This window comes from Saccopteryx bilineata, chromosome 1, assembly GCF_036850765.1.
Source record: "Saccopteryx bilineata isolate mSacBil1 chromosome 1, mSacBil1_pri_phased_curated, whole genome shotgun sequence".
NCBI lineage: Eukaryota > Metazoa > Chordata > Mammalia > Chiroptera > Emballonuridae > Saccopteryx > Saccopteryx bilineata.
This window is the reverse complement of record NC_089490.1, coordinates 33067686-34202592: the sequence shown is the minus strand read 5'-3', so window position 1 is coordinate 34202592 and position 1134907 is coordinate 33067686. Positions and strand designations below refer to the sequence as shown.

Below are 1134907 nucleotides of genomic sequence, written 5' to 3'. Positions count from 1 at the left end.
CCACCACCCGGCCTCGCTCTAGTGAGCGCCCAGAAAAATGCCTGAAGTTAACTAGAATGAATGAATGAATGAATGAATGATCACACGCAGAAGTCGCTCGGGGATCTACAGACATTAGAAAAAAAATCAGGCTCAGAGGGAGAAGTAGGTGTGGAAGTGGGAAGTGCTGGGGAGAAATTGGATCTCAGATTGCCGACTGGCGGCAGTGGCGGGTCAGAACCACACCAGCTGTGTAGTCTCTACGATTTTCAAGAGCTGAAAAAGTCCACTGTGGCCTGTAGGGGGCGTGTGTCACTTACAAAAGTGGCCGAGGAAGGCTCTAGTGAAGGTTGTCATTGGAGGTGCAGAGCACTCTGAAATGTACACGTTTTTAGAAATGCTAAGTATATTGAAACAATATCAAGCTTCAGAGCACCTAGCCAGCATGGACCAAACTGGCTGGCACTGACTTTGTACCAGGACAGGTTCTAAGTGATTTACATGCCACCTCATTTTATTCTCATAAATATATGAGGTACAGTTTATTAACCCATTTGACAGATGAGAAGGAAACTGCAAAACAAAGAAGTGACTTCAAAGATCACATAATAAATGGCAAAGCCAGGTTCAAAGTCAAAGCTGCAAGCTGACCACCATAACATATTAATTCCACTATTGTAACAGCTGCAACACAACTTAATTCCTTCCTCTCTGTATCAGACACATAATTTACATCATTTGCTCTAAGGAACACACCTGAAATCATGATAAGTGCTTGAAAAAACCTGAAGCATAAACCATAAGAACAGTTACATGAATATTGATCTGATCTCTGAATAGGAAAGAAAACTATAATAAATTACAAAGAAAAAAAATCAAAGATTTGTGCATCTAAAAAACCTACAAAAATTTTTGCATTCATCAAATTGGAGGAAATGTTCACTATAAATATAATATGAAAGAATCTAATGCCATCACATGTAAACAACTACGTAAATTAGAAAAAATCCTAAGACATAAATTGAAAAATGAGAAAAGAACAACAGTTAACTCATAGACTAAATAATGATAAGATGTGAAAAAAATGTTTATCATTGGCAGCAAAAAAATTTTTCCCTACAAAATTGGCAAAGATTTTACAATGAAAATATTCAGTGTTGGGCAAAGGACAGTACAGTAGGCTCACATTGGAACTGACAATGGTGTTACAACTCTGGAGTACCGCATACACTTTGACCCAATAATGTCACCTATATAAATCAGTCCATAAATAGACACAAAAATTTCAAGAAACTTCATTGCACTTAGTATAAGTGAAAACCCAGAAAAAAAAAATGACTAAATCATGGTATGTTCATACCATGGGACATTACACAGCCATTCAAAATGCAAATGTTCTTGAAAAATATCAACCTGGGAAAATACTCAGAATACTATTAAGGTAACAGCAGAATACATAAAACCCCCATATGCTGTAAGTTCCCAGTTTTGTAAAAACATTAGTTAATTGACATTATTTTATTATTATTTTTGTTATTATTATTTAGTGAGTGAGAGAGAGAGAGCGGGACAGACAGGGACAGATAGGAAGGGAGAGAGATGAAAAGCATCAACTGATAGTTGTGACACCTCAGTTGTTTATTGATTGCTTTCTTATATGGGGGCGGGAAGGGCTCCAGCTGAGCCAGTGACCCCTTGCTCAAGCCAGCGATCTTGAATTCAAACCAGGGACCTTGGGCTGCAAGCCAGCAACCTTTGGGCTCAAGCCAGGGACCATGGAATCATGTCTATGATCCCACACTCAAGCTGGTGACCTCACGCTCAAGCTGGAGACCCTGCACTCAAGCTGGTGAGCCTGTGCTCAAGCCAGAGACCTCAGGGTTTTGAACCTGAATTCTCAGCATCCCAGGATGATGCTCTATTCACTGCGCCACCACCTGGTCAGGCAACCATATTAATTTTTAAATTGTTTTTTCTAGTAAATAAAAGTACTATATACTCATTGTGGACATTTTTGGAATATTAAAAAGAAAAGAAACCCACCTATGATGCTGCTATCCACTGATACCTTCACACAGTCACAGACACTGTTAACACTTTGCTTCAAGCAGTAAAACTTGATGAGAACTAGTAAAAGTCAGTATTGCCACAGCATTAACATTTTACTGGGATGCTTCTGACTACTATGAGGAGACTGCAACTCCTTCTCTCCTCCAAATGTGCACCGATCCCTGTCCTCCCCTTTTCTTACAATCTGGGAAGATATTATTCATTACAATTAGAATTTTATGTGCAAGACAGCCTCTCTGAGCAATGCTGATTTTTGTTTAACTTTTCTTGGTTTTCTCCTCAGTCCGGTCATAAATTGTTCCACTTTGACTTAAATGCCAATGCCCTTATCTCTACAATATTTCTTTGGATAGTTAAAAAATAGTCTTCCACAAACATAAAAATGCTAACATTCATGGCAACTAAGGCACTGACAGTGGAGTAAAATATATGAGCATTTGATGATAGTTTTAATGTTCTATTTTAATCATTCAACAAATATTTGAAGGCTTCCCACAGCATGGTCCCAAGATTTGGTGAGGTTATTGCCTATACATGCCCTCCAACTTAACTACCAGCTCTTCCCCCAAAGAGGCCAGTGCACATCCCTATTTTGCGTCTCTCTTTGCAGTGGTCTCCTCACTTCAAGAGCTTGATCCCCTCCCAAGTGTTAGACTCCTCCCTATTTATTAGTGGTCAAATACTGCCTTCATCCTATTGAGATTTCCCTTACGCCATCTAGGTTAGTCCTGGTTCAAAACCCCATGCTTTTGTAATTCCCATATGTACAATTCTGTGTGTGTGTGTGTGTGTGTGTGTGTGTGTGTGTGTGTGTGTGTGACAGAGGCAGAGAGAGGGACAGACAGGAAGGGAGAGAGATGAGAAGCATCAATTCTTTGTTGCGGCACCTTAGTTGTTCATTGATTGCTTTCTTATATGTGCCTTGACGGGGTGGGGGGCCTTCAGCAAACCGAGTGACCCCTTGCTCAAGCCAGCGACCTTGGGCTCAAGCTGGTGAGCCTTGCTCAAACCAGCTGGATCTGTGCTCAAGCTGACGACCTCAGAGTTTCTAACCTGGGTACTCCATGTCCCAGTCTGATGCTCTATTCACTGCGCGCCACTGCCTGGTGAGGCAGTACGATTCTTTTTCTAATATTTTTCTACTACATTGGTTCTTAATCTTTTAGGAGTATGAACCTCTGATGATCTAACATACACACTCCTCAGGAAAGTACACCTTCACACCAAGTTTGTACACTATTTTTAAAAGGTTTCTAGCGTGACCTATGGTGGAGCTGTGGATAAAGCATTGACCTGGAAACTCTGCGGTTGCCAGTTTGAAACCCTGGGCTTGCCTGGTCAAGGCACATATGGGAGTGGATGCTTCCTGCTCCTCCCCTCTTCTCTCTCTCTCTCTCTCTCTCTCTCCCTCTAAAATGAATAAATAAAAAAATATTTTTTAAAAAAGGTTTGTAAACATATGCAGCAAGTGAAGAATACTAGCACTACTAGCTTTTCTTTGGGGGGGGACTTTTAAATTTTTTTTTGATTGATTTTAGAGAGATGAGAGAGAGAAAGGTGGGGGCGAGGTGCAGGGAGGAAGGTGCAGGAAGCATCGACTCATCATTGCTTCTCATATGTGCCTTGACCAGGCAGGCCTGGGGTCTTGAACCAGCAACCTCAGCCTTCCAGGTTGATGCTTTATCCACTGCGCCACCACAGTTCAGGCACTACTAGCTTTTAAATTGTTTTTGTACAGGCCCTTTTGTTTGTCTTTATGATCCCTAAAGAACCTACCATAATATCTTCCAAATTAGAAGATGAAGTAATGTCATTTTATGACCAATTCAGAACTGAAAAAAAATGCACATGTTTAACATTACTAATATCTTACTAAACATGTCCCATGATAGCTGTCTTTCATCATTTTAAAAATCTGTTTTAAGCCACAGAGAACAAAATAGTCTCTGTCAGCTATTCCAGCACCTTCATTGTTTTTCTGGTGCCAGTTTGGGTCACCACCTCACTGTGAAGACAGTTTTCTGTAGCCAGAGGCAATTGCAATACAAATCTACATATCACAGTACCAACAATGCGCAATGTTATACAGTTCAGTAGTATATTACTGTGAGCGTTTTGTTGTTTTTCGTCAACAAAAGTGGGTTGACACAAGGCTCAACCCGGGCAACAAAGATGCTCATAAATTACAAACACTAGCCTCACAATGAGGGTCAGAAAATATTACATATAAACTATAACGTTTACTTCCACTCGACCATAATAAGCATCTCAGAAACAGGACCACGGTGTTGTTCATCTTTGTAACCTCAGCGTCTGGCACTCTGTGGGCCCTCAACAAATATTTATTATACTGAACTGACGCAAAATGTGACAGATGTACGAGAAAAGTGATGGGTTCAGCTTGACTTTCCAACAGGTGGTTTGAATCAAATGTGACTCCAACCTATAAAACTTCAAGTCCTCCTCTGAAAACTTCATACACATTCCTTCCAGAATGACTTGGCTTCCTGATTTATCCGGTAATAAAGCACAGAATACCTTCTCTGACAGAATTTCCATGAATCATCACTGCTCAATTCAGTGTCGGCCCTGGGCAGTACCCAGCTGCAGACAGACTGTCCCACAGAGCATTCACCGCCAGACGACTCCAATTCCAGGACTTCTGTCCTGGAGTGTGTCACGCTTACAGCTGAGATTCTAATTGCCATAGCTTAGTAAATCAAAGTGAGCGTTCAGTGTGGGTGTGGTGTGGGTCATCTTAAAAACCAAAAGCATGGTGCGTTTCTTTACCCAGTGAGGATGCTATAAACTCCTGGTCCTGCCAGCTCCGCTTGTCATGGAAAACAGGCCAGGGGACCTTCCAGCAGTACAGCCAAACCCTAAAAGCTCATGTACAGTTAGCCAAATACTGGTCCCTCCACCCTGTCCATTCTCTGCCCACCTCCAGGATATGGCTGGGGAAGAAACCTTAAGGAACACCTCGTTCTTCCTTCTTTGGCTTCAAATTGCTTTTATTCATCTAACATCAAGAAGCAAGGGAACTAAAGAAAAATCATATTCTTAAAGGGAAGGGCAGAGAGAAGAGTTATCCTCCATATATCAACATTATGTTATTTGATTTAAAAACATGAATTGAGCACCTAGTAAGTGCCAGGCAATGTTTTCTATGAGGGGGATACAAGAGTGATGAAACAGCCCCAAATCTTCACCCTCACAAACCTGATATTCCAGTGGGAAAGAGAGACAATAAACAAGAAAAGTATACTAAATAATAATTACTAAATAATAATTACTGTTAAATAATAATTACTAAAGAGAAAAAAATAAAGCAGAGAAGGAGGATACAAAGTTTTTGGAAGAGACACTGACATTTTAGAAAGGGTGACCAGGAAAGGCTGGCCAAGAATATAACCATAAAGAAAAACCAAAGGCCCTTCAGGTAGATGGAAGGTCAATCATAATTCCATAGTACTTAAGAACATGTGATATTGACACAAGTATAGACCAATCAACCAATTGAACAAAACCCAGAAATGGACCCACACCTATGAAGAAGCCTTGGTATATGACAGATCCATTGTACAAAGCAATGGAGAAAAATGGACATTTCTAAATGGTGCTGGGACAATTGGCTATCTATATGGGGGGGGGGGGTATTACCTATCTACTGCTCTACACAAAAATCAATTCCAGGTGATGTAATGGTTTACATATGAATGGCAGAACTTTAAGAATTAAGAAAAAAGCCTGACCAGGTGGTGGCTCAGTGGATAGAGTGTTGGACTGGGATGCAGAGGACCCAGGTTCGAGACCCCGAGGTCGCCAGCTTGAGCGCGGGCTCATCTGGTTTGAGCAAAATTCCACCAGCTTGAGCCCAAGGTTGCTGGCTCCAGCAAGGGGCTACTCGGTCTGCTGAAGGCTCACGGTCAAGGCACACATGAGAAAGCAATCAATGAACAACTAAGGTGTTGCAACGTGCAATGAAAAACTAATGATTAATGCTTCTCATCTCTCCATTCCTGTCTGTCTGTCCCTGTCTGTCCCTCTCTCTGACTCACTCTCTGTCTCTGTAAAAATTTTAAAAATAAAAAAATTTTAAAAAAAAAATTAAGAAAAAAATATTACAGATGGTCTTGATATAGCAAAGAATTTCTTAAGACGTTAAAAAAAAGCACATGTGATTCTGGAGGTGGACAGTATTGGACAGCACAACGCTCCTGAATTGTGCACTTTAAATGATTAAAATAAGTTTTGTGTAATTTATGTCAATCTTTCTTAAAAAGCACAAGCCTAAAAGAGAAAGACTGATAATTTCAACCACATTTAAATTAAGAACTTAAATTTTAAAAGTACATAAAAATATATTTTTTTAATGAGCCATAAGTTGAGAAAAGAAAGTTGTCAGATATAAGTAACACAGAATTTGTATCAGAATGTACTCAATAAGAAAAATATAAAAACACAATAGAAAAGAGAGGGGAACCTGAATAGATATTTTACAATAGGAAACATGACCAAGAAATAAACAAAAATATATTCAGCCACATTAGTAATTGGGGAATGTGAATTAAAACCACAATAATATAGTATTCTCCATCCATGGACAGAAATTTTAAATGACTCTGAAAATATCTAGTGTTGACAGGAACTCATATACCACAGGTAGAAGTATTGGTTGATGCAACTACTTTTGAAAATAATTTGGCATCATCTGCTACATTGACCTTTTGCCTCAGTACAGTAATTCTACTCTAAGTATATTCTCTAAAGAAATTCCAGTGAAACACTGGAAATGACCCATCATCAGGAAAAATGGGTAAATAAATTGCAGTCAATTCACAGAGGGGAGTATGAAAATAGGACAGTGAGATGAATAAACAACAATTAAAGTAAATATACCAACATGGGTGAGTCTCGAAAACATAGTGTTAATGGAAAAAGCAAGTTGCAGAAGAATTAATCTTTGTGCCGGACATCTTCCAACCCACCTCTCGCTCTACACACTCGTCTTCTACCCTGCTCTCTGCTGCTCACTTGTAGGAACCACAATATGTCTTCCTGTGCTTTCTGCTTCCAGAACTTCTCAAGTCTGTTAGGGGCCCTAATAGCAGAAGGGGGAGGGGAGAGAAAGTGAGGCCAATGTGTTTATCCCCCTAGCTGCCTCCCTGCAAGTCTGCCTGTGTCCCTCAAACTGCCATTGCTCCTCTCCAGGTGACTAACTCTAAAGGAGTCCGTCACTCTGGGTGTGGTGACAGTTTCCGTCCCTCGACCTTTCAGGTGTCTACAGTGTCACATATTGACTCCAATGAAATCCTAGTTGATTTAACTATTATTCCTATGTTTCCCGACTTCTACACTTTCACTAATAGTCCCTGCAAAAAAACAAGAACAAAAATCCCTTTTGAAGCCCTGGCTGGATAGCTCAGTGGGTTAGGGTATTATCCTGAGCATTGTCCTGATACATAACGGTTGTGGGTTTGGTCCCTGCTCAGGGCACATACAAGGATCAAGCAATGAATGCATAAATGGGTGAAACAACAAATCGATGTTTCTCTCTTTCTTTCTCCCCCTTCCTCACCAAAATCAATAAATAAAAACAAATTGTATTTGTCTTTGAATTAACCTATATTGAGTGTGCCATCTGTTTCTTATTGGATCCTGATGGGTACAGTCAGCGTTTATAAAAGTTAAAAAATCAAAACTGAAATGACATAGTCTTCAGGAAGACATACTACAGGTAGGAAGTTATCAAAGAGAAAATTCAAGACAGTGGTAAGCTAGGGAAGGGAAGAGAACGCACTGTTGGGGGCACAGGAAGCGGGAAGGCTCTGCATTGTTCCGGTGCTTGTGCTCAACAGCAAGTACATGAATGGACCTCCTCTTCTGTAAGCAGTACACAACGTGTAGTGGACATTTTACAAGAAAAAGAGCCAACAGAGCAAGGACAGCCCAAGGTACAGGAAAGCACAATTAGTCATCCTCCCTATAGTATCCCATTGGGGAGTGTTTGAAATAGTTTTCACCCTTATTTCTTCGCTCCACCCCCTATCTCATTCCACTTTCTGTCCCGCCAAAACCCTTCTGTCCCGGCCCTGGTGGGTTGGCTCAGTGGTAGAGCGTCGGCCTGGCATGCGGAAGTCCCGGGTTCGATTCCCAGCCAGGGCACACAGGAGAAGCGCCCATCTGCCTCTCCACCCCTCCCCTCTCCTTCCTCTCTGTCTCTCTCTTTCCCTCCCGCAGCCGAGGCTCCATTGGAGCAAGGATGGCCCGGGCGCTGGGGATGGCTCCTTGGCCTCTGCCCCAGGCGCTGGAGTGGCTCTGGTCACGACAGAGCGACGCCCCAGAGGGGCAGAGCATCGCCCCCTGGTGGGCGTGCTGGGTGGATCCCGGTCGGGCGCATGCGGGAGTCTGTCTGACTGTCAAAACCCTTCTGTCCCCTCTTTTCTCTTTCTATAAAACCCAAGACAGATGTGACACTGTAATAGGGACTGAGAATTTTTGAGGAGCATGACTGCTGAAGGCTCAGTGTGGAGGTTCATATACATTCAAATACACATGTGAGGTCCCCTGCCCCTTCCATCCCTGGTCCTGGGACCAGGAGCTCACCCTGACAACACAGGTTTTCATTCTCATCTGTCTCCCTTATCTCTGAACCGCTCAGGTGTCAAGATCCAGAGGTCCTTTCTACTGACAGTACCATCCACCCGCCCACGCCTAAGTTCTCGCCCCCACTTGCCAGTGAAATCCACCTCTTGCTGTAATGACCAAGTAGGGGGACCGCTGGGGCCCCCGTGCAGGTTGTCCTGCCTGGAGCTTCTCAGCATCCTGCATACATTCAGGAGGAGATGGTGCAGCAGAGGTACCAGGCTGCCCCTCTTATTGGGGTAGCGTAGTCTATAGCTGAGCACAGAATCTTGAATCTGGAAGAGACGTGGGATAGGAAATATATAAGTTTTAATCCAGCACCTCTGCTTCAGGGTTATCCACGTGGTATGTGAGTGCGTGTTTGGGGGAGGGAGGGTAAAATGAATCTCACAATGAACACACTGTTCAATAAAACTTCGTCCTTGGTAGTATATACAGGGGTGGGCAAAAGTAAGTTGACAGTTGTTTGTATGGAAAAGGCAGGCAGGTCATGATTATTACAATAGCCTTATTAACTTAAAAGAAAATTATTTACAACTGTAAACCTACTTTTGCCCACCGCTGTATCTGGAAGACTAATAAAAAGCACAGGAAAAAAAAATCTGACCTTGGTTTAGCCAAGTGGAAAGAATTTTAAATACTGGTTTTGATGAGAACCACTTATCATGTATGGATAATTACCTTATAAACCATAATTTTAGGCATTTCATGGCTTTGTGTAAAATTAATTTTTTGGCAGAATTTGTTTTACTACCATAATAATTATTCATGCCAGCTCAGAACATTCAAAGATTATAAGAAATATCCATTTTAGGTAAACACACAACCCAGTTTGGTGCCTAACAATTTAGTAGAATGTTCCTTATTGTTTTTCCCTATTTAAATTTAAGATGACCGGAATCCACTGTACTAGACTCTAATACTTAGAATCACATTATTGGCATTAAAAGGAATTTAATTGGAGAAAGGGAGCATGAGAAAAGAATCTAAGTAATCAAGGAACTACCCTCAAATACAATTTTACATTTTGCTCTATAATTAATGGTATTTTTCTTTTTTTCTTTTTCTTTTTTTTAATAAATTTTTATTAATGGTAATGGGATGACATTAATAAATCAGGGTACATATATTCAAAGAAAACATGTCTAGGTTATTTTATCATCAAATTATGTTGCAAACCCCTCGCCCAAAGTCAGATTGTCCTCCGTCACCCTCCATCTAGTTCTCTGTGCCCCTCCCCCTCCCCCTAACTCTCTCCCTCCCTCCCTCCCATGTCCTCCCTCCCCCCACCCTTGGTAACCACCACACTCTTGTCCATGTCTCTTAGTCTCATTTTTATGTTCCACCAATGTATGGAATCATGTAGTTCTTGTTTTTTCCTGATTTACTTATTTCACTCCTTATAATGTTATCAAGATCCCACCATTTTGCTGTAAATGATCTGATGTCATCATTTCTTATGGCTGAGTAGTATTCCATAGTGTATATGTGCCACATCTTCTTTATCCAGTCTTCTATTGAAGGGCTTTTTGGTTGTTTCCATTTCTTGGCCACTGTGAACAGTGCTGCAATGAACATGGGGCTACATGTGTCTTCACGTATCAATGTTTCTGAGGTTTTGGGGTATATACCCAGTAGAGGGATTGCTGGGTCATAAGGTAGTTCTATTTGCAGTTTTTTGAGGAACCACCATACTTTCCTCCATAATGCTTGTACTACTTTACAGTCCCACCAACAGTGAATGAGGGTTCCTTTTTCTCCACAGCCTCTCCAACATTTGCTATTACCCGTCTTGTTGATAATAGCTAATCTAACAGGAGTGAGGTGGTATCTCATTGTAGTTTTGATTTGCATTTCTCTAATAACTAATGAAGCTGAGCATCTTTTCATATATCTGTTGGCCATTTGTATCTCTTCCTGGGAGAAGTGTCTGTTCATGTCCTCTTCCCATTTTTTTATTGGATTGTTTGTTTGTTTGTTGTTGAGTTTTATGAGTTCTTTGTAAATTTTGGATATTAGGCCCTTATCTGAGCTGTCGTTTGAAAATATCAGTTCCCATATAGTTGGCTGTCTGTTTATTTTGATATCAGTTTCTCTTGCTGAGCAGAAACTTTTAATTCTGATGTAGTCCCATTCATTTATCTTTGCCTTCACTTCTCTTGCCATTGGAGTCAAGTTCATAAAATGTTCTTTAAAACCCAGGTCCATGATTTTAGTACCTATGTCTTCTTCTATGTACTTTATTGTTTCAGGTCTTATATTTAGGTCTTTGATCCATTTTGAATTAATTTTAGTACACGGGGACAGGCTGTAGTCGAGTTTCATTCTTTTGCATGTGGCTTTCCAGTTTTCCCAACACCATTTGTTGAAGAGGCTTTCTTTTCTCCATTGTGTGTTGTTGGCCCCTTTATCAAAGATTATTTGACCATATATATGTGGTTTTATTTCTGGGCTTTCTATTCTGTTCCATTGGTCTGAGTGTCTATTTTTCTGCCAATACCATGCTGTTTTGATTATCGTGGCCCTATAATATAGTTTAAAGTCAGGTATTGTAATGCCCCCAGCTTCATTCTTTTTCCTTAGGATTGTTTTGGCTATTCGGGGATTTTTATAGTTCCATATAAATCTGATGATTTTTTTGTTCCATTTCTTTAAAAAATCTCATAGGGATTTTGATGGGAATTGCATTAAATTTGTATATTGCTTTGGGTAATATGGCCATTTTGATTATATTTATTCTTCCTATCCAAGAACAAGGAATATTTTTCCATCTCATTGTATCTTTTTCTATTTCCCTTAACAATGCTTTGTAATTTTCATTATATAGGTCCTTTACGTTCTTTGTTATGTTTATTCCTAGGTATTTTATTTTTTTTGTTGCAATCGTGAAGGGGATTATTTTTTTGAGTTCGTTTTCTAATATTTCATTGTTGGCATATAGAAAGGCTATGGACTTTTGTATGTTAATTTTGTATCCTGCGACCTTACTGTATTGGTTTATTGTTTCTAATAATCTTTTTGTGGAGTCCTTCGGGTTTTCGATGTATAGGATCATATCATCAGCAAAAAGTGATAGCTTTACTTCTTCTTTTCCGATATGGATGCCTTTTATTTCTTTGTCTTGTCTGATTGCTCTGGCCAGAACTTCTAGCACCACGTTGAATAAGAGTGGAGAGAGTGGACAACCCTGTCTTGTTCCTGATTTAAGGTAGAAAGTCCTCAGTTTTATGCCGTTTAATAGGATGTTGGCTGATGGTTTATCATATATGGCCTTTATCATGTTGAGATATTTTCCTTCTATACCCATTTTGTTGAGAGTCTTAAACATAAAATTGTGTTGTATTTTATCAAAAGCCTTTTCTGCATCTATTGATAAGATCATGTGGTTTTTGTTCTTTGTTTTGTTGATATGGTGTATTACGTTAACCGTTTTGCGTATGTTGAACCATCCTTGAGATTCTGGGATGAATCCCACTTGATCATGATGTATTATTTTTTTAATATGTTGTTGTATTCAGTTTGCCAGTATTTTGTTTAGTATTTTAGCATCTGTATTCATTAGAGATATTGGTCTGTAGTTTTCTTTCTTTGTGCCATCCTTGCCAGGTTTTGGTATGAGGGTTATGTTGGCCTCATAAAATGTGTTTGGAAGTATTGCTTCTTCTTCAATTTTTTGGAAGACTTTGAGTAGAATAGGAACCAAGTCTTCTTTGAATGTTTGATAGAATTCACTAGTATAACCGTCTGGGCCTGGACTTTTATTTTTGGGGAGATTTTTAATAGTTTTTTCTATTTCCTCCCTGCTGATTGGTCTGTTTAGGCTTTCTGCTTCTTCATGACTCAGTCTAGGAAGGTTGTATTGTTCTAGGAATTTATCCATTTCTTCTAGATTGTTGTATTTGGTGGCATATAATTTTTCATAGTATTCTACAATAATTCTTTGTATATCTATGATGTCTGTGGTGATCTCTCCTCTTTCATTTTGGATTTTATTTATTTGAGTCCTGTGTCTTTTTTCCTTGGTGAGTCTTGCCAAGGGTTTGTCAATTTTGTTGATCTTTTCAAAGAACCAGCTCCTTGTTTTATTGATTTTTTCTATAGTTTTTCTGTTCTCTAATTCATTTATTTCTGCTCTGATTTTTATTATCTCCTTTCTTCGGCTGGTTTTGGGTTGTCTTTGTTCTTCTTTTTCTAGTTCCTTAAGGTGTGAAGTTAAGTGGTTTACTTCGGCTCTCTCTTGTTTGTTCATATAGGCCTGAAGTGATATGAACTATCCTCTTATTACTGCTTTTGCTGCATCCCAGAGATTCTGATATGTCGTATTTTCATTTTCATTTGTCTGTATATATCTTTTGATCTCTGCGCTTATTTCTTCTTTGACCCATTCATTTTTTAGAAGTATGTTGTTTAGTTTCCACATTTTTGTGGGTTTTTCCCCCTCTTTTTTGCAGTTGAATTCTAGTTTCAAGGCTTTATGATCAGAAAATATGCTTGGTACAATTTCAATTTTTCTAAATTTGCTGATATTGTCTTTGTGGCCCAACATATGGTCAATTCTTGAGAATGTTCCATGTACAGTAGAGAAAAATGTATACTCTGTCGCTTTGGGATGAAGTGTCCTGTAGATGTCTATCATATCCAGGTGTTCTAGTATTTCGTTTAAGGCCACTATATCTTTATTGATTCTCTGTTTGGATGACCGATCTAGAGCCGTCAGCGGTGTATTGAGGTCTCCAAGTATGATTGTATTTTTGTTAGTTTTTGTTTTAAGGTCAATAAGTAGCTGTCTTATATATTTTGGTGCTCCTTGGTTTGGTGCATATATATTAAGGATTGTTATGTCTTCTTGATTCAACTTCCCCTTAATCATTATGAAATGACCATTTTTGTCTCTGAGTACTTTTTCTGTCTTGTAGTCAGCATTATTAGATATGAGTATTGCTACGCCTGCTTTTTTTTGGGTGTTGTTTGCTTGGAGTATTGTTTTCCAGCCTTTCACTTTGAATTTGTTTTTATCCTTGTTGCTTAGATGTGTTTCTTGTAGGCAGCATATAGTTGGATTTTCTTTTTTAATCCATTCTGCTACTCTGTGTCTTTTTATTGGTAAGTTTAATCCATTTACATTTAGTGTAATTATTGACACTTGTGGGTTCCCTACTGCCATTTTATAAATTGCTTTCTGTTAGTTTTGTATCTAGTTTGATTCTTCTCTTTTGTTTTTCTATCATTTGTTTTTGTTTGTTTGTGTTCCATACTTCTTTCCTCTGTTGCTACCTTTTTTAAGTCAAGTGTTTTTGTGGTGGTTTTTTTAAGGGTGGTTACCATTAAGTAATGAAAAGGGTACCTACCATATTCATTGTAGTACCCTATCTTATAAGTATTTCTGCACTTCATCATCCTTTGCTACTGTTAATCTCCATCCTCTCCCCCCCCCTTTTTTTCCTTTGTTGTCACAGTTTAAGTTTGGTTTTATTGTGTTCTTGGTGGAGCTGTTACTTGTGGTGTTGTTTTCTTTTGTTCTTTGAATCTGGTTGGAAAACCCCCTTTAGTATTTCCTGGAGTGGGGGCTTTCTGTTGATAAATTCTCTCATCTTTTCTGTATTTGTGAATGTTTTTATATCTCCTTCATACTTGAAGGATAGCTTTGATGGGTATAGTATTCTTGGCTGAAAGTTCCTCTCTTTCAGGGCTTTAAATATTGGGGTCCACTCTCTTCTAGCTTGTAGAGTTTCTGCTGAGAAATCTGATGATAATCTAATAGGCCTTCCTTTATATGTTGTACTCTTCTTTTCCCTGGCTGCCTTGAGAATTTTTTCTTTGTCATTGGTTTGTGTCATCTTTATTATGATGTGCCTTGGAGTGGGTTTGTTGGGGTTAAGAAAACTTGGTGTTCTGTTTGCTTCTTGAATTTGAGGCTTTAGTTCCTTCCACAGGCTTGGGAAGTTCTCGTCTATTATTTGTTTGAGTATATTCTCCATTCCATTTTCTTTCTCTTCTCCCTCTGATATACCTATTATTCTTATGTTATTCTTTCTGATGGAGTCAGACAATTCCTGTAGGGCTTTCTCGTTTTTTATTATTTTTGAGTCTCTTTCTTCTTCTCTCTGTTGTGCCTCAAGTTGTTTGTCTTCTATTTCACTAATCCTGTCTTCAGTCTGGGCTGTTCTGTTAGCTAAGCTTGTTACCTCGTTTTTCAGCTCGTGAATTGAGTTTTTCATTTCTGTTTGATTTGTTTTTATAGTTTCAATTTCCTTGGTAATATATTCTTTGTGTTCATTGAGTTGTTTTCTGATCTCCCTATATTGCCTTTCTGTGTTTTCTTGTATCTCTCTGAGTATTTTTAAGATTTCTATTTTAAATTCTCTGTCATTTAGCTCCAAGGCTTCCAATATGTTAAGTCTTTTTTCCATAGATTTTTCCACATCTATTTGTGTTACCTCTCTTTCTTTTGTATCCATAATATTCTATTTCCTCTGCTATACTTACTAGTGTAGTATAGACCTTATTATCTGCCAAGTCCTTCTTGTTAGCGTTTATCCCTGAATATGGAGGCTCTATCAATCAGAAGTTGCCCCCGCCCCTTTAGCGAGAGGCACTAAAAAATATCACGCCTCTTGTCTTGGATCGCTGAACTGAGAGAGATCTTATCAATTAGAACCGAGGGTGCGCAGATTTCATGGGTTAAGCTAATTTCAGTGATTGGGTCGCAGCTGTGCTTCCGAAGGTATTTTAGGCTGCCTGCGCGCGCCCTTCCCCCAACGCTTGATTGTTAGCTTGAATGGCTGGGTGAAGTGCCCCGCCCACAGAGAGAATCTCCCAAGCCTCTCCCGCTCGCCCTGCCGCTGGCGGCTGGACCGCACCAGGCGCAGGATAATGGAGCCCCCTGGGTGTGCGGGCCAGCAGGGCGCCCTGGGCGCGTGGAATGCCCAAGGCACGCGCGCGAATGGGGCGCTCCGGGCACCGGTGGCCGGCGACCCCCACTCGCTGTGTGCGGGCCGCTGGGAACGTCAGCGGTGCTCAACCGGACCGGGCGCACGCGCGGCGGCTTGCGGCGGCAGCTCGTGGCGGCTGCTCGCGGCGGCAGCTCGCGGGGGCTCGCGGTGGCGGCTCGGGCGGCCGCTCGCAGCGGCTCGCGGTTCCCAAGTATATGGGCTGACTCACCACAGGCGCACTTCCTTGCGGTTTGAAAGAACGTCCCTGTGGTAGATTCCTCCACACCCTCGTCTCTCAGATTCAAGTGATAACAGTCCTTTCGCTATCAGTTTGTGTGGAACTCCGGAATGCTCCGAGGATAAATTTTTCTGTTTCTAGTTGATAAATTTGTTGTGATTTAGGGGAGAGCTGTCGGACGCGCTGCTCACAGCGCCATTTCCGTGACGTCACTCCAATTAATGGTATTTTTCAATGTACTGTACATGATAAATGAGAACTAGAGTGAATTGATTTTTGTGGGGGTTTTTTTTTACATTAATTCAGCTAGATCTTGGCAACACACGCTGTTCTTTGGGCCAAAATGACTCTGAATATTTGAATTTTTAATATGAGGATGGTTATTAGACCACGGGCTCCATGAGACCAAGCTATCTCATCCATCTTCGCTCTCCTGCCCCTCCCACAGTCCCTGGCACAGGGCGGGCCATCCATAGCTGTCTGCTGAACTGAACTGAACTCTCCTGTATCATACCCAGTTCCAGATGGGCTCTCATACGCTTCATGATGTAATCCTTCACAGAAGATGTGTTTTCACTTTAGAGTTTGGCTTTCCCACTGAAACTCCTGATCAAAATATTTCTTTCAGTTGGCTGATTTTTTAGAAACTGAAGTAGGTGTAAATATGATCCTGTTAGGATGCCAAGATTTAGTTCCAACCTGGCTGATAATCATGTCCAAAATTTAGTATTCTTAGCTAGAAAATGATTTTAACATTTCAAAAGATGGAAATAAAAATAAGTCTACCTTATTCTAATTTAAACACTTCAAGATGACTGTTCAGGGTTATCCTAAGCACAGCGAGAAAAGGGAACTTGCTTACACATGTGGAATCACCTTATCTGCATTTTCTTCTTTTTGAACAACAAAATAATCTGTCAGCCATGGGCTCATGTGGTAAATCTTCAGCCATCTGGAAGGACCATGATTTCTTCCTATGAGGTTAAATATTTCAGGGTCAGTGGCCCAGGAGCAGTGTTGTATGTCGTTGGGACTTGGGTCTAAATGGGCTTCTTACCTACTGCTCTCGCTCTAACCTCTCTGCCCCATTAGGCATAAGGCCATGGGCCCCCAAATCAAATGCTACTATCTCTTTCAAAGGGACAGGTTTCTTTTCCTCCCCACTCAAAACCACCTCCTCTTCATCCAACCTGCACACATACCCAGGCCACACAGGCAACTTTTAGAACCAAGGTCAGTCTCCCCAGAGTGCATTTACGAAGGAATTAGGTTGTTTTGCGCTCTTTCCAGTGGATTGATAGGAGCAGTTGTTTTCCTGGAAACTCTGTTTAATGATCTTAAGTGTGGGAATTTTCTGTCTGCTATGTAGAATTAATCCAATCTTTTTTATATTAACTGCAGACTTTTCCAATTATCTTTGTTTCCTAATAATAATGTTATTGGCATTTGCGGAGGGTGTTACAGTTTTCAAAGCAGTTTTATTTATTTGATCTAACCAATGATTTCTCAAACCAATTGAATTTCTAGGGTCCCTTCATTCAACTATAATTTCCGTTTTTTCCTTCCATTTTTATAGTAAGCTTTAAAAGTTTAATAAAAAGCATATCCTGTGTCATCTGGGAGACTATACTACTGCCAAATAGTGCTATATGACTTCAGTGATAGCCCTTGCATATAACGCAAATCCCACTGATGTCTTATAATCGCCCCAAATCACACTGTTTGGCTTGCCATGTATTGCTAAGCATGTCTAGCTGCCCTTATATTATTAGCAGGTTCTAAAGTCCAAATGTCAATCATCACCTCACTTCCCCAGTGCTCTTAATTTGGATTTTTTCAACAGTTAGAGAGACCAGAGTAGCTTCTATCTTGCAGTCATAATTTGCAACTGCAGGACATTCTATTCTCATGAATAAAGCCTTCAGTTTCCTAAGACATTTAATAAGTTGAGGTTTGGTTTGCTATTGTGAAAACAAACTAGTGTGGAAAAATAAAGTATTATTGAAAACACAATCAAGGTGAACTTAGACGTGAAAATGATTCATAAAAGTCAAATAAGATAGGCCCTGCCCGGTTTGCTCAGTGGTAGAGCATTGGCCTGGCATGTGGGAGTCCCGGGTTCAATTCCCAAGCAGGGCACACAGGAGAAGTGCCCATCTGCTTCTCTACCTCTCCCCCTCTCCTTCCTCTCTGTCTCTCTTTTCCCCTCCCACAGCCAAGGCTCCATTGGAGCAAAGTTGGCCCAGGCGCAGAGGATGGTTCTGTGGCCTCTGCCTCAGGTGCTAGAATGGCTCTGGTTGCAGCAGAGCGATGCCCCAGATGGGCAGAGCCTCGCCCCCTGGTGGGCATGCCGGGTGGATCCCGGTCAGGCGCATGCGGGAGTCTGTCTGACTGCCTCCCCGTTTCCAACTTCAAAAAAATAAATAAATAAAGTCAAATAAGATAAATGATACTTCAATTCATTGAACAAACTAAGACTTCACAGTAGTTGAAGTAGATATTTGTGGTAGAATACTTGGGTTTTCACCAGGTTTGTATCATAATTTCAAAGACATCTAGTGATTCTGAAGATCCTGCTGAGCCCAGCCAGCCAGTACTCAGTTTGTGCTGCAAGTAGATATATTGCTCTAATTCTGTTTCTATGCATACTGACCTGCAACAGTGTACAAGCAGCATAAGTTTTACTGTTTGCATTTTGGTGGGAACAATTAAATTGATTGGCCCTCCAATCAAGTGTATTGGTTAAAAACAAATTAGTTTTGCCTGACCTGTGGTGGCGCAGTGGATAAAGCGTCGACCTGGAATGCTGAGGTCGCCGGTTCAAAACCCTGGACTTGCCTGGTCAAGGCACATATGGGAGTTGATGCTTCCTGCTCCTCCCCCTGTTCTCTCTCTATCTCTCCCTCTCTCTCTCTCCCCCCTCTCTCTGTAATAAAAAAATGAATAAATAAAAAAATAAAATAAAAAACTTAAAAAAAAAAAACAAATTAGTTTTTTTAAATAAAAAAATAAATAAGTAACCATGATAGGGATGAGTTACTGTGGTTAAATAAAAAACATCAAGTAAAAAAGTGACTAAATATTTCTATAATTAACCCCAACATATGTTCTTTCATTTTAGCAAATCATCTGGAAAGTTAATACTGTTAATTGGTACCTGACCACGCGGTGGCGCAGTGGATAGAGTATCTGACTGGGATACAGAAGACCCAGGTTCGAGACCCCAAGGTTGCCAGCTTGAGCGCGGGCTCATCTGGATTGAGCAAAGCTCACCAGCTTGGACCAGAGGTCGCTGGCTTGAGCAAGGAGACACTCGGTCTGCTAAAGGCCTGTGGTCAAGGCACATATGAGAAAGCAATCAATGAACAACCAAGGTGTCGCAATGAAAAACTGATGATTGATGCTTCTCGTCTCTCTCCGTTTCTGTCTGTCTGCCCCTATCTGTCCCTTTCTCTGACTCTCTGTAAAAAAAACAAAACTGTTAATTGGAATTATATTGATTTTACACTTTTGTATTTAACATGTAAATGTATTTAGGTTTTATGTGGGTATCTTAACTGTACACATATAAAAACTACCATAACAATAACAGTTAAATATCCTCAATAATTTTCTTTTTCTTAAGGACTTTTTTATATTACTCAAGTTTGAGAAATGCTAATCTAGTCATAAATAAACAGTAAGCCTTTTGACTAATGATGTTTTTTGGGGTAAATGCTACACATAGTAACTTAAAATGGTTTTTAACAAATAAAAAAATTAAAATCAATTAGATTTTAAAAAGTTAAAAATCAAGTACTGCTTTCTGCTTCCATAATTATTTTATTTGAATTAGAGATCATGGACTTTTATGACAGAGTTATTTCCAGAATGCATTGGCTTGGGGATAGAAGTACTAGGCTTTTGGGGTGGTTATTTTATAGGAGAAAATGCTATTTTTTAAAAGCAGTCTTCCAAATGGCTCAAGATGATTGTTTAGAACATCCATTAACCCTAATAGGTTTACAAAATATTAAGTAAAATAAATGTGTTTTAGTGATGTGTTTTGAGAGATGAAGATAAAACATTTTATATATTTATCTTTTAGCTATATGCGGATAACTATGCCACAATTTTCATATTTCTATTTGGGCATATAATTTTCAATGCACTGTTTAAAATTCAGCAGCTGCCTTGAACTCAATATAGCATATGGAAAAGTGCTGGGGATAAAATTGAAAAGCCAAAAATATTTGCTAATGATTCAACTATGGATTTAAATGGAACACTTAAAGAGTCAAGAGTTAAATAGCCTGGGTATAGTTATATATATTCAAATGAAACTCTGCTTTAAAAACAAACTAAATAATAATGAAATTATTTGACAGATATTTATATTTAAATTTTTCTTTTATTAATTTTTTTTTAGAGAGGAGAGAGAGAAGGGGGAGGGAGAAGCAGGAAGCATCAACTCCCATATGTGCCTTGACCAGGCAAGCCCAGGTTTTTGAACCAGTGACCTCAGCGTTCCGGGTCGACACTTTATCCACTGCACCACCACAGGTCAGGCCAGATATTTATATTTAAAGTGCGTTTTTTCCCCTAACTAATTTTATTTATCATAAAAAGCCCAGATGAGGCCATGTGTCATAGTTGGTGATTTAAATTTGAAAGTAAAACTAGTTCACATTTGGATGTGAGAATTTTGTGACCCCCGCACCCAAGGGAGAGACTGAAAGTACTATCTTAGCTTTTGACTTGCCAGCAAGTAACTGGGAATGTTTTCTGAATATCTGTCTCGAGAAGGCAAAGGAAAATAGAACCAGGGAATCAGAGGCTGCCTGGCACGCTTTCTCCACTTTATACTCAAGGGAAATCATTTCAAATCTTCATGTCTGAAGCTTCTGAGTCTATTTGTTCATTCTTAAGACTACCACGCATCACAGTGATCTGAGCTCAGGGTCAACAGGAGTTTCAGCTCCGGCAGCAGTCTTTGAAAGGCAAGGTGGGAAGGATAATAAAACGCAGAAGAAAAGGACTCTTATCCTCATCAGGTACTGAAACAACTGCTATCCTGAACTTAGGGTCATCACCTACTCTGTTTCTTGCAAAACAAAAAGACCTTTAAGCAAAAACAAACAAACAAACAAAAAAACCTAAAACATCATGTTTTATTAGAAATCAATTACCCTGTTTCTCCAAAATCAGCTTCAAAAGATAAACTTTCCCTATCCCCTTTGGATCAGAAGGAACCCCTTTGGTCAGGATACTTCCATGAACAGTAGTGCCTTGCACAAGGAGAGGCAGAGAGCATGAAAGGTCCTCCGTGTGGCTGCTGCTTCCTCTGGGACAAAATTGGAAAGCAGCCCGACTTTGCATCTCAGCATGATGATCAGGACTATCGTTTCTGAAGGGAGAAGCACACCCATGTTAGCAGGGGAAAATAGCAATACAAGTGTAAACTGAGATCTATCCAGAAGAACTGCTGTCTGCCTTTGAGAAATGTACTCATATATCGTCAATTAATCAGGAAACCAACAGCCGTATTACTCTTGCCGAGGGGAAGACTGAAGTCCAACTAGAAGACACACATGAAAGCACATTCAGGGAAGTGGATCCATTCACTACCCAGTCCCCAAACCGAACACACACACACACACACACACACACACACACACACACGCAACAGTCACATACATCAAGTATATTCACACTCATCCAGCTCGCCCACCCAAATCTGAAGCCCAGGATGTTATTCTAATCCACATCACCTCTTATGCAGAGAGGCTTTCTTTTCCCCAGTGGAGCTGACATTGCTCCTTTTATTATCCTTCATGTATCCAAGATACATGAAGCTGGAGGTGCTTGTGAGGATGGAGGGAGTACCAGGTGTAGGTGCAAATTTAAGGCCCAGAGAACCAAGCCTGAAGTGGAGGAAGCATCGGCAGGACTTGGTTCCCGATGCAAAGGGAAGTCCAAGATAGCTAAAAGTTTAACACTTCTCCCTGCTGTGTTGGAAGTGCCTTTTAAAATTATCCTAACCATTCAGTAAAGGACTTCATATATATATAGACATATAGGGGTAATGAGTGATGAAAAGTGTGTGTTGTATGTGTGTCATGGTATCTACTCTACTCACTCCCCCCTGGTCCTTAGCAGACAAAGAACATCAACCCTCTGGGTTTGCCAACTGGTGCTTTGCAGAAGAAAGAGACGCACATCCTGTGCCAGCACCTTCTCTGCCTGAAGAATGAACTAAACCCTGCAGGCCTGAGAAGCCTCTCTCCAGCAGGGTTCTGCTACTTTAAGGACATACCTCTGGCTTAGGTAAGGTAACTGAGCAGCACATCAGAGACTATGGGAGAGAAATGGAAAATAGAGATCACTTCTCTTACCAAAACATTAGAGTATCCTGGCTCATCTTCAGCCTCCAGTATCTCCTCCCTTTAATTAGCTGCAAAAGAATTAGACTCAGTTTTTCCTTGGACTCAGAAAGAAATGTGTCTCTCTATCCATTCATTTATTCATTCATTTTTTTTCCAAGTGAGAGGAGGGGTGATAATGAGACAGACTCCCACATGCACCCTAACCAGATCCACCTGGCAACCCCCATCTGGGGCTGATGCTGAATCAACAGAGTTATTCTCAGTGCCTGGGGCCATGCTCAGACCAATCAAGCCACTGGTTGCAAGAGGGCAAGAGAGAGAGAAAGAGAAGTAGATGGTCACTTCTCATGTGTGCCCTGACCAGGGATCAAACCTGGACGTCCGCACACTGGGCCAACTCTCTATCCACTAAGCCAACCAGCCAGGGCCACTCATATATTAATTCATTTAACAACAGTTTGTTGGGTAGCAAGTAGGGGTGGATTGGGAAAGAAGGTAAGATGAGATAACAAGAAGCTCAGATCTGACCAGGCGGTGGCGCAGTGGATAGAGCATCAGACTGGGACATGGAGGACCCAGGTTCGAGACCCCTAGGTCACCAGCTTGAGTGCGGGCTCATCTGGTTTGAGCAAGGCTCACCAGCTTGAGCCCAAGGTCGCTGGCTCAAGCAAGAGGTCACTCAGTCTGCTGTAGCCCCATGGTCAAGGCACATATGAGAAAGCAATCAATAAACAACTAAGGTGCCGCAACAAAGAATTGATGCTTCTCATCTCTCTCCCCATTCCTGTCTATCTGTACCTCTCTCTGTCTCACACACACACACACATACACACACACACACACACACACACACAGCAGCTCAGGAATTATCTCTTTAAATATTTTAGCTCAGGACATTGATTCTCAAATACTTGTCCTGAAATGACTGATTGGGGACAGTCTGCCGCAAAATGAGCAAACTAAGGACCAGGTGATATAGAAATGTAAGTCAGTACAGGATTGGGAGGAATTGCTTTTCATTCTGGAAGTATGTCCTTTAGCATTTTTCTGTTAAAATGTCCTGCCTTTTATAAAAGGATGTACTGAGGAAAATGTATGTATTTATTTTATGAAATGGGAAATTCTAAGTCAGTTAATCAAGTTTTCCAATTTTATAAAATCATAAAATTTGGGAAGTGCTCAAGATAATACATAGTAAAGCCCTGGGTAAAACCCAGCCTTTTTCTAGTGCCTTACAATTTACAAAGACCTTCGCATGCATTATTTCATTGGAAACCTGCCCACCCTTCCCCTAAGTACACACGGACACTCATGGAAAAACTCACGCACAGAAGTAAATGCCCCATCACTAGACTAGTAAACAAAGTGAGGATGCGAAGGCAGGCTTCTGATGCCGACCCTAGTGGAAGAAGCAGCGTGAAGATAGCATCGACAGAGCCTACTGACAAATGGGACATGGAAGAACAGGCTAGGAGAACACAGAATCAGAACGATTCGGAGTTTGTTCATTTCTTTACTGTTCTCAGATGCATTCTCTATACATAACTTCTAACGTCAGTAGCAGTATACAAGACTGTTTTCACTGTTTAAGGGAAGCAAATGGTTCTCATAGCTTGGAGGGAGAGGAAATGAAGGGGAAAACACTGCTTGCACGAAGGCCCAATTTTGTAGCTGACTGATCTGAGCTCTCCATGGTGACACTTGACTCCTCTCACATCTGCCTCCAGCCCTGCTTTCCAGGGCCGTGTCCCCGGGTGCCCGCGTGTGCCCAGCACCCCTCCAGCCATACACTGCCCCGCCTCATCTCTTTGGTCTTGTCGTTCTGTCAGCCCAGAGGACCAGGCTACAAGTTGATATGTTTTTGTAACTGATGTTTAAATTTTTTAACTTTTCACTTTTATATAATTCAGGCTTATTTTTTTTTTTAAAGTACAAAATAGAATTAAAAAATTGCCTGTCAAGCTTCAGCAGCTGACACCAGAGACTCTGTCCCGCAGATGTCTTTCATTTCTTACCCGTTCGGTTGTCATGTTCCCCTAGTCTCCTTTAGAAAGGACCGTTCCTGAGACTTTTTGGTCCTGCACATCCTGGATTCTTTTGAAGAGTATTAGCCAGTCATTGTGTCCTTGGCCCATGTGTCCTTGTGACTGAATTCAAGCTGGACAGTCTGGCAGCAGTATGTTCTCCCAGGTGAAACTGATGTGCCTATTCCTCCATTCCTTCCATCCAAATTTACAGGTTATTTTAATCTGGGTGTTGGGGATGGTGGTTTTGCTCTCTGGTGTGTTGAAAAACCAAGGGATCAATGGCAGATATGTGGGAAGAAGGCAATGCCTTCCATTTTGTAAATGAGGAGTTCAGATGCCTGTGGACCCGTTCACGTGGTGATGAGCATCAGGATTGTGGCAATGAAGATCTGCCACCCAGAAGACATTTTTAAAAAGGAGAGAAAGTAGTCCTTCCTTTAAGCTCCTGGAAGATCTGTATTTTCCTCTATCACTTCTCTCCCATATACTTTCTTTTTATTTCCTTAAAAGCAATCAATTCATTAAAAACAGAGCTAAAGCCCTAGCCAGATGGCCCGGGTTGATTAAAGCATCATTCTGATGCACAGAGGTTGCCGATCCCTGGTCAGGGCACATACAAAAACAGATTGCTGTTCCTGTCTCTCTCTCCCCCCACCCCTAAAATCAATAAATTTAAAACAATTTGAAAAAGAACAAAACTAAAGACTATAATTTCATCTCATTAAACTACAATATGCTACCAATCAAACATGTTAACCAGCCTTTTCTCACTCCAATTATTATTATTATTATTATTGTTTTGTTGTGGGGGGTTTTTGGCAGAAGAGAGATTTAGGACTCTTTTGCTATAGAATTAATGTAGACTAATTATTCCAAAATAACATAGCGGTTTGCTACTGGTTAAACTTCTAGGCACTGAATCAGATATTCTACAATCTACACTACTATTAATAGAAAGCTCAAGTCTTACTGATAAAAAACAAATCTTGCTTCAGAGTGTAGATATATTTGATATGTAGATGTAATTATTGGCACCAAAAATGTTAGCAAAATATTCTCACACCAGCTGGGGGGGGAAGACAAACACAACTCTTTTTGTAAATTTTTATTTTCTTGATTTTATAGAAAGAGGAAGGGGGAGAGACAGACAGACAGAAACATTGATCTGAACCTGCAACCTTTGCCTATCAAGTCAATGCACTAACCAACCAAGCTATCTGGCCAGAGCAAAATAAACAACTCATACACAGATGACTTACAAGTAAAGTTTGAAAACTGGAATCCTACCAATTTTTTTAAAACAAACAAAACAAAGTTACTTTTTTCTGATTATAAAGTAATATATCTTTATTATAAAAATTAAGTTGGTATAGAAAAGATGACAAAGGAAAAAAACTCAAAGACTCTATCTACCATTTGGAAATAATTATTACTGCCTGGTCCAGGTAGCTCAGTTGGTTAGAGAATTGTCGAGACACACCAAAGCTGTTGGTTCAGTCCCCTGTCAGGGCACATGCAGGAATCAACCTAAGAATGCTTAAATAAACAGAACAAGTCAATGTTTCTCTCTCTCTCTCTCAAATCATTTAAAAAGAAAATTTTAAAATAAAAAAGGACTACTATTAACTTTTTTTTTGTTATTTCCCTTCATGTATGTTTATTAGATATATAAATAGTAAAAGTTTATTATATATATGTGTGTGTGTTTATATATTTATATTACCTGGATTTATAGATATATATAAAAAGGACTATACTATAAAACTGTTTGAAGAACAGGAGAGGCTGCTAAGCATGTTATAGCTCATTGTCTGTATGCATTGTTCTATTATTGGATTTCCTAAACTGGTTAAACTGACAATGCTCCTGCATATGGAGCAAAAGCATTTACTGTCTTTTGTCAAACCTTTCGGATTATGTGTATATCTTACAATCTTTCAAGTCAAGGTATTATTAAAGTGTACCCAGCAAATATTTTAAGGTCAATTTTAAAAAATTTAAAAGGGGGGAGTTATATCCTGGAACTCCTACGGGTCTACCATATCATGCTTTTTACTTAAAAAAATTTTTAATTTCTTTTGAATGCTGATGAACAAATCTTTTTCTCCTGCAAACTACTACCTTCTTTATTTGATCCAGCTAATAACACTGTTTTGTCTTTTTCCAAATAGCTCCAGATATATGGAAAAGATTTATATAGGCGGATGGGGATCCTCAAACCCCTCAGCTAGATCTTTTGAGCATGGCTTTTAAGATCCCAAGAGGCAGAAAAAGCTCAATAGAGATCAAGGGAACTACCAGCTTTTAGGATGTGCCCTTAAAGGCTACAACACCCCAAAGGGGTCTCATAGGATGCCATCTGGGTCCTACTTCAATAGTGGAAAGGAAGGTCATTGAGCTAAAGCCTGCCAGGCTTACATGCCTCTGCTGTGAGGAAACAGGGACACTGGAAGGTAGGCTTCCCCCTCGCTCCTCTAAGGGAGGGTTCAGTCTCTTCCAGCCCTGCTCCAGCCACCTATGACCTAACCTTGCCCAGAATGCTGGGGTTTGCCACTGAAGGCTGAAGGTGCCTAGGGCCATCAGCCCCATCTACCACACTGTGGATGAGCCTAGGGTATTTCTTCCAAGAAACAGGTAAACTGATCTCATTTGCACAAGGGCCACTTAACTATGTCTTGCCTGAATAGTCAGGTTTTTTATTCTTCCCTCGAAGATCTCTGTTGTGGCTGTTGATAGTCCTATTTTCTGCTGCTTTGTTTAATATATAGTGTTTCCTTTATTTCTCCTACCTCAATGCCCCACTCATATTTCAGGCTGGGATCTACTCCTAATTTAGAGCTCTCTTTCCCCCTTTTGCCAACTTCTATTATGAATCTACCTTTACCACCCAGCTTAGTGTATCCCAAGGTTCTTTTTACCAAGCCACAGTCACAGAGCTCCAGGGAAAAGCAACCTGGTCTCATCTCTCAGGCAGAGGAGAACAGAAGCTCCATCTCCACACATGCTGCAGATGGCTTTTCCAGTCTACCTGAATCATTACCAGCTAGAAGCAGTGGTCATTGGGACTTGGATGTGAGCTGCAAAGTATAGAATTGTGACAACAATTCCAGTGCCATATGGACTTTTCCTGGAGGTGGACTTTTCCTGGACTCCTGTTCCTTGTGACAGCTCCTAACAGACTGAACTGTGGTTGGGTTGCATTTTTCAGGGATTTGGCATGGTTTGGGGCCAACTTGGACTTGGTGAACATGTTAAGGACACTACTCTTTTATGGATTCTTGCTGTATTGGCCAAGAGTTTGCTTAAAGGCTTTAATCACTGTAAAAAAAAATAGAAGACTGGATAAAGAAGATGTGGCATATATACACCATGGTATACTATTAAGCCATAAGAAATGATGACATCAGATCACTTAAACAAAATGGTGGGATCTTGATAACATTATATGGAGTGAAGTAAGTAAATCAGAAAAAAACAAGAACTGCAGGATTCCATACATTGGTGGGACATAAAAATGGGGCTAAGAGACATGGACAAGAGAGTGATGGTTGCAGAGAGTGGGGGGAGGGAATGAGAGAGAGGGGGAGGGAGGGGCATGGGGAAGACTAGATGAAAGGTGGCAGAGGACAGTCTGACTTTGGGTGATGGGTATGCAACGGAATTGAATGACAGGATGGCCTGGACATGTTTTTTTTGAATATGTGTACCCTGATTTATTGATGTCACCCCATTGAAATTAATAAAAATTTATTTATAAAAAAAAACTGTTTGAATTGCTTTTGTTTATTTAGTGACATGCTGTGGACCTCTCTCCCTACCAGTAAATGTAGCCCTAACATTATCATCTTTAATGACTCCATTTATTACTCCATTGCATAAACGTATCATATATTTAACCAATTTTCTATTAATAACACATTAAATCTTGTCTAGATTTTCATTATTACAAACTATAATGCAATGAATATCACTGCATATACATCTTTGTATGGTTTTATTCCTTTGAGCTGAAATTGCTAGGTCAAAGGACATGTTTGACATTTTGATTTTTTTTTTTGCCAAATTCTCTTTCTGAAACATTGTTCCAATTAAAAATTACTAATTTATTGCATCTCTAGCATGTTTTAATATTTTAATTTAGTTGTACTCAAATTTTACTTTGTGTTGTTTTTTTATTAAAATTGGTTTACAGATAGAAAAGCGAGATTGTTGGATGAGAGGTGATGGAGGGACAGACATTTTTACTCTCTATAACTTAATGTCATTTTAACTAGGCACAACAAAACGATATACATGTATCACATGGGTGATTAAAACAAACATCATTTAAAGTCAGAATATAGACTACATCTTTAACTTTTGACAACACACATTTTAACAGTATGATTAATAGCTTTGCAAGCTGTATGGCATCCAAGCGTATCTGCCAAAAGTTAAACTCAAAGACTAAACTTGGCAATATTGCAGCGAAGTACAGCTGGTTTATCTTATCTGACATCCAAACATTTAAGGAAAATAAATTTACCCACAGGCTTTGTAATGTCCATTTGCTGAAATGTCCTCCCAAATGGAACCTTTACTTTTGGATTCAACTCTTTTTATCTTCAGGCTTTTCTTTCTTCAGAGACATTTGTCCCTTGTACCCTTTACATTTTCACGAAACAAACTACCATGGTTCCGTTAAACAGGGTCATTCATGGGCAGGGTGACCATATATGTTTTATTGTCCAAATAAGTAGACTTTTGAAAGTGAGAGGGGATACTATAAAAATTATGTTGAAACAACAACAGTAAACCAGAATAATCTCGTGCAAAGTATGTTGAATAATCACTCTACTTAAAAGCATTTTTAACTATTGTTATTTTAGGGGTTAGATTTTTTTAATTTCTATATTTATTAAACAACAACTAGGTTCTGTAGGAGTAGGAAATAATATATGAGCCATGATCTAGTCTTTCATTTTTTTTTAATTATTTTTATTTATTCATTTTAGAGGGGAGGGAGGGAGGGAGAGAGAGAGAGAGAGAGAGAGAGAGAGAGAGAGAGAGAAGGGGGGAGGAGCAGGAAGCTTCAACTCCCATATGTGCCTTGACCGGGCAAGCCCAGGGTTTTGAACCGGCGATCTCAGTATTCTAGGTCGACGCTTTTATCCACTGCGCCACCACAGGTCAGACCCTGATCTAGTCTTTCAGAGAAGTTGCCAGGCACTTAGGAATACATGACCAGTGACAATAAAAGACACTAAGGCAAATGTCAAGAAGACCAACAACAACAAATAACACCAAATATTGCTTTCTTAGTGCCTTACCAATATCTCAGATGTTTAACCTACTTTTCTTCATAATACACAAGTGAAATTACATATTATCTTTACTTTAAAGTTGAGGGTGAAAAAACATTATCAGAGTCTCCCAAAGTCACAAAGCTAGTATAGACTGAGACTAAACCAAAAACTCTAACATAATCCTAGGTTAATGTTCGGTAACTGCTATTTGAATATAGGGTATACTATATGGATAAGCACCTTTTTTATTGTAGGGGTTACTCAATGTTAATTTGATATTTTAAACTATAGCTAGTATAGAAACAGAGCAGAGAGACAGGTAAGGAGATTGAGATTAGTGAAATAAAAAATGCATGCCAAAGTGAGAAATATAGGTCAGATGAGAGGTCAGCAAGAAAGCATATGGTTATGTCCAGATCCATAGATCTCTAGGCCTTAGGGAAGAGAGAAAGGGCACTCTCAACAGAGGCAACAAGATGGACAAAGAAGTGCTCCAACTGTCAGTCATTCAGTATGAGCTGCACTCAGAGTACATATGGGAAAGTATCATAACAGAGAAATAATACTGAGATCTGTGTAGCAAGAGAATTGTGTTGAGGCTATTAAATAAGAATCAAAATTGAGGTGGACTAGAGTAATAGCGGGGCCAATAGAAGGAAAAATAAAAACACAAAAATATTTACTGTTGATAAGAGGGGTTGAGAGTGTTGGGAAAAAGACCTTCAAATATTTGTGCCTGAGAGAATGTTCATAAGTGACAAAAATGTGGAGGTGCATTGGGAAAGCCAGTCTATAATTCGTGTAAAGGAAGTGTCTTTTTTGGACTACCATGTCAAAATATCACAGACTGGGTAGCTTTTGTTTCCTTCCCATTGTGCAGGCTAGAAGTCCAAGATCAAGGTTTCAGCTGAGTTGGTTTCTTCTTTTTTCTCTCCTAGGCTTGTAGACAGCCATTCATTCTCTGTCTTCACATCATCTTCCATCCATGCCTGTCTGTGCCCCAATCTCCTCTTCGTATAAGGACAACCAGCCATAGAAATTAAGGTCCACCCACGTGACCTCATTTTACCTACTCACCTCTTTGAAAGACCCTATCTTCAAATATAGTCACATCCTGAGGTATCTGAGGACTTCAACATTAGAATTGGGAGGGGGGGGGGAGGGGACACAATTCAGCCCATCACAGGAAGAGACTGAAAAGGAGGATTATGTCAATATTAGCTTTCTGAAATTTGCAATGAAATTGGGTTATTGAACTAACACCACTTAGGAAGCATTTTGAGATGCGCAAAAGAATTTGTATACCAAAAGATATAACTTGAAGCTTTGAGACTCCATGATTTCTATAAGAGAAAGAGTGTAGAGGATTAATAAATTTTAATTTTAAAAGGATTTATTTAGCATGTCATAAATAGCAAGGCCCTGTGCTGAGAACTGTGCAGTACATAAAAATAAAGAAGATACAGAGAAAGCAATTAATGAACAACTAAAGTACCGCAACGAAGAATTGATGTTTCTCATCTCTCTCCCTTCCTGTCTGTCTTTCCCTGTCTGATCCTCTGTCTCTGTCACACAAAAAAAGAAGATATAGCATTACTCTCAAGAAATATACAAGATAATAAGAAATAAACACAGCTCATGTACATGTGAATGGCATAGTGTGAAAATGGCCCTAAGACAGTTAGGGATGTATTAAAAAGGAAGAAATCATATCGGATGGTGAAAAGGAACAAGCCACGGGTCTAGGACTGAGGCTTGGGAATAGTTTGTTTCTATCATTAGTGGTAACTTTTGCCAGCACTTCATATTTTCCTTGGATGATCTGTGAGGAACCAGTGATTTAACCCAGTACTTTAGAACTGATCATAAGCCATTTAGCATTTGGCCTTGAGCAATGCCAGTAAATGTTGGATCAGACTCAAGGTTTCAACTAGTCAAGAGCACAGGGCATAAACTCAGTTTTATTACTTTTTTTAAATTTAAAAAGAAACATCTGCAGATCACTTACCAATATCTTAGTGAGTCAGGATTCATGGGGAAGTAGGACTCACAGCTACTCCTACACGCAAGCTAAGCCATGGGGTCCTGAAGCCCAATCTACTGAGAGCCCCTCCCCGCCCAGAACAGTGCTTTTACCCAGAATTCCCACTCTCCAGGTAAGTGCGCTGAGACTCCAGATCCCTGTTCAAGCACAATCGTGTTTCAGCCCGAAAACGTCCATTGACTCACAGCACCATGGCCAGTTTTCCAGTTTAGTTAGTAGTCACTTTAGAAAACTCGGTGGAAATGTATTAGAAGTAAATGCATTTTGACAGAAAGATAAGAAAGCTGGGTGAAGAATATGCTAGAACTCTTCTGTAAATCTCAAGTGATTTCAAAAGTAGAAATTTATAAATAAAAAGAATACAATTTAGGAAAATGTTCAGGAAATAACATTAATAAGAAAGACAAAATACAATTTTATATATAAAATGATCATAAACTTGTAAATAGATACATGCCAAATATGCCAAAACTTTAGCAATGGTTGTCTCTGCGTGATAGAATTAAAATTGATTTTATATTTCTCTTTACACCTTTCTACAAAGCCTCCCAATTTTCTTCAGTGAGTGAAAAAAATAAAGATTAAAGAAACAAAACAAAAAAGTACATCTTTTTAAATGCTCACAGCCTTAAATGATCCCTCAGTGTTTCCGGGGAGTGTTGAGGAGGCTGTCCAGATTTCTTAGCGTGGTGGGTGGAGCTTCATGGCAGCAGAGGGCCACCCTCTTCAGCCTGATCTCTCGCTTTCCCTTATGGTCCCGAACCACTTACAAGCCCCAGCCTACCTCATGCACGTAGAATGTCCTCAATGTCTGAAGCCCTTGACCCAAACCTTCTCCTGGGTAAGGACTGCTGCCTGAGGATTCAGCCCAGGCCTTCCCTGACGTCCACTCACCCCATACCAGCACAATACCACACTCGGATTGATTCTGGCACTTAACACACATTGATCTGTCTCACCCACTTGTCGGCGAGCTCCTAGAAGACAAAGCTCTGCGTTATTTTCTGCTCTGGAGCACAGTACAGTCCTGGACCTCCTAGGAGGGCCACAGACATGTTGTTGAAGGACACTAACCTTATTCACTATATTCATCATCCCCCCTCTAGCCTATCCCATCCCTCTTTCCTCTAAGTCCCTAGGTGCAAAAAGAAGCTTGTCTCCATCTAGACATACAGTTCTCCACAAAGGGGATGCATGCATCCTGCCTGGGTTATGTTGATCCAGCGGTCTTGAATTCCTGGAAATTCTCCCAAGGGCCCTGTAGTTACTAATCCACAAAGGTTTCTGTGTTCAAAATGCTGGGAGGATTTTTTCCAGTAGTTCCCTAGGTTTTTTTCTCCAGCTGAAAAGCGAACTACCTGACCCGGGAACTGAAAGGCAGTGAAGCAGGGCTTGCCTTTTCCTCCCAGACTTAGCAAATGCAGTGTCCAAATGTTAACATTAATTTTTTTCTTTTTCTTTTTTTTTTAAATAAAAGGAGACCAGTAAAGTAAGCAGTCCGATTTTCCAGCTCTAATGTGCAGCTCCCCTCACATAAAACGTTTCCAAGTCCTTCTCAAGACCGGACTTGGAAACAAGATGCTAAACCAGTTTGGAAGCCAAACCTCAAGTGCCATGCCTTCACTGAGTGGGGCTGAGGGGTTCACAGACCATATTTTCACTGCTTTTGGTAGCAGAACAAACACTTGAAGCCATCACAACCCGCTGTCTTTGATGGATGCTCCAGGCCGTGCCCCAGTGCCTTTCTCAGTGCCTGGCACAGAGTTGACAAGTAATACGCACAAAAAACTGTCACTGAAGGAATATTAGTTTCTCTCTCTTTTTTCTTCCTTGCTTCATTGTAACAATATAATTATCCCTTGGAGAGGGGAGAATATTCCACAGAGTGCCAGAGCAATGTTGATGGAAGAGGTCTCCTAGTCTATACCTGGGTTCATAACAAGGCCCCCTATTCCCTACCCAAGTGCTCAACACCCCTTCCCACCTCCTTCATGGGTCCTATCCTGAAGCCACGCCCCCCACCCACAGCTCCTCTTTCCCCTGTGGTTCTCTTCAAACCTCAGCAGACTAGAAGAAGAAGAAGATGAGAAAACAGCTTAGGCATATCGTGTCCATATATTGTACTATATACTATGTCCCTTAGAATGTCACAGCTTTTTAGATGTTTTCACCAACACAACACTTTGGGACATAGCATTTATTGCTTTATTCTTTTCTTTTCCTTTTTTTTTTTTTTTTTTTTTTACTACAGGGACAGAGAGAAAATCAGAGAGAGGGATAGATAGGGGCAGACAGGAACGGAGAGAGATGAGAAGCATCAATCATTAGTTTTTTGTTGCAGCACTTTAGTTGTTCATTGATTGCTTTCTCATATGTGCCTTGACCGCGGGCCTTCAGCAGACCAAGTAACCCCTTGCTCGAGCCAGCAACCTTGGGTCCAAGCTGGTGAGCTTTTTGCTCAAGACAGATGAGCCCGCACTCTAGCTGGCGACCTCAGGGTCTCGAACCTGGGTCCTCTGCATCCTAATCCGACGTTCTATCCACTGCACCACTGCCTGGTCAGGCCAAGGATTACTTTTAACGCTGCATTTTGTGCTGAATTCCCATGTCGCCCTGTCCCTGAGTATCCCTGTCCGCCCTCCTCCCTGCTGCAGGACCAGCACAGGGCCCCTCCCCCAGGCACTGGTTGATTCATATATGTGCTCTAGCCAGGGATGGAACCCCAACCTCGCCATGTCCGGACGACGCTCTAAACAACTGAGCTAGCTACCTGCCCAGAGCCAACACCACTTACTTTTAACTATAGTCTTGCTTTCTTACCTCAGAAATCAGAATTTCATTCTGCTTGACTTTTATTTCCTCCCCCCGCCATCACTGTTTTTGACAGAATTATTGATCCACATCTTAATACCTTTTGGGGATGACATTGAAAGATGAGGTACAAATGTGGAAAAACAACTTAACAGTGTTGGTGGCCAAAAGGTATAACAATATAAATTAAAATCTTTATGAATGCTCCAAAACCTAGTGTACTAGAATTCTTCTTAAAGCTTAGTAGAAAAAATATTGAATGAAATCCAGGTTGCTACCAACAATGTTAACCTTAACTCTGAGGCAGTATTTTTTTCACTATTTGTGGGTAGACATTTTGATATCACATGATATTTTGCAAAGTACTGATAGTCCTCTCAAAATATGAAATCTTCATGTCTTGAGGCTGAAATGGTAGAATACATTCAGTTTTAACAGTTTATAACCTCATATCCATAGAATTCATGGAATTCTATACAATAATTTGAGCACCACCTAGCGGGCATTCTGACTACATTCCTGACTTACAGGAAAGAGTTTCCTGTGACTAAGGAGTGACTGGCAGATGCCTTCCTGCCCTCCTGCTAGAGACTGAAGCAACAACTGACGTAATTCATAGAACCTTCTATCCACCCCCAATAGTTTAGTAATGATCATAGGGCTCATCTAAATTCATCTTACTAAGAGTGTGGTGGTTAAGGGGGGTGGAGGGAGAGGGAGAGGGGTAGGGGGAGGGGCACAAAGAAAACTAGATAGAAGGTGACAGAGGACAATCTGACTTTGGGTGATGGGTATGCAACGTAATTGAATGACAAGATAACCTGGACATGTTTTCTTTGAATATATGTACCCTGATTTATTGATGTCACCCAATTAGAAAAAATAAAATTAAAATAAATAAATAAATAAATAAATAAATTCATCTTACTTAAAATGTAAAGCCAAAAGCAAAAGCCATTATTCTTTCAAAGCCCAAACAACGTTGGGCAAAGTAAAAGGTTGTGCTTCTGCCCGCCCCCCCTGCCCCCATGCTCAACTCCTAGAGCTCAGCAACCTCTCGTTACAACAGGCTTCATTCTGCGTGCCTCTCAGATCTTCTCTCGGACTCAGGCATAATCTGTCCTGCATTTTCTGTGTCTGGACCTCGGTTTTTGTTTCTATTTCTAGCCTTTATTAACTTATAACCTTTTCTTGCTTGACTTTTTTCATCGCCTCTGGTTCTCTAAGCTTTGGTGGATTCAAACAGCATATTGCAGTATAACTAAAGAGAGATGCTAATAATGAATACTTTATAAAATTAACAAACCAGTTTTTATTAGTACTAAATCAAAGGGAATTCAAGAACATTTAATGGCCATTAAAATAAACAGAAACTTAACATTTTAGTTTAAGAGCAGACAATTATTAAATTAAAGGTAGTACTAAGGGTTTAGCATATGACACCTACCTATTTCACAGTATGACAGCATCACCAACAGCAGAAGGCTTGGAAGTCAACTGGTTCTTTCCCATGGTATAGGACAACCAATCTCTGCTTAAGCACTTCTCGGGAGAGAGAACAATTCAGTCTGGGATGAAGAAAAAGGGATGGGCTCCAACATCAGACAAACTCAAGTCCCAACTTTGCATTGGCAGTAACTAGCTTTGTGACCTTGGGTGAACAACAAAACCTCTAAAATGTCCATTTTATCATCTGTAAAACACATAGTTTGGTTGGGGGTTAAGGGGAAAGGTAAAGATCCTAATTCACATGATATTCTAAGAATTAAATGAGATCATGAGTTGCCCTTCACAAGCAGTTCATTTTACTTTGGGAGACTCTGAAAGAGGCTTTTATTTGCCTCCTTGGGTTTTCCACATATTGGCATAGTTTTTACCTGATTTTTTTCTTTCCTGGACAGTTTTTCAAGTATACAAAGACCCTAAGTCTCCAACTTCTGACCTCACACCCTCTGACCACACTGCTGAACCTAAATTTCCCTTTCTCCAGGTTACATCTCTGTATTTTCTCTGGGACTCTTTATTACAGTGCTTCACAAGCTTTTCATGCGGTAACACTCTTAGAAAGTAATAAAACTTATACAGTCCTGAGCTAAATGAATGAAGTTGCTCAAAGCCAGCTGGCTTATAAAGTCTCTCAGTGAGACCGCAGAGGGACTGAGCCCACTAGATCACCATCGTAACTGGATGATCAGGGTACTTCTAATGGTATTCTACTCTTGCCAGTCTTAATTTCCCACTCCTGGTCACGCTGGCTGGGATCACTGCCCAAATAATCTACAATGTACATCAAGACATTGTCTTTCATAACTAAAAATCTAAGACTACGAAGGTTTAATGACTTCCAAGTTGACCTCTTTAATAGTGAAAGGAAAGATAGTGAAGACTTACTGAGCATTTACTATAGGCCAGGCCCTGTGTGAAGTTCTTTGTGCTATTCCACTAATCATTGCAACAAGTTTACATTATTTTAGAGGTGTTATTTTAGCCATGCCACAAATACAAAAATTGAGGTTTGAAGAGATGGCTCTAATGCGGCATCAATCAAAAATTAGAGAGAGGCCTGACCTGGTGGTGCAGTGGATAAAATGTCAACCGCTGAGGTCGCTGGTTCGACACGCTGGGCTTGCCCGGTCAAGGCACATATGGGAGTTGATGCTTCCTGCTCCTCCCTGCTTCTCTCGCTCTTTCTCTCTCCCCACCTCTAAAATGAATAAATAATAATTTTTTTAAAATAGAGAGGAAGTTGTAAACTGGCAAATGGAGAGCAGCTGTGGTAGGATAAACTATTTTTACCCTGCAAAACGTTATTCTAATGAAGTTGGCACAAACCTCCAAAGAGAAGTGGAATGTGCTCGCGTGGGCGGCACAGGTACTAAACTTCTTTAACTGACTTTGGACTTTATCTTAAACAAATGGTCACTTTCATCAGTTCCATAAGCAATTCTGTCTGCAAAAATGGTCAAGATGATTATTTGATTAGATAGAACTGAAAACTCTGTTATTTTTTAGAGCTGACATTATTGGCACTTGAGTAAAATGAGTTTGTCATTGTTGGCTTTGAAGACCTTCTGGGTTTATTTTCTCAAGACAGGAATGGAATTTGCATCAAAAACCTAAATACAAAGAAATAGGCCTGAGCATATGGCCAAGTTTTCATGCTGAGTTGCCTGAAGACTTGTCTGCCCACATGAAACTACTGTTGTCTTCCATGACTCCTTGGTTTCTTGATTTATTTATACTGACTCACATGATAGCTAGCTGATATTTAAAAGGAAATGGAAATTCTGCTGCATACTACTCAAAGCTTTGCAAATTGCAGCTTTTCCTTTCATTTCTGGGTATCTCATTTATTTAAGTGTCTCATAATAATAGTCCTGAGCCTAGAAATTAGGTTTCTGAGTGTTCTTTTTTTCATTCTTCATTTCTTATCATTTAAAAGTCAAATTATCTGACTCCATTCTACTTTTGTAAGAGTGGGCAAGAAGCCCGTTTCCTTTTAATGATGAGCTGACCATGTTCTGACAGCACTTTAAAGAAGAGTTGGACAGCAAGCTGGCAGGAGAAAGTCAGTTGGGGGTGGGGTATTATTTGTATTTGGAAAATGAGTCAGTGCTAAAAACCAACTGCATTCAACTTACAAAATTTGTTCCAAATGAGCAAATTGAAAATGCCTCAATAACCAATGTCAGCCCAATAAATTCAATAAAAACGGGGAAAAAGAAGAGAAAGCACCAAGAGAAACTGCATAATAAATATATCAGAGTTGTCAGGCAGAAAATTCTTTCTTAAGAATTCTGTTTCATTACAATGACATTAATTTTTAGAGCAGCTCTAGAATAAATTAGCAGGTTTTTAAAAACTAAGATGCATAAATCAAGTCACTAAGTATATTCAGAACTTTCCCCTAGACTTGTCAAAGTCTGTATGCCTAAAGTGTTCTAGTAAGTGGCTGAGTGTCTACTCTAAACCAAAGTATGTATGTACAAAAAAACCCCAAAACTTCTTGAAGGAGCAAAATTACAATACACATGCCAGTATGCCAGACAAGCAAAAGATACATCAGCGAGACTTTATATTAAAGAATTAACTTTAAAAAGATATCCAGAAAAATCGAGAATTTTTTCCCTCCTCTTTAACCTGATAATTAAATTAATGTCATATTATCCTTTCCCTCCTGAAAAGATGAGCCTAGAATAAAAGAAGTTAACACACAGAGCCTGATGACCTTGAACATGCTACAGAATGGCCTGAGCATTTTTGTTCAGACTGTTTAGTGAAGAGGCCAACTCAGGTCTTCACCGGAGATTGTTTGGTTGTTGTTAATTCTTTTTCATTGACTTTACTGGGGTGACATCGGTTAATAAAATTATATAGGTTTCAGGTGTACAATTCTATAATACATCATCAATATATTGTATTGTGTGTTCAGTGCCCCAAGTCAAGTCTCCTTCCATCGCCATTTATAAACTGTTATCCTCTTCTATGTCCCCTCGCCCCCTTTTCCTTCTGGGAACCACCTCACTGTTGTCTGTGCCTATGAGTTCAGGGATTTTTTGCTTAATCCCTTCACCTTTTTCACTTAGCCCCACAACATCCCTCCTGTCTGACAGCTGTCAGTCTATTCTATCTATGAGTCTGTTTCTATTTTGTTGATTAGTTTATTATTGTTCATCAGATTCCATGTATGTGAAATCATATGGTACTTGTCTTTCTCTGACTGTCTTATTTCACTTAATATAATATTCTCCAGGTCTATCCATGTTGTTGCAAAAGATAAGATTTCCTTCTTTTTTACAGCCAAATAACATTCTTTTTTTTTTTTTCTTTAGGTGAGAGGAGGGGAGACAGTGAAGCAGATTCCAGCATGTGCCCCAACTGGGTCCACCCGGCAACCCCATCTGGGGCCAGTGCACAAGACCGAGCTATTTTTAGCACCTGCAGCACTTGAACCAATTGAGCTATCCTCAGTGCTTGTGGTTATACTTAAACCAGGGGTCCCCAAACTTTTTACACAGGGGGCCAGTTCACTGTCCCTCAGACCGTTGGAGGGCCGGACTATAAAAAAAACTATGAACAAATCCCTATGCACACTGCACATATCTTATTTTAAAGTAAAAAGACAAAACGGGAACAAATACAATATTTAAAATAAAGAACAAGTAAATTTAAATCAACAAACTGACCAGTATTTCAATGGGAACTATTCTCTTCTCACTGACCACCAGTGAAAGAGGTGCCCCTTCCGGAAGTGCAGTGGGGGCCGGATAAATGGCCTCAGGGGGCCGCAAGCGGCCCGCGGGCCGTAGTTTGGGGACCCCTGACTTAAACCAATCAAGCCACTGGCTGCAGGAAGGGAAAAGGGAGAGAAAGGATGGGGGGAAAGCAGATGGTCACTTCTCCTGTGTGTCCTGACCAGAAATCAAACCTGGGATGTCCATACGCCAGGTTGACACTCTACACACTGAGCCACTAGCCAGGGCTGCCAAGTAATATTCTTTTTTTTTTTTTCTTTTTGCCAAGTAATATTCCAATCTGTATATGTACTACAGCTTTTTTTACCTGTTCATCTACTGATGGGTACTTGGGTTGCTTCCAAATTTTGGCTATTGTAAATAATGCTGCAATGAACATTGGGGTGCATATGATTTTTTTAATTACTGTTTTGGCTTTCTTTGGATATATTCACAGAACTGGAATCACTGGGTCATAAGGTAGTTATATTTTGAATTTTTTGAGGTGACTCTATACTGTTTTCCACAGTGGCTGCAACAATGTGCATTCCCACCAGCAGTGCATGGGAGTTCCCTGTTTTCAACATCCTTGCCAACACTTGTCTGTTAGGTATTTTTTAGTTGTTTGTTGATTTATTGATGATAGCCATCTGACCAGTGTGAGGTGATATCTTATTGTTTCACCAGAGATGTTACTTCCCACAGTCACACAGGTCAAAGACATCTAGGTCAAAGCAGAAAGCCGAGGCTATTAAGATTCTAGTTGTTGTGATTCACAATGACATTTTTGAGTACTGATAGCAGTGGATAGCTCATAAATTGCTTTCACATACATCAGTCATGTGGTCTTCATTATAATCCTATCAAGTAGGTGGGACATATATTACTATTATTATTTCCATTTTATAAAAGCAACCAGTGTCCAAGTCTCCAGATAGCACAGATCTCTCCTCCCATTACTCAGTCTCGATTCTGAAACTGTACATCCTTAAAAGATTTCAACTGCCTTGACAAGCCTAGATTGCCCCTTACCACATGGATATCGAGGGACCACACCTGTTTATCGATTTATTTAGTGACAAGAAGATGGGGCTGGCCTTGCTATTATATCCTGTGAAATCATGGGTTGAGTGTTTAAGAATATGATGAGCATTCCAGAACCAATAGAAAAGGAGGGGAAATCAGTATGATAAACCAAGGGACCAGAATAAAAGCATATCACTCCCCTGATGACAAACAAATACTAAGCCATAAAACTGGTAAGTGAAACCCATGGCTTGGGCATCACCATAAATCTGCTGTAGGCCCCACCCCACTCAGCATTGCAGGAAAATATACAGTACTTCCATAGCAACTGTAACTAAGAACATCATTAGGATGCTGAAAATGAAGAAGAATAAAGAGCCATAAACTGGAGACAAACAGGATTGTTTCTCCAATATAGTGAAGTCTGCTATCCATGCGCAGAAAACATAAATATTTAACCACCTGAGGCAGGTTGTGACCAGCTATTTCAGCTAGCCAAGCCCAGCCTACTGATCTATATTCCTTCCAGAAAAGGAGTCAGCCAAGGAGCCGAGAGCACAAGGAGCTCAGAAACGCACATAGCAAGCAGACGGCCCCCGGCTCCAGTCTAATGGATTGGTTGTGAGTCAGGAAAGGAGCCCAGTCGTTCATTTACTATCAAACCTGTTATGGCCAGGCTGGTATTGTCAGGGCACAGGAGTGAGTCAGAAATAGATGCTGCCCTAGGAATGTCCAGTGTTGTTCGGGATAGAAGATAAATTACTAAAAAGGAAGCTAGAATATGATGTCAAAAGAGAAGTAAGATTGTTGCTATTAGATTTTACATTATTGGAGGATGTGACGAGTTGAATGGTGTCCCTCAGAAAGATATTTTGACCCTGGCCGGTTGGCTCAGTGGTAGAGCGTCGGCCTGGCGTGCGGGGGACCCAGGTTCGATTCCCAGCCAGGGCACATAGGAGAAGTGCCCATTTGCTTCTCTACCCCCCCCTTCCTCTCTGTCTCTCTCTTCCCCTCCCGCAGCCAAGGCTCCATTGGAGCAAAGATGGCCCAGGCGCTGGGGATGGCTCCTTGGCCTCTGCCCCAGGCGCTGGAGTGGCTCTGGTCGCAAAAGAGCAACGCCCCGGAGAGGCAGAGCATCGCCCCCTGGTGGGCAGAGCGTCGCCCCTGGTGGGCGTGCCGGGTGGATCCCGGTCGGGTGCATGCGGGAGTCTGTCTGACTGTCTCTCCCGTTTCCAGCTTCAGAAAAGAAAAAAAAAAAAAAAAAGATATTTTGAAGCCCTAACCCCTAGGACCTCAGAATGGGACCTTAGTGGGGAATCGGGTCTTTGCAAACATAATCAAGTTAAAACGAGGCCCTTAGTGTAGGCCCTAATGCACTCTGCCGGCACTCTTATAAGAGAGGACACCATGTGAAGTGAAGACAAACAGGGGGAAGACATCCATGAAACAGCAAAGACTCTCTGGGGGGATGCAGTCAGACACCAAGGCATACCCAGGATCGCAGAGAAGCCTGAGCAGCCAGGAAGGGGTTCTCCCTGGTGCAGCATTTTCCCTGGTGCAGAAGGAGAGAAGACGGCTCTACCAACACACTGGTTCCAGACGTGGAGCCCCCAGAACTGTGAGAGAACAGCTTTCTGTTGTTTTAAGGCACCCAGTGTTTGGTACTTTGCAACTTCAGCCTCAAGAAACTAGGACAGAGGGAGAGATCACTTCATACTAAAGAGATTACAGGCAGGCTTCTTGTAAGAAGTGACATCTAAATTGAACCTTGAAGAACCTGTAGCATCTGGATGGTAGGAAATGGGATTTCTTATTTACATGATAATAGCATCTACCATTTATTGATCATGTACCATATTCCAAGTATTGTTCCAGGAATCACTCATATGGAACTGGAGTAAACTCTGACTCACATACAAAGCACATCTAGCCCTTTCTGCCCTAACTGACCCTCCCTGGTCCATCCCACAATGGTGGATGTATATAGAAGTTTCAGTTTGGAAACTGGAAGAAGCAGGAGGGGTGGGGTTTGGGGTAGAGTCGTGGAGGGGCAGAGGAGAAAAACAGAGCAGATGGCAAAGCATCTGTTCCCATTCTAAACCCTGGCCACGATCTCCTTTAGAAGAAAGGGTGGGAGCAAGTTTCAGAATCTCTGTGAGTTGTTTTGTTTTCATGCGAAACTAGGTGAGGAACTAGTTAGAGCAACTCTGAGAGGCTCTGCATGTTTGAGACTGAGATGGCTTAGAGCCAGGGGAGGCCATTCTCCCCTCCTCCCCACAGAAAAAGGCCACATGGAGGCATCCCAAGGACCAGGCTCTTTGGGAGCATTGAGAGTCAACACCCTTGGCATGGGCTGTGTTCTGCTGATGGACAGTGACCCTGGATGAACTGCAGCCTTGGCGAAGCCTCAGCAAGTAGCCTTGCAAACAGATACTGGATGTGTGGGAGCCGGGGCAGCAAAACATAACAGGACAGAAGCCCACGGCAACTGCAAAAGAAACAGGTTAGCGAGGGAGCTTGAGAATGTCTAGAGCTAACTGGAAATACTCGAAAGGGGTTAATTCCCTGAAGTCAAGAATGGTGGGAATTCATGCCACAAAAATTGGAATATAAAAAGAACGTGAGACCTTGTTTTGGTGATAACAGGCTGATGAGGAGGTCCACAACACACAGGTTAGGCACGGATTTTCCCATTTAATCTGACGAAACTCCACCATCCCCCCACCACTTTAGTGGGAAGAAAAACTGAGCTTCAGGAGGCTAAATAACTCTCCCAGCCAGTTTCCCAGTCTGTCAGTGACTGACTCAGAAATAACACCATGTCTGCCCACCCCTAAGGCCAGCGCTCCTCTGCCCTACCACCCTGTCGAGCTAGGAAGAGGGGAACCTGGCACCTGCAAGGAGTTCGGGCAAGAGTGCAGCTCAGGGTATCAGCCTGCATCCCGGCAGGAAACAGAACGCAACCCAGGTTGTTCAAATAAAGAGACTTTAATGAAGATACTAGTGACATAGCTGTGGGCACAATTAAGGGAATCAACAAGGGATATTAAGACACCCAGAGGCCCTGGCTGGTTGGCTCAGTGATAGAGCATTGACCTAGAATGTGGATGTCCTGGGTCTGATTCTTGGTCAGGGCACACAGGAGAAGAGACCATCTGCTTCTCCACCCCTTCCCCTCCCACTTCTCTCTCTCTCTCTCTCTCTCTCTCTCATTCTCTCTCTTTTCCACTCCCTCAGCCATGGCTTGATTGGTTCAAGAGCATCAGCCCTGGGCAATGAGATTGGCTCTGTGGAGCCTCTGCCTCAGGCACTAGAAATAGCTCAATTGCGGCCCTGACCAGTTGGCTCAGCGGTAGAGCGTCGGCCTGGTGTGCGGGGGACCCGGGTTCGATTCCCGGCCAGGGCACATAGGAGAAGCGCCCATTTGCTTCTCCACCCCCCCCTCTTCCTCTCTGTCTCTCTCTTCCCCTCCCGCAGCCAAGGCTCCACTGGAGCAAAGATGGCCCGGGCGCTGGGGATGGCTCCTTGGCCTCTGCCCCAGGCGCTAGAGTGGCTCTGGTCGCGGCAGAGCGATGCCCCGGAGGGGCAGAGCATCGCCCCTGGTGGGCGTGCCGGGTGGATCCCGGTCGGGCACATGCGGGAGTCTGTCTGTCTCTCCCCATTTCCAGCTTCAGAAAAATACAAAAAAAAAAAAAAAAAAAAAAAGAAATAGCTCAATTGCAAGCATAGCCCCAGATGGGCAGAGCATCAGCTCCAGACAAGGACTGCCGGGTGGATCTCAGTTGGGATGCATGCGGGAGTATCTCTCTCTATCTCCACTCCTCTCACTTAGAAAAAGAAGAAAGAAAGAAAGAAAGAAAAGACAGCCAAAGAGCAGCAATAAAAGGAAGCCATTAGCCTCTCAGTGAGTCCTGGTGAGACCTGAAATTGTAGCGGAGAGGTCTTTAGCAGGGCCTGAAATCAGTGAGAGACAACACCCCTGCCAGAGACACGGCTCCAAAGCATGGACAGAATGGTGAAGAATAGTCCAACTTTTCCTCTCACCTCCCAGTCTCCTGCTGGTGCCAACCACTAGCTGTGCCCAACTGTAAATCAACTGTCAAAAGAGCCTGGGTGGCCGTGATCAGAGACTCACAGAGAAGGAAGGGAAGGAGGACATGGCCATAAAGAGAAAGACAGCTGACGTCATGCATGACCCTTGACCTGTTTTGCAATCTGGTCCATCCTTGCCCCACTCTGCCCTGCTCTGTATCACAGAGAATAACTTTTCCCAGCATCCTTTGCCCTTTGTTTCTGGCATCAATTCAGCCAATTGGACGTCATTGCAGGAAGACTTTAGGGCAAAAGGGAGAAGCCTGGTATCCCCCCCCCTTCCTGTTTCAGGCGTTGCCTGCGCAATGGCTGTCCCTTCTGTGGACCTGCCCCCGCTGCGAGCCCTGCTGGTACCCAGCTTCTACTTGGTGACCCTGCATCCTTTTGCACCTTAAGCTTTAGGCAGTGGTGGCAGCTTTCTGCTCTTAATCTCAAGAACTTCACACTGTCCCACTGTAGGCTACTTAACTCTATCATCTCTTGTATAACCAATTCCTTAAGTCAAATTTTCTCTGTTTCAAATATCAAGAAGCACCCTGGCTGAGTATTCAGTTGATTAGAGCATCATCCCCTTACACCAAGGTTGCAGGTTCGATCCCTAGTCAGGGTACATACAGGAATCGATGTTCCCCCCGCCTCTCTCTCTCTCCCTCTCTTTTCTTTTCTCTCTCTTTCTCTCTAAAATCAGTAAATAAATTTTTAAAAAACAAAAATAAGTAAAATATCAAAAGTATATATTTCCTGGACCCTGGATGATATAGCAAACATATCAGAGAGCTCAACCTGCCCAGGAAAGGAGGATGACAGTGAATGTCAACATGACTTGCACACCATTGGCTCTATCCGTATTGTGAGCCTGCTCCTTCCTGACCCTGGGGCTCCAGTTCTCCAACCACCAGTGTCCTGACATGCTTTCTCGCCCATCTCACCCTTCTCTCCCCATAGTACCTATTCCCAGCAATCCTGCACCCAGATCTTTCCAGAGTTCCTCGAATCTGCTAAGGTTCACATCAGTTTAAAATTAATGCAAAGAAAATCCACTAAGAATCAGGGCCGCAAAATAAATTTATGATACCATGCTATAATTTCACACATGGAATTATAAAAACCTGAAATGGGTATATAAAACTGAAATTCAGTGTTGATATATAAAACCTGACATAGGTCTGAGCTGCGGTGGCACAGTGGATACAGTGTCAACCTGGAGTGCTGAGATTGAAACCCCGGGTTTGCCCGGCCAAGGGACATATGAGACGCAACTGCTGTGAGTTGATGCTTCCCACTCCTCCCCTCCTTTCTCTCTCTCCTCTCTCTAAAATCAATAAATTAAAAATTAAAAAAATTAAACCTGGAATAGAAAAATCAATAACTCAAGTGATTATCTTCAAAATAATTCACTGCATTTTTCACTTTAGAACACCAAACTCCTACCAACACTTGGAAGTTAATTCAATTTACAAAGTTTCCATTGGCCCACAACTCTTTAGAACCACCTGTCTTCACAAACTGAGTTTCATCTCAAATATATTTCAAGGCCCAATATCAATGACTTAAATAGGTATTAGGACATTTCAGACAGAGATTCAGTGTTTTCTCTGATTCACACTTATTGTTGTAAGCTAGGATGCAGTTTAGTCTGGTTGTCAACTGCAAGGGTGTGGTAAATGGCATTATTGGATGTGATTCTTTCTTCTCCTCTATCCCTGCCCTCGCCATTGTCTTTGGAATTCCTCTCATGTGGAAGGTTAGATTTGCAGGTGGTGATTACTGGGGAGTGCTCTTAAATACAGCACTTTTAACGGAGGGAGAGAAGCAAGATTTGGCAGAGAAAAATGAGACTAACTTAATTTCAGCTGAGGCTCCAGCCAACCCCCAATGGGAAGCTCTGGAGTTGGAAGGGCCCTTTAAAGATGTTTTGATTGAGGCAAGGGATCCAGCCTTTCTGCTCTCACATCCGACCAGTCATTGCACCTGGGTTGCCCATTGGTGTCCCTTTGGGAAAAAGAGTATCCGTCAGCTCAGGGCAGTTTCTGGTGGGCAGTGGGGATGGGGAATCTGATTTGAGGATTGAAGTGAGAGCATGGATGTTGGGAGGTGGGGTGGGAGCCATTGTCAACAAACACTGTTCTTGGCAGCAGAGGGAATAAGTTTCTTTGTTGTCAAAGGGGATGAGGGAGGGCTACACAGCAGTCACAACACCCCGTAGAGGTGGGATTCATCTCTTTGCTTCTTGAAATTGGGCTTGGCCTTAGACTTGCATTAACCAACAGAATGAGGCAGAAGTGAGTATGCCAGTGCCAAGCATAGGTCTTAATAAACCTTGTGCTTTTCCAATTTCTTTCTTATACATGTTTAGGCTATCCTACTGGTCTCAGGCAGAAGAAGAGAGCCACACAGAGCAGATACCCCAGCCAGCCACCTAGCCAACATCAGCCTGCTTACATCAGCCAACCCATCGACATTGTAGAAATAAATGTATGCTTTTATATGATATGAATATTTATTCATTGATAGCAAGTTGATATAATAGGCTCTTACTCAATGGTTAAATTTGTTCCAACATCCAGTACCTCTGGCTAGTGATGGTGAACTTGACTGGCTTCAGGGTGCCCAGATTAAACACTATTTCTGGGTGTGTCTGGGAGGGCATTTCCAGATGAGACTTGCATTTGAATCAGTGGACTGATTAAACTGCTCCCCTCAGTGTGAGTAGACATCGTCCAATCCCTTGAGGGCCTACTGTCAGGCAAAAGAGTTGTAAAATCTGTATTTTCTGGGTTTGTTCACTCTTTTTGTTAAAGATGGTGCCGCCCATCACACAAGTGATAATAATAATGCCCTTCTTGCTTGAGATGGGCTTGGTTATGCTAATATGTGCTGGAGGAAGGGGTTGTCCCTGGGAAAAGTTTTAAAAGGAGGAGTTAGGAGGCCATTTTAGAGAGACCACCTGGTTCTAGGGGAAAGTGGCCACATTCTTGTAGAGAGGAGGAGTCCATGCTGTAGCAGGGCAGAGAGAGGCCATGTGGAGGAGAGGAGGCAGCCAAAATGGCAGCAAAGAGGTGGGAGCCTTTGATTCTAGGAAAATTCGGATGAGTCAGTAGCTTTGTGAGCACTGAATGAGTAGGTTTTGGAGCCCTGTGTGTTTGTATTTACTCGCTTGCTGGGTACGAGTCTAGAATAAAGGGAAATGGACCACCAGCTTTTGGCTCAATTGTTTCTTTATGATCGATCCAAATCAGATCTAAATGTGCATTGGCCAAGCGGCTTTGATGGCGGCCATGAATATTGGCTGTATACCTACCTAGAACAAAAGCCAGAAGAAGGAATTCATCCTCCTTTTTTTTTTTTTCTTGCCTCATTACTTGACCTGGGACATCTCCTTTCATCTTCTCCTGCTCTTGGACTTGGATTTACAACATCAGTTCCTCTGGTTCACAGACCTTGGACCTGGACTGAATTGTACCATTGGTTTTCCTCGGTCTCCAGCTTGCAGATAGCAGGTATCATCTTCTTGAGGGATGTCTCAGCTTCTATAAACATCTGACCCAATTCCTCATGATAAATATATATCTCCTATTGGTTCTGTTTCTCAGGAGAACAGTGACTTACTTGCGACTTTGAATAATTTACACAACTTTTTTTTCTAAGCCTCAAGTTCACCTTTGAGATAGAAATAATGATTTCTGCTCTGTAATGTTGTGTGAGTTTAGTATCACACATGGCGACTTACAGGCACTCAATTACTATGCACTATAGTCAATATTCATATGCTTTTATTTCTAGTTGCAAAAATGATGAATTTAGAAGATATTTATTTCTCATTTCAAAAATCAACAGCCTAAAACACTGGTGGGTGAAGTTGAGTAGCAAAGGAAGGGTCAGCTCCCACTGCTTTCAGATTTCTTAAGCCACCCCTGTACTGCCCGCTGCCCTCCAAATGTTTATGTTCTGGCAGTGGAGATGACAGCAGAGTTGGATCCAGCAATGTCGATGGTAGATGGAGTATCTGGCCTCTGATTCTTGGACCACTGAGCCAAAGATCACATCAGACAAATGAGGCAAGAAAATGCCTGAACAAGTGGTGGTGCTGTGAATAGAGTGTTGGACTGGGATGCGGAGGACCCAGGCTCGAAACCCCGAGGTCACCAGCTTGAGCGCGAAGTCTCTGGCTTGAGCATGGGATCATAGACATGACCCCGTGGTCACTGGCTTGAGCCCAAGGTTGCTGGCTTGAAGCCCAAGGTCACTGGCTTGAGCAAGGGGTCACTCACTCTGCTGGAGCTCCCCCCGCTCCCCCACCCCAGGTCAAGGCACATATGAGAAAGCAGTCAATGAACAACTAAGGAGACTAAGAAGCCACAAGAAGAATTGATGCTTACCTCTCCCTTCCTGGCTGTCTGCCCCTACCTATCCCTCTCTCTGTCTCTGTCACACATACACACACAAAACAGGCAAGAATGAACAAGGAACAAGTGTCTTCTAGTCCTATAACTGGTGGCCTCCAGGCACCCACAGTTTCTAAACTGTACATAATGTGATGTTCTGATGCACCAAGAACAGCCTGTGGCTCCCTCCTTGTGCCCTGGCTTCAAACATCACTGTAGGTGGAAAATTTTCACTCACTGAAATTCCTCCGCCAAGTTTCGGCGGGGTGGCAGTGTGCTTTGATTCTTCTCTCTTCATTTTAAAGCTGTCAAGGAAAACAAAGTGCAGAAATAATGTTAACCAAATAAAGAGACACTATGTTTTTTTAAAAAACCTCATTTGCGTCAGAAAATGTATTCCCCAATGAGCCATAACCAGATGAGACTACACATATCCCAAGTCTTCCAAGAGAAAGTTTTAATTACAGACTTCATATTTTATGACCAGCGTGTCCAAGTTTTGGCTCGAGGGAGAGCTGAGACTTCGAAACTCTTCATTCCTCTACCTCCGAAATCTTAACTCCAGCATACTATTTTATTTTAAACATGAATGAAACTGAGAGTCATTCCCCTTCACTTTCTAATTCCTAAAACAGCTACTCTTTGTTCTTAATGGTGCTGCAAAAAAAAAAAGAAAGAAAAGAAAACAGCACATTCCTGAAACATTACAAAAGACCAACAGAAAGGAGGAAAGCACAGCAGGCTGGGGAGACTCTTGGGGCAGGGTTTAACAGAGGAGAGGACGAGAAATAACTGCCCTCTGGAACTCGGGAAGTATAAACACAAATGAAAATAGATAACATTAGTGAGAGCTCACTACGTACCAGCCACTGTTCTAACATTTGACAGATACTTGTGATAGATGCTCATAACCCTATAAGGTAGATGATGTCACCGTTTCTGTTTTACAAATGAGACTGAGAAACTAAGACACAAAGCGGTTAAGGCACTTGCCCAAGGACACACAATTAGAAAAGGGTGGAGCTAGGATTCAGAATCTGTGGTTTGAACCATAAGTTGCTAAAAGTGGTCTACTGCCAGCCCCAAATTTCATTTATTGTGTTAAAAATACAAATGGATATCTCCCTCTATTCTAAAATAGTTTCACATTTGCTTTTATATAAAAAATGTTTTATTCAAAGATTTTTTAAAATTATTTATTTATTTATTTATTTATTTATTTTAGAGAAGAGAGAGAGAGAAAGAAAGAGAGAGAGAAAGGGAGGGAGGAGCAGGAAGCATCAACTCCCGTATGTGCCTTGACCAGACATCAAAGATTTTTTTGTTGTTTTGTTTTGGGGGGGTTTGGGGTTTTTTTTATTGATTTAAATTTATTGTGTTTGCATAGATTCAAGTGTCCCACCAAATACATCCCCCCACCCCCGTGTTCCCCTCAACATAACCTTTTGCTCCCCTTTCCCCAACACCCTCCCCCCTTCCCTCCAGGATTTGCTTTTCTGCTCTCTATAACGCTGTGTTATGTACATATAATTTCACCAATCTCTTTCCCTTCTCTGATCCCATCCTCTCATCCCCTTTTCCTCTGTCTGCTTTCCCTCTGGTCCCTTTGATCCCACCTCTGCCTCTAATCCTCAGTTCACATTGTTCATTGGATTCCTCAAATGAGTGAGGTCATATGATATTTTTCTTTCTCTGCCTGGCTTATTTCACTTAACATAATAGTTTCCAGGTCCATCCATGTTGTCGCAAAAGGTAAGATTTCCTTCTTTTTCACGGCTGCATAGTATTCCATTGTGTATATGTACCACAGCTTTTTAATTTTAATATACATTTTTTCACTGTCTTACTTCTTTTTCAAGTAAGTCTTTACCTGAAACTGGTCCTCCAAGAAGATAGACCAGATATTTTAGGTGATGTGCTCAGTTTCAGAAGTAATGGCCCAGGGTAGCTAACTTGCCTAAGAAAAATTAAAATATCTTTCTTGTTTCAGTCAGAATTAATTTGTCCAACTAACTGAATATATAAGAAAAAAGCTTAGTTTCTTCCTCAGTGTCAAGGGAACTGATTCTAAAGGGCTGCGGGTAAAACAGAATTGAACAAATAGATGCACTGAGTGATTTAGCAGGAGAAAGGAGACTAACATATTAGGCGGATGAAGTTTATCAACTCAGAAGAAGCCTAAGGCTTGACATAAGGCAGAGCATCTTATGAGCAGGATATTTTTAGTTTGTACTAAGATGTAAGAACATGTGAGAATGAAGAAGAAAATGAGAGAGAGAAAGAAAACATGTGTGTGTGAGAGGGAGAGAGAAAGAAAATTTGGAGAAAGAGTAAAACGTCTGCTTTTGGAATAAAATATAATGCAATTAAATGGGGGAAGTGTTCAGTATTTAAAGCCAATTCAACCATGAGTGAGAAAATTATATGTATTTTTTAAAAGATTTTATTTATTCATTTTAGAGAGAGAGAAAGGAGAAGGGGAGGAGCAGGAAGCATCAACTCCCATATGTGCCTTGACCTTTTTCACCCAGACCCCCAACATTCCTCCCCTCTGACAGGCAAGACCAGGGTTTCAAACCGGCAACCTCCGTGTTCCAAGTCAACATCCACTCACTGGGCCAACACTCAATCCAATGAGTCAACCAGCCAGGGCCATATGTAATATTTAATAATAGTGCAATTTATCTTATTTAATCAAATCTAAGGCACTAGCAATTTTAAGGTTCATGCAAATTTCAAAGATTTAAAATTATTTTCTAAAATTTCATCTTAGAATTGATGAAATGAAATAATTGTTCTGAATCCCATTTGCAAACTGAAGATGGTCCATGAAACAGCCCTGCAGAGAGATCGTGAGGGGGACCTGATGGGACAGTGTCTAAGATACGGTAGGGTGCTCAGGAAACATAAGAAGTGTTATTATTTCCACCCTTTTTGAAGACCCTTGTTCTCCAAAATAATATTTTAATTTTTACTGCCAAAGTTTAAATTACATAAAGGGGACATTCAGCTCATCACAAATGAAAGCAATATGCCAATGGATAAAGCAAGACCGTATTTACCCTTCTCACATTTTTCCATGCTGATAGAACCAGTGTCTGCACACACATATAAAGAGATAGATCTCTTTAAAATGAACTTTTAAATATATTTATTTGAACATCCTTGGGGTTTTTCACACTGCATAACAAATAATGAAGCATATTAGAAGAGACACAATTTATTAATTCTCTTTTTTTAAAGTGCTAGGTACTATCAGTGAAATAAATATAAATTACACCATTCCTTTTCTTAAAGAGCTAGTAGTGTTTTATTCATAATTGTGTCTCCCACAATAGACTTGAAACTTTTTCTGATCATCCTAACTGGATGTATTGTTTCCCACCTTTACAAGTTCAAGCATTTCTGTATTATGCTTATAAATTTCTTTCTTGTTTTTCCTACTGAGAGGAGGGGAGATAGACAGACTCCTGCATGCGTCTTGACCGGGATCTACTCAGCGACCCTTGTTTGGGATATGCTCACAACTGAGCTATTTTTAGCAACTGCGGTGGAGGCTCCATGGAGCCATCCTCAGGGTCCAGACTGATGCACTCAAACCAGTTGAGCCATGGCTGCAGGAGAGGGAGGGAGGGAGGGAGGGAGGGAGGGAGAGAGAGAGAGAGAGAGAGAGAGAGAGAGAGGAGAAGCAGATCGTTGCTTTTCCTGTGTGCCGTGACCGAGAATCAAACCTGGGACATTCACATGTCGGGTGACACTCTACCACTGAGCCAACCAGCCAGAGCTATGCTTATAAGTTTTATGGCACACTACTGCTTACTGTGGTTCCCAGACCAGTGGTGTTAGCAACACTTAGGAACTTGTTAGAAATGCATGTTCTAGGTTCCATTCCAGATCTACTGAATCTGAAACAGATCTGGGCTCAAAATAGGTGTTTTAATAAGCCCTCCAACTGATGCTGATGCTTGCTAAAATTTGAGAGCCGCTTGTTTAGAAGTTGCCCTGGAGAAAACTGAACAAGCCAGCACTTACCCATTTACCACCACAACTACTATTTGAGTCTATTTGAGATTTAGATTTCTTTTCTTTTTTTAATGTTTATTTTATTGATTTTAGAGAGAGAAGAAGGGAGAGAGAGAGAGAGAGAGAAATGGGAATATCGATCTATTCCTGTATGTGCCTGAACCTGGAATCAAACCAGCAACCTCTTCACTTTGGGTCAATGTTCTAATCAACCGAGATATCCAGCTAGGGCCAAGATTTAGATTTCAATCAAAACTAAGAATCAAAAAAAACATCATGGAAGAAGGTTGGGGAAAGAAGAGATTGTTTACACAGTAGAACAAGGCTTCCAGAGACAGCCCTGGATGTTGACTCTTCCATCTTATCCTAAGCCATTGTGTGGGCTCAGCCATCCTTGATAGAAACTAAGCAACAGGTGTATACAAGGGGGATATCTGGATTAATAACTATAATACCAATATTTTATAATTACTGTAATTATACTGTTAATAACGATATAATCAGTAACTATTAATCCAGGTTCCAACCTGAACACCAGCAGGTGGACAAGCTCCTAGGTCTCCCAGTGCGGATGGGTAGAGCATCTGTTACACAACTCCAGAATCAGATGGCACAGGTTTGACCAGGTGGGCTAACAATCCTTCAGTTTATCTTCAGGCTAACCAGATCAGTACAGGGGCATATGAAGCCCACAGTGCCTAAGAAGCACTTAATCACAAAGGTAGTATAAACTTTCTGATTTGTACAACTTTTGTCCTCCTTTGCTGTGATGAAAATCCTTCCCCAACCACCACCAAGATCTTTCTCCAAATGGAGTTAACTAGATCACAGGTGGCTTCAGCCACATTATACAGGTTACTTCACTCTTACTACTGTTCACTTCATTTTTATGTTGTTGTTCTTAGGAAATTGAAGAGGGGATCCTAAAACCCAATTACTGGCCATTATGGTTGGACCCTCTCCTCCTCCAGGCTAAACTTCCAGCTTTGTTCTTGGCTCTCAGCACGCTTGAGTCACAGGAATGTAAACTCTGTATCTTGCCTCTTACTTCCAACGTCCCACTGAATTTATTGACCTAACATATTTACCTCTAATAATGACTAAACAAAATACATTTCCTTCCTTTAATAAAATAGATTTCCTTTCTAATCAGTACAACCCACCATGAACAAGACAAGAAGATGGGACGAGGCATCCATAATGAAAGGGTGAGGGTTGAGGAAGTATAGAGCTGCAGTGGGGATGCTAGTTTAACTAATTTATTAACGTGTGTCAGTACAGAGTCATGATTGAGGCAAGAGCTTGGAAATTTAGACAGACTTGGGTTCCAGAATTAGATAAGCTAGTTATTAGTTGTGTGATCTCGGAAATAAAATAGGAGGCTCATAGGCTTATTGTAAAGATTAAATGATAAGCCTGACTAGGTTGTGGCACAGTGGATAGAGCATCGGACTGGGATGCAGAGGACCCAAGTTCGAGACCCCGAGGTCGCCAGCTTGCGCACAGGCTCATCTGGTTTGAGCAAAGCTCACCAGCTTGGACCCAAGGTTGCTGGCTCGAGCAAAAGGTTACTCGGTCTGCTGTAGCCCCATGGTCAACGCACATATGAGAAAGCAGTCAATGAACAACTAAGGTGTTGCAACGAAAAACTAATGATTGATGCTTCTCATCTCTCTCCGTTCCTGTCTGTCTGTCCCTGTCTGTCCCTCTCTCTGACTCTCTCTCTGTCTCTGTAAAAAAATAAAATAAAATAAAAAATAAAAAAAAGATTAAATGATGATATGCATAAAAGTGTATAGCAGAGTTCCCAGGACATGATGACCCTCAATAAATAGTAACTTGGAGTTTCTATTTCTTATGAATAAATGGCATCATCCCTTAGACCAGTTGAAGGAAAGACAATGCACAGGCCCTGGCCAGTGGCTCAACGGATAGAGTGTTGGCCCAGCGTGTGAACATGCCGGGTTTGATTTCCAGTCAGGGCACACAGGAGAAGCGATCATCTGCTTCTCTTTCCCACCCTTCTCTACCTCTTACTCTCCCACAGCCAGTGGCTCAGTGGCTCAGTTGGTTTGAGCATGATCCCCAGCACTGAGGATAGCTCAGTTGGAGCACAGCAGCCTTGGGTGCTAAAAATAGCTTGGTACTTAAGCATTGGCCCCAGATTGGGTTGCCAGGTGGATCCTGGTCAGGGTTCATGCAGGAGTCTGCCTCACTATCTCTCCTCCTTTCACACACACACACACACACACACACACACACACACAAGACAATGCACAATACAGATTTAAGTGATAACTGAGTTTTTGTTTCCTTCTATAAACATAAAAATATTCCTGAGGAGGGAAATATAATTCAGTCTTTGAATAGGATTCAGGAAGGAATTAGTCAGCACTATGTTATAATGAATCCAAAGGAAAAAGAAGACCTGGTCTTCATCCTCAATAGAGCAAGACATGAAATTTTTTTTTTCCCGAGAAATTTTTTTAAGACTTTATTTTTCAGAGAAATTCAGAGGTACATATAAATATTCTTTATATATTCCCTGCTACCAAACAAGCATAGGCTCCTTAGTTTTCAACATCACTCATCAGAATGGTATATATGTATATATATATATATTTTTTACCAAGGATGAACGTATATTGATACATCATAATTATCTAACATTCACTCTTGGTGTTGTACATTCTATGGATTTTGACTAAAGTATAACGACATACATCCATCATTAAAATATCATATGTTCACTGTCCTAAACATTCCTATGCTCTGCCGACTCCTCTCTGCACTCCCGCCCCGGCAACCACTCGTCTTTTTTATTCTCTCCATAGTTGTGCCCTTACTAGAATTTCCTATGGTTGGACTTCCATAGCACATAGTATTTTCAGATTAGCTTCTTTCACTTAGCAATGCACATTTAAGGCTTGTCCATGTCTTCTCATCACTTGATAGCCTTTTCTTTTTCTTAGCTTGAATATATGTATTTCCATTGTCTAGACCAGGGGTAGTCAACCTTTTTATACCTACTGCCCACTTTTGTATCTCTGTTAGTAGTAAAATTTTCTAACTGCCCACCAGTTCCACAGTACTGGTGATTTTTTTTTTTTTTTTCTGAAGCTGGAAACGGGGAGAGACAGTCAGACAGACTCCCGCATGCGCCCGACCGGGATCCACCCGGCACGCCCACCAGGGGCGACGCTCTGCCCACCAGGGGGCGATGCTCTGCCCATCTGGGGTGTCGCTCTGCCGCGACCAGAGCCACTCTAGCGCCTGGGGCAGAGGCCAAGGAGCCATCCCCAGCGCCTGGGCCATCTTTGCTCCAATGGAGCCTCGGCTGCAGGAGGGGAAGAGAGAGACAGAGAGGAAGGAGGGGTTGGGGGTGGAGAAGCAAATGGGTGCTTCTCCTATGTGCCCTGGCCGGGAATCGAACCCGGGTCCCCCACACGCCAGGCCGACGCTCTACCGCTGAGCCAACCGGCCAGGGCAGTACTGGTGATTTATAAAGTAGGGAAGTAACTTTATTTTATAAAATTTATAAAGCAGAGTTACAGCAAGTTAAAGCATATAATAATAATTACTTACCAAGTACTTTATATTGGATTTTTGCTAAGTTTGGCAGAATAAATCTTTATAAAACAACTTACTATAGTTAAATTTATCTTTTTATTTATACTTTGGTTGCTCCGCTACTGTCCACCATGAAAGCTGTAACGTCCACTAGTGGGCGGTAGGGACCAGGTTGACTACCACTGGTCTAGATGAACCACAGTTTATTTACCAGTTTATTCATTTACTGAAGGATATCTAGTTTGCTTCCAAGTTTAGGCAATTATGAATAAAGCTTTTATATACATTCACGTGCAGGTTTTTGTGTGGACAAAAGTTTTCAACTTTTGGGGGGTAATTAGTCAGGAGTGAGATTGCTGGATTGTATGATAAGGATATATTTAGTTTTGTGAGATATCACCTAAGTATCTTTCAAAGTGGTTATACTATTTTGCACTCCTACCAGCAATGTATGAGAGTTGCTGTTGCTCCACATTCTCACCAGCGTTTGGTGTTGTCAGTGTTTTGGATTTTGGCCATTCTAATACCTATGTAATGGTATCGCATCATTTTAATTTATATTTCCCTGATACATATGATGTGGACATCTTTTTTATTAATAGCTTTTAATTTTTTTTATTTATTGATTCCAGAGAGGGAATCAATAAATAAAATGAGAGAGAGAGAGAAACATTGATTTGTTGTTCTACTTATTTATCCATTCATTTGTTGACTCCCATATGTGCCTTGACCAAGAATCAAGCCAGCAACATTGGCACATAGGGTTGATGCCCTAAACAACTGAGTTACCCAGACAGGGTCCAGAACATCTTTTCATATGATTATTTACCATTGGTATATCTTCTTTGGTGAGGTGTCTTTTAAGATCATTGGCTCAATTTTTAATTGAATTGTTTTTTTATTATTGAGTTTTGAGTTTTACATATATATTGGATAATAATATTTTCAGATGTGCCTTCTGCAAGTATTTTCTCCCAGTGGTTTGTTGTCCGCTTACCTTGATGTTGTCTTCCACAGAGCAGAAATTTTTTTATTTTACTAAAGTCCAGTTTATCATTTATTTTTGTCATTGATTGTGTCTTTGGTAGTATATCTAAAGTAGCATCACCATACACCATATCTAAGGTTATCTAGGTTTTCTCCTATATTACCTTCTAAGAGTTTTATAGTTTTGCATTTTACATTTAGCTCTATGACACATTTTGAATTAATTTTTGCAATGATTATAAGGCAAGACATGGGATTTTGAAAGTTAAAGATTAGTGCAATGCAACTGTACAAGCAAGGTTAAGGGTTGCTTGATTGGGTGAATCAAACCATTGGAACTGAGAACTAGGGAATAATTAGTATAGAGTGGAGTTAATTAAGGACCTCTTCCTAGAGGAAGGAAAGTTATAATGAAACTGTTAGCAGGCAAGTTGAGCTGGTGTAAATAACCTGCGTCGTGCAGACTCTAGAGAGGGCACAATGTTTAGGTGGACAGAACAGGGTGTCTTTCTTTAAATTTATAAAGATCTACATTATGAAGTAAAAATGGCAGCCTGAACGACATCTAGTTCGATGGTCTCTGTCCAGTCTTTTCCCCTTCTGTGTAAATGGTTCCAACCCACAAAAGTGGCCTCTGCACCCCTTTGAAGTACTGGTGTACCCCAGTTGATGGAACATAGATAGCATCTTATCCAAATTAGGCATTCACATTCTCTTTTCCAGAAACTTGGGATCAGTCCAGGGGTGACTGACCCACTAAACTGACCTAAACCACGAGATGCCTGCATGGAGCAGAACACACTCCTGCCAAACTAAATTAGACTATGACCCAACAAGAAATACACCTTCACTATCTTACGCCACTAAGATCTGGGGAATGTTCACAATGGCGTTTCACCTACCCTGACTAATGTAGTGAGTTAAACTATATCACCTCTAAATATCCCTTCAAACTCTTAGATTTCTTAATAAAGTGAGACTCATTTTTTAAAAAAAATCTAATCTATCAAAGATCTGTAACATGGATCAAAGGGAAAAGGAAACTGGAAAAAAAATTTTTTTTTAATTAGCATCCACATAATAGGGGCCTTTTTGGGACTAGGGAAAAAACAGAAAATAAAATATGGCTGAAAGGAAGATTACTAGAGAGAAATCAATAATAACTAATTGTCTTAATCATGCTTTTTTAATCCCTGTATTTCTGATGATTTGACATTGGGATCTTACTGACCCTGAGCACATTGATCCTCCCAGGAATATCCAATTCCTAGGATAGTAAAGACTTGCCCATGAGCATGGCTTTCTATGGAAACCAACCAATCCAGACCCCACATCCCAACCTCTCCTTTACAGGGCTCTCACAATGACCCATTATCCACTTGCCCTGATCACCAAAGGGCCGGGTACCAGACGACTAGAGTCAGCCCCTGTGCCCCAGAGCCTGCTGGAATTATTCAAACTAGTAACGCCTAAGCCTGCTCACTCAGCCTCATTCAGTTCTTCCCTTGGAAACTACCAGAAAGACTCTTGCCCACGTCTTCCCCTCACTCCTGCTTCCTCCTGACCAAGCCTGGACTTCCCTATATGGCCCTGTGTGGCAGGGTATGCCTCTCCTCCTCTTACAACTGGGAACAACCTATCTTTCCCACAGCACTTGTTTGCTCCTGGTCTGTTGTCCTCAGCATGCCTGAATAATAACAGCACCCACTTTCAGAAACACTAATAATTGGGTGTGATGGGCAAGAAAGAGTCAAATAGCACCTCATCCTGTACCACGCTCCACCTGCCCGTGATACTTCAGCGGTCCTTTGGTACCTTGAACACACTGCGTTGCTTCCACCTCCGCCTGTTCGCACACACCCTTCTTTCTGCCTAGGACTGTCTTATCCTTTCTCTTGCTGTGGCTAGCTCTCTCCTGGCTATTCGCAGGTCTTTGTTCAAATGTTACTTTCATGAGAGGCTGTCCTTGACTCCTCAATCTAAATTATGGTCCCCCCTCCTCATTACTGTCGTCCATATGCCCAGGAACTTTCCCTTTCCCTTGTAGTATTTACTACAAATTACCATTTAACTTGTAATTAAATACATATGCATATATGTAATGCATATAACATAATTTTAGTTGAAGTCAATCTGTCCCCCTGGATTATAAATGTTATGAGGACAGTGGCCATGATTCTTTTATTTCACTCTTTTATACCTAATGCTCAACATAGCACCTTATACTAGTAAAAACAAATATTTGATGACTGAATGAATGAATTTCTAGATTTCTAGTCTGAAACACCGGAGAAATGACACACATTGTCTGAGTTGAAGAATAGCAGTATTTGCAGAATCAAATAAATAAATACTTAAGTCAGGGAATAAAAACAAATCAGTTAGGGAATAAATATCCACTGGCTGGCACAGTATCCAGCACACCAGACAAGGTCCACCAACAAACACTGTGCCATTCCTTTATCTCTTAGGACTTATACCCCAAACCACCAGATGAACCATCTGCCACAGTGGAACTTGCACTGACATAAAAAAGATACTTTTAGATATGGCTCTTCTTAATACCAGAAAGTCTTACGCTCCTGGCAGGATGTAATAACTTCAGGAGCATCAGGTCCATAGAAGAGCCACACTCAACCTCGCCAATAACCAATATTCCATTTACAGCCTTCTCATGCATCTCAGTTCTCATGCTTATCAAGCCAGCTCTAGTCTCTGCCCAACCTTTTGGCTCCGAGCCGTCAGCCAGCACATTAACCTGAGCATTCCTTATCTCTCATTAGATAACACATATCTCATCTTGACAAACCTGACCCTACTCTGACCAAGCAGAAGTGTGCTATTCTTACTCCCAATCTTTAAGACAGCCTCGCTCTTAAACAAGTTATCCAACTAGACAAGGGCTTCCTTCTTCCACACCTGACCTATTTTTTATAACAGAGAAAAATTGCTCAGCACATTGGAGGTGATAACTTTTCCACTTGCAAACTAGTTTTTGTTTTACTGTAATTCAAAAAAAATTTTTTTCCTGTTCTATTTGTTATTTTGCAAAAGAAAATAGTATTTACAGGTGACTTCTTTTAAAATATATAAAGCAGAAATGTATTTGAAATGTCAGGTTTTATTGTATTTGCATGAATTCGCTTTAAAATTGAATAAAGAAAGCTCTTTGTAGTTTTAAAATGCCTTAATTGTACTAATTAGGAATTTCTTTTTATGTTTTGCTAGAGCTTTTTGAGTATAGAATGTTAAATGGTAGGATTTTAGAGCATTTACGTGCAAGTGCACTCTATAAGCGTTCTATCTGTGTAAACCAGTATTTTCAACCAGAGAGTGTTGGCTAGCATAAAGGGCCCAGTCTTTCCTTGTTCCCATGCCATTGCCTACACTGCTAGACCACAGGTTAGTATTGCTCTGTATCAGGAGGCCAAGAAATTCCACAATGTTTATAAAGAGAATAATTGAGAAAGCAATGAACATTTACTGAACAAAGGAAAACAACTGCTTAGTAAATAGGAGTGCGGGGTAATGAGCTCTTGCAGAAGCAGAGGAGGAAAAGCAAAGTTTAGAGTTTCCTAGAACAGCTTACTCCTTACAAAACATTCACTGAAACAGGCATGTGACATTGAACTGTAAACATTTTTGGAGAACAATTTTTTTTAAATTAGTGGTGTCATATTCTAGCCTTTCAGATTCATATGTTTCATAATTGTCCGTTAATCATTGTTCAAAGCTGAGTCTGTTTGCCCAGCATATGAATGTGGCTTCCAAAAGGGAGGAGAAGGGGTCCCCATCCGTTCAACAGAGACTACATGCTGACCAAATTGACTTAAGTGTTATTCAGTGAATTTTGCTATTTTAAAGTAATAATTTAAGGATATTGAACAGAAACCGCTAACCTATCACAAACGCCTCTCAAATGAAAGTCAAAGGAGCACAAGGTTCAACCTCATCTTGCTAGGTAAGGACGAGTGGGTAAGTCAACAGGCGTGAGTTCTTGCTCTTCATAGAAAGCAAAACAAATCTGAAGATGACTTTGCTTTTTGTTTGTTTTTTGTTGTTTTTTCTTAAATATTTTATTTATTGATTTTTAGAGGAGAGAGAAATGGGGACAGGAGGAGCCAAAAGCATCAACTCATCGTAGTAGTTGTTTCTCATATGTACCTTGACCAGGCAAACTTGGGGATTTGAACCAGTAATCTCAGCATTTCAGGTCAATTCTTTATCCACTGCACCACCAGAGGTCAGGTAGAAGATTACTTTGTAATCTAAAGCAGTGGTCCCCAACCCCCGGGCCGCAGACTGGTACCAGTTTGTGGGCCATTTGGTACTGGTCCTCAGAGAAAGAATAAATAACTTACATTATTTCTGTTTTATTTATACTTAAGTCTGAACGATGTTTTATTTTTTTAAAATGACCAGATTCCCTCTGTTACATTTGTCTAAGACTTACTCTTGATGCTTGTCTCAGTCACGTGATACATTTATCCATCCCACCCTAAAAACCCGTCCGTGAAAATATTTTCTGACATTAAACTGGTCCGTGACCCAAAAAAGGTTGGGGACCACTGATCTAAAGAGCTTGGCTCAACTTCAAGCAGCTCCTACCATCTGTTTCCAGTGTTAATTCACTGAGTGTCTGGGGACTACCCTTTTTTGATCCACTCTCTGCAGTTACAATTCAAAGCCACATGTAGATACAGTTGGATAATTTCTTATGTCATGTGACATTTATAATATATAATTTGGATATAGATATGCCACATATGTATGATTTATATAATGCAAGATTTTATATATATTCCTTACTTTCTCACTTGGTCTCATTTCCAGGACAGGCCACATATTAGGCCACAAAACAAGCTAAAAGAAATTCAAGAAGATTGAAATTATATCAAGCATATTTTTTTTTTTAACCAAAATGGCATAAAAGTAGAAATCAACTACAGGAAGAAAACTGGCAAAAACAAAATTACACAGAGATTAAACAACATGCTAATACCAAATGGATTAAAAAAATAAAACAGAAACTCAAAAACTACCTTGAGACAAATGAAAACAGAGCTTTACAAAATTTGTGGGATGCAATAAAAGCAGTTTTAAGAGAAAATTTCAATAAACAACCCTCCCCAAAAAAGAGAATAAAAGCTATACAATAAAAACCCCAAATAAACAATCTAACTTTACACATATGGGATCTAGAAAAAGGACAAACAAAACCCAAAGTAAATAGAAGGACGGAAATAATAAAGATCAGAATGGAAATAAAAAAAATAAAAACTTGAAAAACAATAGAAATGATTGATGAAACTAGGAGCTGGTTCTTTGGAAGGATAGATAAAATTGACAAACCACTAGCAATATTCATCAAGAAAAAAAAGATAAGAGAGCCCAAATATGTGAAATCAGAAATGAAAGTGTGGCACAGTGGCTAAAGCATCAACCTGGAAAGCTGAGGTTGCTGGTTCAAGACCCTGGGCTTGCCCAGTCAAGGCACATTCAAGAAGCAACTGTGAGTTAGTGTTTCCCATTCCTCTCTCCCCAATGCTTTTCTCCCTCTCTCTAAAACCAATAAATAAAATCTTTAAAAAAAAAAGAAATGAAAGATTACAACAGACACCACAGAAAGTACAAAGGATCATTAAAGAATGCTATGAACAAACAAACAAACAATCCAATAAAAAAATGGGAAGAGGATATGAATAGACACTTCTCCCAGGAAGAAATACAAATGGCCAACAGATATATGAAAAGATGCTCATCTTCTTTAGCTATTAGAGAAATGCAAATCAAAACGGCAACGAGATACCACCTCATACCTGTTCGATTAGCTGTTATTAGCAAGTCAGGTAATAGCAAATGTTGGAGAGGCTGTGGAGAAAAAGGAACCCTCATCCACTGTTGGTGGGAATGTAAAGTAGTACAACCATTATGGAAGAAAGTATGGTGGTTCCTCAAAAAACTGAAAATAGAACTACCTTATGACCCAGCAATTCCTCTACTGGGTATATATCCCCAAAACTCAGAAACATTGATACGTAAAGACACATGCAGCCCCATGTTTATTGCAGCATTGTTCACAGTGGCCAGGACATGGAAACAACCAAAAAGCCCATCAATAGATGACTGGATAAAGAAGATGTGGCACATATACACTATGGAATACTACTCAGCCATAAGAAATGATGACATCGGAACATTTACAGCAAAATGGTGGGATCTTGATAACATGATACGAAGCAAAATAAGTAAATCAGAAAAAAACAGGAACTGTATTATTCCATACGTAGGTGGGACATAATAGTGAAACTAAGAGACATTGATAAGAGTGTGGTGGTTACGGGGGGGGAGGGGGGAATGGGGGAGGGAAAGGGGGAGGGGGAGGGGCACAGAGAGAACAAGATAGAGGGTGACGGAGGACAATCTGACTTTGGGTGGTGGGTATGCAACATAATTGAACGACAAGATAACCTGGACTTGTTATCTTTGAATATATGTATCCTGATTTATTGATGTCACCCCATTAAAAAAATAAAATTATAAAAAAAAAAAAAAAAAAAAAGAATGCTATGAACAATTATATGCCAATAAATTGGACAATCTAGTCTGATCAGCTGGTGGTGCAGTAGGTAGAGCATCAACTTGGGATGCTGAGGACCCAGATTCAAAACCCAAAGGTAGCTGGCTTGAGCGCGGGCTCATCTGGTTTGAGCGTGGGCTCACCTGCTTGAGCATAGGGTTGCTGGCTTGAATATGGGATCACAGACATGATCCCATGGTTGTTGGCTTGAGCAAGTAGTCACTGGCTCGGCTAGAGCAGCCCTGTCAGGGCACATATGAGAAGCAATCAATGAACAACTAAAGTCCCAAAACAAGTTGACAGTTCTCATCTCTCTCCCTTCCTGCATGTCTGTGTCTGTCTGTCTTTCTGTTTCTCTCTCTTGAGGAAAAAAACCTGAACAATATAGAAGAAATTTCCAGAAATATATAACCTTTCAGGCCAGACCAGAAAGAAACAGAAGCAATGTAATAGAAGCAGTGATTAAAAAAACACACAAAAAAACAAAAAAACAACCCCCCCCCAAACTCCCAGCAAGCAAATGCCAGGGCCAGATAGCTTTACAAGTGAATTCTACCCAACGTTGAAAATAATAATAATAATATCTATCCTTCTCAAACCATCCCAAAACATTGAAAAGAAAGGAACACTTTCAAAATCATTCTACAAAGCCAGGATTACTCTGAAACCAAAACCAGACAATGACAACATAAAGAAGAAGAATTACTGGCCAATATTCCTAATAAACATAGATATAAAAATTCTCAGCAAAATGCTAGCAAACTGGGTTCACAATACATTAAAAGGTTACACCATGAATAGGTGGGATATAGTACACCAGGGATGCAAGGGTGGTTCAATATTCACAGAACAAATAATGTGATTCACCACATTAATGATACTAAAAATAGAAATCATACGACCATATCAATAGATGCAGAAAAAGCATTTGACAAAGTTCAACATTTATTTACGATGAAACCTCTGAATAAAGTGGGTATAGAAGGAATTTACCTCAAACTAACATTACTCAATGGTGAAAAGCTGAAAGTTTTTCTTCTAAGATAGGAACAAGAAAAGGATGCCCACTCTCACCACTATCATTCAGTATAGTATTGGAAGTCCTAGTCACAGAAATCAAAATAGAAATAGAAATAAAAAGCATTCAAATTGCAAAGAAAGAAGTAAAACTGTCACTATTTGCAGATGACATATTATATATAGAACCCCTAAAGAGTCCACCAGAAAAAAAGTAAAAATTTTTAGTATTGAAAATGACATCCTAAGATAGAATTTTGATAGTCCAAGGAAGCACTTTCTCACACAGAGCAGCCATGTGAGGATCATTTTCATTTTGTCTGCAGCAGTTATAAATGTGAATTTATGCTATTTCAGCCATTTCTATTATTTTTTACTGGTTTCTTTGACATTTATCTGGTGCTCAAAATATATAAAAAATAATGTTCCTCTGAGTAAACCTCAATTATAACTCTGTCATTTATTTCATAATACTTTTTATCTTTTTTTTTTTTTTTTTTTACAGGGAGAGAGTCAGAGAGAGGGATAGATAGGGACAGATAGACAGGAACGGAGAGAGATGAGAAGCATCAATCATCAGTTTTTCGTTGCAACACCTTAGTTCAGGGGTCCCCAAACTTTTTACACAGGGGGCCAGTTCACTGTCCCTCAGACCGTTGGAGGGCCGGACTATAAAAAAACACTATGAACAAATCCCTATGCACACTGCACATATCTTATTTTAAAGTAAAAAAACAAAATGGGAACAAATACAATATTTAAAATAAAGAACAAGTAAATTTAAATCAACTTTAAATTGACCAGTATTTCAATGGGAACTATGGGTCTGCTTTTGGCTAATGAGATGGTCAATGTCCGGTTCCATATTTGTCACTGCTAGCCATAACGAGTGATATAATGCGCTTCTGGAACCGAGATGCGTGAGTCCCACGTCACCGGAAGTAGTACTGTACTTGAGCAACGCTGCGTTTTGTGGCGCCACCACATACAGTAGTACTCCAGTACTCTCACTGAACACCAATAAAAGAGGTGCCCCTTCCAGAAGTGCAGCGGGGGTCAGATAAATGGCCTCAGGGGGCTGCATGTGGCCCGCGGGCCATAGTTTGGGGACCCCTGGTAAGGGTTCATTGATTGCCTTCTCATATGTGCCTTGACTGAGGGCCTTCAGCAGACCAAGTAACCCCTTGCTCAAGCTAGCGACCTTGGATCCAAGCTGGTGAGCTTTGCTCAAACCAGCTACCTCGAGCTCTCGAACCTAGGTCCTCCGCATCCCAGTCCAACGCTCTATCCACTGCACCTCCGCCTGGTCAGGCTACTTTTTATCTTCTTTCAAAGCTTACTCATTCATGGATAATTAGTAAGCACTTTTCAAATTCCTAACAATACGTGTTGTATGAAATAGTCTTGAAATGTGTTAAGCCCTGCTTGAACAGTGGTGGCACAGTGGATAGAGCATCAACTTGAGACACTGAGGTCCCAGGTTCAAAACCCTGAGGTCACCAGTTGAGCGCGAGCTCGCCCGCTTGAGCGCAGGATCATCAACATGACCCCATGGTCACTAGCTTAAGCCCAAAGGATGCTGGCTTGAGCCCAAAGGTCACTAGCTGGAGCCCAAGGTCGCTGGCTTGAGCAAGGGGTCACTGGCTTGGTTGGAGTACCCTGGTCAAGGCATGGTCAAGGCACATACGAGAAAGCAATCACTGAACAACTAAAGTGACGTCACTAGGAGCTGATGCTTCTTATCTCTCTCTCTTCCTATCTGCCTGTCTGTCTCTCTCACAAAAAAATAAAAAAGAAAAAGAAAAACATTTTAGATAAGCCCTAAAACTCATTACAATCTATTTAACCCAGAGAAGTGATAAATAATTTTGTATAATTCAATCAATGTCACCCCTAGATGTGATGGCAATGAGGGAAGTCTAGCCTGAAAGGGTTTAAGGTTAGTTTTCCAGCAAAGTGGGAGAGAGGATGGATACCCCAGGTCTAGACAATCAAGAAATCATGTCCAGGAATGACAAATGAATGAGAAGCACAGGAGGATGGTAAGGGCAGATGCAGAGACTAGCAGGTGAGGGGATCAGCAGGAACAGTTACCTCTCTGTGCACCTGCCTCACACTCTTTGCCATGGTGAGCTGCCCCCTCCTGTCCCAGCCTGGTGGTTGTGGCAAGGGCTGCCCCTCCTCTCACCATTCCCCAACTACCTGGGCACAGGTATGGACTTATTAAACAGGCTAAGCAAATCAGCACCAATGCATTAGAGGTAACTGTGCTCCCCATTTCTGAGGTGGTGCAGCACTATCTTACCTTTAATTATTGCTTCTCCCCAATCACCAAAACCAAGTATCGGATGAGCAGAGATCGCAAGGGAAAGTTGTTGATAAGAGTCAGAGCAGAAGCGGAATGAAACAGGTGAAGCATTTCTCCAGCTATATTGCATTAACATCTTAGGAAACTCAGAAACAAGCCTCAGTAGAATAGCATCATCTCGTTTCACACCCATTTTCTATGGGCTTCTAGGAAAAAGGCAATCAAGTGACTTTCTATTGTTTTCCACTTGTAAATGCAAAAAGTTATACAGAAACCCAAATAGCTGGTGCCTTTAAAGCACATACCAAGAAAGCCTGTAATACTCTTTCACCAGTACCAGTCTGTGGGCCATTTGGTACCGGTCCGCAGAGAAAAAATAAATAACTTACATTATTTACATTTTATTTATATTTAAGTCTGAACTATGTTTTATTTTTAAAAAATGACCAGATTCCCTCTGTTACATCCGTCTAAGACTCACTTTTTTTTTTTTCCAAAGCTGGAAACGGGGAGGCAGTCAGACAGACTCCCGCATGTGCCCAACACCCGGCATGCCCACCAGGGGGTGATGCTCTGCCCATCCGGGGCATTGCTCTGTTGCGACCAGAACCATTCTATCGCCTGAGGCAGAGGCCATGGAGCCATCCTCAGCGCCTGGGCCAACTTTGCTCCAATGGAGCCTTGGCTGTGGGAGGGGAAGAGAGAGACAGAGAGAAAGGAGAGGGGGAGGGGTGGAGAAGCATATGGGCACTTCTCCTGTGTGCCCTGGCCGGGAATTGAACCCTGGACTCTTGCACGCCAGGCCAACACTCTACCACTGAGCCAACCGGCCAGGGCCTAAGACTCACTCTTGATGCTTATCTCGTAAGCTCGACAATTATATTTAAAAATACCATAGTTTTTATGCCGGTCGCATAATTTTATTTTGTGCATTTATCCATCCCACCCTAAAGGCTGGTCCGTGAAAATATTTTCTGACATTAAACCAATCCATGGCCCAAAAAAGGTTGGGGATCACTGGCCTATAGAACAAATAACAGCTTTCTGTAACACAATTTAACATGTAAACGAGTTACTGAAAGAATCTTAGAATAACAGAAAATAAAAAAATAACTTATTTAGATGAAAATTAATTTTTTAGTGTTGAGATATATGATACATAGATAAATAGATAGAGCTGTAATGTAATAAGTGAGCATTCACTAAAATAAAAGGACTCTGACACAAAACCAGAACTAGATTTGTGTTTTCTATGACTAAAGTGACACTTTAAACAATCATCTTGGTCCTGACCAGTTGGCTCAGTGGTGGCGTGTCAGCCCAGGGTGTGGATACCCCAGGTTCGATTCCCAGCCAGGGCACACAGGAGAAGCACCCATCTGCTTCTCCACCCTTTTCTCTCTCTCTTCTCCTCCCCTCCTGCAGCCATGGCTCAATTAGAGAGAGTTGGCCCCAGGTGCTGAGGATGGCTCCATGGCCTCCATACAGGTGCTAAAAAAATGGCTCCAGAAGCAATGAAGCAAGGGCCTCAGATGGACAGAGCATCACCCCATAGGGGGCTTGCCAGGTGGATCCTAGTCAGGGCACATGTGGGAGTCTGTCTCTTCCTCTACTCTCTTATTAAGTAAAACAGACAAACAAACAAAAATCAATCATCTCATCTTCTCAATAATTTGAAAATTATAATTTTCAATTAAAAATTCAATGTTCTGACCTGACCAGGCAGTGGCACAGTGGATAGAGTGTCGGACTGGGACGCAGAGGACCCAGGTTCGAAACCCGAGGTCACCAGCTTGAGTGTGGACTCATCTGGTTTCAGCACAGCTCACCAGCTTGAGCCCAAGGTCACTGGCTTGAGCAAGGGGTAACTCCATCTGCTGTAGCCCCCCCCCCCGGTCAAGGCACATATGAGAAAGCAATCAATGAACAACTAAGAAGACTAAAGAGCCACAATGAAGAATTGATGCTTCTCATCTATCTCCCTTTTTATCTGTCTGTCTGTCCCTATCTGTCCCTCTCTCTGTCTCTCTCTCTGTTTCTGTCACACAACATTTGAAAATGCAGTGTTCTGTTCCTTTGTGTTCCATGTTTCAGGAACATTCATGTCCTGCCATTTATCCCAGGTGCACTCATTCCCCCCAGCCCACCACCTCCCCCTCCACTCCCCGGCCCCCAGAGCCCATATGTCTGGAGGGACTGAGGATCTGATCATTACGTTCTTGCTGAGCTAGAGGTTGATCCCTCTGAACTCCGAAATCCCAGCAATTGTGCTGAACCAGGAACCTAGATTGGCCAGTCTCTCAGAGCGACAGGAGAATCTAAGCTAAAAACCTGTGCCACTGACGTGGGAGTGGGAACAAGGCAACGCCTACGAGGATAAAAAATGGAGCCTTGCGGCCGTTTCCTGAGCTTGCTGGGTGGTTTGGTTACCAGGGTCAAGGCAAAGTCACCCTGTGGGTTTACTGACGCACTTCTAGAGATGAGAGATATAATTATTATATAAAACATAATAAGAGATGGGCTTCATGGGTATGTGACCTGGACCAGACTTTCGGAAAGATGTACACTGTCTTGAAAGGATTAATAATTTTATCTTTAGACTCCTTTTGTAAACAAGATGTGATGGGACAATGGGTGCATGCTGTAGTAGCAGAGAGGTTGGCGGATATACCTGTAGGCTCATCAGCAAGGCCTGCAGCACCTTCCAGTGACCCGGCTGACCTGGCGTGCACCTGCATGCGTTGAAGTAGTCCGGGGCATGGCAGGGCTCCAAGGTGATCAGAGATTGGCTGTGGCAAAGGTCCGCAGAAGCAGCAGGGGAGAGGGGAAGGGTTGCCCTTGGGCCAGTGCTGAGACCGTTGTTGGAGCAGCTCCTCCTGTCCATCCCTGGAGCCTGTCCACTCCTATTGTGGGTTCTTGGGTCATCCACACAAATGTTAACTTTTCGACCTTCACACTGGGACAGGAACTGCTGGCCCTCAGGCAGTAAATTTTGTAACCTTTCTCCATAATTATTACAAAATAAAAGCATATACATGGACATTGCAATAAAGCATTTTCAGAGTTATTACCATTCTTTAAGGAGTTTAGAAGTTTTGGTTTTGGAAACTGCTGCAACTCTGCAGAGAAAATATACTCAGGCTTAGAAATAAAAGTTGTCCTTGGCTGGTTGGCTCAGTAGTAGAGCGTCAATCAGGCATGTGGAAGTCCCAGGTTTAATTCCCGTTCAGGGCACACAGGAGAAGCGACTATCTGCTTCTCCTGCTGTCCTTCTCCCCCTTCTTACTCTCTCTCTCACTCTCTTTTCCCCTCCTGCAGCCATGTCTCAGTTCAAGTGCATTAGATCCAGGGCTGAGAATGGCTCCATGAAGCCTCCACCTCAGGTGCTAAATATGGTTGCAAGCATGGCCCCAGGTGGGTAAGAGCATCAGCCTCAGACAGGTTGCTGGATGGATCCTGGTCTGAGCAACCCTCCTCTCACTTAAATTTTTTGACCTGTGGTGGTGCTGTGGATAAAATATCAACCTGGAATGCTGAGGTCACCAGTTCAAAACCCTGAGCTTACCCAGTCAAAGCAAATATGAGAAGCAACTACTATGAGTTGATACTTTCTGCTCTTCCATTCCTCCCCCCTATCTCTTTCTCTCTCTCTTGCTTCTCTTTTAAAAAAATGTGTAGATTGTCATAATCAATAGAAAAGAAAGCTATTTTCATGTGAAACTTTGGATAAAACAATTATCAATGAGGAAGATATCTTAAAATTAGTCTTTTGTTTTAATCAAAGATACAATGTGTAAATGGGCCTAATGAATTATATGTAAATCATGAAGCCATTTACAGGTTCTTGTACAACCTCCACAAGTTAAAGGAAATGTCAGGAGAAATATTAAATGTCATCGTATAAATTTCATTGAAATTTAAATTCACACTCAGACTTACACAAATGCATTTGTATAAAGTTAAATCTTTCCAGAAAAATCATTCTATGAGAATTATCAGCTCCAGATGTCTTAAAGCATATTTCAAAATAACTGATCCAAATAATTAACCAGAAATTTATCTTAATGTTGTAACATTAGGATATTATTAATTTTTTTTGCAAGAGAGAAAGGGAGAGAGAGAGACAGATGAAAACATCAACTCATAGTGGTTCATCGATTGCTTTCTCATATGCCTCCATTCAAGCCAGTGACCCCTCGCTCAAGCCAGTGACATTGGGCTCAAGCCAGTGACCTTGAGGTCATGTCTACAATCCCATGCTCAAGTTGGAGACCCCACACTCAAGCTGGTGAGCCTGTGCTCAAGCCAGTGACCCCAGGGTTTCGAAGGTGGGTCCTCCCATACCAGGCTGACGCTCTATCCACTGTACTACCACCTGGTCAGGCAACATTATTTTCAATTATATCAATTATAAGTGAAGTTTCTAAAATTACACATTTTGATGAGCTAATAAATTAATTTGCAAAAATATGAGCCAGAAATGTCTTATGATCAAGATATAACATTAATCAAATGTAATTATTTATTGTATTAATAAAATTGACGTCAAAATATTATTTTTCAATTTGTATGTTATGTTGTTACTCGGTAGCACTACTACCCTGATTACCTTTCACAGTTAACAACAGCATTTTTAAATGACAAAGTTTTTTATATATGTTTGTTCTTTTAATGACACATTTCCTCCGCTTTTTGAACAAGGGGCTTTGCAGATTTTCTTTTGCACTGAGCCCTGCCTATTATGTAGCCATCCTGCAGGTAAGACTAAGCCTAAGAGTTGAACTTCTCACAATTTAGTTATAATTCTCTGCATCATCCCAGACCTACGGGAGTACTATTTCTTCTGAAACACAGTGGAGGAGACAAGCCGTCACAGCGCCTCTGAAGTTACATTGCAAAAGTGGCTCAAACGCTCTTGGCTTATAAAGAATTTTGTCCCTAGCGACCCTATTCATATTTATAGTTTAAACAAAACACAAACTAATATTCAAAATATGGAACAATAACTAATCAAGACAGGTATACCTCTGATTTTTGCAGATGTGATCACGTTTAATTATTTAATTTAACAAGTGTCACCATGTATTTCTCAGTGTCACCATGTCAAAGGTGTGTGAAAGATAAGGTAAGTTTAAAAAAATACTTTAAAGGATCTAGAGGTCAGGATTTAGGGTGTCAGGTGGCCTGGCTGAATATGAGGAACCTGGGAGCTTCCACTTGAATTTTCTTCACTTTCACGCACCAATAAATAAACGCAGTGGCGATAGGACACCCTTAGGAACAATTATGCAGCATTAGTTATTTTTTCTCACTATGGACTTGAGACTAATTATTATAACATCCAAAAAGTGTCAATAATTGGTTTTTTTCCTTCTTATGTTGGATCCTAGAAATCATAGTGCTTAACTTAGAGCTTCATCCCGGTAACTATATTAGTTTGATCCACTCACTGCTTGCTCTCTTTCTGTTTTTTAATATTTTTATTTTCATTTAAATGAAATTAATTTGTATGTGACATGAAGCTCTGATGTATACAGAGGAACTAATTTGTTCACCACCTGATCACAGTGGTTGGACAAGGTGAGCCAAACTCAGCCAATCAAATGCTCTCTACCGTAAATGTAAATCCTGAGGGATTTTGAAGAGCAGATCCGAGACAGAGTATTGTTCCATGTGGTTGTTCACAAAGGAAGTACCGTGCTACACGGGAATGGGTTTTCTCTGCAAAGAATCTCTTTCCAAAGAAGCCATAAAAGAGCTAGCGATAAGATACACTAATCCACGATGTCGTCTGTCTCTCCCTTTAGGGAAGATTATCATGACGTCTAGTCGCCAGATGGGCAGCCATAAACGGATGGGCTACATTTGGCAGTCTCAACAACAAACTGTGAATAATATTCTGAAAACATTCAATAACAGATTGAGAACTCACTGTTAACAGTGGACAACTAGACCCAAACTGCTGTTATTACAACCGAAACAATATGGGAGTATTTAGGGGATACCTCTTTCCTCTTTCAGACACCTTAGCACGCTCCCATTTGGAAAAGCACAGCTTACTTATTCTGCCTATTGTTCCTTATATTTTTCTCTCTATAATCAATAAAAAATTTATAGCAATAAGAGGCACTGTTTTTACCCAAATGCAATGCAAATGAGAATATTCTGACAAATGCTTTGTATTAACAATGTCTTTCTATTTTCTGTGTTTAATACTTTGAAATCGAGGACCTGAGGGACTGTCCCTCCCAGGGACAGCTGACCCCTAGAGTCAGCAAACAAGTCTCTCCCCAGCACACCTCTTAGACACAAACCAATCCAGGGCGCACACCCCAGCCTCCTCTATGGGCTCCCACACTTAGGGCAGCTATTCCCCTGCCCTAATCACCCAGGGCCGGTCACCTGACAGCCAGGGACAGCCCCTGGGCCCCAGAGCCCCCTGAAGTTATCCAGCCTAACCAACCCTAAACCCCTTTACCCTGTCTCGCCTATTTTTCTGTTGTTGCAGAAATCACAACAAAGGCTCTGGCCCGGAACCTGCCCTCCCTGCTCCCCCTACATCCTGATTTTACCCCATGCTTTCCCATGTGGTCCCCATGGCAGGCTGTGCCCTTTTCTCTTGGCATCTGTGAGTATAACCAACTTTCTTTTTCATAGCGGTCCTCTCCTGATCTATTGGCCTCACCATACCTAAGTAATAACGAAACCTGTATTTTAAACTCCTGAAAACTTCAACTATGATTTTTCTTTACTCAAGAATACTACGTTAGCCCTGGCTGGTTGGCTCAGCGGTAGAGCGTCGGCCTAGCGTGCGGAGGACCCGGGTTCGATTCCCGGCCAGGGCACACAGGAGAAGCGCCCATTTGCTTCTCCACCCCCCCCGCTGTGCTTTCCTCTCTGTCTCTCTCTTCCCCTCCCGCAGCCAAGGCTCCATTGGAGCAAAGATGGCCCGGACGCTGGGGATGGCTCTGTGGCCTCTGCCTCAGGCGCTAGAGTGGCTCTGGTCGCAACATGGCGACGCCCAGGATGGGCAGAGCATCGCCCCCTGGTGGGCAGAGCTTCGCCCCATGGTGGGCATGCGGGGTGGATCCCGGTCGGGCGCATGCGGGAGTCTGTCTGACTGTCTCTCCCTGTTTCCAGCTTCAGAAAAAAAAAAAGAAAAAAAAAAAAAAGAATACTACGTTAGAGTTGAGAGACACTATATAAATAATGTAGTTCAACGTATGCTAGCAATTAATTCAAAAATAGGCTTCCGGGTGGCCACTGGCAAATTATGTTCATGTCATAGCACGCCTTCCTGCTGAATCCAGACGCGGCCCCAGGACCCTGTGAGAGGAGCACCCCAGGCAGCTCGATTGGTCTGAGAGAACCGGCTTTCAGATGAAATCTGTTCCCCGCCCACGGATCAGCCCAGCTGGCAGCAGTGTCCTGACTGGACACAGGTTTTCCAACCCTGCTTCAGTGCCCTTTTCTTCCTCCTCTCTTACCCACAGAGACGGGTAAGGGGTGGTGTTGCAGGAATCAAAGGAGGATAAGACACCCAGTCAAGAAGTAAGAAAGGTTTATTAGCCCACAGAGCAGCGTGATCCTAAAAGAGGCAACAAAACACGTGTTTCCCGAAGTTAGATTTCTTACAGCTTATATACCTTTACAACTTTAGGTTTCACGGGACAAATGCCTGATTTCAATGACTTCTTTGTTTGCAGGCCTAGGGGACGTTTGTGTCTCCGGGAGGGGCGGGGGAGAGGACGCTGGAGGGTCTGGCCTTGACTTATTACTCATTCTTCTTGCTGGAGAGTTCATTTCGAGGAACTGATAACAAGCAAGGGCCACAGCTGTGGTCTGTGATTTTTTAAACCTTTCGGTCTGCCCCTGCTCCCTCAGTCCTGAACACTGAGGCCACGAGCTGGAGCATAAGACCCCGGACATTGTAAGACCCCTCTTCTGGTTTCTACTGCATTCTTCTGGTTTCTCCTATCTCAGTGGGGATGAGAGACGTAATGGAGAAAAATAGACTTTACTGTATTTCCCTTTAGATTTGATGATATGTGAGATTTAAATTTTTAACATCAAAGTACATAATTATATATAATGAGCATACATTACATTTAAAATTAGAAAATAATAAAACAAAAAAAAATCTGTTACAATAATAGCATGAAGAGTTACTAATTGCCTGGTCATGTTCTAACCGCTAAGAAGCATCAGGGATGAAGCTTGAAATTTTTTTCTCAGTTCAGCAAGAATTTATTAAATGTCTATGAAGTGCGAAGCACTTCTATAGTAAGTCTGCTGAGGGGCTTGCCTATCCCTGGCCAGACCTTCTGGCTGTGGTTTTCAATAGCTTAGAGAAGATGTAATAGCCAACAAACATGAATTCAATTTCCAAACATTGATGGAGCTTATCCTTCTTGGCTTCATGTGTATATTCTATACATTTTCTTCAAGGTTTTGGCTTACTCTTTAATTTACATTTTAGCTAATCTTGATTTTTAAATTATTTATATTTTACTCTTCTTTTATTTCAGGACTTCTAATTCTTTGAGAGATAAGAAAATGACCAAATAAAAGAGTAAATAGTGTAAATTTTAAAACTTGAAAAGGAGTCTTTAAGCAAATTTACCTTTCAATTTATATGTGCTACATATTAATTTTCTATTCTTTTTTTTTTTAATTATTCTCAGAGTGTCAGTACTGCCTCCAGCCTCTGCAGGACGTTATTTCAAATGTTGCTGTTATTTCAGATAACTTTAGTGAAAATGCTTCTTATCCTATGGGAGCAGATATATAAATTTTGAACCATTTACCAACACAAAATCTTTGAGAAACTCTTTTGGTCAGCTAAATGTTTACTCAGTGGGTAGGCCATTCATAATGACAAAAGATATAGATTTTGGTGGTTTATTAATTATATTAATTTTAATTATTATTGATTGAATTAATTCTCTTCTCTTTCATCATTCTCTTTTTATTATAAATGTGACTCATAGCCTGACCTGTGGTGGCGCAGTGGATAAAGCATCGACCTGGAAACGCTGAGGCCGCCAGTTCGAAACCCTGGGCTTGCCCAATCAAGGCACATATCAGAGTTGATGCTTCTTGTTTCTTCCCCTTTCTCTCTCTCTTTCTTTCTCCCCTCTCTAAAATGAATAAATAAAACCTTTAAAAACAATGTGACTCCTTTGACCAATAATACATCATGGTTGTTGTCTACAAAATAAAACAAGAGGAAAAGCTTCATTACCTTTTCTAATTAAATGAAAAAAGTATCCATTTATATACTGCATCATCATTTTTCCTCAGACTCCTGCCATGCTGTTTAAAGACCATTCCTTAGTACCACCTTCCTGGCTAGAAAAGTACACTATTAATAAAATGTTTGTGTCATTGGGCAAATAGAATTTGACTTTGTGTTGCAAGATGGAGGGGAAGTGTTGCACAGAGCGGCACTGTTCCCTGCGTTACTGAAAACTGCTACAATTGATCAGAATGTTTCCCAGGCCTTCTGCAGGTGTGGGCTGTGTAGGCTGTGGGTCTCTATCTGCAGTGCAGATAAGGCAGGGGCCGCTGGTGTCCTAGCTCTTGTTGCTGATGGGGTGACTCTTTGTTCGAATGGGGCAGGGACCCTATTCCAGGGAATACATCCAGAGGGCAGTTTCTTTTCACCATTTGATAGCCCATCATTTCCGCCCTCATGAGACTTTAAGTGGCTTCCAAGGCTCTTGAGATGTGAGTCCAGGACTCACCAGCTGTACTCCTTCATAGTCCTTTGCAGGTTTCCTCTGTTGGCCCCAAGAATTGACTCCCTTTATCTACTGCCTTCTCTATCTACACACTCTTCCCAGGTGACCCTGCCCAGTTCCATGACACTAAATGGCACCTACGCCCGGATGACTCTCATATTTCCTACCTCCAACTCTCCCCTGAGCTGTAGGCCCGCATATCCAACTGTCTATTCAATAATTTCACTTGAATTTCCAACATGCATCTCAATCCCAATACATCCACTGTACATGTTCTGCAGGTTCTCCTGTTTCAGGAGCCTCCCTCCAGTTCTAAGGCAGAGCCACTGTCTGCTATAGAAGCTAACAGTGCCGAGTGCCACACTCTGTTACTACTAAGCATAAGCATGTGACAGAGGCTTTGCCAACCAGATCTACTTTCCCCAGACTTTGAATCAGCAGCTAATGTCCGCATGGGGTCCATCTTCGTAACAGGTGTGGCAGCAGTGGCCACAGCTGGTCAGAACTCTATAGTGAGCAGTGGCGGCAGTATTAGAAACAGCAGCCTGTTCTGGGTCCTAGTAAGATCGGCGGAGGAAGTTGCTAGTCTGCCTAGAAGTAGGAAGTGCTAACTGCATTAAACCAATTTCTTAGCAGGATTTAGGGCTTTGTTTCTGGCTGCGTAGACACCAAACCTTGCTTTCTTGCCCTCACTATAATTAAAATAAATACCTACTATTTGTTTAATAAATCGCTTTTTAATTAATCAGTGTAAGTATATGCGGTTTGCAGCTAGGTATCCTGACTTATAAAATATCTAAAACAGGTCTCGGGGTGATTTATCCCCAAGTAAGATCTTCTTTTCCACTAATATTTGTGAGATATTTAAAACAGGTGCAAGACACAAGTCTAGTGACCAGTTGTAAACTAATGCAGCATGTACTAAGAACTGATTACCAGACTAATCCTGAAATACAAGAAAATTTTAGCTTTGGTAATAAATTAGCATGATTATGTAGACTCTGAACTCATTATAGCTATAATAAATTCATTATAGCTTTCTATTAAATAAAATACTCGTCATACTAAAATTATGATATTACTTAATAACATTTTATTTACAAGCAGTTATTTATGAATATAACTCTAGCCGAGAGCAAGGCACACCTGTCGAGGTGCTGCATCAACAGGGTGGGGACAGAATCTTGGCTGGTCGGTCAGGGTGAGGAATTCAATTGGCCTTGTAGCAAATTCTTCAGCAAAGATGCTAAGGAGTAGGTCGTCAGAGTGGTCTAGGGCAGGTCGTATTTGCAAGAAGCTTATTCCACAATTCCTTTTGTGTTTGCCCAACCTTATTTCTCAGAATGTATGAAATCTGAACCGAACATGGTACTGGGAATCTGACCTTTAAATAGCTTATTTCTCAGACTAAACCCAGCTCGTTGTCTGTGTCCTTAGCGTAGCAGGGCATGCTTGTGAGTTCTACAGAAGGTTCCAGGGGGCCTGCAGCTATTGGATTTCCTGGAAGAGCAAGGTGTGAGGCCTGGTTCCAGTATATCTCCCCCCGCCCCATTCCTATGTCCTCGCAGTAACTGTACCTTCACTCTTGCCTCTGGTTCTATAGCCCCCTGACCTACACGCCGCCCTCTGGTGATGAGGCAGGGGTGGTGCAGGGGGCAGGGTATCGGCAAGGTGGCTCCAATCATCTTAAGCAGTGCCCACTGTGCCCACTGTAAACCACCAATCCTGCAACACCCAATAATGGGAGTGCAGGCTGCTCCTCTGCCAGCCCTCTCTCCTCTGCCAAACTCTTTCTTTGACTTGTCCTTTTCTTTTCTTTTTTTTTTTTCTGAAGCTGGAAACAGGGAGAGACAGTCAGACAGACTCCCGCATGCGCCCGACCGGGATCCACCCAGCATGCCCACCAGGGGCTACGCTCTGCTCACCAGGGGGTGATGCTCTGCCCCTCCGGGGCGTTGCTCTGCCTCTACCAGAGCCACTCTAGCGCCTGGGGCAGAGGCCAAGGAGCCATCCCCAGTGCCGGGGCCATCTTTGCTCCAATGGAGCCTCGTCTGCGGGAGGGGAAGAGAAAGACAGAGAGGAAGGAGAGGGGGAGGGGTGGAGAAGCAGATGGGCGCTTCTCCTGTGTGCCCTGGCCGGGAATCGAACCCGGGACTTCTGCACGCCAGGCCTACGCTCTACCACTGAGCCAACCGGCCAGGGCCCACACTCAGTTTTAAAACGGAATTTAACCTCTTTACTTGTGCTGATATTCCTAGTCACACACCCTCTCAATGTTCACCTTAGGGGACCAGCACCATTTCTTTCCACCTCCTTCTTCCCCTTTTCCCACGTGGACATAGCACCCCATTCTCTACTCAGGCTTTCCATAGCCACCAGCCATCGCTCACACACACACACACACACACACACACACACACACACACACCTACTCTTCCTCGACTCCCCACAAAACCTTCCTTTTCATGATTCCAGTTGTTAAGGGAAAAATACTAGGTAGCAAATGATCATCAATATTTGCATTTTTTTCACCATTTACATTTTAAAGGGATATGTAATATTAACATATGGAAAGTGTAAAAATGTAAGATGATGAACTGTAGAATCATAGATTGCAGATGAGAGCAGACGGAACATAAGGAACCTTTTGAGAATCTCTTATATTCAATATTTGAGAGGCAGCTGGTCTTGGTAAATGGTATAGGTAGTTGATACCAAGTTGGGGATAATTTTTAAATTTAGATACCCAGTTATTTCAGCAGTTTTTTCTCTTTTTCCATTGAATTGTTTTGGAGTTTTTAGTGAAAAATCAATTGACCATATTAATGTGGGTCTATTTCTGGATGCTATTCTGTTTCAATGTGTCTTATTTATTGTAGCTTTATTTAAAGTCTTATAATCAGAGAGTCTTGGTTCTTCGACTTTGTTTTTAAAATTGTTTTGACTATCTTGGGTTCTCTGCATAACTTTTAAATCAACTTGAAATTTCCAACAACATAAAAGCCTGCTGGGATTTTGACTGGAGTTACATTGAATCTATAGATCATTTGGAGAAAACCTGATAGCAAATAATATTGAGTGTTCTGATCATGGAGGTAATAAACATCTTCATTTATGAAGTTTTTTAAGTTTCTCTCAGCAATAGGTATCACATATTTTAAGTTTAAATGTTTGTTTATAATCTGCTCTAATCAGTGTAATTTATAATCTGTAAAAGTCATAAGAAATTTCAAGATGGCATGATTTTTTTTTCACAATCTAATAGAGGAAAAAGTAGCTTTATTACTGTTTTAGAGGTAGAAAAAATTGAATGACATTTTTTAAGATAAGAGTTTTAAAGGAAATATACACAGTACAATACAAAAACCAAGAAGAAAGCAAATCCAGTCTTTGATTTCTCTTAACCAATTAAAAATGACTTTTTAATATATTATATATTTAAGTGAATTTGAATTCTAAGACGTGAGAAATTGGGAAAATATAAATACTTTTTAATTGATTTTTAGAGAGAGAGGAAGGGAGACAGAGAGAGAGAGAAAGGAGAGAGAAGCATCAGTTTTTTGTTCCATCCATTCATTGGTTGATTCTTATATGTGCTCTGACTGGGGATCCAAGTGGCAACTTTGACATAGGAGGATGCTCTAACCAACTGTGCTATCTAACCAGGGCCTAAAAATACTTTTTATAACAATTTATGCAACCAAGTTGGCATTCAGCATGGATAACAATCTATTTTTTTATTTAATATTTTCATTTATGGAGATTGCTCAACTTACTTGATTAGATTATTTTAGCATTAAATAACTGACATAACCAAGCTGAGTCCTTCAACTTTGATCCACTTTAAAAATATGATTGAGTGCCTGACCAGGTGGTGGCGCAGTGGATAAAGCATTGGACTTTATCCACTGATGTGGAAGACCCAGATTCAAGACCCTGAGGTCGCCAGCTTGAGCGTGGGCTCATCTGGTTTGAGCAAAAGCTCACCAGCTTGAGCCCAAGGTCGCTGGCTCGAGCAAGGGGTTACTTGGTCTGCTGAAGGCCTGTGGTCAAGGTACATATGAGAAAGTAATCAATGATTAACAACTAAGGTGTTGCAATGCGCAATGAAAAACTAATAATTGATGCTTCTCATCTCTCCATTCCTGTCTGTCTGTCCCTGTTTATCCCTCTCTCTGACTCTCTCTCTGTCTCTGAAAAAAAGAAAAAGAAAAATATGATTGAATCAGTCTATTAAGATACTTCTCTCCAACTAATTTCAGATGAGAAATTAGACTTTTGATTGAAAACAATAAATAATTATTCTTTATTATTTTAATATTATTTGTAAAACAAATTCATCAAATTGGTGGGAAATCAAAGATATTATATATATTAGAACTTTTAAATGCTAAAAATGTTATAGCAGTAGTAATTCCTAAATAAAAATATAACTGCACATATAAAACAGTATTAAATCCACTTATTTATATTAAATTATAAAGTACAATGAAAATTACCAGATCTTCATGTCTAAGCTATATGAATATATTAATTCAAAAATGTGATAGAAAATGGCTTTGCCACTTAGCTAGTATGTGACTTTGACAAATTTATCTCTCTAATTTTCATTGTCTTCCTTTATTTAAAAAAAGTGGGAGAAAATAATAATACCTTCATAGAGTTGTAAAGATTAAATTATTGTTCATAAGCTACTCAGTATAAGTATTACCATATAATAAGTGTTAAATTAATGTCAACTAATTTTATTTTATAGCAATAACAATAGAATTATTCTTTACCATTAGAAAGTATTAGTTTCCTATTGTTGCTATAACAATTACCACAAACTTAGTGTTTTAAAACAACACAAATTCATTATCTTACCTTTCTAGAGGTCAGTTGTCCAAAATCAATCTCACTGGGTTAAAATAATAATTTTGGCAAGCCTAGGTCTTTCTAGAGGCCTACACAAGAAAGAAAATATAACTTTACAACCCAATTTTCAAATTGTTTTCACCTCTTTACAAATTTCAACATTATATTGTCATTAAAATTTTGAGTCCAGATACATTACAGACAGACCAGCCAGCTCTTCTGCCTACCCTGGCCTAATGAAACATTATTTGTGTTTAAATGAAATTTAGGCTTTCTTTCAAATTGAGGATAATCACTTGTCCATTATATGGATGTGTATAGCATTTGGTATAGAATCACATATACTGCTCACAAAAATTAGGGGATATTTCAAAATGAATATGAAATGATAAAATATCCCCTAATTTTTGTGAGCAGAACATATAGAAGATAGGCAAAATTAGGTTTACAGTTATACATATGGAAAAATACAAATTAATAAATAATAATACAAAAATAAACTCGTACTCACAACTGTAAACCTACTTTTGCCTACTCCTGAATATGTGTATACAAAGAAGTTCTGGAAGAATGCATAAGACATTGTTAACAGATTTATCCCTGGGAGTAGAACAGCAATCAGGCAAGGGTGTGTGGAAAGGGTAGACATTTACTGTTTATTTCATTCCATTTTGTGTATAGTTGGAATTTTTGCCTACTGCATATTGTACTTTTAGAATTACAAAGACTAGTTTAATTTTTAATATAGTATATAGTCTAAATAAAACCCAGGGATTAAATATATTCAGAAATAAACTTGAGGTGATGAACACACAATACAGTATACCAATAATGTATTACAGAATTCAACACCTGAAACCTATATAATTTTATTAACCAATGTTACCCTAACAAATTCAATAAAAATTAAAAATTGTATTCAGAAACAATGTTTCATGTTTCTTTATAGAACTCATCTGTGTTTCACACATTATGGAACTCATACTATTGGCTGAATAAATAAACATATCAGTCTTACGCTCAGAAATGATAAAAAAGGGAACATAAAGTTCATGAAATTAGTTCATCTATATAGCCATCTCACAATACTTTCCTGAAACAAAATTGCTGTAAGAACAGAATATATCTAAAATTCCTGCCAGGTATAACAATTTAAAGTACCTTGGTCTTCTCAGCCTCCAGAACTGTGAGGAATAAATTCCTGTTGTTTAAGCGGCCTAGTCTATGATATTTTGTTATGACAGCCTGAGCTAAGTCACCTAGAAAAGAAATTAAACATTCTTTTGCCTGACCAGTCGGTGGTGCAGTGGATAGAGTATCTGCTGGGATACAGAGGACCCAGGTTCGAAACCATGAGGTTACCATCTTGAGCACAGGCTCACCAGTTTGAGCATGGGGTCGTAAACATGACCCCGTGGTTGCCTGGCTTGAGCCCAAAGGTCGCTGGCTTAGGTAAGGGGTCACTGGCTCAGCTAGAGAGCCCTTGGTCAAAAAAAATAAAAATTAAACATTTTTAAGTGCAGTCCTTCAAAGGGAATTAAATTGGACAATCCCAGAGATGAACAGAAAGGATACTGCTTCACAAAGAGAAGACTGATGGCCTTTCTGCACAGGCTTCATTGGGTATCCCAGTTTCTAGGCAGTAAAATAGCATACCCTAGCCATTTAGGTAGCTAAAAAAAAAAAAAAAATGCATTCACACATTTTCAAATGTCCTCACCATTCTTACCAAAAGAAAGGTCCTTGAAATTGAAAAGACTGAATTACCCTTCTAGAGATAGACAGAAGTTGAGGTAAAAGATAACCAAATCTGTCATAAGGGATGTGGATTTATTCAAATAATCTGAATGAATTTAGGCAATGCACATCTCACTGATGATTACAACTGACTGCGTGACAGTGGCCTTTTCCCAAGTTTTCTAAACTGAGCAAGCCTCGGAAAACTCTTGTACAATTGTGAGAAAGGGAAAGGGATTCTTAATTTAAACTCTGACACTGGGTATCTTACAGCTCTAGCAGGTGAAGGCTCAGATCAGAAATAATTTGATAGAGAAAACATATCTTATTCCTGTAACAAATCCGAGCTGATATTAACCTGTTCACTATATATAGATTGACTGAAATGACTTAGATAAATACAAGCAGTTGGATAAACCACACCAACAACAAAAACAAAACAAAACAAAAAAAAAACATAGCATAATCAAAAGAAGGAAAGGGAGTCACCAGGGGCTTTGGCAGTTCAAAAAAAAATGACACACTTGAGGTTTTAATGTCCCCAGGGGACTGAAGACATGTGCTGGTCTAGATAAAAGAGGGAGCTGGAGAAGTCCTGTCCAGAGGAACAGAGAAGCCCCAAGGAAGCTCACCATACCCTAGGCTTCTGAATGGAGAAAAAGTTTCTGGGAAGAATCAACCCCAAACGCATATCACAGTGAGTATGGCTTCTGAATTTACAACAGGGGTAGTCAACTTTTTTATACCTACCGCCCACTTTTATATCTCTGTTAGTAGTAAAATTTTCTAACTGCCCACCGGTTCCACAGTAATGGTGATTTATAAAGTAGGGAAATAACTTTACTTTATAAAATTTATAAAGCAGAGCTACAGCAAGATAAGCATATAATAATAATTACTTACCAAGTACTTTATGTTTGATTTTCGCTAACTTTGGCAGAATAAATCTTTATAAAACAACTTACTATAGTTAAATCTATCTTTTTATTTCTACTTTGGTTGCTCCACTACCACCCACCATGAAAGCTGGAACGCCCACTGGTGGGCGGTATGGACCAGGTTGACTACCACTGATTTACACTATCGATGTGATATGATAATCACAAGGTGAGACTTTAACATAAATGCTGGTCCAGATTCTCAAGGCCTGGATTTAGAAAAAGCAAACATAAAGAGAAAATATCAAACCATTGAACAGGGGCTGAGCATATGGAAGCCTCATAGAAAACATAGCCAGAGTGAAGATGGATTTACATCCTTAAATTACAAATCTAAAAGACCACATGATCAGAGACAGTGATCAAATGCAGAAATTAGATGTAATAGAACAATCCAAAAAAGACAATAATAATTATGTTCAAAGTATTACAACAATGCAAGAAAAAATTTAAAAAGCATAATGAATAAAATAATTTGACTACAGGAAAAAGAAATAGAGATTTTAACAAAACAATGAACATTTGGAAGTTTCAAAATATAGTCATTGTAAATTATAAACTCAAGGAATACATTTAACCTGTAGAATCAAAATAGTTGAAGAGAAAATTAGTAAACTGAAAGCTGTTCTCACACACAGTGAAGATATAAAGATATGGAAAATAAAAGAGAACTAAAGGGACCACCTCTTTTACTAGGAATTCCCGAAGAAAACAGAAAGAATAGGTTAGAGGCAATATTTGAAGAGATAATGATTGAGAATTTTCCAGAATTAAAAACATGATTGAAGTAGCACAACAAATATGATAAAATGAACACAATCTAGCCATTGAAATTACAGAACAGTCAAGATGAAGAAAAATTCTTACAAGCAACTGGAGATTTAAAAAAATGTGTCACTGGCAATGCCGTTGGCATTTCTGGAGATGTGTCCATTTAGAAATATTTTTAACCATTCCACTGCCATAGTGGCTTTCAAATACTAATAGAGTTGTTCCTTGCCACAGCGTGGTTCACTTTTCGCGGTCTCACTGTATCGCGGATTTTTAAATTGTATACCATCTATCTAACTTTGTATCATGAATGTTTCACTATATCACGGGAGGTTCTGGAATCTAGCCTCCACGATAGATTAGGGACCAGTGTACTATTATCTGGAACACCACACAAAGTATCAGTATAACATTGTCATGTGTATCTCATTATTGAATCAACAATTTGTGCATTTCTACAACCCCCTCACCCAATTTATTTATTTTTTAGTCCCATAGTAACTCCATTTTAAAAATTACTACTTCAGGCAGGAGACCCAATCACTAATTAATGTGCAAAGGATTATACTTGAGAAAAAAATTCTGTTGTAGGCATCAAGTATTTGGCTGTTAGCATAAGTAGAACATTTCCCCATTACTGTATGTAATGGGAAATTAATAATTTCAGGTCCAGATAATTGACAACTGAATGAGCTTAGATTTATAATTGGCCATTAAGAGAACTAGATTCTTGTACTTCATTTACCTGCAAGGCACATGACCTTTATTTATTTCATTTGCATCTAAAAATAGAGTTAATTGGATATTCCCCTACTTATTTTATGAGAGCACAGAGAGGAATATAAATTAAAGAGTGGCCGACAAAATGGTGTTTGTGAATAAGCTTTTGAAATTGCATTGAATGCTAGATCATTGGAGTGATACATAAACAAATGTTCCAATAGATGTGCAAGGAGGAACGTCACACAGGTGCACTCAGACGTGCCATTAGTGAAATCCTTAGAAATCAGAGTTGCACAAAACAGGCTAGACCTTTCAGAAGGATCCCTCAGCACACCAAAACTATTCCAACAAAAGCAAATGTATATGTGAGAAAGGCTTAGGCAGTGAAGGAAAAAAACAGAAAGATCGTTATGTTTCAAGGATTCCTTTATCGATAAGTTCCCTAAATCCAGAAGTGTATCTGATGGTACAGACCAGCCCATGTGAGACAAAAACAATCTGTGACAGAGCAAAAAGGAATCTGGAATGAACTATTAATATTTCCTGACTCACACTGGCTAGGACTTATAACTAGTTCCATAGTGACCATATCAGCAAGGTAGTGTGTTATTGTGATTTATGTATATATATATTTTAGGTGGGAGGAGGGGAGATAGTGAGACGGACTCCCGCATGCACCTCAACTGGGATCCACCCAGCAACCCCCGTCTGGGGCCAGGATGCTAGAAAACAACAAGCTATTCTCAGCACCTGAGGCTGACACTTGAGACTAGTTGAGCCACTGGCTACAGGAGGGGAAGGGGGAAAGAAGGGAGAGAGGGAAGGGAGAAAAGCAGATTGGTCACTTCTCTTGTGTGCCCTGACCTGGAATGTCCCAGGATGTCTATACATCCATATGTTGGGCCAATGCTCTATCCACTGAGCCAACTGAGCAGGGCTGTGATTTATATATCAATATATTAATAAACATATATTTGATCTTTGTCCCCTGTTCCTTCAGAGTTTCTCAAACAGTTGAGATTACCTATAATGATGAAAGCCATAAAGATGTCTTTTATTATGTTAATGAGATGACTTTTGGAAAGCCCCAAAGTCACGTAAGGGTGGGGCCTGGTTGCCAATGGAACCAGTCATGTAATTACAGGGTTAAACTTTCCCTGGCTCCAGCCTTCTCCCAGGGTTGGAAATTTCATCCCATCCCCTGACCTCACCGAGGGGGGAAGGGGCTAAAGATTGAGCTCAATCACCAATAATTTAATCAATCATGCAATTCAATGAAGGCCCATAAAAATCCCAAAGGACTGGCCTGGAGAGCTTTCGGGTTGAGGAACAAGTGGAGGTGCTGGGACAGTGTCCTGCCCTGTCTGAGAGGGCACAGAAGGTCCGAGCCCTGTCCCCTTGCCCTCTGCATCTCTTCCATCTAGATCTTTCTGAGTTACATCCTTTTATTCTAAACTGATCATCTAGTAAGTAAAATGTTTCTCTGAGTTCTGCGAGCTGCTTTGGCAAATTAATCAAACCTAAGGATGGGAACCAGGAACCTCCCACCCCCCACCCACAGCCGGGGGTCTGTCAGTAGCACAGGTGATTCATTACCTTGACTTGCGATTGCAACTCAGTTGGGTGGAGTTGGGGAACAGTCCTGTTGGACTGAACCCTTGATCTATAAAATCTGGTGCTATTTAGAGGCAGATAGCATAAAAATTGAGTTGAATTGTAGGACATCCAGGTGGTGTCCGAAAATTGGTTGGTGGTATGGGGAAAAAACCCACGCATCAGAATTGGGTGCCAGAATCTCAGCTGGTCATTCCAGAAATTTGTGTCATTCTTGATAGTCCCTCTTGTTTCTGTTCAATAGCCAATAGATTCTACTTTCAAAGTTAAAAGCAAATTCATCCATTCTCCCTATCCCACTTGTTACCACCTCACTTACTCTTCCATCATCTCTCACCTGGCCCAGCCTTACACAGTCTCTCATTTCCCCCTACATTTTACTTTTGCTGGACAGCAGCCAGAGATCTTTCAAGTGGATCTTCTTGTCCCAAAACTAAAAATCCTCCAATATGCTCGAGATATAAACAAATTGCTTCCAGCCCACAAGGTCTTCATGATCTGGCCCCTGCCTCCCTCACTACATTTTATACCACTTGCCACCTCGTTTCTGCACACTGATTCCCTCCCAATTCCTCAAACTCACCCAATTACGTCTTGTCTCAGGCCACTGCACTGGTTGTCCCCTCTACTTAAAATCTTTTTTTCCCTGTACTTGACCCAGTTCATTTATCCTTCAGATAACAGATTAAACGTCACTGTCGGAAAGACTTCCCTGGCTCTCCAAGTTAAATTAGGGCTCTCCCCGAAACCTATATGATTTATTAACCAATGCCACCCCAATAAATTCAATACAAATTAAAAAATTAGGGTCTTCTTTTATATACTTCCATTAAACTGGTCATTTTAGTTCATATATTAGAAATACAGATATAAATTTACATACGTACATTTTTTTCTTCACCAGACTATAAGCTCCAAGAAGGCACAGATCATGTCCCTTTTGCCCATCACTGGATAAACAGTACCCAGCACAGTACTTGGCATAATATATCTTTTGAATGACCCTGTAAGGTGGATAATTCCATATTTTACATGAGAACACTAAGATCAAATGTGAAACAAGTTTTAAGAACTAAAACATGGCCTGACCTGTGGTGGCGCAGTGGATAAAGCGTCGACCTGGAAATGCTGAGGTCGCCGGTTCGAAACCCTGGGCTTGCCTGGTCAGGCACATATGGGAGTTGATGCTTCCAGCTCCTCCCCCCTGTCTCTCTCTCCTCTCTCTCTCTCTCTCCTCTCTAAAAAAATGAATAAATAAAATAAAATAAAATAAAAAAAAATAAAAAAATAAAAGAAAATTGATACTGTATTATTAAAAAAAAAAAAAAGAACTAAAACACTATTCCAATATCTGACTAGAAAGCATAAAAATAATTGTTTTGGAGCCTGGTCTATTTGACTCTGTAGACTATTAGATTATTACTGTCTGGACCAATACTGTCATCCCCCTTTATCTGTTGGAGATATGTTCCAAGACCCCCAGGGGATGCCTGAAAGCACAGACAGTACCAAACCCTATATATACTATGTTTTTTTCCTATACATCAAGTCCTCAAATAATGTCATTTTATTTTTTCATTATAACATTGACGAGAAAAAAAAAAAAATTCAGTTCCTGGCCAGTGCCACCGTCTGTGTGCAGATTGCATGTTCTCCCATGTCTGAGTGGGTTTTCTCCGGCTACTCCGGTTTCCTCCCACGTCCTAAAGATGTGCGTGTGAGGTGAACTGGCATGTTTGTTCACGCCTGAGTGCACGGAGGTGTGTGCGTGTGGTCCTGCCATCTAAGGGAGTCCTGGTTAGGTGGAGTCCTGCCTGGTGCCCTGAGCTGCCAGGGTAGGCTCGGGCCACCCTCAACCCTGAACTGCAATAAGCAGGTTGGCAAATAGTTATCTTATTGTTTTTATTAATCTTCCTTAAACATATGTATAGCTCATATTTATTTCAACATTTAATATTAGAAGTTTGGGCCTTTATTTAGAAGTCAAACATAGTGAGAAAACCAGCAAAGGACAAAGGCTTTTTTTTTTTTTTTTTTTTTTTTGCTGGATCAGTGAAGGTACTCGATTCCAACAATCATTAAATAACTTAAAAGCATAACTTTCTGGAATATTTTCCCTAAAATAATTTTGCACAACTCATTTCTAGTCATAGGAGGTAAAAGTTCTTTCACAGCCCTTCAGACTAATTCTATTGCCGTTTTTTGCTACAGCACAACTACAGGTTTCCATGTAAGTTTTCCTTACCTCAGTTCCTTATCACAGCATAAGAATCTCTGCTGTGTCCTTGGCTACAGTTTTGAATCAAAGTCGACTTCACTGCACTGAGAATGCCTAATAATCCCCCTGTAAATGGAAAAGGGGGGTAAGAAATGATTTGGGGGGCTTCTTCAACAAGTTTCTGATTTGAATCCTCAGTTTTATTCTCTAAGACACACTTGAACTTTCTCCTTTTTTTTTTACCCCCCACTAAAAAAATTGTGGTCAAACTAACAAAATGTACCTTAATGACCATTTTAAAGTGTAGTGTTAGAAATAAGCATTAAGTACATTCACATTGTTTATGCAACTATCGCCACCATCCATCCCCAGAACTTTTTCCATCTTGTAGAATTGAAACTCTGTACCCATGAAACCTAGACAATCAAATCCTCCTTAAATGCTCCTTTAGAGCCAAACTGTTTTGTTTTAAGAGTTGTTCCAGTTTACACTCCAGTAGCCGGGTAGAAGAGTTCACTTCGCATCCTTGCCAACACTTGGTATTTTCCTTTTTTCTCCCTTATCTCCCCTATTTTATTTTGAAATATAAAAACAACTGAAGCAAAGTTTAGATTGCCTTTGGGGGAACCTTTTACCTTTGGTTTGGTTCTCTGAATTATTAACCATCTCATACTTCTATTTTGTCCAGCCACAACGTGCGGACTGTGAGTTTTCGACTTTGCTCGATATTTTTGCTCACTCTGCCCCCTTGAATGCCATCCGGTTAAGAAAATAAGGTGCACGTCCAATACGGGGCAAGTCCTTGGAGTAGTCTGGAAGTATGAGCACTGTACTGTGGGCGACATTTATGAGGACCTTCATCGGTCCACTTGTTTTTACTAGAATCCAGTGTAGAACCTTCTGCCCACCTCCCGACTCCCCGTTCTACACCCGGTTTCCCCGGAGGCACCGGGACCACAGACCGGTTCTCAGTGACCAGCCAGAACCGGGCGGAGCCGACGGTGGGGGGGGGGGGGGGTGTCCCGCGGGTCCCCGCGGAGCATGCGCAGACCAAGCCTGGCGCATGCTCGGCCGCCAGGCGGGTCCACAGATGAGGGGAGCCGAGTCTCCCGCGCCCCGGTATCCCCGGCAGAGCTGCTGCTGAGTCGCTCGTTCTCGGCTCTGACTGCCAATAAAGTTCGCTAAAAAATCATAGTCGTTCCTAAGAGAGCGGAAGAGGGCGCGAGCCAGCCGGGCGGCCCGCGGGGGCAGCTGGCGCGCTGGGAGGAGGCGGCGCCGGCGGCGGCAGCGGTTGCGCCGCGACCAGGAGGAGCCGGTCGCGCGGGGTGCGGGTCCGCGGCCGGCGGGGGACGGTGAGTAGCGGCTCGCCCGGCGGGGCTGCGGCGCCGAACGCACTCACCCTCTTCGAGGGCTGCGGACTCCGGCTCCGCTGGGGAAGGACCCGCCTCTCCCGGGGTCCCGGGTGTGCTTTTCCCCGGGGACTGGAGAAGGGCTGGGGGACAGGCCCGGCTCCCATCCGCCGGCCCAGGCCGCCGCACTCCCGCTGCCCCGCCTCCGGGCGCCGCGTCGGGGATCCAGCCGGAGGAGGTGGGCGGCCGGGGGTTCCTGGGCGCGGGGGCCGGGGATCGCCCCCGGGAGGGCGCGCGGCGGAGCGGGGGCGAGCGCTGGCCCCAGCCTGGCGGAGCTCCCGGCTGCTCGCCCCTGGGGAAGGGGCGGCTCAGGCGGCCGCGACACTGAGGGGCGTTCAGTGCCCGGGTTAGGTCTGATGGGGAACGGGGTCCCGAGCTCTGCCCTGGCTTTCACGCCCCGCGTCCCTGCGCCGGGCCCCCTCCTACCCCGCGGCCCCACCCTTCCCGAGTTTCTCGCTCAGACTGCTAGAATATGAATGAGCCAGATTGTACTATTTCATTGACACTGGTTGCCACAGAAATACTTTACTCCTGGGGCGCCCTGGGCCGCTCCCAGGCAGAGGAGCCTGAGGAGTGTGAGGCGGTAGTGAACTTCACTGTCCTGTGTGTAGCAGTGGACTCTGAAAAGGTCTGCTTGCTTCTCTAGGTTGCATATAACTCCTAACACCTAGGTTATGTCTTTGAATCCAAGAAGTGTTTCAGTATTTTTATAATCGTACCCGTACTGAAGTACAGGCTGTGTGATTGAAAATAAAGATCTTTTGAGCAGTGAGTTAACTTTTCCTTTTCTTACTGATTTTGGAGAGAGACAGAGACAGAGAAACAATCACTTGTTGTTCCACTCAGTTGTGCATTCACTGGTTGCTTCCCACCTGCGCCCTGACCGGGATCAAACCAGCGAAGACCTGGGTGGTTCATTCAGGAGGCTGCCCCAACCCGCTGAGCTAGTGGCCAAGTGCCTTTCCTTTTCTAATTTGTAAGACTGCATTGATTCGCAAAACCTTAAAAATCAGATTTAGGATAAAGAGCATGTTGAGCGTAACTGTCAAGCTTTTTAATTATTGTACTCAGAGTTATGCTTATTTTCTAAGAACTTAATTTGTTTTAGTGCCTTAAGACTATTGAGTTGTAGTGGCTGATAATCACAAACCTTACACTGCTTGTGTGAAAATCCAATTGCACTATTTTCCTTCAAGTTTTATTAGTTTTTATATTCTCACGTAGTGAAATTGACTTTTTTTTGGAATAGTGTTCTATGAATTTTAGACTCATGTAACCACCACAACTTGAATCAGGATATAGAACATCTGACCTGTGGTGGCGCAGTGGATAAAGCGTCGACCTGGAAATGCTGAGGTCGCCAGTTCGAAACCCTGGGCTTGCCTGGTCAAGGCACATATGGGAGTTGATGCTTCCAGTTCCTCCCCCCCCTTCTCTCTCTCTGCCTCTCCCTCTCCTCTCTAAAATGAATAAATAAATAAATAAAAAAGGATATAGAACAGTTCTAACAGCCCCACCCCTCAAAAAACTCATACTATTTTATAGCTTTCCCTAACTCATCAGTTACAGGTGCTCCTCAACTTAACATGGGGTCAGGACCTGAGAAACCCATTGTAAGTTGAAAAGAAGTCCAAACACATTCAATACTTACTGTCCCGTAGGGTGTCAGTTGCTGACCCTCCCCATTTCCTGGCTGGCTGGGCCTGCCCAGCCCTGTGGAGTGCCCAGCATCACAGGAGTGTACCATACTATGTATCACTAGCCTGAGAAAAGGTCAAAATGCAAAATTTGAAGTAAGGTTTCTACTAAATTCCTGTTGTTTTGACACCATTGTGAAGCTGAAAATTGTAAGTCCAGCCATGTAAGTCTAGGACCATGGTACTGACCTTTTCTAGAATGTCATATAAATGGACTTACGTAATCTGTAACCTTTTGATGTGACTTCTTTCAACATGATGCCTTTGAGATTCCTCCCAAGTTGTTCATGTATCAACAGTTTTTTTTTTTGGTTGTTAAATAGTATTCCATGAGATAGACATGCCACAGTTTGTTTATATATCCACTCAGTGAAGGACATTGGGTTGTTTCCAGTTTTTGGTGATTATGAGTAAAGTGCTATAAACATTCATGTACAGGGTTTTTTTTTGTGAACATTAATTTTCATTTCTCTACAGTATTGCTAGGAATGGACTTGCAGGGTCATGCGAAGTATGTATAACTTTATGAGAAACCGTCACCTAATTTCCAAAGTGGGTTTGTCATTTTGCATTCTGACCAATGACTTACCCACTTATCCGAGTTCCAGTGGCTCCACATCCTCCTTAGCACTTGGTATTGTCAGTATTTTTTAATTTAGCCATTCTAATAGACATGTCGTGGTGTCTGGTGGTTTTAACATTTCTTTTCTTTTTTATCTTTTTTCTGAAGCTGGAAACGGGGAGGCAGTCAGACAGACTCCCGCATGCGCCCGACCGGGATCCACCCGGCACGCCCACCAGGGGGCGATGCTCTGCCCCTCCAGGGCACCGCTCTGTCGCGACCAGAGGCACTCCAGCGCCTGGGGCAGAGGCCAAGGAGCCATCCCCAGCACCCGGGCCATCTTTGCTCCAATGGAGCCTTGGCTGCGGGAGGGGAAGAGAGAGACAGAGAGGAAGGAGAGGGGGAGGGGCGGAGAAGCAGATGGGCGCCTCTTCTATGTGCCCCAGCCGGGAATCGAACCCGGGACTCCCGCACGCCAGGCTGACGCTCCACCACTGAGCCAACCGGCCAGGGCGGTTTTAACATTTCTTTAATGGCTATGGCTAAAGATGTTGAATACCTTTTCATGTGCTTATTTGGCATTTCATGTGCTTTTTGTTGAGTATCTGATAAAGAGTTTTGCCCATTTTTAAATTGTTTGCTTATTTTTTTCAGAGACAGAGCGAGAGTCAGAGAGAGGTCTAGATAGGAACAGACAGACAGAAACGGAGAGAGATGAGAAGCATCAATCATCAGTTTTTCGTGGCGACACCTTAGTTGTTCATTGACTGCTTTCTCATGTGTGCCTTGACCGTGGGGCTACAGCAGACCGAGTAACCCCTTACTCGAGCCATTGACCTTGGGTCCAAGCTGGTGAGCTTTGCTCAAACCAGATGAGCCCGTGCTCAAGCTGGCGACCTCGGGGTCTGGAATCTGGGTCCTCCGCGTCCTCCGCATCCCAGTCCAACACTCTATTCACTGTGCCACCGCCTGTGCCAGGCAAATTTTGTTTGCTTTCTTATGTTGAGTTTTGAGGGTTCTTGATATGTTCTTGATACAAATTGTTTGATATGTATTTTGCAGATATTTTCTCCCAGTCTATAGCTTATCTTTTCATTCTTTTAACAGTATCTTTCACAAAGCAGATGTTTTAATTTTGATGAATCTAATTTATCAGTTTTTCATTTTGTGCATCTTTTGGTATCACATCTAAGAACTCTGCCTAACTTCAGGTCAAGAAGATTTTCACCCACTAAAATTTTTTTCTAAAAATTACAGTTTTACATTTATATCTATGATCCTTTTGGGGGAATTATTTATATAAAGTATGAGGTTTAGGGGAAGGTTTATTTTTTTGCATATGAATGTCCAGTTGTTCCATCACCATTTGTTAAAAAGACTGTTTTTTCTCCATTGAATTGTTTTTGCACCTCTGTCAAAAATCAATTGGCTGTATTTGTGTGGGTCTAATTCTGGGCCCTCTTTTCTATTCCATTAATTTATGTATCTTTCTCTGCTAGTATCACACTGTTTTTATTAATGTAGCTTTATAGTGTGTTAATATCAGGTAATATGATTTCCTTCTTATTTTATTCTTTCTCACAATTGTTTTAGCTACTCTGGTTCCTTTGCCTTTTCATGCAAAGTTTAGAAGCAGCTTGTCTCCAACCACAAAAAAATCCTGCTGCTTCTCCACCCCTCCCCCTCTCCTTCCTCTCTGTCTCTCTCTTCCCCTCCCACAGCCAAGGCTCCATTGAAGCAAAGTTGGCCCGGGCGCTGAAGATGGCTCCATGGCCTCTGCCTCAGGCGCTAGAATGGCTCTGGTTGCAAGAGAGCAATGCCCCTGATGGGCAGAGCATCACCCCCTGGTGGGCATGCCAGGTGGATCCCGGTCGGGCGCATGCAGGAATCTGTCTGACTGCCTCCCCGTTTCCGGCTTCAGAACAATACAAAAAAAAAAAAAAAAAATCCTGCTGTTATGTTAGAATTGCATTAAATCATACACTGATTTGAGGAGAAACACTATTTTTACTTTATTGGGCCTTCTCATCTATGAGCATGATGTGTCTTTCCATTTATGTAGGTCTTTGTTTCATTAGCATTTTGTAGTTTTCAGTATACTGATCCTGTGTATGTTTTGTTAGATTTATTCCAAAGTGTTTAATATCTTTGGAACTCTTATAAATGTCATTTAAAACATTTTGGTTTCCAACTGTGCATTGTTAGAATATAGAAATACATTCTGAGGGTGTGTGTTGCTCTGTACTATGTGTCCTTTCTAAACTCACTTATTAGCTCCAGGATTTTTTTTTTCTAAGTGAGAGGAGGGGAGATAGAAAGACATACTCCCACATGGGCCCTGACCGGGATCAATCCAGCAACCCCCATCTGGGGCCATGCTCACAACAGAGCTATTTTTAGCACCTGAAGTGGAGGCTCCATGGAGCCATTCTAAGCACCTGGGGCCAATGAGCTCAAACCAATCACCCTGGTTGCTGAGAGGGAAGAGAGAGAGAGAAAGAGAAAGGAGAGGAGAGGAGGAGTGAAGAAGTAGATGATCACTTCTCCTGTGTGCCCTGACCGGGAATCAAACCCAGGACATCCACCACTCTACCACTGAGCCAACCGGCCAGGGCAGCTCCACGATTTTCAAATTTTTGGATTTCTTAGAGTTTTCTACATAGACAATTATGTCATCTGTGAATAAGGACAATTCTGTTTCTTTTTTCTCTAATCTATAAACATTTAATTAATTAATTTGCTTATTTGCCTATTGTGCTTACTAGGACTTCATGTGTGATGAATAGGAGAAATGAGAGTGGACATTTCCTGTGAAGGGGAAAGCAGTCAGTCTTTCAGAATTACTGTGATGTCCACTGTATGGTTTTTCAGTAGATGCCCCAAATCAGGTTGAAGAAGTCCTCTTCTCTTTGCAGTTTATTGAGAGTTTCTCTCACAAATGGATTGAGTTTTGTCCTGTATTTCTATTGTATTAATTGATATGGTGATGTGGTTTTTCTTCTTTACTTTGTTAATATGGTGGATTATATTGATTGATTTTTGAGTACTGAACCAGCATTGCATTCCCAAAATAAAGCCTACTTAGTCCTGGTTATTCTTTTTATATATTGCTGGATTGAATTTACAAGTATTTTGTTAAGGAATTTTGCCTTTGTATTCATGAAGGGATATTGCCTGTGTTTTTTGTTTTGTTTTTGTACTGTTTTTGTGTGGTGTTGGTATCAAGATAATGCTAGCTTTATAAAATCAGTTGGAAACTGTTTCATCTTAAATATTCTGGTAGAGATTTTGTGTCATTGGTGTTAATTCTTGAAAAGATTTGATAGAATTCTTTGATGGAATCGCCTGAGCCTGGAGATTTGTTTTTGAGTTTTTAACTTACGAATTCAGTTTCCTTAATAGTTATGGAGCTATTCAAAGGATCTGTTTCATAGTAGGTGAGTTGTGGTAGTTAGTACTTTTCAGGGAATTCTTCCATTTCATCTAAGTTGTCAAATGTATTTGTTTGTTATATTATCCTTCTGACTTTGCAGAGTCTGCAGTGATATCTATGTTTTATTCCCAATATTGGTAATTTGTGTTTTCTTTTTTCTGTTTGTCAATTTTATTGCAAAAAAAAAATACAACTTTTTTATTATTAAAAACCCCGAGCTTTTTGCTTCATTAATTTTCTCTATTTTTCTGTTTTCAATTTCATTGATTTATGTGCCTGTCTTTATTTTGATATTTTCATCCATTTGCTACTATGGGTTCATTTGCTTTTCCTCTTATACTGTTGTAGTGGGAGCTGAGGTAGATTTGAGACATTTTTCCTAAGGTAAGAGTCAGTGCTGTGCATTTTCCCTCTCAGCATGGCATTTGCTGAGTCCCACAAATTGTGACAGGTTGTCTTTTCATTTTCATTCAATTTCATTACCTTTTAAGATTTCTCTTGAACTTCGTTGGCTCACAGATTGTTTTTAGAGGTCTGTGTATTTAGTTTCCAAATGTTTGGAGATTTTTCTATTATCTTTCTGTTGCTTATTTCCAGTTTGATTTGATTGTGGCCCCATTATTTTAAGCTTGTTGAGGTTTATCTTATGGTCTAATATATGTTTTATCTTAGTATACATTCAGTGGGGCTTGAAAGAAGTATATTCTGCTGCTGTTGTGTGGACAGGTCTCTTCCTGTTCACTAGAGGCTGATATATATTTTGTTTTTAGAATTCCCATTTGTTTTATCTGTAGTGTTTTTAATGTATCTCTGTGTAACTACTTTAGTGGTTGCTCTGTGTATTACATTATATACTGTATTTCCTCATGTATAAGATTATAAGATGCTCCCATGTATAAGACGCACCTTAAGGCCTGACCTGTGGTGGCGCAGTGGATAAAGCGTTGACCTGGAATGCTGAGGTCACCGGTTCAAAACCCTGGGCTTGCCTCGTCAAGGCACATATGGGAGTTGATAGCTTCCTGCTCCTCCTCTCTCTCTCTCTCTCTCCTTTCTAAAATGAATAAAGTCTTAAAATTTTGTTTTTAAAAGATGCACCTTAATTTGGGGGCCCAAAATTTGAAAAAAAATGTATTACATAAAGTTATTGAACTCAAGTTTTTTTTTTGTTTTTTTTTTAAATAAATTTTTATTAATGGTAATGGGATGACATTAATAAATCAGGGTACATATATTCAAAGAAAACATGTCTAGGTTATTTTGTCATTAAATTATGTTGCGTACCCCTCGCCCAAAGTCAGATTGTCCTCCGCCACCCGAACTCAAGTTTTATTCATCATAAAATTCATATAACTCCTCATCACTGTCAAAACTCCCATCCATTAGCTTGTCCTCACCTGTGTCTGATGACAAATCACTGTCTTCGTATATTGTTTTGTCCTCAGTTCCATCTATGGCATTTGAAATGCCACACTTCTTAAATGAAAATCTACAACCACTGTATAAGCACCCAGTTTTTAGGTCCCCAATTTTTTGGAAAAGGGTGTGTCTTATGCATGAGGAAATACGGTATATGTAATTTATCGTAATCTGTTGGTGTCAGCATTTTACCAGTTCAAGTGAAGTATAGAAACCCTATCTCCCTTTATCCTCATCCATTTATATAATTATCTTAAATATATTCTCTACATATATTGAAAACTACATTAGACAATGTTATAATTTTGTTTCAACTATCAAACTCGATTTAGAGCACTCAAGAGAAGACTGCCATATTTACCCATATTTTTGCATCTACCATGATCTCTCTCTTGTTCTGATATTCTAAGGTTTTGGGATTTTAAAAATTATTTTATTTTGTCTGAAGGGCAACCTAAAACCAATATTTTAACAAGTGCTTCTTGATGATTCTTCTGATTATTAAAGTTTATAAAGAACTGGGGACATTACTGAAACTTCATTAGGGACAAAGAAAGGAATGTTCTTCACAGACTTTGTGTAGTGGTTATATAGATGGGTTTTTCAGTTAAGGTCATTGGAATATAATAGCTAAGTGGGCAAGAACTTAACTAGTAGTTTTAATAAGAAATATGAGAAATTGACTCTGTTCTTTTCAGTCTGAAATACAAAACAGTACAGTTCTATTACTTTCATTTGTGAATAACAATAACTAATCTGAAACGAAATTCTAAAAGAATATGTGGTATAAGATTATGTGTAGAGGAGTCATTGTAACCTGAACACTTCTAAGAGTCTAATACTGTCACACAATTCTATGTTATTGCACGAAATCTTTCTTTGGGGTGCTTTTCTAGGGATGTTAATTATTACCTGTGAGGTCGAAAAGCAGTTTCTTTAGCTTTTGTACTTGTTGCTCATTTGGTCATAACTATGGAGGATTTATTATGTTGGATGTAACTACTACCATTTTTTTAGTGATTAACTTTTACTCTGCTAGGTGCTTTATAAGTAAAGTATCATTGATCAACAATTCTGTCAGGTAAACGTCGTCAGGAAACTGAAGCTGAAGAGGATAAGCGATAACTTCACTAAGAGCACAGAACTAGTAAATGAAACTTTGAATCAGGCCTCAACCCTTAACCATCCATGGTCTCAGTCTCTGTGAAAGGCAGAACCATGTCAGGCGTTGATACTGGATGTCATCGATTATGCTGTTGATAAGGAGTAAAAAATGAATGCTATTGTTGCCCCTTTTTTAAAAGACTTTACATTAACTAACAGACTGAGGCGGGGGCTTTCATCATAGAAACATTCTTGCAACTTCATATAATCATTTCTTGATAAAACAATTATAGCTTATTTTGTGCAGTTTTTATGTCATGAAAAAATTTCATTTTCATTTTAAACTACAGATTTGAGAAAGAATATCTGATCACCTGGAATTAAAGTTGCTACAGAAACCTTTTCAACCCCAAAGATGTTAGAGGAAGATATGGAAGTGGCCATCAAGATGGTGGTTGTCGGGAACGGAGCAGTTGGAAAATCGAGTATGATTCAGCGATACTGCAAAGGCATTTTTACAAAAGATTACAAGAAAACCATTGGAGTGGATTTTTTGGAGCGACAAATCCAGTATGTACTTGGACGGTTTATCCTCTTGGTTTTACTTTGTGAACTGTGTCCAAGACTTCCATCAGAGTAATAGTGACTAATTACCACAGTCCCAGGTTAGGCATCTAATGGCAGTGGCTCATGAGATGGTGGTTTTCATTACTAACACTTTTCGTTTCTTATTGTACCTTTATCCTGTCTTTCTCCACCCTTCATGTCTTTTCCCTTCCTTTCTCATGGTTTCTTCTTTTTTTCTATTCCCCTCCCCCTCCCTTTTTGTTTTATCTTATATCTGTTCTATATTTATTAGTGGCATGTTAGTCACTTCTTAAATACAAACTGATGCTTGACTCTAAAGGGTTTCCATTGATTATTTTACTATTTGGAAGGAAGTTACTTGTCTATGGGAATAATTCTCATCTCTTATATTATGGGATCCTTTAATGTCTCTTCTTTTTTAAAAACTGGGTAAGAATATATAGAAATTAAGAACTGATTGTTTTTACTCTAACAAAATAAGAGGAAGCTGCTTTGGGAGGATTAAATACTTTGAAAAGGAAATCTTACTTCAAGAAATCCAGTTGGATTCTAAAACACATCAAAGTAACACTTTTTGTCATTAGTCCCGAGAACTTTTTAGGATATTTTAAATTATAAGAGACAAATAAAATAATATTGTAGAAATAGGTAACATTAAACAAATCTGGCTTAACTAGCCCAGACATTACATCAAAGATAATTGTGTTCATTGTTTTAAAGATTGTTGATTTCCTAATTTGAATTCTATTAGTTTTTAAAAATATTTTTGTATTTACTTCCATTAGGTATTTTAAGAGGATTCATTTTAAAGCTTGATGATACTTGTTTTTTGTACTTGTTATATGAACCAAATTAATATTTTAAGTATACAGTTGATACTCTTTATTTGTGGACTCTGCATTTGCATATTCACCAATTTGCTACAATTTGTTTGTAACCCCACAGTCCATACCCCCAGTGCTTTGGAGTCATTTGTGGACATGCACAGAGCAGGAAAAATCCAAGTCACCTGCACACACACTCCCAGCCTAGGTGGGACAAGGCAACACTTTCTTTTTACTTCGTCTCTCCTACTGTAAACCAGTGTCCTTTTAGTGGTCTGTTTTGTGCCACATTTTGTTGGTGATTTGTTGGTGTTTAAAATGACCCCCAAGCATAGTGCTCAGATGCTGTGTGGCGATCTTTTTCTGTGTGTGTGTGTGTATTTTTCTGAAGCTGGAAACGGGGAGAGACAGTCAGACTCCCGCATGCGCCCCACCAGGATCCACCCGGCACACCCACCAGGGGGCGATGCTCTGCCCCTCCGGGGCGTCGCTGTGCCACGACCAGAGCCACTCTAGTGCCTGGGGCAGAGGCCAAGGAGCCATCCCCAGCGCCCAGGCCATCTTTGCTCCAATGGAGCCTTGGCTGTGGGAGGGGAAGAGAGAGACAGAGAGGAAGGAGGGGGAGGGTGGAGAAGCAAATGGGCGCTTCTCCTATGTGCCCTGGCCGGGAATCGAACCCGGGTCCCCCCGCACGCCAGGCCGACGCTCTACCGCTGAGTCAACCGGCCAGGGCTGTGTGGCGATCTTAAGTGCAAGAAGGCTGTGTGTGTTGTGCCTTACAGATAAAACACGTGTTAGGTAAGCTTCGTGCGGGCACGCGTTGTAGTGCCGGAGGCTGTGAGCTCAGTGTTCATAAATTAACAGCATGTATGAAGTAAACACAAATACCAAGGTTATATATTGTCAGTTGCCAAAAACATAACCAAGGTTTGTGGAAATCTAACCCTGTATTTCCCTAAGAGCAGTAGTTCAGTATTTGCTAATTCATGTCATAACTACCATGAATAAGACAGTGGACTATATGACATAATAGAGTAAATTTTTGAGTTAAAGGGCAACCATGAGGGTAAGCTAGCTACTTTCATTTCTTATTGTATCACTTGTGCACTAGAATTAGCGTGGAGTGGTCAGGAGAGCAAGTACTGACTGGAGAGAACTCTTCTCCAGCAAGGCTAGTCTCAGCGCCAGCGCTATCTGCGATGGTTGTCGAAGGACGAAGCATGCCGGGTAAATCCAGTCACACGTAAAGTTTTAGCTTTGGGGGAATGTCTTTCACCCTTACTCTCACTATTGGTTATTATATCAGCGTAGAAAAGTACTCAGACTTTTCAGAGTGAAACCAACAATGTTATTTTAATACCTCCAAGTTTGAAAAATAAAAAAATTTACATACAGAAAGTTATATTACTAAGGAATTTCCTTTATATAGGAAGTAAATGTATCTTTTGTTTCAGAGTTAATGACGAAGATGTCAGACTAATGTTATGGGATACGGCAGGTCAAGAGGAATTTGATGCAATAACAAAGGCATATTATCGAGGTAAATTGTGGGGAGTTTTGTTTGTTTGGACACGTTCTTTTGGCTAAACAATGAACATTGCTTTTTTGTTTGTTTCCCATAGAAAGGTTTCTCTGTAAGAATACTTAAATTAATTTCAAAGCATTTTTTAAAATGCCAGGTCATTATTCTTCTAAAGATCTTGTTGAGTGGTAAGTAACACTTTGTACTGTAGACAGTTTGTCTCTGCCCTTAGAGTTACATGACATATAGGCATTCCCAGACCTAACTGTTAATGCCTACCTCTGACCCTGTGGAAGTGACTATACAGTCAGAGTGGAAACTATCATGTAGAAAAGCAAAGCCTCTGCAAATAAGGTGACATTTTGTTACAACACGTGAAATTTAATGTGCTGTAGGAGGTCAAAGAAGTGTGAGGGACGTGTAACCGGAAAGAGCTACAGCTGCGGGACTTAGGACTCTAAAAGGTAGGGTCAAGAAAAGCTTACGTTTCTACTTACACCACTCACAGAAATCAACTCAAAATGGATAAAAGACTTAAATGTAACTCGTGAAACCATAAGCATCTTAGAAGAAAACAGGCAGTAAGCTCACCTACTTCTCTCACAGCAATATATTTGCTGATTTATCTCCACAGGCAAGTGAAATAAAAGACAGGATAAACAAATGGGACTATATCAAACTAAAAAGCTTTTGTACAGCTAAAGACAGTATGAACAGAATAAACCACACAATGGGAGAACATATTCGACAATACGTCTGATAAAGGGGTTAATAACCAAAATGTATAAAGAACTTGTAAAACTCAACACCAGGAAGACAAACAATCCAATCAAAAATGGGCAAAAGAAATGAATAGATACTTCTCCAGAAAGGACGTACAGCCTGACCAGGCAGTGACACAGTGGATGGAGTGTCCGACTAGGATGCGGAAGACCCAGGTTGGAGACCCCAAGGTCGCCAGCTTGAGTGCGGGCTCATCTGGTTTGAGCAGAGCTCACCAGCTTGGACCCAAGGTCGCTGGCTCCAGCAACTTGCTCGGTCTGCTGAAGGCCCACGGTCAAGGCACAAGAGCGAGCAGTCAATGAACAACTAAGGTGTCGCAACGAAAGAAAGGACGTACAGATGGTCAATAGACGGATGAAAAAATGTTCAACATCACTAATCATTAGAGAAATGCAAATTAAAACCACAATGAGATATCACCTCACACCTGTCAGAATGTCTTATTAACAAAACAACACACTATAAGTGCTGGCAAAGATGTGGAGAAAGGGGAACCCTCCTGCACTGCTGATGGGAATGCAGACTGGTGCAGCCACTGTGGACAACAGTATGGAGATTCCTTAAAAAATTAAAAATCGAACTGCCCTTTGACTCAGCTATCCCACTTTTAGGAATATATCCCAAGAACACCATAGCACTGTTTCAAAAGGAGAAATGCACCCCCATGTTTATGGCAGCATTGTTCACAATAGCGAAGATCTGACCAAGTGTTCGTCAGTGGACGAGTGGATTAAAAAGCAGTGGTACATTTACACAATGGAATACTATGGGGCCATGAAGAAGAAGGAAATCTTACCTTTTGTAACACCATGGATGGACCTGGAAACTGTTATGTTAAGTGAAATAAGCAGAGAAAGAAAAACATCATATGACCTCACTCATTTGAAGAATCCAATGAACAATGTGAACTGAGGAATGGAATTGAGACAGAGGAGGGATCAAAGGGACCAGAGGAAAAGAGGACAAAGGGAAAGGGGGTGACAGGATGGGATAAACCTGAAGGGAAGGGGGGAGGGTGCTAGCGGGAGGGGGGCTAGGGAGATGTTGAGGGGAATACGGGGGAGGGGGGATGCATTCGGGGCAACACTAGAATCTATGTAAACACAATTAAATTTTAAAAAGAAAGAAAGGCTTACGTTTCTAAGTGTCCAGTACATTTTCCTATAAAATTTTGTACTTTTTTTGGCATTTAAAACGGCATTTTTTAGCCCTGACTGGATAGTTCAGTTGCTGAGACCATCATCTCGAAGCATAGAGGTTGCCGATTCGGTCCTGGGTCAGGGCACATACAGGAACAGCTCAATGTTCCTGTCTCTCTCTTCCCCTTCCTCTCTCACTGAAATCAATAAATAAAAATTTTAAAAAATAATAAATAAAACAGCATTTTTAGTGTTTTTCCAACTGCCAATCGTGATTGTAATGAGAACAGTGTAACTGCAAGCTTTATCTAACACCATGTAGCATTATAGTCTTTTGATGCTTTTAAATGTACATCTTGTTTTTTACACTTTTGAAAATGTGGGATTTATTATAATAATGACAACAGAGGTCTAATAAGTGTGTAATTACACTAACTTATAAACAACCAAAGAAGTTGCCTTTCTAAATTGGTACCAAGGAAATTTGACTTCCACTACCTGCTCTAAGAAAACATTTTGGTTCCTTGAGAAATAAGAGGTACCCCTCTTGGGTGGCACCTTAATAATGTCACCATTCCGCCCTGCTCACTGTTTGCTGTGTTTGTAAAGGCTTCCCGTGGCTTGGATCATTGCCTCTTTGGGGGTACCAGTTTGGCTCTTGAGCACTAGCATCATGGTGTGGGGTGATATCATGTTATTACTCCCTAGAGCTCTTAAAATAGATGGTATTCTTGTCAAATTATAAATTTCGTGACCATTGATAGTGTGGATTATCGAGTCCTAAATATGTACAGTTTATTCCTGAGTAAAGGTTATTTGTATTTTTTTAGTGGGGTTATTACCACCACAATTGCTTCCCGCCCTCTCCCCAGACAATACACAGAAAAAAATAAAACAAAAAACCTAGGTGAAAACATCAATAATAATAGGAATACATGATGTTGTCTTTTCTTTTTACCCACCTAGCTTTTTTCTCTGTTAAGTCTTGCTGTGAAATATATGCTTTTTTTTATGAGGGCGAAAATAGGTTGAACTATTTTTTTTTTAAGTTTTTATGACTTGATATGGTCATATTACTTTTTAACCAGTATGTTATGTTTGGGGAATGTATTTATTATTATGCATCTCTAATTCACAAAGGCAAAACTATGTGAATCTACAATTATCCCCAAATAAAGTTTAACTTAAAAAAAGAGAAAACTGATCAAATGCCAAAAAATGATTTGATTTGTGCTTGACCAGGCGGTGTTGCAGTGAATAGAACATCAGACTGGGACACAGAGGACCCAAGTTCAAGATCCCGAGGTTGCCATCTTGAACGTGGGTTCATCTGGTTTGAGCAGAGCTCACCAGCTTGGACCCAAGGTCCGTGGCTTGAGCAAGGGGTTACTCGGTCTGTTGTAGCCCCACCGTCAAGGCACATATGAGAAAGCAATCAATGAACAATTAAGGTGCAGCAACGAAAAATTGATGCTTCTCATCTCTCTCCCTTCCTTTCTGTCTATCCCTATCTATCCCTCTCTCTGTCTCTGTCAGATAAATAAATAAATAAATAAATAAATCCTGACCAGGCTGTGGCGCAGTGGATAGAGTGTCGGACTGGGATGTGGAAGGACCCAGATTCGAGACCCCAAGGTCGCCAGCTTGAGCGCAGGCTCATCTGGTTTGAGCAAAGCTCACCAGCTTGAACCCAAGGTCTTTGGCTTGAGCAAGGGGTTATTCAGTCTGCTGAAGGCCCACAGTCAAGGCACATACAAGAAAGCAATCAATGAATAGCTAAAGGTGTCTCAACGAAAAACTGATGATTGATGCTTCTCATCTCTCTCCGTTCCTGTCTGTCTGTCCCTGTCAATCCCTTTCTCTGACTCTCTGTCTCTGTAAAAAAAAAAAAAAAAAATTATTTGTATTGAATATATAAAGAAAAAGGAGAAAATGTTGGAACCATACGGTTAAGTAGATCATTTGGGTCCCTGATTAAAACAAAAGAAGACCAGGCAGCAAAAAATTCCTTAATTTGTACTATAGTTGATGTATTAATGCTTTCTCCATATTTGCAGTAAGATTGTGTTCAACATTATTATCTCTTAATTTTTTAAATTTGGTCCATTCAGTTTGTTGTGTATTTCTTTTTTTTGAGAGAGAAGAGACAAACAGGGACAGACAGACAGGAAAGGAGAGAGATGAGAAGCATCAAACTTGTTGCATCATTTTAGTTATTCATTGATTGCTTTCTAATATGTGCCTTGATTAGGGGGCTCCAACTGAGCCAATGACCCCTTACTCAAGCCAGTGACCTTGGGTCTCAACCTACCATGACCATGGAGTCATGTCTATGATCCCATGCTCAAGCCAGTGACCCTACGCTCAAGCTGGTGAGCCCGTGCTCAAGCCAGCAACCTCAGTTTCAAACCTGGGTCCTCAGTGTTCCAGGTCGAAGCTCTAGCCACTGCGCCCCGCCTGGTCAGGCTGTTGTGTACCTCTTTTGGTACTTTTAGGTGACCACAAATCATACTATTTTTCTTTAATATGTCTACAAAAATCATTCTGTGCCAGAAACTTAAAAGAGCCCATAATTAACATTTACATCTTAATTTACAACAGGTGATTTTTAAATTTCTTTCCACTTTGTTTCATTTGGACTAAAAAGCTTTAAACAGCTTTGATTTCTCTATAGTTAATATTTTAACTTAAAGTAATCTTAAGCATATAAGTAAATATCTATTAAAAGCTTTTCTTAAAAAGTAACTTTTTTAGCCAACTATGTTAATATGGCAAAGAGGGTGGGATAGTGAGTCAGGTCTTAAATTTCAGCTTTTCCTAAGTGATAAGAATAAATGTTTATCACATCTCAGTTTGAGTTAAGAAACAGTGGAAATTATGCCTATTTGAGGAATGGCGCATTGAACTTCCTTTTATGCTTTCCTTCAGGGTTCCCTCAGAAAGCTAACAACAGAAAAGCAATTTCAAACTGACTTAAATTACAATGGTTTGTTAGTTGTTCAACAGAAAAATGGAAGAGCAGAGCTTGCGGTTGTGTCCCTGGCTTGCCTCCCTCCCTGCGTGGGTTCCTCCTCATGCTGGCTCTTCTCTGGGGTGCGAGGTTGCTACCATCAGCAGTGGAAGACACTGGTTTTCACATCCCTGGTGGAGAGGGCTACTGCCCACAACAGCGGATCAGATGTCCTGAGCTTTTAGCTGATTAGGCCACCCTTGACCAGATTACAGTAAGTAGTCAGCGGAATGGGATCACCCTAATGGGCTGGGTGCATTTAGGGCCTCGCCTCCCAAAGCAGAGGGGACAGTTATCCTGTCTAAACCAGGCCTGCTGTTCCAGGGGGAGAGGTGTTCTCAGGAAAGGAGGGGAACTGGATGCCAGTTAGGCAGCCAGGTGATATCTCCTACTAGTAGTGCAGATTTTGAGAAGATGTATAAATAGAAATGAAGACCAGGAAGCATAAATTAAGATGCGGATTCAGTGGTGAAACACTAGACTTGATGAAATTATGGCTTATTGCTTTATGTCCTATTTTTCAAGATACATAAAAATTTTGTAAATTTAATTTTTAGAAATGAAAAGTTTGGCCCTGGCTGGTTGGCTCAGCGGTAGAGCGTCGGCCTGGCGTGCGGGGGACCCGGGTTCGATTCCCGGCCAGGGCACATAGGAGAAGTGCCCATTTGCTTCTCCACCCCCCCCTTCCTCTCTGTCTCTCTCTTCCCCTCCCGCAGCCAAGGCTCCATTGGAGCAAAGATGGCCCGGGCGCTGGGGATGGCTCCTTGGCCTCTGCCCCAGGCGCTAGAGTGGCTCTGGTCGCGGCAGAGCGACGCCCCGAAGGGGCAGAGCATCGCCCCCTGGTGGGCAGAGCTTTGGCCCTGGTGGGCGTGCCGGGTGGATCCTGGTGGGGCGCATGCGGGAGTCTGTCTGACTGTTTCTCCCCGTTTCCAGCTTCAGAAAAATACAAAAAAAAAAAGAAAAGTTTAACTGTAATTCATTTATTTTTTTGTTTTATTTTTAATTTTATTTAGAAAATTAACTTTTAACAGGGTGACATTGATCAGTAAGAGCACATAGGTTTCAGGTAAACATTTCTATAGAATTTGAACTGTTGATTATGTTGTATACCCATCACCCAAAGTCAAATCATTTTCTGTCACCTTATATTTGTCCCTCTTTACACCGTTCCATCAACCCCTCCCCCAAGTTTCCCTCCCCCATGTCCCCTTCCCCCTGGTGACCACTTCACTTTTATCTATGTTTATGAGTCTCAGTTTTATATCCCACCTGTGTGTGAAATCAGACAGTTCTTAGCTTTTTCTGATTTACTTATTTCAGTCAGTATAATGTTCTCAGGTTCCATGTTGTGGTAAATGGCACTATATCATTTCTTATGGCTGAGTAGCATTCCATTGTATATATATATACACCACATCTTTATCTATTCCTCTATAGAGAGACACTCTGGTTGTTCCCATGTCTTGGCCACTGTGAATAATGCTGCATTGAACATGGGGGTGCATGTGTCTTTATGTACCAATGTTTTAAAAGACCTATTATACTAAAAACCATCACTCAAAGGCATTGTTGTATTCTTTGAATGATGATTTCATTGTATAGTGAGACATGTTGAAACATGACCTCCTTGTAAATAGGTTAGAACAGAGCACAGATCATATTAGGAAGCCTTTGGGGATCCCACATAATCCCTCTTCAGCTCTTAAAAAAGTCTAGCCTAGGCAGAAGAAAGCATACATAGTACAGAAAGTTATATACAATGTAAAATAGATTTTCATTGTATTTTTTTTACTGTGATTGGTTCTAAGGAAAAGATGTTTTTCTGCAACATATAGAAACAAAGTTACAGACTTGAGACCTATTATCCAAGATTATGCACAGAAGCAGAAAACCTTTAATTTTTTACATTCTTTTTTTTTTATTTATTTATTCATTTTAGAGAGGAGAGGGAGAGAGAGAGAGAGAGAGAGAGAGAGAGAGAGAGAGAAGGGGGGGAGGAGCTGGAAGCATCAACTCCCATATGTGCCTTGACCAGGCAAGCCCAGAGTTTTGAACCCGCGACCTCAGCATTTCCAGGTCAACGCTTTATCCACTGTGCCACCACAGGTCAGGCTAATTTTTTAAAATGTATTTTCACAAACATAAATTATTTTAAATCGTTGGAAGTGAAATAGCTTTGAACAAGAAGCTATTTATAAATTATAATTATAAAACGCAAGAATTAGCCTATATAAGTCTCTCAGATTTATTTTGAAATTATGATCATAGAACCAGTGATCAATCGGTTTATTGAATAATTTGTATGCTTTAGATTACAGAGTATCAAAGAGAATAAGGAACAAGCATTTTATATCTAGAGTAATAGCTAATTAATATAGAAAGCCTGTGTTTCTGATTGGTCGTTGCTGTGTTCTGTAGAGCAGTGTTTCTTAAGTTTTAATGTGCAGATGAATTACCTGGGGACTTGTTAAATGGAGACTCTATACTCAGTAGCTCTGCGGAGGCTCTGAGATTCTTTATTTCTGCACTACCCAGGTGGCACTGAGGCTGCTGGTCCTCAGCTATACTCAAACTAGTCTAGAGACCATCTTGTAGTGTCTTTCAGCTATCTGAGAGTAGAATTACTCTACATATTATGTGTCTTTGGATTATTTTCTGAATTGCATTCAGATCAGAAATAGTAACTTTTTTGAATGATCTTATTAATAATAAGCATTTATTATTGGTGATCTTATAATTGACTCCCCAAAATTTATTTACATCTCTGTTTCCTGATGTGTGGATAAGAAGGTAGTTTGTTAACTATTGGAAGTGATTCCTTTGTGGGTTACTGGTATCTAAGATGGTTAGGAAGAGGATTGAATAGTAGAAAACTAAAATTCTTTGTGCCTTTAAATATAAAGGTATTAGATTTGCCCAAATGACTACAACAGAGAGAAACTAACTTTCCTAAAACTGAATGGTTCCAACACATAACAGGAAGTCGGAGGAAGAAAAAGAACTGAAAACAGTGTAAGGGCATTTTTGAATTAAGAATATTTATAGTAGTGGCCTGACCTGTGGTGGCGCAGTGGATAAAGCGTCGACCTGGAAATGCTGAGGTCGCCGGTTCGAAACCCTGGGCTTGCCTGGTCAAGGCACATATGGGAGTTGATATGTGCTCCTCCTCTCTCCTCTCTCTCCCCCTCTCTCTCCTCTCTAAAAATGAATAAATAAAAAAAGAATATTTATAGTAGCATGTTGAACAGGGTACAGCTCATAAAGTGACCAAAATGCAACTTTTGTTTTGTCTGTCACCATTCCTTTATATTTGATTAGGCAGTAGGAGGAGGTGAAGTCTTTCTTTTTTTTTTTTTTTTTTCCTTTTTTTAAATGTTTATTAATTTTAATTTATTGCATCAACATGGATTTTTTTTTGTTTTGTTTTTTGTTTTTTTTTTATAAATTTTTATTAATGGTAATGGGATGACATTAATAAATCTAAGTAATCAAGGAACTACCCTCAAATACAATTTTACATTTTGCTCTATAATTAATGGTATTTTTCTTTTTTTCTTTTTAATAAATTTTTATTAATGGTAATGGGATGACATTAATAAATCAGGGTACATATATTCAAAGAAAACATGTCTAGGTTATTTTGTCATCAAATTATGTTGCAAAGCCCTCGCCCAAAGTCAGATTGTCCTCCGTCACCCTCCATCTAGTTCTCTGTGCCCCTCCCCCTCCCCCTAACTCTCTCCCTCCCTCCCTCCCATGTCCTCCCTCCCCCCCCACCCTTGGTAACCACCACACTCTTGTCCATGTCTCTTAGTCTCATTTTTATGTTCCACCAATGTATGGAATCATGTAGTTCTTGTTTTTTTCTGATTTACTTATTTCACTCCTTATAATGTTATCAAGATCCCACCATTTTGCTGTAAATGATCTGATGTCATCATTTCTTATGGCTGAGTAGTATTCCATAGTGTATATGTGCCACATCTTCTTTATCCAGTCTTCTATTGAAGGGCTTTTTGGTTGTTTCCATGTCTTGGCCACTGTGAACAGTGCTGCAATGAACATGGGGCTACATGTGTGGTGAAGTCTTTCTTTGACCCTCAGTGAAAACCCCCTTAGCTCATGGCTTTTCTGGTCACTCTCAATAATGTTATTCAACTGCCTGATGGTTATTTGTAGTCATGAACATGATCTCAATTTGGTACTTAGATTAGTCCTGTGTATTAATCACAACTCCAAACATATAAATAATTGAGCATTAAATCTCTGATCCTTTCTGGGGTTTTGGCGGGCTGGTACCTGTGGTGTGGAAACGAGAGTTGGTGCCTTGCCTCCTCCAGCTTGCTTCTCTAGCTTGCTGGAGATGTTTATTCCCCTGGGTCAGGCCTAGGGGAAGAGCAAATTGGGAGGCAAGGGCACTGTGGTGTTATCTTTGTCCGATTTGGGGCCTTCTGGGTGGCAAATGTTTAAAGACAATTCTCTAGCTAGTTGTCATGGATTCCTTAAAGGTTCTCATTCCTGGGGATGTTTCTTCAGGGCAAACGTAGACTTCTTTCATGCATTTGGCTTTGCTCCTTTGTGGGACTCAGCATTCCACCTCCATCTTCCTTTATGCTAAGCTCGCATCACGTGAGAAGTGGCGCTAATGGACATGATTTAAAGTGACCCCAGCGGGCTTATCTCTTAGACGTGTTTCCATACTTGTGCCCTCCTTGTCTGACCATCAGGGGGAGTCAGTTACGCTCACACACAGCTCTCTTCTCTTGTCTGTTGGTCTGTGTTTTCCCTCTTGTTCCGAGCCCTGGCATCTCTCTGAGTCTTGCATCGAGGCAGGATCAGTCCAGAGAATCCCCCGGTTGCTGTGACTACTTACCGGGCTCCATAGGGGTCTTGCTGGAGTCCATCCCTCCAGGTTGAAACGCAGAAGGTAATGGTAGCACTCTTCCCCCAGCCATCCCACCTCTTGAAAGAGAGAGGGGTTGGAGTGGACAGTACTTTCTCTGAAGAAATCATTTATAATTCTTCTTCCTTTTCCCTTCTCATTCTTCCTCATATGTGCCTTGACCGTGGGCCTTCAGCAGACCCAGTAACCCCTTGCTTGAGCCAGCGACCTTGGGTCCAAGCTGGTGAATTTTTGCTCAAACCAGATGAGCCCGCGCTCAAGCTGGTGACCTCAGAATCTCGAACCTGGGTCTTCCGTATCCCAGTCCAACGCTCTATCCACTGCGCCACCACCTGGTCAGGCTCCCTTCTCATTTTTAAAAAAAATTCTTGAAGTGCTCAAGGGAGTTCCAGTGAATTGTAGGATTTATAGCTATTTCCTTTGTAAATTCTGCAAATAATAATCTCACACACATTTTGGAATCTGGTATTTGTGATTGGTTTTATTGGTACCTTAATCAAAAAAGGGCCCTCTTTTAACTTTTTTAAGTATATATTAGAAAGGGCTTTCTAAATTTTTATTGACTTTATTGAGGTGACGTTGGTTAATAAAAGTATATCCGTTACAGTGTACAATTCTATAATACATCTGTACATTGTATTGTGTATTCACTAACCCAAGTCAAGTCTCCTTTGATCATCATTTTATCCCCTCTACGCCCTCCCTTCTGCCAGGAGGGGCAGAGAGCTTTGGTGGGCAGCCCCCAGGGGTGAGAAGCTGGAGCTGCAGCTGCGCACAGGGACCTGGGTAGGGACAGAGCCCTGGGGTGCTGCCATGGTGGTCTGACAGGTAGCAGTCCCGGCAGAGAAATGAAGCCACAGAGCTTTGTTTATTTAGGGTTTTCCTAAACACAAAGGAACCATAATGCATTACAATTTGACAGAATATTTCCTATGGATGGGTGATTTCAGTTAGGGAAAATTAAAACAAATAGTCCAACATTTGTCAGAATTTTTATAGAACTGCAAAAGTCATCCAGGTTGTGGGTTTTTTTTCATTTTGATTATATATTTTGGTTTAATAAGATGAGTTGGTTGCAGCATTAATCTGAAGGCTTACTATCAAGGTAAGCCATTCTGCTTCAGAGATATGGGTACTTTTTTTCTAAAGATTGTAATTACTCTTAATAAAAACTACATTCAGCTGATTTAAAAAAAGTGTTATTACTCTTGTTACAACTTATCTCTGTCATCTTTCAAGTTTTATACTTTCTGTAGGCTTTTTTCCTATGTTCTTTCTTCCTGTACATTGAATAGTCTCCTTTCCTCCTGTGGTTTAAGAGGCACACATCCTCTCGTTAGTCTTAGCTCCTTTATGAGTTTGAGCTTTCCCACCTCCCAAGACACACCCAAAGCAGTTTTTGGCACAACACGGTGAGGATAATTTATTAGGGAGGCGATCCCGGGAGCAGAAGTGAGAGAGAGAGACTACGGAAAGAGGGAGAAAAAACTTGTAAAGGGTGTATTAAAGAGCTAGTTAGAACTGTATCCCATCCCCCACAAGTTGAAACTTACCCACCAGAGGCTTTAGTTCCCCTTAGAGCAGTGGTCCCCAACCCCTGGGCCGCGGACCAGTACTGGTCCGTGGGCCATTTGGTACCGGTCCGCAGAGAAAGAATAAATAACTTACATTATTTTCATTTTATTTACAATATATTTAAGTCTGAACGATGTTTTATTTTTAAAAAATGACCAGATTCCCTCTGTTACATCCAAGACTCACTCTTGACACTTGTCTGGGTCATGTGATGCATTTATCCGTCCCACGGATAAAGGCTGGTCCATGAAAATATTTTCTGACATTAAACCGGTTCGTGGCCCAAAAAAGGTTGGGGACCACTACCTTAGAAGATTTGATGAACCAGTGGCCCCTTTGGAAGTGTCAGAAAAAGCCCTGAGGCAGGAAAGCAGGAGCCCCTGCAGCAGACATGGAGGGGGGCACTGGCAGTGGGGCAGTAACTGTCTCGGTAGCCGCAATGACAGCAGGGGCAGAGGGGACGCACGCAGGTCCTCCAGTGTCTGCTATGTGTATTTATGTTTACCTACCTCTCTTGATTGCTTAAATGTATCAATATTACATCTTTCTCCTCTTCAGACAGCCACCCGAGCGTATCCCCATATTACATCTTTCTCCTCTTCAGACAGCCACCCGAGCGTATCCCCATATTACATCTTTCTCCTCTTCAGACAGCCACCCGAGCGTATCCCCATATTACATCTTTCTCCTCTTCAGACAGCCACCTGAGCGTATCTCCATATTACATCTTTCTCCTCTTCAGATGGCCACCCGAGCGTATCCCCATATTACATCTTTCTTCTCTTCAGACAGCCACCCGAGCGTATCCCCATATTACTCTTCTCTTCAGACAGCCACCCAAGCGTATCCCCATATTACATCTTTCTCCTCTTCAGACGGCCACCCAAGCGTATCCCCATATTACATCTTTCTCCTCTTCAGACAGCCACCCGAGCGTATCCCCATATTACTCTTCTCCTCTTCAGACAGCCACCCGAGCGTATCCCCATATTACATCTTTCTCCTCTTCAGACAGCCACCCGAGCATATCCCCATATTACTCTTCTCCTCTTCAGACGGCCACCCGAGCGTATCCCCATATTACTCTACTCCTCTTCAGACGGCCACCTGAGCGTATCCCCATATTACTCTTCTCCTCTTCAGACAGCCACCCGAGCGTATCCCCATATTACTCTACTCCTCTTCAGACAGCCACCTGAACGTATCCCCATATTACTCTTCTCTTCAGACAGCCACCTGAGCGTATCCCCATATTACTCTACTCCTCTTCAGACGGCCACCTGAACATATCCCCATATTACTCTTCTCCTCTTCAGATGGCCACCTGAGCGTATCCCCATATTACTCTTCTCCTTTTCAGACAGCCACCTGAGCGTATCCCCATATTACTCTTCTCCTCTTCAGACAGCCACCCGAGCGTATCCCCATATTACTCTTCTCTTCAGACAGCCACCTGAGCGTATCCCCATATTACTCTACTCCTCTTCAGACGGCCACCTGAACATATCCCCATATTACTCTTCTCCTCTTCAGACAGCCACCCGAGCGTATCCCCATATTACTCTACTCCTCTTCAGACAGCCACCTGAACGTATCCCCATATTACTCTTCTCTTCAGACAGCCACCTGAGCGTATCCCCATATTACTCTACTCCTCTTCAGACGGCCACCTGAACATATCCCCATATTATTACTCTTCTCCTCTTCAGACGGCCACCTGAGCGTATCCCCATATTACTCTTCTCCTCTTCAGACAGCCACCTGAGCGTATCCCCATATTACTCTTCTCCTCTTCAGACAGCCACCTGAGCGTATCCCCATATTACATCTTTCTCCTCTTCAGACGGCCACCTGAGCGTATCCCTATATTACATCTTTCTCCTCTTCAGACGGCCACCTGAGCGTATCCCCATATTACTCTTCTCCTCTTCAGATGGCCACCTGAGCGTATCCCCATATTACATCTTTCTCCTCTTCAGACGGCCACCTGAGCGTATCCCTATATTACATCTTTCTCCTCTTCAGACGGCCACCTGAGCGTATCCCCATATTACTCTTCTCCTCTTCAGATGGCCACCTGAGCGTATCCCCATATTACTCTTCTCCTCTTCAGACAGCCACCCGAGCGTATCCCCATATTACTCTATTCCTCTTCAGACAGCCACCTGAACGTATCCCCATATTACTCTTCTCTTCAGACAGCCACCTGAGCGTATCCCCATATTACTCTACTCCTCTTCAGACGGCCACCTGAACATATCCCCATATTACTCTTCTCCTCTTCAGATGGCCACCTGAGCGTATCCCCATATTACTCTTCTCCTCTTCAGACAGCCACCTGAGCGTATCCCCATATTACTCTTCTCCTCTTCAGACAGCCACCCGAGCGTATCCCCATATTACATCTTTCTCCTCTTCAGACGGCCACCTGAGCGTATCCCTATATTACATCTCTCTCCTCTTCAGACGGCCACCTGAGCGTATCCCTATATTACATCTTTCTCCTCTTCAGATGGCCACCTGAGCGTATCCCCATATTACTCTTCTCCTCTTCAGACAGCCACCTGAGCGTATCCCCATATTACTCTTCTCCTCTTCAGACAGCCACCCGAGCGTATCCCCATATTACATCTTTCTCCTCTTCAGACGGCCACCTGAGCGTATCCCTATATTACATCTTTCTCCTCTTCAGACGGCCACCTGAGCGTATCCCCATATTACTCTTCTCCTCTTCAGATGGCCACCTGAGCGTATCCCCATATTACATCTTTCTCCTCTTCAGACAGCCACCTGAGCGTATCCCCATATTACATCTTTCTCCTCTTCAGACGGCCACCCGAGCGTATCCCCATATTACATCTTTCTCCTCTTCAGACTGCCACCCGAACGTATCCCCATATTACATCTTTCTCCTCTTCAGACAGCCACCCGAGCGTATCCCCATATTACATCTTTCTCCTCTTCAGACAGCCACCTGAGCGTATCCCCATATTACATCTTTCTCCTCTTCAGACAGCCACCCGAGCGTATCCCCATATTACTCTTCTCCTCTTCAGATGGCCACCTGAGCGTATCCCCATATTACTCTTCTCTTCAGACAGCCACCGGAGTGTATCCCCATATTACTCTTCTCCTCTTCAGACAGCCACCCGAGCGTATCCCCACGCTCCTTTGGTCCCTCCCCGCTCAGTACCCCACCCACTAAGTAAGTAATTTTGAGGTTGTTACACATATACTTTGTATTTTATCCTTTGACCCTTAATTTTGTAAAAAAAAAAATGTTATGTTTTTCTTAATCATTCTTGCTGTCCATGTTTCTAGAACTACCTACATAGTTTTTCTTTTTTTGTTTTTAAAAATTACTTGCTTTCTCTAAGGATTTTGTTTTGTTTTGAAGTGTCAAAGATTTTGTATACCTGGAAATACCCTATTAGACCCTTGAATTAAATGCCAGTTGATTAGATATAAAATTCTAGGTTTAAAGCTAACAAAGAGTTTTATAATAAAACTTAAATAAAAGTTAAAGTATGATTAAATAAGTTTTTGTAGTTTAAATAAATATTAGAGTTCAGTAAATATAAATATATGTACCAGTATACTAGTGAGGTCCTCCGCTTATTCTCCTTCAGTTTTGACAGAGTCTCAGGTGTATCTCCCTGTCTCTCTTCCCCTTACAAATTTTGTAGAGTTTCATCTTCAGCTTAAAACCTGTCTAGAGTAAGGAGCATTTTCCCGGAAGAAGCCTCTGCTTTTACAGCAGTACTGGCCTGCTGGTTTTCTCCAATCGTGCTCTTCCTACAGTGTTCCCTCTGCTGATAAACCAGCCTGTACTGGCCTGAGAGTGTCTTAGGAGCACAGGCACATGTCTGAGACTTAGGAGGAGACTCTCAGACCTGAGGTGTCTGGAAGGGAGGCCTCAGAAAGAAAACGTGCCTGAATCCAGGATGTCCTCTGGTCACCTGCACACCATGCTGCCCGGCGCAACGGCTAGTCATTTGTGAAGGCGCTTCTTCCAGAAGGTTGCTGCTTACACTTAATTTTAGATACTATTAACCTAATGTGATTGTTGATAGATAAAATGATAAAATATTGCTAATGATACAGTATGGGAATTAGACAGTTACACATAATAAATGAAACTTTTTCCTCTATTGTATATGTTTTTCTCTTGGCTCTGGTTTTTTGTTTTTTGGTGTTTTGTTGTTTTTTTTGAAACAGAGAGAGGGACAGATAGGGACAGACTGACAGGAAGGGAGAGAGCTGAGCAGCATCAACTCTTTGTTGCGGCACCTTAGTTGTCCATTGATTGCTTTCTCATACGTGCTTGACCAGGGGGCTACAGCAGAGCAAGTGGCCCCGTACTCAAGCCAGCAACCCCGCACTCAAGCCAGATGAGCCCATGCTCAAGCTGGCAACCTCAGGATTTCGAACCTAGGTCCTCTGCGTCCCAGGCCGACACTATCCACTGCATCACTGCCTGGTCAGGCGGCACTGGTTCTTAAATGATGTTCATTAGCATCATTGGCGCTAAAGTAAGGTAATATATAGGTTTTTTTAAAAAGTAAATAGAATAAGAAAATTATGATTCTTATATGTTTTCCTAAGTCTTTGCTAAAAGAAATTAAGAAGCAAATGATAAATATTAATAGGAAGAACTTGGCAACAGCCATTCATTGATGCTTAGTTTGCCATTCTCTCTAGGTCTTATAACATAATTAAATATATTGGTATTTCATGTTGTCCTGCCCCCCAAAAGTGTATAATTTTGAGGGTACTTTGACACTTTTCCAAGTTTGAGAAACACTGTTCTTGGTCAAAATTGGTTCTGGGAATTAGAAAATAGAATTTATATGTTAAAAAAAGCAGAGTGCTAAAAGATGAGTTCAGTATTTATTTACATAAAAATTGTTTTGATAGGTAAAAACTGCCCTCACCCTGCATGGGACTGTTTCATTAATATAGGTAACATATATATTTTGTGACCTTACAGGAGCCCAGGCTTGTGTGCTGGTATTTTCTACCACAGACAGGGAATCTTTTGAAGCAATTTCCAGTTGGAGAGAAAAAGTAGTAGCGGAAGTTGGAGATATACCAACTGTCCTTGTACAAAACAAGATTGACCTCCTGGATGATTCTTGCATAAAGAAGTAAGATGGCAACTTTTGAGGGGGTGGTGATAATTCTATGAAGGTAAAATCTATTTTAATTTTTGTAGAGACTTACAAAATTTGAGGAAGTTTACTATATAAAGAGTGCCTTATACTTAAAATCTCTGTGAGCTATTTTGTGTGATGGGTTTGGTTTAAAAAAAGTTCATACTGAATTCTAAGTAGAGAAAATTGAAGGACTAAAAATTTGAAGGCCCTTTTAGACTCCTAGTCTTAGGTCTTTGTACCACAAACCCCATTCTACATTTTAGTCAAATCTAGATATAGTAAGACTATTAAGAAAGATGCTTTAGTATAGAGTAAGTAGATAGCTGACGTTGATGAGTTTAAATAGGTAAGTAGATCAGCTTCATACTGTTTTGTACATTCAGAACTATTAAGCTCAAATTTGTGAATGGGTTTAGCATTCAGATAATTATTTTTTGTAAGTATTTGCTCATTGTATAATTAAAGTTTTGCTAGCTTTGAAAATCTTTGCTTTTTTTTTTTTTTTTTTTTTCCTGAAGCTGGAAACGGGAGAGACAGTCAGACAGACTCCCGCATGCGCCCGACCGGGATCCACTCGGCATGCCCACCAGGGGGCGACGCTCTGCCCACCAGGGGGCGATGCTCTGCCCCTCTGGGGCGTCGCTCTGTTGCGACCAGAGCCACTCTAGTGCCTGGGGCAGAGGCCAAGGAGCCATCCCCAGCGCCCGGGCCATCTTTGCTCCAATGGAGCCTCGCTGCAGGCGGGCGGGGAAGAGAGAGACAGAGAGGAAGGAGAGGGGGAGGGGTGGAGAAGCAGATGGGCTCTTCTGTGTGCCCTGGCCGGGAATCGAACCTGGGACTTCTGCACGCCAGGCCGACGCTCTACCACTGAGCCAACCGGCCAGGGCCTCTTTGCTTGTTTTTTTACCTTTATGTTTTTATGTTAATTATCTGTTGCAATATAGCAAATTTGTCTAAAACTTAGTGGCTTAAAACAACTAGCATTTATTATTTCAGTGTCTGCAGGTCAGGAATTTGGGGTGGCTTGGAGGTTGTTCTGGTTCAGTTTTTCATGAGGGTGCAGTCCAGATGTCAGCTAGGTGTGTGGTCACAGGAAGGGTTGACTGGGGCTGGAGGGTCTACTTCCAGGATGGCTGCTTGGCTGTTAGCAGGGGCCTCAGTTCCTTGCCATGTGCGCCTCTCTCTAAGGCTGCTGGAGTGTCTTCACAGTGTGGCAGCTGGCTCCCCACAGCAGGCATCCCAGAGAGAACAAAGCAGAAGCCATATGGCTCTCACGACCTTGTCTCCAAAGCCACGCCGTATTGCTTCTGTATAGTACTGATCACAGAGCAGCCCTGGTCACAGTGTGGAAGGAGACTGCACAGGGGTGGGGGGTCGGATGGGATGGGATCATTGGGAACCATTTTGGAGCATAGCCACTATAGTCAGTAAAATCAGGAGTCCACAGTCAGGAGTCATAATAACACTAAAATTAGGAGTCTGCTCTTACAGAGACAGTCATTACTGTACTGACTTTGACTTTGGCAGCAGTGGGTTTCTAGCCAATAAGAGTAAAATAAGTATGCAGTATATGATTTTCAGAGTGTAATTAAACTCAAATTTTTTAAAAACAAGAGAAAATTGTTATTTAAAGAAAAGTGATGTTTTGCTATTTTAAGGCTACAGTTTAGTGACTATATAGAAAAGTCTGTTGACAGTTAATGGTTGGTGGTGATCCCCCAAGAGGAGTGAATACTAAACACTCTGTCCAGGCACTGAGAACACAGCTTTCACTGTTCTGCAAGGCCTGACAGCCCTCCTCCCCAAGCTGTATCAGTAAATGTAAGAAAAGTGATTTTTTTAAAACGAGTTATCAGCAAGTCCCTTCGTAAGCATTTTTCTAACTTGATGCACAGCGAGGAAGCCGAGGCCCTGGCGAGACGGCTGAGGCTGCGGTTCTACAGGGCGTCCGTGAAGGAGGATCTGAATGTGAGCGAAGGTAAACTGCCTTTCGGACCAACTCCCTGCAAGTTCCTATTATTCTTCTTCCTACTTTTCTGTTGTGTTGTTTAGAAAATACTGGACATGAGAGTAGAATTTTCTTGTTACCTATCATTAAGAAAAATTCAAAGGCATGATGCTTCTTTGAATTAGAGTTTTTAATTATTTACTAATGTCTTGGAATACTTACTATTCTACAGCAAAACTATTTGGGGTGTTTGTTTTGTATTTTATCTTTTTTTTTTTAAGTGACAGGAGGGGAGATAGTGAGCCAGACTCGCGCAATCGCCCCGACTGGATCTACCTGGCAACCCCTGTCTGGGGCAAATGTTTGAATCAACTGAGATAATTTTAGCAGCCTGAGCCGATGCGCGGACCAGCTGAGCTATCCTCAGTTCCCAGGCCAACACTCAGACCATTCAAACCCCAGGCTGCAGGAGGGCAAGGGTGGTGGAGCAGATGGTCGCTTCTCCTGTGTGCCCTGACGGGATTAAGCCCAGAACGTCGTGCGCCAAGCCGATGCTCTATCTATTGAGCTACCGGCCAGAGCCTGTTTTGCATTTTATCTTTAAAAATATAACTATATGTGTGAGTGTGTAGGCATATATGTATTTCATGCATACCTCTTTAAATTACTGAATTGTTTAGAACGCCACAGTAGTGGATATTCCATTAGGTCATTACAATGACCTTAATTTGTTTAATAATATTTCCTGGTTTAAAAAAATGAGATTACAAAAAGGTAATCGTTTTTCTCACTCCAGAATTGCTGCTGATTTTATTAGATAGCAACTAGATTGTTGCTTGGGTATCTTCTGGATAGTTATTTTCACAAAGACATGAGACATCTTTTCAAGACTAAGTCATTTAATGTTGTTCAATATTAATCACTATTCAACTTAAAGCTAAAAAGACAATGATTACAAATATTATTTCATTTCTTTACTAACAAAATGCTGCTATATATTTATCACTATTGCCATTCACTGTACTTAGGTATTGCTCAAATAAATTTTAAAAGTTGAATTTTTTAACTAGATTATATGCTTGTAAGTCTGTTAATTTTATATTTGTTTAGGAAATATAAATATTATAGTGATGTGAAATAACACATTTTACCTGCATAAGTCATACTGAGCTAGGTAGGGTTTTTGTTCTTGTTTTTCTTGTAGTTTTTAAATATTTGGCTGAAAAGTATCTTCAAAAACTCAAACAACAAATAGCTGAGGATCCAGAATTAAGACATTCAAGTAGTAACAAAATTGGTAAGTACCCAGGAAATTTTAGACTCTGTTGACCTGGTAAATTTATTTTCCATTCATGATTATCATATTTACTGTTATTTTATACAATGTTTAAGAAATGTGATTAGAAAGTGTTAGATTGGTGATTATTAAGTTTAGGAGTATCTGGTTTTTTATTAAAGGTACTGGTATATTGATTCTCGTCATGGAACACATTAAATAAAAGATTTCTTCATTCCAGTATTTAAAAACAGTCTCGCCCGTCTGTCCTGTGCGGCCTTGTGCCCACTGTTATATATGTATCTTTTACCACTTCTGCCAGGCAGCTAGCTTGCTCTTTCTTGAACATTCTTAACACTGTTTTTACTTAACTCACTTTGCTCATTTTCCTTCTTCCATCAAGAATGATCTCCCTTTCTCATCTTCTGTCAAAGAATTGTTCATTCCTCATGGGCTCTCTAGAAAGCTCACTCAACTATATAGCTGGCCCCATGTTTTCTTCTAGATGGACAAGATCATTGCCAGGTGTCTTGTTCCACCTTCTTCATGTAGTTCCTCCTTCTATAAGCTACATGTAATCAGTCCTTTGAACCATCTGTGGGATCTTGTGTCTCTTTTATGGCTCTTAACATATAATGCCTTATAGCATTACTTCTTTGTATAACTCACCCCACTTATTAGATTGTAAACTGTTTTATTTTAAGATAGTAAACATCTTGTGGGCAGGAATTGGTTATAGTTAGTTACCCTTTGTATTGTTGATAGTGTCTCTGGCCCAGAGTTCTGTGTATCAAAGATGATAAACGGTTTATAAAGACCAGCTCAGTTCAAAGTGGAAACTATAATAGTTAAACTCTTTTCCCTATTTATCCATTTTATCTAGTCATGATTTTATCTGTACACTATTTAATTGTCATTTTAGCCTTGATAGGAAAATCCTGCATTACTATCAGCTTTTACATATGTAATATTTTTATTAACATAAAATTTCACAAATACTGCTGTTAACCACAAATCAAGTATTCTTGAGGAAGTTATATGATGTAAAGTTAATAAGTGAAATTATTACGATTATCTTATTTATTGATTCCATATTTCCAAAATGGATTGTTAGTGAAAAGATGCAGAGCAGTGTGTAGAGTACATCACCATTTGGATAGCAAAGGGAGGGAAAAAAAGAATATATATGCATTTTTGTTTACCCTAATGATAAAATATCTCTGAAAGGATACATAGGAAAAATTGATAAAAAACATCCATGCCAAAGGTTGCTGGCTTGAAGCCCAAGGTCACTAGCTTTGAACCCAAGGTTGCTGGTTTGAGCCAAAGGTCCCTGGCTCATCTGGAGCCCCGTGGACAAGGCACATATGAGAAGCAATCAGTGAACAACTAAAGTGATGCACCTATGAGTTGTTGCTTCTTATCTCTCTCCCTTCTTGTCTCCTTTATCTTTCAATAAATAAATAATGAATGAAATGAAAACAAAAACTTAAAATTGTAAATAGTTGGAAATACTACTGATTTACTAAGAAGCAGGATGCAGTCGTCAGTAGATAACCCTGAAACTTATCAGTGGCAATCACTGTGTTTTCCTTAAATTTATTACAGGTGTCTTTAACACAGGTGGAAGTCACTCGGGTCAGAATTCAAGTACCCTTAATGGTGGAGATGTCATCAATCTTAGACCCAACAAACAGAGGACCAAGAAAAACAGAAATCCTTTTAGCAGCTGTAGCATACCCTAACATGTTTTAGGCAGGAAAAAATAGTGCAATTCAGTAAGAACTGCATCCAGCTGTCATGGTTTGGTACAAGTTTTATAGCAGACTTTGCACCTGATGGCTCTCTGAAAGCCAAGAGACTTAATATTGTTCTGCAGTGCTTTTCTGATGGGAGCGTGATCTTTGGTGAAAAAATTACTGCCCTGTGGACTCATTTTAATTTTTTTTACATTAGACGAAGCTTCTCCTGTTTTTGAAGGAATGCTGTAAGAAATGTCAAAAACTGGTTTTGTTGAATTTTAAATGCCGGAAAACATAGATGCCTAAATATATCGGTACAGATTTTAATATTATGGGTCAAGGAAAGATATCAAACGTTCTTTTTCTGAAATTGGTCATCTAGCTTTCTGGAAAATAGTATTGAATCCAAATACTTACAAAAAATAATGCCGACAGGTAAACCCTAAGTCTTGTCAGACCGCATGAGTGTGTGCGTTAGTGATGTTACTTGTGCAATATCTATGGAATGTGGGATGTGGAGGTGTGCATGCCGACGCTTGGTACCAACATCCTCTGAAGGCGTGTGCAGTATTCCAGCACACAGAGTCTAGTTCATTCACTCCTAGAACCATTTACAAGTGTGTATATGTTAAAAGCTTTTCAAATAAATTCCAGACGTATATTTTGCAAGAAAGCTCAGATTTGAAAAGTACTTTGTGCCAAAAATATCATACCTAATTTTTACAGTGCTTTACTATCAGAATTTATATTGTTTATATCTTTTAAAAGCAGGTTTCTCTGACCGGGTAGATGTAAGAGGAGTACACATGTTTTAGTGCTAGAGCACTTCCCAGGTGAGGCTTGTCGGCAGGTTTTCCATACGTCCCTGTCCCTTGGCCGCAGCGCAGCGAGCCTGTGCCTGTGCGAGCCAGGGCCTTGAGCTGCGGCTCAGCAGGTCTGCGCTTCCTCCCTGGGGCCTGGCAAAGTGTGGGGGCCTCCAGCGCCTTTTGCTGCCGACTGACAGCGCAGTTTTGAACTTTTAGGATTATGCTAACAATTTTTTAAAATGCACAAGAGATGATCTTTTGTTGTGATCCACATTAGGGATTTTATAGCACCCTGCAACTCTAAAGCATCTTTTTGTTTACACATTTTTGTATGGTATTTTATGATTATTACTTAAAAATTTCTATGATCTTTGGTTTGTACAGAACTTTCACAGGCCTCTGTCAGGAGCAAATATAATTTAATAAATGATTTTAATATGTAATCGTGGCAGAGCATCAGTTTTGTGACGTGGGACAGTAGCTCTGCAACTAAAATAAATGCATGAATTCTGTTCAGACTAATTATTACTTATCAATGATTTTGTTTTTAACCCCTTGCAATATACTTAGTTTTTACAGGATTTCAAAATGTGTAAAAATTAAGTTTCTTGGAAAATGTGCTATAAAGTCCTTTTTCGTTATTTGTACTAAATGCACCATGTTTTATATATTCCTTTTGTATGATTTCTCTCTTATTTCCCTAAGTCTTCCATCCATACCACTCAGCCCCCGTCCAGACTAATGGTGAGAACCTAATAGAGATTTCTGGGGCATGTCTTTGTTAAGTGGTCAAGAATGGATGTTTGCTTTTCATAATGTTGACATCATCTGGCATTATATATTTCAAAGTAATATAAAATGCTTATTTCCATGTCCCAGTTGTCACCACGCCCATTGCTGGCGGCAGGATGGGTGTCGGGGAAACTCGGTTCCTAAAACTTGGCTGCCAGTTAGTGACTCACATTTTGTTTTCTACTCCTTGTGAAATATAGTCTCGTTCATTTTTACACAAAGTATATATATTTTGTTTCAAATAGTTTTATGTTTTTTAGTATCAGGAAAATCACATTATGTAGTATGGTAGGTATATAGTTGTATTTCATATTAGTTACATGTGTGTTGGTGGAAGATTGTTACTGGTATCACATAAAAAATGTAATCTCTGATGGTTGTCGTTCCTCCGGTTTGTAATAGAATTTTATGTACTTTTGTCCTTTTTATTCTTTTTGCAATAACCGAAGATAAATCTTTGTTACACATTTGAATTTTTAATTTGTACTTCTGTCTTTTAAATCTAACTATAATTAATCATTTAAAATAATTAAGTAGGCCTAAAAATCAGCCACAAGTGATATGTTAAATACATTCTCAATTTAATTCTAAAACTTTCTAAATTGACATTCATTTTTTTCCCCCGAGACCCTTAATTCTTTTCAATAACTTTACCACCAATTTCTCATGGACCATTCATGGTTGGTTGCTGAAGGAACTTGTCTGAGACCCCAGAATGTTGTACATTTGTGCTCCAATGCATTTTTTTTACATCATGGCTAATTTTTAGCACATAGACATATAGCTCTGTAATAATTGTCGTATTTTGAAGTTCCTAAGGTTTCCTTTTCCTTTCAGTCGGCCTATTGAATTATATAGGATACAGGTAGCCTATATAAGGCAACGTAATTAAATAAAACCAGGCTAAATGGTTTTCTTTTCATCTGCCCAAAGTTGATAGCACAAGTGTACTTTTTAAAAATAAGGTAAAACACTACCAAAAAGAGGATAAACACCGTTCCTCATTGTGGAGCCAAGTCAGATGGTTGTTTCAGAAGTTAGCAGTGTAGTGCTTAGAAGGAACACTCGTTAGTGTGCTCCATTGAGCCTCTGACTTTTAGGGACTCGAGGATCTTTTCTGAAGATCTTAGAATGAGGAGTTGGCCTCAGGACCTAATGTCCCAACTTGAAGTGCACTATTTTACTGTAAAATAGGAATTGATAGAATCCTTTTCAAAACCTTTGAAATAGTTACTGGTAAGTTGCTGAAGTGCTCTCATTATTGGATATCTGTTTCTCTGAAAACAAAATTAACTGTAAGAATTTGTACTACACTGTACAATCTAATGAACACATAGATTTACTCTGTTTTAACTGCTAGTTACAGTTATGAATATCATGTGTACTGTTCTCACTCTAGGATTTTACCCTAAAACATGATTTTACCCTAAAGCCTTTCATACAAGTGAATTTATTTGCTAACAAAATATTTAAAACCACAGTGGACTCGGAAATATCCAATTACCTAACTCTAAGGTAACTGGATGGTTTGTGATAATCTTTATTAATAGTCCTTTTCTCCTCTCTCTTGAAATAGCTATAGTAAGATGTTGGTAAATGGTCTTAAAATTTTTGGATTAAAAGGCAATTTCAACCCCTTCTATATTTTTGTTACTAAATAATGCTTTTGTAAATTTGAATGGAAAACCACTTGTATGTATTGCTGTTGGGTTGCAATTATGCCCTTGAGCTTAATTTAAAATACACTACTTAATAAAAATTTCATGAAAGATGAATTCCAATAATCAAAAAATAAATGCTTTTCAAAGCTTGAATTTTGTGTGTTTTGCTATGTTTCATGGGTGGAAACCAAATATTTAGCATACTCACTTTATTGATAGTGGGATATAGTTAATGCAATTTAGTCGCACTGTGGTTTAAATAATTTTGCCTTAGAAAACTGTTTCCTTTCTAATTCTATTAGTATCAGTCAGTTTTAAAGAAAAGTTGTAGGCCCTGGCCAGTTGGCTCAGCGGTAGAGCGTCGGCCTGGCGTGTGGGGGACCCAGGTTCGATTCCCGGCCAGGGCACATAGGAGAAGCGCCCATTTGCTTCTCCCCCCCTCCTTCCTCTCTGTCTCTCTCTTCCCCTCCCGCAGCCAAGGCTCCATTGGAGCAAAGATGGCCCGGGCGCTGGGGATGGCTCCTTGGCCTCTGCCCTAGGCGCTAGAGTGGCTCTGGTCGTGGCAGAGCATCGCCCCCTGGTGGGCAGAGCGTCGCCCCTGGTGGGCGTGCCGGGTGGATCCCGGTCGGGCGCATGCGGGAGTCTGTCTGTCTCTCCCTGTTTCCAGCTTCAGAAAAATACAGAAAAAAAAAAAAAAGGAAAAAAAAGAAAAGTTGTTTCCTCATGTTTTGAACCTCTGCCACCAAATAATACATTTACTTTGTCCTGTGGTATAAAATATAATTCAAACTTATTTAACAAATGCCTTCTGTTAGCCAGCACCTAAGCACCTTGACTGTTGTATTTTCTTTATAAGTTCATAACCCAAAGAGCATTATTACTCCATTTTACAGCTGGGGAGGGCAGGATTGCCTGGGGCCCTCTGCTGGTAAGAGAGGGGGTTAGAGGCTTGTACCAGGTCTTCCTGCAGCAAAGCTTATCACCTTTCTGCATTCTGTTTTGTCTCAAGCCATGTATCATTAGATCTGACATCTGATGATTATATTTGGAGATGTATGTATAATACTCCTTGGATCCAAATGCTAGGTTAGTTTTTCAATCCCAGGTTTTTATCTTTTTCTGATACCTTTTGTTAAATTGCTGCACTCAGTTTAATCAGTGCTGGTCACCCCTGGAATATGGCGTACGAAAGCTTAGCTAGATACTGAAATCAGCCCTCACCAAACGTGTGAGTGAATGCCAAAGTGATCTGAACACCCACCACATGCAAAGGAAGCATGTTTGCTATGATATTTAGTGGTTTGAGATGGATAATTCAAAGATTGGTGTAGTCCAGTTCAAGTTATTTACTCTTAGTGATTGAAAACTTAAGAATGCAGTCATGTCCCTAAGCAGAGGGTCCATTTCATTTGCCCGTTGTGTAGGTAGACATACACACAGAGATGCTCAAGCTCACTGCTGTTTCTGTTGTCTTGCCTTTTCTAAAACTTGGCTTTTTGTCTTTCCATTTTTGTTTATGAATAATCGTAAACTCCAGCTTTCAAAACTAGCATTATCACATATATGCACTCCAGTAACGTTACTGTTGATCACATTAACGTGAAAGGGACAAATACATGGATGTCATCTACTTAAAATTGCACTTAATTTAGTTTGCCAGATCCTTACTCTGCTGCTTTCAGTGGTTGTTAGTCTTTCATGCTTTCCAATTTTGAAATGTTGTAGCACAGTTCTCTTAATTAGTTGATCACCTCTCTTTAGGGTGAATTCTGAGCCTGGGTGCTAGACTGAGCCCCCCCCCCCAAAAAAAAGAACCCCAGCCATGCGGGCACTCATTGTGTCCTTCTGACTAATGCCTCTCACTTGGCTAACAAATGTTTCATTAAATTAAAGAGAGGACACTGTTCATGTGGAAACAGTGTGAATGGCGCCCCCTAGAGGATGCACTACTGGCACTAGAAGGGAAGCATAGCTGGAAGCCGGCGGTTGACATTTTAGAGATTTTTTTTTTTTTCAATATCAGGGATTCCTACGTTAAAATACCAGAAGGGACAATTCTACATCTTCCAGATTTCTAACCTGGTAGCAGTGTTACCGTCCTCAGGGATGAACGGCTCCTGTCAACTCCCCTGTAGGTCCTGCTAGCTTACACTAGAGGGAGCAAGGGTGAGGATAGGAACATGACTGGGAGGCAAAAGGGCTGTCCTAAAATTGTTTTTACTTGCTTACTTTATTTATTTATTTGTTTATTTATTTATTTATGTTTGTGATAGAGATAGGGACAGTAAGAGACAGACAGGAGAGAGATGAGAAGCATCAACTCATAGTTGTGGCACCTTAGTTCATTGATTACTTTCTCTTATGTGCCTTGACTGGCGGTATGGGGGGCTACAGCACAGTGAGTGACCCCTTACTCAAGCCAGTGACCTTGGGCTTCACGCCAGCAACCATGGAGTCATGTCCTCAGCCTGTGATTCCATCTCAAGCCAGCGACCCCGCACTCAAGCCAGCAACCTTGGATTTTGAACCTGGGTCCTCTACGTCCCAGGCCAATACTCTATACACTGCGCCACTGCCTGGTCAGGCCTAAAATTGTACTTTACATTCGAGAAATGGTATCCCTATCCCAGTGAGGGCCACTGGTAAATAGGTCAACATAGACAAAACATACATTGAATTCCCATATAGTCCAAATGTACTACCTATGTAAAGATGACAGTATAAATGAGGATAAAAATGTGACTGTGGAGAGTTTCATCATTTGAAAATAAATCACATTTCCATTCTTAAAAATAACAGCTTGAGGCCACTGCCCCTTGAATGTGGCTCATGCTGGAGGTACAGAGGGCTGGAGGCCAGCAGACCAGCTTGAAGCAGCTTGGAGATGATAGGTTACAGTTCTTCCAAGTCTGCGATAAGAAATACTCCATAGGCTCCACTGCAAACAATGGGAAACAATGCAAAAATTACAAAGGCCAAGCTGGAATATTTTATGGAAAGTCCCAGATTGACATGACATAGAGTCAGTGGGAAGGGGGAGTACTTCCCTGAATGGGAGGGATTTCTAGAAACTGACAATCCTTGAGAACCTAAAGAAAACTTGATTGTCTTTTTCTTTATTTTCCAAGAGCTGATAAAGAACCAGATGGCACAAAAAAAAAATCTTATTCTGACAGTGAACTTGACAGCAGCAAATTAGAATCTGCTGACAAATCAAGGGGCTTTACCATGGTTTTCAATGAGACATTTTCCGTGAAATGGAAAGATTTAAATGAGGCAGACTTGGAACTGACAATTAAAGCAACCATGAATGTCCTTAGATTGTAATTGCATTTTATGAAGAGGGACTAATTTGAAATTTTTGCCCAGAAAACAAAGCTCAGTATTGTCTTTACTGATAAATATATACACAGAGTGGGCAAAAATAGGTTAAGTAGGTTTTTAATTGTGTGTGAAACATAGTTTATTCTTGTATTATTATTTATTGTACTTACTAGTATTATAACTGTAAACCTACTTTTGCCCTCCTCTATATTTATAAATATCTGGATCTGTTTTCCAGTGTGAAAGAATACTAATGATCTAACAAAAACTTGAGTTTGAAAAAAAAATAAAAAGGATGACATCAGACTTACAGCAGCATGAGAGATGTCCTTGATTTCTCCTCTTGAAATTTCAACAAATTGAACAGGTATAATGCAGTAAAACAGCCCCAGCTGGGCTTGCAGGCATTCCTGGAAAGATCCACGCATTGAATAAACTAAAGGTGGGAAGGGTTGAGAAGGGGGATTGAAGATAAGATGCACTCTCAGTCAGCTGTGGAGAGGAGAGAGGCCCAGATTGTTTGGGGCTTTGTCTGCCGGGGGGTCCAGAGAGGGGAGAAACCCAGGGTGACTGGGTATCCTGCCGAGAGGAATGATGAGAGGCAGAGGGGGAGATACTAAGCCAAAGCAGCAATAGTACAAGTGGTCATGGCCGGTGTTCCCGTGGTGCCAGCAGTCCACACCTGGCCCAGAGACAGAGAAAACCAAAGTGCAGACCCCCAGCCTCCCAGATCCCACCTCTTTCTCATCAGGTAAGGAGAGTGGCAGAGACCCTGCAGCTAGCTCTCCAGAGCCACTCTCTCCCCTAAAGAACAAAGGTGCTCCGTGTCTGTTCTCCTGGTCTGTTGAGACCTTGGGAGGAACACCGGGAGGCCTGAGATCGCCACTGATAAAGCCATAGAGCCCTCACAACATGCTGCACACATCATCTCAATTCAGCCCACCTCATTGCGACAGCAGAGTCTCAGCAGAGGTCAGGCCAGGAATTTCACAGAGCTAAAACTTGTAATACAGTGCCTCCTACTGGAAGAAAACAAAAACCTCAAAACTGAATTGTTTTTTAAGTGAGAGGAGGGAAGATCAAGAGACTTCCACATGCTTCCTCAATGGGATCCACTGAGCAACCCCTGTCTGGGGCTGATGCTTGGACCAATTGAGCTATACTCAGTACCTGAGGCCGATGCTGGGGAACAGCTGAGCTATCCTCAGCACCTGGGGCTAATGCTCAAACCAATCAAGCCACTGGTTGCAAGAGGGGAAGAGAGAGAGAAGAGGAAGAGAGAGGGGGAGAGAAACAGATGGTTGCTTCTCATGTGTGCCCTGACCTGGGATAGAACTCAGGAGGTCTGCACACTGGGCCAACCCTCTATCCACTGAGCCAACCGGCCAGGACCTCTTTCTCTCTTTTAAACCTTATTTTCTTTAATTTTTTAAATTCTTTTTTTGTGTTTTGTTTGCTAATTTTTTGTTTTTTTGCTTTGTTTTTAGTGGATTTTCACTACTACTATTATGTTTAATTTTTTCTATTTTTCATTGTATTTTTAATTTTTTTAGTTGTTTATTGTTAGATTTCTTAACAATACCACTGTCAAATGCCATCAAGGAAGAAGAAAACAAATACCATGGCTATACAAAATAAAAGATGAAGTTCAAAAAGAAAAATCTCCAGAAAGCAATCTCATTTACATGGAAACTTTGGAGTTAAACAATACAGAATTCAAAATTGAAGTTCTGAAAATGCTCATTGAGATGTGAGAAAACACTGATAGACAATTTAACAAGCACAAAAAACAAATTAATGAACAAAATGAGTACTTCACCAAGGAGATTGAAACTTTAAAAACAGAGATGAAGAACTCAATACATGAATTGAAAAATGAGGTAGCAAGTTTAGATAATAGGCCAGATAGAGGAGAGAATCAGTGGCATCAAAGACGGGCAACTAGAGGTGCTACAGAGAGGAGGGAAACTCACAAATGTAAAAAAAAAAAAATGATAGAGCACTACAAGAATTGTCTGACTCCATCAAAAAGAGCAATATGTCAGAGGAAGAGAGGGAGAAAGGGATGGAGGGCCTATTCAAACAAATAATTGATGAAATCTATCCAAGATCTTCAAAATCAAGAAGCAAACAGAGTGCAGAGTTACCTCAACCCAAACAGACCTTCTCCAAGTCACATCATAATAAAATTTTCAAAAACCAATGACAAAGAAAGAGTCCTCAAGGTAGCTAGGAAAAAGAAGAACACAACACATAAAGGAAGGCCCATTAGATTATCATTAGACTTCTCATCAGAAACTCTACAAGCTGGAAGAGAGTGGACCCAAGCATTCAAAGTCCTGAAAGACTTGAATTACCAGCCAAGAATACTATATCCATCAAAGTTACCCTTCAATTATAAAGAAATATAAACTTCTCCAGACATAGAGAAGCCGAGGAAATTTATCACCAGAAAAACCCCAATATGGGAAATACTCAAGGGGTTATACTACCAGATACAAAGAACAAAAACAAAACTATAAGTAAAAGCACCAAGGAAGTTATTATAAAAACAAGGATAACACTGGGCAACAAAATTTTTGTTGCACCCACAAAAACACTTGTTCTTACCTAATTCAAGTGTGCTGATCTCAAATCTGACATTAGATTTTCTCTGTAAGATACAGTGTTTTTTTTGCAATTCAAGATTTTAGGTTTTCGTCTTATTGTAAAATTTTCAACATTTAGTTTAACATAATGAAATAGAATGCCTTCTTGGGCATCATCTTTATGAAAATATAATAACTTATATAATGCAGTAAATACACTAGTACACTAAAAGATATGATTGCACCAGAATTTGTCTACAATTTTGAAATAGAGCATGTTAAAACACTTATTTTAATCATAAAATTTGCGCAAAACTTACTTAAATTCTATGCAGGCAAAAATTTGCATTTGTAGCTCTTGCATTTGTGTACTTGTTGAGGACAATCTCGTTTGATGCTCCCGCAGTAGTCTGCTCATCACTAACAGTTCTAAGGTTTTCAGGAAACTTATCAAGGTGACTGTTCATGAAATAAATCTTAACGCTCATGTTACATCCAATGTTGTGGAAAGCCAACAGCAACAGCATCCTTTGAACCAGAAGTTTATAGTTTTCTGCTTTTTTGTTGCCAAGGAAGTTCTTTGTAACTGCCACAAAAGACTGCCATGCTGCTTTCTCCTTCTTATTCATCTTCCTGGAAAATTCTTCATCACGTATCAGGGTTCAAATTTGAGGTCCATCGAATACACCTGCTTTTATCTTCTCGAAAGACAAGTCAGGAAAAGCAGAAATAATATGTTGAAAGCATTCACTTTCTCCATTCAAAGCCTGAACAAACTGCTTCATTAAGCCAAGTTTGATGTAAAGTGGGGGGAAAATGATCCTGTCTCGATTAACTACAAGTTCATTCACAATATTTTCCATCCTACTTCCAGAGCTTCAAGTTTCAGCCACTCCTGTGTTCAGTGTTTGTCCCGAGCTTGGCTGTTCCGCAAACACAGAAAGCAAGGATACTTCGTGAAACCTCTCTGTTGTCCTAGCAGGAAATTTACCATCTTAAGATCCACACAAATGATCTAGTTATGCTCTTCATACTTCAGAAAGTCGAGGACAATTTTTATGTCATTATAATCTTCTCGCAGATGAGTTGAATAACCAATTGGAACCGCTGCATAAACATTACTGTTGTGTAGGAGAACACATTCAGACTTTGTTTAGAGCTGTCAAGAAATAGCCGCCATTCTGTTGGACTGTAAGTGGTAACACCTAGCTGGCTGAGAAGACTACTGATATCATGACAGTAAACCAAGTGTTTGTCTTTGGGGGAAAAGTCCACAAAAAATTTTTTCACGCTTCCTGAAATGGGATACTTTAGCTGACCAGTGAAGTACATTCTTTTCTTGAAGCCTGAAGGCTAATAACTCAGCTGCTTTCTTTGATAGGCCCAAATCTCTTACGAGGTCATTCAGTTTGGGTTGGCTAAGCTGCTGAGGGGTTAATGACTGCTTGGCATCAGAAGAAGACCCTTCAGATTCTACAACCATTTCCTCATGCATCTTATCAAAATACACTTGATCACCATGTTCACTTTCTTCGTCCTTAGAAAAAATAAAACCATTGAAAACTCGAATCGGGAGTGTCTCAGAGTGTGGGATAGGTCGTATTGCTGAAGGAATATTAGGATATGTGATCAGATGCCGTTTTTTTTCTTGCTGATGCCGTTTGTATGGATCAGACAGAAATAACAGTCACTGCTGTGGTCCTTAGGTTCATGACAAACCATGGGAATACCAAATGGCATTCCTTTGCATTTTCCTTTTGTCCAGTCACAAAGTATTTCCTCACAATTATGAAAACAATATGAGGAACGCAGTTCTTATCTTGATCGCCAAGGGGAACTTGAAAATAAGCAATATATTCATGTGTCACAAATGATGAAATATTGCGCCTTTAACTTTGAAGTGTGTAACAGCTACATATATAACAGAAGGTGTCAGTACTATTCTTACATTTATGACTACTCGAAGAAGCCATGGTTCAATCTTAAAATAAGAGGGTGTTTTTATTAGATAATAATTATTTACATTTAAAAACAACTATAATTATGTAAAAGTGATGTTTGTAAAACATTAATTGCCTTGTGGTTATGTTCAATCCAAGAGTCACTGCCCTTTAACTCCAATTTAAAAACTAATACATGCCATTAACTGTAACAAAAAGAAATTAAAATTGCATAGAAACTAGAGCTGCACCAAAAAAAACGGATTTCAGATTTGGAATGAGCAATGCAGAAATATATAGAAACAGTTCTAAAACCTCATGCAACAGAAAATGAAAAAAAATTTGTTTCCAGTGTAATCTGTGACAATGAAATAGCAGTGGAACGGATAAAGATCTGTAGTAGCAAAGGAGGATGGAATGCAGAAGCATTCATAAGACTAAGGACTCTTGTACATATGAAATTTTCCTCTTAATAACCTAAGAGTTACCACCTACAAAAAAAGCCACTAGTGAAACACATAGCTTCAAAAAGGAACACGGGAAAGAAATATGAAATACCACCAAACAAAAGTTGACTGAAACACAAAAGAGAAGAACCAAATGAGACACGGAGCTACCAGAAAACAAAACATAAGATGATTTTGGGAAATACTTAAGCATCAATAATTACCCTAAATGTGAATAGACTGAACTCACCAATAAAGAGGCACAGAGTAGCAGATTGGATCAAAAGTAAAACCTGACCATATGCTGCCTTCAAGAAATACACTTAAGCTGCAAGAACAAAACAACTCAAAATGAAAGGTTGAAAAGCAATTCTCCAAGCAAATAATATCCAAAGAATAGGAGGTGTAGCCATATTAATATCTGACAATGCTGACTTCAAGACAACAAAGGTAAAAAAGAGACAAAGATGAACATTGCATAATAATAAAGGTGACACTATATCAAGAAGACATAACACTTAATATATATGCAACAAATCAGGGAGCACCAAAATACAGTATATAAGACATCTACTAACATCTAAAGAGAGAAACAGACAAAAACAAAATCATACATGGAGATCTCAACACATCATTGATGGCTTTATCAAGGGTCTCCAAACTTTTTACACAAGGGGCCAGTTCACTGTCCCTCAGACCATTGGAGGGCTGCCAAATACAGTGGTCCTCTCACTGACCACCAATGAAAGAGGTGCCCCTTCCAGAAGTGCAGTGGGGGCTGGATAAATGGCCTCAGGGGGCCGCATTGCGGCCCACGGGCCGTAGTTTGGGGACACCTGAATAGATTATCCAAATAGAAAATAAAGAAATATTGCCTTAAATGACACACTACACCAAATGGACATAATAGACATTTATAGAATATTTCACCCCAGAACATAATAGTATACAATTTTTTTCCAGTGTGCATGGAACATTCTCAAATATAGACCATATGTTGGGCCACTAAACTTGCCTCAATAAATTCAAGAAGATTGAAATTATACCATGCATATTCTCTGACCATAAGTCTTTGAAATTAGAATTCAATTACAAAAAGGAAGTAAAGAAAACAAAAACCTACTTCTAAATAATGACTAGGTCAAAGAAGAAATAAAAGCAGAGATAAAAAAATATATACAAACAAGAATGACAACATGACATTTCAAAACTTCTGAGATGTAGCAAAAGCAGTAATAAGAAGAAAGTTTTTGTCATTACAGGCTTATATGAAGAAAAGAGATCCCAAGTAAACAACCTAACATCACATCTTAAAGAACTAGAAAGAGAAGAACAAGGCAACCCAATGTCAGCATAACAAAGGAAATAGTAAAAATTAGAGAACTAAATGAAATAGAAAACAGAAACACTATCCAAAAAATTAATACAACAAGGAACTAGTTCTTTGAAATGATCAATAAAATCGACAAGTCCCTGGTTAGATTCTCTAAGGAGAAAAGAGAAATATAAACAAAATCTGAAATGAAAGAGGATAAATTACGACAGACATCATAGATACGCAAAGGATCATACTAGAATACTAGAAAGATTATATGCCACCAAATTTAACAATCTAGAAGAAATGGATGTTACTAGAACTACACAATCTTCCTATACTGAGTCACAAAGAAGTAGAAAACCTAAATATATTCATAAGCTGGGAGGAAATAGAAACAACTATCAAAAACTTCCCCCAAGATAAAAGTCCTGGACCAGATGGCTACACTAGTGAATTCTACTAAACATTCAAAGAAGATTTGGTACCTATCCTTCTCAAAGTTTTCCAAAAAATAGAATCAGCAATACTCCCTAACACATCTATCTTATGAGGCCAATATAACCCTGATACCAAAGCTTGGCAAGAACAACACACAAAAAGAAAACTGCAGACTAGTATCTCTAATGAATACAGATTTAAAAATCCTAAACAAAATACTAGCAATCGAATACAATAATACATTAAAAATATAATACATCATGATCAAGTGGGATTCATTCCAGGAGCACAATGATGGTTCAGCATACATAAATCTATCAGCCTGACCAGGTGGTGGCACAGTGGATAGAGCGCCGGACTGGGATGCAGAGGACCTAGGTTCAAGACCCCGAGGTCGCCAGCTTGAGCGCGGGCTCATCTGATTTGAGAAAAAAAAAAAAAAAGCCCACCAGCTTGAACCCAAGGTCACTGGCTCCAGCAAGGGGTTACTCGGTCTGCTGAAGGCCCGTGGTCAAGGCACATATGAGAAAGCAATCGATGAACAACTAAGGTGCCGCAACAAAAATCTAATGATTGATGCTTCTCATCTCTCTCTGTTCCTGTCTGTCTGTCCCTGTCTATCCCTCTCTCTGACTCACTGTCTCTGTAAAAAATAAATAAATAAATAAAAATCGATCAATGTAATACATCGCATCAACAAAACAAAGGACAAAATCATGTGATCCTATCTTTAGATGCAGAAAAGGCATTCAATAAGATACAATGTCCATATATGTTTAAAACACTCATTAAAATGTGTGTAGTAGGAAAGTACCTCAACATAATAAAGGCCATATATGATAAGACATCAGGCAATATCATACTAAATGGTGAAAAACTGAAGGCTTTTCCTCTAATATCAGGAACAAGACAAGACTACCCACTCTCTCCACTTTTATTCAACAGAGTTCTGAGAGTTTTGGCCAGAGCAATCATGCAAGATAAGACTTAAGAGGCATCCGTATCAATAAAGAAAAAGTGAAAATACCACTTTTGTAAATGACGTGATCCTGTACATAGAAAACCCCAAAGACTCCACCGAAAAACCATTAGAAGCAATAAACCAATACAGCAAAGTCACAGGATACAAAATCAATATACAAAAGTCTACAGCTTTCCTATATGCCAACAACAAAACTTCAGAAAATGAACTAAAAAAATTTTTTTTACAATTACAACAAAAAATACCTAGAAATAAAAATAAAGGATATGAAGGACCTATATATTGAAAACTGCAAAGCATTAATGAAATAAAAAAGGACATAATGAAATGGAAAAATACTCTGTTCATGAATTGGAAGAACCAACATAGATAAAATGGTCATATTATCCAAAGCAATATATAAGTTTAATGCATTAAAATCCCAATGTCATTTTTTTAAAGAAATGGAACAAAAAATCACCAGGCTTATATGAGACCATAAAAAAACCCATATAGCCAAAGCAATCCTGAGAAAAAATGAAGCTGGAGTTAGCACACTTCCTGACTTCAATTTATACTACAGAGCCATGTAATCAAAATGGCATGGTATTGGCAGAAAGACATACAGAACAATGGAATAGAATCGAGCCCAGAGGCCCTGGCCGGTTTGCTCAGTGGTAGAGCGTCGGCCTGGCGTGCAGGAGTCCCGGGTTCGATTCCCAGCCAGGGCACACAGGAGAAGCGCCCATCTGCTTCTCCACCCCTCCCCCTCTCCTTCTCTGTCTCTCTCTTCCCTTCCCGAGCCAGGGCTCCATTGGAGCAAAGTTGGCCCGGGCGCTGAGGATGGCTCTGTGGCCTCTGCCTTAGGCGCTAGAGTGGCTCTGGTTGCAGCAGAGCGACGTCCCAGATGGGCAGAGCATCGCCCCCTGGTGGGCATGCTGGGTGGATCCCAGTCAGGTTTATGCGGGAGCCTGTCTTGACTGCCTCCCAGTTTCCAACTTTAGAAAAAAAAAAAGTATCAAGCCCAGAAATAAAACCACATATATATGGACAAATAATTTTTAACAAAGGAGCCAAAAACACACAATGAAGAAAAGAAAGCCTCTTCAATAAATGGTGCTGGGAAAATGGAAAGCCACATGCAAAAGAATGACTACACCTGTCCCCCTGCACAAAAATTAATTCAAAATGGATCAATGATCTAAATATAAGGTCTGGAACAATACATTACATAGATGAAAACAAGCACTAAATTTATGGACCTTGGCTGTGGAGAATTGTGGGGCAGCTGTGTTAGGCTTCCTTGCTGGTTTACTGGCTGTAAGCACTTTGCCTGATTGGTGCATGAGTACGTGGCAGCACCACATGTGTACGGCCTATATTAGGCTATGGGTGCTTGTGCTCAGGGGGACTGTGGGTGGAGGATTACCTGCCTACCACTGTGAGGGGCCATTTTGCTGTCTGTTTGCCTGAGAGGCAGTTTCCCCTGCCTGTGTGCTTGTCCACTGTCCTGAGACTTTATTAAACGGAATAGCCCAACCCTTTCCGGCTCTACAGTTTTTCTACTGTCTGCCCAAATCCAATGTGGACCTGCCTGGCTTTGGCCACTGGCATTACAAGAACATTTTATGAATTTGACCCCAAAGGCAAAAGAAGTAAAGACAACAATAAATGAATGGGACTATCAAACTAAAAAGCTTCTGCACAGCAAAAGAAACCAGCAACAAAACAAAAAGGCAGCCAACTAAATGGGAGATATGTACAAACAACAGCTCTGATAAGGGGTTAATATCCAAAATATATAAAGAACTCACAAAGTTCAGCAATAAAAATGCAAGCAATCCGACAAAAAAATGGGTAGAGGACCTAAACAGACACTTCTCCCAAGGAGACATACAAATGGCCAACAGATATATGAAAAGATGCTCATCCTTGCTAGCTATCTGAAATAACACCTCATACATGTAAGATTGGCTGTTATAAAAAAGACAGGTAATAAGTGTTGGAGAGGTTATGGACTAAAAGGAGCCCTCATTCACTGTTGGTGGGAATGTAAACTAGTACAATTATGAAAGATAATATGGTGGTTCCTCAAACAATTAAGAATATAACTACCATATGACCCAGCAATCCATCTACTGCTTATCTACCCCCAAAACAAAAACGTCAGTACCTAAAGACATGCAGATTCCAAGATGGTGACAGAGTGGGCAGACGTTCCAACTACCACCTCCCAGGACCAAATTGGATTACAACTAAATTTAATAACAATCATCTTGAAAAACCAACTTTGGACTAAATGAAGAGGAGTCTGTAACAAAGGATCACAGAAGAAGCCACACTGAGACTGGTAGGAAGGGCAGAGACACGGAAAGGGCTGCCCTCCTCCCAGGAGCGAGTGGTGGCTGAGGGTCTGGAGGGACTCTCACTGAGGGGAGGGTCACCCTGAGAGGTGTGGCTCCTCAGCTTAGAACTCCAGAGCCTAGAGAAGGTGCCCACACAGCATTTGGCAGTGAAAACAGCCAGCTTTCTATCTGCAAGAAAGAATGAGCTTTTGGAGATGTAGGCTCTGTCTTAAAAGGCTCATGCAGAAAATCTCGTTCACAGCCACTTACCCAGGGCTCTGGTGGATGGAGAGCTGAGAAGACTGGAGTTTCATGAGGAGAGTGTGAAGTTGGAGGCCCAGGGAGAGAGACTGTCAGGGATGGCCACCAGAACCCCTGTGCTGAGTCATTCTCCAATACTGCAGTCGCCATCTTTCTGTGTGAAGCCGTCCCTTTCGTGCAGCATCAGCCCAGGGAAAAGCAACTGCCCTACTCCTGGGAGTCTCTCCTGCTCCAGTCACAGTGATGGGTTGTTCTGAAAAGTCAGCCTGGAAACAGGGTATGTTGGTGACTCAAGTTTTCTGGTGTTGAGGCCAGAGCTTTCCCTCTCACACTCACAAGTCTATGACAGGTGCTTCAGCCTCATGGGAGACTCCGTAAAAACTGTCCAAAGCATGGGCAGACCACGCCTCTAGGTCTCTGAGGCCACATCCACCAGACTATTGGGGCCACACCCTACTGAAGTCTTCCCCCAAGAAGACTTTCCCCCAGGCCCAGAGTGGTTAAAGCCAGCCTAGGTGTGCAGCTGGTATTTCTATGTGCACCTGGGCCCAGCAGAGGCAGCCACAAACTGGATTGCTTGTAGCTCCAAGAAGGTTGCTGAGGGCCAGCTACAGGCAGTGTCTCCCACTGGTCTGTGTCAGGTTCCTGCCAGGGAGGCCCAGGGCTGGCATGTCCAGTGGCCAGCTATGGAAAGCATCAGTTCAGGACCTAAAAACCCTTGCTAGAGTGGTATCCTAAGGAAAGGCGCCTCACACCTGGCCCAGCTGAGGTGAGTTCCACTCTCTGTGATCAGCACCAGCACAGCGGCTCATATGCATTGGACATAGCTGGCGCAGGTGCTGGATATCCTGCTCTGCTGGGCTAGATTCCACAGGGGGAAGGGAGAGAGGTTTGGAGCACAGACATTTAAAGTGTGGGTCCCATGAGCCTATTGTTGGGGCTGGTTCAGGGGGCTTAGCCACTTTCTGGGGGGTCACAGTCAGCCTTAGAAGAGGACTCTCTCAGTCTTCCACCCTGAGACCAGGGTCTCACCAGCTGTAAGAACTTCTGCAAAGGGGACTGTTGGCCCAGCTTGATCTTAACCTAGTGCTCACCTTGCTGGAGAAAAAAAAAATTTTTTTTTACTATCCAGCAGTGGCTGAGGGATTAGGGTTTGGAGTAGAGGCCATTTTCTCCATACTGAGCTCTTGACCAAGAGACTCCTGAAGTAGGGGATTCCATTAATGTTGTACTCCCAACCTCAGCTGCCCTACCCATCAAGCTTGCAACCTATAGAGGGGTTTGTTAGGTGAGGCCAGTCTGAACCCACACTATAGTCTGTCTACAGAAGACTCTATGGGCCTGACCAGGCAGTGATGCTGTGGATAGAGCATTGGACTGGGAAGTGGAGGACCCAAGTTCAAAACCCCAAGGTCACTGGCTTGAGCACAGGCTCACCTGGCTTGAGCCTGGGATCATAGAAGTGACCCCATGGTTGCTGGCTTGAGCCCAGATTGCTAGCATAAAGCCCAAGGTTGCTGGCTTGAACAAAGGGTTACTGGCTTGGCTGGAGCCCTCTGGTCAAGGACACATATGCGAAAGCAATTAATGAACAACTAAGGTGGCAAAACAAAGAATTGATGCTCTCATCTCTCTCCCTTCCTGTCTGCCTGTCCCTCTCTCTGAGTCTCTATCAAAAACAAACTAACAAACAGAAAAAAACTCTGTGGGAAGACCAGGCACCTGCAAGAGGAGATGGAGCAACTGAAAAGTGGAGGCAAATCTTACAGAGCTTGGGGCTCTTATGGAACTGCTGTCATCTCTAAGCAGGAGGAAACTGATCCTTATACAAAGATTGGTCCCTCCCATGCTACCCTGGCACAGTAAACGCAGACACAAACAGCAAACAGAGCAGTAGGTGCAAACAGGTAGTCCACAGCAGGTTACAAACAACAGCTGACACCAATCCAAGAAGGCCTAGAACCAACACAACTGGTAGTGGGTGGCAGACAGTACCAACCCTAGACTCAGCTAACTACACAAGCAGCAAGCACAAAGGACGAGTCCAGTAGGCACCAGACACTGTGGAGAATAAATATGCCCAACAGGACAGACACCATATAGATTCTAATACACATGACCAAGGTTGACCCTTAGAGCTAACCAGCCTGAAGGGATAACTGTACCCACAAAAGACCTACTCACATACACAGGAGGGTAAGTACTACCTGCAAGAAGCATTCCTAGAGAGAGGAAATCAGGTGGCCTGGATTTCCCCAAGCCCATCTTCCTCATGAAGACACAACAACAAATTTCAAAAGCAGCACTGCCTAAAACACAAGACAAAATAAGCAAAGAAATATGACCCAAATGAATCAACAAAAGAAATCCCCAGAAAAAGAACTAAATGAAATGGAAGTATCCAAACTACTAGACACAGAGTTTAAAATTATGATTTTTAGGATACTCAAGGATCTTAGAGCAACAATAGATGGACATAATGAGAACTTAAAGAGATAGCAAGCATCCAAAAGGACACTGATATCATTAAAAAGAACCAGTCAGAAATGACAAATACAGTATCAGAAATAAAGATTGCACTAGGAGGAATCAATAGCAGGCTGGATGAAGCAGAGGGTTGAATCAGCAATATCGAGGACAAGATAAACTAAAGCACAGAAGCAGAACAGCAAAATGAAAAGTGGCTCAAAAAGACTGAGGAGACTCTAAGGGACTTCTGTGACATGAAGAGAAACAACATCTGCATCATAAGGGTTCCTGAAAGAGAAGAGAACAAACAAGGGAAAGAGAACCTGTTTGAAGAAATCATAACCGAAAACTTCCCTAAATTGATGAAGGAAAAAGTACCACAAGTTCAAGAAGCACCATTAAAGAGGAATCTAAGGAGGCCTACACCAAGACACATCATAATTAAAATGCCAAAGTTAAGAGACAAAGAAATAATACTAAAAGCTGAAAGAGAAAAGCAGTTAATTTCCCAAAGAGGAGACCCAATAAGGATGATGTCTGACTTCTCAACAGAAAAACCTAAGGCCAGAGGGACTGGCAAGACATATTCACAGTGATGCAAAACAAGAACCTACAATCAAAACTACTTTATCCAGCAAGGATATCACTTAAAATTGAAGGAGAAATAAAAAGCTTCCCAGACAAAAAAGACTCAAGGAATTCATTACAACGAAACCAGTACTGCAAAAAATGTTAAAAGGCCTGCTGTAAAAAGAGCAAAGGAAAAAAGAAATCGAGAGAAAGAGGATTGTAGATTTAAAAAATAAAATGGCAATAAATAAGTATATATCAATAATCTTAAATGTAAATGGATTAAATGATTCAGTCAAAAGACATAGGGTAGCTGCTTGGATAAGAAAACAGGACCCATACATATGCTGTCTACAAGAGACCTACCTCAGAAATAAAGATACACATAGACTGCAAATGGAAATGAAAAAAAAAGCTCAGCGGTAGAGCGTCGGCCTAGCGTGCGGAGGACCCGGGTTCGATTCCCGGCCAGGGCACACAGGAGAAGTGCCCATTTGCTTCTCCACCCCTCCGCCGCACCTTCCTCTCTCTCTCTCTTCCCCTCCCACAGCCAAGGCTCCATTGGAGCAAAGATGGCCCGGGCGCTGGGGATAGCTCTGTGGCCTCTGCCCCAGGCGCTAGAGTGGCTCTGGTCGCAACATGGCGACGCCCAGGATGGGCAGAGCATCGCCCCCTGGTGGGCAGAGTGTCACCCCATGGTGGGCGTGCCGGGTGGATCCCGGTCGGGCGCATGCGGGAGTCTGTCTGACTGTCTCTCCCTGTTTCCAGCTTCAGAAAAATGAAAAAAAAAAAAAAAAAGCTGGAGTAGCAATACTTATATCTGACAAAATAACTGTTAAAACAAAGGCTATTTATAGTAAGGGATGAAGAAGGTCACTACATAATGATAAAGGGAGCATTCCAACAGGAGGATATAACCACTGTAAATATGTATGTGCCTAATATAGGAGCACCTAAATATATAAAGCATATTTTGATGGACATAAACAATGAGATTGACAGCAATACTATAATAGGGGATTTTAATACCACACTAACATCAATGGAGAGATCCTCTAGACAGAAAATTAACAAAGAAACAGCAGCCTTTAAATGACACCAGATCAACTGGATTTAATTGATATCTTCAGAACTTTTCGCCCCAAAGCAGCAGAATATATATTCTTTTCAAGTCCTCATGGTACATTCTCTAGAATAGACCACATGTTAGGACACAAAACAGTCTCAATAAATTTAAGAAGATTTAAATCATATCAAGCATCTTTTACGATCACAATGGCATGAAACTACAATAGAGAAACTGAAAAACACTCAAACACTTGGAGGCTAAATAGCATGTTATCAAATAATGAATGGGTTAACAATGAGATCAAGAAAAAATAAAAATTTCCTTGAAACAAATGAAAACATACAACAACTCAAAATCTATGGGACACAGCAAAAGCAGTCCTGAAAGGAAAGTTCATAACATTACAGGCATACCTTAAGAAGCAAGAAAAAGCTCAAATAAACAACTTAAACCTGCAACTAAAAGAATTAGGAAAAGAACAACAAATAAAGCCTAGTGGAAGTAGAAGGAAGAAAATAATAAAGATCAGAGAGGAAATAAATGACATAGAGACTAAAAGAAACAATACAAAAGATAAATGAAACCAAAAGCTGGTTCTTTGAAAAGGTAAACAAGATTGATGAACCTTTAACCAGACTCATCAAGAAAAAATGAGAAGACTCAGATAAATAAAAATAGAAATGAAACTAGAGAAGTAACAACTGATACCACAGAAATACAAAGGATTGTAAGAAAATACTAGGAAGATCTTTATGCCAAAAAATTGGACAATCTAGGCAAAATGGATAAATTCCTAGAAACACACAATCTTCTAAAACTCAGTTTGAAAGAATCAGAAAACCTAAACAGACTGATTACAACAAATGATATTGAAACAGTTATCAAAAAACTCCCAGCAAACAAAAGTCCTGGACCATATGGCTTCACAGGAAAATTTTACAAAACATTCAAAGAACTAACACCTGTCCTTCTCAAATTATTTCAAAAAATTCAAGAGGAGGGGAAACTTCCAAGCTCCTTTTATGAGGCGAGCATTAGCCTCATTCCAAAACCAAGTAAAGACACTACAAAGAAAGAAATCAATAGGCCAATATCCCTGATGAACATAAATGCTAAAATTCTCAACAAAATATTATTAGCAAGCCAGATCCAGCAATACATTAAAAAAGCCATACATCATGATCAAATGGGATTTATTCCAGAGAGGCAAGGCTTGTACAATCTTCACTAATCAATAAATGTGATTCATCCCATAAACAAAATGAAGGGTAAAAAAAATCACATGATTATATCAATAGATGCAGAAAAAGTATTTGATAAAATCCAGCACCCATTTATGGTCAAAACTCTCTGCAAAGTGGGAATACAGGGAATATTCCTCAACATAATAAAGGCCATCTATGACAAACCCACAGCCAACATCATACTCAATGGGAAAAAATTAAAAGCAATCCCCTTAAGATCAGGAACAAGGCAGGGGTGCCCCCTTTCACCACTCTTATTCAACATAGTTCTGGAAGTCCTAGCCACAGCAGTCAGACAAGAGGAAGAAATAAAAGGCATCCAAATTGGAAAAGAAGTAGTAAAACTGTCGTTATTTGCTGATGATATGATACTGTATATAGAAAACCCGAAAGTCTCAGTAAAAAAACTACTAGACCTGATAAATGAATTCGGCAAGCAGGATATAAAATTTTCAGAAACCAGTGGCATTTTTATACATCAACAATAAACTGTCAGAAAGAGAAATTAAGGAAACAATCTGCTTCACTACTGCAACAACAACAACAAAAAATAAAGTACCTAGGAATAATTTTAAGCATGGAGGTAAAAGACTTGTACTCAGAAAATGATAAGACATTGAAAAAAGAAATCTAGGAAGATACAAACAAGTGGAAACATATATCGTGTTTATGGATAGGAAGAATAACCATTAAAATGTCTATATTACCCAAAGCAATCTATAAATTCAATTCAATTCCTATTAAAATACCAATGGCATACTTCAAAGATATAAAAGAAATATTCCAAAAGTTTATATGGAACTAAACAATAATCTGAATAGCCTCAGCAATCTTGAAAATGAAGAATAAAGTGGGAGGTATCACACTTCCTGATATCAAATTATACTACAAGGCCACTATAATCTAAACAGCCTGGTACTGGCATAAGAACAGGCATATAGATCAATGGAACACAACAGAGAACCCAGAAATAAACCCACGCCTTTATAGTCAACTGATATTTGACAAAGGAGGTAAGAGCATACAATGGAGTAAAGACACACTTTTAAATAAATGGTGTTGGGAAAATTGGACACGTACATGCAAAAAGATGAAACCAGACCACCAACATACACCATTCACAAAAAGAAACTCAAAATGGATAAAAGACTTAAATGTACATCACGAAACCAACATCTTGGAAGAAAACATAGGCAGCATACTCTCTGATATCACTCGTAGCAATATTTTTGCTGATATATCTCCATGGGCAAGTGAAATAAAGGAAAAAATAAACAAATGGGATTATATCAAACTAAAAAACTTTTGCACAGCAAAAGACACCATTAACAAAAAAAATGAGAGAACATATTTGCTAATACATCTGATAATGGGCTAATAACCAAAATTTATAAAGAACTCTTAAAACTCAACACCAAGAGGGTAATCAATCCAATTTAAAACTGGGCAAAGGACCTGAATAGACACTTCTCCAAAGGGGACATACAGATGGCCAATAAGCGGATGAAAAAATGTTCAACATCACTAATCATAAGAGAAATGCAAATTAAAACCACAATAAGTTATCACCTCACACCTGTCAGAATGGCATTCATTAACAAAACAACACATGATAAATGCTGGTGAGGGTGTGGAGAAAAGGGAACCCTCCTGCACTGCTGGTGGGAATGCAGACTTCTGCTGCCACTGTGGAAAACAGTATGACGTTACCTCAAAAAATTAAAAATTGAATAGTCTTTTGACCCAGCTATCCTACTTTTAGGAATATACCCTAAGAACACCAAAACACTGATTCATAAGAGGATATACACCCCCATGTTTACTGTAGCATTGTTTACAATAGCCAAGATCTGGAAACAGCCCAAGTGTCCTATCAGTGGACAAGTTGATTAAAAAGCAGTGGTACATATATACTATGGAATACTACGTGGCTGTGAAAAAGGAAACCTTACCTTTTGCAATGGAGTGGATGCACGTGGAGATTATTATGCTAAGTGATATAAGCCAGGCAGAGAAAGACAAATATTTTATGTTCTCACTTATATGTGGAATCTAACGAACAAAGTGAACTGAGGAATGGAATAGAGGCAGAGGCAGGGTCATGGGGAGCAGAGGGACAGCTGTCAGAGGGAAGGGGGGTGAGGGAACTGGATCAGAGAAGGGGACGGGATTAGTGAAATTATATATAGATAACACAGAGATACAGACAACAAGACAGCAGGTCCCAGAGAGAAGGGGGGAGAGAGTTAAGGAGAGGGGGGCAAAAGGGGTCTTATGGGAAACTCTGGCATGGGGGGTGAGGGTGTTATACTGAGTGGGACACTTGAATCCATGTTAACACAATAAAGTAAAATTAATAAAAATAAATTAAAATTTAAAAAATGTTATGGAAATGTTTACCTGAAACCTATGTACTCTTATTGATCAATGTCACCCCATTAAATTTCATTTCTAAATAACTTTTTTAAATGTTAAAAAAGAAAGACACATGCATACTTGTGTACATTGCAGCATTACTCACAGCAGCCAAGACATGGAAACAAAGTGTCCTTTGATAGAGCATTGGATAAAGATGTGGTGTATGTATACAATGGAATGCTACTCAGCTATAAGAAATGATGATATATTGCCATTTATGACAACACGGATGGACCTCGAGAACAGTATATTAAATGAAGTAAGTAAAACAGAAAAAGCTAAGAACTATACAATTTCACACAGAGGTGAGATATAAAACTGAGACTCATGGACATAGATAAAAGTAAAATGGTTACGGGGGAGGGGGTTGTGAGGTACGAGGTGGAGGGGGGAGTAAGAGGGACAAATATACGGTGATGGAAGATGATTTGACTTTGGGTGACAGGTATACAAATAATCAACAGTTCAAACGCTGTAGAAATGTTTACCTGAAACCTCTGTGCTCTTATTGATCAGTGTCACCCCATTAAACTTAATTTTATAATTAAAAATTTTTTAAAAGAAATATTTGTTTTACAGTGGTATTAGGTAGAGTTGAGGGATTTGTGTGTCAATAACACTATAGAAGTATTCTATAATTGCTTTATTTTTTACAGATAAAAGAATAATATACTGGTCAACTTTGTTAGTAAACAAAATGCAAACTAAAGGTGTTTCACATCTAACATTTGAAAAAATGCTCAATGCTGGAAAGTTTTCAGTGAAAAGCTACATCTTAATTACTGAAGACAGTATAAATTGATATAACTCATACAAAAAAAACCCCTGGAAATATGTCATGCCATGGAAATGTATATACCCTTTGACCCACTTAATCTCACTGCTGGGAATTTATAGAAAGAAAATCAAAAACAAAGGAAGAGCTCTATATACATAAATATATGTAGTAATAGCAATAAATTGCAAACAACCTAAGTTATTTAGTACAGGGCCTGGCCAAGTCAGAGGTTTATAAGTTGACAACTTCAAAGGTCTTTGTAGCAGCATTTAATAATTTTTTTAAAGGCAAGTTTAATTATATTTACATGGTTAAAAGACAAACTGAAGATGCACTTGGAAAAGATGAAGTGGTTCACAGTGGTAAAATCAGATGTGAATTTTCTCACACTTGTCGTGTTTTCATGTATATATCAAGAAATATAATCATATCATGAGATGCATAAATCTTTAACAGCAAAATAACTTGACACACGTCTAAAAAAAACTGCTGAATGAGAGACTGGAGGGAATGGTTCTTACTGTGTGAGGCCTTCATCCTGTGAGCAGTGTTGGCGAATATGCGACGTGTAAGAGGTGCTGCTGCGAAAAGAAGCCCTCGTTGGCCGTGTGCCCCTGTGCCCGCGTCTCCACACCAGACAAAGCCAGGAAGCGAAGTGATTCTTCTGCTCCTGGCTGAGCAGTTTCTTCCCCCCACGTATAAAGTAGGCATTCACAGAATAGTAAAAAACACACACACACACACAGATATCTATATCTATATCTATAGATATAGATATATATGGTGCTAGATTCTAGTATAAGACAAGATTTCAATCTAAAACTTTATAGGAAGATAACTAAAACATTTCTACTTTGAATTTATATTCACAAAACTGATGACACTGGAATATTTGCATCATCTGAGACAACATCAGTATCAAATGAGTGGTGTGCCTAACATAAAGAACTAGTTATCACCTAAAATAGCCTTTTATCATTTTTACATCATTTGTAAGTGCCTCGGGTTTGAAACTAATTAAATCTGCTCTCGGCATTCAGCTGCAGAGTGACGGAACCAGCCCCTTTCTTAGAGTGCTCTAACAGCTTGATGGCCTTGTCCGAGTTTTCAATATTTCTAAGCAGAGTCTCTAATCGTCTCTTGATTTTCTTCTGATCTTCCAGCGCACAGCCGATTACTATGGATTGAAACTTCTGATCGACTGGCCCGGGTGGCACCTCGGAGGTACATGCGCTGTACAGTGACATCAAGTGACTCTTGGCACTTTCCAAATCATCCAGAAACTTACTGACCACCTCGTCAATGATCCTGGTGGCGTGCTTTAGGGATTCTTGCTGCTGAGGGTTTCTGACTGTTTCTACTGAAACTTCCACAGTGAGGGTTCGGCCCATCAAGCGGTTTGCAGTCAAATTTAATTCTTCTCTTTCTCCTAAACATAAGAAGTTAAAATACGGGTCACTATGAGACATAAAGTTTTCTATGATGAAAGGGTTCAAAATAGGTCTTCCCAAGATGTGCTACATTGACATGTAAATTATTTTGAGCTGAAGGCAATCGAGAGCAAGGGTTCATGAGAAACTATTACTTCTCCCTTAAAGAATTTAAATTAGGTGTCTCGCTATTAGAGTTATTACCATAGGTAACTTTTATGATCTATCCATAGGGCAGGGCAAACTTGTAAGAAGTGAGTATCTGCTCTTCTTATCAGCCTGCAAATCCCCCTCCTCCGTCTGAACCTGGGAGCCGCTCCTTCCTCAGCTCACATGGCCACAGATTCCCCATTTAACTCTCTCTACACCTCTCATGTCTGGGCTCTCGGACTCTCATGTGTGCGGTTCCCACAGGGACGTATGTCATTAAATTTGGTAACTCTTTTGTTGTTTATCTCATATCAAGTCAATTATTAGACCAGCCAAAAGCCACTAGAAAGGTAGAGAAAAATGTCTTCCTCCCTAACAATGTCGGGAACACTGACACATTCATTTGTGGCTAAATCTGTTTTCTGTAACCACTCTGCTATGACTTCTCCAAGGGTTAAAGCTAAAGGCAGAGCATATAAGAATTACAGATGCAATGTACTAGATTATAAAGGGTGGGTGTAGAATACCTTTTCCTGAAAGTCTGTATACATGGAGTATCAGCTGACTTCTCAAGTTGTTGCGTTTGCAAAAGTTTGGGCAGGTATGCATTTATAACTGGGCTGGAGATCAAATCCTGACACAGAGTCAACAGTGAGCAAAACCAGGGTTTTGTGCCCATTAGAGCTGCAGAGATCAGAAGTCCTGGACCCCTCCATAAGGATGTGCATGTGGGGGAGGAACAATAAATTTCACTCTATCTTTCTGAGTTCTTGTCTCAGAACCCCTGTAATAATAGATAGACTAACAAGAAAAAAACCAAGGGTTTACTGTATACCTCACGTATATATGAGAAACAGTAACTCCCAGATGGCACAAGCCACCACGCTGAATACCATCTCTAGCTAAAGACAAAATATGTCGGGAAGGAAAGAAAGCCAATTATGGGAGGTTACCGGGAAAAGCACAGTAAACAAGGCTTAAGATTAAACCACAGTAGGTGCCTTCTCCACTCTAAGAGTTTACTGTGGTTTACAATCCTCCTCCTGGTACAGAGAGGGGGATACCCTTACCAATGGAAATTTACTTTATGAATGTGCAATTCTCTTACAAAATGGTAACTTCTCTGTTTTCAGTGCTTTCTTTGTGTCTGCAGTTTCTCAAAAATAATCAGCTCAAAATATGACAAACAGGCATATTTTGTGGTGGCACAGTCTGCATGTTGTCAGAATATGATGCCCCCCTAATCTGGGCTGGAAAACATAGCCATGAAAGAGGCCATTAAGTCCTGGCCAGCACAGAGGCAATGACGGGGAAGGGGGCTCTGTCAACATTTCATTATTTATATGAGAAAGTCAGCAACCCCCTATTTGTCCTGTTCTGCTACTTCCTTCTTACATCATCGATCTTTGGCCAAGACAGTGAAGAAACAGACTAGATTTTTTTTTTTTTTGAGAGAGAGACAGACAGACAGACAGGGACAGACAGACAGGAAAGGAGAGAGATGAGACGCATCAATTCTTTGTTGAGGCACTTTAGTTGGTCATTGATTGCTTTCTCATATGTGCCTTGACTGGGGAGTTCCAGCTGAGCCAATGACCCCTTGCTTGAGCCAGCGACCATGAGATCAAGCCAGTGACCTTGGAGTCATGTTTATGATTCCACGCTCAAGCTGGAGACCCCACACTCAAGCCAGCAACCTTGGGGTTTTGAACCTGGGTCCTCAAATCCCAGGCTGACACTCCATCCACTGTGCCACCGCCTAGTCGGGCTAGACAGACTAGATCGTGATCCCACTGTGAACCCTGGAGTTAGACGGCACACTTACCGCCTCGGCTACCTGGCCCACTGCTTTCCTGGGCAGCACCGGAGGAGCTAACTTAGGCAGGTCATTGCCCATGGGAGAAAATCACCAGTGACCTGCTCCTCCAGGGCGGCCATGCTGCCCGTACGAGAATGACAGCACGATTACAGAGTAACGGGTTTTACTGGGTCTGTATTTTCTCTGCATTTTCTCCCTTCCTCTCTGACCTTTTCCCTCTGTTCTTACACTTTCTACATTTCATTAACTTCTATAGAACTGAAGTTAGGAGGGGAACCTGAGGTCAGATACTTGGCTTTACTGTTTGGGGCCAGCTTTTCTGCCAAAGGAGTTTGGAGGCCTTTCCTACCCCTTCTGCCATGGCCTGGGCTAGGGCGTAAACACAGTGACAGAACGATCTCTGGGGAAGTGGCTCTTGTGATAAAGTGACAGCGACAGCTGCTGCCTGCTGTTCACAGTCAAGGCTAAAATCGAGTGGGCACGCACAGGTCCAGCACAAACAGCCACGCTCGCGCGGACCCCGAGGGGGTAGCAGACGGCCCGCACGAGCAGCTCTCACCGTCGCTGATCTGCCTCATCTCCTGGCTGTTCTGGACGCTGTGGATCATTTCCAGGAGGACTTCTTTCTCATGCTCAACGGCAGTTGCTGCTTCTCTTAAAGCTTCCACCCTATTAACATAGGGAAACGAAACAGGTATTGTATGGAAGACTGGTGTTCTGCATCTTTCTGCCATTCAACTCAAGGTTAAAGATCATTAAGAACGCTTTTCAAGAAGTCTTTATTCCTTGTTATATTTTATTCTTTCATTTTTCTATTCATTTTAATCCACTTAACCCACTTGCATTGTCCTCCCTGTTTATAGAACAATCATTCTATTTAATGATTATCTATTTGTTCTTGCAAAATATCTATGTATGTATTCATATATCAAATATTTTCAATTGATATGTTTCTTTTTTCACTCAGCTTTATTTTATTAAGAACCATCTAGGTTCCTATGTGTACATCTCTAATCAACAGCTTCTAATTGTTGCCTAATCCTCTCAGGTACGTCCACCTGATTTTACCCTACCCCCCTTTCCCAGTGGAGACACTCACCTTTTCATTACCACAAATATCACTTCACTGAACACACCTCCTTCAGGGAGACATGAGAACTTCCTTAGGCTACGTCCCAGCGCAGAATGCTGAGACACAGGGTATGTCCGCCCTCAGTTTGTGGCAATACCAGGCCTGTTCTCTAGAATGGCTATTCCAGGCACCTTACTCCTGGCAGCAAAGCCAAGGAACCCCTGTATCCCCACAATCCTAACAGTACTCAGCACTGTCCAATTTTCTAGCTTCTTGTTGCCAGTCTAGAAAGCATAGTGATATGTCAATACTTAATTTGCACTTATTTCATTAATTGTTTCCTTATAAGCCTGTATCTTTATTAGCCTGTTCATAGCCTTTGCCCGTTTCCTTCCTTCTTTTTAAGACAGGTGTTGCTGTCCTCTTGTTGATTTGCATACTCAAGGTACTAATCCCTTGTTGGCTGCAGACAACGCACCCATCTTCTCTCATCCTATCAAATATGAACTTTGGGATATCCTTCACTGACCAGAGATCCTTATTTTGAAGTGATCAAATTCATCTTTTCCTGGGTCTGTTTGCCTTACGACTTATACTTTTGAAATTTTGTTTCAGGGTCTTCCCCATCCCTAAGTCATAAAATATTCGACTCCATTTCCTTCTATTTAGTCTATAATTTTCCCTTTGTCATATTTACATCTTAATCCACAAGAACCCACCCTTGTATATATGTAATTAGGTAAGGATGTTGTTTTACTTTGCTCCCAATAGTGAATCATTGCCTCCAACACTATCCACCAGAGATCTATAGTGAACCTCTGAACTCTCTATTTCATTTGACTGTTCTTACACAAGCACCCATTTAAAAAAATAGCACGTCTTATAATACACCTTAATATTTGGTAGGAATAGCCGTCGCATCTTCTTTAAAGAAAACTTAGCTATATAGACTTTTATTCCTCCATATAAATTCTAGAGTAAGTATATTAATTTTTTCAAAAAGCTGGGGTAAATTTGACATCTTCGTAACATGGTCATTCCACTTCTTCACTGATTCAGATCTTTTTTTTCATTCTTTATTAGGGTTTGGAAATATTCTTAATGGTAGTCTTGTGGACTCTTGAGTATTCTAGATGCTTTGTGGATATTGTTGCTATTGTGCATATATTCTTAATGATATATTCTAGTTGGTTATTTCTAGTTAGAGAAATGCTGTTTTTCTAAGTTCATCTTTTAACTGCCAACAGTGGCTTACACTTAACTTAAATGGTTTGTCTTTTGATTCTGTTGGTTCCTTTATATTGATAATCATAAAATTATAGTTTTTGCCTCTTCTTTTTCAATGCTATTAGCTCCTATTTTTCTTTATTTAGTACTGACTAAAGTCCTCCGGTGCTGTGTTAAATAGTGGTGGTAAGAGAGGACATTTCTGCCTTTTCCTGAATTTAAAGGGAATACCTCTATAGATTTTTGGTATAAAGCCATGATCAAACTATATAAGTATTACTTTCCCCAGCTCCTCCAACTACACACACTCACATACACATGAACACAGCCTATCCCTAAAGAACTAGGCTCTGGAATCATGAGAGCATGAAAAAAAAAAAACTCTTTATATTGAAGGTGCTCTGTTTCCAGGGCACTTTCTTGCTGTATATTACACCACAACTAATAAGTTGCCAACTTTCCCAAAATAAACAGAGACCCATCCCCAGTATTCAGATGGTCACAGAAACACAAGAACATGGAAGATTTAATTCTGATAGCTGCCTTAAGTGGGCACAGAAGGAACACTCTCACCAATGTTTTAGCACATGCCCATCCTATGTAAGTATTCCCCCTTTCACCCCAACCACACATACGCCTTTTCCCCAACAGTTACATAACTGCAATATCCCAAAATAGCACCAGAAGCAGTAAAATTGCAGGGTCTCTTTATTTATCAAGATACTAAATATATGTTAGACTTTGCATTTATAAAGCTCCAGTAAAAGCAGGCCCTAGCTGGTGGCTCAGTGGATAGAGCACTGGCCTGGTATATGGACATCCCAGGTTCGATTCCCGGTCAGGGCACACAAGAGAAGCAACTATCTGCTATTCTCCATCTTCCTCCCCCTTCCCGCAGCTGGTAGCTCAGTTGGTCCAAGCATGTCAGCCCCAGGTGCTAAAAATAGCTCTGTACTTGAACATCGGTCCCCGATGGGGTTGCCAGGTGGATCCTGGTTGGGGCTCATGTGGGAGTTTGCCTCACTATCTCCCTTCCTCTCACCTAAGGGGGAAAAAAGAGAGAGACAATAAAAGCAAAGAGCTGGTAAGAATTTTACTATGTAATAAATTTTGCTAGAAAACACAATCAAAAATAATAATTTATAGAACAGGAATAATGTAGTGTCAGGCCCTCATCCAGTATCATTCTTCATTATGAACTCATACTTTTACATTTGCAAACTCTCAAATAAACTATGGCCCAGTACATATGAAAGACTGAGTTGGCACTAATATGAAATATTTATGCTAAAAACCCATACCATGACTCTAGTATTTAAATGACACAGATGAACCAGGTGGTTGGTAAATGAGAAGATGCTGAAAGAAGAGATTAATTTTTTATCATTTGACTTTGTATTCAAATGTAAGATGATAAAGAATTGAAGGTAATTCTAAAAAGGGAGGCTTCATTTGCAACAAACAGTAAGTTACGACAGTAAGTTCATGGTGTTACCAAAAAATGGTTTAAAAGGAGACACTCTAGAAAAAAATATAATTTGTCATGTGAAGTATTTTGTCATTAAATGAGACCAAATATAGAAAAAATTAGATAGAACATTTTTGGTTTTCCCTCACATAAGGCTAGATAGAAATTGATGGGGCATTTTCCCTGTGAAAAACAGAGTTCATGTTTTATAGAACTTATTACATATCTTTTCATATGTATCTTTTTCACATCAAAGCAAAGATAAATGCCATTCTTCAGAACCAATGGTTTTCTTTTTTTTTTTTTAAGTGAAAGGAGAGGAGATAATGAGAGAGACTCCCACATGTGCCCCAACTGAGATCCACCCAGACACCCCATCTTGGGTTGATGTCAAATCAACCAAACTATTTTTCATGCCAGAGGCTGACGCACTTGGACCAACGGAGCTATCCTAAGTCCCCAGGGCCAACGCCTGAACCAATCGAGCCACTGGCTGCAGGAGGAGAAGAGAGCGAGATGGGGAAAGGGTGGGGAGGAGGACGGCACTTCTCCTGTGTGCCCTGACCAGGATCTAACCTCAGACATCCATATGCTGGGCCAGTACTCTATACACTGAGCTAACCTGCCAGGCCCTTGTTTTGTTTTTGGCGTCCTTGACCTTTCACTTGCTATTCCTTCTTCTGCGACATTCTTAACCTTGACCCTGTCTACTAGTGATCCTTTTTCAAAACCCATCCTCTGACAGGAACTGTTTCCTTACCAACTTCCCTATTCTTCTCCTCTGAGGCAATAGAGGCCTCCCCGAAACTATTGTACTTCTATATGGTGTACGGTCTATACTGTCTTTTTAATTTTTTTCTTTTAAAAGGTTTTACCATCTGACCAGTGGTGGCGCAGTGGGCAGAGCATCCACTTGGGACACTGAGGTCCCAGGTTCAAACCCCAAGGTCCTTAGCTTGAGTGCAGGCTCATCTGGCTTAAATGCAGGCTCACCAACTTGAGCATAGGGAGGCAGGCTTGAGTGCAGGATCATAAACCCATGGTCACTGGTGTGAGCCCAAGGTCACTGGCTTGAGCAAGGGGTCGCTGGCTCATTTTGAGCTCCCTTTTTATATGTGTGCCTGGTCAAGGCACACATAAGTGGCAATCAATGAATAACTAAAGTGACTCAAGTATGAGTTGATATTTCTCATCTCCCTTCCTGTCTCTCTTTAAAAAAAATAAAAGGCCCTGGCCAGTTGGCTCAGCGGTAGAGCATCGGCCTGGCGTGCAGGAGTCCCGGGTTTGATTCCCGGCCAGGACACAAAGGAGAGGTGCCCATCTGCTTCTCCACCCCTCCCCCTCTCCTTCCTCTCTGTCTCTCTCTTCCCCTCCCGTAGCCAAGGCTCCATTGGAGCAATGTTGGCCCGGGTGCTGAGGATGGCTCTGTGGCCTCTGCCTCAGGCACCAGAATGGCTCTGGTTGCAACAGAGCGACGCCCCAGATGGGCAGAGCATTGCCCCCTGGTGGGTGTGCCGGGTGGATCCTGGTCGGGTGCATGCGGGAGTCTGTCTGACTGCCTCCCCGTTTCCAACTTCAGAAAAATACAAAAAATAAAAATAAATAAAATAAAATAAAATAAATCTGTACCTAGATCACTGAGCTTATTTAAATAATAAAACTTAATACAAATAATACTGTTGATCAGCTATTGGTATCCTTAAATCCAACTCACACAATCTTTTGGTCTACCTTTCCATTAGTTCTAGAAAACTGTGGTCTGTTATATCCTTGAATATTCCCTGTCCTGCATTCCATTATTTTATTTCCTCCTGGAACTCTGGTTAGACAAATGCTGGACCATTTGTCACGCCTTATCCTTCATGTTCTTTAACACATCATTGGATAACACTTCTCTTGGCAGAGAGGGGCAATTCTGTTTTTACTAACAGATCCTGGAAGCAGCTACAAGTCCAAATTGGGAAAGAACTTATCCTCACATCAGGGCCGGCCGGGGCTGTGCTTCTGGAAGACTCTCTGCATGAAATCACAACTAAGCAGGCTTTAACCAAAAATAAACTGTTGTCAGAATATTCACATGAGGACAGAATATTCACAGAACTGAAGTACACTCATCCTCAGCTAGTCCCCAGGTCTCTCTGCAGTGTTATCAAAAGACAAACTGTTGGGAGACTTAGGATACCCAACCGCAATGTCACCAGGCTGTGGCTACGACTGCGTCAGCTAATACAGGGTACAGGGGACACCTTCTCAGCCCACCTGTTCAACCTTGAGTAGTTACTGGAACTCTCCTCACCTCAATTTTCCTTGTCTGTGAAACAGGGATAAGAAGATGGTGGATGTTACTGAACGAAGTAAAGCTGATAAAGAATCTGGCACAGTGACTGCCAACATCGACTTAAAAAATACATACAAGTTAATATGTGTAATGGGCTCAGAATTGATGCTGGCAAACATTAGCTTCATGATATTTATTATATACCTATGATTATGAACTCAGGCTTACAAACAACAAGAATTTGTGTTTTCATAAAAAGGAGTGAAAATACCAAGTGCTCCAATCGTGGAGGTAATTGAAAGAAATATCTCTAAAACAGGTTCTTAAAATCACAGTCCTCTTATTCAATAGTTTTGTATCAAAAGGATACCACGACGATCACTTATACTATATTTTAGGCGATGTAAGATTTTGAAGGTCTTTGCTGATCATAACTAAAATAATAAATTACACTCACTCAGACAGTTTGGTGTAAAAATGGGACTGGTATTCAGTGAGGAGGGTTCAAGCAGCATGCATGGCCTTACACAAACCACTCCGTCCCTGGACCTCAGCTCCCTCATTTCTAAAAGATAGTATCTGCCCTCCCAGCCAAAGGGTTTTTGTAAGTTTCAAATGACAATGTTTATGAAAAGCACTCTTTTAAAGTATAGCTGTTATACAATATTAACTATGACTTCATCTTCTTTTATGACTCCTGGGCCACTGGCACACCCTAAGAAACTTTAAGCAACAGTAAACTTTCAGCCAGACCAATGATCCGTATCACTGTCTTCATTCACCCAGCCCTCTGTTCCCTGGCTGCCATGTAAGCCACTGTACAGGGCTGATAAGAGGGAGAAGAAGCCGCACTAGGACCAGTTTGGCGAAATTTGTGAACAGCCGAACTCCCGTCTTGTCATTATCCCCTGTGCCATTCTCTACAACCAATGTCCCATTTTCATTACCATCAGAGCCTTCTAGGAGTGACTCAATACCTGGCACAGAGGGGGTGTTCAATATTTACCAAATTAAACGCCAATTTAAATTGGATTTTCACTTCTTACAGTAAAAGCATATAATCATCCTTACACTATTCCCACATTTTAAAATATGACACAGTTAAGAAAACTAGTAATAAAGTATAAAGCTCTACAGCCAGTCTTCCTGGGCTCTAGCCATGTGACCTTAGACAAGACATTTAACTTCTTAAGTTTCAATTTCCCATCAGGAAATGGAGGTAATAACTTCCACAAAGGCATGGAGCCTGGCATATAGTCAGTCCTCATTAAATGAATTAATGTTAGCATGTGTAATATTATTTATAATTACAGTAAGTTAAGCAAGGTGTTTTGAACCATTGATGAATGCAAAAATCAGACACCATTTAGAACTGGTATTGAAAACCAAAAGATAAATCACATTTTAGAGGAAGTGAAAAAAGAAAGGTTAGAGTCATGGTAAAATGTTAAAAACAAATGAACATTTCTTTAACGATTTGTAGAATGCTGCCAAATATCTTAAACCAGTTTAAACATCACACACACTGGTTCAAATACAAGGTCATAAAATGTTTAGCATAATTCTGTTTTCAGTATTATAAGGAAGAAGTTTCTACCACAATCTACAAAATTAGTACTGATGAGGAACTGTAAATCCAAACTTCTAAGTATAAACTCTACCCAATACACTGTTTTATCAGTCACCCTTAACATAAAATTAAACTATTAGAGAGAAACTGCATGTGAAGATCATGCTTTCTTTTACACCTTCTGGCACGAGTCTAACAGTGCAGTGCTCTGTGACTTTGACCATGTGAGTTAAAATAAACGCAAATGGATAAGCATTAGTGTTTTTCTTTATTGTTACTCGCCTTCTGAAACACTTCCTTAGTTTTCAATCAATATTACTTTTTTAAAGAAAAAAAACACAAAGCTTACAAAAGTCTATAATTACGAGAAAGTCCTTACAATGAACGATTCAACACATATTAATCGGTTTTTCCTTCTCAGCCCAAGGGCTAATTAAGAAAGTTAGTTTTAATCACTTGTACACAGTCATCAGAATTCATTTTATAGTAATCAACATTAGAATATAATATTCCAAACCAGACTCTTTTAGAGATCAGTACTGACTAATTTTGCACGTACCGCACATGAGGCATTAATTCAACTTTGTAGACAACTCAGTTTGAAGAAGGAGGGTCGATGCCGTCATTCTTTTAAGGAAAAATCCTCTTTTTGATTAGAGGAGACCTTGAAATGGTTGAGAACATGCCCTCAAAGTTCTAAAGAACTGGGGAGATGTGTGAGTTACCTGTTACATTGTTACAAGAGAGAAATACACCTCCGAGGCACGTTAAGTAGCTGAGGCTACTGAGCTCTAGTTTTGCTCCACTTCTCAGGGGGGTTACTGTAAAAATGTTAAAAGTAAGGGAGAAGCATTACTTTTCTCTTATTCTCTTTTTCTCATTCTCAGCAGAACTCCAGAAAGTGGTTTTGGCTCAGGTTTCTCTAACTGTTGCCAACCATGAAATCATTGTGGGTGGAGAATTTCTCATATTCTGGCTCCTTTCTTGGGGTAGTGATAATAAATGCCTCATTAGCTAAGATATACCGAGGTTATTAATATACTACCTTGGAAGATAGATACTTCTTCTTGTTTTGGTGCAATGCTTCTTAAAGTTTTTGGTTCACATACTCTTTTGCTCACCTAGAACCTGCTGAAAACTATAAGACAAAATTTTATGTAGTTCCAGGGAGTTATGAGTGCCTTAATGAGATGTTCACTTAATGAACCTGCACACAATTTACATAGCAACTTTAGTGATATAAACGTTTACTGGAAGTACATAAACTTTTCATACACTGTTAAAGGTACTAAGTATTGCCAAAATTTAATATGACATGTAGAGATTCTCTACAAGCCTACCACTCTATTCATTACTTAATAAAGTCATAATTAGTTAAGAGGGGAAAACTGGACTAAATTTAATGACTTATTTAGAAATTCTATACAAGCCTACCACCATATTCATTACTTAATAAAATCCTAATCAGTTAAGAGGGAAAAACTGTGGCTGTCTTACCCTTTCAGGCCAGTGACTAGCCCTGTGAAGATGTCAGCACAGCGCCTTCTATGGAAGGAGTCACCCAGTAAATACTGACAAACCAACAGGGCAGAATGCAGGATTACGAGGGACACCCGGAGCTGAAGTGTCTTTATTCGACAAAGTACCAGCTACCGTTCACCCGGCACCCCTCATCTGTCCTACTCCTCTCTAATCCCTGCTACCGATGCATTCCTGGATTTTCACATTTTTTGCTCTTAAGTGTTTAGGTCTTAGGAGCAAAGAAACTGATCATTCCCACCAAGGTCCGCTCAAATGCTGCCTCCGTTAAAAACACATAATAGGTCATGAATAAGTTGAAAACGTGGGAAGACCGAATACTGGCACTCCGAAGGTTCTGGAAGTTCTGTAGACTCCGACTGTCACCGTCCCTAGTCTCAAATGACGTCACTTTTATCGTCTCCGATTTTTCTCCGCTCCCAAACGCCAGGACTGTTAGGAACACGTGGCCGCCAAGAAGGCGCTGCGGGGCGCCACTTAAACCCGGCGCGTTTCCCCGGACGCGGCGAGGGCACCGGCGAGGGCGAGGGCGAGCGCGCACCAGGTGCCGGGACAGGTCCCGCGCCCGCGGCAGCCGGCGGGGGCTCTCACCTGAGCTCCAGCTGGTCCAGGCTCTCCAGCAGGCGGCTGGAGCGGTCGGCCATGGAGGAGGAACGGCAGAAGCGGCCCTCGTTGGCTTTCGCGTTGATCTTAGCCTGAGCCATCGGGGCCTGTGAGGAGGGTGGCCGAGAGGTCACCGGCCTGTCCGGCGGCGGCGAGTGGATTGCTCCCGCGGCCGCGCGTCGCCGTCACCGCGCGGGGCTCCCGCCTCCTCTGACGCCCGCGGGGGGCGGCCCGGGAGGACGCCGCCGCCGCGTGGCCAAACAAGGGCAGGCGCGCCGCCTGCGGGCGCGGGGCTCTGGGGTCTGGCGGTGAAGCCGCCGCGCCCGCCGGAGGGCGCTCGCTGGGCACGGGGCGCGGCGGTGGGCCTGTGGGGGCCTGTGGAGCAAAGCCGGGCGGCGTTGGAGACACCTCCTGGGCAGACGCAGAAGGGAGGCCCTTGTGACCCGGGGCCTCTGCTCTGCGGACCCCGGAACAACCGACCAAGGCGGAGAGGCGCAAACACCCCCACCCCACCCCCGAGAGGCCCTGAAGTCCCCAACTCCCCACACGCGAAGGGACCTAACGGAAGGCTGTGGGTGTGTCACTCAGTGATAGCTTCGCTTAGTTTCTCCCAGCCCCCGTAATTGACAGCCAAAACAAAAACGTTGGAATCTATGGATGCAGGGAGGAAAGGTCTCCTTTAGAATACAAAGCGTTTAAGCACAGCCCTAGGCATCTGCACGTGCCTCACCTGCCTGCGATGGTGTGAGCCTGGAGCACCACTGAAGGTACCGGGGGAAATCTACCCAACTTTTTTTCCGGCTGGTTGGAGGAAGCAAGGTAACTTGACTTCATTTCAACCCGAACTAATGAAAGGATTTTATTATTTTTTTTCCTATTAAACCCTTATTCTTGTTGGAATTTGGATGAACTAATCAGAATTAATTAAGGCCATTTCACACCCAATTTACAGCATCATCACCACGCACAGAGGTTGCCAGTTTGATTGCAGGTCAAGGCATATACTCAGGAATGGCTCGATGTTCCTGTTATTCCCTTTCTCCCTCTCTCGCTAAAATCAATTGTAAAGCCAGTAGCCAGGGCCACTATCACAGCAGCCCGGCTCATGCAGGTTCGCATTGGATTCGGACAGTCGGTAAAGAAACAACGGAGCCACAAACTGATGGGCTATTATCTTTAATCCTAGCTTGCACCCGGCGGGCAAGTAAAAACACACACTGGGCTCCAAAACCCACTCACACATTCCGTGCTCACAAAGCTACTGACTTATCCGAGTTTCCTAGAATCAAAGGTTTCTAGCTCACCAGACTTATTCACCTCTGTTCCCCATCTTCTTCCTTCTCCCTGCACAAACTCTGCACAAACTGGCTTCTCACTCAACACTCCGCCATCTTGGCTGCTTCTCCTGGCCTCTTCCACGTGGCCTTTCTCTGCTCTCTAATGCTAATCTTAGGAACCAAGAACAAGCTCCTGTTCTGCCTCCATTTTATAGTGTAGAAATCAAAACTTTTAATCCAATATACAAAATAGGGAAGTCTCTAATACAAAATCACTTATCTGGGACATGATTGGATTGTACCACCCCACATCAAAACTGGTGGGAAAGGCTTAATCCTAAAACCAAGCCCCAGGCTACAAGGATCCTGCCTGCCCACAGCCCACAGAGACAAACATTAATATCACCTGAGCAACAGCCTCCACGTGGGCAGCGCCATCTTTAACAAAGTGAGCATAATACATTTTATCTGACCAACATCAATAAATAAATTTTTTTTTTAAAAAGATGCAGTAGGCCACTGGGTCAGTTACTAGAAAGCTCAATGAAAGTAGAGTAGGGCAGGGAGTACAAAGATTTACCTACATACTTAAAACGTGATTTGCTCCTCTCATAGCTAAATGCTCCATATTGCAAGGAGGGAATGCACAGGACACATCAAATGATAGGTGTGGGGCTCGTGGGTGTACCAGGGCAAGCACTTTGCTTGATTAGTGTGTGAGCACATGGCAGAGGCATGTGTGCCTGGCCTACCTAACGCTAAGGGTGCTTCCCCTGAGCAACGGTGTTTTCCTTGCTCCCTTGCCCTTACTGCAATTAGCAGATTTTCCTTTATTAGCTCTTTCCCTCTTATTGTTTATTTGCTCACCTGTCTTGCTCACCTGTATGGCCCGACATTTTCCAGCTCCACAGTTTCTCTACCCTCTGCTTGAATCCAATGTGAACCTGCCTGGCCTCGGCCACTGGCATTACAAGAGGTAATAACAGTTTAAAGCTGAATCACAACCTTAATCTGAGGCCAAAACCATTAAAATACTTGAACAGAGATGAGGCCCCTAAAACTGGAACCCAAATCCCTCAGACCTCAATTTAAACACTAATAACCTCTTGGTTATTGACATTAAATATATTCTGTTGTATCGTGACACAAACTTGAAATTTGAAGATATTTTGAGAATGGTTTAAAAGTCTTATCAAGTAACTTTGGAATCACCCTAGATTTTTTTCTTATAAACTAAACCAAATCTCTAAGTAAATACTTCCAGTTCTACCTTCAAAATATATCCAAATTATCTCAATTTCACTACCACCACCAATTCTTACCTGGGTGATTCTGTAGTACTCGGCCGGCTGTCTGGGTTTCCTGCTTCTACCTCTCATGTATGTCCTTACTGCAGTAATATCAGGATCTATTTAAATGAGGCAGATCATATATTCTCAGAAACCTTCAATGGCCACTTGAGTAAAAGCCAAGGTCCTTAGAAAGGCCTCGGGGACTTCACCTATTCCTCTCCTAGCTCACAGCAGCTAGCTAGCCTTCCTGCTTTTCCATGGATATATCAAGATGACTTCTAGAGCTTTTACCCTTCATTTGGCACTCTCTTCCTCATACATATTTGCATGGCTCACTGGGAAAACTTCAGGTCTTTGCTCAAGTTCATCTGGTCAGGATCCTTCCAGACCACCCCATTAAAAACAACAAGCTCCCTACCGTTCCCCCTCCCACTATCTTTCCTTTCCCTATATGCCTTCCTTACACTTACCATTGGATAGACTTACTTCCATTATCTAACCCTGTATTCAACCTCTTCTCCTCCACTGTGTGCTTCTCAGAGTGGGCTTTGTTTTGCTCACTGGTATATCTCAAGTGCTTAGAAAAGTTGCTGGCACATGGCAAATATTCAATAAATACTTTTAAGAGTGAATGAATGATGAAACAAAATAAGCAACTTTGTCAATTGTAGAAACATTTACTTTGGTAGTTTAGAATCCATATAACGTTCTGTAATGTTATCCATTGATTACATGTCCCCCTTGTATCTAAATTAAATTCAAATTAAAAATATAAGTTTAAAGGATTTTAACAGCTTAGTAAGTAGGAACACAATTAATGACAATTAAAATATTAAACAACTTGATTACTTTTTTAAGGGTCATGATGAAAAGCCTCAGTTACTCTCTACCATATACATTCCAAAGCTTCTTAACAGAGCATCAGTGTACATCACACCTGTGTGCACCACCTCTGGCAAGGAGGTGGTGTTTCCTCTTCCTGTACCTGCTTAAATTAACCACGCTTCTTGCTGGAATGCCCTTTATGGTCCTCACTAACGCGCAGGCTCCTGCAGATGTGTAAAAGGTCTGGTTCAGTGACTACCTCCTAGGCCTTACCTGACCACTTTAGTGTACAAATTAAAAGCACAAAATGTGGTCATTTTGGAAAAATGAGTGGTAAATTCTCAAGCTATAATGTTCACTTAAAAAAAAATACAAGCAGGTAGAACAAACATGACATCTTAATAAAAGCACAAACTGATTTCCAATGTGGATGGAAAAGACTATACAAATAAAAAAATACAGCGATGCTATTTCACACTAAAATCAGTAATTGTGGAGAACAAAATTCTGTGATTCTCTTCTTAAAAAAATTATAGGAAATTTTGTTTCATAAGCAATTACTACTCAAAACGTTGAGGATGACATTTCTGGTCAAATTACATGAAGTATATACATATAGTATGACAAGCCCTTCTTAGTCAAATTATATAATATTTTTAATTATGCACAATGGGTCCTCAACATTTAAAAATAAAATATGTAATACCAAATATAGGAAACTGAAAAAACAATTTAATGAGTAACTGAAATGAAGATACTTTCATTCGAAATAAAAATTTTAAAAGGTTACAGAAGATTATTCCTGAGTAAACCTTAAACATTTTTAAACATTATTTTTATACAAATATAAAAAAGGACTAATATTATTAAAAATAAGTTTAATGCTATGCAAATATTTTTATACCATTCCCTTTAAACAGTAGGTAATACAAGTCACAGAAAAGTCTAAATAGGTAAAAGAAACAGAAAAACTTTTTTTAATTATTTCAAAGAAATTAGGGTGTTCTTTTCATTCCAGCAATGTGCTGCTCTAATTAAAGCAGGAATATAGATCTGAGTAAAACCCAAAAAGAACACTGCTGGTAAAATTTTTCATCTGTTTCCAGATCAGTTTCTGTTTCTATCTTTCTAATAGTCATAAACAAAGATCTCAAAGGTTATTATATACATCTATTACTGCCACATGAGAAGTAGAATTTACAGAAAACTAATCTATGACAGCTTCATTCATTTTCTCTCCTAAAAAAAATAAGAATCATCTGTGTACAAATAAAGAAATAACGCTATTTGGGAAACATATAAACAATAGTCAAGAGCTTGTCTAACTTTTTAATTCTTTTAATATGTGAATTCCAAGTTAACTGGAAAACTGTCATGCCTCTATTAGAACACATGGTTATTATACATTTGCATTAACATGTATTCTAGTCCTTTGAACATTTTTGAAAAGAGCACAAAAATACAGAGCAAATATAAAATTTTGAACATAAGAAAGCAAAAAGGCAGGTTTTCAAATACTTCTGTACTAGTAGATTGCTGGCCCCCTTTAGAAAACAAATTCAAAAATTCAATATCCTGAGTATCCTCAAGGCTACTTGATGCTGTGTGGTAACATCGTTAATTACATTTCCTCCAGGCTTCTTCTAATAGCTTCTTCTAATTCCACATCTGCATTAAAACACAGAGAATTTTAATATGTAGGACAGAAAACTAATAAACGTGATTTATATAAGCCTGATCAATTACATCTGTCTTTTCAAGAAGTAAACAAAAATCAAAATGGAGACTTAGGATAACAACTTGGGAATTTCTCCATAAAATCTGGATATTTCTAATTATGAGAATCTAGATATAACCTAAAACTGAGTTATAACAAATATGAACTTAATGATTTGCTAAGGAACTTGGGAAGTTATTTCCATTTAAGGATAGAGACTGTCAACCTACTTCTAGAATCACTGATAGGTAATCACTAAATTCAACATTAAAAAAATCTTCCACTTATTTCCAAAAGCACTTGAGGTAAGGCATATAAGACAAAACAAAAGTAGGCAAAACTATGAAATGGTTAGATCCACAGGCTATTAAATTTTAGTTTTAAGCTTTCAAGCATCAAAGGCAAAGAGTAAAAGTCATGGCTATATATAATATCTTCTGAAAAGCCTATATTATATGCACCTATGCATTCATTTAACAAATACTCATTAAATGCCCACCGTATACCAGGCACAGAAATATGTAGAATGGTGAGCAAGATACATTCCTGGGTTCACAGGTCTCTCATTTGCTCCCTGAGAGTGATGCTAAAGACCAGGAGGGCAGAATCAGGCATCAATTTCTTGGCCTTCCCTAGACTAGCTTCTCCAGATTTATCTCATCCCATCCAGTTTAGAAGTCCCACAAAGCCTACTTGGCTCATAAAACCAGTAATCCCTCTAGGATGCAGCTGCACCTTCCTGAGCTGGGATGGTGGTGCTATGTTGTAATTTAAAATACTACAAGCTGACATATACAGTGTTTCAAGTTAAACCTAGATTCTAGGTCAGTGAGCTGCCCTCCGATGAATTCAGACGGATGAAGAAATACAAAGAAAAGCCAAGATGCTCTTGAAAAGATTTATAAAGATGAAAACTCATTATGAAGTTACAGTAATTAAGAGTGTGGCACTAGTGCAAGAACAGATGTCTAGACCAAAAGAACAGCATAGACAGCTAAGAAACAGTTTCCATGAATATGCGTAAACTCGATTTATGACAAAGGTGGTAAAGCCGAATAGTGGGAAAAGATGGGCTTTTAATTTAATAAATGGTAGTGGGTCAAAAACATTATGGAAAAGAATGGTAATTTGGGGCCCTGGCCTGGGGGTTCAGTAGATAAAGCATCGACCCAGTGAGCCAAGGTCGTGGGTTTGACCCCCGGTCAGGGGATGTATGAGAAGCAATCAATGAGTACACAACTAAATGGAACTAAATGAAAGACGAGTGATGCCTCTCTCTCTGCCCCTTCCTTTTTCTCTCCATCTCTCCCCCCCTCTCAAAATCAACGGGATAAAAAAGAATGGTAATTTAAAATGTATTAAAATTATTTTTATTTACCAAAAGACACTAAGTGAGTAAAAAGACAAACCATAGTGTTAAGAGAAAATATACGTAGTACATGTTACTTGTACCCAGAAAGAAATGAAAACTTGTCAACCCAGAAGAATCAATAAAAAGGTAACCTGCGCTGGCTGGTTGGCTCAGTGGTAGAGCGTCGGCCTGGTGTGCAGGAGTCCCGGGTTCAATTCCCGGCCAGGGCACACAGGAGAAGCGCCCATTTGCTTCTCCTCCCCTCCCCCTCTCCTTCCTCTCTGTCTCTCTCTTCCCCTCCCGCAGCCAAGGCTCCATTGGAGCAAAGTTGGCCCGGGTGCTGAGGATGGCTCTGTGGCCTCTGCCTCAGGTGCTAGAATGGCTCTGGTTGCAACAGAGCGACACCCCAGATGGGCAGAGCATCGTCCCCTGGTGGGCATGCTGGGTGGATCCTGGTTGGGAGCATGCGGGAGTCTGACTGTTTCCCCGTTTCCAACTTCAGAAAAATACAAAAAAAAAAAAAAAAAAAAAGGTAACCTAAAAGAAAACTGTCCAGAAATTTCAAAAGGCATTGACAAAATATTGTGTCAAAATTGTCATTAAATATTATTCATCAGAAAAATATCAAATAAAACCACATACACAAAAAAGTACATACCCATCACTAGCTAAAATTAAAAAGACTAAATAATTCCAATGATTAGTGATGATGTAGATCAATGGGAACTCATATACACTACTGTAATAAAAGAAGTCAAAACTACTTTAGAAAAACAATTTGGCATTACATACTAAAGTTGACCATAAGCAACTTGTAAGTATATGTTCCCCAGAAATGTGGACATATGTGCACCAAGAGACATGTATGAGAATGTTCATAAAAATATTACCTATAATATCCAAAAAATACAAATCAAATGACTATAAAAAATAAATGAATTGATATATACATAAAATAGATTATACAGGTATTGGAGATGAAGAAATCAAAACTACATGCTAATATCCAAATGAATCTGTAAAACGTTGACTGAAGGCATCCAAACACTAAAGAATACAGACTATGCCTGTGCTGTCGAATACGATGGACACGGTCAATAGAAACTAACCCCCAAGACAATCAAGCTGCTGGAATTAGCAGATAAGGATTCTAGCAAAATTATACTCTCAAAGACTAAAGGATAAATGAATAGAAAATCTAAACAGAGAAATGAAAACTATTAAAAAAACACAACTAAATAGAAATCCTAGAACTGGAATTACAATTTTTGAAATGGAAAAACTAGGTGAGTTTAACATTGGAGGCAGCAAAAAATGGGTCAGTAAGCTTGAAGGTTGAAATTATCCAAAATGAAGGGAAAAAAGAAAGTGAATAAATATGTATTTAATCTGCCTAACGCATTGCAATTGGAATTCCAAAAGAAAAAAAAATGAGGAGACAGAAAGTGTGGCAGAAATTATGAAGAAACAATGACAAAATGTCTGAAGTTGGGAGAAACCTATAAACTTACAAATACAAGCAAAGAAAACTCCAAAACAGAAAGACCACCACATCCACATCTAGGGACATTATTAAAAACTGCTAATCTTAAAAAAAAAAAGAAAGGCCTGACCTGTGGTGGCGCAGCGAATAAAGCGTCAACCTGGAATGTTGAGGTCACCGGTTCAAAACCCTGGGCTTGCCTGGTCAAGGCACATATGGGAGTAGATGCTTCCTGCTCTTCCCCCTTCTCTCTCTCTCTCTCTCTCTCTCTCTCACTCTCTCTCTCTCTCTCTCACTCTCTCTCCTCTCTAAAATGAATAAATTAAATCTTAAAAAAAAAACTGTTGAAATCCCTGGACAAAGAGAAAATACTGAAAGCAGCAAAAAGAAAGAAAATGACAATACATATATGGGAATAATGCAAATCAGGGTGACTTATGATGGCAAACAACAGAGGCCAAAAGACAACCCAACGACATGCACGAACGTTCATGTATGTCCTCAATGCCTCCTGACCATCCCGAGTACGATCATACATGTACATCTTTAAACTCTGAGCTGGAGCAATAAATGTATGTTGTTCTTGTTTCCATAAAATGGTTATCAAACAAACATAATTTTAAGTTAATAAAACTGTAACTAATTTCATTTTTTGGGAAAAAAAACTCACTCCCGGTGGTAAGTGAGCATGAAAAAAACTCACTACTCAAAGGGTTAAAGTGCTGAATGGAAAAATATTAGTCTATTAGAATCCTAAAGCCAGAGAAAATATTCAAGATTGATGGAAAAATAAAGATGTTTTCATATAAGCAAAATCAGCATATGTATTACTAGCAGAACTGCATTATATAAAATGAAAGGAAGTTCTTTAGGCAGAAGAAAAATAAGAGCAGTATGAATATGTAATCTACTGAAGAGAATGAAGGTCACTGGAAATAATAACTACGTGAGTATGTATGAAAGACCATATAGTTCTTTCCTTAAAATTTATAGCATTGTTTAAAGCAAAAAATAACATTTTCCTGCAGAGTTTATAATACATATAGATGTACTACAATGAAAACTATACCACAGGAAATAAGGAGAAGGTAAACAGACCTATTGCATTCGAACTTTTCTACATTTTAGTTAAAGTGGAGTATAGTAGCACTCAGTATAATGTAAAAAGCAATAAATATATATTGTAATCTTTAGAGCAAACAAATACTAATGCAAAGAGATCCTACAGAAATAAAAATATATAATAGGATATACACAATTCTATATTGGTACATTTGACAGAGTAGCTAAAATAGGCAAATTTCTTGAAAAACACAATTTTCTAAAACTGACACAAAATGAAACAAAATCTGCATATATATGTATTATGTATATCTATAGATATTTATTATATATGTTTATATATGTAAAAGAAAATGAATTTATTATCAGATGAATTCCTAGAAAGAAAACTCCCAGCCAAGATAACTGTACCAGTGAATCCTATGAAACATTAAAGAAGAAATAAAATCAGTCTTAGAGTCAATTCAAAAAAATGGCAGATCCAAAAATCCATCCCTCCACAGAAACAATGAAACACAAGCAGAAACCATCAGAAACAACTTGGTCAGAAGTCTGGAAACCAAAGGTTCACATCAATGAAACAAATACTGAATCAGGAAAAATATAAAAACAGTAGAAAAGCCTTGCGGCAGTTTTATCTGCCCTTTTCCACCACCTCCCTGACTTGGCAGTAGTCTTGACAGCAGCCCATGGTCCAAGATTGGGATGCAGGTCCGTGGTTCCAGATGAAGCACAAATTACTGTGTTTGTGTCTGATCTGTCTGGGGCTACCTGAAAGATTGATTCAAGGCGTTTTGCCTAGCTCAGAATCCAACACGGCAGAAAAGCTGCAGGCACTGCGTAACAACATTGTTAGGCAAACAAAAACCCACAACCTGAGGCAAAAGATTATATTGAGACTGCCTAATACCCAGAAGGAAAAGCCATGAAGAAAAATTTCTTCAAAAAATGAAGACATTCAAAAACATGTCCAGCAGTGACACAGTGGATAGAGCATCGGACTGGGATGCAGAAGGACCCAGGTTCGAGACTCCAAGGTCGCCAGCTGCAGCGCGGGCTCATCTGGTTTGGGCGAAGCTCACCAGCTTGGACCCAAGGTCACTGGCTCGAGCAAGGGGTTACTCAGTCTGCTGAAGGCCCACGGTCAAGAATTTAGGAAACCAGGCACATGCCCCAGACAGAGTAAGTGCTCAGAAAACACCTAACAAGACCCGTAGCTTCCACCACAGGATGAGATCAGTGCAAGCCTGGCTAAATGTAGAGGGCCCCAGCTCAGAAGCAATCTCTAAAGACTGGGAGAGATTGGTTTTTATTAGTTCCTGGTATTCAAGGAAATCTGTCAACATACGAGCTAAAGGAACAGAGGCTTCAGTGACAGACCATGACTAGAAATACTGTCTTTGCAAAAACAACTGGAAAAAGTAAAGTAACAACTGCAACGTTTAATAATCAAGAACAGAAAAATCAATAAGAGATAGAATCTGATTTCCAAAGGTACTACATTATATTTGCATACTTAGTTTTCAACAATAACCACACAAAGAATACAAAGAAACAGAAGAGTATGGCACATTTAATGAGGAAAAAAATGAGTTAAACTGCCCCTAAGGAAGGCTAGACATTGAACTTACTAGACAAAGACTTTAAACCAACTATCTTAAATGAGGTCTAAGGGTAAAGTAAACCATGCACTAAGGAAACCAGGTAAACAAAGTATAAAAGAGAGTATCAAGAAAGAAATTATAAAAGGCTACCAAATAGAAATTCTGGAGCTGAAAAGTATAACTAAAATGAAAAATTCATTGTAGGAATTTAGTAAATTTAAGTAGGAAAAAAAATAATCAGCAAATTTGAAGTAAAGAGAATTTATCTGGCAGAAAGAAAAAGAAGGAAAGGTAAGCAGAGCCTGAGGGATCTGTGAGGTACTACAAAATGATCTAAGGTCGGCATCCCAGAAGGAGAAGGGCCAAAAAGAACATTTAGGCAATAATGGCCAAAGGCCCTGGCCAGTTGACTTAGTGGTAGAGCATTGGCCCAGCATGTGGAAGTCCTGGGCTCAATTCCCAGTAAGAGCACACAGGAGAAGTGACCATCTGCTCCTCCACCCCTTCCTCACCCCCCGACCCCTCTTCTCCTCCCATAGCCATGGCTTGAAGGTTTGGGCAAAGTTGGCCCTGGGTGCTGAGGATGGCTCCATGGCCTCGCTTCAGGTGCTAAAATAGCCCGACCGCCGAGCAATGGAGCAGCGGCAGGCAGAACATCACCTGGTAGGGAGCTTGCCCAGTGGATTCCAGTCAGGAGGCATGTGGGAGTCTGTCTCTGCCTCCCTGCCTCTCAATAAAAAAATAATAAAATAAATAATGGCCAGAAATGTCCCAAATTTGATGATATAAATCTATACAGTGGTCCCTTGTCTATCGTGGGGGTTAGGTTCTGGAACCCCCCACGATAGGTGAAAATCTGCGAAGTAGTGACTTTATTTTTATTTTATTACCATATTTCCCCATGTATAAAAACACACATTTTTCTGAAAAATTTGGGGTCTAAAAATTGAGTGTGTCTTATACAGTGGTTATAGATTTTTTCTTGCATTTCCTCTTTTTCGCACTTGTTTTTGCACTTATTGTTGAAGACAGTAATTTGTCATCAGACACAGATAAGGACAAGCTAATGGATTGGGGTTTTCACAGTGATGAGGAGTTGTATGCATTTTCTGATGAATAAAACTTGAGTTTAATAACTTTATATAATACTTTTTTTTCAAATTTTGGGTCTCAAAATTAAGGTGCATCTTTTACATGGGAACGTCTTATACATGGGGAAATATGGTATTTATATATTTCTTAAGGCTTTATATTTTTTATATTGTTTTCAATTTTTTAGGCTAGAAAATGCTTATTTTATTGCAAAAATAATTAAACTAATAAATATATTAAAATACCTATATACCACAAAATCTGTGATACAAAATTAGATATGTACAATTTAAAATCCGCGATACAGTGCAACCTCAAAAAGTGAACTGTGGCCCTGGCCGGTTTGCTCAGTGGTAGAGCATCGGCCTGGCGTGCGGAGGTCCTGGGTTTGATTCCCGGCCGGGGCACACAAGAGAGGCGCCCATCTGCTTCTCCACCCCTCCCCTTCTCCTTCCTCTCTGTCTCTCTCTTCCCCTCCCACAGCTAAGGCTCCATTGGAGCAAAGATGGCCCTGGCGCTGGGGATGGGATGGCTCTGTGGCCTCTGCCTCAGGCGCTAGAGTGGCTCTGGTCGCAACATAGCGACGCCCAGGATGGGCAGAACATCGCCCCCGGGTGGGCAGAGCGTCGCCCCTGGTGGGCGTGCCGGGTAGATCCCGGTCGGGCGCATGCGGGAGTCTGTCTGACTGTCTCTCCCCGTTTCTAGCTTCAGAAAAATACAAAAAAAAAAAAAAAAGCGAACCGTGATATGGCGAGGAACAACTATACATCCAAGAAGCTCACAAACTCCAAGCAGGAGAAACTCAGAGGTCCATACAGGCATACTATCAAAAGCCAAAACCAGTAAAAGCAGCAAGAGGAAAGCAATTTCCCATATGTAAAGCATCCTCAATAAGATTAAAAACAATTTCTCATAAAACATCATGGAGGTCAAAAGTCAGAGAGACAACATATTAAAAGTGCTGGGGAAAAAAAAGTCAATATCCAGCAACACTATTCTTGAAGAATAGAGGTGAAATGAAGACAGTCCCAGATAAACAAAAGCTAAGGGGGTTTGTTACTAATAGACCTGCCCTAAAATAAACAAAGGGAATCTTAAGGTTGAAACAAAACAGTATTAAACAGTAACTCCAAGATATATGAACAAATTGAAAACACTTGTGGAAAGTATGTCTTTTTCTTTTTTTTATGGGCGAGTCTGTTTCTCTTACCCTCCTCTGTCTCTGCTTCATTTCATTCTCTTTGAAAGAAAGGTAATTATGGCAATAAGAAATAATCCACTAATAGGAGTTAGAAGACCTACATACAAATTATGCCCCAATCATTTTGAGGCTGTGAAACCGAAGACAAATTACTTAAAGTAAGCCCCAGCTGGGAAGTTCAGTTGGTTAGTGTGTTGTCCCAATATGCCAAGGTTGCAGGTTCGATCCCCATTCAAGGCACATACAAGAATCAACCAATGAATGCATAAATAAGTGGAACAATAAACCGATGTTTCTATTGAAATATAGAAAAGGCTCTTAGCATGAATAATTTTTAGCAGAACTTACTTTCTCTAAAACAAAGAGACTCTTAGCAGAGCTTACTTTTTCTGAATACTCCCTATTCCTGGCCTTGAGGCTGGTCTTCCAGACTGTGGCCTTTGGCTAGCTTTCCAAGGCTGCAGGTATTCTCAGACTGTTTCTCCCTGAATTAACCCTATAGATAAACATTGTAAGGAAGCTTGTTTCACTGCTTTGTCCTACTGCTATGCTTCCTCTCCTCCCCATTCCTCAATCAGTGTGTAACTGTCTTTAAAAGCTAGCACCAAACTGTGTTCGCCACCACATTGATTTGAAAGATCAATGTGGTCTCCATGTGGTCACACTGGCATTAATTAAAGACTCTTTAATTTGGCTTCCTGATTGTGTGGCAGGACTTCTGTTTCTCGCTGTTCCAATACAACACTATCTCCCCACGCTCTTCCCCTCTCTCTAAAATCAATAAATAAAATGTATACCTATTATTTTGTTAGGTAGGCAAAAGCCTATTTCTGGTGTGTCACAGCATTTAAAATTTTTTAAATTTATTGATTTCAAAGAGGGAAGAAGAGAGAAACATCATTTGTTGCTCCACTTATTTCTGCATTCATTGGTTGCTTGTTGTGTGTGCCCGAGATCAAACCTGCAACCTTGGCGTGTTGGGAGGGTGCTCTGACCAACTGAGCTGCCTGGCCAGGGAGCGGGAGCACATAATTTTAGTAATCAGTTTGTATGTGCCAGAGATGAAAAAGGTTGAAAATTGCTGGTTTAGAGAACTAAGTTGTTATGTAAAATGAAAAGAATATTCTGGCTTTCACTAGTTGTTAAAATTAAGAGCAATTGGAGATGACGTCAGAGTAATGGCGGGGTAGGAAGCGATACCGATAAATCTCCCCCAAAATTCAACAAGATCTTCAACCAGAAACAGAAAAACCTATACTTGGAGCTTCCAGATGCTTCGCAATACACCCAAAGATGCCATTAAGGAAGAGAAAATCGAATATCATGGATACAAAAGAAAGAGAGGTAACACAGCTAGATGAGGAAAAATCTATGGAGAAAAAATTTAATATATTGGAAACCTTGGAGCTAAATGACAGAGAATTCAAGATAGAAATCCTAAAAATCCTCCGAGATATACAAGAAAACACAGAAAGGCAATATAGGGAGCTCAGAAAACAACTCAATGAACACAAAGAATATATGTCCAAGGAAATTGAAACTATAAAAACAAATCAAACAGAGATGAAAAACTCAATTCACAAGCTGAAAAACGAAGTAACAAGCTTAGCTAATAGAACAGGTCAGATAGAAGAGAGGATTAGTGAAATAGAAGACAAGCAACTTGAGGCACAACAGAGAGAAGAAGAAAGAGACTCAAAAATTAAAAAAAATGAGATAGCCCTACAAGAATTATCTGACTCCATCAAAAAGAATAACATAAGAATAATAGGTATATCAGAGGGAGAAGAGAGAGAAAATGGAATGGAGAACATACTCAAACAAATAATAGATGAGAACTTCCCAAGCCTGTGGAAAGAACTAAAGCCTCAAGTTCAAGAAGCAAACAGAACTCCAAGTTTTCTTAACCCCAACAAACCTACTCCAAGGCATATCATAATGAAATTGACACAAACCAACAGCAAAGAAAAAATTCTCAAGGCAGCCAGGGAAAAGAAGAATACAACATATAAAGGAAGGCCCATTAGATTATCATCAGATTTCTCAGCAGAAACTCTACAAGCTAGAAGAGAGTGGACCCCAATATTTAAAGTCCTGAAAGAGAGGAACTTTCAGCCATGAATACTATACCCATCAAAGCTATCCTTCAAATACGAAGGAGAAATAAAAACATTCACAGATACAGAAAAGATGAGGGAATTTATCATCAGAAAACCCCCACTCCAGGAATTACTAAAGGGGGTTCTCCAATCAGATACAAAGAACAAAAAAAAACAGAGCCACAAGTAAAAGCTCCAAGAAGAACACAATAAAACCAAATTTAAACTGTGACAACAACAAAAAGAAAGAGGGGGAGAAGATGGAGATTAACAGTAGCAAAGGACGATGGAGTGCAAAAGTACTCACAAAATAGTTCGCTACAATGAACAGGGTAGGGACCCTTTTCATTACTCAAAGGTAACCACCATTGAAAAAACCACCACAGAAGCACATGAGATAAAAAAGATAGCAACAGAGGAAAGATGTATGGAATACAACCAAATAAAAACAAAAGATAGAAAAACGAAAGAGAAGGATCAAACAAGACACAAAACTAACAGAAAGCAAGATATAAAATGGCAATAGGGAACTCACAAGTATCAATAATTACACTAAATGTAAACGGATTAAACTCACCAATAAAAAGGCACAGAGTAGCAGAATGGATTAAAAAAGAAAATCCAACTATATGCTGCCTACAGGAAACTCATCTAAGTAACAAGGATAAAAACAAATTCAAAGTGAAAGGCTGGAAAACAATACTCCAAGCAAATAACATCCAAAAAAAAGCAGGTGTAGCAATACTCATATCGGATAATGCTGACTACAAGACAGGAAAAGTACTCAGAGACAAAAATGGCCATTTCATAATGGCTAAGGGGACACTGAATCAAGAAGACATAACAATTCTTAATATATATGCACCAAACCAAGGAGCACCAAAATATATAAGACAGCTACTTATTGATCTTAAAACAAAAACTGACAAAAATACAATCATACTTGGAGACCTCAATACACCGCTGACGGCTCTAGATCGGTCATCAAAACAGAGAATCAACAAAGACATAGTGGCCTTAAACAAAACACTAGAGCACCTGGATATGATAGACATCTACAGGACATTTCATCCCAAAGTGACTGAGTATACATTTTTCTCCAGTGTACATGGATCATTCTCAAGAATTGACCATATGTTGGGCCACAAAAACAACATCAGCAAATTCAGAAAAATTGAAGTTGTACCAAGCATATTTTCTGATCATAAAGCCTTGAAACTAGAATTCAACTGCAAAAAAGAGGAAAAAAATCCCATAAAAATGTGGAAACCAAACAACATACTTTTAAAAAATGAATGGGTCAAAGAAGAAATAAGTGCAGAGATCAAAAGATATATACAGACTAATGAAAATGACAATACGACATATCAGAATCTATGGGATGCAGCAAAAGCAGTGATAAGAGGGAAGTTCATATCGCTTCAGGCATATATGAACAAACAAGAGAGAGCCCAAGTGAACCACTTAACTTCCCACCTTAAGGAACTAGAAAAAGAAGAACAAAGACAACCCAAAACCAGCCGAAGAAAGGAGATAATAAAAATCAGAGCAGAAATAAATGAATTAGAGAACAGAAAAACTATAGAAAAAATTAATAGAACAAGGAGCTGGTTCTTTGAAAAGATCAACAAAATTGACAAACCCTTGGCAAGACTTACCAAGGAAAAAAGAGAAAGAACTCATATAAACAAAATCCAAAATGAAAGAGGAGAAATCACCACGGACACTGTAGATATACAAAGAATTATTGTAGAATACTATGAAAAACTTTATGCCACTAAATTCAACAACCTAGAAGAAATGGATAAATTCCTAGAAAAATACAACCTTCCTAGACTGAGTCAAGAAGAAGCAGAAAGCCTAAACAGACCTATCAGTAGAGAAGAAATAGAAAAAACCATTAAAAACCTCCCCAAAAATAAAAGTCCAGGCCCTGACGGCTACACCAGTGAATTTTATCAAACATTCAAAGAAGACTTGGTTCCTATTCTACTCAAAGTCTTCCAAAAAATTGAAGAAGAAGCAATACTTCCAAACACATTTTATGAGGCCAACATAACCCTCATACCAAAACCAGGCAAGGATGACACAAAAAAAGAAAACTACAGACCAATATCTCTAATGAATACAGATGCTAAAATACTAAACAAAATACTAGCAAATCGAATACAACAACATATTAAAAAAATAATACATCATGATCAAGTGGGATTCATCCCAGAATCTCAAGGATGGTTCAACATACGTAAAACGGTTAATGTAATACACCATATCAACAAAACAAAGAACAAAAACCACATGATCTTATCAATAGATGCAGAAAAGGCTTTCAATAAAATACAACACAATTTTATGTTTAAGACTCTCAACAAAATGGGTATAGAAGGAAAATATCTCAACTTGATAAAGGCCATATATGATAAACCATCAGCTAACATCATATTAAATGGCACTAAACTGAAGGCTTTCCCCCTTAAATCAGGAACAAGACAGGGTTGTCCACTCTCTCCACTCTTATTTAATGTGGTACTAGAGGTTCTCGCCACAGCAATCAGACAAGACAAAGAAATAAAAGGCATCCATATCGGAAAAGAAGAAGTAAAGGTATCACTTTTTGCAGATGATATGATCCTATACATCGAAAACCCCAAAGAATCCACAAAAAGACTACTAGAAACAATAAGCCAATACAGTAAGGTCGCAGGATACAAAATTAACATACAGAAGTTAGCCTTTCTATATGCCAACAATGAAACAACTGAGAAGGAACTCAAAAGAATAATCCCCTTCACGATTGCAACAAAAAAAATAAAATACTTAGGAATAAACATAACAAAGAATGTAAAGGACTTATATAATGAAAACTATAAACCATTGTTAAGGGAAATCGAAAAAGATATAATGAGATGGAAGAATATACCTTGTTCTTGGCTAGGAAGAATAAATATAATCAAGATGGCTATATTACCCAAAGCAATATACAAATTTAATGCAATTCCCATCAAACTTCCAATGACGTTTTTTAAAGAAATAGAGCAAAAAATCATCAGATTTATATGGAACTATAAAAAACCCCGAATAGCCAAAGCAATCCTAAAGAAAAAGAATGAAGCTGGGGGCATAACAATACCTGACTTCAAACTCTATTATAGGGCCACGACAATCAAAACAGCATGGTATTGGCAGAAAAATAGACACTCAGACCAATGGAACAGAATAGAAAGTCCAGAAATAAAACCACATATATATAGTCAAATAATTTTTGATAAAGGGGCCAACAACACACAATGGAGAAAAGAAAGCCTCTTCAATAAATGGTGCTGGGAAAACTGGAAAGCCACATGCAAAAGAATGAAACTGGACTACAGTCTCTCTCCCTGTACAAAAATTAACTCAAAATGGATCAAAGATCTAAACATAAGACCTGAAACAATTAAGCACATAGAAGAAGACATAGGTACTCAACTCATGGACCTGGGTTTTAAAGAGCATTTTATGAATTTGACTCCAATGGCAAGAGAAGTGAAGGCAAAAATTAATGAATGGGACTACATCAGACTAAGAAGTTTTTGCTCAGCAAGAGAAACTGATAACAAAATAAACAGAAAGCCAACTAAATGGGAAATGATATTTTCAAACAACAGCTCAGATAAGGGCCTAATATCCAAAATATACAAAGAACTCATAAAACTCAACAACAAACAAACAAACAATCCAATAAAAAAATGGGAAGAGGATATGAATAGACACTTCTCCCAGGAAGAAATACAAATGGCCAACAGATATATGAAAAGATGCTCATCTTCTTTAGCTATTAGAGAAATGCAAATCAAAACGGCAATGAGATACCACCTCACACCTGTTCGATTAGCTGTTATTAGCAAGTCAGGTAATAGCAAATGTTGGAGAGGCTGTGGAGAAAAAGGAACCCTCATACACTGTTGGTGGGAATGTAAAGTAGTACAACCATTATGGAAGAAAGTATGGTGGTTCCTCAAAAAACTGAAAATAGAACTACCTTATGACCCAGCAATCCCTCTACTGGGTATATATCCCCAAAACTCAGAAACATTGATACGTAAAGACACATGCAGCCCCATGTTTATTGCAGCATTGTTCACAGTGGCCAGGACATGGAAACAACCAAAAAGCCCATCAATAGATGACTGGATAAAGAAGATGTGGCACATATACACTATGGAATACTACTCAGCCATAAGAAATGATGACATCGGAACATTTACAGCAAAATGGTGGGATCTTGATAACATGATACGAAGCGAAATAAGTAAATCAGAAAAAACCAGGAACTGTATTATTCCATACGTAGGTGGGACATAATACTGAAACTAAGAGACATTGACAAGAGTGTGGTGGTTACGGGGGGGAGGGGGGAATGGGAGAGGGATAGGGGGTGGGGAGGGGCACAAAGAAAACAAGATAGAAGGTGACAGAGGACAATCTGACTTTGGGTGGTGGGTATGCAACATAATTGAACGACAAGATAACCTGGACTTGTTATCTTTGAATATATGTATCCTGATTTATTGATGTCACCCCATTAAAAAAATAAAATTATAAAAAAAAAAAATTAAGAGCAATTATAAAACATTACATTTTCAAAAACATTAACTGAATTAAAAATGAATACATTAGGCTCTTATCCTTTGGTCTTTAAACTGGCCACAATATGGAATTTTACTGTTTATAAGATGCAGGTAACAGTGAGTAATGATAATGATTAAAATCACAGTAACAGCAGCAGCAACCAATACTATGTGTCATGTTATACGCTAAAGTAGGTATACCAGTATTCCCATCCTTTTGGGAGTTTTTTGGGGGTTTTTTTTGTGTGTGTGTGTGTAAGAGAGAGAGAGAGAGCGACGAGAAGCATCAACTCGTAGTTGCATCACTTTAGTTGTTCATTGATTGCTTCTCATATGTGCCTTGATGGGGGGGCTTCAGCCAAGCCATTGACCCCTTGCTCAAACCAGTGACACTGTGCTCAAGCCAGCAACCTAGGGCTTCAAGCCAGTGACCCTTGGGCTCAAGCCAGCAACCACGGGATCATGTCTATGGTCCCGCACTCAAGCTAGGGACCCCCCACTCAAGCTGAATGAGCCCCCACTCAAGCCAGCAATCTCCGGGCTTCAAATCTGGGTCCTTAGCATTCCAGGCCAACAAACACTCTATCCACAGTGCTACCACCTTGTCAGGCCCAGTATTTCCATTTTTAAAATGAAAAAAAAACAAAACACAGTGAAGTTAAGTGACTTGTCCAATACTACATAACTTGTAAGTGGCAGAGCTGAGTTTTAACCCAGGTAGTCCAAATCCGAAATCTGTAGTCTTTACTATCACACTATTTGACTTCTATTTCCCATCTGGTATACAAAATTAGGATCTTTATGACTGGGCTGGGTAGTCAGACATGGATACTGGTCTATAGAGTACAACAAAGAATATGACAAATCATGGCAGGGGGCTCATGGCGAGGGGATAAGGGAACCTACCTATCCTCAGGCAAAAAAAGCCACATGCAAATTTATGCTGACTTCTACTACCATTTGTCAGGCAATTACAGTATTGTTAGGAAGGGAAGGAGGAGAGACTTGAGAATTTAACTTTTTTGAGTTTTGTTATTAGATCTGGACTAGAACATTACTTTGCTTTCATGGTAGAATCAACAAAATTACCTAATATTCTCTCAACCAAATGGCCTCTGTCTTAATTTCCCTTATCCAATCACAGATAGATAGATCCTGGTAGCTCTTACATGTTTTAAGTTTGTTATATGCTCATTCAATAACCAATCATTTAGTGCAGGGGTCCCCAAACTATGGCCCGCGGGCAGCATCCGGCCCCTACCGCATTTCCAGAAGGGGCACCTCTTTCATTGGTGGTCAGTGAGAGGAGCGTAGTTCCCATTGAAATACTGGTCAGTTTGTTGATTTAAATTTACTTGTTCTTTATTTTAAATATTGTATTTGTTCTCATTTTGTTTTTTTACTTTAAAATAAGATATGTGCAGTGTGCATAGGGATTTGTTCATAGTTTTTTTTTATAGTCTGGCCCTCCAACGGTCTGAGGGACAGTGAACTGTCCCCCTGTGTAAAACGTTTGGGGACCCCTGATTTAGTGCCAAACACTGTGTTAGATGCTGTTGATATAACGATAAATAAGACATGACCCTACTCTTTGAGGAGCTCACGGGTCAATGGATATAACAGACACAGACAGAAATATTTTTTAAGGCCACTTGGTATTGTACAGAGGGAGCCTAGAGGCAGGTGTTAACTCTCTCTAAAGATGGGAAATCTAGGCAAGGCAATGATCATACAAAATTGCCTATAAAAATGACCAATATAATTCAACCTAAGAGATGACATTTGAGCTAGTTCTTGTTGTGTGACAAGGAGGGAGAAAATAAAGGGTATTAGAGAAAAGTGCAGAGAAACCAGATTCCTTAACGCACATGGAACACTGTGTTTATCTATATCTCTTTACCTACCTACCTACCTACCTACCTGATAGCATCAGAAAATGAAAGGCAACACTACACTTAACAATACCCTTTTGATTTTTCTTGGAATTACATTATTATGTCCATACCTCATATGACAATTACTTTAAACTTTAAAAGTTTAAAGTACCTTCTCTTTCATCCTTTAACAGTAATCCTTTTTCTAAACTAAAGATTCACAAAAATGTAAAACCTCTCAAAATCTCCAAACCATGAAATGTATTACATAGATAATTGTGACATTCGAATAAAAGCTATAAAATATATTAATAGGCTTTAGAAATAACTTCAAAGGAACTAGTCCAGTAAACAGGTGAGCCCAGACTCCCAGGATGGCTAGGAGCTGAAGAGTCCTTGAGATAGAGAAGTCGTTAGACTCCCAGGATGGTTAGGAGCTAAGGAGTCCTTGAGATAAGGAAGTCACAAAGAACTCCTAAGACAGTAAATGTAACCACATCCTAGGGGATAGATAGGGATATTTCCAGCTGGGGCTTTCAACTGTATGACTGGTTACTAAGGCACGTGACTAGAATTTAATTTGGGGGAGCCAATTGCTAAATGCCAAATTTGCTTCTGTATGAACTGCTTGCTTGCTACGCTATAAAAACCCCTAGACTGTAGGCGCTCGGTGTGGCTCTTATTACTACCACTAGAGTCCACCCCTGCGCAGGTTTATTTTCCTTTGTTTTGTTCTCTAATTCTTTTGGCCATAAAGATTTGTCTTAAACTCTCCAAGCGTCTCCAGTGTCTGTTTTACCCGGCGAGTGCTACATTTTATGGGGGCTCGCCCGGGATTGCCCATTACGGGTATCTTGACTGGAGACAGGCGGAACAGCTGTTTAAGCTGGTATTTTGTTGTAGAATTTCTTGGTTTTGTATTCTGGCTCCGGAGCTCTTACAGTCTGTGGTGGCAGACAGGACGCTGTCAGTGACCCGCCCAGACACTCGGGCCAAAGGGCAGGACGCTGCCGGCCGAGGTTTCTGTCTGAAATCGATCAATCGTTTCAAAGTAGTGAGCTCACTCGCGCTGCGACGCGCTGCTGTCTGGTTGTCTGTTTAGCCTGAATGACTGTGTGGGAAATTTTGTGTATTGCCCTCCTGGGATTTGCTGCATTGTTGTGTTTAGTGTTAATTTGTTTGCCAGTACAGTGTGATCAGCGCTCATCTATTTGGATTACCCTGCTTATAGGGTGGGGAATCCTGTGTGTTGTCTTTGTAGGACTAGAAGCATACCTGGCTGAGAAGAACAAGCACCGCGAGATGGGACAGCAAGAATCTACTCTTAAATCCCCTCTTGATTGCATTTTAAGTAACTTCTCTGATTTTCAGAAGAGAGCTCAGGGTTATGGGGGACCTCCACCCGATCAAGAAACTCTCCGGACCTTAAGCCAAATAGAGTGGCCATCTCTTAAGGTTGGATGGCCATCTGAAGGAACCTTTGATCTGCCCATAGTTTTTGCAGTAAGAGCCATTATATATCAGGTACCTCACCCAGACCAATATGTGTATATAGATGTTTGGATAGATATAGCTACAGACAAACCTGGGTACATTAAGAGGTGCATAAAAGCAAATCAGAAGGTCAAGAGAGCTATTTGTGTGAGCGCTGCGGACATTAAGCCTCGCCCTCCCTCCGCTCCACCTGCACCTGAAAAGGAGCCTCCTAAATCGTATCCGGTCCTTTCTGATGTTACTGAGGATATAGCAGACCCTGTAAATTATCCTCCTCCTTATCAGAAGCCCAGGGAGCCAGATTCAACTGTGCCCGAGAATGTCCAGAGTCCTCCCCACACCCGGGGGGGAACTCCTTATACTCAACCTTCCTTTGCCGGAGGTGCCCCAATGTTACCTCTTAGGGAGGTGTTGCCCCCACTAGATGAAGGATCACATGCACCGTCCCGAATGATTTATATTCCTTTTTCTACTAGTGACATTTATAACTGGAAATATCCCTATCTATCCCCTAGGATGTGGTTACATTTACTGTCTTAGGAGTTCTTTGTGACTTCCTTATCTCAAGGACTCCTTAGCTCCTAACCATCCTGGGAGTCTAACGACTTCTCTATCTCAAGGACTCTTCAGCTCCTAGCCATCCTGGGAGTCTGGGCTCACCTGTTTACTGGACTAGTTCCTTTGAAGTTATTTCTAAAGCCTATTAATATATTTTATAGCTTTTATTCGAATGTCACAATAATAAAATGCTAGAAATTCTGATACATATTCAGTGATATACATCTGATTTCTAGACTTGCTAGGAGCCCTCAAAACTGTGAAGTCTCCCCAAAAGTGGTTATTTAAAAGTTATAATTTTGCCTGGCATTTTCCATAGGATTAGTCATGGGTGGCAAATAAAGGCTGCAAAGTCTCAACTACTTAGTGGTCTTGATAAACAACTTAGTTGGCAGTCTTGTTTAAAACTTATAAAAGTTCTCTGATTTGTTAACTCATCATCTGGCTGCTAAGCACTGAGCTAGACCTTGGAAGATCATGTTGGGGAGAACTGGCAAAAAAGCTTGCTTCCAATCAGGCTATAGATGTACTGCCAACTTTGTTGAACCTGTGAATTCTGGCTATACGGAAGAAAGATCAGGGTCTTCTACTTTATCGACCGGATGAATCAGTTCCACTACCAGACTCAAATTCCCAAACACCTACTACACTGCTCACAAAAACTTAAGAGATATTTCAAAATGAATACAAAGCGATACAATATCCCCTAATTTTTGTGAGCAGGTAGTATAAAGTTCTAGTCTGCTCTTAGTCACACTAATTCCATTATATGAGAAATCGAACAAATGCACAGAAAACAAACCAGTTAGGCCATTCTGTTTGGGCCCGTTTAGCCACATTTCCCTCCTTACTTCCTAGTCTCTACATCTCACTCCTACTGTTTCCTTTATGACAAAGATGCTGATATAACAGTTTCAACTTACTGTTTTCTAAAATCCAATGTTTCATTATTTTCCCATGGTTATTTAAAAGGAGTATTTTCTGGAAAAACCAAAGTAAAAAAAAAATGGGCACATGACACAGCTGAATAGTGGTATAGTCAGTAAATTATTTATTGTAAGGTAATACAAAAAATTCTTCAACCTGTAGAAGGAAATAAGTAGTTTTTCCTTTGAAAAGAGGAAAAATTGTTTCAATTTATAGAAACAGACCATCAATATTTAGATACATGCACTTGCTTTCTTAGTTCTACTGTGTAACTTTAAATATTTAATACTACTCAAAATAAGTAAAAATTAGGAAATTACAATCTTCTCCAAGCCCTGGGGTTAGCAAACTTTTTCTGCAAAGGTTCTAAAGTCATTAATTTAGACTTCAGGGGGACATAATCTATACTGTTTGTGTTACAACCACTCATCCTTGCTCTTAATGTAAAAGCAACAGCACAGTCAATATTTAAACAGGAGTGTGTTCTTCCCCCCCCCACCTCCCCCCGAAGTGAGAAGCAGGGAGGCAGAGAGACAGATTCCCGCATGCCCACGAGGGGGTGATGCTCTGTTCTTCTGGGGCGTTGCTCTGTTGCAACCAGAGCCATGGAGCCATCCTCAGCACCCCGGCCAACTTTGCTTCAATGGAACCTTGGCTGTGGAAGGGGAAGAAGAGACAGAGAGAAAGGAGAGGGGGAAGGGTGGAGAAGCAGATGGGCGCCTCTCCTGTGTGCCCTGGCCAGGAATCAAACCTGGGACTTCCACATGCCTAGCCAATGCTCTACTGCTGAGCTTATTGGCCAGGACAGGGAAGTATTCTAATAAAACTATTTACAAAATCAGATAGTGGACTGGATTTAGTCTAAGGGCCATAAATGGCTGATTCTTTTTCCAGCCTCCTAAATTAGTATTATCTCTAAATCATCTACATGAGAAAATACAAACTATCCTTTGAACAAGGAAACAATTTTTTTTTTAACCTCAGGGGTAGGAGAGAGTAGGGGCAATGAACAGGTGAGGGGGAAAACATACACACAAGATATATTCAAGTAGGGAAAGGATTAATTATTCCTCTTGGTTACCTTCTGCAGATCTGAATCCTTCTTCTATTGGAGTACTTTTTATAGCCAAGTTGTCATCACTGTCACATTCTGTAAGGCAGAATCAATAAATGCAAATGAGTTTCTGAAGAAGGTATTGTGCTACAATTTGTGCATTCTCAAACATTATCAATAACTTCTTCTATACCCAAGCTTACTAATTACAATTCATTAGTAGTACACTACTTTCCCTTTAGATTTATTTTTTGCTTTTTATTTTTGTATTTTTTGCTTTTTAATAATTATCAAATTATACTACAAGTCAAGAACAAAATAAAAATGAAATAGGCAATTCAATTTTAGTTCTGTATTTTAAAAATTTGGAATAGGTCTTTTAACTGTGGAGGAAATAGGAAACTAAATTTTAAAAAGCTAATGTTTTATTTAGATCTAGCAAATAAACTCCAAAGTTTCACTTGTATAAAATAATCTTAAAATTCTGGTGCCAGATAAAATTCTCCTGTAACTTAAAAATCATATGCATTCATCTCTATAAAGACCACAGGATATAATTAACAATGTGTAGGCATGGCACAAACTCACCTGATGTCTTATATGATTTCATAATGACAGACCTAAGGCTTTATAAAAATTACATGACTAACTAGATATTTCAAAAGTCACTTAAAATTTCAACCATGGTTTATCAGCAACCTAATGTTTGGCTTTTTGGCTTATTACTTTAAATACATTTATGCAAGCATACACACACCAGGTAAGGCAAAAGTATGTTTACAGTTGTGAATATATAAAAGTTTATTCTTGTATTAGTTTCTAAACAACTGTAAACCTACTTTTGCCCCACCCTGTATATCGCTAAAACTGACTGAATCAAGGTTTAAATAACTAAATACAAATCAAATGGACATATCTGTTTCTCTAGAAATATGTAAAAACTAAAATATACATTTAAAAATTAAGATATATAATTATTTAAAAATAAAAATCACTATAGATCCCTTATATTCCTTTGCTGCAAAATTTGTTAATACAAGTTATCATTTGTCATTGCAGCAAAAATACTACTGCTTTTTCTACACTGTTACATACTGCTACTTCAAGTATTTCAAGCAATGTTTTAGGAAAATAAAACGTTAAAGTTACAATTTGGAGAAAAACAAATCAAGTCTTAAAACATTAGGTACAATGATATAATACCCAAACTTCCTGTTATTATAATTCAAAGTCAAGGCCAGCCAAAAGCGGCCTGTCTTAACTAGCTTAAACAATTCATCTGTGACAGCCATGCAGGACACTGAGCTCCACAGAGACACAGACGGCTCCAGTGCAAGGGCAGACTGGGCGGCACTGGGCGGCTGGCTCTGTGCTCACCGCGAAAAGTAATTCAATGTGAATAAGGGTGATCCTAAGAAGAGGCAAAAACAACATGTGCTTTCTTTGTGTCAACTTGCCAGGAAGAGCACAGGCACTCAGATGCTCAGTCACTTTGTTTTCTTAATAAGCGCTCGGAGAGGTAGAAGACCATGTCTACTAAAGAGAAAAATTGAAGACAATGGCAAAGGCTGACATGGCCTGTTATGAAAGAGAAATGAAAATTTATATCCCTCCTAAAGGGAAAACAAAAAAGTTCAAGGATTCTTGTTTTATCCTAAATTTCCCCCCAAACCCAAAGGAGAGCGTCCCAGCCCGCCCACTGGTGACGTTGGAAACAAGCTGGGAGAGGTGGAGTAGCACCGCTCAAGGTGCCGAGCAGCCTGAGGGACACACGGCTGCGGAACCGAGAGAACACGGGAAAGAGCCGCTGCACACCAAGGTAAAAGCAAGCCGATGTGGAAAAGCGGAGGCTGAAAAAAGCAAGAAAAGGAGGAAGTCGAGAAAGATAAGATGAAGAGGATGAAGACAAAGGGGAGGAGGATGAAGATAAAGATGATGAATAAGTTGTTTCTGGTACTTAATTCCCCTGTATACAACTAAATCCTTTTAAAGGAAATAAATTGAAATGTAACGTTAAGATTGCTTTTAAACTGTGCAGTGTCTTTTTTTTTTTGCATAGTTAATACTACTGAATGTGCCTTTGGAGAGCCTTGTCCTGGTGTTCTTTTCAATAGCCACTAACCTTGCCTGGTACAGTATGTGGGTTGTATATTGGCATGGAAATTTAAAGCAGGTTCTTCTTGGTGCAGAGCACAAATCAGTTATACCTGGGAATGGTAGTGTTTTCATCTTCCGTTATCGCTGATGCAGCTTAAACAAAATTGTTCTGTTAACTGAATACCACTCTAATTGCAATAAAAAGGTTGTGGCTGTTTTGTTGACATTCTGAATGCTAAGTAAATACAATTTTTTTAATTTAAAAAATAATCATCATTGCATACAAGGCCTAAGGCTAAAGTGCAGTTTTGAATTACAAGGACTGGCTTGACACTGGGTTGCAAAAATTAAAAATGGTTTCCTTTGCCTCAATCAGATCTACCAGTAGTAGTATAGAGTTCTTTCCTATTTTCAGTACTTTGCACAGAATTATATTATGTAAATCTTGGGGATGATGTCCACAGCAACAAGCCATAACTTCATTAACAGGCTGAAGAAACAACAGGCAGGCAGAGTTTTAAGATGAAGTTCAATCATTGTTTTATCTAGTGCCTATTCCATAGTTTGATGCTACTTCAATCATCTATACTTTCACATCATCGGTGAACTTTCAGGTTCAATTTTAACAAATTATTTATCTTTCAATTTTTAAGAAGGCTTTTAAAATCTGTGTAATTGGTATAACCTATAGATACCAATTATGCTTAATGCCTATACCCTATCCATTCCCAAACAAAAACACAAACAAAATAGATACAACCATGTCCTAGGCCCATAAACCAGACAGTCCAAAGAGTGTTCAGAGTCAACAAATACCATCTTGAAGCATAGAAAAATGTATTCAATATTTTCAACATGAATTCACTAAAACATAACAGTATATGCTCAAGTTCATCCTTGTATTATTTAAGGAAAAATATTCTAGGTAAGTTAATACTTTGCATAAAACTGCAAGGATGCTTAATTTACTTAAGAACTATGACTACTGACTACATAAAATTGTGTTTTTAAAATGAAAATCTTACATTAATCAAGTTAATGTTCTTCAACTAAGCTATAAGATATGGTCAAGTTCTATTATATAAACAGATCATTAAAAGCTCACAGAGTTTTTTTATAAGCAACGGTCATCACCAATGAAAAAGTGAAAAATAGTTGCTCAGAAATTCAATCAAGAAGTGTGGCTGACCAAGTGTCCATCAGTGGACGAGTAGATTAAAAAGCTTTGGTATATATATACTATGGAATACTACTCAGCCATAAGAAACGATGACATCGGATCATTTACAACAACATGGGTGGAACTTGATAACATTATACTGAGTGAAATAAGTAAATCAGAAAAAACTAAGAACTATATGATTCCAAACATAGGTGGAACATAAAAATGAGACTCAGAGACATGGACAAGTGGGTGGTGGTTACGGGGGGGGGGGGAGAAGAGGTTAAAGGCGGGCACAAAGAAAACCAGATAGAAGGTGACGGAAGACAGTTTGACTTTGGGTGATGGGTATGCAACTTAATCAAATGTCAAAATAACCTGGAGATGTTTTCTCTGAACATATGTACCCTGATTTATCAATGTCACCCCATTAAAATTAATAATAATAATGATAATTTAAAAAACAATACAAAAGATTTAAAAAAATAAAAATACTAAATAAAGAAGTGTGGCTGAGGTAGGCGCAGTAATCCAACACTTTGGAAAGTAACAAAAAAAAACCACCACCACCTTAAAATGTATGGTCAGTGTAGTAAAAAGAAGCATAATCATTATAGAGAATGGATTACAAACAGGAGAGCAACAGCATACAAGTTAAAAGAAAAATGGTGCTTGCATGGTTTCTATAACTCACCATCTGCTCATCACATTGAGATTGCATTCCTACAGTCACAAGAAAACAGTTTATTTATTTAATTATGAGACCAAAGATTATAGGACTCTTATAATGCTGATCACTTTCCTTGGCTATGTTTGACATATAATCATCTTATTTTTTTAACTACCAGAACCCACAATCAAACATTTTTATTTTCTGAAAACAAAAATCCCACATCTTCCTAAATGTTATTTTTTAAAGAAACTTCTCTATCTGATATCTGAACTAAACTGATTTTGCAAATATCATTATAGTGCAGAATGACTATCATTCTCTACATTCTTCAAGGATATGTTGGGAGACAATAATTCACACTGGACTCTCTACACCATAAAGTCAGGTAATTGTATCAGTGATACTAATGAAGAGAAAAACATGTGTGGTCACACGTAGCTTATTTGAACCTTTCTGGACCCCTGCATCCTCATCTATAAAATAGGGTAACCTAACAGCCTTACTCATAGTGTTGCAAAGAGGATTAAATAACATGTGAAAGAAGTTCTTTAAACATCTTCAAACACAACTATCAAAAGCAGCTAGCCTGGTAGCTTGAACGTAAGTCCTCAATAAAGGTTAGTTCCCTTTCTCTTCTCTAAAACATCTATGTGACAAGTTCTATTTGCCACCTTGGAAACATGAGCCTTGAGTTAATGTACCTATATTTGTGATTAAAATGTAAAATATCTAACAGAAGAACATCTATCTAGCTCTTCTGATTAAGATTACTATACAGGATACATGTATGTTGATAAGTTTTAAAAAAGTGAAGATAAGTACATTATAAAACAGAACTGATGAAAGATAGGGGGCCAAAGGTGTTAAGACAGATTAATATTTTTAAATGTCTCTATAAACATATAAATAACTTTATATATCATAGCTGTACTAAAAATATTGGTGTGAAAACCCTGATGACTAGGACAAGAGAGAATTTATAGGGCAAAAACCATGACACATTTAGATTTAGAAATTAGTAAAAAGGCTCACCTTGCTACAAAGAGGAACTGATTACCTTAACTAATCAAGTCAGAGAGCTAAAAAAGTGCCAGTAGTAAAACCACTTATCCATCTGTCCTCTTCCTACAAAGCAAGAGTGACAACTTAGGGTCAAAACACAAGACATTTCTACATGAAACCAGCAACTCTGTATCTCTATTTTACTGAGATAAGTACCTCCTGAAAAAACTTTCAATTAACTGAAAAACTGGCAGATTAAGTTCTCAAAAGAATAAAATACCATTTGATCATTGATTCTCATTGACCCTATTCAACAGATTCTCCCTGTTTATACAGGAAGCTCATCTTACAAAATAATTTTCTGGTTCTAATAATGAAAAATTTCTGAAAATTTGGAGAATAAGAGATTCAAACTTGTATAACTTGTCTATGTTATGGTGACTTTATTTATTTATTTTTTAGATTATTCATTTTAGAGAGGGGATAGAGAGAGAGAACAAGAGAACGAGAGAAGAGGGGGAGGAGCAGGAAGAATCAACCCCCATATGTGCCTTGACCAGGCAAGCCCAGGGTTTCAAACTGGAGACCTCAGCGTTCCAGGTCAACGCTTTATACACTGCGCCACCACAGGTCAGGCTTATGGTAATTTTAAAAACCTGAAAAGTTGCCAGATTGCTTATAAAATAATGATAAAACATGAGAGAACTGCTATGATATAAACTTGTGTCATATTCTGAAGATAATAATTAGATGGTTTGGTTGGTTGGTAACCAGGAGTCTTAAGGACATAAATCCCCTGAATCTATGTGATACTGTATCTACATGTTCATTTTTAGGGAAAGAAGCATAGAAAGCTTTGGCCAGATCTCAGAAGTCCACTGACTCCCCCCAGAAAACCACACTGCCTTAAGAAACTGTCGTCAAATCTGAAGATAGGATTATCCTGGTATTCTTGTGGTAACCAAAATTACCCCGAAGGCCCAATAAAGTTATCATATTCGTGGACATTGAGAGATTTTCTAAGTTCCAATATACATTAAACACCACATTTTAACAGAAACTACTACTCTACTATTCACAAAGTCATTTGTTAGAAAATGTGATTAAGAAAGTAATTATTCTTTGATTTTATTACAATAGGTCCCTTTATCCACTGTTTCCCTTTCTGTGGTTTCAGTTACATGTGATAAACTGTGATCTAAAAATATTAAATGGAAAATTGCAGAAATAGGCCCTGGCTGGTTGGCTCAGCAATAGTGTCGGCCCAGTGTATGGAAGTCCCAGGTTTGATTCCCAGTCAGGGCACAGTGACCATCTGCTTCTCCACTCCTTCCCCTTCTCTTTCTCTCTCTCCCCCCAGGCAGCCATGGCTCATTGAGCAAGTTGGCCACAGGCACTGAGGATAGCACCATGGCTTCGCTTCAGGCACTAAAATAACTCGGTTGCCAAGCAACAGAGCAATGGGCTCAGATGTACAGAACATTGCCCCATAGGGGGCTTACCGGGTGGATCCCAGTTGGGGTGTAGGTGAGTCTGTTTTTCTGCCTCCCTGCCTATCAATAATAATAATAAAGAAACTTGCAGAAATAAACAATTCACAGGTTTTAAATTATGCACTGTTCTGAGTACCATGATGAAGTCTCATGCTATCCAGTTCCACCCAAGACAAGAATCATCCCTTTGTCCAGTGTCTACACTGTACAGTGACCCTTGAGCAACACTGGTTTGAATGCATGGATCCACTTATAGGTGGATGTTTTCAATTGGCCCGCATTGTTCAAGGGTCAACTCTGTGGTTCGGAATCTATATTCAGAGGCTAGACTACAGTTATACACAGATTTTCTACCGTGCAGGTCAGCACCCGTGCTATACATATCACTAATTCTTACAACCTTATAGATATGAGAAGTGAGACCCAGAAAAAGCTGAGTAACTTGCCTGAAATCACACAGCTAGGAAGCAGCAAAGTTAGCATTTGAACCAAAACCCATGGCGTTTTTTATGCACTGCACAATTTCTGCATTTCACAAAAATTCAGAATAAAGTACCCGTGTCCGCAAAGAGCAGCAAGTTCAAAAGAGCACTGGTTATGAACAAATGATTTTAAAAAATACCCAGAGCATGAGAGGCATTCAGGAGAAAACAATTAGCATGTAACCGTATCCTTTATCTTACCTCAAACCCTAATATATCCATGCAGACCTACTCATATGCAGCTCATTCCAAAAATAGTTGAAATAAAGGCAAATCCGTAACAGGTTTCATATTATAAATTGCCAAAGAAATGTTCTCAAAAGCATCAGCAAAAGAGAAAAGAGGGTTGGCCAATGGTGGCAATGGTGAAAATTTACGTTTTACAGAAAATTAAATAAATGTTGTTAAGGGAAAGAAGATGGCAAAAGAGTGGAACAAAAGGAGATTGAAAGAAAAGCCAAAGATAAAAAAAATAAAGCAAGGGAATGAAAACAAAAAATGACAAAATAGAAAGATAAAGTCAATACTAAGGGCATGATATCATATGCAAAACAGTAATTTTCCTTTAAAGAGCACAGCTGGGCTCAATTAATGATTCCTATTTGTGGATGTGAATTAATTCATTATAATTAGCAAAACTCTTCAGAATAGGTTTTCAATCAAAATGTGGCTCCAAATAAGTTGAACAAAAAATATAGCTAGAAAGTGAGCAGAAGTGGAAAGTTTAAAGGCATGTAATAAAATGCTAAAAATTAGTCAGTTTTTCATTGAGGTCATTCATTAATACTTTTGAATCTTATTCATGGTTGCAAATTTGAGGATATTTTTAAGGGTATTATTTTATTCTATTTTACCCTCAATTATGTATTTCAGAAATTATAAACAAAATTTTTTCTGAATCTCTAGAATTACATTCTTTCTTAAATACTGGTTAGTGAAATTGGACATTAGTGCTTTCTTTGAACATACTTAGAAAGGCAGAGAGGAGAGTGTGGGTCCCAGGGACAGGACAGGAAACACCTAATCCTTTCAAGGAACTGAAGACCTTTGAGGGCTTCATTTTGTCACTGTCAACTTCTTAAATGGTTTTTTCTTGTAGGGGAGAGGGGGTGGTATTGCCATTATTATTTATTGCTTTCTAGATTCACCTGTAAGAACTGTGCTTTCTGAAAAATTAAAGATAAATTTGGAATACAGAAACAAAGTGAGAGCCTGACCTGTGGTGGCGCAGTGGATAAAGCATCGACCTGGAAATGCTGAGGTCACCGGTTCAAAACCCTGGGCTTGCCTGGTCAAGGCACATATGGGAGTTGATGCTTCCAGCTCCTCCCCCCCCTTCTCTCTCTCTGTTTCTCCCTCTCCTCTCTAAAAATGAATAAAAATAAATAAAAAAAAAGCACCTCTTACCTAAGAGTGTGCCTTAAAAAAAAAAAAAAAGAAACAAAGTGAGAATATGGATTCTTAGCTTTGCAAAACTGTACTAACATTATTTCATACCATGAATATGTTATATGCATGAAAATACATTTTCCTCTATTAGATCATAAAGGCTGCAGAAAATTATGAACTCATCTCTTCTAAAAAACTGAATGGAAGTAAAATAAGGAACAAAGCAATACGATAGAAGTATGAGAGCATAATGGTTTAGTAAGTAGGCCACAGTTTGCTAGTGGACAGCAATTTATTGATTTCTCAGGAGTGAAGTCTCTTCCTCTTGGACGGTTTGCACTGTGACTGCAGCTGCATACCTTTGGTTGTATCAGATATGCTATTTAACAAGGCACACATCATATCTCCCTCTAAGTGGTGAGGGTTTAGTATATGTGCTGGCCTCTGAGTCTTCTTAAATTGATTCTCTAGCTCCAGAAAACCTTGATCTCCTGAGAGGATGGTGAAAGGAATTTGCTTGGGTAGTTGTTCATCTAGACGGCCAGCCTAAGTTGGAACAGATAGCATATGTTGATGAAATTCAGCATTTGGGTTTCAAATCAAGGTACATCTACTTCAGAATGAACATATACCTAGGCAGGTATATTTAGCTTGCTTCCTAGTTCCCACTAAAGAAAAGATCTCCATAAATAAAATATACCACATTTAATCAAATATAAAACACCATCAATGATAAGGCAAGCTATTTTATATAGGAAGGAAGGAAGGAAGGAAGGAAGGAAGGAAGGAAGGAAGGAAGGAAGGAAGGAAGGAAGGAAGGAAGGAAGGAAGGAAGGAAGAGGAAAGGAAGAAAAAAGGAAGGAAGGAAGGAAGGAAGGAAGGAAGGAAGGAAGGAAGGAAGGAAGGAAGGGAGGGAGGGAGGGAGGGAGGGAAAGAGAAAGAGAGAGAAAGAGGGAAGGAGGGAGGGAGGGAGGGAGGGAGGAAAAAAGGGCTAGCTAAAAGGAATCTAATAGGAGGCCCCCACCATAAGCTGAAATACTATAAATCAACCACAGAGAAAAGATAAGGAACGTAAACTTGCATACTCAATCTTGGCACTGGATAGATGAAAAGGAAATCTCTTACAGTTTAAAACATAGGCATCAGTCAACAAGTTTGCAAAGTAAATTCATGTTGTAAGATTGACACATAAACCCTTATGCACAGAATTTAATTTACACTGCAATTCAGGTTGGTTGTTTCTTTAAGTGACTGGCAGTGACAGAAGCATATGCAAATCCTGTCTAGCCAACAGTGATTGTTACAGTGCCTGTCAATTTCAGAGGTGTTAAAATGTGCAAGTGTCTTCATATATCTCAAATACAGTGTCATCTTGATCACTTATTCCATAAATAATTGAGAGCTAAGTCTGCTTCTAGAAATTAGGGATAAAGCAGTAAATAAGTAAGTGGTGGGTCCCTGCCCTCATAGTCATAAGTGAAACCTAACACAGAATGTTTTATACAAAAATATAGCGCCAAAGAATGATCCACCATGTCATTATGATTACAGTGGGAGAAAAATACAAATGGGTCCTAGAATCAAATTAGATTTTGATAAAACAATGACTCACATGCATACAGATGGCAAAATCAGCAGCATCTTTTCTTTTACTACAACGAGGATGAAGGAAGAAGCATCCAATCCTATTCAGGTAATTATAGATCTTACAGTTGAGTGGAGGCTTCCAGTTGGTGTTTCCTCCTTTTATTTTTAGAAAAGGCATAAGTGATAGTCAAAGGAGAAAAGGAACAGAGCACTAGATACAACTGAAATTTTTAACAAGAAAAAACACTAGATAAAATGTTTTCTAGATAGAAAGTACCAGATTAGAATGCAGAAGAATTCAGTTCTAATGTAGGTATCACCATCCTGTTGCTTTACAATCTTGGGAAAGTAGACCAACTTTCCTGAATCTGCCTATTATCTGAAAAGTCACAGGGATGTTAAGGAGAATCAAAAATAATGTGTGAAAATTCTTTGAATGGTATCATTCTATATGAATGCAAACATTGGTGGTTGTTTTTTTTACAAATATGCCAGGGCTATTCAGTAGGGGAACATGATGAGCAATCAGCAAAGATAGACCTACTAAAAGGCGGCACTAGCTAATTTATGCAGGTCAGTATGTTTCTATCTTAAATTCCTCTTTATCAAATCAAACACAAAGTATATCTGATGCTCATTATACTAACCTTCTGTAAAACAAAGAAGTCTTTCTCCAAGGTTTGGTCAGTGGTTTGTAAAAAGATTTAGATGAAGTTTCACATTTTTGAGTAACAACATAGTAACAGTTCCCACAAGATCCAAGTTCAAAAACTAACTCTACATTTATTAGTTTTATAATTTGGAAAAAATAAACTTCACAGCCTATTTTCTTATATTTTAAAATCAGTATTAGCACTAAGAGTAGTCCCTGGCAAATTGTAGGTACTGAATAAAGCCTTTTACAATCTGTATCTAAAGATCTACAAACTTTGTGTCACCAAACAGAGCAAACATTTACATAGAGAATGTAGAGAGAAAAATATTCTAACAGAGTAACTATAATGCAAGGTGATAATATTCCAGTTATGTTCCTAAGTTCTATTCAGAAACATTCAGAGTTCTTTAAAGTGAACCATGTTCTAAGAAGAAAACAGAAAGGGTATTGTCTCAAGTTTTCCTTATTAACCATACCTTGAAAGCCCCAAATAAATGTTCCTTGGTTAAGATGACCCGGTAGATGACCAAAAAAGTTTGACCAGTTATCAAAATCTACAAAGACTATATGAGTCATGGTTCGCAGGTAATCCAAATCTGGAAGCTCAACAACTTCTTCATCTAAGAAGAGAGAAACATTAACATGGGTTTGGTAAGAATTAGCCAAAAACATTTTAATTTCTCATTTAAAATATATCAGAGAACTAATATACAAAATATTAATCTTGCATGTTATTTCTATCTAAACTTCTTAAAGTCCAAACCTGAACATGACACAGTACATTTAAATCAGACAAAAATATTTTAAATATTTCAGTAATTTGTTTATATATCCTTTCTAAAAATATAGGCCATTGATCCTTATTTTTTTTAACTGTCATATATTACAAAGAAAAATACTAGAAGATTAAGTTATAAGACTAAATAACCAAAATCTTACCCCATCATCCATGAAAATAAAATTTCAAGATTACCTGCTAAGAACGTTCTCTCCACCAGAATTTTGTGCTTCTGCTAATCTAGACTGACTTATGAGTAGCCCTCTGGCTGTTGATAGAGCAAAACTGAGAAGAGCTACAACCTTGCGCCCACAAAGTGGTGAACAGTACGTGGTCGCTTCACCACAAACACACCTTTGGTGGTTCTTCAGGTTCTTTCACCTTTCGCCAGCTCACATTCTATTCTCTCCCTTGCCCTTCTTTCATACTTTTCTACCTAGACAAAGCCTTAAGGTTTCTAGTGGTAGCAATGCAAATTTTAAAATAGTAAATTATTTATAAAATAAATATACTGCTCACAAAAATTAGGGGATATTTTATAGCTTCATATTTATTTTGAAATATCCCCTAATTTTTGGGAGCAGTATAGCTTCTGTTCCACCTAATAGAGATGCACTCAAATATACTACTGCAGCCCTGGCTGGTTAGTTCAATCGGTAGAGCATCATCCCGAAACAAGGTTGTGGGTTCAACCCCTGGTCAGGGCATATGTAGAAAGCTGTTGATGAATGCACAACTAAGTGGGACAGTGAATGAAGGTTCCCCCCCTCTCCCTTCCTCTCTCTCAAATCAATCAATAAAATAAAAAATATACACATACACTACTGTATCCCATTTCATTTCCAAGCCACTCCTCATCTTATATCATTTCTTAAATTTCTCACTAATTGTAGATTTAGACACTACAGTCATCTTCTCTTAAACACAGACCAATCCACGAGCAATAGAAAAGCATAGAACATAAAATGGGGTGATCACTGGTTTACTGTTTAGTTAAATAGGTCTGTAGGGTCTGTAGTATGTCAATTAATAATTTTTTTGTTTTGTTTTGGGCGAGACAGAGAGAGAGGGAGAGAGACACACACACACACAAATAGGACAAACACAGAAAAGAATGGAGACAGATGGGAAGCATCAACTTGTAGTTGTTGCACTTTAGTTGTTCACTGATTGCTTTCATATACGTGCTTTGATGTCAGGGTGGGTCCAGCTGAGCCAGTGACCCCTTGCTCAATTCAGCAACCTTGGGCTCAAGCCAGAGACCATGGGCTTCAAGCCAGCGACCTTTGAGCTCAAGCCAGCGACCTGGTGGCTTAGCTGGTGAGCCTATGCTCAAGCAGGCGACCTCGGGGTTTCAAAACTGGGTCTTCAGTGTCCCAGGTCGATGCTCTATTTACTGCACCACTGCCTGGTCAGGCTCAGTTAATAATTTCTTACATAAAATATGGCATGACTAAAGGTAATTCTGAGATCTACATGTGCTACAGAGCAAGCCTGTAAAATTTCAATATTTTATAAAAATATTTTATTAGCTAAATTTTCAGAAATCCTGTCTCTATTCTACATAAAACTTACCAAGAGTTAATACTTAATGGTGAAGGGATTAAACAAACAAACAAAAGACTAATAGACACAGACAATAGCATGGTAATTGCCAGAGAGAAAGGGGGATGGGGGAGGTAAAAGAGGGTAAAAGGGGGTAAATGGTGACAGAAAGAGACTAGACTTTGGTGTACACACAATACAATATATAGATGAGGTATGACAGAACTATACACCTGAAATCTATAAAATTTTATTAACCAATGTCACCACAATAAATTCAATAAAAAAATTTCAAAAGGATATGGACTTACAATTATACCTTAACCTAAACAAAACAAATTATACTTCTAAACAAAATAAAAACATTGCACTCTTTTAGACTTACTTAATCTCACCATATGGAAGAAGGCAAGTCTAGAGTTAAGTATAAACAAGGGGATTCATACTCATTTCTCTCCCTGATTTCTTGCTACATCTTGTAAATCTTTTTTTTTTTTTTAAACTGAGAGGCGGGAGGCAGAGAGACAGGCTTCTGCAGAAGCCGGGACCAGGATCCACACTGCATGTCCCCTATCAGGCAAAGCTCTGCCCATCTGGGGCCGTTGCTCCATTGCTGAGCAACTGTGTTATTTTATTTAGCACCTGATGAGAGGCTATGGAGCCATCCTCAGTGCCTGGGCCAACACGCTCAAATCAATTGAGCCATGGCTCTGGGAGGAGAAGAGAGAGACAGAGAGGAAGGAGAGGGGGAAGGGTGGAAAAGCAGATGAGTGTTTCTCCTGTGTGCCTTGGCTGGGAATCGAACCCGGGACTTCCATACATCAGGCCAACGTTCTACCACTGAGCTAACCAGCCAGGGCAAAAATATACTAATTCTAAAGTGACCATTAAGATTTCTCATACTTAAGGCCAAAATAGAAACAAAAGAATTCCACTTGATTTATTATCTTTTGAATGAACCCAAATCAAAATTACATGTCCAGGATAACTTTAAAATATTACTATCAGAAACTTTGTACATTTCCTTCATCTCTCAAAATCCCCATGCCTTTTGTTTTTTTTGCTTTTGTTTGTTTTTTTTTTTGTGAGAGAGGGACAGATAGGGACAGACTGACAGGAAGGGAGAGAGATGAGAAGCATCAATTCTTCATTGCAGCATGACTAGGGGGCTCCAGCAGAGTGAGCAACCCCTTGCTCAAGCCAGCAACCTTGGGCTCAAGCTGGTGAGCCTTGCTCAAACCAGATGAGCCCGCGCTCAAGCTGGCAACCTCGGGGTTTCAAACCTGGATCCTCCATGTCCCAGACCAACGCTCTATCCACTGAGCCACCACTGGTCAGGCCCCATGCCTTTTGTAAAAGAGAATATATTTAAAATATTATTTAAAGCTAACATATACTCATAGAAAATGGATGGCTGAATGTCCTAGTGGGAATATAAATCCTTACAAAGCATATGCTATGGTAATTAACATACCATCCTATCTTGCTTTTTGCTTTAAAATTAAATTATTATTAGCTTTCACAGAAATGATGTTTGTAATGCATATAAGTTTCGATATTAGTATAGAAATCTGCAGACATTAGAGCTACAAAGCCATACCTATATTCTGACAGCTGAGGTCACTCTCCGCTACTTTCTCCATGTCTGAATTTTTTGGATAGTTTCCTGCCTGTTTTAGTTTTCTCTCTGTACGTGTGGCACTGGCAGCACTCTTGTATGGGCTTGTTTTTTCAAGTCCAAAATGAGCCACACTGGGTTTCTGTAAGAAGCAATGCTTTCTGTGGAAGTGCTGCTGAGCACTCTCGGGGTCATGAAAGGCTTTGGTGCAGGTGCCACACTTGATTACATACTGCTGCTCCTCCTCCTCGCTCTTTCCTCTTCTGTGCACTTGATGGATGTGAGTGTTCATATCGGCTACATTCTGGGCTGTTGCTGAACACGAACTGCAGCGAAACCACAAAATCCCTTTAGCCAACATGATTTGAAGACATCTACTATAATCTTCCCTTCTGTTGACTTTGGAGATGTAAGTCTCATGGCAACCACAGGTTAACAGATTACTAGTCTCTGGTACTAGAAAATCATTCTCAGTTTTAATTGAAGTTTCAGTTTTTTCTGACACAAACACATAATCTATGCTGTGGTGCTCCTTATAATGACTCAGAAATTCTTCTTCCACATTAAAGGTAAGGTCGCAAAGTCCACAGAAGAACTTGATCTTTATCTCATTGCCATGCTCATCTTGGCAGTGTCGGTATAACGTTTCTATTTTGTGAAAAGTCTTTTTGCAATGGACACAGCTGTATCTATGGAACTGATGACTTGCTAAAGACATGCAGTGTTGTTTTACACATTCTTGAGAATCAAACATATCTTCACAGATTCGACACTGCCATTTACCCCTTGGAGGACTGTTCACTGGGGAATGATCAATAATAGTAATAGTTGAAGAAGGATTCTTAGCAGTCAGATTGTTTCCTAGTACTGTAGAGGAAGATGGCAAAATTTCACTTTCTACTTCATCTGTCTCATAAAAATATCTGTGACCACTATGAAATTCAGTCACATGTGCCATGAGAGTCTCTTTCCTTGTTAACTCCTTTTTGCATGTTCGACACCAGAACAGAAAGTTATTTAAATGTGCTCCCCCATGAATCCGGCTCATATGTAAACGGATCACCCCTGAATCTTCACACACCTTTCCACAGACCACACACTTATAACACATTGTATTTGCTGAGAAAACATGCTTTTCTACTAAATCTTCACTTGGGAATCGTTGACGGCATTCACAAAACCAGGTTTTAACAACTGACTTTTCTTTCTGGACACAAACCATGCCTTCATGGCTTTTCTCTTCTAAATTCATCTTCTTTTTTGGAATGGTACCACAATCATGTGAGCTAGACTCCTGAAGAGACATAACTCTTTTAAGTGATGAAAATTTTGATTGATCTAGCAATAGATTCAAGTCAGAAGGAGGTTTGTTCCTTTCACAGCTGTAGCAATAAAGTAAGACTGATTCTTCCATTGAGTTAATGACTCGGACTTTGTGTCCTGAATTCTCCTTGTGATTTCGGGCACTGGTATTGTCCACAAAGACTTGGTTGCAACTTGGACAATAACCTCTCAATATGAACTTCTCTGCAACCTGGGCAATGCTTTTCTCAGCTACAGCTACAGGACCGGCACTCCGACAACGTACTCTACAGTGGACAAGAAAAATAAACTCTTTCGTAAGTATTTTCTAAATATAGTATCTCTGCTTTTATTGCAGGAATTATAAAAAATGTATACATAACCAACAAAATATCTTTCAATAAAAATGTGTGTTATATAATATTTTATCATCTCAAGGTACCTGAGTACCACCTACATTTTGTCTCTTTCTGTCCCATATTTTAAAAGGGTAAAACAAAATCAAAATATAAGTCAGACAAACTATAGAAAGCTAAAAAATAGTATAAAATGCAGTGATAAATGATAATTAAACTATGTGGAGAACACTATGGTAAGATTCTTAATAATCTGATACATATACTTAAGAACTGACTTACTTCACATCAGGAATATGCCACTCCCACAGTTACTTTTATAAAACTAAAGAATCGGGCTCAATTAAAAGAGCAGAAACCGTTCTAAAAATTAACTCAAAATAAATCAACTTCTCTAAAGAAAAAGAAAAATGAAACTGTGCTTCAACTGTCTTCCTTTCACCACTAAACTCCAAAGAGAACAGACCTGCTACCATCCCATATATTTTAAAAGTGAGAAATTATATAAAGTATGGGTTTTTGTTATAGTGGAATTAAACCGGAAATAAATAATAAAAATCCCTATATATTTGGAAATGATATACCTAAATTTGAGAAGTTAAACAACACACTTCTAATAAATCTATGGGTAAAAAAATATCAAGAGATTTTGAAATGTTTATTTATTGATTCCAGTGACAGCGGACGAGAGGAGAGACAGAAACATCCATCTGCTCCTGTGAGGCCCTGACTAGGAATCAAACTGGCCATTTCTGCACTCCAGGACGATGCTCCAACCAACCAAGCTATCCAGCCAGCACAAGATAAAATATTTTCAACTTAATGAAAATAAAAGCAACTTAGAAAACCTGAGGAATGCAGGTAAAGTAATGCTTAAACAGGAATTTATAACTTTAAATGGTTATATAGAAAAAGAAGGTCCAAAGTCAATCTAAACTTCTACCTTACGAAGCTAGAAAAAGACAAATTAAATCCAAAGTTTACCTTTTTTTTTTTTAATTAAGCGAGAGGCAGGGAGGTAGAAAGGCAGAGAGACAGACTCCCACATGCACCCAAACCAAGATCCACCAGCAAGCCCCCTACAGAGCGATGCTTTGCCCATATGGGGCTACTGCTCTGTTGCTGGGCAACTGAGCTATTTCAGCACCTAAGGTGAGGCCATGGAGCCATCCTCAACACCCAGGGCCAACTTGCTCAAACCATTCAAGCCATGGCTGCAGGAAGAGAAGAGGGGGGAAGAAGGGGGAGGGGGAGGGGTGGAGAAACAGATGGTCACTTCTCCTGCATGCCCTGACTGAAAATCGAACCTGGGACTTCCACACACCAGGCCAATGCTCAACCGCTAAGCCAACCAGCCAGGGCCTAAACCCAAATTTTACAAAGCAGAAATCAACAAGGTAAAAAATGGGCAAACATCAGAAAATCAATCATCAGTGAAATCAAATGCTGGTGGTTGTTTTTAAGTGAGAGGAGGAGAGATAGTGAGACAAACTCCTGCATGCACTGAACTGGAATCCACCGGCAACCCCAGTCTGGGGCCAATGCTCCAATCAACAGAGCTATCCTCAACACTAAAGGCCAATGCTGGAACCAAAGGAGCCACTGGCTGTGAGAGGGGAAGAGGGAGAAGGGACAGAGGGAAGAGAAGAGAAGCAAATAGTTGTTTCTCTTGTGTGCCGACTGGAATCAAACCCTGGATGCCTGCACTCCAGGCTGACACTCTATCAACTGAGCAAATTGGCCAGGGTCAAAATGCTGGTTGTTTCAAAGATCAACAAAAATTTGTTAAGAGATGGAATATAGAAATAAATGTAAAAGCTTTTAAAAAGCTGAACTTTAAAAAACAATAAACAAAAAATTGATTCCTGAAGCAAGAATAATCAGGTTTCTCAGACAGAACAGAGAAAGCCACAAAAGAAAAAAACAAATAAACCATAAACATAACCATAAAATAAACCAAACCATAACCATAAAAGAAAAAAAATCAAAAAATTATACTTAATGAGATTAAAAACTCCTGCTCGTCAAGATACAATGATATGAATATGCACCAAAATGGGAGAAAATACACTCTCAGTACACATACCTGACAAAGGATTTACATCTAGAATACATAAAGAACCTCAACTCGCATTTAAAGGCAAACAACATAATTCTTAAAACAGGCAAAAGATTTGAACAGACACTTCACAAAGACAAAGCGAAGGCCCGTAAGTACATGAAAAAGTGTCCAACATCATTGTTCACGAGGGAAATGCAGATTCAACCATGATGAAACACTTGGAAGAATAGCTAAAATGAAAAAAAAAAAACCAACAACTGGCAACACCAAACCTTGGCAAGGACGTAGAGTAACCGGAAGTTTCCTACCTTGCTGTTAGAAACACGCACTAGGTACAACACTTTGGGAAAATGTTTAGTAGCTTCTTATTAAACTAAATACACAACTACTCTTTGACCCATCAATTCCACTTCTAGATATTCATCCAAGAGAAATAAAAACATATCCATAAAAAGACTTGCACCAAATGTCATAGCAGCTTTACTTGCAATAGCTAAAAACTGTCAATAATCCCAATATTCATCTACATGAGAATGAATGAACAAATTGTGCTATATTCATATAGTAGACTACTACTCACTAGTAAAAAAAAGGAATAATGTATTACACAATATGGATCAATCTCACAGATACTATGACAAACACAAAAGAGTACATACTATATAATTTCATTTACACAATAAAACCAACGTAAGGTATAAAAGATATCAGAATAAAGACTGTCTGGGACTGAGAGGGTGGGAAAAGGTTGGGAAGGAACACAATAGAATTTTCCCAGAGAGGTAACACATCATGATAAAAGTGTAGGTTAAACAGATGTACTCATTTGTCAAAATTGTGAAAGTTAAAGATTTGTACACTTCAGCAAGTTTAAATTCTATCTTAAAAAATTTTTTTTTGAAATATAAAGCATACAAAGAAAACAAGGCATATAAATAAAACAAGATGGGGAGAGAATGGGGATGATGAGGGTATAGGGGAATAAATGGTGATGGATAAGGACTTGACTTGAGGTGGTGAACATACAATACAATGTTATAGAGATGTGTTGTAGAATTGTGCACCTGAAACTGTATAATTTTGTTAATGAGATTCACCCCAATAAATTCAGTAAGAAAAAATAATAAATAAATAACCAAGAACAGCAGTGTTGATTACTACTGAAGCTGGGTGATGGGTAATTAGAGGTTCATTATACTAGTCTATTGACTTCAGACAGTTAAAAATTTCCATAATAAAAAATTAAGAATAAAATTAAAAGCAGACCAGAATTTGAATCCAAACTATAGTCAGAACCAGGACTGTTAACCTCAATAATTAGAATAAGTAAACAGAGTAATTATACTCTGCTGTTTTATCGAGACACGTTACTTGAAGGCTTGTGAAAACAAATGTTTGATTTAAATAAATGCAACTGTAATAAACTTGTAATACACTTGAAGACCTAAGGGACAAAGCATGTACATGCAAAGTACAGACCATGTTTGAATTAGGATTCCAAAAAAACCAAAAGTAAAAAAAAAACTTCATGAGCTAATCAGGGAAATTAGATAATTAGGTATTTGATAGTATTAGAAAAGCATTCACTTTTTGCCTGACTGGTGGTGGCACAGTGCGTAGACATCAACTTGAAACACTGAATTTCCAGGTTCAAAGCCCCAAGATTACGAGCTTGAGTGTGAGATTTGCCAACATGATCCCAAGGTCACTGGCTTGAAGAAAAGGTCACTGGCTTGAGCACGGGTCACTTGGCTGGGTTTTAGCCCCCACCCCAACCTCATAGCGCCAAGTCACGGCACGCATGAGAAGCAATCAGTGAACAACTAAAGTGACACAACTATGAGTTGATGCTTCTCATCTCTCTCCTTCCTGTCTGTCTAAAAGAAAAAAAAAGAGAGAAAACCTATCATTTTTTAAGGTATGATAATGGTATTAATTTTTTTAAAGAAAAGTTCCTATCGTTTATGTATACATACTGAAATATTTACAGATAAAATGAACATGATTTGCTTCAAAATAATTTGTAGGTGGTGAGACTATAAATGAAACACCACTGGAATGTGCTGATAACTACTGAAGCTGGGTGAAAGGTATAGGGATTCTTTATACTATTCCCCTCTTGTATATTGCTTGATAATTTCCATTGTAAAGCCAAAAAAAAACCATACTGTAATCTTCCTGATTATTTGATAAATTTGGCACTGAAATTTAATCTTTCACATATATATGATACATTCCATTCTGGTTGACTTACAGCCAAGGCTCTATTTTAACCCTCTCCTTCCCTACACATACACTCACAGAACACACAAGAGAAAAATTACACACAGAACTTAGAACTACTAGCTTATTTTACAACCATCACAATATCAATATATCTTTCTTCCACACCTCTAATTTCTCTTACTATGCTAATGTGGTTAATTTCCAGACAAATGTACGTTCTCATTTCAAAGGAGATAAACATGACATAGAAACGTACTTGCTGAACCCTCCTGGTGAAGGCTTGTGGGACAGGACTCCCTTCCTGCCCAAGCCTAGAACGGCACTAACCTGAAATGGGCAGTGAGCTCCATGTGGGAGCGCAGCGTCTGGTGGCAGGCCACACACTTAACTTGAAATGGAACATCTTTGCACTGAGAGATTAAAAGTTTCTTTGCAAAAGATGGAAATGATATTGGATGTGGTATTCCCTTGCCCTCTGAAAGACAAAATCAATCGTAACTTGCAAAGATTTGAGTGGAGAGTAACCCAACCTTCCCTCCCTCTGTCTTTCTCATATACTTGAAGTAGAAGATGCTTATGTAATAAAAATCTCTACAGGAAGTCATTTTCTAGCCTTAAGTGCAAAGGATGCTGAAAAATACCCAACTTCCTAAATATCATGGATATATACCAACATTATTCTGAATAAATGTTTTCTTCCCTAGCTTCTATTCATTCCTCAAAGTAAGTAAACCTTCTTCTTTGGTACACATAAATACTGAAAATCTTTTATGAAAAAAATATTTAAAATACTTCACTTTCATGGTTTTCACAATAACGTGAGGATGAGTAACCTCAAAAAAAGTATGGTAAATTAGTAAAAATTAAAGCAGTCTAATAATTTTCAGAGAAGAGAGCATGAACATACCACCGAGTTTAAAACGTTGATGGAAGTGACTCTTCACAGACATGTGCTTCGAACACTCATCCTTGCTGCTGAAGAGAAGGAAGCACTGTGGACACGCAAAACACTGAATAATTTGAGGAAGAAGGTTGTTTTTATGTCCATCATCTGCAGCTTCCTAAAATGTAAGGCAAAGCGGAATTATAGACAACTAAAATCAATCAATATTCAACTTCTTAAGATCAACTTTTAAAATGTTGATTATTTGAAATATATATTTTCAATCAGTTTTTTACATGAAAACTTTTCTTCCTTGAGTGTGACAAAGGAGCTTTTATCATGAAGTCCCATATGCAAAATTTTAAATTTTCCTTGAAAAATTATAACCATCTTTCTCTGACAATAAATGTATATTTGCTTTCTATATATTTTTCCTTTTTTATACACATCCATATGCAAAATTATATAAATGCATAAGTGTTTTCATATCACACATACTTCTTCTGTTTTACTTTGTTTATTCTGCAATATAACCTATGTTTACAAATATGTATTTATCCATAAGCCGCTCCATGCTTAATGAGTTATGTATATATAAATAAACGTATAAGGGAGATTGTTTAATTAAATATTTTCAGCTTATAGAGTCCTTTGCCTCTTAGTTTTCTTATTCCACAATACCTAATGGAAATCCCTAAAAATCAACTGGCACAGCTTTAATTCATTCTTATTAAAGGGTGCCAACTACTCCATGTTGTCAATCCACTAGTCAAGTATTCACTTTGATGCCTTTTTTTTATTTTTGCCACTATACACAGTGATGCTGTAAATATCCTTGATTATAATTCTTATTTATAAGTGCTTTCTCTGATTATCAAGAGTGATCCTACTGGGTTAAAGGTGTATTATTTGAATATTAAAAGATATTGTATGCTTGCTTTTCAAGATGGCTCTACCAAATCACACGTCCTAACCTGGTAGCAACAGTTATTTCTGCAGTCTGACAAATGTTGATACTCATTGTTAGTTTAATTGTATTTCCTATCTATTAGTGAGTGTGAGCATTTATTCATACAATTCTGTAAATATCCTACATTCTATATGTTGCTTATTCACATTCCTTAGCCTATTTCACTGTTTTTGTTTTTTTCTACTGCTCAACTTCATTACTGAAACTCTTCGTTGCATTCTCTTTGTAAATATTTTTGAATATCTGTTGATTAATTTCATATATACTTTAAAATTTGATGTAGTCTAACAGGTATGTCCTTTCTAGCATCTAGATTTCCAAATCTGGTAAGAGCCTCCTTTATCAAAAAATTGGAAATATTTAAGTGTATATTTGTATGTATATGTATATGTGCTTGTGTATAAATATAACTTAACTTCTTGATAATGTTCTTTACAGTAATAGCCTTAAAAGTTGTATTGTGTCTTGTTAAATTTAATATCTTAAATTTACATTAGGGATATCAAATAGTTTGTGTAGTCTCATGAGATTTGGCAAGAGTGAAGAACAGCAAATATACATTTATACTGAGCACATGTCAAGCACCATATTAGGATTCAAAATGCTTTTCCATTTACCCTTACAATAACATCATAAAGTATGTTTTTCATCTTTTACAAATAAGAAAACAAAATTTAGATAACAAAATTACCAGTCCCCCCCCCCCCCCAACCAAGGTGTAATCTTAGAGAAGAGACAAAGCTACCACTCAAATACAGCTTTATAACTTTGGTTATAAATTCTATGCTCTCTCTCCACTACTCCCCATACCGTTATAGTTTGATGAATGACACATAAAAGATCACACCTGGAAGATATTTTGTATTTCATTAGAAGGTTCTAAATGACAAGAGCCTTAAAGGCATTTATTTACTAACCACCAATTTAAACAAATGTCACCTAATGAACTCTAAGAAAATAATTTTTAGTTCAATTGTGAGTTATAAATATATTCAATATAACACTTGTTTAAATGATTTTCTCAATAAAACAAAATGTGATTCTACATAAAATTTTATTGGAATATACCTAAGTATATAGCATATTTGCAAATACCATCTACAAACTAGAGGAAGAAATGGGAAATTGAATGTCTGGTAAATTAAAGTACTATTATATTTCTGGTTACATTAAAATAAAATACAGCATAAAAATTTGTATATATATATAAAAAAGTAGAACAATAAAATACTACTTCATACCCATGAAGATGGCTATTTTAAGACAGTGTTGGCAAGGATGTGAAGAAATTAGAACCACATATAATGCTGGTGGGAAAGTAAAATGGTATAGTGTGTTGGATAATTTGGCAGTTCTTCAAAAACAGTAAACATGATTACCATATGACCCAATAATTTAACTCATTTGAGGAAACATATGTCCACACAAACACTTGCACACTTACTTACAGCAGCATTATTCACAACAGCCAAAACTTCAGAAAACAACTGAAGTGTTCATAAACTGGATGAATTTGATACACAAAATGTGGCATATACCAATACAATGGAACATTACTTGGGAATAAAAAAGAATGAAATACTGATAAATGCTACAACATGGATAAGCCTTAAAAATGACAGAATGGCCACATATTCTACAATTCTATTTGTATGATTTTACCAGAAAAGGTAAAATCACAGAGACAGAAAGTAGTATAGTGCCTTCCCAGGGCTGGAAAGAACAGACTAGCAAAGGGGAAAAATAACCTTTGATGACAGAATGGCCCTAGGAACAGAATGAAAAACAGTGGTAGTACCTACTCACCCACAAGTGAACTTAAGGCACACTGAAGCTTACAGTACAGTATGTCTACCAACACCACAACCACCACACCAAAAAAGGAGAAAAGCAGGAAGCTATCTAGTGATATACCCATTGGATGACTTTAATGTCAAAAAAATACTAGACACTTGCTACTCAAAGAGTGACCCAGCAATACTGACATCACCTGGACACTTGTTAGAAATCCTGAATCTAGGCCCTGGACAGTTGGTTCAGTGGATCGAGTGTCAGCCTGGAATGTGGGTGTCCTGGGTTCAATCCCCAGTCAGGGCGCACATGAGAAGCGACCATCAGCTTCTCTTCCCTTCCCTCTACCCCTTCTCTGTCTCTTCCCATTGCAGCCAATGGCTTGATTAGTCCGAGTGTCAGCTCTGGGCACTGAGGATAGCTTGGTTGATTGGGACATCAGCCCCAGATGGGGGTTGCCAGGCAGATCCCGGTCAGGGCACAATGGGGGTTAGTCTATCTCCCCGCCTCTCACTTAAAAAAAAAAAAGAAAAGAAAGAAATCCTGAATCTAAGGCCCCATATCAGATCTACTGAATCAGAAACCGTATTTTAACAACTGATTCATGTGTACATTAAAGTTTGACTCCCAAGTGATTCATGAGCACATTAAAGTTTGCGAAGCACCAGTCTAGATGGGAAAAAAATGGAGATGAAAATAAAAGGGGAGGAAATCAAGACAACAATGCATATTGTGGATAATTTCACTCTTTCATTGAAGAATGCTATCTTTACAAAATAGAATTCAACAACATACGATCTTCTAGCGACCTCTTCTGGCTAATTCAAGGTACACAATTACAAGCTAATGCATACTAGTTTTCTTGAATGACCTTGTGACACACTCCAAAGAATAAGCAATTAGGATCATTTACTCGTAATATTAAATATGTAAACATTCATTAACAGGGTTCTATATTATATGGATTTGCATATACCACGAATCAATTCATGTCCCTTGAGAAATAACACTTAATGAGAGTTACATAACACAGCCTTCTAAAGACTAAATCTATTTCTTAACACTAGCATTAATAAAAAAAATTATTCACTACATAGTTTCAATGTTTCAACAGGCAGTGAAAAGTACTGGACTTAAGAATAAGGTTCTAGCTCTTATGATGGGACTCACAGAGCATCTCAAACAAGGTTAGTTAATTTCATAAAGCAAGTCCATAAAAGGAAGGATTTCATGATAATCTTTAGGACTCCTCATTGTCAGCTATCAAGTTTACCTGCCCACAATAATTTAATGTTCCAAATCATTTTACTCTTCATAAACAAATATGATTTTGATCTTTATGTGTAACATGGTGACTGCAAGCTTTAGAGCAGCAAGAATAATACCTACTCTTAACTTAGGACATGCTCTTACCTCAGAAAAAAGGTGTTCCCTATATTGTTGTTGAGTAACAAAAATTTTAGAACATACTACACAGGCAAAGGAACTGACGAAAGGTCCATGTAGTGTAACTGTTGGGTCACATGGAGAGTGATCAAACCTATTTGGCAAAAGAGAGGTAACATTAGAAAAGCCCTCATTCAAGGGGCAGAACTATTTAGCTTCGTTTGTTAAGCTAAACAAACATGCATACAACACATTCAGAACCTTACTTTTCTACTGAAATATTAATAATGTTCTTCACATTCAGGAACTATCAAGTAGTTCCCACATGCAATGCAATCCCTTCAGACAGTGACCAACAGCTTCAGATTTCATAAAAGTACTCAAGATCCAACAGAAGAGATTCAGGCACCTCCTGCCAAACTTTTCCAGTTTGAAAAGTAGAGACCACCGTCTTTTCTTCTTGCTTTATTGACCATAAAGCTCACAAATAATTTAAATAACCTCATGTCAAAATTTCTGGCACATCTCTATTTCCTAAAAATGGCTTTTAATCCTTCTAATGTTCACTTTAACCATATAAGAAATTTGTGTCATTAAAATGCATTGAAGACTTCTGTAAAACAGATACAGTATGCTACCTCCTTATTTGTAGAGCACTGAAGCTCCCTCTAGAAACCTCTCTCGGTAAGGTAAGACAAGTAGGGTGAGACATCTGGAAAATATAATGGCTGAGAGCCTCAAACTCTCAATTCCTTTATCAGGAGGTGATTCTGATGGTAAGAATGTTTAATGACTGCCTGGCCTGTGGTGGCACAGTGGATAGAGCATTGACCTGGAGCAATGAGGTCGCCAGTTTGAAACCCTCGACTCTCCCGGTCAAGACACATACGACTAGCAAGCAATGAACAACTAAAGTGAAGCCATTATGCGGTGATACTTCTTGCTCCCTCCTCTCCCTGTAAAATCAATAATTAAAGTCTTAAAAAAATAAAAAATAAAATCTTAAAAAAAATGTTTAATGACTTTTTTTTTTTTTTTTAATTCATTTTTAGAGAGGATACAAGAGAGGGAGAGAGAGAGACAGGGGGGAGGAGCTGGAAGCATCAGCTCCCATATATGCCTTGACCAGGCAAGCTTGTTTAATGACTTTAATACTGCCTTCCTTAATATTTTCTTTTTCACCCTCTACCATTCAAAAATCCAGTGAAATAATAAAATGGGTTTTCATTAATAAAATATTTAGTGTTAACTTTACTATGTATGGTTTGTCTTTAGCATTTATTTTGCAAAGCAGTACGTATTAGCTTTCTTTGGGCAAGACTGTAAGTGCTTTATGTCTCTTAAAATTTCCACTTATGGGCTGGATTTCCCTAAAACTGACCCAACTGCATAGCAATGCAAAAGTCTGTTCAGAATTTTATGAGACATTTTAGGAATAAAAACATACTAAAAGCCTACATTACTTTAAAGACAAAATTTCGTTAAAAGAATCTGACTTCACCAAGACTTCTAGGAAATCTAAGAAATGTAATTGTAAATAATGTTATCATAACAGCCCAAAACAATTTGAGTTTGGAATTTAAAGCTATAATTACAATGGCAGAGGCACATTACACTTTCATTTTATGAAATCACTTTGTAACTCACTTGATCTTCAGTATCCACTATTCTGAATATCATACTTACCTTTTCAAGTGTCCTAAGAGAAGGTGCCCATTATCAAATTTCTTGTTACAGTGCATTATAGGACATGAAATTGGTTTCCCAGACACCAGCATTTGGCCTCCTCTTTGGAATGAACTTCTTGTTCCAGAATTAATTGTGCCTGTTTTGAGTCCTGCATCATTGGAATATAAATTCTTAAGTTCCTATTTCAGACATTTGTCCTTTGGACTGGTAATCAAAATTATGACAAAACAATGAAAATTATGATACAATATCAACCAGAAGTAAAATTATGTTTATAAGCTTTCTTATAAAAGGATATAATAACCAAAAAGTAAATAGTTATTTGGGACAAGGAAAGCAGTTATTAACATCTCCAAGTAGCCTTCTCTTGAGGAAAAAAATCTGTTTCCTTAAATTCAACAGCCAAGAAAAGTCAAAGATCAAATGCTTTAGAAAATCAGTTGCTCTGCATAATGCTTACCTCCTTTCTTTTCACTTATATAAGTTTGCAAAAATCTTTTCTTCCAACTCTTATTTTCTCTTTTTAACTATCAAAACACATTATAAGGTATAGCTATATTACAGAAGATCTGGCTTCTATGAAAACTATGTTAAACAATAACCAAGAGGGCGGGGGAGAAATAGAGAGGACAGGAGGCAATGAGAATAAAAGCGATACTTTCTAAGGAAACCAGCTACTGCTCCAACCTGGACATCAAGTAATCCAAGTGTCAGCAAAAACAAATTTATACTTGTTATCTCTCTTCTATTTATTCTCTTTTGTCTCTTCCCTTTTTCTCCTTTCAAAGCCAATTAGAAAATAGTTTGCCCGTCCTTACCTTCTCTTCATTAATTCCCTCTTATCCTGGTCCTCTTTCATCCCTTTTCTTTCTTTATAATCTTGGTCTTATAGTCTCACAACTCTTATAGACTAATACCCCTGGTCAAATTATGTTCCCATGGATTTGATATATGTGACAGACAATGGAAATTTTAGAATTACGTTGTATAAATAATGAATTATAAAACTGCCAGAAGGCTTCTAATATAAAGATAGTTTGCTGTCTCTCTTTTATTATTATTTCTTATAGATTGTTTCAATGAAACTGGATATTTGACAGTTTCTACAAAGCCCCAAGCATTCAACTAGATAGAATATTGTTCCTTTAACATCATCTAGTTTTAAGATTTCCAAATGGTTATATACCTAAGGTTTCAACTGCCTTTTTGCTGTGGCAGTCCTGGAGAAAATGCCACATTTAAAAACTTCCAAAATGCTTATAAATGTATTCTGCCAACAATAAATGGCACGGCATTAATCCTATTTTAATCTTAAAGAGGCATAAATAACAAACACCTTTTTATCTTTATTTTTTTTAATGCAGTCAGGATTAGAAATAAATTTTTATTTATTGCCCATCCACATTCCAGATGTTGCCTATTGAGACCTTTATTTAGCCAAATAGAGACTATGGCTAATAGAGAAAGCAATCATTTGAAAGAAAATAAGCTTTACCCATGGAAAGACAAAGTACAGAGAGATTTAAGCAGCTCATTTCCTTAAATAGTATATAGAGTAAGTTTTTAAGTTATTAAATATGCAAATACATTCAAACTGGCCTTACTGTAAAGGTCTATAAGTCAGATTCCTAAAGTTAGAGTAATTATAAAGTGCTTAAGCAACTTTTAATACAAAATTAAAAAATAACTGAATTATAATAGCTAGATACTTTAGAATAGATTGAATGAGTCCCTTAATGTTACTGAGAATTAGAACCTCACTTTTTAAAATTAGAGTACAGGGCTGGTGAACACCAATACAATATACAGATGATGTATTATAGAATTATATACCTGAAACCTATATAATCTTTTTTTTTTTTCAAATCAAGTGAGAGGCAGGGAAGCAGAGAGGCAGAGTCTGGCATACGCCCCGACAGGGATCCACCCGGCAACCCCTGTCTGGGGCTGATGTTCTGCCCATCTGGGGCTGCTGCTCTGCTGCTCGGAAACTGAGCTATTTTAGTGCCTGAGGTAAAACTATGGAGCCATGTCAGCGCCCAGGGCCAACTTGCTCATTCGACCCATGGCTGCAGGAGGGGTGATGGGGGGTAGAGAAGCAGATGATCACTTCTCCAGTATGCCCTGACTAGGAATTGAACCCGGGACCCACATAATCTTATTAACCAAGGTCACCCCAATAAATTTAATTAAAAAACTGTCATTAAACAAATCTCACAACTTGCCTAAAAAATTAAGAGTACAATGACTCATTTGTCTTCCCCAGCTATATATTCTTCAACAATCTCATCACTCTCTAAGGCCTATCTATGAAAAATAAATACTCACAACCCAATGCTAAAGCAGCTGTTCTAGCAGGAGATCCCAAACTTCAGTTTTACAGTGTTGCAGGGATTAAGCAAAAAAGATTAAACAATCACATAAAAAGAGCATGACTGAAGACCTTACCTCCAGGCTCAAGCTTATCAGCCACTAATGAACCAGGTATGACCTCTCAAGATATATAAAATACCAAGTCTTACAAAGAATCGTAAAGACACAGCTAAATGACTTGTGTTCCCCTTTGGCTTGCTCAGGTAAATACACAAACAGATGCTCATGAATTCAATTTACAATGAATTAAAATATTCTGACAATCTTGAGGCCAGGAATTAGGTTAAAGGGGCATATTATTGGCCCCAAACCATTCTAGACAGGACTTGAAAGTGTTAGACTCATATGAGATTAAAGATTTTTAGAAGAGATCGTAGAGGTGATAAAGTTTAGTATTTCCAGCCTATTGTCCTATCAAAATCACCTAGGAATCTTTTCAAAACTACAGATGCCCTGATTATCTCTGGAGGTTTGGCTTAGACATGTATCTAAAAGCTCCTGAGTGATTCTGCTCCAGCTTAAGGTAAAACCATAGAGCTAGTTCTAACAAATACTGAGAACTGAATACTATCAAGAAGGACTTCTTTAAAAATATAGCCTTAGAGCCTGACCTGTGGTGGCGCAGTGGATAAAGCATCGACCTGGAAATGCTCAGGTCGCTGGTTCAAAACCCTGGGTTTGCCTGGTCAAGGCACATATGGGAGTTGATGCTTCCAGCTCCTCCCCCCTTCTCTCTCTCTGTCTCTCCCTCTCCTCTCTAAAAAAAAAAAAAAAAAAAAAAAAAAAAAAAAAATGAATAAATAAAAAAAAATATATAGCCTTAGAAGAAAACTCCAAGAAGCAAAACCATTTACCCTAAGTCTTTTCTGCTAAAGTAGGTCTGAAATGCCAAACAATTCATTTATATAGCTGCATGAAGTCACATTTGGAACTCAAGTTCTGGGCTTGTTTTCTGTGTTCACATGCAAATGTTTATACAGCCTCCTTTGGCATAATATTCAACCAATATTTATTGAGCATTTCTATGCTGAGCATTTTTTTAAGGCAGTGACACTAAGTAGGATTAATAAGCACTGATCTTTATCCCCACAGATATAACAGGGAAAAAACTATATTAGAAATGAATCAAGTACTGTGGGATCAAAGAAGGCTGAGCAACTAAACTTTTATGTAGAATTAATAATTCTAGCAACCTCTAATGCTGAGTATTATATGTGAGGCTAACCCCACAGGCAAGTAAGAAGAAAAAAGAGGAATAAAGTATTTAAAAGGGAGGATGGAGTGAGGTGAGAATTTTCCAGGCACAAACAGATTAAGTAATAAGAAGGAAATATGTTTTAGGGAGTGGCCAAGTGTCAAAATATCTACACATAACTGGAATTATTTTATAAGTGGTAGTAGTTTTACTGTTTTTAAAAAGCCCTCTGAAAACTAACTTTAGAACAAGATATCCAGGTTCAAAGTTGACCAGTGCATGCATATATATTTCTAATGACTTTTTGCAATTAAACCTGAATTAAATCCACAGCTAAGGTTTCTGTGGATATTCCAAGCCATTAAGGGCTTAGAGCAGGGGTCTCAAACTCAACTCAGCATGTGGGCCGCAGAGCAAGATCACAGCCCTTCGGCAGGCCGCACTAGGTCTACAAAAGGCAACTGTTACGCAACACTTTTCTCACTGCAGTTGAAAACAAAAAAAAAATCAGTACAACAAGCACAATCGTACATGCAGTTTACTCAGTGTCACAAAACGACCAGAAACTGTAGTTCGCATCACAACTGCTGTTAACTAAGCTAATATCTAGCTAGGATGCTAGAGAAATGAAAAATACAAGTAGGCCCCTAGGCTTACTTAATTTTATTCAAAATATTTTGAACTTCGTGGATTAGTCTGCGGGCCGCGAGTTTGAGACCCCTGGCTTAGAGGGTCTTCTATAAGATAGGCTACAAAGTTGCCATGGTGGGACTATTGACTCTTAAAAACTGCACCTAATTGTCTAGCAGGGGAAAAATGTTTCAGGGACTCTTCCTGGAATCTCAGGTCTGCAAAGAGTAAAGAAAAGCCTACCCAATGCTTTAGAGGAGCCTCTCATGTGGACACTTACTAACAGAATATCTACATAGGCTGCACTGACTAATCTTTTAGATCTCAGCTTAAATTCCATTTCCTCAGAGAAGCCTTTCCTGACCTTAAATAACCTGTTATATACCCTCCCAGGGACACATGTACTTTCACATAGTATCTATGAAATTATAAAAGAATAAATGAGCAATATCTAATGAGCTCAAGGATGACCTATATTACTTATACTCAAAATATACTTTTGCCAAGGCAGGAATATAATCAGTAAAGTAGGTCATTATTAAGAATCATTAAAACTAGCCTGCCCAGGAGGTGGCGCAGTGGATAGGGTGTCAGACCAGGACACGGAGGACCCAGGTTCAAAACCCCGAGGTAGCAGCTTGAGCGCGGGCTCATCTGGCTTGAGCGCAAGCTCATGGACGGGACCCCATGGTTGCTGGCTTGAGACCAAAGTTCACTGGCTTGAGCAAGGGGTCACTCGCTGTGCTGTAGCCCCCCAGTCAAGGAACATATGAGAAAGCAATCAATAAACAACTAAGATGCCACAATGAAGAATTAATGCTTCTTATTTCTCTCCCTTCCTGCCTGTCGGTCCCTATCTGTCCCTCTGTCTCTGTCAAAAAAAAAGAATCACTGAAACTAAATTTTAATATATATACTTTATATACTCATTAGCAACCAAATACAATGTCTTAAAAGCTATATGGAAGCTAGGTAACCTTAGCATTCCACTGATCTCTAAAGAATACCTGGCATTTTTAGCCACTGGTCCACACACAGTCTTGCTGCTTCTGTATCAGAATGTCCTCGAATAAATTCCAATTCTTGTAACCCATGAGCATGTTGAAAATCGACTTTTTCCTAAAGATATTAAGAAAAAAAATAAATTAACCTATGATTACTAACCTGGTTACCTTGAGAAAAAGACTTTGACACATCAGTGATCAGAAAGTACTGGTTAGCCTCTATCCCTGAACTCCACATCTAGGTCCCAAAGATAAGTCAAAACAAAGATTCATGCTCTGAGATGTTGATCCAATGTTATCTGTATCTGCACAAAGTTCACTCAACCTGCATGTTCAACAATAGGGCCCTGTTTAACTAAATTATGGTAAGTACATTTCATTAAAGTCAGTAGAAATACTACCTAAACTTTTTTAATGAAGTAGAAACATACTTTTGATAAAGCAGTCCACCAAGTAGTACTAAACAAATGACACCGAATATAAAAACAAAGATTAATTTCAAGCTATATATAACTATCTGCAGAAGAGCGAAGACAGAAAATAAATATATTAAATTCAATGGCTATTTCTGGGAATAAAATATGAATAATTTTTCATTTTTAAACATTTATACTACCCCCCATTTTCCATATATTGAGTGGAGCAAAAATAGATTTACAGTTGTTCATATGAAAAATAATACAAAAAATAATAATAATACAAGAATAAACTATGCTTTGCATACTCCAACTATAAACTTATTTTTGACACACCCTGTATAGTCTGAAATACACAGAAGCCTATTAAGTATTTGTTCAGTGAATAGTATTACTTTAAGCAGATACTTATTAGTACTTAATATGTGCCAGTATAAAGCATTTATTGCCACCTAGATCAAGGATTGGCAAACTTTTCCCATAAAAGGCCAGACAGCAAATATTATCTCTATTGCAAGTACTCAACTCTGCCACTGTAGCCTGGAAGCAGCCATAGACGCTATGTAAACAAATGGGCACAGCTATGTTCTAATAAAAATTTATTTACAAAAGTCAGCAGGCCAGTGTCAACCATTCAACTAGATGCTTTAGACTGTTAAAGTCTCTAAATCTCTCTAGTTACATTATCTATAAGTCTATCTGCATATTCTCTAATCATGTTGTAGCTAACAGTATTTACTAACCCCTTACCATGTAACAGTAACTGTTGTAAGAGCACTTTAGACTTAATTCTCACAATAACTCTATGCAATAGGTACTACTGTTGTTCCCATTTTATAATAGGAAACTGAAGTACAGAAAGGTCAAGTACACTGTCCAAGAATAAACAGAACTGCCAGTATTTAAACTCTTGTAATCTAATTCTAGGATCCATGCACTTAAACAGTACAGCATATTGTTTCAAAAAGCTTATGTTCTTAAAAAAATATATAAATTCACAAACATTAGATTTGCAAGACAGAGATCAGAATAATGAAAGGCCTAGTTAGCAATATAACAGTATCTTCGGTAAGGAAGAGTAAGTAGGACAGGGAGATTAAAAAAGATAAATATTTTTTTAATTGAGAGGTGGGGAGGCAGAGAGACAGACTACCACATGCACCCCAACAGGGATACACCTCACAAGCCCCCTAGTGGGCGATGTTCTGCCCATACAGAACTGCTGCTCCATTGCTTGGCAACTGAGCTATTTCAGTATCTGTGGCGAGGCCATGGAGCCATCCACAGTGCCGAGGGCCAACTCGTTCGAACCAATTGAGCCATGGCTGTAGGAGGAGGAGGGGAGAGAGAAAGAGAGAGAGAGAAAGAGAGAGAGAGAGAGAGAGAGAAGGGGGAAGGAAACGGGCAGAGAAGCAGATGGTCACTTCTCCTGTGTGCCCTGACTGGGAATTGGGAATTGAACCTGGGACTTCACACACTGGGCCAAGGCTCTATTACGGAGCCAACTGGCCAGGACAGATTCATAATTTTAATCTGAAAAAAAATTTTATTGGAACATTTTTCAAAGTACAGCTATAGAAAATGAACGCTCAAAGATGTTAATATGAATTATTTTTAAAACTCCTCTGTAATCAACTTCAGTAAATATAGAAACACTGATTTTAATACAAAATTTAAAAGGTTTTCTTTAGTACAGGGCTTCCAAAACCTTAAAGCACTAATGTGTCTGTAATTTCCCATCAGAGAGTAAGCAGTATCCCAACTTAATAAACCACCTATTATTTTTTTCAAAGTGTATGTATACTATAGGATCTCTGTTCTGAATAACATGCTATGGGAAACAAAGTTAGTTTATGCAAAGAAAACAATATGGTAATCTTCCAGAAGATTATGAAGATTATTTATTTATAAAATTCAACCATTCATCAACATTCTTTATGAAAATCTATCACAATAAAAATTCTTCAATTAAATTACCGTATTTTGTTAACCAGTATCGCCCCAATAAATTCAATAGAAAGGAAATAAAAATAAATAAAGTTTTAAAAAAATGTTCTCTGGCATTTCTCATAATAGAATTTTAACTCTGTGGCCAAACATAGTCAATGCTCAAAAAACATTCGCTGGCTGAAATCATCTCCAAAGGAGCCACCCTTTTCCTATGTCACAAAGCTATTGAATACTTCCACAAACTTTATAGTTACATCACTTATTGCAAGTTCTCTTAACTCCTGAAATACCAATAAGCAAAGTTTTTGGTAGCTAGTTACCTACTCAGCACAGCACATTATGTCCAGCAAAGAGTTTAATAATTTTTTTAAATGCACTCCATCATAAAAGACAATCTGCTTGAACAGCGAGACACCAAACATCCAAAAAGGCCTAGAATAGTTGAAAGACATTTTCTATTATTGTCTATTTTTAGTCAAAGTTATCAATCACCTACTAGAATTCTTCAAAAATTATTTTTATTTTGCCTGACTAGACAGCGGCACAGTGGATAGAGCATCATCAGCCTGGGACACTGAGGACCCAGGTTTGAAATCCCAAGGTCGCCAGCGTAAGCATGGTCTCATCCAGCTTGAGTGCAGGCTCACCAGCTTGAGTGAGGGATTGCTGACTTGTGGGTGGGATCATAGACATGACCCCATAGTCGCTAGCTTGAGCAAGGGATCACTGGCTCAACTGGAGCCCCCCCAGTCAAGGCACATATGAGAAAGCAATCAATAAACAAGGTGCCAAAACTATGAGTTGATGCTTGATGCTTCTCATCTCTCTCCCTTCCTGTCTGTGCCTCCCTCTAGCTCGCTAAAAAATTTTAAAAATGAAAAGAAAAAATTATTTTTTCTTTTAAGTTTTTGGTTTTTATGAAGTGAGAAGCAGGGAGGCAGAGAGACAGACACCTGCCTGTGCCCAACGGGGATCCACCCAGCATGCCAATCAGGGGCAATGATCTGCCCATCTGGGGCGTTGCTCTGTTGCAACTGGATCCATTCTAGCGCCTGAGGCGGAGGCCATGAAGCCATCCTCAGCGCTCAGGCCAACTTTGCTCCAATGGAGCCTTGGCTGTGGGAGAGGAAGAGAACAAAGAGAAAGGAGAAGGGGAAGGGTGGAGAAGCAGATGGTTGCTCCTCCTGTGTGTCCTGGCCAGGAATCAAACCCAGGACTTCCACACGCCAGGCTAATAATGCTCTACCGCTGAGCCAACAGCCAGGGCAGAAAATTTTTATTTTTATTTCAGTTTCATTATCTTCCTTTCCCAGTAGTTTGTTTTTGTTTCTATCATCTTGTAAAAAAACAACTTATCCATAAAGGGAACCAACTACGAATGAAAGAAAAATAATGAATGGATAGCAAGCAAGGAGCTAAATAAAGCATCTATGTAAGTCTTTTTCTCTCTTAGAAAAGATAAATTTATTCTTTGTAGTTGATTGAATAAAAATTTCAAAAAACTAAAAAAACAACAACAAAAAGAATTTCAAAAAACTTTCTTCAATGCTAAGGTAAAGTCTTTAATACAACAAATGAACATTTACATAAACAGCAGCTAATACTCCTGAAAAAAACCCTGGTTGTCATAGTGACCATAAGAGTCTAAACTCATCATGAAAGTTTTATTATTTATGTGTCCATTAACACTGTCCAGGAAAAAAAAATACTGTCACTCAGGAAATCTGCAGAAAGTGAGGACAGCTTACAAACCACTCCTCTTTTTCCCATGACCCACAAACAATACACTTCAAATAGTTTTGGGAAACAATCTTCCTTCAAATTCAATACCGTTTCTGCCAGAAAAGAAATAATCCTATTTTTAAAATATCTCTATGACTCAGCATTTTAAATATACAATTAGAATACTATGTTCTCATTTAATTGGTATTACATAAAAAAAACAACTAATTCTATCCCCCCAAAAACCTAACGCTAAATGTAAAGGTTGATTTATTGTATATCAAATGAAAAGATACTAAAACAGATGCTACAGAAATATATACATTCCCTTATAATACCCAATGAATGATCAAGGAATCAAAAACAGATGTTAAATTTATAATATAATAGTGCTTACCCCAACCTGAAAGATTATTCCCAACTCCGTTCTTTACAGATTGAAGCCCAAAGTCTATAAAAGCTAAGTGACCTGCTAAAATCCAAATAGCTGCTGGAGGAGCCATGATTTCAATTTCCATTTTAAAAATCCTACTGTGAAGTTTTTGTTTTGTTTTTTAAACCAAATTCATCAACATTCTACTCCTAATAGACAAGTGTCAATATTGAGGGGTTCTTTAAGTAATTTCCTTTGGGACTTTCTAAAGCAAGTCTTGGAAAGGATTTATATCATGCGAGATTCTAAACGAGGCTTCATTTTCCACACAGCAGTCCTTTTACAACCCTGACTCAAATTTCTTCCTTTTAGTAACTGATTTAATCTGGAGACAGGCTGAAGTTTAAGAAAATGGTGTGGCTCTATTTAATAGAAAATTAATTGTAGATACGACCAGCTCATATCTACAAACCTGATAAACAATTTTTACTCTTGTAATAAAGTAGCCAGAACCTTTTAATTGCTCATTTGCTTTGAGTAATCCAATTATTTTTAATTCCCAAAATTAAAGTTCACTCAAGTAATTCTATTTTTTCATTTTTTCCAATATACATATATATATATATATATATATATGATCAGAACCCAAAAAACTAGGTGGGGGAGGTAGAAGAGGGCATAGGTGGGATAAATGCTGATGGAAGGAGACCTGACTTTGAGTGGTAAACATCAAGTATAAAATGCAGATGATGTATTACAGAACTGTACATTTTGAAACCTATATAATTTTATTAATCAATGTCACCCCAATAAATTCAATTAAAAAGTTAAAAAAAAGAATCTAACAAACTAAAAACAGAAATGTAAAAAGTTATTATGAATTACTGCTAAATTAATGTACTGTCGAGTGTCCATGTTGAACACGGATTCAATTATATATTTTTTATTATTCAATTATATATTTTTTATTACAAATTTCTCTTTACAACTTTATTATAAACAATTCTATAATTTAGTTAAACACCAATTAAATAGCCACATACCCTGAATGCTCTATTCTTCTCTTCTTTCTGTTGTTTCTCCACTTCAACATGGCGGGCGAGACGAGCCAGAGTTAAAGCAACTTTATCCTTCTGATGGTCAATATGGTCTTTATGCTTAATATTACCCTATAATTGAAAAGCATTCCTTTTAAAAACAAAATTAGCTTTGGGATAACATTTATCTATTTACCAAAGAGTTACTGTACTAAAGAACTATCTACCTTTACCATTACCTTTATTTACGATTACCACGTTTCTAAGAAATTGTCTTGTATATTTTACATTTTATGAGGTATTTTGTAGGTCAGCCAATCAACCATCAACACCTTTATTTTCAAAATTAGATACACTAGTTGATAGGATATTTATCATCTTTATTTACTTTATATTCATCTGGATATTAAAAAGTTTGGCATTGCTTTGTGCTGAGTCTATAAGGTAATTAATTAGTCGACCCTCCAAAAAGTAACAGTACAAACATCCTTGGATCTGGTTTTTTAGCAATGCCAGGACAGTATTTACTTAAGAGATACTCCTGCTCCAACATGTAAGGAGCTTAGAAGTTCTACCCCATCCAAAAAATGAGCAAAAAACCCCCACAACAAATTGGTTAAATCAACATTGCTTCTTTGATTCATCAAAGTGAGGTGACAGTATAAACTGCTGCCCCCAAAATGAGAGAGAGAGGGGAGCAGAGACAAAGAATCACAACTTAGTGGAGAGGAAACCATGAGTAGAAACTGCAGCAGAAACCAGTACTGAGCAGGAAAACCTGAACTGTAATTAAATTGCTTGGAGGTCAGTGTGCACAAGTGTAAGCGTTAAAAACTCCAGGAGGATCCAATTACGAGGGGCCCTCACACTTGTAAGAGTTTACCCCAGGAGTTCTACCAGGCTCTCATAGTGAAGACTAGAGAAAAATTCCCTCATGCTTCTAACAGCTAGCAGGAAAAAGCAAGAATTGTGAAACATGCCAGAGCATTCTCTTAACAAGGTGTGCTCTCACAAGAAACTATTTTACCAGACTCTAACCTGCTAAAGTTTTATCAGAGCTTACTTAAATAACCTAACAGAAGGAAATCCCCAGTCCAGGCCACTGTAACTAGCCTGCCCCACTGAAGGGAGGGACTGAGAAGCACTGCTGAATTTCACGGTCCAGACACACAGGCTCACAAAGACAGAGACCTAATCTCAGGACTAAAGAACGCCATCACTTCTCCCATATCATATCACTACATTACTGAAGGTCTACTTGCCAGTTTCTTTTACTTAGTAGATAATGCCTACCATTCAACAAAAAATTACAAGGCATACATACTAAATGCAAAAAATAATCTGAAGAGTCAGAGCAAGAACAGAATGGCAGATATGGCAGGGATGCTGAAATAATCAGATCAGGAATTTAAAACAACTATGATTAATATGCTAAGGACTCTAATGAAAAAGCTGGCAACATGCAAGAATAGATGTGTAACATAAGTAAGAGGGATGGAAATCCTAGGAAAGAACCAAAATGCTAGAGAGAACAAAAACACTCTAACGAAAATGAAGAATGCCTTAAACGAGCTCTTTAGTAAGACAGCACACAGATGAGGAAAGAATCTCGGCGCTTGAGAATATGTCAACAAAAACTTCCCAAACTAGACAAATTGAAAAAAAGACTGAAAAATACAAAGCAATATCCAAGAACTGTTACAAAAGATATAATACATGCTAAATGGAAATACTAGAAGAAAGAAGAGAACAAATATATTATTCTAAGCAATAATAACTGAGAATTTCCCCAAATCAATATCAGATACCAAATCACAAATCAAGGAAGAAATAAAATCCTCTTTTGTTCACAGATAATATGATCTTAAGAAAAACATGCCAATTAAATGAAATTAGGGGTGAAGTAACCTGTATAATTAGATATTTATAGCAGTTTTATGAATAATTGCCCAAACTTGAAAGTAACCAAGATGTCCTTTAGTAGGTGAATGGATCAACTGTGGTACATCCATGTGATGAAATATTATTCAGTGCTACAAAGAAATAAGCTATCAAGTCATGAAAAGACATGGAAGAAACTGAAATTCAAATCACTAAATGAAATAGGCTAATCTGAAAAGGCTATGTACTGCATGATTCTAACTATATAAAATTCTGAAAAAGGCAAAATTATGGTGACAGTAAAAAAAAAAATCTATAGTTGCCAGGGGCTGGGGGGTAGGGTGCGAAGAGTACAGAGGATTTTTAGGGCAGTCAACAACTCTGTATAGTACTATAAAGATGGATACCTGTCATTATTCATTTTTCAAGTCCGCAGATTTATAAGAGTGAACCCTAATGACTTTGGGTGATAATGCTGTGTTAATGTCGATTCATCAATTATAACAAATATACCACTATATTGGGGGATGCTGAGAATGGGGGAAGTTATGCATGTCTAGGAGCAGGTAATATATGGGAAATCTCTGTACCTTTCTCTCAATTTTTCTGTGAAAATACTTCTCAAAAAAATACAGTCTTAAGTTAAAATCATTTTCTATTAGAAAAATTGGGTTACTATCTAAAATATTTCTCTAGGCAAATCAATCATATAAGTACAATTCAAATGTTATCAAAGGGGAATAGTAGAGTTGTATCAACCAAGGCCAACAGCAGGTGTGATTTTCCAAGTACACAAAAGTTCCATTGAAGTAAGCACATATAAAAGGCCGAATCTGTATTTTCAGTATGAGGCTACATCTTTGCAATAAGAAATACACAAAGGATCACTTCGGATAGCAGTAGTCCCAGCTAACTTCCAACCACTTTGTAAGCCTATACTACTGTAGTAGTTGACATTCTACAAACTTCAAAATGTCCTTTCACAATCACGGTATAATGTAGCTTATTACAAATAGTCATAAAAAGCTATCTGAGCTCTAATCCTTTAGTCAAGGCAAGTTAAATTTACTCCTCAGAAAAAGAAAAAAGTAATATCTCTTTATTTAAAATGTAGGTATATCTTGAGAAAATTTTATATAGATCCTAAAAGTATTTTAATTTATGGAAGCTAAAAATGTTTCAACATAGGGCTAGAGTGTATTAGTTTTCCTAGTAGCGATAACATTTCTTAGGTTTTAAACTCTAGCAAAAGTCACGTTTGGGAGGCCAAGTACACCAAGGTCATATTAATACACAAGGAAGGTAGACAAGGTATAAATGAGTGTTTACTTACAAAAAGTGTTATGTCACAATGATGTGAATTTTCTGGGGACAGGAAAAAGACGGTGTTACAGATTAAGGTATTACTATTACTAATACAGAAAGAGCTATGCTTGAATTGATCCCACTATCATTTAACTTTTCACTAGGCCACAACAAAATACCCATTCCTAATTACTACTGAAGTTATACTCATTCAGGAAGATTTTACATATTTTATATTCTTCTTAAGATTACTTTAAAGCACAATTAATTATTCTAATTTATTAATTATAAATATACTCTGGTTAAATGAAAAAGTCAGAAATACAGTGATTATACATCCAATGGGAAATACTTTTAGTAATTCACTTAGTCACAAAATATAAGTATGCTCCTAAAACTTTAATCCCTTTGCCCTTAAATTAACATTTAAACATTTGTTCAGGTGTATTTTTGGCTTCATTCTAAAATTAATCTCGAGCCCTAGAACATTACCTTTTGAAGGTAAAATAAATAAAACCTATTGGTATTTTTAGTTACAATTACTTTTTTTATATTTAGCTATCAGTAGCCTATTATCTTTTATTTAACTATGTCAATAAAAATATTACTTCTTTTATTTCCAATTAATTCTGATCTGTTTATTTTTCATGACTCTGAAGTGCTCAAAAGATCTAATAGTCCTGATGCAGAAAACAAAAGACATTTAGAATTTCTGGCTTCCTTCTCATTTAAGGGGACAATTTTTTATTTTCTTCTCAAAGCGAAAAAACAAAAAACAGGTTGCCATCTACATTAGAAGCAGATAAGCAGACTTAGAAGACAATTTGCTGCGGCAGAGGTAAAAAATGGTAGCTAGAAAAAGAAAAAATTTAACTTTGAAACCCTTGCCACTTTAAAAATTAAAAACAAAATTAAAGTACTTAAAATAAAAATGTTTTCTTTTAGCCTGACCAGGCGGTGGCGCAGTGGATAGAGCGTTGGACTGGGATGCCAAGGACCCAGGTTCGAGACCCCAAGGTTGCCAGTTTGAGCGCAGGCTCATCTGGTTCAAGCTCATCTGGTTCAAGCAAAAGCTAACCAGCTTGGACCTGAGGTCTCTGGCTCAAGCAAGGGGTTAGTTACTCAGTCTGCTGAGGGCCCACAGTCAAGGCACATTTGAGACAGCAATGAATGAACAACTAAGGTGTCGCAACGAAAAACTGATGATTGATGCTTCTCATCTCTCTCCGATCCTGTCTGTCTATCCCTCTATCTGACTCAATGTTTAAAAAAAAAAGTTTTCTTTTAAATCAGGGGGAAAATTAAGTACATGAAGCAGGGCCTAATTTTTCCCTCACAAATTTGGATTTGGGGATCAAGATTGCTGGTTAATGCCAGGCCTGAGTAATAGGTCCGCTATGAACACTCACTCTTTCCAGAAAGCCACGTCCCTTGGATTTCCATTATTAGTGATCCAATATGAAGAGTGGCCTCTAGGGCTTTCTGAATTACACACTTGTGTGGTTCTGTGAGAACACATTTGGCACTGGAGAAACAGGGGGATCATTAATATTAAGGGCACATTAGGGATTTTACGTAACATTGGGTTACAGAAGGCTTTATTTTGCATGGAAGTATAACAGGTAATTCAAAGAATCAGTAGATTCAGAAATGTAAATTTTAACTTGTCAGATTGCAAGGATAATACAACAGGCCACACTGTAACTGACCCAACTGTGGAACCAAAGCTATGCTATTATTTGTCAGGAACGTGTGCAGAAAGTGAACTGATTTCAGGCTAGATGAGTGTTTTCAATGTTTCCTGAAGAACTAAGATGAAAGGGGCCACTATAGTTTTTGGTTCCATTGGTGCCAAAACGCTGAATTGTAATTTAATGCAAAATCACAAAATTCTATGACTGTTCTTAGTCTGGATTTGCCAATCTCTCTCAAAGCCTAGAGTTAAATAAACATTTAGGTCCCCAGATCTTTTCTAAGAAAGGTCAATTTGTAACTTTTTAAGCTAGACGTGGAATTGGCTCTCAATGGTAATAATAAGCTTTCTCTAAGTTTTATTTAGAATATTAGCAGCTATAAGACCTTCAGAATAATCCTTCCTAAAGCATTTTCTGTGGTCACCCTAGACTAACTTCTGCATTAGATACCACTGTAGAATAATATTAAAGAGTCCACAATGATAGCAAATGATCAGCAGGAAAATACAATCTACTCAGTTATTTTCTGGAAGAAAAACAGGAAAGTCTTAAGTATACTGGAGAAGGGAGGGTCTTTATTTGCCTATATTTTAGAATCACACTCTGCATCATTTCTGTACCCATTTCCCTCCCACTGAGGAAGTTCTGTGGGATCGTAACAGAATTAGGGAAGTTGTAAAGCCAAGAAATAGTAATGGCAAATTCTAGTTCATTTACTATGAAATCCTTTTTATTTTTCAACTAAAATGATAGGTTTTTAAAATAAAAATCAGACGTATGCTTAAATGACATAGTCCAACAGAAACACACACACACACACACACACACACACACACACACACACACACACACCCAAGGGTGATCAGGAGTTGGAAAGTTACAAAATGAGGGTCACACTGGGTACAAGAAGAAAAGCTATTCTAGAACCTCAAGAGCCAGTCTAATATAATATAGCCTCTCCCTGAGATCCTATCTGTACTCACATCTGGAAACTAGAGATTCTTTTTTCTCAAGTGTATCTACATTTTTATTTAAAAATTGAAGCAAAACATCTGCAAAGCAAATTTGGGTTGTGCCCTAAATATGGCAGTCAGATTAAGGATACTGGTTAAATCTGAGTACACATATCCATGAAAGTTAAGCATATAGAGGAGAAAGTAGGCAAGAATTCTTTTGTTCTAAAGGACTGTTTATCTTTTATTATTATTATTATTATTTTACAGAGACAGAGAGAGAGTCAGGAGAGGGATAGATAGGGACAGACAGGAACAGAGAGAGAGATGAGAAGCATCAATCATTAGTTTTTTGTTGCAGCACCTTAGTTGTTCATTGATTGCTTTCTTATACATGCCTTGACCATGGGGCTACAGCAGACCGAGTAACCCCTTGCTCAAGCTGGCAACCTCAGGGTCTCAAACCTGGGTCCTCCGCATCTCAGTGTGATGCTCTATCCACTGCACCACCGCCTGGTCAAGCAGGACTGTTTATCTTTTAATGTAGCTCAGTAGAGTTATAGCAAAAATTCCAAGTCTAAAAATAAAGTATAACTTGGACAGTAAAATAAGAAGGTTTTCTTATGACATCTAAGATGGAATAGTAGAACTCAGTGGGTCAGTACAATTGGGAAAGAAAAAAAGTCAAGCCTGATAAACCATTACCTTATTTTGTGAAGTAGGGGTATTTAATAAAAAGGAACTAATATGAATGGACACTATCATTTCATAACAATAGAGACAATCTTAAAACTCATACTTTAAGTTTCCTTTAGCAGTCACATATTGAGCAAAGTTAACCTTGTGGAAACTAGTTGCAGTGTCCTGACTTCTCTTCTGCTGCACAAACCAATAACCAATTTAAACTGGAAATAAATTCAATTGAACTTTAAGCTAGTTCTTTCTGATCATGACTCACAATCCTGAGTATAAAAGGTCAGGAATCACATCCAAAGAGAATTCCAGTTTTCACCAAAGTATTTAATACTTCTATTTACTAATCAAGATTAATAAGCTAACAAAGATTTCCTGGGAACTATTAAAATTTCTAACATTGCTGTGAACCTGTGATTTGCTATATGAACTGTAAAATATAGCATGCAAAATTGTTAAATAGGCAAATAATGATAACATGGCACAAAGTCCCACTAATAAATAAATCTATCATCTATACAAAATAGGCCTTTTTTCTCTATAATTTGTTCTTAAGTGAAAACTATTAATTTTTTAATCATTCCTTCTTTATGTAAAAATAGGTAAAATCTAGATGGCTAAAAAAATGTTAATATTTATTTCTGTCTTGAGAGTTTTCTCTTTTTTATCTCTATTTTCTAATATGCAATCTATTTTTTATACAATCAGCATATGTAATAAAATTAACAAAATTTCAATTATTAATGAACAAGACTGTATAACAGGTTGAGAACCTATGGCTCGCGAGCCAGATGTGGCTCTTTTGATGGCTGCATCTGGCTCGCAGACAAATCTTTAATAAAAAAAATAATGTTAAAAATATAAAACAATCTCATGTATTACAATCCATTCATTTCCTACCGCTCATGTTCATGGTTGCGGGTGGCTGGAGCCAATCACAGCTGTCCTCCGGGACGCTAAATTTTTATTGGATAATGCCTAAGGTACATAGGTCGTTGGATGGCTCTCATGGAATTACATTTTAAAATATGTGGCGTTCATGGCTCTCTCAGCCAAAAAGGTTCCTGAACCCTGCTGTATAAGGACAAAAGAAGGGTTGAGAAGCTCAATCTCTTTTTTGAAAATATAATGGATTTGGTTTAAATCACTAATTTATGCCTTATAAAAATATAATGTTAGCCCTGGCTGGTTGGCTCAGTGGTAGAGTGTCGGCCCAGCATGTGGAAGTCCAGGGTTCAATTCCTGCTCAGGGCACACAGGAGAAGCGCCCATCTGCTTCTCTACCGCTTCCCCTCTTGCTTCTCTCTCTCTCTCTTCTCCTCCCCTCCTGCAGCCATGGCTTGATTAGAGCAAGCTGGCCCAGGGCGCTGAGGATGGCACCATGGCCTCTACGTCAGGAGCTAAAAAAATGGCTATGGCTGCAACAAAGCAAGGGCCCCAGATTGGCAGAGCATCACCCTCTAGTGGGCTTATCAGGTGGGTCCCAGTCGGGACATATGTGGGAGTCTGTTTCTGCCTCACCTCCTCTCACTAAAATAAAAAAATAAAAATAAGAAAATATATGTTAGCCTTGCCTGTGGTGGTGCAGTGGATGGAACATCGACCTGGAATGCTGAGGTCACTGGTTCAAAGCCCTGGGCTTGCCCCGTCAAAGCATATACAATAAGCCAGGGGTCCCCAAACTTTTTACACAGGGGGCCAGTTCACTGTCCCTCAAACCGCTGGAGGGCCAGATTATAAAAAAAATTATGAACAAATCCTTATGCACACTGCACACATCTTATTTTAAAGTAAAAAAACAAAACGGGAACAAACACAATATTTAAAATAAAGAACAAGTTTTTTTTAATGTTTATTTATTTATTTCAGAGACAGAGAGTCAGAGAGAAGAACAGATAGGGACAGAGAGGCAGGAACGGAGAGAGATGAGAATAATCAATCATCAATTTTTCGTTGCGACACCCTAGTTGTTCAGTGATTGCTTTCTCATATACCTTGACTGTGGGCCTTCAGCAGACCGAGTAACCTCTCGCTCAAGCCAGCAACCTTGGGTTAAAGCTGGTGAGCTTTGCTCAAACCAGATGAGCCTACGCTCAAACTGGCGACCTCCAGTCTCGAACCTGGATCTTCTGCATCCCAGTCCGACGCTCTATCCACTGTGCCACCGCCTGGTCAGGCTGAACAAGTAAATTTAAATCAACAAACTGACCAGTATTTCAATGGGAACTATGCTCCTCTCACTGACCACCAATGAAAGAGGTGCCCCTTCCGGAAGTGCGGTGGGGCAGGAAAAATGGCCTCAGGGGGCCGCATGCGGCCTGTGGGCCATAGTTTGGGGACCCTGCAATAAGCAATCAGTGAACAACGAGAGTGAAGCAACTATGAGTTGATGCTTCTTGTTCCCCCTCCTCCTTCATTAAAAATCAATAAATCTTTAAGTATATATAAGTTTAACATCTAACCTTTATACAGAGATGAATATCTTATATCTTTTTTTTAGGTGAGAGGAGGGGAAATAGTGAGGCAGACTCCTACATGCACCCTGACCAGGATCCATCCAGCAACCCCATCTGGGGCCAATGCTCAGCTGGGCTATTTTTAGCACCTGAAGCTGATATGCTCTAACAGAGCTATCCTCAGTGCCTGGGACCACACTTGAACCAATAGAGCCACTGGCTGCAAGAGAGGAAGAAGGAGAGAAGAGGGGAGAGAAGCCAATGGTCACTTCTCCTGTATCCCCTGACCAGAATTGAACCCAGGACATCCATATGCTGGGGCCGACACTCTATCCACTGAGACACTGGCTAGGGCCGAATTCTGTATTTAGAAGAAACACTATCTATTAGTAAGTTGTATTTATTTTTCCCCCTAGGTCTTTGTCTCTATTATACAATTAGATCATTTTCCAAGCCTAAAAGAAATAGATATTAATCAAGAATTAGGACAAGTCATCTGACCATGATGGTGCAGTGGATAGTGTCAATTTATGACACTGAAGTCCCAGGTTCGAAACCCTGAGGTCACCAGCTTGAGCACGGGCTTATATGACTTGAGTGTGGGCTCAAGGGTCTCTGGCTTGAGCAAAGGGACACTGGCTCAGCTGCAGCTCCTGGTCAAGGCACATCTGAGAAGCAATCAACGAACAACTAAAAGTGCCACAACAATGAGCGATGCTTCTTAACTCTCTCCCTTAACTCTCTCTTGCTAAAAAACACACAAAAATGAAACAACAAAAAAAGCTAGCCTTCATATTGAATGCTGAAAAAACTTGCAATAAATTCATAAAACTTTTTAAAGTTCTCTTGAATAAGTTTTCTCAAATATTTTCTCTTCTTTTTATTTATTTATTTTTTTTTTTACAGAGACAGAGAGGGAGTCAGAGTGAGGGATAGACAGAGACAGACAGACAGGAACGGAGAGATGAGAAGCATCAATCATTAGTTTTTCACTGCGCATTGCGACACCTTAGTTGTTCATTGATTGATTTCTCATACGTGCCTTGACCGCGGGCCTTCAGCAGACTGAGTAACCCCTTGCTGGAGCCAGCAACCTTGGGTCCAAGCTGGTGAGCTTTGCTCAAACCAGATGAGCTCACGCTCAAGCTGGCGACCTCCGGGTCTCGAACCTGGGTCTTCCGCATCCCAGTCCAACGCTCTATCCACTGCGCCACCGCCTGGTCAGGCTTCTCTTCTTTTTATACTGATTTTTTGAGGTAAAATTGGTATATAACATTACATTAGTTCAGGTATACAACATCATAATTTGATCTTTGTTTACATACCAAAGGAATCACCACAAAATAAGTCATTACCATCTGTCACCATTAAAATGACCCTCCCTTCACTCACTGTCTATCCCTCAACACCTTTCTCCTCTGATAACCACCAATCTGTTCTCTATATCTGTCAGTTTTGTTTTTAGAGTCACATACAAGTGAAATCAGATGGAATTTGTCTTTCTCTGACTTATTTCACTTAGCACAATACCTGCAAGATCCATCTATGTTGTCACAAATATCAAGATTTCTTTGGGGTTTTTTTTAATGGCTAAGTACTATTCTACTGTGTATATATGCATATTTTCTTTATTCATCTACCAATAGACACTTACTTCCATACCTTGGTCAGTGTAAAAAATGCTGCAATGAACACAGGGGTTGTAAATACCTTTTTGAATTAGTCGTTTCAGGCTTTTTCCCCCCAAATACCTAGAAGTGGAAAGGCTTGATCCTGTGGTAGTGGCATTTTTATATTTTTGAGGAATCTCCATACTGTTTTTTTGTTTTCTTTTCTTTTAAGACTTTATTCATTTTAAAGAAGAGAGACAGAGAGAGAGAAAAGGGGGAGGATCAGGAAGCATCAACTCCCATATGTGCCTTGACCAGGCAACCCCAGGGTTTCGAATCGGTGACCTCAGCATTCCAGGTCAATGCTTTATGCACTGAGCCACCACAGGCCAGGATCCATACTATTTAATGTAGTGGCTGTATCAACTTACATTTCCACCAAGAGTATATGAGGGTTCCCTTTTGTCCACTTCTTAATACTTATTCTTGTATTTCTGATAATAGCCATTCTAATAGATGTAAGGTGATATTGCACTGTGGTTTTGATTTGCATTTCCCTGATAATTAGTAGTGTTGAACATTTTTCTGTGTGCCCACTGGCCAGCTGTATGCCTTCTCTGGAACAAAAGTCTTTATCATCTGTCCATTTTTAATCAAATTTCTTCTGCTATTTCTTTATTTTGATATTAACCCCTTACTGAATACATAATTTGCAAATATTTTCTTCCATTCAGTAAATTGCCTTTTAATTTTGATGGTTTCCTTTGCTATACAGCTTTTTAGTTTGATATAGTCCCACTTGTTTATTTTTGCTTTTGTTGCCTCTGCTTTTAAGTCAAATCCAAATGTTAGTGCCAAGACTGATGTCAAGGGGTTTACTGCCTGTTTCCTTCAAGGAGTTTTATTATGGTCTCAGGTCTTAAATACAAGTCTTCCATCCATTTTGAGTTAATTTTTGTGTACGATGTAAAACAGTGGTCGTTTCCTTCTTTTGCACGTAGCTGCCCAGCTTTCCCACCACCACTTATTGAAGAGACTGTCTTTTGTCATAAATAGACCATAAATGTATGAGCTTATCTCTGAGCTCCTTATTTGGTTCCATTGATCTATGTATATTTTACTATAGCTTTGAAATCAGGAAGTGTACTATCTCCAACTTTGTTCTTTCTCAAGATGGCTTTGGCTATTTGAGGTATTTTGTGGTTCCATACAAATTTTAGTTACTTACTCTAGTTCCATGAAAAATGCTGTTTGAATTTTGATAGGAACTGCACTGAATCTGTATATTGTATTGGGTAATATGGACATTTTAACATTAATTCTTCCTATCCATGAGCATGAATTTATCCGTCCATTTGTGTCTTCTTTAATTTCTTTCACCAATGTCTTACAGTTTTCAGTGTACAGGCCTTTCATCTCTTTGGTTAAATTTATACCTATTATATTCTTTTTGATGTAATTAAAAATTGAATTTCCTGCCTGACCAGGCGGTGGCGCAGTGGATAGAGCGTCGGACTGGGATGTAGAGGACCCAGGCTCGAGACCCCGAGGTCGCCAGCTTGAGCACGGGCTCATCTGGTTTGAGCAAAAACCCACCAGCTTGAAGCCAAGGTCGCTGGCTCCAGCAAGGGGCTACTCGGTCTGCTGAAGGCTCACGGTCAAGGCACATATGAGAAAGCAATCAATGAACAACTAAGGTGTTGCAACACGCAATGAAAAACTAATGATTGATGCTTCTCATCTCTCTCCATTCCTGTCTGTCTGTCCTTGTCAATTCCTCTCTCTGACTCACTCTCTGTCTCTGTAAAAAAAAAAAAAAATTGAATTTCCTTAATTTTTTTCTGAAAGTTCATTATTGATGTATAAAACTTCTGTACATTGATTTCTTATCCTGCAACTTTAATGAGTTCATTTATTAGTCCAAACAGTTTCTGCTGGGATCTTTAGGCTTTTCTATACAGAGATATTCCTTGACTTATGATGGGGTTATGTCCCAATTAACTCATTGTAAGTTGGCAATATTTTAAGTCAAAAATGCATTTAATACTCCTAACCTGCCAAACACCATGGCTTACCATAGTCAGTTTCTAGTGAATGCATAACAGTGTGCCCTACCATCCTAAAGTCAAAAAATCATTAAGTCATCCCTGGCTAGATAGCTCAGTTGGTTAGAGCATCATCCAGAAGCACAGAGGTTGCCAGTTCAATCCCCAGGCAGGGCACATACAGGAGCAGATCAATGTTCTTGTCTCTCTCTCTCCCCCTCTCTCTAAAATCAATACATTAAACATTAAAAAGAAATCACTAAATCAAACCATCTTAAGTCAGGGACTATATATATGGTATCACATCATATACATATAGTAAGTTTTACTTCTTTTCCAGTCTCCAATTTGATACCTTTTCTTTTTCTGGCCTAACTGCCCTGACTAGGACTTCCAATACTATGTTGAAGAAAAGTGGCAAATGTTGGCATCTTTGTCTTGTGCCTAATCTTTAAGAAAAAGATTTCAAGTTTTCACTGTTGATTGTTACCTGGGAGTTTGCTATACATGGCGTTTACTACGTTGAGGTACGTTACCTCTCTGCCCGCTTTGTTCAGAGTTTTTTACCCTAAGTGTTGAATTCTGTCAAAAGCTTTTTCTATATCTATTATGATGACCATATGATGTTTATCCTTCAATGTGGTGTGTACCATGTGGACTGATTTACACATGATGAGCCATCTTTGTATCTCTGGAATAAATTCCACTTGATCATCGTATACGATCCTTTCAATCTATTGTGAAATTTGGTTTGGTAATATTTTGGGGAGAATTTCTGCATCCAAATTTCCTCAAGTATTAAATACAAGCAGATTTTCCTTCCACTTTACTTTTTACTCATCCACTCACCCAAAAGCTGAGCCTCTACGTCACTTCTTATTGCCATAACTAACTAAATTAGCTTTCTAGAAATATTCACCAAGATCAAGTCAAAGAAAACGGAGAATAAAAGTACCAATTCTGCTTTTGTAAAGCAATTTCTGGAAACTCAGGACTGAAAAGCAGGGCTTCACAGGAGAAATTATCATTTTATAACAGCTTGTGATAGTGTATCATTTTGTGGCTTTTTTATCATAAGCAAATAATTTATATTTTAAAATCACTATTTCTAATTTCTAAAAAGCAGCTTAATTCTTGAGTAACTAACAATAATCAAATTAAGCATTTTCTAGCCTGGCCAGGCAGTGGTGCAGTGGATCGAGTATTGGCCTGGGACACAGAGGACCCAGGTTCGAATCCCTGAGGTCGCTGGCGTGAGCGCAGGCTGATTCGGCTTGAGCATGGGATCATAGACATGACCCCCACGGGCTCTGGCTTGAGCCCAAAGGTCACTGGCTTGAGAAGGGGTCACTGGCTCGATTGGAGTCCCCTCTCCCCATCAAGGTACATATGAGAAAGCAATCCATGAACAACCAATGTGCCCAATGAAGAGCTGACGCTCTCTTCTCTCTCTCCCTGCCTGTCCCTATCGTTCTTGCTAAAATAAATTTAAAAATTAAGCATTCTCTACAATATTACTTGTTTAATGGAAATATGAATACAGTCACTGGGCCTCTCTGTGAAATAGCAATTCTGTTCCATGTACTACACGGGGACAAAATCTATGAGAAAGAACTCTGTAAAAAGCTGTTATCCAGAGAAGTGATAATAACCCAGTTCCCTATCTGACTCACCAAGGTACCTTTTGGCTACTAAAAAGTCAGTAATAAAAAAAGATGAAATCTGTAGGAGGAAGGGGGCGGGTGAATAAAAGGAGAGGAAATATAGACAGAACAATCCAAAGAAGCAGTTTAGTTACTGTTGTTATCTCTGAATGACAGCTGGCACTGATTTGTCTGAGAGGCACCAACTGGAGGATGATTATTCCCTCCAGCATTGTTATCTTCCTTGTAAGGAAGTTCAAAGACGTTTAAAAGACCAACCAATTGCAAAAGTGGCATATATAACTTTGCAAATCGATTATCTATCTGACTAGTGGACATGGTTTGAAGAGAATTCCTGGTAATTGACCAGGGGTGGCACAGTGGATAGAGCTTCAAACTGGGATGCTAAGGACGCAGGTCGAAAACCCCAAGGTCTCCAGCTTGAGAGTGGGCTCATCCAGCTCCTATGCAGGCTCACTAGCTTAAGTGTGGGGTCGCTGGCTTGAACATGGGATTATCAACATGGTATCATGGTCATTGGCTTAAGCCCAGAGGTCTCTGGCTTGACCAAGGGGTAATTGGTTTGGCTGGAGCCCTCCAGTCAAGGCACATATGAGAAAGCAATCAGTGAACAACTGAAGTGTCGCAACTATGAGTTGATGCTTCTCATCTGTCTCTCTCTCTTGCTTAAAAAAAAAAAAAAAAAAATTACTGAAACTGAATTACCTCATACAAAGTCAAATTTAAAAGCCTGACTGTTGCTCATGCTCAAGTTCTGGCCCACAGTTTGATCTGAAGTTTGTATCTGCAGAAGCACTGCTTACCAGAGGCTTCTTCTGCCCAACTTGTAAGTGAAACCACATCCCAAATGGCATTCTGAAAACCAGTAATTTTCCTCAAGAATTTTACATTCAAATACAGATAGAACAGAAGAAATAAACACAGCAAAGCAGTACAATATTTATTTACCATTTCCAGCAGCAAAGCTTTCAAACCAGGAAACAATCCTTTTGTACAAAGCAATCTCCTTCCCACCCCAACTGGTTACTGTTTACAAATACACAGTACACAGAACATCTGCTTTATATATGAACAAATTTTAAAACATACACACAGCTATACCCCATTCTGTAAAATAATTAAGTCAGTTAAGAAGGTTAGTACCATCAAGCCTGTTAAGTACAATTCTTCCTGTATTGTCTTTTGAGTAAACTGCCAATATCTATATCGTATAAAAATGCCCTCCTAGGGAGAATGACTTTGATTCTCCTTCAGTATAGGACAAAAATAAATAAATGTAACCTTGAAACTTAAAAATTTCTCTTAATATAATGCAAAGAAAGCAAAGCAAAGGGGAGTTACAACTTTTTAACCTTGAGTGCCACTGTTCTTACCTCTGGCACAGGAGAAAAGAAAAAGAAAAGGATGAATTATGCAGAGAAAAGGTGAAAGTGGCAACAGCAGCAAGGAAAGAAACTCAAACCAGAGGAAAAACAAACAGGAAGTTGACAAAATGTGCTCTGGGTGCTGCTGGACATATCACTGGCACAAAGTGCACAGGGCTTTCTTCAATACAATACCTCCAAACTCCAATGAAGCAACATTTTTAGGAATATTTTCATTTTCCCCAAATCTACCAATAAATTATCTGTAAGCCAGCACACAGGGCAATTACCCACATTCAGCTACTTTGAGAAAACATGCCTCTAAGTGATGGTCCTGAAGAATGCAGCTATACACCCATACGGATGTCACATTCCACTTCAGCGACATTATCCCCTTCACCCTCAAAGCTCCTCTCTACCAGTGCCTCAGCTCTATTTCAATGCTTGACCTGTCCCTGGGGCTAGAGGTGCACTGATTGAGAGATCTCTTTTGGCTCAGTTCAGGGAAGAAAAAGAATTGCTCTAGATGTCTATGATGGATTATGGCACAAACAAACCTCTAGACAGACTATTTCTATAACCTTACAAGTAAAGGCTACACAAACAGTACACTTTGAATAGGTAGGAACCAATATAGTTTCCTCTTTCTTCAGCTTAATCTACTCCAAGTCTGGCCTCAATAAAGGCTATTTCTTACAATTCTTAAACCAGAGACACCATGTTCCCCATGACCTTCCACACACTGATTCCTTCTTTTATCTGAATTTCTGGCTCCTGTTTCTCCACTAGTCCAACTAACTCTTCTCTGATCATGTGCCAAACCTCAGCTCAAGATTTTGTACAGAAAAGCTTCCTTGACCCTCTCTAGATGGACCTCTCTTCTGTCCCAACTTCATCACCGGCATTCCTCTGAACAGGATAATTACATCATGTTGCTATGTCTTTCTCTTAAGATAATACACAATCTCTTCACTCCCAGTATCCCCAGACCTTCCCCATTACCTGCCTGCACATGGCAAGTTTTAAAAAAGATGTTTGACAAATGAAAAGATTATTGTTTCCAACACTGACACAATATGACAAAAATACCACCCGTCAAAAATTATATACACGTACCTACATATCCTAGCTGTTTTACATTCTCTTTTATTTTCTTACTGTTTATTATGAACACTTCTTAACTTATACTTGAGAGAAGAGACTATTTTAATTTAAACATTGGTCAATGACTTAGTCCATTGCTGGGCTTGCAATATAGTTTAATGGTTCAGCCTTAAAAATAAATTGTAAACATGATCTGAAGACTTGAAACAAACTATTACATGCTATTAAATACATCTTAAAACGTATCTGCATTTATATCCAATACTATCCCACAGTTGCAAGAAATCTGCTAATACGGGTAAAAACAACACTACTACTAAAGAAAGGAAACCTACTGTATATTGGGCTTTCGAGTTTCCAGAGGACTTCTGGGCACTGCCTCATTTGAGAGCAGGAAAACAGAAGCTCAGAAAACAAGTGACTTGCTAATACTCAGACCAAGGCGTCTGGAATTCAACTACCATGTGCTTTGCATGATTCCATCTCCGCTTCCATCAAGTTACCAGTAAAAAGAATTTTTAAGTGTGTATCTCAAACAAAACGAGTGTAACAAACAAAAAAGCTAGAAAAAAGGAAATAAAATCAAGCGATAAGAACCATGACTTAAACAATCAGTGCTGAAAATGGAATGCAAATAAGCAACATATGAAAGAGAAGCCAATGATGATGCATCAAGAATAACCTTAGTCCAGCACAGTAAAACCTCAATGAAAGAACTAAGATATTAGGGTTTTTGATCTGTTAAGTAAAATAGTTCATCTAAGACATCAAGTATTAAGGGATGAGAGTACAGACATAAACACAAAGATCAGTATATATCAAAGATTAGTATATATCATGGAAGACAAAGATTGTACGTCAAATTAGCTTATCAGAGGTAAGACTTGAGTGGGACCTTGAAAAACACATGGAGGCAGCCCAGTACAATGTTAATTTGAGACTATGAAGGAACAAAATCTATATTCAAAGCTCAGTTCCACCACTTGAGCAAGTTGCTTAGTGGTAAATTTCATTTCCTCATCTGCAAAATAAGGGTGAATTTCTGCCTCAACAGTGCCTTGCAACTAGCACAGAGACTATTAAATATAAGCTCAATAAATGAAAGTTCTTGCCTCTACTTCCTTTCCAGGCAGGAAGATGACAATTAAACCAAGGCTATCAAGGTGCTTCCAAGATCTGTCAAAATATATTTTTAACAAAGTTAAAGGAAATAGGCACAGTTACAAGCTATTAAAGATCAACATGCTTGCAACTCTGTGCTAAGATTCTAAATAAGACTAATTACAAACTAACTATACTCTACCCAAGACAGAAAGGAATGGGCTGCACACCTAACAGCAAGAAGCTTAAATGTAAATAAATGTTTAAAAAAATATTGTAGAATTGAAACTGTTTGGTGATGCAAACAGAATTTTCCCCCCATTATTTTCATCACTGTTGCTTCTCTAATTAAAAGCACTATGGATAAAGGGTTCACAAACATCATAGATAAAAATGGGAGTTAATAAGAGGTCTATCTGTAGCCCTTAAAATTGAATGCTGTGATAGAACAACTCTTTTTGGTCACAGAAAAAAAACAGGAAGCATATGATAAGTCCTGGGGAAAAAATAGCATATGAAAGTTAGTCTTACAAAGGAACAACTAACAAAATTCGTAACACTTGAAGTATTAAAGGTCAAAGGAGAATTTTTAAATTATCACCAGATATAAAGCATTTACTTTCACCTCCACCAAGGAATATATTCAGGACTAACTGAAAACTCAATACCACTTGAGAGAGCTCCAAAGTCCTAAAAGTACAGACAACCTGAGAACTCGTTGAATTCTTAACAAGGCATCAGAAAATCTAATAGACCCTTGAAATAGTTACCTCAACAAAATCAGGAAAGCCCTTAAGACCTAGAGAAAACTGGCTAAGTTTAAGATAGAGTATATCTCAGAGCTGTACTATAAACTCATGGTGAAGGGTCTAAAATATTTATACAGAGAAAAGATGCAATTGGTCATAAACTGTATGTACTAATACATTTGTGTAAAGAATACATACAAATGAGAAAACAATACTACCATTAATCAACAAAGCATTAAAAACTGATAATAGTTCAACAGCTAGGGAATATTTTGAGAGGCTGGACTGGCTACTATTTTCTTTAAAGGATATTATAAGAGAAAACTAGAAAATCTCTTACAATAGTGCTGAAGGCATTGTACTTAAATATACAAATACAAAGCCACATCAAAATTCTGGCTAGTTTATACTGGTAAAATGAAAAATATAATCTACATTAAGGAGATTAAGGAAAGACCACACATTCTTCTACAAAGAGGTGTTACATAAAGAGGAAGAAAAGATCAATACAAAGAATAAACTAACTGATATACTAACATCAAAAGGACATGGTTGGCCTGACCTGTGGTGGCGCAGTGGATAAATCGTCGACCTGGAAATGCTGAGGTCGCCGGTTCGAAACCCTGGGCTTGCCTGGTCAAGGTACATATGGGAGTCGATGCTTCCAGCTCCTCCCCCCTTCTCTCTCTGTCTCTCTCTCCTCTCTCTCCCTCTCTCTCTCCTCTCTAAAAATGAATAAATAAAAAAAATTTTAAAAAAAGGACATGGTTGGACTGTGATTTCTTCCAGGCATAGGCAACTGGGAAGCAAACATAATTTCCAGTTATAAGGTACCTCAATCACCACTATAAAAAAGTTCTCATTATATAAAGTCAAACAAATAAAAAGACAAAGTTGTACAAAAATATCAGCCTACTAATTGATAAGATAAAGATTTAATAAAACAATATTCTTATCATTCACCCAGGAAGGGAAATTCCATAAAAGGGTATTTTAATGGCTTACAAAACTTGTTCTACCTGAAAAAAATAACTAAAAGGTTTGCATTCAATGCTGTGATCATCAGTTTACTGATAACCTCACCTATGTATTTTCTTAAGTTAAGAAAAACACAACTGATGGGTTTGTGTATCCACTAATGAAAAACTATACAGAATGAATCTGACCAGCTGAATAACATAAATAAGAGGCATAAAGATATGGTAATTACTTACACTAGCCACTAACATTAAGTAAAAAATGGTCAATTTCAAAAGATAAGGGAATATAAACAGTGCAAGTCACGGGCAAAATATGCTTCACACTTTTTAAAAAAGTTTTCAGTTATTGCAATCTTTAAAACTCTTTCTACAAAGATCTAATCCATAATTTCTAACCTTCATTGGAATCCCAGTAAATAATATCCTCAGTAATACTGAATGTGGCATTTAACTCTGTTCATCCATGTCATTTAACTCTATGTCCAATGGTAGAGCTAGCAGGGATTCTGGATTGTGTCTATTCCAACCTCCTTGTTTACAGTAACTGAGAGGTTATCCTGAAAGTATTGGGATCTTAAGAACATTACCAATCAGCTTACTCAGGCATTATTCAGTAAATTATTAGTACAGTACTAATGCAACATACTAAATAGTATCCAAGTAGCCTGAAAGAGTTTATGTTGCCCTCAAATGTCATTTTGAAGGCTAATAAGATTATACTGATAAATAAGTTGCCACACAATTTTAAAAAGTTTATAAGCAGTGGTAGAGCATCAGCCCCGCATATGAAAGTCCTGGGTTTGATTCCTGACCAGGACACAGAGGAGGAGCAACCATCTGCTTCTCCACCCTTCCCCCTCTCCTTTTTCTCTATCTCTCTCTTCCCCTCCTGCAACCAAGGCTCCAATGGAGCAAAGCTAGTCTGGGCACTGAAGACGGCTCCATGGCCTCTGCCTCAGGTGCTAGAATGGCTCTGGTTGCAACACAGCAATGCCCCAGATGGGCAGAGCATTGCCTCCTAGTGTGCTTGCCAGGTGGATCTTGGTCAGGCATATGCGGGAGTCTCTCTGCCTCCCTGCTTCTCACTTCAGAAAAATAAAAAAATAAAAAAAATAAAAAAAAAAAGTTTAAAAGCAATTACAATAATAAGGAAGCTGTCAGTCTTAAAAATAATAAAAATAAAGTGTCAGCAAATTTACTGCTTTGTCCTTGTTTCTTTTTACCAAGTAAGCACATCCACTATCAAATAGAAGCTGTGTTACCATGGCTAGATATGAGACAAAGATTCAATCAGAAACCTTAGAATCTACAGATAGGAAACAAAACTGCCTTAATGCCCAAAAAATTCAGCCAATCGCTAGTAACTAAAATGTACTACTGTGAAGTTATTTAAATAAAGGAGGGACATACTCTACAACCTTCTGAAATGGATCATCAGTGCTATATAGAAAATGAACTTAACACTCAGAAGGAGAGTACATTTATATAGTGCAATTAATTGTACAAATGAATAAACTACAAAATTAAAAATCACTGTACAAATTTCACATATTACTAGCAACATGCAAGACATCAAAATGTTAACTTTCAAACAATAGTGTAAAATTTAAAAAGGCACTTCATATAATTAATGGAAACAGTATTTCTCTGTACTGTACACAGTAACTACAAAAACCATTGTCTCCACTTTATTTTTATGTCTAGTCAAGAAATAACATTTTGAAGAAAAAGGATCATTAGACATATCCCTTTTGAGACTATCAAATCATTAAACTTGCAATTATTCCAAGGCTTCCTAGAAAACCTAGAAGTGTTTAAATAGAAGAATTTGGCCTAATGAAGAATTGTCACAGGCTCTGCACATGGCAGGCACAATATGAAAACTTATTATCTAATTATGAGTTGAGTTCCAGACACACTGGACTGTCTTCCTAAACCAAGTCCTCATTTTTAGTTTTATAACACCATCATCATTCAAGTACGCCAGAGAAAGACTTAAAATAATAAAAACAAAGATAACGTTTCTTCTGTAGTCAAGAGACTCATCTATAACTAAAAACTGTCCCAAATCTACAGCATTTTATGCCTATCCCCATTCAACTGCCAAATCTCTTCAAAAGTTACCTACATGATCACCAATTCAATAGTTCTCGATACCTTTTTACTTTTAGGAAAATTCTCTGGAGAGGCTTGGGTGTATCAATTAGAGAGTGATAAAGCAACATTTCAGCTTTATTACTGACCAACACAAGAGGAAGACTCAAATAGCAAAGTTGTTTTAGAAACAGTTAAGAAAGGAGCTACACAATAATGTAAATATAGTTAACACTACTGAACTGTAACACTTAAAAATGGTTAACATGGCAAACTTTATGTTGTCTTTTTTTAACCACAAAAAAAAAAATTTGAAAAATTACAAAGGAAGAGCATATTAAACAAAGTGCCAAAACAAAAGCATATCTTTAAGCATCATTTAATTTGGTTTGATTTCTAGAAAATAAGAATACCTCCAAAACCATCAAGTTTGTGACCCGGTATTTAATTCAGGGAGGGAAAGGAGAGAAATGGAAAACAGGAGCAGTGTGACGTAGCCTTAGCTAATTTGGAACACGTACGCCCAGCCTTATAGAACAAGGTCCTAGGTCTACCCTTCTCTCTTATGTACTTTCACAGAAGAAACTATATTCCCATGTCAGTGGCACATGAGACTACTGGACTGGAGTAGTACACGTACTGAACTATAAAATTCTTGTATGATTTCTTAGGCCGTTTACAGGCAGTTAATCAATGTTCTTCTAGAGGTCCAATTTGAAAGACATTTCCTACAGCACTGGAATGAACCTAAAAGAGTAGAGGTAAAACTCTGTGGAAATATAGAAAAATAAAGGTAAATGTTAACTCAAGATATAAACTGACTAAATTTGTAAGATAATCTCTTCTATCAAGATTGTAGTTTAGCCTGACCTGTGGTGGTACAGTGGATAAAGCGTCAACCTGGAAACGCTGAGGTTGCAGGTTCAAAACCCTGGGCTTGCCTGGTCAAAGCACATACGGGAGTTGATGCCTCCTGCTCCTCCCCCCCTTTTTTCCCTCTCTCTCTCTCTCTCTCTCTCCCCCCTCTCTATAATGAATAAATAAAATCTTAAAAAAAAAAAAAAGACTGTAGTTTAGGCTTAATCTACAAATAGGACCAATACAGTACCCTCAAAGTATCTAACAAAATAAGTTCTCCCAAGTTCAGATATTTGCCTCTTCAACCTCTATAGCACAAATATGTTGCTGAATATGGTTATGATGGGGAGGAAGAGATTCCAATAAACTATTAAAAAGTGGGACACCAGGGAAACTGTCGATCACCATTGTACAAGAACTATGGCAAGAAATAGAAACCCAATGAATCCTAAAACAGTGTTATATTCCACTAACAGTAACCCAAAATACTTCGATCAAGCAGATGAAAAAATGCCAATGTTTCACAAACATGTTACAAAATTAAGTCAATTAACTTTTTTGGCTGCCAAGCAAATAATATTAGGTCATGTATTCAGACCCCTAAAATCGACAATTTTCTCCATTTCTGAAGTCATGCTGCGAAGACAAGAATCTAAGGGCTGGTATACAGTACAGCCACTGCCTTGAGATTAAAGATACTGTGGGATATATAATTGAGGTATCTGCTGCTAGTTTCAGGATGATGCAGAACTATTAACTGAACCAATAGGGAGCAAAAAAGTAAGTCATCTCATGGTAAGAGTCTGACTACATCAAGGACTAATAAGCCAAGAACATGTCACTAGAGTCTTGATTTCAGACTTTTAAGAAATCATTAATGGATATCACTATTTAAATAGATATCCAGAAACAGAAGTGTGTGAGATTTTCTCTTTACTATATCCAGTTATACTCTAAAATCTTACGGATTTCTCAATAACACTGATTGATGGCATCCCTCTTTATTATAGTAAGAGGACCAGATTGTCAGGCATGTTTGGAATTCTTGCTCTTTCAAGAGTTCAGATTTGCATGCCTGGATGGTGTAACATCCTTTATTTTCAGGGCACTAATGTACATGTATTTTTTGTACTTAAACTGTGATGAATTACCAAGCTCAAAGTGAACTGTTTAGAAGGTGGGTTTTTTTAAGGTCATCTTGATGAAAGATCCAGATTATCCTGAGAGAACACCATTACTGGGTCTCACAGCTTTTTGATATGAGAGTTTGCTAGGTCAAAGGTTTATGAATGATAACAACAAAGAATTCTCTCTTATGTAACTTGGAGTGGTGATGTTAACGGTAGCCATCAGTCTTGATGAAGATCGTTACTATGAAATTTCTACAGAGACGCTATAGGTAGAATAGTCTTTTTCCAGCTGGTACCCACAACAGACCTGTGATGACATCTCATCCCATTGGAAACAAAAGAGATTTTGCAAAATTTGATTCGATTCCAGTTCTTAATGGTTGATTTTGAAGTCTCACACTGCTTGAAAGTAGTATAGACTCTTAGTGAGTTGATCATCCTGATATAGAGAGATTGTAACAGATCTGTCATTTTGTGAAGCTCTGACAAGTGAGGCCTGAATGAGGAAGCACTGATGACATTAAAATGAAAAGATTTGCCTCTGTGTTAAAGAGAGATCTTTTAAGTAGCAGGTTATTTCCAGACCCAAAATGTACTAGTCCTCAGGTTACCAGCAAGATTTTCCTGAGGAACAAATCTTTATTATTGTTGTTGTTTTTAATCACAAGAGGACTTCAGATTCCCGAGTATCTTCCTCTGGACTTAATCTGAACCAGAAATAATGGGTAAATCTTTGTCCAACCCTACTTAGATGAAAAGTCTCTACTGCTCGCTTGGCCAATAAAGCATGGTTCTCTTTATTATATCCGTATTCCACTCCATAAATCTAGAATTCAAATATCAGCTGTGGCAATTCCAGACATGCATTCAGTTTCTGAGGTGACCTCCTACCTGCAAATCCTGTTTAAATCAGGAAGAGCAAGTAAAACACTTAGGATGTTGGAAGGGTATACTGCTGAACATAAACAGGCTATTAATTCTTGTACCCATGACGTTCTGGAGACTCTCCTTTTTTTCTATACCTATAGGGGTGGTTTCGGGATTTGTACCAATCCCCTTTGGAGTACCCTCTATTGTGATAATGTGCTTTCTGATCATGACTATAAAAGTATCGATGTTGGTTATAGTATTTGTTGTGGTCTTTATAGTCATTTTCTTTTATACTGTTTTCTTCTGCAACAACAGCATTCACATCTTGTCCAAAGAGGGAAGTGCCATCAAAGGGCAAGTGTGAGATCTTCTCTTGGGTTTTCTTTGTGAGAGATGTAAGTCGGAGCCAGGCTTGCCTTCTGTAATCTACTGCCATTGCCATAACTCTGACTACAGAATCCATTATGTCCCTAGTAGTACAAAGCTGCCAAAGGCCCGCATCCATACCATCAGATATTATACATCTTGCTTTCCCACGATCAAACTCTGGATCATGGACCAGATCCTCCATGTCTTCCCAGAGCTTACGCTGATATTGAGTCATATAGGCCATGTAGCTAGCAGCTCGGGCTGCAATGGAAGCAGCATGGTAGAATCTACAACCCATGACCTCCATTTCCTTTGAGGTAGAATCTAGGAGAGATGTTGTGCTTCCTCTTTTGCTGTGCTCTAATGCTTCTACAATGGGGCCCTCAGCTGGAGGATTTGGTTGGAAAGGAGAGGTATCCTTGGCCACAGGATAGACTCTGTGTCCCATGAAAGAGGAAGGATGGCAATCAGCAGGGTCTTTAAAAACCTCAGTGGTAGCAATTCTCAGAAGAGGATGCAATGGAGGAACCAAACGTTTTTTAGAGGCCACAGAATCAGGTTTCCCATCACACGATTCTGCTTCAGACTGTAACGTTACTCTCTTTATAACGCCTCTCTGTTCCATTCTCTTCAAAAGACCTGTGAAACTAGTCTGACTGGGGTCAGCTGGCTGCCCTTTGTCATCAGCTGAGGGGGATTTGCAGTCAGCTTCTTCTTCAACTGTGGATAAATTTTCTTCCTTGGAGGTGATGTCCCAAGGAACTGAGGAGTTCTCACTCGGCCTAGAATGATGAAATCTGAAACAACTCCTGGACTGCAAGTCACGTATCACTCGGGACATCTCAGCCACTTGTGTCTGGAGATAGAGGATGGCATCCTGTCCATGCTGTGTAGCCAAAGACTCCGGAGGTGAATCGTCCTTGACCTCTGAAGAGGCCAACGATTCTTGGGGGACCAGAAGAGGAGATGAAGGAAGAGTCTCATAATTCTGCGACGGTTTAAGTGTCTCTGTCTCAGAGATCTTAATATCTGAATTATTCTGATCATTTTTCTGGTTCTCCAATGGGTTCTCAACAGAAGGAGGTTGAGAATCTATCCTTTGTGGACTGCTGGTGCAACTCCCAGAGGAGCTGCTGTCTCCAATGGGAAGAGGAACACTGCAGCTAGAGCACATTTCTGGGCGATGATTCTCAGAGGGTGGCCCCTTAGACTCAGGCATTCTCTGGGTTATCCACATGAACAAGAAAACCAAGGAAGAAAAAAAAATGCTTTTAATATGTTAACTTTCAAGTGCAGAGATGCATGTCCAGTAAGTAGAATTCAATTTTTTAAATGTATTATAAATTATTTTTTTTTAATGTATTATAATTAACAATGAAAGATGCAATCCACTCTAGGTCAGCAAGGGATCACAGAAAACAAATCCACAAGCTTCACTTTCCCAAAGACCCAATACCAACTACTGGCATTAACCTCACATTCTGCCTCCAAAAAGACAGTATAAAAATGCCCAGTTCAAGTGGTGCATCCTGGCCTGCTGCTTGGTCCCATGCTAGGGTAAGAAGAGGTGGTGAGACCATTGGTGGTAACAATTTTCTTTTTTAATCCCATTCAACATTATTTAAGGCTATAAGTAGGGGTTAATAATTGCAGAGAGAACTTGGGGAAGGTTCCACTGAGGGAAAGAAAAAGTTTTTCCTAAGAGTCCTCCATTGTAGAATCACTTTTAAGCCCCTTTAAATATTCTCTCGTTCACTCTCCATGAATAACAAAACTTTCCAGTTGCATAGGCTTATTTTATGGTTTGTAGTTTTCAAGGAGCATACATATATTTTTGTTTCCTCATTTCATCCTCACAACAACCCTGTGAGGTAGGTACTGTTCTTTTGATAAAGAAATTAAGGTTAAAAGTTTACTCAATTTATTCTAAGTCACAGAATTAATAAGAAATAAAGCTGAGACTACAACCTAGGTATTTTGATTACAGGTCCAAGTCTCAATCCCCTATTACCACAAAGCAAAGAGGCTTCTGGGCACCCTGAACAGGAGCCAGGAGTTCTCTGATCCAGCAAGAAAATAGCCCATTCATAGCAAGCAATTTGGACTATGACAAATAAAAGACAAGATTGTTATAATGAGTTCAGCTAATCTGGTTCTCAAAGTAAGGAAAGTATTAGTTTAATGGTCAACCCCACAACTAAAAAATTCACAGAGAGAGAGAAAACTCCAAATATATAGGGGATAGAGGTTAAAAGATATGATGACTGAAGTAATATAGCACCTATGACCCTTCCCCACAAGCCATTTTCTAAAGAATCTTCACAAATCCTTTCTTCCAAGATAAAACAAATTTTCTGTGGCCACATGGTTCTGGAGGAAAAGGATTCAGTTCTATAGGGCACCTGAAGACAGATAGGAAAGGAGAAGGACACAAGGAGCCAAAAAGCTTGCAGTTTATATTGCACTTTCCTTTTCAGATATCACCTCCAAGGCAAACTTCCCTGTGTCATGCCATCCTTTCACATCCTCACTGAAAGGAGGAACAAAACTGAAAGGAGGAGATATTCTGGGCAAAGGATTCCTTAGACTACTTATTATGTATGGCCCATTCTAACAGAAATGGGCCATTCTCTAAAGCACTAAACACAGCACCACTGATTTGATAACTCCCTTTAGAGAATGCCTCAAATGACAGAAGTAGATAAATATAAATCAAATATAGTGTACTTACATCACTATGAGAGGTGCTAGGCTCTTCATCATCACTGCTGACCAAATCAATGTATTCAAGAACAGGTCTTAATGGTCCTTCCTATAAAAAAATTAAGGAAATTAACAAACTTCAAACTAAACTAGTATTTAAAACAATCAAGTTTGTTGAGATTGGCAAGAACTCCTCTGAAGAGGAAGCCTTATGGCTGGCAGAAAATAATGAGAATAAATGAAGAAAAATAAATATTCAGAGTATGTAGATGAATAAAAAATGACAAAATCTAGAAGGATAAACCCAGGTGAGAGTAGGAACACTATGTTAATTCCTTGGGAAAGGATTATTAATATAGAAACAGGATATAAAAACACATATTATGATACAATGCTTTGCAAATGGGATGGGTTTGTTAGATATCCAAGTCCAAAATCATTGAGTTCTTTGACCAGTAGCTCAGCTTTATCTCCCGCTTCTATAGAGTCAAACATTAAGCCTGACTGTTCTCCATCCTTTCTTTCCATCCATCCTCACTTCATCATGATCCAGGCCTTAAACGCTAGGCTTAAAAGCTTCAATTATATTCCACAGGCAAAAAATAATTAATAAATACTAAGAGGGGAGTAACATTATGAGAGTTGTGCTTTAAGAAGATTAATCACATAAATAAGTATAAAGAGTGGGGAAAGCAAAATAATCGTTCCAGACACAAAATGCAGAACTAAAATAGTGGTAATTGCAAGAATAGTGTTGTGGTGCATATACCAAAGTATATATGGGTATGAGTATAATGGGGGGGGGGAGATTGGCAACACGAAACAAAAGCCCAACAATAACCAGATGTCAAAGGGGTCCCTAAGGTTTCAAGGTTGGGCAAAAAGAAGGATGCTAATGCCACTATTTTTTTTTTTTAAGTGAAGAGAGTAGGGGGAGACAAATAGGGACAGACAGGAAAAGAGAGAGATGAGCAGCATCAACTGCAGCACCTTAGTTGTTCATTGATTGCTTTCTCATATGGGCCTTGATAATGGGGGGCTCTAGTCGAGCCAGTGACCCTTTGCCAGTGACTATGGGCCATGTCTACGACCCCGCGCTCAAGCCAAATGAGCCTGCACTCAAGATGGGAGCCTCAGAGTTTCAAACCTGGGTCCTCCTCATCCCAAGCCAACGCTCTATACACTGCACCACCGCTTATCAAGCCTATTAATATAAATTTGAAACACAGAAACACAAAGCTGATATTTTTGCACAAAATGATTTGGAATGCCAGTGACACACAGAGTTATTTGGCAGAGAGCTGGAAATGCAGAACTGTAATCTGGATGTATGAGCATACTGAGAGTACAGATTTGGGAGTGGATCCCCCAAAAGACTATTAACTCTAGTATTTGTGTGTGTGTGTGTGTGTGTGTGTGTGTGTGTATGTGTGAGACAGAGAAAGAGAGAACAGAGAGAAGGACAGATAGAGTCAGATAGACAGGAAGGGAGAGAGATGAGAAGCACCAATTCTTCATTGAGGCACCTTCGTTATTCACTGATTGCTTTCCCGTATGTGCCTTGACCAGGGGGCTACAGCAGAGCCAGTGACCCCTTGCTCAAGCCAGCAACCTTGGCCTCAAGCCAGAGACCTTAGGCTTAAAGCCAGTGATGTTTGGGCTCAAGCCAGCGACCACAGAGTCATGTCTACGATCCCACGCTCAAGCCAGCAACCCCATGCTCAAGCTGGTGAGTCAGCGCTCAAGCCGTTGACCTCAGGTTTTGAACATGGGTCCTGAGTCCCAGGCTGACAGTCTATCTACTGTGCCACCACCTGGTCAGGCCAGTATTTTTTTTTTTTTTTTTTGAGTGAGAGAGAAGGACAGACAGGAAGGGAGAGAGATGAGAAGCATCAGCTCATAGACGCGGCACCTTAGTTGTTCGTTGATTGCTTTCTCATATGTGCCTTGACTGGATGGCTCCAGCTACATCAGTAACCCCTTGCTCAAGCAGTGACCTTGGCCTCAAGCCAGTGACCATGCGGTAATATCTATGATCCCACACTCAAGCCAGCAATCCTGCATTCAAGCTGGTGAGTCCACACTCAAGTCAGCAACCTTGGTGTTTCAAACCTGGGTCCTCTCAGTATCCCAGGCCATTGCTCTATCTACTGCACCACCGCAGGTCAGGGAACTCTAGCTCTATTTTGAAACTATGATATTGCCAAGGAAGAAAGCAAAGATGAGTAATAAGATTCAAGGAGGCTCTTGAGAAAATGCTGGAATTTTAGGATTCAGGAAGAGCTAAGTAGGTAATCAGAAATTAGAAAAGAATCAGGAATGCACAAACTCACAGAGTAAACCTCAATAAAAAATTATCAAAACTAAGTCTGGCCAGGCCCTGGCCGGTTGGCTCAGTGGTAGAGCGTCGGCCTGGCGTGCAGAAGTCCCGGGTTCGATTCCCAGCCAGGGCACACAGGAGACGCGCACATCTGCTTCTCCACCCCTCCCCCTCTCCTTCCTCTCTGTCTCTCTCTTCCCCTCCCGCAGCGAGGCTCCATTGGAGCAAAGATGGCCCGGGCGCTGGGGATGGCTCCTTGGCCTCTGCCCCAGGCGCTAGAGTGGCTCTGGTCGCGACAGAGCGACGCCCCAGAGGGGCAGAGCGTCACCCCCTGGTGGGCATGCCGGGTGGATCCCGGTCAGGCGCTTGCGGGAGTCTGTCTGACTGTCTCTCCCCGTTTCCAGCTTCAGAAAAATACAAAAACAAAAAACAAAAAAAAAAACTAACTCTGGCCAAAAACATCAAAAAACGCCACTGAATTTGGCAACAAGGAGGTTTTAAAATCCCTTTGAAAGAGTAACTGTTAAAAATGCAGTGAGCACAGAAGCTACTCTCTAAAAAGTTAAGTAGAAATGAGGCAGTATAGGACATGAGTAAGATTACTCTTAAAACAAAACAAAAAAATTTAGTATGTTGAGAACATAAGAAAGGAATGCAAGAGGAAAATATGGCAGAGGGAAAATTTTCTTAGGATAAAGTCAACTGCTGGCAAGCCAAAGAAATTAATTCAGTGTTAATACTAACAGAAAATGACTCTAGTCTAGAGACAGGAGCTAAAATCTAGTTAAAGATCCTCTTCCTGACCCTGGTCGGATAGCTCGGTTGGTTAGGGCATCCTCTGGAAGCACAGAGGTTGCCAGTTTGATCCCCGGTCAGGACACCTACAGAACAGAACAATGTCCCTGGTCTCTCTCGTTCTCCCCCTTACTCTCTCTAAAATCAATAAAATAAATATTTTTTTAAAAAATTCTCTTCCTGAAAGAAGCCTCCAGTCTCAAGGATAGCTTGTTTCTCTCCCTAGACTGCATCTTCTCTTCAAGCAGCAAATTGCTATCCTTGCAGGTAGTGAGTGATCTAGCCATTACAATAGAACCAGGGAGCAAAACTTCTAGGCGAGACTCATCTAATAGAGTAATTGGAATTTTTACCTAAGCTGTAATAATTAAAGTTTTAAAAAGAGGAAAACAGGGACAGATATTCTCCAATGGTCAGGAGAGATGTATCACCTACCTAATATTAAGATCACCAAAAGCATACATTTAAGCCAAGAAGGGAGTAGAGGAAAAATAGCTTCTACCGTTCATATAATTACCTGAGTTTGTACTCTTCAAGAAATGTTCATTACAAAATTTTATTACATGCCCACAGTAATAGTACACCAATCAAGTCCCCAGATTACCAGGAATACAGAAGTAGAAACAGAACTTTCATGAAATGATAGTAGGTAAATAAATAAGCGAGATGAAAGAAAGTAACAGGGCACAAAGCAAAAGTAGACTGGGCAGGATAAAACAATAAGGAAAATGGTCAGAAGTAGGATTAAAAAGCAGATGCAAAATAATAGAAGGGGCAGGAGTAAAAACAGATGAGAGATGACTACCAGAAACTTACTATTAGAGTGAACCACGAGACTGGGAAGCACAACTAAACAACGACAGCTTCACATTATTCACACTAATTAATAAAAAGAATCAGGCTAGGAAATCCAAAAGTGAGAAAAAGCAGGAGTCATTTAGAATATTCATTCATTCACTCAACAAATAATTACTGAGTTTTAAGTGACAGAATGGTCACTACCAAAAAGGCAAAGAGGCTGAGTGGAAAAATAAGAAAAATGGTAAGATGGCTTTATAAACAAATACTCCACACTTCAGCTAATTTCCACAGTGGATATGGAAAGACATCTACCATAATGAGGGAACTGAAACATTTTAGTACATCATTTATTTCGATAACATCTGTAATTCTGCCCTGTACAAGGATTATGCTAACCTTTCATTCACATGATTTATCCCCAGAATTACTTCACAAGATGAGATGCTGAATTATTACTATTATCTCACTTAACAAATCAGCAAACTGAGGTACACCTGGTTCTCTAAACACATAATTAGTTGTTTGGTCAATGCAACTCTGAGGTAGTTCAAAATATATGTACTAATTTTAAATCAATGCTTATTACCTAAATTTCTGAGATAAAATGCTTTTCAATAAGAAAAAGGACTACCTGCAAACTCATAACACTGACCAAAAAATAACTCCCCAAAAGAAGTTATGTGTATCACAGAAATACCAAAAATAAGTAATTTCTAATAATACTTATAATCACTACTTATATTCATAACAAGTATAAATGCATGTGGTCCTCTATTCACAAGGCATTTTATTTGAATTTGCTCTTCCCATCAACTAGTAAACCATCATTCACATCTCCTCTGCAACAATAACAAAATTCAAGGATCCTACTTCCAAAACCACACAATTTAGAAGGCACAAGAAAAACAGATTAGGAACACAGTTAATAATAAGTTTAAATAAAAATTTTAAATAAGAAAAGGTTTGATTCCTGTTATTAGAAAACTGATTCTCATACAGAAACAATTGCCTACTAACTGGAAAGTGATATCAATACATAAAGATATGGTATACAAAAAAAAAAAAAAAAAAAACTTACCCAGTCTAAACAAACATGAATATAAGCACAGATGTAAAAAATCTAATTTAACACCCAAAATAATTCCTGTTTTTCCCCCATAGAGCGAAGTTCGGGGCATAGTTACCTTCTGTAGTCCTGCTCAGTTTAAAAATTTCAAGTGGTTCCCAATTGCCTACTTTAAGTTCAAATTTAGTCCAAATTCAAGATCTATCTAGCCCATCCTTTCCTCTCCCACATGGGAAAAAAAATTATTCTCCAGAACTACACAAAATCCTGTATTTCCCATTTTGATACCTTTCCTATTTTTCTCAAAATGACCTTTTAGACAAATACTTCCTATGCCAAAGTAAGTCTTTTTAAAATTGATTTTAATAGTCCTTTTTTTTATAGCACCATGTACTTTTATAAAAGTTCTACTAGAACTATGTAAATAGTTCTCATCTTTTAAATCATCTCCCCCACTAAAATACAGTACTGATGCTTTTAAGTAGGATTTCCAATTAATACTTGTACCTCTAAGGTACTTAATTCATGACTTTGCATGTTATGAACTCCAACATCATTTTTATAAACCTAATTACAGTCCTTAGACATCCAGACGAGATACCCTAATTTTTTGGCCTATGACCCATTCTAATGTGGGTAAAGTATAATCACTTGACCTATGTGCTTCTGTTATTTATGAAATGAAACCTTGATTCCCTTCACTATTTCCACATGTTCAATGATTCTATATTAAACCAATAATCCTGGCTGAAATCTAAATCTCACTGCTGTTCTCAAGATTATGACAGGTTGCCTCAGAAGTTTTGATACCTTTATATCTAGAATAGCATTGTGAAAACTCATGTTATCAGCTCTTAGCTAAAACAATTCTCTGGGAATAAATCAAAACATCCAGTTTCAAAGAAAGACACAAAGATGGCTGAATAAAGAGTCATATTATTAACATGAGAAAGACTTAAATGAAAAGCTTTTGTTATGATAACATTGTTTCTTGATTTGAGCACTGTTTACACAGGTGTACTGGCTTTGCAAAAGTCAAATAGTACTTACAAATTGTGTTCTGTTATATTTCAATAAAATATAAAGGAAAGGGATCATTTTGGACCTCCACACCTAATTTTCCCTTTCCTTCAGCATGCTGTTTAGTTTTCAACTCTGTATTTTGCAAACCTCAAAAAGACTGCTATGCCACCAGGTGTATCAAATATGAGAAAAGGAAATCAACAGTGAACTAAGAAATCCAGAGTAAATCAAGAAGAGACATCATAATCCTCTTTTTGTATCTGAATAAAATATAAGATCCCATCTCTAATTCTATTATAAAATAGAATTAAGACATCATTGTCATTTAAGCATTATCACTAAAAAGCAAAGGGAATGTTTTTAGTAAGTGTCTTCTAGTACTGTAATTGCACTGGATACATGTAATTCATTTTCTCCATTTGGAATTACCAAACCTTTAATCGTATATTTGAAAACAGGGATAAATATAAGATGATGTGTCAAGTTAGATACACAAATCATTGATATGTATAAATTTTTCTAGATGTAAAGATGTAACAGATTCTCTACATTTAAAATAAAACTTAAAAATGTATTTTTAAACTTCAGCTTAATACAATTAGTCACAAGCTGCACTGTCATACTTCATTCTGGAGTACCAAAAATATATGTATTTTCAAATTTTATTTTAGTAGGTTCCATCTGTGACTTTCAAAGTAAGGCCTGTAGCTCATAAAGTGGGTGTCATTCTTACTTATATTTGCATAAAATATCAAGAGAAATACTTTTCATTCACAAAACATACCAATATTCAGGAAGAACCTGAAATATTTGTCCTAAAGAGCCATAGAATCCTGTTACCAAACATACGTTAGTCCAAAGTAACTGAAGGGGCAGGAATCTTCTAAACCCCCCCCCCCAAAACCTTAAAAGTTTAAAATAAAAAAGTACCATATGCACTAGCACAGGAGAAAAAGCCACAAAATGATCTTGTGAAAGACTCCTCCTACACAAACCCACTAAGACACAACACAACAATGGATCACCACAGTGACCCTAATGTTGTGATACTAGGATATTGTTTAATAGCCAGTTTTACAACGTTGCCCCCAACTCTACACAAATACACGACACTCTGTTGAAGAAAAATTATACAGCTTTAATAGCGAACCTTAACTACGGCATTCATAGTAGTTTAGAGTAGAAATATTCTCTAGGTAGGTACTACTTTAAGCAAAGCCCTTGTTAGTTTTACAGTTTTGGGTGAAAATCATCCCAAAATTTTCATGCCCACCTTTCCCCAATCCAACGCTTTATAGAGTGTGATTCAGAGATTCAATCTGTCTTTGCATTTTTCCAACATGAAGGTTAATAGGCCCCACCTTCAAATTCTTATTCAGTAGGTCCACAGTGAGGCCCAAGAATCTACACTTACTAATGCCTGAAATTGTCTCAAAGGAATTAAAATCAGAATACAGCAAGTCCCTGGTGATGCAGGGACTTTCCTTAGGAACATCAATTATTCTACATGCTGTAACACCATGACCTCAGATATTAGAGAGACCTTCAAGCTACCTCCCTCCATGTTACTACGAAGCTACATAATGCCCAGGTTTTCAGTTCTCATAAACCTTGTCTTCCCCGTCCTTCCTCATCATTCGCTGTCCCTGGTCCCTGACCTGTGTGTCATCTTTTAGAAGTCACTCTTCCCCCATTTCTATACTCAGTCTTAGGAGACCTGTACTTTGCAAAGATGAAGTATAAAATGGCTCTACACGAAGGCCGAAGAGTGGTTAAGTGGACAACACGTCCTTAGCCAAGTCTTTGTGATGGCTACTGCGGTTGCTCAGAGACCTCTTCTGGTCCATTTCCTCATCCCCGGCCCTGCTCCGCACTGTCCAGGGCCCGTCAGACTCGCATCCGTCTGGGCTGGGCGGTGAACGAACAGGTGAGGCGTAGTCCCCAGAACGGCTCCCCACGCAGTCCCTGACTCGGGGAAGAACCCGAATAGCGCCGCTACTTACACTGACAAACTGAATGTCATCTTCATTTTCCTCCGTCGTGCACTCAGATGCGTCGGGCCCAGCTGCGGGAGCAGATTCTATTATCTACAAAAACAAGCCAAAACACACTTATCTATACGTTTATCTATACAGCCGCGTACCTGCAGGGAGAGGTGTGCCCAAGAGAAACGAAAAAGGAACAGCTCTCAAGGAAACCCAACAGCACAAGCCCCGCGACCGCGAGCAGAAGTCGATGGAGTCGGATTGGGCCCCTGCAGACGTGCAGCCGCAGGGACCCGGCAGCGAGAGCGGTTCGCGGCCCGGGCGGCGTCCCCGTCTGCTCAGTGCAGGGAGGCAGCCTCAGCCCGACGAGCAGCGGGGACTCCGGGCTCGGCCGGGCGGGCGCGCGGGGGCGGCCATTGTTGCCGCCGGTCCCCGGCTCAGACCCGCAGGGCCCCCGGCGCCGGGATCGCCCGAGACGCCGAGGGTGTCGCCCCGCGGCTGCGGCCGAGCACCAGGCCTCACACCCAACAACACCGAAACCCTGTGGGTTTGCCGGCTCACCTCCGACCCCGGGTCTCCCATTTCTCCGACGGCCTGACTGACAGCACCACCGCTCCGGCTGTCCCTGCGGCCGCCGCGGCCGCTGTTGTCCCCGCCGCCGACACAGCCACCGCCACGACCTCCCTTCCCGCCCAGCACCGCTCAGCGCCGCCGTGACCCGCCCCTGCGTGAGCGCCGACGCCGCCGACGCCGCCGGCGGAAAGAGGTGCCAAACCGCTGCAGGAGGAGGAGCCGCCAGCTGCGGCCCGCTCCCCTCCGGAGCCTCTTTCCCACAGTCCCGACCCTCCTTCCCTGTTCCCAAAGCACAGGACGTTGGGAATTGGAGTTCTCGTCGAACCCGAGACCGCCGAGCAGCGAGCGGTTGAAAGAATCGGAAAAGGACCCCGAGGCCCAGCGCATGCGTTTCGCCGCGGTGACGTCACCGCGGTTCCGCCGAGCGGCGGGTGCTGAGATTGGGTTCTAGTTAACGGAGAAGGGCGGGGTCCGGGATGGGGAAGAAGGTTCCGAGTTGGATTCGTCTGGTTGTGGAAGTGAGTGAAGCTCACTTCAAGTCGGCGATGGGGACTAAGTTGAGTGGCGGGTTAGCTGAAGACTAAGATCGGGAAAGAAATCTGATGTCTTTACCGTCCTCAGCTGCTCCCCACCTTCAGCTTCCCAGACACAGCGTGTAACTAACCCAACCTGGGAAGAACGTTGAGGACCCGGAGCTCCGGTCTCAGGTCAGCTGGAAGAAAACTGGCAGAGCCGGAGAGTCCAGGGCCCAACGGGACCGGAAGTCTGTCCCAGCTAAATGTACTTTTAAAAGACGTGCCCAATTATTACTTTAGTAAAATAAAATAGTTGACCGTTTTATAATGTTTGCACTCAAAAAAGCAGTCTATAAATAGTTCACTTATGTTCAGCTATGTGTTTTTAATTCCTTCTCACTCAATGCCTTACCAAAAAAAAAAGGTTTTGTTTTCTACACTAATTGTCAAAGTCTTTGAAAATAATTCAACTTGGAAAGTTCTTTTAAATCTTTGATTCCTAGGGGTGTTTATTGGTCTGTATATATACTAACCTACCATCGAACCAAACTTACCTATGCTTGCAGTAATTATTGCTTAATATTTAATATTTGCATTTCTTCCTAGTGTTTTATGACTTCATTTGCTTTTCCACCTAGTTAATTTGAGAAATATAGAGGCAAATTGAGAATAAGAAACCTGCCTATTGTGTTCCTCAAAAGCTCTATGTAAACATCTAAAACTTTTTAATGTCTAGGCAAAACTTGTATTTACGTTTTTCCTAATGTGCTGGATAAAGTTCAGTGGAGCATTTACTTGAACAGGTTGCAAGTGGAAGGAGTTCATTGGTAAAACTCTTGGAAAACAAATGTTATATGGCTAGCTAGAGCCCGAAATACTCATCTCCTTAAATTCACTTGTCATTACAAGGATTTATCCTGAGGACAAAATTTAATCTGTAGGAAAAGCTTTTTGCAAAATATTAATTATAGGTTTGTTTGCAATAGCAAAAATTGGAAAACATCTAAATGTCTGATTGGGGGGTGGAATGGTTCAACTTTGGCATGGACTCTGCCAACATAACTTTTTTTTTTTTTCCTGTATTTTTCTGAAGCCGGAACCGGGGAGAGACAGTCAGACAGACTCCCGCATGTGCCCGACCGGGGTCCACCCGGCAGCCCACCAGGGGGCGACGCTCCGCCCACCATGGGGCGATGCTCTGCCCCTCCCGAGAGTAGCTCCGTTGCGACCAGAGCCACTCTAGCGCCTGGGGCAGAGGCCGAGGAGCCATCCCCAGCGCCTGGGCCATCTTTGCTCCAGTGGAGCCTCGGCTGCAGGAGGGGAAGAGAGAGAGAGAGGGAGAGGAAGGAGAGGGGGAGGGGTGAGAAGCAGATGGGCACCTCTCCTGTGTGCCCTGGCCGGGAATCGAACCCGGGACTTATGCACGCCAGGCCGACGCTCTACCACTGAGCCAACCGGCCAGGGCCCAACATAACATTTTTTACCACCATTGAAAATGTTTAGCAAAAACTTCTAAAAGCATATTTCTCAAAAATGCAAGATACATAGAATGTTATCAGAACTATGTCAAACCACCCAGCAAAACCATGCGTGAAAAAAGAAACCTACTTAAATATTAATAATTGTCTTGGGGTAGCCAGACTGTGTATACAAGAAAATCCTTTGAAACCCACTGACAACTTTATCAGATAGGCCAGTAGTTCCCACAAAGCCAAATTTATTTAGGTTGGTGTAGTAAAGGAGAAAACAACATAGGCAAAGCTTGGGAGTCTCTCAATCCTAGACTTATAAGACATTGGGTTGAATAATTTTAAGGCCAAGCTATGAAGTAGGGAACTTCATAGTTCCCTATGAAGTAGCTTTGAAGTGGAAGAAGCAGAGTTGTTTGCTGACTGGTTCAGGATTCAAAATGAAGATTTAGCTATGCGGAAATGTTCTTTGTATAAATAAGGAAATGTTCTTTATCTTTTACTTGGGATGCACATCCATTATTTTGCTTTATGAGCTAAGAGCTTAAGGGAACCCATCGTTGGATTTGATAACCAACCACTACAACTTAGGCGTCTTAGGTTTGTCCTAAGCAACATCATAATAGAGTTCCTGATCTACATCAGTGGCATTATGTTGATATTCTTCCTTCGACTCATTATGTAACAAGTAAGTAAAGGCTTCAACTTTAGTTTTGTTTTTATCAGTTTCCTATTGACTTTCTTGCTGTTCTTTTTGGATGATTATTTATAGAACCATCTGTCAGAACATTGGCTGCATAGCGGCATTTAAGATTCTGGAGACCTGGTTTTTGCTGAGGTAATGCCACCAAGAAGCGAATTAGATGTATCAGTAAGGCCAAAATGTTCATTAAAAAGTATCCAATATTCATAAATCTCAAAAAAAGGCAAAAAAGTTGGTTAGCATGAGCCTGTAACTTATTAAAGGCTTGTTCAACTTGGGCAAAAGAGTTCATGTATACACTGCACCAAATCTTATTATACTTTAGTAAATGTACAGATACTTCCAATATAATTCTATTATTAAGGACCATATTTGGTTTGGATTAAATGTTCATTTTTTAAAACCTAGCAACTGGAATGATCTCTTTAACAATTTCTGAGGAAGTAAGAAATAGGTTTATAGGCATTTATACTGCTCAAGTGAAGGGATATTTTGTCACTTCATATTCATTTTGAAATATCCCCTCATTTTTGTGAGCAGTGTGTTTCAAAACAGAATAAACAGAATATTCTTCCAGGAAGAAAGTGGCTTTTATGGGAATCAGTTGTCAGTGTTATTTCCTGGGAGTTATGGGATCAAAACAAAGATGTTTTGGTTCTGTAAGAGTATAAAAGACTAGCCTAGAGATCCATAGTGCAAATTTTTTGTCCCTCTCAGGTGTGGAATTCTGTATAAATGTTGCGCATAAGAAAAATAAGCCTGTTGGAGCAGAGTTCATAGGACAGACCACTTTTCTCATTGGAACAAGCTGTATTAATTACTTATTTAGAATATAGGCATTCCCCCTTCAAGCAATAATGTATTTGCCTTTATGTGTAAACTGAAAACAGTAGTTTTGGTGCTATTACACATTTTGAGTAATTTGTACGATTTCCTACCCCCTTCCTAAAAATATTTGGAGGGTCCTCATTCACTGTATTTGCATTTTAGTAATACTATTCCTCCGTGTAAGGGTTCTGCACAAGAACACTGATGGTTCAATTTGTAGTGGATTACAAGGGTTTTGAAAACATCATGGACAACCAAAAGTATTAGAACTGGTTCGCATTTATTAAAGGAATTAGTCTTTTGTGTAGTGTTTTGTTTTGTTTTAATTTATTTTTTTTACAGACACAGAGTCAGAGAGAGGGATAGACAGAGACAGACAGAAAGGAATGGAGAGATGAGAAGCATCAATCATTAGTTTTTCGTTGCGCATTGCAACACCTTAGTTGTTCATTGATTGCTTTCTCATATGTGCCTTGACCGCAGGCCTTCAGCAGACCAAATAACCTCTTGCTCGAGCCAGCAACCTTGAGTCCAAGCTGGTGAGCTTTTGCTCTAACCAGATGAGCCCGTGCTCAAGCTTGACCTCGGGGTCTCGAACCTGGGTCCTCGGCATCCCAGTCCGACGCTCTGTTCATTGCGCCACCGCCTGGTCAGGCTGTGTAGTGTTAAGTGTAAGTATAATTGTAACAATACTGCCACTAGGTATAAATTTTAAGATTTCACCTCTTAAATGATAATCTGTGTGTTAGAATAGTTGTAAAAATCTATACTATATTTAGTGTGACCTGTGGTGGCGCAGTGGATCAAGCATCGACCTGGAACACTGAGGTCACCTGTTCAAAACCCTAGGCTTCCTGGTCAAGGCACGTGTAGGAGTTGATGCTTCCTGCTCCTCGCCTCCCTTCCCTCTCTCTCTCTCTCTCTCTCTCTCTCTCTCTCTCTATATATATATATATATATCTTCTCTAAACTGAATAAAGAAATAAATTTTAAAAATTTTAAATCTGTTTACTGAAGAGTGACTGGAGGAATTTAAGGGAGGCATAATAAATATTTGTTTCTTCCCACAAGCTGGAGAATGAAAAATCCTAAGCAGAAGACACCTCTGTATGATTTCACACTTACAGAAAAATTGCAATAATAACATGTTTTAGCATATTTTTTCTATTTATACACAGAGACATAAGTATACATATACTTTTTTCTGAGTCATCAGAGAGTAGGGTGCATATATCATACCTCCCTATCCCTTAATATTCAATGTGTATTTCCCAAGAATCAGGATTTTTCTTTGACATAAACTTAGTACTTATTTAGTCTGCTTGGACTACTATAACAATTTACCGTGGACTTGGTGGCTTGAACAATTTAATTCTGACAGTGTGGAGGCTGGGAAGTCCAAGACCAAGGTGCCATCAGAATGGACTCTTGGTGAGGACTTGCTTCCTGGTTTGCAAACAGTCTTATTCTTTTAATTAATATTTTATTTATTGATTTTTTAGAGAGAGGGGAGAGAGAGAGAGAAGGGGGAGGAGCAGGAAGCATCATCTCCCATATGTGCCTTGACCAGGCAAGCCCAAGGTTTTGAACCGGCGACCTCAGTGTTCCAGGTCAACAGTCTTATTCTTGTATCTTCACATGGTGGACAGCAGAGAAGCAAACTGTCTTGTTTTTCTTATGAAAACATTAATCCCATCATGAAAGCTCTACCCTCATGACCTAATTGCCTCCCAAAAACCCCATCTCCAAATATAATCACATTGGGGATTATGGTTTCAACATATGAATTTTGGGGTTGGAAACACAAACATGCAGTCTATAATCGTACTATTGTTATATCTGGGCAGCGAGGAAACAAACATTCTGCTACACAATTAAGTAGCCAAATTCTTAAGGAGTCTTTATTTTAAAACTGGCAACCGCACAGGAACTATAGTTACCAAATCATGTGGCCCCGAACGAACTCCAGTTTGCTTTTAAAGGCAAAAAAAAAAAAAAAAAAAAAAGCAGAGGGCGGGGGGAGCACCTAGCCAAAGCAGTTTTACAGAGGCGAAACAGGCTTTTGGTTATCGGTTATTATTGGAACAATCTAGGGAGAGAGGGCTCAGCAAACCATTTTACAAAAAGCAAAAGAATGTGCTCAATTATCTTGGCTTTTTTACAAAGGTTGTTAAGGCAGCATCTTGAGGGCTTTTCCAAGATCCCGAGACATCAGGGAACATTTATGGCCATTACATAACTAACATTATGGCTTCTCACAACTCTTTACATTTACTCATTTGCAAATCTTGCAAAACTTCTTCTATGGTCAAGGTATGGTGTTCCTACATTTCACTATTATCATTTTATCCACTGTCCAGTCCAGAACCACATAATGTATTGAGTTGTACGTCTCCTTATTCTTCCTTAATCTGGAGAAGGTTTTAAGCCTTTGTCTTTCATGATATTGATGTTTTTTTTGTTGTTTTTTTCCAGAAACAGAGTCAGAGAGAGGGATAGACAGGGACAGACAGAAAGGAACAGAGAGAGATGAGAAGCATCAATCATTAGTTTTTCCTTGTGCATTGTGCCACCTTAGTTGTTCATTGATTGCTTTCTCATATGTGCCCTGACCGTGGGCCTTCAGCAGACCGAGTAACCCCTTGCTCAAGCCAGCGACCTTTAGTCCAAGCTGGTGAGCTTTTGTTCAAACCAGATGAGCCTGCGCTCAAGCTGGCAACCTTAGGGTCTCGAACCTGGATCCTCTGCATCCCAGTCTGACGCTCTATCCACTGCGCCACCGCCTGGTCAGGCGATATTGGTGTTTTTGAAGTACCAAGTTCAATTATTTTATATAATGTTCCTCAATTTTGGTTTGTCGTAGTTTTTCTCTTTATATTCAAATTCTGCATTACCAGACAAAATACTATAAGTGATGTTGAAGTGTTTTATTTATTTATTTATTTATTTATTTATTTATTTATTTATTTAACAGAGACAGAGAGTCAGAGAGAGGGACAGATAGGGACAGACAGACAGGAACGGAGAGAGATGAGAAGCATCAATCATCAGTTTTTCATTGTGAGACCTTAGTTGTTCATTAATTGCTTTCTCATATGTGCCTTGACCATGGAGCTTCAGCAGACCGAGTAACCCCTTGCTTGAGCCAGTGACCTTGGTCTGAAGCTGGTGAGTTTTTGCTCAAACCAGATAAGCCCACGCTCAAGCTGGCGACCTCAGGGTCTCGAACCTGGGTCCTTCTACATCCCAGTACAATGCTCTATCCACTGCGCCACCGCCTGGTCAGGCTGAAATGTTTTAGATGATCACATCTAGAGGCACATGATGGCTGTCTTCCCCTCATTGAGGATACTAATTTTTTTTTTTTTTTTCTGAAGCTCAAAACGGGTAGGCAGTCAGACAGACTCCTGCATGCGCCCAACCGGGATCCACCCTGCACGCCCACCAGGGGGCGATGCTCTGCCCATCTGGGGCATCGCTCTGTTGCGACCAGAGCCAGTCTAGTGCCTGAGGCAGAGGCCATGGAGCCATCCCCAGTGCTCGGGCCATCTTTGCTCCAATGGAGCCTTGGCTGTGGGAGGGGAAGAGAAAGACAGAGAGGAAGGAGAGGGGGAGGGGTGGAGAAGCAGATGGGCGCTTCTCCTGTGTGCCCTGGCCGGGAATTGAACCCGGGACTTCCGCACGCCAGGCCGATGCTCTACCACTGAGCCAACCAGCCAGGGCGAGGATAATAATTTTTTAATTTTATTTTTTACATATATTTTTTAAAATATCTGTTATTCTTTATTTATTTTATTTTTTTTTTTTTACAGAGGAGAGGGAGAGACAGAGAGAGAGAGAAGGGGGGAGGAGCTGGAAGCATCAACTCCCATATGTGCCTTGACCAGGCAAGCCCGGGGTTGCAAGCCCGGGGTTTCGAACCGGCGACCTCAGCATTTCCAGGTCGACGCTTTACCCACTGCGCCACCACAGGTCAGGCCTATTTTTTACATATTTTTATTTATTGATATCAGAAAGGGAGACAGAAACATCTATCTATTTCTGTATGTGCCCTGACCGAGGATTGAACTAGCAACCTTTGCAGATCAAGATCAGGACAATGCTCTAACCAACCGAGCAACCCAGCCAGGGTGAATTTTTTTAATTTTATTTTAAATTATTGTTTAAAAATATAGTTTTTATATTTATTTCAGGTATACAGCATGGTGGTTAGATAATCACATACTTTACAAAGTGTTCCCTCCATATTTATAGACCCACCTGGCACCATGCACAGTTATTACAGTATTATTGACTATATTCCCTATGCTGTAATTTACATCTTTGTGACTATTCTGTAACTACCAATGTGTACTTCTTAATCTCTTCTCCTTTTTAACCAGTCCCCTAACCCCCCTCCTTCTAACAACCATCAGTGAATATATTAATTTTAATAATCTGATTAAGGTGTCATCCAGTATCATCACTATGTAGTTTTTCCCCTTACAACTAATAAGCAATCTGTGGGCATATACTTTGACTACCATGCAAACATTATGCTCCTCATGAAATGTATTCCCTTATGCATAGCATATTCTGATTTTTGCCTGATAATCTGATAATGGTTACAGAATGATAATATTCCAACTCTATTATTCTCTCAACATTTTTTAAGAAGACTCTTAGCTTCTCTTTAAAAATTGTAAGTATGAACTCACTGATTTCCTATTTTTTTAACCTTTCATTACATGATTTTTTTGATGTTTGCACAAAGAGAACATATACTCAGAATCATGCGAAGAGCCTTCCTTGCATGTTACCTGGTAATCACTTTGTAAATATGTATTAGGGTTTTCAAAATGAGATAGTTGATTAACAGCTTTTCTTGTAGGTTTGCTTTTTCAACCAGGAAACTTATAACACTTGCCTTAGATTTGGTTTAGCTATGCTATATATTAAAGTTCTGATTAATTTTTTTTATTTTGAGATAATTTTACATTCATAAGCTGTTGTAAAAAATAATAATACAGAGTACTTCTGGCATGACAGCATGAGGAGCTATGCTGGCCTGCTCCCAAGTGAACTGTTGAAAATTGCATTAAAAAACCATTTATATCCTGTTGGAGCGGTACTAAGGACAAACAGCAAATGAAATATCTATTCATGAAAATCGGAAATTCTGCAACAAAGGCGACAGTCTATGGTATTTGAACCACAACAACTTCCTATCACCCCCCTCTAAGTTCAGTGAAACAGACAGCTCCAGACTGCCGTGGGCCAGAACAAAGGGCCCTCTCTCTACTCCCTCACCCCCAACTCCCAGACAGAGAGCTCTTTTCCTGGAAGGAGGAGGGCATCAGCCTTTCTCATCTTGTCCCCAGCTACCTGTTCCTAAGGCTATAGTGAGTACAGTTGACAGGTAGGAGTCCTCCTTTTGTATGCAACTGGCACTCATGGACGAGAAGTTCTGCTTTGAAGACAGTGCACTGAGAATAATGAGGACTTTATTACCCTGACCCTACCTGGTAGGGTGATGGTTCTGTGTCAGTAGAAACAAGACCATAAGACCTCAGGCTGATGTCTCCACTCCTCCACCAAGTGTTCAGCTCCTAGAATGTAGGATTACTACAAGAGAAGCTCACCATTGTCCCCACCCTAGCGCCAGGGCCCTGGTTTAAAGATTTTGCTGGGGAGGAAAAGCAGGCTGTAAAACAGATAGGTCCTAATCTCCTCACAGAGGAGCTGACTTCATTTGCAACAGATAGTGAAGAACTTCAACCCCACAGATGCTCTCAAGAGCAGAGGAAATAGTGGTGAAAGGCAATTGGGAGGACACAAGATACAAGTTTTCATGGGAACCATGGGAGAAGATAGCTAAAAGGAGCCCTTTAGGGAAAAGAAAATACCAAACACCCATCTCAGAAAATACTCCTTCAGAGACAGAATTTGATTGAATTACTTTACAGGACAATTTATCCCCACAGCATCATTGAAAACAATAGAACAACCAGCAGGAATTAGTGCATTTTAATTGTTGAATATGCTCGGGGAAAGAGGAAGAGAGCTCTACCAAAACCAGTGGTGGGATTCAAATAATTTAACAAACCGTTCTCTGCCCTAATGACTATTTTAAGTATAAAAAGAGATATACCAAAAGGTAGTTTATTATTTCATGCATTTAAAATTATTTTTATTTATTTTTAGATTTTTATTTATTCATTTTAGAGAGAGGAGACAGACAGAGAGAGAAGGGAGGGAGGAGCAGAAAGCATCAACTCCCATATGTGCCTTGACCAGGAAAGCTCGGGGTTTCGAACCGGCGACCTCAGTGTTCTAGGTCAATGCTTTTACCCACTGCACCACCGCAGGTCAGGCATATTTCATGCATTTAATACTTAAATAAGAACAATAAAAGGTACACAAAACTAGATTATAAGTTTTAAAATATTAATGAAAAAATATTTAATAATACCTGACAAAAACATAAAAACTTATGTAAGATATTTTCATATTGCTTCTTGATTGGCGTTCTCACTTGCAATTTTTTTTACCTATGGACAGAATGAACATTACTACAGGCACTTAGAATATGCTTCTGCACACATGAACATTTAAAAAGAGTAAGGAATGTCAATGTGTGATTTCCACATTGGGCGACTGCCCAAGTGCCCACTGTAAAGCCAGTAGCCACGGCCACCATTACAGCTGCCTGGCCCATGCAGGTTCACATTTGATTCGGACAGATGGTAATGAAACAATGGAGCCAAGAACTGATGGGCCATTAGCTTTAATCCTAGCTTGCACCTGGCGGGCAAGTAAAACACACACTGGGCTCCAAAACCCACTCATTCAGCTCTCCCAAAGCTACTGACTTACCTGAGTTTCCTAGAATCAAAGGTGTCTACCTCACCAGCCTTATTCACCTCTGTTCCCTGTCTCCTTCTCTCTACACAAACTCTGCACAAACTGGCTTCTTTTTCAGCACTCTGCCATCTTGGCTGCCTCTCCTCTCCTCCACATGGTCTTTCTCTGCTCTCTCCTCTAATGCTAATTTCAGGAACTGAGTGAGAGCAACCTCCGGTCTGCCCCATTTTATAGTGTAGAAATCAAAACCTTTAATCCAATATACAAACAAGGAAGTCTCTGATACAAAGTCACTTAGGGTGGGAAAGGCTTAGTCTTAAAACTAAGCCTTAGGCTGACCTGACCTGTGGTGGCACAGTGGATAAAGTGTCGACCTGGAAATGTTGAGGTCGCCAGTTCAAAACCCTGGGCTTGCCTGGTCAAGGCACATATGGGAGTTGATGCTTCCATCTCCTCCCCCGTCTCTCTCTCTGTCTGTCTCTCTCTCTCCTCTCTAAAATGAATAAATAGAATAAACAATTAAAAAAAAACTAAGCCTTAGGCTATAACAACCCTGCCTGCTTACAGCCTGCCCCCCACACCCAATGCAAACTATAAGCGAGCAAACATATATATCATATTTACAAACTTATTTGACCAACACCCACCCTAGAGAGAACCCTGATTACAAGTGCCATTTTAGCAACCGGTTTGCTGAGCTGAACAAAAAATAAGGTATCAGTTCTGCCAAACCGGTGCGAACATGCTGAATCCCACCACTAACCAAAACCAATGTCACCACAGGGTGACGGTGGGATGCTGCATCTCCCTGAGAAGCAACTTAAGGGCTTTACATCCAGGAGAAGTGGGGAGTAGACCTCACTGAAATAATCCAGCCAGTCACTAAACAAATGAGCAAATAAGAATAACAATTTCTGGATGGAGGAGGATGCCAGTACACAGATCTGCTACAATGTTATCTAAAATGTCCAGTTTCCAACAAAAAATTTAAAAAGCAAGCAAAGAGTGCTCGCTTCGGCAGCACATATACTAAAAAGCAAGCAAAGAAAAAGGAAAGTATAACCCACATACCAAGAAAAAGCAGGCAAAATAAACTGTGAGAATGGATTGGTAAGAAAAAGACTTCAATTAGCTGTTATACACATGTCCCCAGAACTACAGAAAAACACGATTAAGAAGTAAAAGAAGGCCCTGGCCGGCTGACTCAGTGGTAGAGCGTCCACCCAGTGTGTGGAAGTCCCGGGTTCGATTTCCAGTTAGGGCACACAGGAGAAGCACCCATCTGCTTCTCCACCTTTTCTTTCTCTCTATCTCTCTCTTCCCCTCCCACAGGCAAGGCTCCATGGGAGCAAGGTTAGGCCAGGTGCTGACTATGGCTCCGTGGCCTCCACCTCAGGCACTAGAGTATCTCAGTTCCTCCGCTACAACTGGCAATGCCCCAGATGGGCAGAGTATCGCCCCCTAGTGGGTTTGCCGGTGGATCCCCATCTGTGTCTCTGCCTCCCTGCCTCTCACTTCAGAAAAATACAACAACAAAAAAAAGTGTGATGATAATGTCACAAGAAATAGAGAGTATCAATAAAGGGAGGGAAATATTTGAAAATCATATATGTGATGGACTTGTATCCAGAATATCAAGATATTCAAAGATATAAAAGATGTATAAAAATATACAATGAACAGTAAGTATAGAAAAATAAACTCAACATCATTAGTCAGCAAGTAAGCGCAAATCAAAACTATGACGAGATACCATTTCCTGCCTTTTCTACTTTGGAAAGTAGTGTGGCAGTTTCTCAAATAATTGAACATTGAGAGTTACCACATGACCCAACAAATCCACTTCTAGAGATATATCCAGAAGAAGTGATAACGTGTACATACAAAAACTTGTCCAATGCCTGACCAGGCAGTGGCGCAGTGGATAGAGCGTCGGACTGGGATGCAGAGGACCCAGGTTCGAAATCCCGAGGTTGCCAGCTTGAGCGTGGGCTCATCTGGCTTGAGCAAAAAAGCTCACCAGCTTAGACCTAAGGTCGCTGGCTTGAGCAAGGGATTACTCGGTCTACTGAAGGCCCACGGTCAAGGCACATATGAGAAAGCAATCAATGAACAACTAAGGTGTCACAATGCGCAACGAAAAACCAATGATTGATGCTTCTCATCTCTCTGTTCCTGTCTGTCTGTCCCTGTCTATCCTCTCTGACTGTCTCTCTGTCTCTGTTTAAAAAAAAAAAAAAGTGTCCAAGAATGTTTGTAGCAGTATTATTCATAATAGCCAAGAGGTAGAAACAACCCAAATATCCATCAACTGATGAATGGGTAAATAAACTATAGTATAGTCATACACAATGGAATACAGTAGTCCCCGCTTATATGTGGTTTTGCTTCTATGGTTTCAGTTACCTGTGTTCAACCATGATCCAAACATACTAGAGGGAAATTTTCAGAAATAAGCAATTCATAAATTTTAATTTTGTGTGTGACAGAGACAGAGAGAGACAGAGAGAGACAGAGGGACAGATAGGAAAAGATAGGAAGGGAGAGAGATAAGAAGCATCAATTCTTTGTTGCAGCACCTTAGTTGTTCATCAATCGCCCTCTCATATGTGCCCCAACCTGGGGGCTACAGCAGACCGAGTGACTCCTTGCTCAAGCCAGCGACTTTGGGTTCAAGCTGGTGAGCTTTGCTCAAACTAGATGAACCCGCTCTTAAGCCGGCAACCTTGGGGTTTCAAACCTGAGTCCTCTGCGTCTCAGTCTGACACTCTGTCCACTGCACCACCACCTGGTCAGGCAACAATTCATAAGTTTTAAATTGTGCACCATTCTGAGTAGCATAAGGAAATCTCACACTGTCCTGCTCTGTCCTGCCTTGGACATGAATCATCCCTTTGTCCACATATCCAAGCTTGATACACTGCCCACCCATTAGTGATAGTAGCCTCTTGGTTATCAGAGAGACTGTCACAGTATCACAGTGCTTTTGTTCGCTTAACCCTTATTTTATTTAATGGGTCCAAAGTGCAAGAGTAGCAATGATGCTGACAATTCAATGTGCCAAAGACAAGCCATAAAATGCTTCCTTTAAATGAAAAGGTATGTATGTATAGGAAAAGCCTAGTTTCTGTAGAATTCTGTACTATCTACAACTTCAGGCACCGATTGGGGAGGGGTCTTAGGATGAGAATGTATTCCTCGTGGATAAGGGGAGACTACTGTATCATTCACCCATTAAAAAAATGAAGTACTAACCATTATGAAGGAAAGTATGGTGGTTCCTCAAAAAATTAAGAATAGAACTACCATATGGCCCAGCAACCCCTCTACTGGGTATATATCCCTAAAACTCAGAAACATTAGTATGTAAAGACATATGCCCCTCCATTCATTGCAGCATTATTCACACTGGCCAAGACAGGAAAACAACCAAAGTGTCCCTTGATAGAGGACTGGATAAAGAAGATTTGGTGCATATATACAATGGAAAACTACTCGGCCATAAGAAATGCCAACATAGGGTCATTTACGACAACATGGATGGACCTTGAGAACTGAGTTAAATAAGTAAATCATAAAAAGCTAAAAACTGGCCTGACCTGTGGTGGCGCAGTGGATAAAGCGTCAACCTGGAAACACTGAGGTTGCCGGTTCAAAACCCTGGCTTGCCTGGTCAAGGCACATATGGGAGTTGATGCTTCCTGCTCCTCCCCCTTCTCTCTCTCTCTCTCTCTCTCCCCACTCTTTAAAATGAATTAAAAAAAAAAAAAAAAAGCTAAAAACTGGATGATTTCACACATAGGTGGGATACAAAACTGAGACTCATGGACATAGATAAGAATGCAGTGGTTACCAGGGGAGGGAGATGTAGGAAGGGGTGTGGGAAGGGTGTGAAGAGGAACAAATATAAGGTGATAGAAATTGATTTGGCTTTGGGTAATGGATAACAACATAATTGATTATTGAAATGATGTAGTAATGTTTGCCTGAAAATCTATGTGTACCTATTGATCAATCTCACCCTGTTAAATTTAATTTTCTAAATTAAAAAAAATAAAAAAGTAAAGTACTTATACATACTACAATGTGGATGAAACTTCAAAACATAAGCTAAGTGAAAGAAGGCAGTCACAAATTGCCACACGATATTTTTTTTTTTTTTTTTACAGAGACAGAGAATGAATCAGAGGAAGGGATAGACAGGGACAGACAGACAGGAACGGAGAGAGATGAGAAGCATCAATCATTAGTTTTTCATTGCGCGTTGCAACACCTTAGTTGTTCATTGATTGCTTTCTCATATGTGCCTTGTCCATGGGCCTTCGGCAGACTGAGTAACCCCTTGTTGGAGCCAGGGACCTTGGGCTTCAAGCTGGGCTTTTGCTCAAACCAGATGAGCCCATGCTCAAGCTGGCGACCTCAGGGTCTCGAACCTGGGTCCTCGGCATCCCAGTCCGACGCTCTTTCCACTGCGCCACTGCCTGGTCAGGCCACACGATATTTTATTGATATTAAATGCCCTTAACGGTAAAATCTACAGAGAAATAAATTGATTGCTTAGGGCTGAAGAGGAAGATATCTGAATAAAATTTTCCAGTCTAAAAGTGACTATAGTGATAGTTGTACATATCTGTGACTATACTAAAAATCATTGAAATATATTAAATGAGTTACTTGCTTGATATGTGAATTATATCTCAATAAAGCTGTTTGAAACAAGAAAGAAATTAGATAACACATGCCCTTTTTCTAGATTCCCCCAATGGTAACATCTCACAAAACTATGGTACAGTATCACACGCAGGATACTGATAGTGATACAGAATATTTCTATTACCACAAGGACCACTCCTGTTGCCCTTTTATAGTCATACCATCTTCCCTTCAAGCTCTACCTCTTCATCCTCTGGTGACCACTAATCTGTTCTCCATTTCTATAACCGTCATTTCAAGAATGTTATATAAATGGAGTCATCTAGTATATTTGGGATTGGCTTTTTTTTTTTCACTCAGAATACTTTTCTGGAGATTCTTGCAGGTTGTTTCATATATCAATACTTTGTCCTTTTTCATTGCTGAAAAGTATTCCATGGTATGGATGGATGTGCAACAGTTTAACCATTTATATGTTGAAAGACACCATCAGGGTCGTTTCCATCTTTTGGCTATCACAAATATAACTGCTATAAATACTGTACAGGTTTTTATGTGAACATGTTTGTATTTATCTGGGATAGATATCCAATAGTGCAATTCCTGAGTCATATGGCTTAGCATATTTACTTTCTCAAATTAGCAGACTCTTTCTAGACTGTTCCTGTACCATTTACATTCCTGCCAACAATATATGAATTAAGTTTCTCCACATTCTTGCAGTATTTGCTGTTGTCACTATTTTTTATTTTAGCTTTTGTGATAAGTGTATAGTGATATAACATTGTAAGTTAATTCTTATTTTCCTAATGGAAATGATATTGACCATCTTTACATGTACTAGCTATTTGTACAGGGTTATACAAAAGTAGGGTTACAGTTGTATGTGAAACAGCTTATTCTCATATTATTGTCATTTTATTATTTATTTGCATTATAACTGTAAACCTACTTTTGTCCCCGCCCCCTGTTTATTCTGTGTTGAAATGTCTGTTCGTGTCTTTTATCCATTTTCTAATTGGATTTTTTTTACTATTGAGTTTGAGAGCTCTTTATATATTCTAGATACTAGTCTCCCGTTGCATATGTGATCTGTAAACATTTTCACATAATCTGTAGCTTGTCTTTCATTTTCTCAAGTGTATTTCAGAGCAATTTTTAATTTCTATCAAGTCCAGTTTATCAATTTTTACTTTAATGGGTCATGTTTTTGGTATTAACTCTAAGAACTTTGTCTAGCCTTGTTAGATCCCAAAAGCTTTATCCTATGTGTTTTCTATAATATAGTTTCATATTTTATATTTCAGTTCATGACCCATTTTGAGTTAATTTTTTTAAAGGGTGAGATTTAGGCTGAGGTTCATTTTTAGTGGGATGCTTACTTGTGCCAACAGTATTTGTTTAAAAAGCTCTTTTCTCCATCGTTTTTGCACCTTTGTAAAAAAGCAGCTGGAAATACTTGTGTGGGTCTATTTCTAGATTTTCTAATCTGTTCCATTGATCTGTCTGTCCTCTGCCAAAACCACCCCATCTGGATTATTGTAGCTATGTAAATCTTGAAATCTAACACACTGATTACCCACTTTGTTCTTTTTTGCAAAATTGTTTTAGCTATTCCAGTTTCTTTGCCTTTTCTTACCAATTTTAGAATAATCTTGGCTAAATCTCCAAAAGTCTTGCTGGAATTTTGATTGGAATTGCATTGTAACTGTATACCAATTTCATGAAAATGAACATTTTTACCATGTTTAGTATACCAATCCATTAACAGAACGCATTTGCCATTTTTTAGATCTGTGATTTTTCATCAGCATTATGTGGTTTTCAGCATTTAATCCTGTATATGTTTTGTTAGGTTTATACTTAAGTATTTTTTTTGAAGTGATGGTAAATAGTATTGTCTTTTTTAACTATGGTGTCTATATGATTATTGCCAGGTATATAAAAATACAGCTGAGTTTTACATATTATTCTTGTGACCTTGCTAAACTCACCTACTAGTCTTAGCTGGTTTGGGATTATTTTTTTGTAGATTCCTTGGGATTATTTATGTAGCCAATTATCTTTAAATAGGAACAGTTGTCCTTTCTTCACTTCCAAACTGTACATCTTTTATTTCCTTTCCTTACCTCATGTACTGGCTAGTGTCCCGCACTATGTGGAATAAGAGTGTTGAGAACAGACATCTTCACCTTGTCCCTGATCTCAGAGGGAAAGCAGTCACTCTTATACCACTAACTACAATGTTAAGTACAGGTGTGTGTGTGTGTTTGTGTGTGTGTGTGTGTTTACAGTTTTTTGAAACTTTTTTATCACAAGTGCTGAATTTTGTTAAATGCTTTTTGTGTCAATTAATAGTGTATTGCTGTTCACATAATTCATGACAGCTTAATTCATGACAAAATAAAATGCCAAATAGATTACTTTTAAAATCATGAGATGTAGTCTTCGCATACTGTTAGTGTGACCATAAAATGGGATTGTGTGGATAAAGCCAATGACCCTGGAAGCGGTACCAAAACTGTGTAGGAGGTAACTCCATAATGCTGGCTAGAACCCTTTCCTTTTCTCTTTCCCCTACTGTTGCCTCGGGGTCCTGCCACTCACCATACAAAATGGTTTATTTTTCCTCTGAAAATATAGCTTGATTATCTACTACAAAGGCTCCAGATATCAGAATCCCGAATACTTGTCTTCCTTTAAAGAGTATATGTGTGAGATGTGTGTATGTTTTCTTGTACATTCTTGCTTTAATACACCTAAAGCAAAATACAAATCAGCTGGAGACTTGTTAAAGAATGTCTTATCTCTAACCAAAAACAAGTAATGAAGACATAACAACACTAAAGACATTCCTATTCAAGTAAGGGTGAATAATTATGTCTGTAACCACTACTAATATCTCTGGAAGTCATAAGCAATGCTATAAGGACAAGAAAATGGGGAAAGTATGAGAAAGAGGAGCTAAAATTACCATATTTGAAGAAGATACATTTTTTCCCTGCCCAGAAAACTTATGAACACTTAAAAGGAAAATATAAATATTACTATTTTTCTATTCAGCAATGACAAAATAAAAACAAAAATGTTCCATTTAGCATAGCAAAATGTAAAATATAAAAATATACAACACATAAGAATTAAATTCAGGCCTGACCTATGGTGATGCAGTGGACAAAGTGTTGACCTGGAACGCTGAGGTCACCAGTACAAAACCTTGGGTTTGCCTGGTCAAGGCACATATGGGAGTTGATGCTTCCTGCTCTCCTCCTTTCTCTCTCTCTTTCTTTCTGCCCCCCCCCCCCAATGAATAAAAATTTTAAAAATATCTTTAAAAAAAGAATTAAATTCCTAAGTGCATAGGACCATTATTTAAAAATACAAAAATTTACTGAGGAAAAGAAAAACTATAATTTAAGCTAACCTCATTTGTGAATTGGAAGAATCAGTTATGAAAATATATAACTTCTTTATAGATTCGAAGATTACTTAAGTGTAATTCCAATCAAAATTTCAAAGGTGTCCTTGGCTACTTTGCTCAGTGGTAGGGCATGAGCCTGGTGTGTAGATGTCCTGAGTTCAATTCCCAGTCAGGGCACACAGAAGAATCAACCATCTGCTCCTCTCCTCTCCTCTCCTCTCCTCTCCTCTCCTCTCCTCTCCTCTCCTCTCCTCTCCTCTCCTCTCCTCTCCTCTCCTCTCCTCTCCTCTCCTCTCCTCTCCTCTCCTCTCCTCTCCTCTCCTCTCCTCTCCTCTCCTCTCCTCTCCTCCCCCTCTCTCTTCTTCTCCTGCAGCCATGGCTCAATTGGTTCCAGCGCATCAGCCCTGGGTGCTGAGGTGGCTCCATGGAGCCTCTGCCTAAGGCACTAAAAATCCTTCAGTTGCAAGCATGGCCCCAGACAGGTTGCTGGGTGGATCCAAGTTGAGACGCATGCAGAAGTCTGTCTCCTTATCTCCCCTCTTCTCACTTGGCAAAGAAGAAAAAAAAGGCCCTAGCCGGTTGGCTCAGCGGTACAGCGTTGACCTGGCGTGTGGGGGACCCTGGTTCGATTCCTGGCCAGGGCACATAGGAGAAGCGCCCATTTGCTTCTCCACACACCCCCCTTCCTCTCTGTCTCCCTCTTCCCCTCCCGCAGCCAAGGCTCCATTGGAGCAAAGATGGCCCGGGTGCTGGGGATGGCTCCTTGGCCTCTGCCCCAGGCGCTAGAGTGGCTCTGGTCGCGGCAGAGCGACGCCCCGGAGGGGCAGAGCGTCGCCCCTGGTGGGCGTGCCGGGTGGATTCCGGTTGGGCGCATGCGGGAGTCTGTCTGACTGTCTCTCCACGTTTCCAGCTTCAGAAAAATACAAAAAAAAAAAAAGAAGAAGAAGAAGAAGAAGAAGAAAAACCTCAAGGGTATTTTGGGTAACAGGAGGATTGGGGTAAACCAATAAAAATTATTATAAAACTCATCTGGAGTAATAAATTTATGAATGTAGTTAAAATATTCTTTGAAAAGAATATTGAGCCTAACCAGACAGTGGCGCAGTGGATAGAGCATTGGACGGGGATGCGGAAGACCCAGGTTTGAAACCCCAAGTTGGCCAACTTGAGCGCGAGCTCATCTGGTTAGAGCACAGCTCACCAGCTTGAGCCCAAGGCTGCTGGCTTGAGAAAGGGGTCATTCGGTCTGCTTTAGCCCCACCCTCCACCCCCCAGACAAGGCACATATGAGAAAGCAATCCCTGAACAACTAAGGTGCCGCATCAAAGAATTGATACTTCTCATCTCTCTGCCTTCCTGTCTGTCTGTCTCTATCTGTCCCTCTATCTGTCTCTCTATTTCTGTCACAAAAAAATTGAGTTATAATTAAATATTGTTATACTTTACAAATTTTTATTAAGACACTGAAATGTCAGAATTAAAGCATTAATTTATTTCATTTCTCTCCTAATTTTTCCCTAAAATGAATATACAGATTTAAGTCCACATAGACAGTAATAGAGGAGATTTTGAAGATTCTGTCACTAAGGAATTAATGTGACTAGGACTGTCAGGCATTTTGAGAGATTATACAACACATATAACTACCATCTATAGAATGATCACTACATGTCATATGCTGTGTTACGCATATAACATAAATCACTTCACTTGATCCATACAACAACTTTGTGAGTTATTATCTCCAGTAGACAACTGAGTAGTAACTGATTTCACAGGACAGGGGAAGCAAATCGGATTGCCCCAGAAAACCCAGGAGGGGCTCAAAACTGACATCAGGTATAAGGGATGATGGAGATAAATTTCTACCTAACAAAGAGAGGCTGAAAGACTGCACACTGTGACTAAAACTCCCTCCTCTTACACATCTCCACATATTGAAGACATTTTCTGCATTATAAGGAGAGAGCCGAGGCCTTGGACTCCAGGTATAGTTCTGGGCATGTGTGAGAGCTGAGTAGAGGATTCATGGTAAGTCTCTCTTTGGAACGTCATTACTTCCAGTCCCATTTTCCCTGTCCTACACTATCATCCAGGAGAACCAATGGACCTCTGGTGAGCAATTTGGCACCAATCAAAAAACTCAGTATGTGAATGATATGTAGGGCATCCCTCCAAATCAGATGGCTTTCTACATACACAGTGACTCACAAATGAAGCTCCCCAGGTAATAAATCAAACATTAAAGAGCATTCACAGATAAAACAGAAGGCCTTGGAGAGGAAAAGAAAATTTAAGATAACAAGGAAAAGAGATCTTGGGTGAAACAATGCCCAGAAAACAATATTCTATCTATCTATCTATCTATCTATCTATCTATCTATCTATCTATCTATCTATCTATTATCTATCTATCTATCATCTATCTATCTATCTATCTATCTATCATCTATCTATCTATTTATTTATTTTTTACAGAGATAAGAGAGAGAGATAGATAGGAATAGACCAGCGGTTCTCAACCTATGGGTCGCGACCATGGCAGGGGTCGAACGACCAAAACATGGGTCGCCTAAAGCCATTGGAAATACATATTTTATTTAAAAATGTATTGTATAATAAATATGTATTTTCCAATGGCTTTAGGCGACCCCTGTGTTTTGGAGAGAGCAGAGAGGAGAGCTCAGAGAGGCCACGTGGAGGAGGCCAGGAGAAGCAGCCAAGATGGTGGAGTGCTGAGTGATGGCTTACCAGTTTTTGGCTCCGTTGTTTCTTTACCAACTGTCTGAATCCAATGTGAACCTGTGTGGGCCAGGCGGCTGTGATGGTGGCCTTTACGTTTACCGTCTGCCCAAATCCAATGAGAACCTGCATAGCTACAGCAGCATCCACTGGCCTTACAGAAACCAGTAAATAATAATAATTATTATTTTTTTTAGTGAGAGAGAGAGGGACAGAAAGAGACAAACAGGAAGGAAGATGAGAAGTATCAACTTACAGTTGCATCTCCTTAGTTGTTCATTGATTGCTTTCTCAGATGTACCTTGATCAGGGGGCTCCAGCCAAGCCAGTAACTCTTTGCTCAAGCCAGTGACCTTGGGCTTTGTTGGTCAAATAAATTTGTAAATATGATATATGTGTTTGCTCGCTTATAGTTTGCATTGGGTGTGGGGAACAGGCTATAAGCAGGCAGGGTTCTTATTGCCTGAGGCTTAGTTTTAAGACTAAGCTTTTCCCCACACCCTTGACTGTTGCATGATAGGGGGTGGTGCACTCTCATGAGGAATCCCATTATGCCTCAGATAAGTGACTTTGTATCAGAGACTTCCTTATTTTATATTTGCTTAAAAGTTTGGATTTCTACACTATAACATAGATTAGAGGAGCCCATGCTGAAAGAGAGCAGAGAAAGACCACATGGAGGAGAGGAGAAGCAGCCAAGATGGCAGAGGGCTGAAGGAGAAGCCAGTTAGTGCAGAGTTTGTGCAGAGAGAAGGAGATGGGGAACAGAGGTGAATAAGGCTGGTGAGGTAGACTCCTTTGATTCTAGGAAACTCGGATAAGTCAGTAGCTTTGTGAGCACTGAATGAGTTAGTTTTGGAGCACAGTGTGTTTTTTACCTGACCATTGGGTACAAGCTAGGATTAAAGATAATGGCCCACCAGTTCTTGGCTCCATTGTTTCATTACCATCTGTTGGGCAGATAAAATATATTATGCTCGGCCCTGGCCGGGTGGCTCAGTGGTAGAGCGTCGGCCTGGCGTGCAGGAGTCCCGGGTTCAATTCCCGGCCAGGGCACACAGGAGAAGTGCTCATCTGCTTCTCCACCCCTCCCCCTCTCCTTCCTCTCTGTCTCTCTCTTCTCCTCCCGCAGCCAAGGCTCCATTGGAGCAAAGATGGCCCGGGCGCTGGGGATGGCTCCATGGCCTCTGCCTCAGGCGCTAGAGTGGCTCTGGTCGCAACAGAGTGATGCCCTGGATGGGCAGAGCATTGCCCCCTGGTGGGCATGCCGGGTGGATCCTGGTCGAGTGTATACGGGAGTCTGTCTGACTGCCTCCTCATTTTCAGCTTCAGAAAAATACAAATATATATATATATATTTTTTTTTTTTTATATATAGTGAGCATTTTATATATATATAAAAAATGCTCACTTTGTTAAAGATGGCGCTGCCCACATGGAAGCTGCTGCCCAGGTGATATTAATGTGTGTTGGGGGCGGGCTGTGGGCAGGCAGGATCCTTGTAGCCTGGGGCTTGGTTTTGGGACTAAGCCTTTCCCACCCTTTTTCTTGTGGGGTAGTACAATCCCATCATGCCTCAGATAAGTGACTTTGTATTAGAGACTTCCCTATTTTGTATATTGGATTAAAGGTTTTGATTACTACACTATAAAATGGGGACAGAACGGGAGCTTGCTCTCTTGGTTCCTGAGATTATCATTAGAGGAGAGAGCAGAGAGGAGAGAGCAGAAAGAGGCCACATGGAGGAGGCCAGGAGAAGCAGCCAAGATGGCAGAGTGTTGAGTGAGAAGCCAGTTTGTGCAGAGTTTGTGCAGGGAGAAGGAAGGAGATGGGGAACAGAGGGGAATAAAGTCTGGTGAGCTAGAAATCTTTGATTCTAGGAAACTCGGGTAAGTCAGTAGCTTTGTGAGCACTGAATGTGAGTAGGTTTTGGAGCCCAATGTGTGTTTTGCCCGCCGGGTGCAAACAAGGATTTAAAATGATGGCTGTAAAGCCAGAAGCCACGGCCACTATCACAGCAGCCTGGCCCATGCAGATTCGCATTGGATTCGGACAGCGGTAAAGAAACAATGGAGCCAAGAACTGGTGGGCCATTACCTTTAATCCTAGCTTGCACCTGGCGGGCAAGTAAAAACACACACTGGGCTCCAAAACCCACTCACATTCAGTGCTCACAAAGCTACTGACTTACCCAAGTTTCCTAGAATCAAAGGTTTCTAGCTCACCAGACTTATTCACCTCTGTTCCTCATCTCCTTCCTTCTCCCTGCACAAACTGGCCTCTCACTCAACACTCCGCCATCTTGGCTGCCTCTCCTGGCCTCCTCCACAGGGCCTTTCTCTGTTCTCTGCTCTGCTCTCTCCTCTAATGATAATCTCAGGAACCAAGAGAGCAAGCTCCTATTCTGCCCCTATTTTATAGTGTAGAAATCCAAACCTTTAATCCAATATACACAATAGGGAAGTCTCTAATACAAAGTCACCTATCTGAGTCAAGATGGGATTGTACCACCCCACATCAAAAAGGGTGGGAAAGGCTTAATCCCAAAACCAAGCCCCAGGCTACAAGGATTCTGCCTGCCCCAGCCCACAGAGACACACATTAATATCACCTGGGCAATGGCCTCCACGTGAGCAGCGCCATCTTTAACAAAGTGAGCATAATACATTTTATTTGCCCAACAATGGCCCACCAGTTTTTGGCTCCGTTGTGTCTCTCCCTGACATCACAGCATAAGTTTATACCTTTTGTTTAGAGATACATACATCGACTACATACTTTCAGGAGGGGAGGGGTAGTTTCCATAGAGACAGATACCTGCAAATGGTTCATTAGTATAAGAAAAGATTTTAATCTTTTTTCTTCCTGTATTTGGCTAGCTATTCACCCCTCCTCCCACAGGTATGGGGGAAGGTCAGGGAATCCCAGTCTCCTTCCTCTTCTGCATTTACAACACAATGTCATTGGCAATCTTAGTTTTGATGCTAATCACGCAAGCATAGAAATCACACAAAATCTTCCTGCACGCCTAGCCCATATTAATAAAATGTTCTTTAAATTTCCTAAAATATTAATATTAATTCTGTAGTTTTTGGCACTTTACAACATTCTCCACTGATTCTATTTCCTAAGTCAAATCTTTGACTTAATTTACTGATAAGCATAAGGCTGTTGTCTAGGAATATTAACTTATAACATGTAACAGATATTTAACAGACAGCATTAATAGCAATACAGTTCACTAAAGAAACAAATGTTATTAATTTCTTATAAACTGCACAAACCTTTTGCAACTTACATAAAACTAACTGGCCTTTATAACAATTTACTTTTTGTCAGAACATTTCATTTAAAACCTTTAACCTTTAGTGACAATTAAGTTGGCTTTCGTTTTACCATAGTTTCCCTTTTCTCCCAAAGTCTGATTAAAAAGAGTCCTTAGTTTCTTCATATATTTGCCATACGTAGAGCAACCACTCTCCTGTTTGTGGTTGATGCCTTCTACTTTTGGCATTAGTGGGAGTCATCAGGATCATGGTGTATGGTCCCATCTGCGTGGGAGTCAGTCCTTGGGTGATGTACTGAATCTGCTAGAAGCACCTTTGGACAGTCCTGTGAACAGTTTGCTGAATAACCTGTAAATCCTGCAAGTACTTGGGAAAGAGTAGTAATGTTTCTTTTCTTATTTGATTCATGCATTTTATTTGCCCTGAACCCTTTGGGTTCATGTAGACACAATGTAACTTCAATTTAGCTTCTGATTAATATTGAGTTTCTTTTCTACTAGCTTTGAGACTGTGGACACAAATGCAGGTCCAATACTAGAATGGGCAAGTTGAACCTGGAAAGAGCCATATATAGCAATTTCCTAATAATTGTCAATTAATTTATTAAAGTCTATTTCTAAATGTTTACCTGAGAAAATTCCTTTCTTCCCTGCTTTTAAATCTTTTTAAATTGTTTTTGAATAAACCTTTGGCAATAAGGGTCCCAAAACCCCACTGATTCTGGGTGGCATCTATTCATTTGAATTACTATGTTTCGATTTTGAGGCAGACTGGAAAAATATACAATTAACAATAAAATTCATAGAGTGACGTCACGGAAATGGCGCCATGAAAAGCGCGTCCGACAGCTCTCCCCTAAATCACAACAAATTTATCAACTAGAAACAGAAAAATTTATCCTTGGAGCATTCCGGAGTTCCACACAAACTGAAAGCAAAAGGACTGTTATCACTTGAATCTGAGAGACGAGGGTGTGGAGGAAGCTACCGCAGCGACGCTCATTCAAGCCGCGAGGGAGTGTGCCTGCGGTGAGTCAGCCCATATACTTGGGAACCACGAGCCGCCGCGAGCGGCCGACGCGAGCCGCCACCGCGAGCAGCCGCGCGCACGCCCGGTCCGGTTGAGCACCGCTGACGTTCCCAGCGGCCCGCACACTGCGAGTGGGGGTCGCCGGCCACCGGTGCCCGGAGCGCCCCATTCGCGCGCGTGCCTTGGGCATTCCACGCGCCCAGGGCGCCCTGCTGGCCCGCTCACCCAGGGGGCTCCATTATCCTGCGCCTGGTGCGGTCCAGCCGCCAGCAGCGGGGCGAGCGGGAGAGGCTTGGGAGATTCTCTCTGTGGGCAGGGCACCTCACCCAGCCATTCAAGCTAACAATCAAGCGTTGAGGGAGGGGTGCGCGCAGGCAGCCTAAAATACCTTCGGAAGCACAGCTGCGACCCAATCACTGAAATTAGCTTAACCCATAAAATCTGCGCACCCTCGGTTCTAATTGATAAGATCTCTCTCAGTTCAGCGATCCAAGACAAGAGGCGTGATATTTTTTAGTGCCTCTCACTAAAGGGGCGGGGGCAACTTCTGATTGATAGAGCCTCCATATTCAGGGATAAACGCTAACAAGAAGGACTTGGCAGATAATAAGGTCTATACTACACTAGTCGTAAGCAGAGACTAGTGCCTCTTCTTCCCTGCAAAAACAGGCTACAAAGTGTGGAAAGCCTGGGGTGAGAGGTCCAACTAAATGATAGGCGCTGAACAGTCACCTTGACAACAATTGACTCCCACCCCCGCCTGATTACACTGGAGGCCCTGACTGTCAGAGCCTTTCCCAAAGCCTTGCACTGAGTGGGGATAGAGTGGGGATTTCCCAGCTCTTTGAGCCTCTTACTCCCCAGGCAGAAGCAGTTGCAGCCTTATAGCTGGATCACCAGGCTGCTAATTCAGAAAGGGGGGACTAGGAGAGAGAATCCAGGAAAGCAAACTCTCTCATCGTTGGACCCTGCAAACGCCAACAAGCCTTTACTTCCAGCAAGACTAAAGCCAATTATATGACATTGCCATAGAATCCCATCAACTGCAAATCCCTACCTAAGAGTGACACAGGGGCAGAGCCTGGGGTACAGAGTCACCGACTAGGAAGAGGGAGAGAAAAGAAAAAGGAAGAAGTTAACCTCTCAAAATCAAGAAAAACCCAGACTTTACAACTTGATCCACTAATTTTTTTTGTTGTTGTTGTTGTTGTTTGTTTCTTCTATCTTTTTGCCTTTATTTCCTCCACCTCGGTCCTTCTATTCTCTGCCCATCTTATGCTTTCCCTTTCTTGAACTACACTACCCATGAGTGTTGCATTTTATTTTTCTTCTTCATCCTCACCCTCCTTTAAGGTTATACTCCAAAACACTTAACTCTCACTCTCTCCTCTTTTGTTTTTTTTTTGTTTTTTTTTTGTCTTGCTTTATTTTGTTTTTTTCTCCTCCTATTTTATTTCTTCCTTCGTTTTTCTCTTTTTCTTATTTTTTCCTTTCTATTCGTTTTTTCTTTGCTCATTTTACTTTCCTCCCATATAATCCTCAATCACGAACAAATTAGTTAATTTGGGACTCAAGGCTTTTTTTTGGCTTTATTTCTCTTTTTTGCTTTTGTTTTTATTTTTATTTTTTTCTCTTGTTTTTTTATTTTTGTGGCATTTTGGGTCCTCCCAACCCAAGGTCTCCATTGTATTTAGTCTTCGCTCCACTTAATACAACAGATTTTTACTTATTATTTTTATTTTTTCTTCTTTATTATTCTTTTTTGGTCCTTTTTTCTGATTCCCTCTTATCCCTCTCATTATATCTCTTAGTTGACCATCACTTACAAGCAAATCATCTTATGCTTGTCTAAGATTTTCTTCCTTTTTTTTTTTTTTTTTTTTTTTTTTTTGCATTTAGTAGGTCCCTACTCCCTTTTTTTTGCCCCTTGAACTCTTCACCCCAAATCAGGCCCTCCATTATAGGCACAATATTTCCCTGAGGAGGGGAGAGGAGGGAAAGAGAAGAGAGAAAAAAAGGGGGAAATAATAAATTATTACTGTTTTTTTTTTGTGGGGTGTTTTACCCTTTTTTTTTTTTTTTCTTTTTACTCTTTATTAATTCTAATTAGTGCTATCAATAAGACCACCCTCAGATGCCGATAAGAAAGAAGAAATCGAATATTATGGATACAAAAGAAAGAGAGGTAACACAAATAGATGTGGAAAAATCTATGGAGAAAAGACTTAACATATTGGAAGCCTTGGAGCTAAATGACAGAGAATTTAAAATAGAAATCTTAAAAATACTCAGAGAGATACAAGAAAACACAGAAAGGCAATATAGGGAGATCAGAAAACAACTCAATGAACACAAAGAATATATTACCAAGGAAATTGAAACTATAAAAACAAATCAAACAGAAATGAAAAACTCAATTCACGAGCTGAAAAATGAGGTAACAAGCTTAGCTAACAGAACAGCCCAGATTGAAGATAGGATTAGTGAAATAGAAGACAAACAACTTGAGGCACAACAGAGAGAAGAAGAAAGAGACTCAAAAATAATAAAAAATGAGAAAGCCCTACAGGAATTGTCTGACTCCATCAGAAAGAATAACATAAGAATAATAGGTATATCAGAGGGAGAAGAGAAAGAAAATGGAATGGAGAATATACTCAAACAAATAATAGACGAGAACTTCCCAAGCCTGTGGAAGGAACTAAAGCCTCAAATTCAAGAAGCAAACAGAACACCGAGTTTTCTTAACCCCAACAAACCCACTCCAAGGCACATCATAATAAAGATGACACAAACCAATGACAAAGAAAAAATTCTCAAGGCAGCCAGGGAAAAGAAGAGTACAACATATAAAGGAAGGCCTATTAGATTATCATCAGATTTCTCAGCAGAAACTCTACAAGCTAGAAGAGAGTGGACCCCAATATTTAAAGCCCTGAAAGAGAGGAACTTTCAGCCAAGAATACTATACCCATCAAAGCTATCCTTCAAGTATGAAGGAGATATAAAAACATTCACAAATACAGAAAAGATGAGAGAATTTATCAACAGAAAGCCCCCACTCCAGGAAATACTAAGGGGGGTTTTCCAACCAGATTCAAAGAACAAAAGAAAACAACACCACAAGTAACAGCTCCACCAAGAACACAATAAAACCAAACTTAAACTGTGACAACAAAGGAAAAAAAGGGGGGAGAGGATGGAGATTAACAGTAGCAAAGGATGATGAAGTGCAGAAATACTTATAGATAGGGTACTACAATGAATATGGTAGGTACCCTTTTCATTACTTAATGGTAATCACCCTTAAAAAAACCACCACAAAAATACTTGACTTAAAAAAGGTAGCAACAGAGGAAAGAAGTATGGAACACAAACAAACAAAAACAAATGATAGAAAAACAAAAGAGAAGAATCAAACTAGATACAAAACTAACAGAAAGCAATCTATAAAATGGCAGTAGGAAACCCACAAGTGTCAATAATTACACTAAATGTAAATGGATTAAACTTACCAATAAAAAGACACAGAGTAGCAGAATGGATTAAAAAAGAAAATCCAACTATATGCTGCCTACAAGAAACACATCTAAGCAACAAGGATAAAAACAAATTCAAAGTGAAAGGCTGGAAAACAATACTCCAAGCAAACAACACCCAAAAAAAAGCAGGTGTAGCAATACTCATATCTAATAATGCTGACTACAAGACAGAAAAAGTACTCAGAGACAAAAATGGTCATTTCATAATGATTAAGGGGAAGTTGAATCAAGAAGACATAACAATCCTTAATATATATGCACCAAACCAAGGAGCACCAAAATATATAAGACAGCTACTTATTGACCTTAAAACAAAAACTAACAAAAATACAATCATACTTGGAGACCTCAATACACCGCTGACGGCTCTAGATCGGTCATCCAGAGAATCAGTAAAGATATAGTAGCCTTAAACAAAATACTAGAACACCTGGATATGATAGACATCTACAGGACACTTCATCCCAAAGCGACAGAGTATACATTTTTCTCTAGTGTACATGGAACATTCTCAAGAATTGACCATATGTTGGGCCACAAAGACAATATCAGCAAATTTAGAAAAACTGAAATTGTACCAAGCATATTTTCTGATCATGAAGCCTTGAAACTAGAATTCAACTGCAAAAAAGAGGGGGAAAAACCCACAAAAATGTGGAAACTAAACAACATACTTCTAAAAAATGAATGGGTCAAAGAAGAAATAAGTGCAGAAATCAAAAGATATATATAGACAAATGAAAATGAAAATACGACATATCAGAATCTCTGGGATGCAGCAAAAGCAGTAATAAGAGGAAAGTTCATATCACTTCAGGCCTATATGAACAAACAAGAGAGAGCCGAAGTAAACCACTTAACTTCACACCTTAAGGAACTAGAAAAAGAAGAACAAAGACAACCCAAAACCAGCCGAAGAAAGGAGATAATAAAAATCAGAGCAGAAATAAATGAAATAGAGAACAGAAAAACTATAGAAAAAATCAATAAAACAAGGAGCTGGTTCTTTGAAAAGATCAACAAAATTGACAAACCCTTGGCAAGACTCACCAAGGAAAAAAGACACAGGACTCAAATAAATAAAATCCAAAATGAAAGAGGAGAGATCACCAGACATCATAGAAATACAAAGAATTATTGTAGAATACTATGAAAAATTATATGCCACCAAATACAACAATCTAGAAGAAATGGATAAATTCCTAGAACAATACAACCTTCCTAGACTGAGTCATGAAGAAGCAGAAAGCCTAAACAGACCAATCAGCAGGGAGGAAATAGAAAAAATTATTAAAAATCTCCCCAAAAATAAAAGTCCAGGCTCAGACGGTTATACTAGTGAATTCTATCAAACATTCAAAGAAGACTTGGTTCCTATTCTACTCAAAGTCTTCCAAAAAATTGAAGAAGAAGCAATACTTCCAAACACATTTTATGAGGCCAACATAACCCTCATACCAAAACCTGGCAAGGATGGCACAAAGAAAGAAAACTACAGACCAATATCTCTAATGAATACAGATGCTAAAATACTAAACAAAATACTGGCAAACCGAATACAACAACATATTAAAAAAATAATACATCATGATCAAGTGGGATTCATCCCAGAATCTCAAGGATGGTTCAACATACGCAAAACGGTTAACGTAATACACCATATCAACAAAACAAAGAACAAAAACCACATGATCTTATCTATAGATGCAGAAAAGGCTTTTGATAAAATACAACACAATTTTATGTTTAAGACTCTCAACAAAATGGGTATAGAAGGAAAATATCTCAACATGATAAAGGTCATATATGATAAACCATCAGCCAACATCCTATTAAACAGCATAAAACTGAGGACTTTCTACCTTAAATCAGGAACAAGACAGGGTTGTCCACTCTCTCCACTCTTATTCAACGTGGTGCTAGAAGTTCTGGCCAGAGCAATCAGACAAGACAAAGAAATAAAAGGCATCCATATCGGAAAAGAAGAAGTAAAGGTATCACTTTTTGCTGATGATATGATCCTATACATCGAAAACCCGAAGGACTCCACAAAAAGATTATTAGAAACAATAAACCAATACGGTAAGGTCGCAGGATACAAAATTAACATACAAAAGTCCATAGCCTTTCTATATGCCAACAATGAAATATTAGAAAACGAACTCAAAAAAATAATCCCCTTCACGATTGCAACAAAAAAAATAAAATACCTAGGAATAAACATAACAAAGAACGTAAAGGACCTATATAATGAAAATTACAAAGCATTGTTAAGGGAAATCGAAAAAGATACAATGAGATGGAAAAATATTCCTTGTTCTTGGATAGGAAGAATAAATATAATCAAAATGGCCATATTACCCAAAGCAATATACAAATTTAATGCAATTCCCATCAAAATCCCTATGAGATTTTTTAAAGAAATGGAACAAAAAATCATCAGATTTATATGGAACTATAAAAAACCCCGAATAGCCAAAACAATCCTAAGGAAAAAGAATGAAGCTGGGGGCATTACAATACCTGACTTTAAACTATATTATAGGGCCACGATAATCAAAACAGCATGGTATTGGCAAAAAAGTAGACACTCAGACCAATGGAACAGAATAGAAAGCCCAGAAATAAAACCACATATATATGGTCAAATAATCTTTGATAAAGGGGCCAACAACACACAATGGAGAAAAGAAAGCCTCTTCAACAAATGGTGTTGGGAAAACTGGAAAGCCACATGCAAAAGAATGAAACTCGACTACAGCCTGTCCCCGTGTACTAAAATTAATTCAAAATGGATCAAAGACCTAAATATAAGACCTGAAACAATAAAGTACATAGAAGAAGACATAGGTACTAAAATCATGGACCTGGGTTTTAAAGAACATTTTATGAACTTGACTCCAATGGCAAGAGAAGTGAAGGCAAAGATAAATGAATGGGACTACATCAGAATTAAAAGTTTTTGCTCAGCAAGAGAAACTGATATCAAAATAAAGAGACAGCCAACTAAATGGGAACTGATATTTTCAAACGACAGCTCAGATAAGGGCCTAATATCCAAAATTTACAAAGAACTCATAAAACTCAACAACAAACAAACAAGCAATCCAATAAAAAAATGGGAAGAGGACATGAACAGACACTTCTCCCAGGAAGAGATACAAATGGCCAACAGATATATGAAAAGATGCTCAGCTTTATTAGTTATTAGAGAAATGCAAATCAAAACTACAATGAGATACCACCTCACTCCTGTTAGATTAGCTATTATCAACAAGACGGGTAATAGCAAATGTTGGAGAGGCTGTGGAGAAAAAGGAACCCTCATTCACTGTTGGTGGGACTGTAAAGTAGTACAACCATTATGGAGGAAAGTATGGTGGTTCCTCAAAAAACTGCAAATAGAACTACCTTATGACCCAGCAATCCCTCTACTGGGTATATACCCCAAAACCTCAGAAACATTGATACGTGAAGACACATGTAGCCCCATGTTCATTGCAGCACTGTTCACAGTGGCCAAGACATGGAAACAACCAAAAAGCCCTTCAATAGAAGACTGGATAAAGAAGATGTGGCACATATACACTATGGAATACTACTCAGCCATAAGAAATGATGACATCAGATCATTTACAGCAAAATGGTGGGATCTTGATAACATTATAAGGAGTGAAATAAGTAAATCAGAAAAAAACAAGAACTACATGATTCCATACATTGGTGGAACATAAAAATGAGACTAAGAGACATGGACAAGAGTGTGGTGGTTACCAAGGGTGGGGGGGGGGAGGGAGGACATGGGAGGGAGGGAGGGAGAGAGTTAGGGGGAGGGGGAGGGGCACAGAGAACTAGATAGAGGGTGACGGAGGACAATCTGACTTTGGGCGAGGGGTTTGCAACATAATTTGATGACAAAATAACCTAGACATGTTTTCTTTGAATATATGTACCCTGATTTATTAATGTCATCCCATTACCATTAATAAAAATTTATAAAAAAAAAAAAATTAAATAAAATAAAATTCGAATAGCCAACGTTAACAAATACTATAACAAGCATCTTAATACAATAAAGTGACTAAAACCTACTAGATTATTAAACAAAATAAAATTCTAACTAATATAGCAGGATTCAAAATAAAATACTTACAGTCACAAATGTTCTTAACATGTTAACGTAATTTCACTAAGTCTTTGTTGACATTCTCATTGCTTTATATTATTTGCCAATGTAACTTAATTTCACTTTAGTCTGAGAGATGTCCTAAAGAACAGGAGTTACACATATTCAGGAAAAGTCTACAATGTATTGGAGTTGTGGTCACATTCTACACTTTGTAGCTAGAGTTTAAGTCCTAATGATCATTGCATCTAATTGGAATTAGGAGCAGGTCCCAGCCTACAAGAAGCATGGGGCATTGAGACAAGAAGAGTAAAGGAGAAACTATACATTAAATAAAGCAATAAAATCAGACTGTCAATACCCACAGTAGAGATCTTCGAAGGATAAATAAAACTCAAATATTCAGGGAAGGCATAGTAAATGGCCCTTGTTTTCACAAGAAATGAGATCAATTTACCTGCTACTTGGAAGAAATACCTTAGGCTCGTGAACGATGTCATGAGATGGAGCCAATGGCCAGCCTTGGGCACCTTTTAGCCTTCTGTGGCAAATTCCAGTATACTGCTGGACAAGGTCAGGTCACAGGTAGCTGGAGCAGGGCTAGAAGAAACTGAACCCTCCCTCCATGGAGCAAGGGGACAGCTTACCTTCTCATGTCCCCTTTTTATACAGCAAAGACATGTCCTCCAGTGGAGCCGGAAAGCCTGGCAGGCCTCAATTTAATGACCTTTCTCTCCACTCTTGAAGTAGGGTCCTGATGGAATCCTATGAAGCCATTTGGGGGTGCTGGAGCCTTTAGGAGCGTATGCCAAAAGCTGGTATTTTCCTGCTATCTTTTGGGCCTTATTTGCCTTTTCTCTTTCTATTTTGGTCATTATAGACCTTAAAAGCCATGCTCAGAAGAGCTCACTGAGGGGCTTGAGATTCTTTTTTGTCTATATAAACTCTTGGAAAAGGACAAAACAGCGTTAGTAGCTAGATTAAATCAAGAAAAACAAGTTTTTGGTGCCTCCTTTAGAATTCCAGAGTCTCTTCGCTGCTCAATAACTCAGTACATTAGTATTCAAAATAAATTTCAACAAAAGCATGATAAAATAGATTAGCAAGTGTTCCAGTATATAACTTCTTTCCTTATATTACCTAGCATAAAATAATATTGTTGTAAAATGATAATAAACTAAGTATTACATAAAAAGACATTATTAAAAATTTCTAATATTTAAATTAAGATTCTAATATTATAGGGCTATAAAACAGCAAATAAAAAATTAACAAAAGGCCTTTAAAATAACACATACATTTTAACATGGAAACTACTTTCTACACAATAAGGGATTCTTGGTACAAACTACCCAGCAGGCAAAGAGATATTAACTTTCTTTTGTCCTACAGTAATTTACACTACTGAATCAATCATGAGGGGCGGGATGATGCCTGAGGGGGAGGCAGACTCCAAGAACTGAAAGTGGAGTCTGCAGCTTTTACCTTTTATTTTCTTTCTGTAGTTTGTAGTCAAGCTCCTTAGCAAAATAATAGGACTTCTCCTAAGGAGGACTTGAATCAATTTGCCACCTGTAAACTAACTGCCTTGCTTTGAGCAGCTAATTGAAATACAAGTTTTACAAAATTACTTTCCCAATAGTGAGTTGCTTTAGCTTATATGAGGTTTCCAATTTTTCCCGCAATTCCCTGAAAAGTCCCCCCCCTTTTTTTAAATTTTTTACTATTATGGCTAAAACAAAAACAGTGCGTTTCTCCCATGAATTCCATGCCTCCCATATCAGATAACAACCATGCCACATGAAGGAACTGGGGAAGGATACGGGGAACTTAGAGGGGACCTTACACTCGCTTTGGTCCTGTGGGAGAGAGTCGGAACTCTTTTATAATTTCCTATATATCCGTGGAGGGCAACAAGCCACTATTCCAAACCCATGGAGGGCTTATTTCTAACAATTCTATTACTTATGTTTCTATTACTTCTTTTGGAGCTGCAATTTAAGAAACTGCCAATTAACTAGCAAGGTCCACACCTGTGGTTTGTTGATTTTTAAATTCTTTTACCTAATCTTGTTCTTTTTCCTTTTCTAAGATTTTTCTAAAGTAAGGTTCTGATTTTTAATGCTATTCCTACCCTGTATTTACCAAATAAGTAAAACTTCTTTTGGTCAGTAGGTGGATATCTGAAATCAATTTCTATTTTATACTTTAGTTATTTCATTCTTTCTCTGTTGCTCTTTCTCCCCTGCCCCGCACACAGCACGCTGAACCCTATCCTAGCCACGCATCTGCAGGTGTGGTGGGGCTCGCCTTCTGGTGCTCAGCCTTCTGCTTGGGTGCGCTGTGGTGGCGAGGGCAGGAGCGCGGCTAAGGGGGAGGAGGCATGCTCATGTTCACCTCTCTGCGGCTGCACCCCCACTCTATAGTTCCACACACCGTGTGTCCCTGCTCAGCTTTTTTCTTTTCCCTTACCTAAATCACTCACTGGCCAGCCTTCTAGAGGCTGGAGAAATACCTTCCCAGCCCTATTCCCTATTGCAATAAGCGCATTGATCTCTTCCTAATTGAGTTCTAATTTTTTCTTTCAAATCTCTTTTCTGTCTTAGATATAAGTCTGGCCGGACTAGGAAGACATATTGCCCTTTCTGTATTGAGCAAGCTTTCAGCCATTGTGGGGGATATAATGTTAAATTTAGCCATTGATCTATGGAAACTGATCAGGGTAGCCTGGATCCTCAGTTACGATATTCCAGACTTCCTCTCCTAGCTGGAGATTAAAAGTTCCAGTTGCCAGCCATTCAACTCCAAACCTAGTCCATTCTGATTCACAGAGATAACACAGCGTTTTCTTGGACCATTTAATTTGTATTTACGGTTGTCTCCATAAGCTTCTTGAAAGTGTTTTAAAAGACAGCCTAATAGGGTCTTCTGTGAACTGGCCCTCCTCCCATATTTAATAGCCAAGGTAACTAATTACAAAATTAAAACTACTTCAGAAAAATCCAAAAATTAGTGCACCAATAAAAAAAATATATAAGACAGTTAACTAGCCTGACCAGGCAGTAGTGCAGTGGATAGAGCGTCGGACTGGGATGCAGAGGACCCAGGTTCGAGACCCCGAGGTTGCCAGCTTGAGCACAGGCTCATCTGGTTTGAGAAAAAAAAAAAAAAAAAAAAGCCCACCAGTTTGAACCCAAGGTCGCTGGCTCCAGCAAGGGGTTACTCCGTCTGCTGAAGGCCCACGGTCAAGGCACATATGAGAAAGCAATCAATGAACAACTAAGGTGTTGCAACACGCAATGAAAAACTAATAATTGATGCTTCTCATCTCTCTCTGTTCCTGTCTGTCCCTGTCTATCCCTCTCTCTGATTCACTCTCTGTCTCTGAAAAGAAAAGAGGGGGGGACAGACAGTTAACTAGCACCCAGAATAAAAGTGTTTGACTATAGAGGTATTAATTATTACACTAAACCAGGGGTCTCAAACTCAACTCAGCATGTGGGCCGCAGAGCAAGATCACAGCCCTTCGGCGGGCCGCACTAGGTCTACAAAAGGCAACTGTTACGCAACACTTTTCTCACTGCAGTTGAAAACAAAAAAAATCAGTACAACAAGCACAATCGTACATGCAGTTTACTCAGTGTCACAAAATGACCAGAAACTGTAGTTCGCATCACAACTGCTGTTAACTAAGCTAATATCTAGCTAGGATGCTAGAGAAATGAAAAATACAAGTAGGCCCCTAGGCTTACTTAATTTTATTCAAAATATTTTGAACTTCGTGGATTAGTCTGTGAGCCGCACAAAATTGTTCAGCGGGATGTGCGGCTCGCCGGCCGCGAGTTTGAGACCCCTGCACTAAACCAAAAGGAGAAGCCAACAGAAGAGAATGATTTCCTTCAGGGGAGAAACCTCAGCTTGCCCATTCTAGGGCACCCTGAAGCTAGTATTTGAGAACAAAGAGAATACTAGTTCGCTACTTAAGATTGCTTTTTAGTCAGAACCTTCCAATTTTAACACAAAAGACTCAAACAGGCCTTAAAACAGACACGTTTAGACATTAAACAAAAGACTTACACCCAACCACACAGGAGTGCACTGTCATAGACAGGGAAGAGCTTCCCCTCCTGGCCTCTCAGGTGTACGCAGGCCGCATTCTGCAGGGACTTTCTACTTTAAACCCAGGAATTTTAGAATTTAAGAGTAAGGAGAACAAAGAAGAATGAGATCTCAGCAAACACAGAGACCTCTCTTGGAAGTCTTGGGTCGAGATTAATCAATCCAGGCTAGCTCAGCCTCCACTGATTCAGTGCGATGTGGGACTGACTAATCCTGGACGGACTCAACCTCCGTTAGCCTTCCTAGAGATAGAGGCATGTCCCCACTTGTTTCTCTAGACAACCGACGTCTCTGAAGGCCTGAGGCAGAACTGGTGGACCTGGTCCACTAAGTTCCTAATAACGACCAAATGTACAAGCACAAAGCCATGATAAAAGCTGATGGACCTGGTCACTTTCAGCTCCTACTAATTGTCCTTCCAGAGTATGAGCAGCTATCCCCCAGAGTCCGGGCAGGACCTAAAAAACTTTCCACCAACGTCTCGGTCTTGGAAGCCCTGCATGAACTTACGACCACGTCTGATCTGTTTCGCAGCAGATCAAAAACATAAAGACTGTAGACTAGTTACAGACAGCAAAATAGTCTCGAAAGCCCTACCTACTCCACCAGGGTTCCACATCCCCAGAGTCCCAAATCAGCAAAGCCCCCAAATCCAGTCTACCTACATTCTAGTCCCAAAGAAATTTGACCAGTACCAGTCTCAGACAAAAAAAGTGAAAGCAAGTATTCAGAGAAAAGCCAGAAAAATTCAGCAAAGCAGAAAGAGTTGTTTTTCTTACCTCCTTTATTTCTCTGCTGAATAGTCCAAATTGTCAAATTTGGGAACGGGTGGGGTGGTGTCTACCAGGGAACTGTCTGGACCCCACAGGAAGATCAGGAGCCCTGGAAGTCTCCGGTACGTGCCTCTCCTCAGCTCTCAAACAGGCTCTGGGCAGCTCCTCAGAGAGTCCATCTGATTCAGGGTGCCTCTACCTGGTGACGCAAAACACCGTAGGCCCTGTGTGGGCCCCAAATGTTGTAAAGTAACTAAATCCACGAATCCACAGGTGTTCATGTAGGCACATAGTCCAAATAAGTTTTTGAAGTTTTATTTTATTTTTTTAAAGAGACAGAGAGAGAGAGTCAGAGAGAGGGATAGATAGGGACAGACAGGAACATAGAGAGATGAGAAGCATCAATCATTAGTTTTTTGTTGTGACACCTTAGTTCATTGATTGTTTTCTCATATGTGCCTTGACCGTGGGCCTTCAGCAGACCAAATAACCCCTTGCTCAAGCCAGCGACCTTGGGTCCAAGCTGGTGAGCTCTGCTCAAACCAGATGAGCCCACGCTCAAGCTGGCAACCTCGGGGTCTCAAACCTGGGTCCTCTGCATCCCAGTCCGATGCTCTATCCACTGTGCCACCGCCTGGTCAGGCTGAAGTTTTATTAAAGGAGGAAAGTTATTAAATATGCAGGCCTCATATGGCTGACACAGGGCAACAGACCCAAATTGTGCAGACCCCAAAAACAGTTCAGGGGCTGTTTATATACTCCTAATTATACATGGGAGGGGAAAAAACCTGACATCATGGCCTAAGTTTATACCTTTTATTTAGAGATACATACATTGACTACATACTTTCAGGAGGGGAGGGGTAGTTTCCATAGAGACAGATACCTGCAAATGGTTCATTAGTATAAGAAAAGATTTTAATCTTTTTTCTTCCTGTATCTGGCTAGCTATTCACCCCTCCTCCCACAGGTATGGGGGAAGGTCAGGGAATCCCAGTCTCCTTCCTCTTCTGCATTTACAACACAATGTCATTGGCCATCTTAGTTTTGATGCTAATCACGCAAGCACAAAAATCACACTCACAAAATCTTTCTGCATGCCTAGCCCAAATTAATAAAATGTTCTTTAAATTTCCTAAAATATTAATTCTGTAGCTTTTGGCACTTTACAACAGTATGTGCCATGTCATGTTTAGTAAGAAGTACACAAAGCCATTTGCGCGCTCTCTCAAGGAATCCCGTGCGGAGCGCATGTGTTTCATAATTACGTCTGTTGGGCAGATAAAATATATTATGCTCACTTTGTTAAAGATGGCACTGCCCACGTGGAAGCCCGTCGCCCAGGTGATTGCTTGGGATTGGTGTGATTATGTTAATATGCGTTGGGGTAGGGCTTTCGCACCAAAAGGTTTTAAAAGGAAGAGAGATCACGTTTCAGGGGAAAGAGTGATTACGTTCTAGGAGGAGCCCATGCTGCAGTAGAGCAGAGAAAAGTCACGTGGAGGAGGCCAGGAGAAGCAGCCAAGATGATGGAGCGGAAGCCAGTTAGTACAGAGTTTGTGCAGGGAGAAGGAAGGAGATGGGGAACAGAGGTGAATGAGGCTGGTGAACCAGAAACTTTGATCCTAGGAAACTCGGATAAGTCAGTAGCTTTGTGATCACTGAATGAGTGGGTTTTGGAGCCCAGTGTGTGTTTTTACTTGCCCACAGGGTACAAGCTAGGATTAAAGGTAATGGCCCACCAGTTCTTGGCTCTGTTGTTTCATTATTGTCAGAATCCAATGCGAACCTGCACGGGCCAGGCGGCCGTGATGGTGGCTGAGGCAACTGGCCATACAGCATCTCACCGCACTATACTGATCCTTGACGAATTGTCATGTCAAATAAAAATACAACACATCACATGCAATGGATCAACTCTGCATCGATTGAATACAGACATTCACAAATTAGTCTTCTGTATGGCCAGTAGCCATGGTCACCATCACAGCCGCCTGGCCCACGCAGGTTCGAATTTGATTTGGATAGACGGTAATGAAACAATGGAGCCAAGAACTGGTGGGCCATTACCTTTAATCCTACCTTGCACTCAGTAGGCAAGAAATACAAACAGTGGAAAAACACTTCCCTTTCCATTCAGGGCTCCCAAAGCCACTGACTTATCCGAGTTTCCTAAAATCAAAGGTTTGTACCTCACCAGCCTTATTCACCTCTGTTCACCATCTCCTTCTCTCTGCACAAACTGGCTTCTCCTTCAGCACTCTGCCATCTTGGCTGCTACTCCTCTCCTCCACATGGCCTTTCTCTGCTCTCCTTGCAATGCTAATTTCAGGAACCAAGAGAGGGTGAGCCTGCAGTCTGCCCCCATTTTATAGTGTAGAAATCCAAACCTTTAATCCAATATACAAATAAGGAAGTCTCTGATACAAAGCCACTTATCTGAGGCATAGATGGGATTCCTCATAAAAGACCACCACCCCACATCATGCAACAGTCAAGGGTGTGGGGAAAAGCTAAATGTTGAAAAGATCTTAGAATTAAAAGGGTGGGAAAGACTTATTCTTAAAACTAAGCCTTAGGCTATATTAACCCTGCCTGCTTACAGCCTGTCCCCCACACCAAATGCAAACTATAAGCAAACAAACATATATGTCATATTTGCAAACTTATTTGACCCACATCTTCCAATATCAAAAAGGAGGACATGTAGGACACTTTTCGAGGGATAACGAACTTACAAAAGAAGGACTGTCCTCCCTAAAGGAGGATGATTGGTCACCTTAACTAAGAATGAGCAAAAATGAAGGTAGGGAGACTTGTTTTGTTGTTGTTGTTTTAGAGACAGAGAGTCAGAAAGAGAGGGATAGATAGGGACAGACAGGCAGGAACGGAGAGAGATGAGAAGCATCAATCATCAGTTTTTTGTTGCGACACCTTAGTTGTTCATCAATTGCTTTCTCATACGTGCCTTGACTGTGGGCCTCCAGCAGACCGAGTAACCCCTTGCTCTAGTCAGCAACCTTGGGTCCAAGCTGGTGAGCTCTGCTCAAACCAGATGAGCCCACGCTCAAACCGGCGACCTCGTGGCCTCAAACCTGGATCCTCCGCATCCCAGTCCGATACTCTATCCACTGCACCACTGCCTGGTCAGGCAAGGTAGGGAGACTTGTTAAGAAGTTATTATATGGCGCAGTGGATAAAGCGTCGACCTGGAAATGCTGAGGTCGCTGGTTCGAAACCCTGGGCTTGCCTGGTCAAGGCACATATGGGAGTTGATGCTTCCAGCTCCTCCCCCCTTCTCTCTGTCTCTCCTCTCTCTCTCTCTCTCTCTGTCTCTCCCTCTCCTTTCTAAAATGAATAAATAAAAAATTAAAAAAAATTATTAAAAAATTAGAAAAATAAAAAAGAAGTTATTATAATACTCTAAGTAAGAAAAAACAATGGACATAGTGAGGAAAATATACATGACAGGCGTAGTTAAAAAATGGAAGAGCCTGACCAAGTGGTGGCGCAGTGGATAGAGCGTCGAAATGGGATGCAGAGGACCCAGATTTGAGACCCCAAGGTCGCCAGCTTGAGCGCGGGCTCATCTGGTTTGCGCAAAAATCTCACCAGCTTGGACCCAAGGTCACTGGCTCCAGCAAGGGGTTACTCGGTCTGCTGAAGGCCCATGGTCAAGGCACATATGAGAAAGCAATCAATGAACAACTAAGGTGTTGCAACAAAAAACTGATGATTGATGCTTCTCATCTCTCTCCATTCCTGTCTGTCTGTTTCTGTCTATCCCTCTCTCTGACTCTCTGTCTGTTAAAAAAAAAAAAAAAAAGGAAGACACAGAGCAAGAAGGTGAAGAAAAGGTTTCAAATGTCTTTTAGGTCTCTACTATGAGCAATAAGCCTCAAAGGTTGTGTCATTTTCCAAAACAGATATGGTGAGGAATTGGTAAATTCCACTTGGACCATGTTCAGGGCGGAGATATCGGCAGGACAATAATGCGAAAGTGATGAGAAGATAGATCACCATGAATCTTGAAATCAAGAATGAGGTCAGGATTGGAGAAACCCCAATTTGTGAGTTACTGTATCATGGGTAGTACTGTCCAATGGAACTAGAGTTGGCTGTTGAACAATGCAGAAGTTAGAGATGCTGACACCCAGAGCAGTAAAAAACCTGTGTATAACTTCTGACTACCCATAAACTTAACTATTAATAGCCTACTGTTGACTAGAGACCTTATTGATAACATAAACAGTTAATTAACATAGGTATTATATAACTACAAAACATATAACAAAGTGTATGTATTATTTACTGTATTGTCACAATCAAGTGAGCTGGAGAAAAGAAAATGTTAAAAAAACAAAAGGAAAATACATTTATAGTATTTATTGAAAAAAAACTGCATTGAAATTTCAATAAGGTTTGAATAAACCTTATTTATTGAAAAAATAAGTAGACTCACATGGCTCAAACTCATGTTGTTAAAGGTCAACTGGATTATGTAAGCCATATACATAATTCTAAAGTAAAAATAAATAAATGAAATTAAGTTTAATATTTTATTTAACTCAATATATCCACACTTCAATTTACTACCAATGTTATTAATGTGATAATTTACATGCTGTCTTTAAAATCTGATCTGTATTTAACATTTAAAGTGTACCTCAATTCATCTCACACCTTATCACAAATACTTGAATTGTATATAAATTTCATAAAATTTACAGTTGAAAAAGTGGATTCATATACCCAAATTGTCCCAAATAGTTAAGTTCTCCAATATCTGAAAATAATAATTTTCCTTTATTTATATTTACAATGAAAAAATGCCATTCATATTTTCAAAAAGAACTGATTTGCCTTCAAAGTGAAAGCCTATCAATTTGAAAACTACATTTATTCAAGTTAAGTAATTTCAATAAATCTTTCATCAGCTCAGTATTGTTAACACTGAATTCAGAGTTCCTGCATAAATTGAAAAGCAACTCTAAATTTAGCAACAAAACATTTCAAATTTTTCTTAGTTCTTAGTACATTTACATGACACTGTCTAATATAGTTAAAATCACGTACCACTGATTTATTTTAGAAAGAAGTGTAAAATTATTTTTATTTTCAAAAGTTTCAATTTTGCCCTGGCCGGTGGCTCAGCGGTAGAGCATCGGCCTAGCGTGCGGAGGACCCGGGTTCGATTCCCGGCCAGGGCACACAGGAGAAGCGCCCATTTGCTTCTCCACCCCTCCGCCGCGCTTTCCTCTCTGTCTCTCTCTTCCCCTCCTGCAGCCAAGGCTCCATTGGAGCAAAGATGGCCTGGGCGCTGGGGATGGCTCTGTGGCCTCTGCCCCAGGCGCTAGAGTGGCTCTGGTCGCAACATGGCGACGCCCAGGATGGGCAGAGCATCGCCCCCTGGTGGGCAGAGCGTCGCCCCTGGTGGGCGTGCCGGGTGGATCCCGGTCGGGCGCATGCGGGAGTCTGTCTGACTGTCTCTCCCTGTTTCCAGCTTCAGAAAAATGAAAAAAAGAAAAAAAAAAAAAAAAGTTTCAATTTCAAAATTAAATTCTAGTACAGTACTTGTCTAGGTAGGGCACAAGTGGGCCTTTTGTCCATGGAGTTTCAAATTCAATCATTCATAGGCCACATGATTGATACTGGGGAGAAAACTACCATTTTCTCTTATTATGTATCAAGCTAGTAGTATTTCTGTTGTAGCAAGAAAATATTGAACTGGTGTTAACAATACATACATTAGGTTTTATAGAATCCTTCCACGATTCAATCAACTGACAGAGTTCACAATCCAGTATCACTAATATCATTGCCATAAGTCTTCAGCAATGAGCCTGATGTTGATTCACAGCATTTGCACTCAAAAAACTTAGCATAAATATTTTCAAATTGTATCATACAATATTGGAACAAAGAAATAGGAAAATATTAGGCTTATTTAAAAATTCCAATGAAATCTGACTTTTGACCTAACCTCGCTAGAATGCCACTTATTGTGATAGAAACTAATCTTTTTTCTCATCTAGCTGAAATTATTCTGACAAATGTAAATGAGTAAACAATAGGAATACAAGGTTGATTTTTTTTTTTAACAAGGTTGATTTTTTAAGGCCATGACTCAAAATTATTTCTTCATAAATATTAAGTCCTATGACACAAAATGTACTCCAAGTATTGCTTGGGTTGTATCTCCTATTACATAACTCATCTAAAGCTAAAGAAAAGTAGCTGCAATTTTTCAGATTTTAAATCAATTAACCTTTAATATTCCTAGTTCTGTATTCTACAAGCAATGTTTGGTGACTGTACTAAAGACTTCATACTTTTTTGATAAAACATATAGGCTTTAACTCTATTTTCTAACCATTTCTATAACTGAAATAATTTATTTTACTATTGATCCATTTAAAACTAGTTCTTTCTCATCAAAGTACAAGTTTTATTTCTGGCCAAACTTATAGGCTCGATCCTTTTAAAAATTGTTAAAGTTTTTGTTAGACAACTGATTTCAGGTAACTAAATTTCAATTCTTTTTTGACCTTTGAAACATAACTTCATTAATTCATTCATTAAGCATTTTGCTGAAACTGTCTCAATATTGTCCACATTACAGTCTTTAATTTGTTAAATGACAGCTGGTCTTCTCTCCCTAAGGAACTGAAATTGTCATTCATTAGGAAATCTGCAAGATATCTTCATCTAGTTTTTTGTTTACTATCCCAGTTGGAGTACTAGTTCCCGATCTCCAGTTGATTCTTTTTTCAGTATGCCATCATTTAAAATTTTTAAATTTGTTCAAAGGAACATCTAAACTAGAATAATTATAATCAAAGTAAGTATTTCAATTACCAATTACAATTTACATAAATAACACTATAATTCCTGTTCTCTGTATAAAATATTTAAACATGCTACATTGCACTGATTTATAGAAAAAAAATAATTTGCACTGAATCCATCTTTCTATAGCAACTCAATCAGTAATGGGTTTTTTTTTGTTTTTTTTTTTCATTTTTCTGAAGCTAGAAACAGGGAGAGACAGTCAGACAGACTCCCGCATGCGCCCAACCGGGATCCACCCGGCACGCCCACCAGGGGCAACGCTTTGCCCACCAGGGGGCGATGCTCTGCCCATCCTGGGCGTCGCCATGTTGCAACCAGAGCCACTCTAGCGCTTGAGGCAGAGGCCACAGAGCCATCCCCAGCGCCCGGGCCATCTTTGCTCCAATGGAGCCTTGGCTGCAGGAGGGGAAGAGAGAGACAGAGAGGAAAGCGCGGCGGAGGGGTGGAGAAGCAAATGGGCGCTTCTCCTGTGTGCCCTGGCCGGGAATCGAACCCGGGTCCTCCGCACGCTAGGCCGACGCTCTACCGCTGAGCCAACCGGCCAGGGCTCAATCAGTAATGTTTTTATGTCATTCTAGACATGGCATACAAGTGTGACAGGCACAATATAAAAGTCACATTTTAAACAAGGTAACAAAATGAAACATTTTAAAAAAAGGTTGAGTTAAACAGAAATATTTTACACTGATTACATTTTTATATTAATTTACTTTTAGTCCCACTGAATTCAAGTGTTTAATAGCCACCTGTAGCTAGTGGTTACTGTTTTAAATAGTGCAGATATGGGAGTGTGAAAGATAATGGGCAACAGCCTTTCAGTTTTTATTCCATTTCTCTTTTATTTAACTTCCAGGGCTTAGACCTCCCCTGGGTTATGCTATTCTTTCACACCCTTATTAAAAGTAAAACAAAGCAACAGTGGAATTGGTTGGATTTTCTGTACAAGATTCCTTGGAGTATATATTATGGACCACTCTAGAAGACACAGGTCAATCTCCAAAATCCTATAGCTCCTAAAAACAATCATCATTGACTTGACCTCTTTGGTGAATGCCTTTTAAACAGCAACATGCTGATAAAAGTTTAACCTCTGGATTTCAAAAAACTTATGTATATAAAAGATGTATAGCACACAATTTACATATGATAAAGCATCCATAAATACCCTTTACTGTAAGTTCCATCTAGCCAACTGATTCTCGTAGAAGGCTTTTGTTGATTTTTGCCAAACTCTTGTATCTGTAGCCAACCTATAGTTGCAACATGACCAAGGTTTTACAAATGGAGTTGCATCCCAATCTGCTAACTTTTCCCTTCCCAATAAATTTATTGTCATTAAAGTGATATATTTTTTAGCTTTTTGTATAGCTGCAGGAATTGAAACATTGCTTCATTTTATTATTTATAAATTCCTGAATATCATTTAAATCAATTTTACAGTTTAAAATTTCACATAAGGCCTTGGCTGGTTGGCTAAGCAGTAGAGTGTCGGTCTGGCGTGTGAAAGTCTGGGTTCAATTTCTGGTCAGGGCACACAGGAGAAGCAACCATCTGCTTCTCCACCCCTTCCCTGTCTCTCTTTCTCTTCCTCTCCAGCAGCCATGGCTCGAATGGTTCGAGCAAGTTGACCTTGGGCACTGAGGATGGTTCCATGGCCTCATCTCAGGTGCTAAAATAGCTTGGTTGCTGAACAATGGAGCAGTGGCCCCAGATGGGCAGAGCACTGCCAGGTAGGGGGCTTGCTGGGTAGATCCCAGTTGGGGTGTATGCAGGAGTCTGTCTCTCTGCCTCCCTACCTCTCACCCTCTCACTTAATAAAAAAAAAAAATTCACATAAGTGAAATAATTTTCACCAGTTAACCATGAAGTTATTTCTTCATAAGGTCATGTAGAAGGTTCTAGCAAATCAAAATAAATAAAAATACTTTCATCATGGTTTGTCAGATAAAAGACATAAGTTCATATGTGGAATTATATTTTCTAGTAACATATTCCTAGGAAGGGCATTAAATTGATTATTTTTACTAAATGGAATATCTTTAAACTGGTCTGACTTCATCAGAAATTTGAGACTCATGCTTTCCAGTACCAATTTTTAAAAATTCCAAAGCTTTTATGGTATTTTGATTCATTTTTGTGCTTTCTGAATATTAGTTGATCTTGACTGTAATGCAGTAGAAAGCAGTGAAAATTCTTCAAGAATGTCAATCACTAAAGCAAGATCTTACAATAAATTAGTGTTAGCTAATCTCTTTGCCAAACCAGAATAATGATAAAAATGCATATATAATATATAGTATATGCATACAATACAATAGTAGCAGCTTGTGAATCACATGCTGCCCTTCTTGGGCCGATTACCTGGCCAATTTTAACAATTTCAACTTCAAGGTCTTTGGCTACAGGTTCTAAAAGCTTGCTTTGACTTTTATTAGATTGATGATAAATGGAATAAAGTTTATCAAGAAATATTTTTAAATGATTAATTTGTTTTATTTCAGATATTGAATCATCAAGTGACAATTGCGACTGACGGCGTAAACAGTTCCAAATAATGATTTCAGGAAATCTTTCTAACATCTTTGTAACTTCTCCAGATTTTTCCCCCCAGCATTGTATTAGCACCATCAGAACAAAAATGCAATTAAATGTGCTTTCAAATATTCATTAATAAAGCCACAGTCATTTAAAACAGTGGTCCCCAACCTTTTTTGGGCCACGGACCAGTTTAATATTTTCACATACTGGCTTTTAGGGTGGAACGGATAAGTGCATCACGTGACCAAGACAAGCATCAAGAGTGTGTCTTAGACGGATGTAACAGAGGGAATCTGGTCATTTTTTAAAAATAAAACATCATTCAGACTTAAATATAAATAAAACGGAAATAATGTAAGTTATTTATTCTTTGCAGACTGGTACCAAATGGCCCACGGACTGGTACCGGTACCAGTCCACGGCCCGGGGGTTGGGGACCACTGATTTAAAGTATTCAATAATGTGCTGACACCACACTGTGCTGTAGTTGACACCAATTCTTTCAAAGCAACAAATAACATAACTGGTGCAGGAGCTGAATGAGCTGTGCCATGGAGAGAAATCTTCAGGGCGCTTCTTTTTGAAACTGTAGATGTCTCATCAAGTATGATACAGATTTTGGCATTCTCTTCTTTAATGTTCTTAAATAACTTCATTTCTTTCATCATATATTCTGCTATTCTTGTTTCACTGTAGTGTGATTTAAACAACTGACCTCTCCATTTTTCTCTTGTAATTCTATTGCCCCTTCAATATCAGATAAAGGTTTATTACATTTTACTAAGCTGTAAACAGTATTGAAAACTTTTACAGTAGCATCAAAATTTTTATTATTTTGTTTATACACTGTATTAGAAATTGAGTCAGTAACTGATTCCTTTATTAAATCCTGAATTTTACCATGAGCTTTAGAAATATCGTGTTCCCTAATTTTTTTCCGCAGAGAAGCTTGTCTGGTAGTCTTATTCCTGCCATTAGGAGTTATTAAATATGCAATCCATTCCTTGGATACATGGACATGCTTTTCTGCTTTCGATCCCAAATGTCGAACTGCTGAGCAATCCTTACATCCTAATTTACCTTCTTTTATTTCAAGCCACTTGTACTGCTCAGTAAACATAAATGCTTGTTTTTCACTCCAACAGTCTGGAAGCACAAGATTACTTATTTCTTCCTTTGATGAACTTGATGGCTTTTCTTCAATGATTGTTTTTTCAATATATTCAAATTTTGATTTCTTTGATTTAGACAATCCATAATGATTTCTGTTCCTATTATTACTGTCTGTTTCTGTTTTCACCTTCTTCACATTTAGAAGACACAAAAACTCACCCTGTCGTTTTGGCATTTTAGGGAACAGAACCTGAAAAATAATTTTACACATATAAGTAAAATTCCTGATAACATTCTCAGGGTTAAAGTAAAAAGTTCTGTTAATTATTTCTTTTTTTTTTTTTTTTAATTTTTATTTTATTTTTATTTTTACAGAGGCAGAGATAGACAGGGACAGACAGAAAGGAACAGAGAGAGATGAGAAGCATCAATCATTAATTTCTCGTTGCACGTTGCGACTTCTTAGTTGTTCATTGATTGCTTTCTCATATGTGCCTTGACCATGGGCCTTCAGCAGACCGAGTAACCCCTTGCTGGAGCCAGCAACCTTGGGTCCAAGCCAGTGAGCTTTTTGCTCAAACCAGATGAGCCCGCGCTCAAGCTGGCGACCTTGGGGTCTCGAACCAGGATCCTTCCGCATCCCAGTCTGATGCTCTATCTACTGCGCCACCGCCTGGTCAGGCTGTTAATTATTTCTTTATATAATTTTTGAAATACTTTTAATCTAAAATACTTGCCTTGGTTTTTAGTTTATATTTGTAACTTCAGTATGACTTGCTATTTCTTGAAAAATCCTCTATCAGTTTTTAAAATTCTATAGCTAATAATTATGTCACAAAATCTGACTACGTTTATCATCCAACAAGGAAGTTGCCCATAAAATTTACTAATGAGTACCATTCCAATGTGATATTTTTTGTTTATATATATTAATCAATAGGATGAAAGTGAAAAAATTAAGATGTATATGAGAAATCTACTCCTTCATCCATGACAACATCAGCATCTTTGTTGAATCAATGAAGAGTTTTCAAATATTGCAAGGAAATTTCCTCAGTTTTTCATACAGCATACAGTCTAGCAGTGAGAGACCAATCACATTTTTTAGGCTTAAACTGCATTAACATTTTATCCATCACCTTCTTAAGTTTAGACAATCAACAATAAATCAAGCCCTGATTTGTAGTTTGCCAATTACCTTGCTATAGGAGCACATCACTATATAGCATTTCTACCATACAGATACAATAGATGTACATAACTTTAAGTGTATAGATATTACATTGATGAGTTTTGAGTATTTATTACCTTAAATAATTTATTTACTTTAAATTTGTGTACTTTAATTTTTTTAATAATCACTACATTTAAAACTCAGCTCACACAATTCCTAAACACTTTACCAGTTTGTGCAAGCCAGTTCAAGCCACCTCCTGCACAAATAACAGAACTGAAAGAGAACATAAATATAATATACTCACATCACTAGGGTAGGTGCTAGGCTCTTCATCATCCCCGCAGACCAGATCAATATATTCAAGAACAGGTCTTGATGGTCCTTCCTTGAAAGGAAGTGAGCAAATGTACAAGTCATGGGCACTCATTCAAACCAAACTTAAAAGCCTTACAGGTGGCACAGAATAATCAGAAACAAAAGCATCACAGGAAAATATTTAGAGAAGATGAATATGTAATTAAAGCAAAACCCAAAGAATCTAAATCTACAAGACAAATAAAGCCATGGGGATTTCTTTGGAAATGGAAACTAATATAGTGGTAGTGTTAAGACACAGATATCATGGTATAGTATTTTTTAACGGAGATGGTTGTCAATAATAGATATCTAAGCTCAAAATCCTGGAGTTCTTTGATAGATCGGCTTCACTGTGCATATTCTTACACAATCAAACATCAAACCCTGAGTCCTCTCAATCCTTTCTTTACATACATATTTCCTTAAAATAGACCAGGCCTTATATACCCCAGTGAAAAACCTAGATTTTGTTCTACAAGCAAAAGAATCAATACATAGTTCTGAAATGGGAACATTAGAGCTATTTCAAGAAGATTAAGAGGGTATGATGTACAGGAAGACCAGTAACAAGATAATCCATCCCAGAAAATGATGAGGTAGTGCTAAAATAGAGCAAGGGCAAGGAAATCAATAAGGAAGTATATTCTTTTTTTTAAAATTTAATTTATTGTGTTTACATAGATTCTAGTGTCGCCCTGAATGCATCCCCCCTCCCCCATATTCCCCTCAACATCTCCCTAGCCCCCCTCCCCCTAGCGCCCTCCCCCTTCCTTTCAGGTTTATCCCATCCTATCATCCCCTTTCCCTCTGTCCTCTATTCCTCTGGTCCCTTTGATCTCTCCTCTGTCTCAATTCTGTTCCTCAGGAAGTATACTCTTCTCTAATATGTATAGTTCAATAAAATTTACACCGAAGATAAGGGCTCTTTCTGTACTGCCCAAGTTTTATCATTCCTTTCTTTCAGTATTGTGTTCATTTTGGGGTTATGTATACGGCAGAACACAAAGGAGAAGCTGGGCTGTGCTGCAGACCGAACACTGCAAGTGGATTTACATGAAAAGACTAAGGAATCCAAACCAGAACACGTTAAGTTGTAACATACTTTCTTGATAAAAGACATAAAAGAATACACACAAAATTGTTCTTTTTGTATATGAAGAACCTTTAAGCAGAGAACTAGATCCAGCAGCACTTCATCTTTATGGGATAGTACAATAAAAAACAGAGAAATAGCATGTCCTGGTGGATAACAGCATAAGACAGAGTTAGAGAGGAAAGTAGCCTGACCAGGTGGTGGCACAGTGAATAGAGCATCAGACGGGGGCGCAGAAGACCCAGGTTAGAAACCCCCAAATTGCTGGCTTGAGCATGGGATCATAGACATGACCCCATGGTTGCTGGCTTGAGCCCAAAGGTCATTGACTTGAAGCCAAGGTCACTGGCTTGAGCAAGGGGTCACTTCCTCTGCTGTAGCCCCTCTGGTCAAGGCACATGAGAAAGCAATCAATGAACAACTAAGATGCCGCAATGAAGAACTGATACTTCTCATCTCTCTCCCTTCCTGTCTGTCTGTCCCTCTCTCTGTCTCTGTCACAAAAATAAGAAAAAAAGAGGAAAGTAAATTCTATCTCTGAATGCATTTTAAAGTAAAATTAAATTATCATGTTTTTATGTTGCACCATTTAAAGGCAACAGGAATATTTTCACTAGTTTCTTTCTGGTACTATAGTTCCACTTAGAGCAATGGTCCCCAACCGTGGGCCGGTACCGGTCCGTGGGCCATTTGGTACCGGTCCCCAGAGAAAGAGTAAATAACTTACATTATTTCTGTTTTATTTATATTTAAGTCTGAACGATGTTTTATTTTTAAAAAATGACCAGATTCCCTCTGTTACATCCATCTAAGACTCACTCTTGACGCTTGTCTCGGTCACGTGATACATTTATCCGCCCCACCCTAAAGGCTGGTCTGTAAAAATATTTTCTGACATGAAACCGGTCCGTGGTCCAAAAAAGGTTGGGGACCACTGCCTTAGAGCATATATTCTGGGACAAAAGTTGGTTAACAGCTGTGATTAAACAAAACAAAGTTTATTTTTGTATTATTATTAATTACTGAATTATTTTCCATATGAAAGACTGTAAACCTACTTGTGCAGGCCCGCATAATTCATTTCTCCTTATAGAGCTGTCAAATCTTCAATCCTCTATTTGGACACAAAATTAAATATACAAACCTGGATATATAAAACTTTGAATGCCAGGATACAAAAGTTCTCTAAATTTAAAATAAAAATCTTCTGGTCTGTGGCTAGAGCGTTGAACTAGAGCACTGAAGTCGGAAGGTCTGAAACCCTGGCTTGCCCGGTCAAGGAACATATGACTAGCCAGCAATGAACGACGACAGTGAAGCAGCTATGGGTTGATACTTCTCGCTTCTCACTCCCCCCACTCCTCTCTCTGTAAAATCAATAAATAAAATCTTTAAAAACAAAATTTAAGACTCTTAAACCTTAGCTGAACACAGGCTGATATATTAATCAATCAGAATTTACAATATAATTATTTAATTCTCAGAGAATTTTTTTTTTTTTTGAGAGTGACAGGAAAGGGAAAGACATGAGAAGCCTCAACTCATAGTTGTGTCACTTTAGTTGTTTACTCATTGCTTCTCATATGTGCCTTGATAGGGGGTGGGGAGGCACTCAAGCTGAGCTAGTGACCCCATGCTCAAGCCAGCGACCTTTGGCTTCAAGCCAGCAACTGACCTTGGGATCATGTCCATGGTCCTGCACTCAAGCCGATGACCCCTCATTAAAGCCAGCAACCCTGAGGTTTCAAACCTGGGATCTTAGCATACCAGGATGAAGCTCTATCCACTGTTCCACCACTGGTCAGGCTTAATCCTCAGAATATTAAACAAACATATCTATTTATTTTTCCAATTTTAATTTTGTAGATTCCACCGTGTTTCTCAAATAAGGCACACAGATCATAAATATGTGTTATTCCTAATTATAGTTACATAAAACACCATCAAGATCATAGTGTCCCATTCATTTCTATCAATATACTACAGCCCCAGCACCATAATTATTTTTCCTGAAGACCTATAGAATCCTATTTTCAAATGTTTTTCTGTACAAAAAAATTGTGGCTCTTCAATTTCCATAGCTATATCATTCAACTCCTTACTGCCCAGGAGGCAGAGTCCGAGTACTAACCCTCTTGGTATTCCAAATATATAAAAGTTTCAAGTGTCAACAAAAAAGTATTGACCTTGGCTGGTTGGCCCAGTGGTAGAGCATCAGCCTGGCGTGTGGATGTCCTGCATTCGATTCCCAGTCAGGGCATAGAGAAGTGCCCATCTGCTTCTCTACCCCTCCCCCTCTCACTTCTCTCTCTCTCTTCTTCTCCTGCAGCGATGGATTGATTGGAGTGAGTTGGCCCCAGGCACTAAGGATGGCTCCATGGCCTCCGCCTCTGGCGCTAAGAAGAGCTCTGTTGCTGAGCAACAGAGCAACACCCCAGATAGGCAGAGCATCGCTCCCTATTGGGTTTGCCAAGTGGATCCCTGTAGGGGCGCATATAGGAGTATGTCTCTTCTTCCCCTCTTTTCACTGAATAATAATAAAAAAAAGAACCATATGCACTATTAATAGGGAAGACTGTCAAGGAAACAAATTGTAAAGAATGTCTATACAACCCCTACTAGAACAACAAACAACAGTATTAACACTGCAATGTTTGGAAAGAAAATATTAAAAAAATTTTTTTTTTAAGATTTATTCATTTTAGACAGGAGAAAGAGTGAGAGAGAGAGAGAGAGAGAGAAGGAGGGAGGAGCAGGAAGCATCAACTCCCATATGTGCCTTGATCAGGCAAGCCCAGGGTTTCAAACCAGTGACCTCAGCATTCCAGGTCAATGCTTTATCCACTGCGCCACCATAGGTCAGACCAGAAAAAAAAAAAAAAAAAATATATATATATATATTTAAAGTGATTTATGGACTTATCCTAAACGCAGAACAACTTAAACACAACACACACACACACACACACACATTAAACAGGTACTCATTTTTAAAAAGTACACACCTTTAACAGCAGACCAGTTGATCATAGAGATTAGAAAAAGAATGGTTTGAGGTAGAAGCAATTTTAGCTAGCTAAATGATCACTTTAAACAAAAACTCTGTAATTAAATTTTTGGTGAAAATTATACCAAAATGTATCATAACAACCCTTTAAGTTTTTGAAAGCAATGCTTTACTAAGCTGCTCTGACTCACATATCCTTACATTTGGGCTAATTTACTGATTCCTTCGCCCCACCTTCAAATTCTGATTTAATATTGTCTGGAGTGGAGTCCAGGAATCTGCACATTTACATTTATGGATGCCTGGGAACTAATGTCTTAGAGGGATCTTCATTAAGAACAAAATTATTCTATACGCTGTAACATCACGACCTCAGATATTAGAGAGACCTTCAAGCTACCTCCCTCCATGTTACTACGAAGCTACATAATGCCCGGGTTTTCGGTTCTCATAACCCTTGTCTTCCCCATCCTTCCTCATCATTCGCTGTCTCTGGTCCCTCACCTGTGTGTCATCTTTTAGAAGTCACTCTTCCCCCATTTCTATACTCAGTCTTAGGAGACCTGTACTTTGCAAAGATGAAGTATAAAATGGCTCTACACGAAGGCCGAAGAGTGGTTAAGTGGACAACACGTCCTTAGCCAAGTCTTTGTGATGGCTACTGCGGTTGCTCAGAGACCTCTTCTGGTCCATTTCCTCATCCCCGGCCCTGCTCCGCACTGTCCAGGGCCATCAGACTCGCATCCGTCTGGGCTGGGCGGTGAACGAACAGGTGAGGCGTAGTCCCCAGAACGGCTCCCCACGCAGTCCCTGACTCGGGGAAGAACCCGAATAGCGCCGCTACTTACACTGACAAACTGAATGTCATCTTCATTTTCCTCCGTCGTGCACTCAGATGCGTCGGGCTCAGCTGCGGGAGCAGATTCTATTATCTACAAAAACAAGCCAAAACACACTTATCTATACGTTTATCTATACAGCCGCGTACCTGCAGGGAGAGGTGTGCCCAAGAGAAACGAAAAAGGAACAGCTCTCAAGGAAACCCAACAGCACAAGCCCTGCGACCGCGACCGCGAGCAGAAGTCGATGGAGTCGGATTGGGCCCCTGCAGACGTGCAGCCGCAGGGACCCGGCAGCGAGAGCGGTTCGCGGCCCGGGCGGCGTCCCCGTCTGCTCAGTGCAGGGAGGCAGCCTCAGCCTGACGAGCAGCGGGGACTTCGGGCTCGGCCGGGCGGGCGGGGGCGGCCATTGTTGCCGCCGGTCCCCGGCTCAGACCCGCAGGGCCCCCGGCGCCGGGATCGCCCGAGACGCCGAGGGTGTCGCCCCGCCGCCGTAGCACACGCGCGCGCGCGCGCGCGCACACACACACACACACACACACACACACACAATACCCCATGGGCTCGTCTGCTCACCTCCGACCCCGGGTCCCCCATTTCTTCCACAGCCCGACTGCCAGCACAACGGCTCCGGCTGTTCCCGCCAGGACAGAGCCACCGCCACCGCCACCGCCACCGCCAGGACTGTCTTCCTGCACAGCACCACTCGTCAAGGCGGCCGGAAAAGGTGCAGAACCGCTTCAGAAGGAGGAGCGGCCAGCTCCAGCCCGCTACCTTCCAGAACCACTTTCCCACCGTGGGACACTCCTCTTGGGATCTCAGTGCACAGGACGCTGGGAAATGTAGTTCTCTGGCGTCAGGCCACTCCTTGTCTACAGGGGATCCTGGGATTAGGACACAGCTCCCTTCCTAGATAGTGACGTAACCTGAATTCTGGTGTAAATCGAAATGCATCCTAGCCTAAGTCACTTATCCTAACACAGTTATAAAATCATAATCTGGAACATAAAAACACTACTGAGCCACGGAAAAAGAAAAAAGACATAAATATATTGTAAGAGCCCTGATAAGGGCCAAATAGTCATCAAAGCAGCACAAATGGAACACTTGCACTTTTAATAGTCCAAAAATGGCCATAGATAAGCATACTAAAGGATGCCAACTCCTTCACTCATATGCCACGTTACTGCATAGTCTTCTGCCACATGCAACCAAACTAGTTTACCCACAACATCTGTAAGTACAACACTAACGGCATAAGCAGAAACACTCACGTCTCAATTCTTTTAAGTTTTTACGGAAGCGAGCATCATAAACTCAAAATGTTGTATGTCGAGACAGTCATAACCTGAGGACCTCCTGCATTTGAAGACTGGAAAAGGACTCTGAGCTATGGTGCTTGTGTTTCTCTAGGCTGTTAATATACTAAAAGAGAATAATAGACCTTTTGTATCCAGGAATAAATATGCTATATTATCAATTTACTGATACTAATCTGACTAGCCAGAAAATAGGGCTAAGTAAGTATGTACTGGCTCTAGTGAGGGATCTCGGGTGGTTAGAAGTGCGTTCCCAACATGCTGAAGTTGCAGGTTCTATTCCCTATTCAGGGCACAGATAAGAATCAACCAATCAAAGCATGCATGAGTGGAGCAACAAGTTAATGTCTCTCTCTTATTTAAAATAAAATTTAAAAGGGAATGTACTAACAAAGTAAACTTATAAAAGAATTTCTATAAAAATATCAAATCCAGTTTGTTGCTCTTACAATTATGATTCAGTATTACTTGTTTAGTGATCAAGTTCTCCTTACAGTTAAAAGACCTCTTCCCCTCCAGCTGATGCACATCAAGAGTTAACATCAGAACAAGAAGAATGAACATAACTGGTAGCTTACATGATTCCACCTCCCCTCCCCTCCCCCTCAACTTCTCCTCACTCCCTCCAAGCTGGAACTTGAAGTTCTGATTTTTGCTCATGGCCAAGAGGACAACCTGATTGTGGGAATCTGCTACAAAGCACAGTGACTATAGATTATAAGTTACTTGCTAGTTTTGGTTCCTGTTACAGCCAAAGAAGCAGACTCTGACCATCCAATATGCCCGTTTAAGGAGAGTTGCTAACTTTCAACCAGTTATCTGAACAAACTGTGCTGAGTTCCCTTAACAAAGAACTCTCAATCCCCCTCCTTCCAATTCCTTTGTTCTATTTTTGTTTATTCTCCCTCCTTCTTCTTCCTTATAAAAACCCCTGTCTGCACCAAAAGAGGAAGATGGGTTTTTGAACCCATGAGCCCCGTAATCCCATCTTCTCAGGCTGCTGGTTCTTTTTTTTTTTTTTACAGAGACAGTCAGAGAGAGGGATAGACAGGGACAGACAGACAGAAACGGAGAGATGAGAAGCATCAATCATTAATTTTTCGTTGCTCATTGCAACACCTTAATTGTTCATTGATTGCTTTCTCATACGTGCCTTGACCGTGGGCCTTCAGCAGACCGAGTAACCCCTTACTCGAGCCAGCAACCTTGGGCTCAAGCTGGTGAGCTTTTGCTCAAACCAGATGAGCCCTCGCTCAAGCTGGCGACCTCGGGGTCTCGAACCTGGGTCTTCCACATCCCAGTTCGACACTCTATCCACTACGCCACCGCCCGGTCAGGTAGGCTGCTGGTTCTTGAATAAACTTCTTTTCTTTGCACTGGCACCTGTCCCACAATTACTGATTGTTCATTACCGAAGGCAGTTGAGCCTGTTTGGTAATACTTTCAAGCGCTCTCATTTTTATAGTCAAATGTTGGTCTAGAAAATAGAACTTTTTCTTGGTTTGCTCAGACATTGCTTTACCAAATGAGTGGCCAACCTTTTTCTCTTCAATATTTATAAATGACTGTGAACAGATAAAATGGGTGATAATGGATGTTAACTGAAAACAATCTTTTAAATTTTATTTATTGATTTTAGGGTGAGGAAGGGGAAGAGAGTGGGAAACATCAATTTGTTGACTTGTTCTCCTACTTATTTATGCATCCATTGCTTGATTCTTCTATATGCCCTGATCAGGGATCCCAACAGCACCCTTGGCCTCTCAGAATGATGCTGTAACTAAATGAGCTATCAGGCCAAGGCTGAAAACATTCTTTTAAAACTTTTTCTACTAACCCTATTAGCCTAATGTGGAGAAAACAGCTGTGTTAGGCTTGCCTGCTTGTACTTTGCCTGATCAGTGCATGAGCACCTGCAGCGCCACGTGTGTATCGTCTATGTAAGGCTACGGGTGCTTGCCCTCAGGGTGGATGGTGGATTACGCACTGTCTGCCAGCCACTGTGGGGGCCATTTTGCTGTTCGATTGCCTAAGAAGCGGTTTTTCCCTCCCTGTTTGCTCATCTGCCAATGTGAGACTCAATTAAATGGGAATGACCCCACGTTTTCTGACTCCACTGTTTCTCTGCCATCTGCCTGAATCCAGTGTGGACCTGCCTGGCCTCAGCCACAAGCATTACACCTAAAATCACTTGTAGTCTGACAAATCCATAGTCCTCCCAAATCACCTTTATGATTCTGATTCTGACCTACAATGAGTGAGGTCATACAACAGAAGAACTGTGAAGCATGTCACCATTCAAAGAAAGAGTTTTATTAGAAGATTTTAAGAGAAGTAGAGTTAGGTGAAATTTAAGTGAAACATTTTTTCGGTAGTTTCAAAGTCAGTTAAGGCTGTGTGAGTTCAAATCAAGTCTGGACTGCAATGTGGACCTAGAGTCTGTTATCTCAGAAAATACAAAGTTATCATAAGTATTAAATGTGCCAAGAAACTCCTTATCTGAAGCCCTGTATTGAGTTTGGAATATGAGGTTTCTCTGAGTCAAAGTGACTAGCCAAAGGAGAGATAATTCACTATTACTGATACATTTTCAAACAATTAAATGTCTGATACTTCAGATTTCAGAGAAACTTTTTACACAGAGGGCCAGTTCACTGTCCCTCAGACCGTTGGAGGGCTGCCACATACAGTGCTCCTCTCACTGACCACCAATGAAAGAGGTGCCCCTTCCGGAAGTGCGGCGGGGGCCGGATAAATGGCCTCAGGGGGCCTCATGCAGCCCACGGGCCGTAGTTTGGGGATGGCTGCTAGAGGAAGGAACTACAGAGCTGGAAAGAGTCAGGCCATTACCTGTTTATTGGAGGCTCACAGAGAGGGTAGACGAGCGAATAAGCAAAGGAAAAACTACTTTTCGCAGTGGAGAGCCAGGGATCAGGAAAACTGTCCCTTCAGGCGGCAGCTGTGGGAATCAGGGAACTGCACCTCTTGATGGCGGAAGAGATCTGGGAGGCTCGCCCCTAAGGGAAAGCACCCGTAGCTTTCCGTAGACACACACGTGGCTTTCTGCCACGTGCTCACGCACTAATCATGCAAAGTGCTTGCAGCCAAGGAAACCAGCCAGCAAGCCTACCTAATACAGCTGTTTTCCGCACAGAGAACAAAGTGTCTTATTGAGTATGAAAGTGGAAGTCACCAAAGTCACCTTGACTCTACAAGTGCAGTATTTCGTTGGGAGAAATATGGTCTCTTTTCTTCATTTTTCAGCTGACTTTATCCATGTCTGTTATTTGAGCCCAACAGATATTTACCTTTCTAGAGGCCTGTTTTAGCTGGCCCAGGTGAAAACACGGCATGTGATTACTTATATTTGTAGCTAGCATTAGGTGAATGTTATATTTTTTCATTTCCACAAAGCACACTGTAATGCCAGTGGAAGAGGCCAGGCAGGTTCACGTTGGATTTGGGCAGATGGTAAAAAAACTGTGGAGCCGGAAAGTGTTGGCCCATTCCGTTTAGTCAAGTTTCACAGTGGCAGACAAGCACACAGGCAGGAGAAACCGCCCCTCAGGCACACAGACAGCAAAATGGCCCCTCACAGTGATGGGCAGGCAGTCCTCCATCAGTCTCCCTGAGCTGAGCGCAAGCACCCCTAGCCTTATACAGGCCATACACACCAGTCAGGCCTTGCAGCCGGTAAACCAGCAAGCAAGCCTAACACAGCTGCCCCCCCCCCACACACACACACTAAAACTACAGTTGCACTTATATCAACTAAATTGGGGACTTGTACTCACTGCTTGGAAAATAAGCAGTAAATATGTGGCTTTATATTTATATCAAATATATAGTATATAATACAATAAACTATAATTTAACTCTGAGCTTATACCTATAGTAGCAACACTGGCTGTAATTCTCCAGTAGGAACAAGCAAGTAGCCTCACTTACGTTTGCCTTATCTAAAATCTCAAATAAAGCAGCAAGGAGAAATAAAACAACAAAACATGCTACCCTGCTATTTTTAGCAAAATAGGCAACTGATAAAATTGGCAGATTCCAGAGACTTAAAAGTTGCTAAAAGAGCCCGCCCAAGTGGCGGCGGCCCAAGGGAGCCGGGCGGGCTGCAAGCCCCACGGAAGGGCCTGGAGACAGGGGTTTTGTGCAGTGCCAGGCAGGCCATTGCAGGCCCCACGGAAGGCCCTGGAGACAGGGGTTTTGTGCAGTGCCAGGCAGGCTGCTGCAGGCCCCACGGAAGGGCCCGGAGACATGGGTTTTGTGCAGTGTGCCAGGCAGGCCGCTGCCAGGCCCCAGGCTTTACATTGATGTTCTGCTTTAGGTGTTGCTCTCTTCTCCAACGGCAGCCCTCTGTGTTTCAGTAGCAGACTTGCCTCCCTGCATGGAAAAACGTTTGTGGTGTACTTTACAATGAAAAAGAACCATTTTAAAAAATGTGGGCCCTGGCGGATTGGCTCAGCGGTAGAGCGTCGGCCTGGTGTGCGGGGGACCCGGGTTCGATTCCCGGCCAGGGCACATAGGAGAAGCACCCATTTGCTTCTCCACCCCCCCCTTCCTCTCTGTCTCTCTCTTCCCCTCCCGCAGCCAAGGCTCCATTGGAGCAAAGATGGCCTGGGCGTGCTGGGTGGATGGCTCCTTGGCCTCTGCCCCAGGCGCTGGAGTGGCTCTGGTAGCGGCAGAGCGATGCCCCGGAGGGGCAGAGCGTCACCCCTGATGGGCGTGCTGGGTGGATCCCTGTCGGGCGCATGCGGAAGTCTATCTGACTGTCTCTCCTTGTTTCCAGCTTCAAAAAAAAAAAAAAGAAAAAAAGAAAAGAAAAAGAAAAAAAAAAAGAAAAAAATGTGTTTAAGAAAGCCTGTGGCCCAGCGTCACCATAGGATTTTATTTTTTTTAAATGTAAAAAAGAGCTGCAAAATTAATGAATGCATGAAAAGTATTCACACACAAAAAAAAGTCATAGAAAAGATGAAAATGCTGATCATACACTCTACCACAGGATACAAATCTTAGCAAACTATCATCTCACACATGTTGGAAGACCATAGAACACACGTGCAGGAACTCATACATTAGTAAAATTTTCTTTGACACTTAGCTGTAATTATGGTACACTTAGAAAGTTCTTCCTTCCACTTTAGCCCTGGCCAGGTAATTCAGTTGGTTAAAGTATCATCCTCATACACACAAGTTGCGAGTTGAGATTTTAGATAAGGCAAACATAAGTGAGGCTAATTGCATGTTCCCACTGGAGAATTACAGCCAGTGTTGCTACTATAGGTATAAGCTCAGAGTTATAGTTTATTGTATTATATATATTTGATATAAATATAAAGCCACATATTTACTGCTTATTTTCCCTGTCAGAGCACATGCAGGAATCAACTATGAGTGTATAAATAAGTGGAACAGCAAATTGAGGGGGTCTCTTCCTCTCTCTCTCAAATCAATAATAATAAAAACTTTAAATAAAGTCCTTCCCCTTTAGAGAACATAAAAATTCAGTATTTTTTTTTAATCTTAGTCCCATCTTTACTTTTTATTAATCTGGAATTCTTTATGAAATATAACTTAATGTTTATACACCAATTGTCTCAGTATTATTTATTGAAAAACCTCCCTTTTCCAACTTATTAAAGGTTCTGTTTTAACCATATTGTAAATATTATATATGTGAATATATAATATATACATTACACATACATGAGTACTGATTGCTTTCTGGCCACTCTATTCAGTTTCATTAGTCTTCTTAATTTGTAACTAATTTAAGAATAAATATATAAAGCTGAATTAAAAGTAATATATATATATATATATATGGTCTATTACCCATAAAAATATCAACATATCTCAAAGTACTTTAAGGAAGGACAATAGACATTTAAGTTGAAGAGGACAGGTATGTTTTGCAAAGGAAGCTTTATTTACATTTAGTAGGCAAAACTTATTTTACAAAATATTTTTTAAGGAAATGACATGTAATATTAAACACCCTGGATATTGTGTATATGTCCTACATAGAACGAATATTTACTCTGTATACTGACTGTATATTCCATATAGCGGGGCTCTTTAGGGAACAAACAAGTCAGGGCTACATAGCCCAGTTATAATGGTAAAGCCTCCATGTTGGGAAAAGAAGCCATTAGCCTAGAAAGGAATCCCCACCCCGGGACTTTATAAGTTAATAAAAAACAAGCAAATACTTTTATGTTCTCAATGGGATTTATTTATATTTAAGTAAAAGTGGCAAATGTTAACATAAGTTATTTCCTTAAGAATGTTCCTTTTGTACAACTACATTGTTACCAAGCAACATTTATGGGATGTTCCCTGGACCCACAGTCCTGAACTCCCTATTATATGCTTCCTTCCTTACAAGTTTATATAGAACCTTGTGCACTGAAAAAGTATGGCGTGGCAATGCAGAGTTGTTGTGTGTGACAAGCTGACATTCATTCATTTACAAAATGGCATTTTCCTCTTTTTGTAATTATTGTCATATGACTTTGTTTAATTATTTTTTCTTTTGATGCTAAGAAAACAAAACAGTCAAAACTAAGCAGTGTAGCAATATAACGAAATACATGGGTATTTCATTTTTATAGGATGTTTTACATCAGGGGTCCCCAAACTTTTTACACAGGGGGCCAGTTCACTGTCCCTCAGACTGTTGGAGGGCCGGACTATAAAAAAAACTATGAACAAATCCCTATGCACACTGCACATATCTTATTTTAAAGTAAAAAAAAACAAAACGGGAACAAATACAATATTTAAAATAAAAAACAAATAAATTTAAATCAAGAAACTGACCAGTATTTCAATGGGAACTATGGGCCTGCTTTTGGCTAATGAGATGGTCAATGTGCTCCTTTCATTGACCACCAATGAAAGAGGTGCCCCTTCCGGAAGTGCAGTGGGGGGCCGGATAAATGGCCTCAGGGGGCCACATGTGGCCCGCAGGCCGTAGTTTGGGGACCCCTGTTTTACATGATATTGATGCTTTATATTACATTTTTGTATTTATACTTTGGTCAATAAAAATTAGAAGCATGTAAACAAACAAAAAAGATTTTTCCGAAAGTGGATGCATTGTTTTAACAATCACAAAAATTTGAGTTTATTTTCTTTTTTAGGAGTACAATGAAGTAGTTTTATGTTATAATAAAAGGTCTTGCTGCATTCATGTTTTAAATTTTCTATTTTATACATTTTTAAGTAACAGAATTACCTGTAATTTTATTGCTCAAACACTATTACTTGGTTATATATGATTATCTGATTTTAGGCTGACTTTGCTGCTCTCCTGGTTGTGAACACTGATTACTTCACTGTGCTCTTCCATACATGTATTCATGCTAAAGAACGAATAATAATAAATGTACGGCAATTGATTAGGGCAATGACAAACCTTAAGGGTCGACGTCTTTATAATGATAGGAACTCTGACTATACAGTTAAGTTAGCTGTACAGAGAAGCATTTGGGGCGAGAAAAATGCACAAAACCATAAGGCATGCTTATTTGACTGCTATAAATTCTCTAGTTTGATGCATCGTGGATATTTAGGGTGGAGTCTACATGCAGCTTCATTGGCAAGCTTGTTACTCTGTCAGGAGAGTCCATCGATGGTACCGATGTGGCTCAGCGTGTGCCCGCATGTCTCTGTGCCCACTGCCAGGGAGGTTGCAGATTCTCCAGCAAAATCCAATGTTCGATTTAAAACTGAAGGTGCTTGATTTCAGATACCTATACTACCTATAAAAAACAAATTTCAAAAAACAGAGCAAATTTACTTTAAAGTTCTTATAGTATATAAACCGTGGTATGAGATAAGCATTTTTTTTGCTTTAAAAAAATGCAAGTTGTTCATAAAAACTATAACTACTGAGATGACTTAGGAATTCTTTTATGATCTACTCAGGAGCTTTCCACCAGAAATAACAGTTAAAATACTTAACCTGTCAAAATAACCTAGAGATGTTTTCTCGGAACATATGTACCCTGATTTATCAATGTCACCCCATTAAAATTAATAAAAAATACTTAACCTGTATTTTAATTTTCAATGACTTTTAAGAAACTTTTAATTAGGTAAAATTTCAAACACACAAAGTAAAACCAACCATCCACACATACCCATCAACCATCTCAAAAAATTATCAACAATTCTGTTTGTCATTCCTCAGTAACAGTTCTTGATTATTTAAATATCAGGCAGGTTGCCAAATCTGCTTTACCTCTTTCAACACTCAAGAAAACCAAAAAAGCTAAGTCAGAGGCACAATTACCATAAACTAGTGCCCTGGTAACAGTCTCACATATTTATATGTTTTTGTTAAATTTGCCATAATTTGATAGTTCAACCATAATTCGCACTCTTCATTTCAACTGCCCCTCATTCACATTTTGTCCTTTAATTAATTCCAGTTTGCATTGTCTTCTAGGAATGCTATGTATGTGGTCAGTTCAAAGAATATTTAAGAGCACTCACTCCATAGAAAACTTGAAATGCCTTGAAATCTTACAGCTTAGATAGCAAAGAAACTCAGTATGGGTATCCCAAAAATCTTAAAAATTACGTTGCTAATAAAGAGTTGAGAACTTAAAAGAAGCTTCTGGTAAACTGTCAAAAAGAAAAAAAAAAGCAATTTTCTATCAACTATGCTAGAAGAGAGTCTAAATTATTTTTCTATTGTTTCTACAGAAAAGGTTATTATGGCCCTGGCCGGTTGGCTCAGTGGTAGAGCGTCGGCCTGGTGTGTGGGGGACCCGGGTTCGATTCCTGGCCAGGGCACATAGGAGAAGCGCCCATTTGCTTCTCCACCCCCCCCTCCTTTCTCTCTGTCTTTCTCTTCCCCTCCCGCAGCCAAGGCTCCATTGGAGCGGGGATGGCCCGGGCGCTGGGGATGGCTCCTTGGCCTCTGCCTCAGGTGCTAGAGTGGCTCTGGTTGCGGCAGAGCGACCCCCTGGAGGGGCAGAGCATCGCCCCCTGGTGGGCGTGCCAGGTGGATCCCGGTCGGGCGCATGCGGGAGTCTGACTGTCTCTCCCTGTTTCCAGCTTCAGAAAAATACAAAAAAAAAAAAAAAAAGAAAGAAAAGGTTATTATAAAATTGTTGTCAAGTGAACAGGCAACCAAGATGTATGTGACCCCAATAAAGTAGGGTGAAAGGGTTATAGAGATGTTAACAACAACATTGCTATTTCTTCTGTATGATGGAATGTTTGAGAAATTTGTTAACTTTTAACTATTATGTAGATTTCATGATTTGTTTAATTATTTTTTCTTTTGAAAAAATGATTATTAATTTCAAAATTAATCTATACAATTGTAACTGTGTACCCAAATTTTTGTGTTTCTTTTCTTAAAGAGAATTTTCCAAATCTTAGTAAGCTTCAGGTTCTGGAACTCCTGGATCCATCCCTGAGTTAGGTAAATCCAGAGAGTTTTAGTGAGCTTCCAGAGGTTATACGTTTATTAAGAGGTAGAGCAGCCTCCAAAACCAGATTTTGTGGTTCTAAACATGACCCCATGCTCAAACCCGTGCCCTTGCGTTCAAGCTGGTGAGCCCATGCTCAAGCCGGCGACCTTGGGGTTTTGAACCTGAGACGCTCTAGCCACTGTGCCACCACCAGTCAGGCAGGACTTGACTTTTCTGCCAGAGTAATAACAATATTCTTATACTGCTGGAGCCTCTGCAAAGGAAAACAGAGCAGGTCCCGGAGCTGAAAGCCCCGATACCCAGGGCAGCCTTCCTGAAGCTGCACACACCTCCAGAAACGTTGGCTTTTCTTTAGTTGCTCCTGTAGGGCACCCAGGACCTCTCTGCAATGGCAGCAAGTGAGTGAAGAGCTCCAGGTGGGGGCAGAAGTCCTCCAGCCCCTGTCCCAAGTGCCCTCCTTCCAGGTAGGAAAGCAGTTCTTGGTTGGTGCTGTGAGTGAGCCCCCAGGGCCCAGAAAGGGCCTGGGGCTCTGGTAGTCACAAGGGGCCCCTGGCTCTCAGAGTCCCCACATCGTACATGGCCAGAGCCCCAGCTGTTACTGGTAGTGCTGCTGGGTCTCCAGCAGCTCCCAGGAAGTGCAGGCGTTTCTGTGGGCAAGCTGCCCTTGCACCAGACACTGAGCAGTGGGGCCTGGATGCTCTGTGCTTGACTGAAGGTAGTTCTCTTTTTGTGTGACAGAGACAGAAAGAGAGAGAGAGACAGAGAGAGGGACAGATAGGGACAGACAGACAGGAAGGGAGAGAGATGAGAAGCATTCTTTGTTGCAACTCCTTAGTCTCCTTAGTTGTTCATTGATTGCTTTCTCATATGTGCCTTGATGAGGGCAGGGGGATGTCCAGCAGAGCGAGTGACCCCTTGCTCAAGCCAACGACCTTGGGCTCAAGCCAGCAACCTTTGGACTTCAAGCCAGCAACCTTTGGGCTCAAGCCAGCAACCCCGTGTTCAAGCTAGTGAGTCTGTGCTCAAGACAGATGAGCCCACACTCAAGCTGTGACCTCTGGGTTTTGAACCTGGGTCCTTCGTGTCCCAGTCCGAAGATCTATCCACTGTGCCACCATCTTTGTATTTCTTATGCATTAGTCATGGCTCTTCAGAGAAACAGAACCAATAAGTTGTATATAAAGAGAAATTTATTTTAAGGAATTGGCATACAGAGTTGTGGGAACTGGAAAGACTGAAATCTGTGGGGCAGGCTGGAAACCCAGAAAAGAGTCAAAGTTGTGGTACTGAGTCCAAGGGAAATCTGGAGACAGACTGGCTCCTTCCTTTAGAGGACCTCCATTTTCTTTTTTCCTTAAGGCCTTCAACTGATGCGGTGAGACCTACCCACATTACAGAGGATGATCTACTTCACTGGAAAATTACTGACTTAAATCTTAATTTCATTAACAAAAAAAAACAACTTCACAGCCTGACCAGGGACAGTGCAGTGGATAGAGCATTGACATGGGATGCTGAGGTCCCAGGTTCGAAACCCTGAGGTTGCCGGGTGCTGACGCGGGGAGCCTCTCCCAAACGCTCTTCCTCTTCTCTGGTTGCTCCTCGTGGCTAAGCCTTGACCCACACAGCATCTGCTGCAGAGTGGCACCTTTGCCTGCCGAGCCCTCTACCCTGTGGCCGAGTGACCCCTCCACAGGGTCTTTGGCCACCCAGGAGGCCCTTGTGGTAGACTGCTCAGCCTGTCCCTTCCCCATGACAAGCTACGCTCATGTCCCCAGACCAGGAGGAACCGTTGCGCTGGTACCGCAGCCTGACTTCGGCCATCAGCCGCCAGAAGAACTAGGAGAATCTTACGAATTGTAGAACCCAGGATACTTCAGAGATAGATCAAGGTCAGAAGTACAAAGGAAGTAAAACATAGAACCCTTCATGGTTTGGGAAGCATCATTTTCTGTTTGCCTGGGACTAAGCCACATTGAGTTACTTGGCCAGCTCTGAAGAATCAGGAAACCAAGCCTGACCCAGTTGAACCTCCACTGAACTGATACCATCAGCACAGATAAGAGGATTTGGGACTGATAACCTCCATGCCGTGTCTATGGGTAGTCATTTATCAAGGTTGCAGCTTTGCAAACGTGGCCATTTTTATGTTGTGATGTGGTTTCTATAATTTCTTTCTCCCTAGATTTTAGTCAAGTGTTTTTTTGTTTGTTTGTTTGTTTTTGTAAAGCCTCCCTTCCCCTAAAAAAAAAGAAATACGAAAAACTGTATGCTGGTGTTGGCTCTTTAATAGTTATTAATTGTATGAGCACGTCAGTTCATTTAAACTTTAAGCTTTAGTTTCATTATCTCTAAAATAAGGAAAGTACTTTAGACTAGGATTTTCCAATCATGGCACAGTTGTTATTTTGGGCTGGGTAATTCTTTGCTGTCCTGTACATTGTAGGATGTTAAATAGCATCCCGGGCTTCTGTCCACTAGATGTCAGTGGTATCACTCAGATGTAACAACCAAAAACACGTCCAAGACATTTTCAAATATTCTAGCAGTTGAGGGGCAGGGGAAAAAGTACCTGTTACCCCATTTCAGAGCTGCTGTATTAGATCACCTTTAACTTATAATATATACATATGGTACAGATTATATATACTCAGACAGCTTTGGAAATTTCTGGAGAAGGGTATTTGACCACTTAGTGGGATGTTATAGAGGTGGTATTTTAATATTCTGTTTTTCTTATAAACAAAATTGTCTTCAGCTTCTCTATTCGAGAGAAGCAAAAAATGGAGAGAGGCCAGAAAGATTGGCAACATCTAGCTCTTGGCAGAGTGTGAGCTGCAGGCATCTTGAGGGTGGTGAAAAGAATTTAAATGGAGCCACTTTAAAATGGAGTCAGAGCTGCCATCCCAGGGGAATCGCCTTGCCATGTCTTATTTCTCAAAACCCTGGAATGTTAAAACTCGGCAAAGTAACCTTTGGACTGGGCCTAAAGCAGCACTGTGTCCCAAACAACTGTCGGCAAAGATAAGAAGAAAGCAGACTACCAGACTGAAAATTAAAAACATTTATAGGATTAGCATCACTGTGTTAGCTTCTCTGCACAATAGAAATTCCTTCCTTCTATTCATGTAATTGTTCCTTTCCCTTTCTCATAAATACCCTATTGCCTTCCCTCCTGATTGGAACACTATTTGGGTTTCAGCCTGAGTCAGTGCTTCCCACATAGCTATTCTTTTGGATCTCAAATAAATGCTTGTTGCCTCTCACTTTGGCCTAACAGCTGTCACAGGAGTGAGAAAATAGATGATAAAAGGGGGGAAGGATGGAATTTAGCATCAATCCTCAAGGAATCTTAGCTGGGAAATGGTTGTCCTTTCAAACCCAAGCCACTGGAGGCAGCCTTGAGCTCAGCGCTGGGTGGAGGGCGCAGTCAGGTGCCCCGCGCGTCAGCGGGGATTGCTAGGCTTCTTGAATGAACGAAAACTTACATAAGTCTATATGAGTTTGCAACATATTGTCTGCCAATATTAATGCAGGTAAAGTTATTATTCTAAAAAATACTTGGGAACAGGGCATGGTTTGTCTAAATAAGTGGCCACCTTTTGGGTTCCTGTTAGTTAAATGACCACTAGATGGTGCTATATCTGACCAATTCAACAAATAATAGCTAAACATGCAGTTCTTCCCAGCATATATTCTCAGTCCTTTTGAAATAGCTTTGATCTAGCTATACTTCAAATTGTGATAAGGTGCCAAGGAATTGAAAAAAATTGTTAACATTAGTATTTTAAAAGGAAGAGTCAGGCCCCTTTACCCCTCCTCTCTGAAAAGAGGGAAAAAAAGCAGAGAAAGAGATTAAAGGGGCAAAAGTTAGTAACTAATCATAGTTCTCTGGAAGGACTAAGGCCACTACTTGCTAGACAACAAAGAGGATAAAACTTATCTGAAAAGTTCCTCTTCTCCATCCTTAAGATCCTTTAGGAGACAATGTTCACATATCTTAATTAAAAATTCATACTCTGATTCTAACTCTTCCTCCACTCCTGGAGTCCTGAGAGTGACTATGCCTCTAGACAAAGGGATCATAAGCCTACTCCCCTTGCTTGAAAAACCTGCATTCTGTAACATTTTATATGCTTTCTAATAATCATCCCTTTTGAAATCCTTTATATATATAAAAACTTGTAAACTAAACAAGCGGGGGGGGGTCCCTAATAAGCTAGCCCCAACACTTTTAGCAAAGTTAATTTCACTTAGCTTCTCTCCTTATCCTAGCCATTTCGTTGTGGCGACAGAGATGAGGGGTAGACACTGGAAGATCTGGGAATGTCTTTGTTGGGTATGTAAAACAATTATCACTACGGTGTTATCTTGTGGTCTTGATGTGTAAGAATGCCTTTTCCTTTTAATAGATCCTACAGATAGATATTGTAAGCTTGTTAGTAATGGACTATTGTACCATGCTCCCTCCTTACCCACCTCAACCGGTATGTGATTTGGTCTATAAGATCAGCCACAGAATGGTAGGGACTTTCTACATGATTTGGGACCGTGCCCCATGTAGCTAGCTAGCCAGCTAATTAATAGACTCAAATTTCTTCTGTAACCTGCCTGGTGTCTCTATGTAACCCACAGATTGCAGTACTTTAAAACAAAATGAAAGATACCTGTCAATTAGAAAAATCTTTTTTCCATTCAGAATGTATTTACCCTGTCACCTTGTTAATCTTTACTTCTGATTCAAAATACACCCATTTCTATTCCAAGCAAATTGGAAACAAAAGAAGGCTCAGGCTCAGAAGGCACAAGAACATACTGTGTTTGCAGCAAAAGATTTGTTCCTTTTAAAATATTTAATTAAAGCCATAGCCAGGTGAATGAATAACATGACTACTGGCCCATACAAACAAAACTGATATGAAAACCTTTTTACTTTAATTTCTTCAACACTGTGCTGACTGATCTTGTCAGAAATGAGTTAGGTGCTTACTCTTGGCAGTCTGAGATATTAAAAGGGTGGAACTTAGAATATTAAAATGCTTTTGAAAAGCTATGAGATACAATGACATACTACAGAAAATAGCTCTATGTCTTGTGTGTCTGGTTGCATGGGAACTTGACCATTCTACATCAGGATCTTAGGGAAGCCCCGTGTCAAAATGAGAAGTTCTAAGTGCTCATTTAAGCAATTCTCTACTAACTGATGAGTTGTGAAATTCGCAATCTACTGAAAATTTGAATCACATGGGGAGTAAATTTCCTTATCTTTATAAATCTTCAAGTCAGTCTACCAGTATATATGAACCCCTCTATGGTTGTTAAAAGTAGTTTTGTTTTTGTTTTTTTTAAGGAAGAGAGATTATCATACAAGTAGCCTAGCTTGCATAGCAAAATAATAAGGGGCCTTCAAGGAGGAAAGGACGGTAGTCGGCAGCGAGTGGAGGGTGGGCTGGCTGAATGACTGCAATCCATGCAGTTCCAACATTCCATTTAAAACACAGTCAGAAGAAAAAGACAAATAAAATGGTCTCAGAGGTGGTAGAGTGGGTGGAGAAGAGGCAACGGGGAAGTCAAACAGACAAGAAAACTTGCCCTTATGTGTTTACTACACACCTGTTTATCAATTAATAACAGTGATGCATACTTTTCACATATTTTCCATCAAAATAACGGAGAGGAAGGGTGAGCACAAGTGAAAGAGGTAGAGCTTTGGGTGGCTAAAGCAAACACAAAATTCCATTTCACAGTTTCGCCTAGGGCAGGGCAGGGCCGGGCCTGACTGTAAAGGGTATCTCCCTCAGAACTCACTAAAAAGAAATAATTCCTTTTCTCAGTATAATATGAATATGTTGATAAAAACACTGATCAAACAAACAAACAAACAAACCATAACAATAGATTTAAAGATTTAAAGACAATGACAACGAGAAGCAGGATAGAGGATGGTGGAGGCGTACTTCCAGCCAGTCGTTTGTACAGGTCAAGACCCTGCTGCAGAGCTGTAAACTCAGTCCCATTGATGGGTCCCCGATAACCTCCTCTGTTCCTGAGAAACACTTCCTAAGTTGGCAGGTGTTCCTCCTTTGGCTCCTTTTGACCCCAAACCACAACTTAACACATTCTTTTGTGAAGGAAAAAAATGGTTCCTCAGTAAAACACATTTGGAAAACACTACATACTATTCCTCTTAGAGATTTCTGGTGCATTTGACATATAAAAGGGTATCAAAATATCTGAGAGGTTCTAGAAAAGGAAAATCTTTGTAACTGAACTCATTATTTCCGACGTTTAAATTCCCTTCCCTGTCCCCACCTGCACCCCCGGGAATACCAGCATATATCACAGGTCACCAGGATTCTCTAGTAGAGTGTAAAATGCTCTTCCAAGGATAAAAGTCATACACCTTCTTGCCACGTTAAAAGGACAGTGAAGATTTAAATACTTACCAAAAATCTACTTAATATCCTGAGAATTCATATTTTTGCTTAAATTTGGTTTCTTGGTACAGTTGTTTAGCTTTTGCCCTATCATTCTTCTGATTGAGACATCATCGGTGTTGGGAAATAACTGTTTAGTGACTCCTGTAGAAAACAACAGTAACACAAAAACACTTTATGAGCCTTTGCGTCTTCAGGTATGCACCAAGATAAACCACAAAGCAATCCACACTATAATTTTGTCATCATCTTGCAAAAACAGCCCAAACACTCAGGAACTATTTAAACAGATGAATATATAGGCAGGCTTTACAAAGCAAAGCAAGAGATAACAAGGGTCTATAGCAGTGGTACTCAACCTGGTCCCTACCGCCCACTAGTGGGCGTTCCAGCTTTCATGGTGGGCAGTAGTGGAGCAACCAAAGTATAAATAAAATAATAGATTTAACTATAGTAAGTATTCTGCCAAACATAGTGAAAATCTGACATAAAGTACTTGGTAAGTAATTATTATTATATGCTTTAACTTGCTATAACTCTGCTTTTAAATTTTATAAAGTTACTTCTCTACTTTATAAATCACCATTACTGTGGAACCAGTGGGCAGTTAGAAAGTTCTACTATTAACAGAAATACAAAAGTGGGCGGTAGGTATAAAAAGGTTGACTACCCCTGCTCTAGATTATAAACTGGGAACACACATATTTGTCTTCTTATGGTGCCACTCAACTTGAACCTTGCCACTTGTTCTGAACTCCCTCTCCTTGCTCTAAAACGTTAGAGATTTTATTTTATCCAGCCCGACATCAGTTGGAGCAACTAGAATCTCACTATAAGAAAATACATACTATTAACATAGAGAGAGCTAGGATTCAGCGACTCCTTAAATTTGTTGGCTATTTGCAAAAAAAGTATTTGATAATTTAGATTGTTATATTTAAGGAGATTCATTAACTTACAATCCATAAATAAGATAGTCAAATTAACCTCTAACTTTTAGAATAAAAGAAAAAAAAACAAGATAAGAGAAAATAAGATATAAACTGTTACTGAAATTTTGATCAAAAGGATTTTGAAAATTTACTTTTCTAAAGCTATGATAACTATGAATCTAAGCTTTTCAGTGATGAAAACATTTAGTTTTAGTTTAACATCTACTTGGAAAGTTTTTCTACAAAATTTCTCACATTTAATAAAATTTAGACTATCCTGAGGTTTTTCTTCTACAGAAAAAAATAAATTTAAAGACTATGAAAGAACAACTTAACCTTTAATGATAAAACAATTTCAACATCACGTGACAAGGTAATGCAGTCATATTATCACCTATGATTTCTTGAACTTCATTCTGATTCATAGCTGGCTTTACAGCTTTCTCTCGGGAAGTAGAGGACTTTGCACCCGTCAGGCTGTGCGTGGCCATGTATTCATTTGTGTAAAGTACTTGCATCAAATCATTAATAAACTTCTGAGGCTTGCTCTTGTTACAACGGGCAATCTGCCATTTTTCAATCTTGAACTAAAAAATAAATAAAAAATGAAATTGGGAAAAGAGAAAATAAGTAATATCTGGAGAAATATATTACTACTTAAGGCATACCAAAAAACAAATATCAACATTGTTTAAGTTGACCTACTACATTTTTAGTATATAGTTTATATTTCCGGGGTTACAGTTAAATGTTATCCTTGATATATTTATAAAGGCATTTGTTCCAGAGTATATACAAATTCTTCTTATGGAATCTAGAGTTGGTGATTTAAAAATTAGTCTCGTTTTCAATACTTCCAAATAAATGTGGTAGGCAGGAAAACTGTCCATTGAAGAGATGCAAACCCTGCTCCCTGGAACTGTGAATATGTTACAGTCGTTCCTCGTTATATTGTGGTTCACTCTTCACGGTCTCACTGTATGGCAGATTTTTAAATTGTATATATCTAATTTTGTATTTTTTTTCCCCTGAAGCTGGAAATGGGGAGGCAGTCAGACAGACTCCCACATGCGCCTGACCGGGATCCACCTGGCACGCCCACCAGGGGGCGATGCTCTGCCCCTCCGGGGCGTCGCTCTGTCGCGACCAGAGCCACTCTAGCGCCTGGGGCAGTGGCCAAGGAGCCATCCCCAGTGCCCGGGCCATCTTTGCTCCAATGGAGCCTCGGCTGCGGGAGGGGAAGAGAGAGACAGAGAGGAAGGAGAGGGGGAGGGGTGGAGAAGCAGATGGGCGCCTCTCCTGTGTGCCCTGGCCGGGAATCGAACCCAGGACTTCCGCACGCCAGGCCGATGCTCTAGCACTGAGCCAACCGGCCAGGGCCTATATCTAATTTTGTACCGTGGATTTTTCACTATTTCATGGGATTTTGTAGTATATAGGTATTTTTAGATATTTATTATTTTAATTATTTTTGCAGTAAAATAAGCATTTTCTAGCTTAAAAAATTGAAAACAAGTGATGTAGAGAAATGGTGCCATGAGGAGCGCAACCGACAAATCTTCCCAAAATTTCAACAAGTTCATCAACCAGAGACAGAAAAATCTATCCTTGGAGCATATGGAAGTTCCACACACTGAAGGCGAAGGTAGGATCGAGCGAAAAATTGGCTAAATATATAATCAACCCTGAGGGAAATAAGTCGGACAAAGAAACACTCTGCCTTCCTCACTAACCTGAGCAAAGGCTGCTTTCACTGGGAACTGAGAGTTGGGGGAGCTAAGGGTGTGGAGGTAGCTAGGTTGCGGCATGGACGTTCGTTCAAGCCGAAAAAAGAGTGTGCCTGTGGTGGGTCAGCCCATGCGAGCAGCCGCCCATGCCACGCCATGAGCTTTCCTGCCGCCCGCACACAAGCAACCGCCCGCGCCACGAGCAGCAGCTACCAGCGGCGCATGGGGAGTGCACCAAAGCGAACTTCCCTACACCCGAGCTTCCCTGGGTGTGTGGGACACCTTACCCAGCCATTCAAGCTAACAATCAAGCATCGGGGGAGGGGTGCATGGGCAGCTTGCAGTCCTTTCTGGAACAGATCAGCGGATCCAATCGCTGAAATTAGCTTAACCCACAGGCTGCTCACCTCCCAACTGACCTACGTGGTTCTAATTGACAAGATCTCTCTCAGTCCAGCTATCCAAGACAAGAGACGTGATATTTTTTAGTGCCTCTTGCTAAAGGGGTGGGGGCAACTTCTGATTGGCAGAGCTTTCATACTCAAGGATATATGCTAAAAAGAGGGACTTGGAAGATGTTAAGACCTCCTGTACTGCAGGCAGTGACTAGGGCATCTTCTTCCCAGCCAAAACAGGCTACAAAGTGCGGAAAGCCTGGGGAGAGTGGTCCCACAAAGTGCTAGGCGTGCTGAAGAGGCCTGGAGGCTCATAGAAAGTCACCTTGAGAGCAATTGGCTCCCAGTCCCGCCTGATTACACTGGCGGCTCTGACTGCCAGAGCCTTACCCAGAGCCCTGCATTGAGTGGGGATAGAGTGGGGATTTGCCAGCTCTTTGAGCCTCTTATTCCCCAGGTAGAGGCAGCAGCAGCCTCATAGCTGGATCGTCAGGCTGCTAGTTCAGGAAGGAGATACTAGGAGAGAGGCTCCAGGAAAATGGACTCTCTCATTTTTGGAGCCTGCAAACGCTAACAAGCTTTGACTACCAATGAGACTGAAGCCAAATATATGACATTGCCATAGAACCTCATCAATTGCAAATCCCTACCTAAGCATGACACAGGGGCAGAGCCTGGGTACAGAGTCACCGACCAGGAAGAGGGAGAGGAAAGAAAAAGGAAGAAGAAGTTAACCTCTCAAAATCAAGAAACATCCACAGACTTTATAACTTGTTCCACTATTTTTTGTTTCTTTCATCTTCTTGCCTTTATTATTATTATTTCTATTTCCTCCACCTTGGTCCCTTTATTCTCTGCCCATCTTATTCGTTCCTTTTCTTGAACTACAATACCCATAAGTGTTACATTTTGTTTCTTTTCTTCTTCCTTACTCTCCAGGAGGGTTACACTCCAAAACCCTTAACTCTCTATCTCTCACTCTTTTTATTTTTTTTCTTTTTTCTTCCTTTCCTTTTCCCTTTTTTCTTATTTCTCCCTTTCTATTAGTTTCTTCTTTTCTCCTTTTACTTTTCCTCTCATTCAATCCTCAATCATGAACAAATTATTTAATTTAGGACTCAAGTGTTTTTTGTGTTTTTTTGTGGCATTTTGGGTGCTTTTTACTTTGCTTTTTTATTGATTTCTTAGAGAGAGAGGAGAGAGAGAGAGAGAGAGAGAGAGAGAAGGGGGAGGAGCAGGAAGCATCAACTCCCATATGTGCCTTGACCAGGCAAGCCCAAGGTTTCAAACCGGCGACCTCAGTGTTCCAGGTCGATGCTTTATCCCACTGCACCACCACAGGTCAGGCCTTACTTTGCTTTTTAACTCATTTGCATTCCTCCCAACCCAGGATCTCCATTCTATTTAGTCTTTGCTCCACTTAATACAATAGTTATTTTTTTCCCCTTTTTCCTGTTTCCCTCTTGTCCCTCTCATTATATCTCTCAGTCAACCATCACCTAAAAGCAAATCATTTTATACTTGATGCAGAGTTTTTCCTTTTTTGCATTTTGTGGGTCCCTACTTCCTTTTTTGCCCTTGAACACTTTCCCCCAACTCAGGCCCTCTGTTATAGGCAGTTTTTGTTCCATTTAGCATAATATAATTCACGGTTCATCACAATATTTTCCTAAGGAAGAGGGGAGAGGGGAGGAAGAAAAGAAAGAAAAGGGAAGGAAATAATAAATTATTATTGTTTTTTTTGTGTGGGTTTTTTTTTCCATTTTTTTATTATTTTTTTTTACTTTTTATTCTTTATTAATTCTCATTAGTCCTATCAACAAGACCACCCTTAGATGCCATTAAGAAAAAGGAAATCAAATATCATGGATACAAAAGATAGAGAAGTAACACAGATAGATGTGGAAAAATCTATGGAGAAAAAATTTAATATATTGGAAACCTTGGAGCTAAGTGACAGAGAATTTAAAATAGAAATTCTAAATATACTCAGAGATATACAAGAAAACACAGAAAGGCAATTTAGGGAGCTCAGAAAACAACTCAACGAACACAAAGAATATATTACCAAGGAAATTGAAACTATAAAAACAAATCAAACAAAGATGAAAAACTCAATTCATGAACTGAAAAACAAGGTAACAAGCCTAGCTAATAGAACAGGCCAGATATAAGGTAGGATTAGTAACATAGAAGACTAGCAACTTCAGGCACAACAGAGAGAAGAAGAGAGAGACTCAAAAATTAAAAAAAAAAAATGAGGAAGCCCTACAGAGATTGTCTGACTCCATCAAAAAGAATAACATAAGAATAATAGGTATATCAGAGGGAAAAGAGAGAGAAAATGGAATGGAGAATATATTCAAACAAATAATAGACAAGAACTTCCCAAGCCTGTGGAAAGAACTAAAGCCTCAAATTCAAGAAGCAAAAGAACACCGAGTTTTCTTAACCACAACAAACCTACTCCAAGGCACATCATAATGAAAATGACACAAACCAACGACAAAGAAAAAATTCTCAAGGCAGTCAGGGAAAAGAAGAATACAACATATAAAGGAAGGCCTATTAGATTATAATCAGATTTTTCAGCAGAAACTCTACAAGCTAGAAGAGAGTGGACCCCAATATTTAAAGCCTTGAAAGAGAGGAACTTTCAGCAAGAATACTATACCCATCAAAGCTATCCTTCAAGTACGAAGGAGAAATAAAAACATTCACAAATACAGAAAAGATGAGGGAATTTATCATCCTAAAACTCTCACTCCAGGAAATACTAAAGGGGGTATTCCAACCTGATTCAAAGACAAAACAAAACAAAACCACAAGTAAAAGTTCCACCAAGAACACAATAAAACCAGATTTAAACTGTGAGAACAAAAGCAAAAAAAAAAAAAAAAAAAAAAAAGGGGGAGAGGACGGAGATTAACAGTAGCAAAGGACGATGAAGTGCAGAAACACTCATAAGATAGGGTACTATAATGAATATAGTAGGTACCCTTTTCATTACTTAATGGTTACCACACTTGAAAAAAAACACCACAGAAGCACATGACTTAAAAAAGGTAGCAACAGAGGAAAGAAGTATGGAATACAAACAAACAAAAACAAATGAGAAGAATCAAACAAGATATAAAACTAACAGAAAGCAATTTATAAAATGGCAATAGGAAACCCACAAGTGTCAATAATTATACTAAATGTAAATGGATGAAACTCACCAATAAAAAGACACAGAGTAGCAGAATGGATTAAAAAAGAAAATCCAACTGTATGCTGCCTACAAGAAACACATCTAAGCAACAAGGATAAAAACAAATTCAAAGTGAAAGGCTGGAAAACAATACTCCAAGCAAATAACATCCAAAAAAGCAGGTGTAGCAATACTCATATCTAATAATGCTGACTACAAGACAGAAAAAGTACTGAGAGACAAAAATGGTCATTTCATAACGATTAAGGGGACACTGAATCAAGAAGACATAACAATCTTTAATATATATGCACCAAACCAAGGAGCACCAAAATATATAAGACAGCTACTTATTGACCTAAAAACAAAAACTGACAAAAATACAATCATACTTGGAGACCTCAATGCACTGCTGACGGCTCTAGATTGGTCATCCAAACAGAGAATCAATAAAGATATATTGGCCTTAAATGAAACACTAGAGCACCTGGATATGATAGACATCTACAGGACACTTCATCCCAAAGTGACAGAGTATACATTTTTCTCTAGTGTAAATGGAACATTCTCAAGAATTGACCATATGTTGGGCCACAAAAATAACATTAGCAAATTCAGAAAAATTGAAATTGTACCAAGCATATTTTCTGATCATAAAGCCTTGAAACTAGAATTCAACTGCAAAAAAGAGGGGAAAAACCCCACAAAAATGTGGAAACTAAACAACATACTTTTAAAAAATGAATGAGTCAAAGAAGAAATAAGTGCAGAGATCAAAAGATATATACTGACAAATGAAAATGACAATACGACATATCAGAATGTCTGGGATGCAGCAAAAGCAGTAATAAGTAGGAAGTTCATATCACTTCAGGCTTATATGAACAAACAAGAAAGAGCCCAAGTGAACCACTTAACTTCACACCTTAAGGAACTAGAAAAAGAAGAACAAAGACAACCCAAAACCAGCTGAAGAAAGGAGATAATAAAAATCAGAGCAGAAATAAATGAAATAGAGAACAGAAAAACTATAGAAAAATTTAATAAAACAAGGAGCTGGTTCTTTGAAAATATCAACAAAATTGACAAACCCTTGGTAAGACTCACAAGGAAAAAAAGAGAAAGGACTCATATAAACAAAATCCAAAATGAAAGAGGAGAAATCACCACAGACATCATAGATATACAAAGAATTATTGTAGAATACCATGAAAAACTATATGCCACCAAATTCAACAATCTAGAAGAAATGGATAAATTCCTAGAACAATACAACCTTCCTAGACTGAGTTATGAAGAAGCAGAAAGCCTAAACAGACCAATTAGCAGGGAGGAAATAGAAAAAAGTATTAATAACCTCCCCCAAAATAACAGTCCAGGCCCAGACGGTTATACTAGTGAATTCTATCAAACATTCAAAGAAGACTTGGTTCCTATTCTACTCAAAGTCTTCCAAAAAATTGAAGAAGAAGCAATACTTCCAAACACATTTTATGAAGCCAACATAACCCTCATACTGAAACCTGGCAAGAACGGCACAAAAAAGAAAACTACAGACCAATATCTCTAATGAATACAGATGCTAAAATACTAAACAAAATACTGGCAAATTGAATACAACAACATATTAAAAAAATAATACATCATGATCAAATGGGATTCATCCCAGAATCTCAAGGATGGTTCAACATACGTAAAACGGTTAATGTAATACACCATATCAACAAAACAAAGAACAAAAACCACATGATCTTATCAATAGATGCAGAAAAGGCATTCGATAAAATACAACACAACTTTATGTTTAAGACACTCAACAAAATGGGTATAGAAGGAAAATATCTCAACATGATAAAGGCCATATATGATAAACCATCAGCCAACATCCTATTAAATGGCATAAAACTGAGGACTTTCCCCCTTAAATCAGGAACAAGACAGGGTTGTCCACTCTCTCCACTCTTATTTAATGTGGTGCTAGAAGTTCTGGCCAGAGCAATCAGACAAGACAAAGAAATAAAAGGCATCCATATCGGAAAAGAAGAAGTAAAGGTATCACTTTTTGCAGATGATATGATCCTATACATCGAAAATCCCAAAGACTCCACAAAAACATTACTAGAAACAATAAACCAATACAGTAATGTTGCAGGATACAAAATTAACATACAAAAGTCCATAGCCTTTCTATATGCCAACAATGAAATATTAGAAAATGAACTCAAAAAAATAATCCCCTTCACGATTGCAACAACAACAACAAAAATACCTAGGAATAAACATAACAAAGAATGTAAAGGATCTATATAATGAAAACTACAAAGTATTGTTAAGGGAAATCGAAAAAGATACAATGAGATGGAAAAATATTCCTTGTTCATGGATAGGAAGAATAAATATAATCAAAATGGCCATATTACCCAAAGCAATTTATAAATTTAATGCAATTCCCATCAAAATTCCTATGACATTCTTTAAAGAAATGGAACAAAAAATCATCAGATTTATATGGAACTATAAAAAACTCCGAATAGCCAAAGTAATCCTAAGGAAAAAGAATGAAACTGGAGGCATTGCAATACCTGACTTCAAACTATATTATAGGGCCACGACAATCAAACCAGCATGGTATTGGCAGAAAAACAGACACTCAGACCAATGGAACAGAATAGAAAACCCAGAAATAAAACCACATATATATGGTCAAATAATTTTTGATAAAGGGGCCAACAACACACAATGGAGAAAAGAAAGCCTCTTCAACAAATGGTGCTGGGAAAACTTGAAAGCCACATGCAAAAGAATGAAACTCGACTACAGTTTGTCCCCTTGTACTAAAATTAATTCAAAATGGATCAAAGACCTAAATATAAGACCTGAAACAATAAAGTATATAGAAGAAGACATAGGTACTAAACTCATGGACCTGGGTTTTAAAGAGCATTTTATGAATTTGACTCCAATGGCAAGAGAAGTGAAGGCAAAGATAAATGAATGGGACTACATCAGACTAAAAAGTTTTTGCTCAGCAAGAGAAACTGACAACAAAATAAACAGAGAGCCAAATAAACAGCTCAAATAAGGGCCTAATATCCAAAATTTACAAAGAACTCATAAAACTCAACAACAAACAAACAAACAATCCAATAAAAAAAATGGGAATAAGGACATGAACAGACACTTCTCCCAGGAAGAAATACAAATGGCCAACAGATATATGAAAAGATGCTCATCTTCATTAGTTATTAGAGAAATGCAAAATAAAACTACAATGTGATACCACCTAACAACTGTTAGATGAGCTATTATCAACAAGACAGGTAATAGCAAATGCTGGAGAGGCTGTGGAGAAAAAGGAACCCTCATTCACTGTTGGTGGGACTGTAATGTAGTACAACCATTATGGAAGAAAGCATGGTGGTTCCTCAAAAAACTAAAAATAGAACTACCTTATGACCCAGCAATCCCTCTACTGCAGGGGTCTCAAACTTGCGGCCCGCCCACCAATTTTGTGCGTCCGCAGACTGGCCTGCAGACTAATCACGAAGTTTGATTAGTCTGCGGGCTGCACAAAATTGGTGGGCGGGCCACATGCGGCCCGTGGGCCGCGAGTTTGAGACCCCTGCTCTACTGGGTATATACCCCCAAAACTCAGAAACATTGATACGTAAAGACACATGTAGCCCCATGTTCATTGCAGCATTGTTCACAGTGGCCAAGACATGGAAACAACCAAAAATCCCTTCAATAGAAGACTGGATAAAGAAGATGTGGCACATATACACTATGGAATACTACTCAGCCATAAGAAATGATGACATTGGATCATTTACACAAAATGGTGGGATCTTGATAACATTATACAGAGTGAAATAAGCAAATCAGGAAAAACCAAGAACTACATGATTCCATACATTGGTGGGACATAAAAACGAGACTAAGAGGCATGGACAAGAGTGTGGTGGTTACCAGGGGTGGAAGGGGGGGGGCGCGGGAAGAAAGGAGGGAGAGGGGAAGGGGGAGGGGGAGGGGCACAAGAAAACTAGATAGAGGGTGATGGAGGACAATCTGACTTTGGATGATGGGTATGCAACATAATTGAATGACAAGTTAACCTGGACATGTTTTCTTTGAATATATGTACCCTGATTTATTGATGTCACCCCACTAACATTAATAAAAATTTATTTATAAAAAAAAATTACAAACCAAAAAAAAAATTGAAAACAATAAAAAAATATTATTTAAAACACTAAAAATATTAAACTGAAATAAATACATAAAAAGTGTTTAAGAGCATAGGAAGTGTTTATAAGAGTGTGGGAAAGGTTAATAACAGTGTGGGAAAGATTTATAAGAGTGTGGGGAGGTTTTATAAAGCCTTAAAAATATACAAATAATAAAATAAATATAAGGTCACTACTTCGTGATTTTCACCTGTCGTGCGTGGTTCTGGAACCTAACCCCTGTGATAGACAAGGGACCACTGTACCTTACATGGGAAAAACACCTTCGTAGGTGTGATTAAAATTAAGTACAGTATCTTGAGATGGGAAGATTATCCTGGATTATCCAGTTAGGCCGGATCTAATTCCAGGAGCCCTTAAATGCGGAAGAGGGAGGCAGAAGAATGGGTCACACACCAAGGCAGGAAGGAGGAACCGTTTGAAGAGGAAGAGGGCTTGCCTGCACGGCTGGCTTGGAGGATGGCGGAAGTGGGCCCCCAAGCAAGGAGTGCAGTTCCCCCTAGAAGCAGGAATGGCCTCCTGCTTATAGTCAGCAAGAAAACCGGAACTCATTTCCACAAACACAGAAACTGAACTCTACAACAACTCGGAGGAGCAGGGAATAGATTCTTCCATACAGCCTCCAGAAAGGGGCGCACCTGCCAGCAACTGACGCTACCACACTTCTGACCTACAGAACTCTGAGGCAATACATTTGTATTATCATAAATTACTAATTTTGTGACAATCTGTTCTACAGCAAAAGGAAACAAATACACTAAGATTCAGTTAATCTAATGCAGGGGTCTCAAACTCAACTCAGCATGTGGGCCGCTGAGCAAGATCACAGCCGTTCGGCGGGCCGCACTAGGTCTACAAAAGGCAACTGTTACGCAACACTTTTCTCACTGCAGTTGAAAACAGAAAAAAAAAAAATCAGTACAACAAGCACAATCGTACATGCAGTTTACTCAGTGTCACAAAACGACCAGAAACTATAGTTCGCATCACAACTGCTGTTAACTAAGCTAATATCTAGCTAGGATGCTAGAGAAATGAAAAATACAAGTAGGCCCCTAGGCTTACTTAATTTTATCCAAAATATTTTGAACTTCGTGGATTAGTCTGCGGGCCGCACAAAATTGTTCAGCGGGCCGCATGCGGCCCGCGGGCCGTGAGTTTGAGACCCCTGATCTAATGTGAAATTTTTAGTATTTAATTATTGCTCTTGAGGGTATATTTTCCAATGATAATACCTGATTCTAACAAAACTCTTTTTAGCTTCTGTTTCTTGATTAAGAGAAATTGAGTAAGTAGAAAAGGAATTGTGTCCAGACAGCCCACAGAGGATGAAATTTACCTTCTCTTAATGATTAAACTTCATAGGTTTTAATGCATAGTTACCTTCTGTCACTGGATTAAGAATTTTCTAGTTTAAAAACTTGACCACTGTTCACAATTTGACTTTCGTTTCCTCACCTGGATATCTGTTTCACAAATATTAGAGTGACTGTAAGAAAATTATCCTATGCAATGGAAATGTGACGGTGATGGCCTAAAGTTGGTAACTGAATAAACAGTGGTCATTTTGTGCTCTTATTTTAATTTTTGTATTTAACTGTGTCACAGAGAAAGATAGGGCAAGGATTGTAACTGACCTGCTTCTCATCAGTGTGATGCTCTTCTTCAGCTCTCAAGGAAATTGGTGAACTGGAATTAGAATTAGAATGAGAATTACTGCACATTGAGGCAAATGAATCTGGTGAGGAGTTGTTTGTCGCTCTCCAGAGGGTGGACGCAGATGTAAGCATGGTTCCTCTACCCTTAAGCACGGCCTCCGCCATACCAACCAATTCTTCAAACTGGGTTACTGCTTGTGGTAACACTAAAATGGCAAGAAAAAGCAACACTTAACCAATACTTTTAATAACAGGAGCATATATACAGTTTTAAAATTGGGTGTATAGGCACAGAAATATGTGGAACAAATTGTGAACATTTGCTGCTTTTGGAAAATAAACATGGTAAGAAGAGTGGTTGGGAATATTTACTTTTTATTATTCCATGCTTTTTAATAATTGCTTAGTAATAAAAAATCAATATAAGAACATTAGATGATGGTATTTAAATGGTTATGCATGATGTCATAGCTACAATGAATGTTTTAACAAGTTGCTTCTTTTTTCTAATTGCTAACAGTATTATTTGAAAGCATTCAATCTCTTGTTTGGAGACATTACTGATTTTAATATTCAATCACCTTCCAGATACTCATATTAAACCAGCTTCAGTGATAAGATAAAATCAACCATTTCTCACAGATTAAAACAAATTTTCCATAATTTTTTTGTATGGGGTTTGCCAGGGAGTCTATTTCCATCAAACTAATAAAAATTCACTGCCCCCGTTCAAATTTACATTTTCATATATCAAAGATGAATTTTGGTAATTGACTGAATATTCTCTTTGGTTGTTTTTTTTTTCAATGGAAACTTACACATTCAAAGGTTTCATGTCTCCATGTAAAATGGTCTTCTCTGTTGTTATACTTAGTTTGTTTCCTAAGGACAAATAACATTTTGTTGGAGTTGGAAGTCACCTTGAACCCTATCTAATTCGACTCCTCACTTTATGGTTGGGGGGCAAAAAGACTGAAAACTTTTTTGTACTTTTCTTAAGCATATTATTGAGCTCTAATCTTTAGAATAATATAAGATTTGAGAGCTGAGAGTCAGGGATATTGATGACATGTCCAAATCAATACATCTGGTACTATATCAATAGGAAAATCTGAAAAAAGAAATCTTATATTCTCTCAATTAGTATTTACTAAGCACCTCTCTTTTGCCAGATGCTTATTCAATTAGAAATTACTTATTGAGCATTTAATAATATTAAATATTGATCTAGCTTTTATTTTGTGCCAGGCATTATTCTTGGAACTTTATTCATGTTCGTTCATCTAATCCTCATTGCAACTCTCTGAGATAGGTATTATCATTATCCTTAATTTATAGATGAGAACAATCAGGCAGTGAGAAGTTAAATAATCCATCCAAGGTCAACCCAATTAGTGAAAAGAAGAACCAAAATTCAAATTCAGACTGCCAATTTCATGCTATAAACAGCAGTTGACCCTTGAACAACATGAGTTTGAATTGCACAGGTCCATTTATACACAGATTTTAAAAAATAAATATATTGAAAAAATTATTTTGAGATGAACTACTTAGCCTAGGAAAATTAAGAAAAAGTTTAGTATGTCATGAACAGATATAATACATATACAAAATGTGTGTTAATTGACTGTTTATGATATCAATAAGGAGTGTAGTCAGCAGTAGGCTATAAGAAGATAAGTTTTGGACAAAGTTACACATGGGTTTTTGACTGCACGGGACGGTCAGCACCCCTAACGTCCACATTGTTCAAGGGTCAACTGTACTATGTTATGCAGACTCTCAACAATTTCCAGTCACTGTGTCAAGTGATAGGGATAAAACCAAAAGCAAAACCAGATGCAAGTCTAGTTTTTTGGAACTGAGGGGAGTGGGGGATAATATTTACATAACCATTCTATGTAGTAAGAATTTGGCCTGCTCAGAGATAGGTCTACCCTGCAGGCCGCCCTGACCCTGCTCCCAAATTTTCCATCACTTTCTGGGAGGTAATCTCTAAATCCTTGGCAACTCCTCAGTAGGAGGAATGATGTTGTTATTCATGGTGAGCCCCTCAGACCACACCTCATAGTTTTTGCTAAGGGGTTTCTCAAAGTAGGAATGATCATATTCAGTAGTCTTAGGGTAACGGTGCTGTAACAGGGCACTTGAGATGACCATTGAGAAATGACCTTTGTGGTTAGCCATATGGAATGCTGTAGGATGAATTGTGTCCCACCACAGAGATGTGTTGGAGTCCTAACCCAAATATCTCAGATCGTGACCTTATTTGGAGATTGAGTGTTTTATAGATGTAATCAAGTTAAAATGAGGTCATTAGGGTGGGTCCCAATCCAATACAACTGATGTCCTTATAAAAAAAAGTAAGTTTGGCCACAGAGAGACAGCACACAAGGGACAACACCGTGTGAAGACTGGCATGATGCTGCCTCAAGTCCCAGAAAGACCAGGGGCTGGGAAAGAGCCCTGAGTAGATTCTCCGGCAGCACCATCAGAGGGACCACGGCCCTGCTGACACCCTGATGTGAGGTTCTAGCCTCCAGAACGGAAAGAAAAATGCATTTCATGTGTGGCGCTTCGTCACTGCGGCCATAGCAAACTAATAATGGAGGATCTGGGTGGCCATAAGAAATTACAATGGGATGATAAGGATAGAATGAAGTGGGACCCAGAGGGAATAAAAGGAAAAACTGAACAATGTGTAGAGTGAAGTCATTTAAGGAGTTTTACTACAAAGGCGAGGAGAGAAATAGGGGGAAAGGTGGAGAAGCAAATGGCTTGAAAGAGTTTGTTTTTTTCCTTTTCTATTTTTAAGTTTTTATTTATTGATTTTACAGAGGCAGGAGAGTGAGAAATATCAACTCATAGTCACTTCACTTTAGTTGTTTACTGGTTGCTTGTCATATGCACCTTAACCAGGCAAGCCCAGGGTTTCAAACCAGCGACCTCAGTGTTTCAGGTTGACACTCTCTCCACTGAGCCATCACAGACTGAGTTTGTTTCTTTTTCTCTCTCTTTTTTTTTTTTTTAACAGAGACAGGAGAGAGATTCAGAGAGAGGGATAGACAGGGACAGACAGACAGGAATGGAGAGATGAGAAGCATCAATCATTAGTTTTTCGTTGCATGTTGCAACACCTTAGTTGTTCATTGATTGCTTTCTCATATGTGCCTTGACCGCGGGCCTTCATCAAACCGAGTAACAACCCCTTGCTGGAGCCAGCAACCTTGGGCTCAAGCTGGTGAGCTTTTTGCTCAAACCAGATGAGCCTGCGCTCAAGCTGGCAACCTCAGGGTCTCGAACCTGGGTCTTCCGCACCCCAGTCCGAAGCTCTATCCACTGTGCCACCGCCTGGTCAGGCCCGAGTTTGTTTCTTTTTAAGGAAGAAATAATAATATGTCTGATGCTAATGTGAATGATTCATTAGAGAGGGAAAACTTGATCATACAGGAGAGAGGGAGGAGAATCTCCTGACCTTTAGCCTTGATTAGGGGAAAGAGGCTGGGCTTTGAGGCACAGATGGAGATACTGCCTTTGGCTGGACAGAATAGGTCATTTGCGCCTGACCTGTGGTGGTGCAGTGGATAAAGCGTCGACCTGGAAATGCTGAGGTCGCCGGTTCGAAACCCTGGGCTTGCCTGGTCAAGGCACATATGGGAGTTGATGCTTCCAGCTCCTTCCCCCCGCCTCTCTCTCTCTCTCTCTCTCTCTCCTCTCTAAAATGAATAAAAAAAAATTGAAAAAAAAAAGAATAGGTCATTTGTGAGTGAGAGGAGAGAAAGTGGAGCATGCAAACCCATTGCAGAGATATGACAGTCTCTTCATATCCTCCAACTTCTCAATGGAGCAGGAAGCAAAGTCATCAAGTGAGAATGAGAATAAGGGAGGAGATGTGAGAACCCGGCAAGTGGTGAGAAAATCCGGGAGTGTGGGTGAGAAGAGAAACTGGTCAGGGCTAGCGGATCTTTGCATAGGTTGATGAAGCGGATTTGCTACTCTTTAATTTGAATTTTCTCATCTACATTTATAACAAAACTTGGTCTATAATTTTTTGGGTGATGTTTATATGCAAAGTTCTGGTGTCAATAAAAACAGAGACAATAGCAATAACAAGCATTACTGAGCATCTATGAGGGGCCGTACACTGGTGCTTTCTCCCAATTATCTCGTTTAATCCTCCTAACAACAACATTTTACAAAAGAGAAAATGGAAGCTAGGGCTGAGGGCACGTAAAGTGACATGGTCAAAGCTGCACAGTTAGTAAGCAGAGCTGGGATTCAAAGCAACGTCTGTAACTCCAGAATTAATACTTGTAACCAGCAATTTATGTCCACTTTATGTTTATAAAGCTTTTCATCTTGCTTTAAGTTCTGTAACAGATTATATAAACATGAGAATTATCTCTTTTTTGGTTTCTATTTTTTAAATCACAAAAACCTTACCAAGGAAACCCATCTGTTATAAAAATGCAAGATTTCAAGTTGAAAAAAAATAAAGAGATAATGGCTTGTTACAAGCATCATATTTCCACTTGCACGTGTGGCTGTTTCTACTAAAAATTACTAGGTACTCCGAGGCAAGTGTGTGAGCCGTTCTTCTGTGCACCTTGCTCACCACCACGTTCTGTCTCACCATTTCTTTTTTTTTTTTTTTTGTATTTTTCTGAAGCTGGAAATGGGGAGAGACAGACAGACTCCCGCATGCACCCAACTGGGATCCACCCGGCACGCCCACCAGGGGGCGACGCTCTGCCCCTCCGGGGCGTCGCTCTGCCGCAACCAGAGCCACTCTAGCCCCTGGGGCAGAGGCCAAGGAGCCATCCCCAGCGCCCGGGCCATCTTTGCTCCAATGGAGCCTCAGCTGCGGGAGGGGAAGAGAGAGAGAGGAAGGAGGGGGGGAGGGGTGGAGAAGCAGATGGGCGCTTCTCCTGTGTGCCCTGGCTGGGAATCAAACCCAGGACTTCTGCACACCAGGCCGATGCTCTACCACTGAGCCAACCGGCCAGAGCTGTCTCACCATTTCTGCCTCCACGAATATCGTGGAACTGTCCGATTTATTTCCAGCGCCCGTGCCCTAAGCCAGGCTGCCACCACACTAGTCTGGATGACTGCAAGACCTTTCAAGTTCTCCCTACTTTCTTTCTTCTGGCACTTACACTCCTAATGCACACAGCAGCCAGAGGGCTTTATTTCAAAATGTTCTGTGTATTTACTGTTTACAACAGAATGCTGCCCAACATGACTGCCCAGTGCTCAGCTGTATAAAATAGTGCATGGTGGCTTGACCGGGCGGTGGTGCAGTGGATGGAGCATCGGACTGGGATGCGGAGGACCCGGGTTCGAGACTCCGGGTTTACCAGCTTGAGTGCAGGCTCATCTGGTTTGAGCAAAGCTCACCAGCTTGGACCCAAGGTCGCTGGCTCGAGCGAAGGGTGACTCGGTCTGCTGCAGCCCCACGGTCAAGGCACATATGGGAGAGCAATCAGTGGGCAACTGGGATGTCGCAACGAAGAACTGATGATTGATGTTTCTCGTCTCTCTCTGTTCCTGACTGTCTGTCCCTGTCTGTCCCTCTCTCTGACTCTCTTTCTGTCTCTGTAAAAAAAAAAAAAATAGTGCATGGTGCTGAACTACAAACGAAAAACCTTAATTTTTGAAAAATAAATACTTAAACACAAGGCTCCCACCAAAAGGGATTATACCAAGTGGTTTTATTTGGCTTATGCTGATCTTTCTTCTTCTTCTTCTTCTTTTTTTTTTTTGTATTTTTATGAAGTGAGAAGCAGGGAGGTAGAGAGACAGACTCCCACATGCACCCGATCGAGATCCACCTGGCAAGTCCACTAGGGGGCGATGCTCTGCCCATCTAGGGCGTTGCTCCATTGTGATGGGAGCCATTCCAGTGCCTGAGGTGGAGGCCATGGAGCCATCCTCAGTGCCCGGGCCAACTTTGCTCCAGTGGAGCCTTGGCTGCAGGAGCAGAAGAGAGAGACAGAGTGAAAGGATAGGGGGAAGGGGGAAGCAGATGGGTGCTTCTGTGTGCCCTGGCCAGTAATCGAACCCAGGATTTCCACACGCTGGGCCGACACTCTACCACTGAGCCAACTGGACAGGGCCTGATCTTTCTTCTTTATAAGTCTTCAGTAAATGTGATTATTTTCCCAAACCACTTCTCCCAACTCCAAAACTAATATTTAATTCTAGTAGTTTTTATAATGGATTAGATCAGGCCCCTTTTTTCTAGTGTTTTCTTTCACAAAGGGAATTGGGATAAGTACATCATGCACAACTTAACATATATATATATTTTTTTGTATTTTTCCGAAGTTAGAAGCAGGGAGGCAGTCAGACAGACTCCCCCATGCGCCTGACCAGGATCCACCTGGCACGCCCACCAGGGGGCGATGTTCTGCCCATCTGGGGCGTTGCTCTGTTACAACCAGAGCCATTCTAGCTCCTGAGGCAGAGGCCATGGAGCCATCCTCAGCGCCCGGGCCAACTTTGCTCCAATAGAGCCTTGGCTGTGGGAGGGGAAGAGAGAGACAGAGAGGAAGGAGAGGGGGAGGGGTGGAGAAGTAGATGGGCACTTCTCCTGTGTGCCCTGGCCAGGAATCAAACCCGGGACTCCTGCACGCCAGGCCAATGATCTACCACTGAGCCAACCGGCCAGGGCAACATATTTATTTTCGTTTCACTAATCTTTCCTCTCTGGGGCCTACCAGTGAGTGGCACATATATTAAATGCTCAATAAATGTTGAACATTGTTAAATAAACATAATATTTGGTATTTTGTAGGAATAATTTAAAATTTTCTAAGCAATAAACTAGTGGCTTCAATAAAGTGCTTCCACATTAAGTTATATATTTATAGATTTTCTTAAAATGTGACTTTTCATTTTTTTCTCTAAGGTCTTGATTTTCTTTTTCAGGCTTGATAGTTGACTTGCAATACTTTCCACTCATAAGTGTATTTTCCCTTTCATCTAAAGTTGCCAATTTGCTCAAAGTTTACCTTGAAGCATGACCAGAGACTGTCGAAGCCGGCTGTTTTCTTTCCGGGTGTTCGTTAGTTTCTGTTTCAGGCTTTTTATTTTCGTGCACAATTCCTCCTTCGACAATTCTTCTAAAGGCTCTTCATCCTCACTGGAGCTTTCCCCCGGCAGAAAGGCATTCCCCGAAAATGGGTCTCTCTAAAACACAAGGCAGGTACAACAAAAGGAGCTTCAAAGTGACTTTCATCGTTTACGTCACCTTGTGTTGGCTGAAAGGACCTACAAATGCCTGTCCTCCCAGGCACTCCTTGTTGAAGAGAGGAGCTAGGCTCTAACTAGTGTTCAGCCTTAGCACTGTCTTCCACAGTCCAGAGGAACTCAGCAGAAGGGGAAAATATCAAAGTTCCATGCATGTATCTCTTGAAAATCAGAAATCAGGATTCTGACTTTCTGTCTACCTCCAGTGAGAAATACAAAGTAGAAAAACAGTATAACAGAGTAGAATCAACAAGACCACCATTCAGATCTCTGGAGCTCCTCCCCATCCTCCATCCTTCCCCTATTTCTTGTTGCCTTGAGGACAATTAGGGGGGTTACTGTGTCAGAAAAAGGACAGATAAGATTCACCTAGAAAAAAAGCATTCGTATTTACCTTTCAGTTTTAAAATAGTTCTTAAAGTCAACAGCAAGACAACAGTCTGCACATACATGCACTCAAGTTATAAAATCCTGGTTGTATTGAGACAGAAAAGAATTTCCTCAAATTACAAAGCTGTCATAGATATAGATATACATATAGATATAGATATAGATATAGATAGATATAGATCCAAACCTGGAAAGTTGGAGCATAGAGTGGAATTGATAAAGATTCAACCCTAGGAGCTTGGAGTATAAAGTTTTTAGAGTAGAGGGCAGAAAGGCATGATCTAAAGAAAGTTCCTACTGCACAGGAAGGGAAAAGACATCTTGGTGCCAGGAGGAGGAAGAGCCTCAGGAATCAAGAACTGGAGTGGCAGGAAATTAGATTCAAATGTCTTTGATTTTCCTGCCCCTGCCCCTGCCCCTTGGGGAGAAGAAAGATACACTATAAGGGTAGAGTACATAATAGAAACAGCCGGATAAATAAGGAGCCATTCCAGAGCAGCTGGGCTGGCTCCTTGCTTCTCAGTCCATTATCAACTCTCTAAAGCGGCTCTAGCATAACACTAGAGCAACATGGCACCTCTCCAGGCCATAGGTTAGAAATGGCCAGAGTTGGTGACTGGATGAATCCACTGGAGACTGCATCCAGGCTTCCTGGAGCTTATGTGGAGCAACTAAAGCAGGGGTCAGGAACCTATGGCTCATGAGCTAGATGTGGCTCTTTTGATGGATGCATCTGGCTCATAGACAAATCTTTAATAAAAAAAAATAATAACATTAAAAATATAAAACATTCTCATGTATTACAATCCATTCATTTCCTACCACTCATGTTCATGGTTGCGGGTGCTGGAGTCAATCACAGCTGTCCTCCGGGACAACACCAAATTTTTACTGGATAATGAATAACATACATGGATCGTTGTATGGCTCTCACGGAATTATATTTTAAAACCTTCATGGCTCTCTCAGCCAAAAAGGTTAAGAATCCAAATGGTCCCTGCATCCTGGTCAGGAAATAGGTAAGTGCTGGGAAAAATGGGGAAACAGAAAGAGTTTAGCATGTAAACAGAGAGGTCACAGGCTGTCAGAACCTCAGTGAAGAAGTTTTGGGTGCTAGGATGACAAATTTCAGTAGCGAGTGCCAACAGAATCCCCAAAGGACCTGGATGGCCTGGCTGTGCCTCAGCAGAAATCCTACTAGACACCCAGGAATCTTAGATGAAAACCGGCTGTCCCTCCCCAGATGTAGAAGGATAAGTAAGACTTCTGAAGGCTTAGATCATTTCCCAAGAAAAACAGAGAAAGTGGGGGAGGGTAAGAATCTAGGATCCATAGAGGCTTAAATTCTGAAGTGACTAAAATTATATTAATAGCTCAAAGGAACTTTTAAAAACGAGAACATTCTGTCATTCAGTATGAATGGGCAAGTTTAAGCTTTCCTTTCTGACCCTGTGCTTGTGCCTTCACTACTTTCACAATGATTTTTTGCTCCTCAATCAAAAGAGCACACGTGATCCTGTCACAGACACATTTCGTGCACATGGAATCGTCATAAGCATGGCTGGCATACAGCTTCCTTTTAGACAACCTTATGAAAACTTTAGGTCTCACAGCACTAACTGCTTATAATTGGCCTGGGCAATCTTCAAGTGTGGATTTTGTTTTTTCTAAGTCGTCTGGGTATAAAGGTAAATAATTCTATCACCTAGTGTCCAGGACAGGCTAGTTTTTGTTAGAGTTGTATTATAGGATACAGCCTAAGACGGTATGTCAAATACTGCACCCTTCTGAATGCTTTTAGACCCCATCCCTCAATCACTAAAAAATATTTTAAACCAGGAGAATGGTATAGTATATATTTTAAAAATTAAATAAGCATACAGGCACATAAAAGACTACATGTATTATGGAGACATACACAAATACATGTATTACGAAGACACATAAATAAAAAGATACAGAATAAACACATTCTTAGGTTGTTCAAGATATACAAGCAGAATGGGAGTGAGGAATTCAGATCAAAAAGGAATCAATGAATAAACAAAAATGAAAAACACACCCTGACCAATCCAGTGATGAAGATTGGCTACAAAATGTAGCATAAATAAATAAATGCCTACATACATACATAAACAAACAAATAAATAAATAATAAATGTTAACAAAGATACATTTCAATTTCTCCAGTATTTTTTGAAAGAAAAAATATTTTCTGACAGTTTGTTGATCTTTACTTTCACAAATTGGCCATTGTTAAGTAGAAGCAGGTAAAATGTCTTTTGAGTGTGTTTCTAACTCAACTTGTTCAACATTACAAAGTGGACATGCAATTTTATTTCCTGGTTGAATAAAAAAAAAGAAAGAATAAATTAATAGAATGGGAAAGTACTAATAAAGTATGAGAGGAATTATGAAATTGTGGTGGAGCTAGACGATAGCAGATCAAGGCGACGGTACACCAACCTGCCCTTTATCCACGTCACTGTTGGCATTCTCGGAGCCCATGGTCTCCGTCCTTTTCCTCTTCCCTTTTCTAAGAGCGTGGGTATTCGTCACTTCATCTGTTTGTAAGATCGTCTGCATTTTATCAGTTACCAAAGGTTTTCCCAAAATGTAGGAGGGAACGCCCATGTAGATGATACTATTCCAGATGTAGCCCAACAGTTAATGTTTCTCCTTAAAAACACAAACAAACAAAAGGATACATAAAATATTAACAACTGTATGACTCATAATGGCACTGGTCACTCAAGTTAACTACTTTTACTATATAAATGTTTCCTATCATTCTTTCTTCCAATGACCAATTTAGTACACATTTTCATTTGATTCAAAAGTCTTTCAGTTTCATCATTACCATCATCATGATGTCATATTCCCATGATGCAGTGAGTTGTCATTTATAAAATCAAATAATTTAAAATTTTTCCACATTTATAAGTTATTTTATTGTCAATCAGTTATAAGGAGTCTAAAAAACAAAGTAGAAATGTTATAAATTTATGCAAACTATTTCAGAGAACTGAAGTTATACATCTTTAGGAAAAAAGACATTAATAATAGCAGATCTCAGTACAACCAAAATATTCCAAAGTAGATCAATAAGGATTACTCAGAAGTTTTTTGGGTTTTTTTTCCTGAAAACTCTAAAGTTTTGTGATGAAAAGTTTCCCTTGCCATCAACTTAAGAATTATACCATAAAGAATGGTGGGAAAATATCTCAAAGGCAAAAATACATTTCATAAAAATGTTAAGGGATAAACATTTTCAAAACCTAATAAAGCAGATGATAGTTCTTATGTCAAATAGGGTTGAAATGATCAAATTTAACTTTTGTTCCAGATGATGTACAGATGATGCAGCACATTTGGTCTTAGCAGCCTTATTACTTGCATATATTGGTTTGTTTTCATGAAAAGATATTTAATTATAAATAATAAAACTACAGAAGGGACTGAACTTAAAGGGACCTCAAGAAATATGTAGATAGTTGAGCAGAAGGTAACATATACTTCTTACCAAATTATACTAAGTAATTATATTAGAAAATATGATTGCTTTTTAATTAGTGTTCATTTTTATTTTTTCATTGAAATTTATTGGGGTGACACTGGTTAACAAAATTATATGTTTTAGGTACACAATTCTACAACAAATCTTTTGTACATGAAAATAAAGTTCTTTTGTCAATTTTAAGAGAAATTAATTATTTTCTACCCCAAGCATAATGTATTCAATATTTAAGACGGTCTTGCCAGAATTATTTTTGTGACTCTTTGAAAACTTACTTTAGGTTTTAAAATACATAAGTAGTATTTGAGCTAACACATAAGACTGGACTATCATGACTGATTCACAAATATCAGAAACATCACCTAATATCAAGTTTTTATGTTCATTATTTAAAAGATCCAAGCAACCTAGAGGTACAGGTAGAGTAGGGAGAGGTCTAGGACATCTTTCTAGCTGGTATGTCCTTCCTTCTCATACCACATAGGTCCTCTGTAATCCATAATAATGGGTGAGGGCTTTAAACACAATGGGGAGTGTTTAAGTTGTGACACAACTCCATTTTATACCTCCAAGCCTAGCTTATATGACTCTCTCTATTTTATAAACCCATACATTCTAGGTATGTTTTCCATAAGCAATCCTAAATCGGGAATATACAATTAAGAGCATTTCATAAATGAAAACTACTTTTAGTAAATATTTTTAGTATATTTACCCAGAGTAAGGTCAACAAACATTTTTTATAGAGGGTCAGACAGTAAATATTTTAGGCTTTGCAGGCCAAGAGGTAAAATTGAGGATATTATGTAAGTACATAGCAAGAAAGAACAAATTTTCACAAAATTTTTATTTATAAAACTGAACATAGACATCAGAGTAATGGCGGGGTAGGAAGCGATACCGATAAATCTCCCCCAAAACTCAACAAGATTGGCCCTGGCCGGTTGGCTCAGCGGTAGAGCATCGGCCTGGCGTGCGGGGGACCCGGGTACGATTCCCAGCCAGGGCACATAGGAGAAGCGCCCATTTGCTTCTCCACCCCCCCTCCTTCCTCTCTGTCTCTCTCTTCCACTCCCGCTGCCAAGGCTCCATTGGAGCAAAGATGGCCCAGGCACTGGGGATGGCTCCTTGGCCTCTGCCCCAGGTGCTAGAGTGGCTCTGGTCACGGCAGAGCGATGCCTCAGAGGGGCAGAGCATTGCCCCCTGGTGGGCAGAGCATCGCCCCTGGTGGGCAGAGCGTCGCCCCTGGTGGGCGTGCCGGGTAGATCCCGGTCGGGCGCATGCGGGAGTCTGTCTGACTGTCTCTCCCCGTTTCCAGCTTCAGAAAAATACAAAAAGGAAAAAAAAAGAACTCAACAAGATCTTCAACCAGAAACAGAAAAACCTATCCTTGGAACCTCCAGATGTTTCACAATACACCCAAAGGTATGATCGAGCGAAAAATTGGCTAAATATATAACCAAACCCCGAAGGAAATAGGGAGTAAGAAATGCTCCGCCTTCCTCACTAACCTAAACAGGGCGGCTTTCACTTGGGAACTGAGAATATAGAAACTGAGGCGGGCAAAGGGCATGAATAGTTCCAGGCCGCAGCACACAAACGGCCGAACCAGGCTGTGGCACGGTCCAAGCCGAGGAAAAACTGTTCCTGTGGCAACCCGGGCAATACAAGCTAACACTCGCGCCAAACCCAGACAAAGAAAGACAAGTAGGGCAGCCATTTTCCCCGATCCCCTGGTCAGCGCGCGCAGATAGTGGGCGAGAGATTCCTTCCAAAGCCCTGGGAGTGGGCGCCTGTGTTATCCCACAGAGAGTCAGAGTCAGAAGCCTTTGTGTGGGCCGAAAGTGGAATCTCCGGGCCGCCCCAGCGCCCTGAAAAAGCCATGCACGGGGAGGGAGCAAGAGCCAATTCCAACACTGGAACTTTTCCGTGCGGGTGGGGGTTTCACTCAGAGGGTGAGGCGGTCGCCCTGATATCCTGGTCTGCGCGCAGATAGTGAGCGAGAGATTCCTCCGAGTGCCTCGGCAGTGTGTGCCCGTGTTATCCCACAGAGGGGCAGAGTCAGGGGCCTTTGTGTGGGCCAAATGCGGAATCTCGGGCCGCCCCAGCGCCTTGCAAAAGCTGCGCACAGGGACGGAGCGAGACCCAATTCCAACACTGGAACTTTTCCATGCGGGTGGGGGTTTCACTCAGAGTGTGAGACGGCTGGCCTGATATCCTGGTCTGAGCGCGCAGATAGTGAGCGAGAGTTTCCTCCAAGCGCCCAGGGAGTGGGCACCAGCCCGTGTTACCGGACAGAGTGGCAGAGCCAGAGGTCTTTGAGTGGGCGGAAGCCCCGCCTGATTATGCTAGCAGCTCTGACTGACTGAGCCTTACCCAGAGCCCTGTGCTGAGTGGGAATAGAGTGGGGAGTTGCCAGCAATTTGAGGCTCTTACTATCCAGGCAGAGGCAGCAGCAATCCCATAGGTGGATTATCAGGCTACTAATTGAGGAAGAAAAGACTAGGAGAAAGGCTCCAGGAACACGGACTCTCTCACTGTCGGAGCCTATAAATGCTAATGAGCCTCGACTGCCAACGAGACTAAAGCTCAATATATGACATCGCCATAGAGACTTATCAACTGCAAACCTCTACCTGAGCATGCCAACGGGGCAGAACCTGGGTTACACAGTCAACGACCAAGAAGAGGGAGAGAAAAAAAAGCAAGAAGATAACCTCTCAAAATCAAGAATAATCCACAGACTTTATAACATATCACATTTTATTATATTTGTTCATTTGTTTCTCTTATCTTCATTCTTGATATTTTTTTTCCTCCTCTAATTTGGTTGATTAACTCTCTGCCAGTCTTACTCTCTTCTCTCCTTGAACTACACTACCCATAAGTGTTACATCTCCCATTATCTTTTCTTTCCTCTTCCTTTCTCTTTATGAGGGTTGCACTCCAAAACCCTTAACTCTCTCTCTCTCTCCTTTTTCTTTTTTCTTCTTTTAGTGGTTTCCTCTTTTTTTCTCTCTCTCTCTTTCTTTTCTCCCTCTATATTAGTTTCTTCCTTTCTCCTTTACATCTCCTCTCATTCAAACCTCAATAACGAACAAATTATCTTATCTGGGACTCAAACTTATGTTTGTGGCATTTTGGGGGGTTTTTACTTCACCTTTTTAACTCACTAGCAGTGTTCCCATCCCTGGCTCCCATTTTATCTAGTTCTTGTTCCACTAAATACAATAGTAATTTTTTAATTTGTCCCCCCATTTTCCTGTTTCCCTCTTATTCCTCTCATCATAACTCTTAGTCAACCAACACCTAAAAGCAAATCATTTTATTCTTGACCCAAATTTTCTCCTTATTTGCTTTTTGTGGGTCCATACCCCCTTCTTTTTCCTTTCTTTTTTTTTCCCCTTTATTACTTTTCCCCAATTCAGGCCCTCCATTACAGGCATTGTTTGTTATAATTCACAGTTCACCACAAGATTTTCTCAAGAAAGAGGGGAGAGGAGAGGAGAGGAGAGGAGAGGAAAAAAGGAGGGGGGGATAATTTCCTTTTTTTAAAATTTTTATTTTATATTATTTTTCTTTATTTCATTATTAATTTTTTTCAAAAAAACAACTCTTTTTGATTTTTTATATTTTTAACTTTTTATTCTTTATTAAATCTCATTAATACTATCAACAAAACCACCCTCAGATGCCATTAAGGAAGAGAAAATCAAATATCATGGATACAAAAGAAAGAGAGGTAACACAGCTAGATGAGGAAAAATCTATGGAGAAAAAAATTTAATATATTGGAAACCTTGGAGCTAAATGACAGAGAATTCAAGATAGAAATCCTAAAAATCCTCTGAGATATACAAGAAAACACAGAAAGGCAATTTAGGGAGCTCAGAAAACAACTCAACGAACAGAAAGAATATATTTCCAAGGAAATTGAAACTATAAAAACAAATCAAACAGAGATAAAAACTCAATTCACGAGCTGAAAAACGAGGTAACAAGCTTACCTAATAGAACAGGCCAGATAGAAGAGAGGATTAGTGAAATAGAAGACAAGCAACTTGAGGCACAACAGAGAGAAGAAAGAGACTCAAAAATTAAAGAAAATGAGGTAGCCCTACAAGAATTATCTGACTCCATCAAAAAGAATAATATAAGAATAATAGGTATATCAGAGGGAGAAGAGAGAGAAAATGGAATGGAGAACATAAACAAATAATAGATGAGAACTTCCCAAGCCTGTGGAAAGAACTAAAGCCTCAAATTCAAGAAGCAAACAGAACTCCGAGTTTTCTTAACCCCAACAATCCTACTCCAAGGCACATCATAATAAAAATGGCACAAACCAACGGCAAAGAAAAAATTCTCAAGGAAGCCAGGGAAAAGAAGAATACAACATATAAAGGAAGGCCCATTAGATTATCATCAGATTTCTCAGCAGAAACTCTACAAGCTAGAAGAGAGTGGACCCCAATATTTAAAGTCCTGAAAGAGAGGAACTTTCAGCCACGAATACTATACCCATCAAAGCTATCCTTCAAATATGAAGGAGAAATAAAAACATTCACAGATACAGAAAAGATGAGGGAATTTATCATCAGAAAACCCCCACTCCAGGAATTACTAAAGGGGGTTCTCCAATCAGATACAAAGAACAAAAAAAAAAAAAAAAAAAAAACAAAGCCACAAGTAAAAGCTCCAAGAAGAACACAATAAAACCAAATTTAAACTGTGACAACAACAAAAAGAAAGGGGGGGAGAGGATGGAGATTAACAGTAGCAAAGGACGATGGAGTGCAAAAGTACTCACAAAATAGTGTGCTACAATGAACAGGGTAGGAACCCTTTTCATTACTTAAAGGTAACCACCATTGAAAAAACCACCACAGATGCACATGAGATAAAAAAGATAACAACAGAGGAAAGATGTATGGAATACAACCAAATAAAAACAAAAGATAGAAAAACGAAAGAGAAGGATCAAACAAGACACAAAACTAACAGAAAGCAATCTATAAAATGGCAATAGGGAACTCACAAGTGTCAATAATTACACTAAATGTAAACGGATTAAATTCACCAATAAAAAGACACAGAGTAGCAGAATGGATTAAAAAAGAAAATCCAACTGTATGCTGCCTACAGGAAACTCATCTAAGTAACAAGGATAAAAACAAATTCAAAGTGAAAGGCTGGAAAACAATACTCCAAGCAAATAACATCCAAAAAAAAGCAGGCGTAGTAATACTCATATCTTATAATGCTGACTAAAAGACAGCAAAAGTACTCAGAGACAAAAATGGCCATTTCATAATGGCTAAGGGGACAGTGATTCAAGAAGACATAACAATTCTTAATATATATGCACCAAACCAAGGAGCACCAAAATATATAAGACAGCTACTTATTGACCTTAAAACAAAAACTGACAAAAATACAATCATACTTGGAGACCTCAATACACTGCTGACGGCTCTAGATCGGTCATCCAAACAGAGAATCAACAAAGATATAGTGGCCTTAAACAAAACACTAGAGCACCTGGATATGATAGACATCTACAGGACATTTCATCCCAAAATGACTGAGTATACATTTTTCTCCAGTGTACATGGATCATTCTCAAGAATTGACCATATGTTGGGCCACAAAAACAACATCAGCAAATTCAGAAAAATCAAAGTTGTACCAAGCATATTTTCTGATCATAAAGCCTTGGAACTAGAATTCAACTGTAAAAAAAGAGGGAAAAAATCCCACAAAAATGTGGAAACTAAACAACATACTTTTAAAAAATGAATGAGTCAAAGAAGAAATAAGTGCAGAGATCAAAAGATATATACAGACAAATGAAAATGACAGTACGACATATCAGAATCTATGGGATGCAGCAAAAGCAGTGATAAGAGGAGAAGTTCATATCACTTCAGGCATATATGAACAAACAAGAGAGAGCCCAAGTGAGCCACTTAACTTCACACCTTAAGGAACTAGAAAAAGAAGAACAAAGACAACCCAAAACCAGCCAAAGAAAGGAGATAATAAAAATCAGAGCAGAAATAAATGAAATAGAGAACAGAAAAACTATAGAAAAAATTAATAGAACAAGGAGCTGGTTCTTTGAAAAGGTCAACAAAATTGACAAACCCTTGGCAAGACTTACCAAGGAAAAAAGAGAAAGAACTCATATAAACAAAATCCAAAATGAAAGAGGAGAAATCACCACGGACACCGTAGATATACAAAGAATTATTGTAGAATACTATGAAAAACTTTATGCCACTAAATTCAACAACCTAGAAGAAATGGATAAATTCCTAGAACAATACAACCTTCCTAGACTGAGTCAAGAAGAAACAGAAAGCCTAAACAGACCTATTAATAGAGAAGAAATGAAAAAACCATTAAAAACCTCCCCAAAAATAAAAGTCCAGGCACAGACGCCTATACCAGCAAATTTTATCAAACATTCAAAGAAGACTTGGTTCCTATTCTACTGAAAGTCTTCTAAAAAATTGAAGAAGAAGCAATACTTCCAAACACAATTTTATGAGGCTAACATAACCCTCATACCAAAACCAGGCAAGGATGGCACAAAAAAGAAAACTACAGACCAATATCTCTAATGAATACAGATGCTAAAATACTAAACAAAATACTAGCAAATCGAATACAACAACATATTAAAAAAATAATACATCATGATCAAGTGGGATTCATCCCAGAATCTCAAGGATGGTTCAACATACATAAAACGGTTAACGTAATACACCATATCAACAAAACAAAGAACAAAAACCACATGATCTTATCAATAGATGCAGAAAAGGCTTTTGATACAATATTCAATACAACACAATTTTATGGCTAAGACTCTCAACAAAATGGGTATAGAAGGAAAATATCTCAACATGATAAAGGCCATATATGATAAACCATCAGCTAACATCATATTAATTGGCACTAAACTGAAGGCTTTCCCCTTTAAATCAGGAATAAGACAGGGTTGTCCACTCTCTCCACTCTTATTTAATGTGGTACTAGAGGTTCTAGCCAGAGCAATCAGACAAGACAAAGAAATAAAAGGCATCCATATCGGAAAAGAAGTAAAGGTATCACTTTTTGCAGATGATATGATCCTATACATCGAAAATCCCAAAGAATCCACAAAAAGACTACTAGAAACAATAAGCCAATACAGTAAGGTCGCAGGATACAAAATTAACATACAGAAGTCAATAGCCTTTCTATATGCCAACAATGAAACAATTGAGAACAAACTCAAAAGAATAATCCCCTTCACGATTGCAACAAGAAAAATAAAATACCTAGGAATAAACATAACAAAGAATGTAAAGGACTTATATAATGAAAACTATAAACCATTGTTAAGGGAAATCGAAAAAGATATAATGAGATGGAAGAATATACCTTGTTCTTGGTTAGGAAGAATAAATATAATCAAGATGGTCATATTACCCAAAGCCATATACAAATTTAATGCAATTCCCATCAAAATTCCAATGACATTTTTTAAAGAAATAGAGCAAATAATCATCAGATTTATATGGAACTATAAAAAACCTCGAATAGCCAAAGCAATCCTAAGGAAAAAGAATGAAGCTGGGGCATTACAATACCTGACTTCAAACTCTATTATAGGGCCACGACAATCAAAACAGCACGGTATTGGCAGAAATATAGACACTCAGACCAATGGAACAGAATAGAAAGTCCAGAAATAAAACCAGATATATATAGTCAAATAATTTTTGATAAAGGGGCCAACAACACACAATGGAGAAAAGAAAGCCTCTTCAATAAATGGTGCTGGGAAAACTGAAAAGCCACATGCAAAAGAATGAAACTCGACTACAGTTTGTCCCCCTGTACTAAAATTAACTCTAAATGGATCAAAGATCTAAACATAAGACCTGAAACAATTACGTACATAGAAGAAAACATAGGTACTCAACTCATGGACCTGGATTTTAAAGAGCATTTTATGAATTTGACTCCAATGGCAAGAGAAGTGAAGGCAAAAACTAATGAATGGGACTACATCAGACTAAGAAGTTTTTGCTCAGCAAGAGAAACTGATAACAAAATAAACAGACAGCCAACTAAATGGGAAATGATATTTTCAAACAATAGCTCAGATAAGGGCCTAATATCCAAAATATACAAAGAACTCATAAAACTCAACAACAAACAAACAATCCAATAAAAAAATGGGAAGAGGACATGAACAGACACTTCTCCCAGGAAGAAATACAAATGGCCAACAGATATATGAAAAGATGCTCATCTTCTTTAGTTATTAGAGAAATACAAATCAAAACTGCAATGAGATATCACCTCACACCTGTTAGATTAGCTATTATTAACAAGACAGGTAATAGCAAATGTTGGAGAGGCTATGGCGAAAAAGAACCCTCATACACTGTTGGTGGGACTGTAAAGTAGTACAACCATTATGGAAGAAAGTATGGTGGTTCCTCAAAAAGCTGAAAATAGAACTACCTTATGACCTAGCAATCCCTCTACTGGGTATATATCCCCAAAACTCACAAAAATTGATACGTAAAGACACATGTAGCCCCATGTTTATTGCAGCATTGTTCACAGTGGCCAGGACATGGAAACAACCAAAAAGCCCATCAATAGATGACTGGATAAAGAAGATGTGGCACATATACACTATGGAATACTACTCAGCCATAAGAAATGATGACATCGGATCATTTACAGCAAAATGGTGGGATCTTGATAACATTATACGAAGTGAAATAAGTAAATCAGAAAAAACCAGGAACTGCATTATTCCATACGTAGGTGGGACATAAAGTGAGACTAAGAGACATTGATAAGAGTGTGGTGGTTAAGGGGGGAGGGGGGAGAAGGAGAGGGAAAGGAGGAGGGGGAGGGGCACAAAGAAAACTAGATAGAAGGTGACAGAGGACAATCTGACTTTGAGTGATGGGTATGCAACATAATTGAACGACAAGATGACCTGGACATGTTATCTTTGAATATATGTATCCTGATTTATTGATGTCGCCCCATTAAAAAAGTAAAATTATTGCCCTGGCCGGTTGGCTCAGCGGTAGAGCATCGGCCTGGCATGGGGGGGACCCGGGTTCGATTCCCGGCCAGGGCACATAGGAGAAGCGCCCATTTGCTTCTCCACCCCCACCCCCTCCTTCCTCTCTGTCTCTCTCTTCCCCTCCCGCAGCCAAGGCTCCATTGGAGCAAAGATGGCCCAGGCGCTGGGGATGGCTCCATGGCCTCTGCCCCAGGCGCTAGAGTGGCTCTGGTCGCAACCGCGACGCCCCGGAGGGGCAGAGCATCGCCCCCTGGTGGGCAGAGCGTCGCCTCTGGTGGGCGTGCCGGGTGGATCCCGGTCGGGCGCATGAGGGAGTCTGTCTGTCTGTCTCTCCCCGTTTCCAGCTTCAGAAAAATATTAAAAAAAAAAAAAAAAGTAAAATTATTAAAAAAAAAAATTTCAGTTTTGACCCTGAGCTGAAACACTTCGCAGTAAAACCTTACTACTGCTGAGCTATTGAAATGCAAGTTAGAGTATTCAACTTCCATTTCTAAAAAGAATTATGGAACTGACAATGGTCAAGTCCACTAGGGTGAGTTCATTGCTGACACTATTGATTCAATAATACACGATATTTTCAGAAATTGCCAAGGTGATCTTAAAATTTATTTGGGAATGCAAGTGGTTCATGATGGCCAAAACAATCTTGAAAAAGAAAAAACTTAGAAGAATCACACTTCCCAATTTTAAACCTTACTAAAAACTATAGCAATCAAGACAGTGTGGTAATACAGATGTCTGTGGTAGCCAGCCTCCAAAGATGGCCTCCAAAGATCCCCACATCATGGTATTCATTCACACATTTGTATATTCTCAGGATTGATCTGTGTGCTCAATAGAATATTGTTATGGTCAAATGATTTTTGACAAAAATACTAAGGCAATTAAATGAGAAGAGTTTTTGTAACAAATAGTGCAAGAGCAAGTGAAAAACTCAGTCATTTGCCTTGCTTTATTTTATTTTATATTTTATATTATTTTATCTTATTTTATTGGTCTTAGAGAGAGACAGAGAGAAACATCAATCTGTTTCTGTATGTGCCCTTACCGGGAATTGAACCAGCACCCTCTGAATATCTGGAGAATGCCCTAACCCAACTGTGCCATCTGGCCAGAGCCATTTGCCTTTTTTCACTTTTTAAAATTAGTTATTGATTTTAGAGACAGAGAAAGAAAAAGAGAGAGACAGAGAAATGTCGATCTGTTCCTGCAAGTGCCCTGACCAGGGATCAAACCCGCGACCTTTGTGTATCGGGAAGATGCTCTAACCAATCTAGCTATCCAGCCAGGGCATTGTTTTTAATTGATTAGTATGTTATTCCTGATGTCCTAAATTCTTTGAGCAACTGTTTTTTTGTTTGTTTGTTTTTTGTGTTTTTTTTTTGTATTTTTCCAAAGCCAGAAACAGGGAGAGACAGTCAGACAGACTCCCGCATGCGCCCGACCGGGATCCACCCGGCACTCCCACCAGGGGGCTATGCTCTGCCCCTCCAGGGCGTCGCTCTGCTGCGACCAGAGCCACTCTAGCGCCTGGGGCAGAGGCCAAGGAGCCATCCCCAGCGCCTGGGCCATCCTTGCTCCAATGGAGCCCTGGCTGCGGGAGGGGAAGGGAGAGACAGAGAGGAAGGAGGGGGGGGGGTGGAGAAGCAAATGGGCGCCTCTCCTATGTGCCCTGGCCGGGAATCGAACCCAAGTCCCCTGCACGCCAGGCCGACGCTCCACTGCTGAGCCAACCGGCCAGGGCCATGAGCAACTGTTTTTGCTGAAAACTAATAGTCTTAAGTAAGTTTATTTTTTCTGGGCACATGTCTGCAGCTATTGCAATTGAGCACGAGTTAATTAACTCACTATGGGTAGGTGGCATCCTTGCTCAGCTAACAAGTGAACCACTCAGAAGTTTTGGTTGCAGACTAATTTTCATCTTTTAATTTTTAGAGAGAAATTCTGCTGTGATATTTTAAATTTTCTAATTTTTCTGACTATTGCTGTCCTGCAAGTTGGAAATATTTTAATGAGTGCTTATTTTGATAATGTTGACATACAGCATGTTCTTTTAGCATACTATAATAAACACAATGCTTTGCCACCTAATTTTATAACAAAATAATCCAGATTTCACTCAGCTTTAAAGCATCCAGTCTAGATTTCTCTTTTCCTCTTGTTTTGACATGATTTCCATGCACTGGTAATAAAAAATTAAGTAATATGTCATATTATAACAATATGTATGACGCTAAAACACCATCAAGTTATTATAACTGCAGCACTGTGATTTGTAGACACTGAGCAGACACGTCAAGTGATGAGATTACCCCATATGGTCTCTGTCACCACTCTTCAGATCTGTCCTCATAGCATGAAAACAGCCTTAGGCAATACATACACTCTAAGTGTGGATATATTCCAATAAAACTTTATTTACGGACACTGAAACCTGAATTTTATGTATAATTTTACATATCTTGATATGTTATTCTTATGTTAATTTTTTCAACTATTTAAAACTGAAAACCATTATTAGTTTATAGGCTATACCACAATGGTGGCAGGAAGATGAGCAGTACCGGACCTAGGAGGTCAGTTATATTGAAAAGAAGTTTAAAGTGTATCACTTCTTTCTTTTCTTTCATCTTTATTTCTTTTCCTGGAGAGCAGGCTAGCTGTGTGAACTTTTTCCTCCCCAGCACCTTATTTCATGGCCCATGATTACTAACAAATTAAGAATAGTACTTGAAAGACGCAATAGATAGCCTGTAAGATCCTAATGCAAGTTGTTTTTATTTGATAAAACCGAATTTTGCCAGATTTAATTAATAAGGACATGTTAAATATTATTGAGTGATGGTGATAGATCCCAGAATCTTGGTTCACTGGGGTTGAGGATAACCCCAGGGTTGGGGGAGAGGGAATGGAGAGTCTAGTTTAATGACTACAGAGTTTAGTTTCGCAAGATGACAAGAGCTCTGGAGATGGGTGGTGGTGATGATTGCACAACAATGTGGACGTATTTTATGCCTCTGAACTGTACACTTAAAAACAGTTAAGATGCTCAATTTTGTCATGTGTTTTTACCATAATAAAAACAGATTTGTTTACAAAAACAGAGCTTTTGTGATATCCCTAGTGTACTAAAATTTCCGCCTGCTGATGTAATTTAGTTAAAGAGCAAATCCTCATGTTTCTTCACAAACAATTCGTTCAAGACCTAACAGAATCAGATCTCTTTTAGAATAACTATATTTGAATAGATTTCAGGCCAGTGTTTTGTTATAACATCTACGAACAGATGATTAAGTGTTTATATTACCTGCCAATTAGCAAATTTAGTAAACACTGATAGTAAAAATTCACTATCTTGCAATCTGCCCCTCTTTATTTTTTTGCCAATAGAAAGCATTGCATTCATTCCCTAGCTAGTTTTGTAGGGGTGAGTTTCAACATAACCACATTCATGAAAGCATCTACTATATGGGATCGGATGAATAACATAAACCAAGGGCTTTGCTTTTTTTTTTTTTTTTTTTGCACACACTTATAGTAAAAAAAATTTTACATGTTGATTCAAAACTCACATGTACATATACAAAAAACCTAAAACAAAATTTCATGAAACATAGTCACCCTTACTATATATAATGCACTTTCTTAGTTGTTATTATATCTACTGTGTTTTATTTCATTTTTAGAAGTGCTGGTCAGAGCACATTAAATTGAATTCCCAACTCACTAATGGTTTATAACTGAGAGTTTGAAAATAATGCTCCAAGCAACATCCAAATTATAAAAAGATAAAGCAGAGAAAGGGGAAGTAAATAACTAATAAAAGCAAATTACATTAATAAAAATATAAATTCTTTTCTTTTTTTTTTTTACACAGAGACAGAGAGTCAGACAGGGACAGACAGACAGGAATGGAGAGAGATGAGAAGCATCAAGCATCAGTTTTTTGTTGCGACACCTTTGTTGTTCATTGATTGCTTTCTCATATGTGCCTTGACCGTGGGCCTTCAGCAGACCAAGTAACCCCTTGCTCGAGCCAGCGACCTTGGGCTCAAGCTGGTGAACTTTGCTCAAGCCAGATGAGCCCGTGCTCAAGCTGGCAACCGCAGGGTCTTGAACCTGGGTCCTCTGCATCCCAGTCCGATGCTCTATCCACTGTGCTACCGCCCGGTCAGGCAAAAATATAAATTCTTAATGCGGGTAGGTCCCTCTCTCTCTTTTCTGTGAAATAGAGAGGCAGACGAGAAGAAGGGAGAGAGACATGAAGAAAAAGAGATGAGAAGCATCAACTCATTGTTGCATCACTTCAGTTGTTCATTGATTGCTTCTCATATGTGCCTTGACCGAGAGGCCCAAGCTGAGCCAGTGACTCCTTGCTCAAGCCAATAATCTGGCGTTCAAGTTGGTGAGTCTGTGCTCAAGTCGGATGAGCCTGCATTAAAGCTGGTGACCTCAAGGCTTTGAACTTGAACGTTAGCATCCCAGGTCAATGCTCTATTCACTGAGCCACCACTGGTCAGGTGGTAGGTTTACTTTTAATAAATCAATGAAACAATTAATGCAGGAATTAAAAAATGTAAAAGTCACCTTCAAAATTCTAAGAAGCAAACATCACCAAACTTAAGGAAATCAAATGAATATGAAAATATAACTCAGATATCTTATCTGCTTTTGGATATAAATATAAATTCTCTATTATGAATTAAATAGAAATTGTGAAAGGCAATTATAGCACTATGATAAAACTTAAATACCCTTTTATCATTTTTAAGAGTTTTGGATTGCTTTCTGTACATACCAGGCTTGGAACATATAGACATACAAGGTCCCCGGCAATACCCAGGTCAGAATATAAACTAGGGACTCCCCTCTAAATGAGTTCCAAAGTGTCAGTAAAAATAGTGCCAATGTCATTCTAAATATTCAGCAACTGTTTCAATGTTCTCTGTGAAATGGACTATTAGTTTCAGCCCAGCTCTAGCAAGGTGGAACATGGGGGAGTATTTTATTACTTTTTAAAAATTCACTATATGTATATATATTTGAGGAACAGAAATTGAGATTGAAATGGCTCTCCGTGATTGGTTACCTTCTCCTGCAGTATCCACAGCACTCTGAAGCGAGTGCTTGGCTGGCTTTCTTCTCAGTGTTCTTGACTTCTGGAAAAGTTACGAGTCCTACTAATGTCCTTTAGGAAGCAATTCAACTCACCCTTCTTACTCCCTTCATTTCCAAATGATGTCAAACACATTTTCAATTTCCAAGTTGTTCCAGCAATATCCTGATTAAAAAGTCGATCAATATACTTTAGGATGGTTCAGCAGTACTGCCAAACTATGATTGCATTACTTAGATTGGATGGGAGACTATGCATAACCTAAGAAATGTTAAGTATGTTTGAGGGACTATAGATCTGAATCATTTTCAACATTACAAGATGGGAAAGGAAAGAAAAACATATCATGCATTGTCATGTATATAACCATTATCTAAGAAAGAAATTCATTGAGTTCCCTATCCTGCCCTTCTGTGACATCCTCAGATCTTTCCAGTCCTGACTTCTTTACTTAATAAGAATAAAAATATAGCTAAATTTTTACTGAGCGCATACTGTGCATGTAAGGCAGTGGTCCCCAACCTTTTTTGGGCCATGGACCGGTTTAATGTCAGAAAATATTTTCACGGACAGGCCTTTAGGGTGGGATGGGATGTATCACGTGACCGAGACAAGCGTCAAGAGTGAGTCTTAGACAGATGTAACAGAGGGAATCTGGTCATTTAAAAAAAACAAAACATCATTCAGACTTAAATATAAATAAAACAGAAATAATGTAAGTTATTTATTCTTTCTCTGTGGACCTGTACCAGATGGCCCACGGACCAGTACTGGTCCACGGCCCAGGGGTTGGGGACCACTGATGTAAGGTACTATTTTAAGCATTTAACCTGCACTAACTTATTTGATTCTCATAATCAGTCTCTGGGGTAGGTACAATTATTACTTATTCTTTACAGATGAGGAAACTGGAGTCCCTAGTGAACCCAGGCAACCACTCCCCATTGCTCACCTGTAAGCAGGGACTCTAGAGCCAGAACTAGAAACTAATCATCAAGTCATTTTTGTAACAGATTCTGTCAATTCCAGCACCTAGGCTTTTGCTTTCTTCACTTCACTAAGTCCCTAACGAGCTCTCCTTGCCTAAATCTTTGCCTCATAGTCCCTTCCTCCAGAGACAGGGTCTAGACCTGCTCACTAAAGTCTTCTGAGGTCTGCTCAGGTATGAGTGCCAGAGATCCTCCCGTTGCCCCTCCAGATCCCTTCTCCAGTCATCTCTATTCTGCTTCGTAAGCCTGGAGGTTGACCTGTTTGAGTCTTTGCCCACTTTCCAGCTTGGTTCAGCTAGTGGGGTGTCCAGGCAGGAGATCAGAGGGGAGGCAGGGAGTTAAGATTGTGGATCCTCCTCCTGGTTCCCTTCTCTTTCTTTCTTCTTTTTTTTAAAAATCAAGTGAGAGGCAGGGAGGCAGAGAGACTCCTGCATGCACCCCAACTGGGATCCAGCCAGCAACTTCCGTCTGGGGTTGATGTTCTGCCCATCTGGGGCTGCTGATTTGTTGCTCAGCAACTGAGCTATTTTAGTGCCTGAGGCCATGGAGCCATCCTCAGCAACTGGGGCCAACATGTTCATTCAAGCCATGGCTGTGGGAGAGGAAGAGAGGGAGAGAGAGAGGGAAGGAGGACGGGTGGAGAAGCAAACGGTTGCTTCTCCTGTGTGCCCTGACTGGGAATTGAACCCAGTACTTCCACACACTTGGCTGATGCTCTACCACTAAACCAACAGGCCAGGACTCCTGGTTCCCTTTTCCCTCACCCTTTGGGTCTAGGGCTAGTAACACTTCTACTATGCCTAGCCCTTAGGTATAGCACTATTCCTCATGGTTTCCCGGTAACCATCTGCTATGGTCTGAATGTGTCCTTCTTCCCCAACACCCTTCCCCAGTTCATATGTTGAAATCCCAACCCTCAAAGGTAATAGTATTTAGGTAATGGGGCCTTTGGGAGGTAATTTAGCTCATGATGGGTGAAACCTCAGGAATGGGATTTGTGCTTCTATAAAAGGCTCCAAAGAGACCCTTCCTCTCTTCTGCCATTTAAAGACATGGCTAGCAGTCAACAGTCTGTGGCCTGGAGGAAAGCCTTCATCAAAGCCTGAAACCCTGGTCTTGGATTTCCAGCCTCCAGAACTGTGAGCGATAAATTTCTGATGTTCGCAAGCTACCCAGTCTTTGGTATTTTGTTATAGTATTTCAGACAGACTATGATACCAGTCACACATGTTAGTTTCATCATCTGCACCAGAGTCTCTCTGTTGCTTCTGGCCTGGCAAGAGAGCCAAGTGCCAAATGACTCAACTCTGTCCTATATAACTGGCTTACTTTTTCTTGATATGTTCAAGAAGAAGACTTCTATGGCAGAGAGGTAGTAGTACAGAAATTAGAGGCTGGGAACAATGGGAGACAATCTTCATGTGCTCCATAAGGTCACCAATCCTCATCGGCTGTCTATGAAAAACCTGTAGGCAAGTGCTGAACCATCTAAAAAGCTACACAAGAAAGTCTATGCAAAACTTAGAGGGACTTGGGACAAGGTTTCCTGTGGTTCTAGAGCCTCCAAAATCTTTTCCAAGAAATACAAGTTTTTGTGAGTATTTTATACTTGTTACTACCTGTCCCCACACTCCCTAATATATACATGTCTTTTCCCCATTTATCAGAAACACAAATGCAGAGTTAAGCCTAAAGAAGAGTAAGAATCAATTAAAGTTCTATTTTAGGATAACTATACATCATACAAATCATTTTCCACTTTACATTTTTTTGGATTAATGTAGAACATTCTATTTATTCTAAAAGCTGAGAGCCAGATGAGATCATCATGCTTTTTGCTTTAAGTAATCATATCCTAAAACATTGATGTTTTAGACCAATTTTAAAAATTCACAACATGTAATAATTTTGATGTAAGAATCAATATCTATGCATACAAATCAGAATTGATCCAACTTTGAAGCATTTATTTATAATTACAACATGAAAGAACAAGTTAATTTCTCTTTGAAATATTTACCTCATTATACCTTATATTAATATCATATATTAATGAATAACTAGTTACCATTTACCAATGTTTCTATTAATTTTGTACTTCAATAGTGTCAAAAGTTTGTCTAAACATAATTAATGTGCTGAGATGCATACTTCAGATAATTTACTTAATAAATCATCTTAAGTGGTTTCCTCCCTCAGCTACAACCAGTAAGTTTCTCTTGTTCTAATATTCCTTTGTACCACATTGAAGCAATATTAAAAAAACAAACCAATCAGCTACATTTCACATTTTGTTTTTTTTATTAAGTGAGAGGCAGGGAGGCAGAGAGACAGACTCCCACATGAGCCCCTACCCAGCAAGCCAGGGGATGCTCTGCTCATCTGAGGCCATTGCTCCATTGCTGGACAACCAAGCTATTTTATCACCTGAGGTGAATCCATGGAGCCAACCTCAGTGCCTGGGGCCAACTTGCTCAAACCAATCAAGCCATGGCTACAGGAAGAGAAGAGAAAAAAGAAAAAGAGAAGGGGAAGGGGTGGAGAAGCACATGGTTGCTTCTCCTGTGTGCCCTGACTGGGAATCAAACCCAGGACATCTACACACTGGGCCAATGCTCTACCATTGAGCCAAATGGCCAGGGCCTACATTTCACATTTTTATCATTTCTCTACCTCCTATGTATAGGTTATTAGAAAAATATATAAGCATATATTTACAAGTGACAGTATTTTTCTATCAAATCAACAAATTCTTAAAGTAATAATAAAATGGAAGGGAAAGAAAGAGGCCATCTTCTTCTGTTACCTGTCTTGCCAAGCCTGGGAATAGGCAGTTGTAGGGCAAGTCAGAATTAGGAAGCTAGTGAAGGAAGCTTGCTAGTGGAGAATGCAAGTATTCATCAAAGAAGGAAACACAGGGAGATGAAATGGATCTATTCCATCCTGCTGAGACTCAGAAAATTGCACAAAAGCAAGGAGGGATATTTTGGACTCACTGTATGGAAGCCAACTTCAAGGTTCAGGAGTGTCAAATACTGAGAGAAACAGGAGACTCAACAGCAGTGGCATTTCGGGATGATGTGTGAGCTCATGGTCCCATAGTAGAGAAGTAGCTCCAACAACCAGGGGGAGACAAAACTTCGGGCAAATGCACATCTTATTCATCGAAAGAGGGAAAGGGTAAACTTGACCTTCTACATAAAGGTAGAAAGCTTAGTGAAATACTTTTTTTTTTTGGCAAAAGTAAAGTCTATCCAAATAGATCATTTAAGATAGCCTTCTAGTCTGACTCTCTTCCAAATATACTAAGTGATGACTTAGGGTCACATAAGTGGTGACAAACACAAGCTCTAGAATCAAACTGCCTGGATCTATAACCCTAGAGCCAATACTTACTACCTATGTAATATTTCTGTATCCCTCCAAAAGAGACCCATTTTTTAATTTTAATTTTAATTTTTTTTGAGAGAGGCCAGGAGAGAGACAGAGAGACAGGAACACCGAGCTGTTCCTGTATGTGCCCTGGCTGGTGATTGAACTGGCTACCTCTGCACTTTGGGGAGACACTCCAACCAACCAAGTTATCTGACCAGGGCTTTTTTTTTTTTTAAGTGAGAGAGAGAGAGAGAAATAGACAGACAGACAAGAACAGACAGGCTGGAAAGGAGAGAGAGTAGCAGCATCAGTTCTTCATTGTGGCACCTTAGTTGTTCATTGATTGCTTTCTCATATGTGCCTTGACCGGGGAGTTCCAGCAGAGCGAGTGATCCCTTGCTCAAGCCAACAACCTTTGACTCAAGCCAGCGACCTTGGGCTTCAAGCCAATGACCTTTGGGCTCAAGCCAGTGACCATGGGGTAAGGTGACCAACTGTCCTCCTTTAAGGAGGATAGTCCTTTTGTAAGTTCCATCCTCTCTCGAAAAGTGTCCTCCTACATGTCCTCCTTTTTGATATTGGAAGACTAATCTGTAAATGTCCATATTCGATCGATGCAGTCAATCCATTGCATGCGATGTGATGTATTTGTATCTAAATGAGTACTTTTTTCTTATAATTATTATTAAATATTAATAGGGATGTAAGCATAATTACAATATAAAATATTACAAATGTTTTATTATGCATTTATCATATTATAGTTTATTATTATTGCAATGAATAAAATGTTTCTTTTATTTATGATATTGTTTTCTTCCATTTATTTTTTTCCTCCTTTTCATTGTAAAAAAGTTGACCTTACCATGGGGTCATGTCTATGACCCCATGCTCAAGCCCGCAACCTTGGGGTTTTGAACTTGGGTCCTTAGCATCCTAGTCTGACACTGTATCCACTAAGCCACTGCTTGGTTAGGCATGACCAGGGCTTAATTTTTTATTTATTGATTGATTTTTAGAGACAGAGAGAGAAAGGAAAAGAGAGGGGAGGCAGAAGGGAAGTATTCATTTGTTGTTTCACTTAGTTGTACATTCATTGGTTGCTTCCTGTGTGTGCCCTGACCAGGGAATGAACCCACAGCCTTGTCGTTTTGGGATGATACTCTGAACTGATTGAGCTAACTGGCCAGGGAGAGGCCCACATTTTTGCATACAATTTCAGGTTCCTATAAACCTGTCCATGAATTTGAGGTTCAGAATTTCTACAGCAGAAATAGGCCCATCAAGAACAGGCGTTAGGTTGTTGGCTTTCTTCTTTGAAATATAAACTTTACTACTATATTTCAATTTAATATTTGCTGTTTGTTTCCCTTACTTACTCCAGAAAGTATTTTGGGGTTACTTTTTAAGATGTACTTCTTTTCTGTTCCTAGACCCATGGGCTGTTATTACATTTGGATAATCTCAGTAGGCTCCAGAACTGTGTGTTCACTGAAACGTGTTTCACTAATCCTAGCTGCTCGTTGCAGTCCTCCTCGGGACACCTTCCACCTCTGCTCTCTTAGCGACATTATTCTTTCAGGTGATCAGCGCACAGATAGACTAGCATACAAATATATTAGCACAAAATATTCCATGCAAAGTCCTACAAAAATTATTTTTAATGTTTATTTTATTAATTATAGAGAAAGAAGGGAGGGGGAGAGACAGAGAGAGAGAGAGAGAGAGAGAGAGAGAGGAACATTGATCTGTTCCTGTACGTGCCCTGACCAGGGATCGAACCAGCAACCTCTGTGCTTCAGGATGATGCTCTAACCCACCGAGCTATCTGGCCAGGGCTGACCTACAAAAATTATTGTAAGAAATGGAGGAAATTTGGCTATTAAAAATTGCTGTTGTTTTATTAAGGCAATCTGGAATTTAATTCACAAATATCAGTCAAGATTTATTATCTCATATTCTAACATAATTAATATGCATCTTTAAACCTCCACTTTACTATTTTTTTTTTCACTTAAGAATGTAGAAATGCTTGTAACTTATATGGCAACTCTTAAGATCTAGAAGGCAATAACTTCAGCTTTCAAACTTGCTTTGTAAATTGCTCATTCTTAGAAATGGTGGAACTATTTTACACTATCTGAATAATAATGAACAACACTGCTCAGTGATTTATAACTCTAAGAGCTTTATAATTTGATTTATGAACAGCTCTCAGACTTTCCACTGGCAGCTCATACAACTATGAGTAAATTTTCTGGCCAAATGACTCAGTATTTTGCTGCATGACTAATCCCACACTCAATGTGGAAACTATATAAATGAATTCTATTTTCTTATGGATAATAAATGACTACTTTCTAAAACCTCTGTGCAAAGCATTACGAGGTAAATGAATTTAATTATATTGACATTTTAAACTCTCAAAATCAGACTTTTCTGAGAAGTCTGTAATGTCCCCAAAAAATGACCCTACCAAAAAACCATACATTTCCTTTACAGTATTATTACGGATTCCACAACCCATACAATTTTAAATTAGGCTCTAAATTTCTCTCTCTCTCTATTTTTCTTTTTTTAGCAAGAGAGACAGGAAGGGAAAGAGATGAGAAGCGTCAACTCGTAGTTGTGGCACTTTAGTTGTTCACTGATTGCTTCTCATATGTGCCTTGACTAGTGCTGAGTAGGGGTCTCAAGCTGAGTCAGTGGCCCCTTGCTCAAGCCAGCGACCTTGGGCTTCAAGCCAGCGACAACAGGGTCATGTCTATAATCCCACACTCAAGCCAGTGACCTTGCGGTTTCCAACCTGGGTCTTCAGTGTTCCAGGCCAAAGCTCTATCCACTGCGCCACCACCAGGTCAGGCATAGGCTCTAAAATTTCTAAAATGTTAAAAGAATAATTGGAATAATTCTATTTAAAATATTTCCCCTTACGCTGATGTCTTTAAGCTATTTTTAAGGTTTTTATCATGGTAAAAATAAAATCCTTTCCCAGGGAATATTTGCTGAAAATAATATTTGCTATTACTACAAATAACAATTGTTTTTCCTTCAAAAAGTCAAATTTTAAAAAGATAATAGTGATCTATCTATATGATGGCTCTCCTGATTCCAGTGGTGGAAAATCACCTCTCAGGTTATATTAGGTAAGGTAGGTTTTCCGCAGTGATGTAGTTCCTTTACTTTTTTTTTTTTTTGTATTTTTCTGAAGCTGGAAACGGGGAGAGACAGTCAGACAGACTCCCGCATGCGCCCGACCGGAATCCACCCGGCACGCCCACCCGGGGCAAAGCTCTGCCCACCAGGGGGCGATGCTCTGCCCCTCCGGGGTGTCGCTCTGTTGCGACCAGAGCCACTCTAGCACCTGGGGCAGAGGCCAAGGAGCCATCCCCAGTGCCCGGGCCATCTTTGCTCCAATGGAGCCTTGGCTGCGGGAGGGGAAGAGAGAGACAGAGAGGAAGGAGGGGGCGGGGTGGAGAAGCAAATGGGCGCTTCTCCTATGTGCCCTGGCCGGGAATCGAACCCGGGTCCCCCGCACGCCTGGCCGACGCTCTACCACTGAGCCAACTGGCCAGGGCAGTTCCTTTACTTTTTAATACAAGAACATGTATATTGTTGGCATATTTTATAAAAAACCATTTGGAAATAAACTGGCCATATAACAGATTTCCTTAGATTCCTCTTAATTTCTTCCATACCACTTAATTCTGAGAGAAAAACAAAACAAAACAAACAAAACTTTACGTAGCAATAAGTAGATTGCCAATCCAAAATCAGTATGACTAATTTCTCATAATTTATTGCTAGAGACATTTGTACATAAATGTTCTGCTTTCAAGGAGGTAATATTTCAATGTAACATCCTTGTGTGATTACCAATTGAGTAATTTATTCTCTTCCATATAGGTTTGTAATAAAAGCTTACAGACAATCTGGACTACATTCCAAGGTATCCCGTATCTTACCCTCAAAATCCATCTCTTCTACTCTGAATAGTAGCAGCCAGGGCGAGTGTGGAGGAGACTACGGGCATGGACCCACCATAACCAGTCAGGGTCAATTTTAACTCTGAAGAATTGAAAGTAACCAGAGAGCAGAAAGAACCCATTGGAGGGACTCAAAGTATGTTAAAAATAGTGAAACCACGAATGCCCAGGAGAATGCCCCTTTTCCCCCCTCTCTTTCCCTCCCACTGCTGGTTCCACCCCTCTAAAACTTGTTCAGGTATTCCTATCTGACAAAGGGAACTGTATTAGTCTTTATTCAAGCTTTAACCGCATTTCTGCTCATCCTGGTAAGAGCTCAATTTCTCTAAACATTGTGGACAGCAGCTCTCCTATTTCACCTACCTCCCCCTCTTCTGCCCATTAGTCTGGTTTTAGCTTCTCCCACTGCATTGGATCAGTTCTCCGGAAGGTTTCCAAAGGTCTTCCAGTCACCAGCCCACAGGCATCCTTCTTAACCTCTCATTTGTGCAACTGTTCTAGTTAGCCGCTAAATTGGAACACTCTCCACTTGGCCTCCACAGTTTTGCCTTCTGCTCTCCTCCAGTTCACAAACGGAAGCAGTCTCCAAAGATCTGATTCCAGTTTTTTATAGTTTCTCTTCCTGAGTCATTTCACCCATTTTCAAGACTTCACCTATAAGTTCTGTTAATGACTCCTATCTGTCTCTGGTTCTGACTTCCCACACTTCCAGGAGCTTGCTGGATAATTTCATGTGGATATCCTTGACACCTCTTACCTTAATGGTTCTAAAACTCAGTTTATCATCTTCCTCTTCAAAAAAACTCTTCCTCCATCTCAGCTCAAAACTTGTCAGCTTTAATTCCTCCCTTTTCCCCCCTCAGTTGGTCATTACACAGCTTAGGGTGGAAACTTTTCTTCTTCCTGATCCATAAGTTAGGTATTTGTGCCAGGTTCTTCTACTTCTAGGGAAGTCCTGCAGATTATCTCTGCCATCCTTTTAAAGCCCCTTACTTTAATCTTTGGGAGGTGGAATGACTCAGTGCTGAGGGAGGTTGAAGACTTGCCAGCTCCTAACAGGCAGGACTGATGTTTAAAAGGCCACTTCTCACACATGGTCCTATCTCTTGCTCACTCATGCAGAATGTCTTATGGATTGGAGAGTCTCAGGCTCTTCTTAGCCTCTGGTTTCCAGGTAAGAAGTACAGGTAACGCCCTTCCTGCCCTAGTGCTGGGAAGGACTATACAGTTGACCCTTGAACAATGTAGGGGTTAAGGGCACTGACTCCCCTGTGCACTTGAAAATCTGTGTATTACTTGTGAATCCCCCCAAACTGAAGTATACTGCTCACAAAAATTAGGGGATATTTCAAAATGAATATGAAGCAATAAAATATCCCCTAATTTTTTTTTTTTTTTTCATTTTTCTGAAGCTGGAAACGGGGAGAGACAGTCATACAGACTCCCACATGCGCCCGACCGGGATCCACCCGGCACGCCCACCAGGGGCGATGCTCTGCCCACCAGGGGGCGATGCTCTGCCCATCTTGGGCGTCGCCATGTTGAGACCAGAGCCACTCTAGCGCCTGAGGTAGAGGCCACAGAGCCATCCCCAGCGCCCGGGCCATCTTTGCTCCAATGGAGCCTTGGCTGCGGGAGGGGAAGAGAGAGACAGAGAGGAAAGCGCGGCGGAGGGGTGGAGAAGCAAATGGGCGCTTCTCCTGTGTGCCCTGGCCGGGAATCGAACCCGGGTCCTCCGCACGCTAGGCCGACGCTCTACCGCTGAGCCAACCGGCCAGGGCCAATATCCCCTAATTTTTGTGAGCAGTGTACTAATAGTCAGCTGTTGACTGGAAGCCTTACCAGTAAAAGAAACAGTGTATTAACTCATACTTTGTATGTTATACGTATTACGTACTGTATTCTTATAGTAAAGTAAGGTAAAGAAAGAAAATGTGATTAAAAAATCATAAGGAAGAGGCCCTGGCCGGTTGGCTCAGCAGTAGAGTGTCGGCCTGGCGTGCGGGGGACCCCGGTTCGATTCCCGACCAGGGCACATAGGAGAAGCGCCCATTTGCTTCTCCAACCCCTCCCCCCTCCTTCCTCTCTGTCTCTCTCTTCCCCTCCCGCAGCCAAGGCTCCACTGGAGCAAAGATGGCCTGGGCACTGGGGATGGCTCCTTGGCCTCTGCCCCAGGAGCTAGAGTGGCTCTGGTCGCGGCAGGGCGACGCCCCGGAGGGGCAGAGCATCACCCCCTGGTGGGCAGAGCATCACCCCTGGTGGGCGTGCCGGGTGGATCCCAGTCGGGCGCATGCACGGGAGTCTGTCTGACTGTCTATCCCCGATTCCAGCTTCAGAAAAATACAAAAAAATAAATAAATAATAAAAAGAAAAAAAATCATAAGGAAGATAAAATACATTTACAGTATTTTTTTAAAATCCACATAAAAGTGGAACTTCCCAGCCCATGTTGTTAAAGGATGAGCTCTAGTTCTTCAGCTATGACTGAGGGGCGGGGCATGCTGAGTCAGGGGAAAAGGAGTAAGAAGCCTCATTTTGCCTTGGTCTAAGCCACGTTCTTCAATCTGACTTGACCCTCAATAAAGTTAACATTTTAATTTCCTTTTGGTTCCTTGTGTGTGTTCTCAGTTTGGTTGGGAATCCAAAGGGAAGAAGGGCTGCACGGTGGGTCATTTTCTACATACCTGGAATAAAACTCTCTTCACTATTTCCCCCAACTCACTGTCTTCTCTTGAGTGATAGTGCTAATTCATGTTCATAAAAAGCCAAAAAAAAAAAAATATATATATATATATTTTTTTTTCCATTTTGATTTTTTATTTCTTGGGATGAAAGAGTCGGCGAAGAGCCTTCCTCATTCATCCCAACTCCCAAAAGTTAAATTTCGGTGACTTTGACACAATGTCAATTATTTTTTAAAAATGAAAACCTAGCAAAAAGAAAAGGCATATATTCTAATATATTAGCTTCCAGATAGGATTGATGAGCTGATTTAATATTTATTGAATTCCACAATGCATTAGGCACCACAGAAACACACAGAAATAAGCAATTAATAACATGCCATTATTTGGTGAAGGAAATGATAAATTAGCAACAAACAAATCAGAAAATAACAATAAAACCTAAATACTAAATTCTTTTAATGATTTGGTTTGCTTATTATTAGTATCTTTGAGATAACTATGGAAAGAACAGAAAAGAAGGCATCTAAAAAGAAATATCTGTAATCCAATTGCATGGCAGTTAAGCATTTGCCTGCCAAAAGAAATAAATGATGTTCTTGTGTGCACTTGAAATTTATAAATGGCTGTAGCAAAACTCAGAATGATAATAATGTGCTAAAGTAATAGCTCACAAAGCTATAATTGCTATTTAGTTGCTTTTTGTTGTTAAGAGTGCAGAGTTTGGGGCAAACTGTTTACTAGGCTGTATTCCTGGTCTTAGACATGTTTCAAGGATATTTAGCCATTTCAGCTCACTCACAAATTCTAGTTAATGAGAAGTATAAAGTAAAGATGACTGTCCTCAATTCTTAGTTATTTCTCCCAATGTTTGCAGTTGGTTAATTCAGTTCTAAATTCTTCCACTAGGCCACTGTGAATGGATGTGAAGAATTCTTCCCTTCCTGATATGCCCCACATGGCAGACTCTCAGGAATCTCTTCAGAAACCCCTGCACCATGGATAGGAATGCAGTCTCTTGCTGCAGAGGGCTGCAGTATCAGAAAACCATTAAGCAAAGTGCTCATGATGCAGTTCTACCTGATAGCCCCACTACTGAGGACCGATGACACCTCTTCTGACTCATAGTACAGCCTACACTGACATTCAACATTCCCACCTTATACAGTGTCTGCAAGCAAGGTCCTGCCATCTTCAACCCACAACTGAATCAGATGCAGCATCTCAACAACTTGAATGTTTAGTTTGTTTTAGGAAACGATGTGTAAGTAAGAAAACTTAATCCATTGTTCCCCATGTTTATGAATTTGGCATTTAAGAACTGCTTTAGGGAAAGCTTTTTTTAGTTTCCTTTAATGCTTACGCTTGGTAATACCTTAAATGTTTTAAGAACACCAGTGGTTAAGCTTTTATGCAGAGATGGATAATTGATTTTGTATCGTTACAAAACACCAACACTGAGATTTCAAGCAAGTAACAAAACTTAAGTATTGTCATGGATTCTTTGCTTTTCAGAATTTTACAAATTACTTTTTAATGACACCATTTTTTTTTCCAGTCAGCTCCGAAGAGTTAAAAGAAACTCCACAAAGGCAGTAATGTGTTACCTTGCCATTCTAATTGTAGTTTCCTCATGCAAGTAAATAAAACAAAATATGCAAAGAACTGCTCCACACAGCATTGCCTTGGGAGCAGCATAACGCGGTACCACACCTGGCCGGTAGGCCAAGGCAGCGAGATGCCGCAGAATGCGGCAGCAGCCGCGGCTTCCTGGCCAGGTGGCAGTGGCCGACCACAGAAAGGCGCACTGCAGCGCACCCGCCATACCTTCTGCGTTGGCACTGCACCAGCGACCACTGAAAAATCTCCCAGCCATCAACTACAATACACTTTCTGCTGGTTATGAAGAAATGGGAGGGGGCAACCGGGAGAGAAGAGGGAGTGTGTGCATTTTGCGTGACAGATCATTATTTCCTCACATTCCCTAAAAATTTCTTTTCCATATATCTACCAGCCAATCCCAACTTCCTTAATCTGCCAGTTCCCTAAATCTGAAATAGCCCCTCCCTTTGCAAATGCACTCAATGAGTCAAATTTTACGGTAAACGCACGGATACAAGCAGATCTTAAGTGCCCATTTCTCGGCTGCGAAACTGCACCAAGTTTGGGGGTGAAACAGTTACGTCTGCACACCACAGCGTACTGGGGAGCGCTCCCAGTCAGAGGGCTTGGAGACGGGTGGGCCTCGGTTCCTGGAGGACCCCAATCCCCAGGGACGGCCCTTCCCGGTGTTCACGCTTCAGCGTGCGAGGAACCCCCCGCAAGCAATAGCTCACCCGGCTGCATCTTCCAAAGCCCCGACCTTGGGGTGGGGCGCAGGGAGGTGGGAGGTTGGCGGTAGCACCGCCTGGAAGCTCCCTCAGCGCCTTACGGTTTTCCCCCCGGCGCCTTGGCGCCCTCTGACGCCGGGCTCCCCGTAATTCGCCCAAGGGAGGCTGGATAGGTGAAAGTCCCAAGCGTTGGGGAGCCTAGAGGCACCCGGCTGGTGCACCCCAGACCGCGCGGACTCGCGGGCGGCCCCGCAGGAGGGCGCTGGGCGCTCACACCCGAGCGCAGCCCGCGGCCGCCGCCGCCGCCGCCGCCGCCGCCGCCGCAGCCATGTCCGCGCGCCCGCGCTGCCGCAGCCGGGCTGTGATGTCATCAGGCGAGCCCCCGCCGCGGCGCCCCATTCCCGCCCCCCACGGGCTGCCGCGGCTGCCGCCGGGGCGCCGCATCCCCGCCCCGACCCACGTGCGCCCGTCTTCGGGATGCCGAGGCCCGGGGCGGCCGCAAGACGATGCGCAGGGCCCAGGTGGCCGCGGCGGCAGCGCTACCCTCCCCGCCCGCCGCGTCCCTGGCGGGGCTGCGCCCGGGGGCTGCGCAGGGACGGGGGCGGGGGCGCCTGGGGAGGGAGGAGAGAGGCTCCCCGCCGCCAACTCCCTGCCTCATCGCCGTCTGCTGAGTCATGGCAAGCGCTCCCCGCAGCCCTGGATCACTCGCTTAGCGCGACTGGCGCGGGGTGCGCAGCCATTGGGCTGGGCGCGGGGCCGCGTGCGCCGGGCATGACGCGCTGATCCGCGCTCGCCCGTGCCCGCCGCTTCGGCGTGCGCCCCGCGCGGGTGCTTGTGCCGCCGCCCTCCAGCCCCGCCGCCGAGCTGCCCCCACCTCGCCCGCACCATGATCGCCGCGGCTTTCCTGGTCTTGCTGAGACCCTACAGCATCCAATGTGCCCTCTTCCTCTTGTTGCTTCTGCTGGGCACCATCGCCACCATCGTCTTCTTCTGCTGCTGGCATCGCAAGCTCCAGAAAGGGAGGCATCCGATGAAATCGGTCTTTTCGGGTCGTTCAAGGAGCCGAGGTAAGACACGCCGCGACGGGTTTCTTCAGGCTAGGAGGAACAGCAAAGCCGATTTAGAGTGAAGCGCGGCTCGCACCCTTTTGCGCTGCGCCCCTGTCTCCACCATTGCCCGCTCCACAAGCCGAGTACGCTTCTGGATTGAACGTCCCTCTCCCGTTTTGCCCTCTCCCCCTTCCTCCAGTCTCCCGGGTTGGGATAAACAGGGCGATGCTGAGAGCTAGGAGGAGAGGCACGGACGCAAATTCTTAGGGCCAGTTTGCTCAAGCACCGAAGGATAACGAGCAGAGTCCGGGGCTGCGGCAGTCTCCCTTCACCCATCATCGCTGACTTTCTTCATGGAGTGATCGGGGCTCCCCGACTCCCCAGAACTTTTCCTCAAACTTCTTGTGTTGAAATCACCTAGAGACCGATCGATGGCCTAGCAACCCTCCCACCCCCCGCCCTACAGGATGTCCCCTCTGAATTCAAGGCGTCTGGAATGTGCTTTCCTGACCCCTCACCCTCAAAGTAAATCATCTGTTATTCGGCAAGTGAAGAACAGGGAGTTAAATGCAGTCTCGTTTTTCTTTTTTCTCCCCAGATGCTGTTATGAGATCTCACCACTTTCGTTCAGAGGTAATTTATTTAGCGCGCACGCTCAAGGTCAGAAGAAGTTCTCTTTCCTGAGTACCAGTATTAATCATATGCGTGTTAAGAAACCAGTAGGGCATTGCATGGCGAGCATGCTGCCCCCAACCGAACTAAAGCCCAGCCAACAGTTTCTGCAAATTTCTTGTTAGTGGAGCCACTGTACCAGAGACGGAAAGACAGCCTCTAAGTGCACTACAGACCTTAGAAAACTTAACCTCGGGATCTATCTCAGCTTCGTTTACAGTCTGTAATTTGGCTGTGGAAGCCTTCTGGGTGCTGTCAGCTGGGGTTGTTCACTTGGATATCCAACAGCAGAGAAGAGCTCTTAGGAAGTTAGTGCAGAGCAGTTTGATCCATATGCATTTCCTTTTAGACTTTTAAGTTGACATTACTATTCACTGATGAAGCTCTTGATGGATGTTTTATTGGGGTCATCTGATGATGTTTGCAAAGTGATGGTGGTCGTGATTGGGCTTTATCTGGTCGTGGGTGCTAGCCTCTATTCTCTAAATGCGGAGCATTCCTCCATGAGCAGGTGGGCCTGCGCAGAGATTAGGTGGGATTGCTGTAGCACCAGCTCCACTGAAGACAGAACAGAACAAAACAAAACAAAAACATAAGTTCTTCCTGACCCAGCATTTCTTTATGAGTTTCCAGGCCAACCTCATTTAGTGTGAGATGTTTTTACCACTTTTTTGGAGGCTTGAAGGTTTCTGGTATTAATGCTTGTGGTTTACTCATCTTAGCAGACTTCATAGTTAGACACCCATCATTTACTTGCCATTTACCTGAGAAGTTATTTCACATTTCATTTCACTAGTTAACCGAATGTTTTATTGTACCTGAGGTGTTTTATTGAACTCTGATTGCTTGAAAGCTATACCTACATTATTATGACAGCATTTTTTTTTTTTGAATTTTTCTGAAGTTAGAAATGGGGAGGCAGTCAGACAGACTCCTGCATGTGCCCGACTGGGATCCACCCGGCATGCCCGCCAGGGGGCGATGCTCTGTTGCAACCAGAGCCATTCTAGTGCCTGAGGCAGAGGCCATAGAGCCATCCTCAGCGCCCTGGCCAACTTTGCTCCAATAGAGCCTTGGCTGCGGGAGGGGAAGAGAGAGACAGAGAGGAAGGAGAGGGGGAGGGGTGGAGAAGCAGATGGGTGCCTCTCTTGTGTGCCCTGGCCGGGAATCGAACCTGGGACTCCTGCATGCCAGGCCGACGCTCTACCACTGAGCCAACTGGCCAAGACCTTATGACAACATTTTAATGTTGTACAATGTGTAATTCTACTGCATGTAGCCCTGGAGAATGAGAACTCTGTGCTGAATTTAGGATACTAAAGAGAATAAATTAACCAGTCAGATAAACAGATGATTCATTCTTGAGTTTACACTAACTAGGTATGTGGTGTTGGGAAACTCTCTTAACTTATCAGCACCTCAGTTTCCCCATCTGTACAATAGGACTAATTAGCACTAACAGGGTTGTAAGGGGGAAGTAGATTTTGGGTTTATAGGTGATGATGTAAAAAAACTCCACTTAGTTCATAGTAGGCATTCAGTACTCAGTAGGTATTAATACCTTTTGTAAAATTGGATTAAAAATGTAAAAATGAAAATTTATTTCCAAATTTTAAAGTCTTTATTAAATTAATTAATTCAAGTTTATGTGAAACAACATAAACTGTGTCTATATGAAGCAGCACTTTTAGAATATCTAATTAATTTAATGGAATAACTCATAGATGTGGCAAAAATAATGATCAGGTTGCAGACATCAAAATTTACGATTTTGATTTTTAAAAGAGATGAGCAGTTCTGTGTACATAAATGATAGAACCAGAATAATAATCCTGTTATGGATTATTTTATTTGCCATCAGGTGTTTCAGTTAAAGCACAAACAAAAAAATGAGAGAGAACTATGTCTTGTTTAGTTATCTCTCAGTTAAGCATTTGTCCCGAGCCTGCATTTGGTTAGGAATGCTGGGAGCAGTTGTTCAATGCCTTAACTCATTTTGTGAGAATACTGATAGAGTTTGACATCCTGTTTGTATTTCATATTTGCCTCATCTGCTAGACTATGATCTCCTTGAGGGCATGGACCACATCTCTCTCTCTTTTTTTTTTTTTTTGTATTTTTCTGAAGCTGGAAACGGGGAGGACAGTCAGACTCCCGCATGCGCCCAACGGGGATCCACCCAGCACGCCCACCAGGGGGCGATGCTCTGCCCCTCCGGGGCGTTGCTCTGTTGCAACCAGAGCCACTCTAGTGCCTGGGGCAGAGGCCAAGGAGCCATCCCCAGTGCCCGGGCCATCTTTGCTCCAATGGAGCCTAGCTGAGGGAGGGGAAGAGAGACAGAGAGGAAAGAGAGGGGGAGGAGTGGAGAAGCAGATGGGCGCTTCTCCTGTGTGCCCTGGCCGGGAATCGAACCCTGGACTTCTGCACACCAGGCCGATGCTCTACCACTGAGCCAACTGGCCAGGGCCCACATCTCTCTTGTTTAGGGGTATAAGCCCACTGCCTGGAATAGTTGGTTCTTAATAAATAGTATGAATGATAGATTCTTCAGTGGGTGCCAGTTCCCATAACTGGGCAAATAGAACTCAGAGTTGGGCAGAAAAAAAAAAAGCAAATTCTCAGGACTTTGCTCAGAATTCAATATTTGCTGAATCTCAACTCTTACTTTATTCTTTCTAGGCTCTTAAAAATTACCTGGAGTTTGTGTTAAAAATGTAAATCACTAATGATAACAAAATGGATTTGGTTAAAAAAATTTTTTTCTCAGAAAATCAAAGGCAAAGTTAGCTTAATTTTTTGACGGGTTACCCGTGTTCCTTTTTTATACTAAGTTCTTCAAAAAACTACTTAAAGAATGTTATTTTATAAGAGAAAATCCTAAGATTGTGTTGAATGAGAATGTCATATTTCCTCACTGTTTTCTGTTTACCACAAATAAAAACATTTTCCCCTAAGGGTAACATAGGGAATTTGTTTTCCTTCTCCCTTTCTATGAAAATGTCATTTCTTGTAAGATTGCCTCCAGGAGAAATAGCCCTGAATTTTTTAGATTCTAGTATATTAAAAACTTAATTTGATTGGCAGAATGGATATTCATGTTGCTTTTTAGCAGTAGCTGCTACAGAATAATTATCAAAACAAATGTTTTTATTTTCTGACAAGTCATACTCATACTGCATGAAGATGTCAGTGCTTTGTGTTCCTCGTTCCAATCTCAGTAAGCAGAGGATTCATGTTCAGCATTTCCATCGTGTTCAAAAGAAGAAAAGGAGTGTAGGACCTGCTGACTCATTTTGAAATGGGAAAGAGCATTGGGAAAGCCCTTGAACACATGGAAGAAGTCCGGGTAGCACTTTGCTGCTTTACTTGGCAGAGGATATTGCTTCTGCTACCCACATGCCCAGCAAGGAGCCCAATTGGACAGGAAATTTCAAGATGTTCCTTCCCAAACAGAGAAATCCTTTTCCAATGAGGAAAACCATGGCATTGGACCCATTTTGCTTAGGGGAAGTTCTACAGCAGGAAAGAAAACCACATGGCTCATCTAAAGAGCGCCAGCTTTTTCTTGTCACTGAGTATATAATAAACACATTTCTCCAACCCAGTTTCTTTCTCCTGAAGCTAGAAAGAAATAATAGAGATGTTGATGTTTTGGAACCATAACTACTGCCAACCCTTTTAATTTTCACTTATTTGTAAACTTGTCTTTACTAGCTTTTTAATAACCCTTTAAATTTTAATAACTAGCATATGAGAATGTGAAATTATTCATCCATCCAGCAAGGGCTGAAGAGTATAACCCCAATTCACTGACTGTAGAAAAACCCAATTAGATAAATACAAATATGAGTTTTGCATATGCAGGTAGAGAACTTGTACATTCTATCTATCTATCATCTATCTATCTATCTATCTATCTATCTATCTATCTGCTTGTCCTAAATTGCTAATGAAGAAAAGTGATTTCACACCGGTGGAGGACACAGTCTAGAAGCCAAATATTCATTCTATATCTAAGAAGTGCACTTTTTCTGAGGATTTATAATGTTTTGTGCTGTAACTTGATACAGCGGTTAACAGTCACCCTAGATTTCTGTGGTGAAAATCGAGCAGTGACAATCCTGATTGTAAGGACATTTCAGAAAGTGATATGGGTAATTGAGGTACCATTAGGTTACAAGAAAGAGTCTTGGGAGTACTTCAGTAGACTGAAGACAATTGTAATGCCCTTTGAGAATATCCAGAGTGAGCAGTGGTAAATGATCCCTATTCATCAGCTCAGTGGAATAAGGGAAGCCTTGTTTGAAAAAAGAAGAGAGAAGAGTATGTTTTATGTCTATCAGGATTTGAGTAAATATCCTCACTTCCCGTTTCAGGTAAAGGAACCAAAAGAGTTAACTCAAGTTAAGCAGTTCCTGAAGAGTCACATAGCAAGATAAGGACTAAGACAAGAACTCCCTGGCTACTTTTTATCTGCCCCCTGGTGTTTAACTGTGTCACTCATAGCTCATAGAGTAATAATGCGCCCGAAATTCTTAATAAAAGAGAGACACTAACTTGAGTGAATTTTTAGTGGATATTTCTTACAAAGCTGAATAGGCAAATCCTTTAGGTTTTTCCAAGTGATTATTCAAGTTATCAGAGATGAAACAATGGTCCACACAAACCCTCGTGGCCTCGTTCTATTCCCAGAGTGTCCCTGTACCCAGCCATGGAAGAATGGTCAGTAAAATAACTATTTCACAGCTTCTTACTAAATTTGCAACTTTCATTAAGAATTACCCAATTTAATAGATTCTGAAAATGATAGTTTACCACTTAGTTATCCTTTACGATGAGGTTATCTATAAATTCATCGGCTGTGGTTAAATTTCATATGTCAATTAATTTGCATGATTCAAATCAGTCTTAAGTTGAACGCTACTCATGATATAGTGTTCATTTAGCTTCACACAATTATTTTTCAAATAAACACTCCCTTTTTTATTATGTACAAGGTTCAGTGTTACATACAGAGCCAACAAAGGGTCTGCGGTAGAGTCCATGCCCTTGATGATTAGTTCTAGGTCACTCCCAATTTCCTGGCTGAAATTTCGTAGTTACCGGTTTCTTCTGTTACAGTAACTGAACTGTTCTGCGGTTTCCAACTCTGAGTCACAGATGTGATGAGAGTATCAGAGACCGAGGTGTACAAGTACAGCCAATACATTTGTACAAAATTCACCCTATTCACAGAGGTGTATCACTCCAGTCACTGCTACCATATAATTTACCCATTAGCTACATGATAACAAAACAGAATGCAGAAAGTAAAAATAAAGGAGGAGGGGAGAAGTAAAAAAAACCCACTTTTTTTTTTTCATGCATCCAGTGTAATTTAATGCAGGCTAGATGAAAGTTGAAACAAAAGCTTTCCCATCAGGTTTGACTCTGTCTAACCTTAAGGTTCAATAATAACTCAGAGATTTGAATTACAAAATATAACCAGGCTAACAATGACAAGTATTGGTTTAATGTGAGGATGACAGGAATAGAGTTCAAAAATCCTGATTTTTGTTTCAGCTCTGCTGTTCACTGTGTGATCTTGGTCAAGTCTCTTAGTGTCTCTGAGACTTATATTTGGTGTTCTTACTGGTAACATGAAGATGATCTCTGAAGAGCCTTCCAGATGTATCAGGCCAAGTTTCACCTATGTGCAAAGCATCCTGCTAAAAGGGTATTAGGTAAAACATGATTCCTGCCTCCTAGGAGCTCAAGGCAGGCAAAGATACAAATATAATTAGCATAAGTACCAAGTAACAAATTATATTGGATAAGAATGGTTAGAATTGTTCTGATGAAATGGTTCTAGCTGGGGTGATTGGAGAAGGCTTCCAAGAGAAGGTAATGTTTATGCTGAACATGAGCTTGGGTAATTCTAGCTAGACAGAAAAAGAATGACAGCAACCCCCCAGGCCAGCAGAATGGCGTGAAAATAGGCAAAAATTTAGGATGGCCTGTCTATTTTTTGAACTCAGAATACACCAATGTGATTGGAAGGAAGGGTTCTTGGTATTGCATAAAGGAATAGAGAGCTAGAAATATGTGTAGGTTCCAACTACAATAAAAAAGTGCTTGAGCCCACTTCTTCACCCTCAGCCAGTGACCTTTGTTTCTTTACTCACAGAGAATATTGGTGCCATTCAGTAACGGCACCTTAAATTCTTGTCCCTAAAAGTGAAGTGGCATCTTAAATTTCCCTCTCAGTCCAACGAAAAATTCACCTGTCCTCTGTGCTAATATTTTGTGTTTATGTTGTGAATTTCTTTTTTTCATCTCTTGGGGGATGTTGTTCCATTAGTCCTTCCCTCCTCTTTTTATCTTCTATTTTCCTTACATATAAACATCATACATGCTTCCTTTTGAAAACAACAATACAAACTAGTTTATATCATCAGCTTTTTTCTTGGTAAAAGAAGTTTCCTGGTAAAGTTCACCTATTCCTCACCTCTCATCCATTCCTCAACTTAGTAGATGTAAACTGACTTCTGCTGCTGCCACTTAAAGTCTCTTAAACTCACCAGTGATTTCTAAATCGCTAAATCAAATACAGGGTGGGGCAAAAGTCGATTTACTTTTGTTCAGATGGAAAGTAATACAGTAATTGATAAGTAATAATATAAGAATAAACTCTGTATTTCACATACTCACAAGTGTAAACCTATTTTTGCCACATGTTGTATTTCAGTCTTTACCATGATTGACCTATCTTATATTTCAGTGGTCCCCAACCCCCGGCAGTGGACTGGTACCGGTCCGTGGGCCATTTGGTACTGGTTTGCAGAGAAAGAATAAGTAACTTACATTATTTCTGTTTTATTTATATTTAAGTCTGAACGATATTTTATTTTTAAAAAATGACCAGATTCCCTCTGTTACATCCATCTAAGACTCACTCTTGAGGCTTGTCTCGGTCACGTGATACATTTATCCGTCCCACCCTTAAGGCCGGTCTGTGAAAATGTTTTCTGACATTAAACCGGTCCGTGGCCCAAAAAAGGTTGGGGACCACTGTTATATTTGACACTATTGGCTACCAGTTGCTTCTTGAAATTCTTTCTTCCAGGTTGTTGACAATACTTGATTATCCCCTTCCTTTTCTGCCATAGCTCCCTCTGTTCCTACATTAGATCTTCTTCCTACTTATATGTTGATATTCCCAAGATACTGCTTTGGGCTTAATTTTTTTTTTTGGAGGGGGGGGACCTGGTTTGAAACAGTATCAACAACAGACATTTCCACCAAGGAAAAGAAAACCCATTTCTTTTTCTTTTTTTTTTTTTTTTTTTACAGAGACAGAGAGTCAGAGAGAGAGATAGACAGGGACAGACAGACAGGAACAGAGATATGAGAAGCATCAATCATTAGTTTTTCGTTGATTGCTTTTTCATATGTGCCTTGACCATCCATGGGCCTTTAGCATACCGAGTAACCCCTTGTTCGAACCAGTGACCTTAGGTCCAAGCTGGTGAGCTTTTTGCTCAAACCAGATGAGCCCGCGCTCAAGCTGGTGACCTCGGGGTCTCGAACCTGGGTCCTTCTGCATCCCAGGCCAATGCTCTTTCCACTGCGCTACTGCCTGGTCAGGCTGGGCTTAATTTTTTAAACAGTTTGATTGAGATAATTCACATACTATGCAGTTCATCCGTTTAAAGTATTAGAGGCAGTGGTTTTTAGAGTGATCACAAGCTTGGGCCACCACCACACAATTAATTTTAAGACATTTTCATTACCTGCCCAAAGCAACCCCGTACTTGTTATCAGCCATTCCCCACTTCCCTCCCATCCTCACCCCCAACCTTAGGCAACCACTTACCTGTTTTTTGTCTTAATAGATTTTTTGAGTTTCATTTTTGCTCACCCTGTTCAAACTTTTCTTATGCAATCACATCATATTTACTGTTTTAAGTTACCCCCATATAATGGTTACTCTGAATCTGTATCTCAAGTGCAGACTTTATCTTGACCTCAGATCAGAGAGTCAGTTGCTTTCTTCTCATTTTCACATGCTGTACCATGGGTACCTCAAACGAAATGCTGAGCTCATAAGGCCGTCACCATATCTACCTTTGGTTTAGAGAACTGTACCACCTCCTCTATCCCTTACAGTTGCTTACACTAGAAATATGACTGACTTTACAGACAGCTTCCTCACCCATCCTGCCCTATCTGGCTCCTCTTTAAGATATCTCTGGGGCTTCCTTCCTCACTGTCCCCATTGTGGTTATCTTGGCTCAGGCCCTATAGTAAAACTTCAGAGAAATCTCCTTGTTTCCCCATCCCCAGTCCATACACACAAATTTTATAAGGATCATTCTCAAATGTAAATTAATTATTAAAACTTTTACCACTCATGCAAGCATCCGGATTCAAGTAATCTCAACATCAAATTATTAATAAGCAGGAATTTATGTCCTCTTATAGAAAGACGTCTAGAGATGCTGCTGGCTCTGCTTGAGCCGCTGTATGCGTCATTGCTAGCGGATTTGGGATAATCCTGGCCTTTCCCTCCTGGTTGCAGGATGGCTGGCACAGCTCCAGACATCATGTCCAAATTCAAGCCAGGAAGAAGGGGGAGGAGCAGAGCCAGCTCAGGGAGGATGTGCATCGCAAAGTCAAAGTCTTTGCTAGAAGCCTTGTCAGTTAGATCTCTCCTTACGTGTGACAGGTCAAAACTATGTCACAAGGCTATCTCTCACACCAAGGGAAGCTTGGGATATGAGCCTTTATTTTTCCAAGCAGTTGCCGTAGAAGTAGGCAAGGAAGAAAGGGTGGGGTGAACCATATACCTCTCCTACCTAAAACCCCACAGTGCTGTCCCACTTCCTTCGAGTTCATTTAGGTCAACCTTCTTAACAGAACATCAGAGGGATCCGTGTATGTCCTTGGGATAGTTCTGGGTTAACCATTTGTCTGCACTTGTAATTCTCCAAATGGACCGTGACCTTCTAGGATTATTGTTTTTGTCCATGGTAGTTCCAACTGAAAAAGCCTCTTTTTTCCTTTCCTCTCTTTGCCCACCCACCCCTAACAACAACAACAACAACAAAATACTTGGGCCCAAAAGACTAACTCCTGCTTTTCCTTTAAAACCTGGTTCATAGGTCATCTCGAGGAAACTTTCTTAGCCTGCTCTTCATGATCACAGAGTGAAGCTTAGTAAATGTTCCCTGAATGAATGAATATTTGATATTTTCCACAAGTTAGCTTAATTCTCAATTCTCATGGGTTCTGTAACTTTCTAAATATTACTATATCTCTCACTTACTAAAGGAAAAGAGATGGATGCTTTTCATTTTTTATTTCAGACACACAGTTATGCCTTAGTTAACCTCTTGTGTTTGCTTTAAAAATATACAGATTCAGACACTTTGAAAAATAACTTGAAAATATTTCCCAAAATTTTTATTCATTATTGTAGAGATTTTCATACCTTGATATGAGTTTTGAACAAAAATTTTAATATTTTTTTTATTTTACTTATAATCTGAAAAATCAATGTAAGTATAAATATATTCTGAATTATCTTATAACCAATTTATCTAACTAATATTGTCACCCACTTCCAATATCTGAACTCGTGTTTTGTTTACAATCACATTGGTATCAAGAGGCATTGCTTTAACTATCATGATCTTAAGAGAAAAGATCAGGGGCAATTGTAATGTGTTCTTTATGTGTTCATGCCTGCTGAGGGCCAAATGGTGTGCTTTGGGAATCTTTGTTCAAGTAGTCCTGAGAAATGCTGTGGTGAATTTGAATAAAGAGCATCAGAAATGCCAAATATCAAGGTAAATAGAGAGTACTATTTTATTCCTCTTAATTAAAAAAATACGTATAATTTGTTAAAGCACAAGTTATAACATTGTCTTGTGGGGTTTATAATATACATATTCTATAATATAAATATATATAGAACATATAATATATTCTATATATGTAATATAAATATATATAGAAACTATAGTATAGAGAAATACAGGGGAATAAATTAACTCCCTATGTGATTGCAAGATGTCTACATTTTATATGAAGTGGTATATTAGCTATAAGTACAATGAAAAGTTAAGGAGGCATATTTTAACTCCAAAAGCAACCAATACAAAATAATAGATAAACCCAAATTAAATTCTGAAAGATATACAAATGATCCAAAGAAGGAAGGAAAAAGTAAACAAAGGAACAAAATGCAGAGGGATGGACTGAAAACAAAGATGGTAGACCTAAATTTAACCATATCAGTAGTTACATTATAGACTGCTCACAAAAATTAGGGGATCAGGGACCGTGTAGATACCCAGTACTTTCAGCCTTTTGTACAGTGCATTTTCACCAATGAAATAAAAGTTGATTTTGCATCTCATTTGCATAATATACATATACATAATATACTATACCATATACTACATACAAAATACTATACAATATTATGTATATTGTACATGCTATACATGTATATATATTAGTGATGTATATATATAAATATATAGTGATGTGTATATATATATATAAATATATATAGTGATGTGTATACACACACCCACACACACACACATATGCTTTGTTACAATTATACAATCAAAATGGCATCCAGGGAAAAAAGCAACAAATATTTTCTTTCTCAGGCCCTTGTAAGTTTCTGGCATTTGGCTGATCGAGGCTGAGCAAACAGTTTTTCTGTCTATGTTTTTAATCTTCTTTAAAGGAGCTATTACCCCAAACCTTTTTTCTCATTATGGAGGTCAGGAGCCCAGGTTGCTCATCCCAACAAGCATGTTTCAAGATTTTGCCTGGATTAATAGAGATGGTAGATGAGTAAGGTTATCCTTTGGTGAAAGAATTTGAGTAAGTGTGAAAAGCTAGAAGAAGGTATTAGAATCAACATTATAGCTATAAAATATCAGTGTGTTTTTAAAAACGATTTTATTTATTGATTTTAAAGAGAGGAGAGGGAGAGAGGAGAGAAAGGTGGGGAGAGGAGCAGAAAGCATCAACTTATAGTAGTTATTTCTTGTATGTGCCTTGACCAGGCAAGCCTGTTGATCTCAGCATTCTGGGTTGATGATCCATCCACTGTGCCACCACAGGTCAGGCTAAAGTGTCAGTGAATTTTAAATAATTGATAGAACATCAGAAAAAAGTTTAATTTACTGTTTATAAAGGTTTTTCTTCAGAAATTTTTTTCTAGTATGTAATTACAAAGTAATAAGACTATATTGCACTTGAAAGTAACATTCAGACAAGTCAAAGAGTCAATGATGAGAATAGTCGAATATATTCCTATAATTGGTATTTAAAGACTATGATTTTAACCTTTATGCCTACCCAATCATTTTCTTGTAGTTAATAACTTTGTAGGGAAGGATGCTAGAATTGCTGTTACAACATTACTGTCAAAGTCTTAAATGTGTTTTAAACTAAGACATGTGTAGACATCCTATATTCCAAAAGTTTTTTTATATTATTAGATGAAACTATTATACTGTGGGTAAAATTCTTTTTATTAGCAGTCAGGAATTTTATGTGGGGATTTGATTAGTTATTGATTGATGGTTTTGTTTTTAAAGGATTTTATTAAGCAACTAACATGCTGCAGACTATTAATCCTGCATAATACATATGTAGCTTATTAGCCAATTGAAAGCATTATCCTCTTGGCCCTGGCTGGGTAGCTCAGTTGGTTAAGAATGTTGTCTCAATTTGCCAAGGTTGTGGGTTTGGTCCCTGTTCAGGGCACATATAAGAGTCAACCAATGAATGTATAAATAAGTGGAATATCAAGTTGATGTTTTTCTCTCTCTCTCCCCACTACCACCCTTTCTCTCTTTCTAAAAATCAATCAATCCATAAAAATTTAAAAAGGAAGCATTATCCTCTTAAATTCCAGTTTTATTTTTACTTTTGTTTATATTTATGCTACATTAAATATTAATAGGCTGACTAAATACTTCAGTTAAGGGACAGAGATGATCAGAATGAATGAAAAGCATGACTTGTATGATTTACAAGTGATGCACTTAAAGATGCAGTTAGATTGAAAGTGAGTGGATGGAAAGACATGAATGATGCAAACAATAAGCATAAGAAGATTGACATGGCTATATTCAAATCAGATAAAATAAATATCAAGGTAAATAGGCCCTGGCCGGTTGGCTCAGCGGTAAAGCGTCGGCCTGGCATGCGGGGGACCCGGGTTCGATTCCTGGCCAGGGCACATAGGAGAAGCGCCCATTTGCTTATCCACCCCCCTTCCCTCCTTCCTCTCTCTCTCTCTTCCCCTCCCGCAGCCAAGGCTCCATTGGAGCAAAGATGGCCCGGGCGCTGGGGATGGCTCCTTGGCCTCTGCCCCAGGCGCTAGAGTGGCTCTGGTCGCTGCAGAGCGATGCTCCGGAGGGGCAGAGCATCGCCCCCTGGTGGGCAGAGCGTCGCCCCTGGTGGGCGTGCCGGGTGGATCCCGGTCGGGCGCATGCGGGAGTCTGTCTGACTGTCTCTCCCCGTTTCCAGCTTCAGAAAAATACCAAAAAAAAAAAAAATCAAGGTAAATAGTATTATCAGAGATAAAGAGTGATTTCTATCATGCTAAAAGAGCTAATTGTTCAGGAAGATAATCACAAACATGTATGTACCAAATAACAGAACCTCAAAATGAAAAATTTAAACAGTGTCAAAATGAAAAAGAGAAATAGACAATTCTGTAATTATAGTTGATGATTTTAACATCCTCTCAGCAATTGACAGAACACCAACACAGAAAACAGTAGAGATACAGATGATATTAATCAACTTATCTTCAACTATCTTGACCTAACTGATATTACTAGAACATTTTAATTACATAACGTATTCACAAAGACAGACTAAATTCTGGGTCATAAAACAAGCCACAATAAATTTAAATTTAAGAGGCTTGAATTCATATAGGGTATATTCTTTGTTTAAATTATTCATTAGTGCCTGACCAGGTGGTGGCACGGTGGATAGAGCGTCGGACTGGGATGCCGAGGACCCAGGTTTGAGACCCTATGGTTGCCAGCTTGAGTGTGGGCTCATCTGGTTTGAGCAAAAGCTCACCAGCTTGGACCCAAAGTCACTGGCTCGAGCAGGGGGTTACTTGGTCTGCTGAAGGCCCGTGGTCAAGGCACATATGAGAGAGCAATCGATGAACAATTAAGGTGTTGCAATGTGCAACGAAAAACTAATGATTGATGCTTCTCATCTCTCTGTTCCTGTCTGTCTGTCCCTGTCTATCCCTCTCTTGACTCTCTCTCTGTTTCTTGAAAAAAAAAATAATAATTATTCATTATTTTTAGAGAGAGAGGAAAGGAGAGAGAGAGAAACATCGGTTTGTTCCACTTATTTATGCATTCATTGGTTGTTTCTTGTATGTGCCCTGACTGGGGATCAAACTCATAACCTTGGTGTATCAGGACAGTGCTCTAACCAACTGAGCTACCAGGCCAGGGCCTAGCAGGGGTCCCCAAACTTTTTACACAGGGGGCCAGTTCACTGTCCCTCAGACTGCTGGAGGGCCACCACATACAGTGCTCCTCTCACTGACCACCAATGAAAGAGGTGCCCCTTCCAGAAGTGCAGCGGGGGCCGGATAAATGACCTTAGGGGGCTGCATGCGGCCCGCGGACCGTAGTTTGGGGACGCCTGGCTAGAGTATATTCTTGATTATAACAATTAAATTAGGAGTCAATAACAATAATAGCTTTAGGAAAATCTCAACCACTTGGAAATTAAATAACATGCTCCTAAATAATTCATGCATCAAAATGAAACCATAGGAGGAATTGGAAAAAGTCTTGAACTGAATAATGAGGAAAACACACCATTTCAAAATTGTATGATGTAGCCTAAGCAGAGGAAAACACATAGCTTTAACTCCTTATATTACAAAAGAAGAAAGCTCTAAACTCTAATAAACTTTTAACTTTAAGAAACAAGGGGATAGGCTCTGGCCAATTGGCTCAGTGGTAGAGCATCGGCCTGGTGTATGGAAGTCCTGGGTTCGATTCCTGGCCAGGGCACACAGGAGAAGCGCCCATCTGCTTCTCCACCCTTACCCCTCTCCTTTCTCTCTCTTCCCCTCCCGCAGCCAAGGCTCCATTGGAGCAAAGTTGGCCCCAGGCGCTGAGGATGGCTCTATAGCCTCCACCTCAGGTGCTAGAATGGCTCCTGCCGAACAGTAATGTGCCAGATGGGCAGAGCATCGCCCCCTGGTGGGCATGCTGGGTGGTTCCCTCGGGTGCATGTGGGAGTCTGACTGCCTCCCTGCTTCTAACTTCAGAAAAATACAAAAAAAAAAAAAAAAAAGAGAGAGAGAGAGAAAAGAAAAAAAAAAAAAGAAACAAGGGGATAAAAAAGCAAAGTAAACACAGAGTAGATGAAGGAATTATACATCCCTTCGTCCATCCAACCCATGCATATATCTTAGAACGGCTCTAACTCCCAAATCTTGAATTTTAAAATAGCTCTCTTTGACCACACACCTGCCTGTCTACACCTCCTTATCAACGCTTAGTGAGTTTCTTCTTTACCTTATCAGAACCTCCAGTTCTAAATCTTCCCTACGTTTCAGCCTGTCTGCACTTTCTGACTTCACTTCACTTACCTTTCCACTCAGTATAAACCCTTAATCAACTATATAGAGAAGCTTCACTTTTAGTCTCACTTTGCCCATGCAGTTAATTCCTGTGCTACAATGTCTTTGACAATTTCCAAATCCAAGTCCAGCTCATTGACTGCATTTCTGTTCCTGTGCCTAAGATACTTATCCCTGAAACCCAGACATTTGGCTCATGTGTTATCTAACAGTCATATCTGCTCCTTTTTTAGTGTATCAATTAGCTTCCGCTTTGTGAGAAACCACTTAAAACATCAATTATTAAGTTCACAGTTCTGGGGATTGGAAGATTGGGCAGTGCCCAGATGGACAGTTGTCCTGGTCTGAGTCAGGCCTGGCTCACCACAGCTGGACCGCTCTTATATGTCGTTGGTCAGCTTCTGACTGACTCAGTTTTCCTCTGCTTTGTCTCTCCTCTCCCAGCAAGCCAACCCAGGGCGGTTCACATGTGGTTAAATTCTGGTTCCAAAAGCAGCAACAGTGGAAATGCATGAGGCCTCTTGTCTAGGCTCTGAACTCTTCCAGTACCTCTGCTAACACATTGTTTTAGGCCAGCGGTCGGGAACCTTTTTTGGCTGAGAGAGCCATGAACGCCACATATCTTAAAATGTAATTCCGTGAGAGCCATACAATATGTTTAACACTAAATACAAGTAAATGTGTGCATTTTATGTAAGACCAACACTTTTAAAGTACAATAAGTCTCTGAATTCTTTTTAATAAAGTTGTTATGCTGTTGCTAACCAATGATGAATGAAGTACTTCTTACCATTAATGCGACTTCTGGTGCTGCATGGTTTTGCTGATGGCTTTGTAGTCTGGTTGATACGTGGTGAGGTTAAGCTTCATGCAGGCGTTGAGACTTCCATTCGTTAAATGTGATCGTAGGTTGGTCTTAATTAATGTTCTTTAGATGTGAGAAAGACTGCTCACATGCATACGTAGAGTCAAACATTGTCAGTACAGCAATACTCACATGCTGCAGTGTGTGGTATGTGACGGGAAGCGCGTTCCAAGTTTTGACAATCAACAGGTCTGCGGGTTGAAGTTTTTTTATTTCTCCCCACTTGTGTTTGCTTGCCAACTCTGTTTGCTGTCATGCAAGTCTTTCCAAATCTTCATTCAGTGACTTGAACTTATTCACCCACATATCTGAGGCCTTCAGGTCAGCAGCTTGTAGCTCAAAATCTCTGACGGAGCCACCGGGGATGTAATTCAGGTTGGCGCTGTCCATTGAACACTCATGTGGATGGGTGATGAACTTAAAAAGACGAGTGCGCTCACAAAATTCACCAAAGCACGCTTTGAATGACTGCAGGAGATTAGATGTGAAGCCCGCTAGCTGCTGGAGATCAAGATGTTGAGCAGGGTCACTTGCTGTGCATGCATCTTTAAACTCTCCCAGCTTTTCAAAGTGTAGTAAACGACCTGTTTCAATGTCAGTGATGAAGAGTTCCAGCTTGTTTTCAAATGCAAACATTGCTTGTTGAAGGGATGAGACTGTATTTCCAACGCCTTGCATTTTCACATTGAGCTGGTTCAGATGTTCAGTCATGTCCATGAGATAGTAGAACTTTAGGAGCCACTCAGTGTTAGCTAACTCAGGATGCTTGACGTTTTTCATTTCAAGAAAAGTCCGGATTTCGCTCAGACAAGCTGCGAAATGGCTGAGCACCTTCCGTCTTGACAACCAATGCACATTGCTGTGCAGAAGCAGACCAAGATAATTATTCCCAACTTCATCCAGCAGTGTTTTAAACTAGCAATCATTTAAAACTCGGGCAACAATAAAGTTGACCACCTGAATGACCAGCGACATCACCTCACCAAGCTGCTCACCACACATCTGAGCACAAAGCGCTTCCTGATGTAGGATGCAGTGAAAACTTAGGATGAGTCTCTTTTCATGTTCACGAAGAAGCGCTACGAATCCTCTGTTTTTCCCCACCATGCACGGAGCACCATCAGTACACACCGAAATAAGTTTATCCATCGGTAGATTTTTTTCTTTAGCAAACTCAGTGAAAGACTTGAATAAATCCTCCCCTCTTGTTGTCTCTTTCATAGGCAAAAGAGCAAGACTTCCCTCACGTAGTGTGTCACCGACAGCATACCTTGCAATCATGCTGAACTGGGATAAACGGCTTACGTCTGTTGACTCATCCAAAGCGAGAGAAAAGAATGGTGCTGTATTTATGTCTTTCACTTGTGTTGCCTCAATTTGATTTGCCATCATGATGGTACGATCGTGAACAGTTCTTGCTGACAGAAGCATGTCTTTTATTCGTTTGATTATCTTGTCTTTATCCGAAAAGTCGTCAAAAATTTCATTGGCCACATCAAGCATAAATGTTTTGGCATACTCACCATCTGTGAATGGCTTTCTATTTCTCACAATTGTGAAAGCACCAGCAAAGCTAGCCAAATTCCAGTCACCTTGTTGGGCTCAAACACGGAGTTGCTGCTGACTAGCTTGCACTCTTCACAGTGGCTCTTGACATGCTTTCTTCCTGCTGTCCCCCACTGGATATTTCGATGCAAATGTAGTATGGCGTGTGTTGAAGTGCCGCTTTATATTTGACCATTTCATTGATGCAATTTTATCATTGCATATTAGACACACTGCAGAACCTGCTCTCTCCACAAAGGCGAATTCCTCTGTCCATTCCTGCTGAAAAGTATGATACTCCGCATCATTTTTCTTTTAGTCATCTTCTTCGTCAAAAGGGTTTCTGCAATTAACTAGCTGACTACTTGATTAAAAGGAGGGAAGTTTACTTCCTGACCTCACAATGACCCGTGTATGTTATGCATTATCCAATAAAAATTTGATGTTGTCCCGGAGGACAGCTGTGATTGGCTCCAGCCACCCACAACCATGAACATGAGCGGTAGGAAATGAATGGATTGTAATACATGAGAATGTTTTATATTTTTAACGTTATTATTTTATTAAAGATTTATCTGCGAGCCAGATGCAGCCATCAAAAGAGCTACATCTGGCTCGCAAACCATAGGTTCCAGCCCCTGTTTTAGACAAAGCAAGTCTCAGGGAGTGGGGGAAATAGAGTCCTGATGGAAGACGTTGCATAGTATTGTGGTCACTTTAGCAATCTATCATAGATAATTTTTTGATTTATGTCTAGCTGGCAGCTGTCTACTGTTCCCAAAGCACTCATTTTAAGCATTTTCTATTGTTTTGCTTTGACAATATATATATATATATTTTTTTTTTAGAGAGGAGAGGGAGAGACAGAGAGAGAGAGAGAAGAGAGACAGAGAAGGTGGGGAGGAGCTGAAGCATCAACTCCCATATGTGCCTTGACCAGGCAAGCCCAGGGTTTCGAACCGGTGACCTCAGCATTTCCAGGTCGACGCTTTATCCACTGCGCCACCACAGGTCTGGCCTGACAATCTTTTTCAATACCTTGGCTTTTATATATAAAGAAATTACTTCTATCTGAAGCTTCTAGGCCTAACTGAATTTTTCAAAAAGTTTTTGCCTGACCTGTGGTGGCACAGTGGGTAAAACATTCAACCTGGAATGGTGAGGTCACCAGTTCAAAACCCTGGGCTTGCCCGATCAAGGCACAAGGCACATATGGGAAGCAACTAGTATGAGTTGATGTTTCTCACTCCCCCCAATCCCGCTTCTCTCTCTCCTCTCATGAAAAATCAATAAATAAGACCTTAAAAAATTTTTTTTGAGGGTTAATTTCCAGCTTTAGATTATTTCCCATTACCTCAGAATTCCTTCCCATGCCTGTTTGCAGCCATGAGAAATGTTTCTACCTGTTGCCCCACAAAACCACTAATCTCATATCAGTGTTCATAGATTTGCCTTTTCAGGACACTGTATATAAGTGGAATCATAGAACATGTAGTCTTTGCATCTGACCTCTTTCATGTAGGTTAATGATTTTCAGGTTCATTCATGTTATAATATGTGTCATATTGTAACATGTATCAGTAGTTTGTTCATTTTTATTGCTGAATACTATTTCATTCTATGAGCATACCAGACTTTGTTTATCCATTCACCAGTTGATAGACATTGGCTCCCCACCCCCAATTTTTAGCTATTATAAATAATGCTGTGATGAATATTTGCTTAAAATCTTCTTCAGCCTGACCTGTGGTGGCGCAGTGGATAAAGCGTCAACCTGGAAACGCTGAGGTTGCCGGTTCAAAACCCTGGCTTGCCTGGTCAAGGCACATATGGGAATTGATGCTTCCTGCTCCTCCCCCTTCTCTCTCTCTCTCTCTCTATCTCCCGCCCTCCTCTCTAAAATGAATAAATAAATAAAAAATCTTCATCATCATTATCTTCATCAGTTGCAAGTTTTGCATTTGTGTGTGTGTGTGTGTGTGTGTGTGTGTGTGTGTGTGGAAACTTGCTACCGTTTCCAGGGACCAATCATGATCACTTTCCACGTATACTTAGGACTTCTACATTCTCCTCCCCTTCATCTTCTAACTCAGCATTCCCCCCCCCCCACAGCTATTAAGTGCTTTCCATTAATCTACACAGTCCCTGAACCACATTACAACCATAAGACTGTATAAGTTATTGCAAAGTCCCCAAAGAAACTGTTGGTTTTACAGACATTTTCAAATTTGCCAGTGTTACTGCAATTGAACTGCCTTCATAATTCATTGCCTCTGCTTTAGCAATGTATATTTTATCCTTTGCAACAACCCCTAAACTGACTGTTCTTAAAGACAGCTGGTGCTTATTTTCATCACTATCTATTTCAAAGTGATAATTTTTGTCAGCCTTTAGTTCACACCCAAAAGATAGTTCTGGGGTCTCAGGGAGCTGATGTCCAGGACCATTGAATCTTCCCTGAGGCATTGGCACACACTTAGGTGGGAGAGAAGACAGATGTAGATAAATAACTACTGTTACAGAGAACAGCTATACAGGACAGACTCACACCAGGGCTAATCTTTGCCCATTTTTAAATTGGGTACTGTATCCTCTTATTGAGTGGAAAGAATTTTTTATATATTCGGGATTTTAGTGCCAGTAACCACAGCCACCATCACAGCCGCTTGGCCCGTGCAGGTTTGCATTTGATTTGGGCAGATGGTAATGAAAAAACGGAGCCAAGAACTGGTGGGCCATTGCCTTTAATCCTAGCTTGCACCTGGCGGGCAAGAAATACACACAGTGGGAAAACACTTCTCTTTCCATTCAGGGCTCCCAAAGCCACTGACTTATCCGAGTTTCCTAGAATCAAAGGTGTTTATCTCACCAGCCTTATTCACCTCTGTTCCCCATCTCTTTCTCTCTGCACAAACTCTGCACAAACTGGCTTCTCCTTCAGCACTCAGCCATCTTGGCTGCTTCTTCTCTCCTCCACGTGGCCTTTCTCTGCTCTCCTTTTGCAAGGGCTCCTCCAGCCCCATTTTATAGTGTAGAAATCTAAACCTTTAATCCAATATACAAACAAGGAAGTCTCTGATACAAAGTCACTTATCTGAGGCATAATGGGATTCCTCATGAGGTGCACCACCCCACATCATGCAACAGTCAGGGTTGTGGGGAAAAGCTTAGTTTTGAAAAGATCTTAGTATTAAAAGGGTGGAAAAGGGTTAATCTTAAAACTCAGCCTTAGATTATAAGGACCCTGCCTGCTTACAGCGTGTCCCCCATACCCAATGCAAACTATAAGCAAGCAAACATACACATCATATTTACAAACTTATTTGACCAACAGGGATATAAGACTTTTAATAGACTTGTGACTTACAAAGGTTTTCTTATGCTGTGGTTTGTCTTTTTACATACTTAAAAGTATCTTGTTAAGTGCAAAAGTTTTAAATATTAAGTCCAATTTATCAGTTATTTTCCTTTATGGATAGTAGTTTCTTTTCTTTCTTTTGTTTTTTGTGTATCATATCTAAGAACTCATTGCCTCACTCAAGGTCATGAAACTTTTTTTTTTTGCTGTGCTTTTTCTAGAAATTTTACAGTTTTAGTTCTTATGTTTAGTTTGGGATCCATTTTGAGGTTTTCTTTGTTCTCTAAGTTTGTGAATTACTGGTATTATTTTTATTAAATATTTGATAGAGTTCATGAATAAAGTAATTTGAGGTCAGTGTTTTTTTTGGGGGGGAATATTTTAAGTTATCAACTTAAAGTTTAAGTCTTCGATTTCTTTACTGTTTATATGCCTATTCAGATTTTTTAATTTCTTTTTTGAGTCAGTTTGGTAATTTGTATCTTTCTAGGAATTTGTTCATTTCAGCAAAATTGTCTAATTTGTTGGCCTAATAGTATTCGCACTTACTCGTATTAATTCCTGTATGGTTGGTAGTACTTTCAGATTCCTTTTGTTTGTCTGGTTAGAAAATTGGGGGTTTTGTTATCCTGTTTTATGGCATACTTCTGTGACTGTGCTTGCATCCAGGGCCAACGGGTGGGAAGAAAGAGGGAATATAAAGTGATAGGAGTTTGTCCCACTTTCTCGGGCCCAGAGGAAGGTTTCCTTCCAAAGAGTTTTGGTTCCTTTTCCATTGGGACTTCCAATGCCATTGCCGTGGCACTGCTGGAAGGCTGGGGCTTAGAAGTGCTCAGAGAAGAAACAAATGGTAGATTTCTGCCTTCCAAGACTTAAGAATTCCCTGTTTCCCTCCTCAAGCCAGGATAGAGGTGGTTTTCCTGGAGCTCTCTCTGTGTGGGCCTCACACCCAGCCAGGGTTGGCTTTCAGGCTGGGTTGCTGTCTTGCTTTCAGTCCGGGGGATACTGGAGGGAAATATGGCAAACTCACCATTGATTTAGCGGTACTTCAAATCCTGGCTTTTTAAAAAAACTTCAAGTCCTTTGCTACTATTTACTTTTCAGGATCCTCAAATCTTGTATAATTTTATTAATCAATGTCACCCAATAAATTCAATAAAAACATACAAGAATCCTTAAATGGCTGCTGGGTGCATTCTGTTCAGTTGTATATATAATTCTGTTCAGTGAGAGACATTTTACATTTTAATTAGTCTGGCCCACCCTCTGCGTTAAGCCTATTGCTTTTTTTTTTTCCCCCTTACTTTTTGGAAAGTCTTGTCGCATTTTGCCATTTACAATAGTAAGGTGATGCCGGGAGACATGTATATTGCTACACATAACTCATGCAGTACCGAAATTTCCATTTATTTGACTACTATACAGAAATTTTAGAAATCTAACCTCAATACATTTTCATTTGAAAATTTTTTTTTCCCTGTTTAATATTCTCCAGATATTCTGGATTTCCCTCCAAATCCGGAAAACTCAATAGAGATTACAGAACTGCTGGCAGATTTTACAGAAAACGATATACATTTAATCATGACTGATGTTATTTGCAAAGAGAGTAAACTCTCACATTAAGAAGTAGCCCATTAATAAGTTTTAAATAACTAACAGCAACTCTGGAAAATCATTAACAAACGTTAAATAAATAAATTCCTGCCACGGCCCACTCTACAGTGAACTAATGGAGGAGTTTGCAAGCATTTGCGAACATTTCAGACCAGCCTAGGGTATAACTGCCTCCTGTGAAAGCTTCTGTAGTGTGTCCCAAAGGAATCGCAGATATATCTGGGAAAACCTGGTGAAACTGTCTAGCCTTTTAAGAAAGTGATGCAGTGTAATAGAAACTTGCTGTACAAATAGAAACTTAAAAAAGCTTCAAATTCAATAGTAATGAGGTGTACTTTCTACACTTCTAAAGTTTTCTTGAAGGATTTTAGCCTTTGGAGGGCATTCCGAGAATCCAATGAAAACTATAGTCTACATCTCTAGAAATATTAGAGATATATAAGACATATACTTTGGCATATACTTTCAAATGCCTGCCCTCTTATTGCTTATCTATGTATTTCAGGGCAGAGATAGAGCTCATTTTTTTTTTTTTGTATTTTTCTGAAGCTGGAAACGGGGAGAGACAGTCAGACAGACTCCCGCATGCGCCCGACCGGGATCCACCCTGCATGCCCACCAGGGGCGACGCTCTGCCCACCAGGGGGCGATGCTCTGCCCCTCTGGGGCGTCGCTCTGCCACGACCAGAGCCACTCTAGCGCCTGGGGCAGAGGCCAAGGAGCCATCCCCAGCACCCGGGCCATCTTTGCTCCAATGGAGCCTTGGCTGCGGGAGGGGAAGAGAGACAGAGAGGAAGGAGGGGAGGGGGTGGATAAGCAAATGGGCGCTTCTCCTATGTGCCCTGGCCAGGAATCGAACCCGGGTCCCCCGCACGCCAGGCCGACGCTCTACCGCTGAGCCAACTGGCCAGGGCCAGAGATAGAGCTCAGTTAAGAATTGCCACAGTATTTCTTCCTAGGCCCCGAGAGTGGGTGCCCGTGTTGCCCCACGGACAGGCAGGGTCAGAGGCCTTTCTGTGGGCCGAGGGCAGAGTCTCTGGGCAGCCCCAGCGCCCTGGGAAAGCCACGCAGGGGAGGGAGTGAGAACTAATTCCAACGGTGGAGATTTTCCGTGCTGGAGGGTGTTTCACTCAGAGGGAAACGTAGCCGGTCTCATATCCTGGTTTGTGCGCGCAGATAAGGAGTGAGCGATTCCTCCGAGTGCCTCGGCAGTGCGCGCCCGTGTTATCGCACAGAGGGGCAGAGTCAGGGGCCTTTGTGTGGGCCAAAGCGGAATCTCGGGCTGCCCCAGCGCCTTGCAAAAGCCGCGCACGGGGACGGAGGGAGACTCAATTCCAACGCTGCAACTTTTCCCTGCGGTTGGGGATTTCACTCAGAGCGTGAGACTGCTGGCCAGATATCCTGGTCGCAGACAGTGAGTGAGAGTTTCCTCCAAGCGCCCCGGAAGTGGGCGCCCGCTTGTGTTACCGGACAGAGTGGCAGAGCCAGAGGCCTTTGAGTGGGCGGAAAGCCCGCCTGATTATGCTAGCAGCTCTGACTGACTGAGCCTTACCCAGAGCCCTGTGCTGAGTGGAAATAGAGTGGGGAGTTGCCAGCTCTTTGAGCCTCTTACTATCCAGGCAGAGGCAGCAGCAACCCCATAGCTGGATTATCAGGCTACTAATTGAGGAAGGAAAGACTAGGAGAAAGGCTCCAGGAACACGGACTCTCTCACTGTCGGAGCCTATAACTTCTAATGAGCTTTGACTGCCAACGAGACTAAAGCACAATACATGACATTGCCATAGAGACTTATCAACTGCAAACCTCTACCTGAGCGTGCCAAAGGGGCAGAACCCGGGATACAGAGTCACCGACCAGAAAGAGGGAGAGAAAAGAAAAAGCAAGAAGATAACCTCTCAAAATCAAGAATAATCTGCAGATTTTATAACCTATCCCATTTTATTATATTTGTTCGTTTGTTTCTCTTATCTTCATTCTTGATACTTTTTTTTCCTCCTCCAATTTGGCTGATTAACTCTCTACCGGTCTTACTCTCTCCTCTCCTTGAACTACACTACCCATAAGTGTTACATCTCCCATTATCTTTTCTCTTCTCTTCCTTTCTCTCTATGAGGGTTGCACTCTAAAACCCGTAACTCTCTCTCTCTCTCTCTCCTTTCGTTTTTCTTCTTTTAGTGGTTCCCTCTTTTATTCTCTCTCTCTCTTTCTTTTCTCCCTCTATATTAGTTTCTTCCTTTCTCCTTTACATCTCCTCTCATTCAAACCTCAATAACAAACAAATTATCTTATCTGGGATTCAAACTTATGTTTGTGGCATTTTGGGGGGTTTTTACTTGACCTTTTTAACTCACTAGCAGTGCTCCCTTCCCTGGCTCTCCATATTATCTAGTTCTTGTTCCACTAAATACAATAGTAATTTTTTAATTTGTCCCCCCATTTTTCCATTTTCCTCTTATTCCTCTCATCATAACTCTTAGACAACCAACACCTAAAAGCAAATCATTTTATTCTTCACCCAAATTTTTTCCTTATTTGCTTTTTGTGGGTCCATACGCTCTTTTTTTTTTTTTTTTTTTTTGCCCCTTTATTACTTTTCCCCAATTCAGGCCCTCCATCACAGGCATTGTTTGTTATAATTCACAGTCCACCACAAGATTTTCTCAAGAAAGAGGAGAGAGGAGAGGAGAGGAAAAAAGGAGGAGGGGAATAATTTCCTTTTTTTAAAAATTTTTATTTTATTTTATTTTTCTTTATTTCATTATTAATTTTTTTAAAAAAACAACTCTTTTCGATTTTTTATTTTTTTACTATTTTTTTAACTTTTTATTCTTTATTAAATCTCATTAATACTATCAACAAAACCACCCTCAGATGCCATTAAGGAAGAGAAAATAGAATATCATGGATACAAAAGAAAGAGAGGTAACACAGCTAGATGAGGAAAAATCTATGGAGAAAAAATTTAATATATTGGAAACTTTGGAGCTAAATGACAGAGAATTCAAGATAGACATCCTAAAAATCCTCCGAGATATACAAGAAAACACAGAAAGGCAATTTAGGGAGCTCAGAAAACAACTCAATGAACACAAAGAATATATGTCCAAGGAAATTGAAACTATAAAAACAAATCAAACAGAGATGAAAAACTCAATTCACGAGCTGAAAAACGAAGTAACAAGCTTAGCTAATAGAACAGGTCAGATAGAAGAGGGGATTAGTGAAATAGAAGACAAGCAACTTGAGGCACAACAGAGAGAAGAAGAAAGAGACTCAAAAATTAAAAAAAATGAGATAGCCCTACAAGAATTATCTGACTCCATCAAAAAGAATAACATAAGAATAATAGGTATATCAGAGGGATTAGAGAGAGAAAATGGAATGGAGAACATACTCAAACAAATAATAGATGAGAACTTCCCAAGCCTGTGGAAAGAACTAAAGCCTCAAGTTCAAGAAGCAAACAGAACTCCAAGTTTTCTTAACCCCAACAAACCTACTCCAAGGTATATCATAATGAAATTGACACAAACCAACAGCAAAGAAAAAATTCTCAAGGCAGCCAGGGAAAAGAAGAATACAACATATAAAGGAAGGCCTATTAGATTATCATCAGATTTCTCAGCAGAAACTCTACAAGCTAGAAGAGAGTGGACCCCAATATTTAAAGTCCTGAAAGAGAGGAACTTTCAGCCACGAATACTATACCCATCAAAGCTATCCTTCAAATATGAAGGAGAAATAAAAACATTCACAGATACAGAAAAGATGAGGGAATTTATCATCAGAAAACCCCCACTCCAGGAATTACTAAAGGGGGTTCTCCAATCAAATACAAAGAACAAAAAAAAAACAGAGCCACAAGTAAAAGCTCCAAAAAGAACACAATAAAACCAAATTTAAACTGTGACAACAACAAAAAGAAAGAGGGGGAGAAGATGGAGATTAACAGTAGCAAAGGACGATGGAGTGCAAAAGTACTCACAAAATAGTTCGCTACAATGAACAGGGTAGGGACCCTTTTCATTACTCAAAGGTAACCACCATTGAAAAAACCACCACAGAAGCACATGAGATAAAAAAGATAGCAACAGAGGAAAGATGTATGGAATACAACCAAATAAAAACAAAAGATAGAAAAACAAAAGAGAAGGATCAAACAAGACACAAAACTAACAGAAAGCAATCTATAAAATGGCAAGAGGGAACTCACAAGTATCAATAATTACACTAAATGTAAACGGATTAAACTCACCAATAAAAAGGCACAGAGTAGCAGAATGGATTAAAAAAGAAAATCCAACTGTATGCTGCCTACAGGAAACTCATCTAAGTAACAAGGATAAAAACAAATTCAAAGTGAAAGGCTGGAAAACAATACTCCAAGCAAATAACATCCAAAAAAAAGCAGGTGTAGCAATACTCATATCGGATAATGCTGACTACAAGACAGGAAAAGTACTCTGAGACAAAAATGGCCATTTCATAATGGCTAAGGGGACACTGAATCAAGAGGACATAACAATTCTTAATATATATGCACCAAACCAAGGAGCACCAAAATATATAAGACAGCTACTTATCGATCTTAAAACAAAAACTGACAAAAATACAATCATACTTGGAGACCTCAATACACCGCTGATGGGTCTAGATCGGTCATCCAAACAGAGAATCAACAAAGACAAAGTGGCCTTAAACAAAACACTAGAGCACCTGGATATGATAGACATCTACAGGACATTTCATCCCAAAGTGACTGAGTATACATTTTTCTCCAGTGTACATGGATCATTCTCAAGAATTGACCATATGTTGGGCCACAAAAACAACATCAGCAAATTCAGAAAAATTGAAGTTGTACCAAGCATATTTTCTGATCATAAAGCCTTGAAACTAGAATTCAACTGCAAAAAAGAGGAAAAAAATCCCACAAAAATGTGGAAACTAAACAACATACTTTTAAAAAGTGAATGGGTCAAAGAAGAAATAAGTGCAGAGATCAAAAGATATATACAGACTAATGAAAATGACAATACGACATATCAGAATCTATGGGATGCAGCAAAAGCAGTGATAAGAGGGAAGTTCATATCACTTCAGGCATATATGAACAAACAAGAGAGAGCCCAAGTGAACCACTTAACTTCCCACCTTAAGGAACTAGAAAAAGAAGAACAAAGACAACCCAAAACCAGCCGAAGAAAGGAGATAATAAAAATCAGAGCAGAAATAAATGAATTAGAGAACAGAAAAACTATAGAAAAAATTAATAGAACAAGGAGCTGGTTCTTTGAAAAGATCAACAAAATTGACAAACCCTTGGCAAGACTTACCAAGGAAAAAAGAGAAAGAACTCATATAAACAAAATCCAAAATGAAAGAGGAGAAATCACCACGGACACCGTAGATATACAAAGAATTATTGTAGAATACTATGAAAAACTTTATGCCACTAAATTCAACAACCTAGAAGAAATGGATAAATTCCTAGAAAAATACAACCTTCCTAGACTGAGTCAAGAAGAAGCAGAAAGCCTAAACAGACCTATCAGTAGAGAAGAAATAGAAAAAACCATTAAAAACCTCCCCCCAAAAAAAGTCCAGGCCCTGACGGCTATACCAGCGAATTTTATCAAACATTCAAAGAAGATTTGGTTCCTATTCTACTGAAAGTCTTCCAAAAAATTGAAGAAGAAGCAATACTTCCAAACACATTTTATGAGGCCAACATAACCCTCATACCAAAACCAGGCAAGGATGGCACAAAAAAAGAAAACTACAGACCAATATCTCTAATGAATACAGATGCTAAAATACTAAACAAAATACTAGCAAATCGAATACAACAACATATTAAAAAAATAATACATCATGATCAAGTGGGATTCATCCCAGAATCTCAAGGATGGTTCAACATACATAAAACGGTTAATGTAATACACCATATCAACAAAACAAAGAACAAAAACCACATGATCTTATCAATGGACGCAGAAAAGGCTTTCGATAAAATACAACACAATTTTATGTTTAAGACTCTCAACAAAATGGGTATAGAAGGAAAATATCTCAACATGATAAAGGCCATATATGATAAACCATCAGCTAACATCATATTAAATGGCACTAAACTGAAGGCTTTCCCCCTTAAATCAGGAACAAGACAGGGTTGTCCACTCTCTCCACTCTTATTTAATGTGGTACTAGAGGTTCTAGCCAGAGCAATCAGACAAGACAAAGAAATAAAAGGCATCCATATCGGAAAAGAAGAAGTAAAGGTATCACTTTTTGCAGATGATATGATCCTATACATCAAAAACCCCAAAGAATCCACAAAAAGACTACTAGAAACAATAAGCCAATACAGTAAGGTCGCAGGATACAAAATTAACATACAGAAGTCAATAGCCTTTCTATATGCCAACAATGAAACAACTGAGAAGGAACTCAAAAGAATAATCCCTTTCACGATTGCAACAAAAAAAATAAAATACTTAGGAATAAACATAACAAAGAATGTAAAGGACTTATATAATGAAAACTATAAACCATTGTTAAGGGAAATCGAAAAAGATATAATGAGATGGAAGAATATACCTTGTTCTTGGCTAGGAAGAATAAATATAATCAAGATGGCTATATTACCCAAAGCAATATACAAATTTAATGCAATTCCCATCAAACTTCCAATGACATTTTTTAAAGAAATAGAGCAAAAAATCATCAGATTTATATGGAACTATAAAAAACCCCGAATAGCCAAAGCAATCCTAAAGAAAAAGAATGAAGGTGGGGGCATAACAATACCTGACTTCAAACTCTATTATAGGGCCACGACAATCAAAACAGCATGGTATTGGCAGAAAAATAGACACTCAGACCAATGGAACAGAATAGAAAGTCCAGAAATAAAACCACATATATATAGTCAAATAATTTTTGATAAAGGGGCCAACAACACACAATGGAGAAAAGAAAGCCTCTTCAATAAATGGTGCTGGGAAAACTGGAAAGCCACATGCAAAAGAATGAAACTGGACTACAGTCTCTCCCCCTGTACAAAAATTAACTCAAAATGGATCAAAGATCTAAACATAAGATCTGAAACAACTAAGTACATAGAAGAAGACATAGGTACTCAACTCATGGACCTGGGTTTTAAAGAGCATTTTATGAATTTGACTCCAATGGCAAGAGAAGTGAAGGCAAAAATTAATGAATGGGACTACATCAGACTAAGAAGTTTTTGCTCAGCAAGAGAAACTGATAACAAAATAAACAGAAAGCCAACTAAATGGGAAATGATATTTTCAAACAACAGCTCAGATAAGGGCCTAATATCCAAAATATACAAAGAACTCATAAAACTCAACAACAAACAAACAAACAATCCAATAAAAAAATGGGAAGAGGATATGAATAGACACTTCTCCCAGGAAGAAATACAAATGGCCAACAGATATATGAAAAGATGCTCATCTTCTTTAGCTATTAGAGAAATGCAAATCAAAACGGCAATGAGATACCACCTCACACCTGTTCGATTAGCTGTTATTAGCAAGTCAGGTAATAGCAAATGTTGGAGAGGCTGTGGAGAAAAAGGAACCCTCATACACTGTTGGTGGGAATGTAAAGTAGTACAACCATTATGGAAGAAAGTATGGTGGTTCCTCAAAAAGCTGAAAATAGAACTACCTTATGACCCAGCAATCCCTCTACTGGGTATATATCCCCAAAACTCAGAAACATTGATACGTAAAGACACATGCAGCCCCATGTTTATTGCAGCATTGTTCACAGTGGCCAGGACATGGAAACAACCAAAAAGCCCATCAATAGATGACTGGATAAAGAAGATGTGGCACATATACACTATGGAATACTACTCAGCCATAAGAAATGATGACATCGGAACATTTACAGCAAAATGGTGGGATCTTGATAACATGATACGAAGCGAAATAAGTAAATCAGAAAAAAACAGGAACTGTATTATTCCATACGTAGGTGGGACATAATAGTGAAACTAAGAGACATTGATAAGAGTGTGGTGGTTACGGGGGGGAGGTGGGAATGGGAGAGGGATAGGGGGTGGGGAGGGGCACAAAGAAAACAAGATAGAAGGTGACAGAGGACAATCTGACTTTGGATGGTGGGTATGCAACATAATTGAACGACAAGATAACCTGGACTTGTTATCTTTGAATATATGTATCCTGATTTATTGATGTCACCCCATTAAAAAAATAAAATTATTAAAAAAAAAAAAAAGAATTGCCACAGTAAAACAAATAGATATCTTTGTCTAGATAGGATTGGGATCATTTTTGAAAATCTCTACCAGGTGAAAATTTATCTTGGGTAATGCCTTTGGTGGGGCAGGTTGAGCATTAATTCTCACTATGGTTCAGGTGTGAGATGTTGTAGATAACATTCTGTAAATTATCTGATATTTAGAAAAATAGTAAACATTCACAAAGTTGTCCCTAATCCACAGTCTGTCTACAACTTGAAATTCCAGCTCAGATCTTCCTGCAGCAATGGAGGTACCCTTCAGGTTGCTGTGTTCCAAGTTCATTTGCTTTAACAGTAAGAAAGTGCATATTCAGGAATAGGGGCTACAGAAACTTTCTGGGGACACGTTTCTCAGACTTCCTTCACCATGCTGCAGTGATAGGGCCCTGTGGAAAGCCAAATGGTATGCTGGACAGGACCCTGACCAGGCAGAGCGGTATGGTGGACAGGACCCTGACCAGGCAGAGCGGTATGGTGGACAGGACCCTGACCAGGCAGAGCAGTATGCTGGACAGGACCCTGACCAGGCAGAGCGGTATGGTAAATAGGACCCTGACCAGGCAGAGCGGTATGCTTGACAGGACCCGACCAGGCAGAGTGGTATGCTGGACAGGACCCTGACCAAGCAGAGTGGTATGGTGGACAGGACCCTGACCGGGCAGAGTGGCATGGTGGACAGGACCCTGACCGGGCAGAGCGGTATGGTGGACAGGACCCTGACCAGGCAGAGCGATATGATGGACAGGATCTTGACCAGGCAGAGCGGTATGGTGGACAGGACCCTGACCAGGCAGAGCGGTATGGTGGACAGGACCCTGACCAGGCAGAGCGGTATGGTGGACAGGACCCTGACTGGGCAGAGTGGTATGTGGACAGGACCCTGACCAGGCAGAGTGGTATGCTGGACAGGACCCTGACCAGGCAGAGCGGTATGGTAAATAGGACCCTGACCAGGCAGAGTGGCATGGTGGACAGGACCCTGACCAGGCAGAGCGGTATGGTGGACAGGACCCTGACCAGGCAGAGCGGTATGCTGGACAGGACCCTGACCAGGCAGAGCGGTATGGTGGACAGGACCCTGACCAGGCAGAGCGGTATGGTGGACAGGACCCTGACCAGGCAGAGCGGTATGGTGGACAGGACCCTGACCAGGCAGAGTGGCATGGTGGACAGGACCCTGACCAGGCAGAGTGGTATGGTGGACAGGACCCTGACCAGGCAGAGCGGTATGCTGGACAGGACCCTGACCAGGCAGAGCGGTATGGTAAATAGGACCCTGACCAGGCAGAGTGGTATGGTGGACAGGACCCTGACCAGGCAGAGTGGTATGGTGGACAGGACCCTGACCAGGCAGAGCGGTATGGTGGACAGGACCCTGACCAGGCAGAGCGGTATGGTGGACAGGACCCTGACCAGGCAGAGCGGTATGGTGGACAGGACCCTGACCAGGCAGAGTGGCATGGTGGACAGGACCCTGACCAGGCAGAGCGGTATGCTGGACAGGACCCTGACCAGGCAGAGCGGTATGGTGGACAGGACCCTGACCAGGCAGAGTGGTATGGTGGACAGGACCCTGACCAGGCAGAGCGGTATGCTGGACAGGACCCTGACCAGGCAGAGCGGTATGGTAAATAGGACCCTGACCAGGCAGAGTGGTATGGTGGACAGGACCCTGACCAGGCAGAGTGGCATGGTGGACAGGACCCTGACCAGGCAGAGTGGTATGGTGGACAGGACCCTGACCAGGCAGAGCGGCATGGTGGACAGGACCCTGACCGGGCAGAGCGGTATGGTGGACAGGACCCTGACCGGGCAGAGCGGTATGGTAGACAGGACCCTGACCGGGCAGAGCGGTATGGTGGACAGGACCCTGACCAGGCAGAGCGGTATGGTGGACAGGACCCTGACCAGGCAGAGCGGTATGGTGGACAGGACCCTGACCAGGCAGAGCGGTATGGTGGACAGGACCCTGACCAGGCAGAGCGGTATGGTGGACAGGACCCTGACCAGGCAGAGCGGTATGGTAAATAGGACCCTGACCAGGCAGAGTGGTATGGTGGACAGGACCCTGACCAGGCAGAGTGGTATGGTGGACAGGACCCTGACCAGGCAGAGTGGTATGCTGGACAGGACCCTGACCAGGCAGAGCGGTATGGTAAATAGGACCCTGACCAGGCAGAGTGGTATGGTGGACAGGACCCTGACCAGGCAGAGTGGCATGGTGGACAGGACCCTGACCAGGCAGAGTGGCATGGTGGACAGGACCCTGACCAGGCAGAGTGGTATGGTGGACAGGACCCTGACCAGGCAGAGTGGCATGGTGGACAGGACCCTGACCAGGCAGAGCGGTATGGTGGACAGGACCCTGACCAGGCAGAGCGGTATGGTGGACAGGACCCTGACCAGGCAGAGCGGTATGGTGGACAGGACCCTGACCAGGCAGAGCGGTATGGTAAATAGGACCCTGACCAGGCAGAGCGGTATGGTGGACAGGACCCTGACCAGGCAGAGCGGTATGGTAAATAGGACCCTGACCAGGCAGAGTGGTATGGTGGACAGGACCCTGACCAGGCAGAGTGGTATGGTGGACAGGACCCTGACCAGGCAGAGCGGTATGGTAAATAGGACCCTGACCAGGCAGAGTGGTATGGTGGACAGGACCCTGACCAGGCAGAGTGGCATGGTGGACAGGACCCTGACCAGGCAGAGTGGCATGGTGGACAGGACCCTGACCAGGCAGAGTGGTATGGTGGACAGGACCCTGACCAGGCAGAGTGGCATGGTGGACAGGACCCTGACCAGGCAGAGCGGTATGGTGGACAGGACCCTGACCAGGCAGAGCGGCATGGTGGACAGGACCCTGACCAGGCAGAGCGGTATGGTGGACAGGACCCTGACCAGGCAGAGCGGTATGGTAAATAGAACCCTGACCAGGCAGAGCGGTATGGTGGACAGGACCCTGACCAGGCAGAGTGGCATGGTGGACAGGACCCTGACCAGGCAGAGTGGTATGGTGGACAGGACCCTGACCAGGCAGAGCGGTATGGTAAATAGGACCCTGACCAGGCAGAGCGGTATGGTGGACAGGACCCTGACCAGGCAGAGTGGTATGGTGGACAGGACCCTGACCAGGCAGAGCGGTATGGTAAATAGGACCCTGACCAGGCAGAGCGGTATGGTGGACAGGACCCTGACCAGGCAGAGTGGTATGGTAGACAGGACCCTGACCAGGCAGAGTGGTATGGTAAATAGGACCCTGACCAGGCAGAGCGGTATGGTAAATAGGACCCTGACCAGGCAGAGCGGTATGGTAAATAGGACCCTGACCAGGCAGAGTGGTATGGTGGACAGGACCCTAACCAGGCAGAGTGGTATGGTGGACAGGACCCTGACCAGGCAGAGTGGTATGGTGGACAGGACCCTGACCAGGCAGAGCGGTATGGTAAATAGGACCCTGACCAGGCAGAGCGGTATGGTGGACAGGACCCTGACCAGGCAGAGTGGTATGGTAGACAGGACCCTGACCAGGCAGAGTGGTATGGTGGACAGGACCCTGACCAGGCAGAGTGGTATGGTGGACAGAACCCTGACCAGGCAGAGCGGTATGGTAAATAGGACCCTGACCAGGCAGAGCGGTATGGTGGACAGGACCCTGACCAGGCAGAGTGGTATGGTGGACAGGACCCTGACCAGGCAGAGCGGTATGGTAAATAGGACCCTGACCAGGCAGAGCGGTATGGTGGACAGGACCCTGACCAGGCAGAGTGGTATGGTAGACAGGACCCTGACCAGGCAGAGTGGTATGGTGGACAGGACCCTGACCAGGCAGAGTGGTATGGTGGACAGGACCCTGACCAGGCAGGGTGGCATGGTGGACAGGACCCTGACCAGGCAGAGTGGCATGGTGGACAGGACCCTGACCAGGCAGAGTGGTATGGTGGACAGGACCCTGACCAGGCAGAGTGGCATGGTGGACAGGACCCTGACCAGGCAGAGCGCTATGGTGGACAGGACCCTGATCAGGCAGAGTGGTATGCTGGACAGGACCCTGACCAGGCAGAGTGGTATGCTGGACAGGATCCTGGTTTAGTATTAGAGGACCTGAGGTCAAGCCCTGTTGCTTAGCTCACCTTGAGTAAGTCACTTAAAATTCTTGAGGTTTTAGTTACTCTTTCAGTAAGCTAGAAATAGTAGTATTTATTATATTGTTTTACAGATCATTGTGTAAATCAGTGAAAGTAATAAATATTATTTTAAAAATACGTAAGCCTACTAAATTGAAAGATAAAGGAATATATATTATAATAGCTTTGATAGCATGGCATCTTTTTTTTTTAATTTTTTTTTTTAAAGATTTTATTCAATTTTCAGAGAGGATAGAGAGGGAAAGAGGGAGAGAGAGAGAGAAGGGGGAGGAGCAGGAAGCATCAACTCCCATATGTGACTTGACCAGGTAAGCCTGGGGTTTCGAACCAGCAACCTCAGTGTTCCAAATCTATGCTTTATCCCACTGCGCCACCACAGGTCAGGCAGAATGGCATCTTTATTCATTCACCATGCATTTACTCATTAGTAAATTCCTATAATATAACATGCACAGGGCATCTTTAATTTCCCTATGCTTCTGGTTGGAAATATGGCCCCGTTCTCTCTCATGTACTTTTTAGAATCTCTTCATCTTGTGCAGGAAAGAGAGAATAAAAGAAAGTTTAGTGATACAGAATGAGAAAGTCTATGTTTTGCATAATACTTAAATTGGAAAAATCAGTATAATTAAGTAGTTTATATTCGTTTTAAAAATGACAGTCAAAGGAAGTAGGCTGATTTTAAGCTTCTCAGAAAATTCTGAGATCTCATCGTGCCCCACATCCTGGAGATGACCTAGTTATGCAGAAATGACACTAGCTGTCGTTTTCTGAGAGTTTTCCTATCTTTACATATGTCCTATCTCACTTAATCATCACTTGCCTAAGGTCACATGGCTCCCAGAGCTGAAATTTCAACCCTGGTCCTTTTACCTGCACCGTGCACACTCATAGCTACCTAGAAGCCGGAGAATGAGGCTGAATTACAACTTGCTGATCTGGCATTTACCTTTTATAAAGTTCATAAGGATCAGTGTTCATTTACATTCTTTAACTTTGAAAGCCCAGAATAACCTTTGAGCTTGCTTTTCAAGACTTAGAGATAGTGGTAATTGCCATCTGAAAGCAGGGTAGGGACTCCGATGGAATCGAGTTTTGGCTTTAAGAAATAAGGTTTTCTGAGCTCTGCTTTTTAATTTTTGAAATCTTTAAAAAAATGAAATTCCATTATTTAATCTATTTTCTGAGAGTTTCTTTTCCAGGCCTATTGGCATTTGCATTTCAATCGGAGTTATTAGAAAATAAGCAATGCAATTATTGTAGCGTGTGGCTAGAGTGCATTTTCTTCACTATTATTAGAAAGAAGAATGCGCTGGTGTTTTCCACAGGTGCAGTGTGTTAGGCTGAGCCGCCCCCTGCTCTGCAGTCATTGCCCAAGTGCGGGCTGCTGGTTACATGACCTCCTGACGCTGCAGAACAGAAGAAAACCAAGACTACATTTTAAACAACATTCCCAGTTGTTTAGACTCTCTTTAAAATATTTAGGATACCTAACGTTGGAATAGTTTGCTGTCCTGGCTGAGAGGTAAAATTGGGAAATTTTGGCTTGCTACTGCTATATACAATTTCTCTAGAAACCTTAAGAAAATAATGGACTCAAGCATGCCTGCCTTAAGCTGTTCTCTGAGAAACTATGGCAACCGGCTTTTAAATTAAAACTGAAGTAGTGTGTGTAGCTTAGAAAAACAGAGAGCGACTGCCAACTGATAAGGAGAGTGTACGGGAATAATCCAGAAATCTAAAAAGAAGAGGTTTCTTTTTAAATGTATTTGGAAAATTTATTATCTTGTTCAAAGAAACAGGAAACTTTTTTCTCTTTTATTGCATTCATTGGGGTGACATTGGTTAATAAAATTATATAGGTCTCTGATGTACAGTTTTAGAATGCATCATCTGTATACTGCATTGTATTGTGTTCACCACCCCAAGTCAGGTCTCCATTCATCACCATTAATCCCCCTTTATGCCCCTTCTAACTCCCCCCAAGGATGCTCTTTTAATAGATATCCATATTGGGCTTTGGAATATGTTATAACACTTTTAAAGAAAATAATAGTTTTTTAATTATTTTATTTTATTTTATTTTTTTGTATTTTTCTGAAGCTGGAAACGGGGAGAGACAGACAGACTCCCGCATGCGCCCGACCGGTATCCACCCGGCACGCCCACCAGGGGGCGATGCTCTGCCCATCCTGGGCATCGCTATGTTGCGACCAGAGCCACTCTAGCGCCCGAGGCAGAGGCCACAGAGCCATCCCCAGCGCCCGGGGCCATCTTTGCTCCAATGGAGCCTTAGCTGCGGGAGGGGAAGAGAGAGACAGAGAGGAAGGAGAGGGGGAGGGGTGGAAAAGCAGATGGGCGCCTCTCCTGTGTGCCCTAGCCGGGAATCGAACCTGGGACTTCTGCACGCCAGGCTGACGCTCTACCACTGAGCCAACCGGCCAGGGCCTTTTTTTTTTAAGATTAATATTTAAGTTAAGTTATGTTTCCTGAGTGTATGTTGACTGACAGTTTCCAGGGCCAGTCTGGAGCCATCCTCAGTTGCAGAGGGTAGGCAATCTCTGATAGTTACAGAAGAGGTGAGCTCTAGAGTACCCGATACCACGAGGAGGAATTGCAGTGTGCTCTCCTGAGTGTAAAGCTGGCTCTTGGTGTTGCTTGTGCAATTGCCTTTTGCCATTGGTGATCGTTCTTCTCTTCCTTTGGGAGAGTAAGAAGGCGAGAACGCAGTCTGAGTGGTAGGAAAAAAAAGAGAAACAAAAAGAATAGGTGAGCTTTTCCTTTTGGTACTGGAGACCCCAGCAAAGGGCACTAGTGGGCATCAAGAAATTAGTCAACTGTTCCCTGCTTGGGCTGAAATACAGCCAACGTGCTAGGTTGTAGAAACTCAGATAGTGCCAGAAAGGAATTTAAAAAGCAAAAACTAAGTGGAAAAGCAGGAGTTGCCATTTTTCTTGGATCAAAATATAAGTGTATGCTAACAACCCCAATGATGGAAAGATTGTATCATCCCCCTTGCCCAGGAGAATCTGAATTTATGCCTATTATTTTAGCCTCCTGTTTGATTAGTGCCCCCGTTCACTCTGAAGAATGTAGCTGTTTACCTCTTTCAAGGATCAACGGTAGGGGCGATAGCTGGAAAGATGAGGAGCATCTAATGAAATAACACGTCATAGTTACAAATATAAAGCTCGTAAACCAGCGACCATGTAGGAACTGGCTTTCACAATAGTCTGTTATTCGGTCTCCGTGGCTCTGGCCTCCAGTTCACCTTTATTATACTGTTGGCAGAGTTAGCTTTCTCTAATCAGATCTGATCTTCTGCTCCTTTTGCTTAATGGCTTCTCATTGCTTATGGGATTAGTACACCTTTTCTCCGTCTCAACTCTAACCCACCTCTAATGCGTACCTTACTCAAACAAGGCCCAGCTTCTTCATGCTCACTTTTCCTTTCTGTGTTTTAATCCTACTGCCAGTGCTGGAGTTCCTCCTCTATTCTAGGATGTGTGTGTGTGTGTGTGTGTGTGTGTGTATGGCAAATACCTACTTATACTTCAAAAAAAGGATTAAACATCAACTCTTTCTTCTCTTTATCTCACAGTCCTCCCTTACTCCTCCCAAACAGTCACCCTTCTGGGACTGGATGAGGGCAGTGGAGGTGAGGATTTACACATCTGTCTTCCGAAGGCAGGTTCTGTGTAGTGTTTATCTTGTCTCCATAGCCTAGTGTGGTATCTTGCATGGAAAGCGGACTTATTCACTATTTGTTGAATGTTTGATGTGCGGTAAATACTTGATGAATGGATGAATGGGATTGAGCAGGTAAAATAATTGGAGTCACTAGAGCATATCTGAGAAAACACAAAGTACCATAGTTGAAATACGGTTCTGCTGTTTGCTCTCCTCCCCTTTCTCACTCTTCTGCTCATCCAGGTACCCCCAGCTCTCATGCTGGATCTCTGGCCTCCCCGAACACCTCTCTCCAGTCTTGCTAAGGCTTGCCCCACCCCTAAGTGCCGCTTCGCTTCTAAGATACTCTTTGCCCTTCTTCCCCAAACTGCTGCCCGCAACTCCGATCAGAGTGCTGTTCTCATACTGAAGCGTGCAGCGAGATATAATCAGAGGATGATCACTTCTACCTAATTCATTCCAGGTTATAAAAGACTGGCAGGGAGGCGGTAGGAGGTGTCTGAAATTTGAATTCTACAATATAAGGGGTTGCTTGCCTGTTCAGATTTTTAAAATTTATTTATTTATTTATTTATTTATGTATGTATGTATTTATTTTTTCTTTACAGAGACAGAGAGAGTCAGAGAGAAGGATAGATAGGGACAGACAGACAGGAATGGAGAGAGACTAGAAGCATCAATTATCAGTTTTTTGTTGCAATACTTAGTTGTTCATTGATTGCTCTCTCATAGGTGCCTTGACCACGGACCTTCAGCAGACCGAGTAACCCCTTGCTCAAGCCAGCGACCTTGGGTCCAAGCTGGTGAGCTTTGCTCAAACCAGATGAGCCTGCGCTCAAGCTGGCGACCTCGGGGTTTCGAACCTGGGTCCTCCACATCCCAGTCCAAAGCTCTATCCACTGCGCCACCTCCTGGTCAGGCTTAATTTTAATTTTTAATTAATTTCAGCGAGAGAGGGAGACAGCTAGGAAGGGAGAGAGATGAGAAGCATCAGCTCATAGTTGTGGCACCTGTCTGTCTAACCTTCCCTTTCATGTAGTACAGCAATTTCCAACCTTTTTCATCTAATGGCACACAGAAACTAATTACTACAATTCTGTGGCACACCAAAAAAAAAACCCATGTCACATTTTTTGCTGATTTGACACAAAAAAAGTAGGTATAATTTTAATTCATTCACGCTGGATGGCTATTGTGTTAGCTGTCTTTTTTTAATTTGATGATCTCAGGGAAAAGAGGTCAGTACCCCTGACTAAAACGTCAGGTACGGCATGTTTTAAAAATTCTTGGGGCACACTGGTGTGCCTGCTGTGACACACCGGTTGAGAATTGCTGATACAGTATATTAGTGCCATCTCTACAAAGGTCTTCATGCCAGCATTTTGGATTGTGTCATCCTGTCATGACAAAGGAATATTTTGAGAGCTGCCTGCCTATAAGTAGTTTCAGCATTGCTGTCTTTATTAGCAGCATGTGCAATTAGTTGAATACATATTTTATTGCTTTTTGGGTATCATTTTAAATATAAATGAACGAACATTGGGAAAAAATGATTGCTAATGCAATCATTGTGATAAGGAAACTGGGTCTCATACAGCTAATGCACTATAGACAAAGACATAAAAAAATCATCAGGTGAGGCAGAAGAACCAGTTCTTAGCTAGAAATGGTTGCTCCCTGAATTTAAGCCCATCTACAGTTTTTTACTACATAGGAAAAAAAGCAAAAAGAAGGAATGTGTATAGAATTCTGGAACTCTGTTCTAGAAGATTATATACAAAAGAGGAGCTATAACTAAGGATTTTCTTTTCTTTTTTTTTTTTTTTAGGCCAGAGAGTTAGGAGACAGCCAGAGAGGACAGACAAGGACAGACAGACAGAAAGGAGAGAGATGAGAAGCATCAATTTTTCATTGTGGCACTTTAGTTGTTCATTGATTGCTTCCTTATATGTGCCTTGATGGGGGGGGGCTACAGGAGAGTGAGCGACCTCTTGTTCAAGGCAGTGACCTTGGTCTCAAGCCAGTGACCTTGTGCTTCAAGCCAGTGACCTTGGTCTCAAGCCAGTGACCTTGTGCTTCAAGCCAGTGACCTTTGGGCTCAAGCCAGTGACCATGGGGTTATGTCTATGATCCCATGCTCAAGCCAGCGACCCCGTGCTCAAGTTGGAAGCCTGCACTTGAGCCAGCGACCTCAGGATTTCGAACCTGGGTCTTCTGCATCTCAGTCCAATGCTCTATCCACTGTACCACTGCCTGGTCAGGCATAACTAGGAATTTTCTTATCTTATATTTTAATTTCTGGGTCTGAAACCTGAGTCTATCATGTGACTTTTGTGCATGTCATTTCTTTTGTGCTTTCATGAAAACTTTTATGGGGCAGGGGCTCCTGTAAAATGTCAGGAAGCTAGGCCTGGGTTTTCGTTCAAGTTGCCTAGTCTTCAGTGTTATTAACTCATGCTTTAAGTCTTTCTAGCAACTAGAATCTAGCTGATACCTCTGTTGCAGCTACTTTAGTAGATCCTAAGATCAGGGCCCTATAAAACCAGGGCATGGCACAGGCCTTTGCACTGTGTACTGAGACCTACAGGATGAGGTGAGAGGCCTTGACAACCGTTTCTCCTTTTCTTACCTGTTTTCCTTACCCATCAGGTAACCACCACCAGGGCCTGGAGGGCAGCTACCTCTGGGCCATTGGTTCCAAAAGGCTGGGTTTCACCAGAAGAGTGAACCCAACCTTCTGAGCTCTCATGGTCAGAAACTTAAACGAACTAAAATCAAGTTGACTAAGACCTGTCCCTACCCTTGAGGAACTCTCTGTTTTTAAACTTCTGTTTCACAGAGATGTAGGATCCTACTAGAAATGTGTTGTTCGTTGATGTTAGTGTGGATGCTTCCTTCCTTCTCTTTGGTTATACCTGCATTCTTCTGAGAGGTTCTTTGTTTTGTCTGTGGAATCAAAGGATAAATTGGGTTGTTATTGTTTGTTTGTTTGTTTCTGGCTTAAAATCTAAGACCAGGGGTCCCCAAACTACGGCCCGTGGGCCGCATGCGGCCCCCTGAGGCCATTTATCTGGCCCCCACCGCACTTCCGGAAGGGGCACCTCTTTCATTGGTGGTCAGTGAGAGGAGCATAGTTCCTATTGAAATACTGGTCAGTTTGTTGATTTAAATTTACTTGTTCTTTATTTTAAATATTGTATTTGTTCCTGTTTTGTTTTTTTTTACTTTAAAATAAGATATGTGCAGTGTGCATAGGGATTTGTTCATAGTTTTTTTTTATAGTCCGGTCCTCCAACGGTCTGAGGGACAGTGAACTGGCCCCCTGTGTAAAAAGTTTGGGGACCCCTGCCTAAGACTTTAGTAATAGGATTGGGAGAATAGAGAAAGGTAAAAGGAAAAACTTTGTAGTATTTGTATCTCTGTTGTAGGGATTAAAGATTTAGTTTGGGAGCATTTGCTATGATTGTTTATTTTAATTTTAGTTTAATTTTTTCAAAGGTAAAACATTCACATGATTAAAAATGAAAACAAAAATACATCAGTGAGGATTCTTTATCTCGTTATTTCTCCTCAGTTTTAAGAAAATCAATTTTTCTTAGTTTCTTGTGAATCTTTTCATTATTTATTTTTTATATACAAGGAAATAAAATTTTTTACTTTTATTCTTTTTTATGTGGATAGTACATATGTGTAAACTGTTTAACACCTCATTTTATTTACTTACTGTTTCTTGGAAAGCTTTCTGAAGAGAGCACTCTACTTTTTATAGCTACATAGTATTCCATCGTATACATGAAGATAATTTACTTAACCACCCTGATTGATGACATTTGGTAATTTCCTAATCTTTTTTTTTTTATTATAAACAATGCTTAAATGTAAAATTGTAGTCATGTCAAATGTTATTTTTAGGATGAATTCCCAGAACGAGAAGTATGGAGTCAAAGTTTATATAGTTCAGTACAGATAAATATTGGTGACGGATGAAGATTTGACTTTGGGGTCTGAACACACAATATAGTGCACAGAGGTGTGTTGTAGAATTGTGCACCTGAAACCTGTATAATTATGTTAACCAGTCTCACACCCAACAAATACAGTTAAAAAAATAATCATATGGCCCTCCATTGGTCTGTTTTAATTATTAACATTTTATAATATGATGTGGTCCCTTCTTATTGGGATACTGTGTTGCTTGGCCCTGCCTTTTTTGTTCTTTCATATAAATATTAGAATCAGGTTAATTCTAAGAAAAAAAATTTAGTATTTTTAATGAGACCATGTTAAATGTGAGTTTTGTTAAAGGAAAATTGAATCTTTATGATTTTGAGTTGTCCTATCCAGTAATTGGCAGGCTTTTCTGTTAGTTCAACTCTTTTTTTGGTGAAAGAGCCTTTTTCATGTACTTCTTCCACATTTCTTGTGAAAATTCCTTCTAGTATTTTATCTTTTTGGTTGCAACTAAAAGTAGGTCTCCCCCCCCCACTATATCTTCTGTTTCTAGTTTCTGTAAATGAAAACTATTGGTTAAATGGTCTTAGCCTTATAATCTGCTAATTTAATTATTTTACTGTTTGTAGGATTTTCAATGGAATTTTTTAGGTTTTCCGTGCGTACACTGTTGTCATCTGCAAGTAGAGATTATTGTGCACCCTCCTTTTCGACTTTTAACTCCTTATTTATTTTACTTGTCTGTTTGTATTGGCTAGGACATCCGGAAAAATATTATAGAATTGTAATAGGTACTCTTTTTTTGTTCCTGACGTCACTGGGAGTGTTTCTAGTGTTTACCTGTTAAGCAGAAGCTGGCTTTGGGGTTGAGATAAATACATTTTATTATGCTTGACAAGTATCCATCTGTACTGGCCACTTACCCTCGGTATCTCGACTTCACTTCGCTCCTCTATACTATACTCTCTGGTGTTGGAGCTGGGAGGCAGCCAACTACATACATTTCTCAGATGCTTTTGACAGCAACTTCTTGTTGGGATCTGTCAGTAGGGGGTGCAGAGGGGCCCCTGGGAGGTGGGATGAAGGAGAAGCACTTCCTGTCTCTTGCTGTTCTGGTCAGAGGTGCCCGGGAGGTGGGATGAAGGAGACGCACTTCCTGTCTCTTGCTGTTCTGGTCAGAGGTGCCCGGGAGGTGGGATGAAGGAGACGGACTTCCTGTCTCTTGCTGTTCTGGTCAGAGGTGCCCGGGAGGTGGGATGAAGGAGAAGCACTTCCTGTCTCTTGCTGTTCTGGTCAGAGGTGCCCGGGAGGTGGGATGAAGGAGACGCACTTCCTGTCTCTTGCTGTTCTGGTCAGAGGTGCCCGGGAGGTGGGATGAAGGAGACGCACTTCCTGTCTCTTGCTGTTCTGGTCAGAGGTGCCCGGGAGGTGGGATGAAGGAGACGCACTTCCTGTCTCTTGCTGTTCTGGTCAGAGGTGCCCCATTGAGGTGTCTCACTCAGCTCAGCCTTCAGCTTTCCCCGAGTATACCGGAAACAGTCTCCTCACAGGTGCCAGCAGCAACCCGCAGGCCCCCTGCTCAGAGCCGTGAGCCCCGAGTCAGAGGCCCTGCCCTCGTCTGGGCTCCTGGGGAACACACGGCTCCTGAGCAGGGCGCCCTTCTCACAGGTGTCCCACATTCTTGCAAACTAATATCTTCCCTTTTGTCCCCCAGTTCTGTAGCTGGTAGCTGCTTCCTGCATTATTATCTCAGTTACCTCAGTGTCCTCTTTCTGCTGTTCCAGTCCTCCAACACTGGGCTGACCAATTTTCTTTATTAAATGCCCTCTGTATCAATACCTGATGCTCTTTCTGCTTTCCTTAAAGAACCCCGTCTGATGACTCACCTGTTCCTGTTTCACTGAATGTTTTAATCAAGATTGTTTTCTGACTCCCCCCCCTCCCAGTGCTTTTTCTGTGCCAGTGAGGATAGGATGATTGTGTGTTTTTTTTTTCTTTAGACCAATGAAATATAATAATGGATTTTCTAATGCTAGTCTCCTCTTGAATTTTTGTAATAAATTCCCCTTCATCATGTGTATTCCTTTAATGGGCTGCTGCTTCTATCAATACTTGCTGATATTTCCATTAGGACTTTAGCATTAATATTTATGCATGAAATTGGTCTGAAGTTTTCTCTTTTTGGGTAATCTAAGTCAGGGCTTAGTCAGTGCTCTATTTACTTTATAAAAATTTTGTGTTTCCCTTGAGTTTTTTCTAAGCTCTGGAACAGTTTAAGTAGCATTTAACAGTTAACCTTTTCAGGTTTCTGCTGTTGTTTTATCTTGTTGATTAAGGTTTGGTGGCAGTTCTGTATGAGATTCTCTGGGACTGGTGCTGATTTGGTATTATATAATGGGAGATCTATTTCATTGAATGAATCCCAAATGACCAACCCACAAAAAATAATGTTTGCTGCTGCATTAGCTGGGCTAATCAAGGAAAGCTTTTGTGGGTACCAGGGCTGGTCCAAGGCAAACTGTGCAATAGGTAGTGTGTCTCTTGTGCCTTTTTAATCCAATCCTTATTCTATTTAAATCTCTCAGTTATTTTCATTCTTATTTTTTTTATTTTTTTTTCATTTTTCTGAAGCTGGAAACAGGGAGAGACAGTCAGACAGACTCCCGCATGCGCCCAACCGGGATCCACCCGGCACGCCCACCAGGGGTGACGCTCTGCCCACCAGGGGGCGATGCTCTGCCCATCCTGGGCGTCGCCATGTTGCGACCAGAGCCATTCTAGCGCCTGGGGCAGAGGCCATAGAGCCATCCCCAGCGCCCGGGCCATCTTTGCTCCAATGGAGCCTTGGCTGCGGGAGGGGAAGAGAGAGACAGAGAGGGAAAGCGCGGCGGAGGGGTGGAGAAGCAAATGGGCGCTTCTCCTATGTGCCCTGGCCGGGAATCGAACCCGGGTCCTCCGCACGCTAGGCCGACGTTATTTTCGTTCTTATGTCATTAAATCCTCTTTTCCATCATATTCCTTTTATAAATTCTTACATTTTTTATTATTTTATTTTATTTTTTATTCAGTGAGTGGAAGGGAGGCAGAGAGACTCCTGCATGTGCCCCTACTGGGATTCACCCAGCAAGCCCACTAGGGGGCAATGCTGTGCCCATCTGGGGCGTTGCTTTGTTGGTCAGCAACTGACCTCTTTGTGTAGTGCCTTAGGCGGAAGCCATGGAGCCATCCTCAGTGCCTGGGGCTAACTTGCTCCAGTTGAGCCATGGTTGTAGGAGGGGAAGAGAGAGGGGGGGGGGAAGGGAGAGAGAAATGAAAATAAGAAGTATTCAGGAATGTTTTTTGGATATCTTTAGTCTAATAATCCAAGATTTTACTTAAAGAAAGCCAAAAGGTAGCAAATTTCTTATCCCTTTTAACTATTTTTCTTTCTTTTTTTTTGTATCCCTCTGAAGCTGGAAACGGGGAGAGACAGTCAGACAGACTCCCGCATGCGCCCAACCGGGATCCACCCTGCACGCCCACCAGGGGGCGATGCTCCGCCCACCAGAGGGCAATGCTCTGCCCCTCCGGGGCGTCGCTCCATCACGACCAGAGCGCCTGGGGCAGAGGCCAAGGAGCCATCTCCAGCGCAGGGGCCATCTCCGCTCCAATGGAGCCTCGCTGCGGGAGGGGAAGAGAGAGACAGAGAGGAAGGAGAGGGGGAGGGGTGGAGAAGCAGATGGGCGCCTCCCCTGCGTGCCCCGGCCGGGAACCGAACCGGGACCCCCGCACGCCAGGCCGACGCTCCACCACTGAGCAACTGGCCAGGGCTTTTAACTATTTTTTATTTTTTTATTTTATATTATTTTATTTTTTACAGAGAGAGAGTCAGAGAGAGGGATAGACAGGCACAGACAGACAAGAACGGAGAGATGAGAAGCATCAATCATTAGTTTTTCATTGCACGTTGCAACACCTTAATTGTTCATTGATTGAAAAGAAGAAGTAGATGGGCACCTCTCCTGTGTTCCCTGACTAGAAATTGATCCTGGGACGTTTACACACAGGACTGACTCTCTGCCACTGAGCCAACTTGCTAGGGTCTTAAATTTTTTATTTTACTTATTTATTATTAAAAAGATTTTATTTATTGACTCTAGAGAGAGGGGAGAAAGAAAAAGATGGGAGTAGGGTGTAGGGGAGCAACAACTCATAGTTTCTTCCCGTATGTGCCTTGACCCAGCAAGCCTGGGGCTTCGAATCAGCGACCTCAGCATTCCAGGTCGATGCTTTATCCACTGAGCCACCACAGGTCAGGCTCTATCTTATTCTGACACCAGTACCTGCTGATGTTACCTACCACTAACTGATACAGTTTTTGATACATGGCCCTGCATGGAAGTATTTGTATTTTAATAGTAGAATTATGCATGTGTTATGACACAGAATCGTGGGTCCTGGTACTTTATATTTTGCATCCCCTTTGTCTTTTTAAATTTTTCTGAATATACTTATGTTTGAGGCAAGGCATAAGGGTACCAGGATGAGGCGAGTATATCCTCTCATTGACTCCGTTAAACGGGTTTAATAAGCTTTCCACTCAGGTACCTTAGAGGGTCTCCAGCCTTCTTAAAAAAAAAACAACAAAACAAAAAAAACACCAGGTCACCACCTAACCACCCTGGAGGGAGTAAAGGAAAAGATGAAACAACAGCCCTTTCAAGTTTCTGGTCTCATCTCTAGTCCCCCAGCGCATCCCCATGTAGTTTCTGTGCCTGTATGCACCCTCTTCTCTGACCAGCAGGCCTTTCCCTTCCCTTGACTCTGTTCAGTCTTCACTTGCTTTTGAAGTTGTGGCCCTGGCTTCTCTCACGCAGTGGTACTCCTCTTCCCCCCACCCCCCACCCCCCATGACCTGCCCACCTCCTCAGTTGCCCGGTTTTGTCTCCTGAGCGTACTTCTTCACATTACCTTCATGGCATGACTTGAGTTTTAGTCTGCGTCCCCCACTGGGCTGGTTGCTCCTAAGCGTGTGTTCTATGTACATTTGGTTTTTGTTTCCCATGCTTAGTACAGTGCTGCACCCATAGGAGGCCTCAGAAAATATTTGATGAGTTATTGAATAAATGGAAGCCAAGAAAAAGTGGAGAGAAAGAAAGATGAATGGCCGATGAATAGATGGACTCTGAAGGGACTTCAGTACCATGTATCAGATGCTAAAAGGTGGGGTTTAATAACCCAGTTGCACTGTATGAAAGTAAACAATGTTTTCATTCTGAGTAAATTTAATTTCTATTTCACTTACATTTGTATTGCAGAGGCTTTTCCGGCAACACGCTTTCCAAATCTGCTTACTCAGAAGATGTCTATCAGAATAAATCACGAAGGCAGTTTTCAAGGCTGTGACCGTCTAAAATCCTCTGGGAGCAGTATGATAGTTCACCTTTTGTATCAGGCAACTTGTGCTTATCTGTCCTGTGTCAGAAAATTTTATCCTGCTTCAGGAAATGATGATAGTAGAGATAGGGGTTCAAAGGGAGTCATAAAGGGATGCGAAAAATAGATCTGCTGGGAGAGGAGGTGGCCTGGGAGCAGAGGATTAAATCGAGGGGTTCGAGAGAAGTGAAAGCTCTTTCCACGATGCCTCCATCTGGAAAGTATAAATATAAATGGAGCATGGGATTATGTTTAGCTTGAGTTTTTTTCCTATCTTGAGCTGCTGGGAGGATTTTAATTGGCAATCTGTGTTGGGATGATAAAGGGAGGATTTAGAATTCTCTGTATCCACCATAGCCACCAGAATTATTCAGGAACATAGAAACACTGTTATCCTTGTTTTGCTGCTTCACTGATGTTACCTGCCCAAAGTACATCTCAATATAGTCTTTTTCTGTACTCTCTAGGAAGATATTTTTATTCTACTTTCCTTATCGATGTATCAAACTATTTTTAGTCGTGCTGAATCATATAGGGATAGTTTGGAGAAGATTTACGTACATGTCTTTACTTATTATTGGATTGTATCAATAGTTAAAATTACTCCTTTTCAGAGTTCAGCAAAGGAGGAAAAATTGTATGGCAATGACAGTAAAAAAGTAGAAATTTGCTGATTCTGTAACCTTACTTCAGAAGTGTTCTTCCTTTTGATAAGATAGTTTGGTCTTATCCAGATAGAAGAAGGCTAACTCTTCCCTCTAAAGCAGTACGAGTGCTTTCATTTCTACCCACAGTGCTCGGTTCTGTCTTCCTTGAGGAAGTGGGGAATGTGGGTGCAGGATAGAAGCTGAGCATCTTTCCTAGGGTGACCCTCCTCCTCTGCAAAGGGTACACGATGTGGAGACCACTGCTGCTGCCTTCTTTTCCTTGAAATAAATGCACACTGCATCCCAATAAGGATTCTAGTAGTATAGGATTTGGCTGAATGCTCAAAACTCCATGGTGGTGAGGGAGGAGAGTCAAGGCTCTGTCAAAGGCCAGTTGATAGATCTCTTTTATTCTTTTTTTTCTGTATTTTTCTGAAGTGAGAAACGGGGGGGGGGGGTAGTGAGGTAGACAGACAGACTCCCGCATGTGCCCGACCGGGATCCACCCGGCATGCCCACCAGGGGGCGATGCTTTGCCCATCTGGGGCGTCGCTCTGTTGCGACCAGAGCCATTTTAGCACCTGAGGCAGAAGCCACAGAGTCATCCTCAGTGCCCGGGCAAACTTTGCTCCAATGGAGCCTTGGCTGCGGGAGTGGAAGAGAGAGACAGAGAGGAAAGAGAGGGGGGGAAGGGTGGAGAAGCAGATGGGTGCTTTTCCTGTGTGCCCTGGCCGGGAATCGAACCCGGGACTTTCACACGCCTGGCAGATGTTCTGCCGCTGAGCCAACCGGCCAGGGCCTCTTTTATTCTTTAACTCTTCTATTTCTTGGTCTCTACATCTAAGCAGAGGAATTTTATCTTCTTGTTTCTCTGTTCTAGACTTTGCGCCCTCCTTTCTCCCCAGCCCCCCAGCCTCAGGCATCCTGTGAAGTGGTGCCTTTCTCCTTTTCTCATCTTCTGCCGTCCCTGAGAGGGATACGTGAATTTTACTCATGACTGCTGGTCCTGTCAGTCTCTGCAGGATTTAATGAGAAAGTAACATTCTCCCTAGTGAATGCTATTTTGACTATCTAGTTTTTGTGACTTGCTAGTCCAGTAGTACCTATGTTAAGAAACCTTTTAAAATTAGCCAACTATTAAGGTACTGAAATCAGTTATCCTTAATTCCTATGAAAAAAAGCAGACGTGAATATAATGTAAACCAGTTCAATCAAAGTTTGGCATGAAATGGAATGCCATGGTCCCCCTTCTCCTAGCTCATAAAATTATTTTTTTGTGGTTTTTTTTTTATTATTATTACAGAGATAGAGAGACAGAGAGAGGGATAGATAGGGACAGACAGACAGGAAGGGAGAGAGATGAGAAGCATCAATTTTTAGTTGAGGCTCTGTAAAGCCAGCAGCCAGGGCCAGGGCCACCATCAAAGCAGCCTGGCCCATGCAGGTTTGCATTGGATTCGGACAGTCGGTAAAGAAACAACGGAGCCACAAACTGGTGGGCCATAGTCTTTAATCCTAGCTTGCACCTGGCGGGCAAGTAAAAACACACACTGGGCTCCAAAACCCAATCACATTCAGTGCTCACAAAGCCACTGACTTATCCGAGTTTCCTAGAATCAAAGGTTTCTAGCTCACCAGCCTTATTCTCCTCAGTTCCCCATCTCCTTCCTTATCCCAGATACAAACTCTGTAAAAACTGGCATCTCACTCAGCACTCCGCCATCTTGGCTGCTTTTCCTGGCCTCCTCCACGTGGCCTCCTTCCGCTGCTGGTTCTACTCTCTCTGCTCTCTCATGCTAACCTCAGGAACTCCCGCTCCATCCCCATTTTATATTGTAGCTTCACAACCTCTAATCCAATATACAAAATAGGGAAGTCTCTACTACAAAGTCACTTCTCTGAGGCATGATTGGATTGTACCGCCCCACATCAAAAAGGGTGGGAAAGGCTTAATCCCAAAACCAAGCCCCAGGCTACAAGGATTCTCAACACACATTAATATCACCTGGGCGACGGCCTCCATCTTTAACAAAGTGAGCATAATACATTTTATCTGCCCAACAGGCTCCTTAGTTGTTCATTGATCATTTTCTCATATGTACCTTGACCGAGGGGGCTACAACAGACCAAGTGATCCTTGCTCAAGCCAGCGACCTTAGGCTCAAGCTAGTAAGCTGTAAAGCCAGGAGCCACCATCGTGGCCATTCATATGCAGGTCCGCATTGGATTCGGACAGTTGGTAAAGAAACAACGGAGCCAAAAACTGATAGGCCATTTTCTTTAATTCTAGCTTGCACCCCGCGGGCAAGTAAAAACACACACTGGGCTCCAAAACCCAATCACATTCAGTGCTCACAAAGCCACTGACTTATCCGAGTTTCCTAGAATCAAAGGTTTCTAGCTCACCAGCCTTATTCTCCTCAGTTCCCCATCTCCTTCCTTATCCCAGATACAAACTCTACACAAACTGGCATCTCACTCAGCACTCCGCCATCTTAGCTGCTTCTCCTGGCCTCCTCCACGTGGCCTCCTTCTGCTTTCTGCTCTGTTCTCTCCTCTGATAATCTCAGGAACCAAGAGCCCAAACTCTCGTTCCGTCCTCATTTTATAGTGTAGAAATCCAAACCGTTAATCCAATATATAAAATAGGGAAGTCTCTATTACAAAGTCACTTCTCTGAGGCATGATTGGATTGTACCGCCCTACATCAAAAAGGGTGGGAAAGGCTTAATCCCAAAACCAAACCCCAGGCTACAAGGATTCTGCCTGCCTTTAGCCCACCCCAACACACATTAATATCACCTGGGCGATGGCCTCCTCATGTCATCTTTAACAAAGTGAGCATAATACATTTTATCTGCCCAACATAAGCTATGCTCAAACCAGATGAGCCTACGCTCAAGCCGGCGACCTTGGGGTTTTGAACCTGGGTCCTCCATGTCCCAGTCTGATGCTCCATCCACTGTGCCACTGCCTGGTCGGGCAGTTTTTTGTTTTTTTAAGAAAGCATTTGTACTTTAGATTTTCCTTTAAACTCTACTGGCCAAGTGAAAGTGATGTATGCATATTCTAGGTCAAGTCCTTAAAAGAGAGCTGCTTATCTCCCACAGTTAGTCCTTTGCTTTCTTCCCAGGCCTGTAAAGGGATTGTGGTGGCTGTGAGCCAACTTCAACTACGTGGGCAGGGAACACCCGAGGGGGAGGCAGAGCAATGGTAGAGTATGATCCTGGGTCCTTGATGACCCCATTGATCAGAGTCACCTAACAACTGTGAAATAGCCACAAGAAAAATGAATTTGTCTTGTTTAAATCACTATATTTTAGATTGATTTGTTATAGTAGTTGGCCTGTATTTTACTATCTCATTATAATGTAGCACAGAGAGTGTATTTTTATTTATTTTATAAGAATGTTTATTTAAGTTTTTATATATCACTATAGAACTAACCACATTAATTAAAGCAGAAAAGAATAGAGCAGTGTTGGTCAAATAAGTTTGTAAATATGATATATATGTTTGCTCCCTTATAGTTTGCATTGGTGTGGGGGACAGGCTGTAAGCAGGCGGAGTTGTTATAGCCTAAGGCTTAGTCTTAAAACTAAGTCTTTCCCACCCTAAGTATCAGAGACTTCCTTGTTTGTTCATTGTATTAAAGGTTTTGATTTCTACACTATAAAATGGGGCAGACAGGGAGCTTATTCTCTCTCGGTTCCTGAGATTAGCATTAGAGGAGAGAGCAGAGAAAGGAGAGCAGAGAAAGGCCATGTGGAGGAGAGAAGAGGCAGCCAAGATGGTGGAATGCTGAAGGAGAAGCTAGTTTGTGCAGAGAGAAGGAGATGGGGAACAGAGGTGAATAAGGCTGGTGAGGTAGAAACCTTTGATTCTAGGAAACTCAGATAAGTCAGTGGCTTTGGGAGCCCTGAATGGAAAGGGAAGTGTTTTCTCACTGTGTGTATTTCTTGCCCACCAGGTGCAAGCTAGGATTAAAGGTAATGGCCCACCAGTTCTTGGCTCCGTTGTTTCATTACCGTCTGTCTGAATCAAATGCAAACCTGCATGGGCCAGGCAGCTGTGATGGTGGCTGTGGCTACTGGCCTAACAAGCAGAGTGTTTAGCTTTTTAGCCAAGTATATGTAGAAGTTTAGTAAATAGTGAAAATGGTATTTGACATGAATAGAGATGGACTGATAGCTGTTGAAGCTGGGTGATGAGTTCTTTATACTCTTACCTTCTTTATTATATTTTGAAATTTTCAATAATAAAAAACAAGCACATAAAAATAAAAAAAAGGCCTGACCTGTGGTGGCGCAGTGGATAAAGCGTCGACCTGGAAATGCTGAGGTCGCCGGTTCGAAACCCTGGGCTTGCCTGGTCAAGGCACATATGGGAGTTGATGCTTCCAGCTCCTCCCCCCCTTCTCTCTCTTTGTCTCTCCTCTCTGTCTCTCCCTCTCCTCTCTAAAATGAAAAAATAAATAAATAAATAAATAAAAAATGAAGAAACATTTTTGAGAAAGAATAGATTGTTCAGTGGATAATGTTACTCACGTGGGAGAAAATAGTATTTGTTTATACCTCACATGGTAGTTAAAAATTAACTTCAGATGGATTAAAATATGCATGTAATTAATTTTTCATAGAGTATAAATGTACATTTAAAAGATTTAAGGTAGAGAAGAAGATATAAGAGAAAATTTTATATTCTTGCAGTTGGGAGATACTTTCTAGGAAGCAAAATTAGAAGTCATAAAGGAAAACATTGGCAGTTTTGAATAAAAGAATTGTAAACTTCTGTACAATAAAATTCAGAGACAGGTTGCAACCCAGGCAAACATAATTGCTTCATATATAGCAAATAATTATATTCATATTACATTTAAAAAGCTTCCACAAAATCAATATGGCAAATACATATAACTTGTAGGAAAATGAGCAAAGGATGGGAATAGACAGTTCAAAGAAAATGAACAAACAAGAAATGCTTAAAAAATATTTTCAACCTTACTAATAAAAAAGCAAAGTAAGATTAGTGTTTTGCCCATCAGACTGACAACAGCAACGACAAAAAGATAAATACTGTGTATTGTTGATGAGGATAGGATTAAACTGGCACTTCTATAATGCTCAGAATGTAATTGGGTTCGACATTATTAAAGACAAATTTGGTGGTAGTTTAACAGTGTGATTTTTCTATCATTTGGCATTTCTGTTTCTAAGTGAAAATTCTAAGATACATATATATCTTGTTTATTGCACTGTTTATAAGACAAAAAAATGGAGGAAAAAAGGAAACATTCCAAGTTTTAATCAGTTGGGGAATAATTAACTAAAATATCACACACCCATATACTAGAGACTTTCAGTTTTTAAAAGGAATGTACATCTGAAATGCTATGTTATTATTAAATAAAAAGCAAAATTTAAAACAATATGTACAGCAAGAGAGCACTGGAAAAAATTCAAGGTATTTACTAACTTCACAGTATTGCTCTGGAGGGATGTATTTGGAGGTACCAAACAGGGACATTTACTTACTTATGTAGTTTTAAAAGTGAGTGTCTGTAAGGCCAGTAGCACGGTAGCCACGGCCACCATCACAGCCGCCTTGCCGGTGAGGTTTGCATTTGATTCGGACAGTCGGTAATGAAACAACAGAGCCAAGAACTGGTGGGCCATTAGCTTTAATCCTAGCTTGCACCCAGCAGGCAAGAAATAACACACAGTGGGAAAACACTTCCCTTTCCATGTAGGGCTCCCAAAACCACTGACTTATCCAAGTTTCCTGGAATCAAAGGTTTCTACCTCACCAGCCTTATTTACCTCTGTTCCCCATCTCCTTCTCTTGCACAAACTCTGCACAAGTTGGCTTCTCTTTCAGCACTTCGCCACCTTGGCTGCTTCTCCTGGCCTCCCCCATGTGGCCTTTCTCTGCTCTCCTCTCAGCTCTCTCCTCTAATGCTAATCTCAGGAACTGAGAGAGAGTAAGCTCCCCATCTGCCCCACTTTATAGTGTATGATCCAATATACAAACCAAAACCTATGATCCAATATACAAACAAGGAAGTCTCTGATACAAAGTCAGTTATCTGAGGCATAATGGGATTCCTCATGAGAGTGCACCACCCCACATCAAGGCTGGGAAAGGCTTAGTCCCAAAACCAAGCCCCAGGCAACAAAGATCCTGCCTACTCACAGCCTGCCCCCAACACATATTAACATAATCACGCCCATTCCAAGGAAGAAGGGCAACCAATACCATCACCTGGGTGACGGGCTTCCATGTGGGCAGCGCCATCTTTAACAAAGTGAGCATAATACATTTTATCTGCCCAACAGTGTGGTATACTCCTTTTGGTCGGTTTGAGTGTCTAATTTGTTCTTTTCTGTAATTTTTAGACAAGTAGATCTTAAAAAAAAAGAAAAATCAAAAACAAAATGTATGAAGAATCAACTTTATGTCCTATATAAGAAGCAACAACACAGGATTCTAAGGAAAAAGGAGCATGTTTCAGCCTTCATATCCACAAAGTTTAGTTAAGACAAACTGTGATAAATGCTATAAAAAAGCCACATTGAAATAAACACCACTTAAATCAATGTACTGGAAAAAGTCAGCAGGATCATATGATCTAGGTTAAAAGGTTCATAGCTCTTGCCCAAATAACTGCAAGAGAAGGTAACAAAATCTTTAAAGCTTTTGGCTACTATTCAATAACATTGCCTTAGGAGAAAGAGTGACTGCAAGGTGACTCCTAATGCAGAGTTTTAGCTGATGTCCATGTGATCAGCTAAAGGTCAAAGAGCAGAAATGCACAATAAAAGATGTCAAACTAGACTAGCCACAAATATTTCACACAAACCTCTACTTTACCATCTTTGTTTGGACCCTGTCCCTGTTAGCTCTCTCTATTCCTTTTACTCTCTCTCGCAGTATAAAAATATTGGAAGAGCCTGACCTGTGGTGGCACAGAGGATAGGGCGTCGGCCTGGAGCGCTGAGGTCACCGGTTTGAAACCCCAGGCCTGCCTGGTCAGGGCACATGCGAGAAGCAACTATGGGTTGATGCTTCCTGCTCCTCCCCTCTGCCTTTCCATCTCTCACTCTCTCACCCTTGTCTAAAATCAATAAGTAAAATCTTAAAAAAAAAAAAAAAAATCTGAAGACTTTAGGTCATGGAAACATTTTTTCCCTTCTTGTTGATAAGTGTGTCTTCAGGGTAAGCAGGTTCTGAGGGGGAGTGTGCTGCCAGAAGGGCATTGAAGACTTGAACACCGACCAAAATACACATTGAACTGGTCTTTTCAGGGGCAGAGATTCAGTCTCCAGACAGAGAGCAGGAATGGCCAGTCCTCCCGCTCTGCGCATCCTCCGTGGGGGCTGTTGATGTTTCTCAGACATTTCTGGTCGGAGCAGTTTGTGCTGGAAGCCTCCGCCCGTCAGTCACGGTATTAGTCTGGGGCTGATAGTGAGCTTGACAAGCATTCCTCCTCTGACCCCTGGCCTGCGGGCTCAGTGAACGGCTCCCTGCCTCGCTGTCCTGATGTAGTATTGCTGCTCACCTTTGGGACTTGAAATCCTGCCCCGAACTCCCACCCCAAAGCCTGAATAGCTTTGGTTCACTTTATACATTGGCGGGGTGATGGTCACAATGTATTTAACAACTAATAGAAAGTGGGCGCTGACCAGTCAGAACAGATGCCACATGAAGAACCTTTTACAATGATGCTAAATCCTGGGGGAGGTTGGAGAGTGGTGGTGGTGGGGTGAGCAACAGGGAGGGCACTCACGGCCCTTGGGGCCACCACCGCTTCCGGCTGCCCAGCTCCTGCTCTGCCTGAACTTAGTCCCTAATGTTCCTGCCCGCCTGGCTTTGAGTATGTGGCGCTTGAAGTCTCTGATGGCTTGGCTTGGCTGACTCACTGGTTCTTGCTTGTACTTACTTGTGACCCTTAGCAGGTCTGGCTTGCTGCCTGCCCCCCTCACCTGTCTGCCACGTGAATGAGTGAGGCCCCACCTGGCTAGTGGCTGACCCTGCCTGGCTCATGACAGGGCTGGACTCAATTTTGGGATTTCTTACAGAACTAGTACCTTACTGGGCTTAAGATGGACCTGAAGACTAAGTTATTACTTGAGATGAATTAGCTTATTGGGATTCTACTGATACAGCTGGAGTTGGAAGGTTAGTGTAACCACTTGTTCTTCCTTTGTGTCTAGTGATAGCATCTCAGTTTGCATATGTGTTTCAGTCTTTATTTCAGCCTCTTGGGCTCAGTCCATTATCCTGTCTGTGCTTTGAGATGTTTCAGATGCATTGTCTGGTATATTGACTGGATTCTTAAAGACTTTGATTTTATAATGGGTATTAACAGGCACTTTGGAATGTCCTTGAAAGAGACTTTGTGACCATCTGGTGTTAGGAGTTTTCTGTGACTTGTTGCAAGTTAGCCCACGTTGTTTTCATCCCCTTTCTTATTCTCCTCTTGTTTTCCATCTTTTCTTTCCCACCCGGCCCACCGCCGTGTTTCCTCCTGCAGACTCGGTGGACTGCACGGCGCCACCCATCTCCCTGTGCGCTTTCTGGGGGCTCTTTTTTTTTTTTTTTTTTTTTTGTATTTTTCTGAAGCTGGAAATGGGGAGAGACAGTCAGACAGACTCTCGCATGCGCCCGACCGGGATCCACCCGGCACGCCCACCAGGGGCGAAGCTCTGCCCACCAGGGGGCGATGCTCTGCCCCTCCAGGGCATCGCTCTGCCGTGACCAGAGCCAGTCTAGCGCCTGGGGCAGAGGCCAAGGAGCCATCCCCAGCGCCCGGGCCATCTTTGCTCCAATGGAGCCTTGGCTGCGGGAGGGGAAGAGAGAGACAGAGAGGAAGGAGTGGGGGGTGGAGAAGCAAATGGGCGCCTCTCCTATGTGCCCTGGCCGGGAATCGAACCCGGGTCCCCCGCACACCAGGCTGACGCTCTACTGCTGAGCCAACCGGCCAGGGCCGGCTTTTTTTTTTTTTTTTTTCTCATCCTGCCCCTCTGCCTCATACGCCCTCAGGCTGCCTTCTTTCTCATGACTGGTCTCTGTGGCCTTTGCTTGGTGTGACTAATGTCCTTTGCATAGTGCGACCATTTACCACTTCAGAAATCTTACTGCTTGGGTGCTATTTGGCTTCTTAGTATTTGCAGTTGGCAAGTGGTAAAACATCCAGTAAGCCACATTTCCTTAGTTTATATTTCCTAGCTTCTTATCTTGACAAAGACGTTGTCCCAGGCGGATTTATATTTTAAACTGTGACTTGTAGTCATGGTCACTAGTGGTGTTGTCTTGTGAGGGGTAGCTCAGAAAAGGACTGCACTCAAACAGATTGTATTCACATTTAGAGATTCATCTAGAAGACCCCTCAGTCTGTCGTTGTGAAGGCTGGGTTATGATGTGCTGGTTGCTCTGCTATTTATAGAGCCCGTCACTGCGCATGACTGTCTGTGCCCCGGGCTGGGTGCCTGGCTGCCTGCCTGGCTGCCTAGAGGGGCTGAGCTCCAGTTGTGGGAGAGCAGACGGCAGCCCCCCTTTTCCCAGGCAGCCTGCCCCACGGCTCTCCGCAGCTCTGAGAGGCATGTCAGCTTCCCTCCAGAACTGTCTACTCCCCCCCAATTCCCTTCTCCAAATGGCCACTGCTTCTGTATCCTGTTGCTGACTGGTTTTGATGTATATACTGCTCAGTATGTTGCTGTTACTCTCACTTTTTTTGTACTGATGGATTTGCTGTCTTCTAGACACTCTTCATAGCAATTCTTTCCTGCCACTGAATGTTAGATACACCTTAGAAGTTATTGATGGCACTCTTTAGGAAATCGGACTTCATGCTCCTTGCAGGTCAGCTACCCAGGGGACAAGACTTTGAGAAGATTATGTGCAGGAGGTTGATGGGCTTGTGGGAGGGGCAGTGCACTTGGTATAACACTTAAAGGGAGTGAGGGATGCGGGATTGGACGCAGGGAGAAGTTGAATTGTGATGTACATGCAGCAAAGGCCTCCAGCTGATCCCAGGCAAGTTCTAGAGCTAAGAGGCTCCTAAAAGTTGCTCCTATATGAGGCAAGCACTCTCCCTGTTTCAGTGACCAGTATGAGCCCTAGGGGAGTGGGTGTGACCCTGGCCAGGCAGCTAGCTCTCAGGCTGGGGGTAATTCCCACATAGGAATTCAGTAGAAATCCCAGAACTGCCACCAGTGCTGGCTTTGGGGAAATGAGTGCCCTTCTCATGAATGAGGCTTGGGTGGGGCCCTACAGCAGCCATTCACATGTTCTTGGGATGGTTTAACTTGATATTTTAAGAGTTGATTTTAGAGAGAAAGAAAGGGAAAGAAAGAGAGAGAGGGAGGGAAACAGATCTTGGTTGTTCCACTTAGTTGTGCATTCATTGGTTGATTCTTTTATGTGCCCTGACCAGGGATTGAACCCTCAGCCTTGGTGTATCGGGACAATGCTCTAACTGAGCTGCCCAGCTAGGGCCTAATTTAACTCAATTTTAAAACAAATGCAATGAGGATTCCATATTCATTTGGAGAATCTCTTTAAAAGCCAAGCATATTTATTTTCTTTTTATAGTTAATTTTGGTACAAAACATGATATTAATGAATTCCATCTAAGATAAAATAGAGTATAGGCCAGTTTCAACAGACTATGTTTTGCCTTTCTGGACAGCCACTCTGTAAAATTCACTATTTACTGTCACTCTACTGGTGGCTTTATCTCTAAAAACTAAAGAAGGAGGTGGCAAGGGTGATCATATGAAACATGTTAGACCAAAAGTGTGAGAAGGTACCAAGAAACTATAAAACTTAACATTAGCAATGCCATTTTGAAGAGGAAAAGTCAGACCTTTTACCCCCTCCTTTCTGTGGAGAAAGGAAAGAGAAGAATGTAGGAGGAAGGGCTTGCAAGAGCAACTGGGTCAGCTAAGTCATAATTTAACTACAGAGTGTAAAGCCAGTAGCTACAGCCACCATCACAGCCGCCTGGCCTGTGTAGGTTTGCATTTGATTTGGACAGACGGTAATGAAACAATGGAGCCAAGAATTGGTTGGCCATTATCTTTAATCCTAGCTCGCACCCAGCGGGCGAGAAATACACACAGTGGGAAAACACTTCCATTTCCATTCAGGGATCCCAAAGCCACTGACTTATCCGAGTATCCTAGAATCAAAGGTTTCTACCTCACCAGCCTTATTCACCTCTGTTCCCCATCTCCTTCCTTCTCTCTGCACAAACTGGCTTCTCCTTCAGCACTCCGCCATCTTGGCTGCTTCTCCTCTGCAATTTCAGGAACTGAGAGAGAGAGAGACCCTCTGGTGTCCCTTATTTTATAGTGTAGAAATTAAAGCCTTTAAGCCAGTATACAAATAAAGAAGTCTCTGATACAAGCCACTTATCTGAGGCATAAATGGGATTCCTCATAAGAGGGCACCACCCCACATCATGCAACAGTCAAGGGTGTGGGGAAAAGCTTAATTTTGAAAAAAATCTTAGTATTTAAAGGGTGGGAAAGGCTTAGCCTTAAAACTAACAGCCTTAATTTATAGCCTTAGGCCCGTGATGGCGAACCTTTTTATAAAAACCACCCACTTTTGCAGTGCTGGTCAACCTGGTCCCTCCTGCCCACTAGTGGACGATCCAGCTTTTATGGTGGGCCAATCGCAGAGCCGTTTGGTTGCTCCACTGCCCCCACTCACCAGGAAAGCTAGAAGGCCCACTAGTTGGTGGGAGGGACCAGGTTGACCAGCACTGCAAAAGTGGGTGGTTGGTTTTTTTTTTGTATTTTTCTGAAGCTGGAAACGGGGAGGCAGTCAGACAGACTCCCGCATGCGCCTGACTGGGATCCACCCAGCAAGCCCACCAGAGGGCGATGCTCTGCCCATCCGGGGCGTCGCTCTGTTGCAACCAGAGCCATTCTAGCACCTGAGGCAGAGGCCATGGAGCCATCCTCAGCGCCCGGGCCAACTTCGCTCCAGTGGAGCCTTGGCTGTGGGAGGGGAAGAGAGAGACAGAGAGGAAAGAGAGGGGGAAGGGTGGAAAAGCAGATGGGCACTTCTCCTGTGTGTCCTGGCTGGGAATCGAACCTGGGACTCCTGCACGCCAGGCCGATGCTCTACAACTGAGCCAACCAGCCAGGGCAAAAGTGGGCGGTTTTTATAAAAAGATTCACCATCACGGCCTTAGGCTATAAGGACCCTGCCTGCTTACAGCCTGTCTCCCTCACCCACTGCAAACTATAAGCGAGCAAACATATATACCATATTTGTAAACTTATTTGACCCACATAGAGCAAGAAAGATGGAACTTATCTGAGAATCCCTTCACTTCTCTTTTTTTAAAAGCCTTTGGGTATAGCAATGTTCTCCTTTTGATAGATCCTGTAGATAAACATAGTAACAAGGCAGTACAATTCAATGAGCTTGTTAATGAGATCAATGACTTTTGTACCATGCTCCTCCCAAGCCCAGCCAGTGTGTAATTTTGTCTATAAAAAGGGGCCTCTGAGCTGTGTGGGGGCTGCAGGATTTGGGTTAGCCCTAGTCCCCTGTAGTCACCGGCTATTAAACTCCTCAAAAATTCATCTGGACTTGGTGTCTTTGTGGAACTTGCTGGTTACTTTACAACAAAAGCAGTAGAGACATTTGTGCAAATCTTTTGCTTGGTAATGACAATCCAAATATAAAAAATCATCTGGGGATAGGCATAATCATTATTAGTAAAATAACCCAAGTGTGTCTGCATAGGAACATTTCTGTGTTTGAAGAAACAGTATAACATATGTTGTTTAATCTGCCTGTGAAACCACAGAGTAGACATGGTGGCCGGAGTGAAATTAGAGTGATCTCATGTATCACAGACCAGGTCACTGTTGGAGAGCACAGATTAGGAGACCAAAACATGGAGTCAAAATTAAGTTTCAGTTTGTGATAGAAGCAGAGTGCTCCAGGCCCTGCAAGACAGTAGAAAGAGGGATTGGCAAAGTTTTTATGTAAAGGACCACCTGTTAAAGATTTTTGACTTTGCATGCCATATGGGCTATGTGGCAACTGCTCAACTCTGCTTGTGTAACAGAAATAGCCACAGCCCTGGCCGATTGGCTCAGTGGTAGAGTGTTGGCCCAGCATGTGAAAGTCCTGGGTTTGATTCCCAGCCAGGGCACACAGGAGAAGTGCCCATCTGCTTCTCCACCCTTCCCCCTCCCCTTCTCTCTCTCTCTCTTCCCCTCCTACAGCCAAGGTTCCATTGTAGCAGAGTTGGCCTGGCACTGAGGACAGCTCCATGGCCTCTGCCTCAGGCGCTAGAATGGCTCTGGAGGCAATGGAACAACACCTCAGATAGGCAGAGCATCGCCCCCTGGTGGGCATGCCGGGTGTATCCCGGTTGGGCGCATGTGGGAGTCTGTCTGACTGCCTCCCCATTTTTACCTTTGGAAAAATACAAAAAAAAAAAAAAAAAAAGAGAAATATCCACAGACAATATGTACACGAATGGGCATGCTGTATTCTAATAAAACTTTGCATGATAGATAGTAGGTCAGATTTGACCTGAGGACCATAGTTTGCTGACCCGTGATACTAAGTCTTAGGCAGACTTTTAAGTGTCTATTTTATGTCTATAAAATGAGCAATAAAATAATATTTACCTCCAAGGAATATTATAAGAAATAATGAGACAGTGCATGGCCCAGTGTTGGGCAGATAGAAAGTGTTTGATAACTAGAAATTTTTATTTAACTGTAAAGAGTTAGAGTTGGATATAGTTAACCAGCTAAACAATGTTGAAAAGTATTAAGTAAATGGGGCTCAAATTATGTTTGACTGTGTAATAAGATGTGTAAATGGCAGTCTTTCGGTCTTGGTGTTGCCCGAGGCCTCAAGTATTGCCGTTGATGAGGATCACATTGCCAGAGAGAAGACTTAAGATGGCTCTGCAGGCCTTGCAAAACGAGCGGCTATAAAATTGGTTTTGCCACTAGTTTTGTGGCCGTGTCTGCTGTGGCTTCCCACTCTCTGTATTGTCCTCTTCTGGACACATGGCCAGCTTACGTTTCTTAGCTTCTCTTGCTGTTGGGTGATGGCTGGAACTGAGTTCGGATTGAAGAAATGTAAGGAGAGGAGATGTGCGCTGTTTGTGAGCCTGCCCCAATGAAACCATCCTCACGCAATCCTGGCTCTTTTCCCATAAACTAGCAGAGTGGGGAGGACATTGAGGACAGCAGGTGCTTGGTGCCCTGCATGACCAAATGGAACAGAGCACTAATCCCCTTGCCGAGCCACGTATGACTGTGCCTTGAGAGAGAGAGAACTTTTTTTTTTTTTTGTATTTTTCCGAAGCTGGAAACAGGGAGGCAGGCAGGCAGACAGACTCCCGCATGCGCCCGACCGGGATCCACCCAGCATGCCCACCAGGGGGCGATGCTCTGCCCATCTTGGGGCATCGCTCTGCCTCAATCAGAGCCATTCTAGCGCCCGAGGCAGAGGCCACAGAGCCATCCTCAGCGCCAGGGCAAACTTTGCTCCAGTGGAGCCCCGGCTGCGGGAGGGGAAGAGAGAGACAGAGAGGAAGGAGAGGGGGAGGGATGGAGAAGCAGATGGGTGCCTCTCCTGTGTGCCCTGGCCGGGAATCGAACCTGGGACTCCCGCATGCCAGGCTGACGCTCTACCACTGAGCCAACCGGCCAGGGCCTAGAGAGAGAGAACTTTTTATTGTGCGCAGATCCTGAGGTTTGTTGTTGCTTGCTGCAGCAGGTAGCCTACCCTGACATCTATAGTTACCCATCACCAGCTTTAGGCAGTATGGATAACGTTATGAGATGTTAGAGCAATGCTGTCCAATAGAACTTTCTGTGATAATGGAAATGTTTTATCTGCATCGTCCGGTACAGTAACTACTAGTCATATATGGTATCGAGCCCTTGGGACATGGCTAGTAGGCCCTGAAGAACTGAATTTTTAATTTAATTTTAATTAAATGCAAATAGCCATAGTGGCTACCCAGTGGAATGGCTCCGGGTTAGAGACTGGAAAGTTTCCTGGCAGTGCTCTGAGTCTCACCACAGTCCCTTTAAGCCTTAGTGAGAGCAGCTTTCTTTTTTTTCTTGGTATTTTTCTGAAGTGAGACGCGGGGAGGCAAAGAGACAGACTCCCGCATTTGCCCAACTGGGATCCACCCGGCATGCCCACCAGGGGGTGATGCTCTGCCCATCTGGGTTGTTGCTTGCAACCCAAGCCATTCCAGCGCCCGAGGTGGAGGCCATGGAGCCATCCTCAGTGCGTGGGCCAGCTTTGCTCCAGTGGAGCCTCGGCTGAGGGAGGCGAAGAGAGAGATAAAGAGAAAGGAGAGAGGGAAGGGTGGAGAAGCAGATGGTGCTTCTCCTGTGTGCCCTAGCCGGGAATCAAATCCGGGACTTCTACACACGGGCCCGACGCTGTACCGCTGAGTCAACTGGCCAGGGCCAGTGAGAGCAACTTTAAGGAAACCACTAGGAAAGCTGACTTGTATCTTCAGCATCTGTGTGGTGAGGCTGGGAACAGACCACATGTGACAATTCTGAAGGACCAGGGACAGTGTATAACTGTCTGCTCTAACAGTTGAGCAAGTGGAGGTGGCTGCGCTGGGAACAGCTTGCTCTCCCAAATGTGTTGGGGCAAAGGACGCAAGAGTATTTCTCATGGATCTCTTGGGAGAAGGAACCCAGACTCACTTTAAACCCTGTCCAAGAAGAAGCCAGGGGCTGCGATATGACCTCACTGGAATGATACTGTTTTGGAGATTAGAAGTGGCTAGAAGACTTTTTAATTATCCAAGAAAGACCAGAAAAAATTATGGAATCTACCCCAAATATTATGTAGGGTCGGGAGAAAACTAATCCTTATTCTGGGTTTGAAGGACAGCAGGAGAGAGAATACAGTTAGTTTTCTGAGTGTACACTGTGATCTTTGCTTGAGTTAATCTAGCAGTTAGAATTAAAAAGCACTTTCAGCCCCTGGAAGGAAAAGATGCTATATCTCAAGTAGTTTTAACCTCAAAGTCTCCTTTTATTCTTTTCCCCAGTCCTATTGTGGAGGCCATATTTGTGTATTACACTCATTTGGGTACAGAATCAGAGATCTACTGTATGTCGTAAGGATATATGTATCAGTTAATGGACTTCAAGAAAAAGACCCATGATGGTGTCCGGCTTCACAGAGTTCAGAGTCGCTGTGGACTTAAGGCCTCTTGCTGCAGTGCAATGCCACAGGAGTGACTCACCTGGGCTCCTCTAGTTGCTTTTCCTTCTGCTCACCATGGTTTCGATACTGTTACCTCTGCTCACCATGGTTTCGATACTGTTACCTCCGCTCACCATGGTTTTGATACTGTTACCTCCGCTCGCCATGGTTTCGATACTGTTACCTCCGCTCGCCATGGTTTCGATACTGTTACCTCCGCTCGCCATGGTTTCGATACTGTTACCTCCGCTCGCCATGGTTTCGATACTGTTACCTCCGCTCGCCATGGTTTCGATACTGTTACCTCCGCTCGCCATGGTTTCGATACTGTTACCTCCGCTCGCCATGGTTTCGATACTGTTACCTCCGCTCACCATGGTTTCGATACTGTTACCTCCGCTCACCATGGTTTCCATACTGTTACCTCCGCTCGCCATGGTTTCGATACTGTTACCTCTGCTCGCCATGGTTTCGATACTGTTACCTCTGCTCGCCATGGTTTCGATACTGTTACCCTCAGTCTATACAAGGGCCACTCAGTCTTCATCAGGCCTCTACATCCTTTTTACCCAATGTTTGGTCTACAGACCAGCAACATTGGGATCCCCTGGGAGTTTGTTAGAAATTCAGGATCTGCCTGGCTGTAGTGGTGCAGCGGATAAAACATCGACCTGGAACGCTGAGGTTGCTGGTTCGAAACACTAGGCTTGCCTGGTCAAGGCATATATGGGAGTTGATGCTTCCTGCTCCTCTCCCCCCTCAAAAAAAAAAAAAAAAAAAAAAAGAATAAATACAATTTATAAAAAAGAAAAGGAAATTCAGAATCTGCATTTTAATAAGAACCTTAGGCTCTGCATATATATTGGTCTACAGAATAATTTTTTTTTTCAGTTTTAATTTCTGTGCTAAGTGGCTCTGGCTCTTGGTATTTCTCTACCAAACTCAAGGGAGAGACTCTGGCGAAGTCTCAAGACCCAATAACCATACCTGCTGGTGGAATTGGGGGGTTATTGTATAAAACTCTCTCCCAGGCAGCAGGGACTGGGGCATATGTCCAAAGAATGATTGACGTCATTAAGAGATTGAAATAGATTTCTCTTTACAAAAACTGTATTTAAGCTGTAATTTATCTGCGATTTGAAAAACCATCAAGGCTCTCTGCCAGTTAGATTTCCTGATCAGCAGGAACTAATAACCAGTTCATATGTCATTCAGTATAAAAGAAACATTACATTATTCATCTGTGGAACTTTGTCTAAGGTAAATGTATACTTCCTTAGACTTTGCAAAGATTAAAAATAGAATTTTGTGTGATCTTTACCAAAGAATGAATAATAATTAGAAAATAAGGCTTTAAAAGTACTATTTTGCCCCCTTATCCCGTATTTGTCAGGGAATACATTCTTTCTGAAAACAGAAGGTAGTTTTAGATACATTATATTCTTACCCAGCCCACTGAGTGGTTTCCATGGCCATTCTTTTAATGTAGGGTTGTTAAAACCACAAAGGACAAAGTCGCTTTAATCTTGACGTCCTGCTGCACACAGCACAATGGGGACCAGTGTTATTATGACCAAAATTGCTCAGTGACCACACGGTACGTGGCAGGAGCTGGTATTAGAACAGGGATTCTGATACTGTAGTGATGCTGTAGTCCTGGGATGGCAGCATCAGCAGCACGTGAGGACTCCTTAGAGATGCAAATTATCAGCTCCATCCCAGAGTTACTCAGCCGGAAGCTCTGAGGGTGAGGCCCAGCAATCTGTGTTTTTATCAGCCTTGCTGCTGGCTCTGATGCTTGATAAAGTGTGAGAACCACTGATTAGAATAGTGCCAACTCCTGGAGCAAATACATGCTTCAATGTATAACAAAACGGAAGTATATTTGTTGTGCACTGAAAGGTACAGGTAGGTGAACAGGTGAACAGGTTGGCAGAATGGCCTCTTCCTTGCAGTTATACAAGGACTCAGACTGACAAAGGCACTGTCATCTTTAATATGTGACCTTCAGGGTTGCTCTGAAGGTCATGCTAACCAAAAGAGAGGAGCATGAGGATGTGAATCTGGAAGGTGTTTATGGGCTAGATCCAGAAATGGTATAATTATTAATGTCTACATCAGGGGTCCCCAAACTTTTTACACAGGGGGCCAGTTCACTGTCCCTCAGACTGTTGGAGGGCTGTACTATAAAAAAAACTATGAACAAATCCCTATGCACACTGCACATATTTTAAAGTAAAAAAACAAAACGGGAACAAATACAATATTTAAAATAAAGAAGAAGTAAATTTAAATCAACAAACTGACCAGTATTTCAATGGGAACTATGCTCCTCTCACTGACCACCAATGAAAGAGGTGCCCCTTCCAGAAGTGCAGCGGGAGCCGGATAAATGGCCTCAGGGGGCTGCATGCGGCCCTCCGCCTTAGTTTGAGGACCCCTGGTCTACATTCTACTGTCTAGGACTCAGTCACATGGCCCTGCAAGGGAGGCTGGGAAATGTAGTCAAGCTTGTGACCAAGTAAAAGAGGGAAATATGAACTTAGGTGAGCAGATAGCAGTCTCTTGTCAGAAACTCTTTATGGTAATTTCTGAGATTTTTTTGTATTTTGGACCTATTTTATACCGTAAACTTCTTTGTCAGTCTGGTGAAACTCACAAACTCATTCTCAGACTGTTTTAAAATGTATAAAATAATAAACAAAATTACAAAGGAAGCCGGTTATATTGAAATATAATAATAAATTATTATTTTTAAGTGAGAGGAGGGGAGATAGTGAGACAGACTCCCGCATGCACCCTGACTGGTATCCACTTGGCAACCTCTGTCTGGGGCCGATACTCGAATCAACCAAGCTATCCTCAGTGCCTGGGGCCAATGCTTGAACCAATCGAGCCACTGCTGTGGGAGAGGAAGAGAGAGAGAAGGGGGAAAGGGAGAGGAAGAGAAGCAAATGGTCACTTCTCACCAGGGATTGAATCTGGGACGTCCATAGGCTGGGACAATGCTCTGTCCACTGAATAGGCAGCCAAGGCCTAATTATGAATTATTAAAATCATTTCTGACTGAAAAATATAGGTACTACTTTATTAATATATTAAATAACAACACCTAGTAGCAGATTTACTAACTGCTGTGAGTTTGAAGTAACACAGTATAAATGATATTTCAAAATATCTGCAGCCACTATAATTTAATATTTAGATATTTGTGATTTCTTTTGGTGGCAAAAATCAAAGGTACTGCTAATAATGCCAAGTTTATGACCTACATTTATAATTGAGTAGTAGTGTAAATTAGCGGTTAATGAAAATAAAAGGCATAATTTTTCCCTATCCAAGTTTATTGACTGCCTTTCCCATCTGCCTTGAGTTTTAGTCATAGACTCAAGAACTTCTGCTATACCTTTTATGTCTCGTGTTGGATGAGAAAAATCACAGAGTTTTTACAGGGTTATTATATGCTTTGTAAACATCAGCTTATTAAGCTTCATAATATTTTTATATGATAAATCTGTATCTTATGTACTTAGAAACCTTAGTTTTTCCAGTACAACAATAACATAAAAGCAATTCTGTGTGAATGCTCAATGATTCAATACCTTCAGTTTCCATTTGTTTAGATCAGGGGTAGTCAACCTTTTTATACCTACCGCCCACTTTTATATCTCTATTAGTAGTAAAATTTTCTAACTGCCCACCGGTTCCATAGTAATGGTGATTTATAATAGGGAAGTAACTTTATAAAATTTATAAAGCAGAGTTACAGCAAGTTAAACATATAATAATAATTACTTACCAAGTACTTTATGTCGGATTTTCACTGTTTGGCAGAATAAATCTTTATAAAACAACTTACTGTAGTTAAATCTATCTTTTTATTCATACTTTGGTTGCTCCGCTACTGCCCACCGTGAAAGCTGTAACACCCACTAGTGGGTGGTAGGGACCAGGTTGACTACCACTGGTTTAGATGCTTCATCAATAAACTGGATGATAGGCCCTGGCCGGTTGGTTCAGTGGTAGAGCGTTGGCCTGGCGTGTGGAAGTTCTGGGTTTGATTCCTGGCCGGGGCACACAAGAGAGGCGCCCATCTGCTTCTCCACCCCTCCCCCTCTCCTTCTTCTCTATCTCTCTCTTCCCCTCCCACAGCCAAGGCTCCATTGGAGCAAAGTTGGCCTGGGCACTGAGGATGGCTCCATGGCCTCTGCCTCAGGCGCTAAAATGGCTCTGGTTGCAACAGAGCAACACCCCAGATGGGCAGAACGTCGCCCCTGGTGGGCATGCTGGGTGGATCCTGGTTGGGGGCATGTGGTATTCTGTCTGCCTCCCCATTTCCAACTTCAGAAAAATACAAAAACAAAACAAAACAAAAAACTGGATGATAGTTGGATCTCAGAAAACAGTAATTCTTACCTGACAGTGTTAACTTTTTCAATTTATGTCTCACTTATTTTTGTTTATAGATTTGTTTTAATCAGCCAGCATATATTCCTGAGCACTTCCTTGGTGCCCAGGCCTGTGAATACATACAGAAGATTAGCTCTGAAGGTGTTTCTGCTTCACAATCTCCGTGTAAGAGCAGAGTGATAAGGCATTGGTTTAGAGCAGGGGTCCCCAAACTTTTTACACAGGGGGCCAGTTCACTGTCCCTCAGACTGTTGGAGGGCCAAACTATAAAAAAAACTATGAACAAATCCCTATACTCATTGCACATATCTTATTTTAAAGTAAAAAAACAAAACGGGAACAAATACAATATTTAAAATAAAGAACAAGTGAATTTAAATCAACAAACTGACCAGTATTTCAATGGAAACTATGGGCCTGCTTTTGGCTGATGAGATGGTCAATGTGCTCCTCTCACTGACCACCAATGAAAGAGGTGCCCCTTCTGGAATTGCAGCGGGGGCCGGATAAATGGCCTCAGGGGGCCGCATGTGGCCCGCGGGCCGTAGTTTGGGGACCCCTGGTTTAGAGTTAGGTATACCTGGGTTCTAATATGGAGCTATTCTAATTGCAAACTTTTGCTTTAGGTAGATTATTTAACCCTGATAAGCCTCAGTTTGCTGGTCTATAAAATGGATATAATAAGCTTAATGCCTGAATGGTGCTTAGTAAATTATTGCTATTAATATCTCCTCCCTTTTTATGCCAGTCTACCCAGCCGAACAGCCTAATGAAGTCTGAGTATTCATTCAGCCTCGGGAGAAAATAGCTAACCCTCTGAAAAGCGTAACAGAAAGAGTATGCTCCAAGGTTTTTGTTTGTAGGGAACTGAATCTGACTTAAGCCAAAAGAGACTTTATTACGAATATATGATAGAATCCCCAGTCAAGACTGACTGGCTGGTTGTAACAGACAAAGCTTAGGCAGGTTTAGAAGGTCCCTGGTGCAGCCACTAGAACTGATGAACTCCTTCGTATTTTTTTAGTCTTTCTATTCCTCCATGTAATATTCAATATCCAAGCAGAGAGATTTTGGCTGCTTGAGCCTTGGCCATGTGCCCACTCATGAACTGGACCAGGTTATGAAGAGGCAAGATCTAGAGCGGGCTGTGGAAGTCCCTGACCTAGCTCTGTAGCAAGACGGCACATCTTGACAATTACTCAAAAGGTGCTGATAAATTGAGTGGCCTAAAAAAAAAGTGACAGAAGTCCACTACCAGGAGACTGCCAAGTGTCTGTCACCTATTGGTTAAGGGGTATCCAGGCAAAAATCAAACAAGCAAGAGAGAAATGGATTTTATACTCCGCTGTCAAATTTGGTTAACACCTGTAAGAGGTTATAGCACCACCTACTGTTTTAAAATAAAATTTCCCTCTGTTAAAAGTTGTGGTTTATTTTTTAAACTAGTATTTAGGACAAGCAAGTGTAATAAACCAAGGACCTGTCATTCTACACAGGGATTTAGAGAAACAAAAAGGTAATTGCCTACTTATGACTTCATGTTGTTTATAGTGTTTGCAGTCATGGCTCTTCATTGCTGGTATGTGAATTGCTGCCTTAACAGCCGGGAGGTGAAATAGTAATAATGGTGCTAATTTGTTGACTATTGATATAATCTGTATACTGTTCTGAATACCTAATGCAGATGATCTCACTTAAACACCATCATAATAATGCGAGAGAGGTATTATTAGATGCATTTGACAGAGGAAGAAACTGGGACACAGAGAAGTAACTTGGCTAGGATTGCACACCTAAGTAAGTCATAAGAGAGATGGCATTGAAGACAGAGAGTTTGACTCATTGGAGAGTAAGTGCTTGGAACTCTCTGGAGCAAAGAACTCTCTCCTGATGATCGGAGTGGTTGGTATCTGCAGCAAGGAACACTTGCAGTGATTCATTTTCCTTTTTACATTTGAAAAGAACACACTTTTGTCTTTGAGACTCTTTTATTCATATGTCACATACATAATAATCATAGACAACATGTATATAGCATTATGTGCCAGATGCTCTTCTAAGTATTTTACCTAGATTAGTTCATTTTTTCCTCAACATTGCTACGAAATACTAGTTTGAACCCCATTTTCCAGATAGGGAAATGGTTAATTAACTATCCAAGATCCCACAATGAAGAAGTCACAAAGGCAGTATGTATTTGAACCCAGATAGTGTGGCTGATGCCTGCATATTATACTACAGTGATTATAAAAAGTTATTTAAAAACAGTTCAAGTGTGTTTGGATATGAGAGAAATCATAGAGGTTTACATGGTGGTGCTCAGATCTTGAAAACAGTAAATGTGAAATGAAAATGACTGTAGCTTAAGAAAGACTGATTTAAACTGTCTTTAATTTTTATTATTAAGTAATGATTCAATATATTCTTAGACATACTTAGAAGAATTTCTCTAGACTAGATACAGGGATGTGGATTTACTGGCTTATTGCCCTCCAGAATGGCTGTACCAACATGTTTTAATTTTTTTTGTCAGTTTAAGGGAGTTTTATGTAGTGTTTTTCCTAAATGTTTCTAAAATTTGTAAGCCACAACAGACTATTCGTAATAATACAAGTTAAGCAAAATTTGTTTATTATTTCTAAGAGCCTTCATAAGAGGAGAATCTGCATTATTACCAAAGATATATACTCGACTCACTCTACTATAACAGAAGCTAGTATATTATCAAGTATTTTGTTAATTAATTCTTCCAGCACACACATTTCTGAACTAGAAACAGTACAAGGATTATGAAAGTTAGTGCCACCTAGTGGTCAGACTAAACTTCGGCTCCTAGAGCAGGGGTCAGGAACCTATGGCTGAAGAGCCAGATGTGGTTCTTTTGATGGTTGCATCTGGCTCGCAGACAAATCTTTAATAATAAAAAAAAATAACGTTAAAAATATAAAACATTCTCATGTATTACAATCCATTCATTTCCTACCGCTCATGTTCATGGTTGTGGGTGGCTGGAGCCAATCACAGCTGTCCTCCGGGACAACATCAAATTTTTATTGGATAATGCATAACGTACATGGGTCATTGTATGGCTCTCATGGAATTACATTTTAAAATATGTGGCGTTCATGGCTCTCTCAGCCAAGAAGTTTCCCGACCCCTGTCCTAAAGGTTCTGTCTTCAAAGAGCTGAAAGTTAGCACAGAGGAGCTTGTCAAGAAATCAGGTTCTTAATCTTACTGCTAGTGAGTCTAATTCAGAAGGAAGGTATGAAGGGAGAGGAAGTGAAGGTTGGGGAAGGGAAGAAAAAGAGAGAGAGAGAGAAAGAGAGACAGAGATGGGGTAGTGTCTAGGAACCCGCATATTTAAAAGCAGCCCATGTGGTTGTTGCTTCTTAAGCATTTGGTCCTAACTGCTCTAGAACACCGTTTAGTAATTGCTCAGCTCTCTGTTGTTCTCTTCACCAGCAGCTGCTGTATAGTAGCTTGTGGATTATGTGGGAGCTTCGGGGAGCTTCTGGAGCTATTTTGGGTTAGAGGGGATCCAGGTGAGCTTGCACTCAGAGGAAGGATGGGAACAGGCTGTATGTTTGGAGTTGAAAGGAAAGTGCCCAAATCATGACCAAATCCATTTGCATTTCCTTCTTATTTATTTCTGTTGACCTTGGTGCTACTTTGGACTCTGTGGGCCAAACCCCCACTTTTGTCTCTTTCTTCATATCCTTCAGCCTGGCATTCAGGGTGTCCATAATGAGACTCCAGACCTTCTCCCGTGTTCCTCAGTGAGAATCCCTCATAGACATTAATCTCCCAGTATCCCACAGAATCATGCTCAAGCCTTTTGTCATACTGCTTCTCCCCCCTGAAATTCTTACTCTCCATTCTTTATGCCTTTACTGCCATCTTTAGGTTTTTATGCATCTTTTAAAATCTAGAAGACCCACGATTTCAAAGGAGCTCTCCCTGGAGCATTCACACCTCAGCCCTTCCCCTTTCCTTCCATACTTTGTGTGTCACCTGTGCTAGCATCCTGACACATCATCAAATAATGTTTCTTATTGCTGCATAAATATTCTATCCATTCTTCCGTCCATCATTTTACTTATTCATTCATTCCTTACGCTGTTTCCTTGGACTAGAATATAAATTTCAAATGCCACCCACTCAGCTAAGCCCGCTATAGACGATTCTCAGTCTCACTTATTTATTGAGTCCTTCTCTGAGATCCGCCGGCACTGAGAGTCCTCACATGCCTCTTCTCACCCTTGATTGCATGTTCTGGTGTGTGGGACTTCTTCATCTGCTCTTTGCTAAATTGTAGCGGCATGGGACAGAAACCATTTTATGTAACTCTTGGGTGTTTTCCAAAATTGTTTGCACATTCCCAGATACATTTTATGGCTCAGCTGAACTCATTTCCATTGCTAGCAAGTTGTCCTTATACTCACCTTCCTCGAAGAGGAAAGGAAAATTAATATTTTATCGAGTACTTGATATTGCCCAGATACTGTGCTTAGAATTTTACATATATTACCTCATCTAAATCTTAAAAACCCGGTGAGTAGACTGCTCTCCATTTCTTACATTAGAAAAGTTAGACTCATAAATGTTTAATAAGCGTGTAGGTATAATGAACAGATTGGGGTTTGGACCGAGGCTCATCTGACCCCAAAACCCATAGTCACTCCCCCGATTTGCCTCCGTTTAGATCTAGAGCTTCGTGTTGTGGTATGTTATAATGATGCTTTGCATTCCTGCTCTCCCCCTTTAAAGAGTCTGGTTTCCAGAGTGTAGAGTGGCTCTTAACCCTGGAATGACAGGCCAGTCCCCCGCCCTGCTTCATGCCTACGTGGAAACACCCTTCTCCACGGTACTCTGATTTCTGTGTACATAAGTAAAGCAGTGTGTCACCTGCCCTCTGTGTTGTTTGGACTGGCTTTATGGGATTTAGAGCATTTCTCTAAGTGGAGTAACTCTGGGCCCTGAAACAGGAGGTGTTGGAGAACACGGGTGGATTAGTCTCAGGGGCATGTTAGATTCCTTTTTTCCCTGTGCTCACATTGGGGATGTAAGTGACCTCACTGAGCTGGGTGACTCTGGGAGCTCTCTACAGAATGAGCCCCAGAGAACTTCCTAATGACCTCAGTACCAACCGGGATTTGTTGGGTTGTGTCTTCCGCAGGGATTCAGAGCAAGTCCCCGGCACATCAGAAGGCGCGCGGCCGCAGCCGCCGCCGCCGCCGCCCGTCTGGAGGAGGCCAAGCCCGTGCTGGAGGGCCACCAGCAGAGCGAGCAGGACGCCTCGGCCAGGAAGCGCAGGATCAAGAAAAATAGCCGAGTCCAGCCAGAATTTTATCACTCGGTGCAAGGCGCCGTGACCAGGAGGCCTGTAAGTAGAGAACTGTCATTTACGAGGACACTAAAGACAGTGTCCGATGGCGTGGTCCTTCTCTTCGTTTTAAAAAATGATCAGGTTAACTTTAACCAGGTTTTCCTCTTCTTGTCCTCAACAAGTGAGGGTGAACTCACATGCGTTCCAGCAAGGAATGTGGTGGCACCGGTTTCGCAGAGGCCGTGGGGACAGAGTCGGCAGAGACACCCGGGTTAGCCAGACATCAGTTACAAAACTGGTGACTCCTGAGCCAGCGTCTAGACTGGGGCCAGGGGCCGAGGAGCTTGAGGTACTTAGGACAGGTCAGAGGTGCGCAGAGGGTGACAGCGAGCCAGTGTCAGGCTGGGAAGGGCGGGCCTGGAGTCCGGGGCGGGGCCGAGCCCGGGGAGGGGGGTGGGGGGCTAGATGTGGCTTCTGCACCGTAAGGGCTGCGGCGCCCTCTGCTGGGCAGGCCGACTCTGAGGGAGCTGGGCTTCTCCGGTGGCCTCTGTGGCCTGAGTGTTGGCCCACGGCCTGAGTGTGGTCTTTTTTTTTATTTTTATTTTTTAACCCGGTGCCCCGTGTCTCTGTGGGCCACAGTGCTGCCTTCACTGAACGTTCCGGGCTCAGCCGGAAGCGGGGCTCCACCTCCTGCTCCCCGCCTGAGCGCATTGTTCTATGTGCTCTGATTTTTTTCTTTTTTTTAATCCCTAACCAAACACATCTTTTTCCTGTGTTTGGTACAAAAAAGGAGGTGGGGTGGGGATTTTTACATGTAGACTTTTTACCAAAGATTCGGGTTTAGCAATGCCACTTTAAAGCTTTAAAAAAACTATTTCATGGCTGCCATAATTCCGCGTTGCTTTAGCATTCATGAAAAGTTGCCTGTGGCTGGCTCCTATACTGCAGGGAGCCGGGTTTTGCCGTTCCTCATGGCAGCCTGGGGGAGCCATCAAGATTTGATGTGATGATACATCTTTGTGAATCACTGAAACAGAACTGCCCTTCTGTGGGGTAAATGTGTGGCAGCCTCTGTGGTGATGGCCGCAGAGCCAGGAGAATGTCCGACTCAGTCACTGGGCCGAGGAAAACGGCAAGAAAAGGTCCTGTTTAACTTGAACCACCTGTGAAGTGAGGCTTTGCGGGGAGGCATAAATAGGTTTACAGCTGTGAGTACACGGAATCCAGTTTATTTGCTTATTATAAATACAGTTTTATTGCTTATTAATTCCTGTATTACTATATTTTCCATATGAACAACTGTAAACCCACTTTTGCCCACCCCTGTATTTAGACATGAGTCTTCTTTTTGTAATTTAATAAAACAAAGGCTAAGTAGAATTTGGTATCTATGTGGGGCAATATGAAATAGTAAATAGTAGGAAAATTTATTCCTTTAACCAACACTTTTATTCAGGAAATAAGGGGTGAACATATATCACTAACAAATAGTTACTGACAGCTTACTGTGTAACCAGAATTATTCTGTGTGATTCACTTAACAACGCTATGATGTAGATGTTGTTATTGTCCCCATTTTATGGATGATGAAACTGAGGTCCAGAGAAGGTTAGTAACTTGCCTAAGTGTACTTATGTTGCTTGGGGGCAAAGTCTAGGATTTGAATCTAGGCAGCTTGCCTTCAGAGCCCAAGTACTTACTTACCTCTACAGTCTGCTGCCTTCTTAGAGTACCTGGCCTCTAGGAACTCACAGTTGAGTAAGTAGACAGGTAAACAAGCAAACATAATGTATGTCTGTGTTCTGAAAATACCATGGTAGAGTTATGCACTGTGGAAGCACCTTAGAGGACCAGAAATATTTACTGAGAAGCAGATGCCCAAGATGAGCCCTGAAGACAAGAGGTTTATCAGGTGGAAAGTGGAGGTAGATATCTCTAATGAGAAGAGCATGTACAAAATCACAGAGCACAGAAGGGAACGGCTCGCAGGGCCCAGTTCAAGGTGGTGCTGGTAGGTGAGACTGGATGGGTCAGGCAGGGCCAGGTTACTGAGGGTTTGCATATTATGTTAAATATCTGTATTTACTGTCTGTGATGGGGATCTGTTGAAGATCGGAGGTAGGCACACTAGCTCTGTCACTCAGAAGCCAGCTAATTCTTTGCTTCTTCTGATCTTTCCATGTGGATCAGAATGGAGAGGATAATCTTCAGTTTAGAAATCCTCAGCCACCATTATTCTCTTCTGAGCACTGTACATAACTGCCTTAGGAACTACGATGTATTCCTTTGCCTCGGTGACTTTGAACTTGGCATTTGTTTTGCCCTTGAATGCCAGTCCTCACTCTTTGTTTTCCTGGTGAATTTCAATTCACCTCTTAAGACTGGCTCACGATCACGCGACTGTCGGAAAGGTCTTTTCTGATCCTTGTGATCAGAGTAAGGTGCCCTTTGCTCTGATCCTGGGCACTTTGTACAGATCTCCTACATAGCAGTTATTCAGGTGAAAAAAGGCAGGTGTGTAGTAAAACAGACATGGGTTCAAGTCCTACTGTATGTATCACAAAAGAAGTAGTTGGCACACTAAGAGAGTTTAATAAAAGGACGATTTACAGAGGTGTGGGCAGGGCTAAGGTGTTGTTTCACCAACCTTCAGATGGAACCTCCCTACCGCTCCTAACTGGAAGATAATGGTCTTACTAGATCCTGGAGGAAGAGCTGAGCCATGGAAGACCCCTTCCCCAGGAGCTGAGGCTGAGAGGTGCAGCCACGGCCAGACCGGTGAGTCAGGAAGCGATCAAGGCCAGTGAGTGTACTGCTGGCACTTTCCGTTCACCCAGCCTACCTGGAAGCTGCTGGGCAGGGGAGCTTGAGAGATGCAGATTCTAGAGGTCGGCATCACAAAGACAAAGCAAGGCAGAGATGGGCAGAGACTCTGAGATGGGCCGGGACCAGTAGAGAATAAAAAGCATACGGGGTAATCTTTGCCAGTTGTTCAACTCTTTGAGCCAGCTTTCTTATTGTCAAGCAATAATAACAATAGCTACCTCACTGAGTTGTGAGGATGACCTGAGCTGACATATGGACATTGATGGCACAGTGACCTGCTTAGAATAAACTCTCAACAAATGGAATTCCTTCCTATCCTTTCTTCCTCTAGACCTTGACCTCTTTGGGGGCCATATCATCTGCTCTAGAATATCTCATCTGGATGCATTTTATTGAGTGAATGAATGAATTGTATTTATATATGGCATATACTTATGCAGAATAGGAATTTAGAGAATGGAGAGGGTTTCTTCCTCTCCTCCTCCTCCTCGTCCTCCCTCCTCCTCCCTCTCCCTTCTCCCCCCTCCTCCTCTTTCTCTTCTTCTTCCTCCTTCTCCCCTCCTCCCCCCTCCTCCCCTTCCTTCCCCCTCCTCCTCCCCCTCTTTCTCCTCTCCTCCTCCTCCTCCTCCTCCTCCTCCTCCTCCTCCTCCTCCTCCTTCTTCTTCTTCTTCTTCTTCTTCTTCTTCTTCTTCTTCTTCTTCTTCTTCTTCTTCCCCCTCCTCCTTCTCCTCCTCCTTTCTCTGTTCTTCCTCTTTTCCCACTCCCCAACCCCCCCATAGGATACTCAGAGAATAACTACTTCATGGAAGAGATGGGATTGAGTTGGGCTTTGAAATCTGGGTAGGAATGGGCTAGGCAGCAGAAGTTAAGTCTGGGAAACAGAGAAGCAAAAGTACTGAGAACTGTTTGGGTAGATGTGGGAATTTTTTTATTTTTATTTTATTTTTTTAGTGAAAGGAGGGGAGGTAAAGAGACAGACTCCTGCATGCGCCCCAACTGGGATCCACCCAACAAGAATCAACCAAGCTATCCTCAGTACCCAGGACCAACGCTTGAACAAATTGAGCCACTGGCTGAGGGGTGGAAGAGAGAGAGAAGGGGGGGGGGGGGAAGAGAAGCAGATGGTCACTTCTCATATGTGCCCTGACTGGGGATTGAACCTGGGACTTCCGCATGCTAGGCTGATGATCTATCCACTGAGCCAACTGACCAGGGCCGGATGTGGGGATTTATATAAGAGAAATACAGGACAGAGCTGGGAAAAGAGATTGGGGTCAGAATACATCCTAGCCAACCACTGCATTTGAACTTTATTTCCTTTGTTTCACGGAGACACAACAAGAGGTGAGTAGCATGTTCAAAGCATGGTTTTAGGAAGATTAAACATGATCAGAGGAGTCAGAGGGGAACAGCTAAATAGCTCTTGCAGAGTGTAAGGATGAGGTGATCAGGACCTGAACTTGGGCCTAACTTGTATCATTCTTTGCCGGCATCTGGTGATCACTGCTGACGGGGAATCTGAGGATAGCCTTCACCCTCTCTTCTTCAGAAGGATCAACTGGAAGGGGAGAAATTAGGAAATAACAGTGGAGTCTTCTCTGTTCCTTGGGCAGTAGAAACATCTTGGGGAGTGTTCTTTGGGGCCGGTAGAACTCACATCCTTCATCTTCCTGCATCTCCTAGGGGTCATCTCGGAGACTGGAATTTGCCAGAGTTGGTAGTGAGGAGGCTCTTAGGTCCTAGTCTCACTTGATCCCTGCTCAGCCTTCTGGAACCTTATGGCTTCTGCTGACATTTCCTTGATTTTATGTGGACTTGAGCTGAGGCCTTGTGCCCTCTTCTGGATTTGGTAGTCAGTAGTGCCTGCTCGAGCCACCCTACTCAGCCTGTGCCCGAAGCCGGAGCCTTTTCATAGCTGACACGTTTGGAGGAAGCCGGTGTTATTACACATTGCCACGTTTGGAGGAAGCCGGTGTTATTACACATTGCCACGTTTGGGGGAACCCGGTGTTATTACACGTTGCCGTGAAGGCAGTTCTGGCAGTGGCTTGGCGGACAAATAAAGCAGCTGTGATGACTCAGGATTATTTGAATGACATTCCGTGAAAATCTCCAGGCATTGCTAGTGGCGATCTGGATAAGAAGTGGGTCCGTGAGGGGGAACGACTGAAACAGGATGTGGCTGTGGAGGAGATGAATCAGAAAAACGTGACAGTGCAGTTTCAGCCACTTCCAGAAGGCCCGTCCTCTTTGTGACGTTGGCCACATGCCACATGGAAGGCATTACACTTCAGCATCTTTGCTGCTCTAGCCAGTTTACCGATTCTGGATTCATAATTTATGCTCAAATGTGCCTAAAAGAATTTGTGATGGAGATCACTAATATAAACATAATAATATGCATGCCTTTTATTTCCCGCCTTTGGAATGTTTCTAAGGGTGAGTTAGCTAAAAATGTATCCTGCTTTTCTCTTAGGAAACACATGCCTTGGGATTTGTGCTATATATTACGACCCTGAAATACTTAGGGATTTTCTACCGCCGTGAAGCAGAAAAGATAATTAGATCCAGATCCCCATTTGTTCTTTAGTATTTTGACATTACAAAGAATATTTTTGTGTGTGTCTGAATCCTAGAGTTTTTAAGCATCATCATCATCATCATATTAAGAGCTCCCCATTTACTGCCTGCCGACTCTGGCAGCATGTAGACATTGTTTTCTGCGCCCTTCCCTGCCCCCCCCCCCCCCCCAGCAATTCTTTGGGCCAAGTGCACTTGCTTTTCAGAAGAGGAAACTGGTCAAGGTCACACAGCTGGTAGATGATGAAACTAAGATTTCAGCCCAAGCACTCTGACGGGAGCAGGTTGAGAATGGAGAAATTCAAGCCCTCACATTTCTGCTGCTCCATGTTTCTCCTAATCAACCCTCCTAAAGTACTTTAATCACTCAGAGTCTCAGCTTTCCTACCTGCATAGATGGCAGCTATAGATGAGATCTTTGTGTCTTTCAACTATTAGGCCATTCAAAACCTTTTTTTTTTTTTGTATTTTTCTGAAGCTGGAAACGGGGAGAGACAGTCAGACAGACTCCCGCATGCGCCCGACCGGGATCCACCTGGCACGCCCACCAGGGGGCGATGCTCTGCCCACCAGGGAGCGATGCTCTGCCCCTCTGGGGTGTCGCTCTGTTGCGACCAGAGCCACTCTAGCGTCTGGGGCAGAGGCCAAGGAGCCATCCCCAGCGCCCGGGCCATCTTTGCTCCAATGGAGCCTTGGCTGCGGGAGGGGAAGAGAGAGACAGAGAGGAAGGAGAGGGGGAGGGGTGGAGAAGCAGATGGGCGCTTCTCCTATGTGCCCTGGCCGGGAATCGAACCTGGGACTTCTGCACGCCAGGCCGACGCTCTACCACTGAGCCAACCGGCCAGGGCCTCAAAACCTATTTCTCAGTGGTGTTGCCAACCACGGATCGCCCCAGACCTTTCTGCCGTGGATCTGGTCGGTCCTCTCTCCGAGGCGGAGCGCCTGGGAAGTAGCGCTGGCCCTTCTACCCTGTCGCCCGCTCACGCGAACCTGTTGATTACAGCAACTCTCAGGCCCAAGAGGAATTTATGTGTTTGGTATTGGGGGTGGGATAAGGGAAAACAAAAAATTTAGAGTCCTTAAAAATAATCAGGTGTACTGTCTCTCTTTCTGCTACATTTTCCCGATTCCAGGCTTTTGCACACTGCGACAGCATCATGTATATTTTCTCATGACTTAGAATCTCAGACTTTCTCATGGAGGTGAAAGAATATCTAATTGAAAGTTATAGTCCTGGCCAGTTGGCTCAGCCCGGTGTATGGATGTCCTGGGTTTGATTCCTGGTCAAGACACGCAGTAGAAGCGCCCATCTGCTTCTCCATCCCTCCGCCTCCCTTTCCTTCTCTCTCTCTCTCTCTCTCTCTCTCTTCCTTTCTTCTCCTCCCCTCCTACAGCCAAAGTTCAATTAGAGAAAGTTGGCCCCTGGCACTGAGGATGACTCCATGGCCTCTGCCTCAGGTGCTAAAAAACAGCTCTGGTTGCAACGGAGCAAGGCCCCAGATGGGCAGAGCATTGCCCCCTAGTGGGCTTACTGGGTGGATTGCGGTAGGGGCACATGTGGGAGTTTGTCTCTGCCTCCCCTCCTCTCACTAAAAAAGAAAAAGTACTAGCACTCACTCCTCAGTCATTACCCAAGCTATCGCTTACTCCCCCTGCTGGCAAAACCTTGCTTGGCCTATGAGCTTCTGTCTTCTCACTCTGAGGCTCCCTGCACAAGTACGTAAGTTATTGAGCCTGATAAGTTTGATGTAAGAGTTGGAGGACAGACAGACTGAGCGCGGATGATTGGTGGTTCTGCTCTCTGATACGATGACCCTGAGGAAGAACAGGTTTGAGGACTGGAAATCAGATTTCCAGTTTGGATAAGTCCCATTTGACATATCTATTAGATATCCTGGTGTCTGGATTTATGAAGACATAAATCTGGATTAGGAGTCATCTGTATACTGATATTATCAAATCTTTGACACTGCATGGGATGATCCAGGAAGCGAAGACTGATAAAGAAGAGAGTTGAGAACGGAGCCTCGGATTTTCCAGTGTTGAGAGGCTGGGGAGAGAGCCAGGGCCCCCTCACAAGTTCCAACTCTTCCCTCAGAAATACAGCCACCTCAGCAGAGATGGGTCCGGGCCTCCTGACTTCCATGTAAGGATATTCATCTTAGGCTGAGGAAAGGCAACTCAGGTAGGAACTGGAGAAAGTAGCAGAGCAGGATTTTCTAACATACTGATCACTCCTTCCCTTTCCTTCTCTACTTCCTGGAATTCACCCTTCTTTTCCTTCTCTTTTTGGATTTTGCTTTTGAGTTCGGGGAGAATTCCCTGCTTTTCTGATTGCAGCTTAGGTCGCTGTAGGCTGCAGTATATTTTGGAACACTGCATAGGTGTTTTTCTTTTTAAATTAATATTAAGAGGATTTTAAGTCATTTTTATAGTTGGAAACCTGCTGTAATATAGAGTAGACTGACTACACATCCTTGAGCTTGTTGAAATATAGTAGGATGTTTCTCTGTTCCTTTCCTGCTTAGATGGTTAAAACGTCTTCCCTTTCCTTTTCCGTTTCAAATTTGTAAGACCAGGCAGCTCTATCTGAAAAACCTCAGGACACTCTCCTGTCTGTGGGAGGCTTGACTGTACAGCCCGTATCTTACTTTGGCTTCATTAACTGGCCAATACAAAGCTCCTAAAGGAAATGTTCATTTCCTTTTCTTCTTTGGAATTCTAAAGCATGAACTGAATTAATAAAGTTCAATATCTTTTGCTAACTGCTTCAAAAGGAGTTTATTGAATTCTGTTTATTCAACTTCCCGAGTCCTGACTACACATTGCTATGCGTCCCCGACAGAATCTTACGAAAGATTTCATTTATTATAAATTTGCAATCAATAGATATACAGGAGCATACAATGAAGGTGGACTGTATTAAGTGAACTGTGCTAATATAGAGTGCAGTTTCTCAAACAGTTCATAAAGCCAAGATTAACTTGGTGAAGGGATGCGTGCTCTGCCTGGACAAATATAAGCACACCTTTTAACTCCTGATCCTCTTCAAGGTCAGCATTTTTTTTTTTTTTTTGCTTTATTGATTTGAGAGAGAGAGAGGCAATGAGGGAGATAGAGAAACATCAATTTGTTGTTCCACTTATTTATGCATTCATTGCTTGATGCTAGTACGTGCCTTGACCAGGGATCAAACCCGCAACCTTGGCGTATCTGGACGATGCTCTAACCAACTGAGTTACTCGGCCAGGGCCCCAAAGTCAGCATTTTGACTGCTTGTCATTCTTTTTGTCTTTCTTGTACTCAGAGGCCTCCCTTCAATTTCCTTTTCCCCCTTACATTCTTTAAGCTCCAAGCAAGAGAAACGTAAATGAAACTTTTAGATGGCCACTTATAATTCATGGACAACTGAGGATCAAAGAACTAAAAAGGAGGTGCCTTCAAAGGTGGTCTAGCGGCTCAGTGGTTTTCAACCTTTTTTTACACTTGGGCACCAGTGAAAATAGAAGAATTATTTTGGGACTGATATAGCAGAAATCACTGTGAGCATAAGTGAATTCAGCTAAAACCATTGGGTCTCTAATCTTCATACACTGTCAGGGTGGTTAACTCTTTTGTGGACTGGCAGGGAATTCTGACAGACCAGTCCACAGACCAGCCTTTGGAAAACACTGGTGTTCCTTCACTTCTGACCAGAAAAGTCTTTAAATTGTTCCAGGAGAATGGGTGTAAATTATTTTATTTTACAAATTATGAGGAAGTTTCTGTAGAAAGTTACAGAGATAGTAGAAGTGAGCCCGCTGGTTTGCATAGACGCAGGAAACAAGTTACAGAGGCAGAAGAAGGGCCCTTGGGGCTTAGGAGAGAGAAGGGCAAAGGAATGATGCGGGGGAGGGGGGAGGGTTAGTAGAGAGGAGAAAAGGCACGGGCATGCTCCCGAGAAAGAGAATGCCTAAGGTCTTTTATTTTGAAGGACACAGGCATCGTTTTCCTTGGAGCCCTGGTTGACTTTTAACAGCTGTCTTTGCCTCAAATGACTCCTTGATCTTTGTCCTAAATACCATGGGTTCAATTTAAGACCATTTCCTGTTGTATTATCTGTGAAGAAGGTCAAGGTTAGCCCATCTGCTATGTGTTACCATCAGTTCTTATGAAATCAAAATGTTCAAGTTTGAGGAAATCTTAGAGTTTGTCTGATTCAACATTCTCCTAATGCTAGATTTTTCATCGCTTGAGTACTTTAGTGATAAGATCTCCTATTATTAGATAGCTCTAATTAGTATCAAGTTAATTGTACTTGAGAATTAAGAAACTTTCTTTTTAGGCTCAGGGTTCCATTTTTCTGGATCTTTTTTCTCTTACATCTAATTCTCAATTTTTCCAAACATCACTTTTGTTGCATTCCTCTGTGGCAAGCATCTCTCTCATTTCTCAATAGTGCCTCATTTTATTGTTCAAAAATAGTTGTGAGATGATGAGTGTGGTCCAAAGAAATCATTCAGTTTGTGTCATGGGAGAGGAGAGGTCAGTTCTGGAAATGACAGTAATGTTTCTGGAAAATGACTGCTTTGCAGAGTCACTTGGTAGTCGAGAAGTACTTCATATTTTTAAAAGTCTGCTCAGGCCCTGGCCGGTTGGCTCGGTGGTAGAGCATCGGCCTGGCGTGCTGAAGTCCCGGGTTCGATTCCTGGCCAGGGCACACAGGAGAAGCGCCCATCTGCTTCTCCACCCCTCCCCCTCTCCTTCCTCTCTGTCTCTCTCTTCCTCTCCTGCAGCTGAGGCTCCATTGGAGCAAAAGATGGCCCGGGCGCTGGGGATGGCTCCTTGGCCTCTGCCTCAGGCGCTAGAGTGGCTCTGGTCACGACAGAGCGACGCCCCGGATGGGCAGAGCATCGCCCCCTGGTGGGCGTGCCGGATGGATCCTGGTCAGGCTCATGCGGGAGTCTGACTGCCTCCCCGTTTTCAGCTTCAGGAAAAAAAAAAAGTCTGCTTATATTCATTATCTCATTTAATCTGCACAACCAACATGTGCTTGGGTAGGTTATATATGACTAACCCAACCTGACAAAACTGAGTCTCAGAGAGCAAGGGACGGACCCAAAGTCACAGGTCTACAGTAGAGGCAGGTATTCATACCCTTGCAGTCTGTCTGTTTGTGAAAGCTCTACCTCAGATAACACTTGGGGAACTGGGTGAGAAATTTCAGGGACAAGAATTTAGATGTCAGTAGACTGGAGGAATTACTCATTTTTCTCTACCTGACTCATTCCCAGGGAGTAGTTATATATCTTTGAGAGCCTGCTCACAGCTTGCATTATCTGTACTGGCCGCCCTCGAGTACCAAGGCTTTGACAAGTGCACGTTAGTCTAATACTACCAAGTCCGTGCTGCAGCCTCCGCACAGCCTGCTCAATTAGCAAATGTAAAGTGGGCTATCAACTCTGATTGTCACTGACTTATCACCCCTGATACCCCACCCCCACGTACAGATTGCATCTCTAAAATGGGATTAGATCAGATACCCAATTTGACCTGGCGTTACAATTAGGTTTAAATACTCTTTGCACTGTTACCGGGAATGTAAATTGTGCAGCTGCTATGGAAAACAGTATGGCACTTCCTCAAAAAATTCAAAATAAATTTACCATAAGATCTAGCCATGCCACTACTGGATATACACCTCAAAGAACTGAAAGCAGGGTCTCAACGAGATGTTTGTATATGCATTTCATACTGGCATTATTCACACTAGCCAAGAAGTAGGAGAAACCCAAGTGTCCACCGACTGATGAATGAATAAAATTATATGAAATATATATATGATGGAATGTCATTCAGCCTTAAAACGGAAGGAAGTTCTGACATGTGCTACCATATGGATGGCCCTTGCGGACTTTGTATTAAGTGAAATAAGCGAGTCACGAGAACAGGAATACTGTATGAGAGGTACCTAGAGGAGCAAAGTATCGAAGCGGGACTAGCATGGTGGTTACCAGGGACTGATGGGAGAAGGGAATGGGAGTTGTTTAATGAGCGTAGAATTTTAGTTTTGAAAGATGAGAAGAGTTCTGGAGATTGGTTGCAACAATGTAATGTACTCAACACTACTGAATATTTAACAGGTGTTATAATGCATTTAAAGGTTATGATGGTTATTTTATATTCTGTGTATATTATCAAATTTAAAGAGAAATTGAATTTTAATAGTCATTGCAGGCAAGGAGGCAGAAGAATAACAATAAAGGTTCATAGAATAAGGGCCCAAATGATAAGAACATACATTTAGCTTATTTTATTTTATTTATTTATTTTTTAAAATTTTAATTTATTGATTTGAGAGAGAGAGGAAGAGAGAGAGAGAAAGGGAGGAAGAGAGAGAAAGGGAGGGAGAGTGAGAAGGATCAACTCCTAGTTGCTTCACTTTAGTTGTTTATTGATTGCTTCTTGTATGTGCCTTGACTCAGGGGCTCAAGCTAGTGATCCTAGGATGTCTATGACCCTGTGCTCAAGTCGACAAGCACGCACTCAAGCCGGTGACCTTGGAGTTTCGAATTGCATACCTTAGCGTTCTGGGTTGATGCTTTATTTGCTGAACTACCACTGATCAGGCCCTTTAGCTTATTCTAAATAAAACGATATCATGAGGTATGCAAGGCACAACACAAACAGGTAATTATGAGTAGCAAACGCTAAGAAAAAGTCTAATTACTAAAGACATGCTTTTATACACAGAGTGTGGGCGTGACTGTGTATTGAATGAATATCAGATGGCAAGACATGTTTCATTTGAATGTAACGACCGTTGGTATCGTTATTCTTAAGAGACACTACTAAGAATGTAAACTCTTAGTTGAGGTTTTAAGGGCTATTGTATATGTATATTGTCCTTCCATATGAGTTAAGGCATTCTGGAGTAAACAATACTGATCTAAAAGACTGTAAACTTGCATATTAATTAAAAGGACTGTATTACTTCATGTTCGGTTTAGGTTCTTGTATCAAAAAACTTCAGAAACTTCATTTAGCAAATAGAGACATTGATGTTGTTAGGTGCTAGGATTTTTGTGGCTGAGAGAAGAGATATAGGTATAAAATCAGAGAAGTTAAGTAAATCTCTATCATCCTAGAATTGAATTGGAAATATCAGTTTGAACTGGTAATTAATTTTTTCATTAAAAAAAATGTATTTTCTGGTCTTGTCTACCAAACAAGTCTGGAAACAATGACCAGTCCAATACCAGTACACATTATGGTATCCTAATGTCATTTCTTACTGAAACAAACCAAGGCTGTGTCTTCGGTTGAGTTTCTTTTTTTTTTATTTATTATTTTTAAATTCATTTTAGAGAGGAGAGACAAAGGGAGAGAGAGAGACAGAGAGGGAGAGAGAGAGGAGAGAGAGACAGAGAGAGAAGGTGGGGAGGAGCTGGAAGCATCAACTCCCATATGTGCCTTGACCAGGCAAGCCCAGTGTTTTGAACCAGCGACCTCAGCATTTCCAGGTCGACGCTTTATCCACTGCGCCACCACAGGTCATGCCGGTTGAGTTTCTTAAGTAGAGCCTGAGAAGGGCATTCTTCTGAAAGTGCTTTATTAGGGGAGAGCTGTCAAAAGGAGAATAAAAGAAGCAGGATAGGGTAGGGGCTAGTGAGCAAGGATGCAGGCTTGGCTGGAGACTAGCTTTCGCCTGGCTGTACACTGGGCTCTGGGGCACGAATTGCACTACAGATTAGTCTTAACTTGAAGCAAGTTGTTGGCTGTGAGATACTGAGGTGGGGTGTGAGGAAGCTCCGTTCAGCCAGGGGAGTTCTTTGAAGAAGGGGAACTGTGAGCTATTAGCAGCCAGCAGTTACAGCAGCTGGGAGCTCACTGGCTGGGTGGAAGAGATCTGGTCTTGGCAGCCACAGCAGCCATGGCAGACTCCTTGGAGAAATGGCTGATGCCAGATCTGGAACAAGCCATGTAGAATGAGCCCAGCTGTCGGAAGCATCAGAGATTACTGTGGTCTTGTCTGAAGGGTCAGGAGTAAACTTGCAGATGCTCCCACTGCCGAGTCAATACGAATAATGATTGCGGTGGATTTAAACCCATCAGTATATTTAAAATCCATGGCTTTATGATTAAAAACAACAACAACAACGACAACACCTTGTTGACCTTTGGGAAATGCTAAATGAACCAACTCACTTTTTTGAACAATGGTAAAGGGAAAGAATTAAGCATTATCCAGTCTTTGCTGTAAGAATTATTTTTACTCCATAATCAAATAGTTGCTGAGATAGAAGGAATAATGACATCAGAATGTTACCATTTTGCAAACCCCAATGAAATAATAAACCTACACAGTGATCGTAACTGCTCTCTCCTGTAAGAGAAACAAGCACACGTTATGTGCCTCCTGATGAAAATACATAATGACACTTAGAAGTATTCTTGTGAAAAACATGGGACCTACCTCAGATCACACTGCTAGTACTAATTACAGATTTATACAAAATACAGAGGACAGAGGAGGATGTTCAATGATATGCTGAAGATACAGTTAGCAAAATCTGGACTATGGGAAACTTCGGAACAAACACTCCAATTTCTTCAAATAAAGTATAAGAGGAAAAAAAAAGCAAGAGGAGTACTCTATAGGTTAGAAGAGGTTTAAGGGGCCTACTGCCCAAATAGAACATGTAGACCCTCTCTGGATGAACAAACCAAATGCACAAAAAGAATTCTTGAGAAAACTGGGGACTGGCTAGATATTTGATGATATTAAGACTATATATTAATATTTTAGATTGGTAATAGTATTGTGATTTTGTTCAAAGTAGTCCTTACCTTTTAGAGATAAGTACTAAAATACTTAGTAATGAAATAATAAGATCCCTAGGATTTGCTTAAAAACAGTTCAGTGGGGTAGTGGAGGAAATGTGGTAGGAATATAGTCCAGACAACACCGACCAAGATTTGGTAATTTTTGAATCTGGGTGATATGTGAATGTTAGTTTTTTATAGTGTTTGTTTTTATTGTTGTAAAAGCTTGAAATTGTCCATAATGGAAGATTTAAGGCACTGAAAAAAGAGAAACACATCCTCACCCTGGCCAGATGGGTCAGTGGCTAGAACGTCATCCTAAAGACACAGGTTCTAGCCCCGTGTCAGGGAAGATACAAGAACAACCAGTGAGTGCAGAACTAAATGGAACAACTAAGTGGAACAGCGAGTTGATTCTTCTCTTTCTCTTTCTCTCTCCCTTTCCCTTCTCCCTCTTTTCTCTCTCTCAAATCAATGGAATCTTTTTTTAAAAAAGAAACACATCTTTATTTGAAATTTACATCATCAACACTTTACATTGTTAAAGTTCCTCTTCTGGTTTTTGTTTCTCATAGATTGAGCCTATTTTTTGGTTAATAATATTTCCCGATTTCAGATATTTACCGTTACAAGGTTTTTAGACAGGTAGAAGAAAGGGGGCAATATTCCTATGCCTGTCTTTTATTTTTTTTCCCTTGACTATTTGCTTATTTATCAGCTTTTTACTTAGAACACTTCATAATACCATGTTGGTACACAGTGTAAAAATGTACTGATTTAAAATTTAAACCAATAATGTAAAACAGACAAGGAATCATAGAAGCATATTCTTCCATTTTAATATCTAAAAGGGCATTTGTTTGTTCTTTGTAGCTGTATTGATATGAAAACAGAATTATTATTGAAACAAAACGGACCCAAAAGGCAACATGCCATCATCACTTTGCTTGACATTGTCTTGCTGAAACTCAGTTAATACCTACCTAGTCTTACACTTTTTTTGTAGTAAGTAGAATCCTCATGTTACAGCAGTGCTTTTTTTCAGCACATTACACTTGTATCTTCCCCCAGAGCTCATGAAATTTTGATGATGGCAGAAATGCAAGCTATTGAATCGATTTGAGCTAATCTTTAAGATTGACATCACATTCCATTATGTGACTCTATTCAGGAGGTGGTTTTCCAGAGGTAGATTGCTTTGCTTTCATCTTGCTGTTCATGCATCTACTTTTCTGTTGCTAAATAGGGAGGCGAGATGATGATTTACACATTTCTACCTCTGTTGAAAGCTTATTTAAGAAAACTTGAGACTATCATTAGTTAGGTGCTTTGAAATCATCTGTGAATTTTATTTATATATTAGTCCTGTTAGAAATGGGCATCAATAATTGAGAACAAATTATAATTTTCAGCTGCTTTGCCAAATGGGAAAAACATTACTTCATTCACCTTCACTAAAATTGGATAGCGAGGCATGGGTCTTCATGAAGCAATGGCTCTTTACAGGATCTGTGCTTTCATGCTATTAATTTTTATAACTTGCAGCTGCAGAAAAATAATTCTTTTTTTAAATAGCCAGCATAGTTGTTGAAAATGAGCCCCCTTTTATGAGCTGTCAAAGTGACCACTTCCCTTGAACTGTGACTATAATCGGTTGTGACAGATCCCTTTCACCCCTTTCCCCCTTCCACAGTCCAAGAAGGTGAGACATCATTGAGCATACACCTTTCCCCCAAGGGTTCAGACAGCAGACATGATACATTCAACCTGAACATAAACTTTTTTTTATTAAAATTTTTTTATTGAATTGATTGGGGTGAGGTTGGTTAATAAAATCATATAGGTTTCAGGTGTACAGCTCCATAACACATCATCTGTCCACTGCACTGTGTGTTCACCACCCCAAGTCAAGTCCCCCTCCATCACCTCTATCCCCCTGTACCCTTGTTTACCTCTCCCCAGCCCCCTTTTTCTCCTCTAAATGTATACTTTAAACTTGCAGGGGTCCCCAAACTTTTTACACAGGGGGCCAGTTCACTGTCCCTTAGACCGCTGGAGGGCTGCCACATACAGTGCTCCTCTCACTGACCACCCGTGAAAGAGGTGCCCCTTCCACAAGTGTGGTGAGGGGCCGGATAAATGGCCTCAGGGGGCCATATGCTGCCTGCGGGGGGCCCTAGTTTGGGGATGCCTAAAGGGAAGCTCTGTCTTCATTCAGCTCTTTGGAATTATAAAGAAAAGAAAACAGGAAAGTCATCAGCCAGGATTTTGGCACATTTTTCCATTCCCTGGTGGTTGTTTTGTTTGTTTGTTCTTGTTTTTGTCTCAGAAACAGAAACTAAGCCTCTCGTTAAATGAAGTGTGAACTAGAGTTAGTCAGACTTGATTTCTTCCAGTAATAACAGATTATTGAAATTTATGATTTTCACCAATAAAGAAAAACCACTTGCATTAAATATCTGATTATTGATCTGCTTTTAAGTTGTGTTATTTTCTATTTTCAGGTATAAAAGTCTGAATATGGTTGAAGAGTTTTAAAATTCTGTGGTCTACTCTTAAAAACCTGAATGGTTCCTTTTAAATTTTAGAAAATTTATTCATTTTAGAGAGGGGGTAGAGATAGAAGGGGGGGAGGAGCAGGAAGCATCAACTCCCATATGTGCCTTGACCAGGCGAGCCCAGGGTTTCGAACCGGCAGCCTCAGCATTCCAGGTTGACGCTTTCTCCACTGCGCCACCACAGGTCAGGCCGAATGGTTCCTTTTTAAATATAAAATAAACTGTTGGTCTAACGGTGGGAGGTGAAGTGGGAAAATGAATCGGTTGGATGTCAGGCATCGTCGGACTCTTTTGGCAACCAGTTAGCGTGTGCTTGGTGTTCTTAGTTGTTTTCATGGGTTCTTTTTGTTTCCCTCAGTATGAATAACTTCGAGAAAGAGAGGACTTTATACTACTAGGCACTGTAGAAGGACTACACTAGTTGATATTTTAAAATGCCTTTTATATTAATTGTGGAGCCAGGTAAGTTGAAAAACAAAGCCGCACCACTTCCTCAGCAATAGGTTAAAATTGTTTTTCCAAAGTCGTTTCTTCACTGCAGTTCTGTCTCTTGTTCTGATTTTAATGCTAAGAAGAATTATGTCACCTTACAAGCAAGAGACTGTGCTTTGTGCTCTAAACCTTAGCCCTAGGGTATTGTGGGATTTCAATAAATTTTTAATCATGAATCTCTGGTCCGCTTTTTTTCTGAATAGTTATTGCTTAACCATCCTGGAGTAAGAGGAAGTTGTAAGTTGAGAAGTCAGAGTATGGAGGAATGGAGAAAAGGAAAATTAGAGGCTCAGTTATTATGGCAGATTGCCATGTTAGATTATATTTTATGTGTCTGGAAGTACCTTTCTTGATACGCCTTTGAGTGTTATCTATTCATCATGGAAACAGAAATGAAAAGTTTTTTATATCATATGATACAAGAGCATCTGGGTTATTAATGGGCTGGGCCCAGCTTGATTTTGCTTGAGCCAGTAAACCTTTCAGCGGGCATAAGCAGTGTGATGAGTGGCTGCGAGGGTGTTCTGGAGCCACGGGCCTTTGTGAGCGTAGGTTTGATCTCTAGCACTTACTAGCTCAGTGCCATTGGCACAGTGAGTTATTCAGCTCCAAATGACTCAGATTCCTCAATTGTAGAGTGTGGCTCATAACTGTATAAGGTTTTTGAGAAGATTCATCTGTGTATAGTGCTCAAAACAGCACTTGGCAAAGAGGGAGTGCTGTATCTGTTTACCATTATTATTTAACAACCTTGGTGTGGGATAGGGTTCTAAATGTACTGAAAATATGGAGGTGGATAACATAAGGTTTCTGATATTAGAGGTTTTACAGTCTTGTGGAAGTGGGTAGACAGGTGGTCACAATGTAGGATGATAGAGAGTCCTCTAGAATATTAGAGTCACTTATCTCAAAGTAGGAAGTTCAGAGAAGGCTTTCTGGAAGAAGTACTTGCTGAGCTGAGTATTGAAGGATGACTGAAGAAATAAGGAAAAGCCATTCAAATAGAGGGAGTAGGATGTTTTAAAGTAGCAGTGACAGAGAAACACATGCATGCACGCACGTGCGCACACACACACACACACACACACACACTCTACCCTGTTTCTTTTGGGGAAATAGAAATAGTTCCTAAGGAAGCCTGTATAGAGTATGAGGCTGGTGATAGGTGAGGCCACAAAGGCTCTGTTTTCCATGTCAAAGAGTTTGGACTTTTATCTTTGGTATTGGGGGCCTCTGAAGGACTGTGAATAGGGGTGGTTGGGATGAGAATTTCGGATTAGAAAGATTAGTTTTATGCCAGTGAAGCACTGGAGTGGAAGAAGACACGGCTAGAGTAGGGAGACTAATGCTTTGGTCCATCTAAAATGATTAGGGCCTGAATTAAGATAGTAATAATGTGAGAAGAGAGGAATTACTTTGAGAGCTATGAAGGATTAGAATAAATGTAACCTGGTAACACATATTATGTGGCGTGAGGAAAAAGGAGAAATATATATATATATATTCATATATCTTTAATTCATTTTTAAAATATATTTTTATTTCTAGCTTTATTTAATGGGTAGGTTCCAGAGTTATTAACCAAAATGGGAATAAAGGAAGATGAGAGGAATAGGGTGTGGTTTAGGGGAGGGGAAGATATGTTGGATTTTGTATGTGTTGATTTAGAAGTGCCCGTAAGACATCCAAGGGTGATGTCTAGAAAACAGTTAGATATGAGAATATGGAATTCACAGGAAGAGAAAGAGTTGGCAAGATAGGTTTGGTAGTCATCGGCAAATAAAATGTTATTAAAGCTATGAGAATGAACAAAAACTGTCATAGTCAGGAGAGCCTATAGAATGAGAAAGGAAGGTGAGAGCCCAGTAATATGCTGAGATTCTGGATAATAATGTATGAGGGTTAAATGGTGGGAGAGAAAGCCATCAGGATGGTACAAACAGAAGGAGCAAAGAGAGAAAAACTGGTGGAGAATGGTGTCATAGAAGCAAGAGAAGAAGCATGTGAAGAAAGGAGTGATAATGACATAAAATATTACCAGGAAGTCAAGAAGGGTGAAAACTGAGTTGCATGGAGGATACTTTGTGTGATGAACCCACAGTGCAGTGTACAGATGATGTAGTGTGGAATTGTGCCCTGAAACCTATATAATTTTATTAACCAATGTCACCCCAATAAATTCAATAATAATTTTTTTTGAGAGAGAGAGAGACAGACAGACAGGAAGGGAGAGAGATTAGAAGCATCAACTCACAGTTGAGGTACATCAGTTGTTCATTGATTGCTTCTCATATGTGCCTTGACTGGGTGGCTCAGCCGAATCAGTAACCCTTTCCTCAAGCCAGTGACCTTGGGCTCAAGCCAGCAGCAACATTTGGGCTCAAGCCAGCAACAATGAGACCATGTTTATGATCCCACACTCAAGTTGGTGAGCATGCACTCAAGCTGGATAAGCCTGTGCTGAAGCTGGCAACCGTGGGGTTTTGAACCTGGGTCCTGAGCATCCCAGGTTGACACTCTATCCACTGCACCACCACCAGTCAGGTTCAATAATAATTTTTTTTTAAACTGAATTTGTGCTTTGAATTTTAAGCAAGAAAAAGAAAATTAGCATTTTGGGCAGAGGAAAAGTTAGATGTATAATGTTGGGTAGAAACCAGATTTCAGTGGGTTAAAGAGTATGTGTGCAGGGTATTTGATTTCAAGATGGCAATTTCTGACTCTTCTCACAAAACTGCTCCAGAACAACAAAGAATACAAGAAACTAAAAGACAAAATCTTTGATGAAAGCGAGAGAATGTGTAATCTTGAACCACAATAAATGAAGATGAAAGCAAATGGAGAAAGTTAAATGACTTTGCCAGGAAGAGGAAATGTTCACAGAGACCCCAACCACCGCGCCTTTCTCAGCACCCTGGACAGGGTCAGGAATAGATGTCACCGGGCTATGTTGCACGCAGAAGTGCGATGATGACTGCAAATAGCAATTGTTTAAAAGTCTTCATAAGGAGTATTGTGACCAGGCACCTTCATTACTTAGGCACCTTCTTCCTCATTCCCACAGGAGACCAAAAATATAATTTCTGAAGAAATGGAATGAGAGAGACTATGGACTTGGGACTTGTTGGGAACAACAGGCAGTGAGGAAGGCAGAAGAGAGATGTGGGGATGGGTAAACCTGGAAAGACCTTACACCTCTCTACCGCCACCGCACTCCCTGCGCCCAGTTCTGGAATGCCAGCATCCAGGCTTATGCTTCCCGGGTGACAGACTGGAAGCCCCTTCTCTGAAGAAATTGATTCGCCCCAGGGAAGGCACAGATATTAACGGGTATCTTATGAAAAAGCCAACTGCCACTTAATCCTGGTACTGAATCTCACAAGGTCACAAACTTCAACAAGTCATGCTTTGGTAAAGACTAGTAGTTGGACAAGCCTAAAATGTTTCTACTGAGATTTTCATTAGCTTAATTCTGAATGTGAATGATGGCTAACCCTCACCAGATATTGATAAAAGCCTCTTAACATAAAGGAGAGAGAGAGAGAAAAAACAACAACAGATTTAACAAAGAAAAAAGGAGAGGAGCTCGTGAAGCAGCGACAGGGCAGGGCACGGAAGAGAATTCTTACCGACTTCACAGGGGTGAAGAAGACATTGCATTTATTAAAATATAGTTTTCAAAAAAATTGAAAACGTGACCCTTATGTAAATATAACATGAGCGTGTGTTAAAGATTTTACTCAAGTTAATTAAGGGGGAAGCCTGTCAGATAAAAGAAGAATTCAAAGGAGAAGCTGAAGGACACATCATAAGTCGAAAATGCTGAAATGGATTTGCTACTAGATGCAGAATAGGTTAATATCCCACAGGGGAAGGGTATGCAGTATTGGGATTATCATTTTTGCTGGGTGGAAATGAAATTAGCCAGATCACTGGACAGAATTCATTTGCATTGCTACGGACAAAACTCATTTGTCTTATTGCAAATTAACTTGACCAGTATAGTGCTATAAAATAGCCCCGTCTTGTGGTCCTCAAGGTGTGGTTCCTGGTCCAGCAGAATCACAATCGCCTGGGAACTTGTGCTTTGTTCTGACCTACTGGATCAGAAATTCTGGGCGTGGAATCCAGCGATTGTGTTTAGCAGCCCCCCAGGTGATACTGATTGACACACGGTAAAGCTGGGCAGCCACTGACTTAGAAAATCTGTCAAAGGTGCCCATTCCTATAGTGAGATAGATAACCACGAGAGAGTTCACTAGACGGTGCTCAACGCTCCATTGAAAGAATACCTAGTCATCTCTTTTGCCCATTCCCAAGTCTTGGGCAGTTTTTCTTGATGCATGTATGAAGCAAAAACAATATGGAATTAGAAATAGTAATAAGAAACAAAGAATAAAAAAGAACTCTTGGAAATGAAAAATGACAGCAACCCCATAACTCCCACTGAAGTTGATGGTTGAGGAAACTTTTCAAAGAGTAGAAAAGAGAGATAATAGAACAGATAAGAATATTATAGAATGGCTCCAGGAGGTCTCACATCTGGAAGAAAAGGAAGAGAGAAGGGACAAGTGGTAAGGAAGAAATTATCAAAGAAATAAAACATCAATAAAAGTTCTCAGAACTGAAGGATGTCTTTACATTGAAAAGACTTCAGGGGTGCTCAACTCAATGACTGAGAAAAGATCTTTTCTAAGGTACATTATTATATAATTATAGGCACTAGAAGCTGTGTGTGTGTGTGTGTGTGTTTGTGTGTGTGTGTGTGCGCGCACACACTCTTGGGAGACACAGAGAGAAACAGAGACAGAGAAAAGAAAAGAGGAAAAGAGGAAGGAAGAGAGAGAGACACACAGAGAGAAACATCAGTCTATTCTGTATGCGGATCAAACCTGCAACCCTTGCATATCGGGACATTCTAACCACACGAGCTATCAGGCAAGAGCTCTCTCTTCTTTATTTTAACCTCTGACTATGGATTCTGACACCTACTAAGAGCTCTGTAAAACTCCCAAAGTAAACTTTCCATTTGAGCAAATGCATTCCATTTTTATTCGTGCAGAAACTTTTTTGGAATCCTCATTCTCCTGTTCCCGTCTCAGCTCCCTAGGTCTGCAGCTCAGGTACGATGTTGGGGCCATCCTTTGTCATTGTCCTACAGATTCTCTTCCTCGCCTTCCTGTGTTAGATCTCAGTTTCTCAGATCCCACGCCTTTCTCTTTCCTTGTTTTATTGAATCATTTGAGAGAACACATCTTCAGTTAATCAAGTGAGAAAGGGTTCACACGAGATAAATTATGTGAATCCCTGCAAGTATGAAAATTTGTTTATACTCACACTTTATTGACAGCTTGGGTATAACGTTCTGAGTTAGAAATCATTTCTGCTCAGAATTTCGAGGGCAGTACTCCATTGTCTTAAATCTTCCAGTATGGTTCTGAAGTCCAACTATTTTCTCCTCATCATTGGTGTCTTTGTCTAAATCAACTCCACAGAGGAAAACTTTAGATTCTCCTAGTGAGAGTTATATTCCAGTCAGACGTTCCCTAACCTCAGGGGAGACACATTGTGCCCTTTAAGAGGTCTCCTCGAAGGCTTGTTCTTTGGTTTATGACACAGGGTTAGCACCCCAACCGCACTTCCAGGAGCTTTCTCCAAAGCAGTCTTCTTGGTTTCCAGCTTCATCCACCTGTCTTACAGTGGGTGTTGGGCCCTTGTTGCTAATTAGGTATTATGGTTATTTAACATGGCCTTCATAGATCTAGGTCTAGCACTGTGCCTTTGCATTTGGGGGGAAGATTTTAAAAAATTCTAATCCATTGAGTATCTACATATGATTCTTTAATGCATGACTGGTCTTCAGGTGAAGGGGCATGAGTTGAACAAGCACCTGAAGTGGTCGGTTTAACAAGGCAAGTCTACCGATGGTTGCACTTTCAAGGTGATGTCAAATTATTTAAAAGGTTTCTAAGTACTCTCAATTTCTGTATTTACCTGTAACAAGCCAGTGAAAACAGTTAGCAGACTAGCACTAGTCCAAGGGCATATTTTGAACTGTTCTAGCACTTTCTTTTAGGTTTGGAGGATAGTGGCACTTACTATATCATTCTTGGTTTTTGGGGCATCAGCTAAAACAGACCAAAAAAAGTTCTAGTTTAATTTTCTATTATGATTATCATAATTCTTCATTAATACACACACACACACATACACACACACACACGTCTACTTTGTGACACAGATCCTATACAAATAGAGCTCCCATTCTAGAAATGGGTGAGAGATACTAAGTAATTAAATATATATTATGGTAGGAAATAAGTGATGTGAAAAAAATGCTGAGGTAAGGGGGAAGAGAACATTGGAAGTGAGATGGGGCTGTAGTTTTAGATTGCATGGTGTTGGTCAAATAATATTTAAATATGACATATATGTTTGTTCACCGTGGGTGTGGGAGACAGGCTGTAAACTGGCAAAGTCATTATAGCCTAAGGCTTAGTTTTAAAACTAAGCTTTTCCCCACACCCTTGACTGTTGCATGATAGGGGGTGGTGCACTCTCATGAGGAATCCCATTTATGCCTCAGACAAGTGACTTTGTATCAGAGACTTCCTTGTTTGTATATTGGATTAAAGGTTTGGATTTCTACACTATAAAATGGGGCAGACCAGGAGCTTGCTCTCTCTCGGTTCCTCAGATTAGCACTAGAGAGCAGAGAGCACAGAAAGGCTGTGTGGAGGAGAGGAGAAGCAGCCAAGATGGCAGAGTGCTGAAGGAGAAGCCAGTTTGTGCAGAGCTTGCACAGAGAGAAGGAGATGGGGAACAGAAGTGAATAAGGCTGGTGAGCTAGAAACCTTTGATTCTAGGAAACTCGGATAAGTCAGTGGCTTTGGGAGCCCTGAATGGAAAGGGAAGTGTTTCCCCACTGTGTATGTTTCTTGCCTGCCAGGTGCAAGCTAGGATTAAAGCTAATGGCCCACTAGTTCTTGGCTCCATTGTTTCATTACTGTCTGTTCGAATCAAATGCGAACCTGTATTGGCCAGGTGGCTGTGATGGTGGCCGTGGCTACTGGCTTTACACATGGCCAGGGAATATTCTTTAATAATGTGACATTTGATCAGTATCAGTGATAGAACCATGTATCTGAGTAAGAGCCTTTTAGACCAAATGCTTTTTAGCATTATTTGCTTCTTAACTTAAGGTCATGTCTTACTTTGATAAAATATAAAAGTCAATTTAAAAACAGATGGTGAAAAATGAATGGGAGATGAGGAGATGGAGTGAGCATTTGTAGGTTACTTTTTAAAGAAGTTTGCCTGAGAAGAGAAGGAGGCAGTTAGGCAGTAAGCTAAGGAGCATGTAAGATTCAGAAAGGCCTTTCTGAAAACAGGAGATGTGAAATGTTTTGGTGAGAAGAAAGGGGCCTTCTCTGGGTCTGGTCAGAATGACTGTGAGGAGAAGAGCAGAAATACATACATTTTGGGATTTATAGATGGTAAGCAGGAATGGTGCTGGGGGCCAGATGATGTTAGATACTTTTATATTTGCCAAGGTATCAAACTGCTTGGTGGCACGATGTTTTTCAAAGTAGGTTCCAGTAGTTTAGGATCAGGAATTAAGGTGAATGTTTTGGCTGATTCAAGATGGAGGGTGGAAGGGTTAGCTGTAGAGAAGATGGCTGGGAGACTTGACGACAAGAAAATGCTTGAAATGATGCATCATGGACCAGGTGAGGAAGGACAGGAAATCACAAGGGCAGTCATGGGTCTGGCCAGAAACAGAGAGGATTGGGAGACTGATGCACTTGAAAAGGAGTGAGAGAATTGGAGAGCCGGAAATTTGAGATCATGTGGTTGGATCATCATTTGTTACTGCAAAATGATGAGACCTCGACTCTTGTCTTCTTGAGGGAAGGAATTCAATCAAGAGACAAAGTGTAGCAAGTAAAGGAAGAATTTACTGGCTGTGGAGGAGAAAAGTCAGAGGAAAGGGGGCCTTGGAGACAGGTTCACGGGGTCAGCCTGGCATGAGCTGCCAGTGCCCACTGCTCCCCCGGTTGCAAGCCTCACCGCGGAGCTTAGGAGAAACAGAGAGGCAAGGAAAACACGCTTATGGGGAGGAAGAGAGGGAGGAGGAGAAAGGTGTGGGTGTGCTCCTGGAAGGGAGTGTGCGCTGGGTCCTCTGTCCTAAGGGCTTGTAAGGGTGGAGATTTCAGGGGAGGTCTCAGGGGAGGGTCTCAACAGAATATTCAGCATCTTTCCAGGTGTGTCCTTCTAGGGTCATGGTCTCTACTGATTGGTCAGTGCCAGGGCAGAGGTCATTATTGTAGCTGATCCTAAGGTCAGCTGTAGCATTGCTTGTCTAGATTTGCTGCTTTTCTGGGCCTGGAGCTGAAACACACAGAGGCCTAGGTGTTATCCCTAGGGGTTAATGCCCAAGGGCTGTTGTTTAGCCCCTGTTCACTGCCTTGCTAAAGGGAGTCTAACGCTCTTGACCAGCAACATGCCAGGGGTGGAAAGTTTACTCTAGGGGTGAGATCCTTGTTGTTCTAGCTTTGCACATTGCTAGGCACCTGGGACTTTTTGCCCTGGTGGCATTCTGTGCCTGGCCTATATTCCTGACTCTGCTCAGGTCTGTCTAACCGCCTACCACAGTTTCAGAGTCGATTCAGTTCTAGGTGATGTCATCCAGAGAGAGGGGCCAAGAGGCAAAAGAGAAGGCGAAGATTATCTGAGTTCAGGAGCTTCGGAACGTCTGTGGCTGACATGTTAGATGGCTCATCCAACTGATGTGGAAATCTTCCCGGTTGAAGATGACACTCAACCTGGAGAAAGGGCAGTGAGTCAGATGCCAAAGCCCTCAGTGAATGAGGGGGTGTGGCCAGAGGTCAGACAGTTCAGAGAGAGGAAGAGAGATTGGGGTTGGATATGACTTAGACTTCAGAGAGGGGCAAGGCTTTGACGGGATGCTTGGGAGAAAGAGCAGCCTCTGCTTGAGGAATCTCGGGGTGCAGGAGTAGGCACTTTCTCAATGATGAAAGTAAGACAAGCCGGGGAGATGGCATTTCCTGTGAGGAGGGACAGCTTGTTGACAGTGAAATGAAGGTTCCAAAGGACACCTAGAAAAAAGTTGCCCAGGAGGGCAGCCCTGGGGGAGGTACAGACAGCAGGAGGATGACAGTCTTTGCAAGGAGAGTTGCCTGTGGGGCTTGAGTTTGGGGCAGTGACCAGGGATGGCGGGGACGAGCTGTGTGGCAGGTATGCTCACCTGTGCTGAGATCTAGGGATGGACCTCAGGGAGCCAGAGGGAGCCCTCAGCTATCTATGCCAGTAGTCTAGCTTTGCTTCTGGCCAGCTGCTGTGTCCAGTAGACCCACTCTAGTCTTTGTTTAGCATGTGAACTCTGCAGAGGCTTTTTGGGATAACCAAAACCTAAATATATATATATATATATATATATATATATATATATATATTTTTTTTTTTTTTTTTTTTTTTTTTTTTTTTTTTTTTCTTACAGAGACAGAGAGAGAGTCAGAGAGAGGGATAGACAGGGACAGACAGACAGGAACAGAGAGATGAGAAGCATCAATCATCAGTTTTTCGTTGCGACACCCTAGTTGTTCATTGACTGCTCTCTCACATGTGCCCTAACCGTGGGCCTCCAGCAGACCGAGCAACCTCTTGCTCGAGCCAGCGACCCTGGGTCCAAGCTGGTGAGCCCTTGCTGAAACTAGATGAGCCCGCGCACAAGCTGGCGACCCCGGGGTCTCGAACCTGGGTCCTCCGCATCCCAGTCCGACACTCCATCCACTGCGCCACTGCCCGGTCAGGCCTAAATATATTCTTGATACTAAAATATGAAGTTTGAAACTTGAACTTTAACAGTGGTCTTTGATTAAATGACTACAAAAGATAACATTATTTTAACTGGGCAGTTGCGATTTAACTTTTATATAATTGTACATAAATAAAATTTAAAATTACAAGCAATACTTTTAAATTTATTTAAATAATAAAACCCCTTCAAATGTTTAAGGGGAAAGTATATTATTTGTGTCTGGTCATACGTTGTATCTGATGATATATAAAGAAGTGTCAGGACCCTGAGAACATCACACATCTTTGGCTTGGGTTCCCAATAGAACTTCAGTGAGGAGTTGTTCAACAGGTGTTTGTGTGCAGTTGAAAATGGTGTGAGTAAAGATAGCCAGGCCTCCAATATGACCCTCTTCAAATGGTTGGGAACGGGATCTTGCTAGTATTCCAAGGAATCTTCTTTCTCAAAGGCATTAGTGTCAGCATTTGTCTTTGGTGATTTGGAAGCATAATTTTATGGTTTCTTTGCGATCTCTTAAATATCACATGATTTGAAGTAGGTGATCGGAAGCATTAGAAAAGGATAGGCATTCTTTAGGCTCATGGATGGAAGAATACAGAATTTGGAGTTTTAAGACCTAGATTGAAATGGTAACAATAACTTCATCTCTTTGAGCTGTAGTTTTCATTGATATAGAATGAGATTAAAAGCAATATATACCTCATAGGATTGTTGCAAGGGGTTAAAGGACGTAATATTTTGACAAAGTTTTTTGATATAAATGTCCCACAAAGGTAGTTACAATTGATAGGGGTTCTAGGTTGTATGAAGAAGGATTAAAAGAGAGTAAGATGGCTGATTTATGACACACTGTCATCACTGGCTGATGCAAGCCTGGCTTTATTAATTAATGAATTAATCTGATAAGTACCCACAACCCCCATTTGAAACAAAAGCAATGGCTTTGGCAGGAACCTGTATCTCACCATACGATCTCTCCCTTCCAGCCACCTGATTCTCCTATTCAAGGCAATCATCATTCCGAAGCACCTTTGTCATTCTAGCTTCCCTTTCCACAGTGTCTGTTACATCTCTCTCTATTTCTTTGAAGTTGACATTTTACAATTTTTGTTGTTTGTAGCTTAATAAAAAAGATGGCTATTGTTTATATAATTATCTGGAACTCTTTCACTTAAAATCGCATTGCTAGTGGCCCTGGCCGGTTGGCTCAGTGGTAGAGCGTCGGCCTGGCGTGCAGAAGTCCCGGGTTCGATTCCCGGCCAGGGCACACAGGAGAAGCGCCCATCTGCTTCTCCACCCCTCCCCCTCTCCTTCCTCTCTGTCTCTCTCTCCCCTCCTGCAGCCGAGGCTCCATTGGAGCAAAAGATGGCCCGGGCGCTGGGGATGGCTCCTTGGCCTCTGCCCCAGGTGCTAGAGTGGCTCTGGTCGCAACAGAGCGATGCCCCGGAGGGGCAGAGCATCGCCCCCTGGTGGGCGTGCCGGGTGGATCCCGGTCGGGCGCATGCGGGAGTCTGTCTGACTGTCTCTTCCCGTTTCTAGCTTCAGAAAAATACAAAAAAAAAAAAAAATCGTATTGCTAGTACTTAGCTATATACTTTCATGTCACTGTAGTGTATTCAGTTAGAATTTTGTGTGACTGTAGCACCTAGTTTATTCAGTTTCTCTCTCATAAATGCACATTCGATTCTAGGCCTTGACAAATCATTTGACTGCTATTTCAAGTTTTCTTGTACATGCTCTTACTCTGCATGTGCAAGGGTTTTTCTTGGGTATGTGCTTAATGGATGTATACATGTGTACAAGTATACATTTCGTTGGATGCACCTGAGAGTTGAATTTTAGGCAACAGTGCCAAACTGGTTTTCAGAGTACTTGCATCACTTATACTTCTATCAGCTATGAGCCATGTTCTTTTGGGCACATAGTAATAGTAGGCTTTAACTTGGTTTGCCAATTGAATACATATAATTTGTTATATCACTGTGGATTGGCTATACAGTGTGTCCGTAAAGTCGTGGTGCACTTTTGACCAGTCACAGGAAAGCAACAAAAGACGATAGAAATGTGAAATCTGCACCAAATAAAAGGAAAACTCTTCCAGTTTCATACCTATTCAGTGCAGTTCGATGTGGGCTCACACACAGATTTTTAAGGGCTCCTTAGGTAGCTATCCCATATAGCCTCTACAGACTCGTCACTGACTGATGGCCTACCAGAACGGGGTTTCTCCACCAACTGCCGGTTTCCTTCAACTGCTTATCCCACCGAGTAATGTTATTTCTATGTGGTGGCACTTTGTTCTAAACGCACCGATATTCACATTGCACTTTGGTCACAGATTCAAATCTAGCGAGCCACAGAACACACTGAACTTTCCTCTGTACCGTCCACATCTCGACTGGCATGGCCGTGGGCTGCTCCGCTGTACACGGTGTTACGTCATCATCTGCACATGCGCACATGCTGCCACATCATCCTACAGAAACTGGGAGGGTTTTCCTTTTATTTGGTGCAGATTTCACATTTCTATCGTTTTTTGTTGCTTTCCTGTGATCAGTCAAAAGTTCACCATGACTTTACGGACACACTGTACTTTACTCTGACCATCCATGATGACAAACATCTCCTCATATGTCTATTAGCCGTATGTGTTTGCATTTCTGCAAAATGTCTGTTTGTCCCTTTCATTTGCTCTTTTCCTCATTTGGTTGTTCTCCTACTGATTTGTAGGAGTTCTTTATATTTCTGTTCACTGGGCTTTAATTTAAATTATGATATTTTCCATTCTTGGTTATTTTTGATAATCTCTTACCCCTGACTCCTGCTTTTGATGCCCTTTTCCATTTTTTAAAATACAAAATATATTTTATATTTACTATCTGATAATTAATATGCCTGGAGTATTGTCTGTGGGTTGTGTCTGTCGTTTCTGTGAGGCCTTGTGTGATCACATGTTTTTCAACTTAAAAAAAATTGAGGTATAATTGACATACAACATGATGTTATGCTAGTTTCAGTTATACAAAATAATGATTTGATGTCTGTATATAGCGTGAAATAATCAGCACAAGTCTAGTTAACATCGTCACCATACATGGTTATCGGGTATTTTTTCTTGTGATCGAAACTTTTAAGTTGTACTGTTAGCAACTTTAAAATATGCAATACAGTATTATCAAGTACAGTTGCCATGCTGTGCATTACATCTCTACTGCTTATTGATTTGATAACGGGAAGTTTGTACTTTTTGACTCCCTTCACCCATTTCTCTCACTCCTACTCCTGTTTTCAACTCTTTTTATCATGAACTTCCCTTTGCTGGAACTTTGTGCTTATTTCTGTGGCTTGGATTGAAGGTACATTTCTCCAGAAAGGTTCTTCTTTTATTTCTGCCAGTCTCCATTCACCATGGGAAATGAATCGTCAGTGTTAAAGGTTTTGATACAGCATAGGTAGTGTAACTGGCCACAGAACACAGGAGAACCAGCTAATCGTTATAAAAATATTTTCCTACTTTATGAGGCCTCAGGCTCGAGACAGGTGAATGTCCTTATTATCTTAGGATAGTTTTTTTTTTTGTTTTTCTCATTTGTTTTTCTCTCACTTTATTTGCAAATGTTCTAGTCAGATTTTCTTGTCTTTTTTTTTTTTTTTTTCCTGTCCCTGCCCCCGTGCCTGGCCTTCAAGAGGGAAGATTTAGGTCACAGGGATCAATGTACCATCTCTGTGTTGTGCTTTGGCTTTGCTATCTTTCTTGCTTTTGAGGATTTTCATTATTTTCTGCCAACTGTCTGATGCATTAAAAATTTTATGTGTATATATCTGTATGTTGTTGTTATTTTATCTAGCACTTTTAGAGATTGTGTAGTAAGTAGGAGGCTTATTAGGCTGTCACGTCTGCAATATATCTGAGAAACCCTTGTCTTATTTTTGCAAGACTAAAGAGGTTCTCCAGACTGGTTCCTCTCAGATCAGAGCTCTATGTACCTCAACATTCTAGCTTCCATCCTAGGGCCATTGAGAATGAAAAATTTTAGACATCATTGTCAAATACACCCCTGCCTACCCCCAACCAGGGAGCCAAGGCATGACTTAAGTCTCCTTTCTAGTAATTTTATTTCTGATTAGGACTGTGTAGTAGGACATTGAGCCAGCTGTTTCTCATCTCTTAGTCTCGAGCACATGACACAGCACCTTCATTTCCCGCAGATGGTAAAATCATGCTCCCATAGGGTATTGAGAAGTACTCTAGTGATTCATTTTCAAATCTCTAATTTCAGTACATATTCGCTATTTTAGCACAGCCAAGTCAACTTTATAATTGTTATATTTTGGAGTTGAACATAAAACCTCAAATAGAGAAAAATATTTATGCATTTTTTTATGACAAAAAATTCAAATAAATTATAAAATAGCTCTGGTAAAAGGATGCAGTTTTTTTTTTTTTTTCTGAAGTTGGAAACGGGGAGGCAGTCAGACAGACTCCTGCATACGCCCGACCGGGATCCACTTGGCATGCCCACCAGGGGATGATGCTCTGCCCATCTAGGGCATCACTCTGTTACAACCAGGGCCATTATAGCACCTGAGGCAGAGGCCACAGAGCCATCCTCAGCGCCCGGGCCAGCTTTGCTCCAATGGAGCCTTGGCTGTGGGAGGGGAAGAGAGAGACAGAGAGAAAGGAGAGGGGGAGGAGTGGAGAAGCAGATGGGCGCTTCTCCTGTGTGCCCTGGCCGGGAATTGAACTCAGGACTCCTGCACACCAGGCTGACGCTCTACCACTGAGCCAACCAGCCAGGGCCGGGATGCAGTTTTTTAAAACGATTAATTGTAATGTGTCCTAAAGTGTAAATTTTCATTTAGAAATTCTTTAAACTTCATGAGAAGCTTTATTCTAACCACACTAATAAAAGTAGAATTTCTAGAATTGATATTCTGTAATTAGACACAGATCAGTTTTCTTTGACTTAAAATCAGAGCAACACTGACTTGTCCACACTCACACACACTTTTGGTACCGACATTTTGGAGCACAATTAGGCAGTATCTTTGGATTATAAAAAACAAGTTATTTTATTTATTAATTTTGATATTTATTTTATTTTAATAAGCTTATTTTATTTATTAATTTCCAACAAATAAAAACAAGTTATTTTATTTATTAATTTTTATTTAGTTTTTGGTAATCAGCAACTTTCTAAAAAAATGTAATAGTCCAAAATACAGTTTCTTTTTTTTTTTTTCCCTAGAGGGGAGGATAAGTTAGGGGATTAGGAGGGGATGCTTTCTATTTTCTTTCTTACATGTGATACTCAGTGCATGATGTCTCTAGTTCATTAGCTTTTAAACTTAGTTCAGGATAAACATATAAACAGGCTTTGTCTAAGTTGGAAGACAAAACATTAAAGATTCTGGAATTTGGGCATTAAGAGAACTTTAGAGATGATGGCTGGACTCACGGACAATTTAGGGATCTTAAAAACTCTTCACCATGGTTGTCACTTTGAGGAAACAAAATGACCCAGAAAAGTGACCTGAGATTCCAAACATCATGTCCTTTTACATTCAGAGTCACAGCTGGAAACATGACCTCCGGGTTGAACACACTCTACCCTCCGGCACTATTTCCCTCATGATATGCCGTGTTTGGCAAAGCATTTTGAATTTTTCACATGTGAAAATTAAAAAAAAAAAATTAATGTTTTGCAAAATGAACTGACCTCCCTCCATGTTTAAAATTAATTTTAAAAATCCAAATATTTTACATTAAAAAATCTATAGGCCCTGGCCAGGGAGCCTAGTGAATGAAGCGTCATCCCAGCGCTCCCAGGACATGGGTTCGATCCCTGGTCAGGGAAGGTACGAGAAGCAATCAATGAGTGCACAACTAAATGGAGCAATTAAGTGGAACAAAAAGTTGATGCTTCTCTCTTTCTCCCCCTCCTCACTCTCCTCTTTGCCTCTCTCTCTCAAACCCATGGAAAAATTTAAAAAATATATAATAATCCTTGGAATTTGTGGGAATATTAATCAGGCAGCACAGATTTCTGAAGTTTATTTCTATACTATGTGTCATCACCATGACTCCAGGCGAATTTGTCTGTTTATCAGAGCAACGGAATCAGGAAGTCTGAGATGGAGATGTTTCAGGGCACTGGGGAAGTGGGGAAAACCCCTTCTGAACCGAGAATGCCGCTTTTTATAGACAAATGGCTATCATTATTTCCTGTTTTTAATCCAATGAAAACTCTTTTGAAACATCATCGGCTTTCTGTAGCTCCAGAGATAACCATTAGTCAGTAAAACTGTACGAGAAATGAAGTTATAAGGCACGTATTTTGTGTCAGCAGCATTTTTATTGTTGCTAACTAATGGTAATATAATACTAGCTGGTGTTTCTTAAGCACCGTGAGCCACGCGCTGTGCTAGGCAACGGGCGTGAGCTCACTCCACCCTCAGAGCAACGGTATGCAGTAGAGTTTTTTATGGATTAGAAAAGCTCAGTAGCGCCCTGGCCAGGTAGCTCAGCTGGTTCGAGTGACGTCCCGATACACCAGGGTTGGGATTTCCATCTCCAGTCAGGGCACATGCAAGAATTGACCAATGAATGCATAGATAAGTAGAACAACAAATTGGTGTTTCTCTCTCTCTCTCTCTCTCTCTCTCTCTCTCTCTCTGTCTCCTCCCTCCCCTCTTCCTCTCTTAAAAAAAAAAAAGCTTAAGAAGCTAGTAAGTGGGGAAGCTGGGCTAGGAAGCAGACTGTCTGCCAGTCCAGGGCTTCCTCTGACCTCAGTTCTCCCCAGTAGCTTGCTGAGAGCAGTTTTATTCTGGTCGTGGTTAGGAAAGTTTCTCAGCGGGTTGTGAGACTATGTTAATGCTTTAACCTCTTTTTTTCCAAGACAGGCAATGACTGAGGATAAGAAAGAGGTAATGTTTATTGAAGGAAATGGATATTTACTGAGCAATGGCTGTGCGTTGGACAGTACAGAAGCTTTTGCAAAGATCACTCCCTAGTCATGTTTCCACCCCACAAGTATTTACTGAGCTCCTGTTGTGGGTTTATCACTGTGTTAGGAGGTGTAAGTAAAGCAAAGTCCGTGTCCTCCCAGAGCTTGCTGTCAAGCAGGGGAGACAGACACCACACGGATTAACATGAAAATATAATATTTATATGTAACATGGAAACTGGGGACTAGTGCTTTGGGAAAATTGAGGCAGGTTATCGGGTCTAGAATGACGGAGGTGAGAGTAATATTACACAAGGATGTTTGGGAAAAACTTTCTTTACAAAGGTGACATTTGAGCAGGCATGTAAAGACAGATCCTGTGGCCTTGCAAGCCCAATACAGGCTTCGGGTTTTACCCCGAGTGAAGTGGGAAGCTGCTGGCGCATTTGGAGCACAGGCGTGATTTACTCTGAGCTGGGCTTTTAAAGACTCCATCTAGCTTCTGTATGCGGAATAGACTGTTGAGGGACAGGGAGAAAATGTGACCTAGGATAAGAAGTCATTGTCATTTGTTCAATGTTTACTGTGTATTTGATGTATATCACTTCCAATCGTTTCAGGAATTCAGTTGAATTAAGTTAGCCCTGTGCAGATGATGGGACTAAAACACTCCCAGTGGTTTAAAAATTCACCTAACGCCCCACAGCTACAACTGTAGGAACTCTCTATCAAATTGACAATTGGGGGACAGTTCTTTAAAATGCCAGCTGTCATTTAGGGTGTCCTCTTGTACTCCAGATGTGGTCCTAAGTGCATTGACTATGTCACTCCTATATAACAGCTCTGAGAGGTAGGTATCATCCCCATTTGTAGATGAGAAATCCACGGTTCACAAAGGCTGTGACTTAGTGACTTGCAACCAGGCCCCAGAGCTAGTAAGTGATAGAACTGGGAATTGAGGCCCAAATCTGTGGACCTGCTGCTTACTTATGGTAAGGCAAAGAATTTACAAAATTGTGAGCCATTTTTCTCTTCTTCGCCTTCCTGCCTTCTCCCCCTTGGCTTTGCTTGCTTTCAGGTGATGCACGTCATCCTTTCTGGAAGAAATTGCCTGATAAGTGACTAATAGCTCAGGGTGACTTAATATTTTTTTTTTATTTTTTTTAAAGACCAAGCCAGACTTAACAAGCAACAGCTATTTGTAGTTGACATTGAAACGAGGTCTTTAGTTTATTCTTAGTTGATGGCATGTTTTTTTTAATTTTTATTTTATTTTATTTATTCATTTTTTTTTTTTAGAGAGGAGAGGGAGAGACAGGTAGAGAGAGAGAGGAGAGACAGAGAGAGAGAAGGGGGGAGGAGCTGGAAGCATCAACTCCCATATGTGCCTTGACCAGGCAAGCCCAGGGTTTCGAACCGGCGACCTCAGCATTTCCAGGTCGACGCTTTATCCACTGCGCCACCACAGGTCAGGCCGATTTAATATTTTTTATTCTCCCTCCTATGAGTATGCGCATTTGAGAGGCTCATCACAGGGAGAGGAACATTGAAGAGTGCATCTCTAATGGGAGAATCTCAGACATTGCGGCCCCAGCGTTTGGTAGGGTCTTCTGCCTGCATCAGATCCCATGAAAGGTGGTGTTCTCCATGGAGAATCAGGAAGGCAGGGCAGAAGAGAAGGCCATCTGTCTTCGTATCTCAGCATTGTGGTGGTGACAAGCCTGGACTCTGAACTAGGGAAACAGCGGGGTGAATTGTCTCATTCAAATTAAGAGCATGTACCTCGGGCAGTATTTCTCCCGAGCAGTAGTATGAATTAGGGCCAGGCTGTGTTTCTGTTTGTACAAAGACTCACTTGGCTCCTTGAGTCTGTCTCTGTGAGAGTCAGGACTGACTCTAGGAAATATTGTTATGCAATGTTTATCATGCTTTACTTCCAGGAGCCTCAATATGCCCTCTAACTTTTATCAAAATATTTCTTCAGGCTGTAGCCTGATGACCTTATTCACACTTAGGTATAAATGACTGATATTGCTTAATACTTGATATCTGTTAGAAGCTTGAAAAGAAATATATAGGTTTAAACTAATTGTTGGCATCAGTGGCAGGTGATATGAAGGGAGGTGAATATTTTTCTTTACTAGTCCTTAAAATGATATGCTTCTTGGTACTATAACTATAATCATTGATATTTTAAGTACTTTTTACCTGGTTTTCATTTTTATCTTTTTACCCTAGAATGAAATGCTATAAAAATATTTTGAGTATTATGCTAGGCAGGCATCACATTAGAGGCCTTACATACATATCTCTTTAACATTGTCTAACATCCAATGAAGTAAGTGTGATTATCCACATTTAGAATATGAGTGAATCAGAGAGGAACTATGGGTAGTGAGTATGGAGCTCCTAACTGAGCCTGATAAGAGTTCTGCATGATCTTTCTTTCCGTTAAATTGGATAGTGCATACATTATAGCCCTTGTTTCTACTTCCCTGAAATGTAGTAAAGGTGACTCATACAACTCTTATATAAAGTAATATTGTAGCCAATTGTATTTATTAGGGATAGAGAAACCAAACCAATAGGACACACACACACACACACGCACACACACACACATGCACACACACATGCACTTTAGGAATTTGGTTCATGTGATTATCGGGCTCGCAAATCCAAACTCCGTAGGGTAGGCAGGTCTGCGGGCTAGAAATTCAGATGAGCATTGATGTTGCAGTCTGGAGTCTGAATTTCACCAGGCACCCGGCAGGAAGCTCCGGTAGGGTTTCTGTGTTGTGGTCCTGACTAAAATTCCTTCATCTTTGGGAAATCTTAGCCTTTGCTCGTAAGACCCATACTACAGAAAGTATTCTTTATTTGAAATCACTTCTAAAAATAAAAGACCTCCACAGCAACATCTAGACTGGTGTTTCACTTAAAACTGGGTGCCAGAGCTGTATTAACTTGACACATGAAATGAGCCATCATACCAATAAACAGTGATTTTCACCAAATAGATTTTTGAAAGTATCTGACTTCTTTACCTGCTAACTTTCCAGCTGTTTCCAGGCTCCAGACACAGAACTCGTTCAGGAGGAAATGACGCAGGCACAAGGGAGCAGCTGTTGGTTTATTGCACGCTGTGTGTGTGAGTGTGTGTGTGTGTCTGTGTATGTGTGTGTGTGTGTTTCATCATATTGTTTTCTGGACATGGATCTACGTTTTTAAAAATCCTTCTCATTTTATGTTGTTGTTGGAGGAAGCTATTAGGTTGGCTGGGAAAGTACGAGTTGAGAAAGAGAGGAGAGAAAAAAAAATCTTAAGCAATATTTCAGCATCAAGAGCACCACTGGGAAGGGGAGGGAGGTCAGGCGACTGGGATTCACCCAGATCGTCAGTGTGCCGTGAGACGAAGGCGGAGAGGGGGCGGTCTGCACAGCTGGAGCACAGGGTCGTAGCTGATGAGAGAGCCTTGCGTTGAAAGAATGAATGAATTTGCTTTAAAAGCCCAATGGGAAGAGTATACTTATTTTCTTATCAGACTATTAGAAGAAAAATAGGAGTATTACTATTTTTGTTTTTAGTTAACATAAAGGTCATAGCTCATAGCATGTTACAAAAATATGTGTAAATGGCATGTCTGTTATATTCTACTGTACAGCCCCTGTGTGAAACGGGATGATGAGCAAGGCAGTTTATACACTCCTGTTCTTTGTGTGTATGAGGAAGACAGGTGAAGGCTCGACTGGCTCAGTGGGGCTTTGGTACTAGCGTGCCACTGTCTCAGCAGACCCTGCATGGCACTGACCAGCTGCAGTTTCTCTAGGGGCCGATTTTCTCAGTCCGTTCCTTCAGTGCCCGGGGCCAGGCCTGGAGTTAGAGGGAAATGCAGGTCTCTGGGAAATTGGGGTCTAGTCACCTTTTTACCTTAAACAGTCTGAGTCACCATATATACTTATCAGGGAGACCTGCCATCTCAAGCCTCTTCGTATTACTGGTCAGGGACCCACTCATTTTTCTACTGCTCTTCTCTTGTCTCTGCTCTTACACCCACCTGACTTCTGACCTTCTTCTCATTTGTTCTAGGTCAGCTACCCTAACTTCTTACTCTGTCAGCCACAGCCCGGACTTCTCCTTGCCTTCTCTTTTTCCAGCTCTAAATATTGCTCAGGTCCACCCTCTCCTATCCATCCCTCATGTCAGTGATTTAGTTTGGGCTGTCATCATTTGCCGGACCGTGACACTAATTACCACCTCATCTTGTCTGAGGTTGACTCCTCTCCAGTCCATTCTGCTCATGGCCGTCGGAGTCCCCGTCTCTCAGAGCAAACCACTGCTACCCCCTCAGCAATCATCCGGCTCCTACCAGGTCAAGTCCAAATCTCAGCATTCCAGGCGGCCCCTCCATGATCCCCACCTTCCACCTGCTTCCACGGCCTCACCTGCTGACATTTCTACCTCAGGTTGCTAAGGGCCTTACCGTTTCCCACGTCTCATTCTGGGGCACTGCTTGGAGAAGTCCTAGCTCCTGACATCCTTCTCCCCCTCCCCACGGTCTTCTTATTAGTTACCTTAATACCCGTTTTGGAATAAGGTGGCAATGAGCAAGCAAGCAAGTGTATGCATTTCCCATTTTCTCTGGTTCCGGAGTAACTCAAAGTAGCCTTAAAATGAAGAACGATGCTGAGGGAAGGAGTTGTGGGAGGAGGTAGCTGCTGTGCTAATGTGTGTGTGTGTGTGTGTGTGTGTGTGTGTGTGTGTGTGTGTGTTTGAGAGACAGACAGACAGACAGCTGCTCGGCATTTCTAGCCCTTGTTGGCAGAGCTTCCTCTCTCAGTCTCTACACACGGACCCGGCCGCTGAAGCTGAGTTGCCAAGCTAATGGATTCATTCCCCACAGTCGCCGGGCCCCTCCCAGCAGCTGGGAATACAAAGCAGACGCACAGTCACTGCCCACACAATGGGTTTGAATATTAGTCTCTAAGGTAGATCACTTTTCTTGTTTTTTTGGTTCTTTTTATTTTCATCTCAACGTAGGTTCTGACTCCCAGTCTTCCATTTTTCCAGGCCTGGTGCTCCTCATTTCCTCCGCCTCAGAGTTTCCTTACGGTTCTGGGGTCTTGAAGATGCCAGAATGTCAGCAGATAGGAGGCAGCATCGGTGCCTGCAGGTCCTGTTGACACGCCCCCCGTGGCCCCCCCACGGGGCCTTGCAGGCTGCTCTGGGTTGCTCTCAGGACCCAGGGATCTTTAGAAAGGTTAACTATGTGTCTGTCCCCCCTAGACACCCCGGACACCCATCTCCTTCAGGGTCTCCTGGGGTTCACAGAGTCCCCTGTGCCAGGATCCACAGACACTCCTTCTAAGCTCTGTAGGCTGGGACAGTCTTTTCCTCTGGGGCCCTCCTTCCTTTTCTATAGCCATAGCTGGGGTGGTTTTAGGTGTGTGGATAATAAAAGGCAGGTAGGTATGCTTACAGTGTGTTTCTGCTTCCTGCCCTGAGGCACAACTTTCCCTAGGGTTAAAGCAAGAGGGGCGTGGCCCCATTTCCTTCTGGGGTAGCAGTCTAGTACACAGACAAAAATGAACCCTGAGGCAGCCTTCACAGAGACGTGGGGGCTTCGGGCCATGAGATTGTTCTGGACAGATCACAAGTGCTTTAAGCCTGGAATGTGGAGCAGATCTCAGGGAGACCCAAATATTAGTTAAGGGCATTTGTAATGCACTTGGCATTTATTCCCCAGAAGGGAGGCTGCAGTTGAACTGGGTTGCCACCATCCAGTGTGCAGCATCCGGCCGGGCAGTCTTCCACCGAACAGCTCGGAGGCAGTGGGCCTCTTTGTGTCTTGGAACTGCAGGTTGGTGCCATTCAGTTATGGCTTGTGGTAGCAAGGTTATTTTCACTTTGCACAGCTGGAAGAAGCCATGGTTTCATCAGAAAGGGGCAAGGGAAGTGCTAGGTACTTAAAGTCTTATGGACTTAGCTTTAGGACAACGAAAACTTTCCTTTTTTAAATGAAAAAGTAATTCTTCCCCTTGATTGAAGTAATAAGTGAAGTGAGAAAATAACTATGTAAAAAGCTATCATCCGAAGCAATTTTCTGAAGTCTCATCAATAAAGACAGGTAATGAAAATGAACAGATAAAGATATAACCCTGCGTATGTTTTAACAGGGAAGAATTGAATATAATTGCTTTTTAAAGATAATGCGTATAGCAAAGTTTTTGTTGTTGTCTCCAACAATGGGAACAATGAATTTAAAAGAAAAAAAAAACCCAACTGAGTTTAAAAGCAAAAAAAGAAAAGCAGTGTATTGGAAAGATACAAGGGCATTTCCAGAGAATAGAAGGTTAGGCAACCAAGCTTCGGAAGCATGGGTATGGGAACTATATTGGCCTTGTCTCCCAGTAACCGCCGGCTCCGTGTTTCAGTGTGTTGTTCCACATGTCCTGGAGTGCCGGTCATATTGATTCCACTGGAGTCATTTATCTACCTCTGGGTCAGACCAGTGTGAATAGGTAACATTACTTAATACCAAAGTTTCCTTAATGCTTTCTACATTTTGGGCATTGCTCTTAGCACTTTTCAAGTATTATTTACTCTGTTACAACAGCCCTATGTCTTATGTACTATTATATTTTCCATTTCTCTGATGAGAAAACCCAAGCCCAGAGAGGCCAAGCAGTTTTCCAAGACCATACAGCTTTTTGCAACTTGCAATCTTTGGCATGACATGCAGATATTTAACTTTGTAAGTAGGTAGGATAAACGATAGTTGCGGTTTGGTCTCTGCAAACATCCTGTGTTTATACCTTTGGGGCCCACGTGAGTGATCATAGTCCACATTTTCTTTCCAACAGCAGTCAGAGCCATCTTCTAGCTGTCTGAAGTCCTTGGTATTAAATCTCCTCCACGACCTAGACTAGAGTAGGAGAGACAGGTGGGGAGCAGCGTTGACCATGGGTAGGAGAAGGCAGGAGTCGGCAGCAGTAGTGACGAATGGGTGGTTCATACATGGAGAACATGAGCCAGCATTTCCTGAGTCATACAGTTTAGTTTTATTTCCTGGGCATTTGAAATGTTAACCAGGGTTCTTGGGATGGAGCAGAATGAATACTTGGAGCAGATGGATAGATCAGCCCTTGGATGTCAGGAGGAACATAGTGTCACCTAATTCTGTTTGACTCTAATTCAACTAAAATCTTTGGGTAGCCCTCTTCTTTTTTTTTTTTTTTTTTTTGTATTTTTCTGAAGTTGGAAATGGGGAGGCAGTCAGACAGACTCCCACATGCGCCCGACTGGGATCCACCTGGCACGCCCACCAGGGGGCGATGCTCTGCCCATCTGGGGCGTCGCTCTGTTGCAACCAGAGCCATTCTAGCGCCTGAGGCAGAGGCCACAGAGCCATCCCCAGTGCCTGGGCCAACTTTGCTCCAATGGAGCCTTGGCTGCAGGAGGGGAAGAGAGAGACAGAGAGGAAGGAGAGGGGGAGGGGTGGAGAAGCAGATGGGCGCCTCTCCTGTGTGCCCTGGCCGGGAATCGAACCCGGGACTCCTGCATGCCAGGCCTACGCTATACCACTGAGCCAACCGGCCAGGGCTGCCCTCTTCTTATTGTTTTGTTTCATTTCCTACCCTGGAGTTTTCTTTTTCTTTTTGCAATGTCATGCCTTTTTATTGATTACCATTATCCCTACTCTACCCACCCCCGTTTCTTTACTCTCTAAATGCAACAATATCGCCCATTCCTTAACTGATGCCAGGGCCCCCAAACTCACATGCCTGCAGGGCCCAGGTATGCTACATGAATGAAGTGGGCATGGTAAGGTAAGGATGGTGTCAGAAGGAAAGCATATATCCTTCCTCACTAGGGGAAACTCCTACTAGGCCCAATGTTTCACATCTGAATTTTAATGTAAAATTTTTAATTTTTAAATGTTTGCCATTACCGAATTTCCCCATGTATTAGATGCACCTTTTTTGAAAAATTTGGGGTCTGAAAACTGGGTGCGTCTTATACAGTGGTTGGAGACTTTTTACTTGCATTTCCTGCTTTTTCAGGCAGATGAGGAGTTGTATGAATTTTATGACGAATAAAACTTGAGTTCAATAACTTTATGTGATACATTTTTTTTTTTCAAATTTCAGGCCCCCAAATTAAGGTATGTCTTTCTTATACATGGGAGAGTCTTATACATGGGGAAATATGGTTATTGGGTTTTTTTGTTTGTTTGTTTGTTTTGTTTTGGTTTTTGTATTTTTCTGAAGTTGGAAATGGGGAGGCAGTCAGACTCCCGCATGTGCCTGACCGGGATCCACCTGGCATGCCCACCAGGCGGTGATGCTCTGCCCATCTGGGGCATTGCTCTGTTGCAACCAGAGCCACTCTAGCGCCTGGGGCAGAGGCCACAGAGCCATCCCCAGTGCCCGGGCCATCTTTGCTCCAATGGAGCCTTGCTGCGGGAGGGGAGGAGAGAGACAGAGAGGAAGGAGAGGGGGACGGGTGGAGAAGCAGATGGGCGCTTCTCCTGTGTGCCCTGGCTGGGAATCGAACCCGGGACTCCTGCACGCCAGGCCGACGCTCTACCACTGAGCCAACCGGCCAGGGCCTGGTTTTTTTTTTTTAATGAGCAGTGCATTCCCAACACATATACAGGATGGCTCTACCAGTAGTCAATAATTTTGGAAATGATACCATTTGAGGAGTGAGGGAGGCAGGGAACACTGTATCTCCATCCTGGCTTCCAAAGGGACTGTGGATGCTCCAGTCGCTTTCTCCCCCATAACTGACTTGATGCTGTAAACCGTAGTTTATGTATGTCTTTATATTATTCCACTGAAAAACATATTTTGCAGCATAATATAGCAAGATGATAATATTTAAGTATAAGTTGACTATTTTTTTTTTTTTTTGTATTTTTCTGAAATTGGAAACAGGGAGGCAGTTAGACTCCCGCATGCACCCGACCGGGATCCACCTGGCATGCCCACCAGGGGGCGATGTTCTGCCCATCTGGGGTGTTGCTCTGTCACAACTAGAGCCATTGTAGCACCTGAGGCAGAGGCCATGGAGCCATCCTCAGCACCCGGGCTAACTTTGCTCCAATGGAGCTTTGGCTGCAGGAGGGGAAGAGAGAGACAGAGAGGAAAGAGAGGGGGAGGGGTGGAGAAGCAGATGGGCGCTTCTCCTGTGTGCCCTGGCCGGGAATCGAACCCGGGACTCCTGCACGCCAGGCCGATGCTCCACCTCTGAGCCAACTGGCCAGGGCCCCAATTAGATTTTAAGCTCCTCGGGAGCAGAAGCCTGTGGGTGCTCAAGACATATTTTTAATTGACTGTTGTAAATAAACACCCCTTTAAAATATAAGATTAAGTATTCTCTAGTTAAAGAGATGTTTTCAGTATTTGAGTTTGTCTTCCTAATATGTTTCTGTTTTGTGAGGCTGTTTTCAGAGTTATGTTTGCTTTTCTTTTAGGCAAATTAAAGTTTCCTCCCAGTTTGCAAAGACTATTTGCAGATGTTTAAAAGCAAACTAGGTCTTGGTGTCTCTATTTCTGTAATTTTTATATGATTGAATTAAGGTAGACTTGCAAAAAGAAATAGGTGTCTATGCTCTTTTGAAAGATATTTTTTGCAATTTTAGTATTTTGATATTTAATATTGTTTTTCTTTAATTTGTAATCTATTTGGGGAAAAGTTTTATGGAGGTGTAGGAGAACATAGGACCGAAGAATCTTAGAAGACAGCATGGAGTCAAGTCAACATTTCACTCAGTGAAGGCTTGGTTCCTCGAAGTAGGAAAGTGCTCACTACCACACAAAGCAGTCCTTTCCACTTTTGAGTAGTTGCATATTTTTGGATAGTTTTTCTTTTTCTTTTTTTTTTTTTTTTTTTTGTATTTTTCTGAAGCTGGAAACGAGGATAGACAGACAGACTCCCACATGAGCCCGACCGGGATCCCCCGGCACGCCCACCAGGGGGTGACGCTCTGCCCACGAGGGGGCGATGCTCTGCCCATCCGGGGCGTCGCTCTGTCGCGACCAGAACCACTCCAGCGCCTGGGGCAGAGGCCAAGGAGCCATCCCCAGCGCCCGGGCCATCTTTGCTCCAATGGAGCCTCGGCTGCGGGAGGGGAAGAGATAGACAGAGAGGAAGGAGAGGGGGAGGGGTGGAGAAGCATATGGGCGCTTCTCCTGTGTGCCCTGGCCGGGAATCGAACCTGGGACCTCTGCACGCCAGGCCGATGCTCTACCACTGAGCCAACCGGCCAGGGCTGAATAGTTTTTATTGACTGTGAAGTGATACCTGTCTCTGGTCATTTCCATGCCTTTGGCCTAGTACTGAGCACAGAACAAGTCTAATCCTTTTGGGCTTCCCGAATACGTGGTAAGATCTTTGAGAGCTGTGGGTATGTGATAGGTTCCTCTCAGTATCTGGGTCCACATTTTACAGCACTGAATAATACATGGTTAAGAGCACAGGCTTTGGGGTCCAAAGGACCCAGTTGGAAATCCTGACTCCACCTTATAGTGACAGGATGGCTGTGGACAAGATACTTAACTTTGCCGAGGATCAGTTTCCTTATTGTGTTACTCTGAGTGCTAAATAGGATAGTTAGGGAAAATGCTTCATACAGTCCCTGACTATAGTCATTCACTTAATGATCTGTATAGTTGGAATAGGCTAGTTAAATTAGTTAGAACAGACTGGTAGTTAAATTGAAAGTCCAGAATGCCTAGAATCTGAAGCCATGCTCCTCATGTAAATGAGTCTTTGTTACTTATCTTGTAGAAGTTCCTACACAGATAAAGGAAAATGATATTGGAAATTTTCTCCTTCCTGTATCCCAACAGTGAGCTCATTTTCCCCAGGAATATAATACCAGGGGACACTTAACCAATGCACAATCTTTATACCCTAGAGCAGGCATCCCCAAACTACGGCCAGTGGGCCGCATGTGGCCCCCTGAGGCCATTTATCCGCCCTCCCCCACCACCGCACTTCCAGAAGGGGCACCTCTTTCATTGGTGGTCAGTGAGAGGAGCACTGTATGTGCCGGCCCTCCAACGGTCTGAGGGACAGTGAACTGGCCCCTTGTGTAAAAAGTTTGGGGACCCCTGCCCTAGAGAGTTTGTGTCTTGAATTCTAGGGGTGGTCTTTCATAGGTGGAGACCTGAGCCTTTCCACCTGGAAAGAAACTTTGAGTTCCTTGACTCTTTTGCCAAAGCTTCTTCCCTTGAGTCAGGTCCAGGAACCTTCCAGCTTCCTCTCCCTCTGACCTCCCTTTCCTCCCAGGACCCACCCAGCTCCTCTTCCTCTCTCAGTTCAGTGCTCCCATGGTACTCTCCCGAAAGAGGGGGGGACTGAGGCCTCACCAACCCAGAGAGCCCTCTTCCGCTTACTATTTAAAGGTGGTTTTCAGTTGAGAGGTTAATTAAGAGCTATTTATTTGTAACAGAGTGCCTGAATTGTCCCACTAGTTTTGAGGAAAAAAAAAAAAAGTTCAAATTAACACCCCGTCCTCAAATTTACCATCACTAACTTTGTCTTCAAGAATGAGACACATTTTCTTATATGTTCCTTAACTGTTTCCTTCTATGTCTATTTATTTGTGGTAGAGATTGTGTTTCTTGGAATCTCTGAAACCAGATAATGTGCTTTTGCTTTTCAACTTATTTTTAAATTTAAAAGCTTAGTATATAAGAAAGGCTAGTCGTGGGCCAGGCCCTGTGTTTTTATGCTATATGTAGGAAGTTAGTGTTTGTGACTTACCTAGTCAAGAGGATCAAAATTGGAACTTCACTTCATCGAAATCTTGATATCTGTTTTGGTTTACATAAAATATAAAAAACGATATGATAATGAGCCAATTTGTGTGTTCACCAGATTGTATATTAAATTAATAACAGGAGCTTCTTTTATTTCCTTCTGTCTAAACCTGTGCTAGGACTGGGGCAAGCGGATGGCCTTTCTCTGGTGTCCTGTTGACCTGGGCCAGCGCTTGGGCGCTTCTCTGAGGGTATGCAAAGTGAAGCGATGAGACAGGAGACTGTCCAGGGACAACCTGGGGGTCTAGAGCTTGTGCACACAGGTCTAACTAAAGTGACATTTTTACAAAGGTGAACAAAGCCTTGTTTTTGTGTCTCCCCCCAACTCTTCATTTTGAAAATATTCAAATTTACAGAAAAGTTCAAAGAGTAATTAAATGAATACTTTTTGTTTACCTGTTGCCGCATTCATGGACTCTTTCTGTTTTTACGGAAGCAATTGAAAATAAATGCAGATGTCATGCGTTTCTCCAGTCTGTGTCTTCTAGGTTAAGAACATTTTCCTACATAACAACGATATCCTTACCACACTTCCGAATATTAACAAGAATTTCCCACTGTTTCCTCATAAATGATCGGTGATCCATGTTCAGCTTTCCCCAGTTGTCCTTAGCATGCCTTTTTAGCTTAAACAGAAGAAACCAGAATCCAGTCAAGGTGCATGAATTTGCTGTCATGCTTTTTTCTTTTTAATTTAGAATAGTCCCTGCTTTTTGAGTGTATATTTTTCATGGCATTGACCTTTTTGAAGAATGCAGGATAGTTAATTTGTAGAACGCCTCACAATCTAGATTTGCCCAATTGTTTCCTCATGTGCTTTTTGTTTTAAAAAATAGATATGTATTTTGTAAAATTTTTGGAAGTATACTTACGGAATTATGCACAAATCATAAATAAGTATGCGGGTTTGTGAAAGTTGAAGTTTCCAACCTCTGGGATTCTAAAAGTCTGGCTGCGCAAACCCTTATCTCTGCACTTGTTTCTCTGTTGCATTTAGAAAGTGCCCAGTGCGAGACCATTTCCTGGCCCTTTCCTGCAGGATCTGGGTGCTAAGGCTGGACAACTTCCAATTTAGGCAATTCTATTGTACTTATCTCTGAGCTCCCACCAGGTTTCAATTAGAGAAGTTATTGTTTGGTTCTTTTTCTAAAAATGTTGCATTATGTAATTATCCTGGCTTAGGAGATTTGGGTTGTTTTTATACCCGGTGAATGAATTGGCTATTAGGAAAGTCCTTTGAAAGCTTTTGGTGATCTAATTCAATTGTTAAAACTGCTTTAACAACTAGGTTGTAATAAGACACAATACAAGGTGTTTTTTTTTTTTTGGTTTCTCACAAACTAATGTTTGTTTGTTTTTGGTTGTAGAGATCCAACATCAGTCTATAGGAGGCTCATAGTCTTTTATTAAAAAAACAACCACCAATGTTAACAATATTATGGCTTATGTTACCTTTGCCTTGATAATCTTAATTACCCTTTCTCCTCTTTTCTTGGACTCCATAGCTCTTTCCTGTTTCTTTTGTTTTCAGCACACATGCTAAATGGTGATGACAGATGATAGTGTAAATTGGGGTCTTAACCTGGGGTCAGTAGGTCAATGCATCCCTTAAAGATATATGCAGGGTTGTTGTATAGTTACTTAAAAGCTATATTTGCAAAGAAATTTCCATATATTATATCAACTTTTCTGGTGTGGTTTTGGGCTGAAAATGGTTACAAGCACGGGCTTAAATAGTTACTTTGATATTGTCTCTGACCCTTGATACAGTATATTTTTATTTTTTATTTTTTTGTAATCATTTTTGTATACTTGTAGACTATAAAATTAGAAGGAATAAAATAGAATCCATTTATAATATAGTCATCACTCAGAAATAATCCTCTTTATATATTAATACAGTTATTAGTTATCACTTGTTAATCTATCAATTATCTCTGTTTGGACACCCACCTACACGCACAGACATACATTTATTTATTTATTTATATTTTTCCGAAGTGAGAAGGGGCGGGAGACAGACAGACTGACTCCCGCATGTGCCCAGCTGGGATACACCCAGCACGCCCACCAGGGGGTGATGCTCGGCCCATCTGGGGCATTGCTCTGCTGCAACAGGAGCCATTCTAGCACCTGAGGTGGAGGCCGTGCAGCCATCCTCACCGTCCAGGCCAACTTTGCTCCAATGGAGCCTTAGCTGTGGGAGGGGAAGTGAGAGACAGAGAGGAAGGAGTGGGGGAAGGGTGCAGAAGCAGATGAGCACTTCTCCTGTATGCCCTGGCTGGGAATCGAATCTCGGACTTCCAAACGCCAGGCTGATGCTCTACCACTGAGCAAACCGGCCAGGGCCTTTTTTTTTTCCTTAAAGAAATCATTCTATATGAATTCTTTCCACTTTGCTAAATGGAGGTCAATAAAATTTTTGTTTAATTGCTGCAGAGTAGTCTACTTTATGTATAAACTCTAATTTATGGAACCCCTATTGGTGGACACAGATCTTTGTATTTCTATAGGTATAGAAACTTAGGCAACAAGAGCAGAAGAGATAGGAACTCGGGGCTTTTGCTGGTCACAAGCACCCTGTTCTTTTGTCTTACCCCTCCAAGCCCCACACCAAAGGTTAGGCTCTGGACTTTGGGTCAGAGAACATGTTTGCTTTTTCAACTGTTTTTTATTCTCTTGTCTCTAAATCTTAACGTAGTGACATGAATTGGCAAGTCATTTCAAATCATTAAAAAGTATAACAGTTTTAGAGGATCGATAGACTTCTAAGCAGCTTTATTTAAAGATATCACTTCTCAGTTTTTAGAATTCAAATGGGCCTAATTTTATATAGTTTACCTTTTATTTTGGAAAGGATTTATGAAAATTATTGTGGGGAAAAAAATTAATACTTTAATTGTTCAAATGCTAGAACCATGTAGCCCACCAGAGACTTTACCATTTATAAATATGTATGATTTCTTTTATTCTCTCTGTGTGTCTATATTTTTCTGTGATATATTGCTGAAAGAGCTGTTGCTGATTGTCTCTTTCCCCCCTTTTCCCTTTTATCTGTTTACCAATGACATTACCAGATTAGAGGCTGTACCAATCGACACCCTTGGGTCCAGGGGTAGTAATTGTTCCCATCTGGCTGCGTGTGATTAATGGTATTTATGTCATGGCATAAATACCATTTTGCTGTTCAATCAGCTGAGACTCTGGCCATTAAAAAAATTTAGTCTACAAAAATCAATAACCCATGTTTTATTTTGGAAGGGAGCAGTTCTTTGTTATTCTCCAAGTCTGTTTGTAAAGATAAACAATCAAATTACCATACTCATTGAAAATAGTTCAGGCAACAAGAAGAAATATAATCTCACAGATAAAGGGTGACCTTAAGTAAGGACAGGTAGGAAGCCTTTTTAAGGAAGACAGAAGGCAACCAAAGAAACCCAATACCCTTTTGAAAGTCTTTAAGAATGTCACCCACTTACACAGAACCAGCCAACAAGCCAGCCTCAGAGAGCTCAAGATGAAGTTCCAGAAAAGCATGGAAAATAAATCAGCTTGATGATAGCATTTGGTGCCTGACTTAAGGCCACTTACAACTCCCTGTGGAGTTTAGCTACAATACAGAAAATCAATATTATTTATTTGCCGCAAGAGTGTCTACCTACATTATTGCCACTAGGAAAACATATAAAATCTAAATAAATAAATTTGCCAGGGTGATGATATTTTAGGTGAAATAAAATGGAACCCGTTTTTTTTTTTTTTTTTTCAGGAAAGAATATAAGTAAAGATAAATCTTAGATGCTTTATTTTGTGGGAAATATTGTGTACTTTTAAAATGATGGTGTCGATCGACCCCATGCAGCAATGTGTCTGAATAGATTGAGGTAAGGTCGATAGTCCTGCTTCTCTTGTCGTTTATGTCACACGCCTTCAGCGAGCGCTTTGGGGTGTCACTCACACAGCCCGTTTTTGCTGTAGTTGTCACTTTTTTGTGAGCAGCTCAGAGTTCTTCAAACTGGAACATGCTTCACTGATTTATGCCCTTTACTTGCGTCTCAGGCATCCGTGGCTGCAAGTTACGTTTCAGGAATTCTGGTTTCTACCAATGTTGGCATCTTCGCCATGAGTTTCAGCAAAGTGGAATTCTAAACGGGAAAGTGAAGATTTCCCTTGGATAGTTTTTTTATTTATAGCGTTCACAGCACAGATGGTCAGCATCCCTGTTTCCATTGTAAGCTCTCTAAATAGTCACAAAGTTAACCTAGTAGAGAAGGAAGGAATAACACGGTGTGCCTCTTCTCTGCGTGGAAGCTATAACTCTTTTATGTGAGGTACGTCCCCGCAGATTGGCTCCCCTTAGATGAAGAGATGACTAACCTTCAGGGGGAAGGGCTTGGGTAAAAGCATCGTGTTTCCCATCCCACCGTGTAATGACCAGGAGCTGAGAAGAGCTGTTTCCTGTCACTGTGCTGCTTCATTCTCATTTACATTATGGGCAGCCGCTACTTTGCTAGAAGTTTAAATTATCTCAAGAACTCTAAACTGAGTTCAGCTGTTTGTTTATTGGAGCTGCTCTAGGCTTCCAGAAAACAGTCTTTTGTGTTCCCCCAGCCTTAAGAAAAGGCTCTTCTCAGAATCAGCCCTCCCTCCCTCCTTGCTCTTTTCTGGTAACCTGCTTCACTCTCACGAAGGAAATTAAATAAAGAACACAGGCGTTCAAAACTGGTCCGAAAGGAGTCTCCGGCGGTGAGGCGACCTGAAACGGGAAGGAGTTGGGACTCAACATCCTGCGTTTGTGCTTTGTTTTGAAACTTCAAGTTAGTTGCATTAATGAATTAACCAGCAGTCTAGTAATGGAAAATGTTTCTCCCGTCCTGGTGGGGGAGCCAAATACTATAGATTTGTAACAGGAAGGCTGTTGATTCTGGCTTTATTGTTGGGCCAGTCATTTGTGAGCTGGTGGCCGGACCGCAGGCCACACACTTCTGTGTAAATCGTCCATGTATTGGAACTGCCTGGGTTTTGTTTCTCCTGTCGGAGTTGTGGCCAGGAAAAGATGGTGAGCCCTGGGTTTCATTTCTTGTTTGTGTGTCCTGTCAGCGCTGAGGAGGGTGCAGGATGCCAGACTCAGTATGGGAACCGGGAGGGGGCTGTTGAAACCGATGAGCATCTGTGAGCGTTTGGTAGTGAATGCTTTTTTCTGTGTCATCCTCTGTAGAGTTCCGGGAACGCGTCCTATCGCTGCTCTATGTCTTCCTCCGCGGATTTTTCCGATGAGGATGATTTCAGCCAGAAATCTGGCTCGGCATCTCCAGCTCCTGGAGACACCTTACCCTGGAATTTGCCTAAACACGAGAGATCGAAAAGAAAGATTCACGGGGGCTCGGTGCTGGACCCCGCTGAGAGGGCAGTGCTCAGGATAGCAGGTAAGAGCGTCGGGCAGGGATGGAGCCAGGATGAGAGTTGCGGAAATGCACCCATCTCCTCCGTGGAGGGTGGGAGTGGGTAGGAGCGGGGAGTAATATCTGGGAGAGGAGGCACTGGGCACAGATTTGTGCTCAAGGTGGGGGAGGAGGAGGACCATGTTTACTTTATGCCCATTTATCGGTAGAGCGATTTGCCCTGCCTGCTGGTGACTAAGCTGTTTGGCCCTGTCTTCTGGCTGGATGAATCGATCCCTTTGAAAAGCAAAGAGATATTTACACACATCTGCATTAAACTTTCCTATTTACATGCAGTAGCACTCTGAAACTACAGTATTAACTTTAGTGTATTTGCTGGAAGCTGTGAGAGCCTGCATTTTCATCCGTGCCTGGGAGCACTGAGCGACGCAGATTAACCAGGGTAGAGCCCTGCTGTTTGGTACCCAGGATGCAGAGGGCATTCCAGCAACTCAGATGCTGTGTCTGTTGTATTATTATTTTTAGTGCAGCGTCTCTGTCAGCATCTTGTTTGTGCCTGTAGCTGCGTGTTGCCCCCTTTGCTTTTGAGGGTTTTAGCCATCATGCATTCCTGATTAATTAATATATGGCAGGTGCCAATGTTTCTGTTCTGTGTTAGCCTGGTGTTCCCTTGCACCGGCTGTAAAAGTCGAACCAGAAGTGATGGCTTGTCTTACTTAGCTGAAAGCTGAGAACACCTTGGAAATCAATCTTCCAACCCTGCATTGCCTGTGTGGTGTGTGTGTCTATGTTCTGTGCATGAAAGTTGCTTCCTGGGGTGGCTGTTCCTCCCTTCCTTTAATTTTTTTTTGCTCTTGGAAATGGTAATAATGGGAGAGGATGGAGTATGTCCTTGGGGCTCTCTTGTAAAGGCCAAAGGCCAGCTGTTTTTCCAAATTGGTTTGTAGCCAGCAGGTCAGACTCCCTGCCCACCCCCTCCCCTACTCTCAGCTCTGGGGCCCCCTCCCACTCAGTTTCTTTTGCTTCCTTTGGTAAAGTAAAGTTGTTACTTTATCTTCCTCTGAGGGGGCTGTAGGGGACCAGCCAGGATCCCAGCCACCTTGGCAGCTGAGAGTCTCCCTAGAGTCCCCCCAGTGGGATTTTCTGATTACAGGAAAAACAAACAGCGCCCAGCCAGCCATTCTCTGTTCTGGGTTTCTGGGGCAACAGCCATGAGCTTCTTCTGGCTTGTGTTGTGAGATGCTGGCTGGTCTCACCCAGGCCTTTGAAGAGGCTGGGTGGAGTGGGGAAAGGGGAGGAGGAGGCAGGATGGAGGATGGAGAGACTGGGAGCCGAGGGCGAGTGAGCAGGGCTGGTCTGGCTTGGGAGACCCGGGGCAGTCCTGGCTCTCAGCACCCTCCTGGAGTACCAGGACGTGTTTAGTCACCGAGGCCTTTTTGTCTTACTGAGCCATCCCCTGCCTGCCCCCCAGCAAGTCCGAGGCATCAGGAGGGAGAGTGCAGGTATCAGATGTTTGGTTCAGAAGAAAGGGAAGACGGGTAAAAGGAGGATGGTGAGAGGAGTTGTTGGGGCTTTGTGGAAAGTTGGGGGCATCAGATTGGGATGCTTGTATCCCATGCATTTTTATGTTAAGTAGAAGATGTGTTCAGCTTGAGAGACTTGACAGTGGTGGCAGAGGTGGGTATCTTGATTTTGGTAGTGAAGGAAGGGATTTTGAAAGAACAGTATAGATGTGTATCAGAGGAAATGAAATTATGTAAATTGAGGAAGACTACTAGGCGGACTGTCAAGGGAAGCTGGTGGAAGTGACTAAGTGTGCGCTCAGGTGTGAAAAAACTTGGGCTCTAATGGGATGCACTGGACAAGCAGATGCTGATACTAGTAGACTAAACTCCGTGAGGGCAGTCACGTCTTACGTTTTGTAAGATGTTCGTTGAGAGATTTGTGAGGATAGCTATGAAGTTAGTGGTAGTTGATGCATTCAGACCTCAAAGTTACATACTTTTAAGATTATATTAATAACAATAGAACACAACAAAATTAAACCACAAACAGAACAAGCAGCTCTAGTATAGAAGTGTACTACTGTGTTTAAAATAAACAGTGGTAAAAATGGCTATTTGCTATACCAATTATAATCAATAATCATACACAGAACATAGATTTGGAGCCAGCCCGCAAATATCTGTTTAATTACAATGTGACTAAATTATGAAATTCATATATAGTATCTGTTAAATTCACCACTGATCACCCAGTGTGAGGATCAGGCAACTTGGCATCTGAGGCAGTTCTGTGCTGTGAATAGTTTGAAAACATAATGTTAAGATTTCAACTTCTAATTTTATTAGACATTCTCACTCTGCTTAAAGCTCACTTCATCTCTGAAATTCATCACTAGTAAGCAATAGGAAGAGGTTCAGAAATGGTGCGAGGATGTCCACAGTGTTTATCACTTTGTAATAAAGAATTTGAAAGTTTAATATTTTTGTGTGGGTTTTTTTTGTGTTTTTTTTTTTCCCTGAAGTTGGAAACGGGGAGGCAGTCAGACTCCTGCATGCGCCCCACCGGGATCCACCCGGCATGCCCACCAGGGGGCGATGCTTTGCCCATCTGGGGCATTGCTCTGTCCAGAGCCATTCTAGTGCCTGAGGCAGAGGCCATGGAGCCATCCTCAACACCCAGGCCAACTTTGCTCCAGTGTAGCCTTGGCTGAAGGAGGGGAAGAGAGAGACAGAGAGGAAGGAGAGGGGGAGGGGTGGAGAAGCAGATAGGCGCTTTTCCTGTGTGCCCTGACCGGGAATCAAACCCGGGACTCCTGCACGCCAGGCTGACGCTCTACCACTGAGCAAACTGGCCAGGGCCTGTGTTTGTTTGTTTTTTTTACAGGGACAGAGAAAGAGTCGGAGAGAGGGATAGATAGGGACAGACAGACAGGAACAGAGAGAGATGAGAAGTATCAATCATCAGTTTTTTGTTGTGACACCTTAGTTTTTCATTGATTGCTTTCTCATATGTGCCTTGACTGCGGGCCTTCAGCAGACCGAGTAACCCCTTGCTCAAGCCATCGACCTTGGGTCCAAGCTGGTGAGCTTTTTGTTCAAGCCAGATGAGCCCGCGCTCAATCTGGTGACCTCGGGGTCTCGAACCTAGGTCCTCTGTATCCCAGTCCGACGCTCTATCCACTGCACCACCGCCTGATCAGGCAACATTTTTGTTTCTAAGATCATAAAAATGGAATTGAATATGAAAATGTCTAGAGCTAAAAAAACCCTGCACACTATATGGTCTTTGAATACCATAATTAACTCACATTTAATATTTATTGAACCCCTGGAATAAAATGCAGAAAAGCACATAGTTTTGCCTTTAAAGAAGTTATAGTCTAATATGATAAATGGATGTGTTGCTAGACAAACAACATGGTATAAAAGATTAGGTGTAATGGCTCTAAGTACCCATTAAAAGAACCCAGAGGGGAGACTGTTGAACGTGGATAGAAAAGGGGAGGCTGTGGGTGCCTGGAAGGCTTCCAAGGGGCAGTGCCACTTGAGGTGAGATTTAAAGAGCTTGCTGGAATTCGGGTGAAAGGGAAAACCATTTCGGAGGGCTGGAACTATAAGGACAAAAGTAGGGAGATGTGTTTAAATAGAAACTTCTAATAATATGCAGAGCTAAAGCATGCGGTTGGGTAGGGGCTAGCAGAAACCGTGAACATGCTTGCATGCAATACTGAGGAGATTGGACTGCTTATGCTTAAGTGGTGGGAAACTGCTGAAAGATTTTTCAAGTGGTCAGTGACATAATCAGGTTTACATTTCAGAAAGTCTTACTGGCGATGGTGTCATATGTCAGACTTTATATTTTTAAAAGTGCTTTTACATGTATTATAGTTTCTTCATTTTAAAGCAGTGGTTCTCAACCTTTCTAATGCTGTGACCCCCGCAATACAGTTCCTCATGTTGCGGTGACCCCAAACCAAAAAATAATTTTGGTGGCTACTTCATAACTGTAATTTTGCTACAGTTATGATTCGGAATGTAAATACCTGATATGCATTATGTATTTTCCGATGGCTTTAGGTGACCCCGCCGGGGTCCTGACCCACAGGTTGAGAACCGCTGTTTTAAAGTCTTAGACTAGTGGTAGTCAACCTGGTCCCTACCGCCCACTAGTGGGCGTTCCAACTTTCATGGTGGGCGGTAGCAGAGCAACCAAAGTATAAATAAAAAGATCTATTTAACTATAGTGAGTTGTTTTATAAAGATTTATTCTGCCAAACTTAGTGAAAATCCAACATAAAGTACTTGGTAAGTAATTATTATTATATACTTGCAGTAATTCTGCTTTATAAATTTTATAAAGTAAAGTTATTTCCCTACTTTATAAATCACCATTACTGTGGAACCAGTGGGCGGTTAGAAAATTTTACTACTAACGGAGTTACAGAAGTGGGCGGTAGGTATAAAAAGGTTGACTACCCCTGTCTTAGACTATAATATACACCTTTCCTATTTCTCAGAGGGGTCAGTGTGGGAATAAGATAACATAATGTAAGGAAATAGCCATTGTATAAATGCCTTTTACATAAGAACAATACAGATCTGCTGTTCTACGCTACAGGGCATTGTAAGTTGAGGTTTTCAGTCTTCAAGTGCTTGTAAAAGTCCATGGTTGTCAGTGGCAGTGGTGTATTAAAATACAGATTTTTTTTTATTTTAATTTTTTTTTTTGGTCTCATATGAATTCTTTGAAGTTGGAATACAAGGATTTAAGCTGAGGCAGACTTTGGACTCAGGAAAACTTGGATTTTAATTCCCCCTCTATCAGTAACCAGTTGTGTTTTCTTGGACAACTTACTGAACTTTCGTTTTCTTCATCAAAGGGTCTTGATTGTGGCTATTAAATAAAACTGTAAATGCAAATTTTTGCAAATTCCTTGGCACATGGAAGGTGCTCTATAAATGATAGACTGCTAATGGCCAGATACTCTTACAAGCACTTAATGTTATTTCATTTAAACCTCCCAATAACCCTGTGAAGTAGGTACTATGATTTTCTCCCTTTTTCAGTCCAGAAATCTTCTGAGAGAGGGAGACTTCCCAAGGTCATCCAGCTAGTACGTGGTAGAGTGAGGATCTGAATTCAGGCAGTCTTGACTCCAGAGGCCCAGCTCTTACCTGCTGTGCTTCTGCAGCCTCCCCATGGAATACACTATTGTTTATCAGCAGTTTGGCCCAATACTTCCAATTCCAAGAATGCCTAGGACAAAGGCGGTTTTCGCAGATGACCCCAAATACTGCCTTCTGTTTATTTTGACTGGCTCCTTAAATGGACAGTTAAAATCACTTAAGTTTGCACTGATTACCTTCATAAAACTATGTACTATGGGGTGTCAGTCTTTGATAAAGACTCACACTAATGCCTTCAATGACCTTAGTCACTGTGAGGGAGACAAGACAGTTTTGAGAATCTGTGTCTGTACATTGCGGTCTGTAAATGGAATGACTTTTAGGAATCTAATTGTTAACCCTTTCATTTCAAAACCGAGTCTCTTATGATATGTGTTCGTTATTTCATGAACTCAGTGTTACATACATGCCTAGCAAGATGCAAGGAAAATCTAGTGAATCTAAAGGCTTAGAGGGACATGAGTGCCAACTCAGATTATAAGCTAGTGGTCAGAACAGAAAAGAAGGATGTGGTCTGGTCTTGCTTTGTTTGGAATGGCCCGGTTGCTGAGGAGGTAAAGCTTCCCACTTCAAACTTAAATTTTCTTTCAAGAGTATACAGTTGTGTCAAGAGTGCTCATCTTTGTCTAAGAGTTAATGGAAGGAAAACGGTCCAGATTTGCAACACTGAAAAAAAGAAAGAAAAAAAAATCATCAAGGACAAAAGGTCAGCACATCTGAAAGGACGACAGGGGGGGAAGATGTGGGCAAGACGTGAAGTTGTCATAGCTGGTGAACAATGAGCTAGTTTCTCTAAAAATAATAGCTAGCATTTAAAGCTATTTAATATGGCAACTTGATGAGTTAGGCACGGTTATCTCATTTTACTGATGAGGAGCCTCAGAGAGGGTAACTCGCCCATGTCCGAGTTAGTAAGGAGCCAGGGTTCCATCCCAAGCAGCCCGACTTCAGTCAGTCCTCTGAAATAATATCCCTTTACACACGTCGGTACCAACTGGTTCCTCCAGTGGACCCTTAAACTCACCCTCTTTCGTATACGATATGACAGAGTTAAATGAATTGTACCTCTTTTTACTCAAGTTCAGTGTATACCAGTACTGTGCGGAATGAATAACGGGTCGAGTGAAGAGGGAGGTGAGAAGATAAGCGGGGGAGCTGTAAATGGACTAGGACCCTGGCGGGCAGGAGCGCGGCGGCAGATTCACGGGCGGGCTCTGGGGGGCGGAAGGGAGGGACCGCGGGCCGGTCCTCCGGCTGCGGCGCGGCGGCCGGGCGCGCAGGCGCAGAGGCGCCCAGGCTGTCAGGCCCTGACGCGCCGGGCCACCTGCAGAGGCCGCCCGCCCCACGGGAGCTGCGCCCTGGGCGCGGGCCCCCGCGCGCGCGGACCCCCGTGCTTTTCCCACTCCGCGCTGCCACAGAGTGGCCTGAGTCCTTCTGTACCTTAAGCTAGGCTGTAAAAAAAGTATTTCCCAGTCTCCTCCTCGCCACCCGTTCCCCGGGGAGAGTCGCCGGCTCCTCCGCAGGGGGCTGCGCACATTGGCAGCCGAGATCTGCGGCTTTGTTTCCCAAGCACCTGTTGTGGGTCCCAAATAGAAACCTTGTCCTTGGGGATCCGGGGCTGGCCGGCCAGTGTCCGGCGGTGGGCGTGCTTGGCTGTGCGGTCAGCCCGGGTGGGCCGGCCGGGGTCGCCGTTGGGGGGCCGGGGGCGCAGCGGCTCTGCCTGGAAGGGAGGGGCCGAGCGGCCGGGGCCGGAGCCGAGCCAGCGGGGCACTGACCGCCGCTCGCCCCCTCCCTTCCGCCTCCCCCTCCCCCCCGGGGGCGCGGGCGAGTGTCTGCGGCGCGGCGGCCAGGAAATGCCGCAGATGCGCCGCGCAGCATCCCGGGCGGTGGCAGCGCGCCTGTCCTCCCGCACGGCCGCCGCGGTCTCGGCCCGGTCCGGAGCAGGCGCCTAGCGCACGGCCGGGCTGGCGGCACGGCCTCGGAGGGTCCCGGCGCCTGCGGTCCCCTCCGCCCCCGCCCGTGCCCACCGCGCTCCAGGCTCCTCCGCCGGTCGTGGCGTGGCGCTGCTGGTCACCGCCCCGGGCTCGCCGAGATTTGCTGCTGCTGAAACCCGAGAGCGACTCTGGCTCCCGGGGAGCCGGGCGGCCCAGCACCCGCGGCCAGCTGGGGGGCCTGGGCGTTTCCACGGCCGGCTCGGCGCCCGCCGCCCCCTCGCGCCCCCGGCTCTGCGTCTCCGGCTTCAGCGCTCTCCCCCAGCCTGCCGCTCCTTCCGCTTTTCCAGTTCTCGAGGCTGCGTCTTGCTGACTAAGATACTGTCCCGGTTCCGAGGGGCAGAAGGGAATTGGCCAGTCATTGCTAGATAAACTTTGGCATGGCTGGGTACCTCTCCCCAGCCGCTTACCTGTACGTGGAGGAGCAGGAGTACCTCCAGGCCTACGAGGATGTCCTGGAAAGGTACAAAGGTACGTGGTTCCCCGAGCTCGGGCTGCGGGGCTCGGCACGGACCAGCGAGGGAACCGTTACTTTTGCTTAACCGGAGCCACCACTGCTTGGGCACAAGTAAACAGGTGTCTGGAACCAACCTGGGGAATGGACCAGGTCTTTTTTGGATAGGATTCAGTTCCCTCAATGCTGGGAGGGTGGGGGGTGGGCGACGGTCCGGAGACGCCCTTGGATGGGTGGTAGAGTGGGGGGCAGGGGTTTGGTTTCCAAGAAGCACATTGCATTTTCTCTCCCTTGTAGAAGCTCTTAAGCATTATGCATAATCATAATTCTTTCTGGGAAGGTGGATGCGATTAATTCTCCGTGGGATTTCTAAGGCATTGCTGCTCTGGCTTGGCACGGGGCATTGATCCACCCTATAGAAAAGGTTCTTGGGTTCGTTCTTAAATGGACTGTTTCACCACTGAGAGCATCACCAGATCGTTTTTCTTAAAATGATCTTATTTGAAAAAAAATGTTTATGGATTGAGACTATATATTTTCATGTATCATAAAAATTATTTGGTAGTGTGGTGGATGGAAGACTTTAGTCAGAGAGACTGTTGTAAATTCAACTGTATAGAGTATGTATTGAGATGCTATTCTGCCCATCCTTTGTGTTCAGGAAATTCTATACCAAACCGATAAATATTGATATTTTAGTATTGTGCTTATTTTGACTTTATGATTAAATATAGAATTAGGGAAAGTGCATCTTTTCATCTTAAAGGCTCTTTTATTGTCTCAGGTAATTATTTTTCAGTGTATACAGATGATCTTCTTACAGTGGTTGCTAAAATGCTCCACACCCAGTGGTAGTTCACAGAGTGCTAATATATTAACAGTGGTCTATTTCATAGGTTAGATTCAATGGTTTTGCATCTTGAATATTTGCTTTGGGTTTGTGATAATCAATTTCTGTAAATTGATTGGGGTTATATGGTTAAAATGCACATATTAATAGTTTTCTACTAATAGAAAGCAGAAGTATGAACTCCTGAACTATTTATTTTCCAGATCTTCTAAAAGCTCAAATCTCACCCACAAATATGTTTTATCTCTCTCTAGAGCATGTTTTATTGCTGGTATGCTTTTAATCCATGTAGACTTTTGTAAACAGTTCAGTGAGAACTCCTTTGTGCCAAGACCCTTTTGTGTATAATGCTGCCACAAGTGCATTGATAATTTCAGGTAAAGCACGTTTGTAGAATTTGTGTATGTGTGTATGTGCACATGTAATATACCCATGGTTACATCTATCTTTCCATTTTAAAATAAGGTTCTTAATCAGTTGTCTCCGGAACTTTACAAATGAGAAATATCAATATAAACTAGTAAACCTTATTGAAGATATACACCTGTGCTCTTTCTTTTCCACTTTTTAAAAAGAGATTGATTTTTAGAGAGAGGCCAGAGAGAGGGAGAGAGTGAAAGGCGGGGGGACTGGAAGCATCAATTCTTAGTAGTCGCTTCCTGTATGTGCCTTGACCAGGCAAGCCCGGGGTTTTGAACTGGGATCTCAGTGTTCTAGGTCCACGCTTTATCCACTGCGCCACCACAGGTTAGGCTACAGCTGTGCTCTTTAAAGTCGGAAAGAATAAAATCTGAAAGTACTAAAGCATATACATTTTTTAGTTTTTAAAAAAGTGATAGCTGAATTTTTCGTCCCATCCAGTTTTACCTCGTTGACACGTGAGTGATTTCAGGTGATTCTGAAAACTAATATAACTAAAGTGCTGATTTGCTTTTTCTAGAGGAAACAGACATTATTTATAGCTTTTCTTCAGTTGTTTTTTATAAATAAAAGGAAATTAAAAATGTACAGGCCATTGTAGTTCTCACTACACTTCATATTAATTACACTCTAATGATCAGTATTGCACTTAAACATGTACTTTTCAAACATATAGCCCAAAATCTGGCTGAAAAAGTAAGGGTTCTTAACCTTCATTTTCTTCATGGTTTTAAAATTAGTTTATACTCGGCTTTATAGATGTCTTATATTTCTTTTAGCCTTGGAAAGAAAAATAAGAGTATTGGCCAGTGTATTACTTGAAAAGCTGGACACCTGGAAAACTCATTGTTTCCTGATGTTTCGAAGCCAGTTATGATTTCCCATCAGTATCCAGTACGATGACTTCACTACAGGGCTTTTTATCCTGATGACTTGCTATGGGGCTGATCTAATCAGAAAAGAATTGTAGGCTTTGAGTAGGGAGTGTCAGTTCACCAAACTTTCAAAGTACAATCGCTCATTTTCTGTAATCATGCATTGTTCAAAACAGTTTACATTCCCATTTGGACTTAAGAGAGGTTATTTTTATTTATTTATTTTTTCTGGCAAAGTTTCTTGGTTACAGAGTGAGTTTGCATTCAGCTAGATAGAATATTATCAGGTTGCCAAGTTATCGTGTGCCCAGCTGTTGAATAGCGTAAGTGGTCTAGTCAGCTGGAACAGATTCAAAATCTGTCTGTTGTCAGAAACATGGAGTTATATTAATCTATAATGTTAACATATGGGAGTATTAGATTCAGAAGCTGAGATTTTTGTTAGACTTAGTCCTCAGATGGCCTTGGAAGGACTTCAAACCTTGCCCTCTGTAGAAAAACAAGAATAGAGGTGAGTGAGGCCTAAGTATTTATGGTGTGGTCTATTCTGGTATCTTGCTTTGGTGCTTTACTTTTGAGTGAAAATAGGCAACTGTTTGCTGAATTAGAATAACAGAAAGAGCTTTTTGCTACATAGACACAGTCTCTGATTCATGTTCTAGTCCTTTTATTTATAAAATATATTCACAACTAGAGTATTTAGAATATCTGATTTAAAAAATCACATTACTTCAGCTGATACACAGGGTGAATAAAGGCATTTATTTATGAAAAAAATATTTCTTTATTATTGTTTATGCCAGAAATATCCATGTTTGTGGCTTTTTAAAAATATCTATAATAAATTACCCTATTTGTAATGGAATACAAAACATTTTTATAGATTAACATGACATGTTCAAAATGGTCCCTCTTGTTTTTCTTGTCAGTATAAAGAAAATAGCCTATATACTGCTATTATAATGAACTATTTTATGTTATTATATTATTAAAAATAGCAATCACTTCATGAAATTCTGCTGTTTGAGTTGATCATTAGAAGATTTCATATTCTCACTTTTAAAAATATAAGTGTGGAAATGAGGTCATTAATGTGAACCCAGTAAATTTTATTCTGTATATTTTAGACTTAATTAAAAAAGCTAAATTTATTTTGGTCTAGAATGGATATTTTCCCACTGACCTGGAAATTAGTTGTCCTTAGGCCACTGTAAAAAGTTATTTCCTTATTATTCTCTATGGAAGCTGAATGGCAGATCTGTCACTTCTCTGTAATATTACTAAAAGTCCCTTTTCGATTATTAAGGAAGTAAGTCAGAAATTTTCTCTTTTTCACAGAAACTTTTGAATAATTCCTCTGTCCCTTCCCTCTCAGTAGGGCTACATAACGCTGCTTAGGCGACGGTGACAGCGGGAACCAAGAACAACTCCGGCTGTCGTTTTCATTTTCAGTTCCCTTTCACTGCCTGCATGGATATGCGATTGCTAGAAATCCTGCCTTTTTACTGTGCATGCCAACTCTGGGGCCAGTTGAATTGAAAGATGGAGTACTGTGGTCTTTCCTTATCCACAGGGAATACCTTCCAAGAACCCCTGAGGATGCCCAAACCCCCTGGATAGTATAGTATAGACCCATATATATATATATATATATATATATATATATATATATATATACACACACACACACACACACACACACACACACACACTACATTTTTTTCCTGTACATACATACATACACTTTAGGGCTTCTTTTTGGCATATCTGAATTGCCGGTGTCACTACTTTTGTGCTTTGGGGCCATAATTAAGTAAAATAAGGGTTACACAAACACAAGTGCTGTGATACCTAGATAGTTGATCTGGTGACTGTGACTAATGGGGGGTAGTGTATACAGAGAGGATACGCTGGACAAAGTGAGGATTCACATCCTGTGCAGGACCGGGCAGGACGGGAGAGATTTCATCACGCTGCTGTCATTTCAGATTGACACTCATTTTAAAACTTATAAATTGTCTTTTTTCTGGAATTTTTCATTTTATATTTTTTGACCATGGTTGAGCATGGGTAACTGAAATCACACAAAGTGAACCCATGGATAATGGGGGCTAATATATGAAGGTCTCCAGGAATTACTCTCTCCCTGTCTCCCAGTCATGCATCATACAGTTAGCTCAGTGTTTTTCACTTGGCTTCCAGGGCTCTGCAGACACTTGATTTCAAATTTCATCTGCTCACGCCCTGGGCAGGGCTTAATAGTCAATTGTGTAATAAGCGAACTTGAACTGTGTTGCATTATGACAGTGTTACATTGTAGCTAGTTGAAACAGCATTGGTCTGGGCTTTTTCATTTCTTTAGAAGTCGAAATAGGCTTAATTTGGTAATAAGGGTTAGTTAAGATTGTGTGTGGCTGTAATGGAAAACAGATAATAATGTTTGACTAAACAGATGTTATCTTTTTCTCTGGTACTGAGAGGGCTTGTTACGGTAGACGGGCCAGGGTCGTGGGGTACCTCTGTTTGCCAATAGGTATTTTTCCTTAGTCACTTGTGTGTCCTGTGGTGGTTTTGTCATCACAAGATGGCTGCTCTCTTCCCGCCCTCTTGTCTCAATGCCCGATGGGAAGATGGGAAGTGCAAGGATAAAGGACAACGGTGCAAACTATGTAGTTGATTCAGCCTCTTTTTAAGGAGCTTCTTTTTTATTTTTGAAGATTTTATTTATTCATTTTAGAGAAGGAGAGAGAAAGGGAGAGAGAGAGAGAAAGGAAGAAAAAGAAACAGAGAAGGGTAGAAGGGTGGGGTAGCGGGAAGCATCAGCTTGCAGTAGTTGCTTCTCGTATGTGTCTTGACCAGGCAAGCCGAGGGCTGTGGACTGGTAACCTCAGCATTCTAGTTTGATGCGAGAACACTTTATCCACTGTGCCCTCGGGTCAGGCAAGTTTTTCTTTTCTTTTTTTTTTTAATTAACCACTTATTTATGCATTAATTGATTTATTCCTGTATGTGCCCTAACTGGGTATCAAACCTACAACCATGGTATGTTAGGACAGTACTCTAACCAACTGAGCTACTGGGCCAGGCTTTTAAGGAGCTTTTATAGAAGCCCATTTAGCAACTTTCACTTGTATTTCATCGGCCCAGCTGTTCCGGGGGCCACTGCTATCTGCAAGGCAGAGTAGGGAAATATATACAGTTTTAGACTGGTCCCACTTAGGGCCCTGAACAAAAGTGAAGTTCTCTTAGTAAAGAATAAGGAAAGAGTAGATATTGGGTCTGGCACATAGAGGGTAAAGGTTCTATCCTGAAACTGGAAACTTAAAATTTGGACACAGTATCATCTATAACACAATGTATTTGATGTCACTAAAGGAAAGACCATCCGAGAGTTTCATTGAAGTCTCTGAGGAGTTTCAGAATGACACAGTTGAATGTTCTATAATGTTCCAACATGGATTTATAAAGTAATTTCTACCAAATAATTGGGATTTAAATTGGCTAAAGAGCTTGTTCATTGCCTCACACCATTAGGAACATATATCAAACTCAGGAATGCCATCAGTTATTAGATAGTGTTAGTGAGTTTAACTTTGAACCCAACATACCATACCGACGTACCTTTAGTTTCTTTTGTTATGTCTTAGCCTTACACAGTTATCTCAACATTGATTTAGCCAGGGACTTTTTAAAATGCTTTATGCTTTTTAAAAGTTTTTCTTTGAGCTATTTGGAGAAGCTTATTTGCTGGCTCAGTGATGATTTTAGGTAATAAATAACATGTGAGGAGAAGTGGTGAGAACAGTTTCTTGTCTTACTGTTATTTTGTAGCCAGGCAAAGAAGCGCTTGTGTTTCTGCCTTTGGGTCAAGTGTGCTCAGGAGTCTGGCTCTGTGGGGAGCTGGGGAATTTGACCACATCATCTCCATGAAATTGCATATTGTAAAAACATCTGAGCTGTAGAGGTAACAAAAAGATGGAATACTTTGGCTGTCACATGTTCGTTTCTGTTTTCATTTCACAACTGAGTGTAAAAATGTCTACAATGCAGTAAGATTATCTGACTTACAAGGCTGATGAATGAATGGAGTGAGAAGATCTATAATTTAGAATGTTTACTCTTGCATTTCAGTTAAAAAGAAACTCGGGTGCCTCAGTTACTGGAACTGTTCTCTCACTAATGGCATCTGAAGGAAGACTTCTGTATCCATTTCTCAGCTCTTAGTAATTTAGTGATCACATTCTGCCTACTTCCAAAGAGAAATTTCAGGTAGCTCTCAGTTGAAGCACAGCATTATTTCTATAAGTGATCAATAAGACTTTTATTACTTATTTTTGGTCTATTCTTTTAATGCAAATTTATCTGTTATTATTTTGCACCCTACTTTTATCTCTCTCGGAAGAGAACACGAAGAATTAATTCTTCTGAGGTTGGGTGTTGGGGAGAGTTTTGTACTTAGGGTCAAATGAGATTTTACCCTGTAGGAAGGTAAAGGTACCAGTGAGGAAAACTCCAAGAGGAGCGAAGCTAGCAGGAGTTTTTCATTTCCTAAGCATAACCCCAGAATCTGTTTTGAATGGTTGACTACAGTGCACAGTAGGTTTTAGGGATGGAATGGGTAGAGGTTATTGATAGATAGAAATGGGTGAATATGGAGGGTTATATTAGACCAGATTGGAAAGGGCCTGAATGCCACACCCAAGACTAAGTTTGAGGTTTATTCTGTAGTCAGCGAGGAGAACCTTGGTGATCTTTGGCAGGATGTTACCAATGAGATAGGTTTTAGAGAGATAACACTGTGGAGGATTAAAAAGAAGAGAAGACCCAGGAAGCAAGGAGACAGGTTTGTAAATTCTGGTGGTTGGAATGGAAGGCTGGATTTGAAAGAAATTTCAGAAATTGACAGCATGGCTGACTGGTTGGTCAATAATGTGAGGACAGGAGGAATGCAACAACCTCTGTGTTGAAGTTATATCTGAAGAAGGTTGGAGTATATATTTTTTAAATTTGTAAAAAAAAAAGTTCATTAGAAAGAGTCTGTTTGAAACATTTTAAATATAGGTATTAGTCATTATTAGCTCTTTAGTGAATGCTGTCTTACTTGACCTTGGAAATATAGCAAATAGTGTGACCGAGAAAAATAAAATGTTCTGTTGAATGTGGGACTCCATAAGTAATTCCTATCTTGTTGTTGGAGATCCTCCAAGCATGGTTTATAGTGTATTATAGCAGTGAATCTGTTTTCTATAAGCAAACAAAATTATTGGCTTCAGGTCTATTTTAGAAGTAACTATAAATGATCAAAACACAAATTTCCCAATATATTTTTTCTTTCTCTTTTTTTTTTTTTGTGACAGAGAGAGAGAGAGAGAGAGAGAGAGAGACAGAGAGGGACAGATAAGAACAGACAGAAAGGGAGAGAGATGAGAATCATCAATTCTTTGTTGCAGCTACTTAGTGTCCTTAGTTGTTCATTGACTGCTTTCTCATATGTGCCTTGACTGGGGTGGGGGTGGGGCTACAGCAGAGTAGTGACCCCTTACTCAAGCCAGTGAGCTTTGGGCTCAAGCCAGGGACTGTGGGGTCCTGTCTATGATCCCACGCTCAAGTGGGTGAACCCTGCCCCTAGCCAGTCACCTGGTGCTTAAGCCAGCGACCTCGGAGTTTCAAACGTGGGTCATCTGCATTCCAGTCTGATGCTCTATCCACTGTGCCACCACCTGGTCAGTCTCACAATATATCTGAACAGTTTATTTTTCACTTGATTTTATTTCAAAAACCTCTTAATTGTTTTTTTTTCTACATACACTTCAGCAGATTTGTAATTACTTCGTTTGGTATATAAGAACTTCAGTGGTTACATGATTATTAAATTCTAAGCCATTTTTAAATTTAACTATTAAGCCCTTAATTTTTAGCTTAAAATAGTAAAAATTATAGCTACCATTTATATGCCTACCTACTTATGTACTAGGCACAGTGCTGGGTATTAAATTTATATTATTTATGTGATTTTATTTTATTTTTATTTACTTATTTATTTTTATTGAGAGGAGGGGAGGCAGAGACAGACTCCCTCCCTCCCGCATGCTCCCTGACTGGGATCCACCCAACAAGCCCACTGAGAGGCGATGCTCTACGCATCTGGGGCCATTGCTCCATTGCTTAGTAACGGAGCCATTTTTTTAGCACCTGAGGTAGAGGCCACGGAGCCATCCTCAGTGTCCAAGGCCAACTCACTCAAACCAATTGAGCCATGGCTGCGGAAGAGAGAGAGAGAGAGAGAAGAGGGAGACGTGGAAAATCATATGGTTGTTTCTCCTGTGTACTTTGACTGGGAATTGAACCTGGGACATCCACACCCCAGCTTTCACTCTACCACTGAGCCAACTAGCCAGGGCCTATTATATATATATATATATATATATATATATATATATATATATATATTCTTTTTTTTTTTTTTTTTTTGCATTTTTCTGAAGCTGGAAACAGGGAGAGACAGTCAGACAGACTCCCGCAATGCACCCGACCGGGATCCACCCGGCACGCCCACCAGGGGCGACGCTCTGCCCACCAGGGGGCAATGCTCTGCCCATCCTGGGCGTCGCCATGTTGCGACCAGAGCCACTCTAGCGCCTGGGGCAGAGGCCACAGAGCCATCCCCAGCGCCCGGGCCATCTTTGCTCCAATGGAGCCTTGGCTGCGGGAGGGGAAGAGAGAGACAGAGAGGAAGGTGTGGTGGAGGGGTGGAGAAGCAAATGGGCGCTTCTCCTATGTGCCCTGGCCGGGAATCGAACCCGGGTCCTCCGCACGCTAGGCCGACGCTCTACCGCTGAGCCAACCGGCCAGGGCCTATATATATATTCTTTATCTTGGCTACACCTACTGCCATTTACCTATTTGGACATGAGACTCAGAGAAATTAATTTATTCTGAAACCATACAGCTATATGTGGTAGCAATGTCATTTGAACACCAAGTGTATATATATATATATATGTATATTTTGAGTTTCATTATGTTGACTGGGAAATGTTGCAGAAATAGTTTTTATGAGAATTTTTCTGTTAGGATTATGATTTTGATAAGTGGAACTTTCTGAGATGTGTTAAATGGATGCATGAAATAAAAAATTCATAGTTGAAAAATTCGTAGAGATTTATATCAATTCAGATATTAGATAGACTTGGGACTTGAACTGTTGTATCTTAGCTGAATTATAACTTCTAATAAACCAGCCATGAAAGGAAAATAAAATTGTAACATGAGCATTTCCAATGTATATATAGGTTGAGGAGATGTTGAAAAGAATTAAGTTTCGTAAATGTCACCAGTGAATGCGGCTGCTTTGATAGATGCCTGAAATGTTTCCTGGAAAGAATCGTCAAAGGGAGTTGACAAAGTCCTGATTTTTCTCTAGTGGGTGAAAATATTTCCCAGTGAATCCTGGTATTAAAGACATTATACAAAGATACTATTGTTCCACTGAATTTAAAAATGCCCCTAAATCAGTGTTACAATTCTCCATGCTGGCCATGCCAGTGTGACAATTTGTAGTCTTGATTTGGGAGATAAAATACTGCTTGGTGGCTTATTTTGTCCTACCTTTATTAAGCAGTGGTTCGATGTGGCAGGAGTGCCTCACTATACCTCACTGGGTTAATAATGGTAAGATAAAAAACAGTGCATAGGAAGTAGACTGAGCAGTAGAGATTACATAGACAATGAATGAGACAGATCTAAGAACACAAGTCCTCTGGCTCCTCTTAGGCCAAGAGCCGTTTGTAAAATAATGACTGTACTACTTTTCAGAGCAATTTTAGTTTTACAGAAAAATTAGGCAGAAAGTTTAGTGTTTTCATGTATTTCCTCCTTTGTCCCCTACATCTTCCCCTTTTGATATCTTGCATTGAAGTAATAGATTTGTTATGATTAAAGAATGAGTATGGATAGGTTATTTTTAACCAAGACCCATAGTTTAGGGCTCACTGTGTTAGATGTTCAGGACTTGACAAGTGCATATCACGTGTCTGCTGTTACAGTATCGTTCACAGTCCTTCCACTGTCCCCCCCAATCTCTGTGTTATGCCTATTCATACCCCCCACCCCCAATCTCTGACAACTAATGATCTTTTTACTGTCTCCATAGTTTTGCCTTTTCCAGAATGTCATAGTTGGAATCATAGAGTATGTAGCTTTTTCAGACTGGCTTTTTTCACTTAGTAATAATATGCATTTAAGGTTCCTCCCATGTTTTATCATGGCTTGATAGTTTATTATTGTTGCTGAATACTATCAATATTTTATTGTCTGGATGTACCACAGTTTGTTTTTCCACTCACTTATTGATGAACATCTTGATGTTTTCGATTTCTGTCAACTATGAATAAAGCTGCTATATACATCTGTGTACAGGTTTTTATGTGGACCTAAATTTCTGACTCATTTGGATAAATGCCTAGAAGTATGACTGCTGGATCATATAGTGAGACTGTGTTTGCCTTGTAATAAACTGCTGAACAGTCTTCCAAGGAGGCTGTACCATTTCTCATTTTCACCAGTAATGAATGAATGAAGGCTCCTGTTGCCTCACATCCTCACCAGCATTTGGTTTTGGCCGTGTTTTGGATTTTAGCCATTCTGATAGGTGTGTAGTGGTATTGAATTAATTTGCAATTTCTTAATGATACATAATGTGGAATGTCTTTTTATATGCTTATTTGCCCAATTTATATATCTCCTTTAAAGGTCTGTTCAGATCTTTGCCCACTTTTTAATTGGGTTGTTCGTTTTCTTATTTGTTGAGTTCTAAGATTCTTTGTGTATAAATCCTTTATGAAATATATGTTTTGCAAATGGTTAGTAACCTCCTTTTGACACTCTTAAACTACTACATATTACAGATATATATGTTTTTAAATAAATGAGGCCCTGATTATTCCCTTTCATACAGTCATGTTGTTCTTAAGTACGTACTATTTTGTTTTGGGTAGACACCTGTATATTATACATACTTCCCAGAATTGCGCGTGGTGTCATAGAGTTCAGCAATCTGACAGTTTGCTTTAGTATATCTACATATGCTGCTGCAATCAGGTGTCCAGTTGGTTGGCAGCTATGATGCTTTGTAACACTTGAGTCTAAAATTAGTTGACTGTTCTATTTTAAGGATAGACTGAAATTAGTAGTTCATGTTCTGCAAACGTATGAAAGTCAAACTCTTAGGATATTGAATTACTTCTTTTAAAATGTAATCAGAAGTAGGGTTAGGTAGAAAGAAGTTTAAGACTTTGGAAAGGTTTTGTTCCAGTGATTTGATTGTAGCCTGAGTGTAAAGCTGCATGCATGTAATGTCAAAGAACACAAAGTTTTACTATTGCCACTTGCAGTTAAGACATTGCTTTTATGTAAATGATCATGGTTGAATTTTAAAACTATACTATATGGGTTAAGGGGTAGAGCAAGATCACCTGAATTTTCTTTTAGAATATTTGGGGAGTGACACAGCTCTTAAATATTTATGAATGCTGGAACACCACTGACTGCCTTTGTCAGGGAAAAACGAGAGTCATTAAAGGTTGTTCATTTTGTGATTTTTGTGATAACTTATCTACATAACAGAAACTAGAAAATATTAAAAATTCTTAGTAGATGAAAAGCTGAGTGATTGAAATTCAGAGTTTGTCTACGGCCATACCACCTTGAACGCGCCCAATCTCGTCTGAAATTCGGAGTTTACTTTTGCATAGAGTGTGAATTTTATAATCTCTTTAAGCAAGGGCTTATGGTTATAAAGACACTTGTAACGTTATTTGAATGTATCCTTCAAGCAATCTCAGAAGCTATAACAATTTAGCTACTACAGATAATTTGTAGTCTTTGTACTTCTTTGGAAAATTTTGGAAATATTGAACGATTTGAAGTTACAGAAAGCAAAATGCAAGGATGCTTTACTTTTCTTGTGGAAAAACAGAGATGTACTTAATCTCTATGCTTTTGCATTTAGTAAACTACATTGAAATTGAAATTTTGTTTCAGTAAAATTAAAATTGTAAAATAAACAAATACTTTTGTAATTAGCATTTCTTTGTTTAAAATTTTTTTTAAGATTTAAAAATAATTTATTCATTTTAGAGAATGAGAGAGAGAGAGAGAGAGAGGGAGAGGGAGAGAGAGAGAGAGAGAGAGAGAGATATGGGGTGGGTGGGGAGGGGGAGGGAGGAGGGATAGTGGGAAGCATCAACTCATAGTAGTTGCTTCTCATACGTGCCTTGACCTGGCAAGCCAGGGGCTTTGAACTGGTGACCTCAGCATTCCAGGTCAACTCATTATCCACTGTGCCACCACAGGTCAGGCTGTAATTAGCATTTCTATGAAACATTCAGCAGCATTGTTCCCAACCACACATTTTTCATCAGAAATTAATTGATTATATGTTTCAAGTGAACCAATTCCCCTGTAATATACATTTCCCCCTAGCCTCCATCACTCTTTGTATTCAATATTTCCCTAGGAAAACCAGGAAGAAAGAGATCAAGCACTTGGGGCCAGGAGAAACTGATCCTCACCAAATTAGAATATGTGACTTAATTCTAAATACTCATTGATCCTATACTTTAAAAATGTGCAGTGGCACTCGGGTCTGTGGAAGGAAGAGGAACAGGGGCCACAGGACTGCAGCCTCCCAGTGAGCACGATTGGTGAGGAAGGTGGACTGGCCCCACTGGGTAGAAGTGAGTGCTATCACAGAGGAGAGTCTGGGCATCAAGAGTTTCACAGGCAGGGCTGGCCTTGGAGGGAAGGCAGGATTTCAGTGGAGGGGAGAAGGCTTTGTGGTGTTGGGAGGTAGTTGGTGTGGGCAGAGGGTTTTCTCAACCTTAGCGTTTCATCAGGACTACCTGGCCTCGGCCTCGCCGCTCACTCTTTTTATTCACTGTAGGAAAAGTAGTATTCTAGCGATTTATTCAATACTTTAATGTAAACCAGAGAAAAAAAATTTTTTATAGGTAACCAGGATTCAGTTGAAAATCTTATCCTCTCTTTTTAAAACTCTGTGGATACCATAGATGTATTATAAAATCTCAGGATTTGATAGTGAGAAGTAACTTTTAGACATGGCTCAGCAAATTGAGACTCTTAACATTGTGTAGGAAACTCTGAATTACATTGATGGTCATAATAATGATAGCAGCATATATATATATATATATATATGATGTAATTTGTTTGTTTCTTATACCAAGTGAGAGGCAGGGAGGCAGAGACTCCTGCATGCGCCCCAACTGGGATCCTCCCTGAAAGTCCACTAGAGGGTGATGCTCTGTCTGTCTGAGCTGCTGCTCCATTACTCAGCAACCAAGCTACTTTAGCACCTGAGGTGAAACCATGGAGCCATCCTCAGCCCCTGGGACCAATTTGCTTCATACCATTTGAGCCATGGCTGTGGGAGGGGAAGAGACAGAGAAAGAGAAAAAGATGGGAAGGGTAAGGGAGAGGTGAAGAAGCAGATGGTCACTTCTCCTGTGTGCCCTGATTGGAAACTGAACCCAGGACTTCCACGTGCCAGGCGATGCTCTACTGCTGATCCAACTGGCCAGGGAGGATATACCAACTCTTTGAAACAACTAACATAAGAGCCAGTTTTCTAGCTAAAGAAACCAGGCTCCCATGATTGCATTGACTGGGTAGCTGACTGGAAACTATAGAGGATTGTGGTCCTTCTTTACATGCATTCAAAGTTCTTATTGAAAGCATAGGTTAAGTAATGCATGTGGTGAGAGGTGAAGTTTCCATGTTAAGTAAATACCCACTGAATATTATTATGTTCTGGAGTTACTGATAGAGGTACATATTTACGAAGGAGAGAACTATGGTTTACTTTTTGTTAATGTGGTTTTGGGCTATTGGTAATCTATAAATTTTAGTGAAAAATTCTATTGCTGGCTGTTGAGGATTTATTTACTCAAGAGAAAAACTCCAACCATTGTTAATTGAAGCTGCTCTTAAAATTATAGGGTTTTATACTTAGACAACGATCACATTGACTAACGATGTAATTTCTGTATTAGTCAAAAAAGGGGAACCATATATGTGCTTGGTGGAATGTGGGAAGAAAAATTTATGACACTTGCTAACAGTTTTTGGAAAATAAAGGAATGTACAGCCCTGGCCTGGTGTCTCAGTGGTTAGAGGATCCTCCTGGTGCTCCAAGGTCGCAGGTTTGGTCCCTGGTCAGGGCACATACAAGAAGCAACCACTGAGTGCACAACTAAAAGGAGCAACTAAGTGGAACAATGAATTGATGCTTCTCTCTCTCTCTCTCTCTCTCTCCCTCCCTCCCTCCCTCCCTCCCTCTCTCCCTCTTCTCTCTCTCAAGTCAATGGAAAATTTAAAAAATATATATTACAAAAGAAATGTACAAAATATGAATAAAAGTAATCTGTAGTTTCATTAGTCAAATATATTAATATTCTGAAGTATTTTCTTCTCTTTTTTCCTTAAATATAAATTGTGTATGAAGTTATGTATCCTACAATACTTATTCAGTATGTATCATGGCATTTTCTCTTCTTTTAATTTTAATTTATTTATCTCTATGGCATTTTCTAATGTCATTAAATATTATTTAAAACAATTACTAATGGATGTATTCTATTAAGCAGTGGTGATAATATCACAAAACGATTTAAACAATTTTTATTGTGATACATTTTGGCTAATATTATTACATTGGTATCTTTAAATCTAATGACAACATTTCAGAAATACAAGTTTTCAAGAAAAGAAAGTAATCATATGTATTATATAAGCCACTTACCAATTAACTGTTTTTAAGATACTGCCTAATTCCTGATTGATTATTGAATTATATAGCCAATATAAAATTTTTAATCACTTTTGAATTCTAGAAATTTCAACAGTAAAGGAAACAGGACTAAAATCAGGAATTATGCTATTAATTCCTGGCTCTCACACTAACTAGCTAGTCTTGGATGGTTTATGAATTAAAACGAATACTTGCCAACATTCTTTATCATCATATAATACTTATCTTAATGAATTAATTCATCTTTTATTCATTGGAAAACATTTATTGAGTTGTGTTCCAGCAAGTATTTAGATCCTTAGGATAAGAGATACAAGAAAGTTAGTGGTCTTTTATGTTTTTTGTTGAGTTGTGAATGTATCACTATATACTGATATTATTTGCCCTGCTATCCTTAACATAATTTTCTGATATACTTTTCATTTATTGTTTATGACATACACCTCATTTTTTAATTTTTGAAATGATCACATTTGTGGGTTTTATTATTTTTTTCAGAAGCTATTATTGATTTCTTTTGAAAACCTTTAAATAAAAATAAAAGCCTTTATAGTTTTTTTGTGTGGTTTTTTTTTTTTGTATTTTTCTGAAGCTGGAAACGGGGAGAGATAGTCAGACAGACTCCCGCATGCGCCCGACCGGGATCCACCTGGCACGCCCACCAGGGGGCGATGCTCTGCCCACCAGGAGGCAATGCTCTGCCCCTCTGGGGCATCGCTTTGTTGCAACCAGAGCCACTCCGGCGCCTGGGGCAGAGGCCAAGGAGCCATCCCCAGCACCCGGGCCATCTTTGCTCCAATGGAGCCTCGCTGCGGGAGGGGAAGAGAGAGATAGAGAGGAAGGAGAGGGGGAGGGGTGGAGAAGCAGATGGGCGCCTCTCCTGTGTGCCCTGGCTGGGAATCGAACCCGGGACTTCTGCATGCCAGGCCGACGCTCTACCACTGAGCCAACCGGCCAGGGCCAAAAGCCTTTGTAGTTTTTTGATATAGGTTATAATCATTGATTGCATTTGTATTTCATTACTTGTGCTAGTCTTCAAGACTGCATTATTTATTAATGGTACTGAATTAAGCAGTACTTTGAGGGATTAGGTTTATCTGTAACATTGACTGAAGTAGAACTTTGGAAGAAATTCATAATTTTATAAGTTTTTCCAACCTCATCACATAAGTTAATGATATGCAAACTTGGTGATTTCAGTGTATCCAAATGCTCTCATTTTGGAAGTTTGAAATTGTTCCCTGTCTTAATCACTGTGCATTGTTCTTGCATGTCTAGGCCTGTGTTTCTTGTATGTTTAATGATGACCATGTGCAGCTTGAGGAAAGGTCTAGATGTTGTCCTCTCTGAGCCTCCTCCTTCCCTCCTGGTTAAATGGAAGATTTTTTTTTTATTGGTACTTTTAATTCTTTACTTTAGGAATGAATGTGAACAAAAACTTCTGTGTTGGCTATACTTTGAGTCTGAGGTAGAGTTACAGGGTTGTAGTCTTCAGTGGTGAAGCAGCTTTATTCTGGGGGATTATTTAAGTTGTTCTGATTGGTTTTTCCCTTTCCTTGTCTACCCCGCCCCCCTCCCCATTTCCCCATTTAACAAGCTATAGTTCTTTAACCCGGATTCTGGTCTCCCACCTGCCCATCTTGGAGAACTACCATTGCTGTGGTTGATACAGGGAAAAGATAGGAACATTGAGTGTGCTGTTTTTTCAGTCCTTGAATTTTATGCTTGAGGAAGCTGAAGTTGAGAGAGGGGTGAGCAAAGAGAAAAGCACGATCTAAACTGAGGTCTCCTGATTTCCACTTCTCTGTATGTTCAGTATACTTTTTACTTGTAGGCAGATACAAGAGATGCTTTCATTGGCTGTATCTAAGTCATTTAATAAAAAAACCATGGCTACTTAAGAATTAGTAAGGAAAATAATATAGAAGAAATGAGTGGGATAAGTGAGGCGATAACCCAGACAGAAGTAGTGATGGCAGTGCTTTCTAGACTTGCAATGTGAGGAATGTCGAGTTTTCAGCATTTCAGTTAATGTGTGTGGATTTTAGGGACCAGCATTATGTCAGTGATGATAAATTGCATGCAGCAGGCTCATCAGTATTCTGGAGACTTAGGAAATTGATTAAGCTTAATATAAATAGGAAGTATAATACACAGTTAAAATATTCCTTGGCCCTGGCTGGTGGCTCAGCAGATAGAGCATCAGCCCAACGTTTGTATGTCCTGGGTTCAATTTCTGAACAGGGCACACAGGAGAAGCAGCCATTTCCTCCTCCCTCTCCCTTTCCCTCTCCTCCTTCTCTCCCTCTCCTCCTTCTCTCCCTCTCCTCCTTCTCTCCCTCTTCCTCTTCCACAACCATTGGCTCAATTTGTTTGAGTATCAGCCCTGGGTGCTGAGGAGAGCTCAGTTGGTCTGAGCACATCAACCTAAGACACTAAAAATAGCTCAGTACTCAAGCATTGGCTCAAGATGGGGATACAAGGTAGATCTCGGTTGGGGCGCATGTGGGAGTCTGCCTCAGTATCTCCCCTCCTCTCACCTAAAATACATATATTCCTCCCCCTTAAAAGGTTCATTGACAGTTTGGCTGCAGCTTTTGGGTCAGCATGTGGTTTTCTGGCTGTTTCCTAGTTAACTACAAGAGGCAGGCTCTAGGCAGGTGGATCTGGGCTGGTAGACCTCTTTCCCATGGCCTGCCTTCTCAGGATCTGTTGGAGCCTGCCCTTCTGCTGTGAATCAGGCATGGATAGAGGAGAATATGAGGCCAATGCTCTATCCACTGAGCTACTGGCCAGGGCCTTTTTTATCTCACCATTTGACATTTAAAAGATATCTGTAATAAAATATAAATACCACCACAAATAAGTAGAAAGTTTAAAAGAAGAGAATGATTAAATATTTGCATGTGCATGATGACATGACAAAACAGTGCTAGTTTTTGAGAAAAGTGATTTTTCGTTCATGTGATTCGGATGGTATAATTTGTAAGCAACATGGTAGGTATTAAGTTACATTTACTTAATAGACCATCTGGTACTTTCATAAACAATTCACAGACTTATGGTTTGTGTGGTCGTTTATAGCCGAGCGGGTTCAGTATGATCTCAGCTATCGTTTTCAGCACGCGACTTGGTCATACACTCACAGGCTGTCTTCTCAGGCGAAACCCAGTGGGGTGGGCAGGCACTGACTTCAGTGGCTCAGACAAATAATAAACCCAATAATGGCCTCTCAGGAGTGCTGTCCTTGGCCAGAGTTCCTGTTTGTTTTGTTCCCTGTCTACTTCATTTTTTTATTAATTTCTTTAAGAAATCATATAGATGTTTGGGTGCCCATGACATATACTCAGATAGGAGATTTCCGTCTGTTGGGTTAACTGGCAAGATGAATCAAGTAACAGTTACATGTCGCAGGAAACAAGTATCCTAGGAGTAGTGTCCTCACACTCTTTACCTGGCCAGGCCAGTGTGTCCTGTATTCTTTAACTTGTTTCATAAAGTGTTTCATAAAGTGTGATTTCTCTGACAGGTAGGAATAAAGGAATTATCCTAGAACTCTGTTAGCGTACAACTTCTTTTTCTGTGGATTGGAATAAATGTGACCCCAGGATTAACCCCAGGAGGTACCTAATACTAAAAGAAGATATGGAAATACAGTAGAGAGTTTGAGAAAAACAAATTGCATATTTGTTTATAGGATCATCGGATAAGGGAATGTTGAATCCTTTTGAAGTTTGCAAAACTATGTTGGGAAACTATAGTAAATATATATTTTGAAGTCTTTTAAAATATTTTCAGTGCTTATCATGGTACTTGACATATTGTAGATGCTCAATAATTATTTTTTTTTTGTAGAACTATTCTGTTTAAGCTTCACTAATATTTTCTTTCACAGTGTCTAATCTACTGTCGTTAGTCCAATATGATATATATATATATTTTATTAATTTTAATGGGGTGACATTGATAAATCAGGGTACATATGTTCAGAGAAAACATCTGCAGGTTATTTTGACATTTAATTATGCTGCATTCCCATCACCCAAAGTCCAATTGTCTTCCGTCACCTTCTAACTGGTTTTCTTTGTGCCCCCCCCACAGTAACCACCACACTCTTGTCCCTGTCCATGAGTCTGATTTTTATATCCCACCTATGAATGGAATCATATAGTTCTTAGTTTTTTCTAATTTACTTATTTCACTCAGTATAATGTTATCAAGGTCCATCCATGTTGTTGTAAATGATCTGATTTCATCATTTCTTATGGCTGAGTAGTATTCCATAGTATATATGTACCACATCTTCTTTATCCAGTCATCTATTGAAGGGCTTTTTGGTTGTTTCCATGTCTTGGCCACTGTGAACAATGCTGCAACGAACATGGGGCTGCATGTGTCTTTACCAATGTTTTTGAGTTTTGGAGGTATATACCCAGTAGAGAGATTGTTGGGTCATATGGTAGCTCTATTTTTAATTTTTTGAGGAACCACCATACTTTCTTCCATAATGGTTGTACTACTTTACATTACTACCAACAGTGGATGAAGGTTCCTTTTTCTCCACAGCCTCTCCAACACTTGTTATTACCTGTCTTATTGATAGTAGCTAATCTAACAGGTGTGAGGTGGTATCTCATTGCAGTTTTGATTTGCATTTCTCTAATAGCTAATGAAGATGAGCATTTTTTCATATATCTGTTGGCCATTTGTATTTCTTCCTGAGAGAAGTGTCTGTTCATGTCCTCTTCCTATATTTTTATTGGATTGTTTGTTTGTTTGTTGTTGAGTTTTATGAGTTCTTTGTATATTTTGGAAATTAGGCCCTTATCTGAGCTGTTGTTTGAAAATATCATCTCCCATTTAGTTGGCTGTCTGTTTATTTTGTTATCAGTTTCTCTTGCTGAGCAAAAGCTTCTTAGTGTGATGTAGTCCCATTCATTTATCTTTGCCTTCACTTCCCTTGCCTTTGGAGTCAAATTCATAAAGTGCTCTTTAAAACCAAGGTCCAGGAGTTTTGTACCTATGTTTTCTTCTATGTACTTTATTGTTTCAGGTCTTATGTTTAGGTCTTTGATCCATTTTGAATTAATTTTAGTACAAGGGGACAAACTGTAGTTGAGTTTCATTCTTTTGCATGCGGCTTTCCAGTTTTCCCAGCACCAATTGTGGAAGAGGCTCTCTTTTTTCCATTGTATGTTGTTGGCCCCTTTATCAAAAATTATTTGACCATATATATGTGGTTTTATTCTGGGCTTTCTATTCTGTTCCATTGGTCTGTCTATTTTTCTGCCAATACCATGCTGTTTTGATTGTCGTGGCCCTATAATATAATTTGAAGTCAGGTATTGTAATGCCCCCAGCTTCATTCTTTTCCTTAGGATTGCTTTGGCTATTAGGGGTTTTTTTTTAGTTCCATATAAATCTGATGATTTTTTTGTTCCATTTCTTTAAAAAATGCCATTAGAATTTTGATGGGAATTGCATTAAATTTATATATCGCTTTGGGTAATATAGTCATTTTGACTATATTTATTCTTCCTATCCAAGAACAAGGAATATTTTTCCATTTCATTGTATCTTTTTCGATTTCCCTTAACAATGCTTTGTAGTTTTCATTATAGAGGTCCTTTACGTTCTTTGTTATGTTTATTCCTAGGTATTTTATTTTATTTTTGGTGCAACCATGAAGGGGATTGTTTTTTTGAGTTTGTTTTCTGTTGTTTCATTGTTGGCATATAGGAAGGCAGTGGATTTTTGTATATTAAATTTGTATCCTGTGACCTTACTGTATTGGTTTATTTTTCTAGTAGTCTTTTTGTGGAGTCTTTGGGGTTTTTTTTTTTTTTGTATTTTTTCTGAAGCTGGAAATGGGGAGAGACAGTCAGACAGACTCCCGCATGCGCCTGACCGGGATCCACCCGGCATGCCCACCAGGGGCGACGCTCTGCCCACCAGGGGGCGATGCTCTGCCCCTCCGGGGTGTCGCTCTGCCGTGACCAGAGCCACTCTAGCGCCTGGGGCAGAGGCCAAGGAGCCATCCCCAGTGCCTGGGCCATCTTTGCTCCAATGGAGCCTTGGCTGCGGGAAGGGAAGAGAGAGACAGAGAGGAAGAAGGGGGTGCCGGTGGAGAAGCAAATGGGCGCTTCTCCTATGTGCCCTGGCCGGGAATCGAACCCGGGTCCCCCGCACGCCAGGCCGACGCTCTACCACTGAGCCAACCAGCCAGGGCCTTTGGGGTTTTTGATGTATAGGATCATATATCTGCAAAAAGTGAAACCTTTACTTCTTTTCCAATATGAATGCTTTTTATTTATTTTTCTTGTCTGATTGCTCTAGCTAGAACTTTCAGTACTACGTTAAATAAGAGTAGAGAGAGTGGACAACCTTGTCTTGTTCCTGATTTTAAGGGAAAAGTCCTCAGTTTTATGCCATTTAATATGATGTTAGCTGATGGTTTATCATAAATGGTCTTTATTATGTTGAGAAATTTTTCTTCTATACACATTTTGTTGAGTGTTTTAAACATAAAATTGTGTTGTATTTTATCAAATGCCTTTTCTGCATCTATTGATAGGATCATGTGGTTTTTGTTTTGTTGATATGGTGTGTTATGTTAACTGTTTTATGTATGTTGAACCATCCTTGAGATTCTGGGATGAATCCCACTTGGTCATGATGAATTATTTTTTTAATGTGTTGTATTCGATTTGCTAGTATTTTGTTTAGTATTTTAGCATCTGTATTCATTAGAGATATTGGTCTGTAGTTTTCTTTTTTTGTGTTGTCCTTGCCAGGTTTCATACGATATGTTTTTTATTTCTAGAAGTTTCGTTTGTTTCAGTCTTTTTAAATTTCTTCCATGTCTTCTGTGTCTCCTGTTAACATACACATACTTTCCTCTATCTTTTTTAACATATGGAGTTTATTAATAATAGTTTTTTAAAATTTTTTATTTTCATTCATTTATTGATTGATTTGAGAGAGAGAGAGAGAGAGAGAGAGAGAAGTGTTGATATATTGTTCCACTTATTTATATAGTCATTGATTGATTTTTGTATGTGTCTGACCAGGGATTGAACCAACAACCTTGGCATATGGGGATGACACTAACCAACTGAGCTGCCTGGTCAGGGCCAATACTAGTTGTTTTATTATCCTTGTCTACTGGTTATATTGTCTGTATCATTTCTAAGTCTGTTTCTTTGATTACTTTTTCTCTTTATTATGGGTTATATTTTCCAGCTTTATTTTGCATACCTGGTAATTTTTTATATGGATACCAGTCATTGTTTTATTTAGGTGGGTGCTGAACTTTTTTAATGCCTTCTTTTAAGTGGTTTTGAGTTCTTTTTTTATTTTTTAAGATTTTATTTATTGATTTTACAGAGAGAGAGTGGGGGGGGGGGAGAAAGGAACAACTCATAGTTGCTTCACTTCAGTTGCTCATTGATTGATTGCTTGTTGTATGTGCCTTGACTATGCAGGCCCAGGGTTTTGAACCAGTTACCTCGGTGTTCCAAGTCGATGCTCTATCTACTGCGCCACCACAGGCCTCCATTTCTGGTGGTTCTTTATCTGACTTCTGGTAGTTTCCTTGCACATACGTGCACCGCACTCAGATTAAAAATAAAAAGGAAGAAAGTCTGAAAGTACCCAGATGCAAATGCTGTCCTTCCGCCCCCTTCTGGGCCTGAGCAGGTAGAGTAAGTCTTGAGGGCCTCGCCTACTGGTTCCTGGCAAGCTTCATTCTGTGCTGGGCAAACTCTGCCACACTTCTGACACAAATTCAAACATTTAGTGGTCCCTTCGAACACATTATTTATGGCTGTACTGTATTAGTTTCTAACACAAGACGTACACTGAGCAATTGGGAGGCAGTTGAATATTTGACCATTATTTTGAAAGTTAATATTTGTGTTTCAGCTACAGTGAAAGTGGGCCTGTTTGATATTGACTTCAGTTGCTAAGTAATGTTGTGTTGGTAGGTCAAAACAATTTTGAGATGTGTGGATTATATCTGATGACAGTTTGGCACTTAGCTCTTATCTCCTTAAGGTGGCCTCCATATTGAATCATGACAGATTAGCCTTGTTATTTTTAAAGAATACTGAATCTGTCTAGCTTTGGCAGCCCAGAAAAGGCAAAGTCTCTGGGTGTTGCAATTATAGACAAAGGTATTTGATCCTTTAGGGACAGTTTTGAAAAGGAACCTGAGTGTGGCAGTCAAGTTTGTATATATAGTACCATGTAGGGACAAGAAAACTAGTGATAACTAACGCTTTAAATTGCCAAGCTTTCTTTTTTTTTCTGTGAAAAGGAAAGAAAGATGATTTATTAAAATAATCACTGTAGTAATGGGCAGTAGTGTGCTGATAAATATTTGACAACCAATTCTTCCAGGATAAAAATCTTGATTTATACAGCATTTGTTCTTTTCCGTGGTTTAAATACTTTCACCACAGTAGAGTTCAGGCTACCAGCTTGACATCACTCCATGCAGACTCAGAAAGAGATGCACTGCAGTACACCACTATATATATATATATATATATAGCACTTGCTCCGTACAGATGCAATAGGTGTAAATAAACTCAGCACAGATAATAGTATAAGGTAGTAACATAGTAAGTGCTGAGTTTGGAATATTTATTACCTTTGTTTTTAATGTAATTTATTTCTTTGTAGCTTTATGTAATTTAATTTTTAATGATGGCTGTGTTCAACAACTGACAACAAAATTCTGAAAATTCAGCAATCTGCTGTTCATCACTCAAATTCATCACTCAAGCTGTTTTGATCTGGCTCTAGCACATTGCTGACAATAGGTAACACTTACTGAGCACGTACTATCTGCTAGGCAGTGTTTTAAGTCAGGAATTATGTCATCCTCAAAGAAGCCCCCTATGAAGTGAGTACTTAAATTGCTCCATTTTGCATTGATAAAATTGAGTCACATAGAGGTCACAATTTGTAAGTGGCTGAGCTGGGGTTCAGAACCAGGCCACCTGTCCTTAGAGCAGGGGTCGGGAACCTTTTTGGCGGAGAGAGCCATGAACGCCACATATTTTAAAATGTAATTCCGTGAGAGCCATACAACAATCTGTGTACGTTACGCATTATCCAATAAAAATTTAGCGTCCTGGAGGACAGCTGTGATTGGCTCTAGCCACCTGCAACCGTGAACATGAGCGGTAGGAAATGAATGGATTGTAATACATGAGAATGTTTTATATTTTGAATGTTATTATTTTTTTATTAAAGATTTGTTTGTGAGCCTGATGCAGCCATCAAAAGAGCCACATCTGGCTTGCGAGCCATAGGTTCCCAACCCCTGCCTTAGAGCCTGGGCTCTTCACCACTTTGCAATACTGCTCTTGAGGTTAAAGATGTTCTTGAATGTGAGGCAGTGGTAGCTATGATTAATTTTAAGTAAATTACTCATGCTGCAGAATTATTTTATGACCTGGTTTGGTAATTGTGTAGATTTAATTTATTTGAATATTTATTTATGACAAAGTGTTACGATCCTTAACATATGAAATGTTTATATAAATTGACAGGAAAAGCGATATTCCCTTAGGTGGAAAAACAGACAAGAGACTTCAATAGGCAGTTCATAAAAACTAGCAATGAGCCCTGGCCGGTTGGCTCAGCGGTAGAGCGTCGGCCTAGCGTGCGGAGGACCCGGGTTCGATTCCCGGCCAGGGCACACAGGAGAAGCACCCATTTGCTTCTCCACCCCTCCGCCGCGCTTTCCTCTCTGTCTCTCTCTTCCCCTCCCGCAGCCAAGGCTCCATTGGAGCAAAGATGGCCCGGGCGCTGGGGATGGCTCTGTGGCCGCTGCCTCAGGCGCTAGAGTAGCTCTGGTCGCAACATGGCGACGCCCCGGAGGGGCAGAGCATCGCCCCCTGGTGGGCAGAGCATCGCCCCATAGTGGGCATGCCGGGTGGATCCCGGTCGGGCGCATGCGGGAGTCTGTCTGACTGTCTCTCCCTGTTTCCAGCTTCAGAAAAAAAATGAAAAAAAAAAACAAAAAAACCCAAAAAACTAGCAATGACCATTGAAGGCAAGGACAGTGTCCATTTTGTTCATCACAGTATTAAGCCAACCGTTGCAGAGTGCCTGACCCTTAGCAGGACTCCGTAAGGACCATTTTAGTAACTTTCTACATGTTATTGAAGCATATACAACAATCTATTGACCTTTTGCTTATATAAAGCTATTTTCTAATGTTGCCTTAAAGAATTAAACAATTATTAAAAAAATGTTTCTGATTGTATTATTGGGGTATTTTATTATTAAAAAAATCTGAGTTCAGATAAGGATAAGAAGACCTAATACATTTTTTAAAATTGTAATTAAGAATTACAGGTGGTGGTGCAGTGGATATAGAACATGGACCTGGGACGCTGAGGAACCCAGGCTTAAAACTCAGAGGTCACCAGCTTTAGCGTGGGCTCATCTGGCTTGATGTGGGGTCACCAGCTTGAGCATGGGGTTGCCGGTTTTAGTGTGGGATCATAGACATGAGCCCATGGTTGCTGGCTTGAGCCCAAAGGTCACTGGCTTGAGCAAGGGATCACTGGCTCAGCTGGAGCCCCCCCACCGCTGGCAAGGCACATAAGAGAAAGCACTCAAAGAACCAACAAAAGTGCTGCAACTATGACTTGATGCTTCTCATCTCTCTCTCCCTTCCTGTTTGTTTGTCTCCCTCTCTCCCTCTCTTGTTAAAGAAAAACCAAAGGCAACAAAGATCCATATGTGCTGTTTTATGTAATTTCGGTATATAAAATTGATATTCCTAAAGTTGAGACCTAATACAATTATGAAAAATTGTTCTGTAATTTTCTAGAACCTTTAATTTAAGTAGTGATTGTTTTAATGTGTTGAACTATTTATTTACAAACCTTTTTTGAGGACTGTACAGTATACCCTGAACCTTTTAGAGACTGATGTTTCATTGTGATTCTTGTTTTCTCTTTTTTCTTCCTAGTAAATGTTGTTTTGGTCATCTCAGAGCTCACAGTGACTTCTGAAGGGTGTTGTGAATTACTCCGAGAAATGGTGAAATGTATCAGAATGCAGCTGAGTTTTGGAGAATAGGAATTAGGGATTTTTGAATTGGCTTGAAAGAAGTGCTTTGGTTATGTCAACAAACTTATTGCTTGGTATGGGTACTCTGGGACTTGCTGTGGTATTTCCTTCTGAAGAGGGAAAGGCGGTAAGGGGAAGCAGGGGAAAGGGACAGCACGACCTGAATGACTAGGGCTAGACCCAGTGTTCAATGTGTATATGTATATGGTTAAAGTGAAAGCTTCCTTATTCAGCAAGGGGAAAAAGAGATTGGGGAGGGTGGCAGAGCACTGGTGGTTCCTTTGGAAAACATGCAACTCGCTAACAAGTAATTGTAACCACAGAACCACTGTTAGTGCGGTCCTGTTTCTAATAAGATAACTGAGTTGCTTTTCAGAGACAACAGACCGAAACCCAGCCAAGCAGCTGAAGCACACACAAAAAAGAAACGTTGACTTCTAGCTGTTCTGGGAACCAAAGTCGTGTCCCTGGTCCCCATGGAACCAAAGGGCTGGGGCATAATCAGGACTTGGACACCAGAACCCTTTCCAGAAGCAAAGGGTCCGCTGTCCATTATGATCTGGTGCTGAAGCCCCTTACCATACATGGCCAGGTTCCAAGGTCCTCCAGTTAAAACTTGCCTCTCCAGCACTTCCCCGTTCTTGTTTCCCCGAACCCTTAACCCTCAGTCTTTGTCTTTAAGAATCCCTGATTAAAAACCATTAGGGCAGTTTGGGTTTTAGGCAATAGCTTCCCGTTCTCCTTCCTTGGAGCCTTGCGAATAAATGACTTTAATTTCTCCATTGCATACATCAGTGTTCAGTGTTTGGCTTTGCTGGTAAAATACCAGATAGCCCAAGATTTCCTGTATTAGTTGGTCATAATGGAGACCAGAGATGGTGTCCACTAACCTTCAGAAAAATCATTATGCTATCCTTTAACACAACTATGGCTTAATAAAAAAATAAAATATGACGTTTGGCTAATTTGTATTATGCTGAGTTGAGGATGCGGAAACTTTCTCTTAGTTCTTCTAGCTGGTAGAACTATTAAAATTAAGGCAGATTAAACACAGAAAATCAAGATTTTATATGTGCAGATGAGGAATTCACAAAAGCATGAAAATTCCAAAGACAGTCGGACAAAATGAGGTATACCGTATTTCCCCATGTATAAGACACACCTTAATTATGGAACCTGAAATTTGAAAAACAAAACAAGTGTGAAAAAGCAGGAAACACACGTAAAAAAACCTACAACAATGGGTGCAAAAAGAAGTGCAAAAAAGCGGAAAATACAGGTAAAAATACTTAGAACCACTGTATAAGACGCACTCAGTTTTTAGACCCCAGATTTTTCAGGAAAAAGTGTGTCTTACACAGGGTGAAATATAGTATATGTCATTTTGTACTAAGGAGGGAAAAGTAAGGTTCTAGGGCTTTAAAGAAAAGTAAGAAATTTACAAGGGAATGAAAAGAATGAATGTTTAGTGAATCTTAATGTTTGATGGGCCATCTTGAAACAAGGGGATAGGGAGAACTTGATCAAATAGGCTTTGCTGGTTTTGGTCCTGCCACCATCTCTAGTTCACATTAAACTCTAGTCATCTGTGATGGTCTCGCCGCTCCTGGAGTCGGCCCTCTGTCTCCAGTCATTTTAGGTAGTAAACGGAAAGGCCCAGCTTTCCTCCTGAGCCTTGATTTTTTTCACTTAAAATAATCTGCATGCCAGAGTGGGTCTTCTTGGGGAGACTCATTCTGGACCCCCACAGTTGTTTCGAGTTAAAATGTAGGAAAATATTCAAAGGAAATATGACTTGATATTTTGCTGTAAGAAATCAGTGGTAAAATACTAAGGCTATTTAAAAAACAACAACGTTTATCCAGCCAAGTATCCCATCAAGTCTTATTTTCAAAAACTTTTCCAAATATCCAGCCCGTGTATATAAAGAACATCTTTTGTCTTCCGCTGAAAAGGGAAATACAATCAAGTGGCCCTTAGAGTCTTAAAAGTGTTTATTAGCACCCCCCTTTTTTTGTTATTTTTCTCCAATGTCTATTTAATTCCATGTACTTTTTTTTAAAGGGGCTTAAAACAGTCTCACTTATTATGTCACAGTTTCCATGGATCAGGCGTCTGGACGTTGCTTGGTAGGCGAGTTCTCTGCCCAGAATCTCACAAGGCTGCGTTTGTACTTGTTTTTAGAAACGTGTGAAATTAGAATTGAACGGAGACTATAAAGATCTTTGCTAAGAGAGAATTTTTTTTTTTAATTTTATTCATTTATATATATATTTTTAGTTTACTTTCTTTTTTCTTTTTTTTTAATAAATTTCTATTAATGTTAATGGGGTGACATCAATAAATCAGGGTACATATATTCAAAGAAAACATGTCCAGATTATCTTGTCATTCACTTAGGTTGCATACTCATCACCCAAAGTCAGATTGTCCTCCGTCACCTTTATCTAGTTTTCTTTGTGCCCCTCCCCCCTCCCCCTCTCCTCCTTCCCTCCCGTGCCCCCCTTCCCCCCACCCCCGGTAACCACCACACTGCTAAGAGAGAATTTTAAAACTAAATATGAACATGATTGTTAACAAGCTACACTTTATATAATTATTTATACAGACCAGAAAGGTATATAAAAGTAAAAAATTAAAAGTTTCTTCTACTTAGAATATATTTATGTGATACATGAAATTTGAAGTTCAGGGAAACACAGGCTAACCAGACTGGGAACTTTGAGGCTTGTTGAGTGTTTCTTGCTAACTGTCCACACCTGTGAGAGCCCTGCACATGGATAGGGGTTTCCTTTGGTACTATTTATTTAACAGATTAGGACTGTTAATAAACTGCCAGAATTTTTATAATGAGCAGCCACAGCGATTACAATGGCGTGCCATTGCTATGCCGTAGTTGAGGGACAAAAATAAGTGTTCCTACATGTGCCCTAGCTCGTGGGTGCTCTGCCAACCCTCTCTAGTGGCCTGAGTCTGTGGGGTAGTCACGGCCTCCTCTTCATGCAGTATGGGGTATAGCTGTGGAGACAGGTGTCACTGTTCTCCTGAAGGAGTATCAAGCAACTTTTTGCATTAGTTTGATTTTATGGGAAGCTGTGAAATTAGTTAGACAGTTTCCCAAGATTCATACATTCTCATCAGTATATTAACGTTTCACTCCCTGTGACTTTGGGGTCACCTCATGTTATGGGACTGAGTTCATTAACTGGGACTATAAACCTAGAGCTGAGTCAGCAGGCAGTTTTAGGGAGCTGGGAGTGGGCCTGTGACGACAAGAGCGAGTGTTCCTTTTAGGGCATTTATTTTTCTATCCCGCAGTTGCCACTTTGATCAAAACTCAGGAATGCCCTGTACATGCATTTTGTTAGTACCATAAATTCTCATGGAAAGCAGAGGAAGAAAGAAAAGCAAAACGAATTTCCCAACCTGAATTTTGTTCAGAGTTAGGGCATGAGGCCTTAAACCTCCATCGGTTTATTATCAGATACTGAAGTCATGTGGAGTAGTAATTCTGTGTCCTAAATGTCTGCATCTATTTAGATGCTGACAAATACTTGTTAATAGATTAAAATACATTTATAGGTTTTTGCAGTGCTTTTTATTTTAATATAATTGATATTATTGGAGTCATCACTGGCTAAAATATTTAAATTAGAAAGAGTGGGAAATCAGATGTCTCCGGTGTTTTATAACTTACTTGCAGGGTTAGCTGTTCCAGTGTAACCTCATTTGCTCTCCCCGTCGTCCTCTGAAATGGCCTCAGGCCCTGAACCGAGGCGAGGCAGAGGTACTGGGGATTTGGGCTCCAGAGGTATCTTCCATTCCCCTTTGTGGGGATCATCTTTAAAGGGCAAGTGCCCAGACCTTTCACCCAGTTCTAAAAGTGGAGCACTTCCACGGTGCTGTCAAAATGGCCTGAATCGGTCATAGTCCTTTTTGGAAAGATGGGGCAAACTTGTGTCAGCTAAATACAGTGCATAATTAATTTGGCTAGTGGAGACATCATACACTAAAGCTGTCTTGTCCTGTAAAAATAGAATAGGGTGTAACCTCCCAAAGTTTAAAATCTGAATTTTTCTATCTTAGTGTGAGAGGTAACATGAATAAAATAAATATGTGTCTTCTATACATAGCACATGGTAGAGGGCTGTGTGCATTGGCCCCCCTTTTTTTTTTGCATTTTTCCGAAGCCGGAAACGGGGAGGCAGTCAGACAGACTCCCGCATGCGCCCGACTGGGATCCACCCGGAACGCCCACCAGGGGGCGATGCTCTGCCCCTCTGGGGCGTTGCTCTGTTGCATCCAGAGTCATTCTAGCGCCTGAGGCAGAGACCACAGAGCCATCCTCAGCGCCTGGGCCAACTTTGCTCCAATGGAGCCTCGGCTGCAGGAGGGGAAGAGAGACACAGAGAGGAAGGAGAGGGGGAGGGGTGGAGAAGCAAATGGGTGCTTCTCCTGTGTGCCCTGGCCGGGAATCGAACCCGGGACTCCTGCACGCCAGGCCGACGCTCTACCACTGAGCCAGCCGGCCAGAGCCTGCATTGGCCCTTTTTATGGACCCATTTTCTGTTTCTGCTCTCCTCCCCTGTCCACCTTTCCCTTGTTGGCTGACGTTTCTATAAAATCGACTACTTCCCAGGTACTGTTTTAATGCTTTACGTATGTTGAGTTAATCTGCACAACAGTCCCACGAGGTGTCATTGCCCCATTTTACAGCTGAGGAGATGGGTACAGGGAGAGGATGACCGCCTTGCCCGAGGTCATCCAGGGTCACACAGGTTGATAGTGAGCGGCTCTGCGGCCTGCCTTCCGTCTCCACCATGGACCACGGCCCCGCTTCTAAATCGTCTCTTGCTGTCATTTTTAAGTAACTTCAAATCATTTTTGGAACATGGTGAGAATACCAAAAAAAAAAAAAAAAAAACCAAAACAAAAAACAATAGATAAAACCCTTTAACATATACTTTGCCTCTATTTTTGTTTAATAATATTTTGATTAAGCAATTAAGCTTCTTAGATGTCATGAGGAGACTTGACCAAAAAAGTAACCCCTAGAACCAACACTGCAGTCCTCTCATATTCTGCAAGATGAGTTTTTCTTTTCTTGAATTGGTTGGATATTAAAAATGTTCTTAATGGAATTTATTGGGCCACTTGTTTTAAGAGCAAAGAATTTGTTTTCTATTTTGGGGGGCTTGCTTTTGATAATTTTGTCGTGTGGTTATAATTCGGTTTTCTTTCTCTGGAAGCACAGCTGTAACTATCGCTGTGACAAAAGCTGTTGGAGGAAACCGCCACACGCGAGCAGGGTGAAGAGAGATGCTTCAATTAAGAGTCTCCTTTGGTCTGTCATAGACTTAATAAGAGGCCAAATGCTGCTCTGAGGGACTGCTAGTGGCAGGTGCTATTTCTGTCCCCGCGATGGTCTCTGCTAAGTTTTAATACAGTGGCATCCCCAAATAGAAGCATTCTGTCATTCTCTCAGTCCTCCCATTTGCAGAAGGGTGTTGATCAAAGAGTGTTTTTTGCTTTTTATTTCTTGAGACATAGCCTCATATTTCATATCCATTTTACTATAACCTTGTGTTATAGTAAAAATAAAATTTAACAAGGTAAAATAGCTCATTTTTTTTGCCCAATTTTCACATACAGAAATTTTGTACTTTAACAATGAAGCCATGTTGAAGCACATCTTCACTATATAAACCTGTTTATATCATAAATATAATAATTAATAATGGGTAATTTTGTTTGTATGTTGGTACCATCACAATTATTGCAGTCATATTCTTAATTATTTTCTCTTTGGGAATCAACTTATTTTGAATTAGTGATACAAAGAGCATGTTTAGATTCAAATAATTATTTATTTAAAATTTTCAAATAATTATTTATTTTAATTTTATTTTTTTGCCACAGAGACTGGGAGAGAGGTAGAGAGAGGGACAGATAGGGACAGACAGACAGGAAGGAAGAGAGATGAGAAGCATCAACTCTTTGTTGCGGCACCTTAGTTGTTCATTGATTGCTTTCCCATATGTGCCTTGACCCAGAGGTTACAGCAGAGCGAGTGACCCCTTGCTCAAGCCAGCAACCTTGGGCTCAAGCCAATGACCATGAGATCATGTCTATGATCCCATGATCAAGCCAGTGACCCCATGCTCAAACTGGTGAGCCTATACTCAAGCTGAATGAGCCTGTGCTCAAGCTGGTGACCTTGGGTTTTGAACCTGAGTTCTCTGTATCCCAGTCTGAGACTCTATCCACTATGCCACCTTCTTGTCAGACTAGGTTCAATAATTTTTAAAAATATGTAATGAAAGATACTGATTTTATTGGTAATTTAGTAAAGATTGTTGGGGGATAAATGAGGAATGGAATATTTTTAATATTTGTAGTTTGGGTAAATATGATATGTATTAAATAGTATAAAAATGAAATATATTAAAATTAAATTTAAAATATATTTGCTTCATAGGTGGACAACTTAAATAAAATGAGTAAAGTTGCATCAAGGACTGTGTATCTGTTATTCTGAGGTGTGCAGCTATTCAGGAACATTATGACTGTTTGTGAGACCACAGGCTGCCGCCATCGTGGCCATGCAGGTTCTCTTCGGACTCAGGCAGACGGTAAAAAAATAGCGGAGCCAAAAATGGTGGGCCACTCCTTTATTAGAATCTCGCACTGGCCTGACAAGGCAGTGGTGCAGTGGATAGAGTGTCGGGCTGGGATGCTGAGGACCCAGGTTCGAGACCCGAAGGTTGCCAGCTTGAGCATGGGCTCATCTGGTTTGAGCAAAGCTCACCAGCTTGGACCCAAGGTCGCTGGCTTAAGAAAGGGGTCACTCGGTCTGCTGTAGTCCCCTGGTCAAGGCACATATGAGAAAGCAATCAATGAACAACTAAGGTGCCGCAACAAAGAATTGATGCTTCTCATCTCTCTTCCTTCCTGTGTGTTTGTCCCTACCTGTCCCTCTCTCTGTCTCTGTCACAAAAAAAAAAATAAAAAAAAAATAAAAAAAAAAATCTTGCGTTGGCCAACGAGCAAACACACAGGGAAGACCGTTTCCCTCTCATTCAGATTTCCCAAAGCCCTAATGCATTCTCCAGTTCCACAACCAGAAGAATCTTCTCTGATTCCTCCTAGAATCGAAGGCCCCCACAAGCCTTAGTAGGGCTCCCAAAACCCCTCAGCTCTGGCTCCCCATCTACACACCTTCTCTCTCTCTACACAAATTGCCTTCTTCAGCACTCTGCATTCTCTCTACTCTCCCTGCAAAACTGCCTGTGCCCACAAAGACCTCTCCTCCAGCAAACATTAGCAAAGCAATGGCCCCTCCCAAGCAGGAATGCAACCCGCAGTTTGCAATCAACTGCCCTGCTCTGAGGGCAAGCACATACGTGGCTGCCCAGCACCATTTTTTAACAATGAAAGTGAGCAAACTCAAAAAACACAAATTTTACAAACTCATTTGTCCAACACTCTTTCAGTTCAGTATTTTATGGCAGAATTTGAAGGGTTTTGATACTGTTCTATATTTAAAATATTAGTCTACTTTATTTAGCACAAGTGTTTTGGAAGCTTAAAAGTCATTATTATTATTGGCAAATAGATGTTAGTTTAGCTCTGCCCTTTAAAAATTTTGCCCCTTACAGTACTTAGATTATTTTCTTCTTTTGTAGAATATAGTTTGTTTCAGGTTTACAGTTTTTTCTACTTTTAGACTTTGTCTGAGAAAAAGTTTATTTTTAGACATTAATAAATTCTCATCTTAGTATTTGTTGTGATCTACTTTTTTATAGACAGGTCAAAAAACATTTGAATTTATTTTTAACGATTTATTATATTTTTGTTTCAAACAAACATTAAAAAGAAAAGCCTGAAGTTAAGTAAACTGTTTAAAAGATGTCTCCCACATGATATATCTGAAAACTTTTGTTAGGCATATTAATTACCAAAATTATTAAGCATATTTGTTGTTGTTTTCTTACCAAGAATTTATACTCCTAATCACATTGTTTTTCAGTAGAGAGTGCAGTCTCTTGTTTTCAGCACCGCCTTGATGTTGATGTATCAGATTCAGGCTTGCTGAAAATGCGGAAGACCTTTTGACAGGTCACGTTCTTTCCCATAATGTGGTTGACACAGTTTCATTAACAGCTTGCAGATCACATTTCCCCCTCCCCCAATTTTAAAAGAATAACAGTCAGTTTCTAATTAACAAATGAGTTTGTTTCTAAGTGTCTTTTTAAATTGGCTTTCTGGATGACATAACTTTCCTTGCGCTGTGATGCTACCCACACTGTGGTATTTATGAGACAAGTATATCCCTTAGTTCCATTTAGAAAACCAGACACCTGGCTGCGTGACCCTTCCTTCACCTCAGCCCAGCTAGCTCATTTCCTTTTGGTAGTTTTGGGAGAAGGGCTGGCTTGTCTCTGGATTCCTACCTGGTGTCACCTGCGGCTCTTTCGGCTTCCTTCTTCTATCCCGCCAGGGGCCCAGTGCTTCCTACTTTCTCTCTCAGGTTGGGACTGGGAATAGCTCCTCATCCTGTTTTTCCCCCCAGGGTCGCAGCTCTACGCTGTCACCCCAGCAGGTGCAGAGGGAGGCAGGGCTTCTTGCTGGTCAGGATCCCTCGTAAACCTGAGGCTTTTTAGCTTGAGGCAGGCTGTGACGGAGTGGTGCCTCTTGTTCTGTTTAACAACAGCACGCTGTAGTAGGAGGAATCAACCTGGAGTTAGCCTGATGCTGTTTCCTTACTCGGAGACCTTGGTCAAAACGTGTGTGTGTGTGTGTGTGTGTGTGTGTGTGTGTGTGTGTGTGTGACTGATGGTAGTTTAGTGTATCTGGTAAGTATGTTTCATTAGGTTACTTTTAATGTTCCTTCCTCCTTTAACATTATTTGCAATGATCACATATTTTAGAAGGGCGTTTACAGATGCTTAGGTTCCTAAAAGTTAGATAGACAGCTGCGGCTGCTGTCACAGTTGCCTGGCTTTTGCAGGTTTGCCTTTAATTCGGGCAGTAGGTAATGAAACTGCAGAGCCAAGAACTGGTGGGCCATTACCTTTATTCCTAGCTCTCACTCAGCAAGCAAGTAAACACAAACACACTGGGCTCCAACACCCACTCATTCAATGCTCACAAAGTTACTGACACATGCGAGTTTTCCTAGAATCAAAGGCTCCCACCAATCTTATCCCCTCTGGTTCCCCATCTCCCTTCTCCTCTCTGCACAAACTGGCTTTTCATTCAGCACCCGGCCATCTTGACTGCCTCCTCTTCCCAACCACGAAGCCTCTCTCCCCTGGATCAATGTGGTCTCCTCCTCTTCAAAATGGCCTCCTAGCTCCTCCTTTTAAAACCTTTTGGCGGGACAGTCCCTCCCCCAGCACACATTAGCATAACAAAGCCCCTTCCCAAGCAGGAAGGTAATTAATATTATCAGCTAGGTGACGGCCATTCACGTGGACAGCACCATCTTTAACAATCAAAGTGAGCGAAACCAAATAATACAAATTTTATAACTTATTTGCCCCCAAATAGAAAAACAATTATTTAACACACAAAGTTTTACCCATGGTTGAACAAGAAAATCCTTAGAATTAGGATGTTTAGAGCTGAGTATATTATCAATAACTGACACTATAATCTCAGTCTGTTACTAATGAAATGCCCCAGTGTCTGGTGGGGCTGTTACGTTGTACTGAGATATGATATTAACATTATACCCCACATGTGCTGTTTAGCTGTTTAGTGAAGCTACAGTTGTCACTCATTTCTTTTCTGTAACCTAACACAGTAAGTGCTACTGGAAGACAAACATTCAGGAAAGTGAAATCATGTTGAAAAATACAAATGCCATATTTAAAATTCTAAAAGTTTACACAATTTAAGTGGCTCATGGAATTTTTTATGTAAAGGTGAAGCAGAAAAAAGTTTTTTGAAAGTCACACTCTTGTGATTGAAAAATCTATGGGCTTCTTTTTTGGTCTTGGTTCAGGGTGGTAAACATAACCAAAGCATTCAGTATGTTGCCACACGGTGAGTCATCCATGGGAACATGTACTGTGATTTTACCAGCTGTCCGTGAGGAAGGTGGAAGGCTAAACTAAACGCATGCTGACACCAACCAACAATCCATTTATATTTCAATGATATGCATTTTTCTTTTTAAGTAAAGTTATGAAGGGTTGTATATTGGAGACCATATTTTGTGGGGTTTCTAATGTTTTACTACACAATAAATTATAAGGGTGGCAATATTTTAAAATTTAAGTTATACCACTACCTACCTGCCCAGGTTGTAAACAAGGCTATTTAATACAGAGTGGGACGAAAGTAGGTATACAGTTGTGAGTACACAAAACGCAGTTTATTCTTCTGTTATTATTTATTGTATTATTTTCCATATGAACAACTGTAAACCTGCTTTTGCCCCACCCTGTGTAGTACTGAAAGGACGATGCACCCTGTATCAGCCAGCACCCGGGCACCCCAGGGGAAGAAGATGCTGGGAGCCGTTCTGAAGTTGGGCCTCACACAGGGAGGCACAGTTGAGGTCCCCCAGACCAGCCCCATTCCTTGAATACTTGTGACTGATGAGGCTGACTTGGAAGGGTGAGACCGAAGGAATTTGTGGTGGGGTGGTATCATGGGGACTTACAGGAGAGCCTAAAGAAGCAAGTCATGAGGCAGAGAGGATTAGTGCCTTTTAAGAGAGGGTGGGGAGGTTTGGGAGGAGTGAGTCTGTAGTGTAGGTAGTCCTCATCCAGCCCTGCCTCCCAGCTGTTCCTTCTGCCATCAGATGCTGAGTGACTTGCCGTTGCAGGCAGTCGCGGAGGGCGGAGGGGGATCAGGGAGGCTAAGCGGCACCGTGGGATCCACACCGCACACTCAAGCATCTGCTGTCACGCTAGGCCTCATGCCACAGATTTGCCACTAACCATTATTTAGAAATTATTGAAATGCTTATCACTAATAGACTACGAGCAGGTGGTAGAAAGTGTTGTTCCATTTCTATTTATATTATTAGATTGGGCTTCATCTGCTAATTGTAAAAATGACAGTGGTTCGTTCTTTTGAATTCTTAATGGAAGCTTACTAAGGCAAACATATTGTAGAATATTTCTCACTGGTCATGGGACATCGGTTTTATTTGAATAGCAGTTAGTAAATAGAATGTTATTTAATGCTGATTCTAAATAGTCATGCCCATAGTTTTCCTTATTAAAAAATAATGTTGGTTAGATTCAATTGAGTATAATTCTATTATTTTAATTTAGGAAATGATCACAAGAGATTAGGTAATGGTAGATCATTTTTTTTCCTTTATAGTAACAGAAAACATGCATTTTAAGGTGTTTTTTTTCCCTCCTTCACCATATTAGATTTATTAATTCATGACTGGTTTTCTTTTCAAACCATTCATTTCTCTTTACCCTCTTTGTTCACAGACTTGCTGGAACACTAAATAGCAAATGTTAACTACTCCAGTAGACCTCAGTGGACTTTTTGTATCTTTGGGTAAAAGAATGTGTGGGCAATGTCAGTTTATTTCTTAAACAGAGTCTTGGTTTTCCAAACTCCCGTTTATTATAGTTAAAATAAGAGGTAAAGGGAGAGAGACTTTACTAGAGTTTGGGGGGGGGGTGGTCTAGCAGTCAGTGGGGTGTTAACTTAGATCAGCAGTTTCCCACTGGTGTGTTAGAGCAGGCATACCAGTGTGCTGCAAGAATTGTTAAAGCATACAGTACCTGACTATTCAGTCAGGGGCCCTGACCTCTTTCCCCTTAGATTGCCAAATGAAAAAATGACAACAGCCAACACAATAGCCGTCCAGTGTGAGTGAATCAGAATTCCACCTAATTTTTTTTTTTTGTCAAATTGGCAAAAATGTAATCTATTTTTTGGTGTGCCATGGAATTTTAGTAATTCATTTATGTGTGCCATGAGATGAAAAAGGCTGAAAATCATCGACTGAGCTGATGTCATTCTAGCCCGCGTCTGGTTCCTAGTTTGGTAGGAGTACAGCAGAGTCCTGTGAATGCATCTGTCTCACTCTGGGAGACTGACCCAGTCTAGGTCCGTGAACTCTCTGGACACTGATAAACCAGAATGTCCGTTTATTAACACACCGTGGAAAGAAGGCAGCTGCGAGCGGGTCGGACTGTGCTGGGTGGGAGACGAGTGCGTTCTTCCCGTCAGAAAGGCTGCAGGAGGAGCCGTGGTGCCCGCGGAAGAGCAAAACTCTTTTATTTTGCTGAAGTCCAGTTTATCACCGTGGTTCCTGTTTTTGATGTCACGTTTAAGAAGTCTTTGCCTAACCTAAGGTCATAAAGATTTTCAACAATATTTTCTTTTAGAAGTTTTATAACTTTGTCTCTTACATTTAAGACTATGGTCCATTTTGAAATAATTTTTGTATGTGGTGCTAGGTACATATGGTAGCTGTGTATGAATGTCGAGTGGTTTCAGCACCATTTATTGAAAAGACTGTCTTCTCCCCATTAATTTCCATGACACCTTTGTTAATATTGACTTTATGCGGCTGGGTCTGTCTGGACCCTACTCTGTTCCATTGGTCCATGCGTCTGAATTTATGTCCCTACTGCACCATCTTGAAGATTATAGGTTTAAGTGTTGAAATTAGGTAGTGAAAGTGCTATGATTTTGTTCTTTTGCAATATTGTTTTGACTTTTCTATTCCTTTCTATTTCCATATACATTTTTTGATCAGCTTACTAATTTCTATCAAAAGGTTTTCTGTGCCTTTGATTGTATTGAATCTATCTCTAGACCAGTTGGGAAAAATTGAACGTTAACAAGATTGTATCTTCCAATCTGTGAACACAGTATTTATTTAGATCTCCTTTAATTTCTCTCAGTGATCTTTATAGTTATATTATTTTAATGATTACTTGAGCCTATACTGTGGGTTCGGATCTGTGTTCAGATCCTGGCTCTGCTGGTTGCTGTGTAAGTGACCTTAGCAAGGTACTAATCTTCTGTCAGCCTCAGTTTCCTCAGCTATAGGGATTGGTTTTTGAAAGGGTTAAAGGAAATAATGTATGTAAAGGGCCTTATATTGTGGCTGGCAAAAAGTTGAGTGCACAATAAAAGTTAGTTGTTGCCATCATTGCCACCATTGTTGTCTTTCCCATCGAGCAGTGACAGCCTGGTACAGCCGTCTCTGCCAAATATGTAGTTATTCTTGCCCAGTGGCCAGCCGGCTTGCAGCAGCTGCTCAGGGCTCCCATTTTGTCAGCATGGCTAATGAACACTGCCAAACTCTTGCTCTTTGGGCTTCTCTTTTCTCTTCCACACTGTTGTTCTTCAGCTGTGGCTATTACATACTCTTTCTTCGGACTGTGTTAATACCATTGATCAGGCCACAGCTCTCTTTGCATTTAGTCCAGTCCTTTTCTGGTTTTCCAGTCTCGCATTCTGCTTTTGCTTGGAAGATTCTGTCCCGTGTCCTTCTGTGCTAAGCGTGCTGTTGAACTCTCCTATTATGTGTCCATTTAATGAGTTTATCTTTCAGAGTTTTAGGGCTGCCTTACAGACATCTAGGTTTTTACTTGAGTCTTTTGTAGATTGTGCAATAACTTCAGTTTATTAGGATGTCATATTTTAAGTGTTTACACAAGACCTGTATTTGTGTATTTTGCCTCATTTATGGGAAAGTAGGGAAAAAACCGGATGGGATTTTTCTTTTTCTTTTAAAAAGTCTTAAAGGTGTGAGTATTGTAATGGAAAATAACTTGATAGTATCTAAATCAGCTGGTAGTTGTAACGTTCTTCCCACCCAGTCTCGTGAATTTGGGAAGTCCATTGTTTGGAAATCAGAACCTATATTCTTACCCTGACCCGGAAGGTTTGCCCTTGTCACTCTCCTGCTCAGGGACCATCAGGGAAACAGAAGTAGGTCCTCGGGGGAAAATTAGGGATTTTTATCCTCTGTACCATGATGTCTACATTTTTGTGTAGTCGTACTTAGCTTTAAAGAGAGTATTCTGTATTTGGCATTAAATATTCTACTCTTTTCTGAGTCGTCAAACATTGTTATGTTTTATTAAGTGCTGGTTCTCCAACGAAGTATGCCACTTCCTAACCATGTACCTGTGGGCCGGACGGGTATCCTGTTTGTGCATCAGTTTCCTTCTCTCTGGAATGGGGGTAAAATGGAAAATAGCACCCATCTAGTTTGAGAATTAAATTGTTAAACTCTCAGAAGAGTGCTGAAAATGGGAGATACTCAGTAAATGTTAGCAGCCTATTTTGTTCTTGTATTTTGCTGAGTGACATCCTACGCTTCATTACTTTGGTCAGTAAAAATCTTTTAGCTAAAGCGATTTAGCTAAAATCCATTCGGCTTAAGTCAGTTGTGTTATTCTTTAACCATCCTGGTTACATAGAAAATACTGAGGTTTTGATTTTTTTTTAAAGAAAATGTGAATGTACTTGTTTTTACTTATGAGCTGGTATTACTATAGTAGCTCAGAAATAGTCTTGTGAGTGAGTCCATGGTGATGTTATTTTGAAATACTTGGCAACATCAAGTTCAGTTTTACTTTTTAAAATAACATAGAAATTTTGTCTTCAAATACTGAGTCTGATTTTCCACAGATCCTGTATTTTACCTTGTTTTTATATAAACTAACTGAGTCACAAGGAAGGTATTTGATTTGCTAACAGCCACAGAGCAAATCAAGACACCTGGCGCCTGGCTTGGTTCTCCTGTCTCAGTTGATTCAGTTTCCTTAGAAACTGCATGATACACATGATTTCTGAATGCTATATCAACTAAGCTTCAGAACCCTCTCAATTGTGTGAAACTCCTTTTAAACACTTTAAAAAATTTGAGTAATTTTAATGAATAAATATTCACTTATGAATAAGTATATATTTATATTTAAAGATCTAAAATTAAAATATAAAATTAAAAGGACAGAAATAATCTTGCCACACAGAGTGGGGCAAAAGTAGGTTTACAGTTGTGAATACCCCAAACACACTGTATTCTGACATTATTTATTAATTACTGCATTATTTTCCATATGAACAACTGTAAATCTACTTTTGCCTCTCCCTATAATCAAAACCCTCCAAATTTTGTACCCTAAAGGAAATTTGATGAAAAAGAATTTAGCATTTAAAGGGATCAATATTATTTCTATATTTTTGTACAATGAATTCAAGCTCGGGCAGTTTCAGCTTGAAATGATAGTTATTTCAAGTTTTACAAAAACCCCAGATGTGATGGAGTTGTTGTTTAGATTTGTTTAGATGTGATGACAAGATGTCCATTTAGGACCATGGCACTTAAAAAAAAAAGTCAACAACAAAAAATACTACTGGGAAAAAAATATTCCACAAAGGGCAAGTTAAAAGGGAATGGAGAACACATTAAGGTAGAAACCCAAATTTGGTTTCGCATGTTAAAATGAACTACCAAAGTTGTTAGTTCTCCTTTTGTAGAACAGTGAAACAGCCAGTCATGGGGAAAAAGTGTTCTTATTTGTAAGGGATTACTGATAATCATTTTCACAAGATTAAAAGGCTTGCTCTAACAAGATCTATGGAGGATCGGAGTTTGGTTTAATACAGTTTCTGCTCATCTCCTCTGTGAAAATATATTACATGGATCTACTTCAGTGTGGCTATGAGGACATTGTCCCTTGTGATATGGTCCATGAGAAATGTACTACTGCAGTGGGGTTTGGGGAAAATCTGTATTTTATCTTTTCAAACTGTTGTCAAAAATGTCTGATATATATATTTAAAATCCCCAGGAGTTTGAGAATCTTTTTTGGAGTAAGCAATGTAATAGTTCATCTTTCTTCCATTTAAATTAGTTTATCAATGAGAAATTTAAGTGGTGCCAAAACATTTAGTTCTGTGTCATGAGGACCTTAACAAAACTTCAGCCTTCCTTAAAGTGTTTTTTTGTTTGTTTGTTTTGTTTTGTTTTTTGTATTTTTCTGAAGCTAGAAACCGGGAGAGACAGTCAGACAGACTCCCGCATGCACCCGACTGGGATCCACCCGGCACGCCCACCAGGGGGCGACGCTCTGCCCCTCCGGGGCATCGCTCTGCCACGACCAGAGCCACTCTAGCACCTGGGGCAGAGGCCAAGGAGCCATCCTCAGCGTCCGGGCCATCTTTGCTCCAATGGAGCCTCGGCTGCGGGAGGGGAAGAGAGACACAGAGAGGAAGCAGAGGGGGAGGGGTGGAGAAGCAAATGGGCGCTTCTCCTGTGTGCCCTGACCGGGAATCGAACCCGGGACCTCCACACACCAGGCCGACGCTCTACCACTGAGCCAACCGGCCAGGGCCTAAAGTGTTTTTGTAACATTTATTTTTTACCTTATTTAATGATACCTTTTCCCAGAACTGGATTTCAAAGTAACTGCAATAACCTGGTGTTCAGAACTTGGAAATTGTCCAAATCCTTCAGCTTGCAGAGTCACGGATGCTCTGTCTGTCTGATTGCCATCCATTCAACCTTTAGGGTGAAAACTAACTGTAGTCAGAACCCTTGGCATGTTTGCTACTTAATTACTCAATATGGACACATAGTGTAGCCTGTATCTTGGTAGCTGGATTGCATGAATGAAGTCTGTGATTTAATGTGTTCAGATTCATGCAGTAGATAAAACAGCTAGATTGTCATAATTTCGAAGACTGAATTTGGTCGTGTTTTTGGGATTCAGGACTTTAGGAGATTTAATGAAATGGGATCATGGCCCTCCACTTCTGTTCTTTGTGTGGCGGGAAAACTGCCTTTGTTTCCAGCACCATGACTTCTGGTGTAGGAGAGTGCGTTTCAAAGAAATTGTATCGGTGCTGTCCAGATTTCCCGTGAGCCACGGAAGTTCCTTAGGCACTGCCTCCTAGGGGCTGTCTGAAAGCTTTAACAAGCAGACTAGGACATCTTGGAAAGTTCTAAAGGGCTGGGTCACCACAGTGTTAAATAGTGTTTGAGCTCTTGCTCTGTTAGGATGGGTGTTGACCAGCTGGACAGTTTGGTCTGCGTCAAAGCTTTATATTAAGGGCTGTGGGAGATTGAACACATTTTCTCATAGCTTTCTCATTGAAAGGGAATTCTGCCTCTGGCCATCAGGAAAATGGTTGCTGGAGGTTTGATAATTATATCAAAAGAAAATGGCAGTGGTGATTTTAATGGAAGATGCTTGCCCTCAGTCTGTTCAGTCTGAGACTATGCTACACATATTTATTATTATTTTGCAGTCTTCTGAATCCTTAAGAGACTGAAGGTGTATATAAGCTGTAGTGTCACTACTATAGAGATTGAGGGGGAAAAAAAACCTGCCCTGAAAAACAAAGTAGCAAATAAGATTGTAGCATAAAATTTAAAAGTGATTTCCAAAGGTGTAGGCAATTTCCAAATATTTAGTTAATGTCATCGCTCATGTTCTAGAGTTAATGATAGATACACTATAGTATTTTAAGAGCACAAGAATTTTATCATCTTGGCTCTTCCATTTTACCTCTCAAGTTTTACTTTCCTCACCTACAAAATATGGATAAAACCCAACTCCAGAATGTTTGTGAGATTGAAATGGAATGATATATGGAGAGCACTTAGCTTTGTGCTTAGCACATAATAAACACCCCCGAGTGGTGGTTACTATTGTGTAGACTTTCATGTCAACTGCAGTGGAGTGTTTTGGATCATTTGTCAGTATTGCACTACACTGTGTGATATTCTTTCTACGTCCTGGGCCTTCTTAAGTCTAATGATTTTCTCCTTTTCAAGTTGGATTTTGACCTTTTCAAAAGTCTGGAATTCACAGAAGACAAGGAATTATCTTAACACTTCATGAATGGTGGTGTTTATACGGGATTGGCTGGGAGCCAGGTGGCAAACAACATTCAAAAGCAGACATAAATTTTTCCCCTAACGAGGCCACATGGTGCTCCTTCCCTGCATCAGGCTTCTTGGATATCAATGGGTGTTATGTGTGTAGAGCAAGGGAAAGGTCCTGCCACTAAAAAGTAGGGCAATGTGCTATATGAGATCAATTAGTATGTTCCCATGAGCTCATGTTTGTAGTAAAAGATGTCTTTGTCGTGAGACCCTGTTAGAATCTAGCTGCAGTAAAGGGTCAATATTTGAGCCAATTCTCAGTTGTTGAATGTTACTAAGATGTTCTGAGTTTGTAAAAAAACAAACAAAAAACAATAAAAACTAGTGGTATTGGGAGGGGGGAGGGGGCGAAGAAGGAGAGAGGGGTTGGGGGAGGGGAGGGGCACAAGAAAACCAGATAGAAGGTGACAGAAGACAATTTAACTTTGGGGGAGGGGTACACAGCACAATCAAATGTCAAAATAATCTAGAGATGTTTTCTTTCAACATATGTACCCTGATTTATCAATGTCACTGCATTAAATTTAATACATTTAAAAAACAACAATAACAACAAAAAAACTAGTGGTGCCCTGGCCGGTTGGCTAAGTGGTAGAGCGTTGGCCTGGCGTGTAGAAGTCCCGGCCAGGGCACACAGGAGAAGCGCCCATCTGCTTCTCCACCCCTCCCCCTCTCCTTCCTCTCTGTCTCTCTCTTCCCCTCCCGCAGCTGAGGCTCCATTGGAGCAAAGATGGCCCGGGCGCTGGGGATGGCTCCTTGGCCTCTGCCCCAGGCGCTAGAGTGGCTCTGGTCGCAACAGAGCGATGCCCCGGAGGGGCAGAGCGTCGCCCCCTGGTGGGCGTGCCAGGGGGATCCCGGTTGGGCGCATGCGGGAGTCTGTCTGTCTCTCGTTTCCAGCTTCAGAAAAAAAACCCAAAAAAACTAGTGGTATTAAAGACCAAACAAAAGTATTTTTTTTAAATCTTTCATGTTGTACATTGTTTAAAGGAATATTTGCTAAGGAGTTTATTCTTGTTAGCAAACTTAAAAGACTGACTTAAATCTTTTCCCCCCAAATTTTAAGATGAGGAGTCATTGAATCTCTTAAGTTAAGACATTTTTTGTTCTTTGCCCATGGAGGTTAGAAAATGTAATTCTAATTATTTATAGAATTATATTCCAAATTTAATTATACTTATTATGTCATTTAATTCATAATTTATGCTATTATAATACTGTTTTCAAACCTGTTTTCTGATTATTTAATAAACAGATTAATGCAAAAACAATTAACAAGTAGATATTAAGATATTAGAAATTAGCAATCAGCTTTAATTTCTCCCTTAAGATTTATTATGTGATATATTTAGTAAAATTAGAACATTTAGTAAGTTTTATACATTATTATTTCTTTGGACTTATCATTATGATTTCTCAGAAATTTTATTGTACACAAATTTTACATAAACATGTCAAGAGTCTTTGATTTCTCCATTTAATTATAAAGATGAAGTTGTATATTCTTGGGGAGAAAAAGGAGGATTTTAAATTCTCTTCTAGACATTCTATGAAAAGACATTTTTGATCCTTGTCTAGTTTAAGAATAATACATATTAAGCAAGTACACATGCCCAGAGTGGAAAACAAAATTTATAGGGTCCTTTCATATCAAGTTATTGTTAGATGTTCTTACATAATAGTATTTTCTCATTTTACAGCAAAAGAACCAGATGTTTAGAGAGGTTAAAATGATTTGCTCAACTTTGACAATCTGTATTCCTTTAACAGGGTTTTCCTGAGTATAAGTGGAAAACAGTCCTTCCCCGAGACTGGGGAGACATGACAACTAAGTAAAAGCACTTTTGTACTTTGGATGGAATTCTGGAACAAAAAGAAGACATTATTGGGAAAAAAATGTGAAATTAAGTAAAATCTACAGTTTGGGGTTTAGTTTTTAAAAAATGTGTAAGAAGATCAATATTCTTTAGAGAACACAAGACAAAAAGTTTGAAGACAACTGAATATATGAAATTTTACACATATGCAAGTAGATAATTTTGGAAACAACCCAAAATGCCTATCAATAATGTAATAGATAAAAGAGTGATTATGTATAATTGGACAGTGAGTATGGTAAGCCCTCAATGTTGCTAGGTTCTGCAACTTTAAACTAAATGACATTGAATTAAACCATTTTACTATATGCTAATTAATGTAAACAACAATTAAGTTCCTGCAGCATCTCATCAATGTTATAGTGAAACATCATTTGAGGACCTACTACTGTACTACATTATCATTTAAAAAGTAAACTAGAATTGTGTCAACAGAGTTAACTTTTAAAAAGTTCATGTCAGTAAGTAAAGCAAATTATCAAATAAAAGCCTTCTTATTCTTAAGTGAATAATTTTTAAATACTTTATTTAAACATCATACTTTGTGTATATGGCTACAAAGTCAGGTACTGCAGAGAGATTTCAGATGAAAAGTCCGTAGTTTCAGCTTCACTTCCCTCATATTTCTACCCTGCCCCTTGAAGTTGTTTGGAATCATGTTTTAGTTTTTCTGGTGGTCACTTCCATTTCTCTAAATAAGATGTTTCTATTGCTATTTTAAAAAATAGACTAACTCTGAGCCCTGGCTGGATGGCTTGTTTGGTTAGAGCATCCTCCTGAGGCACAGAGGTTGCCAGTTCGATCCCTGGTTAGGGCACCTACAGGAACAGATCGATGTTCCTATTTCTCTCTCTCCCTCTCTCTCTCCCCTTTCCTCTCTCTCTAAAATCAGTGAAATAAACATTAAAGAATACTAACTATGGACATTTTCTATTAATTCCTGTTATGATAGATGAAGATTTACCCTGTTTATAGAATGCTTTGTTTGTAATTTAGTTTTAATTTTTATCAAAATTGTTTATGCACATAGTTTGAGTGGAATAGTTCTACAAAGCTTATAACATTAGCAGTTCCTTCTATTACCACTTACCCCCACCATCCTCAACCATTGTTTGCACCCAGAGACAAGTACTTAATTTTTTGCTTGTTTTTTTCTGTTTTATCGAAAAATAATTAACATATATCATTGTATGAGTTTAAGGTGTAGACCATGATGGTTTGATTGACATATGTTGTGAAATGATTACCACAATAGGCTTACTTACCATCCATCATTCATATAGAGATAAAAGGAAGAGGAAATGGTTTTCTCCTTGTGATGAGAACTCTTCAGATCTACCTCTTAACTACTTTCCCATGTAACATACAGCAATGTTAACTATATTCCTCAGGTGATGCATAACATCCCTAGCTAGTACTTTTTTTGTGTGAGAGGAGATAGTAAGACAGACTCCCTTCATGCCCCCTGACTGGGATCCACCCAGCAATCCCCGTCCTGGGTCCTGGGCTGATGCTGGAATCAATCGGAGCTACTGGCTGCAAGAGGGGAAGAGGGAGCAAAGGGGGAGGGGGAGGGGGAGGGGAAGAGAAGCCCTGACCGGGGACTGAACCCAGGATGTCCACACGCTGGACCAGTGTTCTAGCTACTTAGCCAACCCGCCAGGGCCACACAATTAACATTTTTTTGTGTGTGGTGAAAATATTTAAGATCTATTCTCTTAGCAACTTTAAAGTATATCATAGAGAATTATTAACTATAATCACCATGTTGTACATTAGATCCTCAGAACTCATTTCTCTTATAACAGGAAGTTTGCACCTTTTGATCAACATCTATTTCCCCCACCCTCCAGTTTCTGGTAACCAGCACTCTCCTCTTTATTTCTATGAGTTAGGCTTTTTATAGATTTTATCTATAGGTGGTAGCATACAGTATTTGTCTTTCTCTGTCTGACTTATTTTACTTAGCATAATGCCTTCAAGGTTTCATCTGTGTTGTCATAAATGGCAGGATTTCCTTCTTTCTCATGACTAATGCTTCATTGTATAAATATATACCACATTGTTTTCATCCAGTCATCCATCCGCAGACCCTTGTGTTGTTTCCATGTCTTAGTTATTGTGAATAATGCTATAGTGAATATGGGAGGCTAAATATCTCTTCAAGATACTGATTTCATTTCCTTTGGATATATAGCCAGAAGTGGGATTGCTAGATCACATAGTAGTTTTCCTTTTAATTAAAAACATTTTTTAATATAAAAGTTAAATTAAAATATTAAGTTATATTATAAAAAAATCTAATTTTTTCATACTTGCTTTTTCCCATAATAGCTATACTAATTTACATTTTCTTCAGCAGTGCACAGGGTTCTCTTTTCTCCAAGCCCTGCCAGCCTGTGTTCTCTCTTGTATCCATTCTAACAGGTGTGAGGTGATAGCTCGCTGAGCGTGATCCCGATAATCAGTGATGTTGTGCACCTTTTCGTGTACTTGGTGCCATAACCTCCTGTTTCCCTTGCCTACCCTCTAAGGATATAAATAAGTTTTTGTTGAGTTTTCCCTTCCCAGCTTGGATTCTTTGAAATTACTTTGTCAGAATCTATTATTTGGTTGAGTGTCCTTTTTTTCTCTTTGTGGCTTCCCTCAGAAGTCCTGTGTGGCTTCCCTCAGAAGTCCTACTCGGCAGCTGCTCCCGTGTAAAAGCAGGTGTGGAAGCCGTGTCAGTGTGGCGGCCTTGTCATTTCATCGTTAGGCTTCACCGTGGGCCGGTCTGGCTGGGCCACGGTGGAGGGGGATCCCTTGCTGCCACTGTCTGAAGGTCGTTTCTCTTGGACTCTTCAGCTTCCTCAGGGAGTTCTGTTTTCAGCTCCAGGCCAGGTTGCAGAGTGGGCAGCAGATTGTTGGAGGATGTTCAGTTTTAGCAGATAAATTCACACTTACTGGCCTTTCTCTTCTGTGTCTCTTGTTACACAGATCAGAGAGCCTGTCTCTGTTTCTCTGTCCGCAGAGAACACACCTCCAGCCTTCCTAGGCTAGGCAGTCATTTGCGGGAGGGAAATCCATTCCTTAGACTTGGCCCTTCTGTTTCAAGGCCCTCCCCACCCCAACATCTAGAGCTGCCTGAACCATCACTTTCTGGGGGGATTTGGGGGGTTTCAAGGTTGCTTCTCGCAGCTCGCCTCGCTGCTGGCTAAGGATCCCGCTCTCTGTCTGGTGGGTCAGATACCACTGTTCTTTTAATTCTAGCCTCAAATGTTCTTAAAAACTTCCCTTCCTTTCTTCTTATTTATAAGAACATGTCCTAAGAACAAAGCCTGTATTCGTCAACACACGGGGGGTGGGTGGGGGGATTAGGTCCACAGTTGTTCATATGGAAAATAATGCAATAATTAATAAATAATAACACAAAATAAACTTTGTGTTTTGTGTGCTTTCAGTTGTCAACCTACTTTTGCCCACCGTGTGATGGGTTTCAGGAGAGAGTGCAGGTGGCTGAGTGTTGTCTGCTCTGTGTATTCAGAACCAACTACGTAATGCGGTTATGATAAGTGAAACAGAGATGGCCAAGTCCTCAGGTTTTGGGGTTTTTTCCCAGAATAATTCCATTTTGCATATAAACTCTGAATTTCAGTCAGATTTCTTGGTGTAAATAATGTCTGTAGAGACCCTGCAAAGCTCATGGTCAGTGTTCTTTGGTGGTGGATCGTGCTGCAATTAGTTGGACTAAAAGTTAAATTTGGGAAAGTTATTTAGACTTTTCTGCTGCAATACAGGAACAGCCTGTATGAAAATAAAATCTTTAGTTTAGAAACCTTAAAACAATGTTAGTTTCAACCCAGGAGCTTGGATTAAACATTTTATATTCTCAGCATCATGTGTACCTCAACCAAAATATCACAAAGAAAATTTAGAAATCACTATTTTTAGTCATTTATTGTTCTTTTAAAATATCTCTAATGTAATCTTTCATTTTAAGGATGTTTCTTTGTCCAGAGATTTTGATAACATAGCATATTAAGGGACTTTTAATGAAAATACTATTAAAAAAAAAATTTTTTTTAAGCGAAGGAAAGAGGGAGAGGGAGAGGCACAGGCACAGACAGACAGGAAGGGAGAGAGATGAGAAGCATCAGTTCTTCGTTACTGCACTTTTAGTTGTTCATCGATTACTTTCTCATACGTTCCTTGATGGTGGGGGGGGCAGGGGGGGGACACGACGACTCCAGCTGAGCCAGTGAACTCTTGCCTAAACCAGCAACCTTGGGTTCAAGCCAGCGACCTTTGGGCTCAAGCCAGTGACCATGGGGTCATGTCTATGATCCCACACTCATGCTGGTGAGCCTGCACTCATGCCGGCAACCTTGAAGTTTTAAAACTTGGGTCCTCAGCATCCCTGGTCAATGCTCTATTCACCGTGCCACCACCTGGCCAGGCAAAAATACAATTTTTTTGATAAGTTGCCTGTCATTACTTATCTCTCAGGCACAGTGTTTTTATTCTTCACTGCATATTTGTTTAAATTTAGAAAGCCAGTCTGAATTAGGATATATTTGCTAGACCATAAGAAAGCCAATTTTAATGTCTACACTAAGCAGAAACTACCATTTTGTTTGTAAATATTTTTCTTCTTTTCAGAAAAGGTATCGTCTATCTCATTACCTCTTGCTGTTAGAATTCTCTGGGAAGTTTGCTTTCCTTCCATTGTTTTAGTTTGAAAACCTTAAAATCTGTAGAAAGTTGAAGAATAGTTAAATGAACACTGTGTATACCTTTCACCTAGGATCACTGAGTGTTAACATTTTGTGCTTTATCTCTATATTTTTAGTATTTTTACCGAACCATTAAAAATTAAGTTTACACATCTTGATACTTTGTCCCCAAATAATTAAGTACATATATCTTTAGAATAAAGACATTCTCTTTCATAACCGTGATACCATTTGCATCTCTAAGAACCAGTTCTCTAATACCATCCAATATATAATGCGTGTTCTTCCCCGATTTGCCCCAACCTCTTAGCCCCTGGCTCTCCAGCATCTCCCAGGACTCCAAGATCCAAGTCAAGATAATGAGCTGCATTTGGTTGGTGTGTATCTTTAGTCTTATTTATTCTAGAAAAGCTCCCTCCTCACCAGTTGTCTTATAGTATGTTTCACAATCTGGATCTTTCTTATTATCTTTTCATGATTGGATTTAGGCTAAACTTTTTTTTTTTTTTTTTTTGGCAGAAAGTTACTGAGGTGATGGTGTGTGTTTCCTGTTATCATATCAGGAGACACATGTCTTTGTATCCTATTAATGAAGCTGTTAAATCTGATCACTTAATTAAGGTGGTATCTGCTAGATCTCTTCTTTGTAAAAGCACCTTTTTTGGTACTTTTTCTCATACTTAATGCACAATCTGTGAGTAATTTGTGCATATCCTGTTCCCCAATAGCCTTTTACCCAGTGATGAGTATCGCTTGACCTTTCCTGTATTCACTTATTTACTTGATAAGATAACAATCATTGTTTTCTCCTGTATTAGCTGGAATTCTTCTGAGTAGAACTTTCACCATCCTCCCCTGCCCCATCTCTTTTTTAAAATACCACTGATCACTCACTGTTACTCAGTGTGTTAGAATCCATTATCATTGCTATTCCTTTTTGATGCTTAATTTGGCCCAAATTTGGCTAAAGGGGAGCCCCTTGAAGCTGGAATCCGTGTCTTTTTACCACGTTCTTAAATATCTTGAAAGCATTTCTTCTCCTTCTGGCCCAACAAGGTGTTGCAAACTCCCTTTGTATTTTCCCTGCCCCAGATCCCCAGATCTGGAACCAGTTATTTCTCTAAGGAGTCCTAGTTTATTTCAGTGGGGGTTTGTGTTCAGAAGTCAAGATCTGGGCCTAGATGTGCTTATTGCTACCCCGTTATCACTGCTTCTGGGCCCTTTTAATTGAAATAGCCAGGAAATAGATATCTATGTTTTAAATCCTAAGTTTATTCCTGACATTCTCTATTTAAATCTGATACTATGGAGTTTTTCTATGCCTTCTCACACTCTGTCTGCTCTGATTCTTCACAATTATTAACACATTTATCTAATTCTCTCCTACAGTATATACATGAAATAATTTCTCAGGTGCTACACTCATTCTTACCAGCCTTATTTGATTTCAAGTTATAGAGATTCATTCAAGGTATGGAAAAGGTTAAAGAATAAAGGATTTAGGTAAGGATGCACAGTGGCCTGGATCTGAGGCAGCTTCTGGCGTTAGCTGTTTCTACCTGCTTCCCCCCCACCCAATTGCAAGTACCTATGCTTCTCATTTCTCACTTTCAGTCTTCTCAAGTACAGAGAAATTTACTCAGTTGATTTTTTTTTAACCTTCTAATAGGTAACATTCTTGTTGGGTAGCTCCTGATCACAGGATCTTCGGGACCGTTGGCCAAGGGCAGGGCAATGCGGGTTCCTTTGTGTTGCAGGAATCTGGCTGCTCTCTTTTGTTCGATCACTGTAGTCATAGGGCACTTGTAGATTTCATGGACTAGGACAAACTGGTTTTTATTTTTCTTGGTATACTTTTACATTCTCCCTTACACAAGTGTGGTTAATGGTACATTTTAAGCTCGTGAGTAATTTAGAAAATAAGGTAGAAAAATGAGTTTAGTTTCTAGCTTGCCAACTAGCAAACTATATTATCTTCCTGAACAAATGAAAATCAATGCACAGGGCAGATTTTTTAGCTTTTGATGATGTATGCTTGGAGCCCCCAAGGAGGAAAAAGGTATGTCTTCTCTCTAGATTTCTGAATGAGGAGAGGACGTAAGTGCCCAAAGTGTGTAAACTTGATGTTCAGGGAAGAAAAGTGGTTTTTATCTGCTGTAGGTAACCAAAAATTAAGGGCATTTGTAAAAACCAGCATAAACATATGAAGAGAACATAAGCTTTAAATCTTACAAACTTAAGTTCCAAATTTGGTTTCACTTGTTCAAACTCTGTGACGTTGTGTAAATTACCAATGCACTCTGAGCCTTGGTTTTCTCTTTTGTAAAAGGAACATCATAAAACTCCCCATTTATCATCGTAGACAGTAACTATAAGTGAGAAATCATAGAAGATTGGACAAAAAACCCTTTTTTTCCCTTTTCTTCTAACTACTTTGTGGCAAGAAATCCCACCGCTGGAGAAAGAAATAATGGAAAAGTCCTTAATGTTAGTAAGTGCACACATGCTCAGGAAGAGTAACAGAAGGACAGTCTCCAAGAAGGGTTGTCTGAACACCCGGCGCAGCCTGTGTGTGAAGAGAGATGAGGGTATCGGAGCTGGGGTGGACCGCGGCCTTCATGGGGTGGAGGCTGGAGCCTCTGAGGTCAGGCGAGGAAGAGTTCCTGCTTCCACTCGTGGCCCTGTGTGAGGGATAGCATTGTCAAGAAGGGAGTTTCCGGGTCTGAGAGGTAAAAGGGGGACCTTCCCATCTCTGCCTACCGGCAGAGATAATGTTTAGGAATTTTTCTTGTCTTGTGTGTGATTTCTTTGTAAAATGTGTTCATGTGCTCATAAATGCCAAGTTCTGGCCTAGTCATTAGGGTAAAGTTGGAAACCATAGAGAGTGAAATTATCCTCTCTCTTTAGTAAAATAATCAGTTCTTTGTGCCAAGGACTCTTAACAGGGTTATACTGTATTTATGAATATTTGTAAATAAGCATAATATTCTACTTAGTAACGTTATTCACAATAGCTAAGAGGTGGAATCAACCCACATGTCCATTGATGGGTGAATGGATAAAGAAAATGTGGTCTATATATGCTGGACTATTACTGAGCCTTAAAAAGGAGGAAACTCTGACAAATGCTATTTTGAAGACCTTATGCTAAGTGAAGAAATCATAAAAGTGAAATAGGCCAGTTCATAAACAGATAAATACTGTTTGATTCCACTTATATGTAATAGCTAGAGTAATCAAATTTATAGAACAGAAAGTATAATGGTGGTTACCAGGGTAGGAGTATGGGGGCAGGAATGGAGGAGGAGTTGTTTAATGGGTACAGAGATTCAGTTTTGCAAGATGAAAATGTTATGGAGATTGTTTGCACATGAGAATGTACTCAACACCAATGAACTGTATGCTTAAAAATAGTTTAGATGATAAAAATAAGCACAGCATTTTAAAAGATTCTGTATGTATAATAGAGATGTATGTGTGTGTGTGTGTGTAGTAATAGAGTACAAATGTTTAAAAATTAGTATGGACGTATGTATTTTATATTGTGTTATTTCAAACAATATTTCTGCTAAGACGGAAAATAACAGTATTTTTGCAGGACAATGTATACATTCATGTTGACTCTGCAATCTCATTTTTAAGAATTTATTACAAGAGAAAGATCAGTATGCACAAAGATTTAACAAAGGTGTTTATTGATTGCAGTGATTTTCAACCTTTGTTTCTCACGCACTCATAAACTAATTACTAAAGAAAAAGGGGCCCTGACCTCTTCTTCTTTAGTAACTAATTTATTTGTGCCATGAAATGAAAATGGTTGTATTTAGTCAGGGGCACTGACCTTAGTAATTAGTGTGTGTTTGTGCCATGAAAAAAAAAGGTTGAAAATCACTGGTACAGCATCATTTATAATAATAATGAAAAATTGGAAGCAGATATTACTGGTCAGTATTGCATAATTGCTTCAATAGATTACGGTACATCCATTATTTCATTCAAGTAGGGTGTTGCAGAAATATATCTTGACATTGCAAAATACCTTGACTGTTAATGCTCAAAAAAATGTAGGTTCCACATATAAATGACAGAACTCAAGTTTCTTAACTCCACATATTGCATTGTCGCCATTATAACAGAAGATTTACCCTTGATTGTGCAATTTTTATCCTAGTCTTTCTTCAGAAGCTATATTTTATACAATTAAGTATAATAGACGTATGGCTTGTACAATTGTTTCATAAGCTTGCTCCCCAAAATATTTGGTAGGGAAAACCTTAACAGAGCATAGTTCTTTATAACTGTCATAATTAAAATGTTTTTCAGAGTCTGATTTTTAAAAGTGTTTATTTTATGAAGGTTGTGTTTTCTAATATTTATTTGATCAAATTAACATTACAGTAGTCACTTTTACAGAAAGCTATTAAATGATATGATGTTAGAATCTTTTAATAGTCGTTTCTTTCTTTAATGCAGTATGGCATTTATTTGGTCATTAATAATTCCCAAAGATGATGGTCAACAAATATTCATGGGTTATCAGTATGCTTCTCTGTAAACTTCGTTTTTAATTCTGCAGTGATGAAAATCTACATGTGTTTATTGTGGTGTATGTTACAATGTTTCATATTCTTACCCTGGTGAGAATTGCAGTCAGTCTTAGGTAATGAAGTACTTAGGTCATAAACGCTATTTTGTAACATTTTGTACAATGTCTAGGAAAGCAAACCATTTAGTCTAGTTTGTTTTAGAGATCCTGAATTTCCAAGTCAACTCTCAGTTTTAGTGGCCTTGTTAAGTAACTTTCTCTCAGTATCAATTTACTCAGATGCCATAAAAGCAGATGTTAATAGACATAATTTTTCTGACTAGAGTACTATTCATTCTAGGCTCATTTACCTTAGGCAAGTTTCACTATTACATGCTCAGATGCAGAGCCCATTCCGTCATCCTGTGCTCTGATAGTTGGACATCCTTATGCCTCAGGTCTCTCCTTTACACAGTGGAAAGGATAAGTGTATCTACTTCACTGGGTCATTGTGAGATGAAATGAGTTATTGCATGTGGATTTCTTGGAACAGTGCCTGACACATGGTTACCCAATACTGCAATGAATGTTATTGTTATTATCTTAGTTCAGAGTCTGTAAACTTAAAACTTTTTATTTTTCAATAAATAAGAACTTATAATTTGGTAGTTTTTTTCCCCCACTGTACTGCAAATCATACTTTCAAGGAAATTGTACTTCCCCTTGTGATAGACTTAGCTTCCGCTTTCTCAGGGAACTAATATCCCATTGTAGCAGACTAATCAGAAGAAGCAGAAGATTCCTAATTGTCAGAATTCTGTCTGACCTATGAATTGAGAATATAGGCTATTTTCTCCTGAAAATATTGTGATCTCTGCGAAGTCTCCCTGAACCGGTTTTCTCAGCCGTTTGAGGCTATGGAAAGTGCTGTCTGATCCCCGGGGTCGTGAATGAGAAAAGGCAGCACGTGGTGCATGTTCAGGTGATGACCGATTTTCTTTCCCATCACTGATGGACCCTTGGTGTCAGGACATGGGACGTGTGGTTAATCTTAGGTACGTCTTGGGTTAAAGCTGTCCTAAGACTGGGATGCTAGGTACATTGGTATATAGGAGAGAAATGCAGGAGGACCTGCAGGTCTTGGTGATAAACACACGGAAGTCATCCCACAGGTCTTTGGCATTCGTTAAGGACTGATCAGGAAATCAAACATTGGAACAAGGTTAGATAAGATTACTATTAAATTCTGAAGAATTTGGGCTTACCATATGTGGCTCACCACCCCCCCCCCCCCCCCATAGCTTAGCCTGTTCCACTGTGCTCTAAGTTTCACAGGGACAGGCTGCCTGTGGCTGGGAGGGTAAGTCTGTTTAATCACGGGGTTCAGTATTTGGAAAACTCCTTCTTGTCTGTAGTAATGTTCTCCAGTTCAGGATGTCTTGGAAGTAAAGGTGACATTTCGGTTTTCTGTTTGCCCTCTTATTTCCTCTTATTCATGTGTTTTAATTACTTCCCTTAACTCATCTCTCATCTATTTTTATCTCATTTCTCAATCGGTTCAGATTCTGTGCAGGAAACAGGGTTTCCTATTTGTTGGATTGACTTAAGACATAAGTGTCTTGTACTTTTTTATGTCTTCTATTTCTGAGTTTAATCACATGCCACTTATTATTTGTGTAGAGGAACCAGGTTTAATTTACGTATCAGGAGCCACTGCCCACTAACCAATCGGTAGTAAAGAATAAGCACTTTCACCTTTGCATAAAGACGAGCAGCATACTTTCTCGGTTTCTTGTAAATTAATTTGTAAAGTATAATGAAACTGCATTTGCATTTGTATTTCACTATGATAAATGTTAAAATTTTTAATGAAACTGTCGTACGTCTGTCTCCTTAAAACTTACTTTCTCCCTGGTATGTAGAAGATCTTCCATTCCACTCTTGCTTTGAATATGGTTTTCAAATGGACAGTTTGTTTTTGTGATGCTGTTGAAAATAAAATCTGTAGATGTGGTAAAGGACTTTGGTGGGCAACAACAATTTTTTTTTTTTTTTTTGGTATTTTTCTGAAGCTAGAAACCGGGAGAGACAGTCAGACAGACTCCCGCATGCGCCCGACCGGGATCCACCCAGCACGCCCACCAGGGGGCGATGCTCTGCCCCTCTGGGGCGTCGCTCTGCTGCGACCAGAGCCACTCTAGCGCCTGGGGCAGAGGCCGAGGAGCCATCCCCAACGCCCAGGCCATCTTTGCTCCAGTGGAGCCTCGGCTGCGGGAGGGGAAGAGAGTGACAGAGAGGAAGGAGAGGGGGAGGGGTGGAGAAGCAGATGGGCACTTCTCCTGTGTGCCCTGGCCGGGAATCGAACCCGGGACTTCTACACGCCAGGCCGACGCTCTACCACTGAGCCAACCGGCCAGGGCCGCAACAACAACTTTTAAAATATTAAAAGTAAAAAGGAATACTTTAGGCAGAGCATTTGTGTTTCTATACAAGTTTTTAGTATAAAGCTTGTCTAGTATCTTATTTTTTATTCAGAAGATTCTTTGAAATATGTAATCCTTTTGAAATTTTTTAAAAATTTAAATGAATTTCCTTTTAGAATAGTTTTGAATTTTTCAGGAGAGTTGCAAACAATAGTACAGGTAGTTTCTAAATACCCTGTTCCTGGTTTCCTTTAGTGTTACATGATTACATTCATTTTTCACAACTGTTGGGCCAACACTGGTATGTTACCTTTAATTAAACATCATATCTGCTTTGGATTTCATTAGTTGTTTCTAAAAACACCCATTTTCTGTTCCAGCGTCTCAGCTGACACCATATTACACTTAATTATCCCATCTTTTTAGTCTCCTTTGGTCTATAACATTTTCATAGACTTTCTTGTTTTCGATGACCTTGATAGTTTTAAGGAGTACAGGTTGGGTATTTGGAAGACTGACCTTCACTTTGGATTTGTCTGATTCTTTTTCCCGGTTAGATTAAGTAGGATTTCTCACTGGAGTATTAACACTGTAAGTCACTGTCCCAGCGTCTACAGTCTAGGGCACAGGTCTAGAGATTCTTTGCAACCTTGTAGATGGATTTTCTTCCACGTTAGAAGTTTTTAATTTGAAGTTGAAGATCAGGCAGTTTCTTGATTTGTAGGGGAAAATTTGTATCCATTTGCATTTGGAAGAAATCACACAGGTTTCATTAGATTCTTGAAGGGACCTATGATCCCAAAACTCAAAAGCAGTTCATGTGTCCTAATGTTTTGCCCTGTAGCTGTGACTAATTTCGCTCTTATGTGTGTGTAGTTTGTGTTCATGGCAAAGAGTATACAGATATCTACTTTTTTTGTATGGGAAAATGGATTCTCAGCATTTTTCCCTTAAGTAGTTAAAAACAAAACATACACATGGATATTTTAACCTAGGGTTTTCACCCTTATTTGATGATTTTTTTATACATTTATAATTGTTACAAATAATAATTTTTGCAGTTTAATGTTTTATAAACATTTTGATACTCTATATTCAATCCAGGAAATTATAGTGTCTCCTTAAATGACACCACATTCTTTAACTATTACATTACAGACACAGCCAGAATATCGTTTGGACAACTGCTCTTTGCAGACAATTTTAGTCACATACCAGTGGGAGGATTAGCCTTTTCCTAAATTGGGGGCCCCATGTAAAAGAATTTAGGAACTTGTAAAGTAATACTCAGTATTGAAGGTAATGTTTACCATTCCACTCCCTTTTGAAGAGACTCTGTTATCTAACAGGAATGTTGTTATCTCCTGATAATTTTATGGTCAGAGTTATGTTAAAAGGAAAGTTATTCTGGTAGCTCTAAGACTGTGGATATATCATCCAGAAGAGACATTTATATATATATGTATAACTTTCCTTTTCCAACACCTAACTTATTCTTCAATAATTTAGGTGCCTGGCTTGTTATTTCTTTGTGTACATTTTTAAAGGCAGCAAATTTTACCGAGAGTGACATTTTAAGGGTGTAAGAAAAGCTAGTCTGGGAAAAGTTCTAGTTCAGCTTTGCAAAGCCTTGTTACTGTGCAGATCTGGACTATATTGAGCACGGCAGTTGTGTTCTATCACAGTGGACCAGGGCACCCAGCTCTGGGCAGATGTGTGGAATAAAAGGAGGCATCTCACATTTAGGCTTTTAGTTTGTCCACAAGGTTTAAAATGAACAATTGTGATCTTTCTTGATTATGATCTTTTTTATTAAGTTAGACTGATTTCCAGCTTAACCACTAAATTATATTTATTGAATCACTACCTTAGACAACGTGAAGATAAAATAGTACAGAAGTTATGTCATACTTTATAGCAGGGGTCCCCAAACTTTTTACACAGGGGGCCAGTTCACTGTCCCTCAGACCATTGGAGGGCCGGACTATAAAAAAAAAACTATGAACAAATCCCTATGCACACTGCACATATCTTATTTTAAAGTAAAAAAACAAAACGGGAACAAATACAATATTTAAAATAAAGAGCAAGTAAATTTAAATCAACAAACTGACCAGTATTTCAATGGGAACTACGGGCCTGCTTTTGGCTAATGAGATGGTCAATATGCTCCTCTCACTGACCACCAATGAAAGAGGTGCCCCTTCCGGAAGTGCGTTGGGGGCCGGATAAATGGCCTCAGGGGGCTGCATGTGGCCCTGGGGGCTGTAGTTTGGGGACCCCTGCTTTATGGTGTACCACCAAATGCACAAGGCCTTGGAGTCAAACAGACCAGGTGTTGAAATCCTGGCTATGCCATTTTTTAAAAAAGGTTTATCTTCTTTCTTTCTATTTTTCTTTCTTTCTATTTTTCTTTCTTTCTTTCTTTCTTTCTTTCTTTCTTTCTTTCTTTCTTTCTTTCTTTCTTTCTTTCTCTCTCTCTCTCTCTCTCTCTCTTTCTCTCTCCTTCCTTTCCTCCCTCCCTCCTTCCCTCCTTCCGTCTCTCCCTCCCTCCCCCCTTCCTTCCTTCCTTCCTTCCTTCCTTCCTTCCTTCCTTCCTTCCTTCCTTCCTTCCCTCCCTCCCTCCCTCCCTCCCTCCCTCCCTCCCTCCCTTTCTTTTAGTTTATTCATTTTAGATATAGGAGAGAGAGAAAAGGGGGGAAGAAGAGAAAGCATCAACTCTCATATGTGCCTTGACCAGGCAAGCCCAGGGTTTCGAACCGGCTACCTCAGCATTCTAGGTTGATGCTTTATCCGCTGTGCCACCACAGGTCAGGCTGGCAATGCTATTTTTAAGGGGGGACCTTTTGTTATTTAATGTCTTTGTCCCTCAGCTTCCTTACCAAATTTATGGTTTGCTGGTTACTGTTGTAGCACCAAACCACTTGATCTGCTTTTAAGGGGTCTTATGTGGGGGCAGACATTGATGATGTCATCATACATGTACCTGTAAAATTATAATTGGAACAGTTGCTATGAAGAGCAGCAGGTTCATGGAGCAATGATAGAATAGTCCTCCCTTGATTTCTCCTGGAGATTGGCTCCAGGAACCCCTTGAATATTACAATCCAAGGGTGTTCAAGTCTTATATAAAATGATATAATATTTGCATATAAACTATGTATATCTCTCCGTATATTTGAAATCAGTGGATTTCAACCTTTTTACACTTGGGGACTGGTGAAAAATAGAATTATTTTGGGTATCACTAAAGCAGAAATCACCCTGAGCATAAGCAAATTTGACCAAGATCAATGGATCTATAATCTTCATACAACATCAGGGTGGTTAACTCTTTTGTGGACCAGCATGAAATTTCTGGTGGACTAGTCTGCAGTCTGGCATTTGAAAAACACTGCTTTATATCATCCCTGGATTACTTACAATACCCAACACAGTGTAAATCCATGGAAGAGTTGTTATCTATATCATTTAGGGAATGATGACAATAAAGTCTGTACATATTTAGTACAGATGAAACCATCCTGGGCCTGACTATGTAACACACGTCAGCAACAGTGTAACATTTTTTCCCTCTGATAGGGAACCTGCATATTACAGAGGCCAACTGCAATGAGGTTTCTCAGAGGGAGATGGGCGAAGAAATACTGAAAAGTAACTCCTTACCTTAAATTTTTGGTATAGTTATATTGCTTTCCTTACACATGATTTTGATATTTTATTTTTAATTTTACTATCCTTTTTATAGGTGTCATTTTTAAATCCATCTTGGAAATGGGCTGGATATGGATGATAAAGTAATGGGAATATAAGTAAGCTTTTTAAAAACAGAAATATTTTTTTTTTCTTCTTTTCTAAGTGAAAGGAAGGAAGATAGACAAACTCCCATATGTGCCCTGACTGAGATCCACCTGGAAATTCCCTGTCTAGGGCTGATGATCTGTTCATCTGGGGCTGTGCTTACAACTGAGCTATTTTTAGTGCCTGTGGGACCCTCAGTGCCTAGGGCCGATGTGCTTGAACCAATCAAGCCATGGCTGCAGGAGGGGAAGCAAGAGAGAGAATGAGAATGAGGAAGGGGAAGGGTGGAGAATCAGATGTTGTTTCTCCTCTGTGCCTTAACTGGGAATCGAACCAGGATGTCACATGCCAGGCTGATACTCTACCATTGAGCCAACCGGCCAGGGCCCAGAAATAAGGTTGTTTTTTTTTTTATTAAATCTACTTTTAGGTCAGTTTTGGGTTTATAGAAAAGTTGGGCAGGAAGTTAAGGAAGTTCCCATACACCACCATTCAAATCTTTTGTCCACTTTTTTTTTAAAGGAACATCTCAGTTTTTTAATAGACTATTTTTTTTTAATTTTTAAAGATTTATTCATTTTAGAGAGCAGAGAGAGAGAGAGAGAGAGAGAGAGGAGCAGGAAGCATTAACTCCCATATGTGTCTTGACCAGGCAAGCCCAGGGCTTTGAACCGGTGACCTCAGCGTTCCAGGTCGACACTTTATCCACTGTGCCACCACAGGTCAGGCCCTTTTGTTCACTTTTAATTGGGTTATTTTCTTATTGTGGAATTTTTGAATAATAGTATTTTGGATAATATTCTTTTCACAAATATGTGTTTTGCAAATATTTTTTTTCAGTCTGTGGCTTGCTTTTTAGATCTCTTAAGATGTCTTTTGCAGAGCAGAAGTTTTTAATTTTAATAAATTCCAATTTATCACTTTACTCTTGCATGGGTTGTGTAACTGGTGGTGTATTTATGAAGTTATCAGTGCCTGACTGGTGGTGGCACAGTGTATTGAGTGTCGTCCTAGGACTCTCAGGGCCCTGGTTTGAAACCTTGAGGTCGCTGGCTAGAGTGTGGTCTAGTCCAGTGGTCCCCAACCTTTTTTGGGCCACGGATCGGTTTAATGTCAGAAAATATTTTCATGAACCGGCCTTTAGGGTGGGACGGATAAATGTATCACGTGACTGAGACAAACGTCAAGAGTCTTAGATGGATGTAACAGAGGAAATCTGGTCATTTTTAAAAAATAAAACATTGTTCAGACTTAAATGTAAATAAAACAGAAATAATGTAAGTTATTTATTCTTTCTCTGCGGACTGGTACCAAATGGTCCACAGACCGGTACTGGTCCGCGGCCCAGGGGTTGGGGACCACTGGTTTAGTTGACTTGAGTGTGGGCTTGCCAGAGTGTAGGATCATCAACATGATCCCAAGGTCACTGATTTGAGCCTAAAGGTTGCTGGCTTGAAGCCCAAAGGTCCTGGGCTTGAACAAGGTGTCACTGGCTCAACTTGAGCTCCTGTGGTCAAGGCACATATGAACAGCAATCAATAAAAATAACCAACGTGAAGCAACTATGAGTTGATGTTTCTCATCTCTCTCCTCCCTTCTCTTCCTCCCCCCTACATCCTTCTTCTTTCCCCCTTCTCTCTACCTTCCTGTCGCTCTCTCTTTCTTTCTTGTCTCTCTCTTTCTAAAAATAAAATAAAATAAAATAAAATAAAATAAAATAAAATAAAATAAAATAAAAATCGTCACAAAATCCAGTCACCTAGAATTTCTCCTATGTTATCTTCTGGAATCTTTATAGTTTTGCATTTTACATTTAAGTCTGTGATCCATTTTGAGTTAATTTTTGTGCAAGATCTGTGCCTAGATTTATTTTTTCCCTACTTGAGTGTTCAGTTGTTCTAACACCATTTGTTGAAAAGATTATCCTTTCTCTGTTCAATTGCCTTTTCCTTTTTTTTTTTCTTGTCAAGGACCAGTTGATTTTATTTCTGTCGGTCTATTTCTGGGCTCTGTTTGCTATTCTGTGGGCCTTTGTCTGTCACTGATACCACCCTCTCTCGTTACTGTATAGCTTCATAGTAAGTCTGGAAGTCAGGTGGTGTCAGTCCTTTAGCTTGGTTATTTTTCAGAATTATGTTGGCTATTCTGGGTTGAGATAATTTTTTAGAGCATGTGCAAAACTACCTGGTAAACATTTTGTATTTAGATTCTTTGTTTTCAGTATGGCAGCCATAGCTATCTTTTAAAACATAAGTCAGATTTGTTATTTTTCTGCCTCCAATTTTTCCAGTGACTTCCCTTTTCAGTGAGAGTCAAATTGAAGGTCCTTGAAATAAATGGCTTATGTGGTCCTCTAGTACCTGACTCTTCTGTTACTTCTCTGATCTCATCTCTTAATACTCTCTCTCGGTCTCTTCCACCTAGACACAGTGTCCTTGTATTTGCTTGAACGCACCTATCTTAGGGCCTTGGCAATGGCTGCTACCTTAGCCCTGAATGTCTTTCTCCCAGACATCTGCATAGCTAACTCCTTCATGTCCTACAAGTCTTAGTCAGATGCTACCTTCCATTGAGGACTTGCTGGTCATTTTATTTGAAATTCCAGCTTGCCTCCCTCCTCCTCCTCAGCCTGTACACTCTTTATCTCTTATCATGCTCTACCTTTTTCATAACCATCATTATGTTCAACATCCTGTACATCGATTTGTTATGTTTATTGTTCTTGCTTATCATGTCTTTCTTTCTGCTGGAATTTAATTCCAAATGACAGGGCTCTGTCTATTTTGTTATCCAGTGTGTCTTCAGCTTATAAAACATAATAGATTTTTGCCTGACTGGTGATGGTGCAGTGATTAAAGCGTCGACCCGGAACACTGAGGTCATGGGTTCCAAACCATGAGATCACCAGCTCTGAGTATGGGCTTGTCCGCGTGGGGTTGCTGGCATGAGTGGGGGCCATGGGGGGATTGTCTATACGATTGCAAAAGCTCTCCAGCTTAAGCCCAAAGATCACAGGCGTGAAAAGCCCAAGGTCACTGGCTTGAGCGAGGGGACGCTGGCTCGGCCCTGGTCAAGGCAAGTACAGCAAACCAGCAAGGACAGCCAAAGTGAAAGTGACTGTGAGTTGAAACTCCTCACCTTCTTTCCCTCACTCTCTTTTTCTCTCAAAAATAAAATAATGACTTCAAAAAAGCATAATAGATTTTTAATATTAATTTTCAAAAAATGAATGATTTGGTGACTGAGAGGCGACTTCTGGAATGGTGGTTTGAAGATAACACTCATAAGTTCTTAGTATTTCAGTGTCCATATCTATTGTGAAACAAAATATTTTGAGATATAAAATTAGGAGGAAATGACATCTGCAAAGAAGTAAAATAGTAAAGGAGGCAAGGCTTTGCTTTCAAAAATCTCACTGAAAACAGTGTTTCCTGTGATGATCTTCACTGTTCACTACATGATGAACATTTATATGACAGTAAGATACTATTAGAATAAACAAGTTATGAAGTCTCAGAGATCATGATAATAGTCCTGTAATTTTGCAGATAATGAAAGTGGATCCAACTAGTAAGTGCCCTTCCTCATATAGCTAGCCAGTGGTAGGCAATCATATATAGATTCGCTGAGTCTGAATTTAGTGTCTTTTGATTTTCTCTGTCTATGCCCCCCCCCTTTTTTAATTACGTGAGAGGTGGGAAGGCAGAGAGACAGACTCCCACATGCACCTTGACCGGGATCCACCCAGCAAGCCCCCTACGGGGTATTGCTCTGCCCATCTGGGTTGTGTCTCTGATGCTCAGCAACTGAGCTCTTCTTAGTGTTTGAGGCAAGGCCATGGAGCCTTCCCCAGCGCCCAGGGCCATCTTGCTTGAATTGAGCCATGGCTATGGGAGGAGAAGAGAGAGAGAGAGAAGGGGGGAGAGATGGAGAAGCAGATGGTTTCTTCTCCTGTGTACCCTAACCGGAAATCAAACTCAGGACTTCCACACGCTAGGCCGATGCTCTTTTAAACATCCTTTTATTCCTAATGCCTTTTCTAACTCCCTTTTTTTCTTAAACTTTTTTCCTTCTTTTAACAATATCTGAATATCCTCTTTCTGCTAAGTATGTGCTTATGGCTGAGAATACGAAAGATAATTGAAACAAGGTCATTCCTCTCAGATTTTATGAGTATCGAGAGAGCTGGACCTGACCCTGCACCTACAGGACCCTAGGCCGCTAGTGCAGAGGGAGCATGGCGGACCATGAAGCATGTGACGGGGCACCAGGGTTACAGAAAACTGATGGTGACCAAGGGAGGTAGAAGAAAAGCCTTCTGGATAGGCAGAACAGCAAATGGTATTTGCCATTCAAGTGATGAAAGCCTTGGAAAATGTGCTTGTTGCTTTGTTGGTGACTTGCATTTTTCAGGTTAGCCACTGGGGAGCGCAGGAAAACTGAGTGGTGACTTTCAAAGGTAGAAGTGGTCAGACCAGGACTGGTACTTCTTTTTAAGGCATCTGGGACTCTGTGTGTTGTGTGTGTGTCTTTCTGTGTGTGTATGTTTTCCGGGAAAAGGTTTTGGCTATGAGGAAGGGTACTGAGGAACAGGTTATTAGATTTTGTCTGGAGACATATTATTATTGGACTTTACTGTTAGACTGTTAGGTTGGATTATTATTAATCTATATATCTATAGTGATCAGTTACATTTGTGGGGGAACTTCTGTACTAGATACAAAAAATATTTACGATACTTAGGTAATTGTGTACTAATCGAAGTACACTCTCGAACAGTAAAGTATGTAGGTGATACATAGCACTAGAGTTCTTTGTGAGGTTGGACCAGTAAGTTAAGTAAATGCTAGTTTACTAAGATTAGCATGTTAGCTTTCTCTGCCTCTTCCTTCCTCCGTTTCTCTCTCAATTAATAACTCATAGATAAAAGCTAGCACATGTTGACATGGTCCAGGCAGAGATGAGAAGAATTTGGACATATTAGGTAGGTGATCAGGAAGATGAGGCTGAAATGAATGCTTATGTGTATATCCCTGGGATATGTAAGGAGAAAATTAGAGTAGTTGGTCTCAGATGCCAAATCCCAAGGATGAAAAGAGATTCTGACCTGTGGTGGTGCAGTGGCTAATGTGTCAACTTGGAACACTGAGATCGCTGGTTCGAGACCCTAGGCTTGCCCGGTCAAGGTACGTACGAGAAGTAACTGCAAGTTGATGCTTCCTACTCCAACACCCACTTGCCTCTCTCTCTCCTCTCTCTAAAATCAATAAGTAGAAATCCTTTTTGAAAAAGGAACTGCTTGGAGCGTAGTCCCGAAGCACAGAGGTTAGCAGTTCGATCCCCGCTCAGGACACGTACAGTAATAGTTCCATATTCCTGTCTCTCTTTCTCTCTCCCTACCTCTTTCTTAAAAAAGAAACAAAACAAGAAACTACTTTTTGTAAAGGTGTTATTCTTATAAATCTGTTTTACCTGTGGTATAGCACATAATAGGTATTAGAATAAATGCTTGTTGAATAAGCTAATCAAGAGAAAAAAAATCACATTTCTTTTTACCTGAAAATGTGTATAGAGGCCAAAAAAAAAAAAAAAGAGAGATAAGTAGAAAATTGTTGTGCAACTATTTTACAGTGTTCCAGTAAGCAGATGTATATTGGGTGAATGACACTGAAAGAAGGGGAATAGAATACCAGGGTCTTAAGGCAGGACTCCTGGCTTTGAACAGTGTGGTCCAAAGAGGCAGCAGTAGTGCACAGACGGTGCGAGGGGGTGCGGGACTCAGTGCAGTGGAGGCAGAGTTCACGTTTTCAGGTGCCAGCTGTGCTGCTGGAGTCCAGGGAGCTGCCTGTACAGCCCGCCTGTGCGGTCAGTTCGCCAGTGCCAGGAAAGGCAAGCAGGCCGTGTAAGGGTTTCTGAAGCCCTTTTCACTTTCAGGTTATGTGGGCCTGCCTTTTTTTTTTTTTTTCTCCTGAAGTTGGAAACGGGGAGGCAGTCAGACAGACTCCCGCATGCGCCCGACTGGGATCCACCAGGCATGCCCACCAGGGGGCGATGCTCTGTCCATCTGGGGCGTTGCTCTGTTGCAACCAGAGCCATTCTAGCACCTCAGGCGGAGGCCATAGAGCCATCCCCAGCGCCCAAGCCAACTTTGCTCCAATGGAGCCTTGGCTGAGGGAGAAGAAGAGAGAGAGAAGAAGGAGAGGGGGAGGGGGTGGAGAAGCAGATGGGCGCTTCTCCTGTGTGCCCAGGCCAGGAATCGAACCCAGGACTCCTGCACACCAGGCTGATGTTCTACCACTGAGCCAACCGGCCAGGGCTTTTGTGGGCCTGTTTTAAAATTTCCACACTATTGCTTGAGGTGGATATCTGTGCCATACTAGGCAGGAGACTAAACAAAAGAAATTGCTTGTCTGTAAGGTACATTAAATTATAGGTAATGAGTGCTGAAACTAAAAGCTGTGTGTAGGTTTCTAAGTCAAGTTTCTGTATATAATTATTTGATAAAAAGTGATTGTGATATAAGATCTTATTGTTGATTGTGTCAGGGAGTAAAAGCCTTTACTAAGTTATCAGAAGGAAGTTTAAGCACAATTGTGAGAGTTCAAGTTTATTTTTTTGTCTTAAGTCTTTTTCTTTTTAAGTGAAAAAGAGTGAGAGGGAGAGTGAGGGAGAGACTGAGAGAGACAGACAGATAGATAGACAGGGACAGACAGACAGAAAGGGAGAGAGATGAGAAGCATCAACTCATAGTTGTGGCACCTTAGTTTTTCATTGATTGCTTTCTCATATGTGCTTTGACTGGGTGGCTCCAGCTGAGCCAGTGACCCCTTGCTCAAGCCAGCGACCTTGGGGTCATGTCGACGATCCCATGCTGAAGCCAGAAGAGCCCACGCTCAAGCCGGTGACTTTGGGGTTTCGAACCTGGGTCTTCAGTGTCCCTGGCCAGTGCTCTATCCATTGGACCACCATCTGGTTAGTCTCAACTTTATTTTTTTCCACAGGTTTTTAAACCTGGGGTTAAGGTACCAGTATCCCCCCCCCCCAAGGCTATAAGAATCTTTGAGGGTGAAGCTTAACATCTGTATTTTTAAAAAGAACAAATAATTTTTTTCATCTTTATTGAGATAATTGATATATAACATTGTGTAAGTTTAAGGTATACACTGTATTACTTTGATACACTTATATATTACACAGTTTAAGGCATTTGGTGTCAGGGTGATTATGAAGACAAGCAAGGATTATATATGGCCCCAGCTCTTGTCTGTAAGAAAGTTGGAAGATTTAAGTCCCTAGACGGTAATACCTACTTCCAAGGCATCTGCTGATCAGTGTCTGGCCCTGTATAGATCCACATGTGCAGGTGGAATTCCCATTCAGTAACTGGCCAAGGAGAAGCCATTAAATGAGTATGTTATCATTAAGGACCCTGTTAACTTTTTAATCTCCCCCTGCCTCCAAGAAAGGTTGTACTTCATAGAAATGGAGGTTTTTCTCTCTTTCTTCCCTCCCTCCCTCCCTCCTTCCCTTCCTCCCTCCCTCCCTCCCTCCCTCCCTCCCTCCCTCCCTCCCTCCCTCCCTCCCTCCCTCCCTCTCTCTCTCTCTCTCTCTCTCTCTTTCTTTCTTTCTTTCTTTCTTTCTTTCTTTCTTTCTTTTTGTTTTCTATTTTTGGCTTCTGCTAATGTCATTTTAGGTAGGAGGAGTAAGTTGCTAATATGATGGAGAAAGATCTTAAAATTTGGAGAATGTGGTTGAAGGGTGTATGGGAATTTTTTTGTACTGTTTTTGTGATTCTGAAATTATTTCAATATTAGAAGTTTAAAAAACTAAAATTGCAAATATAATCTATAAGTAGATTTGTAGTATACAATGATAGCATACCTTCATGGATGATGATGTGTTTTACTTGAATTTAGGGAATGTTACTCTCTCTTGTATTTTAAAAGTAAGAGTTTATCACTTTTTCTATATAAGAAATTAAGTCAGAATTGGCATTTCTGTATGTAACAAATTTATCAATGAAGTCCTTTTTCTGCGGTGTGTCTTCTTTCTATAGTCAAAATCTCATTATAAGCAAAAATTATTCTATAAATTAATTTCTATAAGGAACACGTTTATAGAGAATTAACTAACTTCTAATTCTTTTTGGGGGCGGGGGTAATATAAATAGCTTTATTGAAACATCCAATTCACCCACATCCAATTCACCCTTTAAAGTGCGTTAGCAGTCACTCCATATTCTCTCCATCTGCCCCAACCCTATGCAACCACTAATGGACTTTCTTTCTGTATGGATTTACCTGTTCCGGACGATTCCTATAAATGGAATTCTGCAATATGTGGCCTGTGTAACTGGCCTATCTTTATATTTTTCTACCTTTGTTTTCTATTGGTCCTCAGGACCTGACTGTAATCCCTGTGGCTTCCAAAAGGGTTGGTCCTTCAGTGAAATACTATTGCAGTGATGGAAAGACCAGGGATCCAGGAAGGACCTGATTTACAGAGAACACCTGAGATGATGCTCCCTCTATGGAGGAGAACCAGCCTTTGAGTTCATTAGTCATCTTGGAATCATTACGATTACCTGATTCTCTTTCTGTTTTCCCTCAGAGAGGTAGTTGTAGTTTGTATTATTCTGGTGCTTATTTACCTGGTATGTCGATTGTGGAATAATCTATATCTGAATTTTATTTTTGTAGGCTATGTTTGCACTCGACATGTTTATGTGGTGCATTTTCATTTAAAGTTTTCATGTGTAAAGGTTCAGAATTACTATCCACTCGATTTTCTTCTGTTAGGGTAAAGTTTTGAACCCATCTTCTCACAACTGGAAGGAATATCTCAAGGCTGTGGTCTTGAGTCATTTCCCGCGTCTGGATACTGAGCCAGGAGGGTGGCTAGGAGCTGAACGGCTCTGACAGCACGGCTTCGGGCTGCCGCTCCTCATCTAGTTCTTAACCCTCTCTAACTCCTTCAGTAATTCAAAGCCAGTTATGGCAGCTTTCTAGTTGAACCATTTAGATAAATAGCCATGTATTGCTTTATTTATTTTTAAATTAATTTAAAAATGCTATTTGAATGCCAAGCATTTTAAGTTATTGTTATACTATTATAAAAGCAAATGGAAACATTTCAAAGCTGTGGTACATACTTTTTGGTTTATAGGGTGTGTTGACTTCCTAAAAAGGGTCAGTTCTCTCTTTGAGGGCCTCCTTTTGTGCAGAATAAAAGGTATTCACTTATCAGTTATTCTCCGCTGCCCCGCATCTGGCTTGTGACGTGATTTCTAGTCTTCTGTCACTTTTCAGCCAACAGTCTCTTAGCAGTGCCCCATGGGCCCCATAATCCTCCCCTGTCTTGTCATTGCAGGCGTATCATGTCATAGATGGTCTTTCAGCGTCTAGGAGTGAAGGAATCGCCCATCCTTCATTGTTTAACTTATATATTGCAGCTGTCAATCATCAGCCTTCATGTTATGAAAGCAATACAGAATTGTTGCCACATGCGGACCAATCCAAAGTTGTTTCCCTCTCTCCCTTTTGCCTTTCCCATGAAAACTTAACAGCTTATTGTGCATTCTTCCCATCTTTTCTCATAAAACTTATGAAACCAAGTATTTACACTTTTATGTTTCTCCTATATGTATGTTTGCATGTCTGTGTGGGTGTGATACAAGATTATACTGTCTTACACCTAATGTGATCTAGGCAATGATCGTTAGATGACCAATAACTTGATCAAAAGGCACAACCAAATTTTATGTGCTTGAATCTTTAAAAAATTTTTTTGTTGATTGATTGATTTTAGAAAGAGGGAGAGCATTAGAGTGGTTCCACACTGCCTGGTCGCTTTCCATATGTGCCCTGAGGATCAAACTCTTAACCTTGGTGTTCAGGTCCAATACTCGGACTGACTGAGCTAGCTAGCCAGGGTTTGAATCTTATCAATGATCTAGATCTAACTTCCAATTTACAGGAACTATTAGGAACATGCTAAATGGTACTATCGGGATACAGTCACCAAAATTTAAACTAGTAGCTACAGAGCAACAAGTGATCCAGTTATTCAACAAAGAAGCTAAAGGAAATAAAGATAAGAGAGAAAGACGGGGAATTTATAGGTTGAAAGAGACTAAGGAGATGTCAGTCAACTGCAATATATTGACCTCACTGGGATTTTGAATCAAACAAAGATACTGTAAAAAGAAATTGGTGGATTATTGGGGGAAATTTGAACACTATTTCACAATACTGAGAAAGTTCATACTGTTTAGAGACGTATGCTGAAATATTCATGAATGAAATGATATGCTGTCTGAATTTTACTTCAAAATAATTTATGGCGGAATGGAGTAGGTGGGCTATAGTTGGAATGAGGTTTTCTGTGAGCTGATAATCGTTGAACCTGGGTGATGGATCTGTGCTGCTCATTATGCCCTTCTCAATATTTTTGTCAGAATTTTTCCTAATGAAACATTCTTGTAAAAAAGTAATGTTTCGACCTTTCCTAGGGAGCTGAATATTTTGAATTTTATGCCACAGGTAAGGTTTCCTTATACATTAGGTGATAAACTTATGTTTCATAAACCATACACACATTCCCCCTACCCCCAGTTTATTGAGATATAATTGATATATAACATAAATTTAAGGCGGGCAGCAAAATGATAGGATATATGTAAATATTGTAAAATTATTACAACTCTATAGTTAATATCCTTCACCCCACGTAGTTATGTTTTTTCTTGTGATGAGAACTTTTAAGATCTACTTTCTTAGCAACTTTTATAACATATAACAATATACGTTATACCCTCAGAACTTATTTTATCTTTTTTTTAAATTCAGTGAGAGAAGGGGAGGCAGAGACAAACTGTGTGCCCTGACTGAGATCCACCTGGCAAGCCCACTGGGGGCGATGCTCTGCCCATCTGGGGCTGCTGTTCCATTGCAGCTGGAGTCATTTTTTAGCACATGAGGCCATGGCAATGCAGCCATTCTCAGCACCTGAGGCCAATTCGCTCCAATTGAGCCATGTCTGTATAAGGGGAAGAGAGAGAGAGAGAGAGAGAGGTGAGAGGGGGAGGAGGAGGGGTGGAGAAGCAGATGGTTGCTTCTCCTGCATGCCCTGACCGGGAATTAAACCCAGGACATACACATGCTGGGCCGACGCCCTACCACTGAGCCAACCTGCCAGTGCCTTATTTCTTACAATTGGAAGTTTGTGCCTTTGGTAGCCTTTACCCAAACAGAACTCTTAATCTCAGTTGGTAAGTATAGGTGGACACCTGTGAGAAGGCTGAACCCCAGGCCCTGTCAGAGAAGGCTCTGCTGCCGTTACCTGGCCAGCATCTTGTTACTGGTGTGCTCCAGAAGAAACCTGTGCCGTGCATCCAGGATCGAGCCAGTCTGCAGAAGAAACAGCGTGTGCTGCTCCTTGTTCTGACTGTGATGGACAAAGGACAGTAAAGAGAATGCGAACCTGTTAGGCTCTGCTTAAGGATATATTCTGTGTGCCACCCCGCAGCAGCAGTTCATAAAGTGCTCTAATTACAGTGCCATTCTGTCAAAAAGAATCAGTGGCTTATTCTTCTACTTTTTTTTTTTTTTTTTGTATTTTTCTGAAGCTGGAAACGAGGAGAGACAGTCAGACAGACTCCCACATGCGCCCTACCGGGATCCACCCGGCACGCCCACCAGGGGCGATGCTCTGCCCACCAGGGGGTGATGCTCTGCCCCTCTGGGGCTTCGCTCTGCCGTGACGAGAGCCACTCTAGCGCCTGGGGCAGAGGCCAAGGAGCCATCCCCAGCGCCCAGGCCATCTTTGCTCCAATGGAGCCTTGGCTGTGGGAGGGGAAGAGAGAGACAGAGAGGAAGGGGGGGTGGAGAAGCAAATGGGCGCTTCTCCTATGTGCCCTGGCCGGAAATCGAACCCGGGTCCCCTGCATGCCAGGCTGACGCTCTACCGCTGAGTCAACCGGCCAGGGCCTCTTCTACTTCTTTTAAAAATTTTTATTATTTAACTTCTGTTCAAGTAAATATTGTTCATACTTCTGTTTGTTAAAACCCCAGCACAGTTTTGTACAACCTTTTGGAAATAAAGGTGGATGTGTTGTGCCCTAGAAAGAAGACCGTGGGGAGATTAGTGGTGTGCGCGGTCACTGCGTGAGTCAGTAGTCCCTGGGCTGAGGAGCTGACATACACTGGGTATCTGCCAGGCACTGTAAGTCCTGTGACGCTGCTTGGCAGCTGGATCCGTTTGATAGACTGTGTGAACTGAGGCTCAGGGAGGGTAAGAAACTTCCCTCAGGTTTGCAGCTGCTAAGTCATGGAACCTGAAGTTTAACTTAATCTGTTTTAAAAGCCCTTATTTTTCTAAATTCTACATTCATAGATTTTATTATTATTCTTTTCTAAGTATATATATTTTTTCAAAGTAAGATATGTAATTTAAAGTGTAATTTGACACATTCAGACTTTCCCAGTTTTTTAATTAAATTCATCTGCTCTCAAAGTTACCTTTTTTGTTTTGAGGAAACAAGAAATCAATGATCCACGTGCATTTTGTTTCAAGTGGATTTGAGGAGGTTGAAATCCTAGTGTCCATTAATTTCAAAAACAGGAAGATGATATGGCTACAGTGTGAAATGATTCTGTGAAACTAATAGATTCTTTGGGGATTCGCTTTGCTTAGTTACAAAGAGATGACAAGAAGGGCGGGTGGAATGAGGGCTTTCCTGGCCTATAGTAGGGCCTCAGGGGGAGTAGCTGTGACATGGGGGCTTTAGGACCCATCAGTCGCACTCACACGGTGCACTGGAACTCTGTTTTTCAGGCTGCAGTTTCTTGGCTAGGTCAGCATCTTTTTTGTCTGGGCTCAGAAACCTTTCAGTGCATCAAACCAGGAAGGGAACTGGGCAGCATGCAAGGGACAAAAGGATTGAACTGTATTAGGGGTTTTCTGATTTTCATTAATAATTTTGAATGATGAAAATATGCCAAAGTCTGGTAATATAAAATTATAGCTGCAAGGTCATTGTAGTAGCCACAAAATTACTTTCTTGAGATAGTCATTGTTGCTAATTGTGTTTGATGATTTTAAAAATATATATTGGATATTTAAGTTGTTTTTGTTTTTTTTTAAATTTTCTACAGAGACCCACAGTAGCAGTGGCTTTAAAATGATCCCTTTCATTTCCACTCCGGTAACAGTCCAGAGTGGGGAGTCCAGGGTGGTATGCAGCTCAGTTCCATGGGCTCGGCCAGGCCCGGTATGATGTTCAGGGTCATGGACTGTGGTGGATTTAAAACGTGTGCAGTTTCTTTGCTGTTTTTGCAGTTGGAAAGTCAGAGTCTTTTTTTTTTCTCCCCTCGAATCTGGTTGGGTACCTCGCTCACCTGTAACCAGAAGAGTGTGGGGTTAGTGATGCTACTTGACTTCCAAGGTTAGGCCAGGGAAACTGAGGCACTTTCTGCCTTGTTTCCTGGGACTTGCTTTTGGAACCCTAAATTACTGCCCTGGGACACCATTCTGTCAGCACACACCTAGAGGCCACCTTTGAGTGGTCGGGCTGCCGCCCCCCCCCCCCCCCCACTCAGGAAGTCCCAGATACTAGCTACCATCAATCACTGGACATACGAGTGAAGATACCTTCAGATGATTCCAGCCTCCGCTGCCACGCCATTCTAGCTGTTGAGTTTTACCAGCTGAGGCCTAGATAGCTTGGAATAGGTTGCATCCCACCCCACTTCTGGGGGTTGAAATTTCTGACCTGCAGAATTTAGGAACATAACAGAATAATTGCTTTAAACAGTTAAGTTTTGGGATGGTTTGTTACATAGCAATAGTAACCGGAATAGGGACCTGGGTTCCTTCTGTGACATTGCTTTGCCATCCGAGGTGGTTATGCTCGCATAGTTCTTAGATGTTTGGCTACCACATCTGCATTCCAGGCATCTGGATTGAGGAAGTACAAAAAAAGTGCTGCTTTCTCTTTAAGGACACTTACCAGAAAGTAGCACAATCACTTCTGTTCACATCTCCTTGGCCAGAGCTTAGCTAGAACATGGCCACATCTTGCTCAGGGAAGACTGGGAAATGCTTATTTATTCCTGGTGACCATACACCTAGCTAAAAGTCAGGGAATCTAAAACAAATTCAAGGAATTTACTTCTTTAAGAAGGAAAAATAATACATGAATATGGGAAAGTTATAGTTTCTGCTACAGTTATATTGACTCGATTATACTAAATTTCTTTACTTTGTAGTTTTAAATGGTTCCTATTTTTCTTCTACGAAAATTTTCCTTTCAAACAGCTTTTAGTAGCAGGTTTGCAGGAAAACACTGTATTTTGGTTAGGATTCGAATCAGTAAGAATCCTTGTTGGGCAAATGAGTTTGTAAAATTCATATTTTTTGAGTTTGCTCACTTTTATTGTTAAAAAAGGGTGCTGGTCAGTCATGTATGTGCTTGTCCTCAGAGCAGGGCAGTTGATTGCAAATTGTGGATTGCTTTCCTGCTTGGAAAGGGCCATTGTTTTGCTAATGTTTTCTGGAGTAGGGGTCTTTGTGGGCCCAGCCAGTTTTGCAGGGAGGAGGTGTGCAGATGGGGAACCAGAGCTGAGGGGCTTTGCAGGCTCTGCTGAGACTGGTGGGGCCTTTGATTCCAGGAGGAACCAGAGAAGATGCTTGTATGGCCAGTAGCTGTGGCCACCATCACAGCCGCTTGGCCCGTGCAGGTTCGCATTTGATTCAGACAGACGGTAATGAAACAATGGAGCCAAGAACTAGTGGACTATTACCTTTAATCCTAGTTCACACTCGGTGGGCGAGAAATACACACAGTGGGAAAACACTTCCCTTTTCATTCAGGGCTCCCAAAGCCACCAACTTATCCAAGTTTCCTGGAATCAAAGGTTTCTACCTCACCAGCCTTATTCACCTCTGTTCCCCATCTCCTTCTCTCTGCACAAACTGGCTTCTCCTTCAGCACTCTGCCATCCAGGAACCGAGAGAGAGCGTGAGCCCTCAGTCTGCCCTATTTTATAGTGTAGAAATCAAAATCTTTAATCCAATATACAAATAAGGAAGTCTCTGATACAAAGTCACTTGTCTGAGGCATAATGGGATTTCTCATGAGGTGCACCATCCCACATCATGCAACAGTCAAGGGTGTGGGGAAAAGCTTAGTGTTGAGAAGTATCAAAAGGGTGGGAAAGGCTTAGTCTTAAAACTAAGCCTTAGGCTATAAGGACCCTGCCTGCTTATAGCCTGTCCCCTAAACCCAATGCAAACTACAAGCAAGCAAACATATACATCATATTTGCAAACTTATTTGACCCACAGTGCTCCAGGTTGTGGAACCAGAGAATACGTCAGGGCTTTGGGAGCTCTGAAAGAGAGGGAAGCAGTCTTTTCTGTGTGTTTGCTCATCCGCTGGTGCGAAACTTTAATAAAGGAATGGCCCACCATTTTTGGCTCCACTGTTTTTTTACCGTTTGTCTGAATTCAATATGAACCTGCATGGCCACGATGGTGGTGGCCACTGGCCTTACAATCCTGTTTTGCAAATGAAGAGCAACAGGACTTAAAGAGCATTAAGTGTACTTCTCTCTCCTGTAAAGAAGCCCAGCAGGAGGCAGTCTGGGCCTGGCTAAGAAAGTTGTACAAGTACAGGCTAACGGCACCGTCCGCAGCAACCCAGGCTCTTCTTGTCTTGTTCCGGCAGCCTCAGGGTGCTGCCTGCTGGTCCAGGATGCTGGAACTTGATCAAGAATCTGGGTGCTTGATGAAGCCCAACCTTTAAAGGTAGGCTTTCCAGCCAGTAGAAAGGAAGAGAGAGGGAAGAAGGTTTAAAAAGCGCACCAGGTGTCTTAAATAGAAAATTCCCAGAAGTTGACAAGGTGAAGGGATTTTGCAAACAACAACAACGACCCCCAACAAACAAGTCCCCAAACAAAAACTCCCCAAACTCAAAACCAGACCAAACTAAAACAAAAAAACAACCTCAGAGAGCAGTGGGTTTTAACTGCTGGTCTGCCAGAAATTCCGTGCTGGTCTGCGAAAGAGTCAACCACATCAGGGTGGTTTCTGGCAGACCCGGGGTTGAAAACCACTGCCATAGGCAACAGTATGGTGATTACCAGATAGAAAGTGGGTGCGGGGAGGTAGCAGAGGGTAGAGGGGATTAATGGTGATGGAAGGATTGACTTGGGGTGGGGAACACACAATACAGTGTATTATAGAATTGTACACCTGAAACCTGCATACTTTTATTAACTGATGTCACCTCAATAAAGTCAACAGAAAAATAAAATGAAATTAAAAATAAATGAAATTCCTTGAAGTTACCATATGACACTTCCACTTTTGTTTCACCAATGAGAACTGTGAGATTTGGCCGTGCCTGCTGAAAGGAAGGCAGGGGAAGCGTAGACTTCATTCCAGACAGCCACGTGACCCCATCCAGACCAGGGATTCTGTAACACATCATTAGTTATCAGAAGGCTCTACCACACAGCGTTTGGTTTGCAGAACTTGGGCCATGTTACATACATATTGTCACATAGACAGAAAGTGGTTACAAAATGCGTAGTAAGTTTAAGAGTGTTTTGATTTACATTTGTGTTTTCACATAAGACTTTCAGCTGTTCGTTCTCTGTTATTATAAACACTTGACTTTGTAGGGACATCTGATGTTTACTGTCAGGCCACACATGGCCGTGCACACAGGCTGTCGCTGTTTCAGACTCAGCGCTCAAAGCCTTTCCTGAAGAAGAACAACCCCGTTTCTGGTATATACATAATAGGGCCATCTGTCTTTGTTTCTCAGTAGTCCAGAGTTACATTGTTTGAGCTCTACAATGTTTGCTTCTCTACAAGTATACTCATTTTTTTCCCCTTTCTTGCTCCCTGGAAGGATTTTCCCCTTTCGCTTTAGAATTGAAATAGTCTGAGTGAATATTTTAGCCATTTCTGGTGCAAGACTGAACTGGTTGTGAGGCATCGATTCATCCTGGCACCACAGACAGTCGCTAGAGAGCTTTTGTCTTGTTAATACCTCTCCTGAGAAAGAACCATGCCTTTTTTCTTGTGCTCTGGATAAAGCAAATTTTCTGCCCTGTGTAGTAAGGTTGAAAGATTTACTTCACTATTAAACTTGGAAATGCAAAGAAAATATTTTCTTTCATTTTCTAGCTTCTCTGGTTGTCTTCACGAGTCCCACCTTCTGATTAGTAGAGAAAATGTACTAAGGTTGAATGTGTTTTGAAGCTTAGTTTCATGTGATACCTTGAATAGTATCTCTGTTGTTCTGACTCCCCTGGATAAAACTGCCTGTGTCTGTGCATAGCTCCCCTCTCTCTCTCTTTCCCTCTGGACCTCTAGGGGGAGCGATGTGACTTCTTCAACCATGCCTTTCTGGGAACCAGGTGCTCACACTTACCGGTGTCTGTATCCTCCTTTTTAGTACCTTTGCCACCCGGGTGATGCCCCTTTTCTGCCTGATGCTTGGCATCCTGCTGGCCACCGAGGTCCAAGTCGGCAATCTCTGACCTTGGGGTTGACTGTTGTGGTTCAGACCACCCCTTTTATTTACTGGCCTTCACCTTGGACCCCACTATTGCTCCGAGCCCCTCTGTGGTCTGGCTGGGATCCTCAGTTGCCCTGGCCCATGTGGTGGGCTCTGCAGCCCTTGCTACAGGACCCCTGGCCAGAGATCCAGCTGGAGTCACAGGTGCCTCTGTGTCTAGGCCATAGCAGGTAGAGCCAAAGACGGCCCCTTCCTGGGGCGCCAAATCGGGAGTGAGGCTGAGTGCCCCCGTCTGCCTTCCGAATCACTCCGCACAGAGTCCATACATCTTCTCTCGGGACCAAAGCCCGGACAGGGGAGCTGGTATGTCCTTCTGACTTTGTCTTTCTTCCCATAATGTACTTGTTTCACACCCCACATTTCCTGTATCACATGTCCACTTGAGCCAGCCTCGTGACTCTGCTGGTATAGCCGGAAGGGGTGTCTTGTCTACCCTGGAGAAGAGTTCTGTGAGCTACATCAGGTCCCTGAACAAAAGGAGACAGGGAGGGGGAAAGGAACAAAGCAATCTGTACAATTCTCTTTAGACAGTAGGATGTCTAGCAAAGTTATAGTCTTGTGGAATAATCCAGTTCTATAAGTCAGAAATGATGGTCCATCTTTCTGTAGCATTTCTATCATCTCTCTCTCTCTCTTTTTTTAAGATTTTATTTATTCATTATAGAGAGGAGAGATAGAGAAAGAGAGAGAAAGGGAGGAGGAGCAGGAAGCATCAACTCCCATATGTGCCTTGACCAGGTAAGCCCAGGGTTTTGAACTGGCAACCTCAGCGTTTCCAGGTTGACGCTTTATCCACTGGCCACCGCAGGTCAGGCCTATCATCTCTCTTTTTAAGGCTGATGGACAAACACTTCATGCTAAAAGGCAGGAAAGAACCTATGAGTAATTTACAAAATATTTTCTTATTACAGTTGCTTTTAAGGTGTGGGGAAAGTTCAGGCTTAAGTTTGTATCACCTAAACTAGCCTGTCTGCTGGTAGGGTTTCACTAGAATATAGGTCTTTGTAGTCAAAAGACCTGTGTTTAAGTCCTGGATACCAACTAGGTGATGGGGGATAATTCTTTCTCATTTAATAGTGCCTCAGTTGTTTCATCTTGAAATGCGAGTAAGAATCAACCTTGCCTGACCAGGCGGTAGCGCAATAGATAGAGCATCGGACGTGGAAGACTCAGGTTAGAATCTTGGGGTCCCCGGCTTGAGTGCAGGCTTCCCAGCTTGAGCATAGAGTTGTTGGCTTGAGCTTGGGATTATAGATATGACCCCATGGTCGCTGGCTTGAGCAAGGGGTCACTCGCTCTGCTGGAGCCCCCTGGTCAAGGCACATAAGAGAAAGAAATCAGTGAACAACTAAGATGCCTCAGGGAAGAATTGATGATTCTCATCTCTCTCCCTTCCTGTCTGTCTGTGCCTATCTGTTCCTCTCTCTGTCTCTGTTACAAACTAATAATAATAATAATAATCAACCTCCCAAACCTAAAAAAATATGTGTGAATATAGAGTGGGATGACTGTGTGAAAGCACTCTGCCAACTCTGGAGGGCCTTACGGTGCTATTAATGCTGGTTTCTCCGTGTCACACGGTGCACATTGATAGTTGTGTACTCCTGCTGTCGTCCCTTCTGCTTAGAGTGTGCAGTGCCTCCTACATGCCACAGTCCATCATGATGCTCATGATTACATTGGTCATGCTACTTTTAGTTCCTGTTCCACGTGTGGGCAGTAGGCCTCTCATTATAGGTCAGATTTGATGGCAGAAGCTATAATTATTTTTATATCTGTATCATATCCCACAATGTCCCTATACCATATACTTTTTTCTAGCTAGTACTCTTCACTTCTTATGTATTTCATGTTTTTTGGGTGTATTTTCTGTAGTCCTGGGGCACACTTTGGAACTGAATCAAATAGGCATTGATTGGCATTACTATAAGTGGAATAGAAAAGATAATCCAATTATATAAGTTACATTTAGTTCATGATCTTTGTTATATGATCCCATTCTGATTCTGAAAAGTACCTAACCTCCAATCACTTGTAACTAGCTGCAGTTATTTAGAAGTTATGAGATTTTAAAAAATATGTTTTAAGTACTTTATCTATATGTAGTTTTTTTTTTGTTTTTTGTGTGTTTTTTTTAAACATGGGAGGACGTGGAGATTTTAAGAGACAGGAAACCTTTCTGGTCCAGCAGGGGTTCAGGACAGGGTTAGACTGCCGGCCAATCAACCTACAATTACACTTCCAAACGGAATCAGGGAGTAAACCCGGGATGAGCTGCCCGTTGCTTCCCTGGTTGTAAGTTTGGATGGCAAAGAGGGATCATCCAGGCAGTTAGTACCCTGTCCCGGGTTTAGGCGCCAAATGATGGAATCCATGGGAGTCTGAAAGACCATAGTAACAGGCTTTATTGAAAGGAAGAAAGGAACCTTGCCGGGCACTTCTCCCGGAGGGAGAAGAGCCTATATGTAGTTTTGACTGTTAGAAAAACACTTTTAGGATTTACAAATTTGTTTTTGAGCTCTGAAGTAATTTCTTTTATCACACCAAAATATTCGTGGCTTAAAGGTATTTTCTGTAGCTGGTTTGTTTGAATCCCAGTGTCATGTATGTGAGATTTTGATTCTGGTGGCCATGTTTACATGTGTAGTTATTGGATCTTCTCAAGGGCTATTTCTTCAGTTACTGTAATTAAGCCATCTCAGATTTCACATATATTTAGCTAATAAATATTCATTCTCAATGCCTCAGTTTCCTTGTCTGTAACTTAAGAATAATAATAGGGTTCCACTGTGAAGATAGAAAATGTTCAGGGCAGAGCCTGGCACATAGTATGTGCTATCTTATAGAAAAGGCCAAGCATTGTACTTTCTACGTCAGAACACCTGAATGCTGTAAACATTAAAAGCTTCTTTAGCAGCATCGCCAGTTTCCCATAGGGTTGTACCAGTGAAGTCTCCCCTCGGCACTACTAGGGCATTTATTCTTACTGCACAGAATTAGCCATAAGCAAAACTTCCTCATATGCATCTGTTGTTATTGGCATATCATTTATTTTCTTTGCTCTACTAGTACTGATATTTGTTATATAATTTACTCATTAATAAAAGTGTGGAAACAATAAAATGCATTGACTATGCTATTTTATATATCTATATCTATCTATATTTATAGATAGATAGTGGCTATCTATCTATATATTTAGTGGCTGATGAAGGCGGGTAGTAGGAAGGGTCATGGAGTTTGACAATTTGAGACCACTCTTCTAGTAGTGACAGTAAAGATACATAAAGTATTTTTAAATGCCTCGCAGGGTATCTGAGGAGAGTGCCCACTTCTTCAAAATTTACCTTTGGTCTTCAAGGAGGAAGAAAAAGTGGGCATGGCAAGAGTTCTTTAGAAGGTTGAGGTGAAATAATCAGTCCACTAAGTTGCTCTAATGTGGAACTTAGGAAGGTCTTTTCTCTCTGATATAAGTCAGAGCTATTTTTTTCTCTCATTTGTTTTACGTTCTGGTTAAGTTTTGGTTGGGAGAATGTGCCCCTGGTGAAAGCAAGTTGGAAGATCTTCCCTCCCCAGAGGGACAGAGCGTCAGGGTGGAGTCTCCTGGCACCCCAGACACTGGGACGTGCCTTTCCATTTGCTCCTCAGTGCTCATGGGTGTGGCTGCCGAGTAGGGCGGCCACGGTGGTGGTGGGAGAGCCTTTCTGGTACTGGATTTGGTCCCCAGGTGTGTGACTTCTGAAGCCCAGGGACATACGTGGGGATCCTGTAACTAAAATATTGTCCCACACACTGTAAACTGCATTTAAATTTTAAGTTTGGGTGGGAAGCAGTCTTCTTATGGAATGATGTCAGGCTCAATTTTTCCCCAGTGGTTCCAAGGAGCTGTCTTTGGTATTCCTGCCCTTCTACGCCTGCTGCTGACTCACTCTGAAACTGGCCTTATTGTAATAGAGGAGTGAAGGGGTTGTGCTTGGGAGTCACCCTATAATTTCCATTGACTTGAGGAGCGTAGGAACAACCTGAGGAAATGCTCTGAAACCCTTGGTTAAAATAGAAGAGACCACAATTGTATGAAAGGAGTTGCTAAGAATTCTGGATGTTAGTTACACCTCAATTAAAATAGAAAGAACTCTAGCTCACTTTCATGAAATATGAAATGTATTAGATGAATTTTAGACTATGTATAAAGGCATATTTAGCTTTGTTTTTTAAATCAGACTGACAAATTCCTGGTACCAGTCAGCACTTATCAAAAAAGACTTGATTATATTCAAGGTAAAGGAATTAGAATGTTCTGTTGTATAGTAACCTATAGAGTCTAGTACCAGGGACAGACAGAAAATCCCAAGTTTTTATATTAGTCCTTATATTGCCCCAGTGAGCACAATGAAGAATTTCTTTACACCTTTTTCTAATCTACAATTTAGAGAAATTCCATGCAGTTTATTTAGTAAAGGGATTGTTGCTCAGTGGCTGAGGACATTTGATTTTGGTTTTTCTTTTTCTGAAATTGATAGGGTAAGAAAGTAAAGCATGTTTTTGTCTTATGTTCTCTCCCAAGATCTTTGATTTTGGCGAGTATATGGGTTTGCTTCACCCTTGTGTCTTCTTGTTTCTGTATGGTGCAAAGGACCTCAGAAATCTGGGTTAGACCCTAGCTCTGCTGCTTCCTTACTTAGAGAACCCCTGGGCCAGAGTAAGTTTTTGAAATTGTTTTATTTATTTTTAATCAGTAAAATGAGGATGATGCTATGGAAGTGCAGTTGTAGGATTGTTAAGAGGTGATGTAAAGTCTGCGGTGCATACAATAGTAACTTTGACGTGACTTTGACATTTGTCGGTGCTCAATACATACTTGCTAATTGAATTAAAGTGAGCAGGAAGCCAAGAGGATTTGTTGAAGGCCTGTTATAGCACATTTATACTAGATCGTCTTATTTAACACTTACAATAATTCTATGGCATAGGGATCTAGTAAGGTATCTGAAGATAGCGACTCTATTTTACAGGTGAAGAAACTTGAGTTTCTTGGAAGTACATTCCTTTTTCCCATGCTGAACTTGCTAGCTAGTGTCAGTGCCAGGGTTTGAGCCCATGTTTGCACAGATTCCTTGTCCTCTGGCTGACTCCTCAGTCTGTGGTCTGTCCCTATCATAGCTACCTCCCTAATCCACCAAACCAAGCACATAGTGAACTGTATAGACAATTTAAAATTTAATGGTACCTAATTCCTGAATGAACATATGTGGGCATGTATTATCTAAATAGGGTGTTTGTTGGAACAGGATAGAACATAAAGGTAAGGGGATCTCTGATTCTTTCAGAAACCAATAAGTTACAAAATTTCAAAGAAATCTGAGGAATTACATACATACAGTAGAATTTGTTTCTATTTTTATTTGAGCTATTGGAGGTGTTACTATGATATTTTTTGAAAATATATTGGATTAATTTAAAATGTTTTAAAGTGAGAGACAGGGACAGACAGAGAGAAAGAGAGAGATAAGAATCATCAGCTCATAATTGCGGCACCTTAATTGTACATTCATTTATTGCTTCCTCATATGTGCCTTGATGGGAGGGGGGCTCCAGCTGAGTCAATGACCTCTTACTCAAGCCAGTGACATTGGACTCTAGCCAACAATCTTGGGCTTCAAGTCAGTGACCTTTGCGCTCCAGGTAGTGACCCAGGGGTCATGTCTATGATCCCACGCACAGCCAGCAACCCAGTGAGCCTGTACTCAAGCTGGATGAGCCCACACTCAAGCCGGTGACCTGAGTTTTTTTAATTTTTTTATTTATTAATGCACTGAGAGGAACGGAGGCAGGGACAGACTCCCACATGCTCCCTGACTGGGATCTACCCAGCAAGCCCACTAGGGGGTGATGCTCAGCCAATTTGGGCACTCTGTTGCTCAGCACATGAGCTCATCTTAGCGCCTGTCGTGGAGGCCAGGGAGCCAAACTTGGTGCCTGGGACAACCAACTTGTTCCAGTCAAGCCATAGCTGGAGAGGAAAAGCAAGAGAGAGAGAAGCAAGAGGCGGAGGAGTGGAGAAGCAGATGGGTGCCTCTCCTGTGTGCACTGACTGGGAATTGTACCCGGGACATCCACACACCAGGTTGATGCTCTACCACTGAGCCAACCAGCCAAAGCCAACCTTGAGGTTTTGAACCTGACTTCTCAGCATCCCCTGTTGACACTCTATCCACTGCATAGGCAGATTGATATAAATTTTAAAGTGAATGGTACATTTTAAAGTGAATTCATTGTAAAAGGTTTCAAAATTAAAGACTTTAAAACAAATTATCTAAGATATTCATAAACATAATAGATTTATTTCATATATAAATAATGTGAAACAAATGTTTATTTAATTTATTTTTATCAATTTATATGTATCTGTACATGTTGGGATATACTATTCTTAACCAGACTTCTGAATCTGGAAAGAAAGAATAAGACTAGAAACTTTCTTTTAAAATAATTTTCTATTCTTTGATTACAGTTGTTGTACAATATTATATTGTTTCAGGTGTACAGATCAATGATGACACATTTATATAATTTATGAAGTGATCACCCTGATAAATCTAGTATCCATCTGATATCATACATAGCTATTACAATATTTCTGACTGTATTCCCTATGCTGTACTTCACATTCCTGTGGCTGTTCTGTAACTACCAATTTGTACTTCTTTATTTCTTCCCATTTTTTACCTATCCCCGCATCTCCCTGCCATCTGGCACCTGTCACAGTGTTCTCTGTATCAATGAGTCTGTTTCTGTTCTGATTGTTCTTTTATTTTGCTTTTTAGATGCCACATGTAAGCAAAGTGGTAAGGTTGAAAACTTTAAAAGAGCTCTAATTTCTTTAGGTTAGTGTAACACAGATGAAGTAGCTGCAGAAACTTTCTGTTGGTAACAGTGACTTGGAACGGCAGCAGTTCGATCATCTGCAGTACTTAGATGTTCTAGCCGTGTTCTTAGAATCAGAAGATTCCTAATGTTCCTGCGTTTTAGGTAGGAGAAAGTACATTAAAAGCAGATTCTAGGATTTTTATTTTTACTTCTTGGCCAGTAGTCAGAACAGATACCAGTAAATTCCTCGTCTGAGCAGAACCCAGTGTCTCTTTGTTCCCAGACACCGATGCTGTTGATAGGCAGCCGCACAGCCTCTGCGCTGATGAGAAAGCACGGGATCTGGTAGTTCACTGGGGGGGGGGGCAGGGGGGCAGCCGGGGAGCGGGTAGACAAAAAAGCATTTGTGGGCAGAGATTTATAGTGCCTATTGTTCTATACCATTTATGCCTCAGCTTATTTAGTACATTCTACCTTTGTTCTGTTTCTGAATTCTTGACAAACAAGGGTAAACCCATACTATGGGCAGGACGAGTGAACTAGGTCAGACATCTAATGTCCTATTGAATGACATTTCAGTGGTTTCAAATATTTTGCTACTAAAAACATCCTGTATGCTAATCATATATATGCAAGTATTTCTTGCAGGTGGATTGCTGGTTCAGAAAACATATGCATTTTAATTTGTAATGAAAACTACTACATTTTGTTCTGTGGCAAACTTCAAACAAGTGTATCCTACAAGCAGGGTGATTTCTGAATAGATTCTGTTACTGAGTCTCCTTTCAGAGGCTCTCCACAGCGTCACCATTTTGCATCCCATCCTGGGCCACTGTCCTCTTAAGTCTCACTGGTTGTGCCTCCACCTCTTCTCCCAACTTCTAGCTCCTCCAGTTTCTCCTCCCCCTCATATCTCCTCCCTTCACTGTCCTCTCCCCCTCCTTTCCCTTCTGCAGTCAGCAGCCTCACAGTAAATCTAACCTATCTGGGGTTCTCCGCTCTGTCTCCAGAGCTGAGTGGGTCACTCACTCCTGTGTCTTAGTCCCCCTGCCCCCTTTATCTTCTATAGAGTACCAGAGAATTGAATACAGAAGAGAATCTAAAACACGTTTATTTTCATGGTTATTAGTAATAGTAAATAATACACTGTCGGAGAGGAAAGAAATTGTACTCTACTAGGTTTTGCCAGCTGGTCTAATAATCAAATAGATATGAGACAGATGAACAAGAGAAAATGGACAAATTAATGCCATATGCATGTATAGGAACCTGACTTCCACAGGGGGGTCAGAGACCCCACGTACACGAGAGGTTCACAGACAGAAAGTTAAAATGAGGTATATAGGACATTCCTAGCTAAGGATGAGGGCAAGGCACTTTGTGGCTTCAGAGGGGAGGAAGGCCATTCTCAGGATGATAAGAAGAGCAGATGTTCAGTAATTAGCAGAAGTTTTCCTTATTCTATAGATAGGTCATAACAAGTGATTTCTGGGAATAACTCTTTTTATGGGCAGGACCACTAATTTAAATTCTTTCAGGGAGTGGTAAGAGTTTCTTCTGAGCCTGCAGGGTCTTAATTGCCTTCAGCTTAAAATAAGTTACATGCCAAAATGACACATCTTGAGGAAGCCTTTCAACACAACTACATCTTCTTTGTAAAAGAATTAACCTGCAAGTATGCAGAAAGAAATGCGAGCTATATCACACCAATGCCCTCTCCTTCTAGCTCTCACATTCTTCTAATGCAGCGGTTCTCAACCTGTGGGTCGCGACCCCGGTGGGGTCACTTAAAGCCATCGGAAAATACATAATGCATATCAAGTATTTACATTCCGAATCATAACTGTAGCAAAATTACAGTTATGAAGTAGCCACCAAAATTATTTTTTGGTTTGGGGTCACCGCAACATGAGGAACTGTATTGCGGGGTCATGGCATTAGAAAGGTTGAGAACCACTGTTCTAATGAAATGTTCCCTGCTCAATTTGCTGTGCATCTGTTGGGCAAATGAGTTTGTAAAATTTTTATTTTCTGAGTTGCTTACTCTTATTGTTAAAAATGGCGCTGCCCACGTGAATAGCACTGCCCAGGTAAAACTGCTAGTTACCTTACTGCTTGGGAAGGACCACTGTTATGCTAAGGAGGTTGCTGGAGGAGGGATTTTCACGCTAAAAAGTTAGAAGAGAAGGAGGAGGAGGAAGAGGGAGGCCATTTTTTGGGAAGTGAGGGAAGAAGGCAGCCAAGATGGCAGGGTACTGAAGGAGAAGGCAGTTTGTGCAGAGAAGAGAAGGGCGAAGGAGATGAGGAACCAGAGGGGACTGAGACTGGTGGGGGGCCTTTGATTCTAGGGAAACTTGGAGAAGATTCTCCTGGTTGTGGAACTGGAGAATGTGTGAATGGGTTTTGGAGCCCTGTGTGTTTGTGTTTATGTGTGAATGGGTTTTGGAGCCCTGTGTGTTTGTGTTTATGTGTGAATGGGTTTTGGAGCCCTGTGTGTTTTTGTTTATGTGTGAATGGGTTTTGAAGCCCTGTGTGTTTGTGTTTATGTGTAAATGGGTTTTGAAGCCCTGTGTGTTTGTGTTTATGTGTGAATGGGTTTTGGAGCCCTGTGTGTTTGTGTTTATGTGTGAATGGGTTTTGGAGCCCTGTGTGTTTGTGTTTATGTGTAAATGGGTTTTGAAGCCCTGTGTGTTTGTGTTTATGTGTGAATGGGTTTTGGAGCCCTGTGTGTTTGTGTTTATGTGTGAATGGGTTTTGGAGCCCTGTGTGTTTGTGTTTATGTGTAAATGGGTTTTGAAGCCCTGTGTGTTTGTGTTTATGTGTAAATGGGTTTTGAAGCCCTGTGTGTTTGTGTTTATGTGTGAATGGGTTTTGGAGCCCTGTGTGTTTGTGTTTACTCAAGGAACGGGGTTCGAGGCTAGAATAAAGGGACGGCCCATCAGCTTTTGGCTCTGCAGTTTCTTTACCGTCTGTCCAAATTAAATGGGAACCTGCACGTGCCTGGCCACGACAGCTGCAGCTGCTAGCCAGACAGCATCCTGTATATATATTTTTTATTTTTGACGTTTTCACTTAACCATGTATCTTAGAATCTTTTTCATGTTGTGTTACACTATGTGCAAGATGCGTGAACTCTACCTCAGTCACCTAGTGTCCTCTTGATTGAAATTTCAGTGGTTTCAAATATTTTGCTCCTGTAAACATCCTGTATGCTAATCATATATATGGAGGTATTTTCTGCAGGTGGAATTATTGGTTCAGAAAATATACGCATTTTCATTTGTAATGGAGACCAACCAATTGCCCTCAGTAAAGCTTTTGCCATTGTACACCTCCACCAGTGCTGCTTAGGACTACCTGTTTCTCTCTATTAGTTATTCTCCCTCGTTATGCCACTATGAAATCATTTGCTTTGTTCGCGATTCCTGATGAGAAGTGTGCATGAGCTTTTCCCTGTATCTGTATTGGCCATTTCCGTTCCCTCTGTGAGTTGTATGCTCATGACATTTCTAACTGTGGAGAGGCTGTCTTGTTTCCTTATGGATTAATGGGAGTTATGCATCTCTTTTGGATAGTCTTGGTGTGTACTGTATTTAGCAGATATTTTCTTCCAGTCATTTTTTTAAAACTTCATGTATAGTATTTGCTATTACATTAGTTTGTTATCAAATATGCCACTCTTTATATTTTCAGTTTCTTTTGGGTTTTATGATATGTTCTGAAATAATCTCCCTATCCAACTATTTTAAAAAACATTGTTTCCCATATTTTCCTCTAATAATTTTGTTTCTAAAAATTTCTCATTGCTAATATTGTATAATTTTTTTATATTGTTTAATTTTCTCATGTACTTTCAGGTAAGATAAACCTGAAGATTTTTATTATAACTATGTCTGAGATGCATCATGAGTTCCATGCTCATCTTGAAATATCTCCTTTTCAGTCCTTGGCAGAAAGATTAAGGTTTTTTTTTTAAATGATAAAGAGCTTATTTATAATGATTATAACTTAGATATGCCAATAACTCCTTTTAAAATAAGGATTTTAACCATACTTAGTATTTAGCACAGAAGCTATAGATTGAGTATAATCTGCTCAAGGAGGGATTGCAACAGAAATTGTCAATTTAATTTAGATTCAAATCCTAACAAATAATAGTTATACAAAAACAAAAGCTAAAAAAATATTCAACATTGGGAATTGTAAGTGAGAAAGCCAGTAGTAAGAAGGGGAGAACCCTAGAACCTTTTCATGTTGTCAGCTCTCAGAGAAAAGGAAGAATTCTGTTTGTCTTGAAGAATTGAAGCTTGAAAATGAAAGAAGACAGTTTCTCAACCAGAGTTTTAACGTTTTTCTCTGCATCACGCACTAGCAGACGAATCTGCTGAGGTCTGTAGACTAGAGACGGCAATGGCTGTTATTGGGAGATCAGCTATAGGCTTTGCAGTAATGACCAAGCTGAAAAGTTACTGGGGAACCACTTTCATCCATGGAGTCTGGAAATTTTTGCAAACTTTTTTTTAATGATGGATGATTTACTGTCATAACTTTAGTGGAATTTTCTTAATAATCTTAAAAAACAAATATAGGAAGGGAGAGGCAAGATGTCAAGGCTAAGGCTCAGAGATATTAAGTATCTTCCTCTTGGTGGGTCATACAGACTAATGAGGGAAAGTTGGATTAACTGGACAATGAACATCAGTTGTAGCTCTGGATTCATAGAAATAAATCAAAATGATGTTTCTATGGGAATATTTGGTAAAAATTTTTCCACTAATTTTTTTCCCTTTCTCTTACCCATTTCACTGACAACCTCGAGTTTTGACTGAGGCCACCGTGGGTGAGGGTCATGTCACGTGGGCGAGGGAGTTGTCAGCATAAGATGAGGGGCAGAGCCCCCAGGTGATTATTGGCTGAGGCCTGAGGTAGGACTGGGCGGGGCGGGGCAATGGTGAGGTCCAGCAGAATGATCCGTTCCTACCTTGCTTCCTGGTAACCAACTACACATTGTCCATCATTTTTAGGAGCTGGTCTTTTCACTAATCCCAACTATTTCAATCCAGTCAGGTTTCTTTTCTCTAATGGCAGAAATCCCGTAGCTTTCCTCTTGCGATTTGACTGGACTGTGTGTACTACAAAGCTATGTATTTCTGAGCGACGGTGGCGAGAATTGACTGGATTCCTTCTTCCCTTTACCCACAGCTTTTTTCCCTCTGCACAACTTCAACACTTCACATTTTCCTTTCTTTTAAAAAAAATTTATTTATTTATTCATTTTAGAGGAGAGAGAGAGAGAGAGAGAGAGAGAGAGAGAGAGAAAGATTGAGAGGGGGTGGGAGGAGCAGGAAGCTCCCATATGTGCCTTGACCAGGCAAGCCCAGGGTTTCGAACTGGCGACCTCAGCGTTCCAGATCGATGCTTTATCCACTGTGCCACCATCTATCAGGCTTCCTTTCTTTTTAAAAGAGCTTTTGCAAAGTATGTTTTTCAGTCTTAAAATTCATATGTGATTCTTATTAATAATAACATAGAAATCTCATTTTTGCCCTAAATTCTGACGTGATCTCTTAGTAAAGCATGTGGTTACCCTTCCTCCACTCTAGAATCACTGCTCTGCAGAATTTAAATTCCATCTTTTGTGTATCCTCACCTATGAAGATGTTGCCAAGCTTTACTTTTTACGTTTTGTTAACTTAATTTTGAAAAGTTAGCATTTTGTTCTTCAGATATGAAATTATAATACTGAACATGCTTTTCCAGGCCCTTCTCCCCACATTTTGCCCGTATTAGTTGTGTGAGCGACATTTTTAATCTCTAAAGTGCCTTGATTTCTTCTATAAACGGGCAAAATTATACAGGGTTGTTGTGAGGGTAATATGCAGTATATGTATGTAACTGAGTCTAAGGCCTGCAGAGAGTAAGTGCACCTAGTGTTTGCTGTTAATACAATCCTCTATTAGTGAAATAGGTGGGTTCAGGCTTTTCTGTTGTGGTAGCCAGGGCTTTAATGTGAAGACAGAGAGAGAGAAAGAGAGAAAGGAAGTGAAGGGATACTGACTAAGCAGATACAGGGGATCCTCGGGTTACGACACATTTCCATCCCTACGACAGTAATGTAACCCGAATTTTGGTGTAAGTCAAAACACACCCTAGCCTAAGTCACTTACCTATCCTAACATGGTTGTAAAATCATAATCTAGAACATAAAAACACAACTAAGCTATAGAAAAAGGAAAAGGACATAAATATACTATACTGTACACTGTACTGTATACACTGTACTGTAGTAACAGAAAAAATGACAAACGATGAGAGTAAAAGAGAGGACAGCGCTAACGGCGTAGGCTGAAACACTCATGTCTTAATTTCTGTAAGTTTTTATGGGCGTGAGCGTCATAAACTTGAAGCATAGTATGTTGAGACTGTTGTAACTGGGGGACCCCCTGTACATACTTTAAACTTCTCAGCAGAAATTGATAGAATTTTCCATTTATAGTACATTTACAATAGAGTTAGAAGTCATATATGGATGCTTTCCAACATATTTGCAGTTATTAACCTAGCAGTGTCTTTTCTCTTGGCATGATGGAATTTGCTGGGTTTTTATTGCTGAAAATAAATATCTTTTTTTTGTTATTTTGGAGTTAGTGTTTGCACAGTTTCTATTCAGGCAGACAAACAGGAGTGTTGGGGATACTGGGTCTGTTGTTTCTTGAGAATAAGGGTTTTCATTTTTAACATTGTTTCATGTCTTCATGCTAGGAATGAAGTTATTATAAATTAGAGATTCCTTTTCCCTCTGCATCGTTAGGTTAACGGTTCTATTGTTTGATGACAGAGGAAAAAAGAGGGTTTTGGAATCGGTTTTAAAATACCACTTAGGCTATGGAATATTAGGCTGGTTTCCTAATCTCTTGAAACCGTGGTTTTTACATATTAATGATGAAGATGTACCATCCAACTCAAAGAATTGTTGAGATTCAAGTGGAACTATTTGTGAAGTACGCATAAAGGAATACTTGATTGTGGTATTCCCCTGAAGGATATGTGTTTAGATGATAAAGTTGAGCTTTCCAAATGCACTTCCTAGCAGGAATATTAGGATAAACAAGTTCGGCTGGGTGTTATTTCTATTCCAGGGGAATTCTGCCTGGGGTGTTAGAAGAGAATGTGATGAGCTAATTCAGCAGTGAAATCCAACATCCTATTGGTTTGCCTCGTTGCCAAGAAAGTTAGAGGATCAAAAGTCTCTTTTTAAGGGACTTCGTATAAATGGTTTTAAGGTTAAAAGGAGAAATAGATAATTTAGTTTCTTTTTAGTAATGTCTGTATGTGTCCCTTACCAAACAATGGAGGAGCCTGGCTTTGCTAATGTTTGTTTAAAAAGGGGAGTCGACAAGTGTTCAGCTTGCAAGTGGGAGTGTCTAGTCAGTGTTTTCCTTTCTACATAGAAAGCTAACAGGGCTGTGACACATCTGAGCTTATTCGGAAAGAGTTGAGGGAACGGTTGGAAGGATTTATCGCAGAATGATGGGGCAGCTCATGAGAAATGGTCAAGACTGGAACGCAAAGCTGGTGGGGCTGATGTGCTGTATGGGTTAGTAGTGTCGCTGGTAATATCACCTGTTTCATGCTTTCAGAACCGAGAAAGGCAAGCTGTGCTATCAGTGTTAGTGTGCATGGTGGGAGATTAGCAGGCAGTGAGTGGGGCACCTTTCAGTGATCTCGACTGGCTCCCTGGGGAGAATTTCCCTCCTTTCGTTGCGCATAGGATGTGCCTTTAAAGGGTCTCAATATTGTGTGTGTGAGGTGATGCTAAGTGGGTTTAGCTTTGATTGGATTTTACTGAAAACCAGTCTGTGTAGGTCATAATAGTAATTAATGCTCTTTTTGCACATGTTTTCCTCAAATTCTATTATTCTTTGCATTCTATGTTATGTGTTTTCAGCCACATTGTACTATATAAGGTGACCATAAATGAATATTTTCATTTAAAACTTACTCTGTAAATGAAATAATTCTCCAATAGAGGAATGTTTTTAAAACTTTATTCAGATAAATAACTGGCTAGTCTATACAACCAAATGAATCATAGGAGGGATTTTCCCTTTTTGTTGTCATAGCAACATTGCTTTAAATATAAGTCTCAGTGTCAGACATCCCTCACTGGGAATAAAATAAAGAAACCATTATGAAACTTGTAATTGGAAAATGAGGTGGTGCAATCTGGAATACTCTCTTTTGAAGTAATGCATACGGGAAGAGGTCAATCACGGTCTCCCCAGGCTTAAACCATTCTCTGATTATAAATTGCTTTCCTCGGGTAAGTTGAGGCCCTCAAAGTCCACCTGAACTCATTTCTCATTGTTGTAGCATTTTGGGAGCCTCGTGTTAAAGAACTTCCCTTGGTATATACTTGAATGGGATTCATCTGGGTTTACTGCAGTTAAAAAGAAAGGATTTGGGTTGTTACTGTTAGGAAACAGTATTAGAATTTATAGATTTACGTGTATTATTTAGTTAGCTGTATTCTTTGTACCTTACTCATGAATTTTAGTTGTAGATCGTAATACTGATATTCCCCTCAATATCACCGGCCAGATATTGAGCACCCAGCTAACATTTTCAGCGTACTACTGAGCTTCTAGCAATTAGCTCCACAGACAGAAGTTCAGTGGTCATAATAACCTTTTAACAGTTATCTTATTAATTATTTAAGTGAATGTCTCATCTGTACTTGGAGGAAAATAATTTGGTTAACTTTTTTGCTATGGGTAAGAAATTAATAAATGATCGTTCTTTAGAACATATGTTCTACTTCTTCATGGTCTTTAAAAAATAGGACCAGTTTAAATTTATTTTTATATATTATTAAAAAAATTTTAAAGTAATCACAATGTGTGGACTTTATCTGGATTTCATTTTAACAAATTGTTGAAAAAAATTTAAGACATTGGGATAATGTAAACACTTATGGGGTTGTTGTTGATAATGAAGAATTATTGTTAAGTTTTTTTGGTGAGGACCAGTTTTTATTAATTTAGAAAAAAAGAAGTTGATTTTATTAACTGTTATGCACCAAGAAGATTTTTATGGATTGTATGTACCAATTAATCTTATTGACTGTTATATAATACACATAACATGTTAAATTTAAACAAGGAATGAATTTGTTAGTTTGTTAGGGATCATATTATTATGTGGTGGTTCAATAAATTAATAAACTTGATAGGAAAGCTGTCTTTTCTTGAATTATAAGGATTTTTACTTAACACATTTAAGTATTTTTTCTCTCTGGTTTTACATCAGGATCCTAAGTTACTAATTGGGTAAGAAGTGATCTTTAGTTTTCCTACCCTTTCTTTTTTCCTGGAGGCTTAGAAATGCTGAAAATGTGGTATGAGTAGCAGACTTTGGCACAGAAGCCCCATTGTTTGCATTTACTTGTCCAAAGTTCACGTCTCACAGCAGGGCCACATTCCTCAGCACCCTGTCTGTGATTGAGGTGTGTTCAGCCTTTCCATTTGAAAGGTGACAGTATCTTGGGGTGGTTGAGGCAACTATGTCTCCTTCGATCTGAAATGATTAAAGCAGGCTTTCTTTTTGATGGGGAAGCTGCACACGGTTGGCTTCTGTCTGGCTACTCGACTCCTTTCCGTTGAGCCCCACCTGACGGCCTTGGGCAGCGTTGGTCTCTCTTTTGTTTGTGCTTGCTTACACGGCGGGTGCCACGTCCTTCGTTCAGTTGGTATTTTTATCACACTGCCTTCTTGTCAGGTGCCCTCTCTAGATGATGAGCTCCAGGATTCGAGGACCAGCGCTCTTTCTGTACAGTCATGTGTTCCCAGTACCACTGTGGCACTGAGCTCATCAAAGGACCCAATAGATGCTGGAGGAATGAGTAAATGAGGGAAGCATAAAATCTGCATTTATGTAAAAAAAGTAAAATAAAATCGGCATTTATCAGTAAGGAGGAGTAGTAGATTGCTTCTCTTTCTTTGTTCTTGTCTTAGCTACTAATTAGTAATCTAGTTTCATTCTGAACTCTTAAGAATAGCAAGGCTGAAAGACAGTTAAGGCACCATATTTTGCTTTAAGTCATATAGTGGTTTATCTACTAATGTAATTATATAAGTGAGTATACATTGTTATTCTGAGTTGTATTTTTTTTAAACATAATTTGCATCATGACATGTATTTGTTGAGTGGATAAAAATATTATGATGTCTACAATGGGGTAGACAGAGATGCGTGAGGTGAAGATGGTACCCTAAAGGACCAACAGAAGATTAATAACTATTTTGTGGATGATAATGTGAGTTAATAGTTATTAATATTGTTGATCTTGGTCCTGACCAGTGGATCAGTACATATAGTGTGTCAGCTGGTGTATGGACATCTTGGGTTTGATTCCCGGTCAGGGCACACAGGAGAAGTGACCACCTGCTTCTCCTCTCCTTCTCTCTCTCTTCCCTTCCTGCAGCCAATGGCTTGATTGGTTTGAGTGTGGCCTTGGGCACTGAGGGTGGCGCCTTTGGAGCACATCAGCTTCAGCTTCAGGTGCTAAAAATAGAAAATACCTTGGTATTGAACAGCGGCTCAGACAGGGTTACCAGGTGGATCCCAGTCAGGCACATGTGGGAGTCTGCCTCCTTATCTCTCCTTCTCTCACCTAAAAAAAAAAAAAAAAAAAAAAAAAAAAAAAATATATATATATATATATATATATATATATATATATATATATATATGGTTAATTTTGGCAGTCTGGGGACTTTATACTGGGAATCAGGCAAATTTTACAATTCTAGCAAAAATTCTGGGCATTTATATTTAGATCCAGCAAGCCTCTGCCTTCTAGGTCTGCTTTCTGCAAAGTCTTTTCTAATTTTTCAACACCCAGTGTTAAGTCAAGAAGTCGACTGATATGTGGGGCACTGAAAATGAATTTGTTACGAACAAGATCAAATAATAGTCTTATGTTTAGGTGGGGTTTTTTGTTTTGTTTTGTTTCTCCCTGAAGATGGCAGGAGATAGAAAGGGTTTCAAGGAGGTACTTTGGAGAATAAAGAATTATGAAACACAAACTAGGTTATGTGATCCCTTTTTCTGCCCTTTCACATTGGCATTAAAATGTAGGAGAGCTCTAAAGAATATGCCATCATTGAGCAGCTTGGCAAAGGGTTGAATCTGAACAAACAATTGAATTGCTTTACTAAAATTTATTTAACAATTTTCTTATCGTTGAGCACAGTTTTTGCAGAGTTTTTATTTTGCTATTGTAAACGCTCAGATTTAGATTCATATAGACACATTTTGTACACAGATAAATTTTAGAAGTAGACTTGCTGGGAAGGAATGTATGTATTTTTAAGGCTTTTGATATTTATTAACAAATTGTTCTAGAGCAGTGATGTCCAATAGAATTTTTTTTAACAATGGGAATATTCTATATCTATACTGTCCGATATCTTGGCCATTAGCTACATGTGACTAGTGAGCACTTGAATTATGACTAATGCAACTAAGAAAATGAGTTGCTAATTTATTTTAATTAATCTTGGTTTAAACTTAAATAGCCAGATGTGACTAGTGGCTACAGTATTGACTAGTGTAGGTCTAAAAGATTTAAGCCAAATTACATTTCCACTAGTGCTATTTATATGTGTGTTTTTTTCTGTGTCCTTGTCAGCGTCTATTTTATTTTTCATAATATCTTGGCAGTTTGACAGGTTAAAAAGCTTGACTTGTATTATTTCTATAACTATTATTTGCTAGTGAGGTTCAGTACTTTTGGGCATTTTTTTTCCAGTGGATTACTTGTCTGCATATATTAAGAAGTTCATCTCTTTATTTCTGTTTGTTTTTATATTAATATTAGTAATCTTTGTCTCACAGATGTATTAAACAGCTGAGTTATTTTTATATTTTTGTTTATATCTAAATTATTGTAAAGTACATACATACTTTTAATAAGTAGGACAAGCATTTTCAAAGAAACTTTAGTTCTATTAAAGTAGTTTAAGAAGGTTCAGGGATGAGGAGTGAGAGAGAAGAGGTGAAGAGAGCAGGACATGTCTTGGCCCAGGGGAAGGTCGGAGATGTCTGGCCTGTGGGGAGAGGAAAAGAAGGAGGTGGCCCTAGGTGCAGGGAGGCGGGAGGGAGGAAACAAGAAATGAGGGAATTGCCTCCTAGAAGCAGGGAGGAGGAAGGTAGTGTAGCTCTGATCGTTAGCACTAGGTGTTGGAAGATTATGGTTCTCTTTTTAAATAATAACTTGATGAACTAGAACATTCCAATACTCTTTGTTTTTAAGTCATAAGAAGCCTTCTTTCAGCCTCCTTTGCATAGTGTCTGTCGTAACCACAGGGTAGCACCACTCTCTGTAGTAAGGATCTAGTTGGGGTGTTTGTTTTTTCCAAGACAGTTCGGAATGGGGAGTCTAGGAGAGACGCAGCCTGGTTACTAATTAAACCAGAGCCCACTCCAAACCAAAGGACCGGACTGGAAGACCTGACTCTTATCACCGCTTTAAACAGTTCGTTGAATAATCATGGACAGTTCTTTTAATTTCTGTGAGTCTTGGTTTTCTTTTGTGTAAAATGGCAATGAAACTACCTACCTTCTCTCCTATGAATGTGAAGGCCAAATGGGATGTATCGTGGTTTTGGTGGTGATGGTAGTGATGGTGATATTGGTGATGGGGGTGATGGTGGTAGTGGTGATGGTGATGGTGGTGATGGTGATGGTGGTGGTGGTGATGGGGGTGATAGTGATGGTGTGATGATGGTGGTGATGGTGGTGGTAGGGGTGATGGTGGTCATGGTGGTCATGGTGGTGATGGGGGCTTATGTTACAGATGCACAGAGGACATTTGTTTAGGGGAGTAGTGTTGGCCAATATAGCACTGGGAAGAGACCAGACTGACAGGTAGCTCTTTAACACCTTCTTACAGAGAGCCTAAAGTTTCCAGAATTCAACAAGAAAATTCAAATGCACTAAATTCTGAATACCTTATTTTTGTTTATAAGCATGATCACAATGAAAGGTAATTCATACATTTTACCAACTTGTTTTATATTTTTTTCTCCCTTCCAGATGAACGGGACAAAGTTCAAAAGAAAACGTTTACAAAATGGATAAATCAGCACCTCATGAAGGTCAGTTTATATTCCTTTCACATCTTGGGATTGTTTTACATATTTTGTTGTGCAGCAATTGATTGTATAGCTCTGAAACACAGCTTTTCAGTATCAACTTCACAGTTTAAATTCTAGAGCATTTCACATGCATTTTAGTCATCTATCATTATATGGTCTGTGATCTGTGGGTAAGGATGGAGGGGGGACTGTAAGTACCAGTGATTATAGTGCATTCTGTGACATCGGTAACACCTACCTATTATTGGACTCCAAGAAATCTTAGCTGTTTAAGAAATACGTAAATATTTATATGTTAGGCCATGGAAAAACTGCAATTCTCAGTAAGGTTTTTTTTTCACGATCCAAACCACATTCTGGTATCAGATTTATGTGGATGGCAGAGAATTAGATGAGCATAAAGGTGGATTGTAAAGACAGAATTCTAAACTCATTTTATACCTCGTACTTAGTATGACCCAGAAATTGGTACTTATGTATACATTTCTGTGTCTGTGAAGTACTTAATAGTTGTGGTTCTCAAAATAATATTTATTTGTGTGCCATGGGTCATATGATATAAGCTCTCCAGAAAAATATACATGTATACAAAATTTGCATACAATTTCATGGAGTTATTGGATCTCACTGAAGCCCTTCAATGGATCTCAGCTAAAGAACCCATAGGACTTTACAATTAACTATTAGCCACTTTTCCCCCCTTTTATGGACAGTCATAAATTGGGAGTAGATAATGTTTTAAGTCTGTTTGAGACTTGGAAAGAATTTTCTCACGAAGAGACATTATTTAAAATGCGGTTATATTCGTTCTGCAAGTCCTGTTTAAACCATCATGAAGCATAGGAGCGGTACCAATAATGTAATAGCAGCTAATAACCTTCTCTAAAACGGATTCTCATTTCAGGGGCAATCAGAATTACCCGAGAGGTGTTTTAGGTCCCCCTCTCTCACCCCTCATTGCCAATATCCTTTCCCCAAATTCTGATATGTCCTTCAGGGACGCCACGTCACCCACTCCCTATTCAAGAATCACTTCTGTTGGGAGCTTCTATTACTGCTAGGAGCTAAATCCTCTAGTGTGTTGGCAAGGGATAAACGGTTAAGGTCCTTGGCCTCTGTGAGGAAATAAACTGAATTCTAACGAAGGATCCCAGCAGTTGACCTGCTCTCTTTCAAGCTTTTGCCTCATCTTACATGTGTCCTGCACATACCGTGCGTGGGGCTGCTGTGAGCATTGGGGTGTGGACCTCTGGAGCTAAAGGCTCAGACAGGAGTCCCCATTTCTGAGGCACACCCCAGGGAAGCCAGGTTTTTGATGACGAGGTGCTCCTGTGGTGGCTGGGTACTTGGGGGTGTGGTCACAGAGGGGTGCCCCATGTCTTTCGGAATGGAACCATTAAGGTTCCAGGTTGGTAATCAAGTCACAGCTGCTGGCACGGACACTGGAGAGAGATAGAAGCCTAACATAGGATGATGTCATGGGAACTGCAGCTCCAACACTACACAGTTATTTATTGGGGGCCTACTATGTGCCAGGCGTGGCGGACTAGCCAATCTTATGAGTAGTTCATAAATTGTCTGATTGAGTATAAAGAGTGCCTTTGCTAAAAATGTCAGAACACTAGTTGAGCTGTGCGTACAAAGGCTCTGTTACTCACTCTGAGGGCCCATCAGAGTGCTGGCGAGAGTATTTTTACTGTGTGTCTACATTTAACTAATTATCCCAGCAGCCCTCAAAGGTGATTTAATTTAGTAGGTACACACACATAGCCTTCAGAGTCAGACAGCAAGACATCTTGATTTACCTGGAATGTGTGACCTTTTTTATTGTTGTCTGGAATATCAAGCTCTTTTCAAATTATAGTTGAGATACAATATTATATTAGTTTCTGGTGTACAACATAGTGATCTGACATTTATATAACTTACAGAACGACACCTTAAGAAGTTTAGTAACCATCTGTCGCCGTACAGAGTTATTGTGATACTGTTTCTAGTCCCTATGCTGTACTTGACATCCCTGTGACATGTGTGTTATAACTTTAAGTTTGTACCTCTTAATCCCCTTCACCTTTTTGCCCATCCTCCCACTGCTCAACCCTCTGGCGACTGACAGTTTTTCTGATTCTGTGAGTCTCTTTGTTTTGTTTGTTCATTTGTTTAGTTTTTTGGACTCCACAGAGAAGTGAAATGATACAGTATTGGTCTTTCTCTGACTTATTTCACTTAGCTTAATATCTTTTAGGTCTATCCATGTTGTTGCAAATGGCAAGATTTTATTCTTTTTTTTTTTTTTTTTTTGTATTTTTTTGAAGCTGGAAACGGGGAGGCAGTCAGACAGACTCCTGCATGCACCCGACCGGGATCCACCTGGCATGCCCACCAGGGGGCGATGCTCTGTCGCGACCAGAGCCACTCTAGCGCCTGGGGCAGAGGCCAAGGAGCCATCCCCAGCGCCCGGGCCATCTTTTGCTCCAGTGGAGCCTCGGCTGCGGGAGGGGAAGAGAGAGACAGAGAGGAAGGAGAGGGAGAGGGGTGGAGAAGCAAATGGGCACCTCTCCAGTGTGCCCTGGCCGGGAATTGAACCCGGGACTTCCGCACGCCAGGCCGACGCTCTACCACTGAGCCAACCAGCTAGGGCCAAGGTTTTATTCTTTACATGGCTAAATAATACAGTGGTCCCTCATCTGCTGCAGGGGTTAGGTTCCAGAACCCCCCTGCATTAGGTGAAAAACCGCGAAGTAGCGACCGTATATTTATTTTATTATTTATATATATATATTTAAGGCTAAATTTAGATTTAATATTCTTTTAATATGTTTTAGTTAATATCATATATTTTTTCAATTTTTTAGGCTAGAAAATGCATCTTTTACTGCAAAAATAATTAAAATAATAAATATATAAAAATACCTATATACCGCAAAATCCTGCGATATAGTGAAAAATCCACAATACAAAATTAGATATATACAATTTAAAAATCTGTGATGTAGTGCAACTGTGAAAAGTGAACTGAGATTTGGTGAGGGACGACAGTATTCCTGTGTGTGGACGGGTGTCTGTATGTCTATGTGTACGCACACCCATGTATCCACTTCTCTACCCATTCCTGTATGGATGGACACCTAGATGGCTTCCGTAACAAGGTTATTGTAAATAGTGCTGCAACAAACGTGGGGGTACATGTATCTTTTCAAATTAGTGTTTTCTTTTCTTCAGATAAGGGTCCGGAAGTGGAATTCCTGGCTCTTCTTTGTCTCATCTTACAGCCTTTGTTGTAAGCCTATTTATCTGGTGTAAGTGTTGCTACCCCAGCTTTTTTTTTTTTTTTTAATTTTTCTGTTGATGAGAAAGAGAAGCATCAATTCATTTTACTCAGTTGTTCCATTTAGATGTGTACTTCCTGACTGCTTCTCCTGAGTGCTCTGACCAGGGGTTGAACCCATGACCTCTGGTGCACCAGGTCCACAGTTTATTCTCTGAGCCACCCAGCCAGGGTGCAACTTTTTAAAACTTTTTCATTTTCATGAAATGTATTTAAAAATTATTGACTTTAGAGAGAAGGGAATGAGAGAGAGAAAAACAGAAAGAGAGAGAAGCATTGATTTATTGTTCCACTTTTTAATGCATTCATTGCATGGGCTCTGAACGGAGATTGAACGGCAACCTTGGTGTACAGAGACGACACTCTAACTAACTGAGCTCTCGGGCCAGGGTCAATAACTCTTCTCCATCCCTTTACTTTCAGTCTCTCTGTGTGTTTGTAACCTCTTTTTTCTGATAAAATAACAAATCTCAGAGAATTAAGTCTTAATTCTACTGCAACAGAGTAAGAATTGAGAAAATAAATATAAATATTTTCGAAATGCTAGCCAATTGATAGATGCCAGTCCAACTGATTAGGCTTATAATCCCTTACCTTATTTGCTTCTTAAAATATATTATAGGTCAGAATTTAAAATGAGGCTGTATTAAAGAAAGGGCCTCTTTAGGGAGGGGGAAAGTTAAACCATGTAGTCTTGGGTAACTTCCACTGTGAGGTATTTACCTTCTTGTTCTGTGTTGTTTGAGGGTCTGGAGACCCTGCTCTTGGCTTAGCTGTCTGGGAATGCTAGACATCCTGTAGGGATGCTCTCCATCTTTTGATTAATTCTTAAAAATATTTCTCCTTTCTAAATTACTAATTTTATTTATTTTAATTTAATATCACTTAAATTTTTCTTTTTTGGAACCTAGTTAAGGCTCCAAAGAGAACTTGGTTCTGCTTATTTGGGAAGTGAGATAATTGAGTGGTTGTCCCAGAACAGACTTGACTTGACTGGATTTTTTATTTTCATTTTATAAATAGTAAATTCTGCTAACTTGGACCTAATTGTCTTTGAAAGAAGAATGTCTCCTCCAGCATTATCAGTCTGACATGTAATCCAGAGACGGGAGGCATCAAGCGGTCAGGCAGACAGGAAGTCGAGGCTTTGCAGTTTATTATTTATGTGACGTTAACCTGCTTAGTCTTTCACCTGTAAAATGGTGGTGATGATCAGTTACTGGGAGGATTTAAATGACATAATCCATCTAAGCATAAAGCATGAGATTTTGCGTGTTGCACTCAATAAATGAGGGTTTGTGGTATAGAGTGGATTGACTTTTGCTACCCTTTTTAGTTTATTCATTTTAGAGAGGCTGGGGTTTGGGGTTCAGAATTTATTAAGGAGGTAGACCAGCCTGCTGCCCCCTTGCCTTGAGTCCTGCAGAGATACTGAAGAGTTACTGAGTGTCCCGTCCTCGTGCGCCCCTCCCTAGTCATTTATAGGTTGGTCTTGGGGCCCAAAGACGGTTTTTTAGTTACTCCTCTTTCCCCACACACTCTTCTCACAGAAAGGAAGTTAGTGAAGACTCCAGAGATCCTGAAGGGTCTGAAAGGTTGGGCAGCTTTTGATCCTTAGTTGTAATTTCACTTTGATTTGCTCTGGGAGGCCATCTTCCAAATCCTCCTGTTCCTGTCTTTTGTTTCCCGGGGAAACTTGCTGGTGGAGCTGCCCCGGCGGCCCTGAACCCGGTGTGATTCGGAGAGAGGCTCTGTGCGGTTTGGTTTCTCTGTGCGCTGCGGTTGGGTTGCCGCTCTGCCGGCAGGTTCCCCTTGGCTGAGATCGCGTTTCCTTTTCTCTACCTCGTAGTTTCAGCTATTCACTAATTAATCCCCATGATTTAGGAAGTTATGATTTGTGCAGCTGTAAAATAGCATATAACCAGTGCCTAGGGGATAGATCTGGCACGGTTGATTTTAAAGCTTTTTATGAGTGAGAAAAGTAAATATGGTGGAGTTTAATATGATCGCATAAGTTACTATTATGTCCATATGTGTAAACATTGGCTCCTTAAAATATATTGGTTAAAGTTTTTTAATACAGCTTTTCCTCCAGAAAAAATTAATGTAGCTATATTTCAAACTTATCAGAGCTAAAATTACATTTGTTTAAAGTGAACAGATTGCTTAATTAAAACTTATATTTGTCAGTGAGCAGATGTCTCTGGCTTTAGTCCAGATGTATTTAAATTTTAATGTTCTTCTATTTCAGTTGTATGACTAAGTTTGTCCTTAAACGGGTTGTTCTGGCAAGAATGTTTTCCTTTTGATTCATCGTTCCTCAGAGTACTTTTAAGAATAAAGTCCATTGAATACATTTAAGTCTGCTGCCTCTACAAGTCTCTTCACACACTAAGTAGACCAGTTGTTTACTTTGCAAATTATGGTTGCTAGGTAAACCACTGATGTCAGTAACATTTGCGTATTATTCTCTAGCATAATTTTAATTACTGTATTAAAACATGAGGTGTTTGTTTTTTAAAAAATACCTATGACTTCAGTTAGCTAAATTTTATGCAGAGAAATGTTCTAAAATGCAAAATTGATGACATTCTTTTATTTTGTACAATATTAATTTACACCCATTCTACCTAATGCGCTTTATAAACTAGAGGGTCTTATATCACTACTTAGTTTTGGTTGTTACTAGTCACATGCGATTCTGTCTTGCTGTCTAGAAATTTATAAGACAGAAGTATAAGAGATGGCACCTAAAATTTAAGTACCTGTGATTTAGCTTTTGCTTTGTTTTCAGAAGAAATAAGAAGAAAGGAAATCTTTTATTTTCTGAAGCATTTAAAGAAATCCCAAGATTTCCTTTTTGTTTACTTGGACCCCGAATTAGAACTTGAGCCATGGCTATGTTCAAAAAGAATAATTAAGGTTATAAATGATTTTTAGGAGAAGATTAGAGTCTGAAGAAGTTCATATAATGTGCTTTCCTTCTGTTGGACCCATCTAATTGGCAATAGATAATGGAAGTATATTTTTGCACTGGTTAGCTACACTGTAAAATTTATTCTGTAACATTGTATAATAGTATACTTGGTTTAATTTTTTATTTATTTTATTGATACCTAAATGCATTTAGAGAGAAAGAGGCCCTGGGTTCTAATATTGAACCACGCCCTTATTAGTAACCTGCTTGGTTACGACATGGGAGACACCCAGTTGACTATCAGATTTTTCATCTGTTCCATCATATCTTTGGAAAGCTTACTTTACTCAGGGCATAGATATCCTTTGCCCACATTATAAAGTCAACGACTTCGTGGCTCCACTGAATTAATCACACTGTTCTTTATTTTCTGATTTGGAGGCTGGAAGGAAATGTAAATCCCCAAGCTGAGAACACAGTGATAACTTTTGGGGAATAGAAAGAGCTCTATTTGCTCTGTTCTTGACCATTGCTGGCTTATCAAGTACTTTTATATCTGTGGGCACAGATGAAATAGGAGAGTTTTTAAAGCACTGACTTTATAAAGGGCTAATGAAAAAATAACTCTTCTGAAAGTATAATACAATGTTTTGGTTCCTAAAATCTGCAGATAAGATATATTTTTTCAGACTTTAGAGTTGCATGAGTGGTTCTTAAACATTAGTTGCATCAAAGTTACTTGGAGGGGTTGTTAAAATCGATTCCTGGGCCCACCCCAGGAGCTTCTGATTCACAAGCTTTGGGGTGCAGCCTGGAAATTTCTGTTTCTAACAATTTCCAGGAAATTGTGTTTCTAACATCATGCTGCTGCTGAACCAGGGCCATTTGTGTAGAACTCCTGATGTAGATAAATGAATATAAATATTATAATTAACCATCAATTCCATTTGGTATACCAACAAATACTCTACTGTGGTTTAGAAAATAATAGCAGCTATCTTCCGTTGTACCTCTACTGCATGCTGGGTACCTTACAGTATTAATACCCACATTCATAACAATGGCTGCTCATACTGTTTCACAGGCAACCACACGCCAGGACCTGTGGCATTCATGTCTTAAGGCACTTAATTTTCACATCATCTTTTAAATTGGTTTTTTAATTTCTTTTTTTTTTATAGATTTTATTTATTTTAGAAAGAGGACACAGAAAGAGAGGGAGAGAGAGAGGAGGGGGGAGGAGCAGGAAGCATCAACTCCCATATGTGCCTTGACCAGGCAAGCCCAGGGTTTCAGACCGGCAACCTTAGCGTTTTAGGTCGACACTTTATTTACTGTGCCACCGCAGGTCAGGCCTCACATCAATTTTTATGGACAGGTCCTGACTAGTATTATTATCCCCGGTGTCACAGATGGTGGAAATAACGCACAGAGAGGCTCCATCATCTCCCAAGGTCATTCAGCTAGCAATTCTCAGGGTTTGTGTGGAAAATAAGGCTAAGAGAGATGCCACAATTTTTGTATACTGGAAAACCATCTAAGGGAGAAGTGAATATTACATTCTAGTCTGCCTGACTCTAGGTGTTTTGCTCACTGTACTACAGTGAGGTTAAATTTCAAGTTGCATGATTAAAGCTGAAGGAGGGAAGCTGAGCTTCACATTTGGACATTGGTCTGATCTCTTTACAAATATAATTTGGCATTTAAGTTATTCTCTTATGGAATGAGAGATAATAGTGTTTGTAGTAGAGGAAGGGTTAAAAGCTTTTTTATTTTATTTTATTTTTAATTTTCCTGAAGTGAGAAGCAGGGAGGCAGAGAGAGACTCCTACATGCACCCGACCGGGATCCACCCGGCATGCCCACCAGGGGGCGATGCTCTGCCCATCTGGGGCATTGCTCCATTGCAATGGGAGCCATTCTAGTGCCTGAGGCTGAGGTCAAGGAGTCATTTCCACCCTGGGCCAACTTTGCTCAAATAGAGTAGTGGCTGCAGGAGAGGAAGAGAGAGATAGAGAGAAAGGAGAAGGGAAAGGGTGGAGAAGCAGATGGACACTTCTCCTATGCACCCTGACTGGGAATCAAACCTGGGACATCCATACGCTGGGCCGATGCTCTACCACTGAGCCAAATGGCTACAGTCAAGGGTTAAAAGCTTTTTAGGGGAAAGACCCAAAGTGAAGAATTTAGAAGTGAATCTTGCAAATCTGGTTTTATAAATGTGAAAAAATAGTTGATTTGGTAATCTAGACAATTTTAAGATAGTATGTGATATGTAGAAGAGTGTGAGGTTATTTTGTAGATAAAGAAAGAGTAGCTAGGATTGAAAAACTTGGAATGTCTTCTCATCATGAAGGATAATGACTTCTTGGTGATAAATTTCTCATCAATAAAAAAAGGGGGGGGCACCTGGCCTGTGGTGGCACAGTGGATAGAGCATCGACCTGGAACACTGAGGTTGTTGCTGGTTCAAAACCCTGGGCTTGCCCAGTGAAGGCACATATGGCAAGTGATCAATAAACAAGTAAAGTGAAGCAACTATCAGTCGATACTTCTTGCTCCCCCCATCCTCTGTCCTCTCTCTGTTAAATCAATAAATAAAATCTTTAAAAAAAATGTCCAGAATAGCACTATGCTTACCTTCAACTGGGCTGTATCGAACTTCTAGTATCATCAGGGCTATATTTGAAACACAATTTGGGAAGTACTCTGTTCTGAGGCAGCTTGCTGTTTGCTTGGGAATATTAAAAATGCATCAGTGTAAAACCATAAAACAGTTATGCAGGGTAGCGTGTGCAGGGGGCCGGAACGAGTGGCAAACAGTGCGGGTTTTAAGAGGTCAGATCTAGGGGACGTGGGTGGCTCTGAGTAGTCAGGGAGGGTGCCAGGCCAGGGAAGGTGACTGAGCCGGGTGCAGAGGAGGGGCGGGGTGGGGTGGGAGAGGGTGGGCACGTGAGCCCAATGTAATGGATTGCAGGGTTTGCTGGAAGAAGATCAGGTTGGATATAGAGAATGCTGAAGCCAGGTGAGAAAGAGATGTGTTTCATTAGCCTAGGATGTTGTTGGAAGTTTTTTGTGGGTAAGAGTGACATAGGTACCTAGCATTTTAGGAAGAACCTTGAATTTCATACATAGATTGGCATTAAGGAACTAAGTGTGAATTCCATGACATGACTTTGTGTTTTCACATAATAGCTACGTGTTTGCCAAATGCGTGAACCTTCAGAGAGGTGACTGTTAGCTTAGCCCAGGGGGCTCCTTTAATTCCCCCCTCTGCTTTGTAGCAGGGACTTGGAGGAAGCCGGAGAAGACGTGCGGACACGGGAGGTCTGGCCTAGCAGTAATTCGTGGGATGAGACTGGGGGGCTGCTGTCCTCAGATTTACCACAGTGGGACGCCTGGATGCAGTCTCAGGCTGTCTTTACAACGCTGAGAGCTCTTTTGTACTGTTCACTGCGTAGGCCACATCCAGAACGTTCTGTTTAGTTTCTGACAGTGCATTTTAAGTGAAAGTGTCCAGAAGGAGGCCACCATGATGGTGAGGGCAGGGAAACAATCTCTTGGATGAGAAGTGATGGAAACAAGAAGGGAAGTGGCTTTGAAAAGAGAGGATTAAGGGGAAATGTGATGGGTGTTTTCAGATATTGACAGGGTGTTCATATAAGAAAGTGCAGTTTGGGGTTTATTTGATCCAAAGAGAAGATTGCTGGATAATTTGCAGGTTTGAGGATTTAGGCTCACAGGAAAGCTATCTGCAAACATGTCAGGGCAGGTGCAGAGAGGGGTCAGGTACTGCATTTAGTTGTCATGTCTCTTTAACCTGCTTTAATCAGAAACAGTTTTATAGCCTTTTTTTTTTATAGACTTTTATGATAACATTTTGAAGAAGACAGAATAGGAATTTATTTATATAGAACGGAAGGTGAATTAATAGCAAAATACATTTTGGACTTGAAGTTATTTTATAACAAATAGACAAACTTTTGATTTTTTCCTATGAGAGTCATTTAAACAATTAATTACAAGTAATTTCAGTGTTTGTTGATAAAATAGTGAACTACCTTTTCAGACTAAGAACAGCAAAATTTTACTCAGTAATTGCATCAGATAACTTTAGTTCCATCTGTGGTCAGTTATAATTTCTCCTTTTGATTTCCTTCCTCATATGGTTATCTTTATTTCTTCCGTCACCATCACTAACATTGACTGAACGCTTACTATGTGCTAGGTCCTGATCGAGATTCATGACGTCCGTGATCTGATGTAATCCTCCTCTTATCAGTGAGGAAAAGGAGGCTTAGGGGGGGATGAGTGCATCTGCCCAGCAAGATGTAGCTAAAATGTGTCATGGCTAACACTTAGCCCTTGGTCCTTCTGGCTCCACAGGAAAACTGTGTCATACCACCGTATCATGGCACACTAGAAAGGCACAGAGTTAAGGATGGTCAAAAAGAAATGGAGGCACAGGAGGCAGAGGGTAAACAAGCAATATGCTGCTTTACTCAGCTCTGATTTCCCTTAGCCTTATTCTTCACATTTTAAGTCTTTGTTCTTTTGACTTGGCCTCATTATATGGCCTTGAATTTTTATTTACATTTTTCTCTAATCAATATTCCTCACAGGAATAGATAAAAGTATACGAAGAAGTCAAGCAGCATTCCTGAAGGTCATTGTTTTAGCCGGAGAAAGGGTACTGACTAAGGCATTTTCCAAGGGGAAAAGCATAGCTTTGTGATCAGTGGTGCTAACATTCTAATTCGTGTTGTGTAGGCCTTCACGTCAGAAGTGTCTGCCCTCTGTATTCAGGTGAGTCAAACAGAACACTTGTTATTTAATACTAGACTCTAAGCTAGGGAACGGGGCTGTGTCTGTCTTATTAAACAGTGCACCTAACACGGTATCTGATACGCTGCTGGTTTCCTCAGAACTTTGTTTGCTGGTTTGACTGTGAAACCAAATGAAACTCTCCCCCCCTAGTTTATGATATAGAGCTATAACCACTTCAGTGGGGTACTGGAAGGGTTGTATTAGTCAGAGGAAGAATAAATTTATGACAACTTTCTCCCTTTAAAACTGAAAAGACCTGTTTCATAATAGGTATAGAGAATGAGGCCCCAGGTCAACCAGGCTGTGATTGAGAGAGCCAGGCCTCGGACACACTCTCCTGACCCCTTTTCATTGATTGCGTATTGCTTCTTCATTTCTGGCTAGGTGGTAAAAAGTTTACTCATATCCACAGATGAGATTAATTTATCTAGGGTTACTAATTAACTTCACTCTACTTACCCACTATTATTTTCATCAGTTCAGAATGTAGGAGAATATTGGCTACGGCTAGATTCTTCTCACTTGGAAATTCTCTAATAAGATATTAAAGATATTAAAATTAGTAGATTCTCTGCAGTTTTACTGCATGTAGAGGGAAGAAAAAAATATTTTTCTTCTACCCTTCTAGGTTCTTGGCTGGGCTTTATAACAAAAGACAGATTAATGAGAGAAAACATACAAATAGACTTAATAAAAGTTTTGTGTGATACGGGAGCCTTGCTAAGGAAATGAAGACCAGCAGAAGTGGTTAAAGCTGAGTGTTTTTACACTGGACTTGATGAAGAGTGGAGTCAGTGGAAGGATAGAAGGGTGTGAGCCACGGGCGGCCGGCTGGGAAAACTCAGTCAGGCCTGTTTGTTTGGATTCTTTTCAGCCTCTCTCCACCTTCAGAGATAAGACCGTCCTTTCTCCCAGCGGCTGGGAGGGCACCGCCAGCAAGATGGTCTATGACCTGCCGCCAGAAGGTCGGGTGGAGGCCGAGTCCTTCCAGCACCTGCTATTTCCCCAATTCCTTCAGCTTAAGATACTTACTATGTCAAGGGGCCATATTTTGGGGTAGCGTGTCCTGAACACAGTCGTGAGGATGCAGTTCGGTTTCTTTGAAAATACTTTCTCGAGATGACGTCAGAGTGATGGCGCGGTAGGAAGCGATACCGATAAATCTCCCCATAAACTCAACAAGTTCTTCAACCAGAAACAGAAAAACCTATCCTTGGAGCCTTCAGATGCTTCACAACACACCCGAAGGCATGGTCGAGCGAAAGATTGGCTAGATATATGGTCAAACCCCGGGGGAAATAGGGAGTAAGAAATGCTCCACCTTCCTCTCTAACCCAAACAGGACGGCTTTCACTGAGAACTGAGAATATAGAAACTAAGGCAGGCATAGGGAGTGAATAGATCCAGGCCGCGGTACAAACGGCCAAACCAGGCTGTGGCACCGAGATCCAAGCCATGGAAAAACCTGGGCAATTCAAGCTAACACGCGCCAAACCCAGACAAAGAAAGACAAGTGGGGCAGCCATTTTCCGCATCTCCTGGTCGGTGCGCGTGGATAGTGGGCGAGAGATTCCTACGAAAATACTTTCTCTAAGATACTTCTTTCTGTAGAAGCAAACAGAATTCCAGGCCCTAGTCAGAGTTTGCTGTACTGCAGATTGGAGGGAGAGTTCAGGGGAGTCATCTTGGAAAGCGGCTGACAGAGGAAGTCAAGGAGCAGAGGACGTGGGGGCCAGCAATCAGAGAGGCAGGAGAGAGAGCCAGGCTCTGCAGGGAGAAGGTTGGGCAGCGAAAGTGGTCAGGGGGTCCCAGGTCAGAGTGTCAGGGTAGGAGTGGGTCATGTTGGACTTGTCTAGGAGTTTGGAAACTGTTGCCCTATCACAGTCATTTGGTCTTAATATGATATAATTAGAGAAGGATGTTCTATGTTGTGAAAAAGAGAAAGGGGTGACTTCATAGGTGTTGCAGCTGGGAAAACTATTGCATACTTCTAAATATGTTGAGCTTTACAGCCCGATGGAACTGTCCTGTTGGTTTACATTGGTACCATATTCTGATACTGATGTTTGCTTATAGAATTTCTTATCAGAATTGTTTAAGTATTCCTGCTTGTGATTTTTTTAAGCTCTCATGGAAATATAGTACCTTTTTTCAAATAAAATGTAAAGAGTCCATAGCATTCATTATAAGGTTAGTTTTTGCTACTACAATACATATATGCAGAGTCCCTGACATATGAATGGGGACTTTTATAAGTCATTTTTAGAGACCTGCATTTCCCTGGAAGGTTGAAATATACGTATGGTATAATGCCGGCCTTGTTCTTAGGCTGGCCCACTAGATCTTGTTTAATGCACATCCTATTTTACAGATATTAAGTCTTGAGATCAAGGAGCCATAATGCTCTAGGAGAGAAAGCGTGGTCTCTCTCCCCATCCCTAAGCAGGTGTTCAGTTGCAAACTTCATTCCATTTCTCTGCGCATTCCTTATACTCACCCCACTTTCTTTTCCCAGTCGCCCAGGGCTTGGGTGTGTTCTTCAAAGAAACTCTATTTTCCAGTGTGTTCATGTTCCATTTGGGATTCCCCGAGTAGCTGGTCTCATGTGGGGTCAGGAGCAACTCGAATGGGGACCTAATTCACTGAAGTCCATAAATGATAGCGCACACTAGCCGTCCTGCTGGGAAGTAAATACGTGTTAGAGTTTCAGACAGATTCAAGAAGAGTCAGTTGTGCGTAGGAAGGAAGCTCGTCACGCCTGCAGTCTGCCCTGGTGGCTAGGTTTTCTAAGCTCTTCTTACTTTTTATAGGAGCTTCCCTCACTGTCCTTTGGAACCCAAGGAGCGTGGTATAGTATGGGGCTGAGGAGCACAGGCTGTGGTCTGCGCTGCTTGGACTCATATTACCCCGGGACTGTTTATTAGAAATACGACCTTGAACATTTCTAAAGCTTTGTTTTCTCATCTGTAAAACACTGATATCTTTATATCTGTACACCCTTAGGATCATTAAAAAGCCTCAGGTCTGTCCTCCCTTATTCCATAACAGTGCAGTTGTGGCCTGCTGCTTGCATTTCTATGGGTTTGAGTCCTAATGTTGTCCCTATAATGAAAAGAAGAGACTGCCCATAGCGCACAGCTCTGGTGGCTTTTATTTATTTGTTTGCTTGCTAATGGAGCTTATTGGGGTGACATTGGTTAACAAAGCCATACAGGTTTCAAGTGTACAACCCAACAAAACATCACTTGCACAGCACACTGTGTGCACAGCACCCACAGTGAAGTCTGTTTCCGTCCCCACCCATCCCCCCTTCCTCCCGCCATTACCCTCTCTCACCTCCTCCCACCCCCTTCCCCCGCCGCTACCCTCTCTCACCTCCTCCCACCCCCTTCCCCCGCCGATCACCATACTCTGTCTGTGTCTGTGCGGTTTGTATATAAGTGTATATAAATACATATATGTCTCTGTGTGTGTGTATATATATAAAACATATATATGTATTTTTTGCTGATTCCCTCATCTTTTTTTCACCCAGCCCCCCCATCTCTTCCCCTCTGACAGCTCTATGTATCCATGTTTTGTTTATTTATTTTTGTTAAATTGTCATGTAAATAAATTAGCATGTAAAATAAAAGTTAGATGTTTTCGAGTAGTATTGCCGTAATGAATGCCAGTTGAATAATGAACTCTAACTAAGGAACATGATCTTCATAGTTTGGCCCAGACCCACACCAACACCTTTAGTTTTCCTTTTATGGATCTGACAGTTTCAGGTGAGACCCTATGAGCATTTGGTAGCCGCTGTTTGCATTATTAGTGAACTAACACATCAGTAGTGGAAGTTAGCCTAAATGAAATAATTCACAGAGCAGGAGGCCAGTGGAGAGCCACAGCCACAGGAGCATGTCAGCCTCCTGCCCGAGCAGAGACTCTGGTACTTGGGTTTTTCTGCAAGAGCAGCCTTCCGGTATTTATTTTAGAAAATCCTCAAATTCCCAAACCCCAGATACTTGAACGTCTCCAGAAAACAGTACTACTTATTGAATCTTTGAAGAGTGCAAAAATTTCATTTCTTAGATGTATGTAGTTATACCAGGTAGATGCAATATAGCTGTCCTTATTGGTTATAAAAGTAGAAATGGTGCCCATAGATTTGTTGTCCAAGTTAATGAGTTTTTATTGATTGATTTCAGAAAGACAGAGGGAGAAATGGAGGGGGTGAAGAAAAGAGTTCATTTGTTGTTCTAGTTAGTTGTGTACTCATCGGTCCCTTCCCGTATGTGCCCTGACCAGGATGGAATCCACAGCCTTGGTGTTTCTAGAAGATGCTCTAACCAACTGAGCTAACTGGCTGTGGCCCAAGTTAATGAGTTTTAATGTTATCCTTTTTTTTCTCACAATTTGCCATTGTTCCCAAATAATTTGAACATCTAACTTCTATTTTCCATACACTTAATAAACTTAGGAAGTCATATTTGCAGACACTGTAACTTTACATAGCTATGTACGTAATAGAGTCATTTTAACGTTTCTTCTGGGCTGTTAAGTTCCAAAGTTTGGTCTGGTAAATTTAATTTCTGATTGATACTTTCTTGCTGAATTTTGAAATTAATTTTTTATAGTTGACAGATAAAATAAAAACCGTTAAAAAATTTTTTTTAAAATTTTGCGGCCTTAGCTGGTTGGCTCAGTGATAGAGTGTTGGCCCAGTGTATGGAAGTCCCAGGTTTGATTCCTGGTCAGGGCACACAGTAGAAGTGACCATCTGTTTCTTCACACCTCTTCCTTTTCTCTCTCTCTCTCTCTCTCTTCCCCTTTTGCAGCCATGGCTCAAAAGATTCGAGCAAATTGGTCCCAGGTGCTTAGGATGACTCCATGGCCTAAACTCAGGCACCAACATAGCTTGGTTGCTGATCAACAGAGCAATGGTCCCAGATGGGCAAAGCATCACCCTGTAGGGGGCTTGCTGGGTCAATCCCAGTTGGGGCACATGTAGGAATCTGTCTGTTTGCCTCCCTGCCTCTCAATTAAAAAAAAAATATATATATATATTTTTTTTGCATGGAGCAGCAGAAAATCAGGTTCAAATCAAGTTCCCGGGAACACCAGTGTTGTATGATGTCCTGAATTTAAAAAAAGGTTTCAATTGCCAAAATAATTTGGAAAGCAGCATTCTCTGGTTTAAGAGATTTATGGTACACACTAGCATATCAAAGACTGAATGAGTACTCTGTGGTAATGAACCCTCTCTTATCTAGTGTTTCACAAATTCACTTGGTCATGCATTCCTTTTCTCAAAGAATATCTATTAACATTCCCTTTTGGGAAATCCTGCAGACAAGTTTTAAAGTGACTGCGTTTAAGCAGATTTAATTAATTTTGTGTTAATTTGAATTACAGATTTGGACAGGATCTAGTTAATTTGGTTGTCATTGCAGAATGTTTTCTCACAGCCTTCCTTCTGGGTCGTTGGTTTTTCTATTTATGAACAATACTTTTGATCAACTTGAATTGTACCTAAAGTTACAGTTCATAATCGAGAGTTTGCTCACTGTCACTCCTTCCCACTTACGTTGGACAGCCCTCCAGAATGATATGATATCAGCTCTGAAATATGTGAAAAAACAACTTTTTCCCCTTTTTATAAAGTTTTTTCTTGTCACTCAAGTACTCCCATTTCCTTTATTTCATTTTCATGTGATAGGCTTTTTATATCAAACATTTCTTTTTTTCTAAACTGTTCTCTTTCAGTTCTTACCTTGGACGTTTTTAGAACTATTGAGGTGAAGGCAGGAAATGGGTGGAAGGAGAGTCTGCCCCAAGTGACAAGAGTTTGGGCGACAGTTACCGATAGTATGACCTCAGCTGTTCATACTGTCTCCCTACCTTTCATCGCCCTGCTTTTGTGTGTGTTGAGCTATTTACCTGTTTCCTTACCTTTACAGTGCTTTTTTTTCTCTGGCACTGTGAGAAGACTCCATCAGTCTGAACTGTTTTCTAGTTTTTCTACAAAGAAGAAGTATTGCTGGCTGTGTAAATGGCCCCAGAATGTTACCGGCAGTTGGAAGTTGGTTCAGCAACCTCAGTACTTGAGTTCTGTCTGAGAAAGAATTCAGAGCCAAGACTTAAACTATAAAAGAAAGCTTATTTAGAAAGTCATTAGAGGTAGAAGAAGGGGGCTCAGGAAGCAAGTTATAGAGGAAAAAGAACGGCCCTGGGAGCTTAGGAGAAAGAGGGAGGCAAGGAAAACGTGCCTGAGCAAGGGGGTGGGCAGGGCCCAGGGGCTCCTTAGAGGGTATTTATACGAGGTTTCAGGGGAAGCTCTCTATAGACTGTCAGCTTTCCAGGTGTGTCCTTTCAGGGTCATGGTCTCCACTGATTGGTCGGTGCCAGGGCAGGGGGGGGGGGTCATGAGTCATTACAGCTGGTCCTAATGTAAGGCACAGCATCACTTGTATGGTTTTTCTGCTTTTCTGGGCCTGGAGCTGAAACACAGTTGAGGCCTAGATGTATTTGGTGTGGATCAGAACCTCATTGTCCTAGGGGCTTAGTGCTTAAGGGCTATTTGCCAGCCCCTTTCCTTCCTCCTTTAAGGGGGTCTGTATGACCAGTAGTCACGGCCACCATTCACAGCCACCTGGCTCTTGCAGATTCGCATTTGATCCAGACAGATTGCAAAGAAACAGAAGAGCCAAAAACTGGTGGTCCATTTTCCTTTAATCCTAGCTCGCACCCAGTGGGCGAGAAAATACACACAGCGGGAAACACTTACTTTTCCATTCAGGGTTCCCAAAGCCACTAACTCATCCGAGGTTTTCTAGAATCAGAGGCTCCCACCTCTTTGCCTCCATTTTGGCTGCCTCCTCTCCCCCACATGGTCTCTCTAAAATGGCCTCCTAGCTCCTCCTTTTAAAACCTTTTGGCACGAAAGCCCCTCCTCCAGCACACATTAGCATACCCAAGCCCCTACACAAGCAGGAAGGCAATCAGCTGCCCCATGTGGGTAGTGGCCATCTTTAACAGAGTGAGCAAAATATATCTTATCTGCCTGACAGGGTCTAACCTGCATGCCAGTGGAGGAAAGCTCATGGGATGGTCCATGCCCCATGCCCAGTAATATAAATAAATGGTCAGGGGGTCTGAACCAGATGATCAGTGATAAACTAGTGGGGAAACTTGCCCTGGGAACGAGGTCCTTGTTTTCACAGTTCTGCCTATTGCGAGGCACCCAGGGCTTTCTGCCTGGTGACCTTCTGTTCCTGGGCTGTCGTCCTTGCTCTGCTCCTGTCTGTCTAACTGCCTACCACAGTATGACTTTTATAATCAGAAAAATACCTTAGATAATGTTATTTTGTAAAACCTTAAGTCTTAATATAACTGGTTTTGTTTTTTTTTTATTCAGTGAAAGGAGGGGAGGCAGAGACAGACTCCCACTTGCTCCTCAACTGGGATCCACCTGCAAGTCACCTACTGAGCAATGCTCTGCCTGTCTGGGGCATTGCTCCATTGCTTGTCAACTGAGCTCTTCTTAGCACCTGTTGTGGAGGCCATGGAGCCATCCTCAGTGCCTGGGCCAACTTGTTCCAGTTGAGCCATGGCTTCAGGAGGGGAAGAGAGGGAGAGAGAGGTGAGAGAGGAGGGGTGGAGAAGCAGATGGGAACTTCTGTGTGCTCTGGCTGGGAATTGAACCTGGGACTTCACACGCCTGGTCAACACTCTAGCGCTGAGCCAACTGGCCAGAGCTAGAAACTTAAGTCTTTTTCACTCTCACAATGCTATGTAGTAAGGGAAAGTGGTGGGATAATTAATTCATCCCTTTTCCAGGTGAGAAGGACTGATATGACCCATGTGCTGCGGCACCTGAGGGTATTTGCACTTCAACCAAGAAATCTTGTGTGTGAGCGCACGCCAGCGTGTGCTGGTAGGGGGGTGAGGGTGCTCTGTACCTGTTGTCTATGGCTTGAGGGGCAAATCTCCACACAGCTTTTTTTTTTTTTGGTATTTATAGCCTATGAGCTGAGATGTATTTTTAAATTTTTATAGAACTGAACACAAATCAAAAGAATAATATTTTTGGACACATGAAAATTATGTGAAATTCAAAATTTACTATCTATACATGAAATTGTATCACACTTAGCCACCGCTCTTGTTCACTTACCAATTGTCACACCATATGACTCTTCAAGACAGAAACGTTTGCCCTCTGGTTCTTTTCAGTAAAAGTTTGCCTACTTTTGTCTCAGGGGGAGACTTTGTATGTATTTAGGATCCAGTTTTGCATATATTCACTTCAGTGGTGAAGAATGGCATTGTGTATTTCCCTAAACCCATTTATAAAGGTGAAAGGTGGCTTTTTTCCCTATGCATAGGACCAGCTGTGCTTCGGTGGATATAATTTTATGCCGAGCTGCTTTTCTGAATGAGCTTCCCTCCTTGATTTACTTAACACAAAATTTGAAAAGGCCAGTTTAGTATGTTACTTTACTAGTTAGGCAAAGTTTTATTTCTGTGGTAATCCTCTTTGACTCAAGATGTGGTCTTTAAAGATATATCCATTGCAAATGCCACATCAAATAAAAGGTCAGCAAGTAATTTTGTTGTAAAGCTGAGGAAATATTTCTTCAATCACATTAGATATTTCCTGATTAGGTCACTTGGTAATCGTTTGAATATGACTGCTTCCTCCGCTGCTTTTCATCCTCTTACTATAGCTTCATTTTGGTCTAGATGAAAGGTTTTATGATGATTGGCGTTGCCAGCTTTTCCAGCTACGAGTTATGATTGGTTCTTTTGTTTAAGTATCAATTGATTATCTTTGAAACTTTTTAAAAGTTTATTTAGAAATGAAACTTAGTGGGGTGACATTGATCAATAAGAGTACATAGGTTTTAGGTAAACATTTTTTTTTTAATTTTTTAAATTTATTTATTTATTTTAATTTATTCATTTTGAGAGGGGAGAGAGAGAGAGAGAGAGAGAGAGAGAGAGAGAGAGAGAGAAAGGGGGAGGAGCAGGAAGCTTCAACTCCCATATGTGCCTCGACCAGGCAAGTGCAGGGTATTGAACCGGCGACCTCAGCATTCCAGGTCGATGCTTTATCCACTGCGCCACCACAGGTCAGGCAGGTAAACATTTCTATAGTATTTGAACTGTTGATTGAGTTGTATACCCTTCACCCAAAGGAAATTTTTTTTTTTTAATAAATGCAAATCATGCATCCTTTTAAATGTATTTCAGTTCTAAGTACTGACCCATATTAGAATAGTCTAACATTCTTATTTGGACACTATTATTAATTCTTGTTGAGTTGTGATGAGTATAAAAGTTTTCCATGTGCTGTCACTCTTTCTCAAAGGGAGTGTGATAAAATATTTTTAAGAACAGCTTTATTGCCCTGGCTGGTGGCTTAGTAGATAAGAGTTTTGACCTGGCTATGGACCTCCTGGGTTCAATTCCTGGTCAGGGCGTACAGAATTAATGACCATTTACTGCTTCCCCTCTTCCTCCCTTCTTCTCTCCCTCTTTTCCTCCCACAGCCAGTGGCTCTTTTGGTTTTAGCATCTGACTCAGGTGCTGAGGATAGCTGGGCTGATTTGGGTATCGGCTCTAGCTAGACACAGCTTGCCGGGCGGATCTTGGTCGGGGCGCATGCGTGGGTCTGTTTCACTCTCTCCCATCCTCTCACTTAAAAAAAATAAAACAGCTTTATTGAGATATGATTTGAACACTGTAAAATGTACTCATTTTAAGTGTAGAGTTGAACAATTTTTAGTTAAATTACAGAATCATGTAGCTATCACCATAGTCTGATTTTGGAAATCTCCATCACCCCTCCCCCCAAAAAAACCTTGTGCTCAGTTTCCTGTTTCCCTTATCCCTGTCATCACCCCCATCCCGGCCCTAGGCAACCACTGGTCCACTTTCTGTCTCAGTGGATTTGCCTTTTCTGGTTATTTCACATGAATAGAATGATACAATATGGATTCTTCTGTGTCTGGCTTCTGCTGTTTAGCACAATGTTTTCGAGGTTCATCCACGTAGAAGCACGTATCTTCCCTTCCTTTTTATTGTCAAGTATTTTATTCTGTGGATATATCACATTTTGTTTATTTACATAATAGTTGATTGGCATTTGGATAGTTTCCATGGTTTTGGTGTTATGAACAATTCTGCTGTAAATATAACCATGCAAGTCTTTGTATGAACATATGCTTTCATTTTGTGGGCTATATTTATCCAGGAGTAGAATTGCTGGGTCATATGGTAAGTCCGGTTTAACATTTTAATAAACTGCCAAACTGTTTTCCAAAGTGGTTGAGCAGTATTCTGTTTCCACCAGCAATGTGGGAGAGTTCCTGTTTCTTTAAGTCCTTGCTAATACTTGTTATTGTCTGTCTCTTTTATTTTGGCTGTCCTAGTGGATGTGAATGCTGTCTCATGGTTTTGCTTTTGTATTTCTCTAATGTCTGGTGATGCTGAGCCTCATTTTATGTGCTTATTGCCATTTGTTTATCTTTGGTGAAATGTCTATTCTTATCTTTCCCTATTTTTAAATTGAAGTATATGCCCTTTTATTATTGGGTTTTTTTTGAACACTTATGCTTTGGGTGTCACGTTGAAGAAATATTTGCCAGACCCAAGGTCACAAAGACTTACTCCTATGTTTTCATCTAAGAATTGTGTCGTTTTTGCTCTGACAGTGGGCCTCTGATCCATTTCAAGGCAAAAGTTCACCTGAGTTCATTTGCATGTAGAGTCAGTTTTCTAGCATCCTTTGTTGAAAGGGCTATCCTTTCTCTAGTGAACTGCCTTTGTATTTTTGGTCAAAAACCAATAGTCCATAAATGTGTGTAAGTCTGTTTCTGGATTCTGTATTTGTTTCATTAATCTGTGTGTTTATTTTTATTGAAAATTTTTTCTTGGGTTCATTATTAAGTTCATTGAAACTTGACTTATCTGAACACCTTTCTGTCAATCATTTACCAAACTAATTTATATAGGTAAGAGAAATAATTAGAAAAGTTGGCATGCAGACATGGGCATATTACCTCTGTGTGTTAGACTATCGGATAGACACCTAAGGGCCCACAGCTGAGGGCGTGGCTGGCTAGGGTCACAGATGACTAATCTTTCATTTATTGAACAAAACTTTTTTGAATATCTACTTGTCTGAAAGGTATTGTGAACAGCACAAGACATTTACAATGAGATTTTAAGACGGGGCCCTGTCCTTCTAATGGCTTTTATTATGGACCTCATGGACATGCTGGGGAAGAAAAATATTTTTCTCCCACCTTTTAAAGTTCTTCTGGCTGGACTAATAATCAAATGAATACGAGACAGATTAACAAGAGAAAATGATCAAATTTATTCTATGTGTATAAGCAGGGTTTCCATCAGCATATGAGACCAGAGGCGGGCGGTTAAGGCTTAGACGCCATCTTTAGCTAAGGAGAAAGGGGCGGGGGGTTGTGGTTTGAGACTTCAGAGGGTAGGAAGGCAATTTCCATGGAGATGAGGAAGTACATGTTTGGGCAATAGATGTTTATTGGGTCATCTTTATAAATGGCACATAGAGAAGACTTTGATTAAAAGACTTTGTTGGTTTCTCCCTGTCTATCACACTTCGTTTATATTTAAATATAGTTATCTAGGATAATAGCTTCTTTCTGGGAGCAGGTTCTCTATATGAATTCTTTTAGGCAGTTAAGAGAAGATTTAAAGATTTTTCCTGAGTCATCTCGTAAAAATAACCAGCATAATCAATATTTTTTAAAAAAGGCATATTCGGGGGTGGCAAGTTTTGCTTCCCCTTAGATATAAAACTGTTTTATAAGGAAAATGGTGATTGGTTTCCCAGTATAAGCCAAGGGAATATGGGAGTGCAGAGGAGGGAAGGCTTCACAGCCTGGGCGACATTAAAACTTGACCTTAAAGGAAAAGCGAGACTTCAGAAGGCAGAGGAGGAATTGAAACAGAACAGTACTTCGGGTGGAAGGAACAGCATGAGTGCAAGCAGAGAATGTGACGGTGGCGGCGGTTTTGGGAATGTGGCCTCATCTCTTCAGCTGACATTCTTCTCAGCTCCTCTGAGCTTTGGGATCAGCAGTGAAGCCCCTCTGTCCGTCTGCTGGGACCCGTATCTGTTGCGGCGCACTCAAGGCTGTGTGTGTCCTGTGGTTCACCTTTGCAAATGTGGCCCCAGATTTGCCAGGTGTTAACCTGGCTCAAGCCTCCTCTTAGTGAAATATAAGTAATAGGGGCTGGAGACAGCATAACTTTTCCTTGGGTTTTAGGCTTTCATGTGAGACTTAAATGTGGCAATTTTTTCCTGATTAGCCATAAACAATGGGCCCAGATCTCTGTTGAGTAGATTAGAATCCGGAGATTTGGCGAAATTGTAATGTCCTTGAGAAGTTATTGCTGGGAAAGTTGATAGCATCTTTGAAAGTTTCAGTCTTCCTCCAAAAGGTGTAATTCTGTGGCAGAGATTAGTAGTAACACGTTAATTTTTTTTCATTAAGTAATCAATGGAGTAAAACTGAATGTATAATTTTATGAGAGCATATCAGTCTCTCAATGTGTTTTACAGTGGTTTTGGGTTTTGGTTCAGAAAGTGTAAGGGATGTTGCCAGGAGCTTGGAGTTTCGTCTGAATTTAAGGCAGCAAAAAATGTTAAAAACTAACAGGAAGAGGTGTTAAGCCTTAGCAAGAATTCTAGCAGTGCCGGTGGAATCTCATCATCTGGGGGTGTCTTTAAAAATAGTTATAGTGTTCATCTCCCTGTGACAGTTGTCTTGATCATAATCCTGGATTATTTCAAAGGTTTAACGAAGAGGATACAACCAGTTGTTCTCAGTGGTTTATTTGTACGGACTTGAGGAAATAAGCTTATGTTTAAACAGGAGTGAGTTAGTTTGTGTATAAAGTATTAAGAGTATTATAAAGGCCTTAAAACTGTAAAATATGCTAATAAGAGACCCTGTCAAATTTCCCCAGTCCTTGAGACTTAAAAAGAGATTGGGGTCATCCCCACCCTGTGGTCATGTCTTTAGTGCTAGGCAAATAATGCTCTGAAAGGGACACCAGGAAGTGCCCATGATGGCGTGTGACCAGAAGATACCATGTTGGCCAGCTCCACCACTGCTGGAGCCTTATCCACGGGTGGATTTTATTACTTGCCTAGCACTCTGTCCTCTCCATGAAGACCTCGCTTCCTCCCCAGCCGGGAGCCTGACTCATTATGTTGCAACCATTCCAGCAGCAGCTCACTGTTCCATTGAGGACGGGCTGTGCTAGACTAGACTTACATCCCTGCAGTAGGCGAAGTTACTTTTTTGAGGGCTCAGTTGGTTCTTTGATTTGTGTGTGTGTGTTGTGTGTGTGTATGTGTATGTATTCAGAGTATAGCTATGTTACCCCCGTAAACAGCTTTGCTATAAAAGGCACTTTATATGTTGTCAAAGGAGAAAGGATGGTTCTTGCTTGGGACCTGTATTCACTTAATTGCAGAATCACTGTGTAACAAATCAGGCACTGACAACTATAGGTCATTTGATGAAAGCCCCAAAGGAAATGATTCAGCTCAGAAGTATTCACTAATCATGGTAATCAGAATTGCAAAGTAGTTCCAAGTTTTGTTCATCGCATCCTCATATCCCTTTCCTAGACTCTTCTCGCCCCACTCACCAGCTGCCCCGGGTCCTCCCACTCCCTTCTCAGTGTCAGAGCTCTTACTCTGGAATCCCATCATGCTGTTTCACTACATTGCTTCCAATAAGCCATCCCTCCCCACGTTATCCCGTCTTTAAAATCGATAATACAGGTAATACATAGGTGTTAAGAAAATCAGTCTGACCTGACCAGGCGGTAGCACAGAGCGTCGGACTGGGACGCGGAGGACCCAAGTTCGAAACTCGGGATCGCCGGCTTGAGCACAGGCTCATCTGGTTTGAGCAAAGCTCACCAGCTTGAGTCCAGGGTCACTGGCTTGAGCAAGAGTCACTCGGTCTGCTGTAGTCCCCCGGTCAGGGCACATAAGAGAAAGCAATCAATGAAGAACTAAGGAGCCACAACAAAGAATTGATGCTTCTCATGTCTCTCGCTTCCTGTCTGTCTCTATCTGTCCCTCTCTCTGTCTCTGTCTGTCTCTGTCACACACACACACACACACACTCCCTCCCTCTCTCTCTCTCTCTTAGTCTGATAAAGTGTCCTGGCATTAAGAGGCGAATGACTGATAGGTTGCTCCATCCCAGAAGCTGCCTTTATTTTCATATGGGAACTGAATATATTTACCTGAATGCATCTCCAATTTATAATTAATCTGAACCTGATTTATGGCACTGGTATGACCTTAATGGAGAACTTTTTATTGATTTAAAGAGAGAGAAAGAGAAGGAGAGAGAGAGAGGGGGGAAGTGAGAGATGAGAAGCATCAATTCTTCATTGTGGCAACTTAGTTGTTCATTGATTACTTTCTCATATGTGCCTTGACCGGGGGGCTCCAACTGAGCTAGTGACTCCTTGCTCAAGCCAGTGACCTTAGAGTCCCAGTGACTCTGCGCTCAAGCCCGCAATCTCAGGATTTCAAACCTGGGACCTCAGTGTTCCAATCTTCACTTTATCCACTCTGTCACCAGTGGTCAGGCTTACTGGAGAATCTTTAGAGGGGATTTATTGAAGAAATATACATTTAAAAAAAAACTAGTGAATTTTGGTAATGACTGTAATTTAAATAAAATCAGTAAAAAGTTCTTTAGACTAATTTTGTGTGATTTTCATTGAAAAGTTTGCCCATTTCTGTTTCAAAACTTCAATAAAAACTAGAATTGGCCAGACCTGTGGTGGCACAGTGGATCAAGCGACGACCTGGAATGCTGAGGTCGCCGGTTCAAAACCTTGGGCTTGCCCGGTCAAGGCACATATGGGAGTTGATGCTTCCTGCTCCTCCCCCCTTCTCTCTCTCTCTTTCTCTCTCTCTCTCTTCTCTAAAATGAATAAATAAATAAATAAAAATAATTTAAAAAAAGACTTAAAACTAGAGTTGAAAAATATGGGGGGCTCTGTTTAAAATGTGGGTGGTGAAGGACAGAACTTTGACGCTGTAGGTCTAGATTGCCTATATTAAGCAGACAGATTTTACATTTAGTTGTTTGTTTTAGGACTTGGCACAGATGAGCTCACGTGTGTAAGTATGTAGAACTGAGCTACTGTAACAGAACTCTCAGTTTTCATATTCGTCTCCTACACTGCTGTAGTTACATTTACGTTTATCTCAAAGTTTAGTTTCATTGACTACATTATTATTTGTTAGAAGTGTCAGGTGATGACAAATCCCTACTTTCCGCAGCTTTATATTTCTGTTGCCCAAATTGTGAGAATGTGAGAGAAATGGGAAAGAGGTAAGCGTAAAATTGATAATTAATGATTCCTTCTCTTTTCATGATGCTATTACTGAAAACTGCTCTTCATAGAGTAGTACTTACCATGATCTGTTGAAGTCATAGTTTACAGATTTATATAAGTGATAAGCTAGGGCGGTATTTGAAGAAGTTTTAAAAGGCGAGAACTGTTTCTTTCTGTCAGTTATTACTGGGGTTTAGGCGCAGTGACAGAACTCTGGGCAGAAACCATCTTGTAGTTTCACCTAAAATCTTCCTCACCCTCTAATTTTGAAAAACTACATAAGGCCTTAACCGGTTGGCTCAGTGGATAGAGCATCAACTCGGCATGTGGATGTCCCAGGTTCGATCCCCAATCAGGGCACACATGAGAAGTGACCATCTGCTTCTCTTCCCCTCCCTCTGCCCCTTCTTACTCTTTTCTCCTCTTACAGCCAGTGGCTTGGTCAGTTTTAGCATCTTCCTGGGTGCTGAGGACAGCTTGGTTGGTCTGAGTGTCAGCCTCAGGTGCAAAAAATAGCTCTATTGATTCAAACATTGGCCCTAGACAGGGGTTGCTGGGTGGATCTTGGTCAGGGCTCATGCAGGAGTCTGTCTCTCTACCTCCCCTCCTCTCACTTAAAAAGAGAAAAAAATAAGTAAAAAAAAGACTTGATAGAATGAGTAATGCTGATATCTTTTTTTTTTTTATAGTAAGAGCCAATGCCAGGCTGAGAATGGCCTGGCAGAGGAGGGACTTAAGAACACAGTGAAGGGAGGGGCCCCTGGCCAGCAGGGGAGGAGAAAGAGATGGTAGTGGTGAATAAGAAACAGGTTTTGCAAAGGGAGGGGAAGGGGCTCTCAGAGGGAAGAGACCCGAGCACAAAAGAGGTCTGCAGAGGGACCAGAGAAAAGTCCCGAGAGAGGGGCGCCCCCGGGGGTCAGACAGGAGGGAGAGAGAGTTGGAGTCCGCGGAGAAGGAAAGATCAGGATCAGAGGTTTTAGGTGAGGTTTCTCTGGCCAGAAAAAGGCCTGTGCGGTGGAACAGGCAGCACAGAGATTAAGGACGGGTGCACGAATAATTAGAAACCGTGTATGTAACAGATCTCCAATCAGCTCCCAGCTTTTTTTGGCGATAGTTAAATTGGTGAGGGTGTTAACACCGAAAGTCCCTTCAGGAGGCTAATTGAGTGGGTTCTGTGGCCTGGCCACAGCGGAGAAGAACAGTTTCTTCTTCTTTAGGAAGGGAGATTCCTGTGCCCCCACAGCCACCCTCAGTCCTCGGAGTGGTCAGATTTGAATATTAGCGTCCTAAATCTCAAGGTCTGGCCACGGATGTAAAAGGTAAAGTGGATATGCTCGGGACATCTCTGCAAGCACACACTCACTCGGAACGGAAAAGACTTCCCTGACGTAGCTACGGTTTCAGACAGGGAGTCTCAGAGGAAAGAACTGAGAGGAAGGCTGGAGGCAGGGGACTTACCTCACCGTGCGCTGAAGTGGGTGGAAGGTTGGAGATCCTGGTTCTTTCTCCTGGTTCTTTCTCAGAGGGGATGAGGAAGAGGAGTGGTCCTTGCGGACTTCAACTCCTCCCAGGTTTTCGGCACCAAAATGTAAGGTATTTTTCCCCACCGAGAAGGAAGGAAGAGGGCTCGGAGCCACCAAGTGTGTTATAACAAAAGGCTTTATTGAGTACAGAGCGCACATCCTGCCCGGCGAGGTTCCCTGGCCCCAAGGAAAGATGGAGGCCAGGGAAGTCGCCAATGCTGATATCTTTATAAACCAGTGCTCCTTTGTTTGACATTATAGTGTGGAGTTGTCCAGACAACATCTTTAATAGAAATTAATTCTAAAAAACAGTGGGCAGATACAAGAAAAAAAGAAGTCAGTATACAAAGTAATTGATTTCTGAATTTATCTTTTGCTTTTAGTTACATTATTTATAACTGCTCAACACCAAGATCTATACAGATTGGCAGGATGAGGAAAAAACACATGCAAAAATAGATTTTGTTTGTCTTCCTGTTGATAAAAAGGAAGAGCAGGGTAGGGGACCCAAACCTGAACCAAACCAGACCAGAACTCACCTCCCCAAACCCAAAACAAATTATTACAGAAAAGAGTTAAATGCTTTAAAAATTTTTAAATTTGAAATAGCCTTTTAAAAATGCTCCTATGACAATGATGAATTTGGGCAGAAGAGAATATAAAAATATCTAAGTGACACCATGACTGCATGCCCCCAAATGAAAGAAATGAGGTTTTATCAGTAATATAAAGACTTTTAAAATTGATTATAGATTGTCAACCTGAAAGTTTAAAAGAGAAATCTTTGTCAAAGAACTAATCGGATCCATTAGAGGTAGAAGGATATTTGTACTGCCTAGGGTCAACATTGGTTTGTTTCAAACGCTTCATTATTTTATTCATTAATACCTTAAGACAGTGGTCCCCAACCCCTGGGCCGCAGACCAGTACTGGTCCGTGGGCCATTCGGCACCGGTCCGCAGAGAAAGAATAAATAACTTACATTATTTCTGTTTTATTTATATTTAAGTCTGAACGATGTTTTATTTTTAAAAAATGACCAGATTCCCTCTGTTACATCCAAGACTCACTCTTGAGGCTTGTCTCGGTCACGTGATACATTTATCCGTCCCACCCTAAAGGCCGATCCGTGAAAATATTTTCTGACATTAAACTGGTCAGTGGCCCAAAAAAAGTTGGGACCTTAAGATGTATGAAAATATCTTTATAAAAAAAAGTAAAAAATATTCATTATATTTGGCCTTAATGACGATTTGACATATTGCCTAAAAAACATGACTACCTTTTTACCACCCCCCATGAAAAAGCTTCCCCATCATACATAGCCTGCACTGGTACAAAATTGATGGTAATTCAGGTGGAGTTTGAGCTGTACTTTTATTATTTTACAACTCTTAAATAGTACTGAGATAAATTTATAATAAGCAAAACTGTTCAGGGAAGGCAACTACCTAAGAGAATACATTGTTTTTAAGCATTTCTGTATATTTTAAAAACATCAATAATTGATATGGTACTATATTGATAGGTTATTTTTATTTATTTTCTGAAATATAACTTTTAAGGAACTCTCCCAGGAGAATTTGGTAGCCTGTTTTTTATGAATGTATTTGTTTTAAACAAACAAACAAAAAAAGCATTGAAAATCATTTCAGTTCATTTTCACTGAAGCTAACTGTCCCCCTTCTCTTTACTGAATTTATGCAAGGCAATGAGGTGATCTTATTTGGGACAAGCCTTCTTTTATTATTTATACTTCTTTCTAAAGATAACCAGTTGTTTTCCAGAATACTGTGTCCTTTAGATGGAGGACTTCTTTAAGAGAGGACTGTGAATCCTTCCTGATATTTTGCTTCTTGCTGTTGTGCTAGGATGTGTGCATTTTACCTATGCGTGTCCTCTCTAGTTTGTACTTTCCTGAGGGACCTTTCCTCCATTACTGTGTACAGATTGGGCCCTGGGCAGCTTTCTTGTGATTTGTATTTGCTCAAAAGAATAGTGTACATCAGGGGTCTCAAACTCAACTCAGCATGTGGGCCGCAGAGCAAGATCACAGCTGTTCAGCGGGCTGCACTAGGTCTACAAAAGGCAACTGTTACTCAACACTTTTCAGTGTCACAAAACGACCAGAAACTGTAGTTCGTGGATTAGTCTGTAGGCCGCACAAAATTGTTTGGCGGGCCGCGAGTTTGAGACCCCTGGTATACATGAAATCTTATGTGTATATATATATATATTGATCAGAAGTGCTATGTCCTTATTCTGGTAATATTCAGAGTGATGAAAAGCAAGGACCCACAACCAAGATTACTCTGCCCAGCAAAACTATCAGTTAGACTTAAAGCATAGATGAAGATCTTACCAGATAAGAAAAAGCTAAAGCTAAAGATGTTTATCATGAAATGTTGAACAGGCTTCTTTAAGAAGAAGAAGATAAAAAAAACCAACAACAAACCAATAAAATGGCAATAAATGCATATCTATCAACAACTGAATCTAAAAACCAAAATAAACAAACAGAACAGAACAGAGAGCATTTTGACAGTTGTCCAATGTGATGGAGGTTGGGAGTGGCTGGGTGAAAAAGGTGATGATGGGATTACGAAGTCCAAACTGGTAGTTACAAAATAGTCATTGGGATATAAAGTACACATAGAAATGTAATAATATTCAGATAACTATGTATGATGTCAAACGCATATGGGGCTTACCGGGATGATCACATACTAAGTTATATAATGTCTAATCAATGGGTTGTAGACCTAAAACTAATATAATATGTATGTTAGCTGTAACTGAAAAATAAAAACGATTGAGAAAAAGCCGTCAGTGATTCTCTTTGCTTAGAAAAACTCTGAGCTTTTTACAATGACGGGTGAAGCCGCCATGTCTCTGGATCCACCTTTCATGCCTCCCGTTTCCTCTCCGTTTCATCGATTTCACAGGACGGCTTTCCTCCCCGGAACTCACTGTCGAGTTGCATGCCTCCTTGTCTTTTCCCTTAGTTCTTGTTCTTCCCTTCACCTGGAACATTTTCATGTCTGAGCTGGAGGACATCTTAGACTCTAGACGTGGTTAAAGCTCCTCAGGGCTTCCTGAGCATGCTCTGAGTATTTTTACTCTGCACTGAAATTTCCTCCCTGAATTTCTCCCGTCTCAGACTGCAGGCTTCAAGGGGTTACACTCCCTTATGATTCATCTTTGTACCCTTAGAAATTAAATTATTTCCTGGCCTATAGCAGATGGTCAATAAATATTATTTAGTGACCTGAACTGAACTGAAGCTCTATGGTAGCAACATGTTTAAATATAGAAAGTAAAACTTTTGTCGAATTTGTCTGGATTAACATCAACCACTACAAAGTCAGACTTTTGAAAAAGGCAGTTTTAAACTTTAAATAATTAGCTAGACAACAATCTTATCTTTAAAGTTGAATTTGATTTAGCCTGGATAAAACCGAACAATTACAAGTTAACATAGTAAAAGTTCTAGACTAGTGTTTTTTAGCAGTTAAGTCATTCAAATGATACAGAACTGGCATAACCTACTTTATTCCATTCTTCCTCAAAGATAAATTTGAAATACATGTTGTTTCTGACAGCATCACCAGCACCCTGTTTAGAATCTCTCTCCCCACACCCTTCACCATTGTTTTCTGTGTAGGTACTTTCTTTACCTTCCTTAGGATATTCTTCTTAAGCAAAAGTTTGGCGCCCTCTAGGGGTAAACTGCAGGCACAGGGTGGTACACACATTTTAAAAAGCACTGTGAGATTCTGGGAGAATTGTATGAAATATAGAAAATGATGCCTCCTCCTTATTATGTAACTCACATTATATAATTTAATCCCAAAGTATTCCAAAGTGCTTTTATTTTGCTCATCACTTCCCCTAGCACTATTTATTCAGTCAGTTTTTTGTTCCACAGGGAGAAAATGCCCAAAATGAGAAGAAAGGCTGTTTTATTAAAAATTGAAAACAGAAGGTTACGGCTATTGGCAGTTAGTGGAGTCATTTGTGAAGGAAAGTTACCAGGCCAGATGCCTCTGACTCAGACTCAGGACAAAATAAAAAGCTTTTCTCTGTTTTTTCTCTGTCAGCTTAACTATTTCCTTCCTTTCTTTCTCCTAAATTTCAAAATATCAATATTTCTCTAGGACCTTATTTTTTTTTTCTCTCAGTTCATCCACTAACTTTTTTTTCATAATGTTGATTTGCAATTTTGAACTAACATTCTCTTTTATCTCATTCTTTTGTGGTGAGGAGAGTGAACCAAGATTTAAAAAGGTCTTAGCACAGGGTCAGGCACATAGTATTAACTTGTCATGTGTGTATTTTTATTTATTGTTGTTGATAATGGTGACATTTGTTTCTCATAGAATGTTCAAGGTGATAACACCTTATATTTATGTAGCCTTTTTCATTTGCAATACTTTTGTAGACCAGGAGAATAATCACCCAAGATAGGAAAAAAGAGACAGGATTACATGACAACCTCAGAAATTTTTCAACCATTACGGATGTGAAATTAGACTGTTTCTGGGTGTCTCCCCAAATTCCTAAGAAATTCGGCCAAAAGGCTTAAGAACAGCTTTCCATTTTACATATTTTCTTTTAAGTAGATACACTGTATTTTGAAAATATAACTTCATTTTCAGATCATAGAATGTTTGTTCTCTAGTTTGAACAGAGGCCTTCTGTTTTCAAATTTTTACTTTGCAGATGAGAAAATTGAGGCCTAGAGCCCTAGGCAGCTGATAGAGCTTATGGGGCCCGGGGCAGAAGCAGGACTAGCATGCAGGTCTCCTACTCTTTTCCCTTTATTACATGCTTTCTCTAAGCTTTTTTCTAAGTTTTGATTGCATAATATTATTTTCCTTTTATAAACATATTATATAACCTAATTTAATTTTTCTTTATTGTTGCATAAATATGGGGAAAAATGACACCTTGTTTTGGAAAGTCCCCCTGATTTAGGAGGTTTAGTTCAACCTGGCAGAGCAGGTTGGGAAATTGTCTTCCTGTGAAGTAAGTGTTGAGAATCACATCCCACCTTGAACGGTCCGGCAGTGGGAACGACATAGGAAGTGGAGTAAGGCGTGTATGTAGTGTGACTCTGGCAGGACGTGGTGGGGTAGTGTGGGTTCAGGAGGCCGGGCACTTACCGGACGTGTTCCTGCTTGGCAGACTGAACAGAGGTTTGGGAAATCTTTGGTGATTTGAGCTCTAAAATCACAAGCTTAAATCCGGCTTGTGGAAGGGAGGAAGAACTTATTCTGGGTTGAGGGTTAATTTTGTGCTAGTGATAACGTGGTTAGGAAAACCCTGTTGTACAGAGGACGGTTTGGACAGAGATCTTCCAATCTCACATATGTGAATTTGTAAAATACTTTTTTATTTTGGAAATGATTATAGACTCACAGGAGCTTTCAAAAGTAGTACCCTTCACCCAGCTTCTTACATCTGCGTTTTAACTGTGTGGAGGGCGTGCTGCTTCTTTTTTTTTTTCTTGAATTTATTGGGTGACACTGTTTCACAAAATTATGTAGTTTTCAGGTGCACAATTCTACAACACAGCATCTCTTTACTGTGTGTTCACTACCCCAGGTCAGATCTCCTTCCATCCTATTTACCCCCCACCCCGTACCCTACCCCCCCCCCCCCCCCGCAATGCCACACTGTTGTCCAGAGGGATTAAACAAAACAAAACAAAAAAGGATGAGAGAGAGAGAGAGAGAGAGAATATTCATGGGCAGGGGGTGTGTGCTTCTGCATCCCGGATCTTGTGCTCTAGAGAGTAGGAAGACCAACTGGGGGTGTAAAACTTGCCTCTCTTGGTGAGCTGGCTCCGGTTGTTATATTAGGAGTCAATAAAATAAGGTCAGGGTGTCACCTATGTTTTTTAAAAAGTGTAACTCCATGTACTTGTCCAGGCTTATATTTATATAGTGTACTAAGACACCTAATAACTCTATTTGTTTTTATGAGTTATTAATCTGAAAATTACCATTTTACTGTTTATGCTTTAAATTTAGTTTTTAAGTAGTAAGAGAATAAAAATTTTAAAAATCGCTGTATGAGTGAATACCATATAAGAAATGTTTTCTACTTTGGCCCCTTTCTTGCTTGAGTATTAAAGATGATCCTGGGTACCAGGACCAAATGTTAAATTGCTTTTCTCTGTGTAGGTCCGAAAACATGTGAACGACCTCTATGAAGACTTACGAGACGGACACAACTTGATCTCTCTTTTAGAGGTCCTTTCAGGGGACACCTTGGTAAGTTGTGCATTTCTTAGTGTAGTTTGAAGAACATATACACACGACTCGTATATTTTCAGCACTGACTCTCCAGATTTTTACACCATTTTTCTTTTGAGCTCCAAATTCTGACTGAAAAATAAGAGTTCTGGTTGGAAACCCAAGCATTTTCAGACTTCAAATGATGTGAGTTTGGGAGATCGAAGCACTTTGATTACCTTGCTTATATAATCAGTCCTATAATTAAAATACTGTTTTTGTTCTTGCTCTTTTCTTTTTTACATTTGGGTTTATTTATTTATTTATATTGTTTGCTTAGCAGAAGTTGGATGCATAGTATAATCACATATTAAAAGACTCACAAAGAGCAAGGAAATAAACATCGCTTTCCGAAAAATGGTCTAACCCACTTCGCAGGTGTCATTTCCTTTTTTTTTGTGAACATTACTTCCCCCTTCTTGGTTACCTGTTCTCCCTCATTATGTTCTGTTCATGCTCTTCTTTTCATTTCTGGTCTGTCTTGTGTCTTTGCTGTCCTATCTTCTGTCTGTTATATTCATTAGCCAAGGGAGCGAGATTTTTTGAAGACCTTACGATTGGTGAGTGCAACAGAAGCATGCGAATATGAACAGCATGAGGATGTGGAGGATGAGGATAAGGGGGTAGGTGTCGGCCCCCATAACTCGACTAACCTAGTCGTTACAGTGCGGTGAGCGCTAACGTGATAGAGAGGTAACCCACGGGTTCGGGCTCCTTTTGAGAAAACCGTAGAAAGGACCAAACCCCACAGTGAAGTGGATGTTGTGTGTACCAAGAAATTGGACAAAGGAAATATTTTCTCTTTACATTTATTTGTAGATTACTGCGCACTGCATGGTAATCAAACATTAGCCCTGAAGTGATAAGATGGCATTTTAGCTGAAGGATTTTATAGAGTTACGGACATCTTGACAACTACCCTGCTAATTTTTATGCAAATTGACTCTACTTCTGGAATTTATATTTCAAATGTGGCAAATACTTATGGCTTTATTTGAAGAAACTCCTGGAAATTTATTGAATGTTTAGGTTTATATTTCAAATCATACCTGTTGGCAATAGATATTTGATGGACATTCTTTACCTACCTTCTATGTCTCGTTTTACTTAGGAAGGGGAAGGTTTTAAAATCTGGAGTCCAGCCAGAACTCACAGAGCTGCTCCACCTCCCTGACACTTAGTGGACTGCAGCCACCTTTGCAAGGCAGGGTGCTGCTTTTGCCATCTCCATCCCTAGCGCCCCCTGATTTCATTGGAAACTGCCTTTTTCAGATCCACTGTGTGAATTCATCAGCATCATTCGTACCTGTTATATGGAACCTAATTTTCCATTCTGTAGTGTGCTGTCTGTTTTATTACGGTGCCTTTGGCTTCAGCAACCTATTCCTACTGTAGGAGCTAAGCTGTCAATTTCTTTTTTATTTCCCTTTTGGGAGATCTGATGTGGTAAACTTCGGCTCCACTCTGTGTATTTTTCTTAAGCATTTCCCCAGCTCTGTTCCCTTATGTTTGCCTTCCGCCAAGTTGCCACATTTCTGAAGGGAAACAGTATCAAGGACAGGAGTGATGGTTTGTCAGCTCTCCTGAGACTAAATAATCATGTCCGTCCCCAAACAGGGTAAGAGTATTATAGGGTCCAGGGGATTTTGTGAGAAAGGTTAAAATAAAATAAAGAGGAAATATATTACATGGCTTTAATTGCTTTTCTCCCTTCCTCCATCATGGCTAAGTAAAACTCCACTATTTTTCTCCTTCTTGGTGATCTTTATACTAATTGCATGCTACTTTACCTCATTTCCCTGTATGTGCCATACACATATAATTATAAAAATCACTTTCATAATAGAGTTCAGAAGGGAAAATGGAGAATGATATTTAATTCTTCTTGTGCATCTATAGCTTAATAACTGTAGGCTAGAATTGTAGTTTAGCGAATATAAAAAAAATCTATATGATCTATGGTATTTTCTCTTTTTCTTTATTTAAATAAAACATTGGGAGTAAAGCAGCTGTTTAAATAAAACATGTTTTGAAAAATATCCCTAGTAGTTTAAATTCAATCTTATTTAGATCATACAAAAATATTAGAATTATCTTTAAAAAATTTAATGAACTTATCCAAAGAGTAAATACTGCTTTGACATGTTAGGATGAGCATAATGTATATTTATATAATATATTTAGTGTAAGTATATGTAGCATGGTCAATGGTATTGGAAACTAGTGTTTTTTATACCCATTTTTTTTCTATTCTTAGCCCAGAGAAAAAGGTCGGATGCGTTTTCACAGACTACAGAATGTACAAATTGCACTTGACTATTTGAAAAGACGCCAGGTATGATACTTTTCAAAGCCTGTAAGCATATAAACTATGTGACTGAGTAAATCTACACAGAAATGTGCCGGAATGAAAAGGTTAAATTTGACTATGAATTGTAATCATACTAGTGCTTTTTTGTGAGACAATTTGAAGTGTTTTTAAACATTTGCTCCAAAGAAAGAACAGTTAATAGTAGGTGTGGTCTTAGAGGTATTATAGGTAGCTATATTTCCAATTGAATAAGAGCTACTGATTTTTCTTCTGTCAGAATTAGAGTGCTTTTGTCTAGGGAGTTAATGACAGAATATTAAGAACATCTATGGACAGTTCTTAGCAGTAGGAAGGTAATGTCTTCATTTTTATACTTAGTTTATAAAATTATTTTTATAAAAAACAGTTTGTATACTTAAAAAATTAAGTATTTTTAATATTTAGTAGTAATGAGGCAATAGTTTTTTTTAAATAAGTAGATAATACTGGGTAACTTATAAGTGGTTAAAAATAAAACATTTCTGACAAGTCTACTGGCTTAAGGTTTCAGAAGAAATCTTGGAAAAGAATGAACACATTGGGTATGGTCTTGACTTTGGTAGCATTGTGTGTTATAGTGGGATAAACCAAATCATTGGTAATCTTTGAACAGAAAGAAATTTGGGAGAATTGAAAGTTGCTGAAAATAATGGGAAATCAGAGGCAGCAACAATTTTGCTTTTTAATGGAGTTGGAAAAGGAAGGGAGGGAAATACTGTCTTTTATTAGTCCTTCGTTTAGGTTACTATGACTACTTAAATGTTTTTAGTTATTACATTCTAGTAAATACTCTGTGCTTAAATATTTTAAATGCTATTGGTATTTGCCTTATTTTTAATTCTAGTAGACATTTCCAGAACGATTCATGGTTAATTATATGTCCTGATGTAAAATGTTTTTGGCAGTGTTTTATCCGGGAAGTATAATGTTAGACATCATTGTATTTAATTTTTGCTATTCCATTCATGATATTTAATTCTTTGGTCCATCCAGGCAGTAAATGTTAGATGTCATCATTTTGATTCTTTTTCTGAATGCATAATATGACAGTTGATAAGCTTTAAGTCTGATTATGATATATCATATATTATAATATATGTCCTGTCACTCATATAGTTACTTATCTTGATAATAGTTTAGGATAGAGAACTAGAAAAAAATGCTAATTTTTGTTTTATCCTTTGTGAAGGAAGTGTGAGAAAATTTTAAGAATTATTTTATGGTTCACAATAATTTTCTACTTATTTGTAAAATAAAATTTATGTTTTTTAAAGGCATATTTCCAATTTAAAAATTCTCAAGTATCTAAGACTTCTCACTTGAGTTGTGTTTTAGTTTCGATAAATGAGTAAGTAGTTTTATTACTTGATCTAGAATACAAAACTAAAATAATACTCATTTTTCTTTGTGGTTATTCTATGTTAAAATTTGCAATCCAAAAAGAGTGAAGAGAGGGGGTAAAACAAATCATTCAATTTTTTTCTTTGTATAATTTAGAATCATTTTTATGTAGACAAAGATAAGTCATGTGATGGTTTGGAAAACAATTTGTTTTCTCTCTTCTTCACATATAAAACAGGTGAAATTGGTGAATATTCGAAATGATGACATAACGGATGGAAACCCCAAATTGACTTTAGGATTAATATGGACAATAATCTTGCACTTTCAGGTAAGCCTGATTTTCCTTGTTTGTCATTTCTTTTAGCCTCTTATTGCTAATCTTCAAATGGTTCACATTAAGGATGAATTATGCACTCATATCCTATTGCAAAAAAAAATAAATTTTAGGCTTCTTAAACAATATATTTGTGTTATTCCTTTCAAGTAGCTGCTTGTGAACCTGGTATCCCATTTCCTGTTGTTGGAAACCTTCAATGTTTTTAGGACAATGCTTGTAATCTCAGAATTGGAAGATTCTTTTTAATTGAATGCAGACACATTTCTGTTGTTTATTGGGAAATATTACCTGATTTAGACATACGAAAATTATATCACTCAATCCTTAATTTAGAACTGTTTTCACTGATATTGTGGTTTCTCAGCTATGCAAACGATTTTCTCTTGTTGATAGACACTAGATGGCGGTATAATTATGATAAAGAGATCTGAATTTGTATTTCTGGTTTTGTATGGAGCTGTAGTTTTTCAAACTAGATTTGAGAAGTGTAAATGCAGATAAACAAAAATTTATTAACTATGAATTATTGTTTAATAAACTCATGCCAATTGAGGGCTGATTTTTGACTTTTAGTTTTTTTAAAATGGGATATTTTGAAAAAATGTGTCTTCCTTTGAAAAGCTGAGTCCTAATTGTGGAACTTGCTGTTGTTGACGAAGCACATGCTGCGCCCACGCACGTAGCGCTCCTTGGCGGCCAAGCCTGGCCCCGCCACAGGCACAAGGCACGTGGTGCTGATGGACCGCTGTGCAGTTGGGCCGGGAAAGGGGAAGAGATAGCTTGCCAGCTTCAGAAAGGAGCTGGGGGTTTTGAACCAGAGTTTGAGAGGAGTTAGATTTATTTTTTTTTATTTTTTAAAAAATTTGACTGGGCTGTATGGTTTGCAGGAGGAATGGTGGAAACTAATGTACCTGGGACTCATTTGGGAACAGGGAAAATCTGACAAGTGTGCAGAGCCACAGGAAGTAGCCTAGGCAGGTTTCCGGTTCTGAACAGGCAGCTGAGCAAAGAGCAAAGTTGCTGCAACCAGGAATCAGAGGAGCAGGCCCGGGTACCTGGACACCCAGGTACCTGGGTGTCGGGCAGCCAGACGGCAGGGCAGCTCATGCTGGTGAGTGCCCGCTCAGCTGGACACTGATGGCGGGGAGACCCAGCGACAGGGACTGGAGGCAGGACTCTGAGGGCCCGTGGGTTTCCCTCTCTAGAGAACCCATCCTCAGGAGACCCAGGGTACTGAGCACTAAACCGAGACAGGAACGTGGGCCTGGAGCCGGACCTTGTTACCAGATCTGGCCAAACGCTGATTTCACGTGGAATTCCTCAGCAGCTTTCTCAGGGATTCTGTAATAGCTTCAAGTGGATCAGGCCTCTCAGCTTTTGGTGGGGTTGAAACTGCAAGAGCTCCTCTGTGGAGGGTTAGAGGCCTGTGGGGACAGGGAGCCAGTCACTTCATTAGCGACGGAGCTGGTGAGACAGGCGTTGTCTGGGTTTTCAGTGTCAGAGGAAGAGTCCCCGTGGGGCAGCGGGAGAGCATCCAGGCTTCGGAGGGCAGCAGAGCTGAGTTTCTGCGTTGACTCTTTTATTTATGGCCGTGATGACACTGAATAAGTCACTTAATCACTCTGAACCTGAAATGCAGTGTTTTAGAAGCTCATCCTATTGATGCTGTCTATGTCAAGTAAACTGAAATGAGCGAGGTCCATAGTCAGGGAGATAATCTAAGAAGCTGAGGTGCTGATCTCCGAGTAGAGTGATAAAAGCCAAGACTCAGGTGAGGATGAAAAATTGAATCCAAGAAATGACATTTCAAAGGAAGAAAGAAAGGGACATAGTAATAGAGAATAGAGGATGAAAGAGAGGGAATAAAGATGACTGAACTTTTAGCCTCGGAGATAAAAACCAACCAACCAACCAACCAACCAACCAATCAAAGACACACTATTGAGAGAAATGGGGATGGCAGTAAGGGGAAAACTGAAGACGTTGGTGGGTTCAATGTCATGGTGGGATATCCTTTCCATCAGTCTGCTGAGCAGTTGGAGATTTGTGAGCAGAGCAGAGCTGAGAAGCCAACGGTACAGATAAACTTAGTAGTCACTGGTAACAAGTGGCCATAGAATCTCTTGGAGACAAGGGATCTTTAGAAGGTTTAAGAGATGAGCCTAGAGGGTGAAGAGCCAAGAGCAAAGGACAGAAATTTGGGGAAAGGCCCAGGATTAGGGGTGCAGGAGGAAGAAGGTCCATTTGGGGAGACCAAAAAGGAACATTGGATGAGATGGGTGAAACAACAAGGAAATGCAGTATTGATGGAATCAAAGGAAGGGAAGAAAGGAATAGTGAGCAGTGTGAAATTCTAGAGAGCATGAGAAACTTAAGACTGAGCACAGGACAATAGTGTTGTATACAAGGAAGACATTGGAGACCATGGAGAAAATACTCCAAGCTCCTGGAGCAGGAACCAGAATCTATAAAGGACCAAAAGGTCAGTGAATGGCTGTGAATTGCAAGTAGTATGTTTAGACCTTAACTTTGAGGAAATTTAAGAGGAAGGGCATCCAAAAAAGAATTATATATTAAGAAAGCTCTTTAGGGTTCCAGTGTCTATGAAGACGAGCCACAGAAGAACCAAAAATATATTTACAGAATCTAATGTATTTCAGGACCTGAATTAATTACAAGATAATGACTTAAATTATCATCAGTTTTTAAAATTTAGATCAATATCTATTTAAAATGAAACACATCAATGTTTTGGTAAAACAGAAATGTTCCTTTATTTAGATGAGAAGACTTCGTTTTTTCCCTTCTATTCAATTGAGTGGAGGGGAGATAGAGTGACAGACTCCGGCATGCACCCTGACCAGGATCCACCTAGCAACCGCCATCTGGAGCCAATGCTCTGCCCATCTGGGGCCATGCTCACAGTGGAGCTATTTTTTTTTTTTTTTTTCATTTTTCTGAAGCTGGAAACAGGGAGAGACAGTCAGATAGACTCCCGCATGCGCCCGACCGGGATCCACCCGGCACGCCCACCATGGGGTGACGCTCTGCCCACCAGGGGGCGATGCTCTGCCCATCCTGGGCGTCGCCATGTTGTGACCAGAGCCACTCTAGCGCCTGAGGCAGAGGCCACAGAGCCATCCCCAGCGCCCGGGCCATCTTTGCTCCAATGGAGCCTTGGCTGCGGGAGGGGAAGAGAGAGACAGAGAGGAAAGCGCGGCGGAGGGGTGGAGAAGCAAATGGGCGCTTCTCCTGTGTGCCCTGGCCGGGAATCGAACCCGGGTCCTCCGCACGCTAGGCCGACGCTCTACCGCTGAGCCAACCGGCCAGGGCCAGTGGAGCTATTTTTAGTGTTTGAAGCAGAGGCTCCATGAAGCTATCCTCAGTGCCCAGGGCTGATGCACTCAAACCAATCGAGCCACTGGATGCAGGAAGGGAAGAGAGAGAGAGAAGGAGGAAGGGAAAGATGGAAGAGCAGATGGTCACTTTTCCTGTGTGCTCTGACCAAGAACTGAACCCAGGGCATCCATACACCGGGCCAACGCTCTATCACTGAGCCAGCGGGCCAGGGCCTGGGATGACTTTTCTTAGTGCTATGATAATTTAAGATTAGAACGAGTTTACTGGTTATGCCAAGATACAATGCTATTTATAGCAATGGTAATCATCCTCATTCAAAGTGACTGGGCTTTTTATTTTTCTCTTCCTATACTGTACATAAATAGGGAGAGCAATTTCAAAAAACTAGTTTATTTTTATTTATTATTATTAGTATTAGTATTTTCTGAAGTGAGAAGCAGGGAGGCAGAGAGACAGACTCCCACATGCACCCGACTGGGATCCACCCGGCATGCCCACTAGGGGGTGATGCTCTGCCCATCTGTGGCATTGCTTGGTTGCAACTGGAATCATTCTAGTACCTGAGGCAGAGGTCATGGACCCATTCTTGGCGCCCAGGCCAACTTTGTTCCAATGGAGCCTTGGCTGTGGGAGGGGAAGAGGGAGACAGAGAAGAAGGAGAGGGGGAGGAGTGGAGAAGCAGATGGGTGCTTCCCTGACTGGGAATCGAACCCGGGACTTCCACATGCCAGACCGATGCTCTACCACTGAGCCAACCGGCCAGGGCAAAAAACAGGTCTATTTTTAAACTATCTGTTATGAGCATCACACATCAAATCTTTTTTATTATTATTATTATTTTTTTAAGTCCGGCTGCTTGAAAGTACATATTATCAACACATCATTCCTATGTCACTAGCTACTATGTGGTAGATCCAGAGATACCAAGATAATGATGTATATTGTTCTGCCTATTGGGAGGATGTTCATAAAACTGACTATAATCTGGGGTGATGACTCTGTTGCAGTAGAAATAGGGATGTAGAGAAAGGAGCGTTGCAGTAGGATCAGGGAGGTGTTGGAGAATAAGGGACACTTGCACTGGTATTAGAGTTTTGCTTTGCGAGATGATTGCCAGCTACCAGGCGGAGACTAACGGCCCTTCTGGAGAGAGGGGGTTGGGTGCAATGGCCTGAGAGCGGACAGGCGCCCCCAGCGGCAGGCTGGAGGCGGGGCGGGCGGAGCGCCCATCACTGGCTGCACCTCCGTTATGTTGGTGCAGGTACCAGCGGTCTTCCTTCCTTTTCAGTTTTCCCAAATAGTGCTTTATTGACATCAATGATACTGAGAATTAAATTAAAGACAAACCAACCGACCAGAGGCTTTTGTTTTACTAGCTTTTCTTCTAGAATAGTCAATTAAAAATGGTTTTTTTTCACCCATCAAATTATTTTAATCTTTTGTTTTAAGTTTCATACTTATGAAAACAAACTTTTAAAAAATCAAATGGCTTTAACCGGCATATGAGATTAAACAGAAGTCCTACATGACTAAGGAAAGCCTTACCCTGCAGGCCTGTCATTGACAGATACATACACATTGCTAACTTGGCTGTTTAATTATATTCTTATGTAGAAAAATCTTTTGATCAGTCCAAACACTACATAAAGAAAGGCAATTATCAACTTCTTTTTATTGGTCAGATGATTTCTGCTTACGTGTAAGTCCAGTCATGCTATACTAATTTCTTTTATACCATATCTATGACTCAGTGCTAGAAATATGCACACCTTAGATAATTGGGTTCCATGCCGGCTTATTATTTTTACAGCAAGGCCCTAGAAAAACTGCATAATGTTTAACTAGGGTACAATTATAAAAGTTACATATAAAGTTTAACTGCCTTAATTCCTGTATGAGAACACGCAAGTGTTTCTCTTGGCTAAGTGTTCATGCTTTCAATCATAAAATTTATCAATTTGCTTACGTGAAAATCGTAATGAGCACATTATGAAAATGGCTTGGAAATTTATGTCATAGGAAAAATATTACAAACAGTTTTAAAAGCTTGATTTTTAGAAACAATTTTAATAAAGTATTTTAGGCATTTCGCATTTATATTATCTGCTTCAGCTGTTAAATTTTCCAGTTAATTTTTTATGGCTGTTGTTTTGAATGAGAGTTTTCATGTAATTTACAGAGATTTTAAAGTTTTTTTTTTTCCAAGTACCATAATTAGTTGGTGTTTCTTAAGAAAAATAAACAGAGGGCAGAGACTCTGAAACTGAATTTGAAAGGCACTTTGCTAAGTACCTCCTGAAAGGCATTTGCTTTCTGTTTGCACTCAGCTTTGTTGAACCACCAATAGTTTCAAAGGTTAATGCAAACTTTGCTGGTGTAGCTGCATTTCGGAAAACTGAAAGTTAAAGCGAGGGTCAGAATCTTCTCGTGTAATAAAGCTAAGGGTTTGCCTTGCGAGCTCATCTGCGCTGTCGCTTGGCAGTGAGCAGTTATGTTTGTCTAAGAGGATTGGTGGGCAGAAATAAGCCACACTGTCTAATGAGACACAGGGACCCAGCTGGGCAAAGTGCCATGGCATTTCTTGCGTGTGCCTTTCTCATAAGCAAAATGGCCTCATGCTGAGGAGGATGGTCACAAAGTCTGAGGAATTGGAGGGCAGAGTGGCATTTTCGGATTTAATGGAGAAGAGCTAAGTAAGCCCCGGATTTTGAAATGAGTGAATCTCTGGAACTGTGATTTCCTGTGAATCAAATGGGGAATGTCTGTGGCTGTGTCAGAGCTGAGAAAGAAGAACAGTGTTTAGATCCTGCCAAAACTCCTTTGAGCCCTGATAAGTATCCTCCCGGAAGAAAGTATTTTAGAAGAAAACCGATCAAGAAAATTGCAGATGACACAGAGCCTGTAGAAGCAAACAATGAAAATGAAGGAAGGAAAAGGAGCAGCCTTCAGCTCTCAAGAGAACAGCCGGCTCTTTCACCCAGGGGACTGGTACGGGAAGAGCCGGTTACCCTGGACCCCTCCCTGGAAGATGGTCTTCCGCAAGGGAAGGCAGAAGGCGTAGCTGACAGTGTTGAACAGAAACTTCTGCCGAGTGCTGCCAGGGGTTGGTGTTACCCTGTGAACATTTCTCCTGCTAAAGACAGTGAAACAGAAATAAAAGTTAGTGAACTGGATGAGAGGACTTCAGAAAAAGACAGCACTTCGTATTGTGTAAAGAGAAAGAAACATTTAGATCATGTCAACACGAGAGGAATAACATTCCAGAGCAAAACTGATGTTTATTCTTTCCGAAAGGCCGCCGGCTTAAGTTCTGTTCAGAATGGTGCAGAGAGATCACTTGAAAAAGGGGGGTTCTCTGAAGACCCATCAAAACATGATAGCAGTGGTCAAGAAAAGCAAAACACTGAGAGACTTTGCCCTCATGCAATACACCATTTTCAGTTTGAAAAAAAGAGATGTCATTCCCTCTGTACTAATGTGCCCTCTGCTTCCAAGGACACAGACAAAAATGAGGTAAGTGAGACGCAGAGCCCGAGTTTAAGGTGGAAATAAGTACTCCAGGTGCTCACATCTGACTGAGGTTCTGGAATTTGTCTTTTTTAAAAGTTATTTTCATATTATTTTATGTGAAAGCTGTGGAGTTCTTGGTGCATTTAATTTATAGCCTGAGGTTTAATTGTTGTGGTTTTATTTTTTCGAGACATCACTTTCTTTAATCACACTTTAATTTCAAAAGCCTACATGTGTTTTTGTTGTTGGACTACCCCTTTAAGAGAATGCACATCTTTTGAATTTCTCTAGTTCATGCTTCTTGACTTTTCCTATGGAACAGCCCTTGGAAACAGCAGCACTGTAGGTAAAAATTAAATCAGAAAGCAGTCATGACAAGACAAGAACTTCATGACAAGTGCAGTGAGTATAGAGTACCATTATTAGTACTGACTGATCAATAAATTTGAAAAGCCAAATTCTAGTTCTCTATCACTTTTTATATACAGAAACACTCCCATAATTGCTTTTAAGTCTGTGTGTGTGTGTGTGTGTGTGTGTGTGTGTGTGTGTATTTTGGGGGTGAGAGGCACAAATAAGATTGCCCTAATCTATTCTGGGTCTTTGTTACATGAGTTACTCCTTGACCTCCTGTCTACAATCAGAACCATTTGGGCAGCATGTCATAGGAATTTGAATATGACACAGACTGCCCTAAGTTGAGATCTTTATTGCTAACACTGATACTTAGCTTTAGACAAGTTACTTCTCTGGGGTTTTTAAGTTGTCTTTAAAATATAAGTGAATATTTATTTACTTGCCTACAAACTACATTACCTAAGAATCTCTTCTCCAAGTTGAGAGTTGATGGCTTTTTTTTAAAGTTATTTCTAACTTCGTCTGTTAGTAAAAAATCTGGCCATAAGTGGTCTATGTGATGTTTAAACACTTTTGGCCAGGCCATTACATCATAGGGCAGAGATCATTTACACAGCGACAGGATGAGGTCTTTATTAGGGCTAGTGGGCACAATCACCGCTGGCCTTCCCCGCTGGTTCTCCTGAGGTGGTGGTGTTTATACACACCACCACATCTTGCCAGTGTGATGTCATTGATTCTATTCTCATTGTACAGTGGCTGCATTTTAAAAAGAAAGCATCCAGTCTGTGTCATTTTCAGTGTCAGTCTGACATAAAGATCAGTGCAAGAGGAATGGACTTGGCTGCCACATGTTTATGAATGGAACCACTTGGTTTGCTTACATATGTTTTCCAACTGTTTTTTGCATAATTTGGCTTCAAGCAAGCCTTTCATATTTTCATTAATGGAAACTCTTAAACTCTGTTTCCTCATTGGTACATAAGTGCCTCCCCCCCTCTAATTGTGCATTTGATAAATTTTGAAACTTTAATGAAAAATGCTTGTGAAAATAAGTCATAAATCTGCCATCCAAATTGGTAAAATAATTGTGATATGGAGAGGTACTTAAAGTCTCATGTCTTCTAGGTAACAGCTGAATGGGATAGTCCTTATTTATCTGAGGAGTCTGATGTCTCACTTCCCTGTAGTCCAGATGAAGACTATTTGGGGCAGGGCAGAGGCAGAGCCGACAGCCCAGCTACTGCCCTTAGGGCCAGTGGTCGGCAAACTCATTAGTCAGCAGAGCCAAATATCAACAGTACAATGATTGAAATTTCTTTTGAGAGCCAAATATTTTAAACTTACACTATATAGGTAGGTACATTGTTATTAACTTAATTAGGGTACTCCTAAGCTGGCCACACCCAAGGGGCCAAAGAGCCGCATGTGGTTCGTGAGCCAGCCACGGTTTGCCGACCACTGCTAGGCCATTTTTCCTGTTACCTTGCAGCTCTTTGACTCTGTTTGTTTCATTACCTTTGGTTCGAACTTTGCATAGAGTTCTTTATTCTTTATTTTATTTTTAAAGTTTATTGATTTTAGAGAGAGAGGAAAGAAGACAGCGAGGAAGAGAGAAACATCGACTTATTCCAATTATTGATGCATCCTTTTTTTTGTGTGTGTGTGTATTTTTCTGAAGCTGGAAACGAGGAGGCAGTCAGACAGACTCCTGCATGCGCCCGACTGGGATCCACTCGGCATGCCCACCAGGGGGCGATGCTCTGCCCATCTGGGGCCTCGCTCTGCCGCAATCAGAGCCATTCTAGCGCCTGAGGCAGAGGCTACAGAGCCATCCTCAGCGCCCGGGCCAACTTTGCTCCAATGGAGCCTTGGCTGTGGGAGAGGAAGAGAGAGACAGAGAGGAAGGAGAGGGGGAGGGGTGGAGAAGCAGATGGGCACTTCTCCTGTGTGCCCTGGCCGGGAATTGAACCCGGACTCCCACATGCCAGGCCGACGCGCTGCCACTGAGCTAACCGGCCAGGGCCGATGCATTCATTGTTTGATTCTTGTATGTGCCCTGACTGGGGATGGAACCTGCAACCTTGGCATATCAGGGCAACACTCTAACCAACTGAGCAACCTGGCTAGGGCCAGAACTCTTTACTTTGCATTGGAGTCTACATTTTTTATTGGGGAATTAGATGGAAATGAGAGCTTTTAGCCCTTGATTAGTATTACATCCCAGAAATGGGCTGTTAACTCCTGTTCCTTTTGTTTCTTCAAGAACTTTTTCTTATCCTATTTGATCTGTTTTTACTCTGAGACATTTGTATGCAGGGTTGGGCTTGATGACTTTTGAGTTAACTTCCAATTAGAATAGTGTGCAAGATTTTGAACTTTCCCTAACCAGAGACTTAGTTCAAGCCTCTGACTTGAACTTACTGGTCCTGTGAAATTAGTCTTTGTTAGTATAGGTCAGGGGTCCCCAAACTATGGCCCGCGGGCCGCATGCAGGCCCATGAGGCCATTTATCCAGCCCCTGCCGCACTTCTGGAAGGGGCACCTCTTTCATTAGTGGTCAGTGTGCTCCTGGAGTACTGTATGTGGCGTAGGCAAAGTGCGGTGTCACTCACGTACAGTACTACTTCTGGTGACGCACGCGTCACGGCTCTGGAAGCGCGTCATATCATTTGTTACAGCTAGCAGTGACAAATATGGAACCGGACATTGACCATCTCATTAGCCAAAAGCAGGCCCATAGTTCTCATTGAAATACTGGTCAGTTTGTTGATTTAAATTATTCTTTATTTTAAATATTGTATTTGTTCCTGTTTTGTTTTTTTACTTTAAAATAAGGTATGTGCAGTGTGCATAGGGATTTGTTCATAGTTTTTTTTTTTATAGTCCGGCCCTCCAACGGTCTGAGGGACAGTGAACTGGACCCCTGTGTAAAAAGTTTGGGGACCCCTGGTATAGGTGACCAGCCTACCTCCTCTTAAGTCACCTTACTTGTAATCATATGCTGACCTAGAGCAGCCGTCCAGGCTCAGGGGTTCAGTGGAGTTGGCTCAGCCAGCCCCTCCCTGAGTGCCTAAATGCTAGCAATCTCATAGCATACCCCTACTGGAGTAAGGAGTTATTAAAAAAAGGAATTCCTTAGATTTGCATGTTGCTTTGGCGTTGAAAACATATTTTCAGATCTGTTATGTTTTTGGATCATTCTATCAGCTGTATGAACTAGGCGAAACATTCAGTTCCTCTTCTATAGAATGAAGAAATGATAACTAAGAGAGGTTAAATAATGTCCTTAAAGCAACACAATAGATGGCCTTAGCTGAGTTAAACTCAGCCACTACATCCCCCTGTGACTAATTGTCTACATTCTGTAAGGGATTGCTGTCAGAGCAGGGGTTGATGTTTACAGGAGTAGATATTCGTCTATGAAGGGTAAGTGTTATACACAGAAGTGGCAAAGGTAGGCCATGTTTGGGAACAGGGAGTACTGAGCTCACTGTGTGCACTTTCTCAGGGATCCCTTATTTCTCTAAGACTCCCATGCTTCCTATACCTTGTGACACAGTCTCCTTTACACATGAGCTTTTCCCACAAAGCATTCTTTTTTCTTTAGTTTCACAAATCTTACCTCATCCTAGTCTTGTTGGATTGATCTCAGCACAAATGGTTGTTATCTCTGGTTAAAGGCTGTTGGTGATGTAACAACCACATGGAAGTGTCACCTGAGGAGCTATAAAAAATACAGATGTCCGAATGCCACTCCAGTGATTGTATTGTAAGAGAGCAAGTGGGGCCCCGCAGGTGATTCTAACCATCATGACTGTGGGCAGGGAGCTTGTTACCTTCTTCTATAGCAGAGCTTCTCAAAGTATGACCTCAGGGTCCCTACAGTGGAATCATCTGGAATGAGTGTTGGAAACACTTTACCTCAGATTTAACTTGATCAGAATATCTCCTAATGGGGCAAGAGAGGTCACTGAGTATGATTTAGGCACCCTCTCATAGGTTTCTTAAAAACACAGTAATTTTGAGAACCAGCATCACCCTAGCTTAGCATTTGCCATCTTCTTCTCTTCTTAACATGGGTTTTCTAATTAAGCAATGTGGATTATGGGCTGGAAGGCAGGAGGTATGAGGTCTAGCCAAGCGTTATCCCCAGAGAGCTGTGTAACTTGGACAATATTCATTTCTCTAGGCCTCTGATTTATTTTCTATAAAAAGAGGATATTGGACTAGACCCTAATACTACTCTTAATAGTAATGGTATTTGTTGAGTCCTGCTATATGTCAGACACTCCACTACTGTGTTATTTAATCTTCAGAGCAAGTCAAGGAAATGGTTCTATTTTACAGAGGGTGAAATTGAGGCTCAGGAAACTTACCTTGCTTGAGTCCCTCAACTAGTAAGTGGAAGAGCTTGGATTTCACGCCAAATTATCTATCAAGCTGAACTCTTAATGATGCAGTTTTCCCACATATATCTTTTTCAGTTTTTAATTCCTGTGAACCCATGTGTTTGAGATTAGCCAAAAAAATATATATGTAACACATAAATACAGACAACAGTGTGGCAATAGCTAGAGGTAAAGTGGGCAGGTAGAGTAGGGGCAGGAGGGCAACGAGGGTGGGATGGGGACAGAGAAGACTTCAAAAGGGTGGAGGGGCATAATGTGGGGTGTAGTGGTGTTATATCGAGTTGTACACTTGAAACTATATAATTTGGTGAACCATGTCAACTCAATAAATAAAAAATAAATTTAAAAAACTAAATGCATAACATTTTGTTTATTTAATATTTTCACTTCCTCTTCCATCCCTCCATTTTAAATTTTTTTTTTTTACTAAATATTTATTATGTACTTGTTAAATGTTGAACCAAGAGTAGGCACTCTGGGAGAAATAAAATGTAGCCCTTTCCTGCATGCATTATAACTCATTATTTGCTCATAGCAAATGACAAGGGACCATGGCTGTAATCTTAAATCACCTGAAAGTTGGGTTCTGAGATGATGATCATGAATAATTTTAACTTCCCACCATACTATGTAGCTGTAATAACTAATTAAAACTATTCTATTTTTCTGTTCCTTTTCATCCTCTGGTGAATTGACAGTGAATAGTGCAGTGACCTGTTTAGGAAAGAAGCCAAAGAGAGAAGAAAGAGAGGAGTGTGGTTATTATACAAATTATATTGTCAGCATCTGAGTAATGAAGATTTGAGTATTTTTGTTAATTGACTTTTACATGATAAAAACTTAAAAAATGGAGAACCATCTCACAATGATAGACTACATTAATATTCAAGTTCATTGAGCTTGACTAGGGGTGGCGCAGTAGAGACAGCATTGACCTGGTACGCTGAGCTGAGATCCCAGGTTTGAAACCCTGATGTTGCCGGCTTGCGTGCAGGCTCGCCAGCCTGAGTGTGGGGTCGCTGGCTTGCATGTAGGGACATAGACATTATTCTGTGGTTGCTGGCTTGAAGCTCAAGGTCACTGGCTTGAGCCCAAGGTCTTTGGCTTGAGCAAAGGGTCACTAGCTTGTCTTGAGAAGCAATTAATGAACAACTAAGGTGATGCAACTACGAGTTGATGCTTCTCATTTCTCTCCTTTCTTGTTTCTCTCTCTCTCTTAAAGAAATACATAAATAAAAATTCAAGTTCATTGAAATACAATATTCTTTTTTTTTTTAACAAAGTCTTTTATGAATTTTAGGCTACAGAGTCTTACGTAGAATTGAAGGACTAGGATAAAATCTTAAATGTTTCACCTTTGTATGGTAGCGTTGCTCTACAGGTCTTGTTTAAAAAATTTTTAATTGAATTTATTGGGGTGACATTGGTTAATAAATTTATACAGGTTTCAGGGGCACAATTCTGCAATACATCATCTGTGTATTGCATTGTGCGTTCACTACCCCAAGTCAAGTCTCCCTGTGTCACCGTCTGGCTCCACCCCCGGGCCTGCTCGCCACCTTTCCCTCCTGTGCAGATCTGGAAAATAAAGGTCATTTGGTTTGCAGTTGACTAACTCATTTGTTTCCAAATCATTTTATCTTTTTTAATGAAAGTGCATTTTTTATAGTCATTTGGATTTCATAACCAGTTTGTGAAAATACGGTTTAAAATGATTGCATAGATTTGGGTCCTCTGTCAGCATTATAATGCGTCTATCTTTTTTTGTAAAAGTAGTATTTGACTTTTATTTTTGCTCAAAGAAATCTTATTACAATTTTTTTTTCTTCCTTGGCTTATTTGGAATTTATTATTATTATTTTATTTAGAAAATTAAATTTAATGTGGTGACATTGACTAATAAGAGTACATAGGATTCAGGTAAACATTTTTATAGCATTTGACCTGTTGATTGTGTTATGTGCCCATCACTCAAAAGTCAAATCATTTTCCGTTACCGTATATTTTGTCTCTCTTAACTCCCTCACCCCCCGTAACCACATCACTTTTATCTATGTCCATGAGTTTCAGTTTTATATCCCACATAAGTGTGAAATCATATACTATAATTCTTAGCTTTTTCTGATTTACTTATTTTACTGAGTATAATGTTCTCAGGGTCCATTCATGTTGTCGTAAATGGCAGTATGTCATCATGTCTTACGGCTGAGTGGTATTCCATTGTATATATACACCAGATCTGCTTTATCCAGTCCCCTATAGAGGGACACTTTGGTTGTTTCCATGTCTTGGCCACTATGACTAATGCTGTGATGAACATGGGGCTGCATCTATCTTTTCATTTAAATGAAGGACCTGTAAAAGTTTAAAATCCTTTGCTGTACAAGAAAAATAGTTATATCTGTGGTTAGTTTTCCCCATATATGAATAATAAATAAATGGGCATTCGCTAAAGGTAGCTGTTAATTTACTGCATTAGTGCTTGAACCATATCAGCTTTTTGCTCTCATTCCATATTTAACTCTGTGTTTTAGGGAGGAAGCCTTTAACCAAACAGAATTTTCAAAATATTTGTGCCATCTTTATAGTGAAAAGTGTTTTGTTGATCATTTTCACACATTTTTGAAACTTGCAAACCAACACTAAAAATGTGTTGATTACGTTTGTTTCTGCCAAAATAGTTAAAGCATCTTTGAAGAGATTGCCGTTGGAAACATCTTTGCTTGAAAATTTTGCCTGTGTTGACAAAGTCAATATGAAACTTGCTTTTGCCTGACTACAGTCAAGTATTGTGAATAAAAGAGTTTTGCAGCCCTGGCCGGTTTGCTCAGTGGTAGAGCGTTGGCCTGGCATGCAGGAGTCCCGGGTTTGATTCCTGGCCAGGGCACACAGGAGAAACGCCCATCTGCTTCTCCACCCCTCCCCCTCTCCTTCCTCTCTCTCTCTCTTCCCCTCCCACAGCCAAGGCTCCATTGGAGCAGAGTTGGCCCAGGCGCTGTGGATGGCTCTGTGGCCTCTGCCTCAGGTGCTAGAATGGCTCTGGTTGCAACAGAGCGATGCCCCAGATGGGCAGAGCATCGCCCCTTGGTGAGCATGCCAGGTGGATCCCGGTTGGGCGCATGTGGCGTCTGACTTCCTCCCCGTTTCCAACTTCAGAAAAATACAAAAAAAAAAAAAAAAAGAGTTTTGCAACAATAGTCACAGTTACCTTTGCTCACCAAGGGGCAGACACTACTATACTGAACCCTGTGGACATGTCATCTTAGTCTCTCAACATCTTTGAGGAGTTATATTACATGAGAGAAAACTGAGGTCCAGGGAAGTCACAGGGTAAGTGGTTGAGTTAGGAATTCACCAGCCTTCACAGCTTGGTGCCAGTCTTCCAAAGTTAAACTTCTAGTATTGAAATAATTATGTTAAGAGGTAGAGGAATCTTGAGATACACGTTTTCCAACCTGCTGCTTTCATTCTCAAATAGTATAAACTATTTTTTTATGTTAACAAAAATATATGAAGGAATATCTATCTATTTATCTATCTATCTATCTATCTATCTATCTATCTATCTATCTATCATCTATCATCTTTTTTTCCAAGTGAGAGGAGGGAAGATAGAGACAAACTCTCACATGCACCCTGACCGGGATCCACCCGGCAACCCTGTTTGCGGCTGGTGCTCTGCCCATGTGGGGCCATGCTCACAATCAAGCTGTTTTTTAGTGCCTGAGGTGGAGGCTCCATGAAGCCATTCATAGCACCTGGGCCGTTGCGCTTGAACCAATCTAGCCATGGCTGTGGGAGAGGGAGAGAGAGAGAGAGAGAGAGAGAGAGAGAGAGAGAAAGAGAGAAGGGGAGCAGAAGGTTGGAGAAGTAGATGTGCTTCTCCAGTGTGCTCTGACTGAGAATCGAACTCAGGACATCCACATGTCAGGCCGATGCTCTACCACTGATCAAACTGGCCAGGGCTGAATTTCCTTTGATAACACTCTTGTGTCAAATGGCTAAACCAATAGGGATTTTGTTTTTTGTAGGAAAGAACAGTTCACTAGCTATTATTTCTTTATGTACTGTGTGTTCATTACATCAGTTTTTGCTTCTGTAAAATGAATTGGTTTACTTTTTTTTTTTTGACAGAGTCAGAAAGGGACAGATAGGGACAGACAGACAGGAAACCAGAGAGATGAGAAGCATCAATTCTTTGTTGTGGCACCTTAGTTGTTCATTGATTGCTTTCTCATATGTGTCTTACTGGGGGCTACAGCAGAGCAAGTGACCCCTTGCTCAAGCCAGTGACCTCGTGGTTTTGAACCTGGGTCCTCTACATCCCAGTCCGATGCTCTATCTACTGTGCCACCGCCTGGTCAGGCTGAGTTGGTTGATTGATAGATAAATTCTTTCTGGCATGTTGTAGAGTCACTATAGATTTAGAGTAGCAGAGGAAAGGGAACTTATGACTATTGAGTCAGAATACTTAAATTTAACCTGTCTTCGCACATCTGTAAAATAGGGTCGCTTCTGCTTTTGAGGATTAAGTGAAGGGATATATTTGAAGAAGACTAAGTAGACTACTAGCACTTCATGACTTTTATTACTATCTTCTGCTCTTGTAGAAAAGAAAAAAATTTGTAATCATCCACTGAGTAGAACTCTATAAGTTTTCACAATTTTTAACAAGCACGTTTTTCCTTTGGACAAAATCATTCTGCATAAGCAGAGCAGGCTGCTGTCTTTCGTACCCCCAACTCGACTCATTCTCTCACTATTTCTTGAGAAAATAAAAATAAAAATAAAAATTAGGGGATACTTTATAGCTTCATATTCATTTTGAAATATCCCCTAATTTTTGTGAGCAGTATATTTACTGAAGATCTATTATGTGTCGGACAGTATATTCCTCTAATTCCGTAATTGCCTTAAAATTTTGTCAGCCTATTGGAAAATAAATAACCCTTGGGGGAAACCAATTCTTGAAGCTGATATTGGTTATTTACACCTTAGTACTGATACATTTAAGAGGCATTGTGGATAACTGCTCTGCAATGAGGGAAGAAGAAAATGGAATCCCAGATGCAAACCTGCTAGTCTCTGGGGGCAAAGGCTATTGGTTAGGGTAGTGTGTCTAGTCTAGGGAAGAAAATTTCTATGAACCCTGATACTCACTTCACAGGAGAGATCCAGGGGTATGTCTTCCTCTGCAAATACGCAGCATTCTGTATATCAGCTGCCTTGCCAATATAGAGACTGAGAAACTCCAGTGGGAGGGGCCTTGATGTTAGGGGCTGTGCAAACTAGGTGATGCTCTTTTGTGACCTCTATGTGTGAAGCCATTTTCCCAGCAGGCAGTGCCCTAAGAGGACACACCCACTGTGGTGACAGACACAATTAGTCCGAGTTGTAAGGATAACTTTCTTTTTTAAAGTATGTATGAGAGCCCTGGCTGGTTCACTCAGTGGTAGAACATTGGCCTGGCGTGTCGAAGTCCTGGGTTCAATTCCTGGCCAGGGCACACAGGAGGAGCAACCATCTGCTTCTCCACCCCTCCTCTTCTCTTTTCTCTCTTTCTTGCTCTTTGCCTCCCGCAGCCAAGTCTCCATTGAAGCAAAGTTGGCCCGGGCGCTGAGGATGGCTCCATGGCCTCCACATCAGGTGCTAGAATGGCTACAGTTGCAACAGAGCAATGCCCCAGATGGGCAGAGCATCGCCCCCTGGTGGGCATGCCAGGTGGATCCCGGTCAGGTGCATGCGGGAGTCTGTCTCTCTGCCTCCCTGCTTCTCACTTCAGAAAAAATAAATAAAATAAAATATGTAGGAGAAATTTCACTCTCTTTTTGTAGATTTTGAACTGGGATTTAGGACGCCTAAGTTCATACCCTGGGCTTCCTGCTAGTGTGCTGTGAGACCCTGGCCGAGTCACAGCGCCCCTTTCTGCCTAAGCTTGTTCACCAGTGGAACCAGGGAGTTCACCTAATGGCTTGCCTTCCTTTGGTTTGAGTTCCCCTGGTTCCAAATTCTTCACTGTATTTATTCTGTTCTGAACTAAATACCTTAGTTCTCTTAAGTTCAGAGATGTCACACATAAATTATTTATGAAATTAAGTTTTTTGCAGTAACATTGGTTACAATTCTGTAATACATCATCTGTATATTATACTGTGTACTCTCTACCCACAGTTTCTTTTCATCACCATATGTATGACCCCCTTTACACTCTTCATTCTCTCCTGAACCCCCGCCCCTTCTGGTAATCACCTTACTCTTGTCTGTGTCCATGAGTTTGTTTGTTCTGATTGTTGGTTTGTTGCTTTCTGTTTTATAGCTCTCATATGAGTGAAATCATATGGTTCCTGTCTTTCCTCGTATAACTTATTTCAGCATGATAATCAAATAGTAAACTTGATTTAAACTTTTTAATCCTTTCAATGTATTATGTTTACTTAAAAACTTTAAAAATAAAAATTTTATTATTTGTCTTACATAGAATAATGAAATGCATATATATATTTTTTAAAAATGTGAGTTGTCTTTTTAGGAGTAGCTGACTCAACTTTGGAAGTTGGCTGTTCCTGTGAACTCAGTGCATACCGGAACCATGACAACATCTGTAAAAATAAGGCATTCCTGTCGCCCGGTTGTCTGGTGGCATTGACTTTGCTCAGAGGACTTTCACATTTCCAGTCTCAGCTGACCAGCACGGCGAGGCTGTTGCCTTTCATTTAGCAGTAAGGGGGTCACTCGCAATAAGACGGGATATGGTCGCTGCTTTTCTTTCATTGAAAAGACATTATGAGCTCCTATACTGCCTCAAATTAATAAGGATTGTTTTAGTCAATGATTCAGTTGAAGCTTAGGTTCACCACTTGACATTAGGTTCTCAATGAGTAGTCTCTGGGCTTGTGTTCTCTGCTGGGCACTTTTATATAGTGGTCAGGTTGTTCTGTATCATTGGAAAGTGAGGTTCATGGGAAGCCATTCATTTTTCTAAGATGACGAGGTGTACATGACAGATTGAAATTCATTCTTACCAATGAAAACATGAAATGTGTTTCCATTCTTCCTCCCCCTGTCCCTCTCTATCTCCCCGTTCTTCTATGGCAGCTAGTGATTGAGCACCTAACCCATGCTGTGTTGTGCAGAGTGTGGGCAGGATGTTCCCAGGGGAGTAGTAACCAGAACAGAAGACCCTAGGAGAAAGGGAGCATGTGGTTGACATGATTTGAAGTTTATGTGGTTTGATCATAGAATAGAAAGAGTATGTCTTGAGTCTGGAGAGATCAGTCAAGACTAATCTCAATTACAGTGTCTATGGAGCAAAGAACAGCCTGAACCGGGTGCGCTGATGCAACCAGGAGACTGTTGCTAAGCCAGACACTGAGGCAGATCCAGAGGAAGGTAGAAACTCTCTGGAGACCAATGTCCTTCTACACTTGTCCTGTGTCTTAGAAGATGCTATTTTCCCTTGAACCCTACCCCAGAGCCTCTCCTACAGCCCTCTGCACCTTATTCTCTTAGTTCCATTTATTAGGGTTTCAGTTATTGGATGTTGTCTGAGCTTTGCCAAGAGGGAGATGGGAAAATATATAGTAAAATATCAGTGTTGTGTGTAGGGTAGAGGCATTGTGGGGAAAAGAGAGATGAATATAAGAAAGAGTCGGAGGGTTTTGTTGTTGGTAGCAGGTTTTTCCTTTTAGACTGAGGTAAGTTTTCTTTCTTTATTTTTTTTAAATTTAGTTTTGGACCTTGCTTATATGAGAAAAAATAGAACAGAATGCCAAATTCTTTGTTCTCAAGGTTCAGAACCCTGAGTTATAAAAATGACTTTATATATTGGGCATCTGGATTATTTTTTAATGCCCTAAAAGGCTCAAAATGATTTTTCTAAAGTATAGCCACCAGCCAAATTTCCAATTCAGTGGGTTGAGGACCTCTTATCCAAATGGTTAGATTCTCTGAGTGTTTATTTTATTACCAGTAGAAACAAGATTCTTGGAATTACATTTGGAGAACCTGCTTTCTAACATGACCAGGCAATTGTTAAGAATGCTTAATGTTGAGTATTTTTATAACCCAGAATTGTTTTCTGTAAACCAGGTTTTGTCTGGAAAATATTTTCTCTTGACATAAAAATCTTGCATATTATTCTTTCCCGTTTAGGCTTAGAGTGATGGCAAAGGCAGGCTGCCCTTTCTCCCAGAGCCAGGTGGTGGCCCCACTCCATTCTGGGTTTGGCCGTATGGGAAGGCAGTAACTTTCCCCTGTAATTCAAGTGAAATAAAGATTGGGCCTATTTTGTATATATGGAGCAAAAAGTGTATGAGGATTAGGTGTTTTCCAGTTACATAGCTGCAAGCAATTCAGTACCAGTTACATGTGGGACTTGAACTTATTATATCTGATAATAAATAATAAAATTTTATTTCAGCAGAATCTGGGATAATTTACTGAAGTTTCCTATTTAAAGCAAATAAGCCAGAAAAAAAATTCAGTGAACTTGCTCAGTTAAAAAGTTAAAAATAAGGCAAAAATATGATTTTGCATATAAGTAAAATCGGAAGCTGTTGAGATGGAGACGGCAGTTCATGTGAACCTCACGTCTCCAACGGTGAGACTCTGTTCTAGGGGAAAGCGGCAGCTTTGAGCCTCGTATTATTTTAGACCTATCATAATCATGTCTTAAAATAGATGATTGGAATTGGAATTAGAGTTCATTCGGTTCACATAGTAGTATGGTTTTCTGTAACAGGGCTTTATAGTTTAACCCTTTGAGTAATACGGACATTCATGTACATCCTCGTGCCTCCTGACCATCCAGAGTACGATCGATTTATTTTAAAAATGTGTAAGGCAACATTTAAAAATGGCAAATGTATGTTCTTCTTGTTTCCATGAATTGGTTATCAAACAAACATGATATTAATTTAGTAAAACTGTTACTGGAACTAATTTCATTTTTTGAAAAAAACTCACTCCCGGGGGTCAGCGAACATGAAAAAGCTCACCACTCAAAGGGCTAAAGCTTAAGGGCCAAGTAGAGAAGACATAGAGCTGACTGGACCAGGACTGAGGTGTGGGCAGGGTAAGCAGAAAGGTGTGAGAGAGTTAAGGAAATTGATTAAAATGACGACTCATGTTGGCCAGGCCAGAAAGAGGAGGTAGAGGTAGAAGAGGGCTCATAAATTGGGACAAAACTGGCCCTGGCCGGTTGGCTCAGTGGTAGAGCATCAGCCTGGCGTGCAGGAGTCCCGGGTTCGATTCCCGGCCAGGGCTCACAGGAGAAGCACCCATCTGCTTCTCCACCCCCCCTTCTTCCTCTCTGTCTCTCTCTTCCCTTCCCACAGCCAAGGCTCCACTGGAGCAAAAAGATGGCCCGGGCGCTGGGGATGAGTCCTTGGCCTCTGCCTCAGGTGCTAGAGTGGCTCTGGTTGCGACAGAGCGACGCCCCGGATGGGCAGAGCATCACCCCCTGGTGGGCATGCCGGGTGGATCCCGGTCGGGCGCATGCGGGAGTCTGTCTGACTGCCTCCCCATTTCCAGCTTCAGAAAAATTTTTTTAAAAAAAATTGGGACAAAACTGAGAAAAGCAAGGTGTAGGAGATGTTGGCAAAGTCCGATCATTGGTTTAGCTAGAGTCAGGGAATGAAAGTGCTAGGAGAATGGAGAATTGCTCTCAGAAGTGAAATATCTGAGGTGGACGTGTTCTGGTTCATGCTGATGAGACCCAGGATGTGGTGCATGAACAGCTACAGTAGAGGGAAGGTCAAGGAGTGTAAGGACAAGGAGTAAGGCACACACTCAGCCAGGTGCCAAACGTTTGGGATCTGGGGATCATTTCTGAGGAGAGGAAGAAGGTGGTAGTGCACAAATGGTCTCCAGTGAAAAAAACGAGGTCTTCACACATAAGGCTAATGACCAAAAACTACTGGCTTTGCATCACTGGGGGAGCTAGAATACAATTGCCCAGCTCATGGTGCCTGCGACTGGCGTCAATGCAGCGGGGAGACCTGGAGTTCAGGAGAAACGAAGAGGCAGTGTCAAGTAATGAAGGTATAAGAGACTTTGTTTGCCATGGAATAAATAGTTCTGGAAAGTTTAGAAATGGTGGCAAGCTGCATCAGGAGAGATATAATATGGGCATGAGAGGCTCAGTTACAGGAAGAACTTGAATTTGGGTGGTAGTCAATGATGACCTGGATGCGAGGCATGAGGGCTTCAAGTTTCCAAAAGGAACTTTGGTGTAAAGTTGTTTGTTTCTGACGCTAGCTGACAGATTGCTGGTGAGAAGCTTTATTTTAAGCAGCAGGTGCTACAAATAAAATTGTGGTGGGAGAAGCTAACATTTATAGTTTTCTATGTGCCAGGCACTGTGTTAAAACACTTGATGTGGATTATTCCATTTACTCTTTAGAACCATGCAAGGAATAGAAGTTATATGTCATCATTTAAATTTTTTAAATGAGGAAATGGATTTTAGAGAGATTATGTGAATAGCTCTGGGTCATAATCCTAATTGGAAAGAAGAAAAACTCCTTATTTGTAGATGACATGTTACCATCAAGAGAGAACCTTAAACATTCCATCAAAAAACTACTATAACTGATAAATGAGTTCAGTAAAGTAGCAGGACACAAAATAAATATTCAGAACTCAGTTGCATTTTTATATGCCAATAATGAACTATCAGAAAGAGAAACTAAGAAAAGAATCAATTCACAATTGCATTAAAAAATGCCTAGGAATAAATTTAGCCAAGGAAGTAAAATACCTGTAACTCAAAAAATTATAAGATATTGAAGAAAGAAATTGAAGAAGATATGAATAAATGAAAGCATATACCATGCTTATGGATAGGAAGAATTAATAGTCAAAATGTTTATACTACCCAAAGCAATCTATAGATTCAATGCAATTGAATGTTTATTGCAGTGTTATTTACAATAGCCAAGATAAGGAAGCAACCCAAGTTCCCATCAGTAGATGAATAGATAGAAAAGATGTGGCACACATGTATCATGGAGTATTATTTGGGCATAAAAAGAATGGAATTTTACCATTTGGGACAGCATGGACAGACCTAAAGGGTATTATGTTAAGTGAAATAAGCTAGACAGAGAAAGCTAAATGCCATATGATTTTACTTATATGTGGCATTTAAAGACAAAATAAATGAACAAACAAAATAGAAACAGACTCACAGGTACAGAGAACAGATTGGTGGTTGCCAGAGGGGGTGGGGGTGGGGGGCTGGGTAAAAAAGGGGAAGAGGTTAAGAAGTATGAATTGGTAGTAACCAAATAGTCACAGGGATGTAAAATACAGCATAGGGAATATGGGGGGGGGTCACTTTTAAAGTATATGATTTTCTAAGCATTATGCTATCTATACAACTGAAAGTAATACAAAATATTATTGAAACTGTATTGATTAACTGTTGGAGAATGGCATTTGAACCCAGGCAGCCTGAATGGAAACTCTCACATCATCACTGTATTGCCTCCAGGATTTGAAAGAAGGAGGCTTGATTACTTCCCAGAATCCAACCTGACCTGTCATTGATGGAGGATTCAGGCTATCTTGCTGATTTTATTGATATATCAGGGGTCATGAATGACAAGAGCAGATTTACAATTTTTAGTTTTTAATTTGTTATTCTTTATAGTTTGGCTCTATGGTATCGCTATAGATAGTGGATAATGGTACAGTATATTTTTTAAAATACCTTTTATTTTCCCATGGGGATAATATTCAGTTAATTGGATATAGCAGGAGAAGCTGAAATGAGTTTATGTGTAAGTAGTGTTTGATATGTTCAAGCTTGGTTCATACATGTTTGAGTATACATTTAAAAAAATTTTTTATTTTGAAATTAAATTTAATGGGGTGACATTGAGCAGTAAGAGTACACAGGTTTTAGGTAAACATCTCTATAGCATTTTAACTGTTGACTGTATGTGTGCCCATCATCCTAAGTCAAATTATTTTTTGTTACCATATATTTGTCCTTCTTTACTTCTCTTCCCCACCTACATCCCCTGGGTAACCACTCACTTTTATCTATGTCCATGAGCCTCAATTTTATATCCCACCTGTGTGTGAAATCATAGAGTTCTTAACTTTTTCTAATTTACTTACTTTGCTCAGTATAATGTTCTTAAGGTCATTACATGCTGTTGTAAATGTCACTATGTTATCATTTCTTATGACTGAGTAGTATTCCATTGCATGTATGTACCACATCTTTATCCAATCCTCTATCGAGGGACACTTTGGTTGTTTCCATGTCTTGGCCACTGTGACTAATACTACGATGATCATGGGGGTGCATGTGAATATACATTTTTAAATCACAGCCTTTTACATAGTGTAAGTATGTGTAACACTGCAGTTCTGTCTGCGAGTGTGTGTGTGTTATAACAATCTGAAATTCATCTATTAGAAACTTATTTAATAAGAATATATGATTTTGTTTTGGTTGGTATTGAGACTATTTTCAGACTTCTAAACTTTTCTTCCTTTAATATCATTCCTCGGGTAAAATGCTGCTTAACACTTGAACCTATTAAACCAAAATTAGTACCTTGTGTTTGAAATGTACTGATTTCCCTTGTTAGTAGGTAATTACTTTTATGACTGAACTAGCATGGAATGTTCTTGACCCGGGAGAAAGTACCCCCCCCCCCAGCTACCTGCTTTTTCTCGATGCAGCTATCAATACCATGTAGCTCCTGCATTGTGAGGGTTCCCCACAGCAGTGGGGTTTATGGTCTGTAAAGGTTAAGAGCGACTTGTGGCATTTTACCTAAAGGATCAATTTTTTCATTTATACTCTCCTAGCTTAGTTTCTCTAAACCCTTGTGTTCATAGATTTTGAGTATTTTGAGGCATCAAGTTTGAGAGCTTTATCTTTTACTCTTTATAGGAAAAGAATTGGGAGAACAGTGAAGCCAAGTTTGTGCTTCTCCCTTCCTCAAAGAAATAGAAGCACAATAAAATAGTTGACATGTTGAGTGTGCACGTATTACATGCCAGGCATTAATTACACTGTGCTCACATTGTTGAATTCTTATAATACAGTGTCATGATTGTTACTGTTATTTTTTCACAAGTGAGGGAGCGATCTTAAAGCAGCTCAGTAACTTGAACATGTAAGTGGTGGAGATGGGATTTAAACTTATACAACATGCCTGGAAGGTTCCCTAGTATAATTTCAAACCCAGAGTATCAGTTAGAAGTTGGGCAGAAAAATACGGTGATTTTCCAGTACTTTTGTCCACATTAAAAAATAATAATAAAGAAGTGCCCTGGCCAGGTTGCTCAGTGGACAGTATCGTCTTGGCATTCCGAGGTTGTGGGTTCAATCCCTGGGTAGGGCACTTACGAGAAGCAACCAATGAGCATACCTAAATGGAACAACTAAGTGGAACAATAGTTGATGCTTCTCTTTCTCCCTTTTTCCCTTCCCCTTTCTCTCTTTCTCTCAAATCAATGGAAAATTTTTTTAAAAAAAGAAGAAGGAAAGACACCCCTTCCTGTATATCCTTTATCATGTGTTCACGAGCATGCTTCTTTTCCGTGCTGCAGGTGTTAACACAGCCTCCTAGGAAAGATGATTAAAGTCCCGGCCGCTTGTTCAGAGCGTGTGTCTGCCGTGCTGTGAGTGGAGCTCCACAGAGGGAAGCTGTCTGCTGAGTGCTGGAGAGAGGGAGTGTGTGTGTGTGTCTGCCATCCCCACGCAGTGGGACGAGGGGCTGCAGGCCTGGTGTGGCCTTCACTGCTGCAGCGTTCTTGCCCCAGGTCCCTGGGTTGGCCACGCCTGGTCTCTTGTGGCAGCTGGAAGCAATGAAGGGCTTCCTGTTTGAGCTTGGCATTGCCACAGTGACTAGAGGCTTTTCTTTAGTCTGTTTTTCTTCTTTTCTTTTCTTTTTTTTTTTTTTTTTGTATTTTTCTGAAGCTGGAAACGGAGAGAGACAGTCAGACAGACTCCTGCATGCGCCCGACCAGATCCACCCGGCACCGATGCTCTGCCCACCAGGGGGCGATGCTCTACCCCTCCGGGGCGTTGCTCTGCCGTGACCAGAGCCATTCTAGCGCCTGGGGCAGAGGCCAAGGAGCCATCCCCAGCGCCCGGGCCATCTTTGCTCCAATGGAGCCTTGGCTGCGGGAGGGGAAGAGAGAGACAGAGAGGAAGTAGGGTGGGGGTGGAGAAGCAAATGGGTGCTTCTCCTATGTGCCCTGGCCGGGAATCAAACCCGGGTCCCCCGCATGCCAGGCCGACACTCTACTACTGAGCCAACCGGCCAGGGCCTAGTCTGTTTTTTGTTTTGTTTTTAGTTCTCTACCTTCAGTTGCTGGACTCTGCCTGATTTGACCTCTGTCTTCTGTGTTGTATATATAATCTCATAGTAAAACTTTAGACCAAAGAGTCTTAAACATTATTGATTCTACTTCCAACACCCTCATTTCTAGCTGGAGAAGCTCATTCACAGACATGAAATGAATTATTCACAGCCATGGGGCCAGTGGCCAGGACTAGAAGCCGATCTCGTGACTTTAGCGATTTCTTTTTTTGCTGTTACAAAATGATTTGAACCTCCCTATGTCTTGCTTCCAATCTCTTATTTGCTCATCCTGATCCTGGCTTGCCACCTGTCTTCTTGATCCCTTGGCTTTGTGTCCTGCACTGAATGAGGGAACAGTTGTTTGTTGGTGTTAATCCAGCTTTGGAATTACTGTGTGGCCCCTGGTAAAGTCACTTGCATCTTAATATCATTACCAGCAGATTAAGTAGGACCCTTACCAAAGAGGTTCTTGAGAAAATGTAAATCATGTGAACTGGTGACCTGTTTTTAAAAATCATTTAATGGGAAAGACTTTTAGAAAATGTAATGAAAACAAAAAATATAGAGAAAACATCAGATGTTAAAGGTTTCATGTTGAGTAGGTTGAGCAAGGACTCAGGAGAAAATTAGACTTGGTTTAGGCTAACTTGTTATGTAATGTAGTTAATTGGAGAGAGTACTGTTTTTTCTTCTCTGCATAAGACGTGCTAGATCAAATTCTGCTCCGCAGGTGGTAATGTAGGTTACTTTGTGAGTTTTACTTTTGATCCATTTGAACTTGGAAGAATGTTTGCATGAGTTGTTTTAACAGATCTGATTAATCAAGAGGAAGGTAATTTTTTTTAAATGCTGTGACATTTGGCTATAATAAAAAAAGATTAGATGCTTAGCTTTAAGCTTTTCAATCTATGAACTTCTTTGAAACTCAGTTTCCCTAGACGTAAAATGGAGAAAATACACTTCGCCTAAGTGAGAGAGTTACGAATATTAAAACAGCACTTGTACAGTGCTTGGCACATAGTAGGTTCTTAATCTCAGTTGACTTCCTTCCTTCCTAATGATTTAACACTTTCCGTTATGTTTAGATATCGGATATCCATGTTACTGGAGAGTCAGAGGATATGTCTGCGAAAGAGAGATTGCTACTGTGGACACAGCAGGCAACAGAGGGTTATGCTGGAATACGGTGTGAAAATTTCACTACCTGCTGGAGAGATGGAAAACTGTTTAATGCCATCATTCATAAATACAGGTATGGAATTTATAGGATTGTTCTCCATAGACAAACATGAATTCTTTTCATTTTCAAATTTTTAAATAATCTTTTATTACTATAGAAGAAATACATGTGCATGGCAGAAAATTAGAAAATACAGTCAGGTAAAAGACAAAATGTCACATGCCCACCACGCAGAGATCTTCCCTCTTAAACTTGGCGCACACACGCAGGCACACATAGGTAGCATATGTCTTTGGATTGTGCCAGTAATCCAGCAGTTAGTAAGCTCTGAGATGTAGAATCTACAGGTAGGTGGCCAAGTTTGTGTACATAGAGAGTTGGTGAGTCGGAGGATCAGGGTTTAGTTCAGGCTGAGAGCTCACAAATTTCCAAATTATAGTCTCCTAGTCTATTTACTCTGTTGAGTAGGTAGGTTTAACAGTAGCCAATGACAGGGGGGTAGACAATTTCCCGGTGAGAATTACTAACAACTAAATCCAAGTTCCAAGCACGATTCTAAAAAGTTTACATGTATTAATTCATTTAATCCTTATCACATCCCTAAGGGGATATTGTCACCCCCACTTAATGGACAGAAACAGACACAGAGTACATATTTGCTTAAAGTCACACAACCAGTAAGTGGCCAACTTGGGATTTAAACCCAGGCACCCTGGCTCTTGAGTCCATGCTATTATTACCTTGTAAGAAGCCAAGTCCTGAGACAGCATTTATTGAAAACTATGTATTTTTTTTACCTCAGTTATTTTTCATAGTTTTTCAAAGATTATATTGTGTTGTTGAAGAACTGAATATCTTCCTATAGTAAGCCTTATTTGATTATAATAATAAAATAATAATTATATACAATAGTTAACATTTTGATAACTTTCTCTAGTTTAGGTATTCTTTTTTTTTTTTTTTTTTGTATTTTTCCGAAGTTGGAAACGAGGAGGCAGTTAGACAGGCTCCCCCATGCGCCCGACCGGGATCCACCCGGCATGCCCACCAGGTGGCGATGCTCTGCCCATCTGGGGCCTCACTCAGCCGCAATCAGAGCCATTCCAGCGCCTGAGGCAGAGGCCACAGAGCCATCCTCAGCGCCCGGGCCATCCTTGCTCCAGTGGAGCCTTGGCTGCAGGAGGGGAAGAGAGAGACAGAGAGGAAGGAGAGGGGGAAGGGTGGAGAAGCAGATGGGCGCCTCTCCTGTGTGCCCTGGCCTGGAATCGAACTCGGGACTCCTGCACGCTCTACCGCTGAGCCAACCGGCCAGGGCCAGTTTAGGTATTCTTTAAGTGCTTTCCATATGTTGTCTCATTCAAATCTCCCAACAGTCCTATAAGGCAGGAACTGTTATTATCCGACTTTTACAAATAGGGGCCACACTGCTAAGAAGTCACAGAGCTAAGAGTCTACCCTTGGCCTGTTTGACTTGAAATCCAGTTCTCTGCCTCCCCTCTCCTTTCCCTTTATTTCCTTTTACTCCCCTTTTACTCTTTCCCCCTCTTTTATTCTGGACATTTTTTTTTTTTTGTATTTTTCTGAAGCTAGAAACGGGGAGAGACAGTCAGACAGACTCCCGCATGCGCCCGACCGGGATCCACCCGGCACGCCCACCAGGGGCGACACTCTGCCCACCAGAGGGCGATGCTCTGCCCCTCCGGGGCATCACTCTGCCGCGACCAGAGCCACTCTAGCGCCTGGGGCAGAGGCCAAGGAGCCATCCCCATCGTCCGGGCCATCTTTGCTCCAATGGAGCCTTGGCTGCGGGAGGGGAAGAGAGAGACAGAGAGGAAGGAGAGGGGGAGGGGTGGAGAAGCAGATGTGCGCTTCTCCTGTGTGCTCTGGCTGGGAATCGAACCCGGGACTTCCACACGCCAGGCCAACGCTCTACCACTGAGCCAACTGGCCAGGGCTATTCTGGACATTTTAACATTTATAAACTGTAACATATCCTGAGCCCAGAGCCCCTTTCATACACACGTGCAGTCTGCTTGCTTTATGGAATAGCGTTTCAGTAGAGGAGGTGCAGGTGGCTGCATTAAAGAGAAAACCCAGGACCAGCTTGCCTACACTTGCCCAGAATAAAATACCAGATCTCCTTTAGTAACACAATGACAAGAGTGTTTAGATAATTGTGATTTTCACACTGCACTTCCTATGTGACTTAAAACTTGAGGCCATCAGAGGCCCACGTAGCTGCACACACTCTATACTGGGGATGATAAGATCTTCTGGGTCTTTGAGGAAAAACATTTGAATTGTTATACTTAAAGGATTTACGTCAGGATGCAGTTTGGAGGGTGTGCTCTCTTCTTTTTGAAGTATTTGAGGTGGAAACAAAACATTAGGAGCTAGCAATTCTAAAATAATTGACTTTTGAAAACAATGCTCTGCAGGCATTGTCTCTACAAGACTTATGAAGGATTAGCAGTATAAACCTGTATCTGCATGCTGTGCATTTTTCTCCTACGTTCTTAAGTCAGTGTCTATGTCAAAGATCCTAAAATTTCCCAGAGAAGTTTAGTGTTGTAGAGCTTGTATTGCTTAAGGAGAAAATTTGGGTCTTATGAACATTATTTGTTTTGAACTTTAATTTTGGCAGAGTGATCACTTTAGAAAATTATTTAGCTTTCAATTGGACTTTGATTTCCTATTTTGCTTTGTTTTCCTTTGTTAGAATTCCTGGTAAAAATGCTGACTGTCAGGTCTAACTGCTTGCAGGGGCACTTTGCTGATGAGGTTTTGTTAAGTTATCCTGTGCCTCATAGAATCTTCCTGTGTTTTTTTTTTCTCCACTACAAGAAACTTTTCTTCTATAGAACTGTATTTTAATGGCAGTCCTTGGGCCTTTCCTTTTACTTAAAAAATAATAATTGAATGCTTTTATTCTAGTTTTGTAAGAATTAAATGGGTGGGGTTGAATTACACATAGTTTTTACTATTGAATGTCTTGATTTATTCTAAGGACAAAAGACACAAAGTTTTAAACAATTGAAAATTTACTATAAGTAGATATTTGGATATTGAACAGGAATATTCGCATTTACAGAGTAGTGTCTTATTTAAGGGTTGTATTCCCATAAATTTTGTGAAGTATTTGAATTTGCTATGGAAACATGTCCACTTAATTGGGCTTTTTTGGTATGTTTTTAGATAAAAAATTTTATTATTAATATGAATTTTATTTGGCTTCTGGCACATGGGTTTCGTTTCTACTCAATTATCAAGTCTAACCACATTATTGAGAAGGCTGCTGAGAGGGAGTGAGGGCTTAGCGGAGAGTCCCTTGTGACTACTGCAGGGGCTGGGAAGGGATGTAATGCCCCCTATACAGCAAGTCTGCCTGCCTCACAGAGAGTGGGAAAGATTGCTCTTAGAAGGAAAATAGAGAGCGTTTGTCATTTAAAAGTAAACTGCTATTATTCATAAAAAGTGATTTGGTAAGATTTCTGTCTACAAAATATGTTCTAAAGATTTAGAAATGTTGATCTGAAATGGAAACAGTAATAGCATTCTTCAGATTTTTGTATTAAGGGAAATACTGTCAAAGGTATTAATCAAGTACATTGATTTGGATTTCTAGGATATTTTCATTCCCACATAGACTGATTTTAAAAAATAGATATAATGTTAACCCCAGTAAGTAGTACTTTACTTATAATTTATTCTAAAATATTGCATAGAAAACTTAATTTTCTAATATTTCTGTTTCTTGAATAATTATGTGAAAGAAAAATGAAGAAAAATTGATATACTAAAGATTAATTTGTAGATGTTATACAATAAAAATGGCCCATAAAGGTGAAAAGAGAGTCATTGTTACATTGTAGGTACTCCAGAAATATATGCAGAATACTATGCATCAGTTTCTCACCAGCTGTCTTTTATAGGTGGTAGCTTTTAAAATAATCATAGTCCTGCTCTTGCTGGATAGCTCAGTTGGTTAGAGTGTTACCCTGAAGCACAGAGGTTGCCAGTTCCATCCCCAGTCAGGGCACATACAGGAGCAGATCAATGTTCCTGTCTCTCTTTCTCTCCTTTCCCGTCTCTCTAAAAATCAATAAATAAAAATTAAAAATAAATACTTAGATAAAATTATCACAGTTCTGTGAAATAGATGGCACTATTTTAATTATCAATTTATTAAATTAGCAAATATTAAGCTGAGGCTCCAAAGGTAACTGACATGCTCAACATCACATATCTTTTAAATAGTGTTCATGGTTCCCTTGGATTCTGAAGTCCTCATATGTTTCTGTGTAACTACTTAAGTAATTTCCTGTAGGCAAACTAGATTATCATGAAATAGAACTGTTGACCAGAACAATGGTGATACTACAACCTTGAAGATTAATGATATTCAGCAAAGATATATGAATATTTCTGATGAATTGAAGAAATGGCTAAATAAATACAATCGTATATAACTGCCAACTAAGATTTTTGTCCCTTGTAAGAAATTAATGAGGGACAACATTGATTGCTTGACTTCAGTTAGTCATTTATGAAAATAGCATCAGTAAAAACTCTTGATGCAGTGAGGAAAATTGTACATAAGGGAACATGAAAACTTTTAGCATAAGAGCAAAATCACATGTGAAGTTTTCTGTAGTTTTAGTATGTCATATTAGCCTAACGGGGTTGAAGAGGCTGGGTTACACAGTGAATAATAAGAATGCTAATGTAATAAGATTTAGTGGAAGAGATTACACGAGACAGTTCGATAGGTTCAATTTAAATAGGTCATTGAAAAACCATGATGTTGTTCTATTAATTATCTTAGGAAATTCTGTTTTCATTCTTTCTAAGAACATCTATTTATGTTTAGTTTTCAATGGATAGGGTTCAAATAATAAAAATGTCATATATCTGTACTAGTTTCTGCTTGCTTTGTTTGTATAGTTTAAAGTTTCTTTAAAGCATATTAAATTTTTTTTTTTTACTGAAAACCACAACTGGTAAGAGATCTTAGGTAAAAAGCCTCACTATTGCCCTTAGCCTTGATTTTCATTCAAAAGAATAACAAGGAAGACTGGATTTGATGGACTTAGATCAAAAGGATGTCACAAAAGCATTTGATAAGTAAGTAGCTTTAAAAACAAGAGAGGATGAAGGAGAATTAACCAAGAACCAATACCCAGGGTATTTGGGAGCACCCCGTAAACACTGGTAGATTACAGTGAGTCACCAAAGGTTCAGACAGAGCTAGAGGAGCAAAACTCCACAATAGTCCATGTTCTTCAGAGGAAGGTGTTACACGCAGGGCGTTCGGCTGAGAGTTGCGTGCTCTTATTTTCAAGTGTGCTCTGGCATCAGTAAAATCGAGCTTTTCCTTTCTAAGGGAAATAAAGCTCTGCCTTTCAGCTTGTAGTTCAGCTCCTGACTTGTCTTACTTTATCAGTCTCTCCAAGAGGGGATCGGCCCTAGAACATTGATAAAAGCCAAGTTCCAAAACAGCGGCACCCAGCATCTCTCCGTGGGAAAACATGTTTGCCCGAGCAGGCGTGAGCATGAGTGCAGCCCACGGGCCAGAAGGTCTAGCACACGGTGTGCAGCAGGCCCCGCTGAGCCTCGGGTGGTGGTGTGGAAAGATACTCAGTGTGTCAAGACAAAAACGCCAGGGGGTTGGCATGGTTGTTTTGAAGAGAGATTATTTCCGTTTGCTAGTTTCTGCTTGTCCTAGTCTTATTTTTAATTTATCCCATTCATTTAATTAATTCTCTTTTTAAGGCATTCTTTTCATAAGCATGTTTTAACTATATTACCCAACTAAGACTCCACACTTTTGAAATAGGTAGTATTCAGGAGCATGCCATTTAAATATTTTCTAATTAGGCAGCTAGAAACTTTTCACTGCTCTGAGTGTGTCGCTGGGAAGGTAGCAGTTATTTTGTTCATTGTGTGCCTTTTCAATTAGAACTTAATGGGACCATCATATTTCATTATTTCAGACATTTAAAGGTGCTGTAATTGGGAAGGTTAGACTGCAGGGCTGTGGTCAGAATCATCTCATTTAATAGTTTAACCTGGAGGCCTGTGATGCAGCCACATGCTTGGAGTCAGTCACACCTTACAAGCTAAACTGGATTGAACTGGTTTACAACAGGCCCTTTAGGGTTGGTAGTGTGCTTCCTTAAGAAGATGGGTTAGTGTTGACTAGGTGATTGTTATCCCTCAGAATTTGATCTGTCCTCGGGCTGCAGAACCCAGAGGTCGGGGATGTGTATGTGTATGTGCAAATATATGGGTGTGGGCTCTGGTTTGTGTGGCCATGGGCATAGACTCAGAGTCCTGCAAGTTGCGCATTTTTAAAAAGTTGCAAGTATAGCCTGACCAGGTGGTGGTGCAGTGGATAGAGTATCGGACTGGGATGCAGAGGACCCAGGTTCGAGACCTCGAGGCTGCCAGTTTGAGCGTGGGCTCATCGGGTTTGAGCAAAAAGCTCACCAGCTTGAGCCCAAGGTTGCTGGCTCAAGCAAGGGGTCACTCGGTCCGCTATAGCCCCACGGTCAAGGCACATATGAGAAATCAATCAATGAACAACTAAGGAACCGCAATGAAGAATTGATGTTTCTCATCTCTCTCCCTTCTTGTCTGTCTGTTCCTATCTGTCCCTCTCTCTGACTCTCTCTGCCAAAAAAAAAAGTTGCAAGTATCACAGTATGAGGAAACATCAAATTGCTTATTTATCTTACTAAATAAACTCAAAACAGTTGAACTCTGAGAGCATAAATGGTTGACTTCTAACCGTTACCACAATTATAAATCTTTAGAGAGCTTGTATGCACTGCTTGTAAAGCATCTGTGTCTAAGAGAAGTATACAAGTTTGTGTCCACATGCCGTGACTGGTTTTAATGTATCTGTTTATTTTTATTTATTTATTTTTGTGAGAGAGGGAGAGAAACAGACAGGAAGGGAGAGAGATAAGAAGCATCGGCTTGTAGTTGCAGCACTTTAGTTGTTCATTGATTGCTTCTCGTGTGTGCCTTGACTGGGGAGCTCTAGCTGGTGAGACCTCGCTCAAGCTGGTGACCTTGAGGTATTGAACCTGGGTCCTCAGCATCCTAGGTTTATGCGCTGCCCACTGTGTCACCTCCGGTCAGGCAGTAGATCTGTTTATTTTATTTTATTTTATTTTATTTTATTTTATTTTATTTTAATTTTATTTTATTTTATTTTATTCTGAAGCTGGAAACGGGGAGAGACAGTCAGACAGACTCCCGCATGCGCCCGACCGGGATCCACCCGGCACGCCCACCAGGGGCGACGCTCTGCCCACCAGGGGGCGATGCTCTGCCCCTCCGGGGCGTCGCTCTGCCGCGACCAGAGCCACTCTAGCGCCTGGGGCAGAGGCCAAGGAGCCATCCCCATCGCCCGGGCCATCTTTGCTCCAATGGAGCCTTGGCTGTGGGAGGGGAAGAGAGAGACAGAGAGGAAGGGGGGTTGGAGAAGCAAATGGGCGCTTCTCCTATGTGCCCTGGCCGGGAATCGAACCTGGGTCCCCGCACGCCAGGCCAACGCTCTACCGCTGAGCCAACCGGCCAGGGCCTATATCTGTTTATTTTTACATGCAGTTTTGGGGATATTGTTTGGTATGTAGAGGAAATATCTACGTATATTACCTTCTTTCTATGTCCCTGACCCTGTGATTGAGATTAATATACAGAAATTCTCTGTAAGGCTTAGCTGAAATTCACCTAGTTCCATTTTTTTAAGTCAGAAAATTGAAAAAGTGGCACACTCCCATAACAAGAAGATGGCACACTGGCTGTCCTCAACATAAAGCCTGGTAAATTTTGTAGCAGTTTCTATAGTAGGCATTCCTTGCCACAGTCCTATTTTTTTTTTTGTATCTGTGATTTAAAAAAAAAAACTAACTGAAAATACATTAATATGAAATAATCATATATAGTAAAAGGGTATACTATATTGAAATAATGACTTTTCCCTCCACTGGATTCTTGAGGAAATTGATGTTAAGTTTCTTTCATATTCTTTCAGAATTTTTCTATGCATATATAAATACCTATATATATATATTATTTTGGAAGAAGGGTCAACTTTATTAAGGAATAGTTTACATAGGCACCTACTCTTTTTTTTTGGTGACAGAGACAGAAAGAGTCAGAGAGAGGGACAGATAGGGACAGACAGGAAGGGAGAGAGATGAGATGCATCAGTTCTTTGTTGCGGCACCTTAGTTCCTTAGTTGTTCATTGATTGCTTCCTCATATGTGCCTTGACCAGGGCAGGGGCGAGGAGGCTACAGCAGACAGAATGACCCCTTGCTCAAGCCAGCGGCCTTGGGCTTAAGCTGGTGAGCCTGCTCAAACCAGGTGAGCCCTTGCTCAAGCTGACAACCTTGAGGTTTTGAACCTGGGTCCTCCACATCCCAGTTCGACGCTCTATCCACTGCGCCACCGCCTGGTCAGGCAAGCACCTAATCTTGAACACATAAATGATCTTTTTAAAAACATAAATAAGATAATAAAATATATGTTATTTTGCATTATTCTTTTTTTCCCTTAATCTGTTTTCAACATCTTTCCATGTCAGAACAAATAGATTTACCTTATTCTTTTAAATGCTGTATAGTATTCTATTATATGGATATAACTTAATTAATAGCATCTTACTGACAGACTTATGTTATTTGCTCTTTAAAAATGTTCTATTGGACTTTGTGTCTTTATGCAGATATGTGGATATGTCTATAGGATAAGACCCTAGAAGTTAAATTGCTGGGTCAAAGGATATTACATTTAAATTTTAAGACATATATCTGAATTGTCTGCCAAAACAATTGTGTTGATATATCCCCCTCTGTACTATTCCCCCCCCCAAGAGGCCTTTAACCTTTAAGCAAGAAACAATTCCTTACTTTATTTGTGAATTGTATTATTGCAACTTTAATTTACTCTTTGATTTGTCTTTAACTTTTCCAGTATGTGCCAGAGCTGAAAGTGCAGACCTGTGAATCCCTGTGTATGGTGTGCAAGCTGTTAGTCTAAACATGTATGCGTTAAGACTACAGTGGGGAAAATGGCCAAATAAGTTGGCAAGTCTGAATGATCTGATCCTTTAAAAGGAGCACCAGCAGTGTGGGCCGTCTTGGTGGGAGAACATGTGAGAGGGTGCCCATCCCAAAACCAGAGATTCAGGAAGTGTGTAATGCAGGTCAGTGGCCCACCTTACAGACCTCTGCAGCTCCACTAATAATAGGGCCCGTGACCGTCCAGCTCACGAGCAGATGAGCTTTGATGAAAGACTTCCCTTACTTCCAGACCTGCCATATCCTCCTCGTCCCGTTTCCCCTCCGCCTCCTCCTACCTTTCTCTTACCTGAAGGTCTCTTACATTGCAGGAGCAGCGGGCAGGTCACCTCTCCATCGACCTTTCTTGGAAGGGTCCATCTATTTCACGACAACACTGCTTTTATTTTGACTCATTTATAGATTCATAGACGTTTTTCTATGATACGAAGTAGTTTATTTGTTGTTTTCTACCAGAGTAAAAATCAGCCGAGCTGTCTCCTTTTTCTGGTGGTGGTGGGGGCGCAGGGCTGGTGGTGTTGACCCTAGTCACCGAGGCTTACTTATAATTTACTCAGAAGTTCACTAAAATGTAGGTACTGAAGGAGTCTCTTCGCTGTCAGAGTCAGTACCATTTTCTGTATTTATTAAATTCTATGAGGCTGTTGCAGAGTGGATGGTTGGCAAAGTGAGTCATATTTTTATTAAGTATCTTTTCCTTTCTGAGGTGAGATTCCGTTCTTCACGTACTAAGAACGCTTGCTGTAAGTTACAGTATTTCTCGTTCTCTGCCTTCTCCCTTGTTGTGAGTAAAGAGTCAGTTTGTAGGAAAAAATTGGAAGAATATTTGAAGTGAACTCAGGTATCTAGTTTTGAGAAAAGGGAAAATTACCTTCGTAGTTTGTTGCTACCTTGAAGTTCTTGGCTGTGTTTCTTTCAATGATATGTGTCGAAATATGAGCATAAAAGACCACAGTTGCACCTAGTTATGCAACTGTGGGTGGGTCTCTGCATGTGTGTATTGATTTGCAGGGTGGGGGAGGAGGGAGGGCCGTATCACAGGGGTGTTTTTTTTTCTTTCACCTGAGGGTGGGGTGGGGAGGTGAGATGCTTTTTGAACCAACAAGAATAGTAAGAATATGCTCAGCCCGAACATGATTTAATCCAAACAGTCATCTTCAGGAATTTGTTATGGCAACTGCTCTGCCATTCTAGGATAAGTGAGGCATACTTAATGACAGCTTTTTGTGTGATTTATTGGAGAGCAGATGTTCAGTGGCATATGTAGCTTCACGTATCTGTGTGTGAGTTGGTGAGTTGTGTTCTGAAGTACAGAGGTTGTTCTAAAGCTGGTCTCTAGGTGAAGGAATTGGGTTTAAAAATATTTTTTTTAAACTTTCACAGAATCCTTTCCAGTTTCTTGCAAGCTGCTGAGGGCATACCAGCTCCCCAGGAAAGCCTGATTCTGTATGAGCCCAGCTCTGTGCTTTGTCTGTGCACAGATCCGAGCAAGGAAGCGTACAGGACAGAGTTAGACTTCAGGGCAGGTGACTTCGTGCTTCCAGCCGCAGGCGGTTCTGACCAAGATGCCTTCTTCTGTGCTGGCTTACCTTTCCTCCCTCACACCGTCTTTCCTTCCCGCAGTGTTAACCGATGATCTCAATTCCTGCTCTCAGAGAAAACAAAGCCAGCCAGTGAGAAGTCTTTCTTCTGCTACCAAAGTGACAAACCTTCCTTCTTGGCATCCATCCTCGCCTCTGTTCACAGAGGAAGCCTTTCACATCTACCCAAGGCCTGACCTCCTCTTCCCGTGTTCTGGAGCCCAGTTCCACCATTGCCCCCCCCAAACCAGCTTTCTCATCATATTAAACTTTCTTCTCTCAACAGACCTTTCTCATTAGACTTTAAGCTCATCGAAGCCTTTGTTACTAAAACATCAAACAGTAACCTGCTCCCACCGCCATGCTTTTTTTCATCTACTGCCTTATTTATATATTACTCCTTTCCTTAAAGGCCAGACTCCTCAACGGAGTCGTCTCTATGCTCTGTTTCTATTTCTTTATTCCATATTCATTCCTCAACCCACTCTGATCTGGATTCTGGCACCTGAATCCACCAAACCACCTCTTCTAGGCTCAATGAGTGACTTCTTTGTGGCTAAATCTGGAGACCGTTTTCAGATCTCATCTTTCTTCTCAGTATTTGATTCTCTGAACCAGTCTTTTCTTCTTGTACTTTTTCTTTAGCTTGACAGCACGACACCCCCCCTGGTTTTACCTCCTGTTTCCTGGGTTTCAGAGTTCTCTGCGACCCGCCTCTCTCCTGTGGGGCCTGTATTGAGTCTTTCAGGGTTTCCTGTTCAACTTTCTCTTTTCTTTCTTGTGTTGACTCTCATCCCTACCTCCACCCCTTATTACTAGAACCAGTGTTATAAAACTATGTTCTGTGGACTTGACCTTATAAATTATCCCCTGGCCTCTTCCCTTTTCCCCACCTGATACCGTGTTCTCTGGCAAGTCGCTGTGGTCTCCAACCTGGATTCTGTGGGGATGCTTTTACCACTTTAAATTTCTTCTCCATCTGACCTCTGATCTGATCGTTTGATCTCTTTTAACCTGCCTTAATGCATTTAAATGGTTTTTTGTAGTTCTTGCAAAAATATTCAGAATCTTTGCAGAAGTTCATGAGATCCTGCATCCTCTTGGCCCCTGCCGTCCACCAGCCTCAGTCTCACCATGGCCCCTCGCTGCCCGCCCTTCACCGTGCACTGGTCGTCTGTCCCCACGTCCCCAGTGCTGTCTTCTCCAGACTTCCTCATTGACAGTGTGTTCCAGAGTCGGGCTAACATGAAATGTCCTCCACCCCCAACCCTAAGTGTGTTCTTTTCCTCTAGAGTTAAACAAACAAAATCAGCAGTGGAAAGGAGTTATAAGTGTTGCTGTCTCTTACTGAGGGCATAAGACAGTAGACGTGTTTGTGTTTATGTCTGCTTTGTGCTTGTCTTGTAACAATTACCTGATAGTATTGCAGGTTTTTTTAAAAGTTGAAGTATAATTGACATACAACATTATATTAAATTCAGGTGTACAGCATAATGATTCTATATTTGCATGTATTGCAAAATGACCACCCCTGTAAGTCTAGGTAACATCTGTCATCACACATAGTTACAAAACACTTTTTTCTCTTGTGATAAGAACTTTTAAGGTCTCTCAGCTACTTTCAAATACGCAATACAGTGTTATTAACTATAGTCACACTTTCTCCCAGAATCCCGTCTAATTCTCTTGTGAGCGCTAACACGTTCATAACATGTTTGAAGAAAGTTACTTTGAAGTGCCTGTACTCCCAAAAAATTTCTTCTGCAGTTTTAGTGTTCTGCTAGTTTGGTTATCTGTCAGTGTGGGTGGTGATATCCTAATGTTACATATACATGTATCCACATATACATATATACATGTGAATGCATATGTATATAAGTATCTATGTGTGTGTGAGTGTGTGTGTGTGTGTGTATGCATGGGGGTATATGTATCTATTTTGTCTAGAAAGAATACTTTTTAAAAATGTGTGTTGTGTGAAAAATAAGCGTTACTGTTATCTAAAACTTTTGTTTCATTACAGCAGCCATATTTTCTTAGTATGTTTTTGCTCTTTTTTGTCCTACATGTTGGGACAAATCAAGGGCACTAAGCATACATATAAGTGGTTTGTTCATTTTGGCCTCATTCTAAATTGTTTTGGTTTTATACCTCCAATTTAAAATTTATGTTATTTTCATAAATTTTCACTTTTATACCGTTTTTAATAATTAATAGAGAAAGCTGGCATATAAACCTGTGTTTTTAAAAATTGCATCCCATGATGATTCATTCAAAAAATACTGCATTATCATAGTATAATAACCGAAGGAAGAGTTAGAATTGGCTCTTTTCCATTAAAAGACTAGGTGGCAGAGGTTATATTACATGATTTTGAAAGGTTTCCAGAAACGAAGGAAACCAACATAGTCCATGCTCAGCTCTCTACAGGAGAACACAGGAACATGGGCGCTGCCTTCCCCACGCTAACAGTCTAGAGTCGTCCTTGGTTAGTCACACCTGAGGTAGGAATGGCATTGCCTGTTAATGTTACGTGAAAAGGAGATGTCACAGTGAAAAGAAACCCATCTTCTTTATGTGGAAAATAGCTGAAGTTTTTAAAGGTTATAATATCCCAGCAAGACTATGAAAAAGTAAGAAAGGTGGACAGGTCACGGCCGGGTCTCTTCTGGAAGTCCCAGACAAACAGAGACAAAGCCCAAAGGAAGACTAACAATGACCAGGCTGTAGGAGATGACTAGGGAGGGACTGAAATTGCAAACCTTTCACAGTGGTAGATTTATTGTTTCTATAAGAAATGTACGATCACTTTTCAGTGATCAAATTGGTGGCATGTGAAACATATGAAAGTATTTCCAAATCATTTCCTGGGAAGTAGGCGGGTAGGAACGGCAGCTGCAAGTCAAGGTAGTGAACACTTCGAAGAGTTGTAAAACTGTAACTGGATGTCTTTGGAAGTTTGCATTCTCATCAGATAATAAAGGAGTATAAATTGCTGCTTACCTTCCTAGGATTAATGATATATTTTTAAAAAGTTTCTCGTGTAGACACTTCTTCCTTTCTCACAGTGGTTTTAAAATTTTATTCTTTTTGCCCTGGCCAGTTGGCTCAGTGGTAGAGGGTCGGCCTGGCGTGCAGAAGTCCCGGGTTCGATTCCCGGCCAGGGCACACAGGAGAAGCGCCCATCTGCTTCTCCACCCCTCCCCCTCTCCTTCCTCTCTGTCTCTCTCTTCCCCTCTCGCAGCTGAGGCTCCATTGGAGCAAAGATGGCCCAGGCGCTGGGGATGGCTCCTTGGCCTCTGCCCCAGGCACTAGAGTGGCTCTGGTCACGACAGAGTGATGCCCCGGAGGGGCAGAGCATCGCCCCCTGGTGGGCGTGCAGGCAGGGGGGGATCCCGGTGGGGCGCATGCGGGATTCTGTCTGACTGTCTCTTCCCATTTCTAGCTTCAGAAAAATACAAAAAAAAAATTATTCTTTTTAACTTTTTGCTTAATTTTGTTCTACTGCAGCTTTCTAATGGAGGAAAACCTTTTCTGTTTTTGTTCCATGAAAGGGTTAAAAATCATGATAAAGAGTTGACTTACCCAAACTCATGTATTATACAGCTGCTTTTGTGCTGAGATGACTGTGTCATTCAGAAGGAAGTTTTATGTTTTATTCTCACTCAAAAACTTGATTCTTCAATGACTTTATTCATTCTGTCTGGGATTACTCAGCGCACACTGTCTTTGCTAATAGCAGGGTTCGCACAACAACGTGCTCTTTCTTGTTGGAGATTTGGCACACTCAGAAAGGCTGGTTTTTATTTCTTCAAAATGTGTGAACTTTATGGAAGCAAAACAATTTTTTGAACTTTAGATATTTGTTATTGTCTAGACTGTTGTACACACCTGGTTAGTAATGTTGAATTTGGCAGATTCTTCCAAACGGGTCTATGTGAGAAGAAAAATGCTTCTAAGTGAGTAAAAAATGTTATTACTAGAGGTATGTCATTTAACTCTGCTATTGTCAGCAGAGTTATTGTTTCTATAAGAAATGTACGGTCACTTTTCAGTGATCAAATTGGTGGCATGTGAAACACATGAAAGTATTTCCAAATCATTTCCGGGGAAGTAGGCGGGTAGGAACGGCAGCTGCAAGTCAAGGTGGCGAGCACTTCGAAGAGCTGTAAAACTGTAACTGGATGTCTTTGGAAGTTTGCATTCTCATCAGATAAAAAAGGAGTACAAATTGCTGCTTACCTTCCTAGGATTAATGATATATTTTCGAAAAGGTTCTCATGTAACAGCCTTCCAAGTAGTAGTGGAAATCACCGCATTTGCCCCAGGCTCCCTCTGAGCCCCCCTTCCCTCTGCAGCTCCCCCAGATGTGGAAACCCGCATGCCTGCGAGCTAGTGCCTTCGCTGAGAAGTGGACGAACAGGGTCTGACTCAGTGATTGTGGGAGTGGGTGCCACTCTTTCTGAAGGCTTTACTGTTTCCACGTTTGTTTCTGCATTCTCTTAGTGCTTTGTTTTTGAGATGAAAGTTTCCTGACTGGCTTCTGGCCTGAGTCAAGTTTTCAACTGCCATATTTTGCCTCCTAATTTGAGGAGTATTTTAGAAGTCTTTTCTTGTCTCATGTAGATAGAGCTAGCTTCAAAGTGTCTTTGTGGTTTAGAGTATCATGTAAGTTTAACAAATTAGAAAGAAATGAAGTGTGAGTGTGTGTGTGTGTGTGTGTGTGTGTGTTGACATGCGTGGTTTTGAAGATACAGACTAGTGCTTATTTGGTTTTTTATTTATGATTCAAATTGCTAACCAACCAACCTATTTACCAACTTATCTGTAGGTACTTAGTGAATGTCTACTAAGTATATGTCACTCTATCTCAGCAGAAGGATAAAATACAAATGTATATTAACCCATGGTTCTTGCTGTCTTGGTGTTGACTGGTTGGGAGAAGCAAGATGTACAGGCACATTAAGCAGTGAATTAATAGGGCAAGGAAGTATATGCATACTCTAAGATTGACGGGCACAGGCCCAGGAGTATGAGTGCAGGGAACAGAGGGTGAAACTGAGAGCTGAGAAGGTGAGTGAAGGCTCCACAGAGGAGGTGGGGCTAGCTCTCTGCAGAGATAAGTATGATTGTAGAAGACAATAGTGACACAAAAGGATATCCTGCACGGGGGATGCAGGGCCTGGCACTGAACTGACGAGAAGCTTTTGTGTTTGGGGAGAACTAGTGAGAGGCTGCTGGTTGGATTGGAAGGATGCTGCTGAGTAGTGGAGCTTATATAAGTTGACTGGGACAGATGGTCTAGATCAGCTGTTCTCAACCTGTGGGTCGCTACCCCAGCGGGGTCGCCTAAAGCCATCGGAAAATACACAATGCATATCAGGTATTTACATTCCGAATCATAACTGTAGCAAAATTACAGTTATGAAGTAGCCACCCAAATTATTTTTTGGTTTGGGGTCACCACAACATGAGGAACTGTATTGTGGGGTCACGGCATTAGAAAGCTTGAGAACCACTGTTCTAGATTCTGATTATGAGGGCTATGTGCACCTTGCCGAAAATGATCCAAGTTCAAATTTTTGTCTTTTTCTCATTATACTTGCTTTTGCCACACAAAACTTTCTGTAAGATGTAAGCAATATTTGATGAAAACCTCTGTGAAATATTAGAATTTACAGCATTTGCTATATAAATAGATACATACGTAAACATAATGTTAAATTGGTATGTGAGAAAATGTAATTGATACAGTGAATTTTTTCCTAGGCCGGACCTGATAGACATGAATACTGTTGCTGTTCAAAGCAACCTTGCAAATTTAGAGCACGCTTTTTATGTAGCAGAAAAAATTGGTGTTATCAGACTTCTGGATCCTGAAGGTGAGTTGTTGTCTTGGCTAGATATAGACTGGCATGAAAGTTTAATCAGGAGTAATCTGTCAACATTTTGAAATAATTTATGTTGCTGCTTTTAGATGTTGATGTTTCCTCTCCCGATGAAAAGTCAGTAATAACGTATGTGTCATCTCTCTACGATGCATTTCCCAAAGTCCCAGAAGGTGGCGAAGGCATTGGTGCAAATGTGAGTGTTGACCTTTCCATTCTAGAAACTTCTGGTTCAGTCATGCCTAGTTAACTGAATTGGTTGATAGTGCCTTTATCATTTTTAAATATCAAATATTTTATCTTTTTTTTTTCATTTAAATATCAAATATTTTAAGAAGAATTTGTGTTAATATGCTATTTATTAAACTGACATTGCATTTTAATGACACCATTCTACCATTAAAATTAAAATTCAACAAAAACTGTGCTCTCTTTCATAAAGTAGGCTATTCAGAGTTACTTGGCATTTTATAAATAATAGCTATAATGAATTTTGGAGAGTTTCATTTAACTTGCTGCTATTTGACAACTGCCTGTTTGATGTATTTGTATAGAGAATATTTCACATTTATTTTCAAGTTTATTAATAACACGTATAGTCCCATGAGAGAAGTTGGCTTGGTATTGTTTTTCTGCTTTAACAGTGAGACCTCGAGGAAGGTTATTTATTTTGCTAAATTGACAGAGCTACTGTGTGAGCAGGGCAAGGTTTCTGACACATAGCTTTGAACTCTTTATTAGTTCACACTTTGTGTAATTAAGTTCAACCATCCATTTCTTAGTGGTCTTGCTAACAGCGTGTCTGCATTTCTGGAAGAGACAGGAAACCCTATATACGTGCTGTACATTTGGGGATGCCCACCCCTCACCCTAGCACTCTCCCCTCCCCCTTGCGGGTACCATTTAAAAGAAAGTTTACTTGGAAGATTTAGGAACTCATCTTGGTGAGCTCTCTTTTCTGGCCTTTCAACTCTGTATGCTGCTGTTTTTAGACTTACTTCCATTCTCTTCCTCTTGTTGTTTCACTTATCTACTCTTTTGAACTCTGTGTAACTTGCTCCCATGGTCATCCTCTCCTCTGATTTAATGCAGTTCTCCAACGCTGCAGTGTTGCGTGTTACTTGGGAATGTAACTTGAGGTCATTCCTTGCTTTATTGTCTCACTACCTCCAGCCGGTTCCTGACTATTAGCTTTTCATATTAGAAACAGGATGATAACTTAACTTTTTTTTTTTAAGTGAGGAAGGGGAGATAGAGAGACAGACTCCCCCACATGTGCCCCGACGGTGATCCACCAGGCAACCTCCCTCTGGGTCTGATGCTTGAATTAACTGAGCTATCTTCAGTGCCTGAGGTCAATACTCGAATCAACTGAGCTGTTCTTGGTGCCCCGGGCTGATGCTGGAACCAGTGGAGCCAATGGCTGCAAGGGGGGAAGAGAGAGAGAAGGGGGAGAGAGAGAGGGCAAGAGAAGCAGATGGTCACTTCTCTTGTGTGCCCTGACTGGGGATCGAACCCAGGATGTCTGCACACTGGGCCGATGCTCTATCCACTGTGCCTGCTGGCCAGGGCCCAGTGATAGCATTTTTATGGTTTTTCATGTACCACTATTTTTCTCTCCCATTCAACTCTGCACACTGTCACTGAATTAGCTTGAAAACTTTCCGTAGCTCCGTATGGCTTGCAAGATTAAAGCCAGTTTAGTTTCTGACATTTCAAAATTCTGCATATGTGAATCCGGCTTGCCTTCATGTTTAGCTATGACATCTCAACCAGACTGTCTGCTGGTAGCCAGGGCATTTCTGTTTCAGAGTCCTCCTAGCTCCCTGGGGCTCCTCTGTCTTTATGCACTCCTCTCTGCCCCTTACCAACAATTACTTACTGGCAGTTTCAGAACTGCTCAGGGACTACCTCTCCCCAAAAAGCCTTTTAGGGACCATTTCAGGCACACTTACGCTTAGCTGATTCTCATCTCACCTCCCAGTGTATAACACCTGCTTCCGTTATTTCAACACTTAATTAAACACTGCTCCTCATTTTGTTCAGCTGTTTATATTATGAGTCTCTCTTGCCTCCCCATCTAGACAGTAACTCTTTGATAATAGGTGTTCTGTCTTAAAGCATTGTATTTTTATTACAACACTTAGCACCGTGCTTTAAACCTAATGAGCGCTCATCAAATACCTAATTGAATATGGCAGTTGACAACCTTCCAGTTTCCTCCATGTTTAAAAAGTTTTCTAAGTGAGGCCTTGAGTAATTGCACCATGTGTGTTTCCTGTAGTTTTCATTCATATCTAGTTTCTTACACACTGTAGAGTTCTTTTGAGTTTCATACATATGGTGGATTTAGATCGAAAAAGTATGGCAGAGTGGCAACTCACTTGGCTTATGTAAGCTATTACTCCCCCTCCTTTGCCCCTGGGAGGTGACTCTGGAGGTTTTTCTGCTCTGCTTGGACACTTCCTCAACCCTTCCCAACACAGAGCTTCAGGCAGCCACGGTCTCTGGATCTGAACTGGCTCTCATTAGGCTGGTCATAGGGTCGATATCAATAGCATGCTTTTAAAGCTGTTTATGTGGACAGGATCGGGACTGCACGGACAGTAGGAAACGTTTAGCCAGTTCTCTCTGCCAGGCTTAAGGATGGGTAATGGCACAGGGACCTCTGACTAACCTGTGTGAGATATGAATGTTATTATCTACAGACACGGACCTTTTCTGTCTTTTCATTGTTCTAGGATGTTGAAGTCAAATGGATTGAATACCAGAACATGGTGAACTACCTCATCCAGTGGATTCGACACCATGTGACCACAATGTCTGAGAGAACATTTCCTAATAACCCTGTAGAACTAAAGGTCAGTGGCACTGCAGAAGTTAACTAGAATTGACTTGATTATTACACTTTTAAATCATGCTGTAATAATTCTGTTATTTTACAAGTGCAAGAAAAATTTCCCTCGGCATGACATTAGTAAGTAGGCATTTAAAGGACAGTGCTCATCTTCCTATTATACAGAGAAAATGGAGGTAAACGTTAGTAATGACAACATAATAGCAACAATAGCCTGAAGAAAGTTAGAGTCCCTTAGTTTTAAACTGAGAGTTTGCCGATTTAAGAGAGTCTCTGGACGTGCCCTTGCCAAATTGTTTCTGGTGCATGGGAAGTGCTTGGAGCCTCCCAGATGGCTGGGGTAGGAGGACCCTGGGGAGCTTGCTCAGGGTGACAGTGTTTGGGAGTGTGCCTGTGGTGTTGAATCCTGCTTTAAACTGCTTCAGAGCCGCCTTTTGTATACAAGAGGTACATACTATAAATCATTATAAATTTGAAAATAACATAACTGACTTCCAGTGTAAATCAATTTATGGTTTTAGTAGAGCATTTGCTACTACCCACAAACAAGTCTAGCTCGAAGCAGCAAAGACATTACAGAACTATAAAAGGCATTATAGGCATATAAATTTAATTGAAGAATATGTTGCCTCATTTTGTATATTAGGATTTGTAATAGCAAAATAATCTGCTTTATTTCAAGAGACCAGTAATGTGAATATTAACAAAGTCCCATTGCTTGAATTATAAGCTTTGTTTTCATGATCACACTGGAGTTGCAAAAACTGTGATAACCCAGGGTGGGCCCTGTTGAAGTTGTTCACTGTGTTCACGCGTCTGTGCAGAACATCTGTGCAGCAGCTCTTAATTCATATTGCCACAGGGAGTTTGTCCTTGGCACCAAGGTACTTGGCATGTGTTCATATGATGCTTTTTAAGTGTTCTGAAGTTGTTTGTATGAAGTCTCCCTTTGTGGATGTAAAACTTTCCAGGGCAAGGCAGATTTCTCCCTTATCACCATGTCTGCCACAAACAACGTTCAGCATATAAGGGTATACTGTGCTCATTTACTGATGATTGTCTTGAAACATTGTGTTTTAAATTCAAAACAGTTTTCAGATTTCAAGTTCAAATTATTTCCAAATGGATTCCTATTGTCCAGACACTTGGGTAAATTTGTAGTGACTTCTGATCAGTGCAGATTCTTAATGTTTAGGAAAAAGTTTGAGTGATTTACCAGATTACTTGCTGGTGCCTAGGATAGGATTATATACATATATCTATATGGAAAATGCCAGTAATTTTATTAGTCAGCAAAATATTGGAGTCCTTCAGAAGTGTGTTACTTGAAGATTTGTTTATTTATTTTCTTCTTTTCCAATAAGAGAAGGGGAGAGAGAGATTGACTCCCACATGCGCCCTGACCAGGATCTACCCGGCAATCCATATCTGGGGCCAATGCTCTGCCCACGGGGCCATGCTCACAACTGAGCTATTTTTAGCACTCGAAGCGGAGGCTCCACAGAGCCATCCTCAGTGCCCGGGGCCAGTGTGCTCAAGCTAATCGAGCCATGGCTGTGGGAGGAGAAAAGAGAGAGAGAGAAAGAGAGGGAGAAAAGGGTGAGGGGTGGAGAAGTAGATAGACGCTTCTCCTGTGTGCCCTGACCAGGAATCAAACCTGGGACATCCACATACTGAGGTGACACTCTACCACTGAGCTAACTGGCCAGAGCCTACATGAAGATTTAAAGGGACTTTTTTAAAAACAGCATGAATAAAGATGAAATAGTATACACTTATTAAATGTGGAGATATTTATCCACATAGTTTTTATGAAGGTCTTTTTTAGTAAATATGATAAATTATATATAAGAGATTCTGCATTACTATCTGCAATCTCGGTAATTTAATTATATGGTTGAAATATATATAATAAAGCAGTAACCAATAACATCTATCTTTGTTTACTAAGAGATTTGTTTAACCTTGCCAGCTGGACTTTAAGCTAAATTTTAGTTCCACCTATCTGATAAGGATTCTATTTTCAACGCTAGATCCATGGTGTAGACAAGAACAGGTTTTTTGTTTTTCTTTTTTCCTTTTATGGAAATTGCATTAGATTATTTCTTTAAAAGTGAATTTGTAACACTTAGAAAGTATATCTTTCTTGATTGTATGATGAGAGGATTTTAGTAGAGCCTCAGTAAACGCTACCATGGATTATTGCTATCCAGATGACTGTGTGGCACATCTTGAATCAGGCTCACATATAACCCTCATCAAGTCTTATATAATCCAATTGCCAACTAGCTGGTATAGTTCTGAGTGTCAGTTTTATAAAGGAATTCCACTGAATGCGTTTGACACAGCGGCATTTGAAGTGGTAACATTATGCCATAATGAAAACAAGTCTGAAGTTTGGGCCTTCATTTATTTTTCCTTTCATTTTAGGCACTTTACAATCAGTATTTACAGTTTAAAGAAACAGAAATTCCACCAAAGGAGACAGAAAAATCAAAAATTAAACGCCTATATAAATTATTAGAGGTAAGCAGAGGTCACCTTTGTATGGTCAGCTGTTATCATTTATTTATTTTTACATAGAGCATTTGCTTGCATTACATTTGTTTTGTTTTCTCAAGATTTGGATAGAATTTGGACGCATCAAGCTCCTTCAAGGTTATCATCCAAATGACATAGAAAAAGAGTGGGGGAAGCTCATCATCGCCATGCTGGAGAGGGAGAAGGCGCTTCGTCCCGAAGTGGAAAGGTAAGCTGGAGTTCTTGCTGCCAGGGATCTCGGCGGGGTGGGGCTGGGGGGTGTTTTTTTTCATGGAAAGAATTTACCATTTTGGAGCCAGTGTTACTTCCTCAAGAAACCTTCCATGGCCTTCCAGGCTAGTTCAGATGTCTTGTGTATAACTCTTACATTTACATATATTGTTCCATCGTGGCTCTTATCTTGCTTGTAGTTTTATATTTATTGCTGTGATCGTTTGATTAAGGGTTACCTGTTCCACTGTGATGAGCTCCAGGAATGTTTTCACTGGCCCTTGGGTTGCTAATGTTTTAGCCCAGCTCCTGGCCCATACAGAGACATACAGTATACTTTTATTCTCTGTGCCCCACACTTGACTTCAACATTGTTGAAATGTGAAATAAAGCACTGACAGTATGGGAGCAAGTCTAACTGGTCAGTCCTTTATTACATTACGGACCACACTCTATTTTTTATTGATTAAAATATTTATTACACAACAACAGAATAGTATCTGGAACACCAATATAAGGCATACTGTGGAAGAACATTTCATTATTAAATTAAAAGAACAGGTTATATATTGGAATGGTCTTTTTTTATTAATTTTAATTTATTGTGTTTACATAGATTCTAGTGTCGCCCCGAATGCATCCCCCCTCCCCCGTATTTCCCTCTACATCTCCCTTGTCCCCCTTCCTGTAGTGCCCTCCCCCCTTCCCTTCAGGTTTATCCCATCCTATCATCCCCTTTCCCTCTGTCCTCTTTTCCTCTGGTCCCTTTGATCTCTCCTCTGTCTCAATTCGGTTCCTTAGTTCACATTGTTCACTGGATTCCTCACGGATCACACTCTTGATAAAGCATGATATTATATCTATATAACTGGATCATTAGAACCAAAATAAACTTGAAATACCAGGGGTCCTTGGGTTATGACACAGTTCCATTTCTACAATAGCGACGTAACCCGAATTTCAGTGTAAGTCAAAACACATCCTAGCCTAAGTCCCTTACCTATCCTAACACAGTTGTAAAATCATAATCTAAAACACAACTAAGCCACAGAAAAAGGAAAAGGACATAAATATACTGTACTGTATACTGTACTGTATACACTGTACTGTAGTAACAGAAAAAATGACCAAAAATGAGTGTAAAAAAAGAATTCCTTCCCTTTATTCCTGTGGTGGGCTTGCACACTGGAAGGGGCATTGCAAGGTGGGAGAGAGTGAACTATTAGGAGGAGGAAGCTGGAGAGGCAGGAGAACCTGCAGAAGGTGCTGGAGATACTGGGTCAGGTGAATCAGGATTGCCTAAGGAACATGCAGGAGATGCTGGAGATGATTCTACCTTTTCTACAGGTGTTTCCTCTCGAGAAGCAGCTGATATAGAGGGTACAGGATCTGTTGCAGGCCTCTCTACCTTCTTAAAGAATTGTTCTAGGCTAGTCTGGAAGGTTGATGACTACTTCCCTTCCAAAATCTGCCTATACCATTGCAAGGCATCTGTAGACCTTAACTAAACCTGTCATCGCTGTATGACGCTAATGGCGTAAGCCGAAACACACGTCTCGGGTTTTTTAAGTTTTTATGGGAGTGAGCATCGTAAACTCAAAACATATGGTGAGACTGCTGTAACCTGAGGACCCCCTATACTTGGGATGGACCTTTTATGGAGGAGGCATTTGTAGGTGATTAAAGTGAAATACTAAGATAATCATCCAAATTAATGGCAAAGTCTACCAGCGAAAGGATATGGAGTTGATTTTCAGTCATCAGAATAAAAGCTGGATTTTAATATATGTTAATAAAAGAATATAGTGGTTAAGAGTTCAAGGTCCAGAATCAGTCAATCCTGGATAAAATTATTAGCTCAACTTGCAAGCCATGTTATTTTAAGCAAGTTTATTAACCTCTCTAAGCCTCAGTTTCCTCATTCGTAAACAGGATGTAATAGTATCTACCACATTTGGTAGTTATGAGTATGAGCTGAGGTAATGTGTGTATGATGATTAATTTCCAGGCATATAATAATTGCTTAATAAACATTAGGGGTTGCTGTTATTATTTTGCGATTTTTCTCTTTACTCACTGTACTTGATATGGCACTGTCATGTTTCCCCTTTCTTGCCTTCTGAAAAGAAAACAGCAACCTTTAGAGTGGAGAAGCAAGTTTGGCTTTGTAATACTGGGGGTAGAAAGATATTTAGGAGCTTGTTTGGATAAACACCTCCAATTTTCTTGATACAACAAGTTTTTTGGCACTCACTAGATATTGCAAATAATAGCCATGTGGCATGGGAGTGTATGAGAAACAAACAAGTTCTTATGCGAGGTAATAACCTATGGAAGGGGAAAACAAGCACAAATTAAATTTGCCAGCATTGCATCGACAGTCTACTTAGCAGTTTAGCTTTTAAAAATATAAATTAACTGTAGTGAGATTAGAGGAACATTCCTGAGAGCATGCCATACACAGAAAGGTAAATGGATCATTTTCCAGTTAACGTAACCTAACAAATGACATTGTAGTTAAAACTGGAGTGTACTTTGTTTCTCATCAAACAAATTTGTGTATACATGCTTGTAGGTGCCGGCTTTTAGCCTGTTAGTGTGTAGAGACCCTGGCCCTTCACAAAAGTCAGGCTATAATTGAATATTTATGTATTTGTTTGTTTTTAGCTGAGAGTTGCTATTGCCTGAATAACATTTGCTAATTGTACCTGGGCCTCAGTGAGGCATCCGAGTTGTTTTTTAGGTGGCTGCAATCATATGACTCTTGGCGAAAATATTTGGCCAGTCCTTTTCAGTGACGCCCATCAGCCTGCCTTGTCTATACTTGCAGGGTTATAATGCAGGCTGCAAAGCCTCAGCTAGCAAACGCATGGCTTTAGGCGAGATTCTTTTGAATAGTTAGCATATTATTTGCTGTGTGTTGAATATGCATGTTGGGGCATATTTAAAGGAGCTATTAAAGCCACACTGTTCAGCTGCCACTTTTCGCCGTTAGAAGTAGAGCTTTTTGCAGACCTACTTTCTAGTCTACTTTTAATGGTCACGAAAACATCATTTCAGGGAAAAAATGCACAGTAGTAGTTATAGTTACCATAGTAGTGATTCTGTGTTTAGTAATACTACTAGCACTCGAACCAGCCTTGACTCAAATGAAAATTTTCTCTCTGTTCATTGTGGACCAACACTGATCAACTCCTGCATTAGCTTCGGCAATGAATCCTTTGATGGACACAGGTATTGAATCGTTGGTGTGGGACTGTTTAACTTTTGAGGGGCAGCGTTTTTCAGCGATTGAGAAGTCTGCAATTTCGAAGGGAGAGGCTATATTTTGTTCCTTCTTTCAGGTTGGAAATGTTGCAGCAGATTGCCAACCGAGTGCAGAGGGACAGTGTCATCTGTGAAGACAAACTGATACTTGCTCGAAATTCTCTTCAGTCTGTAAGTTAATTTTAGGAGCCACGGGGATTGTGGTAGAGGACTCCGTGCCGTTGGATGAACTAAAACTTTTGCATAACATTTGGTCAGTGCTTGGTATTTTTGTCAATTGAAGCTTAAAGTTTGTTCAAGATTATGAGCACTGTTTGCTCTATTGAGGGACAGTGAGCAAAGGCAAAGCATATTTTTGAACCAAAAGGGAAAACAGAGAAGCTAAGTAGTAGGCTTGTGTTCCAGCATTTCAAGTTTCACATTTGACACTAGTTTTGAAAGTTGGTTTCACAAAATTAATACTGACTTCTTTCAAAATACAGGATTCTAAAAGATTAGAATCAGGGGTGCAGTTTCAGAATGAAGCAGAAATTGCCGGGTACATACTTGAATGTGAGAACCTCTTACGCCAGCATGTAATTGATGTGCAGATACTCATTGATGGGAAATATTACCATGCAGATCAGTTGGTACAAAGGTAAGTGCGCTCCTTATGTATACCCTGTGTTTTGTATAACTGTTCTATATGGGCACTAGAGATAGGGGTGTAGTGTGTGACAGTTTTATGAATTAGAGTTCTTAAACTCTTTTTTTTTTTTACAGAGACAGAGAATCAGAGAGAGGGATAGATAGGGACAGACAGACAGGAACGGAGAGAGATGAGAAGCAATCAATCATCAGTTTTTCGTTTTGACACCGTAGTTGTTCATTGATTGCTTTCTCACATGTGCCTTGACCATGGGCCTTCAGCAGACCGAGTAACCCCTCACTCGAGCCAGCGACCTTGGGTCCAAGCTGGTGAGCTTTGCTCAAACCAGATGAGCCCGCGCTCAAGCTGGTGACCTCGGGGTCTCAAACCTGGGTCCTCCACATCCCAGTCTGAGGCTCTATTCGTGGCATCACCGCCTGGTCAGGCTTAAATTCTTTTCAGTTGAAAATGCAGGTCACGTTGATTCGGCTGTGTTTAAAAGGTATTTGTTCTTCAAAGATAAGGGATAGAAAAATATTTTATATATACAATACTTAATATTGTAGTTAATAACATACAGTTAAAATATGTGCAACATTTGAAAAAGGGAATTGAAAATATTTTTTAATTTTCTAGTTTCTCTTTATATGAAAATGCTTTATAACAAAGTGTTGAAAAGAATATTGTCTATTATATCTCTGAGAAGTAGTTTTGGGGGTAGGGATGGAACCTTTTGGGTTATATAATACATATATATATGTGTGTATGTATATATATATATAGTATTCCTATCAATACTATAGATATAAAGCAGAAATTGTAAATGATGCTTTCAGTTCTACTTTTAAGAATCTATATTACTAATAAAAATAAAACATAAATAACTATAGATAAAAAGCTTTTTGTTCACATGAGAAGTGCTTTATAATAACAAAAAATTGGAAATATTTTAAAAGTCAAATAGGAGGATGATCACATCAAAGTGCAGTAATTATGGTTATTATAAATGATAGTTATAAAGACTGTGTGATGATGAAAGTGTTCATAGTACAATTCAGTGAAAAAAATTATAATGCAAAATTTTATCAATATGATTACAGTGACTTTTCAAATTTAGATTTACAGAAGAATTGAATGAGAAGTACAGAGAGTTAACATGCTTCCTCAGATAACTCCTTCCCCTGTTAACATTTTGCATTAGTGTAAATACATTTGTTATCATTGATTAGCCTCGATTGACACATATTAACTGAAGTCCATAGTTTATTTTAGGGCTCACTCTTCATGAGAAATGCCTTTATATTATAGCTTATCCCTTTTGCTTTTCTTTGCAGGGTTGCGAAACTACGTGATGAAATTATGGCTTTCAGGAATGAGTGTTCCTCAGTGTATAGCAAAGGACGCATGCTAACGACGGAGCAGACGAAGCTCATGATATCAGGAATTACTCAAAGTTTAAACTCAGGATTTTCCCAGAACTTAAACCCCAGTCTGAACTCAGGGCTGACCCAGAGTTTAACGCCTTCCCTGACCCCTTCTAGTATGAAATCAGGCCTGTCATCAGGTCTGACTTCCCGCCTGACTCCATCCCTCACTCCAGTCTACACACCTGCTTTCCCAACAGGATTAGTTCCAAATTTCAATTCAGGAGTAGAATCAAATTCCTTGCAAACCCTGAAGTTGATGCAGATCCGGAAGCCCCTTCTAAAGTCTTCTTTGCTGGATCAGAATTTAACAGAAGAGGAAATCAACATGAAATTCGTTCAGGATCTTTTGAATTGGGTTGATGAGATGCAGGTAAAAAATGTTTACTTTCCCTGAGAGTTTTAGTCTTTATTGCTATCAGATTTATTTTTTTAAATCGAGTGTCTTTCTGTTTAAAGGGGCAGCTAGACCGCACTGAATGGGGATCAGATTTGCCAAGCGTTGAAAGTCATTTAGAAAATCATAAAAATGTTCACCGAGCTATTGAAGAATTTGAATCTAGCCTTAAAGAAGCTAAGATCAGTGAGGTATATGAGTTTAAAAATCTGTATTTATTTCATTTTAGCTTACTATTGTTTTATTTTTCACCTAAAGACTCTGTAACAGGAAATAGCTACATTGAATATGAATCAGAATTCTATAAGATTCCTAACCTTGGTGTCTTTTTATACCATATTATAGATCCAAATGACGGCACCTCTTAAACTGACTTACGCAGAAAAGTTGCACAGACTAGAGAGTCAGTATGCAAAGCTCTTGGTAAGTTTCTTTGAACTTTCTGTTTCTCTTATCTCTATTTGGCAAAGATGATTCTTACAATAATTTTCCTTATGAAGAATACATCCAGGAATCAGGAACGGCACCTTGATACACTCCATAATTTTATAACTCGTGCAACGAATGAACTTATTTGGTTGAATGAAAAAGAAGAGGAAGAAGTTGCTTATGACTGGAGTGAAAGAAATACCAACATAGCTCGGAAAAAAGATTACCATGCTGTAAGTACAACCTTTGTGATCGAATATTACAGTTGTATGTCAGGTTTAGATCTTTTTCTAACATATTTCTGAATTCTTTCTTAAATTAGGAATTAATGCGAGAACTGGAACAAAAGGAAGAAAATATTAAGTCAGTTCAGGAGATGGCAGAACAGCTACTTCTGGAGAATCACCCAGCCCGATTAACTATTGAGGTAAGGCGGGAGGTCTGATAGTCATGGGTGAATATCGACATTAGATTATTACCCTTCAGATTCTTTTATTGCCAATAAATTAAAAGACACAAACTACCAAATTTTATTACAGCCTGGCTCAGAATAATGTTTCTGACAAGTCATGGTGATCTACCCTCACTCTCCTGCTCTGAGTGTGTTACCCTTTGTCAACCTCTGCAACCCAGTTTTGCAGGCAATGCAAAGGACCTTGACTTTATAAGCTTTGACTTTTGTTTGCTCCTGACTGTGTGACATTGCACAAGTGATGTCACCTTGCTAAGTCTCATCCACGTACTTAAAATGGGAAAATGGCTTCTAGCCCGTAGGATTGTGGTGAGAATGAGAGCAATAATGTACCGTTTCTACTTAGTACAGTTCTTGGTGCATAGAATATTCTTAGTAAGTATTAGTTATTCTTATTTAACTAATAATTTTACTTATGATCTGGTCTGTGAGGTGTACTGAAATAGCACACTGGCAAAACAGCATAGTATAGAGGACACATTTTAAATCTGGAAGTGGAGAATTGGAGAATTGTTGTGGGATGTATCAGGTTGCCCGTGCAGTGGTGGTGGAGGTGGAGGTGTGTTTCATTTTTTTGGCCTGATATATACTAGAGTTAGTGACTTTCTGTGTGTGAAGGGGGGGGTACGTAAGGGGCATCAAACATGGATAAATGTGTATTTCCAAAGAAAAAAAAATGAAGCTGTGCTTAAAATGTGGTGTGCTTCAAACAATATACCTCAGTCGAGGAAAGGAATCTGATTTTCTCAGCTGAGGAAAGGAACGTCTTTGTTCACTGAAATCGTTCTGACCTAGAAGGTTAGTACAATTCTAGGTCTCATTAGGACCTTGCGGATGTTACCTTTGACCTTCTTTTACATGAAAATAGGATTTTACATCCACATGAAATGTCACGTAGGAATGTTGAAGACACAGCAGAGTAGGTGGAAAATTAGAGGAAGGGTCTGGATACACTTCTGCACTATGATAAACTAAAAATGGAATATTTCTTAGATTACAGAGATGAAAGCTGTTAGGAAGTCAGTTTATAGGGTAAGAATTTTGATGGAAATAGAAAATGTGGATGTGAACCTGCTCACTTTTTATGTGGAAATGTTAATCTAATTAAGAGTTTCTTGAGGGTATAATTAAACCATAGTCATTTTTATGATCCCATTGGCCTGCCTGTTCAATGTCTTGTGGGTACATGGTTAATAGTTACTTATCAATAATATGATGCATGCTATGTCTTTTATAGACATTTTACTGAAAGAAGCTTCATTTGAGAGAGCAGGTAATATAATTATGATATGTTGCCAGATTTCCAGTGCTGTTGGAAATGCACTGTACATTCCATTCAGAAAGCCTGCCGGAGCATAGCTCAGTAAGAAGGAGATTTTCTAGAAGGAAAGTATGACAAGATTACTTCACTTCGTTATTAAAGCGTCTAGAGCGCCCTCTTCTGGAAGGCAGTGAATTGCAACTTGAATATAAAAGGGTTGAACATGAAAAAGGTTTCATGTTTCCCTATGGAAGTAGGTGTCTTTTACAATATTTTTGCCCTCATGAAACATCTGCTTTGTTTTTTTTTCTTTTTTTTAATACTTATTAGGCCTTTATTTCTACAGAATAAATGACAAAAGGGGATCTGGATTTTTATAGAGTGGGCCTAGGAGCTATTGATCCCTTTCCATTTTAAGTGTAGACATGTCTTCTCTCGATACTTTAGTCTAGGACTGTTTCTTTTTGCTTTAAAAGTTCAGGTAAATGGATTAAGAAAACAAAAACAACCCAAAACAACAAACTCATAAACACAGTACCGTGATTACCAGAGGGAAAGAGAGGTGGGGGGAGGCAGAATCCAAGTTAAAGAAAACAAATATTTTTAATTAAAACTTCCTTATATTTATAACATCTAATTATAACTCCAGAATTACACTGATATGGGATTGCATTCTCTCTTTTCCACCTTTTCCTGGTAAAAACAAAAAGTAAATAACCCTCCCCACATCCCAAGAGCTTCTATCCTGGTTTTAGAATCAAAAACAAAGAGAAAACTACAGAACCGTATATTTTGTGTCCAAGGCATGTTTTCTGACCCAGTAATATAGAAATTTAGAGGCAGGCAGGAAAGACGGGGAGACAGTGTGTCAGAGGCCAGCTCGCTGAGGTCTCCACAGAGGAGGAGGAGGGCCGCTGAGGAGTGAGGGCGGGTCAGCTGCATCCATTGCACACACTCAATTGTTTTTTCATATGAAAATAGAATTAGCCTTTTCCACATGTTTTAAGAAAAAGAACAGAAAGTTTTAAATTTGAGTGAAATTGACTGGACTGATTTAAAAATTGATATTTAAATTGTTAGGGCTGGCTTTGGGCAAGTGATATTCTCAGATTAGAGGGGTATACACTACCCTGGTTTTCAAATCTTAATCTGCTAAAAGAAAATCCTTACCATTTATGCAGATAGTAGAGTCACTTACCCTTTAAAACCATTGCTGTGTGGCCCCAGCCAGATAGCGTGGTTGGTTAGAGCATCATCCTGAAGCACAGAGGTTGCTGGTTCAATGCCCGGTCAGGAGCCTATACAGGAACAGATCGATGTTCCTGTCTCTCTCTCGCTCCCTCCCTCCCTCTCTGTTAAATGAATAAAATGAACATTAAGAACAAAGCAAAAAGACAGCATTGCTGTGCGTGGCTCAGTGTTCTGAGCCAGCGACAGTAGCCGTGCTTTCTCCTCAGGCCTACCGCGCGGCCATGCAGACGCAGTGGAGCTGGGTCCTGCAGCTCTGCCAGTGTGTGGAGCAGCACGCCAAGGAGAACACCGCCTATTTCGAGGTATGTGAACGGTATCACGGCTGTCGGCGGCGGCATTGTGATTTTGGCTGACCTACAGAAAATACTTTCATTGTTTATTGTAAGGTTCATGTATGTAATGTGCAGGGGAAATAAAATGTTTTGTTTGTAGGATGTAAAGCATATCTGTTCTGGAGGATATATTAAAGCATTCTATTAAAGAGAAAATCCTTAGAAAAGAAACCTTTAAGTGTCAGAAAAACTTTTATATTACAAATGAGTCTCTTATTAAGGAAGTATTTATTATACATTCCAGAGAGCTCTTTTTTTCATTCTTCAGAAATTTTAAATTATTCTTGGAATTTCACCCCTGCTTAAGAATTGTTTGGAATTCTAATAAAGCTTAGACATTTAATATTCATTCAAAATTATCCAAGTTCAAGGTTGTTGTTTGGGCCCTGGCCAGGTAGCTCAGTTGGTTAGAGCATTGTCCTGATACTCCAAGGTTGTAGGTTCAATCCCTGGTCAGGGTACATACAAGAAGCAACCAATTAATGCACAACTAAGTGGAACAACAAATTGATGTTCCACTCTCTCTCTCCCCCTCCCTCTTACTCTCTCTCTAAAATAAATAAATAAATAAATAAATAAATAAATAAATAAATAAATAATTTGAACTATATGAAATAGAAGGAGTTGTTTGGTTAAAGGAGGGATGTGGCTATTAAGTTGTATTGTTTTTATTTTATTCTGTTCTCTCTGATGAGGGGTGCACATAGGGCACTTGTAATTGAACTTAATAACTCTGAGCTTCACTGGCATTTAATATACTTGAACTAATAGTTTTTGTCTTTCCTTAGTTTTTCAATGATGCCAAAGAAGCTACTGATTACTTGAGGAATCTGAAAGATGCCATTCAGCGGAAGTACAGCTGTGATCGATCAAGCAGCATTCACAAGCTGGAAGACCTTGTTCAGGAATCAATGGTACTAATAGGAAACCCTAGAGATTTCATCAGTGATGTAAAATGGGGATTAAATAGTTTTATTATATTTCTCTAGTTGCACAACTTTATATTTTATTGTATACCTCATTCAATCAAGCATTTGAACATTCAGTTTTATTATTTTTTTGGTAACAAATATAAAAAAATTTTTTTTGATGTGCTAGTCTTGATTTTAAAATGCTTTAATAATGTTGTGTGTGTGTGTGTGGGGGGGTCATTCATTCCACACTTACATGTGTAAGTAATGTCTATGTCGTAGGTAGGGTTATAGGTGCTAGAGACAGAGCATGAGCAAAACATGTAAGAATCCCTACCCTCGTGGTTCTTACATGATAGAGGGGAGCAGGCAAAAACGTTCATACACGCTAACTAAGTACAATATATGTGTGTGTTCGACAGTGGCCACTGCTAAAGAGGACAAACAACAACAAAACAGAACAAGGGAAGAGAGATGCCAGAGAGGGTGGGGCAGAGGGAGAGGTCAGACCGTGTGGTTGGCACAGACTTCTCTGATGGTGTCATTTGTGTAGAGCCCTAAACGAACAGAAAATACAAGTCTTTAACTATTTAAAGTCCATCTCATTTACTGCTTAGGAAGAGAAGGAAGAACTTCTGCAGTACAGAAGCACAGTGGCCAGCCTGGTGGGGAGAGCGAAAACAGTAACTCAGCTGAAGCCAAGGAATCCTGACTGTCCGCTCAAAACATCCATTCCAATCAAAGCCATCTGCGACTACAGACAAATTGAGGTACTTATAACCCCTAGCAACAGACCAGTTTCTGGCATTATCCATATATTTTAAAAATGAGGTCACTATGTTGCTCACTAGTAAAGTTTTCCACTTTACAAAAACAAAAAATAATCCTAAAATTGAGTATGGAAAAAAGATTAGTCAACAGTGATCTCATTGGGTTATTCTGTTCTTCATTTTAAACCAGATAACTATATACAAAGATGATGAATGTGTTTTGGCAAACAACTCCCACCGTGCGAAGTGGAAGGTCATCAGCCCCACAGGGAACGAGGCGATGGTCCCGTCCGTGTGCTTCACAGTCCCTCCACCAAACAAAGAAGCGGTCGACTTTGCAAACAGGTTTGTATTGATTAGCTAAAAACAGATCCCTGTTTTTTGGAAGTTCTCTGAAAGAGTCACGCCTGGCCTGTGGTGGCAGACTGGATAAGGCATTGACCTAGAACGCCAAGGTCGCCGGTTTGAGGCTCTGGGCTTGCCTGGTCAAGGCACATATGGGAGTTGATGCTTCCTGTCCCCCACCCCCAATAAAATGAATAAATAAAATCTATTTTAAAAAAAGAAATAATACTTTATCAAGACCCACAGGATCAGAAGGATCTAAAACTAGTAAACATGGGATATTTCACAAAAGAAAAACGAAGGAAAAAAGAAAAATTGTAACATGTTTTCAGAGGGAGGTGAAAAGGCTTAATCTGTGTTTTCTTTCATATATTTCAGAATTGAGCAACAGTACCAGAATGTCCTAACTCTTTGGCATGAGACTCATGTAAACATGAAGAGTGTAGTATCCTGGCATTATCTTATCAATGAAATTGATAAAATTCGAGCTAGCAATGTGGCTTCAGTAAGTGTAAATCTGCACATCAACCTAATCTGTCCAAAAGCGTGGGGCGCCTTGGTCTGAAGAGTCGAGTCTGTATTTGCTATAGAGCAGGAGGCGGCCAGCAGAGCCATGCCAGTATTCATTATTCACCGGTGTTCAGACCTGCCGTATACAGGGAACTTTCTAAGAAGGGAAATCTGGAGATCGCGCTCAGTGCTTACTGTGTTTTCATGGGGAGATAGGATAATAGTGTTTGGAATTCTAGGATGAGTCTAGTTTGATTGCATTTATTGAATTTTATGGTCTTGTTTATCTTTGCCTTTTAAAACCTGAAATTGTTAATGAAGAGGAAAATTAATTTCAAATGGTTCTTCTGTTTATGGCTATTAATACAAACCAGCCTATCCCGTGAGACCCTAATTTGAGATCTGTCCCATTTAAATTTAGCTCTTAGTACTAGAATCAATTATATGGTCTTTGGTTTTCCCCAGATAAAGACAATGTTACCTGGTGAACATCAGCAAGTTCTGAGTAATCTACAGTCTCGTTTTGAAGATTTTCTGGAAGACAGCCAGGAATCCCAAATATTTTCGGGCTCAGATATAACACAGCTGGAAAAGGAGGTCAATGTGTGTAAGCAGTATTATCAAGAGCTTCTTAAATCTGCAGAACGAGGTGAGGCATGGGAATCCTGGGTTTTTCCCTCCATCGGTGTTTAGGGCAGGCTGTTTCTGCTCTGAAAATTTCAGGGTTAGGTGTGTTATGTCACTCAGACAATGGCGGGAATGTTACAAGCATGCCGAAAGTGAGAATATGCCAAAAGTGACTAATCTATTCATAAGTGATGAATTAATAAAGAGATGCCAATCAAATAGTATGACAAATGATGAACTCTTAATGCATCTGTTTTCATCATTTTCATTTGTTCAGAGTGATGCTAAAGATTCAGTTTTTCTACGTACCAGATGTGGATTTGAAAAAACAATCTTCTTGTTTTAGAGCAGTTTTAAATTCACAGTAAAACTGAGAGGAAGATGCAGAGATTTCCCATACCCAAACTTGGGCTTTACGCAGGGATTAAAGGAAAAGATTTTGTCTAGTAAACTTTTATTAAGTATAAATTTTATTCTGAACTCTTTTGATATTGCCTACAGACAAAAGCTGTACTAGTAATATTCTATTTTTTAAAATCTTAAAGCTTAACACACTTTAATCTACTTTTATTTTTAAGGATTTTTAATTTAATTTTTTATAATTAACCTGCAATTAATGTAATTCACATTTGTGAACATGAAAGAGCAATATATTACTTTCCTTGGACGTGAAAAATTAGAAATGGCATTAGGGAAGTTTTATGAACTCTTTGTGAATTGTAAGGTCACTATTTTAAGGTTTGTATCCTTAGGATGGGTTTGTGATGGTAATGGGTAACATGAGTCTGATGCGCTATGTCCCAGTAGTAGTGAAACTGCCATCTTAAAACATGAGCAAGCGCAGCCAAAAGATGGAAAACATGGTATTTTCTAAATACTGTATTTATTTTCACAGAGGAGCAGGAGGAGTCAGTCTATAATCACTATATCTCTGAAGTGAGAAATATTAGACTTCGGTTAGAGAACTGTGAAGATCGATTGATTAGACAGATCCGAACTCCACTGGAAAGAGACGATTTGCATGAGAGTGTGTTCAGAATCACAGAGCAGGAGGTGAGGTTTATAAATGGGTTGGGATAAAATTTAACTTAAGGTAAATTACTATCTTAATGACTGTCCACTCCCGTGACTTCTCACATGCTAACCTTGCCCGGTGGCCACTTTGTGCGGTCTGGTTATGTTTTTATTGCTTATTGTAAACTAGAATTGTATAATTCAGTTCTGCCTCGGACTCAAGTAAACAGAGGAACATGAACTCTCTTATTGATTATGATGGAAGCTATAAGGGCTTCTCACAATGCAAGTCATTAGATGTTTGTTGATCATCTGCTACATGCAAAAGCACTAAGTTAGATGTTTGGGCCTGAAAAAATAGACAATAAAGGAATTATGGATAACAAAACTTGAATGCTTTGGCTTAGTTTCTTTGATAAAGAAAAAGTAGATTGGCCCTGGCCCGTTGGCTCGGTGGTAGAGCGTTGGCCTGGCATGCGGAAGTCCCGGGTTCGATTCCCGGCCAGGGCACACAGGAGAGGCGCCCATCTGCTTCTCCACCCCTCCCCCTCTTTTTCCTCTCTGTCTCTCTCTTCCCCTCCTGCAGCCAAGGCTCCATTGGAGCAAAGATGGCCCGGGCGCTGGGGATGGCTCCTTGGCCTCTGCCCCAGGCGCTAGAGTGGCTCTGGTCGCGACAGAGCGATGTCCCGGATGGGCAGAGCATTGCCCCCTGGTGGGCGTGCGGGTGGATCCTGGTCAGGCGCATGCGGGAGTCTGTCTGACTGCCTCCCTGTTTCCAGCTTCAGAAAAAAAAAAAAGAAAAAAGAAAAGAAAAAGTAGAGAATATGTAGAATTTTTAGTCAGTGATCATAATGTAAAATGTGAGTTTTACAACTGCTTAAAGAAAGATGCCTCATCTGGCGTGAAGACCTAATACCAATGTCTATTCTCTCTTTTATAGAAACTGAAGAAAGAACTAGAGCGTCTTAAAGATGACTTGGGAACAATCACAAGTAAATGTGAAGAATTTTTCAGTCAAGCAGCAAACTCTCCGTCAGTTCCTATCTTACGATCTGAGCTCAGTGTGGTCGTTCAGAACATGAACCAAGTCTATTCTATGTCTACCACTTACATAGATAAGTATGTACCACTGTCTTTTTTTTTTTTTTTACAGAGACAGAGAGTCAGAGAGAGAGGGATAGACAGGGACAGACACACAGGAACGGAAAGATGAGAAGCATCAGTCATTAGTTTTTCACTGCGCATTGCGACACCTTAGTTGTTCATTGATTGCTTTCTCATATGTGCCTTGACTGTGGGCCTTCAGCAGACTGAGTGACCCCTTGCTCAAGCCAGTGACCTTGGGTCCAAGCTGGTGAGCTTTTGCTCAAACCAGATGAGCCCACGCTCAAGCTGGCAACCTTGGGGTCTTGAACCTGGGTCCTCGGCATCCCAGTCCGACTTTCTATCCACTGCACCACCGCCTGGTCAGGCTGTAACCACTGTCTTAATATAGAGTTGCTTCATACAGCTGTCTTATTTTTACATTTATACTATACATTTAAAAATAATCATTTTTATGAATATATTCACTTTTACTTAATAAACTTTATATTTTATTAATATATTAAGTTTATGGATTTCTATGGATTTATGATGCTTCTTCATGTTGAAAGGGGATGTGTCACCCAGATGAGGACATGATGTCTTTTGCCAATAGCTTTAGTAGCTCAGCTGTTGCAGACTGTAGGATTTTCCTCTCAAGCTTGGTCTCTACAAGGCTTGAAAAAAGACCATCTTTTCTTGGAATCTCTTTGCCCAGTAACTCCTGTGGGCATGGGTTGGAGCACATGCTGTCTATTAAGAAGAGAGTCAGCTGATTAGTAATCTTGTAGTTAATGGGTCAGTGTTCCCACATGAAGAACCTGCTACATGTATCATATTGATGCTTCAGGACTGCTGTATGGGAAAATAAACGTCTACCCACACATGGCTATTGTTTAATTCTCGTTATTAGGTTGAAAACTGTTAATTTGGTGTTAAAAAACACTCAAGCAGCAGAAGCCCTTGTAAAACTCTATGAAACTAAACTGTGTGAAGAAGAAGCAGTGATAGCAGACAAGAACAACATTGAGAATCTAATAAGTACTTTGAAGGTATGAGTCTCACTTCCGGCTGCTCTTTAAGATTGTACTTGAAAAGTATTTCTCTAGCATTCAGATATTCAAACATTAATCATTAAATGTCTTAACTTGATTATACTTATATTCAGTCCACTTCATATCTCTATAATACTATGGCTTATGGCAAATAAGTATGTTTGACATTTTTAGTTTGAGGTGAGGTCTTCTCACTGAAAGTTTGAATCTTCTCGACAGCAGCTATTAAAAAAATTTATTTATTTATTTATTTATTTATTTACTTATTTATTTATTAAGTGAGAGGTGGGGAGGCAGAGACAGACTCCTGCATGTGCCCCAACAGGGATCTACCTGGCAAGAGCTTACCATGTGGTGCTCTGCCCAGCTGGGCCTGAGCTTCATTGCTTGGTAACCAAGCTATTTTAGCACCTGAGGCAGAGACCATGGAGCCATCCTCAGCAACTGGGGCAAACTTTGCACAAATCATTTGAGCCATGGCTATGGGAGGGGAAGAGAGAGACAGAGATAGAGGGGGAGGGGTGGGAAGCAGATAGTCACTTCTCCTGTGTGCCCTGACCAGGAATTGAACCCGGGACTTCCACACGCTGGGCTGATGCTCTACCACTGAGCCAACTGGCCAGGGTCAGACAGTAGTTTTTTATAATCAGTTCATGTTGGCAGCAAGAGGCTAAAAATTAAATTATTTGTAATATATTCCCTGGCTAAACCAGTTATTTTGAGAAATCAAGAAGGCAAGCAGAGGAATTAATCTAGGAAAGGAAAAAGATGGGATTGTATTTATCTGGGACTATAGATGTGTATGAAGAACCAAGAAAAACTATTGCAAAACAATTGTGAAAAGTTATCTGTGTTTTTCAATGCATACATTCAATTTTAAACAATGAGATTAGTAGATATTTTGAAAATAAGCAATAAAAAAAGACTTACTTGTAGAGGTAGCAGACTTGCTTATAGAATGTTTTACTTTATTGATATGCAAATTCCATTCGGCTGAACTTTATTAAATTTTCAGGGTTCTTTTTTTTTGGCAGAAAGTACAAATAGTGGCAATTTCATAAGGTTCAGCCTAATACATTATTTTTGTATATGAAAGTTATTCTTTCCTTTCTCTGATTTTATATCAGTCATCTGTAAATAAATTGTAAAATTAGGTAAATAATATGTTTACCCAGTGAGTAGATGACACATTTTAATAACTTTCATCAATTAATGTATTTTAGCAATGGAGAGCTGAAGTAGATGAAAAGAGAGAGATATTCCATGAATTAGAGGATGAGCTGCAGAAAGCTAAAGCTATCAGTGATGAAATGTTTAAGACATATAAAGAACGGGACCTTGATTTTGACTGGCACAAAGAAAAAGCAGATCAATTGGTCGAAAGGTGGCAAAATGTGCACGTTCAGATTGACAACAGGTTAGTATCCTTTTTGTTCAGTTTTAGCACAGATTTATTGTCTGTCCTGTATTCTGGATATACATAGTTAAATTCCACATACAGTAAATTGTGTTAATTTCAAAAGCTCTAATTATATTTATTTCTTAAATGATGGAGTTAAGAAGACATTTAACTTCAAAAATAAATATTTAACAACTCTATGTTATTAAAATTACTGATATACTCTGGAATTTGTATAATCTACTTTTTCTTTCCTGAAGGGAAAAACTATATAGTTCTCTACTTATTACCAGCTTGTAATATTCAAACACAATATTTCAATAATTCAAAATTATTTCCAACATACAAGACTTAGTAAGAACATGCATCATGCTTTTAATAGGGCTGTATGTAGCAATCTGTACTAAACGTAAGAGGTGTAAGGAAATTGCAATGACTTGATGCTTATTTTTGTTGAAGGTGCAAGAACGTTGAAATCATTTGCCCAGTGGTTAAAATTAAAAAGTGAAAGGAAATTTGATGGTTTTAGGCTCATCTTCATTCATTTTATGTTTATATTAATGCAAATAAAATGATTTTATGATATACTACCATTCTTTTTTTATTTACTAATTTGAGAGAAAGAAACATCAATTTGCTGTTCCACTTATTTTTATGCATTCATTGGTTACTTTCTTATATGTTTCCTGACCGGGGATCGAACCTACAACCTTGGGGTAGAGATTGAGATGATGCTCTAATCAACTGAGCTACTTGGTCAGGGCCAATACAGTACCATTCTTGAGAAGTGAAACTATATTCAAATATAGAATATTTCACCTTTATAAAACATGTGATATATAGGTTTAATATAGTGATTTTAAATCATAGAAACTGAAGTATCTAATTACAACTCTGGAAAGTATTTTCTCAGTTTATTTTGTGCCATTTGTTGAACTGCCTTGTCATTGTTTCCAAAGTGAACTGCCATTTGATACAAGCTTTGGGTATTCAGGACATGCTGACTGATAATTATGGTTAAGTTTCCAGTTTTCCTGCCTTTTAGCCTTAGTCTCTTGGGTTTGTCCCTAGAACAGCAGTTCTCAACCTGTGGGTCGCGACCCCAATGGGGTCGCCTAAAGCCATCGGAAAATACATAATGCATATCAGGTATTTACATTCCGAATCGTAACTGTAGCAAAATTACAGTTATGAAGTAGCCACCAAAGTTATTTTTTGGTTTGGGGTCACCGCAACATGAAGAACCACATTGTGGGGTCACGGCATCAGAAAGGTTGAGAACCACTGCCCTAGAACAATCAGGTGCACAGCTCCAGGAGCAAAAGAAGTTGCATAACCGCAGGGGTAAAGTATGTACAGTACTTAGGTTCAACCTAAGCCAGCATGGAGTGCCCTTGCAGATGTGCTTCAGGGTGCCGTAGCCTTGACTTCTTTACACAGCCCCCTGTTGTTGTGCTTAGTGAATTGTAGTACAGTCATTCTGACTCTCCCTCCTTCACCACACCTCTCACCCTCCTAATGGATACTGTTGGAAATGGTGACTATTCTTACCTGTCACGGTGTTCTTAGGTTGCGGGAATTGGAAGGCATTGGCAAATCGCTGAAGTACTACAGAGATACCTATCATGCTTTAGATGACTGGATCCAACAAGTTGAAACTGCTCAGAGAAAAATTCAGGAAAATCAGCCTGAAAATAGTAAAACCCTAGCCACACAGTTGAATCAACAGAAGGTATGTGAGCACAAATCCTTGTACCAAGGGTATACCTGCATTTAGGCAGTAATGACCCTCATCTCCCTTCCCTTGGTAAAAGAGAAAGCCAGTAGCTATTTGGAAGAAGTAGGGAGTAAATCATCAAAATTAAAAGCCTGCAATCTAAACCTATATATATATATCACTTTGATTTCTTGGAAGTCATTTTTGAAAACATAAAGAAGTGAAAAAGTAACATGGGGCAATTTTCAAAAACCTAATGATCACTTAATCATAGCTATGGAAATCTCTGGTACTTTGCTGGTCACAATAGTTTTGTGGGATCCTAAATAAATGAAAATGGTTAGTGGTAGAAAATTAAACAGCCACATCTGGCAGAAAATTTAATGCTTTGAGATTTTTTTTTTTCCTTCTTGAGGGGCAATTTCTAGCTCTGTTTTGAAAAGAAATAGGTGGGGTCAAGGGCTTCAAGTATACTTTTGAATAATTTCTATTAAGTGTTGTAATTTCAGCTTGGGTGAGTCACTTATATGTCTTAATTTAGAAGTTTGTGATTTACCCATAAAGCACATTATATAATACATGCTAAGGACTAAGGAGCTATACTGTTAAGTGATGTGGATATTTCCTAGTTCCTGAGCATCTTAAGTAGTTGAATGTCATATAATTCCTTGTTTTTCTTCTAAATTGTGTGCATTTATAGATGCTGGTGTCAGAAATAGAAATGAAACAAAGCAAAATGGATGAATGTCAAAAATATGCAGAACAATACTCAACGACAGTGAAGGTAAGAGGATTCTGTCACTTGCATCAAATGTCATATTCGAGTATGTGATTCTACATTGAACTTTTTAAAGCCTTTGCAAGTCATTTTATTCTGTGTTGAAAAGAGAAAACAGAATCTTTGTTTGAAACCTTTAGACACCTATCTAATAATTTCTTGAAATCTGAGTCACATGACAGCCCTGGTTTGTTCTTTTTATCACATGGCACATGCACACGTATGTCCACATACATAAGAAATACCGAGCTCTGAGTTCACTTCTTAATCAGTTTGTGCCCCTCCCACCTTCCTTCCCTCCTTCCCTTGTCCTTGGTTTCTCTCTCTCTCTCTCTCTCTGTCTCTCTCTCTCTCCTCTCGTTCTTTAACAATGCTAGAGTATTCCATGAAAGACCCTTTAACTTTTCGAGTTCTCATGTTTTTGAAGTCTTTAATATTGTATGTCGGCATCAGCCACCCAGATGCACAATGCCACTGCCCAGCTAGAGGAAAGGGAGGCCATAGCGTCCTAAATGTTTCCATTAGCTTGTAAAGACACTTAGGAACTTTCCCGACCACCCTAAATGTTTCTGACTTTATTACCATATTGCGAACATCTCAGCATTGGATAGATTTCTAAAAGTGTTGTTTTGTAATATTTCCTTTAAAGTTATTTAGTGAAACTGTGTTTCATTGTGAAGCTTTAGCATTTTGCTTTAATTAATTTAATCTTATTGACTTCTTTATCCAGGACTATGAATTACAAACAATGACCTACCGGGCCATGGTAGATTCACAGCAGAAATCTCCAGTGAAACGCCGAAGAGTGCAGAGTTCTGCCGATCTCATTATTCAAGAGGTGATGCCATGCGGAGTGCCACAGAGAAGCGAGGGAGTGTGATAGAGAGAAACCATACTTTTAAAATTTATATATTTGTATTATAAAATATACATAATGGAAAATCTGTCATTTTAAGTATACAATTCATTGGCATCCAGTACATTTGCAAGGCTCTGCAGCACTGACTACTAATCATTTCCAGATCTTTTTCATCATTCCAAAAAAGAAACTTTCTACTTATAAATTACATTTTATTAAGGTCCCTTTTTTAAAGCCCTTTGGAAATCTTTACTGAGGATTGATTATTAATTGCAGATTATAACAAATGCACTTCCTGATTAAATTTAGAAGAGAATTGCTATTTCGTAGGGTTTACACAACAGTAGTGAGCTCATTACAGGCACCATCACTGGGGAGCTATGTATTTTCCTGTCACGAAGCCTAGTTATTATAATCGTTACTTAATGCTTGTTCAAATTATTTAGGGCAACTGGAGCTTATGTTTTTTATTATTTCTTCCTTACTTGCAGTTTATGGACCTACGGACACGATATACTGCTCTGGTCACACTCATGACACAATATATTAAATTTGCTGGTGATTCATTGAAGAGGCTGGAAGAGGAAGAGGTAACCATTAACTATGAACAGCTAACTAAAAAGGAAGTATATAGTATGGTTTGGAAAAACAGAAAAGGATTCACAATAAATTGACATAGTTGATAAGCTGATATGTAAGTAATTATAAAATTATAGTAAAAAAGAGTAGAGGCCTATGGTTTTTTAACTTTTTTTAAAAAGATACTCTCAAATAGAAGAAAGAGTTTTTATTTTCACTGTAGGACTCTAATAAGATAGGGTTAATGTCTTAAATGGTTCCACATAAATAATGAAATGCTGACACTGGCAGAATTTTTCTGTTTTCTCACAGTTGAGGTATAGTTACTATTGTTATAATGTCTACAGAAATACTGTATAAGCACATTTTAATGCATTTTAAATTAATTTATATCTTCAAGGATTTGAAACAAAAAATAAATTAGAACTAGTAAATGTACAAAATGATAGTACTTTTTAAGAATTGTGGAGCTTTTTTATTTTTATTTTTTGCAAAAAAGATAATGGTAGATAATATAAAGACTGTGTAAGTACCATTCTAACTTGGAGGGACTCTGGCTTAGATCAGGCGTCCCCAAACTACGGCCCGCGGGCCGCATGCGGCTCCCTGAGGCCATTTATCTGGCCCCTGCCGCACTTCCGAAAGGGGCACCTCTTTCATTGGTGGTCAGTGAGAGGAGCACATTGATCATCATTAGCCAAAAGCAGGCCCATAGTTCCCATTGAAATACTGGTCAGTTAGTTGATTTAAATTTACTTGTTCTTTATTTTAAATATTGTATTTGTTCCCTTTTTTTTTTTTTACTTTAAAATAAGATATGTGCATAGGGATTTGTTCATAGTTTTTGTTATAGTCCAGCCCTCCAACGGTCTGAGGGACAGTAAACTGGCCCCCTGTGTAAAAAGTTTGGGGACCCCTGGCTTAGATTGTGAATTCAAAAAACATATTCAAAATGAAAAAAATTATTAATAAAAGACTAATGTGTATACTTTTGAAGGGATTATGCTGTGCTCTGTTATCTTGGTATTGCTTTACATTCCTAACCTCAGAACAGACAAAAATAGTAGACTGAATGCTAAAGTTAGAAAATTGTGAGGCATTAGTAATTTTAAATTAGGCTGGTGTTGAAATTCTGAAGATGATTATACTTAGTATAACTAACTGTTCATATAAGGAGAGAATCAAACGCTATTAAGTGTCTAATAGATGTTACTTTTTTAGTTTCTAAAAATGTGATGGCTTTTGTAAACTATTTTAGTCTGTTCAATGTTAACAATTTTCTGCAACTAAATCACTAACATAGCTAATTGCAAGTCTTTATAACCAGTTTCATTTGTGCATCCAAATAACTGGCATATGCCTCTCATTCATGAAAACCATTCATAATTTTTATATTGTTACTTTTTAAGAGACATTATTCCATCTTAAATTGTAGAGTAGTTAATTTTAAAATAATTTAAGAGCTTTTCCTTTTTTAATTTTATTGCACATATATGAGCCACTTTGCTCAATTTATCTGATGCGGTAGACTACTAAAGTTGTAGAACTAAATGCCTTAATATATAGAAATTAGGCTTGTCATTCTTCGAAACCTAAAGGAATTATAATGAATTAAAAGTCAAATAAAATATAGACCAAAGACTATAATTTAAAATAGATTTTAAAAATCCCTTAATAAAAATTCACCACTTAAGAATCATACAAATGGGGCCTTGGCCGGTTGGCTCAGCAGTAGAGCATCACCCAGTGTGTGAAAGTCCTGGGTTTGATCCCCGGCCAGGGCACACAGGAGAAGTGCCTATCTGCTTCTCCATCCTTCCCCCTCTCCTTACTCTCTCTTTTTCTCTTCACTTCCTTCAGCCAAGGCTTCACTGGAGCAAAGTTGGCCCAGGTGCTGAGGATGGCTCTATGGCCTCTGCCTCAGGCACTAGAAAGGCTCCGATTGCAGCAGAGCAACACCCCAGAGGGGCTGAGCATCGCCCCCAGGTGGGCATGCCAGGTGGATCCTGGTCGGACAGATCCCGGTCAGGCACATGGGGAGTCTGTCTGTCCCCACCCCTTTCACTTTGGGGGGTGAGGTGGGAGAATCATACAAATGTAATGCAAAAGATATATTTTATAAAAAATATACAGCTGAGTTTTTAGACTCCAAAGAGTACTGTTTCTGAAACAGTGTGCGAAGACCCACATGAGAAACTGTGCTCTGAGAGTAGAATTTTCCATAATAAACATAAATCAAAGAAGGGTACAGGTTAGTTTCTGAAGATGAAACCAAATCAGAAATGAAAGTAGAGTATCTGCAATGGATATTAGATGAATAAAGAGATTTTATAGTCTATGTTGAGAGCAAAGTATATTAAATATTAATTTCTGAGATTAAAAGACAGCATATCTCCTTGGGGAAATGTTAGAAAAAACTCAACGTTATTTTTAAATGAATAACACATCTAAAAGGAAGCAAATCAGCAATAGGACTAAATTATTTCTGGCAATTTTTGAAGTATTTGCTAAAAAAATTAGAGTATCTAGACAGTGTGATAATTATAATTATAGACAATTATAATCTAGACAATTATTAACAATCAGTAAAATACTTTAAGATAGTGAGGGTTCAATAGCAATTATTCTGAGAAAATTTTATCTTTAAACCTTAGAATATAACTAGGGAAAAAAAGGCTCAAAACTTCTTAGTAATGGCTAAGTTTTAAAGGGGGTTTGATAACAAATTGAGAAAGACACTCCTGAAATCAACTATTCAAAAATACTGAAATTTAATATTAAAACGAAAGGTTTCAGTGTCATTAAGTTGAACCTGATGACAAAATAAATAGTGCACCAGCACTGAGTATTGCAGACTGCGATGAGATTTGTTTTGTGTGAATTCTTACTATAAATCATATTTAGGTTAGCAAAGGAAACAGCTGAAGCTTTTGTCAAAATTATTGGGGATTGAGAAATTAGAGGAAGCAAAATAAGATATATGTTCTATACTGAAAACTAAGTTACTGAAATTCACCAAAGCTTTTCAATTTAAAACAAAAATTCTGCTCTCTAGAATAATTTTTCTACTCTTGTTTAAACTTTCTAGTTATGATTTTGGTTTGATGATATGAAACTAACAACCTTATAGTGTTAATAAAAAGAAATTCAATTATAAAACTATTTCTGATCATGTAGTTCTGTAGTAATTGTAACGTGTACTCCTCCCAGCTGTGATTGATTTTGTCATTAACAGAGTAAAAAAATATTTTTAAATTTTATTCTATACATTGGAGCTGGATCCATAAATATATTTTCAAGAGCATTTCACATTTAACAAATATCTTTGTATTTATGGAGTATCCAAAGGTACTTGGCAAGGTGGATTCGAATGAGGCATGTCATTAACAAGAGCAACAAAATCTGTGAGTATGTGAAGCACATCTTCTGTAAAGCCATCAGGGCCCATAGCTGCCTTTGCATTAGTGATTCTGACTATAATTATCATAATCTGGCAATATAAACAAGGAAGAAGTTTGGCTTTAGAAATGACAAATTTTTGCATAATTTTCCTTTTTCCCCATGTGAAGTATTATATCCTGATTTGGCTCTCTGTTCCAAGGTACTTATTTTGTTTCTTTAACCATAAAACACAGGCTTGTAAACATCATTTTAAAATTTCCATTGGGCTAGATATCGAGAACTAAATAAATTCTTTGATGTCATTCAGTTCCTATATGTTGAATGTTCTTCTTAGCTTGGACGGAGCTATGTGCAAGCAGAAAGGGCACTGTTGTGAAAGTTTTCAAAATTATTTCACCTCCCTGTACCTCAGTTTCCTCACCTATAAGCTATGTGCTTTGGAAGGTCCTCACTTGTTATAAAATCCTAAACTAGCTGATTTTTACAACTATGATATTTCTGAGAGAAAAAAGAAAAAGAGTCTTTGGTTTTGAAAACCTGTCATGAAGGGTTCTTGTCTTCTTTTGCTGCCTGAAGCTTCCTCTCTGAAGAAGGTGTCGGTGGTGATGGTGGTGGTGGTGCTTGCTCTGCATTGGGGTTTACCTGTTTTTGTAAGTACTTTCCTGAGGCTTGCTTCGGACTTTTAAAAGCCACTGGAGTAGAACAGGCTTGACACTTTCAAACCTCTCTCGTAGATCAAAAGGTGTAAGGAGACCTCGGAACACGGGGCTTACTCCGATCTGCTTCAGCGCCAGAAGGCAACGATGATGGAGAACAGCAAGCTCACCGGGAAGATAGGCGAACTGGAGCAAATGGTGGCCGAACTCAAGAAGCAGAAGTCCCAAGTGGAGAAAGAGCTTCCGAAGGTCAAGGAGGCGGCAGAAAACGAATTGCGGAAGCAGCAGCGAAACGTGGAGGACATCGCCCTGCAGAAGATCAGGGCCGAGAGCGAGGCGAAGCAGTACCGCCGGGAGCTGGAGGCCATCGTGGGCGAGAAGGAGGCGGCCGAGCGCGAGCTGGAGCGCGTGCGCAGACTCACGGCGCAGGCCGAGGCCAAGCGCGCGGCCGTGGAGGACAACCTGCGCCACTTCCGGGGCCAGCTGGAGGAGCACTCCCTCACCCGGCGGGCGCTGGAGGACCACCTGAAGAGGAAGGACTCGAGCCTCAGCGACCTGCAGCAGCAGAAGGACAAGCTCACGGAGGAGCTAAGAAGGAAGAGAGACAACGAGGAAGAACTCTTGAAGCGGATCAAGCAGATGGAAAAAGACCTGATGGCGCAAAAACACCTGGCAGAGAAACAGTTGAAAGAAAAACAGAAAATTGAACTGGAAGCCAGGAGAAAAATAACGGAAATGCAGTATTCCTGTCGGGAACCTGCGTTGCCCACATGCGCCCCCGCTCAGAAAGAGCAGGACCAGCAGAAAGCGGAGGAGCTCAGACAGCAGGTGGACGTGCTGATGGCTGCCAACAGGAAGGCCGAGAAGGACATGAGGGAGCTGAAGTACGAGCTTCATGCCCTCCAGCTGGAGAAAACTTCGTCTGAGGAAAAGGCTCGCTTGCTCAAAGAGAAACTCGATGAAACCAACGGTACGCTGCAGTGCCTCAAGTTAGAGCTGGAGAGGAAGGACCAGGTGGAGGAGGGGTATTCCCAGCAGCTCAGGGACCTGGCGCGGCAGCTGAACCAAACCACAGACAGAGCCGAGGAAGTCATGCAAGAAGCTAATGATCTCAAGAGAATCAAGCACAGCTATGAGGCAGAGTTAGAATCTCTTCAACAGGAAAAAGGGAAGCTGCAAAGAGAAGTGGACAGGATCAGCAGGACACATGCCATAACTGAGAGGGATATGCAGCATTTAAATTCCCAAGTGAATTCTTTTCGGGATGAGAAGGAGTTCTCTAATGAAAGAATACAATTGTGCCAGAGAAAGTCAGACCATCTCAAAGAACAATTTGAGAAAAGCCACGCGCAGTTGATTCAGAACATTAAAGCCGAAAAAGAAAATAATGATAAAATCCAAAAACTTAAGGAAGAGTTGGATAAAAGTAATAAGTGTTCAGAAACGCTAAAACAAAAAGTAGATGAGCTTATTAGGCAGAATACTGAAACCAAGTTAGCAATGCAGAGAATTCAGGCAGAATCAGCCAATGTGGTTTTAGAGAAACAAGCTATCCAGCAAAGATGTGAAACGCTGAAAATTCAGGCAGATGGTTTTAAAGATCAGCTACGCAACACCAACGAGCACTTGCATAAACAGACGAAAACAGAGCAGGACTTCCATAAGAAAATTAAGTGCCTAGAAGAAGACCTCGCCAAAAGTCAAAACTTAGTGAGTGAATTTAAGCAGAAGTGTGACCAGCAGAACATTATCATCCGGAACACTGAGAAAGAGGTCAGAAATCTGAATGCCGAGCTGAATGCTTCCAAGGAGGAAAAGCGACTTGGGGAGCAGAAAGTGCAGCTACAGCAAGCTCAGGTACAAGAATTGAATAACAGGTTGAAAAAGGTGCAAGACGAGCTGCACTTGAAAACCATAGAGGAGCAGATGACCCACAGAAAGATGGTCCTGTTCAAGGAAGAATCTGAGAAATTCAAACTTTCGGCGGAGGAGTTTCGGAAAAAGATGGAAAAATTAATGGACTCCAAAGTCATCACTGAACATGATATTTCAGGCATCAAGCTTGACTTTGTGTCTCTTCAGCGAGAAAACTGCAGAGCTCAAGAGAATGCTAAGCTCTGTGAAACAAATATTAGAGAACTTGAAAGACAGCTTCAACAGTATCGCGAGCAAATCCAACAGGGGCGGGATGTGGAAGCAAACCATTACCAGAAATGTCGAAGACTTGAAGAGGAGCTGGTAGCCCAAAAGCGTGAGGTTGAAAACCTGAAGCAAAAAATGGATCAGCAGATAAAGGAACACGAACATCAGTTAATTATGCTCCAGTGTGAAATCCAAAAAAAGAGTCCCACCAAAGACTGTACCTTCAAACCAGATTTTGAGGTGGCAATGAAGGAGTGTCAACACTCTGGAGGTCTCTCCTCTAGGAACACAGGACAGCTTCATTCAAGGGCCAGATCTCCTCTGTTGAGATGGACTCACGAACCACAGCAGTCGAAAGAAAAATGGCAACATCAGGTTGTTGAACCAAAGGACGTCCAGTGCTGGCCATCAGGAGCTGCACTGGAGAAAGAGAAAAGCCAGCAGTGTTACTCTGAGTATTTTTCTCAAACAAGTACTGAATTGCAGATAACTTTTGATGAGAAAAACCCCATTTCAAGATTATCAGAAATGGAGAAGATAAGAGATTCAGCTCTGTACAATTCCAGACCACCTGTCAGGTGTCAAGGTGACAAATGTGAAATGGACCTGGTGAAGCTGTTGGCACCCTTAGAGGTATAATCCAGATTCTGAGACTTATCAGCTACTTGTGTTAAGTTTCCTCTCTTGTTTCCTTTCTCTTCTAGACGAGGTGTTTTTTAATAATGTTAAATGTGATTGGCTGTTGGTCATTCTGACAGAATGTAATGCTCTCATTTTCTAGTAATTTACTTGAATCTACTACAAATTACCAATCTTTACTTTTTAAATGTTTGAGAGGAAACACACAGATGTTATGGTTACAGTGTTATATCAGTAAGATTATATCCTGAAAAGTATGCCCATAAAAAAAGCTAGAAAAACTAAGCAGTTAACTTTCATTTCTAACATGTTCTCTGGAAAAATTTTCTCAGTCTTTTCTCTTTTTTTTAAAATTGACTTTATTGGGGTGAAATTGGTTAATAAAATTGTATAGATTTCAGGTATACAATTCTGTAACACATCTGTACACTGTATTGTGTGTTCTCCACCCCAAGTCAAGTCTTCTTCCATCACCATTTATCCCCTTTACCCTCTTCTACCTCCCCCACCCCCTTTCCCTCTGGTAGGCACCATCCTGGTTTTTTCCTCCCAATTTTTTTATTGCTTAATCCACCTTCATACCATTTTAATTCCTTAATTGCCCTCTAAAGTAAACTTCAGACTCTCAAAATATATTACTTATTTCTATTCCCTATTTGGTTTGAAAAATTTCTTCTATTATCTCATCTTTGTTATTCTAGGAATTGTATTTAGATTAAGAATAGGTAAAGGGATATAATGTTCTTTAGATGACTTTTAACGCCTTATAAATTCCTGTTACAGATAGCTAAGAACAAGCAGTATGATATGCATACAGAAGTCACAACATTAAAACAAGAAAAGAACCCAGTTTCAAGTGCCGAAGGATGGATGCTTGGACTCAAGAGAGGAGATTTTCTTAAGAAAAGCTTAGAAGCAGAGACCTCCCAGAACAATGATGGCGACCACGCATGCTCAGTTAGGGATGATGAATTTACATTCCAGGGGCTCCGGCACACTGTCACTGCCAGGCAGCTGGTTGAAGCTAAGCTTCTGGACATGAAAACAATTGAGCAGCTGCGACTCGGTCTTAAGACTGTTGATGAAGTTCAGACAACTCTTAACAAGTATTTGTCGAAAGCCACCTCAGTTGCAGGACTTTATCTAGAAGCCACAAAAGAAAAGATTTCTTTTACCTCAGCAGCCAAGAAAATTGTAATAGACAAAATGATGGCTTTAGCATTTTTAGAAGCTCAGGCCGCAACAGGTTTTATAATTGATCCCATTTCAGGTCAGACATACTCTGTCGAAGATGCAGTCCTTAAAGGAGTTGTTGACCCTGAATTCAAAAGTAGGCTTCTTGAGGCAGAGAAGGCAGCCTTGGGATATTCATATAATTCTAAGATGTTGTCAGTGTTTCAAGCTATGGAAAATAGAGTGCTTGACAGACAGAAAGGTAAACATATCTTAGAGGCCCAGATCGCCAGTGGGGGCATCATCGACCCTGTGAGAGGCATTCGCGTTCCACCAGAAGTCGCTCTGCAGCAAGGCTTGTTAAATAATGCCATCCTCCAATTTTTACACGAGCCATCAAGCAATGCAAGAGTTTTCCCTAACCCCAATAACAAGCAAACTCTGTATTACTCAGAATTACTGCGAATGTGTGTATTCGATGTAGATTGCCAGTGCTTTCTGTTTCCATTCGGGGAGAGGAACATTTCTAATCTCAATGTAGCAAAAACTCATAGGATTTCTGTAGTAGATATTAAGACGGGAGCAGAACTGACTGCATATGAGGCTTTCCAGAGAAACCTAATTGAAAAAAGTACCTATCTTGAACTCTCAGGGCAGCAATACCAGTGGAGGGAAGCCACATTTTTTGAATCCTATGGGCATCCTTCTCATATGCTGACTGATACTAAAACAGGATTGCAATTCAATATTAATGAGGCTGTAGAGCAGGGGACAGTTGACCAAGCCTTAGTCAAAAAGCATCAGGAAGGTCTCATCACGCTTACAGAACTTGCTGATTCTTTGCTGAGCCGGTTAGTTCCCAAGAAGGATTTGCATAGTCCTATTGCGGGGTATTGGTTGACTTCTAGCGGAGAAAGGATCTCTGTTCTAAAGGCCTCCCGTAGAAATTTGATTGATCGGATTACTGCCCTCAGATGCCTTGAAGCCCAAGTGAGCACAGGGGGAATAATTGATCCTCTTACTGGCAAAAGGCACAGGGTGGCTGAAGCTTTGCATAGAGGCCTAGTTGATGAGAGCTTTGCCCAGCAGCTGCGACAGTGTGAATTAGTAATGACAGGGATTGGCCACCCTGTCACGAACAAAGCGATGTCAGTGGTGGAAGCCGTGAATGCAAATATCATAAGTAAGGAAATGGGAATGAGATGTTTGGAGTTTCAGTACTTGACTGGGGGGTTGATGGAGCCACAGGCTCACTCCCGGTTGTCAATAGAAGAGGCTCTCCAAGTAGGTATTATAGATGTCTTCCTTGCGACAAACCTCAAAGATCAAAAGTCATATGCCAGAAATATAATATGTCCCCAAACAAAAAGAAAGTTGACATACAAAGAAGCCTTAGAAAAAGCTGATTTTGATTTCCACACAGGACTTAAACTCTTAGAAGTATCTGAACCCTTGATGACAGGAATTTCTAGCCTCTATTATTCTTCCTAATAGGACATGCTGAAATAACTTTGCACAGGAGTGATACTGTCAAGTTTATGTATTCTGCCCAGAGCATGACGATATCAGTTAACTATACAGTCCAGGAATTGTGTCACATAATCAACATAGTATTTATTTATGGAGGGCTGGAGATAGCTGACTGTTCAGAAGGGAGAATAATTTTTAAATTAAGAATAACAAAAGATTTACTGCTCTTAAAAATGGTTTCATTTAGCTTTGAGATTAGTTGTTTTCAGTCTTGCCCACACTGAATTAAAAATATTTTACCTAGAATATGGCATCAGCTTGGCGAACTCCAGCAAGTTGAGAGCATCCTTTCTGGAGAACTCTCCATCCTGGGAGATCCAGCCTGATGTTAGGATTCCCATTCACTCAGGGAAGCCTTGTACTCACGGAAGGAGCACTGTGGATTCAGAGAGGCTGTAGTCTTTCAGACTGCCTTGAAAAATGAAAATGTTTTTAGTTTTTCTGTATGTAGTTACCTTCTTCACATATGAAATGTTTACTCCAGTCTCTTGTTTATAGTTAGACTTTGTGACGAATGGGTTGTGTGTTGGAATACGGGGAAATTTTTTCTTCATTCTGTGTATTTTTCAAATGTGTGTACACACAGTCTGTTCCTTTGGCTTTCCATTGTCTCAAACTTTTCTGTCAAGACAATTGTGTTTGTAATGCTAATGCAAAGGCAGCAAATCAGAGATCTTCTAGTGCTTCATGAATAAAATCGAGTTTTTTATTTGTTACTTTGATAAACCAGCTGGGAGGTGAGACCGATCCTTAAAGAATGTTTATTACAGCTTCCTTTGCTGGCATCAACATTTTGGAAGTACATCTGCTGTGGGATGTGATAAATGGGGTGAAGTGAATGAATAAAAATCTCAGTAACCATGTGTGATGAAAACACATTTTTACGTTCTTGTTTTCTATGGAGAGGTCAGTTTCATAGCTCAGTCATTTACTGGAGTATATCTTTTTTCTACCACTTCCACCTATCAGAAGTCACTGGAAGAAGAAAAGAAAGAGCATGTTGAAAAAGCCAAAGAATTACAGAAATGGGTATCAAATATCAGCAAGACACTGAGAGATGGAGAGAAATCTGGGAAGTGTCCCTTCTCTAAGCAAAAGGTATCATGAAGGTCCCAATTAATAACAATGAGAGTGGGTAGAACTTCCTGAGGTGACATAGTCCACCTAAAAATAATATGTTTAATTGTTTACCTCAACCTCCCCCCCCAATTGTTATCGACAATTATAATGAGGATCAGGGAGGTTTAGTAATTTGCCCAATGAATCACAGTATGTGCCAGGCAGAAGAAAGTGTTTCAGATTCCAAAGTCTGAACTATATATCTTAGTCTTATTATCAGTAAACTAATATAATATATATTGTCCTGCTTTTCCTACTAGTTAGATCTGCCATTTGATTACTATGATCAGTCTACGGCCATACCACCCTGAACACGCCTGATCTCGTCTGATTACTATGATCATTGCCAAAGAGCAGTGTCATCCTGTTTTGTGCTCAGAAGAGGTCCATGTACTCCTTATCACTAATGTATACAATCTCACTTTTAAGAAGTGTTAAAACAAACTTCCAAGGATTCCAAAACTACAAACTAGGATACTAACATTTTTGAGGACTGAATGTAGTTATGCCTTCTGGATCTTTTCTGTTTTATGAAGAAGTGTTCTCCAGTCAATCACTGGAAAAAATATTCTAGATTCTTTCCCTTACCTAAATGAATTTTTTAGAAAGATTTTATTTATTGACTTCAGAGAGAGGAGTGAGAGAGAGAGAGGCTTGGGGAGAGGAGTGGGACCAATGTGCAGCTGCTTCTCACATGTGCCCTAAGCAGGCAAGCCCAGGGTTTTGAACCCGTGACCCCAGTATTCCAGGTTGAAGCTCTATCCACTGCGCCACCGCAGGTCAGGCAACTAAATGAATTCCTTGGTTCTGTGGGCTATCCTAAATGAATTTCTTGGTTCTGTGGGCTATCTTCTGTGCCCCTCCTATTCGGCATTAGCTGGATAGCTTCAGCCCCTGAGATGTTAGTGCTTCCTGGTGTCTGTTGGAACTGCCTCCACTTGATGCTCAAAGCACACTGGTTGTTAAGATGTAAGTTCGGCCCTGGCCGGTTGGCTCAGTGGTAGAGCGTCGGCCTGGCGTGCAGAAGTCCCAGGTTCGATTCCCGGCCAGGGCACACAAGAGAGGCGCCCATCTGCTTCTCCACCCCTCCCCCTCTCCTTCCTCTTTGTCTTTCTCTTCCCCTCCCGCAGCGAGGCTCCATTGGAGCAAAGATGGCCTGGGCGCTGGAGATGGCTCCTTGGCCTCTGCCACAGGCGCTAGAGTGGCTCTGGTCACGGCAGAGCGACGCCCCAGAGGGGCAGAGCATCGCCCCCTGGTGGGCGTGCCGGGTGGATCCCAGTCGGGCGCATGCGGGAGTCTGACTGTCTCTCCCCATTTCCAGCTTCAGAAAAATACAAAAAAAAAAAAAGATGTAAGTTCAAGTATTGCTGCTGCTGCTGGTGATAGACTGGAAGTGTGGCTGTATTTTTAAAAATTTCCACAAAGTGTAACAACATTTTGTTTTGAAAGCTTTTCCTACACTGCCCTCTCTGCCCCTGCATGACCTTTGGAAATTTTAGGGCCTATTATTAGCTCTTACTAGCTTCCCCTTCCCGTTCTGTATGGGTACTCACTTGTCATCAGTTGACATTGTGACGTAATTAAACAGGGGGAAGCTTCAGTGCCTGTCTAATTTTCCCCATGATATTAGGCAAAGATTCTTTATCTGGGGCTCCCCCTTGAAGTTACAGACCTGAGTATATGCTTGAATTATTCAATTGAAATAGAGCCATATTAGCTCATAGTTTGTGTACTGTACTTCATCAAGTGTGGAAGAAATAAAAAGCTGGAAACAATTACATTTGCTGTTTGAAATGCAAAACAGCAAAGTAATGTTATGCATATATTTAGTTTAAAGTGTTCTCTCCCCACCCCCCACCCCCATCCCTTGTCAAATAGGAAAAGAACTAAAATAAGGAGGAGAACTTAGCAAGGATTTTTGGGGAGAACAAGTATCATTTGAGAAAGCTAGATTATAAACCCTTAGTATGTTCTCATTCTGTAATATTAAATTCTCCAAAATTTTACTAGTTCAGGTTTAGACCTGCTGGACATAAAAGTAGACACATACTTTTTTTTTTAATACAGATCATGGCCTAAACTATAAATCTTTTAATGCCTGATAAAGGAATTTAAGACCATTTGATGTGAATAATAAATGTCCTTCAGTGTATCAATATGGCCTCATTATTACCTATAACCACAAAAACCGAGTTTTTTGACAATAGGATACATTGGTGAAAAAGATAGCTTTCCTTGGACCCATCATTTACTCTCATTTCTGCTCATTTAGAAGAATGGCAATTGACTTCTGATACTAGGCTTTCAGAAATGATACACTGAGGAATTAGGAGAAAGTGTTACTTCGTATCTTCAAACAGATAAATTTAATTCCTCTGACCATCACAGGAAACTTCACAAGTGAAAGTTGTAAGAATAGAAGTTCTTTAACCTTGACCTGCAGACATACAGATTAAACCATCACCATAAATTTTTTTTTCAAAAGGAGCATTGTATTCAGGAGTTTGGGGAAGGAAGATACACATTGGTGGAAGTAGTGTGCTTCATTCATGTATATATCAATATTTGGGTTCAAGGACGATACTGAGCCAGTGCTGACCCTCAGCCACTTGAGAGGTTAAGGCAACTCTGATTCATGGTTGAGCTGGGACAAATGCAAGAGCCATATAGTGCTGTTATTTCCTCAGCAAATAATAAGGCTTTTCTTAATCATGCATTCTAACTGTAAAGTATGTCCCTTATCCAGTCCCCTAGGCTGATAAATAATGGGTTACTGACTTGGGTCACCCAGAAAATAGACATCATTCAGATATTAATGAAAACCTGATTCGTTTTTAAAAATTATTGTCGGTTAGTCTATATGAGGGCAGAGTTTGAATGCGTTTTCCTTACCTTGCAGATTTCCAGTGAAGAAATATTAACCAAGAAGGAACAATTATCTGAGGCACTTCAAACCATGCAGCTGTTTCTGGCTAAACATGGAGACAAGTATGTTGGTTTTCATTAACTTTTTATTCGATGTAGGAAACTAATCTTGAAACCATTTAGCAGAATAGATGATGGTAAGTTGAGATTTCAAAGATGGAACTCAATCACAGATTTACTTAGTGATGTAATAACAAGATTATAAATTTATTAATTTAGATAATTGTCATTTTTAATCACTTTAGTGACTAAAAAATACCTAAAATGTACTTATTATTCACATATATTACTGGTAAAAACAAACAAACAAAAAAAACAAAACAGGCTCAGAGATGTTAAGGATCAGTAGTTAGTCCGTTGTGAAGACTCCAAGCCAAGTTTTAATATAAGTAGTACTGTCTGAGACTTTCCCTTTGGAAAAGATATATAAATAGGTTCTTCATTTCTTAACTGAGCCCTGTGACAATCTGGTTTCCATTATTTTGGTCCTATTTTTTACAACAAGGCACTTCATATATTTCAGCTAATGCGTTCATCTAAGACAGGGAAGTAATGATACCCTTATTATCCTTTTCCCAACTAACAATGCTAACTTTTTACTTTTGTCAGATAACAGCTATTGTTATTTTAGAAACTTGTATATGTTAGAGATGTGCTGATATATTAATTCACATCCTTTCCTTCAGCCCTCCCCCCCACCTCTCTCTCTCTTTTTCTTAGGCAGAAGGATTTCTAGATGTGTTTAGGGACACCCTTAATTTTTATACACAGCCGTTCTAAGACCTGAGCAAGCTGTATATGAGGTTATATTTTACGATTATGTACTTGCTTAGTAAAGTATTTTACACAATCATTGAACCTAATATACCATCTTTATCACTTGAAGACTTGTACTCCTCATGTTGTACTTTCTGGTTATTTTAGAATGACAGATGAAGAAAGACATGAATTGGAAGAGCAAGTGAAAACTCTTCAAGAGAGTTATAATTTATTCTTCAGTGAATCTTTGAAACAACTACAAGAATCACAAATCATAGGAGATGCAAAGCTAGAGGAGAAGGTAATGTTAAAGCGTGAAGTTATTTCAGGATTCCTAGATTTGTTGCATGTTTGTAGAATTGTGTGTCAGTGGTAAGGAAATGACCTTGAATTGTGCCCATGGAAAAAAAGATGGGAGTTTTTGTAAGTATTTGAAGATCTCCATGTTGTTTATTAAGTGCAATCTTACACTTGCTGTCATCAGTTTCTACGACATCTTAATCTCTTCTTTGCATGGTAAAAGAAAAAAAAAAACCATTCATTTTTCTAACTCTTCTCTTCAAAAGTCTTTCTTCTCCTGCTACATGACATATTTTACCATATAAATAGGTTACAAAATAGCCTGTGAGTCATCTCTAGAGGTGACATAGGAGTGTTATGAGATTTGTTTGATTTTCAGAGATATCCATGAAATTTACTTGAGTAACACTGGGCCATACGTTACAGTGAGGATGTCCTAGCATCTTCTTAAAATATAACAGAAATTGCTTAAAATTTGGCCTCTGCTTAAGTTTTTAAAACTTGACAATACACATTCCCAATATTCAACACAATATTCAGTATTCAAAAAGTTATCTCTGTGTTCCACGCCCTCACTCCCTGGAGGACTTTGAACAGTATTTGTCACATTTTGGGGTTATATAGCAGATTTTCTGGTTCATTATTTTTTGACTCTCTGGGAAGAAGTCGGTATGCTGTAAACATCAATAGCATGGGGTTTCATACTCTGTCGTGTCAGTGGACTAATCTCACCAATTGCAGAAAGCATGATTTGCCTTCTAGGTATGTGTTCTGTTTTCTCACTGTTGTCATTTACTCTGTTGTGTCTTCACTAACCTTGTTAATGTACACAATAATAAGTTTTCAATTCACAGATGCATGTTGTTTTCAAAGCTTTTATCATATCCTGTGCTGTTGAATAGATCACTGACATAGATCACTTGTGCATTTGAGCTGCCTAACATTCACAGCATTGCCTCACCTCGGTAAGTAGAGGATTTTTATGTTGAAGGGTATTACTTATTTAAAAAAAAAATGCATACTAAGTTTCATGAAATTCTGCCCACCTTTGAATGACAAACTGATGTGAGAATTCTGTATTCTCCTTTCAGCTGAATAAAGTGATTGCAGGCACCATTGACCAGACCACTGGGGAAGTCCTTTCAGTCTTTCAGGCAGTGTTAAGAGGCCTTATTGACTATGACACAGGAATAAGGTTGCTTGAGACACAACTAATAATTTCCGGACTAGTTTCACCAGAATTAAGAAAGTGTTTTGACCTCAAAGATGCCAAAAGTCACGGCCTCATAGATGAACAAGTGCTCTGCCGACTCAGAGAACTAAATCAGGCGAAGGAGATGATTTCTGCCGTGTCTTCCACCACAATTCCAGTGCTGGATGCTCTGGCTCAAGGCATGATATCCGAATCCATGGCCATCAGGGTCCTTGAGATACTGCTTTCCACAGGCTTTCTAGTTATTCCAGCCACCGGAGAACAGGTGACCCTGCAGAAGGCTTTCCAACAGAACCTGGTGTCCTCGGCACTGTTTTCTAAAGTCTTAGAAAGGCAGCATATGTGCAGAGATCTTATTGATCCGTGTACCTCTGAGAAGGTGTCTTTAATAGATATTATAGAAAGAAGTATTTTACAAGTTACCACTGGGATGCGGCTTCTCCCTGTGAGACCACAAGAAGGAGGCAGAATAACATTAAAATGTGGAAGAAACATCAGCATTTTAAGGGCAGCTCATGAAGGTCTCATAGACCGTGAAACCATGTTCAGGTTATTAGGGGCACAGCTTCTTTCTGGAGGTCTGATCCATTGCAACTCTGGTCAGAGAATGACTATTGAAGAAGCCGTGGCAGAAGGGATGATTGACAGAGATACTGCTAACAGCATTCTAACATATCAGGTTCAAACAGGTGGAATCATCCACTCAAACCCTGCTAAACGCTTAACTGTCGATGAAGCAGTCCAGTGTGATTTAATAACTTCAAGCAGTGCGCTTTTGGTGCTAGAGGCTCGGCGGGGCTACGTTGGACTCATTTGGCCTCACTCTGGTGAAATATTTCCCACATCTTCTTCCCTGCAGCAAAAGTTGATTACCAATGAATTGGCCTACAAAATCTTGAATGGCAGACAGAAAATAGCTGCTCTCTATATCCCAGAAAGTTCTCAGGTCATTGGTTTAGATGCTGCTCAGCAGCTAGGAATTATAGATAATAACACAGCATCGATTTTAAAAAGTATAACACTGCCTGATGAAATGCCAGATTTGGGGGATTTAGAAGCGTGTAAGAATGCCAGAAGGTGGCTCTCCTTTTGTAAATTCCAACCATCGACAGTCCACCATTACAGGCATGAAGAGGATGTTCTGGATGGAGAAGAGCCAGTGACCATCCAGAGCTCTGAACAGACTAAAAAGTTATTCCTGTCTTATTTGATGATAAATAGCTACATGGATGCAAACACAGGGCAGAGGCTTTTGCTGTTTGATGGAGACTTGGATGAGGCTGTTGGAATGCTACTGGAAGGATGTGGTGCAGAGTTCGATGAGGACACGCCCTTAAAAGAATGCATCGATGTCTTAAGACTTCCTGGCATAGTTCTGAATAATGCCCCAAGTAAAGAAAAGGATGAAAGTATAACTTCACCAGGTAGTTTTGATAAATATTATTGCAGAGAATCTAAACATGAAGAGATCCCTGAAAACAGAATGCATGCCTTGGATGAAGAGTTTAATGAAATGGGAAATAATGTCCTCAGTGAATGTTATCAGTCAGAAAACCTGGCAGATACAGGAGAAGCAGATCATAAAATTAAGAATTTATCTGGCGTGAATGTTCCCAATTCTGCATCACATTTTACACAGCCTGGACTTGCAGAAGTTAGCATGCTTAGACAAGACTCTGAAAACATACCTACAGACTGTGAAAATCAAAGTCAAGTTGAAACAAGTGAACATGCTGATCAATGTGGTCATTCTGAAAGCATTCCAAACCTTGCAAGTGCTTTGATAACAAAATCTCTTTTAAAATCAAAAGCTAGTAGCATTTGTGACTTGAAGGAGACAGAGACTGAGGATAACATAAACAAGGATTCAACTATCTTTGACTATTCCCCCAGGCTGAGTGCCTTGTTAAGTCATGATAAACGGGGGAATGATCAGGGAAGTTTTAATGACATACACATCAGAGAGAGTGATGGGAAAAAATGTGCAGCCTCTACATTGCCATCCGATGACCAAGCCATGTTTTTGGGTCCAAGAATTGGAGAAGAACTTCAAGATCAGTTTCTAGGAATTGCAGCTATTAACATCAGTTTGAAGGGTGAACACTGTGGACCAATACTTTCAAATATTGGTGATAGTGATCCTCAGTTACAATATCACAATGATAAATATGTTTCCGCTACTTGTGGGGAAGATGAAAAAATACATGCAGCTTCTCAGCAGAAACCCAAGGACACACAAAATGAGTCCAGAACAAAAGAGTACTCCTGTGCTGTAATACCAAGGGGTAATGCTGATAATGCTCATGCATCTCATGATTGTGACACACCATTGCTTACAGAGACTGTCAGTGCTGGTGACTATGAAACATCACTGCTGGACGATCAGCGGAGTGACACAGAAACAGACACTGATAGCGATGAAGATTTTTATGATACTCCCTTGTTTGAAGATGACGACCATGATTCTCTGCTTCTTGAAGGTGATGACCGTGATTGTCTGCAGCCTGAGGACTATCACACACTGCAAGAGGAAAATGATGGGACTGCTTCTCCTGGCAGTGTTTTTTATGATGTCCCCAAAGAGAATGAAAATTCTATGGTGACTCAGGGGGGACTAGTTGCTAGCTTAAATGTAAGGGGGAAAGCACAGTCTTTTCAGGATTGTCTCATAGATAGTGAGAAAACTGATTTATATTCTGATGAAAGAATACATTCAAATTTAGTTGACGCATACAAGGTCCATGAACAGTTGTTGGAAACTGTATCAGAAAGTGAAAGTACAGATGACCTAGAAGGCGATGAACCTGACTTATTGACTGATGATGAAATTGTAGGAAGGAAACAGAGCTTCAGTACCTCATTGACTTTTGATGACACTGGTTGCTGGAGAGGAGGAAAAGAAGAGAATGTAACTGGACAAGAATTTAAATCTGATACTGATCAATTAGAGTCTATGGAAAATGAAGAAAGTTATGGGGACTATATATGTGACAGTAATGGTCAAGATGACGACGATGATGGTGATGGTGATGAAGAAGAAGAAAAAGAAGGGGTAGGAGTTGAGAAGGAAACACCCATGTGCCAAGATGAGGCTGAAGGTGTGGGTGTCCAGTTGTGTGCTATCATGAGTGAGAAGGAAAACAGCCATGAAATTCAAAGCATCAATAAAATAATTCACCAGGATAAAAAGCACAATTATAATTCTTTAGAAAAACAGCAAAGTATAAATGTTTTACAGCTAGAACCAAGTAGTAAAAGTAGCTTAGTTACTGAAAGAGGCAACTTTCCAGAATATACAACTGAGGTTGCTGGAAAAAGCAAAGAAAATCTGTTGAGTCATGAGATGGCCCTTAAAGATATATTGCTGCCTATCATTAAAGACACTGAACCAGAACACACCTTTGGCCCTGTGACTTTACATAATACTGATAGCAGTTCAACTTCTGATGGCATCATTTGTTCTGAGCCTGATTTGATAGGAAAACCCGCTGAGGAAAGCCATTTGCCATCTGTGAACTCTGTAAGTAATAAAGATCATCAAGGACATGGGAGAGAAATAATGAAAAAGAAAGATGACAAAGACAACATACTAGTAGAAGGTGAAGCATCAATTGATACAGTGTGCTCAGGTAAAGAAGGGCTGAGAGAAGGTCGAGTGGATGATAGTAAACACCTCAGACTTTGGCCAAGTACAAGTACAAGGGAGAGTCTTGACTTAGTTACTAGTCAGTTTTCATTTCCACAAATCACAAACAGTGAAGAACATAATCATAAAGGGAGCCTTAAAGAAGAAAGCGTAGCACTTAAAGATGAACCAGGGACTCTACAAACAATGTTTAGTAAAAATCCCGCTCGGTTTGAGACTCTTGAGGAAATATTTGACTCATCAGTTTCCAAAGTGAGCCGTGACGTTACTTCCGACAGACTGTCTGAAGGGAATACAAATCCTGAGAAAGATTCAGTCACTGATGGACCAGAGGAAGAACTTGATCTTTTTGCTTATTTAAAACATTGTGCAAAAAATGTAAAAGCAAAGGATGTGCTGAAGCCAAAGGAAGATATCCCAGGCTGCGCTCTGTTAGCTTCCCTGCCCGTGAAAGAACACTTAGAATTAGGAGTAGATAATACAAAAAAGAAGGCAACCCTCACTCAGGAAGACTCACCTCTAGATGAGATGGTTCAACAGAATGACCTTTGTGCTACAGAAGGTGTTGCAGAAGGAGGAATGGAAATTTCTCAGTTCACACTGGAAAGAAATGAAAGTGCATGTTCAGTCTTAACTCTTAGAAATGTGGAAGGCCTCGGGAAAAATACTGATGTTGTGCCTTCAGGACTCAGTACAAAAGGAGTAAGAAATGATAACTCCAGCAACACTTTCAATACTGACAGCTCAGTCTTAGAAATGAACACAAAGAAAGAAAGAACTGAGCAACAGCCACAGATAGAACAAGCCCTGTCTCCAGGATTCCAAGAAAAGGAGCTTCAGATTCCTGAATTATCTCAGATATTTGTTGAGGATGTAAAGGACATCTTAAAAAGTCGATTGAAAGAAGGTCATGTGAATTCTCAAGAGGTTGGAGAACTTTCAGCCTGGGCAGACACAACAAAGTTAATTCAAAGCTTAATTAAAAGGGTGAGCACATCACAGTTGGTAAATGAAGCATCTAGTGTGTCCAGCGATGACTGTAAGATCAGTGACCATACTGGGATTTCCCCCATGAAGAACTCATCAGAACTAAGAGCAGGGAGTATAGATGACCCATTCAGTATTGTAAATCTTAAGTCTGAGCTCCTCCTTGACATACTTCGGCAAAACCAATATAGCCAAAAAATCACAGGAGCATTTGAATTGATAAAAGAATTAACTCAGATGGAGTGTGACCTAGAGAAAAGAGGTATTACATCTAAAGCAGTTCCACTGCACCTTGAAAGTATTCTCTATAAGCTGCTGGCGGATGGCTACTCAGACAAAGCAGAACAGGTTGGAAACGTGAATCAGAAACCACCGGCTACTTCTGAGACGGTGAACGAAAAGCCTCACATTCTTGATGATCTTAGAAGCAAAGAGGGAAACCATGGTTACCATCATTTACAAAATATAAAAGACATTGGACCAGAAAACGCTACTGTGTGTGCATCAGCCTTGCCGAGAGGTGAGAAGCTGGAGGAGAGATGTGGTGGTTTCCCAGACCACGAGGGATGTGTGTCAGGGTCAAAAGAAGTGTCTTCTGGAGATAGCTCAACAACACAAGTAAGTTGACCTTACATTTTGTATGAAGGTAGCTGCATGAAACATTTGGGAGTCATCCCATACATTTTATTTGCTCTGAAAACCTGCATAGGGGCTGCTATTGAATTAAAATGTCCAAATTTGTGTTTAGTTTTCCAATGAATTACAGCAGTGTTTACAGCATACATCAAAAATGCACGAGTATTTGGCTTTGCTTCAGGATATGAAGCCTCCCCTAGACAACCAAGAGTCTCTGGATAACAGTCTAGAAGCTTTGAAGAACCAACTTAAACAGCTAGAGGTAAGAATTGCCTGCTGCCTGTTAGTGAGGGGAGTCAGCTGATGTGAATTTGGAAAAATAAACGGAGCACTTTTACATTTATGTTTTGAATATTAGCTATATTTGTGTTTGTCCCTAAATAGATCTGGAATAGAGATGTTGTATGTATGTATTTGCAGACATTTGAATTGGGATTGGCTCCAATTGCTGTTATTTTAAGAAAAGACATGAAGTTGGCAGAAGAGTTTTTAAAGTCTCTCCCCAGTGACTTCCCCAGAAACCATCTTGAGGAGCTCAGGACCAGCCACCACAGTTTACAGAGTGCCTTCTCATCCCTCAGCAGCGTGTCTTCAGAAAGAATGAAGCACATCGTGCATGCAGTTGACTGTGAAATGGTAGGCATCGGCGTGGTTCACTCCGAGTCAGATTGGAGTTTTGAAGAAAATTAGAGTATTTAAAATTTTAGTCCTAAGATGAAGTATTTTATTTTCAGAGGGTTAAGCCCTTAAAACACAATCGTCATTTGTAGGAGTTTGAATTTTGGGGACAGATAGAAATGAACACACAGTTTTGTTTTCTAGTCGAAACTGGCAGTTTCCCATGAAGAGTTTCTGCACAAACTTGAGTCGTTCTCACATTGGATATCCGAGAGGAACAAATCTGTGAAGGATATGGAGGCTGTGGATGTTCAAGATACCAAACACGTGAAGAAAAGCTTGGAGTTTCTCAAGGCAAGTATGAAAATAAGGAAGTGAAGCACATTTAAAAACCTAAGGATTTAACGTAACAAACGTTTAGAAAAAAATATGTCTTTGCAAAAGCCATAAAGAATTATTTACTTTCTTTGTCTCTATGAGACATTTGTTCATGGTTGACACAACTATAAAATAATAACAACTTTATGGATGTCATTTTGACACTATTCCAACTGCCTAATGAAATTTGTATTTTTGTATTTATATATTTGTATATATGTATTTATATATTAGCCACATCCATCATGTTATGAATCAATCAATAAATACATCCTAGTATAAGTAGTATTTCTGTATTAGTCATTTTTGTCAGGCCTTCCCCCCTTGCCCATGTTCTTAATTTGAACAGTGTGCCTCGTGAATAATTTAGGCTCCTGACTTGAGAGTCAGCAAACTGAAATTCGGGCGCACTTAATTCATGTTTCAAATTCCCCAAAGTCTCCTTTGTATGCCACCACAATTGCATGGATACTACAAATGTTAGCGAGCAGTATTTTAATGCTGATGTTTCCCTTCAGTGTACTAAGTGTACAGAAGTTTGGGTCTTTACCTTTTCCAGAGTTACACTTTAAGTGTGACAAGGCAGGCAAGGTTAACAGCCTTAGAGGGTTATCTTTTTCTATAATATTAATCACCACAGGATTTTAAAATAATTCTGTCAGTACCATTTTTACTAGGTGGTGTATACATTTTTGACTAAATGAAAATTAACAACAAAATCTTGAGTCTCTGACGTTAAGGAGCATATTTTAACAATAAATATTACTGTTAATATCCACTGTGTATTATGGCCTAAGTGCCTGCTGGTGACCTGGACTGCTTTGTCCCCAGAGCGTGTTAAAGGACCTCGGACACACCAGAGTGCAGCTGGAGACCACTGCCTTCGACGTGCAGTTCTTCGTCTCTGAGCACGCGCAGGACTTGCCTCCCAGCCAGAGCAAACAGCTGCTGAGGCTCTTAAACACCACTCAGAAGGGGTTTCTTGATGTACAGGAATCAGTAACTACCCGGCTGGAACATTTAGAAACTCAGTTACAGCTAGAGCAAGATCTTGATGATCAGAAGGTTTGCCTTTCTTTGTGGATTCTTTATTTTCAGTTTTCAGTGTGAAACCTGTAATGTGGATTGCCAGAGACTACGGAATGATAGGAAAGAGTTTTGGAAAAGCAATTAACAGACAGGGTAGAAAGAAGGTCGAGATTCTATACTATAGAATGCTGTTGCTTTCTGCAATAATGCTATAATTCATTGATTTGAGTTTTCGTGACTCCCGAAAACTACTGTTTTTCAGGTGAGAGTCTTCACTTATTTCTAGGAATGGGATATGTAGATGCACTAAGAAATCTCAAGGGGCAGATCGATGAACATATGAATGAAGACAGTTAAGGGGATTCTTTCCTTTGGCAGGCAGTCTGGCACTGCAGTGCAGAGCAGGGCTCGGAGCTGGGCTGCCTCCGTTCACACCCCCGCTGCACCGCTCACTCATTCTGTGGCCTAGGGCAGGTCACTGAGCCAGTTTTCCCACTGGTGAGTGGGAATAGCGACAGTGCTTACCTGATAGAATTGTGCACACTGATAGAATAATGAGTAAGAAACCCTCAGTACCTTGCCCAGCACGTGCTAGGCTCCTAGTGAACAAGATCTATGACTATAAGGTGAATAACTAGTGTGTGTGTGTGTGTGTGTAATAAGAAAATGAAAGATGCAAGTAATTGACTTCTGAAATAAATCTCGTAGAAAGATTTAAGGAATTAGTGTTGCAGCCAATAGCAGTCAGTACTGAACAAAGAGGTGGTAATGGCAGTAGACACAGTGATTAAATAAAAATGTTGCATGCCGTGGTTTTTTTTTTAATTTCTTGAAGCACCCAGGCATTGTCTCTAGCATGATAACCTATATGCACATATCAAATATATTAACAGACAAATCACGACTAACTTCTCTTTTGATATCCTTTTACAGAATTAATTGTGTGTGTCGCAGGTTTCAAGAGCTTAAGAAAACGGGATGTTTCTTCCTGTCGGTCAGAAGTTCCATCTCTTACACATGTGCATGGCCAGTATTCTGCTGAGCAGTTTTCATCCAAACACGATCTCTTTCCTTGTCTACGGGAGAGCCTCTTACTTTCTGTGTCACCTTGCTCAGTTTGTACCCTACTGCTATCATGTTTACAGCATACTTATTTAGAGAGCTTATTTAGAGGAAACTTGCAGAATGTGTTCTGACAAGGAGCTATCAGGTGTGAGTAGGTGACCGTCATTTAAGATGCTTCGGTTTTGTTCGGCTCTAGGCTGTGGCAGAGCGGCAGCGGGAGTACAAAGAGAAGCTGCAGGGGATATGCGACCTCCTCACCCAGACCGAGAACCGCCTGATTGGGCACCAGGAGGCCTTCGTGATTGGAGACGGCACCGTTGAGTTAAAGAAGTACCAGTCCAAGCAAGAGGTAGAACTCTGTTTCTATGATTTGGAAAGCAGTTAGGATTATCGAAAAATCGCAATCATTGTAGCTTTTTTTGAGACAAGACATACCTGGAGGCCCCTGGGCCTCCTGAGCTCTACACTTTATACTGTGAGTTATAGTCCCATCTTCAAGCAAGCCAAGTGATTTTCTTGACTGGCTTTTGGTGAGTTATTCAGTGGAGGAGATATAAAGGAGGTTTGCTAGTGGAAAGACCTTGGGAAATGAGTTCAAACTCGGATCCATTTAAGGCCAATCCGTTTACTTTCGGATCAGGTGAATTAGCCATCGGTTTGGGTTCTTTCTCTTTCATAGCGCTTTCTCATTCCTTTCCTCTTTCTTTGCAATTTGTCCCTTTTCACTGAAGGAACAAGCAATAATGACAGATCTAGGTATCTTTCTTTTGGTGTCTGAAGAAAGAACATTCTCATTGTCACTAGCTCGCTCTTGATCGAAATCCCAGACACTACAACATTGCTAGCTTTATAACATAATATTTTTGAGCCTTACTTTCTTTATTGATCATAATTCCATTGCTATGTTATTGTAAAAGTTTAGTAAATATCACTTGTTAGGTGACTAGCACAGTCACAATGTCACAGTGTTGTGGTTCAGTGAGTATCTCTTTCAATTCAAATACTAAGAAAAATTTTGTGAAGTCTTGAAAGTATGGAAAAATAGTATGAAATTACAGTGCAGTATAGAGAACTCAAATGCCAAATAAAGGAGGGAGAGGGGGAAATGCATAGAGCAGTCTGGAATGAGGAAAGCTATTATTGCAAAGGAGAATTTTTTTTTTTTTTTTTTGTGGCAGAGACAGAGAGGGTCAGAGAGAGGGACAGATAGGGACAGACAGTCAGGAAGGGAAAGAGATAAGAAACATTAATTCTTTGTTGTGACACCTTAATAGTTCAGTGATTGCTTTCTCGTATGTGCCTTGATGAGGGGGGGCTACAGCAGACCAGCAGACCGAGTGACCCCTTGCTCAAGCCCACGACCTTGGGCTCAAGCTGGTGAGCTTTGCTCAAATCAGATAAACCTTGCGCTCAAGCTGGCAACCTCAGGGTCTCGAACCTGGTGCAAAGGAGAATTCCTAATCTTGAGTTTCCTAACAACTGAGGCAAAGAAGCAAGCATTACATATGACAGAGCTCTGGTGTTTAGAAGAAGAGGTTATCTTAGTATAGAAATTATTTTAGGAACAATTTAGCTCATAATTTAGAAACTATCTGTTTTTATCCTGAGCAGTAAATATTGATATATATTAAAAAAATGAATGTTTAGAAACAATATATAATATGGTCATGTATTTAAAATCTTTTATAAATGTGCTTATAATAATGTAAAAAATCTTGACAGTACGCAAGTTTGTATAGATTATATACAGAATACTTCATGTTTTCTACATTTTACAAACCATGCCTCTTTGTTAAACATGAAAATATACCTTTCTCTAATGCTGTTTGATATTTCAAATTATATTAAATATTGTGATTTAAATAAACCAACTCAAATGAACACATTGAGTATGCGTTTTCAGTCTCTATATGCTAGATTCTTCATCTTTGCTCACCCTGTTTTAGAATTACAATTTTGGAAGCATTCAATAGGTAGTAATTTAACAAGGTATTTTTCCCTCTTGTGTTATAAGGAATTACAGAAAGATATGCAAGGAAGCGCACAAGCCTTGGCAGAAATAGTGAAAAACACGGAGAACTTCTTAAAAGAGAAGGGTGAAAAGCTGTCACAAGAAGACAAGGACCTGATTGAACAGAAGCTTAATGAAGCTAAGATCAAGTGTGAACAACTTAATTTAAAGGCGGAACAGTCCAAAAAGGAGCTGGATAAAGCTGTGACGACAGCCATCAAGGAGGAGACTGAAAAGGTCCTTATTCAAATGTGTGGTTCGCAGTTGCTGGGTTGCACGTGGTCAGTGTGATAGCTTCTTGCTTCATTAGGGGACAGCAGGCAGGGGTCAGAGCTGACTGGCCAGGGACCAGAAGAAGGCTAGGTTTCCAGGTTTGTGACTGATTGAGTACTACAGAAAGTCTGAAGAGTTGGCTTTGCGTAACTTTTTAGGAAAGTGTGAAGTGGGAGTGTGAGACTTTCTCCTTGTGAAATGTGGGGGGCCTCATTAATTACTAGAGCTAAAATTTTGGGATATATTCTTAAGAACATTGGAAACTTCAAAGTAATTTCTTGTTCCTCTAAAGTTTAATTTTAATGTGTGTCAGTTTTTAGTGTCCCCACTCTAGTTTTAAATAAACCTAACGATGAACTTTTGGGATGTCTTAAAACGAATACCTGGGCCCGTATTCAGGATGCCCATTGTCCACCCCCACCCCCACCCCAGGTGGCCGCGGTAAAGCAGCTGGAGGAGAGCAAAACCAAAATAGAGACCCTTTTGGACTGGCTGTCACATGTCAACCAGGACTCGGAAAGAGAAGGGAGAACACAGCCACAGGTGATTGAACAGAACGGGACTCACTTTCGAGAAGGTGACAGCAGGTCCGCGACTGGAGAAGAGGATGAAGTTAACGGCAACTTGTTGGAAACTGATGTGGATGGGCTGGGCGGAGCCCCCGAGGGGAATCTGAACCAGCAGTACCAGAAAGTGAAGGTTTGTTGTCTGAAACGTAATGCTGCTGTCAAGTTCTGCGTACAGGTCTGTGGCGATAACAACTCAGCACGCGAGTTTTCAAACCGTAATGACCATTGAGAATAAGGTCACTTTTTTTTTTTTCTGGGTTCATTGTTATGTCACATATTAATTATTGTGAAAATCCTAAGCAAGTCAGAAGCAACGAGAAAGAAATCATTAGATATGGCACTCTTATACGTGAAGCAGGGTTATGAGGAATTAGTAGAAAGATTAATAATAAAGCTGAGATGGATAGAGCGATTAGTGGGGCAGGCGCTTCTCTAAGCATCTCCCACTTTGACCCTTTCAGTTCTCCCTGCTACTCTCTGAGGTTCTTACTCTGGTTTCTAGATGGGAAACTGGAGCTTCAGAAGGAAAGTCAGCTTGCCCGAAGTGACACATGCAGTCAGGGATGATGGAGTTTGGGTTAAAACGAGGCCATGAGCTCAGCCACTCTGCTACATCTAACTCATGTTGGTAGACCAGCCTGCTGTATGGTCTCCGGGCCTCGGCTCAGCTGTGTAGTGAGTGCTGCTGTTGAGAGGAGGAAGGAGAGTCCTTCTCAAACTTCACTGCGTGGTAGAACTCAGAGCTAACATGCAGGCTCCTGTAGGATCTAAAGAACTTTCAGAAACCGTCTCAAAGTGTCACATAATTGATCATTGTACTCCAGTGGTTGCTCTTGTTAATAGGAAGACTGGGCTTCGGGGGCTTGTGCAGTTGTGTGTTTTCCTCTAAGCTGAAGTCGGGGGAACAGAACTCTCTCTGTGAGGTCAAGTTACAGGAAATATAAGTTAAACCAGAAGAAGGGTGAAAGTATTTACTGGATCACAATGTCAAGGGGCAATTATAGGACCTTATTGTAATTGTGTCTTATAATGGAAAAATCTAATGAATTCCTAAAGGATTATGAGTTGGTGACATAGAAGTGAGTAACGGTTAGTAACTTGGCTCGAGTAGTGAGAAATACCAGTGGGTAAACTCAAACATATAGATTCTTCATAGGAAAGCCTTTGTCTTTAGCCACTGCATGACATTTGCCTTCTGATTTTTTTTTTAAAGCACGTGATGGGGAGAAAGAGATAGAGACAGACAGGAATAGACAGACAGGAAGGGAGAGAAGGAGAGAGATGAGAAGCATCAGTTCTTTATTGCAGCACCTTAGTTCATCAATTGCTTTCTCATATGTGCCTTGACTGGCGGGCTCCAGCAGAGCCAGTGACCTCTCACTCAAGCCAGTGACCTTTGGCGTCATGTCTATGATCCCACTCTCAAGCTGGCAACCCCACGCTAAAGCCGGTGAGCCCGCTCTCAAGCTGGCAGCCTTGGGGTTTTGAAGCTGGGTCCTCAGCATCCCAGGCCAATGCTCTATCTACTGCACCACTACCTGGTCAGGTTTCCTTCTCATCTTTTAACTTCTAAGAATAAGAGACTGAAAATGCTTTAGAAATTCCTGATCTCCTGGTAGAGTGGAGAGTTGGCCCAAAGGCCTGATCAGGGTTCTATGTCTAGCTCTGTTTTTGAGCCATATGTGCTGAGCCAAGCTGTTTTCCTACAGCCTGAGTTTTCTCACCTGTAAAAAGAAAGTTATAGATCAGATAATTTATAAGGTATCCTATATGTCTGTCCAGCCTACTATGTGCAAAAGCCCTATAAGAGGTAGTATATGAATATATTCAAATATTAAGGGTGCAGCCTGTTGTAGAAAACTTTAAAATTACAAAAAGTTTTTCTATTTAAATGTCCTTTTAGGATCTCCCTTTTTTTTTAATTTAGTAAGTGGAGGAAAGGCAGAGACAGATTTCCACATGCACCCCAACCAGGATTGACCTGGCAGGGCCCCTAGGGGGCAATGTTCTGCCCATCTGGAGCATTGCTCAGCAACTGACCTCTTTTTAGCACCAGAGGTAGAGGCTGTGGAGCTATCCTCAGTGCCCAGGTCCAACTTGCACCAATTGAGCCATGGTTTCAGGAGGGAAGAGAGAGAGAGAGAGAGAGAGAGAGAGAGAGAGAGAGAGAAAGAGAGAAGCAATACGGGGAGGGGTGGAGAAGCAGATGGTTGCCTCTCCTGTGTGTTCTGACTGGGAATTGAACCTGGGACATCCACATGCCAGGCTTATGCTTTACCACTGAGCCAATCAGCCAGGGCCTAGGATCATTTTATAATAAAAAATATTATACCCAGTTGCTCAGTAATTAGCTAAAGACTTTAGCAGTCTCTATGTGGTTGTGAGGGAACAGTGAATAATATGTGATCTGATTGTAGATGCTTGTTTTAGAATTAGAGGAGAAATCTGTTACATTTTTTTCCCGAATTTCTCAAAAAAAGTACTTGTCTTTTGTGATTATATAAGTACTTTCAAGAGAAGATTGGAAATCTTCTTAATCACATGATTAGAAGTTCAAATTGCAGCTTTTGCTATTCTGAAATTCACCAGGAAAAGGCAGATACCGTGCATCTTGAAAAGGTTAATGAGAAGCAAGTTGTCTGTAGGTTGATTATTTAAGTCTGTAGGTCCTGGGGTACCGGGGAGCTCCCCTCAGCCTCAGTGTCACCCGGTCACTGCTTTAAGGTGACAGCGGATCTGTTTTCACATAGGCCCAGCACGAGAAGATCATCTCTCAGCACCAAGCTGTGCTCATGGCCACTCAGTCTGCACAAGCCTTGCTGGAGAAGCAGGGTCACTATCTCTCTCCCGAGGAAAAAGAGAAACTGCAGAAGAACATGAAGGAACTGAAGGCGCATTATGACACCGCACTGGCCGAGTCAGAAAAGAAAATGAAGTTAACGCATTCTCTGCAGGAGGAGTTGGAGAAGTTCGACGCGGATTACAGTGAGTTTGAGCACTGGCTGCAGCAGTCAGAGCAGGAGCTCGAGAACCTGGAGGCCGGTGCAGATGACTTCGGCGGTCTAATGGCCAAATTGAAGAGGCAGAAAAGCTTTTCAGAGGATGTCATTTCGCACAAAGGGGACTTGCGGTACATCACTATTTCTGGAAACAGGGTGTTAGAAGCAGCCAAATCTTGCAGCAAAAGAGATGGAGGCGGCAAGGCTGACCAGGATAATATCGATACGTCTGCCACGCACAGAGAAGTCCAGAGCAAGTTGGATCATGCTACTGACCGGTTCAGGTCTCTCTACTCTAAGGTAATTTTATTTTTATTTTTTAAGAGGGAGATCTCAATCTGTGATTATAGTTTGTATTCTCTCTTCTTAACTTTTGTTTTAGAATCAGAAGTGAGAAGCCTAAAAAACTGAAGCAGGAAAGATAAGATAGTTTTATCCTATATACCTCAGTCCTGTTCATCTTTTTTACTTCAGAAAAAGGTGTTTAAAGTTGTTTATTTTGCTGCTGTTGTCAGGTTTGAGAGATTTCTAGGCAGACCCAATCCCCAAACTCAGCAATATGCAAGTGACCACCAGGCGGCGCTATGCTTTGTCTCCAAGCAAACAGAGTGCCTTGCTAATTTTTGCAGCCTCAAGCTTGAGAACTAGTTTCATTTCAGATAATTCCCTTCACAAATACTGAAAATGTTTTACAAATACATTTGATTAATGTATTATTTTAATACCTAATGACTTGCAGACTGTTTCAGCTTCTTTTACTCCCTTGAACAAGTAAAAGTGGTTTTGTTGTTTTGTTTTTTTTAAACTAAGAAAGCATTTCCCGGTTTACTATTCAGTATAAGCGGAACAGACTCACCAAGTTGCACAAATGACTTGAATAGCGTCATTGACTTTTGGCCTTTGCTGCATTCTGATTCAGATTATTTGCCCTTCTGGTATTAATTTATCTTATATAACGTATAGAAGTGATTCATTAAGCACTTTGAAAACCTTCCCATCAAATGCGTCTGTAGACACGTGGTGTGTAAAGCTCAGTGGGCGTTGCCCTGGGGATCAGCCTCCCCTGGTGATTGACATCCAAACTCTTCGTTCTGAGTTAAGACTTAGCCCTTGAAAATATACTTTCAAATTGATATAAAATTAGGACTAGCTCTCACTTTTATGGTACTTCTGGCTTGTTAGAGGATGCTTCTTCCTACAAAGGAGAAAAATCTTAGCCCTATAGTTTCAACTCACGTGGGTTGAAATCTGGTGTCTTCTGAGTTGCAGAACTCATAGGTCCTAAGGTTATTTAACAGAAACTGAAATAGTAGATTTTAATTCTCTACCCTTTTTCTCCTTTGATTTTCTTTTAGTGCAGTGTCCTTGGGAATAATCTTAAAGATCTGGTGGATAAATATCAACACTATGAAGACACTTCACGTGGACTTCTTTCTGAGCTCCAGGCCTGCGAGGTCACAGCGAGCAAACACTTATCCGAACCCATTGCTGTGGACCCTAAAAATCTGCAAAGGCAATTAGAGGAGACCAAGGTGAGAAAGAGAGGAGGTCCAACCCTTCCATAGCCTTCCTGAAAACCTGTCACTTCCTCACAGTTTTGTGATAGTTTCACCTCAGCCAGGGGGACAAAGGGTAGGGGAGTATGTTTCTACCTTTAGAGGGAGTTACAGCTTTAGTCTCAACAGTCCATTTATTTGTCTTTGTCAGGAGGTTGTTTTTTCTACTGTGTGTAACTGGATTGGCTTTGCTGTTATGGCTTTATTACCTGCTCCCACCCCTCCCTCCTCCACATCCAAAACCCAGTATTGTCCAGGCCACTTGTTTATTTTTATACTTATTTAGTATTTTGTTCATTGTTTTTCTCTGCAGTTAGACCTAAACTCATGAGGGCAGATGTTTTTGTTTATTTTGTTCATTGCTATATCCCCAGCACCTAGAACAGGACCTGGTACAATGTCTGTTTAAGAATAGACAGGTAGAAGGGAAGAAAGGGTAATACTGTCACATGTGGGCTCCGAGGACCAGTTTGGTATTCCTGTTGAGTATTCCCCATGATTCCTAGAGATACAGACTCTCAGTATTATATGACGTAGTTCTCAGAAATTCGACCTGCTCTGTCAGAAATGCAGGCTTGATGTGGGAATTGCATAATTGTGGAGCTCTGAGCCATACCCACAGTGGCAAGGAGAATCTTGTTTCTTAAATTTCAAGCATATTTTAACATCCTAATGTTAAGGGGAGATAATTTTTGAAGTATTCTTATTCCAGATGACCAGTACTTTTGATTATGACAGTTTAATTTCATAAAGCTATTCTGTGATTCCTCTTAGCAGGTGAGTAACTAGAAAGTAAACACTTTATTGCCAACTAAGCAACTGCCTTTCAGAACTTAGCTGCATCTGTTCCTTACAGAATCAGCAATCATTACTGTGCCGTTAACAAGGAAAACAGGTACCCTACTGAGTGAGTTTAACATGAGGTATTGGCTGAGATTGGTAACTTTGGCTGGAAGAGAGCCAAGTCACACCCTGGGGTGGAATGAGGCAGGTTAAGATCAAAGCAGAGAAAAGGGGTATGGGAGCAAAGGATGAGAAGAGGGAGGACACACGGCAGCGGGCTGGTGGCTGCGTCTTTCCTGGCCCGGAGAGTTTACCTCTTCCTACGTTAGGCACCAGGGAGACGTCTTGAGCCAGGTTACCTTCCCGACATGGACCCAGCCTCTCAGCAGGTGCCTCCTTCCTTGGGATGTGCCGTTTCAGCAGTGGCTGTGTTGTTGTTGTTGTTTGCTTGTTCTGTTCTTCTGTCTCTCTCTCCCACTGCACAGGAACAGACCTGTCTTAAGTTTCCGCTTCTCACTTGATAACTTGTTCCAGGACAGTGTATGTGGGAGGATTAGAAGCAATGCTGTTAGATAGTAGCGATTATTTTGGTAGGAAATGTCAATAGCTGAAGATAATGATTAAGATTGCTAATATTTAATTATGGAGCTAGGTATTTTTAATATAGGAAAGTATACGAAACAGAAATAACACATTTTAAGTTGGATCTGTATTAGGAAATGGATTATATTCAGTATAAAATTAATTTTTATATAACTAGAAGGAAAAGAAAAGAAAACCCAAAAGAATGTATGGCTATTTTATTTAAGCAGAGCTATGAGTTAATTCTAAAATGGAGAAAAACTTACTCAATAGATGCTACAGAAGAAGTTTCCTGTAGTCCTGAGGCAGCCGAAGAAATGTAAAAAGAACAGCAGCATCTCAGAGGAGACGGAATTCTAAATAAGCCACAGCATTGTTTTAAACCTGAAACGTGCAGTTCGAGTTGTTTCTGGCTCCCGTAGATTCTTTCCTCACAGTGATCTCAGCATGTAGGGAGGGTGATGTGTATGGGAACTAGGCAGTCTCTGTTTCTTTCAGTTTTATTAACCACATTAAAAAATTGTTTTTCTTTTTTTTTTTTTTCTTTTTTTTTTTTTTTGTATTTTTCTGAAGCTGGAAACGGGGAGAGACAGTCGGACAGACTCCCGCATGCGCCCGACCGGGATCCACCTGGCACGTCCACCAGGGGGCGACGCTCTGCCCACCAGAGGGCGATGCTCTGCCCCTCCGGGGTGTCGCTCTGTCGCGACCAGAGCCACTCTAGCACCTGGGGCAGAGGCCAAGGAGCCATCCCCAGCACCCGGGCCATCCTTGCTCTTCGCTGCGGGAGGGGAAGAGAGAGACAGAGAGGAAGGAGAGGGGGAGGGGTGGAGAAGCAGATGGGCGCCTCTCCTGTGTGCCCTGGCCGAGAATCGAACCCGGGACTTCTGCACGCCAGGCCGACGCTCTACCACTGAGCCAACCGGCCAGGGCAAAAAATTGTTTTTCTTAAACAATAATATAAACACATAAGACTACTACAAAAAGTCAGCCTTTTCTACATTTACACTGCTGACTACTATTTATATTCTATTGTATCATAAATGTCATTTGGGAAAACCCAATTGGTTTATTTGAAATACACTACTCACAGAAATTCGGGGATCAGGGAACATGCAGATACTCCAGCACTTTCAGCCTTTTGTACAGCGCATTTTCACCAATGAGATAAAAGTCGGTTTTACATCTCATTTGCATAATTGAATAACTTTCTTTGACTTGTCATTTGCTTTTCTGATGTTCTTGTTTAATTTAAAAAAAAGTCAAATGCTGCTTTTTTTTATAATTTTATATTCATTTTGAAATATCCCCTAATTTTTGTGAGCTACATAATTCTATCCAATAGCATGTTGCTATTAGCATTATTATTCAAAGAACTGTTTGCTGTATTGTCATTAATCTGATACCACTGGGCTATAATGACATCTGCTCAAATTCTGCTTCGAGGGAAATCAGTGAATAATAATATACCATTTTTTGGCTCCACATGAAGCACGGAAAGGACAGGATTCTGGATCCAGCCAAGAGGCCTGGCTTTGGGAGCAGGCGGGGAGCTAGGTGGTGTGGATGGACCATGTCCATCTTCCAGCGTTTTCTGATTCTCTGGGGGGAGGGGCTCCAAGTCAGGAAACAAGTGCCGCACGTTAATCCTTTTCTGGTCCGGGCTGGAGACCAAGGTCATCATCTTGTAGTATTCCCTGTCACAGATGCTGCTTTCGTGTTTAATCGAAATCCATTAAAAAGCCAATTTTTGGTACCCATTTGAATACTTTAATTGGTGGGGTTTTTTTTCCCAAAGTTGTACGATAAATCACTACCCTAGCTAAATTATAACCTGATACCATGTTAGCAATTAAAAACTGTTGACTTCCTTTAACATAATTATGAAGAGAAAAGGAATGGAATATTTTGAAGAGAAAGATGCAGAAGAGATGCTTCTTTTTCAATCCTTTTCTAAGTTTTAACATGGTAGGTAGGGCCCTCTTTGATAGTGGATGCATTTATATATAGAACCATGACAACTTTTACGTATATTTATTTGGTAGACATTTATGTGCAAGGCCCATTGTTAGGTTTTGTGAAGACACAGAGATGTTAAAACCCTACCTCTGTCCTCTGGGAATTCACATTCCAAAATACATATTGTTTTAAACCTTCAATCTGGTTATATAGTTAAAGTTCCTTGAGAAGTTTCTTATATAATATTTTCTGTAACTAAACTTCTGGGAGAATTTCCCAAACAGATTCACTCTGATGTAGTAGATTCTTTGGCCTCTTGGTACAACTGCAAGATCCAGTGTTCAGATCACAGATGTCATGTTGACGTATACCCAACTGCCCGTATATTATCACAGTTTCTTAGATATGAAAACAAATTGAAGAAATTGTTGCTATTGGCTTTAGGCATTTGTGGTTTTGGTTGTTGTTGCTGTTGAAGGCTGAACTAGAGGAGGATCTTTTCAGGTTTTACTTATACCTGGTATCTTTGTTTATTTGCTTATTCATTTACTCTGTTATTTCAGAAACTTTTTTTTCTAAAAACCTCTTCATTATTTCTTAACATTTTCTTTATTTTTAAATTACAGTTGACATGCAGTATTATATCAGTTTCAGGTGTACAACGTAGTGATTAGGCACTTATGTACTTACAGAGTGATCACCCTGGTGAGTCTGCTACCCATCTGACACCAGACACAGCTTACACAGTGTTATGGAATATGTTCCCTATGCTGTATTTTACATCCTGTGACTATTTTGTAACTGCCAGTTTGTACTTCTTAAGCCCTTCCCTCTTTTCACTCATTCTGCCAGCCCCCTTCCCATATGGCGGCCATCAGTATGTTCTGTGTATCTGTGGGTCTGTTTCTGTTTTGTTTCTTTGTTTATTTGTTTAATATTTCACATGTCAGTGAAATCACATGGTATTTGTCTTTCTCTGATTTATTTCACTTAGCATAATACTCTTTAGATCCATCCATGTTATTGAAATGGCAAGATTTCATTCTTTTTTTTATGGCTGACCCATACTCCATTTTATATACAGACCACATCTTCTTTATTCATTCTTCTATTGATGGACACTTAGACTACTTCCATATCTTGGCTACTGTGAATAATGCCGCGATGAACATAGGAGTGCATACTTTTTTTTGAATTAGAGTTTTGGATTTCTTCGAATTCTAAAAACTTATATCAAGGCCTACTATATACCAAGCACTGGGCTAGGCAGTGATAATAGAAACCTGAATTGGATAAATTCCTAATTCTTGAGGAGGTTACAGTTTGATTGAATAGACAGGAAAATCCTGTGATATTCACAGGGTATTTATGGGAGTTCCTGGGAGAAGTACCTGCAACTAGGGTTGCAGAGAGAGTTAGGGGAAGGCTTCCCAGCTGGATTTTACAGAGCGAGTAAGAGTCAGGCTCAGTATGATGGGCAGTAGGTTGCATGTCAAGTTTGGCATGTGGAGACACTAGGGCATTGGGTCTAGCATGAGCCAATAGCTAAGAAATAGCTGTGTTGTTGGACATTTCTGGGTCAGTATGTAGGGAAAGATGAGATTGAAGATCAAATTAAGTAATGGATTTCACTGGACCTTTTATATAGCATGCTTAAAATTGTTCCTTTATTATGAAAGCAATAGGAAGCTACTGAAAGATTTTAAAGGGGAGAGTGATATATGTAGTCAGAGGTGTATTTTCCACAAAACACATTGGCGGGAGTGGGGGGGAGGCTGTATCAGGGAGGACAGTGGAGGCAGGGAGCACAGTGAGGGTGTTCTTTCCAATGAAGCAGTGCTCCATGAGTCCTCCAGAGTGTCCACAGGTACAGAGCGGAGTCCAGTGTTTCTTTTTTCTTTTTTTTTAATATCAGGCAGGTAAAATTGTTAGGTTTTGTTTTGTTTTTTTGTGACAGAGACACAGAGAGTCAGATAGAGAGACAGATAGGGACAGACAGACAGGAAGGGAAAGAGATGAAAAGCATCAATTCTTTGTTGTGGCACCTTAGTTGTTCATTGACTGCTTTCTCATATGTGCCTTGACCAGGGGGGCTCCAGCAGAGCTAGTGACCCCTTGCTCAAGCCTGCACCCTGTGCTCAAGCTGGTGGTCCTGCTCAAACTGATACGCCCATGCTCAAGCCGGTGACCTCAGGGTTTCGAACCTGGGTCCTTTGCGTCCCAGTCTGACGCTCTATCCACTGCACTACTGCCTGGTCAGGCAGAATTGTTGGTCTTGATGGGTGATTTGCACGTGGGAAGGAGGGCTGAGAGTCTAGGAGGAGCCTCAGGTTTACTACCGGGGAGAGGAGATGCAGGCCGGGGAAGTGCAGGTGTGGGGACTGAGATGATGTGTTCCAGTTTAACTTTTTGAATTTGAGGTGACTGTTCACACCCAGATGGAAACATTTAAGAGACTGCCGAAAACCTGGGCCCATGGCCAGGGATGAGTTCATCCACACTGGACATGTGGGAATTTGAATTTGAAATCCAAATGTGAGATGACGAGAGGAGCTTGAGTACTGGCAGTGAAACGCAAGCCCAGCCCGGGGACCCCTGGGCCCGGCAGCCCGTTTGTACTGATGCGTTAGGAAGGCAGGACCAGACTTCTGCAGGTTTTCTCTCTGGTTCCTGCCTCTGCCTCTTCTCTCCTCCTTCTCGCTGGTGACACGCACCCGCTCACTCAGAGAACCCCCGGGACCTCGACGCAGCAGATAAAAGGTTACCTTATCCTTTTGAAGCAGTTGACAGTTAACCTTTTCCACATTCTCCCGTCCTTTAAACCTTGGGGACAGAGTTATTCTGGGCTCGTTTCCATCTCCCCGATCGCACTTGTTCTGTCTCTTTTCCTCCCCCTATCGTGTAAGCGTGCGTCCTCTTCATGATGCTCATGGCCCCCTCTCTGGTGTTTTTGTGCCTTCTCTGTTCCCCATCTCAGCATGCGTCTTGACTTCTAGCGCTTTACGTGTGATTCTAGCCTGAGTGCCGAGTCACCTCCATGTCCAGCTTTGCAGTTTCTTCCTACATGAGCCTCCTGCAGGCACTCTGAAGTTAAGAGTCCCCGAAGAGATCCCCCTTTCTCCTACACTTGCTTGTGAATTCCATAAACTACTGAGGCTCAGCATGTTGTCACTGCTCGCCTCAGGGCTCACTTATCCTGGGTACCTGCCTTCTCAAGCAGTGATATCCCGTGGAACATTCTATGATGATGAAAATGGTCTTTAATCTGCTCTGTCCAACCTGGTCACCCACCAGTCACACATGGCTGCTTAGTGCTTGAAGTGTGGCAAGTCCAGCTGAGAAATTGAATTTTTAATTTTATTTGATTTTAATCAATTTAATCTTAAAAAGCCCCGTGTAGTTAGTAGCTACCTTATTGGACAGCACAGCTTGGCTCAATCCTCAAGTTCTGTGGACTCTTCCCAACTCTGTCACCGGTTCTGCTTTCCCAGCTCAGACAGGCCCTCTCTACTTTATCACTGCTCACGTTGCCCAGGACTGGTGCCTGGGCTTCGTGTCTTCCGCACTGAACTCACCCCACACGGTGGTACAACCTTTAGCCCGTAGGACAGCTCCGAGCACGTCAGCCCCGTTCTCAGAAGCCCTGAGTACCTCCCAGCTGCTGCAGGGTCAGTGGGAACCCCTCCGCCTGCCCTTTGAGGCCTGTCAGTCACGAGGATTACACATCCTCAATGTGTGGGACCCTCAGGGTTTCCTCTGATGTTTCTCGTCCCATCTTTGTTCCTGCTGTGCATTTCTAAGGGAAATGCTGTCCCTCTCCACCCCTGTGCCCCCGAACCCACACCTCCTTCCTTCCGGACCCGTCTCAGTGCCTCCGTGGTAGAGGTGACACCATTCCCCTCTCCAGCTTTTCCTCGCCCCAACTGCTACAAGTACTTCTTCACTCACTTTTGGCACTTACACTTCCTGCCTCAGACTAGACTAGACGATCTCTGCAGGTAAGCTTCATGTGTGATTTTTGTGTTTTTCACAAAATATAGCAGGGTCTTTTTGAATATGTTAGATGTTAGGTAACTTATACTGAATTAACAGAAAGAAATATGACTCAGTAGTGATTCAGAATCTGTTGAAATGGAGTTCTTTAATTATCTTTTTTGTGTGTGTGTGTGACATAGACAGAGAAAGACAGACAGAGGGACAGAGAGGGACAGACAGACAGGAAGGGAGAGAGATGAGAAACATCAGTTCTTTGTTGCAGCACCTTAGTTGGTTATCAATTGCTTTCTCATATGTGCCTTGACCAGGGGGCTACAGCAGACCGAGTGACCCCTTGCTCGAGCCAGTGACCTTGGGTCCAAGCTGGTGAACTTGCCTCAAACCAGATGAGCCGGTGCTCAAGCTGGCGACCTCGGGGTCTTGAACTTGGGTCCTTCTACATCCCAATCTGATGCTCTATCCACTGCGCCACCGCCTGGTCAGGCTATCTTTTTAAGTGGAGTAGAAGTGGTACCAAAGGTTTTCTGTTGTTTGTTTGTTTTTATTTGTTTTTTGTTTTCTGGCGGTAGTGGGGGTATTGTACAAAACCCAGGGGTGGGGGTCAAGGGGCAGCGAGACTAAGGGTTGAGAGTCACAGGATCCAGAATCAGGCCAATTATCATGAACACGTGCTCGAGGGTTTACATCACACCTGGATTTGTATTGTCCCGACTGGCTGATGCTCTTGCTAATGGCACTTTACAACTGGTTTTATTCTAAGAATTCTGGAGTAAGTTTATAAAAATGATGAAAAGTTTACTCCATCCCATTTAGCTTTATCTTACTGTAAGTTATTTTTCTCCTATTGGATATCTGTTATTTAGTCCTACTGAGTATAATGGAAACATTCACTCCTCCAGGCACTGCAAGGACAGATATCAAGTCAGCAGGTCGCTGTAGAGAAACTGAAAAAAACAGCTGAAGTGCTTTTAGATGCCAGGGGATCTTTGCTGCCGGCCAAGAACGAGATCCAGAACACCCTGGGTGAGTGCTCGCTCCCGTTTCCTCCCAGGGAGATGCTGACCGAGGGATCCTCTGCCACGGAGGAACGGTTCCCTAGCACGTACTGGTATTCATGCCCTTGTCCTGCAGGATGGGGTTGCTCACTCTGGGGAGGGCATGTCTTCTTTGGCGCAGGAATACTAACATCTGGAAACAGGAGCTGTGTAGTGTGAGAAGAGTGCATTGCAGTTTCAATTTTATAGTTTGACAGGGTAACAGAAACTCTTTGTCTAACACAGAGGCGGATTAAGGTCAGTTGAGGCCCCGGGCGCAGAAGAAAACATTGAGCCCCTTATAAAAAGAGAGAGAGGGAAAATAAAAATACATGTTAATTACATTTTTAAATAAATAAAAATTATTATGTACTATTAATGTTCTAATTGCACATATGAAATCAAACTTGGTATCATTAGAAAAAAGTGTAAAGTTGGGGTTTTGGGGGGCCCTTCAGAAGTCAGGGCCCAGGGCCTGTGCTGGGTTCGCCTGCTGCTCAGTTCGCCTCTAATCTAACATGAAGGAGAACTCAGGCGAGGCGCCCTTGGTTAATGGGGTGGGGCGGGGCTAGACTCTCAGCCTGTGGCCGGAGTAGGCCTGGGTGGGGCCTGTCTCTGTCACGAGCAGGGGCACAGGTGTCAGAGGTCGAGTGATGAGCAGATAGATGATCAGACACATGTTTCACCACAGAGAGAGCATGCATTAAAATCTGAATAGAAATCTTAGACAAAGAGAAGGACGAAACTTTGCTCTAAAAACCACTCTGTAGAGGAGAAGGCCTCGTTCTTTCTTACAGACATCCAAACTCTGGCTCTTGCACCCCTGTCATGTCATTTTTAGTGTGTACTCTCATCTATGCACATATGTTGATAAACTGCATACACATATTACTATCTTATCATATTATGTGTACTGTAATTATAAAACACAAAAACATATCACTTTAAAGTATAAGACAAAAATGTGAATGGAAATTCTGACATTTCTTCCCTATATCCTAATGCACTATCCTGACATCCCACACGGCCATCACTGCTACAAGCACTGGGGCAGGGAGTTTGGATTTTGGAGGGGAAAGAAAAACTATCTCATATGTATTTCTGTTATTTGAAGAGGTGTTTTGGCATTTTTCCCATTGTTAATCATACATAGTTCTGCTTTTTTTGTTTATAATCTGTATGTTACATTATTTTAAGACTTTAAAACCTCTCTCTGGCATAACTTTATAGAAATATATGCAAATGGAGGGTGGAACAAAGTAGGTTTACAACTGTTTGTATGGAAAATAATACCATAATTAATAAATAATACAAGAATAAACTTTTGTGTACACACAACTGTAAACTTACTTTTGCCTCACCCTGTATTTTTAAGATTTAGAGGAATTTCTCTAAGGTCTAACCTCTAAGAAAATCAACCACTTTAGCCTGACCAAGCAGTGGTGCAGTGGATAGAACATCGACCTAAGATGCTGAGGACCCAGGTTTGAAACCCAGAGGTCGCTAATTTGAGCATGGCTCATCCAGCTTGAGTGCATGCAGGGCCACCACCTTGAGCACAGGGTTGCTGGCTTGAACGTGGGATCATATACATAAGCCCAAAGGTCGCTGGCTTGAAGCCCAAGTTTGCTGGTTTGAGCCCAAGGTCGCTGGTTTGAGCAAGGAGTCACTAGCTTGGGTGGAGCTCCCTGGTCAAGGCACATATGAGAAAGCAATTAGTAAACAACTAAGATGCTGCAACAAAAGAATTGATGCTTCTTATGTCTCTTCTTTCTTGTCTGTCCCTCTCCCACTCTAAAAAAAAAAAATCAAGCACTTTAAAAAGATAACATTTTCCATTTTCAGTACATTTTGTTCTGTATCTTTTTCTAAACAAATTTTAATTCCTAAAATTAAAACTTTACTTTACTGACAGTATTTTATCACTAAGAAGTCCAGAAATACCAGTAACACTGAAATTGTGTTAATTTTATTAAAATACCTGTTTGCTTGGGAAATCACTTACCTTGGTTAAACAGATAGCTATTGTTATTCTGTTGAATCACAGAGATACCCTTTGTAAAGCAGCTCATCTGCCAATGAAAACCTCCAATTTTATCCTGGCTGGTGGCTCAGTGGATAGAGTATAAGGCCAGGCATATGGACTTCCTGGGTTCGATTTCCTGTCAGGGCACACAGGAGGTGTGACCATCTGCTTTTCTCCTCCTCCCTCTCCCCCTTCTTTTCCTCTCCTTCTCTCACAGTCAATGGCCTGATTGGTTCAAATGTGGCCTTAGGTGCTGACAATAGCTCCTTTGGAGCATGTCAGCCTTAGGCGCTAATAATAGCTCAGCATTTGAACACTAGCCCCAGATGGGGTTGCTGTGTGGATCCCAGTCAGGCACATGTGGGAGTCTGCCTCACTATCTCCCCTCCTCTCACCTAAAAATAATAATAATAATAATTAAAAAAAAAATAAGACCTGCAATTCAGAGTATTTGCTTTTGTGACTTTCATATTAGGGCTCACACTTGAACCCAATGCTTATCTTCTCTGCTGATAGGATCTTGGTGCTCATTAAATGCTGTCCCCCTTCCCTGTCAGCATTCTCAGGGCCTTCATTGCATTTTAACAATAGTGAGAGATTGTCTCTTTGAATCATCTAAAGTTAACATCTCACTTCAGTGAAGATTTGTCAGACTTATTTTCTCACACATCAAATTAGACAAATTATAAATAAATATTGTTTGTGCATATGGATTAAGTTCCCCAGGCCAAACACAAGCATGTAAGATATTTCATTTTTATGGAAATGCGTCGGGTCCAGATTTTCTTCTACTGAAGCATTCTACAGTGTATCAGACTAAAGCATTCAGAAATAATTAAAATACTTTTCAAGTTCTTGGAAAATAAGGGATAAATAAACAGTCAAAACCAGATTGTTTCAGAGTGAGTGCTGGAGAGAGAAGTACATTTAAAACCATTGTCGGCCTGACCTGTGGTGGCGCAATGGATAAAGCGTCGACCTGGAATGCTGAGGTCGCCGGTTCGAAACCCTGGGCTTGCCTGGTCAAGGCACATATGGAAGGTGATGCTTCCTGCTCCTCCCCCCTTTGTGTGTGTCTCTCTAAAAATAAATAAATTTTAAAAATAAATAAAATGTAGCACACATAAAATAGTTATAAAACAAACAAGCAGACAAAGCATTCTCCTTGGAACTTCACATTGGTCTGCAGGATGGAATGTGGGATGTTAAAATGTAGAGCTTTACATGCAAGTGAAAGCCAGGTCACAAAGGTCTTTTGTTGTTGTTTTGTTTTGTTTTAGCATCTCAGGTCTTTAGGACTGAAAGAAAAGTTCATCTCATCTGAGATAGGTGAACCTGTTAACACTGTTCATTTTTCTCTCTGGTGTCTGGTGTTAAATTTTTCAAGTAAATTCTATTTGTGTGTATTTTAGAAGCATCATCTCAACCTTCTCTATTTTAAGTGACTTTTCATTGTTGTATCTTTTTTCAGTACATTCAGATTTGCAGTTTCTGTGCATTTGGGTACTTTGCTTAGGATGATGAGAGAAGCTTAATTTATACCTGAGAGGGAACGACAGTGAGCACAAGGGGGGGAGAGCATCTGTACAGAAAGGTTAATACTGAGCGAGTCTCTAGGACTGTATATTGTTCCTTGAGAGTAACTGTGTGAGTGTCCCTCTTTCCCCCATGTAGTTATCAATAAGTATAGCTAATTTGAAATGTCAGATTGAGAACTTGTATTTACTCCAGAGACTTGCTGTTGGAACTACTTTCATTTCTCTGGGACAACTCAAATGTTTGTGCATCCAAAAATATTTTTTTCAAATGCAAATGATATACATAATAACCATTTTTTTTTTTTTTTTGGCAAGAAATACAAAGAGAGGGACAGATAAGAACAGCCATACCGGAAGGGAGAAGATGAGAAGCATCAATTCTTTGTTGCGGCACCTTAGTTGTTCATTGATTGCTTTCTCATATGTGCCTTGACTGGGGGGCTACAGCAGACTGAGTGACCTCTTGCTCAAGCCAGTGACCTTGGGCTTTAAGCTAGCGACCATGAGCTCATGTCTGTGATCCCATGCTCAAGCTAGTGACCCCGAACTCAAGCTGATGAGCCTGCACTCAAGCCAGATGAGCCCATGCTCAAACCAGCGACTTCGGAGCTTTGAACCTGAGTCCTCTGTGTCCCAAGCTGATACTGTATCTACTGCGCCATCGCCTGGTCAGGCAGCTTTTTTCTTTTCTTTTTTTTTTTGAAAGGGAGAGAAAGGAAGGGAGAGAAAAGAGATGAATCAGCTTATAGTTGTAGCACTTGAGTTGTTTATTGATTGCTTCTCATACGTGCCTTGACTGGGTAAGGGTGGGGGCTCCAGCTGGGCCAGTGACCGTGAGATCATGTTGATGATTCCGTGCTCAAACTAGCAACCTCGCAGTTCTGAACCTGGGACCTCAGCATCCCAGGTAGATACTCTATTCTCTGCACCACTCCCAGTCAGGCCATATTAACTGTTTTTAAAAATACTTGTTTTTCATTTTCCACAGATCTTTTTTTTTTTTTAAGTGTTTTAAATGGTTCTATAATCATGCAGTATGAATTTATTATTTACCTTTTTTCTGTTCCCAATTTTGGTCTGGGAATTTTGTGATTTCACCTTAAGTGTATTTTTTGAAAAGGAACATGGCAAAGATAACTTTGGGGATAGCATTTCCTGATCCTTTTGTACTAGATGACATTGTTGGGAGATACGACGATCTGTCCAGGTGTGTGCATGACCGCAACGAGAAGCTGCAGGTGACGCTGACCCGCTCGCTGAGCGTGCAGGACGGCCTGGACGAAATGCTGGACTGGATGGCGGGCGTGGAGGGCTCTCTGAAGGAACGAGGTCAGGTGCCCTTAAGCTCCGCTGCTCTTCAGGATGTCATCAGTAAAAACATGGTAAGTGGCATGTGAAAAAAGAAAAAATAATAATACCACTTTCAGATGAAAGGAAAAACCCAGTTAAATAAGCTCCAAGGATAAATAAATTTAAGGATAGAGAAAAGCAGATGGTTTCTGAATATATAAACTGTGGAGAGTAGTTTTTGCCCAGCAGCAAATGTATAACGTGATTTTTCTGTGAAGGTGTGTGGAAAGAGTTCTGTGTCCTTTCTCATGAGTATTAGTCACTACAGAGGGCTTACACTTACGTGGAGGCCTGCCTTGTTTACCATTGCTGCAGCCAGCTGCACACGAGGTTAATCAGATCAATCTTGTTGTTGTCTAGCCTTTTAAAAATTAGGACCGTGGATAATCCCTAGGCTCCATTCAATCCCAGGGGTGGCTGGGCCTCAGCCACCTCCTGCCTCGCTTAGGCAGCTGGCCAGCTGTTCCCTACCCTCCCTTGAAGACCTTTGGATGGGATTCCTCAAGGGACAGATCAGACTTGTCAGTCAGGCCCAACCGTTAACCTTCCTTAGTCACAGGTTGTTCAAGCTTGTGTTGTTGTGATGAACAGAATTTTTTTTTTAAACCGTGGGACATGTTTTGTAAACATCCTTATGAAACATGCACTGTTTGATTCATTTCAGATGTTGGAACAGGACATTGCAAGTCGCCAGAGCAGTATAAATGCCATGAGTGAGAAAGTGAAGAAGTTTATGGAAACAGCAGACCCGTCCACCGCGTCCTCACTGCAAGCCAAAATGAAGGACTTGTCTGTTCGCTTTTCAGAAGCGAGCCATAAGCACAGAGAGAAACTTGCCAAAATGGAGGAGCTGAAAACCAAAGTAGAGCTGTTCGAGACCCTCTCAGAGAAGCTTCAGACGTTCTTAGAGACCAAAACCCAGGCTCTCTCTGAGGCAGACAGGCCCGGCAAGGATGTGACCGAGTTGTCTCAGTGTATGCAGGTATGTCTTCCGTAAGAGTCTCTGGACTGAGCACGCATATTAGCGGCTAAGACCGGCTCCTCTGTTGATTGGCAGCCTTATAATTAGCCCTCCTTGTTTCAGTTGCTGATGGATTAGTGAAGATCTCTGCTTTCCTCTTTTACAAAGCACAGACCCCAACTTCTCCTGGAAGCCTGTCCTCCCTGATGAGAAACGAATACCGCATCTCACACATACACTTTCCACATAGCACAGATGACACTAAGCTGCTTAGTGCCAGACTCACAGAGGGGCAGAGGTCAACAGTGCATTTTTAAAGTAAATGACGTCGTTTACTGTGTTCTTTTTCAGTCTGCCTGAATGTTTATTTATATTGAGTATTGCCTATAGGGCAGGATTATTCTTATGTGAGATTCTGGTCACATACATGCCTCTGGGTGGAATGCCATTTGAAGATCTAGGAACATCTTATATTGATTGAATATCTAAATGCTTTGTAGGAATCAACTTCTGAATTCTTAGAACATAAGAAAGATCTCGAAGTTTTGCAGACTCTCTTGGAGGAGATAGCCAGCCATGGCCTGCCGGGTGACAAGGCCCTGGTTTTTGAAAAAACAAATAATTTGTCAAAGAAATTCAAAGAAATGGAGGATACCATCAAAGAAAAGTAAGCACCACTTATGAAAACTAGATTTTATGGGATAATAATTAGAATGCATCGTTTTTATTTACTTATATAGATACCTGAAACAATTTTGGAAACTTGAGAATAAGCGCTGGGTTACTTTTTAAGTGCTTTTATATTGATATTTTGTTTTGCTATTAAACTTAAATGTATTTTTGTTAAAATATTTAGGAGGGAAATTCTAAGAGTTCTTACATAAAAGTAGAAAGCATTATGTAAAGAAAATGGTGGTAGTGTATTACTGAAAATACCCTAAACTCACCATAGTGTCTGAAGCCTTTGGCAAAAAACCTTGAAGAATAGATCATGTTGTTCTTTGCTTTCTGGGCCCAATTCAGAGATGGATCTCTCTCTCTCTTTTTTTTTTTTTTGACTCTATGAACAAACAAGAAAATGAACCTAACGTGAGCTAAAAAGTTGTACAGGGATCAACCATGTGACTGAACTTTTATATTTCTGATCTCATGTTAGTTTAGAATACATAGTGCATCTGATTTTGCTAAAGTTTATATAGAAAACCCTTCCTTCCCAAAATGGAAAATAGTTATTTCTCTTTCAACTATTCATTATGTCTTCACAATTCTCTACCTAAAATGTTTGGATGCTGTCTGTCTATACACAGTGCTATATTTTCCATTTTGTCAGGATATTTAAGTCACATATTGCACAGAAACAGGCTTGATTTTCTTAGGTAACCTCTCGGTTGTTTCTTTCAAATGGATTCAATTTTAAAACCATGTAGTCAGTAATTAGTCCAGCTGCAGTGGACTTTTATGTGCCAGTATTCCACACACTTGCACATGTGCACATGTTATCCACATGTTCACGTTCCAAATGTAACTGTCTTCACAGCTGTTCGTGTGCTAGGGGTGCACCCTCCCTCTGTGGTGCTGAGCGACAGAAAGAACTATGCAGTTAACCATGGAGCTTCCTAAGTATCTATAGGGGAGGCACCCATTAAAACTTTTCGGACTGCGTGTCACCTCTTCTGGTGATTGAAATCTGTGTTCCAGGAACCTGCTTTGGTCCATCCACTAAGCTGACTGTAGTATAGTGAAGAAACCACTAGGTGGCGCTCTGTTTTCCTCCTGTCTGTGAAGTGTAAATGTTTCCCTTCTGGTTTTGTGCCTGCTGGCAGTAAGCACCATATAAAGTGGACAGATCAAAGCTCAGTGAATCTAAATAATGTTAAAACTGTTTATATAGCCTTAGACTTTATGTAGTATTATAGAGTGCCATTGCATATGGGTTACAGATTTCTTCTCCTAACTTTATCTGAGAATCCTGCCTCTGAGAAATAGACAAATAGTTATTTAGCTGATTTCATTTACCAACTATAAACTTCTGCTCATGTATCAAATGGGTAGAGGAGTGGGGAAGAATTTTTCTTAATATTAAACCTAATATGGGAATAATTATTTATTAGTAATTAATCCTTTGGAGTATCTCCTTTCTGTGGCTTAAATTTTTCCATGATTTCTGTTATCTAGGAAAGAAGCTGTGTCTTCTTGTCAAGAACAGATGGAGGCTTTCCAAGCCCTTGTCAAATCATTGAAATCATGGATAGCAGAAACAACAGAAAGAGTTCCCATTGTGCAGCCTTCTTTCGGTGCAGAAGATTTAGGAAAATCTTTGGAAGAAACTAAGGTGAAGCATTGTATCTACTACTAACTTCTCACTGGCCTGTGTCGGTCATTATAGGTTAAAGTTAATAACCTATAATGACCAGTTAACATTTTGGTGATATTTGGAAATCATGACATGGGGTTAACTGATCCTTTTGAGGAATTAATTTGCTTTTTTTTTTAAGATGTGTTGGTGAGTTGCTGACTCTGACAGTATCTAAATTTCTTTCTCCATTTAGTCTCTACTTAGTTTCAGCTATTTTTTTTATGTCATTTCTCATAATTTCAAGTAAAATAACTTCCTTGAACTCAGCATGTTACTATAGTTCGGATCTATCTCTATAGCGAGTCTTTGAAGATAGAAGCTATTTGCGTTTCTGGTATACAGCGCACCAGTCTTTTGGTCATCTGCCTCATCAGAACCTACGACCAGTTACGCTAGTTTTTATACTCCATATTTATGGAGATGTGTGTTTATAAAAATTCATTGAAGTTTTGACGATTAAAATTCACTATTAAATGGAATTTTGAATTCCCCCCCCTTTTTTTTTTATTGTTTCCATTACATTTCTGCTTGTAACTTAACTGTTACCTAGTAGAGTTTTTCGTACTTACAGTTGACAGTTTAGAACTTATGGCAGCTAGGAATAGCCTGACTGCCACTGAGGCCTGGGGCAGAATGCAGGCCCGGCCCTATCATTGGTCCCGGCTGACAGTGCTAACTACCAGTTACCTGGGCTGTGGGGACAAATAGAGACGGTGCCTTTTTTCTACCATCCACTCCCCAACGAAGCGGAATCCACGATCGTTACTGTTTTAAGACCCGTTTAAGAAATTGGATTATAATGTATAACTTCGAAAATAGTATGAAGACTGAAAAATAATGTGCTTTTATACTTAAAGAAATTGCAAGAAAAGTGGAGCTTGAAAACACCAGAGATCCAGAGAGTAAACAACAGCGGGATTTCACTCTGTAACCTCGTAAGCGCTGTGACTACCCCGGCCAAGGCGATAGCGGCAGCCAAGTCAGGTGTGTGCTTCCTTGACATTCAGAGCAAAACCCGTGAGGGCTGGGTCCACTCGCGGGAATCTCATGTGTGTGCGTCATTTGTTAAACTAATGACTAAAGTAATCTCAGAAATACAGAGGGAGGGGCCCTGGCCGGTTGGCTTAGCGGTAGAGCGTTGGCCTAGCGTGCGGAGTACCCGGGTTCGAATCCCGGCCAGGGCACATAGGAGAAGCGCCCATTTGCTTCTCCACCTCTCCGCCACGACTTCCTCACTGTCTCTCTCTTCCCCTCCCGCAGCCAAGGCTCCATTGGAGCAAAGATGGCCCGGGCGCTGGGGATGGCTCTGTGGCCTCTGCCCCAGGCGCTAGAGTGGCTCTGGTCGCAACATGGCAACACCCAGGATGGGCAGAGCATCGCCCCCTGGTGGGCAGAGCGTCGCCCCCTGGTGGGCATGCCGGGTGGATCCCGGTCGGGCGCATGCGGGAGTCTGTCTGACTGTCTCTCCCTGTTTCCAGCTTCAGAAAAAAAAAAAAAAAAAGAAATACAGAGGGAAAGCCCTAAGAAAGATGGCATCTGTACACAGAAGAGCTGCCGTGGAAAAGGATCTATCTGTTCTAGACAAATTTCAAATCCCTCTTACGCTTTATTTTATTAAAGACTCTTAATTGAAATGTAGCCCAATCAATTTTTAAGAATAAGGAGCATTATACTGGGGAAGGGAAAGCTCAGACTTCAATTTGTTTGTTTGTTTTTACCTTCATTAACGGAGATGTTAAAATTCTATTTGAAATACTGACTACAGAGATGAATCTGGTCTCCTGGGAAGGAAGAAGCCAGGGAAGGAAACCGGTTTTTTTCTTTAGAATGGACCTCTCATTTTATTCTTTTATTCCTGAAACTATTCACAGAAAAAAACAATGATATTGTATGTTAACCGGCGTCTTTATCACGATTGAGTCACTCTTATCAACAGAAAGGAAGATTCGTTTATAAATAATGATTCTAAAATTAATTTAAGTTGTGGGAATAATTTAAGTTTAAAACATATTGTTAATATTACTTTTTTTTTTTTCTTAACCCAAGTATAGACAGCAGGCAGATCACATAGCTTTATTCTGAGAGTTCTGAGCATCCTCTGTGGTTGATCTGTTTTTCCCCTCCCCCCTCCCGCCCCCCCCCCCCCCAGTTGTCCCTATTGTGACACTGATGTTCCAGCTGGGCCTCCCGACCAGCCATTTATTCCACTCCATTAATCTCATCTCTGGGAATACTCATATTATATATGCCGGGATGATCTCTCTTTTTTCTCCTAATCAGGTTCCCTGAAATGTCAAGTTTATTTTTTAAGAAAAGGAATTCTATTGTGTTTTATTTTATTCGTTACGTCCAATTTGTATTTGCAATAAGTAAAAGATATTTTTTTCTATTCTTGATAACTACTAAACATGGTAGGAATTAATCTTGAGTATCTACACAATATTTTCACTTCCATCTGAAATGCCTTTGTGTGTGTGTGATTTCTTTTAAAAGGGACAAAACTTAGATTAAGGTTCAGATGTTTAAATGTTTCTGTTTGCTTAGATTTGTTCCAGTGTGGTTGGTTTGGGGAAATGTCTTTGTGTTTTGGATAGGTAGCCAATACATACTTGAATGAGAAAGTCTAATTGTTTGTTTAATATTCTGATTATGAAAAAGGTACCAATGCTTTATGTTTACATAATTAAAGAGAAGTAATAAATACTACTCACTGAGCAGTTTCTATTTTCTAGGCACTAGGTTTACTGTGTTTAATTCTTACAGTGGTCTTACAAGATAGGTATTATTATGCCCATCGATTTGGTTGAGTGGTGATTAGTTTGTCTAGTCACAGCTCATAATTAGTGGGGCTGGGATTTAAATGTGGGTGAGTCATATGCCAAAGTCCAAATACTCAGAGCCACTGTGCTCTCCTCTCTCTGTGTTGATATTATGTGAGTTTAGTAATAGGGTGTTTTGTTTGCTTGTTTGTTTTCTTTTAACTTTCTGTCATGCCTTTTTACATCACTCTGCCTCTGTTCAACCCCAAGATAATACTGTGTAACTGGACCAATTTTTAATTCCTGAAGTCAGGAAGAAGTTCTTTTGTTTGTCAGTCATGTATGCTTTGTGCAGCACACGTACTGAGTAACTTCTGAGCTTCAGAGACTTTATCACTAAAATAACTTGACCAATGAAGGAACTTTATCACAACATTGTATTATACATTCATATTTAATGAGGAATATATATAATCTAAATTTCCTGAAACTCTGTTAAAGTGATCATGTTACTACTTTAAGAATACATTTTGTATAGAAGAGAGTATATGGCTTGATCTTTAAATTTTCAACCTTCATTTGATTTTGAAATTTAATTAATATTTTACATTTTCAAATAATAATATGTTTGAAATTTAATTAATATTTTACATTTTAATTTTTCAATAATATGATGACTGCTTACACGGGTTTGATTTCATGCCATCTACTATTAATATATAGAAATATTGTGGAAATCTTTGATGACTTCTGTGTTAATACTTTTGCAGGTGGAGTAATATTAAATGGTGAAGGAACAGCCACAGATACTCAGGAAATTTTGGCAAATAAAGGTGAATAGTAACTTTAAGTGTTTATTGATTAAAATAAATTGCTAGTCTTTTTTAGAGAGGAAATCTTTTTAGAGGTGAATAGTAGTTATATTGAAATTTCAAACTTGAATTAAAATGGTATGAATATAATTAATATTTCTAGTATGACATCCTATGCAATTCTGTTCACCTGAAACCCAATAATTCAGTTTGGCACTTGGTTATTATGTTTCCTTCTTTTTGGTTAATTTGCTATATTTTGTTACTTGATATATTATTTAAGCTACTTTCTTGAGCTTAATACCTGAAGAATTAATAAGTAATATGTCATGGGTTTTTTTTATTCTATTTAAAATATCTATTTCATTTCACTTATATTATTTAGTGTCCCTAAATTCTGTCATTAAATAGCATTACAAGATGATCTAACCTTTTCATTCTAAAAATGCTATGACCTTATCATAGAGCCTTGATATTGACAAAGTAGAAGGGAGTGACTTACAAAGCAAGCTTTTCTTTCTAGAGCTCTACTCTAAACATTCTGAAAATGTGTCAATGTAAGAATTTGTCTTGTTCCTAGGATTAACGTCTATTAAAAAAGATATGACTGACATAAGCCATGGTTATGAAGATCTTGGCCTCTTACTTAAGGACAAAATAGCCGAACTGAATGCTAAACTCACCAAATTGCAAAAGGCCCAGGAAGAATCAAGTGCTATGATGCAGTGGTTGCAGAAGATGAACAGAACTGCAGCGAAGTGGCACCAGGCCCCCGCCCCCACAGATTCTGAAGCTGTGAAGACTCAAGTTGAGCAGAATAAGGTATATTCTAGGGGTGCACTTACTGAAGACGTGGAAGAGAACCGACTGGCTTTCAGAACTGAGCCTGGTGGTCAGGAGCCCTGTTCTGATTTCTTGCTCCATAACCTTCAGCAAATAATTTGCCAGTTTTGTTTAATGTGCTTTTTTTTTTGTAGAGATTGATGGCAATAATCACCTATTTTTGCACAACGACATTATAAAGATGAGTGGACTGTTGAGTATAAGCAACTTTGCCACCTTTAAATCAGTTTAAGTCTGAGGTTTTAAACAGTCAATTCTTGGACAAAGATTGCTATAAAGGCTAAGTGTATTAGGGATCTGTTCTGTCTAGTATGAAATAGGGGAGCTCATGCTCTCTCAGTCTTTAATAGACAATATTTCTTTCTACCACTGTCAGTATTGGGAAAATGGTTTCACGTGGTGGCACTGATGGCAAAAATGTCCACAAATTACCAACCTGTATTTGAACTCAATGTGATGTTGTCCAGAAAAGTGCTTATTCACTAGTGCATTCTCAATCCTGCCGGCCTTTGCCAAGACTGATTTTCTTTCTTTTATTCTTTCAAACATGTTTGAGTCATTTGATGAGGATTCCATTTTATTTTTCTTTAATTTTAATTTGTATTGAATATGTTGGGTGTCATTGGTTCACCATACAGGTTTTCGAGTGTATAGCTCCACCAAACATCATCCGCGCACTGCGTCGCATGCCCATCGCCCTGAGAGAAGTCTCTTCCCATCCCCACCTCCCCTTTGCCCACTTCCACCTGTGATTTTCTTTTTAATTGCAACCTTCCTGATGTCATCTTACTTTTTTTCTTCAAAGGATCTGTTTGAGAATAATATGAAATTCTCCCTAAGTAACAGGGATGAGCCATTATCTTTCTAGCTGGGTTCTTTTATCCGTCGATGGAGGACTAGGGAAAACAGGAAAGGAAAATGACTACCTGCTGAATCCAGGTCCTCCCCCACTTCAGCATTTAACAGTAAAATGTTTCCTCTTTTGGTCAGGCTAGAGAAAATAGTTCTTTGTTGTAATTGTGTTTTTGGCCTTTTGATGTTGACATACCTTAATGTATTTACTTTATATTTTCCCCCTGGTTAGTCATTTGAGGCAGAACTGAAGCAAAATGTAAACAAAGTGCAGGAGTTGAAAGACAGATTGACGGAGCTGCTGGAGGAGAACCCAGATACCCCGGAGGCCCCCACGTGGAAACAGATGCTAACGGAAATAGGTACCTTACATTGCTTACACCAGACTCCATGGACACAAGCTTAGTTTTTTTGGGTTTTTTTTTTAATCCTAATCTTTGTCAGACAACATCCAACAGTCTCACTTACTTGAGGATTTGCTTTAATGATCCACAGTCTATTTTTGCATATTTAAAAGTATCATTTCAAATTAAATTGTGCTTACCTGCTATATTTTATCTTGTGGGGGTGGTTTCTTATTTTCTAAACACAATAACTAAATTTATTTTTATGAAGAGGGTAGGTACTACTTTATAACATGCTGTGCATATAGTAACATGTTTTCATTATTGCTTATTTTTTACTAGATTTTTGGTATTTCTTCCTTTTTTATGACTTATTGTATTTTAAGTTGAATATTCTTTTTAGTTTATTTGTCTGGACAAGGTAGACTCTCCTCTCTTCCATGAGGTTCCTTCTGGGACTCCTCTAGCTACTACTTTATGCTCTTCTCTCCCCCAGCCAGGATTAAAAAGTAGGTCCCTACATAAGTTTGGTGGTTTGCTTCTTTATCCAGAGCTATCCTCCCCTATCAATTCCATCCTTATATAAACTGTTAGTCCTGGGTAAAGAATTTTCACAAGCCCTGATTTTTCCTATTATAGAATTGCTTTTCAGAATTCAGTGAGTTAGTGTGTATACAGCTCCTGTGAAAAGTACCTAACACACAGTAAGTGCTATGTGCTGGCTGTTATATTAATAAGAATTATTTAACTTTCAATCATTCCCTTATATTTAGTTGAAGATAGTCTTTCCTTAGAGTTAGATATGCTTTAATAAATTTAGAAATCTATAAGCATGTTTTAGTTTGAAGGTTATCCTAAGGGATCTTAATGTTCAATGGTATATTTAATCCAATTGATTCCTATTGCATTGTAATGAATTTGTCCCTAATTCAGTGGCTCTTATCTGGGATATCAGTGTTACTTAAGGGAATATTATTTTAGAATAGGGGTGGGAGTGAAGAATGTATATTTCAATAAAAGCTTTCTGATAAGATTTTAGATTCTACCTCTAAGTTTATTGTTTTAATTGCATTATTTTTGTCAGATTGTCTTTGACTACAACATGCCATATAGAATGATGTACTTAGATAAGGTTACAGGGGTCAATTCTAAGAAAATCAGGCCTCTACTATATAGTATGCTAGGTGAAAAATATCTATCAGATCAACTAATTATATCCCTCAATGAATGTATATTGTGTTCAAGTGCTGGTCAGTCACTCTTGGCTTCTGCAGCAGGCCATGCAGAGAGTGGGGAGAACAGGAAAGGCTTCCTAGCAGAGGTTAAAAAAATGCAGAAGAACTGTAAAGGAAGGTTAGAGCTGGCTACATGGAGAGCTGGTAGAGCACGTCGGGTCGGGGGCCTGTGTGAGCAGAAGCCCGTTGGGACGATATTGGTAAGATCAGCAGACCTAGATCAGAGGACTCTTCTTGAAGCACAAACCCTCTAAGATCATAGACTAAGGTCAGTCTGAATGTCAAGCAGAGGTCTTCAGATTTGATCATCTAGGTGGTGAATAACTTAATTAGTTATTCAAGAATATTAGCACTGGAAGTGACATATTTATAAGTGATTTATTTTTAGAGAAATTATTTTAGAATCAAGTAGATCGCCGTTGAGAAACACTGATGGCAGGGAAACAAGTTAGAATACTAGTGGTTTGGGTCCGTACAGTGGCTCTCCAAGTGTGGTCCTGGGAGCAGCAGCAGCAGCAGCAGCATGGAGGACTTTGGAAAAATGCATATTTTCAGGCCCACTTCAGACAGGCTGAATCAGAAATGCGGGGGGTGGGCCCAGCAGTCTGTGTTAATCACCCTCCAGGTGATTTTAGCGCAGCTGAAGTTTGAGAATCACTGGTATGGGGAAACCATGATGAGGACACAAGTGGAATTAGGGCATTGGAAATGTAAGTGATGAGTTTACAGTTTTTGGATCAAGGATTAGAAGAGTTAGAAGAGTCAGGAAAGAACATGCTGAGTTTCTGCATCTCAGTGACATGGTAGATAGAATAACCTTTGAGCCTGACCTGTGATGGCGCAGTGGATAAAGCGTCAACCTGGAAATGCTGAGGTCGCTGGTTCAAAACCCTGGGCTTGCCTGGTCAGGCACATATGGGAGTTAATGCTTCCTGCTCCTCCTCTCTCTCTCTCTCTCTCTCTCTCTCACTCTCACTCTCACTCCTCTCTCTCTAAAAAAGAAAAATCAATAAATAAAATATATAAAAAAAGATGAACCTTTGAAATAGAAAGTCACCAATTTTGATAGGTACATAGTGAGTTTTTAAATTTTATTAAACTTATTGGGATGACATTGGCTAATAAGATTATATAGGTTTCAAATGTACAATTCTATGATATATCACCTATATATTGCATTGTGTGTTCAACACAAAGTCAAGTACTGAGTTGTTTTTTTAATAGAGATTTCCTAGTGTAACTTCTAAGCAGCTGGTTACTAAAGTACAATTTGAATAGAAGAGAATAATTAGATATATATAAAAATTCTGACGTCACTTACCTAGAATTGATCATTGGAGATTTAATATTAAAGGAAAGGATTAATGGTCATTGTTCTAGCAGGACAGTTATAGTGGAATTAACAGACTCCATAGGACTTTTAGAAGGAACAAGAGAGCTCAAGATCCTGTTTGTTTTAAGGAGCATTTTGTACTCTGCATTATCTTCTAAAATCAGATTCAAAATTTACTTTTCTTTTTTTTAACTTCAGTTGACACACAACCATCAAGGCCATAAAATCAGTATTAATAAATGCAATTAATTCTCTTAGGTTAAACTTTAATCAACTTAGTAAGAAGAGTTATAAATACAGAATGATAGATGTTATATATCCCTTTGAGTCACATCCTATAGTCTTCCTACATATAGCTGTGTTAAATGTATAAAAACCAAACATCAGTTTTGCCCTTTTTTTCTTCTAGACTCTAAGTGGCAAGAACTCAATCAATTCACAATTGATAGGCAACAAAAACTGGAAGAATCCTCTAATAACCTAACTCAGTTCCAGACTGTGGAGGCTCAGTTAAGACAGTGGCTTGCGGAAAAAGAACTGATGGTCAGCGTTCTTGGGCCCCTGTCAATCGACCCAAACATGCTAAACACACAAAGGCAGCAGGTGCAGGTGAGTATTGCTTGACTTCACAAGACAGATGTTTTCATTATAAATATATTAGCTTTGGACAGTGTGTGCTCGAACTGCCTCGAAGTGCGTATGTAATGTTTCAGATGCCCATAAAAGACTGTCCTGAGGTTAATGAGAAACCCCAGAGAACTGAAGCCCAGAGGCCTCCCAGAGGAGCTAGTCTGCTGCGCCCGGGCCAGGCAGGTCCCTGGTCACCTCGGGCAGGTTGTGGTTTGTGCAGACCCTCTTACAGACGGCCTTCTTTGAAGTATTAATGTGATTGTATAAGTAATGACATTTTTATGAGAAGCTAGTATATGCTTTTTATTGTTTAGAAATGACTCCTTTGAGGTTCTGTTTGTTTTGAGTGTGGTAGTAGATAATGAAACTTGTAAAACTCAGGGCGTGCAGCCTCTGGGGGAGGGGGGAACAGAGTCAGGAGAGGAGGAAGACTGAGGGAAGCAGAGAGGGAGCCCTGGAGCCCAGAGGGTTAGTTAGACTGCTCTAATTATAAGCACATAAATCCACAAGGGGGGGGACCCATAAACTGTAAGTCAGCCGTAAGAGCAGAAGCTCCGCTGTGGCTGCAGCGAGAGTTCTTCACGTATGAGTAGTGGTGTTGGAACAGCGGGGCTGAGCCTGTGCTCTAAAAATACAAACCCACGTATGTTTTTAATCTGAAGAAGAATGAAAACAAAAGCTGTCAATAAACATTTAGGGAGAAATAATTGCCTCCAGTCCTGGTGGTCGCTTGGAGCTCAATAAAATATTGTACTAAAAAAAAAGGAAAAATTTGGATCATTCATTTTATAATGAGAGCCAGGGTTGAGGAGCTTGCTCTCAGTGCTGAGCAACATGATTTATTGGCTAAAACTGTTTTTATAAAGGCTGTCAATAAATCTTATGTTAAAAGAAACCTTTGTAAATCGTTGCATCGTGAGTTAATATGTTCCAACCCTGTTATCACTGTGCATTTCCTTTGGTGTAAAGTGCTATAATTTAAAAACTCCTACAAAGAGAAGAGAGCAAGTAGGGGGGAAAAAAACAAGTTTGTGTGTGTGTGTGATGTGAACGTGCTCAATAGCACTGTTTCTCTTTGTACATGAAAACTCGTACGTGAATTTTTGTTCATTTTGCCCAGACTGCTGAAACTATCTATTCCTTTTGTTTTCCCCTTTAGGGGATATTATTTTGGGCAAAATGTTATGTCTGTGAAGCACCATTGTTTTTTGGATTACTTTCAGATAATTGCACTGCCCTCAAAAGAAAAACTAGGAAAGCAGTAACTAAAAGTCAAAAATAACAACTCGGTAAATGAGTAGCATATCTTTCTCTTTAGCAACTTAAAGCTATGTTTTCTGCAAGTAATTAGCCGATAACTTGTGTGTTGATTTACCCTCATTATGTCTTTACCTTAGATCCTGCTGCAAGAATTCGACACTCGGAAGCCTCAATACGAGCAGCTCACGGCAGCTGGCCAGGGCATTCTGAGCCGACCTGGTGAACACCCTGCTTTCCATGGGACTGTGAAAGAGCAACTAGCAGCTGTGACCCAAAAATGGGGTAGCCTAACAGGACAGTTGAGTGACAGATGTGACTGGATTGACCAGGCCATTGTTAAAAGCACACAGTATCAAAGCCTGCTGAGAAGCCTTTCTGACAAACTGAGTGATCTGGACAATAAACTCAGCAGCAGCATGGCTGTGAGCACACACCCTGATGTGATGAACCAGCAGCTGGAAACAGCCCAAAAAATGAAGCAGGAAATAGAGCAGGAAGCGAAGCAGATAAAAGTGGCCCAGGCCCTCTGTGAGGATTTGTCAGCCCTGGTTAAAGAGCAGTACTTGAAAGCAGAACTTAGTAGACAGCTAGAAGGCGTTCTAAAATCATTTAAGGATATTGAACAAAAAGCAGGTTTGTCTTTCTTCTTTGAACGTATATATTTCCTGGAAATAGAGATCATAGATGGCCTAATTCCCAGCTGTTGCCTGTAAGCTGGGACCCTACAGAGAGTCCGTCCCCACTGGGGGCGTGCGCGGAGAGGAGGCCGCCCACACGGGTGTGGGCCACAGTGGTGTTCCCGTGTGCCAGTGTTAGGTCACTCCACGCAGAGGAGGAAGGAGCAGTATTGGCAAAGTCCACCCAGTGAAGGCCCCTTATTAAAACGTCAGGTTCTCCAAATTGCTTTTTAAAAAGATGTGAGCATTTTTGCTGTGTGACAGTCTCGTTTCACCAGAAAACAAACAAAAAACAACAGACAAATACCATTCTTTTTAAAAGGCTTTGCCTCATTTTCACCTGCAGTTATTCTAGAAATTTGCATTTCTAGAGAAATGTGTAGAAGAGCACTTGGCACTAGCTTCCCCTCAGCCGCTGTGGCCACAGGTCTGTGGCACAGGGACAGTGTTTGTCAGAGGCAGCAGGGGTGAGTTATGGGACGTCTGAAGGGGCTGCTGCATTCGTTCTGTTTGAAAAGTGACACTAGGGGTCCTGCACCTGGTAAATACTCACGCGTATGTTTTTTAATTGATTGAATTTGTTTTACTGATCAAGGCAACCCTTTAGGCTTCCTTCTTTATTTTGACAAGATATTGATAACTTTAGCGATTAATTATGATGATTATCGCTGTTATGGACACTTCCGTGACAGGCCGTAAGCTAAGGACTTAACATGTACTGACACTTGATGGTCACAGCAACACAACAGCTTTCCTTCGTGCTGCCAGTTGACGTTTGGGGAAATGAGGCTTGGAGGCTGATTCAGGGGCCCAGGCTTTTCCAAGTCCTGAGAGGTGGAGGGGAGCCTCAACCCCATGCCGGTCCTGTGTGCTGCGTCACACCGCCTCCGGGACGGTGTAAAAATCACAGAAGGGACACAGTCATGTTTGCGAAGGGACGGATGAATTGTCCGTAATGCTTGCAACTGTGAACAGTTGTCACTGCCACTTCCTGGCACGGGGACGACTCTGCACAGCAGACAGGGTGTGTGTGACTGTCCTCCACCACCCTGCGCCTTCGTGCAGCTTCCTGGTTCCCTCGCCTGCTTTGCCCCTCCTGTCGCCCTCCTCCTCACCTTGTCTCTTTTCTTGTCGCCGTGCCTACCTCTTGCTCTCTCATTCCCCCCTTTGTCTGTAACTTAAGCTCACTCATAGGTCTTGTAGTCAGTGCTCCCAACCCTTGTTTTTTTAGACAGTTCCGTACATTTCTTTGGTGATTTGCCTTTTGGCTTTTCAGGGGTGAAATCAGCGTTGCGATGTAAAATAAACATGCCTGTGATTTCCTTTGTAGAGAATCACGTCCAACACCTTCAGTCGGCCTGTGCCAGTTCTCATCAGTTTCAGCGGATGTCCAGGGATTTTCAGGCTTGGCTGGAGGCAAAGAAAGAGGAGCTCAAGCAGTCTCCCCCAATATCAGCCAAACTCGATGTCTTGGAGTCATTAGTTAAAGATCAGAAAGACTTTAGTAAAACTTTGACCACTCAGTCTAGTATGTATGAAAAAACCATTGCGGAAGGTGAAAACCTGTTATTAAAGACGCAAGGGTCTGAGAAGGCAGCCTTGCAGTTACAGCTTAACACAATTAAAACCAACTGGGATGGATTTAATAAGCAGGTGAAAGAAAGAGAAGAGAAGGTGAAAGATTCGCTGGGAAAAGCCCTCAAGTACAAAGAGCACGCGGAGACTCTCCGGCCGTGGATAGATAAGTGTCAGCACAACTTGGAGGAGATAAAATTTTGCCTGGATCCTGCTGAGACAGAGAATTCTGTTGCCAAGTTGAAGTCTCTGCAGAAGGAAATGGACCAGCGCTTTGGGATGGTAGAATTGCTAAACAACGCAGCCAATAGCTTGCTCAGTGTCTGTGAGACAGATAAAGAGGTGGTTACAGATGAGAACACATCACTGAACCAGAAGGTAGACATGGTCGCTGAGCGGCTTCACAGTAAGAAATTCTCCCTGGAGAACATGGCCCAGAAGTTTAAAGAATTTCAAGAAGTGTCCAAAGAAGCTAAAAGGCAGCTTCAGTGTACAAAGGAACAGCTAGATGCCCATGAGTCTCTAGGACCCCAGGCTTACAGTAACAAACACCTGACCATGTTGCAGACTCAGCAGAAATCACTCCAGACCTTGAAGCATCAGGTAGATTTGGCCAAAGGACTTGCACAGGACCTTGTGGTGGAGGCCTCGGATTCAAAGGGGGCCTCTGATATTTTATTACAAGCAGAAACCTTAGCTCAAGAGCATAATGCCCTGAGTCAGCAGGTTGATGAGAAGTGTTCTTTCTTAGAGACCAAGCTTCAGGGCATTGGGCATTTCCAGAATACCATCCGAGAAATGTTTTCTCAGTTTACCGAGTTTGATGATGAACTGGATAGCATGGCCCCCGTGGGGAGGGATGTAGAGACACTGCAAAAGCAGAAGGAGGCTATTACCGCCTTTCTGAACAAACTGGAAGCCCTCATAGCTAGCAACGACAATGCCAATAAAACCTGCAAGATGATGTTGGCCACGGAGGAAACCTCTCCCGATCTTGTTGGAATCAAAAGGGACTTGGAGGCTTTAAGCAAACAGTGCAACAAGTTGCTGGACCGAGCACAGACCAGGGACGAGCAGGTGGAAGAGACAATTGGGCACCTTGGCGAATTCTACAGCAAACTGAAGGAATTTTCTAGGCTGCTTCAGATGGCCGAGGAACATGAAGAGTCTCAAGGCCCCGTTGCTATGGAAACAGAGACAATCAACCAACAGCTTAATGTGTTCAAGGTAGGGAATTCTTCAGTTTTACTGAGCACTTTTATTATTAAAGGGGATTTTTCGTTGGTATAGGAAGAAGATTGTCTGTTTTGTAGAACCTTCTCGTATGACTATCAGTGTTTGAGCTTGAGTGAGCATCTGGGGAGGTAATATCCACTCACGGGACAGTTCCGAGCTTCCTGGGGATTTGGGCCCTTGTGGAATAAGTCCTGAGATGATATAAAGAGGTGAAAAGGATGCTTGGAAAGTTCCAGCACTTTTCCATGAAGCCTGACACTGACGTCATGGGGTCCGTTTGTGATTTCCCTTGCAACTGACGTGTGGAGGGGCCGGGGCCATGGTTTGAACTCTGCTGCAGAGGCCGTTCCATAACATGAAAAGCTCGCTCTCTCCATGTTTGTCTCCCAGCATTTTCTTTAATGGTGAATTATGGTTGTTTCCTGCCTGTTCCTTTTTTATGGTCTTCTTATCCTTCTTAATTGAATTTCTTTCTGTGAACATTTTTCATCCAAAAGTTGATATTTTTAAAGAGGGCAGTTTCATGTTGTAATGCTGGTTTTATGAAACAAAGATCTGGGGGTTCGTGCCCTGGAGGGTTAGGAGTAAATTAGTTTTGATTGGCCGATAAGCTCCTCAGTGCCAAGGAATGTCTGCCACCCGATAGCACTCAGTGATGCTTAATGAATGGCACATGAGGGGAAATGGGAAGCCTGGGTCACTGTCACTCAAGGTGTCCTTATTGATGATAGCAAGAACAGAAGTTGTGTCTCAACGGGGACAAAAATAGGCTCATCCCTGCACAGAGAAGGTCCTAAATATTAAGCATCTGCTACATATGAACCTTTGGGGTTGGCACGGGTCCTGTTCTGATTATGACGTGTGTTTTATTTTCCAGTGGACACCAGTGTGATGGTGAGTCCTCCGCCATTAACACATAAAGGGTTAAAATAAGACTGAATAAATATAGAATTTGCAAAAACACAAATTGTTTCCCAGGAGAAATGACTATAAATGAAGTAGACATCCAAATTCTGTGCTGTTAAATAATTTGACATAGTGTTTCCCTTATTTTTTTTTTCCCTGAAGCTGTAAACGGGGAGGCAGTCAGACAGACACCCGCATGCGCCCAACCGGGATCCACCCGGCCCGCCGGGTGGATGCTCTGCCCCTCCGGGGCGTCGCTCTGTCGCGACCAGAGCCATTCTAGTGCCTGGGGCAGAGGCCAAGGAGCCATCCCCAGCGCCTGGGCCATCTTTTGCTCCAATGGAGCCTCAGCTGTGGGAGGGGAAGAGAGAGACAGAGAGGAAGGAGAGGGGGAGGGGTAGAGAAGCAGATGGGCCCCTCTCCTGTGTGCCCTGGCCGGGAATCAAACCTGGGACTTCCGCACACCAGGCCGACGCTCTACCACCGAGCCAACCGGTCAGGGCCTGTTTCCCTTATTTTTAATAATAGTATTTAGGTGACTGAATTTTGAAAACTTCAAAATTATTTTCTTCTTCTTCTCTTTTTCCTTCTTCTTCCTCCTCCTCCTCTTCCTCCTCTTCCTCCTCTTCCTGTTCCTCCTCTTCCTCCTCTTCCTGTTCCTCCTCTTCCTCTTCCTCCTCCTCTTCCTCCTCTCCCCTCCTCTTCCTCCTCCTCCTCCTCTCTCCTCCTCTTCCTCCTCCTTCTTCCTCTTCCTCCTCCTTCTGCCCTCTTCTCCTTCCTCTTCCGCCTCCTCTTCCTTTTTCTCCTCCTCCTCCTTCCTTTCTTTCTTTTTCTTTCTTTCTTCCTTTTTCTTCTTCCTTCTTCCTTCTTTCTTCTTCTTTCTTCTTCTTTCTTCTTTCTTCTTTCTTCTTTCTCCTCCTCCTCCTCCTCCTCCTCCTCTTCCTCCTCTTCCTCCTCTTCCTCCTCTTCCTCCTCTTCCTCCTCTTCCTCCTCTTCCTCCTCTTCCTCCTTCTCCTCCTCCTCCTCCTCTTTCACTATGATGGTTAGTTACTGTTTATAGGGTGCCTGAGAAAGCCCGGTATCTTCGGGGCTTACACATCTGTGATTCTGTTTTAGATTTTGATTCTTAAAGGCGAAGGAAACTACAATACTACCTACTGTTGACTTTACTTCCTTCATTACCCAGTCAGACTCCCGTATTTCTGATTTGCAAAATAAAGATTTCATACCAGAGAATTTTGTATGAGAAAAGCCGAGTTTGGTGGCAGCTGCTGCTCCTGAGATTGGCGGAGACCGTGAGGCATGGCGTGTATTCCTCAGACAGGAAACTCTGGACTTTTCTGGCGGATGCTGACAAACCTTGAAAGCTTAAGTGACAGTGACCAAAGTTGTCTCTGTGCTCGTGAACTTTAAGCCCGTTCAGTGCCTCTGTGGAAGATTTTCCTTTCTTTAGATTTTCTGTGAATTTGTGTTGAAAAAAAAAGTATCTTCATATCTCTTCCCTATGTCAGCTCTACCATATATCCCCATGTATAAGATGCCTCATATATGATATAAGATGCACCTTAATTTTGGGGCCCGAAACTTGAAAAAAAAATGTATTGCTTAAAGTTTATTGAACTCAAGTTTTATTCATCGTAAAATTCATACAATTGCTCATCACTGTCAAAACTCCCATCCATTAGTTTGTCCTCATCTGTGTCTGATGACGAATCACTGTCCCGAGCGCAAAAACAAGCGGGAAAAAGTGGGAAATGCAAGTAAAAAAATCTACAATCACTGTATAAGATGCACCAATTTTTAGACCCCATATTTTTCAAAAAAGGGTGCGTCTTATACATGGGGAAACACGGTAATGGTAAGAATTTGCATAAGCGATGGTGCTGCTGCCTTGGGTCTGTGAGAATTGCATCTCTGTGCAGAGAAAGTGAGAAGGGAGGAGCCCTTGCCCCATTGCACTGAAAGTGTTTTGCAAACTGAATAGTACGGATTGTTTTACTCAGTTGTGAAGTAAAAATAAGTCACTTAGGATTCTGTGTTGGTCTGTTTTCTGATTTCTTTGGAGGGAGTTGATTGGTTTGATGGGCATGCAGTAATAAACACTAGGGCATACCATCAGTGTCTTGAGACCTGCTAACTAAAATTTTCCAAATGGACAAATCGTCTGCACTTAATATTTTCCAGTGCCATAGGTAGAACGAGCAAGAATGTTATTACAGCAGATAACATAACCTGTACAATCACTAATTCTATTTATTTGTATGTGTGCATGCTCTAAGAAAGTAGCAGTTGCAACTTATTATGTGTCAAGCATTTTTCTAAACCCTGTCTTTAATCCTGATAATGGTCATGAAAGGTGAATGCTATTATTATCCCCATTTTACAGTAAGGAAGCTGAGACCCAGGAAGGTTAAGGGACTCACCCAAGGCCACACAAGTAGTAAGTGTGGAGCCTGGAGGTTGTGGTGGACATAACGCACTGTTTTGTGTCAGCTTTATTTATCACGTTGCACATCTGATATTTTCTCTGGGAAATTTTCAAATCATCTTTGCTGTAACCTAATTTGGGTGGCCTGAGTAACCAACCATTGTTTACTTTAATCAAAACACCAGGAACACCCACTTCATAGCACCCATACAGGCTGTATGAGAAACATAAGATAAACATGTATGAAGTTGTCATAGCAACTGGTGTGTAGGTGCTGTGATGATGGTGGTGGTGCATACCACCGCCAGGAGGAAGCAAATGTTTCATTGTCGTAGTGATTATATCTTAAGTGGTAAATTAGTTTACAATTCAGATCTTAATTCAGTGTTAGGTTGGTCATTAGGCTTTTGATCAATATTAATATTAACATAATATTTTAGAATTTTTTTTTAAATTTAAGGGGAATAATTTGTATTGAGTGAAAAACTAATAATTTGCTTATAAAATAGCCAACTACTAGTTATTCAAACTTCTAAAAATAAAACAGAAAAGCACTGAAGGTACTGAGTTTTGAAAGCCTATTTTTATTATAGACTTCAGAATATAACCCTGTTTGACATTTCTCTTTCTGATAGATTTAGCTTAACCTAATGTCACATGTAAAATCTCATAACAATTTTATATAATAAAAACTGCCTTTAGAGTTGGACTAAAACAATACTAAGTAAGGGGTAACTTATAGTCACTAGGAACTTAATGGGTTATATAAGGTAGGTAGAATGACTTTCTCAGCTTTCATTTTTATCTCCCTAAAACTTAACCTAAGGAGTAACAGTTAGTATCCTTGAACAGATGAAACTAATTCATGTTTAAGATACCAACCCAAACATAATGATTAAAAACTGATGCTGTTCTGAACCGCATGCTCTAATTCACTGTCAGTGAAAACTATTTAGTTTTGAAAATAGATTGGTATTACCTTTTGTGTTAGCTTAAACTTTTTAAACTATTTTGATTGTGTAAGTTCTGTTCACACGTTTTTCTACTTCTAAATACTACTTTTTGTACTGAAATGTCTGAAGAGCAAGGTGTTTTCTATTACTGTTGATAACTCAAAGTATTTTTCTACTTTGCTAGTATCACATCAGATTCTATGCACACTGTCATAAATTCCATGACAGAAAGTAAAAAGTCCCTTTGAGTTCCCCCTATCCTTACCTCCTGTTGAAGACGCCTAGGCCAAGATTATCTTAAAATCTAAACTACATTATTAAGTAATAGTAATGTTTTCATGTTTTTATTTATCAAAGACATATGTGACCAACTAGATACAAGGAACGTGTCCGAGAAATTCCTATGATGTCATCAACAGCCAGATTTTCTGATTATCATGAAGTAATCATTATCACCATATTGATTTAATTTCAGTGAAGATCAAAGAAACCTGATGTTTTAACGAACATGTATTGTCACATTCTTGCTAAATATACAGCCCTCCCTGCTTCTGTCGAGCCATGGTAAAACGTCTTGACTCAGAACTGCTGTTCATTTCTGCCCTGATTGCAATTAATTGATTTTGTCTCCATAAAGAATCACATCACTGCTAGAAGTCTCTCTGAACCGAAGATATATATATATATATACACACACACACACACACACATCCCCCACCCCCAAATGAAAGTAGCATTACACAGAGCAGAGTATTTTTAAGGCAAGTCAAAACCACAAAGACCAGAACACATGCCTAATTATACTGTAATGAATTTTCTCTGGTCCAGGTGAAGACATCATTTAGCTCCAGCATTATCTTTTGAATACTGGGTGGACTGAAAGGCCAGGTGTCATAAGGCTGGAGAAGCCAGGTAGTTTCAGCACTACTTGTAAATAGCATTGCTGAAATAAATTACTTTACAGATATTAAGATATTTATTAAATGATCTTAAAACAGCTTCTGTGATATCACCATATATTAAAAGATAATTAAACTGTCCAAAGAATGCTTTAATAGTGGTTTTTAAGTTTACTCCAATTTTTATATAGAGGTCAGTGATGGATTGCTCTCCATTTTTGTTGAGAACAGGGGGAATTAAATAGATCTGTTGCAGATACAGTTTTTTGTTGGGATAAACAATTCTCACTTGACTGGGTTTCTGTTAATGAGAGTATATTAGCAAGGAGGTCGTGTGATACCTTCCTCTGATATTTCTCAGGGTGAAAATCCTTTCACCACAGAAACTGTTCCGTAATGCTTAGGCTTTAGAGGAAGGTCACATCATTTCATCCTTCATGAAAGTGGCATATGAGATTTTGGGGAGAAAAAACTGTCTCATGTGGGCTGGCAAGAGCGAAGCCCCACTGAAGCAGAGACCGCATCAAGCTCCTGAGAGCTGGAGTCAGTCTGCTGCGTAGTGTCAGGAATGCCTCGCTCTGTCCTCTGCACAGGGCAGGCTGACAGAGGGGTGCGCTCTTTCCTCGTCACAGGAGAAATACACCGTGCTGCTCCGGAAGGGCGGGAGCTTGGCAGTGTGGCCCTCCTTCCACTTTTGCCGCTATGTAATGCTGTGACTCTTCATGGTACATGGCCTCTCTTACCTTCTTTTACTTCCCTTAACACTGAGGAGTAAAAACAGGTTGTTCTGAGGGCAGTTTCAGCCAGATTTTATAACAAGGTTTTTTTAAAATTGTTTTTTGTTGTTGTTATTGTTGTTAACAGGATAATTCCTGTATTACCATTTTAAAACGACCCCCCTCCAAAAGCATCAAACTGTAGCACCTTTTTTTTTTATCATAGGTCTCCGTTAGATTAAAGGATACCTACATAATTTAACTAATGTAGAAAATTGCTTAAAGGTGTGAGAGAGGAGAGAGAGAGAGAGAGAGAGTATAGAGAGAGTATGTTTGCTTTGTTGTGAATTTGACCGGTAAGTGTGTTTTAAATGTTTATCTGGGTCTCTGCTCATTCACGCAGTGCTAGCCTGGGCTGGATGGTAAGTGCTGTGATTGGAAACTAAGCGAAAAGCTTTTGGAGATGTTCAAGAACCAGGATGCCCCGAGGAGGTGTCTGTGCTCACCTCCTGTTCCTTACATATCTTTGTCTTAATTTCAAAATTACCTCATTTCTTTTGTCAATGCTTTAAAATAGACATTGTTTTTAGGTTTTGTTTTTGTTTCTTTGAAGGAAATTAAATGGAGTCATATATACCAAACAAGATGTGTTGGTTTTGCTTGCTGGATGGCTTTTTCTTTTAAGTCAGCTTTTAGATATTATAGTACGTATATGTATATATGCATATGTTTCAATTAATAATATCTACATATAGAATCGCTTTGTGTTACATAGAATCTTTTTTATACAGTCACCTGAACAACACATTGAAGATGGGTGGGAACGTAGTTTTAATAGTATTGTAGTAACTTACAGTACAAGAGTAGCGAGTGCTTATTAAATAATCTATTAAGACTGTTGAGCTTCTGAATTTGTTTGCTTTTGTGGTGGGGTCTGAATAGCCTACACTCTGTTAAATATAAGCTATTTTCCACTAAAATAAGTAGCTATTGTATATTCATCTGATGAATATCTGTGTAAACCGTTTTTGCCATTTCTGAGAAGTTTATTAGATTGAAAACTAAAAATATAGGGTTCTTTCAGTTTTTATTAGCTAATGGCCTGTGTTTGAAAGAATCACACTGTTGCTCCTAGAGCCTAGTTTTGTATTCACAGAAAACAAACAAACAAACAAAAAATAAAGCTTTTGTTTGGCTTCTAATCCAGATTTTAGGAGCTCTTGGGCCACAAAGATACTTTTGTCAGTTTTCAAGAATAATATTGCATTTATTCACAGACATTTCTCCATTTGTTACACATTGAATTTCTTAATATCTCCAGTCTTTCAGCTCTAAAACCTACATGTTTCGGTTGATTAAATTAGCCTTTTAAATTTTCTATGAAGTGGATTATTGTACTAAGTGGTAAGAGTTTTCAGGAACTTCTCCTTTTTAACCCTTTGAGTAGTACGAACGTTCATGTACGTCCTTGTGCCTCATGACCATCCGCAGTACGATCATACATGTGTAAGGCAACATTAAAAAAAGGCAAATGTATGTTCTTCTTGTTTCTATAAATTGGTTATCAAACAAACATTATTTTAAGTTAATAAAACTAACTGGAACTAATTTCATTTTTTTTTTTTTTGTATTTTTCCGAAGCTGGAAATGGGGAGAGACAGTCAGACAGACTCCCGCATGTGCCCAACCGGGATCCACCCGGCACGCCCACCAGGGGTGATGCTCTGCCCCTCTGGGGCATCGCTCTGCCGCAACCAGAGCCACTCTAGCGCCTGGGGCAGAGGCCAAGGAGCCATCCCCAGCGCCTGGGCCATCTTTGCTCCAATGGAGCCTCGCCTCGCTGCGGGAGGGGAAGAGAGAGACAGAGAGGAAGGAGAGGGGGAGGGGTGGAGAAGCAGATGGGTGCTTCTCCTGTGTGCCCTGGCTGGGAATCGAACCCGGGACTTCTGCACACCAGGCCGACGCTCTACCACTGAGCCAACCGGCCAGGGCTAATTTCATTTTTTGAAAAAGAAACTCACTTCCGAGGATCAGAAAGCATGAAAAACTCAATACTCAAAGGGTTAAAGATTTAACTTTCAAAATATAAAATGAGAAAATGGTAATTCAATTAGTATTTGTTCACTTTCCCAAAATTATCTGCCTGCCTTTAGAAAATACTTTAGATCATATCTATAGGCTCTCCAAAGTAAGTCATGTTTTGAGAACATTTAACATTGTATGAAATAATGGTATAATGGTATTGACAGTTCTTCAGAAAAACTTTGCTCATTTTATTCATTGTGTATGTCTCTCATGAAATGTGAAAGATCTAGATATTATGACTAATAGTTAACATAGTTTGGACCCTGGCTGGTTTGCTCAGTGGGTAGACCATTGGCCAGGCTTGCAGACATCCTGTGTTCGATCCCTGGTCAGACACACCTGAGATATGAGAAGCGACCATTTGCTTCTCTTCCCCTCCCTCTTCCTCTTCTCTCTCTCTTCCTCTCCCACAGCTCTCAGCTCGATTGGTTCAAGCCTCAGCCCTGGGTGCTGAGGTTGGTTCGGTTGGTCCAAGCTCTGATTCTAGATGGGGTTGCCGGTTGGATCCTGGTCAGAGTGCATGAGGGAGTCTGTCCTTCCCTCCCCTTTCATTTAAAAAATATAAATATACTTAACACAGTTTAATATATCTTAATTTTAATTTTTTTTATTTTTATTTATTTTTTATTTATTCATTTTAGAGAGGAAAGGGAGAGACAGAGGAGAGACAGAGAGAGAAGGGGGGGAGGAGCTAGAAGCATCAACCCCCTATGTGCCTTGATCAGGCAAGCCCAGGGTTTCGAACCGGCAACCTCAGCATTTCCAGAACGATGCTTTATCCACTGCACCACCACAGGTCAGGCCAATATATCTTAATTTTATTAACATCAGAGATAATACAATTTTAACATAACGGTTTAAATCAAATTTGGGACGAAAGTATAAACCCTTTCAGTTCTGTTCTAAATTTGAATTCTTTCATGTCTGTAGATACGTCTTTTAATGTGACTTCAAGTAGCAAGATGTGTGTGTGTGTGTGTGTGTGTGTTTTACTGTCATAAATACTGATATAATAGTGCAAATTTTTTTAACTTAGATCACAATGTATTAGGATTATCGTTTATAGAATGTCAAATCAGTTTAATAAAATAGGAATGCAGTTCTTAAACACATGGCATTAAACAATCAAGTAGAAGACATTTTTCCATAGCACTTGCGACTTCCCAACTGTATCATGCCCATTTTCTCACTCATATTTTCCATTGAACTCCAAATTGTGTAAGGACAGTGGCACTTCCTCTCTACGTTCCAGTGTTTTGCCAGTGCTCACCATGGTGTTTGGCAGAAAGGGAGAAGTACTCTTTCATGAATGGTTGAATTTATGAATGAATTACCTTTGTAGTTTTAAAAATGTCCTAGCCAAGGCCCTGGCTATTTGGCTCAGTGGTAGAGTGTCGGCCAGCATGTGGATGTCCTATTATAAAGTATAAAGTACTGCACCCCAGATTCTGAAAGGCACTGTACCTCACTTCATCGAGTTCATGTAGAGACACCCAGTCCAGATGAATTTTGAAGAATTTTATTAAAGGAGATTTATTAAATATGTCGGCCGCATATGGCTGACACAGGGCAGCAGACCCAAATCGTGCAGTTTCCAATATATCTCAGGGGCTGGTTTATATACCCTTGATCACACACGGGTGGGCGGGGGAGAGCCTGACGTCATGGCACAAGCTGACAACATTAAGACTTTTAAGGTAACACAATCAAAGATGTTTACAAATCTTTAGGGTTCATCTTCCCTCATTAGCCTAGGGGTATTTTACTCTCAAGATTCCAGGAAGGGGCGGCTTCCCTGGCCTCCATCTTTCCTCAGGGCCAGGGAACCTCGCGGGGCGGGATGCATGCTCTGTACCCAATAAAGCCTTTTTGTTATTCCACACTTCGGGGGGCTCCGGCCCCTTCCTTCCTTCTCGGAGGGGAAAAATACCTTACATTTTGGTGCTGAAAACCCAGGAGGAGTTGAAGTCCGCCAGGACCGCTCCTCTTTCCCTTCCCCTCCGAGAAAGAACCAGGACCTCCAACCTTCCACCCACTTTGGCGCACGGTGCGGTAAGTCCCCTGCCTCCAGCCTTCCCTGCAGTTCTTTCCGCCGAGACTCCCTGTCCGAAACCATAGCTATGTCAGGGAAGTCTTTCTGTTCTGAGTGCGTGTGCTTGTGGAGATGTCCTGAGCACATCCACTTTACCTTATTCTTCTGTGGCCAGAGCTTGAGTTTTGGGACGCTGGTACTCAAATCTGACCACTCCGAGGACTGAGGGCGGCTGTGGGGGCACAGGAATCTCCCTTCCTAAAGAAGAAGAAACTGTTCTTCTCCGCTGTGGCCAGGCCACAGAACCCACTCAATTAGCCTCCTGAAGGGACTTTCGGTGTTAACACCCTCACCAATTTAACTATCGCCAAAAAAGCTGGGAGCTGGTTGGAGATCTCTTACATACACGGCTTCTAATTATTCACGCACCCATCCTTATTCTCTGTGCCACCTGTTCCACCGCACAGGCCCTTTTCTGGCCAGAGAAACCTCACCTGAACCTCCACTCCTGATCTTTCCTTCTCTTCTTCGGACTCCCAACTCTCTCTCTCTCCTGTCGGACCCCCGGGGGCGCCTCTCCCTCTCTCGGTACTTCTCAAAAAAAAAAAAAAAAAAAGATTCCAGGAAGGGGGAGGAACTACGGTCAATTGTCAATGTAAGATGGTATGCAAATTCTGCCTCCTATTGAAAGAGAAGAAGTTTCTCGTTAACCTTTATTTTAGATTTAAAACTAAATGACCTGTTGTTCTTGCAAGCCAGTAACTTCTACATTCTTCTCCCTCCCCTCCCCAAAGGGCGGACGGGACAGGAAAGCCTGACAGGAGGGCCTGACCTTTCCTCCCAGAATATCAATATATAATTTTCAGCTTTTTAGTACCGTACAACAGTCCCAAGTTCAATTCCTGGTCAGGACACACACAAGTGACTATCTGCTTCTTCACCCCCTCCCTCTCCCTCTTCTCTCTCTCTCTCTCTCTCTCTCTCTTCCTCTCCCTGCAGCCATGGCTTGATTGGTTTGAGCTCATTGGCCTGGATGCTGAGGATGGCTCTGGAGATCTGCTTCAGGCCTTAAAAATAGCTTGGACATGGCATGGCCCCAGATGGTCAGAGCTTCATGCCCAGACAGGGATTGCCAGGTGTATTCTTGTTGGGGTGCATCCAGAAGTCTGTCTCTCTATCTCTTCTCCTCTCACTCGGAAAAGAAGAAAAAAAATGTAAAAAGAAAAAAGTTAAAATGTACTATCTCAAAGGTGAGGCGGCATGTTGCTCTTCTTAGCTTTCCATAATGTTAGAATAATATTGCGCTAGTGATTCAGAGCTCGAGTGTTAAGGAGGACTGAATGAGGGCCATTCTTTCTTATAAAAAGTTCTATGAGTATCTCAAAATGTTTAGAGAAAGGCACTCATCCACATTTCATGGCAACTCTGCTATCAGTATTGCCATGAATAAGTAGCTTTCCAGGCTTACACGGCAGCAGAGTGGCAGTTGGGAGTGAAACCCCTAGTCTCCTAGTTCCTGGCCTGGTGCCCAGCCCACTGCGCTAAGTGGTAACTTGTGTGCATGTTTTTCTTTCTCCTATATCAGCACCTCAGAACAGCCTGTGTGCGCGAACACCACAGGATCAAGTGCTTGTTGAAATATTTCACTTCTTGTCTATGAGAAATGGGCACTGATATTGCGATATTGATGGGTGTTTTATATATGTACGTTTTCTTTATAGATGGCTAAAAATATCTTTTTCCAATTTGATGACCACATATTGAATGTTACCTAATAATAACTGTTGAATGAGTATGTTATTTATAGGATTCAGGTTATGGATAGATTTTTTTTTTTTTAGCTTCATCTTTTAGGCTTATAAAAATAGTTTTGGAGTAGTGCTTTCTCATTAAGGTACAAAAGTTCTCTCCCACATCTTTTGTGTAAAGTATCAGATAAAATATAAAGTTTTTTCACTAGAATTGCCTTCTTTGCTTCGGGTCAGCACAGTTTTATTTCTGTTCAAATGATCATTTTGTGAAGTTGAGAAAAGAAAATCTATCCTCACTTATAAAACTATCTGTTCCTCTGGCAATGTTGCTTATTTCGTTAAAAAAAAAAAAAAAGGATAGATAGATTTGATTTGATTTAAATAAGAGTATTAATTTCTCCCTAAAGGCTAAGGTTTGGCTTGCTGGATTTATTTTCAAACAGTATTTTAAAAGAATGTTTGTTCAATAGATAAAAATCTGTGCATGTGATTTTGTTTATGAAATATCTGGAGTCACTTAACTGCCCTTGATCTCTTAACCTCAAGAGGACTGCATGGTTATTAGTAACTACTAATATTCATGTCAGCGGTGCTCAGGGCGCCCTGCCATAGGAATAATTTACTCTGGAGAACAGTTAGACTTGAACTTGGGCTTTAAAAAGGAATGACACAACACTCGACTTCAAAGAGATCCGCGCTTCCCATGGCAGATATTACTGACACAGTGTCTGCAACTGTGTGAGAATGTGGTTTCAATGGAAGGATGGGGACCTGTAAGCTTTTTACCCCTCCCTATTTAATATTCAAATGAGAGCGGTCATCAGACTTGCACAGCAATACTTTCTTCAAGGAGCTCCGGGTATCAGGTTCTGCCTCCGCAAACCCCTGTACCCCTTCCTGTTCTGAACTAGGTGGTGAGCTTTGGGCGATTCTGAACCGGGAGCTGCCCCTCTCCCCGGTGGGTCTGATTTGCGCTGATGTCACCACCAAGCTGTTGCATTGCAGCCTCTCGGCCTCTAGGTACCTCCCCCTGAAACAGCTCGGCGGCTCGGCTTGGAGAAGAGGCACGGAGTCCAGAAAAGATGACTGCGAAGTGAAGTCACGGGAGGGCGTAGCAGCGAAGTGATAGAGCGCTGCGCAGCCGGAGCGCTCCGCGGTCGAAGGGAAGGCGCAGATGTTGTCCAAAGAGAGAGCGAGCATTCCTGGAAGCGCCCTGGCTTGGGAGGATGCCTGCCCTGCCGGGGACCGTGCTGCCTTGAGGAGCTGGGGACAGCGCAGGAGGTCCCTGCTGAAGATCTTTTTCTGCCTCCTACGCCGCCACCTCTGCCTCTCTCCGGCTGTAGCTAAAATGAAAGACAAACTGCGGCCACAGTTGGTCCATTTCAAAGGATAGAGTAGTGTCGGTTTTCAGCCTGAATGTGAATGACGCTGCCCGTGCCTTAGAGGAACCCCGGAGCTCTTCTTTGCTGCAATTGCCTCAGGTGGAATAGCTTCTTAAGGAGGATCAGATAAGACTCTGGAAAATGGCTTTTTTCCCTTTTTTCTTTTAAGGAGAGTTTATAGAACACCATGCTTTCTAAACTGTTTAAACAGTTGCTGGATTGTACTGGCCTGGCTGTCCAAAAGTCGGATTTTTTTTCCCTCTTGGGTAGTTGTGACTAGCCTCAGAGAAGCTTAATATGGGAAGAAAAACTGCCGTTTGAATCCAGATTATTTATAGCTACTACCCCCAAAAAAGTAAAGGAAAAATTTAGCTTTCTTACAGCATTAGGCTTATTTTTCTCTAAAGACTTGTTCTGTGCCTTGATCTGAACAGTACATGTCCCTGTGTTTGTCTTTTAAGTTTCTACAGTATGGTTTATTTATAAAGGGCATGAAGTTTGGCAAGCCATCTTTAAGTGGATTACAGTTAACCAGAGCTCTGCCTAAATTAACATTCAGCCTGTTAAAATGCTTGCTCATTTGGAAATTTTAATCTGAAAATCTCAGATGCAAAATTAGACTACAAAGGGAAATGGACTGACAATGGAATGTTGTGATTGTTTGAGCCACTGTTAAGTGTGTGTTTGTTTGTTTCTGTGTTTTGGAGTATGTGAAAGGGAACTTTGAAGGCTAGGAAAGGGGGAGGAAGGAGATTTCTACTCTGTGTTCTTGATGCACTTTATTTTTTAGAATCATTCTAAAAACGACCAGATCAAAGGATAGTTGCATTTAGACTGATGCACTGATGACCTGCAACACCTCATATGTTACAAAATATATTATTTGAACGTGTGTCTTTATGCTAAAGACCCTTTATAGTTCTGGCAGAAGTATTCTTGTTTTGTTTTTTGTTTTTTTTTGTAAGATGCTTTGCCTTGTTTCTTTTCTGTTTCAAGAGCTGCAATATTTGTTTTAACTTTCTACGAAATGGGGAAGCCACTCAGCAGACCAGACTGTTTACGTCAGAATCCCCCATGTGTAGGGAAAGGGGAAGAAGAGGAGGACCTAAATATTGAAGACTGTTATGTCCCACAGCGGTCAATCTATGATACTGTTAGACTAAATGAACAGATAGACTCTGGTTCAAAGGGTAGCCTGTCTTCCAGGCATTTTACAGATCGGACTTTACCCTACAGTCACAGGACACTGGATGTTAGTTCTTTATGCTCCAACGGTGCCCTTGCCTCTTCTAGTGTGTTTGAGGTGAGGGGTCGTGAAGCTCACACCCTAGACGAAAAGATGATCTTTGATGCGCTCAAACTAAATAGTGATATCATTCGAACCACAGGATTACCCAAAGTCAAATCTCACGCAGAAAAGAAGGAGCATAGACGGTCATGGCGAATGTTTGTCCCAGCCAATTTTCTGGATTATGCAAACAAAAGTGAAAGCTCCTTTGTTGAACCTACTGATATGTCAGATGCTGTTACCAAGTCCAGCAAGTGCAGGTGGGGGACGAATTCTCTCACGTCAGAGGAGGATGACTCTGGTTTATGTAGCCCTCCAGCGGAGAGGGAAGAAAAACGGGACGCTTTAACTGGAGACCAGTCACGAATTAGAAGCTTGTCTTCTGCTGAAGATATTCATATAGCAGGACAGCATACACCATTGTTTTCTAATTCCATTAGTGAGCAGAAAATCCCACTGCTTTCATGCAGAAGTGCCCGCCCTGATGAAAATTTCCAAATGACTTCACATGGTGTTTCTCCACTAGAGGAAACAAATTGTGTAAACCATCAGAAGGAAATCCTTGGTGAAAATTGCTGCCTGCAGAATGATTTGAAAGAGAGCAATGTTGAGTATGACCCATTAATTATGCTGAGAGATGGAGAAAATGAGTGTATTTCTAGCCCTGGAGAAGAAGAGAAAACATATGGACTGGGAGAATCCCCTATCACAGCACAAAGTAGGGAGTTTACGGAAGATTCTCCTGATGACCTAGGGCTTTCTCATTTAGATCTGGGGAGGGAGAGCCCAGGCGGTGGTAGCAACTCAGAGGAAAATGTGACACTGTTAACAGGATGCCTCTCAGAAGAATCCAGCGTAGCATTTAAAGAGGAAGTGGAGGCTCCTCTTTCTGCCCAGGAGATGGAGGTGATCCATATAAAGTGCTCCCCGAAATTCGTAGCAGTGAGAAAGAAAGCAGCTCCCAGAAAAACAAGGGCCCAGGCAGGAGTATTGGATACAGTCTGTAATGGCTTTCAGTCAGTTCAGGTAACTCATGGAAATGTGAAACCATGTGGTGCCAAATGTTTGTGCTTCTGTTCTAAAGTGGTCACTAGTGTTTCTAAAAGTGATTAAATCAGTCTTTTATTTGGGGAGGGGGGTGTTGACTAGTACCCTGCAAGATGCCAGATATTGATAGGTTGGTCGTTACAATAAACTAATTAGGGACCGGTTTGAAGAATTACTCCCAGCTGTTGAGAGCCCTGCTATTGATTGTGCAGATGGTGGCTGTGTGCTGTCATTTAGAATGCCTCCACTGTGAATTTATGTTAACATTCAGCTTTTATACAAACTGTGGTTTAAGACACTGCCATTTAAGGGCAGCTACGCTGGATTTATTAAGCTTGAACAGGCTAATCACCAAGGTACAAACAATACTATATTGTGGTCTGCGAAGCACTCGACTCAAATAGAGTACATTTTAAAATGTGCTGAAAGTTTTCTCTCAGTAGCTGGGCGTGGGGAAGTAGAGGGTACATTGTGCTGTGTTTTGCCTTCTGATAGCTCCCGTTTTGTGAGTGGCAAAGGAGGTAAGGAAGAGAAGGCTGCAGCCTCATAATAAGCAGAGATTGTTTGTCAGGCCTGTAATTTTTTTTCCCCACTTACACTGAACTTCAGCTATTTTGGTACTTTTACTAAGCTCTTCTGGTAAACTTTGCCTCAGAGGTCATTTTATTTTATTTTGAGCTTCTCTGTGATTGCGGAGTAGTGGATTAGATTAGGGGGAAAGTTTGTCTTGATAGGTATTTCGTTACCACTGAGAGACAAGGAATTTGGGCAGTATCAGAAGAGTTCCTCTTCACAGGACATGACATAATTTTCTACTGAGCGATGCCCTTTCCTTGAGCATGTTTGTAATGGCATGCTGCATTACAAGCTCGGCGAGGTCCTTGGACTTTAAATGTAGCAGTCCCCTCCTTCTTTTTTTTTTTTTTTTTTTTGGTGAGTAGTAAAGCATATCCATGACTGTTCATTCCTAGAAGTAGTAACTTAGAATGTGGTATAGAAAAGAAATGGAATTATAATACAGCACCAAATTCTGTTTTCACCATCTTGTCTCAACTTTGTATTGCCTTATTAAGTAAATTAATGCCTTTTTAAAAGTTATGAAGACTTATGTTTTTTTCCTCAGGGGTTTGGAGAATTCTTATAATTTCTTTGGCTATGTGTAATTGACTTCTTATATAGGGAATGTGTTCTATAGAAATAATTCTTTAGCGTGGAAATGGTCTATCTAGGAGGGGACTTGTAGAAGAAATGATCATTTGTTTGTTTGCTATTCCTTAGCTTATTCATACAGTCACATTAGAGTGTCCTGCTTTTTGGGCCATGGGCCAGAGTCTGGAGAGTTTGTCTCTTGCAGCCTTTGCATCATTCAAAATTATTTTCCACACTTTGACTAAAATTTATCTTTTTAAAAAAATTGAATTTATTGGGGTGGCACTGGTTATCAGAATTACACAGGGAACACAGTTCTGTACACTGTATTGTTTATTCACCACCCAAGTCAGCCTCCGTCCATCACCATTTATCCCCCCATATATTAAGTACTGTTTTGATATTTGTCCTTGTTTTCATATATTCTGTTTAACTGTTTATTCACTTGGACTGTTGATAGCTTTATATAGTGCCCTATCCTATACTGGCTCAGAGCCCCAAACTTTGTCTTACTTTGCTTAATATCTTAGCTGAAACTTTCCTTCCTGAGTTAAATTAATTTTTATGGCATCCTTCAATCCCTGTATTAAAAACATTTGTATATTCTATGAAAATGCTGATCAACCCCCAGTATTATCTGTTAAGCAATTGATGTCATTCATTCTAAGAGATAACTATTTTTTCTTTATTTGATGTTCATTTGGCAAATAATGATCAAGTACATCTTATATGTTAGGTACTGTGGTGGGTCCAGGGCATGAGACTGTTATAAGGAAACAGAAATACCTGCTTTTGTAGAACTTGATTTTGCTCTAACATATTAGGTCTTTTGACAGTTCCAGGCAACTGGGGACCGTAAGTAGGATGGGATGAAGAATCTGGGCTGGAGGTTGGTTCCAAAAAGCTACTGAAGGTGTAGACAGTGACCACAGAGTAACCAAAGTTGCTATGCTGGTGATATGTGAGATCAGATGCAGGGATGAGGTCTGCATGCCTCTTGCAAGCCCATTGGTATCTTGATATACATTGAGAGCCTGTCAGAGGCCTTGCCCAATAACTGGGCTCATCTTTGGCACATCTTATCATTTTGTTCCTTAGCATTTTTCATATATTTTTATATTACAGTTAAATTGGAATGATATGAAATTTCTTGTGCTATGATAATGAAACAATAGAGGACACATATACTATTTTCTTGGCTTTATGAGTAATCCGATTAAATGCACTTTGATGATTATTTAATATTTCTGAATGGTTTTGGTAGTATTATGAATTTATATGCCGTTTACTTTCTTTTATTAATAAGGTTGCTATGATTTTGAATAGGCAACAAAACTTTATCTAATGATAGATATCCGATCATTGAGTAAATGCTTATATTTGGTGGTAGTTAGGTACTATAAGTCATATGATAATTGCTCTTCCAACTGCAGGTATTCCAAAAAGAAGAGATTGAATCTTTGCAGGTTAAACAGCAAGAGGTAAACTGGTTGGGCCAGGGCCTTATTCAGAGTGCTGCTAAGAGCACCAGCACCCAGGGTCTGGAGCAGGACCTGGATGATATCAATGCAAGGTGGAAGACTCTCAATAAGAAGGTAATGTACTCATCCCCTTCACTGTCATTTCTGTTTGTTATCATTCACTAGCATTTGTTGTGACTATAAACAGTATTTACAGTAACCAAACTTCCCTAAACGTGTCCACGTTTTTATATTGCTGCAAGCTGGGCAGCCCAAAGTCAGACACCTGTAGAGCTCGTGAGGGAGCATAAATGAAAGGAGCCAGCTGGGTGAAACACTGCCTCTCCTTGTCTTTGTCTTGACTTTGATACACAGTAGTGCAGGTGGCCCATGACATTGGTCCTGTGTTGAAGGACCACATGCACTTCTACAGGTACAGTAGTCACTGAGCTCCAGCAAATCCCATGTAGGGGTCTATGTTTCCTGTTGCTAAAGCGTATAGTTGCTTTCAAAAGAACCTGGAAATGTCTCTTTTCGTGTGGAATCTAATTTTCAAATGTTAGCAATTAATTTCACACTGTATAATAGTAGGTCCCACTGTGTAGGGAAAATCAGCCACGCCTGTCAGCTTTGCCACCCTCAGTCTAGACCAGTGGTTCTCAAACTTTCTGAAGTCGGGGCACATTTAAAATCCTACAAATAATTGTAGGCACACTATCTATAAATTTCTGAGAAATATGTTATAATAATTAAGTCAAATATTAAAGAAAAAAATAAAGTCCAAGCGTGCTTTTATGGTAATTAAATGAAATAAATACGACAACATTAAATTTATTCTGACATTAAAAAACATTTTTATGTTACATTTTTTGAGTTATGTTTTTTAGAATTTGTAAAAAAGGGGTTAAAAAATAAAAAGACAAAAAAGTTATCTTTTTATATATATATAAATACATTCTTAGTAAGATTTTGTAAATTTGGCAGATCCTGGTGCAAATGTGTTCAGTTTTTTCATTCTTATGTTTATGAGAAGCACGAGCATGATGTTTCTAGCGATTTCGTCAAGCTCTCATTTCCTCGTTAATATATTGAAGAATTCCTCTCCTTTTACTCTTAATTGTGTTGAGGGTAGAAAATCCTAATTCACATAAATAGGATGTTGAAAATTATAGTGAAATGTTCAAAGCTTTTTTAGATATTGCCACATATTCTTCTTTTATAGAAATCCAAAAGGCTTCAAGAGATAATTCTTTATGTTTTAATCATCAATCCAAAACCCCCACCATACATACATCTTAACTTTACACCAAACAAAGGATAGAAGAAACTTGCCTCCAGTCTTTCCAGGGAACATGGGGTGTAGTGTAAACAATCCAGCACCACAATTTAACAGCCTTTTGCAACCTAATCAGGCAAGTGAGGTGGGGGGTTGGGCAGACTATCAGTTTACAGCCAATTCCCCACACCTCTGTCCCCCAAACATCTAAACTCCAAAAACTCTGTTGGTGTTTTAGTCCCCAACAGGCACCTATTTCTCTGGAATACCACAAGGCGCACCTGGAAATCTTCTAGGGCGTACCAGTGTGCCCTGGCACACACTTTGAGAACCACTGCTTTAGACCATTAACACCAAGTATTATTTTACTTCTAAGCTATAGCTCCCACGTTTTAAAAAATATCTAGGTGGGAAAGCCCTGATAGTGCTGGCACACAAGGGCAGATCTTCACGGGACATAAATGATCAGAAAGTTGGTACTGGACGGCAGTGCCTATCTGGTGGTGGTGGTAATTGTTCATATACAGATGTCTGCTGCATTGACGTCTTAAGCATTGCCAAGTCTCAAACCCACATTTATCCTTCTTCAAAGTGTGGTTCAGATTGTACAGCTCTTTAAACACAATTGGAATGCAGTGTCAGGTTAAAATGTATTCCATAGTGCTTAAAATATCTTGCCAGCTACATTTTTAGTCCAAAAGGAAAAGATCTATAAGAAGGGCAGTAGGGTATTATAGGAAACGGGGTCTCTATTCACTAGAAGACAAAGCTCTTAGTCTGTTTAAAAAAGGACTCAGAGCTTAGAGCTAGCAGAATTTAATTGGATACTTCATAGTTATTTTGTCTGGCAAGACATAATTTTGATTCTCTCTGTTGTGTTATTTTTTAATCTTAGTCTTTTTTTATTATTATTATCTCTGATATTCACCAGTAGGAAATAAAAAATGAATCCCAGGAATAATCCTAAAATTGGCTAATGCGTTGTTTCTTTCAGTAACCTTAAACTATATCATTCATTGCTAATCATAAATGCATTGGGTATTTCCATCATCTCAAAGATTCAGTAACCTTATCTTCTTGGCTTACTTGCTAGTTTGATGCCTTTCTACCCCAACCTTGTCTACTGTCAATGCTTTGCGTAGATTTTAAATGAAAAAGAAAATTTGTGAGCAAATGGGAAGATAAACATGAAAAGTTGTGGCCAAATTTCATTGTTTTATGAAGCAAGTAAATAAGATGGAACAACTGGGACTTTGCAGGTGGCTCAGCGAGCAGCGCAGCTGCAAGAGGCGCTGCTGCACTGTGGCCGCTTCCAGGATGCCCTGGAGTCGCTGCTCAGCTGGATGGTGGACACCGAGGAGCTTGTGGCCAATCAGAAGCCACCGTCAGCCGAGTTCAAAGTGGTAAAGGCCCAGATACAAGAGCAAAAGGTAAATTAGTGATGGTTTTGTATTGTGTTTCATGATCGGTATTAGTAATGAGAGTAAAAAATTGACCTGTGATTCTCTTTACTTATGTTAAAAGGATGTCCTAGACATTATTTTGTTGGCCATTTCACAGGTGTTTATGGAACCATGTGCCATGGGTTCCAGGCATTGTTCCAGGTGCTGGAGATAACATTACCAAATAGAAAAGATAAATCCTCACGGAGTTTAAGGGTTGTGGGAAAGGAGGAACCAGGAGAGAGAAACAATAAAGTAATAAGTAAATTGTGATAAGTTACACAGTCATAGCTAGAGCCCGGATGGGAGATAAAAATCAGGAAGAGGTAGCAGGAACGAGGGGCAGGAAGTGCTAGCATGGAGGGTGTGTGTGTGCTGTGCACACGCAATTTTACTTAGGGTGGTCACGTAGGACCTCATTTCCCCAAAGGGTGACTTTGGATAGAAATATCACGTTCCCTTACATATTAAGTCGACCCATATAAAATTGCCTTTTGTATAGATTAAATGTAGGCAGTTTCATCCTGTCCTAAAGAGGCAAATATTTGATGCGTATATGCTAAGGAGTGTGCTGTTGTGTCTTTTGACACATAGTAAGGATCACTTTGGAAAGAAACACTCGTCTCGTCTAAGGGGTGATAGCTACTTGGGACCGCACATAGAGTTTTTGTGCTCCTGGTGGGGCTGGTCAGTCAGGAAGAAGCACCTAGTGACGTTTTCCGTACTGATTTGCTGGATGCCTTGAAAGGACATATGGGAGGGGCCTAGAACACAGCACATTCCTAAGATTTCTCCTGGATGAAACCTTAAAAGAAGGAAATGGATTAATAGGCTTAATTTAATTTTGATATTCAGTACTTTGAAGCCTTTAGTACATTGGGAAATTAGGCTGTTAGAAATAGATTTAGGGGTGAGAATTAAAGAAACATCATAGGAAACACATTGCATTTATGCAACCTTTGAATAATATATAATATAAAATATAGTATGTAATAAAATAATATGTAATAAAATAATTCAAAACATTTCACATAATTTATAATGTGGTGTCATGTGAAATAGTATAACTGCTGCTGTTTACAGTTTTATTTATACCTTTGTAATTCTCCCAAAGTTGTTGAAATATTTTTAGCCAACAAAACCTATTTGCTGATTTTGCTTGCTTATTTGCCAGAGGCTCTGCTATTAAGAGTTTATCAAAAATAATCCCACTTAATTAGTTCCCTTTACTGCCTAACCCACCTGGTGGGCTTTGATTTTATGAGGACACTAACCTGTATCAAAGAGTTGATGTTTCTTATCCTTTTTTAATGTTGTTCCTTTACCTCTTACTTTTGTGATCTCGATCTCAAAATCAAAATGAGTGAATGAATACTTTTCTAGCATGTTATTTCTGGGTAACTATCCATTTCTTTACTCCTTAACTATCAGTCAGGGTCAGAATAAGGAAACAGTGAGGGAGTTAGTATTAATCCGCCTAGACCTTCCCCGTTGCTGTTAGTTAAACACACAGTGCCTGGTGCATATTTGCTCGGATGCAATAAGAGCAAGGGAATCCTGAGCTCTGGCTACCTGTACCAAACATTCCATTTCAAGCTTCTTAAAATGTTTACTTAGAATTGAACTGAATTTTTTTTTCCCTGCAGCTAATTCCTTAATATTAGTCTTATTTAGCCAGCTTTGGAGATTTCACACATGTTTCACCCTCTATTACTTTTGGGAGTGGTATTTAAAAGCTCTTTTTTAGTTTTCATCCACGTGAAGGATTTTAGGAGCTAGCCCCACCTAGTAAAAAGAGCCAGGAGCCTCTAATTTTTACCTCAGTAGCTTATGAACTTGGTCCAAGTCTCAACTGCCCTTTCTATACTGGCTTGTTTAACACCAGTGTAAAGCCAGTGGCCACCAAAGTCGTCACCATGCAGGAAGAGGGGTAGTCAACCTTTTTATAAAAACCGCCCACTTTTGCAGTGCTGGTCAACCTGGTCCCTACCACTCACAAGTGGGCATCCAGCTTTCATGGTGGGCGGTAGCGGAGCAACCAAAGGGCACTGTCATTGGCCCATCATGAAAGCTGGACCACCCACTAGTGGATGGCAGGGACCAGGTTGACCAGCACTGCAAAAGTGGGCAGTTTTTATAAAAAGGTTGACTACTCAGTGGAGCCAAAATGGTGGGCCATTCCTCTGTTAAATCTCGCACCAGCGGAGGAGCAAACACACAGAGAAGACACTTTCCTTTCATTCAGGGCTCCCAAAGCCCTGACGCATTCTTCAGTTCCACAACCAGGAGAATCTTCTCCGGTTTCTCCTAGAATCAAAGGCCCCGCTGGTCTCAGGGGAGCTCACAAAGCCCTCAGCTCTGGTTCCTGATCTGCACACCTTCTCTCTTCTCTGCAAAACTGGCTTCCTCTTCAGCACTCTGCATTCTCTCTGCAAAACTGGTTTCTTTCTACTTCTTCTCTGATAAACAGGCTGGTGGCAATCAAAATCCCTCCCCCAGCAAATGTTAGCAAAACTATGGCCCCTCCCAAGCAGGCATGTAATCCGCTATTTGTAATCAAGTGCCCTGCTCTGAGGGCAAGCATACACGTGGCCTTTTTTTAAACTTTATAATAAAAGTGAGCAAACTCAAAAAATAAAAATTTTACAAACTCATATGCCCAACAATCAGAAAAGGTTTTGAGAACAGTAATGATTTCTAATAATTAATTGGTCTTAATGGGACAGATAACTGTTGAATGTTTGGGGCATTCCCATTTCATTACAGTAGCGGGCCTCTGTCATTTTCAGGGTAGTGGAGTTACCTTATGGAGCACTTTCTACCTCATTATTTTACATTAAAAAATTAATAGTGAATGATTGTGTGGCCTTATCAATATTAGTTTTAGCACAATATTAGCCTTAACCCAATCTCTGGCACAGTAGTAATGAATCATTAAGCAAAATGAGTTCTTCTTTTCAGATCCTTTTCTATGTGAATCCATACAAAATATACCTTTTGGTCACATAGCAAAAGTGTCTAGCATATATTTTCCTTTGTGTTGATACAGCTGCCCTTTTGACTTTTGTGTGTGTGTGTGTTTGTATATAATGTTGTTGTTTTTTTCAAGCTTCTCCAAAGATTACTGGATGACCGTAAGTCTACTGTGGAAGTAATCAAAAGAGAAGGAGAGAAAATTGCTGCCACAGCAGAACCTGCAGATAAAGTGAAGATTTTGAAACAACTGAGCCTCTTGGATAGTAGATGGGAGGCATTGCTTAATAAAGCCGAAGCAAGGTACCTTAAATACTACCTCCCGACTTTCTTTCGAGAGAATGGCAGTGGCTTTGACTCTGATATTTTGCACTGCGGTAATCCTTACTCTCCTGTGTTTACCGTGTGTGAGCGTAGAGAGCAAGGCTGCGGTGCTTCTCCCCTCAGTTTTGAGTAGTAGTATGTCCCAACTACATACCAAACTCTTGTTTTAAGAAAAACATTGCTTTTGGGAAATGTATCCATTTGTTTATTACGTAGTTATTGCCAGCCTACTATGCATCAAGCACAGACCTGGGCCTTGGGTGAAAGGGATAAGCTGGGCCTTGGGTGAAAGGTATAGCATCTGTGGCCTCAGATAGGGTACAGTCTGTAGGGTTTTAGAGCAATTGAAAAGTAACAACGAATGTGGTGTTTCAAAGGAAGAATACAGGGTTTGGTGGGAGCATTTAGTAGGAGAAAGCTAGTCTTGGGTCAGCGGAGTGACAGCTTAGCTATCTTTTAAAGGAGTAGTAGGAATTAGGTAGGAAGCGAGGCAGATGGAAGGGTGCTGTGACATATATGAAGGCCAGGATTCCTAGAGCATGGCTCCACCGGGCTTTTGCGCTTGACATTCCTTTGTCACACTTCTGAGTTCTCTCCGTTGACCAGTTTTGAGCAATAGCTACATTGATGTGTAGCCACATAGACTTGCTGGGTTGAAAATAGATGAACCCTAAACAGAATGAGTATTTCCATAAATTCCCAGCTCCTTTGGAGCTAAAATGGTGACAGAAAAATTTGACTAACGTTGGGTTACGGAATAGAAGTATAGTTCTGGGACTATAGAAGAAGATGCTCCTAAGGAGGGTAGAAGGTTCATGTTGACCTTTAATATGTGTCAGTAGGTTATTCCTTCTGTGTAGTGTGCCAGGACATTGTGCCCTGGCGCTCATAGCAGATACCCTCTATTTTTTTTTTCTAAAATAAGTGGCTTCAATAAATACTATCTTACTGTCATTATTATGCCTGGTATTGTTATAGCATTATTATTATTATTTTAAGTATTATAACCTAGTTGGTTAAGACTTCATAAGATTCAGGCACTCCAGGTTGGTCTGTTGTTTAATTTTAATTTTATTTAGTAGAATTATTTTAACATGTTTTTTAAATGGGAGAGATTTTAGTTTTAACCAGAGAAGGTTTCTACAAAAAACGTTTAGAACGGACTTCAGGAGCATGAGTGGAGATATTTGTTGAATATTTCACACATTCCACATCCCTAAAGGACCTTTATCTTGGCACACTTGCAGGAATCGTCAGTTGGAAGGTATCTCGGTGGTAGCACAGCAATTCCATGAAACCTTAGAGCCACTGAATGAGTGGCTTACAACCGTTGAGAAGAGGCTGGTGAATTGTGAGCCCATAGGAACCCAAGCGTCTAAACTTGAGGAACAAATTGCACAGCACAAAGTAAGATACCCATCACACATTAGTGAGATGAAGTTTTCCTTTTCCTCATGGTCTTAGGACATAAAGTTGAGTTATGTGTTATTGTTGTGTTCTGCATAATTACATATTATATCTGTTTCAAAAGTCATCTCTTCATTCTATTTATGTTTTGATTTTGATTTTTCCATTCTGTTTGTTTCTCTTTTTTTAAACTTTATTTAGGCCTTAGAAGATGACATCATCAATCACAATAAACATTTACACCAGGCTGTTAGCATTGGCCAATCCTTAAAGGTTTTGAGCTCCAGGGAGGATAAAGATATGGTGCAGAATAAATTAGACTCCTCTCAAGTGTGGTACATTGAGATTCAAGAGAAAAGTCACAGCAGGTCTGAGCTCCTCCAGCAGGCCTTGTGTAATGCTAAGATTTTTGGGGAAGATGAAGTTGAGCTGATGAATTGGCTGAATGAAGTGCATGGCAAACTGAGCAAGCTCTCAGTCCAGGATTACAGCACTGAGGGTCTGTGGGAGCAGCAGTCTGAACTTCGGGTATTTTGATTTATTTTATTTTGTTTTATTTTATTCATTTCAGTTGTTATTTTCTGAGTCTTCCTTATTTCTTCATTATTTTATGTTTGTTATGATTTAAATGTATCGCTTTACTCAAGAAAGACTTTGCTTATGTGGACAGATTATAGTTTTAATGAAGTTACTTTAAAAAAGAGATTGAATGCATCCAAGCTGGATTTTTCACTTTTCATTTATTTCATTGTTGTATACAAAGACCCTTAATTGACTAGTTAGTACTTCAATATCTCCACATAGCTCATTTTCGTGGGGCCCTGAGTATTTTCTGAAAGGGAGAGGGCTGTCATTTGTGGTGGGAGAGCCTGGGACAGGGGCCACAGTGATGGAAGGAGGAGGGTAAACATGAGAGCAGTAGTGACTATTTGAAAAGGGGGGTGTTATTAATAATATATCTCTATATATCACAAATATATCTCTATAAAACCCAGTTAACAACCTCGAATATTGACTAATGCTAATACTTATTTAATTTTTCTTTTCCTACATAAAAATGGCACCTGCATTTTAGGTTCTGCAAGAGGACATCCTGCTCAGAAAACAAAATGTAGATCAGGCATTACAGAATGGTTTAGAACTGCTTAAACAGACAACAGGTGAGGTACCTTTCGCATTAAATAATCACGAAGTCCACATTTTGCATTGCTTTCAAAATTTTTTAGGAATGGGGAAAAACGAAAACTTGATAATTTGAGGGAGGGTACTTTAAGACTTCAGTCTAGGGAATGCTTTCAAGACAGATCAGGGGGTGGGAATATGATCTCACTTTTTTTCTCATGATCTCACTTGAGCTTTTAATGAAAGCTGTGTGTGTTACTCATAACACAAAGCACTGTGGCCCAGGAGATGGTCATAGAAACTCATGGTGGAGTGACTTTGCTTTTCCACTTGCACAAGGCAGTTGTTCTAGAAGAACATGTAGGTTGTAGACAATTTTTTTTAAGATAGGCTGCATTCAGTGACACATATTTGGGGCTAAACCCAGGGTTCATGCCTTCATGCTTGAACTTTCTAAGGAAACAGATACAAACTAACTTGTTTTAGTAATTCCTTTGTCTGTAAGAAACTTTCACTGAACTTACATCTAGTGCAGCCTATGTATGTGATGGGAGCAAGTACCATTCATTATGAGTTAAATTAATTTTAGTATGTAGAGCCTTGAGCTTAGAGTCTGAAGCCCAGGACATAGTTTCTCTTTGTGTCTGAAAAGGAGGTAGAGAAATAGGTGCAGATAAGTGTATTATTTTTAATGCACATACACACATATGCCAGGCACTGTTCTAAACACTTTGAAAATATAAACTCATTGAATGTTTATCACAGCTTTAGGAAGTAGGTTCTGTTTATCCTCATGTAATGATAAGTAACCAGAGAGGTGAAGTATCCTGTGCAAAGACACAAGCCACAGATTCTGTGTTTTTAGGCCACGAAGTCAATGTTTGCACCTAGACAGCTTTTAATCCCACTCATGCTTGAGCGCTGCTGAAAACACCATCTTGTTACACACAGTGGAGATGCTGTGCACACAACTGAAGGCACCGTGGTCCTTTCCAGTTTTCATATTTGCATCTCCAGACCTGTTTAGATTTGCCAGAAATCCTGGGAAAGATTAAAACCTAGAAAAGGGCTTCTCTTGGGTCAGACTTTAGAAAAATGTCTCCTATTATTTTCCCCTTTGAAATTCTCATCAGTGTATAATAATATATAAAGAAACCGAAACCATCGTCCCCCCTGCCCGTCCCTCCTGCCCCCTTTCTCCTTTCATGAGCTCTAACAGGCCTTTGAAATTCTAGGTGATGAAGTTTTAATAATTCAAGATAAATTGGAAGCCATTAAAGCAAGGTACAAAGACATTACTAAATTGAGCGCGGACGTAGCCAAAACTCTGGCCCAGGCCCTGCAGCTCGCGAGCCGGCTGCACGGCACGCACGCTGAGCTCTGCACCTGGCTGGACGGGGTGGAGGTGGAGCTGCTGTCCTACGAGACTCAGGTCCTGGAGGGAGAAGCCGCGAGCCGGGCGCATGCGCGACAGAAGGTACGCACTGATTTACGCAGTTTGGATCCACTTGTTATCTTTCAGGGAGTCTTATTCACCCAGGAATGAAACGATATCTTTCTTGTGTCATTACTTATATCCTGAAGGAGGCCTTGGCGGGTGGGGACCCAACCGCAATTGGCAGCAGGTCAACTGTTTCAACTTTTAGGAACCCGGAGATGAAAACAGTGTATTATAATTTGTTTTCAGAGTCTTATAGTTTATTACACAAGAGACAGAATGATGAAAACATAAAAAAATAAAACAAAGGAAAAGGATCATTGTTTCCAGAGAGACACATAATTTGGTTAGAATAACAATATTTTTATGGGATAGATGTATAACCTGAGGTGGCTTTTAAAATTATATTGCAAATGTGGTCTTCTCCCATGCTAATCATTTTTATTTGCAGAGCTATCAGCCTGTTTTTATCAGCCCTGAGCATGATCAAATGCAGGGGGGAAAGGGAGTCGGTGAGGTCAGGCTGCTGAGCCTGGCGTGATTCAGTGGGGATGATTTAAAGCGAGTGTGTCCTCGCTGTGAGGGTCACCGAGTCCTGCCTGGCTCGGACTGCCCTCTTTATTTTACTTGTCTGGTACCTGACTGCTCAGAGGTGACCAGAAAGCAAGGTTACCGTGATAACTTGCTTGGCTTTTGTTTCCCAGTTTTCAAACATTTATATTAAGTTTCAAAGATAAAGTCTGGCCATGTTGACAAATAAATTGTTCTTCTGTACTTTTCAGGAAACACTTCCCTTTTTCCTTTAAAAAAACAAAGGTTTACAGACCTTAGCCCAAACTAAGGGGGCCCGTGCGTTGCCTTCGTGGCCTGCGAGGGACTCTAGCCCCAGACACAGTGAAAGGAGAAGCCTGTCCACACACGTGAGCGTCACCCACACGTCTATATGTTTCCTGAATTCTGTCCGCAGGAGCTGAAACAGGAAGCTAAGAACAGCAAAGCCTTGTTGGATTCCCTTAATGAAGTGAGCAGTGCCTTACTGGAACTGGTGCCGTGGAGGGCGAGGGAAGGACTGGAAAAAATGGTGGCCGAGGACAATGAGCGCTACCGACTAGTGAGCGACACCATCACTCAGAAGGTGGAGGAAATCGATGCCGCCATTCTGAGGTCACAGCAGGTAGGGCCAAGTGGTTTGTTGTCTAGGCAATAAATCTTCTCCACTTGTTCCCAGAGCCTTTACCTGAACAAAGATTTCTGTTAATAGTGTTCCCAACCATTTGTTCTGCTTCAGAAATGATGGGAGGGATTTGAAAGGAATTTGGGTTACTTTGACATCTGAGTGCCAGGGCCAGGGTAACGATACATTGTTAACAGCCATCTGCCTCATTGTTTCCCAGGCTTATCCTTACGAATCAGCCACTGTGACCATCAACTCTGCTTTCCAAACAAAGCACTTTCTGTGTACTTATGTGCATGTCGCTATTGTTGATTTTATGCATTGGCTTAGTCTAATCTGCATGTGAGCAAATATTTTGAGTTATCCCAAAGTTGTAAGTTGGTAATAATAACTGTTCATTTACATGCAGCAATGGTGAGGGAGGCTGTGTTCTTTCTAAAAAAGGAAGCGCTTGTATTGGTAGAGTTTTTTCTGAAGATGATTGAAAAGGGGGAAAATGATAGTTTCTGACCTATCTGTGACTCACACAGAGTTGTAGTTCCAGAGAGTTTTATAGGCACCCAACTCTTAGCCACAGTTCCCTCAAAAAAACTGGGTAACAAGGGGGGGAGTGCTGGAAATAGAAGTTTATAATACATGTTTTGATGAGCTTTTATTGAAATCTCTGAATATTTACATTAAGTCACCAGACTTTTCTTGTAAACTTTCTGTGAGGGGGTGAGTGTGATGTTGCAGTGTAGTTTAGAGCAGAGCTTGAAAAGGTATGTGACTAAGCTTTTACTAGTACAAGCCAAAAGCAAGGAACACAAATCAAGCAGATTGTGTGGGAGCATCCAAAATTAATTTCCTGAGGTTGCCGTACCAGCGTTATTTATGTAGTTCTGAGGCGTAATGCCTCACTGCTCATTTCGGTGCTGGGCTCTGGAATCACAAAAGCTGATGAAATGCAGAGATAGCAGAGGGCCTGCCTAAGACATTTTTGCGAGGGAGGGCATTCATGCCTGAGGAATGTATTTTCATGACTGTTTTCAAACTTTGGGGGAATTTCTGTGCCTCATTGTTATAAGAAAATAAGTGTGTTTACTTACGAAGTTTATTCAAATACTGAAAAATACTGAGTTGTTTGTTTTTTACCCAAAATTTATTCTAACATTTCAGAATTGGCATTGAAGACTTCTATAAATAGCAATATAAATATTCTGAACTCTTGGGAGTCGTTAACTATGGCTGGTTATTTCAGCAGAGCAAGACAGTAATAAGGACAAGGTGACAGGTTGAGCTCATATTGGTTAGTAAACTATAGTATGTGCAAAGATCATTAGCTGCACCCAGTTCTATTCAAGAATTTACAAGTGTTTTCCAGAGTTAAAAAAAAAATAACAGTCTGACCAGGCGGTGGCACAGTGAATAGAGCATTCACTGGGATGTGGAGGACCCAGGTTCAAGACCCTGAGGTTGCCAGCTTGAACGCGGGCTCATCTGGTTTGAGCACAGCTCACCAGCTTGGACGCAAGGTCGCTGGCTTGAGCAAGGGGTCACTCGGTCTGCTGAAGACCCACAGTCAAGGCACATATGAGAAAGCAATCAATGAACAACTAAGGTGTCGCATCAAAAAACTGATGATTGATGCTTCTCATCTCTCTCCATTCCTGTCTGTCTGTCCCTATCTATCCCTCTTTCTGACTCTCTCTCTGTCTCTGTAAAAAAACAACAACAAAAATAAAATAGGTCAGTATATGTCTTCTAGAACCCAGAATACATATCCTCTAGGTAAAGAACAATTACCGGTATTTTTTTCCTGATAAAATCATTCTTTATAGAAAAATCTTCAGTTTTTCCAAAAGAATACAGAAAAACTCATGATGAAAGAATGTAGAAACAATGTGGTCTCTCTCCTTCCAGCCTTCCTTTTGAGAGAGAGTCTGTGTGTGTAGTAAAAGTATCTTAGTACCAGGAGGTCAGACAGCTAATGTTAGTGCCATTAATATCTTTTGGTGGTTCATCTCTGTGTAGATATGTGCATTCCGTTGAAATGCCTGCAAGTCTGTCCAATGACTCTAGCAATAAAATCAATAAAATGTACATAGGTCTTGAAAGAAAGAAAGAAAGAAAGAAAGAAAGAAAGAAAGAAAGAAAGAAAGAAAGAAAGAGAGAGAGAGAGAAAGAAAGGAGGGAGGGAGGGGGGGAGGGAGGGAGGGAAGGAAGGAAGGAAGGAAGGAAGGAGAGAGAGAAAGAAGAGAAAAGAAAAGAAAAGAAAAGAAAGAGGGATGGAGGGAGAGAGAGAGGAAGAGAAAGAAAGAAGTGAAAATAAAAGGAAAGGAAAGGACCTCCAGCAAGGCTAAACAGACACACAGTTTAGAGACGGGAGGAGTGTGGAATGTGTTCAGTGTGTGGCAGAGCACATGCCTGCGGTCCCCCAGGGTGGGTGGTGGAGCTGCCCCCAGAATTTCATCCAGCCCTCCTCCTGTCACTGCACGGGAGCGCCTCCTTAGGATTTACAGAGGGAGAAGTAATCTGAGGTGCGGTTCCTTTCTCTCTAGCCTCCTTCATCAGTCCGAAGGAAAGGTTCCATTATTGCAGAAAAATGGAAGTATGTGATGGGGATATTTCTAATTCATAAGGGCTGTGCAACACGAGAGTGCAACACTAAAAGGATCATGAACGGCCACTCTGCATTCATCTACCTGTCTTGATGGTTTGGTAGAGATTTTAGTTTTACATTCAAAAGAGTAGTTCCTAAACTCACAATTTTCAGGTTTATCACTGAAATTATTTTACAATCTTGCCACCTTAGAGATGTTGGGAATTAGGACCAGAGTAAAGTTTGATACTGAAATATTTGATTTCTGTTTACCCATGATAATATATCATGAAATATAAAAGAAATGATGCAAAAAAAGGGGACATCTTCAGCCCTGAGGTTAGCCACATATTCTGTACTATGTTTTGTTGTTTAAATGAATCATCTACTGTTTTGTCTCTTCTGCATTTGAAACATGGATATGATCTGACCACAGTCCATCCTTTTAGACGTATCTTTAGACACATACACTTTATTTTGTTAACACTACTCCATCCCACATCCCGACCCCCAGAATAACCACACACACAAGTGATAGGGTGAGAGTCTGTGACTTGAACATAACTTGATAATTTTTAAACTTACAGATGTAATGCTTTGTCCCTGAATAATCTGGCTAAATTAAACTAGATTTTGAATACCTGTTTTCCGAGCACATCTCTGTAAAGATGTTTCATCTTCTGCCCATGTTAAGGTTGTTTATATATAAATTCTTTATAATTATCTTTATGTACAGAACCTTTATAATGTTATAACCTGCTTTTTGGAATTCAACAGATGCATAGGGACTTTGTAAACTGTCAGGCCACTATCACAGAGTGTATTAGCTTCCAGATATTGACAGGAAAGATGTCCAGGAAAACATTGAGAGGAGTTAAAAGTTGAAGACAGAAGGGAATGGAGCGTATAGATGATTTTTTAATTAGCATATACTTTGTAACTGTCCTATATATGCTTAGTTCTTTTAAAAGTTCTAGTTACATTCTTATGTTAATCCTATATCACAATAGCAGTTTTGCAAACATGTGCTATTAAATTTTGAAATCATAGGGCCAAGAGCCCTATGTAAATTTAAGTGATGTTTGTTATTATTTGGGAAACAATTAAACAGCCTTAATTATGGACAGATGAATGAGGACTGGATTCACTCAGTGATACCTGTCAACAAGCCTCAAACCCGACTCTACAGATTTGCAGGCATTGATATATCCTTGAGAATATATTCTTTTCTTTTTTTAAAAAAATTGGCTCATTCATTACTTTTAGGAAAAATTGAAGTGGAACAAGGCATCTTAGTGAATAGTAATAGTGAGCTTTATACAAACAACAACAACGAAACAGAACAAGACAGCTGCCTCCTTCTAACATTGAATGCCATTCATTATCTGAGTTAGAAACTATATATTTTTGCATGTTAATCCTACACAAAGTAATGTCTTGGTTGCTTTCTTTGTTGAATTGCAAATTGAAGCAAATGAGCGATGTGGAAATGGGGAAAGGCACTTTTGCTTTAAAGATGCACAAACTTGTAGCCTGAATTCTGATCACTGTGCTTGTTTAAACCTTAGAGAAGTTCATTGTCCTTTGCCTCTTATAAATGTGTAATTGTCAGAGGTTGCTAAAATGTGTCCATTCCCTGGCACTGAAAATCCCAGGCACTCCTTGGGAGTTCTATTGTCCAGTTTATTTTAAGGGCCATCATAACGCCCACATAAACGCATATGCGTTTGTGATTTGGTTGCAATTAAAATAAACAGCTCATTCCCTCATTAGATATCAGCCTTGGAGAAAAATAACACCTGTTTATTTCTGCTAAAAGGCTACAAGGAAACCTCCCTCACGGAAGTGAGATTTGTTTAGAGCCTCCAGGTGTTGGGGGTGGGAAAATAGGAGCTGGGTTATGAGTAATGTGAGGCAAAATGGAAGGAAGTGCTAATCAAAAGAAAGTGATAAGATCCTCACCAGGGGAAGGGAGTCAAAGGCTGTCCTTGGGATTAAGGTTCCTTATCGCTCTTTCTCCAACCTCCATTTCCACTCAGGACAAACTTTCTAGATAAGCAGTTTGAGATCAGAGAAACGTGTAAATACAGAGTAAATTAAAACCTACCCCTATTAGCTGTTGTGGTAGTTGAGCCATTTTTGGTGGAATCACGTAAGTATGGTTCTTTCACGGAGCAAAAGAACAAGGGATAAAGCATGGCAACTGAGACTGTGCAGCTTCTAGGGTTCAAGTCAGACCACATTGGTTCAAATCTCAGATCCAACATTTACTAGCTGGGTAATCTTGGGTAACTCAGTGAACTAACTTCTCTGCCTCCGTTTTCTTGGCTGTAAATGGAGTTAATGGTAACACCCATATTATAGTTGTTGTCAGGCTTAAAGGAGCTGTTACATGTTCAACAGAAGTGTATTCAGTAGAAGGCTGGCTGCTATTGTTTTAGTGTTTTTCAGGAATATTTAGACATAGCCAATTAAATGGTCTTTCTCTAACTTGTACAACATTTCTGAAATGCTAGTTCAACTAAAATAGGAGCCTGACCTGTGGTGGCGCAGTGGATAAAATGACCTGGAACACTGAGGTCACCAGTTTGAAACCCCAGGCCTGCCTGATTAAGGCACATATGGGAGTTGATGCTTCCTGCTCCTCCTCCCTTCTCTCTCTCTTTCTCTCTCTTCTCTGAAATGAAGAAATAAAATCTTAAAAAAAAAAACTATAATAGGAGTTACAGTAGCTAGGGTTGATGATACTAGGAATATACCTCCCAGAATGCAGTTACAGATGCTACGATTATCTCCAGTTTATTTGAGGTCGATTTTTAGTACTTGTATGAGCTGTAGGCAAATTTATTAAAATTTGTCTAGCAGTCTTGCTCTCGTGTTGCTCACATGTTAAATAAGCAGTTTTTACGGTTCATTAGAAATACACATGTTAAATAGCCATTTATTTTAAAAAGTCATAGACCTAAATAAAATGCCTTGTTTTACAGTGAATTGCTTAATGTAGACCCTGTGACTATTCTGTTTGTTGCTAAATAATAAATATTTGTCAATTTAATAAAAAAAATGGAAAAGACAGAAGGGAAATTTCTGCGGGAAGTCTTGTTTTCTTGTAGCGGAGCACATATCTGCCTTGGAGAAAGAAACAGTGTTTCGAGTTTCAGCTTTCCTTGTTGGCAGCTGAGATGGTATCATCACAGTGTTTTTAGTTGTGTGCTTTTTTTAAAAAAACAGGGAGAGGTAGCATTAAACTAATATTAACACGAACAGCCTGACTTTATTAGGACTGTCATCCAAACACTAAAAATAGCTTGAACACAAACAAGAGGAATGCTGTGTCACTTTATTTTTCAGGGACCAGCAGAAGGGAAAAAAAACTCATCACTGTTGAATTTTATTTGGATATCTTGCAGCATCTGCACAGGGCTTGAAAGGCCTACACTGTTTTTTCTCCGTGTGTGCTCTTCAAGTGAATCATATAATTAAGTTCTCCCTTAAAGTTTTATTGTATATTGCTTTAAAGCTAATAATTCATGCATAGAGTACTCTTCTACTTGTTTTTTTCATTTTTATTGAGATGACATTGGTTAATAAAATTATATAGTTTTCAAGTGTACAGTTCTGTAATGTCACCTGTATGTTGAATTGTGTGTTCACCACTCCAAGTCAACTTTCCCCCCATCAGTATATCTCCCCGTGCACCCTCGTCTTCCTCCCCTTCCCCTCCCTTCTGGTTGTCACCGCACTGTTGCACTGTTGTCTGTGCTCGTGGGAGTGTTTTTGCCTGTTTGTTGTTGCTTAATCTCTTCACTTTTTTCATCCAGCCCACAGTGCCTCTACCCTCTGACAGCTGTCAGTCTGTTCTTATGATATCTGAGTCTGTTACTATTTTGTTTGTTTATTTTGTCCATTAGATTCCACATATAAATGGAATCATATAGTATTTGTACTTCTCTGATTGGCTTATTTCACTTAGCAAAATATGTCTGTTTTCTAACTATGTTAGCTAATAATCCATGCATAGAAGACTCTTCCACTTGTTTCTACTGAAGATTTCTTTTCCCACATCTGAAGCTGCTGAATTAGTTGATTTTTTTTCTTTTTATATTCCATCCTCTCATGAGTCTGTGTAGTGTTGCATAGTGTTTTAAAAGTATAAATTATTTTTCAATCTAGTTTCTTTTCTTTACCCTTTTCGCCCATCACCTGGTTATCCCCCAACCCCCATCTGGATTTCCAAGTTCTTTTGAAAAAGTAGAAGGTCTGGTGCAGTACTAGACTTGAATATTCACAACTTCCTTTCCCTGTTAAATCTTCCAACTGAGGCCATTGTTAGTTACTATTTATTATTGGTGCTTGTGGCGTCACTTGCCCACTAGACTCATTTATGATAAGTGCTTGGCGCTGGAAGGCAGTGGAGTGTATCTGATGCAAAGTATTGAAAATATTCATGCTCTTTAACATGGTAGTGAATGTGTAGGAATCTACCCTAAGGAACTAATTAGAGATACCAATGGAGATTTATATGCGAGTACCTGTATATTCATTACAGGGTTGTTTATATAATAACAAAAAAAAAAAAAACCCCACAAAAAACCCCTCCACAGAGAACCTAAATGAAAACATCCAAGTATGCTAGAATACAATGGTGTTATTTAAAAATTGCACTTAAATGAATATGACATCGGAAATGTTCATAATAAATGAAAAAGCAGGATATGAAACTGTTTATACAATATTACCCCAGACCTTTATAAATCTTTCTCAGCTCCTGGAATAAAACTCACTAAAATACCAATGGTATTAGCTTTGGTTTTTAATTTTCTTCTGTATATTTTTCTGTACTTTATGAATTTCTACTATGTTTTACTGTTATGATCAGGAAAATAAAATCTCTTGAAATATTTAAGAATGCTCTTAAATATATTTTCTGCTTTTATGAAATGATATGTGAAAAATTGTACAATGAGTCACTTGGGAATATATTCTGTATCCATCGAGACATATTTTATGCATATGCTTATATACACATAGATGATAAATAAATGAGAGTTCATTCTTTTTGCTAGGAATTGTGTACTTTGAGAGTAAAATGAGTCTATGGCCATACCACCCTGATCTCGAACGCGCCTGATCTCGGAAGCTAAGCAGGGTCGGGCCTGGTTAGCACTTGGATGGGAGAGTAAAATGCTAGCTGTGTATGATATGGGTTAAAGTAATGAGGAAATGGATCAAAAGACGGTATTCAGCTATTGACTTTTATAGCCGTTTGATTTGGACAGTACTCCTACGGAGAAAATTCTTTGACTCAAAAAGAAAGCAACAGTGTTAAGTGTCCTAAAATTGTCAATGCCATGCTATAGATTCAACACATTCTGAAAGCGTCTGTTTAATTACTCTGTGAAAGTTCGCCTTTCTTTGTAACTTCAGTCATTATTATGAATTATTTCAGAATGCCATGAGTAGGTAAGCTCAAGTTTCCCACTTGTGCAATAAGGATATTTAAAATAAATGTAGATAGGTGTTTTTCTGGCACCAGTTACAGGAACTGACTGACCTAATTATTTATCTTTTGTTTAGTTTGACCAAGCAGCTGATGCCGAGTTATCCTGGATTACTGCAACAGAAAAGAAATTGATGTCTCTGGGTGACATCAGGCTTGAGCAAGACCAGACCGCTGCTCAGCTGCAGGTTCAAAAGGTGAAGGACATTTCCAGTTACATCTAAATTATTTGCTAGTCCAGAAAATGTGCTCGCCTGCTTTAGTTTGCAAGACCCCAGTAGTTAACTTGGTATTTTCAACTACTTTTGTTTACTTGTTTTCATTTTATTCATGCACTCTCTTTTAAAAAAAAAATCTTTATTTTTTGTAAATCGCAGACATTCACCATGGAAATTTTGAAGCACAAGGATATTATTGATGAACTTGTTAAATCTGGACATAAAATCATGACCTCATGCAGCGAAGAGGAAAAGAAATCAATGAAGGTATAATCTTGTCTGTGTGACTGGTAGTGACACTCTTGACTAAAGGCATGTGTTGAGCTTTCAGTCCTAGAAAAGCACTTTTCCTTTATCCACAGCTGCCATTTAAGCAGTTAAATCATTAGTTACAAACAAGGCATTTCTTAAGCTTCTAGAATAACAGTGAAAGGCATATTCCATAAGGGAATCACGCTGGGGATAATCTTTTTTAATATACAGAAGAGCTATTAAAGTTTAAGCCCTTGATTAACTGGTATACATTAAGCATTCAATTAATGTTAGCTGTATTATTGCCATGATTATCAGTATAAATTGTTATTATATATGCCAACTGTTGTTTACATGCTTCAGAAACATCTGGGACCCTTGAGCTAAAGAAAACCCAAAATATGTGGTTCTCTCTAATGCTAAATCCATTCTGTATGAAGTTACTGTAAGCTATATAGGAAAAAAATGAGCTGAGTAATTAAGGAAGCATCCAGTTTATGTAGTTTTAATGACTCTTTAAATTGATGGAAAACCAGCCGCAGTAAAAATGTTTAGTCCAATTCATATCCTGACATCTGAACAGCCTAAAGAAATGAATGCTTCTAGTTGGAAAATATTCCATGGCAGAAACAAAATTAAACAACTGACTATGACCGAGATCAAATTTTAAAGAGTATAACATAGACACAGTATTCCAGTGTACACTGTATATAGATATTTTCTTTTTTATATCCTCTACAATGGCAATTTACTTGTTTATAATTCAGTCTTTATTATTTTTGTAAAGATTCTGACATGAAAAACACAAGTCATCATGCAATTATCTCTCTGTCATTCTGTGGTTTATTAGATTATTATTGTATTTTATCTTCTGCTATTAGTTTATGATGTGAATTTATGCCACAATCTAGATCACTGTGACCACCCCATAAAATCAGTGGATAGCTTAATGTATTATGTTTATTCTAATATATGTAATTGATTTTTCTGACTGGTAGTTCCTCTTACAATTTCATTACTGAAAGATAGCCCTTATTTTTTTGAGAATGCGATGTAAACATTGTTAGATTCAGAAGACTTGTTTTCTAACGTGGAAGACATTTTAAGAATGGCTGGAGAATGTTGCTTATTATGTTTGGAGAGCTCAGTGTCTTAAAAATTTGAGGCTTTGATTATTGATTGATTTATTGATAATTGTCACTTAATGTATTTTTAAGAATTTGTCAGTAAGTTCCATGATTTTTAAATTAATTTATTATTTTTAATTGAATTTTATTGAGGTAACACTGTTTAGCATAATTTTACAAGTTTCTGGTTTCTGATTCTACAACATAAATTCCATGATTTCTGATGGTTGTGTAGAATTCCATTGTATGAATAGATTGTAATTTATTAGCCTAATCCCTAATTGTTGTACTTTTAAGATGTTCCACATTTTGCTATTTTTTATATATGTATTTATAAATTTTTTATTGCGATAGTAACACTTAATATTATCAGTAGAATATTATCCAACCTTCCTTTGGATAGGAATATGTGGAAGAGTAGGAATATGTGGAAGTGAATCACACAGACTAGGCCATTGAACTTGGAGAAAATGTACAATAATAATATAAGAAGTATGTCAAAATAGCAGTATCACAAAAGCTAACCCTGAAAGGAATAAAATCCTGTCATATGCAACAACATGGATGAGCCTGGAAAGCTTTTTTTTTTTAATTTAAAAATGTTTGTATACATAGATACAGTTAAAATATAAATAGCTTTTATTGGTTTATTCATTTAACATACATTATAGAGTGTCTACCCGGCACCAGGAGCATAGTGCTGGGTCAAACCTTCTTGAGTGCATGTGCCTGTTGGCCTGCCTCACCAGTTAAACACATTTCATCATCTTAATTTCTAGAAAAAACTGGACAAGGTATTGAAGAACTATGACACCATCTGCCAGATAAACTCAGAGAGATATCTACAGCTAGAACGGGCACAGTCCCTGGTTAACCAGTTCTGGGAAACATATGAAGAACTTTGGCCATGGCTGACAGAAACACAAAGAATCATCTCTCAGCTTCCTGCCCCAGCCCTTGAGTATGAGACTCTCAGACAACAACAGGAAGAACATCGGGTAAGCTCGCTGTCAGAAAGAATGTTGTATTCCCCACTAAAAGAGAATCATGATTTTTTATGGGTTTTTTAAAATGTAGGTGGACACCTTACATGATTAGGATATTTTAGCAATATTAGTCCTGGTCTGCACAGCTTACCAAGTGGGTGCTTACCTGTAATTCAGGTTTACAGGGAGAAGACTCATGTGGATAAGCCGCATTGTATATGCCATTCATTATATCCCAGCTCTTATAGGGTAGTATATAGTGTAAACTCTCTGGGTGCAAAAACAATTTCCACTTACAATGTTAGAGAAATAAGCTTTCGAAGTACTTTTAATTTACACATGTTGAATTGCTTTTAATTTACGTATATTGACTGTTTTATACTTGAATGTAGTGATGAGGACAATTTAGAATGTAAGCAAAGAGTAGGAATATGTGGAAGTGAGTCACACAGACTAGGCCATTGAACTTGGAGAAAATGTACAATAATATAAGAAGTATGTCACAATAGCAGTATCACGAAAGCTAACTCTGAAAGGAAAAATTGCTAAAGTATGGAGATGGGTTCTTTCCTTTTTTTCACTTTATGTACGTGAAAGTCTTTGGAAGTTATCTGCTCCTATAAGCATACAGGAATAAACTAGATGGTATATTTACATCTACAAATGTAACATGTTTTAAAACACATGTAGAATGGCAATATGAATCCCTCATTCCAGCAGTCACTTAAATGTTAACATAACTTAAAATTTTGCAAAGGTTTGAGTGAGAAGAGGGTTCATGACTATCAGAAGAAATCTGGAATTCTTGCTATTTATGTGTTTTTGTACTGGTTGCTCTCCCAGATCTGTACAGGATGTACTCTGAGACTAATTTGTGTGTGTGTGTGTGTGTGTGTGTGTGTGTGTGTGTGTGTAAAGTTTAAGTCAGGGTATATTACATCATTGTTTGACTTATCTGACATACTTATTAATCTTGTTTACTTTTTTAATGTATTTCCATTGAAGAATATTTCTAACTGAAGTATTTATTTAGAAGAGAGCTTTAGAGAATGCTTTATTTAATACAAAATGGAAATTTTATAGAGTTCTAGCTAAATCATTCAGCAAGAGACTTACAAACTATATAGAATTCAATTGAATTTTAGTGTGAAGGTTTATTTGTGGCAGAAATCCTGATGCCTACCCATTGGATAATTTTCAATATAAAATGTTTTATGGATATCTTGTACTCTGAGTTGAGATTTGAATAGTCATGTTGCTAGCATAACATCGAATATCATTATTGAACTGAAAATTTTAACATTGAGTTAATATTTTTGCATAATTTTTTAGCTTTCAAAACAAATTTATGATTTTCTATGTAAAGGGAACTACCGAACTTTGTAGCCAAGACCTTAATTTGTTCAAACTAAGTTGTTTAGAAAATTTGTCATTTTCTAGAACCTTCTGAAGCTTCATAGTGTCCTCTCTTCAGCTATTATTTGAAACATCTTCTGATTGATTCTAGCCAGCAATAAAAATGACTCAAAGAGCCATGTTACTAACTGGGAAATATATGAAGTTACATTAAGTGTCTCCCAGCATAACTGGATTCTTTTTTTATTATTATTTTAATGGAGTGACATTGATAAATCAGAGTACATATGTTCAGAGAAGACATCTCCAGGTTATTTTGACATTTAATTATGTTGCATATTCCTCACCCAAAGTCAAATTTTCTTCTGTCACCTTCTATCTGGTTTTCTTTGTGCCCCTCCCCACCCGCCACCTCATCCCTCTCCTTACCCTCCCTCCCCAACCCCCCATAACCACCACACTCTTGTCCATGTCTCTGAGTCTCATTTTTATGTCCCATCTATGTATAGAGTCATATAGTTCTTAGTTTTTTCTGATTTACTTATTTCACTCAGGTTATCAAGGTCCATCCATGTTGTTGCAAATGATCCGATGTCATCATTTCTTATGGCTGAGTAGTATTCCATAGTATATATGTACCAAAACTTTTTAATCCACTCGGCCACTGACAGACACTTGGACTGTTTCCAGGTTTCACTATTGTGAACAATGCTGCCATAAACATGGGGGTGCACTTCTCCTTTTGAAACAGTGTTATAGTGTTCTTAGCGTATATTCCTAAAAGTGGGATAGCTGAATCAAAAGGCAGTTCAATTTTTAATTTTTTGAGGAATCTCCATACTGTTTTCCACAGTGGCTGCACCAGTCTGCATTCTCACCAGCAGTGCAGGAGGGTTCCCTTTTCTCCACATCCTCACCAGCACTTATTCTGTGTTGTTTTGTTGATGAGCACCATTCTGACTGGTGTGAGGTGATATCTCATTGTGTTGTTTTTTGGTTTTTTTGTTTTCTTTTTGGATTTTTCTGAAGCTGGAAACGGGGAGAGACAGTCAGACAGACTCCCGCATGCGCCCCACTGGGATCCACCCGGCACGCCCACCAGGGGCGACGCTCTGCCCACCAGGGGGCGATGCTCTGCCCCTCCGGGGCGTCGCTCTGCCGTGACCAGAGCCACTCTAGTGCCTGGGGCAGAGGCCAAGGAGCCATCCCCAGCACCCGGGCCATCTTTGCTCCAATGGAGCCTCGGTTGCGGGAGGGGAAGAGAGAGACAGAGAGGAAGGAGGGGGTGGGGGTGGAGAAGCAAATGGGCGCTTCTCCTATGTGCCCTGGCCAGGAATCAAACCCGGGTCCCCCACACGCCAGGCCGACGCTCTACCGCTGAGCCAACTGGCCAGGGCCTCATTGTGGTTTTAATTTGCATTTCTCTAAATTATTAATGATGTTGAGCATTTTTTCATATGCCTATTGACCATCTGTATGTCCTCTTTGGAGAAGTGTCTATTCATTTCTTTTGCCCATTTTGGTTGGATTGTTTGTCTTTCTGGTGTTGAGTTTTATAAGTTCTTTATAAATTTTGGTTATTAACCCCTTATCAGACGTATTGTCGAGTATGTTCTCTCATTGTGTAGTTTGTCTTTTTATTCTGTTCCTATTGTCTTTAGCTGTGCAAAAGCTTTTTAGTTTGATATAGTCCCATTTGTTTATCCTGTCTTTTATTTCACTTGCCCATGGAGATAAATCGGCAAATATATTGCTGCAACAGATGTTAGAGAGCTTACTGCCTATGTTTTCTTCTAAGATGCTTATGGTTTCACGGCTTACATTTAAGTCTTTTATCCATTTTTTTTTTGTACTTTTCTGAAGCTGGAAACGGGGAGAGACAGACAGACTCTCGTGTGCGCCCGACCGGGATCCACCCGGCACGCCCACCAGGGGCAACGCTCTGCCCACCAGGGGGCGATGCTCTGCCCCTCCAGGGCGTTGCTCTGCCACGACCAGAGCCACTCTAGTGCCTGGGGCAGAGGCCAAGGAGCCATCCCCAGCGCCCGGGCCATTTTTGCTCCCATGGAGCCTTGGCTGTGGGAGGGGAAGAGAGAGACAGAGAGGAAGGAGGGGGTGGGGATGGAGAAGCAAATGGGTGCTTTTCCTATGTGCCCTGGCCGGGAATCGAACCCGGGCCCCCCCCGCACGCCAGGCCAATGCTCTACCGCTGAGCCAACCGGCCAGGGCCTTTTATCCATTTTGAATTTATTTTTGTGAATGGTATAAGTTGACAGTCTAGTTTCATTTTTTTTTGCAAATAGATGTCCAATTTTCCCAACACCATTTATTAAAGAGGCTGTCCTTACTCCATTGTATGCTCTTACCTCCTTTGTCAAATATCAGTTGTCCATAAAGGTGTGAGTTTATTTCTGGGTTCTCTGTTCTGTTCCATTGATCTATATGCCTGTTCTTATGCCAGTACCAGGCTGTTTTGAGTACAGTGGCCTTGGAGTATAACTTGATATTGGGAAGTGTGATACCTCCTGCTTTATTCTTCCTTTTCAAGATTGCTGAGGCTATTCGTGTTCTTTTTTGGTTTCATATAAATTTTTGGAATGTGTGTTCTATATCTTTGAAGTATGTCATTGGTATTTTAATTGGTATTGCATTAAATTTATAAATTACTTTGGGTAGTAAAGACATTTTAATGATGTTTATTCTTCCTAACCATGAGCACGGTATATGCTTCCACTTGTTTGTATCTTTCTTGATTTTTTTTTAATCAAGATTTTTTTTTCTAGTTTTCCGAATACAAATCTTTAATCTCCTTGGTTAAATTTACTCCTAGGTACTTTATTATTTTTTTTGGTTGCAATAGTGAAGGGGATTGTTTCCTTAATTTCTCTTTCTGACAGTTCATTATTGGTATATAAAAATGCCTCTGATTTCTGAGTATTTATTTTATATTCTGCCACCTTGGTGAATTCATTTATCAGGTCCAGTAGTTTTTTGACTGAGACTTTATGGTTTTCTATATACAATATCATATCATCTGCAAATAATGATAGTTTTACTTCTTCTTTTCCAATTTGGATGCATTTTATTTCTTCTTGTCTGGTTACTGTGGCTAGGACTTCCAGAACTATGTTGAATAAGAGTGGTGAAAGGGGGCACCCCTGCCTTGTTCCTGATCTTAAGGGGATTGCTTTTAATTTTTGGCCATTGAGTATGATGTTGGCTCTGGGTTTGTCATGACTGGACTCTTATGATAGAATGATGCCAAGAATCATTTTGTTACTTATGCAACAAAAGACATTGCCTGTTGGACTTTTTCTCCATACACACCCATATTCTCAAGTATACACCTAGTAGATGTTGTCTGTCATGAAACAGCCTTACAAAGGTTCATCTCACTACTTCCAAAGCAAAGGTTTCTCATAGTAGTGCTACACAGATGAAATCTACTTAGACTAGGCAACCAAAAACTCCCAGATCTCTTACTTTACGTGGGAGTCTCTTGATAATTCAAAGTGGGAGCTTGTTTTACAAACATGTCTTATAGAATATTGAAACCAAAATGTGTATAGCACATTTCTTTTCCATGAAATTGTGTGTTAGCTAATATTACCATCACTGCCTCTATTCTGTAAAGCAGCATGAATATAGGACCTAGTAATATGAAACAAAAATAAGGAAGTCGCAGCCTGGACCACCCAGGAGCTAGACTGCAGACATGACCCTCCCATACTCTTAGGTGCAGCGTATTAGATTAGACCCCCTTTTTTTTAAAAAAAAAAAAAAAATTGAATTTGTATTTATTTAGCTTTTTTTTCAAAGAGTTTTGAGAACACCTTCAGAAAAACTTGAATAGTATATTACATTGGAGATTGTTAACGATCTAACAAAGTAATTTCTGCAACAATTTTCAAAATAATTGCTTGACAAGTTTTAGAGGACACTTTCCATAAAAATGGTGTATGGCCATTCTGGTGATTCTTCTTAATGAGTGATAAGAATTAAAACATTTGCAAGAAAAGATTGGTAGCTTTTCTCTAGACTATCTTCCCTGAATATAGTTTCTCCCAGAGAAGCTTTTATTTCGGACTAGATACGAAACAGTTGGGAGAATACTTTCTGGAGAGGGATAGAAACTGCTGATTAGGGAAGCAAATTAAATAACATGGAATGAATGGAGCACTTCTCAGTGCTCCATGGCGACCAGCCTTGGAGAAACCTGCTGGCTGTGAGCAGACTTCCTCCCCCTGGCAGTGGTTTTGGATTTGGCCCATGAAACAGTGCTCAGTGGAGGCCCTGGGTTTCACGGAGTATAGATAGTCCAGATTTATTTATCTCCCTTCAAAAATGGGACTTCACTTGGGAGTTTACACTCACTCGTTAATATAAATATTGATGAATTTATTTATATTAATATAAATATCATGGTGTCTATTAATTATTTTTCAGTGCATTCCTATGTCACGTATTTTTCCTTAGATATACTTTACAAATGCTCAGTATGTAGGTGTATATTTGATAGATTGGTTACCCTTATAGTCTTTAAATATTTTAAAATAGGTATAAATAGTTCATATGTGTATATATGAACATAGATGGGATTAATACATACACACATGAATAGTGTAATGTGTACACATTTTTTATATTGGTTTACGTATAATTACAATGCTTTGTAGGCATATATCACCTAATGTTACTTTATGTATAGTTTTTTTTCCTTTTGGCTACCTTCTACTAAGGTTCTTCACTTTTCCTCTCCTCCCCTTTTTTGGGGGATTTAAAAGCAGTTAATGACATATCATATATTTAACAGATAGCACCAAAATTAAGTGGTACAGGTCATACGGCTGCATACCAGGCCTGATTGACCACCTTCCTTCCTTCTTTCTCATCTTTCTTCCTTCTTTCCTTCCTTTTTTTCTTTTTAATAATTTTTATGTAGATCCTGATTGTGCATAAAGGGACTCCAAGAGTTAGGTTGGGGACAGATAGTAAATTCAGAATCCTTTTATGTAATATGATGCTTGGCTAATATTCTTGTAAAAACATATGATAGTATGAAATGCATCATGAACTGGGATTCATTATTTCACTCAACCAACATTTTGTATGTATCCTTAAAGGGACTTTTGACCTGACTAGGCTGTTGTTTAATCTTTGTGTCCGGGGTAGCTCTTTCTGGCAAAGAGTTGTATGAGCTGTCATGTATTAAATGACTTGTAAGGGAAGGGTGTCTGTTTGGAGTTTCTTGCCAGCTGGATGCATTGGGGTTATAGACAACTGTAATATGGAGGTGTGACCCTAAGATACTGAGAAGCTGTTTGGTTTGTTATAGCAACTGCGAGAGTTGATAGCTGAACACAAGCCTCATATAGATAAGATGAACAAAACTGGGCCACAGTTATTGGAATTGAGCCCAGAGGAAGGCTTTTCTATTCAAGAGAAGTATGTGGCAGCTGACACCCTTTACAGTCAAATTAAAGAAGATGTCAAGAAGCGAGCTGTGGCACTGGATGAAGCCATTTCTCAATCCACTCAGGTAATCTTCTTATGATCGGGTTCTTCTGAATAGCAGAACATGGAAAGACATTGTCCTGGAGCTCCTGATTAAATTTCAATAAGATTATTTCACTACATTATCTCTCAGTATTGATATCTGTATCTCTCAGAGGTGATATTTGCTTGAGTCCAGCCTATATACTTCTCTGTTTGGTTGTAGATACAATAAAAAGTAATTTGCAATAGCTTGAGAGGCGTACGGTTGTCCACATTGTCCAAATGTCTAAATAAGAATAGAATGCAGTATTTGCCATATGGAGAGAGAAAAGAGAGCATTATTATCATTATGAAGGAAACATTCCAAAGAAAGCAATAAGAAAGAATGAATGATAAGCTATTGGGTTTGTATTATTAGATATACTGACATTAGAGTGGTCCATTTTCTATAATCCTGAGTGAGTGATGATTCCTTTAATGTTGAGGGGAGTGTAGAATCTATGAATGGACAAGGTTTTATAACTCTGCTTTATTGTCTGTGGTACCTTTGCTATCAAAAGTTTAAAATTCTTTCATTAATTTGATTATGTGTTTGATCATGAGTTAAATACAAACTTTCAACATCAGGGAATTTTAACATTTTTCAGTTCAGGAAATTTATAACTTAAGGAATTCCTTTAATCAGAACTGCTCATGAATTTCACATTTATTAATATAACTTTTTTAGTATGCCAAAATAATTGATTAAAGTGAAGAAAACAAATCAGTTTTGATAGACAAACACCCAGGTGATTGAACTTACTTTAAAAAGTTAATTTGAAGTAACATAATGAGACGATGCAGTAGATAAGATGCTGCTCTCAGGTGACCCACTTAGACATGAAAATATACCATTTCTTAATGAAGACACTCAAGGATTTGCAACACGCAATCCAGTCTACGTAAGTAGTGTAGCGCAGAGAGGGCCGTGTAAATCACGATTTTAGTATGTCTTGATACACCAGCTGTACGTAATTCTTTGGATGCATGTGTCAACAAAAAGACTAAAATTTAGTTCTTGATTGTAACAATAAATAGGTGGGCTTTTTTTTTTTTTTCATTTAAACGTACCCATTTGCTAGCACAGATCTTTTTCCCTAAGTGGTCCCTCCCTCTATTTCACTACCAGTTCCATGACAAGATAGACCAGATTCTGGAGAGCCTGGATCGCGTGGTGGAGCGCTTGCGGCAGCCGCCCTCCATCTCTGCCGAGGTGGAGAAGATCAAGGAGCAGATCAGTGAAAACAAGAACGTGTCTGTGGACATGGAGAAGCTGCAGCCGCTGTATGAAACTCTCAAGCGGCGGGGAGAGGAAATGATTGCTCGGTCTGGGGGCACCGATAAAGACATATCTGCCAAAGGTAATGACTTCAGGATAAGGCAACAATTGAACTTTCCTTTTAAAACAATTCTAAAGGTTCATGCTGTTTACCGACAGCCCGATTGCAAATCAAGGTGCCAGATTTTAGAAAAAGTACTATAAATATGACGTGTTTGGGATTGAAGGGCTGTGTACATTAATTCTTGTTAATGTCTTCCTGTGTTTGTGAAATAATCAGTTAAATACAGAGTGTGCCATTATACAGAAACCATGCATTCTCTGGACCTTTTAAACCAGTTGGTGAAAGCATAGCTCCAGTAAGATGAATCCTTGGGATATTTTTATTACTTCCTATGCTACCTTACGTAATGGGCAGTCTATCCCACACAGCCCCAGAAATGGTGACCCTGACCCCAACCAGCAATTCTTAAAGATATGAGTTTGTGGGGGAGGGAGGGTCAAAAGAAGAACATGTGCACAGGTTAGTGGAAATTCCTATCAAGAGTACTTGAGAAACAGGCCCAGAATACGCATTCTACATTGTTATATTCCCGAGACTGTATAGACATCTATATTCTTGGTTTGGAGAACAAAAAGAAGACGTATACCTAATGGTTATTTCACTCCCCTTGGAATTAAGGCCAGCCTTGGTGAACTTGAAAGTCGATGGACTTAGACTTAGGTCTCCTGTGAGCTCCCTTGCCTCTGAGCATCCACTGTCCTCAGGAAGAGCCTCAGTTTGGGAGGAGCTGATCAGTCTCCAGTCCAACTTGTCTAGGACAGGCCCAGCGATACCCACTAGACTGGGATCAACCAAAGTCTGGTCCAGTTTTAGATACCATATTGAATCACCATTTCTGCGGGAACCAAAATGTTCTGCTATTTTATAGCTGAAATGGGGCTAACACACTGCCTGTTTGATACTGTCTTGCTCCACAGCGGTTCAGGATAAGCTTGACCAAATGGTCTTCATTTGGGAGAACATACACACACTGGTGGAAGAAAGGGAAGCCAAACTACTGGATGTCATGGAATTAGCAGAGAAGTTCTGGTGTGATCACATGTCTTTGGTAGTTACCACTAAAGATACCCAGGATTTCATCCGGGACCTGGAGGATCCTGGAATTGATCCTTCAGTAGTGAAACAACAGCAAGAAGCAGCAGAGGTAAGCAGACTGCCCTACTGAAAGTGAAGAAATATGTTATAGTACAATGGGAAGTGGATTCCTTTGCTAAATATTCAAGATTACTTTATTAAAATATGTATTTGGTTCTGAAAAATAGAATGCACAGTGATATAGTAGATTAGCAGACCTACAAATTTTATTTAAAGAGTATATATTTTAAGACTTCCATCCATCCCTACTGCTTCTGCCTTATTTTAGGGCCTCGTTTATCTTTCTTGGTTTTAAAGTAATCCTAATTGATACCCTTGACTGCAGAGTCTGTCTCTTTGCCAAGCCTCTAACATTGCTGCCAGTGATCTCTCTGGATTGGCTCTTCCTGTGTTGCTGCTTCCAAGCCTCAGAGGGATCCACTGCCTACTGCATGAAGTCCAGACTCCCTAGGACAGGGTATTGGCTTTACATCCTAGCCAGCCTGTGCCTGTGATTCCAGAGCGAGTTCTTTCTGCTGCTCCTCTGCCGAGCTCCTCTCCTGGCACACAGAGTGGCTTTCCCCAAAACTGCTGTGCTCTTATTAGGATCTTGGGTCTTTGCACATTTTATTTCCTCTCCTTAGAATGGCCTTCTTACCACTCTTCTGACAAATCCCACTCAGACTTCAAGTTTCAGTTGCATAGTTAACCTCCATGTAAAAAATCTTTTCTTGTTTACTTAGCTTAGTCTGTGTTCCCATAATACTTCCTCATGCAAAGGCTCTATGCATAGTATCACTTATCATTGATTATACCTTTGTCTTTCTTAATGGACTCAAAGCCCGAGGAGCGGAATAGCCATTTATCTGTTTTTCTTTGTATCCTCAATACATGGTTTAGGGCTTATTTCATGCTTGGTAAAGGCTTCTTGAGTTAATAAATAGATTTAACCCAGAAGATGAAAGCAAAACTAGAATACTGCAATTCTCTCACAGGTTTTTATATATTTTTGTAGTATACATGTTCTAGCCTAAAAATATAAATCCAGGACTGGATTATCCCAAATCTACAAAACAGATACATTATTTTGTGTGAGATCTTTGAATACATGTTTTACTTATGTTTGTTTTAAATGTGTATTGTCAAACAAGTGAGTTTGAAAAAAAGTGTCTTTCTATGCTTTTAGTATTGTCGTGTTGGTAATTTTTAAAAATACTTTTTCTGGTATTTGTTAAATAGAATTATTTACTAAATATTGTCTTTAAAAAAAATGTCAAACATTTGACATTTGTTACTCAAAGGATGCTTTTTTTTCCTTAAAATATTCTTCTGTTATCTTGTTGAAAGATGTATTGCAGAAACTTAGAAAACAGAAAGAAAATAAAAATTGATCCTAATCCCACCATCTAGAAATATCATTAATGTTTGTGTTCATCTTTTTAGTTTTTGTGTGGTTTTGCTTCAAACGCTAAGGCTGCTCTTTCTTACACTAGGCCATAAGGGAGGAAATCGATGGACTGCAGGAGGAGCTGGATATAGTTATTAACCTGGGATCTGAACTCATCGCTGCCTGTGGGGAACCCGATAAGCCCATTGTCAAGAAGAGTATAGATGAGGTACAACTGGCACACTGTTGACTCATCAGAATGCTGTTTTTAAAGATTTTCATGAACTAAAGCATAGTTGATGGAAGTGGTTGAAAACTTATGACAATAAAAGAGTTCTAATGTTTACATTATAGCTAAATTCAGCATGGGATTCTCTAAATAAAGCCTGGAAGGACCGGGTGGACCGACTGGAGGAGGCGATGCAAGCTGCCGTTCAGTACCAGGATGGACTGCAGGTAATGGGTGACCGTGTCCTCTGGAGTAGGGAGTCGTGTTCATTGATGCCTACAGATTTACATACACACTGGCCCCGCCCCAGGCCTGCCAGGCTGCGTTCAGTTTCCTCGCCTGTTTCAATTCATGTTTTGACTTTAGAAGATATTTCTGACACTTGAAATATGTCTAGATGTATATGCACATTTAAATACATTTTTTATACACACGTTCAGTGAAGTATCCTTTGAAAAGTAGTATTTTAATTTTTTTAAGTGAAAGTATTTTTCATAAATGGCTTAGCACCACGTACTGAACTGGGACTGAATGTGAGTTCTGTTTTAAAGTTGAGTGGAGTAAGAGGAAAGGAGTAAACACAATCTAAAAATATCACCAAGTTTAAAGTCAGAAGTAAAGATATTTGATTCAAAGCCAATGTTCTACATGAGCTAAAATAGATTTCTATTTTATTAGGTTATAATCTGTTGTGTAAAAAGTGTTTTCTTCTTTTTCATATATATAATTCCTTTTAAGAGCTGTTTTCACATTCTCATTCAGTTCATTAGCCATTTTAAAGTTTTGTGGGTTTTTTTTAAATATTAAAAATCATCTTATCAGTTGAGGCCAACAGAGGGCTATTTCTTGCCTGACCTTTCTTAACTTTATTCTGTTTTCTGATGTTAAGCCTAGCAAGAGCTTAATCTTTCATCCTCCCTACCATATGGAAAAAGCCTTTCTAAGTCTTTCCATAACACCAACTGAATATTCTTTTTAAAGCTCAGATGAAAACATCTTTTCCTTCTTATCATGCCTCTCCATTTCTATATTTGTAAAAATAAATATCAGAAGCCAGACTTTTATGCCCGCTGAAAAGTGTTTTAAACTTTGGAAATAGATGAAAAAATTCACTGCAAATAAGACCTTACCACATAACTTTCCCCCACTGTACTCTTCTCCTTTTTTAACCAGAGTGGTCATTTATTGGTTAGATATCAATGACCAGGAACTAATCAAGCTCCAGCTCTTGGTCTGTGAGGCCAGGTTGTGATGTTCATGTACTTTCATATGTCGTTGAGTTGTGTGTGCCCTCCTTCATGGCTGGAGGTGTCCCTGTCACCACTTGCAGCCTTTTGATCTCAGGAGCAATGAACCATAGGAGGTCACAGGCTGGACACCATGACTTATACGGTGTCATTACCACTGCTGAGAAGACAAGGCCCATCGTTGGTTAGTAGCATCTCCTACAGGGATGAAGGGCAGCTTGACTTAGTGAAAACTTTTGACCTTAGCTGTAGCTAGAGGTCAGAAGCTTCAGAAGTTCCAGTGGTTCAAGGTTGCTTTGCAAGTAAAGTAAATTTTATTTCTTAGGTTGCTGCTTAAGTTCTTAGGATTTATTAGTAAGTCTAAAATACCAGATATTTTCTAAGGATTTCCCCCCTGACAATATATGGTCTGGCAGTTTCATTTAAATGCAAAATACTTTTGTGTATTCGGCACCTAAAATAAAATGTGACCTGAGTTTTTTAGGATGGTTATAGTACCTAAAAATAACAAGAAAAATAGGAGGTTTTGAAGTCTTATGTTTCAATTCAGAATGATGGTCTTAACAGTAATCATTCTATGCACGGGATTTTAATACTAATCTAAATGATATGTAAGGGTTTAGTTGTGTCAAATATTTTCCTCAAGTGCCAAACAGTAAATTTCTTGATTATTTGAATAAGCAGATGGATTTGAATGTGTTTTTCTTTCAGTATATTTACATAATCTGCTCTTATACATAAGAGAGCGTGAAGAATTTTATTTTCTGTGACTGAATTTATAAAACTTTTTCAAATGGGCATTTTCTTTAAGTTCTTAATACTCTAAGATTCTATTCAAAATAGAATTTCCTTTGCAAACTTGATGTAGAATTGGAGGTTACATCTATTTTATATTTGGGCCCAACTGTTTCGGTATATTGCTGCTTTTGCTTATTTAAATGAACCATCTTTATTACTTGTAAAATAGGCTCATTGCATAATATCTTCACAGCTTTATGATTGCACTTTTCTGTAACATCGAGATGTTGAAACAATTTCCAATGCATTATTATAATAACACACAGACTATTGTGTTTTTCAGGCAATATTTGACTGGGTAGATATTGCTGGTGGCAAACTGGCTTCCATGTCTCCAATTGGAACAGATCTTGAAACTGTAAAGCAGCAGATTGAAGAGCTAAAGGTATGGGCCAGGGCTCACCACGTATAACAGCAAAGACTGCGTTTTTAAGTTCTTGATTCATGGTATTCTTTACACAAATTTATTTTACATGCATAATTGAAGTATTATTATATTTTGATTATGAAACTGGTTTAATACAGTGCTTGTACCTAATAAGCAGTGTATAAGTGCTCCTTAAATAAAAAATATAAAATACTAATAGTTTTCTTCTAAGTAAATCAATAGCTGTTTATTCTAGAAAAATCAGATAATACAAAGGAGCAAAAAGGTGGCTTTTTTTGGCCACCAAAATGTTCTGTACCTAGAGGCAACTATGCTTGAGATGTGATTTGCAGCCTTTCATATCTCCTCACGTCAGGGGACAGGATGAGGTATAGGAGTGTGTGTGTGTGTGTATTTTATACATAAGTAGATAATACTGTAAGGATTTTTATACCTTTATTATTTAGTAATCTGCTATCAATAACATAGAGCAACATTTTTATTTTCTTCCCTGTGTTCAGAACAATTCATTTAGTCTTACAGGCTAAAGACCCACACATAAGGATAATTGTGTTTCTCTAAATGTTTGTTTTGTAAATGTGTTGTGTTTTCCATCTGCCTTCCTCTTTAATTTTTCCTTTTGCAGGGGCTGGGTCTCAGCTGTGTCAATGGCTAGACGTTTTCCTCACTGTCTTCCTCTGGGCTGATTATTTATCAGACTGGGATCAGTTATTTTCTTCCTCATTTTATATGTTCATTGACAGAGATGTCACACCATTTTCAGTGAATGCTACTAAATTTTTATATAAAATTATTATCTGGCTTTAAAAATTGTAGCGTTTTCGTCTCCAAGTATGATGATATAGACTATTTCATTTGGAAAAAAAATTGTAGGTCTTGGGAATTTTACTGTTACCATAATTAGATTGAGATTTTTTTTTAAACTCAATCTGATCATGCCCTGGCCGGTTGGCTCAGTGGTAGAGCGTCGGCCTGGCGTGCAGAGGTCCCGGGTTCGATTCCCGGCCAAGGCACACAGGAGAAGCGCCCATCTGCTTCTCCACCCCTCCCCCTCTCCTTCCTCTCTGTCTCTCTCTTCCCCTTCCGCAGCCGAGGCTCCATTGGAGCAAAGATGGCCCGGGCACTGGGGATGGCTCCTTGGCCTCTGCCCCAGGTGCTAGAGTGGCTCTGGTTGCAACAGAGCGACGCCCCGGAGGGGCAGAGCATCGCCCCCTGGTGGGCAGAGCGTCGCCCCTGGTGGGCGTGCCGGGTGGATCCCGGTCGGGCGCATGCGGGAGTCTGTCTGACTCCCTCCCCATTTCCAACTTCAGAAAAATACAAAAAAACAAAACTCAATCTGATCATGTAGTAACACATGATGTATTTTATATACCTTTACAGATGTGAAGGACTATTTATTTTCCTATATATCTGCATATATCTTGATAGTTTTTGTATAGTTGGCAGGTTAAAAATGCTCTTTGAAATCAGGTTGCTTGAGATTACATTCCAGTTCATCTACTTATTAGCTAAATGATCTCAGGAATGTTATCTAACTGGTCTCACATCTGTGTCCTTAGCTTAAATTGAGGCTAAAATTACTTTCTTTATTAGTTTATTGAGAATAACTTGAACATATCAAGTGTTTACTATACCTTAGTTACTGTTTTTCAATTATTATTGTCATATGTTTAAAAAAGTTAAGGGACTGCTTAAGTCATTAATTACTTATTAATTATTTACTATTACACTAAATATTTTATAAAAGGGCAGTTTCCTATTACAAGCAACCATTTGTTAACCTGTGTTGGTTGGCAAAGCCAAGATTACTAGTCTGAGTCACTAAGCACTGGAAATAAGAGTAATGTTATTCTGAGTCAGCAGTGTGAGTCATAGGGGAAACTAAGTATTAATGAACACAGCATAGCTATAGAAAACAAAATGTTTAGTGGATCTAAGTAAGATATGTATATATTTTTGAGCAAGAAATATTAATGGAGTTTCTTAATAGATATTTTCCTGGGTTTCATATATGTGAATATATATTTTCTTTTCTATAGCTTTAAAATTCACTTATTGAATAGATAAGTAATTAGACATTGGAGTTTGTTAATTTTTATTATAGAATACAAATGTGAAATGTCAAACATAAAAATATCCATCAGAAAACATTGAGTAAAGAGAAAGATTTCCCTTTTTTTATCTATAACTTTTATTGGTAAACTATGTGTAACATTTTAATTCCTGTTCACCCCACCACACAATAAGAAGTATAAATTAGACTCTACCAGTTGGCTTAGTGGTAGAGTGCCAGCCCCACGTGTGGATGTCCCAGGTTTGATTCCCGGCCAGGGCACACAGGAGAAGCGCCCATCTGCTTCTCCACCCCTCCCCCTTCACTTCTGTCTCTCTCTCTCACTCCCCTCCTGCAGCCAAGGCTAGTTTGGAGCGAGTTGGCCCCGGGCACTGAGCATGGCTCCATGGCCTCCACCTCAGGTGCTAAAAAATGGCTCAGTTGCAATGGGGCAAGGGCCCCAAATGGGCAGAGTATAGCCTCCTAGTGGGCATTGGTTGGGGCACATGTGGGAGTCCGTCTCTATCTCCCTGCCTCTCACTAAAAAATTAAAAAAAAAAAGGTGGGGGGGAGTCTGAGTTAGACTGAAGGTCAAACCCATAAATTTTTTTAAAGTTATGATTTAAAACAAATTTTTCTTGTATGTCTCTTTTAATAAATAGCAATTCAAGTCAGAGGCCTATCAACAACAGATAGAAATGGAAAGACTGAACCATCAAGCAGAGCTTTTGCTGAAGAAAGTAACAGAAGAAAGTGACAAACACACTGTTCAAGACCCGTTAATGGAACTGAAATTGATATGGGATAGTCTGGATGAGAGAATTATTAACAGACAGGTAAATACCAAGACCTTTGTTAAGAACTTACACAATTTCAATTTTATGTATTAATGTAAAATAATTATTTAAAAAGTTAGGTGATTATATACAAAAATGTTTGAAGCCCCTAAATTCTCTCATTTCATTAGAACTCTTTCTGCTTCTCACACGCCATTTTTTAAGCATAAAGTGTTTCAAACTTAGCATATAGAAGTTTGTGGTGATTGGGCTTCATTGGATATGCTGAGAGACTTAATGCTGTGTGAAAAGAATTGATTTGTTGCCATTGTTTTATAAATGTGTGTTATTCATAATATCAGGTTCATACATGATATTTTTCCTCTCTGCTTTTTCTGTAGCATAAGCTGGAGGGTGCACTGTTAGCCCTGGGGCAGTTCCAGCACGCTCTGGACGAGCTGTTGGCGTGGCTGACACATACCGAGGGCTTGCTAAGTGAACAGAAACCTGTTGGAGGAGACCCCAAGGCCATTGAGATTGAACTTGCCAAGCATCATGTACGTAGCTGTTGTACATTATGTTGCTGCTGTAGACATTTTTGGTTTCATCATTTGGTTTTCGGTTTCTTCTTTATGCATTTTTCAAGTTTGTAATATTAACACAAGTTCATATTTGACATTTGTAACTAAAGGTTAAATCTACCTAAAACACACTTCTTAAAAGATGATAAAAACATTTTTCTCATCGTTCAAGGCAGTTATTATCAAACACAGCCAGGATGGGGAATTTCTGGCTAAATTTTGTTAGAGCTGCATGGCAAACACTGCATGCAGGTTTAAATCCCTGATCTCACCTGCCATCAGATTAATGTAGCATAGTTGTAAAAGCTGTTGAGAACAGTCTACTAACTTATAGATTCAAAATGCTGTTCCACTACAAGTTGTTTGTGTTTTTTCTCTCTTTATCCTTTCCTCTGTGGGTCTCTCTCTCACTGCTCGTTTGACATTATCTAACAAATTTCTATCTGTACATCTCTCGTTATATTGGACTTGTTCCTCTATCTCTTTGCCTCTCTTTTCACTGGCTTTTTTAGTTCTTTTCTTTTTGAATTAGCTTTTTTTAAAAAAACACTATGTTTAAAAGAGTTTTTGTATGCCCTGCGTTTAATTTAAAGCTTATAAATTGAAAACTTTTGTCTTGAGATTTATGTAACACAATTTTATATTGTTGTCATCTTTGTGACACTTGGTTGATAATTCTTAATAGAAAATTCCCTGTCTCTGAAGTTGCTAGGTTAAATGAATAAAAGGTTCTGTGCTCAGTGGAGTTTGTCCTCACATTCAGCAGTCTTTCAGAGAACCTTAACATTCACCTTAATAGTGGTATCTTATTTCTGGTTATGTCCTAAATCCTAACCTTAAGTAAGTTGTTTTGATTATCATATAGGAAAAGTTTATTTTGCATATTTAATAGCATTTAAAAGAAAAAGGTAATTTTTAACACTCCGGAATTAGGATGCACAGTTTTTGACCATTCTATGCTTTAGTTCTCCTTCTTTTATACTTTTTCCCACAGTAATTTTTCTCTAATTTAAATTTTACTCCCCCTCCCTTTTTTTTTACCTTATTTTGTCTATATTTATAGTCATTGCCCAACCATATTTTATTAAACCATTAAAACTTATGCATCATTAATATTGTTTAATGTCACTGCTCTTACTTCACTAAGAGCAGTAGTGACTGGTCAGACTCTGCATATAAACAAAACATTTATTCTCATAATGTGAGTTTATAGCATTTACATTTCATAAACTTAGCAGTCGTCCTTGAAGGTCACATACATCAGTGACGGGAACTTGATGGAATATAGTAGAGGTGGGAAAATGAGGCATCTGATGCAGTTATTATGGCGAGGGATGAGTTAGGGACCTTTTATTTCTGTTTGTTTATCTTGGCGCAGTTAAAAATAGATCCTTTTCTCCTTTCATTTTTCAAAGGTCAGAAGTTAAAGGACTTAGAAATGCCAGCACAATGGCTGGAGGAAGAGAGGAAATGTTCCGCCTCCCTCCTGATTTTTCTCTGGTTCCTAGGCTGTGGTTTATCTAGGCCTTGGACCATTTAAAATAATGAATTTTATAGAATATTTTATACCGGGTTGGGCAAAAGTAAGTTTACAGTTGTTTGTTTGGAAAATAATACCATAATTGATAAGTAATAGTTCACGAATAAACTGTTGGGCATACTTACAACTCTAAACCCATTTTTGCTCCACTCTGTGTTTTGACCACGAGAATATTGAAATCTTACCTTTTAAAGGAGATTCCTAGTATTAACATATCAAAGACCATGCTTATTATAAAGAAGACTCCTCACTCAGTTGGTTTGATGGTCTTTGAAAATCATTCCCTCACCAGATGCCTCAGAAAATGAGTATAAACAGTCAGGGAAACTCATCATGGGTGGGTGGTGCCCTTCAGCGAAAATCCTCCCTGGTCGGGGTTTCCCTCCAGATGTGAGATGTCTTACCTAGGATGGGAGGTGATGTTTCTTTTCTTCCCCATTGACAACCCTGGGTCAGTGAGTGCAGAGAAGGATTATCATTGACTTACTAATTCTGGAGGATGGTTTCATGTGGATTCAAAAAAACAAAAGCATAGTCTTCTTCAAAGAAAACTATTACTAAGCTGTATTTGTTCTTTAATGTGTAATTCTTGTCATTCTTTTCAGTATAAAAAATTGATCTTTCTAGCCTTGCAGTTGTTTTCTGTACTTAACCACTCTTGCCCTATGTTAGTGCATTTAAGTGTTATTAACCTGTTCTGTTATATCCACTGTATAATAGAGAAGAACAGCATTATTTACTGGGATCTGTAATCATTTCATATATGTACTTTCTGGTAAAAGAACAGCTTGACTCTGGAATGCTGAGCTTCAGCATCCTTGATAGAGAGGGAAGTAAATCTCTTTCTCTGGGAGTGTTAGGGTCTCCCAAGATTCCTGTCAACATAATAAGTCAGTTCTAGCACCGTTTCCACAAGAGAAGATAAAAGAATATTCTATGATAATTTTTCTCTCTTACAGTGCTAATTGTAAAACATGGTACTATTTATCTTAGAAAGGTAATTTTATATTTGAAAATGAATATAGAGAAATAACTATCTTCTAAATTATTTACTTAAAGCATTAAAATTAAGTTCAATTAAAATGAGTTTGAATCAGATGAATACTTTTAGAGCCTTTTAATTATGCCTAGATACTTAAGGTCACCCATTGCAAAGCTACTCTAATGGGAGGAGCTAGCAGTGGTCTCACATAATCATTTCAGGGGTATTTTGGTAGACAGGAAAGCTGCAAAAGTAAGAGAAAAGATATCCATCATTTTAAAACTTTGTTAGTATTAAAATTCCATGTATATTATGTTTTTGTTTCAGAATGATCCAAAACCAGGAAATAAAACAATTGCATTAAAGGTGATGTTAACACTTTATGAGGTAGCTAACATAGTGTTATCTTAATGTTTGCAGGTGCTCCAAAATGATGTATTAGCTCATCAGTCCACAGTGGAAGCTGTTAATAAAGCAGGAAATGACCTAATTGAATCAAGTGCAGGAGAAGAAGCAAGCAGCCTTCAGAACAAACTAGAGGTCTTAAATCAACGCTGGCAAAATGTTTTGGAAAAAACAGAACAAAGGAAGCAGCAGCTGGATGGTGCCCTGCGCCAGGTAAATAAGAGACCATATTCTGAAACTCTCTATAGCCTTCAAGACCAAAATAGCATGGGATTCTTTCATTGGTTTACAGACCCCTGCTTAATTTTTCTGCCTTAAGGAGAGTAAAAATAAGTGGGATAAAGAAGAGAGCTGATGAGAACACAGCTCTCTAGTATTTAATGTAATAATAGCCTTATCTCCTGGCGTGCTCGTGAAGAAGAAAAGCAAGGCGAACCTAATGGCACCTGGCTGTTCTTAAGAATGCATAGAGAGGCAGCAGGCTGAACTGCTTAAACCTTGCTTTCTGCTTGAAAGTGACAATGTTTATGGCCCGAACTTAAAACTCTCTATCACTCTAGGCTAAAGGGTTCCATGGCGAAATTGAGGATTTGCAGCAGTGGCTGACCGACACGGAGCGCCATCTGTTAGCATCTAAACCCCTGGGAGGTTTACCAGAAACAGCCAGGGAGCAGCTTAATGCCCACATGGTAAGTGTATTATTTCCTACAGCTCTAGCCTCGGATGAAGAAACTGACCGTTTTGTATGGGCCCTGGTGGCAGAGGGTTTATAGGACATACAGTTTGACAGCAGAAATCTCTATGTAATAGTGCTAGAAACACCATTTATTGATTTAACTTTTCAAGTCAGAACGTATTCTTTATTTCAAAGGTTGGTGTGTCAGTATATGAAAAGAGGTTTTAGAATTTTAGAGCTTCTTTAGAAGTATACCTTCCCCCATAAAGTGATAAACTTGTATGGATAGTAATAAACATTGTGTAAATTCAGAAGTATTGCTCATTGAGTGAAAAGAGAGATCCCTAAAGTAATCAGAACTGACTTAAAAATGATTGTTATAATCATTGTATTTGCACCTGGTTTCTCGGAAGGCTGGAAAACATATTTTTGTTCCGTTAAAACCAAGTTACTTAGTTGTTTTAGTGGTGATAGGAGGCCCCTGCTTGTCCGGTCTGGAGCATGCTGCCTGTGGCTGCTCCTGCCCTGATTCTGTGGCCCCGTCAGCGCTGACGCACAAGGGGGAAGAAACCATTCAACGCGAGACTCGGGCTTTCTTTCATAGATACATGAACGAGCAAATTAAATTTAGACTGCCTTCGATTTATTGACATTTCTTAGTCATTTCCCATTATAATTCAGTTCTGAAAGTGCTAAGAAAAAAAGTCTTTTAGATTTTGAAGACTAATCCTCTAATTTTTACACACGAGAATTTCCATCAGAAATATTTTTAAATTACTCAAAGACTGATAATTAGTATCTTATGAAATAAAAGTAGAAGTAATTAGAGATTTGATGAAAGAAATGAGCCACTGCACATTAAACTCTGTATTCTTTAACAGATGTGTAACATTGTTGTAGGAGCTTATTAAAACTCACTTGGAAATAATTTTCAATATTTATAGGTACTGTGAGAAACATAGTAGTGTTAACATCTTATTCATATCATGATTACCATGAGCAGTTAAGATGAATCCTACTGATCCAGTATGGAATTTTCTAGACATGTTTAGTGTACACTGCTCACAAAATTCAGGGATCAGGGAGCGTGCAGATACTCCAGTACTTTCAGCCTTCTGTACAGTGCGTTTCCACCAATGAAATAAAAGTTGGTTGTGCATCTCATTTGCATAATTGAACAACTTTCTTTGACTTGTTTGCTTTTCTGATGTTCTTGTTTAATAAAATCAAATGCTTTTTTTATTGCTTCATATTCATTTTGAAATATCCCCTAATTTTTGTGAGCGGTATACATTATTTTAGAAAATTATTGTGTCTGTGGTTTTATTGTTACAGTTATAGTTTTTTTTCCTGCCCCAAGTGACCATTAGTTCACTGAAAAAGTAATTGACTTGGGAGTGCTTGTTTTTCCATAGAACCTGACTGACTTCCAGATACATGTTGTTTTTCTTTTGGGGTTGTTCCCCCACACACACCCAGGTGAGAAAAGGGGGACAGACAGACAGACTTCCACATGCACCCAACCGGGATCCACCTGACATGCGCACCAGGGGATGATGCTTGGCCCCTCTGGGGCATTGCTCTGCTGCAGTCGGAGCCATTCTAGTGCCTGAGGCGGAGGCCATGGAACCATCCTCAGCGGCTGGGCCAGCTTTGCTCCAATGGAACCTTGGCTGTGGGAGGGGAAGAGAGAGATAGAGAGAAAGGAGAAGGGAAAGGGTGGAGAAGCAGATGGGCACTTCTCCTGTGTGCCCTGACTGGGAATCGAACCCAGGACTTCCACAGGCCAACCCAGCATTCCCAGGCCAACGCTCTACTGCTGAGCCAACCAGCCAGGGCCCAGATACATTTTTTACTTTCCTGGAAGTACCTATGTAGCAATTACAGTGTTTATTAAATATAATTTTAATGAATTCTTTTATTTTAGTTCATTTTTAAATAGAGAGGAAGGCAGGAGGGGAGGGAGAAACAGAGATTTTCCCTCTTATTCATGCACTCATTGGTTGATTCATGTATGTGCCCTGACTGGGGATGGAACCTGCAACCTTGGCATATTGGGACAATGCTCTAACCACCTGAGCTACCCAGCCAGAGCTGAATTTTTGAATAAACATGCCTGGAATTAACCTCTAATAACTAGTATTTTTAACATGTTAATTTAGAAGAATACAAGTAAAAAATTGGAGAGCAAAGAGCTTATTTTTAGAATATTTTACTTTTAGGAAAATATTAGGTATTAGCTTTTGTGGTTTTGGTGGGGTATGTAAAATAAATTTGGTATAACCTGACGTAATTTACCAGATTACAGAAATTCCAAGATTTAAGGAATTCTAAAGTTATTGATATTTGTAATACATTTTTAATAATTTGGTTGTGTTAGAATTGAAAGGACCCAAAAAACCTGGACTATTATGATTTCTTCAGATTTAGCTATATTTAAAAGTTTTGCTTTAGAATTAAAAGTTTCTAGTAGGAAATGATGTAAATATGTTTAGAAAGGGTTTTTTAAGGCTTAAGAAATCATAGAGTTTGGGGGGAGGGGAGAGAGAGAGAGGGAAAGGGGGAGGGGGAGGGGCACAAAGAAAACTAGATAGAAGGTGACAGAGGACAATCTGACTTTGGGTGATGGGTATGCAACATAATTGAACGACAAGATAACCTGGACATGTTATCTTTGAATATATGTATCCTGATTTATTGATGTCACCCCATTAAAAAAATAAAATTATAAAAAAAAAAGAAATCATAGAGTTTTGAGGCAATGAAACAGTTCTGGAGTTATTGGTAATAGTTGTACATCCTTGTGAATATACTAATAAAACACTGAATTCTGCACTTTAATAAAGTGAGTTCTTTGAATTATATTTCGGTTGTAAAATGTTAGGCATAGATTATATAAGTTTTCAGTGGAACTATGATTTGACCTACATTACATTTGAATCAGTGGACTACAACTAGTTCTAATTTTTAATATGAACGTAACTTGTTTCATTGATTTTAAATTCTGATTTTGTTTAAACAGTATTTTTTATATTCTTTGTAGAAGATACACACTCATTGTAGCTGAAAGCTTTAAAAATGTTATAAATGAGAATAATACTCTCATAGTACTTACTACAAGTTTGGCTTTTGTGATTCCAAAGTGAATGATTAACTTAAATGTCTTAGTACACTGAGTCTTGACTTTCTAGCTACTGGATGTCTTCTGAGCCCAGAATTACATTACACCAAAAAATATTATAGTCATTATATTATATAGGCCAATGAGAGACTTAGAACCTGCTTTACAGAGCAGGAAATTGAGGCTCAGTGAGGTTAACTTACTTGCCAAAGGTTACAGAGCTTATAGGTTACTGTACAGCAGTGATTTTCAACTATAATGGACTGTCAGTTGAAAACCACTGCTATACAATGAAGACTTTCTTGATAATATTTCAAATATTGTTTCACAAATCTTCACATGCTGAAACGGATTGATGATGATAGCATTTGCTTTCTCAATAGATAGGGCATGGCTATAGGTGTAAGTGTTGTTTCAAAATAGAGAAGGTTTGAATGTGTCAGGGTTATTCTGTATGCTGGATAGAGATGAATGTATAATAAAGGGCTTGGGATTGAGGACCTGGAATAATAACTCTTAGCTGTTATTCTCTTAAAATGTTATAACTTGGTTGGGGTGGGGGATATCTCAATTTAGGAAATCTGTGCTGCCTTTGATGTTAAAGAAGAAACATATAAGAATCTGATGCAGAAAGGCCAACAGATGCTTGCAAGATGCCCCGAATCTGCAGAGACAAATATTGACCAAGACATAAATAACTTGAAAGAAAAATGGAAATCAGTGGAAAGCAAACTCAATGAAAGGAAAGTATGTGCCTTTATTAATATAATAGAATGACTGTTTTAGTTGTTTGATTTCATGGGTTTTTCCTTATCTCCGAGTAACATGATCAGTGGAATTTTAATGATCCGTGTTTGAATTTTCTTTGTGTACATCAGGAGGTTTCATAGGGGTCAGTTGAAAATAGTATTCTATCTTAACATAGAAGAACAGAGTTAAAGGAATCTGTTCAGAGATAATGGAATATCGTAGATCACTGTTACTGGGCATATTTTAATATTTGTGAACCACTTGAATGCTGGATTGTTAAATAGTTCTGTTCCAATCACACTTATTTAACTAAGAGTGTATGTAGGAGGGTGGAGAAGGGGAGATCAACAGAATGAGATAATTATTTATGTATAATAAACACTTACATAACAAAGGTCCATGAAACAGGATTAAAAAGACTACTGATGCTATAAGAAAAATAATAGAATAGGAATACTAGATTGTATGCTCTCACTGACAGCATAAATATATTTCATAGTATTGTGATCCCCAAAATTGTGTGATTCTGAGTTTTCTTATTATAGATTCTGTTTAGTAATTGTGTTCTATGGTTAACTGCCCCTTTACGTCAGTTTAATGCATATGTATATTAAAATGTTTTTAGCTGCAGTAAGATGCTTCTTACTATACTTTAGGGGTTTTGGTCTGCCACTATCTTAGTTAAGATCCATTATACTTATAAACTGTTTAAGTAATATAGCTTATGCATAAACAAAGTAGAGATAGAAAAGAAATATGCCAGAGAGTGGTTTAGGGAAAGGGTTGGGGGCAGGACTCTTAAATATCATCAAATACTAGATAATCTTTCTTTGCAGACTAAACTGGAAGAAGCCCTCAACTTGGCAATGGAGTTCCACAATTCTCTCCAAGACTTCATCAACTGGCTTACCCAGGCTGAACAGACCCTAAATGTAGCTTCTCGGCCAAGTCTTATCTTGGACACAGTCTTGTTTCAAATCGATGAGCACAAGGTATGCTAGCATATTCCAATGGCTAGCATTCTGATTTCAGACCTTTTTAGGCAGCAGGCTGTTGTAACGTCAAAAACATGAATATGATAGTATGAAAACTTTCATTTGGCCTTTAAAATAGTTTCAGCTTATATGACCCTAGAAGCATTTCCAAGATAGATCAGTTTTTCATTTGTTTCTGATTTTACTCTTTTTTTTTGGGAAAGGTCTTTGCCAATGAAGTAAATTCTCACCGTGAGCAGATAATAGAGCTGGATAAAACTGGAACCCACCTCAAATATTTTAGCCAGAAACAAGATGTTGTCCTCATTAAGAATCTCCTTATCAGTGTACAAAGTCGATGGGAAAAAGTGGTCCAGCGGTTAGTAGAAAGAGGAAGATCTCTGGATGATGCAAGGAAGAGGGCCAAGCAGGTAAACCTTTATAAAGATTCTCTGCAGTTGGCAATAAATCAGCTCGGCTGTTCAAATAGATGTCATTATTCAAGTACTTTTATTGCAGGCTGTATTAGTGTAACAATCCCGGCATGGAGCCAAGGTGTTTCTTTCCTAAAGGGGCCATGGCCGAAGCTGGGATGATGACATCTCTTTTGACCTGACAGCAACTTCAGGCCCTGGGGACTGATCTGGAAAAGACTGGTTATAGTTTGACTTCATAGGCAAGACCATTATCGTAAGGCCCCAAAAGAGGCTCACATTTTTGTTATTGGGTTTGTCTTTTTTTTAATCCTTTCAAATTTCACTCTCATACTTAGAGTGAGACATCATACTTTATTAGATTGCTACTTTCTGTTTAATTCATAAGCCAAACTTTCTTCAAGTTGTCACAGCTGAGAGCCAGACATTTAGCCTTCGAGGCAGCTTTCTAAAGAACACAGTCTGAGTTGGTTGGTACTCCTCACCTCTCTGAGTCTGTATACTTTGTTAATATTCTATTCTGTACCAAACACAGAGATGTAAAATCATGTGTCTCTGTTCTTCAGGGGAGAGAAATATGCACCCACCTTGCCTGGTCTAGATCAGAGGTCGGGAACCTTTTTGGCTGAGAGAGCCATGAATGCCACCTATTTTAAAATGTAATTCCATGAGAGCCATACAACAACCTGTGTATGTTATGCATTATCCAATAAAAATTTGGTGTTGTCCAAGAGGACAGCTGTGATTGGCTCCAGCCACCAGCAGCCATGAACATGAGCAGCAGGAAATGAATGGATTGTAATACATGAGAATGTTTTATATTTTTAACGTTATATTTTTTAATAAAGATTTGTCTGCAAGCCAGATGCAGCCAAATCAAAAGAGCCACATCTGGCTCATGAGCCATAGGTTCCCGACCCCTGGTCTAGATCTTTGATTTTTACTAGAAACCAGGAAGTGTAACATTGAGGCTGAATTTTATTACTCTTTTTGTTCCATTCAGTTTCATTTATCCATCCTTGGTGCTGGACTCTATTGTTGGGGGCCTCGGCTCAGTTGGGTGATATAAAAGATGTTTGGGAGTCTAGAGTTTCAGTGTTTGAAGCTATCGACATACAAACATTTTTAAAGGCTTTAGAAATGACAGATGACACTGTTGGAGGATTACATGCCATCCCTTTCTGAGTGGGAAGTAGGATAATGTAATGTTATAAGTGCGTTTCTGGAATGGAACCGGTCTCTAAGGGTTTTGTAAGGCAGTATTAATGATGAGCCTGACATTTTTCTCTCTACATATGTAACAGTATCATCTGCAGTATAGGCGTTTTTGAGTTATGAGCATCTAGCTTATAAAAATCTCTCGGATGCCAGAAGCCAGTTGTCCATTATCTTCCTCCCTTTTCCATTTAATCAAGTTTATTTTCTCAATTTGTTTAAATTTATAAGGATGTTCTGCTGGTCTCAGTGCAAAAAGTATAGCATTTCTTCTCTTTGTATGACTTAAAAGTAGTTTTGAGAGGGGGACCAGCTTTAGGACCTATTTGTACCATTATACTTACCATCCACCTGTTACAGCCAAAGTTATTTGTAGTAAGACTACCTAACACTGTGACTAGCTGTAGCCTTGTTTTTATTCTAATATCTCAGTTTGACTCGCATCTTGACCATCGTTCTCTGACTTTGACATTACCTGGGCCTGTGCCGGCCTCCGTGTGTGAGTTGACCGGAGTGGTGGAAGGCATGTGCAGGGAGAGCAGATTTGGGGTGACATGATCTCTGGGCACCGTTGCAGCTTTGTGATTCGTGCTCTTGTACTGTTTTTGTGAGAGGTGTCTTTTTGTTATTTCATTAGTAATATGCTTTGATATAAAACAGATTTTATTTTGATTACTTAAATCTTTGCTATGTATCTGTTTACTTTAAGTTTATTATAAGAAATAATTTATAACCATTTTAACAATTTGGTCTCCAAAAATAGTACCCATGAGATCTCAGTGGTAAACAGAAAACAGGCCCCTGTATGTAATTAAATATATGTAGCACCAGACTATTTCAAGGTTGTAGATGACAAAGAGAATTATATTTTGTTAGAACACAAGTATTGTGGATGCTCTTACATATTAAACCAATATGTGAGGCACAGGCATTAATTTGAGGATTGTGATAGCAAACATAAAGATGTTAAACTATCTTTGTATTAAATAGGAATCAAATGACCTCTTTTTGTGCATGTTACCTTCTAAAGCCAGATTACAAACTTGATCCTCTCTCTCTCGTTTTGTTCTTTTTCTTAACATAAAAATTAAATACCTTAAAAGTAAACCCGGATTTGTCAAGAGACAGCAGGAAGCAAATAAAATTCACTGAGAGTTTATGTTAATTATTAAGCAAAAGAAAGGGGAAAAAATTCTCCCCGGTACTCCGTAACATTTTCATTTTTGTTAAACTTTATGTGCTTGAATGAATTATAACAAAGTGACCATCGGGCAGGACCGCAAAAGCCAAGTGTTAACAAAGCAGTTTGTAATCTGATGAAACCACTACTCTTTCCTTCTTCAGGAGAAATGTGAAATTAATAATTTTCAACATTTCCATTAATATTAATGTCTATTTAAAATATGTGTATTAGATTTTAAGTATAGTGAGTATATCAGAAAATTTTCTGGATAAAATGTGAATTTCTTTATAGTTCCATGAAGCGTGGAGTAAACTTATGGAGTGGCTAGAAGAGTCAGAAAAGTCTTTGGATTCTGAACTGGAAATCGCCAATGATCCAGACAAAATAAAAACGCAACTCACGCAGCATAAGGTGAGTCAACAATTAAGAAAGACATATTGTGGCCCTGGCCGGTTGGCTCAGTGGTAGAGTGTCGGCCTGGCATGCGGAAGTCCTGGGTTGGATTCCCGGCCAGGGGACACAGGAGAGGCGCCCATCTGCTTCTCCACCCCTCCCCCTCTCCTTCCTCTCTGTCTTTCTCTTCTCCTCCCACAGCGAGGCTCCATTGGAGCAAAGATGGCCCGGGCGCTGGGGATGGCTCCTTGGCCTCTGCCCCAGGCGCTAGAGTGGCTCTGGTCGCAACAGAGCGACGCCCCGGAGGGGCAGAGCATTGCCCCCTGGTGGGCAGAGCGTCGCCCCCTGGTGGACGTGCCGGGTGGATCCCGGTCGGGCGCATGCAGGAGTCTGTCTGACTGTCTCTCCCCGTTTCCAACTTCAGACAAATACAAAAAAAAAAAAAAAAAGACATATTGTGTCTTTATATATTTCACAATCACCTTTAAATTCTTAGTTGATTCTGTGATTCATCACTAGAGGAAAGAAACGTTACTCAATTTGAACAACATGAAATTTAAAACCAATTGTCCTTCACATTGGTCAAGTGGCATAGTATCTTCATGCTGCAGGGACTGTTCCGTTATGATCCCGGGTTAATTGATAAAAGAAAACAAACAACATTAAAACTGGAAGTCCTTTCCAGTCTAAAACATATAAAGCAGGGGGCCCCAAACTACGGCCCGTGGGCCACATGCGGCCCCCTGAGGCCATTTATCCGACCCCCGCCACACTTCCGGAAGGGGCACCCTTTTCATTGGTGGTCAGTGAGAAGAGCATAGTTCCCCTTGAAATACTGGTCAGTTTGTTGATTTAAATTTACTTGTTCTTTATTTTAAATATTGTATTTGTTCTCGTTTTGGTTTTTTACTTTAAAATAAGATATGTGCAGTGTGCATAGAGATTTGTTCATAGTTTTTTTATAGTCCGGCCCTCCAACGGTCTGAGGGGCAGTGAACTGGCCCCCTGTAAAAAGTTTGGGGACCCCTGATATAAAGGATTGTAGGGGTTCGAACATTGGCATTTCAATTTTTCACAGTTGTTTTGTATTTTCTTTCATAGGCCGTGTAGAAGATAATTTTATAATAAAAAATAATATACTCCGTTCCTGTTTGTCCCTATCTATCCCTCTTTCTGACTCTCTCTCTCTGTGTAAAAAAATTTTTTTTAAATATATATATATATATTTCTCCAAATAGATATTTTTAACAGTACATTGGGAAAAACTGATTTATTCTGCCTAAATTGGCATTTTGTTATGTATGTGTGGGTATATGAAAGTCTGTCCTTACCCTCAAAGACACTAGTCAGTGGCTTCCTTGTGTAGATTAGAAGATGTAGAAACATTGCATTTTGTATTTTCTATGCCTATTAGGTGGCATTCAAAGCACATTTCCTCCTCTTCCTAAAATCTATTCTTGTCTTTCTGTCATTCTTTTGATCAGCATTCAGGGTAAGGATGTGGGTAAAAAAGTGTTTCCTGAAAAGTTTTACACTTTTAGGCATCTACATAGAAATCATTGCTTGAAATATGGTAATTTACAAAAGAATGGAAAAAATTGGGGTGATGTAAGGTCATCATCAGAAAATTCTAGCTATTATCTGCACATTGATTGCTTCCATTGGTGAATCTAACTAACCTTGAAGGGTTACGATCCTTGGATGATGGAAGGAAACATATTAAGCATCTGTTTTTGGCTAGATGAGGGCTTATGAGTGGCGTGGTCTGCTGGCACGCTGTGTCCCTCTGCTGCCACATCTAATATTGGCAGTGCAATGATAGTGAGCAGCACCTTCATTTCTTCCCTTCTGATGGAAAAATGAGAACCTCCTTCTCAGTATAGAATGTTTTATTTGAACTTGATTATAGATGTGTCATACAGTCTTAAGAAAGTGCATTGAATATTTAAGTTAGAGAATCCTAGAAATAAAAATATGCAAGGAGTGATATTAGATTCTCTGTTTTCCCTATTGCCATAATCCCTATTTCTTTCAGACAAAGATACAAGGTACATTATGCCAATTTAAAAAGCTGTTTTTTCTGTTCATTATTTGGGTTGCTTTTGTCTTTAAAAAGTATTAACCTATCCGGTATTCAACTATAATATTTATTATGTATCTACTATATGAAGAAAATCTGTCAATGCTATGATTCTAAAACTAACATTCTGTTAAAATAGCAAATATTTACAGAAAACAAACTAAAGAAATAGTATTACATTGTAATGATGTTCATTGCTAAACAATTTCCAGATGTAGTTGCCTCTTAGTACAAGACAAAATAAATATCTTAGTCATTATAAGACACTTAAAGTGTCTTGTTTTTAAAGACAATAAAAACATCAGATAATTGTAATGATGTTATTTTGGAAAATTATACATTTGCATAGCATTTTACTCTCTGGGGTGATTCTAATGTGCTTAATACAGGATTTGGAATCACTGTATTAAGTATACCTGTAATATTTTATGAGCTTATAAGCTGCCTACAAAGACTGTATCTCCGCTCCAGAAATGCTTATTATAATTGAGTGTAGAAAGAATAGAATCCACCCTTTCCACATATATACACACCAACATGAAGATTAACAATGTAAAAAGTAGCAAAGCAGATGTCATGTTAGCAATATAGCCATTTGGTGCTTAGAAGAATAATCTGTGAATTTTTGAGACTTCAGTATGTCATTTCTAAGGTGGGGAGGAGAGAAGTGGTGTGAATAGAAGGAACAGTAGATCCAAACATAGGGAATCTATAGATGTGGTCCTTATTTGTCCCTCATCCTCGTTCACAGATAAAATTACATGTAACATTACTGTGAATTAAAAAATGTGTGACGATAAATGTTTGACTAAAAAAAAAAAACCTGTAAATTTATATATTATTGAGTCACTCCATGTCCTTACTAGACCTATAGTTATTCATACTAGAATGTTAACTACATTTTCCTCCCTAAACCGTGGGATTTTCAATAGTTTATTAACAGTTCCATCTTATAACTAGCACACTGTTTTTGGTTGCTAGCTACAAAAGGTTCAGGATTTGTTTTGTTTTGAAATGATTTTCTTGGTAAGGTAGGTGCCTTTGGAGACACCTGGCTTCTCAGAAAAATAAATCCTTCAATTTAAAATTTAAAGAGTTCCTATCCTGATGTGTTCCTGTGTAGAGTATAACACTACACTCTCTGATTGGACGCCATTTATTTAGGGATGCTTCTTTTAATGTCTCTTACCTATTTGATTATTAGTCCTGAATTAAATGCACACTGATTTCTTGTTAAACATACAGGAGTTTCAGAAATCTCTGGGAGCCAAACATTCTGTCTACGACACCACCAACAGAACAGGACGTTCTCTGAAGGAGAAAACCTCCCTGGCTGATGACAACCTGAAGCTGGATGACATGCTGAGTGAACTCAGAGACAAGTGGGATACGATCTGTGGAAAATCCGTGGAAAGGTAGAATGTTCTTAAGGCAGTTTGGTTTTTTGGGCGACCTCTTTCAGATGTACAAGAGTCGTGCTCTGCAGGGACATTTTAGGACCCACAGATACATCCTTTGCCTGGTCCTTTGTACCTCCATTACGCTACCCCCTTTTCATAGAATCTGTACTGAGAAGGCTTTGCTCTTCGTTATTATTTTTGATTCACTCAAAAGTGAGAACCTTCTCCAAGCTTCTGTCATCGCACACCTGACCACAGCAGTTACTTTCTCACTGTCTGCCCAGCTCTGCTATTGCCCTCTTTCTTCCAGTTTCTACAGAACTACTCAGGTGGTCTTTTTAAAATGTAAATGGAAGCTTGTCGGTCCCCTTCATATGAACTGAAGTACAGGCTCTTACTGTGCGAGGTCTCCTGGTCTGACCCCTGTGTTCCCTTCCGGCTTCCATCCACTCCTTCCTGATCTTCCTCTCTCTTACTGCCCTTCAACTGTGAAGGCGCAGGCTTAATTTAAGAAAGTACAAGAGTACTGAAAGCATTCACACATCTTAGAAATGTTTTCATTGATCCTTAGTCTAATTACTTTCGTCAGTATCAAGATTAAATAGAATATCGTATTCCACACTAGGGAAATTCACAGGAAGTATTTTTGTGTTTTGTTTTGTTTTTAATTTTTAAAATCTGCTCCAGTCTCAAAAGGTCATGCTTTTTACAATGTCATATAGTCAGAGAAATGGTTTTTTTTATATGACATTCTTGAAAAAATAAAAGATGAGTGATGGCAGACAGATCTGTAAGTGCCAGAGGTTAGAGACTGGGGTCGGCAGTGACTTTGAAGAGAAAGCACAGGAAAATTTGGGGGATGATGAAACTGTTCTGTGTCTTGATTATGATGATAGTTACATGGATCTATCTATACATGTGTTAAAATTCATAGAACTGTGTACCCCAAAACCTTGATTTTACTGTTTGACAATTTAAAAGATAAATTACTGAAGGGTCTGTGCTTTCCAGAGGGAATTTTCCTGGAACAGATACCATGTATTTAAGGAATAAAAAAGAAAATTGTTGTTACTTTCTAAGGAAGGCAAAGAAACAAGCAGTGATGAATACCAATATATCGTTTTTTTCTCTTGAGTACAGCTCAAACTTCATAAATGATTTTTAGATGTTAGGATGTATTGGCTGTTTTTTTTTGTTGCTCAGATTGATTTTTCCACCTTACCTCCCCCAGACAAAACAAATTGGAAGAAGCTCTGTTATTTTCCGGACAATTCACAGATGCCCTGCAGGCCCTCATTGACTGGTTATACAGAGTTGAGCCCCAGCTGGCAGAAGACCAGCCCGTCCATGGAGACATTGATTTAGTGATGAATCTAATCGATAATCACAAGGTATTGTTATCTGGGACATTTTATTCATCTCATTTGATTATTCTGATTTTGTGTGTGTGTGTGTGTGTGTGTGTGTGTATATATATATATATATATATGAAACTGTGACCACTTAACTTAGACTTTTAAAATCTTAGAGACTATATATCATACTACGTAACAGTCTTTAATATTGAAATGCATGTATATTTGAGCAGACTCATGAAGTCAACCAAAAAAAATGATATAGGGAAATTATTTTATTACCAGTAAGATGATTTTTTTTTTTAAATTTTCATATCCAAGACTTTTTAGAACTTTGAGAGTGATTTCATTCTTTGGTGCTTTAAAACATGTTTCAAGAATGCTTGACTATCTTTTTTTATTCATTTAAATAATTATGTAATATAATTTAAGATCATTCATTCAGTGACCTGGAACATGGTCATTGCATAAGTGGATAGATTTGTGACATGATCTATAGTGGTCATGATCAGCTGCTTTTCTTTCTTTCTTTTTTTTTCACTATTTTAACCTTGTCCCTTGAACTACAGAAACTTATGGGATAACAGCCTGTGCTGCGAAGGATTTATTACTTCAAAAAAATTGATTTCCTTACAGTCTCCTGATATGTGTGTTAAACTGTTGTGCCAATCAAAGGCCGTGTTTGAGACCTCCGGTTGTAGTGGAGTGTTAGGTCCTAGACTATGTCAAGCGCTGTGTTAAAACTTACGAGCCTTAAACACAACATGAGGCACTGTACCAGTGTCGAATGGTTACAGCAGAGTTGAATTTCTATATAGATATCTTATACTATTGTACTTGAATTCATGGTATAGTTACCCTCTGCAATTAAATTCAGAAAATTTGTTTCATTTAAAAATACTCTTTTTATACTTTCCTGGTTATGCTATTTTGATCTTACTGTTTTTTTTAATGTATAGTTGATCCTTTTCCATATTTGGTTCCCCTCTGCTGGTTATATTATCTCATTGTATCAATAAAGGAGAGTTTGTTCTTTTGAATATAAGAAAATAAAAGAATTAATGAAGAACATTGGACAGACCTGAAAAATTAAAAATTTTAAAAATTATGCTGCTTTGCCTATATTAAAACAAATGTCTTGTGCATGATGAATATAAACTTTTTCATTCCCTGGCATTCATTCAATGAGTAATGAATAGTGTAATGTTACTTTTTACATAAATACCATTTTTGTAAGCTCACTGTCTAAATATTTACTCCCCTAGGCACTTGCCAGGTTTTTTATATATTAAAGGTCATCAAGAATGAATTAATCATTTAGCATTAGTAATACAATTGGAAGGCTCAAGTACACAGAGTACATTGGAAAGTCTACTCAGAACTATCGGACTAGTCCTGTTACAAATAGATTATTTAGACACGGTGCTGTATATGAACGTGTGTGTCATGTGAACATGTGTGTATGTGTGTGTCTGCAGGCACATCTCACTTAACACTATTAGACTGAAATCAACAAAGAATTTGTCACACTAGTTTTGAATTGTTTTTGATGGGCTCTCTTTTTTTTTTTTGATTTTTTTTATGTTTTTTTTTTTTTAATAAATTTTTATTAATGGTAATGGGATGACATTAATAAATCAGGGTACATATATTCAAAGAAAACATGTCTAGGTTATTTTGTCATTAAATTATGTTGCGTACCCCTCGCCCAAAGTCAGATTGTCCTCCGCCAACCTCTATCTAGTTCTCTGTGCCCCTCCCCCTCCCCCTAACTCTCTCCCTCCCTCCCTCCCTCCCATGTCCTCCCTCCCCCCACCCCTGGTAACCACCACACTCTTGTCCATGTCTCTTAGTCTCATTTTTATGTTCCACCAATGTATGGAATCATGTAGTTCTTGTTTTTTTCTGATTTACTTATTTCACTCCTTATAATGTTATCAAGATCCCACCATTTTGCTGTAAATGATCTGATGTCATCATTTCTTATGGCTGAGTAGTATTCCATAGTGTATATGTGCCACATCTTCTTTATCCAGTCTTCTATTGAAGGGCTTTTTGGTTGTTTCCATGTCTTGGCCACTGTGAACAGTGCTGCAATGAACATGGGGCTACATGTGTCTTCACGTATCAATGTTTCTGAGGTTTTGGGGTATATACCCAGTAAAGGGATTGCTGGGTCATAAGGTAGTTCTATTTTCAGTTTTTTGAGGAACCACCATACTTTCCTCCATAATGGTTGTACTACTTTACAGTCCCACCAACAGTGAATGAGGGTTCCTTTTTCTCCACAGCCTCTCCAACATTTGCTATTACCCGTCTTGTTGATAATAGCTAATCTAACAGGGGTGAGGTGGTATCTCATTGTAGTTTTGATTTGCATTTCTCTAATAACTAATGAAGCTGAGCATCTTTTCATATATCTGTTGGCCATTTGTATCTCTTCCTGGGAGAAGTGTCTGTTCATGTCCTCTTCCCATTTTTTTATGGGATTGTTTGTTTGTTTGTTGTTGAGTTTTATGAGTTCTTTGTAAATTTTGGATATTAGGCCCTTATCTGAGCTGTTGTTTGAAAATATCATTTCCCATTTAGTTGGCTGTCTGTTTATTTTGATATCAGTTTCGCTTGCTGAGCAAAAACTTTTAATTCTGATGTAGTCCCATTCATTTATCTTTGCCTTCACTTCTCTTGCCATTGGAGTCAAGTTCATAAAATGTTCTTTAAAACCCAGGTCTATGATTTTAGTACCTATGTCTTCTTCTATGTACTTTATTGTTTCAGGTCTTATATTTAGGTCTTTGATCCATTTTGAATTAATTTTAGTACACGGGGACAGGCTGTAGTCGAGTTTCATTCTTTTGCATGTGGCTTTCCAGTTTTCCCAACACCATTTGTTGAAGAGGCTTTCTTTTCTCCATTGTATGTTGTTGGCCCCTTTATCAAAGATTATTTGACCATATATATGTGGTTTTATTTCTGGGCTTTCTATTCTGTTCCATTGGTCTGAGTGTCTATTTTTCTGCCAATACCATGCTGTTTTGATTATCGTGGCCCTATAATATAGTTTAAAGTCAGGTATTGTAATGCCCCCAGCTTCATTCTTTTTCCTTAGGATTGTTTTGGCTATTCGGGGTTTTTTATAGTTCCATATAAATCTGATGATTTTTTGTTTCATTTCTTTAAAAAATCTCATAGGGATTTTGATGGGAATTGCATTAAATTTGTATATTGCTTTGGGTATTATGGCCATTTTGATTATATTTATTCTTCCTATCCAAGAACAAGGAATATTTTTCCATCTCATTGTATCTTTTTCGATTTGATGGGCTCTCTTTTATGAATGATCTGAGTACCAAAATAGAAAGCCATGAATATAGCCAGAATTATAGAATGTGCTTGGTAATACTCATTTATGGTGAATTTTTTTAGAAAAAATAAGTTAATTTTATTCTATATGTGAAGTTGGTTATTTGAAAGATCTAGTTTCATATACAGACTCTTGGATCAGAAATAAAGAACCATGGACTCATTTTTTGGATTAAGTCTGTGGCCAAAAGAAGCCAATATAACTAACTCCTGGCACATCAAAGTTTACCTAAATTAGATGGGAGGGAAAAAAACCCAAAAAGCTTTTACTCCACTCCAAGGTGACAAGGATTTAAACTAACATCTGACATTATAGGAGTGCTCAGGATGCTGTAAAAGACAAAAGCATGTTTTAGAAAAAAAGAACTACATGCCAACTCTACGAGGTCCCCTGCCAGAATTTCTGAGGGTCCCTGGCCAGGGCACACAGGAGAAGCGCCCATCTGCTTCTCCACCCCTCCACCTCTCCTTCCTCTCTGTCTCTCTCTTCCCCTCCCGCAGCCAAGGCTCCATTGGAGCAAAGATGGCCCGGGTGCTGAGGATGGCTCTATGGCCTCTGCCTCAGGCGCTAGAATGGCTCTGGTTGCAGCAGAGCAGCACCCCAGATGGGCAAAGCGTCACCCCCTGGTGGGCATGCCGGTGGATCCTGGTCGGGCGTATGCGGGAGTCTGTCTGACTGCCTCCCCGTTTCCAACTTCAGGAAAAAAAAAAAAAAGAGTGTGATAGCCAGCACCTCCTTGGTACTCAGTAATGATTTGAGAGGAATTGAGACACCGTCTTAAGGAATCATAGATTAAAAGGAAATTTGATGAATTATTTTGTGGAATTGAAATAAAGGGTGGCCACCATTATTTAAATTCAATGTGTTGTTTAAAAAATAGGATTGTTCACTCAGGAGAATGTTACAAGATTGTACCAATCTATACAAGACAGTGCTTTATAAGTCTTTTTTAAAAGTTAAAATTTTACTTTTCAATTACAGTTTACAACTTACTGTACTTTTGTACTAGTTTCAAGTGTGCAGCATAGTGGTTAGATGATCATATACTTTACAGTGTGTTCCTCTGATATTTCCAGTACCCACTGGGCACCATATATAACTATTGCAATATTATCGACTCTGTTCCCTTGGCTGTAATTTCCATCCCCATTGCTATTCTGTAACTGCCAGTTTGTACTTCTTAATCTACCTTCACCTTTTTCACCCTCCCCCAAATCCCTCTCCCTTTGTCAACCGTCAGTCCGCTGTTTCTAAGATACGAGACTGTTCTTAACAAGACTCTGATAGGAGCAGTGTGTCATGTCTTCTGAAGAGTCTATGAAAAAATCTAGGTTCTTCAACTGTAGGTCTCAGAGATCTGTACATGATGCTATTTACACATACACAGGTGTGGGTAAAAAGTACGTTACAGTTGTTCCTATGGAAAAATGTATAACACGAGAATAAACTCTGTTTCAGGCCCTCAAAACTGTAAACCTGCTTTTGCCCACACCTGTATATTTCAAATTACCATTTACTGTTTCGTTTTTGTAATTAAAAATTAATTTCTATAAAAATATGGTTTTCTCAGGCCTTCCAAAAAGAACTGGGGAAGCGAACCAGCAGCGTGCAGGCCCTGAAGCGCTCCGCCCGCGAGCTCATAGAAGGCAGCCACGACGACTCCTCCTGGGTCCAGGTCCAGATGCAGGAATTAAGCACACGCTGGGAGACGGTGTGCGCACTTTCGGTATCAAAGCAAACACGGTTAGAAGCAGCGCTGCGTCAGGTAAAAGTCGTGTAAATTATGGCTGGGTGTAGAGAGAGGGTGTTGAAGCCTGAGTAAGAACTGGTCCCCTGAAGAGCTGTGGACGCTCATTTCTCAGCCAAGACAGTCACAGAGAAGGAAATTCTACAGCATCATTGCTTTGGTCCCTACCCCCTTCCTCCCCCAAGAACTTAAATTACTACACAGGGAGGCTTTCTAGTCTTCATAGAAACATGCTGCTTGAGTAATTTTTCGGCTTGAATGTATAATGGGCTGCCATTCATCTAAAATCAGATTGTTAAAATGGTGAGCTGTTCTTCATATAGAAAGGCTTTTTTTCTATATTAGATATTTTCTTACATTTATAAAATGCAGCACAGTGTAGCTTTATCTTCTTAACGGGGAAGGACATAAAATTAATCGATTTAAATGTAAAACTTTTTTCATTGAGAGGAAGAACCGACTGTACTAACAGGCACATTTGGAACTCTTCTTTGGGGCGCGCACGTCTGCGTGCCTTTAGGCGGAGGAGTTTCACGCGGTGGTGCACGCCCTGCTGGAGTGGCTGGCGGAGGCGGAGCAGACCCTTCGTTTCCATGGCATTCTCCCTGACGACGAGGATGCCCTTCGGACTCTCATTGATCAGCATAAAGTGAGTTACATAAATGCTAAGTAAAAACTAAGTGAGGAAATCAAACAGTAAATAAAATAGACTTGTGATTGCAAATAATGTCAACCATATGAATATGTTCCTTTCTGAGAACTAAGTAAAGATCTGATACATCTGAGAATTTACCTGTGCTCTCCTTGCTTGCACAGGTGTGTCCCAATGCACCTAGGCACAGGTGTGTGTAGCTATATTTTTATGTTTTCTTTATAAAGAAGGTGATTATTCTAAAATTAGTCTCTTGTTTTTCTATCTATAGGAAGCTTATTGATTTTTCTAGGGGATTATTTAGCTTCTTACCAAAACTGGTCAATTTTGTTGCACTTTTATATTTGAAACACTTCCTTACTGAGCAGTTTGGTATACAATTAGAATTACATATTATTAACTTTGACTCATACAAGACAAGCAGTAATTTAATAATTGGGTCTTTAAATTTTATTTTTAAACCTCTGTTTTTAATCAAGAAACACCTTAAATCCTTTTGAGAAGTAACTCTAGTATAAATTATAAATTGATAAATTAAATACTACAGGGGGTCCTTGGGTTATGACACAGTTCCGTTCCTACAACAGAGACATAACCCAAATTTTGGTGTAAGTCAAAACACACCCTAGGCTAAGTCACTTTCCTACCCTAACACAGTTGTAAAATCAATGTAGAACATAAAAACACAGCTAAGCCACAGAAAAAGTAAAAGGAATAAATATACTGTACTGTGCACTGTGCTGTAGTAACAGAAACAATGACAAAAAATGAGTGATGCCAACTCCCTCACTCACAGCCCGCATTACTGCGTATTCTTCCTCCACACACAAACTAGTTCGCCCGCGTAGTCCATGAGTACAATGCTAACCGCTTACACTCACGTCTCAATTTTTTAAAGTTTTTATGGGAGTGAGCATCGTAAACTCGAAACATCATGTCGAGATTGTTGTAACTCGAGAACCCCTGTATTAAATAAGTAAAAATCTGCCCATAAAGTTTCAGATCAAGATCTTTCCTGTGATAAGGCACAGAACTAGAAAAACCCTTAAGAAAGTGGTTCAGATAACTCTTAACTGATATATATTTTTTTAACCTTTGACTAAATTAATCAGATATTTGCAGTGCTAACACTCAATGTAGTATTGATGTCAAGATTTCTGTTAACTTTACAGGATTTGTTTAACCACTGAGTAATCTTGTTTTCAAAATCAAGTTAGAAATAAATCATCTATGAAGACTTACTATTTTAATTACTATGCTCTCTCAATGAGGGATTGCATAACCAAAAGCAATGAAATATCTTCTTATTAATAAAAGTGACGTGAGTTTGTATGACATTATCTGGACAAATGGAATGCTATCTGCACCATTTAAAATTGAAGCTAGAAGCGTCGACCTGGAACACTGAGGTCGCTGGTTCAAAACCCTGGGCATGCCTGGTCAAGGCACATATGGGAGTTGATGCTTCCTGCTACTCCTCCCCTTCTCTCTCTCTTTCTCTCTTCTCTCTAAAATGAATAAATAAAATCTTTTTAAAAAAGATATTTAAAGTTAAAGCTAGAATGTAAGATAGGAAAATTACTTATTATAAATATTTTATTCAGTTCAACAGTTTGAAAATCTAATGTATATTATGTTCCTGTAGGCTGCCCATCAGCCAGCGTTGAGTTACTGTAACATACTTAAGCTTGGGTCCCAGAGTAGCCCTTGAAGTCCAGGCTCTATACCTATCACCCTCCAGAAGGGAGTCCACTCGCAGTCTCACCACCCTCATAGCAGGATCAGGAAAGCCCCAGAAATACCAGGAGGCAAGTATCCAGAGCAGAGACAGTGGTTTTCACAAAAATAGTAGGTCCTCCAATAGTGTCATTTCATTGTAATATTGATCAGATGCTGTAGGAACTTAACTCTTGTTTATATCATTAGCCTGTGATAAAGTTGGTTTCTTTGCATCAGTTGCATAAAATTGCAGAACTTATCGACAGTGTTGTGTGAGGAATTACTGTAATTATCTTTAAATATATATATATATATATATATGCAAAAAATAGAGACAGGCAGGAAGGGAGATGAAAAGCATCAATTCTTCATTGTGGCACCTTAGTTTTTCATCGATTGCTTTCTCATATGTGTTTTGACTGGGGGCAGGGGTTGTTCCAGCTGAGTCAATCACCCCTTGCTCAAGCCAGCAACCTTGGGCTCAAGCCAGCAACCTTGGGCTCAAGCTAGTAACCATGGGCTTCAAGCCAGTGACCTTTGGGCTCAAGCCAGCGACTATGGGGTCATGTCTGTGATTCCATGCTCAAGCTGGCAACCCTGCACTCAAGCTGGACGAGCCTATGCTCCAGATGGTTACCTTGAGTTTTGAACCTGGGTCCTCAGCATCCCAGGCCAACGCTCTATGCATTGCACCACCACCTGGTCAGGAATCTTTAAATATTTTTAAGTAGCATAGCTATTTAATTAATTATTATTATTATTATTTTAATCAAGTGACAAGCAGGGAGACAGAGAGACAGACTCCTGCATGCACCGACAGGGATCCATCTGGCAACCCCCTTCTGGGGCTGATGCTCTGTGCATCTGGGGCCGCTGTTCCATTGCTTGGCAACCAAGCTATTTTAGCACCTAAGGCGCAAGGTCACGGAGCCATCCTCAGCACCCAGGGCCAACTTGCTCATTTGAACCATGGCTGCAGGAGGGGATGAGAGAGAGAGAGAGAGAGAGAGGGAGAGAGAGAGAGAGAGAAGAGGAAGGGGAGGAGTAGAAAAGCAGATGGTTGCTTCTGTGTGCCTGACCAGGAATCAAACCTAGGACTTCCACATGTCAGGCCAACGCTCTACTGCTGAGCCAATTGGCCAGGGCCCTAAATAGCATAGCTATTTAAATAACATGTAATTTTATGAAGGGCTTCTTAGTAATGATATTTGTAGTAATATTATTCATTTTCACTTCCTCTGCTTCCCTTCACACATTTGCTGGTACAAGAAAAATAAAAAAGAAAAATAAAAATTTTAATTCCTGAGCCCCAGAACTAGAGACTTCTCAGCATAATTCAATTTTTAAAAAATGGCAGTCATGGCCCTGGCCGGTTGGCTCAGGGGTAGAGCGTCGGCCTAGCGTGTGGAGGACCCGGGTTCGATTCCCGGCCAGGGCACACAGGAGAAGCGCCCATTTGCTTCTCCACCCCTCCGCCGCGCTTTCCTCTCTGTCTCTCTCTTCCCCTCCCGCAGCCAAGGCTCCATTGGAGCAAAGATGGCCCGGGCGCTGGGGATGGCTCTGTGGCCTCTGCCCTAGGCGCTGGAGTGGCTCTGGTCGCAACATGGCGACGCCCAGGATGGTCAGAGCGTCGCCCCCTGCTGGGCAGAGTGTTGCCCCTGGTGGGCGTGCCGGGTGGATCCCGGTCGGGCGCATGCGGGAGTCTGTCTGACTGTCTCTCCCTGTTTCCAGCTTCGGAAAAATGAAAAAATGGCAGTCATGAGCACAAACTGCTAAAGTAGCATTCAAGTGAGACTGGTAGAGCACAAAACACAGCAGGGAGTTGACAGCCCAGTCCTCAGGGTTTGGGCTGGAGCTTGCTCTTCTAGGTGTAGGAGTGACCAGAGTACATGAGCTGATCAGCTGTCCTCTGGAAAAGTACAGCTGTTGCTGGCCTCTGGATTTCTATTCCTAGTAAAGTTTTTTTTCCTTCTTTCATTTTAGAGGATATATATTGGGAGAAATTATAATATTTTTATTTTACTTATTTATTTGTATTGATTTTAGAGAGACAAGAAGGAACAGAGAGAGAGGGAGAGTGAAATGTTGATTTGTGGTTCCACTTATTTATGTCCTGACCGGGGATCGAACCTGCAATCTTGGCATATCGGGATGATACTCTAACCCAGTGGTTCTCAAACTTTTTGAAGTTGGGGCGCATTTAAAATCCTACAAATAATTGTAGGCGCGCTATACTATATACAAATTTCTGAGAAATATGTTATAATAAGTCAAATATTAAAGAAAAAAATATAAAGTCCAAGCGTGCTTTTATGGTAGTTAAATGAAATAAATACAACAAAATTAAATTTATTCTGACATTAAAAAACATTTTTATGTTACATTTTTTGTTATGCTTTTTAGAATTCATAAAAAAAGGAGATAAAAATGAAAAAACGACAAAAAAGTTATCTTTTTATATATGATATATATAGATACATTTTTAGTAAGATTTAGTAAATTCGGCAGGCCCCGGCATGAATGTGTTAAGTTTTTTCATTCTTGTGTTTATGAAAAACATGAGCCTGATGTGTCCTAGTGATTTCTTCAATGTTTGGGCATATATCTGAAAGGCAAACTCTCATTTCCTCATCAATACATTGAAGAATTCCTCTCTTTTTACTCTTAATTGTGTTGAGGGTAGAAAGTCCTAATTCACATAAATAGGATGTTGAAAATTGTAGTAAAATGTTCAAAGCTTTTTTAGATATTGCCGATTATTCTTCTTTCATAGAAATCCAAAAGGCTTCAAGAGACAATTCCTTATGTTTAATTTTCAACCCACGATCAGTGAATATAGCTGCCAGTTCTTCTTCTGTTAATGTTAAAACCAAAATCACTTGAAGCTTCCATGAATGGGTTTCTAATTCAGTCGTATTGTTCAGTGTTAAGTGATGGAAAATGCTGTAAATTAAATTCTGCCCATCAGCCTTCAAGTCTTATTTTATTTACACTTAACTTTTGCTCACTTTCAGAATCGGATTCTTCACTATCAAGCTTCTTTTTGAGAAATCTGTCCATTTTATTTGGGTGTATGTATCTAAAAATATAACGATGTGTTAACAATAAATATAATGATCTGTTAACATAAAGAGCGGTATTTCCACAATGAAATGGTTTAATAGAGGATACTTATTTTTCTATCTCGGCACAGGCCGCGAACCAGCGCAGTCAGTGATTCCAGGTCCCGAGTGGGAACAGTGTGGAATTAAGAAAATACCGGGTTGAGAGAGGCCAGTAATTGCTGCTGGCAAGAACAAAACCCACCCAAAAACCACATCTTGCATTATTTATAGGGCAAAGTGAGTCCATTAGCAGCAAATCAGTGATCTCTGATCACGTTTCCAAGGCAGCCCAAGAATTTTACCAAGTGCAGAAACCCCCCACCATACATATCATCTTAACTTTACACCAAACAAAGGATAGAAGAAACTTGCCTCCAGTCTTTCCAGGGAATATGGCAGGTAGTGTAAACCAGCACCATAGCTTAATAGCCTTTTGCAACCTAATCAGGCAAGTGAGGTAGGGGGTTGGGCAGACTGTCAGCTTACAGCCAATCCCCACACCTCCGTCCCCCAAAAATCTAAACTCTAAAAACCCTGTTGGTTTTTTGGTCCCCAACAGGCACATATTTCTCTGGAATACCATAGGGCACACCTAGAAATCTTCCAGGGCACACACTTTCAGAACCATTGCTCTAACCGATTGAGATATCCAGCTAGGGCCAAAAATACAATATTTTTAGAAGTAGGCCATGATTTTTTTAAAAAGTAGGCCATTTTAGTGGAATATATTGTTAACCTTGACTGCACCGCAGTAAAAATGTGTAAATAAAAGGTTGAAAAGCATCTATTCAATCACAGAGACACAAAATTGAATAAGACATGGTCTTTTGATATTGTGGACTTTAACATCTAGTCGATATGTATAAACAAATTATGTTAAGCACAGCCAAATGCTCGAGTAGGAGGCATATGACAGAGCTGCTTCATGGATGTTCAAAAACAAAGGTTCCTAGACTTTATAGTAAATACCTACATTTTCAGATGATCACCCCTGGTCACTTGGCACGAGTGTCAGCTGTTTTTCAGCCACTGGCACACCCCTTAACAGTGTGATCAAGGAATCCTTCTTAGCGAGGTGGTAGGGGGAGGTCCAGGGGGATTGGAGTTTCTGTAGAGGCTTGAAATTCATGTGTGGGTTTGGAAGCACATCGCCTGTTTTAGAGTAAAGGCTTTCATTTTTTAGATCACGCTTGCAGAGTTCTGTGACTCCTGTATCTTTGGATATAGTTCTGATGATAGAGAGTATGGTTATGTATGTGAGCCCTTTGTAAAAAGGGTTGATTTGAAACCCTTTTCCTGGGACCTTTTGAGGCTTATCCATGCTACTGGGGTGGGAAGTGGCTCTTATTGGCCTTTGAACAGGAGGGACAGTTCTCACACAGCTGGCCTGCTGTCCGGTGCCCTCCCTCCAACCTCCCCTGACTCCTTCCTGCCTGGACATGTGGGCTGTCAGTCTGTTATAGCTCCTTGCCTAGCCCTTTGTCTTTCTTGGTACATTTTTGGTACCTATTCCTATCTTTCCTGACACAGTTAATGCTATTTTAAACACTACCTCTTTGTCTTGTTAATTTTTTCTTTCCAACCAATATTATTTCTATCTCTGGTATTACTATCTCCCCCAATCCCACTCACCATTAATAAGTAATTATACTATATTAAGAATTAGGAGAGAGTATTTCTTGTCTAATGTATTTTGTGAAGCATGAGATACTAGGATACTAGCCTATAATTGTATTTCTAAACACCTATTAGGAAGTACTTTATTTCCTATTTTTGTGCCTGCTCCTCCCTTATCCCCCAATTAGTGAATTATTTCCAGCTGTGAATAAACCAGTTGAATTCTTGTTTATTTGTTTAACTTTGATGGTCAAATGAATCTCTCCAGCGTTTTGTTTTCAGCCAGTGCCAACAGCTAACTGAGGTCTTCGTTTCTGCCGTAGGAGTTCATGAAGAAACTGGAAGAAAAACGAGCTGCACTCAACAAAGCTACCAGTATGGGGGATGCCGTTTTGGCCATCTGCCACCCTGACTCCATCACCACCATTAAGCACTGGATCACAATCATCCGGGCCAGGTTCGAGGAGGTCAGTGCGGCTCGCATCACCTGCAGAGCAGCAACAGCTTTGCCAGTCAGGGCTGGAGGGTTGCACAGTTCAGATGCGCTTACGGCCATGGGAATCTGAGGCCTCTGCAGAGAGGAATGTTCTTTAAACTCTTCTTCCTGCGTGAATCCCCATCTCTGCAGTCCACTTTTCTTTAAATAGGGAGAGGAATTTTGCAGCTCTGTCCCTGAAACATGAAATAGCAAATCCTCACCTCACTGTATCACACTGTGTCTCACTTCTACATTGTGTCTCTTGAATAATCCAGCAGTTGAATAGTATTTCAGAGTAGTATGTGCTTGTAGAGTGAATTGCATCCACAAAGGAATTAATTCCATATTTAAGAGCTTAGCTGTTTTTTTCTACTCTCTTCTACATGGAGTAAGTCTCCTTGATCCTCCGGAGAATGCACATTTGAACGTTGTTAGAAAGCAAAAGGAAGCCTGGCTGACTGATGTACATCTCTAAACTCCTGAAGGTGAAAAACGTCACCTTCAGAGCTGGGTCTTGGTACCACAGATGGGCTCTAGAAAGATTTCTCACCCTAGATGATCCTAATTTACATTGAAATTTTGTATATTTTACACAAATTAAATTATTCACCAAGATTGAGGAAATTCCGAGCAGTTTCTGTTTCCTCACCAGGTACTGGCTTGGGCGAAGCAACACCATCAGAGATTAGCAAGTGCTTTGGCTGGGCTCATTGCTAAACAAGAACTGTTGGAAGCTTTGCTGACTTGGTTGCAATGGGCTGAGACTACGCTTAGTGATAAGGACAAAGAAGCCGTCCCCCAGGAAATTGAAGAGGTCAAAGCCCTCATTGCAGAACACCAGGTAAAGTAAATCTTCTTACCCGGTCTTCTCAGATACTTGCTTTCTTTCCCTGCTGCTGTGCTCGGAAGACTGCTTGGTGCGCTTACCTCCACTTCCTCAGACACTCCTCAACTCCTTCCAGCTGGGTGTCTAATTCTACCACTGCCTTGCGACTTCTCTCTTCACAGTTACTGAATTTTGACGGTCTCTCCTCTTTATCTGTGTCTTCCCAAAACTCTTTTGGCCCCTGTGAAGTTTTCCTCATGTGACCCTGTCTCAGCTTGGCTCCCACTCTACCTCTTGCTTTCCAAGTGGCAGCTCTCCTTACATTTTATCCCCGGGTCTCTACTCTGTTTATTCTTCTCCCTCTCTCTCCGCCCCCTCTCAGTGATCTCACCCTCCCTTGTTTGATTGCTCCATGTCCGCATTTCCCACTGTCTGCTGCTAAACATCGCCCGGCCAGCCAAGAAGACCATCGCTACTCCATTTACACTGCTCACAAAAATGAGGGGATCAGGGACCGTGCAGATACTCCACTGCTTTCAGCCTTTTGTACAGTGCATTTTCACCAATGAAATTAAAGTTGGTTTTGCATCTCATTTGCATAATCAAATAACTTTCTTTGACTTATTTACTTTTCTGATGTTCTTGTTTATAAGCAGTACACATAGCTATGTTGTCTTGCTCAAAAAAATGATCTCTCTATATCCTGTTATAAACTCCAAATTGACAGACGTCACACTGACTCTGATTTGTTTGCTTGTTAATTTAATTTACATTTACGAAGGGAGACATTGTGTCAGCTCAGTTGGTTGAACAGTTAACACTGCCATGATATTTTAAAAACTATGTAAGATACTGATACCTGTAATGGCCCTGTGGTGTCTCAGGCCATGCCCTCCGTGATCAGAGGTATTAAAGTGGTCAGAGTTCTCTAGGGTGACAAACACTCCGGAACTGTGACACTTCTCACTTTCACTTGCCTCCTCCTTTCCCCATCACTTCTCACCCCAGTCACTGCCTTTGCCACATAGTCCAGTTAGAGGAATACATGTAATTATTATATATATACATACACACACACACACACACATATATATAAATCAACAATAAACTCAATAAACTCAACAATAATAATAAGCCTAAGGAGACGAGATAAGAAATGGCAAGACAGTCAAACCTTTTTAATATAGACTTGGACCTGAATAGCTTTTACCCTCCTTGGCATAGCATATGCATTGACAGAAATATTTAAAATATATCCACATTTAGTGGATGCTTTTTGCCACTGCATATCATAGCCATGTTAAATTTTGTAAATACGTGGGTGAATGTGCCATAGAAAAGCCTTGGCAATCACCCCATTTAACTAGGTTTTTTTTTGCAGACAAATGCTCACTTTATTAAGATCCCTCAGGAAGAGCTTGGGTGCTTGATCCTGGTTGGTGCACAGACAAGTTTTGTTATTCATACTGCTGCTCCCATGTATGGTTTTCAAATGAAAGCCAACTGCTTTTGTAATGCTGTAACTATGTGCCAGCTACAACATTTTGTATTTTGTATTTTAAGTGAGAGGAGGGGAGATACAGAGACTCCTGCAGGTACCCCGACTGGGATCTACCCAGCAACCTCCATCTGGAGCTGAGGCTTGAATCAACTGAGCTGTCCTCAGCCTCCGGAGGCTGACCTGGGACCAAACCGAGCCACTGGCTGTGAGAGGGGAAGAGGGAGAGAAAGGGGAGGAGAAGCAGATGGGCACTTCCCATGTGTGCTCTAACCGGGGATCGAACTTGGGACTTCTGCACAGTGAGGCAGCCAAGGCACAGCCAACCAGTCAAGGCACATTTTGTATTCTTTACAAATGAGTAAATGCTATGTTATAATGGCTTAGATTTTTTTTCCCCCTAAAGGTAAAACATGACGGTTTGTTTTTCAGAAATCCTAGGATGGTCCTTTTATCCTTTGGTTTTTAATTCACTTCAAAAGCTGGTTTTCTCTGGTGTACTTGTATTTAATTGATATAATTCTGTTTCAGACCTTCATGGAAGAAATGACCAGAAAACAACCTGATGTGGATAAAGTTACCAAGACCTACAAGAGGAGAGCAGCTGACCCCTCCCTGTTACAGTCCCACATTCCCGTCTTGGATAAGGGCCGAGCAGGACGTAAGCAGTGGCCAGTTTCTTTCAAATGAAGATAGTTTAGCAAGGAAGTTGGGTTTTTTTTGTTTGTTGTTTTTTTTTTTTTTTTGAAATTTTGGAGCAATTAGTGATTCTACATGAGTTATCTTTCAAAAAAGGTTTATTGAAAGAATATATGGGATTAAATTTAATAGCCAGCTTATTTAAAAACAAAGAAAAAGATACGTCCTGGTCATAGTATATGTTTGTTGGATTGAAGTATATCTTTTCAATTAGTAGAAGAAATTGAAAATTTTGCAACAACAGAAATCATCATTCCCTTTGAATTATCTCATTTTTCTTCTATTATATAAGTAAACTTAAAGTGGAATGAATGTAACCGAAATGGCTGTGACCTGGATAAAGTTCATGACTGACCTGTTTAGCAGTGACAAGCAACCTGATAGATTTTACCCGTGCTCGTATGTCTTCAGGCTACTTTGATCCAATGAACTGACATTATAAAAAACATAGGCCCTGGCCGGTTGGCTCAGCGATAGAGCGTCGGCCTGGCGTGCGGGGGACCCGGGTTCAATTCCCGGCCAGGGCACATAGGAGAAGCGCCCATTTGCTTCTCCTCCCCTCCCCCTCTCCTTCCTCTCTGTCTCTCTCTTCCCCTCCCGCAGCCAAGGCTCCATTGGAGCAAAGATGACCTGGGCGCTGGGGATGGCTCCTTGGCCTCTGCCCCAGGCGCTAGAGTGGCTCTGGTCACAGCAGAGCGACACCTGGGAGGGGCAGAGCATCGCCCCCTGGTGGGCAGAGCGTCGCCCCTGGTGGGCGTGCCGGGTGGATCCCGGTCGGGCGCATGCGGGAGTCTGTCTGACTGTCTCTCCCCGTTTCCAGCTTCAGAAAAAATACAAAAAAAAAAAAAAAATAGCTAGCTTGGAGAAGATTTAAAAGAAGCACTGTTTGGCCCTGGCTGGTGAGTTCTGTCCACTGGCGCATCGCCCTGAAACACCAAGGTTGTGGGTTCAGTCCCCAGTCAGAGCACACATGGGAAGCAACCATGAGTGCACAACTAAGTGGAACAACAAATGAATGCTTTCCTCTCTCTTTCTCTCTCTCTCCCCCTTTTTTCCCCTCTCTCTCTTCCCCCCCTTTCTCTGTCTTTCTGAAATCAATCAATAAAAATAAATAAATATAAAAAAGTACAATTTATATCATACATTTTGAATATTTCTGAATGGTGCCATAATGAAAAAATGGTTTCAGATCTGCTGTAGTTACTGTATTGCTCAAGGAGGCAAGATAACAGAACGTTTAAGAACTCTGGAGACGGACTCCTTGGCTGTCCTCACCGCTCACCAACTGGGAAATGTAACCTTGGACAGGTTACTTAAATTCTCTCTTTGAGCTTCAGTTTACTCTTTGGTAAAGGGGCTCTACAACCTCATTGGACTGTGGTCAGGGTTAAATGAGCTCATGCAGCGATGTACATGAAGTGCCTAGCATAATTTCTGGCATACAGTTCAGTGCTCAATAATACTAGCTATTGATACTCCAGTATGCCTCATGGGAGTTAGGAATTCTGAGCAATTCCCAGCAGGACAGCAATTTCCTATAAGACTTTAATCCAGTAATTTTTCTAGGTGACATTTAACTTTTTCAGTTAGGTGAGGGAAATGTGGTGAGATCATTGTTCTGTGAAGTTGTAGAAACTTGTGAGAAATAGAAAGAGTGAACACGTTAGGACAGCAGTGAGTTGTGGAATGAGCCTCTGCACTGGGAACATATGGTGTCGGTGGGAAGTGGACTTGGGTGAAAGCTGGGACCCACATCTGATTGGAACTGTCAGATACTATGCGCTAATGAATGCCCAGTGTCTCCTCCCCGGCCCTCACCTGCCCTCCTTTCAGCCCCATTCTCTGAGAAGGGCAACCAGATTTATGGAATTGATTCTAAGCTAGTCTCACTGCCCTGGGAGACTTCTTTTATCATTCCCTAACAAAGAGGAGGATCTCAACATACTGTATTCTTATTGAAATGGCATGAGTTTTAAGCTAGAAAATGTTTTAAACATAACTTTACTGAGAGAACTTTCCAGTATTTAAATACACCTGTCAAATACACCCAGTGTTGTCTCACTCACTGTCTTTGGGAGTTCCCATAGATTTATCAGGTCTATGTGAATTCCCCATGAGCATGTATTAAACTTGGATTTTCCTCCTGTTTAAAAAATACACATCTATATTTCTCTAATTTATATGAAGAGTATATGATCCTTAATAACTAAAATGGATTTGCAGTCTGACATTATGCATCATGTAAACAGAGTATTTCTGTTTGCAATACCCAGTAAGTTGATTCCGTCTTAACTAGGAACAATAAAGGCCCCGCCCCGTCGTATTGCAGAAGCCTGGAAACTGCCATCCTAACTGAAGTTATATTTTAACAGGAAAGCGCTTCCCCGCATCCAGCTTGTATCCCTCTGGATCACAGACGCAGATCGAAACCAAGAATCCCAGGGTCAACTTACTGGTGAGCAAATGGCAGCAAGTCTGGCTCCTGGCACTGGAAAGGAGGAGGAAACTTAACGACGCCTTGGACAGACTGGAGGAGGTTAGAAATCTCACATGGATATGCAGCACCATATTGTCCTTTGCTCTGTCTGCCATAACACTTTCCCAAAATCTTAACTTTTCAACTTTCCTGATAATACTTAAGCGAGCTCTTGCTATGTGAGTGCACATTTTACTTTTAAAATTGATACCACAAGTATGTACATTTCTGTGGGGGAGGTGGACCTGATATATGGAACTGGGGTTTAGGGAAGCAATAAAGTGAAAAGCTAGTAAGTTTTAACACGATCAGAAGCTGACTCAAGAAATGATCTAGCTTGACAGATGTTAGCTTGGTGGCATTAACTGGCAAATACAACCATGTATAATTCAGGTATTTTCATTAGTTATTCTTTGATGTGCGATTTCGAGTTCCAGAATGTGAAACTGATGGTAGTCTGGGCGAGTGGGAGTGGCAAACGGCAGACGGTGAGAGGTCACGTGGTGCTACTGAGCTGGGGCTGCTGCCCAGTGGGCACAGGACTCACCAGTGGTGTCACATCAGCACACACCACCACCTTTGTGACATTGGCACCATCAGACAATTTCAGTTTGACTTGGGAGAGTTTTGATTTTTTCTGCTTTTACAAAGAAAAACCGATTAGCTACAGTGACAGGAATGAAATACGCTGTACTGTTTCTGATTTCCCCTTTGCAAGGTTATACCCCTCTCTGAAGTGGGAAAGATACCTGTGTTATCTAGAGGCTCATTAAAATAATTTTGTTCATATAAGGTATAACTGGAGCACAGTATTAACTCAACCAAAATATATTTTGCCGCTCTTTTCAGCTGAGGGAATTTGCTAACTTTGATTTTGATATCTGGCGCAAAAAATACATGCGATGGATGAATCACAAGAAATCTCGGGTGATGGACTTCTTCAGGAGAATTGACAAAGATCAGGATGGGAAAATAACCCGACAAGAATTTATTGATGGCATTCTTTCCTCGAGTAAGTTCCAAGAAAAGTAACTGAAACTGATGCAATTTTTAAAGAAAATAAGCATAATTTAAAATTGAGGGGCCAGTAAACTTGTGTTACCTATAGAGCTTCTCCTTTAAATTTGGCTATGAAGTCACCACTCTGAAAAAATGTGTCTGTGGTAAAATGTATGGCTTTGGAGTCAGACACACTTAACTAATTGTGTAAGTACAGATAGATTCATCACACCACTGCAGCTGTGTCCTCACTAGTATAGTAAGGTTAATAATATTTGATTCTTAGATGTTTGTGTTGCCTGGCATAATAGGGCATCAGCAAGTCATTCTCCTTTTCATTCTGATTGACATTCTGATTCGACATCGTTAGTAGGAAATCAGGACCTATAATAGAAACTTCTGAAGGTACTTGTCATCTTTTTGTTTGATGGTTCGGTCATGTGTATGTGATACCTGTGACATACATTACTGGAAGTCATTCTTAAAATAAACTTCATATAAATGAATTATTAAAGTGGTAGTTGAACTATTTGAAATTTGCTAATATTAAAGTTTTCAACCTAGAAAAATAGCAATTTCAAATGATTCACCCTAGTAGTAATTATAGATAGATTTAGGTCATATATATATATATAGTGGGTTCACTTATATAAATGAGGTTTTAAAAAAGGATTATAATATATTTGCTGACCCTGATAATTTAACTGGCCATATTAAAATTAATATGCACAACTGAGAATGTCTTAAGGCAGAAATAAATACACTACTATTTTTTAAAGACTTAAAACTTTTTTAAAAATGTTATAGTAAATAGCAGGTCTTATAAACTTTAATTGGGAATATTGTATGGATTATACTGAGAGTATCTTAATTATCACTTATATGTGGAATCTAAATAAAAGGTCAAGCTCACAGAAACAGAGGAAAGTGGCTGCCAGGGTCTGGGGGAAACAGGGAGAGGTGGGTAAAGGGCACAGACTTTCAGCTAGACGATAAATAAGGCCTGTGTCACATGGTGACTACAGTTGATAACATCGGATTGTATCATTGAAACTGGCTAAGAGAGTGGACATTAAATGTTTTCTCTCACATACACACAAAAAGATAAATATATAAGGTGACATATATGTGAATTAACTAGATGGAAGGAATCCTTTCCCAATATACAGGGGTGAACAAAAGTAGGTTTGCAGTAGTTGGTATGGAAAAAGAGATGCAGGTTATGACTATTACACTACCTTTATTAACTCAAAAGAATGTCACACTGCAGCTATAAAGGTACTTTTGCCTCACCCTGTATACCTATATGAAATCATTACAATGTACATTTTAAATACCTTACAGTTTTGTCAGTTACAGCTCAATAACTCTCCTTGCCTTTCTCTTGAACATTGCAGAGTTCCCAACCAGCCGCCTGGAGATGAGCGCGGTGGCAGACATCTTTGACAGAGACGGCGACGGGTACATCGACTACTATGAATTTGTAGCCGCCCTTCACCCAAATAAAGACGCGTATAAACCTGTCACTGACGCTGACAAGATCGAAGATGAGGTACTCGTTATCTTTCCACCGCCTACGAGACTGTAGAGTGTCCTGCCCGGATATCATGCACAATGCATGCAGCCCTTTTCTTTTCTTCCATGTTTTGTAGTTGTGTCAAGATTTTAAGGATTCACTGTGTAATATTAACATTAAAGTGGATATTTCATCATTTTTTTTTTGGCAGGTGACAAGGCAGGTAGCTAAGTGTAAATGTGCAAAGCGATTTCAAGTTGAACAGATTGGAGATAACAAATACAGGGTAAGTTTTCAAAATGACTTTGTAGTTCTTTTAAAGGATAAAAATTAAAATTTGTTTATAATTTAATCTGCATTGTTTTCCAGGAATAGTAATTATTTATTTTTACCTCATATCAGAATTCAGTAGTATCTAACTCATCATTTTAAATGATATAAAAATAGCCTGCATTTTGTATATAAGGATGTATCTTTGACATGTACAACATGCACATTGCTTTAAAAAAAAATATGGGCAGAATAACATATATCTTATATTTATATTGCTTCATATTACTTTATAATATATTTTATTATTAGAGGTAAGTTTTCATAGTTCCAGTAACATAGCTATTCCAAGCCAGAACCGCAAAGTTAAAAATATTGACTGATTTTTATAAAATGAAAAAGAGGCAATGTTTTCCACCTGTGCAGTAATTTTTCCTCTTATTAAAAAATCTCAAAAACTTGGTTTATCTTCCTCAAAACAATTACTTGAAGACCAATGTGACTTCATTACTCTTTCTCCTTTTTGGAACATCTCTGATATATAATAGCTCGATAGGAAATGTGCCGAGTTTCCCGAATACAGTGTATTACTTACAAATGAACCATTATTCCTTTTATTTTTATATTTCCACATTGAGAAGTATTGATATAAATATTTGAGTGTTTAGCTTACATTTGAAACCCAAGGGTTTGAAGTAAATTTGTGTAGAAAATGTTCTGATTATTGGGTTTGAAGTTGGATACCTGCACATTTCTAAACTAGATTTTCCATCTAGAAGCCCTGAGTGTGAGTGTGAGTGTGTGTGTGTGTGTGTGTGTTCTAGAGCCATATAAAAAGTTTCCTGTTGAACTAATTATATCTTTCTTCCATTTTCATTTTTTTTATCAGTTCTTCCTGGGAAATCAGGTATAATTCAGTGGAATGTGTTCTCAAGTTCCCAATGATTTTTTTAACTTTAATGCATAGTCATTCAAGCTTGCCATGGCCAATCTTTCCTCTGCTGCCCCCCTAGCTACTACATTGTTGGTTGGCGTGGTGTTGCTGTCAACGCTCTAAGGGTCCTTGATCCAGGATTCCTTTTTGCCTTGTGTCTCAAATGAGGAGATTACTTTTAAGCAAACCAGATAATGAATTGTAGCTTGGCTGGTTACAGCATTACAAATGCAATTTTCAGTTCCCATTTTTGATAAAACTGTTAATATATATTTTATGCCAGCAGTTGGAACACACGTCTCTGCATGGCCCACTGGTGTTTACCACTGGGGATGTATGGTACACAGTAGCTAGAGGAGAATCAGCATCAGGCAGGGACACAAAGAGTATTGAGAGGTCTCCATGGCACTCAGCCACACGTAATACATTCTCCCTAAAGCAACTATTGACCATTTGTTCTAAATCAATCAATTTAGGGCTTTGCACCCTGTGAGTAGAAATTTTAAGCCTAGAGATCTTGGATGTTGTGGTCCCTTTTGAGGAAATGTATTTCTTGTAAATTACAGAATCTTAAAGTCACATTTTGTGCCATTTTGACCTCATATTTAAGCCAATATGAACTGTTCAGTGCCACTGCACAAGATCAGAATTTTAGATCTAAAGACAAAAACAATCGTGTTGTGATTTAAACAAAGAAATGATTTTTTTTTTACTGTGTGCTTTTGGAAAAAACCATGCTATTTATATTACTGACCATATCATATTAGCTATTACTCTGCCTCTTAGTTTTTAAGCCCATATTACATTTTGAACTTCAAATTACTTATGATCCCCACTTTTTCCATCACATAGTTGTTTCAAATAGAAATTTTCAGTTACTTTGAATAGTTGTTTTTAAAACTTTTATTAGTTGTAACACATAAAAAATTACTTTTCCACTGCTATTTGTGATAGCAGCCTTTATTTGTAGAAAGATTGAATGAATACCTCAAAAGGTTTTCTTCATTGAAAGCATGAAGAACGGCATTAGTCTATTTCTTCTTGTCTCATAATTTGGCTTTTGGGAAAGTTAGGGAAATGCTCAAGAAAATGTTAGTTGTCTAGATAATGCCTTGTCAAAAATAAAACTTAAGGTCATCCACATTTATCAGAATTGAAATTTCTTCTCTGTAAAGAACTTCGTTAGATCCTCAAAACTTTCGTTTTGAATGTAATCTTGGACCAAAAGTGTCTGGTCTAATTATCTGGTTACTTAAGAGTAATTTTCTTTAAATCCCCTCCTTTCCCTTTGCTTATTAGCACCAAATTTTTTCTAACAAAATAAATATATATATATTTTTTATTTTTACATTTTGATTACATTTCAGGAACAGGTTTGATGATAGGGAAGTTTAAATTTCAAGGTTTAAAAATTGACTTAGAAATAGCAATATAGAAAGGTTTGCTGTCAGACGCCTGAGTTCCTGCTGGTGCATTTTACGTGCTTACAGGTCCTTCTGAGTTTCAGGGTCTTGAATGGTTGGCTTTGTTTTAGGGTTCGCTTCCTGAAACTTAGTGGTAAAGCTTATTGAAAAGTAGCAGATTGTTTCTACTTAAAATTTTCTGTTTATCCATCATGAGGCCAAATAGTCAAAGTCATATTTGTATTTTACCCACCCTTAAAAAAAGAAGCTATTTATGCTTAATTGACTATTCATTTTGCTATGGTATCTGCAGGGCTGGCAACCGTGACATTCAATATGGTGCTTTTTTATAAGTTGGATATGAGCCTATTAGAAATGATTTAAAAGTATAAAATTATTTCTCATGGGCTTTCAAAACAAATAAACCTTATGGTCAGAAATTACATGTAGTCTAGACATTTATTCAGGACTTGCAGAATTTACAGCATATCCAAGTGATTGGGGATCCATTGAAAGGGCAAGAAAAAGATGATTACTTATTACTGTCAGCAGTTATGGTACAAACAGCTTTAAGAGAAAGTCTTTTAGATTTGAAATCCGTATCATTAATGTGCCACTGACTGTTCCAATATTATAGTAATATAATATGGCACATTAATGCAGGCTTTAACAAATTTGTTTACCAGATTATTAGTGATGCAGAAATTTTATTTGACTATGAAATTTGTATTGGTCATGTTTATTTTCCAGTTTATTACCTGTGAGTTTATGAAGATTTCTCCCACAGAGTTCCATGGCAAAGTTTCAGTGTAAGAGGAAGTTTTAATGAAGAAGAATCAGAGTTTATTAAATCTTCGTTAGAATCATCTTATTTTGTATGAACCCTGAGCAAGTGGGCCAGTGCTTATTTTCATGGCTGTGTTTAATTTCCATATACATTTTTTAATCACTGCCTTACTAATGTTGTATCTATCATAAGAAAGTCGAATCATTTTTAGGAGAAATCTTTAATATTATACTTGATAACCTTTTGTTATCTTTCTTCAAACTATTTCCTTTGGGCTAAATCAGCATGCAGCAGTCTAACGCAGATCATTACAAACCCCTTTTCCTGAGATTTTACTAATCGCTGTGAACTAAGCAAAATGTTCAAGTTGGTTGCTTAAGCTACTGCGGATTACACCCACCTTTTAGTTTAGAACGACTGTTGACAATTAGAGGTTCTTCTCTCTATCTTCACAGTTTGGAGACTCCCAGCAACTGCGACTTGTTCGAATCCTACGGAGTACCGTGATGGTTCGTGTTGGAGGTGGATGGATGGCACTTGATGAGTTCTTAGTGAAAAATGATCCTTGCAGGGGTAAGGAGATACTTATGTCAAGATAATAACATCATAGAAGTATATCAATTTCGTATTCATTTTCAGCATCAAAAACATAATTAAGTGTAATTTTGGTCATTTATTACGATAGTGAGCATTTCACATTGGTTGGTCAACCTGAAGAGTCTGAAGAACTCATGGCACTCATATAAACCATGCTCTTCTCATGGCTTTTATACTTCTCTGGATAAATATGAGACTGGTAGGCAAGAAATATCAGAGATGATCCCATCTGCGATTTTCAAAACCAGCAATTACACCAACCAGAGTAGCTTATCTGGCATTAAATAGCAAAGTATGAGAGAAAATAATTGAGGCGATATGAAGACTGAAGATACTAGAAGTTTACAAGTGAAAGTTTTTATGAAATTAGGACGGGGTGAGGAAAGCAATACTTAAAGATTAAAAAAAACCTAACTTGAGTCTTACTTTGAAGTGACAGAATGGAACATTAAAAATAGAAACATATACTGTAGCTCTCGCCATATCTGCCAGCCCAAGAGCCCTTAGTTAGCTTTCAATTTCCCTTATTTTTCAGATCCTGTTGTCAATTTTTGAATTTTTAATTGATTTACCCTACAAGTGGTCATTTGATGACAATTTCTAGTTAGCTCCCATTTACTCAGTAAGCCCCTTTTTCTTTGAAAATAAAACTTGAAAATATTTATTCTTTTCTTAAACCTGTGAGCTCATTTTAATCCTTTTAAACAAATGGCAACAACAACTGTTTGTGTCAGCATTATTAGGCTACTCCGCTGCTCTGCAGGAGGTTGTGCCTGTGGGCCTGCCTGCTTCCCTGCCAGCAGCACGGGAAGGCCCGGGTGCAGTGGAGTGAGCGGGCCTCCCTGCCTGCCTGCTCGGCCACCCCGGATGCCTTCACAGCCACACTCAGGAGCTCTGCTCTCTGCGAGTCAAAGATACAACCGCAAAAGGCATAAAATAACAAAAGCTCCCTTTTTGTTTTATATTTTGAAAATGACGCAGCCTAAGGTAATGTGGCTCTATGAAACAGAAATTAGAACATGCAGGGTTCTGTTGAGTTGCTTAGAAAAATTACAATGACCGTGGCAAAGTCTTCCAAATACATTGTTCTTATTGAGCCAAACCTTTGAGTGCTTTTCCTGGTGCAACTTTTCTTCTAAATTGTGTGCTGCAGGCTGGATCTGAGCACCCTTTGCATAGTCAACCGCTGTACTTTGTTTCTTCTCCTGCTAACAGTATTCTTGAATGTGATTGGTATCCTGTGTCATTTTTTCCAGTTCATCATCATGGGAGTAAAATGTTACGTTCGGAATCAAACTCTTCAATTACTACTACTCAGCCTACTATAGGTTGGCAACCTCTCTCTTTGCCTCTCCCCTCTTACCTTTTCTCTTTCCTACTTGTACATTCTTGCTTTAATTATTTGTTTTTAAAATAACACGCTTCATTCATTGCGTATGGCTTAAGTCATATCCAACTGAGCTGGTGCTTCCAAATTGAAATTCTGAAAATTTCGCACACTTGAGATACGTTGCAAACATAGGTGTTAATGTAAGTGATCAAACACATGCTAACACATTGCTCATCAGGTTTTTGTGGCGTGTTCGTGTGCACATGTGTTTGTATGAGTGTTGCATCACTGATTACCTCACGGATTCTGGGGTCTGGTGTTTGTTATTGCATGTTAGTAAAAAAGAGTTTTTCGAGTCATAAAATAGTAGCTGCTTCATTTAAGTGAAAAATTTGAAAGTTTATGCGTTGTCCTCATGATTAACAAGCCATCTCTCATTCTGTGTAATTCTATTTGTAATTCTATTATTTAATTAATCCCACTGTTAAAATACTGGCATTCTCCTAACCTCAGCAGTACATGCAGAAGACACAGACCCTGCTGTACTGGCTGGTCGTGTCGGTGTGCAGAAAGGGTAATGGACCCACGTGGGCATCAGTAGCTGGTGGATTAACAATCTTTTGGCATGAGCTTTCCATTTTCATGCTGATTCTTTCTTTAATAGTGGTTATTCTGGCTGGTGTCTGGTGTTAGAATAAACACTTTTTTTTTTCTTTCCCAAACTTACTCTTATCCAAAAGGGAATGCATTGTAAAGGAATGCATTTGCCTTTTTGTTATGCTGAGTTGGAGTTGGCATGGCAAAAAAGATGTTCTTCAAATCCTCAGCGTGCTCTGTGGTGCCAGGTGGTGGTTCTTCCCACGAACAATTGAGTACCTCTTTTCTTCCTTCCTCTCTGTTTGTGCGTGTTGTGTGTTATGCCATCCAGCTAAAGGGAGGACCAACATGGAACTTCGGGAGAAATTCATCTTAGCTGATGGTGCCAGCCAGGGCATGGCTGCTTTCCGACCCCGGGGCCGAAGATCACGGCCTTCCTCACGAGGAGCTTCGCCCAACCGGTCGACTTCGGTGTCCAGCCCGGCTGGCCAGGTGGCCTCCCCACAGGTCCCTGCCACCAACACACCCAAGGTAGGACTCGGGCGTGACACGTTTTCCTCCTCCTGGTGCTCCACGTCTTGAGTCTACTTTTGAATGTTTTAGGACCCTAGAATTTGTGATCTTTCTCCATTTGTGTTCCTTCTCACAATGTGGTGAATGATTTATTTATTTTTTTAATATATGCTTTTCCCTCTGGCCCCTATAAAAACTATCTGTTTAGGTGCTGCTCTGGTTACCTTTCAGACTGGTTTTTCTTTGTGAAGTTTCATTTATTTTTTTTTTGGTGTGTATGATTTGCCGTCAAATCTTTCCATGTATTTTTAATTATTATTATTCTTACTTTGAAATGAGAGTCTTTGCTATGAATATCTCTTTCTGTGGCTTTGTTTTTTTATCTGCTATCCTTTACATTTGATTTGCCATTGTTCCATACAGATTCTCCATCCTTTAACACGCAATTATGGTAAACCATGGTTGACAAACAGCAAAATGTCAACTCCTTGTAAGCCAGCAGAGTGCTCAGACTTTTCCGTGCCATCTGCAGAGGTATCGTAAGGCCCCAGATTCTAGTCTAACAGCCTTCTTTAATTGAAACTACCACCCACTAACATTACTTTACCTCTCCCTGAATATTTGTACTTTCGATAATGCTATGTCTTTTTAATAGACTCCTATGAAATAAGTATCAACCCAGCAGTTCTTGGAAGATGTAAGAGTAAAGGGTTAACAGAAAAAACAGAAAAGACAGCTTCTGCTCCCTGATGTCAGCTTGACATAGTCACACCAGCAGGCTCTGTACTGCCTTTGTTTTTTTATTGTTGTCTTACTCATACTTAATTTTACTTTTCTCTCTTGGAGTGAAATACAGGAGATTATATCTAAACTTAAATAAAGTTTCTTTTAGAGCTGATGGTATGCTTTTGCTTCTGGCTGAGAGAGAAGCAGTATCATTTGCAAGAGAAATCATTTAAATTAAAAGAATTTTTGTTGAGTGTTCACTCTCAGCAAGGTCTTTTGGAATGTCTGTTAGACTTTCTTTCTGCCCAGGGACTCAGAGTGGGTGAAACATAAGGCTTTTAGTTATTTGAGCATGGGGCTGGGGGCTCAGGTATGTGAAGTTACATGTCATTTTCAAAAGTTATATCTTTATTAGACTTTAATGGTAATTATTATTCAAGAAAGCTCTAGCTTTTCAATATGGCATGATATATGGGGATAAGATATTTAGGTGATATAAAATTTGTCAAGATTAACACATAGATCATTTGCATTCAGCTGAAAGTCAACCATATTTTAAAGGAACTTTTCTGTAAAAAATGACAAACATAGGCACCAAATAAGGACGTTTGATTAGAAAGAATCACAAAAAATGGAGGAAGAAGATCCCTAAATAACTTTTCTTAAATTGAAGGAGGTATTTCATGTTGAAGGCCAGGATCCAGGTATGAAAGTGCTGCAGTGCCTTCCGAAAGCACTTTATACTTTTCATAGCCCTTTCTTACCTATTAGTTAATCCTCGCGTCCGTAATAAGAGGGAGGCAGAAAAATTTTGTCGCCCTCCTGCCTCAGCTAGAAATGATGGAAACAGTATTAATAGGGGTAGATATAGGGCAGAGATGACTCATTCTTCAGCTCTTCTTTATCCCCCAGCCCCCACTGCACCCCTGTCCTTGAGTGAGAAAGGGTAGTATATGTATTACATCTAGAGATGTCTGTCACTCATGATGGATCTTTTGTAGCAAAATCTGAGAACAGTTTAAGGAACCTCAAGCAACATGTTTGTTTTAAATATTTAGAGCTGCCATATTAGTTCAGATTTTTAAAAAGTAGAGTTCCCCAAATTAAAATCTAAGTGTGCTATTTTGACTAATAGAAAACCATGTTTCCTTTCAAGTAGCCTCATCAGACTAAACAACCAACCAAACAAAACAACAGTGTAGTTTTATAGAAGGGTCTTTTAAAGGTAGGATGTCTAACAGTAAAATCAAAGCAGGTATTCTGAGAAGAATGATGTGGGTCTTTGATGGATAATGAATTCTGCCACCTTGAGTAATATATTTCATAATTGTGAGTCCTCAGTCTCGCATGGATTTTCAAAATATTGCAATGATCTATAAAAAATGCAGTGATTTTAGAATTACAATAAAATATGGTGGTTATGATTGCTTTAGATATTCTCTGTGAACTTCTATAAGAATTTTAAAAGACTTTTCCCCAAGCGTTGTTTGGCTATATTGCACGTAAGGACTACAGATGTGATAGGGCCAAGAAATAAAGTACCATTGTACCAAGTTCCAAAATATCATTTTAATTTTTTATTTTTGCAGTTAATTTGTTTACATGATGGCTGTCTGAACTTTTAAAATTTTACTTATTGTTCTGTTTGTTGGCTTATTTCTGCCTAGTTTCCCAGAAGCGTTGGCCGTGGCTGACTGTCCAAGCACATTTTTGTCAGAGCCCCGTCCTCTCTCTACCACGTAGTCAGCATCATGTTACCCAGATCTGTGACTCTGTAACATGCACCGACAGACTGGAAGGTGCTAAAGTACCCGGTTTCATTTGTCTTTTTTTCCCCCATGCCATCATTTGGGGAATCTCCATTTTTGTTTTCAACATGATTTCTCTTTGGAAGGTTCCCTTTGAACTCAGGGAGAGAATAAGAAATTAGTGGAGACAAGCGAGGACCCCATGCCTCGTTGGAGAGGTCTAGTAGAGTTTGCATCCGTCTGTAAAGTGTGGTTGGTATTACATCATGGATCACAAACAGTATCTTGACATGTCCTTTCACTGACTGAATACAGGGAACACCAATACAAGGAAGCAAGCTTCGACTTCCGGGATATTTATCAGGCAAAGGCTTCCACTCTGGGGAAGACAGCGGCTTGATAACAACTGCAGCTGCCAGAGTCCGAACACAGTTTGCTGGTGAGTGTGGTGCCGTTCTTTCTTCAGTGGCTTCTGCAGTATGCTCTGGAGATCGAAGTCCCTCTCCTCCTCATGGGGAAGAAATAATGAATTGATGATGCTGTATTCTTTTGAAATGACATGTAGCCCTAGTCCTCTCACCAGGGGATAAATGAGTCATGGGAATAAATGACTGGAAAATCCCTTTTGGAAATTACCAGAGAAAGATGAGAACAAAAGAAAAAGTACAATAGTATCCTACCCCCTTTTCAGCTGGAAAATATTGGTTCTTCTGTCTCCTTGGAAAATATACGGGGCTATGTTCTGGGTGGTTGGAAAAACCCAACCATCCTGGGCCTTACACCAGTGCTTCTCCCGTTTCTTCATGGTGAACCTAACCCTGGGGTTTGGGTGCAGCAAGCATGAGCTTCTCTAACGCTTCAAGTCCTTGAAGTTCCCATGTGCTTTGAATGACTTATTCACCTGAGAGTTTTCTCTGTGCTTGCACTGTTCCTATCTGGATAGACACACTAAGCTTAAGAAAAGGACAGCCTTAATTGATAGCTATATTCCTTATATCTGTTTGTGGTAAATGACATCCTGTTTTAAGCAGGGTAAGCCCAAACCTTAATTTGTTTGTAAATCTAGTTTTTGTATATTGTATCTACTCTGAGTGAGGCTATCCTTGTGGGATGGAGAGAGGCCATGAATCCACAGTGTTTTCTGAGTGCCTACAAGGTTTCAAGAGAAATCGCTGAGAATCAAGGTGACATTAGGTTTCAGGAGTCTGCTGCCGATGGAGCCAGTAATAAGAGTGATCCATCTCTGCCCTTTCTCCTCAGATCCTAGGAAGACTCCCAGCCGACCAGGAAGCCGGGCCGGAAGCAAGGCTGGTAGCCGGGCCAGCAGCCGCCGAGGCAGCGATGCGTCCGACTTTGACATTTCTGAAATCCAGTCTGTGTGCTCAGACGTAGAGACTGCCCCCCAGACACACAGACCTTCGCCCCGAGCAGGTTCTCGGCCATCCACAGCCAAGCCTTCCAAAATCCCCACACCCCAGAGGAAGGCACCTGCCAGCAAACTGGACAAATCCTCAAAGAGATAGTGCGGTTGCTCCCACCACGGCCTTCCCTTGAGCTTTATTATTTAAGTTGGAAAGATGTAAAATATGATGTAGAAATTATTGTGAAATATTGCAAAGGTGAGTTTAACATTCTGCAGATGGCCTTATTTGTGTATTTGTCTTTTTATTTTACCTGTATAAAATTTTTTGTCAGATATTCTGGGGTAAAAAGTCACATCATATGTGAGGGGGAAGCTAAGAGTTTAACCTGCACTAACATTTCTGCACTGTAACATCTGGAGCACACACTAAACTCAATCCCTGCACCTCCAGGGAAGTCCACACCCTCTGAAGCCACATGCCTACGGTAGCTAACGTTAAGGATACCTCATGACTATTTTATGACTTAACTCTGAAATGCTGAAAGATGCACCACTAGGGACATATTTTGAGTTAATTTAAATGTAAACTAAAAGCTGGAGGGCAGAAAGACAAACACACCCACACACAGTTCTTTAAGTAGTATCTGACGGAGAACTCCCAGGAAGTTACTATAAGCACTTGCCAGTGCCCTGATGTTCGAGAACCTTCCACCATTTTTGTGCTTCATTGCTTCACATGAGGCCAGAGGTGTCCTGGATATTAGACCTACTATACTGTAAGAATATACTTTTAAAGTGCATTCATATAAATGTGAGGTTTTCTTTTGCTTGAGTGGACAGTAGCACCTGTATCATTGAACTCATTTTGTATCAAAGCAATTTTGCTTGCACAAAGCTATGAAATAAAACATGTCCCTTAACTACATTGCTATGGAATTAATTTTTTTCCCCAGGGAAAAATCAGTGTATTTTTTTATGAGCAATATCAATTTGGAGTGACCAAAAGATACTTAAAAATGGGTTTATTTTGATTTCTCATCTGAAATAATCATGTTCTGGTATTATATCTATATTTAATAAATATATACATTTTAACTTATTATGTATACTCACTATAGAAAGATATTAGTATGCATTTAATAAAACATATTCACTTGAACATATGGAATACCTGATTATTTAAAGTGAACTTTTTCTGTTGTTTGGGTTTTTTTTGTTGTTTAAAATAAAGATTATGTATATGATGTATTTTTACTAATAGTGTAACAGGCTAAGCTTGGGGGACATCGAACAGGGATATAAAATTATAATAAATATATAATAAAATTACATTAACCACTCATTCTACAAATATATTTAATAAGTGCTATGTGCCCTCCTGTCAGTGACCCTGAGGCCACAGGGTCCCTGGCCTCTTATATTCAAGAAGGAAACAGTTAATAAACAAATAAATGACTGTAAAACAAACTGAAACCAGGAGATATGTGACAGAGTGACTAATTTTATTACAGTAATAGAGTAATATTCTTCTGGCCTATGTATCTTTAAAAAGCAAATGATAGAATTTTCCTAAAAATAAAAATGTCAAATATAATTAGAGGGATGGCAGATTGTTACTTTGGGCATAACAGGTCACAACTTTCCCCATAACTATGTAAATTTATTTCAGCAAATGGCAGTGGTGGTTCTGGTTCTGGGCCAAGGTTCTTGGCCCTTTTCAATGAGGCCAAAGCTGAAGAGCCTGGTATTTTCTCTAATGGAAAACTGGGTGCCATTTTTAAGTGATTGTAATGCCTTCTAAAAGCCTGGGTCTCAGGTAGGAGCTTTGATGGAAGGGGTAATTCTAACCTAAGAGATCACATGCTATATAACTCCTGCATTTGAGTATTAGCGTGTCACCCAAGAAGGCAGTTGAAATTGTTATTCTTTTGGTACTCTGCATGCGATCAATTTCCACTTCAAAGACTAAAGTGAAGGGAACGATTTTATCACAGTCGTTTGAATGCCATCCCTGTTAAAGAGCTAGGGGCTTTGCTTTTTTTAGTAGTAAAATAATCTTTTGGAGAAAAATAAGTGGTTTAAAGTACTTCAGAGAATTCTTAAGGAACTGCTCCTAGTTATCAGCAATTGTCCTCGGGGAGCTTTTCAAACTTTGATGCCTGATCCATGTTTCCTCTTGAACTAATCCTAGAGCTTCGGGCTGACTTGGGAAAGTCCTATAAGCTTCAGTGAATGCAGCAGACACATCTCTACTCCTTTACACATTCCTTCTGTTTTCCTTTTATTTAGTTTTTGTTTTCTTTCCTGCCTGCTTGCCGGCCTGCCTGCCTTAAAAACCAAACAAAATACACACGCGCGCGCGCCTGCACGCGCGACACTGAAATGAACCTCAACCCTAATTATCTTAATGTAAAGATTGGGTCTGTTAAGAGATAAACTGAGGCATATTAAAATTTTAAAGAGTTTGAGCAAACATTGATTGGAATCGGGTAACGCTAAACCAGAAGTGCTTAGAAGCGCTCCACCCACAGGAGCTTGGAGAGACATTTATAAAGAAAAGGCAGAAGCAGAGCCTCCTTGGCTGGCTGTGCTTGTTTGTCGAGCGTTTTGATTGCGTAAGCTTGATGCACTGACAGGCTTAGATTTGGGTTTCCTTATGTAGCCCAAGGCCCGCCATGGCGATAGAGCCACCTCTAGTAGCCTCCTTGTTTAATGAACAGTCAAAAGTTCTCCACTGTGGCCCCTGTATTCCAAGATTATCTTTGGCAAGATTAACCTGCTAGTTCAGCTTTAAGACAAAATTTTACCCACCCGAGGCTTTGCACTGGCCCCAGTCGGGTTTCTAAGCCAGACTCCGTGCACCTGTGGACACTGTTGGACCCCGACTGGTTTCCGGACCCAGACCGGAAACGGAAGTCCCCAGGTAAAGACCGGAAGTCCGGCGGCAGTGCTGAGCCAGGATCTCGGAGAGATGTCTGGGACCACGGACTGGCGGCGTAAGAATGTCGCTGCGGTGCCCTGCAGGTACCTTTGCCTTCTTGCTCCTTGCTCTTGAGGGCCGCCAGGGGCCTCCCTGGGTTTCCTCTTTGGACACCAGTACTGTCAAAAGATAAACTGAGGCATATTTTTAAAGATTTAAAGGTTTACTTGAGCAAAAATCCATTGGACTCTGGCAGTGTCAAAGTGGAAGTGGTTGGGGTGCTCCCCTGACCTGCCTGGAGCTGGGAAGTGACTTCTATAGCAGAGGCTTAAGCCCGGTGGAGAGTTTATCGGTGGACTGCCACTTCAATCCTAGTTGGCTACTGGGGATTGGTTGTCCTTAGCTGTTTAATTCCATAACCTTGAGGCATTTACAGGCTTAGGTTTTGGTTGGTTTACATCAGGGGTCCGCAAACTACGGCCGGCGGGCCACATGCAGCCCCCTGAGGCCATTTATCTGGCCCCCGCCGCACTTCCGGAAGGAGCACCTCTTTCATTGGTGGTCAGTGAGAGGAGCACATTGACCATCTCATTAGCCAAAAGCAGGCCCATAGTTCCCATTGAAATACTGGTCAGTTTGTTTGTTGACTTAAATTTACTTTTCTTTATTGTAAATATTGTATTTGTTCCCGTTTTGTTTTTTCACTTTAAAATAAGGTATGTGCAGTGTGCATAGGGATTTGTTCATAGTTTTTTTTAATAGTCTGGCCCTCCAACTGTCTGAGGGACAGTGAACTGACCCCCTGTGTAAAAAGTTTGGGGACCCCTCGTTTACATAAACATCCACAGCTTTAAAGCCCTTCCCGTGTAATGACCTCTTTGTTTAATTAATTTAACAGTTCTTAGTCATTAGGGATGGTGGGTTATAGAATGGACATTTTTATCTTGAAATCCAAAATTACTAATTCTTATGTATTGCCACCTCCTTTTGAAATAATAGAGTAGCCTCTTTGATATCAGCGCTGAAGTAGATGAGCCTGGCCAAATCTCAGTTCTAGTTTCTTTTAAGGCAAATCTGGGTGGAAGGACCAGCGAAGTGCTCTGTTGGTCATACCTGGCTTGACCTGTGGAAAAGAAAAGGAAAGTTTGGGTAAGGATGTTATTTACTTTTTCTGATCACTTAAAAGAGACGTAAATATTTGCAACAAGGGAAATTTTAAAGAGTTGCAGTTCTTTTCTCCTTTTTGACAAGGTGCTTTGAAATGCATGTGAACAGTACATTTGCAAGTGCCCAAGCTATTTTGTATGTCTGATGACACTGCCTTAGAATCTCCTTTCTGTGCCAGTGGTCTCCAGACTTCTTTGGTGGACTAGTTCCATCCAAATTTGTTGAGCGAACATTTCTAATGTGTATTAGTTTCCTTTAAGTTATTGTTTGCACATATTTTTTTTATTATTATTATTTTTTTTTTGCATTTTTCTGAAGCTGGAAACAGGGAGAGACAGTCAGACAGACTCCCGCATGCGCCCGACCGGGATCCACCCGGCATGCCCACCAGGGGCAACGCTCTGCCCACCAGGGGGCGATGCTCTGCCCATCCTGGGCGTCTCCATGTTGCGACCAGAGCCACTCTAGCGCCTGAGGCAGAGGCCACAGAGCCATCCCCAGCGCCCGGGCCATCTTTGCTCCAATGGAGCCTTGGCTGCGGGAGGGGAAGAGAGAGACAGAGAGGAAAGTGCGGTGGAGGGGCGGAGAAGCAAATGGGCGCTTCTCCTGTGTGCCCTGGCCGGGAATCGAACCCGGGTCCTCCGCACGCTAGGCCGACGCTCTACCGCTGAGCCAACCGGCCAGGGCTGCACATATTTTATTATTAGCTAATTTCTCAAGGCTCAGTATAATCTTTGGAGTGAGATTTATCTTTAACAACATTGGTCAAGGTATAGATGTATATTTCAAATAGTTTTTGATGAATCTTTGGCCAAATTCTTGTCAAATCTGAAGAGATCCACGCTGGCCTAACTCATAATGTGGCTGATGAAGGGCTTGTTCTAGAAGTGTCATCTCTGCCGTTTTCTTATTTGTTTCTTACATTGTAAGCCATGTTGGGTTTTTCCTTTTTTTTTTTTTTTTAATTTGACAAGGATCCATATAAGCCATATTTTGTAAATATTTCATTATAAAGAGATAAAATAACCAATTTCACCCAGCTTGATGTGGATAAACAGCAGTCTGCTGCAAAGGTTGAAAGTAAACCAGAAGTTTGGGAGCCGTCGGGGTGCCCACTCTGTCCTTAGGTCACCTCAGATACTGACCATGAGAGGACGCTGAGGATGTCATTGGAGGACAGTCACCAGTGTCAGATGTAGTAAACATTCATGAAGGTTTATTTCCACCCCTCCTTTGAGATGAAATGTAAGTATAAATAGACATCTTATCCCCCCCCCACCCCCACATCCTACGAGGTCACCTTGCATGCACTCTCTTTTAAGGGTCACTGTTAAATTGACCCTTAACTATTAAGTCACTATTCTACAGTTTTCTTTTTCTACTTTTTCTCAACCATCTTTTTTTCCACAGGGTTGGGGTATGCTATAATGTTCCTTCCCCTCTGTTCCTAGTTATTGAATGATGCACACCTGTGCTAGTGGTTATATGTAATTGCACGCATACCTTGTTTTGTGCTTTGCTTTATTTTACCACACAGGTGTGTTTTCTTTTTTCTTTTTCTTTCTTCTTCTTCTTTTTTTTTTTTTTAACAAACTGAAGGCAAGACCTTTCAACAAAAAGATCACAATTTGCTTTACTTTGATACTTGCTTTTTTACAGTAGTCTGGAACTGAACTCACAATGTCTCTGAGGTATGCCTGTATAGTCTGGTTAGCTCGTCTCCAAAAATTCATTGGGAGTAGAAGGGACATACCAGTATTCCCAAATCCATAGTTTAGTTCTGACCCTGTTACCTCTCATCCTACTTTAATGATTGCCTGTTTATCTTCCCACTTCCAAAATCTCCAGATACCAATTTGGAGAAATTGATCTCAAGGGGAGGGACATGCCTTTGATACGAAGGACTAGAAGAAGGGGTGAATAAGATGGGACAAGAGAAGCTGAGGGAGTTACACTGCTCTGACTTCTGTCCGCAAAGTAGATGTGTCCTGCCTAGATTTAAGGAAACGGTTAAGATATTTGTGTTGAATAGAGAAAACTTGAAAGAGCTGAGACCATGAGTTTCTAGTTACCCTGATCTATAAAGTTCAGCCTGGGGTAGGAATAGAGAGGACAGGAAGTTCACTGATCTGGAGCTGGGGCTTTTCCAGCTGGGCTCAACAGAAAGCAAAGGGTTGGAGCAATGGAAGGAAGCAGAGGAAAAAGGATGGGTTGTAACCTCAGAATCAGAAGAAAAGATTTGGGAGGGAGGCACATTATGGGAGGGAGTGTGGATCAGGGTGGTGGAATGCTGAGCAGTCTGGACGAGCACACAGGAGCGGATGTATTACCAAGAGTGACATATTTGGAGCATTGTCTAAGGATTTGAAGAATGTGAATTTTGGTGGGCTCAGCAGTTCATTAAAAATTAGTCTCAGCTGTTGCAAGACTTCATTAATCTTTATTGTGCTTATAGCAGAATCTGAATGCAGAAAGCAATAGTCACTTCCTAGAGTGAGGGAGAGGGTGGAAGAGCCTTTCTTTCAGCTGGTATTGGTTATGCTTCAAAGCCCAAGTAGGCTGACGTGTGCATGCCTATGTGTGTGTAGCTCTGGTGATTCAAGGGGGCAAGAATCTCACCAGGAGTGCAGCATGTTGATATATACGTGTTAGGTCTAGTTGTGGGCATGAATTAAAACTAGATTCCCAGATAGACTTCATTTCTGAAAGGAGGACCAACCAGGTAGAAAAACGGACATAGATAGGCTTTTATTTACTAGTGTAGAAAAGTTTGTTTCAAAAATAGGAGACATAATGTTCTGGTCAACAATTTAGTCACAATATACCTGCTTGAGAATTGACCAGTGAATTCAGTAGAATAGAGCAGGTTTAAAGTGGCATCTTCAGATGTAAACCCTAGACTTTACAATGCTATATCTGATCATGAGTTAATTTGCAGTTGCTTCTCCTGGGAAACCTCTTGCTTCTTTAGGTACACGATTATGCCCGTATTGATTTTTGTCTCAGTTTTGGTCTATGAAGCTCTTAACATAAATATATATCTTATATCAGGTTCCCAAGCAGTCACTGAAATAGTAGAAAACATTATTTGAATTTTGTGAATAACTTCAATGAAGCTAGAGAAGTTGTTACTAGTCTAGGTTCACACAGCTAGAAAATAAGTGAGTACATAAATCTTTTTATGGTGAGACCAATAATCATTTTACTACACCTCACATTTTACCCAGGTCTGGGCATTCTTTCTAAAGATGGTAGCCTTATAAAGAAGACATCATCATGACCTTTTTCAGGAAATCATACCACATCTGGATTTTCCAGAGCAGCAAACTTTATCTTAAAATAGTTTTAGTCTCTTCTTTGGAGAGTTGGAAATGTCTGTATTCCATAACTAGGTTAATTTTCCATTGTTTCATGTCTCACTGAATTAGCTGGTTCCAAAAAAGTAGTGACTTTTTTGGTTTGCTGAGTAAAATGGTTTGAATTGAGACAACTAATATTTAACACCCCATTTCCCTCCAACCATTACAGAATACATAATAAGTTCCTCCGTAAAGTTGCCTCATCACTTAGCTATTAGAGAGTCTTTATTCCTCCTGCTGCCGAATTGGTATCCTAAATGATTTACTTGATTTAGATTAGAGTATATAATATTCTACCTTTTGCTTAAGTTCATTGACAATATATGTGGGTAAATGTTGCAACTCTTTACTGACTGTCATAGTATAGTGTTTTCAAAAAATTATGTCAGGTGTTGACACACATGTATATGTGACTTAACCAAAAGATCTAATAAATATATATATAAAGGATTATGTACACTCCAATTTTCCTGCTCTGTTCTTGGTCAGTCTGACTATAATGCTTTACAAGGTAGTCTAAGCATTTATCCTGATTCTGTCACTCAAATTAGGTAGTACTTTCATGAATATGTTCTTTTGTTCATTCTTACTTTCACACACTTCTGGAAATGACCAATATTTATTTAAACTTTTTATTGACTTGAGAGAAAGAGAGAGAGGAAGGGAGATGGAGAGAGAGAGAGAGAAATAAATTTATTTCACTTAGTTCAATTTAATTGTGCTCTCATTGATTGCTTCTCATACGTGCCCTGATCCAGAGTCAAACCTGGGACCTCTGATACACCAGGATGGTACTTTATCCACTGAGCCACCCCACCAAGACCTAAAAATATATCTTTTAAATATCAATTTAATGTTTCAGTGTCAGAATCATTTGCTTTTGTCAAACCATGTTTGAAAAGTTATTAATTCAGTGAAGAACTTTTATTTAGAACATTCCTTTGACCTATGTTGACTACATTTTGGGAGTGGGATATTTTATACATTCTGTGTACATTTTATTATCAATTTATGATTATAAAACTACACTTGTTAATTGTAGAAAGTTTAGTAACTGTAAAAGTACAAAGAGGAAAATAAAATCACTCATCACCCCATTTAAGAATAAATCACTGATAAATTTGGGGGGATTGGTAATTGGTTTTAAATTTTTGATGTTATACCATACTTTCAATTTAGTAACCCCAATTACACCTTTACAAAAGACCAAAAACATTCTCAGTTATTTATCTGTAGTTATTTTAGTTTTTAAAACTTGAAATAGGATACTTGTATTGCTTTTCATCGCTGTACAGCAATTGCCTATACTTGGTGACTTCGAACAACTTATCTCACAGTTTGTGTAATCAGGAGTCTGGGTAAGCCTAGTTGGATCCTTTGTTTTAGGGTCTCTTAAGAGGTTGCAGTCAAGGTGCAGCTGGGGCCACAAGGCATTTGTGTCACAGTTCACTGGGGTAGGATTCACTTTTTTTTTTTTTTTTTAATCGAGAGAAAGACAGAGACAGATAGGAAGGGAGAGAGATGAGAAGCATCAACGTGTTTGGGGCACTTTAGTTGTTCATTGATTGCTTTCTCATCTGCTTTGACTGAGAGGCTCCAGCTGAGCCAGTAGCCAGTGACCTTGGGTTTCAAGTCAGTGTCCTTTAGGCTCCAGCCAGCAACCATGGGGTTATGTCTGTGATCCCACGCTCAAGCTGGATGTGCCTGCGCTCAAGCCGGTGACCTTGGGGTTTTGAACCTGGGTCCTCAGCGTCCAAGGTTGACACTCTATCCACTGCACTACCACCTGGTCAGGTGAGGATTCACTTTTAAATTCATTCATTGATTGGTTGGTTGTCAAGCTTCTGTTATTTGTGGGCTTTTGGACTAAGGGCTTAAGTTCCTTGCTAGCTGTTGGCTGGAGGCCACCCTCAGTTCCTTGGCACATGGCCCCTTCAACATGGCAGCTCACTGCATCAAAGTGTATAAGCCAAGAAGACCATAGAATCCAACAAGACTCTTAAGTCACAGTTCTTCCTAAACCTGAGCATGGGAATTACATTCTATCACCTTTGCCATATTCTATTAGAAGCAAATCACTAAGTCTAGTCCACACTCAAGGGCAGGGAATTATATAAAGGCAAAACTAGCAGGGGGGCCATCTTTGAAAGCTGCCTACTAATTTACTAAATCAGAAAAACTTTATTTTTTTTTTTCAGTTCACATACGTAGGTTTATTTTTGAATGAACAAAATTCAAACTTCTCAAATGGCAAAATCTCATTCAAACCTGTAATATTACTATGTTTTTCCATGCTTTATTCTTTCCTCATCACTCTTGGGTCTTTGATGAGTTTTGAAGTAATAACTGTACTTGAGCCAATATTGTTATGAAGGGGAAATACAGTAGAAAGACCACTTAAGACATTTTTAAGATTTGTCAGATTTAACAAGTGGTCACCATTAACACTTTCTCTGGGTCTTTCATTTATTTCCAGTGATACCAGGAAAAAACTTTATTCAAATCCTTTAATTTCCTTATAAAATGGAGAGACTGGTTTAAAAATCTCAAAGTTCCTTTTATCATACATGAAAAATATGACACATCAAAGTTCAGCTACTGGCTCAGCACAAGCTAGACTGGAAGAGGAATGTAACTTCAAAACTTTACTAAACTGTTACTTATAATTTTGGAAAATGAGCAACACAAACATTCAAACAAAGATTGTCTATCCTAAGCTATAGGAAAGGTGTGGTCTGACACTTGAAATGAGAAACAAAAACAGGTTGGGTACAAATGGGCATCTGTGACTCCTTGATAGGGTGATGCAGAAACCCAGAGAAGTTAGTGAACAAACATTCTTCAGCTACGGGGAGAGGGTGGATGGGTTGAAGACTTTGGGTTGGGATCTCACTAGAACCCACCTCACCTCATCCTCATCCTCATTCTCCTTCTCTTAACTCCCTTTCCTTTGTATGTGAAGACACTATATTCTCTCCAACAGGGAACACCTAATTCTCAGGGCTGGGAATATGTGCTTATTGTCATTAGCACTGCAGTGCTCCTTTGCTGCCTGGGAGCTCCCAAGAATCATCTGTTCAAGGTTAATATCTCTTTCAGATTTTCTTCCAAGGGGTCCCACGTTTGCAGCACATACATTTTAAAAGACCCACACTCTTGTGAAGCAGGAGAAAGGAGTTTGGCAACAGATAAAACATGCTCTGGGGCCCTGGCTGGTTGGCTCAGCGGTAGAGCATCGGCCTAGCGTGCGGAGGACCCGGGTTCGATTCCCGGCCAGGGCACACAGGAGAAGCGCCCATTTGCTTCTCCACCCCTCTGCCGCGCTTTCTTCTCTGTCTCTCTCTTCCCCTCCCGCAGCCAAGGCTCCATTGGAGCAAAGATGGCCTGGGCGCTGGGGATGGCTCTGTGGCCTCTGCCTCAGGCGCTAGAGTGGCTCTGGTCGCAACATGGCGACGCCTAGGCTGGGCAGAGCATCGCCCCCTGGTGGGCAGAGCGTCGCCCCTGGTGGGCGTGCCGGGTGGATCCCAGTCGGGCGCATGCGGGAGTCTGTCTGACTGTCTCACCCTGTTTCCAGCTTCAGAAAAATGGAAGGAAAAAAAAAAAAAAAAAGCTCTGATGGGCTTCCCTCTTCGTTTGTCGGTCCCACTGTGGTTTGACATTTGGTTTGTGCCCACTGAGCTCACTTTCATATTCAGAGGAACTGCTTTGCTGTGTTCTCTAGAAAACGGAAGTGCACAGAACACCTCATGAGCAGGCACCGTTTTGTGGACTTTGAACAAAAGTTTGTCCAAGAGATTTAATGTATAATGAAGCAACACTACTTAGAGTTTTCGCAGCAGCCATGAGCCAGCTTGCTTATGAATTATTGTTAAATAATCCATAAATAATTGAGATAGCACTTTTCATTACCATACACATATATCAGCTTTCAGGGGACAAAGCTGTTTTCCAGTTTTTATTACTTCTAAAGAAAAGCCAGAAGAATTCTGGAGCCATTTAGGAGGCTTGGACTCCGCACCCTACACATCACAGTGGACAGAAAGTTCTAAGATGGAAGGAATTGGGTCTCTTGCAGGTCTCTGTTCTAGGAACCTTGTTTTCTTAATTCTCATCCAGTGCTTTAAGATAACAGTTATCCCAAAATTTGAAGAAATGAGGCTCTGAGATGTATATGCCCAAAGTCACCCAGTTAATAAACAGAAATCCATGTCAGCCCAGTTCTGTCTGAACCCCAAACCCATGATCTTTCTACTACACCATGTTACTTGTGTGAATGTGTTACAGTTTTAGATTTATTTCTTCTTTTCTGGCCTACATCTTATTTATCAGTTTCTTACTTTATTTTTTCCTCATTTGAATGCCTTAGTAACTTAAAAAACCTAAAAATCGGTTTTCTCCATCCTGCTTCTCCATCAACACAAAAGGTGAAATAAAGCACATTAAAAAAAAAAAATTTGTCTTGTTCATGTAAATGTTACTCACCTGAGAGTTAAATGTGGGAAGAGATTAGAAAGGGAAAAGCAGAAAAATTTCAAAGGCAAATTGGGTAGCAACAAAAAATGTGGGTCTTTGACATTGTGATGTATATTCAGAACACACGATTGGTTTGCGCTCAGCTGTACCAGGAGATCCTTGATGTTAGAGGAGACTACGTAAACACTGTGTAGGATTAGGCTGAATTATGGCTTGAACTGTGTAGTCTGTCTTCTGTGCCAAGAATCAGTGATCTTGGCTTATAGCTGCCTCTTACCTCTTTGATATGTGGTACTTAGGTTTCTTAGGATCAGCGATGACCTTTGGAAAAAAATGTGTTTTTCTTCTTCACTGCCAGATAGAAAGTTGTTCTAAACCTAGATATATGACTATCAATATCAGAACTACAATATTATGTGATATGCACCTACTAATATATTTGCGGGAAAATATTAAGGAAGAACAACATCTGATTCTAGTAAACATTCTAAGACGTGCTTGAAAATGCATAGTAGGCCCTGGCTGGTTGGCTCAGTGGTAGAGCGTCAGCCTAGTGTGTGAAAGTCCTGGGTTCGATTCCCGGCCAGGGCACACAGGAGAAGCGCCCATCTGCTTCTCCACTCTTCCCCCTCTCCTTCCTCTCTGTCTCTGTCTCCTCTCACGCAGCCAAGGCTCCATTGAAGCAAAGTTGGCCCAGGCAGTGAGGATGGCTCCATGGCCTCCACCTCAGGTGCTAAAATGGCTCTGGTTGCAATGGAGCAATGCTCCAGATGGGCAGAACATTGCCTCCTAGTGGGCTTGCTGGGTGGATCCCGGTCGGGCACATGCAGAGGTCTCTGCCTCCCCACTTCTCACTTCAGAAAAATACAATAATAATAATAATAAAAGAAAATGCATAGTAAACCTTATCTATTTTTCTGCTAAGCTCAGAATACTTCAAAGACCTGCTATTATCTTTGTCAATTACCTTCCCTCCATGGCCTTTTGGTGATTAGATACACTAGGGCAGTGGTCCCCAACCCCCGGGCCGTGGACCAGTACCGGTCCGTGGGCCATTTGGTAACGGTCCGCAGAGAAAGAATAAATAACTTACATTATTTCCGTTTTATTTATATTTAAGTCTGAACGTTTTATTTTTTAAGAATGACCAGATTCCCTCTGTTACATCCATCTAAGACTCACTCTTGACGCTCGTAAGTTTGACAATTATATTTTAAAATACTACAGTTTTTACGCCGGTCACATAATTTTATTTTGTGCATCTATCCATCCCACCCTAAAGGCTGGTCCGTGAAAATATTTTCTGACATTAAACCAGTCTGTGGCCCAAAAAAGGTTGGGGACCACTGCACTAGAGTGATTACCCACTAGTCACCCATATTGTCTATTAATTACCCTAAGTAATGGTTACCAAGCAATTACTGGTAAGAAAAACCCGTTCCATCTGATAAAACATTACACAGAGGGGGGTCTCTTTTAGTTTTAAACCTAAGATTCCTCAGCCATCATTTTTCAAAGCTTGAGTTTCTAAATAAAGAAGTATTTTACAAACAAATAGATGGCAGATGAAGATTGAAAAGAGTAGAACAACAATCTGGACGTGCTAGAATGGTAACTTACAAATAAAAGCTAAAATTTAACAAGTTTTGATAATTTGGATACAAATAAAATCTAAAATTTAACAAGTTTTAATAATTTGGAAATGAGGAAACCAAAGGCAGGATTTAAGAAATTCATCCATAGCATCCATAGAAGAAGAAAACATTGTAGTTAACAGCACAGTGGAAGTCAGTGGGTGATGTGTTAACTGATCTAGAGCCACATTAATACACGTACTGGGGCAAAAGTAGGTTTACAGTTGTTCATATGGCAAATAATACAATAAGTAATAGTACAGGAATAAACTCTGTGTTTCTGCATACTCACAGCTGTAAAGCAGATTGTGCCCTGCTCTGTACAGTGCCCAGACAAGGGCGTTGGGGAAACTTGGCTCCACTGTGGCATCTCATCATAAGGTGTGAGCAATTGGCCAGGTTCTTCAAGTAAGGTACCAGGATGCAGCTCAGAACCATATTGGAAATGGGCATTTTCTCTTTTTTTTTTGAGAGAGAGTGAGGAAGAGAGAGGGATGGGACAGATGGGGACAGACAGGCAGGAAGGGAGAGAGAGGAGAAGCATCAACTCGTAGTTGCGGCATTTTTAGTTGTTTATTGATTACTTTCTCATACAGGGGGGCCTCAGGTTATGACACAGTTTCGTTCCTACAGCAGTAACCTAACCTGAATTTCGGTGTAAGTCAAAACACACCCTAGCCTAAGTCACTTACCTATCCTAAAAATCATAATCTAGAACATAAAAACACAACTAAGTCAAAGAAAAAGGAAAAAGACATACTGTACTGTACACTGTACTGTAGTAACAGAAAGAATGACAAAAAATGAGTGTAAAGAATTCCTTCCCTTTATTCCTGTGGTTGGCTTGCACGCTGGAAGGGACATTGCAAGGTGGGAGAGAGTGACCTATTGGGAGGAGGAAGCTGGAGAGGCAGGAGAACCTGCAGAAGGTGCTGGAGATACTGGGTCAGGTGAACCAGGATTGCCTAAGGAACATGCAGGAGACGCTAGAGATGATTCTACCTGTACTACAGGTGTTTCCTCTTGAGAAGCAGCTGATGTAGAGGGTACAGGATCTGTTTCAGGCCTCTCTACCTTCTTAAAGAATTGTTCCACACTAGTCTGGAAGGTTGATGACTTCTCTTCTAAAATCTGTTTATAGCACTGCAAGGCATCCATAACAGCCCTGTAGGCCTTACTGAATCTGTCTGTCATCGCTGGGGTCCTCAGCCTGAAATTCTGCCAGCCCATCCTCTACCATAGAGAAACCTTCTGCCAAACCCTTGGCAGTAAATCTCTTGGGTTCTGGGGTTTCTATCTCTTTCTCTTCAGTCAGCTGCTTCTCCAGCTGAATGAGGCCCTCAGCAGACAGCTCCTCTCCATGTGATGCCAGCAGCTCTGTGACATCCTCAGCCTCCACTTCCAGATTAAGCTCTTTACCCACGGCGACAATCTTCTCTGTTACAGCCTCCGCTAACTTCTCAAAGCCACGCAAGTCTTTTTCCTTGATAATTGTAGCTATAGTAGAGTGGCTAAGGCCTGACACATGGCTGATGTGTGTTGCTGATTCTCCTTTATCTGATCTCTACAATGTCTAATTTCACTTCCATCGTGACGGCTTTCCTCTTCTTTGGAGCACTACCATCTGAAGACTGACTTTCATTTAGAAGGCTTGATAAGAGCCAAAAAGTTGCCAAACAAAGCAACATAAATGGAACACTTGTGCTTTTAACAGTCAAAAATGGCGTAGGTAAGTGTACTGGGGGACGCCAACTCCCTCACTCATAGACCACATTACTGCATATTCTGCTGCACACAACCAAATTGGTTCGCTCATGCCGTCTGTAAATATGATGCTAATGGCGTAAGCCAAAACACATCTAAATTTTTTAAAGTTTTTATGGGAGTGAACATCGTAAACTCAAAACATTGTATGTCAAGACTGTCATAACCTGAAGACCCCCTATATATGCCTTGACTGGGGCTCCAGCTGAGCCAATGACCCCTTGCTCAAGCCAGCAACCTTGGGATCATGTCTATGATACCACGCTCAAGCTGGCAACCCCTTGCTTAAGCCAGATTAGCCCACATTTAAGCTGGGTGATGTTGGGGTTTTGAACCTGGGTCCTCAGTGTCCCAGGCTGATGCTCTATCTACTGTACCACCACGTGGTCAGACTGGAAATTGACCTTGATTATAATATGAAAGAATAAGATTTTACTTATTTTTTTTTAAAGGAGAAGCAGAAAGGCAGAGAGACTCCTGCATGTGCCCCAACTGGGATCCACTCAAAAAGCCCCCTATGGGGCAATGCTCTGCCCATCTGGAGCCATTGCTTCATTGCTCAGCAATGGAGCTACTTTAGTGCCTTAGGCAAGGTCATGGAGTCATCCTCAGTGCCTGGGGCCAACTTGCTCCAACTGAGCCATGGCTGTGGGAAGGGAAGAGAGAGAGAGAGAAGGGAGAGGAGGAGGGCTGGGGAAGCAGATGATTCCTTCTCTTATGCATCCTGACCAGAAATTGAAACTGGGACATCCACATGCCAGGCTGATGCTCTGCTACTGAGCTAACCAGCCAGGGCTTATTTGTTAATATAAATGCCTGTATGCTAATTATTCCAAAGAAATCTACTTTTGCAAGGGAATCCGCACAGTTTGTGTACTGTACTGCTTTAATTATAACAGATCAGTGAAATTACAGTTAAACAGATTACTTATTACAGCTTTGATAAAAAAAAATTACTAATCATAGGTGCCGGAGTTGGTCAATAACAGGGCTTTTCTGCCCACAATTTCTGGTGGCTCTTCACAGCAGCTGAGACAGGGGGCACTCAGGGACATTGAGTTACTTGCCCACCACCATGAACTTGTATAGGGGGAGATTCAAATCACAAAGAAATACCTCCAATCTCAGCCCTGACCAGCTTGTCCAGGCCTGTGGTGAGTTAGAAAGAGCTAGAAGGTGACTTGGAGAGGCTGAGAAGAAGGGCGAGGAGGAGAAAGCCACCCTCAAGGCCAAATGAAATGAAGCCCCTCCCTGTCAGGTCCTGTCAGATACTCTGCCACCTGTGGATGTGTGGACCCAGTCACATTGATTTGTAAGAATGGAGCATATGAGTGTCAAGAACTTAAGATGCTGCCGCCTGATAGTTCCAAATTTGAAGTTTCCTGCAGAAAGAACTGTGCCCACAAGATATTGAAGTGAGGCTCTGCTCCACCTTTGCCCAATCATCTAAGAGGAGATGGGGGAGGGAGCTCCATCCCTTTTAGAAGAAAGCTGAGAGCTGAGTCCTGCCCTGAGGACGTTCTGGGTTAGGAGGTTCCAATCTGCAGGAAACAACAAAAGGGACTGCAGAAAACCCCTTTGTCTTTGGGGACTAAAGTACCTAGTCAAAGAAGGCACATTATCACGGTCTAAATCCTATTTTGACACAAGCAATATAAGGGGAAGGAGGATGGAAAGGGTTAGGGAGAGGGGAAGAGGAAAAGGAAGGGAGGAAGAAAGAAGGGAAGGAAAAGAAAGAAAAAGAAAGAAAGAAAAGAAAGAAAGAAAGAAAGAAAAAGAAAATTCACTTAAACATTTAAGTGGGCTAACAGATTTTCAACAACTAACATTCCTTCTCTATAACAAACAAACATAGTCTCAAGGTTACCATTACTGTAGTTGAGAAATATTTAAATTCTGGTAATTACAGGAATACTTTTTTGACTTTTGAGACAGAAGACTTAAGAACCTTCAAGATGACTACATACATAGAATGTAGAGTAATCAGCGGGTAAGCATTCTGTAACCATTTTTCTGATATTTCTCCTCATCCCCTAAGAAAACAGTAACTGCAATCTTAGTATTTTACATTTACAAAAATATTCTTTTCTGTATTTTCAGTATTATTCAGAATTGTGGCTGATTATAAGGTGACCAGTCATCCTCCTTTAGGGAGGACAGTTCGTCTTTTGTAAGTTCCGTCCTCCCTCGAAAAGTGTCCTCCTACATGTTCTCCTTTTTGCTATTGGAAGACTAACCTGTAAATGTCCATACTCAGTGGATGCAGAATTGATCCATTGCGTGTGATGTGACGTATTTGTATCTAAATGAGTACTTTTTCTTACAATTATTAAAAATTAATAGGCATGTAAGCATAATTACAATATAAAATATTACAAATGTTTTTACTATGCATTTATATTATAGTGTATTATTGTTGCAGTGAATAAAATGTTTCTTTTACTATATTGTTTTCTTCAATTTATTTTTGTCCTCCTTTTCATTGTAAAAATGTTGGTCACCTTACTGATTAGAACTACCACTTTAACTAGGCTGAATGACATAATTTGGGACTCTAAGAACAATAATAACAATGGTTTCCTGTAAGGCAGGTAAAAATATCTCATTTTATTTTTTTTTAATTTTTTATTTATTCATTTTAGAGAGGAGAGGGAGAGACAGAGAGAGAGAGAGAGAGAGAGAGAGAGAGAGGAGAGACAGAGAGAAGGGGCGGAGGAGCTGGAAGCATCAACTCCCATATGTGCCTTGACCAGGCAAGCCCAGGGTTTTGAACCAGCGACCTCAGCATTTCCAGGTCGATGCTTTATCCACTGCGCCACCACAGGTCAGGCCAATATCTCATTTTAGAGATAAGAAAACAGGTTACATAAATTGCCTAATGTCACAAAGTAACAGAGCTGAACCCAAGTCTCTTTGACTTTAATTTTCTATAGCTTTCTTTAAAAATCTGAAGGCCCACCAATGGGTAGGAGATAGTCTTCTTTAATTAATTATCGCTGTGTTGGGCAAACAAGTTTGTAACAAGTGTGTTTAGGGTTGCTTGCTTGCATTGGGGCAGTGCCATGTGTGGATAGTCTATAGAAGTCTGCAGGTGCTTGCCCTCAGGACAGCAGATTGCAAACTGTGAATTGCCTGCCTCCATGGGGAGGGGCAATTGTTTGCTGGAGAAGGGTTATTTCCGCCCTGTTGGTTTTGCTAATGGGGGCCAGTGAGTCCTGAGTCTGGAGAGTGGGTCCAGGGAGTACAGAGAGGGGGTCAGGGCTTGGGAACTTTGAGAGAGAGGAAAGCAGGTTTCCCTGCCTCCTTGCTGGTCCACCATTGTGACTCTAATAAACAGAATGGCCCACCATCCTCTGGCTCCACATTTCCTTAACTGTCTGCCCCAATCCAGTGTGAACCTGCATGCCACTGGCCTTACACGCTGTACTGAGGTAGCTGCCTTGGAAATAGAGTTGATGGATAAAATGCAGGACACCAGCAAAATTTGAATTTCATATAATGGCGAAAATATTTTTTAGTATAAGTAAGTCCAAAACGTTGTATTGGAAATTTTTATATTAAGTATTATTTGTTGTTTATCTGAAATACTCCGTATTTTTATTTGCTTAATATAGCTACCGTATTTGGGAAAGCCTTATTTCCCAGTGCAGATTAAAACTCTTAGTGATGACAGGGAGTACTGAGGATCTGAGCGTCACAGGGAGTGGACGCGGGGCTGTATGGAGAACGCAGCCATGACTGCGTCCTCACGGTGACTCCGCTGAGTCCAGAGCTGGGTAGGGGCTGGAGGGGAACTGAATGACTCGACAGTCCCTGGCTTTGGAGAACGGTAGCTTCTTATGGTCTGTCCATTTTCATTGTTTTGTTTATTTTTTACTTTTATTTTTTGGCAGGATCATCGCACTGCTCTCTGCCCCTGGGAAGTACAGAGAACACTGGGGAGTACAAAGAAACAAACAAAACACCACCATAAAAAACCATTTTGCTCCTTATTAATATTTTTTAAACTATGTTGGTGGTGGAAACCCCTCTATATGAGGATTCTGTTCCTACAAGGAACTCAAAAATTTTCACCACCAAGCTGCAGCATGTCCAATGTCTTTTCTGTTTTGTTCCCAAAAGAATAAGGCATTGGAAATATCTTTGTAGAGATGGGGATCAGGATAACTTCTGGCAGACCCTCCAAATCATATAGGAAGATATGCGTTGGCCCTGTTTTGAAGTTGATGAAACCATTTATTTGAAAACATTTCTTAATGTTTCTAAAGAAAACACTTTAGAAGAAGAATCCTTTAATAGAGGTCATATAGCCCATAGTTTTAATGACCTGTCACATAAAATCCTTAAGTAGCTTCATGCTGATAATTGACAAATAGTGAAAGTTCATCCGAGGCCCCTTTCGGACTCGGTTCTCCCATGCAGTGCGATCTGTTTACTGGAGACTGTTGTTAAGACTGTAAACACAATCCCCATCTGGGTGCCAGAGCAGAGGGCAGGCTGCCCGAGGCAAGACAGGTCTGCTCAGCCTCTGCTCAGTGGTTCCTATAGATATATTTTTAGGTTCAATTATGAGAAACAGTTGAAAATGGCCTTATGAGGCAGGAACCAGAGTCATGATGTCTTTAGGAGAACCTTTATATATATATGAAAATACCCAGTCTTGTGAAATGTTTTTATTTTAACTGGAACACATCAAATAGGATTCTGTTAATGTACCCTACCTAGACTGAAAGGGAAAAAACCCAGCAAGATGAGAATTTCTCAAAATATAATTTTAGAGCACTTTTCTAAGTAAGACAAGATGCAGGAACCATGAAGGAGAGATGGACAAACATCTCAGCCCATCAAAATCAAACAGAAAACCCCCACAGAATTCAAGGATAAACTGGGGAAATAGAACGGTAACGAACAAAATTTTCTTAATGAACACGAAAATACAATTCATGTCAGTGTATTAATGGCTAGCCCTACTCAGATTTAAGAGTTATGAAATCAAATACTCCCCTAGTAGTTTGGCAAACACAGAAAAGTCTGTGTGCGGTGTTGGCGCGGACGTGGTGGAGAGGTGCTCAGAACACGCCGCCGCCGAGAGTGGAAACTGAAGGGACTACAGAGGAGACGGTTTGGCAATGCCTGTCGGAGCGCCAAGTGTGTGTGCCTTTTGATGTAGCAATACTAGTTCTGGAAATGTGTTCGACAAGAATGTGTGCCACCCTAGAACAGCTTTCCAGGAAAAATAGCCTTCTCCTCACCAGGCCCACATTGCTTTGCCAGCCACAGACCTTTGTAGGGAATTAGCACTGCCTGGGGGAAGAAGGAGAGAGCAGCACAGAGAGAGAACTATTCCTGGGTTTGTTTCCAGGGTGCTGGTCAGGCTGAGCTGAAGTCCACAGTGCGTGGACAGTTTGCAAACTGAATCTCCATAGAAAGACCGGTCCATCGGGATGTTGGTTGGGGATACTATTAGTTGGGGAGACTATATTTCTATAGGGGGAGAGAATCCCTAGGTATACTAACTTCTCTTGAAGAGTGGCATTTGAAACACTCCAGGACTCTTCCTTTCTGAATCTAGTCAATATTTAAAGCTTTTTTTGCTCTTTACCCTTTGAGCCCTGTGTTGTCTGATCCTCCAGGGTGATATAGCTTTCAATCCCTCCTTAGACCATGGTTCTCTTCATGTGTAACACGCAGTTCTCCAAGCACGTTTCCAGTCCCTAGTCTTCTGTGCTCCTCCTTCCGGAGCTAGGCTGGGCTCACCGAGTCCTGTGCAGGGTGGCACTCCACTGTCTCCAGTTCTGGAATTCCCAGGCCTTTGCAGCCTGTCTCCTGGCAGCCTTTCCCTCTCATCTCACCTTGGTCTTGGCCAAAGGCAAATGGACATGGCAGACCCTTGGAGTGAAGCCACTGTTGCTGATATGTCCATTAAATCCTAGGCCTCAAGAGGTTCAAGGAAGATCACTTTGCTCCTCTGCCTCTTCTCTGTCCTCAGCTTTGCCTATCGTTAGTATTTTTTTTGGTAACATCTTAATTTTGTTTTTTATTTTATGAGAGCGAGAGAGAGGTAAGAAGCATCAACTTGTAGTTGCTTCACTTTAGTTGTTCATTGGTTGCTTCTCGTTTGTGCCTTGACTAGGGCACTCAAGCCAAGCCAGTGACCCCTTGCTCAAGCCTGTGACCTTGGGGTCATGTCAATAATCCCACACTCAAGGCAGTGACCCTGTGCTTAAGCTGTCAAGCTCATGCTCAAGCCAGCAACCTCAGTGTTTTGAACTGGGGACCACAGCATCCCAGGTCAGTGCTCTATCCATTGAGCCACCGCCAATCAGGCATTCATTTTATTTTTAATAGATAATACATTTACATGATTCAGAAGTCAAAATTATAAAATAGATGTACATTGAAGTCTTAATCCCACTCCCCTCGATTCCATTTCATTACTTTCCTGTTTATTTTTCCAGTGGTTCTTGACACAAATGATTGTGTGTCTGTGTGTGTGTACATATAAACACATATATCTCATATCTCTCTAGCTTGTCAGGGACAGAGTAGAAGAAAGTATCTTTCCTACCCCTCCCTGGAACTCTGTCTACAGGCAGGAATACACATTAGCAAATATCAGATACAAGGCTTGTTAGAAAACCTTTGAAGTCTGATATCTGTAATTCTAGAACTCTACTAAAACTTATCTATTTCCAAATATTTCCAGCTTGTATTTTTTATGTTAAAGACACGTGCACAGTTGTAAAAGCAAGGAACTTCTGAATCTAGCGGACAATGGGTAGAAAAATATAAGAGAAAGATTGGCAATCTGAATGTTTTGAAACTAAATTTATCTCTTTTAGGAACTTAGAAATTTTTGTTCTTGGGTTACTTTGCATGATTGCTCTCAGATATACCACCTCTAGATTCTTCTCTCCTGATTCTCTTTGAGTACCACCTTTCAACTTAACTCACTGCCTGTTTCAGAAACTGCTAGTTGTTCTCCAACACACAACAGAACTCTAGTATTGTTAAAGGTGGTACTTTCTGGACTCTCTTGCAGCAATTTGTGGCCATGTGATCAAGTTCTGGTTTGATGTGGAAGTATCATATGCAACTCTGTGGTTATAGGTAGGGGTATACTTCTTTCTCCATCCTCCTGTCTGGAACATGGATATGGTAGGGAGCTATTTTTGGACCATGTAACCCTGAGGATGGCTAAGCCACAGATAAAAGAAGCCTGGGTGCTCAGCAATGAGGAGATGCTATATCAAGTCTGGACTATTCTGTTCAGATTATTACTTGGGAAAGAAAATACCTGTTATTTAGAGAGAAAAACAAGATCTCCTATTATGTTGAAGCCATTTTATTTTTGCCTTTACTTCAGGTAGCTGAATCTGTACACCTAATACAGCTAGTGTTCGATTTACGATCATGATGGATTCCAACAGACTGGTCATAATACGATTTGGTCGTAAGTTGAGTAGGCTATCTGTACAGTACTGTGAAATGATGTTATAAAAATCTTTAAATCATATTTTATCATAATTTTCTTTCATTTTGATATATCATAATTTTCTTTGTTCATTTTATGCCATTTATATAATCTCTACACCATTTTGTTTCTTATTTTTACATTCGTCAGGTTTAAGTAAAACACTGCATTACCAAGTACAACTGGTTTAATATTTGCAAAGACAATTTCCTCTTGGTAGACATCTTGGGAGGGGTTTGATGAAAAATATCCAAGACATAAAACACAAATTGCTGTACCGAGTCTGGGATAACAGTTGAAATGGTGCACGCGGAGATGGTAGTGCTGCCGGAAGCTGGTCCGCACTGTCATATGTCCAGCTGCACAACGCTTGTGCTGCCAGATGCGGAGCAGTCATGGCAAGCGATTGTGGTCGTAAAGTCGAATGGTCGTAAGTTGCATAGGTCGTAAGTTGATCAATATTTGTAATTGAATCATTTTCTGTCATTTGCATGTGCTTTGGCTACTCTTGGCCCCAAATAAATATTACCTATAAGTGCAGGCACTCACTATTGTCCCACTGACTCAAACTTTTAGTTTCCATTTCCAGATTCCAATAGGAAGGAATCTGATTGGCTAAGCTTGGGTCAGTTATCTAGCCTGGTTCAATCATCTGTGGCTGGGATTTTGGGGTTGAGTGGAAGAGGAAGAGCTTCATGTGGTGCAGAGGGTGTCCTATCCAAAGACAGTCAGTGTTGCAGGTTCATTAATAATATGGATGTTAAGATAATTATTGACATACCAGAAACCCTGCAATGCAATGTATGAGTCCAGAAAATAAACTTTTGGTGATTAAAAAGGAAAAACCTTCTAAGATATATTAGAGGTCAGGAAAGACTGAATCCAAGCCTCTAGCAATCTCTACTTGGGTAAGACACTATAATAACCACTAAAAATAATTCTGTACAAATCAAGATCTAAAAGCATCACAATATTCTTCAATTATGTTTGTCTATTGAATCAACAAAGCCTAAAAAGTATACCTATAGATATTATAAATATTTTTAACCTAAATTAAGCTGAAAACTAATATATTCAGGTACTTCACAGCCTGGTAAGTTACTCATGATTTTGGTCTTTGTGAAGTTTTTTAGCTGTGACATTTTCAAAATATTTTTCTTCTGATATAATTAAACTGGGTACAGTAGATACTTGTAGCTCCCATATTTTCATACTTAAGTTTAGGTGCCACACTAAGCCTGTATCAGACGAGAGTGTGAGATTACTGGGGATACAGTTTCTGAGATTGTCTTTAGCTGTGAAGATATTTCATTTCTACCAAACCCATACAGTAGCATTTCCAAACATGAGGTCTGCTGACCACTGAGACACACAGAAACTGCAGGAAAGGAGGAGTTCCATTGTGTCAGATGCAATAATGAGGCCATGGATAGAATTGTAAGAAACAGAGGTGAAAGTAGCTTAATCAGAGATAACATTGTTCAAGAAAGACAAAATTTCATACTTGTACTCTGCAAAGGGCTACAGATGGGTTTAAATACAGATACACTTTATTTCATTACACTGCGGTTCATTGTGCTTCACAGATACTGCATGTGTGACAAGGTGAAGATAAGACACTCCACCAGCAAAAAAAAAAAAAAGAAAAGAAAAGAAAAGAAAATTTCCTGAAGTTTCAGATGATGCTTAGCATTATTAACAGTAGACTATTTTTTAATTAGGATATGGACTTTTTTTTACATATAATGCTGTGGAATACTACTGGATTATAGTATGGTGCAGGTATAACTTTTATATCCACTGGGAAACCAAAAAATCTATGTGACTTGCTTAATTGTGATACTCATTTTATTGCAGTGGTCTAGAAGTAATCCCTAATATCTCCTAGGTAAGCCTATAGATAAAAAGGTCTAAAAAGACATGTACATTAATTGTTACTACCAAATTATGCCCATGCCTGAAAACATAGCCATTTGTAGATTGGGTCACTTAACAATTATATATCTATCTATATCTATATCTATCTATCTATCTATCTATATATATATATATAAACTTTTACTTCATCTTTATCTTAACTTTATGATATAATATGCTATTCTATTTTGAAAATGAGAAAGCTGAATGTTAGAGTAGATAGTGACCGGCTTGAAACATGAAAGTGAGATACCCTACAAAAATAAATCATTTTAAAAGGCTGTCTTCAAATAAATTTAGAGATACACAATACTCAATAGACCATTGAACATTCTAAAAATTATTATTAGAAAAACTCTTACCTTATATTTCACTGGATGCTTGCCAAACCTATTTGCCTGCAAGCCCTTTTTTAAAAGTTATTTTTCCCATTAATTTCCTATTAACTTTCTGTGGAATATACTTTGAGAATGGCTGCTCATTCTAATGAGCTTTGGTTTCTTACTGGCCAGAAACAAGAATCATTATGGCTATAGCCCTCACATAAATCATGGCTTGTTAGCCAGGCTACATTACATAGAAATATACGAGAATTCCTGGAGCTAGATTAAAGTTTACCTTTGTGGTTTACATAAAGAACACCCTTGCTAAATAATTAAGTATCAAACGGATCTCCTACCCCACTGCAATTTGCCCAAATTATTCGGTGTGACTTAGCTCATAGAGGTTTTTTGTTGGAAGTCCTTTCCATAAATTGAGCCAGCTTGATGTCTGCCATGGGTTGCTTAAAATATTTGGAATCTTATATACCTTCTAAAAAATAAATGAGAAGCATGGGCCAAACTTTAAAAATAGATATTGCAAATGAAAACAAATTGATAACCATACCCAGATGTTAATTCAGTGAGTACATCTCATGTAATGCCATTGTAATGGCAAATACCAAGTTTTGGGTGGCTAAAGTGGGGCATTTTTAAAGTCTTTTTTCTTCCAGTTGAAAGCCATATGTCCTTTGTTGGGAAGGTCCAGCTTCTTTCAGTTGCCATATTTAAATAGACCAGTCTCCAAGCAGTCTATGGAAAGTCATTATAAACACATTGAAGAATAATTCCAGGAAAGGTCCCTCACAGCATACTGTGAAACTGCAAAGACAAAAAGGCATGTAAGCCAAGGCTTCATCCTGAAAGCAATTTGGATTGGGAGGGGGTTAATGCCAATTAATTTTTTCTTGATTCATTTAAAAGAATTATACATTCCTTTAATTCATATTCATTCTAAGTGACTAGCTGAACAGAAGAGCAGTTACTTCAAAGGAGTGTTGATACATCTGCTTTTTAAATATTTTTTCTGGCTTTATTTAGATATAATTGCCATATAACATTGTATAAGTTAGTGTGTACATTGTGAAGATTTGAAATACATATATAGATGAAATATTTTGCACAATAACAGTTAACACGCCCATCACCTCACATAATTACCATTTCGTTGTTATGATGAGAACATTAATGGTCTGCTGTCTTTGTTACTTGGAAGCATACAATACAGTATTGTTAACTATAGTCACTGTGTTGTACCATAAGTGCCCCAGACATAGTCATCTTATATCTGAAAGTTTATATCCTTTGACCGGCATCTTTACATTTCCACAACTCCTTGACCCAGCAACCATTCTACTCTTTGTTTCTACAGGTTCAATGTTTTTAGATTCTGTGTATAAGTGACATTGTACGGTATTTGTCTTTCTGTGTATTACTTATTTTACTCAGCATAATACCCTCAGGGTCATCTAGGTTAGCACAAATGGCAGGATTTCCTTCTTTCTCATGGCTGAATAATATGCAGTTGTATATGTATGTATATAAATACATATATGTACATCCGTTGATAGATATCCATAGTGAATAATGCTGCAATAAACATAGTGCAGATTTCATTTTCTTTGACTATAGAGTAGTGCCTCCTTAACCACTAGGGATATGTTCCAAGCCTCCCATTGGATGCCTAAAACCGTGACTAGTACCAGACAATATATACTATGTTTTTTTTTTCTTATGTATACATACCTTTCTACTTAGAGGAAGCACTTCACAGCTTCTCTTTGGAATTTTTAAATTGCCAATCAATCACTACGCTGTGCTTTGGGGCCATTGTTAAGAAAAATAAGGGCGACTTGAACACAAGCCTGTCTGATAGCCGAGAGGGCTACTAAGTGACTGATGGACAGTTAGTGTATGCAGCGTGGATACACTAGGAGTGATTCATGTGTAATTCAAAGGATGGCACGAGATTTCATTACACTACTCAGAACAACATGCAACTTAAACAGATGAATTGCTTATTTCTAGAATTTTACATTTAATAGTTTCACACTTCGGTTGACTGTGGATAACCGAAACCATGGAAAGTGAAAGCATAGATAATCAGGGACTACTCTAGGCCTAGGGTGGGCTTGCTGGGTCATATGGCAGTTCTATTTTAGAATTTCTGAGGCTCTTCCACACTTTTCCGTGAGCCTAGACAAGGTTACATTGCGGCCAGCAGCGCACCAGGTTCCCCTTCCTCCCCGGCCTCAGCAGCATCTGTTCTCCTGTCTTTGAGAGTAGCCCGTCTTAGCAGGTGTGAGGTGACATCTCACTGTGGGTTTGTTGTGCATTTCCTGCTGATTCGTGATGCTGAGCATCTTTTCATGTATCTGTTAGGCGTTTGTATGTCTCCTCTGGGAAAATGTCCACTCAGGTTCTCTGCTCATTTTAAAATTGAATGTGTAATCAATTTTTTTTTTACTCTCATGTTTTTTGAGTTTCTTATATATTTTGGATAATAACCCTTATCAGCAGTGTGATTGATAAATGTTTTCTCCCATTCAGCAGGCTGCCTTTTCACTTTGTTGATTGTTTCCTTTTCTGTATTGAAGCTTTTTATTTTGATGTGTACCCACTTGATGATTTTTGCTTTTGTTGTTTGTACTCTTGGTATTATATCAAAAAAATCTTTTTCAATACCAATATCAAGAAGCGTTTTTCCTATTTTTTGTTCTAGGAATTTTACCCTTTCAGGTCATACAGTTAATGTTCGTGAGCGGTGTAGGATTGGGGTCCAGGTTTATTCTTCTGCCTGTGAATACCCAGTTTTCCCAGCACTAGTGATGGAAGAGACTAGCCTTTCCCTGCTGTATGTTCTTGGCTCCCTTACCAGTATTAGTTGACTGTATGTGCAATGGTTTATTTTCTGGCTCTCAATTCAGTTCTGTTGGTCTATCTGTCTGATTTTATGTCAGCTCCATACTGTTTTGATTACTATTGCTTTGTTTGAAATCAGGAAGTGTGATGCCTCTAGCTTTGTCCTCCTTTCTCAGGCTTGCTTTAGCTATTTGGGGTCTTTGTAGTTGCATATAAGTTTTAGGATTGTTTTTTCCTATTTCTGTGAAAGCCGCCATTGAAATTTTGGTAGAAATTGTGTTGAATGGGTAGATTACTTTAGGCGGTATGAACATTTTAACAATATTAATGCTTCTGATCCACGAACATGAGATATCTTTTCATTATTATATCATCTTTCTTTTATCAATATCTTATAGTTTTTATCTTATAGTATCTTGGTTAAATGTATTCTAAATATTTTATTGTTTTTGGTGCTCTTGTAAATGGGATTATTTTCTTTATTTCTTTTTCAGAAAGTTTATTGTTAGTGTATAGAAATTCAAATGATTTTTTTTGTATGTTGATTTTATATCCTGAAATCTTACTGAGTTTATTATCTAATGGTTGTGTTTTTGTGGAGTCTTTATGATTTTCTATATATGAGATTATGACATCAGCAAACAGGGACAATTTGACCTCTTCCTTTCTGATTTTGACTTGGGCACACTGGTAGCTGCAGGGCAGATGAGCCCTGTGGCTGCAAGGATTTGGCCTGGGCAAGCACACTACATGGAGGCTGGTGATCGGAGTTGGGCCAGCAAGGAGCAGGTGCAAAGCTAGTGAAGCAAGCTGCAAGTAAGCACAACAGTACAGGTCAGTGGCAGGAGACAGGGCCAAACCCAAGCCCAGTAAGAAGCTGCAGGGGCAGTGACTGCATGCATGCCCGTGTCTGCAGGATCTCCCTATGGGCATATGCACAGCTGTGGAAGCTGGTGTTGGGAGTCAGGCCAGCACCGAGCAGGTGCACAGCTGGAGCACATCTTGATGACATTATCACCTAATATTTTAAAGTACTGATCGTGCTGGCCATTGCTTTATTCAGTGGCAGAAGCAGCTGGACTTCCCTGTAGAGCGGGTCACAGGGAACCATGCTTGCTCCCCCTGCTTGGCTGATACTGTGTGCCTGCTCTTCGTCCTTGTTCCTTGCTGTCTCTATACATTTCAGCTTTGCTGCTCTCTGGATGCGGTGAAACAGAGTCACTCGAAAGGTTAAGGAAGCTGGTTACTCACCTGCTCTCTTTCTCCTGATAAGGGGGAGCTTTTCTAGCTAGGGAGTTCCCTCTCGGCTCTGAGCAGTGCTGGCCTGGGATGGATGATGCAGGCAGGCGGAAGCTGTTCTTTGTTTCTCCTCTCCTAACTGTAATGTGCTGTTATTCTCAGCTTGTGTGGATGTTCGTTTTGTTCCACTGGGTTGCTGAAGTTTCTTAAATGGACTCCTGAGCTCTTCCAGAGTTATTTTTGTTTGTGCATTGCTTTCTAATTGTTGCTCTTGTGTGGAGGGAGAAGGATAGAGCTGAGATCTCTTCATCATCTTGATGACATTATCACCTAATATTTTAAAGTACTGATTTTTTTGGTTTATTTTATTTAATTTATTTTTATTTTTAGCTTTTGTCTTCTATTTGAAGTTGACAAGGATAAGATGGCCTTTTATTTTAAAGTCCCTCAACTTCTGTGAGCCACAGTTTTCTCATATCAGAATGAAATGATTGGGCCAAAACTGTTTAAAATTTTTTCATTCTATGATTTTCCTGCAGTTTCTGGCCCACAGTAAGTAATGGATAAATACTTCCTGAATAGTTCTGGAAATTTAGTCACATATTCTGACTTCTACCAGCACAGCTGTTCTGCCATCCAGCAGACCCAAGTTAATATCACGGCTCCAGAATTTATTAGTTTTATAACGTGAGCAAATTACCTTCTCCAAGTCCTTGTGGTCATATCTGTATTATATGGATTTAAAAAGTGCCCACCGTATTAGTAGAGGATGAGGTGAAGTAGCCACTACAATCAGGCCCCTGGTGTAATGCCTGATACAGAGCAAGGATGCAACAAATAGTTGTAGCTATTATCATATTAATAGGGACTGATAAGGAACAAGCATGGCTAACTGTAGCTCAGTGGGAAATCCCTGAAAGCCTTTGCTAGAACAGTTATCTTTATGAACACTTATCTGCCTTACATAACATCCGTTACATGGGGCAGTGTGTTCATAGAAAATTCTGATATAGCTATACTCTAGTTCCTAGAAAATCCTCTGCCTCGTTGTGACTGCTCTTGAACTATTCCTACACAACCCGCATTCTCCATCTCAGCCCACCATCTCTGCCTCCCTATCATCTGGCCGACTCCTGTGCACCCCACTCTTGCCAGCTTTGCATTCTGTCTTTTTCTGATCACAGCACTTTCACACTTTGCTGGCTTTGTCACTCTTCTCAGGTTTCTCACAGATGGTGAGCTACTTGGCCATCATGATTGTGACTGCCTCATTCACAACTCTGTCCCAAGGACCTAAGCACATAATAAGTGTACAACAAATATCTGTTGAATATGCAAATAAATAATGTATCTACTGCAATCAAGAAAGTTTGGCCCCAGATGGATATTTCAGAATACAAAGGTAGTTAGATCTTAGCTCTTCTATTATTACAGAAGTTCCTGGGTGTGGATTATCTGAGTTCATGCCATTGACTCAGAGATTAATGGTCAGTTTTTTCCATTTCCCCACTCTTTTCTATGTTTTCTGTTGGATATAGCATAGCAGTGGTTTGCTCTGACTAATCTAATGCATAGCCTGTTTTATCCTTCCATTAAAGAACCAGAGGTTAGATAAACATTCAGCTTCAAAGGCTTGCCTCCTGTGTTGTAAAGTATAATAGAGGATAGCTAGTCATTAAGACTAGCTAGTATAATAAAGGATAGAAGTCATTAAGTAATCACTTGGTTGAAACTTATGTTGATTTTGTAGACAAGAAGACTGAATATTCTTATCTGCAAAATTAGCTGAGAGTAAACTGCAAGATTAATTTATTTTAGATACAGGGTCTTCTTTTACTTTGGGAAGGAAAAAAAATCACCAATTTGTTAGTGTGGCTCTGCGGATTGTTAAGGAAGATGCTTTCTGAGAAGGCACAACCTCTTTATTTGCTTAAAAGCACATAACTTCTTTTAATCTCTGTGTCTAATAAACCTCCAGTCTTTGCAAATCACATTGTGAAGGCAATTTATCTGAAAGCTTATTCCAAAGAATGCATTTTGGCTTGGTTCATCTTTAATATAATAAATATCCTAAAAAGTATCTTGTCTCTACTAATATCTTATTTTCAGATGTTATTATCTGGGATGTAATATGTAAGTAGAGTTTGTCAAACTACTAACATGGTTAATAAAATGTTTATGCAGTGGTAAAATTTAATTTAAGCTGCAGATCTGTGCATCCGTCTGAACAGCATTGTGAATTTAGGAATAAGAGTATCGCTCTTGTCAAGGAACAGTGACTTTGTTCCACCACCCTTTGTTAAGTAGTTACTTTGTGTTAGGCATGTCATTGTACTCATGACCTACAATTCATTTGTTCATTTATAAATTCTTTTAGAAATTATGCATCGAATATTTAGGTGTCAGGCACAATTCTAGATGCTTTGAATGAACAAGTCACATGTGGTTTCTACCATCGAGAAGCTTATATTATGTGATAGAGGGAGATGAAAAATATAGACATGTAAGAAACATATGCTTCAGACTAGATCTTCAAGAGCAATACTAAGACAAACAGCTAGCTTTTCATAAAAAATTACGGAAGTATATGTCAATCAATGGAATGCTATTTTTAAAAAGCTGAAAGAAAAATAACCTGCCAATGAAGAATTCTGTTTCACCCCCCCCAAAAATCTTTCAAATATTATGGTGAACTAAAGGCATTTTTACACAATTAAGAATTGAGCAATATTGTAACTAGGAAATATTCAGTACAAAAAATCCTAAAGGAAGTTATTATTCAGGGTGAAAAAAATTGATCCCAGGAATCTGAAGGATAAAAAGAAAGTCTCCAGAAAGGGTAACTGGGGGTAAATATGAAAAATATTTTTTAATACAGCAACAATAGCAATGCCTTATGGGGTCTATAACATTTGTGAAAGTAAACTATTTGAAACAATAGCACAAAGGCAGGATGAGGGTAAATGAAGTTACTTATTTTGCATTATTCCAGAAGTGGTGAGAGTACAAATATGTATAAAGTAGATTGTACTTAGTCAAGAATGAGATACATATTAATAATAGAGAAATCACTAAAAGAATAATATAAAAATGCTTAAATAAAAGCTAACAAAAGATAAAATGGAATACTGAAAAATACTTGATTAATTAAATAAAAATTTAGAAAGCAAGAAAATAGGAACAAAAAACCAGATGGTTAGATAGAAACAAAGCAATATAGCAGACTTATACCCTAATATGTTAGTAATTACATTAAATATTAGTGGACTAAATACTATGATTGAGAGACCAAGATTGCTAGACTAGATTTTTAAGATCCAAATATTTCCTGTTTGTAATTTACACACTAAGTAGCAGGACACATGGTGAACGTAAAAGGATGGTAAAGATAAACTATGCTGGTGAACCCAGAGAAAGCTGGGGTGCCAATGGCTGTCAGACAAAATACAATTTAATGCAAGACATAATGATATAAAGAGAAACATTTCATAACAATACAAGGGTCAATTCAACAGGAAAACATAATTCTAAATGTATTTGTATCTAATGACATATACTTAAAACATATAAAACAAAAATATTTTGTTAATGTGGTGTATCATGCAGATTGATTTGTAGCAATTGAGCCATTTTTGCATCCCTGGAATGAATCCCACTTGATCTTGGTGTGTCTGTTTAATGAATTACTGTATTTGATTTGCTACTATTTTGTTGCAGATTTTTGCATCTATGTTCATCAGAGATATTGGCTTGTAATATTTTTGTGTGTGTTGTCCTGCTTGCTTTTGGTATTGGTGTATTACTGATACACCAGATGGCTATTGCTGTGTTGGCTGTTTTCATTTTTTATTTGACAATCTAGGGGAAAAGAGGTCAGTGCCCTAACTAAATAGTAAGGTATTGTATGTTTAAGAAATTCTGCGGCACACTGGTTGAAAATCGTTGCAGTAGGGAAATGACAATCTTTTCAATAAACAGTAATGAAGCAATTGGATATCTGTATAGAATATACTGTATGTAGTTTACTTCTTGTATAAAATGTATGCGACATAAACCTTAGAATTAGCGTGAAAAGTAAAATAATTAAGCTCCCAGGAAAAAAAAACAAACCTTTATTTTCATGAAGTTCAAGATCTTACAAAACTCTTGCTAGTGATAGAAGTTGATTAGGAAGTGGTAAAGGTGCTAGAATTTTTGTTCCAGATCCTGATCAGATGGTTATAAGCATTTATGCATATATACAACTCATCATGCTTTATATATATTAGAGTACTTTACTCAGTAAAAAAGCAGAAATGAAAATTAACACATGCATCAAAAAAGAAATCTCAATGGAAATGAGAAAATATTTTATAATTTGTTCTATTCTTCCCTCCCCTCCTTCCCATACGCCGACCACAGGTGGACCCGTGCCATTCCTTTTCTTTATGCTAACCAAAACGCTCTTCAAAATCATTTAAATGACTAAATCTAAGTTTCTGTGAGAATTCTCCTTAATTTTAACTCTAAATAAACTCAAAATGAGTTTTCAGATAATTCGGTGACTTGGCAAAAACTCAAAATTGTATCAACATTGATAAGAAACCTCTTAAATAAAAATACTGATATCAAAGAGAAGCAAAATTGCTTGGGAGTGTAATTATTGTAACGTATTGTGGGAGTAACAGAGGCACTGTGCTAAGCTTAAGGACGTCCATAAAAATGAGATGCAGGCTTTTCCTTCAGTGAGCTCACACTCTCATAATAACCAAGGTTTATATAGCACTCCTTGTGTGCTAGAAATTATTCTAAGTGCTTTATTTGGATTAATTGAATTCATTCTCCCAAGAGGCTAATGAGGTAGATTATCATGCCCCATTTTACAGGTGACAAACCTGAGGCACTGAGACGTTAAGTAATTTACCCAAGATCACACAGCTAACAAACAGTAGAGCTGGGATGTAAAGTGATATTTCATGGGGATATCCAGTGATATTTCATGATTTTTTACTCCATTTTGTCCTCATGAGTATGAGCTCTGCTTTCCCGTTAGGGTTGGTTAGGAGGATATCTGGGGAAAGTATTCTTTGGAGCTCCTTAAAACCCCAGGAGCAGCCCCTGCTGGGGGCCCGTGCCGCCACGAAAGAGATTGTTGCCGCCTGACCCCTCTCTGCAGGCCTGGTCGGAACAGGTGGTCTCCGGGCCAGTCCGTATTTAACCTCTCAAGTAGAATGGGTGTTCCCGAGCCAAGCGTCCTGTCCACCTCAGGTTTAGAAGTCATGTTTTATCTTAGATGAAGCGGCTTCTCATTCTAGAAACTCAGCCCTGTAGCAGGCAGGGTAGCTAACAGATCTTCCTGAGAGAATTTCAGGGGGAGGCTGGAAATTGAATCTTCCTTCTTCCAGCACACCAGGTCCGCTGACAGCATTTGCAACATTCCCAGTAATTAGATGAATTTGCTAATACTGCAGACTCAAGGAGTATCTTAAACTTGATTTTATTTGCTCTGTATGCCTTATTTCCTTATCGGTGATGTGGTTTAATTTATTTTTCTCAACTTTACACAGGGCTTTTCCCTGAGCAGTCGGCGAGGTACCCCCTAAGTGAGAGCTTTTTTGCTCATCTTTGATTTTAAAAAATTGAGTTAAATTTGATATGTGACATTGTGTAAATTTAAGGTGTATAACATATGGATTTATTCCATTTATGCTGCAGTATGATTGCCATTGTAGCATAACCTTACACCTCTATCACATCATATAATTATCATTTCTTCTAGTGTTGGGAAGAATTAAGATCTAATCTCTTAGCAGGTTTAATGTTTATATTGCAGTTTTATTGCCTGGAATCACTATATATAATTCTACGACTTATTTCTCTTTTAGTTGCTTTGATTTTTGGTACAGGGTTTTTTTCTTTATATTCTCAACCTCAGCACTACTGACATTTTGGGCCATGTAACTCTTTGTCCCGGGGGCTGTCCGGCCCTGTGCATGGTGGGATGTTTAGCAGCATCCCTGGTTTCACCCCACTTGAAGCTAGCACCATCAATACCCCCAGTAATGTCACCAAAAATGTCTCTAGATGGTGAGAAATGCAGAGCAGAGGGTCACCCCAGATTGAAATACAGCTTAATTCACTGCTCAAAACAGGAAAAAAAAACAATGTATATGTTATAAGATTATATGTTATAAAGAAATGTAGTTATAAAACCCCAGTGCAAACCTCACTGGGTGGTTCTGAGCTAGTTCTCAAGGGCACGAACTCATGTAAGCTTCCAGCCTGGGCCTGACTCGTACTCTGCAGAAAATTTTTGTGGGGTGAATGAAAAAAGTGTATGTTGAATACATAAAAATTCTTTCTAATTGTTTCGTTACTTATTAGCTATTCCATAGACATGCCATCATAGGACCTCTCCTAGCCACACATTTTGAAAGTTAAAATGGGAAAAATATTGCCTATACCTCACAGGATTGCCTTGACAATTTGTATGAATAATGAAAAGAGAGGGCTAAGTATACTGCCTGTAAGAGCATTAATTAGTATTCTAAAAGAGGGACTGAATTTCAAAAGAGAGAAACAGTAGAAGTGTTCAGGAGGAGACAATGCCAGTTACTTACTGTGGCTTCCTTACAATCTGTCAGTGACAGACCTGGGTGATGATGGCTGACACAAGAGGCCAGATGACACTTCCTCAGTCAAACAAAGTATGCTGAGTGACCACCCTGTAGTAGACATAGCTGAGTACAGGAGATAAAAGAAGTGGGGGCCAGCCACTGACCTAAGGGAACCCACATTTCTGTGGGGGAGACAGACCTGGTGATTAAGTGATGGCAGCAGTCTGATGCTCTTGGACATCCTGCCCCCCCCCCTGAGTGTCGAAGGGGGTGGGAGCACAAGATGGTGGGGGGGGTGTGACTGGGGTGAGGGCAAGAACTGGGCACCCTTGAACCACAGTTAAATGTAACTTGCATAATGTTCAGTTATAATATGGAACAGTCATGGGAATAGGAGGACATTTTAAAAAAGGACAAGCAACAATAACCAGTAGTTAAAAGAAATTATATTTCCTACCATTTCTTTCAAAGAGCAAGTTGTTTATTTTTTATAAGAAGGAGAGAGGGTTGCCTGACCAGGCAGTGGCGCAGTGGATAGAGCATCGGACTGGGATGCGGAGGAACCAGGTTCGAGACCCCAAGGTCACCTGCTTGAACATGGGCTCATCTGGTTTGAGCAAAGCTCACCAGCTTAGACCCAAGGTTGCTGGCTTGAGCAAGGGGTCACTTGGTCTGCTGGAGCCCCCCGGTCAAGGCACATATGAGAAAACAATCAATGAACAACTAAGGTGCCACAACAAAAAACTAATGATAGATGCTTCTCATCTCTCTCTGTTCCTATCTGTCCCTATCTGTCTCTCTCTCTGTCACACACATAGAAAAAAAAAAAAGAAGAAGAAGAAGAGAGGATTGAGGATCTGTGTTACATTTTTTTTTTTTTTTTTTTTTTTTTTGGTATTTTTCCAAAGCCAGAAACGGGGAGGCAGTCAGACAGACTCCCACATGCGCCCGACCGGGATCCACCCGGCACGCCCACCAGGGGGTGATGCTCTGCCCCTCTGGGCCTTTGTTCTGTTGCATCCAGAGCCATTCTAGTGCCTGAGGCAGAGGCCATAGACCCATCCTCAGCGCCCAGGCCAACTTTGTCCCAATGGAGCCTTGGCTGCGGGAGGGGAAGAGAGAGACAGAGAGGAAGGAGAGGGGGAGGGGTGGAGAAGCAGAAGGGCGCTTCTCTTGTGTGCCCTGGCCGGGAATTGAACCCGGGACTCCTGCACGCCAGGTCGACGCTCTACCACTGAGCCAACCGGCCAGGGCCGATCTGTGTTACTTTTATAAAGCTCAGAGAAACGTTTTCATTTTGTTCACATCCACATTTTCTACTACTGCAGTTCTCACTCTTCCCTTTCCTGACTCCAAACTCATCTCCAGAACGGGCTCCTCTCAATCCAGTTGGTGCAGGCTCTCTCTTTGCCCTCTCCCGTTTACCCTAGCCCAACTCTCAGTTAACTTTATTATCCATGCGTTTTTCCACGGGCGCGTTGGTTCCCACTCCCTGGATTTTGCATCAGCGGGGGCCTGAAGCTGATTAAGCTGGTCAGCACCTTTCCTAACTTTGGACCTTGAGGCAGGAAGAGAGGAAGAATAGCTTCAACTCCCCCTAGAAGTAGAGGCAGGGAAAAAAAGGCTCCAACTATGCATCAACTGATGAATTTTTATCCTGTTTTAAAGAATAATTGTGAGTAAATCTTAAAAGAACTTTCACTGAATTTCCCACATTAACTGTTGTATTTTTTTATATGGGTGTACATAGCACAAAGGAGCTGTCTTACTCGGTTTGAATCATAAGGTTGTACTAGCACTTTAGTCTGTTATTACATTGACGATGCTCTCCAGTCAGAAATCACCAGGAATCCACCTGTTGTGGAAGAAAGTTCGGGTTTATCAGTTCATTCCCGTGAGGGCAACCACGCCCCGTGGGGAGTTGTGGGGTATCTCTGAAGGGAATGTAAGAAAGGATTTGTTACAGGATTTGGGCTTGTGCTAGGTGATTTCAGTGAGGGTTAAAGGAAGCAGGGTTTTATTTTAGATCAGAGGCTATCAAGAAGCAGAGCTAATTCTGTGACTGGGTGTAATTCCTCTCGAAAAGGCAGAGAAATAGAACCGCACAATGTTGTCATCAGGGACCCAACTAGCCCCTTGCTGCACAAAATCGTAGTTTGAAAACATCATGAAAAGAGTTGCTTCACTAATTTATTTTTGGATGTCCTTTTAGATAATCCCAATTTTAACTCTTGGTCCGCAAATAGAAAGTTAATTGGTGCTATTTTCTTAGTCCAATGAGACTCATCACACAATGAAGTGTCTAGTTTTTCATGTAGTGTCGTTCCTATTTTTAATTTTTGAAAGCCATTCCAGAAAGTGATAAATTGTCTTCACAGGCCTGCCACAGTTTGCCTCCAGACACAATTTCATGGCTTACTGGGTTAAGTTTGTGGTCGGCTGGGAAGTAAATGACGTGCTTGAGCCAACGCTCATTTTTCAGGGCTTGTCAATTTAAGAAAGCTGTGTGACTTTTCTGTCACCTTGAGCACATTGGCCGAACTAAATGCTACGTATAGTTCATTTTCATCTGTCACCTCAGCATATCTCCCTTTGAGTCAAATATTTGTTTGTGAAACGTTCCTTTTGCACTTCCTTTGTTTGTGATCCAGATCCTTGAAGCGCCAGACTGCCAACGTAATGCTCCTCAGCACAGGGTCATCCTTTAACAAAAATACACATTCTGCTTTCCACAAATAGACTGTAATTGGATGGTGTGCACTGCGCAACTCTTGACCTCTTGAACTCAATAATCAGAGTGACATTGGCAAGGTTGCTTTGCACAGCTATGATATTCTGTGAGGTCTCAGTGCATCTGTCACCTCATATCCCCAGATGATTAGCCAGACACAGTCCTCTCAAGAGTCCAAAACTGTCCCTGGGCTCATTGGTGAACTTAGCGACAGAGGCAATAGAATCTCTTAAATTTGTGTATATGCTTTTACTGTTTGAAGGATGCTAAATACTTTTGCATCTTTTAAATAACAGACTAGGAAGATTTCATAATTCTCTTATCGTTAGCTCTTGTACCAATAAATATGTGCCGTGTGATGCCAGATGATTCTTTCTGGCCTCTTAGAGAGATTCCTTTCTAAAACTGTAAGGATTTCAGTTGCAACCAGGCCCTTGATGAATGCTGCAGGTCAGAGCTGCTTGGCACACACACTTGGCTCTCAGATCCTTTGGGTTTTGTAACTAAAGCCAGAGCTTATCTAGCTCCAGCTTTCAGGGGAAATAGAGAAAAGCCCACAGGCACCAGAAGTGGGAGAGGGCCTGAGTGTTCAGTGCCCTGAGGGCTCTGACAGCATCTTCGGTATGGAGGTGAGCCGCTCACTAGACAAAGGGACCGTGGTCAGACCACAAATACAGGTGGAACTTGCGCCCACAGTCTACAGCGATCCTCCCAGGAAGCCAGCTAATGGCTCTAACAGCCCCTTCAGTGCGGAGAGGCTCTGACAGCCCCCAGGGAGGCAGGAGACTCTGCTCTGTGTCCTATCAGTTTGCCTGTCTCCCTGGAGCCAGGTATGGATAAGGAAGAGTGTTCCCCTAAGGGGCCTTCTAGAGAGGATGGTGGGAGCACAGAGGGCTTCGGCACATGTGGACACGCTTTGCTCTTGAAGCATCCGAAACCCCATTGCTGGGACTCAAAAAGGACGCCCTTAAACTAAAATACACCCCTCGAAAGCCCCCTTTATTAACTAGCACGGTCACTCTATAGAAGTAACAATGCTAACTAACTACAGCTCTCTTACATAGGCAAATGTTTAGTGAATTAAAGCAAACGTGGGAGAATCGAACTTGTACAGGATCAGCAATTTGAATAGTTTTGCAGTGTGGAGGCATATGAAGGCTGAGAAGAATGCTAAAGTAAGTGGTTTTTAGATTGCTAATTGAGTTGACTTAGATAAGGATATGTTTCTCTCCTGAAGAAAAGACTCTTATTTCTCTAACTTCTTCCCTCTGCCTCACCTGCGCTCCAGGACCAGAGCCCCTTGCCCATACCGGTTTCAGATACCTGCGTATAAAGAGGGAACAGAATCATCAGGAGTTATATAGCTGCAAGGTTTTCCCCTTGGCCTTGTCTCGTACACAGGGAATGTGTCTAGTATGTGAAAGAAAAGTGAAAATCCCAGACACATGACAAAGCAGGCATGTTTGTCTTTTGGGTTTCCTAGCGCCTGGTGACCTTAACTGTGCCCTGGCTCCCCAGGAGGAAAAGTTCACCCTGCTCAGCCCTGTCATTTTGACCATGCCCTTCCCCCATAAAAGGAGCATTTTATTTTCAGTATTTCCAGGACCCTATATTCCCATTTCTAAAGTGACAAGTGGCTAAGCTTCTGACTAGTGTGTGCTAGCCTGCCTATTGCATTTTTGTTATGCAGGCTTAGTGTGTCCCAGCGTGGTATGGGGACAGCACCAGGTGGCCACTGTCTAGGCCCGTAGCGTGCAGGATGGACGGACATGACAAAGCCCTAGTGAGAGGTCAGGTCTAGGTCCCTCTGCAGTCACTTTGAGGGCCAAGGGGATCTTCAACCAGCTTTGCATCTTAGGCAAGGTGCCTCTCTGAGCCTCAGTTTTCTCATCTTTAATTTCAGTGAAACGATAGAAATATGTAGCATTTATTAAATGCTTTCCCCAAAGTGCTTTTTTTAAAAAGATTTTATTTAATTTATTATAGAGAGGGAAGAGAGAGAGAGAGAGAGAGAGAGAGAGAGAGAGAAGGGAGGAGGAGCAGGAAGCATCAACTCCCATATGTGCCTTGACCAGGCAAGCCCAGGGTTTTGAACCGGCAACCTCAGTGTTTCTAGGTTGATGCTTTATCCACTGCACCACCACAGGTCATGCCCAAAGTGCTTTTTAAAGCATTTCATATCATTTCACTTACTAAAACCTCACAACAAATTTAACTTTAAGGTCATTACTTTATTTTCCAAGTCTGTGTTTGTATGTGATTTAATCTAGAAAATTTAGATAATTTCCCTAACATCTAAGAGTTCATGTAAGTATTTAAGTGAAAAAAAAAATGTAATATGCCCTGTCAATAATGAGTCTGTGTGTGATAAACAGGTATAAGAAGTACTGTGAAGTTCATTGTTCTTCACTGGATTTATTTGTTTGGTTGGTTTTTTATTATTATTATTTATTCATTATAGAGAGGGGGGGGAGAGAGAGAGAGAGAGAGAGAGAGAGAGAAGGGGGGAGGAGCAGGAAGCATCAACTCCCATATGTGCCTTGACCAGGCAAGCCCAGGGTTTTGAACCGGCAACCTCAGCGTTTCCAGGTTGACGCTTTATCCACTGCGCCACCACAGGTCAGGCCCTTCACTGGATTTATAATAAATGAAAAATCCAGTCTCTTATTTGAGAAATACTTCAAAGGAACATTATTTATTCTTCCATCAATTAATAAAGTTTCTCCATATTGTTAATCAGTATCAGTATTCTATCTTACCTTATTGTTTTTGGGGTCTTGCTGCTTTAACTAATTATTAAACCCACCTTCCACACTTAATGCAGCACAGAAAAACTAAGCTATTGGCTAGTGGGGGATACATAACTAAATGGAAATATGTAAAACAGTTATTTTGTGTTTATGAAGATGTAAGTACAATGAGGACAGGATTTTGTCCATATCTTTTCCCCACGGCTCTATTCCCACAGTTTAGAAAGTTTGGCCCAGAGCAGACAATGAGTTTTTATTGAATCGAAGAATGAACGGGATAGTGACTTTTCTTTGTCTAATTGCTGTAAGCAGAGCTGTAAGAAAGCTTTTTTTTTAATCAACTGAATCAATGCAAGTTAGTGAATGAATGCTCTATATTAAATTAATACTCATTAAAGAATTTTTAAAATTGTAAAGCACTGCAGAAATAGAGGATGCAGCTTTTATTTCCTACTAAGTAAGTGTTTGGGGGAAAAAAAAGTTCTATAGGATACAATATCAGATTTTTGTAGTTCTGAGTTTATTTAAAGAAAATGCATGTAAGCAATAACTAGAGCCCTGTATTCTATTTGAAAATTGAAAACGGTCCACACAGTAAAACATGAGGAAAATCTGACTTCTCCAATAGTTTGCTGAATGTGTGGCAGATGTGTTTATAATTTAGCATAATTGTTTTTCCACCAAAGGCCCAAACTGGTTTTTTAACAGCTTCTTACCACATTAGACTCCATTTTTCACTTTCTGTAAATTCCATTTCAAGAGTCAGTTCTGTCAGTGTAAAAAAAAGCAGATTGACATTCACCCAGATGTTCTAGGTAAGCGGGTGCTGGTGGCTAGTCGGACCACTGTCCTCCATTCTTACCTTGATGTGTTGAGTGTTCTCCTAGCAACTAGCTAACGCCCACAACAGCTCTAACCTACCTCTGCTCAGACCCTATTCCATGTTTTGTTCATTTAAAAAAAAAAAGTTTTATCAGTAATTGAGGAATTCTAGGTCTCTATAATCTAGCTCTCTACCCCACAGTGTTCAATAACCCACTTAGTATGAACTGTAGATTTTAATGCTGACGACACACAACTGATGGTAAAGTTCTTTATTGTGCTTATTCATTGGTGATTTTAAAATATGATTTATTTAGAAGTGAAATCTCTCAAGCAAACTATATTAACTTCTCTTGGTTGGGGAGAACTATATCTTTGCACTTTTTTTTTTCAATTTATATCTCCCTACATTGTCTTTATCTCTATGACTTCTGGGTAGTTCTTTTTTTTTGTTGTTGCTGTTTATTTATTTTTTGAATGTTACTGTTTTCTTTAAACCCATAACTGGATGGAAATAATTGACCAAAAGGTTATTGCCTATAAGCTCACTCTCTGCCGATGTTACTCTATCTCATTAGTAATTATTATAACTTAGTTGTTTCCAAGTTGTTTCCAAAGATGTATCTTGAGATTTTTCTCAGGAAATCTGGCCTATTTCAGATGACAGTAAGGGAAATTTTACGAGTGTTCTGGCCTAGATATGTTTTCCCTTTCGGTTTATTTAACTACTTATTACACTTTGGGGGTGGGAATTATGAGAACACTAGCAAAGAACAGAGCGGAGACCAGAGAGGAATGTCCTCTGAACAAAGTCTTCTGGATTCGCCCTCTGAGTGTGTTAGGCTGCTGTCTGGTGAAAGGATCGGAAAACCTGGACTCCACTGGCTTGAACAATCAGAGGATTCATTAGTTTGACATTACAAGACGTCCTGAGGGAGGGCAGGTTTGAGAAACAATATTTTAAGCTCTCTATTCGCTTTTCTGTGATCCCTTTGGCCCTACCATCCAATGAGACGTGGCTTTATTCTGGGGCTCATTAACGAGAGGCTACAACAATCGTAGGTATCACTTCCAGACATGACAATGTTTCCAAAAAAAAAGTGTGCTTTTTTAAAAAATTCTTTTTTAAAGGCCATAACCTTCCCGTGTACCCCCTCACAAACCTCTCTTGATGAGTGAGTGGCCCAAACTGCATCATAGGATTGCTCCTACACTAATCATTTTGCAAGGAAAATGGACTGGCCCGGAAGGTTGGTGAATGCTTGGCTTTTTGGAGGAGGCAGATTATCTTGATGAGATTAGGGTCTAGTACAGGCCACCCAGGGCTTCAGCTGTGCCCTTGGGGGAAAATCAAAGGAAGACTTTTGAAAGATAAGAAATGTGGTTGAGGTTCTTGACTTGTTTCAAGTTTATGTATATAGGTCTGAAAGGCACAAAGCAGGTTCTTAAATATTTGAAGAAAAATGGAATTAGGCAAGGCACTAAAACATAGGGACTACAGAGCTGAAATGCATTTATATTTCTGTCATGCCATCCAGGAAAGCATTCCAGATTAGGAAACCAGTACATAAGATAAGTAGGGGAAAAGCTTTGGTAGTTAGAGAGTGTTAATGACATTAGTGCTAATAAAGCTTCTGAGTTAGGAGAAGATTTCATCTATTTTTCCACTCACCTTTCCCCGCTATTTGAAAGGTATTGTTAAATGCCCACTTGCAAATGATCCTGTTCTGAGTAGTGAGGTAGATCAGTTAAATGATAATTGGTAAAATGAAAAATGCACTTCTAGTTTGCCTCTAATGAAGGGCGAGTGGGCTGGAACTATGGGGTGGCTGGGTACTGACCCCTAAGGTTGAAGGTTATGGAGATTACATTTACAGTATAGAGCTGCTTCAAGTCTTTTCCTCCAGACTGCTCTGAAAGAAATCACCTATTCCATGCTAAACTACTCAATGTCTTTATCGTATTCCTGTGATTCAGTACATGTGATTATTATGTACTTCTTCAAATTTTATTCTTATTGCTTATTTTTTAAAATTCCTTTGGAATTCTTTGTTTTTATTTATGTGGGAAAACATGTAAGGGATTGCCTTAACCGATAGTGAAAAATATAATTGCATGAAATATTCCTGTTCATAAGGGCCTTTTTTGGAAAGAGGAAAGAAATTGAGATGGCTTTGGTGAAATTCAATTGCGTACAGAACCAAATATGGAAAATTAGTATTGTCTGAGGTAGCTTTTTATAATTTAAAAAAAGGAGGGAGAAGAGGATAATTTTGAAATTGACCAGTTCTAAAAAAGGCTGAAAAAGAAATGAGGTTTCTTTTCTGTGAGTGTCTGGCAAAATCTTATTTAATTTCTTTCTTTCAGGTAGGGAAGCCTGCCAGCATGATAAAAAAAGAGCAACTTAAATTTTCTTCTGTGTTTTGTAACTAATGTAATTTGGCATCCTTATAGTTTGGCAGCTGGCTGTATGTGAATTATAGATTAGTGAAGAGAGTGATTGGTGTAAAGTCTTACTCAACAGATTGTCATTGTACATCTGTGAAAACTCACTGGTTCAAAGCCATTCCAAACTAGTACTCTACCTAATGGTTCTTAATTTATTTTATTTTATTTTTTATTTCTGTGTATGTCTTCTCTAATAGATCTCAAAAACCTTACAACGAACCCCTACAAGTGACTCAAAATCTGGAAAATATGCTTTCCTGGCCAGTTCTGCTTCACCTCAGTAGTGTTTTGAAGACTTTCTGTGCTAAGTGCAAACATTCATGTACTGAATTCCATGGGGCCTTCATCATTTTTAATGTGAAAAGAATCTGGTTTTGGTTTCTTTAGTCTTTTATGGCCAGATTGGGTCCAGAAGATGAAACTGTGGACCTACACTTTCTAACTAAACAAAAGCATTTCTAATGGAGAGGAAATGTGTGGAGATCCTATGCAATTAAATTTGCAAGGTATACTTTCTTTGCAACAAAGAGATCTATTTAACGCATGAGAAAAATACTGCCCTCTTGTTTTAAAACCACTGAGAGCAGGAAATAATTTCAGAGGCTCGAAGTCTGGTTTTATTTGAGATCTGCTTGGAACAGTAGACCTGTATGAAAAGATGTAATGACTTACCCCTTACTATATGATCACAGCCAATTTTATGAATACCACTCACATAAGTAAAGAAACCCTTTACAAGTAGCTCATTTGATACATTTGATATCGAGTAAGGGTTCTTAAAGTTTGACTTGTGGCTGTCCAGAGGATCTAGGAATGAGTTCAGGAAATCTGTGGAACTCTCTGGAATTCTGAGTTCATTTTTCTTGTTAGAGAAATCTTAATTTGCATCAGATTCTGGAAGGAGTCACTGATGAGTCACTCAAAAGTTGATTATCACTTCTGAAAGACTTTGATATTCCGGGCATTTTGAGCCACTGTTTCAAGATTTCTATTTCTTTGTGTAGAATTAAATACTGAATAATGTCTAGAATTGAATTTTAAATAAATATATATATCTTTAAAAATATATTTTAATCCAGTTGTAAATATGTTCATGGTCAACCAACTTTATGATGTTTATTATAAAAATACAGTACTTCCCCACTCTATTTCTATTTTGCATAAGCAACCACTTTAAACTCTTAGCTATTTTTTTTTTTTAGTTTACCTTCATTGTCTTTTTTGTTTTTTTAAGTGAGAGTAGTGGAGATACAGAGAGAGACTCCCAGACGTGCCCCAACTGGGATCCCCCTGGCAACCCCTGTCTGGGGCTGATGCTCTGCCATCTAGGGCCATGCTCGCAACTGAGCTATTTTTAGCACCTGAGGCCAATACTCCACGGAACAATCCTCAGTGTCCGGGGCTCAAATCAATTAAGCCATGGCTGTGGGAGGGAAAAAGAAAGAGAGAAGGGTGAGGGTGAGTGGTGAAGAAGCAGATGGTTGCTTCTCCTGTGTGCCCTGACCAGGAATTGAACCCAGGACTTCCACATGCCTAGCTGACACTCTACTGCTGAGTCAACTGGCCAGGCCACCTTCCTATTTCTAAATGACATGATTACGTGGTAAAATGTTGTTTTTTGCAGTGTTAGCGATTATCCAGAAGAGGATGTAGCTTTTATAACTCTCCCTTAAATAGACCTTGGATATTGCAGGTGTTCACATATGTAAATATTCACACACTCATACAACTTTTTATCCACCCTTCCTCCAATATTTTTACATAATATTTAGTTAATTCAGTATTTATCACTTGCATTATTATTCTCATGTAAATTTTATTCATAGCTAGGCCACATAATATACTATGATTATATTTCTTATTTTATATAACTTTCGTTTCTCTTGGAGCTAGTAATTTTTTTTAATGTTCTAGAAAAACACCCCCCAAATAATTTTTTTTATTGTGTTTTTTAAATTTATTCCCAAATTCTCTTCCAGAAATGTAGCTCTCTTAAAATATTGTTGCCTATAAGGCAGCCCATCACTATTGCCATTTGGAGAACAGCTTGTAGAGTGTTCTCTCCTTGTGGCTGTTTTCTGGGTCTGTTGCCCTTGGATTTGCTTTCATCATCACCTTGGACTCCTTTCTTGTCTCTTTTGATTGCATCCCATGCTTGATCGGTTTATGTTTTTCTCCATCTTGGTTTGCCCCTTGTTTACTAGAACAGATTTATTTATATTAACAGCTTCCCAAGAAAAGTTGCATAGATAAAGTTTTGAGAGTTTGCATATTTGGAATGTCTTAATCCTACCCTCACAACTGATTGATACTTTGACTTGTTATAGAATTATAGGTTGGAAATAATATTTTCTCAGGATATTTGAAACTATCTAAATAAAAGTATTTTATTGATAAAAAGTTTGTTGGGCATAAGATTAAGCAGCATTTCCAAAATACATTTTTATAGATAGAGATTAATAATCTCTTAGAAAAATAACATATAAAATATTATTAGCGAAAAGATTTTTCTGAATCTGTGCAACAAAACAAAAAGTGATATAAAAGTATATGTTCCCCCATTTCCATAAACATCATTAAATGTTAACTTCCACTGAGTAATAATTTTGTTCACATTTCACAGGCTTAGTTTATAGTGGTAATTTACAAATAGATATTTTAAGCTTTCTCTAGTATCACTAGTATATGTCAAAGTAATTGAAATAACTGGCCTTCGAGCCTGGCTTGTGATGGCACAGTGGATAAAGCATTGACCTGGCATGCCAAGATTGCCAGTTTGAAAACCTGGGCTTGCCCAGTCAGGCACATATGTATATAAGACATAACTGCTAGTTGATGTTCCCTGCTCCTCCCCCCTTTCTCTCTTTCCCTCTCTTTAAAAATCAAAAATAAAATGTTGAAAAAAATACTTGGCCTTCTCTGTAATGTACTGAAATCACAGAATACTTTTCTTGGTAAGAATGTGAATAATAACTCAAAAGTAGCATATTAATAGAGTTCCTAAAGGTAAAGGATAAAAATGTTTCTTAAAAGCAAACACTATCACATCGGACCGTTCATAGTTACATAGTTAATGGTAATGGTGCAATGTTAGTGAAATATTTGAGTGGTTTTTTTTAAACATGAATTGTTTATTTCTGGAATTTTCCATTTAATATCTTTGGACTCAAGGTTGACTGTGGGTAACAAACTGGGGAAAGAAAAACTGCAAATGGAGGGGACCACTGTATTCCCAAAGTACCCTAAAATCACTGCCCTACTACTTATTCAATGGCCTATGAGGAATCAACCTTCACTTGGATATATCCAGATTATCAAAATGCCCTAGACTGAAGTCCTCATTGCCCCACAGAATTGGTTAACTTTACAGTTTGAATTCTGGCAAATAGAATTACACGTCCAAATAAAAAATTCAAGTGCTCACATTGAACCAGTTACTGTGTTACCTAGGTTCTGTCATTTTTTCTTGAGTTCCTCTCCCATCCCACTGCCACTTTTCTCAGTTTAAACCTTAGAAAACAATGTATTATACTCATTTTGACTTGATCATGTCAGCACATGTTTACCACTTAGTATGTGTGAATTCAATAAAACTGTCTTAACTACTATCATACCTACAGATCTATTAAATCTCCAGAAGATTGTTTTGAATAGGTTTTGAGTTTTAAATAATACATCTTCAAAACTAATATTTTAACATTTTTTTTTGTTCTGACCAAATATAAAACAAAAACCTCACTTCATCCTTAAATTAAACTTCTTTTCTATCTCTGTATTACCCATTGATGAAAATGAAAATACTAGTGAAATCAATGTCTCCTGTTGTCTTTATTCCCATGAAATCTGTTTGAAATATCAATTTGGGGAGACTACATTTAAAGCATTAGTAGAAAGGTTAGAAAAAAAACAAACAATTTGAACATAAACTCCCATACATTAAGATACGTTTTAAAAAGTGAGGATAAAGGCCATGTTTTACACACAGTGAGTGAAAATAAGTAGCTTGGGACATCAGTTTCAGCTGACATTGATTTCAAATACATTTTATTCTTGTACAACATATGGAGGAATTTGTATTACTCAAAATGAAGAGAATGACAATGGATGAGATGATATAAACACAGCACAGTTATCAATACTAATCATTTTCTACCAGAACTATCCATAAAGGGAACAGTGCAGGGTGCAAAGACTTGGTAGGTACTAGGGTACTATTGGTCAAAGCCACAAGGGAATCTCTGGTTTGGGACCAAAGACTATCCTCAAATAGAACTGATGTCTGTTGCTGAAGCTTATCTTAAAAATAGTGTTTGAACAGGTCTACTAAGGCTTTTTAAAACTCTCTTTAAAGAGAGAGAACATTATTTTAAAATTTAGTTAGTAAAAATACAGTCTTACTGACTCATTTTATAGGTAAGACTCTTAAAACCCAACAATTGGAGCTCATGGGCTATTTTGATTTTTCTCTGTACCACAGCGGAATCAATATTAACTTTCTATGAATATTAACTTTCTATGAATAAACATTTTAGGAAAAGACTATAAAGATGGCTTATGATGAGTTCTCTGTGATTGTGATTTTAAAGTTATTTGGCATTAGAATCCAGAGAATTTTAAAAAGTTGCCCCCTAAATCTGTTATGTATTTAAACTATTTAACTATGACATTATATATTTCAATATATGGTTTTCCACTATTTTATTTGGTAAGTAGATAAATGCATAGGTAAATTATTTATATTGAATGGTAGCAGTTACCTGGTTTTAAGTGTCGTGCTCAAACATATGCAACAAGAACAAGGAAGTAAGAGACTTAAAATGGTGGTGTATGCTAAAAAATGTCCTCATAATTGGATCCATCAGCTAGTGCCGGGGTCCAGCCCAAGGGGGAATCCAGGGGTCCCACAGGAAGAGACGGCGTAGGCTCGAATCGAGTGAGAGAGCCGAATTATTTATTTTCTCTTCATTCTCTCGTTAGCATTTACTGCCAGGCATCTCTCCAATGGCTGGTCTAGCTTTCTTTTTATACACACACACTAAGTTACAATTACATGGTATTTTAATACATTGATTAACCATTGTTTTTGTTTCACTATGATTACATATTTCCAGGTAACAGTTAATTCATTTCTATAAGCTATAAATCAGGTGGTAAGTCATTCAAAGTACAGTTATACAATAACCTGAATAGCAATAACAACATTGGTACAAACTTCTAAAAGATCAGTACTAATTAATAACTCTACCTTACTGTTGTTGTGAGTCAGGGGCGCAGAGAGAGAGATCAGCAGACGAAATCATCAAGGACTAGCAAAGGACCACCGCTCGCTAAGGCAAATGGCCCTGAGTTTATGCAGTCTCCTAATTTTATTCACAAGACTTCAAAAAGCTTATTTACTGAGAAATTGGCATAACATCAAGAGTAACTTTTGCTTAAAGATACATAGAGTGTACCTGCAAGATAGCTTAGTAGCAACATAATATCAGAAGGCATTAATTGCTATTGCTTTTATGGATCCCACCACATTCCTCTCCTTATCTGAAGGGATAACCTTGGAAAGTACAAAAATCTTATGAGAATGTTATACTGAGAAAAGCCCAGCAACTGCCTTCAGTCACATAGACCTGTTTCAGTGACCCGCCTTCAAGTCACAAAACAATTCTCTTAGCAAAACATTCTTTTCTTGTTGGCTGTGTTCCCATCCAAGGCCATGCAATGGGTTATTCTACTACACCTTACCTAAGATTCTATTGTCTAGTCAAATTTTATTTATTTACTATATTCATACACTAGTTAAATTCTAACTTTATTCTTCTCAGAGTGTTCCACCACCTGCAGGTCAGGTATGCAAGAAGAAAGGAAAGTTTCTCTACTCTACCACATGAAAAGGCTAGGGAGGAAAGGTGATGAATTAAGTGAAGGCTGAAAGGTGCTCTGTGTATAGTTACTGTTTCCTAAGTATTCATAAGTCACAATCTATTCTTTCTAACATGATTAATAAGAAGAAATTCACCTACAAACTTAACCCTTTACGAGGGATATCATAGCCAGCCTCTTATGTTTATGAGCCCAGTTCAAGGGGCTTACAGGCTTTTCTGTGGAACTCACACCCTCTGTCTCATTTCCAAAGAAATTACTACGAATCTACAGGGAAAGCACGGTACTATTATCCCTGTGCCATAAATAATAGCACACACCCAGAAAAGGGGGTTTTTAAGGCCAGATTAATTCAAAAGGTCAAAGGGGGAAGTATCGTTATGCCTTTCCTCTGCAGTGACTTTGTCAACCAGCAGCCATTGGTCTTCTCTGCTGTAACTTTGTCAACCAGCAGCCATTGGTCTTCTCTGCTGTAACTTTGTCAGCCAGCAGTTGTGGATCTTCTTCTGCTGTGACCTTGTCAGCCAGCAGTTGTGGATCTGCTTCTGCTGTGACCTTGTCAGCCAGCAGTTGTTGATCGGCTCCCGACAAGCTAGTTTTTTGGTATCAACAGATAGATGTCCTATCATTCAAAAGCATCTTAAAGAAAAATAAAATTTTTCTTAATATAAATCAATCATTCTAATTAGTGATTAGCTAATTAGGCCAGTTTACCTGAAAGAAATTAGCCCAGGTGATTACAGTGGCTTATCTTGTTTACCGAAAGTCACAGTCGACTCTCTTTTTTTAGTATTAACTTTTAAAGCCTCTATTTAGATAGTTTTTAAAATTTTCCCTGTTCTATATAAAATTTTAAAAAATATATTTTTTCAGCCTGAACTATGGTGGTGCAGTGGATAGAGCGTCAACCTGAAATGCTGCAATCACCAGTTTGAAACCTTGGGTGTGCCTGGTCAAGGCACATATGGGAATTGATGCTTCCTGCTACTTTCCTCCTTCTCTCTCTCTTTCTCTCTCTCTCTCCCTCCTCTCTGAAATGAATACATGTAAAAAAATATTTTTCAAACTTATTTCTTCTTCTTCTTTTTTTAAATGTTTATTGTATTGATTTTAGAGTGAGAGAAAGGTAGGGAGAGAGGGAGAAAGACAGGAACATCAATCTGCTCCTGTATTTGCCCTGACCAGGTGTAAGGCCAGCGGCCACCATCGTGGCCATGCAGGTTCTCATTGATTTGGGCAGACAGTAAAAGAACAGTGGAGCCAGAATATGGTGGGCCGTTCCATTTATTAAAGTCTCATAGTGGCGGATGAACAAACAGGCAGGGAAGACTGCTTCCCTTTCTCTTAGGGCTCCTGAGCCCTGACTCACCTCTCTGGCCATTCCGAACTCCCAGCCCCCACCAGCAAAACAGACTAGATGGCAATACCCCTTCTTGGGCAAACAATAGCAAACAAATGCCCCTCCCCACGGAGGCAGGCAATTCGCAGTTTGCAAGCTGCCGCCCTGATGGCAAGCACCCACAGCCTCTCACAGAGCACACACACATGGCGCTGCCCTGTGACCTAAGCACACTTGTTTACCCAACACTGGGGATCAAACTGGCAACCTGTGCTCTTTGGGATGATGCTCTAACCAACTGAGCTACCTGGCCAGGGCTATGTAAAATTATTTTGAGTGGGAAATCAGTCAAGAATAGATGATATATAAGTATAGATTTTTAAATCCTTAGTATGAACTCAAAAAGCATTTCCACTGGACTTCATTGGGAAGGTTTGCAAATGCAAAATAACCAAAAGTTTCTGGATTAGAAAGCTGAGCCAGCTTCTTGAATATCTTTAATGAAGTTTGACCAATTAGCAGAGAAGTCCAAGAGTGAATACTGATGGAGTACCTGACCCAGAAGTTTTAAAATAACAGCTTTATTGAGATATACTTTGTACACTATAAAGTTCATCCATTTAAAGTACACAATTGAGTGTTTTTTAGTGTATTTACAGAGCTGTGCAATCATGACCATGATCTAATTTCTAAATGTTTTCATTATACCAAAAAGAAACCTTGAACCATTACCAATCATTTTCCATTTTCTGTATTCCCTACTAACCACAAATCATCTTTCTGTTTGCCTGAATTGGCCTATTCTAGACATATCATGTAAATGGTGTCATAAAACAGGTGCTTTTTTGTGATTGGCTTTTTTTCATCTAGCATACTGTTTTCAAGCTTCATCCATTTTGTAATATCAATATACTTTTATTTTCAGGACTAAATAAAATTCCATTGTATGAATAAAATAAATTTGTTTATCTACTTACCAGTTAATGAACATTTGAGTTGTTTCTACATTTTGGCTATTAGGAATAATGTTGCTACAAACATTCAAATACACATTTTTACATGGATATATGTTTTTAATTCTCATGGGTATGTACTTAGAAGGGGAATTGTGGGTCAGACAGTAACCCTATGTTCAACAATTTGAGGAACTGTCAAGGGGGCTGCACCATTTTATAATCCCACCAATAATGGTTGAGGGTTTCAATTTCTTTACAGCTTTCCTAACAGTTATTACTGTCTGTCTTTTTTTTTTTTTTCATTATGCCCACCCGGGTGGGTGTAAAGTGGTATCTGAATGTTACTTTGATTTCTATCCTTTGATAACCAGTGTTGCTGGTCATCTTTTCATGTGCATAATAGCAATTTATGTACCTTCTTTGAAGAATTCTTTTTCAAATTCGCTGCTGACATTTTAATTGAGTTACTTGTCTTTTTATTGTTGAATTATAAAAATTCTTTTTACATTTTTGAAAGAAGTCATTTAACAGTTATATGATATTTTCAAATAAGATACCTTTCAAACATTTTCTCTTTTGTGATGTATTTTCTTGGAATTTTGAAGGAACTTTTTTGTTGTCTTTTGGAGTTAAGTTTGAATTGAGGAGTCCAATGCCATTGAAAATCTTATTCTTTTTTAGGAGACCTATTCTCTCTCTCTCTCTCTTTCTCTCTGCCTTCTTTTTTCTCTTCTCTCTCTCTCTCTCAGCTTTTAGGACATTTTATCTCTAGTATATGCTAATTTTTGGATAATGTACATTAACGATAGAATAAAAAATTCATTGTATTTAGGAATAGATTTTTTATTATGGTAATTTCCAAATATATGCAAAAGTAATGAGAATAATGTATTGAATATCTATATACAGTCATGTAGATAAATAATTATAATTATTTTGCCTCCCTTGTTTCATTCATTCATTTCTTTTACATTTTTTTTTCTGGAATATCATAAAGGTAATATAAGACTTATCTTTTAAATAAGTTCTTCAACATGCATCTCTAAGAAATGAGTTTTCTGTTAACATATTTATGATGTCATTATTACCACAAAAGAAATAAATAACAGTGCCTTAATATTATCTAATTTTTCATTTATAGTCACATTTCTTCTAATGCTTAAACATTTTATTTACAACTGCATAACAGTTTATTCAATCATTTCCCTATTGATAGACATCTGGATTGTTTTCAACCTTTTATTATTACAAATAACTGTATAAATATCCTTGTGCATATGTCATTTGGCATATTTGCAAGTATTTCTTTTGGATAAAATTCTAGAATGTGATTGCTTGGTCTAATGGTAACTGAGTATATATTTTGCTAGATATAGCTCAATATCCTTACATGAGTGTTGTATAATTTTGTATTCCCTTGATACATACATTTCTCTGGAACCACAAATCTTTCACTTTTGGGAAATTAATTGAATTCTGTCTTTGAAACATTTTCTCTCTCTCTTATCTCCCTTTTTGGAATTTCCAGTATTTGGGTATTTTCCCTTCTATCCTGATCCTTTAATTTTGTCACTCCCCCCACTCCATTTTCTACCTCTTTGGCTTTCTTTTCTTATTTTCTGGGAGAATTTTCTCCACTTTATCTTCAAACATGTCTACTAGATTTTAATTTCAGGTGTCATATTTTAATTTTCAATAGCATTTGTTTTTATTATTTAAATGCTCTATTTATAGCCTCCTATTCTTGTTCTTGGAATTCAAGTTAATTTCTTTATTTTTGTATTATTCAGTAAGAGGCAGGGAGGCAGAGACAGACTCCCTCATGTACCCCGAACTGGATCTACCTGGCAAGCCCCCTAGGGGTTGATGCTCTGCCCATCGGGGCATTGCTCTGTTGCTCAGCAACCGAGCACTTCTTAGCACTTGAGATAGAGGTCATGAAGCTATCTGCAGCACTGGAGCCAACTTGCTCTAATTGAGCCATGGCTGAGGGGGGGAAAGAGACAGAGAGAAATGAGAGGGGGAGGGTGGAGAAGCAGATGGATGCTTTTCCTGTGTGCCCAGACCAGGAATTAAACCTGGGACATCCACATTCCAGACTGATGCTCTTTTACTGAGCCAACCGGCCAGAGCCTCATATTAATTTTAATCAATAATTTGTTTAACAAATAAATATTGAGTGCCAATTATTATGTGTCAGGTATTATTCTAGGCACTGTAGAATTGACAGTGAACAAACAGTTAAAATTTCTGTCCCCAAAGACCTCACAAGAAAATGGTGGGAGGGCATAAATATTCAGTGTGTCAGTTAGGTAATAAGTTTATGAAAAAAATAAACAGATTAAAGGAGGGCTGAGAGTAACTGGAAGAGAGGCTACTTTGTTACATGGAAGAGTGAGGAAATGCTTCTCTGATCAGGTGATTTTTACAAACAGACTAGAAAAAAAGTGGGAGTAAGAAATGGTATTGGGGAAAGAGCTTTGCAGGCAGAGCGATCTGAAAGTAGAAAGGCCATGAAGCAAGGATATGACAAGTTTAAGGAAAATCAAACTAGTATGGCTAAAGCAGAGTGATCAAGGGGAAAAGTGATCAAAGATGAAATCAGAGAGGAAGAAGGGGTAAAGGGTCATGGAATGTTGTGATCAGTGGGATGGCATAATCTGACTTACACTTCTAAAATATCATTCTGGCATCCTCACAACCAGTCAACTAGAAGGTCAGTTCCACCCATTGATGTGCCAACAGAGATAAAGTTTCAATTGCAAAAGGAGGACACACACAACTCACATAGGAGTCCTGGCTCAGGTGACCAAGTATACTGTGCCACTGGGCCCTGAAGGACACACAAGACCACCTTGCTAAGATTGGGACATATAGAAGATATAACTGATATATAAGAACACACACACACAGAGGCAGCCAAAATGAGGAGACAAAGAAACATGTCTGAAATGAAAGAACAGGAGAAAACTCCAGAAAGAGAACTAAATGAAATGAAGGCAAGCAACTTACCACATTCAAAGTTAAAAACACTGGTTATAAGAATGTTTAATTAACTTAGGGGAAAAATAGATAAACTCAGTGAGAATTTGAAGAGATAGCAAACATAAAAAAGGACCAGTCATAAATAAAGACTATATTAACTAAAATGAAGAATATACTAAAAGAAATCAGCAGCAGATTAGATAAAGCAGAGGATTGATACAGTGAATTGGAAGACAAGGTTGAAAAACACCCAATGAGAGCATCAAAAAGAAAAAAAAATTAAAAAGAATAAGGATAATTTAAGGGATCCTTGGGATAAAATTAAGCATACCAACTTTTGTATCATAGGAGTACCAGAAAGGGAAAAGAGAAGTAATGACTGAAAACTTCCTTAACCAGGCAAAGAAAATAGACCTAAAAGTCCAGGAAGAACAGAAAGTCTCAAACAAAATGAACCCAAAGAGGCCCACACCAAGGCCATTATAATTAAAATGTCAAAACTTATAGACAAAGAGAGAATCTTTAAAACAGCAAAGAAAAACAATTTATTACCAAGAAAGCTCCCATAAGATTGTCACCTGATTTCTCAAAGAAACTTTGTAGGTCAGAAGGGTTTTTGTTTTTTGCTTTATTTTTGCAAGACACAGAGAGAGAGAGAGACAGACACAAACAGAGACAGAAAGACAAGAAGAGAGAGATGAGAAGCATCAGCTTGCAAATTGTGTCTCTTTAGTTGTTCATTGATTGCTTTCTTTTTTTGTTTTTTATTTTTTATTTATTTATTTTTTTTCTGAAGTGAGAAGCTGGGAGGCTCAGTGGTAGAGCATGTACCCAACTGGGATCCACCGGCATGCCCACTAGGTGATGATGCTTTGCTCATCTGAGGTGTTGCTCCATGATAACCAGAGCCATTTTAGCGCCTGAGGCAGAGGACATGGGACCATCCTCAGCGCCCGGGCAAACTTTGCTCCAATGGAACCTTGGCTGTGGGAGGGTAAGAAAGAGATAGAAAGAAAGGAGAAGAGGAAGGATGGAAAAACAAGTGCTTCTTCTGTGTGCCCTGGCCAGGAATTGAACCTAGGTCATCTACACGCTGGGCCGATGCTCTACCACTGAGCCAACCTGCCAGGGCCTTGATTGCTTTCTTATATGTGCCTTGACTGGGTGGCTTCAGTTGAGTCAATGACCCCTTGCTCAAGTCATCAACCTTGGGCTCAAGCCAGTGATCTTTTGGGCTCAAGCCAGCAACCATGGGGTCATGTCTATGATCCCATAATCAAGCTGGTGAGCCTGCACTCAAGCCAGATGATCCCATGTTCAAGCGGCGACCATGGAGATTTGAACCTATGTCCTTAGCATCCTAGGCTGATGCTCTATCCACTGTGCCACTACTTGGTCAGGCCAGAAAGTTTGATATAAAACAAGCAAAGTGATGAAAAACAAGGATCTACAACCAAAATTACCCAGAAAAGCTGTCGTTTAGAATTGAAGGTGAAATAAAGAGCTTCCCAAACAAGGAAAAGCCAAAGGAGTTCATCATCACCAAACCAGTACAGGAGGTCCTCAGGTACAACAGTCTTGACATACGACGTTTAGAGTTTATGGTTCTCACTCCCATAAAAACTTTAAAAAATTGAAACATGAGTATTTTGGCTTACACCATTAGTGTTATACTTACAGTGTACATGGACGAACTAGTTTAATTGTGTGCAACGGAAGAATACACAGTAACAAGGCATAAAGTGAGGGGGTTGACATCCCCAAATATGCTTACCTTTACCACTTTGGACTGTTAAAAGCACAAGTGTTCTGTTTGTGTTGCTTTGTTTGGTGACTTTTTGGCCTTTATCATGGCTCCTAAATGAAAGTCAGAGTCTTCAAATGGTAGTGCTCCAAAGAAAAGGAATGCCATCATGATGGATGTCACAGATCTACTGTCATCAAATGGAGAGGAGCTATCTGCTGAGGACCTCATTCAGCTGGAGAAGCAGCTGATTAAAGAGAAAGAGATAGAAACCCCAGAATTGAAGAGATTACTACCACGGGTTTGGCAGAAGGTTTTTCTTATAGAGGATTGGTTAGCAAAATTTCAGGGTGAGGACTCCAGCAATGACAGATTCAGTAAGGTCTACAGAGCTAATATGGATGCTTTGCAATGGTATAGGCAGATTTAAGAAGAGAAGAAGTCATCAATCTTTCAGACTATCTTGGAACAATTCTTTAAGAAGGTAGAGAGGCCTGCAACAGATCTTGTACCCTCTACATCAGCTGCTTCCCAAGATGAAACACCTATAGTCCAGGTAGAATCATCTCCAGCATCTCCTGCATGTTCCTTAGGCAATCCTGATTCACCTGACCCAGTATCTCCAGCACCGTCTGCATGTTCTTCTGCTTCTCCAGCTTCCTCCTCCCAATAGGTCACTCTCTCCCACCTTGCAATGCCCCTTCCAATGTGCAAGCCAACCATAGGAATAAAGGGAAGGAATATTTTTTCACTAATATTTTGTCATTTTTTTTTCTGTTACTACAGTACAGTATATTTATGTCCTTTTCCTTTTTCTGTGGCATAGCTGTTTTTTTATGTTCTAAATTATGATTTTGCAACTGTGTCAGGATAGGTAAATGACTTAGGTTAGGGTGTGTTTTGACATACACCAAAATTTGGGTTACATCACTGTCACAGTAACAGAATGGTGTCATAACCCGAGGACCCCTGTATTATAAAAAATGTTGAAGGAACTTCTTTAAGAAGAAGGAGGGCAAAAAGAATGTGCTGATGAATAAAATATGGCAGTAACTACTTACTCATCAATAATCAGTTTAAATGTAAATAAATTAAATTCTCTAATCAAAAGACAGGGTGGCCGAATATATAAGAAAACAAAATCCATAAAAAGGCTATCTACAAAAGACCCACTTCTAATCTAAAGACACATACAGACTTAAAGTAAAGGGATAGAAAAAAATGTTTTATGCAAATAGAAATGAAAAAAAAAAAAGCTAGGGTAGGAATACTTACACCAGACAATATAGACTTTAAGAGAAGTCTATAACAAGACAAAGAAGGGCATTTCATAATGATAAAATGATTAGTTCAACAAGAGTATGTAACCATTTTAAACATTTATGCAACCCTCATAAGAGCACATAAATATACAGCAAATATTGATGGACATAAAGGGAGAGATTTACAGTAAAAAGTAATTGTAGGGGACTGTAACACTCCATTGACATCAGTAGATAGATCATTCAAACAGAAAATCAACAAGGAAATAACAGCCCTGACACATTAGACCAGATGGACTTAATTGGTATTTTTAGAGTATTTCACTCCAAAGCAGCACAATATATATTCTTTTCAAGTGCACATGGAACATTTTCCAGCTTAGACCACATGTTAGGACACAAGAAAAGTCTCAATAAATTTAAGAGATTGAAATAATATCAAGCAACTTCTCCAACCACATGGTATGAAACTAGAAATTAGTTACAAGAGAAATGAAAAACACACAAAAACTTGGAGGCTAAATAACATGCTACTAGACAATGACTGGATTAACAATGAGATCAAGGAAGAAATCAAAAGATACATCGAGACAAATGAAAATGAAAACACAACAACTCAACAAGTATGGCACACAGTGAAAGCAATTCTAAGAGTGAAATTCATAACAATACGTTTGACCTCAAGAAACAAGATAAATCTTAAATAAATCATATGACTTTACACATAAAGGAACTAGAAACAGAATGACAAAGCCCAAACTGAGCAGAGGAAGAAATAATAAAGATCAGAGCAGAAATAAACAAAATAGTGTGCAAAAAAATAAATAAATAAAAATACAAAAGATCAAGGAAACAAATAACTGGGCTTTTCTGAAAGATTAAAAAATTGAGACCCTGGCTGGTAGCTCAGTAGATAGAGCATTGGCCCAGCATATGGACATCCTGGGTTTGATTTCCAGTCAGGGCTCACAGAAGAAGCAATTTTCTGCTTTTATCCCCCTTCCTCTCCCCCTTGTCTCCCTCTTGCCCTCCTGAGGCAGTGGCTTGTTTGGTTAAAGTGTGGCCCTGAGAACTGAGGATAGTGTGGTTGGTCCAATGCATCAGCCTCAGGCACTAAAATAGCTTGGTACTCAAGCATAGGCCCCAGATAAGGTTGCCAGGTGGATCCCAGTTGGGGCACATGTGGGACTCTGCCTTGTTCTCTCCCCTCCTCTCACCTAAAAATTAAAAGTAAATAAGTAAATAAATAAATCATTAAAACATTGATAAACCTTTAACTGGACTCATCAAGAAAAGAAAAAAGGACCCAAATAGCAATTAGAAATGAAAGAGGATAAATGGCAGTTGACACCACAGAAATGCAAAGTATTATAAGAAAATACCACAATTATATGCCAACAAATTGGGCAATCTGGAAAAAAATGAATAAATTACTAGAAACATACACTCTCCTAAACCTGAATCAAAAGAAACAAAAAATCCAAACAGACCTATAACAGCTAATGAAATTGAATCAGTAACCAAAACAACCCCAACAAACAAAATAATGGATGTGCAGAGGGAAAGGGGATGATAGGAGGGGATAAACCTGAAGGGGAGGGGGAGGGTGCTAGCGGGAGGGGGGCTAGGGAGATGTTGAGGGGAATACGGGGGAGGGGGATGCATTCGGGGCATCACTAGATCTATGTAAACAATAAATTAAAATCAATAGAAAAATTTATCAAACATTTAAAAAAGAGTTCACATCCTTCTCAAAGTATCCCATAAAACTCAAGATGAGGGAAGATTCCCAAGCTCATTTTCCAAGGCCAGTATTACCCTGATTTCAAAACCTGATAAAGACATTACAAAAAAATGAAAATTATAAGCCAATATCCCTGGTGACGATAGATACCAAAATCCTCAACAAAATACTAGTAAACTCAAGTCAGAGAAACATTAAAAAGATCATATGCCGTGACCAAGCAGGATTTATTCCTGGGATGGAAGGATGGTTCAATATCTGCAAATCAATTAATGTGGTATATACCACATAAACAAAATGAAGGATAAAAATTATATGATCATATCAATGAATACAGAAAAAGCATTTGATAAAATCTATCATCTATGATAAAACTCACTCTGGGAATAGAAGGAATATGCCTCAACATAATAAAGGATATATATTACTAATCTCTAGCTAACATTGTACTCAATAGGAAAAAGCTAAAAGTGTTTTCCTTAAGATGAGGAACAGATGAGCATGTCCAGTTTCCTCGTTTTCATTAAACATAGTATTGAACGTTGTAGCCACAACTACCAGACCAAAAAAAAAAAAAAAATTAAAAGAAATAAAAGGCATCCAAATTGAAAAGGACGAAGTAAAATTGTTGTGATATTCAGATATATAGAGAATCCTATATAGAGAGAACCATAAAGATTCCACTGAAAAACTATTAACACTGTTAAATGAATTCAGTAAAGTATCAAGATAAAAATTAATATAAAAAATTGGTTGCATTCTTATACACCAATAACACACTAACGGAAAAATAATTTTAAAAAACAATCTCATTTATAATTACATAAAAAAACCTAGGAATAAATTAACTAAGGAGGTAAAAGACTTTATTTGGAAAATTATAAACATTGAAGAAAGAAATTGAAGATACAAATAAATGGAAGAATATAGTGTGCCCATGGATAGAAAGATTTAACAGTGTTTAAATGTCCATGGTACCCAAAGTTACCTATAGATCCAATGCAATCCCTGTCAAAATACCAATGTATTTATCATAGAACTAGAACAAATAATTCTAAAATTTATATGGGACCACAAAAGACCTCAAATAGCCACAGCAGTCCTGAAAAAGAGCAACAAAGTTGAAGATATTACACTATCTGATATCAAAGTATATTACAAGGTTACTGTAATCAAATAGCATAGTAATGGCATAAAAACAGAAACATAGATCAATGGAACAGAAAAAAGATCCCAGATATAAACCCACATCTACAGGGTCAACTAATGTATGACAAAGAAGACAAGAGCATACAGTGAAGTAAAGAGAGTTTCTTCAACAAATGGTCTGGGAAAATGGACAGATACATGCTAAAAAAAAAAAAAAAAAAAGGAAACTAGACCACTTTCTTATACCATATATAAGAATAAACTCAAAATTGTTTACTACAGACATATATGTAAAACCCAAAACTATAAAACTCCCGGAAGAAAACATAGGCAATAAACTCTTTGACATGGCTCTTAGCAATATAAAATCTGTCTCCTTGGACAAGGGAAATAAATGAAAAAGTAGACAAATGGGACTACATCAAACTAAAAGCTTTTTACACAGCAAAGGAAATTATCCACAAACAAAACACAACACACTGAATGGAAGAAGGTATTTGACAATGATACATCTGATGGGTTAATATTTAAAATGTATAAAGAACTCATACAACTCAAGACCGAAAATACAAACATTCCAATTGAAAAATGGTCAAAGGACCTGAATAGACACTTCTCCAAAGAGGACATACAGATGGCTGATAGACAAAAAGAGATCAACATCATTAATAGATATGCAACTTAAAACCATAATGATATATCAGCTCATACATGTCAGACTAGTTATCAATAAATTAACAAACAAGTGTTGGATGATGTGGAGAAAAGGGAACCCTCATGCACTGTTTGTGGGAAAGCCACTATGGAAAACAGTATGCAGGTTCCTCAGAAAATTAAAAATGTAAATACCTTATGACCCAGCAATTCTACTTCTGGATATTTATCTGAAGAAAACCAGAATATTAATTTGAAAAGTTTATGCATCCTTCTGGTTCCAGCACTATTTACAATAGCCAAGATATGAAAGCAAACCTAAGTGTCTATTAATAGATGATTGAATAAAGAAGCTGTGTCACATTAGTACAATGGAATATTAGCCATGAAATATAATGGAATCTTACCATTTGCAACAACATGGGTGGACCAAGAGGGTATAATACTAAGTTTAATAAGTCAGAGAAAGACAAATACCATACAATTTAACTTACATGTGGAATCTAAAAAACAAAATAAAACAGAAAAAGACACTGATATAGAGAAAAAATGGATGGTTGACAGATGGGAGGGGGATTGGGATTGGTGAAAAAAATAACGGTATTTAGAAGTAGAAATGTGCAGTTACAGAATAGTGGAAATGTAAAACACAGCATGGGGAATGTAGTTAATAATATTGTAATAACCATGTACGATATCGGGTATTAGAGTAATTGGGGGGATCACTTTGTAAGTTATATAAATGTTTACCCGCTATGCTGTACACCTGAAATTAGTGAATTTTTGAATGTGAACTGTAATTATAAAATAAAAAAATAATTAAAAAGTAAAATAAGATATGATTCTGGTTGTCCTGTGGAGAATAGATAGTCGGAAGGCAATGGTGGAAATAGAAGAAATAGTTGGGAGGCTGTGGCAACAGTGCATATGAAAGGGATTGTTGACTCACACCTCAGTAATAGATTAAGAAGTGGGCAGATTCTGAATATATTTTAAAAGAAGGTGAAGGGATTAAGCAAAGAAAAATAATTTATAAACACAACAGTGTGGGAATTGCAGGAGGGAAATGGGGGTACGGGGTGGAGGGGGGTAGAGGGGGATCGAGGGTGATGGAGGGAGACTTGGGGTGGTGAACACAGTGCAATACACAGATGGTGTAGTGTAGAGTTGCATACATGAAACCTGTATAATTTTATTAACCAATGTCACCCCAATTAATTCAATAACAATTTTTTAAAAAATAAAAGAAAAACTGATAAGGCTTGTTCAGGAATTTGAGTGCTCCAAGAAAAAATCCAAGTTTTAGGACCAAGCATAGGATGGGTGTTGTTGCCATTTACTGTGATAAAGAAGAGGCAGTTTTGGAGGGAACTGAAAAAAAAAAAATCAGTGTTAATATGTCTGAGATACATATTCGAGATCCAAGTTCATTTTTGAAGAAGGGAGTTGGATTTATAAGTCTGAACTTCAAAGGAAAGTTCTGGGCTAGAGATATAAATTAGCAATGATCAATATCCCATGCCATTTAAAAGGAAGGAAAGAAAAGAGCTGTAATGATTAAGTTCTGAGACACTCTAACATTTATACATTGGGAAGATGAGGAGGAACCAGCAAATGAGGCTGATGAAGAGCTGTTGGCAAGAAAGGAAGAAAACAGAGTGTTACTTAGAAACCAGGGGAAAAAGTGTTTTTGGAGAGAACAAGATGAACTGTGTCAAATGCTGCCACTAGATTGGATAAAGTGAGATGCCCTGGCATGTGGATGTCCCAGGTTTGATTTCCAGTCAGGGCACACAGGAGAACGCACATCTGCTTCTCTACCCTTCCCCCTCTCACTTCTCTCTCTGTCTCTCTCTGTCTCTCTGTCTCTCTCTCTCTCTCTCCCCCCCCTTCCTCCCCCCCCTCTTTCTCTTTCTCTTTCTCTCTTTTCCTCCTGCAGGCATGGTTCAATTGGAGTGAGTTGGCCATGGCTTGTGGACAGCTCTATGACCTCAGGGGCTAAGAAGAGCTTGGTTGCTGAACAACAGAGCAATGCCCCAAATGAGCAGAGCATCTCCCCCTAGTGGGCTTGCTGGGTGGATCTCAGTTGGGGTGCATGTGGGAGTCTATCTCTCTGCCTTCCCTACTCTCATTGAATAAAAAAAATATGAGGACTGAGAATTAACCATTGCATTGATAACAAAAAGATCTGTTCTGATTGAGAGATAGGGCCAAAGTCTGACTGCAGTGGATTCAAGGGGGACTGAAGGAAAGGAATTGGATACAGCCAGTATCCAACTGTTGGTTTTGCTGAAAGGGTGACAGAATGACTATTAGTTAGATATATACAAGAGTTCAAGCAGATTATCTCTTCTTCCTCCTCCTCCTTCTCCTGTTCCTCTTTCTTTTCCTTCTTTCTGATAGGTTTGCCAGAGGGAATGACTGATTTAAGAGGGACATTTGATGATTTAGCAAAGGGAGTGGGGCGATCTGTTCTTGAATAGTAGGAGTAGTAATGGAATTGGGTAAATACTGAACAAATTGTCCTTGGAGTGAAGCCAGGATCACTCATTCATTTTTAATGGGAGTAAATGCAGAGCATAAGGGTACAGATGCCAGCAGACTAAGAGATTTGGTGAAAGTAGCATGTAGAAGCTCTTTTTAAATTATTTCTACTGATGAAATAAGAAGCAAGAACATCAACTGAGGGTAAGGATAGGGATGAAGGTGTTGCAGATTTGAGGAAGAGAAGGGTTGAAATACTAATTTAAAAAATATGGGTGAAAAGAAAGAAGGAAATGTTTTGATGGAGCTATTAATCACAAATTTAAAGTAAGGCCAATCAATATGATCATATGCCCCCCCCCACCATGCTCAACTGCATAGGCACATGTGGAGCGGACAGAACTGGGGTTTGGCTGAGAGAGTATGGCAATGCGAGACTGAGCATGTATGCAGAGCAGTACTAGTAAAGTATTCTGGGGTTGTGAAAGGTTACTGGACACTAACCTACTGACACTAGGAAGAGGGCCTAGTGTCATTAACTGGAATAGTCTTTTTCTTTTTTTTTTGTATTTTTCCGAAGCTGGAAACAGGGAGGCAGTCAGACAGACTCCCGCATGCGCTCTACCGGGATCCACCCAACATGCCCACCATGGGGCAATGCTCTGCTCATCTGGGACGTTGCTCTGTTGCAACCAGAGCCATTCTAGCACCTGAGGCAGAGGCCATGGAGCCATCCTCAGCGCCCGGGCCAACTTTGCGCCAATGGAGCCTTGGCTGTGGGAGGGAAGAGAGAAATAGAGAGGAAGGAGAAGGGGAGGGGTGGAAAAGCAGATGGGCGCTTCTCCTGTGTGCCCTGGCTGGGAATCGAACCCAGGACTCCTGCACGTCAGGCCGACGCTCTACTACTGAGCCAATCGGCCAGGGCTGAAATAGTCTTGAAGAAAGTGACCACAAGCTAGATGCTAGAATCTTCATGGAATTAAGAGAAGTGACCCAGAGATATAGAGAAGTCTAATTAAGGTAGTGGATAATAGAGCATACCTACTCAAACTTTAGAAGAGCGAATGGGTATTAGGGAGGAGGGATGGCTAAGATTGGAAATGATGATAGGAAGAAAAGGGGTGACCCTCCTTCCCTTTGTCTCTGGTAAGGAAGACTAAACAGCCACTATTTATATAGCACACTCGAAAAGCTCTAGCTTCAGGAGAAGCTTTCTTACTCCGAGGACCAGCAAGCAAAGGGACTTCTCAGAGGAGTTGACGATGTAGAGTTTGTGCTAGTGACTGAGGTTGTATCTAATCTTATATTCCAGAAGTTTTGGTGAAGGCATAGGACTAGGGAACAGAGTGTGGTTTTGCTTGTTTAAGATTATACAGAGCCATTGGGGTGAGATTCTGGTCTTGTTCTTCTCAGTCACCAAAGGACACAGGCTCAGGCCTAAGTAGTAGAACTCTAGAGGGAAGTGGTTGCCATGAGCACACTGAGCTCTGTGGAACCTTTCTTCAGTCCCACCTATGGTGGCATGAAAGCTTGTATCAGTGAGAGTATGTGGAGTCTATTGAGAGGGGAAGTTCTTACAGGGAGCACCGGAAACACTGAGGGAGCCGTGTTAACTCAAGCCAGTGGTGCCTCCTGGGCCAGGGGGAGGCAGGGCTGCTGGGATCAGAGGCAGCAGATCGAGCTGTTAGACCTCTGGGCAGCATCTCCTCTTATCTCTGCAAGAATATCATATATAGTATGGATTTTTTTTTTTTATCTCTACTGCCTGTTCCTCAAGGTTTCTTTTTTCTGTTTGGTTTGAACTTTGTTTTGAAAACCTTAGGAAAGTATAAATGGAAGCCCACATACTACATCTCAGTAAACATAAAAATTATAAATAAAGCTAACAGATTATTAATGAAGTATGTTCTACTCTTCTACCTTGACAGCTATATTTTCATAATAACTTGGAAACTTAGGCTCAAATTTATTGTGGTAATCATATGATAATATACAGTATGGGACAAAAGTAGGTTTACAGTTGTTTATATGGAAAATAATACAATAGTTAATTAATAATACAGGAACAAACTTAAACGTACTCACAGATGTAAACCTCCTTTTGCCCTACCGTATAATGTATCATATCACATGATGTACACCTTAAACTTACACAATGTTATATGTTAGCTATATCTCAATTAAAAAAATTAAATTTATAATTCTTTGGGGGAAAGGGCTGAGGACTCACTTTTCAGAATAGACCTCATGAAGCCCATATGTGTTCAGAACTGTCTCCTGACACTCAGTCATGCCTGCTGTCCCCAGATTTAGAGGCTCCAGAGACGGCACCTGACTGCTGCAGGGCCAGTCCTGAGCTACTCCGGTTTGCGTGGCGGGTCTGGATGTCTGTCTGCTTCTCTGACTAACTTTCATCCGATCCTTCTGCCTTCAGCCCCACCCGAACTCTGCTGAGAGCCCCAGGTCTTCTCATCCCTTCTGCTTTGATTAGACTTGCTTCTGGGTCCCACACCTCCTTTCACCTTTCATACGTTTTGTTCATCTGCTTTCCAGCTTCCAAAAGCTTTTTTGCTGTCATCTCTTCTGTGATTCTCTTTGTACTGCCAGGTTTATGCTTAAATTTTTTTTTAACCTGTCATTTTAGTGGACTTATGGAAGATAGATGAAATAAATTATGTGACTTTAATTGAAATTATTAACCCTTATTTTCCATTAACATCAAATTTCTTATCATTATGATGATGACTACATTGAGTTACTGCGTTCAGATGTATGATGACAATATACTGTTTAAAAAGAGAAATAATTGGGATCTCTCTATTTCAGTATAGTGCAAGTTTTCAAATGTTTTTTACTGATTAGATCTGCTGACTGAACCTTTTGCTTTATTTAAGCACAGTAGTATAGTAAGAAGGCTAAGAGTTAAATGTAGCATGATGCTCCAGACTTTTTTCCCTTTTATTCCAAGTGAGAGGAGGGAAGATGGAGAGATAGATTCCTGCATGTGCCCCAACCAGGATCCACCTAGCAATCCCCATCTGGGGTTGATACTCTGGCTATCTTGGGCCATGCTTGCAACCTAGCTATTTTTAGTACCTGAGGCAGAGGCGCCATGAAGCCATCCTCAGCTCCCAGGCTGATGGGTTCAAATCAATCGAGCTGCAAGAGGGGAAGAGTGAGAGATAAAGAGAGAGAAGGGGGAAGGGAATGGGGTGGAGAAGGAAATGGTCACTTTTCCTGTGTTCCCTGTCTAGGAATCGAACCCAAGACATCCATGTGCTGGGCCAATGCTCTACCACTGATCCAACTGGCCAGGGCTCCAACTTTCTAAGGAGTGTAGTAGATATTTATGATATATTGTGTATTTGTCCATAATAAACCATCATTTCCTGTCACAAGTTTAATTTTTCATTGGGACGTACCTCTCTCCCACTCTCTTTCCAAGTGTTTGAATGGGCCTGAATCTGGGAGATACACATGATTCAGCTTGTTTAAAGTATAGGTTTCACAAAAATAAATAATAAAATAAAATAAAGTATAGGTTTCACCCTCTGACCACAGTGGTTGGTTCTGGGTTCTGCGATGAGCACCTGATTCATACCAGTGCAATGTAGTACATTCTAGAACTTTTATTGGAACTATTCAGCAAGAAATGATGTTTTTCACCATGGTCACTACACTGGGGGGGTGTAAGGCCAAACGTGGTGGCTGTCTTGCTCCCCATGTAGGCCAATATCTGTGCAAGAACAAAATAAAGAACACAGAGCAATTGAGATTGAGGTCTGATGATGTTTTCTGTTGCTGAAGACTGTAGGTCCATCAGTGCCTCAAAATCTGTCCTTGGGCATTCTGTTTACATGAACCAGTGAATTTTCAAGTGTTGAAACTTGTTTATGTTGGGTTTCTGCTTTGCGTAACCACAGGGTCATAACCAAAGTAGAATATATACAAGCCCTTGGATGTGTGTGTGAAAGAGAATGAATTCTGAAGAGATCATTGATTGTTCTCACTTTCTTAAATATAAATACAAAGCCATCATGTTTGTAAAAATAAGTACAGCTAAATTGTTCATGTGAATATGGACTTTTTATGTGTGAATAAAACAAGAAAGCATGATGCTAGAGGTATGACACTTTGATAACGTTCTTTTCATAGCCTTTGAGGATGATTTCATCTAATGTTAACAGTGCACAAGGGAATTTCAGAGGGTTAAAAAAAAGTGAACATTACATGATTCCACCAGATGTGGGAGAAGGGAATAATTTTAGAATTTAAATAACTAAAAAATACGTCTGGTGTGCTTCTAATGTTTCAGTATATGCAAATTAGATTTTATATAGTGCATCTCATAAGATGGCTAACAATGAAGTGAAATTGAACTTTAATTGAAAGCAGAAGTAGAGGAAAGTTGAGATTGGGAAGCACAATTTTCAGTTCCAACAAAAGCTGTTTACACTGTATATTAAAAATAGCCATATAGATCAGTAGAAAGGAATTCATTTGAAAGAATGGAAGCAGATTGAGAGACATAGATTAAGTTCTATATATTTGGCAATCACTCAAATGTAAGAGAAATTATTATGTACAATTTTAAAAAAATATCTATAACAAAGCAATTAATAAGGAAGGGAATGAAATAGTGCTGAATTGAGAAGCACAACTAACAAGAATACTATCAGAACTGCATTTTGACATCAATCTGTGTTCCTGAATTATTTTAAATTATGCATTTTCTGCAGTTATTGCATTAGATATCAGCTTGCACTCATAGTCCAAGAAATAATAACACTGATATCTAATTCTAGGACTATAGAACACTTATATTTGTCCCATACTTCACTCTGTTACTAAAGGCTTATTTACAACACTTCCATTTGCCTCGTACATTGTACTAATCTATCAATAGAACATTGCAAGACATACCAAAAGGCAAAAAACACAGTTTGAAGAGACAGAACAAACATCAGAACCAGAAACAGATATGGCAGGTTCATAGTTTAAAACAACTATAATTAATATACTGAGAACTCTAATAGATAAAGTAGAGAGAATCTAAGAACAAGAAGGCAATGTAGGCAGAGAGATGAAATTTTAAGAAAGATCAAAAAGAAATTATAGAGATAAAAAAATCACTCTAACAGGAATGAAGAGTGACTTCAAAGTGCTTATTAGTAGAGTGGACATAGCTGAAAATAGAATTTCAGAGCTTGATGATATATTAGTAAAATGCTCAAAAACCAAAGAGCAAAGACTTGAAACAAACAAAAAACTAGAATATCCAGGAACTGTGGAAGAACTATTAAAGATACAACATATGCATAATGAAAATTCTAGAATAAGAAAGGAACATTAGGAAGAAATAAGGAATGAAAAGAAATATTTGAAACTATAACGACCAAAAATGTCCCCAAATTAATGTCAGACACCAAACCACAGATTCAGGAGGCTGAGAGCACACCAAGCAGGATAAATGAAAACAAACAAACAAACACATAAACAACAAAAAAAAACACAAGTAGGAATATTATTTTCAAACTACAGAAAACCAAAGATTAAGGAAAAATCCTGACAAAAGCCAGAGGCAAGAAACACTTTACCTATATAGCAGCAAATATAAGAATTACATCTGACTTCCTCTCAGAAACCATGTAAGCAAGGAAAGACTGAAGTGAAATATTTAAATAACTGAAAGAAAAATCCTCCACCAGCCTAAAATTCTGTACCCTGTAAAATTATCCTTCAAAAGTGAAGGGATATTAAAGACTTTCTTAAACAAAATTAAGGAGAGTTCTTGCCTTGCAAGAAATTTTAAAAGGTCTTTAGAAAGAGAGAAAATGATATAGATCCTAAAGTTAGATCTACATAGAGTAAGGAAGAGTAGCAAAGAAGGAATAAGTGAAAGTAAACTAAAAACTTATCTTTCTTATTCAAAAAGGACTTAACATATAACATTTTTCCCAAATAATAATAGCAATGAAACCGAAGCTGGTTCTTTGAAAATATCATTAAAATTGATAAGCTAAGCCTCTTGCACAGCTAATTAAGAAAAGAGACAACACAAATTACTAATATTAGAAACAAAAGAGGAAGCATCACTGCAGATCCTATGGCCATTAAAAGGGTAGTAAGAAATACTATGAACAACTCTATGCCCACAGTTTTGATAACCTAAATGAATCAATTCCTGAATAACGCAATCGGCCAAAACTCACAAGAGGAAAGAGATCATCTGAATAGGCTTATATCAAAGAATGAATCAATAATTAATAATCTTCCAACACAGAAAGCACCAGTCTCAGATGGATTAACTGGTGAATTCTACCAAACATTTAAGAAATAAATTGTACCAATTCTCTCTCTGAAGTTTTTTTCAGAAGATAGAAGCAGAGGGCATACTTTTTAGCTCAGTCTATGAGAACAGCATTACCCTAAAATCAAAATCAGACAAAGGCATTATAATAAAACTATAGACCAATTTCTCTCATGAACATAGATGCAAGTATCCTCAATAAAATATTAGTAAATTAAATCCAACAATATATACAAAGAATTATATACCAAAACCAGTGGGATTTATCCCAGATATTCAAGGTTGGTTCAGCATCAAAAATCGTATCAACAGGCTAAAGAAGAAAAATCACATGATCATATTAAAAGATTTAGAAAAATCTTAAAACAAAATCTAACACCCATTTATGGTATAAACTTTCAGTAAACTAGGAATAGAGGGAACTTCTTCAACTTGATAAAGAAAACCTATTTTAAAAAATCTATAGCTAATACCATAATTAAAGGTAAAAACCAAAAGCTTTCTCACTCAGATCAGAAGTAAGGCAATGATATTTCCTCTTAGTACTGCTTTTCAACATCACACTAAAAGTGCTAGCCAATGCAATAAGACCAGAAAAAGAAGTAAAAGTTATACATAATAGGAATAAGAAAATAAAACTATTGTTTTCAGGTGGCATGATTGTCTATAGAGAAATATGAAAGAATGAATCAACAAAAACTCCTGTAACTAATAAGTGTTTATGGCAACTTTGAAGAATACAAAGTTAATGAACAAAAGTCATTTGATTTCCTATATACCTACAATGAACAATTGGAATTTAAAATTAAAAACACAGTATCATTTACATTAGTACCCCAAAATATTAACTACTTAGCTATAAAGCTAACAAAATATGCAGAATATCTAAATGAGGAAAATGAAAAATCTCTGCTGAAAGTTATAAGAAGACTAGATAAATGGAGATATAGTTCATGTTCATATATAGGAAAACTCAGTATTATCAAGGTATCAGAATTTTCCAACTTGATCTATAGAGTCAATGCATTCACAATCAAAATCCTATTGAGTTATTATGTAGATATTGATAAATTGGCTCCAGAGTTTATACAGTCAGGCAAAAAACTCAGACTAGTGAATACAATATGGAGGGACGAAAACAAGTTGAAGGACTGACACTATCTGACTTGAAAACTTACTGTAAAGATAGTGTAAGGCTCTGGCCAGTTGGATCAGCATTAGAGTGTCGGCCCATTGTGTGGAAGTCCTGGGTTTGATTTCTGGTCAGGGCAAAGAGGAGAAGTTACCATCTGCTTCTCCACTCCTTCCCCCTTTATCACTTTCTCTCTCTTCCCCTCCCACAAACATGGCTCAAATGGTTCAAGCAAAGTTGGTCTCTGGTGCTGGGGATGGTTCCATGGCCTTGTCCTCAAGCACTAATATGGCTCAGTTGCTGAGCAATGTAACTATGGCCCAGCCAGGCACAGTATCCCCTGGTAGGGGCTTGCTGGGTAGATCCTAGTTGGGGCACATGTGGGAGCCTGTCTTTATCACTCTGCTCTCACTTAATAAAAAATAAAAAGAGAGAGAGTGTAGTATTGTTGTAATACTAGAGAGATAGATGAATGAGACAGAAAAGAAAGCTCAGAAATAGACCCAAATGAATACAGTCAACTGAGCTTGGCAAAGACAATACAATGAAGAAAAGATTTTTTTTTCCCCAGCAAATGGAATGGAGCAACTGGACTCACATGAATCTTGACAGAATGATACACCCGCCACAAAATGTTAACTCAAAATAGTTCACAGATATAAATGTAAAATGCAAAACTATAAAACTTTCAGAAGAACATAGAAAATCTAAATGACTTTGGGTTTGGTGAAGGCTTTTTAGATACGCCAAAGGTGCAATCCATGAAAGAAATAAACAATAAGCTGGATTTCATTAAAATGAGTTTTCTGCTTTGCAGAATACACTGTCAAGAGAAGGAAAAGATAAGCCACAGACTCAGAGAAAATATACTGCTCACAAAAATTAGGGGATATTTAAAAATAAATATAAAACTATAAAATATCCCCTAAAATTTGTGAGCAGTATATATATAATAGATACTTTAGATAAAGGACTATTAGCCCAAATATACAAAGAACTCTAAAACTCAACAATGAAAAAACCCCAACAACCTGATTTAAAAATGAGCCAAAGACCTCACTGAAGAAGATATTCAGTCCTATATATCTGGCTCAGTGAATAAAGCATCAACCAGCACACCAGAGGTTGCGGTTCAACCTCCAGTCTGGGCACATATGAGAAGCAATCCATGAGTACACAACTAAATGGACCAACTGAGTGAAACAATGAGTTGAAGCTCCTCTCTCTCTCTCTTCCTCCATCAACTCAATGGAAAATAAATTTTAAAAATATATACAGATAGCAAATTAGGATATGAAAAGATGTTCTACATCATATGTTGTCAGGGAACTGCAAGTTAAACTAACAAGGAGATATCACAGGTATCCATTAAAATGGCCAAAATTTAGAACACTGACGGCACCCAATGCTGGTGAGGATGTGGGGCAACAGGAGCTCTTATTCATTGTATCAATGTAAAATGATACAGCCACTTTGGTGGTGGTTTCTTATAAAATTAATCATAGACTTATAATATGATTCAGCAGTCATGATCTTTGGTATCTAGCCAAAGGATTTTGAATGTATGGTCACACAAAAACTTGGACACAGATATTTATTGAAGCTTTATTCACAATTGCCCAACTTGGAAGCAAATAAGTTTTCCTTAAGTAAGTGAATAGATAAACTATGGTACACCCAGATAATGGAATATTATTCAGTTCCAAAGAGAACTGGGCTTTCAGGCCATGAAAAGTTATGGAGGAAACTTTAGTATATATTACTAAATGAAAAAAGCCAATCTGAAAAGGCTATATACCGTTTGATTCCAACTGCATGACATTTTAGAGAAGACAAACCTGTGGAACCAGTAAAAATGTCAGTGGTTGGCAAGGTTTAGGAGGAAGGGAAGGAGAATAGCATAGGAATTTTAGGGCAGTGAAACTATTCTGTGTGATACTATGAAGGTGGATACATGTCATTATACTTTGAAAATACTGTGTACGATATTATAATGATGGATATATATATATCTTTATTATATGCGGCTTAAGTGTCTGTTTGTCGCCTATAGCTTATTGGTTGCTTGCATAACTGTACTAGCCAATGGGGTGAAGTTGCCACGGCATTCAAATAGTCCCGCCTTCTGGCATGCCACCTCACAAATTGAGGTTAAAGATTGGAGCAATTATTATGCTGTTAAGAAATCTTAACACCAGAAGGGGTCTTTGCAATGGTACAAGACTAGAAGTTCTCCAATTGAAAAATAATGTCATAATAGCTAAGTCTTTGACTGGCTCCTCTAAAGGTGAAATACATGTCATTCCAAGAATTGATTTGGCTCCATCTCAAACGGGTTGCCGTTTCAATTGAGACGTAGACAATTTCCTGTAAAACTTGCCTTTGCTATGACCATCAATAAGTCTCAGGGCCAAATGCTTAAGCGTGTTGGCATTTTTTTACCTGAGCCTGCATTTGGACATGGTCAACTTTATGTTGCCTGTTCAAGAGTTCGTGAAAGAACGGACGTAAAATTAAAAATAATTGATGGTCCTCTGCAAGGCGAGCTTAAAAATGATGGAAAGATCTACACAAGAAATGTTGTGTACAAAGAGATCTTTGACATGTGAATTAACATTTTATTATTTAAATCACCTTTATTTATTGAGCTAGCGGTGGCTCTTAAGAAATGTAATGCCAGTGGTTTCCTTCATTGCACTCTACTTTAAGCAATTAAGCAAGTAGAAGGGGGAAACCCCATGGGGCAGTAAGCAAAGGGGCGTCCTCGCCGCCTGCCCTGGGTAATTCAGTTTGAATTAGCAGACACCTTTGCACAAATCATTTTAATTATAATTTATAATATCTAGAACAGCGGTCATTTCGTATGACCGCCAGGCTTTCTAGTCATTATATATTTGTCCAAACTATAGAATGACCAACACCAAGAGTGAACCCTAATGTAAACTAGACTCTGAGTGATAATGATGTGTCACTGTAGGAACATCGGTTGTAACATGCAGCACTCTTGTGGCAGATGGTAATAAGTGGGAGGCTATGCATGAGTGGAGACGGGGGGCATATGGGAAATCTCTGTATCTTCTGCTCAATTCTGTTGTGAACCTAATACTCTTCTAAAGAAGAAAATCTATTTTTAAAAAACTAGGGCATTTTTACAATAGATATTTAAACCCTTAAAATATTTATTCTTTTTACTTTGAAAAACTATGTTCATGAATTTATCAAAAGAAAATAGAGACTTCTGTTCTGGGATGTTAATCATAGAGTTATCTATATGACAAAATAAATAGTCTCAATATCTAACATTGAGTAACTGGCAATTGGTTAGATAAATCATGATATATCCACAATGCTCCCCTTAAAATTATGGTATAAAAATATTTGTTGATATAGGAAAATACTCATGACTTGTAGGTAAATTTATTCAGCCAGCAAATGTTTATTGCCACAAAGATATGTGTTTATTTAACAGATGTATTTCAAGAATGAGATGGGCTATAATGTCTCATAATGGGGAGAGATGATCAGTGTTAAAAATTTTTTACAACCTTTCTTGGAAGTGATTCATCCTTCCTTATTTATTTATTCAGCTATTCATTTAGTTCCTAAGTTCCCAGAGTTTTAAAACATATTCAGAAATTCTTTTTAAAAACTTTTTACTGATTGATTTATTTTTAGAGAGGAAGGGGAAGGGAAAGAAAGAAAGAAAGAACATTGATTTGTTGTTCCACCCATTCATGCATTCTTTGACTAATTCCTGTATGTACCCTGATCGGGGATTGAACTTGCAACACTGGTGTATCAGAAACAACACTCCAACCAACTGAGCCACCTAGCCAGAGTCAGAAACTCTTCGAAAAAATTTTTTTGTTTTTAATTACAATTTACATTTAATATCATTTTGGATTAGTTTCAGGCATACATCATAATGGTTAGACAATCATATAGCTTACAAGTGTTCCCCCTGATGTTTCCAGTATCCACCTGGCACCATACCTAGTTATTAAAATATCACTGACTATATTTCCTATGCTGTACTTTACATCCCCGTGACTGCTTTGTTATACCAATTTGTACTTCTTAATCCCTTCAACTTTTTCACCTTGTCCCCCATGTCCCCCTTCACTTTGTCAACCATCAGTCTAGTTCTCTGCATCTGTGAGTCTGTTTCTGTTTTGTGTGTTATTTATATGGTCAGAAACTCTTTGACATGCCCTCCAAGAAGGTGAATTCCAGTTTACCTTTTCCATGAATGTGGGCTGCTTCTAATGGCTCATTTCTAGTAAATAAAAAGTGGTAGAAGTAATGCTGGGTACCTCCAAGGCTAAGTCATAAAAGGTGATTCAGTACAAAAGTCTTGGGAAATCTAAGTTGACGTGTAAGAAAAGCAGCTCACCCGAAACTTCCATACTGAAGATTCTAAAGATGAGGACAGAGCACACAGGAAACGAGAGGTGCCCGGGGACACCCAGTTGTCCAGCCCCAGCTCTTCGACTTCCAGCCTCGGCACCAGGCAAGGAAGTGAGGGAGTCATCACGAAGTATCCGCCTCAGCCTTTGAGTCACCTACCCTGGCTGACACCGTCCCCATCAAGCTCCGCTCAAATTGCAGATTTGTGAGCAAAATACATGTGGCTGTTTTAAAAGCTACTAAATAGAGAGGTGATTAGTTATTCAGACTTAGATAACTGGAATAAAGTTTTACCTGCCAGGCAGGTTATAATCATAGGTTCAGATCTACAGATGTGTGATATCGCGCTCTCTTTCTCTCCATGTCTTAAAAATAAAAGAAAAATACTAGAAGTACATTAAACAAACAAACAAACAAAAATGTTGGTGGATTGTTTTGGGGTGGTGGAATTATGCAGAATTTTTGGCTATTCTTTTGTGCTTTTGTGTGATATACCGATTACCTGATATTGGCAACTCATTTATTACTTCTATTGTTAGAGAGTAAATCAATAAATGGATAGCTGAATAAACAAATAGGGAAGGACAAGTCACTTCTGAAAAGGCCAGGATAATCTTCTAACAACAATTCTCTGTTTACAAGGTGACACATTATGTGTCATCTCCTTCTTGAAATGTGCTTACTTCAAGTCACAGGCTTTCAGAGATGCTGCATCCTCATGACCTGGGAGGAGAGCGACACAACTCCAGGTGGCTATCTAATTATTGGTACACACTGGAATTGCCATCAAACCCAGTTTTTAACAATATTCATGTGTTTTGAAAAAATCACCAGACTGTCTCTGGGTCCTTGGTGTTTATAATCATGTTCGTTATTTTTTATAAAATGACTCATGGAAAAGAGAAGTCCACAAAGCTCAGATGGATGTCTACAAGTGCTTTCCCTGAGTACCAATGCCAGGAGAAGACTGCTGGGAAGATAATCATTAGTCTGTTTTATATGCATTTCAGATGCTCCCTGAACAGAGGGGAAAATATGAAAATAGCTGTCGCTTCTTGGCTGTTTGGGCAGTGATTGTGCGGGGTGTTTGGTTGGTGATGACATTTGCTTTCTATTTCCACATCAAATAAGGGAGTCAAACATGTTGGGGAAGCTCTTCTTAGTAAAGAATAATTAACATTTTCATCCCCAGGGAAAAAGATGTCATGGACACAATAGGCCTGGAGTTGGTCTAGAAACATCAGGCTATTCTTGTAGTAACCTGTGAAAGTGTGTTGCATATTATTACTGTGTCAGGATAAGGGCCAAAAGAAGACAAACAAGAGTATAAAATTTATCTTTGCTTTCAGAACCCTGGAATATGTCCATTTTAATAACTTTTGAGGCAAGGGAGAGATGGTTTCCCAGCCCAGCTATAAATAGCTTGTTCTTTAGTCCAAGTTCAAGCTGCAAAAGGTCTTTGGGCATCCTCTGACCATCTGTGCCCACCCTCCTTATCACAGCAATGGGATTTTTCCCCCTTTCATTTCCTTTTATTGTGAAAATGTTGGCTGTAGTGGGACATCAGATGCTCTGGGAAATGACAGCATTCACTGTCACTCATTTAGTGATTACTATGTGCCAGACACTATTTCACACATTAAATCCTTACTTGATTTTCCTGATAGCCTTATGAGGTATAAAACGCCTTTATCCCCATTTTACAGAAGAGAAAATTAAAGCAGTGAGAGAACATTTCCCAAGATCTCTCCGACTGTGTGGCAGAGATAGGATTATAAATATAGAAATAATAAAATGTTATTATATTTTCAGTACTTATTTTGTAGCAGGCTCTGTGCTAAACACTTTATTATATGAAAGAAAATTATCCAAAACTTGGAAATAAGGCATGTGATGACTGCCTGTCTTTTCATGCTGGAGTATTGTCTAACAGGACCCCCAAGGATTATCTAATTCTTTAGCAACGCATCTTTGTTTGACTTGCTGTTAGCTATTGATTCAGGCCCAGATGGAACTCGATGCCAATTTATAGCACACTGATACATTTCAAATGATTTTTGGATGGTAGAGATGCAAGTAATTTCTATAGAGCCAATACCCCCAAATGTGAAGTTTTATTACCCAATGAGATAGTAACCAGTTTACATATAATTTGGCAATCATATTTCAGCACTTTCTTTCATTTATTATGTGAATTAGTCTTTCCTATCCTCCTTTAAACTAGCTTTGTCTTCTTACTACTTTCCTCAATAATATTAATGAGTTAAATAACTCTTTTTCTTATGTTTGCTATAATTTTGGAGGATAGTGATGTCTTTAACATTTTGAGAAATAAACTATTTAACTCCTACAAAATCCAGTAACATAGACAATATTGTTTTCTCTGTTATGCAAACAACCTGAAGATTGAAGAGGTCAAATAACCAACACAGTGTTTCACATTAATAAGGAAAGGAGCTGAGACACAGACCATGTTTTAATCAATTCCCTGTGTGTGGCGTCACTGAGGGCAGGGCCTTGTTCTATTCCTTTATATAAAAAAAGCCAAAATAAATGTTTGTACAAAAGTCAATTTCAAAAATAATCTTAAACCTTATTGGAATATGATGGCATATAAAAATTTAAAAATTACAATTAAATCTGTAGTTGGAAACTGTCCAACTACAGATGTGCTCTAAAGCTATAGCCTTGAAGCTCTCATTTCTACTAAAGACTTCAAATGTCCTAACAGCCAGGCTTTTCTTTAAAATTACTTGGATCTCTGGAGAGTAGCTCAGTTAGTTAGAGTATGGTTCTGATAATGCCAAGGTTACAGGTTCCATCCCCAGTGAGGGCACATACAACCAATGGATGCATAAATAAGTGTAACAACAAATTGATGTTTCTCTCTCACTCTCCCTTCCTCTCCCTTCCTCCTTTACTTTCCTCTCTCTATAAATAAATAATTTTTTTAATTACTTGGATTTGGAAAAGTTAGTTGAGTTCAGGATAGTGGTCTAGCTAAAACAATGTTCTTACTTAGTTCTTATTAAAGATAAGAACTCTGTGGTAATTAAGTCCTAGCTTGGAGTCCTTACTCTTGATTCTAGACTAGAATCTTTCTATTAGAAAATGAGGAAGTTTTCTCTTTTTTTTCTTTCTTTCTTTCTTTTTTTTTTTTAATATAGCGAGAGGAGGGGAGGCAGAGACAGACTTCTGCATGTGCCCCGACCAGGATCCACCTGGAAGCCAACTAGGGAGTGATGCTCTGCCCATCTGGGACATTGCTGTGTTGCTCAGCAATCGAGCTCTTTTTAGTGCCTAAGGTGGAGGCCATGGAGCCATCCACAGTGCCCAGGGCCAACTCAGTCCAGTTGAGCCATGGCTGCAGGAGGAAAGGGGAAGAGAGAGAGTCAGAGAGAAAATAAGAAGGAGAAGGGTGGAGAAGTAGATAGGCACTTCTGTATGCCCTCACAGGGAATCAAACCTGGGGCATCCACACGATGGGCTAATGCTCTACCACTGAATCAACTGGCCAGGGTCTTTTTATTTTCTGTTTGGTTTTGCCTGGCCTGGGTGTTCTCTCTTAAGTGCTTTTGAACCAAAAACTAGTTGTCTGTTGTATTATTGTTCTCAGATCTGTATACTAGAATAATTTGAAATGCTATTAAAAATTCAGATTCTTGAGCCTGACCTATGGTGGCGCAGTGGATAAAGCATCGACCTGGAAATGCTGAGATCGCCGGTTCGAAACCCTGGGCTTGCCTGGTCAAGGCACATATGGGAGTTGATGCTTCCATCTCCTTCCCCCTGTCTCTCTCTCCTTTCTCTCTCTCTTTCCCTCCCTCTCTCTCTCCTCTCTAAAATGAATAAAATAAAAAAAATTCAGATTCTTGGGTTTTGCCTCAATTGTTTGAATTCAAATGACTGGAGCTAGGAATCTGAATTTAAAAAAAAATCCACCCTAGCAGGATAGTTCGGTTGGTTAGATTATCCTCCCAAAGAGCAGAGGTTGCTGGTGTGATCCCTGGTCAGGGCAGGCACACACAGGAACAGATTGATGTTCCTGTCTCCGCCCCCCTCTCTCTCTTCCTTTCTCTAAAATCAATAAAATAAACATTAAAAAAAAAAGCCTGACCTGTGGTGGTACAGTGGATAGAGCATCTCCCTGAAACGCTGAGGTCACCAATTTAAAACCCTGGTCTTGCTGGGTCAAGGCACATACAGCAAGCAAGCAATGGACAACTAAAATGAAGCAATTATACTTCTTGCTCCCTCCACCTCCTTGCTCTGTAAAATCAATAAGTAAAATCTTAAAAAAAAAAAGATTTTAAAAAATCCTAGGTGATTTTTATATGCATTCAATAATGGTTTGGTTAAAATTCCAAAGACTTGGTTTCTAATTCTTCATTTTCTGGAAAAATTACTGCTTAATTCTAGATTCTAAATTTCTCATTTATTTAAAACAAGAATGATGGCATTTGTCTACAGAGGTGGATGGTTGTAGCTTGAATTCAGACATGCTTGTCAAGCTTCCATGAAAGTTGGTGAGACAAGGTCCTGAAATTTCTCAGAAGGGAGTAATTAGGGGTCAGGCTTTGGTCACTTTGGAAGGCATAACTGAATTGCTGGATTTAGAGAAAAGAATTAGCTGGAAGTGATGCCAAGAACTATTCTTAGAACACTCTAGTAAAAAAATTCAACAGAGTATTTTTGCTGGTAGGAGAAAAATTTAGCAGATTTGAATCTAGAACAATAGAGATTATGCAATCTAAAGATAGAACTGGGTTAAAAATGAAAGAATGTGTGCATTTTTTTTACACCAAGTATGTATTATTTTTTCACATCAATTCTCTCAAACCAACTGGATGTCCAACAATACAATTCTATTCTGACACCATTCAACTGGAATTAGTATCAGATCCCACAAGTTAAATGGCTTAGTCCACAAGACTGCTTCTATTTCAAACACCAGCTGCAAGAGTAGTTCCATGGCAACCCGCACTTTGGCTCAGCTAACAACAAATTCAGGGTTCCAAGGAACACCTCACTATCACCTCATGTTTGATACTTCTTGAGAACAACTTGCAGAACTCAAGAACATGCTCTATTAATATCAGAGTTTATTACATAGGATACAAACAAACTCTTAGGTGAAGAGATACACAGACTGGGGTCTGGGAGGGTCCCATGCACGGGAGCTCTGTCCTGATGGAGTCTGGGTGCACCACTCTTCTGACTCATGGGTGTATTTCACTAATTCAGAAGCTCCCCAAACCCCATAATTAAGAGATTTTGTGGAGATTTCATTGTGTAGGCACAATTGGTTAAATCCCTGGCCACAGGTGGTTAAACTCACTCCCCAGCTCCTCTCCCTTTCCAAAGGTTGGGGATTAGGAATGAAAGTTCCAACCCTCGGATCATGTGGCTGATTTTTCTGCCAGCCAGCCTCCATCTTGAAGCTATGTGCCACCCTCCAGCCTGAGTCATCTCACAGGCATACAAAAGACAGTCAATTACAAGGGCTTTAGGAGCTCTGTGCCAGAGACTGGAGACAAAGACCAAATATTTACTTTCTATTACACCACAGGTAGGAAAGGATATTCCATGCAAACAAGAATGTAGGAGAGCTGGAGTATCTATAATAGGATGAGACAAAATCAATTTTAAGACAAAAAATATAGCCCTGGCTGACTGGCTCAGCGGTAGAGCACTGGCCAGTGTGTGGAAGTCCAAGTCCCAGGTTAAATTCCTGGTCAGGGCACACAGGAGAAATAGCCATCTGCTTCTCCTACCCTCTCCCTTCTCTCTCTCTCTCTCTCTCTCTCTCTCTCTCTCTCTCTCTCTCTTCCCCTCCTCCAGCCATGGCTTGAGCAAGTGACCCCAGGTGCTGAGGATGGCTCCATGGCCTTGCTTCAGCTGCTGAAATAGCTTGGTTGCTGAGCAATGCAGCAGCGTCCCCAGATGGGCAGAGCACCCTTTTGTAGGGGGCTTACTGGGTGGATTCCAGTTGGGGCACATGTAGGAATCTGTCTCTCTGCCTCCCTTCCTTCCCACCTCTCACTTAATAAAAACAAAAATAAAAAATAATATATATATATTGCTGAAGAGAAAGAGGAACTGGTGGATGAGAAGGGAGAGAGAATCGAAAGTTATGATTATTACTTACCCCCATAGTATGGGTTCGGGAATTGCCGCAGGCTTTAATACAAGCAGGGCCCTTTAGGGTAAAGAAGCTGCTGGGCCTGACCAGGCAGTGGCGCAGTGAATAGAGCATCAGACTGGGATGCCAAGGACCCAGGTTCGAGTCCCTGAGATCACCAGCTTGAGCGCGGGCTCATCTGGTTTGAGCAAAAGCTCACCAGCTTGGATCCAAGGTCGCTGGCTCGAGCAAGGGGTTACTCCATTTGCTGCAGGCCTGCGGTCAAGGCACATATGAGAAAGCAATCAATGAACAACTAAGGTGTCGCAATGCGCAACAAAAAACTAATGATTGATGCTTCTCATCTCTCTGTTCCTGTCTGTCTGTCCCTATCTGTCCCTCTCTCTGACTCTCTTTCTGTCTCTGTAAAAAAAATAAAAATAAAAGTAATAAATAAATAAATAAATACAAACATTAAAAAAAAAAGCTGCTGGTCTATGAGCTGGGGAAAACCACATCGGTGGAAGAAGACCTTACCTCTAATTCTATTCCTCATAAACCTCATAGTTTAATCTTTAACTTTTATCATGGTCTCTCTATGAATTCTCAGTGGAAATAGTTTCAGGATCGGTTGAATCCTAGGAAAATGAGCCTTTTATATCTTGTTAGGAATAAGACTGAGAGAATATAAATTACTTGGTAGGATGGTAATTTCATTTAATGGTTGAGTGAAATGAGTGCCTTGAAGAAGACTAAGCTAAGAAAAAGAAATGATGAATAATAGTAAGAGAATGGGAGAAAGTGCTTAGGAAAATGAAAGATGTTTTGATATAGCTTATGAATGGCAAAGATCTTCACTTCTTTTGCTACTTTAATGACCTAGTGATAATAAAACCAAAGGATTCATCAATCTTCCAAAACTACAGTTTTAGAATGATTGGGTGGATTTTAGTATAAAATCTCTCGTGCCCATTGCAGCCCTACCAAATTGTATTTATTTAGCATTAACACACATGATAATATTATCACTTTTATTCTTTAGAAGTAGATGCACTGTTTGCTTGTTGAGATCACACCGTTTTAAAGTTTATTTTATGAATTAGTCATTCCTAAATTCTTAGAAAAATGCATAATAAACAACCTTTTGTTAATTCATTTATAACTTTGAGGAAGTATGCTTACTAAAACTGTTCTGACTCTTAAGTCATGTGTAAGGTAAATTTTGAAGTGTGCCAAAATTTGGCATTTTTCTGTAAGAATGAAGAAACCAAGAATCAAGTCAAGGAATTTCACATTATAAAACCTGTTAATCCTAATGTAACTTTGGTGTCTACTTATCAGCAAATTATATTATTTTTCAAACGCAACTTCTATGCCTTTTGTTGGAAGATAACATTGACTTATTTCCATTGTTCAGATTAAAAAATATTCTTCTGGAATTTACATTATCATTTTGATAGGGCAATAGGCTTAATTAGAGTGACAAATCCCTGGCACTTGACTTGTAAAATGTTATGTAAAACACAATGATTTAGAGGTGACAGTGGTGATAGCAGTTAAATTAATTACTTGAATTAACAATTATTTTTAAATAACTAAACTTGTTTCCATTTAAATTTTGTTCTGTCTCAGAAGCAGTCAAAATATGTGTGCAACATCAATTTTAAGGCAGCCTGAGTAAATTTCAGCTCATAAACCTCTTTGATATTTGCAAGGTAAAGTCACTCTGAGAAAGAACAGTTCTGCTGGGAAAGGCTCTGAGTCGTCAGGTCTGGCCCCGCCCCTTCACTTTATGGCTGAGGATGGAGGTGCTGTGGCCTCTCCCTTTCCTTTAACCCCCCACATTCAACTGGTCCCCAACTCTGAAAATTTTACTTTCCAAATATTTCTCCAATCTGCTTTTTCTTCTCTTTCTCTACTTCCATTGTTTTATTCATGGCTTCATCAGATTTCAGGTGGAACAGTAGTCTCCCTATGTTCTTTTCGCTTCCTTTTAAATCCAGCTTTCACCCAATCTCCAGATTCAGATATTAAAAAGCAAATCTTAAAAAGAAACTCAGTATCATGAGTCATTAAGGAAATGCAAATGAAAACCACAATAAGATGCTACCTCCCACTCTGTAGGCTAGCTATAACACACACACACACACACCCTAACACCAACAGAAAAAGAAAATAACAGGTGTTGACAAGGATGTGGAGGTATTGGAACCCTCATACATTGTTGGTGGGAATGCAAAATGGTGAAGCTGCTGTGGAAAACAAGTTGCTGGTTTCTTGAAAAGTGAAACAGAGGTACCGTAGGACCCAGCTATTCTGCTCTTCAGTATATACCCAATGGAAACGAACACAGGCACTCAAACAAACACTTGTACACAAATGTTCATAGCAACACCATTCATATTAGCTAACAGCTGAAACAAGTTGTTCATCAAAGGATGAATGGATAGGTAAAATGTGGCATATTCATACATGGGATATTATTTAGCCATAAAAAAGAATGAAGTGCTAATAGATGGTACAACCTTGAAAACATTATGGTAGGTGTAAGAAACCAAACACAAAAGGTATCTGACCTGTGTCCACTATCTGACCTACAGAACAATACAATAATAAATTTCTGTTGTTTAGGCTGCTTAAAAAAAGAAAAAAAGCAAATCATAGCATAAAACCCCTCCTCCCAAAACTGTTTCAAGATACTTCATTGCTATTAGGGGACAATACAAATTCTTCACCGTGGAAGGTAACCTGCACTGACTGGGATGTGAGCCCTGCCACCCTTCCCAGGAGCCTCATACATCTCTTCTATTGCTACTGCTGCCCGCTCAGTGCCGCCCTTCTGGCAACCTTGGCCTGGGTGTCATCTACACCTGCCAGACTCAGCTCAGACCTCCCTCTTCCAGGCCATGTCAAGTTCCTCTCCTTGGTGCTCCCATGGCACTGGGATGTGTGCTAACCTTATCATCGCATCCTTTGTCTTATGTACTGGCTATGTACAAAGTGATGTCAAGGCATACTTGAAGCCCTGAGACCTGTAGTACGTGCTTCCTCAAATTCCTGTGAAGAGTAGTGCTTGTACAAGTTTGCTGAATTCACGAATGGACAAAATGTGGTCCAGATTGGTGAAATGGCTTACAGGCAATTATTAACACCGTTGGGAGTGCGTCTTCTTCCAGGGCTGGTGCAGTTATGAGCTGCCTGATAATACTCAGCAAGGAGAACTTGCTTGTAATTGTATCAGATACTTCTGTTGAAGACCTGTTGTTTGGAGACTAGGATAATTGAGGAAAATACCACTTTTTTTCTCTGTATTTTTCCTTTTCTAGTTCCACAAGAGTAACCCAGCTCTTTGATGCTCTTTTGGCTCAGAGGAAGTTTTTGTTATTGAGCCAGAAGCAGAAGTTTTCTGTAAGATATTTCTCTTCCTGGCTTCTGTTTTTCTAACGCCTCAGCTTTGACAGGTTCATGTGAAGCTGTTTTGAGGACAATCAGAGGAGGAGAGATTTATTTCCTTATATCAAACAAAAAGGTCAAAGAAGAGAAGTGGGGTGAGAGAGGTGGTTGTAAATTAGGCATGGGACCCTGGTCGTGGCGCAGAAGCAAAGAGATCCCTGTTCAAGGGAGCACTGTGGCCTCACCCGGTGAGGATATCAGGGGCGCCGGGAGGAGCTGACCCTTGTGGGTCTCTCCCCCGTTTTCATGCACTAGCTCGCCTTTTGGATTCTGTTTTGATGGCACACTGAGAAGTGGCTTTGGAGGGATGGATGCCCCACAAGTTAGCAGAAAAGGGGCTACGAGTTGTATTTAGTTTAATCTAAGGTAAACCATTTTAAAACGGGTATTGCATCTTTGAATTTGTGGACTAAGATTCATAGTCACTTCCTTATGCTTAAATGGAATGAAAGTATCAAGCTACAGCGAACTGGTCTGAAAGACTGGCTTGCCCTTTAATATCTCCCCTGGCAACCTGCTTTAGTGTCTAAGATGATCACATCTTAGCTTTTTGAAAGTTAGTATTGTCATAAAGTCACTATATGCTAGAAGGGTTATTAAATAGGAAGCCAAAGACCTGGGCGGTTACCCGAGAACTCGCTCAAGATTGCGAAGGAGGTGGGCTGACCGCGGAGGCGGTGGGCTGACCGCGAAGGTGGTGGGCTGACCGTGGAGGCGATGGGCTGACCGCGGAGGAGGGGGGCTGACCGCGGAGGCGGGGGGCTGACCGCGGAGGAGGGGGGCTGACCGTGGAGGCAGTGGGCTGCCGTGGATGCGAACCCTTCGGGTGGTGCTGCTCAGGCGCCCTTCCTCTGTCAGCTCCAAAACAAGCTCGGGGTGGCTCTGCCCTTACCAAGATCTGTGGGAGAAACCAGGACACATATCAGGAGACTCACTGTGCTTTTATGTACCGGGGTTAGCAGACGGGGGAGAAATGAATGTGACATCAAATCATTAGCAGACATGACCCTGTCACATGGAGTCATTTATCAGTTCATCCGGTCACCTAAAAAAACAGGGCTCCAAGGGAACGGTAGTCAGAAGAGGCTGAGAAGAGGAGGAAGGAAATTGCTGGAAAGGCTAGGACTGCGGGTACTACGAGGCAGGCTCTAAAATGGGGTGGGGAAACAGGTGGCTGTCCACAGGCTGTTCAGAACCAGCCTGGAAGCCCCAGGGCCCTCGAGTCGAGGAGAGGCAGTGCCTTTGCTCAGGTTGCCAAAACAAAATACCACAGGCTGGGGGGCTTGAACAGCAGACATTTCTGTGCTCAGTTCCAGGGCTGGAAGCATAAGATCAGTGTGCCGGCGTGGTCAGGTGCTAGCCAGCGCTCTCCACCCGGCTGGCAGATGGCCACCATCTGGATGTGTGATGACATGGCCTTTTCTTGGTGCCTGCACGTGAGAGAGAGTGAGGGAGCAAGGGAGAGCAACAGTGCGTGCGTGGGGGAGGGCAGAGCAAGCCAAGTTCTCCTATTCTTAGAAGGCCACCCGTCTTATTGGATTAGGACCCCACCTTTATGACCTCGTGTAACCTTCATTACCTCCTAAAAGCCCTATCGCCAAGTTCAGCGCCGTGGGGCTAGCGCTTCAATATATAAATGGGGGGAGGGTACACAACTCAGTCTACTGCTGGCAGAGAAGGGGGTGGGAGAAGAGAACCTATCTTCCAACTTCACCATAGGCAATACCTGCTTCTTTATAAGGCCGCCATCTTTAACAACAATCAACAAATCCACTTGATTTGTCTATGGATTATGGAAATGAGGAGACAGTACAGTGCTTTTGTTTCATGTGAAAAATGGTATTTTGGAATAAACAATGGTGAATTAGAAAGAAGAACTTGATCATTTCAAATGTACTTCTAATGCAAAAATATGGGATTAGTCACCAACATACTGAAAATTCAGTGGTACTGCTGTGCAGATCGTGTATAATACAACTCACCAGCTCTGACAGGTGTGGTCTGCTTACTGCCCCGGTGGTGGTGAACTAGACTGCTTGTCAACTCAGATCTTTTTGTTAGTCTCCCTTTTATAGTTTGTATCCATGTCATCAGGAATAATTTGCATGTAGGTCACAGATTCATATCTGTGGCTGAAGTCAAATTCCTGGCACAGAGGACGGTGGGCAAGGGGAAGCTTTGCATGGTGCCATTGTAAGGGCGCTGCTATCCGAGTCTGAAAATCAGCCACCGCCTGAGATTTGACAAGCCGAGGTGCTTGGAAGTGTGAGTCCCCATTTGGAGTCAGTTTGTCACTTTTGGCTTCATCAAAAAACAATTTTTGTACTCTCTTAGCTGACAATTGACAAAAAACAAAAATCCTCACTTTGCTAGCAGGTAGTTCTTCATTCGTTTGGGAACGATCCCAGTCAAAATCAATTAAAAGGAAAGTTTTTATTATGATTGACTCAAGCAATTTTTGTAACTTACGTTGGGCAAAGGTTAATGTGACACCCAAAGTATTACAATATGCCTACTGCAAGTTTTGTAAAAAATGCAAATGAAATTTTTCATGAATCTCTTTGTCAGTGAAGCCATGGGCTCATGCTATCCCCAAATAAATATTTCAGGGATAAACTGAAATAGTATTCCTGGGAGTCTAATTGCTCCGCTTTGAAGTAACAGCCATATAATCCTTCTTTTCCTCTCCGGCAGGAGAGCTTTAGTTAAGTGGGTAGAGAGATAGCTTATTTCTGCTGGGGTGGAGATCCCCAGGCCAGATGGCAGGCAGTACCTGGATTCACATGTTTATTCCACTCATTAATTCATTGTCCCCCTTTCTTACTGAATCACAATAGTCAGAGGTATACAGTAAATATTAACTCTATAAACTCAACCATATAAAAATATAAAACACATATCCTTGCCAAAAAATAAGTGAGAATGAAAAGGCAAATGACAAGCTAGACACACAAACTACAACTTATGAAACAAACAAAAAGCTAATTTCTCCAGTTGTTGTCATTTTTCACAGTAGTTAGGTTCTATAAGGTCAATTTAAACACTGCATTAGCAAACACTGAGCCGCTGCTCCCTGGGGAAGTACCGGGTAGTTTCATATGGGCCTTTGGTCACAGCATTTTTGTCAACCAACCAATCTATAACCTCATTTTACATGTGTTTCTGTTAAAGGTACCTTATTTAAAGTATGTTATTGACTCATTAACATTGAACTCACAGCCAACACCACCATAACTCGCGCCCTAACAAAGCTTAAACACACATATTTTCTCCATAAAGCACATTGCAACCTTCTCGTTCTTAGGAACACTAGACAACACTTTAGCACTATGCTTGCCATTTCAAATAGCCAGATCACCAATAAAAAACACAAGTGTGAAATAAGTCGACCATGAAAAGAACTCTTGTTTTCAGTGTGACTGCTGGAACAAGAAGGCAGAGCGTGGCTCTGCGAGAACTCCGCAGGGAACTTGACGTTGAGTGACTCACCATCTCTCCTCACTGTGCACTTCTGTGACCAACCGTGAGAGAGTCGCTTTCATGCGTTTGAGGATGTAGCAAGTGGATGCATTCACAAACACAAAATCTGTGAATAGTGAGGATCTGGAGTGTATATAAAAAGTACAAAAATCAATAAGAAAAAGACCAACTTCCAGCAGGAAAATGGGCAGAGGCAGTAGATAGATCTTAGACTAGGAAACACCAATGATTCCCAAATATATGAAAAAATGCTCACTCAGTCTCTCTCATATTAAGAGAAATTAAAATTACTTTGAGATGGCCCTGGCCGGTTGGCTCAGTGGTAGAGTGTCGGCCTGGCGTGCGGAAGTCCGGGGTTCGATTCCCCGCCAGGGCACACAGGAGAAGCGCCCATCTGCTTCTCCACCCCTCCCCCTCTCCTTCCTCTCTGTCTCTCTCTTCCCCTCACGCAGTGAGGCTCCACTGGAGCAAAGATGGCCCGGGCGCTGGGGATGGCTCCTCCGCCTCTGCCCCAGGCGCTAGAGTGGCTGTGGTCGCAACAGAGCGACGCCCCAGAGGGGCAGAGCATCGCCCCCTGGTGGGTGTGCTGGGTGGATCCCGGTTGGGCGCATGCGGGAGTCTGTCTGACTGTCTCTCCCCGTTTCCGGCTTCAGAAAAATACAGGAAAAAAAAAATTACATTGAGATGCCATTTTTAGACCTATCAGGATATTAAATACTAAATCACATGTCCTTTCACTTAGTAATTCCATTTCCAGGAATTTTTCTATAGATATATTGTGTACGTGCAAAATGACATACATATAACATTATTCACTGCGGCCTTGTTTATAATGGCAGAAATCTTGCTAACAATCTCAATGTCACTAATAACTTTCTGGCTAAAGGAATAATGATACAGATGAATCAAGAGTGTGAAATGTCATTCAGCTTTATAAAAGAATGAGAGCACTTACTGAGATATATTGAAAGTGTACAGTATGTTACCACTGTGTGTGTGTAAAGTGTAAATAGCATGAAGAGTTTAACATTCTTCTAACTTCCAGTTTACTTAATGTGCATATTATGTGATTACTCTGTACTTGAGGCTCCTGGGTACTCTTTTCTCCATCCCCTCGTCTTCTAAACTTACGGTTTTAACTTCTATGAACATAAATTTCTGGGAAAGGTAGGTGACTGTGAGTGCAAATTATCTCTCCTTAACCTACTTCTTTAAATATTATCTATGTTCATCTGTATCTTATCTATATTTCATTCTTTCTTTCTACTTAAACACTCCTCCCTTGGCTCTTCAATTATAAAAAATTTAAGTCATGCTCCCTCCACCTTTTAGATCAATTTTAGAGTATTTCCAAATACTTCTTTTTTCTCTTCTATAACCATTCAGAATCTCCTAAGACCCTTATCCCGTTTCAACACCTCATTGGGACAATTGAGGCCATAAGGTAGAAAATGTATCTACTTATTGGCCCTCTCTGAAAGCTTTGTCTACACATCATCAGCCCATTCTTATTTTCCCTTACTATATGGGAGGGATGAGTTCCCTTCTATTGAAGTTGCCTGCCTCTCCTTGCCCTCTTACAGGATGAAAGTCTCCCTCTCTACTGCTTTAATCCCCTCTGCATATAGAGATTGTCACATTTATCACCTTAAAAGGAAAAAACAAAACAAAACCCCAAAAACCCTCTCTCCTCTTACCCTTGTCCCCTTCCAGTTACTGTCATCTCTTACTCTGTCTTCTTTTCTTATCCAAGAAGCCCTAAACACAAGTTTCTACATCCTGCCTCCACCTCCTCCTTCTCTCTGCGCTGTGGGATTTCCCGCGGGTGTCCACAGTCCCACGCTTCAGAAACTGCTCTGACAGGTTATAAATGTGTCCTCCAATGTTGCAGCCAATGGGTAAGTTTCAATTATTATCTTAAGCACTCTCTTTTTATTTTCACACTATTAACCAGTCAGTTCTGACTTCTGCCACTTGAGTGACATCTCTCTACTGGCTTTATTCCCACTTTTGGACTGTTCCTGTCAGTCTCCCTTCTACCTTTTACCCATAAGCACTTGTGTTCTGGGGAACATGTCAGCTACCCACAGTTCTTCTCACCCTGTTTTTTTTTTCTTTTAAAAATCATTGTTAAGGTATAAGTTTTGTACAATAAGTAGTATCCTCTTTACATGTACAATTCAAAGAATTTTGACAAATATATACATTCATGAGTCTGTCACAACAATCCAGATGGAGAATAATTCCATCATGCCCATAGTTCCCATGTCTGTCTGTTTCTCCGTCTGACCCCGACTGCAGCAGCCAGTGAGTTTGCACTGTCTGGGGTTTTACAGAAATAGAATCGCACACTATGGACTCTTGTTTCTGGCTGCATTTACTCAGCATAATGTTTTGGTTTATAATGTTGAGTATATCAGTAGCCGACTTTATAAATTTTTACTGTGGAGAACTAGTTCATTGTATTGACACCCGTATTTTGTTTACCCAATCAGTTCTTGATGAGCATTTGTGTTTTCTAAACCTGTTTTGATGTGGTTTTTCACTAAATTTTGTTCTTAGTGCCACTTGCTAATTGTTTCATGTTCTTATGTTGTAAGGTACTCAATCCACAAATCTGCGGGTATTCGTAGAGGCATGGAGTCCAAATAAATTTTTGAAAAGTTTTATTAAAGGAGGAAATTTATTAAATATGCCGGCCGCATATGGCTGACACAGGGCAACAGACCCAAATTATGCAGACCCCAAAAATAGTTCAGGGGCTGTTTATATACTCCTGATTATACATGGGAGTGGAAAAAACCTGACATCATGGTGTAAATTTATACCTTTTGTTTAAAGATACATATATTAACTACATGCTTTCAGGAGGGGAGGAGTAGTTTCCATAGGGACAAATGCCTGTAAATGGTTCATCAGTATAAGAAAAGATTTAAATTTAATCTTTTTCTTCCTGTAGCTGGCTAGCTATTCACCCTTCTTCTTCTGCATTTACAACACAATGCCATCAGCCATATTGGTTTTATGCTAATCACACAAGTACAGAGAGGTCATTTTCAAAATCTCTCTTTGCACACCTAGCCCAAACCATTAAAATGTTCTTTAAACTTCCTAAAATATTAATATTAATTCTGTAGCTTTTGGCACCTTACAACACTTAAATTTCATTTGTTTTTTGTCATATACTATGCTACTTGAATATTTAATTTCTTTATATTCTGTTGGGAAGCAAAAATATGATTAGATGTATACTAAGTATATCTCTAAGTGGAGTTACTTAGGAATTTTTTAAAATTTGAGTTCTTACTGATTTCTTACCCAAAATAAATCACTTCTAATTAAGAATGTGTAATCTTTTCCTCCGGAGATCAGTTTTATCTCTGGGCCATTTTGTCACCTTGCTGACAGCAATGATGAAGATTTCTGTGGGAATGCATGCTGACATTTGAGTAGACCAGAAGTCTTCTGACAAAGCACTTCCTTGATTATAAAGAAAACAAAACAAAACAGTAAATTACATTTACAGGGACTTCAGTTATAAAAGTTGATTAATGAAATGTTGTGTTTTCTGTTACCCATTTGAAATTTAAGCTCTTGAGACTTAAAGTGATAATCAGATCCTCTCACCCTGCTGTTGTTTCCTGAACAAACTCTACTTTGCTAGTTTTATTAACTACCTACCTGTGAAAATTCCCAAACCTCCATCTCGACAAGTGACTCTTCCACCCCCATGTACGTATTTGACATCTCCACTTGGATGCAATATAGAAGAAACACGTCTGAACCAAATGTAACATCTACTATCCTCATCCCGTTCTCCTTGCTCTCTTCCTGCCTTTAATTTATCCATTTGCTCCTCCTACCCACCCACCCCAAGCATTGTGTGGTCAATCTTTAAGTGTTTTTAAAACGTTTTGATTGTAATCAGTCATCAGGTCCCAGCAGGAAACTGATGGCACACTTAAATGAAGTGACTAAGGGGTGTGAAAACCACTGTGTAAAGGGACTATTTGCAAAGCGTGGCCTTAGTTTAGGAAAGCCAACAGGGATGGAGCACTGGCTAGTCCTGAGAGAGCACAGCGCTGGGGCGGGCAGCAGTGAGCAGTGACGACCCTCCTGAGAATGGCTGCGTGGGGGACGTGGGGGCTGTGATCTCATGTGGAGGGAAGCAGGGGAGTAACACCTCAGACCTCACTTTCCTCCAGATCATCTGAACCCAGCCGGAGCAAGCAGGCAGAGAGACAGACAGACAGGCAGGCAAACAGACAGTTGGTGCAGTCCACGCTCATCAGTGAGCAAAGCGGAGAAGCAAGGAGAGCGGATCTGTAGAGCCACGTGGACAGTATCCCACGCAGGCTCCTTCTGCCAGGGCCCAGCACACAGCTGTCACAGCCTCCGGTTCCCTGGCCTCGATGCGCTGCCTACTTGTCCTCTTTCTTGTTCTCGAACGTTTTTCTGTTCTAGTCCCTCTGGCTCTGGCTTCTCCCCACTTTTCTTCCTTACTGGCTTTCTGCCTCCAGCTGAGCCCATGCTTCCCAGGGGTTCCAGCAATATGTGAACTACCCGGCGTGTGTGCGAGTTCCCACAGTTTGGGACACAGTAACGCTATGTGATGGCTGAAGTTGTTTATTTCCTTCAGTAAAGATGGGTTTTTCTGGAAAACTTCCCCCAGAGCATTCAAATTTCCCTAAGACTCCGCAGAACCTCAGTGTATTTATTCTCGGTGACCAGAAAGGGGTAGATAATTAAAGTGCGTGGGGTTTTGTTGGGTTTTTTTTAAGAAGCAATGATTTATCTAATAACGTCTAGATGCTACTGAAAAGGTTTTCTACAAACTCTCCGAGGGTTGGAGACAAGAAAACACAGTATATCTTATTGTGAGAAATTCCACACACAAGATTCCCTTCTACTCGTCGTATTTCTTGGTTTCTTCACTTAAAGGTATCATATTATAGTTTGTTCTTCTGAGAAGGTGGAACTAGCAAGCAAGGTTTGTTCTTTCAATTCTTTGCAGTGAGGTTGTTGTGCATTTTAAAAGACTGGTGAAGAATTAGAGAAAATTCTGTGTAAAAGGAAAATGTTTATCATGGATAGCCATTTCTGTTGGAAGTGTCACCTCCTCCATTTGTTAAGGTCCTTGTGAGATTGTCTTTTATGAGCTCCACTGTCCTTGGCCATGGAAACGGACAGTCCTCACAGGCTGGACCCATGGCAAAGTCCCATTCCTCCAGCAGTATGACTGGGATGGGAATAGACAAGGGATCCCCGACAGATCTGTAAGAATCTTGCCTGACTGATACACACCTAGAAGGAGCAGTTCCGTCCCAGCTGAGGTCGTTAGGCTACACTGGAATGACTCCGGGGCAGCTGCTTGCAGTCAGGATCTTCTTTGAAAACAACAGAAAGAAACCCGCCCTGGATGATTCAAGCAGAAAAGAAATTCATGGAAAGGTTACTGGCTAGCAGAAAGAATCCTCAGGAAGGCCAGTGAATCAGGCACTCTGTTTAGCAACCAGGAATATGGCCCCAAATTATGCCCTGGGACAGGCCCAGTGAGGACACCATGGCCACTGTGGCTGAACACGAAGCCCTCCAGCCTACAGAGCCGACGTGAGCTTGGGACTCTAGACATCACCATCATGCTGCTGGTCAGAGTAAAGGCCGCAAAGTGTCTGCCATTTTTTTAAATTTCCTTTTCTCTTTCTTTGCTTTATCTGTGTCTAGTTCTAAATTTAGGATGGCTATGTTTGGTTGGTGTGGTCGGGGTTACATGCCTGAACCCCAGCTGCATAGGAGTTTGGGAAATCAAGCATCTGACATTTTTCCTTTTCTGCAGTGGAGGGGCACATGCCCCACCAAGACACACCAGGTGGGAAATTCCCAAGCAGAGAGAGGAGTTCCAGATGCTGCGGAACAAGGGTGACCAATACCATTACAACAGCTACTTCTCCAAGTCATGGGAGAATGGGTCTGCAGAAATCAGCTAAGGTGTGGAAGGAAAAGCCAAGAAATGAAGAGACAGGGCCCTGGCCGGTTGGCTCAGTGGTAGAGCATTGGCCTGGCATGCAGAAGTCCTGGGTTCGATTCCCGGCCAGGGCACACAGGAGAGGCACCCATCTGCTTCTCCACCCCTCACCCTCTCCTTTCTCTCTGTCTCTCTCTTCCCCTCCCACAGCTAAGGCTCCATTGGAGCAAAGATGGCCCCGGGCGCTGGGGATGGCTCTGTGGCTTCTGCCTCAGGCGCTAGAGTGGCTCTGGTCGCATCATAGCTATGCCCAGGATGGGCAGAGCATTGCCCCTGGTGGGCGTGCCGGGTGGATCCCAGTGGGGCGCATGCGGGAGTCTGTCTGACTGTCTCTCCCCGTTTCCAGCTTCAGAAAAATACAAAAAAAAAAAAAAAAAAGAGACAGAACCCAGATGACACTATTGATGTCTCTGAATTGAGATGTGCCTGATTCATTTTTTTTTAAACAACAATAACAAAACACTGGCATATTTATTTAAATTGATCAGTCCCCCTGTTGGCTTAAGATACAAACTCCCATTAGAATTGAGCGTCTGTCACTTGTAAAGAAGAGATGCCTGCCTTATATGGTGCTCGTTCATTATTAGTGTTGAAATCATATTCTTGCTTCTTTATTGGGACATTTTTACTGAGTTTCCTTTGCCAGTACTTTCTGAATACTACTGACATACTGGCACGTGAACAAGCCTGGGTGAGGAGGGAGAGAGCTACCATGCCTGTCAGCTGGCCTTATCCTGTGTTCGTGCTCCCTCGGATAAGGTCCCCTGGCTTCTCTCTAATATTTCTCCGGTCTCCTGTGTTTTCAAGAATATTGTTCTCAGCCGAGAAGACTGTGAGAGCCAGCTCCACGTCCAGTTCCAGGGTCAGGATGTCCACTTTGATTGTCTTGAGAATTTGTGGATTTGTACAGCAATCCATTTGGAAACACAGGATCGAGGGTTGAATCCTTCTCCTTCAGGAACTGGCCTATCTGGGTCCCATGGAATTTGTTTTCTGATGTGGGACACATCCTGAGGATTTATCCTCACTTTCCAGGGCACAGAACTTATTGTCTTGGTCTTTCACCCTCTGGAGTCCCTATTTCATGGGCCACCCTGGTCCTGGTCACAAGGAAAATCACCCCGCTCTGCCTAGCAGTGATGTGGGGTGGGTGCTGGGCCCTCCCTCCTGCTTGTCAGAGGTCTTTCCTTCTCTGAAGGCTCTGGAGACTGGGCCTTAGCCCAGGGAGGTCTAAGGTCAGGAATTGAAAGAACTGAAGAAGGGGGTCTCTAATGCTTTAGGCAGAGACACTGCTGTGGAGAACATGCTTCTCTTGCCAGATAGTGGTGGGAGGCTGGACTATACAGATTCTTCATGTCTCCAGCACTTTTAGGGTTTGTGAGAACTGGGCCCTCAACCCGGACTGTCATTCCCTATGAAATCATGATAAATTCCAGGCTTCCAAGAGGTGGTGGATGGTCAGAAGGGGAAGGGATGGATGATGGGGCAGATGATAGGGGTGGATGATTGGGGTGGATGATAAGGGTGGATGGGGTAAACCTGGGCTGGAGCTGTGGTGAGGGTGGTCTCTGGCCCCGGCATGGCTGGGAACTAAGGCACTTGTCAGGATGCAGCAATGTCACTATGATGCTCAGTTGTTTAACTGAGCCGAAGCCCAGCAGCCTCTCACACTGCCTTCCCTTACCCCGTCTCGGTATATAATACATGCTTACACTCTCAATCCTCATTCTGCATTAGAATTTGCACTGAAGCTACTGAGTAAATAGCAGATGCTGAAGAACTGAGTGGTGATACATTTTTAACTTTTCAAACACGGATGGCATTTAACTTCTCTCAAAGCTTCCAGACTCTGGACTATATCACACTGGTTGGCTAGGTTTCCCTTTGAACCTGAAGGCTTTCAGCAGACAGCAGTGCCTGGTGAGCAGAGGTTGTGGTCAGCATGTGGTACAGGTCCTGGAGGAAGTGAAAGCAGGTTTTAAAATGACCCTTTAATTCTTCAAGGCATTTCCTTTTCCCATAACAAAATTATATATTAAGCTGATTAGGAATATGTAAAGAAGCTGCCTCCTTCCTCTTGTTTCATCTGTTGCTCTGCAAAATCTGTTCTTTCTCTGGAAATGGAAGGAACTGATGTAATTGTTCTGTGTGGAAGACAGTGAAGAGCCGTGGGCGGCTAGCCAGCGACATTTCCTGCCAGGGCCTGCCCCTGCCCGCAGTTTAATTATGAGCGATTGTTTGGGCTCTGATGTGAAGAAATATTAGAGAATGGAAAAAAAGAAAAACAGAGCTCAGAATATTCTGCTGCAACTGATTCATGCTTTGGCAAGAACTCTTAACTGGATTTTATACTCAAGCCTTGCGACGGTATCCTAAGGAGCAACCTTGCCATATAAGCACATAAAGCCCAATTCCATGGTTTATTTTGAAAAGGTCCGAGGAAAGCATTTGAAGAATGCGGGAATAGCATTATCCATCGGGTGAAGCCCAGCGTTAATCATAATCAGAGTCCGCATTGAGGGACCCAAGATATTTTGAACTGGATGTTAGCACCCCTATATTTAGTGGGTGTGTCAAATTTTACTGCTTAGTTTTTGTTTATTTGACAGATCTCACATTTTACAGAGAGGCTCTGATTAGTTCTTGCTGTATGTGTTCAGGGAGGGACATGAAGCCAGGGGAAGTTGAACCCTGTGAGAAAGACTGGGAACAGAGACTTTATTTTATTTTTTTAAGATTCAGGTCGGAATCAGGCAACCCCAGAGCAGAAGTATCCCCAAGTGGCTGCTGTGACAGAGTGAATGGAGACTGATATCAGACTGTTGTGAAGGGCATTTTGTGTTTCTGCTTTTTTGATTGCTGGAGTAAAAGACAAATACAGAAAAGCATAAAAAGAAATTTAAAATAGCCTTATATCCAACCACCTGGAGATTAGTCCTGTAAGCCCTCAAGTTGTTTCCTATGCATGAATTTATACATGAGCATATATTTTTTGAATAACAACAGTACACATTCCACATAAAGTGCTTTGTAATCTACTTTTCCAATCAAAATATAGCACGAGCATTTCCCTTGCTTTTAATTAGAAAGAAACAAGTTTTAGTGGCTTTGATTACATTGTGGTTGTTTTAATTTGTATTTATTTGAGTATCATTGAGTTTGAGAATTTTTTCCATATTTATGGCCATTTATGAAATTAGTCTTTGGTGAATTGCCTACTTATGACCTTTGCCCCTAATTCTATTGTGAAGGGCATTGAATTCGTCCAAATTGTTTTGAAAGATCTCTCACTCTCTCTCTGTTAAACCTATTGACTCCTTTTATTAAATATTGTGACTAGATTTCACAGTTGTTTGCCTTCTATTTTGTTCAGGATTTTTTTTTTAATAGGAAGATTGACAGTCATATACAGCCAAAATGTCAGGTTGTTTCTTTTTTTTTCTTTTTCTGAAGCTGGAAACGGGGAGAGACAGTCAGACAGACTCCCGCATGCGCCCGACCGGGATCCACCTGGCACGCCCACCAGGGGCGATGCTCTGCCCACCAGGGGGCGATGCTCTACCCCTCTGGGGGTTGCTCTGCCGCGACCAGAGCCAGTCTAGCGCCTGGGGCAGAGGCCAAGGAGCCATCCCCAGTGCCCGGGCCATCTTTGCTCCAATGGAGCCTTGGCTGCAGGAAGGGAAGAGAGAGACAGAGAGGAAGGAGGGGGGGTGGAGAAGCAAATGGGTGCCTCTCCTATGTGCCCTGGCTGGGAATCGAACCCGGGTCCCCCGCACGCCAGGGCCACGCTCTACCTCTGAGCCAACTGGCCAGGGCCTGTCAGGTTGTTTCTTTATGTCTTCTTCTGCTGCTTTTATGCCCAGGAAAAGCCTCTGGGCCCCAGGATCAGGTACTTCTCACTCGAGTTTTCTTCAGTTCTTTCATGGAAACAATTTTCTGTTTAACTCCTTCTTGCATCAGGAATTTCCTTTGCTGTCTGACGTGCTGGGTAGTTTCTGATGGTCCACGAGGTTGCGGAGTATTTCTTTCTGTTTTGAGTTGATTTGTGTTTATTCTCATCCCATATGACAGTCATTGAATTCTTACAGCATTTCTAGTATGCTTCACATCTGAAATTAAGACCTCTCCCAGCTTTTTTAAAGGAAAAGTTTTTATTAATTTATTTATTATTTTTTTTTGTGTGTGTATGTGGCAGAGAGAGTCAGAGAGAGAGGGACAGACAGACAGGAAGGGAGAGAGATGAGAAACATTTAATTCTTTGTTGTGGTTCCTTAGTTGTTCATTGATTGTTTTCTCATATGTGCCTTGACCCGGGGGTAGGGGGCTACAGCAGACTGAGTGACCCCTTGTTTAAGCCAGCGACCTTGGGCTCAAGCTGGTGAGCCTTGTTCAAACCAGATGAGTTCGCACTCAAGCTGGCGACCTTGGGGTCTCGAACCTGGGTCCTCCATGTCCCAGTCCGACCCTTTATCCACTGCGCCACTGCCTGGTCAGGCAAAAGAAATAAATTTTAGAATCATTTTGTCAATTGCCTTTGGGAAATGTTCCTCTTCAGGAATGTAATATTTCTATTTACTTACATAGTCTTTTATATTCTTCCTTGATGTTTTTGTAGTTTTCCTCACATGAGTCTTGATTCAGACAGTCTGTGAAAAGAAAAAAGGCTTAATATAGTGTTAAAAAAAACAACTTTGGCCTGACCAGGCGGTGGCGCAGTGGATAGAGCATCGGACTGGGACGTGGAGGTCCCAGGTTCGAAACCCCGAGGTCACCATCTTGAGCATGTGCTCATCTGGTTTGAGCAAAGCTTACCAGCTTGAGCCCAAGTTTGCTGGCTTGAGCAAGGGGTCACTCAGTATGTTGTAGTTTCCCAGTCAAGGCACATATAAGAAAGCAATCAATGAACAACTAAGGTACCTCAACAAAGAATTGATGCTTCTTATCTCTCTCCTTTCCTGTCTCTCTGTCCCTATCTGTCCCTTTCTCTGTCTCTCTCTGTCTGTCACCAAAAAAAAAACAAACAAAAAAACTTTGGATGAAAATAAAACAAAATAGTTGGTAATTTTCCCTTGTACAGATCACCCATGCACTATTGAAATATCTGAACAGTCATAGAATTGAGAATTACTTCTAATATCTGAATAATATCAAATTGAATGTCAAACAAGATCAGATATTTAAAGTTCTCTATACTTTAATATGTGTTTACTAAACAATTTCAATAAGTTTTCACCTTCTGATCAGAAAGTGAAAACTATCATAATGTAAATTAATTATTCTTTCTTTTTCAATACAATTTTACTTAATTGAATGTTTTAAATTGAATTAAAGGGTCTATTGGCTTTAGTTAATAAAGATGACCAAAGCAGCCATTTCTTGATACTTAGCTAATAGTTGATATTCTGGACTTAAACCTAGTAATTATTTGATTGACTTCTAAGTGATCTGTACTCAACCTAGTTAATTTCCAAAGATGGAAGAAAAATACTGTGCTGCCCATTCTACAGATAAAACGCATCTCAGCGAGTAAAACACTAGATTTATAGTAGAGATATTATGTTGACTTTTTTTTTTCTACCAACATAGTCACAGTTAACTGAAAGGAATAGTTTACCAGCTCATATTCGAAGACTGCTGTGGAGGGTGAGAAATCAAATTAGAGACTGCTGGGGATTTCTCTTTCTCAGCACTACTGAGAATTTGAACAGGAAATGCCCCAGGTGACACTCCCTGACAGGAAATTAATGGTAGGAAATGACCTTGAAACTACACTCCCAAGAAATATAAACAAACTTTCCCTATCAGCTGAAGGCAGATAGTTCTGTAAGAAAGGGAAGTGTAAAGGAATTTTAATGGAAGTGAGAAGAAGAGAGTGTGGACTGAGGACCTGGTTCCAGCTATGACCAACTGGGATTGTAATCATGCAGCAAGGACATCACTGCTCCCGCACACCCGCTCTGCTCTCTTAACCAATATATTCTTTCAGCTATAGGAAAATCAAACCGGTTAGTATTTAGTTTTTTCTACAGCAGTTAGTCAAGTTGGGTAGTTCATCATTCACCTAAAATCATTATGAAAAAAATGCCATTTTATCTTTTTGATTGATCCACATACCTAAACAGCATTTAAAGGCTATAGAATCAGAGATTTAAAATTTTATTTGTGTCTAGTCCATAAATCATAAATTATAGATCAACAAATGATGGAATAAGATAAAAGGGTAAGGTTTCCCTAGAATAATTTATCTTAATTTTTAGAATCTCTTATAAAATATGGAAATAAAAATACTCTGAAAATACTAAACCCCCCCCCCCCCACCTATTGAGTCAAAGGAGAGATTGTTGAGCAAAATCTTGATTAAAATGTTGAGATTAGTACACAATGAAATGCTTGATTTCATAGATTAAAACAAATAAAGCGATTGTACTGAAATGCTTATTGGGTATTTATGATGTGTCTTTAAGAATTATTTCACTTCCAAGTAATAGAAGACTTTGGATGAATGGGCTTAAACAATAAGGGTGTTTGTTATCTCACAAAACAACAAGTTCAGTGGTAGATGCTGCAGGATAAGGTTAACGCATCGGCTTGATCATAGATGCTCTGCTCTGGCATTCTCAGGGGATTGGAAGGCATTGACCATCTCCCTCACTGTCTCAAAGCATTATTTCTAGACACAAAATTAGCCTGTAGAAGAATGTGACTGTTTTCTCTTAGTTCTGTTTTTGGAGAGGGAGAAAATGTTTTCCAGAAGTTTCCAGAAGACCTCCTCACATTTCATTGGCCAGATCCAGGCCATGTGCCTGCTCCTGGATTAATCACTGGCAAGAAAATAAAATGGCCATTGTGGGTTTAGACTAATCTGGGTTTATACACTGAATCATGTTGGGGAGTGATAAAGAAGCAAAGAAATTTGGGATTCTGTCAGCAAGCCAGAAAGAGAAGGCTGTTGAATAAGCCCCCAGCATTAGAGAAGGATGTCCCTCCCTCACATCATCCAAGCAGAGGAATCCAGGAATAATGGCTTTTTCAATCAGTTCCAAATATTTTAATATTGATCTTAAGTGAAAGGGAAAAGCTACTAAATTTACATGTTTCTGATGTGCCATTAAACTCGGTTATTTATCTGTAAGATCACAGACACCTGGTGTATTCTGGAAATTTTAAACCTCTAATCTAGGTGTAACTTTGCGGAGATTTCATCTTTTTGTTAAGTAAATTAGGTTGAGTGTCTACAGGTGTGTTTTTATTGGTACAGAGGACAGCCCTAAACTTTAGAAGTGCCATTCATCTTCCATGGTTGACCACTTCTGCCTCTAAACACAAATTAGCCCAGTGGGAGTGAAACCTCTTACGTGCTATTGCTTCATCGGTTGCTAAACTCACTGAGCTCTTTTTCTTGTCAAGAAACAATTTTCCACTCGTGGTACGATGGAAACACTCATCTGGAAGAAACCTGCATTTGTCCTTCTGAGAGGTGTTGGCCTAGAGTTCAAACCAAATCGCATCAACCTAATTGCTCTTGCCACATGGTCTCAGGAGTGAAGAATTCTCCCTTTGTTTGCAACCTGACACAGGGCAGAGCTCCTCAAGATATATTGCTTGCCAGAGCAGAGAGAAATATGACTTTACATGACATCCTCCCCTTGGTTAGTTGCTTTTTTGGCACTGCTTGGTTATACATTTGGCTGTTGCTGCATTTTTAAAAAACATAAGTCTTTTCAAATGGGAGCAGCCCATTCTCACTTCTGATACTCGACTTCTGAGAATTGACATGATCTCAGCCAGACACTCGTCAGATTTTCCTGGGGTTAGACTTGACCGACTTTCCTGAAAACCTGCCCCTGCACAAGTCCAGGGGGCTCCACAGTTTGCAGAGGGAGGTGTCATTGGAGCATGTCATAGACTCAGCTTGGCAAGGCTGTGCCATGGTCACGGCTTTGTCTGGAAGCCACACGGTGTCATCTTTTAGGCCTTTTTGTACTTCCACGTTCCCTCCTATTTCAGCTTTTGTCTATGCATTTTTTAAACCCCTTTGCTTCTTTCAAAAATGTGACCTCAGAAAAGGAATCCAGTAACCTTGGTAACATACAAGGGTAGATGTGCTAAGGTCAGAGATACATTGGCATTAATCCTTCCCTTGAATTCTCAAGTGAGAGAAACCTCGAAGTCAAAGGATACAGTTCTGTGACATTTAGTCTTCAGTAAAAGTCAATAAGAAAGATTGTACTCTTTTCTTGCTTTCTTTTCTAGGCATTGGGATTCTTCCTGGGGACCTTTAAATCCTCTCCTTTCTTGAGGTGCTTTCTTAGTTTAAGAGAGAGAACTGTGGTGAAATGAAAACAGACTGGCAAAGAACCTATTGTTGCCTGTGATATAAAGGTTCTGAGTCACACCCATCAGCTCTCTGAGACTGCTCTATGGCAACCCAGCTCTCCACCCTTGCCCTCAGTGAGGCTTTCACAAATGAGAAACGTGAGAGCGTTTTACCACTGTACTGGGATTCATGGTCTTGTAACCTTGGGTGGTCATTTGGCCTCAGTGAGCTAGGCTGTTAGGAATAAATTTGGCTACAGTAGTTGCTTGAGTAGACTAAATTTTTAGGACTATCTTAGTAAATCTTAAATGCCACATTTATGTCCTACATACAGCCAATGAGGAGGGAAAGCATCTTACATGAAAACATTCCAAGAAATGGAATAGCAAAACTATTAAAGCAAGAGGAGAATAAGAAGAATCATAGCCCAAGAAGTTTAAGGATAAGTGTGGTTTTATTCTAGAAAATTATTTATATTAAACTATTCTTGGAGGAAAAACTTAGCACTGCCCGTAGAATCAAGAGACAGCTGAAGGATGATACACAGGTCTTGTTATCTGCCCTGTCCGTTCATTTGGAGAGAGAAAAAAAACATACTCTACATTCAGGAATCTCTCATGTTGAATTTTATATTGGGGACATTGAACAACACAGAAGATAAGATGATCTATTCCTGGTGAGTCATTTTGGTTGAGGATAGCTATTTAAAAAGAGATTTGAGAAGGTTGGGGAGAGATTTGTGGTGAGTTGTAATTGTTTTTTCTTGATAAATTTGACTCTTGACTATTTATGAGATTAAATAGTCTCAGATTTTAATCCTGAGATTAAAGGAGGGTACCAGAATCTATTTTAGGAACCTCAAAAATATGTTTCTAGAAGCATTACCTTTGAAGCATGGTCCTGGAGAGATAATAGAAGCCCCCCACATCCTCTTTTGGGGAAGGGGCTTCACCCACAGAGCTTTCAGAATATTCAGTTCACCAGTGACTCAGAACCAAAAGTGGGATCAAAATGCTTCCTTGAAACTCATAGAGTCTCTCTTGTAAAAGCCTGAAAAGTTGCCCAGTAATCACTCCGGTACACGATTTTGCCCTCTCCAGGAGAGATCAGACTGCTTACATTTCTGAATCCTCTTCTTTAAAGAGAGAGATAACATCTAGCAAATTGGGTAGAATAAGATCTGAGCTGCTTTTACCTTGTAATCTTTACTCAGGTGAAGGCAAATTGTAGCCCTAAAGCCAACCAAGAGAAAATGAAAGGAAGCAAGGCCGGCTGTCTGAGAACCAGGCAAGGCTTTTGACGGGAAAAGCCGGGCAGCACAAAGCCCCTTTCACGGCCGCCCTCTGCGTCAGATGGTTTGCTATGGGTGGAGATAACTTGGACTTACGGGAGGGGTCTCCCCAAAGGGTCTAGCCCACAGTGGCCTCTCCTAGTCAAACAGGAAAGCTCATTCATCTGTTGACAACATCCAGGAGAAAATGCCCTTGAAGATGGTATCTGTAAAAACGCATTGTTGCGCTAGTAAAAGAAACGGCTTGTTTCCATGGGGGCGGAGGAATCGCTGAGGCTTCTAATTCTTGTCTGCCTCTTTTCTGAAAGGTCACTGCCTAGATTTTCTCATTTAGAGCACCTGACACTGCTACTTCTGCCAGGTTCCATTAGTCCCGTCTCGATGTCTCCCTTTACCAATTAGAAAGAATTGAACATTAATGAGGGTCAGGGACACTAAAGAGCTCAGCATCACCAACTCAACTGAGAGAGACACATACTCCATTAAAGATGTAGATATTGTGGGGTTTTTTCCCATTCTAATGAAATTATATAACACTCATTATGCTTGTAATGCATTTATCTTGGCAGCCAAGCTTTGGAGTGCTTTTGGATTGCATCAGCCATCAAATCTGATGTCCGGTACAAACTATGAGTTAGTCCAGGTGAACCCAATTCAAATTATCGCCCTATTCAGTAATTATCTTCCTATTGATCTAATTAGTGTTCTGAGTTGTCACCAATTAGCAATATAGACATAGTTTTTAAGTCCGAGGTTCTCAAATCCCGGCAGTGGCTTCCATTCTGGGAAGGCATAGTCTTCCCGGGAGTGTTTGGAGATGAGTGTGAGTGTGAGTGTGAGTGTGAGTGTGAGTGTGTGTGGGGGGGTGCATTTTGGATTGTTTCTATCACATGTCAGTAGGCGTGGCTCAAGGATACTAAACACCCTCAAACATGTAGGAGAGATCCTTCCAATGAAAGTCTCGCCCCACGCCCCAAAAAATGTCCCAGGTGAGTACAAACAGAGAAATGTCGCCCAGATCCACCGCTCAGACTCAGGATGACTCCTCCTTAGGCATTCCACTCACATCCATCTGAAGAAAGTCCCATGAAACACACACCTGACAGCTGATGCCACAGGCGCTCAACCTCCAAACTACTCCCACCATGAACTCTGCTACAACAGAGAACCATCTGTTGAAAGTCCAAGACCTGTCTTTACCCCTCCTTCTCACATTTGCCAGTGTCTCCATCTCTGTAAGCCTCAGTGTCCATATCAGTAAAATGAAGGCATAAAAACTATCTCACGCAGCTATACACATTAAAGTAGGTGGTGATTGTGTGGTCACTTTGTAAACAAGTTCTGTACACATGATAACTATTATGTTTGTATGGCCTGATGCTTCTGGCGTCTGTGACACTTACTTAAACCTGGTCCCCAGAAGTTCAAGAGAGTGAGCCTTTGGTCTTCCAAAACATGCATCCACTTACTGAATGGATTTGCACTCCATTCAGGGCTGCACATAATAGGTGTTGGCCATTCATATTTCATAAAAAGAATGCCCCAAAGAAGTTACGGAGCCAGCACTAGTCTCTTCTGGCGTGTGGTTATGGCTGACCCTGGCAGAGGTTCAGGGCAGAGAATCAAAGGGGTCAGGAGAGAGGCAAGGCTGTGGTAAGCCTAGGGCAGGGGTCGGGAACCTGTGGCTCACGAGCCAGATGTGGCTCTTTTGATGGCTGCATCTGGCTCACAGACAAGTCTTTAATAAAATAATAACGTTAAAAATATAAAACATTCTCATGTATTACAATCCATTCATTTCCTACCGCTCATGTTCATGGTTGCAGGTGGCTGGAGCCAATCACAGCTGTCCTCCAGGACAACACCAAATTTTTATTGGATAATGCATAACGTACATGGGTTATTGTATGGCTCTCACAGAATTACATTTTAAAATATGTGGCGTTCATGGCTCTCTCAGCCAAAAAGTTTCCCGACCCCTGGCCTAGAGGGTCAAGAGGTAATATAGGGCAGGTGAGTGTCAAAGTGCTTCTGCCATGAGGAAGAATCAAAACGCCTCCCAATAGGGACTGATCTGGTATCTTTGTCCAAACATACAAACACCTAGAGACTTGCACAATGATGAGTGAAGAGTACTGTTGTCCTTCGGGTAAGGGCTGGGAAGCCAGGGGGGCTAGCGGGTAGAGAAAGAAAGGGTGGATCCTTGCCCAGCAATTGTATTTAAAGAGCAGACGGATAGGGGTCAGGGGGTGGGTGATGGAAGAGATGGGTGAGTGGGGGGGGCTAAAAAGTACAAACTCCTTGACTGGTTGGTTCAGTGGTAGAACGCCAGCCTAGTGTGTGGATGTCCTGGGTTCGATTCCTGGTCAGGGCACACAAGAGACATGACCATCTGCTTCTTCCACCCCCCACCTTCTCCCCCTACCATGGCCATGGCTCAATTGGTTTGAGCACATTGGCACTGGGCACTGAGGATGGCTACATGGAGCCTCTGCCTCAGGTGCTAAAAATAGCTTGGTTGCGGCCTGACCTGTGGTGGCGCAGTGGATAAAGCGTCAACCTGGAAATGCTGAGGTTGCCGGTTCAAAACCCTGGGCTTGCCTGGTCAAGGCACATATGGGAGTTGATGCTTCCTGCTCCTCCCCCCTTCTCTCTCTCTCTCTCTTTCCCCCCTCTCTAAAATGAATAAATAAAATCTTAAAAAAAAAAAAAAAAGCATTTAAAAAATAGCTTGGTTGCAAGCATGGCCCCAGATAGGCAGAGCATTGGCCCCAGATGGGCAGAACATTGCCCCCAGGCGGGGTTGCCAAGTGGATCCTGGTCAGGGTGCATGTGAGAGTCTGTCTATCTCCCCTCTCACTTGGAAAAAAGAAAAAAAAAAGGTACACACTTTCAGTTATAAATGAGTCATGAGGATGTAATGTATAGCATAATGACTATAGTTAATACACTGTATTGCACAGCTGAAAATTGCTAAGAGAGTAGATCTTAAAGATCTTCATCACAAGAAAAACTTTTGTAACTATATATGGCGATGGATGTTAACCAGACTTCTGGCGGTGATAATTTTACAACATATACAAATATTGAATTATTGTGCTGTACACCTGAAACTAATATAACATTATATGTCAATCATATCTCAATTAAAAAAAGAAATCAGCAGGAATGGGAGGGCTGAGCTCAAAGGTAGAGTAGGAAGTTGTCTCGGTGGAGGGTGGATGTGGGGAGAAAGAGTCCGCTGCTCTGAGAGGTGGGTGGCAGGGGGTGAGAGTCGAGGCTGGCTGCCCTTAACCCAGGCTCACTGCTGCTCGGAATACATTTAGTAAAAATCCCAATATTTTAAACCATTCAATCCCTTAGAGATCTATTACTTATGTTGGTCTATTTATAAATACAGATTTCAAATTATTAGCTTAATTAAACTGACAAAATTGCTCATTCATATAAAAATTTATTAAAAAACACATACTATTGTAGAAAATCATAAAACTGAAGTAAGCAAAAATATGAAAATTAAGGCAGTCATAGCTCCATCACATAGTGATAACCATGATTAATATTTTGGGCAAATTTCCTTCATGTGTTATTACTGTTACAAGTTTTTAAAACAGAAAGCTGAAATCACAACTTGGATATTCTTTTCTTTTTTTACTTGCAAGATTGTACCTCACTAGTTGGTCTCTGAACTTGCCCCTGGTCAGAGTGTCCTCATCTGGTCGGGTCCTCTGTGTGCAGAGCGGGGTCAGGAGGGCTCCGGGGGGCCAGGGCTCATTGTGTTCCGTAGCCTGGAGACCTGATTCACATCCTCTCAGTGACCGTGGAGGCCGCGGTTCCTGGTGGGAAGCCAAGTGGCCCATGAGCCAAAGGAAAAGGTTACATCTGCTTGAAAACAATGCTCGATATCCTTGCGGGGGAGCCACGGGCTCGCTGAGCTTTGTTCCCTTGCCCGGGCTTCGGTGGAACTGGGACTTTTGGAGTCTTTGAAAAGAAGTCGGTCGTCTTTCTGTCGCTTGTGTTACAGAAAAGCACTTACACACAGAAAAAACACGGAAATCACTCATACTCCCACAGATCAGGACCTGCTATTACAGTTTTGATTTTCTGCACTTTAGTCTTTGCTTTTTTATTTAAAATAATCCTACCAATCAGGGATAAACATTGTTAACCTTTAGGTCCCATTATTTTTTGAAAACAAAAGTGTGCTCATTCTGCTGGCAGCTTCTTTTTCTCCCTGTAACCAATGAGCATGAGCGTTTCCCCCAGACCCCTGGGCAGCCTCCTGTGTCCCTCACATGGGTACCTGGTTTACTGAATGCAGTATAATAATGAGAAATAACAGCCTGCTGTTGAGCATTTAGCTTGTTTTCAGCTTTAGACTTGTTTTCAAATAATATTTATCAGATTATCAATAAAGCTAGGCAAGTAACTTACAAACAAAATCTTGATTAACAAATGCCCTGGTTATTCATGTATGAGACAGAGCGTGGATTAGAAGAAACTTGGGAGACAGACATGTGGTTCTGCTTTTGAGCGATAGAGTTTATTTAGCCTAACGCTCTTATTTTACACTGACAGGATTTGAGAGTCAGCAAAGCTAAACTACCTGCCCCAGTGACGTTCCCAGGAAATGATACAAACTACAGGTTTCTGACCTCCTGTCTTGTATCCTTTTATCTGGTTAATGTTTAAATTCAATAGTCATAGATCCAACAATGAAATAAGTAAGAAAAGAAAAAGGTGGCGGTTGCTTCTAATAATTCCAGCATTCTCTCTATCTGAGGCTTACAGAAGTATGTGTTTGCTATTCAAATATATTTGCATGATTTCCGAGGAACGGTGCCCTAGAAAGGTACCACGGGTATTTGCTTTCTTCGGCCCACACCTTTCTGCCAACTTTCTGCCAAGGCATTTTTACTTGCTGCTGGTGCATCGCCCCATCTCCTCCTGGTTTAGTTTTTCTGTGAACTCCTGCTGCCACATCGTCTCTGTTAGTTCTCAGGTTCACAACACTTACTGTGGCAGGGATTTTTTGGGAGGAGGGAGTGGGTATTTCATAAAAGGGCCCTTTCATGTCTTTCGTTAGGTTTTCATTGATCTCATACACATGCCCGAGTCTGCAGAACCTGTTCTCCCTGACGCGGCAATTTTGCTTGCCACTCTGTAACCTTTGGAGTGGTCCACTCACCACACCGGTGCGAAGCCAAAACAGATACTTGACCCAAGGCAACCGGCTCTGTTCCCTCTTTGTGCAGGGAACGCACACCTCCCCTCCTGTCCCAGTCATTAGTCTCTGCCCTCTGCTTTCCTGTCACCATTGTATCTCTAAGGATTTCCAGTTCCAGGAGAATGACTTAAAATCCCATGAAAAAGAATCAGTGCTACAATATCACTGTCTGTTATTTTTTTTGGGATAATCAATAGACATTCTTTTATTTATGCGATGATTTATTTACAGTGACAATAACATGATTCTACATTGGTGTTCTGAGCACATCCTATCTTGTTAGTTTATCATTCCTCAGTCTGCAATGACTTCATATTCAAAGAAGATCTCTAATTAGATTACAAAATGTGTTTCATTTCCTTTGATGTAGGACTCCAGCGGGGACTTAAGGGGCCATCAATCTCCTTTGTCTTGCTTTTCAGATTCACATAATAGAACATCAGTCTTGCTAAGAATCCATCTGCCAAAGTCACCCTGTTTATTTACTAGGCTATTTAGTTGGGACTGGAGGTCTTTATCTTCCATCCTTTATAAATATACCAATCTTAAGCACTACTAAAGAATAGGAATAGTATTTGGAGTAATGGGAAATTTGGGGGTGTGCCCAGACAAATCCTTTAGAAAAATCAATGACCAATGTCCCAACACCCAATATTTTCAGGTTTTAAAAGTGTAACTTCATTAATTAATTTAATGAAAGACTTGGAAGACCTAAACAAAACAGTACCCTAATTGCGTCATCTGACTCGATGATCTTAAAAAAAAAAAAAAAGTAAGAAAAGGTATTAAGAGGTGCTTTGCTGCCCTCTGGTGGCCAATTATCTCAACAACACAGATGTGGCTTACTGGCTCATTCTGAAGGGGCCTTGGAGATCTGTTCCATTCCCCAGGCTTTTTTCTTTTTTTTAATTAAAAAAATTTTTTTTATTTATTTACAGAGATAGAGAGAGTCAGAAAGAGGGATAGATAGGGACAGACAGACAGGAACGGAGAGAGATGAGAAGCATCAATCATTAGTTTTTCGTTGCGACACCTTAGTTGTTCATTGCTTTCTCATATGTGCCTTGACCGTGGGGCTACAGCAGATCGAGTAACCCCTTGCTGGAGCCAGCGACCTTGAGTCTAAGCTGGTGAGCCTTTGCTCAAACCAGATGAGCCCACGCTCAAACTGGCAACCTCGGGGTCTCGAACCTGGGTCCTCCGCATCCCAGTCCTACACTCTAATCACTGTGCCACCTCCTGGTCAGGCCTATTCACCAGACTTTATAGGAAAGAAAACCAGCACATGAGGCCCTGTGACTGGTTCAGACGCAGGGAACCGTAATACTGTAGCGGTCTAATTTAAAGCATTCTTATTAAGGTTACTAGACAATTTTACATATATATAAATAAGATTGTGTTTGTGTGTGCATGTGTGCACACATACATGCAGAGCAGGTCTTCAAATAATGTTTCATTCAGTTTATGATCCCATATTCAAGCTGACGACCCCGTGCTCAAGCCAGATGAGCCCATGCTCAAGCCGGTGACCTCACGGTTTCAGACCAGGGTCCTCAACATTGTAGGTTAGTGCTTTATCCACTGTGCTACTGCCTGGTCAGGTTATATATTTATGTATTCATATTCATATATTTAAACTAGTTTTCAGAAAATACTATTATCAGAAAAATTTTTCTACAGTAATTCTGATGAGGAAAGAGCAGATATATTCTAATGACAACTTTGACAGAAAGTTATATTTTCAAATTGAATTAATAATCAATTAAAATTCTTATTCTAATAGTTTTAAGAAAAATTATTCAGTATGTTCTAAGAAAGAAACAATATTGAAAAAATATAAAATGTGCTTTGCTTTAGGTAAACATCTATTGAATATAAGTCGTTTGCCATTCAGAGGGAATGATATTCCACATTTTACTCTGTATAGAATAAAGATTCTACATGTATCCTTATACTTCTGTGTATTCTTGACCAGACAGGTTTTTTATGAAATTTAAAATATGATTAATAAATCTGAATTTTCCCCAGAATATTACAGATTTTAGATCTTCTTTTTCCCGTTCTTTAATTTATATTCTTTGAGTGGTTTTCCTGACTTGGAGCCGTGTTTGGGGAATTCCATTTTCAGACTTTCTTCCTTTCTTTTTCTTCTTTCTAAAAGAATTTTTTTTATTGATTTTAGAAGGAGAGGGGAGTGAGAGAGGGAGCAAGATTATAGTTGCTTCATTTTATAGTTGCTTATTGATTGCTTCTCATATGTGTCTCTACCAGGTGAGCCCAGTGTTTCAAACTGGTGACAGTGTTCCAAGTCAATGCCTTACCCACTGCGCCACCACAGGTCAGGCTTTTCCTTTCTTCCGAAGTCCTTTAAATCCCAGTGAGATTTAACTAGAAGTATGAGTCTCTTAACAGCATGCAGGATTGAGTTATGGGTGTGTCAGCCACTGGGATTGAGTTGTTTTCATTGCTAGGTCTGTTGCTCTGCCTGCCTCGTGTCATTGGAGTCTCTAGACATGATATGATAGCTGGAGGAAGAGGATACATGGGAGGATGCGATTCAAATGACACAGCCATTGTTTGAGGATTCACATTTGCAAGTGAAATCGATTGCTTAGAGAGGACATTAACAGTTAAGCTATAATATAGCATCATCTGGCTCATATTTGACTTGAGGAATTTTTTTTTTTTTACTAATAAATGTGCAGATTATTTTTAAATGTTTTCTCTTGATTCAATCAGATCAGACAGCTATAAAATAGTAACAACAGCTATAGTTGGTTGAGGTCAGACTAGTGGTGAGCCACTGTATTGGCCTTTTCTGCATTCTCTTCCCTCAAATCTAAAACACATGTGAAGTACACCCGTATTTTAGGTATCACTAAGAAATTTTTAAAAATGTGCAATTAGCCTGACCAGGCAGTAATGCAGTGGATAAAGCATCAGACTGGGACACAGAAGACCAAGGTTTGAAACCCTGAGGTCACTAGCTTGAGCGCAGGCTCAGCTGGCTTGAGCGCGGGTTTACCGGCTTAACCCCAAGGTCACTGGCTTGAGCCCAAATTCAATGGCTTGAGCAAGGGGTCACTCAGTCTGCTGTAGCCTCCCAGTCAAGGCACATATGAGAAAGCAATCAATGAACAGCTAAGGTGCCACAACAAAGAATTGATGCTTCTCATCTCTCTCTCCCTTCCTGTCTGTCCCTATCTGTTCCTCTCTCTGTGTCTCTGTCACACAAAAAATATATTACTGGATGTTTTTTTATTGTGTATATACTGTTGAATTTTTGTTGTATATGGACTGAAAAAGTTGTTTTTGACTTAGCTTAACGATGGCTTATTGAATCATCTATCACTCTTGTGCATATATAAGAAAGAAAACATGAGCAAATTCAATTGGTTGAGGAATTCCTAAAAAGGTTTTCTTTGTATTGTTTTTGCAGTCAGAGTCTGTTTTTAATGAATCGCTTTTGACTCGGGGTTGCTGAGGTGCCGGTTTCTCTATTCAGTATTGTCTTCTGCACTCCGAGAGTGTGGATGACAGAGCGGTTCTTGGAAGATGCTCCCTGATGACCTCTGCGATTTTCTTCCATGCTGCTGACACCTGTTCTGCAAGACTCAGTGGGGCGCCTTCTTGAGGCATCCGCAGAAGGTTTTCGACCGCGGCCAGGCCCAGGCGCCTTCCTCCACCGGCTCTGAAGTAGTCTAGACCCACAGTCGAGGAGTGGCCAGTCACTGGCTTTGGGGAGTTGAGATGCCACACACAGGTTATGAGACGCACTGCGTCTGGAGAAGCTCAGGTGCGGGAGAAACGTGCTTTTTCAACTCAGTGAAGTATGGTGTGCTACTCTGTGATCTAGTCTCTAGTGGAACTCTATGAGGTAGGTGAGATTTCCTTTGATTTTCAGTCACTCGGGGAAACTAGCAATAAAGAGTCAGTACAGAAAGCAGGCTTCATCTGACTGCCTCCCCGTTTCCAACTTCAGAAAAATACAACCCTCCCCTCCAGAAAAACCCCCAAAATAAAAAAGAAAGCAGGCTTCATGAGAGGGATGATTAAGTTAGTCATTTCGTAAATGACTAGAAGAAATGAAAAGTGGTTGTACCTGTTCATGCCACTTCGCATCCGGTTTCTGATTTACAGAGAAACAAGTTTGTTACATATGGAGTGTGCAGAGGACCCAGAGAAAACTTCACAGGTGCTGCAGATTTTATAAAAGCTCTGCTAAAATGTAAGGGGCTTCTGATTGTGATTTCTGAAAAACAGAGACATTCCATAATTTTTTTTTTTTTTGCATCATATTCTGAACCCAAACCATCAATGCCGTAGCTGTGCTGGCGCAGGATCACGGAGGCGGGGCCGTGCTGGCTCAGGGTCACGGGGGCGGGGCCGTGCTGGCTCAGGGTCACGGGGGCGGGCCGTGCTGGCGCAGGGTCACGGAGGAGGGGCCGTGGTGGCGCAGGGTCACGGAGGCGGGGCCGTGCTGGCCTGGTGCAGGGTCACGGAGGCGGGGCCGTGCTGGCCTGGTGCAGGGTCACGGAGGCGGGGCCGTGGTGGCGCAGGGTCACGGAGGCGGGCTGTGCTGGCGCAGGGTCACGGAGGCGGGGCCGTGCTGGCCTGGTGCAGGGTCACGGAGGCGGGGCCGTGGTGGCGCAGGGTCACGGAGGCGGGGCCGTGGTGGCGCAGGGTCACGGAGGCGGGGCCGTGCTGGCGCAGGGTCACGGAGGCGGGGCCGTGCTGGCGCAGGGTCACGGAGGCGGGGCCGTGCTGGCGCAGGGTCACGGAGGCGGGGCCGTGCTGGCGCAGGGTCACGGAGGCGGGGCTGCTGGTGTGGTTTCTTTTAGCTAGCAGCAGGGCTCCTTCACGGAAAAAGCTTGTCTTCAGTAGAGACACAAATGCCTTTTCAGAAGACAGTGGTTCACAGCAGGACACGGTGGCTAAGGGATCCCTCCTACTGAAACAAGAATGTGTCCACAGATTTCCCCAGGCATGCTTCAGGGCAATGCTAGAGGAATTTAAGCTGCTAACCAGTGTCAACATCTGAGCCACAAAAGATCCCTTCTGTGAGGAAATCACATTGTTCTTCCATAAGGCAGTCATTATTGAACATTGGCCACATCCTGCAGCACCCCTCTGTTTATGGTCGATGATACCCCCCTCCCGCCACGCGGCAGTGTCTGTGGACATTCCTGATGTGCAGGACTGGCCGTGGGAGGTAGTGGGTGCTACTGGTGTCTAGTGGGTAGAGGCCAGAGACGCTGCTCTCCACATCCTAGTCACAGGACAAAAAATTATCAGTCCTGGAATGTCAGTGGTGCTGAAGTTGAGGTACCCTAGCGTGGCCCTGCAGGGTTCCCCGGCTCCCGAGAATAGCGTCTCTTCCAGGAAGCCTTCCTGGGCGCCTCTTCCACGGGCTACAGAGCACTGTGCCCACCACCTTCGCAGAGCTTATCACCCTGCTCTGACATCACCTGCTTACTTACCTGTCTTCACATTGTACTGGAAGCTCCTTGAGGACAGGGAGCTTGGTTTGGTCCCTGCTATGTCCTCAGACACACTGGTCTTGTCCTGAGCACATTAAAGGGTTGCAAACGGAGGACACAGGTCCAGTTAGAGCTAGCTTCGGCAAAATAAGGAATCCTGAGGAATGTGAGAAACCCAGCTTCAGCAGGTCGGGGTTCTAGCTGGTGTTCAGGAACAACACAGACTGGCGAGGCTCTCTCCCTGTCTCCTGTCTCTGCTTCTCTGTGTGTGTGACCTCGAGTCCTCCACGTGGTGCCACAGGGCCCTGGCCAGTTCCTGAGTTTCCAGGTTTACGGCTGCCTTCTCTGAAGCGGACTAGGCCCATCCCATCCTTTTGGGTCTCTAGTTCAAAAACTCCGAGGAAGGCTAGGTTTCCCCCATTGGCTACAGTGGCTCAGTTATCCACCCTGAACTATTCAGTGTGGACAAAGCTAAAAACAGGAGCAGTTTCTAGATAAAGGGGAGTATTGGTCAGGCAAAACAGAGGAGTCCACTGGACTGGAATGTGGTAAACTTTCCATGATTATCTCTGCAATGACTGAATACTGAAAAGGCCAGAGAAATGCAACCTGGGCCTAGCTACTTACAGTAACCTCCAGGGACCTCGTTTTGATGGGAGAGGAAATTTCTGATAAAATGGTGTGGTTGCTTGGCAAGCACGTGTTTGAGGGAAGGCTTCTAATAGTTGGGGCTCCTTGGTCAGAAATTGCTGAAACTCTATTTATTAGCTTAACTATAACAGAAACTTCTTGACTTATGGCATTCTGAAATCTGGGAATAGATCAGGCTGCAAGCATGATTAGATAAAAAAAAAATCTATACGCTGACCTTTGCTTGACCTAATTCTGTCTGCAGACTGTTTCCATATATTCGGAAGGATGGCCACAGGAAGTTGTAGGCTCACATCACCCCGTTTTAGCCATAAAGAAGAAAAAGGTCTCATATATCAATATCCAAAAAGACCCGAATTGACTTTTCTTGGGTCTTGGGACCAACATCGATCAATTCCTGTGGTTAGAAGAATAGAGACTTCTAACTGGTGTACCTGCTCCTGATGACCACGCTGTGATATAGACTGAGTTAGTGAACGACTAACTCACCAGCTGCCACATGGAGTTAAGGAGCTCCTGAGGGACCCAGGAGAAGGGAGACGAGAGAGCATGATAGACAAAAATAGTGTCCATTTCCCTCCCTACTACTTATTACCCATGTGACTTTGGAGAAAGAAACTTAACAACTCTGAGGCTATTACTAAGTAAAATTTAAAAAGCAAAGACTGCCTACTAAATATAAATAGTTACAATAAGCTTGTAGACATCTTAGTTGGTGATAATTGCTATTACACTTAATTACACGCAACTCTGGCTTTGGCTTGGACAGAACGTTTTTGAGATAAGGATGCCTGCTGCTGACAGGAGAAGAGAGAAGGGAGATGGATCATTATGTGGAACCCTCTGCCTCCTGTCCGTCCTTCAGCTTCTGAGCCTCTACTCTTCCTGCGATTGGGGAGCCCAATGTGATGCCAAAGCCTCAGTTGAGGGCTTGTAGTCTTAGGAATTTCACCATTTTTTCTCCCTTAATAATTATAATACATGAGGTGAGAAAAGGCCTTTATGTTATGACAGAAAATTACAAACAACAACAGAGAGAGTAGTATAATAACCCCTTAAGGTCCATCATTCCACTCAACAACCATCAACTCTTGATACACACTGCATCGTTTATGTTACCATCCTCTGTCCATATTTACCAATCACCTTGAAGCAAATTTTACCTAAACTTCGTGTGTATCTCTGAATGGTAAAGACACTTAAAAAATCCCAATGCCATTATTATACCTAAAAAATCAGCAATAGCTCTATAATAACATCAAATAGCCAGATAGGGTTTACATTTCTCTGATTGTTTCATTCATTCATTCATTTGTATTATTTTTTATTTCTTTTATAATTTTGTTATGAATTTTTTTCTTTATTTAATCCCTTCATAACTTTTTTTTAAGAGTTAGTACATTATGATTGGTTGACATGTCTTGTAAGTCTCTCTCTATAGTCTCCCCCTTTATCTTTCTCTCTCTTGTTTTCCTTTCAATTTCTTAATTGAAAAACCAGTTGGTTGTCCTTTAGAGTTTCCCACAGTCTGGATTTTGCTGGTGGCATCCTTGTGGTGTGTTCAGTAAGCTTCTCTGTTCATTATGTTTCTGGAAATTGGTAATTGTATTTAGAGTTTGATCAGACTTGGGCTCCATCCCCTCAGCAAGACCATCCCATCGGCTGAGGTAAGTGCTTCCAATGTGAAGAATGATTGCTTGTCTCTGTTTCTGTGATCCTAGTAACCATTGATCCATTAATTTTTTTAGGCAATGCAAAATGATGATATTCTAGTTCTATCTTAATTGATTAGCTGAAGTGATATACAAAGAGAAATCTCCTCAACTCTTAAGTCCCTCGGAGGTTTACTTTGGACAGGAAAGGCAGAATGAAGGCTTGATTCTTTCCCTTTATTAAACAATGAGTTGGTTTTTCCATCATTGTCCCGGTGACAAATGAAAATCGCTTTTTATGATCAAGGATTTAAACGTTGGATGTATTTTATTCTCTTGTATTTATTTTTATTCTTATTACTGTTAATGCTCACGTTAAGTTGTCCCATCTGTGGCCAGTGGGAATCTATTCAAGTTAGCTCCTAAAATATTTTTTTTTAAACTTTTTGACAGCTATTTCATTTCATTTCTAAAATGGACACTATTATTATTAGCATTACCGTGCAGTATAAATGCATGAATTGACTTTCCCCCTTAATTAAAAAAATTTTAATGCTCTTTTTATTGAAATATAAAATATATATAGAAAAGTGCACAACTCATGAGGTTAACACACCTGTGTGCCTAGTGCCATGTCAAGAAACAGAAAATTGTCAGCATGCCTTGGCCCTTCCTGGTCATTACCCCTTTCAACATAACCACTACCTGACTCCTAGCTCCATCTACTCATTTTGCCTGTTTTTACTATATATAGACAAACTCATACAGTATGTTCTCTTTTTTATCTGGTTTGTTTTCTTCAATGTTTGGTTTGAAAAGTGCCTCCATATTCATATGTATAACACTAGTTTATTCATTCTCTATTATCAGAGGTTAGACTTCTTGGATGTATTTTCTAGCTTTTCAGTTCTCCTCGCTTGAATGTTTAAATTTTTTTGTTCTACTTTGTGGTAGATTTTCTCAACTTTATGTTCAAGTTTTCTTCTGTTTGCTGCATTATCTCTGTTTGTTCCAGATTTGTTTTTTTCTGATAGTTTTGGTCTTTGCTTTTTATTTAGTAGCTTCCCTGAGATAATTTGTGACTCTGGTTATTCATATTTAAATGTATGAACTAAATAGCCATTTTGAAGCAACTGTTGGATAACTGGATGAAAATTACATGTTTTTATTTGAGAGAATTTGAAATGTCAGGATTCTCATTACCTAACTGCTTAATAATAAATCACTCCAAACTTAGTGTGTAAAACAGCAACACATCTATTATTGTTGTCTCTCCCAATTCTGAGAATTGAATGGACTCGGATAGGTGGTTCTCATCCAGAGTCTCTCACGCGGTTGCTGCCAGAACGTGTGGGTTAGGGTCATCTGAAAGCTTTTGCATTCACACATCTGACTCCTGGGCTAGGAAGACACAAGTAGTTAGAGGCTGGAATTCCTGGGGCTCTTCAGGAGGCTCTCTATCTCAATGTGGTCTCTCCTGCATGGCTGCAGAGCAGTTGGGTCTTTTACATAGCAACTGAAGCTCCCAAAGACACGTGTCTCAAGATAGAGAGAGAGAAACTCTAGGAATGGTCTCTTGTGACCTCGCCTGGGAAATCATGCCCTATCATTTCTATAGCATTGCAGTCACTGGGAGTGAGCCACTAAAGCCGGGCTGTATTCAAATAGAGGGAATTAGACTACACTTCTTTCTTTTATTTTACGTAAAAAAATTTAAGTTACAGTTGACATACAATTTTACATTAGTTAAAAGTATCCAGCCCTATGATTAGAGATTTATATAATTTACGAAGTGATCACCCCAGTACCCATCTGACACCGTGCACAGTTATTACAGTATTACTGACTATATTCCCTATGCTGTACTTTGCATTCCCATGACTGTGAAAGGTGAAATCCCTTCACCTTTTTCATGCATCTCTCCAAAACCTCTTCCATCTGGAAACCATCAAAATGCTGTATCTATGATCTCAGTATCTATGAGTCTTTTTCTGTTTTGCTTGTTGGTTTATTTTGTTTTTTAGACTCTACGTATAAGTGAAATCATCTGGCATTTGTCTTATTATGTTTGACTTATTTCACTTAGCATAATAACCCTTAGGTCCATGCATGTTGTTGCAGGTGGCAAGATTTTATTCTTTTTTATGGTTGAGTCATATGCCATTGCAACACTTCTTTATCCATTCGCCTATTGATGGACACTTAGGTTGCTTCCACATCTTAGCTATTGTAAATAATGTTGCAATAAACATATAGATGTATATGTCTTTTAGACTTAGTGTTTTTAGTTTCCTTGGATAAATACCCAGAAGGGGGGTTGCTGAGTTCTTTGTCTCTTGTTACAGCCTTTGTTTGAAAGTCTATTATGTGTGGTGTAAGTATTACTAACCCAGCTTTTGATTTTCTTTTGTTTCCATTTTCATGAAATATCTTTACCCATCCCTTTACTTTAAGTCTCTGTGTGTCTTTTGATCTGAAGTTAGCCTCTTGTAGACAGCATATGTAAGGGTTTTATTTTGTTATCTATATTATGTCTTTTGATCGGAGCATTTGATCCATTTGCATTTAAACTTTTGTTGATAGAGATGCATTTATTGCCATTTGTTATTCATAGTTTAAATCATTTTTCTGGTTTTTAAAGATGATCCTTTAACATTTCATGTAAAACTGGCTTGATAGTAATAAAATCCTTTAGCTTTCTCATGTTTGGGAAGCTCTTCATCTGTCCTTTGATTCTAAACGATAGCTTTGCTGGATAGAGTAATCTTGGTTGTAGACTCCACTTCTTAATGGGATGAATGCTCAGTCATTTGTAGACATAAACTACAACCAGTGCAGGTCTTCCCTTTAGGGCTGTTGAGTTCTTCCTTAGAGGAATTTTCTAGTCTGTTGGTGAGCATGGGAGGTAGATCATTGGTGGGTATGCTGTTCTGCTGGTATTCTTAGTCCAGGGTGCAGAAAGAAAGGAGATTGCAGTTTGCTTGTGGGAGTGTTTGTGGTTCAGGATACAGACTTAATTTAATCCTCCTCTCTGCAACTGCCTTTGATTTTCCTGACCCCCATTCTCTGAGTTCAAACTCCCTAGGGAACCAGGACTCGAACTGCGCCATGTAAACCCTTTCAACACAACTTTATTTTCAGATGTCCATCTGTCCACCTTTGTGATATTAGTGTTTGCAAGTCTTGGTCGGTCTAGTCTCTTGAGTGTCTTCTGTTGCCTTTCTGGGTTTACTTTCCATTTCGCTGTACATTGCTCAGGACCTTGGGAGGCCGACTAGATGAAACACACCATGGGACTCCCTGTGTTCTGCTTCCAACCTTGCAAGGGGGCTGTGCTGAGCCGTACCAGAGCCTGATACAAGAGGAAAACTCTGCAATTCTGATCCTGTCTTTATTTTAAATTTTCTTGTTTTGTCCATCATGGAATTTTTTGCATCCATTTTGACTCTTTAAGAGATAGCATTCAAATATTATTTATCTTGACTAGTAAGTGTTTGGGTCCCCATTGCCTTTAAATTTGGCATTAAAGTGAGTGTTTCATTTACCTCACCCTATGCCTAAATCTGATATTTCGAATATTATGTTGCAAGACTGTATCCTATTAAAATCATCTGGAAAATATTGACTTATTTCTTTTGGCAAGCAGTCAGCTTGGTGAGGTTCAGGCTGCACGCTCTGTCCCAGCCCCTCTGGTAGCGGTTCCACAGTCAATGCAGACTTCAAAGGCTTCACCATGCTTTGGGGTCTACCTCTGGCCACCCAGGGCTAGTCCGGGACTGGGTGATAATTTATGTTGTAGTTCAGTTCTCAATGACGTTGCTCTGCATCTTTGGGTGTATGAAATGCAGCTTAAGCCTGACCAGGCAGTGGCGCAGTGGATAGAGCGTCAGACTGGGATGCGGAGGACCCAAGTTCGAGACCCTGAGGTTGCCAACTTGAGCGTGGGCTCATCTGGTTTGAGCAAAGCTCACCAACTTGGACCCAAGGTCGCTGGTTTGAGCAAGGGGTTACTCAGTCTGCTGAAGGCCCACGGTCAAGGCACATATGAGAAAGCAATCAATGAACAACTAAGGTGTTGTAATGAAAAACTAATGATTGATGCTTCTCATCTCTCTCTGTTCCTGTCTGTCTGTCCCTGTCTATCCCTCTCTCTGACTCTCTGTTTCTGTTAAAAAAAAAAAAAAAAAAAAAAAGAAAGGCAGCTTGAGGGTGATCTCAGGACTTGTGCCAATTCATACACAAAATTTAGGGATATCTTACTGAGATTTCAGCCACACTCTCCTGCTTCCACATCATTTACTGGTTCTTATGTCCAGAAAGATGTAGTTTCCTCAGAGTTTTAGCCTCCTGTGGGCTGTACAGTTACACGTGACCGGGCCTGCCCCCAGGATATGTTGTGAGAGAGAAAAGAAAGAAAAAAATAATGTGAATTCCCCCCCATTCTTTTTTCACAGCAAGAATACTTTTTTTGTCTGTCTCTTAGCATCAATTACTGCACTACAAACATATTTAAGTACATAATTTTATTTTTCAGTGGCCTTCAATACAATAAAGAACTGAATACAAGACAATAAAGAACTGAAGCAGAATATAGCAGAGCTGCCGACATCATACAGAACACAGCTCTTTACATCAAACTGGGCAGCTAATTATTCGTGTAGAAAGTATGGTCCCTGCTAGGTTGCAGGCTGCATGCCTGTGGTGTCAGGGCTGTGTCTCTAGCACATGGCACAGGGCTGGGTGCAGAATGGGTATAAATAAATGTTAAATGTTCCAGTGAGGAACTTCAGCACCATTACTATCTAAAGTTTGACTACAGGAAATTATATTTCCAAAGTTTTAAAATTTATAAATGAGCTAATACGGCATTAGGCAAGTGTCTCTGTTGGTAAAGACAGAGACTTCGGCCCCTAGTGGCTGGCTTGTGCAGGAGTGGCCAAGCGGGAGGCCGGGTGTGTCCTCGGGGTGAGGATTTGGGAATACCACCTGAACCGGGTTCTGTGCTGTCTCCCCTTTAGTCCAAAGCGCCAGGTAAAGAACCCGTAGAAAGTAGACCAAACTGATGGGGAGTCTTGAAATACAAGCCGGGAACATGCCCAGCAATATTATATATTCTTCCTCTAGATTACTATTGAAGTCGTCTGCAGGAGAGCTGGCAGCACCTAAAGCCCTTTGACTCAGATCCAGAAAATAAAATTCAACCGAAAAATCACTGATGTTCTTGTCGGATCATCTTTCCCTGAAATGCATTTTAGCTCGTCTTTTCCTCATTCTTTCCACGCACATTGCTTGATGCTTACTTTGTGAGAGGCCACAGGTAGCACCCTCTGAGGGATAAGAGGATATATTTATTTAAAAATTTATGGTCATTGCCATTACCTCTCCTCTCTCCACTACCTAACATTCTCTTGGAGGTCAAGACATCTAAGACCTAATTCTGCTCCAGGTGCTGTGGGATTTGCGAGTCCTTCCTCTGCCATCTTTGCCTGCCCTACACATTGTTCTTTCCTCCTCCCCACGCTGTCAACCCAGGCGATCTTATCTATGCTAAGTTGGTGGCAGGCCGTGTGATCCTCAGTATCTCCCCAACTTGCCCTCCCCCCAAACGTAATGGACTAGAAGTACACCCTTGACCTATCTGGCCAGTTAGATTCCTTCTCCTGATGATTTTGAATTGACATCAGGTTCTGAATTAGCTACGCTTACATGATGGTGTGGACACAGATGGAAAACTACCACTTTGAGCATACCCTTGGGGCCAGTGGCTAATTAGTAAGGAAAATGTGTTGATTTACACTGTAGGAGGCAAGGGAGAAGGGCACGTAGAGAGGATCTGAGCAGAGTCCATCCATGTCAGCCCCCTGAGAGAGATGGAGAGAGAATCCTGCCTGGTTCCTCTGGGGGTCCTGGCCACACAAGGCAGCTCTACTTCTCTCTTTCATTCTAGAAGATGCACCAGTTCCTTAGGGTAAAACTCCTTTTAGTGCCACCTGAGCAGATTTCTGGGTTCTTTGTTTTCTTTTAACAACAGAATGCTTCTTTAAAATGATGAAACAAATGAATTATAAGATATATAAAAAATATCAGCAATAAAATGTGAAAGAGTACAACAAAATAATTCTTACTGGTTAATTAGAAAGACAGGCATATTTGTTTAATATCTTTTCTAAATTATCACTATGCTCCCCCTCTCCAAATTTCTAAGAATAAAAGTTAAAAATCTGTGTGTTGAAATTTCATTTTATTTCTGGTTGATGAGTTTTAAATGTTTAATCATGTAGGCTTATTTATCACCACTTTGGTGATAGCCCTTAGCATCTCCAATTTCTTTGGTAAAAACCGCTCATTGGGAGGAATGCAACTTGAGATGATTATGGCTTTTCATGCTGAGTTTGTTTTCTAAAGGTTATTTTGATTTATAATGACGCATGTCCTTAGTTTATGTGGTTAACTTCTTTTTTTTTTTTTTGGTGGGAGGTGTGGTCTTCATGGATTACGGAGCTTGTCTTTAAGAAACAGGAAATTAAAGGAACTACAGGTCCATTTCCTACCTCAACTCCTGTTATTCTTCCTTGGGTGTTTAGTATCAAGGTGCCTAACAAGAAAGTGCCCTCTTACTAAACTGGTAGTTATCATGTAGTGCATTATTTTCCAAGGCTTTGTTTTCTTAGGGTCCTCCCCAAGGTTTAGAAGTCCTTTCTAAATTCTCTTCTTCAGAATCTATTCTTTGTTATTTTCTCTGCTTTAGGGACATTTTTCCCCTGAAGGAACATTTTGCAAAAGGAAAGTCTAATTCCCCTTCCTCTCTTAGTAATAGAGACACATATAGCATCTTTACCTTCTGACTTAACCAGTCTAAACTTTCACATTGAATTTTTAATGCCTACCTTTCTTCATCTTCTGCAAATTAAATATAAACAATGATATTTCTTTGCCTTCCTGAAGTTCATAGATACATTATATGAGAATTCTTATGGTAAATTTTGGTTCAAACAAGAAAAGTTCACAAAAGAAGGAATTATAGGATTATAAAAGACCATCTGTAAGAAATGATGACATATTGCCATTTATTACAATATGGATAGACCTTGGTGAACATTATACTAAGTGAAATAAGTAAATCAGAAAAAACTAAGCACTGTATGATTTCACACGTAGGTGGGATATAAAACTGAGACTCATGGACATGGATAAAAGTAAAATGGTTACCCAGGGGAGGGGGTGCGAGGGGGTAAAGAGGGACAAATATACAGTGATGGAAAATGATTGACTTTGGGTGATGGGCACACAAAACAATCAACAGTTTAAATGCTATGGAGATGTTCACCTGAAGCCCTGTGTACTCTTTTTTTTTTTTTTTGTATTTTTCTGAAGCTGGAAATGAGGAGAGACAGTCAGACAGACTCCCGCATGCGCCCGACCGGGATCCACCTGGCACGCCCACCAGGGGCGCCGCTCTGCCCACCAGGGAGTGATGCTCTGCCCCTCCGGGGCATCGCTCTGCCGCGACCAGAGCCACTCTAGCACCTGGGACAGAGGCCAAGGAGCCATCCCCAGTGCCCGGGCCATCTTTGCTCCAATGGAGCCTTGGCTGTGGGAGGGGAAGAGAGAGACAGAGAGGAAGGGGGGGTGGAGAAGCAAATGGGCGCTTCTCCTATGTGCCCTGGCCAGGAATCGAACCCAGGTCCCCCGCACGCCAGGCCGACACTCTACCGCTGAGCCAACCGGCCAGGGCTAGCCCTGTGTACTCTTATTGATAAGTGTCATCTCACTGAATTTAATTTCAATAAGTAAATAAATAAAAGACCATCTCTATGTCTTCCCAAAGAAGAGAAATTTCCCTGTTATCAAATTCCAAAGTATCCTGAGGGAGACTGTGGAAAGGAGACCACATTTATTTTCTTTGCTTTCCCTTACCTTTCTGGTTCCAGTTCTTGGCTGTCTTCACTGATCAACTCTTTCCGTTCTCCAGAGAGCTACCCTTCCCCACTGGTCCTTCTTAGCACCCTAGAGCTCTGCCCCACTTGCCTGTGCTGCTGAGAAAGGCTCTTTCCCTCCTCGTTCTGTCAGAAACATTACATTGGCGGTAGAAATTTTAGATGACCGAGGCAAGGGCTTCTACACAGTTAGTTTGTGTGAAATGCTCCTGGGGGCAGGCGAGGGGGTAGGGGAAAGTGAAATGAGAAGGAGGAAGGAGCAATGTGGGCATGCCCGAGCCGGTCAACATCTCTTCCTAGAACTCTCAAGAATTCTTCCCCAGCTCAGCCAGCCACAGTTAGGTCCTTCAGACCCAAGTTTAATATGATGGCCTTTTACTTTGGACTCGAAGCTTCTTGAGGCAAGTGAGCTGGTTTCTCCGCTCTGCCCTTCCAGTGTGCTAAAGCCCATGGGCCCAAGGAAGCACTCAGCAAGTGTCTGTTCAATATGTGATTAAATGAGGAGGGCTCTCTTGTTTCACCAATTATAATATGCAAACAACTGTTTATTCCTCCTCTGTTTGGTTTGGTTCCCAGCCATTCCTTTATGGTATGACATGGGCCATAGTAAATGAATAAATTTTAAAAAAATAAATGAAATCTCAGGATATTTAAAAAATATTGAATTAATTTTTTAAAATTCCCTTAACTTATGACACCTTTCAGCTCCCCACACATGGCATGAACAGATTTTGTTATTTCAATGAAATAATAGGTACTCTTAGTCTAGAGCTGAGAAGTTATATTTTGGTTATAATTCTCAGAGCTGACATTCTTGAGTCCTTAGCAATATAAAGTCATCATTAGAAAGAGATTTTATAAATCCCCAATGTTTCCTTTTACTCATCAAGAATTAAGCCTGGCTGACTCAAAGCAAAGAGGTTTATTGTAACCAGTGTGTTCTGACACTGTCTATATATCATAATCACATGGGGAGCCTTAGAAAATACTAATGTCGCCTGACCTGTGGTGGCGCAGTGGATAAAGCGTTGACCTGGAAATGCTGAGGTCGCCAGTTCGAAACCCTGGGCTTGCCTGGTCAAGGCACATATGGGAGTTGATGCTTCCAGCTCCTCCCCCCTTCTCTCTCTCTGTCTCTCTCTCCTCTCTCTCCCTCTCTGTCTCTCTCTCTCTCCTCTCTAAAAAAAAGAAAATACTAATGTCCAGATCTCACTTCAAGGGACTCTGATTCAATTATTTGTTCTAAGATGAGAATGAAGTTCAGGTACTACTGCTTTTTAGAAACATGTTTCCTAAGTTATTATAATACGTAGCCCAAGATGAAAACACTTCAGCAACCACTTTTCTGGTGTTTCGAGTCTGGGCAGTGAGACTTAGGGCAAGACCCTGTTGCACAGAGAGAAGCAGGAGAGCAGGGCCGAGAGGTCAGACAAGAGTCATGTGACACCCTACGAGGGCTAAACCCTGGCATGGGGGTGGGGAAGGGGCAGTACGAAGACCCAGAAGAGTTAGGGGATGCTTGAGTAGTCATAGTTTCTCAGGTGTTTCACAAGGGAATCCCAATGCACTTAGGGAGCTCTTGTATTCAACATGTTGCTGAGCATGGAGCTGCCCAGGTGAAATTTTATGACTATCTGAGGAATGTGACTAAGTGGGTAAGCCAGAAGGAAGCTCACAGAACCCATTGGTCTTCAGCTTGGTGCAGCCAAGGCAGCTGACGGTTCCTGGGACTCAGTTGGGATGCAGAAGATTAACAGGTTGACTGAACAGGCCTGAAGCTGAGATGGGAAATTGCTGAATGCAGGAACCTCCTGTAAAAAGCTCTGGCAGGGAGTGCTACAGTGAGTGGCATCATAGTACCCAAGAGGCTAGGAGGGACCAGACTCTTTCAGTGGGCAACAGACCAGCAAAATCCTAGAGGGTAGTTGTCAGAAACTCAACCTCCTGCTACCCTGAGGGCGGGAACATCTTCTCTGTATAGCTATGTCTCTGAGAATACGTAGCTCTCATGGCAGTTGGAACTTTGAGTTGGATTACTATTCACTCCAAATCAATTTAGACCAATATACACTAAGTTAAGCCAGACTATACTGCTATTATTATTTATAAATTGTTGATTTTAGAGAGAGAGGACGGGAGCAAGACAGAGAGACAGGAATAACAATCTGTTCCTGTTTGTGCCCTGAGCAGGGATCAAACCCATAACATTTGCATATCAGGATGATGCTCTAACCCAGGGATCCCCAAGCTGCGGCCCCCTGAGGCCATTTATTTGGCCCCTGCTGCACTTCTGGAAGGGGCACCTCTTTCATTGGTGGTCAGTGAGAGGAGCATAGTTCCCATTGAAATACTGGTTAGTTTGTTGATTTAAATTTACTTGTTCTTTATTTTAAATATTGTATTTGTTCCCGTTTTGTTTTTTTACTTTAAAATAAGATATGTGCAGTGTGCATAGAGATTTGTTCATAGTTTTTTTTATAGTCTGGCCTTCCAGCGGTCTGAGGGACAGTGAACTGGCCCCCTCTGTAGAAAGTTTGGGGACCCTTGCTAACCAACCAAGCTCTTCTGCCAGGGATATATTGTTATTTTTAATGGTCATATCTATATTTTTCTTCTGTTACCAATAAAACTAGGGACAATAGGGCAAGATAAGAATAGTGTAGATAGCCTGACCAGGCGGTGGTGCAGTGGATAGAGCATTGGACTGGGATGCCGAGGACCCAGGTTTGAGACCCCGAGGTCGCCAGCTTGAGCACGGGCTCATCTGGTTTGAGCAAAAGCTCACCAGCTTGGACCCAAGGTTGCTGGCTTGAGCAAGGGGTTACTTGGTCTGCTGAAGGCCCATGGTCAAGGCACATATGAGAAAGCAATCAATGAACAACCAAAGCATTGCAATGCGCAACGAAAAACTAATGATTGATGCTTCTCATCTCTCCGTTCCTGTTTGTCTGTCCCTGTCTATCCCTCTCTCTGACTCTGTAAAAAAAAAAAAAAAATAGTGTAGATAATATAGAAATTTATGTTTCTTACATGTCTGTTTTTTTTTAATGTAACATTTTTAGATGACACAAGTGATATAAAGGATGAACTCAGATATTGACCAAGTGGATCTAAATAATTTCTCAGTACTATTTAATGTAAAGTAGCTTTTACTACAGGAGAATAGCTCTCAGTAATAAAACGAAATTGTTGATACATAGAACAACATGAATGAAATGCAAAAACAATGATCCAAAGAAGCCAGACTCAAAAGAACACATACTCTATCAATGCATTAATATAAATTTAAGAAATACAGGCAGTCCCTGGGTTACAAACGACATGGGTCCATAGGTTTGTTCTTAAGCTGAATCTGTATGTAAGTTGGAACAGGTACATTTACCTATTAAATGCAACTTGAATGTTTGTGTTAACATAGTATTTATTTTTACCTTTCTGTGCATATAAATACTTAAACACTGTCAAGCTTATAGAACCTATCTCGTTCGTAACCCGGGGACTGCCTCTAGTCAAAACAATCTATGGTGAAATAGCCAGAAATGGCAGTAATCACTAGGGTGGGGGTGGACTAATTAACTGGAAGGGCATGAGGGAACTTTCTGGGTGATGGGTATAATCTGGGCGGTAGACATATAGATGTATACGTAAGTAAAATGTCATCGAGTTGTCCACTTAAGAGTTGTATATTTTGTGTATAAATTATAATATAAAAAGTACTGAAAAGTACGGGAGGTAAAAGAAGAAAAGAGTCCTATTCATTTTTCACCCAAAGATTTGGGCTAAAGTGTCAGAATATAAGGCAAGTGTTGAAAAGTGAATGACGCCAGATACAAATATAGGTGGAGCCTGAGCACGCCAGCGGCCGACTCGGCCAGGCCCCAGACGGTGGAGGGAAGACAGCAGACGCAGACATGAGCTATGAGGAAAACGTGTTTTCACCGACAGCCCCTGGGCCTCCTCTGACAACGTTGTTCTCTCTCTTGGAAATTTTTAGTTGTCATTTTGTTACCACAGCATTTTTCCAAAACTCTCCTCCTGGAATTGATTTGTCTAAAGGCACACTGGCTGTTAAAATAAAAACTAAGCTGTCAACACATCCTAACGACAGGATTTGGGAGGAAAGATTGGTGACCTAGTGGTCCTAGAAGACCCAGGGACCTTGTGTGTGTGTGTTCTAAGACCTCGGGAAAGTTGCTTTTCTCACTCTGGTGTAGTGGGGAAAAGACTGGCTTTGACATAGAAAGATGTGGGTTCAACCCCCCACTTCAGCATGGCCTACCTGGGTGGTACTGGGGAGACCACTTGATCTCTCAGAACCTTTGTTTCTTCATCTGTAGAAAGGAGATGACTCTTTTACATACAAATTGTGCTATGGAGATTACATTAGATAATATAGAGGAACTTGACTCTCAACAGATGAGCACTTAATATTTGTGGTTCTGTAGGATTGCAGATGGCTACCTACCCTCATGTCACTGTCAGTCATAGATCTTGGTTTACACAGCGGTACTCTTTTGGAATTCTCTTTCTTTTTCTACTTCCAACTTGCATGCCATCAGCTTCAAATTATATTTTGCCTTTTGTTTCTCTCCCTTGTTACTTTATAAGGAGTTTAAAGGAAGAGTCCTTTTTTTGTTTACCTCTGTGCCCCATAGAAGGTCCAGCCCAGTGATTTATATAGGTAAATAACTAATGTTTGTTAAGTTGAAGCCTTCTTTAAAAATGCAAATGTTTTAAAAGGGAAAATATATACTATTCATATATTTGAAATGTTTTATACATTAACTTCTATCAGTTCATCTTATAAACTGCTTCTTCACTACCAGTGGACATTTCTTTCCCGAGGTTAGAAAGAGGATATTTCAACATATAGTTTATGGGAGCACACAGTAGTGCCGGAGGGCTGACAAGAGTTTGGTTGATACTAACCCTCTGTATTAGCTATCTGTTGCTGTGTACAGATCTCCCCAAAACTCAGTGGCTTAACATAGCAACAAATCATTTATTATCCCTCACAGACAATGCGAGTCAAGAATGTGGGAGCAGCTTGGCTGTACGGTTCTGACTTGGAGTTTCTCTTTAGATTAGTTAGGTGTCAGATGGGGTGCTGTCACCTGGACACTTGACTGTGGCTGGAGGTTCCCCTTTCAAGGTGCTCATGACTATCAAGTTAGACCTGGCTGTTGGTGGGAGACCTCAGTACCTCTTCATTGGGGACCTTTCTACTGAGCTACTTGAGTGTCCTTACAGCATGGCGGCTGGCTTCCCAAGAGAGCAATCCAAGAAACCAGGCATAAGCTCCAGTGCTTTTGGGACATAGCCTTGGAAGTCATAAAGCATCATTTCTGTCATATTCTGTTGGTCACAAAAACTTTCCCTGATTCAATGTGAATGCAGATTACACAAGGACATGAATGTCATGAGGCAAGAGTCCCTGGAGCCATTTTGGAGGTGGGCACTAGGGAGGAGGTAGAACCTATTCCACATGCTTCCCGTAGGGTGGTGAGTCCACTTGCAGGACTGCTGGGTTGTACCACAGAAGCTTTGGTTGGCATCTTGTATGGGTACCCTTTTGAGCTGTGCAACAAAGTAGCCCACTGGAAGGCCCTTGAGAGACTTGCATGGGAGGGTCTTCTGGAATGAAATAAAGGGATTAGAAATTTTAAAAAGCAAAGCACACATTAGAAAATACCCTCCTATGGAGTTAGCGCCCTGAGGGAAGATTTTTTTTAAAATTTATTTACAGCTCTGTCTCCAGAATCAGAATAATGCCCGGCATGATGTTTGACAATATATCTGGGATAAATGAATGAATGAGTTTGAATTCTGCTTAATAATTGGTCTCTAGTAAAACTTATTATAAACAAACTATAGGAACTTTATTCTGTAAATATACATATAAAACATTGTTTATCATTAATGTTCAGAAAAGGTTGTTTTATAGTTAGATGAGATTTATTTAATTTTTACTTAACTATCTGAGGAATTTAGTTTTATAAAAATCTTTTTACATGACATTTTCTTGTGAAACATCTTTCTTTTTCTTATTTGTATAGCATAGTCATGAAAGAACATGGGAAAATTGTAATTCTATTGCAAACATTAGTTCTGGAAATAGAGGTTTTGGGCATTTTCATTATAATAGTATGTTTTAAGAGATTATTGCTATTAAGTGATGGCAGGCACACTGTGGGAAAATGTCCCAGGTGAAATACACAAGAAAGATAATTCAGTTACTCTATGTCAATAACTATAAAGAAAATAAGTTTTTTGATCCCTATGATATTAAATAATGTATTTTATTAGAATAACTTAAGCCACAGAATTAGAACGCAGGAAAACTTTGAAGGCAGATTTACACTCTGCAATGGAGTTGCTCTTCACAATGGAAACTGGCTGAAATTAACAGTAAAAAATGATTGTCCGTCTCTCTCTCTCTCAACCTCCCATTGGTTTGTAGTCAGTTATTATTGTGCAGGTGACTCTGGTTCTAAAGCAGCGGGTGGCATCTGAGACAGGCCGAAGTAGCCTCCACCTGCATCCCAGCCAATGTGTAAAAGCCGTGGACAAAATAAACAAGGCTCTCCCAACAAGAAAGAACAACATGTGGTCAAAATAGAGTTGTTTCAGCATTTAAATTGGGATGGGAGTTGACAGTTATTGCTTCCACATGTAAGAAAAATGCAAATTTTTTAAAGCTTGGCATTAATTATTATAGGGGGTCTGGAGGTTATTACAATGACAGACTAGAAAGGCAGGGGTGACTCCTCAGGCAATGGGTCTAGAGCAGCAAGTCTTAACTTGCACTGGAGAACTGCCACTCTCTAGGGTGGAGAGCAAAACATAATTCACAGATGTGTGGGTCTTTTCAAAGACCAGATATAGACATTGAGTCACTCATTAAAAGGCTTGCCTTGTTTCTTTGTGTGGCCCCCGTGGTGACTACTTTGAAAGGAAATCTTTCCTCCCGACCTTGGGAATGATTCACAGGTGGGTCCATAGGAATGCAAACGTCATTTTCCTAGGGCTGTCTTGAGAAACAACCCAAGATTCAGTCACTATATAGACATTAGCAAGTTCCACCTGAAAATTTCATTTGAATCCATGGCTGTGGGTTGCTGGCAGTGTGTCCCACAGTTCTGAGCTTCCGAAGTCTCCTCCTGCTGAGGAGCCGGCTGAGGCTCCCACAGACTTCTAGCTGGAACTGTTCCGCAGGGTTCCCACCCCACAAGTGCTGAGAACTAAGAACAGAAAACCTCCCTGGCACGGGCGTTTCAGTGCAGTTTGTGGGCAAAAGAAGGCACGTGGCAGAAAGGAGATTCAGACCGAGGCTGCTACCGGTCTCATTGACCTGAAGTCCGCCTGGAGCTTTACAATGTTTCTGTGTCTCCATTTCCTTTCCCACTGGAAGGACATAACAGTGCTCATTTGGAGTTTTGTTTCCCCCCTCTAACATTTACTAGCCAAGCCATTTTGGACAAAATGCATTGGAATGTTTTCCCATCTATAAAATGGAAGTGGATAACATAAAACCAGATGGTAAAATTCTAATATATTTGAAAATGTTCCATGAAATGTCAAGCGAGGTACATGCACTGGTTTTGTCTCGTCCCTGGAGCACCAGGCACTCAGCACACAGACGGGGAGCTGCCCTGCGCCTTGGGAGCCCGTGGCTCTCTCCCGTGGAGCTGCTAACTGCAGTGCAGGTGACCGGGCAGTTTTGTCCTCAGGTCAATGGGATTAACAACATGGATGTTAGGAAGAGCGGAAGTAAAACAGCAAAGGCGTAGGTGGTCCAGAGGGAACTCAGTTATGCAGTAATAATAATCCAGGATGTCTAGAGCAGCTTTTCCAGTGCAAGTCATGCAGATAGATGTCTGCAATCACACTATTTTTTAATTTTTTATTTTTTGTATTTTTCTGAAGTTGGAAACGGAGAGGCAGTCAGACGGACTCCCGCATGCGCCCGACTGGGATCCACCCGGCACGCCCACCAGGGGGCGATGCTCTGCCCATCTGGGGCATCGCTCTGTTGTGACCAGAGCCATTCTAGCGCCTGAGGCAGAGGCCATGGAGCCATCCTCAGCACCTGGGCCAACTTTGTTCCAGTGGAGCCTTGGCTGCGGGAGGGGAAGAGAGAGACAGAGAGGAAGGAGAGGGGGAGGGTTGGAGAAGCAGATGGGCGCTTCTCCTGTGTGCTCTGGCTGGGAATCGAACCTGGAACTCCTGCACGCCAGGCCGATGCTCTACCACTGAGCCAACTGGTCAGGGCCCACACTTATTTTTTTGAAGTTTGCCTGCTACTTAATTACCCTCTCCTTCCTTAAGGTGGAGCAGAAACCAAGTTATTGTTTTTCTTAAGTTTTTATTTGCAAAAACTATTGATAGAACCACAAATTTGAATGTATCAATATATCCAGCACTTTCAAACCCAGTCCAACATAACTTTATTTAGCATTAAACACAAAGGGACTCAGTCATATGCTGTTTGGAATAAGAGAGGAAAAATTACCATTTTATTACTTTTAAAATTTATTTTATTTATTTTTTATTTTTTACAGAGACAGAGAGAGAGTCAGAGAGAGGGATAGATAGAGACAGACAGGAACGGAGAGATGAGAAGCATCAATCATTAGTTTTTCACTGACACCTTAGTTGTTCATTGATTGCTTTCTCATATGTGCCTTGACTGCATGCCTTCAGCAGACCAAGTAACACCTTGCTGGAGCCAGCAACCTTGGGTCCAAGCTGGTGAGCTTTTGCTCAAGCCAGATGAGCCTGCACTAAAGCTAGCGACCTTGGGGTCTCGAACCTGGGTCCTCTGCATCCCAGTCCAATGCTCTATCCACTCTGCCACCGCCTGGTCAGGCGAAAAATGACCATTTTAAAAGTCAGTTATTGTTAATGACACTTTGGGAGAAGGAATGAACAGTAATGTGAATGTGAGACTTTAATTTTAAATTGGTTGGGACTGAGACTTTTTAAATTTCAATACCTGCAGATGACTCTAAATCAATGGCTATCTCCAAAATGAAGTTAAAAATTGATGTAGCACACTATGAAGACAGCACATGGAGAAAAAAATCCATTCTTATTTGTATTCAACTGAGTTTAGACATATTCACACACTGTTTACACAGGTGTTGACCATTTTATTCTCACCACAACTCTGTGAGGCAGATATTTATTATCTTTATTTCACTGATGTTAAAATGGTGGTACCCAGAAAGGCCAGTGATCACATGGTGGGGAGTGGGATGTGTGACTCTAGATCTAAGGCCCTCACCAGAAACTCATGTTGGCGGTTGAGAACAAGAATTAAGAATCACAAGGTAGCCTGACCAGGCAGTGGCGCAGTGGATAGAGTGTTGGACTGGGATGCAGAAGACCCAGGTTAGAAACCCTGAGGTCACCAGCTTACGTGTGGGCTCATCTGGTTTGAGCTCACCAGCTTGAATCCAAGGTCACTGACTTGAGCAAGGAGTCACTCATCTGCTGTGGCCTCCTGGTCAAGGCACATATGAGAAAGCAGTCAATGAACAACTAAGGTGCCGCAATGAAGAATTCATGCTTATCTCTCTCCTTTCCTGTCTGCCTGCCTCTATCTGCCTCTCTCTCTGTTTCTCTCTGTCTCTGTCCCCCTTCCCCCAAAAAAAGAATCACAAAGTAAAGCATTTTGATATTCACAATTCTTAGTGCAGTGTACCATTTTCACATAAAGTAAAAGGCTGTTTCTAGGCAGGAGAGCTTGAAGAAATCTAAGGAATGTATCCTTTCATTTAGCAGCCTTGCAGGGTGGAGATGAGGGCTGGAAGGTCTTAGAACATCTCAGACCTTCAGTAAATGGTAGTAGTTGTAAGTTTTATTACGTAGTGGAGTTCCTGAGAAACCCATTTTAAATACAAAGAGGTTCATGGCCCAGGAAAGTTTTAAATTGGGGATGTCCAGTATTGTTATGTCCATTCAGTAGTTGTTATATTGGTGGGTCAAGATCCAAGAAAAGTGAATTTGTAGAATATGTTTGAAAGAGAAAAAGAAATGAGAAAAATCTCTTGAAAGACTAAGCTAAGGTCTGAGCTAAGAACAGTTCCATGAAACAATTCAGGGTGGCAGAAAAGGATTCATGGATATTTAGATGTGGGGAAAGGCATAGAAACTGTTTAGTCAAAACAAGGCAACAGAAGCCATACTGGTTTTTTCAAAATAACTAGATGAAAAATGATCCACCCATTGTTGTAGACTAGACAGTACCAAATAACTGGTTTGACAGATATTTTTCTTCCACTGCATTGACCAAAATTTTGGCATTAAGAAGACACAACTTAAATCACAGGGCAGGGAGGAATACCAAGGAGGATTACTTTACAGATACTTTAATTGGTTCTCAGCTAACACAAATGGTGGTAACTTGAATTTGTATAAGCCCTTACAAAGTATTTTCACATAAGTGATCTCATGTATTTGAGAATGACCTCAATTTGTGTTTTTCAGTAATTCACTTATATAGCATTAAGGGAAAAATGGTTACTAGGAAAAATAGTTAATTTGGAAACTTATACAATCCTTAAGGCTGGCCCTTCAGGACTTTGGGGGAAAAATCTTTAATATCAGAATATTTTCTTATCATTCCCCCCCGCAACTTAATTACTTAAAAATCTCACAAGTGAATAGTATCCATATGAATAATTAGATTAAAAAACTTTACATCTTGTTTCATAAGTAGAGAGGCAATCTAGAGAATCAGACTGCCCAGGTTTGAAACCTGTCTTTATCTCTTTCTAGGTGTGTGAATTTGAGCAAGTTACTTAGCTGTCCTGTGACTCAATTTTTTTTTTTTTTGGTATTTTTCTGAAGTTGGAAATGGGGAGGCAGTCAGACAGACTCCTGCATGCACCCGACAGGGATCCACCCGGCATGCCCACCAGGGGGCGATGCTTTGCCCATCTGGGGCGTTGCTCTGCTGCAACCAGGGCCATTCTAGCACCTGAGGCAGAGGCCACAGAGCCATCCTCAGCGCCCAGGCCAACTTTGCTCCAATAAAACCTTGCCTGCGGGAGGGGAAGAGAGAGACAGAGAGGAAGAAGAGGGGGAGGGGTAGAGAAGCAGATGGGCGCTTCTCCTGTGTGCCCTGGCCGGGAATCAAACCCAGGACTCCTGCACACCAGGCTGATGCTCTACCACTGAGCTAACCAGCCAGGGCCTCAATGTTCTTATCTTTAAATTTTTCTTTTTTTTTTTTTTATAATTTAATTTTTTTTTTTTTTTTCTTCATTTTTCTGAAGCTGGAAACAGGGAGAGACAGTCAGACAGACTCCCGCATGCGCCCGACCGGGATCCACCCGGCACGCCCACCAGGGGCGGTACTCTGCCCCCCAGGGGGCGATGCTCTGCCCATCCTGGGCGTCACCATATTGCGACCAGAGCCACTCTAGCACCTGAGGCAGAGGCCACAGAGCCATCCCCAGCGCCCGGGCCATCTCTGCTCCAATGGAGCCTTGGCTGCGGGAGGGGAAGAGAGAGACAGAGAGGAAAGCGCGGCGGAGGGGTGGAGAAGCAAATGGGCGCTTCTCCTGTGTGCCCTGGCCGGGAATCGAACCCGGGTCCTCCGCACGCTAGGCCGACGCTCTACCGCTGAGCCAACCGGCCAGGGCCTAATTTAATTTTTTTAATGGGGTGACATCAATAAATCAGGATACATATATTCAAAGATAACAAGTCCAGGTTATCTTGTCGTTCAATTATATTGCATACCCACCACCCAAAGTCAGATTGTCCTCTGTCACCTTCTATCTTGTTTTCTTTGTGCCCCTCCCCACCCCCTATCCCTCTCCCATTCCCCCCTCCCCCCGTAACCACCACACTCTTATCAATGTCTCTTAGTTTCACTATTATGTCCCACCTACGTATGGAATAATACAGTTCCTGTTTTTATCTGATTTACTTATTTCGCTTCGTATCATGTTATCAAGCTCCCATCATTTTGCTGTAAATGTTCCGATGTCATCATTTCTTATGGCTGAGTAGTATTCCATAGTGTATATGTGCCACATCTTCTTTATCCAGTCATCTATTGATGGGCTTTTTGGTTGTTTCCATGTCCTGGCCACTGTGAACAATGCTGCAGTAAACATGGGGCTGCATGTGTCTTTACGTATCAATGTTTCTGAGTTTTGGGGATATATACCCAGTAGAGGGATTGCTGGGTAATAAGGTAGTTCTATTTTCAGTTTTTTGAGGAACCACTATACTTTCTTCCATAATGGTTGTACTACTTTACATTCCCACCAACAGTGTATGAGGGTTCCTTTTTCTCCACAGCCTCTCCAACATTTGCTATTACCTGACTTGCTAATAACAGCTAATCGAACAGGTGTGAGGTGGTATCTCATTGCCGTTTTGATTTGCATTTCTCTAATAGCTAAAGAAGATGAGCATCTTTTCATATATCTGTTGGCCATTTGTATTTCTTCCTGGGAGAAGTGTCTATTCATATCCTCTTCCCATTTTTTTATTGGATTGTTTGTTTGTTTGTTGTTGAGTTTTATGAGTTCTTTGTATATTTTGGATATTAGGCCCTTATCTGAGCTGTTGTTTGAAAAAATCATTTCCCATTTAATTGGCTTTCTGTTTATTTTGTTATCAGTTTCTCTTGCTGAGCAAAAACTTCTTAGTCTGATGTAGTCCCATTCATTAATTTTTGCCTTCAGTTCTCTTGCCATTGGAGTCAAATTCATAAAATGCTCTTTAAAACCCAGGTCCATGAGTTGAGTACCTATGTCTTCTTCTATGTACTTAATTGTTTCAAGTCTTATGTTTAGATCTTTGATCCATTTTGAGTTAATTTTTGTACAGGGGGAGAGACTGTAGTCCAGTTTCATTCTTTTGCATATGGCTTTCCAGTTTTCCCAGCACCATTTACTGAAGAGGCTTTCTTTTCTCCATTGTGTGTTGTTGGCCCCTTTATCAAAAATTATTTGACTATATATATGTGGTTTTATTTCTGGACTTTCTATTCTGTTCCATTGGTCTGAGTGTCTATTTTTCTGCCAATACCATGCTGTTTTGATTGTCGTGGCCCTATAATAGAGTTTGAAGTCAGGTATTGTTATGCCCCCAGCTTCATTCTTTTTCTTTAGAATTGCTTTGGCTATTCGGGGTTTTTTATAGTTCCATATAAATCTGATGATTTTTTCCTCTATTTCTTTAAAAAATGTCATTGGAAGTTTGATGGGAATTGCATTAAATTTGTATATTGCTTTGGGTAATATAGCCATCTTGATTATATTTATTCTTCCTAGCCAAGAACAAGGTATATTCTTCCATCTCATTATATCTTTTTCGATTTCCCTTAACAATGGTTTATAGTTTTCATTATATAAGTCCTTTACATTCTTTGTTATGTTTATTCCTAAGTATTTTATTTTTTTTGTTGCAATCGTGAAGGGGATTATTCTTTTGAGTTCGTTCTCAGTTGTTTCATTGTTGGCATATAGAAAGGCTATTGACTTCTGTATGTTAATTTTGTATCCTGCGACCTTACTGTATTGGCTTATTGTTTCTAGTAGTCTTTTTGTGGATTCTTTGGGGTTTTTGATGTATAGGATCATATCATCTGCAAAAAGTGATACCTTTACTTCTTCTATTCCGATATGGATGCCTTTTATTTCTTTGTCTTGTCTGATTGCTCTGGCTAGAACCTCTAGTACCACATTAAATAAGAGTGGAGAGAGTGGACAACCCTGTCTTGTTCCTGATTTAAGGGGGAAAGCCTTCAGTTTAGTGCCATTTAATATGATGTTAGCTGATGGTTTATCATATATGGCCTTTATCATGTTGAGATATTTTCCTTCTATACCCATTTTGTTGAGAGTCTTAAACATAAAATTGTGTTGTATTTTATCGAAAGCCTTTTCTGCGTCCATTGATAAGATCATGTGGTTTTTGTTCTTTGTTTTGTTGATATGGTGTATTACATTAACCGTTTTATGTATGTTGAACCATCCTTGAGATTCTGGGATGAATCCCACTTGATCATGATGTATTATTTTTTTAATATGTTGTTGTATTCGATTTGCTAGTATTTTGTTTAGTATTTTAGCATCTGTATTCATTAGAGATATTGGTCTGTAGTTTTCTTTTTTTGTGCCATCCTTGCCTGGTTTTGGTATGAGGGTTATGTTGGCCTCATAAAATGTGTTTGGAAGTATTGCTTCTTCTTCAATTTTTTGGAATACTTTGAGTAGAATAGGAACCAAGTCTTCTTTGAATGTTTGATAAAATTCGCTGGTATAGCCGTCAGGGCCTGGACTTTTATTTTTGGGGAGGTTTTTAATGGTTTTTTCTATTTCTTCTCTACTGATAGGTCTGTTTAGGCTTTCTGCTTCTTCTTGACTCAGTCTAGGAAGGTTGTATTTTTCTAGGAATTTATCCATTTCATCTAGGTTGTTGAATTTAGTGGCATAAAGTTTTTCATAGTATTCTACAATAATTCTTTGTATATCTACGGTGTCCGTGGTGATTTCTCCTCTTTCATTTTGGATTTTGTTTATATGAGTTCTTTCTCTTTTTTCCTTGGTAAGTCTTGCCAAGGGTTTGTCAATTTTGTTGATCTTTTCAAAGAACCAGCTCCTTGTTCTATTAATTTTTTCTAAAGTTTTTCTGTTCTCTAATTCATTTATTTCTGCTCTGATTTTTATTATCTCCTTTCTTCAGCTGGTTTTGGGTTGTCTTTGTTCTTCTTTTTCTAGTTCCTTAAGGTGGGAAGTTAAGTGGTTCACTTGGGCTCTCTCTTGTTTGTTCATATATGCCTGAAGCGATATGAACTTCCCTCTTGTCACTGCTTTTGCTGCATCCCATAGATTCTGATATGTCGTATTGTCATTTTCATTAGTCTGTATATATCTTTTGATCTCTGCACTTATTTCTTCTTTGACCCATTCATTTTTTAAAAGTATGTTGTTTAGTTTCCACATTTTTGTGGGATTTTTTCCCTCTTTTTTGCAGGTGAATTCTAGTTTCAAGGCTTTATGATCAGAAAATATGCTTGGTACAACTTCAATTTTTCTGAATTTGCTGATGTTGTTTTTGTGGCCCAACATATGGTCAATTCTTGAGAATGATCCATGTACACTGGAGAAAAATGTATACTCAGTCACTTTGGGATGAAATGTCCTGTAGATGTCTATCATATCCAGGTGCTCTAGTGTTTTGTTTAAGGCCACTATGTCTTTGTTGATTCTCTGTTTGGATGACCGATCTAGAGCCGTCAGCGGTGTATTGAGGTCTCCAAGTATGATTGTATTTTTGTCAGTTTTTGTTTTAAGATCAATAAGTAGCTGGCCTATATATTTTGGTGCTCCTTCGTTTGGTGCATATATATTAAGAATTGTTATGTCTTCTTGATTCAGTGTCCCCTTAGCCATTATGAAATGGCCATTTTTGTCTCTGAGTACTTTTCCTGTCTTGTAGTCAGCATTATCCGATATGAGTATTGCTACACCTGCTTTTTTTTGGATGTTATTTGCTTGGAGTATTGTTTTCCAGCCTTTCACTTTGAATTTGTTTTTATCCTTGTTACTTAGATGAGTTTCCTGTAGGCAGCATACAGTTGGATTTTCTTTTTTAATCCATTCTGCTACTCTGTGCCTTTTTATTGGTGAGTTTAATCCGTTTACATTTAGTGTAATTATTGATACTTGTGAGTTCCCTATTGCCATTTTATATCTTGCTTTCTGTTAGTTTTGTGTCTTGTTTGATCCTTCTCTTTCGTTTTTCTATCTTTTGTTTTTATTTGGTTGTATTCCATACATCTTTCCTCTGTTGCTATCTTTTTTATCTCATGTGCTTCTGTGGTGGTTTTTTCAATGGTGGTTACCTTTGAGTAATGAAAAGGGTCCCTACCCTGTTCATTGTAGCGAACTCTTTTGTGAGTACTTTTGCACTCCATTGTCCTTTGCTACTGTTAATCTCCATCTTCTCCCCCTCTTTCTTTTTGTTGTTGTCACAGTTTAAATTTGGTTTTATTGTGTTCTTCTTGGAGCTTTTACTTGTGGCTTTGTTTTTTTTTTGTTCTTTGTATCTGATTGGAGAACCCCCTTTAGTAATTCCTGGAGTGGGGATTTTCTGATGATAAATTCCCTCATCTTTTCTGTATCTGTGAATGTTTTTATTTCTCCTTCGTATTTGAAGGATAGCTTTGATGGGTATAGTATTCATGGCTGAAAGTTCCTCTCTTTCAGGACTTTAAATATTGGGGTCCACTCTCTTCTAGTTTGTAGAGTTTCTGCTGAGAAATCTGATGATAATCTAATGGGCCTTCCTTTATATGTTGTATTTTTCTTTTCCCTGGCTGCCTTGAGAATTTTTTCTTTGCTGTTGGTTTGTGTCAATTTCATTATGATATGCCTTGGAGTAGGTTTTTTGGGGTTAAGAAAACTTGGAGTTCTGTTTGCTTCTTGAACTTGAGGCTTTAGTTCTTTCCACAGGCTTGGGAAGTTCTCATCTATTATTTGTTTGAGTATGTTCTCCATTCCATTTTCTCTCTCTTCTCACTCTGATATACCTATTATTCTTATGTTATTCTTTTTGATGGAGTCAGATAATTCTTGTAGGGCTATCTCATTTTTTTTTAATTTTTGAGTCTCTTTCTTCTTCTCTCTGTTGTGCCTCAAGTTGCTTGTCTTCTATTTCACTAATCCTCTCTTCTATCAGACCTGTTCTTTTAGCTAAGCTTGTTACTTCGTTTTTCAGCTCGTGAATTGAGTTTTTCATCTCTGTTTGATTTGTTTTTATAGTTTCAATTTCCTTGGACATATATTCTTTGTGTTCATTGAGTTGTTTTCTGAGCTCCCTAAATTGCCTTTCTGTGTTTTCTTGTATATCTCAGAGGATTTTTAGGATTTCTATCTTGAATTCTCTGTCATTTAGCTCCAAGGTTTCCAATATATTAAATTTTTTCTCCATAGATTTTTCCTCATCTAGCTGTGTTACCTCTCTTTCTTTTGTATCCATGATATTCGATTTTCTCTTCTTTAATGGCATCTGAGGCTGGTTTTGTTGATAGTATTAATGAGATTTAATAAAGGATAAAAAGTTAAAAAAAATAAAAAAAATAAAAAATCGAAAAGAGTTGTTTTTTTTTAAAAAAAAAATTAATAATGAAATAAAAATAAAATAAAATAAAAATTAAAAAAAAAAGGAAATTATTCCCCCCCCTCCTTTTTTCCTCTCCTCTCCCCTCTTTCTTGAGAAAATCTTGTGGTGGACTGTGAATTATAACAAACAATATCTGTGATGGAGGGCCTGAATTGGGGAAAAGTAATAAAGGGGCAAAAAAAAAAAAAAAAAGGGAAAAAAAAGAAAAAAGAAAAAAAAAGAGTGTATGGACCCACAAAAAGCAAATAAGGAAAAAATTTGGGTCAAGAATAAAATGATTTGCTTTTAGGTGTTGGTTGTCTAAGAGTTATGATGAGAGGAATAAGAGGAAAACGGAAAAATGGGGGGACAAATTAAAAAATTACTATTGTATTTAGTGGAACAAGAACTAGATAATATGGAGAGCCAGGGATGGGAGCACTGCTAGTGAGTTAAAAAGGTGGAGTAAAAACCCCCCAAAATGCCACAAACATAGGTTTGAGTCCCAGATAAGATAATTTGTTTGTTATTGAGGTTTGAATGAGAGGAGATGTAAAGGAGAAAGGAAGAAACTAATATAGAGGGAGAAAAGAAAGAGAGAGAGAGAAAAAAGAGGGAACCACTAAAAGAAGAAAAAAGAAAGGAGAGAGAGAGAGAGAGAGTTAAGGGTTTTGGAGTGCAACCCTCATAGAGAGAAAGGAAGAGAAGAGAAAAGATAATGGGAGATGTAACACTTATGGGTAGTGTAGTTCAAGGAGAGGAGAAAGTAAGACCGGTAGAGAGTTAATCGGCCAAATTGGAGGAGGAAAAAAAAGTATCAAGTATGAAGATAAGAGAAACAAACGAACAAATATAATAAAATGGGATAGGTTATAAAGTCTGCAGATTATTCTTGATTTTGAGAGGTTATCTTCTTGCTTTTTCTTTTCTCTCCCTCTTCCTGGTCGGTGACTCTGTACCCTGGGTTCTGCCCCTTTGGCATGCTCAGGTAGAGGTTTGCAGTTGATAAGTCTCTATGGCAATGTCATGTATTGTGCTTCAGTCTCGTTGGCAGTCGAAGCTCATTAGCATTTATAGGCTCCAACAGTGAGAGAGTCTGTGTTCCTGGAGCCTTTCTCCTAGTCTTTCCTTCCTCAATTAGTAGCCTGATAATCTAGCTATGGGGTTGCTGCTGCCTCTGCCTGGATAGTAAGAGGCTCAAAGAGCTGGCAACTCCCCACTCTATTTCCACTCAGCACAGGGCTCTGGGTAAGGCTCAGTCAGAGCTGCTAGCATAATCAGGCGGGCTTTCCGCCCACTCAAAGACCTCTGGCTCTGCCACTCTGTCCGGTAACACAAGCGGGCGCCCACTTCCGGGGTCTTGGAGGAAACTCTCACTCACTGTCTGCGACCAGGATATCCGGCCAGCAGTCTCACGCTCTGAGTGAAACCCCCAACCGCAGGGAAAAGTTGCAGCGTTGGAATTGAGTCTCGCTCCATCCCCGTGCGCGGCTTTTGCAAGGCGCTGGGGCGGCTCGAGATTCCGCTTTGGCCCACACAAAGGCCCCTGACTCTGCCCCTCTGTGCGATAACACAGGCACGCACTGCCGAGGCACTCGGAGGAATTGCTCACTCCTTATCTGCGCACGCAAACCAGGATATGAGGCCGGCCGCGTTTCCCTCTGAGTGAAACACCCTCCAGCACGGAAAATCTCCACCGTTGGGATTAGTTCTCACTCCCTCCCGTGCGTGGCTTTCCCAGGGCGCTGGGGCTGCCCAGAGACTCTGCCCTCGGCCCACAGGAAGGTCTCTGACCCTGCCTCTCCGTGGGGCAACACGGGCACCCACTCTCGGGGCCTAGGAAGAAATTCTCGCCCACTAACTGTGCACCGACCAGGAGACCGGGTAAAATGGCCGCTCCGCTTGTCTTTCTTTGTTTGGGTTTGGCGCGAGTGTTAGGTTGTATTGCCCGGGTTGCCACAGGATCAGATTTTCCTCAGCTTGGATCTCTGTGCCACAGCCTGGTTCGGCCGTTTGTGCCGCGGCGGCCTGGATCTATTCACCCCCTTTGCCCACCTCAGTTTCTATATTCACAGTTACCAGAGAAAGCCGCCCTATTTAGGTTAGTGAGGAAGGCGGAGCATTTCTTACTCCCTATTTCCTTCAGGGTTTGGTTATATATTTAGCCAATTTTTCACTCAATCATACCTTTGGGTGTATTGCGAAGCATCTGGAAGCTCCAAGTATAGGTTTTTCTGTTTCTGGTTGAAGATCTTGTTGAGTTTTGGGGGAGATTTATCGGTATCGCTTCCTACCCCGCCATTACTCTGACGTCATCTTTATCTTTAAATTTTTTTAAAAAAATTTATTTATTGGGTTTAGAGAGAGGAAAAGGGAGAAAGGGAGGGAGGAGAAAAATATAAATTTGTTATTCTACTTGTTTATGCATTTATTGGTTGATTCTTGTATATACCCTGACTGGGGATTGAACCTGCAGCCTTGGGTATTGGGATGATACTCTAACCAACTGAGCTACCCTGCCAGGGCTCAATGTTCTTATCTTTAAATGATACAGATTAAAATGAATTCATGGGGTAGTTCAGTGGTTCTCAAACTCTGCCTCAGAGTCACCTGGACGTTGAGTTAGTAGGTGGAGAAGGCACAGAGAATTTGCATTTCTAACAAGTCTCGAGGTGAGGCTGATACACTTTGGGAACTCAGGGGTTATTCAGCGAGTTACCTATGTAACTAAAGTGCTATCAGAGGACCTGGCGCACTGCAAGTTTTCCATCAATATTAGCTGTTATTATCTCTAGTGTCTTCCTCCTCATTATTGTCATCATTACTTCCATCAAATAGGTAATAATGATGAGTCAATGGAAAAGTAGTCCCCAAACTCCCACAGTTAACACAATAAAATTCACACAAGATGGAGGCGTTTTCAGCATTCCTGAGCAGTTACTAGGGAACAAAGTAACTGGGTATCCATGGTGGCCGCCTTGTGGGCAGCCCAGCCTGGTTTTCAACACACTGTGAAATAAACCAAGACCAACCAAAAGAGGAAAACAAAGGCTATTTATTCTAGCCTTGCAATATCAAGAGAGTCAGATGCCACCACTTGCATTTAGACAGAGAATCAAAGGCAGAGATGTGGGAAAGGATTATCATAGAAAAGCAGAAAAGCCTCAAAGGGGCCATGATTAGAGGCTGTTGCCATGGGGCAGTCTGAAAACTTAAGATTTCTAAGTTCACAGGTGATGCTGATGTTGCTGATCTGGAATGCCTGCTTTGAAACTAGTGTTCTAGAAAAGTAAATGGAAATGTGTATAATTGGACAATGTGGTAAATTCTGCAAACAGCACAGAGGATCCCAATTTGACTGGGCAAGGTAGGGAAAGGCCTCTCTAATAAGTGACTTTCTATCTACTCCCTCTTTCTGAGGCCCTTTTAGATCTTATGACTCTTTACTGAAACTGGGCTCTCAAACTACAGCAACGATCCCTGGCACTTTTAAAAACATTTATGAAAGACTAACTAACATGGGAATCATGACACTGAGGAATTAGAACTGGATTCTGCTTTTGAATGTTTTCAGGACTCATAGACCCAGGTGTTGCCTTTACATCCATCCTTTTAAATCTCTATAGTACTTGGCACTGTTGAGCAACCATCCTTCTTGAAACTCTTTCTATCCTCAGATTCCATGATGTTGCTTTAACTGGTTGTCTTTGGCTTCTTTTATTTTTTATTTATTTTTTCTCTGTTTATGCCCTATTCCCTAATAGGGGATATTTACTAGACTCTGCTCTAAGTTCTTGGTTCCATATTATATTAACTAAACTCCTTTGCATGATTTTAAGTCTTTTAAATCCTCCTTTTCTAGTCTACATTTTACATCCCATCTGACCCACACTTCCAAACACAGGGTGCCTTTCATCACTGTATACTTATCACACAGAATCTAGGAGAGGGGACAGGTTAAAGATACAGGAGGCAAAACACATGATTCGCAGAGGAAGATCCCAGAACTGAGATGAGTTGGGATTTAAAACATAGTGAAGAGATTATCATTTGATAAGAGGCAGTTCAACTTTTTTTACGTAGATAAAAATTGAAGAAGGAAAGACCAAAGATACTAAAGGATATGTTTGTAAGTGTGGGTACAGTCTTGAGGCTACAAGACCTTGTACCTGAAAGCCTTTTCTTAGTGATGGATGGATCAGTCTTCTGGTACTGAGGAGGAAGATGACAGGGAACAGAAAAGAAAGGGAGAGTTAGAGAGAAATTAAGTGGCAGTCTAGAAGAATTTCTGAACACAAAGTAGTTACCTAATAAATGATTATTAATTTCTTTATGCCATGATAATATATTTTTATGGTGATTCTTTTTTAGTGAAATCTAAGAGTTTGAATTAATGTTTAGCTTTTCTTCTGAAGTTGCTCTGGGGAATAACTTTTAATTTAGGATCATACTTTTTTTTTAAAGATTCCCTTTTGATTATATGATAGTCTTCAAGGTCTTTTATATTGTCCCTATTTATCTCTCTAACATTTTTAACTACTTAATGAGAATCTTTTTTTTTTAAATTTATAGCAAGAGAGAGAGAGACAGACAGACAGTCAGACAGGCAGGAAGGGAGAGAGATGAGAAGCATGAACTCATAGTTGCTGTTAAGCCTAATCCGGAGGGACCTGAAACATTGAAGACATGAACAAAGTCCGTCGGTTACACACCAAAGCTTTATTGTCTAGCTTGGCCAAGCGGCGGCAACTCTGACAGAGGTCTGAAGGAGAGCGCTCCGGCCCTTTGTTCTACTTAGTTTTTATAGTTTTGTAAGTGGGAAGTACAGAAGTAAAAATTGTAATTAGGAGCCCTTTACCACTATTGGTTATAGTCATATGTCCTTTAACATGATAGGACCATGTTCAATTTGCAAGCCATACATCCTTTTGGAGAAAACAAAATTTATAAGTCAACACAATGGTATAAAGATGTCTCTTTACATATTAAAAGGCATTCCTATATTTTCTAGTGTTCATCCGCCATCTCTCTGTCCTGAGTCACACGTGTTAACCACACGCATTTACATAGGAGAGGTAGTTTCCATGGGGACAAATGCCCGCAAGTGGTTCATTGCTATAAGAAAAGGTTTATTTTGGCTTTTCTCTCCCTGTACCTGGCTAGCCATTCACCCCTTTGCATTTACAATACAATGCCAAGGGCCATCCTGGTCATGCCAATCACACAGTACAGAGACTATTCTCACAATTTCTCTGCACACCTTAACCCAAATTAATAAAATGTTCTTCAAGCCTCCCAAAATATTAATATTAATTCTGTAGCTTTTGGTACTTTACAACACCTGCGGGTGAGGTGGCGCAGTGGCTCCTCAGTTGCAGTACCTTAGTTGTTCATTGACTGCTTTTTCATACATGCCTTGATTTGGGGGCTCCAGCCAAGCCAGTGACCCCTTGCTCAAGCCAGCAACCTTGGGCTCAAGCCACTGACAATGGGGTCATGTCTATGATACCACGCACAAGCCAGTGACCCTGCACTCAGGCTAGTGAACCTATACTCTAGATCAGTGGTCCCCAACCTTTTTTGGGCCACGGACCGGTTTAATGTCAGAAAATATTTTCACGGACCGGCCTTTAGGGTGGGACAGATAAATGCACAAAATAAAATTATGTGACCAGCATAAAAACTGTGGTATTTTTAAATATAATTGTCGAACTTATGAGACAAGCGTCAAGAGTGAGTCTTAGACGGACATAACAGAGGGAATCTGGTCATTTTTAAAAAATAAAACATCGTTCAGACTTAAATATAAATAAAATGGAAATAATGTAAGTTATTTATTCTTTCTCTGCGGACCGGTACCAAATGGCCCATGGACCAGAATCGGTCCGCGGCCCTGGGGTTGGGGACCACTGCTCTAGATGGATGAGCACACACGTAAGCCAGTGACCTTGGGGTTTTGAACCTGAGTCCTCAGCTTCCCAGGCCAATGCTCTATCCACTATAGGACCACCTGGTTAGGCTAGAGTCTTTTCTTTAGTAACTGGTTTACTCCTTTTTCTTCAAGGTGTCTTTCTGTCTATTAAATTTAAAGTTACAGCTTTCCTCTGGGTGGAATTGTAGTTCTCCAGCCCGCTGGAAACTACCAGTGTCACGTGGAAAAAACCTTCTCAAGACACAAACTTACGTCAAGAGGAAGAGAGAGGGAGGACTGCCAAAAGAGGCAAAGAGGACCTCCTGCATCTCCTTCTCCCTTAGCTTTTATTATCAGAGCAGAACAGAGGTAACGGGATAACAAGGGAAGGAGATCAAGTGACGAGGGAAGAATGATTAATGGCCATTTTGCTGACATGGAGAAAGGGCTAATTTGGTTAGAACATTTTGTTTTCTTTTGCTAATTAACAAACACAAAGGAAGGGGCAATATAGAACCTCTTGGCTAACTTTCTGAAGACATTCACATGCATTCCTTTGTGTCTGCGCAAAGGTCATCCACTCACACTTTCTTAGTGTTTGCATCCAACAGACATTCACTCAGGGCTTTTAACTAAAGTTCCCCAATCCAAGTCATAGAGGGTTTAAGGTTAAGTGAGTGATTCCCTACAGGAATTTATTAATTCATGAGTCGATATATGTATACAAATTTTACTCATTCAAAAAAAAAGTCTATTTAGTACCTGCTGTTATAAAGTACCACACCCCAGATTCTGAAAGGCACTGTACCTCATTTCATTGAATTCATATAGAGACACCCAGTCCAGATGAATTTTGAAGAGTTTTATTAGAGGAGGAGATTTATTAATATGCCGGCTGCATATGGCTGACACATGGCATCTGCAAGCCCAAATCATGCAGTCTCAAAAGTAGTTCAGGGGCTGCTAATATACCCTTGATCACACACGGGCTGGGGAGAGCATGACATCATGGTATAGGCTGGCAACATTTGTTTAGGGCAAGGGTCGGGAACCTATGGCTCATGGGCCAGATGTGGCTCTTTTGATGGCTGCATCTGGCTCGCAGACAAATCTTTAACAAAAAAAATAATGTTAAAAATATAAAACATTTTCATGTATTACAATCCATTAATTTCCTACAGCTCATGTTCATGGTTTTGGGTGGCTGAAGCCAATCACAGCTGTCCTCCAGGACAACACCAAATTTTTATTGGATAATGCGTAACGTACACGGGTGGTTGTATGGCTCTCATGGAATTACATTTTAAAATATGTGGCGTTCATGTCTCTCTCAGCCAAAAAGGTTTCTGATCCCTGGTTTAGGGGATACACAGAAACATTAAGACTCTCCAGGTAACACAATCAAGGACATTTACAAATCTTTTAGGGTTCCTCTTCCCTCACTAGCCTAGAGGTATTTTACTCTCAAGGAAGGGGGAGGAACTACAGTCAATGCAAGGTGGTATGTAAATTCTGCCTCCTATTGAAAGAAAAGAAGTTTCTAGGTTAACCTTTATTTTAGATTTAAAACTGAATGACTCATTGTTCTTGCAAGCGAGAAACTTCTACATTCTTCTGCCTCCCCTCCCTAAATGAGGGATAGAACAGGAAAGCCTGATAGGAAAGTCTGACCTTTCCTCCCAGAATATTAATATCAATTTTCAGCTTTTGGTACCTTAAAACATTCCCCACTGGTTCTATTTTCTAAGTCAAATCCTTGACTTAATTTACTGAAGAGTATGAGGCTGTTGTCTAGGGATATATATATATATATATGTAACTTATAACATGTAATAGATATTTAACAGACAGCATTAATAGCAATACAGTTCATTAAAGAAACATATTATTGATTAATTTCCTATTAACTATATAATTCTTTTGCAATTTACATAAAACTAATTGACCTTTATAACTATTTTTAGTCAGAACTTTTAATTTTAAAACCTTTAACCTTTAGTGACAATTAAGTTGACTTCTTTTTACATTAGTTTCTCTTTTCCCAAAGTCTGATAAAAAGAAGTCCTTAGTGAGTTTTTCATACATTTGCCATAAGTAGACCAACCAGCTTTCGGTTTGTGGTTTGAGTAGGGCAAGCTATTTTTCTACCTTAGCAGCAGTGGGTGTTGTCAGGATCATGGTGTGTGGACTTGTCCACGTGAAAGTCAGTTCTTGGGTGATGTACTGATAGAAGCGCCTCTTGGACAGTCTTTGAACAGTTTGCTGGGTAACTTGTAAATCCTGCAAGTACTTAGGGAAAGGGCGGTTACATTTCTTTTACTATTTGATTTATGCATTTTACTTGCCTAGACCTTTTGGTACCTGTGGGCACAAAGTAACTTTAAATTAGTTTCTAATTAATATTGGTGTTGGGTGGATTAAATATATTATGCTCACTTTGTTAAAGATGATGATGCTGCCCATGTAGAAGCCCATCGCCCAGGTGATATTAATGTGTGTTGGGGACGGGCTGTGGACAGGCAGGATCCTTGTAGCCTGGGGCTTGGTTTTAGGACTAAGCCTTTCCCACCCTTTTTGATGTTGGGTGGTACAACCCCATCATGCCTCAGATAAGTGACTTTGTATTAGAGACTTCCCTATTTTGTATATTAGATTAAAGGTTTTGATTTCTGCACTATAAAGTAGGGCAGACCAGGAGCTTGCTCTCTCTCAGTTCCTGAGATTAGCATTAGAGAGGAGAGCATTAGAGAGGAGGCCAGGAGAGGCAACCAAGATGACGGAGTGCTGAAAGAGAAGCCAGTTTGTGCAGAGTTTATGCAGAGAGAAGGAGATGGGGAACAAAAGTGAATAAGTGTGGTGAGCTAGAAACCTTTGATTCTGGGAAACTCGGATAAGTCAGTAGCTTTGTGAGCACTGAATTTGTGGGTTTTGGAACCCAGTGTGTGTTTTTACTTGCCCACTGGGTGCAAGCTAGGATTAAAGATAATGGCCCACCAGTTCGTGGCTTTGTTGTTTCATTACCATCTGTCCAAATCCAGTGAGAACCTGCACAGGCCAGGCAGCTGTGATGGTGGCTGTGGATACTGGCTATACAATTGGGTTACTTTTCTACCGGCTAAATCTTTTTTCTAATTGGTTTTGAATATACCTTTGGCAATAAGGGTCCCAAGACCCCACTGGTTCTGGGTGGCATTTATTCATTTGAATTACTATGTTCCCTTGAAAAGTCAGACTGGAAAAATATATAATTAACAATAAAATTCAAATAGCTAATATTAACAAATATTATAACAAGCATCTTAATACAATAAAATGACTAAAGCCTACTAGATTATTATACAAAAATAAAATTCTAACTAATATAATAGGATTCAAAATAAAATTCTTACAGTCACAAATGTTTTTAACATGTTAATGTAATTTTACTAAGTCTGAGAAATGTCCTAAAGAACAGGATTTACACATATTCAGGAAAAGTCTACAAGGCATTGGAGTTGTGTTCACATTCTGCATTTTGCAGCTAGAGTTTAAGTCCTTAGTGACTACTGCTTCTAGCTGGAATTAGGAGCAGGTCCAAACCTACAATAGGCATGGGGCATTGAGACAAGAGGAATAAAAGAGACACTATACATTAAATAAAGCAATAAAATCAGACTGTCAATACCCACAGTAGGGATCTTTGAGGGATAAATAAAAGTTAAATATTCAGGCAAGGCATAGTAAGTGGCCCTCATGTTTTCAAGAAATGAGATTAGTTTACCTGCTACTTGGAAGAAATACTTTAGGCTCATGAAGGATGTCATGAGATGGGGCCAATGGCCGGTTGGTTAGCTTTTAGCCTTCAGTGGCAAATCCCAGTATGCTGGGCAAGGTCAGGTCACAGGAAGCTGGAGTAGGGCTAGAAGAGACTGAACCCTCCCTCCATGGAGCAAGGGGGCAGCTTACCTTCTCATGTCCCTCTTTCCACAGCAAAGATGTGTCCCTTGGTGGGGCCAAGAAGCCTGACAGGCCTCAGTTTAATGACCTTTTTTTCCACTCTTGAAGCAGGGCCCTGATGGAATTCTATGAAGCCCTTTGGGGCACTGCAGCCTTTCAAGTGTATGCCAAAAGCTGGTATTTCCTGACCTCTTTTGAGACCTTATTTACCTTTTCTGTTACTACCTTGGTTATTATAGACCTTAAAAGCCATGCTCAGAAGATCTCACTGAGAGGCTTGAGGATCCTTATCTGTTTATATAAACTTTTGGAAAAAAAGACAAAAGCAATGTTATTAGCTGGATTAATTCAAGAAAAATAGGTTTGGGTGCCTCCTTTAGAATTCCAGAGTCTCTTTGCTGCTAAATTATTCAGTACATTAGCATTTAAAAGAAATTTTAACAATACTGTTTCAAAATGATAATAAACTAAACATTACGTAAAAAGACATTATTAATTCCTAATATTTAAACTAAGATTCCAATATTATGGGGCTATAAAACAGCAAATAAAAGAATTAACAAAAGGCCTTTTAAACAATACATACATTTTAATATGGAAAATACTTTTATACAATAAGGGATTCTTGGTATAAACTACCCAGCTGGCAAAGAGATATTGATTTTCCTTCTTTTTTTTAAATATTTTATTATTATTATTTTTTGCATTTTTCTGAAGCTGGAAACAGGGAGGCAGTAGACAGACTCCTGCATGCGCCCGACCAGGATCCACCAGGCATGCCCACCAGGGGGCGATGCTCTGCCCCTCTGGGTCATCGCTCTGTTGCATCCAGAGCCATTCTAGCGCCTGAGGCAGAGGCCACAGAGCCATCCTTAGTGCCCGGGCCATCTTTGCTCCAATGGAGCCTTGGCTGCAGGAGGGGAAGAGAGAGACAGAGAGGAAGGAGAGGGGGTGAGGTGGAGAAGCAGATGGGCACTTCTCCTGTGTGCCCTGGCCGGGAATCGAACCTGGGACTCCTGCACGCCAGGCCGATGCTCTACCACTGAGCCAACCAGCGAGGGCTTTAATTTTCTTTTGACTTGTAGTAATTTACACTATTACGTTAATCATGAGGGGCGCCGTGGATGCCTGAGGGAGAAGCAGACTCCAAGCACTGAGAGCTTGCTGCTTTTACCTTTTCTTTTCTCTGCAGTCGAGCCCCTTAGCAAGACAATGGGGTTTCTTCTAAGCAGGACTCGGATCAATTTGCCACCTGTAAACTAACTGCCTTGCTTTGAGCACCTAAATACAATTTGTACAAAATTATTTTCCCAATAGAGAAAATAGCCTATTATTTTAGCCTATGTGAGGTTTTCAATTTTTTCTGTAATTCCCTGAAAATTCCCTTTTATAATTTTTTAAAGCAAAGTTCTAATTTTTAATACTGTTCTTAACCCTGTAATTTTGAAATGGGCAAAACCTCCTTTGGCCCGCTGGTGGACATTTGAAACTAATTTCTATTCTGTATTTTAGTTATTTTATCCTTACTTCATTGCTCTTTCCAGTTACCCCGCACACAGCAAGCTGAATCCTAACCAAACCGTGTGCCTGAAGGCGGCGGGGCTTGTCTCTTGGTTTGCTTTTACTGTTTGCCTTCCACTTGGGCACAGAACCGGTGGAGACCGGAGAACAGCGGAGAGGGGAGGGGGCATGTGTACGTCTGCCTCTCCTTGGCCGCGGCCCCCGCCCATCCATCCACACACCGCGCCTCCCCGCTCGGCTTTTGTCCCACTCAAATTGCTTATCTGCTAGTCCTTTAGTTCCAGAGTTTGGAGAAACACTTTCAATTTGTAGGCTCCGCTTTTCTTTCACTTAAATTGCTTGCTTGCCAGCCCTTTTCTGTATTGAGCAAGCTTTTAAGCCACTGTGGTGGATTCATTATTAAATTCAGCCATCGATCAATGTATGGAAACTGATCGGGACAATCTGGGTTCCCAATTACTATATTCCAGACTGTCCTTATTATTTGGGGAGTAGAATTCCCAGTTGCTATTTCTTATTACAAAACTGAAACTTGTTTCAGGAGAGTCTAAGAATTAGTGCACCAATAAAACAAAAATATAAGACAGATAGTTAACTAGCACCCAGAATGAGAGGGTGTTTGATTATAGAGATATTAATTATTACACAAGACAAGGGGAAGAAGCCACCGAAGGGAGTAATTTCCTTCATGGGAGAAGTCAGAGTGCCCTGAAAGTAGATTTGAGAACAAAGAAAGCCACTTAAGATTGTTTTAAATCAGAAGCTTCCAATTTTAACACAAAAGACTTAAATAGACCTTAAAACAGACACGTTTAGACATTAAACAAAGGACTTATACACACAAATCAAGAAGTTTAAATGAGCGTGCTTTACTTATCCTAATTTTTTTTTGCCAAACAAAGACAAAGTTCAATAGACAAGGGAGGAGTTCCCCTCAGTGGAGAGCATCGCACTCCAGGTGCTGAAAAGTGCTGTGCCTCACTGACGAGGAAAGGGCTCCCCCTCGTGGCCTCTCAGGTGCACGCAGATTGCACCAGAGATTCCTTTAAATCAGGGTTTTCTAAAACAGACACCTTTAGAAACAAAGACTGAGATCTCAGCAAACACAGAGATGTCTCTTGGAAGTCTTGGGTCAAGATTAATCAATCCAGGTTAGCACAGTCTCCACTGATTCAGTGTGATGCAAGACTGACTAATCCTGGATGGACTCAACCTCCATTAGCTTTCCCAGAGATAGAGGCATGTCCCCACTTCTGGCATTCTACTGAGAGCACAACTTAGAACCCAAGGCAGGACCACTAAAACTCCCCACCGATGTCTCAATCTTGGAGAGCCTGCGCGAACTTACGACCACGTCTAGTCTCAGTCTTGAAGAGCCTGCGCGAACTTACGACCACGTCTAGTCTGTTTCGCGGCAGTTCCAGTTCAAAACATAAAGACTATAGACTAGTTACAACAAACAAAGAAGTTTTGAAAGTCCTACCTACTTCCATCGGGTTCCACATCCCCAGAGTCACAATTCAGCAAAGCCCCCAAATGCACTTTACCTACATTCTAGTCCAAAACATAAAAGTGAAAGCAAAAGTTCAGAGGAAAGCTAGAAAGTTCAATAAAGCAGAAAAAGTTGCTCTACCTACCTCCTCGACTTTCTCTGCTGAATTATCCAAATTGTTGAATTTGGGAACTGAAAGGCATCTACCGTAGAACTGTCTGGACCCCACAGGAAGACAGTGGGAGCCCTGGAAAGTCCCAGGTGGAGCATCTCTCCTCGAGATTCAAGTGGGGCTGGGCAGCTCCCCAGAGAGACCAGCCAATTTGGGGTGTCTCAATCCAGTGACGTGAAACACCAGATCTCAGATGAGCCCCCATATGTTATTGTTGGGCAGATAAAATATATCATGCTCACTTTGTTAAAAATAGCGCTGCACACGTGAGGCCGTTGCCCAGGTGATATTAATGTGTGTTGAGAATCCTTGTAGCCTGGGGCTTGGTTTTGGGATTAAGCCTTTCTCACCCTTTTTGATGTGGGGTGGTACAATCCAATCATGCCTCAGAGAAGTGACTTTGTATTAGAGACTTCCCTATTTTGTATATTGGATTTAGGGTTTGGATTTCTACACTATAAAATGGGGACAGAGCGGGAGTTTGTTCTCTTGGTTCCTGGGATGACTAGCATGAGAGAGTGGAGGGAGCAGAGCAGAGAGCAGAGAAAGGCCACATGGAGGAGGCCAGGAGAAGCAGCCAAGATGGCGGAGTGCTGAGTGAGAAGCCAGTTTGTGTAGAGTTCGTATCTGGGATAAGGAAGGAGATGGGGAACTGAGGAGAATAAGTCTGGTGAGTTAGAAACCTTTGATTCTAGGAAACTCGGATAAGTCAGTAGCTTTGTGAGCACTGAATGTGATTGGGTTTTGGAGCCCAGTGTGTGTTTTTACTTGCCCGCCGGGTGCAAGGTAGGATTAAAGACTATGGCCCACCAGTTTTTGGCTCCTTTCTTTCTTTACCGACTGTCCGAATCCAATGCAAACCTGCACTGGCCAGGAGGCTGCTGTGATAGTGGCTCTGGCCCTGGCTTCTGGCTTTACAGTTATAAAGTACCGCACCCCAGATTCTGAAAGGCACTGTACCTCATTTCATTGAGTTCATGTAGAGACACCCAGTCCAGATGAATTTTGAAGAGTTTTATTAGAGGAGGAGATTTATTAATATGCCAGCCGCACATGGCTGACACAGGGCATCTGAAGGCCCAAATCGTGCAGTCCCCCAAATAGTTCAGGGCTGCTTATATACCCTTGGTCACACACGGGCGGGGGAGAGCATGACATCATGGTATAGGCTGGCAACATTTGTTTAGGGGATACACAGAAACATTAAGATTCTCGAGGTAACACAATCAAAGACATTTATAAATCTTTCAGGGTTCCCCTTCCCTCACTAGCCTAGAGGTATTTTACTCTCAAGATTCCAGGAAGGGGAGGAACTATGGTCAATGCTAGGTGGTATGTAAATTCTGCCTCCTATTGAAAGAGAAGAAGTTTCTAGGTTAACCTTTATTTTAGATTTAAAACTGAATAACCCATTGTTCTTGCAAGCCAGAAACTTTTACATTCTTCTCCCTCCCCTCCCTAAAGGAGGGACAGAACAGGAAAGCCTGATAGGAAAGCCTGACCCTTCCTCCCAGAATATTAATACCAATTTTCAGCTTTTGGTACCTTACAACACTGCTATATGCCAAATATTTGACAGATGGGAAGGCTAGAAATATGAATAGTAGATAATTCCTGTCCCCAGGGAGTTCACATACTGGGAAGATGGAAAGGAAACAAGTAAACAGCATACACCATTAAATAAGGCAAGGCACAGTAAGTAAGAGAGTGAGATTCTATCTGTGCCTTAAAGAATGAATGAGACCTTTCCTAGCAGAGAGGAAGGGTGGTGTGGGAAGGGTGGTTGAGGAAAAAGGAATATTGTTAAAAAAATAGCATGAAAACACCAGCTGTGTGCAGAGCACAGTGGGGATGTGTACAGTGCGAGGAGGGAAGCAAGAGGGAGGCAGCTGGATGCTGGGCTGGAGAGAGAAGCAGTCCTGTTGTGGAGGACCTCGTAGGAAAATAAGCCTGTTGGGCAGATAAAATGTATTATGGTCACTTTGTTAAAGATGACGCTGCCCACGTGGAGGCCGTTGCCCAGGTGATATTAATGTGTGTTGGGGGCAGGCGGTGGGCAGGTAGAATCCTTGTAGCCTGGGGCTTGGTTTTGGGATTAAGCCTTTCCCACCCTTTTTGATGTGGGGCGGTACAATCCAATCATGCCTCAGAGAAGTGACTTTGTATTAGAGACTTCCCTATTTTGTATATTGGTTTAAAGGTTTGGATTTCTACACTATAAAATGGGGGCAGAACGAGAGCTTGCTCTCGGTTCCTGACATTAGAGGAGAGAGCAGAGCAGAGAGCAGAAGGAGGCCACATGGAGGAGGCCAGGAGAAGCAGCCAAGATGGCGGAGTGTTGAGTGAGAGGCCAGTTTGTGCAGTTTATGCAGGGAGAAGGAAGGAGATGGGGAACAGAGGTGAATAAGTCCGGTGAGCTAGAAACCTTTGATTCTAGGAAACTCGGGTAAGTCAGTAGCTTTGTGAGCACTGAATGTGAGTGGGTTTTGGAGCCCAGTGTGTATTTTTTACTTGCCCGCCGAGTGCAAGCTAGGATTAAAGAAGATGGCCCATCAGTTTTTGGCTCCATTGTTTCTTTACCGACTGTCTGAATCCAATGCGAACCTGCATGGGCCAGGAAGCGGCTCTGATGGTGGCCCTGGCCATGGCTCCTGGCTTTACAAAGCCAAATATATAGTGTGCTATTGGGCAGATAAAATGTATTATGCTCACTTTGTTAAAGATAGTGCTGCCCACGTGGAGGCCGTTGCCCAGGTGATATTAATGTGTGTCTCTGTGGGCAGGTAGAATCCTTGTAGCCTGGGGCTTGATTTTGGGATTAAGCCTTTCCTACCCTTTTTGATGTGGGGCGGTACAATCCAATCATGCCTCAGAGAAGTGACTGTAGTAGAGACTTCCCTATTTTGTATATTGGATTAAAGGTTATGAATCTACACTATAAAATGGGGGCAGAACAGGAGCTTACTCTCTTGGTTCCTGGGATGATTAGCATGAGAGAGCAGAGGGAGCAGAGCAGAGAGCAGCAGAAAGAGGCCATGTGGCCAGGAGAAGCAGCCAAGATGGCGAAGTGCTGAGTGAGATGCCAGTTTGTGTAGAGTTTGTGCAGGGAGAAGGAAGGAGATGGGGAACTGAGGAGAATAAGGCTGGTGAGCTAGAAACCTTTGATTCTAGGAAACTCGGATAAGTCAGTAGCTTTGTGAGCACTGAATGTGAGTGGGTTTTGGAGCCCAGTGTGTCTTTTTACTTGCCCGCCGGGTGCAAGCTAGAATTAAAGATGACAGCCCATCAGTTTTTGGCTCCGTTGTTTCTTTACCAACTGTCTGAATCCAATGCGAACCTGCATGGACTGGGCTGCTCTGATGGTGGCCCTGGCCCCGGCTTCTGGCTTTACATGTGCTTTAGAATGAGAAGATCCTGAAAGCCTGGAAGTTAAGGGGCTATTGTAATACTTTAGATTAGGGGTTGGCAAACTTTTTCTGTAAGGAACTGGATAGTAGAGTTTTCAGCTTTGCAGGCCACACATCTCTGCTGCTACTGCTCAGTCCTGATGTTATGGTGTCAAGGCAGCTGCAGGTAATTCATGAGCAAGACTTTGTTCAATTACATATGGCAGGGATGGGGGGGGGGGGCGTGTAGAAAAGTAGTATAAGACAGAGTGTCTTAAATTAATTTAATTAGTTCTAACTTTAGAAACACCATTTACTAAAATAGAAAACACCAAGGAGAAGAAATAGGTTTTTTTATGGGAAAGACATTTGTTGGGCAGATAAAATATATTATGCTCACTTTGTTAAATATGGTGCTGCCCACGTGGAAGCCGATGCCCAGGTGATGTTATTGTGTGTTGGGGGCGGGCTGTGGGCAGGCAGGATCCTTGTAGCCTGGGGCTTGGTTTTAGGACTAAGCCTTTCCCACCCTTTTTGATGTGGGTTGGTACAATCCCATCATGTCTCTGATAAGTGACTTTGTATTAGAGACTTCCCTATTTTGTATATTGGATTAAAGGTTTTGGTTTCTACACTATAAAATGGGGGCAGAATGGGAGCTTGCTCTCTTGGTTCCTGAGATTATCATTAGAGGAGAGAGCAGAGCAGAGAAAGGCCACATGGAAGAGGCCAGGAAAAGCAGCCAAGATGGCTGAATGCTGAAGGAGAAGCCAGTTTGTGCAGAGTTTGTGCATGGAGGAGGAAGGAGATGGGGAACAGAGGTGAATAAAGTCTGGTGAGCTAGAAACCTTTGATTCTAGGAAAACTTGGATAAGTCAGTAGCTTTGTGAGCACTGAATGTGAGTGGGTTTTGGAGCCCAGTTGTGTTTTTACTTGCCCGCCGGGTGCAAGCTAAGATTAAAGATGATGGCCCACCAGTTTTTGGCTCTGTTGTTTCTTTACCGATTGTCCGAATCCAATGGGAACCTGCATGGGCCAGGCTGCTGTGATGGTGGCCCTGGCTACTGGCTTTACAACATTATATTTTTAAATGCTGTAGAATACTTAAGTGGATTTGAACTCATCTAATCTAGCTCTTATATTTTTCTTTTATATTTTTCTTGTTATGAAATATGTTTAAGCCTGACCAGGTGGTGGCACAGTGAATAGAGTGCTGGCCTGGGATGCTGAGGGCCCAGGTTCGAAACCCCGAGGTAGCCGGATTGAGCATGGGGTCATCTGACTTGAGTGCGGGCTCACCAACTTGAGTGCAGGTAACTGGCTTGAGGGTGGGATCATAGACATGACCCCATGGTTGCTGGTTTGAGCCCAAACATTGCTTGCTTGAAGGCCAAGGTTGCTGGCTTGAGCAAGGGGTCACTGGCTCAGCTGGATCTGCCCAGTCAAGTCACATATGAGAAAGCAATCAGTGAACAACTAAGGCGCTGCAACGAAGAATTGATGCTTCTCATTACTCTCCCTTAAGCCAACAAAAAAGAAAATGGACCAACAAGGGAATAGTCAATTGATCTAAAAGAAGGCAAAAAAAGAGGAAACTAGAAATAAAAAATAGATGAGACAAAAAGGATAACAGACTTTAACCTAACCATATCAAATAATCATATTAAATGTAAATTATCTAAATATCCCAGTTAAAAGGCAGAGATTGTCAGATTGGATTAAAAAATGATTCACCTACATGCTATCTAAGAGAAATGTACTCAATATAAAGGTGAAAAAAGTAAAATGATGAAAAAATGAAAAAGTAATAGGATGAAAAAAAAATACCATGTTAATACTAATGAAAAGAAAGTGGGAGTAGCTATATCAAAATGAGGCTAAGTAGTTTTTCAGAGCAAAGAATACTATCACAGATAAAGAAAATTGTGTTTTAATAAAGGTATCAATTCATCAAGAGGACATAATAATCCTAAATGTTTATAAGAAAAATTATTTTACCCAATTTCAGCTAAGTTTAGTTCAAAACTAAATAATTTTCTGAACAATCTTCTGAATTTTCCACCACATAAGTGATCCTCTGTGAAAGTCCCTCCCAGCCATGAGCTTGTAGTCTAAAACTAAAGAGTAATTGCTATCCAAATATTTTTTGAGGATTCATCCAGTTAGATAAAGAATATATTGATATTTATACTAATGAATGTTTTTAGTGTTCTAGAAATGTTATCTCTGTATTATCTCTGTATCCACTTGCAATGTTTTTTTTCCATTTTCCCCCTGATGTAGCAGATAATTTGGTTTATTCTAAAAGTCCAGTTAGAAATCTTCCAAGTTTATTTTGAGTAGTTTTTAATAATTCCATATTATTTCCAAATAATTAAAAAATTTAATGTTTAAAATTGAAATTTAAATTAATTATACACTTACAAAAATGAATGGTATATTTTGAGGTCAATATATGCGTACATTTAAGTATAAGGAGAATCGACTTGCTTTTTACAATATAGCAAATGAACAATCCTTCTAAACTTTCATGATTTTAAGATACAATAGAAATATTGAATAGAAAACTTAAAGGCAAGTAGTAATTTTTATTTTTATGACATTATTTTGGTGTGTGGTGTTTGATAGTCAAACTATTTACAGAGAAGCTTCCTTAGTAAGCTTTTTAAATGGTTTTCTTCTTGGAGAAAATTAACTTTGTAGTTAGGACTGAATTCTCTCTGTGTCTATGCCGTATCTTCTCTGTGCTGAAATTACAGTGCATTGTAAGAAACAGACCAGTATGTGAAACTTTTATTAGATTTTGTTCAAAAATCTGGGATTCCATGCCACATCCATGATAAGACAGAAGGAAACTATCTGAGCCTCCTCTGAGAGTTTTGTGCCTTCTGTGTTTGTGACAACAGGACCTAGACCTGTGACTTAAGTTGGTGAAGCTAGGTAGGCATATTCCTATATAAACAGCTGTAGTCAGGTGCACATTCTCAGCGGAATAAAGAGAACTTACTTCCTGACAAACAACCCTTTCCATTTCCTTTCACCTCTGAACTAAACTGTTGTAAAGGAAAAAAATAATAATTCAACTGCCCTATATTATTCAGGCAGTAATATAAAAACCAAGATAGGAAGTAGTCCAATGTGGTTTTACAGATCGGGCTTTTGACTATTGTAGTTACTAATATGAACTACATTTCCTCACTTCCTCCACCTCTGACTTCCTCCATCTCCCATTATCCTCCCCAGCAGCCCTGCAAATGGGGCAAGGCTGATGGAACCTTACGGAACCAGCGAACTGGTAAGGGTGGTGCTCATCATCATCAAATGTGTGTGTGTGTGTGTGTGTGCGCCTCTCTCTCTCTCTCTCTCTCACACACACACACACACAAACACACACACGCACGCACACACACGCCCACACACACTGATTATAGACATACATAAAATATTTAATAAGGTAGTCCTTAAAGTGAAAGAACTTTTAATCTTGAGATAGCAGTAGTAGCAAGGCATGTAATAATAGTAGTAACAGTAGCTATCATATGTGAGCCTGTACGATGTGCCTCATGCTGTTACAATTTGAAAATGGATATTGCTTTTTTTATTTAAAGATGAGAAGGCTGTCGTTTAAAGATGAGACAGCTGAGGTTAGAGAAGTTACATCACTTGTGCTAGGTTATACAGCTATTGTAGTATGTGGCCAAGCGGGATTGGAACTGAGGTTTGTGCTGGCCCTAAACCTTGGCTCTGAACGGAATGACTTATCCTTTTTGGAACCGTCTCCATGAAGCAGGAGTCTTGCTGCTGCCAGAGGATTCGGATTCCGCTGGCCAAATGGTCATGGGGTAGCAGCTGTGCCCCTACAAGCACAGGCAGTGAGCTTAGTTAGCCGTCTGTTGGTTAGTTTTCTTCCTGCCAACCATGTGATACTATGCTCTTCAGTTATGTATTTTAAAATTGTAGGTAAAAAAAAATCATACTGTATAGTAGAGGTTAATATTTAAAGTAACTCCTTTCTCTCAAGAACTTGAAAATATTTTTAACAGAGTAATTGAAAGATGTTTTTGGTCTTCAATTCAGCAAGATGATTTTGTTAGGTAGGATATCAAATATTTCTGTCTTGGATGCATTCGTAGACATAGCTTTCATTAACTGAAGGACATTTAGTCATTCTGTGACTCATTAATGCTTTAAAATGACTTGTCATTCATGCAACAGTATTTCCTGGGCTTTGCAGGCTTGTGGAAAACATGACAAGTGGAGTCTCTACTTGATTTTTTTCCAGTGCAGAAGACAAATAAATATTCAGCCAATAGCTGATAAACTGTAACCCCTTTCAGTTGTTTGGTAATGCAAAAGCTATTCTTGTGTTGGACCTAGAGTTCAACACAAGAATGCATACTTTGAAATCAAATTTGAATTGGAATAGATTTAGAAACAGTTAAGTGTTATCAATTGAGAAAAACAGCTATTTTTGAAAACTTTGACATTAAAAGTATTTGCAGCAGCCACTGTGAAAACAAGGTTATATACTTGGTTTATATAACTTCAGTTTACCTTGACTCATGTAATTAAAGATCTGAGAAATAATTTTAAAAGTTTGGAGGATACATTATGAGCCCCTTAAAAAACAAACATTTAAAACATTTGTTCCTAAAAGCAAAACATGACTACACTTTCAGCAGAATGCCAAGTGTCTGCAGCTATTCAATGACTTATTTTCCCCCCCTTTTTTTTTGTATTTTTCTGAAGTTGGAAATGGGAAGGCAGTCAGACAGACTCCCGCATGCACCCGACCAGGATCCACCCGGCATGCTCACCAGGGGGCGATGCTTTGCCCATCTGGGACGTTGCTTTGTTGCATCCAGAGCCATTCTAGCGCCTGAGGCAGAGGCCATAGAGCCATCCTCAGTGCCCGGGGCCAACTTTGCTCCAATGGAGCCTTGGCTGCAGGAGGGGAAGAGAGAGACAGAGAGGAAGGAGGGGGGGGGGGTGGAGAAGCAGATGGGCACTTCTCCTGTGTACCCTGGCCAGGAATCGAACCGGGGACTCCTGCATGCCAGGCGGACGCTCTACCACTGAGCCAACCGGCCAGGGCTTATTTTTCACTTTTGATGTTAACAGTTGAGGGATAAGAGAAAGGGGGAGTTTGCACATGTAGAAGATAAAGGGAAATATTTTGCAAAGTTTGATACTGTGCTGAGCCTAATCCATATGTTGAGAGAGGTGTGTGATTATCTTTCTAAATAAGTTCTTAAACCTCATAGATCATGCTGGGCAGTTTGCAGAGAATTAAGGATCTGATGAGAAAATGTTGAGGCCTTTGGTAAAAGAAGGAATTGTGAGATTAAGAAAGCAATGAGTTGGCTTAATTTAGACAAATTAGGATTTAGAGACATAATATAAAATTGGGGCTTTTAGAAAAGATGACTCATGCTAAATTTTCAGTCAGTTTCTAGAAACCATGTGATTAGGAGTCATAGACATCAATTATTGGAGTAATGATGTAAATATAGTTAGAAAATGGGTTGGGTAAATTTCTATACTTTTCACAACCTCTGGGTTGGGTTTTAGGTCACTGTTGCTGTCTCTTGCCTCCTTGGAATGCATGATTTAAAAAAATATATAGGTAGCAAATGATCCAACTCCCCATTGTGCAATCGGAGGTCTTCCCCTAGATTTATGAGTGTGTACCCTGTCTTACTTATATTCCATAAAATAGCAACTTGTGTCCTCGCTGCCGACTTACCTGGTCTCAACATGCATCTTCTCAGCTGCAGGTGTTGGGATAGTCCCAGTGTGAGATGGCCATAGAGCAGTGGTCCCCAGCCCCCGGGCCGTGGACCGGTACTGGTTTGTGGGCCATTTGGTACCGGTCCGCAGAGAAAGAATAAATAACTTACATTATTTCCATTTTATTTATATTTAAGTCTGAACGATGTTTTATTATTATTATTTTTTTATTTATTCATTTTTAGAGAGGAGAGAGAGAGAGAGAGAGAGAGGAGGGAGGAGCAGGAAGCATCAACTCCCATATATGCCTTGACCAGGCAAGTACAGGGTTTTGAACCAGCGACCTCAGTGTTCCCAGGTCAACGCTTTATCCACTGCGCCACCAGAGGTCAGGCCGATGTTTTATTTTTAAAAAATGACCAGATTCTCTCTGTTACATCCGTCTCACTCTTGACGCTTGTTTTGTAAGTTGGACAATTATATTTAAAAATACCACCAGTTTTTACACCGGTCACATAATTTTATTTTGTGCATTTATCCATCCCACCCTAAAGGCCGATCCGTGCAAATATTTTCAGACATTAAACCGGTCTGTGGTCCACAAAAGGTTGGGGACCACTGCCGTAGATCCAGGCCTGGTGCTAAGTGCACTGTCTGGACAATTGTCTCATTATTCCTCACAGCAGTCCTCGGAGACAAATCCTGTGATGGTCTCTGTTTACATTTTGAAGAAACTGAAGCTCTTAGGAACAGTAATTTGCCCAAGAGTAGCTAGTTACTAACCAGTAGAGCCAGGATTTGATATCAAGCCCGTTTGATCTGTTGAGTTCACATTCTCAACCATTATTCCAAGGTGGGTGTAATCCTCTGAAGTTTTCTAACCTGACTTCTCTTTCTGCCTTGGACTCCTCTACCTGGGCTTCTGGCTGCTGATCTGTTACCGGACATTTTTGCTTCGCCTTCTCCTTCACCATGTGCGGCCTTCTGGAAAAATGCCCACTTTCTTGTTTCGGGGTCTGTTACTTCAGTTTCTTCCATTCTTAGGCCAAATCATTTCATTTTATTGTTCAAATTTACTATAGATCAACTGGCATAAAGCTCACATTTTTTAAAAAAAATATTTTTATTTATTTATTTATTTTAGAGAAGAGAGAGAGAGAGAGAGAGAGAAAAGAGTGGTGGTGGGAGGTGCAGGAACATCAACTCCCATATGTGCCTTGACCAGGCAAGCCCAGGGCTTCAAACCGGTGACAACCTCAGCATTCCAGGTCGACGCCTGATCCATTGCACCACCACAGATCAGGCTAAAGCTCACATTTTAATTTACTTTTTAAAAGTGTAACAAGACAATAATGTTTTACTTCTGCTCACATGTAAACCCAAATTTCTGAAATCTAAAGCTTGTCTAATACCAAGTTGTTGGATTTTAAACACATTTACAGAGATCTATAGAGTTTGAAGGTAATACATAATATTAAGAGAGGGTCACAAAAAAAGGGATTAAATCAAAGTAATAAAGTTTATATCATCTATTACAAATTAGAATGTTAACTTGATCATACTAGTTTATATAAAAAAAGAAAAATAATCTATTCCGAAGAGGCATGTGTCTTCACAAACCATTTTCTAAATATGTAATTGAAATGAAAAGATTTCCTCTTCTCTGTTAAGATTTTTCTTTTATGGAGTCCAGGAATCTAGGGAAGTAACTTTTGGGGGTAGATGTATGTGTTCATGTCTAGTCTCAGTTAAAACTAAGTCATTCTTGTGTTGCATACCATTTTTCCTGTTTGAGTCATGATAGAATTCAATGTGTTTTTAGTTGAATAGATGAGTTGAATTAATAGTTATTTTATAAAGGGGTTTCAGAATTTTCTCTATAACTTAATCAGAATAGTTACTTTGCCAGCAATTAATGTTTTAAAATATTCTAAGAATTGTTTCAACTGATCACCATGTGATATTGTCAACCAGAGAGAAAAACAGGGCTGTCATTTTGATTTGTGATGCTATATTACATTACAGTAATGCGATAGCACTAAGTTACAATTAGATTAGTTTTTAGAATCTTTTCTCTGGCAAGATTTGATGGCCTAATGATCTAACACTATTAGGAAGAAAGTAGTATTTTATAAGGGAGAAATAATGGTGTGCTAGGGCCCACATTCCAGCTGCTTTCTAAAATGGGAAAATGTCATTATCCTGTTGCTTATAATTCAATATATTTTTATAATTTCCCAGGTTGTTTGAGTTAATATATATGAATTGTAAATTATATTTTAATATAATAAATTTAAGCTAATTGAAGAATCCAATTATTCAAAATTACTGCCATGGATTACTTTCAGACAGGTTAAGAGTTTTACCTTTTCATTTTGTGTTTATACACTTAGTTACAATGTGTGAAGAGCTTTAATAATGAAAGACAACCTATTTAATCAGATAGGATGTCTAAATTATATTAATGTGAAAGAAATGGGTAGAGACTGGTTCCGTGGCTGTCCAGATGTGGGACATCTGTTTCTGTGTGGGGGCGGGTCTTCTCCCATGCTACTGGCACCTTCCTGTCCAGGTGGCTGGGACCTCTTCCACTTCATGTTCAGGGCCAGTGAATGAGACACAAAGGACTTTATTACTCAGGGCACAGAAAACAGCATCTTGGTGCTATTTCCCCTTGCCCAACATTCCATGGGGACCATTTATTGCATTTACATTGATAACTATACATGTGGTAGTTTTCATTACAGGAGAAAGACCCTGACCTCAGGGAATCCCAGTTTTTTGTACTGGGTAATAAGCATGCCTTCCCTTTGATAAGAAGGGAGACAACATCTCTAATTTCTAGGGAAGATCAGAAGATAAATATCCTTGAAAGTATGACCCGGAACAATGAACAGCCAGTACCTGTGTTCATAAGATGTGCAGAAACACGGGAAACCCACAGGGAATTGATTCCTAACTATGTTGTGATGAAGAGCTGTATTTAATTATATTTTAATATAATAAATTTAAGCTAATTGAAGAATCCAATTATTCAAAATTACTGCCATTGACAGGTTAAGAGTTTTACCTTTCATTTTGTGTTTATATACTTAGACCAGAGTTGGGAAGGGGGAGAAGCAGAGGAAGGAGGGAAGGGACAAGGCAGGAAGGGAGGGAGAGACAAATCTCAAAGGAATGGGCACAGCCTCTAGAGAAGAATGGGGACTGTAGTTTGGAAATGGAAAGGACTCAAGATTGGACCTGCATCTAAAGACAGACGTTTATAGAAGCCCCCGGAAGAAGGAATCGGAGATCATCGCTCTTGATCTTTTGCTGTTTCTATCAATTTTGTACTCTTAGTGGATGAACCTATAATATTTTTTATCCTCCTCTGTAAAATTTAATATTCCTTCAACTAATTACAAGCTTTGCACAGTGAGGATGACCCCCCTAGGGGTTTGTAGCTGACTGCAGCAAGGAGGCATCGTTGGGGTACGGGGCTTGCAGCCGAGAGCTGTCATGTTCGTGGGAGAATTAAAACATGGAAGCTTCTGTGTATATATGGTTCTTCCAGGCACACAGTAAAATTCAAGAAATCATTTCTGAGGTTATTGTTTTAGTCCTGGCATGTAAAGTGCTTAGAAGTCATCACTCCTACCCTTTCAACAAGAAAAAGCTGAACAAACTGGAAATCATTGAGTCTTCTTGACCCGTCAGAGAACTGAGGTTGGTGGTGGTGGTGGTGGTGGAGGGGGGGAAATTACCACTCAGATCTGGAGAGACTTAAATTTGGACTCACAGGTGAACTCAGAGATCTTCTTAACTGGAGCAGAAGCCACTAGAACCATGAACTGATAGAAATGCTTAAATGATGATTTGGATGACTCGCTGGAGGTTGAGTGTAGACAAGCATGAGCACAAGAAACTCCTGGAGACTGGAGTCTGCAATCCTAATGACACTCCTGGAGAAGTGTGCCTCGGTGCGGGCTTGAAATTGGGCACCCTATAACCCAGACTGCTTCTCAGAAGTGTTGATGTCTCATCTCTATTTTTCTAAAACTATAGTTATTATTTATTTTATTTATTTATTTTTTTAGAGAGAAGAGAGAGAGAGGGAGAGAGCGCGCGAGAGAGAAGCACACACACACAAGGGTAGGAGCAGGAAGCATCAACTCCCATATGTGCCTTGACCAGGCAAGCCCAGGGTTTCAAACCGGCGATCTCAATGTTTCCAGGTTGACATTTTATCCACTGCGCCACCACAGGTCAGGCTATAATTATTATTTTTAAAATAAGAATTATCTGTTTGAAAATCTGTTTTTAATTATAGTTTTATAATTTATATAAATTTATAATTTGACTCCATTGCAGTTCAAGGGTATGCTCGTGCAATGGTAATATGAAAGCACATTAAGTACCCTGTGCAAAGAGAAAATTGGTTAGCTGTGACGTCACAATTACCATGGATGTGCTTTTAAGCTATTTTTTCAGGAGGAGGAAAAAGGACTCAATTAACCCAACTCAGGTAAAGATCTATGTGCAAGACCAGAATTGGGAAGGGGAAGAAGCAGAGGAAGGAGGGAAGGGATAAGGCAGGAAGGGAGGGAGAGACAAATCTTGAAGGAATGGGCACAGCCTCTAGAGAAGAACGGAGACTGTAGTTTGGAAATGGAAAGGACTCAAGATTGGACCTGCATCTAAAGACAGACGTTTATAGAAGCCCCCGGAAGAAGGAATCGGATATCGTTGCTCTTGATCTTATTCTCGTATATATTGATTGCCGCAGTCAACTGACTAAATCTCTCCATACTTGTAAATTTAAATTTATTTAAAAATCTTTTTAATTAATTGACTTCAGAGAGAAAGAGAGAGAGAAACATTGCTCTGTTGTTCCAATTATTTATGCATTAATTGGTTGACTTTTATCTGTGCTCTGATGGGGGATGGAACCCACAACCTTAGTGTATTGGGAGGCGCTCTAACCAGCGAGCTACGTGCCAGGGCTCCCATAATTTTAAGTTTACATTTCAGAATGAGAGAATCTTATTGATGTAGCCAGTCACTGTTGGCCACTTTTGTGTAGAGCTTTTGTATCAAGTTGCCTCGTGGCTGGTTGACCAGTCTAGGTATTATCTGTCCTGGTGGGATCCAATTCAGACTCAGGAGTGTGGGCCTGAAGAGAGCGGGGGGCAATCCCAGGTGGAGGCATTCTGCCCAGGGTCCCTTCATGAGGCACTATCCCTCCAACAAGGACAGAATGTAGCTGCCCTGTGCTGTGTAGTTAGACATCTGGATAAAAAGAAAGTCATTTGAGTTTACATTCATGTACTTGCCTAATTTGTAGGCACTCAAAATGTCTACATTAATGCTGACATTAAATCCCAGTTAGTTTTTTTTAGATATTTGGTTTGTGTTTCCTGTGGCACCCCATAATACTGCCAGTGCTGAGAGATTCCAGCAATTTCATCATGTCTAGAGCTGATCCACTAGGATGAAATAGCAAAGTACCAAAGCATCTATGTTACTGTACTGCCCTCTGGTGGTTTCCTCTTGGGTTTACAGTTACTGTACTCCATATGTAATTTTGCACCAATTCAAAGTTATAAGGGAAACTCTTTGCTTTTGTTCCAGTTAGAGAATTCATGGGGCAATAACACAATATTTGTCTATTTCCTTTTTTTTTTTTTAGCAATATAAAGGACAGAAAGACAGGGACAGACACACAGGAAGGGAGAGAGATGAGAAGCATCAACTCATAGTTGTGGCACTTTAGTTGTTCATTGATTGCTTTCTCATATGTGCCTTGATCAGGGTTTCTAGCTGAGCCAGTGACCTCTTACTCAAGCCAGCGACCTTGGGCTTCAAGCCAGCAATCTTTTGGTCATGTCTGTGATCCCACACTCAAGCCAGTGACCCTGTGCTCCAGCTGATGAGCCCATGCTCAAGCTGGCAACCTTGGGGTTTTGAATGTGAGTCTTCAGCATCTCAGGCTGATACTCTATCCTCTGCACCACCACCTGGTCAGACTTTGTCTATTTCTTATAATGGGAAAATCCCAAACTTGTCCCATCAAAGTTTGATAAAGGATCCTGAGTTACAGACTACAGAAGATGAGTGCTTTGAACCTTACAAGTTTTTTAATGTTGTTAAAATTATATATAACATTAGTAGTAGAATAAAGTTTAAGACCATTGAATCCAACCCGGTCATTTTACAGTTGAGAAAGAAAGCTCCAAGATTTAAATATCTTGACCAAGGTGCTGCAGACAATTTCCTGTAGAACTGAGCCTAGCATCCAAGTTTCCTGCATCTTAGGCGTGGAATCCTTCTTCCACACCACCACATATCACAGTCACATTTATTCAGTGGGTGAGAGGGCTCAAGGTCTAGACTGTTTTATCTATAGAGAGATGTGATATCATAAAAAGGAAAAATAACCCATCAATTATCTGAAGGAAGGGAGGATATATGCTTTCTCTCTTTCAGGAAAAATAATACAATTAACAATTGTCTTCTTTATTGATGATGGAGAATTATTTCTGGTCAAAGCAGTACTGAGGAGAAAACAGACTGAGTAAGGCAGAGGCAAGTGGGAGAGGGTCTATGAAAATGTCTCAGTTCGTGTTTCTGACCTCAAGTGCTCTTTCTTATTCAAAGAATAGGTTATGTGAGAAGGGGATGATTTGGCTGAGGCATCTACATTCTTTCAGGGATACAAATGGCTATGTCATGGATTGAACTGTGTACCCACCACTTCCTATGTCGAAGCCCTAACACCCAATGTGACTATCTTCGGAGAAAGAGCATTTGTGGAGGTAATTGAGATTAAGTGAGGTCATAAAATAGGAGTGGGGCTATAATCTGATAGAACTGTCATCTTATTATAAGAGGAAAAGAGAGAGCTCTTCATCTCTCCCCATGTTAGGACGCAGTGAGAAGGTGCCATCAGCAGTACCAGAAGAATTCTCACCAGAATCGGACCATGCTGGCACTCTGATCTTGGACTTTTAGAACTGCGAGACCATACATTTCTGTTCTTTAAGCCATGCTGTCTGTGGTGTTTTGGTATGATAGCCCAAGCTAAGACAGGCTACCTGGAGGGTCTCTTCTTTGACTTCTTTATTCTTATCCTTTTCAGGATATCATTCCCCAAAATAAGGGAAGCTATGCAGAGTATATAAGAAATTGAGCATCCCTACTGCAGTCTCCAGGTATATGGTTACTTTTATTTTGCCTTGTATTTCTCCCATTCTGGAAGCCAAAGAGAGGAATCACAAGAAATAGATTCTTCAATGCCATCTTTGTCAGGTATTGTATACCTGGTCCTTTACCAGGAAAAATATCTACTTTATGCTAGTCACTGTGCCACATATTAATTTTTTTTTTTTTTTGAGAAGGAGAGAGAGTGAGAGAGACAGGAAGAGAAAGAGACGGTGAGAAGCATCAACTCGTAGTTGCTTTCACTTTAGTTGTACATTGATTCCTTCTCATACATGCCTTGACTGGGGCTAAGCCAGTGTCCCCTAGCTCAGTCCAGCAACCTTGGGCTTTTCATGCTAGTGACTTTTGGGCTCAGGTTTTGAACGAGTGAACTCAGGATTCCAGGTTGATGCCTTTTTTTTTTTAAGTGAGAGGAGGGGAGATAGTGAGGCAGACTCCTGCATGCACCCTGACTGGGATCTACCCCACAACCCTATCTGGGGCCAATGCTCAAATCCTGAGCTATACTTAGTGCCTGAGGATGATGTGCTCCAACTGAGCTCTCTGCAGCACCTGGGGCTACACTAGAACCAATTGAGCCATGGGCTGTGAGAAGGGAAGGGGGAATGGGACAGAGGGAGAAGCAGATGGTCGCTTCTCTGGTGTGCCCTGACAGGGAATCAAACCTGGGACATCCATACACCGGGTCAACACTCTATCCATTGAGCCACCAGCCAGGGCCTGGGTTGACACTTTATCTATAGCGCCACCACTGGTCAGGCACATCATTAATTTTAATTTTGAAAACTTTGGAAACTAAGGCTCAGATGATAACTCACTATTCTTATAAGTGATGGAACAACAAAACAAACCAAAGTTTGCATGATTCTGAAACCCTAGATTATTCATTCTATGGCACCATGCTTTGGCCACTTTAATTCCTTTACTAGCTCCCTGTAATCTGCACCCTCCTGCCCCGTACCACCTTGAATGATCCTAGAAAATCCATGGAGATTTATCAAGCATTGTTTAGTAGTCACAACAATAAAAGACATGTGCCATGTGGGCCTTCTTGGTAGGAGAGTTTATGGATTCCACCTTCTTACTGACTTTTTGGATAGGTTTGCTGCTATGGGCCACCCCCTCCTTGTAAAGCTCTCTTCCCTTAGCTCCCATGATACCAATTTCTACTGGCTGTCTTTCTTCCTGTCTACCTCTTACTTCCATGTCTCCTCAAGGGCACTCTGACCTCCACATGCACTGGAGTGGCATTGATGTTCCCCAAATGGCATCTGTCCATTATTATCACTCCAAATGTCCTTTACTTTGGGCAATATAATGTCCTATGAATTATTATTATTTGTTATTTTGCTACCACCTATATCCTTAGGCCTTGTAAGTGCTTTCCTTTTCTTCCCTTTCTGTCCTGAAGTCTCTTCTGAGGTTCAGAGTCCTGTATCAAGTATATGCTGGATATTTCCATTAAATCTCTGACAGATTTTCAAACAAATTATACATCAGAACTTGGAAATTTTCATTCATTGGATGTTTTTGCTCAAATGTATCATTCCCAACTCCAGAAATAGCAACAATTTTTCAGTCACACGAGGACAAAGCTTGGAGCTGGAGTCTCAGTTTTTCTTCTACCTCTTCTCCCTTATCCAGTCAATCATCAATTTTCTTCCTTTTCTCTATTTAAAAGAATTATTTTTTAAAGGAAGAGAGAGACTGGAATGGAGAAGGGGAGGAGCTAGATGAGAAGCACCAACTTGTAGTGGTTTCACTTTAGTTGTTTATTGATTGTTGCTCACATGTGCCTGGACAGAGGGTTCCAGCTGAGCCAGTCACCCCTGGCTTAAGCCTGAGACCTTGGGATCTTGTCAGTGATCCCATAATCAAGCCGGTGACCCTATGCTCAAACTGGCAAGCCCATGGTCAAGCTGAGGAGCCCATGCTCTAGCCAGCAACGTTGGAGTTTTGAAATGGGACCCTCAGCGTCTTGTGTCAATGCTCTATCCACTGTACCACCACTGATCAGGCAATTTGTTTCTGTTTCATCACCTAAATAATTACAGACTTTATTCTTTTTCTCCTTCCCTATTGCCATTACTCTTGTTCACAATCTCATCATTGTTGCATTGACCTTCTAACTCATCTCTCTGCTTCCATTAGTGGTCCGCTTAAGTCTTTCATGCTGTAACTAAACAATCTGAAATACAAATTTAATTCACTGCAAAGGAGAAAGTCCAGTCTTGAAAAGAAGGTGCATACAGTCCTTTTAATCTAGTTGCTTCCTTTCCTTCCAGCCTCATCTTTAGTTGACTTTATATCAGACATCATATTCCAGGTTTGCTAAATTTTTATTGTTCCCTGTTTACATAATTCTGTTGTCAATTCACTATGCTCTTTCCTCTGTTCATTAGTCACCACTGCTCCAAACCCCAGCCATCATCCTTACTCAGCAAGGATAATGCCAATAGCGTCTCATTTTTTCAAGACACAGTTGGGATGTCATCCCCTCCAAGAAGCCTTCCCGATACTGCACTAGGCTCTGTGTCCTTTCTTCATGCTAACATAGACTCCTGCACATCCCTCTGCCACTGGACCTGCCATTTTGTTGTCCATGTCTGACTCCCTTTGCTCCGCAAAAGCAGTGGGCTCAACTTAATGCTTAATGGGTCCTAACAGACATTTGAAGACTGAAGTTATTTAAGGGAAACTTTGTTTATGTCAAAGCCTCCAAGTTTAAAATCTTGTTGGCCACTATTAATTTTTTAGATGTATATTACATTAGTTATAAGTATTAAATATATAATTAGTTATATTAATATATTTACATATTGTCACAAAATATGCATGCATATGTGTATGTGTATATATATATTTGTACAGCTATAAGCACATTAAGTAATGATTGTTTTTCAAAGTACAGTAAACCTCTGTTATAAATATCACGTGGTAGACTACAGATCATTTGAAGAAAATGACTTTGTCAAGGTCTAACCCTCTCATGAACATATGGGTTGTAATTTTTCTTCATCTCCCATTCTAAAAGGCTCCAGCAGCCTTATTCTCCATGTTCTTTCTCCTTCCCATTGTTCATCTGATAGGAACAAGAGAAGGCATGTAAATAAGTAGGGTGACACTGCAGCGCCAAGGGGCGCTGACCTGGACTGCTTCCATCATTGTATCTGCAACACATGTTTTCAAACACGTGTTCTAATGTAATCACTTATGTCCTGGAACTGCTTTCTGCTCTTTAATCCAAGATTTGTAATCTCTGGTTTATTCTTTTTACTCACAATCCTTGTGTGTTCATCTTGGCCAGAGAAAGAGTCATTGTATTCTGTAGAACACAATGGCTACATTAGGAGTTTTGGAAGTTTTCTCCTTATAGAAAAGTGCTTTTAAAACACATTGGCATTTAATTGCTAGACCCACGTCATACCTTTTTTTAAAACTAAAGCTGTTTATTATTCCTGGCTTTTGTGAGTTTAGTCTCTGTTAATTTGCTACATCTGTACCAGGGATTAAAACCCAGGTTTTAAATGTCTATTCCTAAAATGTGCTTATGCACTAGCCAAATAATCAGACTTCTAATGAAAGAAAAAGTATGTTAATGTACATATTAGTATTAATATATTTATATAATATATATAAAATATTCAAAACACTTTAAATATTAAAAACATTAATATATTAATGAATACATATTTATTCATTTATTCTAGACATACACTTTGGCATTTGATAGTAATGTTTTTGCCATAAGACTTGCTTGATTAGCCAGACAAGTTATTCTGGCTGTAATTATGTATTTGTAAATGGCCTCCAATTAACTTTTATAAGTATAAAAAGAATGATGGTTCAAATTCTAGAACATGTACATTTAAATAAAATTGTTGGTCAGTAAGGGTTATGGGGCACAGTTTCAGCAGTGAGGAATTTATTTCTATTTTGTGGGACTCCTTACTTGTTAGGCATTAGTATGTCTTTAAGACAGTGATTCTCAATCTTGGATGGAAATTAGCATCATCTGGGGAGTGTTAAAAATTCTGATACAAACTCAAACTCTTCTCCTAGAGACTCAAATGCAGTTGATTGGGGTGAGCACTTGGACATTAGTATTTTAAAAAACTGTTCAGTGTATTCTAGTGTACAGCCAGCATTGATCTTATGAAAGGCTGAATATTGTTAAGCAAGCTATTGAAGGTCAGATGGGAAGACTCTCGACCTGGCCCATTCCTCTGCTATTCATCCAGGCCAAGACAGTTAATCAAAAAAGCATGTTCCGGCCCTGGCCGGTTGGTTCAGTGGTAGAGCGTTGGCCTGGTGTGCGGGGGTCCCGGGTTCGATTCCCGGCCAGGGCACACAGGAGAAGCACCCATCTGCTTCTCCACCCCCACCCCCTCTCCTTCCTCTCTGTCTCTCTCTTCCCCTCCTGCAGCCAAGGCTCCATTGGAGCAAAGATGGCCCGGGTGCTGGGGATGGTTCCTTGGCCTCTGCCCCAGGCGCTAGAGTGGCTCTGGTCGCAATTGAGTGATGCCCCGGAGGGGCAGAGCATCGCCCCCCGGTGGGCAGAGCGCCCCCCTGGGTGGGCGTGCCGGGTGGATCCCGGTGGGGTGCATGCGGGAGTCTGTCTGACTCTCTCCCCGTTTCCAGCTTCAGAAAAATACAAAAACAAAAAAAAAAGAAAAAGCATATTCCATCCCAGGGAATAACAGAAAGGAGTGCCACTCTTAAGGATCTAAAGCCAGGCTGCCACTCCCTAATTTTCTGTAATGATAGAAGTGTTCTATGTCACACACGCTATCTGCACATGGCTATTGAGCACTTGACATGAGGCTAGTGCAGCTAAGAAACTGAATTAAAACTTTTTATTTTTAGTAAAAATTTAAATTTAAATAACTATGTGAGGTTAGTGACTACTGTATTAGATAGTACAGATCTAAAGGATGCAGAAGTGGTGACCTCCAATTTCCATTTAATCTTCTCCAGAAAACTGACCTTGATGTCTCTAGTCAGAAGTAGCCTTGTTCCTATCTATATGTTTCCTATTGTTGCTGTAACAAATCACCCCAAACTCAGTGGCTTAAAAGAACACATCTTTATTGGCTTAAGTTCGGAGGTCTGGAGTTTCTGAAGTTCAAACGTACAAAACGGATCTTGCTAGGCTAAAATTAAGGTGTCAGCAGGGTTTTGTTTCTCTTTGGGGGCTTTAGTAGAATCTGTTTCTTTGCCTTTCCAGCTTCTAAAGGTCACCTGCATTCCTTGGCTTGTGGCTGCTTCCTCCATCCTCAAAGCCAGCAGTGTAGCATCAGCACATCTCTTTCTTCCTCTCTCGCACCTGTCATGACCCTTTGACCACATTGGGCCCACCTGAATGGTCTCAATAAATCTTTTCACCTCAAATTCCTTGATTTAAATATATCTTCAAAGTGCCTTTTGCCATGTAAGATAACATTTACAGGTTCAGGGGATTAGGATGTGGGCATTTTTGGGGAGCCATTATTCAGCCTATCCCACTATATAGTGATTCTGCCTTGCTTTATAGTTTCTCATGTGCTTGTCAGTCTAACTTCTGGAGAGCAGCAAGTGGGTCTTACTGATTATAGTGCCTCAGATGAAGCTGTGGCTTTCAAACCATAGATACTCAACATACGCCTGTTGGAAAGAGTTGATTAAAGTAAATTAGAGAAGAGAGAGTACTTGATAGGTTCTGACTGAGTGAATGGTGCATCAAGGTGGGTCCTGATGCAGTAAATTAATGTTGAGCATCTTCATAGATTGAAATAGTCAGTAATTAATTGATCAGTCAACCCATTAAACAGATTTTGAAGCAGTATTTATCAATCAATCAAATGTAGATTGGATAATTAGGCCCTGGTTTGTTTATTTTAGTGAAATATGTATCTTGAGCTAATACAAGCAATGAAAGCATGAATTAAGTCAAGAATTTACACATTATTTGATGAAGGAAGTTAGTATGTGAAAGTCTATATGATTACTTTATTAAGCAGTATATCTAATGAGCAAACAATTTCCTTTAGTTTTTAAAGATATTTCAGGATGTTCAGTTTATTTATTTTAAATATATTTCAGGATTTCCAGTTTATTTATTTATAAATTAAGAATTTAATAACAACTTATTCTACAAAATTTGAACATATACAGAAATAGGAAGGATGATATGACAGACCTTATGTAGCCATGACCCAACTTAAACAACTGTCATCCTAAAACCTGTCTGTTAATCTATGCTTCACTTCCCACTCTCTATTCCAATCTCACCCCAACCCTGATTTTTTTCAAGCAAATCCCAGAATTATACCATTTTATCTATACATTTAATCATTTATAAACACATTTGGATAGACTTGTTAATAAATTTCCTCATATTCATGTGAGCTTCCTGCACATTTTGTCGGCATCATAATCTTTCTGACATTTACTGTCTTTTCCTTGTTTTATGTGGAGTTTTATACTAAAGGACAAACATATCTAAATATAGAAAATGCTAAGCTGGCCAGTTTTGTTTAATTTTCCTATTACTTCAATTTATATTTTAGAAGGTAGCTTACAAAGTGGAAATGTATGAAATTACAAGTAGAGTTAAAACAATATTTTCATTTTTACTTAGGGGGAGAAAAAGGGGCTCGTAACCACAGAAAAAATATGAGTGAAAAATATAACCTCTATTTCCTCTTATTTTAGGAACATATTCAATAATCTTAAGGTAAAACATATATTATTCAGTTTAAGAAAAAGCACTGAGGGCCCTGGCCAGGTGGCTCAGTGGATAAACTGTAGACTCAGGTTTAACCCCTGGTCAGGGCACATAACAGAAGCAGCCAATGAGCACACAACTAAACAGAACAACTCAGTGAAACAATGAGTTGATGCCACTTCCATCCCTCCCTAAAACTGATAGAAAAGAAGAAGGAGGAGGAGGAGGAGGAGGAGGAGGAGGAGGAGGAGGAGGAGGAGGAGGAGAAAAAGAAGAAGCAGAAGAAGGAGGAGGAGGAGGAGGAGCAGGAGGAGGAGGAAAGGAAGAAGAAGAAGAAGAAGAAGAAGAAGAAGAAGAAGAAGAAGAAGAAGAAGGAGGAGGAGGAGGGGAAGGAGGAGGAAGAGGAAGAAGAAGAAGAAGAAGAAGAAGAAGAAGAAGAAGAAGGAGGAGGAGGAGGAGGAGGAGGAAGAGGAAGAAGAAGAAGAAGAAGAAGGAGGAGGAGGAGGAGGAGGAGGAGGAGGAAGAGGAAGAAGAAGAAGAAGAAGAAGAAGAAGAAGAAGAAGGAGAAGAAGAAGAAGAAGGGAGAATAAGTAGGAGGAGGAGGAAAAGAAGAAGGAGAAGGAAGAGGAAGAGGAGGAAAAACAGGAGGAGGAAGAGGAAGAAGAAGGAGGAGGAATAAGAAGAAGAAGAAGAGGAGGAGGAAGAGGAAGGGAAGAAGAAAAAGAGGAAGAGGAATAATAATAATAATAAGAAGAAGAAACATAGAAGAAGAAACATAAATAACTTCCAGGGTTGGGAAGGAAAATTCTGAAGGAATTCCTCATAGAAATAGTTAGGTGAAGTCAAAACTAGAAGTGAGAAAGAATATATTGATGATGATGAATGTCTGGTAGTAAAATATAAAGCCACACAAAATACAGTTTTTGAAAATCTGAACGTTTCTTTGGACACTAAAGTATTATCTTTTCATATACATCTATACATAGTTTTTGTAAATGACCTTCCTCAATATAGTAACTATATTAACAAAAGTATACTCTATCAGTGTTTGCTGGGCAGAAGGAGGAGGATGATTATTTAAAAAAATTTTTTTTGGCCCTGGCTGGTTGGCTCAGCGGTAGAGCGTCGGCCTAGCGTGCGGAGGACCCGGGTTCGATTCCCGGCCAGGGCACATAGGAGAAGGCCCATTTACTTCTCCACCCCTCCGCCGCGCCTTCCTCTTTGTCTCTCTCTTCCCCTCCCGCAGCCAAGGTTCCATTGGAGCAAAGATGGCCCGGGTGCTGGGGATGGCTCTGTGGCCTCTGCCCCAGGGGCTAGAGTGGCTCTGGTCACAACATGGCGACACCCAGGAAGGTCGCAACATGGCGACGCCCAGGATGGGCAGAGCATCGCCCCCTGGTGGGCAGAGCGTCGCCCCCTGGTGGGCGTGCCGGGTGGATCCCGGTCGGGCGCATGCGGGAGTCTGTCTGACTGTCTCTCCCTGTTTCCAGCTTCAGAAAAATGCAAAAAAAAAAAATGAAAAAAAAAATTTTTTTATTAATTTTTAGAGAGGAGAGAGAGTGAGAGAGAGAGAGAAGGGGGAGGGAGGAGCAGGAAGCATCAACTCCCATATGTGCCTTGACCAGGCAAGCCCAGGGTTTTGAACCGGCGACCTCAGTGTTTCCAGGTCGACGCTTTATCCACTGCGCCACCACAGGTCAGGCAGATGATGATTATTTTAAAATCATGTATCATTTACAGTTGTCTCTGTTTTTCTGCCATTTATTTCTATCTTGTCTTAAATGACCAAGAAGCAGAGCTAATTGATCCATTCAGTGGACCTCAGTCACAGCACCGTATTCAAAAAATACAACTTAAATATTTGGAGGAACCAATAAAGTCACTTTCTAATTTTTCATATCTAAATTCAGCATTCTAAAATTCATCAAGCTGGAATTCCCTGTTATGCCACTGTTCAAAGCAGAACTTTGTGTGTCTGTTTTATTCATATACTCATAAATATGTTTAGCTGAATAGCATATATAAAGTGATCTAACTCACCTCCATATTTGGGCTCTGAGGCCTCTTGATTAAATGAATTGCTAAAGGTTACACATCTAGAAAGTGTCAGTTCAGATAAGAAACCAAATTTCTTGCCTTCCAGATTGGTGCCCCCATTCCAGATATTACAAAAGATAAAGTTTTTATCTCAAGTGACAAATGAACAAATTTGTTTGCTTTTGTTAATCACGATGATGTAGAAATCAGTTTTAAGTAATATGACTTTGAATATAAATTGTTTCAAAGAGTTAAAGACTCCCCCACTATCTGAAATTTGAGCGTTCCTATAAAACCTTTTGTAAACTGAAATGGCATAAAGTGAAGAAGCAACTACCATTATTCATATAAAAATTTTTTTAGGTATTTTAAGACCCCAAAAATAATTTAAAGAATTATACCACATAACACATAAAATCCTAAAATAGCACTAACATGTAGTAAAAGCAGGGATGATGTGATAAATACACTTATAAAGGAGAAATAATGTATGTACAGTATAGTTTCACTTACCAGAATTGGGAATAGATTGAACACAATGGAAGGCTGAGAGGTAGTGATGGTGGTATTCTAGGCTGAGTGGTGGAGGGTTGGGGTGCTGATAGTCCAGGAGACATGGGTGGAGGAGAAAGAGAGAGGAAGAGGGTTATCTATTAACACATCATCATCCGAATCCATCAAGGCAGGCAGCCCACTGGCATCTACACCTTCTTATGGCTGCCTGCCTTGCTGTTGAAGGTCAAGGTTTGTCCTCTGCTGTGCTGCTGTGGCTGATGGGGCAGCCTTGAAATCTGACTGTATGCTTCCCTGCATATAGTGTTTTCGTAGGCACTCAACACATCCTGCAAATCTACATGCCCTGTCAAAATGGGGGGGGGGGAATAATATAAAATAAAAAAAGCCATGCTTTCCTGCAATCATTGTAGCGAAACTGTCAACTGTAGTGGAATTCTCATGGAAGTGCTTTCCCTTCATTTCCTAGATGACTTCACTCTCGGGCTGTTTGCTATGGTATTTGGTTTCCATTTGTATCTGTTACTCTTGTAGTTGTACCAGCTCTTCGTCTGTCAGTTCTTGGTCACGGGATGCCAAAACCTCCTCAATATCATCTTCATCAATTTCCGTAAACGCAAACCTCCTTAGCTGAAGTACTTGCTTCCAGGAATAACCACCTTCTAATGATTACTTTCTTCGGTTCTTCTGAGAACTTTCAGCACCTTCAGAATCAGCCGGAGCACTCCCTCCAGTCACCTGTAAGCTAGGAAGCTTCCCACGCCTCAATGACTGATCGAACCACCATGACTACTTTTAAGTTCCACTTCTGCAAACCTTTCATCAACTGCTGTCAGTACTTTCTATTCCAGCCTATTAAAAAGATTGATTTCTCATTAAGTATAAGAACACTTACCAGCACTACACTTTGTATACTCATCAGTTCCCTCAAGCAATGGGCTTTCCATTTTATCCACTAGTGGATCCAAACTAAAAGAGAGTGGGTTTCTCCTAGCAGAGCCAATAGTAACTATGGCCATTTTCAAGATTCTTTCTCTCTGCATGAAAATAGTGTGGATGGTAGATGCAGACAAGTTCAAGGCACACACAATGTATTTCATTCACCTTCATAAGAATGGCTTAGTTACATACAGTTTTATGTTAAGTGTAATACCCTGACGACCTCTTAGGTTTTTATGATGCCTTAGGACATACTTTGCTAACAGATACACAGAATAAATCAAGATTAAGCACAGTTGCTCTCAGACACGGTTCCGACCTCCGGTGGCTTGATGCTGTGATGCTGAGAGTGTTCCCAGGGAAGGAGCCAGCCACTCTCCTGCTTGGGGTGTGCGCTACCTCGGAGTGGCTCCTTGAGAAACAAACCTGAATGCTAGTTTTACTTTTTGCCTATTTTCACAAGAGTGAAAATCTCCTCTTAGGAATTCTTTCTGTTAGCAGAGATCGGTACTAATGTGGGTCTTTTGTAAAAGTGAAGTGGCAATGTGAACTTTTGAAAAGCCAGGGGATATTTGTATATGACTTTTAAAGCCCCTTCAAGCTGTAAGGTGATGAATTTATAAGGTGAGATCCTGGTTTGAATTTTTAAAAATTGAATACTAAGTTTTTTGCATACTAACGTGCTAAAACGATGCCAAATATTTCCAAAAGAACAAATATAAGAGAGGGTTAGGAGTCTATTTCTGGTCTTTGTAATTGTTTATATTAGTTAAGGTGATGGTATGTTTATAGCTGTGTTCAGCAAACCAATTCTAATAACAGCAATCACCCTCAACTTTTCCTTTGAAGACTTCCTTCACTTTCTTGCTTTAATCAAAATTTTGTTCTACCTTGAACATACCACCCTCCGACCAATCACCTAGACTCAGGGCTGAGAGTGGGATGGTATGCTTTTCACACCCCATTAATATTTTCAGATCATTTTTCCTCCGGCCTTAGACCACACAGTCAGCATTCAATTGCACATGTTGGCAGGCGCAGCAAACTCAGCTGCCCCGAACTCCCGTCCCTCTACCATCCCACTGTCAAATCTGCTCCATGTCCCATACTCCTGTCTCACAGAAAGACACCCTGAGTTTGCAGTTGCTAAAAACAGAAACCTGGGAATGATACTTGGCATCTCTCTACCTGACCTGATTCAGTCAAGTCAAATTCTGGTGATTCTACCATAAATATATCTCCAATCTGTTGGCTGCTCTTCAAATCTGTTGACATAATATCAGCTCTCATTATCATCAACATCATCTTTTCAATGAACTGTGGCCACACCCTCCCTCACAATTAGACTTGGTGCCTCCCAATTTATTTTCCTACATGGTGACAACGATGTGCAAGGTATTTTTTCTTGTAGCATCCATATTGCTTTCGTAATAGAAACTGAACCCCAGGAGAACCAAAAACGTTTTTCACATTGATACAACTCTTACACATTAGATACTGTGCCTCCTTACCAGGTTTCCACTAACTTCCATATGCTTCTTCTGCAGGTCTAAAGCTGTGTGTACCCTTGAAGAAGAAACAGTACAGAATTAAGGCTTAACCACTGGGTAAAATTATAGAAAGCTTTCAACTTTTAAACCCTAACTGTAACAATGTTCAGCTGTTGGCAGGACAAATTCTGAGTCATAATAATGGTATTTAGATGCCATCAGTCTACAGTGTTGCGATCTTTTGAGAATTATAAAATCATTGTACATAGCTTGTTTCTACTTTTCAATATCTCATGTTATTATTGTTATAAATCACACTTGTTTTAAAGGACTTTAATTTTCAGATTGCCATAAATGAAAAACTAAGTTACATTCTTTGGGCAGAGTTATAACAATCAGTTGCCCATGAAGCCAAATAAAAAGAAATTACAATCAATGAAGGAACATAGTAAATATCTTAACTATTCTTGACTACTCTTTTCCCCAGCTTGGAATTATTTCACAATATGACAAAACATTAAGCAAAATAAAAATGTATATGTTGGCACACACACACAGGGACCTGCCCACCTTTGTAAGGTCAGATGGCTACTGATCAAATTTTAAGTTCAGTGAAAAGTAATCTCGTTTCACTTGATTTAAGCTGAAGAAGATAAACAAAACAATGAAGTAGGAAGGAAATTCTGAGATATGCAGGTTGTGGGAGGGCTGTACTGAATGACTTTGAAGGGCAGAGAATGACAGAAACTAGGTTTTACTAGTCCAAGGTTTTTATTCATTCTGCATAGTTCATTGATCTGTATTCAGTCATTTTTCTACCAAAGTATCTTGCCACTTTAGCCTGTTTTTAATGCTGCTCTACCTTTAAAAATTAGAAGATATAGGGGTCCATAATGGATTTTTATAGGAGATTAACGATTTATTGTGGAGTGGACTATATTAGAAAGCTACAGCAAGAGTTCTAATGACTGAAAATCCAATAAGTGGGTACATAGTCAAAGTAGTCTTCAGGTAGCCTAGGCCGAGCCTTCCTCGGGTTGTTAGAGATGTCAGTGACCAAGAGCCCATGGATAGCAAATCATATTGGAAACCCACCCTTACTTTAGTAAAATGTGCCATATTTTCATTCCTGTGATCTGTTTCGTATATTTAGTGCCTGAGGTAAAGCATTTTTCAAGTATTCTGTAGACTTTATGAATACTTTTCTGGAGACAAAATGTAAAAGTATTTTTTTGTTCCTGAGAAACACTTCTTGGTGGTTAGTAATATGGGAATTTTACATAAAGTATTCCAACCTGGTCGTCCATGTGTTGGTACATTCCTCCTCAAATGTTAGTTTACCCATAAAAGAGACACAGGCTAAATATTGTCTCAAGTCAGAGCTTAGCATAATATACAGTGTATCAGTCAACAATTTAGAGCCAATTAAACAAATTACAAAATTGCTTTGGATGTTTATTACACATGGCACCTACGTGTGTTTCAAGAGAAAATTAGAGGATGCATAATAACAGTTTTAAAATATCATTGTATGTGTTGGGGTAATTGGAGAAATAGCTAAATGTCATGGACAAAAATTTAAAATAATTAGTATAACAATAGTTTAAAGAAGTGATTTTGACCAGGAGGATTGGAGAGTACTTTTGCTTAAATTTAGTTTTCATTGAAGATTGAAAAATGCTATTGCTGGCCTGACCTGTGGTGGCGCAGTGGATAAAGCGTCGACCTGGAAATGCTGAGGTCGCCGGTTCAAAACCCTGGGCTTGCCTGGTCAAGGCACATATGGGAGTTGATGCTTCCAGCTCCTCCCCCCTTCTCTCTCTCTATCTCTCTCTCCTCTCTCTCCCTCTCTGTCTCTCTCTCCTCTCTAAAAATGAATAAATAAATAAAAAAAAATTAAAAAGTAAAAAAAAAAAAAAAAAGAAAAATGCTATTGCTAACTATACCCATTAGAAATTATTTGGATTGATTATTCCCTATCTTCATTTCAAAATATGATGTATGTTGTATATACTATTATTTTAGATGTTTTAGGTTAGACAGGAAAAGATGGCATATTACCCACCATGTTTTAAGACAGGTGCTATTTAGTTTAATGCTGAAACATATTAATATTTACATTAAAATAAGTCAAGATCTCAGCAAAGTATGAGTAGATGGGGACTTCCTCAACCTGATACATCTATAAAAAATATATATAGCTAACATCATACTTAATAGTGAAAACCTAGATGCTTTCTCACTATGGTCAGGAACAAAGTAGGGATATCTCGCTCACTACTATTCAACATTGTACTGTAAGTCCTAGCTAATCCGGTAAGAGAAGACAGGAAAATCAAAGGTATGCCAACCAGGAAGGAAGAAATAAAACTGTCTTTGTTCATAGATGACATGACTATCTATGTAGAAAATCAACAAAAAAATTTCTGGAACTGATAAGGAATTATAGCAAGATTGCAGGATACACAGTTAATATATAAAAGGCAATTGTTTTCTTATATACCAGCATGAATAATTGGAATTTGATATTGAAAATACAATGCCATTTATATTAGAACCAAAAAAGAAAATAAAAATGGATAAATCTAACATAATGTGTCCAAGATCTATTTGAGGAAGCAATAAAATTATGATGAACAAAATCAGGTTTAAATAAATAGAGACATAACACTGGACAACAAAATTTTTGTTGCATCCACAGAGACACTTGTTCTTCCCTAATTCAAGTGTGCTGATCTCAAATCTGACATTAGTTTTTCTCTGTAAGCTACAGTTTTGGTTTTTTTTGCAATTCAAGATATTAGGTTTTCATCTTATTGTAAAATTTTCAACATTTAGTTTAACATAATGAAGTATAATGTCTTCTTGGGCATCATCTTTGTAAAAATACAATAATTTACATAATGCAGTAAATACACTAGTGCACTAACAGATATGATTGCATCAGAATTTGTCTATAATTTCGAAATTGGACATATTAAAGCAGTTATTTTAATCATAAAATTTGCACAAAACTTATTTAAATTCTATTCAGGCAAAACTTTGCATTTGTTGCTCTTGCATTTGTATACTTGTTGAGGACAATCTCGTTTGATGCTCCAGCAGTAGTCTGCTCATCACTAACAGCTCCAAGATTTTCGGGAAACTTATCAAGGTGACTGTTCAGGAAGTGAATCTTAACACTCATGTTACACCCAATGTCGTGGAAAGCCAATAGCATCCTTTGAACCGGAAGTTCATAGTTTTCTCCTTTTTTGTTGCCAAGGAAGTTCTTTATAACTGCCACAAAAAAACTGCCATGTTGCTTTCTCCTCCTTATTCATCTTCCTGGCAAATTCTTCATCACGTATGAGGGTTCAAATTTGAGGTCCATCGAATACACCTGCTTTTATGTTCTGGAAAGACAAGGCAGGAAAAGCAGAAATAATATGTTGAAAGCATTCACTTTCTCTATTCAATGCCTGAACAAACTGCTTCATTAAGCCAAGTTTGATGTGAAGTGGGGGGAAAATGATCCTGTCTCAATTAACTACAGATTCATTCACAATATTTTGCATCCCTACTTCCAGAGCTTCACGTTCAGCCACTCTTTCTCTGTCCAGTGTTTCTCCCGAGCTTGGCTGTCCCACAAACAAAGAAAGCAAAGATACTTCATGAAACCTCTCTATTGTTCTAGCAGGAAATTTACCATTTTAAGATCCACACAAATGATCCAGTTATGCTTCTCATACTTCAGAAAGTTAAGGACAATTTTTATGTCATGATAATCTCACAGATGAGTTTAATAACTAATTGGAACCGCTGAAAATAAGCAATATATGCACATGTCACAAATGATGAAATATTGTACCTTGATGTTGAAGTGTGTAACAGCCACATATATAACAGAAGGTGTCAGGATTATTCTTACATTTATGCCTACTTGAAGAAGCCATGATTCAATCTTAAAATAAGAGGATGTTTTTATCAGATAATAATTTTTTTTTACATTTAAAAACAACTACAATTATGTAAAAGTGATGTTTGTAAAACATTAATTGCCTGGTGGTTATGTTCAATCCAAGAGTCATTGTCCTTTAACTCCAATTTAAAAACCAATGCATGCCATTAACTGTAACAAAAAGAAATTAAAATTGCATAAAAACTAGAGCACGCATCAGAAAACAGATTTAAGATTTGGAATTAGTGATGCAGAAATATATAGAAAAAGTTCTAAAACCTCATGCAGCAGAATATGAAAAAAAATTGTTCCCCAGTGTAATCCATGTACATGGATAGGAAGACTCAATGTTGTTAATATGTCTGTTTTTCTTAAGGCGATCTATAGATTTAACAGAACCCTGACAAATATCCCAGCAAGTTATTTCATAGATGTTGACAAATTGATCCTAATGTTCATGTGAAAATACCAGAGGCCAAGAATAGCCAATAAAATATTGAAGAAGAAAAAACAAAGTCAGAGGACCAACACAACTAAACTTTAAGCCTTACTCTAAAGTTGCAGTGAGCCTGACCTGTGGTGGCGCAGTGGATAAAGCATCGACCTGGAAATGCTGAGGTTGCAGGTTCGAAACCCTGGGCTTGCCTGGTCAAGGCACATATGGGAGTTGATGCTTCCAGCTCCTCCCCCCTTCTCTCTCTCTCTCTCTCTTTCTCTGTCTCTCCCTCTCCTCTCTAAAATGAATAAATAAAAAAATTAAAAAAAAATAAAGTTGCAGTGATCAAGACAATGGGGTATTGGTGAAAGAATAGACAAATAGATAGGTCAAACATAATAGGAGGCCCCAAAATTGACTCACACAAATGTAGTCAACTGATTTTGACAAAGGGGCAAAGACAATTCAATGGATAAAGGGTAATCTTTTCAACAAATGGTGTTGAAATAACTGGACATCTATATCCAAAAGAAGAGAAAATTCAAAATACAGACTTTCACAGAAATTAACTCAAAATAGATCATAGACATAAATGTAAAATGCAAAACTATAAAACTCCTAGAAGAAAACATAGCAGAAAATATAGACAACTGTGGCTTTGGCAATGACTTTTTAGATACAAAGCCAAGGCATGATTTGTGAAAGACGAAATTAAGAAGTTGGACTTTATTAAAGTTAAAAACTACCTTTTGAAACATTTTCAAGAGAATGAAATGTCATGCCGCCGACTTGGAGAAAATCTTTGCAAAGCACATATCTGATAAAAGGGTGGTATCCAAAATATACTAAGAACTCTTAGAACTCAACAATAAGATAAACAATCTAACTGAAATTTAAGCAAAAGATCTGAACAGACACCTCACTGAAGAAGCTAAACAAATTAGGAGATTCTCAGCATCACTTGTCATTTAGTAAATGAAAACTACAATGAGATTCCTCTATACACCATGATGGATACATGTCATTCATTAGAACTTTGTGAAAACCCATAGAATGTACAACTTAATGTAAATTACGGGCTTTAGTTAGTAATGAGGTATCAATAGTGCATCAGTTGTAACAAATGTAACAGATTAATGCAAAATGAACATTAGAGGAAACCGCAATTGTCTCTGGGAGGTTAGATGGAAACTGTTCTTTCTGCTCAATTTTCTGTAAACCTAAAAAGCAAAAATGTGAAATTACATTCCATCTGAAGCTGCATTGTATCATTTCTGAATATTAGGTATCATTTCTTTCTGAAAAAACTTTATTGATAATATAATTGATATACAAGGAGCTGCAGATACTGAATGTGTACAATGTGATAAATTTAGACATACACAAATGTGATGCTATGATCACCACAGTCAGATAATTGACGTATCCAGTGCCTCCCAGAGTTTCCTTGTGTTCCCCCAAACCTCTTTGTGGAAAGAAAATTTAACATGAGATCTACCCTTTTAACAAATTTTGAAGGGCACGTATTGTATTGTTAACTGTTATAGGTACTATGATGTACATATAGTTCTATAAGTTTTATCTCTAGAACTTGTTCATATAGCCAACAGCTCTTCATTTAATATACAAAAAATATAAGAAATTCCTACAACCCCATAGCAAAACCCAAAAAACAAAAACTAATAACCTTAAAAGGCAACCAGTAAAACTGGAGTAAATGTTTGCAAACAATATATTTGATATGCGTTATTTCTCAAACCTTTTCTTGCTCTGTGAGACTTATTTGTTTTTAAATTTTGACTGAAGAAGCAAAACAAAATTGTGTCATCACACATTGCATTAAACTCTTAAAGGTGGCAGAGACTTACTACTTAATTCAGTCCTGCCCCCTGTATGATTCAGTATCAAAATATAATAGTGATGATAGCCTAAATATTTAGTTTAGCAAGGTGAAGATAGGAGTTTGAAATGATTATGATTGGTAGAGTGATACCAGTCAAGGCACATATGAGAAAGCAAGTTGGTTCCAGTTCTGGTTCAACTAAATTGCCATTTCAAATCAATTTTTCTGGTTTTATTTTAATTGAGTTTGACTCACCACATGCAGTTTTCACCATATGTACTTTGCAATAAGCCAGAAATAATTCCAAAAGGAGCCATCACATCTCAGCTATTATAGTTCAAGTTCAGTTGAAACATAACACAATACTTTCTCTCTTTTTATAAAAACTTATTTCTAAATGGATTTTATATAATTAGCCAACTGTTTTGAAATTGTCCTGTAACCTTTTCTTTATTTTGATGAAGTTTTCATGTGGCTTTTTACCTTCTTAAATTTTTCTTAACCATTCTTAGATTTTTCTGGTAAATTTCTTTTTTAAGTCAAAAGCAGCATTTCTATAATATTTTTGTTAGTAATTAAGTCAGAATTTTAGAAGACTTTTTGGCTAAATCTTATATTTTATTTAATTAATTATGACAAAAATAATAAATTTTTAACATGGTTTAACACAGATTTTTTTCCCTCTTAATATAAGACACCTGATGTGCTAGTCTCTACATTGTAAATGTATGATTATTTTAAGTTATACTTTTTTGTTGTTGTTCTTTGAAGAATATCATATAATATTTTTATCAGCATATTTACTCACAGCTTATCCACCCATACTCAAAATATTCTCTAGATGCCTTATGTCATGGATAGTTTTTTGTTTTGTTTTGTTTTGTTTTTGTATTTTTCTGAAGTGAGAAGCAGGGAAGCAGAGAGACAGACTCCTGCATGTGCCCAACAGGGATCCACCCAGCATGCCCACTAGGGAGCAATGCTCCGCCCATCTGGGGCATTGCTCTATTGCAACTGGAGCCATTCTAGCGCCTGAGATGGAGGCCATTGAGCCATCCTCAGCACCTGGGCCAACTTTGCTCCAATGGAACCTTGGTTGAGGGTGGGGAAGAGAGAGACAGAGAGAAGTAGAGGGGGAGGGGTGGAGAAGCAGATGGGCTCTTCTCCTGTGTGCCTTGGCCAGGAATCGAACCTGGGACTTCCACATGCCAGGCCGATGCTCTACTGCTGAGCCAACCGTCCAGGGCCAGTTTTAAAGAACTTAAAATCTCAAAATCCATGCTGGTAAAACTTGTGAGGTTGCCTGACCAGGCAGTGGTGCAGTGAATAGAGCGTTGGCCTGGGATGCTGATGAGCCAGGTTCAAAACCCCAAGGTTGCTGGTTGAGCGTGTGGTCATCTGGCTTGGGCGCAGTCTCACCAGCTTGAGTGTAGGATCATAGACATGCCCCAGTGGTCACTGGCTTAAAGCTCAAGGTCACTGGCTTGAGCCCAAGGTCACTGGCTCAGCTGGAGTACCCCAGTCAAGGCACATATGAGAAATCAGTCAATGAACAACTTAGGTGCCTCAACTATGAGTTGATGTTTCTCATTTCTCTACCTTCCTCTTGTCTTTCCCTGTCTGTCTGCCTTTCGCTACAAAACAAAACAAAATTATGAGGAAAACCACTTTATACACAAGTGAGACAAACTCATAAAATAAAATTGTTTTTGTAAGCTCGTTATAGAATGTGAACCTTTGATTTAAAATCTTTGACACTTTTTATGTTATTTAATTTTCTTGCTTCATGTAAAAGTTGAAAGATAATTTATGAGCTTGGAACTAAAAACAGAACTTACACATATAAGTGAGTAGATGGAACTGTCATCCTTTTAGTGTGTCTTTAAACAATGAAGAATCTCCTTAAAGTTGAAAAAGCCATTTTTTTTCATTCACACTTTCAGATGATTTATGTTCTCATTACAAAAGTATACTCTAAACTTCCACTTTTATAAAATTGAATATGCATGCATATCTAGTTTATACAACCCCCATGTGTGATTATATTTCACTTAAATGAATTTTTAATACATTTATTAAAAGGATTAGCAGTTTTCAGGGACAATTATCCTTAAGCTTTGAATAAATTCAAAATGCTAGACTTTCTGACTCAAGTCTAAACTGAAGTGTCACAGACATCCACCGGGTGGCAGAAGCGTATCGGAAATGTTCACAAATCCCCCCCCCCACCCCGCCCCCTGCGAATGCACTGGTTATCCCACGGCAACGCTACCAAGGAGGACATCTGCTGACCAGTTATTTTCTTCAGCTGTGTCTATACGTAGGCACTGAGCTGCCATACCCCCCTCCCCCCCGCCTGGTATCCCTTGTGACTAACAAGTCACATTTGCCAGCTGCCTGGCAGAGGGAAACCCTCCTGTGTCTGGCTAACAGGGCTCTCTCTCAGGGCAGACTGGGTGCTTGTGTGGGAAAGTCACACTGAGTTCCCAGACCGCCTAGTCTCCTGGTGAGTTAAAAGACCCACAGGCACCCGGGGAGAGGGGGGTCTCTGTTTTGTTGGTATTAACTGCACAATTGAGGTTTTAAAATTTTACTCAACCATGTCAGGAAGGACTAAGAAACAAAGGATGCCACTTTGCTTTTGTTTTAGTGCTTTCAAGTAGAAGGGGGGGGGGGGGGAAAGAGACAAGGAAATCTTTAGCTTTCATGAGAACGAGAAACTGAATTTGTTTCTTCCTCTTGATGGAAATACTCTTTACAGGTAAGGCAATGAACCACAATAAAGTAATGGCTTGTTTCCTTGGCATTAGGAAGCGATTTGTGGTTATTTTGAAATAGGGGTTGCTGCCAAGCTGCCGACTAACTTGAGGTAACTTGTTTACAGGTTGGGGTAGATAAAAGAAGTGACAACCTTTGAAACAGGGTTTCTCACACTCTACCATGCACGGGAATCCCCTGGGGATCTTGCTGAAATGCAGATTCGGAATCAGTAGTTGTCCTTGTCCTTAGCTATTGTCTCTCAACCCCAAACCTGCCCTTCCAAGCTTTGTGTTGCTGCACCTGGACTCTGCAAACCACCTACACCTTTTGCCAGCTGGCTCTCTGCTAGACTTTTCCAGTAGGGGGTGCTAGAGGGAGAGGGCTCAGCTGGAGGAGGGAGAAGGCACCAGTCTGCTTGTTGCTCCTGTGAGCATCACCCAGACAATTCTTGAATCCTGCCCCAACAGTTCCTTTCTGTTGCGGCAATTTCCAGTTTATAGCTTTTAACACTCTCAGGATGAACTTGTACTCTTAGCTGACCTCAGCACTGGCCAAGGGATTCCAACCTCTTTCCTTTATTTTCCTAACTCTACAAAAGGGTAACTGCTTTCTGCTGTTGCTATCTTTCTATTATATTAGAATTTTATTTTTACTCTTTCAATTACCTAATCAATATCTTTATACCTAGATACAATTCTTTTGCTGAAATTCTCACTTTCAAATAATTGGTGTGGTTTCTGTCCCCTGCCTGAGCTGATGCAGCAGGTCTGGGGCAGGGCCTGAGAGCCTGCCTTTCTGACAAGCTTCGAGGTGATGCCAGCTGCTGGCCCAAGGACCACGGTTTTCATAGCAAATAGCTAGAGAGCAATCTCAAAATTTGTGTGCGCATTTGAATCACCTGGGTGCTTTAGGAAAACACCAGTGAGTAGATGTCACCCCGACTGATCCCAATTTAGTTAGTTCGAGGTGTGGCCTAAGCACTGACATTTTAAAAGTTCTTAAGTGATTCTTTTATGCATCCAGAAGTGAGGACCTCTGTTCTAGACCAGTGGTTGTCAGCCAATGGGCAATTTTGTCTCCTCCTCCTTGAGGAACATTTGGCAATGTCTAGAGACATTTTTAACTGTCACAATTTAAGGGGTTACTACTGGCATCTGGTGGGGAGAAGCCAGGGATGCTACAAAGCATCCTATCAATCACAGACAGTCCCCCACAACAAAGAATTACTTCACCCCAAGTATCAATAGTTTGAGATTGAAAACCCCTTATTTAGAATATGGGGCAAGGTCAATCCACTTAATCGCTTTGCTTGTTTCCTCATTCATTTATTTATTCCAGTATATTCATTGAGCATCTCCTATGAGCTTCTGTAGATGTTGGAGACTACAGAAAGATTTGAGAGCTAGGTCATCAGAAAATCTTAGTAGAGAGAAGACAGTCCCACAGGATTCTTGTTGGGTAAAGGTGCATGTTCTGTTTGTCACTTATTCTAGGTCCTGGAAGTTCACTGCAGTGTCAAGCTTGCTAGTGTGTGTATGAGCTGCCATGATTCTTACTGTCTGCCATGTGCAGACAGTGGTGGGATTCTAATAATTTAACAACTGGTTCTCTGCCCTAATAACTGTTTTAAGTATAAAAAAATGATATACAGTGGTCCTCCATCTAATGCGGGGGTTAGGTCCCAGAGCCCCCTGCGATAGGCGAAAATCCATGAAGTAGCGACCTTATATTTATTTTATTACTTACATATATTTAAGGCTTTATAAACCCTCTCCATACTCTTATAAAACTTTCCCACACTGTTATTAACCTTTCCCCCACTTATTTTGCTTATTTTACCCCCAAAATAATGAAAATAATAAATATATAAAAACACCTATATACCGCAAAATCCTGTGATATAGCAAAAAACAAACAAACAGAAAAAACACCCACGATACAAAATTAGACATATACAATTTAAAAATCTGCGATACAGTGAGACCACAAAGAGTGAACCGCAATATGGTGAGGGACAACTGAACTGAAAGGTAGTCATTATTATTTCATACATTTAATAAACAAATAAGAACAATAAAAGAGGTACACAAAGCTAGATTATGTTATAAGAAAGAGTTTTCAAATATTAATGAAAAAATATTAAATAATACCTGGAAAAAAAACAATAAAACTGTTATTTAAGATATTTCTGTATTGCTTCTTGATTGGTGTCCTCACTTGCAATTTTTTCCACATATGGATGAAATGAACATGATTACAGGCGCTCAGAATACGCTGTTGTACACATGAACACTAAAAAAGAGTAAGGAATGTGAACTTGTGATTTCCACATTGGGTGGTTGCCCAGGTGCCCACCTTAGAGAGAACCCTGATTACAAGTGCCATTTTAACAACTGGTTTGCTGAACTCAACAAAAATTAGGTATTGGTTCTGCCAAACCGGTGCCAACCGGCTGGTTGCCAGCACTGCCTATAGATATTATAGACTTTGTCCCATTGTGAATTGTTGGCAGGAATTTTGGTGTCACGATGAAGAATGACAGCCCAAAAGTAGAGAGAAAGCTGATGTGTTTCTCTGAGCATCCTTTTAGCTGTCCGCATGGTATTTAATGCCCTGGCTGGTTTGCTTCTCCATGATGCCCCCTCTCTGTTCTCTCTCTCTCTCTCTTTCTCTCTCATCCCCTCGCACAGCCATGGCTTGACTGGCTTCATGCAGCCTCTACTGCAGGCACTAAAAATAGCTCTGTTGCCAAGTAACACCCCTAGGTGGACAAAGGGATTGCCAGTAGGGGGCTTGTGGGGTGGATCCTTCTGTTGGGTCACCTGTGGGAGTCTGTCTCTCTGTCTCCTCTCACTTAAAAGAAAAAAAAATAAATTGCAGCCTTATGATAGAATATAGTGTGGGGGCAATGGAGGTTTACCGTTGTGAGTATCCCAAACACAGTTTATTTTTATATTATTTATTAATTACTATATTATTTTCCACACAAACAACTGTAAACCTACTTTTGCTTCATGCTGTATTCTGCTTTATATACATGAAGTGGCCGTGATGTGCTTGCTTATAGTGGTCGATCAGGTTCAACTTCATGTCTTTTATGTCTTTGACCCTCAACATGAAGATTATTTTTGGTTCTAGTAACATGAAAACCCATTCACAGGCCTGAATGTCAGCAGGGTTCTGCCACTTTCTATTTATTCTTTCTCTAGGAACAATTAGTATGAGGCTGGAATATGGAACATTAAAGTCAATTCAATATTATCTTTAAACAAAATAAAAGCCAAGAAGGAAACAATATAAGGCTATTTTTTACAGGAAATGTCCCAAGTTACCTGCTCCTGAGATTCTTCCATCTCTCTCTGTGAACATTCTTTTCATCTCCACCTGGTTTCATATAGGACATTATGCAGTTACGACTCCTTGTCACACTCGCCTACCCCTTCATAGCGCAAAGCTCAAAGGTCATCAGCTTTCAGCGTCACGATAACTCTCTGAGGTAAGTAGGAGTTATAATTCACAGTTTTCAGTTTGGAAAAACGAGATATTAAGTTATTTTTTTTATTTTTTATTTTTTACAGAGACAGAGAGTGAGTCAGAGAGAGGGATAGATAGGGACAGACAGACAGGAACGGAGAGAGATGAGAAGCATCAATCATTAGTTTTTCATTACAACACCTTAGTTGTTCATTGATTGCTTTCTCATGTGCCTTGACCGCGGGCCTTCAGCAGATCGAGTAACCCCTTGCTGGAGCCACTGACCTTGGTTTCAAGCTGGTGGGCTTTTGCTCAAACCAGATGAGCCCGCGCTCAAGCTGGTGACCTCGGGGTCTTGAACCTGGGTCTTCCGCATCCCAGTCCGACGCTCTATCCACTGCGCCACTGCCTGGTCAGGCTTAAGTTATTTAAATACAGTCAAATGGCTAGTAAATATAGACATACCAATGTGGAAACTGTATAAACATTTTGAGTGAACGTGTAATTTGTTGGGCTTGTATCTGTTGTGTAATATGGTCTCAGCCCAGAGCTAAGCACTATCGGAAGATAACATGTTGGTGACTAGTACCAGCCTTGTGGAACTTAGAATCTTATTTGGGAGTTAAGTTGCAAGTGTGCATATGTGTACATGTGTGCATATGTGTACCCAGGCATGTGCAGGTGTGTGTATATATATATGGGTGTATGGAGAAGTTTGTGCATATGTGTATTTGCAAGTGTGTGACGTGTGTGTGTACAAAGGTATGTGCAGGTGTGTATATGTGTGCTTCTATGTGGAGTGCATACATGTATATATGTGTGCATGTGTTAATGTGTGCACATGTATTTGTGCATGCACATGTTAGTGTGTGTTCTTGTATGTGTAACTGAATGTTAGGGTTAGCAGAGTGCTCAAGTGCACGTGGACTGGAGTCGAGCTGACATTGACCCAATTTCTCTTTTACAGACTTGAACTTATTTTGAACATGTCCTGTTTAAACTTTGCACAAAATCTAGTAAGTAGCCTCAATGTTGGATGACTTCTGATTGGCCAGTTAGTTTAGATTTATTAAGGGGGACTTTAAATCCTTTGCTCTTTCGACTTTTCTGTTTCCTGAAACACTGAGCTAGTGAAATTCATGTTCAATTCACTGCCTTAAGGAAAGGCAAAAAATCATCAGCGACTCTGGTCCCTTTTTGTGGGAGATTTAAAATCAGGATAATGAGTGCAGCAGGTAAACAGAGTAAGCAAACTGTGTTTGGGAGATTAGCAAACTGCTGAGAGGGTGGGCTGCAAAGGGGTGCGTGGGGAGCACCCCCTGCAGGAAGGGCTTCAAGGGTGAGGAGAGCATTTGATGTGCTCCATAAACAGGGAGCCTCAGGAAAGAGGAGGGCGAGAACATTTTCATTAAGCACTTTTACGTCACATGAGTCCTGGAGAAGATACACTAATTTAATAGATGTCACTTTTTAGGCATATATTTCCTTATTGTCCGAACCAGAAAGAAACAAGAAAATTCCACTTCCCCTTTAAAAAATATATGCTCTTCTGTGAAGGAATTGTACTTATTCACATTAACAAAGAATCAAACCATGAGGAAACTAAAGATTTTAAAACTATGAGCTGTTTGTATTGTACGAGGTAGACTCTTCAGAACAACAAACTCTACTCTCAGCTCTATCCCAAGGACAATTGGATGTTAAGATCCTTTTCAGATCTGCCACCTTTGCTAATTGATGCTTTTTAAGATGTTATTAAAATCATAATTAAAAGCTGGAAAACCCTACTAATGATTTTAGCGAAATGGAACATACTTTTATTGAGTTCTTATTCTGAGCCAGGTTTAATGCTTGCTAGGTGCTTGATGGAGAAGAGGGGGGATAAGGGGGATTAGGCACATAAAGGGCACATAGTAAACACCCACTGAGGAATGAATGGATGCACGGACAAGTCCCTGCTATTGACTCACTCGGTTTGTTGAAGAGGGAGAAGGGAGGTGCTGGGGCAGGGGTCGGGAACCTATGGCTCGCGAGCCAGATGTGGCTCTTTTGATGGCTGCATCTGGCTCGAAGGCAAATCTTTAATAAAAAAATAATAATGTTAAAAATATAAAACATTCTCATGTATTACAATCCATTCATTTCCTACCACTCATGTTCATGGTTGTGGATGGCTGGAGCCAATCACAGCTGTCCTCCAGGACAACATCAAATTTTTATTGGATAATGCCTAACGTACACAGGTCATTGTATGGCTCTCACGGAATTACATTTTAATACAGTGTGTCCCTAAAATCATGGTGCACTTTTGACCGGTCACAGGAAAGCAACAAAAGATGATCAATTGCGCCACCGCCTGGGTAGAGCGTTGGACTGGGATGTGGAGGACCCAGGTTTGAGACCCCGAAGTTGCCAGCTTGAGCACGGGTTCATCTGGCTTGAGCAAAAGCTCACCAGCTTGGACCCAGGGTTGCTGGCTCCAGCAAGGGGTTACTCAGTCTGCTGAAGGCCCGTAGTCAAGGCACATATGAGAAAGCAATCAATGAACAACTAAGAAGTCGCAACGTGCAACGAAAAACTAATAGATTGATGCTTCTCATGTCTCCATTCCTGTCTGTCTGTCCCTGCTATCCCTCTGATTCTCTCTCTGTCTCTGTAAAAAAAAAAAAAAAAAAAGATGATCAAAATGTGAATCTGCACCAAATAAAAGGAAAACCCTCCCAGTTTCATACCTATTCAGTGCAGTTCGATGTGGGCTCCATTTGTTGCCCTACACACATCCAAACGATAGTGAAGTTCTTGCCACACACAAGTAAGGACGTCTGGTGTAACAGAGTGAATAACATCTGTGATTCTGTTTTAAGTGATTAATGTCGTGGCACTTTGTTATAAACGTGCTGATAATCACATTGCACCTGGTCGTGGATTTCAATTGAGCAAGCCACAGAACACACTGAACTTTCCTCTGTACCATTCACATCTCGACTGGCATGGCCATGGGCTGCTCCGCTGTATACACAGTGTTATGTCATCATCTGTGCATGCGCACATGCTGACACATCATCCTACAGAAACTGGGAGGGTTTCCTTTTATTTAGTGCAGATTTCACATTTCTATCATCTTTTGTTGCTTTCCTCTGACCGGTCAAAAGTACACCATGACTTTACAGACAAACTGTATATGTGGCATTTATGGCTCTCTGTTATAAAGCAGGCATCCCCAAACTACGGACTGCGGGCCACATGCGGCCCCCTGAGGCCATTTATCTGGCCCCCCGCCGCACTTCCAGAAGGGGCACCTCTTTCATTGGTGGTCAGTGAAAGGAACACTGTATGTGGCGGCCCTCCAATGGTCTGAGGGACAGTGAACTGGCCCCTTATGTAAAATGTTTGGGGACCTCTGAAGGGTTCCCGACCCCTGTGCTAGGGAGACAGACACAAAGAGAAATAGATATGAATAAAGACTAGATAAGTGGTTCTCAACATTTGGCTGCACACGGGAATCACCTGGGCACTTCAAGATACATAGTAATGACCAGATGCCACTAAGTGAGTTGGAGTCAGTTGGTTTGAAGGCAAAGAAGAGGGGAGCAGGAAAAAACACATCCATGGATGCAAGACCTTGGACAAGCAAGGCATATTTGGAAAAGGATAAGTGGTTTGGAGTAGGGAAAGCATTGGGTGAACTGATCTTAGCCAGAAGATGGAACTTCTGGACAGATATGGACAGGTTTGTGGAGTTCAGCCCCTGAAAGGCTCGGGTTGCCATAGTAATAAGATAGATTTTTATTCTGTATTCTTTGGAGAGCTAAGGAAGAATTGTAAGGAAAGCACATAGTAAGATTTGTGCTTGGGAATGGTAGCTCTGGGATGACTGGGGCTCATGAATGTGGAGAAGACACCATTGCTAGGGGCTATTGCACCAGTGCAGTTGGGTAAAGGCATTGTCACTGGGACAAGGATGAAGAGCCATATTGTACAGACATTTCTGGAATGGGCTCACAGTCTGGCTGACCAACTGGCTGAGGTTGGTGAGAAAAAGAGAATCCCAGGATAACACTAAGTTTTCCACATTATGCTTTCAGATATAAAGATAACTTTTTAACATCAACTAAAAAACTACAGACATCTGCATCCTAGTAATTACAGTATTCATGTCTGTTGATTAAAAAAAGTCAAAATAAGTGGCAAGCTTGCTCCAAATAGGCCACTTTTATTCTGCTTACTGTTTGGATTTTCTCTCTCCCACCGGGGAAGTATGTGTGTGTGTGTGTCTGGTCCTGCCCACTACCGTCCTGAGATAGGACCTCTTTTTTAATTGCAATGTTTGAATTGTGGTGCACTCCTCAGCGAGGCTTATTTAAGACATTGCTTCCTCCCACAGATAGCGGCTCAGATTTGTGTGCGACTTTTACTCATTTGTCTCCTAAGCGACATTATTTTGTTATCTGTGGTTCTCTTACATATCACCAACCATCATGCCTATTTTTTTTAATTACTGGGCACCAATGACAAAAACGATTTTAAAAAAACAGTACTTGTTTCTTGTAAATACTTATAAAATGTAGGAAAGTGGAAGACGAAAATAAGATTTATTCATACTAGAGCTCTCTTACACTGTTAGCATTTTGGTATGATATATTTCAAGAATGTCTTTGGTTTATGCTTATACTTATTTGTAAAGTTAGATGATGGCTTTCTAGTAAATTTTTATTCTTCATTTTTTTCTCTTAATCTTGGATTGTGAGAATTTCTCCACATGATTAAATATTTGTTAAACAATTAACATTTAGTGATTGTTTATTATTCCAATAAATAGATTCATAATAATTTTTTGACTATGCTCCTTGTTGGACTTTTTAAAAAAGCTTTCATAAGTAATGCTATCCTGAGAACCTTGCACATAAATCTGTGTGCAGATTTTGATTCCCCTACGATAGATACTAGGAAGAGGATGACTGGGTTGAAGTGTATTAATCTTTGAAGATTATTTATACAGAATGTTAAATTACTCTTCAAAAATTTTGAGCATATTTACTGAATGTTAGAATGTATTGTGACACTCTCTCTGTTCCCTAATTGTAACAGAAGTTTCTTCTGACCTACACTGAACATTTTTTTTTAATATGAAGGATTAATAAAAAAAAAAGTACATCTATGCTGAGAAAACCATGGGGAAAAAAAGCTAACATGAATAGACTATTATGTAGCCTGATAGACAGAGGCAGCACATTCTTATATTTTCTTAAAATAATGAAGGGAATTATTGATACAAATAATTTTTTATTGGTTGATTTTAGAAAGAGAGAGACAAAGGGAGAGATAAAGAGATTGAGAGAGAGAAACATCAATTTGTTGTTCCACTTATTTATACATTCCTTGGTTGATTCTTATATGTGCCTTGACCTGGGATGGAACCTGTAACTTTGGTGTATCGGGACAGTGCTCTAACCAAACTGAGCTACCTGGCCAAGGCTACAAATCATTCTTATGAGACAGAATTCATTAGTTCAGTGGCCATGCAGTAGGTTTGCCATGTCGTTTTTGGTGGTAAGGAATCTTGCTTACTGAGTAAGGAATAATCAGATAACTGAAATCAATCCACACACTTCTTGGGAAGCCTTTCTGTATGAAGTTTGTGTGAGGCTAACAAGGGTCTGGATCTAGTTTGTTTAATCCAGCACGCAGCGGTGCATCTGGAAGAAGTCGTCACGCTGAGTGACGCACTGCGTGCTGGTCTGACCACAGAGGCGCTTTCCCCTCGTGAGCCTGTGCCGGGCAGATCTGAACCGTTTCTATCACGTGTCTGGCATCCAGGGCTTTCCTCTCCACACATCTGTTGTAATAATAGAACAATAGAAATATGGCTCCAGTCTTTGTACCTTTGTTTGTACTTTTCTTTTCCCCCCGGAAGTATCTGCTCCAAAACTGTTTTCTCTTATTATGGAAAAATCATGCACATAAAATAAAATGAAATCTTATTTTTAAATGAAATTTTACCACTACCCTCAACAGAAAACAAATATCTTGTTTGCCTTTCCTAGCTTAAGATTTTACAATTTTTTTTTTCTTCCCTCCTTTAAGATTCCATCAAAATTCTCATTGTTGCCTCTAGTTGTAGTAAATTTTGATGGTAACCAATACTAAGGCTTGCTGGGGTGTTTCTTTAAGCGGGGACCACAAACTTGTTGTGTATGACCCCAATCAGCAGTTGCTTATTGGCATGCCTAGAACTGTAATTTGATGGCACCAGGGCTTTTAGAAATCCTCCAAAAATACTTACAATGGAAACTCACCACTTACTAAACAGCAATCCTAAAAACCCACGCTTGACTCGTCATCTCCCAAAACAACAGCAAAGTTATCCAGTATTGAAGAAATTTTCTAAGAGTTTCTAGAATTCATATTTCTTCGTTTTGAACTCTCAGAATATTTTTACCATATCTTTCTTATGGCACTTAACCTTTACTTTGGGTGTTGGATTTATTTAATTGTAGGCTTTATTTCCTAAGTCTGGGGTACTATTTTATTAATATCTGTACCCAGTCTTCCACTTAGTATGAGCTCAATTAATACAAGAAGTGGTTACTTAACATTATTTCTTAAGTTTTCAATTTGAGGTTTGGAGGCAACCCTTCAACTCACAGGCCCTGGAGAGGCCACTCCGGATTAGCAGTGTGAAGGTAATTGGGATAAGAAGGAAACGGATGCATTAATACAGCAACAGTGAGCTGTTCACCCAGTCCATGATGAGAAAGGATGTCAGCAGCATTGGAAATCTTATCTCTATACAATTTTGAAGGTGTTCTTGATGTCTGAATCTCATACACCATGGATGCTTGTTTGGGAATGGTTTAGAGGCTCCTCAATAGCACAAATGAGGGGACAAAGAATGACATAAAAATTTGTCTATGTAGAGAAAGCCTTTCCAACCCCCTACTGTCTAACGCCCTGCTCCCTTGGCTTGCACACAGGGACGTGTCAGCTGGAATGCCTTTGAGGTCATTAAGTGTCACCCCAGACAGTTTTTTAGACATTGCACCATTTATGTTAGCCTGGTCACATAACCTGAATAACGTGGACCTAATGCTTAAGAGAGAGGATGGTGGTGCGAACAATTCTTATGGGGAAGGGAGGATGAACATGGCATAAAATATCTGAAATTGTTTTGAAATAAGCTCTAGATTTGAAGGACATAAGTTACCACTTTGAATAAGATTATTATTTCATGTTCTAACAAATAAAAGATGCTCCAGAGTTCTTTACTTTTGACCAGAATTGTATAAAATCTTAGGATAATTAACAAATAATAATTTAAGTAGGATCTTTGTTGCCTTTGTATAATTAGTGCAAATTTTATTCCCTAATCAGGAGATAACTATTCATCTGTGTCTTATTAACCACTTTCCTGTCTCGTCTGAATTCCCAAACCATTATTGGCTTTGTTATGGTTCACATGCTTATCTGCAGCTTACTTAATATTCTTTAGTTTTATCAAGGATGTTTAATATCTGAAATGATTTACCCAAAAAGTTATAAAAAATAGAATGTGGATTCCTAAGATCAAGGAGCTTCAGGACATTTAGAAAATCTATGCAGTTGCAAAATATCTATATGAGTTGCCATATTTTAATATATTACTGTGTTGATCTGAACAGAAATGACTAGTACTTATGGTAGATATTACACATGCATAATAGCCATAATGAAAATACCTCTTGATTAAATTACAATACCTTTAGGGATATGCTAACTGTGGTAACAAACAAGTCTCCAAACATATAATGGGTCAAGTAGTATAGAAGTCAATTTCTCATGTAAAACTTCAAAACAGGGACTCTTAACTGATAGGGGGCTCTCCTCCAAACTATAATTGGGGAGCCAGGTTTCTTCCAATTGGGGGTTCTCCCCTCTTCACCAGCAGTTTCCCAGGTTACTGAGTTCATCTCCATCAAATCAGTGAAAAGGGAAAGAACATTGAAGGTCATGCCCAAGAGGCTTTTATAGACCAGGAACAATCCATTGGCTAGAAGTCAGGCTGTGTCCTAGGAAGAGGAGGAAGCAGGTTTGATGAAGAGACAGTCTGTCACACTAGTACATTGTTAGCTCTCAACGAGTGTTGAAAATTATTATTGTCATTGTTGTTATTACCATTACATTCAGGCCTGAGCAATATGTACTGGAAAATATGTAGACATGACTAAGTCAATACGAGCTATTAATAGTTAACTGTGCAAAGGAAAAGAATAGTGAAATTATTTCCTTTCCTGAATATAGTTTGAGGTAGATAATCTTCATCAAATACATTCTTGAAAGAATAAAAATGATTCTTACTTGAAATTAGTAAAACACTTCCATGTCCTTTTTTATTTCCTTTAGGTTGTATGAATGAAAATGTTACATGTGAGTAGAATATTTATCTATCTTATCTATCTATCATCTATCTATCTATCTATCATTTATCTAAGTGAGTCATACTATAAAAGGTTCAAGTACTCATACTTTTCTTTGAAAGGAGAGCAGTCATTCTAGCATAAGTAGAAAGATTATACATATTATAGCTAGGGCAGCAATTAGGAGACTTTTCTGGAAAATGCCAGGTAGTAAATACTTTAGGTTTTGCAAGCCACACAGTCTGTCACAGCTAATCAACTGTGCGTTTTAGTACAAAAGCAGCTGTAAATAATATGTAAACAAATTACTGGGGCCATGTTGAATAAAGCTTTATTTACAAACACAGGAAGCAGCATGGATTTAACTCAGGGGATATTGTTTACTGACTCCTAGTCTAGAATGTTCAGTAATTTCTAAAATGGTTACATTTTCTAATTTAATATTAGATGTTTGTGACATTTATAAAGCTGGTTTCTCCCTCTATAGAGTTTGGAGTTTTATTTTCTCCTTGATTTTTGGTGGGAACAATAACCGTGACTCCATATAACATTGACTAATTCACTATGTCTTTTGTCATCAGCACTAATGAACCTACAAATCTTAATCGTGTTGTTTTGTTAGCTCACAGGCCTGTGAAGACTATTGGTCACCCAGAGTAAAACTGCCTTATTAAAAGCACTGTGAAAAAGGCTTCAGTGACTGTTAAGGGTGTGTATAGCCTTTCTTTCTAAGTACAGTCTTTAATGAAAGTTTAGTTGTGTGTATTCTCTTAGTTTTCCTTCTCATAGTCAGATGGAATTTAATTTTCTGGCTTCAAAAGACTTGCACTGTAAGACTCCAGGTAGCATCAATCATTTTATTTAGTGTTCTCAAACTACCTGGGAGGGGATTGTTTTCTAAAATGCTGTCATCAGCAAGTAGATTGAAAAATAAAAAAAAACAGCCCTATGCACCTGGTGGAAGCCCACAAAGAGACCTAATTAAACGATACAAATAGACGCAGGCCAACCCACTAAATTTTTTCTTTTTTTTTTTTTTTTTTTACAGGGACAGAGAGAGAGTCAGAGAGAGGGATTGATAGGGACAGATAGACAGGAATGGAGAGAAATGAGAAGCATCAATTATCAGTTTTTTGTTGTGACACTTTAGTTGTTCATTGATTGCTCTCATATGTGCCTTGACCAGGGCCTTCAGCAGACCGAGTAACTCCTTGCTGGAGCCAGCGACCTTGGGTCCAAGCTGGTAAGCTTTTTGCTCAAGCCAGATGAGCCTGTGCTCAAGCTGGTGACCTCAGGGCCTCAAACCTGGGTCCTTCTGCATCCCAGTCCGATGCTCTATCCACTGCGCCAACACCTGGTCAGGCCAACCCACTAAATTTGATAGTGTCACACATGGGATACAGAGTCTTTGCAAACTAAAATGATTTAGAATTATGGTATCTCCAGCATTTGTTTATGTAACAAATGTTTTTGAACTAGACTTTAGATTCACTTTGCAGTAGGGGTAGGGAGTATCATCGCCTGTCCTCGAATTAGGCCCTTCTGGTGTGCGGTGGGGTTGGGGAGAAGGAAGGGAGGAACAGTGTCTCTTTCTTGGTTGGCTCTGCTGTAGTCCTCAAGCGGCTTTTTCTTTGGACTCCTACTGACTAACCTGAGGTGACTTGTGTGTGAAAAGCATCCTGATTCTAATGCCCCACAAAGAACTTGCACATATTCTATTACCTCTCCCAACTTCCCATGTCGCCTCTGCCCTGGACAGTGCACTCTAGAGTCTCCTGTGCCTGGGGTCTCCATCAAGAATTGTCGCACATCCACTTGCCCCATGGCACACTCAACATTCTTGATTTTTTCCAAAGAGCATGTAGACTGGGTCCTGCCAGCCCTGCCTTAGCCCAGCTGTCTCACTCCAACTCTCTTCTCCTCTTGTTCAAGTAAGCGCAGCGGGCAAATCCACAAGACTTCTGTGTAAGCAGACATCCACTATGGAATGAGATGCCAGTTTCCCCTTCATAGAGGCATCTCCAATTCTCTGAGTGATTCTTTTACAGGCTCTTCCTCACTGGGTGGTGAGAGGTACTGTTTCTTCATGTGGGTAGAGAAGGGGAAAGATTTCATGAGGACTACTGATGACTGCTGGCCAAAAAGGAAGTCCCATTTAACATCCTGTTTCAGAATCTTGGCCTAGGTTAATGGTGGAGATAAAACGTAGAGGTGGATGGATTAGAAATACTTAGGAGGTAATACTTATAGGACTTGGTGAGTAGATTATTATATTTTATTAGGTATGCAGAAGAAAGGGATGAGAGAGAAGAACACCAGAGCAGGATCAGGTTGGGGGTTCATGTATCAAATATTTAGTTTTTGCTTTGTTGAGTTCTAGATGATGGTGCAGGCATTCACATGGAAGCGTCACATTGGCAATTAGTTAGATGTACTTCAGAAGCCAAATCTTGAAGTAGATACAAACTCGTGAGTCATGTAAATAAAATCTTCGAGGGAGACAGTATGGGTTGGAAAGACAAGTGTGTCTAAGATTGATCTTTGAGGAATCCTAACATTGAATGGTTGGGTTGATAGGAATAAGCATTTCAAAGGAGACTGAGAAGCAGCAGCCATAGAGGTAAAAGAAAAACCAGGAGATGGTTTCCAGGGAAGACAGAACACTTAAGTCAGAGAGAAGTGGTGGGATAAGGACTAAGTGGCAGAAGGGTGACTTGTGGTTATTCTATTTAGATTGTTCCTATTGCTGCATGAGGGCATTAACTAAATGCAAATGCAAATGGAAGCGTTATGAAACCCCTGTGGATCTATTTGGAATGTTCATGTTGTTAAATAAAAATTTATTTCAGCAATTAGTTTCCCATGTGTGTTATAATCAGTTCCAGAGAGACTTCATTTATCATAAAGACAATGCTTTATGTATCACAAGGAAAACATTATAAACCAAGGAGTTGTCCCATAAAGGAATATAATTTTATTCTTTATAGATTTAAAAAAAAATCTCTCTGCATGTGTGTGTGTGTAATTCCTTTTCTAAAGCCAAAGTTATTATTTGTTCTTTCTTCTAAGATTTCTTATAGTATTGTTTATGCTATGTGCTGGGTTAATGATCAAATATCAGGAAAATATTTAAGTAATTGCCTGAATTGTATGAAGCTTATTATAAAGAGAATGCTCAGCAGCTGTTTTCTATTTCTCCTGATAAAAACAAGAACACAGCTTCATCTTAAGCTGTAGAGACTTGAGTAACAACAAAATTAAATTGTTTCCTAGAACAGAATGAACAATGGTGGGTTCCTGGAGTGCAGAATAAAACATGGCTTACATGAACCATGACTTGGGGATATTCTGGGGCATATTCTTGGCTTCCCTGGCTGTGGACAATGCTACAAGTGAGACTTGCATTTAGAATACATACAGTTCTTAACTCTTTTCTGACTTAAGCATCTTATTCACCTTGATGATGACAAAACTACTACAATTTGTTACCAATGTAACAATGTTTTTAAGCCTTATTTCCCACTACTGCCCTATTTCAGTCCTCTATTCAGTAAAATGGTAGCCACCAAATATAGCCTTTGTGCCACTGGGTCAGACTTTTCTCTAAGTCTTTGGAAGATATGGCATCTTCAGATGTCACTTCTATTGTGGAATCTTCCAGAGTACTCCAATACAATGTAATCTCTCCTTCTTACTGATTTATTTAGCCTTTCTTGAAAAACTACTATGTATTTCATTTATTTTATTTTTTACTTTTATTTATTTTTAAAATCATTTTTTATTTTTCAATTACAGTTGACACACAATATTATATTAGTTTCAGGTGTAAATCCCAGTAGTTAGACATTATATAATTTACTAAGTGATCATCCCAATAAATCTTGTACTCATCTGATGCCATACATAGTTATTAGAATATTATTGACTATATTCCCTATGCGGTAACTTATATCCCCATAGCTAGTCTGTAACAATCAATTTGTACTTCTTTTTCTATTTTTATTAAATATTTTATTGATTCATTTTAGGGGGGGAGAGAGGGAAAGAGAGAAAGAAGGGGAGAAATAGCAGGAAACATCAACTCCCATATGTGACTTGACCAGGCAAGCCCAGGGTTTCGAACTGGCAACCTCATCATTCCGGGTTGATGCTTTATCCACTGCACCACTGCAGGTCAGGCTTAATTTGTACTTCTTAATCCCATCACCTTTTTCAGCCATCCCCCCCAAACCTATCCCATCTGGCAATCATCAAAATGTTCTTTGTGTCTATGAGTCTGTTTCTGTCTTGCTTATTTTGTTTTTTAGATTCAATTGTTGACACATATGTATTTACTTCCATTTTATTCATATTTTTAATCTTTTCTTCTTCTTCTTCTTAAAGAAGACCCTTTAACATTTCATATAATAACTGCTTAGGTGTTATGAATTCCTTTAACTTTTTCTTGTCTGGGAAGCTCTGTGTATGTCCTTCGATTCTAAATGATAGCTTTGCTGAGTAGAATAATTTTACTTGTAGATCTTTGCTTTCATCACTTTGCATATTTCCTATCTCTCCCTTTTGGCCTGTAAAGTTTTTGCTGAGAAATCAGCTGACAGTTTTATGGGAGATACCTTGTAGGTAGCTAATTGCTTTTGTCTTGCTGCTCTTAAGATTGTTTTTAACCTTTTGCATTTTAATTATGATGTGTGTTGGTGTAGACCTCTTTGGGTTCATCTTGTTTGGGACTTCCTATGCATCCTTGATTTGTATGTATTTCCTTCACGGAGTGAGGAAACTTTTCTGTCACTATTTTTTCAAGTAAATTTTCCATTTCTTTTTCTTTCTTTTTTCCTTTCTGGCATCCCCGTTATACAAATGTTGATGTGCATGCAGTTGTGCCAAAGGCTTCCTACACTATCTTCATTTTTTTGAATTCTTTTTTCTTTTTGCTGCACTGATTAGGTGTTTTGCTTATATTCCAAATTGCTGATTTGGTTCTTGGCTTCATCTACTGTACTGTTGAATTCCTGTAAATTATTTTTCATTTCAGTTAGTATATACTTAATTCTGACTGATTCTTTTTATGGTTTCTATGTTCTTTTTAATGCTGTTGCTTATAATATTGTTTTGAATTCTGTATCTGGTAGTTTGCTTGCCTCTATTTTGTTTAGTTCTTTTTCTGGAGATTTCTCCTGTTCTTTTATTTGGGACATGTTTCTTTGTCTCTGTAATTTGGCTGCTTCCCTGTGTTTGCTTCTAGGTATCAGGTAAAGCTGCTTTGTTTTGCAGACTTGGTAGTGTAGCCTTGTATAGTAGGTGTCATGTAGGACCCAATCATGCAGCCTCCCCAGTCTCCTAAGCTGGGTGCTCCAGGTGCAACCCTCTGTGGGCTGTGTGTACTTCCTGTTGTAGTTGAGCTTTGATTGCTGTTGGCATCAGTGGGAAGGATTGACCCCAAGCCGATCAACTACAAGGACTGGCTGCAACAACAGTGGGGGAGCTGCTGTGCAAAAGTCAATCCTCCCGAGCCAGACTTGCTTCAGTGGGGCTTTAATGCTCACCAGGTTTACCCTGGGAGTATGTCACTCGTGGAGGTGGTAGGGTTGTAATCTGATGTGGTCTGAAGCTATCTACCTGGTGCACTGGCTCTGGTCAGCCACTGTCTGTGCCATGCCTGGGGCCACCAGGTGCAAACTACAGAGTGATCTGAAGATGGCTGCTACTTGTGCTGGGCTAGAAGGTGCCCAGGAGGGCTTGGAAAAGTCAAGTTGTGAACCAAGGCCCGCTGCCACTAATGCCAGGGCTGGGGAACACAGCAAGGGGTATAGGGCACAAGGAAGCCACTTAACTGAGAGATTCTAAGAAATATCAAAGTATGAGGCAAAAGAGGCTATTTGTATGGGAAAGGCACTGGAAACAGCTTGGATGGACCTTTCACGTTGGTTGGGGTGGGTTCTCAGGAAGTCACCTGGGTTGGGTAAACAGTTTGTGCCAGGTTGATGGAGACTCAAATATGGTGCCTGCCAGCTGGCTCTATGGGGATGGGGTGTCTCAGAAAAGGAACAATGGTCTCTGACAATTTTGTCTGGTAGAGAGCTGTACTCCACCCCAGGCTCTCACCTTGATGCCAGATGATTCCTTCCTGTATGTCCCTAGTTCTTTTCGAGCTGCTGCCCAGCGATGAAGCTTGGAGAGAGTGAATTCAGTAAGCCCATGCATGGGCCCTTTAAGAGGGATGCCCTGGGACTCCAGCAGTGCTCTGTTTCCCTCAGCTTCAGTCCCCACTGATCTTACAGCCAGATGTTATGGGAACTTCTTTTCCTGGCACTGGAACCCTGGGCTGGGGGGCCTGGTGTGGGGCTGGGACACCTTGCTCTTCAGGGGGACCTCTGCAGCTGACTGTCACTCCTGATTTTAAACCACCCTACGTGGGTGTGGGACTGGCCTATTCTGCATCTCCATCTCTTCTGCCAGTCTCAATGTGGCTTCTTCTTTATCCCTAAGCTGTAGGACATCCATTTAGCTAGATTTCAGAAGGTTCTGAATGATGGTTGTTCTGTAATTTAGTTGTAATTTTGATGTGGTTGTCGGAGGATTCAAGTATGATATTAACCTATGCTGCCATCTTGATCAGAAGGCAAAGTACTACTTACTGATTGATTCATTTAATAAATAGTTACTGGGTGTCTACTATGTCAGATTTTATATTTGTAATAGGTGCTGGTGACAAAACAGTTCTTTATTTGCTGGTATTTGTGGTTTTTTGACAGTGGAGTGGTTGAGATCACATGTTTGAGGGCCAGTTTGTCTTGGTTTACATTCTGGCTTTGTTACTTTGTTCAGATTTTTACATTTCCATGCATTGGAGTCATCATCCAAAAACTGGAAATAAATCACACTACCTGAAAGAAATATTTTTGGTTCAGTTTGTTACCACCCCAGATCCATGTCCCCACCTTGCTTCCTAGCAGTAGTCATTGTAACATGTTGGGAACCAAAATATAAACAGGGTATTGTTGCAATCTGGATATCTTGGGGACAGAGGTGCTGGGCCCAAACCCCCACCTCACCTGCCTAGTTAACAAAGAGCTATACTTAAGTCTCGCTTGTCCCACCTATGTTCTCTGGAAGAGACTAGAACCTTGATGGCGAACCTTTTTATAAAAACCACCCACTTTTGCAGTGCTGGTCAGCCTGGTCCCTCCTGCCCACTAGTGGGTGTTCCAGCTTTCATGGTGGGCCAATCACAATGCCGTTTGGTTGCTCCGCTACTGCCCACCATGAAAGCTGGAACGCCCACTTGTGGGCAGTAGGGACCAGGTTGACCAGCACTGCAAAAGTGGGAGGTTTTTATAAAAAGGTTCATCATCACAGAACTAGAAGCTAGTTTCTTATTGGTGTAAAGTTAGATTTGAATAGTTTGGTGGGGGTTGTCTTTGAGTTGCCTTGGAAAAAATTGAATTGCTAATGGACCACATTTTTTCATAAATAAAGATGGATGCATCTTTAGGAGCAGCCATGTTACAGCTCAGGAACAGTAGAGACTCTTCTCCATGCCATCCTCCCGAACCCATCTGTATGTATATATCTTTAAGTCTTTGTCTATCATTTATTCAATTTGATACCTTTTCCCATTTGAAACCCCAGAATAGACTCGTCGCGGCTGGACCATGACAATTGGTGCCCAAAGTGGGGCCATTGAAACCATGGGACATAAATAACCATGGGACAGGTAGGTTCAAAAGTGAGGGACATTTTTCTTTTTGTACAAATGTTTTTATTTGAGAATAAGTTGTTTGATCAGAATGAGGTAGAAACAGAGGAATATAAATATGAGAAGAACTTGAAGTCTGAGAATAACTCGGGAGATGAGAATATCATGACTGTGGCTATTTTAAACATTGTGCCTCTGCCTCTCTCTGCTCCCAAGGTCTTTGTCTCAGACCCTTGGAGATCCCCACTCCAACAAGCTTTGGATCAAACTTGAGATGTAGGGGGAAAAATGGAGGAATTCAGCAATATTAGGCAAGGTCCTGATGAGCAATATCAAGAATTTGTTTCACGGCTGATTCCGGCAGTTGAAAGAATAGTGGTAGAAGAAGAAGTGTATATCAGAATATGCGATGATGTTGGGAATTCATACATAAGGGGACTTGCTTTTGCCACAGGCATTAAGGCAAGAATTTCAGGGTATTTTGATAAAAGGCAAAACAAACAAAAGAAGGAAAGTCAGGGAAACATTTATGCCAGTGGACCTTGTTTCCAATGCAAAGATTCGGGGCATTTTGCTAGAAACTGCCTTGCTTCCCCTGTATATCATCCTTGGCCTCCTTTTCAAGCTCGGCTGGTTCCTAAGGATTCAGGCCTTTGCCCACACTGTAGAAAAGGGAAACACTGGGCGAATGAGTGTAAGTCTAAATATAATACCGAGGGGCAAAGGATTCAGAGAAGCCACAGAGGCTACTGCTTGAGCAGCCGCCAGCGCGGCCTGGCCATGGTCCCCTCTTGGAAGCGCAAGCTGCAGCAGTCGGTGTGTGAAGCAGGGACCCCAGCACAGGGCCTGTTGGCGACTCCTGGTCACAATGGGCGGGGCAGGCCCAGAGTGGTGGTGCTATGGGAGGGCTGACATTCCTATGGGCAGGGCACGTCTCTGCCCAGGAGGCCCAACCCTGGGAGGGGAGTGGGAAAGCCTTCCCTTGTCTTTTGGGGGGGGGGGGTTGAAAACGAGGGATTTAGGCTGCCAGATGCAACAGCTATTAGAATTTAAGAATGATTAGAATACTGGGATGCTTTCCTTTTTTTTTTATTAATTTTAACGGGGTGACATTGATACATCAGGGTACATATGTTCAGAGAAAACATTTCTAGGTTATTTTGACATTTAATTATGCTGCATTCCCATTACCCAAAGTCTAATTGTCTTCCGTCACCTTCTAACTGGTTTTCCTTGTGCCCCTCCCCTCCCCCAATCCCTTCCTTCTCCTCCCCCCCACCCTGTAATCCCCATACTCTTGTCCATGTCTCTGAGTCTCATTTTTATGTCCCACCTATGTATGGAATCATGTAGTTCTTAGTTCTTTCTGATTTACTTATTTTGCTCAGTATAATGTTATCAAGATCCATCCATGTTGTTGTAAATGATCTGATGTCATCATTTCTTATGGCAGAGTAGTATTCCATAGTATATATGTACTAAAGCTTTTTAATCCACTCGTCTACTGACGGACAGTTGGGCTGTTTCCAGATCTTTGCTATTGTGAACAATGCTGCCATAAACATGGGGGTGCATTTCTCCTTTAGGAACAGTGCTATGGTGTTCTTGGGATATATTCCTAACAGTGTTTTAGCTGGGTCAAAAGGGAGTTCGATTTTTAACTTTTTGAGGAATCTCTATACTGTTCCACAGAGGCTGCACTAGTCTGTATTCCCACCAGCAGTGCAGGAGGGTTCCCTTTTCTCCACATCCTCGCCAGCACTTATTCTGTGTTGTTTTGTTGATGAGCACCATTCTGACTGATGTGAGGTGATATCTCATTGTGGTTTTAATTTGCATTTCTCTAATGATTAGTGATGTTGAGCATTTTTTCATATGCCTATTGGCCATCTCTATGTTCTCTTTGGAGAAGTGTCTATTCATTTCTTTTGCCCATTTTTGGATTGGATTGTTTGTCTTCCTGATATTAAGTTTTACAAGTTCTTTATAAATTTTGGTTATTAACCCCCTATCAGATACATTGTCAAATATATTCTCCCATTGTGTAGTCTTTTTATTCTGTTCTTATTGTCTTTAGCTGTGCAGAAGGTGTTTAGTTTGATAAAGTCCCATTTGTTTATCCTGTCTTTTATTTCACTTGCCTCTGAAGACAAATCAGCAAATATATTGCTGCGAGAGATGTCAGAGAGCTTACTGCCTATGTTTTCTTCTAAGATGCTTATGGTTTTACGGCTTACATTTAAGTCTTTTATCTATTTTGAGTTTGGTGTAAGTTGGTGATCTAGTTTCATTTTTTTTCAGGTAACTGTCCAATTTTCCCAACACCATTTGTTGAAGAGGCTGTCTTTACTCCATTGTATGCTCTTACCTCCTTTGTCAAATATCAATTGTCCATAAAGGTGTGGGTTTATTTCTGGGTTCTCAGTTCTGTTCCATTGATCTATATGTATGTTCTCATGCCAGTACCAGGCTGTTTTGAGTACAATGGCCTTATAATATAACTTGATATCTGGAAGTGTGATGCCTCCCACTTTATTCTTCCTTTTCAAGATTGCTGAGGCTATTCATGTTCTCTTTTGGTTCCATATAAAGTTTTGGAATATGTGTTCAATATCTTTGAAGTAAGTCATTGGTATTTTAATTGGTATTGCATTGAATTTATAAATTGCTTTGGGTAATATAGACATTGTAATGATGTTTATTCTTCCTAACCATGATTACGGTATATGCTTCCACTTGTTTGTATCTTTCCTGATTTCTTTTATCAATGTTTTATAATTTTCCGAGTACAAGTCTTTAATATCCCTGGTTAAATTTATTCCTAGGTACTTAATTTTTTTGGTTGCAATGGTAAAGGGGATTGATTCCTTAATTTCTCTTTCTGACAGTTCATTGTTAGTGTATAAAAATGCCTCTGATTTCTGAGTGTTAATTTTATATCCTTCCACCTTGCTGAATTCATTTATCAGGTCTAGTAGTTTTTTGACTGAGACTTTAGGGTTTTCTATATACAATATCATATCATCTGCAAATAATGATAGTTTTACTTCTTCTTTTCCAATTTGGATGCCTTTTATTTCTTCTTCTTGTCTGATTGCTGTGGCTAGAACTTCCAGAACTTTGTTGAATAAGAGTGTTGAAAGGGGGCACCCTTGCCTTGTTCCTGATCTTAAGGGGATTGCTTTTAATTTTTGGCCATTGAGTATGATGTTGGCTGTGGGTTTGTCATAGATGGCTTTTATCATGTTGAGGTATGTTCCCTGTATTCCCACTTTGCTGAGAGTTTTGATCATGAATGGGTGCTGGATTTTATCAAATGCTTTTTATGCATCCATTGAAATTATCATGTGGTTTTTCTCCTTCCTTTTGTTTATGCGTTGAATCACATTGATTGATTTGCGAATATTGTACCAGCCTTGCCTCCCCAGAATAAATCCCACTTGATCATAGTGTATGACTTTTTTCATATATTGCTGGATCTGGTTTGCTAATATTTTGATGAGGATTTTAGCATCTAAATTCATCAGGGATATTGGCCTATAATTTTCTTTTTTTTGTCTTGTCTTTGCCTGGTTTTGGAATCAGAATTATGCTTGCCTTATAAAAGGAGCTTGGAAGTCTTCCTTCCTCTTGAATTTTTTGAAATAGCTTGAGAAGGATAGGAGTTAATTCTTCTTTGAATATTTGGTAGATTTCACTTGTGAAGCCATCAGGCCCAGGACGTTTCTTTTTTGGGAGTTTTTTGATAACTGTTTCAATCTCATTTGTTGTAATTGGTCTGTTTAGATTTTCTGATTCTTCTAGATTAATTTTTGGAGATGATATGTTTCAAGGAATTTGTCCATTTCATCTAGGTTTTCTAGTTTTTTGGTGTACATTTCTTCATAGTATTTTCTTACAATATATTGTAAGTTCTGTGTGTCAGTTGTTATTTCTTCACTCTCGTTTCTAATTTTATTTATTTGAGTTCTCTCTCTTTTTTTCTTGGTGAGTCTGGTTAAAGGTTCATCAATCTTGTTTACCTTTTCAAAGAACCAGCTCCTGGTTTGATTGATCCACTGTATTGTTTCTTTAGCCTCTATGTCATTTATTTCTGCTCTGATCTTTATTATTTCCTTTCTTCTACTAGCTCTGGGCTTTACTTGCTGTTCTTTTTCTAGTTCTTTTAAATGTAGGGTCAAGTTGTTTATTTGAGCTTTTTCTAGCTTCTTGAGGTATGCCTGTAATGCTATAAACTTTGCTCTCAGGACTGCTTTTGCTGTGTCCCATAAATTTTGAGTTAATGTATGCTCATTATTGTTCATTTCTAGGAATTTTTAATTTCTTCTTTGATCTCATTGTTTACCCATTCATTATTTAATAACATGCTATTTAGTTTCCAAGTGTTTGAGTATTTTTCAGTTTTTCTGTTGTGGTTGATTTCTAGTTTCATGCCATTGTGATCAGAGAAAGTGCTCGATATGATTTCAATCTTCTTAAATTTGTTGAGACCACTTTTGTGCCCTAACATGTGGTCTATTCTAGAGAATGTACCATGAGCACTTGAAAAGAATGTATATTCTGCTGTTTTAGGGTGAAAGGTTCTGAAGATATCTATTAAATTGAGTTGATCTAGTATGTCCTTTAAGTCTGCTGTTTCTTTGTTAATTTTCTTTCTTGAGGATCTATCTAGTGATGTTAGTGGGGTATTGAAATCCCCTACTATTATAATATTGCTGTTGATCTCGCCCTTTAAATCCATCAAAGTCTGCTTTATATATTTAGCTGCTCCTATATTAGGTGTGTAGATATTTATAACGGTTATATCTTCCTGTTGGATTGCTCCCTTTATCATTATGTAGTGACCTTCTTTATCTCTAACTATAGTCTTTGTTTTAAAGTCCATTTTGTCTGATATAAGTATTGCTACCCCAGCTTTTTTTTCATTTCCATTTGCGTGAAATATTTTTTTTCATCCTTTTATTTTCAGTCTATGTGCGTCTCTTGTAGACAGCGTATGTATGGGTCCTGTTTTCTTATCCAGGCAGCTACTTTATGTCTTTTGATCAGATCATTTAATCGATTTACATTTAAGGTTATTATTGTTATGTAATTGTTTATTGCCATTTTATTCTTTAAAACTGCATTTCTCTTTTGCTATATTCTTTTTCTCCTTTGATCTGTTTACAACAGGGCCCTTAGCATTTCTTGCAGCCTTGGTTTGGTTGTCGTAAATTCCTTGAGTTTTTTTTGTCTGGAAAGCTTTTTATTTCTCCTTCAATTTTAAATGATAGCCTTGCTGGATAAAGTAATCTTGGTTGTAGGCTCTTGTTCTGCATTACTTTGAATATTTCTTGCCATTCCCTTCTGGCCTCAAGTGTTTCTGTTGAGAAGTAGGAAGTAGTCTTTATGGGGGCTCCTTTGTAGGTGATAGTCTTTTTTTCTCTAGCAGCTATTAATATTTTCTCTTTATTACTTAGCTTTGGTATTTTAATTATGATTTGTCTTGGTGTTCATTTCCTTGGGTTTCTGTTTAATGGTGTTCTCTGTGCTTCTTGAACATGTGAGATGTTTTCCTGCCTTAATTGAGGGAAGTTTTCAGCTATGACATGCTTGAACAAAGTCTCTACCCCTTGTTCTTTCTGTTTTTCTTCAAGAACCCCTATGATGCGGATATTATTTCTCTTCATGGTGTCACAGAGCTCTCTTAGAGTGTCCTCAGACCTTTTGATTCTCTTTTTTTTTCTTCTCTGCTTCTGTGCCTTTATTTATTAAGTCCTTTAACTCACTGATTTGATTATCAGCTTCATCCATCCTGCTTTTAATTCCTTCCATTGTGTTATTCATTTCTGATATTGTATTTGTCATTTCTGAGTGATTCTTTTTTATTATTTCAATGTCCTTTTTAATATTTGCTATCTCTTTATTTAGGTGTTCGTAATGATCATCTATTGTTGTTCTAATATCTTTGAGCATCCTAACAATTGTTATTTTAAACTCTGCATCTTGTAATTTATTTATATCTGATTCATTCAGGTCCTTTTCTGGGGATTTCTCTTGATTCATTTGTGTTGCATTTCTCTGCCTTCTCATTTTCTGTGTAAAGGAAGGTTTTGGCCACAGGAGTCCACTGGGTGTGGCCTCTGTTCCCTAGGTATGGTTTGTCTGCCGGCCCGCCACCCCCTTTGCTATTGCTGCCTAGGGTGTTTGGGTATGGGTGTTGCCAGTGCCTGCCCTCTGGGGCTGTTGCTGTGGTTTCTGCCTCTCCTTCATGGGTGTGGCTGTGATCACGTTATGAGGTGTACAAGCCTTGGTGGTCTTGGCCTTTGCCCCGCCCCCATGGGAGGCGATATGCTCGGCCCTGAGGGCAGTGGTGAGGGCAGTTTGCTCAGCTGTGGGTCTCCGCCTGATTCTGGGCTTTTGCCCCGCCCTTTCAGGAGGAGTCCGCTCATGGGACAGCTGCAAGCCTTGGCTCCACAGGCCAGGTGGGACTGCGTGCCCATGCTCAGTAGCGGGACTCTGCCTGTTCTGGGTTTTTGGTTCCACCCCTGCGGGAGGAGCTGGCTTCCAAGTCAGGCCACAAGCCTCGGTTCCACGGGCTGGGCAAGGCTGTGCACCTGCGCCCTTGCTCAAGGGCTGGTCTCCAACCCTTCCGGGGTTCCCGCCCTTCTCCCAATGGCTGGATTGCAGGTGCCCCGCAGCTGGGCTTGACCACTTTTGCATGCCTACTCCTCCCAGCCGGGCAAAGCTGAGCTCACACCTGGGCCCAGTGGTGGACAGCTGGCTTCTGCCCTTGCCAACAGAACCGTGCTTCCGTGTCCTGCCGCCGCCTGCCCTCTGGCGAGCCCTCAGCCGTGTGGGGTGCGGGCACTGCAGCTCAGACCCTAACACTCACTACTGTAGTCCTGAAAGCTCCCTCCTTGTAAGCAACTCTGCTCTGAGTGCTGAGGGAGAGCTTGTTTGGCTGGTGTCCTGCTTCCATTTGTTGGCATTGCTGTTTCCAGGAGAAATATTCACTTTAGATTTGGGGAGTGACTCGTCCCAGGAGTTAGGGTCGCTGTCTCCCAAAATGTTTCTCCCTGTGCCTCCTAGATTACACTTTCTTCCTGCTACTCCGGTACTCTCCTCTCTTCCCGTCCCCTGGAGCCCCGGGTGAGTGGTTGTGAGAGAGGTGTTCTGCGCGGTCCCTTTAAGAAGAATCCTGGGTCTGAGAAATCAGTCTCTTTTTCACAAACAGTATCCTGACTTGTTTCCAGCTAAATACAGTCCATATGCCTCTTCTAGGCTCTGGGGCTACAGGCTGGGACTTTGTTCCTGGGGCTCAGGACCCTCCCCTCTCTGCTAAACTCACTTCCCGCCACACGAGTCTCTCCCGGCTGCCGTTCACTCAGGGGAGCTGGGCAGCCCTCTTCGCATTTCCGCTTTTCCTACCAGTCTTGGTGTGGCTTCTTAAGTGTTCCTTCGTTGAACTGTCCTCTTAGTTTAGTCCAAAGTTGGTTTTTCCAGATGATAGTTCTTAAAATTAGTTTGTAATCCACTTTGGTTCTGGGAGGTGGATGTTGGTACGTCTGCCTACTCCAGTGCCATCTTGTCTTCTGGGATGCTTTTTAAAGTTGTATTATTATCTGATTTCTTTTTAGTAAATAAAAAGACTTAAGAGTTTGGGGAAATTACAGCTTTTTCCTGTTATTCTCTAACTTTCTGTAAACTATCATTTTATTTCTTTCCTATTTTATGCTTGGAAAGAGGGCGAAGGGGACACCTGTTTGGATATGGCAAAACAGAGATTTCATATGGCCATCTTGAGATTTTTTGAGAGAGATTTCTGTTTGGTATTTATCCTTAATAGGTTCCTATTAAAATAGCCCTGTGTAAGATCAAGCAGGCCACGTTCTAATCTCTAAAATCCTGAGTTTCACTCTAGATTTGTGTAATTCTTGTATGTGAAGTCTTTGTTTAATGTCTAAATGTGATTTTTTTAAGGCCTGAATTAAGTTCTTGCATGCAGGAAATTGGAAATGCCGGCTCTAATATTGTAAAAATAAAATGAAAACATTTCTACAAATTTATAATTTTAATTAGAATAAGTAAAGCATGCTCATTTAAATTTAAATAAAATGGAATGTGGATCCTAAAGACTTGCTAATTTGGCCAAAGTGCTCCAAGCTGCAAACTGCTGCAAGCTGCAAGCTGCAAAGCTTAAAGCAGGGTGAATTTGCTTAATATAGGAAAATAATGAAAGCCACACTGGAATTTTCCAGCTTCAATGTGCTCTTTAATTTCCTATTAATTAATGGGGTAGAAATATTTTGAGAATATTTCTTGAAAATGTATTTACTATATTTTGTTTGAAGTTAACATAAAGACAAATATTTCTTACAATCTTTGAAGTCAAGGTATTATAAAGTGTGCCCAACAAATGCTTAAAAGTTAATTGTAAATAATATAGAAAAGGGCGGAGTCATATCCTGGAACTCCTGCAAATCCTTTTTATCCTGCTGTTTACTTTAAAAAATTTCTTTTGAATGCTGATATACAGGATCATTCAGCAACTGAGAGACTCCTGAATCCTACAAGAGACGCCAAACCTCTTTCTCTTGTAAACTTCTACCCTCTTTTATTTGATCCAGCTAATAACATTGTTTTGTCTTTTTCCAAATAGCTCCAGATATACAGAAAAAAGTTTATATAGGTGAATGAGGACCCTCAAATCCCTCAGTGAGATCTTCTGAGCATGGCTTTTAAGGTCTATAATGACCAAGAGGAACAGAAAAGGCAGACAAGCCTGAAAGAGATCAGACAAAATATCCGCTCTTGGCATACACCCATAAAGGCTCCAATGCCCTCGAGAGACTTCATAGGACTCCATCAGGGCCCTGCTTCAAGAATGGAAAGGAAGGTCATTAAGCTAAAGCCTGCCTGGCTTCTCAGCCCCCATCAAGGCCATACCTTTGCTGTGGGAAAAAGGGACGCTGGAAGGTAAGCTGCCCCCTCACTCTTCTAAGGGAGGGTTCAGTCTCTTCCAGCCCTGCTCCGGCCACCTGTGACTTGACCTTGCCCAACCTGCTGGGATTTGTCACTGAAGGCAAAATGTGCCCAGGGCCGTTGGCCCCATTTCATGTCACTGTGGATGAACCTACGGTGTTTCTTCCAAGTATCAGGTAAACTGATCTCCTTTCTCATGGAAACAAGGGCCACTTACTATGACTTGCCTGAATATTTGGGTTTTTATTCATCCCTCGAAGATCTCTGTTGTGGGTGTTGATAGTCTTATTTTATGCTGCTTTGTTTAATATATAGTATCTCTTTTATTCCTCCTGCCTCAATGCCCCATGCCTATTTTAGGCTGGGACCTGCTCCTAATTTAGACGAATTTACCTCTGCCACCCAGCATAGTGTATCCCAAGGTTCTCTTCACCATCCTACAGCTTCAGAGCTCCAGGGAAGGCACCCTGGGTTCATCTCTCCAATGGAAACTCTGTCTCCATACATGCTGCAGATGGCTTTTCCAGTCTACCTGAATCATTGTCAGCTAGAAGCAATGGTTATTGGAACTTGGATTCTAGCTGCAAAGTATGGAAATGTGACCACAATTCCAGTGCCTTGTGGACTTTTCCTAAATGTGTGTGACTCCTGCTCCTTGGGACAGTTTTCAGACTGAAGTGGGATTGGGTTACATTTACAAATAATATGAAGAGGTGATGGTGTCAACATGGACTTGGTAAAATTATGTTAACATGTTAAGGACATATAAGACTGTAAGAATTTATTTTAGATCCTGTTGTATTAGTTAAAACTTTACTTGATAATCTAATAGGCTTTAATCACTTCATTGTATTAGGACACTTGTTATAGTATCTGTTAGCATTGGCTATTTTAATTTTGTTGTTTGTTTTATATTTTTCCAATCTACCTCCAAATTGGAACATGGAGAGTCAGATGAGTATGAATCGCAGCACATGAATTGAAGTTTTAAAAAATACAAAAGAGGGATCTGTTGGGGACTGAAATATAAGCAGGGTATTTTTGCAATCTGGATATCTTGGAGACAGAGGTGCTGGGCCCAACCTCCCACCTCACCTACCTAATTAACAAAGAGCTATACTTAATTCTCGCTCGTCCCACCCATGTTCTCCGGAAGAAACTGGAAGCTAGTTTCTTATTGGTGTAAAGATAGATTTGAATAGTTTGGTGGGGTTTGTCTTTGAGTTGTCTTGGAAACAACTGAATTGCTAATGGACCACATTTTTTCCATGAATAAAGATGGATGCATCTTTGAGAGCAGCCATGTTATGGCTCAGAACAGTAGAGACTTCTCTGTGCCATCCTCCCGAACCCATCTGTATGTATATATCTTTAAGTCTCTGTCTATCATTTATTTAATTTCATACCTTTTTCCCATTCAAGACCCTGAAATAGACTCGTGGCGCTGGACCGCGACAGTAACAGCTTGTTCTCTTCCTTGGCCATAGACACAGGCTGTTGCCGCTGCTGCAGACCTGGGCCTGCTGTGTGGCTGCTCCTGGGTAATTGGAGATGGGATGTACTTTTGAGACGTAGCAGTTAGTGCCTTTTTCCCCCTTTTCTGTAATTTTTTTTGCCTCTCTAAATTTTTCTCAATTTCCTATGAGCACCCAGCTTATCACAAAGCTGTGGCCGGGTCTATAGCTCAATCCTTAATATCAATTTATGTTCCCCCTTCTCCCTGCCTCACTGACCTCTGCTTACTCTCCTGCTTCTCTGGACTGCCCCCCTAATACAGGGCTAGCATATACATGTTTGGGTCAGGCTCTGTTTTCTAGGAGACCTGGACTAAGACACCACTTCATTGGCTTATTTTGAGAATTAAGTGGAAAGTGCTCAGAAGAGTACCTGGCAAGGAGTAAATAATAAAGGCTAGCTATTATTGTGGAAAAGGTATAGAGGAGTGCAGAGCAGGATCTAGGCTGAATTAGGAGGAGTATTTAAAGAGCCTCAAAGGAAGTGCTGCCTAAGCCAATACCTGAAGTATAGGATTTGAAAATGGAGTTCATCAATGAGTATACTACACAAGGGGCATTATGTTTGGAAGCCTAGGGATAAGAAAAAGTGTAGATTTGAGGAATTGGATACATTAATAATTAAAATATATATCTTTTATTTTCAGCTATAGTTGCTCATATATATGTATTTAGCAGAGAAAATAAAGTTAATCAAATATTCCAGGTTTTTTCCTCTATCTCCCAGTTCTCTTGCAGTTCTGGATAATGGATGAAAGAAGTTATTGTACATGTTTCTTCCAGGCTGAGGCATGGTAAAGTCTATATTCTTCTTCCACTACAGTGATCAGAGACTACGTGTTTCAGATGGATGTGCTAAAACATGGTAAAACTGCCATCGCCTAATTCCCTAAGTAACCAGGTGGAGCAGAGGCTCCAGCTAACCCTCCTTTAGTGAGAGCAGGAAATAATCCTTTGTTGAGTTAAGCCCAGCAAAATGATGGGATTGCTTTGTTACTGTAGTGAGCTCATCCTTAATCATATGATGATTAGTCTTCCTGACTACAATGTTAGCTTCGGGACCTGGGGACATGTCTGTGGTGAGCCAAGCATGTGGGAGCTAGGGTGCAGAACTGAAGGAGGAATTCACTCTTAGGTTTGTACACGTGAGTGATATTATGACCAAAGCAGAGGGAATGGGGGGGTGGGGTGGGGAAGAGTGTGTGAGGAGGATAACATCTGAGAGCCTGAGGCTTCAAAGACCATCAGTGATCTTTGGATTTGTAGTGAAATGATAGCTAATGCTTTATTATTTATTTAAAAAATAATAACGAAGGCAAGGAAGTGTCAAGAAAATCAAAAGCCAGAGGAATTCATTTAGACACTAAAACTTGCTTGTATTATTTAAAGCAAAACTGTGCTCCAAAAAGGGTCTTCTTGGAGAAGAAAATTGTCTTGCACTTCTCCTTTCTCAAACACCCTTGCTGGAATTTCCGCATTGTCTGTAGTATTTACCTCACAACATTCACTGGGGCTTTTTTGTGAATTAAGTTCATGGTTACAGAAGGACCCTTCTATCAGGTTTATAGTCCTTCCTTGAGGGAGGCTAAAAAATAATTTAGCTTAAGCCTAGGTTCATGAATAATATTTTCCTATTAAATCAGAATCATTTGTTTCCATCTCTCTACCTTTTTCACTATTGTTGAATTTGAATCGTGCTGTGTGTGTACGGTGGGATGGTAGTGGGTTAGAATCCAAATATCAATGTGAAGAACGTATGCTTTTGCTCCTTGCTGAAGATATTTTTCTCAAAATGACCAGAACCAAACCAGGATATCATATATGACTTGGAAACCAACAAATGCTGAGCTGGCCATGAGTTTCTTTAAGCTTTAGCTGTAAGGGGCATATATTTGCAATTGGGAATAATTGGTTTTATGACAGCTCTCTTAAGCAGCAGCAGCAATATTAAATCTAATCTATGTCCTTTGCAGCCTGGCTATAGAAATTAACATGGGGAAAAGTGCTTGTTTTTCTAAGAAGCTATTAATTGAATGAAATGTTAATGTATAAGTGTCCCTGGTGCTTGGATGTTTGAAAGATATTGCCAAAATAGAAAGAATGAGATGCATTCAGAGGAGAGTATGTTTTGGATGTGCTCAATTCTTAGAAAAATAAATGCAAGACCATCTAATCTCACCACAGTTGGATACATATGTTTTTATAGATAGACTGTAATTTTAAAAATGTCAGCTGTGTGTGTCTCATAAATACTGAAAACATATGCTAATTTCTGGCAGCAGCCAAGGGGAGCTATGGGGCTTTTAATGTCAATTTAAATACACAATTGCTGAGTGAACATTCAGCAATGATGGGAATGTACTAGAGTGACAGCACCTGTGGCGGGGAGTCAGCAATACTGATAGAAGGAAAAGCAGCAGGTGGAGAAGGGAGTTGAACGAACTCAGTTGTCTAAGTAGGAACGCAAATAGAACAGTGATGAGGCAGCTGGGAGTACTGTGCACTTCAGGCTGGCATGGGTGGGATTCAGAGTCTGAGACCATCATAGCTCAGTGCAAAATGATCTGAGGAATGCTAGAGAATATTATTTCACCAATCCCCTTTTCTAATCAGCTATTTCACTGACCAGGTCAGGGTATTCCCAAGAAGGGGGACTGAAAATGAGTTTAGTTAACAATGAAATGAATAAAATTAAATTGGTATCTTTACTTTTGGACTTTGCAAAGACTTTCATCTGCTAATATAAATTTCAAGACTCAAAAACGTTGTGTGCATGCTTGCATAAAAATATTGTATGCTTCATCTCTCAAAATGACATGAACATAGAGCTTGTTTTCTTTTTCTTTTTTTTCCTTGCAATATCTCGTAGGACAAGTGTTTGTGAAATATGCTTGGGAAATGCTAGCTTGGATGACTGAAATTTACTCATCAGCTAATTTTTCAATTGAGTTAAGATATTGAGATTCCAAACTTCCTGTTAAAATAAACATAAAGATGTTTCTGGAGGTCTTACAGTTATCCCGTTGTCTGATAGAATATCCCCACAGCACTGACACAGCAAGTTACAGCTTGCTGGTGAACTGACTGTGAGCCAATAACAGGTGAGCTAGACTCGAAGGAGTGGAGCACACGCATGTGGGCTTTGATTGGTGAGCAGCTGTGATTATCTGGGTGTGTCTGAGATGCTCTGCTGGGGGCAGGGAAGCTGAAATAGTTGGTGTCCTGGTTTGAGTATGGGGAGTTGGGGAAGCATGAACTTGCCAAGTAACTAGGGAAAGGCTGAAGGGTGCACGTGGCTGGGAGGAAAATGGAAACATAAGGGAGACAGACTCTGACTTTGGGGCTAAAATTTCAGTATTGAATGTGAAAAATAATATAACCCTGGAAGTACGTGAGCTGTTATTCTATGTTTAATAAAATGATGTTGTTTGAAAGTTCTTGCTAAAAAAACAGTGTGAGCTTTGTCAAGAATCTCAGAAAGGCCAAAGTTTGAGTAATGTGTAAAGAATGAGAAAGAAATTAACCTTTTTAGCCAAAAAAAGTTCTCCTTAAAGTATCATTTTTAATCATAAAATAAGATATTGTTGAAAAATCCAAAAATATAAAAAATAAATAATGAAAGAATCTATATCACCCATAATCTCTGAACTTAGAAATAACTACCATAAGTCTTTTGGCATATTAGCTCCTGTCTCCTCTTCTCTCGCTCTCCATCCTTCCCTTCTCCCTCATTCCCTTCCCCCCCTCTCCTTCCTCTTCCTCAGTTGTGTAATTTTGACTCACATTAAATAACAAACATAAAATTGTAATAATAATACTTGAATTTAATCCAAGGGTTGTTAAATCTCATCTGCCACTTGTTTTTGTAAAACCCATGAGCGAGGAATGGTGTTTAACATTCTTAAATTACAGCAGTACCTTGAGATATGAACAGACCAACATACAATTTTTTTAATTTATTATTATTTATTTATTTATTTATTTTAAGATACAAGCTGCGACTTGGTCCATATTTTTGTTCGAGATCCGAGTGAAATTCTGAGATATGAGTCATGATTCAGGAAGCTGCTGCTAGTTGGCGTGTTGGCTCATGGGTCCAGTATCGGCAGTTTGATATACGAGTTGACTGACTTACGAGCTCGATTACAAAACGAATTAAATTTGTATCTCAAGGTACCACTGTATTGAAAAGAATCAAGAGAATAACATTTCACAATCTTTGAGAATTATATGCTCTCAAATTTCAGTGCCCCTCAATAGAGTGTTATTGGAACCCAGCCATGTCCACTTATTTACTGTTGTGTCTGCTGCAGACAATGGCAGAGTAACAGTCGCAACAGAGACAGCATGGTCTGCAAAGCCTAAAATTTTTACTCTTTGAACCTTCACAGACAATGTCAGCTGACCTGTGAATTAACCAACCCATATTTTTTGAGCTCCTTTTGTTTGTATTCATTTGGCCATTGTATAAATGGCGTTTTATTGTTATCCTTGCGCATAAATCTTTGTGTACTTTTCTGATTATTCTATTTGGGTATTTTGTGAAGAACAGAATTACTGTGTCAAAGGGTATGGATACTTTAAGGCTTCTGATGTGTAATGTCAGATTTCTTTCCAGAAAGCTCAGACTAAATTTTCCCACCAAAAGCATACGGGAGCTACAAAGATTTTTTCTCTGGTAGTATAATCTCTCTACTATTTTAAATTTAATGATAAAGCAGTGTTAATCGAGACCAACTTTGGAAGTAATGAGAATTTGCTGGAGGAGGGTCACGTGCTTTATAATTTTTCTCTTTCTTTCAATACTGCCCTGAGTCTGTGCAGCTTCTGCTCTCAATAAATCCGTGCAGAACTTCCTCACTCCTCAGTCATTGTAATTGGGAGTGTTTAATAAAGAAATGTTTCCCTATGTTACGGGGATACAAGATTCATCAGTCTGCACCAATTCTCTGTGGTTCTGAGAGCAGGGCCCCTTTGCCTGTCTATGTGGATTTACTTGTATTGTGAGTGATTGATGTTAGTGTTAGCATTACTTGTGACTGATCCTGCCCACACTCACTTCTTCTTCGACTGATGAGTACATTAGCCTCCTGAACAGTGAAGCATTGTTTGCTTTCCTCTCATGTGGAACTAACAAGGGTATATATAGCCGTGCCCATGGACAGGGCCTAGTAACCCTCGTGTTCTTGTTATTTGGTTGGAGGAGTGGGAAATAGTTATTTAGGTTTCAAAATCTTAAGTCTAGATTTTACGTTTCTTTAACATGAAGCTGATGAGGATAGAGTTATTTATTTATTTATTTATTTATTTATTTATTTTATTATTATTATTATTATTTTTTTGCATTTCTCTGAAGCTGGAAACGGGGAGAGACAGTCAGACAGACTTCCGCATGCGCCCGACCGGGATCCACCTGGCACGCCCACCAGGGGCAATGCTCTGTCCACCAGGGGGCGATGCTCTGCCCCTCCGGGGCGTCGCTCTTTTGTGACCAGAGCCACTCTAGCGCCTGGGGCAGAGGCCAAGGAGCCATCCCCAGCGCCCGGGCCATCTTTGCTCCAATGGAGCCTTGGCTGCGGGAGGGGAGGAGAGAGACAGAGAGGAAGGAGGGGGGTGGGGGTGGAGAAGCAAATGGGCGCTTCTCCTTGTGTGCCCTGGCCGGGAATCGAACCCGGGTCCCCCGCACGCCAGGCCGACGCTCTACCGCTGAGCCAACCGGCCAGGGCCGAGGATAGAGTTTAAATCTCTGTTTGATGCTTTACTTTTGACACTGCACAAATTATGCTTGGTCCTGATTCTAAATATTTGCTTGTCAAGTTTTAAAAAATCTAATTTGACATTAATTTTTATTAATTTATGTATTTTTGTATAGAATTAAGTTTACTGGGGGTAACATTGGTTACTAAATTATATAGGTTTCAAGTGCATAATTCTATGATACATCATCTGTTTATTGCATTGTGTGTTCGCCACCCTGGTCAAATCTTCTTCCATCACCATGTATATATTTGACCCCCTTCCCTCTGGTAACTATCATACTGCTGTCTGTGTTTATGAGCTTTTGTTTGTTTACTTTTTTGTTTGTTCCTTTGTTGCTTTCATTTTTATATCCCACATATGAGTGAAATCATATGGTTTTACACTTTTTTGCCTGGCTTATTTCACTTAGCATGATATTCTCAAGATCCATCTATGGTGTCTCAAAGGGCAGTATTTTATCCCTTTTTATGGCTGAGTAGTATTCCATTGTATATATGTGTCACATTTTCTTTATCCAGTTATCTATTGAAGCACACAGATTGTTTCCATTTCTTTCTTTTTTTTTTTTTTTTGTATTTTTCCGAAGCTGGAAACGGGGAGAGACAGACAGACTCCCACATGCGCCCGACCGGGATCCACCCGGCACCCCCACCAGGGGGCAATGCTCTGCCCACCAGGGGGCGATGCTCTGCCCCTCCAGGGCATTGCTCTGTTGTGATCAGAGCCACTCTAGCACCTGGGGCAGAGGCCAAGGAGCCATCCCAAGCGCCCGGGCCATCTTTGCTCCAATGGAGCCTTGGCTGCGGGAGGGGAAGAGAGAGACAGAGAGGAAGGAGAGGGGGAGGGGTGGAGAAGCAGATGGGTGCTTCTCCTGTGTGCCCTGGCCAGGAATCGAACCCAGGACCCCTTTCACGCCAGGCTGACGCTTTACCACTGAGCCAACTGGCCAGGGCCTGTTTCCATTTCTTGACCACCATGAATAATGCTGCAACGAATGTAGGGATGTATCTATCTTCACAAATGTTTTCAAATTTTTCTGGTAGATACCCAGAAGAGGGGTTGCTGGGTCATATGGTAACTCTATTCTTGCTTTTTGAGGAACCTCCATACTTTTCTCCTTAGTGTCTGTGAGAGTTTACATTCCTATCAGCAGTGAATGAGGGTTCCTTTTTCTCCACAACCTCTTCAACACTTGTTATTACTTGTAATTTGATACTGATTTAAAACTTTCCGATTTTTTTCCATTTATAGAGAAAATATGTTTTTAAGTAAGAAACAGTTTTTGGACATAGAAAAGATTTTCATCTAAAATGAAAGTGCAGGAACACATTCTGTTAGGATTTGAAGGGAAAATACAATGTTGTTTATGAGATGAGTACTTCCCACCTCTGTCCATGTCCCTTTATCCACCAGAAATCAAGGGACTGGATCTGAAACCCTGTAAGATCATCCTCAGATTAAATTTTCCAGACTCCTAAAGAAGAGCAGGATGAAAGTAACAGTAACCAGGGCTGAAATGTGTCATGGGACCATTAAATTGCCTTTAATTGTAGCCTGGTCTAAGGCTAGATGTCACATAGAGATCCTTATTCCTTCATTCTTTTATTTAAGGGTTAAAGTCTCTGCTAAAAATATTCTGGAGCTCCTTAACTTTTCTGTAGGAAAAAAAATATCAGAAATATTCCAAAGGAGACTTTAGAAGTACTGTCTTATGTCCATCCTTATGCAGGTCCCAGCAGTTACTACAATAGATGAGAACCTTTGGTGAGGATCTTCCTTTCAGTTGAGCCAAGCTGACCTCTTAGAATCATCTCACTTATATTTGGAAGATGCCTACAGAGGTTCTCTTGTGCAATCCACTCCTCTCATAGACCAGCGTGGGTGAGAGGCAGAGTTGGGACCCCTTTTTTTGTGACAGAGACGGAAAGAGGGACAGATAAACAGGAAGGGAGAGAGACGAGAAGCATCAATTCTTCTTTGTGGCACCTTAGCCACTCATTGATTGCTTTCTCATATGTGCCTTGACTGGGGGGCTACAGCAGAGTGAGTGACCCCTTACTCAAGCCAGCAACCCCATGCCGAAGCTCAAACCAGATGAGCCCACACTTAAGCTGGCGACCTCGGGGTTTCAAACCTGGGTCCTCTGCATCCCAGTCCGACGCTCTATCCACTGTACCACTGACTGGTCAGGTGGGACCCCTTTTAAACTTTATTTTCATCAAGTACATTGTGGTTTTCTTGAATTCTTGTTCAAAGGCACGATCAAACTCAAACTCTCAGAAAGGCTGAGGGGAAAGCCACGTCTCCCTTATACACAGATTCTAGCAGATGGCTCTGGCACAGTAGAGGCACTGCTCTGTTTCAATAACTTGGCACCTTTGAAAGTCTGCGTGCAGCCAGCCAAAGCATTCATCCCTGCCCACTGCTGCTCCAGGAGACTTCCCGAGTATGCTGCTGGCCAGGGAGAAGCCTTGGCAGAGTGGGAGGGAGAGAGTCTCTGTTGATTCCTTACATCAGGACGTCATGCAGGCTGGTGACGTAATTTATGAAAGCAAGGTCTGAAGATAGCATCTGATAAAAAAATGAGTGTATATTGTTAAGAAAAGATTAGCTTCACAGGGTCTATGCAGTTAGAGTGGGCAGAAATCCATAAACTCTGATTATACATATACTCTCACTTTTAAGAATAATGATCAATTTAGAAGGTTAGAAAAGAAAGATTTTATATCCAGAATGGAAAAAGAAAGTGATGAATCTAGAATATAGTTTATTCAATTAACTATCATTTATGGAACATGGAAACTAGGACAAAAAGGCAAGTTATGACGTGTGATTGTAACTAGGACTTGACTGACTGCACAGGACTTCCGGCACTTTGGAGCTGGGAAAGGAGGACCACAAACATGTTCTTATCTATCACCCTAATTTTTCATTTGACATGTGGAATATCTGCTAAATCTGGTCAAAGTGACCTTTATAAAAACATAGTTGAAATTAAACAGAGCCAAAATTTAAAGGAATGGGTGTTGATTCATTTACATGGGGAAAAATTTAGATTGGATAATAAGTGACTTATGGCAAAAAAAAAAATCTGTCAGTTGTTAATATGAATTGCAAAGGCAAACAGTATAGAATTTTTTTTTTTTGCAAGAGAGACAGAGAAAAAGACTGAGAGAGGGATAGATAGGGACAGACAGATAGGAAGGGAGAGAGATGAGAAGCTTCAGTTCTTCATTGTGACACTTCAGCTGTTCATTGATTGCTTTCTCATATATGCTTTAACTGGGGGGGCTACAGCAGACCAAGTGATCCCTTGCTCAAGCCAGAAACCTTGGGCTTAAGCCAGCAACCTTTGACCTTAAGCAAGTGACCATGGGGTCATGTCTATGATCCCATGCTCAAGCCAGTGATTCCATGTTCAAGCCAGATGAGTCCACACTCAAGCTGGCAACCTTGGGTTTTGAACCTGGGTCCTCTGTGTCCCAGGCCAATGCCCTATCCACTGTACCACCACCTGGTCAGGCATTAAAAAAGTAAGCAGTATACTGTGGAATATCTTTCCCAAGTGGTCAATCACTGATAAGTTCTTGCCAAAATTATTATTCAAGGACCTATGCAGAACTAAAAGGAATCTCAGAAGACTGGTAATAAAATAATTTGAGGAAGAAAAAGATATTTTTTAAGGCTAGCTAGAAGAACTTGCATTGTTATAGGTTTTAGAAAAATATATTAAGTAACTTCAATACAATCAAATAGTTCTCACTTTTAAACACACACACCTCTATTGGACCTTGAAACAACTATTTTTGTTATATATTGATATTTTAACTTCAAAGTTAATGGAAATTGAACTTTTTTTTTTTTAAAAAAAGAGCTGGATGACGTCAGAGTAATGGTACGGTAGGAAGCAATACCAATAAATCTCCCCCAAAACTCAACAAGATCTTCAACCGGAAACAGAAAAACCTATCCTTGGAGCCTCCAGATGTTTCGCAATACACCCGAAGGTATGGTCGAGCGAAAAATTGGCTAAATATATAATCAAACCCCGAAGGAAATAGGGAGTAAGAAATGCTCCACCTTCCACACTAACCTAAATAGGGTTGCTTTTACTGGGAACTGAGAATATAGAAACTAAGGTGGGCAAAGGGGGTGAATAGATCCAGGCCGTGGCACAAACGGCTGAACCAGGCTGTGGCACGGAGATCCAAGCCAAAGAAAAACTGTCTGTGGCAACCCAGTCAATACAAGCTAACACTCACGCCAAACCCAGACAAAGAAAGACAAGTGGGGCAGCCATTTTCCCTGATCCCCTGGTCGGCGCACACAGATAGTGGGCGAGAGATTCCTTTGAAAGCCCCAGGAGTGGGCGCCTGTGTTATCCCACAGAGAGTCAAAGTCAGAGGCCTTTGTGTGGGCCAAAAGCGGAATCTCCGGGCCGCCCCAGGGCCCTGAAAAAGCCGCGCATGGGAAGGGAGCAAGAGCCAATTCCAACGCTGGAACTTTTCTGTGCAGGCGGGGGTTTCACTCAGAGTGTGAGACAGCTGGCCTGATATCCTGGTCTGCGCACAGATAGTGAGCGAGAGTTTCCTCCAAGCACCCCAGGAGTGGGCACCTGCCCGTGTTACCGGACAGAGTGGCAGAGCCAGAGGTCTTTGAGTGGGCAGAAGCCCCGCCTGATTATGCTAGCAGCTCTGACTGACTGAGCTTTACCCAGAGCCCTGTGCTGAGTGGGAATAGAGTGGGGAGTTGCCAGTGCTTTGAGCCTCTTACTATCCAGGCAGAGGCAGCAGCAACCCCATAGCTGGATTATCAGGCTACTAATTGAGGAAGGAAAGACTAGGAGAGAGGCTCCGGGAACACGGACTCTCTCACTGTCAGAGCCTATAAATGCTAATGAGCCTTGACTACCAACGAGACTGAAGCACAATACATGACATCGCCATAGAGACTTATCAACTGCAAACCTCTACCTGAGCATGCCAAAGGGGCAGAACCCAGGGTACAGAGTCACTGACCAGGAAGAGGGAGAGAAAAGAAAAAGCAAGAAGATAACCTCTCAAAATCAAGAATAATCTGCAGACTTTATAACCTATCCCATTTTATTATATTTGGTCATTTGTTTCTCTTATCTTCATTCTTGATTTTTTTTTTCCTCCTCCAATTTGGTCGTTTAACTCTCTGCCAGTCTTACTCTCTCCTCTCCTTGAACAACACTACCCATAAGTGTTACATCTCCCATTATCTTTTCTTTCCTCTTCCTTTCTCAACCCTCTATGAGGGTTGCACTCCAAAACCCTTAACTCTCTCTCTTTCTCTTTCTCTCCTCTTTTTTCTTCTTTTAGTGGTTCCCTCTTCTTTTTCTCTCTCTCTTTCTTTTCTCCCTCTATATTAGTTTCTTCCTTTCTCCTTTATGTCTCCTCTCATTCAAACCTCAATAATGAACAAATTATCTTATCTGGGACTCAAACTTATGTTTGTGGCATTTTGGTTTTTTTTTTACTTCACCTTTTTAACTCAATAGCAGTGCTCCCATCCCTGGCTCTCCATTTTATCTAGTTCTTGTTCCACTATATACAATAGTAATTTTTTAATTTGCCCCCCCCCCATTTTCCTGTTTCCCTCTTTATTCCTCTCATCATAACTCTTAGTCAACCAACACCTAAAAGCAAATCATTTTATTCTTGACCTAAATTTTTTCCTTATTTGCTTTTTGTGGGTCCATACCCCCTTTTTTTCTTTTTCTTTTCCTTTTCCCCTTTATTACTTCTCCCCAATTCAGGCCCTCCAATACAGGCATTGTTTGTTCTATTTAGTACAATATAATTCACAGTTCACCACAAGATTTTCTCAAGAAAGAGGGGAGAGGAGAGGAGAGGAAAAAAGGAGGTGGGGGGAAATAATTTTCTTTTCTTAATTTTAATTATATTTTTCTTTATTTAATTATTAATTTTTTTTAAAAAAACAACTCTCTTTGATTTTTTATTTTTATTTTTTAACTTTTTATTCTTTATTAAATCTCATTAATACTATAAACAAAACCATCCTCAGATGCCATTAAGGAAGAGAAAATAGAATATCATGGATACTAAAGAAAGAGAGGTAACACAGATAGATGAGGAAAAGTCTATGGAGAAAAAATTTAATATATTGGAAACCTTGGAGTTAAATGACAGAAAATTTAAAATAGAAATCCTAAGGATATTCAGAGATATACAAGAAAACACAGAAAGGCAATTTAGGGAGCTCAGAAAACAACTCAATGAACACAAAAAATATATTTCCAAGGAAATTGAAACTATAAAAACAAATCAAACAGAGATGAAAAACTCAATTCACGAGCTGAAAAACAAGGTAACAAGCTTAGTAAATAGAACAGGCCAGATAGAAGGTAGGATTAGTGAAATAGAAGACAAGCAACTTGAGGCACAACAGAGAGAAGAAGAAAGAGACTCAAAAATTAAAAAAAATGAGATAGCCCTACAGGAATTATCTGACTCCATCAAAAAGAATAACATAAGAATAATAGGTATATCAGAGGGAGAAGAGAGAGAAAATGGAATGGAGAACATACTCAAACAAAAAATAGATGAGAACTTCCCAAGCCTGTGGAAAGAACTAAAGCCTCAAATCCAAGAAGCAAACAAAACTCCGAGTTTTCTTAACCCCAACAAACCTACTCCAAGGCACATAATAATGAAATTGGCACAAACCAATGGCAAAGAAAAAATTCTCAAGGCAGCCAGGGAAAAGAAGAATACAATATATAAAGGAAGGCCCATTAGATTATCATCAGATTTCTCAGCAGAAACTCTACAAGCTAGAAGAGAGAGGACCCCAATATTTAAAGTCCAGAAAGAGAGGAACTTTCAGCCGTGAATACTATACCCATCAAAGCTATCCTTCAAATATGAAGGAGAAATAAAAACATTCACAGATACACAAAGATGAGGAAATTTATCATCAGAAAACCCCCACTCCAGGAATTACTAAAGGGGATTCTCCAATCAGATACAAACAACAACAAAAAAAACAAAGCCACAAGTAAAAGCTCCAAGAAGAACACAATAAAACCGAATTTAAACTGTGACAACAAAAAGAAAGGGGGAGGAGAGGATGGAGATTAACAGTAGCAAAGGACGATGGAATGCAAAAGTACTCACAAAATAGTGTACTACAATGCACAGGGTAGGAACCCTTTTCTTTACTTAAAGGTAACTACCATTGAAATAACCACCACAGAAGCACATGATTTGAAAAAGATAGCAACAGAGGAAAGATGTATGGAATACAACCAAATAAAAACAAAAGATAGAAAAATGAAAGCGAAGGATCAAACAAGACACAAAACTAACAGAAAGCAATCTATAAAATGGCAATAGGGAACTCACAAGTGTCAATAATTACAATAAATGTAAACGGATTAAACTCACCAATAAAAAGGCACAGAGTAACAGAATGGATTAAAAAAGAAAATCCAACTGTATGCTGCCTACAAGAAACTCATCTAAGTAAGAAGGATAAAACAAATTCAAAGTGAAAGGCTGGAAAACAATACTCCAAGCAAATAACATCCAAAAAAAGCAGGCGTAGCAATACTCATATCTGATAATGCTGACCAAAAGAGAGCAAAAGTACTCAGAGACAAAAATGGCCATTTCATAATGGCTAAGGGGGTACTGAATCAAGAAGACATAACAATTCTTAATATATATGCACCAAACCAAGGAGCACCAAAAAATATAAGATAGCTACTTATTGACCTTAAAACAAAAACTGACAAAAATACAATCCTACTTGGAGACCTCAATACACCGCTGACGGCTCTAGATCGGTCATCCAAACAGAGAATCAACAAAGATATAGTGGCCTTAAACAAAACACTAGAGCACCTGGATATGATAAACATCTACAGGACATTTCATCCCAAAGTGACTGAGCATACATTTTTCTCCAGTGTACATGGATCATTCTCAAGAATTGACCATATGTTGGGCCACAAAAACATCAGCAAATTCAGAAAAATCAAAGTTGTACCAAGCATATTTTCTGATCATAATGCCTTGAAACTAGAATTCAACTGCAAAAAAAGAGGAAAAAAATCCCACAAAAATGTGTAAACTAAACAACAAACTTCTAAAAAATGAATGAGTCAAAGAAGAAATAAGTGCAGAGATCAAAAGATATATACAGACTAATGAAAATGACAATATGACATATCAGAATCTATGGAATGCAGCAAAAGCAGTGATAAGAGGGAAGTTCATATCACTTCAGGCATATATGAACAAACAAGAGAGAGCCCAAGTGAACCACTTAACTTCACACCTTAAGGAACTAGAAAAAGAAGCACAAAGACAACCCAAAACCAGCTGAAGAAAGGAGATAATAAAAATCAGAGCAGAAATAAATGAAATAGAGAACAGAAAAACTATAGAAAAAATTAATAGAACAAGGAGCTGGTTCTTTGAAAAGATCAACAAAATTGACAAACCCTTGGCAAGACTTACCAAGGAAAAAAGAGAAAGAACTCATATAAACAAAATCCAAAATGAAAGAGGAGAAATCACCACGGACACCGTAGATATAGAAAGAATTATTGTAGAATACTATGAAAAACTTTATGCCACTAAATTCAACAACCTAGAAAAAATGGATAAATTCCTAGAACAATACAACCTTCCCAGACTGAGTCAAGAAGAAGCAGAAAGCTTAAACAGACTTATTAGTAGAGAAGAAATGGAAAAAAACCATTAAAAACCTCCCCAAAAATAAAAGTCCAGGCCCAGACGGTTATACCAGCAAATTTTATCAAACATTCAAAGAAGACTTGATTCCTATTCTACTGAAAGTCTTCCAAAAAATTGAAGAAGTAATACTTCCAAACACATTTTATGAAGCCAACATAACCCTCATACCAGAAACAGGCAAGGATGGCACAAAAAAAGAAAACTACAGACCAATATCTCTAATGAATACAGATGCCAAAATACTAAACAAAATACTAGCAAATCGAATTCAACAACATATTAAAAAAATAATACATCATGATCAAGTGGGATTCATCCTAGAATCTCAAGGATGGTTCAACATACATAAAATGGTTAACGTAATACACCATATCAACAAAACAAAGAACAAAAACCACATGATCTTATCAATAGACGCAGAAAAGGCTTTCAATAAAATACAACACAATTTTATGTTTAAGACTCTCAACAAAATGGGTATAGAAGGAGAATATCTCAACATGATAAAGGCCATATATGATAAACCATCAGCTAACATCATATTAAATGGCACTAAACTGAAGGCTTTCCCCCTTAAATCAGGAACAAGTCAGGGTTGTCCATTCTCTCCACTCTTATTTAATGTGGTACTAGAGGTTCTAGCCAGAGCAATCAGACAAGACAAAGAAATAAAAGGCATCCATATTGGAAAAGAAGAAGTAAAGGTATCACTTTTTGCAGATGATATAATCCTATACATTGAAAACCCCAAAGAATCCACAAAAAGACTACTAGAAACAATAAGCCAATACAGTAAGGTCGCAGGATACAAAATTAACATACAGAAGTCAATAGCCTTTCTATATGCCAACAATGAAACAACTGAGAACAAACTCAAAAGAATAATCCCCTTCACAATTGACACACAAAAAATAAAATACCTAGGAATAAACATAACAAAGAATGTAAAGGACATATATAATGAAAACTACAAACCATTGTTAAGGGAAATCGAAAAAGATATAATGAGATGGAAGAATATTCCTTGTTCTTGGTTAGGAAGAATAAATATAATCAAGATGGCCATATTACCCAAAGCAGTATACAAATTTAATGTAATTTCCAATGAAAATTTTTAAAGAAATGGAGCAAAAAATTACCAGATTTATATGGAACTATAAAAAACCCTGAATAGCCAAAGCAATCCTAAAGAAAAAGAATGAAGCTGGGGGCATTACAATACCTGACTTCAAACTATATTATAGGGCCACAACAATCAAAACAGCTTGGTATTGGCAGAAAAATAGACACTCAGATCAATGGAACAACATAGAAAACCCAGAAATAAAACCACATATATATAGTCAAATAATTTTTGATAAAGGGGCCAAGAACACACAATGGAGAAAAGAAAGCCTCTTCAACAAATGGTGCTGGGAAAACTGGAAAGCCACATGCAAAAGAATGAAACTAGACTACAGTTGGTCCCTCTGTACTAAAATTAACTCAAAATGGATGAAAGTTCTAAACATAAGACCTGAAACAATGAAGTACATAGAAGAAGACATAGGTACTAAACTCATGGACCTGGGTTTTATTTTTTTTTTATTTTTTTATTTTTTTTAATAAATTTTTATTAATGGTAATGGGATGACATTAATAAATCAGGGTACATATATTCAAAGAAAACATGTCTAGGTTATTTTGTCATCAAATTATGTTGCAAACCCCTCGCCCAAAGTCAGATTGTCCTCCATCACCCTCTATCTAGTTCTCTGTGCCCCTCCCCCTCCCCCTAACTCTCTCCCTCCCTCCCTCCCATGTCCTCCCTCCCCCCCCACCCTTGGTAACCACCACACTCTTGTCCATGTCTCTTAGTCTCATTTTTATGTTCCACCAATGTATGGAATCATGTAGTTCTTGTTTTTTTCTGATTTACTTATTTGACTCCTTATAATGTTATCAAAATCCCACCATTTTGCTGTAAATGATCTGATGTCATCATTTCTTATGGCTGAGTAGTATTCCATAGTGTATATGTGCCACATCTTCTTTATCCAGTCATCTATTGAAGGGCTTTTTGGTTGTTTCCATGTCTTGGCCACTGTGAACAGTGCTGCAATGAACATGGGGCTACATGTGTCTTCACGTATCAATGTTTCTGAGGTTTTGGGGTATATACCCAGTAGAGGGATTGCTGGGTCATAAGGTAGTTCTATTTGCAGTTTTTTGAGGAACTACCATTCTTTCCTCCATAATGGTTGTACTACTTTACAGTCCCACCAACAGTGAATGAGGGTTCCTTTTTCTCCACAGCCTCTCCAACATTTGCTATTACCCGTCTTGTTGATAATAGCTAATCTAACAGGAGTGAGGTGGTATCTCATTGTAGTTTTGATTTGCATTTCTCTAATAACTAATGAAGCTGAGCATCTTTTCATATATCTGTTGGCCATTTGTATCTCTTCCTGGGAGAAGTGTCTGTTCATGTCCTCTTCCCATTTTTTTATTGGATTGTTTGTTTGTTTGTTGTTGAGTTTTATGAGTTCTTTGTAAATTTTGGATATTAGGCCCTTATCTGAGCTGTCGTTTGAAAATATCAGTTCCCATATAGTTGGCTGTCTGTTTATTTTGATATCAGTTTCTCTTGCTGAGCAAAAACTTTTAATTCTGATGTAGTCCCATTCATTTATCTTTGCCTTCACTTCTCTTGCCATTGGAGTCAAGTTCATAAAATGTTCTTTAAAACCCAGGTCCATGATTTTAGTACCTATGTCTTCTTCTATGTACTTTATTGTTTCAGGTCTTATATTTAGGTCTTTGATCCATTTTGAATTAATTTTAGTACACGGGGACAGGCTGTAGTCGAGTTTCATTCTTTTGCATGTGGCTTTCCAGTTTTCCCAACACCATTTGTTGAAGAGGCTTTCTTTTCTCCATTGTGTGTTGTTGGCCCCTTTATCAAAGATTATTTGACCATATATATGTGGTTTTATTTCTGGGCTTTCTATTCTGTTCCATTGGTCTGAGTGTCTATTTTTTTGCCAATACCATGCTGTTTTGATTATTGTGGCCCTGTAATATAGTTTAAAGTCAGG

General features: G+C 40.3%; 6 protein-coding genes and 3 pseudogenes across 25 annotated transcripts; 3 read left to right on the top strand and 6 right to left on the bottom strand.

Annotated features, from left to right (window-relative positions):
- The first annotated feature begins 91289 nt into the window (after positions 1-91289).
- On the top strand, positions 91290-151018 carry RAB23 (RAB23, member RAS oncogene family). Of its 2 annotated transcripts, XR_010728202.1 has the most exons (9): positions 91290-91571; positions 100194-100413; positions 102710-102795; positions 119178-119334; positions 121239-121321; positions 122496-122588; positions 131131-131259; positions 149053-149218; positions 150901-151018. XR_010728202.1 is itself a non-coding variant. In XM_066252861.1 (7 exons), the coding sequence occupies exons 2-7, from the start codon at positions 100259-100261 to the stop codon at positions 124310-124312; spliced, it is 711 nt and encodes a 236-aa protein (XP_066108958.1). In that variant the 5' UTR covers positions 91290-91571; positions 100194-100258; the 3' UTR covers positions 124313-127721. The 2 variants fall into 2 exon arrangements, 1 of the variants encoding a protein (XP_066108958.1); XM_066252861.1 differs by lacking the exons at positions 131131-131259; positions 149053-149218; positions 150901-151018 and adding an exon at positions 124176-127721.
- BAG2 (BAG cochaperone 2) lies at positions 149640-163109 on the bottom strand. The gene is made up of 3 exons (XM_066252872.1): positions 162882-163109; positions 153696-153805; positions 149640-151166 (listed from the first exon to the last, which is right to left on the bottom strand). Exons 1-3 carry the CDS (start codon positions 162992-162994, stop codon positions 150751-150753), a joined length of 639 nt encoding a protein of 212 aa, XP_066108969.1. The 5' UTR covers positions 162995-163109; the 3' UTR covers positions 149640-150750.
- A 3020-nt stretch (positions 163110-166129) lies between these two features.
- ZNF451 (zinc finger protein 451) lies at positions 166130-263351 on the bottom strand. Of its 3 annotated transcripts, none has more exons than XM_066252838.1 (15): positions 262431-263293; positions 261888-261971; positions 253908-253988; positions 226263-226388; positions 220762-220873; positions 215554-215704; positions 213895-214021; positions 209745-209898; positions 209165-209312; positions 202874-204480; positions 199427-199570; positions 198321-198451; positions 197068-197254; positions 188438-188506; positions 166130-167955 (listed from the first exon to the last, which is right to left on the bottom strand). In XM_066252838.1, exons 1-15 carry the CDS (start codon positions 262449-262451, stop codon positions 167909-167911), a joined length of 3189 nt encoding a protein of 1062 aa, XP_066108935.1. In that variant the 5' UTR covers positions 262452-263293; the 3' UTR covers positions 166130-167908. The 3 variants fall into 3 exon arrangements, with proteins under 3 accessions (XP_066108935.1, XP_066108943.1, XP_066108950.1); XM_066252846.1 differs by lacking the exon at positions 166130-167955 and adding an exon at positions 187471-188011 and having other exon boundaries at positions 262431-263294; XM_066252853.1 differs by lacking the exons at positions 166130-167955; positions 188438-188506; positions 197068-197254; ... (7 more) ...; positions 220762-220873; positions 226263-226388 and adding an exon at positions 241492-252398 and having other exon boundaries at positions 262431-263351.
- A 42704-nt stretch (positions 263352-306055) lies between these two features.
- KIAA1586 (KIAA1586 ortholog) lies at positions 306056-318261 on the bottom strand. Its single transcript, XM_066252832.1, is given in 14 exon segments — positions 306056-308732; positions 308734-308804; positions 309178-309283; positions 309285-309401; positions 309403-309466; positions 309469-309637; positions 309640-309951; positions 309953-309982; positions 309984-310050; positions 310324-310582; positions 310585-311245; positions 312477-312557; positions 317478-317561; positions 318045-318261. Coding segments are annotated over 14 exon segments (2262 nt in total). The 5' UTR covers positions 318066-318261; the 3' UTR covers positions 306056-308512.
- Positions 318262-324775: 6514 nt separating this feature from the next.
- BEND6 (BEN domain containing 6) lies at positions 324776-386569 on the bottom strand. Of its 4 annotated transcripts, XM_066253007.1 has the most exons (8): positions 385588-385914; positions 356945-357157; positions 353851-354028; positions 347656-347719; positions 346817-346868; positions 336012-336204; positions 334695-334829; positions 324776-326562 (listed from the first exon to the last, which is right to left on the bottom strand). In XM_066253007.1, exons 2-7 carry the CDS (start codon positions 357110-357112, stop codon positions 334702-334704), a joined length of 783 nt encoding a protein of 260 aa, XP_066109104.1. In that variant the 5' UTR covers positions 357113-357157; positions 385588-385914; the 3' UTR covers positions 324776-326562; positions 334695-334701. The 4 variants fall into 4 exon arrangements, with proteins under 4 accessions (XP_066109104.1, XP_066109095.1, XP_066109091.1 ...); XM_066252998.1 differs by lacking the exons at positions 347656-347719; positions 385588-385914 and adding an exon at positions 386467-386569 and having other exon boundaries at positions 346817-347043; XM_066252994.1 differs by lacking the exon at positions 347656-347719 and having other exon boundaries at positions 346817-347043; positions 385588-385897.
- Positions 355889-356406, bottom strand: LOC136320974 (large ribosomal subunit protein eL34-like; annotated as a pseudogene).
- Positions 386260-894923, top strand: DST (dystonin). 14 transcript variants are annotated; one of them, XM_066252882.1, is made up of 104 exons: positions 386260-386648; positions 387229-387263; positions 461304-461510; positions 512552-512759; positions 619230-619291; positions 653486-653575; positions 654121-654156; positions 655854-655931; positions 657526-657618; positions 684685-684851; positions 701224-701336; positions 701432-701538; positions 704084-704203; positions 706630-706725; positions 706821-706948; positions 710295-710388; positions 710700-710854; positions 712180-712642; positions 712729-712857; positions 713012-713089; positions 713167-713328; positions 713418-713522; positions 716286-716381; positions 717200-717325; positions 717940-718092; positions 718283-718437; positions 718816-718942; positions 719413-719596; positions 720470-720627; positions 721529-721707; positions 722585-722723; positions 723950-724143; positions 725695-725857; positions 726543-726626; positions 727351-727458; positions 727971-728069; positions 738570-738698; positions 741619-741707; positions 742569-742704; positions 743795-749167; positions 749298-749447; positions 749606-749821; positions 750008-750157; positions 751013-751246; positions 752472-752624; positions 754290-754523; positions 754992-755258; positions 757879-758427; positions 759483-759659; positions 767903-768026; positions 772775-772983; positions 773616-773933; positions 774413-774579; positions 776088-776244; positions 777126-777252; positions 779798-779860; positions 780420-780661; positions 781767-781896; positions 784856-785055; positions 786474-786969; positions 788344-789815; positions 807894-808055; positions 810456-810626; positions 813748-813914; positions 815183-815342; positions 815544-815870; positions 816418-816502; positions 817700-817941; positions 818870-819076; positions 827235-827354; positions 827535-827642; positions 829534-829752; positions 836432-836635; positions 837761-837992; positions 838892-839118; positions 840542-840664; positions 840790-840891; positions 842993-843094; positions 845813-845986; positions 846328-846483; positions 849450-849647; positions 849995-850123; positions 853808-853978; positions 854818-854973; positions 855180-855386; positions 858079-858198; positions 861506-861675; positions 862892-863051; positions 867950-868144; positions 868647-868775; positions 875542-875685; positions 876349-876537; positions 878552-878681; positions 881092-881255; positions 882045-882207; positions 883592-883746; positions 883922-883996; positions 884870-884887; positions 887560-887677; positions 888958-889029; positions 889960-890159; positions 890565-890675; positions 892931-893054; positions 893876-894923. In XM_066252882.1, the coding sequence occupies exons 1-104, from the start codon at positions 386468-386470 to the stop codon at positions 894136-894138; spliced, it is 23283 nt and encodes a 7760-aa protein (XP_066108979.1). In that variant the 5' UTR covers positions 386260-386467; the 3' UTR covers positions 894139-894923. The 14 variants fall into 14 exon arrangements, with proteins under 14 accessions (XP_066108979.1, XP_066108985.1, XP_066109067.1 ...); XM_066252888.1 differs by lacking the exon at positions 654121-654156; XM_066252970.1 differs by lacking the exons at positions 654121-654156; positions 884870-884887; positions 888958-889029.
- On the bottom strand, positions 404120-431100 carry LOC136320973 (nucleophosmin-like; annotated as a pseudogene).
- Positions 424325-424520, top strand: LOC136321506 (small nucleolar RNA U3; annotated as a pseudogene).
- Positions 894924-1134907: the final 239984 nt, after the last annotated feature.

What these genes read in the sequence shown, in the direction of transcription:
- ZNF451 (XM_066252838.1), bottom strand. Translation starts at nt 262,451, where the DNA reads ATGGGAGACCCGGGGTCGGAG. An exon ending in TGGGAGACCCGGGGTCGGAG is followed by an intron (nt 261,972 to 262,430) that starts GTGAGCCGGCAA and finishes TTGTTTTTGTAG; the next exon opens with ATAATAGAATCTGCTCCCGC. An exon ending in CTAGCACCTCTCATAGTGAT is followed by an intron (nt 226,389 to 253,907) that starts GTAAGTACACTA and finishes TTTCAATTATAG; the next exon opens with GGTAATATTAAGCATAAAGA.
- BEND6 (XM_066252998.1), bottom strand. Translation starts at nt 357,112, where the DNA reads ATGGGCGTTCCCTCCTACATTTTGGGAAAACCTTTGGTAACTGATAAA. An exon ending in ATCACACTGATGAGAAGCAG is followed by an intron (nt 336,205 to 346,816) that starts GTCAGTTACAAT and finishes TTTATTTTTTAG; the next exon opens with TTCAAGATTGAAAAATGGCA. An exon ending in TGAAGTTCAAGAAATCATAG is followed by an intron (nt 334,830 to 336,011) that starts GTGATAATATGA and finishes TGTTTTCTACAG; the next exon opens with GAGTCACTAAACAGTTATTT.
- BAG2 (XM_066252872.1), bottom strand. Translation starts at nt 162,994, where the DNA reads ATGGCTCAGGCTAAGATCAACGCGAAAGCCAACGAGGGCCGCTTCTGC. An exon ending in CTGGACCAGCTGGAGCTCAG is followed by an intron (nt 153,806 to 162,881) that starts GTGAGAGCCCCC and finishes CTATGTTAATAG; the next exon opens with GGTGGAAGCTTTAAGAGAAG. An exon ending in GATGAGGCAGATCAGCGACG is followed by an intron (nt 151,167 to 153,695) that starts GTGAGAGCTGCT and finishes TCTTATGTTTAG; the next exon opens with GAGAAAGAGAAGAATTAAAT.
- DST (XM_066252882.1), top strand. Translation starts at nt 386,468, where the DNA reads ATGATCGCCGCGGCTTTCCTGGTCTTGCTGAGACCCTACAGCATCCAA. An exon ending in GGATATTGAACAAAAAGCAG is followed by an intron (nt 786,970 to 788,343) that starts GTTTGTCTTTCT and finishes TTTCCTTTGTAG; the next exon opens with AGAATCACGTCCAACACCTT. An exon ending in GCAAACTCAATGAAAGGAAA is followed by an intron (nt 853,979 to 854,817) that starts GTATGTGCCTTT and finishes CTTTCTTTGCAG; the next exon opens with ACTAAACTGGAAGAAGCCCT.
- RAB23 (XM_066252861.1), top strand. Translation starts at nt 100,259, where the DNA reads ATGTTAGAGGAAGATATGGAAGTGGCCATCAAGATGGTGGTTGTCGGG. An exon ending in GGATCTGAATGTGAGCGAAG is followed by an intron (nt 121,322 to 122,495) that starts GTAAACTGCCTT and finishes TTTTTCTTGTAG; the next exon opens with TTTTTAAATATTTGGCTGAA. An exon ending in TTCAAGTAGTAACAAAATTG is followed by an intron (nt 122,589 to 124,175) that starts GTAAGTACCCAG and finishes AATTTATTACAG; the next exon opens with GTGTCTTTAACACAGGTGGA.